General features: G+C 37.2%; 4 protein-coding genes across 9 annotated transcripts; all 4 read right to left on the minus strand.

Moving 5' to 3' along the window:
• Nucleotides 1-8,337: 8,337 nt before the first annotated feature.
• On the minus strand, nt 8,338-186,782 carry LOC150087233 (prolyl 3-hydroxylase 2-like). Its single transcript, XM_090372416.1, has 12 exons — nt 186,336-186,782; nt 151,024-151,176; nt 147,242-147,413; nt 125,603-125,728; nt 108,669-108,805; nt 106,808-106,903; nt 82,781-83,026; nt 70,184-70,279; nt 48,884-49,034; nt 34,634-34,748; nt 11,552-11,624; nt 8,338-8,721 (listed from the first exon to the last, which is right to left on the minus strand). The coding sequence occupies exons 1-12, from the start codon at nt 186,780-186,782 to the stop codon at nt 8,338-8,340; spliced, it is 2,196 nt and encodes a 731-aa protein (XP_090228542.1).
• Nucleotides 186,783-232,223: 45,441 nt separating this feature from the next.
• dbo (Kelch-like protein diablo) lies at nt 232,224-511,928 on the minus strand. 4 transcript variants are annotated; one of them, XR_016546845.1, is made up of 11 exons: nt 511,594-511,718; nt 483,185-483,457; nt 461,719-461,991; nt 413,254-413,412; nt 386,460-386,670; nt 357,432-357,615; nt 331,270-331,413; nt 317,467-317,600; nt 289,176-289,384; nt 259,288-259,428; nt 232,483-232,586 (listed from the first exon to the last, which is right to left on the minus strand). XR_016546845.1 is itself a non-coding variant. In XM_090371089.1 (10 exons), the coding sequence occupies exons 2-10, from the start codon at nt 483,431-483,433 to the stop codon at nt 232,395-232,397; spliced, it is 1,755 nt and encodes a 584-aa protein (XP_090227215.1). In that variant the 5' UTR covers nt 483,434-483,457; nt 511,863-511,928; the 3' UTR covers nt 232,224-232,394. The 4 variants fall into 4 exon arrangements, 2 of the variants coding, with proteins under 2 accessions (XP_090227215.1, XP_090227214.1); XR_016546844.1 differs by having other exon boundaries at nt 259,288-259,439; XM_090371089.1 differs by lacking the exons at nt 259,288-259,428; nt 511,594-511,718 and adding an exon at nt 511,863-511,928 and having other exon boundaries at nt 232,224-232,586.
• Nucleotides 511,929-531,422: 19,494 nt separating this feature from the next.
• LOC150087235 (ras-specific guanine nucleotide-releasing factor RalGPS1-like) lies at nt 531,423-950,591 on the minus strand. 3 transcript variants are annotated; one of them, XM_090371091.1, is made up of 17 exons: nt 950,488-950,591; nt 799,486-799,595; nt 790,971-791,099; nt 771,271-771,321; nt 749,807-749,890; nt 735,673-735,855; nt 715,884-716,007; nt 681,940-682,071; nt 678,610-678,703; nt 639,941-640,150; nt 620,631-620,663; nt 604,500-604,591; nt 591,183-591,228; nt 576,110-576,209; nt 556,703-556,795; nt 545,685-545,882; nt 531,423-531,921 (listed from the first exon to the last, which is right to left on the minus strand). In XM_090371091.1, the coding sequence occupies exons 2-17, from the start codon at nt 799,549-799,551 to the stop codon at nt 531,892-531,894; spliced, it is 1,665 nt and encodes a 554-aa protein (XP_090227217.1). In that variant the 5' UTR covers nt 799,552-799,595; nt 950,488-950,591; the 3' UTR covers nt 531,423-531,891. The 3 variants fall into 3 exon arrangements, with proteins under 3 accessions (XP_090227217.1, XP_090227216.1, XP_090227218.1); XM_090371090.1 differs by lacking the exon at nt 950,488-950,591 and adding an exon at nt 814,670-814,950; XM_090371092.1 differs by lacking the exons at nt 620,631-620,663; nt 950,488-950,591 and adding an exon at nt 814,670-814,950.
• On the minus strand, nt 894,735-915,812 carry Atg12 (Autophagy-related 12). The gene is made up of 2 exons (XM_090371093.1): nt 915,739-915,812; nt 894,735-895,297 (listed from the first exon to the last, which is right to left on the minus strand). Exon 2 carries the CDS (start codon nt 895,280-895,282, stop codon nt 894,902-894,904), a length of 381 nt encoding a protein of 126 aa, XP_090227219.1. The 5' UTR covers nt 895,283-895,297; nt 915,739-915,812; the 3' UTR covers nt 894,735-894,901.
• Nucleotides 950,592-1,107,731: the final 157,140 nt, after the last annotated feature.

The following is a 1,107,731-nucleotide window of genomic DNA, read 5'->3' on the forward strand; positions in this document are numbered from 1 at the left end:
TTTAACTGCTGCTCAGTATCTTAGAGAATACTTTTAACTGATGATACTTCCCTATATTTTGATCACACTGTGTGTGCTCACCTAGACACCATTTTTGGACATCATTAGGCTGGCCATTCTACATCTCTGTATCGGCCCTGAAGGTCACCCAAACCTTGCTATATGTGATTTTTGGGTGTGAAATATAAAGGCTGGGCCGGCCCAAGCTACGGGCAAGCTGGGCTACTGCCCGGAGTGCTGACGCTTTGAGGGTGCATGACATTGGGGCTGTCAAAGATTTGAGAGGGTTGCAATATGCTTCATGGAAGGGGTAAAAACGAAAGATTTGGGAAAAGATGTGGAGGCCCTTTCTTTCTCTATAGCAAAGTAAACAGTCAAAAATGCATCAGCTAGGTGGCATGCGCCCGATGCAAAGGCCCTCCGCCTTTCAAAGATTTTAGTGAAAATGGATAGAGAACCCGGGAATACCAGACTAATTGAAAATTCTCTCTCACACCCCTCAGACATGGGTTTGCAAAACAATGGCTGCTCCCTTGAAAGGGGCACTTTTATTGCCTTCTCCCAGGCTCTACCCTGAAAGAGGTATCAGGGTAGAGCCTGATTAATATATATGTCGTGAGTAAAAAATATATGTCCACCCTTCAATTTGTATCTCAACCTATTTGTAACCATGATGATTTTATTTTTCAAGTATCCTTACTGCTGACTAGAGTTTATTGCTCCCATTTGGTCCCTTCCTTTATTTCCGTTTACATTTTTGCTGAAATAGCAATCACTTCATATAGTGATTCACAAATTTGGATATTACTGATGTCATTAATAAATTTTCTGATATAAAATCAAGGAAAGGAATACATTAAGGGAATTTCATTTGACACTCGATAAAAATATGACATTTGGTGTTAATAACAAAAAATTCTTAAATTTTTGTTTTATATTTTTAAATAGCTTTGATGTAACTTGCTGTAGTGTAATGCAAAAATCTATATTTATTCTGTAAGCATCTACTATTAAGTATTGTCAACTGTCAGTCCGTCTCCAAATCCTTCCACTTCCAGATGGGATACTGATTTGAAATTTGGTATAAATATGTGATTGGTTACAATCCTATGTGCATCCAATTTCTTTCACATGCGTGGCTGAAATTTAATTATAGAAACTATTATTATATAAATTAAGGGCAAGCGTAACTGCAACCCACTGCTAGCATTTTGATAAATGTCCTAATAAAAAAAATGACTCTTTTGTAAAAACTTTTATTGTTAATATTTTAATATGACAATTAAAACATTATAAATATTCTGGTTGTTTTTTTTTTTTGTGTTTACATTTGTCTTTTAACTTTTCTCTAGCAAAAATAAAAATATTAACTCAATAAAAACACCTTAAATTTTTTTCTGTCTGGAAGGGGGCACAGGAATACCTCCCCATCAAGGGCACCAATATACCTCAGGCTAACTCTGTATAAAGGATAGGGCATGTGCAACAAAATCTCATGATGTCAATGATTTAAAGGGCAGAATTTCCACTGTTATCAAGAAAATTCTGTAAGAAATGTGTGCAGCTCCATTCCACTGATGTATTTTAGGTAGGCCAAATATACATATATTTTTAGTGATTTTAAAAAAGCACTAATGCTAATGGTTCACAAACTAAGTGGTGACACTTTCTTTTTTTTAAAATTTTCTGTGCAATTATGTAAAAATAAGTGTATATATAAAAAATTACAATTTATAGAATTTTGTATTTATACTTTTTTTACTATTAAAGTGGTAACGTACTTATAAATCACCTTATATAATCTGTAAAGTGTTTGTTGTCTGTTTGCATGAAGCCAATTACAACCATTATGTGCATGGCCTCCTCTTTCACCCAGAAGGTCAAGTGAAAATTCTGACTTCCGAAGAAGAGGGTCAAAGAACGCAGGAGCAAAGGTTGTAATGTTAGATGATCATCCAAAAATTCTAATTTCTCGATCACACAGATCTCATCCTGTGCTTCTACTGACGAATAATTCAATTTAAATGGAAATTTAGCTAATAATTAAGTAGGGTTATTATAAATATCTGATATACCCAATCCTTTGATATGCTATACATTAAGTTTCATTATGTAAAGCCCTTAGACACTTAAACAGTTAATTTCCTTAAATATAGCCTTCTTAAATACATAAACACTGAAACCCCTCCTCCTATTCATTTTAAAAAAGCAAGAGCATCATGTGATTATTTATGTATACTATTTACACTATATAAAACTGCAGTTCCTTTGTAATACTGCAACATTGTATGCAGACTAAACAAAGCAAAAGTAACTTTTTTTTGAGGACATACTGGCAACCCACTTGAAACTTAACATCAGTAGTATCATTAACCAAATAACTAAAATGAATCAAAACAAGTATTAAATAAATAAGACAAAAATAAAGTATACACTAAAACATTTAGGAACTTAAGTAAAAGGATCCAGAAATAAAAAAAATAAATAAAAACAAATCTCTGTTAGATCATTAATCTGAATAACAGAGAAGAAACAGTTAAATCTTCATTACCCATGTATATATTATATACATTATTTACACTGAAAATACTCATCAATCAGGCAGTCATAACAATCAATATTCTCCATAGATTTTCCTATAGCATAAAACAGCATTATATAAAAGAAAATCATTTAATCATTTTACCTCATCATATTAAAAACAATTAATTCAGTGTAGTAATAAAAGTAATGTATAAAGTGTGCAAAGGAATGTGAAGTTTGCTATTTACCTAATTAGTCTTATAAATGTTCTGTATTTCCCCTAAAGTATATCTGTAAATTTAAATCAGAATCTAAATCATATAAAATATAAGTAGTATATATATATATATATATATATATATGTAGTAGTACATATACTACTTATATTTTATATGATATTTCCTTAAAATTTACATTCATACAAATTCATTAGCATGAACAATCATTTTGTGAGTGAACACACACAAATCTCTGTAAACTTAAGCCAAATCAAAAAATGTGCTGGGATTATGTGAAATCTTCTTCATATGATATTAAGCCAATTATGAAGAGAAAAGAATAAAGCAATTTTATGAAGTTTTCTAGTTAGAGAAATCCCTTTGGTCATGGTGCATGCGCTAGTTCATAAAGCTTGTATATTGTCATTACAAGTGTGTGTTCATGGGCTGATTTGCACACTGTGCAGGCTGGAATAACTCATGGGTGGATACTCTACTCCCTCTACCTGAGATTGACTAACTAAATACTTGACTGAAGGGGCCGTTAAGAATTCCTGCAGTTACTGACAGAATTCAAACTCATTATGTCACTTTAAATGAATGGCAAATGGGAAACCTGCTATAATATAAGAAAGGATGAAGGAAATGAAGCTATAGAAAATGGAAAAAAGGTTGCATGCACTTAACACAAATATGGATATTTTAAATAGAAGAGAACACAAGAAGCATACAATCTGAACTTTCCACAACTTCTTAAGATATAAAGAAGCTTTCCCTGAATCGTTAGAAGAGTAAAATCCCATTACAAGGAATACCATTTTAACAAAAATTTCAATATAACAAAATTCTAGGTTCTGGCCACCTTACCTTACCATTAATGCTTTAGTTTTGGAAAAAAATTTAATACAATGAATTACTTGCAAACCCCACATATGTCTTTAATGCACTGATTTCCAACTGAAGGAAAAAACCTTTTCTGAAAATTATGAATGGCAGTGTATAGCCCATATTATAAATATGGTTATGGGAGTATAATACACTTGAGGGGGAGGGGGGTAAAGCAGCATGCAGCAAAAAAATTCAATATTACATCTTCCACACTTCCAAATGAATCATATGCCTCCCACCTCTGCAGCATGCAATGGTACAGCTTTACATCAGTGTCTTGTGGAGGGGGGAATCAAATTATGTATGATTTGGGTAACTTTGTAATTATGCAATTTGTGTACCTGTACTTTTTTTTGTAGACTCAATTTTTTAAAAAAATACTTAAATCAAAGAAAATAACTGAAAAGTAGATCACAGACAGTAATGACATAACTAAAAAAAAAACCAAACAAATCTCTTGTTCCCCACCTCCTCCTCCTGAAACCAAACTTCATCCTTCTATTTAATATTCTTTGCATTATCTTAGCAGCATGTGGTACCAAACTCAGCTTTAAAATATTTACATTTCACTGTATGGCTTTTTGTTTTTATTCATATCATTAATGTAGTCTTAAAATCTGGCCATTTCCCTTGTTCATATACTAATATACATAATACTGTTAATTCCTTTAAGCCCACTTCCCCCAGTAACCTTATAAAATGAACTGGAATTCCATTACTATCTATTGCCTTATTTTGCTTCATTTCCTTTAGTGCTATGCTCTTTAATGACAGACCCAAAGCATCTTGAGCCATTATTTCTGCATTATCAAAATCATCCTGTTCTTGCTGCTCATTTCACCAATATAATTTCCTTATATATTCTATTCCCCCCCCCCAACCCACACCACCACCTCTGGTTTTCTTAGTGCCATCCTTCCATAAAAAAATCTTTACATTTATTTCCTTCCCATTTTGCTTTGGTAGCTGTTGGACTATTATGATATCTGGAAAAACTGCATATATTCCCCACTTGGGATTCACCTTTTGACTCATCTGTGAACATAATTGGAATGTACAGTTTTATGATGGTTAAATGCAGCTGTAGGATGAGTTTTAGATTCCTGTTCCACTTCTGAAGCTGTGTACGTCACATTTCAATGGGACCAAGTTCAAAGGTGAAATTTGAACTTGGCCCCATTGATATAAACTTTGTTAAAGTTGCCAATTTGGACAGTCCTTTTTTCCCAAATATTGGATAACTGTACGGTGAATGATTCTGTCCATGTTTCCTCATTCACATAACTGTGTTGACTTCAGGACCAGTAATTAAAAATGGATATCATTGAAATTGCATGAAACTTGGTGGGTTACTATTTGAAGTGTTATATATTAAGTGCAGAAATTTTAACACTAAACCACTACCCTTTCATACTGGGGCAACAAAATTTTCAAAAACTCCTCATATATCTATCTCTAGCAAATACTAAGCATGGAAAATAGGCAGGCAAAGGGAAGAAATTAAAAGAAGAATTCAACTTGGCTGGTTAGAATATGGAAAAATGAGAAATATATTTAGAGATGAGAAAATTCCAACAAGTCTAAAATGAAGAGCATTTGGCCAGTGCATTTTGTTTATTATAACACTTGGAAGTGAAACATGGTGCCTAACAGAAAGACTGAAATTAACACAACAGAAATGGAAAGAAGCATGCTGGGAATTACTCTAAGGGACAGAAAGACAAATAAGTGGGTCAGAGAAATACAGGGGTGGCTGATATAATAACACATATTAAGTGATTACAGTGGAAATGGTTTGTACATATTGCGAGATATAGTGACTAAAGATGGAACAGAAATTTAATGGAATGGAGACCACTGGATGATAAACAAGGAATGAGAAGACCTAGAGTGCAATGGAGAGATGAAATCTAGAAAATTTTAGGAGTGTAATGGATGGAAGCTGCAGCAGCAAAATGAACATGGAGAAAGGTGAGGGAAGAAGACTTTTGCCTGGCAGCGGACTGACAACAATTGAAGAGGAGTTAATTATATAGGAATACAAGTAACTGTAGTGTTCTCTCACTCAATTGCTTGATCATCACATAATGAATATTGTTCAGTTGGACTATCTTTGTATTCTATAATATAAAAAAAAAAAAATTGTAAATTCTAAGCCTTTTTACTTAGGCTCCATCTAATCCTTACCATATCTTTAAATTTCTAGAAGTTATGATATTTTCCAAATTTCTGTAATGGATCACTTGGGATTCCTCATAAGTGTTATGGTATTTTAATCCTTCTTGTAATTCAATGATACGGCTATTTGCATTCAGATCTACAACTTTTATTCACCTATGAAAGCTGCAATAATGTAAGACTGAATCAAAATGCAAGTTGACATTTCAATACTAAGCTTGTTGTTCAGATTTATCTATAGAAATTTGCAATCACAATTAGGAAGAAACAACATTTCACTGTGTATAAGTAAAACATTTACTTAATCTTCCTGCACAATCAGATTAAAAAATATATAATAATAAAATTAGGCTGTACGCTATATTCCTCTATCTTGGTACTTAATCAGTAATGTGATAAGATTAGAATATTTACATTTGAATTGCTACATAACTTTGAAATTATATAATATATATATATTTACATTCCTCATGGAATCGTGGTATACATAATAGCGACTGGTAAGGAAAACTGCTAAACCCTTCTTAAACATAGTTTTCTCCTAATTATAGTCTACCCTGTGTATAACCATGCTCTTCATGGAATATAATAGAAGTTAATTTTAATTAAAGTAACTGCCTGTCAATAAATATGAAGTATATTATTACTACATTTAAACAGCCATACTACAGCTATCATCAAAAATAAGTGTATTAGCATCAAAAAATAATGCTCACTATGAAAATAACATGTTAATAATATTTATATGTCCTCATGGAATCGTGTACTGTAGAAATATAAACAGTATTAAGGTGCAAGGAACTCAATATAAATAAATAAATTCTTACAATCATACGCACCCAAAATATCCTAAATTTTGGAAATTGGGTACTCCTGATTATTACAAAAAGTGTCTAATCTTTTTTTTTAACATTTTGATTCACTGTGATTAAAATTAGTGTCAGATATTCTCATTAAATGAGAATTCAAAATTTACCTATTTAGTTTTTTTTCTCCTCTTCATTTAAAATAATTGACTGTAATAGTATATTGTTTCCTTATGGTTATTCGTTTGAAACTAGAACTTGTTGGAAAAGCTTATCATACAAATAAAAGCATAAAGGAACGTGCATCTTCCTTTATATTCATTTTTTTATGAATTAAACAACACACAAATGAATTTTTTTTTTGCTCAATTTTGCTTCAAAATTTTAAATCAATTGCTGTTGGCTATTTAGGTAAATGCTACAATACAATATAATTACTTATATGTCTACTTTATAAAAGTAATGATATTTCAATAAGTCATTTAAAAAACACAGTGATGCTAAAAAACAAGCTTAACTAAATGCGATAGCAAAAGCTAAAAATTAACCTTAAAAGTTTCCATTCAAAAAAAGAGATATATCAAAACAATCACAACTTTGCATATTCAGCTGCCATTATCTATATAGTATAAGCATTACAAGATATGTTGACGTACCAACCTTATAAAAATGACAATAATGTTATATTCACTCTCTCTCTCTCTCTCTCTCTCTCTCTCTCTCTCTCTCTCTCTCTCTCTCTCTCTCTCTCTCTCTCTCTCTCTCTCACACACACACACACACACACCTTGTTATACAAATTAAGTGTAATATATAAAAGAAAAAAATTTTATATATCACAATATATGCAAAAAATGCTGTGACCTGCTGACCATCACATGAAATCATACGCAAGATAATGCCTATTTGTAGCACATTTCACCCTATTCAATAGAGATCTCTCAAATTTTAAACATAACACTGTGGCAAAAAATTACTTCAGAAAGCAATTACCACAGTGAAGAGGGATTTTTCAGTGTTGGGGGGGGGGACGACATGGGATCATTTTTGACCTGCCAACAGGTTGACAATTATAGATAGTATTATTTAGCACCACTAGAAACAAACACATTTCTAATCCAACATCAACATTTCTGATGTTGTTTAATGCTTCCAAAATAATTTTTAAGGAACAAATCATTTATTTACAGTTTATGTAAATTACTTCCCCTTCTGTTTCTATCAAGTATTATGTTTATATCAAGTATTTTATATATATATATATATATATATATATATATATATATATATATGTGTGTGTGTGTGTGTGTGTGTGTGTAAAATATGGCACTTTTTCAGTTTTACTGAGATATTATTATGCATCACAGGACAAAAACATTAAGAAAATGGCAGTGATGATGCCTACCATCAAATAAACGGAATGGTTATTAATGTAAAAATTTCATACATAAATACAAAAAAAGAAAATCAATCTATGATTCTTGTGATAAGTGATTTGATCGATATTAAAGTAACTAACTGTATTGAAAAATTTATATATTGTTTCATTTCTGTTTCATTTTGTCTCATTAGGTCTTTTCTGGCTAGTGTTTCAGAATACTTAAAATTGCATGAAATGATAATTTTTACGCAACCTTAAACCAATTCAAAAATTCCACATATGATAAATTAAGACTAGAAAAACAGTTACTGAAAAAAATCTTCCAAAACTTTTTCACAAAAAATCATAACTCATCAGTATACTTTTGTTCATTTTCATAGCCACTCTTCTTTTGAACATCATATTCATTTAGGATATCATCGTTATTTAAACTAGTCCTACCATTTCTTGATTTTTCAGGTTCATTTTTTATATTACCTGGAGAATTATGACTAACTGAAGAAGGAACATGTTTTTGAGAATAATCCCATTTGGATTTTAGTTTCTGCACAATTTCATTAAGAGAATGTTTTGCAATATCCCTCTCTCGTTCCTTGTATTTGGAATCAAGAGTGTACCACATAGCTAAAGCACATCTGCGTCCTCTCTTTACAGCTTTAACTCCGTGAAGATTTTCTTTGCCTGCTGAGAATGCAACCATACGGCCACACTTTGGTTTTACAGAAGCCTGAATAAAAATAAGAAATCTGTTTCATATTATACACTAAATGCAAACTGATTTTAGGTAAATTGGAATAAGAGTGTATAAAATAATAATCATGTATAACTTGATAATAACTTAATTTTAATGAGTCAACAAAATATGTCAACCAAATATTTTCAGATAGCGTAACAATAGAATTTCTTTCATCCATAATCAAGATTAGTCACAATACAAGCCAATTTCTGACTATCAACTTTGACTACCCGATAATATTACTGGCAAATGATGAAAAGAAAATATTATTATTGGAAAATTATGCAAGAAAGCAAACTTATAAAGCATCAGCCAAAAAAAAAAAAAAAACCTTCCCAACAATCACCTGTCCCCTACAATCATTTGTCTAGTTTTTCCTTGAATTTATTCAAAGTACCCACTTCCACAACAACAGATGGAAGTTTGTTCCACTATCAACACCTGCTGGCTGACAACAAAATTTCACATAATTATCCTGTAATCCATCCTCCATTTGAATTTATGCTCCTAATTATATGTAGTCTGAGCAAGAGAAAAACTACCACCAGCATTGAGTTTGCTCAATCCATTCAATGCCTTGAACACCCTCAATCAGATCATCTTGCAGGTGCCCAAGTCTCCAGACACTGCAATTTGAAGAAATGAAGCCTTTTTTGGTAAGACCACCCTTTTGTTCCTGTCACCAATCTCACTGCCCTTCTCTGCACCCATTCCAGCAGACATACATCTTTTCTAAAATGAAGTCTCCAAACCTGTTTGCAGTAGTCACGATGTGGCCTAACTATTGCCTTGTACAATGAGATAATCACCTTATCCCTGCATATAAAATGACAAAATCCACGAGCTTTCCTGGCAATCTGTCTGCATTGCTCAGAGAACTTTAGAGAAACTTTGGCATTAATATACCTTCATAAATATTAATAAATATAGAAAACAACAAGGGTCCATACTTTGGATTCAGAGGAGGGTTATATGGATCACCTCTGAATACAAAGATGCTCTCATAATTATGGCTAAGGGTTTGCTGATCTCCTTGGGTATCACCTGATAATTTGTGTCCCACATGCATTTTTCTTCCCTTCCATAAGTCTGATCAGTTCATCTGACATCCTAGTAGCTTCTACAATTATTTCCCTGAATGCTTCCCATTTACAATTTGCTGTTGATAACACTACATTGGTCCCACTGCATAGAATTTAAAAAAATGTCTATGATACTGTAGTCATCAATACCTTACATGTGAAGAAATGATTCCAATAAGGGTTACTGGTTTGAGAGAAGAAAGAGATTTGTAAATAGATTAGAATTTTAAAAATATGAGTAATAAAAAATATTTTAAAGCGTGCTAATGAATATTGTACCTGCGGTGAATGGGATCTATCCAGTTATATTAAAGGAGGTAGCAAAGGAAATAAGTAAACCTATATAGCCATAATCATGAGAACATCCTTGAATTCAGGGGAGGTCCCCACAAACTGGAGATGTGCAAATGTGTCCCCAATTCACAAAGAGGGATCAAAGGGTGACAAGTAATTACAGACCTGTTAGTTTAACATCTGTTCCAGGGAAATAATAATAGTCACTGGTTAAAGAAGCATTGCAGGATTATTTAGACAAGACTGCAGTTATAGTTCAGACACAGCATGGATTTGTTAAGGGGAAACCTTGTCTGACCAATTTGACTGGATAATACTTGTGATCACAAAGAAACTGGATGCAAAAAATAATTTTGATATCATATACTTGGATTTTGGAAAAGCTTCAGATATTGTTGCATGTGGAAGACTGCTGTACAAATTGAAGCAGTATGGCATTAAGGGGAAGTTGCTGCTATGGATGATTGAGTGGGAGAAGACAAGACAAAGAGAGTGTTAATCAGTGGACACCGCTCTTCATGGACTAATGTTATTAGTCCAAGGTACTCAGTACACATCAGTATTATGTGTACCGAGCCTACAGATAGTCCAACTTCATGAGCAATCTCAAAAATAGTCATTTGCCTATCATTTTGCATGTTTCTTCACTTTTCATGATGTCAAAGGGCACCCACAGTGAGGTTCACATTTCAGTGTTTCCTGTCCATTTTTAAACTAATTAAACCACTTTTAAACTGCTGTTTTCTTTAAAGCATCATCTCTATAAACTTTTTGTAATACCTGCAACATCTTTGTAGCACTTTTCCCAAGTCTAAGGAACTTTATGTTAGCACGTTATTCGAACTGCAACCTTTCACAATGAATTAGTTGTGACATGAGTGAAGTGGTTGAGCCAGTTCCTACTTGGCATGCATGCACACCAAGGTCAATGTTCACATCCCATGGAACCTTATGGCTGTAACACAAACTATTTAAATATCAGCATACAATTCTAGGAAATTTTTGAATGTAACATGTATGTTAAGGCACACAGCATTTATGCAATTAAATATGGATTTATACAGATTAAATATGAGTAGTAGTAGTAACAACTCTGCCAATTAAAAAAAATGGTTTGGGTTTGCACTTTTTCTATTAAGGAATGACTTTTTACACAAGCACTTTTTTTTTTTTTTTTTTAGCACTGAGAAAAATTTGTTAATCATAGAAGACAATGCTTTTCATGTTTTTATATCCATTTTATATACAATACACTAAAGTAGCATAGCTTGAGTTGTTTTTGCTAATCTAAACACAATAAAACTCATTGTCATTAAGTCCTATAAAGTTGATGTACATTTATTTATTCACCTTTGCTATTGTAAATTAAAAAAAAAAAAAAAACTGGAATTTTAAATGATTTTAAAGTGCAATTCAAGTTTATGTATAATTCTATATTAAATTACCTGAACTGTCTTTTTGTCCTTAGCAAAAATAAATTCTCCCCCATCAAAGTCACTGTTAAGGTATACAATTGCACTAAAATAAAAAAAACACTTAATTGAAAGTGTCAGAGAATAATTTTAAAAAATACATATAAATACTGTAATTTGGAAATATACATTTTGAATATCATCATCTCAAATGAAATTTCTGTGCTACCTCTGAGTTGCCGGTGTGTGTGTGTGTTTGTGCGCACATCTATACATGCATGTACATAGTGGGGTGAAAAGTTTCTCCTCTTCTGTTGTTCCACTAATATTAATCCTAGACAGGTAAGATTCATGAAAATCATCATATTGACATCTTTCTTTATGTAAAATAAAGGGTTACTTGTGGCCAACTCCCTCATCCACTTCACCTACTTCTTCAGTATTGGACTGTCCCGTCCTAAAGCTATTGTAGTGGTAGTAAGCACGTGTGTTTGATGTTTTGGTAGAACCGTATTTTGTGGTGGTGCTACCAATGTAGCAAGCGTTACAGTTATATTGACATTTTATTAAGTAGATGATATTATTCATGTCACTAATGTGGTAATTTTGTGTATCTTTATATGAGTTGAATAATGAACCTAGTTTATTGTAAGATGAGAATGTAAGGGTGATATCAGTACTTTTGAATAAATTTAATGAAAAGATCATTTATTGTGGATTTGTGCCCTATTAAGAGGATATCGTCAGCATATCATATAAATAATTTAATATCAGGGAGGTATGGTTGTAATATATGATTTTCTACGGAGGCTAGGTAAATTTCAGATAGGGGGAGCTGAGATTCCTAACCCCATAGGTAGGCCGTAGGTTTGCTGGTAAATCTGATTAAGAAATCGGAAGTATCTGACATCTAATAGAAAGGTTGTAAGCCCTAGTATGCTATTAATTGAAAGGGAAGTGTGATTCGATAAGGTTTTGTCGTCTGTTAAGAAATTACGTAAGTTTTGTAATGTGGACGGCAAATGTACATTAGTGTACAATGAGACTACATCAAAAGATGCTAGGATGTCATCATTGGTTATTGTGATAGAATTTATTTTTTCAAAGGTTTGGGAGGTATTGTTTACTTTAAATTTTGAAAATCTGGTGAAGGGGGAGATAATTTTGACCAGGAAGGAAGATAAATTAGTGAAAGCTGATTTGCTGAAGGATATTATGGGTCTTAGTGGGTGATTGGGTTTAGGGAGTTTGGTAATACCAAACATATGCGGTAGAATATTGTTACGGATAATCTGTTGAAGGGTGTATAAATTAATTTCATTGTTGGATCTTAATTTCCTTAAAATGATGTCAAGCTTATTTTTATGTTTGGAAATAGTATATGTGTTATCCAGTTTGTATGTATCTGAATCAGAGAGTATAGATTCCATTTTTTCTATATATGTGCTTTTGTTTATAATTACTATGGAATTACCCTTGTCAGCTTTCTGGACGATGATATTTGGACTGTTACGTATTTTTTGTAAGTCCATTAACTGTTGTTTGTTTATATTGGGTTGGGGTTTGAATCTGGAGTTAAGAATTGAATTACTTTGGTGTATAATTCGCCATTTATCTGGATGGTTATCTAATTTGGTTTGTAGTTCTATTATACATTCTTTGTAGGGATATTTATTATCTTTAATAGCAAAGTTAAAACCGTAATCGAGGCTAGCGAGTTCAGTGGAAGAAAAAAGGGTACGAAGAAATGTTTATAGTGGAAGATTTTGTGGCAGTGTGAGGTTTCTGTGTAAGGATCCCCCATTTTCTGTTGTGTCTGAGTTCGATGTCGTTAATGTCAGCTGCTATACGTATTTCATTATATGTCGCAAGGTCCACCCAAGATTGCGGTGTCATATTTATTTTTAGGCTGAATCTTAATTGGTGTATTTGGGATAGTAGGTTATATTTTTTATTGCATCTCTTCTTCTTTTTGTACAATTTTAATACAGGTTTGATGGATAATATATGGATATTTTTTACATGTATTTCTAGGAAATATGCAGGCAAATTCCGGGATAATATTATGAAAGAGGCATTTTTTTAAAAAAGAAATATGAATTTTATTGAAAAATATTTAATTAAAATTTTTGATAGTTGTGTTTCGGGATTTGACATGTTCAGGGGCATCAAGGAACGTAGGTTAAAAGGCTTATTTTTATGTCACTAATGTGGTAATTCACACAAACCTTACTAAGGTTTGTGTGAAGATACTTACTATATACAAAACTAGGAATAAGAATTTTCAAAAAAAAATACTCACATAGGCAAATACTTATGTATTTGCCTATGTGAGTATTTTACACTTTGAATCACATCACCCCCTCAACATAAAAAAAGCAGTCCTTTATAATCAAATTTACAGTGATATAAAATACAGTTCCACACATTATGACCTTAATAATGAACTACATTATCTTACAAGTAAATTCATATCTAGGAAATATCCTATTCAATTAATCAAACAAACTATTATCACAGTCCAAAATAATATCAACAACCCACCCAAATGCATGTCCAATAATAATCCACGTATTATCCTCCCTTACCATAGTAATTTTGCCAACCAATTCCGCCGTTTATTCAAAAGTACTGATATCACCCTTACATTCTCATCTTACAATAAACTAATTTCATTATTCAACTCATATAAAGATACACAAAATTACCACATTAGTGACATGAATAATATCATCTACTTAATAAAATGTCAAGATAACTGTAATGCTTGCTACATTGGTAGCACCACCACAAAATACGGTTCTACCAAAACATCAAACACACGTGCTTACTACCACTACAATAGCTTTAGGACGGGACAGTCCAATACTGAATTAACAACACATGTTCAATCCCACAACCACACCCCCTTAGTAGATTCAGCCATTCCTATTATCAAATTAAAATCCAGTTTTAAAATTTTCCAATATGAAGTCCTAGTTATAGAATGGTTTTGCCGCCATTCCACTCTTCAAGTATTAAATTCCAAACTACCCTATAACATAGCACCGGTCTGGAACCTCATGCACCTGAGATTCCCACATGTATCCAGGAGCATCACAGGAACCTAGTCTTCTTAAATACACGCGTTTACTCTCATTCTACCATTGCCAACTGAAGATGTGTAAAGCGAAAGCCACTTGTTATGGCTATTGGCCTTCTGTTTCCAACCGTATAACTAAAATCGTTTCAAATTTCAACATTGACAACCAAGGACGAAGACGTGCACTTCTACTTCCTTGTGCACATTTTAATTCTGTTTTTAAATCCTAACTTATTCATGCCAACTTAAATTTAAAATTATCATCCAATTTATTCCAAACATCAATGCAGATATTTAAATGTATGCCCCTCACATATGTTATCTGAGCAAAAGTAAGAATGCCATCAATATTCAGCATACTTAATGCATTTAAAGCCTTTAATACCTCAATCAAATCTCTTCACAGGTTCCTACTTTTCAAAATGCTGCAATTTGCAGAACCAAAGTCTTTTTTGGTAAGAGTACTCCTTTTTTTCCCCCCTCATTAATCTCATTGCTCTTTTCTGCACCCATTCCAATAAATCAACATCCTTCCTAAAATGAGGCTTCCAGACCTGTATGCAGTACTGACTGAAGATGTGGCCTTAACATTACTTTATACAGCAGAATAATTACTTCGTTATCACTGCTGGAAAAATTCCTTCATGTTATTTACAAAACCCTATGAACAGTCCTACCAGCCTGTCCACACTGCTCAGAGAACTACATGTCTGACTACACAATTACCCCAGGTTGTTTTCATTCTCTACTACCTTCAATGCGGTAACACAGAGTCAGTACGTTATTCTGAGATTACTCTTATGTGGTAACTTGCATTTGTCAAATTAAACTTCAATTGCCACTTCTTGGCACATCTTCCTAATTTTTCTAGATCTCATTGCAAGTGGCATACCCTGATTACTGTTATCAACCACCCACCCGCCATTTACAAACATGGGCAATAGTGAAATTATAGTAATCTTATAATACCATATTAATCTGACTAAAAAATGAACAGCAAGTGCTTAAAAAACGGTACTCACTTTGTATAAATCTGCAATAAATTTATTGGTAGATGGTGGCTAAATTTAGGTTGGAAGATGCATTAAAAAGAACTAAGGCGGAGGAATGGGGTGAAAATATTTTAAACAGATTTTAAAATGGGCGCAAGGAAGTAGAAATGCAGTCCTTGGTTGTCATAAAGAGGTTAAAGAATGCAAATGAAAAAAAGAAGACCGGTGATGCCAATAGCCGTTACAAGGGACTTTCGTTGAATAAACCGTCATCAGTTGGCAAATGGGAGAGAAGTAAGCACGTGTTGTATTTAAAGTTTATCTATACTCTCGTGATGCTCTTTTTGACACGTGGGAATTTAGCCACGAGAGGTTCCAAGCCGGTGAGAGGTTGAAGGGAAGTTTAGCGTTAATAATATTGAGATCAGAATGGTGTCGGTACCATTCGATGGTGAGGGCTTCGTATTGGAGAATTCTGTAGCTCGATCTAAGTTTAATAGTGGTAATGGCAGAGTCAACAAGGGAAGTTTAGCGTTAATAATATTGAGATCAGAATGGTGTCGGTACCATTCGATGGTGAGGGCTTCGTATTGGAGAATTCTGTAGCTCGATCTAAGTTTAATAGTGGTAATGGCAGAGTCAACAAGGGGGGGGGCGTGTGGTTATGTGTTTCAGGGTGGATTGTTAACTCAGTGCAGGATTGACTTGTCCTAAAACTGTTGAAGTGGTAGTATGCGCAGGTATTGGAAGTTGTGGAGGAACCGAATTAGGTGGTAGTGCTGTAACATGTAACAGGTGTCGCAGTCTGGTTGGCATTTTATGAGATATATTATATTATTGAGATTGTTGATGGGATATTTGTGTGTATCTTTATAAGAATTAAATAGGGAACCTAGTTTATTGTAAGTAAAGATGGTGAGGGAGATATCAGTATCTTTGAATATATGTCGGAATTGTGCTGCGAGTTCACTACGATAAGGGAGAAGTATGCGAGTATTTGTCTTGTTACTGTGTCTGTTGGGGTTATTAATACTGTTTTTAACTTTTAACGGTGGATATTGTATGTTGGATGAGTTGAGGGGGATAGCTCCTCAACTCATTGATCTACACAATGAACTTCAATACCTTACTGATAAATTCATAGCCAGGAGCTACCCCCCCCCCGAACTCATCCAACATACAATATCCACTGTTAAAAACAGTATTAATAACCCCAACATACACAGTAACAAGACAAATACTCGCATAGTTCTCCCTTATCATTGTGAACTCGCAGCACAATTCCGACATATATTCAAAGATACTGATATCTCCCTCACCTTCTCTACTTACAATAAACTAGGTTCCCTATTTAATTCTTATAAAGATATACACAAATATCCCATCAACAATCTCAATAATATAATATATCTCATAAAATGCCAACCAGACTGCGACACCTGTTACATCGGCAGCACTATCACCAAATTCGGTTCCTCCACAACTTCCAATATCTGCGCATACTACCACTTCAACAGATTTAGGACAAGTCAATCCTGCACTGAGTTAACAATCCACCCTGAAACACATAACCACACGCCCCCCCCTTGTTGACTCTGCCATTACCACTATTAAACTTAGATCGAGCTACAGAATTCTCCAATACGAAGCCCTCACCATCGAATGGTACCGACACCATTCCGATCTCAATATTATTAACGCTAAACTTCCCTTCAACCTCTCACCGGCTTGGAACCTCTCGTGGCTAAAGTTCCCACATGTCAAAAAGAGCATCACGAGAGTATAGATAAACTTTAAATACAACACGTGCTTACTTCTCTCCCATTTGCCAACTGATGACGGTTTATTCAACGAAAGTCCCTTGTAACGGCTATTGGCATCACCGGTCTTCTTTTTTTCATTTGCATTCTTTAACCTCTTTATGACAACCAAGGACTGCATTTCTACTTCCTTGCACCCATTTTAAAATCTGTTTAAAATATTTTCACCCCATTCTCCGCCTTAGTTCTTTTTAATGCATCTTCCAACCTAAATTTAGCCACCATCTACCAATAAATTTATTGCAGATTTATACAAGTTGAGTACCATTTTTTAAGCACTTGATATTCATTTTTTAGTCAAACTTGGGCATTAAGCCTGATAGGACTTTATCAATATCATTAATAAATACTGAAAACAACAATGGGCTCAGCACTTGGGGACTCTAATAACATTAGTCCAAGAGGAGCAATGTCCATTAATAACAACACTGTCTTCTCCTACTTGACCATCCCTTTATCTATAGCAGTACTTTTCCTCCAGTGCTACAATGCTCTAATTTGTACAGCAGTCTTTCATATCGAACAGTATCAAAAGTCTTTCTGAAATCTAAGTACATGATGTAAAAATTATTTTTTGCATCCAGTTCCTTTGTTATTGCATTGTTGTACCCAAACAGATTGGTCAGACATGATTGCCCCTTAACAAATTCGTGTTGTGATTGCTGTATAACTACATTCCTCTCTAGCTGGTCTTTTTAATTCTTTAACCAGTGACTCCATTTTCCTTGGAACAGAAGACAAACTTATAGGTCTGTAATTACTCACTTCACTGTTTGATCCCCCATTGTGAATGGGGGAGAGACAAATTTACCTAACCATAATCCACAGGGATAGCCTCTGAATCCAAGAATGCTTTCATAATTATGGCTAAAGGTTTGCTCAGCTCTCTAACCTCTTTACTTAACTTTATTTGAAAGTGTCTGCAATAGGAGGGAGTATATGATGAGAGCCTTGTCGAACAATTTGGCCCTGGAAGGATTGTGCAAGGCTCAAGGGGTAGACTTTTTTCACCTGGTCTGTACTTTTTAACAAAAGAGACTGCTTCTACAGGGATGGGATACACTTAAACAGAAAGGGCGCAAGAATATTTGCTGATGCTATTGAGGCAGTGCTAGGTGGGTCGGAAAACTGCTAGCTTGGGGGGATACAAGGACTAATAGATTAACAGTAGCCACTGGCAGAGGTAAAAGTGATTCTTACACTGCTTCTATTGGAATGAGCAGCAGCCAAGAAAACAAGATGCACGGTATTTCAGAGATTGCTGGGAGTCATTGCGGTACAAGTAAACACATGGGTTGTGTTAGGGTAGCTAAGAATGGGAACAGTTGCATGTATACTTGCGTATATACCAATGCTAGGAGTTTGGTAAATAAATTTGATGAATTTGAGGTATTGCTCAAAACATCAAAGGCAGATATTGTTGGGATATCAGAGACGTGGTGTCACACAGATATAAGGAATGCAGAACTGGAATTTGGGGAGTACAACGTGTACAGAAAGGATAGACAGGATAGGAAGGGAGGAGGGATTAAGCTATTAGTTAAGAAACATTAAATCCAAGGAAGTGAAGCCAGTCAACATCGCTAGACCGTGCAGTGTCGAGTCAGTTTAGTGTGACATAAGCATTGGGAGATCAAAATTGAGAGTAGGAGTGTACTATAGGCCTAATGACTCTGATGAGTATAATAAGAAACTGTACAGGGAAATTGACTGGAATTTGTGGATTGGTCACTCACACACGAGCAAAGCTTTTGTGGATTTATCGGATGATTGTTTTCTACACCAGCATGTTCGGGAGGCAACTAGAGGGAGTAATACTCTTGATCTGATTATCAGTAGTCATTCTTCATGCATTAAGAATCTGCAGATAAAGGAACCACTAGGTAGTAGTGATCACAGTGTGCTGAAGTGGGATTTACTCAAAGAGGTAACTACCATCAGGGGTAAAGGGAACGGTTTTTGCTTTCGTAAAGGCTACTAAGATGGTCTGAGACAGTATTTAAATTCTATACAGTGGGACCAACTGATGATGTTACCAACAGCAAATTCAAAATGGGAAGCATTCAAAGAATTTATCTTGGAAGCTACTAGGCTTTACATACCAACTAAGAAATACTGTTCAAGGTTTAGGCCTAAATGGATGTCAGATGAACTGATGAGACATATGGCAGAGAAGAAAAATGCATAGGATACACAAATTAATGGATGACATGGAAGCCTATGATAGATATAAGCTGGTCTGTAACCAAGTCACAAAGGAGATTAGTCAGGCAAAGGAAGATTATGAGAAATCCTTGGCAAAGGATGCAAAGAAAAAGAGAAAAGAGTTCTTTACCTATGTAAATTCTAGAAGAATCAGATTGTTCCACTGCATACTGATGGTTCAACTGTTGATGATCCTGTTCAGGTGGTTAACAAACTAAACGAGTATTTTGCATCTACATTCACACATGAGGAGTTATTTATGAAGGGAAATGCCAGAGGTGAAGTACACTCTGGCAGTGAGCCAGAGTTTTTAATAACTGAGAGGAAAGTGGAGGAGAAATTGTTGAGGATAAACATAAAAAAGGCACCTGGGGGGGGATGGGATCTATCCAGTTATATTAGAGGCAGCAAAGGAAGTAAGCAAACCCTTAGCCATAATTATAAGAGCTTCTTTGGACTCAGGGGAGGTACCCATAGACTGGAGATGTGCAAATGTGACCCCAATTCACAAAGGAGGATCAAAGGCTGACACAAGTAATTATAGACCTGTGAGTTTAACTTGTGTTCACGGAAAATTAATGGAGGCACTGGTTAAAGAAGCACTGCAGGATCATCTAGACAAGACTTCAGTTATAGCTCGGACATAGCATGGTTTTGTTAAGGGAAAGTCTTGCCTGACCAATTTGATTGGATACTATGATGCAGTCACAAAAGAACTGGATGCAAGGAATAACCTTGATATTATATATTTGGATATTAGAAAGGCTTTTGATACTGTTGCACATGGAAGACTGCTGTACAAATTGGAGCAGTGTGGCATTGGAGGCAAATTGCTGCTATGGATAAAGGGATGGTTGAGGGAGAGATGACAGAGTGGTAATCAATGGACACTGCTCATCGTGGGCTAATGTTATTAGTGGAGTCCCTCAGGGTTCAGTGTGGGGTCCATTGTTGTTTTCTGTATTTATAAATGATACTGATGATGGTATATCAAGCTTAATGTGCAAGTTTGCAGATGATACAAAGGTTGGCAGGGTTGTTAAGGATACTACTGACAGTACGCTGCTGCAACAGGATCTGGAAAGGTTGAGCAGATGGGCTGAGAGGTGGCAAATGAAGTTTAACAATGACAAATGCATACTGCATATGGGAAACAGTAACCCCAGAGTAACGTATCAACTCTGTGGTACTAAACTGACAGGGATAGAGAATGAAAAATACCTGGGAGTATTTGTGCAGGCAGATATGAAGTTTTCTGAGCAGTGCAGACAGGCTGCAAGAGTAGCTCATGGTGTCTTGTCAATGATATACAGGAATTTTTCTAGCAGCGATAAGGAGGTGATTATTCCCTTGTATAAGGCAATGGTCAGGCCACACTTTGAGTACTGTATACAGGTCTGGAGGCCTCATTTCAAGAAGGATGTAGAGCTGATGGAATGAGTACAGAGAAGGACAAGATTAGTGAATGGAACAAAGGGTTGCTCTTACGAAGAAAGGCTTAAGTTTTGCAAATTACAGTGTCTGGAGACTAGGCACTGGCGAGTTGATCTGATAGAGGTGTATAAAGTCTTGAATGGTTTGAGCATGCTCAATGCTGATGGGATTCTTCCTCTTGCTCAGAATAATCACCTGACAGGGCATAAATTCAAACTGAGGAAAGACAGATGGAGGATAGATGTGCAGAAATTTGCCTTTAGACAGCGAGTAGTTGGTTGGTGGAACAGACTTCCATCCCTTGTTGTGGAAGTTAGCCTAAATAAATTTAAGGCTCAGCTGGACAGGTATTTCGAACGAACGGAGGGGTGAAATGGGAGTAGTTTTTTTTTTTTTTTTTTTTTTTTGGTGGCTGATGCTGCATAAGCTTGCTTTCTTGCATCATATGCCTCTACTAATGCTAATGTATTAAGAATTTGCAGATAAAGGAACCACTAGGTGGTAGTGATTACAGTGTACTGATGTGTTATTTACTTAAAGATATAATTACCATCAGGGGTAAAGGAAAGGGTTTTTGCATCCATAAAGGTGACTACATTGTTATGTTGTTGTTATTTGGTTTTTAGGAGCATTAGCAACTAAGGCCATATTGCTCCGGGAATATGTGGTGGTCATTCCCTGACCTTCCCGCATCCTCCGTATTTGGTGGTGACGGGATCGAACAATAGTCTAATCAAGAAGCGTGTGCTATACACTGCTGCTGCTCCTTCCCACCTGGCTACGGAGGCACCAAGGTGACTACAGTGGTCTCAGACAGTTTTTAAATCTTATACAGTAGGATCAACTGATGATGTTACCAACAGAAAATTCTAAGTGGGAAGCATTCAACGAATTAATTGTGAAAACTACTAAACGTTTCATACCTATTAAGAAATATTGTTCAAGGTTTAGGCCTAAATGGTAGTCAAATGAACTAATGAGACTTGTGACAGAGAAGAAAAATATATGGGATGCATATAAATTATTAGGCGACACAGAAGCCTATGGCAGATATAAGCTAGTTTGTAATCAAGTCACAAATGAGGTTATGCAGGCGAAGGCAGATTACGAGAAATTGGCAAGGGATGCTAAGAAAAACAGTAAGGATTTCTTTACTTATATAAACTTCAAATGGAAGGGGATGAATCAGATTGGTCCACTTGATATCGATGGTTTGACTATTGATGATCCTGCTCAGATAGCAAACAAACTGAATGAGTATTTTGCATCTACATTCATACACGAGGAGTTATTATTAAGGATTGAAAATGCCAGAAGATTATCAAATTGTAGCAGGGTGCTTAATGATTTTATAATAACTGAGAGCAAAGTGGAGGAGAAATTGTTGAAGTTAAACATAAGAAATGCACCTGGGGTGGATGGGATCTATCCAGTTATATTAAAAGAGGTGGCAAAGGAAGTAAACCCTTAGCCATAATTATGAGAGCATCCTTGGACTCAGGGAAGGTTCCTATGGACTGGAGATGTGCAAATGTATCTCCAATTCACAAAGGGGGGGGGGGGGTCGAAGGGTGACACGAGTAATTACAGACCAGTTTAACTTCTGTTCAGGGTAAAATAATGGAGTCACTGGTTAAAGATGCATTGCATGATCATCTAGACAAGACTGTAGCAATATTTCAGACACAGCATGGGTTTGTTAAGGAAAAGTCTTGTCTGACAAATCTGATTGGACATTATGATGTAGTTACAAGGAACTGGATGCAAAAAATAATTCTGATTTCATATACTTGGATTTGAGGAAAACTTTTGACACTGTTGCGCATGGAAGACTACTGTGCAAATTGGAGCATTAAGGGTAAGTTGCTAGAATGGATAAAAGGATGGTTGAGTGGAAGAGAGGGTGGTAATTAATGGGTGCTACTCTTCGTGGATTAATGTTATTAGAGGAGTCCCACAGGGTTCGGTGTTGGGTCCACTGTTGTTTTGTATATTTATCAATGATATTGATAAAGTTATATCAGGCTTAGTGTCAAAGTTTGCAGATGATACAAAAGGTAGGCAGGGTTGTTAATGGCAGTAATGGCAGTGTGTTACTGCAACAGGATCTAGAAAATTTGGGAAGATGGGCTGAGAAGTGGCAACTGAAGTTTAACATTGACAAATGCAAAGAACTGCAAATGGGTAGAAGTAGCCCCAGAGGAATGTACCAACTGTGTTGTACTACACTTAAGGTGATAGAAAATGAAAAAGACCTTGGAGTAATTGTGCAGTCAGATATGAACTTTTCTGAGCAATGCAGAAAGGCTGCCAGAGCAGGTCATGGGGTTTTGTCAATGATATACAGGAATTTTGCTAGCAGGGAAAAGGAGGTGATTGTCCCTCTGTTTAAGGCAATGGTCAGGCCACACCTTGAGTACTGCATACAGGTCTGGAGGCCTCATTTTAAAAAGGATGTAGATTTGCTTGAGCATGTACAGAGAAGGGCAACAAGATTGGTGAGGAGAATGAAGGGATCCTCTTACCAAGAGAGGCTTAAGTTCTGCAAATTGCAGCGTCTGGAGACTAGGCACCTGTGAGGTGATCTGATTGAGGTGTATAAGGCTTTGAATGGGTTAAGCACGGCGAATTCTGTTGGTATTTTTCCACTTGTTCAGATTACGAACCTAAGGGGGCATACATTCAAACTGACGAAAGACAGTTGTAGAATAGATGTGTGGAAATTTGCCTTTAGCCAGCGGGTAGTTAATTGCTGGAACAAACTTCCATCTGTCGTTGTGGAAGTTGATACGTTAAATAAATTTAAGGAGGAACTCGAGAAACATTTAGAGGGAATGGCTATGTGAATTTTTTTTTTTGGCTGATGCTACATAATGCTACATACACTTGCTTTCTTGTATCACATGCCACAATTACTATTTCTATTAGCCAGCAAGTTCAGGTAGTGAGGTACATTTAATCAAACAAAATGAGTTGATTAATTGGTTTGAGACTTAAATTTGCTGAGAGAACAAGCTGAATTGTTAGGTACTAGGTAACAGCAGTGGAATTTACTCACAGCATGAACAAAGATTTCAGTGTTTCAAAAAGACATGAAAAGTTTTCGAAGTATTTTGCTATGGAGGACAGTATCCATTTTTGCAAAGACGTTATTGAACTTCTGAAAGAATTAGGTGTTGTGCATAAGTCAGATGAATGCTGTTTATTTATAGATGTCTCAAAATTAAATTTAAAATCAGTTTTGCTTCATAATAACAACGAATTTCCAACAGTTCCTGTGTTTCATTCAGTTGGACTCAGGGCCACCATCTAATCACTCAAACACAGGGCAAACCCTGTGTTTGAGTGCACGACAAACACTGGCGGCCAAATCCAAGGGCGGTCGAAATGATGTAGAATCTAAGCATAATTTGAATAAAGAAATTGTCATAATAAACTAACATAAAAATAACAGGCAGCCAAACACTTATCAAAGCGCTACTGTTCTTGATAGTTATTCTGTAAATATAGTCTATTTGTTGACTTAGTATTTGTTGGTTTTTAACTTAAGCCGCTCAGCGAACGACTATGGATATCAATGTATGCGTACTATGCATTTCTTAAATTTCATTTATTTAGATATCCAATAAATAGCTCAATACTTAACCAAGCAAACAATTTTTAAAAATGATTAGATGGTGAATCTGTAACTTTTTTGATCCTTCATTCATATATTAGTAGTTGTTGAGAGCCCATTATACAGTATTACCTCGTTTAACGATAGGGATGCATTCATTGAGACAATTGGATCAAATTTAGGGGAATTACTCGTTCATACCTAGTTGCCACTAAAAATTGTCAGTTGCGTTATAGCGAGTATCGTTCACAAAGGTAATGAACTGAAATTTAACATTTAATAGTTTTATTTTAAAGTGCAGTGTATTACATAAGAATATTAAAAAATAAATTTAATAAATCTTATGAGCGTTAAGTTTATTATAAATTATCTATTTACTTAAATTAAATATTGACGTCAAATTACCCTGCAGCAGGTGAGTTTTCGTAACTGAAAAATGTATGTATATTATTTATTTATAATAGTAATAGAAAATATTTTTTTATATTCAGCCATGCTAACACGAGACAGCAAGACTTACCGAAAAACAAAAGATTTTCCGGTGCGCAATATCGTAAAAAAAGAAAAGTAAAAGATGAAGAAAATAAAAAAATCAGAAGATGTTATTTTAAAATACTTTCAAAGTCTCGAAGAACTGTCAACATCTTCAAAGTGTCCAGTAACCATAGCAGAAAGTAGTGAAAGTGGTTCAGGTTCTGATTAAGAAAATTATAAAGAAAAAGAAGAGAATAAAAATGAAGGTCAAGATAGAAGTGCTGAAAAAGATCCTGCTGAAACGTAGATAACGGATATTGAAGTAGATGAAATAAGTAACGATCCCGGTATGTGGCCGTTAAGGCTGTCTAATAAGTTAGTGCAACTTTTAATTAAAAATGAACCTGTACAAGTAAAAAAATATTAATAATCCTGTTGACGACAATGGGAAAAAAAATTTCCAATTCACATTACAAACTTACTTTACCTAATGGGGAAAAAAAAAAAAAAAAAAAAAAAAAACTCAAGGAATTGGTTGCTCTACTCTATATCTTTGAATAATGTTTTTTGTTTTCCCTGTAAACGTTTCGGTTTTCCCAAGAATTTGTCAGCTACAAATGGATTTTCAGATTGGCAACATTTGTCCCAATTTTTTTTTTTTTTTATCGAGACATGAAAAGAATGAAACTCGTTAAAAATTATACTAAATGGATGGATCTTAGAAAAGCGTTAGAAAACAAAACCATGATAGATCACTACGAGCAAGAAATTTTTAATCGTGAAAAATTCATTGGTATGAAGTAATAAAATGGATAATATATATAATTCGGTTTTTGGAATGAGTAATATTTTGTTTGACTCAAATAATGGCAATTTTTTTTAAAAGCTGTGAAAATGATTTCAAAATTTGATCCAACCATTTCACAACACCTTCGAAGAATACAAAATTCTTAAAATACTCAAACATGTATGCCAACATATCAGGGTGACAAATTTCAGAATGAAATAATTTCATTAATTGCTACCCAAATTAAAGACAACATATTGTTTATGGCAAAACAATGTAAATATTTTTCTATAATAACAGATTGTACGCCCGACCTAAGCCATACGGAACAACTTACTATTATAATTAGATTTGTAAATTTAAATAAAGTTAACAAAAAAGTATATATAAGAAAACACTTTTTAGGTTTTTCCCCTATAACAAATTCAATGGGAGAAGGGTTAAGTGCATTTATTTTAAACAAGTTTAATGAATTAGGCCTTGATATTAATGATATGTGTGGGCAAGGTTATGACAATGGAGCTAACATGAGGGGCAAACATAATGGATTGCAAAGAAAAATTTTAAATATCAACCCACATGCTTTTTTTGTACCCTGCACTGCACAGTCTCGACTTGGTGGTTAATGATGCTGCCAAAATTAATTTTGAAACAGTAGATTTTTTTAAACTCAGTTCAAGAATTGTTTATATTTTTTTCTTCGTCCACGCAACGTTGGGACGTTTTGAAAAAACATGTTTCGAAATTACTTTTAAAACCAGTAAGCAATACAAGATGGGAAAGTCGTATAGATACAATAAGGCCATTAAGACAAGAAATTGGTGAAATTTATGATGCCCATTTAGAAATAATGGAAGATAAGAATAAAGATGTTAAATCATGACACCAGTCAAAATGTTTAGCCTCGAAATTAAAATCATTTAAATTTATTTGTTCAATAGTAATTTGATACAAAATGTGAATGCAGTAAGTAAAACAATGCAAAATCCAAAATTGAATATAAATTCTTGATTTGATCAATTAAATAATTTTTCTAATTACAAAGTAAATGATCTGATAGTGTAATTTTAGTTTTTAAAATTAATCAAAACAGTTAGCTGAAATATTGGAAACCGAAACTAAATTTCTTCATATCTCTTATACGTCGATGTAAAAATAAAATTCAATTTGAATCACTTGATTATGAAAATCCAGATGAAGGTATAAATGATGCATAGTTAAAATTTTAAAATTAATTTTTATTTTTCAATACTAGACACAACAATAAATTCTTTTAAAGATAGGTCTGATTTATTAAGAACACATAGCGATGATTTCAATTTTTTATGTCATACATAACTTAAAGCATGTAACTGATCAAGAAATTCCAAAATGTTGTAAAGATTTGCAAAATAAATTAACAGACGATATCATGAACGAAAAGGATATCAATGCCATTGACATGACTGATGAATTAAAAGTACTTAAAAATATTTTAAAACCAGATTTGAGAGTAACAAAAGTATTAGAGTATATTTTTGAAAATAATTTATGCGCCACTTTTCCAAACGTAGTGGTTGCTCTAAGAATACTTCTTACATTGCGAATGAGTGTAGCTACCGGGGAAAGATAATTTTCCAAATTAAAAGTAATCTTCGTAGTACAATATCCCAATTATCCAAGACAGATTGGATAATTTAGCACTAGTCTCGATCGATAGAACACGATTTAGCCGAAATTTCTGGAGGCAGATATGCAAGACATGATAAAAAAATATTCAGAACTGAAAGCCTAAAAAGTTCAATTTATTTAATATCTAGTCATTTTATTTCAATTTATTTTTTATAATTTAAATAAATAACACATGAATTAAACTTTATACATGTAATTATGTTTAGTTATAAATAAAGGTTATTATTATATATTTATGTATTTTTATAACAAATTATTAATATCTATTTCATGATTTTTTTTTTCAAAACTAAGTGATATTATTTAAAATATACATATCAAATTTCGATAAAAATTTATTCCACAAAGCTGTCTTGATTTTATGTTACCTTTTCATGTTCAAATATGTGTAGCATGAATAAAGTGTGATAAGAAAATAAAATAAAAAATGTAAATATTATTTATAAATTCTAATATCGATAAAACATTATTACAAAAAAATTATTTATTTGGGGGGGGGGGGGGGGTTAAATGTTCCGGGGTGGCATATTTTTCCTTTGAACATGGGCGACCAATATATACGGTGTGGCCCTGGTTGGACTTAAAGAAAGTCACGAAAGCTTTTTACATGCTAAGTTCTACATGCTATAAAATACCAGGATTATGATTGGAGCATATGCAGTGACCTTAAGGTTTGCTTGTTAGTTTGCAGAGGGTTTCACAAAATATTGTTGTTTTTTGCGTTTGTGGAACAGCCGTGCGACAGAAGAATATTATGTTGTGCAGCACTGGAACAAGTGGGACAAGTTCATACCAGAGCAACGTAATGTAAAATATATTCCTTTAGTGCAATCAAACAAGGTTCTTCTTTCACCCCTGCACATCAAACTTGGATTGATGAAAAATTTTGTGAAGGGACTAGATAAAGAAGGTAACAAAGCTGTCTTAATTTTATGTTACCTTTGCATACTCAAGAAAGTGTTTCCTTATTTAACATATGCTAAACTTAAGGAAGGAATTTTCGTAGGACCCCAAATTAGGAAACTCTTGAAAGACAATGTGTTTGAAACCCAGTTAAAGGAGGTTGAATTGGCAGCTTGGTGATCATTTAAGGCTGTAGGTAGTAATGGTTTTTGGGATATGGAAAGAAGAAAACTATGGAATGTTGGTGTCTAATTTACTCGAGTGCTACAAAAACATGGGCTGTCGAATGTTTTGAAAATTCATCTTCTTCATTCCCATCTCGAATTTTCCCCTGAAAGTCTGGGAGAGGTGAGTGATGAGCAAGGAGAGCGGTTTCATCAAGATATTTCCAAGATGGAAAAGCAGTACCAAGGTCGCTGGAATCCTGCAATGATGGGGGATTAGTGCTGGTTCCTTGTGAGGGAAAGTAAGTAGGAATACAAGAGACAATCGCTTGGTAGCAAACATTTCTAAAGACAATTACAGGTATGCTGATTATATATTATTGAATATAACTATTTCACTATGATTTTTGATAATTTTTCCAAAGTTAAGTGAGTTATAGAGAACGTATAATATTTTTTTTACACTTGTATTACAAACTTGAATTATACGTATATATATCCCTTTATTTTAACATTAAACATTGGTACATCTTTTGATGTAGACATGAGACTTTTTATGGCAATTTTCGGAATCAGCATGTTTATTTCCTCCTGAATCACATATTTTCATTGAAGAGGTATGACAAAAAATGTTTTTTGTTGGCCAAAGTTATTTTTTAATCGGAAAAGTTTAGCCACAAAATAATTCTTTATAGCACTTTGTTCATCAAAAACACCTGTTATTAAAGATAACTTACAGCAGAAGTTTGGTTTTGGCTTCATTTTTGTCTGCTTTGCTAACTGGCTGTACAGTAGTGGGAAACATTTTTTGGACGACAAGACTGCTGTTTCTAATAATGTTTTTGATCTTATTACACAACAGTGTCAGAACAAAGAATAAATTTTTCAAGTTTCCCATTTTAAACTATTTCTAGGCTTTTTGATCTAAACCTGAGGTGAAAAAACGACAGTGTCCAATATTTTAATGGTTTTTGGCATGCCTGCTAGATGGTTATATTGTTGCTAATAAAATGAATATTAAAATTTAAATCTGGAAATGTACTTATGGCTTCCTTCAAAGCAAGTAACCACATTTCGTGTGAAAAAGAACTGTGTGTACAATTGGGGAAAAACTTGTTAAGACTGTGCCACTGATTTTGTAGCATGTATACTGACTGAGGAAGCTGCTAAGATAAAACAATTAGTGCTGCTTTCTTATACAGGGTGTCTCAAAAATATTGGTACAAACGTTTAGGGGAGGTAGGTAACATCTAAAGGAATGTGAATCACATAGGAACCCATAACCGGAAACGTCACCATAAGTCGGTACACGGCGCTGTTCAAGAGGGAAAATTTCTGGATTACTCATTCAAGCAGTAGTCGCTGCATGAAGAGAATGCATCGATATTCGAACTGTGAGCTGGCATACATGCACCTAGTGTATGGATTAGCAGAGGGCAATGGACGGGCCACTCAACGAATTTATGGAGAATGCTTCCCAGACAGACATATACCAGGCCACCATTTGTTTGCACATGTGCATCAAAATTTGTGCGATTATGGGTCATTTAGAGGTAACAGGAGTAGTGCGGGCAGACAACGTTCAACGCGAACTCCCGCCATGGAAGAAAGTGTTGAATGCCGTCCAGAATAATCCTACTACCAGCACACGTGCCATTGCCTCTGCCTTAGGAGTGTTTCGTTGCAGTGTACGGCGTACCTGGCACGACGATTCCTTACACCCCTTTCATCTCCAAAGGGTTCAGTTACTGCTCCCCAAGATCATCCTGCACGTGTGGCTTTTGCAGAGTGATTTCTCCAAGAAAGTGTTCAAGACTTGAATTTTCCAGCCTATGTTTTGTTCACAGATGAGGCTTATTTCACTTGGGAAGGCTTATTCAATCAGCACAATGCTTATGTGTAGGCCCCCATGCGGCACAACATCGCTTCGCAATAAATGTGTGGGCAGGTATGGTCGGTGACTGCTTAGTCGGCCCATACCTGTTACCATCCCGCATTAACTCCGCTAAATATCGGATCTTTCTTGAACAAGTTCTATCAGGGTTACTTGACAATGTTCCAGCAAATGTGAGATGCAACATTTGGTTTCAACATGACGGGGTGCCTGCCCATTATGGAAGGTGACCATTCACCCATTATGTGTTCGTGACCATTTGAACAGGCATTTTGGGTGTTGCTGGATGGGTCGTGGTGGACCTGTTGCCTGGCCCCCATGCTCACCTGATTTATCGAGCCTTGATTTCTTTCTGTGGGGGGGCCCCTCAAATCTATCGTGTATGAATCGCCTGTGGAGACTGAAATGGATCTCGTGGCGAGACTCGTCTGCGCTGCTGCTGCTACTGTCAAAGAAACTCCAGGCGTGTATGACCGTGTCCGCCAATCCATACTGCGTCGGTGTCACGCATGCATCGCATCTCATGGTGGAACGAGCACCTGTTGTAACATCATGAAATGCATCCATCTCGTACTCCATTGTTAATATTATGTCAAATAAATGTTTGCCACTAATTACTGTCTTGTGTCATTTCTGCTTCTTGTGCCTCTGCTACTACTTTCCCGTGACGTTTCCAGTTATGGATTTCTATGCGATTCACATTCCTTTAGATGTTACCTACTTCCCCTAAATGTTTGTACCAATATTTTTGAGACACCCTGTATAATAACATAGTCCAAAGAAGAATCCAAGATTGTGCATATAAATATACTTGAGGAATTAGTTCTTTACATTTTAATGTTGCTGACCTTGCTTTTTTTTTTTTTTTTTTTTTTTTTTAAATTGCTACCCATTTGAAAATAAGTTTTAAAAGATTCTGCCATTAAATGCTCCTGCCTTTATAAAACCGACAATATGAGTTGCATTATCCAACACAGATTTCAAAGTTTTAGCATGTTCTTAATAGCTAATGAACGTCAATGAAGAAAGCAGTAGTTACACTTACACATTTGTGATAGAGTTTAAACATGAATACGTTTTTATAGGTCAGTTTGATACTGTATAAAAAACTGATCTAAAAGCTTAAAGATTTCTTCCCCTGTTGCATGAATTTTAAGTGATTTATATAGCAACAAACTTTCCTCAAATTTATCTTCATAAATGTTTTGAACAAAAGCAAGAGAAAGGCAAAAAGTCAGGCATATCTCACTGACATAAATGAAATTGAAACAAGGTTTGAACCCAACATGTGAAAAAAAAAAATAAATTCAAATGTTTTGATATCAAATGTTTTACTATTTAACCATTCAGAAATTGTTACAAATGATATAAGTGAACTTCTCACATAGTCTACAAAATTCATTTGCATTTCCTTCTAAATAATGAAGACTTAAATTGCTAAGAAAATTCTTATAAACAAAAATGGGTTGGTCACTCGCACATTAGAAAGGTCTTTTGTGGATTTACCGGATGATTGTTTTCTATAGCATTTGTTTGTTTGTTTTTGTTTTTAGGAGCGTTAGCAACTAAGGCCATATTGCTCCGGGATATGCGGTGGTCATTCCCTGACCTTTCCGCATCCTCTGTATTTGGTGGTGACGGGCTCGAACCCGGTCTAATCAAGAAGCGTGTGCTACGTAGTGCTGCTCCTTCCCACCTGGCTACGGAGGCACCTGTTTTCTACAGCAGCATGTTCAAGAGGCAACCAGAGGGAGTAATACTCTTTATCTGATTATTAGTAGTGATTCTTCATGCATTAAGACTCTGCAGATAAAGGAACCAGTAGGTGGCAGTGATCATAGTAAGATGTAACTACCATCAGGTAAAAACCCTTCCCTTTACCCATCAGGGGTAAAGGGAAGGGTTTTTGTTTTCATAAAGGAGGCTATCTTGCTCTGAGACAGTTGGACCAACTCATGATATTACCAACAGCAATTCTAAATGGGATGCATTCAAATAATTACTAGGCTATTCAAACAATTACTTGGAAGCTACTAGGCTTTTCATCTGACATTCATTTAGACATAAATGGATGTCAGATGAACTAATGAGACTCGTGGCAGAGAAGAAAAATGCATGGATGCATATAAATTATTAGGCGACACAGAAGCCTATTGTAGATATAAGAAAGTCTGTCTTTGGATTTCTGTCTGAAAGAGAAATCTTTGGCAAAGAATGCTAAGAAAGACAGCAAGGACTTCTTTCCTTATATAAACTCTAGAAGGAAGAGGATGAATCAGATTGGTCCACTTGATATCGATGGTTCAAATGTTGACGATCCTGCTCAGATAGCTGACAAACTGAATGACATTTTGCATCTACATTCACACATGAGGAATTCTGGGGAAGTGAGGTACAGAAGCTTAAACTCTAACAGGGAACTTAATGGTTTTGTAATAACTGACAGCAAAGTGGAGGAGAAATTGTTGAAGTTAAGCATAACACAGGCATCTGGGGTGGATGGGATCTATCCAGTTATATTAAAGAAGGCAGCAAAGGAAGTAGGCAAACCCTTAGCCATAATTATGAGAGCTTCCTTGAACTCAGGGGAGGTCCTCATGGATTGGAGATGTGCAAATGTGACCCCAATTCATAAAGGAGGATCAAAGGGTGACAAGTAATTATAGAACTGTTAGTTTAACTGCCGTTCCAGGGAAATTAATGGAGACGCTGGTTAAAGAAGCACTGCAGGATCGTCTACACAAGACTTCAGTTATAGTTCAGACACAGCATGGGTTTGTTAAGGGTAAGTCTTTTCTGACCAATTTGATTGGATATTATTATGTGGTCACAAAGGAACTGGATGCAAAAAATAATTTTGACATCAATATACTTGGAGTTGAGGAATTGGATTTTCTTGGATTTTCATGCTACACCTTGAGTACTATACAGGTCTTCAAGCCTAATTTTAATAAGGATGTAGAGCTGCTGGAATATGTACAGAGAAACTTGCAGAACTTTAGCTTTTCTTACAAAGGTTTAAGTTCTGCAAATTACAGTGTCTGGAGACTAGGCACCTGCAAGGTAATCTGACTAAGGTTTATAGAGCCTTGAATGGTTTGAGCAAGCTCCATGATGATGGGATTCTTCCTCTTGCCCAGATCAGTCACCTGAGGGGACATAAATTCAAATCAAGGAAAGAGAGTTGTAGAATAGATGTGCAGAATTTACCTTTAGCCAGGAGGTGGTTTATTGCTGGAACAAACTTCCTATCTGTTGTAGAAGTTGACAGTTTAAATAAATTCAAGACATAACTAGATAAACATTTGGAGTTAATGGATGGTTGAAATGGGAAGTTTTTTTTCTCTTTTTTTTTTTGGCTGATGTTATATAACCTTGCTTTCTTGCATCATATGCCTCTACCAATGCTAATGCTAAAATTTCCTACTATGCCTATTTACAGCTTTTGGGTATGCTTGATTGAAGATTATCCCAAGTTCAAGGCTTGGTTTTAAAAAGGGAAATGGCAGCATACTTTTAAATGTGCTACCATTTCAAATGAATTAGCTATGCAAATTGGAATTTTTACAATATAGCATGGCTCAAAACAAGTACAAAAATAAACTGGATGTTGAGAAAGACCTCTGATTGCAACTGCCAGCCACCCATTGTGCCAAATCTCAAATTTTTATGCTCATTCACAGCAACTGCATCTTTCTCACTAAGAAAGCAACACACAATAAATTTTATTGTAATTTTAGTGAATAAAGTTATATAATTTTTAATTGTTTTATTTTATTAGAGCAAGTGTGTATTTATACTTGCTATAATTTATATATTATATAGGGGGGGGGGGGGCTGGGTAGCTGCCAGAATAGCCATACAATGAGATTTTTGCTGATTGTAGAGTGGCGACTCCATACTGAGAATTTTATGCTTGATCAAGTATATCAGAAATGTTGCTTTTCAAAATTAGAATGCGACTCATATTTAGTTTGATTTTTAAAAAAATCAAAGAAAAAAGTAAAAATGTTTTTCTTACAGAGGTTTAAAAACTGCATATAAATCTATGCAGAGATAATCACAAAACATACCTATAATCTCTCCAAGTGTAAGCAGGCTGTTGTTTAAGGCACTCTCCACTATTAGTAAGAACACAGTTATCTGCATGAACTGGGTGACTGAGGTCTGTTCTTTGGCCTGATGAATCTGGTAAAAATTGAAAGTGAAAATGAACTCTAATGGCCTTAACCTAATAAATATACCAGATAAAGCTTTTATAACTTGCCACCTATCCTTTCTATAAAAGATTTTTTTTTAAAATTATTTAAGGAAAAAACTACACTATTTAATGATTACTTATAAATAAATACATGGATTAACAAATAACTTTTCTTTATGAATAAATGATTACCAAAAATGAATTGACAGGGTGATTCAAAATTACTTTTCCAATTTCAAAAAATATCACGTGTTGGGGGGGCAGTCTACCTACAATTTAAAAAAATTCCAGATAAAAATCAAAATTTTCAATTTTAAACTATCAATATGCATCCCATAATGTTGTCACCAAGCACATGCTGTAAGTATATACTTGGGGTAGGCAGTAGACATTTATAAAGTACAGGAATACCTCGACATAGTGCGGTTTCAAACAGTGCAGGTTTCGCTATAGCGCAGTTTACAAATTTAAAAAAAAAAAAAAAAAATTAACTGCATTATGCACCAATACATTTGATATGTATGTATGTAGTATAATGCCAGCACGTAGGCCAATGCATTATGGATTCAAGGCCAAGTTGACTGCTGTCACAACTCCCATTACATACGGACTCTGCTAGCTTTGATAGATTAGTAAACACTAGATTCCGAGTGGTGAGGGTGTTGATTATGGGTAAGCTGTACAAATATTTTTTGCTGTGTATTTTTATTAAAGATTATTTTTTAAAAACATTAACCTTTATACGCAAACATGAGTGGAAAGAAGAAATGTAATAGCGCCGAGTGTTCTTCTAGATCCAAACATTGAATGAGGTATGAAAGTAAGGCAGGCGTTGCAAAATGACATTCGATGTTATAAAGAGATGTATGCAGATAAAAAGAAGAAAAAAAAAAAAAAAAAAAGTGTGCAAACTAAGCTGATCAGTTATTTTTCAAAATAAAAATACAGTACATACTTCACTTATGTTCTTTTGGTATGTTCATACTGCAATAAAAATCATTTGTACTGTATTTACTAGTATTTTTCATTTTAGTTTCTTATTTTGCAAGAATTTTGTGTGCATCAATTTATAGTAAACAAACACCTATATATTTTTGCAACTCGAGCCATATAATCAAATTGTCGGAACGCATCACATTAAAATACATACTAATAATACCTCGATCAGTGCGGTTTCGCATAGCGCAGTATTTTTTTGGCACGGATTAACCGCGCTATGCGAAGTATTCCTGTAAATTGTAAGCAAAAGGTCTTATCACTATAAAACAATATGTAAAAATATTTTAAACAAAAAATATTTACTCAGTTTTACTTGTAGATGAACTCCATTCTTCTCTCTTTGCTAGCACTAAAAATATTGGTCACTTTTTCATAGAAATTGTAAGTTGGACTTTGCTCCATTTTAGTTATTCTTTCCTTTTCAATGGAAATTAAAGCAAGTGACAAAAGCCTTTCATTTTTCATTCTATTTCTGGTGAAGCTTTTGATTCTTTTCAAAGCTGAAAATAACCTCTCAACAGAAACTGTTGTAGTTTAACTGGAATTGTTAAAATCAATTGCAGCAGCTTCATTGCTTCAGGGAAAGTTTGTTCAAGTCCATTTTTAAACACGAAAGTAAGCAAATTTTGAAATGATTTATCCCGGAACACTTGTGCATTAAAAATTCCAGCTAGATCAGTTTTGAGTCTCATGACATCGAAGATGTCACCATAATTCTTTTCTAAACTTTCTAATGAATCTTTATAATTTGACTAGCTAGTTTTTGAAACTTTTTACTATTGACTAATGAAAATTGTAAATTTTTAAACTCACTGTATCTTGCTTCCATATGCTTCAACATATCATTCAATATTAGAAAGAATATTCTTTCTCTTTCTTCTTTAATTGGACGTTTTGCATGACATTTTGATTCAATCAAGTTATTTTCTTTGCAACATTCTTCGAAATTCTCATATATATCATCAAAATGTCTGTGCAGATCTTTGAACAAATTTATTGTTTCATTGATTCTTTCAATGCAATATGGAATAGCTATAATTTTAGTTTGTAAGATATTGAAGAGTGTGTCAGTTTTAATGAAAATTTTATCATAAACTATAAGAAGAAAGTATGTTGAATCTTGCATTAACCAATTATAAAATCCATTGCTCCTCACTAAGGTACCTGAATCCCACAATAAAGGATTGCTGTTAATGCTGTTGGAATGTTCGCAAAGTTCACTATGGTAGTGTAATATAGTTTGTACTAGTTTTGAGTTAGAATTCCATCTCATCGGTAGAGCATTTGGAATATGTTTCTGCACTATGTCATCAAGAAATTGAGTTCGTTTTGTAGAGTGACTGAAAAATGAGGCAATACCCTCAATGGTCTTCAAAACTATTGTGCATTCAGATATGAATTTTGCTGACTGAGACAGAACAAGATTCAACTTGTGAGCATAGCAATGCGTAAATAATGCTGATGGTGCTTTTTCTCTTACATTAGCTAGAACGCCATTTAAATGCAATGCCATTACCGCGATGGTCCATCATATGTCTGTGCTATATTTATCAGTACAGATGTTGCATTTTTCTAAAATTTTAAATATGCATTCTGTTACACTAGTAGCTGTTCTGTCCTTAAGTTTGTCAAATCCTATGAAGGCTTCTTTAATTTCAGAATAGTAGTAGTAGTAGTAGTGGCACATGATGCAAGAAAGCAAGTGTAGGAGCTTATGCAGCATCAGCCAAAAAAAAAAAAAAAAAAAAAATCATCACACCATTCCCTCCAAATGCCTGTCCAGTTCCTCCTTAAATTTATTTAACCTATCAACTTCCACAACGACAGATGGAAGTTTGTTCCAGCAATTAACCACCCGCTGGCTAAAGGCAAATTTCCGCACATCTATTCTACATCTATCCTTTCTTAATTTGAACTTATGTCCCCGTAGGTTCGTAATCTGAACAAGTGGAAGGATCCCATCAGAATTCAGCGTGCTCAACCCGTTCAAGGCCTTATAGACCTCAATCAGATCACCGCGCAGGTGCCTAGTCTCCAGCCACTGCAATTTGCAGAACTTAAGCCTCTCTTGGTAAGAGAATCCCTTCATTCCCCTCACCAATCGTGTTGCTCTTCTCTGTACACGCTCAAGCAAATCTACATCCTTCCTAAAATGAGGCCTCCAGACTTGTACGCAATACTCAAGGCGTGGCCTGACCATTGCCTTATACAGAGGGACAATCACCTCCTTTTCCCTGCTAGCAAAATTCCTATATATCATTGACAAAACCCCATGACCTGCCCTAGCAGCCTGTCTGCATTGCTCAGAAAACTTCATATCTGACTGCACAATTACTCCCAGGTCTTTTTCATTTTCTACCACCTTAAGTGTAGTACCACACAGTTGGTACGTTTCTCTGGGGTTACTTCTACCCATATGCAGTACTTTGCATTTGTCAAGGTTGAACTTCAGTTGCCACTTCTTAGCCCATCTGCCCAAATTATCTAGATCCTGTTGCAGTAGCACACTGCCATTACTGTCATTAACAACCCTGCCAACCTTTGTGTCATCTGCAAACTTCGACATTAAGCCTGATATACCTTCATCAATATCATTGATAAATACACAAAACAACAGTGGACCCAACACCGAACCCTGTGGGACTCCACTAATAACATTAGTCCACGAAGAGCAGCACCCATTGATTACCACCCTCTGTCTTCTCCCACTTAACCATCCTTTTATCCATTGTAGCAACTTACCCTTAATACCATTCTGCTCCAATTTGTACAGTAGTCTTCCATGCGCAACAGTGTCAAAAGCTTTCCTGAAATCCAAGTATATGATATCAAAATTATTTTTCGCATCCAGTTCCTTTGTGACCACATCATAATAACCAATCAAATTTGTCAGACAAGACTTTCCCTTAACAAACCCATGCTGTGTTTGAATTATTGCTGCAGTCTTGTCTAGATGATCCTGCAATGCATCTTTAACCAGTGACTCCATTATTTTACCCGGAACAGAAGTTAAACTAACTGGTCTGTAATTACTCGTGTCACCCTTCGATCCACCTTTGTGAATTGGGGACACATTTGCACATCTCCAGTCCGTGGGAACCTCCCCTGAGTCCAAGGATGCTCTCATAATTATGGCTAAGGGTTTGCTTAGTTGCTTTGCCGCCTCCTTTAAAATAACTGGATAGATCCCATCCACCCCAGGTGCCTTTCTTATGTTTAACTTCTAATACATATCTTAAAACTGTGGAATACTGAGCTGTATTTGAAATATCAGTCGTTTCATTCATTTCTATAGCAATCAATGGGGATCTTGCGATCTCTTCTTTAATATTATTTTCTGCAGCTGTTCCTGCTGCTTCAATCAAGTCATTTTGGATTTTTTTAGAAACACCAGGAAAAAAAAAAAAAAGGATGATGTCTGTAAATGTTGTTCCAATTTTTCAAATTTTGTAGTGTAGTTCAGTAACTCAATATAGTTTCCACAATTTAAAGAGGATTTGCCTTCATTATTACCGCGAAAAGAAAATTCTTGTTTAATCAAAAAGCAAGTAGCAGATATTAATTTATGCAGCATGTCTCTGTTCTCCTTTACCTTTTTATTGTGAATTTCAAGACTAAGTTTTTTCAGTTTATCTACGCTCAAATCGATTCATGTAGATCCAAATGTTTTCAATGATATTTGGCTTTCACAATGGGCAGCAGATCTTTCATCTTTCCTTAAAGCATTAAGCAAATGATTTAAATCACAATATACAGTTCTTACCCACACACTTTCACTGGATACAGAAAATAACAAGCATGGGAAACAAAAGAGTCTATTTGTTGTAATACAGCCACACAACCAATCTTTCTTGCTATACCATAGCGGTTTGAAATGTTCTTATTATTTCTGTCCCTTTACGCTGTTGAAGTTGTTTCAGTTCTGATATTGGTCTTCCACTTTTAATCACATTAGACTTTTCTTCATAAGACAGATTAGAAAAATTTTTAAGAGACTCACTGTCCATATTTGAAAAGGGATAAATTTTGAAATAAAGTATTTGTAAAGTAATAAAGTATCAGCTCTATCACTAGAGGCAAACAATGCAACAACACACATGCATACACTCCTCACACTGCAAAGACCAATGGCACACTGAAGCGAAGGCAGGAATTATTCTGCCTTTATAACATGGTATTTCATGCATCTGAAGCTGCTTAACATGGCACGTGGTTTAACAACGTAACATGTTAGTATATATATTGAGGTTGAAAGGCACGGAGAAATTGTGCCTGTCTAACCTCAAAATATACCCATTTACTAAATAATACATTAAATTTCATGCATTAAATTAATATTTTTATAATGAAATCATTTACTTTTTATATTTAATAATTAATATTTATAATTTTAGTCTGGCTAGGCACTGCCTACCTTGCCTACCCAGAGGGCACATCCCTGCTTGTCACCCCACTTACATCAAAACAAGTTAGTTAATGTATGCTGGGCCTTACATTTCAGGCATGTTCAATTTTTAATTCTTAAATTAATTTAATTGTTTTTTAAAGATTAACAGAAGTGAAAAGTAAATAATTAATTATCTTGTTAGCAAGTAATTGCTAATTGATTAACTAATAATATATAAAAGTAATTGTTTTAATTTTATTGCACATACCTCACAATGTAATGCGCCTCCACCCCCCATGCTTTGTATTACTTCTGTAATCATGGTGTGCGAAATTTCCCATTGTATGTTCCAGCATGAAATTCTCTGACAATGCAAGCAAGCTACCAGAACAACCCACGGGAGTTTTGGCAATAATATACAGGAACTTTGATAGTAGGGACAAAGAGGTGATTATCATAGTGTATAAAGCAAAGGCTAGGCTACTTCTGGATTACTACACAGGGTTTGGAAATCTCATATTTAGGAAGGACACAGATCTCTTGAAAAGGGTGCTGAGAAAAGCGGCATGATTATTTGGGGGCACAGAAGAATATCCTTACCAGCAAAGACTGGAGTTATTTGGTTGTTTTTTTTTTTTTCTTTTTAGGAGCATTAGCAACTAAGGCCATATTGCTCCGGGGATATGTGGTGGTCATTCCATGACCTTTCCGCATCCTCCGTATTTGGTGGTCATGGGCTAGAACCCCGGTCTAATCAAGAAGCGTGTGCTGTGCACTGCTGCTCCTGCCCACCTGGCACCAAAGACTGGAGTTCTTTAAATAGCAATCTCTAGAAACTAGGCATCTTCTTGGTGATCTAATCGAAGTGTATAAGGATTTAATCGGCCAAAGAGTAATCAACTGTTGGAATAAACTTCCACCTAATGTTGTGGATGGGATTAATTTGAATAAATTTAAATCGGTTTGGATAAATTATTGGAAGGAATGGGGAAATATTTTTTTTTTTTTTTTTTTTTTTCAAGAGAAAAATGCACTACAAGACTTTGCAATCATCAGTCAGCACTTTTTAAATAAGTAGACTGGATAGTAAGAGCTTATTGAACAGCCACCAATATCGCCAGTTCTCATCCTTCCTGACTGCTTCAGTTGAAAGCATCTTCAGTTAGTCATCTATGTTGGATATCTCAAACAAAGGAAGAACATCTGTTCTGATATGCCAAAATCAAAGCATTAACAAAGTTCAAATATCTTGTGTACATTAAATCAAAAAGTGGTTCTAATTTTCAATTCAACAATATAATTGAAAAATTTCTGAAAGTTTTTTAATGAAATTTTAAATCTTTCTGAAAAATTTATAATGGTTACTTTAATTTTCTTTAGGGTATGATGATGATTATTTATAAAAAAAATAATGACAAAGTGATTTTTGTGCACTCTTTCTGAAAAATTTATCACATTTGATCAAGTACAAGTTGCACTTTATGGTTTAGAAATTAAAAATATATTTTTAATTTCTAAACCATTTTGAACTTATGTTGGTTTGGTTTTATTGGCGCATTAGCTACTAAGGCTATAATGCGCTGAACTTATGTCATTTTTAACATAAAGTAATATGCACACATACAACATGAACCTTGCTTTCCTTTAAGGATGTGCTACTTTGAAACCTATAAATATAGAATACCGATACAGTACTGTGTAGTACATATATGACAGAATATTTGAAAAATAAATTAGTTTGGAGGTAAGAAACTAAGACTGCCATGTTCTCATAACAACTTGCTCTACGAAATATGAATCTCTCTCAACACAATATCACTAATATTGCTGCATTAGAAAGCTACAGTGTCAGGAATTCTGTGTGCAGCAATTCACAGTAAGCAAGTTTCATGTTGTTTTGTGCAGTGATATACAGAGTGTCTCAAAAATACATGGCATGACTTCAGGAATGAGTTCCTCATATGTAGACAATAAAAATATTTTATATCAACATAGTTCCGGAAATGCTTGGTTTCCGAGTTTTGAAGGTCTGTCTATGACACTTAACTGTTCACATTACCTTATAGTAATTGTTCAAAATGTCCACCTTCTACCACTGGCAGAACATTACTCGCGCAGGGTAATCTGCTGGTGACAAGGCCTGTACCCGTTGCAGATGGTAAGGATACAGCTGGTGTTTTCCTGTCTGGACATCTTCGTTCTGGGATCCTTTCGTGGCACAAACTATGAGCCTCCAGAGCATTGCTGTCCGCTAAACCATACATAAAGTGCATATCCGCTTGATCCTGATTTGACCATGGTCGGAATGGAATACCACCAGATTCTGTCAGTACCATGTGATGAAGGAAATCACCTGCGGGAGATCAGACATTTCAGTTAATAACTCGGAAACCAAGCATTTCCAGAACTGTGTTGATATAAAATATTTTTATTGTTTACATATGAGGAACTCATTCCTGAAGTTATGCCGTGTATTTTTGAGACACCCCGTATATTACTTAAGACATGTTAATTTGAATTTTTGGATCAGTAAGAGGCTTTATTAATAGATTTCACTAGTTGCTAATATTGAGATTTAAATCAAGTTTACACCTATATATAATTTAATTGAATCCAAAAAATCATTTCCTGCTACAGGTATAATGTCTGAAATGCACCATACCCAACTGGTTCTAATAAAATTATATTTAAGTGAAAATTGTAATAATATTTAACCTAAAGCTTCTGAAAATTTATTTGGTAGCTTGCATACATTGTACGAAATAGAATATTCTATGTTTGGTGACCATCAGACTTTCGTATGTCTACACCAAAGTAAACGAATCTTATGAACTCACAAAAGAAAGTCTGCTGAAAATCAAACATAAAATGAGCTGATTTGTACAATGAGAGAATAGTGAAGAAGCAAGCCACAATTAGCATATTTATTTCTAAACTAACTACAATATTACACAAGGATGACATTTCAAAATAAATAAACACTGCATTGTCTTGGTAGCTTGACAGCCCAGTCCTAAGCATCTTTATAGCTCCTAACAATTTATAGCATAGGAATTAAATAAAGTCTTTTTTTTTTGTTTTTTTTTCCACACGTAAATGAAATTTCATCACCCTATATTTTCACAGTGTATTTCTTGCTGGTGATAACAATACATGAACTTAACAGTAAAGATTCAAGCAAAACTGGGAGAACACAGAAGCCAGCTGAATTGGCAGTTGGCTGCCTCCTTTTGCCAATTTTTCTATGTGACCACTTTAGTTTTGCAGTGTGCTAAAGGTAAAAATGGGGGAATGAGAAGCTTGCAATTAAGAAACATACTGCAAGTTATTCTGGGTTTTCAGCCTGCACACATGAAAATCAGCCCCTGAAAAAACAGTTTTGTAAACATAATACACTTAAAGTTATGAGTGCATACTTGTGGTGACAGGAGGGAGGAACTTTAATTCTAATAATAATGTCCAAAAACCAGTAATCACTAGGTCCTGAATTTGCCAGGTTCTACCAGTAATAACAAGGAAACAGATACCTGTAACAGGAGCTAGACAGCCCAATGACTTATTCTTTAAGAATCAATTACAGTATGTTTAAAACTCCACATTTTACATGATAATTTATACTTTGGAATAGTAATGTATGTCAAGAAATGAAGGTGCCACATCAACAGTAGATTTGGCAATACACACCACAGCTTCAGTTCTTACTAGTAGAAAAACTAAATCATTCTCTTATTTCAGTTGTGAAATCAGCAATCCTGTACTTCATCATGTATGAATCAAACACTTACCAAAGTTGTTTCTGAAAATGAGTATATATATATATATAGTCAAGAATAATGATATAGAGAAGCTATATGATATGGGAGGAAAATTAAGTTTGAAATTAGATAAGTCTGAATTTTTTCCGGTTCATTCCCCCCCCCTTTCTTTCACAACATATATCGCTCCCAGGGTATACTGTATATTCATTAGTTTTAATTTTATACATAAAGCTCGTTAACATGTTCTACCTACAATATTTTATTCTGAAAATATGTTATATATATAAGAAAAACTGAAGTGTGCAAAAGAAGTCAGGTATTGTGCCATTGGTAAAATGTTCAACATAAGAAAAAATTACACTGGAGATTGAAAGAATAAAAAAATGTTACAGAGGATTAACTGTGGGAGCATTCATACCAGATCAAACGTATTCTGATATACCAGTGAACAACACTCGAAAAAATTAGGTGGAAAAAAAATGTAGTCATAAGAACTGATAACAATAAGATGCAACAGTGTACAAGGTGGCATAAAATTATATAGTATTTGGCACTTTGGTGTAAGTCAAGGGTTTAAGTCAATGGGGCAAAAATTGGTTTTTGGGGGGAAAAATTATGAGCATTACAATGGTTTGTGGCCCTCCAAAGTTCAACCCTATGACAACATCTTATTCCTTAATATTTAATTTTTCTCACTGGGTTTTCTTTTCCCTTGAGACAACTGATTTTTAACATATTCTGGTCTCTTGCCAAAGCTATTGGCCGCAACTTTTGCCCATCTCTACTCCCACCTCTGTCCAAACCAGATGGTTCTGTTGTCACTTCAGCCAAGGATAAAGCTGACCTGCTAGCATCCCATTTTTCTTTGAGCTCATGTATTAATGATCTTGGTAAAACACCTCCCACCATTCCTAACACGCTCCATTCAATGCCTCCTGTGGTCTTCCGTCAAAAGGATATTAGAAGGAATTTGATGAATCTTGATGCTAAGAAAGCTCCAGGTCCTGATGGTATTTCTCCACTTGTTCTCAAAACCTGTGCTCCTGAACTTACTCCCATTCTTTGCCGCCTTTTTTCACTTTCTTATTCCAAAGGTGTTTTTCCTTCTGCTTTGAAATTTGCTCATATCCAGCCAGTTCCTAAAAAGGGTGACAAATCCCTCCTATCCAATTATTGTCCCATTGCAATTACTTCTACTCTTTCTAAAGTAATGGAGAAATCAATTAACCGCCAACTCTTAAACTACCTAGAAACCTTCCGTCTAATCAACGATCGCCAGTATGGATTCCGTCAGTGTCGATCCACTGGTGATATTCTGGCTTATGTTACCCATTTATGGACTAATTCAATGGAAAGGTTCGGTGAAACACAAGTAGTTGCTCTTGACATCTCAAAGGCTTTTGATCGTGTTTGGCATAAAGGTCTTCTAAACAAGCTTCCATCTTATGGCTTGCCAACTGTTTTTAGTAATTGGTTATCCAGTTTTCTCTCTGATCGCTCACTGAGGGTGATGGTAGATGGCTCTCTGTCTTCTAACTTCTCCACTAATGCCGGTGTTCCCCAAGGTTCAGTTCTTTCCCCCACTCTTTTCCTCCTGTATATCAATGACCTTCTTCCATTGACTGGAAATCCTATCCATAGTTTTGCCGATGATAGCACATTGCATTCAACTTTCCATTTTGAGAAACCTTGTCCTGCTCAATCAGCTTCAAGTTCTCGAAAATCTGCTGCCAATTCCTTAAATGCCGATCTTCAGGTAATTCTCCAGTGGGGCAAAGACAACTTAGTTGATTTCAACCCTTCTAAATCTCAATCTTGTCTTATATCTCGCAAAAAGGATTCTTCTGCTCCTATGCTTATCTTTAGTGACACTCTGATTTCTAGGCAAAATGATATATCTCTTTTGGGGATTACCCTGACTTCTAATCTCTCTTGGCACAAGCACATTACAAATATTGCTTCCTCTGCATCTAAAAAACTTGGTTTTCTCTTTCGCTCTCGGCGTTACTTTTCTCCCAAACAGCTGCTCACTCTGTATAAATCGCAAATCCGCCCTGCCATGGAATATTGTTCTCACATCTGGGGGTGGTGCCCCCAAAACCTCTCTCAGGCTTCTTGATTCCATTCAGAAGAGGGCAGTTAGGTTAATTAATGATTCATCTCTAACAGAGTCTCTCCACTCGCTTTCTCATAGACGCACTGTTTCCGCTGCATGCCTCTTCTACAGATACTTCCATGGGCACTGTTCTTCTGAATTGGCTTCTATAATTCCCGCTCTCTCTTTCAAAACAGTCCGAACACGTGCCGCCACCAGCCAACATCCATTTACTGTCCAACTTCAAACCCACAGAACCAACTTTTCATCTTCCTCATTTATTCATTCAACTGCCGTTTTCTGGAACAACCTTCCTTCATACGTATTTCCTGAAAGTTACAATCTACAGAAGTTCAAGTCCAATATCAACAAATATCTTCTTTCGTCTTCTCAACCTCCAACCCAAGCACGGTACTAAGTACTATAGGTTATAATACCTCTCGTGTTTGGGGTTCTCATAAAAAAAAAAAAAAAATATGGGTATATTGTGTTAAGAGTGAGTGAGAAATTTTGATAAAAGGAAGACAGTGGACATCTTTGCATTTCATAGGCATTAAATGCCTAAGTGCTCTCAGATGTAATGTCTCTGCAATCCTTGGCGTTTGCATTTTTACAACAGCTGCAACATTGGTGGTAGCGTGGCAGGCATGGTTTTTTATTTATTCTTTTGTTTCATTGGTCAATATATGAGGCATGGTGGGATGAGGAAATGTTTATGTCTATTTTTACTACTTTCTAAGTGAAAATTAGTATTGATTTATTGTTTCCTTGCGGAAGTTGTTTATTTTTGATCCACAGTGCTTTTCTGAGTGACGTGGGCTATGAGAGTTAAAATAAAAATAGTTTATATTTTATTATTTAATTCTTTGTAGTTATTCAACCCATCATCAATCATGTCAAGGGCTGAACAGAAAAAAAGTGTTGACAGTATCTGGATGAATATCTAGCTCATGGTTTTTTTGAAAGCCCATTCGACTCAAGACAGCCTATGTATCTTATGTGTAATAGTTCTTTTTCAAATGTGCTATGAAACCAGCGAGACTTTTAGATCACTTAAAAAGGAAGCATCCTGATAAAGTTGGTAAACATATTGAATATTTTTAAATTTTAAAACAGAATTTTGAGCAATGTAACATTGTCACTTCCTTATTTTAGTAGAACACACAAACGAACGATGATGGAATGATTGAGTCTTATAAAATTGCAAAAATCATTGCAAAATCTAGTACTGCTCATACAGTTGCTCAGACTGTTATATGACCCATATTAGAGACTGTAATTTTAACAGTGATGAATCAAAATCCTTCCAGTATTTAAAAGCATTGCCATCGAACAACAATCCAGTTCGAAGGCAATCGATGAGATGTCAGTTAACACTGAAGAGCAGCTAATTGACCAACTAAAAATGGGAAAATTTTCTATTCAGATTGATGAATTCACAGTTACTGTCAATAAAGCCCTTCTAATGGCAATATGTTCGTTATTTCGCTGATGATTGTAAACTGCAAAAAGATCTGTCCTCCCCACACCGAGTGGAAAAAGCCCTAGTTTGAATCCTGTCGATGACGCGAGGAACTTTAAGGGGCTTTTTTCACTCCGTGGCTGAGTTAGTCGGTCTCAGGTGTAGATAGCTGTTTTCCCCCACAGAAACTGGGGGGTTTCATCCAGCAAAATAAGCAAATTGACCAGAGAATACATGCAATTTACATACAAAATAAATATATGGGTAGATGTAATAATTTACGGGTGACCCTAATATCATAACTTGATTTTTTTGTACTGGGGCATCCATTTTTGCTGCTGTAAAAACATAGTTTGATGAAAAACAAGTACCGTTGGAAAATTTGGTATCCTGTGCCACTGATGGTGCTACCTCCATGGTTGTAAGACAAAGGCTTTATAGTCCACTGAGGAAGTATATTTCCGAAGTTCTTGCAATACACTGCATTGTGCACCACCACCATCCGGTTGCAAAAAAATATTAGTCCAGTTCTCTATCAGTCTCTCAGCATTGTTATTAAAATCATCAATAAAATAAAGTCACATAGCAAATATGATCGTCTTTTCAGAACATTGTGTTGATAATGAAGAACAGTATGTGAGGCTTCTTTTACATACAGAAGTCAGATGGATTTCTAAAGGAAACTGTCTAACAAGATTTTTTTTTATATGATAATTAGATTTTTGGAAAGCAAAGGAGAGACAGATTTAGCAAAGGAGATTAGCAAATACAAAAACAACACATACTATATGGCTTGGATTTTTAAAAAAAAACTTAATGAAGTATTGCTCCAACTTCAAGGGTGGTCTGAAATAACCAAAGTACTTTGTTTTTTAGCGTCTCATAGGTTGAAAGCGGTTTAAGTTCAGTAAATAAATATTAACAGAGGAAAGAAACAGAATTGATATTTGTTCAAGAGAAGATATTAGAATTAAACTTACTAGCATCATACCGAACATTGAACTTTTAGCTAAGAAGCATCATGCTCAGGGATCCCATTGAATAAAAAGAGTAAGTACATATAACGTATTTTTTTGTTTAAAATTTCATGGGGGTGATTACAAAAAAAAAAATTGTCTAAAAAAGCCCTTTAGGGGAGTTATAATTGAAAAAAGGTTGAGAAACACTGGTGTAAGTTTACATTAAATGTTCCATTTTTTCTAGACTCCTTTGAGAACTAAAAAAGGTATACCATTTTTTAACACTGAGAAATCAAAAACATCACCACACTTCATATTACACACAGTATACCAAAACAATACAATATTCCAAGCAATGTATTTAAAAGTTTATTTTCAAAAGAAAAGCATATCATGTGCATTGTTTGAAAATTCTTAAAAGTTGACACAAATTCAGTAATTATTAGCAAAAAATAAACTTACCCGGTAAAGCAGTTCGACATACTAGATGTGTATAAGCAAAAAAAAGTTCCGACTTCAATCCAAAATATAATTCTACATAGTGTCGAGCCTTTTCACTAACATTAAGAAAAAGCTGGGCTGATATAGGATCCAGAACACCTTGCTGAGCAAGCTATAAAAGAAAAAAAAAAGAGATACAACAGAATCAATTTTATAGTCATAAATAATCATTCTGATTACTTAAGTATAATTAGCATTAAACTGAATTTATTTTACTGATTAACAGAAACAAACCTAGCCTGGTCTAACAAATGCCCATCTAGGTGATGAAATACCTTTTTTGTAATGTTTTCCAAATTAATTGAAATGCTTATTAAAAGTAATTAATTTTTTAAAATGAAATATCAAATTTAAAAATATTTTTATACTTGTTTTGGGTGGGACTGCAGCAGCAAAACTTTAATAAATTTTTGGGAGGTGGAAATTCTATAAACATGAAAGATAAACATAGCACTATTATTTACTTTCAAGTTCATAAAACCTTTAAGCATGGAAAAATTCAAAGCAATGCAACTGCATTTTTACTGTACTTTCACCTATTAACTCTATGTGAGTAATATATCACTTCCAAAACCATTTAAGTAAAACTTTGTGCATATTTAGGAAGCTAGATAAAATATTCAAATTATTATTGTATTTTTTTGAATAAGATGCATACTTCATTTTTTAAGATATGAAAAAGGAAAAAAAATTATATGAATATTTGCTACCAATAGCAGCACAATTTCTAATTTTTTTCTGCCTCTTGTTGAATTCTTTTCAGTTTTTCCCTGACCATGAAAGGTCACAACCACATGCCTCTAGTAATGTTCAGCAAAATATATAAACAATGCTGTACACAGATTACATTCAGTAGTAATGTGTGAAAAACTTAGGAAAAAAATTGAGCTGCACAAATTGGACTATGGGACACCTGCTGGGTAAATGGGGAGAGAGAAATTAAAGTTGTTCATTACCTATTATGACACAGAGGCTAACTTTTTATGCAATACCAAGTCATGTTTTAATATACAGGGTGTTTCAAAAATGATGGTCAATAATTTAAAGATGAAAAGTACAAACTAAAATAAGCAAAAAAAGTCCCAGTGAACATTGGGCTGCAAATGAACCGTTTGAGATAATACACATTTTCTGTTAAGATCCGCCACTGACTATGGGAGCACTCTGGGAGGGTAGTCTGTATTGCCAAGACCTTGTACATGCTAGATATGGTAGGGGTACAGTAATTGGTGATGTGAAATTCGCCATACACTGCTATGACTCAGTACATGCTCTTGTAGAGCAACCCTCCTTGTTGAAAATTCCTGGATTTTGTTCTATTCTTTCTAACACTCTTTTCTCAACATCAGGTGTTATGCTTCTGAACCTACTGCTCGTACTCCATGTGTGAAGCACCCATGTTCTCTAAGACATTGATGTACCTGATGAATGTGCACCTGTTGGGCTGCCTTCAGCAGGGAAATGCTTCTTGTTACAAATGTGCAGTCTTGAGTGCACTGCCGTTGGCTTTACCATACATGAAGTGCATGTCCGCATACTCTCCGTTGCTGTAACCTCTTTCCATATTGACTATCCTTTGACAAGTACTAGTATGCCTGCTACATCTCAGAGCATTGAGAAAAGGGAAAGGGAGAGAATGAGCATAACCTAACCTAAACAAACAAGTCACTGGTGGATCCTAACTCTGTACAGTTCACCTTGTCAGTGGTAGATCACAACTAGAAATGTGCAATATCTCGAAAACAATTCATTCACTTAAGGACCCATGTTTACTAGGCTTTTTTTGCATATTGTAGTCTGTGCAGTTCACCTTTGAATTATTGACCATCACTTTTGAAAGACCCTGTGTGTGTGTGTGTGTGTGTGTGTGTGTGTGTGTGTGTGTGTGTGTGTGTGTGTGTGTGTGTGTGTGTGTATGTGTATGTGTATGTGTGTGTGTGTGTACACACACACATCAACAATAAACACTTCTTTTACGATATGGCCAGATGGGTGAATAAAATCACCAGAGTGGGTAAAAATGCAGCATTTTTATTCAATATGAAGACTTAAGACTTCACACGACAGTGGTAAATAAACCCCCCCCCACTTTTTTTTTTTTTTTTTTTTTTAAGTGCAAGGGGCATTCAAGAAAAAATGTATTTTTTTAAGCTACATTTACATGGTGCTTTATTGATGCAACATTGCATGCACACAACAATATACGTATTACAGTGCAAGAAGCATATGTTCAGGGTTGTATGCATCTTGCATTTCACACAAGGTATGCCACATTTCTTGCTACTCTTCTGGTTTAATCTAGAAAATGATCATTTATTTTCATCTTATTTTTAATTGTTTTTAATAAATTAAAAGCCTTCGACTCCTGTTCAACACAAATGGGTCATTTTAAATTTAGGGTTGTTCTGTTGTGCAGACTGTGGCTCCGCAAAATGAAAAGCATTTTCAATACCCAGTTGTTTCTCAGTGCCAGTTGTGACAGTCATATCTTCGGTTGTCTGAAATATGACAAGTAATAGCTAATATTATAAGAGTTCCTAGTGGAAGTTTTATACATAATAAACACTAATATTTTTTATTTTCTGGGGTTTTTTTTTTTTATTTTTTTTTACAGCTCTCAACATGTGAGGAAACATGGCTACAAATTGCCTACAATTTGAGTGACAAATGGTTGGTTGGTTTAGATATTTTAGTGGCACATCAGCTTCTATGGCTATAGTGGGCCAAACTTATGATTTATGGTTTATTCAATGTCTTTTGTTATGATTTTTATATTAAATTATAGTAATTTATACATTTCAGAAACTGGAAAACTTCAGATATATTAGATTTATCTGACAATATCGTTCACAATGAAAATATGTCTGTTCCTTTTAAGGATTTAAAGGTAATCTGACATTCTCGTGTAAAGTAAGGATAATCAAGTAGAATACATTGGACTGTTTGCACTGTTCAACAGTTAGAGCACTGAGTCAGAGTCAGGGCTGATTGTCCATTTTTCAATTTTACAAATTGAAAAATGGAGAATCAGCTCGGAGCAGATAGGAGTGGGTAACATTGGTGTGTCCTACTCTTAATCTGCTCAGTATAACTTTTTCTTTCTGTTGGGCTTTGTACTTGTTTTCCATTGTTGTACCAATGGTTTTATATGTAATAATTTGTTACCAGCTTGTTCCTGTTGCCACTGTCTTTCGCTACTATTTCGAATTGTAATTTTATAGTCTAGTATGGTATTTTTATGGTATTGCTGATTGGGCTTTCCACTTGTTTTGCTGCTTGGTCCGCCTGTTCATTGTCATCTATTCCTACATGTCCAAGAACCCAGCAGAAACTCACGTTTTGCTTTTGCTTTGCTAGTTTTGTTAGCATGTTTTGTATTTTACATATGGTTGGATAGGTATTTATGGTAATATCCTTTAAGGCTTGTAGGGCATTGAAAGAATCCATGAAGATTATACTGCTGGGTATTTTGGTAAACCATATATGGTTTATGGCTAGTTTTATAGCCTCCAATTCTGCGGTATACATGCTGCACTCTGTTGGGATTACTTGGGAGATGATTTCTCCCAAGTAATCCCTTAGTTTCTGTTTTCGAACCATCTGTGCATATCAGGGTGGAATTGCAATGCTGGTCTTTGTATGATGCGTATAATTGCTGGAAATTTTGCTTAGGTAAAGAATCCCTTTTCCAATTATACGTATGGAGATCGCATGTTGTTTGTATGGTATCCCAAGGTGGATAGGGAACTCTAGGGGAAGTTGCTATCTGATTGAGATTTAAATTATGTTGCTGTATTAGGTCATTTAAATAAATGCCTGCTGGTTTGTTGGTATTAGGATCTGCTCTATATGTGTTTTCCAAACTTGGTTCATGTAGGATTGAGTGACAAAAGGAATTTCCCTCATTGTCTGAGGGCACATGATGGGAAACATGCCATACTGCAGCATCCAGAAAATAGTAGAAGCTCCTTTAATAACTTTAAGGGGACATGTAGTTCTATTTTGCTGGCTGCTGTAGATGTGAATTACTTATTCTAATATACTTCATTTTGCAATGCACCTAACAGTGGGGAACTGTACTTGCCAGAGCTGACTGAGCTTCCAGGGACTGATCTGTTAACTCCGTATGTGCTTGTGGCTGATGACTCATTTCCAGTTACAACTCGCGTCATGAGACTATTTTCTGCAGATTTGCAGAAAGGATCTCCAAGAAGAGTATATAATTATGGTACTTTTAATGGAAAATGCATTTGGTTTGTTGGCATCAGTGTTCAGAATATTTTGTAAGCCATTAGCAGTTAAAACTTCTAGAGCCGAAGATAGTGCTTACTTGAGTTCATACACAACGTTTTAAGACAAAACACGGCTTTAAGACAATTGTACAGCCCACTGGGAACATTACACCAGGAAAACACCAATGAGAGCTCACTGATAGAAGGTGCTTGGAGGAAGGTTACTGAGACACTGGGATGAAAATCTACAGAGAACATTGAGAAAAGAAAACCTAGTAATGATGTTAAAATAATTCGAAATAATTTCATTAACTATTTTACGTCAAATGAAGGGTGTGTTGTGTTATTTATTTTCCAGTGCTTAGCTCATCTCCCTCCAGTATAAACTGGAAGCTATTTATAAGTGAACCTGCTGGATTTGTAAGTATCATCTACAGAAGATCCATTTTTTTTTTTCTTAATCACTTTCATAGGTGCTTGGTGAAAATCAGACCTTGTGCTTTTAATTTTATTTAGAAAATCATCTTAAATCTATAGAGTACAGGTGCCTCCGTAGCCAGGTGGGAAGGAGCAGCAGTGCGTAGCACACGCTTCTTGATTAGACCGGGGTTCGAACCCGTCACCACCAAATACGGAGGATGCGGAAAGGTCAGGGAATGACCACCGCATATCCCGGAGCAATATGGCCTTAGTTGCTAATGCTCCTAAAAACCAAAACAACAACAACAACAACTATAGAGTACTTAAACCCTAATTGCTGTAGAGCATCTCGTCTCATTTCCCTATTTTTATAATTTTTATCAGCATAACACCAAGGCTCAGGGCATTTTCTGTAGTCTTCCATAAAATTCACAGTTTGCTCTGTACTCCACTTCACGATATCAGAATTACTAATAGAACAAAAGACCTGGACCTTGACCTGAAGATTAGTGTTGCACAATACATTGCAAGGAGATTCCCAACCACACTGGGAAACACATGCACCTACTTGCACCTAGCCATGCACACAGGTTTGAGCATGCAGCATTGCAGGCATCACAGTGCTTCATGTTGCATGAAAAAAGCAACTGTCTAAATGAGCCTTGGTGGCACCAGAACATGTTGCTCATATCCACATTGTGTATTTTGTCAGTGTAAGTGTGTCTTCAAGGTAAATTTGAACGTTGTATGAATGGAAAAATAAAGAAATAACATAAGGAAAGAACCTACTCCCTCCACTTGATTACATCACTGACCGAAGAGGACTTTTGAAATTTTGCCAGACCTCGACCTCTCCAAATGAGCAAGAGGATGAAATTTACTGTGCTAAGCTGTCATAGATGACTAAGGAAGCTAGGTAGAGGAATAGTGAAAAATTTAAAACTGGTGGTTAATATAGAACAGGTATTTTTCAGATGGGCCTGTAAAGCCATGTGCCCCACTGCTAATTTAAGGGCAGCAGAATGGGCTCCATTTTTTGCATAAGATACTCTTTCATATAAATTCCTTATTCCATTCTTTTAAAAATTAGACTGGTATACATTTAAAAAAAATAATAAAAAAATCTGCCTTTTGAACGCAAATAAGTGAACTCTTGTACAATTTTTAGGTGCTGATTCCAGATCTGTAACTGATTTTGCAAATTGAAAAATGTACTTAGAGCAAAACTACAGACACCAGACAAAAAATTAGTAACCTGCATAACTTTTTAATTAATAATATGTAACCCCTTCCTTTAGTATAAATCACTTTAATGAATTCTGAATTCATTAAAGTAATTAAGGGATCTAGTAGGGATTCAAGTAGATCGCTTAAATAGTTTATATCAATATTAGCCCATACCGAAAAAAAAAAACACAAAAAAAAAAAAAAAATCCAAGCCTATAATTCGTTCACGTTTAGTGAATGTTGTTGGTGCATTTTCACTTTCCGTTCAAAATAGTTCCGTGTTCTCTATAGGATTTAAATCTAGTGACTTGGCTGGCCAATTTAAATGCCCTACCATTCTCTTGCATTCCTTGTACTACTTTAAAATAGTAGAGGACCTGTGAACCAGACAGCTGCCATCATGAAATACAGGAGTATCGAAATCATAAGTGTCCCTCAAACATTAAACAAAAGGCACAACAGAATATTTGTACAGGCAACCCCCATATAACACAGTTTTGCTCTAACACGATTGATAAATTGTGGAAATTCTCGCACAATACAGTACTTATATAACACGGTTAGAGAATTTCGGTAAACTTTGCATAAAAGGGTATTTTGAGCTTTTGTGTGGAGGAAACCCTGCTATTACGTTGGATATAATTTTTCAACATTTCCACTCTTTTTGAATCCCCGCTGTTGACACACTACTCAAAAAAAAAAAAAAAAACCCTGTATTTTATTTTGTTGGAAAATCTGTGTTACACTCTGTGCTATTGAACATGTGGAAAAATCAAAATTTCAGTTTTATTACTATTGTATAGCACACCAGGCCATCCAAAAGATTTAAGTCATCCAAACGTTGAAGTTATGTTCCTACCACCACAGTTGTACTGGGTTAATATAACTTCTTTCATTCAGCCATTAGATCAAGGCATTATATCCACCTTTAAAACTCATTACATCAGAAAATCATTACGATGGATTTTGGAAAAAATGGATTCCGAATCTATTGAAGTAATGGAGGGATGGAAACATTTCTCAATTGTGGACTGTATCAGAATCATAGCTTTATCGCTGAAATAAGTAAAATCGTCAATGTTAAATGTGTGTGGAAAAATGTATGGCCAGAGTCAGGTCATTCAGGAAATATGGTCGAACCGGCAGAAAACGGAATTGGTGCGATAGTAGAACTTGCTACGTTGGTAGGAGGGGAAGGTTTTGATGAAGGTACTGAAGCCCTCGTGGGAAGCAGTTGACAGAATTGCTCTCCTCCCCACACAGGTGGAAAAGACCTGAGTTCGAATCCCGTCAATGACGGGAGAAATTTTTTGGGTCTTTTTCACAACGTGGCTGAGTTAGTCGGGTTCAGACGAAGGTAGCATGGTTTTTTCCTCCCAGAAATCCGGTTTTTCGTCCAGCAAAACAGAAAATCTACCTCAGGACAGGCAATTTATAGGCAATATACACAGAGTAACATGGCCTTAGTCGCCGATGCTCCTAAAAAAAATAAAAAGATACGATTACTGAAGATGTTCAAAAATTACTGGTAGAAAAAGAGGCTAGTGAAGCGGATTTTGTTGGAAATGGCATCGGAGGTAAAACCAAATCAATTCAGAGGATGATAGTGCAGATGAAAAATTTTAAATTCCAAATTTTACCTAAAAAGAATATGGGAAGGCATAAAGTTGGCTGAGCAATTAGAATCTTATTTTTTGAATGTAGATTTTTGAATGAAAGGAGACCAAAGTTCAAAAGGGAGCTTCAAAAATGCTTAGTTCCATACGATGAAATTCACAAAGATTTATCAAGCAAAAGCAAACAAACCCAGATTACAGATTTTTTAAAGAGAGCAGAAGATACACGAAATCTAGAATGGTGTATTTTTGTTAAAGAAATAGTGTATATTTGTTAGCTTTTGGAATGTAACCCCCCCCTTTTTGTCCATATAACACGGTTTCACACAACACAACATTTTATAGGAACCTAAGTACCATGTTATACGAGGGTTACCTGCATATCAAATATCAACCTGATTCCTGTTTGATATTTCCAGTAGAAGACCCCAGTTCATAATAGTTAAAGCATTATGGATCCACCACAAGCTTATGCAACCCCTTGCACACAGAGTGGATGAAATGACTTGCTGCTTCTGTGAACTCAGTGACTGGCATCATTAGAGTACACTGATGAGCCAAAACATTATGACCACCTACCTAATATGATGTTGGTCCTCCATGTGTAGCCAAAACAGCTTGTACCCAGTGAGGCATGGACGCTACAAGATTTCTAAATGTGTCTTGTGATATCTGGTACCAACACAGTCAGCAGATCCTTCAACTCCTGTAAGGTCCGTGGTTGAGATGCTGCAGATCGGAGTTGCTGTTCCAACACAAACCACAGATGCTCAATGGGAGTGATGTCTGATTGAATTTGGGGGCCAGGGCAATAGCTGGAAGTCTTTCTCATGTTCCATGAACTAGTCTCAAACAATCCAGGCGGTGTGGCATGGCACATTAGCCTGCTGAAAGATGGCACAGCCAGAGAGGAAGACCGTTGCTATGAAATAGCATACATGGTCAGCAATGATGTTTAGGTAGGTGGTAGACATCTGAGTGCCCGGAACATGGATGACTGGACCCAGGGTATCCCAGCAGAATGTCGCACATGACACGTTGCCACCAGCTTGTTTTTGTCCCATGGTGCATCCAGGCGCCATCACTTCTCCAGGTAAACGATGCACACATACCCGGCCGTCCACATGGTGCAACAGAAAACATGATTCATTGGACTAGACAACCTTCTTCCAATCACTCAAAGTCCAGTTTTGATGCTAGTGTGCCCATTGTAGGCACTGTCGCCAGTGAATCATGGTTAGCATGGGCACTCTGAGTGGCCTGCGGCTACGCAGCCCCCATTTGCAGCAGGGTTTGATGTACTGTGTGTGTTATGACACATTACTCCCATCACCAGCATTCCAATTACCGGTGAGTTGCACCACAGTCGCCCTTCTGTTGTCAAGTACCATCCGGAAGAGCTTCGCTCACCGCGTTGATGAGCTGTGGTTGTCGAACACCTCTCCGGCGGTTTGTGGGTTTTCCGTCCTCTGACTACTTTTGGTAGGTACTAACCATGGCTGACCATGAACATCCCACCAGTCATGCCATTTTGGATATGCTCTGACCCAGTCGTCTGGTCATTACAATTTGGCTTTTTTCAAACTCACTTAAGTCCACTGCCTTTCCCATCTGAAGAACAAGAGTAACACTGATTAACAGAACTCAGTATCAGGTGTTTTTTATACCATGTCCCGACCTGCACACATGCCGTAGTTCACCTGTAGTTGCTTCAATTTGCATAACAAATCGCTGGTCATCGGTGTATAGGCAAAATTTTAATTCACCAGACCACATCACAACTTTCTGATCATTAACAGTCCAATTAACATTAGAACAACAAACTTTCATACCTTCAAAGGATGTATTGGGGGAAGTAAACAACATAAGGATGCATGTCTAAATTGTGTTTACAGAAATGTCAGGAGTGTTTTCAATAAAAAGCGAGTTATTTTAATATCTTGGTCAAGACAACTAATACTGATATAAACTTAGGGTCACCAGAAATAGGGAATGCAAACTTCCTCTATGGCATTTATAATGTGTTTATTAAAAATAGGCAAAACAGGAAGGGTGAAGTGGTCATACTCCTTGTCAAAGGCAACGTGAGCATAACGAAAGCATATTTGTATTTGGAACTTACAAGCACATGCCAGGAAAAACACAAAAGGAAAACAAGGGTGAAGATATACTATATACTGAAAGGATGCCAAGAGTATAATGAGAACCAACCTCTCAATGCAGGTGGAATGGCCGAATAAGTGTGAATGGCTTCTTACGGGTGATTTCAATTTTTCTCTGATTGACTGGAAAAAGTGAGAGTAAAATACACCCCGAGGAACAAAATTTTTAAATCAAGTACACGGCTTATTTACATCAGCATATTAGGGAAACTACTAGGGGAAAAAAAAAAAAAATTATTCTAGACTTTATATCATCCACAATCCAGATAGTACCATAGGACTGACACTAGAGGAACCCTAGGAGAAGGGTTCCTCTAGTGTCATGCAGTTCTAAGTTGGATAATGAAGACACAGCAGCAGCTGTTAAAGATAAAGGTATGGATTTAATTTCAGAAAAGAGGGGTATGACAATCTAAGATACCGCATATCTCTATTAACTTGGTGGGTGGCACAGGGTGGACAAATAGAGGGAAGGTATGGAATGCCTTTAAAAAAAATGGTCACAGAAGGCATGAATACTTTTAAGAAAATATAGAACGAGGAGGATGACGAGATGGAAATAAGAAAAAGAACAGAAACAGGCAGGGCAATGAAAAGTACTAAAGCCTACAAAAGATATAAGTTGATCTGTAATGGTATCATAGAAAGGGTTTCAATTAGGTTTACACTGTTGAAGGCCGATTATGAAAATTCACTGGCTAACTGAGCAAGAATGGGGATAAGGAGTTTTTCATATAAATGCACACAAACAAGAAAAGAAATAATCAGATCAGACCACTATATTACAGATACAGGAAAGCTGTATATAACATAGCTGATGTTGCTAATGAACTGAACAGGTATTTTGCATCAATCTTTACAGGTGAAAGATCCTTTGCTGAGAGGAGAAACCACATGAAAAGTGAAGCATGTGTAATTATTAACACTGAAACTACAGAAGGATGTTTACAAGAAAAAAATTTTGAACCTAAAGGCAAATAGGACTTATGGGGTTGGTGGCATAAACCCAGTAGTTCTGAAGGAGGCAGAAAGAGAATGTATTGAACATTAAGAATAATTATGAGGGTATCACTTCACTCAAGAAAGGTTCCTTTGGATTGGAAAAGTGCCAATGTATCATGTTTGTTTTGTAGAGACGGGATACACTTAAACAAAGGTGGTGCAAACGTTTTTGCCAGTATTATTGAGGATACCTTAAAGGTTCAGGGAAACTGCTAGTTAGGGGGGATGTGGGTAATACGGACACGCGTTTATCTGATAATATTGGTCAAAGTAACTCTTGCACATACCTTAAGAGTTCTTATCTGTTACCCCAACTGGACGTATTATCTAGATGTTCTGGGGGCAGAAACGTTTCACGTGAGCGGGTAGCTAATATCAGGGAAGAGAGCCTAAAAAACTTCAAGGGTTGTGCTAGGGTTGTTAAATATACAAGAACAGTAAATCTTAATTGTTTATACAGTAACGTTAGAAGTGTCGTCAATAAAATGAGCGAATTCGAACTGCTGGTTAAAACAAGTAACACAGACATAATAGGGCTTACAGAGATGTGGTGTCACCCGGAAATTGGGGATGATGAGTTCCAGTACGGCTTGTATAATGTATTTAGGAAGGATAGAGTAGATAGAAGGGGTGGTGGGGTAATGCTTCTTATCAGAAGCAGCCTGAGTGCGACGATAGCTTTCCCGGATTCAGACATTTCACATGCTAGTATAGAGTCTGTATGGTGTGAGATAGTTGGAAACAAAAGGTATAATGCGAGTAGGAGTAATCTACAGACCAGGTGATTGTGACGATTATGACAAAAGCCTCTACATGCAAATGGAATGGGCAAGTAAGCGTCAATGCCTTATTATGGGTGATTTCAATTTGCCTCTAATCGATTGGAGTAAATGGGAAGGAAACTCGACATGGGGAACAAAATTTTTAAATCAACTAGATGACTGTTATTTGTATCAACATGTCAGGGAAAGTACTAGAGAAAAGAATATCCTAGACCTCATCATCACACATGAATCAGATGACATAACAGGGCTGACAGTAGAGGAACCAGTAGCAGGAAGTGATCACGGAGTTCTACAGTGGATGATGACGAGAGAGGTAGCAGAAGTAAAAGGCAAAGGAATGGGTTTTAATTTCAGAAAAGGAAATTGATGCCTTAAGGTACTACATGGCCTCTATTAACTGGGTAGATATCGCGCAGAGAATGAATACAATTGAACTGTGGTACGCTTTTAAAACATTAATCACAGATGCCTTGAATACATATATACCATTAAAAAAAATACTCCACGAGAAGGGTTCCAAGTTGGATGAATAGTGAAGTTGCCACATTACTTGAGCAGAAAAAGGTGGCGTGGAAGAGCAATAAAAAGTACTGAAGCCTATAACAGCTACAAGGTGATGTGTAATAGAGCCACAGAAAAGGTTCGACAGGCAAAGGCAGTTTATGAGAAATCACTAGCAAACAGAGCAAAGAGGGGGGGGGGATAAAGAATTCTTCACATATATAAATGCCAAGAAGAGCAGGACAAACCAGATCGGACCTTTACGTAAGGGAAAGGGGATAGTAATAAATACACCAGCTGCCGTTGCAGATGAACTCAACAGTTATTTTGCATCGATATTTACAAATGAAAAGCCTTTTGTGGCAATGGGAAATTGTGGGAGCGAAGTTAAAAAATATGTAATTAATGATATTGAAATTTCACAGATTATTTAATGAAAAAACTTTCGAGCCTACAGACCAGTAAGGCTCCTGGAGGTGATGGAATATACGCTATAATCTTAAGGGAGGCGGCAAGCGAGTGCATTGAACCATTGAGGCTAATTATGCAAGCATCACTAGACTCTGGGGAGATTCCCTTGGATTGGAAAAGTGCAAATGAATCTCCCATACATAAGGGTGGCTCTAAAAGTGAAGTTGGACATTATCAACCTGTCAGTCTGACTTCAGTAGTAGGGAAAATCATGGAGGCAATGATCAAGGGTGGAATTCAGAATCATTTGGATCGAACTGATATTCTCAAGGATACTCAGCATGGTTTTGTAAAGGGAAAATCATGTTTAACAAATCTGGTTCGTTATTTCGAAAGGGTCACTCATGAGCTGGATTTAGGGAATAATTTCGACATTGTTTATTTAGATTTCAGCAAAGCTTTTGACTCAGTCCCACATGAGCGGTTGCTATATAAGCTGGAACAGGGTGGAATCACTGGGAAAATCCTTAGATGGATAGAAGGATGGCTTCAGGGCAGGAGGCAGAGGGTTGTGATAAATGGCTATTCCTCAGATTGGGTTGATGTAAGAAGTGGGGTTCCCCAAGGATCAGTATTAGGACCACTGTTGTTTTTAATTTTCATAAATGACATTGATGAAGGGATAGAGGGCGTGATGTCTAAATTTGCAGATGATGTTAAAATTGGTAGAGTAGTTAATGATCACTGTCAAGCTGAGCTTCTTCAGAGAGACCTAGATAGACTTCAGGAATGGTCAGAAAAATGGCAGCTATGCTTTAATCCAACAAAGTGTAAGGTATTACACCTGGGAAACAGTAATCCCAAAATAACTTATTCATTTGGTGGAGTTCAACTAAACCCAGTACTGGAGGAAAGGGACTTGGGTGTTACGATATGGTCAGACATGAAATTCTCTGAGCATTGTAAACAGGTTGCAAGGAAGGCCCATGGTGTCCTATCGATGATCTATCGAACTTTTGCAAGTAGAGATAGGGACGTGATAATCCCATTATATATAAGGCTTATGTTAGAGCACACTTGGAATACTGTGTTCAAGTATGGAAACCGCACCTAAAGAAAGACATCGAGCTTCTTGAAAGGGTGCAAAGACGGGTAACAAGGACTTCCTAATTCATTTCACAAATATACGTGGTCTCAATTCTAATCTCAACGATGTCCATTTCCACTTGCAGTCTGCCAAACCCCATTTACTTTTTCTGACAGAATCTCAGTTATCGGTTGATTCATCTACTGCTCATCTCAGATGCGCAAATTATTCGCTGTATGATTCCTTTCGCCTCAAAGGTGGTACTTGTGCATATGTCCGTTCTGATATTCCCTGTCAGAGACTTGGCAATTTGGAATCTCCTCTCTTTGATCTTCTCTGGCTTAAAATCTCTCAACCTGATTGTGTCAAATTCATCTGTTATCTCTACCGTTCTCCCAACTCCACTAATCACTTGGAGCTCTTTGACTTCCTCTCTTTGCAACTTGACTTTCTCCAGTCCAACTTTCCTAACAGTGAAGTAATTTTCCTTGGTGATTTTAATGTTCACAATTCCAGCTGGCTTCCGTTTTCTAGTCACACCGACCCAGCAGTTCGAGATGCTGAGGCTTTTGCAATTACTAATGACCTAGCACAGATTGTTCATTTACCTACAAGAATACCGGACAATCCTAATCATACAGCCAATACGCTTGATCTTTTTCTCACAAACAACCCTTCTAATTAAGCAGTCAAAGTGTGAGGCCCTTTAGGCACTTCAGATCACAACTTGGTGATTCTCTCTTCTCCAATGGAACCTTTATCTCATGGCTATTCCCAACCACGTGTTGTTTGGCATTACAAGAATGCAAAATGGGATGACCTGCGAGACTTCTTTTCTTCTTTTCCTGGGTCGGATTACTGTTTCAAAACTTCTGATGTCAATGTTTGCTCAGATCGTGTCAGTGAAATTATTCTTGCAGGAATGGAATCCATTATCCCACACTCCACTTTAAAATCTCGTCCTTTATCTAAACCTTGGTTTTCCAATAAATGTGCTAAGGCTGTCCAAGAGAAGAATGTTGCATATCGTAATTGGCTTGTTTCTAATTCTTCAGTTTCATTTTCTGCCTACACCAAAGCTCGCAACAGTTGTAAAGCAGTTATTAATCAGTCCAAACTAGAGTTTGAACAGGCTAAGAGTAGAAAACTTGCTTCTTGCCCTAATGGTAGCCGAGCATTCTGGTCTCTTGCCAAAGCTATTGCCGCAACTTTTGCCCATCTTTGCTCCCACCTCTGTCCAAACCAGATGGTTCTGTTGCCACTTCAGCCAAGGATAAAGCTGACCTGCTAGCATCCCATTTTTCTTCCAGCTCATGTATTAATGATCTTGGTAAAACACGTCCCATCGTTCCCAACACGTTCCATTCAATGCCTCCTGTGGTCTTCCGTCAAAAGGATATCAGAAGGATTTTGATGAATCGTGATGCTAAGAAAGCTCCAGGTCCTGATGGTATTTCTCCACTTGTTCTCAAAACCTGTGCTCCTGAACTTACTCCTATTCTTTGCCGCTTTTTTCACTTTCTTATTCCAAAGGTGTTTTTCCTTCTGCTTGGAAATTTGCTCATATCCAGCCAGTTCCTAAAAAGGGTGACAAATCCCTCCCATCCAATTATCGTCCCATTGCAATTACTTCTACTCTTTCTAAAGTAATGGAGAAATCAATTAATCGCCAACTATTAAACTACCTAGAAACCTTCCGTCTGATCAACGATCACCAGTATGGATTCCGTCAGTGTCGATCCACTGGAGATATTCTGGCTTATGTTACCCATTTATGGACTAATTCAATGGAAAGGTTCGGTGAAACACAAGTAGTTGCTCTTGACATCTCAAAGGCTTTTGATTATGTTTGGCATAAAGGTCTTCTAAACAAGCTTCCATCTTATGGTTTGCCAACTGTTTTTAGTAATTGGTTATCCAGTTTTCTCTCTGATCGCTCACTGAGGGTGATGGTAGATGGCTCTCTGTCTTCTAACTTCTCCACTAATGCCAGTGTCTCCCAAGGTTCAGTTCTTTCCCCCACTCTTTTCCTCTTGTATATCAATGACCTTCTTCCATTGACTGGAAATCCTATCCACAGTTTTGCCAATGATAGCACATTGCATTCAACTTTCCATTTTGAGAAACCTTGTCCTGCTCAATCAGCTTCAACTTCTCAAAAATCTGCTACCAATTCCTTAAATGCCGATCTTCAGGTAATTCTCCAGTGGGGCAAAGACAACTTAGTTGATTTCAACCCTTCTAAAACTCAGTTTTGTCTTATATCTCGCAAAAAGGATTCTTCTGCTCCTATGCTTATCTTTAGTGACACTCTGATTTCTAGGCAAAATGATATATCTCTTTTGGGGATTACCCTGACTTCTAATCTCTCTTGGCACAAGCACATTACAAATATTGCTTCCTCTGCATCTAAAAAACTTGGTTTTCTCTTTCGCTCTCTGCGTTACTTTTCTTCCAAACAGCTGCTCACTCTGTATAAATCGCAAATCCACCCTGCCATGGAATATTATTCCCACAACTGGGGTGGTGCCCCCAAAACCTCTCTCAGGCTTCTTGATTCCATTCAGAAGAGGGCAGTTAGGTTAATTAATGATTCATCTCTAACAGAGTCTCTCCACTCACTTTCTCATACACGTACTGTTTCTGCTGCATGCCTCTTCTACAGATACTTCCATGGGCACTGTTCTTCTGAATTGGCTTCTATAACTCCTGCTCTCTCTTTCAAAACAGTCCGAACACATGCCGCCACTAGCCAACATCCATTTACTGTCCAACTTCAAACCCAAAGAACCAACTTTTCATCTTCCTCATTTATTCATTCAACTGTCGTTTTCTGGAACAACCTTCCTTCATACGTATTTCCTGAAAATTACAATCTACAGAAGTTCAAGTCCAATGTCAACAAATATCTTCTTTCGTCTTCTTAACCTCAAACCCAAGCATGGTACTAAGTACTATAGGTTCTAATACCTCTCATGTTTGGGGTTTACATAAAAAAAAAAAAAAAAAAAAACTCGCCTGGTGAGATCAGCAAAAGGGTGTCCTTATGAAGAAAGACTTCGAATATGTGGGTTGCAGAGTTTGGAAACTAGACACCTTAGAGGAGATTTGATTGAGGTGTCTAAGGCTCTGAGAGGCATCAGTAAAATGAATGAGGATGAAATTTTCAAGATTATAAATGATGCTAGAACTAGGGGACATAAATTCAAGTTATGGGGGGAAATGTTTAGATTGGACTGCAGGAAGTTTTATTTTAGCCAGAGAGTTATAAATTACTGGAATAAGTTGCCTTCACGGGTGGTAGAGGCTGACAGTTTGGGAAAATTCAAAGGTCATCTGGATAGTACTTTTGGGTAAGGGAAGCACATAGGATGATAGGTTTAATTTCCTTTTTTTTTTTTTTTTTTGGCTGGTGCAGCATAAGCCATAGGCTTTCTTGCCATGCGGCCGTTACTACTAATACTAATCAATCCACAATGGAAGTTCTAGGGACAAAGTGAGCAACTACAGAAAGGTGGTGATTAAAATTCAGTATAGGGGCATCTTGATAGAAAAAGTATTGCAAAGGAAACGTGCTTATACAGCATCAAAAAAAAAACAAAAAAAAACATCTTACAACAATCTGTTTAGTTGCTCCTTAAATTTATTTAAACTCCCACAGGAAGTAAGAGTTCGAATAAATTGTTCACCAAATGGAAAGTTCCAACAATTATTCTATTCTCTGGCTGAAGCAAATTTCCACACATCTATCCTGCAACCATCCTTCCTCAATTCAAATTTCTACCCAATCATATGTGCTGGCTGAGCAAGAGGAAGGATGGCATCAGCATCCTTCCCCTGCATTATGCTATTTCACGCATTAAAAGCAACAGGGCTTATGGGAAAAATAGGGATAGGGGCAGAGCACTCAATAAAAATGTTCAGTCTGGTAAGTAAAACACTAAAAAAGGTTAGAAACCCAATAAAATTGCAAACACATATTTAAACATCTTAAATTTCTAATGAATAAATAAATATTACTGTAAATATAGCATTTTACCTTGACAAGATATGAAGCTTGTTTGACTGATATTTCTGTTCGCTGACATTTTCTTTTTTTTCTGGATTGCAAAATTTAAAACAATAAAAAAGATAAGCAATCAATAACGACAAACATGGGACGCACAAATTGCACAAGGGAGAAGGTTAGAAGGTTCACAAAGGTTTTTAAAAAATGGAATGAAGAAAATTCTGAAAATTTATGTTTTTTTATATGATTGAAGATTTCATGGAAGGGGAAACACATTCCATCATAATAATGTGAAAACACACAGAATTCCAGTAAGATCGAGTTTACTACCCATTTATAATTAGATTGCACTAAATTAAAAGCCCAATAAACCAGAAACTGCAAATTGTTTTTATTGTTTTATAGTAGTGATCTCCAGAAAGGTGTTCCTCTGCTCACGCTATCACGCCTCACAAAATTTCTGTTAGAACAGAAAAAATGTGAGACCCTGAAAACATGAATCAATCGGTCTACAATATCATATGTTATCTTGTAAATGCAGTGAAGAAGTTGTAGAAAAGCTGGCCTCTATTGCAAACATAAAGGACCCAGTAAACCAAACAGTAGCTACAAAACTACATTTGGAAGACCTCATGGCTGCTAGCAGATCACAGTTGCAGTATGCTTACAAATAGTCCAATACTGGAAGATATTAGAGAGCACAGTAAACAAACTGAATGTGGAAAACAAAGTCTTAAAAGCCAGAGTTGAGGCTTTAAACTCTGAAAAGGAAGCATATAAAAGCATAAATGCACAAAATTATGCACAGGCTGTTGGAGCTGCAACAAACAAAGAATCAGTATTTTAAATTAAATAAAATAAAACATAAGCCAGTAGTATGGCAAAAACTGTAGAGCAAAAATTAACATAAAATTAACCCAAATAAACAAACAAATGAAAAAAAAGAATAGACATAATAGTAGCCCGATAACCCTTGTATAATTTTGAGTTTTAAATCCGATTAAATTCGGAACTGGTACCCCCCCGAGAGGTACCAGTTCCGAAAGACGTGAAATATCAGTGGCTTATGTTTTATTTTATTTAATTTAAAATATTGGATGTATTTCAGCTTCATATGGAGGAATTGCATGACGCTGCCTCTAATGAACGCCTAATGATTTATTTATTTATTCACTTTATTATAATTTAATTTATGTTAATATTTAATATAATTCAATAATAGTATATATTTCGGCTTCATATGGAGGAATTGCAAGTTGCTGCCTCTAATGAATGCTTGATTATTTATTTATTTTATTATAATTTAACTTTTGTCAACATTTAATATAATTCAATAGTAATGGGTTGATATGCTAATTTAGCAACATCTATGTCGCCATCTATTTTTCTTCTATATAAGCTGATTCAGCTTACAGTATGTCAGTGGTGTGGCTCTGCTCTAGAGTGCTGTCTGTTGTATAGTTTATTTTTCACTGCATAAGGACCACCGCCGTGCAAATCCTCTGCACTGGTGGATCGATCAGAGGAGGGAGGGTGAATTGGTACTTCGATCTTTTCATCATGGCAACGATTTGTATAGCGATTGAAATGCAGCGATTCCATGACCATTATTGGCCTCATGGTCCTCTGTCGATATGGGGCATAATGGTCAGTCTATATTTATTTTAATTTATTTTGGTTTTGTTATTGTTTGGTAGTTCCTTTAACCCTCTTTTGGTGATATTTCACGTCTTTCGGAACTGGTACCTCTCGGGGGGGGGGGGGGTACCGCTAAATTATTATATAATTGGCATTATCCTAAAATTTGTATAGTTTTTATTAAACGGATTTAAAACTCGAAATTATACAAGGGTTATCGGGCTACTATTATGTCTATTCTTTTTTTTCGTTCGTTTGTTTATTTGGGTTAATTTTATGTTAATTTTCGCTCTACAGTTTTTGCCATACTACTGGCTTATGTTTTATTTTATTTAAAATATTGGATGTATTTCAGCTTCATATGGAGGAATTGCATGACGCTGCCTCTAATGAACGCCTAATGATTTATTTATTTATTCACTTTATTATAATTTAATTTATGTTAATATTTAATACAAATCAATGATAATATATATATATATATATATATACACATACATACATATATACATATATATATATATACACGAGTAGCCCTCGATATATGTCACGATATATGAACAATAAACTAAAAAACCTTTGAAATCCTGCTCTATTTCACTAATCCTGCTTTAATCCCCTTTTATCTATGCTTCTTTAATGTTGCTATGAAGAGCTGTAATAGGCACGTCTGCTCGCCACGAATGCCAACAGTAGAATGAAATTGATGATTTCATTTCATTAATTTTTTTTTCATTAATTTCTTTCATTTAATTAACTTTCATTAAATTAATGTAATTTTCCATGCTGATTTTGATGTTCACATTCCAGCTGCCTGACATTCTAAGGCTTTTGCTATTAATAACCTCACAAAACTTGCTCATTTATCTACTGGAATACCTGACAATCCTAACCAAACTGAATAGTCAAACTTTTCCTCACCAACAACTGTTCAGAATACAGTTAACGTTAGTTGTCCTCTCAGAGCATCAGATCAACAAATTGGTGATGGTCTCTTCTCCGATGAAGCATATGTTCCCATGGCCACTGTCATCCTCCAAATGATTCTGAAAAGGTTAAAAGTAGGAAACTTGCTTCTTGCTCATATAGTAGCCAACCCACAAGATTTCTTGCTATAGCTACTGGCATATAACATCTATCTGTACTATTACTTGTGTTAAATCGTGATGATTCTACTGATCTATTCATCTAAAGATATGGCATATTAGCATTTTATTTTGACATGAATAACATCATGCTGGGGGCACGCTATGGCACTTAGGCTGTCACAAAAAGTGAAATGTCTAACCACTGTTATATCTCCAAAACTAATAGACAATAGTATAAACAATTTATAGCTATTTTGTTGGGTATATAACGGCGTCAACGAATATGTAAGAAAAAATTAGAAATTTAGATATTTAATATAATTTTTTTTTGAAAAAACTAAAAAGTTCACATTTTGGTCATTTGCCGTTGAGCCTTGGTTAATTTCACTCTCAACAGCTTCTAAACTATGATAGATAGACATAAACAGTAAGCGACAAAATTGTTGGGTAGGAAACTTAGGTTTTACATCTATAAATAAATAGAAATGATTAGGCCACATCTAGAATACTGTATAGGTTTGGAAACTTCATTCTAGGAAAGACATATCTGTTGGAAAGAATGCAGAGATGTGCAAGATAGCTGGGGGGCACAAAAGTAAATTGTTGTCTCTAGAAGCTAGGCATCTGTGGAGTGACCTAACTGAAATGTAAAAAGCTTTAAAAAGGTTAAGTAAACTAAATGCCAATAGCATGTGAGATGAAAAGCAAAAGAGACATAAATTTAAATTGAAGAAGGATGGCTGCACAGATGTGTGGAAATTTGCATCTGACCAAAGAGCAATCAATTCTTGCAATAAATCTCCATCCAGTGTTGTGAAGGTTGGTAGTTTGAATAAATTTAAGGTTTGGATAGATGATTTTTTACTAGTTGGTGCTGTATAAGCCTTGATTCTCTACATCATATTGCCAATACTAATACTAAAAGTAACATCAGCAATCTGATACCAAAACTTAACTGATTCTAAAAAAATTAAATTAAACTATAACAGTTTAAGAAGATAACTTTCAGCATGTTATAAGAGAAGATATTAAATTTAAAAAAATTAAATAAATATAAATATATGAAGTAAGAGAAAAACTTACTGTTGCTGCTCTGGCAACAGTCAAACCTTCAAACATTTCAAATTCTGTATGAGGAGAATGTTTCCCATTGTATCCATCACCATGAATAGCTCCATCCTAAAAGAAGAAAAACTGTAGCACTTTTAAAATAAGACATATTTTGAATTAGTATATCTTTCTAGCCAAAGGAAGATTTAATGCTATTTATTTATTTATTTTTTAAACACAGAAGCATAACATCATTTACATTTTCAAAGATGCAACATATAATTTTATGCCATTTAATATTTTGAATTCATACTTTGAATTATGTAATAATTGCAAGAATGAAAAAAAAAAAAAAAAAGGTAAACTGTAAATAGTACAGTAAACTCTTTAAATTTTGGCACACTCTCAGGGACCAAGAAGTGCTGGATTTCAGAGAGGTATACAGAGTAGTTGAACAGTTTTGGATAAGCACATTTAAATGAATATTAAGCACTATAAACTGAACTTACAACTGTAAATTTATAATGACACTAAAAGGTAGTGAGTGATTAAATATTAAATAGCAGTTCAATTTGTTAAATATAAACAGATGGCAATAAAATCACAGTAAATGCTGTCATATACTATAATGCATGCCTAGAGCAGTATCTGAGATAATATCAGTGAAGGTATTTCGGAGATAACCCCTCTAATGTGCTTTACATAATTTGTTTTAATGCCCACATTTGGGTGTTATCTTCACTGCCAGAGAGTGAAAACTGAAAGGGAAAAAAATAATAGATGTCTCAACAGCTGGATTCCACAGACATGCTTACTGTAGATGTAAACCTCTGATGACAGTGAGCATTTTCATTTGCTTGCTTCAGATTGAAGGTTATGCAAGCACTTGGGTTTTACTGGAGGCTACAGATGCCACTAATTTTAAATTCTTGCTTTAGAATGATTGATAATTATATGCAAGAATTGGCTTCATGAAGCCCAGCAAATACTTTTCTCATTTTTTTATGGCCAGACTTCTATAACAAAAGAATTAATGGTACAGATAAAAGTCAAACCAATAATGAAGGAATACTAAAATCCACATTGATATCACTTTAATAGATACTTTTATTTTCAAATTTAAATGGCTTTGGCAGCCACTTACAGCATATGTGTCCAGTCCAGAAGAGAGTAATGGAATAATTATAATGAGGTATTAATATTAGTATTAGCCATATGGCACAATATTACGTTTCCTTCACTGCACAGGTACATAGCCAAATGACTTTTGAATGATCCTAAACTGTAAGCCTCAAATACCCACACAGCTAATAATACTAGTTTTTAGCAATTTGCTGGCTAAATGAAAAATTACTACAATCTAGTCTAAACCTCTTCCTCTCATAATTTGAATTACGGCTGTTAGTCCTGGTATTATAACTGTGAAAATTTCGTCTTCATTCATTTTACTATATCTCCTCCAAGATTGTTGTTTTTTTTTTGGTTTTTAGGAGCATTAGCAATTAAGGCCATATTGCTCCGGGATATGCGGTGGTCATTCCCCGACCTTTCCACATCATCCGTATTTGGTGGTGACGGGCTGGAACCCCGGTCTAATCAAGAAGCGTGTGCTACGCACTGCTGCTCCTTCCCACCTGGCTACGGAGGCGCCTATCTCCTCCAAGAGCCACACACAACTCAATCAGGCCCCCCCCTCTAAGATGCTTAGCTTAAGATGCAAGGAAGAAAATATTTCTGCATCAACCAAAAATAAATATAGAATAATATAATAATAAAAATTTGAATAAAACAGAATAACATTACTATTCTTACTACAAGGTAATCATCCAATTCTGCTTTAAACTTAGTTGGTCTTACAGCCTCCACAAAGTTGGGAAACAACTTATTACAATGTTCAACAAACAGTTGCCCACAGGTGAACTTTATTATGAAATCCAAACTTCTGTTATTCCCTGAGAACTGACATGTGTCTCCTGGTTAGTATATCACCATAAGGGAGAACAAGCCCTCCTCATTCATTATACTCAATCTCTCCAGCATGTTATACACCTTCCCTTAGGTGTTTGGTTGGCAAACTTTGCAATCTATTCCTCCTAAATTGTTCCTAACAAGCATCAATTTGCATTTATCAATCTGGTCACCCTTCTCTGAACCCTATCTAAAAGCTCTTTATCTTTTTCCTTTTTTTTTTTTTTTTTTTTAGTGAGGAGGTGTCCAGACAAGAAAACAATATTGCAATTTTCCTGGGAAAAATAATCTAATTCCCGGGATTTACAGGAAATCTGGTAAATGATAGTATATTAAGAGAACGGTAATTTTTTTTATTGTTCAGTTATAAGATACCCTTTTAGGATTTGGAAAATTAATTACTTACACCTAGGTGACCATTTATACATTGTAACATCTGAATTCTATTCACCATCAGTGGTGGCTATTTGCTATTTATTAAACATAATTTTTGTCATGCTATTCATCAGCAAAGGACAAATAAAAGACTAAAATATTATATTATTTAATTATAATTAAGTGCATTTCCAAATTAAAAAAGATTTTTTATTTTAAATATTTCTTTAAAAAATTATTTTTTAAAAATATTTAGTCAATCAATGTTTTTAAAATAGTTTCTTAAAAAACAAACAATTGATCCTTCTATTACTAAGACAAGTTCTCAACTTGGTTATAAATAAGCCTACTGCAGAAAAGGCTCTTTCTGATTCAACAGAAGTTGGCAGAATGGTTTTCAGTGCATTAAATCAATTCATGATGTTTGAAGTTCTGTTCCCTGTTATCTTGAACAATAACAGTTCTTGCTTCAAATGCTTGTTTACTCTGAGCCTGACACGAAAATGTTGAAGAATGCATAGTTTGTACTGATGCTTCTAATTTGTCTGCTAGTGTCATGGATTGTGCAATTTCTTGACTTTCCTCTTCTTCTGAATATGAAGAGCTAGATTGTGATTTGCCTTCACTGATAATGTCATCTTTACAGATTTAAATGATGATTTCTTATTAGTAGTATTCTTGTCTCACTATCCTCTGTATTAAAGAGGATTTCAATTTCTTGGCAAATGCTGAATTTTTGTTGACAGCTCATCAATTATAAAAGCAAATACACCCTCAGCAGTTAGTAAAGTTGCATCACAGTTAAACAATTTTTCTGTGCCAATTTTTACTGGTTGCAGAAATGACACAATATAGTGAAGAGCATCAAATGCTTCATTGGTTAGAGGTTGCTTTTCTTTAATGTCGACCAAAGCTTTGGCAGCTGCTGATCTTATTTCTAAAAATTGCTCAAGCAATAAACTGTTCCAACAAGTTTTGGAATCTAAAATTAACATCTTTTCATGACCATGCTGTGCTTTCATGTAATTTTGTAAAAAATTCATTCTTGAGTAGTGACTTTCTAAATAATCTTACAATTCTTCTAACCTTATTGAGAGTTTCATTAATATCTGAGATACCATTTTAATGCCTTCTTCTTTGTCTACATTGTAGATGTCTCTGATGGCAATTTGATTAATTTTCTCAGTTGCAGTTAACTCCTCAATTTCAATTGCTGTGCTCAACTCCTTGCCTAACTCATCTTCTTCTGACTTGTTTTCTATGCCAATATTTATATCAGAATCATCTGTTTTCTTATAAAGAACATCACACACATGCAGCAAGCTGTATGCCATGGGCATAACAAAATGATGTTCACAATTCACTAGTTTTCCAACTTTAATCATCATACTGGCTCCATCCATAATACAAGCACAACAATGTGCTTCTGAATACTAAGATCGAATTCTAGTTTAGCCTCTACTGCTCACAGCTCTTTCTCCAGAAAATGATCCAATAATTTATACCATTCCTAATCACCAAAATTTACCTTCATCTACATGAATGTTTACATTTAAGTAGCTTCTATTTTTCAAAGACAATATTTGTCAAGAGATATACTAAACCTTATTCCTGCTGTTTTTCTTTGCAGAAATTTCACTTTTTAATTTTGGTCTTAATAATATCACATTGTTTATGTGAGACATTCGCTACGTCACTAGCAGGAAGCGAATACCCTTTGTCTTGTATTGCCTATCTTATAAAATTACTTATTGTAATTGTATTTATGGAGGAGAATCCACTGACAGCAACAAGTTTGTTAACAATTTCTTCTAGGGTATCTTCTTTCTTCTTAGTAAAATATGTTAATGTTTTCTTTCACTTACCAGAAGTTCTTTCTTCGCTGTCCTCAAGTGCTGTGTACTTAGAAATTCCAATGCCTGTTGATTCAGTCAATTTCTCTATTGATTGCCTCTTTTGTAAATGACAAACTAATCCACTTGCAGACCAGCCTCAGTACAGTAAAGAGGAACCACACTTTTACATTTTGCATTTTCTTCATTTAGCTCTTAATAAAGTATTGTCAAACAAATGGCTTTGGATAAAACATTGAGGGGTTTAAAATAAAAAAAATAATAATAAGGCAGTAAATATACCTCACAGTACGGATGATAGGTGGCAACTGAGAACTGGATCTGTGGGCAGCACAGATTGTTTTCAAAAATGTCAAAGCTTAAATATTGTACCATGACAGTAAAAATTACTATTCTTTACTCAAAAAGATCTATAATTTCATGTATTATATTGATTTAGTGAGTAACATTAGCATGATTTCTAATTTTTGATATTGGAAAAATTAAAATTCCAGGATTTCCCGGGTTATTTATCTAAGCTCCAGGATTATCAAATCCAATAAAGTTTCTTTCCTGGGAAACTGGGATCTAGGTTTCCTGGGAAAGGAACTAATTAAACCCAAATTCCTAGCCATCTGCTTACATTTCATGCCATATTGAATCATAAAGCTCAACTCCCTTTCATCTTGAACCACTTTTAACTCTCAACCCCAGTTTACACATGACACTCAGAATTCTTTTCTAAATGCATAACCTTATATTTTGTGGTATTTTGTTGTACACTTTGGATTTACTCAATAAGTAAAGGGAAATGTAGGGGAAAAGCTACAGTTAAGATTGAAATTGAAAGTATCTACAATTCTATCCAGACATGATAGGAATGATGGGAGAGGGGGGGGTGTATGATGAAAGTCTTGTCAATTAATTCAGGTCCAGAAGACAATGCACAGCTCATAGGAAAGAATTATTCTCAGCATGGTCTGTTAAAAGAAGAGACTGCTTCTACAGCGATGGGATACATTTAAATACAAATAGTGCAAGAATATTTATTGATGCTATTAAGGCAGTGTTAGGTGGGTTGGAAAACAACTAGCTTGGAGGAATACACAGACTAATACATTAATGATAGCTACAGGCAGAAATTAAAGTGATTCTTACAATGCTTCTATTGAAACATGAAGCAGCAGCACCGAAAATCAAGGTACCAGGGATTTTAAGGCACACAGTGGGTCATCATGGAACAAAGCAATACATGGGCTGTGTTAGGGTAAGTAAGAGTAAAAACAGGTGCATGTATACTTGCATGCTTAGTAAATAAATTGATGAATTTGAAGTGCTGGGTCAAGTCATCAAATGCAGACATTGTGGGGATATCAGAGATTAAAAGAATCTCATCAGCATTGAGCCTGCTCAACCCATTCCAAGGCCTTAAACACCTCAAGCAGATCACCTCACAGGTGCCTAGTTTCCAGATGCTGCAATTTGCAGAATTTAAGCCCTTCGTTCTCCTCACCAATCTTGTTGCCCTTCTCTGTACTCGTTCTAGCAACTCTACATTCTTCCTAAAACGAGGCCTCCACACCTGTATGCAGTACTCAAGGCTTGGCCTGACTATTGCCTTATACAAAGGAATAATCGCCTCCCTCTCCCTACTAGCAAACTTCATGTATATCATTTGATAAGACTCCCATGAGCTGCTCTGGCAGCCTGTCTGCACTGCACAGAAAACTTCATATCTCACTGCACAATTATCCCCAGGTCTTTTTCATTCTCTACCACCCAGAGTGTAATACCACACACTTGGTACATTTCTCTGAGGTTATGCTATCCTTATGCAGTACTTTGCATTTGTCAATGTTAAACTTAAGTTTCCACTTCTCAGCCCATTTGCCCAACTTTTCTAGATCCTATTGCAATAGCATAACGCATTTACTGTCGTTAACAACCCTGCCAACCTTTGTATCATCTGCAAACTTAGACATTAAGCCCATTAAACTTAGATATTATATTAATCAATATCATTGATAAATATACAAAACAACAATGGGCCCAACACTGAACCCTAGGGAACTCCACTAATGACATTAATTCATGAAGAGCAGTGTCCATTAATTACCACTCTGTCTTTTCCCACTCAACTACACTTTTAACCATTGTAGCAACTTGTCCTTAATGCCATACTAATTTGTACATTAATCTTCCATGTGCAACAGTATCAAAATCTTTCCTGAAATCCAAGTATATGATATTAAAATTAATTTTTTGCATCCAGTTTCCTTGTAACCACATCATAGTATCCAATCAAATTGGTCAACTCAGATTTTCCCTTAACAAACCTATGCTGTGTCTGAGCTATAACTGCAATCTTGTCTAGATGATCCTGCATTGCTTCTTTAAATAGCAGAGATGGTTTACGTCTTGCCATATTTCGGAATGCTCAGGTGCACTGACAGCATGTGTGTGTCTTAAATTTTTTTAAGACATACACATACTCTCATACTCCCTTTTAGAGTTTAATAAGCTTCTGTCCTTCACTTCCATACGGAATTTCTTATTTGTGAATGTAGATGCAAATTACTCGTTCAGTTTGTCAGTTCCCTGCTACTAATGCCAGTGTTCCCTAAGGTTCAATTCTTTCTCCCACTCTTTTCCTCTTGTATATTAATATCCTTCTTCAATTGACTAGAAATGCTATCTATAGTTTTGCTGATAACAGTACATTGCATTCCACCTTCCAGTTTGAGAAATCTTGCCCTGCATAAACAGCTTCAACTTCTTGAACATGCACTACCATTTTAAGTTGTTTATCTCTAGATAATTCTCCAATGGAGTGCCAAGTTAACTTAGTTAATTTCAATCCTTCTTACATGTCCTTTCTTATATCTTACAAAAAGGATTCTCTTCTGCTCCTATGTTTATATTCCCAGGGGCTCACATCTGGTATGTGCTTGGCACACCCAGGGTCCTGAGCTGAATATCATCATTCTTCTCCTTCTTGGTGATTCCCTTCTCTCTCTCTCTCTCTCTCTCTGTAACTCAGGATTTTTTTTTTTTTTTTTTTTTTTTTGGCTGGTGCAGTGCAGCAAAAGCCTCAAGCTTCCTTGCACCATATAGCTAATGATAATATTCAATGACACTCCGATTTCTAGGCAGGATCATAAAATCTCTATATGATGATTACCCTGACTTCTAATCTCTCTTAGCATAAGCACATCACAAATATTGCTTCCTCTATATATAAAAAAACAATCATTCTTCTCTTTCTTGGTGATTCCTTTCTACTTCTCTCTCTGTCTCTCTCTAAGGGTAACTTGGGAATTTTTTTGGCTGGTGCAACATAAGCCTCAGGCTTCCTTGCACAAATGTGGCTAATAATAATAATAAACAATAATAAAAAAAAAACTAGGTTTTCTCTTTTGCTCTTGGAATCTATATATTTAATATGGAAGGCATTTTCTTTTGACAGTCAGTGTGAATGATAGGCTTAACTTCTCAAATTGAAGCTATTTCTTCCTAGGTGTGCACAAAGTTGTTAAAATTTAAAAATTCAGAATAGTTTTATTTTACGGGATGGTCCAGTTTTGTACTACAAACAAGAATAGTTCAACATTCACTTCACAGAGTTCGGCATTTACTTCATTCACTTAATGGTGCCAAAGGAAGATGTCAACTGTTAGACAAACAGTTGTCTAAGTTCATAAGGCATTTTTTTCTGATTAACAATTTACACTTTAACTAACTGATTAACAATTTGCATGTTCGCATGATCATGTCCTTTGTTCTGGGGAAAAAAAAAAAAAAAAAAAAATTAAAAAAATAATAAAACGATACTACCAATTTCTCTACTAGAGCTGTCTACCTTAAATTTGGTATTGGCAGGTTATAAAAACAATTTTTACATTAGCACTAAACTCAATGGATAAGTGGGATGTCCTAGTGCATTATTCAATATTAAAAGTGCTTTATTGTATATGTTACTGACCACACAATATCGTTTAAATACTTGACAAAAATAATCCGAAAAGACTTCTAATGACCCAAGCATTCTTATTATAACCTGCATAACACTGCTACCGGGGGGAAGGGCTAAGTGGCCAGTGTTGATGTGGAAGAGGCTGGAGCTTTTAATGGATTTAATGCCGATCGGGCTAGCCGGGTGGGTAAAGTGCCTGCCTGGCAACCCAAAGGTCGCGGGTTCAAATCCTGCCTCGGGCTTGGATCAAAGTACTGCAAAAACCTTGGGAGATGCATTATGGCCACAGAAGCCGATGCGCCAACAACTACCAAAAAAAAATAAATATAAAAAAAAATAATGGATTTAATAAATCAATTAAAAGTTTTTAATGGATTTAATAAATCCATTAAAAGCCCTGAGGTTTTCTGTATGGTAAATTATAAACATTCCCATCCAGCATTACCATTAATCTATCTTTTGATAACTTGAATCCAGGTATGGGGTTTTCTTTCCTGGAAAGAAACGTTCATTTTGCCATTCTCTTCCAAAACAGACCACATTCACCAATGTCAAACTCCTGTTGAGGGTAGCGTCCTTCTTCAGTAATGTCCAAAAGTGTTTTCTTAAATGCAGTTTGAAGGCTTGAATAGGAAATTACACTGAGGATATTTGCGGCCACTGTACTTTCTCTGACACGTTGGAATAAATAACAATCGTCCAATGGGTTCCTGGGTTCCCTTACCCATTCAAGTTGACTGAAGAGATTTTTTTGATATCCCTCAGAACCATTTGGCCTCTAACATAACCCTCAGTATCATTTTCCCATTTATTACAAGTCATCTCACACTGCAAATTTAGTATCCACCTAAACTTGATCTGACTGGGGAACAGTCTGGTCAATCTTGATTAATTTAATCGTGCTCAAATTCATTAAATTTATTTACAATATTGCTAGCATTACATCTGTTCAAAACTATTTGAACTGCTAAATTATAGTGACAATAAGTTTACTTACAGGGTAGGGAACTTAATCCCCTTTGAAACAGTGTTCTGAGGCAGTGAAATTATCCCAATGATTTTTCCATTCTTGGAAGAAATTCTGGAAAGCTAATATGTTATCCAAGTTTCTTGTGATGACCAACTTCGGTCATCACAAGAAACTCGGATGATATGCAACCAGACATGCAAAGCCTGTTTTCTAAAGCTAATTTGTTGTATTACTCTTTATTGTTTGTATGTTATCAAATCAATATACTTTCAGTCTCGAAAACAAAAAAAAAAAAAAAAAAATGTCGACCCATATCTGATGAATATGTTGTTGCCGGACTTGGGCGAGTGTGTTTGTCAAAAAACTCTGTATAAGTAGCAACAAATGCAATGAATGCACTACCTTGGTAAAGCAACCAAGCTTTGAAGCTGTGCTTTTCAGATCTTTTTTGGCAGACAACAACTTCACAAACAAAAAAAATGTTAGCGTCATGGCCTTGTTTAGCTATGCACTTCACTGATTTCGCAAACAGTTAATCTTCAATCACTTCATACCAACGTTTACAGCTGAGACATAGTTTCGACATTTGTTGAATTCGAGGGCTACCTGGACCACATATCACTTTCAACTCCTTACCTTCTTGAAAACAAGTGTGCTCAGAGTCCCCATAAGCTATTTTGAGAAGATCATATGTTTCACTTGCAGTTTTCCAATTAAAAAAAAAAAAAAAAAATTTAAAAGACACATACTGTCAGTGCACCTGCACATTCTGAAATACGGCAAGATGTAAACCATCTCTGCTATTTAAAGAAGCAATGCAGGATCATCCAGACAAGAGTGCAGTTATAGCTCAGACACAGCATGAGTTTTTTAAGGAAAATGTTAGCTGACCAATTTGATTGGATACTATGATGTGTTTACAAGGGAACTGGATGCAAAAAGTTGCTACAATGGTTAAAAAAGTGGGAGAGTGGGAGAAGAGTAGTTGAGTGGTAATTAATGGACACTGCTCTTTGTGGATTAATGTTATTAGTGGAGTTAATAGATTTCTCCATTACTTTAGGAAAAGTAGAAGTAAGAGCAATGGGATGATAAATGATAGGAGAGATCTGTCACCTTTTTTAGGAACTGGCTGGATATGAACCCCAGGGGCTCACATTTGGTGAGTACAGGCTTGGTACACCTTGGATCCTGAGCTGGATATCATCATTATTCTTCTCTTTCTTGATGATTTCCTTCTCTCTCTCTCTCTCTTTCTCTCTCTCTCTCTCTCTCTCAGAAATTTATTTTTATTTTTTGCCTGGTACAGCAAAAGCTTCCTTGCACCATATGGCTAATAATGATAATAATGAGCAAATTTCCAAGAAAAATGAAAAAAACAAGTACAGAGAAGGACAATGATATTGGTGAGAGGAACAAAGGGGTGCTCTTAAACAAAGGGTGGTGGACTGTCCGTGCCATAATTGTTACCACTGGGTGTGTAATGCATTTCTTATCACTTGCCCATAGTCTGTATAGGGGACTAGTGGACTGTGACTACTGTGGGGGGTGCCTCTGTAGCCAGGTGGGCAGGAGCAGCAGTGTGTTGCACACGCTTCTTGATTAGACTGGGGTTGAGCCCGTGACCACTAAATGCGGAAAAGTCAGTGAATGACCACCGCATATCCCCGGAGCAATATGGCCTTAGTTGCTAATGCTCCTAAAAACCAAATAACAAACAAACAAACTACTGTGGGATTGTACTGATCTGGCTGCAGTCTGCCAGACTGCAGCCAGATCAGTACTGTAACACTCAAAACTGATCTTCGTGAGACTCCCTCTTTTGGGCAAAAAGAGCGAGAGAGAGAGAACAGACCCAACACAAACTTGTAATAAGCGGTTTAAGAAAAAAGTTTTTAATAAAGAGGGCTAGATGACCCCTAAGACCAAGATTATATATCCATTAAGATTCCAAATCTCCAAGCTATGTCATACACTTTTTCCATATCAAAGAAAACTGACACCTGGTGCTCACGTTTCAGGAAAGCATCTCGAATGGATTTTTCCAATCTTATTTGATGGTTGAGTGTTGACCTGTTCCTTCGAAAGCCACATTGTACTTTGGTTTTTTTTTTTTGATTTGGTAGTTGTTGGCGCATCGGCTTCTGTGGCCATATTGCACCTCCCAAGGTTTTTGCAGTACTTTGATCCAAGCCCGAGGCGGGAATCGAACCCGCGATCTTTGGGTTGCTGGGCAGGTACTTTACCCACTCGGCTAGCCCGGTCGGCCTTGTACTTTGGAAAGGAAGTCATTTGCTGCTAAATACCACATGAGCTGTGCATTGACTATCCTTTCCATCGATTATTCTTGCACAGGCAGCTTGTCAGAGCAATAGGACAGCAGTTGTTTGGAATTTTTGGATCCTTTCCTGGCTTAGGAAAGGCAAGAACTATTGCGTTATGCCAGGAGTCCAGCAACTGATCTTTGAGTTACATTCTGTTGAACAGACAGAGCAACCAATCCATAGAATCAGATGGAAGATGTTTAACCATCTCATGTTGGATGTCAAATGGCCCAACAGCACTCACCTTAAACAGAGATAGTACCATTTTAAATTCACGTTCTGTAAATGTTTGGTTGTATGCCTCACAGTTATTTGAAGACAACTTCAAAGGCAACCTTTCAGCTTTTTGTTTCAGGGCCAGGACCTCAGGGGTGTATGATGTTTTGGTAGACACTTTGGCAAATGTCTCCCCTAGAGTGTTCGCAATTGCGGTTGGATCTGTAATTGCATATCCATTATGTTCTAGGATCAATGTATTGTACAATATGTATCTGCCCTTCATTTTCCGAACTTTATCCCAGATGAGTTTAGGTGACGTTGTCTGGGAAATAGAATTGAAGTGGATCCAAGATTCCTTCTGATGCTGACGTCTTTGGCTCGTGCACATTTGAAGGCTATTAGGTAATTTGTGGTGGGGTAATGGTGAAATATACCACATGCTTTGTTTTGAGCCATTTTTACTGGAATGGTTTTGGAAATCGTGGGAACAGTGTTGAAGTCTTCAGAATTGCAATTGCTGCTGCTTGGACAATTCTTTCTGTGATGTACATGACTGGCTGACTGTGATGGCATTAAACATTGCCAGATGTCTGAAGGCAAGAGGGCTAGATGACCCCTAAGACCAATATTATAGAGCCATTAAGATTACATCAGCACAGCATGATCAAGCTCCACCATGTTATCACCCGCCTCCCATATACAAAGAGGAAGGAGTGACAGTTGAAGGAGTGAGTTGAAAATAACAAGCAGAAAAAAATAATTTTTTGTTAAAAAAATATAAAATTGCATTTAATAAGTTTCATTATAATTATTTCGTAATATGTAACTTTATTACTCTTACTTTTTTTTTTAATGCATTTCAGTGTGATGAAATTTTTCTTTATAACAAATATTTTATTTACGCACATGAATTTGTTATACTGACATTTCACTGTATCCATCTATAAAACTATTCCACAGGATACTTACACTTGCTAAATGGACTAGTTTTTCACACTCTTCATCTGAAGCAAAACCATCTGCAGCAACACGAAGAGTTCCATTTAAATCTTTATCTCTCAAGTAAACAGTAATTCCCCGAGATTCTGACCACTTTTCTTTTTGTATTTCTTTCTCTTTTATCCTTATCTGATTAGTGCTGGCATTGGCAAAATTACCGTCAGAGTGTAGTAGTGGGGATGGAGGTGGAACTGGTTGTGTAATTTTAGGGATTTCCTTAAAAGAAATAGAATAATGATAAATTTCTATTCTATATATAATTCAATAGTAAGTACATACATACATGGTATGACAGAAAAGTTTGGAGACCGAATTAATATTTGGGAAATGATGCTTACTGGTATTCCAATGAGTCTCTCTCAGAACTGTCTCCTTGAGAATATATACAAAATCCAACACTTCTGCAACTTCTGGAGGCATTCCTATTCCTGATAGGTTTCTTTTGGAATTGCTAAATAGCTCCTGTATCATGTACTGAATAATTGCTTTATTGCTAATGTATGACATTTCAGGGGCTTTTAAGTTATTTTTGGGGTGGAGAGGGAAGAATCACAGAGAACTAAATCAGGTGAGTATAGCAGATGGGAGACTACAGCCACTCCCCGATTAACATAGGGGTTGCGTTCCGTGGAACTCTACGCAAGTTGGAATTTTCCCCATGCTTGTGCAGCACTCACAACTGTGCTCGCTAAATTGATTGAATCAAAAAAGAAATGTTTGACGAACATGTGAATAGAATTATTTATTGTATTTAGTCAATTTTTTTATCTCATGCACAGGAAAAATTACAAAATATGCAATTTAAAAAATTATAAAATTACAAAAAAAAAAAAAAAAAGAGAGAGGAGACAGGCATAAAATCAGTAAGTTTTTACCTCTCAAGCATTGTTGCCAGAATCAACGTCTTCAGCTGATAAGTTCGCTGCTGTGGAGATTTAGAAGGGGTCGGCTGCTCAACCTTACAAAAGAACAATTAATGGATGACTGGACAGTGGCTTTTTTCTTTTCATTGTAGATTTCTTTGTAGCAAGCAAGCATATCACTCACCCCTCTGTTAGCTTTCATTCGCTGTAAGGATCCATCTTCTCAAACCTTGCCATTGCCGATGCAATTTCACGAAATGCCATTGCCATTTCTCTGGTGATGAAGCATCTCAGCTCCTCATTTGGTTCATCTTGAGCTTCGTCAGCATTTCCTTCTCACTATCGCTGCCTGCAAGTCAATAAGTTCTTCGATAGATAATTCCCTCTCTTCTTCCTCTATTAACTCCTCCACATCTTTGGCAACAACCTCCAACTGAAGTAGCTCTGCAACCTTTACAATCTTATCTGTAACCTCTTCATACGATTCGTCTTTTTCAAACCCTTCGAAACCTTTGACATGCCATGGGCATATTTTCTTCCATGTGCCATTTAAACAACTTTTAGTAATTTCCGCCTAGGCCTTATTAATGTTTAAGATGGCATGGTAAATACTGTACGATTTTCAAAAGTCTCTTAACGTAAAATTTTTCTCACCATCTACTGCAGACAATGCCTGAGCAAACATTGTGCATAAATAGTATGCTTTTAAATTAGAAATAACACCATGATCCATAGTTTGGATGAGTGAAGTCATGTTTGGCGGTAGAAATAAGACTCTCATGTTCAAATTGAAATCATCTAGATGTGTAGGATGCCCAGGAGCATTATCTAATAGAAGCAAAATCTTGTAAGGAACATCGTAGTCTTTACAATATTTTTTAACCTCAGGAATGAAGCCGCATTTAAACCAATCTTCAAAGAGAGAGAGAGAGACTGTTATCCATGCTCTCTGATTTGATCGGAAATGAATGGGTAGGGTGGCTTTATTGGTGCCCTTAAATGCAAGAGGATTTCCAGAATGGTGCACATACAGTGGTATTAATCTGTAATCTCCGGCTGCATTAGCCGTGAGCAAGAGTGTGGCCCTATCTTTTGAAGCCTTGAAACCTGGCATTATCTTTTCCTCTTTGGCAATGTATGTTCGATCCGGCATTTTTTTCCAATACAGAGCAGTCTCGTCAACATTAAAAATTTGTTGCATTGAATAGCTGCCTTCATCAATAATTTTTTCCAACACATCACAAAATTTCTCTGCAGCTGTAGAATTGGTATTAGTAACTCCACTGCATACTTTAATGTTTTGGAAACCAGCGTGATGCTTGAACTATTAAACCACCCGTTGCTTGGGGTTCGCCATACTTATCCTTAATATCTTTATAAATACTTCTTGCTTTTGCTTGAATGGCAATTGGACTCAGGGGCACTTGCTTCTGAATCTGATTTTCCATCCATATTATTAATAGCTGTTCCATATTCAATATAGCACCTGAACACTGTTGGTCTTAACTGCATTGATCCTTTGACATGTTCTGTTATAACATGTGCTAAGAAATACATAAAATCCAAGGAAGTAGAGCCAGTTGACATTGCTGGCCAGTGCAGTGTCGAGTCAGTTTGGTGTGACATAAGCATTGGGAGATCAAAATTGAGAGTGGGAGTGTGCTATAGGCCTAATGACTCTGATGAGTATAATAAGAAATTGTACAGGGAAATAGAGTGGGCCAGTAAATCAGAGAGTCTTATAATGGGGGGATTTTAATTTCCCAGATATTGACTGGAATTTGGGGGCTGGTCACTCACACACACTAGCAAGGCTTTTCTGGATTTATTGGATGATTGTTTTCTACATCAGCATGTTCGGGAGGCAACTAGAGGGAGTAATACTCTTGATTTGATTATCAGTAGTGATTCTTCATGCATTAAGAATCTGCAGGTAAATGAACCACTAGGTGGCAGTGATCACAGTGTGCTGAAGTGGGATTTACTCAAAGAGGTAACTACCATTAGGGGTAAAGGGAAGGGTTATTGCTTTTGTAAAGGCGACTACGATGGACTGAGACAGTATTTAAATTCTATACAGTGGGACCAACTGATGATGTTACCAACAGCAAATTCAAAATGGGAAGCATTCAAAGAATTTATCTTGGAAGCTACTAGGCTTTACATACCAACTAAGAAATATTGTTCAAGGTTTAGGCCTAAGTGGATGTCACATGAACTAATGAGGCATATGGCAGAGAAGAAAAATGCATGCGATACATACAAATTAACAGGTGACACAGAAGCCTATGATAGATACAAGTTGATCTGTAACCAAAGTACAAAGGAGGTTAGGCAGGCGAAGGCAGATTACGAGAAATCTTTAGCAAGGGATGAAAAGAAAAACAGCAAAGAGTTCTTTACTTATGAAACTCTAGAAGGAAGGGGATGAATCAGATTGGTCCACTTGATATCGATGGGTCAACTGTTGATGATCCTGCTCAGGTAGCTAACAAACTAAATGAATATTTTGCATCGATATTCACACATGAGGAGTTATTCAGCAAGGGGAACACCAGAGGTCTATTCAACTCTGGCAGTAAGCTAGAGAATCTTGTAATAACTGAGAGTAAAGTGGAGGAGAAATTGTTGAAGATAAATACAAGAAAGGCACCCGGGGTGGATGGGATCTATCCAGTTATATTAAAGGAGACAGCAAAGGAAGTAAGCAAACCCTTAGCCATAATTATCAGAGCTTCCTTGGACTCAGGGGAAGTACCCATGGACTGGAGATGTGCAAATGTGACCCCAATTCACAAAGGAGGATCAAAGGGTGACACAAGTAATTATAGACCTGTTAGTTTAACTTCTGTTCCCGGAAAATTAATGGAGGCACTGGTTAAAGAAGCACTGCAGGATCATCTAGACTAGACTTCAGTTATAGCTCGGACACAGCATGGTTTTGTTAAGGGGAAGTCTTGCCTGACCAATTTGATTGGATACTATGTTGCAGTCACAAAAGAACTGGATGCAGAGAATAACTTTGATATTATATACTTGGATCTTAGGAAGGCTTTTGATACTGTTGCACATGGAAGACTGCTGCACAAATCGGAGCAGTGTGGCATTGGAGGCAAATTGCTGCTATGGATAAAGGGGTGGTTGAGGGGGAGAAGACAGAGAGTGGTAATCAATGGACACTGCTCATCGTGGACTAATGTTATTAGTGGAGTCCCTCAGGGTTCAGTATTGGGTCCATTATTGTTTTCTGTATTTATAAATGATATTGATGATGGTATATCAAGCTTAATGTCCAAGTTTGCAGACGATACGAAGGTTGGCAGGGTTGTCAAGGACACTACTGACACTATGCTACTGCAACAGGATCTGTTAAGGTTGAGCAGATGGGCTGAGAGGTGGCAAATGAAGTTTAACATTGACAAATGTAAAGTACTACATATGGGAAACAGCAACCCCAGAGCAATGTATCAACTCTGTGGTACTACACTGACAGTGGTAGAGAGACTCCACACTATGAGAGTCTGTCATTTACAAAATACATCATACACCATCAGGTATCTCTCATATTGTGGAGTTATACTTCATAACTGTTTTTGCCATCATTGCATCACTTGGGTACCTACCCACTCACCGAAGAAGGGCCAAATAGTCCTGAAACGGTGTCGTCTGGGTGGTGGTACCTATCTGAGAATAAGTAACATTAGTCTTCTCCTTAGGTGAAGCATTACTTATTCGAAGTAGTGCAATATCATGGCAAATTGTTGTGAAGGTATTCACAATATGAGATATAACTTAAAATGATGCCGCCTTAAAAATTTTCTGTTTATTCAGAAATGGCTGTGTATTATGATGCTAAAGCACTTTATATATACATAGTCCAATCACACTATTTTAATAGAATGTATTGCTTGGAACTGTTATTGTTCTTAATTTATCTAAATGACATAGTAACCAAAATAAAAAAATAAATAAATAAAAAAAAAAAGTAAAATAAAAACATGAAACTTATGCAGATGATATAAAAATTTATATCTGTCCATTCAATACATGATTAAATAATTATTTAATAATAAGCATCATTATTATTATAAAAATTATAAAAATAATTTTGCAGTTAAACCATAAAAACCAATTTAAATTTGATTGCATATTTGTAAATATTGTGATTCCTAGGAATAATTCATTCTGTCATTTACAGTGACCTTTAAAGTTAGTTACAGTTAGTTACAAAACTCACATTAACTGAATTCAATAGAAGCCTAGGCAACAATTTGGCTTAATTAAGATATTGTTCGAATTCTAAATAAATAAAATTTTCTGTTTATACTCCAGAATCACCCAGTTAAAGGAGTTTCCAATCTTATTAGACATGATTTGGATGAGTATTTAATTGGTTAATTGAAAGAGTTGGTTGAAGTGGGGAATCATGAAAAAAAGTACTCATACGCAACTTAAGAATTTTATTTTCACTACACACAGTAATGTTCTGTTACAATGAATACAGTTTTAATGAAAATATTTCTAGATCTCACCCACCCACCCTCCCATATTATCAGCGCTTTGTAAATCTCATTTGAATGAAATAGTTTTCACAAAAAATTCAGTACAGTGAATTATTTGCTAAGTCCACCTGTGTCTAAATGTTTTGTTTTACAACGAAAGAAAATTTTTTTCTAGAAAAATTATGAACAGCACTGTGAACATGGGAGCATTCACTATTCTGGTTATGGATAGTTGAAATTACCTTTCAATGGCATTCATAGTTTTTGACTGACAAGAGATAATAAAGTCGTCAGCAAACATGTATGATTCAACTGTTTTTGGTATGTCTCGTTTCATATTTCTAATTCTTATTGTAAATAATGTTGCACTGAGGATAGAATCCTGCAGTACACCCTCCTCTTGTTCAAATTATTTGGATAACCTGTTCATATATCTGACCTGAAACGTTCTGTGGTGTAGGAAGTGTTGTATAAATTGGAGTAATAGTCTCCTCAAACCAAAAGAACGAATGTCACCATAACAGCAAGTGGTATCGAAGGATTTCTCTATATCCAGATTAACCATAACCAGATTTTGTCTCCTTACAAAAGCATTATGGGTGTTTGCTTCTGCTTTGATCATCACATCTAAGGATAAGTGGTTACGAAATCCATACTGGTTTCTGCTTACCATTTTTTTTTAAGAATTTGCCTAAGCAGCTAGTCAGTGAAATTGGCCTGTAATTATGTGGGATAGTATAATCCTTTCCTGGCTTCGGAAAAGCTAGTACAATTGAGTGATGCCAGGAGTGTGGATAAGTACTTTCTAAAAATATTCAGCTGTAGAATTTCAACAGGGAACTCATTGCTTTGTTATTTAGTAGTACTGGATTCAGACTCTAATAAAAGAGTTCCATTAAAGTGAATGGCTTGATTGTGGTGTGATACCATAGTATCAAAGTTTATTTTATGTCGTTCTGCAGATGCCCTAATTTTTTGAAAGGTTTGGCTTTAAGTGGACACTGCTGATACATTGGCAAATGATTCAGCTAATATGTTCACTATTTCTGTTGGAGCGGACAATTCCTGCCCTTTCCAGTTTAGGATTGAGGCTGGAGACTGCACGTATGAGGGGTTTCTGAAAAGTAAGGTAACACATTTTTTCTCTTGATGATGTTAAATAATACGAAGTTGAACACACCAAGAAATAAGTGAACATGCACTACATCTCCACAAAGTCTCCAGTTTTACTGATGCACCTGTCCCAACGATGGATGTTTATCAATACCAGTACTGAAGAATTCCATGCCCACACGCAATAACCAAATCACACCTGATGAACTTCCTCATCTGTGGTGAATTGCTGTCCCGAAGGGTGTTTTTTCAGCGGGCCAAACAAATGGAAGTCTGAAGGCACTAAGTCTGGGCTGTAGTAGTAGTGGCATGTGATGCAAGAAAGCAAGTGTATGAGCTTATGCAGCATCAGCCAAAAAAAAAAAAAAAAAAAATCACACCATTCCCTCCAAATGCCTGTCCAGTTCCTCCTTAAATTTATTTAACCTATCAACTTCCACAACGACAGATGGAAGTTTGCTCCAGCAATTAACCACCCGCTGGCTAAAGGCAAATTTCCGCACATCTATTCTACATCTGTCTTTCCTTAATTTGAATTTATGACCCCCTTAGGTTAGTAATCTGAACAAGTGGAAGATCCCATCAGAATTCAGCGTGCTCAACCCATTCAAGGCCTTATACACCTCAATCAGATCACCGCGCAGGTGCCCAGTCTCCAGCCACTGCAATTTGCAGAACTTAAGCCTCTCTTGGTAAGAGGATCCCTTCATTCCCCTCATCAATCTTGTTGCCCTTCTCTGTACACGCTCTAGCAAATCTACATCCTTCCTAAAATGAGGCCTCCAGACCTGTACGCAGTACTCAAGGTGTGGCCTGACCATTGCCTTATACAGAGGGACAATCACCTTCTCCCTGCTAGTAAAATTCCTCTATATATCATTGACAAGACCCCATGACCTGCCCTGGCAGCCTGCCTGCATTGCTCAGAAAACTTCATATCTGACTGCATATGGGTAGAAGTAACCCCAAAGAAACGTACCAACTGTGGGGGGGGATGTCGCAGAGTTTCCCAACAATTGCCGTGCAACCACTCACGAGTAGTGTGGGCATTGTGTGGAGTTGCATTGCCATGCAACAAAATCATGCTGCTTGTCAGGAGTCCTGGTTGTTTGCGTTGAATACTGGTTTTCAGTTTTTCCAATGTTGCACAGTAAAGCTGTGCATTGATTGTTCCTCCCTTCAGCAAGAAATCCACCAACAGAAAGCCTTAGCATTCCCAGAACACTATGGTCATGACTTTTTGGACACTGGGAACAGCTTTGAATTTTTTGTGCACAGGAGATTGTGGATGTTTCCAGGTCATGGAGTCTTGTTTGCTCTCCGGGATAAAGTGATGAACCCACATTTCATCTGATGTGACTATGCGAGCAAGAAAATCCTCTCCTTCATCACTGTATCGCAACAGGTTCTCCAGACACATCCCCATGCATTTTGCTTTGTCCTCCTCTGACCATTGTCGGGGCACCCAGCGGCAGCACACCTTTCGAAAGCCAAGGACATCGTGAGTCGACTTACTCACATTCACACAGTTTCACTTGCCTGTTTTCAAGAACAATGCCCTTAACGTGTGAAATGTTGTTCTCTGTCTTGCTCGACGAAGGCCTGCCCACTCAATGTCAACACGACCCGCTTTAAATTCACTGCACCCAAAACACACCTGCTTCTTTGTCATCACCTTTTTGCCATACACAGCAACCAGTTCACAGTGAATGTCACTTGGTGAAGACGCTTTTGCTTGCAAAAAGCGAATAACTTCAAAACACCTGTTTTGGACAGACGCTTGCACAGTAGCTGTCATTTTGCAACTGGAATCTGCTGTGAGGTGACAGTACCATAACACTGCACTGGCGATCTTTTGAATGTTAATAATGAGTCTATCTGTCCACTGCATTTCATCTCATTCCCTTTCACCATTATCAAGAAAAAAAAATGTGTTACCTTACTTTTCAGAAACCCCTTGTATTTACCATTAAGTGCTTAGATTTTCTTCCAGAGGAGTCTGTTGTCAGTGTCCTTGTTAATGGTGGAAGCAAAACTTATCCAGGCATCTTTCTTTGCTTTTCTTCTTATTTGGTGGAACTAGGCCTTGAGTCTTTTTAATAAGATTAGCAGTTGTAGGGAATTCGTGAAACAAATTCCAAGCTCTATTTATTTTTTGTCTGTTTAACATGTGTACATTCCTGATTCCACCAATAGCTGCTGTGTTTCCATTTCCCAAGTAAAGATTCAGGTATTGCAGAATTTGCAGCTTGTAATATCTGATTGGTTATATGATCAGTGACAATATCTATGGTCTGGGACTGGACTATCTCATCATCAAACTGGATTAGGGAGGCATATTCATGTCAGCTTGCCCTACGGAATTTAGGGATAAGTTTACTTGTGTTTAAATCTTGCAAAGAATCGGTAGATGATCACTATTTAGTGGGTTATCAAAACTTTCCACTCCATATTGGCATATATGGAGGGAGACCAGATTGAAAGGGCATGGATCCTGTAGAAAAATGGATATAGGTGGGTTTGCCAGTGTAAGGTTACAAAGGTAAGGTTACAAGCATCAAGCAGGGATTCTATTATTTTACCCCCTTTGTCAATTGTAGGAGATCCCCATAGTGGATGATGAGCATTTAAGTCCCCCAAGTAAGCAGAATGGAGATGTCAGCTGATCTATTAGCTTTTCTAAGTCATCTGAGGAGAAAGAGAAATTAGGAGGGAAATATGTAGAAGCTATTGTATGAGTGATACCAATTACAATGCACACTGCCACTACTTAAAGGAGTCTGAAGAGAAACATATTTGGAATGTTGTTTCTGACAATAATTTGAATCCCTCCATGAGCTGCCATGTCAATACTCTTATCTAATCTAAAGATGGTATAATTTTTGATAGCAGGACACACTCGTGAATTTAAAAGAGTTTCCTGTAAGGTGATTCCAGCTGGTTTGTACCGATCAATAAGATTCTGCAAATCGTCTTTTGCATTCCAAAAGCCTCTGCAATTCCATTGAAAGATTCTTTCCATTATGTGGTTTTATGGGCTGTTTTCAGTTCTGACAGTTTTTTAGTTGTAGTTTGTTTGTATCGATATATTTTTGTTTTGTCTATCTTAGGAAAGAAGGGGCAGGTCACGTCCATCTTATCGGTTGCATGTAATTCTAAAATGCCATCATCTGAATCATAATGCTCATTGATGTCCATTCCAGTTTCATGGTGTCTGTCATTTTGGGTTTATTGTTGAGGAAATATCAGTTGGTATGGTAATTGGGGTATTACTGGTTTGTTCACTTGTTTGTTGTAGAGAAGTAGCTCTTTTCACCTCGGTTTCTGACAATGCCACATGGTGGTGGGAGAGGTGTCAACCAGTGACTAAGCAATTAGAAGGGTAGGAGAGCAGTAGATTGCTAGTGGGGGGTAACAGTAACACTTATTGGAGGTAGCAATAATGTGAGTAGAGAAAAAGTTATGAAAAGTTGGTACTCTCACTAGAAGGCACTAGTAAATCTTACTAGGAAAATCACTTAGCACTCAGGGTTGCCTTTTCATTGTGACCAATGCTTGAGATTAACTTATGTAATAAAAATTAAAAAAAAAAAAAAAAAAAAAAAACACGGCAACAAACAAATACTGTTGTGATGCCATTAAGTCTTCTATAACAGATATTAGCATTTCGTTGGCCCAGTATGGGCTTTAATTACCACCTTGCAACTGTCTAGCATGGAGTGTCAGATTCTCGACACAATCACTGCTTAGTTCATGGCACCAGGCACGAATAATGATTTCTTGCAATGCTATCTTGCATGTGGCTTTTTAGCAGCAATTTTCTGTACTGGGCCAACAAAAATGCTAATATCTGTTATAGAAGACTGGGATTATTTCTAGCCATGAGAGGATTGGATATTGCAGTTTTGCATAAACTACTTCACCTAAAAAGAAAAAAAAAAAAATTATAAAACAGCCAGCGTTTGAAACAAATTAAAAGTAACATACTAGAAATTATGTTAATGCATGCAGTGTGTGGAAAGGTGCATAGTCATGCTGGAAAACAATTTTATTCCTTGAAAAAGGGTCTCTGACGATGGGCAGAAGATTCTCCTTTAAAATTTTTGTGCTGTAGTTACCATTAACAAAATATATTTTTCCCATTCCTTCTGCTTGTTATGCATCCCCAAGCCATTTGACCCGATGTAAACTATATACTGCTGACTGAATACAGTCAGGGGTGTTAAGCTTTGTTAGATCTACTGAATGTAGCATTTACCATCAAATCTGTGGAAGTTAAAACTGGATTCCCCAATCAGAAGGCAGAAGTTCTGGGGCAACCCATGGAGCAGCAAAGTTAGTCATAATGGCTGTGTCCCCTGGAGAAACTTAGAACGGAAGAAACCCAGGACATACAAGAGATGATGGAAGGAAAGAATTGGGACAAAGAAGTACAACAGTTGATCAGTAAGTCCCACAATTGGCAAACCTGAGGGATAGATAGCATCCACCACTATTGGTACAAGAAGCTCAGCTGCACATGCACGCACACACACGCGCACACACACACAGATGGGGGGGGGGATTTACAAAGATGATAAGGTACCCTGACACAATCCCAGAGTCTCTGACTTAAGCAACCACTTATCTGAAGGCTAAGAACAAAGACATCACAAACCTGGCAAAGTACAGACCAATCACATGTCTCCTAACAATGTACAAGATCCTGATCAACTGCATAAGAAAATATCAGACCACTTGGAGAGCCAGAACATCATGACAGCAAAGGATGCAAGGAGCAATTTACCACTGATGCAGCAGTTATAGAGCATGCCTACAAGAAGCACTGCAATCTGTATATCTAATGCAGATCTACAAAGTCAACATGATAGCGACACACTTCTTAGAGGCAACCATAGCAAAATCAAGAACCACCATCAAAGTGAAAAACATCACTACCAGACCAATCGCCATCAGAAGAGGAATCTTCCAGGTAGATATCCTGAGCACACTGTGATTGTCTAGCACTAAACCCAATGTCCACCATGCTCAATAACAGCAAGTACAGATATACTCTAAAATAAAGGAGGAAGAACCTGTACACCCTCTCTCACCTGATGTACATAGATGGCATAAAACTCTATACCACAACTGAGAATCAACTGCAACAGTCACTCAAGATCACCGAAGCATTCAGCACTGACATCAGGATGCAAGACCTGGACTGCATCAGGGAAATCTAGTTGGCTAAAACTACCAATGAAGATACTGAAGCCATGATATAAAGAGAGAGACTTACAAATATCTGGGGATAATGCAGGTTCACCAGTTAGAAAATAAGGAGATCAAGGTCTGCCTAACACAGAAATACTATCAGAGATTGAGGAGCCTGCTAAAATCAAAGTTGACATGGTCACAGACATAAACACTTATGTGGTCCCAGTTCCAAAGTACTCCTTTGAGATAACAGGTTGGACCAATGTCAAGCTGGAGGAGATTATAAGACTTACCAAGATAAGGATGACCAAGAGCCACCAATGCCACCCAAAGTCAGTCATATAGAGATTGACCAAAGCCCAAAATGAAGGAGGGAACGGTTTGACTGACCTCATTGAACAAGAGGTGATTAATAACCTGTGGAATACTTCCGGGAAAACACAGCACCGAGTTACTAAGTAATAAGGAAGATAGACAAATGGCACATAACACGCAACCTTAACAAGGAGACCCACTCATATAGACAGAGGAAACAAAGACAGAAGTATGGGCAAAGGCATTACACGGCAGACACTATAACGACCCCCATCAAGACTACACAGTTAAGATGCCATCCAATGCGTGACAGGCTGTTTCCCAAGACTGAAGGATTCATGCTGGCCATCCAAGGCCAGGTAATCAACACAAGGAACTAACACCAAGGACCCTGAGTGAGAGATGACATGTGAACAATATTACCTGGCCCCAAATTCAGTACATCACCGCAGGATGATCACCAGACAGAGCACACCCTCACACAGATTGGTGCAAAATATGCTGAACAGTTTGCTTTCTTTGTACTTTAGAATGAAACGTAATAAATGAACTATCTAAATGGTGAATGAAAGCTTTATTCTTGGAAATTTTTTACATCATATATGGAAAATAATATCGGCCAAATGACCACCCCTTCTTGCTCGCAAACATGTGCTCTTCTCATGGCGTTTTCCATGGAATTTCTCAGAGTTTCAGGAGATATTGTGGCTATCTCATGCCAGATGTTCTCTGGCATAAGACAGGGTCTCTGTGGTTTGAGGGTTATTGGCATACACTTAATCCTTGAGATAGTCGCAAAGAAAAAAAATCTGGGGTGACAAAATCCAGTGAGCACGGTGGCGATCTCACATCACCATTTTTCGAAATAATGTGTGATTGGGAAAATGCTGCCTTAGGATGTCCATTGTGGCTTGAGCGGTGTGAGCCATGGCGCCATCTTGTTGGAACCACATATTGTGGTCTTCTGGTAGCTGTTGCATCAAAAAATTTTCAACCATTGTCCTACAGTGCTCTCCATTGACCATCTGAACAACACCATCATCATCCTCCTCGAAGAAATAAGGTCCAATGATGGGTTCGGTTGTTACGGCACACCAAACTGTTACCTTAGCTGGGTGCAGTGGTCTCTGGTGAGTTATTCTTGGGTTTGCACTGCCCCAAAATTGACAGTTTTGTTTATCAACAAAGGCACTTAACTGAAAATGTGCTTCATTGCTCATCATCAAATTTGAAATGAAATTCTTGTTTTTTGCAAGGTTTATGAAGGCATAGATGTATTCCAGATGCGCTTGCTTGTCATCGGGATGAAGGGCTTAGACTAATTGAATCTTGTATGGAAAGTGATGCAAGTCCTTATGCAAAATTTGCTGCAGTGAGCGACGAGAGATCATCAATTGAGCAGAGCATCTTCTGGTCGATGTTTGGGATTGATCTGCAACACTCTCCCATACACTTGCAATATTTTTCACTGATCGACCACTATGAGGTCTTCCGGTGTGTCTGGTACCAGCAACCGCAGTGTAAATTGTGTTCCTACTAGGTGCCTCGTGAACATTATAAAATCGTCTATATGCTCGTTGCGTTAGAACTACTGACCAATTGTTTTCCAAGAATATTGTGACTATTTGGGTCCGCTGAGCAATTGGGTACCTCTACATAATTAAATTCTCCAAGGGTTACCTGTGAGATATACACAAAAAATTACAAACCTAAAAAGAACTAAAAAATTTATGATTTTTTTAAAATGGTCAGCTTATTTTGGCCACCCAGTATATCAGAAACTAGTGCAAAAATATCAGTTGATCAAAGAAAGTGCACTGTATTACAAGTATGAACTTCAGACTGTACTAGAGACCCCTAGTCACAAACTAAACTGGGACCATGTCAGAACAATAGACAAAATGATCCCGCAAAATAGACAAGACATAACAATCATCAACAAGAAAGAAATGGCTAACTACTACTACTACTTGATCAACAGAAATGTGCCCAACACCAGCAACCTCCAGAAAACCCAAGAGAAAAAGATCAGGACATACACAGACCTAAGGCAGGAAGTCAAAGAAATGTGGCATATGGAACAAGTAATGGCCATCCCAATCACCATGGTGCCAAAGAGTCTCCAAAAGAACCTAACTACAATAAGCCTTCCTGAGAACACTTACATGGAACTCCAGAAAGTAGTAATCCAGGACACCTGAAGTATAGTAAAAGAGTTCCTCAACCAACAGTATTATTATTATTTTTTTTTGGTTAGTTGGCACATCGGCTTCTGTGGCCATAATGCACCTCCCAAAGTTTTTGCACTACTCTGATCCAAGCCCGAGGCGGGATTCGAACCAGTGACCTTTGGGTTGCCAGGAAGGCACTTTACCCACCAGGATAGCCCGGTCGGCTCAACCAACAGTAATGACAATAATAATAGTAATCGGATACAACCAATTAGCCCACGCAATTGGTACTAGTACCCATCACACGGTGGAAAAAATTCCATAAAAAAAATATAACAATAATAATGTTTGTTCTCTTTGTACAACCAGACAATCAAATAAGTCAAGGAATTTATAGGCAGGACTCAGCATGCTCTGGAGCTCATTGGCATGCCATTCTGGTTCACCACATGCATTGCTAACACCATGTGGGTACTTTATTAGTAAATATAAGATATTTTATATTAACAAGCATTCCATTTTAACCCCTGTTTACAATTATAACTGGTGCCATTATTATGAGCATACTTTATTTTTAGAGTGCTAACACACTGTTGATCTGGAAAAATACATAATTTTAATACAAGAGAAATTTTTGCTCTGGATATCAGCTTGTAAAAAACATTGTGAAAATTATTTTTTTTTAATCACTTGTGCTCTTATCATTTATGATTTTTCACATTTGTAACACTTTACTAGCTGAATGGAACTGTAGTGCACTGTGCACTGATATCTCTGTTAAGGAGAAGGGAAAAAATTACAACCCCAGGAAATGATCGCAGTCTCCACTCTATCTGGATTTATGGACATAAAAATAGAAAACAGATTGTAAAAATTTTACAGTAGAATGGAAGATAAAGCTGTCACTCATATTTAAAAAAAAAAAAAAAAACAAAAAAAACAAACATACATCATCCCAATTTTGTCAACTTTTAACAAACCATTTGCTCATTTACTCTAACAAATATTTCTTGTGTAAATAAAGAACATCTTATAACACTTCAGGATGTTTATTTTTTTTATATTCTCCACATTAATTATATTTTTTTTGAGGTACTAGTTTTAAACTTGGGGACAAATACCACATAAGACTAGCTACATGGTCAAGAGTCACACAATGTGAAGGAGTGAGCTGCACATGGCCTGTGGGAGGGATACCTCTGTTTGAAAATATCAACTCACTTTCTCAATGATATTATCCAGTCTTCTGCACCATTTTTGGTGTTTACTTAAAGATGAAACTACCATCAAAGGTAAAGGTGGAGTTTTTGCTTTCACAAAGGTGGCTACAGTTGTCTCAGACACTTTAAATTCTGTGCAGTGTTACCAACCGCAAATTCTAAATGTGAAGTAGTCAGGGAAGTAATCAAAGAAGATACTAAGCTTTTCTTACCAATTAAGAAATGCCCTTCAAAGTATAAGCCTAAATGAATGTCAGATGATTTTAATGAAACTCTTGGCAGAGAAAAAAAAATACACGGGATGCATATAAATTATCGGGTGACACAGAAATGCAAGGTAGATATAAAATAGTCTGTAATCAAATCACAAAGGAGGTCAGGCAAGTGAAGGTAGATTGAAGAAATCTTGGGCAAAGGACACAAAGAAAAACAGCAAAGACTTATTTACCTATGTAAATACTAGGAAGAAAGGGAGGAATCAAATTGGTCCCCTTAATATTGATGGTTTGATTGTTGATGATCCTGCTCAGGTTGCTCACAAACTGAATGAATATTTTCCATCTACATTCACACATGAGGAATTCTTTAGGGAAGGGGATGCCAGAAGTTTATCAACCTCTAACAGGGAACTAAATGATTTTGTAATAACTGAGAGGAAAGTGGAAGAGAAATTAGCATAGGCATATGATTCAAGAAAGCAAGTTTATACACCACCAGCCAAAAAAATAAAAAAATCTCATTTCACCCATCCACTCGCTCCAAATGTTTGTCTAGCTCCAAATAGATTCTGCCTTGAATCTATTTAAGCTATCAACTTCTACAACAGATGAAAGTTTGTTCCAGCAATCAACCACCCTCTGGATAAAGGCAAACTTCCGCACATCTATCCTACAACTGTCTTTCCTCAATTTTAACTTTCCAGATATTGAATGAAACTCGTGGGTTGGTCACTCACAAACTAGCAAGACTTTTGTGGATTTATTGGATGACTGTTTTCTATTGATCTGACTAATATCAAATCAATACTCTGGATCTGATTATCAGCAGTGATTATTCATTCATTAAGAATCTGCAGATAAAGGAACCACCGAGTGACAGTGATCACAATGTACTGACGTGGGAATTACTTAACACATTGAATGCCGACTACGAGTTAATTCGTATTTAGCGATCTGGCCCAGGACGCCGACTACAAGTTAACTCAGACTGGTATGTCTTGCCTTTCAGGCACAGCTAGGAGTATATTCGTAGCAAATATGTGCAACTGATGGAAAGTTGGCTTCTGGGATAAGAATGAAAAATCAACCACAGCGTCAGAAAACAGAATTTATTCACAAAAAAATATATTTTTTCTTCACGCAAAGAGCTAGCTTCTCTTAGTGCACTGGACAGTAATAGCATGTTCTATGGTGTTTTTTATTTTTTGTACATACTCAATATGGCTTAGTCGGACAGTTATTTTTCAGTTGGTGGTATAGCCAACTGAAATTCTAAATAATGAATTTTACATTCCGACCTAATCTTCTTGGAACGTTTAGAATTTTTTCTCCAATCAAAGATTCAATGTAACTTTTCCGTCAAGTTACGGGTTCCACCAAAAAATGCCCGAAATTCAGAGAAACCTGTAACTCGACGGAAAAGGATGTATGCGTTACGTGTATATATATATATATATATATATATATATATATATTTCTATAACACATAATGCAGTTTTTTTTCGGACATCTGGTGGTTTTTCTTAGCGTTAAATAATACGAGAGTATTTGATCCGATCGATCTATGAACCAGAACCATACAACTCGTCTAAAAGCTCTTCAAATTCCGAGTCACTCATATTAGCATAGAGCTCAAGCTCTTCTTCAGTCAGTGGTCTCTTCTTATCCATGTTTTAGGGTTTTTTTTTTTTTTTTCCCAATAAAAAAAAAAAAAAACTTCACAAAGTACTAAATACAATGAAAGTGACAAGTTTTGTCACTGCAGTGGATTTATGCACAGCACAGATTGATATACAGAGAATTCTGAAAGTTACAACACATCGAGTTAACTCTTAGTTGGCTGCCGCAAAGAATTTTCTATTACATATGCCAACTACGAGATAATTCCCAAGGCTCTTTTTTTTACAACAATAAGCTTTTTTTTATGAGTTTTGGTGATGAATATATATTATAATTTGGGTTTTGAATAATTTAACATGCCTAACTCAAATTGGCATTGGAGACCAGTTTACCCAAATAAGCCTTGGCAGTCAACCTGTTAAAGATGTAACTACAATCAAGGCTAAAGGGAAGGGCTTTCGTAAAGGTGACTACAGTGATCTCAGACAGTTTTTAAATTCTGTACAGTGGAATCAAATGATGTTACCAATATTGAATTCTAAATAGGAAACCTTCAAGGACTTAATTCTAAAGGCTACTAGGCTTTTCATTCCAACTAAGACATACTGTTCAAGGTTTAGACCTAAACTGATGTCAGATGAATTAATGAGGCTCATGGCAGAGAAGAAGAATGTATGGGATGCATATAAAGTATCAGGTGACACAGAAGCCTATGGCAGATATAAACTAGTCTGTAATCAGGTCACAAAGGAGGTTAAGCAGGTGAAGGAAGATTACGAGCAATCTTTGGCAAAGGATTCAAAGAAAAACAGCAAAGAGTTCTTTACTTATGTAAACTCTAGAAAGAAAGGGATGAATCAGATTGGACCACTTAACAGATGGGTTGACTATTGATGATTATGCTCAGGTGGTTGGTAAACTTAATGAGTATTTTGCATCTACATTCACACATGAGGAGTCATTCAATAAGGGGAGTGACAGAAGTTTATCAAATGCTAACAGGGAGCTAAGTGATTTTGTATTAACTGAGAGCAAAGTGGAGGAGAAATTGTTGAAGTTAAACATAAGGAAGGCACCTGGGACGGACAGGATCTATCCAGTTATATTAAAGGAGGTAGCAAAGGAAGTAAGCAAACCCTTAGCCATAATTATGAGAGCTTCCTTGGACTCAGGGGAGGTCCCATGGACTGGAGGTGTGCAAATGTATCACCAATTCACAAAGAGGGTTCAAAAGGTGACACAAGTAACTAGACCTGTTAGCTTAAATTGTGTTCCACGGAAAATAATGGAATCACTGGTTAAAGAAGCATTGCAGGATCACCTAGACAAGACTGCAGTAATAGTTAAGACACAGCATGGGTTTGTTAAAGGGAGGTCTTGTCTGACCAGTTTGATTGGACACTATGATGTGGTCACAAAAGAACTAAATGCCAAAAATAATTTTGATAGCATATACTTGGATTTCAGGAAAGCTTTTGATACTGTTGCACATGGAAGACTGCTGTACAAATTGGAGAGGTATGGCATTAAGGGTAAATTGCTACAATAGATAAAGTGATGGTTAAGTGGGAGATGGCAGAGAGTGGTAATCAATGGACACTGCTCTTCATGGACAAATGTTGTTAGTGGAGTTTCCCAGGGTTTGGTGTTGGGCCCATTGTTGTTTTATATATTTATCAATGATATTGATGAAGGTATAATAGGTTTAACGTCCAAGTTTGCAGATGATACAAAGGTTGGCAGGGTTGTTAACGACAGTAAAGACAGTATGCTACTCCAACTGGATCTAGATAAGTTTGGAAAATGGGCTGAGAAGTGGCAACTGAAGTTTAACATTGACAAATGCAAAGTACTGCATATGAGTAACGATTACCAAAGAGAAACATACCAACCGTGTGGAAAGTGAAAAAGACCTGGGGGTAATTGTGCAATCAAATATGAAGTTTGCTGAGCAGTGCAGATGGGCTGCCAGGGCAGGTCACTGAGTCTTATCAATGATATATAGGAATTTTGCTAGCAGTGACAGGGGGGGGGTAATTATCCTGTTATAGAAGGCAATGGTTGGGCTGCACCTAGAGTACTGTGTACAGGTCTGGAGGCCTCATTTTAGGAAGGATGTGGAGTTGCTAGAATGAGTACAAAGACGGGCAACAAGATTGGTGAGGGGAACAAAGGGGTGCTCTTACCAAGAAAGGCTTAAGTTCTGAAAATTACAGTGTCTTAAGAGTAGGTACCTGCGAGGTGATCTGACTGAGGTGTATAAGGCCTTGAATGGTTTGAGCAAGCTGAATGCTGATGGAATTCTTCCTCTTGTTCAGACTAAGAACCTGAGGGGGCACAGTTTCAAACTGAGGAAAGATAGTTGTAGAATAGATGTGCGGAAATTTGCCTTTAGTCAGCGGGTAGCTGATTGGTGGAACAGGCTTCCATCTTTTGCTGTGGAAGCTTTAGTTTGGTTTGGTTTGGATTTTATTGGCGCATTAGCAACTAAGCCTATAATGTGCCAGTTGTGGAAGCTAATAGCCTAAATAAATTTAAGGGTGAGATGGACAGGCATTTAGAACGAATGGAGGGGTGAAACGGGATTGTTTTTTTTTTTTTTTTTTTTTTGGCTGATGCTAATTTCAATTTATCCCATTTCAGGCAATTATTCGGAGCAAGTGGAAGAATGACATCAGCATTGGGCATGCTCAAACCATTCAAGGCCTTATACACCTCAATCAGATCATGTCTCCAGACACTGTAATTTGTAAAATTACAGTGTCTGGAGCCTTTCTTCATAAGAGCACCCCTTTGTTCCGTTCACTAATCTTGTTGCCCTTCTCTGTAATTGTTCCAACAGCTTCACATCCTTCTTAAAATGAGGCCTCCAGACCTGTATACAGTACTCAAGGTTTGGCCTGACCATTGCCTTATACAAAGTGATATTCATCTTCTTATCCCTGCTAGAAAAATTCCTATATATCAATGACAAGACTCCATGAGCTACTCTTGCAGACCATCTGCACTGCTCGAAAACTTCATATCTGACTGTATAATTACCCCCAGGTCCTTTTCATTCTCTACCACTGTCAGTGTAGTACCACCCAGTTGATATGTTACTTTGGGGTTACTGCTACCCATATGCAGTACTTTACATTTATCAATGTTAAACTTCAGTTGCCACCTCTCAGCCCATTTGCTCAACTTTTCTAGATCCTGTTGTAGTAGCATACCATCATTAGTTTCATTAACAACCATACCAAACTTAGTATCATCTGAACTTAGACATTAAGCCTGATATACCTTCATCAATATCATTAATACAGAAAAAAACAATGGACCCAACATCAAACCCTGGGGACTCCACTAATAACAATAGTCCACAAAGAGCAGTGTCCATTGATTACCACTCTCTGTCTTCTCCCACTCAACCAGCCCTTTATCCATACTAGTAATTTGCCTACAATGCCACACTGCTCCAATTTGTGCAGCAGTATCAAAAGCCTTTCTAAGATCCAAATATATGATATCGAAATTATTCTTTGTATTCAGTTCTTTTGTGACCACACAGTATCCAATCAAACTGATCAGCCAAGACTTCCCTTAACAAAACCATGCTGTGTCCAAGCTATAACTGAAGTCTTGTCTAGATGACCTGCAGTGCTTCTTTAACCAGTGCCTCCAATAATTTCCCTGGAAGAGAAGTTAAACTAATGGATCTGTAATTACTTGTGTTGCCCTTGATCTGTAATTACTAGGGTTACAATTGCACATCTCAGTCTGTGGGTACCTCCCTTGAGTCCAAGGAGCTCTCATAATTATAGCTAAGGGTTTGCTTACTTCCTTCGCTGCCTCCTTTAATATAACTGGATAGATCTCATCCACCTCAGATGCCTTTCTTATGTTTATCTTCAACAATTTTTCCTCCACTTTGCTCTCAGTTATTACAAAATCATCTAGCTCACTGCCAGAGTTTAATACACCTCTGGCATTCCCCTCCCTGAATAACTCATCACGTGTGAATGTAGATGCAAAACACTCATTTAACTTCGTTAGCTACCTGAGGAGGATCATCAACAGTTGAACCATCCATATCAAATGGAGCAATCTGATTCATTCCCTTCCTTCTAGAGTTTACATAAGTAAAGAACCCTTTGCTGTTTTTATTTGCATCCTTTGCCAAAAAAGTCTCGTAATCTGCCTTTGCCTGCCTAACCTCTTTTGTGAATTGGCTACATACCAGCTTATATCTATCATAGGCTTCTGTGTCACCTGTTAATTTATAATTATTCCATGCAATTTTCTTCTCTGCCACATGTCTCAATAGTTCGTCTGACATCCATTTAGGCTTAAACCTTGAACCATATTTCATAGTTGGTATGAAAAGCCTAGTAGCTTCCAAGATTAATTCTTTGAATGCTTCTCATTTTGAATTTGCTGTTGGTAACATCATCAGTTGGTCCCACTATATAAAATTTAAAAACTAGTCACCTGAACGAAAGCAAAAAGCCTTCCATTTTCCCCTAATGGTAGTTACCTCTGAGTAAATCCCACACAAACTGTGATCACTGCCACCTAGTGGTTCCTTTATCTGCAGATTCTTGATGCATGAAGAATCAATACTGATAACCAGATAAAGAGTATTACTCCCTGTAGTTGCCTCCGAAACATGCTGCTGTAGAAAACAATCATGCAATAATGTAAATGACCAATCATGTAAATGACCAACCTACATATTCCAGTCAATATCTGGGAAATTCAAATGCCCCATTATAAAACAATCTGATCCTACTCTGAATTTGCTTTCCCAGTGCTTCTGTCAAACCAAACTGGCTCGACACTGTTCTGTCCATCCATGTCGACTAGCTGTACTTCCTTGGATTTTATGTATTTCTTAACCAATAGCATAACCCCTCCTCCCTTCTTTTCCTGTCTGTCTTTCTTGTACACATTGTACAGGAAGGACAGAGAAGAAAGTACTCCCCAAATTCCATTTCTGCATTCCTTATACTTCTGTGTCACCACATCTCTGATATCCCAACAATATCTGTCTTTGATGTTTTGCATTGGTGAGCATGCAACTGTTCCTATTCTTAACTACCCTAACACAGCCCATGTATTTACTTGTTCTGCAATGACACCCAGCAGTCTCCGAAATCCCCCACACCTTGTTTTCCAGGCTGCTGCTCATTCCAATAGAATCTATTGGAATATCCAATAGATATTCCAACAATATCTGTCTTTGATGTTTTGCATTGGTGAGCATGCAAGTATACATGCAACTGTTCCTATTCTTAGCTACCCTAACACAGCCCATGTATTTACTTGTTCTGCAATGACACCCAGCAGTCTCCGAAATCCCCCGCACCTTGTTTTCCAGGCTGCTGCTCATTCCAATAGAAGCAGTGCAAGACTCACTTTCACCTCTGCCAACGGCTACTGTTAAATCTATAAGTCTGTGTAGCCCCTCAAGCTAGCAGTTTTCCAACCCACCTAACAATGCCTCAATAGCATCAGCAAATATTCTTGCACCATTTCTATTTAAGTGCATCCCATCCTTGTAGAAGTCATCTCTCCTATTAACAAGCACAGACCAAGCTGAGAAAAATTCTACCCCTTGAGTCTTGCATAATCTCTTCAGGGCCGAATTGATTGACAAGGCTCTCATCATATACTCCTTCCTATCATGTCTGGGCAGAATTGCAGACACTTTCAAATTCAACCCTAACTCATGGCTATTTTTTACCTGTACTTGTACTGACCTGTACTTGTTTAGTATTTTCGCTGGTCTCCTACTCTTAATATCATTAGTGCCAACATGTACAACAAATTGTTGAAGTTAAGCATAAGAAAGGCACCTGAGGTGGATGGAAGCTCTCCACTTATATTAAGGGAGGAAGAGAAGGAAGTGAGCAAACCCTCCATAATTATGAGAGCACCCTTGGATTGAGGGGAGATCCCCACAGACTGCAGATGTGCAAATGTGTCCTCAATTCACAAAGGGGATCACAGGGTGATCTCCCTTTGTGAATTGGGGATACATTCTGTAATATGAGTAATTACAGACCTGTTAATTTAACTTCTGTTCCAGAGAAAATAATGGAGTCACTAGTAAAATAAATAACGCAGGATCATCTAGACATGGCCACAATTATACTTCAGACAAAAACATGAGTTTGCTAAGGGGAAAATCTTATTTGACCAATTTGATTGGATACAGTGAAGTGATCACAAAATTACTGGATTTCAGATAAATACTGATAAATGCTATAATATGAAAAGTACACTGATAAATGCTATAATATGAAAACAGAGGGACAATCAATCATATTTAGTACTTCAAACAATTCAATATTCCATTAATGATGGTACAGATAATTTAAAAAATGGAAAGCATACCAACATTCAAATCATATTATCTTGCTAGTGCTTCTTTTAGTATGGTTTCCAAATCTTTTCCAATTATTGGAAAAACTTTTATTGGGTATTTAGCTAATGCTGAATTAATTAGCTTCAGGTGGGAAACAGCAAGGATTTTTTTTCTTTAGGTGATTCCTGTTTGTCCTCTTCCATAAAAAAGACAGAGCAGTCTTTTAGAGCAAATGAATTAACACACATCATACTATCCAAGGCAGTGCAGAAAAGGAGTAGATGGGGGCTATACTGTATAATTTGCCTCCAAGCTGATCCTGAAGTGTTAAATAGAATTATAGATGAGTAACCATTAAAATCCCAAGGAACAATATAATAACACCATCATAGCATGCACAAACAGGTAAGAAAAATAAGTACCTCACCTGAACTGGATTAACATCTGTAAACTGAAATGCATTTTCAATAAAAGAAAGAATCCCTGCTTCTCTTCTCCTCCTCTTGTAATATTGTATAGCCTCCTATTTTTAGAATAAGAATATTTACCTAAAATTGACTTGTGCCACATTCAGATGTTAGCATTAGCACATAATTTATAGATCCATGAAGTAGGTTCAACAGAAGCATGATTTTTTTTTATAACCACTTCTTATGACTGATTTTATTGACTTATATAAAATCATCCTTAGCATTCAAATCTACATTTCGCTGTTTCACCAAGTGCAGCACATCTTCCTTATAAAATTAGTCACACACTCCTTTAGTTACTTATTAAAAAATCAACCACAGACAGTCTGTTATACATCAGCAATTGATTTAGCTGGAATGAGAATTCCTTCAATGCCCCCCCACCCATTTTTTTTATTTATTTTATTTTTTTTAAGAGGTCCAACAATAAAAAAACTCGTGGGAAAGAAATCCAGACTGTGTAAGGAGACGGTTCCACATGCATTTTCATGAATAATGGCAATTCCCTTTGTGAGCCTGTTTAAATGTTTTAAATGGCTAGGTGCAAGCACTGGTGTGTTTCTCTGTATCACTGGGCACTGATTGAAAATCCAAATTCCCTAAGTCCAAAATCAGAATCATCAGTTATCAAAGAAAATGGTGAACAGTGTCTTGCAGACAGAAGATAATTGTGGAATCAGATATGCTATAATTTATGACTGCCGTCCACAGGTCACAACAGCTAGTTAACCTGCTCTCAAATGCTCCACATAACTAACTGACAATCACAGATAACATGGCATGATGAAATATTCTCAAATAAGTTTCTGTTGAACCTACCTTATATACTATGAACATCCAAATAATAAATTGAATTGTAAAGATGCTTTTTAATACATTTATAAACTGAAAAAAATAAATTTTATTTTTCAACAATATATTTAATTATGATTTATATTAAGGTTACTAGTTTTATAAAGAATGCAATTTAGATCATAATGGCTTCTTAATATTCACAAGTTAATTTATAATTGAGACACATTTTGTGTTGTTCTGTTGATTCTGATAAATATATGCATTCAGAATTTTCCAAAGCAGATATTTTTAACTTGACCACAAATCACATTTAATTTAAATTATTTTGTCGTTGTGTTGTTGCATATGATATGAACTGTCTGCCCGTTGTTTTTTTTTTTTGCATTAAAAATTCGAGTTTATGGAGGGGAAGGGGTGAAACTTACTCCTGAGACTGACTAATTCAGTTATTGTAAGAAAGAAGCCCAAAAAAAAATTCTCACATTTTGATAAGATTCAAAAATTGTATTAGATGAACAATTGTTTGTGCTCATTTTTCGGTTTTCTTCTTCCATGGTCTCCTTTCTCTTCACTGGGGAACGTTTCATAAAATACCAAAAACTGAGATGTCTGGATTGTTCTATACACTCACGGCAGAATATAAACAGTTTTGTTTTGCCTAACAATGTTGAATGGCTATCTTAACTACGAACAGGGATGCAAAAGGAAGAAATCAAATGTAAATTAATAGAAAGCTATAATCTCTTTCTACGATATTAATTTTTCGATGGAACAAGAAATCATTTATTATTATAAAATTTTTTATTAAGCAAAATGATTGAAGTAAAATAGCCTTTCACTGAAAAATTTAAGTTTCACGTGTGGGTACAGAAAATGTAATGATATTAAGTAAAAAAATGAGCATGTGTAATAACAATAACAGTTATGGTATGAAAAAGAGTTATCAACATTTCAGTGACAAAAGAGGGAGAATTTTTTTTAATGGTTTTATCACCAGTTTCTCTTTTTGATTTTAAACCTTACCTCTCTTGGTGTAAACCATTCTAATTTCACTGCATTCATTTTTAAATAGAAGGCTTTATTTTCCATCATCACAGTGTCCTGTGGTTGCAGGAGAAGGTATGAGGCAACAGCTTCACAAGTTTTTTTAAGGTTGTTGGCTACAGATTTAAGAAGCAAAGAATTACATTTATATATAACCAACCATACATTACTGAGTTAAGTATATCACAGCAAAAAGGTCTGCTGCAAAATAAGTAATTAACTAGAAGAGTTATTCTTTACTTGAGAAATTTAACTCTAATATATCATTCAGTTCATAGTATTCATAAAATATAATCTGGATTAAAAGGCAAGGAAAGTTGCTACAATGGATAAAAGGATGGCTGAGTGAGATAAGACAGAGTGGCAGTCAATGGATAGCTCTATATAAACTAATGTTATTAGTGGTGTCCCTCAGGGTTCGGTGTTGGGCCCTTTGTTGTTTCGTATATTTATCAATGTTATTGGATGAAGGTATATCAAGCTTGATGTCAAAGTCTGCAGATGATACAAAGGTTGGCAGGGTTGTTAATAACAGTAATGGCAGTATGCTGCTGCTGCTGCAACAGGATCTGGAAAAGTTGGATAGATGGGTTGAGAAGTGGCAACTGAAGCTTAACATTGAGAAATGCAAAGTACTGCATATGGGTAGCAGTAATCCCAGAGCAGTGGAGAATGAAAGAGACCTTGGGGTAATTGTGCAGTCAGATATAAAGTTTTCTGAGCAGTGCAGACAGGCTGCCACAGCTGTGATGGGGTCTTGTCAATAATATACAGGAATTTTGCAAGCAGGGATAAGGAGGTGATTATCCCCCTGTATAATGCAATGGTACTGAGTACAAGTCTGGAAAACTCATTTTAGGAAGGATGTAGAGCTGCTAGAATGACTACAGAGAAGGGAAACAAGACTGGTTAAGGGAACAAAGGCATGCTCTTATGAAGAAAGGCTTAAATTCTGCTAAGTGTAGCTTCTGGAGACTAGATTGCTTGCTTGCTTGGGTTTTATTGGCGCATTAGCGACTAAGGCTATAATGCGCCTGGAGACTAGGCACCTGTGAGGTGATCTGATTGAGGTGTATAAGGTTGTGAATGGATTGAGCAGGCTTAATACTGAGGAGATTCTTCCTGTTGCTCAGATTACAAACCTGAGGGGGCATAAGTTCAAATTGAGAAAAGACAGTTGTAGAATATATGTGTGGAAGTTTGTCTTTAGCCAGCGGGTGGCTGATTGCTGGAACAAGCTTTCGTCTGTTGTTGTGGAGGTTGATGGCTTGAATGGATTCAAGGCAGAACTGGACAAAGATTTGGAATGAATGGATCAGTGAGATGGGAAGGTTTTTTTTTTTTTTTTTTTTTTTGGCTGATGCAGCATAAGCTTGCTTTCTTGCATCATGTGACTCTACTAATGCTAACTCACTTTAGGAAGTGATGTAGATCTGCTGGAACAGGTGCACTTATGAAGAAAGAGCAATCAGATTGGTGAAGGGAACAAAAGGGTGCTCTTATCTAGAAAAGAGCTTCAGTTCTGCACATTGCAGCATTACAAGACTAGGCACCTGCGGGAAGGTCTGATTGAGGTGTTTAAAGCCTTGAATGGATTGAATACATTCAATATTAATAGCATTCTTCCACTTGCTGAGACTACACACTGGAGGGGACATAAATTCAAGTTGAGGAAGGATGGCTGCAGGATAGATGTGCAGAAGTTTGCTTCAGCCAGCGGGGTGGATCATCGTTGGAACAGGCTTCCGTCTGTTGTTGTGGAAGTAAATGTGTTGAATAAGTTCATAGAAGAACTAACAAATCCTTGGAGGGTAAGAATGGGTGAACTGTGTCAGGGTTTTTTTTTTTTTTTTGGCTAATGCTATATAAGCTTGCTTTCTTACATCACTTGCACCATTACTACTACTAACTCTATTAACAGCATTAATTAATTTGATGAATTTATTTTGTGGGCCAAGTCTACTAAGTTTAATGCAAGTCAGCAAGCATGCTTGCTAGAAGATAAACAGTGTAATGCAAAAAGTTCAACTGCAGTTTTTAGTTATTATTTCTGAACGATAAAAAAAAAACAAAAAAAGCCAGTAATAACTATGTAGGAAAAAAATATATTAATCCAGCAATAAAAACTAATATTTTTTTATGCTGTTATTCAATTTCCTTAAAAATACAAGACTGTTATATGATATATCAGTCTTGTACTTTTATTATAAAAAGAATCATTTCATCTCATATTGCCAACTTCCTTAACAACAAACTGTCTTACTCTTAATACCTCAAATAAGTAATACTTTCCAAATAAAAAAAGTTTACTGTTACTTATTCTGTGCCACCACCCAGATAGCACTGTTCAGAGTTATTAACTGCGTGTAGCCACACCTTGAGTACTGTATACAGGTCTGGAGGCCTCATTTTAAGAAGGATGTAGAGCTGTTGGAACAAGTACAGAGAAGGGCAACAAGATTAGTGAATGGAACAAAGGGTTGCTCTTATGAAGAAAGGCTTAAGTTTTGCAAATTACACTGTCTGGAGACTAGGCACCTGCGAGGTAATCTGATTGCGGTGTATAAAGCCTTGAATGGTTTGAGCATGCTCGATGCTGATGGGATTCTTCCTCTTGCTCAGAATAAGTACCTGAGAGGGCATAAATTCAAATTGAGGAAAGACAGTTGTGAGATAGATGTGCAGAAGTTTGCCTTTAGCCAGTGGGTGGTTGATTGCTGGAACAAACTTCCATCTGTCGTTGTAGAAGTTGATAGCTTAAACAGATTCAAGGCAGAACTAGACAAACATTTGGAGAGAGGGGATGGGTGAAATGAGAATGGTGTGCGTTTTTTTTTTTGGCTGATGCTATATAAGTTTGCTTTCTTGCATCATGTGCCTTTGCTAATGCTAAAGTGGGTATCCAAGGTGTAAGAGCTGAAAACCAAGCTGTGACTTATTTCTAAAATATGAGACACCTTTTATACAAATTTTGACATTTAACATTTTAGATACATACAGAAACGATTCTTTTGCACTAACTTGTATGTTTATTTAAAAACTTTCCATTGCTTGAGGCCTTGTAGCCCTAGAATTTTAAGAGTTTGTCAGATTAAATAATGAGAAACTAAGGGACTAGGCTGATCCTTTACTTTCTCTGTACAATTATGTAACCATCGGTGACAACTCACGTTGTTTATTCACGATCCCCTTACTACTTAATCCTCTAACCGCATATAATACTTGGACCTTATGAAAGTAGGATCAACATTTTTAAAATTTTCATTACTAAACACTGCAGAAGTATATTAACACAGGGAGAGTTGAAAAAATAATTCACACCGAGCCTGTATAGTCAACATCAGCAGCTGCTCTGCTTTGGAAAAATGCTGTCAGTTGTAGTTTGACTTTGGCTGGAGGAAGTACAGTTCCTTGTTTCTACTGTAACTTATTTTAACGCCACAGTTTTAAAATGGATGAGGGTGATGTTTTTTTGCTGTTGTTATAAGAGTTACAACACAGAGACTGCTATAACCACTGTATCTATCCAATGTTTTCAGAGAAAGAGGAAACTTTAAATAATGATCATATGATATGGTATATTTCAATTTTTGTAAAATAATAAGAGGAATTTACCTCAATATAATACATAGAACACTTCCGTATGATACCCTCCAGAAATTAAAACGGAAAAAACGAAAAAAACCGACAACTTACCGGTACATTAGAGTAAAATATAAATAATTAAAAAAACAATTTAACACAATTCAAATCAATTTAAAACAATTAAAAATCAAATTAACGCAATTAAAAGAATCTAACGAAAATATTAAAAACGATTTTCCTTCCCTTTTAGGTAGTTTTCGAGGTGGCAAATTATAATTTAGTCCTTTGGATAAAAGTGAAATCTGGTCCTACGATAGTGTACATGAGGAAAGATTTGTAACCTGTTGATATGTCGGGTTGTTGAATACTGGGTGAGGGGGTGTTCGTGAATTAGCTGACATATTCTGTGGTAGTACGTTGTGTCTGTGGGGGGGGGGGGTTGTCACCCAACTCGTATGAACTTGGTTGCAAGCTCGCGACAATGTGTTAGAATTCACATGAACGTGTCTTGACCTATCCGATAATGTTTGCAACTTATTAACGTGTCTGTTTTTTTTATTTCTGAGGCCTATTCTTCCCGTCGCAAATCTATGGAGGTCTTCAATACAGACCAATCGTTCGGATGTAGATAATTTTTTAATTTAACGCGAAGCTTCCTAACCTGGGAAAGGTATTTTTGTTTATTCGAATATCGAGATTTTAAGGCAAGCTTAACAATATTATGCAATGTCGCCAGTGTTAGTTGTTTTATGCCTGAAATTTTTTGATTTAAATTAACCCTGGCAAACTTCGGAACGATGTTGTTTTGAAGGCAATATTTAAGAAAAGAAATATGGTAACTTTGGGCCGAGTACCTTAGTGTAGATGTAATGTAATTTTGCACCAAGCCATTCAAAAAATCTCCCATAATTGTGTGTGTGTGTGTGTGTGTGTGTATCGATTGTTTACTACTGGAGAGACAGGTAGTGAATGAAATAGTAAAATAATAAGAGGAGTTTACCTCAATATAGTACGTAGAACACTTCCGTATGATACCCTCCAGAAAGTAAAACAGAAAACACGAAAAAAAACCGACAACTTACTGGTACATTAGAGTAAAATATAAATAATTAAAAAATCAATTTAACACAATTCAAATCAATTTGAAACAATTAAAAATCAAATTAATGCAATTAAAAGAATCTAACGAAAATATTCAAAACGACTTTCCTTCCTAAGGAAGGAAAGTCGTTTTGAATATTGATACTCTGTATCAATAATCTGATACAGAGCTAGGTAGAGAGTGTGGAGGATGAGTCCAAGACATCATGTCATGTAATATGTGAATAGAAATTCATAATCAGTTGAAGGGGTATGTGTGGTTATGATTCATGAATGAAATAGTGTTTAGATAGGCAAAAGATTCTATCTAGGCTCTGTGTACAAGTGGATTAATGGCTAAAGGATTAGCAGTTTCGATTCAGTTTTGATTTAGAATTAATTTTTTAGCATTAGCATTAGCAGAGGCATATGATGCAAGAAAGCAAGCTTATTCAGCATCAGCCAAAAAAAAAAAAAAAAAAAAAAAAACAACCACTACTCCCATTTCACCCCTCCGTTCGTTCGAAATACCTGTCCAGCTGAGCCTTAAATTTATTTAGGCTATCAACTTCAACAACAAGCGATGGGAGTCTATTCCACAAACCAACTGCCCGCTGGCTAAAGGCAAATTTCCGCACATCTATCCGACATCCGTCCTTCCTCAATTTGAATTTATGCCCTCTCAGGTGATTATTCTGAGCAAGAGGAAGAATCCCATCGGCATTGAGCATGCTCAAGCCATTCAAAGCCTTATACACATCTATCAGATCACCTCGCCGATGCCTAGTCTCCAGGCTCTGTAATTTGCAAAACTTAAGCCTTTCTTCGTTTTGCTTTACTTAATTTCTATAATACATTGTAAATTTAATGATGGCTATTACAAGGTCAACATTGAGAAACTTGTCAGATGCCATTGTGACTTAGGTGGAAATGGATACAAGCAATTCGCATTCAAGCCATGACTTCACTGCTTGCACTGCCTGTGGTATATAATCAAGAGTTGATCTAGTTGCTAACCATAGCTCAACCAATGATTCTTTTCTTTGTTCCCATCATAAGGAGTGTACTGGTGCATTGCTAGAAGGGGTCAGTGAAGAAATGGGTGCTTGCCCTGGAGAAAAATGCAACTGGGAGCTCAGGACTCAAGGTTCTAGTAATCTACCAAGTTATGTACCCCCTCCTCACCTCGCCCCAATTCAGACCATAGAAGAGAATAATCAAGTACAAACTGCTTCGGTTCCAAAGGATTCAGTTCTAATGGAAGATTCCATTGTCAGGGAAATGGGTAACATTTTTTTGCAATAAAGATAGGTGGATTAGAAATAGGGTGTGTGCCTGCCAGGAGCAATTAACGATGTCACTAAGAGATTATGAAAAGGGGGTAAAGAGTGCATTACAATTCATGCAGGGACAAATGATATTAAGCACACAATCTGATAATTTGTTGAAAAAAATAGGACTATGTTAAAAAAATGCCATGAGTTGAATGTGTATGTGTCAACAATTCTGCCCGGGAACTACATGCTGAAAGGCTTGTCAAACTCAAGCCTTGAACTCTGCAAGGCTTGGGGGGGGGGGGTATCAGCATGTTCCACACTTGTAGGTAGAAGAATCAATTTTGTAGAGATGAGACACACTTGAACAAAGGCGATGTCAGTTTATACCAGTATCACTGAGGATACCTTAAGGGTTCAGTGAAACTGCTAGTTAGATGGACATGGGTAATATAGATATGTGTTTATCTGATGATGTGGGTCAAAGTAATGCTTGCACACATCAAGAATTCTTGTTTGTTGCCACAACAGCCAATATTGGCAAGATGTTCAGATGGCAGACATTTCAAACAAGCAAGGTCAAGTTAGTGAAACAAGTTTAATTTACTTCACAAAGGGTGTGTCAGAGTAGTAAACTATACAAGAACGCTTAGTGTTAACTGCATATACAGTAATGTGAGGAATGTTTTCAATAAAATGAGTGAATTTGAACTCCTCGGTTGGTTGGGTTTTAATGATGCATCAGCAACTAGGGCTATAATGCGCTAAAACCATGTCCCATACAAGATAACAGTAAAAATTGTAGTGATGTAATTGCTTAGGTCACTACGTCAATATGTATAAAAATATAAATATGTGCGAGGTAAATTAATACGAAAAATATATTTAAATACAAGAGAAAAAGTTAATTTAAAAGGTTATTTTAAAAACCTAAAAACAGCTGACGCATGTCAGATAAAATCTGACTGAGTGTACAAGACGCAGTCAGATGGATAAAAACATTAAAATACATAAAATGTTCCTGTCTATGTCGTGGACATTTGGTTAAAATTTGATGAATGGATAAAAAGGTGTCACAATCCTCACACATAGGAGTCATCTGCCCTCAGCAAGGATGCATGTGTAAGATGACTAAGTGCTATGTGGAGACAAGCTAGAACGACTTCCTCTCTACACTTCCAGTGAAGAATCGACTGCCAATGTTAAATAACAGGCTTTATCTGATATAGCTTGTTTGTGATCTGTTCATGCCAAGATTGCTGCCATTGTGAGAGTAATGTAGAGTGTATTAGCTGCCTGTAGTTTGTATAAAGGACTAACAGGCTGCTGTTGTGGGGCTGTGGTGATCTGGCAGCGGCATCAGCCGCTTCATTACCCTTGATCCCAATGTGGCTTGGGATCTAGCAGAAATGGATGTTAAAGGAATTCTTAAAAAAGAGAATGTAACGTCTGCTGGATCTGGGTCAGGAATAGGTTTTTTTTTTTTTTTTGATTTGGTAGTTGTTGGCGCATCGGCTTCTGTGGCCATATTGCACCTCCCAAGGTTTTTTGCAGTACTTTGATCCAAGCCCGAGGCGGGAATCGAACCCGCGACCTTTGGGTTGCCGGGCAGGTACTTTACCCACTCGGCTAGCCCGGTCGGCGTCAGGAATAGGTGAGGATTGTACCCAATCCCTGATAAAGCCTGTAGTACACTTAATGAGTCAGTATACATCATCCACCTTTGGTAGTTGTGAGTTTTAATGTGGTCCAAGGCTAACTCTATACAACTCAGCTGTATATATGCTGAGTGGAAGGCAAGCATGCCAGGGTGGAAGTCGACTTGGTGACTCAGCAACATTGTTTACCATGATGTTAAGCTCTCTGAGCAGCTCTTGGACCCGGGTAACAAAGGGACAGTTGGCAGCGTGATGGGTGTTGTAGAGAGTTTCTCATAGTGGCTCAAAAAGCATAGGGTTGTCTGGCAAAGATTTCAGTTTAAAAGTATATTTTAAAGACAACTGCTTTCGTTGCAGGGTCATAGGCAGTTCACCTGCTTCTCCGTATCAACTCTGGACAGGAGATGTTCAAAAAACTCCAGTAGCAATGCAGATGGCTTGATGATGAACTGATCCAGCCATTGCAGTAAGCTGTTTCTTGCTAATGTGTACACTTGGGACCCATAATCTAATTTAGAATGGACAAGTGCATGATATAGCTGGAGTAAGGTGCAGCAGTCTGATCTACATTTATCGGAGGAGATCGCACATAGGAGGTTCAATCCCCTTGTACACTTTGTCTGTAGTTGATGGATATGTGATATAAATGTCAACTTCTTATCAAATATGAGCCCCAAGAACTTTGTGTCGGGTGCTACTGGAATAATATTTTGTCCAAGCTTGAGTTCAGGGTGAAGATTCCATTTGCAAAAGAAGTGCATGCAGAGGGTCTTCTGTGACGAGAACCTGAAATCATTTGCCATTGCCCACGTGTTGATGTTGTCAATTTCGATGACCCTCATATTGCGTACTGCATGACTGCGAAAAGATGCTAAAGTCGTCTACAAAGAGGGCACTGTTTATGGTTGAAGGAAATTGTTCAGTAATAGAGTTTACTTTGATGGCAAAAAGCATAACATTTAAAATTGATCCTTGTGGAACTCCCTCTTCTTTGCAAAACGGCGGAGAGAGAGAGAGAGGGTGGATCCTACACTAACTTGGAAAGACCGGTTGGAGAGAAAGTTTTTAATAAAGATGGCAATGTGCCCCATAAGACCAAAGTTATATATGTCTTTTAAGATTCTGTATCTCCAAGCCATGTCATACGGTTTTTCCATGTCAAAGAAAACTGACACCTGGTGCTCATATTTCAGGAAGGCATCAAGAATAGATGTTTCCAGGAAGATTAAATGGTTGAGTGTTGACCTGTTCCTTTGGAAGCTACACTGTGTCCTGGAAAGGAGGTCGTTAGCTTCTAAATACCAACACAAGGCGAGCGTTGACCATTCTTTAAAGATCTCTGACAAGCAGCTGGTTAGAGCAATAGGATGGTAATTTCTCGGTATTTTTGGATCCTTTCCTGGTATCAGAAAGGCAAGGGTGGTTGCTGTGTGCCATGAGTCCGGAAAGTGCTCTTCAGTATATTGATTCTATTGTAGAGTATATTGTAGAGACAGAGCAAGAGATCCATGGATTCTGATGAAAGATGTTTAGTCACCTCATAATGGACATTATCTGGCCCAACAGCACTCGCCTTGGATAGAGAGAGCACTGCTTTCAGCTCCCACTGTGTAAAAGACTGATTGTATTCCTCACTGCCATTTGAAGACAGCTTCAGTTGCTGTTTTTCTGATCTTTGTTTGAGGGCAAGGAACTCTGGGGGGGGGATGTACGATGTTTCTGAAGACACTTTAGCAAATGTCTCCTCAACAGTGTTTGTGATTATAGTTAGGCTTGCAATTGTACATCCATTATGCTCAAAGGTCAATGAAGGGTGTGATATACATTTGCCCTTCATCTTCCGAACTTCGTCCTAGATGGCTTTGGGATTGGCAGCTCGTGTGAGGAAAGATGCATATTGCATCCAAGATTACTTTTGGCTCTGACGTCTGATGTAACGTGCTTTGGCATGGGCACGTTTGAAGGCTTATTAAATTATCTCTGGTGGGGGGGGGTACAGGCGAAATACTCCTCGCGCTTTGTTTCAAGTCTTCCCAGCTACTGTGCATTCTTCATTCCACCATGGTTTTAGAAAACGTGGAAACGGGTCAATGTCCTTGGGTTCACAACTGCTGCTGCTTGGAGGATACTTTCTATGATGTGCTTTACTGCCTCATTAATTGGGTCCTGCCTCACTGTGGTGGTATTAAATGTGGCCAAATGTCTAAAAGCATTCCAGTCTGTGTGATCAACAGTGATTCCACAGTGGTATCCTAGATGGGTGGCACTGCCTTCCATTAAAAATGGTGGATAGAACAGGGAAGTGATCACTGCCTTAAAGATTTTCTTCAACCTCCCATTTACACACAGGCAGGAGGGAAGCAGAGCAGATGGAAAGATCAATGGCAGTAAATGTAAGGGTAACCACATGGAAAGAGGTATTAGATCCCATATTTAGAAGGGCCAGATCATTATTTTCAAGCAATCTCTCAATAATCCAACCCTTTCTACTGATGTCAAAACTATCCCACAGAGTATTATGTCCAACCAATCTTGAAATCCCCTAATAATAGAAAAGAGGGTGGCGATTGCTTAATGAGATCACCAAGGTCAGCCTGGGGAAGAAGTAACCAGGTGGCAAATAGATGGAGCATACAGATAAGAGGAAACCTACTGAAAGACTAACTGCTACAGCCTCTAGGTTGGTGTAAGTGGCATAGCTTGAAAGGGGATGTGGTTACCCACAAGGATGGCCACTCCTCCGTGGGCCGGTCCATCCACAGCTCTGTCTTCGGGAAATATTTAACAGTTATGCAAGTAAGGGTGCTCATTTGCCTTAAAATATGTCACCTGTAAATAAAAGCAAGTTGGCTCGTGTTTACTCAGCAGAGCATTGATGTCATCACTATTTCTATGGAATCCATGGCAATTCCATTATAGAAATTCAAATGTACCCATTATTTAGATATGTTGGGTCCGTCTGATGGCATCCGAAGGGCTGAGGACTTTGTTTTCTCGATCCTAGATTTTTCTTTCTTTGGAAAGACTGGGCGTTGGCCCATATCCATTAATTCTTCTTCCGCAAAGAGTTCCAGGACTGATTCATCCTGTACTCCTTATCTTCCACAGCCATTGTTTCTTGGATTACAGGCGGCTGTTCCAATTTCTTTGGAGTTTAACTGTGTTTTGGAAGTTGTGGAGCACTACGATGTATGGTTATAGGAGTTGCAGCTGACTGATTTTTGGGTGGGCTTTTGGGAACTTAACAGATAGTGCACAATGGGAGCAAGTGATTCCCTTGGAATAGTCATATCCGCCTGGGTTTCAATGGTACTTTTCTGAGAAGCTTTCTGGGCATATGAGGGCTTGCCGCTATTTATTGGTTCAATGCGTTTTCTAACTTCCCGATACGATATGTTCAGCTCTATTTTTATTTTTTTAATTTCTTTTTCGTCCTTCCACTGCTGACATGCTTGAAAGTATGCAGGGTGCTCTCCTTGGCAGATAGTACAATTTGGCTTAGAAGCTAAACATTTCTTGCTCTTGTGAGGCAGGGGAGCCACGACAAATTGTTTGAGTGTGGCCATACTTTGGTATTTAAAACACCTCAGTGAGTTTGTGATGTAGATCCTCATTGAGCAGTTTAAGTAGCCCACTTTATGGAAGTTGGAGGCCGTGGGGGGTTGAATGCTAGGATGAGAACTCAGGTGGGGAGAAGATTCCCATCCTTTCACATCGATATTCTCTTGACAGCTGTCACTCCTTGGTCTCTCAATTCAGAGCAGATTTTTTTCAGAGACAAGAAGGCTCCACTCTGATATGACACCGCGTGAAGAGTTCAATATTTTATGGGAGCATAACAATGATGGATATTAGCTCTATCGATGTAGCTTTCAAGATTTTTTCGGCATGTTTTTTATTTACTGCTTCGACTAAAATGTCTCCAGAACACAGCCATTTCATGGATTTAGGTGATCCTGCCATCCCTTCTAATCCTTTCTGGATGAAGAAGGGGTGACATCTCCCCGATCTAATTCAATCCAGGCGATTTTTTTTTAAATTTTTGTCTTCAACAATTTCTCTTTAACTTTCCTCTTAGCTATCACAAAATCATTCGGCTCCCTGTTAGAATTTGATATTTCCGGCATCTCCATTCCTAAAAATCTATCCAGTATGTCAGCAACCAGAGCAGGATCAACAACTGTTAAACCATTCATATCTAGCAGAACAATGTGATTCATCACCTTCCTTCTAGTGTTTATATAAGTAAAGAAGTCTAGTTTCTTTGCATTCTCTGTCAGAGACAATCTGCCTTAGCTTGCCTAATCTCATTTGAGACTTGATTGGAGACTTGTTTATATCTACTGCAGGCTTCCATATTATGACCCGATTAGCAGAGGCATACGATTCAAGAAAGCAGCTTATATAGCATCAGCCAAAAAAACAAAAACAAAAAAAAAACCCTCCCATTTCACCCCTCCATTCGTTCCAAATGCCTGTCCAGCTCAGCCTTAAATTTATTTAGGCTATCAACTTCCACAACAAAAGATAAAGACTGTTCCACCAATCAACCACCCGCTGGCTAAAAGCAAACTTCCGCACATCTATTCTACAACTGTCTTTCTTCAATTTGAATCTATGCCCACCTCAGGTCCTTAATCTGAGCAAGAGGAAGAATCCTATCAGCATTAAGCTTGCTCAACCCATTCAAGGCCTTATACATTTCAATCGGATCAACTCGCAGTTGCCTACTCTCCAGGCACTGCAATTTGCAGAACTTAGCCTTTCTTGGTAAGAGCACCCCTTTGTTCCCGTCACCAATCTTGTTGCCCTTCTTTGTACTCGTTCCAGCAAATCTACATCCTTCCTAAAATGAGGCCTCCAGACCTGTATACAGTACTCACGGTGTGGCCTGACCACTGCCTTGTATAACGGGATAATCACCTCCCTGTCCCTGCTAGCAATATTCCTATATCATTGACAAGACTCCGTGATCTGCCCTGGCAGCCGGTCTGCACTGCTCAGCAAACTTCATATTTGACAGCACAATTACCCCAGGTCTTTTTCACTTTCCACTTCCCTGAGTGTAGTACCATGCAGCTGATATGTTTCTCTTGGGTTATTGCTACCCATATGCAGTACTTTGCATTTGTCAAACTTCAGTTGCCACTTCTCAGCCCATTTGCCCAACTCATCTAGATCCAGTTGGAGTAACATACTCTCTTTACTGTCGTTAACAACCCTGCCAACCTTTGTATCATCTGCAAACTTGGACATTAAACCTGATATACCTTCATCAATATCATTGATAAATATACAAAACAACGAGCCCAACACCAAGGAAGGAAAATCATTTTGTTAAATTCTTTTAATTAATTTTCTTTTTTTAACTGCATTAAATTGATTTTTAATTATTTCTTACTCTAATGTAAGATTATCGATTTTTTTATTTTAATTTCTGGAGAGTATCATACGTAACTGTTCTACGTACTATATTGAGGTAACTTCTCTTATTATTTTACAAATTCTAGAGTTTCTTGAAGTTTCTTAAAGAACTCTTTGCTGTTTTTCTTTGCAATATTTGCCAAAAATTTCTAATAATTTGCCTTCGCCTGCCTAACTTTCTTTGTGACTTTATTAGAGACTAGTTTCTATCTGCCATAGGCTTCTAATGTCACCTGATACTTTATATGCATCTCATACATTTTTCTTCTCAGCCATGAGCCTCATTAATTCATTTGACATCCATTTAGGCCTAAACCTTGAACACTATTTCTTAGTTGGAATGAAAAGCCTAGTAGGCTCCAAAATTAAGTCCCTGTAGGCTTCCCATTTAGAATTCAACGTTGGTAACATCATCAGTTGATCCCACTGTACAGAATTTAAAAACTGTCTGAGACCCCAGTAGTCACCTTTAAGAAAGCAAAAGCCCTTCCCTTTAGCCTTGATGGTAGTTACATCTTTAAGTAATTCCCACATCAGTACATTGTGATCACTGTCACCCAATGGTACCTTCATCTGCAAATTCTTAATGCATGAATAATCACTGCTAATAACCAGACCAAGAGTATTACTCCCTCTGGTTGCCTCTCGAACATGTTGCTGTAGAAAACAGTCATCCAATAAATCCACAAAAGTCTTGCTAGTGTGCGAGTGACCAAACCACAAGTTCCAGACAATATCTGGAAAGTTAAAATCTCCCATTATAAGACATTCTGATTTACTGGCCCAATTCTATTTCTCTGTAGAATTGCTCATTATATTCATCAGGCCTATAACACACACCTACTCTCATTTTTCCTTTCCCAATGCTTATGTCACACCAAACAGACTCAACATTGCATTGTCCACCAACATCAATTGGATGCACTTCCTTAGATTTTATGTGTTTCTTAACTAACAGCATAACCCCTCCTCCCTTCCCGTCTTGTCTATCCTTTCTGTACACATTGTACTCCCCAAATTCCAATTCTGCACTGCTTATGTCTGTGTGACATCACGTCTCTGATATCCCAACAATATCTGCCTTTGATGTCTTGACTAGCACTTCAAGCTCATCAAATTTATTAATTATACTCCTAGCATTGGTGTATATGCAAGTATACATGCACCTGTTTCTATTCCTAGCTACCCTAACACAGCCCATGTATTTACTTGTTCCACTATGACTCCCAGAAATCTTGGAAATCTCCATTACCTTGCTTTCCAACCTGCTGCTCATTCTAATAGAAGCAGTGCAAGAATCACTTTTGCCTCTGCCTGTGGCCACTTAACCTTTCAGTCTGTGTATCCCCTCAAGCTAGCAGTTTTCTGACTCACCTAATACTACCTTGATAGCAATGGCAAATATTCTTTCATCCTTTCTATTTAAGTGCTCCCCATCCCCGTAGAAGCAGTCTCTCCTGTCAATAAGCACAGACCAGGCTGAAAAAAGCTCTACCCCTTGAGCCTTGCACAATCTCTCCAGAGCCGAATTCATCGACAAGGCTCTCGTCATATACTTCCTCCTATCGTGTCTGGGCAGAATTGCAGACACTTTCACATTCCACCCTAACTCGTGACTTTTTTTTCAACACTGACCTATAATTGGTGAGTAAATCTGTAGATCTCTTACTCTTAATGTCATTAGTTCCAAGGTGTACAACAATATCACCTTTTGTGCCCTTAAAAGATGATATCTGCTCTACAACATCATCAACTTTTGCCCCTGGCAGACATACCCTGGTCCTGTTCCACCAATTCTTCTTTCATAGTATATTCAATGTCTCCCTGACAATAGATTCACCAACAATAACTAGTTCCTTTGGGACTAGCGCATTCTGTCTTAGAGATTGCCTCTGTTTTGCCTGGGGCACAGGAGTGAGCTCTGGCATTGAGCTTGGCAGCCGAGAGCTTGATGAGCCCCTAATATTAATTTCTTCTAGGGCATTTACCCTACACCTCAAGCTCTCATAGACGTCCATCAGAATGCTGAGTTGGCACCTAATTTCTTTCACACTAGACACCTAGCAACACACCAAGGCATCCTCCTCGGCTATATCATGTCCTGTTTTAGAAAGGTCTCCCCCGAGTCACAGCACTCTCGCTACTCTGTGGCGTTTGCTTCACAGCTCTAGTCTGGGTCATGATTTCCGTTTGAATACAATTTAATTAACAATGAAATTTAATAAGATTAATAATATTTTTGATTAATTGATGCTATACTAAGCTAACAAATTCCTAATACAGTGCTTCGTATTACGCTATCTAGTTTTACTTTATACCTTACGCTATCAGTTCGAGATATATATACACGTTACGCTATTTCTTATTGACTACAATATGGTGGCTAGTTCAACAATATTGTCACCAACAATGGGCGTCTTAACTTCCAAAAATCGGTGGTTAAATTCAAAATAAGAAGCTAACAAACGCTATTAAACCTATTTAATATCTCTGTAAAACACAACGTAGTATCTTAATTAATGAAGAATACGATAAAAATTAAAAACACTTATCCCTTTACATCAGCCAAAAATCCACTGACTGTTCTCTTCGAGATATATATACACGTTACGCTATTTCTTATTGACTACAATATGGTGGCTAGTTCAACAATATTGTCGCCAACAATGGGCGTCTTAACTTCCAAAAATCGGTGGTTAAATTCAAAATAAGAAGCTAACAAACGCTACTAAACCTATTTAATATCTCTGTAAAACACAACGTAGTATCTTAATTAATGAAGAATACGATAAAAATTAAAAACACTTATCCCTTTACATCAGCCAAAAATCCACTGACTGTTCTCTTCTGTGACCAGAGCGCCCCTTTAATGCTAATGGTTTTGAGTGTGTAATACTGCTACATTATTTCCTGTTTATGCAGTGGCAGTGTGTACTGTGCTACCATTACTTTCTGTTTATTTGTTTGTTATTTGGTTTTTAGGAGAATTAGCAACTAAGGCCATATTGCTCCGAGATATGTGGTGGTCATTCCCTGACCTTTCCGCATCCTCCATATTTGGTGGTGGACTTGAACCCCGGTCTAATCAAGAAGCGTGTGCTACGCGCTGCTGCTCCTTCCCACTGGGGCTAAGGAGGTACCATTACTTTATGTACTACGTGATGCAATTACATTATAAAAATCACATTTGCATCATTATAAATGTAGTTTTTAGACTTAATAAAAATTCTAAAAAAAAAAAAAACACTTTCTAACATTATTTATACTTCTATGGAATTACACAGAGTAATACTAAATAGCATTTATGTGAATGTCAAACAAAATGAATGATTTCATACATTGCAAATACATAGTAATAACAATGAAGTACAGTCTAAAAAATATGTGAAACAGAGAAATTGGTGTTTATAAATTATTAATGGAGCATAATGTACAAAATTTTGTGGCTAGCTCTCAATTTCCCTCTGCCCTCGTACAGCCAACTACTCTCAGAAAAATATTCAAAAATGATGGATTTTTACAACTCCAGGTTTTTTGAATGGTAAATTTATGAGATTCCACTTAATCTTCTGCTTGCAGTAAAATTACCAATTCAAAAATAACTTTTCTGCAATTATAAATTTAATTATTTTCTATAATGGACTGCAGATTAGGATATAAACAACAGGGATACAAAATTATTATAAAACAAGTATTTGCAATTATTAATATTAACCAACAATTCCAATTCTGGCAGTAAAATAGCAGTTACAAAATGGTTAATAATTACAAAAATTATTAAAGAATGATGATATAATAATAAGATAATAATAAAATCACTAATTTTCATGGTAACTTCATTCCCAGTGTATTTAATTATATCCAAATACAATAATTTAACAAACACACTTACTCTTATAATAGCTGTACTGCAAATAATGATAATGGCTAGGGTAAAAATTTTCGTGTTTTTCACCATACATGTATGATAACTTTCTAGGGCAGTCAAGCTTGCAGTGGAGAGAGAATGAAAAGTGATCTACAAAAAATAAAAAAGTTCCATTAAAACAATTTGTTTCAAAAGAGAAACTCAGTTTATAACATCAATCAGACTGTTATAAATAAGGGCTTTTCTCCAGTAGCATGCACTACAAAATAAAGATGTCAGATGGTATAAATCATAAGATGATACAACAACATAATGGAACACATAAGATCATGAAATTTTTTTCATAATGGAATGGTTTTTCATTCTTCAATGTCATGCTACAAGTTGCTCTGGGCTACAAATAGCACTTTCTCTGTGAGAAAATTTCAACTTTACCCGGTACATTTCAAACAGGAACTGTAGTGAGCAATGACTCTATAAAAAATTTAATCCATTTATTCTATTAACAAAAATTTAAATTTTTAAAATTTTATGGTAATAGATCTCATACTATGGAATATAAATAACAATTATACAAATAGTGCCCAACTTCCATCATGTACCTAGTTACATAAATAAAGTCAAATCAAACCAAAGTTCTAAAACGAGGCATCATTATACTTTCTTCTATCAAAATGAAAATTTTAACCCTTATAGTTATTCTCATATTATGAATTACTTCATAATAAAATGATTAACTTTTAAACCTTAATAAGTAAGGGTCTCCCTTTAAAGAGAAATACAGTAAACCCTCAATATTCACTGATTCAATTTGACTAATTTGATTATTCCCAGTTTATTTATGTCTCCACACAGGAAGTTTCGATTATTCATTTAGTATTAGCAGTAGTGACAAATGATGCAAGAAGGAAAGCTTACAGTATCAGCAAAAAAAAAAAAAAAAAAAAAAAATCCAACTTTGCACACCCCCCCCTCTAATAGTTAATCTAGTTGTTCCTTGAATTTATTCAGACTACTCACTTCTACAACAGCAGATGAAAGTCAGTTCCAACAATCAACTATTCACTGGCTAAAGGCACTTTAACTAGTGCAACTTTCATACATTTATCCTTCAATCATTCTTCCTCAATTTAAATTTGTGTCCCTTTGTGTATGTGGTCTGAGCAAGATGAAAGATGCCATCAGCAGTTAGGCTTACTCACTCCATTCAGTCTTAAATACCTCAATCAGATCTGCTCACAGGTGCCTTGTCTCCAAATGCAGCAATTTGCAAAACTGAAGCTTTTCTTGGTAAAAATAAACTTTTGCTCTCCTCACACCAATCTGGGTGCATTTCTCTGCACCCATTCCAACTACTCCACATCCTTCCTAAAGTGAGGCTTCCAGACCTGAATGCGGTATTCAAGGTGTGGCCTAACCACTGCCTTACATAATAAAATAATCAACTCCTTATCTCTACTGGCAAAATTCCCGTATACCATTGACAAAAACCCAATGAGCTACCCTAGAAACTGGTTCATACTGCTTGGAGAACCCCATGTCTTGATGGAATCTATCCAATTACAATTAAATTTGATAGATTCCATCTATCCAATTAAAAGAAGCTAAAAAGAGATACTAATTCTTTAGCCATATAATGAGAGCATCTTTAGATTTTTACTAGGGTGGTTCAGAGTATGAAGTAGGTCACTACAACCCAGTAAATTTAACCTCTGTGGCAGGAAAAATAACGGAATCAATAGTCAAAGAAGTAATGCAAAGTCATCTTGATAGGGACAGAGCCATAACGCAAACACGGCACGGATTTGTTAAATAGAGATCATGTCTCACCAATCTGATCATTAGTGTATCACACGTAGAACTGTTGTATAAGTTAGAATAATGTGGCATTAGGTGCAAGTTACTACTATGGATAAAGGAATAATTAAGTTGTAGGAGACAAAGGAATAGTTAAGTGGTAGGAGACAAAGGATGGTTATAAGTAGGCACTTCACAGACTAATGTGACAAATGGGGTTCTACAGGGGTCAGTGTTGTGCTCTTACTGTTTTTAATATTTATTAATGATATTGATGTAGGTATATCAAGTCTGATGTATTAAGTTTGCTGATGATACAAAAGTGGACACAGCAATTAATGATAATAAAGATATGATACTTCAAGAGGATCCGGATAAACTTAGCATATGGGCCAGAAAATGGCAATTAAGGTTTAACAGTGATAAATACCATTTGGGAAGCAGTAATCTCAGTTTCCCACTTCAACACGAGCTTGCACTTGCACATCAGGTAACATAATTGCAACCCCCTCAAGGCAGAATGTGCTGGTCCCACAGCAGGTAGCTATTGTTGATGACTCTACTGTCAGGAAAATTAGAAATATATTGTACAAAGAGGATAGATGGAACAGAACTATGGTATGTCTGCCAGGGGCAAAAACTGATTATGCTGTAGAGCAGATATCATCTTTTAAGGACATAAACGGTGATACTGTACACATTGGCAATAGTGACATTAAGAGGAGATCTGAGGACTTAACAAGTACTCAGGGGCTTGGCAAACCCAGGTTGCTGAGCTGGATATCATCATTCTTCTCTTTCTTGGTGATTCCTTTCTACTTCTCTCTCTCTCTCTCTCTCTCTCTCAGGATAACTTGGGAATTTTTTTTTTTTTTTTGGCTGGTGCAGCATATGCCTCAGTGTTCCTTACACCATATGGCTAATAATAATAATAATAAGTACAGGGTAATGTTGAGAAAAAGTCGCAAATTGCGGTTAAATTAAAAATGCTTGCAATTCTGCCGGACTTGATAGGGGGGATTACACGAGAGCGTTGTCCATGGCTCATGGGGTAGAATTTTTCTCAGTGTAGCCTGTGCATGAACAGGAGTGCAAGAATACTTGCTGATGCTATCAGGAAGGCAGAGGTTATGCTGTTAGTTAAGATGCACATAACATCTAAGGCAGTGCATACAGTTAATATGGGTGGCAAGTGCGATGTTCGGTCAGTCTGGTTTAACATAAGCACTGGGAAAACAAAAATGAAAATAGAAGTGTGTTATAGGCTGAATGACTGTGTTGAGTACAATGAACTATACAGAGAAACAGAGTGGAGAAGTAAATCAGAATGTCTTATAATGGGGAATTTTAACTTTCTAGATATTGACTGGAAATTGTGAGTTGGTCACTCAAGTTAGAGAGATAAGAAAGTGCAATATTCTTGATCTGATTATCAGCAGTGATTCTTCATGCATTAAGAATCTGCATACATAAGAACCACTAAGCGGTAGTGATCACTGTATATTGATGTGGTATCTACTTAAGGATGTAACTACCATTAAGGGTAAAGAGAAGGGCTTTTGCATTTGTAAAGTCGACTACAGTGGTCTTGGACAGTTTTTAAATTCTATACAGGGATCAACTAATGATGTTACCAATAACAAATTCTAAATGGGAAACATTAAGGGAAATAATCATAAAAACTACTAGGCTTTTCATTCCAACGAAGAAATATTCTTTCAAGGCTTAGACTTAATTGGATGCCAGATGAACTACTGAGACATATAGCAGAGAAAAGTGCATGGGATGCATATAAATTACCAGGTGATACAAAAGCCTACAGTAGATAAAAACAAGTGTACAATCAAGTCATAAAAAGGTTAGGCAAGCCAGGGTAGATTACAAGAAATATTTGGCAAAAGATTCAAAGAAAAGTGGAAAACACTTCTTTACTTACATAAACACTAGAAGGAAAGGGAAAAAACAGATTGGTCCACTTGATATCAACAGTTCAATTATGTTGATGATCTTGCTCAAATAGCTGACAAACTAAATATTTTGCACCTACATTCACACATGAGGAATTCTGTATGGAAGTGGGGGGACAGAAGCTTATTAAATTCTAACAGAGAGTTAAATTATTTTGTAATATCTGAGAGGAAAACAGAGGAGAAATTGTTGAAGTTAAATGTAAGAGAGACAATTTGGAGTGGATGGGATATATCCAGTTATATTAAGGGAAGCAGCAAAGGCGGTAAGCAAACACCTAGCCATATTTACGAGGGCACCTTTGGAATCAGGGGAGGCTACTGTGGACTGAGATGTGCAAATATATCCCCAATTCATAAAGGGAGATCAAAGGGTGACATTAGTAATTACAGACCTGTTAGCTGAACTTCTGTTCCAGGAAAAATAATAGAGACACTGGTTAAAGAAGTAATACAGGATCATCTAGACAGCAGTTAAAGTTATACTTCAGTCACAGCATGGGTTAGTTAAGGGGAGACCTTGTCTGACCAATTTGATTGTATATGAATATGCAGTGACAAAGGAACTGGTTGCAAAAAATAATTTTGATGTCATATACTTGGATTTCAGTAAAGCTTGTGATACTGTGCACTTAAAAAACTGCTGTACAAAACTAGGGTAGGGGCAATAAGGGCAAGTTACTGCTATGGATAAAGAGATTGTTGAGTGGGATACGACAGAGAGTAGTTATCAATGGACACTGCTCTTTGTGAACTAATGTTATTAGTGCCTTCTCCCCCCCCCAGAGTTCAGTGCTTGGCCCATTCTTTTTTTTTATTTATTTATTTATTAATGAAAGTATATCAGACTTAATGTCTAAGTTCGCAGATGATACAAAAGTTGGCAGGATGATTAATGACAGTAATAAAGGTTTGCTGCTGCTGCTGCAACATGATCTTGAAAAATTAGGCAGTGGGCTGAGAAATGACAAGTGAATTTAACATTGACAGATGCTTGGTACTGCATATGGGTAGCAGTAATTCCAGAGTAACATACCAACCGTGTGGTACTACATTCAGAGTAGGGGAAAATGAAATACCTGGGGGTATTTGTACAGTCAGATATGAAGTTCTCTGAGCAATGTACACAGGTTGCTAGGCCAACTCTGAGTTTTGTCAAAGATATACAGGAATTTTGCTAGCAGGGATAAGGAGGTGGTTACATCTTGAGGCTGCATCTTGAGGCCTTGTTTTAAGAAGGGACTGCTGAAACGAGTACAGAGAAGGGCAACAAGACTGGTGAGGGAACAAAGGGGATGCTCCTACCAAGAAAGGATTGAGTTCTACAAACTGCAGCATCTGGAGACTAGGCACCTGCTTGGTGATCTGACTGAGGTGTTTAAGTCTTTGAATGGCTTGAGCAAACTCGATGGTGATGAGCTTCTTCCTCTTGCTCAGACTATACGCGTGGGGCCATAAATTCAAACTGAAGAAGGATGGTTGCAAAACAGATGTGTAGAAGTTTGTCTTAAGCCAACGGGTGACTGATTGCTGGAACAAGCTTCCATCGATTGTTTAGGGAGTGGATAGTTTGAATAAATTCGAGGAAGAACTAGACAAACTATTGGAGGGAAATGATAGGTGAAATGGGAAAAATTTTTTTTTTTTTTGGCTGATACTGTGTAAGCTTGCTTTTTTGTATCATTTGCTACCACTAGTACTAATAACATCTGGGTGATATTAAACTCAAGGTAGGCATATGTAAGAGATTTGTGGGTAACCACATAGTCCAACATGATATTCTCTGAGCAGTGCAAGCAAGTTGTTAGAACAGCAAGTGGGGTTCTGTCAGTGATATATAGAAAGTTTTCCTGCAGGAAAAGAGGCAATTATTCCATTTTATAGAGTAATGGTAAAGCCATACTTGGAATACTGCCAAATCTGGAATAGCCAAAGGAAAGGTGACATGATCTGTGCCCCTTGACATGGTGGAGATTACTCAAGAGTAAATTCATTTTCTTTTAACAAGTAGTTCATATTTATTTTATGTGCTCTAAGAAGTTAAGCTTGCTGTCAAGAGTTAAACTCATAAATCGAATGCTGTCAGTAACAGATACAGCATGCCTCCTAACCCATAATTCAGGCTAATAAATAAATTCCTGTTTCCTACAGAAATTAATGGTAACAATTTTTTGTATGGACAGTTGAGTAAACTGCAGCCATTATCAACCCACTACAGGATGGAAGCCTCCTCAACAATTCAAGTTGAGGGAAATGGACCATAATCTGCCACGCTGGTCCAGTGCAGGTTGGCAGATCGACCATATTTAGCAGTCAGGGGCTTGAACCCTGGTCTACCCAAAGAGCGTGTGCTACTGTATTCCTGCTCCTGACCACTCGACTACGAAGTTGAGTAGTCATCATTATTCAATCCACAGAAGCAGTTTTTTCATTGATTTGAAGTTATTTTTGTAGAGCTCGCATGTTCTGAGAATGACATGAAATCATACAGTCATCAGCACAGAGAAAAGCGTGTACAATACTCAGACTATTGTTTATTGTGTAGTTTATTTTAATCGAAAACAGACTGGCATTGAACATGGATGCCTATCGTACCTCTTGAAAAAAGTGCAGTGAAAGAACATTCTTAAAACACACTTGAAATGTTCTACTGTGCAGAGAAAGTTTTGAATAAATAGTGGCAAATTTCCCCATATTCCAAGAGTATATAGGTCATGATTTATGCCATATCACCAGGTAGTGTCAAAATTTCTTTGTATATCAATGAAGACCATTATCAAGTGCTCATTTCTTATGAATGCACTATGTACATACGATTCCTTTGATCACGAGGTCTAGGAAGGAGCTATTCTTGAAGAATTCATATTGATTGAGGTTCAACTATTTAAGGTACCATGTCAGAAAGGCAAGAATTGTCTTTTCAGAGTTTTACCTAGTCAGCTGGTGAGTGAGTGAGACGGGTTAATAATGGTATTGATTTGATGATCTTTCCAGCTTTTGGAATGGATAACACAATTAATTGATGGCAGGAACTAGGACAAGAGTTCAGGAATATTTAACAATTAAACAAATATAGAATAAGTTACAATATCTTGTCTTCTAATTGTTGCAACATTTTTTAGATAAAATATCCCATCAGCACTACTATGACATCTATTGAGGGAATCTTAGTTCATATAACATAAAGTCATAAGTTTATGAGGTGCTACCCAAAAGTTCCCGAAATGTATGTATAAAATAAATTAGACTTACCCTGGGTCTTATTCGCCACTGTCACCTTCAAAGAAGTTTCTTTGAGAGCATGAACACTGATATCAGCACTTCTCCCATGATTTGAATGCGTCCTGAAAGTTCTTCTTCAGCACCGCCTGCGATTCAGTTTGGATATCCTCTATGCTGTCAAATCTTCAACCCGTCAGCTTGGTTTTTATTCTTGGGAAGAAGATGCGGGGGGGGGGGGGGGCAATTATGTTGTTGAATGCCATAAACTCCACCACAGTGAGATGTGTGGGCCGGCACGTTGTCATGATGAAGGACCCAGTTCTTTGTGTGCCCCTTCTCTGGATGTTTCCTCCTGACGGCTTCCTTAACTGCCTCAGGATGTTGCAGTAGAATTTGTGTTGATGGTCTGGCCAGGAGGGATGAATTCCTTATGAATAATCCCATCAACGTCCAAAAAACAGATCAGCACGGACTTCACATTGCTCCTCACTTGTCGGGGTGAAGATGGGCTCTTCCACTGGGACAAGTGTTGCTTGGTTTCTGGGTCATACCCATATACCCAACTCTCGTCACCAGTGACAACTGTAGAAAGGAAGTTTTGATCATTCCTGGCCTGTTCTTGAAGATCTCTGCTAACTTCCATGTGATGCTACTTTTGGTCTTAACTTAGTAACTGTGGCACGAACTTGGCCACAATCCCTCTCGTATTCAACTTGTCTGACAAAATCTGCTGACACATGCCATATGATAATCCTACAATGCTACATATGTCACGGATGGACCACCTGTGGTCTTCACGGGGTCACTGCCCGAACATGTACATTTTCCGGGGTGGTGTTCGATGACGGACACCCAGAGAAATCGTCGTGATCAACCGTTATTCAACCGTTTTTAAAACAGTTAAACCAGTAATAGGTCTGCATCTGGCCTAAAGCTTGTTTCAACTTCTTATGGGTTTCTACTGCTGTATCGTTAAAAAGGAAACAAAATTTGATACAAGCACGTTGCTCTCTCACATCAGCCATCACAAACTACATGAAACACACAACCAAAGAACTGTGCATAAATATTCAATGATTCTATCCAGCCTGACACCACCTGCCACACTGATTCACAAAGGATATATGCAGTATTATCTAGCACCATAAGTCTGTACTAGACATTGTTCCCGTGCAACATTAAAATTTTGGGAACATTTGGGTAGCACCTCTTATATGAAAACTTACTGTACATTTTTAGTTATAGATTTAATTTTTTGGAAAAATGGACTGTATGCAGTTGATATTGATACTTGAAAGTGGTACCAAAAACATTTGCAATATCTAACAAGGAGGAAATTTTCTTCCTGTTACAGTTAAGAATTCGGGAATATGTTTGAGAGAGTGTTCCATTAAGCATTCTAATCTTATTCAATATTACTTCGGAGTCAGAGTCTTTAGTGATCACCAAAGCGAACTGAATCCAGGAGTCACATTTAGCTATCTTTCTGATGCAACGTGCCTTTGCTCAGAGTTTTTTTGCAATTAACTATATTGATGGTGGGAAGAAATTTCTGAAACAGAATCCATGCCTTATTCTTCTCTTTTCTGATAGTACCACATGCCTCATTCTACCAGTAGTTACCACACATGCATTGATGAGCAGTTTTTTTTGCAAAATAGCAGTATGTGTTGCAGTTAGTAATTGATTTGTAACGTCAATGGATTCTGAATGAATATTTTTTTCATCTAATGAAATAGATGATTTGTATATTGTCCAATCTGCTTTAGAAAACTTCCAATTCCACTCATACAAATGTTGCATATGAGCAGAAAGTGATCACTATTAAGTGGATCATTTATTACTGATTATTCCAAATATATAGAACAAATTCAATTATCCAAACTCATCCATCTAGTTAATATGATCCCCACAGAGGGTGACGAACAATGAAGTCTACCAACAAGCACAGTGGGAAAGATAGCTGCATGAGCATATCCTCTAGTTCTTTTGAAATGTAAAGAAGATTTGGTGGTAGACAGAAAGGTGAGAGTCAGACTAATTCTGATAACTATGCACACAGCAACTGTTTCTAGATCTGTCTGCAATTGTGTGTCTTGTGGAATTAGGTTTGTTTCATGTAAACATATACTTGCTATGTTATAAAGGTTAATCAGATCATAAGTATCCTCTTTACTGTTGTGAAAACCTCTAGCACTTCCACTGATTTATATTATACATTATTCATATTTAGCATAATATGAATGTCTGTTTCCTGCAAGGTACCCTGTTTATTTCGGTTGGCTTTAGTTTCTTTTTTTGGAGAAGATGGATTAATATTCAGTATTCAGGACCTGGCATAGTGACCAGAGGACTGAAATCTGTATTTGCTAGTTTGCTCAGTTTATTGATTGCTTAGAAGACTGCTGTGAGGATTTAAGTAATGAATGAGCCCAAGTGAAATATTCACAGGAACTGATATATGACTTCAACAACAAGAAAACAACAATCTTATTATTGTTTCTGAGTTGTAGCATGAATATGTTTCATGTATGGTAAAATCTTTTTTTTTTTTTCCCCATCTTGATATGCGAGCTGATATTTCTGTATTTGTTTTTCCATTTACCACTGCTCACATGGTCTGGAATAGGCTGCATGGTCACCTTTACAGTTCATTTTGCAGTTTGAGCATAGTCCTTAGAACCACAGTTGGGATAAACAGGAACTAATTCCTCAACGAGCAGGTTGGAAAATTCGAAAATTTAGGTATCTTGTTTTAACACTATTTGGCAAAGTTGGTGTACTGAAGGTTAGGAACAGGGGTCGCGCCAAGATTGTTTGCCGCCTGGGTACGATAAATAATTTGCCTGCCTTTAGGCCTTTTACATCAACTGTTTTCTCGTCAGTTACTGAAAAGTTAATGAAGACGAGTTCGATTCGTATGTACATGTCTCATTTTGAAGACTAAATGCACAAGGCATAATATGTTATGGGTTGAAATTAATTATATAATATTGGAGTAAATACATCATAGTTTACCCATAAGTTTAAATACATGTAGTTAGTGTAAAGGCATCATTTGGTTTTGTCTCATATTGTGGCTACCTTCACAACGAGATAACGGGTATTGCACTACTTTGAATAAACAATGTTTCTCTAATAGAGCATTAGCAAAGGCACATGATGCAAGAAAGTAAGCTTATATAGCATCAGCCAAAAAAAAAAAAAAAAAAAAAAAAACCACCTTATTTCACCTATCCACTCACTCCAAACGTTTGTCTAGTTCTGCCTTGAATCTATTTAAGCTATCAACTTCTACGACATATGGAAGTTTGTTCCAGCAATCAACCACACACTGGTTAAAGGCAAACTTCCGCAAATCCATCCTACTTCTTTCCTCAATTTGAATTTATGCCCACTCAGGCGATTATTCTGAACAAGAGGAAGAATCCCATCAGCATTGAGCATGCTCAAACCATTCAAGGCTTTATACACCTCAATCAGATCACCTTGCAGGTGCCTAGTCTCCAGACACTGTAATTTGCAAAACTTAAGCCTTTCTTCGTAAGAGCACCCCTTTGTTCCATTCACTAAGCTTGTTGCCCTTCTCTGTACTCATTCCAACAGCTCTACATCCTTCTTGAAATGAGGCCTCCAGACCTGTATACAGTACTCAAGGTGTGGCCTGACCATTGCCTTATACAAGGGAATAATCACCTCCCTATCCCTGCTAGAAAAATTCCTGTATATGATTGACAAGACACCATGAGTTACTCTTGCAGCCTGTCTGCACTGCTCAGAGAACTTCATATCTGCCTGCACAATTACCCCCAGGTCCTTTTCATTCTCGACCACTGCCAGTGTAATACCACACAGTTGATACATTACTCTGGGGTTACTGCTTCCCATATGCAGTACTTTACATTTGTTAATGTTAAACTTCAGTTGCCATCTCTCAGCACATCTGCTCAACTTTTCTAGATCCTGTTGCAGAGGAGACTACTGTTATTTATTCTCAGTGGGCACCACCACCACCCAGATGCATTTCAGAACTTGTTGGCTCACTCATTGGCGGGTTTCTCCTCTATTAGAGAAGCGTTGTTTATTCGAAGTAGTGCAATACCTGGTATCTCATCGTGAAGGTAGCACAATATGAGATAAAATCAAATGATGCCTTTACACTGCTACATGTAGTTAAACCTATGGGTAAACTATGGTGTATTTACAATATTATATAGTACATGTCTTATAGACCATATTGGCACCTCCGTAGCCAGGTGGCCAGAAGCAGCAGTGCGTAGCACACGCTTCTTGATTAGACCAAGGTTCGAGCCCGTGACCACCAAATATGGAGGATGCGAAAGGTCAGGGAATGACCCCCGCATATCCCCAGAGCAATATGGCCTTAGTTGCTAAATGCTCCTAAAAAAAACCAAACAACAACACAGACCATATTATATTAAGTGGTATTATATAGAACATATAAATTTGTACAACTTGATTCTTGTTAGTAAAGATTTGGCAGTTTCGAGTATTACTATGCCGAAATTGATCATTATACAAAGTAAATAATTATATATTAATCGCTGTAAATACATAGTTAACCCATAAACTTGAACTACATATGTAGCGTAGAGGACATCGTTTTAATTGTATCTCATTTGTGTTCAAAATACATAGTCAAATAATCTTGTCAGTTCACACAATGATACAACAAATTGTTATTTAAATAAATAACATTTAACAAAAAAAAAAAAAAAGAAAAAAAAAGTAATTATAATTTGTCAAAAATTATTTAATTTCTATCCAAAATTATTAAAAATTAAATTTTAATATTCTGCCCATTACTTAAGTGACTTAAATAATAATTAATTATTATTTTAAGTCACTTATTATTAATTTAAAAAATCTTTTATAATTTTTTGTTGAGATTTGTAATATAAGAATTATATAATTTAATGGCCTTTAGCGTTGGTGCCCCTAAATATTCAGCGCCGGGTGCGATGCACCCTTTGCACCCCCAGTCGGTGCACCCCTGGTTAGGGTGTTACATATCGGTATCAGTATATATATATATATCGGCTTTTCCAATAAGTAGTCTTTTTGTCTGTACATCCTTTTGATTCTACAGTTCTTGGATAATTTTCTTCCTCTGCAACTTCTATTAGATTCCATTTATGAATGTCATCTTTGGAGGAATTCAGTGTTACATAAGGAATTATCTTTATGGGAGACAATGCTAAAAGTTTCAAGAGGGCTTTTCTGAATGCTTGCTGTTTACAATTTTGCCTAGTAGATCCTTAGAGTGGCATCTCCTGACCATCTAATGAACCAGCCACATTTTCTAGACATTTCTGAATGAGAAAAGGTGACAGTTCACTCATTGGCTGATTCAATAAATGTAATATCAAACTGATGGATTGTGTTGTTGAGGTTAGCTAGTTTTTAATCTCTTAGAATTTGAAGTGTTATGACTGATTGAATGGTTAATCCTTCAAGGTTACACTTGAAGGATTAACCTGCCCTGATATACACAATGGTTGCTCCTATTAGATTTCCAGCTCTGCCATGTGGAAGTAGGAGTGAGTCACCAATTGGCCAAGAAGCAGTTAGAAATCAGTAGAGTTAGTGGCTATTTGAATAAAAAGAAAGGTAACTTTTGTTTCTAAGATTTTGCTGATTACTTTTAAAGAACTGATAGTAATAGAGGCATGTGATGGAAGAAAGCAAGCGTATGAGCTTATGCAGCATCAGCTAAAAAAATAATAATAATTAAAAAAAATTCACACAACCATTCCCTCTAAAGGTTTGTCCAATTCCTAAATATATTTAAAGTACTCTAGGAGATCACTCAGAAACACTTAGCGCTTTGGGCCAAAACAAAAGTAATTATAGAGTGAATAATTAAGGCAACTAATGAGTGGTGGTTGAGGTAACTGATATGCTGCCAGAAAAAGTAAGTGGGACATGGCAACATATAAGTGGAAATGGACATCACTGAGATTTAGGAGGTTTAGTATTAATACTATAATCCTACAGCAAATATAATTATATTATACTTACTGTAGGGTTCCACATCCCGTGCTAATTTATGATTATCCCACATGTTTTTTTTCTCTTCCACTAGTCTTGTCAGTTCACACAACATTAAGTCTAAACCTTGAAAAATATCTCTTCCTTGGTATATATAAAAAAAAAAAAAAAAAAAAAAAACTTAAGTAGATTCTGTGATTACTTTCCTGAATAGCATCCGTTTAGAATTTGTAGTGGGTAATGTGGCCCACTAAAATGATCCCACTAAAATGAATTTTAAAAAACTGTCCAAGATCATTGTAATCACCTGTGTGAAAGCAAAATCCCTTCCCTTTACCATTGACCATTGTTATATCTTAAGTAAACCCCAGATCAATATATTATGATCACTGCTACCTAATTGTTCATTCATCTGAAGATTCTTAATGCAAAAAAAAGTCACTGTTGATAATCAGATCAAGAGTATTGCTTTCTCCAGTTACTTCTTTAACATGCTGCTATAGGAAAGTGTCATCCAATAAAACCAAAAAATTTCTGCTACTGTGTGAGTGACCAACCCACAAGTTCCAGTCAATATCTGGAAATTTAAAGTCCCCCATTATGAGACATTCCAATCTACTGACCCAATCTACCAGCGTGTGTGTAGTTATTTATTACAGTCTTCAGTCATTTAGCCTACAGCAGATTCCTACTCTCATTTTAGTTTTCCCATTGCTTACATCACACAAAACTGACTCAACATTACACTGGCCACTGACATCATCTGGGTATGCTGCCTTAGATTCTATGTGCTTCTTAATCAGAAGCATTGCTTCTCCCCCTCCTGCCCTGTCAGTTCTTCCTCTGTATGGGATGGCAAATGGTTCAACTATTTCTACTAATACTGTGGAACCTATAACTTTCTTGGCATTGAAAAACCATACTGCTTCCTGATCTCTTCAACGTGGTAGGATGATGCCAACCTAAAGGTAGTGAGGAAAGGAAAGTAGGAATACAATGAAAGAAGGTGAAAAACAAAGTTATACAATAAAATGAGAAAATAATATCTACATGATAACAATATCAGCTTTGATACTTAAGGTTTTTTATAAAAAAGTTGAGGAAATATTTATTTAATATAAAAGATGAAGGGTGGGGGAAAAAAATGTTTAAAACATCAATGCTGAAAGAATATCAGCAAATTTCATCAGGGGATGATGATGATGATTATGATGCTATGTACTTCATGTAAATATATCAATAAATTAGATATACAAAGTATGTTTTAATCAGTTTTACAATGAGTTTGGAACTGAAAAAAAATAAATAAAACAGGTTGATGGTCCCAAGAGTATGTCAAGAACATAATGAAGAATTAACAGCTATGTTAAAAAAAGCACAGAAAAACTTTGGGACAATAATGCTAAATATAACAGGTGAGCTATACAGTGCCAAGAGAAAGAACAGTACACATGCATTTTAATAGACATTTTTAGTAGTATGAACCAGAGCTATACTGCTCAATATGTTCTATGTTGATATCAATATTTGTAAAAAAATAAGAGAAGTTAACCTCAATATATGTAGCATCCATATGATATTCTCCAGTGAAAAGTACTGAACAGGGGCGAGTATGGAACTTAAATATGAAATATTTGTCTTCACGCATGTGCATAAAGGACCACGAGTCGGAGATTAGATATGGCTGGTGAACATTAACAGAATTCTCATGTAATTTAATTTTGACGGTTTCTGCAATTAGTAGTCTCGTATAATTACGTTGGACACTAAGTACATGGTTATTAAAATTGAAGTATCCCTATGTAGAAGGCTCTGGAGCAAGTTCTAAGGCTTGTACTGAAGAGAAATTTGGACAACAGGTACAATAAAGAATGCACTCACCATTTATTGGAAAAAAAAAAAAAAAAAAAATTTGTCACTGTATGGCGTCTAACTATCTTAGTTACAATTATGCAAATAACTTATGTTATTTGCAAAATCGTAAGTTATTGCCACAGCGCCACTACTCAGCTCTACTGTACTGTATAAAAGCAAAGCAGTCTCTTCAAAATCATACAGTAAATGTTTGCTGCACTACAGCAATAATGCCAACAACGTTGCAGGAAAAAGCACTATTAGTGAAGCTGTACTAACAGAACAGCAACCAACAATGCATCTGTGGCTATCAGAGAATTCCGGCATCAGCAGCGCATAAGGCATGGACCTATAACTGTTTGTGCTGTCCGCCAAATAATTGTGAAATTTGAAGTGACAGGATATCTTGGTGTTCAACCAGGTAGAGGTTGAAAACGAGTGGACTCCTCTCGTGTTGAAGATGTGGCTATGGCTGTTGTGGATTTATCAAGTCAATCTCCATGTGGTAGTGCAAGTGTGCCAGCTGTTTCTCGTGAAGTGGGCATACCATATTACACTGTAAGGCTAGTAATGCATCAGGTGTTGTGGTACTATCCTTACAAGATGTACATGCTACAGCAGCTAAAGCATAGTGATGCAGATATTCGTTTCACATACGCACTTCAGTTTCTGGCACGAATGACAGTGCATATCACTTGGCCATGGAACATCCTTTGGAGTGATGAAGCCCACTTCTGCTTAAATGGACAAGTGAATACGCACAACTGTCACATTTGGGCAACAGAAAATCCTCGAGTTATCCAAGAGGTTCCATTGCATTCTCCAAAAGTGACAGTGTGGTGTGGATTTACGGCCACATTCATGATTGGGTCATTTTTTTTAACAGGTAACACTGACTGGACCCCGTCACCTGTTCCGTCACTGGACAGCGATATTATGAAATGTTGGCAAATTTCGCAATACCAGAGCTGCAACAACGTGGGTGCCTTCAGGATATCACATTCATGCAAGATGGTGCACCACCCCCACATCTACCGTTGTGTCCAAAGATTGCTAAGGCAACACTTTACAGACGAACGGGTCATCAGCCGTCGTTTCCAGACAGCTTGGCCACCCCGATCACCAGACCTCACCCCATCCAACTTCTAGTTGTGGGGTTTTTTGAAGACCCAGGTGTGTCGGGAAGGATGTCAAACTCCGGCAGATCTGAAGGACAGCATTAGATGTCACGTGCTGGCTATTCCAGTTGACATGTTAAGTTCTGCTGTAGAAAATGCTGTTCTTCGAATGGAAACTGTTGTTGACCAAAATGGAGGGGACACTGAACAATTGTAGCACTGTTCAAGTGATTTGTATTGCCACAGCGCCATATAGTGACAAATTCTGTAGCTAATTTTTTTTTCCAATAAATGGCGAGCGCATTCCTTATTGTACCTGTTGTCCAAATTTTTCTTCAGTATGATCCTTGGAACTCGCTCCAGAGCCCTCTACACAGGGATACTTTAATTTTAACAACCCTGTATTTTGGCCTTGTTAAATAAAAAAAAGTATGCTTTTCATTAACGGCATGAAAGGCTAATTCTGACGCTGCTGAATGAGAAGCGCGAACTGAGGCCACGTGTTGATTAACACAAATATTCAGAGGAAACCGCGTATAACTCTGATAAGACAAGTCACAATCACCGCAAGAAGTGTTATATGCTAGGTCATTTATTTATGTTGCAAATGAGGAGAGGACTGAGCAATTGTTCAGTATAGTGTGTAATTTCTCTATTGGCCTGGCTACAATTTTAAATTCGGCATCTTTAAAGAATCTGTTAAGTTGTTTGTGCCACTGTTCAAAATATGGGACAAAAATAAAGTATTTTTTGATATTACTATTGTTGATCGGTGTAGTTTTTTTGTATTCTATCCTTAGCTTGTACCCTAATTTTGTCTACTGTAGCAAGTGGGTAACACATGTTTAAGAATCGGCTGATAATATTTGTATTTCTGAGCCCAAAGCAGATTCCGTCGTTGAATATTTATAAGCATTGAGAAATTGATTAAAGATAATCAATCTTTTGTAGGTGAACGGGTGATAGCTGTTATAATGCAGAAGCATACTGGTGTTTGTAGGTTTACGATAGATGTTAAATTGGATTTTATTCGCGTCCCGAGTAAGCGTGAAATTTAGAAAATTTAATGACTTAGTATCCATATTCTCCCTCTCCAATGTAAATTTGAGTCTAGAATGAATATTATTAAACGAATGTAAAATGTCTTGGATAGTGCTACTATCAGTAATGACTAGAACATTGTCTAAATACCTCCCATAGTATGTGATACGGGGTAAAGGCATCAAATGTATATGTTCAATCGTTGAGAGATAAATCTCCAATGAACGGCCTCCGTAGCCGAGTGGTCAGGAGCGGGAGTGCAGTAGCACACGCTCTTTGAGTAGACTGGTGTTCAAGCCCCTGACTGCTGAATATGGTCGTTCTGCCAACCCGCACTGGACCAGCGTGGCAGATTATGGTCCATTTCCCTCAGCATGAATTGTTGAGGAGGCTTCCATCCTGCAGTGGGTTGATAATGGCTGCACTTTACTTTTTACTTTATTAGGCCGCTCAGGCTTAATCCCATTGGCAAACCAAAAATTTGTTTGTCTGGAGAGTATCATACAGAAGCGTTCTACATATCACATTGAGGTTAACTTCTCTTATTCTTTTACAAACATTTTTAAAAGAAATAATAATCGAAATAGAAAAAGGCACACATAGTTGATAGGAATGTAAGACGTGTTATGTGCTGTAGAATAATATAATAATTTAATTATAAATATGTCAGAAGTTTTAAATGAAACTAATACAATATTGATCCAAGACTGTGCGGTGAATGATAACAGAGAAATTGTTTGGTGCATGGAGAGGAAAAAGGACAGTTGGGATAATCACACTAAATATTATGGGCAGAGAGCAGTATGCTTCTAAAAAGAAACAATACTTGGCTGTGCTGGGGTTGTAAAGCCATCCTTCAAAAGGACCTAGCCTTGTAGAATATTACAGTAAAATCTCGTTTATATGAAGCTCATACCATTCCCCTGCGAAAGGATAGGCTTTTCGATGTAAATATATTCTGTTATTACAAAATTCGGTTAATATGTATTACAAAGTTCTTTTTCACTCCATGAGAAATAAATATTGTTATTTTGTACGTTTAATACAGATCTTGGCAGAGCGATCCAATTATTGCCCCTGGCCATCTGGTTCCCTACTTCCCGAAGGATGGCACTGACTTGTTAGAAATTAGTTTTGTGTAAACAAAAGGAGTTTATGGTAGCTACAATGTCAAATGCACTCTGAAAAACATCTTTCTGAAGAATTAACAAAAGAATAAAAAGTTTTTCTAAGTCGTTTTACATGCACTCCCTCGCTCTCCATGGGAATAAGGTCAGTTGCAATTGTTACCCGAGTTCAAAGAGTCTTTTGCTATCATATACAGCAATCTATTTTTTGTGCCATTTTATCTGAGCTGATGTCTTTTTCAGAACTTGTCTTTAAATTAATTTAAAATTTGTTTATATTAAATCTTATTTAGCAGTGTTATGGCGACAAAACGTAGACGGACAGAATTAAGCCTGGAAATTAAACTAAAAATTATACAATAGGCTGTAGGATGGAAACAAGCAAAACGGACATTGCAAAGGAATACAACATCCCTTTACCTACTTTATCTACAATACTGAAAAATCGAAAAAGACTTGAAGTGCATGACACTGGAGCAGTGATGAAAAACAGGAACCGAATTCGTGGTGCAAAACACGAAGAGCTTGAAACAAAAAAACTTTGAGTGGTACCAACAAATGCATGCATCTAATTTGCCAATAATCAGGTCTGATTTTGCAAGAAAAGGCAAGTTACCTAGCTCAGCAACATGGGATTAGCGACTTAAAATGCAGCAGTGGCTGGCTCCAAAGATTTAAAGACAGGAATAATTTGGTTTCGCGAAATGTTTGCAGCGAGTCTGGATTAGTCGAAAAAGAAAAGGCTACAGACTGGTTGTGTTCTGTATGGTCCATCCTTGAAAAATATGAGGAAGAGGATATTTTTAATCTTGATAAGATAGGTTTATTCTATAATTTTCTGACAAACAAAACATGTTGTTCGAGGAGAGTCTTATGACAAGACTTTGTTTATTTAATTTTCCACCATGACAGTGGAAAATTAAGTAAACAAAGACCCACTGTTCTATTATGCTGCAATTCAGATGGCAGTACAAATTGTGATTGGTAAGTGTTCCAAGCCAAGATGTTTTAAAGCAGTTAACCAAATTCCCTGTGATTATGAAGCCAATAGAGAAGTGCTTTGATTAAGGTCAAAATTTTTCAGTCTTGGTTATCAAAACTGAACAGAAGAATGGCTTCAGAAAAAAGGAACATTTTGATGATTCTAGACCATTGTCATGTCTAGACCATTACAGCACATTCTGCCGAGACACTTAAGTTGACAAATATACGGCTGTTGTTTTTACCCTCCAATACCACCAGTTTAATGCAACCACTGGATGAAGGCATTATTTATAACCTCAAGAGAGCATATAGAGCCTGCCTGATAAGGTACTTGATCCCTAACATAGGAGGAAACAATTTGGATGCTATCCGTAATCTTGTTATTGCTTGGGAAAGTATTACATCAAGTGTAATAATCAACTGCTTCAGAAAGAGTGGCTTTGGAGAGAACATCATTGAAAAACATGGTCCAGCAGACGAATGTGACAGCAACAGTGAGTAATGGAGGAATTTGAAGGAGCATATGGATTTTGTTGGCAAATTTGAAGAGTTTGTGAAGGTGGATGATGAAGTTGCTATCACTACATTGCCAACACCAGAAGAGCTGCTGGGTACCAAACAAAACTATGATGTTTTTGTTACCTGCGACAGTGAATGTGAAAAAGCACGCACACTGCCATCTAAAAAAGATGCCCAAAATGTATTGAACTTAATAGAAAATGTGTTGGCCTACAGTAATGTTGATAAAGAAACAACTATTGCATTTGATAATGTCTGTGCTGTAGTTAAAAATGCATATAGGACAAAAACTGTGCAAACAACATTGGATTCTTTCTTTAGATTAGATTAATTTATTAAAAAGTTAATGGTTTGTATGTCTCCTTTTATATTAAGATTGTCATTCTTTTTACTGTGATACTGTACAATATTTTCATTTCCGTTAATATTGCTTTTCTCTTAGTTTATCTTACAAATAAAATAAAATCTTTAAAAAATATGTTATTCCTATTACTGTATTGTTAGACAAGGCTTTTGTTTTTTATTTTATTAATTTATTTCTGATATTATTATTCTTAGATATACAGTATGTACAAAAAAAAAAAAAAAAGATAAAATTGACACTTTTGGGGGACTTCGTTACTACAAACCTTGTTATTACAAGACGTGAAAATTTAGGTCCCTTGAACTTTGTATTAACGAGATTCCACTGTAGTGTGAAAATTAGTTAAGAGTGTGTGTACCAGTATATGGTATAGGAAAGGGAATGAACTGGGAAATATGAAAGACAAAAATGCAGATATATAAAACAGAAGAGAAAAGAGTGGAGGACAGAAAGAATTTCAACCTGATCCCTCGAATAATTCTAAGGGAAAAGTCAGCAAAAGAAAAGTGAAGAGGAGAATTATTCTACTAATTGGGCAAGCTGGGAGCACAAATGCCCAACTTCTGAGATTAATTCTTTTTAAACAGCATACCGCTCTCTGTCTGTAATGATTGCTCCAACTATATTCTTTACCTTTTTTACTTGTTACTGGATATTATCTTCTCTCCTCCAAATGCTACAAAATTTCCCCATTATCATTCAACATACAATCTCAGCTCAATTTTATATTAGATTCATTTGAAACATCTGGCATATTTATAATTAATTTGATATATTACTCTGCAGTACATAATATATCTTTTACCTTTCCTATCAATTCTATGTAGCTTTTTATACTTCTGTTATCATTTATATTAAAATTTCTATAAAATGCCTGTGTATTATTCTTTCTTTTGACAGCATACCACTCATATTGCTCACTCTTTATATTTAGCATTATTCCCAATGCTTTTTAACATAACTATTAATTTTGTATTATGTTCTTGGCACAACATGGGACCATTCATCTGGTGTTTTTTTTTTTAAATTCAAAATAATTGTAAAACTTGAATTAAAACATGCTGAATATATCTAATTTATTGATACATTTATATGCAGTACACAGTGTCAGGACCACCATCTTGGCCACTGCAGTTCATAAATTTAAAATTAAGTATCATTATTATTACTTCCATAGCTCTTATTTGCATTGGTCTAGATGTATGAAACACTATGTCCTAAATGGATTATCACATTTTGGTCCCCCTGTCAAAGTTTGTTATGATATTCCATCCTCCTATACTTCCAGCATTAATGTTTTGAACATTTTTTCCACTTTTCTTGGTCTTTCATATTAAATATTTCCTTACTGGTTTTCAAACTTATATACTAAAAAAAAAAAAACTTATGCATTAATGCTGACACTTAAAACAAATAGTCTACAACTCTGACACAAAATTTTGAGAAGGAAAAAAGAAACAAGTCATTAATAATTTTCTGCTAATTTAATTATAATATTTAAGCATATTTATTGACGCAAGTACTCACAAATAATTACTCTGTTCCTATAATAATTTTGAAGCGTTAATAATGCAAGTGCATATAACTTGGAAGTGTTACTACATGATGCTACTAAGAGCATAAATATTTTTCTTCACAAAATTAAATTAAACACATACGTGCAATAGACAGAATTAATTCCATTGGTACAGGGTCATTCAGTAGTGCCTCACAGAGAAGACGACATTCATCTTCTGCCCTCAGATATGCTGTTAGAGCTTTCTCCATCAGATCAATAACAACTTCATAATTTTTTTCTGTGTAGATATGGGCTGCTTTCAGATATAATTCCTAACAAAACAACAATTTTTACTTTAACCTCTCTGAAAGTACAGATTACTTCCTTTACTTGAAATTTAATTTAAATTTATAATCAATTAAATTTTTACTATTAAAGAAGTATTATTGCAATTTTTAGGTAATTTTATTCCAAAGATGCTGTGCATTTTAATTTTGTCATCTATCATGTTTACTGAAAGTAACTTACTTTAGCATAAATGCAAGATAATTTTTTAATTTAAAATTCTAAGATATAATTAATGTATTCAATGTATTAATTCAATTCCTATATGATGCTACTTTCGGGAAAGTTTCTAAAACTGTCTGATTAAAGTACATCAAAGACAATTTGATGTAGAAATATACAATCTTACCTGCAATCCATTCCATTTCTCATTTGGCAGCAAAATTATAACTCGAGGATTTGACACACATTGGAGGTCGAAGAAAGGAAATGTTCCACAGAGTTGTGGACTGTTATAGCAGTAATGTAGTGTTATTAAAGTCAAAAACCAAAAGCAATGTTAGAATAAATTACAACAAAAAAAAAAGCAAACTCCTGATTTTGGCACATGCACTTCTCTTATAAAGTATTACACCAATTAAGAAAGCTATCGTAACTGATCACCAATGCAGAAAGCAAAATATCTTGTCAGTGAAATAACTATTAAATCAGAAGTGCACTGAATCAATAAGAAGGTCACGTGTGAAATAATATTCATACACTTCACTGTTTTTGATTTTCAGTCATGGAGATCATTCTGCTCCTACTGAAATAGTGAGAGCAGAAATGGCAATAAGACATTGTGCTTTTGTGTAATTGGTGTTTAAGCACATTTCTGTCAAGTGTGTCTTACAATTTTTGTAGATGAGTGCAAGATGGCAGACGTTAAGGAAACAGTAAATTTGAATAAAATTTTGTCAAATTTGGGAAACAGCTACAGCGGCTTACAAAATTCTGAAACAAGCATTTCATGATGAAGCTATGGGCAGAAACAAACTTTTCAATGGTATTTGCATTTCCAAGGTGGTCAAAATTCAGTTTAGGATTATGAGCACTCGCGCTATCCATCATCATCGGACTGATAAAAATATTGAAAAGGTAAATTCGCAAAGACAGACAGTGTACAATTAATGACATTTGTAACATTCTAGACCTATCATACAGTAGAATGCCAACACTTTTTAACTGAAAATTTAAACATGAGGTGGATTGCTGCAAAATTTGTTCCTCATCTGTTAAGTGACAAACAGAAACAGAACAGATTTCTGTGTGTAAGGACCTTTCTTACACACTTTCTGAGGTCATAATGGGGGAGATGAAAGCTGAGTTTACGGTTATGATTCAGAAACAAAACAGAAGTCCTTCAAGTGGAAAAGCTCATCATCTCCATGTCCAAAAAAGGCACGGTGGGCAAGATCAAATATCAAGAGCATGCTGATCTGAAAACAGCTGTTTTCAGATCAGCATGCTCTTGAAAACAGCTGTTTTCAGATGCAGCATTTTTGTTAGTTAGAGACAGGGAAAATCAAAAGAAGCATACATTTGGTGCCTTTATTATTTGGATTTGTATTCATTTTCTCCCAGTATAACTTTTTAATTTTACACAGAAGAAACATTGTACTGGGAGAAAATGAATAAAAATCCAAAGTTGCAACTATACTTCAGAGACAAATGTGATTATGTCTCCAAGCTATAGCAGAAAAAAAAAAAATAAAAATGAAACAGATATAGAAAATGAATGCACCAATAGGAATAATCTTGGAAAGGTGAGCTTCTACTAGTTATGTACCAAGATACCTTTACAATGAAATTAAAAGAAAATCATAAATAAAAAAGCGTACCAACTGTGTGGTACTACACTTAAGGTGGTAGAAAATGAAAAAGACCTGGGAGTAATTGTGCAGTCAGATATGAAGTTTTCTGAGCAATGCAGACAGGCTGCCAGGGCAGGCCATGGGGTTTTGTCAATGATATATAGGAATTTTGCTAGCAGGGAGAAGGAGGTGATTGTCCCTCTGTATAAGGCAATAGTCAGGCCACGCCTTGAGTACTGCATACAGGTCTGTGGGCCTCATTTTAGGAAGGATGTAGATTTACTTGAGCGTGTACAGAGAAGGGCAACAAGATTGGTGAGGAGAATGAAGGGATCCTCTTACCAAGAAAGGCTTAAGTTCTGCAAATTGCAGTGGCTGGAGACTAGGCACCTGCGCGGTGATCTGATTGAGGTGTATAAGGCCTTGAATGGGTTGAGCACGCTGAATTCTGATGGGATCCTTCCACTTGTTCAGATTACGAACCTAAGGGGGCATAAATTCAAATTAAGAAAGGACAGATGTACAATAGATGTGCGGAAATTTTCCTTTAGCCAGCGGGTGGTTAATTGCTGGAACAAACTTCCATCTGTCGTTGTGGAAGTTGATAGGTTGAATAAATTTAAGGAGGAACTGGACAGGCATTTGGAGGGAATGGTGCGATTTTTTTTTTTTTTTTGGCTGATGCTGAATAAGCTCATACACTTGCTTTCTTACATCACATGCCACTAGAACTACTACAAGAAACTGTACAGGGAAATAGAGTAGGCCAGTAAATCAGAGTCTTAATAATGAGGGATTTTAATTTCCCAGATATTGACTGGAATTTGTGGGTTGGTCACTCACACACTAGCAAGGTTTTTGTGGATTTATTGGATGATTGTTTTCTACATCAGCATGTTCCGGAGGCAACTAGGGGGAATAATATTCTTGATCTGATTATCAGTAGTGATTCTTCATGCATTAAGAATCTGCAGATAAAGGAACCACTAAGTGGCAGTGATCACAGTGTGCTGAAGTGGGATTTACTCAAACAGGTAACTACCATCAAGGGTAAAGGGGAAGGGTTTTTGCTTTCGTAAAGGCGACTATGATGGTCTGAGACAATATTTAAATTCTATACAGTGGGACCAACTGATGTTACCAACAGCAAATTCAAAACGAGAAGCATTCAAAGAACTTATCTTGGAAGCTACTAGGCTTTACATACCAACTAAGACACTGTTCAAGGTTTAGGCCTAAAATGGAAGTCAGATGAACTAATGAGACATATGGCAGAGAAGAAAAATGCATGGGATACTTATAAATTAATAAATTGTATATGTATATACATATATTATATATACATATACAATATATGTATATATATACAAAATGAAATATTCTTAAATTAAGCAATTTATAATAACCCTTGCTCATTTTAACATTTATATAAAAAATTAAAATGCAAAACATGAAATAGAAATAACAATGAATTTTTTTCAAATTTAACAGTTAAATTAGGACTCTTCGAATTAAAAAAAAAATTAAATTAAACCTGAAATCACATTTTCTTGGTTATGAGGTAATTAACAGTTTAATATCATGAAGTTATCTTAAAGTTCATAAAGTTATATTGCTTCATTGCAAAAGTATATTGTTATATACCACAAATTAGAGAAAGTTTCATCAGGGAAACTTATGCATTTCGATTAAAAATTAAAACATCATTAAAAGATATGAATGAGCTGCTTCTCTCAAAATTGTCAAAAAATGTGACAGGAAATTTTTTTAAATGGAATTCTTCATTACTGTTATATAAAAATACCTGATAGGTTTTTTGTTCCAAGTATTTAACTTTTTTCACATCTATGTTAGGAAGGTCCATATAATATCGAAGGTTATACTGCATTACTTCATGATTTGGATTGTGAAGTAGAAATGTGTAGGCACAGGAAGCTGCTTTCTCTGGATCATCAACCTATAAAAATTATATAAAAATGTTTAAATAAAAACTTGCACCAATACTTTATACTAAAGTATTGAAACATTAGTGTAATGCTTTGCACTCTTTTCACATGAAAAAATAAAAAGTTAAAATCATGCAATCTTTAAAGAAATCATTATGAAAAATTGTATGCAATTTTTCTCTAATGGTTTCAATTTAAATAATCAGAAATTTAGAATTTTTGTGACACATTAAATCACATGTTATTACAACATGTTGGAAAGCATTTTCTGAATTGATACAATGTCACATTTTGCTACTGCATTTTTGTTGAGTATATAATTAACCGATTATGTATTATTTTTTGATCCAAAACATATCTCAATGAGTATTTGTAACTGTGTATATATTTGAATTAATGTGTACATTATTTGAATATTCTGCTGTAAAGCTATTGCTTTGCAGCTGAGAAAATAGGCAATATTTTGCATGTAACCTATTTGTCTTTTTAACAATTGAGTATTCTACAACTCCTCCTTGATTCTACCCTGGCCATATTGGATTTAGCTTATGTGACTAGTGTCTACTCTGCACTTCATCACTTAGTGATTTTCTCCCAATGACTAAATTGGCACAAATATTTTAGACATATCATTAACTATAAACTAATAAAGTGCTTGAAAAAAAAAGGTAAAACTTATTATCCAAGAATCAATCAATCTCTTTATGTTTCACCCAGTTCTTGGCCTATAGATAAAAAAAAATGCTTAAAAAATGTGTTATAAACAGTTAATTTTATGTTTTGGTTTGTTTATTCTCTCCAAACAACTGGCTTTCTATATAAGACTGTCAAAGAATGGGTTTGTTTGTTTGTTTTTATGAAAACCCCAAACACGAGAAGAGGTATTATAACCTATGGTATACTTTCATCTTCTCAACCTAAAGGTTGAGAAGATGAAAGAAGATACTTGTTGAAAAAAATTAGATTTCAATTTCTGTAGATTGTAATTTTAGGAAATATGTATGAAGGAAGATTGTTCCAGAAAACAGAAATTGAATAAATAAATGACAAGGAAAAGCTGATTTTGTGAGTTCAAAGTTCCATAGCGAAAGGATGTTGACTGGTTGAGGCACGGGTTTGAACTAGTTTGGAAGAGGGAGCAAGAATTATAGAAGCCAATTCAGAAGAACAGTGCCCATGGAAGTATCTATAAAAAAGGCATGCAGCCTTTATGAGATAGAGGGTAGAGAGAGAGACTTTGTTAGAGAAAAGTCATTAACCTAACTGTCCTCTTTGGAATGGAATCTAGAAGCTTGAGAGTAGTTTGGTAGCACTACCCCCAGATGTGGGAGTAATATTCCATGGTAGGGCAGATTTGTGACTTGTATAAAATGAACAGCTGTTTGGAAGAAAAGTAATGCAGTATATTGTTATATACCACAAATTAGAGAAAGAGATGCAGATGAAGCAGTATTTGTAACATGCTTATGCCAAGAGAGATTAGAAGTCAGGGTAATCTCCAATAGAGATATATGATCTTGCCTATAAATCAGTGTCATTAAAGGTAAGCATAGGAGCAGAAGAATCCTTTTTGTGAGAAGGCATAAGACTGAGTTTTAAAATGATTGGAATCAACTAAGTTATCTTTGCTCCACTAAAGAATTAACCAGAGATCAGCACTGAGTAATTAGTAGTGGATATTCCAGAAGTTGAAGTAGTTCATGCAGGGCAAGCTGGAAGTGGGAATGCAATCTGCTATCATCTGCTGCAGGAATATGGTGTATTTGTAATTGTTGTTGGTCCCTCCCTGAGTGCTGGACTTAATGTATAGTTGCATAGTGTATATATTGTTTGGTTGGTCTAGCTTATGCCCTGACTGGATTAAGTATCAAATATGTGTAATCATTAATGTCTGCTTTCTTAAGAACTTTCATTCTGGAAGACACACGCAAGTTTTTATTTGTGAACTTTCACTTCTGGGAGTTACAAGTCGACTGTGAAGATTAAATTTTAATTTCCTGGGTATTAGTTGGAGGTTGATGTAATTCCTCTGCTGTCACTTAATCCTAAGGTCAATCATTCTTTGGTTTAGTAACTTATTCTGTGGTAATATCACTGTTGTTATTACTGTAGCCTTATGCCTTTTGTTTAAGGTTTGAGTGCGGTATATGCATATTTAAACTAATTAATTGTGCTGTATATGCTTTGATAATGTATTTGACGGTTATGTTTAATCAGCTTTGATGTTCTGATGTCTAATTACACTGAGATTGTTGTGAGAAAGTTGTTATTGAGATTTGAGTAATATACTCTATTTTTAACTTCTTGCTCTACCTTGTGTTTGACCTGAAGATGTATTTAAATATATTTTAGCCATTCTATTGGCTATTTGGCTAGTTAAGTTGTTTACTTAAGATGATCCTTCTTTTTTTTTTTTTATAAGTGCTAACTTGTTAGAAATTGTATATAGAACTTATTTTGGTTATTTGGTTTTTTTTTTTAGGAGCATTGCAACTAAGGCCATATTGCTCCGGTGCGGTGGTCATTCCCTGACCTTTCCGCATGCTCCGTATTTGGTGGTGACGGGCTCGAACCCCGGTCTAATTAAGAAGCGTGTGCTACGCATTGCTGCTCTTTCCCACCTGGCTACGGAGGCGCCTAAGTATATAGAACTACAGATATTGTTGATTGTTCTGTAGATAATTTTGTGTAGTTACATAGTTACACTGCCCTCCCCACATGATGTTAAACAGTGGCTAATGGGGGAAACCTTGGGGTTAACCAATCAATAAATGAATAAAAAAAATAAATAATAAATAAAAATGCTATCATCAGCAAAACAATGGATGTTATTTCTGGTCAATGGAAGAAGGTCATTAATATACAAGAGGAAAATAGTGTGAGAAACAACTGAACCTTGGGGAACACCAGTTAGTGGAGAAGTTTGAAAACAGAGAGCCATTTACCATCACCCGCAGTGAACAATCACCGAGGATAACAAATTACAAAAAACAGCTGGAAAATCATAAGATGGAAGCTTATTTACAAGACTTGACCTTTTGGAATAAGAAAGTGAAAAAAGGTGACACGGAACAGGAGTGAGTTCGGGAGAACAGGTTTTGAGAACAAGTGGAAAAATTCCGTTGCAATCTGGAGCTTTCTAAGCATTAAGATTGTTCAAAATCCTTATAGCATCCTTTTGACAGAAGATCACAGGATGCACTGAATGCATTGTTCTGGGAATGGTAGGAGGTAGTTTACAAAGATCATGAATACACGAGTTAAAAGAAGGGTAGGATATGCTAGCAAGTCAGCATTATATTTGGCTGAAGTAGCAATAGAACCATCTGGTTTTGACAGAGATGGGAAAAAGGTGTTGCCAATGCTTTGGAAAGAGAATGTTCGCCTACCATTTGGACAAAAAGCATGTTTTCTACTCTTAGCCTGTTCAAAATCTAGATTGGACTGATTAATAACTGCTTTACAATTGTTGCAAGATTTGGTACAGCAGAAAATGAACCTGGAGATTTGGATACAAGGTAATTGTGATATGCAACATTTTTATCTTGAACAGCCTCAGCACATTTATTGGAAAATCAAGGTTTAAATAAAGGACAAGATTTTAAGTTGCAGTGTGGAATAAAGGATTTCATTCCTACAAGAATAATTTCACTGACGTGATCTGGGAATGGCAACTTGACATCAGAAGATTTGAAACAGTAATTTGACCAAGGAAAAGAAGAGAAGAAACTTCACGGATCATCCCATTTTGCATTCTTGTAATGGCAAATAACACAAGGTTGGGAATGGCACCGAGAGAAAGGCTCCATTAGAGAAGAAACCATCATCGAGTTGTGATCTGAGGTGCCTAGAGAACCACTGACCTGGATCGTGTACTTAGAAGGGTTATTTGTGAGAAAAAAAGATCAAATGTGTTGGCTGCTTGGTTAGGTTTGTCTGGTATTCTGGAAGGTAAATGAATAATCTGTTCAAGGTCAAGGTCATTAGTAACTGTAAAAGCCTCAGCATCTCGACCAGCTGGGTCCACGTGCCTAGAAAACTGAAGCCAGCTGGAGTTGTGAACATTAAAATCAGCAAGGTAAATAACCTCACTGTTATGTTATCAAAGTTAGACTGGAGAAGTTTGAGTTTCAAAGAGAGGAAGTCAAAGATTTCCAAGTGATTAGTGCAGAACAATAGAGGCAACAGATGAATTTGACAGAATGTGGTAAAGAGATTTTAAGCCGGAGAAGGTAGAAAAGAGGAGATTCCAAAGACTTGTGCATATGTCTGTTCTGATATTCCCTGTCTATGACAGGGAATATCAGAACGGACATATGCACAAGTGTGACCTTTGAAGTAAGAGGAATCATACAATGAATAATTTGGAACTGAATCAACTGATAACTGGGTTTCTGTCAGAAAAGGTACATGGAGTTTGACAGATTGTAAGTGAAAACAGACACTACAGAGATTGAAACTAAGACCATGTTTATTTGTGAAATGAATGAGTAAGTGTTTGGGAGATTTAGATCTTTTCATAGATGAGAGTTTATTCTATTAGTTTGACTAGATACTAGTGACTGGATGTCACTAGATACTCAAAAATTAGTGAATAGTATTTGAAAATAGTCTTTGATGAAGGAGAAAGATTAGACATGGATATAAAAAATTAAATATGTAGAGCAGGAAATGTAGGAAACCAGTTACATTCTTTTCATGAAAAAGACAAATTAGCTGTAAAATGTGACATGTAAGATTTCAGTCAGAAATAACATCAAACTGGTTTTTAATTATAACTTATTTATAATATTCAATCATCATTATATTCAAACATACTGAGACAAAAATTAAGAATGGCTTACAAAAACAGCTACATTACCATTGTGTAAATACCTACTTACATATGCAATCCATTCTCCTCTCCCTCTAAAGAACAAACTTGGTAGTAACTCTATCATAGAAGTCATCAATGTTCTCTACCATGATATTCTCTCAACTTAACATGTCTAATGCAGTGCAGAGAGATGGTATTCCGACATCATGCTTATTAAAAAATGTCTTGATCCTTTTTGGAAATAAAAGGATTAAAACTACTTATAAACTGGAGAAGTGTGTAACATAAATAGTTAATATAAAGCTTTTAAAAGTGAACATATTTCCTTAAAAAGAGTCAGTCCTGGCTGCTCTTAAGCAGCACTTCATACATTTTCATATCATCCAAGCCTTGACAAAACTCAGGTTGCTCATAAAGAACAAAGTTTGGTTTGTACTCTTTCTCTGTCAAGAAATGGATATGCTATAACAAATTCATTCAGTTCTTCTAAAAGTAACCAAAAATGCTGCTTTTATGCTGAAAATGTTCAGAATTACACGATATTGGTGCAAACAGACATTTTGCACATTTAAATCTTTCTTTTGCAGATCTCATTCACAGAAACAACTTTCCTTCACTTGTTTTGTTTCTTTTTTCATTACTGCTTCAACTGATTCTTACTTGGGATCAGTTAAATTCTGATGGTTTTATTTTCAAATGTGAAAATCCGTCTTTGAAATGTCTCCAGTGCAACAAAAAATAGACAATGGGGAACATTCCAATTTTGTAACTGATCACACAGAACTTCTACATGCATCATAATGTGATGGAAATATGACAGCCCTAAAAAGTAAATTTTCATCATTTTAGCTGCTTGAACTGTTGCACTTTGGTTCATTTTCCGCAGTTCTTGGAATCATTTTTTAAAGCAACTTTATTTTCATAAACTGTATTCACAATTCTGCAGATAAGATTCCATCTTGTATTTGAATGAATACAAAGTGGAATAATATTTCTCAATGGACCCACTGAGAAACATTATTCACGACAGAAAGTAGCTATGGGAAGCTGCCTTTTTCCATTATTAAAATGAGGAGGTGGGAATAACAATGTAGAAAATGTGCATTTTTATATGTCTCTGATTACTGTCTATGCACCACATTTGCCTCACTTGCTCCATCATATGTTTGTGTGACAAGTCTTTAAAAATAATGTTCTAAATGCATCTAATGTGCTGAGAAACTCTGAATTCTGTGCTTGTAGGTTGAAAAAGTCTCAAAATCTTTCACGTATTGTTCCTTCCTTTTCACAGTGGATAACAATAATCTGCTACATTTGTTCAGAGACATTTGTCATGGCATCAGACTTAAAAGCAAGGAATTTCACTGGCATTATTTCTGCACAAATTTCATTATGGCAGACTACGTCTAAAAAATGCAACCTAACAATTAATGTTGAATCAACATTATCTTGTGGTTTCTTTAAAAACAGCTGAAGTCTTCAAACATTACAAAAAACTTTAAACAATCAATTATTTTGAAAATTTCTGTCTTTTTCTAACCTCCTCGTTATAAAATTACAAGTCTATAGTGTGTGTGTGTATGCTTCATTTAAATGTATCACAATATTTGCTTCTCCTAGAGTAGATAGATCAAAACCATTATTCAAATGTTTCAGTGAGCACCCATGCCTTACCTCTCCTCATTAAGAGTTTCAAGTCATTCCAGTTGTAGTCCACATAAAATAATTTTATTCATTGAAAACATTATTGAATTTGTCACACTGAAAACAAACAGTACTGATTGCACAATACTGTTTCACAGAAACAACTGTTTTCTTTTGTGCTTATAATAAATATTCTAACAAAATCTTTGTTATCTGCATTATGTTTAGGCCAGAAAGAGTATGTCCTTATTTTTATATAATTTTTTTTTTCTCTGATTGTTAACCAAAAAAAAAAAAAAAAAAAAGACTGTAAAATTTGTACACTTTTTACATTTATTTATGACTGAAAATTACAATAATTTTTCAACAGCCCAATTCTTAACTGCACAATAAAACTAAATATTTTTTAGTTATGATACAACAAAACACATAAGTACAAGGAACACAAAAGCAAATATTATTCACAAACTGGGCACCCAGACTGCACTAAGCATCCTTTAAAAGGAGACCACATATGCAACCTGAAAATAGTCCTAGAATGAACACACTGCACAAGCTGATATTTGACATGCTGATCACACCAAAAAGTATAGTCAAGGTTGATGCAAAAATCATTAGCACATTTGTATCATGCACGTTTGAAAAATCTTGACAAAGAAATATTAATTAGTTTTGAATTATAATTAGTAATAATGAAACTGAAATTTAGGGAGGGTGGTAACCTATATGGAAAAACTGCACTGGTTGGAATTTAAAAAAAAACTGTTCATAATAGTTTTAAGCCTATTTTAACATATGGAGTCGAGAGTTGCATGATAAATGCAGAAAATTATCAAAGATCACAATCTTCAAAAATGAGAGTCAAAAATGAACTAACAGTTGGAAGCAACGGCAAGACCATATATTACAAATGAGCAAATAAGGAAAAAAATCAAGGTCGGAGACATCCAGTCAAAGATAAATTAAGCAATCTTAGGATGGTATGGGAATGTCAAAAGGAATGTAAAAATCCAAAAGCTCATAAAGATGACCACATCATCTCAGTTTCCTCTTCTATTCTTGAACAGTTTAATTACCTTTCTTAACTTATCAACTCTTCCCAATACATATGGCACACATGCATTATGGTATCACCAAATGTTCAATAATTAATCTTCTTTACACAAACATTTGCATCCTAAAAATGCTAAATGACAAATGTCAAGTAGACATTATTTACACAAATATTAGCTCTGCTTTTTATGCAGTTCATCCACCTTCTCTGCTTACTCTTCTAAATTTCTGGGGATATCCCCAAATTCCTTGCTAATCCACTCAACCCTCAAACTATAATAGTTTACATTAATGGCTTTAAGAAGTTGATGGAATCATCCGGCATTGCACAAGATCTTCTTTGTAATTTTTGTAAATAATTGTGTACAAATAAATAATACTTATGTTATTCTTTCAATCATTATCTGGTCATTTCAGGGGCTCATGTCTGGTGAGTACACCCCAGGGTCCTGAGCTGAATTCTCTCTCTCTCTCTCTCTCTCTCTCTCTCTCTCTCTCTCTCTCTCTCTCTCTCTCTCTCTCTCTCTCACCATTAAAAAAAAAACTCAAGGATTATTTTTCCACTAAATCTTTCTAAATCTAAAAATTTTCAAATTTATTTCAAAAAGAGGCCTTTTGACATAAATTTTCATACTCTCCTTAGATTTCATACTCTAATCACTAAAGTTAAAATTCACAAAGACCTTTGAGTTCTCTTTGACTGCAGATTTAATGTTGTCTTTCATTTTAATTATCTCTTGATGAAATTCACATAAGCCATTTGGATTTTAAAACATCTTCTACACATCACTTAACAATTTCCGAAAAGCAATCTCTTTATCAATGTCAACTCTTATATACACTACTATATTAACTTTATTCTTCTATATTTGACACTGACTTTTCCCTATAATGTTTGTGACAATGGCCATCTTTTGCTTATCACTGATCCAAATGTGTTGTTACAGTCAACAGTTTTGTACTGCTGTACATAATGTTATTATCATTAACTTGTATCCTTATTAATCATTTGTTTCCAATTCTTTTATTGTTAATTTTAATGATGTAAACACTTCTGCTATTTTGATTCTTTTGGGGTGTGCCATTCGATACTGGTTGTGGTACCCATCCAGTTGTACTTGTGACCTGCTCTGGGAACACTTGACTTGGTTACATACTCTAATCCAACCTATTAACTGCACTGTTATTTGTGCAGCCATATGTATGTGCGTTACTCTACTTGTATTCAGGGTCTCCACAAACTGATAGTGATAGTGTTTGTGAGAAGAGAGACTAGCAAAACACATAGCTGAAGCAAAAATGAATGCAAATATGCACAAAGAGGAATCAAGAATTGGTCCTTGAGGTTGTCACAGACATTCTTTCAGATATGCCAGACAAGCTGTACTTGCTACCTGGGAGTCTAAAACGCTGATGGAACTGATATTCGAATGACATTCAAGTCAAGTGGAACCAATTTTGGCGAAGTCCGGATGGTCTGTGACAGCCAAATCCTCTGCTTACACCTCACGATGATGGGACTGTTAGTAATCCCGGGTATAACCTCCATGCACAAGTACATGGTGGGTGACCACCCAGGTGTGAATCAACGTACGCAGGGGTCGAGATGTGGCACCACGACCCCTGGAGGCTTGAAGTGGTTGGAAGCCATGTTTAGTATCTAGAGCTAAGTTCCAGTCAACCCTTCCCTATCTCTTCCATCATGCAGTATGACTGATGACTTTTGAGGTTACAATGAACATCGTGGTGAGATCCAATATTCCTTACATTTCGAGGGTACAGCTCTAAAACTGTGTTCGCAGGCCGGCCGCTAGTTAGTACACCGGACCGAACCTATTGGTAACACTCTAGGAGGCTTCCAGCTCAGCTAGTGTATTATCTTGCTACCTCTACCCTGCCAGATAGTGACTGGAGGGAGTCCGAGTAGTGTGTATGTGGGGAGCATTGTCGAGGCCATGTTATGTCAAGGAACTGGGTATATTCTTACCTTGTGTACGCCATATCCAAAAATTTCATTACTTCATACAGCATGTCCACCCACTTTTTTCTTACTATTGAATACACCATGAATTGTCAAACTAATAGAGCAAGCTTATCTGCGAAAAGATCTAAACTTCCCAAGCACTTCCTAATTCATTTCACAAATATACGTGGTCTCAATTCAAATCTCAACGATGTCCATTTCCACTTGCAGTCTGTCATATCCCATGTACTTTTTCTGACAGAATCTCAGTTATCGGTTGATTCAACTACTGCTCATCTCAGATGCCCAAATTATTCACTGTATAATTCCTTTCGCCTCAAAGGTGGTACTGGTGCATATGCCCGTTCTGATATTCCCAGTCAGAGACTTAGCAATTTGAAATCTCCTCTCTTTGATCTTCTCTGACTTAAAATCTCTCTACCTCATTGTGTCAAATTCATCTGTTGTCTCTACCGTTCTCCCAACTCCACTAATCACTTGGAGCTCTTTGAATTCCCCTCTTTGCAACTTGACTTTCTCCAGTCCAACTTTCCTTATAGTGAGGTAATTTTGCTGGGTGATTTTAATGTTCACAACTCCAGCTTGCTTCCGTTTTCTAGTCACACTGACCCAGCTGGTCGAGATGCTGAGGCTTTTGCATTTACTAATGATCTTGCACAGATTGTTCATTTACCTACAAGAATACCAGACAATCCTAATCATACAGCCAATACGCTTGATCTTTTTCTCAAAAACAATCCTTCTAAGTACACAGTCGAAGTGAGAGGTCCTTTAGGCACTTCAGATCACAACTTGGTGATTGTCTCTCCTCCAATGGAACCTTTATCTCATGGCTATTCCCAACCTCGTGTTGTTTGGCATTACAAGAATGCAAAATGGGATGACCAGCGAGACTTCTTTTCTTCTCTTCTTTGGTGGGATTACTGTTTCAAAACTTCTGATGCCAACGTTTGCTCAGATTGTGTCAGTGAAATTATTCTTGCAGGAATGGAATCCTTTATCCCACACTCCACTTTAAAATCTCGCCCTTTATCTAAACCTTGGTTTTCCTATAAATGTGCTAAGGCTGTTCAAGAGAAGAATGTTGCATATCGTAATTGGCTTGTTTCTAATTCTTCCGTTTCATTTTCTGCCTACACCAAAGCTCGCAACAATTGTAAAGTAGTTATTAATCAGTCCAAATTGAACAGGCTAAGAGTAGAAAACTTGCTTCTTGCCCTAATAGTAGCCGAGCATTCTGGTCTCTTGCCAAAGCTATTAGCCACAACTTTTGCCCATCTCTGCTCCACCTCTGTCCAAACCAGATGGTTCTGTTGTCACTTCAGCCAAGGATAAAGCTGACCTGCTAGCATCCCATTTTTCTTCCAACTCATGTATTAATGATCATGGTAAAACACCTCCCACCATTTCCAACACTCTCCATTCAATGCCTCCTGTGGTCTTCCGTCAAAAGGATGTCAGAAGGATTTTGACGAATCTTGATGCTAAGAAAGCTCCAGGTCTCGATGGTATTTCTCCACTTGCTCTCAAAACCTGTGCTCCTGAACTCACTCCTGTTCTTTGCCGCCTTTTTTTACTTTCTTATTCCAAAGGTGTTTTTCTATCTGCTTGGAAATTTGCTCATATCCAGCCAGTTCCTAAAAAGGGTGACAAATCCCTCCCATCCAATTATTGTCCCATTGCAATTAATTCTACTCTTTCTATAGTAATGGAGAAATCAATTAATCACCAACTCTTAAACTACCTGGAAATCTTCCGTCAGATCAACGATCGCCAGTATGGATTCCATCAGAGTCGATCCACTGGTGATATTCTGGCTTATGTTACTCATTTATGGACAAATTTAATGAAAAAGTTTGGTGAAACACAAGCAGTTGCTCTTGACATCTCAATGGCTTTCGATCATGTTTGGCATAAAGGTTTTCTAAACAAGCTTCCATCTTATGGTTTGCCAACTGTTTTTAGTAATTGGTTATCCAGTTTTCTCTCTGATCGCTCACTGAGGGTGATGGTAGATGGCTCTCTGTCTTCTAACTTCTCCTCTAATGTCGGTGTCCCCCAAGGTTCAGTTCTGTCCCCCACTCTTTTCCTCTTATATAAGACCTTCCTCTTGTATAAAGACCTTCTTCCATTGACTGGAAATCATATCCATAGTTTTGCTGATGATAGCACATTGCATTAACTTTCCATTTTGAGAAACCTTGTCCTGCTCAATAAGCTTCAACTTCTCAAAAATCTGCTACCAATTCCTTAAATGCCGATCTTCAGGTAATTCTACAGCAGGGCAAAGACAACTTAGTTTATTTCAACCCTTGTAAAACTCAGTCTTGTCTTATTTCTCGCAAAAAAGGAATCTTCTGCTCCCATGCTTATCTTTAGTGACACTCCGATTTCTAGGCAAAATGATATATCTCTTTTGGGGATTACCCTGACTTCTAATCTCTCTTGGCACAAACACATTACAAATATTGCTTCCTCTGTATCTAAAAAACTTGTTTTTCTCTTTCACTCTCGGCGTTACTTTTCTTCCAAACAGCTGCTCACTCTGTATAAATCGCAAATCCACCCTGCCATGGAATATTATTCCCACAACTGGGGTGGTGCCCCCAAAACCTCTCTCAGGCTTCTTGATTCCATTCAGAAGAGGGCAGTTAGGTTAATTAATGATTCATCTCTAACAGAGTCTCTCCACTCACTTTCTCATACACGTACTGTTTCTGCTGCATGCCTCTTCTACAGATAGTTCTATGGGCACTGTTCTTTTGAATTGGCTTCTATAATTGCTCTCTCTTTCAAAACAGTCCGAACACATGCCGCCACCAGCCAACATCCATTTACTGTCCAACTTCAAGCTCACAGAACCAACTTTTTATCTTCCTCGTTTATTCATTCAACTGCCGTTTTCTGGAACAACCTTCCTTCATACGTATTTCCTGAAAATTACAGTCTACAGAAGTTCAAGTTCAATGTCAACAAATCTTCTTTTGTCTTCTCAACCTCCAACCCAAGCACGGTACTAAGTACTATAGGTTCTAATACCTCTTGTGTTTGGGGTTTACATTAAAAAAAAAAAAAAGAGCAAGGTGAACTGATGGTGTCAAGTAAGCCCAGGAAGGAAACAGCTTATTCTGGATAGAGCTAAAATCTAACAAGAAACAGAATACAGTTATTTTCCCACTACTGTCTGGTTCACTCAGTGGTTGTTCACTATAATACTCTGTAACCCCCTGGAGTTATTTCATGGTTTAGGCCTTCTATGACAACTTCTTATCTGCTAACAGGGCATGAGTCTCTCTGGGCTAAGTTATTTGACTGCAGTCTGAAGCCTGACCCGTACTGCACATGTGGGGAATATGAAACATGGATTCATGTACTTCTGAACTGTCCATTGTATTCTCAACCTAGAGCATCTAATGTCTGTGATTCCAAACTTAATGGAGAACAATTTAAATATCCTAGTTGAACACTGATAATTTTAATGCTCTGCAAATCTTCTCGAGAAGAGTGTTTACATTGAGGACTTAACTAAGAACTTCGGATTCTCCTGGAGATTTACTTCACAAACGAAAAAGGTTTTATGTGAAAACAGAAGATTTATGTAAATTCTTATAGTGTTGATTAATGTTAATAATGTTGTGTTATTTATGACAATTGGTATTATATACATTTCTGTTAATTGTTATTGTTAAGATTTGTTTCTGTGAAACAGAAGGTTTATGTGAAAGAGTTTGAAGCTATCACATTGTGTTTGTCAGCAGGTTTAAAAGTTCTAGCAAACAGACTACACAGTGCTGTTAATTGAATGTGTAGGTGGTCTCTGTGGGGGTATAGGTTTCCTTGTTGAGTACTTTATGTAGCTAAACTTTGCCCATTGTATGTAATCTAATTATATACTGGTCTTCCTGGTTGTCAGGAATTCTGAGACTCTGAACACATTTAAAAAAATGTGATGTATATATCTGATTTTTATAATAATTAGTTTCTCGTTGGTACAGAAGATAATTTGTAGAGGTTTCTCCATTTGACATCAAGATCACTGGCACTCACCAATATTGCACTACCTCCAGTGGGTGCAGGAATTGTGCATTTTGCCATGAACAGATAATGTAAATCTGGGGCTAGACAAGGGCATCAGGCAGTAGCTGTCTTGTATTAGCATTGGTGAGATAGTAATATCTCACCAACGCTTGCTTCGTACAGGCTCTATGCCAGAACAGAATAACTAGGTGGAGAGGCACCGTCGATTCTGGGATACACGGACACAAAGCAAACAGGTCACATATAATATCTGCAAGAATATTTGCTGATGCCATCGAGGCAGTGTTCGGTGGGTCAGAAAACTGCTAGCTTGGGGGGTGACAAAGACCAATAGATTGACAGTAAGCCACTGGCAGAGGTGAAAGAGATTCTTGCACTGCTTCTATTAGAATAAGCAGAAGCCTGAAAAACAAGATGCATGATATTTCAGAGACTGCTGGGAGCCATTGCGGTACAAATAAACACATGGGTTGTGTTAGGGTAGCTAAGAATAGAAACAGGTGCAGGTATACTTGCGTGTACACCATTGCTAGGAGTTTAGTAAATAAATTTTATGAATTTGAGGTATTGCTCAAAACATCAAAGGCAGATATTGTTGGGATATCAGAGACGTGGTGTCACACAGATATAAAGGATACAGAACTGGAATTTGGGGAGTACAACGTCTACAGAAAGGATAGACAGGATAGGAAGGTGGGAGGGGTTATGCTATTAGTTAAGAATCACATAAAAACCAAGGAAGTGAAGCCAGTCGACATCGCTGGACAGTGCAGTGTTGAGTCAGTTTGGTGTGACATAAACATTGGGAGATCAAAATTGAGAGTAGGAGTGTGCTATAGGCCTAATGACTCTGATGAGTATAATAAGAAACTGTACAGGGAAATAGAGTGGGCCAGTAAATCAGAGAGTCTTATAATGGGAGATTTTAATTTCCCAGATATTGACTGGAATTTGGGGGCTGGTCACTCACACACTAGCAGGGCTTTTATGGATTTATTGGATGATCGTTTTCTACATCAGCATGTTCGGGAGGCAACTAGAGGGAGTAATACTCTTGATTTGATTATCAGCAGTGATTCTTCATGCATTAAGAATCTGCAGATAAATGAACCACTAGGTGGGTGATCACAGTGTGCTGAAGTGGGATTTACTCAAAGAGGTAACTACCATTAGGGGTAAAGGGAAGGGTTATTGCTTCCGTAAAGGCGACTAAGATGGACTGAGACTATTTAAATTCTATACAGTGGGACCAACTGATGATGTTACCAACAGCAAATTCAAAATGGGAAGCATTCAAAGAACTTATCTTGGAAGCTACTAGGCTTTACATACCAACTAAGAAATATTGTTCAGGGTTTAGGCCAAAATGGATGTCAGATGAATTAATGAGGCATATGGCAGAGAAGAAAAATGTATGGGATACTTACAAATTAACACATGACACAGAAGCCTATGATAGATACAAGTTGATATGCAACCAAGTTACAAAGGAGGTTAGGCAGGCGAAGGCAGATTACGAGAAATCATTGGCAAGGGATGCAAAGAAAAACAGTAAAGAGTTCTTTACTTATGTAAACTCTAGAAGGAAGGGGATGAATCAGATTGGTCCACTTGATATTGATGGGTCAACTGTTGATGATTCTGCTCAGGTAGCTAACGAACTAAATGAATATTTTGCATCGACATTCACACATGAGGAGTTATTCAGCAAGGGGAATGCCAGAGGTGTATTCAACTCTAGCAGTAAGCTACAGAATCTTGAAATAACTGGGAGTAAAGTGGAGGAGAAATCGTTGAAGATAAACACAAGAAAGGCAGCCGGGGTGGATGGGAGCTATCCAGTTATATTAAAGGAGGCAGCAAAGGAAGTAAGCAAACCCTTAGCCATAATTATGAGAGCATCCTTGGACTCAGGGGAGGTACCCATAGACTGGAAATGTGCAAATGTGACCCCAATTCACAAAGGAGGATCAAAGACTGACACAAGTAATTATAGACTTGTGAGCTTAACTTCTGTTCCAGGAAAATTAATGGAGGCACTGGTTAAAGCAGCACTGCAGGATCATTTAGACAAAACTTCAGTTATAGCTCGGACACAGCATGGTTTTGTTAAGGGGAAGTCTTGCCTGACCAATTTGATTGGATACTATGATGCAGTCACAAAAGAACTGGATGCAGGGAATAGCTTTGATATTATATACTTGGATCTTAGAAAGGCTTTTGATACTGTTGCACATGGAAGACTGCTACACAAATTGGAGCAGTGTGACATTGGAGGCAAATTGCTGCTATGGATAAAGGGGTGGTTGAGGGGGAGAAGACAGAAAGTGGTAATCAATGGACACTGCTCATCGTGGACTAATGTTATTAGTGGAGTCCCTCAGGGCTCAGTGTTGGGTCCATTATTGTTTTCTGTATTTATAAATGAGATTGATGATGGTATATCAAGCTTAATGTCCATGTTTGCAGACGATACAAAGGTTGGCAGGGTTGTCAAGGACACTACTGACACTATGCTGCTGCAACAGGATCTGGAAAGGTTGAGCAGATGGGCTGAGAGGTGGCAAATGAAGTTTAACATTGACAAATGTAAAGTACTACACATGGAAAACAGCAACCCCAGAGCAATGTATCAACTCTGTGGTACTACACTGACAGTGGTAGAGAATGAAAGGGACTTGGGGGTGGTTGTGCAGGCAGATATGAAGTTCTCTGAGCAGTGCAGACGGGCTGCAAGAGTAGCTCATGGAGTATTGTCAATGATATACAGGAATTTTTCCAGCAGGGATAAGGAGGTGATTATTCCCTTGGTATAAGGCAATGGTCAGGCCACACCTAGAGTACTGTATACAGGTCTGGAGGCCTCATTTCAAGAAGGATGTAGAGCTGCTGGAACGAGTACAGAGAAGGGCAACAAGATTAGTGAATGGAACAAAGGGGTGCTTTCACGAAGAAAGGCTTAAGTTTTGCAAATTACAGTGTCTGGAGACTAGGCACCAGCGAGGTGATCTGATAGAGGTGTATAAAGCCTTGAATGGTTTGAGCATGCTCAATGCTGATGGGATTCTTCCTCTAGCTCAGAATAATCACCTGAGAGGGCATAAATTCAAATTGAGGAAAGACAGATGTAGGATAGTCGTGCGGAAATTTGCCTTTAGCCAGCGGGTGGTTGGTTGGTGGAACAGACTTCCATCCCTTGTCGTGGAGGTTGATAGCCTAAATAAGTTTAAGGCTCAGCTGGACAGGTATTTTGAATGAACAGAGGGGTGAAGTGAAAGTGGTTTTTTTTTTTTTTTTTTTTGGCTGATGCTGCATAAGCTTGCTTTCTTGCATCAAATGCCTCTACTAATGCTAATGTAGTATCTTATATATGTATAATCAGAATGTTAATGTATATAAAATTGCATATATATCTTCTTTGTAAGTTTTGTATATAATTTGCAAATAATTGTGTACAAATAAATGAAAAAAAAAAAAAATTTTGCATTTTTTGATACCCACCAACAAGATGTGCCCTGTTCCCCTGGAATGGCACTATTGAAGTGCATTAAAAAAAAAAAATAAAAAATAAATTTTTAATGCTTTGTTGCCCCAAAAATTTATTTTTGGGTCCATGAGTAATTTACATCTCTGTTTGTGCTGGTACAAGTTACTTATGTACACAGCTGTAAAATGCAACAGTCACATGCACAATTTCTTACTCTCTTATATTATAAAAATACAGTATTAGTACAAATAATACAAATGATGTAAAGAAGCAAGCTCATACAGCATCAATCAAAACACACCCTCATCTGTCGTGGAAGTTGATAGCCTAAATAAGTTTAAGGCTCAGCTGGACAGGTATTTTGAACAAACAGAGGGGTGAAGTGGAAGTGGTTTTTTTTTTTTTTTTTTGGCTGATGCTGCTTAAGCTTGCTTTCTTGCATCAAATGCCTCTACTAATGCTGTCCATCCCTTCTAATTATTTGTCTAATTCTTTCTTAAATTCGTTCAATCTACCCAACTCCACAACACCAAATGGAAGTTGCTTCGAATAATTAATCACTCTCTGGTTGAGCAAATTTTCTCTTATTTATCCTACAACCATTCTTTTAAATTTATATACCCTTCACGTGTCATCTCAACAAGAATTAAGCTGTCATCTGCATTTAATTTACTCAATCCATTTAAAGCTCTAAACACTTCAATCTGGTCCCCCCCCCCCCTGCAGGTGCCTACTTTCCTGATGTAATTTATAAAACTGAAGTCTTTTATGTAACGGTACCTCTTTTTCTGTCGCTGACCTTGATGCTCCTCTCTGCATCCTTTCCAACAGATCCAAATCCTTTCTTAAACGAGGCTTCCAGACCTGTATGAAGTACTCAAGATATGGCCTAACCAACGCCTTATAAAACAGGACAATTGCCTCCTTGTCCCTGCTGGGAAAATTCCTATATATCACTGACAGAAGCCCATGAGCTGTCCTAGCAGTCTGTCTACTGTTCAGAAAACTTCCTGTCAAAGTGTACAATCACCAGCAGGTCTTTTTCTTTCTCCGCTAACTTCAGTGTGGTACCACCTAATTCGTATGTTAATCGGTGATTACTACTGCCAATATGCAATACCTCACATCTGTCAACTGCCACTTCTCAGCTCACCTGTCTAATTTTTCTAGATCTTGTTCAGTAGCATACCCCTATTTCTGTCATTAATTGCCCTGCTAACCTTAATTTCATCTGCAGACTTAGATATTAAACTTGATGTCTCCTCAATACCTTTAATAAATATTGGAAATAATAAAGGGCCTAGCACTGAACCCTAATGTACTTTACTAATAACATCAGTCTAAGAAGAGTAGTGTCAATTAATAACCACTCTCTGCCTTCTGTTGCTCAACCATTCCTTTATCCATAGCAGTAACTTGACTCCAATGCCACACTGCTCCAATTTATATAGCAGTCTCTCATGCAGAAGGGTATTAAAAGCTTTGCTGAAATCTAAGTATACAACATCAGAATTAATTTTTGAATCCAGTCCCTTTGTTACTATGTCATAGCAGCTAATTAGATTGGTCAGACAAGATCTTTGCTCAACAGACCCATGCTGTGATTGCCACATAACTGCATTATTTCTTTAATCATTAAAATAATGGAGTTAGTGATTAAACCTGCAACAGAAATCAAGTTTAACAGGTCTATAATAACTTCTGGCCTGAATCCACCTTTAAGAATAGGGGAGACATCTGCACATCTCCAATTCATAGGAAACACCCCCCCACCGAATCCAAGATTCTCTCAAAATTATGGCTAAAGATTTATTTACCTCTTTTGCTGCTTCTTTTAATATAATCGATTTAATATAGGGCTGGAATTCAGCATGATTTCAGATTCTTGTTATGGAAGTTCCTAATACCTTTACTGGAAAATCTACAAGGCTACTTTTGTAAATCTCTTTAAATAACTTCCTGTAGATTACTACTATTAGTTTCATTTGAAATCATTTGTCAACTTCACCTTTGAAGAACTGCCACTCCACCTACATAATTAAATATTTATATTTTTATGAAATTGTGGTTCTTGAGTGAGAGAATGACATTTGCTTTAATACAGTCCTATTCCATAACATTTAATTTCATATTTTGCATATGACTTGACAATTTACATCCTTTTCTAGGTAGATCTTTTTTCCAATATTGCAGTAAAATTTTAGTGGTCTCAAAAACAAAAAAGTACTTTTTCATAGAAACTTATTTTACCTTGAAAGAACCATGCTTTATTCGTACATAGAAGTGAGTGAACTTATGTTTCATCACTGATGACTGTTGTGACATGCCATTATAAAATATCAATGCTTCTTACCCTTAACTGCACACTTCTAATATGATTTGGGTGGGCAAATTATCTTCTTTTTCTTGTAGTAGTAAAGTCAATTCTGCTATAACGTGGTTCCTAAAAATCTCCGCGTTATGGTATTTCATGCATTAAAAACAACAGGGCTTATGGGAAAAATAAGGATAGGGGCAAAGCACTTAAAAAAAAAAAAAAAAAAAAAGGTTCAGTCTGGTAAGTAAAAATATTAAAAAAAAAGTTAGAAACCCGATAAAATTGTTTAAGAATGAAGCAAAAATTTATTTATCTTTTTTATATGATTGAAGATTTCATGGAAGGGGAAACACATTTCACCATAATAACATAAAAAACACACACAATTCCCGCTATCGGTATTATTGTAAATGCAGTAAGATCGAGTTTACTATCAGTTTATAATTAGATTGCACTAAATGAAAAGCCCAATAAACCAGAAAATGCAAATTGTTTTTATTGTTTTATGGTAGTGACCTCCAGAATTGTGCTCCTCTGCTCATGCTATCTGCTCACGAAATTTCTGTTCGAATAGAAAAATGTGAGTTCCTAAAAATGAGTCGGCCTACAATACCACGTGTTATCTAGTGAATACAGCAAACGACAACAGTGTGTCTCTGACCAATAAAACTACAGTAAATAGGAAATATAGCTCTCACACATTCGACATTTGACATTTTTTAAGCTTCGTAAACTTATGTATTGCTGCGCAGCTTTCTGCATTCAGCTTGGTACCAGGTTTTGCATTCACCTGGTGTTACTCACAGACGAAATCGTGCATGAGCCAACACAAAAATCGTATTATACTCACATTGTTCCCTAATATATCAGTTGCATTGGAGCAAATTCAAGTTGCAAAAATGCAGGTATTACAATTACTTCAAAAAATATAACTTTAAAAGATGCTTTCTCTCGCTGAAGCCCATGACTCTATGCTTTTTTTTTTAAAGAAAATCCAAAACATGAAGGGTATTAGAATTTATAATACTTAGTACTGTGCTTGTGTTAAAGGTTGAGAAGATGAAAGAAGATATCTGTTGACATTAAACTTGAATTCTGCAAATTATAATTTTCAGGAAGTACTGTATGTACAAAGGGAGGTTTTTCCAGAAAACAGGAGTTGAAGGAATAAATCAGAAGAAAATTTGGTTCTGTGAATTCAAAGTTGGTCAGTAAATGGATCTTGGCTAGTTGTGGCACGCAGTCAGACTGGTTTAGAATTGGGGGGGGGGGATTACAGAAGCCAATTAAGAAGAACAGTGCGAAAAGGCATGCAGCAGAAGCAGAATGTCTAAGAGATAGAGTGGAGAGACTTTGTAAGAGATGGGTCATTAATTAACCTAATTGCCCTTTTTTGAATGGAAGCCTGTGAGAGAGGTTAAGGGAACACTGCCCTAGATATGGGAACGATATTCAGCGAAGGTAAAGAAAGCCAACACAAAAACGACGAGAAACGTTGGATTCTTCTGCTCCTATGCTTATCTTGGTGACACTCCGATTTCAAGACAAGATAATATACCATATTTCCCCATGTATAAGACGCACCCTTTTTCGAAAAATTTGGGGTCTAAACACTGGGTGCGTCTTATACAGTGGTTGTAGATTTTTTTACTTGCATTTCCCGCTTGTCTTTGCGCTCATTGTTTCGCACTTGTTACCGGTATATTAGGTTACATTTTGCCACGTTCTGCCCAGAAATGGCTCAGAAAAGATTTTCGTACAGTGCTGAATTCAAGTTAAAAGTGAACCAGTTTGCAAAAGGGAATGGAAATCATGCTGCTGAACGTAAGTCTGATCCTCCTACTCCAACTGAGAAAACAATCAGAGACTGGCTACGGGAAGAAGAAACCCTGCTGAAAACACCACGGCAGAAGAGGGCCATGAGAGTCAAAGTCAGCAAAATGGCCTGATTTAGAGAGAGAATTGAAGATATGGATTGAAGAGCAAAGGGCAATTGGAATTCCTGTGTCCACAAAGATGGTTCAGCATGAGGCAAGAAGAATTGCTGATGAAAAAGAAGTTACTGATTTCAAAGGAGGACACAATTGGTGCTTCAGTTCATGAAATGGAATGGACTAAGCATGCGTACATGCATCAGATTTGCCCAAAAGATGCCTGAAAGCTATGAGCAGAAGGTCCTTGAATTTCATCGTTTTGTCATTCAATGTCGGAAGACACATCAGTTTGAGTTGGGACAGATTGCAAATATGGATGAAGTCCCCCTTCAATTTGATGTCCCAAGTAACAGAACTGTTGATAAGAAGGGGGTGAAAACTGTAACTGTGAAGACAAGTGGACATGAAAAGAGCCATTATACAGTTGTTCTAGCTTGTTGTGCCAACGGAACCAAGCTGTTTCCTATGCTGATTTTCAAACGCAAAACAATGCCAAAAGAAGACATTCCTCGAGGAGTGATTGTCCACGTTCATGACAAGGGTTGGATGGATCAAGATGGGATGAAGATCTGGTTTGAGAAAGTTTGGAGCAGGTGACCAAGTGGGCTCTTATGCAAACCTGCCCTATTGGTGGTTGATCAGTTCAGGGCACACATAACAAAAAACACAAAAGAAGATTGCTGCAGAGCAAAAAACAAAACTTGCCGTCATACCTAGAGGCTTGACATCCCAGCTCCAACCACTTGATGTCAGCATTAACAAACCCTTCAAAGTGCCATGAGAGACGAATGGAACCAATGGATGAAGTCTTCTGGGGACAATTTGACAGCAGGAAGAGTGAAGAAACCAACTATAGGAGAAGTTTGTACGTGGGTGAAAAGATCCTGGGATAATATCAAGATTGAGATCGTTGTTAAGTCATTTAAGAAGTGTGGCATTTCAAATGCCATAGATGGAAATATTTTTTCTGGAACAATCTTCATATGTCCTTCATATGAGGACAAGGCAATATATGAAGACAGTGACTCGTCATCAGACACAGATCAGAACAAGCTAATGGATGGGAGTTTTGACAGTGATGAGGAGTTGTATGAATTTTATGATGAATAAAAAACTTGAGTTCATTAACTTTATGTAATACATTTTTTTTTTAAATTTCGGGCCCCAAAATTAAATCAAGTCTTATACATGGGAGCGTCTTATACATGGGGAAATATGGTATCCCTTTTGGGGTTTTTGGTTTTTTTTTTTTTTTTTCAGGAGCATTAGCAACTAAAGCCATATTGCTCCGGGAATATGCGGAGGTCATTCCCTGACCTTTCCGCATCCTCCGTATTTGGTGGTGATGGGCTCGAACCCCGGTCTAATCAAGAAGCGTGTGCTACGCACTGCTGCTCCTTCCCACCTGGCTACAGAGGCACCTCTCTTTTGGGGATTAACCTGACTATTCACTAGTGGGGATTACTCTCTTGACACGAGCACATTACAAATATTGCTTCCTCTGCATCTAAAAAACTTGGTTTTCTCTTTTCCTCTCGGTGTTACTTTTCTTCCAAACAGCTGCTCACTCTGTACAAATTGCAAATCTGCCCTACCATGGAATATTGTTCCCACATATGGGGCAGTGCCCCAAAACCTCTCATGCTTCTAGATTCTTCAGAAGAGGACAATTAGGTTAATTAATGACTCATCTCTAACAGACCCTCTCTCTGTGTCATAGACGTTCTGTTTCTGCTCCATGCCTTTTCTACAGATACTTCCATGGGCACTGTTCTTCTGAATTGGCTTCTATAATTCCCACTCCTTTTATCAAAACAGTCCGAACGCGTGCCACCACCAGCCAACGTCCATTTACTGTCCAACTCACAGAACCAACTTTTCATCTTCCTCGTTAATTCACTCAACTGCCGTTTTTCTGGAACAATCTTCATATGTATTTCCTGAAAAATTATAGTCTATAGAAGTTGAAGTCTAATGTCAGCAAATATCTTCTTTCGTGTGCTCAACCTCTACTCCATGCACAGTATTAAGTACTATAGGTTCTAATACAGTGCTTCTCAAACTTTTTTGGTTCACCGGCCCCCCTAAAAAAAAAAAAGCCTTCGCCAGGGCTTTTTTTTAGCCCACCAATATAAAGTGAAGCTAAATAACTGAAATGAATATTTGTCTGTTTGCCTCCAAAAACGTAAATGCAGCCCTGCTGTATGTGTGTGAATTATAAAGAAAACTATTTACTGCACTTTATTCCTTCTTCATAAAAAATTACAACTACATAAATAAAGTCAGTTATAGTCACTTAAATTAAGTCATAAAAATTAAAGTTAATTACATAAATAAGTCATGATAGTAAGGGAAATAGTTAATTATATTTTAATATTTAATGCGATGGATGAGCTTGGTGGAGATTTATTAACTTTCAATATTAGGTTTAATATCTGTAAGTAGAAGTTGTAAATCGCTACGTTTAACAACATCCAGACAATTTATTTGTTTTGTCAGCAATTGAGATACAGCACTGAAACCGGTTTCGACTAGATATGATGTTGGAAAAGAAAGAAGTAATTTTTTTACAATTCCCCACAATGCAGGATAACGGTCAGAGATTTTCTTTTGTAACCAAAATTCCTGATATGAATTTTGAAATTTTGGCTTCAGTTCAACTTCATTTTGTAACTCAATCAATTCTTCTACAAAACATTCACCATCGTCATTATTTAAAAAAGGAATTAAAACCCAATCTGGAATTTTCAAATTAAGGAGATCTTCGAACCTTTCCTGCATATCTCTGTGTAATATTTCTAGATGATTACAAAAAGTTAGTAGAGTTTCATCAGCTATTTTTTCTTTTTTCTCTATTTCCAACAGATTTGGAAATTGATACAATTCACGTCGTCCTACCTTGCACATAAAAAGCTTTAATTTTGAAATAAATGCTGAAATTTGAGTTTTTGCCTTAATAAGAGTTACATCTTGTCCTTGTAAATGTAAGTTCATTGAGTTGAATCTAGTAAATAAATCTGCAAGATAAGCAATATCAGTTTTCATTTTCTTGAGGTCACTACTAAGGTCGTGTTTTTTTTTTTTTTTTTTTTTGGTAGTTGTTGGCACATAGGCTTCTGTGGCCATAATGCACCTCCCAAGGTTTTTACAGTACATTGATCCAAGCCTGAGGCGGGAATCAAACCCGCGACCTTTGGGTTGCCAGACAGGCACTTTACCCACCCGGCTAGCCCGGTCGGCACTACAGTCGTTGTTCCTATCTTCAAAAAACTCGGCAACAGTATCAAAGAGTTCATAAAATCTGTTGAGACAGTTGCCTTTTGACAGCCACCGAACCTCGGAGTGAGATAGCAATCGTTCAAAATCTTCACTGTTTTGATCACAAAGCTTTCGAAATATACGATCATTCAAAGAATGTGCTTTAATTTTGTTTATAGCAGTAATAAGAGCATGCACAACTCCCTTGGTATTTATTTTATTTTAATTATATCTCTAACGTCTATATTTTGTTAATGTCTTTTGCTGATGAAGGGGTTCGTAAACCCTGAAAGCTCTATACTTAGTTATTAAAAATTTTGTCACTGGATACGCTGTAGATACGCTGTATGGTACTCTTTATTCTTGTCTAGGTTGTTCTGTACATTCTTTACAGCTTAAAATGCTCTAAGACGTTCCCTTTCAAATTTTGGATAGTTCACCATAAAGTGCTGTACTGTTAGTGGAACTTGACTGTGCACTGAGGAGGGTCTTCACCTCAGAGTAGGTAGGAGTGATTCATGTGTTGGCCCATTCATAACAAAGCAAGAGCCACTTCTTCATGTTTGCAAAATCAGAGACTAGTATGCTATGGCTGAAATGTTTGCTTAATTAGACAAGTTTGTTGTTAGTCTGATCTTGCCATTGCTTTATACTGCTTTGGTGGATGAAGATTTATAATCTGTATATGGTACTGAGTGAAAGGGATGGTCGGAGGTAGCAGCTTCTCTCGTTGCTTTGTCTGCTTTTTCATTTCCAGTCATTCCCGTGTAGCCAGGAATCCAGCAGAATCTGATAACGGCATTTTGAAAGGCAATAAGAGAGTTAGTGAAAATTATGCTGCTTGCTTACAGCCATCAAGATGGCTTGTAATTCAGCAGTAAAACTATTGCATTCCTTTAGGAGTCTTCAGATGAAAGTATTGTGTGTGTGTGTGTGTGTGTGTGGTTTATCTTATTTGTGATATTTCGTACTTTTCTGTGGTGCCGGCTTAAATTTATTGTTTAATCGCTTGTAACTCCGGCTATATTTGCCCTTATATTTAATATTTCAAAATGTTTTAGATACATATTCATTCCACTCTCCTTCCTTTTTGCCCTCTGTTCTTATTTATTTGCTCTTTTTAAATATTGCCATATACACTGAGTGATCACTGAATTATGACCCCCCTATGAAAACTGAATGCGACCCATTGACCACATGAGGGACGAGAGTGCACAGTTAGTCGACCTACATAACATAGGTAGTAAAATTCCAAGCGTGATGGGTAAAAGGAAGGATTTATCGGACAATGATAAAGGAAAGATTGTGGGTGGGTGACGAGTTGGAGCCTCGATTTCCCAAATGGCTGAAATTGTAGGGTGTTCGAGAGCTGCCGTAGTTAAAATGTACCAGGACTGGCATCAAAATGGTCACATGACCAGACAGCAAAATTGCAAAGGTCAGCGAAAGGTTGATGTTAGAGGTGAGTGCAGGGTCCGACGACTCATACAGGCGAACAGGTGCAGCACTGTTGAAGAGCTGACTATCCAATACAATATGGGCCAACCCAGAACAATATCTGGCATGACCATGCGTCGCACACTCGCACGTATGGGCTACACCAGCAGATGATCCCTACAGCATCCTCTCCTAACCAAGATTCATCTGCACAAAAGACTTGCCTGGTGCAAAGAGCATGAAAGTTGGATGTTAGAAGACTGAAGGTGTGCTGGTCAGATGAGTCACGTTATTTACTCCACACCATGGATGGTCATGTACAGATTTGGCACCAACAACATGAGGCTCTTGATCCATCGTGCATAGTATCAAAAGTGCAGGTCGGTGGAGGCAGCTGTATGGTGTATGTTTCATTGGCAGGAACTTGGACCCCTGGTGCATAGGGAACAATGTATCAGTGGTCTCTGCTATCATCAACTGCTTGCTGACTGTGTACACTCTGCTCTGCTACACATTTTCCTGAATGGCGATGGTCTTCCAAGATGACAATGTGCCAAGTTATCAGGCACTTGTTGTTCAGGAATGGCTTGAGGAACACAGTTCTGACTTCCAGCATATTGATTGGCCTTCGAACTCCCCCAATATCAATCCCATAGAGCACTTGTGGGACACTATGGAAAGGCATATCAGGCATTTGGATTCACCAATCACCTCCATACATGCATTGCTAGCCACATTACGCACAGCTTAGTTGGCTATACCTCCCGAATGCATCCGACATCTTGTTGAATCAATGCCACGTCGGATAGCTGCTGTACTAAGGGCAAACATACCTATGAAGTATTAGGTAGGTGGTCCTAATTCAGTGATCACTCAGTGTGCATATATAAGTTATAATATATATACAGTGGATTCCGGTTATTTGGGCCACAGGTTAATCGGGGCAGCCGTTTATTTGGGGCAAATCTTAAAAAACAGAACCCAATCGAGAAAACAGCAAGGGTTTACTTTGCTTAATCGGGGACATTCCATTTAATCGGAGCAGGAGACCGCAGCACCCTACATTTGTCTCCGACCGAACCATGTGGTTCGGTCAGATTTCTGGAGGTCACAACCATAAAACAATTAGCAGTCACATGTTTATTGGGCTTTTCTGTTAGTGCAATCTAACATTTTATGTTGTTATTTGGTTTTTTAGGAGCATTAGCAACTAAGGCCATATTGCTCCAGGGATATGCGGTGGTCATTCCCTGACCTTTCTGCATCCTCCATATTTGGTGGTCATGGGCTCAAACCCCAGTCTAATCAAGAAGTATGTGCTATGCACTGCTGCTCCTGCCCACGGAGGCGCCTAATCGGATAAACGGATAGTAAGCTCGATCTTACTGAATTTGCGACAATACCGACAGCTGGCATTCTGTGGGATATTATGGTGAAATGTGTTTACACTTCCATGGAATCTTCAATCATATAAAAATATTAAATTTTCGGAATCTTCTCTTCATTCCTATTTTTAAAGCTTCGTAACTTGTTACTCTGTTCTCACTTGCGCGCATCGTGTTACTTGCAATTTGTGTGTGTCATGTTCTTTGTTATTAATTGCTTATCTTTTACTGTTTTAAATTTTAACCCCCACCCACAAATGTCAGTGAACAGAAATATCAACTAGTTAGTATGTACATTTACAGTACGTATTAATAATTCCGATTATCACGTATATTCTTCCGATTTTCACGTATCATTTAATTGGCAAGGTAATAAAGGGTAAATTTGTGCTTAATATATCTTTACCTTTTATAGCCTGTGGATAATATTCCTCCTATTTTTCGCTAATTAGAATCGCTGTTTGATAGAATTAAAATTCAATTCACAAACGTGATCACAATGACCGGCGCTTACTACACATTGTATAGTGAATGGTACTTTACTATAGTGAGTCCATCGTAACATGATTTGATTGTACAGGGAATCAATTGTACGGGAGGGGGGGGCATTATATTTTTAACTATTTACGTGAAACTTCAGATAATTGGGGCAACCGCTTAATCGGGCCAAAATGCACTAGTCCCGATGTGTCCCAAATAACTGGAATCGACTGTGTGTGTGTGTGTGTGTGTGTGTGTGTGTGTGTGTGTGTGTGTATATATATATATATGTTATAATATACATTTAGTGACTTAACTTTTGCTGTTTATGCCCGATACTTAATATTTTTCAAAATTTTTAGGTACATATTCCTTCCACTCTCCTTCCATTATTTATTTGTTTCTTCACTCATTTTCCACTTCTTTTTTTTCACATTGCTTCTATATGTATATATATAAAGTATCATATGCATACTGAGTTGTACATGTTAAATACAATTACTGGTAGTTTATTCTTGAGGGAGTTGTTTTTCCTCTGGATTGAAAATACAGATTACATATGGGTTGAACTGCACTTCACAGTGGAAAAGTCTATGCTTTCGTTGTTACTATTTCAGCTTAATAGTAAATGTTTTACACAGATGTTGGCAGGTTGGTTCATTCACATATGGGCATAGTATATATTTACCCAGTTCAAGGAAAACAGGTCTCTACTTGAATGATTGAAGACAGATTTGATCTTGACGGCATAGTACAATCACTGTCATCTAAGCTGTAGTGAAAGTTCATGGACTTCTGTGTAACAGCTTTGAATAGGTAAAGTGTGGCAGTGCCGGCCACAAGCATGTTCAACCGGTTTTGTCGAAAAGGGCCTTGCATCTGGTTCTGTCAAATAGGGCCCAGCACACAAATGGTCTAAATAATAATATCATCTGTGTCTTTTCCAAATTTCTATCAACGAACCTACCACCGCCTAAATGTCTAGTTACCCACATTATCTTCACTCCAAGAGCACTTTCGCGAGTCAACTTGAAAATTACTCTGACGTATACTTCATTCTCAATGCATATGTTTTGTTTGATATCGAACATTTAAAATAGTTTCAGTAGAACGAAAAAAAATTTCTATATAACGAATGGATTACGAGATACTTAACTGGAAACTCGTTGTTCGCATCTCTGGCCTTCAGGCAATTAGCACTGCTGTTTCTAAGCATGAATTAAGAGTCAAAGGGATTCATCATCAGCCATTTTCAATCCACTGCAGGATGAAGGCCTCTCCAGCAACTTTCCAGTTCCTTCTGTTTTGAGCACTGGCCATCCATTTACTACTCAAAAACTCATGAATTTCATCTATCCATCTCCGCTTTTGTCTTCCAGGTTTTCTTCTAGCTCCTCTTGGGTACCATTCTGTTATTTTCTTAGTCCATCTGTCATCATGTCTTCGAGCTATGTGTCCTGCCCAAGACCATTTTAGTTCTTTAGTTTTGATAAGAATGTCCTTTACTTGAGTTTGCTGCCTAATCCATGTGTTTCTCTTCCCAATTATATTGGGAATCAGACTGTTGTCTGATTCCCAATATAATTCGTTCCATTCTTCGCTGTGTAGTTCTTAGCTTCTCTTCCATTCTTTTGGCGAGTGCCCAAGTTTCACTTCCATAAGTCATGGTGGGGAGTATACATTGATTCATTATTTTACGTTTCAGACAAACTGGGATATTGCTCTTCAATATGTGACTATATTTCCTGAATGCTATCCATCCAAAATTTATTCTTCTCTTGACTTCCAGCCATTTATCATTATTACAGCTAATAACTTGTCCCAGATAAGTATATAACTCCACCTTTTCAATTACTGCTCCTTCAATCATTATTTCCCTCTGTGTGGCATACTTGTTCATCATTACTTTTGTTTTAGCCATATTCATCTTTAGTCCAAAATCCTTACTAACTGTGCATAACTGATTAAGATTTTCCTCTAATTCTTTGGGATCGTGGCTCATGACCACAATGTCATCTGCAAATCGTAAATGGTTTAGGTACTCTCCGTTCACATTGACTCCTTTCTGCGACCAGTCTAATCTTCTGAAAGCTTCCTCAAGGGCAGCAGTAAACAGCTTCGGAGATATTGTGTCCCCTTGTCGAACTCCTTTCTCGATTTTAAATTTGCTACTGTCTTTGTCTAGTCTAATAAAGGATGTAGCATTCTCATATATTTTCTTCAAAATCATAATATATGGAGTATCTATGCCTTGTCTTTCCAGTGCCCGAAACATTGCCTTATGCTGTATGGAGTCAAACGCCTTTTCATAATCCACAAATGCCAGGCATAATGGTGTTTTAAATTCATTTGCTTTCTCCATTAGCTGTGATATTACGTGAAGGTGATCCATAGTTGAGAATCCTGTCCTAAAGCCAGCTTGCTCTTTCGGTTGATTCTCATCAAGTATTCTTTCTAATCTGTTTGTAATGACCCTTGTGAACAACTTGTAGATGTGGGATAACAAGCTAATTGGTCTATAATTTCCAATTTATCTCCTTTCTTATGCAGCAAAACTATGATTGCATTATTCCACTGTTTAGGCATCACACCTTTTCTAATGCACTTTGTGAAGAGCCTTGCCAGTTTTTGTGTTATGTCTCTTCCTCCCAATTTTAACAACAACTCTACAGTAACTTTATCTTCCCCCGGGGCTTTCCGATTCTTCATTTTCTTCAATGCATGTTCTACCTCATCAGGAAGAATATTGGGTATGTCGCATGTGTTGCTACTTTGCAATCCATCTTCCCCACTGCTGGTATCACACAAAGGGATTACCAATCTGCAATTACGTGTCATTCTACGATTCTGTGTTACTCTTAAAACCTATCCAACTGCTTATCCCACAAACCCAGAAGTCATGCTGGTCATCTGATTAGTTAACATTTACCGGTATTCAAATAATTCATTTGAAATAAACACTGTACATGAAAATGCAGACTTATTTGTAATTTTCTTATGTAATTTAATGTAATTTTCTTATCATCTGGATCTGTTTTTAATATTTATATTTTGCCACTACAAAATTGTTTGTTTATACCATATATTTTAATTTTTTCTCAAGGTAAGTTTAGGATGAATTTTTTATTTTTCTTTGTTATTTCATTATATTATATGTGAGATATGTTGCAATTATTTTCTTTTTCAATAAATTAATAATTATTATTTATGCCATATTTTATTTTTTAATCCAAGTATTTTGGGGCAGCATATTTGATTTTGCATATTGGCAACACATGGGGTCGCAGCGGCCCTGCGTTTTGTAAAATATTAAAATAAGTCATTATTATTGTATCGTATCATTTACTAAAGTGATATTATAAATACTAAAATGTCTAATATTTTAAAATACTTTTTTATTCCTTACCACAATCGACTGTTCTTATACACTGATAATTTTTAAAAAATTAATATTTATAAAGACAAAAACATTTTTTATGCAAATAATTTACATGATATAAATATCTTTAATAATAATGTAATGCAAAACTTAATAATTTATATAATATGAAAATATTTTTTTTCACCTTAATAGCTTATAAATTAAATTATAAGCTATTATATATTTATATATTTTTAAATATAAGCTATTAAATTTATATTTTTAAATATAAATATTTCTTAGTTACTGCAAAATTTAAAAAAATAACTATAACAAAAACACCCTGTGCAAAATTTGTTTTGCACAGGGCCCCGCAAGTAATTCTAGAACAGAGTCCTGCAAATTTTGGGGCCGGCCCCGAGTGCAGAACACTCGAAGTACTATATGGAGTGTACCATAGTGTATGGAACCTAACCATCTCACTGCACTTTGGTTTTGCTCGTTTGTAAATTGGTGCTCCATAATCTAGCCTGGAATGAATTATTGCTTGATAAAGCTTAAGAAGTGTACATTGATTTGCTCCACGTGTTGTGCAAAGGACTTTGACTACGTTCAATTTCTTGAGGCATGAACGTCAAAATTGTTTAATGTGTTCAAGGAATGTTAGTTTCTTATCTAAGATGAGACTTAAGAATCTTATGTTTGATACCACTGAGATCATACAAGGGTGGTTCAATAAAGAATCGCCCTCACCTACTTCCACATATCGCAGAGTCATGATATTTTGTATGTAGCATCATACATATCTCTGTAAATGTATGAAAAACATCTCTGAAAAACAATTTCAGCCCTGAGTCTTAATTTGTTTTTCTCTTACAGAGCTGAATGTGTGACGAAGTAGCATCATGGACAAAGTTGAAGCCAGAGCTGTAATCCGGTATCTGTTCTTAAAGGAGAAATCTCCTAAAGAAATCCACGAGGAGATGACTACTGTATATAAAGACAAAGTCCCATCCTATGGCATTGTGAAGCACAGGTGTGGTCGGACATCGGTAGAATCTGAGCCCATTCCAGGTCATTCCCATTCAGCCATTGATGGCAGCACAATCAGAAAAGTGGAGTTGTTAATCATAGAAGATCGCCGGATATCTGTGTATGAATTGTCCCAGGGAGTGAAGATTAGCATGGGATCTCCTGAAACAGTCCTTCGTGACCAACTCCATTTACAGAAATTGAGTGCAAGATGGATTCCCCCAATTATTGACTGGTTTCCAGAAGGCTGATCGACAACAAAAATCACTAGAGTTGTTAGCCCTGTTCCAAAAAAACATGAGGAAGACTTTTTCTCTTGTCTAATCACTCAGGATGAAAGTTGGATACACTATTTCGACCTTGAAAGTAAAAAGCAGTCCATGGAATGGCAACATCATGGTTTCCCACCCCCCAGGAAGGCAAAGGTCCAAGCGTCAGCAGAAAAGTTCTTGCTGACAGTGTTTTGGTATGAGAAAGGTGTAATAATGACTGATTACCTGCCGAAAGGTAGAACAATTACAGGTGCCTACGGGAGATAATCAAAACATGTAGGCATGGCATGCTGTCCAACGGTGCAAGAATGCTTCAAAACAATGCCTAGTTCACACTTCTGAAATTGCAACAACACAAGCAGTCATTTGTGGATATGAAATACTGCCCCATTCAGCCTATTCACCTGATCTTGCACCATCAGACTTCTTGTTTCCTTCCCTCAAATCATTTCTTCAGGGGACCCACTTTCCTGATGACAAGACACTCATTTCTGCAACAGAGCCATGGTTCAACCACACCACTTCTACAAAAATGGTATCAACAGCTTCATCCACCGATGGGAAAAATGTGTAAATCTGCACGGTGGCTATGTAGAGAAGGACTAAAACCTGTGCCAAGAATCAACAGGCTAGCACCTCTTATGCCCATCAAGGTATAGGCTTCATTTCTTACAAAAAGTGTATACCTGCAGTTTTTTTGTGTGGAGATCATCTGGAAGCCATTTGCTCGTTTTGTTTATTGCTCCTAGTAGTCGCCATTCTATAGTTTCCATATTCTGAGAATGATAAGAAATGCTGAAATCATCAACATATAAAGCTGCATAAACAGTTCGTATATATATTTACCCCAGGGGCTCAACATCTGGTGGGTATGGGTTCTCTCTCGCTCTAGGGTAACACAGGATTTTTTTCCCTTTTGGCTGGTGCATCATAAGCCTCAGGGTTCCTTGCATCTTATGGCTAATAATAATCAATCAACATTTATTTTGATGGCAAAAGGATAGTGCTAAGCACTCATTCCTGTAACACACCTTTTTGTAAAAAGACTTTTTGAAAAGGAAGTCTGCAGCCAAACTTTAAGTGTCTTGTGTTGCAAGAAATTTTGGATATATTGAGAACCATGTAATCTGAGGCAATCTAGGTTTGGAAGAATTCCATAATGCCATGCTGTATTGCATGCTTTTTTACATCAAAACAGACTATGATGTGATGTTCTTTTTGGAGGAGGGCATTTCATAATTAGTTTCTAGTAAACTGAAGCCAGCTGGGCTGTGAACATTAAAATTTCCAAAGGAAATTATCTCAGTATTAGTAAAGTTGGCCTGGAGAAAGTAGTTTCCAAAGAAGGAAATCAAACAGTTACAAGGGATTAGTGAAGTTGGGGGAATGATAGAGGCAATTTGACAGACTGGGGTTGAGATCTAGAGATAAGCTAGAGAAAATCAAAAAGAAAAAATTCCTATCACCTTTGAAGTGAAAGGAATTACAGAATGAATAATTAAGACAACTGAGATCAGTTTAAGCAACCAATAATTGAGTTTCTGTCACAAAAAGTAATTTTTTTTTTTTTTTTTTAGGAGCATTAGCAACTAAGGCCATATTGCTCTGGGAATATGCGGTAGTCATTCCCTGACCTTTCCGCATCCTCCGTATTTGGTGGTGACGGGCTCGAACCCCGGTCTAATCAAGAGGCGTGTGCTACGCACTGCTGCTGCTCCTTCCCACCTGGCTACTGAGGCGCCTACAAAAAGTAATTGGGGCTTAGCATAACATAGGTGGACATGGGCATCATTGAGAATGGAACTAAGACCACACATATCTATGAAATGAATGAGGAAGTTTGGTCAAACCTACCATACCGCCAGGTTCCTCCCACTGTGGGGGAGGAACCTGGCGGTATGGTGTACAGTCGGGATGCTGCACCCTTAATTGAATGTAGACGAAGAATTATACGAAAATGAATACATAACGGACAAGGAGACAAGTATGCTGCGAAAGGAAAAAGGTTGGGCACCAATGGAATTGCTTACAGAAAATGACATACTAGTTCACTAGTAGGTAAACTCCAGGAACGTGCTTTAGAAGAAAACAAATAAAAACAGACGGAAGTGAATACTATATTGTGGAATACGTTCTGAGTACTATAAACTGATAATTTACGTACGTAAAAAAAGAGTTTTTATTTTATAGTAGCACTAATTCTTACCCCTTAATTCGCATTAGCGCGACTGCACCGTATTCGTATATAAGGCGTGTAGATAAAGTGCACTGGTTAACTACACTTCCTGTATATATGATTACAGTTCCTCGATTCCACTTAAGAATTTAACCACGTGCAAGATAAATATGCCGGATACTCGCAAAACGGCGATGCTTTCCAGATGTGCAACCGTCGGCGTTTTAACTAAACGCTAGCATGCTACATGTAGCCCGGTCGTGATTTGCGGTGAAGCATAGCTGCTATAGTGACAAACATATATGTTCTTACACCCACTGTTTACACATCTTTTTTCACTAACAAAGTGATTTGAAAAATAGACTCATTATCAAGATGTTTCGACATACAGGAAATAGTATATAATGTACATTGGATATTTCAAGATCTGTATATTAATAAACCGGTAATCACGTATTAAGTAAACTAATCATCCCAACTAACTATATCACCTTACCTTAAAGTAGCAGAGCTGCAAATAATCATATGGCACTTTATTTTCAAAATCTGTGTCAATATTTTTAGAAGCTTTCGGTAGACTACCTAACTGTGAATGTTGACACTTCATAAGACATAAGGCACTAGTAAGCACATTTTCAAAAAATGGTAAAAGCTTCATATCCTTATCTTGAGACGATATATTGCCATCATCTTGAACGCTGTCTCCAAACTGCTGACGACAGTTATACCGACACTGAGATATGACTGATTTGTAACTCTCATACTCTTCCAACGCCCTTTCCATAAATGCGATGCATTCAGACCAGCGATTTTCGAGGTAAGCATTTACCCCAGCTTTATACAAGTTTTCATATGCAGTTATTGAATTTTCCTGAACTCCAGGTACACCGCTAAACCAAAAAACAACTAATACAACGAACGCTACTAAATTCCACGCATTCATAATTAAGCTTATCACACAAGAGATGATTACCATCACCGTATACGGAATCACACAACCTTCCGATAGACCTCATCTGTTACTCATTTTGAAGTTTTATGCACGCTTGTTATGGTGCGGTGCACAAATTTATTTTGTACCCCTTTAATGACAACCGCCTAGTGAGTTGAAAATAGAAAAAAAAAAAAAAAAATTACGAAATAGCGGTCATTCAAAATTGTACTGTAATACAAAATCGAAGTCATATTTCTTATTTGGCCCAGTAAGTAGTTTCGGTGCTTTAAAAAAAAAAAAAAAGGATTATTCGATAATTTACAAATTTAGTATGTAATAATGAAAAATGTCAAATACCGATGTTAAATTTCAGTTCAAAAATAGAAATGAGCATAAGTACATACTGATTTGTTCTGATATAGATGGTTTTATAACAGCATTCTGATTATGTGCCGCTCAGTCAACTTTTCACGGACAACAACGTTTGATGGTTCAATCACATAGACACACTGCATGGGTTTCTTGTATAAAAGATCATCATCGGTGATTTGTGGTGAGCTGCCAGATATCTTCATTGTGGAGACAGTTCCATGAAAAGAGACAAGTATCAAACAGCTATACAAGGGCCACAACACCAAGAATGACCGATAACCGACTCTAACTAGTAGACGATACAGGAATATGACAAAACAGCAACGCTCTCAGAATTTGAAATCGCTTCAGAATTGAACATCTACTACTAAAGTGTATATTGGGTTAGCTGAAAACCTCATGCAAATCTTTATGTAGGTTAAGACAGCCGAACTGTAGAGCAACTGATATCCCTATATGCAAAAATATAGTCATCAAGGTAGTAGTGTCTTAATTACCATCCTTCCCACACCGAGTTCGATTCCATCAATAGCGCAAGGAACTTTTATTGGCATTTTTCACAACGGGCTCAAGCGAGGGATTTTCATCCTGAAAAACAGCAAATTGCCCATAATACACACTCAGATTTCAAACATATTATATACAGCGCAATATAGTCTAAGTTGCTGATACAGCTAAACCCTACGACAACCAACCAACTTCCCCACACCGGGTGGAAAGGATGACGGTTGATGTCCCATCAATGGCGCAATGAAATTGTGTGGTCTCTTTTCACAACGTCATTGAGTTATTCGGTCCAGGAGAGCATAGCAACGATTTTTACAGGAAAAACACGGGTTTTTCGCCTAGAAAAGAAGGCAAACGGGCTAGAGAACAAATGCCATTTACAAACGCCAACATTAACATTAATAGAAACATATATTGCAAGAAAGCAAGCTCATACAGCATCACTCAAAAAAAAAAAATTCCCATGTCACACAACCGTTCCCTCTAAAATTTTTGAAGTTCTTCCTTCAATTTATTTACGTTATCAACTTCCACAACGACAGGGGGAAGTTTATTCCAGAAATCAACTATCGCTAGCTAAAGACAAATTTCCGCACATCTATTCTACAACTGTCCTTCCTCAATTTGAATTTATGCCCGCTCAGGTTCGTAATCTGGGCAAGAGGAAGAATACCCATCATCATTGAGCCTGTTGAACCCATTCAAGGTCTTATATAGCTCAAACAGACCACTTGGCAGATGCTCTCAATTGAGCACCACTCAACAATCTTGATGCACTTCTCGGTACTCGTTCTAGGAACTCAACAACCTTCCTAAAATGAGGCCTACAGACCTGTACGCACTACTCAAGGAGTGGCCTGGCCATTGCCTTATACAAAGGAATAATCACTTCCTTCTCCCAACTAGAAATATTCCTGCATATAATTGACAAGATACCATGACCTGCTCTGGCAGTCTGTCTGCACTGCTCGGAAAACATCTTATCTGACTGCACAATTACCTGCACGTCTTTTTCATTCTCTATCACTGTGAGTGTATTACCACACAATTGGAACATTTCTATGGGGTTACTGCTACTCATATGCAGTACTTTACATTTGTCAATGTTAAACTTCAGTTGCCACCTCTCAGCCCATCTACAAATATGCAGTACTTTGCAATTTTATACATCCTATTGCATTAGCATACTGTCATTAACAACCTTGTAAACCTTTATATCATCTGCAAACATACATTAAGCCTACTATACCTTTATCAATATCATTGATAAATATACAACACAACAATGTGCACAACAACGAACCCTGGATTAACTCCACTAATAACATTAATCGACAAAGAGCAGTTTCCCTTCATTACTACTCTCTGCCATCTCCACTTCTCACACTCAACCACCCTTTTATCCATTGTAGCAACATGCCCTTAATATCATACGGCTACAATTTCTACAGCAATTTTCCTTGTGCAAGAGTATCAAAAGCTTTCTGGAAACCCAAGTATATGATATCAAAATTATTTTTTGCATCCAGTTCCCTTATAACCACATCATAGTGTCCAATCAAATTGGTCAGACAAAACTTTCCCTTAACAAACCTATGCTGTGTCTGAATTATTACTGCAGTCTTGTCTAGATAATCACGCAATGCTTCTTTAACCAGTGGCTCCATTACTTTCCTCAAAACTGAAGTTAAACTAACAGGTCTGTAATTAGTCGTGTCGCCTTTTGACCGGCCTTTGTGAATGTGGGATATATTTCCACATTTCCAGGCCGTAAAGACCTCCCCTGAGTCTAAGGCGCCCTCATAATTATGGCTAAGGGTTTCCTTACTTCCTTTGCCACCTCCTATAATATCACTGGATAGATTCCATCCACCCGAGTTTCCTTTCTTAAATTTACTTCAGCAATTTTTACTCCACTATACGTCAGTTGTTGCAAAATCATTAAGCTCCCTTTTAGAGTTTAATAAGCTTCTGTCCTCCAATTCTCTACAGCATTCCTCCTGTGTGAATGTAGATGCAAAATACTCAGTCAGTTTATCAGCTATCTCAGTAGGATCAACAACAGTCGAAACATCGATATCAAGTGCACCAAACTGATTCATCCCATTCTTTTTAGACTTTATATAAATAAAGTCTTGGCCGTTTTTCTTTGCATCCCTTGCCTAAGGTTTCTTGTAATCTGCCTTCGCTTGGCTAACCTCCTTTGTGACTTGATTACAGACTAGCTTATATCTACCATGGGCTTCTGTGTAATTTATATGCATCCTATGCATTTCTCTTCTCTGCCATGAATCTCATGAGTTCATTTAGCATCCATTTAGGCCTAAACCTTGAACAGCATTTGTTAGTTGGTATGAAAAGCCAAGCTTCCAAGATTCACTCCTTGAATGCTTCTCATTTATAATTTGCTGTTGGTAACATCATCAATTGGTCGTACTGTATAGAATTTAAAAACTGTCTGCGATCACTGTAGTCACCTTTACGAAAGCGAAAACCCTTCCCTTGACCCCTGATGTTAGTTACGTCTTTAAGTTAATTCCACATCAGTACACTGACTACTACCCTAGTGGTTCCTTTATCTGCAAATTCTTAATGCATGAATTATCATTGCTTATAAGCAGATCAAGAATATTATTCCCTCTGGTTGTCTGTCGAACATGCTGCTGCAGAAAACAATCATCCAATAAAACCACAAAAAATCTTGCCAGTCTATTGTGAGAATAACCAACCCACAAGTTCCAAGTCAATATCTGGAAAATTAAAATCTCCCATTATACGACATTCTGATTTACTGGCCCACTCTATTTCTCTATACAAGTGTTCGTTGAACTCATCAGAGTCATTAGGCGTATAACACACTCCTACTCACATTTTTATTTTCGCATTGCTTATGTCACACCAACCTAACTCAGCATTGCACTGTCCGTCTATGTCAACTGGATGCATTTCATTAGATTTTATGTGGATTTTAAGTACCAACATAATTCTTTCTCCCTTCTTATATTTAAGCCCAGGGGCTCACATCTGGTGAGCATGGGCTTGGCGCACCCAGGGTCCTGAGCTGGATACCATCGTTTTTCTCTATATTGGTGATAACCCTTCTACCTCTCTCTCTCTCTCATGGAAACTCAGAAATTTTCTTTTGGCTGGTGCAGGTAAGCCTCAGGCTTCCTTGCACCATATTGCTAATAATAATATCTATCCTTTCTGTACGCATTGTACTTCCCTATATTCCAAAATTCTGCACTGCTTATATCTGTGTGACACCATGTCTCTCTTATCCCAACAATATCCACCTTTGATCTCTTGACCAGCACTTCTTGGTCTTGGCGCATTATAGCCTTTGTTGCTAATGCGCCAATAAAATCCAAATCAAAACCAAACCAAACCAGCACTTCTGGTCAAGAGATTCCCATTCATGCAGATTCATACGAATCTGCATGAATGGGAATCTCGGAGATATTAGACGTTCCGTTACCAAATCTAGTTTCGGCAAGTGTTGTGGTATCGAATGATATTTAAAACCATTTGACTTCGATAGAGCCGGAATCACTTTGTCCTTGAGAGAGGCACGACAGCTGTTACAGGCCGATATTTGACTTACATCCTCATTTGGAAATGCTTTTTGAAGCAGAGTGTGATCTCGAACTGCTGCAATCTTCAACCTGTTCATGAACCAAAGCCGATCACACGCAAAACAGACTACACCGAAATCATTATCCAGGAATGTACGTTTAAACTGTGTGTGGATGCTTCGGTGTTTCTTAAAATCCCGTTGCTCCTCCTGCTGTGTATTACGCCCGCTACGTGTTGAACGATTTGATGGAGTACTTGTGGCAGTCACTTTTGGCTTCTCGCTTACGACTGGGCTTTGTGGACTCTTCGTCGTTTTCATTTGCAGTATCAACTTCCATGACGCCACTTTCCAAATTCACTTCTAACATTTTTGGGGTGATGTAATTCACTGAAGATGTGGATGGACCTTCTCTCCGGCTGCTTCGTTCAACTCTATCACACGCTGTGATTTCTTTCACTGTCCAAATAATTAGATCTCTCCTTTGCACTTAATGAAGGTGGTTTCGGTGGTCACATTGCACGTATACAACGCTGACTATTAGTCTTCGGTATGTTGAATGATAAATTTTTTTCGGTCGAAATTTTTTTATTAAATAAGGTGGAGAATGACGAAAGAAATAGCACAACGCAATCAGTAGTGGTACTGATTGAGTCATGCGTTGCTGGTGCCTGGTACGGAGTGGTACAATGGTGGGTGGGGGGGGACGAATCATTTCATGTCGCATTTTCTTGGTGATTTTTTTGTCAATCCCTGGACGCATTGCACTCATACGTGTTCTTTATGTCATACAACGCTAACTACAGTGGACCCCCACTTTACGATTCGCCCACTATACGATCAAATCACTTTACGATGGATATTCCACAACAAAATACCATTCACTATACGATTTACGCTCACGAACTGAATTTTAATTCTATTAACCGCGATTCATATAAGCGCAAATAGGTGGAATCTTTACTTTTATAGATTTACACTTTATTACCTTACCAATTAACAAAATTAAATGATAGGTGAAAATATTTTTCACAGGTTAACAAAAGAAAAAAAGGCAACTACACCGGGTAATTTCCAGGTGATTATTCTCACCAATTATTGACCATGCCTAACGCTGCTTAACTTCGGTGAATCCGAGAAAACCAGGGCATTTAATCTAGTACGATAGTCGGCTGTTCAGATTGCCTGTAATGCAATTTTTTTCAATCCACAAACGCAAGTTACTCCCATCTGAAAACTGACTGGAGCGCTCCTAAACAAGTTTCACTTCAAAAGTATAAAAGTACTGCACAATGTCGTTAGGGAAGGACGTTACGTAGTTGTTTTCCATGAAGATTAATTACTACATTCAATAACCACTCTTATACCGTATGAAATTAGTAATATAGATTATTAAGGAGATTAATGATACTGTATATATCCAGTAATAAATTTAATGACAAATGACAAGTATGAAGCTTTCAGGGTAAAATGGACCCCTTCATCAGCAATATACAACGGAATCCAGTACAACAGGCCCATTTGTATTTATAGATTATAAGCTTATCGCCCAAACCACTATACATTTAAGTTGCCATTTCAAGCACCTTCACGATACTCATCATTAGACCATGCTGTTAAGCAAAAAAAAAAAAAAAAAAATTGAAAGTGTTACAAATTTGAATTTTTATTACAATAATTATTAATTGCAAGTGTTAAAATATTGTGAGTTAAATTTCCATTTTGGTTACAATATAAAACAGAAATAAGTAAATACATACAGATAAAAATACACAAAGATGCATTCTTACCTGCTGACAAACTACTGCTTGCCGACGATACCAAAGCCTGATGTGCATACTGGCAAGAGGTGCTGCCAACAGTTCATTTATAGGTGAGAGATCAAGTCTAATAAAGACTGAAGTGCATACTCGGAGAACCCCTTGTCGGTACTCACATCAGGTTCTGTTAGCATCGGCAAGCAGGAGTTTGTCAGCAGGTAAGAATTTATCTTTATGTATTTTTATCCGTATGTATTTACAGTACTTATTTTTAATATCTGTTTTCTATTTTAACCGAAACGGAAATTCAACCTTAAATACGTTAAAATAAACAATTAATAATTACTGTATTATAATTCAAAGTTGTAACTCTTTCTATTTTTCTGATGATGGGTATCGGTAAGACGCCTGAAACTTCACCTTATATGTATAGTGGTTTGGGAGATAAGCTTAATAAACTATACTAGCAGTGTCCCTTGCGAAAATTTCACAATTGGTAGCAAAGTTTTTCTCTAGCTGTCCTAAAGAAATGTAGTCCGTGTTTTGTCGTGAGGAGGTAAGCCAGTACGCGTCGAATCCTTTCTCATTTCTGTAAAATAAAACTCTTCTGTCGTTTAAGGCAGGCAGCGCTAGTAGAGAAAATTGGCCCGTTCTGTAAAATAAAATTATTCGGAATTTTTACATTTTCCCATATTTCTGTACGCCTAAGAAGAAATATCTTCGATTTGAAACCAAATTAGTTAGGTCCAGGGGCGTATTCAGGGGTTGGAAGAGGGGGAATATGCTCCTCCTTAACCGAAAATTAAAGAACAAAGACGTAGGAGGCTTTCCACAAAAAAAAAAAAAAATTCAAAAAAAAAAAAAAAAAAAAAACAGATCGCCATGCTCTTACGATGATACGGTTTTGATACCTGAATATGCCACTGGTTAGACCTATCGTACACAATGGCTACAGCTAGCTGTACATATAGCGAAAATTTCGCAATTGGTAGCAGAGTTTCCCTCTAGCTGTCCTACAGAAATGTAGTACCAATATATATGTGTAAATGTATTCAGGATCGTTTTTTCAAAACGATCCTGAATGCATTTGCAGAATACGAAAAGGCGTGTTTCTCCATTGTTGCAATGTACTAGTAATAAGAGGCATGTGATGCAAGCGTATGAGCTTATGTAGCATCAGCAAAAAAAAAAAAAAAAAATTCACACATCCATTCCCTCTAAAAGTTTGTCTAATTCCTCTTTGAATTTATTTAAGCTATCAACTTCCACATCACAGAAGGAAGTTTTTTCCAGCAAATAAACACCCGCTGGCTAAAGGCAAATTTCGGCACATCTATTCTACACTGTCTTTCCTCAATTTGAATTTATTCCCCCTCAGTTCGCAATCTAAGCAAGCGGAAGAATCCCGTCAAAATTCAGCGTGCTCAACCCATTTAAGGCCTTATACACCTCAATCAGATCACCTTGCACGTGCCTAGTCTCCAGCCACTGCAATTTGTCGAACTTAAGCCTCTCTTGGTAAGAGGATCCCTTCATTCCAGAGGTGTATTGCTAAAAAAAATATTACCGGAACGCTCGTTCTCCAGAAGACTATATGATTACGCCACATCGACTGTACAGTAACTGAATCAGACTCCAGACTCACGGTTCTTAGAACAACCAGTTCTAGCGTTCAGCTCATGGCGAATCAAAATGCAGCGTTCGCACGCATCACAGTATATCTCATTCGTCGGATCTCTTCATCTAACATGTACTTTATAAGAATCGTTCAAGTTTCATTGCGAAATTTATATTTTTGTTTTTAAATAAATTTTCAAAGAAATCTATTAATATATATTTTTAGTAGCAATGGGTAAAATAGATATTTCTTCCTCCTTTTCATTATGTCATTGTTTCATAATATTAGATGTATAAATTTAATGATTTTCTATTATGACATTTAGAAAAAAGTACCGGAACATTGTTCCGGCCCGAATACACCACTGCTTCATTCCCCTCATTAATCTTATTGCCCTTCCCTGTACACACTCAAGCAACTCAACATCCTTCCTATAACCTAATTTTAAGAAAGAATGTTGAGTTGCTTGAGCAGATACGTTAAAAACACGACCAGTCAGAGTAGCATTTTGACTGTGACATACTTCTAAATCCTTAAATTACTTACCTTAAATAACAAAACAAATAAACTCGAAGTTGATAATGATAACATGATGAGTTCTGAACATCTTACACATAACGAATGGCTGTGAGGTATGAGCTCACGTGCACAACTTGGGAACATATAGTGAGCTGTGATGGAATTCTAAGGATTAGTTTTTTTTTTTTTTTTTTTTTTTTTCAGGTAAACAGCACTAGTAGAGAATTTCGCAGTTGGTAGCAGAATTTTATTATTATCTTTCTATACATTAAAAAAGTTTTCCTCCTAGTGATATATTTGTTTGAGCCAATGGAAGAAGAGGGCAAGGCATTACATCACTACAAATGCAATTAATTATTGACAAACTGCCTCCATGACGTTCACCAACCTCATGCACGTGCTTCACTGTCTAACGTTTGATGTTCCATTGTAACGTTTTTTGCATATTAATAAAAATTGTATATTTGTAGTTTAGTATTTTGTAAATATTTTAGTCCTGCTCTTTCAGATGCAACAATATTCCTCATGCATTATGGAACCTGAAGCAAAAGGCTTTTGGCTAAAATCTATTATTTGGGTACCACTTGTCTCCGAACAGTGGGCGTGGTCAGTGGTGGATTTAGCACTTGAGAGGTCCCAGGCGCAATTCAATTTTGAGGCCCCCCCTAAATATTTTCGGTACCACTACATTCTACGCGCACATTTTTACTATAGCATGCGCTCTAGATTTGGTGTTGCGGTTTTAATCATTTTGGTTGCGCAATTATTTCATACATATTTTAACTAATGTTTAAATGAAAAAAATGGCACAACTAAGCATTAATGATAATACGTATTCTACTTCAGATTCACTTAAGTCGCATAGATATTTCATATAATATGTAGGGATAGTCGCATAAGTTTACTAACTTCTCATATTAAATTATAGTTTTATTCAGTAACGGTAATAATGATGAGTGTAAAAATTAAAAATGAAACAATTTTATTTTTTTTTTTTGAGACCTGAGATTTGAGGCCCCTCTATTTAAGAGGCCCCAGGCGCGCGCCTGTGCGGAAATCCGCCACTGGGCATGGTCGTAGAACGGAGTGATTGTACGGTCGAGTTCTGTGATTGGGTGATTATTGTGAATGCGGTTTTTTTTTTCTGATTGTTTTTTCGTCGAGGAGGGAGATGTGCTTAGCTTAGATAGGGTATTTATCCCCGTTTTAAAATCGGAAACCGAGTGCCCGATTTTAAAACAGCGGCAAGTGCGTGGATAAACACCATGGGCATGTATACCTAGGAGGAAAGGGGGCCAGGCAAAACAGTGAGTGGCGCCTGCCAATCACTGCCTTCCTGACTTTTAGCCAAAGTATGGATTGGTACCAAAGACCTAAGTAACCTATGTAAATGCAGGTAAAAAATTACCGAGTGATATTTATTAGACCTTGAGAATTCCACACACTACAAATGCACAGGTAAATAATTACATGATCATTTCCTGATTAGATATCAATCAGTGCATTTCGGCAGGTGTTTCTTTTACATAGAAAAGATTTGACTTACTCCGTCATATCTCTACATCTTACATAGTAAAAGCATGCATGGGGGTCGGCGAGCATGGTGAGCAGAACCCCATAGTTATTTTTTTTTTCGGAACAAAGGACACGATTGTGCGAACATGTAAATTGTTAATCAGAAAAAAAAATTCCTTATCAACTCAGAGAACTGTTTGTTTAACAGTTAACGTCTTCCAGTGGCTCCATCTATGAAGTGAATGCAGAACTATTCTCGTTTGTGGTACTAAACTGGTCCGTTCTGTAAAATAAAACTATTCGAAATTTTTAAATTTTAACAACTTTGTGCACACCTAGGAAGAAATATTTTCAATTTGAGACCACTTCCAACCTGATCGGTTAAGCCTATTGTACACACTGACAGAGTAAATAAAACGGCTTCTGTATTAAATATATAAATTATTAATTTCACGTGGTATGAGTGGTTATTAAATACAGTAATTAATCTTTACTGCACAATGGTTCGTTTACAGTAGAAGGCTCTTAAGCATGGATCTTTGTGACAAGGAGTAATGGACAGGTCTAGCCCCGCCCATTGCGTTACAGTGATTGGCTTCTTATGTAGAATAGATGTGCAGAAATTTGCCTTTAGCCAGCGGGTGGTTAATTGCTGGAACAAACTTTGATCTGTCGTTGTGGTAGTTGATAGGTTAAATAAATTTAAGGAGGAACTGGACAAATATTTAGGGGGAATGGTTGTGTGAAATTTTTTTTTTTTGCCTGATGCTGCATACACTTGCTTTCGTGCATCACATGCCACTACCATGATTTTATGTTAGAGTTATATGCCATTTTGCAAACGAATACAGCCGTTACCATCGTAATAACGTTACTAAGTATTATTACAGTGGCGACGGTACAGCCGTCAGAAACACGAGGTACAGGCCTGGAAACCTAATGTTTGTAGTAGATACTTTTCTCCCTGTTGGCGCTGGATTATTCAAGCGAAAGAAATAGTTTTTTTAATAGATTTTCAATTTAAACTAGTTAATTGGCAAAAACTAACGTCATCTTTTTTTTAAATAGTTCAAAATGAAAGTGTACTAAAAATGATAAATTACTCACGGAACTACCAATCAGGGCGAAGCAGTTTGAGTGAGTAACAGTGATATCGTCACCATCGTCCCAACACCCGGTGGAAAAGGCTCGGATTCGAATCCCGTCGATGACGCGAGAAACTTTAATGAGCTTTTTCCACCCCTTGGCTGAGTTAGTCGGTCTCAGGCGTAGATAGCAAGGTCCCCTCTCCCCCAGAAACTGGGGTTTTTTCGTCCAGCAAAACGGGTAAATCGACCGGAGAACACACGCAATTTACAGACATAATACATATACGGGCATATAAGAAATTATGGGTTGTCCTAATATAATAGTTTGAATTTTGAGTGCGAAGCAGTGGGCGGAACTATACCTGTCCATCACTAATCGTCACAAAGCTCCATGGGTAACAGCCTTGTACTGAAGACAGGAGTCTTCAGTACAAGGCTGTATTATGTCACTACCAAAAATGCTACGCTAAAAAATGTACTACTTTTGGCAGTGATAAAACTATTAATTCTGGTCTCCCTTAAAGAACTTCGAATAGTTCCCCAGCGATCTAAAACAATCATATCTCATTAACCGTCGGGTCAATAAACCTTGAATGGTTTGAGCAAGCTCAATGCTGATGAGATTCTTCCTCTTGCTCAGAATAATCTCCTGAGAGGGCATAAATTCAAATTGAGGAAAGACGGTTGTAGGATAGATGTGCGGAAGTTTGCCTTTAGCCAGCGGGTCATTGTTTGCTGGAACAAAGTTCCATCTGTCGTTGTAGAAGTTGATAGCTTAATAGATTCAAGGCAGAATTTGATAAACATTTGGAGCGAGGGGATGGGTGAAATAAGGGGTGTTTTTTTTGGCTGATGCTATATAAGCTTGCTTTCTTGCATCATGTGCCCTTGCTAATATGAAATAAAAGGGTTCGCTAACTATTCAAACCCCTGTGGTCGCTGACCTGGGGTAGTAGGGCAGTTTCGCTATTGACTTTTGGCCACTTTTAGCATTAAAGTTCCTGTAACTTCAATGAATGAAACATACAAACATTAGATACAAGCATTTTCAAATCAAATTATAGGTTATCCAAGTGTATTTTGCCTTTTTCCTGACGAAAAACCGAAGTTTCCGAAGGAAAACTTTGCTTCATTCGCCTAGACCAAGGGTCGGCAAACTACGGAGCGCCGACCAAATCTGGCTCGCTGGTTAATATCGTTTTTTACCTGAAAAAAATTAAAAATAAATCAAATTACGCGCTGCAATAGCCGATTGTCGAGTTGAGAGTAATGACCGCACGTGGCGCTACTGGAGTCGAATATTCGCATTCTGTCGTCTACCGTAGAACAAGTGTTGCCAGCATTTCTCTCAGTTTTGCTTTAGCGGCGCACGTGGTATTGTCTGTCACGGCGCTATGCGATTTCCCCCCCCCCCCCTTTTATTTATTACCCACCGTTTCCACGTCACCCTCAAGCCCAAATATGAAGAGAAAAGTGGACTTCGAATGTCGTGCTTTTAAAGCTGAATGGAGTGTGAATTATTTTGTCAGAAATAAATGACAAAGTATCATGTTTATTATGTAATGACACAATAGCTGTGCAAAAAAAAAAAAAAAAAAGGAGTACAATATACGTCGTCATTACCAAAGTTTCTCCAACTAATCGCGGCACAATATTCAAAACTCACAGAAAATCAACGGAAGATAAAATTGGAAAGTTTAAAACGTAATGCATCATCACAATGCAATTTATTCGTTAAAATAAAAACAAATGATAATTTAGCAGTAACTAAAGGAAGCTTACGAATAGCTCATTTATTAGCCAAGAAAGGGAAACCATTTACCGATGGTGAATTAATTAAATCATGTTTGCTTGTGGCAGGCGAAGAAATGTGTCCAGAGAAAATGGATTTGTTTCGATCTGTCAGTCATTCGGCGAGAACAACTGTTAGAAGAGTTGAGGACATCGGGAGCCACATCAAAAGTCAATTAAAAGACAAGGCAAAATATTTCAAGTGGTTTTCGTTGGCTCTTGATGAGTCTACAGACATTACTGATACTGCCCAATTTTTGTTGTTTATTCGAGGAGTCAATACTGAGTTTGAGGTTACTGAAGAATTAGCTTCTATGAATAGTCTGCATGGAACAACTACAGGCGAAGATATCTTCAAGGAAGTCGAGAAAACGCTAACACAGTACAATTTGCAATGGAATCAGTTAAAATGTGTCACAACTGATGGTGGTAAAAATGTGTGGAACGGGGAAAGGATTAGTTGGAGAAATTTTTAAGGCTTGTGAAGAAGCTAAATGTTCAAAACCTGGTAATTTATCATATTATTCACCAGCAGGCTCTTTGTGGGAAACACCTGAGATAAGCAATGCGAAAGGAAAAATAAGAGTAGGAGTGTGTTATAGGCCTAATGACTTGAATGAGTACAATGAACAATTGTACAGAGAAATAGAGTGGGCCAGTAAATCAGAATGTCTTATAATGGGGGATTTTAACTTCCCAGATATTGACTGGAACTTGTGGGTTGGTCACTCACACACTAGTCAGACTTTTGTGGAGTTATTGGATGATTGTTTTCTGCAGCAGCATGTTCGAGAGGCAACCAGAGAAAGTAACACTCTTGATCTGGTTATCAGCAGTGATCATTCGTGTATTAAGAATTTGCAGATAAAGGAACCACTAGGTGGCAGTGATCACAGTGTGCTGAAGTGGGATTTACTCAAAGAGGTAACTACCGTCAGGGGTAAAGGAAAGGGTTTTTGCTTCCGTAAAGGGGAGTACAGTGGTCTCAGACAGTTTTTAAATTCTGTACAGTGGGATCAACTGACGATGTTAAAAACAGTAAATTCTAAGTGGGAAGCATTCAAAGAATTAATCGTGGAAGCTACTAGACTTTATATACCGATTAAGAAATATCGTTCAAGGTTTAGGCCTAAATGGTTATCAAATGAACTAATGAGACTCGTGACAGAGAAGAAAAATGCATGGGATGCATATAAATTATCAGGTGACGCAGAAGCCTGTGGCAGATATAAGCTAGTCTGTAATCAGGTCACAAAGGAGGTTCGGCAGGCGAAGGCGGATTACGAGAAATCTTTGGCAAAAGATGCTAAGAAAAACAGCAAGGATTTCTTTACTTATATAAACTCTAAAAGGAAGGGGATGAATATGATTGGACCACTTGACATCGATGGTTCGACTGTTGATGATCCTGCTCAGATAGCAAACAAACTGAATGAGTATTTTGCATCTACATTCACACGTGAGGAATTATTACAATTTGAAAATGGAAGAAGGTTATCAAATTGTAGCAGTGTGCTTAATGATTTTGTAATAACTGAGAGCAAAGTGGAGGAGAAATTGTTGAAGTTAAACATAAGAAAGGCACCTGGGGTGGATGGGATCTATCCAGTTATTTTAAAGGAGGCGGCAAAGCAACTAAGCAAACCCTTAGCCATAATTATGAGAGCATCCTTGGACTCAGGGGAGGTTCCCACGGACTGGAGATGTGCAAATGTGTCCCCAATTCACAAAGGTGGATCGAAGGGTGACACGAGTAATTACAGACCAGTTAGTTTAACTTCTGTTCCAGGTAAAATAATGGAGTCGCTGGTTAAAGATGCATTGCAGGATCATCTAGACAAGACTGCAGCGATAACTCAAACACAGCATGGGTTTGTTAAGGGAAAGTCTTGTCTGACAAATTTGATTGGTTATTATGATGTGGTCACAAAGGAACTGGATGCAAAAAATAATTTTGATATCATATACTTGGATTTCAGGAAAGCTTTTGACACTGTTGCGCATGGAAGACTACTGTACAAATTGGAGCAGAATGGTATTAAGGGTAAGTTGCTACAATGGATAAAAGGATGGTTAAGTGGGAGAAGACAGAGGGTGGTAATCAATGGGTGCTGCTCTTCGTGGACTAATGTTATTAGTGGAGTCCCACAGGGTTCGGTGTTGGGTCCACTGTTGTTTTGTGTATTTATCAATGATATTGATGAAGGTATATCAGGCTTAATGTCGAAGTTTGCAGATGACATAAAGGTTGGCAGGGTTGTTAATGACAGTAATGGCAGTGTGCTACTGCAACAGGATCTAGATAATTTGGGCAGATGGGCTAAGAAGTGGCAACTGAAGTTCAACCTTGACAAATGCAAAGTACTGCATATGGGTAGAAATAACCCCAGAGAAACGTACCAACTGTGTGGTACTACACTTAAGGTGGTAGAAAATGAAAAAGACCTGGGAGTAACTGTGCAGTCAGATATGAAGTTTTCTGAGCAGTGCAGACAGGCTGCTAGGGCGGGTCATGGGGTTTTGTCAATGATATATAGGAATTTTGCTAGCAGGGAAAAGGAGGTGATTGTCCTTCTGTATAAGGCAATGGTCAGGCCATGCCTTGAGTACTGCATACAGGTCTGGAGGCCTCATTTTAGGAAGGATGTAGATTTGCTTGAGCGTGTACAGAGAAGAGCAACACGATTGGTGAGGGGAATGAAGGGATTCTCTTACCAAGAGAGGCTTAAGTTCTGCAAATTGCAGTGGCTGGAGACTAGGCACCTGCGCGGTGATCTGATTGAGGTCTATAAGGCCTTGAATGGGTTGAGCACGCTGAATTCTGATGGGATCCTTCCACTCGTTCAGATTACCAACCTACGGGGACATAAGTTCAAATTAAGAAAGGACAGATGTAGAATAGATGTGCGGAAATTTGCCTTTAGCCAGCGGGTGGTTAATTGCTGGAACAAACTTCCATCTGTCGTTGTAGAAGTTGATAGGTTAAATAAATTTAAGGAGGAACTGGACAGGCATTTGGAGGGAATGGTGTGATTTTTTTTTTTTTTTTGGCTGATGCTGCATAAGCTCCTACATTTGCTTTCTTGCATCATGTGCCACTACTACTACTACTACTACTACCTCAATCTGTCATGTGTTATTGAATCAGTTGTGTCAGCGGTTAACTTTATTCGCTCTCGTGGACTTAACCATCGTTAGTTTCGTGTTTTATTAGAGATTGAAGCCGAATATCCTGATTTGCCCTACCATACAGCATTTCGATGGCCCAGCAATGGAAAAATTTTATTGAGATTTTTTGAACTCAGAGAAGCAATAGAAATTTTTCTAAATGAGAAAAACTGCCCACAACCACTATTATCTAACAATGAATGGCTATGGAAATTAGCATTTGCTACAGACATCGTGGGATATCTTAACGAATTAAACTTAAAATTACAGGAGAAAACTGCGCTCATATGTGAAACGTATTCTATCGTAAGTTCATATCGTCAAAAATTTGCATTGTTTGAAACACAAATCACATTAACCAAGTTTGACCATTTTCCATGCTGTAAAAATTTTCAAATATTAGCGAAATCCCCATTCCAAAAAAATTCGCGGCAGATATATTTTCTGAACTTAAACTACAGTTACAACAGCGTTTTTCGGATCTTGATGCAAGTGCAAAAAAACATTTCCATATTTCAAAATCCATTTGGCTGTTCAATTGAGGAACTTCCATCAGACCTTCAATTGGAAGTGACTGATCTGCAAAATGATGATATGCTAAAGGTTAGGTTTAAAGAAATGTATCTAACCCAATTCTATAAATATCTTTCGGAAGATAAATACGGTCAATTAAAATCATATGCACGGGGATTTATATCTGTATTTGGGAGTACTTACCAATGTGAAAAGAAATTTTCGAAAATGAAATATGTAAAATCGCAATGGATGACCATTTGCAAACAACTTTAATGATAGGAAGTACTAACTTCGAACTGCAGTATAATGAAATATTATCTCAGAAAAAACAATTACATTCATCGCATTAGTACAAAATTTAACCAGTTCTATAATACGTTTATTAATAAATGGAAATATTTTATTCATTTTTTTCTAAGTGTCAGCATGTGTATAAATATTATGTAAAATATCACTTCAAATAAAAAGATTTTGAACCTGTTTTTTTTTTTTTTTTTTTTTTTTTTTTTGTTTGTCTATGAGTAGAATTACCCATGTAAATATCTTCGAGCTTTCCTGTCCCGCCGAGCCTAAAAATTTTACGATCTGGCCCTTTCCAAAAAAAAGTTTGCCGACCCCTGGCCTAGAGCACAACGTGAAATCAGCCAGTAAAAGCTCATTGACGGAATTTGAACCCGTACCGTTTCCACACAGTCGAAGGTCAATAATTATAATCACTATGCTATCTGTGATGGCATATTTCAGTGACTGAATCGAACAAAGCACAGGTATTCCGTGTCCCCCACCCCCGAAACTAGCGCTTTTTGAACATATAATCACCTTACACTCATATCGACTGAAAACGGCCTGAGTTCGAATGACGCAAGTAAGTTTTATGAGTTTTCTTCGCAACGTGACTCAGTTAGTTGGTCTCCAACGAGGGCTATGTGGTTTTTTTCGTCCAATGAACAGGCATCAACCTCAAAATACAAGCAATTTATAGACAATATACCGAAGCTTCAGTCTTGATTATACTGGCACTTAACATACCCAACCATCATTTAGCATGGCGATACGTTTTCCAGAAAATCTCTGCGATAAGCGAAACATTACTTTTCAATAAGAACATATGTAATAATGATAAGATGCTCTCCAAACATTTGACGTATGTTATAAAAAGTTGTCGGTCTAACATTTTTTTATCCGTAGTTCAACCGTTAAGGTATTATTTTGTAATAACTGAATATATATGTACAGAATCATATAGAAACCAAAATTTTTTTATTAAAACTTAAAAATATAAAATTAAACAGGAAAAAATCAAAAACTCACCTATAAAGAAATTACTGTACGGATTTATGGGGAAACAGTGTTGGAAGCAGCCTCATCGCAATTGCTGGATATCAGAGGTAAAGGGAAGGGTTTTTGTTTTCGTAAAGGCGACTATGATGGTCTGAGACAGTATTTAAATTCTATACAGTGAAACCAACTGATGATGTTACCAACAGCAAACTCAAAATGGGAAGCATTCAAGGAACTAATCTTGGAGGCTACCAGGCTTTACATACCAACTAAGAAATATTGTTCAAGGTTTAGGCCTAAATGGTTGTCAGATGAACTAATGAGACATGTGGCAGAGAAGAAAAATGCATGGGATACATACAAATTAATGGGTGACATGGAAGCCTATGCTAGATATAAGTTGGTCTGTAACCAAGTCATAAAGGAGATTAGGCAGGCAAAGGCAGACTACGAAAAATCCTTGGCAAAGGATGCAAAGAAAAACAGAAAAGAGTTCTTTACCTATTTAAACTCAAGAAGGAAAGGGATGAATCAGATTGGTCCACTGGATATTGATGGTTAAACAGTTGAGGATCCTGCTCAGGTGGCTAACAATCTAAACGAGTATTTTGCATCTACATTCACGCATGAGGAGTTATTCAGGAAGGAGAATGATGTAGGTAAAGTAAACATTGGCAGTGAGCTGGATGATTTTGTAATTACTGAGAAGAAACTGGAGGAGAGATTGTTGAGGATAAACATAAAAAAGGCACCTGGGGTGGATGGGATCTATCCAGTTATATTAAAGGAGGCAGCAAAGAAAGTAAGCAAACCCCTAGCCATAATTATGAGAGCTTCTTTGGACTCAGGGGAGGTACCCATAGACTGGAGATGTGCAAATGTAACCCCAATTCACAAAGGAGGATCAAAGGCTGACACAAGTAATTATAGACCTGTTAGTTTAACTTCTGTTCCAGGTAAATTAATGGAGGCACTGGTTAAAGAAGCACTGCAGGATCATCTAGACAAGAATTCAGTTATAGCTCAGACGCAGCATGGTTTTGTTAAGGGCAGGTCTTGCCTGACCAATTTGATTGGATACTATGATGTAGTCACAAAAGAACTGGATGCAGGGAATAACTTTGATATTATATATTTGGATCTTAGAAAGGCTTTTGATACTGTTGCACATGGAAGACTGCTGCACAAATTGGAGCAGTGTGGCATTGGAGGCAAATTGCTGCTATGGATAAGGGCATGGTTGAGTGGCAGAAGACAGAGTGGTAATCAATGGACACTGCTCAACGTGGACTAATGTTATTAGTGGAGTTCCTCAGGGTTCAGTGTTGGGTCCATTGTTGTTTTCGGTGTTTATGAATGATATTGATGATGGGATATCAAGTTTAATGTCCAAGTTTGCAGATGATACAAAGGTTGGCAGGGTTGTTAAGGACACCACTGATGCTATGCTGCTGCAACAGGATCTGGAAAGGTTGAACAGATGGGCTGAGAGGTGGCAAATGAAGTTTAACATTGACAAATGTAAAGTACTACATATGGGAAACAGTAACCCCAGAGCAACGTATCAACTCTGCGGTACTACACTGACAGTGGTGGTGAATGAAAAGGACCTGGGGGTAATTGTGCAGGCAGATATGAAGTTCTCTGAGCAGTGCAGACGAGCTGCAAGAGTAGCTCATGGTGTCTTGTCAATGATATACAGGAACTTTTCTAGCAGGGATAAGGAGGTGATTATTCCCTTGTATAAGGCAATGGTTAGGCCACATCTTGAGTACTGTATACAGGTCTGGAGGCCTCATTTCAAGAATGATGTAGAGCTGCTGGAACGGGTACAGAGAAGGGCAACAAGATTAGTGAATGGAACAAAGGATTGCTCTTACGAAGAAAGGCTTAAGTTTTGCAAATTACAGAGTCTGGAGTCTGGGCACCGGCGAGGTGATCTGATAGAGGTGTATAAGGCTTTGAATGGTTTGAGCAAGCTCAATGCCAATGGGATTCTTCATCTTGCTCAGAATAATCAGCTCAGAGGGCATAAATTCAAATTGAGGAAGGACAGATGTCGGATAGATGTGTGGAAATTTGCCTTTGGCCAGCGGGTGGTTGGTTGGTGGAACCGACTTCCATCACTTGTTGTTGAAGTTGATAGCCTAAACAAATTTAAGGCTCAACTGGACAGGTATTTCGAGCGAATGGAGGGGTGAAATGGGAGTGGTGTGTTTTTTTTTTTTTTTTTTTTTTTTTTTTGCTGATGCTGAATAAGCTTGCTTTCTTGCATCATATGCCTCTACTAATGCTATATACATCAGTCTGGTCATTTGAAAACATGCTTATGCTTGTTCAGGGCTGCGCTAACGCTAAGGCCAAACGGGCCATGGCCCTCACCCAAAGAGGGGCCTCATTTTCAGTGTACGTATTTTCTATCCTTGTATCCTTGGCAAAGGATACAAAGAAAAACAACAAAGACTTCTTTACTTATGTAAACTCTAGAAGGGGAGGAATCAGATTGATCCACTTGATGTTGGTGGTTTGACTGTTGATGACCCTGCTCAGATAGCTGACAAACCGAATGACTATTTTGCATCTACATTCACACATGAGGAATTCTGTAAGGAAGGGTAGGACAGAAGTTTACCAAACTCTAACAGGAAGCTAAATAATGGAGAGCAAAGCGGAGTAAAAATTGTTGAAGTTAAACATTAAAAAGGTACCTGGGGCAGATCGAATCTATCCAGTTATATTGAAGTAGGCAGCATGGGAAGTAAGCAAACACTTAGCCCTAATTACGAGAGAGCATCCTTACAGTCATGGGAGGTCCCCATGGACTGGAGATGTGCAAATGTATCTCCAATTCACAAAGGGTGACGCAAATAATTATAGAACTGTTAGTTTAACTTGTTCCGGGGAAAATAATGGCGTCACTGGTTAAAGAAGTGATGCAGGATCACCTAGACAAGATTGCAATAATAATTCAGACACAGCATAGGTTTGTTAATGGGAAGTCTTGTCTGACCAATTTAACTGGATACTACAATGTGGTCACAAAGGAACTGGATGCAAAAAATTATTTTAATATCATATACTTGGATTTCAGGAAAGCTTTTGATACTTTGCACATGGAAGGTTGCTGTACAAACTGGATCAGTATGGCATTAAGGGCAAGTTGCTACAATGGATAAAGGGATGGTTGAGTGGGAAATGGCAAAGAGTGGTAACAAGCGGACATTATGTGGACTGTTATTAGTGGAGTATCCCAGGGTTCAATGCTGGGCCCATCATTGTTTTGTGTATTTATTAATATCGATGAAGGTATATCAGGATTAATATCCAAGTTTGTAGATGATATAAAGGTTAGCAGGATTGTTAATAATAGTAAAGACAGTAAGCTATTGCAACAGGATCTAGAAAAGTTAGGTAGATAGGCTGAGAAGTGGCAACTGAAGTTCAATATTGACAAATGCAAAGTATGGCATATGGGTAGCAGTAACCCAAGAAAAACAGACCAATATTACACTGTTTATAAACATTACATTAGCATTAGCATTAGTAGAGGCATTTGATGCAAGAAAGCAAGCTTATACAGCATCAGCCAAAAAAAAAAAAACCCACTTCCACTTCACCCCTCTGTTCATTCCAAATACCTGTCCAGCTGAGCCTTAAATTTATTTAGGCTATCAACCTCCACCACAAGGGATGGAAGTCTGTTCCACCAACCAACCACCCGCTGGCTAAAGGCAAATTTCCTCACGTCTATCCTACATCTGTCTTTCCTCAATTTGAATTTATGCCCTCTCAGGTGATTTTTCTGAGCTAGAGGAAGAATCCCATCAGCATTGAGCATGCTTAAACCATTCAAGGCTTTATACACCTCTATCAGATCACCTCGCTGGTGCCTAGTCTCCAGACACTGTAATTTGCAAAACTTAAGCCTTTCTTCGTAAGAGCGCCCCTTTGTTCCATTCACTAATCGTGTTGCCCTTCTCTGTACTCGTTCCAGCAGCTCTACATCCTTCTTGAAATGAGGCCTCCAGACCTGTATACAGCACTCTAGGTGTGGCCTGACCATTGCCTTATACAATGGAATAATCACCTCCTTATCCCTGCTGGAAAAATTCCTGTATATCATTGACAATACTCCATGAGCTACTCTTGCAGCCCATCTGCACTGCTCAGAGAACTTCATATTTGCCTGCACAACCACCCCCAAGTTCCTTTCATTCTCTACCACTGTCAGTGTAGTACCACAGAGTTGATACGTTGCTCTGGGGTTGCTGTTTCCCATGTGTAGTACTTTACATTTGTCAATGTTAAACTTCATTTGCCACCTCTCAGCCCATCTGTTCAACCTTTCCAGATCCTGTTGCAGCAGCATAGTGTCAGTAGTGTCCTTGACAACCCTGCCAACCTTTGTATCATCTGCAAACTTGGACATTAAGCTTGATATACCATCATCAATATCATATATAAATACAGAAAACAATAATGGACCCAACACTGAGCCCTGAGGGACTCCACTAATAACATTAGTCCACGATGAGCAGTGTCCATTGATTACCACTCTGTCTTCTCCCCCTCAACCACCCCTTTATCCATAGCAGCAATTTGCCTCCAATGTCACACTGCTCCAATTTGTATAGCAGTCTTCCATGTGCAACAGTATCAAAAGCCTTTCTAAGATCCAAGTATATAATATCAAAGTTATTCCCTGCATCCAGTTCTTTTGTGACTGCATCATAATATCCAATCAAGTTGGTCAGGCAAGACTTCCCCTTAACAAAACCATGCTGTGTCTGGGCTATAACTGAAGTCTTGTCTAAACGATCCTGCAGTGCTTCTTTAACCAGTGCCTCCATTAATTTTCCTGGAACAGAAGTTAAGCTCACAGGTCTATAATTACTTGTGTCAGCCTTTGATCCTCCTTTGTGAATTGGGGTCACATTTGCACATTTCCAGTCTATGGGTACCTCCCCTGAGTCCAAGGAAGCTCTCATAATTATGGCTAAGGGTTTGCTTACTTCCTTTGCTGCCTCCTTTAATATAACTGGATAGATCTGATCCACCCTGGGTGCCTTTCTTGTGTTTATCTTCAACAGTTTCTCCTCCACTTTACTCCCAGTTATTTCAAGATTCTGTAGCTTACTGCTAGAGTTGAATACACCTCTGGCATTCCCCTTGCTGAATAACTCCTCATGTGTGAATGTCGATGCAAAATATTCATTTAGTTTGTTAGCTACCTGAGCAGGATCATCAACAGTTGACCCATCAATATCAAGTGGACCAATCTGATTCATCCTCTTCCTTCTAGAGTTAACATAAGTAAAGAACTCTTTGCTGTTTTTCTTTGCATCCCTTGCCACGGATTTCTCGTAATCTGCCTTTGCCTGCCTAACCTCCTTTGTAACTTGGTTGCATATCAACTTGTATCTATCATATGCTTCTGTGTCATGTGTTAATTTGTAAGTATCCCATGCATTTTTCTTCTCTGCCATATGCCTCATTAGTTCATCTGACATGCATTTTGGCCTAAACCTTGAACAATATTTCTTAGTTGGTATGTAAAGCCTAGTAGCTTCCAAGATAAGTTCTTTGAATGCTTCCCATTTTGAATTTGCTGTTGGTAACATCATCAGTTGGTCCCACTGTATAGAATTTAAATACTGTCTCAGTCCATCGTAGTCGCCTTTACGGAAGCAATAACCCTTCTCTTTACCCCTAATGGTAGTTACCTCTTTGAGTAAATCCCACTTCAGCACACTGTGATCACTGCCACCTAGTGGTTCGTTTATCTGCAGATTCTTAATGCATGAAGAATCACTGCTGATAATCAAATCAAGAGTATTGCTCCCTCTAGTTGCCTCCTGAACATGCTGATGTAGAAAACAATCATCCAATAAATCCACAAAAGCCCTGCTAGTGTGTGAGTAACCAGCCCCCAAATTCCAGTCAATATCTGGGAAATTAAAATCTCCCATTATAAGACTCTCTGATTTACTGGCCCACTCTATTTCCCTGTACAGTTCCTTATTATACTCATCAGAGTCATTAGGCCTATAGCACACTCCTACTCTCAATTTTGAATGCTTATGTCACACCAAACTGACTCAACACTGCACTGTCCGGCGATGTCAACTGGCTTCACTTCCTTGGTTTTTATGTGTTTCTTAACTAATAGCATAACCCCTCCCCCCCTTCCTATCCTGTCTATCCTTTCTGTAGACGTTGTACTCCCCAAATTGCAGTTCTGCATCCCTTATATCTGTGTGACACCACGTCTCTGATATCCCAACAATATCTGCCTTTGATGTTTTGAGCAATACCTCAAATTCATCAAATTTATTTACTAAACTCCTAACATTGGTGTACACGCAAGTATACCTGCACCTGTTTCTATTCTTAGCTACCCTAACACAACCCATGTGTTTACTTGTACCGCAATGGCTCCCAGCAGTCTCTGAAATATCATGCATCTTGTTTTCCAGGCTTCTGCTCATTCTAATAGAAGCAGTGCAAGAATCTCTTTCACCTCTGCCAGTGGCTACTGTCAATCTATTGGTCTTTGTCTCCCCCCAAGCTAGCAGTTTTCCGACCCACCTAACACTGCCTCGATAGCATCAGCAAATATTCTTGCACCCTTTCTATTTAAGTGTATCCCATCCCTGTAGAAGCAATCTCTCCTGTTAACAAGTACAGTCCAGGCTGAAAAAAATTCTACCCCTTGAGCCTTGCACAATCTTTCCAGGGCCGAATTGATCGACAAGGCTCTCATCATATACTCTCATCATATACATTGTTTATCTTCTTAAATTCTCCACCTCCTCAAGTGTGTGGTACTACACTCAGGGAGGTAGAGAATGAAAAAGACCTGGGGGTAATTGTGCAGTCAGATATGAAGTTGTCTGAGTTGATTATCCCTTTATATAAGGCAATGGTCAGAGCACACCTTGAGTACTGTGTACAGGTCTGGAGGCCTCATTTTAGGAAGGATGTAGAGTTGCTAGTAAGAGTACAGAGAAGGGCAACAAGATTTATGAGAGGAACAAATGGGTTCTCTTACCAGGAGAGGCTTAAATTCTGAAAGTTACAGCATCTGGAGACTAGGCACCTGCAAGGTGATTTGAATGAGGTGTACAAGGCCCGGTTTGAGCAGGCTCCATGCTGATGGGATACTTCCACTTGCTGAGATTAAGAATCTGAGGAGGCATAGATTCAAATTGAGGAATGGCAGTTGTAGAATAGATGTGTTGAAGTTTGGCATTAGCCAGCGGATAGTTGATTGCTGGAACAGACTTCCACCTGTTGTTATGGAAGTTGATAGCTTAAATAAATTTAAGGCTGAACTAGACAAACATTTGGAGGTTTTTTTTTTGTTAGTTGTTGGCGCATCGGCTTCTGTGGCCATAATGCACCTCCCAAAGTTTTTGCATTTTTACTCTGATCAAAGCCCGAGGTGGGATTTGAACCTGCGACCTTTTGGGTTGCCAGGTAGGCACTTTACTCCCCTGGCTAGCCCGGTCGGCAACATTTGGAATGACCGGATGAGTGCAATGGGAAAGTTTTTCTTTTTGGTTGATGCTCTATAAGCTTGCTTTCTTGCATCATATGTCTCAACTAATGCTATTGCTAATCTCCCAATTCTGAAAGGGCTAATATCTCCCAGAAGACAAAGAAAGATATTTTTTGATAATTTAACATCTATATTGTGTTTATACAAAACAGTCAGCTCTTTTCAGCATTAATGAAACTCCATCTCTCTCTCAAACCCCCCCCCCCTTCCCTTCAACCCATGCATGTTACTACTTGTACCAATACTAATACTAACTACTGCCACTTCAAATACTAATATAGTGATTTTTTAATTTACGAGAGGGTTACATTCCAGAATGTCTCTTGCAATTTAAATTCACGCGTAACGTGAACAGTCACCAAAAAATGCGACAATAGGTCTATGAGAGTAACTCTCGCATCTAGCTAAGTTATCCCTACTGGTACAAACGAATCGTACATATCATTCATTTTCTTTGGTTAGAAGACTGGGCACTCTAAAGGAAATGATGAGCAACAAAAGAGATGCATTCATCTTCATTGATTTACTTTTTTTTTTTTTATACATTTAAGAAAAAATATGTTCACTCATCATCCTTTCTAGGATTTAGGCCAGATGACCTGTTCCGGTCTCAGTTCATCTTTTCTTCAGATGCCCTGGATCTCTTCTTCCCACTGGCCGATATTTCATAATCTTCTTTGGTAATCTTGCTGGATGCATCCTATCCAAATGATTACTCCATTTTCCTCTGTATTTGTAGATTCTATCTATTATTGGATCAATACCTAATTCTTTATGAATATCAGAACTTTTCTTCTTTTAATCTATAGCCCCTGGTTCAGCAAATAAATTTCATTTCAGCACTTTCAATCCTTTTATCTTCTGATTTAATTGTCCATATTTCATTTCCACAGAGTAAAGTGGGTCTTACTATCACCTTATAGCGCCTCCGTAGCCAGGTGGGAAGGAGCAGCAGTGCGTAGCACACACTTCTTGATTAGAGTGGGGTTTGAGCCCATTACCACCAAATACGGAGGATGCGGAAAGGTCAGGGAATGACCACCGCATATCCCTGAGCAATATGGCCTTAGTTGCTAATGCTCCTAAAAAAAAAAATAAATAAAAAATAACAAAAAAAAATCACCTTATAGGCTTTTATCCTTGTATGCTTTTGAACTTTTAGTTTTAGGATATTGTTAATTAAACCTGTAAATTAAAGTAACTTTTAGAAAATTGCAAAGTTTTAATTATATATCTTTTTCTTTGACATAAGAAAGATAACATCCAAGATACTTTAATGAATATACTTGTTCCAGGATAGTATTTTCTATTAATATTTTGCTTCTGATTGGGTAATTACCTTTAAATGCCATAACTTTAGTCTTTTCATTTGAAATTTCCATTCCAAATGTTTTTGCAATATTTTTTAGGGTAAAAATTGATCTTTGAAGTTCATCATTCTGAGCTATTATTATTTGGTCATCTGCAAATAATAAAGTATTTAATTTAGACACTCGATCAATTTTAAAACCACAATCGATAGTATTCTTCGATTCTTTAACTACTGCATTTATATAAATATTAAACAACGATGGTGACATCGGGCATCCTCGATTGATTGATTTCCATTCAGTAATACCAGAGTTAGACTTTATTGCAATTCTGTTATTATGAGACATCCATTATAACATTTAATAATTGATTAGGTATATTTAATTGTTTTAAAATTTTCCATAATCTTCCTCTAGAGACCATATCAAAAGCTTTCCTGAAATCAATAAATGCAAAATGTGTTTCTATATTATATTCTCTATTTTTCTCTATTAAAATTTTTAACGTAAAGGTTGAGTAAATACAGGATCTTCCCTTTCTAAATCCATTTTGTTCTTCATATAAAGCTGGATCAATATATTTCCATAATTTTGCTGACAATAATTGTGTGCACATAATTTATATCCAACATTTAGAAGGCTTATTCCTCTGTAATTCTCACAACAAGATTTGATCCCTATATTTCAAACCTTTTTTAAATATAGCGATGACAAGGGAATTTTTGCAGCTTGATGGACTTGTTCCTTGGTTCCAAACTAAATTATACAATTTTAACAGGCATCTATGGAAAGTATTACCAGCATATTTTATTAATTCTATGTTTATACTGTCTTCACCTGCAGACTTTCCAAATTTATTGTTATTTAAAGCATCTTTAAATTCTCTTAAAGATATATCTTCCCTATTCGTATTTTCATTTTGTGATATTAGCATTAGTAGAGGCATATGATGCAAGAAAGCAAGTTATGCAGCATCAGCCAAAAAAAAAAAAACCTCCCATTTCATCCCTCCAATTCGTTCCAAATGCCTGTCCAGCTCAGCCTTAAATTTATTTAGCTTCCACAACAAAAGATGGAAGCCTGTTCCACCAATCAACTACCTGCTGGCTAAAGGCAAATTTCCACACATCTATTCTACAACTATCTTTCCTCAATTTGAAACTGTGCCCCCTCAGGTTCTTAGTCTGAGCAAGGTGAAGAATCCCATCAGCATTCAGCTTACTCAACCCATTCAAGGCCTTATACACCTCAATCAGATCATCTCGCAGGTGCCTACTCTCAAGGCACTGCAATTTGCAGAACTTAAGCCTTTCTTGGTAACAGCACCCCTTTGTTCCCCTCACCAATCTTTTTGCCCTTCTTTGTACTCATTCTAGCAACTCTACATCCTAAATTGAGGCCTCCAGACCTGTACACAGTAGGTGTGGCCTGACCATTGCCTTGTATAACAGGATTATCACCTCCCTGTCCCTACTAGCAAAATTCCTATATATCATTGACAAGACTCCATGACCTGCCCCAGCAGCCCATCTGCACTGCTCAGCGAACTTCATATTTGGCTGCACAATTATCCCCAGGTCTTTTCCACTTCCCTGAGCGTAGTACCACACAGCTGGTATGTTTATCTTCTGTTATTGGCTACCCATATGCAGTACTTTGCATTTGTCAATATATTATACAAGTTAGTAGTACCAATTTTTGTCCATAAATTTGAAATAATCTAACTAGGTTTCTTTTTTTAATTATTTGGAGATTGGTATTTTCTTTGATATCCTTATTCATTTTTTAATGATTTTTATAGAAATTGGATCTTTTCACTGATATATCCCTTTCCATTTTTGATATAAAATGGTCTCACATTTCTCTATTTTTCTTTCTACATGTCTTTACAGCTATTGCACTTTTTCTTTTATATTCAATTTCTGCTCCTATTGTTTTGCTGTTTAACCATTTTTTATAGGCTTCTTTCTTTTCCTGTATAATGATTTTAATAACATTATCCCAGTTCCTGATTCATCTTTTTATTTTCCATTTACCTTTAGTTCCCAAACATTCATTTGCTGTATTAATGAGAATATTTTTTTAAATTCTCCCATTGTATTTCTATATCATCACTTTCACTGATGTTTTCTGACATTTGTTCTATTCTCTGTTTATAAAGCGTTTGAATACTTTCTTCATCTAATAGAGTAACTCTGTGAGAGTTCTAGTTGAATTTGATTCACTTTTCTGATTTGATTTTTTTCCATCTTGGTGGCATCCTTAGCTTTCCTATCAGCAGATGATCTGATTCAATTTCAGACCCAGGCTTCCATAATGATATTTGCTATTTTCTTATTGTCAAGAATATAATCTAGTACACTTGAGATTCCTAGCTTCCCATGTAAACTTGTGACATTCTTTGTTTAAAAAAATGTATTTATAATTTTTAATTCATACCAATAACAAAGTCTATTAATATTTTCCCATTTTTATTACAAATTGATTCTCCATTTGTCTCTATATTAGGATTTTTTCTCCATATTACTCACTTGGGCATTCATATCACCCACTATAAGAAGACAGTCATTAGGATTAACCTTATCTTTGATCCTTTGTAGCAGTACATAAAACTGATCATTATCTTCTTCTTTACTTTCCTCAGGGCCATGGTAGCCAATAATTGCGAGATATCCTCTACTTATTTTCAGCCTTCTAGGAGTCTGTCATTTCAATATTTGTAGTAAGAAATATTACTCTGAAGTGACTTATGGATAAATATCATGATTCCTGATTTTGCATGTTCTTCTTTATTCACTCCACTGTAAATATATGTATAATGTTCAGTGTCATCACAACTATTTTGATGTATACTTCTCACAATCTAAATAGTTATACAGGTGACCCCCGCTTAACGCTGATCATTCGTTCCGGAAAAACAGAGCGCTAAGTGAATCCGCGCTAAGCGAGCGCCGCTTTCCCATAAGGTAACATATGTATTTGTGAGCTGCGGTCGGTGCCATAGGATATTTCCTAATCAATAATAAACGGTAATGAAAAGATGCACAAATGTCGGTCAAAATATTTAATATTCAAATATTTGCACATATAAAATATTCTGCATTACATACGTATAATTATGTGGTAACTACTTGCGTCTCAAAAGTAAACAAAATTCCAATTAAAATAATGAATTGAATTGATTTAATTTAATGGATGAATTTAATCATGAAAAATGTGTGGATTTTGAGTTGAACTTTGGCCCTCTTCCAAATAAATTAAAAGGGGTATTAATTTTAAATGGCCCGCTGCGTTACCACCCAACAATAAAGTCAACCGATCCTTCGCCGCTTTGAAACTTGGCATGTTTTTTGTTCTTTCAATATGAAACTTCTTTTAGGCATTCGTTACCACAAAAGTCCTGCTTCATCTATGTTAAAAACTTGTTGAGAAGTATAACACATAATACCCCTCTTCAAGAATTTTAACAAGTTCTTTTTTGAAAGTTTCGGCTCCTTAATCTGCACTAGCGGCTTCTCCCGGGATTTTAAATCTATTCTACCAGTTTTAAATGGTTCCACATTTTTTTTTTAGGCGAGTTTTCTTCAGATCATCGTATTGGCTAATCTCTTTCTCTCTCTCTCTCTCTCTTTTTAATATTTAACTTAAACTGAATTCTGCATTGGAATATTATCTTCAAAAAAATTAGTCTTTCCATTTCAATCCTAATAGCCGGTCTAGTCCTAGTTGCTTGCAGTGGAACAGCTATCTTTCCCGCTGCTAAAATTAATTCTTTATTTTTTTTTTTATAATTGTTCTTACAGTTAAATTTGCGAGTCCTAAATTATGGCACACATCCGCTTGTCGTTGACCGGAATCGATTCGCTTCAAAACGTCTAATTTAATTTTCAAATTCAGTCTTTTTCTTACATTTATAGTCTTCGTACTGCGCCCAGACGTTGTTGCATTTTCATTCCTGTCGGTCATTATTAGCTCTTCGAAAATATAACTGCGTTGGTTGAATTAATTATGATACAATGTTCAAGTAAACTGTCCATTACGCACGATGTCTAATACTGTACTGAGTGATGACTAACTAGACTTCGGATAAATGCATATAACGCAAATATTACAAGCAATATATTTGATCATGTTTTAAAATGTTGATCTTGGAACTACGTAACAAGTGACTGTACTTAAATTAGCGTGAGAGAAAATTTCACTGAGCGTGGGAAAATTGCTCAAGTCGGCGTGGGAAACGTTTTAATGCTGTTTTGCTATTCATTTTCAAGCTATCGACTCCATCAAATGAAACGATTTCGTTAAATATGTCAAAAATGCAATCTGTAAAAGAGCGTTATAGTGATCTGTGACAGCGTTATAGTCAGATACGGGTTATAATATAAGAACAGCATTATAGCGAATCAGCGTAAAGCGAACCGCGTTATAACGGGGGCCTGCTGTATTCCAATAATTAACTTTTAATTTCTTTATCCATCTTGATTCCTTTTTCCAGGCCAAATCATAATCCAGGTTGACGATCCGGTTTCTTTTTTATTGAGACTTTTGAGTAGTTATTATTTCACCTGGGTTGGTTACCAACCATCCACAGCCTAGACTGATGATGGGGGCTGCCATTTTAAGGCCTCCAGTCCTGCCTTGGACACACTGTCTGACCTCTCAGCATTGACCTGTCCAGCCACGGAGGCCTTGCCAGTAGCTCAGCTACTGCCGGCATAGCTCACAGCTTCACTGAGGTACTCGATCTCTTCCACCACAAAAAGGTGGTGTCCTTGGAAGGGTATGTTCACTACAAACAATCGAGGGGGAGAGAGATTGGGGTGGAGGGTGGCCTTAGGCAGATTGATGAGAGAGAGAGAGAGAGAGAGAGAGAGAGAGAGAGAGAGAGAGAGAGAAAGAGAGAGAGAGAGAGAAAGAGAGAGAGAGGTTGTCATGGTCAGATTCCTTTTCCTTGGATTCAGACCAGATAGGTGGGGTGTTATGCTAACCCAGGAAGTGCAAGGTTCACTTGACTGCTCCTTTGAGTGCTTGAAAAAGGAATCCAGAGTTAGTTGCTTTGCATGTTGCACTTCAGAACTTTGTTCAAGATTAGGGTCTGCATCAGCCAACAGATTTAGGCCTTAATCTATAAGATTTAATGCTTTCGATATTCCTATCACTGCCAGGCTCTCTTTTTTAACCTCTAGGCTTTCGCTTGCTGCTGCCTCCTCCTCTTGAAATGCAATGCTGCTCCAGTACAAACAGATCTTCATTTGACAATTCATGATGATGCAAATTAATTAAATCATCGCCATCGGTTGCCTCCACTTCAGCGAACCCTATCTTTTTAGCGAGTTTCACACATTTGTCTTTAGTTTGTGCACAATCTTCACGGTATCAGACTCTTTGAAGGAGTTGCTAAGACCTGAATATGCCACGAACTTTGAATACAGTTATGTGGAACTTCCTGCTACGCAGCATCAGGGGGGGGATATTCATGTGTTGTTGTGGCGGACCCCAGGGTTTCCCTCATTAGCCGCTACTACTTCTTGTTTTGAGGCTCACGCCAGAACCGGCCATTTGTATGTAGTGTGTTGGGTGTGTAAATGTTATGATGTGTTCTGTTGTTATGTAGTCGGCTGGTACCTGGCTCTTAGCAAGTGGGAAGCAGCAACACCTGGTCACAGCTTCCCATTCCCCATCCCCGCCACGTGGAGGCGGCCAGGATCTTCTACCTTCATGCTAGTCTATACCGAAACAAAGTTCCAGGGTAGGCAAAGTTAGGAGAAAAAAATAAATAAATAAAATAAAATAATAAATAAATAAAATAATAATAATAATAGTAAAATAAAATAAAACAAAAATAATAAAATAAATAAATAAAAATAGCTGGAAAAGTTAGGGTGGTGCGGAAGGAAAGAAGTGCAGCGGGGGGTCAGAGAAGGGACCCGCCGTAATAAAAGGAAGTTAAGAGAAATTGAGAAAAGATAAAAGTGAGAGAGAGGGAAAAAAAAAAAAAAAAAACCAGGTGGAGGCAATTTTCAGCCTTTGTAGAAACCACATGTTGCGGTGCAATCCTATCCTAATTTAGGATTAGCAATTCCTATCCTGTGAGCAGGATTAGGAGATGTCGAGGCGCATCCTCAATAGATCCTTCAGCTTCAAGGGTAGCTCTTTCAACGTTGAAGATTTCTTTGGCACTCCCATCGTTTGATAGGAAATCCTGTTAGAACAAAGGCATATCAGAACTCTACAACAGACCAGAAGAAGGTTCGGTAGTTGCAGCAATCGCTTAATTTCATTGTTAGATAGGTATTCAATGGCATGGCACAGCTGAAGCACTAGAGTCAAACTACATACTATAAACACTATTTACGATTTCTAACACAGTAGGTTCATCATTCCAATCAATAAGGATTTAGTTTCCATCACGATGTATCACCTCAAGTTCGTGAGACAAAATGCAGGAAGTAGCAGTTGAAGCTTCTTTGAAATATTGAAATACTTTATATTTATGAATTCTTTCTGGTTAGCAGTTCTTGTGAAAGTCTGAAAGTCTTCAGAAATAATATCAGTCTTTGATCAAGTCTTCAGAAATAATGCAGTCCTTGTTCAAGTCTTCAGAGATAATTTCAGTCGTTGTTCAAGTATTTCTCTTGATCCGGGTTCAGGCTATCTCAGGGCAGCAGCTCTCGTTTCCTCTCATCGTTTAAATGCTCGTGTTGCAAATAAGTTAAAAGCTTCAAATGCATCTTGTGATTGGATCAGAGAAGGCTTATTCTCCCTGTCATAAGAACCAGTAATGAGTTGTAGTTCATTCCGTAAGTCGGTATAATAGTGACACTCCAAAAGGATGTGATCTGCGTCCTCTTCACCTCCACAGAGACAAAGAGGGGAAGGAGACAGTCCAAGTTTATACAGCTTGCTATTAAGGCTGCCATGACCGGACAAAAGGTATGTTCCATATAGTCCAGGAGCAAACCACAATAGTTCCCTTTTCCTGAATTCCCTTACATTCGGCAAATACTCTCTTGTCACCTTTCCTGTCTCCGACACAGACCAGTCAGCCTGCCACTTATTTACATAAATAGTGCGCAATCTTTCCTTTTCTGTTGTTATTGGAACATTCAGGTCAAGTTCCACTTTATCAAGAGAAGTAGGATGTGCCTTTTTCAGGTGGTATCTCAAATATCTATACTGGACCTCATATTGTATTGGCATCCTTCCTGTCAGGAGCTGTAAAGCTGCAGTAGAAATTGTCCTACAAGCTCTGGATAACATAAGAAGGGCAGCACGCTGTGCTTGCAATAGCTGTTTGACAATGGCACACTTGGTTGCCCTATAACCCCAGGCGCCAGCACCATATGTGATAATGGGCAGGAATATACAGTTATAATACAATCTCAGTGAGTGACCTTTAAGGCCCCACTCTTGTCGTGTTACTTGTCTCAATCTAGATAATAATGACTTGCATTTTTCTTTAATGTATTTTGCATGGGGTATAAAACTCAAACCATCATCCAGAATAATTCCCAAGTATTTTGTGGTTGAACTGTATTTAATAGCTTGTCCTTTATATTTTATTTGAGGGGGACGGCCTCTGTCTAACCTGCCTTTAAGCAACATCTGGGACGTTTTGCTTGTAGATATCTGGAGTTTATACTCGTCAAACCACACAGACAGCTCTTGCAGCACCCGGTTGGCAGCATCTTTGAGAGACTTCCTGGAGTTTCCTTGGACCATGATGGTTAGGTCGTCTGCATATGAGATCATGGTTGTTGCATCAAAATGTTTATTTAACCAGGAGTCGAACACTAAGTTCCAGCACAGGGGCCCAAGAATAGACCCCTGTGGACATCCTCTGGTAACTTTTCTTGACACTTGAATGGAACCACTCTTAATAACTAGCGAGCGCTGCGAAAAGTAGCTCATCAGCAACCGGTATATAGGTGAAGACACTTCGGCCTCCCGGAACCTCTCCAGGGCACTTTGCCACCAAAGAGTGTCAAAGGCCCCTTTGAAGTCCACAAAGAGACCGAGCAGATATTTAGTCGTGGTTTCCCGCTGTATTTCTAAAAGAGAAGCAATGGCATCTTCGGTTCCTCTACCCTTTGTAAAACCGAACTGTACAGGCGAAGAGAGTCCTTTCATAACATAAGTGTCAGAAGTCAACTCGCAATAACTTTTTCAAGAGCCTTGCCCATAACTGGGAGCAAGGCAATAGGTCTATATGACAGTGGATCAGATTCTGGCTTCTTTGGATTTTTGAGAAGAATTTTTAAGTTAGCAACTTTCCAAATTGCAGGGAAAATACCTTGATTAAGACACGAGTTGAATAATGTTGCAATAACTACAGGAACCGTTTTCCATACGCGCTTGAGCACTTCCACTTCAATGCCATCAAGCCCAGGACATTTGCCCGAACGCATAGACTGGATAGCAATATCAATCTCCTCCAAGGTAAAAGAGGGCTCAACAGGCGAGCCCAAGTAACTAGCATTTTTCACTCTGATGTCTATCTGTTTTGGATCCGTGCATTCTTCTTCTTCTTGATATGTAATAACATCTAGGATCCTGTTCATAGTGGGTACCCAAGATATGGTTTCTTGATCATCAGTAGTTGTAACCGCTGCAAACACTTCGCCAGTTGGAATTTTATTGTTTATTAATCTGTAGACGAGCCCCCAGGGAGAACTGTTTCCCTGGGTGCTCACTAGTTGCTCCCATGAAGCTTTTTTCCTCTTGTAGATTTCCTGGTGATAGTTTCTACGGGCTCGTTTATATCTGTTTTGCAAAAGTACAACCTCCAAAGTGAGACGAGATCTGTCTCTCTTCGCTTTCTGGAAATCTCTTCTTGCCTGTTTCGTCAATGATTTTAATTGTGTCAATTCTGAGGACCACCACGGCACATGGTAGGGCTTCCTTTTCCTATATCTCATGGACTGTCTACAAGCAGTAATAATTATGTTTTGAACTACTCGTGCCTGTTCATCTGCAGTGAGAGTGGTCAATTTTTCTATTTGGTCTTGTGTAAAGGAGTCTTTAAGTGAGGAATCAAATTTATCCCACTTTGCTTTCTTTGTGTGAAATTTTGGTATGTCGGTAGGATCAAATCTGGATCGCCTATGATCACAGTTAAGTTGAAACGTCATGATGTTATGATCGCTGGTAGACCAACTAGTGCAACTTCCAGTTGGAAAGTCTCGGACTAATAGCAGAAGATGCGAGAGTGATGTCGATGTGAGAAGAACCCATAGGTGTCACACACGTTGGTGGATGGCCAGGGGTGTTTAATATAGTTAAGCGGTGAGATAAGATTAGGTCTTCCATTAATTCACCCTTTTCATTTGTAGTTGCAGCACTCCACAGAGTAGACTCAGCATTTGCATCCATCATCACAATAACGTTCTTCCCACGCAGAATATTAAGTGTCGTATCCAGGTAGTCCACAAATGGTTGTATAGAATCTCTGTATTGGGAGCATTGACAGTATAATGAGATAGCGTAGACTTGGCCAAACTGGCCCTCCAAACACACACAGACAGCATGGGTGGAGCAGAGACTGGGAATTCTTGTAACTGTGAGACTTGGATCTAAGATGACAATTGCAGGCCAGATCTGACATCGGGTATTTCCACCAGTTCTCACCGTAGCTGGTACGATGCTACGCAGCATCAATGAATTTTAAAGCATCTTTTATATTGAAGACACCAATATTGCTGCATACTCATCTGTTTGTGATCGGTCTTTTCAACTAGATCAGCCAGAATGCACTTTAAATACAAACCCTTAAAAGATTTAATCACATGTTGATCCACAGGCTGGAGTGTTAAGGTTGTATTTGTTGGGAAAAAAAAATCTTGATATTGGAACAGACATCAACAATACTGGGTGGATGGTTGTGGTGTTATCAAGAATAAGTAAGATGTTAAATGGAATTCCTTCTGCCTTACAATACACTTCCAATTCTGGTTGTAACTGAGATCCAAGATATACCAGGGGCTCACATCTGGTGAGTATGATCTTGGCACACCCGGGTCCTGAGCTGGATATTATCATTCTTCTCTTTCACTTTCTTGGTGATTCCCTTGTACTTCTGACCCACCCCCTCTCTCTTCAGGGTAACTCAATTTTTTTTTGGCTGATGCAGCATAAGCCTCAGGCTTCCTTGCAATATAGCTAATAATAATAATAACTTCTAAAAATAATAGCAGTCATCCACCCTTTAAGGATTGAGTACCAGTACACGGACATGTATGACCTCTGGTAACCTTTAAGGGCATGAGGGTTTGCATAGTTTTCATGACCCTTCATATTAGCACCAAGTGTTAGCTGATCTTTTGCTGCCTTAGAGTCAAGCACAGTCTGTTCAGCAATGGAAATATAAGTGCAAATCAGGCATTTTTTCCAAATATAAACCTGTTTCATCGAGGTTGAATATCTGTTTGGGTATGTACTCCCCCTCTAGTGGCGCTTTCCATAAATATGGTTGCTGTGCGTCATTCGTATACTTTAAACACAAGTAAAGTAAGACGTTACTGTACTTACTAATACTATCACTAAGTGGCAGATGACTCATCAACCGGTGCAATACCATCACTTTGCTTATTGGAGGATTTAAATGGTGAAATCCATGTTTAGTCACCAGAAAAAGTTTCTGGCATCTCTCTCTCTTCTTTCTTAAGAAAGAAGAGAGAGAGAAAAAAACAAATGTATGCCACCTCATGTATATGTGTAGTGTGAGCAAAAGGAAGAATGCCATCAGCATTGAGTTTGTCTAATTCATTCAAAGCCTTACACACTTCAACACCTTCACCAATCTCGTCCTTCTCTGCATACCTGTTCCAGCAGTTCTGCATCCTTCCTAAAAAGAGGCCTCCAGACCTTAACCTGTTTGCAGTACTCAAGTAGTAGCCTAGCCACTGCCTTGTACAATGGGACAATCACTATTGTATCCCTGCTTGAACAGTTCCTGTATATCATTGACAAAGCCCCACAAGTTATCATGGCAGCCTGTCTGCACAGCACAGAGAAGGTTGTATCTGATTGCACAATTATCCCCCAGGTTTCCACTACCCTAAGTGTAGTATCACAAGCTGGTACATTCATCTGGCATTACTGCTATCCATATGCAGCACCTTGCATTTGTCTATGTTAAACCTCAATTGCCATTTCTCAGCACCTCTGCTTAATTTTTTTTAGATCTTTTTGCAGTAGCTTACCTTGATTACTGTCATTAATCACCCTGCCAACCTTTGTATCATCTGCACACTTAGACATTAATAAATATAAAAAAGAATTTTTGGCATTATATTGTCTGTAAATTGCAAGTGTTCTGAGGTCTATTTTCTCTTTGCTGGACAAAAAACCAGTTTCTGGGAGAGAGATGGGAAAAAAATATGCTACCCTTGCCTGAAACCAACTAACCAACCTTATCATCATCATTCCTTTAATCTATAGCAGTAACTTGCCCTTAAGGCAACACAGCTCTAATTTGCATAGCAGTCTTTTATGTGCAACAGTTTCTAAAAGCTTTCCTGAAATCCAAGTATATGATAACAAAATGATTTTTTGTATCCAGTTCCTTTGTTACTGCATCATGGTACATAATTAGATTGGTTAGACAAGATAGTCCCTTAGAAAAAAAAAAAAAAAAAAACTGTGGCTTCATTATAATTGCATTCCTGTTTATATAGTCCTGCATTATGCCTTTAGCCAATGACTCCATTACTTTCTCTGAAACATAAGTTAAGCTAACAGGTCTGTAATTACTCACATCACCTTTTGATCCCCCTTTGCCAACTGGGGATACATTTGTACATCTCCAGTCCATAGAGAACCCCCCCCACTCCATGAATCCAAAGATGCTATCAAAATTATGGCTAAGGGTTTGCATACCTTCCTTGCTGCCTCCCTTAATGTAATCAGTTAGATGCCATCTGCACAGGTGCCTTTTTAATGTTTAGCTTCAATTTATCTTCCACTTCCTCTCAGTCATCACGGAATCAGTTAGCTGCTTGTTAGAGTTTGATAAACGTCTGGCATCCCCTTCCCTAAAGAATTCCTGATGTGTGAATGTAGATGCAAAATAACGAATCAGTTCATTAGAAACCTGAGAAGGATCATCGACAGTTAAACCATCGACAAGTGGACCAATGTGATTTAACCTCTTTCTTCTTGTGTTTATGTAAGTAAAATCTGTGCCGCTTTTCTTTGCCAGAGTAATCTGCTTAGCTTGCCTAATGTCCTTTGTGACTTGATTACAGACTAGTTTATAACTACCACAGGCTTCTGTATCACCTGATAACTTATATGCATTCCATGCATTTTTCTTTTTTTCCACAAGTCTCATCAGTTCACGTGACATCCATCTAATCCTGGAATGGTATTTCTTATTTGGTATGAGAAGCCTAGTAGCTTCTACTTCCCTGAATGCTTCCCATTTAGAATTCTCTACTGGTAACACTACCAGATGGTCCCACTATATAGAACTTAAAAACTGTCTGAGACCACCATAGCCACCCATATAAAAGCCAAAGCCTTTTTTCCCCTTTACTCTTAACAGTAGCTATGCCTTTAAGTAAATCCCACATCAATACACCGTGATCACTGCCACCCAGTGGATCTTTGACCTGCACATTCTAAATGCACAAACAATCACTTCTGATAATCAGATGAAGAGTATTGTTTCTGCTCTAGAATGCTGCTGCAAAAAGTCATCCAATAAATCCATAAAAGCCTTGCTAGTATCCTTGCTTGTGAGTGACCAACACACAATTTCCAGTCAATATGTGGAAAGTTAAAATTCCCCCCATTATAAGACATTCTGATCTATTGGCCCACTATTTTTCTGTATGGTTGTTTGTTATACTAACACAGGCATTAGGCTTGCAACACATTCTTATTCTAATTTTTTTGCTTTCCCAGTGCTTATGTCACACCAAAGTGACTCAACAGTGCACTGGCAACCCATATCGATTGGTTGCACTGCCCTAGATTTAACATGCTTCTTAACTAAAAGTATAACCCTTCTCCCCTATCTCTCCTTCCTGTACTCCTCTATATTGAAATTCTGTATCCTTTATGTCTGAGTGCCACCTTATTTCTCCAATATCCCTATGATGCCTGCATTCAGTGACTTAATCAGTCCTTTAAATTCATAAAATTTATTTACTATGCTGCTAGCATTAGTGTACATGCAAGTATACATGCACCTGTTCTTACTCTCAGTTACCCTAACACAACTCATGTTCCATGATGAACCTCAGCAGGGCTTGAAATTCCCAACACCTTGCTTTCCAGACTGCTGCAAGTTCCAATAGAAAATAGAAATTATATCAACATTTTACTGCACATGCAAAGTGCCTTGAAAATTTTCTAAGTTATATGCTACTATATGTTATTTCCATCTAATAGCAGACAATTTTGATAAACAGTCACATTTATGATGTAAAAAGTTATCTGAAAATGCCTTTGAAAATTGGACAAGGATATCACAACTGTCAGTCAGTGTTTTCCACTTCTGGATCACAAAAGCCAAAATTCTCTGGAATTCACAATTATTCAAAAAATGGAGCAGAGTTTTTTTTTTTTATGATTTTTTCATTTTTTGGTGACAGTAATTTTACTTTAATCACAGGTAACAAATCAAAATAAAAAAGATTAATATTTAAAGGCATATGTGCACAAAGTTTTAAGTTTTACAAAACTTGAAAATAAAATAAACTCTACAGAGAGCCTATCTCTATCAAACACTTACTGCAGGGAACTAAACACATATTAGGGAAACTCACTCATGGAATGGTTAATTTTAACAACTGCTTGTACAATTTGGCATATGCTATTTTGTTATGGAAATAAGCAATCCTTATATTTGAGGGTACAGCTTTAAAATGGATTTTGCAGGCAAGTCACTCTAGTTCAGTGGAGAGAACTCTTTCAGTGGCAATATTGCTATTGCTACTCAGCTAGCTATTGAATCCAACTACTATGCAGGTGGTAGGCACCGTCTACACTGTGTTATGTCAAGGAACTGAGCATATTCTTGCTGTATGTGTGTTAGTTGTCTGATGGCACCGAGGGTTCCCCCCCCATCTCCACATATACAGGGTGTCTCAAAAATATTGGTACAAACATTTAGGGGAGGTAGGTAACATCTAAAGGAATGTGAAGCGCATAGGAACCCATAACCGGAAATGTCACGGAAAAGTAGTAGCAGAGGCACAAGAAGCAGAAATGACACAAGACAGTAATTAGTGGCAAACATTTATTTGACATAATATTAACAATGGAGTACAAGATGGATGCATTTCATGATGTTACAACAGATGCTCGAAGGTTCCACCATGAGACGCGATGCATGCGCCAGATCGACGCAGCATGGATTGGCGGACACGGTCGAACACACCAGGAGTTTCTTTGACAGTAGCAACAGCGCACACGAGATCCATTTTCGTCTCCACAGGCGATTCATACACGATAGATTTGAGGGCCCCCCACAGAAAGAAATCAAGGCTCGATAAATTAGGTGAGCATGGGGGCCAGGCAACGGGTCCACCATGGCCAATCCATCGACGCCCAAAACGCCTGTTCAAATGGTCACGAACACACCTTCCATAATGGGCAGGCGCCCCATCATGTTGAAACCAAATGTTGCGTCTCACATTTGCTGGAACATCGTCAAGTAACCCTGGTAGAACTTGTTCAAGAAGGATCTGATATTTAGCGGAGTTCATGCAGGATGGTAACAGGTATGGGCCGACTAAGCAGTCACCGACCATACCTGCCCACACATTTATTGCGAAGCGATGTTGTACCACATGGGGGTGCACACCGTGTGGGTTGTTGTGAGCCCACACATGAGCATTGTGCTAATTGAATAAGCCTTCAAGAGTGAAATAAGCCTCATCAGTGAACAAATCATAGGCTGGAAAATTCAAGTCTTGAACACTTTCTCGGAGAAACCACTGTGCAAAAGCCACACGTGCAGGATGATCTTGGGGGAGCAGTAACTGTACCCTTTGGAGATGAAAGGGGTGTAAGGAATCGTCGTGCCAGACATGCCGTACAGTGCAATGAGACACTCTTAAGGTAGAGGCACTTGTGCTGGTAGTAGGATTATTCTGGACGGCATTCAACACACTTTCTTCCATGGCGGGAGTTCGCGTCAAATGTGGTCTGCCCGCACTACTCCTGTTACCTCTAAATGACCCATAATCGCACAAATTTTGATGCACACGCGCAAACAAACGGTGGTCCGGTACATGTCTGTCTGGGAAGCATTCTCCATAAATTCATTGAGCGGCTCGTCCTCTGCTAATCCATACACTAGGTGCATGTTTGCCAGCTCACAGTTCGTATATCGATGCATGCTCTTCATGTGGCGACTACTGCACTGTCTACCGACTTACGGTGACGCTTCCGGTTATGGGTTAATATGCAATTCACATTCCTTTAGATGTTACCTACCTCCCCTAAACGTTTGTACCAATATTTTTGAGACACCCTGTATGTATGCTATATCCAAAAATTTCATTAATTTTTCCCACATGTTCCTCCTCTATACTTTTACCACATCTACTCAATGCATCATGAATAGCTAAACAGTAGAACAAACTCATCTGAGAAAAGATCTACACATGCTGACAAGTTCCTCATTCATTTCACAAATATAAATGGTCTCAATTACAATATCAGCAATATCCATTTCCACTTACAGTCTATCATGTCCCACTTACTTTTTCTGAAAGAATCTCAATTATCAGTAGATTCAATCCATACTCATCCCAATTGACCTAATTATTCATTCTACAATTCCTTTCACTTCAAGAGAGGTATTTGTGCGTGCATGTGCTCTAATATTCCTTGTCACCGACTTTCCAATATGGAATTTCCTCCGGCTTAAAATCTCACTATCCCATTTTGTCAAATTCACCTTTTTCCTCTATCATCATCCCAGGAACTTTCGGACTTACTTTCTTTGAAACTCACTTTCCTAACAGTAAGGTTATTTTCCTAGATTATTTTAATGTTCACACATCTCTGGCTAACTTTTATTTTCTAGTTACACAGAGCCTGCCTGTTGGTTGAGATACTGAGGCTTTCGTGATCACTAATGAATTTATACACCATTTACCTATCAGAAAACCTGACAATTATAACCACACACCCAACACCCTTGTTCTTTTCCTTAACAATGATCTTCAATGTACACAGTCAATGTTAGTGGTCCTCAAGGTACCTCAGATCACAACTTGATACCTTGGCCTCTTATCCAATTGTGCTTCCCCCCCCCCCCTCGCTCATCACTGTTGATAGCCTCACGTTGTTTGAAGAATATGAATTGGGATGATCTATGTGACTGCCATTCCTATTTTCCTGGTTAGATTACTTACAAACCTAATGTTTTTTTCTGAGATTACATCACTGAAATAGTTCTTGTAAGAATGGAAATCCTTTATGTGCATACCATCCCACAATCTCATCCTTTATCTAAACCTTGACTTTCCAACAAATGTGCTAAGGCTGAACGAGATAAGAATGTGGCATATCACAATCAGTCTGTATCCAAATTTATAGATTTGCTGTCTTCCTATATCAAAGCTTGCAACATCTGTAGAACAATTATTTATTAACCTGAACTCTATATTTTGAGCACGCCAAGAGTAGAAAACTTGCTTCTGGTCCAAGTGGTGGTCAAGCCTTAATATTAGCCATATAGTGCAGGGAAACCACAGCCTTTTGCTGTATCAGCCAAAATAAAAAGAATAAAATGAATAATAATAACAACATTAATAATGAAAGAATAAAATAATAATAAATAAATCAAAATAATAAAAATATAAAGGAAGATATATATAAAAGTAGATAAGAAAATAGATTAACAATGTGATTCTTTCCTCATGTAAGGAACTATCCAGCTGCCCTTTGAATTTCTTCAAATGGTCATTCTCAACTACCTGTGGAGGTAATTTGTTACAGTAATCAACAACTCACTGTCTAAAAGAAAATGTCCCACAACCTAGTCTAAACCTCTTCCCCCACAATTTGAATATACAGCCCATAGTTCTGGAATCCTTTATAACAGTGTAAACTTCGCCTTCATTTTATTATCCCCTTACAGACTTCAATCAGGTCCCTTCTAAAGTGTCGGCGCCTCCGTAGCCAGGTGGGAAGGAGCAGCAGTGAGTAGCACACGCTTCTTGATTAGACCGGGGTTCGAGCCCGTGACCACCAAATACGGATGATGCGGAAAGGTCAGGGAATTACCACCGCATATCCCGGAGCAATATGGCCTAAGCTGCTAATGCTCCTAAAAACTAAAACAACAACAACAACATCTAAAGTGTCTGGTTGCCAGGCTCTGTAGCCCACATAATCTTTCCTCATAGGATCACCCTTTTGTGGATCTCACCATGTGGGTCGCCCATCTTTGGACCCTTTCAAGAAGATCAGTGTCTTTTTTTTTTTTTTTTTTTTTTTTTTTCCCCCATGAGGTCTCCATACTTAGTTGTTGTTATTGTTGTTATTTGGTTTTTAGGAGCATTAGCGACTAAGGCCATATTGCTCCGGGGATATGCGGTCGTCATTCCCTGACCTTTCCGCATCCTCCGTATTTGGTGGTCACGGGCTCGAACCCCGGTCTAATCAAGAAGCGTGTGCTACGCACTGCTGCTCCTGCCCACCTGGCTACAGAGGTGCTCCATACTTAGACACAGTATTCCAAGTGCAGTCTTAAAATTGGCTTATACAGTGGGATTATGGCCTTCCTATCTCTACAAATTACTGCTTCATAAATCATCGACAGGAACCACAGACTTTCCTGGTTGCCTGCTTACACTGCTCAGAGAACTTCATATCCACCTGTATCATAACTCCCAGATTCCTTTCTTCCTCTACTGTTTTTAATTTAACCCCACCTATTATGTAAGTTACGATGGGGTTCCTATTCTCCAAGTGTAAGACCTTGCATTCTGCTACATTAAAACATAGATGCAACTTTTCTAAAGTTGCAACTATGTCTTGAAGTCATCAGAAGGAGCACTGCTTGGTACTGATCATTAATGACTCTCCCAATTAAACTCTCTCGATATAGGCTGCATGTACCTCATTATAATCTTCCTTAAGAAGAATAGTTAATGGTTTTTTATCCTCCAATGCAAACTATTTTTTCTCTTAAAGCAAGTTCATTGATATATTCTCTGAAACCGTACTAAGCATGCATTTAAAATTAACATTGCAGTACATGAGAATATTTGCTGTGACTTTGTTTATTGCCATTTGTTTACAATTAATAAATTGAACTGTTATTTACATTTTTAACCACTAGCACTAAACTTATTTACATCTGTAAAGTTTTATAATAACTTGAGTCATTATAAAGATCTTACAGATGTTAGTGCTTGACATTCAAAGAAATGTGTTTTTCTAAGATTGCTCAATAATCGGATGTACCTCTCTTAAATCCAGAAAATTTTTAAAATCTGGCACCTCTCAATTGCCAAAGGTGTCAGATTTTAGAGAGTTTAATGTATAAGTATTTATTCTGTAACTTGGATATAACAACAATATGCTATAAGGAATAATTATTCAGATTTTCTCTGCTTTTATTATATCACAGTTTCACTCTGTGTTTGTGTGTGTGAATCAGTCTAAATGTAAAATGTGGAATCAGTCCAAATGCAAAATGACTTAAGCAACCCAAGTTAAATCAAATTTTTGAACATTCAAGACAGATTTAAACTTTGAAAGCCTTCAATATTTACTCAAAAATAAAATAATCTTTACAAGCCACATGTGAAAACAGTATTGTATTATAATTTGTTATCTACAATTGGAAGTCAGATCAAATGTGTAATGCTCTTTTATAATTACTTACTAAACTTAAAATCCCAGTGATTTTTTTCCTTTTAAATCCCAATGATTTTAAAGGGTAAACATCCTCTTCAGAGAAACACGCACACACACACCTTTCAAAGTTTAAGTGTTGTTTTGGTTGCTACTCCTGATTTTCTTTCTACACATGAGTATTATTTGAAAAGATCACAATAGTAGTTTCTGCTATCACCAGTAATGAGCTTCATGATGAGGCAATCTAACAACACCAACACCACCACCAAGTCTTCTGTAGTTCATACTTCCACACAAGCGCCACTGATTCTGTTCAGGATCATACACTTCGATAGTTTTTAAATAAGAGGTGCCATCAAAACCACCCACAGCATAAAGAAGTCCATTTACAACAGCTAGTCCTACCTAAAAGGAGAGGGGAAAAAATCAGATTCACAATTATTCCATGGCAGTAGTACTTCAAAAACTAGTATTAGTACAACAAGGGTAAAGTTTCATCCTAAATCATCTAAAGTTCTAATGAAATGTGTTTTGGCTTGTATTGTTATTTAATTTTATATAACACATTAGTATCTAGAGCCACACTGCACTTTGTGTTTTACATCTGTAATACATGTGTGTTCACAGGCTGATCTTCATGTTGTGTGGGCTTAAAAATCTGGAATAAATTATAGAGAAAATTCTATTCCTTTCAAGAGAGATCAGTTAATTACAGCCCCAACAGAAGAAGCTTTTAAGAATTCCTCAAGTCATTCACCAAATTTGAATCCAGACCTCCCCAAATAAGTTAAAAGTGTAAAACTATTACACTATCACAAATATATACAGGGTGCCTCAAAAATATTGGTACAAACGTTTAGGGGAGATAGGTAACATCTAAAGGAATGTGAATCGCATAGGAACCCATAACCGGAAACATCACGGAAAAGTAGTAGCAGAGGCACAAGAAGCAGAAATGACACAAGACAGTAATTAGTGGCAAACATTTATTTGACATAATATTAACAATGGAGTACAAGATGGATGCATTTCATGATGTTACAACAGATGCTCGAAGGTTCCACCATGAGACGCGATACATGCGCCACATCGACGCAGCATGGATTGGCGGACATGGTCGAACACACCAGGAGTTTCTTTGACAGTAGCAACAGCGCACACAAGATCCATTTTCGTCTCCACAGGCGATTCATACACGATAGATTTGAGGGCCCCCCACAGAAAGAAATCAAGGCTCGATAAATCAGGTGAGCGTGGGGGCCAGGCAACGGGTCCACCACGGCCAATCCATCGACGTCCAAAACGCCTGTTCAAATGGTCACGAACACACCTTCCATAATGGGCAGGCACCCCGTCATTGCGTCTCACATTTGCTGGAACATCGTCAAGTAACACTGGTACAACTTGTTCAAGAAAGATGGGATATTTAGTGGAGTTCATGCGGGATGGTAACAGGTATGGGTCAATTAAGCAGACCATACATTAAGCATGACCATACCTGCCCACACATTTATTGATGATGATATTGATTGAGGATACTATGATGTAGTCACAAAAGAATTGGATGCAGGGAATAACTTTGATATTATATATTTGGATCTTAGAAAGGCTTTTGATACTGTTGCACATGGAAGACTGCTGCACAAATTGGAGCAGTGTGGCATTGGTGGCAAATTGTTGCTATGGATAAAGGGATGGTCGAGGGGCAGAAGACAGGGTGGTAATTAATGGACACTGCTCATCGTGGACTAATGTTATTAGTGGAGTCCCTCAGGGTTCAGTGTTAGGTCCATTGTTGTTTTCTGTATTTATAAATAATATCGATGATGGTATATCAAGCTGAATGTCCAAGTTTGCAGACGATACAAAGGTTGGCAGGGTTGTTAAGGACGCTACTGACGCTATGCTATTGCAACAGGATCTGGAAAGGTTGAGCAGATGAGCTGAGAGGTGGCAAATGAAGTTTAACAGTGACAAATGTAAAGTACTACACATGGGAAACAGCAACCCCAGAGCAACGTATCAACTCTGTGGTACTCCACTGACAGTGGTAGAGAATGAAAAGGATCTGGGGGTTATTGTGCAGGCAGATATGAAGTTCTCTGAGCAGTGCAGACGGGCTGCAAGAGTAGCTAATGGTGTCTTATCAATGATATGCAGAAATTTTTCTAGCAGGGATAGGGAGGTGATTATTCCCTTGTATAAGGCAATGGTCAGGCCGCACCTTGAGTACTGTATACAGGTCTGAAGGCCTCATTTCAAGAAGGATGTAGAGCTGCTGGAACGAGTACAGAGAAGGGCAACAAGGTTAGTGAACGGAACGAAGGGCTGCTCTTATGAAGAAAGGCTTAAGTTTTGCAAATTACAGTGTCTGGAGACTAGGCACCGGCAAGGTGATCTGATAGAGGTGTACAAAGCCTTGAATGGTTTGAGCATGCTGAATGCTGATGGGATACTGCCTCTTGCTCAGAATAATCATCTGAAAGGGAATAAATTCAAATTGAGGAAGGACGGATGTAGGATAGATGTGCAGAAATTTGCCTTTAGCCAGCGGGTAGTTTGTTGGTGGAACAGACTTCCATCCCTTGTTGTGGAAGTTGATAGCCTAAATAAATTTAAGGCTCAGCTGGACAGGTATTTCGAATGAATGGAGGGGTGAAGTGGAAGTGTTTTTGTCCTTTTTTTTTGGCTGATGCTGCATAAGCTTGCTTTCTTGCATCATATGCCTCTACTAATGCTAATGCTAATTGCGAAGCGATGTTGTGCCGCATGGTGGCGCACACTGTGTGGGCCCTCTGCTAATCCATACACTAGGTACATGTCTGCCAGCTTACAGTTCGTATATCGATGCATGCTCTTCGTGCGGCGACTACTGCTTGAATGAGTAAATCAGAAATTTTCCCTCTCACGAACTGATGAACAGCGCCGCGTACCGATTTACAGTGACGTTTCCAGTTATGGGTTCCTATGCGATTCACATTCCTTTAGATGTTACCTACCTCCCCTAAACATTTGTACCAATATTTTTGAGACACCCTGTATAATAGAGTAGCATTATATACTGATATCTAAAATTTACAACAATAATATCTGAAATAAGAAGAAAAATATATACTTGATGGATTTCTACCAAATTTTTTCAGAAAGTATTATTATAATACTTAACTACATTCAGTTTGAAAAGAAATATGCCTCCGTATTCATGAATCATGAGATTATGCCTAGCCAAAAGTTGGGAGGAGGGGCAGGACAGTGATGTTTATAGTCCTGGTGTTTAACAGGGAGTATGATCATACAGCCAAACAACTAGCAAAAGCTTGTGGCTTCCTTGCACTACAGGGTGGGTGGGAAGTCACTCCCTATATCGGTGAACGATACTTAGAAATGTAGCAAAATTTTTTGTGGCCTACAATTTCTGCATGGTGAAATGCTCAAGAGTTGATGTTTATGTAAGACTGTGCTCCCCCACATTTTGCCTTGACTGTTAGGGAGTGGCTCAATGAGCATTTCCAAGATGCTGGATAGGCCACCAGGGACCCACAGAATGGCCTGCACAAAGTCCAGACCTAACTTTTTATGGGGATGGGCCAAGGAAGAAGTGTAAAAGAGTAAACCTAAAAATATTGATGAAATTGAAAACAAGATCCGTCAGATCATCTCCGGTGTTCCTGTCCAATTCTTAAGGAAGGCAGCAGAAAACGTACCTGCCAGTTTAAAAAAAATGTGTGGAAAATGCTGGGGGTCCCATCGAATTGTACCTTTCAGGGAACTAATGGCAAACAATAGGCTACAAATCAGAAAAAAATATGCAGTGCTATTTTGTATATTTTAGGAAATATAACATTTTTAAAATAGGGAGTGACTTCCCGCTCACCCTGTATATGGCTAATACTAACTTTTACAACTTCACTTTATGGGGGAATGATAATGCTTCATGATAACAAAATCTACTCATCTACAAGAGAAAGTCAATGCATGAATGGTTCTGGGAGGAAGCTGACATGGTCTAATTTATCTCCCTAAAGCATCCCAAGTTATTCAACTGGATTCAGATCTGGATAGCTGGGCACTCCATCTAAAGAATAGCTTTACTTAGAAGGAATTTGTTAACCAATTGAATCCTATAAATAAGAATATTATTGTCTATGAAAATGAATTCAGGGACTATTGTGCCCTTGAAAACCCTCACAGAGGGCTCTAGGATCTCATCCTTATAACTTTAAATAACACATCTCCTCAAAGATATGGAGATCAATCAGTATGCTCATCATCGTGACTCCTTCTTAGCCCATTGTCATCATAGTTGTTACTCTCCCCAATGTTAGAAGGATAGGAGCGTGTTTTGTATTCTCTTCAAATAAAACATGCTGCGAATCAGTTGAAAGACTAAATACTGAAAGCCTGTAGATACGTGGTAGATGTCTTTGAGACCTGGAGTGGTGAACAGTCACAAGATGAATCTTAACCTCTCTATGAAGAGAACAATGTTTTAAAATATAATGCAATAAAATATATTTCAATGCATATATTTGAAATACACTTTCACAAATAAAGGTATTGTTTTCTCAGTTGGAGGACTGAAAAGTCTTTCAGTTGTCCTGTTTCCATACCTTTGGAATAATTTAACACCTTCAGTTTGAAGACAACACTATATGAAACTTCTGCCTTGTAGCCATAATTTAAGAACGACAAATTTATAACCAATTAAAAATACTGAATGAAACACAGGAGTGTTTCCTCCCAACACTGGTGGCTAACTGATTTACAGAAGGGATCAGAAAGGATTGCTGATTCTCAAAGGTCAATAAAATTATTACTGGTAATGGTAATTCAGACTAATTGGATTCTTACTGTTACGTATGTAGATCTCAGCAGGAAGAAGGGCAAGGCAGGAGAGTAGCACATGTCCCATATATTGAAGGCACGGCAAAACTATATGGTAATTCCCTGTAATCCTTTCTGGAAAAAAACAGTTTCTAGAAGAAAATAAGGTTTTATTTTTTGTGAAAATAAAGGACAAGTTCTAGCAAGATGTGCAAGACCTCACTCAGATATTAGCATTAAAATGGCTAAATGATGCAAGGAAGCAGACGTTCCTTGCTACAAAAAAAAAAAAAACCCTCTTTTCTCATCATTAAAAAGTTCCCAATCCAATTCTGCATTGAACTTAATCGACTATTGACTTCAACCACTGTACAGGCAATTCATTTTGGTGACCTTCATTATGATGCCAAAGTAAACTTTTTGAGATCCAGCCATCTATTATTTCCCTAAAATTTTTTATCTGTACCTTCTAGTTCTCTCTTCTGACAGTGAAAATATACTTCCCTCATTCATTTTACTGATTCTCTCCAGTACTTATAAAAAAAAAAAAAAAAAAATATTACATTTTGGTATTACCCCCACCCTCCTGCTTTCATTTCCCCATGATGTGGATACTCTCTACTCCAAATTTCAGCTCTATGCAGTTATTATTTTATTTTAACACAGGACACAAAAGTGACACAGTTCAGTTAAAACTGCTCAGTGTATACCTTTATATGTTATAGCACAATGAAGTTCTTGATATGTCTATTCAAACCAGGGATTTTCCCAGAGGATTCAATATCTCTTCCTAAAAGATCACTGTTTACTGTTACAGTTTGCTTATTTGAAGAGAAAGAGAAAAAAAAGTGTGTGTATTAAAGACTTATCCTGTTCATATACTGCTAAGTGCACATAATGACTAAATGATGTGGGAAACTGACATTTTCAGCATCTGTAAAAAAAAACCCTCCAACAATCTATATTCTTCATGCCTTCTCCACATTGCAAAAAAAGTGACTGTCCAATTCAGTTTGAATGTTACTAAACTCTCTACTTTGACCACTCATAGTGGGAGATTCATTCCAATGATCTTCAGCAAACTGCCCCCTAAAGTAAACTTAATGAGATCCAATCGTCTGTTACTCCCCAAAATTTTGCATTTGTGTCCCCTGGTTCTTTCTTCTACCAATGAAAACATGCCTGCTTCATTCATTTTACTGATTCCACTCAGGGTCGTGTATACCGCTATCAGGTCTCTCTCATAAGATGTGTATATTTACCAAGCTTTGCAGTCCACACCTTCTACACTATTCTTCATATGGACAGCGATTAGTGCCCCTCATCAACACGATTACCCTTCTTTGAATCTCTTCTAGAAGCTCTATGTCTTTCTTCAAGTATAGCCTCCAAGACTTCAGCTCAAAGTTTTCTTGCATCCAACCATTTTATGACTTCATCATAGTAATTAACTAGATTGGTCAGGCAAGGCTTTCTGCCTCATGAACCCAAGTTGTGAATCATTAAGGCTACCATTCATATTGAGATAATCCTTATTGCGTCCTTAATCAGAGATTCCATTATCTTACCCACCAGTGATATCAGACTTACTGGTTTGTAGTTGGCCATCACATCTTTTGCACCTCCTTTGTGGATTAGGGAGATATTAGCACTTCTCCAGTATAGGTGGATCTCCACAGAGTCTAATGATGGTTTCATTGACATCCCCGATGGGATGATTCACTTGCATACAGTCTTTTTTAGTATAACAGAATGTATACCATCCAGTCCTGAGGTCTTACCTTTGCTCAATTTCAGTAGTTCACCCATATGCTCTTCTCCAAGTTTGATATATCACTTAATTTATAGTAGTCTAACTCCTTCTCACTGATTCCTCATGGTTCAAATGGTCTTTCAGGTGTAAATTCACTGCCAAGTACCTATTCAACTCATCTGCCACTTCTAGTGGACTTTCTATGATTTTTCCAATTCAATCAAATAAGGAACCTATCTGAATCATTCTCTTCCTTTTGTATTAATTAAAAAAAGAAGTCTGTCTCCATTTTTAGCTCTGTTTGCTAGTGATTTATTGCACTCAGCTTCTGTTTGTCTTACCACAATGGTTTGTTATAAATATGCTTATAGTACTCATAAAAATTAGTATCTTGTGAGAGACTGTAACTATCCCATGCTTTTTACTTTTGATCAATTAAATCCTTTAGTCCCTACTTGAGCATCATTCTTTTTCAAAACTGCTCCACTGGAACAAATGTGTTGGGATATTCCAGGATAAATTCTCTGAATACTTCCAACAATGTACACTCCGATAACTTATAGTTGTCACTCCAGTTAATGGAGACCAAGAAATACTTTAATTCATTATAGTTCTCTCTACTGAAATCTATATCCTTCTCTTTTCTCTTGACAACAGAAATCTTTGGACAGTACCCAATTTTATGATATTGTGATCACTACCCGCTATGTCATAAGCCATAGGCTAAGCAATAACCAGAGGTGGTCAATCTTTTCCTGCAGTGTGCCACATGTCATATTGAAAGACATTATAGGGGCATATTCATAAGCTGTGAATTAATAAGCACTCCCTGCTACTAATTTATGGCAACAAATGATTTTTGATGTGAAAACATCTTTGACAGTTACTAAATTTCGGAATGAAGTAAAACCAATTTGTCCCAAAAATGTGAAGCGGAAATGATGCAAATTACATTATGGCTTGCATACTTACTAAATTTCGGAATGAAGTAAAATCAATTTGTCACAAAAATGTGAAGCGGAAATAACGCAAATTACGTTATAGCATGCATAATTACTAAATTTCAGACTGAAGTAAAACCAATTTGTCACAAAAATATGAAGTGGAAATAACGCAAATTACATTATAGCATGCATAATTACTAAATTTCGGACTGAAGTAAAACCAATTTGTCACGAAGATGTGAAATTGAAATTATGCAATTACATCACTTCCAATTTGTCCCAAAAATGTGAAGCGGAAATGATGCAAATTACATTATGGCTTGCATACTTACTAAATTTCGGAATGAAGTAAAATCAATTTGTCACAAAAATGTGAAGCGGAAATAACGCAAATTACGTTATAGCATGCATAATTACTAAATTTCAGACTGAAGTAAAACCAATTTGTCACAAAAATATGAAGTGGAAATAACGCAAATTACATTATAGCATGCATAATTACTAAATTTCGGACTGAAGTAAAACCAATTTGTCACGAAGATGTGAAATTGAAATTATGCAATTACATCACTTCCTAAATGATGCTAATGCAGTCATTAACATTGATTCGGTAGAGTAAGTAGTGGGCATGAGCTAAAATGTTACATCGTTCATAACTTCGGTTCTAGCTGTTCAATTTTAAAATGGTTCTGATTTTCGTCAAAGATGTTTTCCCATAAAACATCTTTCGTGTGTACAGGATATCACTTGGTTTTTTTTTTAAACTACGTAAAGGAATACACTAAGCACACGTGATAAAAAAATTTAAACAATTTTACATTTATAAAATAAATTTCATGTATAAGCTAAAGAAATAAATGTTCGTCCTTACAGATGAAATCATGAGGTGCTCACTAATGCCTATTCAGCATTAAATTAATGATAAAAAAAACAGTAAATATGAACCAAAGCTGCCATCACATTGAAACCAAGGTTATAATTTTTGGCAATAAAGTGGAATTTAAACTATGTTCATTACTGATTTTTTAAATCCCCCCCCTCCCCACATTGGAAGGTGCATCACTAATATGAGCTGTGTGACATGTGTACTAAACACAACACTACACTGGCCACCCCTGTGATGTGTAGGTGTGAGTTAAAAAAAAAAAAAAAAAAATCACTGCATGCATGTAATATATGCTTAAGATGCAAGGAAATTTTAGAGGGACATTTTCCAAGGAAATGAACAAAATAAAAGTGCATCTTGTGGCGCATCCAGCAAATGAGGTAATAATAAATATGGTTGCAAGTTAACTTTAGGACCACAGTATAAGAGTTGCATCTCCAAGTGAGTTACTTTGAGATTTATATTTACTAACGGATTTATTCTTACAATTATATTAAAAAAGGGAGGGGCCATAGAAGACCATAACTAATTTATTACAGTATAATGATTCTCCGACACCAATATATTTACAGTGGTTTTTAAAATTGAGAGAATAAATATTTTTCACAATTATTTTTGAAATTATCCTAGTCTCCAAAAATTATATATATATTTTTTTTATGAAAACCCTAAACACGAGAGGTATTATAACCTATAGTATTAAGTACGTGAATGGGTTGGAGGCTGAGAGGATGAAAGAAGATATTTGTTGAGATTAGACTTGAACTTCTGTAGATTGTAATCATCAGGAAATACATATGAGGAAAGGTTGTTCCAGAAAAGCGAAAGTTGAATGAATAAATGAGGAAGAACAAAAGTTGGTTCTGTGAGTTTGAAGTTGGACAGTAAATGGATGTTGAGTGGTAACAGCATGTGTTCGAACTGCTTTGAAAGAGAGAGCAGGAATTATAGAAGCCAAATTAGAAGAACAGTGGCCATGGAAGTATCTATAGGAAAGGATGCAGTAGAAAAAGAACGTCCAACCTTACCGCCCACTTCTGAATGGAATCTAGAAACCTGAGAGAGGTTTTGGGGGCACTGCCCCAGACGTGGGAATAGTATTCCATGGTAGAGCAGATTTTCAATTTGGTCAGAGGGAACAGTTGCTTGGAAGAAAAGTAATGCTGAGGGCGAAAGAGAAAACCCACTATTTAAGATGCAGAGGAAGCAATATTTGTAATGTGCTTATGCCAAGAGAGATTAGAAGTCAGGGTAATCCCAATAGAGATATGTCACCTTGCCTAGAAATCTGAGTGTCATCGAAGGTAAGCATAGGAGTAGAAGAATCCTTTTTGCAAGATATAAAACGGGACTGAGTTTTAGAAGGATTGAAATCGACTAAGTTATCTTTGTCCCACTGGAGGATTACTTCGAGATCAGCATTTAAGAAATTGGTATTGGACATTTGAGATTTTTTGTTTGTTTGTTTTAGGATTTAATGGTGCATTGGCATCTAAGGCTATAATGTGCCAAGTCAAATGATATTTGGGAAGTTGAAGCTGTTTGAGTAGAGCAAGGTTTCTTTAACTGTAAAGTGGAATGCAATGTGGTATCATCAGCAAAACTATGGATATGATTTCCAGTCAATGAAAGGTCATTAATGTACAAGAAAAGAGTGGGAGAAAGAACTGAACCTTGGGGAACCAGCATTAGTGGAGAAGTTACAAGACGGAGAGCCATCTACCTTCACCCGCAGTGAGCAGACAGACAGAAAACTGGATACACAATTACAAAAACCAGTAGGCAAACCATATGATGGAAGCTTATTTAGAAGACTTTAAACCAAACACAATTGAAAGACTTTGAAATGTCAAGAGCAACTGCTTGAATTTCACCAAACTTTTCCATTGAACCTGCCCATAGATGGGTAACATAAACAAAAATATCACCAGTGGATCAACACTAACAAAATCCAGACTGGAGATAGCTGATCCGATGGAAAGTTTCTGGATAGTTTAAGAGTTGGCAGTTAATTGATTTCTCTATTACTTTAGAAGGAGTAGAAGTAATTGCAATGGGGCGATAATTGGAAGGAAGGGATTTGTCAAATTTCCAATCAAAAGGAAAAACATCTCTGGAATAAGAAAGTGAAAAAAGGTGACACAGAACAGAAGTAAGTTCAGGAGCTCATCAGGTTTTGAGAACAAGTGGAAAAATAACATCAGGATCTGCAGTTTCCCTAGAGTCAAGATTGTTCAAAATCCTTCTGACATCCTTTTGACAGAAGACCACAGGGGACACTGAATGGAGCTTACCGGAAATGGATGGGAGGTGGTTTACCATGATCATTAATACACGAGTTGGAAGAAAAATAGGATGCTAGCAGTTCAGCTTTATCCTTGGCTGAAGTGGCAATAGACCCATCTGGTTAAGACAGAGGTGGGAACAGAGATGGGCAAAAGTTGCAGCCAATAGCTTTGGCAAGAGACCAGAATGCCTGGCTACCAGCTGGACAAGAAGCAAGTTTTCTACTCTTAGCCTGTTCAAAATCTAGTTTGGACTGATTAACAAAAGGTAAAGTGCAGCCATTATCAACCCACTGCAGGATGGAAGCCTCCTCAACAATTCATGCTGAGGGAAATGGACCATAATCTGCCACGCTGGTCCAGTGTGGGTTGGCAGATCGACTGTATTCAGCAGTCAGGGGCTTGAACCCCAGTCTACTCAAAGAGCATGTGCTACTGCACTCCTGCTCCTGACCACTCGGCTATGGAGGCCTTCACTGATTAATAACTACTTTACAATTGATGCGAGCTTTGGTGTAGGCAGAAAATGAAATTGAAGATTTGGAAACAAGCCAATTATGATATGCAACATTCTTTTCTTGAACAGCTTTAGCTCATTTATTGGAAATCCAAGGTTTAGATAAATGACAAGATTTTAAGGTAGAGTGTGGAATAAAGGATTCCATCCCTACAAGAATAATTTCACTGACACAATCTGAGCAAACATTGACATCAGAAGTTTTGAGACAGTAATCCGACCAAGGAATTGAAGAAATCTCACAGATCATCCCATTTTGCATTCTTGTAATGCCAAACAATGCGAGGCTGAGAATGACCATGAGAGAGAAAGGCTCCATTGGAGAAGAGAACATCGCCAGGCGGTGAGCTAAGGTGCCTAGAGGACCACTCATCTTGACTGTGTATTTAGAAGGGTTATTTGTGAGAAAAAGATCGAGTGCTGGCTGCGTGGTTAGGATTGTCTGGTATTCTGGTGGGTAAATGAACAATCTGTGCGAGGTCATTAGTAATTTTAAAAGCCTCAGCATCTTGACCACCTGGGTCCGTGTGACTAGAAAATGGAAGCCAGCTGGAGTTGTGAACATTCAATCACAAAGAAAAATTATCTCAATGTTAGGAAAGTTGGAGTGGAGGAAATCAAGTTTCAAAGAGAGGAAGTCTAAATGATCAGTGGAGTTGGGAGAACAATATAGGCAACAGATGAATTTGACAGAATGTGGTAGAGATTTTAAGTCAGTGAAGATCGAAGAGAGGAGATTCGAAATCACTAAGTCTCTGACAGGGAATATCAGAATGGACATAAGCACAAGTACCATCTTTGAAGTGAAAGGAATCATACAGTGAATAATTTAGATAACTGAAATCAGCGGTGCCTCCGTAGCCAGGTGGGCAGGAGCAGCAGTGCGTAGCACACGCTTCTTGATAGACCGGGGTTAGAGCCCGTCACCACCAAATATGGAGGATGTGGAAAGGTCAGGGAATGACCACCACATATCCCAGGAGCAATATGGCCTTAGTTGCTAATGCTCTTAAAAACCAAATAACAACTGAGATCAGCAGTGGTTGAATCAATCGATAACTGAGAATCTGTCAGAAAAAGTACATGGGGTTTGACAGACTGTAAGTGGAAATCATTGAGATTAGAACTGAATCCGCATATATTTGTAAAATGAACAAGGAAATGTTTGGGAGGTTTAGATTTTTTCACAAATAAGTTTGCTCTATTAGTTTAACAATTTATGGTTTGCTCTATTAGTTTAACAATTTATGGTATATTCAGTAATAAGAAAAAGTGGGGTGGGGGGCTGTATAAAGTAATGAAATTTTTGGATATGGTGTACACATGGTAAGAATATACCCAGCTCCTTGACATAACATGGCCTTGACAATGTCCCCCCGCATACACACAACTCAGACTCCCTCCAGTCACTATCTGGCCAAGTAGAGCCAGCGAGATTATACACTAGCTGATTTGGAAGCCTCCTAAAGAGTTACCAATAGGTTCGGTCCGGTGTACTAACTAGTGGCCAACCTGCGAACACTGTTTTAGAGCTGTACCCTTGAAATGTAAGGAATATTGGATCTTGCCATGATGTCCATCATAACCTCAAAAGACATTGATCATACTGCATGATGGAAGAGATGGGGAGGGTTTACCGGAGCTTTGCTCTAGTTTATATGACTGTTACCAAATTATTTCTGTAGAGAAATGTGCTAGAAACAAACCATGGCTAAGACTTATAGTTGTATTGTAAATAAAAGAGTTAATATAAAAACAAGTATATAAGCAATTACCTGATGATTTTGAAATGTACAATGACACAATTAAAGGTTGGCCAATCATAATTATCTGGTTGGATCCAGTTCAAGATAATCAGTGTCCAAATAATGAATCACTGGTGTAGCAATATTTAAGCATTGACAAGGTTCTAGATCACTAAAAGTATTCCTAGAACATTATTGCAGGAAACAATCAAGGGCTACAACCAGTTAAAACCATTACTCAATATTGTTGAACCATTGGTGTAGCAGATAAAAGTTTCATGGTTATCTGGTTGGTCCCATTAAAAATAATGTCCAAATAGCAATTGGACATTATTTTTAAAAAAATAATGTCCAAAATACAAGATTCTAGATTACTGGAAGTATTCCTAGAACATTATTACAAAAACAATCAAGCACTACAACCAGCTTAAGACCATCATCTAATATGGCTGAATCACTGGTGTAGCAGATAAAACAGTTTAATATGTTCTATTACTGTATGTATACAGGTCTGGAGGCCTCATTTCAAGAAGGATGTAGAGCTGCTGGAACGAGCAGCTCTACAATTAAGGAGTACAGAGAGGGGCAACAGGGTTAGTGAACGGAATGAAGGGTTGCTCTTACGAAGAAAGGCTTAAGTTTTGCAAATTACAGTGTCTGGAGACTAGGCACTGGCAAGGTGATCTGAAGCCTTGAATGGGTTGAATATGCTCAATGCTGATGGGATACTGTCTCTTGCTCAGAATAATCACCTGAGAGGGCATAAATTCAAATTGAGGAAAGACAGATGTAGGATAGATGTGCAGAAATTTGCCTTTAGCCAGCAGGTAGTCGGTTGGTGGAACAGACTTCCATCCCTTGTGGAAGTTGATAGCCAAAATAAATTTAAGGCTCAGATGGACAGGTATTTCGAACAAATGGAGGGGTGAAGTGGAAGGGTTTTTTTTTTTTTGGCTGATGCTACATAAGTTTGCTTTCTTGCATCATATGCCTCTACTAATGCTAATGTATGTGATCAAATCCACACAAATGTATTTTTGGAGTGGCCATGCTCTAGTGGTTCATGTGCTCTGCCACAAGTAAAGAGGTTGTGGGTTTGAACTCTTATGCTGCCACTAATAATTTCAGCTGCCATTAATAATTCCAGGGGCTCTCATCTGGTGAGTATGGGCTTGGCACACCCAGGGTCCTGAGCTGGATATCATCATTCTTCTCTTTCTTGGTGATTCTCTTCCCTTCTGCTTCTGACTTTCATTCTCTCTCTCTCTCAGGATAATTCAGAATTTTTTTTTTTTTTTTTGGCTGGTGCAGCATAAGCCTCAGGCTTCCTTGCACTATATGGCTATTATTAATAATAATAATAATTCAGTATATATATATAGTCACAATGAATACATACACTCTACTAGCTTTGGCTATCTAGGGAATAAATGGAAATTTGTTTTATTTATTAACAGTTTGATATGATATGGCAGTAATAATCTTTATGACTAAGCCATAATCTCAGTGTAATCCTCTTATTCATTTCAATATAAAGAAAATGGCATTATAATCTAAGCAATGGGACACCATGTATAAAGTAAATTTACTTTTGCAGAATAATTATGTTTGGAGCTCAGACCATGTTGCTTGAATAAACCATCAGTGGAAATCAGTTTAAAAATGCAGTTAGTGAGGGGAACAAAATGGTACTGTTACTAAGAAATGCTTTAGTTCTCCAAATTGCAACATCTGGAATTCAGGCAACTGCAAGATCTGATTAAGGTGTTTAAGGTTTGAAAGAACCCAATAAGGTAAATGTTGATGGCACCCTTACTCTTGTTCAGACAACACATATAAGGCATAAATTTAAAATGAAAAAGGATGGTTGCAGAATAGATGTGAAGAAATTGCTTTCAATTAGAGTTGATTGTTGGAACAGATTTCTATCTGGTATTGTGAAATCGGGAAGTCTGAATAAATTTAAGGAGGAATCAGCAAATTATTAGAGGGTGTGGACAGGAGATGAAGAAGGCAGTTTTTTGTTTGTTTGTTTATTTTTTTATATTTTTGGCTGACGCTGTATAAACTTGCTTCCTTGCATCATTTGCCAATACAATTAATACTAATAAGTCCAATAAGAAAAAAAAAAAAAAAAAAAGAGGAGGGAATCAGTTCTGAAACACTGTTGAAAGGGCAGCTTTTAGAATTTAGTCTTTGATCCCAATGCATTTTTATATTTGTATCAGGACTTTTTCAATATATAGTTTAAGTTACAGAGATGAGACCCCCCCCCTCCCCAACTCTATTTTAAAATCTATTTGAATATTTTTAAAGAAAAGTTTGGTTTCTGTTGAGTTATAAAATTGAAAAATATCTATAAGAATGAAGGATCACATACATGGTTGGCCAGTGTACTATCACTGGAAGTGAAATTCATCAATGAGATGTCCATTAAGTCATCTCCAATGCATTTAGAAAATTTCTTTTCTAAAGAATGCTTTCTTTTTTTTAAAATTCTTTAATTCTAAGGACTTCAGCTCTTTGCTCCCTACCATGAACTCTGCAGGAACTTAAATACAATACAGTAAGTGCACTGCAAGATATTATTGACAGCCAGGGTGACCTTATCCTCTTGATAAGGATATAGGAGAGAGAGAGAGGGGGGGGGGAAGGGCTGCAGAAAACATTTTGTTTTATATTATATAATTGTACTGTCATGTGATGATCTTAATAAAAGCTACCAGTGAGTTTCCCCCCCCTAACACAATAAAAGTTCTAGATTTGCTACTGATCACCATGAAAAAAGTCAGGTAATGTATGCACTGCTTTCAAATTTCAGGTGCATTAAATTATCAAATAACAGGAATTAAAAACTTCTGACTTCACAGCTACCCATCATGTGAACATCACCATGCATTGTTCATGTTATGGGTAGCCACAAGGTCAGATTTGTGTAGCACTTCTGTTTTTTTTCAAAGAGGGGCACAGGTTTTGGTTTTTTTTTTTTTTAAGGAGCATTAGCAACTAAGGCCCTATTGCTCCAGGGGGGATATGCAGTGGTCATTTCCTGACCTTTCCGCATTCTCCGTATTTGGTGGTCATGGACTCGAACCCCACTCTAATCAAGAAGCATGTGCTAAACACTGTTGCTCCTGCCCACCTGGCTATGGAGACACCAGGGGCACAGGTACAAGGGATACAGTTTAACCTGCCAAGGTCGTGAAAAATATTCTAAATAAGTCCTGAAGTCTTTAAAAAGGATTGGAGCAGTTGTTTTGAATTTATTGAAATGTTTCACCAGGACTATAGAATCTAAATTAGTCCTAAATGCTTCCAAGGGCCAACAAAACACATGCTGACAGTTTACTGTTGATCTGAATGTTTGCTCTTATGCAATGCTTCAACATCCAAAACTAATACAGATTTCTATAAGGATGGGGAATGGTGGCTGTTGTTGTTGGTTTAGGGATTAATTAGGCGCACTGGTAACTATGGCCATAGTGTGCCATGGAATGGTGGCAGATAAGAAACTGGAATCAATCATAAAACCTTCCAGAGGCATAAAAGATCTGACTTTTCCTTGTAGAGCACTGTGCAAACATCCGAAACATAACATCAATTTATAAACAGAGATAACCTGAAAATAAAATTGCCAAATTCTACTGTACCAATTTTATATTTGGGTCTTTCTAAAAGACACAAATTTCTTTGACTGTATTGTGACAGGAGATAAGAATTAGGGTGTTTAAGTTCGACCCAGAGATGAAGTGTCAGAGTATGCAGTGGACTTCAAAATCATCACCTAGGCCCAAAACGTTTTGTTTATAGAAGTTCAGGATCAAGAGGTTGCTCATGTGTTTCAACAAACAGGGTGTACCCTTTGTATGTACAGGTGCTACAAAGAATATTGAAGCATATTTCTGAGGTGTGACCACAATTTCAGGAGAAAGGCAGCTGGTTCTTGTGGAAAACAATGTCCCTGTGTCCATTTTGCACTTGTTTTGAAGACAGTTTTGATGAAACAAGACATTGTACAGATCAACCATCCACCACTTACTTCTTCCTCTTTCCCAAGGCAAAAACTGCCCTCAAAGGAAAGCAATTTCAGGATGTTGTTGAAGACAAACAAAAACGTAACTGCCAAACTGAACTTCATCTCTTTCAATGCCTTCGCTGACTCTTTTCAGAAACTTTTAGTGGTGTAATAAGTGCATTCAGTCAGGTGGTGATTACTTTGAATAAAAATAAAATTATTTTTGAGCTCCCTCACTTTGCATTCTTTTTATTGCACCAGTCTGCCACTCCTCGTATATACAAGGGGTGGACAAAATAATGGAAATACCTGTGATAACAGTTACAATATGCACTAATATAGTGTTAGTCCATCCTCTGCTTTCAAAACAGCTTGTATTCTACATAGAATAGATTCTAATAAATCTTAAACTTGAAAAAATAAAATAAAATAAAATTTCTGCATTTCTACTGGTCAGATTTTAATGAAATTTGGGGTGGCTCAATAAACCTTTCTGAAATATCAAAATATAAAATTTCATCATCTGAATGATATGCATCTAATCGCATATAAATAAGATCTTTATTGTACAGTTCACCGGTACACGCAGGTACCACGACCATACAGTACCCTTCACGGCACCATGCCACCATATCTAATCAAATGAATCAGTTGTAACCTCTATTAGACTTATCACTAGACCTCACTAGTCCTTTGCATGTGTAATTCCAAGTAAACAATTTTTCACTTTCAAAACTACTCAAATAAAAGTTTGTCTATATTTAGAAAGGTAGTCAAAGCTTCAGCCATTAGCACGAACCAACAAGAAATGTACCACAGTTATTTTGAAGGGGGCCCTGTCAGGTCCTGTATGAGAACTGCTAGGTTGGGGAGGATGAAAAAAAAATGGTTATACATAAAAACCGTGTTGGAATCACTGGGATTTTCCCAGTGATTCCAACCTGTTCCAGCTTATAAAGCAACCGCTCATGTGGGACTGAGTCAAAAGCTTTGCTGAAATCTAAATAAACAATGTCAAAATTATTCCCTAAATCCAGCTCATGAGCGACCCTTTTGAAATAGCGAACCAGATTTGTTAAACATGATTTTCCCTTTACAAAACCATGCTGAGTATCCTTGAGAATTTCAATTCGATCCAAATGATCCTGAATTCCACCCTTGATCATTGCCTCCATGATTTTCCCTACTACTGAAGTCAGACTGACAGGTTGATAATTTCCAACTTCACTTTTAGAGCCACCCTTATGTATGGGAGATACATTTGCACTTTTCCAATACAAGGGAATCTCCCCAGAGTCTAGTGATGCTCGCATAATTAGCCTCAATGGTTCAATGCACTCGCTTGCCGCCTCCCTTAAGATTATAGCGTATATTCCATCAACTCCAGGAGCCTTACTGATCTGTAGGCTTGAAAGTTTTTTCATTAAATAATCTTGCGAAATTTCAATATCATTAATTATATATTTTTTAACTTCGCTCCCACAATTTCCCATTGCCACAAAAGGTTTTTCATTTGTAAATATCGATGCAAAATAACTGTTGAGTTCATCTGCAATGGCAGCTGGTGTATTTAATACTGTCCCCTTTCCCTTACGTAAAGGTCCGACCTGGTTTGTCCTGCTCTTCTTGGCATTTATATATGTGAAGAATTCTTTATCCCCCCCCCCCCCCTCTTTGCTCTGTTTGCTAGTGATTTCTCATAAACTGCCTTTGCCTGTCGAACCTTTTCTGTGGCTCTATTACACATCGCCTTGTAGCTATTATAGGCTTCAGTACTTTTTATTGCTCTGTAACCTTTCCATGCCACCTTTTTCTGCTCAAGTAATGTGGCAACTTCACTATTCATCCAACTTGGAACCCTCCTCGTGGAGTAATGGTATATATGCATTCAAGGCATCTGTGATTAATGTTTTAAAAGCGTACCACAGTTCAAATGTATTCATTTTCTGCACAATATCTACCCAATTAATACAGGCCATGTAGTACCTTAAGGCATCGTAATTTCCTTTTCTGAAATTAAAACCCATTCCTTTGCCTTTTACTTCTGCTACCTCTCTCGTTATCATCCACTGTAGAACTCCGTGATCACTTCCTGCTACTGGTTCCTCTACTGTCAGCCCTGTTATGTCATCTGATTCATATGTGATGATGAGGTCTAGGATATTCTTTTCTCTAGTACTTTCCCTGACATGTTGATACAAATAACAGTCATCTAATTGATTTAAAAATTTTGTTCCCCATGTCGAGTTTCCTTCCCATTTACTCCAATCAATTAGAGGCAAATTGAAATCGCCCATAATAAGGCATTGACGCTTACTTGCCCATTCCATTTGCATGTAAAGGCTTTTGTCATCATCTTCACGATCACCTGGTCTGTAGATTACTCCTACTCGCATTATACCTTTGTTTCCAACTATCTCACACCATACAGACTTTATACTAGCATGTGCAATGTCTGAATCCGGGAAAGCTATTGTCGCACTCAGGCTTATTAAAAATTATAAATTAAAAATTATTTAAGAAGCAACTGGCACCAAAATAAAACAAGTGACCTATCGTTATTATTCATTGAATCAGATGCAATGGACTCAATTATTTATGATGATATTATAGATATATTTGTTAAGACCAAAGCAAAAAAAAAAAAAAAAACCAGTTATTTTTTTAAAATTTAATTACACATATTTATGTATGCATAATATTTTATTTTTAATACATATATACCAATGCAGTGTTATTTTTATTTTATTAAAATGAGCTTTTATAGAAATGTCAACTTTTATTTTCAATAAATTAAAAAATATATTTATGAATTTAATTAACTGAAATAAATGTTTGAAGCAATTTTTTTTTTGCTTTTTACTGATGACCTGATCTTTTGGGGCCTCATAAATGTGTTGCACCTAGGGCCTCCAAAAAGTGTAAATGCAACCCTGCATTTCATAAATCCACAACACAAACATTTTGTTCTTGCTGTTGACATCAAAAAAACTTCTATAGGTAAATACTACCAAGTACTGTACAACACATGTACACTATATTCCATATTCTAGTTTATTATCTCTCTGTACATTACACATGTACACTATATTCCATATTCTAGTTTATTATCTCTCTGTACATTAAAAAAGTTTTCCTCCTAGTGATATTTATTCGAGCCAATGAGAGAAGAGGGCGAGGCAATTACATTACTACAAATGCAATAATTATTGACAACTGCCTCCATAAAGTTCACCAACCTCACGTACGTGCTTTCCTGTCTAACATTTGATGTTCCATTGTAACGTTTTTTTGTATATTAAGTAATATTGTACAGTATTTGTAACTTTTTAAATATTTCAGTGAAATATATTAGTCCTGCTCTTTCAGATGCAACAATATTCCTCATGCATTATGGAACCTGAAGCAAAAGGCCCTTTCCAAAGTGACCAATGTAAATGCAGGAAATAATTACAAGGTGATATTTATTCGACCTTGAAAATGAATGCTATGCACTACAAATGCACAGGTAAATAATTACACAGTCATTTCCTGATTAGATGTCGATCACAGTCACATAGTGTTTTTTGTCTGGCAGCACTGGGGGTCTCCCCCAACTCTGTGTTTTTACTCTGTAGAATATAATACTCTGCATAAGGCCAGGGTGTGTGTTAGTGTGTGTTTTGTGAAGTATTAGTGTGGGTTATGTTGTTCCTCTGACCACTTAGCCTAGGGAGCTGTGGAGAGCCACTAACAACCCCAGTTTCCGTTACTGCCACAGGGAGGCAGACCAGGACACATCAGGAGAGAAGAAAGCTTTGGCAGGGTGAACCCTGGGGTAGCATAGGCATCCAAAGAGAGCCCCCTCCAAAAAAAAGGGGAAAAAAAAATTTTTATTGGAAAGGAGATAATGGGGAGATAGGAAGAGGGTGGGACAAAAGGGGTAGAGAACAGAGGGAGCAGTGTTGAGGCACTCACCTGATTTAAAAGGGGGACTGTAAGGGGGACCCTTGGTACAGGATGCCCATACTGGTCCAGAGGGTGGGAGTTAAATTGGGTGATGGGGGTGAGCCACCAGGGGTCACACAGGGTGGAGGGGAAAGGGATTGGGGGAAGGAGACTCAACCACCCCAGGTGGTAGGAATAAAAGAACACAGGGAAAGAGATTCCTATGGTGGAGCATGCTTTTTGCACCTCTCTCCCATACTGGCCTAGGGGTTAACCTAATGGCCAGTGTCAGCATCCCACATCATGCCAGCTAGGAAAAATTAAAGCATGGTGTCAGCTTGGATAACCATGAGGCCCCGAGGGCCTGCATAGCCGTCAGTCTGTCACATTCACAATTTTACTTTTTATAGTTTTTTCTTACACTTTCTATTTTCTTTTATATATAAGATTAGATATCGATCAGTGCGTTTCGACAGGTGTCTTTTACGTAGAAAAGATTTGACTTACTATGTCATACCTCTACATATTGTGTAAGAAAAGCATGCGCAGGGTTGGGGTGAGCAAAGCGAGCATGGGCGAAGCCCACCCTAGTATATATTATATTACTTATACTACATGTATTACTGCTTAGGTTTAAATGATATAAGACAGTAAAAGCATTGTAGTTTTAAACCAGTAAAGACTGTATATCACTTTTACCCAGATAGAGTATGCAAGGAATTTTTCAGGTTATGTTTCAAATTAAGCATTGAGACATCAATAGGAATTGCTGCTCCCTTTTATGCTTGTTACAGAAGAGAATTTAATTTTGTTGCATGGTGTTATCGACACAATTCAAACCTGGACATTTCAATATGATATGACAAATCCATTTAGCTACAGTGATCCAAGGTGGTTGACAAAACAATGAACAAATGAATTACAAAGTATGGGAAGGCATGGAGGAATTTACCGAATCAACACATTTAATAAGAGGCACATTAAATAACTAATCAAACAGGTGGTTTTATTGATCAACATTTACTTAATGCCTTAAAAAAAATTCTCTTCAGGTTAGGCCTGAGTAGATTTCTTGGTCACATGGAAAGAATGATTTCATATTTTGGTAAAGCTTGTTCAGCAGAATTACCCATCTGGTGTACATTTGAAATATAATGGATACCAGTTCAAAATTATATAGTAGAGGTAAATAAAATAAAAGGAGAGGAATTGGAGAGGGGTCGCAACCCATATTTTTTTTTTTTTTTTTTTTTAAACAGAGTAGGCACTATCAGTTTACTTTGAAATGCTGTTTTTTTGTATGACATTGTTATGGTCCTGATTTGTTTGCAATATCCAATTTTATTGTGTTTTCTCACCACTTAAACCGAAAAAAATTACATCTACATACATCGTAGCACAGTTACGTTTTCTTGATTTTATGATACACACTTCCATCTGTAGTTGCGGAAGTTGACAGCTTAAATAAATTCAAGGAGGAACTGGACAAATGTTTAGAGGGAATGGATGTGTGAAATGTTTTTTTTTTTTTGGCTGATGCTACATAAGCTTGCTTTCTTGCATCACATGCCTCTACTACTACCTACAACAATAACAACAAAAGAAAAATTTGTCCATATATCTTTTTAAATGCTACATCATATTTCTTTAATGTCTTTCTGAAGGATAGTGTTAAATAAAATTTAGCTTCATACCACATATACACACAATCCGATGTTACATACATTAGTTCTAGCATTTCAATATATGCAGAATTTTGCTTCACACACTCTTCCACATATATTTGCAAAAATGTGGAATCATAGACTAGCATATCTAATGGCTAGATTGCTAACTAAAGATTAATAGTGATATTTCAAGCATAAATTTGCAGAACTGTTTTAAAATTTTTGAACTTAATAACAAAACATAATAGCATAGCTTTACTGTGTTTTGGAAAAAAAATAGAAACACTATGTTAGCACAGTGAGCAGAGAGAATGGGTAAAAAAGAAAAAAAATCTCCATTATGAATTCAGAAAGTTGTCAGCTATGCATTTAACCTTTTCATGAGTATGTATGTAGATATATATTTCATATGAGGACTCCTGTAAGTATGCACACAGATGTTTTTTACAAAGCCAACTGAAGTACTTATCAAATAATGTGGTTAGTTTTGAATGTACTGACTGCAAATTTGTCTAGTATGTGCTGCCATCTTTTATCTATGTTTCAAACAAATAACAGATGATCATCATCACCAGCCATTTTCAATCCACAGTAGGATGAAAGCCTCTCCAGCAACTTTCCAGTTCCTTCCGTTTTGTGCAACCACCATCCATTTACTACCCACGAACTCTTGAATTTCACCTATCCATCTCCGCTGTTGTCTTCCACATTTTCTTTTAGCTCCTCTTGGGTACCATTCTGTTATTTTCTTAGTCCATCTGTCATCATGTCTTCGAGCTATGTGTCCTACCCAAGTCCATTTCAGTTCTTTACTTTTGATAAGAATGTCCTTTACTTGTGTTTACTGCCTAATCAATGTTTCTCTTCTTATCCAACGGTCTGATTCCTAATATAATTCATCTCATTCTTTGCTGTGTAGTTTTCAGCTTCTCTTCCATTCTTTTGGTGAGTGCCCAAGTTTCACTTCCATAAGTCATGGTGGGGAGTATATACATTGTTTCATTATTTTACTTTTCAGACAAATCGGGATATTGCTCTTCAGTATGTGAATATATTTCCTGAATGCTATCCATCTGAAATTTATTCTTCTCTTGACTTCCAGAAATTTATCATTATCACAGCTAATGACTTGTCCCAGATAACATCCACCTTTTCAATTACTGCTCCTTCAATAATTATATCCCTTCTTGTTGCATACTTTTTCATCATTATTTTTGTTTTAACCATATTCATCTTTATTCTGAAATCCTTACTAACTCTGCATAACTGATTAAGATTTTCCTCTAATTTTTTTGGATCGTGGCTTATGATCACAATGTCATCTGCAAATTGTAAATGGTTTAGGTACTCTCCATTCACATTGACTCCTTTCTGCGATTAGTCCAATCTTCTGAAAGCTTTCTCAAGGACAGCAGTTCGGAGATATCGTGTCCCCTTGTCGAACTCCTTTCTCAATTTTAAATTTGCTACTGTCTTTGTCTAGTCTAATAAAGGAGGTAGTGTTCACATATATTTATTTCAAAATTATAATGTATGGGGTGTCTATGCCTTGTCTTTCCAGTGCCCAAAACATTGCCTTATGCTGTATGGCAGGGGGTCGGCAACCTGCAGCTCTTTGAACATTTAACTACAGCTCTAACTATTAGCCAACATGTACGATAAGTGTGGCATGCAGTGGAAGCGGGCAGAAATGTGATAAAAGGATTAGTTTCAGCACAAGCTGCAAACACTTCTCAGTTTAGTTTGACTGCATGTCACAAGCATTAATAAATAATATTTCAAAATATATATATTTTTAATAAAACACCTTCCCACACTATTCCATTTCTTAAAAAAACTACCCCCCTCCCAGCTTGAGCTGAGGCTCTTTGGATTCTTTTTTTTCCTTTTTTTTTTAATTAGATCAAAAATGGCTCTTCACTCAAAAAAAGGTTGATGACCCCTGCTGTATGGAGTTAAATGCCTTTTGATAATCCACAAATGCTAGGCATAATGATGTTTTATATTCATTTGCTTTTTTCATTAGCTGTGATATTATGTGAAGAGATCCATAGTTGAGAATCCTATCCTAAAGCCAGCTTGCTCTTTCGGTTGATTCACATGAAGTATTCTTTCTAATCTGTTAGTAATGACACTTGCCAACAACTTATAGATGTGGGACAACAAGCTAATTGGTCTATAATTTCCAATTTATCTCCTTTCTTATGCAGCAAAATTATGATTGCATTATTCCACTACTTAGGCAGTGGAATAATGCAATTAGTTTCTGTGTCATGTCTCTTTGTCCCAATTTTAATAACTCTAAAGTAACTTCATCTTCACCTGGGGTTTCTGATTCTTCATTTTCTTTAATGATGTTCTACTTCATCAGGAAGGATATTGAGTATGTCGTATGTGCTGCTAATTTTTGATCCATCTTCCCCATAGCTGGCATCATTCTCTCACTCCTTATATAATTCTTTACAGTAGTCTTCTGTTATTTGAATTATGCCTTCTCTGCTATTTATAATACACCATCACTATTCTTCAGTTTCACTTGTCTTTCTGAATTACTGCTCATGACTGCTGATTTAAGTCCTTTGTTTTCCCTTAATGCTTGTTCTACTTTTCCTGTGTTAAATCTTCTTATGTCCTCTCTGAGTCTCTTTCTAATGGCTTTGCATAACTCAGTGTACTCAATTTTGTCCCTGTCAGTGTTATATCTTGCTGTTCATTTGTTGTCTTTGGTTCATCACAACAAGTCTTTCTTGACTAATTTTTTATTCTTTGGATTTCTTTTTACCTATAGGTTTATTGGGCTTTATCACTTTCAGAAAGCTGTTGTATTCCTCATTGATATATTGGTCCTGAAAGGTCTGCAGAAGCTCAAACTTGTTCTTAAGTTCTAGCACACACTGCCTTTCCTTCTCTTCTGTTATCTCAAAGACCATATTATTTACTCAAGTCAGTTTTTTCTTTCTTTTCTTACATGGAAGTCATCACAGAATGTGATGACTTCCAATATTTACCTTATTCAGAATGGTAACATCATTCATAATATATCTTCTGTTAGTGAGGATGAAGTCAATTTCATTAGTTGATACTCCATTTGGGCTCTTCCAAGTCCATTTTCTATTCACCCTTTTCTTGTAAAAGTGTTCATTACTGACATTCCTTGAGATTCTGCAAATTCCACTAGTCTTTCCCTTTCTAACCTTAAAATAACAAATATAGTTTTAATATATGGTGGGGGTCGGCAACCTTTTTTGAGCGAAGAACCATTTTTAATCTAATAAAAAAAAAAAAAGAATCCAAAGAGCCACACCTCACCTGAAGCTGGGATGAGTGGGGAATTTAAGAAATGGAAGAGTGGGAAGGTGTTTTATTAAAAAAATATATTTTTGAAATATTATGTATTAATACTGAAAAAAACGTAACAAACATCCAACTAGGTACGAATTAATGTGACTTTTGTTACTGAATTTGAGTGAGTCTCAACATCAGGCGAGTATGTCATTAAACATCTTTAAACATGCTGAGAGACTCGCATTGTTCAGACGGTTTCTTGATTTATTTTTAATGTAGTTCATGCTCAAATATTTGCTCACAGAAATACATTGCTTGTTGTGCACGTGTCTAAAAGTTAAAGAGCCACAGTTACATATTCAAAGAGCCGCAGGTTGCCAACCTCTGATAAATGGCATCATGAAAACAGCTTTGATGCTGTATAAGGTTGCTTTCTTGTATCATATGCCTCTACTAATGCTAAAATCAGAGGAAGACATCACACCTGTCAGCCACTGAATTTGACTTACAAAAGAAGAAGTTGAAAAAATTCTGTAGAAAGGTGATGAAATTGAATTATATGATATGTAAATAAGAGGATATTATTTCTTCAAAAAAAAAATAATAAAATAAATAAATAAAATAAATTTAAAAATTATATATATAACAATGGGTTCATTTTTTAACTATTTTTAAAAAATATTTCTTGATTGAAAATTTTTGTTTGATTTTTGACAATAATTTTTCTCAATTGTTGAGAAATCAAGTAAAAATATGAAGAAATTATTATTTAAAAGCATTGATGAAGCTTTCATTGTCACAGAATTTCCCAAAAATATCTTCATGAAGAAACTCGCTCTGCACAGCCTAACCCTATGGAAAACTGACTTAGGGAGTCCATACACATTTGGGAAAACTCACTCGCGAAAGGATTAATACAATACATAAAAAGAGCAGAAAAATTATTTGAACACACACAAAATAGGCAAGATATACAACATTACCGCTGTTAGTGACAACAGGGTAGTTTCCCTTAAATTTTCTCTCATTCTGTGCCACTGTCTAAGAACAGTTTCTTTTCATTACCTTCTGTACTACCACTTTTCCATTTCTATTATGTCCACTTTGTACATTAATAAATTACTCATGCAGTAAATCATTAGATATACATTACAAGTTTCTGGGTTTGCTTATTACATTCTTGTAAACCTCTATCTGTCTATGAATTACCTATCAATTAACTTACACTCATATAAATCATGAGCTAGGATGTCCTTACCCACATCCAAGGCCATTTGTGCTGCCTGGAAATAGTTGTCACCATTCTTCTACTCTCTCTTTAGTGTGTTAAGTTCTCTCTTTCCAGTCTTTCTCAATTAGAGGGTCCAGATCTTCCACACTGGACTGGTGATTTTCTACCCTAAAAGCACACTAAGGTTCATTTTATTGACTATGAAATGTGACAGAGGACTGAAAATATCACCTTATTCTTTTCAATTGTCATAAGAAGCTTAAAGATTGTGTCAGAAGGTGCTTATATACCAACTAATAATGTATATCCATAATTTTTACTTTAGACTCAAAGGATCTTAAGTTCCACTGTTAAGTTCTTGTGACAAATGAGAAGAAAAAGACATTTAGAACTACAATACTCTGGTCATATGTGTAGGTTAACTGTGTTGCAGATTAACTTTGTTCCAAAGCAGTCATCTAATAATTACAATTTAATGACATCTAGCAAATGGTGTATATTTTTTGTAACAAGTGTTTTAAATGCTGTTAGTATTCATAAACATAAGCAAACAATATCAACGATACAATCTGAAGAAGGTAAGCTACAAATCTATCAGCTGAATGAAGTGAAATTATAAAAAAAAATATGTAATTATAATATCAGTCTTAAAAATGGAATGGCTCATGAAAGAATTGGATTTGGAATTTTGACTGTTCAAGTTCTTGCAAAAGGAAAACCAACAAATTAATAAATGCAAACCAAAATTGAAAGAACGTTTTAAGTGGACCTTGATTCCCCCTCTCCATTACGCTCTGAATAGAAGTAAACTGGGGTTAAACAGTGAAATTAAGACAATGCTACATATAATTTGACTCAAGAAAAACATTCACCAAAAGAGCTGTACAACAGAGATAAAATAATTATTCTAAAAACATAGAAAAAACTAAAGCATACTTACAAAAAAGAAAATCTAAATGCCCCAAAGAAGTCCATCATAAATTTTACAAAACTAACATAAGGCATTCATATGTGCTAGTCTGTTACTGCTGAACAAAGAAGACAGATGGTCTCCGTATTATTTCCATTAAGAAACAATGTATTTGCTAGGTACCAGAATTATGTGTATGTAGGCTGACATAGACGGCCGTTTGGAAACTGGTTAAAGATATATTTGTGAGGAAAATTAGGAAAGTGATATGATTAACCAGTTTTGAATATAAAGTGATGGTAGGTGCTGGTAACAGCAGCTGTGATGGTACTAAGGGTGTACCAGGAATGATTAATTGCTGAGGTAACATACATTAAGAGAAAAATGCTTGAATGGAAAGTGGTTAATACCTAAGGGCACTGAAACTATAAAGACTTCATGGGTACACAGATGGAACAGATATCCCAAATGCATAATTAAGTGGAGGTGGTCCAGTCTATGCTAAACTAACAGACAGCCTTGTCCAACTCTGCCATTGCCGGTCCCAAGCCCAGATGACAAAGGAGGAGGGGGGGGGGGAGGAGCATACCTCGTGTAAAAAAAACCACCGGGCTCGGCTGGCTCTGGCCAACAGTACCTGGGATGGGCCCCTGCCTGGGTTACAGGTGAAGATGGAGGATCTATCTTCAGCAACAGTGGAAGTCTGTCACTCTTCCAAAATGCTAATTCCATCTAAGCTGTGGACTATACAGCAGAGAAATGGCAAGCTGGCTGCATTATTTGCCTTAAACCCCATGGATCTCAGTCTCTGTAAGATAAACAGTCATGCTATGTGTCCGGGGTAACCGACACGGCTGTTCTTATACCATGGAGGACAGCTGTGAAGAAAGCTAAATGGTCAGCCAAAACTCAAATGTATCTCTCAATGCTAAACGTAAGATCACTTTACAAGACTGGGAAAATAAAATTGGTAGAAGAATAATCGAAAAAGATCACATGGGATATCGTAGGAATGTCAAAGACACATTGGACAGAAGAAGGAACACTGGATATGACAGAAGGAAGAATATTTCATTCAGGGAGAAAAGACAACATACATAGAGAAGGAGTCACTTTCATAGTAAAGAAATATCTATTAAATTCAATAATAGAAATTCATCCACAGAGCTCAAGAATGATAAGTTTAAGAATAAAAGGTAAAGAAAAAGGAATCTTCATAAAAATAATCCAGGTATACGCCCCAGACTCCTCACATGATGATACAGAGACAGCTGCCTTTTATTCAGACCTAAAATAAACCATAGATAACACAAACAAAAAAGATATTTTAATAATAATGGGAGACTAACGCAAAAGTTGGACAGATTTCAGTTACATATTAGGAAATAGAAATGAGCGAGGAGAAGAACTCTTGAACTTCTGCAAAGAAAATAAACTATTCATCACCAACACACTGTTCTACCACAGATTTAAACATAAGTATACATGGACATCACCAGATGGAAATACAAAAAAACTGTATCGACTACATTTTAATAAATAATCCATTCAAAGTGTTAAAACTCTTAGAAGTACAGATTTTGACATTGACCATGAACTGCTAGCAGCAAAAATAAAATGGAAATTTAAAAATACGAAGCCAAAGAACAATAAAGCAACATTAAATATATCACGATTTGAAGAAGATAAAATAAGGGAAATTTATGGGAAAACACTAGTGGAAAATATATGGGAGAAAACCAAACAAGTGACTAAAGATGCAGCCTTAGAAACTTTGGGAACAAAACCAAACCATCCTTGGATTACAGTAGAAATTTTAGATGTATGGACAGAAAAAAGACAAATGAAAAACCTCCTAAAAAAAGAAAATAGTCAAGACAAAAGGGAAAAATATAAAGCCCTAAAAAACAAAATAGACAACCTATGTAAAGCTGCTAAAAGGAAATGGTTGGAAGACAAATCAAAGCAATGTGAAGAAGCAAATAAACGTCATGACTCTAAAACAACTTACCGGGTTATAAAGGAACTCTAAAACATACATCCCGAAAACACAGACGATGAAAAATATAAAAACAGGAAACACGCAAGAAATTCAAAAAAATATGGAAAGAATATTACCAAACCCTGTTCAAAGGGGAAGGAAAAAACACTCTTGCCTTAGATAATAGAAGAGATAAAGCACCCTCGATAACAAAAGAAGTTCAGAAAGCAATTAGCCAAATAAAGAATGACAAGGCACCCGGAAATGATGGTATCCAAGCAGAGGCGATGCGTTAAAACACCTCGCACAATTTTTTAATTAATCTAATTTAATCTAATTTTATCTACAAGTGATATACCAGAAGACTGGAAAAGTGGAATAATAGTACCTATACACAAAAAAGGAGATAAAGAAAACTGTCAGAATTGTAGACTCATTACCCTTTTAAACCATATATATAAAATATTTATAAGGATCTTACAAAATAGGATACTTAAAACATATGAAGAAACAATATGGGAAAAACAAGCATGATTTAGAAAAGGCATAAAAACAATAGACCAAATATTCACACTAAACATCACTGCATAAAAATATTGGAATAAGAAGAAACCTCTTTATCTGTGCTTCATCGATTTCAAGCAGGCATTTGACTCTGTAACCAGAGAAAATTTAATGAAGCAACTACAAAAAATCCCACTTGATCATGAAATAATCATGTTTGTAAATAATTTCTACAAAAATACAAGAGCAACAGTAAAATTCAACAACCTTAAAACAGAGAAATTTGAAATAGAGAAAGGAATCATGCAGGGATGCCCTTTATCTCCATATCTATTTAATATCTACCTAGAAGAACTAATGAAATCAATTGAAGAAAAAAGAGGCACAATAATAAATGGAAAAAATATAAACCACATAAAATATGCAGATGATATTGTGATTTTAACAGAAACCAAAGAACAACTAAAAGAAATATTAACAAACATCAATAAAGCAAGCAACAATTATGGAATTAATATTAATGTAAATAAAACCAAAGTAATGCAAATCAAAAAAAGCATAGAAGACAAACATAAACATCCAAAATCAACAAATAGAACAAGTACAAAAATTTGTATATCTGGGCTCTCTGTTTGTTTGTTTTGTTTTTAGTAAGTTGTTGGCGCATCGGCTTCTGTGGCCATAATGCACCTCCCAAGGTTTTTTGCAGTACTGTGATCCAAGCCCGAGGCGGGATTCAAACCCGCAACCTTTGGTTGCCAGGCAGGCACTTTACTCACCCAGCTAGCCCGGTCAGCCTGGGCTCTCTAATAACCGGAAACCTAAGTAATATTGACCAAATTAATCACAGACTGAACATCGGATGGACAAACGTGAACAAACTCAAACATATGGAAGAGCAATAAAATCTCAAATAGTCTAAAAATTAAACTATATGAAACTATCATCATACCCACAGCAACTTATGGATCAGAGAATTGGAGAATAAATAAGAAAGAAATAATGTCATTTGAAATGAGATGTCTAAGGAAAATCAATAAAACAAAATGGAGAGAACATAAAACTAATGAACAAGTAAGGAGAGATCTAAATTTTGAACGCAGAATAATAGAGATCTGCAAAAAACAACTTCAGTAGTTTGGACATGTGAACTGGATGAAACAACACAGGCTGCCTAATGTAGTACTGACAGGAAGAATTGGAGATAAGAGACCACCAAGAAGACCCAAAAGAGAATGGCTGCAATGCCTAAAGGAAAACACAGGCTTTCAGAGTTATCAACAAATGATGCAAGATTCAAGAGATCAACAACAATGGAGGATGAGATCTAAATAGGGACTCAACCCGGGCCAAACGGAAGAGTAGAATGATAAGTAACAGAGAGAAATATCAGTAGTTATCCAAACATCACTATCACTGAATGCTGCAAGACTGGAAAAGGGCTACTTCATATGATTTCTAGGTTCTGTTCCATCATCCAAGAGGAGGATATAGAGAAAGCAATATTAAGATATGAGCAATCTTGTTTGAATGGACGATACTAGACTCCTTGATACCTTATTGCCTGGATGGTAGGGCTTACTAAAAAATTGTCACAGACAGTTGTCATCCTGCAATGGTGACTATTCTAAGTAAGGTAACATACGTTAAGCCAAAGGTATGCATCATGTTGTATTGTTCATTCATGTGTTGTTTTGTTTCAGTATAAGTGCCAAGGACAGCTGAGGCCACAAGGTGCAAGTATATCATGTTTGTGAAAACTGCATGTATTCTATGGTTGGTTTTATTCTGCAAACTCTGGATTTGCAGGATGAAAAACTTCATTTGAGAGAAAAACCTAAGCAACCCTTGCTCAAGGCCAACTCTTCAAACATGCTGTGAAAATATCCATAGACTTTCCACCTATCCCAAAGGAATCAAACCCAGGCTCTTTCTATAATGCTGGTTGAAGCCGCTACAAGGGCTGGGAAGGCATCGATGCAGCAATGGTTCTAGGAACATTGAGATAACCTGTCCCTCCTTTCCTTCCTTCCTCTACTTTGCTGCTTGCACAGTAGTTGCCATATCATAATTAAATGGTACATTTCAGTGACAAGGTTGAAAAGATGGACCTGGTTAACAGTAATTGTGGGACACTGTCCATCAATTACTGTTACTTATGGAGTAATTAACCATGCTGAAATGAACTTCTGCTGTTCTGGAGAAGCTTTACACTATAATGGGCAGCCTTTTAATAACTTGTCTAATGAGCATATAAATGTGCATTCATTGTTAAATGCTACATCACCAGCATTTTAACATAAAGGCCATTAAATCTGTTTCTTCCAGGAAAGTAACCAAAATGGAGTACTTGTAATTAACAGGTTGTTCTGCAGAAGATTTTAGTTTTGACACATCGTTGTTAGCTCATTGTGAAGTATGACAAAAGTAATTTTTAAAATTTAATAATAATACTTTCAAAAATTAAGAAAAGATATTACCTATATTGTTTTTTTTTTACAGAAATTTATTTGTGCATTTTAGTTCTCTGCATATATTTACAATCATATATTACAGAAAAGTGTAATACGTGTTTTAAAAATGTACAGTTTCATAGTCGATAAAATGAATCTTAGTACACACAAAGAATAAAACAATCTGAAGTACAGCATACCAGAGATGCACCCTCTAATTATACTTTATTAAAATAAAATTCATGAAAGCTTAAATTCCTCTTTAATCTCAGCAAAGCATTTTGCCTTCGTGTAAACCCAAATACTCTGTCCTATATTTCTGAAATTGTTTTGTTTTTGCTCCATTTGATATTCCAATTCTCCAATCATATTATTATATGCCTTTCATGCTAATCAAACTGATATATTATTATGGGGGTTTAATGGTGAGATTAACAAACTATATAAACATACCGTCAAAAGTAGAAATGTCTGCCTTGTTCATCTGCTTACTGATTTACTAATTCTGTATAAATTTCTCTCGTTTCCCTCTCATTTGTCACTAGGACTCAAGATATTCAATACACATTTTTAGCTGGCACAATAGGTTTTCAGTAGTTGTGAAAAATTTAACTTGAATTAAATTGTATTTCATGCTTAATTTTTAACTGTGTAAATTCAAAAAAAATTAAATACAAAAAAGAGATCTGTGAATATCTTTAAATTAAAATGTCCCCATTACATTAATAAAAACTATACAAACAGATTAAGATTTTTCTTTAAAGCAAACATCACATAATTTCTGTCAACTTTATTTTAGGAATAAAACAGACTAGTTAATTAAATTTAATTTCAGAATGAAAGATTAACAAGGATGAAGAAAATTATCCATGTGTAATATTTTTGTTGGTTAGTAAGTACTGAACTATGTTAACTATCAAATTGGCATAACAATGTCACATGCAAGAATGTATAAATCATACCTACACTATGTAGGCATGGAGGTGGAGGGGAATGTGGGTGTATTTGCCAGGGAAAAACTAAAGTTCATACCCAAGCCTATACCACCACAGATAGTGATTTATTATACGCAACAGGACATCAAAATGTCAGGCTGGAACTTATAGATGAATAACAATAACCAAAAAAATACAAAAAATAAATTCACAAAATAAATTTTCTATTTATAATCCAGGACAACCATATAAGGTCAAAGGAGTTCACAACACAGAGAATACTAAAACATCACTGTATTTAGTAATCCCAAGAGCTTGAACCATGGTAAACTAAAACGTGTACTATTTGTACCCTTTCATTTTACCACTCAGCTGTGGTGGCCTTATGAATCAAAAGGGTGCCAGAGATTCACATATATGTAATGATTAAGACTCAAGAAAAAATATTTATAAACATTATACAAAAGTGATAGGCCAGAACCTACATAAACTAACCCGGAAGAGAAAAAAATCAAGTTTTTGGAAAATCTGAGAAACTGGCTAAAATGATAATTAAATAATTCATGTACCTCCTTTCTTGAAATCTAGAAGTATGATAAAACAAGAAGAATCTTCTTGAAAACACATTCTCTAATTATCATTTTCAACTGGAATTATTGGCAGTTGTCTACTTGTATTTGGTATTAACAGGCAAATGATGCAAGAAAAGAAGCTTATATAGCATCAGCCAGAGGGGAGGACTCATCACCAGTCAATCCCCACTAATAATTTGCCTAGTTCTTCCTTTAATTTAATCTACTCGCTTCCACAACACCAGATGGAAATTTGTTCTGACAATCAACTGCCCACTGGCTGAAGGCAAGATCTACATCCTTCTGCAATCATCCTTCCTCAATTTAAATTTATGCCCCCTCATGTGTGTTGTCTGAGCAAGAGGATGCCATAAGCATTTAGCTTACTCAATACATTCAAAGCCTTAAACACCTCAATCAGATCTCCTAGCAGCTGCCTGGTCTTCAAATGCTGAAATTGGTAGAACTTGAGTTTTTCTTGATAAGAGTAACCTTTTGTTCCCCCTCATTAACCCTGTTGCACTTCTCTGCACTCATTCAACAGATACACATCCTTCCTAAAATGAGGCTTCCAAACCTGTATGCAGTACTCAAGATGTGGCCTAACCACTGCCTTATGTCTATCACATTAGCATCTCCTCCTGCTCACCTTCAAAAAACATTTATTGGAATGAAAAAGTGAGCATATTTGCCTCTGAGAAGCATGTCGACTTCCTGTTTTTGCTCTGCAATTGTATAAAGTGAGGTAGGCATTAAGCAATTTTGTGTGTTCTTTTATTTTTAGCCTAATTCTATTGTTATTATTAATTTATTTTTGCAAAAATTACCCAGTAGCATTCTAAATAAAATTCCAAAGCCATTAAAAAGAAAGAAATTGTGTTCCATGAAACAACAGAACAAGAACCCATGTCCAGTGAATGTTTGTAAAATGATATGCAGACAGCCACTTAAGACAAATGAAGGGACAGATGCCTTCAAGTTTTATTAGTATGATTGGAATATGTATTGCCCATTGTAAACCTGCAAGAGCAGTTTAAGTGTCATGATTGCAGCATCTGTGCTGTCTGTTTTCAAATGGTTTCAGGAACCATGTTTTAATCATAGAACTCAGTCTTGAAAGCTGCTGAATATTTTGATTCAGATATTTTTATTCAAGTTGTGCTGCCTGCAGACAAGCAACCTGACCTGAGGGCTCAACACTATAAAATTATTAGCACTGTATGTTATAAGACAAGTCTGGCAGCCCACTGTGCAAATTTCTCCAGACACATCATAGATATAATGGATTATAAATGGAAATAAATAAATAAATAAATAGGTAGTAAAAAAAACAGTCAACAACACAAAACATAATAGATTCATTAAAAAATATTCTCCAACTAAAATGTTTTACTAAAGGTTTAATAATCAATAGAAATGATATACAACAATAACCAGTATCTATCCCCTATACTGTGTAATCACTACCAGATTAGATGCACTTCTACTAAAACCTCTCAACATTTTACACGGGTACGACCTCACTAAAACAATCTTCAGAAACTCCAGTCAAGATAAATACAACTGCAAAATAAAGTTTACAAAGGAAAAAAAAAAGAAAAAGAGGGTGCAAATGCACACACAAAAAAAAAACCAATATGAAAGAGTGGATAAATCTGAACCAGCCAGGCATGCCTTAGAATGGGGGAGTCTTGGGATTTCAACAAACCTTAGTGCTGCCCACAGATTCTAATTATACTCAGAAAGATGTTCAAAGAAAGCAACTTCATTAAATGTCACAGAAACATAGCCATCAACAAGCAAGAAAGTTCCAACATCAAGCAAGAATACCTCCATCTCTTCAAGGAAAAGAATGTTACACAAACAATAAGGTATTCTAACAACAAGCCACCAGAACCTGATTGCAACAAACTCAAAAACAATGATCTTTCAAAACCAATAGAAGAGAATCCGACATCAGGGTGCACCTGCAACCATCACTATTTCCTTAGAAGCTGAAGTCATTAATGTACAATCGATTTTAAATAATTTATTAAAATGTATTTTTAATGAACAATTTATTTTCTAATTGTTAAGCATAAAATTTCGAAAATTGGTTGCCACTGTTGATAATTTTTTCCCCATCCAAAAGCATTATTACCTTGGCTGTATACAACTAAATTATATCTTAGCATATAGTAATACTATATTTTTTTTAGTATTTTATGTTTAAAACCTAATCTCTTTCCACATCTTATTTGTTGAACCTTTTTTCAATCTCGTATATTTCATGATTCTTTTGTAAAACCCAACCATTTAATATTTTTTTTAGCTTCGAGTTTATCTTTTGCTAATTCATAATACCATGTGGATGCCAAATAACAGACAACCCACTCCATACTTCGGCAAGGTTTTTCCCATAGTTTTAAATAATTATTTTAATTAAATATAAATAGCATAACATTAATGCATTAAACTTTTAATATTTTGTTGTTTTCACTTCTCCATTTATAACTTAATTGTAAATAATAGATAGTAGCTGGTTATGGCAGTTCTAGTTTCCGTTTCTCTGACAATTCAAATAAATTACATGGCATTTAATTGAACTAACCCTTTAACTCACATGAGCAGTTATCTTAAACTTAATTTTTTCAGAATTATTTTATTAAAATAGCATCCAATCCACACAGTGGTTCTAAATATATATATAATGTATGGTTTTTCTTGTTCTTTCATAATTCTTTAAATATCTTTAATTCATAAATTTTAATCTAGAATTTTTAATTCTTTAATTCTTTGTGAATTATGAGGAATTTTTAATTCCTCATAATTCACAAAATTTCTTTAATTTTAAAAATAGTGCAGTTTTATATAGTCAGTTCTTACAATTACCTTACTTTTCCTTCCTCTATATTTGAAAACGATATCTACAAGGATTTCTAAATGTTGTCAAAACTAGTCTCTAAATGGTTGGGTTATTGGAATGTTTTCTATAAACATTTCTTTCCAGCTTTTTTTTTCAATAATCTTAATCATTTTCTGCCCTTTAAAATATAAATAGAGTGTAGCATTATTTAATTTCTTATTAGAATTACTCTTCACAATCTTATGGTCAGTAGCAGCATACCCCAACTCTAATTTTAGCTTGATTCCAACTACTTCACACTGCATATATTCTATGTTGTCATGTGTAAGTTCTAAATCTGGAAAAGCTGTAATTATGCTCCAGTAACTTGCTGCTTTTGATAAGAAGCACAACCCCCCAACCCTTCTGTCTTATTTATCCTTCCTGAATATATTATACATTTCCTTTAGTATATGTTAGTATTTGTTTTCCTGACCAAGAGTCTGAATTCACTCTTTTATTGAAGATACTCCTGACATTACTTTAGACACAATAATGTTACGAGTATCCAAACTTAAAGGCATACTTAAGACAAAGTGTTCTTGCACAGTTTACTATTGTAACACACCACTTGAAGTTATTTAAGCTTGTTTCCCTAGCATTAGCTTCTTGCTTGTTTGAAACATTGCTACCTTTGGCACATCTTGCCAATATCAGGAGTTGCAGCAACAAATAAGAACTCTTGAGATGTGCACGTGCAAGCAATACTTTGATCCATTTTATCAGATAAATGTGTATCTATACTACCCCTATCCTCACCATAACTAGCAGCTTCCTCAACCATTAAGGTATCCTCAATAATACTGGCAAAAAACTCCTTGACCCACCTCTGTTCAAATATATCCTATATCTACAAAACACATTCCTTCTATCTACAAGTGCAGAAAAGAGGATAAAATTTTTTCTTAAAAGCTTTGCAGAGTCCCTCCTATGAACAAGCAGTTATGCAGATTTTTGTTAAATTTTATTGTTGATTTTATGGCTAATTGGCCTGCTTTCGATAATGTAAACAATAGATTGTGCATACAACTCCTGAAGTGTTGGGAAAGGAGTGGGCCCAGGGTTGTTCAGCTGGTGCAGGAATGATTATATAGTGCATCTGGGCTAACAGTGAAGTGGTGCCAAAATAAGCATGTGCCTGTCAATTGGTGGAAGCCTGATTTAACAAGGATGTGCAAAGAAGGCTTATTAACGGAGTAAATAGATGGAACAGAACAACACCCGATGCAAGTTGAATACTGATGGCTAAAAATAAATTATACACATTCCATTGTTAAAGAGAATACAATTCAAGAACAGAATTGGTAAGGATTAGTGGCAATAACAACCCCTGGTGTCTGGTCTATAAATTGTGTAATAACAAGTTGAAAAATCCAGCAGTGGATGTGGTAACTTCCATTGCTTTGGAAATGGACAAACTACACGTACACGGGAACCCTTATCCTTATTCTAGAACATTTGATCAGAAATTAGAACAGGGCTGATGAAGGGGAGAATCTTGAGTATGTGGAAATAAAGACACTTAATGATACCTCCTTGGATTTTTGTGGAAGAGCTCAAATTTCACTATGGATGAATTATCAGCGAAAATTCAGAGAATACAAGGGAACAAATTTCCTGGTTTAGATTTAACAGAGGGTCAAGTAATCAAATGTAGCTTTACTGTAATACTATCTCATCTCCTCGGTGCATTTAATGCGTACCTTCTTGATGGAATCTTTTCATGCTAACCACTAGGTGGCAGTGATCACAAGTGTATTGATGTGGGATTTACTTAAAGATGTAACTACCATCAAGGGTAAACGAAAGGGTTTTGCTTTCATAAAGGTGACTACAGTGGTCTCGGAGATTTTTTAAATTCTATACAGTGGGACCAACTGATGATGTCACTATTAACCAAACCAATTCTAAATGGGAAGCATTCAAGGAATTAATCATGGAATGCTACTAGGCTTGTCATACCAACTAAGAAGTACTGTTCAAGATTCAGTACCTAAATGGACGTCAGGAGAACTAATGAGACTTGTGGTAAAGAAGAAAAATGCATGGGATGCACATAAATTACCACGCTACACAGAAGGATATGGTAGATATATGCTAGTCTGTAATCAAATCACAGAGGCCGACCGGGCTAGCCGAGTGGGTAAAGTACCTGCCCGGCAACCCAAAGGTCGCGGGTTCGATTCCCGCCTCGGGCTTGGATCAAAGTACTGCAAAAACCTTGGGAGGTGCAATATGGCCACAGAAGCCTATGCGCCAACAACTACCAAATCAAAAAAAAAAAAAAAAATCACAGAGGAGATTAGGGAAGCAAAGGCCGATTAAAAGAAATCTTAGGAAAAGGATGCAAAGAAAAACAGCAAAGACATCTTTACTTATGTAAAGTCTAGGAGGAAGGGGATGAATCAAATTGATATTGATGGTTTGACTGTTGATGACAAACTGAATAAGTATTCTGCACCTACATTCACACATGAGGAATTCTTTAGGGAAGTAGAGACCAGAAGTTTATCAAACTCTAAAACGGAGCTAAATGATTTTGTAATAAGCAGAAAATGAAAGAGAAATTGTTGAAGTTAAACATAAGAAAGACAGCTGTGGTGGATGTGATCTATCCAATTATATTAAGGGAGAAAGCAACCTCTTAGCCATAATTATGAGGGCATTCTTGGATTTGGGGGATATCCCCATGGACTGGAGATATGCAAATGCATCCCCAATTCACAAAGGAAGATCAAAGAGTAACACAAGTAATTACAGACCTATTAGTTTTAACTTCTGTTCCATGGAAAGTAAAGAAATCACCGATAACAGAAGTAATGCAGGATCATCTAGACAAGACTGTAGTTATACTTCAGACAAGGCAGAGGTTTGTTAAGGGGAAATTTTGCCTGACCAATCAGATTGGATTCTACAAAGTGGTCACAAAGGAACTGGACGCAAAAAATAATTTTGATGTCGTATAATTGGATTTCAGGAAAGCTTTTGATACACTTGCACATAAAAGACTGCAGTAACAATTGGAGCAATGTGGCATTAAGAGCAAGTTGCTACAATGGATAAAAGTGTAGTTGAGTGGGAAAAGACAGAGTGTGTTAATTAATGGACACTACTCTTTGAGGCCTAATATTATTTGTGGAGTTCCCCAGGGTTCCATGTTGGGCCCATTGTTGTTTTGTATATTTATTAATGACATTGATGAAGGCATATCAGGCTTAATGTTCACATTTGCAGATGATACAAAAGTTGACAGAGTAGTTAATGACAGCATGCTACTGCAACAGGACCTAGAAAAGTCAGACAGATGGGTTGAGAAATGGCAACTGAAGTTCAACATTGATAAATGCAAAGTACTATATATGGGTAGCAGTAACCAAAAAGTAATGTACCTATGTGGTACTACACTCAGGGTAGTGGAAAATGAAAAAGACCTGGTGGTAATTGTGCAGTCAGATATGAAGTTCAATGAGCAGTATAGACAGGCTGCCAAGACAGTTCCATGTGGTTTTGTCAATGATATACAAGAATTTTGCTAGCATGGAGAAAGGACATGATTATACCATTGTATAAGGCATTGGTCAAGCCACATATTGAGTACTGCTTACAGGTCTAGAGGCCTCATTTCAGGAAGAATGTAGAGCTGCTGGAATGAGTTCAGAGAAGGGCAATGCGATTGGAGAGATGAACAAAGGGGTGCTCTTAGCAAGAAAGGCTTAAGTTCTGCAAATTACAGCGTCTGGAGACTAGGTGCCTGTGAGGTGGTCTGATTGAGGTGTTTAAGGCTTTGAATGGTTTCAGAAAGCTCAATGCTGATGGAATTCTTCTTCCTGCTCAGATTATGCACATAAGGGGGCATAAATTCAAGTTGCAGAACAGACATGCGGAAGTTTGCCTTTAGTCAGCGAGTGATTGATTCCTGGAACAAACTTCCATCTGATGTTGTGGAAGTTGACAGCTTAAATAAATTCAAGGAATAACTAGATAAACTATTGGAGGGAATGGATAGGTGAAATGGGAAGTGTGCTTTTTTTTTTTTTTTGATGATGCTGTATAAGATTGCTTTCTTGCATCATATGTCACTATTAACGCTAATATTATTATATTCAAATATTATTTCAGATTGGGATTTGATTTTTTTTTTAACAATTTCACTCTAATGTTAGGCAGATGAAGTCACATAATGACATATTAATATTTAAAAGCATTTAGATACAAAGTCTTCAATTTTACAAAATTTCAAAAACAAACTTAACTCCACAGAGCAAGCCCCTAGTGTCAAAATTGTTGTATACAATCACATGTTTGACAAACTCATTGCTGAAAATGGGTTAATGAAATTTGAGATTTCCTCATCAAATCTTTCTAAAGATTCAGATATAAAATTTGATAAAAATCGATATGAGGCAGACAGATTTTTATCAAATTCACTAGTCAGATTGTTAGAGCACTTTATTCATTTGCAAAGATGCCTTTGCAACTGTATAATCCATTTACATGACAATGATAAAATTACAGAAACAATAATGCCTCTCCCTGACATAATTTCATACTGATCATCCGACAATGTACCCAATCTTGAACAACATCTGAAGTTCTTGTTGCTAGAAATTACTCACTCAGGGCAATTGGATGATATGAATCCACCCATCTTTGGACTTGCCAGAATATTTGAAGATAAGTTTCAACAGTGCATGCTTCCAGTTTAATAAATGGTAGTATACAAAAATAAGTTTGATCAGTTGCTTCTCATTTGTTAGATTTGGGCCCAAAGATGATACTGATGAAACTGAATCAAGTAATAAATATTTAAATGTAGATATTCTTGCACTGCTTCTATTGGAATGAGCAGCATCCTGGAAAGCAAGGTGCCAGGAATTTCAAGGACTGCTGGGAGTCATCATGGAACAAGAAAATACAAGTAAATAAAAAGGGTAACTAAGAGTAAGAACAGATAAATATATACTTGGGTGCACACCAATGCTAGGAAAACAGTAAATAAATTTGATGAATTTGAAGTGCTGGTCAAGACATCAAAGGTGGATATTGTTGGGATATCATAGACATGGTGTCACACAGAGATGGGGGATGCAGAATTTGAATATGGGGAGCAAAATGTGTATTGAAAGGGCAGACAGGATGGAGGAGGGTTATGCACTTAGTTATGAAACACAAAATCTAATGCAAAACTGTGTTCACTATAAGTTGAAAACACAGTTAAGAGATGGCAGCATGTATGGAAGATTGAGGTAATTCATTCATTCTTTGAGTAAAGCGAACCTAGCCAAAAAAAATTTGGCAAATCCGCCATACATATAGAAATAGTATAGTACAGTATACAATTATTTACAATACAAATTTCACATTCACATTACAAATCAACTGTTCTGTGCAATGGTCATCCTCTCAGCTACAGCATAACAACCTGGCAAGTAGGCTACAGCAGAAACCGATGAAGAGACACTCTCCACAGATGAGCACAAGCATCACATCCTAAAGACTGGTCATCGTAACGAGCTGGACAAGTAAGTTGAAACAGAAACTGATGAAGACACTTTCACAGTGAGCACAAGCATCACATCCTAGAGATTGATCATCACTGGTATTCTCCAAAAGACGAAGAGTTCAATGAACAGCCATCCACCAGCAGCCAGAGAGTTCAACAGAAGTTACTCATATTAACCAGCAAAGCCAAGCTGGAAAAAGGTGTTACTGCAATAGATCTATATGAAGTAGGTGAACTGGTTGGCTTGGTTGGAGATTTTAGGATAATCTTGAGCAGCGCATCCTTCCAAGGAGATGAAAATACACCATCTCTTAGACAGTTATTAAAAACTTCTAACAATTTGTTCAAATAAAGATTAGAGAACTTTTTGATTACCTCTCCTTCCAGTAGGTCCATACTTGGACATTTATTTTTAATGGACTTAACAATGGTAAGAAGTTCTTCATGGGTAAAGGGTAATTCTTCAATCATTACCATACGACCAATTCAATGCCTGCATATGACAATGTTCTAGATTAACACATGGGTTATCAGCCATGTTATCATTACCTATAAGGTATTCTAAGATTGCACTCATGGAATCTTCCCAACTATACGTCTCAGTGGTGCTCTTGCCAATAGAATATATAACATCAGCAGCTCCTCTGAATTTGCCAGTACTACAAATTTTATAAACCAATCCCCAAGGGTCATTATTTCCTGCTGTTTTCACCAACGTTTTCCAGCAGTGATATTTCTGTTTAGCAATAGCATGGACATACTTATTACGAAGACTTTGATAGTCTTTCTCTAATCGAATAACTTCCAAGGCACTTTCCCAACGTTTGCTCTTCTGAAATTGCTTCCTAGCCTTATTAACCTGTTTTTTTCAATAGAGTAAGCTGAGGTGTCCACCACTTAACTGGTCTATGTTTCATCTTTCTGTTTCATAGCAACTACACACGCATCATAGATAAGTTTTTGCAAAAACCCCACAGTTCTCACCTGTCATGTTAGATAACTCAGATCGCAATCATGGTCTGCTGAAGACTTCTTGCAAAGTTATCCCAGTTTGCAAGCTTAACAGAAAAGCGGCGTAACTGATTCAAGCCAACACTGTTTTCCCTATGTGTATTGATTTCATAAAATATTGCACGATGATCACTCAGTACCCAGTCAGATTTGACTTTCCATCCACAGACAAATCTAGAGCCAATTGAGTTTGTAAGAGTCTATGTTTGATTCACCATTTACTGTCCAAAAGGTGGACCCCTCCCCAGGTTGATTGTGAACCATATGCTTCCACTCCGCTATCATATCATCTAAAGCCTCTATGATCAGTAGTGCCACTGAACCAAAGTGAACTCTTGGCATTAGAATCAATTGCAAACAATACATGCAAATCTCCTAGCTTATCAAGAACACTATCCATATAAACTAAATATGGCTGAATGTCAGAGTTGTATTTAAAATATATTGAAACAAATACAAATGCACCAACAGTAGACTGAATGTTGACACAAACCACATGACTGCTACATAAGGATTCAATTTTGGTTAATACTAAATCAGAATTAAAAACAATTATTGCAGTTCTCACTTCTGGACAAGGATTATATATGACCCTACAAGAAAGGGGATAATTCTTGGATGCAAGCAACATTGATATTTTCTCTTTCACATACAATTTTTATTTCATCTGCAACAGATCAAGAATGCTGCGCATTCAGCTGCATTATTTTCAAACCTTTAACCGAACTTATATTGCATGTACTGATTTGAGTTACAGTAATTTGGACTATTGACCATAGTTACGAAAGGAATCAGCTGTATGCAGTTTAATTAGTTTAAGTACTCTTTGATTTGATATTTATAGTTTAAGTCCTCTTTTTGTCATGAACAGAATGGTCCCCTACATGATTTGAACATGCAGCCTCTTTGTTAATGTCTTTGCAATTTTTATACGTATGGCCTTTCCGAGCACAATGGCTGAATATAGGATCTTGTCGTCTACATGTTTTGGTAGTATGCCCAAAACCCTGACAATTGTAACATAGATAAAAAGATAAAAATCGTTTAACCTGTATGACATTAGTCCAACAAACAAGCACTGCTGTTGCATTAGAAACATTCTAATTCTTTGTGAAACCTCCAAAATCCAGTTATTTCCGGAATCACTCCTGTTTCTACTTATGAAGCGAACGGTGACCTTAGCAGCCATCTCCTCTTTCGTCAATCCCAAATGCAAAAGATTTTTCTGATACATATCACACAGAAGATCATCCTTCCGAACTTCCTTACTAACATCATACACAATTGACTTCATTCCAGGTTTTTTGGGAAATCCAAAAGCTAAATTCCTTGGGAAAATCAAGCTGTGTCAATTGTTTTCACTTTTTTATTTCTTCTGTCTTTTTTAGTTTGCTTCTCTAAAACAATGCAACAATCAAATACTTTTCTTACCTTCTGTATCCTGACCCCTCTCAACAAGTTTCGCATTTCCTTATCCACGGCAATTCAGACATCTTCACTACTTTTAAGTACAGAGTCGTCATTAGCTTGAATTAATAAAACATGCTCATGTTCAAATATGATCTATCAAGCCCACGTCCTTTGCAACAGAAGTTATGTCACCCTTAACTACATCACTATAAAGTTTCAGATTTTGTCGGCTATCCGTATCTTGCCTATAATTCTGAGCGGATTCATGTATACATTGTATCCGTTCCTTAAATTTCTCATTCTGTATTCCAAGTTCCAAAACCATGGCTTCAAGAAGATCCCATCTAGACAGTATATCTCTCATTGAACTCCGATTGATACCACTCTCCTTGACAAAAAGGAAATCTTCCAAATCTTTGCATAATTTAAATGTTATTTTTGTAAAGCTGCGAGTATTATCTCCTCCGAAATCACCATCTGCGCAAGGCAGTTTCTCTCCCCAGAAGTAGTAATGTTTTTTGACAACAGGATTAAAAATCATGTTTTCGTTCCTAATTTCTTTTGAACACAATGACAAGATACTCGCTTCAGTGTCATTCCCTATCTCAATTTTAGCTGAAGAATTTTCATTTTTCTCAGTCAAATTCATATCACTCTGAACATTTTTCTTAACTTTACGTAATTCTTTATCCCAATCATTTTTAAGCATATTGATCTTGACTTTCCTCTTATTATGTCATCTAAAAATGGGAGACCTACTGCACGATTAACACAGTGATCCAACTGAACCTTCTTCCCCACCATATCATAACTGCCTTTGACGACGTGTTTTGATGGAATAATTCAGGAGATCTACATGGTGTCAAAAGTGCAATATCCTTATCATCCCTATTATCCTCACTATCCATTTCTGTTAACATGCTAGCTTTACACAAGAAAACCCCCTCCCATTCCAACATCATCTCACCTACACCTCCATGGATAGAGACCTCAGAAGATTCTTTGCTTTGACTCAGTGACAATTTACCTCGAGATATACTTGGATCCTGAAATTCTAGCTTATGCAAATAATTCCAATTCTTCCTTAATCTATGTTTGAAATTTGCAGACTTAGTGGTCTCTGTAGCAACAGTGAGATCAGACTCAGCACCCCTTTCAAGATTCTTAGAACCTGCAACCTCTTTCAATTCAACACCACAAATTTTTTCACATATGGGATCAATCCTATGTGTATCTGATTCCATTTGATACACAGCTTTTTTTTTATTATTATTATTATTATTATGAGAGGACACTAATAACCATATAGGGGGCACTACCAGCCTTCTTCCTTTGCTAACAATGGCTGTATAGGCCTTTACTATTTACATCTAAAATTCTTTAAAATTATATATCTTTTCCGCTAAGAAGATATTTTGTTCCAAACTTAGATGACACTAATCAGCCAGATATATACCCTTCCACCTATTTGACGTCCCATTCATCCATCCATACCTTACAGATTTTAAAAAGTAGCACTTCATATTTTGAAGTACCAGCACTATGCTAAAGCATAGGCAGCTGGAACTGACAGTTAGAACAGAGAATGCTCTAACTGCCAAAACAGACTTATCGTAAATCTAGCTTGAGGTAATCTGAAATGTAGTGAAAATGACTTGTGAAAAATGTACACAAAACTTACTCATACAAATATATACTTTCTGCATCCACATAATAAAAGCCAAGTGCTGAAAGGGTTAAAACCAGATCAATAATAATTAAGCATTTCTCCAACACAAAATCTTGTGTTATATATATATATAAAATGGAAGCATGTTTTAGTAATATTTAATAAGGAAAAATCAGATAAAAAATACAATTTTCAGTGCATGTGTTCCATAGATCTCTAGGAAGATTTTGGGTTCAATTCCAATCCCCAGTGACAGAAATCCACCTGCCCGCACGCATGAAGTGACAATAAAGCTTCCAGACTAGTTCTGTTGCAGTCATGGTCGATGGGTTTGAAAATAAACAGATGTGGTATGTTGTAGTTCAAATTTCTTCAAACAGGTGGTACAGTAGATTGTCTAGTAGACTAACAGGTTGCAAGTAACCACCAGTTTTGATAGTAGCAGTAACATTCTCTGTCACGATTTTGCAATGGCATAGTGAACAAATATCAAATTACACACGTAGAATGGTGAAAACATTAAGTTATAGCAGCGTGTTTGAATAATATAAGTAGTTCAAAGACAGATGTGCAGATGTTCGAGAAACCTAAGAAGTGGGCATCTATCAACCTCTTGAAATGAAGGCAGAGTTGCAAAAGTTCTGTAAAATTGTGGCAAGAGATTGTTGTTTGATCCTCAGAATGATGGCCAATTAGTTGGATATCATATGATTTGCCAAATTCTGCACAAAGATTTAGGGAAAAGGGAGGTCTGGGCAAAATTTGTGCTGCACAGCCTCATAGATGAGCAGAAGCAACAAAGAAAGTCATCATGAAAAGACTTCATCCACCCTCAACAAGAAAATCCTAATTTCATCAACTGTATTGTCACTGGAGATGAGTAGTGGGTGTTTCAGTACAAACCAGATACAAAGCATCAGGGCATGCAGTGGACTTGAAAATCATCACAAAGGCCCAAAAGTTCAGGATCAAGATAATGCTGATCATGTTTTTCAACAAAGAGGCTGTGATCCACAAGGAATTTGTACTTGAAGGGGAGACAGTCAATGCTGTGTTCTATGTACACAGCTTCAAAGACTATGGAAGAGCATTTCATGGGTGAGGTCACAATTTTGAAAGAAAGGCAGCTGGTTCTTGTTGCACTACAATTCCCCTGCCCATTCCACACTTGTGAATACTTCTGACAAAACACAGCATTGTGCAGATCAGCCATTCACCGTGCTCACCCAATCTAGCACCAGCAGACTTCTTCCTCTTTCCCAGGGTTAAAACTGCCCTTAAAGGAAAGAAATTTCATGATGTTATTGAGGACATAAATAAAAATGTAACTATAAACTGAACTTCATCTCTTTGGATGCCTTCACCAACTCTTTTCAGAAACTTTTAGAATGGTGTAATTAAGTGCATTCATTTGGGTTACTTTGAATAAAAATAACACCTTTTTGAGCTCCTTCACTTTTAATTGCACCAGTCTGGGAACTTTACTTCCACATCTCATACACACAAGGAATGGACAAAATAATGGAAAGACCTGTGATAACATTTACAGGTATGCACTAATATAGTGTTGGACCACCCTTTGCTTTTAAAACAGCTTGTATTCTACATGGAATAGATTCTAATAAATCTCAAATTATCTTAAGAGGTACATTGGACTATTCTTCATGGATGAATGTTTCAAGTTCCTCAAGTGACGTAGGTGGAGGAAATCTGCTTCTCACTCTCCTCTCCAAATATGTCCACAGTGCCTCAATAACATTTACGTTTGGTTATTGTGCAGGCCATGGGAGATGCTTAGCCTCCTCGGTTTCATGCTCCTCAAACCAGGGTTGGACACATCTGGCTGTATTGTTTAGATTTTATCTCATATTGTGGCTACCTTCATTTTATCTCATAAAATCTAAACTATGCCATTACACTATGTATGTAATTAAACTTATGGGTAACCTATGGTTTGTTTGTGGATTTTTTTGGCGCATGGGCGTCTATGGCCATAGTACGCCAGGTAACCTATGGTGTATTTACACCAATATTATATAGTTAATTTCAACCCATAATGCATTATGCCTTGAACATTTAGTCTTCAAAATATTATCATTATCTTCACCATTTAGCATCTCTCATATTGTGGAATTAACTTTGCAACTAAAGTGTATTTACACCGATATTATAAACAGAAATATATATATCTTCTGAGAAATATATCTAAACAGCGTCCTTGTTGTTTGTGGTTTTACTGCCCATCACCATTTTAGGCTATATTATAGCAGTGTATTACTTCACAGATAGATATGTCCAATGTATGAGCTTAAGAACCCAGAATACTTCAGGGGGGGGGGGGTTATTACTCTCTCCACCTTAAATTGGATAACTACAGGCCCAACTGGGGAGGAGGCTTTTAAACATACTTAGTCTTTTAACGGGATTTGAACTCGGAACTCTCTAAATGAGCAACAAGTGGCCAAACCAATGTACAGTCATGGAGGGTAAGCAGTGAATCATTAAGATAATGAAGTGGAAATGAATAATGTAATAAAATACTATTAGGTCAAAGAAGCTTGTTTAAATGATGGATGATAAGCATCCCAAGCAGTGGTGCTGAACATCCAACAAATATGATATTCACATATTTTCAAACTAATTATGAGAAACAAAAGTAAAATATAAATTAAGAAGTGTACACTCAATCACACAAATATTGCCTGTATGAAATATAATTTAACTAGAATCAATGGTTTATGAGTGAATATGGTTTGAAAGTTGGCCTCTGCCAAAACAGTCATAGTAGCTACACCAAAATACACATGGAACTTGTTTATATAAAACATATTATGAATAAAATGTAACTGAACAAAGTATTCTTATTATGATATAAATGCTAAAGTCATAAAATCTAATCAATGCTAATTTCTTGCTGACTTATAAAGCCCCTTAGTATTTTTTAACTTTAAATTCATTTTTGTCCTGTTGCCACCATATGTGATAACATCTTTGACGACATTTCTGCTTCATCTATGCGTACAACTATGAGTGCCTCTCCCCCCTTGCCGCTTCCGTAGCCAGGTGGGAAGGAGCAGCAGTGCGTAACATATGCTTTTTGATTAGACCGGGGTTCGAGCCCGTCACCACCAAATACGGAGGATGCGGAAAGGTCAGGGAATAACCACCGCATATTCCTGGAGCAATATGGCCTTAGTTGCTAATGCTTCTAAAAACCAAATAACAAACAAACAAGCCTTTCCCCCTCTTCCTTTTTTTTCAAGTGTGTGTTGTAAATTGTAAAAACTAACAATGGCTTATGTGTCTTTTGGATTTGTAAGCTTATTAATTACTGGAATGTTACCTAAACAGAAGATCCAGTTAGACATGAGTTAATTTTTTTCCTAGTAGAAGAATCATGAAAAAGCATACCTAATTTGCATATGTAATATATCATTTATTTAAAAAATATAATAAAAACATGTTAGTTTTTTTTTAAATATAGGCATCTCGTGAGCTTAAAATCCACTTAACCAGAGGTGTATCGCTAAAAAAAATAGTACCAGAATATTCGTCGATTAACTACAAATAGTTACCTACGGCTTTTTTCATTTGCAAAAATAAATAAGTTAAAGATTAGAATATTTGTTCAGTATTTATTTATAACTATTAAATAAAAATTTCAAAAGTAAAAAACAAAGACAAAAAATTAAAAACTAAAATAAAAACTCCAAAATAATATAAAAAATACTGTTCAGAAGAATCATAGAAATTCCCATACAGGATCGATTATGTATTCTTGTGTGACTGCCCTTTTCGTTTGTTGGTCAACAGCAGAACGATGAGACTGCAACCAAGTTCGGGCATAAAAATTTTGATTTCATAATTCTAATGGTTGACCGTGTAGTTTAATAAACAACAAACATTTAGAAAAAAGTACCGGAACATTGTTCCAGCCCGAATACACCACTGCACTTGACTAGACTAGGCTAGACATTCACATCAGGTCATTGAATATTTGCTGCAAGTACTACAGGTACAGGTAATCTTCAGCAAGGATAACATAAATTAAAAATGAGTCCATGTTTGAAAGCTCTAACTTATAATGTATTTGAATCTATGCTAATTGTAATTTTCAAGAAAAAATAACTAAAACAACCTTATAGATACAATCTATTAAATATAGTAGAGCACTTATTTTTAAAACTGTACTGTTTTATAAACATACAAAAGAATGAGAATTTTTTTAAAAAAAATCATGAAAGCATAATAAACAAACAAATTAAAATTTGAAAGCTTGGGTGCAGTCATTTGATTATTGCAGTTCTATGATTATTTTGTGCCTAGAGTGGAAAAACACTGCCTGAGAAAAAATCTAACACTTAAGGCATTGCTGATTCTGGACTCTAGGGACCAGAATGATTTAAATCACAATGCAAAAGTGTTTCTCCCCACCCCTGCTCCCATACCACTGCAATGCTTCATCCAAACTTATGATCAAGCCACCAGAAAAACTGCAAAGGAAGCTCAATTTGGAAAGAATTTTGTTGGGTTTTCAACATTTTTCATGCAATCAATACATCAAACTTCAGTGGTGTGTGGCATCATTTATGATCTGATTTTGTGCTTAAATATCAAGTAAAGATCTCAAATTGGAAATAAAAGCACTGAATGTCTGTGAATTGCCAGCATCTTATTCAGAAGAACTTACAAATGAAGCTTCTAAATAAATGTCTTGTGTAATAAAGAGGACCTGTTTTGTTAATATTTATTACTGACAAGAAACATAAATACGTAGATTGGTTTATGTCAGGAATGGCCAAGCTTAGTAGCCCTAAGAGCCATACTAGATAATTAAAAGGCTTGAGAGCTACAAGTATTCTATATGTCTGTGAATTTTATTAAATAAAATTCACTTATGTAATAAAATTTACTTTTCAGATTAAATGGTTAAGTGATTGAGTCATTTCAAAATAATGATCAATGGTTCATTCACTTTATTATTAAGAAGCTTAAAACAAGCTCCTTAACAATAAAGCAGTATATTTTACTACTGAAAATACATTCATATAATCTGTTATAAAAGGAAGGGAAAATACTACTAATGTGAGGAGGGGGAAGTTTAATTTTTGTTGGAATTTTCATATATTATTAAGGGCCATTTAAACTTCAAGATACGTTTAAAAAATAACAAAACAGATGATTCTGGAGTAAAATTTTACCTTTCCCAATAGTGAAACACTTCATGAATAAAGACAAATTGTTCCCTGGAAATTTTTTTAAGGTCTATACATTCCTGTCCTATATGGTTGCTACTCACAAATTATATTTTCTGAGACCTGCAGTTCAAGTGTCAAAGTCTCATATGGCTTGTATGCCATCATATGGCTATGTCCGACTCACACATTTGAGATATTTGTGACTTGGACTGATAAATATAATACTGTACTTTTAAGGTAAGGTCCTTAAGGTTGTCAGAGACATTTTCTCAGATATGCCAGACAAGCTGTGCTTGCCAACTGGGAGTCTAAACGCCAACAGAACTGATATTTGTGTGACACTCAAGTCAAGTGGACCCAATTTCGGCGAAGTCCGGACAGTCTGTGACAGCCAAATCTTCTGCTTGCACCTTCACGTGGTGGGACACCCATGTGCAAGCACATGGTGGGTAACCACCCATGTGTGAACCAACGTAAGCAGGGTCGAGGTGTGGCACCCACACCACATGGAGGAATGCCGCCCCTCTGTGTTACCAGGCAGTACCTCAGATCACAACCGCCCCTCTGTGTTACCTCAGATCACAACCGGTGCATTACCACCACTTTGCTTATTGGAGACTTGAAGTGATGGAAGCCATGTTTAGTCTCCAGAGCAAAGTTTCGGTCAGCCCTTCCCCAACTCTTCCATCATGCAGTATGATTGATGTCTTTCAAGGTTATGATGAACACCATGGCGAGATCCAAACTTCCTTACATTTCAAGAGTACAGCTCTAAAATGGTGTTCGGAGGCCGGCTGCTAGTTAGTACACTGGACTAAACCTATTGCTAACTCTCTAGGAGGCTTCCGGATCAGCTAGTGTATAATCTTCTTACCTCTACTCTGCCAGATAGTGACTGGAGGGAGTGCGAGTAGTGTGTATGCAGGGGGAACACTGTCGAGGCCACATTATGTCAAGGATCTGAGAATATTCTTACCACGTGTAAGGCATATCCAAAAATTTCATTACTTCATACAGCATGTTCCCCCCCCCCATTTTTTCTTACTATTGAATACACCATGAATGGTTAAACTAATAGAGCAAACTTATCTGCGAAAAGATCTAAACCTCCCAAAAACTTCCTAGTTCATTTCACAAATATACGTGGTCTAATTCTAAACTCAACGATGTCCATTTCCACTTACAGTCTGCCAAACCCCATGTACTTTTTCTGAAAGAATCTCAGTTATTGGTTGATTCAACCACTTGCTCATCTCAGTTGCCCAAATTATTTGCTAAATGAGTCTATTCGCCTCAAAGGTGGTACTTGTGCATATGTTTGTTTGGATATCCCTTGTCAGAGACTTGGTAATTTGGAATCTCCCCTTTTCGATCTTCTCTGGCTTAAAACCTCTCTACCTCATTCTATCAAATTCATCTGTTGCCTCTACCATTCTCCCAACTCCACTAATCACTTGGAACTGTTTGACTTATTCTCTTTGCAACTTGACTTTCTCCAGTCCAACTTCCCTAACAGTGAGGTAATTTTCCTCGGCGATTTTAATGTTCGCAACTCCAGCAGACTTCTGTCTTCTGGTCCCACAGACCCAGCTGGTCGAGATGCTGAGGCTTTTGCTATTACTAATGACCTCACAGAGATTGTTCATTTGCCGACCAGAATACTGGACAATCCTAACCATACAGCCAATACGCTTGATCTTTTTCTCACAAACAACCCTTCTAAGTACACAGTCGAAGTGAGTGGTCCATTAGGCACCTCAGATCACAACTTGGTGACTGTCTCTTCTCCAATGGAGCCTTTATCTCATGTCTATTCCCAACCTCATGTTACTTGGCATTACAAGAATGCAAAATGGGATGACCTGTGAGATTTCTTTTCTTCTTTTACTTGATCAGATTACTGTTTCAAAACTTAAGATGTCAACGTTTGCTCAGATCGTGTCAGTTATTTTTAGTTTTTTTTTTTAGGAGCATTAGCAACTAAGGCCATATTGCTCCGAGATATACGGTGGTCATTCCCTGACCTTTCCGCATCCTCCATATTTGGTGGTGACGGGCTCGAACCCCGGTCTAATCAAGAAGCGTGTGCTACGCACTGCTGCTCCTTCCCACCTGGCTACGGAGGCGCCTGATTGTGTCAGTGAAATTATTCTTCTATGAATGGAATCCTTTATCCCACCACTTTAAAATCTTACCCTTTATCTAAACCTTGGTTTTCCAATAAATGTGCTAAGACTGTTCAAGAGAAGAATGTCGCATATCGTAATTGGCTTGTTTCCAATAGTTCAGTTTCATTTTCTGCCTAAATCAAAGCTCACAACGATTGTAAAGCTATTAATCAGTCCAAACTGGATTTTGAACAGGCTAAGAGTAGAAAACTTGCTTCTTGCCCTAATGGAAGCCTAGCATTCTGGTCTCTTGCCAAAGCTATTGCCTATCTCTACTCCCACCTCTGTCAAAACCAGACGTTTTTTTTTTTTTTTTTTAATTGTCACTTCAGCTAAAGATAAAGCTGACATCCCATTTTTATTCTAACTCTTGTATTAATGATTAATGCTATTGATAAATCACATCCCACCATTCCCAACACTTTCCATTCAGTGCCTCCTGTGGTCTTCTGTCAAATGGATATTGATGAATCTTGATGCTAAGGAAGCTCCAGGTCCTGATGGTTCCATTAAATATCTGGGAAATTAAAATCACCCATTATAAGACTCTCTGATTTACTGGCCCACTCTATTTCCCCTGTACAGTTTCTTATTATACTCATCAGAGTCATTAGGCCTATAGCATACTCTTACTCTCAATTTTGATCTCCCAGTGCTTATGTCACACCAAACTGACTCGACACTTCACTGTCCGGCGATGCCGACTGGCTTCACTTCCTTGGATTTTATGTGTTTCTTAACTAATAGCATAACCTGTCCTCCCATCCTATCCTGTCCTGTCTATCCTTTCTGTAGACACTACCTCCCAAATTATTTCTCCTCTTGTTCTCAAAACCTGCGCTCTTGAACTTACTCCTGTTCTTTGCAGCCTTTTTTCACTTACTTATTCCAAAGGTGTTTTTCCTTCTGTGTGGAAATGCTCGTATTCATCCAGTTCCTAAAAAGGGTGACAAATCTCTCCCATCCAATTATCATCCCATTGCAATTACTTCTACTCTTCCTAAAGTAATGGAGAAATCAATTAACTGCCAACTCAAACAATTTGAAACCTTCCCTCTCCTCAACGATCGCCAGTATGCATTCCGTCAGTGTCGATCCATTGGTGATATTCTGGATTACGTTCTATTGTAATTTATGAACAAATTCAATCGAAACGTTTGGTGAAACACAGGCAGTTTCTCTTGACATCTCAAAAAGGCTTTCGATTGTGTTTGTCATAAAGGTCTTCTAACCAAGCTTCCATCTTATGATTTTTCAACTGTTTTTTGTAATTGGTTATCCAGTTTTCTCTCTGATCGCTCACTGAGGGTGATAGTAAATGGCTCTCTGTCTTCTAACTTCTCCACTAATGCTGGTGTCCCCCAAGGTTCAGTTCTTTCCCCCACTTTTTTCCTCTTGTATATTAATGACCTCTTTCATTGACTGGAAATCCTATCCACAGTTTTGCCGATGATAGCACATTGCATTCCACTTTCCAGGTTGCGAAACCTTGTCCTGTTCAATCAGCTTCAACTTCTCGAAGATTCGCTACCAATTCCTCCAATGTCGATCTCCAGGTAATTCTCCAGTGGGGCAAAGACAACTTAGTTGATTTCAATCCTTCTACAACTCAGTCCTGTCTTATATCTCGCAAAAAGGATTCTTCTGCTCCTATGCTTATCTTTGGTGAAACTCTGATTTCTAGGCAAAATGATATATCTCTTTTGGGGATTACCCTGTCTTCTAATCTGTCTTGGCACAAGCACATTACAAATACTGCTTCCTTTGCATCTAAAAAACTTGGTTTTCTCTTCCGCTCTTGGTGTTACTTTTCTTCCAAATCGCAAATCCGTCCTACCATGAAATATTGTTCGCACATCAGTGCCCCCAAAACCCCTTTCAGGCTTCTAGATTCCATTCAGAAGAGGGCAGTTAGGTTAATTAATGACTCATCTCTAACAGAGACTCTTCACACTTTTTCTCATAGGCGTACTGTTTCTTCTGCATGCCTTTTCTACAGATCCATGGGCTTCCGTAATTCCCGCCCCTTCTTTCAAAACAGTCCGAACACGTGCCACCACCAGCCAATGTCCATTTACTGTCCAACTTCAAACTCACAAAACCAACTTTTCATCTTCCTCGTTTATTCATTCATCTGCTGTTTTCTGGAACAACCTTCCTTCATACGTATTCCCTGAAAATTAGTCTATAGAGGTTCAAGTCTAATGTCAACAAATATATTCTTTTATCTTCTCAACCTCCAACCCATGCACAGTACTACTAAGTACTACAGGTTCTAATACCTCTGTTTGGAGTTTTCATATAAAAAAAAAGGGGGGGGGGAGTAACTTAATACAATTTTCTGGATTAAAATAACCCAAATAATTAGTGCACAGGATGGTTATCTTTTGGGTAAGAACTAAATCTTATTTTATGTTGCTTCTATAATAACATAAATTAAGCACTATTATCTGACAATCTCTCATCCAAAGAATAATGGAAGAATGCATTATGTTGGATTACTGAGAAATGCCAGTATTTATTTTGTAATTAATAAAACATTGGTTATGTATATATGCATACTCACACCATATATTATACACACATATATATATATAATGTACATAAGGAGAGGCACGACTATATGCAAAAACAAAAATTTGTAGTATGTATTTCACTATTTTAGAATAGTGAAATATTTCACTATTTTAGAATTAAGTGACAAATATTCATCGTACCCCAGACCTCCTAGATGTCATAGCAACTATAGGTTGCCACTGGTTTGTTTGAGGGTTGTACCGTTCAGCACTACTCAGTTCCGTTGTGTCGTCCCTTCCTCCAACAGCATATATCATGCTATTATACACAGCACATCCTAAATGTTTCCTTCTTGTGCCCATTGATGCCACTGAACTCCACCTATTTGTACGAGGATCAAAACGTTCCACTATAAGATAAAATTAAAAAAGAAAAAATTAAAATTTGAAGTCCTATAGCATACATTAGGATGAATTTATCAGTTTTATTTATTTTGTTAAATAATTATTACTGCTAATAAATTTCATTTCTTAAACTACAAGAGATCAATACAGCAAGAGATCAATTTATATGTTAATTCAAGTAAGTTATATTATTGTGCAAGTTCATGTTTTTTTTTTTCACTAAGGAAACAGAAACACAATTCACATCAGTTATTACCCTATCATAAATACAGTGTGACACACATACCAGATGCCAAATAAAAACATAATTTTCCCTAAAAAATGTCTACAAAAATTTTTATTTTGTAGATTTTACTTTTGAAGATGTGTAGACTTCGCACATTTCAGAAATTGAGTTAGTTTTGTTTATAAAAATGGCACTGCTATTCAGGGTTGGCTGTCAAGAGCACTTCCAAACAGCATCAGAAAAGTGATTTGAATTCAGTTTTGTTCCCCCCCCTCCCCTCACCTGAATATTCTCTGACACTTGTTTGCTATGAAGAATTACCAAAATGCCAAAAAAATTATTCTGAAAATTGTGACATTATTCAAACAATAATATAAAAAATTCCTTTAGAAATAAGTCTTAGTATTCAAAAAAACATATTTCCCCTGTAACTGCCAGAAGGCAATTTAAACTTGCTTCTCAGCCAAGAGCTGATAGCTCTACAGAAAATTAACACCATTATTATTTATTAAGCTTAAATTTTTCTCCATAACAAAACCTTAAATTTTTTACAGTCACATTTCTTCAACAAAAAAAGTAATCAATGACACAAATGGAGGACTTTTACCGCATTTTAGGGAAAGGCTTTTGCTTTCATAAGGGTGACCATAGCGGTAACAAGTATTGCCAGCTGGGGTAGGATGTTATACTTTTAATCTTTGCTGCATAATTACACAAAAATTTTTCCCCTGAGATGCAGAGGAGGTTCATTTGCCTCAATATACAGGCTGTAAACCGGAGATGTTCTGAAGGCTCCTATGGTTATCCTAAAGGCACTATGCTAAATGGTGTTCACATGTAACAGGGAGCTTCTCCTAGTGGAGTCGTAGACAGGTGGACCATAATCCAAGTGTGACCCGATTAAGGTTCTGTAAAGCTGTAAGAGGGAGCTTCTATCAGCACTCAAGGACATAGAAGAGACAGCTCTTAGGATGTTCAGTTTCTTTTAAGACAAGTAGTCTGAAGTTAAGTTATATGGGAAGCAAAACTAAGTTTATTATTTAAATATAACCCCAACAGACAAAAACTGTTGGTGACAGGTATCAGGCTGTTTTTTAAAAATATCTCTAGATCTGGATGTAGTTTGCGTTTTTACAAAAATTAATTGCAGTGGATTTATTTTCAGCTAGGGAATAACCATTCTGTAATGCCCATGACTATTTTTAGCTATGGAAATTTGAAGTTGCCCTTCAACAGCGTTCACAGTTTGGGATTGACAAGAGATAATGAGGTCTTCAGCAAACATGTACGATTCTACTGTATTTGGTACATTCCGTGTCATGTTTGTAATTCTTATTGCAAATAACATTGCACTGAGTGTGGAACCCTGCATACACCCTTGCAGTACTCCTCTTGTTCAAATGATTTGGATGAATTGTTCATGTATTTAACCTGAAACTTTCCATGGTGTAAGAAGTTTTGTATAAATTTGGTAACTGACCTCTCATGCCAAAAGAATGAAGACCTTGAAATATGCCATATCGCCAGGGGGCTGGTATTGAACGCTTTCTCAATATTGAGATTAATCATGACCAGATGTTGTCTCTTTTATGAAGGCATCACGGATGTTTGCTTCTGCTTTTATCATCACATCTAGCGTGGACTAACGTTAACCACCAATGAACCATTTTTTCCAGGACTTTGTCTTAAGTCAGTAAAATCAGCCTGTAGTTATGTGGAAAGGTACGATCCTTTCTGGGCTTTGGGAAGGCTAGAACTATTGAGTGATGCCAGGAGATTCGGTAAGTATTCTCTAAGAATATTTGGGTGCAACAGTTTAACAATGTTCCTTTTGCTCTGTTGTTGTTTTAACATTATGTAGTAGATCTCATCTGGACAAGCAGCACTACTGGATGCTTTATTGAGCATCCCTAAAAGTTCTGTTACTGTGAATGGCTGGTTGTATGGGTGTGAAACTATTGTAGAAAAATTAATCTTATGCTGTTCTGCAGATTCTTTAATTCATTGAAAGGTTGAGTTGTAGGTGGATATTGCTGATATTCTGGAAAAATAATCCGCTAAGGCATTTGCAATTTCTCCCGGAGATGACAACTCCTTTTCCAGTTTAGTATTGCAGCTGGAGACCGAACATATTTGCCATTAAGCATTTGTATTTTCCTCCAGATGATTCTGCTGTCCATATCCTTGCTTATACTTGAAGAAAAGCGAATCAAGACATCTTTCTTTGCTTTTCTTCTTATTTGGCAGAACTTGGCTTTCAGTCTTTTAAAGTTAATTATGTTATTAGTTGTAGGGAATTCATGAAATTAATCCCAAGCTCTATTTTTTTCCTGTTTGGTGTGTGTACAATCTTGATTCCACCAGTATTTACTACGTTTTTGTTTCCCCCAGTAAATATTTTGGTATTGCAGAGGTAGTAGCTTGTAATATTTTATTAGTTACATGTTCTGTGACATGTCTATGGGCTGGAATTGGACTATTTCTTCATCTAACTGGACATGAGAGGCATATTCATTCCAGTGTTCTCTAACAAATTTCCAAGTGGAGTGACACAGTGAAGGGAAGTTTCCCTGAGTTTGGAGCTTGAAGAGAATCTGAGTTTGAAGCTTGAAGAGAATCTGAGTTTGAAGCTTGAAGAGAATTGGCAAGTGATCACTGTTTAGTAGATTTTCAAGAACAGATCACTCCATAATAGTATATATGGAGGGAGAACAGATTGACAGGTGTAATGCACTTATGGATCCTGTGAAAAAATGAATATAGGTAGGTTCACCAGTATTCAAAAAGGATAAGTTGATGAGCATCAACTTATCCTTTTTGAATACTGGTGAACATCATCAACATTGTTCATCATTTGCTGTGGGAATCTCCAATTGTTGGAGATTCCCACAGCAGATGATGAACAATGAAGTCTCTGAGTAAGCAGAACAGAGATGGTAGCTGTTTATAGATTTTCTAAGTCACGTGAAGAGAGTGAGAAATTAGGAGGGATATATATAAATGCTATTGTAAGCATGATGCCAATTAGAATGTGCACTACTGCTACTACAAAAGGAGTCTGAAGAGCAATATGTTTTGATGGAACATTGTTTCTAATAAGAGCTGCCACCATGCATCCACGGGCTGGTAAGGGTAAGTCAATACTCCTAACTTGTCTAAAGATAGTGTAATTTTAATGGTAGGACAAACTTGTGCATTTAAATAAGTTTCCTGTAGGGATATACCTGGTGGTTCATGAGATCATGTAAATCATCTTTTGTACTGCAAAAGCCTCTACAATTCCATTGAAGAATTCTTTCCATTAAGCAGTTTTGTTGGCTGTTTTTGATTCTGACTGCTTTCTAGTTGTGACTTGTTTGCATACATATACTTTGGCTTTATCTTTCTTTGGAAAGAAGGGACATATCACATCCATCTCACAGGTCACATGAAGTTCTAATATTCCATAACCTGAATCATTGCATTGACCAATATTCATTCCGGTCGAAACTAGTGGTTTCAGTACTATAGTTTCTGTCACTTTTGGTTTTGCTGCTGGAGGCACATCAACTGGAATGGCAATAATTGGGATATTACTGGCTTGTTCAGTTTTTTGTTGTGAAGGACAGTTTGGAAGCAGAGCATGGAACATGCCGAATTAGTGATAGATATGTTTGGAGGAACTGTAACGTCTGTTTGAATAACTACTGATTGAAATTGTTTAGCAGCCATGGCATATGTATGCTTTGGCTCTGTTTTGAGTATTTGTCTTCTTGCCTCTGAATATGTCACTTTATTCTCGACTTTATATTTCTGGATTTTTTTCCCTTGCTTCCACAGTTTGCATATTTTGGATAGAGCCAGGTGATTACTCTTACAGTTTGGTCAATAAAAAAATGGTAGCAGTGCATTCAGATTAATTGTGCTCCATCGATCCACAATTAGGACGTGTTGCTTCACTTTGACTTGCAGTTTGGGAGTGTCCGTATTTTTGGCACTTATAGCACCTGACTGGGTTCGGGATATAAAGACGGACATGGCAATGGAGATATAGCCTGATTTAATAAATGTTGGTAGGATGAGATAGAGCTAAATATGAGAATTATGTTCCTCATGGGAACAAGAATACCGCCTTTCCGAGTCATTATTCTTCTTGCTTGGATGACTGTTTGTTCATATAGCTCTTGGACAATTTCTCCTCTGATACATTTAATAAGTCCCACTCTGTGATTACTCCCTTTGAGGAGTTTAGAGTGGCATGGGGAGTAACTTTTATTGGCTGTCCACCAAAGTTAGTCAGCTTTAATAATTTTGCAGAATGCTGGAATTTCATGGTCTCTACCAGAGTATCCCCAGACTGGAGTCGCCTTACTGTTTTTGGTGAACTAGCAGAAGACTCAATACATTTCTGAACAAGGAATGGTGATAACTTACTCAGAGGCTGGTCTGAGAGAGAGTGCAGAATGAGGAATGCTGGTATCTCCTCTTGAGGTTGTTCTTAACCTCTTGGGCTGAGAAAAGTCATTATTGTTGTCATTTGTATCTCACCTTGAGCTCAATGGCTCTAAAGGTGAAAACATAGAGTTTCCATCTTTTCTTGTTTCAGCCCTGGAAGAGTGGGTTTCTTCTCCCAGGTTACTGGCATTACCATGGTGAGGAAGGAGCTGTGCTGCTAGAGTGACAAAGCAGTATAAAAGTTAGTATGTTAGTTTAAAGGAAAAAAAAAAAAAAAAAAGAAAGGTGTTTTTCCTTTTTAAACTAGCATACTATTTATAAGACTAAGTTGTCTATTAATTAACAGGAAAGTGAGAGAACTTTTACAACTGAAACAAAACTATATCTTTGCGAAAACACTCTAGAAATTGCTTGGAAAATCACTTGATCACTACGCTTGGCACCTGGGGCCTATAAGCTTGCTTTCTTATATCATTTGTCATTACTACTACTACACTTACTTGATAATTGAGACGAACCACCTCAGCAAGTGAATGCCAAGTTCACCTTCCACAAACTCAGCATGAAAGTAGTAGGCAGCAATTGAGTCCTTCAGAAGCCAACACTACTGCTAAGTAGTAGCTCTAATCTGCAGAACTAATTTGTTTAAACTACCAGTAGTAACTTTGCCTATCACAAGCTGATGGTAAACATGAGAGTGGAAAGCACTTCAATAGAAATAGATGCTGCTGTTGCAGCTTCAAGGGAGACCTCCTAAGTTTAAGGAGAGCATTGTAAAGGTTGTAACCCACTTTTATTAGCCCTTCTGGTTGAAACTGAACTCCAAGGAAGTTACAAAGAGATTCAACTTGACAAGATGGTAAGTCTACTGTGTCAATCATCAACTGAGCCTATTGCACTTGGATCTTCTTCTCTCAGCCATGGGGGGAAAGCAAAAGAGTCTAAACTTTCGAATCGATGGAAAGACCTCACTTCTTGAAGAAGATGCATGATCAAGCATCCTATGGAGACCAGATTTTGTAGAGGTAATAAGTAACTGCCAAAGGCCATTGCATAGAGACATTGTCCACACAGCTCATATCTATATATGATGGCACATTCTGCAGCATTAAGTCTATCACTACATTAAATAGAAATGGGGACAATGGATCACCTTGACGAACTCCTCTAGTAGGTTTGATGTGGTACTTCTTGTCTTGCAAGTGAAGGATAGTAGTTGTTGTATGTTTTACGGCGCAATGGCAGCTATAGGCCATTATATGCCAAACAATGGTAGGAGGTAACAGGCTTTATTAAAAGTGAGATATGTGCATTATGTGAGATTTAAGCATTATATTCTGTCATAGCATTTTATCCTTTTTAGTAAAGTGAAAACTGCATCAATGTCAGATCTGTCGTCTAATACCTGTTGCAAAGTAGTTGTGATTTGGACTGCATAGTTTAATAAGAAGGTGGTTTGCTGTACTCCATTATAGAGAGGGCAGTCAACAATGATGTGCTGGACTGTGATTTGAGCATGGCAGTTCGGACAAGAAGGTGGGTCTGAGGAAGAGAGAAGATAAAGGTGAGTAAGGTGTGTATGTCCTATTTGTAATCTTGCAAGCGTGACTTCTTCAGTTCGAGTGGAACCTAGATGGCCAAGACTGGAGTTTTGGTTTAATCCGAAGGAGTTTGCTGCCTTCTTGGTTTTGCCAGATGGTTTGCCAGTAAATCATACTTCGCTTTGTTATAAAACTTTTATAATCGGTGAAAGGAATTCTGAAAGAGTCATCAATTGGTTGCACAGTAGATTTGGCTGCATGGTCAGCACTTTCATTGCCAGGTATGCCAACATGGCTAGCGACCCAACAAAATTTTATTACTTTCGTGTTCTTAGCTAGATGAGCCAGCAAGTTTTGAATATTACCAAGTAGGTAGTTATGATGCTTTCTTGGTTGCTGTAAAGTGAGAAGGGCACTCACAGAGTCGGTAAAAATAATACTATGGGAAAACTGTTGCAACTTTATAGTTTCTAGCGCCATTTGAATGGCATGAAGTTCAGCAGTAAAGATACTGCATTCTAAAGGTAACTGATTAGAGATTATAGATGATGGAAGAACAACAGCAGCACCAACGTGGTGATCAGTTTTGGAACAGTCTGTGTATATCCTGGTATAAGATTCATATTTCTCAAGTAGAGATGTATGAAGCTGGTTTACATTCTGTGAAGAAAGAGTACTTTTCCCCCATTCTTGAAGGGACAGATCACAGGTGGCAGGGCAAAAAACCCATGGAGGAGTCGTGAAACTAGTGGCTATTTTAGAAAGATCAAGCTGCCAATTATCAAGTAGTGAGCAAAGACGTATGCCAGCAGGTCGATTTATTGATGGATAAATGGCATACAAGTTCTCCCAATCTGGTGTAAATAGATGTTTCCACGATGGATGCAGGGGTTGGCTTTTTATTTTGATAGCATAATTTAGCAGCAAAATTTGTCTTCGTAGAGAGAGTGGGGGGATCGTGAGCTTCAGCGTACAGGCTCTGCACAGGAGATGTGCAGTAGGCTCCAAGAGCAATGCGAAGGCCACTATGGTGAATAGGGTCCAAAGCTAGGTCTAGCAGAGTTGTAAACTGGTGACGCATAGTCTAACCTTGATCTTACAATAGCATGATATAAATGAAGGAGTGTTTGACGGTCAGCACCCCATGTTGTAGCTGATAATACTCTCAAAATGTTTAATTTCTTGAAAGAGGTGGTTCTAAGTTGTTTAATATGGTCAAGAAAGATCAATTTTTTATCTAAAGTTAACCCAAGGAATCGAATGGTAAGCACAACAGGTATATCACGGTTCTCCAGCTTTAGAAGTGGGTCAGGGTGGAGATTACGTCTTCTACAGAAATGAACTGCAACAGTTTTTTCAGGTGATATGCGAAACCCGTTACCTGTAGCCCACATTGTAATCTTATTAAGGGCTCCTTGCAGTTGTCTCTCAATCATTCTCATGTTCTGTGAGTGAAATGATATACTAACATCATCTGCATATAAAGTAGTAAATACAGTGGCCGGAATGACATTAGTAATTGAGTTGATTTTTATAATGAATAGAGTGGCACTTAAAACTGAGCCCTGTGGAACACCTTCTTGGATGAATTTTTGGGAAAGAGTGGATTGAATACGGACCTGGAAGGATTGCTGCTTCAAAAAATTCTGCATGAATCTTGGCATATTACCCCTGAAGACTAATGCATATAGATCACGGAGAATTCCGTATCGCCAAGCTGTGTCAAAAGCTTTCTCAACGTCTAAATAAACTGTAGTCAAATGTTCCATCCTTAAGAAGGCACTGCGAATCTGGTTTTCCATTTGTATCAAGAGGTCTAAAGTTGATCTACCTGTATGAAATCAACACTGCGATGAATTGATGAGGTTGTATTTGCTCAGCACCCAGGTGAGACGAGAGTTTACCATTTTTTCCATTATTTTTCCCATATAGCTGGTGAGGGCAATAGGTCGATAGTGACGCGGGTTGATTGGACCCTTTCAAGGTTTTAATAATGCTATGACATACGAGTGTCGCCAGTTATCAGGGAAAGTATTTTCTGTGAAAACCCAGTTATATAGCTGGAGTAAGACATGAAGCGACTTTTCGCTCAGCTCTTTCAACATGTCAGTGAATTCTGTCAGGTCCAGCAGCACTGTGTTTCGAGCTGTTAAGAGCAAGCCGTAGTTCAATTATGGTAAAGGGACAGTTGTACATTTGATGGTGGTCTGTGTTAAAATTTAGGATCTGCTTTTCAGCAAGGGACTTTAATTTCTGAAAGTTTGGCAAGTACAAGGATACAGCAGAGGTTTCAGCAAAGGATTCTCCAAGAGTGTTAGCTATGTCTTGAGGTAGTGAAACATCATATTCAGTATTGATAGATGCAAAGGAGGATATTTATTATACATTTTTCTAATATTTTTCCAGATGGTTTGTGTTTTAGTGGACCATGTAATAGTTGAAGCAAAGCGTTTCCATGATTCTCTTTTACTTGCAAGGTGAATGCACCTAGCATTGGCTCTGGCTTTCTTAAAGTGTACTAGATTAGCAGCAGTAGGGATTTTGCAAAATTTATTCCAGGGTTTATTTTTCTCTCGTTTAGCTTGATTGCATTCATTGTTCCACCAGGGTTTGGATCTTATTCTATGACGTGTGGACACTCTTGGTATTGCTGCTTCGTTGGCCAGCAATATTTGATTTGTTACATAATCAAACGCATTATTTATTGACATATTTGAAACAGCTGTTTTTTCCAGGATGGCTAGTTGCCTATATTTTACCCAATCAGCTTTGGCAAAGTTCCATTTGGCAGCTTCATTATGACAAGGTGGTGAATTTGATTCTACATGACAGACTATTGGATAATGGTCACTACCCAGTAAACTGTCATGAACAGACCAATCAAACAGTGGAAAAAGGACTGGTGAGCATATGGAGAGATCAACTGCTGAGCTTGTCCCAGAAGGTAGATGAAAATAAGTGGGTAAACCAGTATTCAGTAGTGTCAGATTAAATTTATCTAAAAGCTTTTCTAGTATTTTTCCTTGTTTATCGTGTATTCTATCACCCCATAGAGGATTATGTGTGTTAAAATCTCCCATGATGCAAAAGGGAGGAGGGAGCTGAGATACAACAGTTTCAAGATCAGTGTAAGAAATGTCTTGGTTAGGGGCCGTAGCCGAGTGGTTAGGAGCGGGAGTGCAATAGCACATGCTCCTTGAGTAGACCGGGGTTCAAGTCTCTGACTGCTAAATATGGTCGATCTGCCAACCCGCACTGGACCAGCGTGGCAGATTATGGTCCATTTCCCTCAACATGAATTGTTGAGGAGGCTTCCATCCTGCAGTGGGTTGATAATGGAGGCAGTTTTTAGGGGAAAGATATAAGGAGACAATAGTAAAAGAAAAACGAAAGGATATTCGAGCAGCTACTGCTTCTAGATTTGTTTGTAACATTAATAGTCGGGAAGAGATATTGGAGCTGACTACAAGTGCAACCCCTCCATGAGCCGAATTGCTTCCATGAGAAACTCTATCTTTTCTGTAGATAACATGATGTTTAAGTGAGGTAGCAACGGAAGCTGTTAAGTTAGTTTCTTGGAGGCAGAAGGTAACTGGATTATACTGGAGAAGGAGATCCCGAATGTCATCAAGGTTGGTGCGATACCCTCTACAATTTCATTGAAGAAAACTGGGCATTATTTGGATGAAGTGTGGTCCTCTGTTTCTGTCCAAGGTACTGTTGGCTTATGGTGACCAGATTTTCTTTTCGAGAAGTGTGGTCTTCCTGTTTCCATCTCTTCTTCTGGGAAGAGATTGAGAACGGAGTCTTCACGGTCAGTGTTTCCTTCCATTTCTATTGAATCAGTTTTAGTAGTATCACCACTTTTTGAGTACATTGGGTTATTGGTAGAATGCGGAACAGTGATTGGTGTGTTAACAGCCTTGTTTGATTTATATGGTTTACCAGAAAGGGGCACAGCTTCCAAAATTGACAGAGCCCAATTTGACATTGTTCTGTTTGGGGGGAAACGTTACCTCAGTTTGAGTACCAGTCGTTATTATTCTTTGCACAGTACTGGTTACCACAGTTGGCTTTTGTACTACCTCAGCAAAGCTGGGTTGAGGGTTAAATTGAGCCTGTACAGATTTTTTAGCTTCTTGGTACGAGATGTTTTTTTCGGCTTTGACCCGTTGAATGTTTTTTTCCTTTTTCCAAAGGGGACAATCTCTGGAGTAGTTAGTATGTGGACCGTTACAATTTGAGCATTTGTGCTGCTCTGCTTTGCAGTCGGAGTGATTGTGCTCGCATGAACCGCAATTGGCACAAGTGGCTGAACCTCTACACACGTTTTGGGAATGCTCAAATTTTTGGAATTTAAAACAGCGTGTAGGGTTAGGAATGTACAATTTTATTTGACAATTCAGATAACCTGCTTTGATGGATGCTGGAGGTTTGGAACTATCAAATGTTAGTATTACATTCCGAGTTGGAACTAGAGCACTGTCTCGTTTTGTGTATATGTGCTTTACACGCACAATTCCCTGGTCTTGCAATTCATTTTTCAATTCTTCTTCTGAGAGATTTATGAGATCCCACTCAGCTATCACACCCCTGGAGGTGTTTAGAATAGCATGAGGGGAGACAGTAATCGATAATCCTCCAAAGGATGTTAATTTTTGGAGCCGTTGTGATTGCCTTTCATCTGAGACCTCAACGAGCAAGTCGCCTGATCTCAGACGCTTAGCTGTTTTCGGAGATCCTATTAGATTTTCTAGGTATTTCTGAATTTTAAAAGGCGAGAGACTACCAAGAGACTGTTCTTGAGTCGAATGCAATGCAAGGTGCATTGGATGCCTTCTTTGTACACTGTCAGTTTTTTGACGTTTAGCACTGCATGAATAGCCATATTAGGATCCCTATGTCCTGTACGGGAAATCATTTTGCTCCTTTTAGCCCCAGAAAGATAGCTTTTCTTTCCAGGTTACCGGCCCTGCCACGGGGAGGCAGGAGCAGTGCCACAAGGGTAACCAAGCGGCTGAGTTAGTTTGGTTAGTAAGATTAACAAGAAACAGAAAGGTGAATTTCCTTCCTGGAACACTGCCTACTTTTTGTAGTGCAAAAGTTTCTCAATACAAATAAATAAAGAAAATTGTGTTTAAAACCTAAAGAAAACTATTTGCTTTGCACACACAATATATAGATCGCTTGGCTACACTAATAATCACTTGGCACCCAGGGCCGAAGGATAGTAGAACAGTTGACTTGTAGAGTAATAATATAGGTAGGTAGGTAATGTAGAAACGAGCTGGGAAAGCCCTTCTAGACTAAAGCCTCAATAAATGCTTATTTGGAAAGAAACATGGTCAGATGCTTTCAATAAGTTCAAAGTTGCGATTGAGAGGATTAAGTTCCCCTTCTGGATTTATCGTAAGAGATGACAGGAGGAATACATTCTCACAGCAGCCACCTGTTGGAGTGGAGCTCTTTGACAAAAATCGAAAGAATACAGCTTGTGAAATCCTTCTGCATAACACTTTGTGACAGAGTCTTAGGAGAAATTTGTCTCTACCACTCGGTATGGGGAGGATGGCAACTCTACCATACTGTGCTACCCACGAGGACATCTCAGGAGAACTGAAGTAACAGCGATAGTACAAAAAGCACTTGAATTATAGGAGTTTCTCTTTTTAGGAATAAAGATAGTATAAGCCTGCAAGAGAGAATCAGGAGTTATTCCAGAGGAAAATATGCATAAGATCAACAAAGACCTTAAATGGAATTTGAGATACTCCCTGCAGAGAAAACCCATCAGGTCCAGCACTAGTTGAAAAGGCTGGATAAGAAGCCTTATTGAAATTTAAATTTATTCAAATTACCCAATTCTACAACACCATATGGAAGTTTCTTTCAAAAATCAACTACCTGTTAGCTAAAGGCAAATTTCCACACATCTATCCTACAACCATCCATTCTCAATTGGAATTTATGACCCCCTCATATGTGCAATATGAACAAGAGGAAGGATTCCATCAGCAGTGAGTGTACTCAATCCATTCAGAGCCTTTAACAACTTAATCAGACCTCCTTACAGGTTATTCAGGAAGCTACAAATACCTCTGTTCCGGTGAAGAAGTTTTGCAAAAGAAAGATGCCCAAGTGGATGATCAGAGAGAGGTAAGAATTTAATTTATCAAAATAAAATAATTTTTTTTTTTTTATTATTTTTTTAAATGAAAACCACAAACATAAGTATTAGAATCTATAGTATGCAGAACCTTTTGGTGAACTTTTGAGGTGAAAGAAGATACTTGTTGACTTTAGACCAACTTCTGTAGATTGTAATTTCCAGGAAATACGTATGAAGGTTGTTCCAGAAAACGGAAGTTGGAAGAATAAATGAGGAAGAAGAAAAATTGGTTCTGTGAGTTTGAAGTTGGACAGTAAAAGAATGTTGACTGGTTGTAGCATAGGTTCACAATGCTTTGGAAGAGAGAGAGAGAGAGAGAACACGAGCAGGAATTATAGAAGCCAAAACAGGAGAACAGTGCCCATTCTGTGAGTTTGAAGTTGGACAGTAAAAGGATGTTGACTGGTTGCAGCACATGTTCATCACAATGCTTTGGAAGAGAGAGACACAGAGCGAGCAGGAATTATAGAAGCCAAAACAGGAGAACAGTGCCCATGGAAGTATCTATAGATAAGGCATGTAGCAGAAACAGAACATCTACGAGACAGAGAGTGGAGACATTCTGTTAGAGGTGAGTTATTAATTAACCTAACTGTCCTCTTTTGAATGGAATCTAGAAGCCTGAGACAGGTTTGGGGGGGCCCTGCCCCAGATATGGGAACAATTTCCATGGCTGGGTGGATTTGTGATTTGTACAGAGTTACACTGAGAGCGAAAGAGAAAACCCAGTTTTTTATAAGCAGAGGAAGCAATATTTGTAATGTGTTTATACCAAGAGAGATTAGAAGTCAGGGTAATCCCAAATAGAGATTAGAAGTCAGGGTAATCCCAAATAGAGATATGTGATCTTGCCTAGAAATTGGAGTGTCACCGATGATAAGCATAGGAGCAGAAGAATCCTTTTTTGCAAGATATAAGACAGGACTGAGTTTTAGAAGGAATGAAATCAATTAAGTTATCTTTGCCCCACTGGAGATCCCCATTTAAGGAATTGGTAGTGGATATTAGGGAAGTTGAAGCTGTTTGTGCGGGGCAAGGTTTCCCAAAATGGAAGGTGGAATGCAACGTGCTATCATCAGCAAAGTTATGGATAGGGTTTCCAGTCAATGCAAGAAGGTCATTAATATACAAGAGGAACAGTGGGAAAAAGAATTGAATCTTAGAGAACACCAGCATTAGTGGAGAAGTTAGAAGGCCAGGAGCCATATATTATTACTGGAAGGGAGCGGTCAGAGAGAAAACTGGATATCCCACTACAACAGTTGGCAAACCATAAGATGGAAGCTAATTTAGAAAACCTTGAAGCCAAACACAATCAAAAGCCTTTGAAATGTCAAGAGCAACTGCTTGAGTTTTACCAAACTTGTCCATAGATGGGTAACATAAGCCAGAATATCACTAAGGGGATCGACACTGACAGAATCCATACTGGCGATCGTAGATCATATGAAAGGTTTCTATATAGTTTAAGAGTTGGCAATTAATTGAGTTCTCCATTACTTTAGAAAGAGTAGAAGTAAGTACAATGGGATGATAATTGGACTGGAGGCATTTGGCATCCTTTTTAGGAAATGGCTAAATATAAGCAAATTTCTAAGAAGAAGGGAAAACTCTTTTGGAATAAGTAAGTGAAAAAAAAGGTGACACAGAACTGGAGTAAATTCAGGAGAACAGGTTTTGAGAACAAAGGGAGAAATATCATCAGGACCTGGAGCTTTCTTAGTACCAAGATTGTTCAAAATCCTTCTGGCATCTTATTGATGGAAGACAACAGGAGGCATTGAATGGAGTGTACTGGGAATGGTGGGAGGTGGTTTAGCAAGATCATCAATACACAAGTTAGAAGAAAAATTGGATGCTAGCAGGCACCTTTATCTTTGGCTGAAGTGGTAATAAAAACACTTGGTTCTGACAGAAGTGGGAGGAGATCAGAATGCTCGACCACCATTTGGACATGAAGCAAGTTTTCTACTCTTAGTCTATTAGTAATCTATCTTGGACTGATAAATAACTGCTTTATAATTGTTGCGAGCTTTCGTGTAGGCAGAAAATGAACCTGGGGATTTGGAAAGAAGCCAATTACAATATGCAACATTCTTTTCTTGAACAGCCTTAGCACATTTATTAGAAAACTAAAGTTCAGAAAAGGAAGAGATTTTAGGGTGGAGTGTGGAAATAAAGATTTTAACCTTACAAGAATAATTTCACTAATGCAATCTGAGCAAACATACATCAGAACATTTGAAACAGTAATCTAATCAAGGAAAAGAAATCTTGCAGATCATTCCATTTTGCATTCCTGTAATGCTAAGCAACATGAGGTCGAGAATGGCCACAAGGGAAAGACTTCATTGCAAAAAAGACCATAACCAAGTTGTGATCTGAGGTACCTAGAAAACCACTGACCTGGACCCTGTATTTAGAATGGTTGTTTGTGAGAAAATGATCAAGCTTGTTGACGCCGTGGTTAGGATTGTCTGGTGGGCACCATACCTAGATGCCTGATTATGTTGGTTAGTACCTGGGTGGTCAGTATGCTAGGTACTGTATTTCAAAACTTGCACATGGGAGTTATATCCAGAGTTACTAACAGTCTCACCATCATGAAGGTGCAAACAGAAGATTTAGCTGTCAGAGAAAGACTGGACTTTGCCTAAATTAGTCCACTTGACTTGAATGTCACCCAAATATCAGTTCCATCAGCATTTTACATTCTCAGGTAGCAAGCCTTGGCATACCTGAGAGAATGTCTGTGACAGCCTCAAGGAACAAACAAAAAAACAAACAAAAAAAAAAAAGTGAGATTGTTACTGACCATTGCAAGATATTAAGTTCTGCAAATTGCAGCAGCAGGAGACTAGGCACCTGTGAGGTGATCTGATTGAGGTGTATAAGGCCTTGAATGGATTGAGCTTGCTGAATTCTGATGGGATTCTTCCGCTTGCTCAGATTACGAACCTAAGGGGGCATAAATTCAAATTGAGAAAAGATAGCTGTGGAATAGATGTGCGGAAATTTGCCTTTAGCCAGCGGGTGGTTAATTGCTGGAACAAACTTCCATCTGTGTTGATAGCTTAAATAAATTCAAGGAGGAACTAGACAAGACAAACTTTTAGTGGGAATGGTTGTGTGAATTTTTATTTTTTTTGCTGATGCTACATAAGCTCATACACTTGCTTTCTTGCATCACATGCCTCTATTACTATTATTATACTGATATATCTGACTATTATAAGCAAATATGTAACAAAACCACTTATGGGCTAGACAGGTGAAAGCTAAGTATGAAAAACTGCCAGCAAAGAGCCAAAGCTTTTTTTTTTTTTTTTTTTTTTTTTATTTATTAATGTGAATATAAAAAAGGAAGAGTGAATCAGATAGGCCCCTGTACTTTATAAAACTGGAGAATAGTTATAGAAAGCCGAGCAGAAGTGGCAGATGAGTTGAATAGGTACTTTGCAATGACATTTACTGTTGCAAGACCATTGAAACCATGAAGTATCAGTGACAGAAACTGAGTCAGTCTGTTGTAAGTTAAGTGATATCAATCTAAGAGAACAGTCTATGGGAAAAACTACTAAAGTTAAGCAATGGTGAGGTTCGAACAGATGGCACACATCCTATTTTGCTAAAAAAAAAAAAAAAAGGCTGTAGATGAGTGCGTCATCTTTGTTAGGAATGTTTATAAGATCATCATTAGGACTCTGGAATGATCAACTAATGTCTCCCAATCTGCAAAGAGGTGAAAAAGATGTGATAGGCAAATACTGAGCAGTGAGTTTGATTTCAGTGGTGACTAAGATAATCTTTGGATGAAATAGGACCATCTTGATAGAACTGGTAGTCTTAATGGATCATAGTACTGGTTAATGGGCACCTCCGTAGCCAGGTGGGAAGGAACAGCATCGCGTAGCACACGCTTCTTGATTAGACTGGGGTTCGAACCCGTCACCGCCAAATATGGAAAGGTGTCTGCAATTCTGCCCAGACACGATAGGAGGGAGTATATGATGAGAACCTTGTCGATCAATTCGGCCCTGGAGGGATTGTGCAAGGCTCAAGGGGTAGAATTTTTTTCAGCCTGGACTGTACTTGTTAACAGGAGAGATTGCTTCTACAGGGATGGGATACACTTAAATAGAAAGGGTGCAAGAATTTTTGCTGATGCTGTCGAGGCAGTGTTAGGTGGGTCGGAAAACTGCTAGTTGGGGGGGATACAAGGACTAATAGATTAACAGTAGCCACTGGCAGAGGTGGAAGTGATTCTTGCACTGCTTCTATTGAAATGAGCAGAAGCCTGAAAAACAAGATGCAGGATATTTCAGAGACTGCTGGGAGTCATTGCGGTACAAGTAAACACATGGGTTGTGTTAGGGGTAGCTAAGAATAGAAACAGGTGCATGTATTAACCCCGGGGGCTCACATCTGGTGAGTATGGGCTTGGCACACCCAGGGTCCTGAGCTGGATATCATCATTCTTCTCTTTCTTGGTGATTCCCTTCTAACTTTGACTCTCTCTCTCTCTCTCTCTCTCTCTCTCTCTCTCTCTCTCTCTCTCTCTCTCTCTCTCTCTCTCTCTCTCTCTCTCTCAGGGTTACTCGGGAACTGTTTTTTTTTTTTCCTGGTGCAGCATAAGCCTCAGGCTTCCTTGCATCATATGGATATTAATAATAATAATAATAATAATACCTGCGTGTACACCAATGCTAGGAGTTTGGTAAATAAATTTGATGAATTTGAGGTATTGCTCAAAACATCAAAGGCAGATATTGTTGGGATATCAGAGACGTGGTGTCACACAGATATAAAGGATACAGAACTGGAATTTGGGGAATACAATGTGTATAGAAAGGATAGACAGGACAGGAGGGGAGGAGGGGTTATGCTATTAATTAAGAAACACATAAAGTCCAAGGAAGTGAAGCCAGTCGACATCGATGGACAGGGCAGTGTCGAGTCAGTTTGGTGTGACATAAGCATAGGGAAATCAAAATTGAGAGTAGGAGTGTGCTATAGGCCTAATGACTCTGATGAGTATAATAAGATATTGTACAGGGAAATAGAGTGGGCCAGTAAATCAGAGAGTCTTATAATGGGGGATTTTAATTTCCCAGATATTGACTGGAATTTGTGGATTGGTCACTCGCACACTAGCAAAGCTTTTGTGAATTTATTGGATGATTGTTTTCTACATCAGCATGTACGTGAGGCAACAAGAGGGAGCAATACTCTTGATCTGATTATCAGTAGTGATTCTTCATGCATTAAGAATCTGCAGATAAATGAACCACTAGATGGCAGTGATCACAGTGTGTTTAAGTGGGATTTACTCAAGGAGGTAACTACCATCAGAGGTAAAGGGAAGGGTTTTTGTTTTCGTAAAGGCGACTATGATGATCTGAGACAGTATTTAAATTCTATACAGTGGGACCAACTGATGATGTTACCAACAGCAAAATGGGAAGCATTCAAGGAACTAATCTTGGAGGCTACCAGGCTTTACATACCAACTAAGAAATATTGTTCAAGGTTTAGGCCTAAATGGTTGTCAGATGAACTAATGAAACATGTGGCAGAGAAGAAAAATGCATGGGATACATACAAATTAATGGGTGACATGGAAGCCTATAGTAGATATAAGATTGGTCTGTAACCAAGTCACAAAGGAGATTAGGCAGGCAAAGGCAGACTACGAAAAATCCTTGGCAAAGGATGCAAAGAAAAACAGAAAAGAGTTCTTTACATATTTAAACTCGAGAAGGAAAAGGATGAATCAGATTGGTCCACTGGATATTGATGGTTCAACAGTTGAGGATCCTGCTCAGGTGGCTAACAATCTAAACGAGTATTTTGCATCTACATTCACGCATGAGGAGTTATTCAGGAAGGAGAATGATGTAGGTAAAGTAAACATTGGCAGTGAGCTGGATGATTTTGTAATAACTGAGAAGAAAGTGGAGGAGAGATTGTTGAGGATAAACATAAAAAAGGCACCTGGGGTGGATGGGATCTATCCAGTTATATTAAAGGAGGCAGCAAAGGAAGTAAGCAAACCCCTAGCCATAATTATGAGAGCTTCTTTGGACTCAGGGGAGGTACCCATAAACTGGAGATGTGCAAATGTAACCCCAATTCACAAAGGAGGATCAAAGGCTGACACAAGTAATTATAGACCTGTTAGTTTAACTTCTGTTCCAGGTAAATTAATGGAGGCACTGGTTAAAGAAGCACTGCAGGATCATCTAGACAAGAATTCAGTTATAGCTCAGACGCAGCACGGTTTTGTTAAGGGCAGGTCTTGCCTGACCAATTTGATTGGATACTATGATGTAGTCACAAAAGAACTGGATGCAGGGAATAACTTTGATATTATATATTTGGATCTTAGAAAGGCTTTTGATACTGTTGCACATGGAAGACTGCTGCACAAATTGGAACAGTGTGGCATTGGAGGCAAATTGCTGCTATGGATAAGGGGATGGTTGAATGGCAGAAGACAGAGAGTGGTAATCAATGGACACTGCTCAACGTGGACTAATGTTATTAGTGGAGTTCCTCAGGGTTCAGTGTTGGGTCCGTTGTTGTTTTCGGTGTTTATGAATGATATTGATGATGGGATATCAAGTTTAATGTCCAAGTTTGCAGATGATACAAAGGTTGGCAGGGTTGTTAAGGACACTACTGACGCTATGCTGCTGCAACAGGATCTGGAAAGGTTGAACAGATGGGCTGAGAGGTGGCAAATGAAGTTTAACATTGACAAATGTAAAGTACTACATATGGGAAACAGTAACCCCAGAGCAACGTATCAACTCTGTGGTACTACACTGACAGTGGTGGAGAATGAAAAGGACCTGGGGGTAATCATGCAGGCAGATATGAAGTTCTCTGAGCAGTGCAGACGAGCTGCAAGAGTAGCTCATGGTGTCTTGTCAATGATATACAGGAATTTTTCTAGCAGGGATAAGGAGGTGATTATTCCCTTGTATAAGGCAATGGTTAGGCCACATCTTGAGTACTGTATACAGGTCTGGAGGCCTCATTTCAAGAAGGATGTAGAGCTTCTGGAACGGGTACAGAGAAGGGCAACAAGATTAGTGAATGGAACAAAGGGTTGCTCTTACGAAGAAAGGCTGAAGTTTTGCAAATTACAGAGTCTGGAGACTGGGCACCGGCGAGGTGATCTGACAGAGGTGTATAAGGCTTTGAATGGTTTGAGCATGCTCAATGCCAATGGGATTCTTCATCTTGCTGAGAATAATCACCTCAGAGGGCATAAATTCAAATTGAGGAAGGACGGATGTCGGATAGATGTGCGGAAATTTGCCTTTGGCCAGCGGGTGGTTGGTTGGTGGAACCGACTTCCATCACTTGTTGTTGAAGTTGATAGCCTAAACAAATTTAAAGCTCAACTGGACAGGTATTTCGAACGAACAGAGGGGTGAAATGGGAGTGGTTTTTTTTTTTTTTTTTTTTTTTGGCTGATGCTGAATAAGCTTGCTTTCTTGCATCATATGCCTCTACTAATGCTAATGCTAATGTGATAGGCAAATACTGAGCAGTGAGTTTGATTTCAGTGGTGACTAAGATAATCTTTGAATGAAATAGGGCCATCTTGATAGAACTGGTAGTCTTAATGGATCATAGTACTGGTTAATGGGCACCTCCATAGCCAGGTGGGAAGGAGCAGCATTGCGTAGCACACGCTTCTTGATTAGACCGGGGTTCATACCCGTCACCACCAAATACGGAAAGGTCAGGGAATGACCATTGCATATCCCAGAGCAATATGGCCTTAGTTGCTAATGATCCTAAAAACCAAATAACAAACAAACAAACTGGTTAATGAAGGGTAAGCCATGTGTGATCAATCTGCTATTTATTGTGACAAAGTCAAAAAGCACCTGGATGTAAGAAACAACTTTGGCATTAATATGCTTCTCTATGAAAGACTGTTACAGGAACTCCCCGACTTATGTAATACTCGACTTATGCAAATTCAACTTTACGTAAGTTTTTGCCACCCAGTGCAAACTTAAAAAATCACGGAAATGAATTTTGCATCCCATAGGAATAAATGGAGGTATTGTGAAAATATCATAATGTGAACCCAATAACACTTTTTTTTTGTAATTCATTCCAACAACGAATTACCAAAAAAAAAAAAAAAAAGGGAAGTTGGAATTTTCGCTATAGGACTAAGCTATTTATATCTCTAAAAGGTCATTTTTATAATGGAAATCGCACTACACTTTCATCGTTATCATATGTTCCATTATAAGAATCAATTTTGAATGCCTTAGTGATATTTTTCTAACACACATTTCTGGAGGCCACTACCATAAAACAATAAAAACAATTTGCACTTTCCAGTTTATTGGGCTTTTCTGTTGGTGCAATCTATTATAAACAGGTAGTAAACACGATCTTATTTTCATTTGCGATAATAACGATAACTGGAATTCTGTGGGTTCCCCTTCACTGAAATCTTCTATCATATAAAAAACATAAATAAATTTTCAGAATCTTCTCTTCATTCCTATTTGTTTATTACAATTAGCATTATCAAAGGCACATGATGCAAGAAAGCAAGCTTATATAGCATCAGCCAAAAAAAAAAAAAAAATCTTATTTCACTTATTCACTTGCTGCAAATGTTTGTCAAGTTCTGCTTGACAAACATTTAGAGCGAGTTTGTCAAGCTGGTCGCTTTCCCTTCAAATGATGAAGGGAAAGCGACCAACAGAAAGTGCAAGTGCTGACAGTGCTAGGAAATGAAACAAAATTGAAGTTTCATTTAGAAATGAAGATGATTAATTAAGAAGTACAAAGCAGACTAAAGTTTGTCATCTATTGCAAAGAATTAGGTCTCGCTGCTTCAACAGTGAATACTATTTTAAGGGACAGTGCGCGTATTAAAGAACATGTTCAAGGATCAGCGTATTTCACACCAAGGCCAGTCCGCCCCAACAGTGATCACATAAGAGTTCAGGTGCTATACTGAAGATGGAAAAGCTATTAAAAAGATGGATGGAAAATCAGATTCAGAAGCAAGTGCACCTGAATCTAACGGTCATTCAAGAAAGAAGTATTTATGAAGATAATGATAAGTACAGCAAACCCCAAGAAAACTTTGTGGCAAGCAACGGGTGGTTTAACAGATTCAGGCATCGCGCTGGTTTCAAAAACATTAAAGTATGCAGTGAAGTCGCCGGTGCTGATTCTGCAGCTGCAGAGAAATTTTGTGATGTGTTGGAAAAAACTGCTTCTAAATCTCCACAGCAGCATGCTTATCAGCTGGAGAGTTAATTCTGGCAATGATGCTCGAGAGGTAAAACTTGCTGTGTTATGCCTGTCTCCTCTCTCTTTCTGTAATTTTATAATATTGAAATTTTTGTAATTTTTTACACTTTTGTAATTTTTCCTCTGTATTAGATAAAAAAAAAATTGAATAATTCTATTTACATGTTCGTCAAATATTTCTTTTTTGCTTCTAACAAATTCAGCATGCATAGTTGCAAGTGTGGAATTTTCCTAAATGCTTATTTAGGGAAATTCTGACTTGCGTAGCTTACCACGGAACGCAACCCTTATGTAAGTCAGGGAGTTCCTGTACATAAACTGGAGGAAATTGGGATTACTGGTAAGATTCTTTACTGGATCATGGACTGACTAAATGATAGGAGACAGAGTAGTCATATGAGGATATTCCTCAGTATGGACCAGTGTAGCAAGTGGAGTGCCTCTTGGAACCAGTATTGGGCCACTTCTGTTTCTCAAATTTCTCAAGGACATGGGAAGTTGTCAAAGATTCCTGATCATTTAAATAAAAATTTAAATTTAGAGGCAGAAATGGTGGTTAATGACCAGAACAACGCCATTCCACTTCAAAATGATAGGTCATTTGCACAAATTGTCTGAAAAGTAGCAAATGATGTTTAATGTTACTAATGTAAGCCTTTGCACCTAGGAAAAAATGAAATCCAGGAGTTACAAGTCGGGAGAGTGGAGTTGAAGATGGTCCAGGATAAAAAAAAGACCTGGGAGGTCATGATTCAATCAGACATGAATTTTCCCATTCAGTGTATACAACTGTCTAGGGAGGCACATGGTGTCCAGTCTATGATATATAGGGCCACAAGTAGGGCACAATGATGAAACTGCATTTAGAGTATTGTGTTCAGATCCCACTTGAAGAAAGGTATAGTGCTTCTAGAGAGGCTTCAAAGAAGGGCAACCAGATTAGTGAGGAGTGTTAATCAACATCTACATGAAGAATGGCTTAGAAAGTGCAGATTGCAAAGTTTGGTAGCTGTATATCTTAGGAGAGACCTAACAGAGGTATATAAGGCACTGAAGGGAATCGGTAAAATGAACAAGTGAGGTATATTTTCACTGGTAAAAGAGAGAACAACCAGGGGGGCATAAATACAAAACTGGAAAGCAGCAGAAGGTTGAATCTCATGCAGTTTACTTTCCTGCAGTGTGCTGTAGTTCAGTGGAATGAATTCCTTGCCATAGTGGTCAAAGCAGAGTTTGATAAAGTTCAAAAGTGGAAGTGGACAGCCACCTTTTGGCAATGAGAATGGCATGGATGATAGCAATTTTTTTCTATATTTCCTGGTAGATGCAGAAAAAGTATGCTTACTTGCATCATTTAGCCATTATAATACCAACACTAAATCCAGTACTTTTTATACACATCTCAGATTATTTATTCATTTATTTTTAGAATATCTCGGGTTATATTCCATGGATTTCCATTAAATTTTATAATGCATTCTATTTAAAATACTCCAATAAAAACAATTTAAGAAAAAAATTATTCAAACATGCCTGAAATGTAATATAATGTAATGCAATGCTTGTTTGTTTACAAGACATTCACTCGGCATCATTTTTCAAAATTTAAGTTACCAGAGTCAGAATTCAAAAAGAGCAGTTAGATATATCAAGGGAAAAGCTCCATCAACAAATACCATTCAAGATTGCATTTATTTGAAAGTACAGAATGAATAACATAACCCTGTGCTGGTATTATATATTTGTCATCTAGAACAAAATTTTTAATAGTCATTTAATTTAATATGAATTTTATTTTATTAATATACTGCATTATTTTTTAAAATTCTTTTTTAGTTATATTATTTCATTATGTTGTGGAGTCTTGAATGAACAATCAATCATGGAAAACCTGACTTAAGAGATATCTGTTTTTGGTCAACGTGCCTCTACATTTACCATTCATTATTTATATTTCAATCTTGAAAACGTGTCCCCCACAACTCATTAGCCTGAATTTAGAAATATTTGTATGTCACATCCCAAAATTTCTTGTAATATATTTCAGTAAATCCTGTTTTCTTGATGGAAAAATCAAGCTTTCATTTACCTTTCAAAAGAGAGGCTCACTTGCAGTTAAGGAATTTTGGCCTAATTTCTTTTGGATAAAAGAATCCCAATGAGGGTTCAGAAATTGCCTGCAAGCCAATCACTTTGGTAAATTGTATGTACTGGTCTTAGATGGAAGAGGGCAAGTATAGCTCCTTCTGTTAAGAGTTTCAATAAATTGGATAATTGTTATGTGGGGAGAACTATTTATTTATTTTTCTGGTTTACAGGAAAATCATAATTTTCAAGCATGCTGCTTCATAAAAAATTATTAATAAATAAAATTTCATTTTGTTTATTAATAGCTTCAGAAATCTTGGTATCACATTGGCAAAAAGTTGCCTCCTAACCTGAAACAGATTAAAAAGTAATTTAATACTGTTTATAAAATAAATTATAATATTTAGTTGGTGATACACCAAAGTTTTCAATCCTTTTCATCATGACTCCCAGTCAGAGGTTCTTTCTACAGAACAAAGAAACAAAACTTTAGTTAGATATCACTAATATTCTCACTTTATAACTGCCAATGTAAGTACTGTATAAAAGTGATGTTAGTAGTAACTACAATGTGATCAGTTGGCATGATACTGTAACTTGTTAATAAGCTGGCATTTTAACCTGTAGCAGTTTGTCACATACTGCAGGACAGACATAATATATACAGTGATTATATGTAGCTTTACAACTTCTGTGACTTATACCTTGTTATCATAAAGCAATGTGTGTTATTAAAATATAGGTAAAATTTCAAAATTTGAATCACTATGAATAATGTCAATGCCAACAACCAATAGTACTGTTATTGTTGAATACTAGTGCAGAGACAACTAAGTGCTTCTGGATCACTGTGAGGTACCCATGTAACAAGATGTGAAATGGAACTGAGTATGAGGAAAGGAAACATTACACTGTGTTCTAGGCTCATGGAAATTTTATTTGAAAATTGGAACGGTGACAAATACTCAGCTATACATTATGGGACTAACTTCAGTCTTTCTCTTGGTAGCTTTAGCGATAATAAACAAGTAAATTAACAATAAAGGTTATAAATTACTTAGCAACAGTTAAAAGAGGATTACTACAGTTATGTTTACTGGTCTGTTGAACAAAAAGGAATGAAGGATCTATACCATAAGGACTGTCTTTTGCTCTCTTTCTGATTGGCTGGATGTAAAGGTTGTGGTCTTGGTGTCTTTATAGAGGTACTGATGTAGTGGAAGTGATCTTACTGGGTTGGGATAATCACACATTAAATGTGATATCATCTTTGGAGGAGTTTCTCTGTTTGCTAGTATCTGTTTTAGGAGAAGCTTCTGAAGTGAAATGCTCTGGGATGTTTACATTGTGACTGCTGGTTCTAAGCTGCTATCCTGGTTGATCTCTGATGTGAGGAGTCTTGGTGTGGCTGTAGTACTGGTGAATTGATGTATAGACTGGGATCTGTGGGCATGCTGCATTGGAGATCTCCTAGTGGCCAGTCATCTTTCACTATTGAAATGTTCCTATTGAAATTCCTTCCTGGAGAAACTGAATAGACCACACAGGGCCTTCACAAACTCTCTTCTTTCATTATATACTATGGAGAGGAAATTAGGCTGGCTGAGTAGTACCTACTAATTCCCTGCAATGCTGTGGTAGGCTATATTATTTACAGTCAGATTCTCCAAATTGGTGGCCATGTAGTAACCTTTCAATCTAGTTTCTAATCCCTGGTAGAATTATTTGATGTAGGGCTTTTCACAGTGGCAATTGGCTTAGCAGACTAAATCTGATTTGAAAAAGCAGCAAGAACTGCAAAATACACAAGATTAAGGTGTATTACACTGGGATCAGGATGCTTAGTCAGATTCACAACTCCCTTTAGGAATTTGGGATATAATCTACCAGATTTACTGCTAGCGTGAAAAGCATTACATCAGTCAGTACCCACACCTTCCTCTACCTAGGATGGAAGAGAAAAGTGAAAGGGGGGATTCTGTTGGGGGAGGGATTCTAAAACTTATTCAGTTTTAGGATGTTGCAGATGGTGTCCAGTTTCTGTGGGAGCTCTCCCAGGAACTGGTCACCATCTGCAACATCCTAAAAGAAGGCTGTGAGATCCCTTAAAACCATGCCCTTGACTGTTCTTGAGTATTGTTATGGCTAGCTATATCACTTTCTGGAAGCCACATTTCATTACTCTAATTAATTCAAGATAATAATCAGAGAATACCAGTATGATGTAAAATAATGTACACCATAAAACTATAGTAATAGGAAAGTTCATGACAAAATAAATAGTACGGTACAACACTGAAAAACTGGACTTTTTTTTTTTAATATATATATATCCAAGAATCCATTGGATGATGAATTGGTTCTGTGACCATAAGCATATTTATGTTGAAATTTTTATCAGGTTGTTGTAGTTTTTTTTTTTTTTTTCCCCTTTGAAAAATTATATATATATATATATTTACCATGCCTTAACTTTACTGTACACAAACACTTTCAGTAAAACTTTCCATGAATACTGTGCTACTGATGAGTTTGCCATCTGTCAACCTGTGTGACATTCATGATATGTCTGTATATCTGTTTCTCATTGGTTTTTAATACTTTTAACTGATGATTAAAAGTATGTTATTATTATGATTTATATACATCATGACTCCCAGTCAGAGGTTCTTTCTACAGAAGAAAGAAACAAAACTTTAGTTAGGTATCACTAATATTCTCACTTTATAACTGCCAATGTAAGTACTGTATAAAAGTGATGTTAGTAGTAACTACAATACAATGTGTCCATATTGTGCTGTGTGTGTGTGTGTGTGTGTGTGTGTGTGTGTGTGTGTGTGTGTGTGTGTGTGTGTGTGTGTGTGTGTGTGTGTATTAAAGAGCAAATCTCTATGTTGTACGGGCTGTAAACCCCAGAATATCACAATGAAGGAACCCTGTTCCCACCACCTGGGATCAGCAAACTACAGCACCACCTGATAAGGCCATTTAAAAGTTCTTCCAGTCTCTGACAAGATTCAAAACCAGGCTTCTCTAAACAAATGAAAAGTGGTGAAATAACTATACTATCACAATGATGGCTAAGAGGGAAAGGCAGTGTATTCAAGTTTGTATGTCTCTTGTACATTTTTTAAAAATCTTTGTTGATCTAATTAAGTTTTTATTGATCTTGATTAAGTTTTTATCAGTCTTCATGTTGTTGTTGTTATTTGGTTTTTAGGAGCATTAGCAACTAAGGCCATATTGCTCTGGAGATATGCTGTGGTCATTCCCTGACCTTTCGGCATTGCTCAGTATTTGGTGGTCACGGGCTCGAACCCCGGTCTAATCAAGAAGCGTGTACTACGCACTGCTGCTCCTGCCCACCTGGCTATGGAGGCACCATCAGTCTTCATAATGACTAAATATAAAAAAAAAAAAAAAAAAAAAAACAAAACACTGCAGAACAAAGTTTGTTTGATGGTTAACTGAACAAACACAGCATATATTTTTTAGGCACCCATATTCAATACTTTTTGTCTTTTTAATTACGTATTATATAGCTGTTTAATATTTTGGTAAGTAAAAACATGAAAGTGTATATTTTACTGAAGGTACCTCTGAGCACAGCTATGGAGACTTGATTTCTGAGCGCTGCTTTCCACCAATTCAAGAGTGTACTTGGCTGCCAGTGCAGTGCAGTACAAAGCAGGGCCATTCAGAAAACTTGATTTGTCTCATATCCCAAGTTTTCCAAATAAATTCTGTGATCTCTGTCATATATGCCAAACAATTATGATCCAGACTCTGTACCTTGAAAATATATCAGGATGCACTTTCTTCTCAAGAGTGACTGCTGAGAAGAGAGTGATTGGTACACTCTCCACAAGCAGAGGGAATGTGGAAATCTGTCTTCTTGAGATGTTGGTAAAAATATCTCATGTGGTATTTAACCCTGTTTTCTTCTCCTTATTTCTTTATTTTATTTTTCAAATTAAACATTACCAAAGTGTATGTTTCGATAATCGTTTTGGTAACTTCATTGTGCCCAAGTTTCTTGTTTTCAGATTTTAATTGATGGACCAAGTGGGTAAAAAAATAAAATAATGTAGCTAATAAAAATTAATATAAAATAAGTTTACTACATGGACAAACTGGAACAAATAGGTAACTGAGTTGCCAATGTGCTGTCCATTTATTTTAGTTTTGATTTTGACAACTCATGCTTGGTTAAGAAAACTCCAAAACTCAGAAATCTCCAGGTTGCCCGCTTTCAGACAATGCACTGTACCAAGAATGGTTAAGTGAATAATTAAGTGTAACTGACCTTCATATTAAAAAACTAACCTGAATTTAAAGGTGAGGTGCCATCAGAGCCTCCAACTGCATAAAGATATCCTCCTAAAACAGCCACAGCTACTCCTAATCTCTTTGTACTCATAGGTGCCACTTTAGTCCACCTATTAGTTTGTGGGTCATATCTAAAACAGAAGAATGTCTAGTATGTAAAATCTGTGTTTGATTTAAATATAACTTTAATGTTTGAAATATCTTTTCATATTTCATAACTGCTTGTTTTGAGTACCCAGAGCTTTTAACTGGATCTAGTATTTCTTTAATCTTGCTACTATTTGATTTGCACGTGAAAAATCTGCAGCAGTGTAAAATAATCATGAGTAGATATGTAAACAAGATGGAACCCAACTAGCAGCATGCAGATTTGTAGAGTGAGAGCATTTGATGCTTTTTTCAGGATTCGGGTGTTTTCCTCTTGTTAAAAAAAAAAATAAGGATTTAGTGTTGGTAGACACTCAGGCAGATCAACATCAGAAATTTAAAAAAGGAGAACGGCATTCCATCCAAACAGATCTGATGTGAAAGTAACAAGCGGGACAGTGCGAATGTCAGCAAAACAACTCAGAGGTAATGTTAGGCACAAAAGCAGAGGCTGTGGCTTCCTTGCACAGATAAAGTCAGTAAAATTATTCCTGTAGGGTTGAAATTCTTTATTCTGCACTCAATCCTAAAATCTTGTCCCTTATCTAAACCTTGGTTTTCCAATAAATATATTAAAGGCTGTTCAATATAAGAATGTAGCATATTGCAATTGGCTTGTTTCAAAATCACCTGCTTCACATGCTGTCTACACTAACACTTTCAACAACTGAAAAACAGTTATTAATCAGTCCAAACTCAATTTTGAATAAGCTAAGAGTAGAAAACTTTCTTCTTGTTCAAACAGTAATTGAGTATTTTAGTAAATTTCTGTCCATTAATACTTCCACTTCTCTTACAACCAGTTGGTTCTATTGCATCCACAGCTAAAGACAAAGCTGACTTACACGCATCCTGTTTTTTCTTTTAATACTTGTGCTGATGACCATGGTAAACTACCTTCTGTCATACCAAATAATGAGTTCTTGAGATACCAGATTGCTTTTTTGGGAGCTGCTAAGTGGAACTTATTGCTTAAAAATAGTTTTCTGTTATCAATTGTTTAAAACTAGTAATGTGGTTATTATCTGTGTTTATCTCATTAAATTGCTGAATACGTTCTTTACTCGGCCTCTGAAGTTGCTTAAAAACCAGTCAACTTCTGCCACCATTTTAGAATATTCGAATTCTGCCACCTTTATTACAGTATTGATATAAGAATGATATAGGTGGTTTTCTATGGAGTTTTGCAGGAGTGTAATCAATATCATAAGTGTTTTTATTATGTCCATAAAATATAAATTAAGATCAATACAAACATGATTTTATAATGTAACTGTACCACACAGCATATAATATAATTTAAAATAGCATAGTTTGTCTTGCCATAAAATAAGTGGGATTAGTGTAGCATTATTATTTTCACATCCCTTAGTTTTGTGCATTGTTTTAAATTAAATTTAGACTAAAATAATCCCTCAGACTAGAGCAGCAAAGCAAAGAGCTCAAAGCAGAGGAATGTTTTGGTTCAGGGGAGAACTGCTAAGGGCAGTTCTGCAAATCAGAATTATATTATGTGGGTAACTTGTTCCCTCTGCAAAGTACCTTTAGCAGGACATGATATAGCCATAAGGGATGCCTTTGTGTGTGTGTGTGTGTGTGTGTGTGTGTGCACGCGTGTGTGTGTGTGCACGCGTGTGTGTTCGTTGTAAAGAAAGCATGATGAGGTTAAGTGCAAATTCAGCTTTCTGTTATTACTATGATAATTTCTGGTGCAAGAGCTACTTAGACCATAATGTGCCTATCAAAGTAATTGAGGCTACATATGATAACTACCAAAGGAGTAGTCAGAAGGGTCATACAGTTAAATTTGTTTCAGAAAGGAAAAAACTTTAGAGAATTTTGTGTCATTACCTATGACATGGCTGAGTGACAAAGGTTCTTGCAGATTTGAGAGGAAACTGATTGTGGAATGTTGGGCATTGTTGAACAAGGCGCATTTAACGAGTATATACTTTACTGTTAATGGCATCAAGCAGTGCATACACTGTGGAGAATCATTTCCTATAAGCAGAAACAGATGAGTGAGACGAGTATGACCTCTTTGGGTTCTGGCTAGGATTACCTCCACTTTTCTATTTGTAGAGAAACTAGAGGTCCACAATTGTGGTTCAGGTTTGAATTAAAACACCATGTTATGCATTTTTCCATTGAAGTGTCCATTGTTCATACATATTCTCTGTATATTGCATCTGTAATCAGGATATAGAACTAGAACATTTGTTAAAGCCTAATGGTAGACATATGTTTGCAGACCTGTACATTTATTTCCTGGAATGCTAGTGCAGCCTGGAATCCAAAAGAAGATAAGAGTTTGCTGATGCTTTTGGAGACATGTCAACTATCATATGAGCTTTAATAAAGGATTGCAAGGTGAGGAGGTGTTTTTCCAAGCTAAGAGGATACTCTGTGAATCAGTACATATATTGTGCTTTTATTGACTGACAAGTGTGAAATATTTTCCAGGGAAAGCTTAAAGTCATGGATCTCAGCAGTATAACTGCTGCAATCAGCAAGAAGTGAAATAGAAACAGTTGTATTAGGGAAATCAGCAGCTGCACCCACTTTTTTGAGAGATTTTGAAGCCCCAGTGTAAATATTAGTAAAGTGGATATAATTTCGTGTGAACAAGACAGTTTCTGAATGTTGACATTTTCTAGAGCATCTGTCCTCCACTGCTGAAAGTAATTGTAACAAGAAAGTGTAAAAGTAATCAAAAAAGGATTTAGATTTGAGTCTCTAAGAATTTCATGAAAGTGAATATTCTAGCATTCTGTTGGCATCTGTAGTCTGATTTGCTCGAGTTTATTTTTATAATGGATTGCACACTGCACATGTAGTAATGGCCAAATGAAATGGTTGTGTAGGCTTTTAATTTTAGCTGCATAATTGAGCAGTAACATCCTTCTGATACTGAGTGGAGGTTCATAGACCTCAAAACGTTAGTCCACTTGATATTCCTTAATATCAAGTGGACAGCCAAGTGGAGAGCATATCAAGAGATCTATTGCAAAAGTTAATCCTGTAGGGAAATGGATGCAAGTGGACGAGCCAATATTCAATAGTGCTAAATTCTGTCTATTCAGTAGAATCTCAATGACCTGTTCCCATCCACCGAGAGGAGAGAACCCCATAATGGATGATGCCCATCGCAGACAAGGTCTTCCAGTTCCTGAATTGTGCAAAGAATGGTTGGATGGAAGGTAGTTCAAAACAAGTGTCAAGGCAATTCGAATCACTATACGTGTCACAATGACTTCTAATGAGGTTTGAAGAGGAATGCATTTACAAAGGACACTTGAATGTAGAGGTATAGATACCCCTTCAGGAGCACTGTTTGTAACAGATCTATCTTGCCTAAAAATGTATAATTTTTAACTGAGGGAGATGCTTAAAGTGTTAAATTTGTCTCTTGTAAGCAGATGCTCACAGGATGATAATGGCTGGTTATCTTACAGATGCCATCAATGTTGCGATGAAGCACTACAGTTCCATTGTATGATGTGGTGAATCATTTGGTTTTGGTGGATGAGGATGGTTCTGACTATTTTTAAGCTCAGACAGTTTACAGCGATCAGGCTTCATCTTCTTTTTTTGGAAAGGTTGGATGTACAGTGTCCATGTCATCTTCTACACAGAGATCTAGAACTGGTTTATCTAAGTTAGTACTGTCATTGATATCCATTTTCACAAGTGTAATATTTGCCTTCTTAGTTGAAGATGTTTCCACTTTTATGACACCTGTTGGTGCATGAGATGCAGTTGGCAAAACTGCAACTGGAGTATTGTTGGCTTTGTCTACAATGTTTGGTATCTTGGGAGTCTATTCCAAGGATGATGAGAGCATTGACTGGGCCTAATCTGCAATGGATAATTTTTCTGTGGGGGAAACTGAGACTTCAATTTATGTTGCCACTGACTGATATTTTTGGGTTGCTGCTGCTGCTGCTGCTGTGTGTGTGTGTGTGTGTGTGTGTGTGTGTGTGTGTGTGTGTGTGTGTGTGTGTGTGTGTGTGTGTGTGTGTTTAGGTGCACTAGCATATTTTGCTTCTTTGACTCTTGGTACATAAGTCTTCCATTCTACTCTATACTTTTGAATTTTTTTTCCCTGTTTTTCAGAGTTCAGAAGATTTGGAATAGGCTGGATGTTAACTTTTGCAATTTGGAGTGCGGCATTTCAGCATTGCAATCCATTTGTGCATGTGCTTTTGACTCACGGTTTGGGCAGACTATATCTCCTGGAGAAACCATTTGCAAGTGACCAAATTTTTGTCGCTTGTAGCATCTTATAGGATAGTACATAAGGTCATATTTACCAGTTGAAATAGCCACCTTTAACATGGATGGTATGATAAAATGTCAGGATGATGTTACATCATCCTGACATCCTGTTATGGGAGTAAGATCACCATCTTTCCTGATCAAGGTACATTTGGCTTGTACAATTTTTTGACTTTTCAAGGTACATTTGGCTTGTACAATTTTTTGATTTTTCAAGTTCCTTGACTAGCTCATCTGTAACATTCATTAAGTCCTACCAATTAGTCCTTTGGAGGTATTTAACACTGCATATGGGTATTCCACCAAAAGTTAATAGTTTTAGCAGAGTCTCAGAATGTTTACAACTTGCAGTTTTGAGCAATAAAGAAGATCGGGCAGATCTGAGTCTTCTCACTATTTTGGGTGAACCCATCATATTTTCTAAACATTTCTTTATAAGAGAGGAAGATAGAGTACTAATAGATTTGTTTGATAGAGATGGTTGAACAAGTTAGTAGACTAAAGCTATTAATACAAGGTGCATTCATGTTATATGGTCTTCAAATTTATTTCTCACAAATTACAAACGATACAGAGATGACACTTACATCACTTTTCAACAGTCTCCTATAAACTGCACACATTTTTAACACCTGTTCATCCAAGCTGTGAAAGCCACAGCAAAGCTTTCTTTGGAAGTATGTTTAGCCCACTGGTAAATGGCAGAAGCAGCTGCTTGTTGGCTAGAAAATCTTCTGCCCTGAAAAGCATTCTTCATCATTGCGAACAACCAAAAGTCACCAGGTGAAAGATCAAGCAAGTATGGAGGATGTGGGATAACCTCAATGTTCTTTTCTTTAAAAAAAATTGGCCCATTTCCAGAACGATGGGGTGATGCGTTGACCTGATGGAAATGAATGTGATTCAGTCTGTGGAGGCATTTTTTCTGAAGTGCTGGGAGGAACTTTTCCTTCAGAACTTCTTCATATGAGATTCGTCATTGTAGTGCCCTTGGGTACACATAGTGTAAGTATTATTCCAATTAATATCCCAGAAAACAGCAACCATAATTTTCTCTGCACTTGCAGCAATATGGAATGTTTTGGCCAGTGGTGAATCATTGTGCTTCCATTGGGCAGATCGACTTTCTGTTTCTAGATTGAAGAGTGGAGCTCATGTCCCATCCATAGTGACAATTGAGGAAAAGAAAAATCCATTCACTGCAACATCTCAAGTAAGCACTTGAAACTATTGGCTCTTTGCTCCTGGGAAAGCTGCCTTGGAACCCACCGAGCTAACACCTTCCTCATTCTGAGATTTTCATGGAGTACGGAATGCACATATCCAACAGAAAAGTGCTGTAGCTATAACAATTTTATCCACTGTTGATCTTCTGTCACCCAAAACCATTTCCACAACCCAGCAGATGTTAGCCCCGGAAAGACTAGTTTCAGATCTTGGTTCGTGGGCTTCATTCTTGCAGGACTTTCATACTTCACAAAACTTACATACCCAGCTGTAAACATTTTTCACATCTATCAGGCCTATAGAGCACACACTGACATTTTCTGATGTATTTCAACTAGATTTTTCTGGTGAGATGCAAAAATCAGATAACGACATGTTCTTGATGAGAGAAGGACAGCATTTAAAGTATTATAAATGTAGCAGTGTTTAGGGTGCTGCAATCAATGTGACATACTACATTGTGCAGCCATCTTCTAAAAACACCCAGAACTAATTGGCAGTTAAATTAAAAGCAGTCCCATGTATACTTTGATTATTTTGTGAGAAATAAATTTGGAGACCATATAATTTGAACACACCTAATAAATATAATAATAAAAAAAGAAAAGTACATTTCCTTTTGCTGTTCTTGTTTGCAACTTTTCAAGTGCAGAACTAGCTTGAAAATGAATTGCTGAGAGAAAAGAATACAACTTAAAAAGAAGTTTTATTGCCAAGCAAGATCACTAGATAATCTGCACTGGAATTGCTGTTGTTGAATTCACTTGGATGCAGGGCCTCAGCTTTCTGACGGGCTTAATGAATATGGCTGATGCCCTGGAGGGATTAAAAGAGAGAAACCAACTCAGTTGCCCAGTCCAATGCGAGAGTTCATGCTAGCATTAACTCTACACAAAGACATCCTCTACAGCAGAGATCCTTGATCCCACATGAAGCAGCAATAATTGGTAACTCGACTGTCAGGGAAACAGGAATACAGATTGTGTAAAAGAGTCAAGGGAAACTGGATCATGGTATGTCTGCTAAAGGCTAAAATTGATGACACTGTTGAGTAACTATCATCTTTCAAAAGCAAAAAAAGTGGTACTGTTATAAACATTGTTAATAATGATATTAAGAGTAGGAGATCTGAGGATTTAATTAACAAGTACAGAGCAATGTTGACAAAAAGTCATGAGTTAGGACTGAAACTGAGAGTGTCGGCAATTCTGTTGATACGCTATGAGATCCTTGTCAATTGATTTGGCCCTGGAGAGACTGTGGAGGTCCATGGGATAGAATTTTTCTCAGCGTGGCATGTGCTGAGAGACTTGTTTTACAGGAATGGGATATACTTAAATAGAAAGGGGTGGTGCAAACATACTTTCTGGTGGTATTGAGACAATTTTAGTGGGTCAGAAACCTGCTAGTTAGAGAGACTACACACACACTCATAGATTGTGGCCACAGGCATAGGTGCAAGTGATTCTTGCACTGTTTTATTGGAACATGCAGCAACCTGGAAAGCAAGGTGTAAAGGATTGAGGCCCTGAGGGTCCTCGTGGAGCAAACACATACACGGGCTGTGTTAGGGTTAGCAAAAGTAATTCAAGTATGCATACTCTGTTCCTATAAGCAGGGTACACTTGTATGTACACTACTGATAGGAGCAGAGTATCAATTTGAAGTGATGGTCAAGTTATGTCAAGTTATCAAATGCAGGCATTGTAGGAATACCAGAGATGCTGTCACTCACTAAGACATAAAGGATAAAGAATTTTGGTATTGAGAGTACAATGTGTACAAAAAGGACTTGTATAATCAGTGTTCTTCCAAGAAAATTTTCCAGCCAGGAGGCATTATGAAGGAGCCGAGTGGGGAAGTGTAATATCTGGCAATATAAAATTTTCTGTTATTTATAAATGTGATTTAAGCAATCCAGTGAGAAAATTAATTGCATAATTTAACATTATATGCTCCTGTCACATTGACCTCGATCACCTAGTATATTCAAATTAATATTGATCAAGTTCAAGTACAGTACCGCGAGAATCGCTTAAATTTTAGCCGGGTAGTGCACCCATTCGATAGGTCCTAGGGAGAATGCTGGTATAATGCAGCACTGGGGGGTTCCCCCCAACTCTGCTAAATAAAAAGGACAGATAAGGTAAAAGGGGAGGGAAGGGTTATGCTCTTAGTTAAGAAGTATATTAAATCTAAAGCAGTGCATTCAGTCAATATGGGTGACCAGGGCAATGTTGAGTCAGTTTAGTTTGATATAAGCACTGGGAAAACAAAAATGAGAGTAAGAGTGTGTTATAGGCCTAATTTCTTACAAACTGAATAGGTAATTACCGTGATGAGTATAATAAAAAAGACTATACCGAGAAATATAGTGGGCCAATAAATCAGAATGTCTTATAACAGAGGATTTTAATATTGACTGGAACTTGTGGGTTAATCACTTACATACTAACAATACATGTGGATCTACTGGGTGACTGTTTTCTACAGCAGCATATTAGCAAGGCATCAATAGGAAGCAATACTCTTCATCTGATTATCAGCAGCAATTTTTCATTCATTGAGAATCTGCATGTAGAAGTCCCACTAGGTGTGTGGCAGTGATCACAGTGCACTGATGTGGGATTTACTTAGAGACAGAGACATATTTACTGTAAAGGGTAAAGAAAAGGGTTTTTGCTTTCATAAGTGTGACTACATTGGAACCACCTGATGTTACCAACAGTAAATTCTAAATGAAGCATTACATAAATAATCACAGAAGCTACCAGCCTTTTTATACCAAGACATACTGTTCAAGACTTAAACATAAATGGATAGCAGATGAACTGATAAGACCCATGGCAGAGAAGAAAAAATGCATGTAATGCATATGAATTATCAAGTGATACAGAAGCATACAGTAAATATAAACTAATCTGCAATCAAGTTAAAAGAGGTTAGGCAAGCTAAGGCAGATTAGAAGAAGTCTATGGCAAAGAAAAGAAGCAAATACTTCTTTACTTGTATAAAGAGACCAGAAGGAAAGAGATGGAGCACATCGGTTTACTTGATATCAATGGTTTAACTGTTGATGAACCTGATCAGGTTTTTTACAAACTGAATAGGTAATTTTGCATCTACATTCACACAAGAGGAACTTTTTAGGGATAGCAATGCCAGAGGTAAGCAAATCTTTAGCCATAATTATGAGAGCATTCCGGAGATGGAGGAAACCCCTGGTGCCATTAGACCATAAACACACTTTACATGTTCCAGAAGTATATACTACAAGTATTACAAATGTCTTAAGTTCATGTATACATCCAAATGCTGTTCTCAGACAGAGCCTATATGCAGCCATTGTGCACAGAAGAGGCACATCTTCACGGACTGCCACCAAAAAAAAAATGTGTGTCCATGGTGTGCCAACTGAAAGAATGCACATAAACTCCACAACCACAGTGAAGGGAGGGAGGGAGGGAGGGGGGGAGAGAGAGACACGTGGCATCCCTCTCTTCTGCTGCTGGTTGGTAGCCCCTGTTCTACCTTCTCGTGGTGGTGGGCGTGTTTCGGGCTTGCTGATTCCAGGTAACCAAATGGCCAGTTCAACACAAACAACATACCACATACACACATAATCTCATAAACAACACTCAACACACATATCTAGCCATTTCTACAGAGTCCAGTCCTGTATCTTTACAGTGAAACAAGGTGGAGTTGAACTAATGTTCCAGGTGTCACCCTACACAAATACATACATAGACAGACAGTTTTTAAATTCTGTACAGTGGGATCAACTGATGATGCTACCAACAGCAAATTCTAAGTGGGAAGCATTCAAGGAATTAATCGTGGAAGATATTAAAAGTTTCATGCCTATTAAGAAATATTGTTCAAGGTTTAGGCCTAAATGGTTGTCAAATGAACTAATGAGACTTGTGGCAGAGAAGAAAAATGCATGGGATGCATATAAATTATCAGGCAACACAGAAGCATATGGCAGATATAAGCTAGTCTGTAATCAAGTCACAAGAAGGTTAGCCAGGCGAAGGCAGATTACAAGAAATCTTTGGCAAAGGATGAATCTGATTGGTCCACTTGATATCGATGGTTCGGCTGTTGATCATCCTGCTCAGATAGCAAACAAACTGAATGAGTATTTTGAATCGACATTCACACGAGGGATTATTCACCGAAGGGAATGCCAGAGGTGTATTCAACTCTGGCAGTAAGCTAGAGAATCTTGTAATAACTGAGAGTAAAGTGGAGGAGAAATTATTGAAGATAAACACAAGAAAGGCACCTGGGGTGGATGGGATCTATCCAGTTATATTAAAGGAGATGGAAAAGGAAGTAAGCAAACCTTTAGCCATAATTATTTTATTATTATTATTATTATTTTTTTTTTTTTTTTTTTGGTAGTTGTTGGCTTATCGGCTTCTGTGGCCATAATGCACCTCCCAAGGTTTTTTGCAGTACTTTGATCCAAGACAGAGGCGGGATTTGAACCCGCGACCTTTGGGTTGCTAGGCAGGCACTTTACCAACCCGGCTAGCCCGGTCGGCACCATAATTATGAGAGCATCCTTGGACTCATGGGAGATGTGCAAATGTATCCCCAATTCTCAAAGTGGGATCAAAGTCACTGGTTAAAGATGCATTGCAGGATCATCTAGACATAATGGAGTCACTGGTTAAAGATGCATTGCAGGATCATCTAGACAAGATAGCAGCAATAATTCAGACACAGCATGGGTTTGTTAAGGGAAAGTCTTGTTTGACAAATTTGATAGGATATTATGATATGGTTACAAAGGAACTGGATACAAAAAATAATTTTTAATATATCATATATTTGGATTTCAAGAAAGCTTTTGACACTGTTGTGAAAGGAAGACTATTGTACAAATTGGAGCAGAATGGTATTAAGGGTAAGTTGCTACAATGAATAAAAGGATGGTTGAGTGGGAGAAGACAGAGGGTGGTAATCAATGGGTGCTGCTCTTCGTAGACTAATGTTATTAGTGGAGTCCCACTGGGTTCCGTGTTGGGTCCAACGTTGTTTTTTATATTTATCAATGATATTGATGAAGGTATATCAGGGCTTAGTGTCGAAGTTTGCAGATGATACAAAGGTTGGCAGGGTTGTTAATGACAGTAATGGCAGTGTGCTACTGCAACAGGATCTAGAAAATTTGGGCAGATGGGCTAAGAAGTGGCAACTGAAGTTTAACGTTGACAAATGCAAAGGAGTGCATATGGGTAGAAGTAACCCCAGAGAAACGTGGTAGAAAATGAAAAAACCTGGGAGTAATTGGGCAGTCAGATATGAAGTTTTCTGAGCAATGCAGACAGGCTCCCAGGGCTGGTCATGGGGTTTTGTCAATGATATATAGGAATTTTGCTAGCAGGGAAAAGTATGTGATTGTCCCTCTGTATAAGGCAATGGTCAGGCCACGCCTTGAGTACTGTATACAGGTCTGGAGGCCTCATTTTAGGAAGGATGTAGATTTGCTTGAGCGTGTTGAGAAACAGTAACCCCAGAGTAACATATCACACAGTTGATATGTTACTCTGGGGTTACTGTTTCCCATATGCAGTACTTTACATTTGTCAATGTTAAACTTCAGTTGCCACCTCTCAGCCCACCTGCTCAACTTTTCTAGATCCTGTTGCAGCAGCGTACTGTCATTAACAACCCTGCTGACCTTCTTATCGTCTTCAAACTTGGACATTAAGCCTGATATACCGTCATCAATATCATTAATAAATACACAAAACAACAATGGACCCAACACTGAACCCTGGGGGACTCCACTAATAATATTAGTCCATGAAGAACAGTGTCCATTGATTAACACTGTCTTCTCCCACTCAACATCCCTTTATCCATAGCAGCAATTTATCTCCAATGCCACACTGCTCCAATTTGTGCAACAGTCTTCCATGTGGAATAGTATCAGAAGCCTTTCTATAATCCAAATATATGATATCAAAATTATTCTTTACGTCCAGTTCCTTTGTGACCACATCATAGTATCCAATCAAACTGATCAGACAAGCTTCCCTTTAACAAACCCATGCTGTGTCCGAGCTATAACTGAAGTCTTGTCTAGATGATCCTGCAATGCTTCATTAACCAGTGCCTCCATTAATTTCCCTGGAACAGAAGTTAAACTAACAGGTCTGTAATTACTTGTCTCTCCCTTTGATCCTCCTTTGTGGATTGGGCACACATTTGCACATCTCCAGTGCACATATATAGTCAAATTCATGAAAATGCACTACTCCACAGACAGACAGATTTAATCAAGTATACCACAAAACTAATGGTACAGACATTCATTTATCTACCAAGGAACCTACTATCTGTTAGTACACTGCTCTTGATACTCTTATTACAATCTACTACCACATCACAATCTACAGTAGCCAAATTGCACAACTTAGAAACAAAGGTAATTATTAATTATGCAATTTTGTAATTAAAAATTAATCAATTTGTTTCTGGTTAATATCAAATTACCTCATCAAGAAAATTCAAGTGATATATGATTTATCTTTGTAATGCAAAACTCAAGTGCAAGGCTATGGAAAAACATATTCAACAATGGTTCCTGATAATGTATTATACATTTTATACATATTGACTAGATTTTATTTCTAGTGATAATATTAGTTGGTGCTTTATGAGATTTCCCATATCCTTTTTAATATTTTTTTATTGACATTATATTTTATATATTATTATTAACGTAGTGGAAACAAAGGAACCCTTCCATTCCATATTTGACCTTTAGCAATTCAGTATAAAGATCAAAGGCAGTGAAGAATAAATGCAATTCCCCAATGAAGTCTACATGAAACTAATAAAGTAGTGTTCTTTTTTTTTTCCCATGACAATTACTCTGGGACAATCACCCTGAACAACATTCAAGCTGCTATTCCAGAGTTTTGCTAAGTGGGTTTTGCACTGTCTCCCAAAGGGTGTCGACAAATTATGACATCATATCAGCAGTTTTTTATCACTATGATTTCCTTTCACTGTATGTATTGGTACAACTGATTGATTAAAATACAATTACGGAATACTATATTACAAATGAAAGGGACTTGGGGGTGGTTGTGCAGGCAGATATGAAGTTCTCTGAGCAGTGCAGACGGGCTGCAAGAGTAGCTCATGGAGTATTGTCAATGATATACAGGAATTTTTCCAGCAGGGATAAGGAGGTGATTATTCCCTTGTATAAGGCAATGGTCAGACCACACCTAGAGTACTGTATACAGGTCTGGAGGCCTCATTTCAAGAAGGATGTAGAGCTGCTGGAACGAGTACAGAGAAGGGCAACAAGATTAGTGAATGGAACAAAGGGGTGCTCTTACGAAGAAAGGCTTAAGTTTTGCAAATTACAGTGTTTGGAGACTAGGCACCAGCGAGGTGATCTGATAGAGGTGTATAAAGCCTTGAATGGTTTGAGCATGCTCAATGCTGATGGGATTCTTCCTCTAGCTCAGAAAAATCACCTGAGAGGGCATAAATTCAAATTGAGGAAAGACAGATGTAGGATAGACGTGCGGAAATTTGCCTTTAGCCAGCGGGTGGTTGGTTGGTGGAACAGACTTCCATCCCTTGTAGTGGAGGTTGATAGCCTAAATAAGTTTAAGGCTCGGCTGGACAGGTATTTTGAACGAACAGAGGGGTGAAGTGGGTTTTTTTTTTTTTTTTTTTTTTGGCTGATGCTGCATAAGCTTGCTTTCTTGCATCAAATGCCTCTGCTAATGCTAAATTAACAACATTTACTTTTTCACATGCTTCCTATTCTGCAACCAGTAAACTCTGGACATGCTCTCATGCTCTCTCTCAAGCTTATAAATCATCATCATTTATAACATGTTTCTACCCTGAAATAAAAGTAGTGTACCACTGCATTTACCATAAACTTAGAAGTAAGTGGAATAAAAGGCATAGCGTCAAATTATTTTCAGCACATACATAGTGTGCCAGCATCAAACAGTTTGGAAAGTGTTGTGTTACTCAAGATACTGATATATTTTAATATTCAAGGAAATATCTACGTGGTTGGTGTTTTTCGAATGATGCTGCTGTTAAAAAGAGTTCTATACACATATATTGCACATATTAGTTGTTTAACGAATGTACCTTTCTACAAAATTGAGACACGAAACTCCATCTTGTCCTCCTACAGCATAGAGATAACCATCAAGAACTGCTACACCAACACTGGTACGACAGGAGCTGGTAGGAGCCACATCACAACTCCACTGGTTTGTTTGGGGATCATATCTGCAAAATATTAAAAGGTATACATTGTTAATAATCATAACATTATGACAATTACCACAGAATTGTTTCCATTATTAATTATACACTATATGACCAAACTATTCAGACACATGCAAATAGCTGCTGTTGTTATTTGGTTTTTAGGAGCATTAGCAACTAAGGCCATATTGCTTCGGGGATATGCGGTGGTCATTCCCTGACCTTTCCACATCCTCCAAATTTGGTGGTCACGGGCTTGAACCCCATTCTAATCAAGAAGCGTGTACTATGCACTGCCGCTCCTGCCCACCTGGCTACAGAGGCGTCGCATTTGGCTGCTAAAAGGGCTTTTAATTCAAAATATGAATATACAGCAGGGCCACTTTGGTATACGACAGCTGCCCCAACCATCCTGGGCATACTTCTTACCAACTTTTGGTAGATGTCATCTGCAATTCGCCTCTATTCCTCTTGCAAAGCAGCTGCCAGAGTCAATTTGGAAAAAGGCTGTTTTGTCTGCAGCAAAACTCTGCACTCCAATTCATCCCACAGGTGTGTGTAATGGGGTTGACATCTAGGGCCCTGAGCTAGCTGTCCAACTTTTCAAAGTCTTTATCCACAACTCAGTTCTGCAGAACCCTCACTATGATATGGAGCTTTAATAAAGCCCATTTTTGTAGCAACAGCCAGTTAAGGATTTAAGGTGCCACTACATCGAATGGACCAAGTACAAACCAGCTGAAACAGCCCACAGACTGACTCCACAAAACTTCATGGGTGAAATAATGCACTCAGGCAGAATGTTTTCTCTATGAAATTTCCACACCCAAACAAGACAAAACATTGTATAATGAGATTCGTCACCCCACAACACCTTCTGCCACTATTCTAGAGTCCACAAATGTCAAGAATGACACCACTCCAAGTGCTATTTCACTATTTTTAGTAATATAGTAAATGCTAATTTTAGTGATGCATGGCATCCACCCATCATCTCACGACAAAAGTTTAAGTTTGAATCTATGAAAAACCAGATTTACTATAATCATCACTATATTTCCTCTTTTTACTATTCATTTTCATGCCAATATTTTGAATATCTTTATGTAGTATTTGGGAAATTTGGCAAGCTGAATGGATTTTACAGGTTTTTTAAAGGTCAACTTGGGGCAAATTTGAGGGATGATTTTAATTTTCATGTTTCTCATTAACTTGCATTTCAACATCATTGTTCTTTATGCTTCCAGTCTTCAGCCAACGGTCCATAATGATTTTTAAAGTTTAAAAATACTATGAATAAACAATTTAATACTGCACAACATTCAAATCCAACACTATATGACACGACACAGTGACTAACAATGTTTACCAGAGTTTATCTAACACGACTGAATGGTGCAATACATATTGGCACGTTCGCACTGAATCCTCACTAACACCTATCGCCCATGCTCGCTATGTAAGGGAGTGTGATCCAAACCATAACTAAATATAAACTTTGAACGGAACTGCATAAATTAATAATATTAAACTATTTTGTAGTTTACAAAAATATACCTATGTAAATCTAAGCAGATGCCATTACAGAATTTTTAGTGCAAACCCCCTGGAACACAACCGGTTAGGAACCGACGACTTAGAGTATCATTGGAAAAAATATTTTGGTGCCTTTTTCTTCTGAAAGAAAATTTTCAAAGCATCAGAAAGTTTTAATATCCTATCAACAGCTGGCCATAAAGACAGCCAATGTGTTTTAGAATGAGATATTAAATTTTTGTATTCAATATCTACAAATGAAAAATGCTTTCGGACGTTCTGTACTTACAGTATAAGTAGAAAAATAGGAAAATATCTTTATAACAAGGACTTCAATTTCGTGTTATAATCTCTCTAGTCCACACCAGGGGCATATTCAGTGGGGGAGAGGGGGGCATATGACCTCCCTTAACCAAAAATTTGAAATTAAAGAAAAAGAATGCAGGAAGCGCTTCGCTTCTTCTCTATTCTCTCAAGGGGTTTCAATTTACAAAGAGCTAACTGAAAGACAAAAGCTCCAGAAAAACCAATGATTTTGTTCAGTGGCATAACTACGCCAATGCAGCTGCATTTGGGCCCAAGCTTGAAAGGGGCCCGTGAAATTTGGAAGACAGATTTGTTTCTCAAGACAATTAACAAATTTCATTAATAAATGAGAATTTTTTCTAAAATTAAATGTAACACATTCTTATCAGCACAGCAACTGGCCATCCAAATATTGTTTTGACTGTGCCACACTTATAGAAATAGTAGCAAATAAAAGATAGTTGTGAAATATTCAGCAAAACCAGTGCCAAATACAGATATATATCACATTTGATTTTATTCTAGTATTGAATTTATTTAAAATTTTTTTTGTGTTTGCACACGGATTGTTGTTGGAGGGCAATATGTCTTATTTTACAATACACAAATTTGTCACATAACAGTCTAGCTATGGCCAGTGCTGTCATTTTAGTGCCTTAGATTTGGCTCCCCCCCTTTCCTTTTTTTTGTCTATCTGAAACGAAAAACTATAAGGACTACAAATGAATTATCAGTACGCTAACCAGAGACACATCTAAACTGCCGATCCTTTGATCCTCGCATATGTCGATGATATTCTGTACGTGGTCAATGCATTGGAAGGAATCTTCGTGTAATTAGCATTTATCCTGTGATGTTCAGAGAGCAGATTAAGCAATGACAAGAAAGAGTAAAACATCTACTTCAATCACCCTAAAATTAGTGGGCCTTTATCAGCAAAGTTGTCTGTCCAACAATTGCTATTTTCACTCCAAAGCATGCAGTTTCATTAAATTTATGGTTTTGGGGTTCATTTGCTATTTTCACAACAATAACATTCTACCCTTGTCTATTGCTTTCTTTCTAAACAGGCAACAGGACTGGACTTAGTTGCTTTTAATACATTTTATATATACGTGTTCTGTTTTTGCTTGTGGTGAGAAAATCTGTTGCAAAGTTACTTGAAGGAGCAACTGGGGAAACGAGAGTGAGAAACAAAACAAAAATATTCAGCCAATCACAGATACAGTATTTTCATTTTGCTTTACTGGTAGAGAAAGAAAGTTCCGCAGCTGTTATCAAGCATCATGTACTATTCTGTGATTCTACATTTTCAACTGTAGTGATTTTACATTTTCAAGTTTATCAGAGCACAAAAAAAAATTTATCCATTACCATTCTTTTCTAACCTGTGATAGAAACGTTGAAACTGTAAGCAAATTTATTATTCAGTTTTCATTAGTTTACATGATGGACCATTCACACATTTTGAATGATCCATCCAACGATTGTCAAATGTTGTCCAGTTTTGATATTAACATTACTCATTGCTGTAGATTTATTATTATTATTTTTTCTTTGCATTTTGTTACAAATTGACAGAACTATCTGTAATTTTGTTACTCTGGTGTCAGCAATTTTTTTTAAAATATTTTTTTTTATTGAAAACATGTTGATGGATCATTTACAGATTAGAGAAAGATATAATATGAATTTCAAAAAGTTATTTTTCTTGTCCTCACCTTTTTTTTTTTTTTTTCCCCTTTTGCGCTCAGTAAACAATGAATGCGTACAATGCAATGCCAACTTTGTAGTGATTCTTTAAAGCAATTTTATGAATGAATTTTCTGTTTATACTCCAGGACAACCACATGGTCAGGAGTTCACAAGATAGGGAGAATACAAGAAATGCCACTGTATTTAGCAGTCATGGGCATAGGCGCCGGCAGAATATTTTGCAAGGTGACGTATGTGGGAATAAATTTTTTGTTCACCAAATTTTCGAATACATGCAATATTTGAATTAAGTCAAGTTTGACTGATTTATGTGTACAGGTGAGCTAACGTTTCGTGATCGGTGGGAGAAAGTACTTACATTTGGAAAGAAAGAATTTGTATTGTTTTAAGGTTTCAATAAATTAATGAAAATATTAAAAATTGTGTATTACCTTGTACCATGCTGCCGGTGCCCATGGTCACAGGCTTGAATCCCCAGTCACTCAAGGTACATGTATTCAGTAAGTGAATTTATTATTCTAGTTTTCATAAATTTACATGATGGATCATTCACAAATTATGAATGGTCCATGACATTGGCAATCACCAAACGTTGTATAGTTTGCTATACTAATATATTTTACCCATTGCTTTAGATATAGTTTTATTTATTTATTTTTTTTACTATTCTTTTCATTTTGTTACAATTTCACAGAAAGATTTGTAATTTTATCACTGTGATGTCAGTAATTTGCTTTTTATTGAAAATTTGTTGCTGGATCAGAGAAAGATATAATACAAATTTCCACTAATCACTCAGAACTCTTCAACTTCCTATCATTGAAATTCGACTTTCTGCAGTATAACTTTCCTAATACGGAAGGTCACTTTATGCTGGTTCACTTTTCAAATTACTGGAGTATCCTGCCCAAAACATAGATGCAGTAATGCAAATCGTGGTGCCTCCGTAGCCAGGTGGACAGGAGCGGCAGTGCATAGCACACGCTTCTTGATTAGACCAGGGTTCGAGCCAGTGACCACCAAATGCGGAGGAAGTGGAAAGGTCAGGGAATGACCACCGCATATCCTCGGAGCAATATGGTCTTAGTTGCTAATGCTCCTAAAAACCAAATAACAACAACAACGCAAATCGTTTCCACATGCAAATGACTGTTCTGAAAAGGTTTAATAGAGCGTTGGCAAAAACTTATCCTTTTTCGTTCCTGATGATTCAATTACTTTGAGTAGGTAACTGATTTTTTTTTTTTTTCCCTCTTATGAATTTTCATATTAAATAAACTACAGTGTATGTGTAATTTTTCCCCTTTTTGAAAATGAACAAAAAATATAGTCAACACTTTCATGATCAATAGTTCAAAGACGCTAAATATAAGAACTGGCCCTGCAAATTAGACAGTGATTATTTAAAATGTTTTTGCAAATACTGTAAATGTATGCTGATAGCCGAATTAAGTGATATTGAAAGGCATTGTAATACAAACAAAGCACAAGAAAACCAAAGAGCCCGTTAGTTTTCAGCATCTGAGAGTATTGCCATTCAAGAAAATTGGCGATACAGAACGTGCAACGAACAGCAGAAAGCAGCATAGCATTTTTCATAGCTGGACAGGGTGGGGGGGGGTGCCTCTTGCACTCCACCTAAACCTCTTCACCTATAAATTTAATTTATAGACTCATTTCAGTCCCGGATTCATTTATAACAGTGAAAATTTTGCAGTCATTCTGGCTATTATTATATTAATAACACTCTGATACCACGTGAAATTAACAATATACAGTAAACCCCGCTATTCGTGGTATCTGTATTCACGGTTTCGCGTATTCGCGATCGCCGATTTAATATAAAACGAAACCTAAAAAAATGTGAATTTTAAAACGCCGTGAATATTTTCAGCCATAAAAAACATGGGTGTGGCTAAAATTATCTTTCCCGGTCAAAACAGCGCTCAGTGGGTGGGGGGTGATGGGTGAAAAAATCGCGAGCGTGGATGTTTCTCGCTAATCCTTGTTCAGTATGTGTTAGTCATGGAAGGTTTCGTCGTTTGATTTTAATTTATATGTTTATAAATTGAATAAATTTATCAATTTATAAATTGATATGCTTACAAAAATGATAACTCTACCGTTTTGCAGTGTAAAACAGACTTTTTCGAGTGCGTTAACGGAAGAAAGTGACTTTATTGTGGTCAAGTTCTTTCTAACCCCTACAAAAATATGGCTACGAATAAAAAGAGAAATGTGAAAATATCAAAGAAGGTGATGACACTAGCGAACAAAATTGAGTTATTAGACGAAATTTCTAATGGTGAAAGTGTCTCCTCAGTGGCAAAACATTATAAAATCAATGAGTCAACAGTACGATCAATCAAGAAATCGGAAGAAAAAATCTGCCGTAGTGTCCGTGAAATCGCGCTAATTGCTTCAAAAATTTGCTCTGTAACTCGTGATGTTAAATTTAAAAAAATGGAAAAGCTTTAAATCTGTGGATAGAAGACCGAATTCAAAATAAAATTCCGTTAAGTTCACTCATCATTCGTGAAAAGGCAAAACTGCTTTATCAACACTTTAGCGAAACTGGTGATAGCACTGGCGGGATGTTTTTTTTTTGCTAGCAAAGGCGCTGGTTTGAAAGATTTGTTTGAAATTTCTAATAAATATTACATTTAATATTAAATTGTTTCTTATTTTCATTTCGATGCCATATGCTTGCATTTCACTATGTACTGTCATGTACAGTCATATTATGAAGGTACATATAATACATACATAGGCAAAATTTTAGACTAGTTTTTCTTATATATTTTATACTTTGGAACGGAACCCCTTTATTACTATGGGAGCCATAACTCAGTATTCGCGTTTTCGGTATTCGCGACATTTCTCAGGAACGTAACCCCCGCGAATAGCAAGGGTTTACTGTAGTTCTATAGTTTATTAGACTGGTCACCTATATCACTATACATTAATATGATGTTTCGGGTATCTTACTGATACCCATCATCAGAACAGGCTGTTGGAGGAACAGAAAAATAGAAAGTTACAAATTTGAATATTATAATTACCAATAATACAATTGCAGTTCCCAATTTACAATTAAAGTATTACTATTACAATTTACAAATTATGGATGTCAAGTATTAAATTTTAAGTTACCTTTACAATAGAAAACAGGAAAACTAAGAATTACAGAGAGATTAAATTCTTACCTGTTGACAGACTACTCTTGCCGATGCTTGCAGACACCAGGTGTGCATATAGGCAAGAGGCCTGCCAGCAGTTAATTTGCAGGAGAGGGATAAACTCCATTAGCCAATAGGATAGTGACAAGTTTTTATCCTGGATCCAGAGTTCTTAGAAGCCTGGGGTGACCTTTGCTCCCATAGTCATCAGGGTTGGTGTGCATGCTGGTTCAGGATCTTACCAATACCTATCATCAGACCTTGCTGCTGGTGCCAAGATTTAACCTATGCTCCCATACTCTGGATCAGAGTTTCTGCGCAGGCTGGTTTGGGATCTTCCTGATATCCATTTTAAGACCATGATTCTGGTTCAGGAGGACTGGAGGGAGATGTATCTGGTCTATTTTCTTTTCCTGGTTTTTCATTTATTCTCTTCTATTTGAATTCGCTGTTTCCTACTGCTTGCTGAGTTCCGAACCATTTTAGTGAAGAACAAGTAGTGGGAAGAAGTCGCAAATCAGACAGACTGTGGTCTTATTGGAGGCTTGAAGTGGTGGAACCCACGTTTAGTCTCTAGAGCTAAGTTCCGGTCAACCCTTCCCTATCTCTTCCATCATGCAGCATGATTGATGGCTTTTGAGGTTATGATAAACGTCGAGGCGAGATCCAATATTCCTTACATTTCGAGGGTACAGCTCTAAAATGGTGTTCGCAGGCCGGCCGCTAGTTAGTACACTGGACCGAACTTATTGGAGGCTTCTGGATCAGCTAGTGTATAATCTTGCTACCTCTACTCTGCCAGATAGTGACTGGAGGGAGTCCGAGTAGTGTGTATGTGGGGAGCATTGTCGAGGCCACGTTATGTCAAGGATCTGGGTATATTCTTACCACATGTACACCATATCCAAAAATTTCATTACTTCATACAGCATGTCCCAACCACTTTTTCTTACTATTGAATACACCATGAATTGTCAAACTAATAGAGCAAGCTTATCTGCAAAAAGATCTAAACCTCCCAAGCACTTCCTAATTCATTTCAGAAATATACTTGGTCTCAATTCTAATCTCAACGATGTCCATTCCCACTTGCAGTCTGCCAAACCCCATGTACTTTTTCTGACTGAATCTCAGTTATCAGTTGATTCAACTACTGCTCATCTCAGATGCCCAAATTATTTGTTGTATGATTCCTTTCACCTCAAAAGTGGTACATGTGGATATGTCCGTTCTGATATTCCCTGTCAGAGACTTGGCAATTTGGAATCTCCTCTCTTTGATCTTCTCTGGCTTAAAATCTCTCTACCTCATTGTGTCAAATTCATCTGTTGTCTCTACCGTTCTCCCAAATCCACTAATCACTTGGAGCTCTTTCACTTCCTCTCTTTGCAACTTGACTTTCTCCAGTCCAACTTTCCTAACAGTGAGATAATTTTCCTTGGTGATTTTAATGTTCACAACTCCAGCTGGCTTCCATTTTCTAGTCACACCGACCCAGCTGGTCAAGATGCTGAGGCTTTTGCAATTACTAATGACCTTGCACAGATTGTTCATTTACCTACAAGAATACCAGGCAATCCTGATCACACAGCCAATACGCTTGATCCTTTTCTCACAAACAACCCTTCTAAGTACACGGTTGAAGTGAAAGGTCCTTTAGGCACTACAGATCACAACTTGGTGATTGTCTCTTCTCCAATGGAACCTTTATCTCATGGCTATTCCAACAACCTCGTGTTGTTTGGCATTACAAGAATGCAAAATGGGATGACCTTCAAGACTTTTTTTTCTTCTTTTCCTTGGTCGGATTACTGTTTCAAAACTTCTGATGTCAACGTTTGCTCAGATCGTGTCAGTGAAATTATTCTTGCAGGAATGGAATCCTTTATCCCACATTCCACTTTAAAATCTGGTCCTTTATCTAAACCTTGGTTTTCCAATAAATGTGCTAAGACTGTTCAAGAGAAGAATGTTGCATATCGTAATTGGCTTGTTTCTAATTCTTCAGTTTAATTTTCTGCCTACACCAAAGCTCGCAACAATTGTAAAGCAGTTATTAATCAGTCCAAACTACAGTTTGAACAGGCTAAGAGTAGAAAACTTGCTTCTTGCCCTAATGGTAGCCGAGCATTCTGGTCTCTTGCCAAAGCTATTGGCCGCAACTTTTGCCCATCTCTGCTCCCACCTCTGTCCAAACCAGATGGTTCTGTTATCACTTCAGCCGAGGATAAAGCTGACCTGCTAGCATCCCATTTTTCTTCCAGCTCATGTATTAATGACCTTGGTAAAACACCTCCCAACATTCCCAACACGCTCCATTCAATGCCTCCTGTGGTCTTCCGTCAAAAGGATGTCAGAAGGATTTTGACGAATCTTGATGCTAAGAAAGCTCAAGGTCCTGATGGTATTTCTCCACTTGTTCTCAAAACCTGATCTTACTCCTATTCTTTGCCGCCTTTTTTCACTTCCTTATTCCAAAGGTGTTTTTCCTTCTGCTTGGAAATTTGCTCATATCCAGCCAGTTCCTAAAAAGGGTGACAAATCCCTCCCATCCAACTATTGTCCCATTGCAATTACTTCTACTCTTTCTAAAGTAATGGAAAAATCAATTAACTGACAACTCTTAAACTACTTAGAAACCTTCCGTCTGATCAGTGATCGCCAGTATGGATTCCGTCAGTGTCGATCCACTGGTGATATTCTGGCTTATGTTACCCATTTATGGACTAATTGAATGGAAAGGTTCGGTGAAATACAAGTAGTTGCTCTTGACATTTCAAAGGCTTTCGATCGTGTTTGGCATAAAGGTCTTCTAAACAAGCTTCCATCTTATAGTTTGCCGACTGTTTTTTGTAATTGGCTATCCAGTTTTCTCTCTGATTGCTCACTGAGGGTGATGGTAGATGGCTCTCTGTCTTCTAACTTCTCCACTAATGCTGGTGTCCCCCAAGGTTCAGTTCTTTCCCCCACTCTTTTCCTCTTGTATATTAATGGCCTTCTTCCATTGACTGGAAATCCTATCCATAGTTTTGCCGATGATAGCACATTGCATTCCACTTTCCATTTTGAGAAACCTTGTCCTGCTCAATCAGCTTCAACTTCTCGAAAATCTGCTACCAATTCCTTAAATGCCGATCTTCGGGTAATTCTCCAGTGGGGCAAAGACAACTTAGTTGATTTCAACCCTTCTAAAACTTAGTCTTGTCTTATATCTCGCAAAAAGGATTCTTCTGCTCCTATGATTATCTTTAGTGACACTCTGATTTCTAGGCAAAATGATATATCTCTTTTGGAGAGTACCCTGACTTCCAATCTCAATTGGCACAAGCACATTACAAATATTGCTTCCTCTGCATCTAAAAAACTTGGTTTTCTCTTTTGCTCTCTGCGTTACTTTTCTTCCAAACAGCTGCTCACTCTGTATAAATCGCAAATCCACCCTGCCATGGAATATTATTCCCACATCTGGGGTGGTGCCCCCAAAACCTCTCTCAGGCTTCTTGATTCCATTCAGAAGAGGGCAGCTAGGTTAATTAATGATTCACCTCTAACAGAGTCTCTCCACTCACTTTCTCACAGACGTACTGTTTCTTCTGCATGCCTCTTCTACAGATACTTCCATGGGCACTGTTCTTTTGAATTGGCTTCTATAATTGCTCTCTCTTTCAAAACAGTCCGAACATGTGCCGCCACCAGCCAACATCCTTTTACTGTCCAACTTCAAACCCACAGAACCAACTTTTCATCTTCCTCATTTATTCATTCAACTGCCCTTTTCTGGAACAATCTTCCTTCATACGTATTTCCTGAAATTTACAATCTACAGAAGTTTAAGTCCAATGTCAACAAATATCTTCTTTCGTCTTCTCTACCTCCAACCCAAGCACAGTACTAAGTACTATAGGTTCTAATACCTCTCGTGTTTGGGGTTCACATAAAAAAAAAAAAAAAATCCCTCTCCTGCAAATTAACTGCTGGCAGGCCTCTTGCCTATATGCACACCTGGTGTCAGCAAGCATCGGCAAGGGTAGTCTGCCAGCAGGTAAGAATTCAATCTCTTTGTAATTATCTTAGTTTTCCTGTTTTCTATTGATAAAGGTAACCTAAAAATTTAATACTTGACATCCATAATTTGTAAATTGTAATAGTAATATTGTAATTGTAAATCGGTAACCATAATTGCATTATTGGTAACTGTAATATTCTAAAACATTCAAATTTGTAACACACTATTTTTCTGTTTCCCCCCCAACAGCTTGGTGTGATGATGGGTATCGGTATACCCAAAACTTCATATTAATGTATAGTAATGTAGGCAAACAGCCTAATAAACTATATTGTTAATTTTCATGTGGTTTTAATATAATAATAACCTTTAATGGAAAACAAATACGTAACGTCCTTCCCTAACTATATTCACAGTCATTCGTTTTACTTTCTCCTCTCAAAGCCTTAAACACTTCAATTAGGTTTTCTCTAAGATGTCTAGTTACTAAGCTCTATAACCAAAATACTTAAACTCTTTTCTTGTATGGCTGTCCTTTTGTTGATCTCACTAGGCAACATGCCTAGTAAGTTCAGCTATCTTTAATCCATTTAAAAAAGATCTGTTTTTTATAAGGGCTGTTCAATAAAGAATGATCATAATTTTTCTTTTACAAAATATCTTTATTAACCATCCATATTTTGATGGTACTTTTCAATGTAGTACCAGTTTGATGAAATGCACCTACTCCAACATTTCTGCCATTCTTCAAAAACATGGGGGAAGCCATTTTTTGACATGAATTTGAGAATAGTCTCCAACTTCTTTGCAACTTCTTCTGACGACTGGAAATGTTTTTCTCACAGCACCTTCTTTAACTTTGGAAATAAAAAATAAAAAAAAATAATAAAATCACAGGGTGCAAGGCAGAGTGCTGTAGAGTGGATGAGGAATACATCTGACATTACTGCTGGCTAAGTACTCGACGACAGTATGAGAAATGCGAGTTCTCGCATTGTGATGCAGCATCCATCACCTGAGTACAGTTTTGGTCATTTGCGATGAGTGTGATCCTGCAAAATGTGCTGTACAGTTGTGTAATAAGGTCCCATAACAGTCATATGGCATAGCACAATATGCTAGGAACCATTCCTTGAATGTCAAGCAATTATTATAACCCTTCCTGCAGGAACCACACTTTTGCATTTTTTTTTGGCATTGGTGATTACGCAGACTTCCAAACAGAGCTTTTTTGCTTATTCTCTGGGTTGAAATGATGAAGTCAAGTCTAATACACCATTATCACCGTGTGCAGAACCTCACCATCTTCAATAACCATCTGTTGCAGCTCCTGACAAACCTCCATGTGAACTGTGAATAGTCTTGGAATTCAGCATGCACATGTCATATGCAAATGTCATGGAGAACACCACATGTGCTTTCTACTGATATTCTCAACATCTCTGCCAAATGCCTTACTAATTATATAATGATCTTCTCTCACAATTACAGAAGCAGTGTTTATGGTTTCTGTGGTGACAGCAGTGGTTGGAGCTCCAGGACCGCTGATTTTTGTGATTGAATCATGTCCATCTTTAAACATTCTAAGCCACCTGTGAGCACTGCTATATGGAAGCATAGATTCACCATAAGCCTCTTTTAACATTTCATATGCTTTGGCTGATATTTTCTTGAATGTGTCACGTCCATTGTTATGTAGGCAAAACTAAGTACGTATAACCTTGACTGACAGACAATATCACACCGTATGCAAGAGTCAAATGCACAGTTGCTATGTGATGCAGCTTGGTTTGGTCTTAAATTCCACAACTCAGCTAGAAATAGCAAGCAGTACGGTTGTTCATGAAAAATTATGATCAATCTTTATTGAATAGCCCTCGTATTTTAAGTGCAATCACCATACTTGAACAGAATATTCCAAGTGTGGTTTTACTTGCCATATTGATCAGGATCGTAACCTCCAACAAGAAAATGTTTGATAAAACATTTAGAGAACAACACTAGCCTTCCTTACAATCTGTAACCTATCTGCAATAATTAAAGAACTTCACATCAGATAGTATCATAATTCTCCCAAATTCTTTTCTTCTTGTACTGTTTTTAAAGGAGCAGAAATGTTTTAAAGACAAAGGGCCCCTCTTATGAAGGGTCTTTCTTCTGTATATACTGATGCAAAGTACTTATTCAATTCATCCACAACATCGGCTGGGTAATCTAAGACTTTCTTACACTAATTATAGATGGATTGTCCATCATTCATTCCTTCCTTTCTTCTTTGGATTTGCATATGTGAAAAACTCCTTGTCCCTGTTCTTTTGTATATAGCTGTTAAGGACTTTAGTTCTTTTCGTCATTATGTATCTTTTACATGCCATTTTTTTTTTTTTTTTTTTTTTTTTTGCTCTATTGAACTGGCTAGCTCATTATTTATCCATCTCAACATCCTCCTTGAGCTATATTTTCTTAATGGTATATGTGCATTCATGGCTTGTGTGACCACAGATTTAAATAAACACCATAATTCCAATGCATTTGCACTCCATATGCTATCTCCCCAGCTCACAGAAGCCATGTAAAAAAAAAAAAAAAAAAAAACACCTTATATAACATTAAGTAAACATCATATAAACATTATAACAGTGTAAGAAACATCTTACACTGTTATAATCTCCCTTCTTGAAATTAAAACACATTCCTCTGCTAACTCTGTCCTCCTCCTCACCAAACTCATAACTCCATGTTTGCTTCCTGCTAAAGGTTCCTCTACTGTCAGCTCTAAGATGTCATCTGGTTCATGGGAGATGATCTTGTCCAGAATATTCCACTGTCATGCCACTCTGAAACTGGAAGACTATTTGCTTCACACTGGATTGCCAAATGTGAGTTCACTCATCTCAGCATTGTGTTGCTATTCTCCTTGCATCCATTGATGATTTACACCTACACAATTGAATACTTAACTAATGATTGACATGATGTGTGTGTGTATATATATATATATATATATATATACAGGGTGTTTATTTTAAAAAAAAAATCCACATTATTTGTATTAAATACAATGCTACCAGGTAACAATCACTGGTGTAAATGTGTGAGAGTGCCAGCGGAGTATGTTACATAGCTGGAGGAAGTGATAGTTTTGCATTTAAAGGGTTCAGTTTATCACAATCTGTGTTGGAAGTTGTACGCATCATTAATGTCATGCTATATATCATTAAGCAACATGTTTTTTTTAATGGAATCCTACTTTGAAATGAAGTTTTACCGAGTGCTGAATGCAAAATCAGGAATGTGAAACAATGAAAAGCTGCAAAGGAACCCTTATCCATGCCCAAAAAATCTGTTTGGTGTGGTATACCTTGAAGAAGGGTAGTCAACCCCATACTTTTGGAACAAATCTCATCTTTGATGGTTAGAAAGGCATCATAATGCAGTTTACTGAATTGGAGGAAAATAAGCAACATCTGGCTTCAACACAACAGGGCAACCTTCCACACCACATGCTCAACCAGTGAATTGAGTTTTTTTTTTTTTTTTTGGAGGGGGGGTCAAATCATATTACAAAGGTGTTAGTCACCTAGGGTTTCCTGATTAACATTCTCAAGCTTATTTTTATGGAGGATGCTGAAGCAGAAAGCTTAAGAGAGCAATCCGTGATGCATTCAGCAGCTCAAATCAAAACTGAAAATGCAGTCAAGAGTTAATGAACAAAACACTTTGTCATATCGCTTGTGGCATGATCAAAAGAGCAAACTTATCTATTGCTAAGAATGGAGGACACTTCCAGTATTGTTTATTAACTATTATTTGTTAATTATTCTGATAATAAACTGTTTGAATGTTTTTGGGACTACTTTTAAAACAAACACTCCACATATTTTAAAGTTTAAGGTTTTCAAAATACTACAGTTCATGTCATTTTGTTACATGCGACTTTACAATATTCTTTCATATCTCCCTCTCTCTCTCTCTCCGTCTGTTTTTTCTTTATTCTTTACAATTATGTAATACAAAGTTTTTTTTTTTTTTTTTATGTGAACCCCAAACACGAGAGGTATTAGAACCGTGCCTGGGTTGGAGGCTGAGAAGGGTCATTACTAACAGATTAGAAAGAATACTTGATGAGAATCAACCGAAAGAGCAAGCTGGCTTTAGGACAGGATTCTCAACTATGGATCACCTTCACGTAATATCACAGCTAATGGAGAAAGCAAATGAATATAAAACACCATTATGCCTGGCATTTGTGGATTATGAAAAGGCATTTGACTCCATACAGCATAAGGCAATGTTTCGGGTACTGGAAAGACAAGGCATAGATACTCCATATATTATGATTTTGAAGAAAATATATGAGAGTGCTACATCCTTTATTAGACTAGACAAAGACAGTAGCAAATTTAAAATCGAGAAAGGAGTTCGACAAGGAGACACAATATCTCCAAAGCTGTTTACTGCTGCCCTTGAGGAAGCTTTCAGAAGATTAGACTGGTCGCAGAAAGGAGTCAATGTGAACGGAGAGTACCTAAACCATTTATGATTTGCAGATGACATTGTGGTCATAAGCCACGATCCCAAAGAATTAGAGGAAAATCTTAATCAGTTATGCACAGTTAGTAAGGATTTTGGACTAAAGATGAATACGGCTAAAACAAAAGTAATGATGAACAAGTATGCCACGGAAAGGGAAATAATGATTGAAGGAGCAGTAATTGAAAAGGTGGAGTCATATACTTATCTGGGACAAGTTATTAGCTGTAATAATGATAAATGGCTGGAAGTCAAGAGAAGAATAAATTTTGGATGGATAGCATTCAGGAAATACAGTCACATACTGAAGAGCAATATCCCAGTTTGTCTGAAATGTAAAATAATGAATCAATGTATACTCCCCACCATGACTTATGGAAGTGAAACTTGGGCACTCACCAAAAGAATGGAAGAGAAGCTAAGAACTACACAGCAAAGAATGGAACGAATTATATTGGGAATCAGACTGTTAGATAAGAAGAGAAACACGTGGATTAGGCAGCAAACTCAAGTAAAGGACATTCTTATCAAAACTAAAGAACTAAAATGGTCTTGGGCAGGACACATAGCTCGAAGACATGATGACAGATGGACTAAGAAAATAACAGAATGGTACCCAAGAGGAGAAAACCTGGAAGACAAAGGCGGAGATGGATAGATGAAATTCATGAGTTTTTGAGTATAAATGGATGGCCAGTGCTCAAAACAGAAGGAACTGGAAAGTTGCTGGAGAGGCCTTCATCCTGCAGTGGATTGAAAATGGCTGATGATGATGATGATGAATACAAAGTTTTTTTTTTTTTTTTTTATGTGAACCCCAAACACGAGAGGTATTAGAACCGTGCCTGGGTTGGAGGTTGAGAAGACGAAAGAAGATATTTGTTGACATTGGACTTGAACTTCTGTAGATTGTAATTTTCAGGAAATACATATGAAGGAAGGTTGTTCCAGAAAACGGCAGCTGAATGAATAAATGAGGAAGATGAAAAGTTGGTTCTGTGGGTTTGAAGTTGGACAGTAAATGGATGTTGGCTGGTGGCGGCTCGTGTTCGGACTGTTTTGAAAGAGAGAGCAGGAATTATAGATGCCAATTCAGAAGAACAGTGCCCATGGAAGTATCTGTAGAAGAGGCATGCAGCAGAAACAGTACGTCTATGAGAAAGCGAGTGGAGAGACTCTGTTAGAGATGAATCATTAATTAACCTAACTGGCCTCTTCTGAATGGAATCAAGGAGTTAGAGAGAGAGAGGTTTTGGGGGCACCACCCCAGATGTGGGAACAATATTCCATGGCAGGGCGGATTTGCGATTTATACAGAATGAGCAGCTGTTTGGAAGAAAAGTAACGACTAGAGCGAAAGAGAAAACCAAGTTTTTTAGATGCAGAGGAAGCAATGTTTGTAATGTGCTTGCGCCAAGAGTTATAAAAAAGTTATGTAATATAATGCCCTACCACTAATATCTGAGGCATCTCATGGTGACGTGCATCACAATATGAGACTGATGCCTCACACAGCAAGTTTGGCTACTCTGTAGCCAGGTAGGCAGGAGCAGCAGTGTGTAGCACACGCTTCTTGATTAGACCTGGGTTCGAGCCCGTGGCCACCAAATACGGAGGATGCAGAAAGGTCAGGGAACAACCACCGCATATCCCCAGAGCAATATGGCCTTAGTTGCTAATGCTTCTAAAAACCAAATAACAGCAAGAGCCTCACATAGCAAACTTTGTTTTTAGCAACATACACAAACAAGGCCTTTTTCTAACTCATCTACATTAATTTTCAGTTAATAAATTAATATTCATTAAATAAAATTTTCAAATGTATGTAGTGAAGTGGGTGTTATTTTCAATAGTGATAATCCTGTTTTACACTCTGCCCTGTTATATGTGCGAACATTGCCACAGGCCAACTAAGTCCACTTGAGAGATAGACAATGAGATAGCAATCTCATTGTCTATGCTGACAGAGACTGACAGACTTCTTCAGTGCAATACTTATGTTTTAATTACTGGTTTAATAGTAGCTGTAAATTTATCTGCCTTCCTAATAATGCATATACTTATTTTGAAAGTGATATGTTATTGTCTTCGCAGAATTCTAAACGAAAGGGTATGATACTCCGCAAAACCCTTTATAGCGAAAGTGAATAACAGCTAACATCAGGTAATGTTACAAGACTAATCACATAACATCTATGGCAAAGTTTTCCATAGCAGTAAAAAGGTCAGTTTCAATGATCTTGCCACAAGTCTACAATGGGAGAGAGATTCCATGCCATCATGATTTATGAACACCAGTGATAGCTAAGACCAGCATACACTGCACTACTAATTGTGTGAGATCTGAGAGGAAAAGTTTTCTGTAGTATAGTAAAAGGGTTTTCTTTTACTGTTTGACACCCATTTTTGGTTTTATACCAGAAGTATAATTAGATTCTTTGAAGTTATGTTACCAGATCAAATACACATCCGAAGAGGTATTACAATTATACATTTCAAAAAAAACCACAGACTGCCTCCCCCTTTGAATTTTGTACAAAATGTAGGATAGTCACAGAGTTTACCTCTGTTTCTGTAACAACTCTGATGCTGAAGTTCTTCACAAGTATCACATCTATCACCTTCAGATAAGCCAATTCTCCAATAAAATGAAGATATATATTTGCAACTACTAAAAAAATAAAAATTAAATTAAAAATAAATAAATAAATAAACATGGCAAACTAACTAGTTTGAAACTTGGACAAGGTTTGTATTGCTAAAGTTCAAAATTAGTTTCTCATATCGTGCAGTATACAAAAAAAAAAAAAAAAAAAGTTTTGATAAGCTTTTAGTAAAAACTCAACAAATCACAATTTCAAAAAAAAATAATAATAATAAATAAAAGAGGAGAGAGTTACATGAAACTATTTTGCAATAGAATACAGTAGAATTTCAGAATTACGGCACCTTCAGAGATTCAAGATGCTGTTATTTCGATTTTTCCGTTATCTAGAAAGTTTTATTTTTAATATGTTTAATGCAGAAATAATGGCGCCTCCGTAGCTAGGTGGGCAGGAGCAGCAGTGCATAGCACACGCTTCTTGGTTAGACCTGGGTTCGAGCCTGTGACCACTGCATATCCCCAGAGCAATATGGCCTTAGTTGCTAATGCTCCTAAAATCCAAATAACAACAGCAGAAATAATGAGGCTAAATAACAGAGATTAAGTGCATATAAAAAACATAATCATGTTGACAATCCAATGTTATATTCTGCCATTAATACACTCCTACTTACACCCATTCTATTTTCTATTATTATATCAAGTTTGTCACTAAGCTTTAATGTTATTCTTCCTTTCTTCTCTGTATAAGGTTTATTAAGTTTAGGAGCCATAGTGAGGGGTCTTTAATTTAAAATAAATGTAAATTGGGTAAAATCCATGATATCAGTACAGAATTCACTTTAAAATTGGAGAATTTAAACAAATAAAGTAATCATGTGACTTGCCGTTTTCTTTTTTCAGCACTGCAAGACATCTGCGCTGTATGTAATCACCTGATCTCAATGTGCCGTTAGCTTGAATGTGGCATTATTTCGACAGTCTACTGTATATCTTTCTGTTACTTTTATAGCCATAACAACAAAACACCACCTTTCTAAGTGCAATGATGACCAGTGTGTGATTCTGCAATTTTCCTGTCTGCTTGGCAACAGAGATTTCTCAAATTTTCAATACAGAAATTAAGGAAAACATTTTTCTTTGAAGGTATGTTGAATTTCAGCTGCAAGGATAATGTGGTTAAAGAACAAAAAAAGGGCTATAAAAATAAATGCAACTGAAGGACCTTGCATTCAACTCAAGGTAAAGTAAATTTGATTTGAAAAAAACATTTTAAATACATTTGAACATTTAAAATCAGTAAAGGTAACACAAAAGGTTATGTTTGTGCAATGTGTATAATCTTATATGTACTGCATTAATAATTTCCCTTTTCATTCTTACATCCTTTTATGTAATCTTTTTAATTAAAATAAATTAATTTTTTAAAAAATTTAAATATACAATTCATTCTTTATGTACAATATAATGTCAAAATCAAAAATAATATTACAAAATGCACATTTTTATATAATTTTTTGCCTTCACTCCAGGCATAACTGAATGGTGAAGAAAGCTCACCATGATGCTGTTGTACTTTTCATGCACCAACTAGAGGGCTAAAATATATCTCAGCCATATCTATATAGCCTAGCAAAGTATCACTTCCTAGTCCTTTGTAAGTAAAGATTAAAAGTACAGCCAATCCATGTTGTTTGAGAAATCAGAGGTATTAGGACTGTTCTCAAATGTTTCTTCATTTTCCTATTTATTCCTCCTTTAAGCTACAGTTAGCAAGTGCAAATTCCAGAAAAATCAAGACCAGATAAAGTACACATTAAGTCATCTATGGAATTGTACTGGAAGTACACATTAAATGCAGTTTATCTCAACATTTGAGAGCAAAAGCTCCCTTCAGAATTAAAGAGGCTCAGGAAGCAGGGAAAAAAAAAAAAAAAATTGCCTTGCCTGTAGTGCAGGGGTGAAAATGATAATCAGTATCGAAATACAAACAAAGAAGTTCCTAATAATAATCTTATGCTAATTTTAGATAACCCAGGGCTCACTGCTTGACCAGAAGCTGCATCAGATCTAGCACCGTTGAGATTACAAAAAGTTTCATTTCTGACTCATCATTCGCTGAGAAAATTTCTCAAAAAAAAAAAAAAAACTATTTCTAGTTGGTTTTATTTATTTTGAATGCACTGAGAACAAAGATGTGTGTACAAAGTTTACAAAAATGAAATAACATTTATAGGTTGTAATTAATCAGGCAGTAATTGTAATTAGTCAAAAATTAACAATATTCAAGATAAATAATAAATACAACAGGACAGCTAAATAATAAGAATTAACAAATACTAATACAAAAAAAATGAATTGAACTAGTTCAAAAATTTAAAGTGAATCAAGCCATTCTAATGTCTCATTGGTACAATTATGCAGAGCAGTAATTCCTCCAGGGAGGCCCTGCCAGGAGGGTGCAGCCAGATAATATATGTGAAGCGCCTTCTATAGTTCCACAAGCACAGAGCGGAGAATCCCTGAAGCCCCATCTATGTTCTGATTTGGAACACATGTAACACACTCACTTCTAAAGGGGTTTATTTTCTTCCATAAATTTCTGGGAAGGTCAAATCCTGCTACAGGTTTGTCCACTCTGTCAATGAGATGGTAGTTGGGGTATCCTGTTCAAATAGTGAAGGATCATTCCAGATCAGGTGCCTGCTGTTCAGTTGTTGTGGAGGTGCATTCCAGATGTCATCATGCAAAGATAGCTCTATCCTGGTTTGGATATGCAGCAGCTGTTTAACTGTCTTTTCCTGTCTTCAGAGATGGGAGGGGCAATGTTCAAAATGATGGGCAACCACTCAGTTTTGGTAGGCATCATTGTGCCAGTGATGTTTCTCATAGTTTGATTTAGTTGGGTGTCAATGAGGTTTGTGCGGGCAGAATTTTGCCAGCAAATGGACAGCAATACTCTGCAATGGAATAGCAAAGTCCAAGGCTGGAAGATCTAAAGTATGGGCATTAGCTCCCCATCTTGATCTGGAAAGCATGCTCAGTAAATTATTTCTTGTACAGAGTTTGTCTCTCACTTTTAGCAAGTGGCATTTGTATGTCAGAGTACGATCCAGAGTAATTCCAAGATAGGTCGGATACTTGTTATGTCATGGTTATCAAAATGGATGTTCAATTCTTTCTGGCTTTCCGCATGTTATAGATGAAAACAGGATGATAGTTTTCGAGATGCTTGGTATTGAATGCCACCTGTTACAGTAATCAGTAATATCTTTCAGGTCTGAGTTAAGATGTTATTCAATAGTTTGAAAGCTCTGACTTCTATGTGCCAGACATGTGTCATCTGCATATATAAATTTCCTTGATGTTGTTCTTGGCAAGTCATTTATAAAGATGTTAAAGAGGGTTGGAGCTAACATTGACCCTTGCAGCAGGCCATTTTTTTTTAGATTTCCATCTACTGCATTTGTCTCCCAGGTTAATCTGGAATTGTCAGTTTCTGAGGAGGAGCTCAATGGTTTCCACTGTCCAGCAAAGTAGTGTTTGGGCCACTTTGTATAGAAGTCCTGTAAGCAAGATGATGTCATAAGCAGCAGTAAGATCTAAAAAGACTGCTCCAGTCTTCTCTTTCATTTGGAAGCCATTCTCAATAAGATTATGAAATATCAGCCAGTTGGAAGAAGAGATCCAGGACATCCGAAGGAAACATGGACTGAGATCAAAAAGGCCACCTGGCCTAAATCCTTGAAGGGATGATGATGATGATGATGCCATTCTCAATAAGTTGTTAAGGTTAGAACTTGGTCACAAGTACTCCTGTTAGTTCTGAATCCAGTCTGTTCAACCTAAGAGCATTTTCAACGTGGGATGTAATTCATTGAAAGATGACTCTTTCTAGAAGTTTATAACAGTAAAGTAATAGAGAAATGGGGCGATAGCTGGAAGTAATGAGGTATCCTTTCCTGGTTTGAGGATGGCTATCACTTTGGCTTTAGTCATATCTTAGGTATTCTCTTCTCAGTGACAATGAGGGATAGAAAATGGGGCAACCATTTAGTTCCTTTTTGTCCAAGATTCTTGAGAATCTCTGGGGACATGTTATCTATTCTACAGGTCCATGTCAACACTATCTTTGATAGTGTTGACATGGTTTCTTCAATTGTAAATGGGGTAAATTTCTCTTCTTCATCTCTTTTAGATCCCTTATACTTTCTCCATAGGGCCTCGATTTCCTTCTCGAAATTCTTGTCATGCTTAGCACAACATTATACATAGAGTGGTGGTCAACAGATGAGAAGTCACTGGCTGATTATTTTTCAGTGGTCTCTCAGCATCACCTAGCTTTTTTTAAATTTAAAAAAAAATTATTATTTTTTTACGAAAACCCCAAACATGAGAGGTATTAGAACCTATAGTACTAAATACCATGCTTGGGTTGGGGGTTTGAGAAAATGAAAGAAATATTTGTTGACATTAGACTTGAACTTCTGTAGACTGTAATTTTCAGGAAACACATATGAAGGAAGGTTGTTCCAGAAAACGGCAGTTGAATGAATAAACAAGGAAGATGAAAAGTTGGTTCTGTGAGTTTGAAGTTGGACAGTAAATGGATGTTGGTTGGTGGCGGAATGTGTTCGGACTGTTTTGAAAGAGAGTGTGGAATTATAGAAGGCAATTCAGAAGAACAGTGCCCATGGAAATATCTGTAGAAAAGGCATGCAGCAGAAACAGTATGTCTACGAGACACCAAGTGGAGAGACTCTGTTAGAGATGAGTCATTAATCTGAATGGAATCTAGAAGCCTGAGAGAGGTTTTGGGTGCACCACCCCAGATGTGAGAACAATATTCCATGGTAGGCCAGATTTGCGATTTGTACAGAGTGAACAGCTGTTTGGAAGAAAAGTAATGCCGAGAGTGAAAGAGAAAACCAAGTTTTTTAGATGCAGAGGAAGCAATATTTGTAATGTGCTTGTGCCTAGAGATTTTAGAAGTCAGGGTAATCCCCAAAAGAGATATCATTTTACCTAGAAACTGGAGTGTCACCAAAGATAACCATAGGAGCAGAAGAATCTTTTTTGGGAGATATAAGACAAGACTGAGTTTTAGAAGGATTGAAAGACAATCAACTAAATGGTCTTTGCCCCACTGGAGGATTACCTGGAGATCAGCATTTAAGGAATTGGTAGCGGATATTCGAGAAGTTGAAGCTGATTGAGCAGGGCACGTTTTCTCAAAATGGAAAGGGGAATGCAATGTGCTATCACCGGCAAAACTATGGATAGGATTTCCAGTCAATGGAAGGTCTTTAATATACAAGAGGAAAAGAGTGGGGGAAAGAACTGAACCTTGGGGGACACGAGCATTAGTGGAGAAGTTAGAAGACAGAGAGCCATCTACCTCACCCTCAGTGAGCGATCAGAGAGAAAACTGATAACCAATTACAAAAAACAGTTGGCAAACCATAAGATGGAAGCTTGTTTAGAAGATCTTTAGGCCAAACACGATCGAAAGCCTTTGAGATGTCAAGAGCAACTGCTTGTGTTTCACCAAACTTTTCCATTCAATTTGTCCACAAATGGGTAACATAAGCCAGAATATCATCAGTGGATCAACAGTGATGGAATCCAAACTGGCAATTGTTGATCAGACGGAAGATTTCTAGGTAGTTTAAGGGTTGGCAGTTAATTGATTTCTCCATTACTTTAGAAAGTGTAGAAGTAATTGCAATGGGACGATAACTGAATGGGAGAGATTTGTCAACCTTTTTAGGAACTGGCTGGATATGAGCAAATTTTCAAGCAGATAGAAAAACACCTATGGAATAAGGAAGTGAAAAAAAGGCGGCAAAGAACAGGAGTAAGTTCAGGAGCACAGGTTTTGAGAACAAGGGGAGAAATACCATCAGGACCTGGAGCTTTCTTAGCATCAAAATTCGTCAAAATCCTTCTGACATCCTTTTGACGGAAGACCACAGGAGGCATTGAATGGAGTGTGTTGGGAATGGTGGAAGGTGTTTTACCAAGATCATTAATACATGAGTTGGAAGAAAAATGGGATGCTAGCAGGTCGGCTTTATCCTTGGCTGAAGTGATAACAAAACCATCTGGTTTTGACAGAGGTGGGAGCAGAGATGGGCAAAAGTTGTGGCCAATAGCTTTGGCAAAAGACCAGAATGCTCGGCTACCATTAGGGCAAGAAGCAAGTTTTCTACTCTTAGCCTGTTCGAAATCTAGTTTGGACTGGTTAATAACTGCTTTAAATTTTTGTTGCGAGCTTTTGTGTAGGCAGCAAATGAAACTGAAGGATTGGAAACAAGCCAATTACGATATGCAAAGTTCTTCTCTTGAACAGCCTTAACACATTTATTGGAAAATCAATGTTTAGATAAAGGACGAGATTTTAAAGTGGAGTGTGGAATAAAGGATTCCATTCCTAGAAGAATAATTTCACTGACATGATCTGAGCAAACATTGACATCAGAAGTTTTGAAACAGTAATCCGACCAAGGAAAAGAAATCTCGCAGGTCATCCCATTTCTACGAGTTCCTCCCAATGCCTTCTGCGATTAGTTTCTAATTCCTTCAGAAGCTCATCTCCGTCTTCGGGATTACCTGAAGTTTCAAACTTCTTCAACAGTTCAGTGCTACGCTTATTTAGGCATGGGATGTATTTCTTGTGATAGCCACGGAAGGATGGACTGGACCGCTGCCTTGAATATAGCATTTTTAAATCTATGGTAAGCACATTCTATGGTATTATGGGGAATGGAACTAATAGAAGCATCAGAGAGTGATTGATATCTTGGGCAGTCAGGTTTCCTATAGTTCCAATGTGGTTTGGGGTAAGTATTCACAACAGGAATATCGGTTTTGATATCAATAATAATGGGCAGTGTTGACTGGGCAGTATTTTCTGCAAGACTATAATTTGTACTGGGTTTGGCTGGCCATTTTTTATAGTGGACCAAGAAAGATCAAAAAGAGACGCATTACCAGCATGCAGAGAAAAAGGTTGAAGATTGTTTGGGATCGTGAAGGAGGTGTAAGTCCTTTGCAGAAGCCCAGTTCGATAGGAAGTTTTGATGCTTGTCTGTAGAGTTATAACCCCATGTAACATGATGACTATTCAAGTCTCCAGCATAGATGGCAGGGTGGGATACAGTTGGTAGGACTTCAGGTGGCCAGGGAATTCCTGGTGGCTTATACACATTTGCAATTGTGTAATGGCCGACTTTAATCATGTCTCAGAGTTCTGAAGTGACTTTTAGAGATTCAACTCCAACGATATCAAATCTGGCATAAATTGCCCTTCTATAATTAGGATGTAGATGGAAATTAATCAGCTTAAATCCAGTAAATGTAAGTCTAGTACATGCTGCAGTGTCTACATGGGGTCTCTTGGAGATAAATAATATCTGCTTGTTCTCTGAAGGCTAGGACTTCCAGTAAGGATCATTCTGCAGCAGATAGCCCCTCAATGTTAAGTTGAAGAATACTTAAAGCACACATCTGTTCTAGTCGAGATCACTTGGATTTGACTTGCTAATAGCAGCTCCAGTTTTACCAAAGAAGGGTAATCACAGGATGAAGGACGAGAACCTAGCTGCTGTACATCCCTTTCTAGTTGGTGATCCCCATATGGTTCACATGAAGGGATCCTTATAATGCAATCTGTAAGTGGTGATCAACAAAATGTGTTGCTAAGAGATGTTTCTACCATAGTTAATCACATACCTTTCCAAATGCAATTCATTTCTCATTCCCCTATTATTAAATTGGCTCTTAATGAGATGTTGTCCCTAGAGTGTTGATGCAAAGGTACTGTGGGATGACAAGCGGGGGAAAAATGAAAAGTGAAATCATAGCAGAGAGAGAAAATCCAAACTGCTAAGAAGAAGAACATAACACTACATAATCAGCTAAGATTACAAATGTTCATTTGAAATAAATGTGAACTTCATGATAGTACAGCCGTAGTAGCAAGAGTAAACTTTATGATGTATCAAACTAGAGTAAGTAGACCCTGAAATGACCCATATGCAAGTAAAGAATAAAATAATTCTGGATTAGCCAATTTTTAAATTATTCAAGCTTTCTTTTCCCATTGTTAGTCCATAAATTGAGTTTACTGTATTATAAAGTAATAAAGAAGGAATACCTTTCAATGCTATTTAAATATGACTGTCCATCATGTCCACCTACTGCATACAGGAGATCATTAAGAACAGCAACCCCAACTCCACATCGTCTTTTACTCATTGGAGCAGCCATTCTCCATTCATTAGTCTGAGGATCATATCTTTCAACACTGGCAATTGCATCTCCACTACACCAACCACCCACTAAAAAGGAAAAAAACACTGCATACTAACAAAATATTTTGCAAGAAATAAACATATCTTATTCAGAACAGAGCAAAACCCAACAAAACAGAAACTCACTGTTATATTTTTCTTATTTTTGACAAAATTTTGATAAGCACCTTTATTTTAACTCTATTAAATTTAACTGATTATATTTAATTTCTTTTGTTATAGTTGTAAATAATGCAAGATTTAACACCTCAGTAGTCAAGCAGAATAGCTGTGGCATTTCTACATAAGAAACTTATAATGAAAATGCATATAAATATTTCACAGTAACTTTTTTATAGTATCCATATGACTGAAATACTGTTTTTAAAAACTTCTTTGAAATTAAATAAATCATGACACAAAAGTGTAATTTTTCACCTTTATTTAAAATGTAAGAGACTGTAAGTCAATGGGATTAAGAGAAAACTTCCTGGGTGTTTCTAGGACCATAATAAAATTAGCAAAGAGCTATTAATTTCTCAAGGGAAACATTAAATGACTTTGAAAACAATATGGAAGACTCTCCTGAGAAATAAATTAAACACAAAAAGAAAAACAATTAACCTTCTTAATATAGATATACAGGTGACCCCCGCTTAATGCTGATAATTTGTTCCGGAAAAACAGAGGGCTAAGCGAATCTGCGTTAAGTGAGCTCCGCATTCCCATAAGGTAACATATGTATTTGTAAGTTGCGGTCGGTACCATTGGATATTTCCTAATCAATAATAAATGGTAGTGAAAAGATGCACAAATGTCGGTCAAAATATTTAACATTCAAATATTTGTACATATAAAATATTCTGCATTACATACGTATATGTGGTAACTACGTACGTATCAAAATTCCAATTAAAATCATGAATTCAATTGATCTAAATTGATTTTAATTGATTTAATTTAATTGATGAATTTAATCATGAAAAATATGTCGATTTTGGATTGAACTTTGGCCCTCTTCTAAATAAACTAAAAGAGGTATTAATTTTAAATCCCCCGCAGCGTTACCACCCAACAATAAAGTCACCCGATCCTTTGCCGCTTTGAAACCTGGCATGTTTTTTGCTTCTTTCAATATGAAACTTCTTTTAGGCATTCATTTCCACAAAAGTCCTGCTTCATCTATGTTATAAACTTGTTGAGAAGTATAACACACCCCTTTTCAATAATTTTAACAAGTTCTTTTTTGAAAGTTTCGGCTCCTTGATCTGCACTTGCAGCTTCTCCCTAGATTTTAAATCTATTCAACCAGCCCTTACCAGTTTTAAATGGTTCCACATTTTTTTTTTTTAGGTGAGTTTTCTTCAGATCATCATATTGGCTAATCTCTCTCTCTCTTTTTTATAATATTTAACTTAACTGAATTCTGCATTTGGACATTATCTTCAATAAAATTAGTTAAGTCTTTTCCATTTCAATCCTAATAGCCGGCCTAGCTCTAGTTGCTTGCAGTGAAACAGCTATCTTTCCCGCTGCTAAAATTAATTCTTTATTTTTTTATTATTTTTTTTTATAATTGTTCTTACAGTTAAACTTGCAAGTCCTAAATTACGGCACACATCCGCTTGTCGCTGACGGGAATCAATTCGCTTCAAAACGTCTAATTTAATTTTCAAATTCAGTCTTTTTCTTACATTTATAGTCTTCGTACTGTGCCCAGACGTTGCTTTTTCATTCTTATTGGCCATTATTAACTCTTCAAAAATGTAACTGCGTTGGTTGCATTAATTATGATACAATGCTCAAGTAAACTGTCCGATACGCACAATGTCTAATACTGTACTGAGTGATGACTAGACTTCGGATAAATGCATATAACGCAAATATTTCAAGCAATATACTTTATCATTTTTTAAAATGTTGAACTCGAAACTACATAACAAGTGACTGTACTGCAATTAAATTAGCATGCGAGAAAATTTCACTGAGTGTGGGAAAATTTCTTAAGTCTGCGTGGGAAACGTTTTAATGCTGTTTTGCTATTCATTTTCAAGCTATCGACTGAATCAAATGAAATGATTTCATTAAATATGCCAAAAAAGCGCTATAGTGATCTGTGACAGCGTTATAGTCAGATACGGGTTATAATATAAGAACAGCGTTATAGCGAATCAGCGTAAAGCGAACCGCGTTATAACAGGGGCCTGCTGTATGGCAAAATCCTGTTACAAAGAATACAGCTTTAATGAAAATATTTCTAGTTAAAGTAATAGTTTTTGCTATATAATGCAAGGAAGCCACAGGCCTTTGCTGCAATTTCAGCGCAAAAAAAAAAATAAATAAATAAAATAGATAATAAAATGCAAATTGCATGCATCCGTCCTCACAAATGTAACTATCCAGTTGACCTTTGAATTTATTCAAACTGTCAGCCTCAATTACCTGCAAGATTACTGGCTAATAAAAGAAAACTTCCTACAATCTAATCTAAATCTCAACTCCTGTAATTTGAATTTATGACCAGTAGTTCTGGAATTCTTTATAGAGTGTGAATCCACCTTCATTCATTTTACTAATCCCTCTCAGTGCCTTATAAACCTCAATCAGGTCCCCTCTGAGATGCCTGGTTGCCTAGCTGTGTAGCCCACATAATCGGAGTCTTGACTCATATAGTCATCCTTCTGCTGATCTCTCCATTCAAGTTGCCCATCGTTGGACCCTTTCAAGAAGCTCAATGTCTTTTTTAAGATGAGGTCTCCATACCCGAACACAGTATTCCAAATATGGTCTTACAATTGCCTTATACAGTGGGATTATGACCTCACTATATCTACAGGATAACATTCAAAAAATCATCAATAGTATACTGTGGGCTTTCCTGACTGCCTGTTTACACTGTTCAGAAAACTTCATATCTACCCAAATTGTAACTCCCTGATCCCTTTCCTCCTCCACTTTTTTAATTCAACCCCACCAAGTCAGTAATTTATTTGCAAGTTACTATTCCCCAAGTGTAAGATCTTGCAATTAGTAGCATTAAAACATAGCTGCCAGTTGTCTGATGATCTTTGAAGTCTGTTCAAGTCATCCTCAAGGAGCACTGCTTGGCACTGGTCACTAACAACTCTGCAAATTTTGATATCATATTATAAATGAGAAATGTTGGTCCAAGAAGCAATCCTTGAGGGACCCCACTCCTGACATAACACCAACCTGAAGAATTAATTAAAACACTCTCCCTTCCACCCGGAAGTCACCCAGCAATCCATCTTAGAATCTTACCAGTAACATTCCAACCTGTTCAAGCTTATACAGTAACCTCTCATGAGGGACTGAGTCAGATGCTTTGCTAAAATCCAAATAAACTATGTTAAAATTGTTCCCAAAATCCAGCTCATGAGAAACTATTAAAACAGCCTACTAATTTAGTTGAGCATGATTTATCCTTAACAAAGTGATCCTTCAGAATGCCATATCTATCTAAACGTCCCTAGAATTAATTCTTAATCATTGCCTCCAAGATTTTTCCTACCACTGAAGTCAGACTAACTGGTCTGTAGTTAACAAATTCACTTCTTGGAACCACTTTTATGTTTCGCCAATACATAAAAGTGGTTAACATAAATATGTATTGCCACTTCTCCAATCCAAAGGAATTTCCCCCCGAGTCCAAAGGCACCCTCATAATTAACTTCAATGATTCAATACACTCCCTTGCACTCTTCCCCCAAAACTATAGGGTATACGCTATCAACTCTGAGCCTTACTTTCCTTTATGCTCAAAAGTTTTTCTGATAAATAATCATCCGTAATTACATCACTAATTTCATATGACTCAGCCTCACTCGCACAGCCTCTTCTCATCATGAAGGGTATTTCATCAGTAAAGACCGATGCTATTTAATTCATCCACAACATCAGCTGAGTTATCTAAGACTTTCCAAAACCCAGCACACGAGGGTCTGATCTGATTAGCATTTTCTTTGTTGTATTCATATCATATATGTGAAAAATTCCTTGTCCCCATTCTTTGCTCTCTTAGCCAATGCTTTCTCGTGCACAGCCTTGGCCTTTCTGACCTTATCTGTGGTACAATTACATGTGGACATGTGTTATTGTTAAGGGTGGTTCCTAGAATGTTAGTTCAAATCCACTTCTTATCACTGTAATTTTAGAGACTGTAAAATTGGGCCAGACAAGTGTAGTGTAAGGTTTGTGTAGTTAGTGTGCATTGTGTTGTTTATGCTGGCCGCTTGGCTACTCAGAAGCAGCAACTGCCCGGAAAGATGCTTCTGAGTACTTGTCCACACCGCAGGAAGGTGGACCAGTTCCAGTAGGTAGGATACTTAGGAGTCTCAGTTTATGAGACAACAACAAAAAAAAAAAAAAAAACACACACACCTCTGGGAGCCCACTCCAAAGGTTGGGGGGGGGGTCTGAAACAAAGAGGAGAATTAAAGAAAAAATAATAAAGAGGAATAAAAATAAAATAAAATAATAATAAACAAAAAAAGAAAGTAGAGCTTAAAATTCTTAACACTTTTCTTCACTGAACTCTTATGCACTATCTGAATTCATAAACTCTAGAACAATCCAAATCCATTTGAAAGAAATTTTTGCCCTTTAAAGACGTGATTGGTGAACACATAAAGCGCATTTAGGGAGTTTAAATAAGTTTAGTCTCTTGATCTCAATCCCCATAAATGCAGTTGGCATCTTGTTTACGGATATGAAAGCATAGCCCTCGAAATACTAAGTACAAGTCCAATGATAACACTCCAGCTAATACCTGCAAAACAACAGTCGATACTGTTCGACAAACAAGTAGAATAGCCAACAGCATTGTCCATTGCAATGATATGAGTTTTAATTAAAAATCTAACAATTACCACCCTATGGTACCATGCACCAGCAGCATAGGTAACCATAGGGAGGAAGACTGCAGAATGGTATAACTTCAAAGTTTTTCTCGACAATCCCCACTGTTCTCGATGTCCTAAAAATGGCTGCAGTGAACTTCTTAACTTTACTAAATAAATAAGAAAGATGTGCAGAGAAATTTAGCTTGTAATCAATTGTCACTCCTAAATATTTCACTTCAGTTACAAGAGGAAGTTGAGTCCCATTAATTTTAATTTGAGGTCTGTTTAGATCTAATTTAGTCTTAAAAATAATCATCTTAGTTTTAGAAGAACTAATGGTAAGCTTGTTCTGGAATGTCCATGTATATAGATCCTTTAATACAGGGTTGGCAGAAGACTAAAGCCCATCAGGAATTACCTTTAATTAAAATAGTTAAATCATCGTCACATGCAATAAGTCTAGTCTTTTGAAAAATTCGTGCTAACTATTCCTATAGTACCATATTCCACATCAACGGTCCCAAAATTGAGCCTTGAGGATACCCTCAAGTAACCTTTCCCTCTACACACAGAAATTTTGATTTCATCAGAATTTTCTTTTGTGAAAAATAACTTCGTACTAACGTTATATAACTGCTGAGGGCAATTAGCTTGATGTAGCCTTGTGAAGAAGCCCTCCCACCAAAGGGAGTCGAAAGTCACCTCGAAATCCACAAAAATAGCAAGTACATATTAGTATTAGTAACGGCTGCATGGTGCAAGAAAGCCTATGGCTTATGCTGCACAAGCCAAAAAAAAAAAAAAAAATTCCGAACAAAACAATGATAAAACAAAAAAAAAAATAAAATAAAATAAATAACTAAATAATAATAATTAATAAAAAAAAAAAAAAAAAAGGATGATAGGTTTAATTTCCTATGTGCTTCCCTTACCCGAGAGTACTATCCAGATGACCTTTGAATTTCCCCAAACTGTCGGCCTCTACCACCCATGAAGGCAACTTATTCCAGTAATTTATAACTCGCTGACTAAAATAAAACTTCCTGCAGTCCAATCTAAACATTTCCCCCCGTAACTTGAATTTATGTCCCCTAGTTCTAGCATCATTTATAATCTTGAAAATTTTGATGCCTCTCAGAGCCTTAGTATTAGTAACGGCCGCATGGTGCAAGAAAGCCTATGGCTTATGCTGCACCAGCCAAAAAAAAAAAAAGCAACAATGATAAAAAAAATAAAAAAATAAATAAATAAAATAAAAAATAATAAATAAATAACTAAATAATAATAATTAATAAAAAAAAAAAAAAAAAAAAAAGGAAATTAAACCTATCATCCTATGCACTTCCCTTACCTGAAAGTACTATCCAGATGACCTTTAAATTTCCCCAAACTGTCGGCCTCTACCACCCATGAAGGCAACTTATTCCAGTAATTTATAACTCGCTGGCTAAAATAAAACTTCCTGCAGTCCAATCTAAACATTTCCCCTCGTAACTTGAATTTATGTCCCCTAGTTCCAGCATCATTTATAATCTCGAAAATTTCGTCCTCATTCATTTTACTGATGCCTCTCAGAGCCTTAAACACCTCAATCAAATCTCTAAGGTGTCTAGTTTCTAAACTCTGCAACCCACATATCGAAGTCTTTCTTCATAAGGACGCCCTTTTGCCGATCTCACCAGGCGAGTTACCCGTCTTTGCACCCTTTCAAGAAGCTCGATGTCTTTCTTTAGGTGCGGTTTCCATACTTGAACACAGTATTCCAAGTGTGGTCTAACATAACCCTTATAATGGGATTATCACGTCCCTATCTCTACTTGCAAAAGTTCGATAGATCATCGATAGGACACACCATGGGCCTTCCTTGCAACCTGTTTACAATGCTCAGAGAATTTCATGTCTGACCGTATCGTAACACCCAAGTCCCTTTCCTCCAGTGTTGGGTTTATTTGAACTCCACGAAGTGAATAAGTTTTTTTGGGATTACTTTTTGGGATTACTGTTTCCCAGGTGTAATACCTTACACTTTGTTGGATTAAAGCACAGCTGCCATTTTTCTGACCATTCTTGAAGTCTATCTAGGTCTCTCTGAAGAAGCTCAGCTTGACTGTGATCATTAACTACTCTACCAATTTTAACATCATCTGCAAATTTAGACATCACGGCCTCTATCCCTTCATCAATGTCGTTTATGAAAATTAAAAACAACAGTGGTCCTAATACTGATCCTTGGGGAACCCCACTTCTTACATCAACCCAATCTGAGGAATAGCCATTTATCACAACCCTCTGCCTCCTGCCCTGAAGCCATCCTTCTATCCATCTAAGGATTTTCCCAGTGATTCCAACCTGTTCCAGCTTATAAAGCAACCGCTCATGTGGGACTGAGTCAAAAGCTTTGCTAAAATCTAAATTAACAATGTCGAAATTATTCCCTAAATCCAGCTCGTGAGTGACCCTTTCGAAATAGCGAACCAGATTTATTAAACATGATTTTCCCTTTACAAAACCATGCTGAGTATCCTTGAGAATTTCAATTCGATCCAAATGATCCTGAATTCCAACCTTGATCATTGCCTCCATGATTTTCCCTACTACTGAAGTCAGACTGACAGGTCGATAATTTCCAACTTCACTTTTAGAGCCACCCTTATGTATGGGAGATACATTTCCACTTTTCCAATCCGCAGATGTAACTCGCAAAATCCACCAGAGCTTCCTCACTGGATCTTCTAGGACAAAATCCATATTGCTGAGGGGAAATTAAATTAGCCTCATGAAGGAGGGGAGTTATTCCAGAAGTAAAAGCATTCCAGAAAACCCCCCATATTAGCCAACAAAGCAATTGGCTTATAAGACCTAGCATCATTTCTTGGTTTTCCAGTTTAAGAAAAAGTTTTAATAATGCTGTTTTAGAAATTGTAGGAAATAAACCCACATACAAACACTTATTATATAGTGCAAGCAAAATCCTTGGTCTCATCTTGTAAAGTCTTAATATTAAGATATTTTCTAAAAGATCCATACCAGAACATTTAGATTTTATTTGGCATTAGCATTAGTAGAGGCATACGAGCAAGAAAGCAATCTTATGCAGCATCAGCCAAAAAAAAAAAAAAAAAAAACCTTCCATTTCACCACTCCATTCATGAAAAATGCCTGTCCAGCTGAGCCTTAAATTTATTTAGGCTATCAACTTCCACAACTAAAGATGGAAGTCTGTTCCACCCATCAGCTACCCACTGGCTAAAGGCAAATTTCCGCAAATCTATTCTACAACTGTCTTTCCTCAATTTGAATCTGTGCCAATTTGAATCTTGCAAATTACAGTGTCTGGAGACTAGGCACCAGCAAGGTGATCTGATAGAGGTGTACAAAGCCTTGAATGGTTTGAGCATGCTCAATGCTGATGGGATTCTTCCTCTTGCTCAGAATAATCACCTGAGAGGGCATAAATTCAAATTGAGGAAAGAATGATGTAGGATAGATGTGCGGAAATTTGCCTTTAGCCAGCGGGTGGTTGGTAGGTGGAACAGACTTCCATCCCTTGTCGTGGAAGTTGATAGCCTAAATAAGTTTAAGGCTCAGCTGGACAGGTATTTCGAACGAACAGAGGGGTGAAGTGGAAGTGGTTATTTTTTATTTATTTATTTTACTTTATTTTTTTTTTGGCTGATGCTGCATAAGCTTGCTTTCTTGCATCAAATGCCTCTACTAATGCTAATGCCTTCATCAATATCATTGATAAATATACAAAACAACAATGGGCTCCAACACGGAACCCTGGGGAACTCCACTAATAACATTAGTCCACAAAGAGCAGTGTCCATTGATTATCACTCTCTGTCATCTCCCACTCAACCATCCCTTTATCCATTGTACCAACTTACCCTTAATGCCATACCTCTCCAATTTGTACAGCAGTCTTCCATGTGCAACACTATCAAAAGCTTTCCTGAATTCCAAGTATATGATATAAAAATTATTTTTGGGATTCAGTTCCTTTGTGATCACATCATAGTATCCAATCAAATTGGTCAGGCAAGACTTCCCATAACAAACCCATGCTGTGTCTCAACTATTACTGCAGACTTGTTTAGATGATACTGCAATGCTTCTTTAACCAGTGATTCCATTATTTTTTCTGGAACACAGGTTAAACTAGCAAGTCTATAGCTACCTGTGTCAACTTTTGAACCCCCTTTGTGAATTAGTGATACTTTTGAACACCACCAGTCCATGGGGACTTCCCCTGAGCCCAAGGAAGCTCTTATAATTATGTCTAAGGGTTTGCTTACTTCCTTTGCTGCCTTGTTTAATATAACTAGATGGATCCCATCCACCCCAGGCGCCTTTTTTATATTTAACTTCAACAATTTCTCCTCCACTTTGCTCTTAGTTATTAAAAAACCACTTAGGCCCCAGTTAGAGTTTGATAAACTTCTGCCACTCTGCTCATTGAATAACTCCTCATGTGTGAATGCTGATGCAAAATACTTATTCAGTTTATCAGCTACCTAAGCATGATCATCAACAGTCAACCCATCTATGTCAAGTGGTCCAATCTGATTCATCCCTTTCCTTCTTGAATTTACATAAGTAAAAAAACTCTTTGCTGTTTTTCTTTGAATCCTTTGCCAAAAATTTCTCGTACTCTGCCTTCACCTGTCTAACCTCCTTTGTGATTTGATTACAGACTTGTTTATATCTGCCATAGGCTTCTGTGTCACCTGATAATTTATATGCATCCCATACATTTTTCTTCTCTGCTACGGGCCTCGTTAGTTCATCTGACATCCATTTAGGCCTAAACATTGAACAGTATTTCTTAGTTGGAATGAAAAGCTTAGTAGCCTCCAAAATTAAGACCCTGAAGGCTTCCCGTTTAGAATTCAAAGTTGGTAACATCATCAGTTGATCCTACTGTACAGAATTTAATAACTATCTGAGACCACTGTAGTCACCTTTACGAAAGCAAAAGCCCTTCCCTTTAGCCTTGATGGCAGTTACATCTTTAAGTAATTCCTACATCAGTACATTGTGATCACTGTCACACCCAGTGGTTCCTTTATCTGCAAATTCTTAATGCATGAATAATCACTGCTGATAAACAGATCAAGAGTATTACTCCCTCTGGTTGCCTCTCGAACATGTTGCTGTAGAAAACAGTCATCCAATAAATCCACAAAAATCTTGCTAGTGTGCGTGTGACCAATCCGCAAGTTTCAGTCAATATCTGGAAAGTTAAAATCCCCCATTATAAGACATTCTGATTTACTGGCCTATTCTATTTCTCTGCACAACTGCTCATTATACTCATCAGAATCATTAGACCTATAACACACACATATTCTAATTTTTCCTTTCCTAGTGCTTATGTCACACCAAACAGACAACATTGCATTGTCCACCAAAATCCATTGTATGCACTTCCTTAGGTTTTGTGTGTTTCTTAACTAACAGCATAACCCCTCCTCCCTTCCAGTCACATTGTACTCCCCAAATTCCAATTCTGCACTGCTTATGTCTGTGTGGCACCATGTCTCTGATATCCGAACAATATCTGCCTTTGATATCTTGACTAGCACTTCAAGCTCATCAAATTTATTAACTATACACCTAGCATTGGTGTACATGCAAGTATACATGCACCTGTTTCTACTCTTAGTTACCCTAACACAGTTCATGTATTTACTTGTTCCACTATGAATCCCAGCAGTCCTCTAAATCTCCATTACCTTGCTTTCCAAGCTGCTGCTCATTCTAATAGAAGCAGTGCAAGAATCACTTTTGCTTCTGCCTGTGGCCATTGTTAACCCTATTCTGTCTATCCTTTCGGTACACATTGTACTCACCAAATTCCAATTCTGCATTCCTTATATCTGTGTGACACCACGTCTCTGATATCCCAACAATATCTGCCTTTGATGTTTTGACCAGCACTTCAAATTCATCAAATTTATTTACTATACTTCTAGCATTGGTATACATGCACCTGTTACTTTTAGTTACTCTAACACAGCCTATGTATTTACTTGTTTCATGATTCCCAGCAGTTCGTGAAATCTCCAGCAACTTGCTTTCCGGGCTGCTGCTCATTCCAATAGAAGCAGTGGAAGAATCACTTCCACCTTTGCCTGCTGCTACTGTTAAACTGTTAGTTTGTGAATCCCCCCAAGCTAGCAGTTTTCCAATCCACCTAACATTGCCTCAAGAGATGTTCTGAGGGCAGAAATGTGTCAAATGAGCGGGTAGCTAATGCCAGGGAAGCAAGCTTAAATAACTTTAAGGGGTGTGTCAGGGAAGTTGAGTATACAAGAACACTAAGTTTTAATTGTTTATACAGTAATGTCAGAAGGAAATAAAATGAGTGAATTTGAACTGCTGGTTAGGTCAAGTAACAGTGACATAATAGGGCTTACGGAAACATGGTGTAACCCGAAGATAGATGATGAGTTTCAGTACGGTATGTATAATGTATTTAAGAAGGATAGGGAAGACAGAAAGGGTGGTAGGTCATGTTTTTTATCAAAAGTAGCTGGAGCACGACGAAAGCTTTCCTGGATTCAGACGTTTCACATGCTAGTATAGAATCTGTATGGTGTGAGATAGTTGGAAGCAAAGGTATAATGAGAGCGGGAGTAATCTACAGGCCAGGTGATTGTGAAGATTTTCATGAGAGCCTCTACATGCAAATGGAATGGGCAAGTAAGCATCAATGTCTTATTATGATTTATTTTAATTTGCCTGTAATTGGAGCAAATGGGAAGGAAACTCCACATGGGGGACAAAATTTTTAAATCAACTAGATTAGTGGTGTCCAACCTTTTCCAGTACAAGGGCCATATTGAAAGTTAGATTTGTTTTGAGGGCCACACTGAGAGATTTGAGAAAAATTAGTGTTTACATTTTCCATATCTTGTTACATGTAAAAGGAAGTTTCTATTTTCATGTTACCATTTTTATATTTTCAGTCTATATATAAAAAATGCAAATTCTCAACACTTTTATGTGCAACAAATCTATGTCAGTGATTTATTTTTTAGATTTTTATTAAAATTATAAAAATATGACTTTATTTTTAAAAAAATACTTTACTCTTTTTTTTTTTTAATACCTTATTTTTGCTTTTAAATGCTCCTTTTGAAAATTTACAACCTGAAAAGGATCACTGCTTTTCGATATTAAGGTGAAGAAAATTTTATTTAGTACAATGATAAATAACATTTAATGAACGAAACTTAACATTTAATGAGATGATTGAGGCTAAATTTTTTTAGATAACTGTTCAAAATTTTTTTTTGTAAATATGTGACGCCAATTCTCAATACAGAATGAAGATTCTCATCTGTTATTCTGTTTCTTTTTGAATATTTATTTGATTTCATGCGTAAAACAATTTGCTCGCAAACATACGTTGATTTGAAGAAAGTAGCCATTTTCATGGCATTTTCTTTTATTAGCAGAAAATCTTCAGATGGGACAGCGTCGTACAATTCAAATAGTTTAACTTATATTTGAACCAAGCTTTGGCTTGAGGATCAAGAAGTTCAAGTTGCAAGCTGGGATTGTAGTTTCAGCCATAGATGTAAATGGATTCTCAAACGAGTTTGTCTTTTTTTTTTTGTGGGATCTTATATCAACAAATAGACTTTCAATCTTGTCAAAAAGTAATTGTAATAATGAGAGGCAATGATTCTTGAAATATGTCTTTCTGTTTTAGCTCGACGCAACCTTCAAAGTGAACTAAATTCTCACTCAAATTGGGATTTAAATAATAAGAACTCATTCTGAAATGATTTGATTTCACCATACAAATCGGAGACTAATTTTTCTTTCCCTTGTAGTTTTAAATTAAGAGCATTTAAATAACTAGAAATGTCTGTAAGAATTACAGGATCAAAGAGCCACTCCATATTTGATAGTTGTTTTATTGGTTTCCCTTTTTCTGTCATAAAAATATCAATTTCATGACACAGTTTAAAAAACAAAACTAAGCCATCTCACTGCACTATGTAAAATTACAACTTCGTATTTAGCTTCAATTTCTAACTCTTGAAACATATGGTGATTAAGGCCATATGATCTTATAAAATTTACAGCTGAAATAACCACATAACATGTCGGAGATCCAATACATTCCCACACAGAGCTTCTTGATGCACAACGCTGTGAATTCCAATAGGAGGTTCAGCTCCGATATCTATAATTTTCTTGGTTCTCCTACCCTAAGCCCAATGTTTTCAATCATGTTTTTTTGCACCATCAGTTGTGACTCCTACCAGGTTTTTAATGTTAAATCCTAACTTTTCAACAGATTGGAAAAAATTTTCAAAACAATGTTCACCTGTAGTTGTTCCATGCATACTCTGTAGATCAGCTAAATCTTAAACCGGTATAATCATTAATTCCACATATGAAGATAGGGAGTTGGTCTGTGTCATTTACATCAGTACTGTCATCCAATGCCACACTAAAATATATCATTTGTTTTATGTTTTCAAAAGTTGTTCGAACAAATTCTTTCCAATATCTTCTACTCTTACATAATAGTTTGTCGAGACAAAGTAATGTCTTGTATCAGTGTTTGTTTCTCAGGAAAAATTTCTTCTGCAGCTTTTAACAAACAACATTTAACAAATTCACCATCACTGAACAGTTAGACTTTCAAAAGCGATCAAATGCGCAACTTGATAACTGGCACTTACAGCAGATAAATTTCTTGACTGATAACATTTTTCAGTGTTTTGTTGTTTTCTTAATTCATTTTGTAACATTGGACCCTCTTCTTTTTGCAACACTCCTTTATATTGATCATAAGATTTATGCTTGATATCATAGTGTCGATTTAAATTATATTCTTTAAAAACTAACAAAGTCCCCTTACACATCAAACACTGCTTTTCGTTGACTCAATGAAGAAATAGTCTTCATCCACCTTTGATTAAAAACACGACGCTCCAAATCGCCTTTCCTCTTTTGGAAAATTTTTAAGGATGATTTTTTTAATTTGGTACAAATTAATAACAATGCAATACAATGAACAAGTTATATCAAAATAGGAGAATTTCAGAATATGAAAAGATTGATACATACATAATTGTATTTAGCACACATATGACTGCACTGGACTACATGTTTGATACAGTGGAGCGCGACGCTTGCACACCTGTACACGCAGTGGCACAATGCTCTAAAATGCTGTTCTAGTTCACTTTCTGCAAGGGCCATATAAAAATTATTTGGGGACTGAATCTGGCCCATGGGCTGTAGGTTGGACACCACTGAACTAGATGATTGTTATTTGTATAAGCATGAAAGTACTAGGAAAAAAGAATATTCTAGACCTCATTATCACCCATGAACCAGATGGCATAATAGGGCTGACAGTACAGGAACCAGTAGCAGGAAGTAATCACTGAGTTCTAATGTGGATGATGAAGAGAGGTAGCAGTAGTTAAAGGCAAAGGAATGGGTTATAATTTCAGAAAACGAAATTACGATGCCTTAAGGTGCTACATGGCCTCTATTAAATGGGCAGATATCACACAGAGAGTGAATACAATTGAATTATGGTATACCTTTAAAACATTAATCACAGAAGCCTTGAATGCTTATTATACCATTAAAAAAAAATACTCCACTAGGAAGATTCCAAGTTGGACGAATAAGGAAGTAGCCAGATTACTTGAGCAGAAAAAGACGGCATGGAAAAGTTACAGGGCAATAAAAAGTACTGAATCCTATAACAGCTACATATTGATCTCTAGTACTGCCACAGAAAAAGCTAGGCTGGCAAAAGCAGATTATGAGAAATCACTGGCAAAGAGAGCAAAGAGTGAGGACAAGGATTTCTTCACATATATAAATGCAAAGAAGAGAAGGATAAACCAGATTGGATCCTTATGTAATGGACGTGGGATAGTATTAGATACCCCAGCTAAAGTTGCAGATGAACTCAATAGTTACTCTGCAATGATATTTACAGAGGAAAAACCCTTTACAACAATGAGAAATTATGGGAGTAAAGTTGAAAAAATGTAATTAATGACTTTGAAATTTCACATGTTTATTTAATGAAAAAAAAAAAAAAAAAAAAAACTTTTGAGCCTACAAGCCAGTAAAGCTCCTGGAGTTGATGGCATTTACCCTATAATCTTAAGGGAGGGAGCAAGTGAGTGCATTGAACTGTGGAGGCTAATTATGAGAGAATCACTGGACTTGGGAGTGATCATGTTGGATTGGAAAAGTGCCAATGTATCTCCAATACATAAGGGCAGAGTTCTAAAAGTGAAGTGAGAAATTACTAGCCAGTCAATGTAATTTCAGTAGTAAGGAAAATCATGGAGACAATGATCAAGGGTGGAATTCAGGATCACTTAGATAGAAATGGAATTCTGTAAGATACTCAGCATGGTTAACTAATCTGGTTAGCTATTTTGACAGGGTCACCCAAGAGCTGGATTTAGAGAATAATTTTGACATTGTTTATTTGTATTTCAGCAAAACATATGACTCAGTCCCACACAAGTGGCTACTTTATAATCTGGAACAGGTTGGAATCACAGGGAAAATCTTTAGATGGATAGCTGGATGGCTTCAGGGCAGGAGGCAGAGGGTTGTGATAAATGGTAATTCCTCAGATTAGGTGATGTAAGAAGACGAATTCCCCAAGTATCAGTATTAGGACCACTGTTGTTTTTGATTTTCGTAAATGACATCGATGAAGGGATAGAGGGTGTGTGTCTAAATTTGCAGATGATGTAAAGATCGGTATAGTATTTAATGATCTCCACCAAGCAGAGCTTCTTCAGAGTGATCTAGATAGACTTCATGAATGATAAGAAAAATGGCAGCTATGCTTTAATCCAGCAAAGCTTAAGGTATTACACCTGGGGAACAGTAACCCCAAAATAACTTATACCCTTGGTGGAGTTGAACTAAAGCCAGCAGTGGAGTAAAGGGACTTGAGTGTTACGATAAGTCAGACATGAAGTTCTCCGAGCATGGTAGACAGGTTGCAAGGAAGGCTGATGGTGTTGTATCAATGATATATTGAACAATTGCTAGTAGAGATAAGGATGTCATAATCCCAATATGTAAGGTGTTAGACCACACTTGGAATACTGTGTTCAATTGTGGAGACGGCGCATAAAGAAAGACACTGTGCTTCTTGAAAGGGTCCAAAGAGAGGTAACTCACATGGCGAGATCCGCAAAAGGCCGTCCATATGAGGAAAGACTTCGAATGTGTAGGTTGCAGAGCTTGGAAACCAGGCACCTTACAGGAGACTTGATTGAGGTGTTTAAGGCTCTGAGAAGCAGAAGTAAAATTAATGAGGATGAAATTTTCACAGTTATAAATGATTCTAGAACTAGGGGCCATAATTTCACCTTATGGAGGTGAAGATGTTTAGACTGTATTGCAGGAAGATTTATTTAGCCAGCGAATTATAAATTATTGGAATAAGTTACCTACATGGGTGGTAGAGGCTGAAAGGCCAGCTGGATAATTACCTAAGGGAGGAGGGAAATGCATAAGTTGCCTATTTCCTTTTCTCTTATTAATTATTTATTTTTTAAAATTTTCTTCTCATTATTGTTTTATTTTTATTATTTTATTTTATTTATTTACAGTATAAACCAGAGCTGTGATGCTCAATACATTCTATGTTGATTTCAATATTGTAAAAGAATAAGAAAAGTTTACCTCAATATGATACGTAGAACACTTCAGTATGATACTCTCCAGAAATTAAAACGACTTCCTTCCTCTCCAGGCATAACCTATCGATACACATAATTATGGGGGATTTTTTGAACAGCTTGGTGCAAAATTACATTAGATTAACACTAAGAATCACGGTCAAAGTTATCATATTTCTTTCCTAAAATATTGCCTTCAAAACAACGTCATTCCGAAGTTTGCCAGGGTAAATTTAAATCATAAAATTTTGGGCATAAAGCAACTAGTACTTCCCACGTCACGCAATATAGTTAAACTTGCCTTAAAATCTCGGTATTCTAATAAACAAAAATACCTTTCACAAGTTAGGAAATTTCACGACAAATTAAAAAATTATCTACACCCAAACGATTGGTCTGTATTGAAGACCTCCACAGATTTTCGAAGTGAAGCACTCGCAAAAGAAATAAATAACAGACACATTAACAAATTGAATACATTATCGGGGGTATCAGGACAGGTTCAAACAAGTTCAAACACATTGTCACAAGCTTTGGACAAAGTGCATACGAGTTCTCGTTGATGACCTCCCCCACACACACACGCATATAACATGCTAAAAGAATACTTCAGCTAGTTCTCGAACACCCCCTCACCCAATGTGCAACATTCCTACATATCAACAGGTTTTAAATCTTTCCTCATATACACTATCGCAGGACCACATTTCACTTTTATCCAAAGTGATTAAATTATAATTTACCACCTTGCAAGCTACCTAAAAAACAGTTCTTAATAGATACTGAATTTGGACTTCGTAATGTCCCACCAAAAAGATTTATTTATTCAACAAGTTAACCAAGTGGTGAATAACATAAAAGAAACACAACTTCTTAAGTTGAACAGACATGACAGTTCAGCTTTATGTGAACGTCGGGAAAATAAAGATACAGTGGTGCCTCGCAATTCGACGTACCACAATTCGACAGTCGGATTTCACAGGCCGGCGCAAACACTACATGACATTGCACGATAGAATTCTTTGCTGGACTACGTAGCTGCATTTAATGTTACTAAATAGCGCTAAATAGTGACAGTTGCTTCATACATTTTAACCAATGGTATTAAAGAGTGGGAGTAACATTTAACCAATGATAGATAAAGCGGGAATGGATCCTACAATCGTTCAGCTACGTTAGCCACCCTCAAAGATAGCTACAGGTATGCCGTTAGTTCTTCCTCAGTTATGAGACAACATTATCTTGTTAATAATCGTAGTCTGAGTTCATGTTTGCTCGAGTTGTTTGTGCTAATTTATAATTCTGCATTTCTCATAAAGTAAAAAATTTTGTGCTTTGGCAGTTATTTTTTGAGTGAAATTTGATAATGGGTCCAAAGAGAAGTGAACAGCGGAATAATACAGGAAAGAAACACACTTGGTTGAGCATAGAAAAGAAGAAAGAAATTAAAGATAAAGTGCAGAAAGGTAGAACAATTACAGATGTAGCTCAAGAGTATGGCATCCCTAGGTCAACCGTGGCAACTTTTTGGCAACAAAGAGACAAAATTATAGGTGCTATGGTGTTCACTGGAGCATTTGGCTGGTCATTGTGATCATGTTTGTGAATTGAATTTTAATTCTATTAAATTTAATTTATAACAGTAAAAAGATAAGCAATCAATAACAAAGAACACGGCACACACAAATTGCAACACGATATGGGCAAGTGAGAACAGAGTAACAAGTTACGAAGCTTTAAAAATAGGAATGAAGAGAAGATTCTGAAAATTAATTTCTTATATGATTGAAGATTCCATGGAAGTGTAACCACATTTCACCATAACCCACAGAATTCCAGCAAGATAGAGTTAACTATCCGTTTATGATAGATTGCACTAACAGAAAAGCCCAATAAACAGGTGACTGCTAATTGTTTTTTTTTATGGTTGTGACCTCCAGAAATCTGAACGAACCGTGTGGTACGATTGGAGACAATCGTAGGGTAATCTCCAGTGCTGCAGTCTCCTGCCCCAATTAAGCGAAGTAAACCCTGGCTATTTTCTTGATTGGGTTCTGTTTTTTAAGATTTGCCCCAAATAAACGGCTGCCCTAATTAACCAGTGGCCCAAATAACAGGAATCCACTGTATTATAAAACCCTTTACACAGGCGATACATTTGGGATAAAAAAACTATAATACATTATTTAACAACATTAAGGACTGTAGACTTGGTGGTAATGATAATTTATTCTCACTGGATATTACTTTGTTATATACAAATGTAAATGTTGAATACACATTAGATATTCTTTGGGATATATTAAATTCTATACTGATTAATTATACAAAGCTTCCTATTAAAGAAATTTTTGTTTAATTGTTTGTTTGTTTGTTTGTTATTTGGTTTTTAGGAGCATCAGCAACTAAGGCCATATTGCTCCGGGATCGGTGGTCATTCCCTGACCTTTCCACATCCTCCGTATTTGGTGGTGACAGGCTCGAACCCCGGTCTAATCAAGAAGCGTGTGCTACGCACTGCTGCTCCTTCCCACCTGGCTACGGAGGCGCCTTTCGCTTAATTAAACTCTTAGTTGAAGCCAACTATATCACCTTTCGAGACAAAGTATACTAACAAATTTTTGGTTTGCCAATGGGATTAAGTCTAAGTGGCTTAATATTGGTCTCTCTCTCTCTCTCTCTCTACAACTGGGCATATACATTTGACACCTTTTCTACCCCATATCATATACTATGGGAGATTTAGACGATGTTCTTGTTATTACTAATAATAGCACTATCCAAGACATTTTACATTCGTTTAATAATATTCATCCCAGACTCAATTTTACATTGGAAAGGGAAAATACGAATACTAAGTCATTAAATTTTCTAAATTTCATGCTTACTCAGGACTCCAATTTAACATCTAATGTAAACCAACAAACACCGATATGCTTCTGCATTATAACAGCTATCACCAGTTCACCTAAAAAAGGTCTATTATCTTTATCTTTAATCGATTTCTCAATGCCTATAAATATTCAATGATGGAATCTGCTTTACTCAGAAATACAGATATTAACCAATAATTAAACAGAGGTTACCCCCTTGCTACTATAAACCGAATTAGGGTACAAGCTAAGGATACAAAAAATACACCAATCAACAATAGTAGCATCAAAAAATACTTTGTTTTTGTCCCATACAGTAAACAGTGGCACAAAGAACTTAACACATTCCTTAAAGATACTGAATTTAAGATTGTTGCCAGACCAATACAGAAATTACACGCTATACTGAACAATCACTCAGTTCTTTCCTCTTTTGCAACACAAATAAATGACCTGATATATAACATTTCTTGCGGTGCTTGTGACTCGTCTTACCAAGGATCTATGCGGTTTCCTCTGAATTTTCAGGTTAAAAGCACGTGTCCTCAGGTTGTGCTTCTTGTTCAGCAGAGTCAGAACTAGCCTTTCATACCATTAATGAAAAACATATATTTTTATTCAATGAGGCCAAAATAGTGTCCAACGCAATTATACAAGACTATTAATTGCTGAAACCGTCGAAATTAAATTACATGAGAATTCTATTAACATTCGCCGGCCATATCTAATCTCCGATTAGTGGTCTTTTATGCACATGTGCAAAGACTAATAATTTCTATTTAAGATTCATGTTCACACATACTCAACAATTTTCATTCCTGTGATCACGACATATGGTCGAAAAGCATTGTCAGCTTCAGGAAGGAAAATCGATTTTTAATTGTGTTCAATTGATTTTTTTACCGTAATCATTTTGTGTTAATGTTTTATTCGTTTTCATTTCTGGAGAGTATCATACAGAAGTGTTCTACGTATCATATTGAGGTAAACTTCTCTTATTCTTTTACAAAAATTTATTTTATTTTATTTTATTTTTTTGGCTGGTTGTGCATAAGCCATAGGCTTCCTTGCACCATGTGGCCACCGCTAATACTAACAGATGTGCAGGAATTTGCCTTTAGCCAGCGGGTAGCTGATTGCTGGAACAAACTTCCAGCTGTCGTGGAAGTCGATAGCCTAAATAAATCAAGGAGGAACTGGACAAACTTTTAGAGGGTATGGATGTGTGAAATGGTTTTTTTTGGCTGATGCTTCATAAGCTTGCTTTCTTGCATCACATTCCTCTACTACTTGAGTATTATATAATAGAGCATTATTAAGTACATCTCATATTAAGAATACCTTCACAATGAGTTACCATGATATTGCACTACCTCGAATAAGTAGCACTTCACCAACGGAGAAGACTATTGTTACTTATTCTTGGCAGATGCCACCACCCAGACTGCACCATTTCAGAGCTTGTTGGCTCCTCATCAGTGGGTGGGCAGATACCCTGGTGATGTAATCATGGCAACCCAGTTGCAAAGTATAACTTCACAATATGGGAGATGCCTAGTGGTGTGCAAGTAATTAAGATCAAAGAGCACTTTAGGGCTCTAAGCCTTGGGTTGCAAAATAGTTAACTGACGTGCAAGTTAGTGCAAGTGAATCATTTCTACATGCAAGCCAGCTACCAAATAACTAAGAATTGGCATCATTAAGTACATATTGTAAATATCTTCATGAATTACCATGGTATTGAACTACATAAGTAATCCTTCACCAATGGAGAAGACTATTCTTACTTATTCTCGGCAGATACCACCACCACCCATACAGCACTGTTTCAGAGCTTGCTGGCTCCTCATCAGTGGGTGGGCAGGTACCCTGGTGATGCAAGGTACCTGCCCACCAATGGAGCTTAGAATAAATAACAACAGTCTTCTCCACTGATGAAGCATTACTCGTACTAGTGCAATATCATGGTAACTCGTGAAGGTATTACAATATGAGATGTATTTAATGATGCCAATTCCTAGTTACTTAGTAGCTGGCTGCATGCAGAAATGCTGCACTTGCACTAACTTATACGTGAATTAACTATTTTGCGACCTGAGGCTTATACCCCTAAAGTGCTCTATACCATTAACATTAATATTTGCATACCTACCAACTTTCAAATTTTCCAAAACTAGAGGATTTCCAAATTTTTGTTGCATAAAAATCAGAAGGTTCAAACTTTGAAGTTGAGAGATTACTTTATTTTATTTTATCTCACCAGTTAACTATGAAATCCTAAGTCAGTGAAAACTACATACAAACATGTAAATAGATATTTGTACATCTTTCCATACATTAAAATAATTTTCCCCCTAGTGATATTTATTCAGCCGATGGGAGAAGAGGGATGTGGATTAAGTGATAATACGTAACAAATACTAAAATACATAACAGAAGCTTGTTTTACTGTAGTAAAACAAGCTTCAGTTTTAGTGTGATCATGCTACATGAACCTCGTGCTTGCACTTTGTTTATCTAGCATGACCACGTGGTACCATTCTTGATTTCCATATGTAATGTATTTATGTATTCATAGCTGAGGAAGAGCCACACACGCATACTCACACACACAGTGCCGAAAGCTTCTGTAAATATATTATTTTATCAAAAGAAGCAATCGGGGGAGGGGGGGAGGAGCCCCTAGTTTAAATTAAGATAAAATAAAGAGAAAATAAATAATGAAAGAAAGAAAGAATAAAATAATGCAAAATAAATTAAATGAAAGTAGGCCAGTAAGAAGGAAAGGCCACTGTAAAAAATCAAATAAAAACAAAACACATAAGGAAAAAAAAAAATACATATATACATATCTATTAATACAGTCTCCTAACAGACACCTCTCTTTAAAGGACATCTCTCTAAAACGGACATTTTCAAATTCCCCAACTCTCCTCGATTGGTTTTAAGGTATTTTCAGCTTCTGTCTAGCGGACATTCTCTGTAACAGATGCGGACAGGCAATCTGCACTGTTTCGTTTAGATTAGCACTTAATTTGATCTCCCCATAACGGACAGCGGGCGAGCTCACGGCTCTTTTTCTAGGAACGTTTCTTCCACATATTGCCTCAATCGTGTGTTTATTTTCTATTTCCGATTCTCTGAATTTTATCAAGGTTTACGTCGTGGTTCTAAACCCTTTTTCAAGAATTTTAAGGCACGTGTAAAACTTCTGATGAATTTGGTGTGTGCGGGGGGGGGGGGGTCGGCCTTTCGTCTTTTGAGTTTCAGTTTTCAGTTTTGTTCAGTGTCGTGTGAAGTGCATAATGTCTTCTCGTAAACATTTAACTTTAAAAGATAAAGTCGAACTCATTAATGCGTATGATCGGCAAAAAAAAAGTGTTCACAATCTTGCTGCAAAATTCAAAATCGGGAAGATGCAGGTAAGCGACATCCTAAAGAAAAAAAATAAACTGCTCAAACAATTTTGGCAACACGGAAATGATCAGGTTCAAAAATCATTCCCGAAAACTGTTGGACTTCAAATTGACAATGTTACGTATGAGTGGTTTTGTCGCACATGTGCTAAAAAAATTCCATTAATGGGCCTATTATTAGGGAAAAGGCTTTGGAGATTGCGAAATCTATGGGCGTAAATGAGTTCAAAGCTTCTGTGGGATGGCTAGACAAGTTCAAAACTCGGCATAAAATTTCTTGGAAAACTGTAAGTGGTGAAGGTGGATCTGTTGATACTGGGGTTGTAACAGAATGGACCGTCATATTGGAAGATTTATGTCGTGATTTTGAAGCTAAGGATATTTACAACTGTGACGAAACAGGGTTGTTTTTTAAAGCTCTTCCTGAAAAAACAATGAGTCTAAAAAACGAAAAGTGCCAGGGCGGAAAATTTCTAAGGAACGCTTGACTGTACTATTGTGTACAAATATGCTGGGAGACTTTGAACAACCTCTTGTTATAGGAAAACTACAAAATCCTCATTGTTTCAAGGGCATAAAGTTGAATCTTTTGAATGTTGACTGGAAGTCTAATAAAAAAGCATGGATGACACGAGATATCATGAGCGAATGGATAAGTCACTTTAACCAAAACATGATTCGTCAAAACAGAAAAATTATTCTTTTCATGGATAATGCTGTATCTCACCCGCACATTGAATTGTCCAACATTCAAATTGTTTTTCTGCCACCAAACACATCTGCAGTGTCAGCCCTTGGATCAAGGGATAATAAAAAATTTAAACTTCACTACAGAAAACGTGTTTTAAGACATCTCATTGCAAACATGAATGATGTAACATGTGTGAGTGACCTTGCAAAGAAACTCAGCATCCTAGATGCGATTCAATGGATTTCCTCTTCAGTAAATGCAATTGTAAAGTCTGGCTTCTCAAACGCAAAAATTGAAGTTGTGAACAGCAATGTGGAGCACCAAGAAGAACAAGAACTTCAACATCTATTGATAATGTACGATACTTCCGCTACAAGTGACCTGGTTACAAAGATCCTCACTACAGAAGATGGTGTTCTAGATATCAACGACATTATCATCTATATTTTTCAAGAAGTTCCTCATGAGGATGAAGAAATGAAAGGAGATCATTCTGTCGAAGAACATATTAACGACGAACCACCGATGAAAATAGAAGAAGCGCTCATACAAATCAATCGTTTAAAAATGTTTTTCGCCGCTGAAGAAGATACTGAAGGACTTTCGATGGTTTCTTCACTCCAAACAAATGTTGAAAACAAAATTATCAGCCAGAAGAAGGTGCAGAAGAAATTAAGTGATTACTGTATGCATTTTTCTTAAGATAAAGTCATTGTATATAATTTATAATAAATTGTATATAAATTGTATATAATTTAATTTAATTTTACATTAAATGTTTAACGATTTTTCTTTATCTCTTGTGTATGTAATTGTATATTATTTACAAAAATATTGTTCAAAATCTGTATATATTTTAATTTAATTTTACATTAAATGTTTAACGATTTTTCTTTATCTCTTGTGTATGTAATTGTATATTATTTACAAAAATATTGTTCAAAATCTGTATATATTTTAATTTAATTTTACATTAAACGTTTAACGATTTTTCTTTCTTTCTTTCTTTTTTTTTTTTCTCCCTCAGACTTCTTGTTAGCGGACACTTCTCTCTAATGGACAAATTCTCGTTCCCCATGGCTGTCCATTAAAGGGAAGTTTCACTGTATATAATTTATATATAATGTATTTAATACATATTAAACACACACATACATTATTTATGTATTATGATAGTTTATGGGGACAATAAGCAATTAAATCGGTTGGAAGAAATGAAAGCATTTTTAACATTAATGATTGACCTATCTAAGTGTGTGCGCACACACACACACACACACACACACACACACACACACACACACATATATATATATATATATACATACACTGTACATACATAATATTGATAAAAATAATAGGATATAATCACATTACTGAACAACTAAGCAAGCAAGAAAAAGTATTAAATTGGGTATGGATCCAGGGCACTACTAGTTATAGTAGAGACACCCGGCAACCATAATGAAATATAGACAAATGTTTATTTTCAGTGTATTGGGTAGGGGTGCTGACCTGTCAATTGTAATTACCGTTGAAAAAACTGAGAATGCCGGAAAGGTAAAAGAGATAACTTGGAATTAAATTAGATTAATATAAAAATAATAATGATAATAACGATGGTACCTAAAGTAGTGGGTTCTTTAACTATTTCATAGATTCAGCAACCAAAACCATAGGCGCCACCACAATAAGCAGGGTCTCTCTCTGTTATATATATACATACATATATAAATATATATGTACACATGTATACTTTTCCCCTTCCCATTTCAGTGTATTAACATAAGGGTTAATATTAACAACAGTATACTCATACTGGTCATACAAGCTTTTGCTATACCACAAAAGAAATCCCATTCCTCTTCTCCCATATACAGGTGACCCCCACTTAGCGCTGATAATTTGTTCCTGAAAAACAGAGCGCTAAGTGAATCAGCGGTAAGCGAGTGCTGTATTCCCATAAGGTAACATATGTATTTGTGAGTTGTGGTCAATTCCATAGGATATTTCCTAATCAATAATAAATGGTAGTGAAAATATGCACAAATGTCGGTTTAACCTGATGGCCCTGTGCTTTTGAGTTTTCGTACCTTCGGACTGAAAAATGTGTCAATTTTGGGTTGTGCTTTGGCCCCCTTCCTCTCGTTGTACATCATGTAGGGATCCATTTCTTTCTTCAAATTTCTTATTACCTTGGCACTTCAATGTCAGGGTCATTCTCCCAGAAATAACATATTTTTTCAGTGTTCAAAGCTTCACTAAGTCCTTTTGCAGTCAGCAACTTCATTGGTTCTTTATCTGTCATATCTTGATCATCTTCTCCCTCAATAGCAAGCTCTGGTTCTTTTATCATTTCCATTAGTTCTTCATTAGAGAGGCCATCCCTGTCTTTTACGATCATCTCTTGTACATCATCGTCAATTTCTTCTAATCCTGCTTCTTTTCCAAGTTCAAAAATTTGCATTTTAACATTTTTAATGGAATCATCAGGTTCCTGGGAATGCTTTATGCATTTCTTCTGAACTTTCCTCCACACTCCATTCATGATTTTCTGAGTAACTTCATCCCAGGCACTTGAAATGTTGTAGATGGCAGTTTTAATGTTATAGAATTTCCAAAACCCATTTAGGCTCGGTACATTTTCAGTGTTGATGGCTTTAATAGCGTGGGAAAAGGTGTTCCTTATGGAGTACGCTTTAAATGCGGCAATTACACCTTGGTCCATTGGTTGGATCAGCGATGTAGTGTTTGGAGGCACGTAAAAAACTTATGTGATTGTTCAAGTCTTCTAAGCTCTCTCTTTGCTTGGGTGTCCTGGCATGCTGTCCATGATCAGAATTTCTTCGTAATCAAGGTTATTTTTTGCACAATATCTTTCCACTGCGGGACAAAAGAACTCAGCGTACCAATCAATGAAAAGCAGCCTGGTTACCCAAGCTTTTTTATTAGCCTTCCAGATTACAGATAGGTTTGATTTAGCTAAACCTTTAAGAGCCCTTGGTAGGCGCCTCTGTAGCCAGGTGGGCAGGAGCAGTAGTGCATAGCACTTGATTAGACCAGGGTTCGAGCCCGTGACCACCAAATACGGAGGATGCGGAAAGGTCAGGGAATGACCACCGCACTTCCCCGGAGCAATATGGCCTTAGTTGCTAATGCTCCTAAAAACCAAATAACAAGAGCCCTTGGATTTTCCGAATGGTAAACTAAAAGGGGTTTTAATTTAAAATTCCCTGCAGTGTTACCAACCAACAACAAAGTCAACCAATCCTTCACCGCTTTGAAGCCTGGCATGTTTTTTCTTCTTTCGATATGAAACTTCTTTTAGGCAGTCGTTTCCAAAAAAGACCCATTTCATCTATGTTAAAAACTTGTTGAGAAGTATAACACACCTCTTCAATAATTTTAACAAGTTATTTTTGAAAGTTTTGGCTCCTTGATCTGCACTTGCAACTTCTCCTGTATTGCTGCAATGTTTGAGTATAGTAAACTGTCCGTATGTCTAACACTGTATGTACTGAATGATGACCAGAATCCCTCTGGGAAGTGAGCTGAAGTCAGTGACAACAAGTGTCTTATTTATCTGAAAAGTTCGATTTTACCTTGCAGTAAAATCAAACGGTTGTACTGTAATCCTTTATTGCACGAAAAGTACTGTAATCAATTACGGTGTGAGTCGTGGAGAATGTTTTCTGCTTCAAATGGATGGAAAGTACTTGTCAGTATTCCATCTGGAAATAATGTCAAGTGGCACGAAGACAGTAACAATAAGTGTTTTATTCTGAGAAGTCCCATACAGTAAAATCAAACAGGGAAGTTACCCTTTATGTTACCGAAAGTAATTCATTACAGTGGGACAATGTAAACTGCTTCTGACATATGTATTTGCCGATATTCCCAAAGGGCATAATCTCAAGGCAGCAGCTTAGAAGACAGAATGGGGTACGTATGACCATTTGGACAGTAAAACACACAAATTTTCTGTACGTTGGGATGATCACATGGTCAGAGGAGTTCAGAAATAAGAGAATACAAGAAACAGCACCACATTTAGCACTCGTGGGACTGATTGTGTGAAGTTATAGTTTCCACAAGTTCCTTTTTGCAAGTTATAGTTCCTACAGTAAAACAAAAGAAGAGATAGGGAGTAAATCTATTTTTCAATAGGGTATATCTTTCTATTACAGGTCAGAACAGGAAATGCAGACTTCGTAACAACATATGACACTGGATGGTGATGGGGCAACTGTATGAGCAATATGAACTCACATCAGAGGGGACCTGAAGGAAGGTCTATAAAGATTCTGAGAGGGGGACAGTAAAATGAATGAAATGTTCATTGTTTTAAATGACTCAAGAACTAGGAGCCATATATTCAAATTACAGGGAAAGAGATTTAGACTGGATTGTCGAAAGTTTTTTGTTGAAAGTTAATTACATGACTTAGTTCCCTTTGTGGCCAATTGCTGCTGATAGCCTTCATGTAGGTGAAGAGGGAAATAAACATATTTCCCTCTTCACCTACATGAAGAGGGAAATATGTAGACTTTTGATTTTCTTTTTTTTTTTATATTTATTTATTTTCATTTTTTTGGCTAGTTCAGCAAAAATCTATAATTTACTTGCATTATATGGCTAATACCAATACTAATACATAATTTAAACGTCGCCAAGTTCAGCAAAAATATATAATTTACTTGCATTATATGGCTAATACCAATACTAATACATAATTTAAACGTCGCCAAGTCCAGATAAAAATGGACATTAATGATGCAAATTCCTCAGGTATCTAAGTGTACAAAAGTGGTAATTATAAAAGTGCTTTTACAACCACCTTTTTTTTTAAAGACTGTCTACAAGCAACTTAGAGAAACTCTGAAAGACATAAAATAGATGATCAACAATTATTTTAAGCTACTGCATATTTAAAGAAAATCATTATCTTGATAAAACAGATCGAATATCCATTTGAGCAATAAAAAGAAGCATCCTTGGCAGATGATTCATTTTTGTTAATAGATATAATCCACTGATATAAAAACTGAAACACTGATATTAGTCATCAACAAAAACACTTCATAATGGGGCTAATTTGAGAATGGGAGTGGCAAGAACCCCATCACTGATTATCGGGGAGGGAAAGACTTTTGCAGAAATATACACAAATAACCTAAGGAATTACATTCTAGGAATTATCCTGTGTTCCAGCATATGAAACGTATATTACTTGCTTAAATAATTAAAATTAGCATATGAACCATATTACTTGCTTAAATAATTAAAATCAGTCATAAACATTATTAACTATAGTGAGACATGAAAATTTATGAAACAAAACTCACCAGCAAATAATACTTCACCTCTCCTTACAGGTTTCCGTGGTCTAGTTCTAGGACCTTGCATTAATGGCCTTTCTTGAGGTAACAAGAGATAATTTTTGGCTTCATCTACTAGGTCACGACATGCTTCGTCACTTTTGATTAGAAGATCTGAGCCTACAGTCCCAACCAGGAATTTTGGGCTAAGAAGGGGCAATCTCACGTGTTGTAAAACCTAATCATACAAATCAAAATGTTTCTTCTCCTTTCAAGTTAACAAGTCAAGAAATTTCACTGAAGAAGCTAAAATTAATTTTTCTTCAGTGCAGTCAATATTAAGAAACGCTTAAGATCATCACAATGTAATAAAAGAAAACAATAGCAAATCCTTTTCTGCCCCCACCAAACATGATTTTGGTATATGTAGAAAGGGGTTTGCAAAAAAAAAAAAAAAGTTGTGCAGTTGACCATTGTTTTTTTTTTTTTTTTTTTTGGAAAAAAGGTTTTAAATAATTTAAATCCATGCACTCTGCAATGTCACTGATTATCCACAAAGGATAATAATGAAAATTTAATACTGCATTTCATTGATTCTAAGATGAACATTTTTTTCACCTTTTAACATTTCTGAAATTGGGGTGCATCTTACAATCAGTGTCGGCGCCTCCGTAGCCAGGTGGGAAGGAGCAGCAGTGCGTAGCACACGCTTCTTGATTAGACCGGGGTTCAAGTCTGTCACCACCAAATACGGAGGATGCGGAAAGGTCAGGGAATGACCACCGCATATTCCGGAGCAATATGGCCTTAGTTGCTAATGCTCCTAAAAACCAAATAACAACAACAACAACAACAACAACCAGTGTCAAAAGAATGTTATGGGAAGGGTAGTCGTTGCATGGGAGGGAGATTGCCAGGCACACAGGAGTGCCTGCACAAGGGCATGCATATTTGTTCCTCCTGTTGTCACTTCAGTTGAGCAATGTTTGTTGGTGGTAGTACACACATAACTAAAATTTGGGACCCTAATACCATTTAAAATGTCATCAAAAAGATTTTGATATGATGCCGCATTGAAACAAAGGCTTACAGTCTATGCAGAAAAGTACGGAAACAGAGCAGTGGGGTGTAAATTTGATATTAGTAAAGCAAATATTAGTCACTGGAGAAATTACTGCAACTCCATATTTTCTTGCAAAACAACAACTAAGTGGTTTATGGGACCTAAGAAAGGAAGACACCCACAAATAGAGGAAGCTTTATTATGTTTTTTTACTGAGATATGTACGAAAGGATTGCCTATTTATGCCAAGCAATGTAAATGAAAGCAGGAGACACTGCCAAATCCTTCAAATAGATGAAAAAAATATCAAAGCAACAGAAGGCCAGTGTGACTGATTCATGCATTGCATAGGACTATCATTAGGGCATTGAACATTGATTTGTCAAAAACTTCCTGCTGACTTACAACAGAAGCTGCTTAACCTCCAGTGACACTTAATTCAATTGAGGAGAAAACAAAACTATGATTTTAGTCAAATAGAAAATACTGATGAAACCCTGGTAAATTCTTCGATGTGCCTAAAAATTGTCAATGCTAAAGGTGCTAAAGAAATCAAGATCATAAGAATGAGTTACGAAACGCAGCGTATCACTGTGATTCTATGCATAACTGCCAGTGGCCGAAGGTTTCTGCCATATATAATTTTAAACCACAAAACGATACCAAAGAACAAGATCTTCCCCAAAGATATTGTGCATTGTTGTTGTTGTTGTTATTTGGTTTTTTTTAGGAGCATTAGCAACTAAGGCCATATTGCTCCAGGGATATGCGGTGGTCATCCCCTGACCTTTCCGCATCCTCCGTATTTGGTGGTCATGGGCTCGAACCCCGGTCTAATCAAGAAGCGTGTGCTATGCACTGTTGCTCCTGCCCACCTGGCTACGGAGGCGCCTATATATATATATTGTGCGTGGACAAGAAAAATGGATGGATGAAGGTTGAGCTGATGGACAAATGGCTAAAACTCTTCTGGAATAGATACTGGGTGCTCTATGTAACCCACCTAGTATGGTAGTTCTTGATGCATTTTACAGATATTTATCTGAAGAGTTAAAGAATAAGCTGGCTGAAAAGTGTAGTGACTTGGTTGCTATTCCTGGTAGCATGGCTAGCCCACTGCAACTCCTCAACATTTAAGTCAAAAAATCATTTAAGAACTATTTAAGGAAGGAATACAAGTCCTTGTTGTTGACTGAAAACCATCAGTTGACACCTTCTGTAAGATAAAGAAGCACCACCATAAAAACTTGTAGAATGGGCGTTTCAGTGGCTTGGAAGAAAATCCTGGAGAGAATAGTGACACACTCTTTTAAGAAGTTCTGCAAGGGAAAACATGAACTCTTTGTCAAAAAGTGATTCAGAGGAGCCAGACCTGAATATGAAGAAGTTTTAGACTCTGATACTACAGAAGCAAATAAAGTATAATATACAATAAAATGTTAGTAAATTGTATTCCGTTGAAATAAATGTTTCTTTTGTCAATTTATTTTAGCGTTTCATTTTTTCCTTGTTAGTGGTACTAAAAATAATGGTGCATCTCAGCACTCAATGCCATCTTAAGGATCAATGAACAGTACAATACAGAAACAACAATGTGCATTTACATTATAATATTATATGTACATATACAGGGTTATTCAAAATGAAGTCCAGGATTTCAGTACAGGAATTGTTTGAAACCCCAGACTTCATTTTGAATAACCCTGTATATAGTGGAGGAAAAAAGATGGGGTGGGGGGAAAGTCATTCACAAACAGAAACAGTTTCAGTTCCAAATATTATATCATAAGTCTTAAATTTAATGCGAGACAAATACATCTCATAGTTTAAATATCAAAAACCATTCATATCAAAGTATTATTCTGAGAGCAAACCCAGGGTCCTGAGCTGGATATCATCATTCTTCTCTTTCTTGCTTTCTTGGTGATTCCCTTCTTCTTCTTCTTCTCTCTCTCTCTCTCTCAGGATAATACGGAATATTTTTTTTTTGGCTGGTGCAGCATAAGTCCCAGGCTTCCTTGCACCATATGGCTAATAATAATACACTCTGCTTTGGGGAGCTATGCAAAAGTTAACCATGGTTGTATAGCTGAAACAAACTAAATGCTATTTGCCATCACAGTACCATCTGAGTTTTAGGGGAATTATCATAAACACTGTGCAAGTGTTAAAATTTTTGATCACCTTGAGAATTTTGGATTTATATGGTTTTACTGTACTTTAGATACTTGTTTTAACAGACCTCTTAAGGAACTTTGAAAATAACAAACAGAGTCCACTGAATCAGGCATTTCACCCAAATGGGACCCAGTGACATAACTGCCTCAGTGAAAATATTTTCCCAATAAACAAGAGTGCTAGGGAGGCAGTATTTTCCTCACCATCATTTCTATCAGCTTACTGGGCATGTCTCACATCAGTAAGGAGTAATCTGAACCTTGGGCAAGGATATATGAGAGCCATTTCAGATTCTGAATAATTTTTAGTAATGTTTCCACTGCAATCAAATGGCACAGAAAAATTTCAAGTTCCTCTACTCCAACACACAATAATTTCAGTAGAATAAAGTATTACAACGTTTAATGTTTCTTATTTCACAACATTCTGGCAGCTTTAGCTGGCAATCAGATTTAAGAGGACACAAGTCCATTAAACTAAAGTTTTACTGTATTATAAAATTCTTTCTTGTGAAGTAAATGAAAAATTACAAAATATTAACAAACATACAGTGGATGGTACATCCACAGATGAACAGATTTCAGTTAGATTTTTGGAATAATTGTGATGTACAGCTGTGAATTTGCAGCTTTTGCACTTACAATCTGTGGTTTTGTTATTGAATTACTTGAATAAAATTACTTGAATCTGCCACTGCTGTTATTAGTTACATTTACAACAACAGTAATGTTGCTGAACATTACTGTTAACTGATCCTTGATGACAAACATCCAAAATTAAAAAAAGTTAGGCACTGAAATATCCATTCCCATTTAATTTATCACTTTTTTTTTTCTGATAATGAATTTATTATTGTGCATTGGTTTTCTTCCACAAACTTCTATTTCATGAAATTGCTGTTTTCTAGCTCAGATTTTTTTTTCATAATTCTTTTGAATGTTATTTCTTTTTGTCATTATTTTCAAGGGGAGACATGGCACAAAACTGTCCCCAAACAGTTAACTGTTAACAACTTTCCCACTAAGAAAGAAGTGCAGTTGATTCAGAAAAGTGTAAATTTAGAAATCCTAAAATATAAATGGTCCAACTTTAACATCAAATTCAAAAATTTTAGACCAAATATAACGAAAAAGGTTCCTATGACAAACAGACAAAACCGAAAAGAAAGAGACCCCTGTGCATTTTAATTGAAGCACCCTGTGTACCACACACGTGCACTTTAATATTAAATGAATAATAAATAAAATAAATAAGAAATGGGAAAAAAAATAAAGTAAAACAAACATCAGCGGCTGCAAAGCATTACCTACCACATGTTGTTGAAACATGAGTAACATGACTAGTAACACAGAGTAAGAATATGCTAGTTGTATGGCAAGCCAAGTAATTAGAAAAAATTAAACCAGTACTTAACTAAATTAACAAAAGAGGAAAGGTGAAGGATACAAATACAAATATGTCTGAACTGAAAATTTTGCATGCTTAGCCACACAAAAAAAGTGATTAATGAAACCTAATATATATAATACTTGTTACTGTAAAATCCTGAAATTTAGACTTATCAAAGCATATGATAAAAAATATATATATATATATATTTCTAAAAATATTTTTTTTCAAAAAACTATTTCTAAAATATTAAACATTAATCAAATTATAAAACTGTAAAATGGCCAAACATTTTTATGTTCATATTTATATCATACAAATATAACTAAAATGTGTAAAATGGACTTTAAACGGTGAAAAACATATGTAGCAATGCCGATATCTAGTAGCTGTTCTACTACACAAATCGTACCAATTATTCAGAGTAGCCAGAGTACATAGCAGTGTAAGCAAATTATAGGAGACATTACAAATCCCCTTACTTCTGCTGAGCTGCTGTTGCTTCTCCTGTTGATTAATGATTTTAATTAATGCAAGGTTTGTAAGAATTCCACGGCTGCTGTTCTCAAGTAAACTAAAAAAAAATTTATAACTTGATGAATACCAAATTGCAAAATGATTGTTACTGTGGAGAGAACGAAAAACAGGTAAACTGCTATCATCATGAGTGAACACTGATAGTGTGAGATTTCAAAACACTGCAAATGCTGAAGAGTAAATATTTCTCACCACAAATATCACAAGGTTGTCAGGTCACATAATTGTTTCATATGTAAGCACATGATGGACATTACATTAACAGCAATCGTAGCTATTTCATAATATGCCTGTACAAGAAATAGTAGTAGTGGCATGTGATGCAAGAAAGCAAGTGTATGAGCTTATTCAGCATCAGCCAAAAAAAAAAAAAAAAAAAAAAACACCATTCCCTACAAATGCCTGTCCAGTTCCTTCTTAAATTTATTCAACCTATCAACTTCCACAACGACAGATGGAAGTTTGTTCCAGCAATTAACCACCTGATGCCTAAAGGCAAATTTCCACACATCTGTCCTTTCTTAATTTGAATTTATGCCCCCTTAGGTTCGTAATCTGAACAAGTGGAAGGATCCCATCAGAATTCAGCGTGCTCAACCCATTCAAGGCCTTATACACCTCAATCAGATCACAGCGTAGGTGCTTAGTCTCCAGCCACTGCAATTTGCAGAACTTAAGCCTCTCTTGGTAAGAGGATCCCTTCATTCCGCTCACCAATCTTGCTGCCCTTCTCTGTACATGCTCAAGTAAATCTACATCCTTACTAAAATGAGGCCTCCAGAATAGAAAATGTTGACATAATATGAAAAAAAAAAAACACTAAAAAACTTATGTTGGTGGCTCATTTTGCAAATGTACACATAATCCTCAATATCTTGGACATGTTCTGGTTAAGATTAATCATAATTTACAAAAGACGGAATTCCCAACTCTCAAAACACTCATACCTGGTCTGAAAAAACCCACATACGGTCATCGGTACACATTATTAACAGACCTTTTCCTTTAGTATTAGAAGAGGCATATGATGCAAGAAAGCAAGCTTATATAGCATAAGCCCAATATATATATATATATATATATATATATATATATATATATATATATATATATATATATATATATATAATGATAAAGATGCAATGAAATTACTGAAAGTCTTAGTAAACAGGAATGAGAAATTAAAATATACAAAAATATATATAAGACTGGGTTATGGATCCGAGGTATGCGTATATTAATTGCATTTTATTTCAGGTAATTTGTTTTTTAGCATACAGGTTTTCTCAATTCTTCCATGGTTATTACACCTGATAACTCAACTCCCCTACCAAATACCCAAATGGTGTTCCTTAGTATTCATCAGCAAGGCATTTAGGAATGGCATACCTACATTTTCTGGGGAAAAATTTGCAATAACTACTGAAAGACATACCCTCAAAAATCAGCAGAGGTTTTATATGTATCAGTGCATCAGCCCACTTTTCCAACTAGGTGAAAGAACATTTTGATAAGTTAACTAAAACCTTATATTAATTTGAAAAAAAATTTTTAAGGGCTGGACTTTTAAATCAATGATCATAGAATATGTCGTTGACTACTCTTTGTTAGTAGAAGAACTGATGCCTATTTATAACTCTGAAAAGGGAAAGCAAGTAAGTAATTCCTTAAGAATTCTGATTTTTATAAAACTTGATGACATTCAGATTTTTGGCATAAATTTAAATCTAAATTATTATTTAAATATATTAATTTAATTAAAATTAATTAAATTCCTTTTTAAATTTAAACTTTTTTAAAAACTTGCAAAAGCTGTTGCATGCAAGGACTATAAAGGAATGTAACAATACTACAGATCAAGTAAGAAAAGCAAAAAAAAGTAAAAAATGGGGAAAAGGAGTTCTTCAAGTGACTGGACCATGGATGATTGGAGATGGGTTTCCAATGAGTCCCGTTTCCAGTTATTTCGAGCGGATGGGAGGGTGGGTATCTGGCAGAAACCGAACAAAGCTATGCACCCGTCATGTCAATAAGGAACTGTTCGGGCAGGTGTTCACAACCATTACGAACTGTTCAGGGAATTGTTTGTAATGGTCTGGGGCGTGTTCAACTAGCACACGTTGGGACCTCTGGTACGTCTAGATGCATCTCTGAATGGTCCAGGTTACTTGTCCATCCTTGCAGACCATCTACATCCCTTCATGGTCATCGTGCATCCAAAGGGCAATGGACTCTTCCAGGAGGACAATGCACCTCCCCACAGAGCCATGGTGACAAGAACATGGTTTGAAGAGCATTCTGCAGATTTTACCACGTTGGAATGGCCTCCCCATTCACTAGACATGAACCCTGTGGAGCATCTTTGGGATGCTGTAGAAAGGTCCGTTCGAGCTTTGGATCCTCCACCCAGGAATGCGACGGAATTATGGACAGCAGTGCAGCAAGCATGGATGGATATACCTGTGGAACGCTTTTGTGAACTAGTGGAATCAATGCCTCACCATGTGACTGCCCTTATCCGGGCAAAAGGTGGGCCTATCCGTTACTAGGTAGGTATCCCATGATCTCCCACTCAGTATATATTAAATAGCAGAGAAATAGCATCTTCAAATCTGGCAGAAACACTGCACACCAGACAATTTAAAATTATGTAACTTATTTCCTATGGCTAAATCTTGCTAACAAATTGTTAACACTTTTGCTAACAGTTCAGTTTTTTTTTTTTTTTTTTTTTACTAATTTTAGTATCATTAGCATATAGAGGTATATGACACAAGAGAACAAGCTCATAATATAGGATCAGCAAAAAAAAAATCACCCTTCCCATTTCACCCATTCATTCACTCCAAATGTTTTTCTAGTTCTGCCTTGAACTTATTTAAGTTCTTGACCTCTCTTAAAACAGACAGACAGAAGTTTGTTCCAACTATCAACCACCGCTGGCTAAAGGCAAATTTCCGCACATCTATTCCATAATTCTTTCCTCAATTTGAATTTATGTCCCCTCTGGTGAGTAATCTGAGTAAGAGGAAGAATCCCATTAGCATTGAGCTGGCTCTAACCACTCAAGGCATTATACAGCTCAATTAGATCACCTCACAGGTTCCCAGTCTCCAGACGATGCAATTTGCAGAACTTAAGCATTTCTTGGTAACAGCAACCCTTTGTTCCGCTCACCAATCTCGTTGCCATTTTCTGTACTTGTTCCAGCAGCTCTACATCCTTCCTAAACTGAGGCCTCCAGACCTCAGTTGGGGGAATTTCACTAATAACATTAGTTCAAGAAGAGCAGTGTCCACTGATTACCACTCTTTGTCTTCTCCCACTCAACCATCCCTTTATCCATACCAGCAACTTGCCTTTAATGCCATACTGCATCAATTTGTACAGCAGTCTTATGGGCAACAGTATCAAAAGCTTTCCTAAAATCCAAGTATATGATATCAAAATTATTTTTTTGCCAGTTGCTTTGTGACCACATCATAATAACCAATCAAATTTGTCAGACTTCCCCTTAACAAATCCATGCTGTGTCTGAACTGTAACTGCGGTCTTGTCTAGATGATGCTGCATTGCTTCTTTAACAAGTCACTCCATTATTTTTCGTGGAACAGAAGTTAAACTGATAGGTCTGTAATTACTCATGTCATCCTTTTATCTCTCTTTGTGAATTAGGGGCACATTTGCACACATCCTATCCATGGGGACCTCACCTGAGTCCAGGGAAGCTTTCATAATTATGGCTAAGGGTTTGCTTACTTTCTTTGTTGCTTCCTTTAATACAACTGGATAGATCTCATCCACCCCAGGTGCCTTTCTTATGTTCAATTTCAACAATTTCTCCTCAGGTTTGCTCTCAGTTATTACAAAATCATTTAGCTTCCTGCCAGAGTTTGATAAGCTTCTGGCAGGAAGCTTCACTTCCCTACAGAATTCCTCGTGTGAATGTAGATGCAAAATACTCATGTAGTTTGTCAGCTACCTCTCCAGGTCCATCAGTAATCGAACCATCGATGTCAAGTGGACCAATCTGATTCATCCCCTTCCTTCTAGAGTTTACATAAGTAAAGAACTCTTTGCTGTTTTTTTGCATTGTTTGGCAAAGATTTTTCTACCTTTGTCTGCCTAACCTCCTTTATGAATCGATTACATACCAGCTTATATCTACCATAGGCTTCTGTGTCACCTGATGATTTATATGAATCCCATGCAGTTTTCTACTCTGCTACGAGTCCTATTAGTTCATCTGACATCCATTTATGCCAAATCTTGAACGGTGTTTCTTAGTTGGGACAAAAAAGTGTAGTAGCTTCTAAGATTGCTATTGGAAACATCATCAGCTGGTTCCATTTTATAGACTTTAAAAACTGTCTCAGACCATCGTAGTCACCTTTACAAAAGCAAAAACCCTTCCCTCTACACCTGACAGTAGTTACATCTTTGAGTAAATCCCACTGGGCGGCAGTGATTAGCACACTGATCACTACCACCTAGTAGTTCCTTTATCTGCAGATTCTTAATTCATGAAGAATCTCTATTGATAATCAGATCAAGAGTATTACTCCCTCCGGTTACCTCTTGAAAATGCTGCTGTAAAAAACAATCATCCAATAAATCAAAAAAAAAAAAAAAAAAATATATATATATACACACACACAGGGTGTCTCAAAAATATTGGTACAAACATTTAGGGGAGGGGGGGGATGTCAATAAAATGGAATTTTGTTGACGTACCCATGCAATTTTCCCTCTCGCAAACTGTTGAACCAACAAGTATGTTAACAAAATTCCATTTTGTTGACGTGCAGATAGGAATCTTAATGACTGATGTTGACTTAAGTTGTGTGTCGCCATTAGTCACTTTGTGTAGCAATGCAATTCTTCCTGAGTAAAGGCACGGCATATATATTAGTAAATTAATAAGAGGAGTTTATCTCAATATAGTACGTAGAACACTTCCGTATGATACCCTCCAGAAATTAAAATGGAAAAAACGAAAAAATCGACAACTTACCGGTACATTAAAGTAAAATATAAATAAACAATTTAACACAATTCAAAATCAATTCAAAACAATTAAAATTCAAATTTAACGCAATTAAAAGAATCTAACGAAAATATTCAAAACGATTTTCCTTCCTGAAGCTGACAGTGCTTTTCGACCGACTGTCGTCATCACAGGAATGAAAATTACCGAATCAGGCTAAACCTGCCACTTAAATAGTGATTATATGTCTTCGCGCATGCGCGTAAAGGTCCACGCATCGGAGATCAAATATGGCCGCCGAACATTAACAGAATTCTCGTGTAATTTAATTTCAACGGTTTCTGCAATTAATAGTCGCGTATAATTACGTTGAACGTTAAGTATTTTGGCCTCGTTAAATAAAAAAGTATGTTTTTCGTTAATGGCATGAAAGGCTAATTCTGACGCTGCTGAATGAGAAGCACGAACTGAGGCTTCATGTTGATTTACACGAATATTAAGAGAAAACCGCGTCGAACCTTGGTAAGACGAGTCGCAATCACTGCAAGAAATGTTGTATACCAGATCATTAATTTGAGTTGCAAACGCGGAAAGAACCGAGCGATTGTTCAGTATAGTGTGTAACTATACTGAACAATCGTTCGTGTGTAACTATACTGAACAAGGTTCGACGCGGTTTTCTCTTAATATTCGTGTAAATCAACACGAAGCCTCAGTTCGTGCTTCTCGTTCAGCAGTGTCAGAATTAGCCTTTCATGCCATTAACGAAAAACATACTTTTTTTATTTAACGAGGCCAAAATACTTAACGTTCAACGTAATTATACGTGACTATTAATTGCAGAAACCATTGAAATTAAATTACACAAGAATTCTGTTAATGTTTGGCGGCCATATTTGATCTCCGATGCGTGGACCTTTACGCGCATGCGCGAAGACATATAATCACTATTTAAGTTGCAGGTTTAGCCTCATTCGGTAATTTTCATTCCTGTGATCACGACAGTCGGTCGAAAAGCATTGTCAGCTTCAGGAAGGAAAATCGTTTTGAATATTTTCGTTAGATTCTTTTAATTGCGTTAAATTTGAATTTTAATTGTTTTAAATTGATTATTTAATTATTTGTATTTTACTTTAATGTACCGATAAGTTGTCGATTTTTTCGTTTTTTCCATTTTAATTTCTGGAGGGTATCATACGGAAGTGTTCTACGTACTATATTGAGGTAAACTCCTCTTATTAATTTACTAATATTATTATCAACGTAGAACATATTGAGTATTACAGCTGATTCATACTACACACACACACACACACACACACACACACACACACACACACACACACACACACACAGGGTGTATCAAAAATATTGGTACAAATGTTTAGGGGAGGTAGGTAACATCTAAAGGAATGTGAATCGCATAGGAACCCATAACTGGAAACATCACGGGAAAGTAGTAGCAGAGGCACAAGAAGCAGAAATGACACAAGACAGTAATTAGTGGCAAACATTTATTTGACATAATATTAACAATGGAGTACGAGATGGATGCATTTCATGATGTTACAACAGATGCTCAAAGGTTCCACCATGAGACACGATGCATGCATGACACCGACACAGCATGGATTGGCTGACACGGTCGAACACACCTGGAGTTTCTTTGACAGTAGTAGCAGCGCAGACAAGTCTCACCACGAGATCCATTTCCGTCTCCACAGGCGATTCATACACGATAGATTTAAGGGCCCCCCACAGAAAGAAATCAAGGCTCGATAAATCAGGTGAGCGTGGGAGTCAGGCAACGGGTCCACCACGGCCAATCCATTAACGCCCAAAATGCCTGTTCAAATGGTCACGAACACACCTTCCACAATAGGTGCCCCGTCATGTTGAAACCAAATGTTGCGTCTCACATTTGCTGGAACATCGTCAAGTAACCCTGGTAGAACTTGTTCAAGAAAGATCCGATATTTAGCAGAGTTCATGCGGGATGGTAATAGGTATGGGCCGACTAAGCAGTCACCGACCATACCTGCCCACACATTTATTGCGAAGCGATGTTGTGCAGCATGGGGGCACACACCATGTGGGTTGTCGTGAGCGAGCCCACACATGAGCACTGTGTTGATTGAATAATCCTTCCCGAGTGAAATAAGCCTCATCCGTGAACAAAACATAGGCTGGAAAATTCAAGTCTTGAACACTTTCTTGGAGAAACCACTGCGCAAAAACCACACATGCAGAATGATCTTGAGGGAGCAGTCACTGAACCCTTTGGAGATGAAAGGGGTAAGGAATTGTCATGCCAGACACACTGTACACTGCAACGAGACACTCCTAAGGCAGAGGCAACGGCATGTGTGCTGGTAGTAGGATTATTCTGGACGGCATTCAAAACACTTTCTTCCATGGCGAGAGTTCGCGTTGAACGTGGTCTGCCCGCACTACTCCTGTTACCTCTAAATGACCCATAATTGCACAAATTTTGATGCACACGTGCAAACAAATGGTGAGCCGGTACATGCCTGTCTCGGAAGCATTCTCCATAAATTTGTTGAGCAGCTCGTCCATTGCCCTCTGCTAATCCACTAGGTGCATGTCTGCCAGCTCACAGTTCGTATATCAATGCATGCTCTTCGTGCGGCGACTACTGCTTGAATGAGTAAACCAGACATTTTCCCTCTCGCAAACTGATGAACAGTGCCGTTTACCAACTTATGGTGACGTTTCCGGTTATATGTTCCTATGTGATTCACATTCCTTTAGATGTTACCTACCTACCCTAAACGTTTGTACCAATATTTTTGAGACACCCTGTATAGTTAAAAATAACAAAAGTTCCTATAAACAATTGTCTCAAAGTCTCCATTTCTGAGTATTAAACATTAACCATAAATTACTAAAATATTTTCATCCCATTCCGCCTTAGTTCTATTTAATGCTTCTTTCAACCTAAATTTAACCACCATCTACCAAAAAATTTTATACCAGATTTATAAAAGGTGAGTACAGTTTTCTAAGCATTTGCTATTCATTTTTTAGCCATAAATTACAAAACATTAAAAGAAACTGAAATAAACCTTTGCTATCTAAAGCTTGTATGTAATCAATTCATAAAGGAGGTTAGGCAGACAAAGGCAGACAAATTGATTCTGGTGTTTAATGCAGCATTTGGTGCAAAAGTTTCCAAAATGTAATTTTTCAGTTCATTTTTGTTTCAGTTCAATATTGTACCTGTCTGGTAAGACAGGTACAATAAACTGGGAATTTTGTTTATTCCCAGTTTATTGTACTCACATAAATAATCTAAGAGTGTGAAGTTAGGTGAATGTGGTATTCACATTACAAGGCCATTCCAGTTAATCCATTGGTTATTGTACTTATTTAAAAATTCAGAGACATCATGGGGGGAAAAGTGGGATGATGCACTGATACATATAAAACCGCATTCTCTGCTGATTTTTGAGGGCATGTCTTTCAGTAGTTCCTGCAAATTATTCCCCAGAAAATGTAGGTATGCCATTCCTGAATGTCTTGCTGATGAATACTTCCACTATCAGTGTTCACTCATGACGAATTCATCTCAAAACATCAAAGGCAGATATTGTTGGGATATCAGAGACGTGTGTCACAAAGATATAAGGAATGCAGAACTGGAATTTGGGGAGTACAATGTGTACAGAAAGGATAGACAGGATAGGAAGGGAGGAGGGGTTATGCTATTAGTTAAGAAACACATAAAATCCAAGGAAGTGAAGCCAGTCGACATCACTGGACAGTGCAGTGTCGAGTCAGTTTGGTGTGACATAAGCATTGGGAGATCAAAATTGAGAGTAGGAGCGTGCTATAGGCCTAATGACTCTGATGAGTATAATAAGAAACTGTACAGGGAAATAGAGTGGACCAGTAAATCAGAGAGTCTTATAATGGAGGATTTTAATTTCCCAGATACTGATTGGAATTTGTGGGTTGGTCACTCCCACACTAGCAAGGCTTTTGTGGATTTATTGGATGATTGTTTTCTACATCAGCATGTTCGAGAGTCAACTAGAGGGAGCAATACTCTTGATCTGATTATCAGTAGTGATTCTTCATGCATTAAGAATCTGCAGATAAAGGAACCACTAGGTGGCAGTGATCACAGTGTGCTGAAGTGGGATTTACTCAAAGAGGTAACTACCATCAGGGGTAAAGGGAAGGATTTTTGCTTTCGTAAAGGTGACTACGATGGTCTGAGACAGTATTTAAATTCTATACAGTGGGACCAACTGATGATGTTACCAACAGCAAATTCAAAATGGGAAGCATTCAAACAATTTATCTTGCAAGCTACTAGGCTTTACGTACCAACTAAGGAATACTGTTCAAGGTTTAGGCCTAAATGGATGTCAGATGAATTAATGAGACATATGTTGTTGCTGCTGTTGTTATTTGGTTTTTAGGAGCATTAGCAACTAAGACCATAATGCTCCAGGGATATGCGGTGGTCATTCCCTGACTTTTCCGCATCCTCCATATTTGGTGGCTCACAGGCTCAAACCCCGGTCTAATCAAGAAGTGTGTGCTACGTACTGCTGCTCCTGCCCACCTGGCTACGGAGGCGCCAATGAGACATATGGCAGAGAAGAAAAATGCATGGGATACATATAAATTAATGGGTGACATGGAAGCCTATGATAGATATAAGCTGGTCTGTAACCAAGTCACAAAGGAGATTAATCAGGCAAAGGTAGATTATGATAAATCCTTGGCTAAGGATGCAAAGAAAAACAGAAAAGAGTTCTTTAACTATGTAAACTCTAGAAGGAAAGGGATGAATCAGATTGGTCCCCTGGATATTGATGGTTAAACTGTTGATGATCCGGCTCAGGTGGCTAACAAACTAAATGAGTACTTTGCATTTACATTCACACATGAGGAGTTATTCAGGAAGGGGAATGCCAGAGGTGAGGTAAACTCTGCCAGTGAGCTAGATGATTTTGTAATAACTCAGAGAAAAGTGGAGGAGACATTGTTGGGGATAAACATAAAAAAGGCACCCTGGTTGGGTGGGATCTATCCAGTTATATTAAAGGAGGCAGCAAAGGAAGTAAGCATATCCTTAGCCATAATCAGGTGAGCTTCTTTGGACTCAGGGGGAAGGTACCCATAGACTGGAGATGTGCAAATGTGACCCCATTCACAAAGGAGGATCAAAGGCTGACACAAGTAATTATAGACCTGTGAGTTTAACTTCTGTTCCAGGAAAATTAATGGAGGCACTGGTTAAAGAAGCACAGCAGGATCATATAGACAAGACTTCAGTTATAGCTCGGACACAGCATGGTTTTGTTAAGGAGACGTCTTGTCTGACTAATTTGATTGGATACCATGATGTAGTCACAAAGGAACTGGATGCAAAGAATAACTTTGATATCATATATTTGGATCTTAGAAAGGCTCTTGATACTGTTGCACATTGCAGACTGCTGCACAAATTGGAGCAGTGTGGCACTGGAGGCAAACTGCTGCTGTGGATAAAGGGATGGTTGAGGGGGATAAGACAGAGTGGTAATCAATGGACACTGCTCATCATGGACTAATGTTATTAGAGGAGTCCCTCAGGGTTCAGTGTTTGGTCCATTGTTGTTTTCTGTATTTATTAATGATATTGATCATGGTATAACAATCTTAATATCCAAGTTTGCAGACGATACAAAGGTTGGCAGGGACACTACTGACACTATGCTGCTGCTGCAACAGGATCTGGAAAGGTTGAACAGACGGGCTGAGAGGTGGCAAATGAAGTTTAGCATTGACAAATGTAAAGTACTACATATGGGAAACAGTAACCCCAGAGCAACGTATCAACTCTGTGGTTACACTGAGAGTGGTAGAGAATGAAAAGGACCTGGGAGTAATTGTGCAGGCAGATATGAAGTTTTCTGAGCAGCGCAAACGGTCTGCAAGAGTAGCTCATAAGGCAATGGTCAGGCCACACCTTGAGTACTGTATAGAGGTCTGGAGGCCTCATTTCAAGAAGGATGTTGAACTGCTAGATCGAGTACAGAGAAGGGCAACAATATTAATGAATTGAACAAAGGGTTTCCCCTTCAAAGAAAGGCTTAAGTATTGCAAATTACAATGTCTGGAGACTAGGCACCAGCGAGGTGCTCTGATAGATGTGTATAAAGCCTTGAATGGTTTGAGACAGCTCAATGCTGATGGGATTCTTCCTCTTGCTCAGAATAATCAACTGAGAGGGCATAAATTCAAATTGAGGAAAGACAGATGCAGGATAGATGTGCGGAAATTTGCCTTTAGCCAGCGGGTAGTTGGTTGGTGGAACAGACTTCCATCCCTTGCTGTGGAAGTTGATAGCCTAAATAAATTTAAGGCTTAGCTGGACAGGTATTTCGAACGAATGGAGGGGTGAAATGGGAGTGGTTTTTTTTTGTTTTTTTTTGGTTGATGCTCCATAAGCTTGCTTTCTTGCATCATATGCCTCTACTAATGCTAATACTAAGGAACACCATACCAAAGATATATATGTATTTTGGGCTTATGCTATATAAGCTTGCTTTCTTTTCTTTCATCATATGCCTCTACTAATGCTAATGCTAAATATTAAAGGAAAAGGTGTGTTAATAATATATACTGATGATCGCATGTGGGTTTTTTCAGCCCAGGTATGATTGTTTTGAGAGTTGGGAATTCCGTCTTTTGTAAATTATGATTCATCTGTAACCAGAACATGGCCAAGATATTGAGGATTATGTGTACATTTGCAAAATGAGCCACTGACATAAGTTTTTCAGTGTTTTTTTTTATATAATATGTCAACATTTCTTGTACAGGCATGTTATGAAATAGCTACAATTGCTGTTAATGTAATGTCCATCATGTGCTTACATATGAAACAATTATGTGACCTGACAACCTTGTGATATTTGTGGTGAGAAATATTTACTCTTCAGCATTTGCAGTGTTTTGAAATCGCCCACTATCATTGTTCACTCATGATGGCAGTTTACCTGTTTTTCATTCTCTCCACAGCAACAATCATTTTACAATTTGGTATTCATCAAGTTAAATTTTTCAATTAACTTGAGAACAGCAGCTGTGGAATTCTTACAAACCTTGCATTAATTAAAATCATTAATCAACAGGAGAAGCAACAGCAGCTCAGCAGAAGTATAGGGATTTGTAGTGTCTCCTATAATATGCTGACACTGCTATGTACTCTGGATACTCTGAATAATTGGTACGACTCGTGTAGTAGAACAGCACTACTAGATATCGGCATTGCTACATATGTTTTTCACTGTTTAAAGTCCATTTTACACATTTTAGTTATATTTGTATGATATAAATATGAACATAAAAATGTTTGGCCATTTTATAGTTGTTTAATTTACGTTTAATATTTCAGAAATAGTTTTTTGAAAAAAAATATATATATATTTTTAGTAACTATTTTTTTAGGAGCATATGCTTTGATAAAAGTCGAAATTTCAGGATTTTACAGTAACATATATTATATATTAGGTTTCATTAATCACTTTTTTGTGTGGCTAAGCATGCAAAATTTTCAGTTCAGACATATTTATTTTTGTATCCTTCACCTTTCCTCTTTTGTTAATTTAGTTAAGTACTGGTTTAATTTTTCCTAATTACTTGGCTTGCGATACAACTAGCATATTCTTACTCTGTGTTACTAGTCATGTTACTCATGTTTCAACAACATGTGGTAGGTAATGCTTTGCAGCCACTGATGTTTGTTTTACTCTATTTCTTTTCCCTTTTCTTATTCATTTAATATTAAAGTGTGTGTGTGTGTGTGTGTGTGTGTGTGTGTGTGTGTGTGTGTGTGTGTGTGTGTGTGTGTGTGTGTGTGTGTGTGTGTGTGTGTGTGTGTGATGGGAATTTCCTGTTGAAAAAACTGACACAGATAAATCTTTGTTGGAGAGTGCTATCCCACAGTTTTAACTGCAAATAAAACCACATTGCAGTTAACGGTTTTTTTGTGATCAGTTTCTCTACTGATTTGCAGCTGTGGGAATTACCTTGAAGAAGTGTCCAAAGAATTTATTACACAAATCATTGAAACATATAAACAGTATTTATGTCTCTAAAAGGTAAAATCTAAAGTGTATACATATAAAAATTTAAAATCAAAAGTGTGCAAGAAATTAACTAACTCAGCCAAATCTGTATATCCAGTAGCAAACTGGTAATTTGTTGTGGATAAAATAGAAATTTACATGGGACATCATGAAAAGAATTGCAAAAAATCAGTAGGAAAATCTTTAGATGATATTTATGAGCTTTCGCTCTGGTTCCGCAACTCATTATCATTCACCAAAGACTGTGATGAACCAGAAGAAAACACTAAAAAGTATTGATGTTTCTGAAAAAGAAAGTAATGATATTTTCAATGTTTCTTCATGAGACAGGAGAAACTCAAGGAAGCACAAATAAAGAACCACCAATAAATAATGTTTATTTCATTAATAAATGTATATTATTAACTTGAACTGTATGTATAGTAAAAGGTTAAATTACTACAATTATAAAGTAAATTAAAAAGCTACTACATTCATTTATGCTTTTCTCTTAGTTACCATCGCATCTTGCCAATCTACCTTTCTGTGTCCATTAAAATATTTGCAGTAATCATCCCTGTTTTCTTTTGCTTCTTTGGATGCATTTTTTGAGCGATTTGCTTGCAAAGGGTTAAATTTTGCATAATCCCTGTGGCATTCTCTACCTGCCATTTCATGGATTACACTATTTTCTCTTTTCTCTGTCAAAAGCATACTCTGCTGCATACTATGTACTCATTCTCTTTAAGTAGTTGTGTAAAACATACTAGCACCACATACCTTATATTTTTAGGATCCAATGTAAGCCTAGCATGAAAAATCCTGAAATGCGGTGTTGATATGACAAACACATTATCAACGATGACGCTGATAGTCTGTATCTGTCTTTCTATATGAGATTCTCCTGGGAATAAGGCTTTAATACATGTTTTTGTAGGCCAACTTCTTCATCACCAATTAGTAAAAAGTTCATATTTTCATCTGTATCATCATTAGATGGAAAATGTAAATTACCAATTACCTTTCTGAAACTGTTGGTAAAATTCAGTCTAATCAAATGCTCCTACATTGGATATTCTGCCTTGTTTTCACACATCAACCCAGAAAAGCACTCATAATTATAATAGTGAGCTGCAGAGTGAGTTGGCAGTTTAATTCTTATATATTTTCCATCTAGAGAACCTCCACAGTTATAAACTGCCAGCAATCTTTGAAACCTGCAGCAATTTCCTATCAATCTTCTTTGTACTGAAGAAACTAGAATAAAAGAATTACAAAGATTAATAATTTATAAATAGTTTCGTTTTTCATAGTTGTACTGGTTAAAATTAAAGTTGAACACATCTTGAAATTTGCATTTTTGTCAACAATTTGGCTGTTCAGAATAGTACTTGTATTTGGAAAAATAATGAAGCAAGCTTACAGAGCATCACACAAATAAATAAATAAAAAAACATAAAATAAAATTTATCTACTTAATTTGTCCGTCCCTTCAAATCATTCTTCCAATTCTTTAAATTTATTCTCTTGAAGTCAAGAGAATATTATACCTAAGTTTGCAAAGTTAAATTTATTCAGATCATAAGAGTGGGTAAAAGTTTACCCCAATGCTGGCTAAAAGCATTTTACACATCTGTTCTGTAACTATCCTTTTTCGGTTTAAATTTGTGTACTCTTCTGTCTGTGTCAATTAAGAAAACATAATGATGCCATCAAATTTTATTTTCTTCAATCCTTTAGCCTTAAACACCCCAAATTGGTCCCTATCCAGATGCAATTAATGCAATTTACAAAACAAGTTTTTCTGGGTAAGAATACCATTTCATTTCCTCCACATAATGTTGCTGCCCTTCTCTGTGCCCTTTCCAACAGATCAACATCATTCCTAAAATGATGTATTCAAACCTGTATGCAGTATTCAAAGTGTGGCCTGCCTACTGCTTCACAGGTTAATAACCTCCTTTTCAATAATAAATATCAGGAAACGTAAGAAACCCAACACTGAAACTTGTGGAACACTACTCATAAATAAAGTGGCTAATTATAACCAATCTTCTGTTTTCTATTACATAAACCTCTCTACTTCCACTGTATTTATACAAAACTTGTTCAGGATGAACAGCATCAAATGCTTTGCTAAATTCTAAGTATATGATGTCAAAATTACTCCTTACAAGCAGTTCCTTAAAGACAACATCTCAGCAGCTGATTAAGTTAGTCAGGCATAATATGCAAAAAAAAATATGTTGTGATTATAAGTCCATTGTCTTCCTCTGTAAGACAGTGGAGTTTTAAGACAACTGAAAAATTACATTGTCAGTTGCTTATAACTCTATTAAAGTTCACAAGACCTTGCAGCATTACTTCTTAAATGGTCTCCGTAATTTTCCCTGGGGCAGAAGTTTGAACGGAAAAGTGAGTAATAATAGGTCTGTAGCAAATAAATAGTTATCTAGCAAATCTAGAAATGTTCTGCTAGTGAGTGAGCTACCATCCTACAAGTTCCAATCAATATGTAGAAAGTTAAAAATCACCCACGATAAGACATTCTGATTTACTAGCCCAATATATCTGTCTGTGCTGTATAATTGTTCATAATACTCATTACAGTCATTAAGCTTATAACATACTCCTACTCTTATTTTTGTTTTCCCAGCGTTTACGTCACACAGACTGACTCAAAATTAAACTAGCAACATGCGTCTATTGGTTGCACTATTTTAGCATCTGTACGCTTCTTAACCAAAGGCAACTCCTCCCCATCTCCTGTCATGTTTATTCTTTCTGAACATATTTTACTTGCCATATTTATATTCTGTCTCCCCTATATTATGGTTTCTGATATTCCAAATATGTCAGCATTTGGTGACTTAACCAATACTTTAAACCTTTCAAATTATTTACTGTGCTCTTAGCATCAGATGCCTGTTTGTGTTCTTAGTGATAATAACATTGCCCACAGAGCGGCATAACAATATTATACATTGTACAATAATAAGATAAAGGAATTTATTTTATTATTTTTTTTTATACCATGATATTTACTTTTGTTATTTTGCACTGGAATACCAATAACATTGGTTACATGTCTTATTATAGGTATACTAAATATATAAATAATGAATATTAAATTTTTTGTTGCTAGGAGTTAATAGCTGTTGGATTATATCTAAATGCTGCATTGAAATAATTTGAAAATTTTATGCATTTCTCCATTCCATTTCTGTCTTGGGACACTTTGGTCCTTCCTATTGACAAAACAACCTCTCCAGCCTTCTAGGCCTGTTCTTCCGTTCACAACACTGTTATCCACAAGTCTATTTAATTGGCAATCATTATTTAATATAAATTAGTTTTAAGCCGGAAGTCAGCTTCTATCACTGGAAGGAGCAAGGTATCCCCAAGAACGAAGATGAATTCAGAAATGTATATAATTTTCAAATGGCAACATTTATTTTGAAAGCAAATTTGCAACAAAACAAAGTGATCCACTTTGTTGTGTTGCATTCATTTATTTTGAAGGGTAATGCTATTCTGTTTATATACCCAAACAGCCTCAAAAAAAAAAAAAAAAAAAAAAGCAGCTAAAAAAAATGCTAAAAAGAACAAAAAAGACAGGGAAGAATTTCTGAAAACTTGCACTGAAATACACAAAAAATGAAAATACAGATGAGTATACTACTATAAGCATAGGCAGGAAGTCAAATGGAGAAAAAAAAAAAAAAAAAAAAAAAAAAGACTTTGTCTAAAGATTTTTAGCCAAAAATATAATAAACAAAAACGTTGATGAAAGGGTTATTTGAGTAGCTACAAGAAATACAAACCTAGCAGAAATATTCATATTATCAGAGGATGGCCACCATTAATATCAAATGCACTTCAAGTGCATCAGTAGACCAATAAAGCTCAATTTTATTTATTTATATATATTTTAACAATGCTGTATTGAGAGAATGGCATTAATTCTATGAACAGCATACAGGTAACCTTCATATAACATGGTAGTTTGGTTCCTACAAAATCTTGTGTAACGCAAAACTGTGTTATACGGAACTAAGAACCAGTACAAAAAGGGCGGTTACATTCCAAAAGCTAACAAAAATGCTCCATTTTTTTTAAAACTATCGGAAACTTAATTTTTCGAGTTGTAATAACTTAATATAACTTAAATAGTAATAACTGAACAAACAGCTTACCTTACAAACTGTGATACTTATATGTCAGATAATGTATGTTCATTTAATTTTCTTCCTCTTCATTGCTGTTAAGCACAATCTCTTCTGCAGCATCTAGATTTCGTGCATCTTCTGATCTCTTTAAAAGTCACGAACTGCACTCTTCGAAGTCACAATTATTTTTTATGGTTTCAAACAAGCACAAGTTCAATAGCACAGAACCTAACCCAGGGATCTCCCAACAAAATACAGTGGACCCTCACTTTAAATGATATGTGAAAATTCCAGTTAGCAAAATAAAAATAAATTTATGTTTATATACACTGCTTAATTAATTCGTATTGTGATATGTACATACTAACTAATTGATATTTCTGTTCACTGGCTTTTTTTTTTGGTTGCAAAATTTAAAACAGTAAAAATAAGCAATTAATAACAAAGAACATGACATGCACAAGTTGCAACAAACATGATATGGAGTAATTCGTTTGAAAATTTATTGATGTTTTTATGCGACTGAATATTTCATGGAAGGGGAAACACATTTCACCATAACAACGTGAAAACCCACAGAATTCCAGCTATTGGTACTATAGCATATGCAAGAAGATAGAGTTTACTACCAGTTTATAATTGATTACACTAACAGAAAAGTTAGTTGAAAAATAAATTGAAAACTGCAAATTGTTTTTATGGTAGTGACCTCCAGAAATGTGCTTTAAAAAACTATCACAAGGCAATAACGACTAGTGAGTCGACAGCAAGGATTCACAAAAAGGAATGGAAATATTGAAAATTACATCTAACATAATAGCAGGGTTTTCCCCAGCACAAAAGCTCAAAAATAACGTGTTATGTGAGATTTCCAGCAATTCTCAAACCATGTTAGAGCAAAACCTTGTAGAAGTACTGTGTTTTGTGAGGATTACTGCAATTTATCAATCATGTTAGAGCGAAACCGTGTTGTAGAAGTACAGTGTTATACAGGGGTTGCCTGTACTTTTCTATCATGTTTTTCTGTACTGTTTCAACCGTTGCAGGTTTCTTCCATGGCTAATACCATCAACTTTTCTGGATTTGCTTTGAAATACAAAAAAACATAGCTTATTCTAATTCATTTTAATAAACTGCTGGTACTAGAAGTGGAAGAAACTGTAATCTATGAAATAGTACTGTGCAATTAACTAAAAACATGTGGTTGAAAAACTGTAGTTCTCAATAATTAATTTGTCAGAAATTTCTGAAAATTTCTGACAAATTAATTTGTGAATTAATGTTAATGAATGAAAATTAATTTGTGAAAAATTAATTGAGCACTACAGTTTTTACAAGTAAATTAATTAAATATGTAAGTTCCTCTGAGTGAAATGAAATGCACATCAAAATATTTTAGTAAAATTTTTGTTAGGAAATAGACTACAAAAAATATATTCAAAAAATAAAAATAAATAAACAATTCTCAAATGGAATTTAACTGTTCAAAAATAATGACTAAAAAATAATGTCTTACCTTCATGTAATCTTAATTCTTCATACAAAAAAAAAACTCTTCATGTTTTGGGAATTGGGTAACCTAAAGTTTCAGCAGCAATTCCTATTTTGAATTTTAAATCTTCATAAGATCATCCACTTATTAAAATTCTTAGAGTGATCACATTAAGCATTTATTAAAGTGAATAGCTTCATGCATATTAGTGCTTGCTTTGGTTCAAACAATTCAAACAAATGATAATGTCTTTCATTCACTCTTAAATAATCCTTGAAGTCATTGGTTTTATACTCTTTCAAAAGTGCTATGTAGTCATGCTTGCTATTTAATCATGAACTAACCCACTTCAAACCATTTTTTGATCTTTCATGAGATTTAATAATATAATATGACACTGCACAGAACAGTGCAAGCTTTTAATTATCACCCATACCCAAAATATTATATAAAAATGTGGCAGCTCTGAAAATATATATGTCTGGTTTTGAACCGTGCTGGTTGCAAAAACCATAATCCAGAATATGGATCAGTTTTCATGACGGTTCAAACCGCCAGATAAATCCACAGTTTTTACCCACAAGTGCATAGTTCTTACAGTTCCCCTCAGCATTTCTTGCATGCATATGTGGCAGGATTTCCTCCCCTCCTCCAATCAGCACTATGATCCCATTCCAGAGGAAAAACAATTTGTGTGTGGTCATTTATGGTATTTATGTATGGTCATTTATGTAAAAGTTATTAGAAGCAGTAGAAAACTATTGTTTAATAGAAACATCACAGAGCTTCTAAAGAACAATACGGCATAATGGCTCTCTTGTGGAAGAAATGTATTCTTAATTTTAATGTGTTAATTTTTATGCATGATAAGATCGTACTGATTTCTTCTCCAAGATCGTTAAGAATGGTGATAAATCATTGTCTGATACTGTAACTGCATTAATATAAACTTTTCTTAGTAAAACTAAGTTATTCTTGAAAAACTCTTATTTAGTAATATTTAGTAATGTAAATAGCATTGTAATGATAAAAGAAATTAATGCTGTACTTACATTTATTAGCAAGAACTGATTATTCTTTTTTACTCAAAATTGTGCACTTTGAAAACTTGAAAAGGCTCTCTCGGCATCGAAAATTTAACTGTAAAACTAATTTTTACTGATTCCACCAATGTCTGAAGTGATTATTGATAGTGCAAAAGCATGATCATGTGGCAACATAATAAGAATGTGATATCAAAAAGGAGGAGGAGAATGTTCACTATGGAATAAATAAAAATTAAACGACTTTGATCATTGTATACGATCAAATGTTTACTGTAGTAAAGGGAAGTCTGATATTTCGTTATCAACTGCAAGATTTATTTTGAGTTAGCACTTCTGAGCCTTGTCTTCACTGTCATTTTAATAAAGATGCATAAAGAAAATTCTTTTGATGAGAAATGCAGCTATTTTAAGTAATGTAAATAGCATTGTAATGATAAAAGAAATTAATGCTGTACTTACATTTATTAGCAAGAACTGATTATTCTTTTTTACTCAAAATTGTGCATTTGGCTGACATGTTCTCATGTGTGGTGAAATTAAACAGAAATCAATAAAGTAGTCATTCACACCGTTGTATGTATACTTCATTTATATTAAAAGGATGAAAAATGAAGAGTAAATGTATGTAAATTTTATTCATCTAACACTCTGCTATCCCACAGAGCAATTCTTGTGAGACAATTTTGCAAAATAGTTGCTCATATAAAAGTTCAAAAAGGAATTAAACTTGACTGAAATCAATCTGTGGAAGAATCCTTGCTTCTTACCGGTAACTGTTGATACAAATTCCTACAAGTTTTGGTAATCTTTTACTTGGAGAAATAATGCTTACTGAGAGCTTGTATTCTTCTGAAACTGCATATGATGCATATTATTATGCTAGTTTGTTGTATCATATGAGTTTTAAAAAGTTCTTCCTATAATACTATTATCTTAACTATTCTTTCTTGAAAAGATAATAGCTAAACAAAAGGTTATAACCATCTGTAAAAGGTTTCTGATTTTAGAATTAATAAACTGTCATTTATTCTTTTGGTGAAGTGTTCTTTCACAAGTGTGTCATTTGTTTATATCAGAACCTGAATAATGGACAATAAAACTAATGGATTTTATAAGATGTGGATATTCTTTGTTCACAATTTTAAGTTAGAAGAAGCATTAAGCATAAGATATTGTTATTTGTTTTTTTTAGGAGCATTAGCAACTAAGGTCATATTGCTCCGGGGATATGCAGTGGTCATTCCCTAACCTTTCTGCATCCTCCGTATTTGGTGGGCACGGGCTCGAACCCCGGTCTAATCAAGAAGCGTGTGCTACTCCTGCCCAGCATAACATATATGGCTTAACAGTCCAAAGGATAGTGCTATGTGCATCAAAAGAGACAATATGGTATTCACAGTGACGGGCATGCCCAAGTTGTACAAAACACAGTCAGCCAGTTTCTTAAGGTGGTGGGTGTCTCTCTAACAGAAAAATGCCCACATATGTAAAAGACATATACCAAAACAACTGCATGTCAAACAAGTGTATGAATGAGTAAATCATTACTGTGAAGGAGGAAAACAGATGTGGGCTTTTCCTGGGTATATCACCTCTCTCAAGGATCATCCCTGCCTAGGACAAGTTCACAGAGTTGTTACAGAAGAAAATGTTGTCTTCGCAGACTGGGCGATTGGTACATGATGGTTGGATGGCTGAGAAATAATCTGGCAGGGCATCAATTCCACATGAACAATGAAATGAAGGAAGCCATCAAACAATGATTTCAACAGCAATCAAACTTTTATGAGCAGGTTATAAAAACTGGTGTACAGATGGGGTAAAAATAATTAATAATTCCCATTTTTATTTAACTAAAATATCAAAATACCTGAGCCAAGTGCTGTCTGCGTTCTGTCACATTATATTTCACCCATGACATTACAGCATTGAACACCTGCTCTTCACTACGAACATTTAATTCATCACTTGATATAATGTCGATCAGCTGATTCACTGGAAGTAACAAGAATTCTTCACTTTCCATTACCTAAAAACAAAAAATGCAAAATAAAAACAAGATTAAAAAATGTAAAACATCAGTAACAAATATCAAAAGCATGAAACTCAAAGAATTTAATATCAAAATAAGTATTCCAAAAGCTTTTATTGTGATATGCTATTATACACTAGCTGATAAAAAAAAAATTTATTCTTTTCTCATTGATGCAAAGCAATTTGAATATGTATTAATCAGCATAAATAAATGTAAAACATTAATTATTTTCTTTGAGTAAAAAGGACACATAATAACATTAATGATAATTTACTATGCAAACAAGCAATCTACATTGCCATGAATGAAAATTTTCATTTTGCAGGAAAATCAAAGAACAAAAATAAAAATATCCAAACCTCAAGGTTACATCAGAAGTTTAAGGATAAAGAGAACTCAACTATCACATGGAATGTGCGGCCAGAAAAAAAGAACTAACCACTCATCATGACAGACCATAAGATATGTGCATACATAGAATAACTGAGGGAAATACTTTCAAGGCTAGATTTCCTGGAATCAAGACTTTACTGCTATATCTTTTGATTAAAAAAGAAAGGTCATTAAAGTAAGATGCACATAATTACCATACTAGATTTAAAAGATGAGATTTAAAATAAGAAAGAGAGAGAGAGAGACGTTCTGTAGTTGATGCTGTTTGAGAATTTTCTTGGCACAATTGACTTTGATTGTCTTTCACTTATGCACATCTGTTTACCAATCTCACTAGCACATTCAAGAAGCTCAATGTCTTTGTTAGATGTGGTATCTCCATATTTAAATACAATATCCCAAGTGAGGTCTTACAATGCATTATACAGTAGGATTTATAACCACCCTATATTATTATTATTTTATCTCTTTCTTCTCCTTATGGTTTTTCCCCAACCTGCAATGGATACTGGTATGACGAGCATGGGGGGATTGTTATGTCTGGTTGGTTAGTATTATTGGTTGAGGAACTCTCTGTCCTATGGATGTTCAGGATTGCAGCTTTCTGGGAAGTGTTCTCTGGGAGGCCTATTGCTGCTAGATTCTTATGAAAGCCCCTTGGCAATACTGCCAGTGGTTCACATGGCGACTGGGATGGTCATCACTTATTCTATATGCCACATTGCTTTGACTTCTGTCTGTATACTTCCCTGATCTTTTCCTTGTAAGTTTTCTGGACGTTTCTGGTGTTGGACACTGGTATGTTGATCAGGTAGGTACCCATTTCCTTCTTGTCTGTTGTTATGGTGTGGGTCCCAGTATAGTCTGTAAGTAGGGAACCCTAGTATGGCCTTGGGTTCATACCTCTAATATGATACACTTTCTTTGATTAACTGGTATCTATGCGATAGCTTCTGTTGTATTATCCTGGTAATTTCGATGAGTGTTCTCCATCTAGGTGATCAACTTGCATCCCACAGTGATGTGTTGGATTGTTTCTGCAGCCAAGTAGCATTGTTGACACATGTCATCTGTCACTCTGGGATTCTCTGTGATTCATTTCCTGTAATTCCTGGTGTTCATTACATGGTCTTGGATGGTGAACACAAATTCTTTGGTTTTGGGGAAGAGCCTCCCACTTGTGAGGCATATGTTCAAAGCAATCTTATTCAAGTAGTCTTTATGAAGCCACTGTAGTGTCTGCCATGGAGTGTCTTCACCCATCTTTCTGTCTTTGTTTCTTCTGTCTATACGAGTAGGGCCTCCTTGTTGAGGTTGAGTAGTGCATGCCATTTGTCTATCTTCCTTATGGTTTGGTAGATCAGCGCTGTGTTTTCCTGGAAGTAGCCCTCAAGTTCTTAACTGCCTTCTCTTGTTCAATGACATTTGTCAAACCCTTCCTTCCTTTCTGGGCTATGGTCAGTCTCTCAATGACCAGCTTCAGGTGATGTCAGCAGCCCTTGTGATCATCGTTATCCTGGTCGATCTCATAACCTCCTCCAACTCAGTGTTAGTCCAATCTATAATCCCGAAGGAGTATGTTAGTACTGGGACTTCAAAGGTGTTTACTGCTCTGACTATTCCTGGCATTCGGTTTTAAGTTTAGCGGGCTTCTCAGTCTCTGATGGTAATTCTCAGTGAAGCAGACTCTGATCTCTTTATGTTCCAACTGTTGAGCCTGCATCATGCCCAAATATTTGTCAGGCTCTCCCTCTGTCATGGCTTCACCCTCTTCACTGGTTCTCAGTTGGTAGATTCAACCAACTGGATTTCCCTGATACAAGCAATGTGTTTTGTATTTGTCAAAGCCAAATCTGTATCCTGATGTCAGTGCTGAACTCTTCAGTAATTCCCAGTAGCTGATGGAGTTGATTCTCATTTGCTGCACAAAGAGAAGCCACAGAGAGCTCAGCACATCTCCCAGGAAGATTGCTCTTCTGTTGTAGATCAGTCTGGTCGTTATGGTCAGACCACCTTGATGGCAGTCTTCCATTTTGACATGGTTGCTTCTAGGAAGTGTCAGTGTCAAGTTTACCTTTAGATCTTCAGCATCTTTATCAGCTAGTTCTGGAGCACAGAGTCAAAGGCCTTGCAGTAGTCAATATAGGCCATGTACAGGTTGTGGTGCTTCTTGTAGGCTTGCTTCACAACTGCAGCATCATGGTAAACTGTTCCTTGTATCCTGTGCTCATCTGATTACATCCCTTGTGTTTCTTGGCCATGATGTTCTGGCTCTTCAAGTGGTCTGATATTTTCTTGGTTATACAGCTAGTCAGGACCTTGTATATTGGTGGGAGAGAGGTGATCAGTCTGTACTTCACAAGGTTCATGGTTTCTTTGTCTTTAGCCTTCAGATAGGCAATTCCTTGAATCAGAATCACTGGCATCATGTCAGAGTGTGTTATAACCTGGGTGAACTGTTCTGCCATGTGTGCGTGTAGGTTGTGGTGCTTCTTGTAGGCTTGCTTCACAACTGCAGCATCATGGTAAACTGTTCCTTGTATCCTGTGCTCATCTGCTTACATCCCTTGTGTTTCTTGGCCATGATGTTCTGGCTCTTCAAGTAGTCTGATATTTTCTTGGTTATACACCTAGTCAGGACCTTGTATATTGGTGGGAGAGAGGTGATCAGTCTGTACTTCACAAGGTTCTTGGTTTCTTTGTCTTTAGCCTTCAGATACGCAATTCCTTGAATCACAATCACTGGCATCATGTCAGAGTGTGTTATAACCTGGATGAACTGTTCTGCCGTGTGTGTGTGCGTGCGCGCGCGTGCGTGCGTGTGCAGCTGAACTTCTACCAGTAGTTGAGATGTTATCTATTTCTGAGGTTTTCCAGTTATGGGACTTCTTAGTCAACTGTTAAACTGCTTCCTCTTGATTCTCGCAATCTGTCATCTCTTGTATGTCCGTGGTTTTCTTCCATTCTAGGTCTATCCAGAGGATGTGGCCATTATGGCTAAATTTGCTGCTACATGGGTTAACCAAGAACTGCTTTAGTGCCTTGCATTCAGGGGCCCCATTGCCTGCCTTCTCCTCTTGTACAATGTTCCTATAGAAGGCTCTCTGGTTTTAATCAAACAAAGGGTTGTCTGTTTTCCTCTGGGCACTCTCAATGTATTAGCAAAAAGTCTTTTGCTAAGTGTAAGGCAGTTCTGCTTGAGAGTATTGTCTAGGTATTCTTTGATCCTGTAATTACAAGTCTCGTGTTTGCTTTGGATATTGTCTTTCTGAAGAATGGTCAACTTCACTTTTCTGATCAAATTCTTACTTCTGTTACCTCATTAGTACTGGGTCAGATGGCCTATCTCATAACCTCCTCCAGCTTCTTTCCTAGGCTGGTGGCTCCTTGTCTTTGCTTTTTGTTCTCTGTTGATCATTCTGGTTTCCCTTCCATTCATCCTACATCTTGAACTTGCTAGCATAAGGTATAATATAAAACTAGATAGTGTAATGCATATCACTGCATTTAGGAATCTATTAGCTTAGTGTAGTACTGTCAATTAATCTTATTAATTTTTATTGTTAATCAATTAAATAATATTAAAATGGAAATCATGCCCCAGACTAGAGCAATAAAGCAACAGGCACAGAGTAGAGGGAGTGTTATGGCTCGGGGTGAACCAAAGGGGACGATTCTCCAATGCATCACAGCCTAAAATATCTGCTAATTGTGAAATGTTTTGCAGAACTTTCTAGAACAGAACATGATCCAGCCAAAGAGAATGTCTTTGTGTGGGTGTGCTAGGTGCAGAGATTGTGAAGAAATTAGGCACAAACTCTGCATGATGGGCATTTATGAGTTTGAAGAGTAGGGAAGATGCCCTTGAAGGAATTAAAATGGGGCCCATCAAGCACCCAGCCGCCCAACTCAATGCCAGAGCTCACTCTTGTGCACCAGACAACACAGTGAAAATCTTCACAGCAAAATGCGCTTGTCCCACAGGAGATAATTATTGTCGGTGACTATTGTCAGGAAAATGGGAAATATGTCATGCAAGAAGAATAAGTGGAACAGGACCAGGGTATGTCTGTCTGCCGGGGGAAAAAGTAGACTATGTTGTAGAGCAGATATCACTTTTTAAGGGCACAAAACTATCAACTTTTGTGCCCTTAATGATATTAAGAGTAGGAGATCTGAGGATTTACTTAACAAGTACATTAAGCCTCCATTAAGCTCTACCATTCCCTAGGCCGAAGCCTATCCATGGTACTTAACAAGTACATTCCATTTAAGCATTCATTAAATCATCATTACCCAGGCCTCAGCCTATCCATGGTTAAGATCTTAATGAATTTATTTTTATCTGTGCCATTAAATTTAAATTTAGTTAAATAATTAAAAGTTAACTCAAAACAACAAATTAATTCAACACAAAAATTTGCCCACTTAGCCTCCTATGAGAAAAATTCCAGTCTTAACTGCTAGTTCACTGATCTTAATCATAGGAGTTACCGCCCCTGCTGCTAGGAGGCGGGCCTCCACTATCTAGCATTAATCGCCATCTTCTTTTAAAAACTTTAGTCACAAATTCATTACAATATGTAAACAGTCTTTTACCTGAAAACAGGGCCCAAAGGTTACCCCTCTACAGAGAACATACTAATGATCTTTCTAATTCAGATCTTATATCAACATAATTTGAACAGTCAAACGTAATATGTTCAGATGTCTCTAATATTCCGCATTCACATGAACCATTATCTTTTAGCCCCAACTGGTGCAATCTCATTGGCAAACCATGTCTGTTTCGGTTAACAAGAACGCGGCATGCATACCAAATCGCAACCATACTTTTTTCTTGGTATCAACTATGTCCACTTTGGACAGAAAGATATACGTTTGTCTTCCTTTATTACTACTCTCATCCCATTCCTCCTGCCATTTCGAATATATCTCCTTAAGTATTCTTTGCTTCTCACTCTTTAAATCCATACCACTATATTCTCTATTTTCTTCAGGACAGGATGTTATTCCAAGATAAGTTTTCTTTAAACTCTTTTTAGTATGGTACAATAATCCATCCATTAACACCACATAATATACTGGCATCCTACCTGAGAGCACCTGTAAGGCCTCCGAGGACACTGTTTGACATGCTCTTGTGATACCCAATAATGCGAATCTTTGCAATTGTACTAGATTTTTCTGTATTACAACATTAGAAATTCTACGTACCCAAGCCCCAGAATGTGACTATCAGGATATACAAGCACTCACATAATAATTTAAGCGATCGCCCTTTTATACTCCAGTCCACCATCACAACTCTCCGGAGCTTGGCATACAATGTTCTTATTTTGTCTTTTATATACTTTACACATTCTGTAAAGAATAATCTTTGCTCTAATTTAATTCCCAAATAAGTTGTAACTTTAACATATTGAACAGCAGACCCCAGGAGCCTCACTGTGGGGGCTCGGTTCATGCTTAACTTTCCTTTCAATAACATCTTAACTGTTTTTTCTCTCATCATCATCATCATCATCAGCCATTTTCAATCCACTGCAGGATGAAGGCCTCTCCAGCAACTTTCCAGTTGCTTCTGTTTTGAGCACTGGACATCCATTTACTACCCACAAACTCATGAATTTCATCTATCCATCTCCGCCTTTGTCTTCCAGGTTTTCTTCTAGCTCCTCTTGGATACCATTCTGTTATTTTCTTAGTCCATCTGTCATCATGTCTTCGAGCTATGTGTCCTGCCCAAGACCATTTTAGTTCTTTAGTTTTGATAAGAATGTCCTTTACTTGAGTTTGTTGCCTAATCCATGTGTTTCTCTTCTTATCTAACAGTCTTATTCCCAATATGATTCGTTCCATTCTTCGCTGTGTGGTTCTCAGCTTCTCTTCCATTCTTTTGGTGAGTGCCCAAGTTTCACTTCCATAAGTCATGGTGGGGAGTATACATTGGTCCATTATTTTACGTTTCAGACAAACTGGGATATTGCTCTTCAGTATGTGACTATATTTCCTGAATGCTATCCATCCAAAATTTATTCTTCTCTTGACTTCCAGCCATTTATCATTATTACAGCTAATAACTTGTCCCAGATAAGTATATGACTCCACCTTTTCAATTACTGCTCCTTCAATCATTATGTCTCTTTCTGTGGCATACTTGTTCATCATTACTTTTGTTTTAGCCATATTCATCTTTAGTCCAAAATCCTTACTAGCTGTGCATAACTGATTAAGATTTTCCTCTAATTCTTTGGGATCATGGCTTATGACCACAATGTCATCTGCAAATCGCAAATGGTTTAGGTACTCTCCGTTCACATTGACTCCTTTCTGCGACCAGTCTAATCTTCTGAAAGCTTCCTCAAGGGCAGCAGTAAACAGCTTAGGAGATATTGTGTCTCCTTGTCGAACTCCTTTCTCAATTTTAAATTTCCTACTGTCTTTGTCTAGTCTAATAAAGGAGGTAGCACTCTCGTATATTTTCTTCAAAATCATAATATATGGGGTATCAATGCCTTGTCTTTCCAGTGCCCGAAACATTGCCTTATGCTGTATGGAGTCAAATGCCTTTTCATAATCCACAAATGCCAGGCATAATGGTGTTTTATATTCATTTGCTTTCTCCATTAGCTGTGATATTACATGAAGGTGATCCATAGTTGCGAATCCTGTCCTAAAGCCAGCTTGCTCTTTCGGTTGATTCTCATCCAGTATTCTTTCTAATCTGTTAGTAATGACCCTTGTGAACAACTTGTAGATGTGGGATAACAAGCTAATTGGTCTATAATTTCCAATTTCTGATTTATCTCCTTTCTTATGCAGCAAAACTATGATTGCATTATTCCACTGCTTAGGCGTCACACCTTTTCTAATGCACTTTGTGAAGAGCCTTGCCAGTTTTTGTGTTATGTCTCTTCCTCCCAATTTTAACAACTCTACAGTAACTCATCTTCCCCCGGGGCTTTCTGATTCTTCATTTTCTTCAATGCATGTTCTACCTCATCAGGAAGAATATTGGGTATGTCGTATGTGTTGCTACTTTGCAATCCATCTTCCCCACTGCTGGCATCATTCCCCTGCTCCTTGTATAATTCTCTATAGTAGTCTTCTGCTATTTGAATTATGCCTTCTCTGCTGTTTATAAGTACACCATCGCTATTCTTCAGTTTCAGTATCATTTGTCTTTCTGTATTACTGCTCATGGCTGCTGATTTAAATCCTTTGTTTTCCCTTAATGCTTGTTCTACTTTTCTTGTGTTAAATCTTCTTATGTCCTCTCTGAGTCTCTTTCTAATGGCTTTGCATAACTCAGTATACTCAATTTTCTCCCTGTCAGTGTTTTTCTTGCTTTTCATTTGTCGTCTTCGGTTCATCATGACAAGTGTTTCTTGACTAATTTTTTCTTCTTTGGATTTCTTTTTCCCTATAGGTTTCTTGGGCTTTATCACTTTCAAAAAGTTGTAATATTCCTCGTCGATATCTTGGTCCTCAGCAGTCTGCAGAAGCTCATACTTGTTCTTAAGTTCCAGTACATACTGCTTTTTCTCCTCTTCTGTTATCTCAAAGACCTTTGTATTATTTACTCGAGTCAGTTTTTTCCTTTCCTTTCCTACATCTATATCAAGTGTACATCTTACCATTCTGTGATCACTTCCAACATTTACCTTATTTAGGACGGTGACATCATTCACAATATATCTTCTATTAGTGAGGATGAAGTCGATTTCATTAGTAGTTAATCCATTTGGACTCTTCCATGTCCACTTTCTGTTCACCCTTTTCTTGAAAAAAGTGTTCATTACTGACAGTCCTTGAGATTCTGCAAATTCCACAAGTCTTTCGCCTCTTTCATTTCTTTCACCAATTCCAAAATTTCCTATAGTTCCCCTTTCTGTGCTGTTTTGTCTTTTTCCAACCTTAGCATTGAAGTCTCCCATAATAATAGTGTAGTGGGTTTTCTGCTCATCTAGAAGACTCTCAATTTCAGTGTACATTTCTTCAACCTCTTCATCATCATGGCTCGATGTTGGTGCATAAATCATTATAATCTTTAGCTTGTATCTCTTAGAAATCTTTAGTATTAGTCTTGACACTCTTGGTGATGTACTTTTGAATTCCATCTTTTCAAAGAACACTTAGTAATCCTTATTCTAGCCATAATGCCCTCCCACCAAAGTCGTTTTTTCTCTAGAAATTTCTAATTTATATTTGACTGTCCATTTCTCTAACTCTTTTAGAGCTATCTCTGCCTTATTTTCGATAATGGATCTGGCATTTCCCTGTACTATCAAGACCAAATCATCGGCATATGCAATTTTTACTACATCAGGCATACTCATATTTAAGAATTCATCTAATACAATACTCCAAGCAAAAGGGCCAACTACCAAGCCCTGTAGACAGCCTCTCTGTACATCTTTTTCCACTTCTGTATATTCAGTATTAACTATTATCTTTCTGTCCATAAAATAACTTCTATATACATTATATAACATCAAAGAACACTTAGTAATCCTTATTCTAGCCATAATGCCCTCCCACCAAAGTCGGTCGAAGGCACCTTTAAAATCTATAAATATACCTAGTACATACCACTCACCACTACCCTCCACAGTTTGGACTAACTTACAAACTGCATCTTCTGTTGAACAAACTTTCTTACATCCAAATTGGCTATTTGATGACAGCTGCATATCTTATCATTATTTGGTTAACAATTAACCTTTCATAAATTTTAGCCATTACCGGCAAGAGAACAATGGGGACGATATGAACCAGTCTCATTCATTAAGCGATCAGTACCTTTTATTAAAAAGGTACTGATTTTCCATTCTTTTATTAAAAGCTTTATTCGTGGCCTCTTCCAACATGATGGGAAAGTACCAGCTTCCAAACATTTATTATACATTTTCACATATAATTCTGGTTTTAATCTAAATGTTCTCTTCATCACACTTACTTCTATTAAATCAAGGCCCAGCGATTTACCTACTTTTGCTCGGTCCACTGCTTCATTTACTTCATTTAACGTAAATTTTTCTTCAATCTCCAAAGATCTATACCCATCATTATCATCCATAATTTGCCTCTGATCTGGACTCAACTGTCCCGAATCCTGTGGAAAGAGGTCACCCAGTATCCTGTCAACAGAATCCTTCCATGTAGTTGTATGACTTGACTGATTACCAATAGTACTCATTATATCTGAAAAATTTCTCTTACCATTAATAATTTTAAAAATTGAATTCCATGGATCTCGAGATCCCTGCTCCTTCACATATTCTCGCCATTTTAAAACTTTAGTTTTGTTAACAGCACGAACAAAGTCACTTCTAGATTCTTTATACAATTCCTTATATATATATATATATCACTCAGTTCATTGTCCCTATTTCTTCTTGATCTTTGAAGTAATAGTCTCCACTTAAACATTTCTTTTTGTAATTTTGTAAAATCACTATTCCACCAAAATACCGGCATATCTACACATTTCTTCTTTTTAATGCTATTACAGCATGACTTTATTATTATTTGTGATAACTGTTCTACATATTGTTGAACTGTTAAATTTTTCCATTCTATTTGTTGTACACTTAACATAAATAGATGTCAAAACTTGGCCATGCCGCTTCATTTACTCTAAATCTTCCCATATCATTAAAAACTCTACTATTATCATTTGTTATAATAAAGGAGATACCACTGTGGTCACTTGAGGTACATTTCTCAATTACTCACCAATCTCTTATTTTCCTAAATATAGCCTGGGTTGCAATTGTTAAATCAATATATGACTGCCCATGTAGTGAAGAATAAGTTGGAGGATGCTCCAAAACATTAGCCACCACCATTCCTGAAGAAGCAAGAAAATCTTCAAGAATTATACCTCTATCATCAGATCCATCACTTCCCCAGAGTGAAGAGTTAGCATTTGAATCTATGGCCACCACCTCACAAGAGCCAATAACTCCGCACAATTTATCCAAATATTGTATACGTGGTTCAATTTTGAAAGACGGCTGACAATACAATGTTACATCTACCAAATTCACCAATAACTTCAGCACATAAATATTGTTCACTACACAAGGAATGAATTTTTGTAATTACAATATCTTTATTTCTAACAATAATTGCAGTCATAGGACATTTACCTTCACTTACAACTCTATAGCTTAATGGATAACTTCTAATTTGACTCTGTACAGAATACGGCTCCTGCAAAAGTGCCACAGCCACATCTTCCTGTTCCATATACCTATTTACTTCAGAAGCTACAGCCTTAGCTCTTTGGGCATTAATTTGGAGAATTTTTATCTGTCTACTCATAATTTATCTTTTTTTTGTATAACTCCAAAGCCCTTTGATACTCTACACATTTCTTATCAATAGCAGCATGAGCAGCATCTACATCTTTCTTACTACAATTGCTACACACAGGCTCTTTACATCGATTGGGACAATTCTTATAAGAATGATCAATACCAGCACAATGACCACATACTATCTCCCTTTTACAATACTTAGCGACATGACCATATAACAAACATTTATAACACTGTGTCACAGTATAAATTTCTTTAAATTTACACGCCGCCCGTCTAATAAATAACCTCAATTTATCACAAATAATATTCCACAAACTGGGTGCAGCCTGGATCACCCAGTTATTCATTTGAGAAGCTTTATTCCTATTCATTGTTAAAACTTCAATTCCTTCTTGTATCTTCTTTTCACTAACACTATACTCCTTAAAATTCTTCAAAGAAAATTCTTAATAAGTACATTTTTATACATTTTAACCTCCATTCGCCGAATCCGCTACCGAGGCCGTAGCCTATCCGCGGAATAAGTACAGGGAAATGTTGGTGAAAAGTCGCAATTTAGGAATGAATTTGAAAGTGTCTGCAATTCTGCCCAGAGGAGGGAGTACATGTAGAGAGCCTTGTCAATTAATTCAGCCCTAGAGAGAATGTTTGAGGCTCATGTGGTAGAATTTTTTCAGAGTGATCTGTGCTTTTTAACAGGAGAGGCTCTTTTTACAGGGATGGGATACACTTGAATAGAAGGGTGCAAGAATATTTGCTAATGCTGTTTTTCTGGGCCCAATGACTGATATTGTTAATTGTGCATTGTAGTTGGCTTTCTATTGTTCTCATATTCTGTGCTTGATACGAAATACTGAAGTCATCAACAGTCATATGACACTGTGGGTGGCAGTTGTTTTGTGATGCTATTTATTTTTGTGGCAAATAGTGTGATGATCAGGACAGACCCTTGGGGAATTCCTTCCTCTTGTTTATATGATTTTCACATGGTGTTCTGTACTCTAACTTGAAATGTTCCATTTTTCATGAAATTTTGAATGAATAGTGGTAAATGTCCTCCGAGTCCTGTATTGTGGATGTCTTGTAGTGTATAGTGTCTGTCTCCATGCAGTGTCATAGGCCTTTTCTATATCAAAAAAAGAAATACAGCAACCATATGTTTTGAGGTTATAAATGCATCTCTTATATCTGCTTCTATTCGTACAAGATCTAATGGGGATTGATTATGTCTAAACCCATGCTGCATACTGTTGAACCGGTTGGTTGTCTCTAAATACCAGAGTAATCTTTTGTTAACTATCTTCTCTAGAACTTTGCTTAAGCAACTAGTGAGGGCTATCGGTCAATAGTTGCTTGGGTTCTTCTGATTTTTATTGGTTTTTTTGCAAAGCTAATACTATTGCATGATGTCATGCTTCAGGATATTGGTTCCTTGAAAAACGTGGTTGTACAGTTGGAAATAAATTTTCTACCTCTTTTTGCTTTAGATATTTAAGCATATCATAGTGTATATTGTCTGGTCCAACTGCACTTGGTTTTGTTTGCAATACTGTTTCACATAATTCATGTAATGTAATTGGTTAGTTATAGGGTTCAATCCTTTTGATATAAAAATGAATTCTGTTTTTTTTTTTCTTTTTTTTTTTTTTCAGTTTTCTCCTTATAGGTCAAAAATTCTGTAGTGTAAGATTGTTTTGACGATACTTAAGCAAAAGTTTCTCCTAATATAATAGCTATCTCTGATGATTTGGTTTGTTTGTTTGTTGGTTTGTTATTTGGTTTTTAGGAGCATTAGCAACTAAGGCCATATTGTTCCGGGGATATGCGGTGGTCATTCCCTGACCTTTCCGCATCCTCCGTATTTGGTGGTGACGGGCTCGAACCCCGGTCTAATCAAGAAGCTGTTGCTCCTGCCCACCTGGCTACGGAGGTGCCTGATGATTTGGTAATGCTTTCTCCATTCCAGTGTAATTACAAGGGATAGTTGATTTTTATATTTCCTATTTTATTCCATATTATCTGTGTGTGTTTGTTGTTCTATTTACTGAGGAAGTAAACTGGATCGAGGAATTTTTTCTAGTTTGTTTCCAGGTATACCTAGCTAGTGCACATGCTTGTTTATATTTCCATTGTAATATGGATATCTCCATTACGGAGATATCGACTGTAGGATATCTCCGTTTCTTCTATCTTGGCTGATGGGCAAGAGACTTTTTCTTGGACAGAGTCGATGAATGCGATATTGGATGGCATTATTTGCCAAGACATTTGTGTACCAAAGAGCACAGAACAAACAAATTTAAGGATGGAGCACTTGAAGTATTCTGGATTAACTGGTGTGGACTCATTTACTAATCTTGAAATTGGCATAGCTATTGATTCTTTGAGGGATAACAAATGTCCAGGTTTAGATTTACTTGAAGTTGCAGTATTAAAAATAATCTGGTCAATCAAACGACAACTAATTGTTAATATTCTTAATTCCTGTTTGGCTGATGGGCTTTTTACAGCTCTCTGGAAGCAAGCCAATCTTAAAATTCTGGTTAAAAATCCTAACAAATCCCCTCAATGTTCCTTCCACCTATCATCCTATTGCTTTACTACCAGTGCTAGGCAAGGTTTTAGAAAAGGTTACTGTAACTAGATTCATGAAATATTATAAGGCTAAAAATTTACAAGTAAACACTCAATTTGGCTTTACAAAAGGCTTTTCAACTGTTGAAGCAATAAAGTTTGTAATGGATTCAGTCTCAAATGTGGATTCCAAGTATGTCCTCTGCTTCTGTGGACTTCTGGCACACAGACACCTTATTGTGGCAAATCATCCTGGCAAGGTTCCGGGAGGCCAAGGTGTCTGCTCCCCTTTGTCTAGTTTCTGATTATTTCCATGGTCGTAGTCTTGTGGTGTATTTTGGTGTCTGTTTGGTTACTTGGGGATCAGTCTTAGGACCGGTCTACTGGAATATGGTTCTTGATGGGTGGCTCGGAGTGCAGCGCAACAAAATTCTGAATAATGTGCAAACGAAATATTGGGAGACCTTGATGGTTGGTGTAGCGTGCACAAACTGCAGCTTTCTACTGACAAAACTAAACAAATGCTTTTGAAATGTTATTTGAATGTGAATAGACCCCGCAATGTAAAAATTAATAATCAATCCATTAAAATTGTAAGAACATATAAATATCTTGGAATGACGATGGACGATAAATTTAGTTTTGTAGCCCACGTAAAAAAATGTGCTGAATAAAATAAAAAAGTCTTAACTGGTAAAATCATTAAAATAACTAAAAATGGCTGGTGAATTAAACCTGCAACTTTAAAGTTATACTAAGAGTGTATTTTTATACTAATAATTTGTCATGCTGCAGGTGCATGGGGTTATCATGTTAATAACTGTTTAGCCTTGAAGTATTTGACTCGAGCACGTTTCTCTTTCTTCTCGCAATCACAAGAAATTGCAGAACAGTGTTGACAATGGCACTCCAAGTATTGAGTGGAAAACTTCCTATCCAATATGAAGTTATGTACCACTACTTACAATATTATCGTAGGAAATCAATTATTCAATTAATTTAGACAAGGATGATAATTGTAGAATTAGAAGAGAGTTTGTTGATAGTTGGCAATTAACTTGGTCCAATGCAGAAGTTGATAGAGTTACTTTTAGTTACTTTCCTAACATATCAGATTTTACCAAGCAACATTCGGCTTGGTTTTACACAGTTCTGAATGTATCTTTTCTTGGCAACTTGAACTCCAAATTGTTCCCTCTGGGGTTGGCTGCCTCTCCATTATGTAAGTGGTGCTCCTGAGACCATGGAGGATTTAATATTTGACTGTTATCTCTATATAGACTTAAATAATTTACAGCTTCTTACAGAAGTGTACAATGAAGATGACCTACATGTTTTGTCAATGATAAAGAAATTTCTTAGCCTTTTCTAATTTTGCAGATAAATTGTTTGCATGTAGGAAGAGACTAATTGGAGTTGATCTGTACAGAGTAATGCCAAGTAATCCAGAGTTTGTGTTCTAGGACAAGAACTATTATACTTTGTCCATTAAATATGTTTTCTGTAAATAAGTCCTTAGTTTTCTTTTCTTAAGTAAATATGTTAGTTCCACAATGGTAATGATGTTTTATTTTGTAGATTATTTGTTATAAATATAAAATTGGATTTAGTAGATTTAACAGAGGTTGTCTGTTGGTTGTGTTAGTGGTTCTTGAGCAGAGTGGTTCCAGTCAAGATGTGACTTGTAAAGACTATCAGGATATTGATAGCAATTTTGTGTACAGAGGAAAAGTTGGCTATGCATATTGTAAATATGATATTGAATTGTAAAATGCTGACAAGGTGCTATCTATGTTTGTAGATTGATAGCACCTTGCCATTTGCCTTCTGAGTTTAATGCTGAAATCTGGTAGTGTAGGATCAGATAATCATAGATGTTATTAAGAGGCAAAGTAGTTGAGTCCTGTATAATGACTGGACAAGTGTGTCTGGTTGCTGTGGCCTAAGAGTAATACTTTTGAAACGGTGTTAATTAATGTAATGGAGTGTTATTTATAGTTTTGGATTTTCTGATTAAGTTCTCCAGGAGTGGTGATCGTACTCAATTAGCTAATAGTAAACATTGTATATAGGTACTTCTTTTTTTTTAATTTTATTTATTTATTTTTTTTATTTTATTTTATTATTTTTTTTTTTTATTTATTTATTTATTTTATTTTATTTTATTTTATTTTATTATTATTTTTTTTTTTATTTATTTATTTTTTTCTCTATAGACTATTATAAACTTTCCTCTTCTATTTCAGGTCTATCTCTTCCCCTTATCTTCTATCCAACTTCCTCTTCCTTCCAATCCCCATACTTCTCAATTTTTATCCCCACTTCCTTTCCCTAAACAACTTGGGGCTCCCAGGCTTGCCTGATAGCCCTAGTAAGCGTCTCAACTAGAAAGGGGACTCCGGCACACTCCTTGTGGCCAAGGTTGGGGAGTCAGGGGACAGGGGACCAGATGTCTCCTGCATCCTGGCTGCGAAGTCGCCAGGTGCCGGCACTCAACATAACAAGACACATACTTACATACATACACTTGCCGGCCTTGGCCTTTTATGATGCTACAGTAGCATATAGGTTAAACCCCGGAGACTGCAATTAAAACAAACACACCATGACAATTTGACCTTCTGGATATCTCCGGAACTTATGCCAAGTTTTGTTTTGTTGACTTCTTGTTTTCATGCAGTCTTTGTTCCACCAGGATTTTGGGTCCAATGGAAAATGAGTTGAAGTTGAGAGTACTGTTTGTTTGGCTGCTTGTATTAAGGTATCTATGACATGCTTCAGAGATTCAACAACTGATTTTTCTTGGATGATTTGTGGATTAAATATTACCAATTTTCTAAATTTTTCCCAATTGGCTTGGTGGGAGGGGTCTGCTGGAATGGCAGGGAGAGTTTTAGGTCAGTGTAGTGATTAGCATTGGGGGGGGGGGATATACAATGCAAGAAAGCAAGCTTATGAAGCATCAGCCAAAAAAAAAAAAAAAAAAAAAAAACCCTCCCATTTCACCCCTCCATTCGTTCCAAATGCCTGTCCAGCTCAGCCTTAAATTTATTTAGGCTATCAACTTCCACAACAAAAGATGGAAATCTGTTCCACCAATCAACCACCTGCCGGCTGAAGGCAAATTTCCACACATCTATTCTACAACTGTCTTTCCTCAATTTGAATCTATGGCCCCTCAGGTTCTTAATCTGAGCAAGAGGAAGAATTCCATCAGCATTCAGCTTACTCAACCCATTCAAGGCCTTATACACCTCAATCAGATCATATTGCAGGTGCCTACTCTCCAGGCGCAGCAATTTGCAGAACTTAAAACTTTTTTGATAATGCATCTAGTTTCCCTTCTTTGTACTCGTTCTAGAAACTCAACATTTTTCCTGAAATGAGGCCTCCAGACCTGTACGCAGTACTATAGGTGTGGCCTGACCATTGCCTTGTACAATGGGACAATCACCTCACTGTCCCTGCTAGTAAAATTCCTATATATACAGTAAACCCCCGCTATTCGCGGTTACTGATTTAATATAAAATGAAACCTTAAAAAAATGTGAATTTTAAAGCGTCGTGAACATTTTCCGCCATAAAAAAACATGGGCGTGGCTAAAATTATCTTTCCCGGTCAAAACAGCGCTCAGTGGGTGGGGGAAGAGGGGTGACAAAATCGCGGGCGTGGATGTTTCTCGCTAATCCTCGTTCAGTATGTGTTATGCACTTATCATGGAAGGTTTCGTCGTTTGCTTTTAATTAATATGCTTATAAATTGAATAAATTTATCAATTTATAAATTGATATGCTTACAAAAGTGATAAATCTACCGTTTTGCAGTGTAAAACAGACTTTTTCGAGCGTGTTAATGGAAGAAAGTGACTTTATTGTGGACAAGTTCTTTCTAACCCGTACAAAAATATGGCTATGAATAACAAGGGAAATGTGAAAAGATCAAAGAAGGTGAAGAAATTAGCGAATAAAATTGAGTTATTAGACAAAATTTCTAATGGTGAAAGTATCTCCTCAGTGGCAAAACATTATAAAATCAATGAGTCAGCGGTACGATCAATCAAAAAATCGGAAGAAAAAATCCGCCGTAATCTCCATGAAAACACGCTAATTGCTTCAAAAATTTGCTCTATAACTCGTGATGTTAAATTAGAAAAAATGAAAAGGCTTTAAATCTGTGGATAGAAGACCGAACTCAAAATAAAATTCCGTTAAGTTCACTCATCATTCGTGAAAAGGCAGAACACCTTTATCAACACTTAAGCGAAACTGGTGATAGAAGGTGAAGAAATTAGCAAATAAAATTGAGTTATTAGACAAAATTTCTAATGGTGAAAGTATCTCCTCAGTGGCAAAACATTATAAAATCAATGAGTCAGCGGTACGATCAATCAAAAAATCGGAAGAAAAAATCCGCCGTAATCTCCATGAAAACACGCTAATTGCTTCAAAAATTTGCTCTATAACTCGTGATGTTAAATTAGAAAAAATGAAAAGGCTTTAAATCTGTGGATAGAAGACCGAACTCAAAATAAAATTCCGTTAAGTTCACTCATCATTCGTGAAAAGGCAGAACACCTTTATCAACACTTAAGCGAAACTGGTGATAGCACTGGCGGGATAAGTTTTTTAGTTAGCAAAGGTGCTGGTTTGAAAGATTTGTTTGAAATTTCTAATAAATATTACATTTAATATTAAATTGTTTCTTATTTTCATTTCGATGCCAAATGCTTGCATTTCACTATGTACTGTCTATGCACATAGTCATATTATGAGGGTATATATAATACATACATAGACAAAATTTTAGACTAGTTTTTCTTATATATTTCATACTTTGGAACGGAACCCCTTTATTACTATGGGAGCCATAACTCAGTATTCGCGGCATTTCTCAGAAACATAACCCCCGCTATTCGCGGGGGTTTATTGTAATTGACAAGACTCCATGACCTGCCCAGGCAGCACGTCTGCACTGCTCAGCAAACTTCATATTTGACTGCACAATTACCCCCAGGTCTTTTTCACTTTCCACTTCCATGAGTGTAGTACCACACAGTTGGTACGTTTCTCTTGGGTTATTGCTACTCATATGTATTACCTTGCATTTATCAATGTTAAACTTCAGTTGCCACTTCTCAACCCATTTGCCCAACTTATCAGATCCAGTTGGAGTAGCATACTGTCTTTACTGTCATTAACAACCCTGCCAACTTGGACATTAATCCTGATATAACCTTCATCAATATCATTGATGAATACACAAAACAACAATAGGCCGAGCACCAAACCCTGTGGAACTCCATTAATAACATTTGTCCACGAAGAGCAGTGTCCATTGATTACAACTCTGTCGTCTCCCACTCAACCATCCCTTTATCCATTGTAGTACCTTACCCTTAATGCCAAACCTCTCCAATTTGCACAGCAATCTTCCATGTTGAACAATATCAAAAGCTTTCCCGAAATCCAAGTACAGGCATACCTCGAATAACGAATAGGATGCGTTCCACGAAATTACTTCGTTAAGCGAAACTTCGTTTTCAGAGGTAAAAATACTATGGCCAGAATAGGGATACGTTCCTACCTAAAGAAAATGAAAAGCTTTTTTTTTCGAACAAAGAAAAGTTTTATTAAATAAACAGTCAACTTACATACAAAGTGAAATCACATTTTAAAATATGAGTCTAAAGTTGATTGCTTATGCTTTTTTTCTCTTTCATTTAACAATTGCCTATACGGAGTTATTGCATTTAACACTGATCGCTTAACAATAAAACTTCTTCGTAAATCAGGATCATTTTCACTAAAAAAAATTTAAAACGTTTTCAATGTCATTTAAGCACCTTTTTAAATCTTTGGTTGTTAACACTTTTTCGGCAGGAACTTCTTTAACTTCGTCTTCATTGCTAACAAGGTTTTCTAAATCTTCCACTGAAAAACCATCATCTTCTGCATTCAATAAATTTCTAACATCCTCTTCATCGACATTTTCGAAACCTATTGATTGAGCCATCTGGATAACTTCATTTCTAATTTCTTGGATGTTATTTTCTTCTTCTAGTACAAACTAGAATTTTGCGCCAAACTCCATTTAAGCATTTCTTAGTGACTTCTTTCCAAGAACTATCAATGTTTTCAATTGCGTTTTTAATGGTGTAGTTTTTCCAAAAAGTTTTAACTGTCATTTCCTCTTTATCCTCTAGTTCAGTTAAATTGCTTAATGTTCGACGCAGATAATAAGCTTTAAATGATGCTATTACTCCTGATCCAATGGTTGAATCAGGGAAGTTGTGTTTGCTGGAAGAAACACAAGTTTGACAGGAATGCATGTGTCCAACGTGTTAAGATCAGTAGGATGTCCCGGAGCATTGTCTAACAACAAAAGAGCTTTTTCTTCAAAGTTGTTTTTTTGACAAAAGTGGTTAACAAACCAATCAGTAAATAACTCCTTGGTAACCCACGCTTTTCTATTTGCTTTCCATATTACAGGTAAATTCATTTTTATGTTACCTTTTAACGCCCTCGGATTTTCTGAATGGTAAACTAATCACAATTTTAATTTATAATCGCCAGAGGCATTTTATCCAAAGAGTAACGTTAAACGGTCTTTGGCTGCTTTGAACAAAGCAGCTGATTTTTCTTCAATAGAAATGAAGCTTTTTGTTGGTAGCCGTTTCCAGAACAAACCGCTTTCGTCAACATTAAACACCAAATTTGGTGGAAAATTTTCACGTTCGATTATTTCCTTTAGTTTTTCTGGAAACTTATTTGCAGCTTCTCCTGTTAATTTTACACTATGAATCCTGGCCCTTTTTTTAAATTTCTCAAACCAACCACGAGAAGCCCCAAAGGTTTCCGTAATTTCTTCAGTTTGTTTAGATTTCAGGTGATTAAACTGGAATATTTTATGTTAAATGGGGCTTGAAATTGCGGACTTCGTTATATCGAAGCTTCGTTATCAGAGGTAACGTTAACCGAGGTATGCCTGTATATGATATCAAAATTTTTTTTGGCATTCAGTTCCTTTGTGACCACATCATAATATCCAATCAAATTGGTCAGACAAGACCACACTTTTAACAAACCCATGCTGTGTCTTAACTATTACTGCAGCCTTCTCTAGATGATCCTGCAATGCTTCTTTAACTAGCGACTATTATTTTCCCCAGAACACAAATTAAACTAACAGGTCAATAGTTACTTGGGTCACCTTCTGTATCTACTTTGTGAATTGATGACCACGGGGACTCCAGAGTACAAGGAAGCTTTCATATTTCTGGCAATATGAAAATGGAAGTAATCAATTTCATATATTGATTACTTCCTATGCTGCTTCTTTAATATAACTGGATAGATCCCATCCACCCCAGGTGCCTTCCTTACTTTTAACTTCAACAATTTCTCCTCCAGTTTGCTTTCAGTTATTACAAAATCACTTAGTTCCCTGTTAGAGTTTGATAAATTTCTGGAATTTCCCTCACTGAATAACTCCTCATGTGTGAATGCAGATGCAAAATACTCATTTCGGTTTATCAGCTACCTAAGCATGATCATCAATAGTCAACCCATCTATGTTAAGTGGTCCAATCTGATTCATCCCTTTCCTTCTAGAGTTTACACAAATAAAGAACTCTTTGCTGTTTTTTTTTTGCATCCTTTGCCAAAGATTTCTTGTAATCTGCTTTCACCTGCCTAACCTCCTTTGTGACTTGATTATAGACAAGCTTATATCTGCCATAGGCTTCTGTGTTATCTGATAATTTATATGCATCACATACATTTTTCTTCTCTGCCACGAGCCTCATTAATTCTTTTGACATCCATTTAGGCCTAAACCTCGAACAGTATTTCTTAGCTGGAATGAAAAGTCTAGTAGCCTCCAAGATTAAGTCCCTAAAGGCTTCCCATTTAGACATTGGTAACAACATCAGTTGATCCCCCTGTACAGAATTTAAAAACTGTTTGAGACCCCTGTAGTCACCTTTACAAAAGCAAAAGCCCTTCCCTTTAGCCTTGATGGTAGTTACATCTTTAATTCCCATATCAGTACATTGTGATCACTGTCATCCAATGGTTCCTTTATTTGCAAATTCTTAATGAATGAATAATCACTGCTGATAATCAGATCAAGAGGATTACTCCACCTGGTTGCCTCTCGAACGTGCTGCTGTAGAAAACAGTCACCCAATAAATCCAAAAAAGTCTTGCTAGTGTGCGAGTGACCAATCCACAAGTTCCAGTCAATATCTGGAAAGTTAAAATCTCTGATAAGACATTCTGATTTACTGGCCCACTTTATTTCTCTGCACAATTGCTCATTATACTCATCAGATTCATTAGGCCTATAACACACACCTACTCTCATTTTTCCTTTCCCAGTACTTATGTCACACCAAACAGACTCAACATTGCATTGAACACCAATATCAATTGGATGCACTTCATTAGATTGTGTTTCTTAACTAACAGCATAACCCCTCCTCCCTTCCTGTCCTGTCTATCACTTCTGTACACACTGTATTCCCCAAATTCCAATTCTACACTGCTTATATCTGTATGATACCACATCTCTGATATCCCAACAATATCTGCCTTTGATGTCTTGACTAGCACTTCAACTCATCAAATTTATTAACTATACTCCTGGCATTGGTGTACATGCAAGTATACCTGAACCTGTTTCTACTCTTAGTTACCCTAACAAATCCCATGTATTTATTTGTTCCACTATGACTCCCAACATACTGGGTAGTGGTCACCGCTGTATGGGTTTTCTATTACTTGCCACTTTAATTCTGGTAGTAGTGAAGGTGTTCATATAGTTAGATCTACTGCTGAGGTTGTATGACTAGGAAAGTGAAAGTATGTATGTTTACCATTACTGAATAGAGAAAGGTCATGATGATCTATTATTCTTTCTATTATTCATCCTCATCTGTTGTGTCAATGTTTCCCCACAGATAGCTATGCCCATTCAGGTCTCCCATTATATAGAAAGGTGACGGGAGTTGGGAGATTAGTTGGTCTAATTCTTCAAATTGTATAACTGGTCCTGGTGGAAGGTACACTGAACAGATGGTTACCTTAAATCTTAGTGTCATTTTTACAGCTATTGCTTCTAGGTTGCTGTTTAAAGGAATGTGTTTGGTTGTGATATGGTTATGGACCAAGATGCCTACTCCTCCATGTGTTGGCCTTTCTCTTATTCTGTCTTTCCTATACATTGTATAATTTTTTACTGAAAGGGCATCTCGTTGTCTAAGGCAGTGGTGTGCAAATTATTTTGCTCGCAATCTCCTTTATTAAACACAAAATTGACGCAACCCCTCAATGTAAACCCCAAGGTAGGATGACCAGATTTTTAGAGAAGAAAAATGGCATTTTATAAATTATGTAGCAGAAAATTTTATTCAAGTACTGAGAAAGGAATAAAAAAATTGTTTCCATTTTATAAACATTAAAATAATTGTTTAGCATTTTAATTGAATACTGCAAAAACAACAAATCAAATTCTTATTCTTCAATTAAGATTACAAAACAAAACAATTACAATTTTGTTATTTTGATTTTTAGGAGCATTAGCAACTAAGGCCATATTGCTCCGGGAATATGTGGTGGTCATTCCCTGACCTTTTCCGCATCCTCCGTATTTGGTGGTGACGGGCTCGAACACCGGTGAACAATTACAAAACAAAACCATTAATGAGAAGGACGAGCCTGGATAACCGGTAATATTTGGTCCATATTTGGTGTAAGGTCTGAAGTTACTAATTTCATGTCATCTTCTGGATCAAGTCCAGAACACTTTTTTTTGTTTTTACAGCTGTTAATTTTGAGAAACCAACCACACATCAATATGTAGACCCAAAAGGTAGCAAAAGTTTGTATTGCCATTTTCGATAATTCTGGATACCCGTCTCAAGGAGAAAGCCAAAATTTTTCCAAAGTAGTCTTGAAAAGAGCACATAATGTTTCATCACATGACAAGTCGATAAGATCTTCCTTTTGCTGAATGGTTATTTCAGGACATTAAGAAATATCAAAAACAAGGGGATCACGAATCCAATACATTTTTTTTGGAGATATATTAAATCATTTGGAAAAATTCTTAATTAGCATTGTTAGGTGGGTGGCAATGATATCCCTAAATTGTAAAATGTCACTATCATAACAAAATCAGAAAAGCATGGGAACATTTCAGTATTATTACACTCAAATTCAGTTTTCCAAAGATTAAACTTCCCTTTAAAAGTTTCTATGTTGTCACTGAATACTAATATATTTGTTCACTGTCCTTGAAGACTTAAATTTAAATCATTAAGTTTTTCAAATATATCAGAAAGGGAACTAAGTTTTCCAAGCCATTTTTGATTTGTAAACAATTGAGCCAAGGTTCTGATTTTTATCCAATAAAAACAATAAAACCATGTTTGAGGTCAAAAAGACAAACTACACTGAACAACCACCTCTTTTGTATACAAAAGAAGCATTTCATCCTATGTCATTACAAAGCAGTGTGAAAAGTCTGCTATTTAAGCTTCTACTTTTTAAATAAAGTTGATCACACTTATCGCATCTTTCGAAACTTCATGCAAATCAGTTTGCATTTCCTTTGCTACTAATGCAATGATTCAAAACTATATTTGGAGCAATTTCCGTTACTTTGCCTTTTAAACCTTTATTTTATCCCGTTAATGCAGCCGCACCATCAATACAAATCGCAAAGCAGTTGTTCCACATTAGATTATTTGTTTGAAAGAAAATATTTATAACACCAAAAAATCTTCCTGCTCGTCATTCTTCCTTCCAAAGCTTTGCAGAATAGAAAATTCTCTAAAATATCTCCCTCGTAGCAGTATCTGACATATACAATAAGTTGAGCAAGGTTTGAAATATCTGTGGATTCATCTAACTGTATTGCAAAAATTGGACTTTCTCTCAATCGATTTAATAAACTGAATTTTAGGTTGTTCGTGATAACTGCGAGACTGTCTCTGGATAGAGAAATGGTATTTAAATCGTTGCTGTACTTTTTCCATGCATAACTGAAATCATTTTTTCATGCATAACTGAAATCATCAGGAATGCCAGAGGCGAGTTAAACTCTGGCAGTGAGCTGGATGATTTTGTAATAACTGAGAGGAAAGTGGAGGAGAAATTGTTGAAGATAAATATAGAAAAGGCACCCGGGGTGGACTGGATCTATCCAATTATATTAAAGGAGGCAGCAAAGGAAGTAAGCAAACCCTTAGCCATAATTATGAGGGCTTCTTTAGAGTCAGGGGAGGCACCCATGGACTGGAGATGTGCAAATGTGACCCCAATTCACAAAGGAGGATCAAAGGGCAACACAAGTAATTATAGACCTGTTAGTTTAACTTCTGTTCCAGGAAAATTAATGGAGGCACTGGTTAAAGAAGCCCTGCAGGATCATCTAGACAAGACTTCAGTTATAGCTCAGACACAGCATGGTTTTGTTAAGAGAAAGTCTTGCCTGACCAATTTGATTGGATACTATGATGTGGTCACAAAGGAACTGGATGCAGGGAATAACTTTGATATCATATATTTAAATCTTAGAAAGGCTTTTGATACTGTTGCACATGGAAGACTGCTGCACAAATTGGAGCAGTGTGGCATTGGAGGCAAATTGCTGCTGCTATGGATAAAGGGATGGTTGAGTGGGAGAAGACAGAGTGGTAATCAATGGACACTGCTCATCATGGACTAATGTTATTAGTGGAGTCCCTCAGGGTTCAGTATGGTCCATTGTTGTTTTCTCTATTTATAAATGATACTGATGATGGTATATCAAGCTTGATGTCTAAGTTTGCAGACAATACGAAGATTGGCAGGGTTGTTAAGGACACTAATGACAGTACGCTGCTGCAACAGGATCTAAAAAAGTTGAGCAGATGGGCTGAGAGGTGGCAAATGAAGTTTAACATTTACAAATGCAAAGTACTATATATGGGAAGTAGCAACCCCAGAGTGACGTATCAACTCTGTGGTACTACACTGACAGTGGTAGAGAACAAAAAAGGACCTGGGGGTAATTGTGCAGGCAGATATGAAGTTCTCTGAACAGTGCAGACAGTCTGCAAGAGTAGCTCATAGTGTCTTGTCAATGATATACAGGAATTTTTCTAGCAGGGATAAGGAGGTAATTATCCCCTTATATAAGGCAATGGCCAGGCCACACCTTGAGTTCTGTATACAGGTCTGGAGGCCTCATTTTAAGAAGGATGTAGAGCTGTTGGAACGAGTACACAGAAGGGCAACTAGATTAGTGAGTGGAACAAAGGGTTGCTCTTATGAAGAAAGGCTTACAATTTGCAAATTACAGTGTCTGGAGACTAGGCACCTGCAAGGTGATCTGATTGAGGTGCATAAAGCCTCAAATGGTTTGAGAATGCTCAATGCTGATGGAATTCTTCTCTCTTACTCAGAATAATCATTTGAGGGGGCATAAATTCAAACTGAGGAAAGACAGATGTAGGTTAGATGTGCAGAAGCTTGCCTTTAGCCAGCAGGTGGTTGGTTGGTTGGTGGAACAGACTTCCATCCTTTGTTGTGGAAGTTGACATCCTAAACAAATTTAAGGCTGAGCTGAGCTTTTTTTTTGGCTGATGCTGTATAAGCTTGCTTTCTTGCATCATATGCCTCTACTAATGCTAATTTTTATAGTAGCAGGGAGAACAATAAATTCAGCAACAGTGCGATTTCAATTTTTTTCGTATTTAATATAAAACTTCCAATGATGCTCTTAAAGCTTTACAAGGAACTGCCACATTTCTTCATGAAAGATTTCAGACCTTGTATGGCGTCGGCGTGTCTTTTGAAAAGGATACAGTATTTTTCATTATCTCTGGATGTTTCGTATGTAAGTGTCTTTTTAATTTAACAGGTTTCATACTTTCATTAGCCAGTTTTTTGTAACATATTATGCATAAAGGACATTGCTGATCATCAACAGCACTAAATAAAGCTGTACTTGATGAATTCTTGACTTTTTCATTCTTTTTGATTGGAATATGATGGCTCTCTCCCAGAAATCGGTGTTTGCACTACACTTGAAATAAAATTAAGTGTCCAAATTTTCACATAATACATTTCTTACCCTTTCAGCTTCTGAAGTATCTGTAGCAACATTACTGTCGTCACTCTTCGACTGTTTTGTTCTGATTACCCAATTGTCCATGGTAAAATATATTTTTTTTTCTTCTTAAAAACAATAATATAAAAAGTAGCAGAAAAATTAAAAACACATCCAAGTTGACATGAAAGCACTGAATTGTAAAGCAGAATAAAGCTTGGGTGCAACAGACTTGCTATTTACTGCCACTGCATATTTGCAAATTTTTGCTGTAGGAAGCATGAATTAAGAGCTAAAGAGATTACAGTCCAGCAATTGAGTAGTACTGAGAAGTATTAATACCTACTGAGAAGTTTCACTAGTCAGCTGCTTTCTGTGTGTGCTAATGAGCAAATTAAGGCGCATTACCCACAAGGACAATAAGTAAGAAAGCCACCTACATCACACATGACACCACCCTAAAAAACAGTTGCAATAGGGTTCATTCGTATCTCAGACTTCGTTCGAGTAGTAAGGTCTCTATACCTACAGTATTGAAAAAGTAATTTTAAGAACAGGTTTTTTAGTGTTTTTGCACACAATAACTAACTTTATTTAAAAATTGGCACGATCCCTTTAATTTATCCCACGACCCATAGTTTGCACACCACTGGTTTAAGGTATGTCTCTTGAAGACAAAAGCATATTGGTGTATGGTGCGTTATTAGGTACTGGACATTTTCATAATTGGCTCATAGTCCTCTACAGTTCCACTGGATGAACTGATCCATTATTTGGTTTTTCTAGGGCTTTCAGGTTGCTTCCGAAATGGAGCATTCTTATACTTTGTCTTATCTTTTTTAGGGTAGTAAGGCCGGTCCCTGTCCATATCTTCTTCTGTGAAGATTTCTAGTACTGGTTCTTCAGATGTGTTTATTTTTTCTATGTCCACCTTCGGTTGCTTTGGTGTTTGTAGGTTTAAGTCGATCTTTGTTGTGGTGCTGATTTGTGGATATCTGTTCTATGTGAATAGAAATTGGAGTATTCACTGTTTTCTCCTGTTATTGTACCTTCAATCCAGTAAGTGATTCTTTTGGCAGCATAGAAATTTCAGTTTTAACCTCTACTGATTTATATTAGCTTGCTGCTTGTGCATATGTTGGCTTGTTTGTAGGCCATAACTGTATTATTCTCCTTGCTTCTTGGTACGTTGTGTTGTGTTCTGTATTTCTGAATTTGTTTCTCTTGTTTCCATTTTCCGCACGTTTTCGAGTAGGCTGGGTGTTCCCCTTTATAGTTTGTACATTTCAAGATGTTTCAATGGATTTGGTACCATTGGTAAATTTGACTTAAATTTGGTAAAATTGACTTCCTTGGCAGTTCAGATATCCTGCTTTGACTGTTGTTGGAGGTTTCAGAGTATTAAATGTTATAAGAGTTCTTGATGGAATTCTATTTCCATCCCTTTGGGCATTAATTCTCTTCACTCCTGTTACTCCTTGGCTTCTCAATTTTTCTGCGAGCTCTTAATCTGATACATTTAAGATGTCCCACTCGGAGATCACGCCTCTGGAAGAATTCAGCGTGTCGTGTGGTGTTACAGCTAATGGTATTCTTCCAAAAATTGTTGTTGCTAGCAACTTCTGGGAGTGTTTGGGACTTTGCTTCCACTAATATGTCCCTGGATCTCAGGCGTCAAACCAACTTAGAAGATCCCACTAGACCCTCTAATCTTTTCTGAATTACAAACGGAGACATACATCCTAATGTCAGATCTCCTGTCGCATGTATGACAATGCATTTCGGTATTTTTGGTGGGTCTATATCTGTCTTCTGTCTATTTGTGCTTCTGCATCATTACTTGGTAGGGCTTTCTCTTGAAGCCCTGTAGTATTAGTAGTTATTTTAGTACTCATGTTTGCTCTTTTGGCTGGGAGTGTTACTTTCCTCTCCCAGGTTTCCACCACGTGGAGGCAACAGCAGTGCCACTTAGCGACCAAGAGGCTACTGTGTTAGTTAGATCAATAAAAGTGAGAATAAGAGAAAAAATAAGAAAGGTGATTTCTTTTCTGTGTCTTCACTTACTAATTCTAAGATAAACAGCTGTTTCACAAAAATAAAAGTAAGTTAACAATGAAAATTAAAGAAACTGGTATATTTTTCAGAACATACTATAAATCACTGGGAATCGCTTAGTCACTAATAAATTGCTTGGCACTTGTGGCCAGCGACCAAGGAACTGGATGCAAAAAATAATTTTGACATCATATACGAGGGGTGATCATTTAACTGGCAGACTGGTGCAAGATTTTATGTTTACCACGTGAACTTATAACTACTACTAGAGCTCTCCCAGATCGCAGTAAAGCAGACTATGTGCACATGCTGTTGTTGTTATTTGGTTTTTAGGAGCATTAGCAACTATGGCCATATTGCTCCAGGATATGCGGTGGTCATTCCCTGACCTTTCCGCATCCTCCGTATTTGGTGGTGACGGGCTCGAACCCCGGTCTAATCAAGAAGCGTGTGCTACGCACTGCTGCTCCTTCCCACCTGGCTACGGAGGCGCCATGTGCACATGCCAATACTTGTAGAGCTGTGTTGCATGAAGAATTTTTTTTAGCCACGTGTCACTATCGTCTTGAAGTAAGTATCATGTCAGACAGCTTGAACAGTGATACGTGATTTTTTATTGTGTCACACAGGTCATAAATGCATCAGAAACAGTTAAAGAGATGAATAAAGTGTATGGTAATGAGTGTCTTGGTAGGATAGCCATATTCTGTTGTGACTGAACTTTCTGGTGTAAAGTTGTTTCTCAATCAAGACAATGCCAAGCCTCATACGGCTAATATTGTACAAGCAGTGATCACTGCCATAGGTACCATGATTCTGCCACATACCACTTATTCACTGAACCTAGCCCGTGTAATTTCTTCCTGTTTCCAGACCTCAAGAAAGCTCTGAAAGGCAAGCATTTCACTTCCGACATAATGATGTTCCCAGAGCCACAATGGAAGCACTTCGCAGTCTTTCAAAAAAATGGCTTGCAAGAAGCATTTAATGTGTCGGTACAATGGTGGCAAAAGTGTGTAAAGTTCAAGGCAGAGTATTTCAAGGAGAAATCCAGAGAAGATTCAGATGATGACAATTAAGATAAGATCTTGCACCAGTCTGCAAATTAAATGATCACCCCTCGTACTTGGATTTCAGTAAAGCTTTTGATACCATTGCACATAAAAGACTGCTGTACAAATTGGAGCGGTAAGGCATTAAAGGCAAGTTGCTACTATGGATAAAGGGGTGGATGAGTGGGAGAAGACAGAGTAGTAATCAATGGACAGTGCCCTTCTTGGACTAATGTTATTAGTGAAATCCTCCAGAGTTTGGTATTGGGACCATTGTTGTTTTCTATATTTATCAATGATATTGATGAAGGCATATCAGACAATGTGTAAGTTTGCAGATGATACAAAGGTTGGCAGGATTGTTAATGACAGTATGCTAGTACAATAGGATCTAGAAAAGTTGGGCAGATGGGCTGATAGGTGTAAACTGAAGTTTAACATTGACAAATGCAAAACACTGCACATGGGCAGCAGTAACCTCCAAGTAACTTATCTACTGTGGGGCACTACACTCAGGGTAGTGAAAAATGAAAAATTCTGTGAGCAGTGCAGAAATGCTGTCAGAACAGCTCATACGTTTTTGTCAATGATGTACATAAATTTTGCTAGCAGGAATAAGGAAGTGATTATCCCTTTGTATAAGGCCATAGTTAAGCTGCATCCTGAGTAATGTATACAGGTCTTCAGGCCTCACTTAAGGAAGTGATGTAGATCTGCTGGATTAGGTGCAGAGAAGGTCAACCAGATTGGTGAAGGCAACAAAAGAATGCTCTTACTTAGAAAGAGCTTCAGTTCTGCAAATTGCGGCATCTCAAGACTAGGCACCTGTGGGGAGATCTGATTGAGGTATTTAAATCCTTGAATAGATTGAGTAAGCTAAATGTTAATGATATTCTTCTCCACTTGCTGAGACTACAAACATGAGGTGGCATAAATTCAAGTCGAGGAAGGATGGTTGCAGGATAGATGTGTGAAAATTTTCCCTGAAATTTGTGGAAGTTTGCCTTACTGCCTCTATGGTGTCTTTGGGAAGAGAACAAGGGGTTTCTTAAAAGTTGTTTCACTCTTTTTCCACTACGTTATTAGCTATCACGTTATTTTGTTTTTCAGTGGGGATCAAAATATATACAGATATATTGTGAAGGATCTTCTGAGGAGGGGTTGTTCTGGAGGTGGTCCTTTATAAAGGTTCTGTGGATGGTTTTGTTCACAAATATCTAGGGTAGCTGCTGAAGTCCAGTAATGCTTTGATATTACTGAACTCCTCATCTTCATTGATGTATAGTCTAAGAGCTCTAAGTGTAAAGACCATGATGATACTAGATTTCCTGTTTGGGCATGGTTAGAGCAGAAATATAGAATTTTCCTTCTCAATGGATTACTTTTGAAAAGTAGTCCTGAGGGAATCTTCTCCATATATTTTTGGAAGGGAGCTATCAAAGAACTTTGGGATGGTCAAACACTGTAAAAACAGGCAAAGGCACAGCCACTGTCATCTTGAATCTACAGCAAAGTCTTGGCACTTCACAATGACCATAACACAGCATATCACCTCCCAATATACCTCTCTTGCTTTGAGAGGAAGATAGAAAAGATGGCACTCTTGTGCCATCTTCTTCCTAGTGGAAAAAGAGTGAAACAACTTTTAAGAAACCTCTTGAGTTCTCTTCCCAAAGACACCATAGAGGCAGTAAGGCAAACTTCCACAAATTTCAGGGAAAACTTTCACACATCTATCCTGCAACCATCCTTCCTCAACTTGAATTTATGCCACCTCATGTTTGTAATCTCAACAAGTGGAGAAGAATACCATTAACATTTAGCTTACTCAAGCTATTCAAGGATTTAAACACCTCAATCAGATCTCCCACAGGTGCCTAGTCTTGAGATGCTGCAATTTGCAGAACTGAAGCCTTTCTAAGGCTTCAGTTCTGCATTCTTTTGTTGAGAGCATTCAACAAAAGAGCATTCTTTTGTTGCCTTCACCAATCTGGTTGCCCTTCTCTGCACCCAATCCAGAAGATCTATCACTTCCTTAAGTGAGGCCTGAAGACCTGTATACATTACTCAAGATGTGGCCTAACTATGGCCTTATACAAAGGGATAATCACTTCCTTATCCCTGCTAGCAAAATTTCTGTACATCATTGACAAAACCCCATGAGCTGCTCTGACAGCATTTCTGCACTGCTCAGAAAATTTAATTCAGAAAATATGAGACCAATGGTACTGTATCTGGTGCAACCACTCCAATCAATTTTAAAATTTCATGAGTTATTTTGAATATCCTTAAGACTTTTTTTTGTTACCAGATTTCATGCTAATAGGTTAACCAGCTATCCCGTGTGTATGTCTCCTCTATAAGAGATACTGCTACATAAATACCACCTCACAGTTACATATCACATGGCACTTTCCTGGTAATTAATGTATAGGTTAGTGCAAAAGTATCATTTCAATGTAGCCATCTACCAAAGTAGTTAAATTAATTAATTAAATTGGCATTGTTTTGGTTATATCTCATATCGTGAATGCCTTCACAATGAGCTGTTTGTACTGTACTATCTCGAATAAGTTACACTTCACCAGTGGAGAAGACTACTGTTACTTATTCTCAGCAGATACTAGGATAGCAGATACTACTATATCCGCTGAGAATAAGTAACAGTAGTCACCGCCCAGACGGCACCGTTTCAAAGCTTGTTGGCTTCTCCTCGGTGGGTGGGCAGGTACCCTGGTGTTGCAATAGGGACAACCCAGTTATGAAATATAACTTCACAATTACTTTCCTGGTAAATAAACATTTCCTGAGTGTAGTATAAAGTTTTTAACACCTGATATACCTTTTATAACCATCAATTACTCAATCACTACAGTAGGAGATGCCAGTAAATATGTTACACATTAATATTTTATATCTGCATTTATAGCTCTCACTTTTTAACTTTATTTGCATAATTTGCAGTGTTAAATTTAGATAAGTTTCATTTCGTGAAATTTTTTTATACACTAGAATAATTTATTCAAGGTGTTCATTGATGCAACTGCCTTCGGGTGGACATTTTATGACCATTGATATTTTGTTGTTGGGGGAACTTCCAAGGCAGCTCAGAACAGAACCCCCCAATTGCCAAATACTATGAGGTCAACTATACATTAATTCTCTAAATTTCTCTGGAAAAAATTTCATCCAGGCATTTTGTGTAATTCATCTGTAATAACTTTGTCTGAAAGGAGACCTACCATCTTACTGACATTCTGGAGTCTCTTTCTACTAATTACTCTATTTACATTATGTGATGTCATCTCATTAAAATTTGATATTCTTGAAGTTAAATTGTGTTATGCTTTATTTCCCATTTGATCAGGTAATTTTAAACAAATTAATTTGTTTAAAATTACCTTTTTTTTTATTGCTATTTTATTCAATTAAAATGCATTAGATAGTATGAACCAGAGCTGTAATGCTCAATACATTCTACGTTGATATCAATAATTGTAAAATAATAAGAAAGGTTTACCTCAATATAAGTACATAGAACACTTCCGTATGATACGATGATACCTCCAGAAATTAAAACGGAAAAATTGAAAAACTTACATTAGAGTAACAAATAGTTTAAAAAATTAAAAATCAATTTAATGCAATTAAAAATAAGAAAATTAATTAAAAGAATTTAACAAAAAAAATTGCAAAACGATTTTCCTTACGGAAGCTGACAACGCTTTTCAACCGTAGTCGTGATCACAGGAATGAAAATTACCGAATAGGGGCGAGTATGAAACTTAAATAGCGATTGTCTTGGCGCATGCGTGTAAAAGCCCACGAATCGGAGATGAGATATAGCCGATGAATATTAACAGAATTTGTGTAATTTAATTTCTATTGTTTCTGCAATTAATAGTCGCATATAATTACATTGGACACTAAGTATTTTGGCCTCATTAAATAAAAAAGTATGTTTTTCATTAATGGCGTGAAAGGCTAATTCTGATGCTGCTGAACGAGAAGCACGAACTGAGGCTGCGTGTTGATTAACATGAATATTCAAAGGAAAACTCGTCGAACCCTGATAAGACGAGTCACAATCACCGCAAGAAATGTTGTATACCAGGTCATTAATTTGTGTTGTGAACGAGGAAAGGACTGAGCGATTGTTCATTATAGTGTATAATTTCCGTATTGGCCTGGCCACAATTTTAAATTCGGTATCTTTAAAGAATCTGTTAAGCTGTTTGTGCCACTGTTCAACATATGGGACAGATTTCTGCCCCATATGTTGAAAAGTCCTGCACTTTTTGGTCAGTTAAAATTACACAAGACTGAATTTCCTATTTGAGCTATTGTTTCCTACAGAAACTTCGCATTTTCATCCTTAGCCACAGATGTATATAGCATTATAAAACCCTTTAGACATGCGATACAATTTGGGATTAAGATATTTAATAACATTATTTAATAACCTTACAGATTGTAGACTTAGCGATAATGATAATTTATTCTCACTAGGATGTTACCTTATTATATACAAATGTAAACGTTGAATACACATTAGATATTATTTGGGATATGTTAAATAATAACTCGATACAGATTAATTATACGAAGCTTCCTATTAAGGAAATTTTTTAGTTAATTAAACTGTTATTTGAGGCCAACTATATCACCTTTCGAGACAAAGTACAAACAAATTTTTGGTTTGCCAGTGGGATTCAGCCTGAGCAAATTAATATTGGAGATCTATCTCTCAGTGATTGAGCATATATATTTAGACACCTTTTCAACCCCATATCACATACTATGGGAGGTATTTAGACGATGTTCAAGTTATTACTGATAGTAGTACTATCCAAGACATTTCACATTCGTTTAATATTATTCATTATAGGCTCAAATTTACATTGGAAAGGGAGGATATGGATACAAAGTCATTAAATTTTCTAAATTTCACGCTTACTCGGGACTCGAATAAAATCCAATTTAAAATCTATCGAAAACCTACAAACACCAGTATGCTTCAACATTATAACGGCCAATACGGAAATTACACACTATACTGAACAATCGCTCAGTCCTTTCCTTGTTCGCAACACAAATTAATGACCTGGTATACAACATTTCTTGCGATGTTTGCGACTCGTCTTATCAGGGTTCAACGAGTTTTCCTTTGAATATTCGTGTTAATCAACATGCAGCCTCAGGTCGTGCTTCTCATTCAGCAGCATCAGAATTAGCCTTTCACGGTGTTAACGAAAATTTTTTTTATTTAACGAGGCCAAAATACTTAGTGTCCAACGTAACTATACGCAACTATTAATTACAGAAACCATAGAAATTAAATTACACGAAAATTCTGTTAATGTTCATTGGCCATATCTCATCTCTGATTCGTGGGCATTTATGCACATGCACAAAGACAAATAATCGCTATTTAAGTTTCATATTCACCCCTTTTCGGTAATTTTCATTCCTGATCACAACATACGGTCAAAAAGCGTTGTCAGCTTCAGGAAGGAAAATTGTTTTGCAATTTTTTTTGTTAAATTCTTTTAATTAATTTTCTTATTTTTAATTGCATTAAATTGATTTTTAATTGTGTTAAAATGAGTTTTATTGCGTTAAATTGAGTTTTAATTTGTTAAACTATTTATTACTCTAATGTAAGTTTTTCGATTTTTCGGTTTTAATTTCTGGAGAGTATCATACAGAAGTGTTCTACGTACTATAATGAGGTAAACTTCTCTTATTATTCAATTAAAATGCATACAATGAAGCTCCATAGAAAAATATTTATCACATATATATGTAATGGAGGTTTTCCTTCGAAGTAGAAAAAAAAAAAAAAGTAGTTGAACTTTTGCCATCAAGTGGTTTTATTTATCAAATCCAGTACACATATTGGCAATGTTTAATATGTTACAAATGCTGGTCTATAACTATAAGACAGTAAATGATATTGTTGACCTGTAGTACACCCAAAATTTCTCTTTTTTCCTTTCTTTTTTTTTTTGGGAGGGGGAGAGGCACGAAACCTAACAGCTACTCTCTTTGTTGAACTGAAACATAAGAAATAGAATAAACCTTGTACTGAATATGAGATTTTAGAAACTGGAGAGAAAAAAGGGGTTAGATCTATAATGCACCTTTCAAAAAACTCATAACCTAAAGTACACGGGAAGGAGGGGGGTTAATCTGGTGAATGTAGAGGCCAGGAATTGAGAAAATTCCTGGCAATAATGATCTTTTCTGTGAATGTCACTGTCACTTGTAACAGATTGGACACTAATTACACAATGACTGTTTTCATCAAGACTATATGACAGAAAACATTCCTTGCATTATAGACACTAATACAACTGGTAGCTAAATAAGTCACATGATTTCTCCATCAATTACTTTGTCAGTCCACGAATATTTTTTTCTAGTTTATTCCTTAGCATAACTTCCAGTCGACGAAAGTCATGTCCTGTTATTTACAAAAACTTACTTTGTAACTAATGTACCACACTTGATGAATAGTAGCTGTATTCCTCTCCAGTGGTAGATGTTTGTAATTAGTGTTCCACTGAAATACTCTTTTATTGAATCTCCAGCTGAAGAGAGAAACTGGGTGTTTACAGTAATTATTTGCTGACAGGTCCCACTGTTTACAAAATTACTAGGCAATTGTATACTGAATATATTGAAGTGAATATACAGCCAATGTTCAGCTATTTTCCTCTCTTAGAATGTGCAACAGTAGATGTAAGTCCCAGAAACATTGTGTTGAGTTTGTGCTGGAGCAACGTAGTAGTTTTTCTGTGCAACTATTTTTAATTTTCATTTCACACCATCCAATCGTGAATAAACTTTTAGTAAGAGTAACAAAGAGAAAATCATATTCTACAGGGAGAACACAAAATCCTAAGAAAGGATGCAAAGACAAGTTGAGAACACCTCAACATGACAGACCAGGTGGTGAACGTAATCATGACCATCCATCAAGTCCATCTATGAGCAAATCAACTCTAGATAAGAGACAAAAAAAATGGCGACATTATCAAAATGAACATTTGAAATATGGCTTCTATTACTGTGGTGATCAGCAGAATCAAATCCCTCTGAACAAAAACTGAAATATGTGAACAGAAACTCAGCAATAACTGTATAAAACTCTCTCTGTTGATGACACATTTTGGGAAAAAACATCAGACTCAAACAGTAAGTCCATTGCTTATTTCGAAGGGAAAAAGAAGTATTACATAAAAAAACACTTCGTTGGTGAAATCGATATTTTCGAGTCATAAAAATAGAATTATTAGAGCCTCACTGAAAGTGAACCATCACATTACTTGTCAATCACTTGACTAATTCATTACACAGATATACGTGGTCTCAATTCTAATCTCAACGATGTCCATTTCCACTTGCAGTCTGCCAAACTCCATGTACTTTTTCTAACAGAATCTCAGTTATCGATTGATTAGCATTAGCATTAACATTAGTAGAGGCATTTGATGCAAGAAAGCAAGCTTATGCAGCATCAGCCAAAAAAAAAAAAAAAAACCCACTTCCACTTCACCCCTCTGTTCGTTCAAAATACCTGTCCAGCTGAGCCTTAAACTTATTTAGGCTATCAACCTCCACCACAAGGGATGGAAGTCTGTTCCATCAACCAACCACTCGCTGGCTAAAGGCAAATTTCCGCACGTCTATCCTACATCTGTCTTTCCTCAATTTGAATTTATGCCCTATCAGGTGATTTTTCTGAGCTAGAGGAAGAATCCCATCAGCATTGAGCATGCTTAAACCATTCAAGGCTTTATACACCTCTATCAGATCACCTCGCTGGTGCCTAGTCTCCAGATACTGTAATTTGCAAAACTTAAGCCTTTCTTCGTAAGAGCACCCCTTTGTTCCATTCACTAATCTTGTTGCCCTTCTCTGTACTCGTTCCAGCAGCTCTACATCCTTCTTGAAATGAGGCCTCCAGACCTGTATACAGTACTCTAGGTGTGGCCTGACCATCGCCTTATACAATGGAATAATCACCTCCTTATCCCTGCTGGAAAAATTCCTGTATATCATTGACAATACTCCATGAGCTACTCTTGCAGCCCGTCTGCACTGCTCAGAGAACTTCATATCTGCCTGCACAACCACCCCCAAGTCCCTTTCATTCTCTACCACTGTCAGTGTAGTACCACAGAGTTGATACGTTGCTCTGGGGTTGCTGTTTCCCATGTGTAGTACTTTACATTTGTCAATGTTAAACTTCATTTGCCACCTCTCAGCCCATCTGCTCAACCTTTCCAGATCCTGTTGCAGCAGCATAGTGTCAGTAGTGTCCTTGACAACCCTGCCTACCTTTGTATCGTCTGCAAACTTGGACATTAAGCCCGATATACCATCATCAATATCATTTATAAATACAGAAAACAATAATGGACCCAACACTGAGCCCTGAGGGACTCCACTAATAACATCAGTCCACGATGAGCAGTGTCCATTGATTACTACTCTCTGTCTTCTCCCCCTCAACCACCCCTTTATCCATAGCAGCAATTTGCCTCCAATGTCACACTGCTCCAATTTGTGTAGCAGTCTTCCATGTGCAACAGTATCAAAAGCCTTTCTAAGATCCAAGTATATAATATCAAAGTTATTCCCTGCATCCAGTTCTTTTGTGACTGCATCATAGTATCCAATCAAGTTGGTCAGGCAAGACTTCCCCTTAACAAAACCATGCTGTGTCTGAGCTATAACTGAAGTCTTGTCTAAATGATCCTGCAGTGCTTCTTTAACCAGTGCCTCCATTAATTTTCCTGGAACAGAAGTTAAGCTCACAGGTCTATAATTACTTGTGTCAGCCTTTGATCCTCCTTTGTGAATTGGGGTCACATTTGCACATTTCCAGTCTATGGGTACCTCCCCTGAGTCCAAGGAAGCTCTCATAATTATGGCTAAGGGTTTGCTTACTTCCTTTGCTGCCTCCTTTAATATAACTGGATAGATCCCATCCACCCCGGGTGCCTTTCTTGTGTTTATCTTCAACAGTTTCTCCTCCACTTTACTCCCAGTTATTTCAAGATTCTGTAGCTTACTGCTAGAGTTGAATACACCTCTGGCATTCCCCTCGCTGAATAACTCCTCACGTGTGAATGTCGATGCAAAATATTCATTTAGTTTGTTAGCTACCTGAGCAGGATCATCAACACTTGACCCATCAATATCAAGTGGACCAATCTGATTCATCCCCTTCCTTCTAGAGTTTACATAAGTAAAGAACTCTTTGCTGTTTTTCTTTGCATCCCTTGCCAAGGATTTCTCGTAATCTGCCTTCGCCTGCCTAACCTCCTTTGTAACTTGGTTGCATATCAACTTGTATCTATCATAGGCTTCTGTGTCATGTGTTAATTTGTATGTATCCCATGCATTTTTCTTCTCTGCCATATGCCTCATTAGTTCATCTGACATCCATTTTGGCCTAAACCTTGAACAATATTTCTTAGTTGGTATGTAAAGCCTAGTAGCTTCCAAGATAAGTTCTTTGAATGCTTCCCATTTTGAATTTGCTGTTGGTAACATCATCAGTTGGTCCCACTGTATAGAATTTAAATACTGTCTCAGTCCATCGTAGTCGCCTTTACGGAAGCAATACCCCTTCCCTTTACCCCTAATGGTAGTTACCTCTTTGAGTAAATCCCACTTCAGCACACTGTGATCACTGCCACCTAGTGGTTCATTTATCTGCAGATTCTTAATGCATGAAGAATCACTGCTGATAATCAAATCAAGAGTATTACTTCCTCTAGTTGCCTCCCGAACATGCTGATGTAGAAAACAATCGTCCAATAAATCCACAAAAGTCCTGCTAGTGTGTGAGTAACCAGCCCCCAAATTCCAGTCAATATCTGGGAAATTAAAATCTCCCATTATAAGACACTCTGATTTACTGGCCCACTCTATTTCCCTGTACAGTTCCTTATTATACTCATCAGAGTCATTAGGCCTATAGCACACTCCTACTCTCAATTTTGATCTCCCAATGTTTATGTCACACCAAACTGACTCCACACTGCACTGTCCAGCGATGTCGACTGGCTTCACTTCCTTGGTTTTTATGTGTTTCTTAACTAATAGCATAACCCCTCCTCCCTTCCTATCCTGTCTATCCTTTCTGTAGACGTTGTACTCCCCAAATTGCAGTTCTGCATCCCTTATATCTGTGTGACACCATGTCTCTGATATCCCAACAATATCTGCCTTCGATGTTTTGAGCAATACCTCAAATTCATCAAATTTATTTACTAAACTCCTAGCATTGGTGTACACGCAAGTATACCTGCACCTGTTTCTATTCTTAGCTACCCTAACACAACCCATGTGTTTACTTGTACCGCAATGGCTCCCAGCAGTCTCTGAAATACCATGCATCTTGTTCTTCAGGCTTCTGCTCATTCTAATAGAAGCAGTGCAAGAATCTCTTTCACCTCTGCCAGTGGCTACTGTCAATCTATTGGTCTTTGTCTCCCCCCAAGCTAGCAGTTTTCCGACCCACCTAACACTGCCTCGATAGCATCAGCAAATATTCTTGCACCCTTTCTATTTAAGTGTATCCCATCTCTGTAGAAGCAATCTCTCCTGTTAACAAGTACAGTCCAGGCTGAAAAAAATTCTACCCCTTGAGCCTTGCACAATCTTTCCAGGGCCGAATTGATCGACAAGGCTCTCATCATATACTCCCTCCTATCGTGTCTGGGCAGAATTGCAGACACTTTCAAATTCAACCCTAATTCTCGGCTTTCGTTCAACAGTGACCTGTACTTGTTAAGTAATTCTGCCGGTCTCCTACTCTTAATATCATTAGTGCCAACGAGTACAACTATATCACCTTTTGTGCCCTTAAAAGATGATATTCGCTCTACAACGTCATCAACCTTTGCCCCTGGCAGACATACCCTGGTCCTGTTCCACCTATCTTTTTTACAAAGCATGTTCCCCGTTTCCCTGACAATAGAGTCACCAACAACTACTAGTTCCTTCGGGACCAGCGCATTCTGCCTTAGGGGTTGCCTCTGTGTCACGCGATGCCCAAGTGCAAGCTCTGGCGTTGATGTGGGCAGCTGAGAGCTTGATGGGCCCCTCAATTTAGTTTCTTCGAGGGCATCCACCCTGTCCTTCAAGCTCTCATATAGGCCCACAAGAATGCCGAGTTGTTGCCTGATATCGATACACTCCTTGCATCGCGCACACACAAAGACATCCCCCTTGGCAGTATCATGTCCCGTACCCGATTGCTCTGCAAACATCAAGCAAACAGTGCATTTTATAAGGCTGTGAGTCAGAGGGCAACTGCCCCCCTCAGTTCTGCTCTGAGCCACAGCACTTCCATTAGCTTGAGCCTTTTGCTTTGCTGCTCTGGTCTGAGTCATGATTCTATTAATTTATTAATTAATTATGTTATGTTATTAATTATATTACGTTTGTAATCTAAGTCGTTATATGTATTTATTTAAACGTACAATTTAACTGCTAACGAAGTTCAACTAACGCTATCTAGTACGGTATATAACCTACGGTATATCTAGTACGGTATCACAATGGCGGGAAAGTTACTAACGGTAACGGTAGTTACGAACACGTGGAAACCCTTACCAATACTTTTACAAGGCCGAGTAAAGAATAAATACACCAAATTAATCAAAAAATCACAAAATAATGTTATACTACTAAATTTAAATCAAAAGTTTTAGAAAAACAATAATTTCAAATCAATAAATAAGAAAAATCCACTTAGCGGCTTTGAACACGACCGTCACTAGAAGCCTCGTCAGCAGACTGATTCAACTACTGCTCATCTCAGATGGCCAAATTATTCGCTGTATGATTCCTTTCGCCTCACAGGTGGTACTGGTGCATATGTCTGTTTAGATATTCCCCGGCAGAGACTTGGTAATTTGGAATCCCCTCTCTTCGATCTTCTCTGGCTTAAAATCTCTCTACCTCATTGGGTCAAATTCATCTGTTGTCTCTACCGTTCTCCCAACTCCACTAATCACTTGGAGCTCTTTGACTTCCTCTCTGCAACTTGGATCTCTCCAGTCCAACTTTCCTAACAGTGAAGTAATTTTCCTTGGTGATTTTAATTTTTCTAGTCATACCGATCCAGCTGGTCAAGATGCTGAGGGTTTTGCAATTACTAATGACCTTGCACAGATTGTTCATTTACCTACAAGAATACCGGACAATCCTAATCATACAGCCAACATGCTTGATCTTTTTCTCACAAACAACCCTTCTAAATATACGGTCAAAGTGAGAGGTCCTTTAGGCACTTCAGATCACAACTTGGTGATCGTCTCTTCTCCAGTGGAGCCTTTATCTCATGGCTATTCCCAACCTCCTGTTGTTTGGCATTACAAGAATGTAAAATGGGATGACCATTGGATTACTGTTGCAAAACTTATAATGTCAACATTTGCTCAGATTGTGTCAGTGAAATTATTCTTAAAGGAATGGAATCCTTTATCTCACACTCCTATTTAAAATCTCGTCCTTTATCTAAACCTTGGTTTTCCAATAAATGTGCTAATACTGTTCAAGAGAAGAATGTTACATATCGTAATTGGCTTGTTTCTAATTCTTCAGCTTCATTTTCTGATTACACCAAAGCTCGCAACAATTGTAAAGCAGTTATTAATCAGTCCAAACTAGAGTTTGAACAGGCTAAGAGTAGAAAACTTGCTTCTTGCCCTAATGGTAGCTGAGCATTCTGGTTTCTTGACAAAGCTACTGGCTGCAACTTTTGCTCATCTCTGCTCCCACCTCTGTCCAAACCAGATGGTTCTGTTGTCACTTCAGCCAAGGATAAAGCTGACCTGCTAGCATCCCATTTTTATTCCAACTCATGTATTAATGATCTTGGTAAAACACCTCCCTCCATTCCCAACACGCTCCATTTAATGCCTCCTGTGGTCTTCCGTCAAAAGGATGTCAGAAGGATTTTGACGAATCTTGATGCTAAGAAAGGTCCAGGTCCCGATGGTATTTCTCCACTTGTTCTCAAAATCTGTGCTCCTAAACTTACTCCTATTCTTTGCTGCCTTTTTTCACTTTCTTATTCCAATGGTGTTTTTCCTTCTGCTTGGAAATTTGCTAATATCCAGCCAGTTCCTAAAAAGGATGACAAATCCCTCCCATCGAATTATCATCCCATTACAATTACTGGGCGCCTCCCTAGGCAGGTGGGAAGAAGCAGCAGTGCGTAGAGGTTCAAGCCTGTCACCACCAAATACGGAAAGGTCAGGGAATGACCACCGCATATTCCTGGAGCAGTATGGCCTCAGTTGCTAATGCTCCTAAAAACCAAATAATAACAATAATAACATTGCAATTACTTCTACTCTTTCTAAAGTAATGGAGAAATCCATTAACGGCCAACTCTTAAACTACCTAGAAACCTTCCATCTGATCAACGTTCGCCAGTAAGGGTTTCGTCAGTGTCAATCCACTGGTGATATTCTGGCTTATGTTACCCATTTATGGACTAATTCAATGGAAAGGTTCAGTGAAACACAAGTAGTTGTTCTTGATATCTCAAAGGCTTTCGATCGTGTTTGGCATAAAGATGTTCTAAACAAACTTTCATCTTATGGTTTGCCAGGTGTTCTTTGTAATTGGTTATCCAGTTTTATCTCTGATCGCTCACTGAGGGTGATGGTAGATGGCTCTGTCTTCTGACTTCTCCACTAATGCCAGTGTTCCCCAAGGTTCAGTTCTTTCCCCCACTCTTTTCCTCTTGTATATTAATGACCTTCCATTGACTGGAAATCCTGTCCATAGTTTTGCCGATGATAGCACATTGCATTCCACTTTCCATTTTGAGAAACCTTGCCCTGCTCAATCAGCTTCAACTTCTCGAAAATCTGCTATCAATTCCTTAAATGTGGATCTTCAGGTAATTCTCCAGTGGGGCAAAGACAACTTAGATGATTTCAACCCTTCTAAAACTCAGTCTTGTCTTATATCTCGCAAAAAGGATTCTTCTGCTCCTATACTTATCTTTGGTAACACTCTGATTTCTAGGCAAAATGATATATCTCTTTTGGGGATTACCCTGACTTCTAATCTCTCTCTTGGCACAAGCATATTACAAATATTGCTTCCTCTGCATCTAAAAAACTTGGTTTTCTCTTTCGCTCTAGGCGTTACTTTTCTTCCAAACAGCTGTTATCTCTGTACAAATCGCAAATCCGCCCTACCATGGAATATTGTTCCCACATCTGGTGTGGTGCCCCCAAAACCTCTCTCAGGCTTCTTGATTCCATTCAGAAGAGGGAAATTAGGTTAATTAATGATTCATCTCTAACAGTCTCTCCACTCGCTGTCTCATAGACGTAGTGTTTCTGCTGCATGCCTCTTCTACAGATACTTCCATGGGCACTGTTCTTCCGAATTAGCTTCTATAATTCCCGCTCTCTCTTTCAAAACAGTCCGAACACGTGCCACCACCAGCCAACATCCATTTACTGTCCAACTTCAAACTCACAGAACCAACTTTTCATCTTCCTCGTTTATTCATTCAACTGCTGTTTTCTGGAACAACCTTCCTTCATACGTATTTTCTGAAAATTAGTCTACAGAAGTTCAAGTCCAATGTCAACAAATATATCTTCTTTCATCTTCTCAACCTCCAACCCAAGCACAGTACTAAGTAGTATAGGTTCTAATACCTCTCTTTTTTTTTTTTTTTTTTTATGTAAACCCCAAACAAAAGAAGAAGCCCGCACCATTGGTGAAAATTTGAAAATGCCATGCACTATTGGCATGTGCAAAACAATATTTGGACCCAAAAAATTGGCAAAATTAAAACAGGTGCTGCTCTCTAATGATGCTGTAAAAAGAAAAAATTTACTTTTCTCAGCCGATCTTCTCAATGAACTCATTCTTACACTTAAGTTGTTGCCTTATTTTACCTTGCAACTCATAGAGAGCACTGATGTCAGTGGCCTAGCTGTGCTGTTGGCATTTGTTCAATACCTGTATAATGGTGAGCTGTGTGAAGACATGGACATTATTTTTGAAAAAATTGACAAGTGCCCATAAACTCAACTTGAAGAAGTGTACTGATGTTTGTACTGACAGTGCCAAGGCTATGCAAGATCCCATTTCAAATGTTACAAGAATCAAGGCAGTAGCACACCCTTCCTCTTCAAATAGTCACTGTGCACTCCACAAGGAAAATTTAGCTGTGAAAAACACTCCTGGAAAACTGAAAGATATATTTAAGACATTAATAGAAATCATCAGTTATGTGACTTGCCACAGATTTGCAATGAAATTGGAAGTGCCTACGACTGCTTACTTTTTTTACACTGAAGCATATTGGCCGAGTCGAGGTAAAGTGCTGATGAGATTCTTTGAATTACACCCTGAAATTGCGATGTTTTTTACTGATTGTAAAGCTCAAGCTACAATAAAAACAACTTGAGACAAACTGCAGAGATTTATCGACTTTATATCTAGTGATTATAATTCACAAGAGGCTACATACCTTGCCGATACATTTGACAAACTGAATTCACTGAATCTATCACTTGAAGGTAAAACACAACACTTTTCATGGCTAATGATAAAATCTCTGCATTCAAAGATAAAACTATTCTTTCAGAAAAAAAGATTTGACACAGGAAAATATGATACCTTCGTTATGTTTACTACATTTTTTTTTGTTAGTTGTTGGTGCATCGGCTTCTGTGGCCACAATGCACCTCCTAAAGTTTTTGCATTTTACCCTGATCCAAGCCTGAGGTGGGATTCAAACAAGCGACCTTTGGGTTGCCAGGCAGGCGCTTTCCCCATCTGGCTAGCCTGGTCGGCATTTACTACATGTCTTGTTGAAAAAAATCTCTGCAGAGTCAGACTTACAGAAAGCAATAATTGACCACCTCACAAAGCTTTGATCTCTTCTGAAGAATATTTTCCTATCAATACAGACACTGAAAATTACAGGTGGATAGCTAACCCTTGATAAAGCAAAACTCCTTGGCCCTATCCACAAAAAAGGAACTGATTGATATCTCTTTTGACACATCACTCCAAGAAAAGTTTAGGGTTTCACTATCTTCATTCTGAGCTAGTTTGGTGGACTCTTTCCCTAATATAGCAGACAAGGTAGTTCATAAACTTTTATCATTTGCGATGACTTATGTGAACATGGGCTTTCCAAATATTGTGAAACAAAAAAAAAAAAAAAAAAAGAGAGAGAAACAGACTTGATGCTTTAGCAGGCATTCACTGTCAATTATCAACCTTGAAACCTAATTTCAGCAAAATCGCTGAAAATCTATCACAGCAAGTTTCTCATTAGATTCACTGAGTAAGTATATATTTTAATTTGGAATCTTAATAATATATTTTTTTTATTTTAAAATTTTAGGAGTAGCAATTCTTTTCTGATTCCACTATAATACAGTACATACATGCAAAAAAACAAAAAAACACCGCTTTCTTAGTGTTCTATGCCTATAACAATCTTAGTGGGTACCACAGCCAAAAAAGCTGAATAAGAAAGTGAGGCAAGGGTAAAGAAAGCCAACACGAGAACCACGGGAAACTTACCGAACAAAATGGTTTGCCACTACTGCAGTTTCTACCTGCATTCTCAGTAAACAGACGGTGTGCATGTTATCAGTAGCAGCAATAGAAGTCGAGAATGATATATTGATTGACACACAAGCATGACAGACAATATACTAATTGGTATGTGAACACAACAAGATAACATCAGTGTTAAGTGACTGATTGACTTTATGATGTGTGTGTGTGTGTGTGTGTGTGTGTGTGTGTGTGTGTGTGTGTGTGTGTGTGTGTGTGTGTGTGTGTGTGATCTTTCTTTCCTTTCCTGTGATTTCGTAACCTAACCTTAAAGGTTAGCTATGAAATAACAGGAAATAAGGAAACCTTTTCCTATTATTTTCTAACTTAACATTTAAGGTCAGGTTAGGAAATATAATGAAAATTATAAAGAAACCTCCTCCTTTTTATCTAACCTAACCTTAAAGGTTAGGCTAGGAACAAGATTAGGTTATGAAATCTTTAATGTTAGGTTTGTCCATTTTAAGGTTAGGTTAGGAAACATAACCTTAAAAACGGACAAAGAAATAAGTAATATAATTTTTTTAATACCAAAAACACTAACTCCAATAATCAGCTTCTAATAACGAGAAAAAAACTAATCATTATAACATCTGTCATGCCTATGTGTCAATCAATGTATCTTTCTCGTCTTCTACTACCACTACTGATAACATGCACCTTCTGTTTACCGAGAATGCAGGGAGAAACCGCAGTAGCAGCAAGCCAGTTTGTCCAGTAAGTTTACAGTAGTTTGCCATGGTTCTCGTGTTTACTTTCTTTACCGTAGCCAAAAGTGATGCATCCACCACTAACTGATAAAGAGTAGCAAATTTTCAAAGGAAATAAATTAAACAAAAACTGAACTAACACTATCTATACACTTTGGGGTTTGGGGACCCTATATTTCTCAAATATTTCCTCAATAACAAGAGTTTGCTGGACCTTTATGGCAAGAGGAAAGATGAAAATGTATTAACATCAACAACACAGAACAATCAGTCTCTAAAACCTCTTGCTGAATAATATCCATTAAAGTAAACTGTGAATTCAAACAAACCCTATCCAAATAAGTCCCTTCCTGTTTAAGAGGAAAAGGGGGGCTTGAAATAACCAACTGCATACCAATCTATTCTAAAAGAACGTAAAAGAATCTCAAAGTTCATACCAAAATTAAAATAACAAAAAACAATAAATAACATAGCCGAAAACAACAGACAAATTTCACTTCAAATACTGCACCAGATACTGGAGGAAGATAATAAACTGTGATAACCAATAACTTCACTCCTTTCACTACACAATGAGTGGCTGTACCCTCAAAAAACAAGATATCCAAAACATCCCTACATTTATTTTAATGTGAAAAATAACATTAAAAAAATAATAATAATAATAATAATACCCATCCAACTCAAATTATGCTTTGAGAGACAGTCAGGAACTTATCTGAACAATTTACTTCCCTACTCTAAAATGTCTCTCTCCGCTTGCTGTTTAGCCACTATTGCATAGCAATCTTCAGCATATTGTCTTTGTCCTGATTTACCATTCTTTCTTTCAAAGGACTAAATTGGATGCAAGTTTTACATTACATCACAGTCCACAAAATTTTGCAATGACCAAGTTCTTTGAGGAAGAAGAATTTCAAAAGGGTACTACTATTAGCAGAAAAAGTCATGGCCACAGTTTTTTGGGATGAGGAAGATGGTTGTGGACTTCTTGCCTTTAGGGACCATGCAATTTGTTGCATGTGAATTAGTAACTCACATGCAACAAATTCATCTTACAAGAGAATTAATTGAAGCATTACTCCTCTAGAGCATTGTAAAGCACACACCAACATGTGCCCCACTGAGGTCGCAATTATCTCTTTGGTCGTTTGAAGAAAGGATTAAAGAGACATTATTATAATGATGAAGACACATTGAAAACAGCAGCTCAATAGCAAGGGGGGGGGGGAAGAGATTTATAGTGAGAATAGTTGAAATTATTCAATGCTGAAAGAAAAATGTTTAGAAACAGACTATATTGGAGAAAATGCATCTTCATCAATAAAAATTAAAAATAAGACATATATATCTTGTAAATTATATGAAATAAAAATTGCGGCACATAACAAGGGTCACTGGATAAAATAACAATCAATAAATTATTTTAGCTAGCAATTACAATTCCTTACCTCTTGAAAATTGTGTTGGGTGAACTTATCTGCTATTCTCAACAGTTCTCTACATGAATGAGTATCTGCAAATGCTCTGATGCCTAAGCAATTTGATGGATCAAGTTGCCTTTTCAAGAATTCACAACAGACATCCTGAATTTCTGCCATTTGTAGCAAACATGCTGCTGGAAGTAAGACTTGAACATTATTTTCTTCCACCACAATATGAGATGTGTAGGCAAAGTCAATAAGCAGCTCCATTGCATGTTCATCTATGTCTCTGATTGTCACCTAATCAATAAAGAAAAACAGCTAATTATATATATAAAATAACACCAACATTTACAGAATGTGCAATTATTTTTAATACAAATAATATCTGGATGGACCAGTTATATATAGCTAAAAATTTTGCATTGCCATTCTGACAATAAATAAGAGAGAAACAGGAAAAACACATTAATAACACTGATGTTCCACAGATGATTGCACCTTCCTTTAGTCCTCTGTGGAGCCTAGTTGGCACAATATATCACCATCAGCCACTGGTTTGGCGAGTTCTGGGTTTGATTCTTATAGATGACTGGAGGAATTTATAAAATTCCTTTCATTCAAGGCTCAGCTCCAGTTAGCTAATCTCAATAGGAGGTGTAGGATTTTTTTCTCATGAGTTATACAAGGTGTTTCAGCCTGCACAACAGGCAAATCATCCTACGAACTCACAATTCTACAGACAAAATACACTAACAGTTATGAATGCTTGGAGACTTAATACCGATATAAAATAAACACATCTTTCTTAGAAAGACTGATGTAATATGTGAGGGTTCATAGTTTTTAACTAAAATACACATTGTGACATCACATAGCTAAATGAGGATCATGCATCTAAGATGCAGCAAAGGAAGTCAACATTTTAGAAATCAGAATCTATTAAACTTTTAATATAGATCCATTTTCCATTCATAATGCACCAGAATAGTGTTCATGACCATTTCTTCTAAATTATTAATAATAATAATTAATGCTTATTATACAACACAATGAGAAAGCTACATTGTCATTATGAATGACATAAATTTATTTTTAAAGTTAATTGTTGGTTTACCTCCTAAAAGTACTATGATTCTTTTCTAAATTTCAATTTCATTTTTTCTTTCTCTATTTTAGTATATTTGTTATTGACACTTTTTTTTTGCATTTAGAGATCATTTTAGGTCAATTAGCATATAGGCATAAAATATCTATTATCTTCGTGATGCCTATCCATCTGCATGTCCATACACATAACTCAATTCTTAGTGGATGGATTCTAATGAAATTATATATTTGGCCTTTTAGAAAGATTGAGACAGCCTCAATTTCATTAAAATACCAATAGAAATCTGGATATTATTTATTTCATTGTGCACATGTAATAACTTGACTCCCAGTGGATTGATTTTTCATGAACTCTTATATTTGGTTTTATTAGAAAGATTTATAAAATCTTTCCAAATTTCATTAAAATCAGACCAATAGAAATCCTGATTTTTTATTTATTTTTATTATTACATATCATGTAGGTTATTGATATCCTATATATTTTAGCTTCAGCTAAAATACAGCTTCAGCTAAATTCTTCAACTAAAATATAGCTTCTTAATCTGGGTATTAAGTCTGTTGCTGTGCGCAGAAAGAAAAACGTTCACTGTACAAGCATAACAGTCGTTGCAGTTTGAGAAAATCATGTTTTTGTTATTAGTTTACTAAATATATAAATAGTGAAGTTATTTGTTTATCATATTAATCACAGAAACATGCTATATTTCAGTTGTTATCCAAATCCAGGAAGAAATACTTAAAATTGCAGTATGAAAGTGTTAATAGTATACTACGTTTAATCTGTTAAATCAAATACATATTGCATTTCATGGGGTTGATTACCAAGTATTACAAGACGTGAAGTGAATATTTCTTTGGGAGGTATGTGCAATGAAATGGAAACAATTACTTTTATACATTATTAGTTAGCCCAGTGGTAGTCATGCAAGACCCGAGAGATGCTATACCAAAATAACGGGCCAAAATTATGGGCCAACAATGCTATTTTTTAATTGTGTTTATTTATAAGTCATGGTTATCTTCAGCCAGTGGATGGTTGATTACTGGAACAATCTTCCATCTGTTGTGGAAGTGGTAGCTTGGCTTGAATAAATTCAAGTAAGAACTGGACAAACTCTTGGAGGGATGGACAGATGAAGAGGGAAGATGATATTTTTTTCTTGCATGATTTGACATTACTACTAGTACTAATAATAACAATAAAAATAATAACAGTGGTAGTCCAACCTCTCTCTCTCTCTCTCTCTCTCTCTCTCTCTCTCTCTCTCTCTCTCTCTCTCTCTCTCTCAGGGTAATTCAAAATATTTTTTTTTGGCTGGTGCAGCATAAGCTTCAGGCTTTCTTGCACCATATAGCTAATAATAATAATAATGGATTGGACTAATACCTAGCTGGAGGATATTGTGAGAAATGCAAGGACAATGATAACCAAGAACCGCCAACATCACCCAAAGTCAGCCATGAAGAGACTGACAATAGCTCAGAAAAAAAGAGGAAGGAACCTAGGAGACCTCATTGAGCAACAGAAGACAGAGATGGCTAACCTGAAGGATTACTATAGAAAATACATTACTAAGGAGCCTGGAATGACAGATGACATATCATAAATCTCCTAAATATCCTATAGAACTAGTAATGACCATCCCAATCATCATGTCAACCACCGGCATTGTGCCAGACTCCATCAGAACCTAGCAACAATAGGCATCCCAGAAAACACTTACATGGAACTCCTGAAAACTGCAATCCTGAACATTTGTAGAATAATAAGAGAATTTCTCGACCAACAGTAACAATAACAGTAGTGACAGGACACAACCAACCACTCCACAATTGGTGCCAGTACCAGTGACAGGGAAGAAAAAAATCCCATAAAGGTGAAAGGTTTTTTTTTTTATAACAATAATCTACAGTCTCAAAAATACTTGTTTGCAAAAGATTTGTTATTGCTTTAGGATTAAAATAAAAGGGGAAAATGAAAGACAATATTCATGAAACACTATATTCACTCAAGAAAGATGCTACTCAGCAGGAAGCAAGATGTTTCAAATTTTGCCTACTGCAAAGCAAGCTAGATTTGGAATAAATTTTGAAAATTTTTAAAAATGGAAATTAACAGTATCAGTATATACATTTTTTAATAAAAAATTTAAGAAATATTTGTACAATAAGTAAAATCAAATGTGCATGAGTATGTTTAAAATTTCACACAGTTAACGTTTCTCTGAATGGGGAAAGTGGAAAAAACTGTTTCATACTGATATTTTATATCTAACTGTTTTTTTTTTCATTTTCAGCAGAATAAATGTTTTTTGTTTTTTAAAACATAACATGCATAAAAAAATTACACAAAATAAGTGCTGCAATCCATTAAGGAAAGAAAAAATATATTAGAACATTGCAAGGCAAATTTAAAAAAAAAAAAATTTCAGAAATAAGAAAACAAAGTTGGACACTTATCAGGTGCCATGCAACTGTGTTTGTAAAAAACATAGGCACACTGCTGATGGGTAAATCAATTAATAACACAAGCCAAAAAGATTTTTTACTTCCCTATATATCAGCTGTTTACAGTTAAATTTTATGAGTAGATTTTGAAAATAATTCTTAAAATTTCACATCACATCTACATATACAAATTTGTGTTTACCCATAATATATATATCACCACAATTTATGGAAGTAAATATGAACTGATTTGATCTAATGCCTGCAAATAATGTTTGCATGTACTATGAGATGGCAGTAATGTTGAGGAGGATTACACATTTTTGAAGTGGTCCTGGTCTCTCAACAAATAATATCATCCAATTTATACAATGCTGAAAGAGCCCAGAAATGGTGCAAAAAATGTGTGATTCTACACTGCCACACAGTCACAGACTCACCAATGTTTCAAGCAGTACAGGAGAGAGGTTTCTGCACATCCATTACAAAGTTTGCTGATGCTATCGAGGCAGTGTTAAGTGGGTCGGAAAACTGCTAGCTTGGGGGGATACAAGGACTAATAGATTAACAGTAGCCACTGGCAGAGGTGAAAGTGATTCTTGCACTGCTTCTATTGGAATGAGCACCAGCCTGGATAACAAGATGCAGGATATTTCGGAGACTGCCGGGAGTCATTGTGGTACAAGTAAACACACGGGTTGTGTTAGGGTAGGTAAGAATAGGAACAGATGCATGTATACTTGTGTGTACACCAATGCTAGGAGTTTGGTAAATAAATTTGATGAATTTCAGGTATTGCTCAAAACATCAAAGGCAGATATTGTTGGGATATCAGAGACGTGGTGTTACACAAATATAAGGAATGCAGAACTGTAATTTGAGGAATACAATGTGTACAGAAAGGATAGAAAAGATAGGAAGGAGGAGGGGTTATGCTATTAGTTAAGAAACGCATAAAATCCAAGGAAGTGAAGCCAGTCGACATCGCTGGACAGTTCAGTGTTGAGTCAGTTTGGTGTGACATAAGCACTGGGAGATCAAAATTGAGAGTAGGAGTGTGCTATAGGCCTAATGACTTTGATGAGTATAAAAATAAACTGTACAGGGAAATAGAGTGGGCCAGTAAATCAGAGTCTTTTAATGGGGGATTTTAATTTCCCAGATATTGATTGGAATTTGTGGGTTGGTCACACACACACACACACACACACACACACTAGCAAGCCTTTTGTGAATTTATTGGATGATTGTTTTCTACATCAGCATGTTTGGGAGGCAACTAGAGGGAGTAATACTCTTGATCTGATTATAAGTAGTGATTTTTCATGCATTAAGAATCTGCAGATAAAGGAACCATTAGGTGGCAGTGATCACAGTGTGCTGAAGTGGGATTTACTCAAGGAGGTAACTACCATCAGGGGTAAAGGGAAGGCTTTTTGCTTTCGTAAAGGTGACTACGGTGGTCTGAGACAGCATTTAAATTCTGTACGGGGGGACCAACTGATGATGTTACCAACAGCAAATTCAAAATGGGAAGCATTCAAAGAATTTATCTTGGAAGCTACTAGACTCTACATACCAACTAAGAAATATTGTTCAAGGTTTAGGCCTAAATGGATGTCAGATGAACTAATGAGACGTGGCAGAGAAAAAAATGCACGGGATACATATAAATTAATGGATGACATGGAAGTCTATGATAGATATAAGCTGGTCTGTAACCAAGGTACAAAGGAGATTTGGCAGGCAAAGACAGATTATAAGAAATCCTTGGCAAAGGATGCAAAGAAAAACAGAAAAGAGTTCTTTACCTATGTAAACTCTAGAAAGAAAGGGATGAATCAGATTGTTCCACTGGATATTGATGGTTCAACAGTTGAGGATCCTGCTCAGGTGGCTAACAAACTAAACGAGTATTTTGCATCTACATTCACACATGAGGAGTTATTCAGGAAGGGGAATGCCAGAGGTGAAGTAAACTCTGGCAGTGAACTAGATGATTTTGTAATTACTGAGAGGAAAGTGGAGGAGAAATTGTTGAGGATAAACATAAAAAAGGCACCCGTGGTGGATGGGATCTATCCAGTTTATTAAAGGAGGCAGCAAAGGAAGTAAGCAAACTCTAAGCCATAATTATGAGAGCTTCCTTGGACTCAGGGGAGGTACCCATAGACTGGACATCTGCAAATGTGACCCCAATTCACAAAGGAGGATCAAAAGCTGACACAAGTAATTATAGACCTGTGAGTTTAACTTCTGTTCCAGGAAAATTAATGGAGGCACTGGTTAAAGAAGCCCTGCAGGATCATCTAGACAAGACTTCAGTTATAGCTCAGACACAGCATAGTTTTGTTAAGGGAAAGTCCTGCCTGACCAATTTGATTGGATACTAAGATGCAGTCACAAACGAACTGGATGCAGGGAATAAATTTGATATTATACATTTGGATCTGAGAAAGGCCTTTTGATACTGTTGTACATGGAAGACTGCTGCACAAATTGGAGCAGTGTGGCATTGGAGGCAAATTGCTGCTGTTGATAAAGGGATGGTTGAGTGGGAGAAGACAGAGTGGTAATCAATGGACACGGCTCATCGTGGACTAATGTTATTAGTGGAGTCCCTCAGGGTTCAGTGTTGGGTCCATTATTGTTTTCTGTATTTATAAATGATATTGATGATGGTATATCAAGCTTAATGTCCAAGTTTTCATACGATACAAAGGTTGGCAGGGTTTTTAAAGACACTAGTGACGCTATACTGCTGCAACAGGATCTGGAAAAGTTGAGCAGATGGGCTGAGAGGTGGCAAATGAAGTTTAACATTGACAAATGTAAAGTACTACATATGACAAACAGCAGCCCCGAGCAACATATCAACTCTGTGGCACTACGCTGACAGTAGTAGAGAAAGAAAAGGACCTGGGGGGTAATTGTGCAGGCAGATATGAAGTTTTCTGAGCAGTGCAGATGGTCGGCAAGAGTAGCTCATGGTGTCTTGTCAATGATATAGAGGAATTTTTCTAGCAGCGATAAGGAGGTGATTATTCCCTTGCATAAGGCAATGGTCAGGCCACACCTAGAGTACTGTATACAGGTCTGGAGGCCTCATTCCAAGGATGTAGAGCTGCTGAATGAGTACAGAGAAAGGCAACAAGTTAGTGAATGGAACAAAAGGTTGCTCTTACGAAGAAAGGCTTAAGTTTTGCAAATTACAGTGTCTGGAGACTAGGCACCGGCAAGGTGATCTAACAGAGGTATATAAAGCCTTGAATGGTTTGAGCATGCTCAATGCTGATGGGATTCTTCCTCTTGCTCAGAATAATCACCTGAGTGGGCATAAATTCAAATTGAGGAAAGACAGATGTAGGATAGATGTGCGGAAATTTGCCTATAGCCAGCGGGTAGTTGGTTGATGGAACAGACTTCCATCCCTTGTTGTGGAAGTTGATAGCCTAAATAAATTTAAGGCTCAGCTGGACAGGTATTTCATACGAACAGATGGGTGAAATGGAAGTGGGTTTTTTTTTTTTTTTTTTTGGCTGATGCTGCATAAGCTTGCTTTCTTGCATCATATGCCTCTACTAATGCTAAAATTCATTACTTTGTTACCCTTGAAGATTACTTCTTTGGGCCAATTAAGGGCCCAAAAATGAGGGCCAAGTCTACTATGGAAGAACTCTGCAACCAATTAAGACAGGGGTTCTTAAAGTTTTGCTTTAAGTGAGCAAGGTTTTGCAGCTTACAAAACCCCAGGGACTCACATCTGGTGAGTATGGGCTTGGCACACCCAGGGCCCTGAGCTGAACATCATCATTCTTCTCTTCCTTGGTGATTCCCTTTTATCTCTCTCTCTCTCTCTCTCTCTCTCTCTCTCTCAGGGTAGTTCAGAAATTTTTTTTTTTTTTGGCTGGTGCAGCATGAGCCTCTGGCTTCCTTGCACCATATGGGTAATAATAATAAAAATAGTGTGAGCACCATATAAATAATAAAATATAAATTTTTTTTTGTTTAAAGATTAAAAATGCATTTTTTTAAATTAATTTTTTAGCTGTATTACGCATACAAGAATTATATTTCTCAATATTTGGGCACTAATATTTATTACCTTATCAGTATGAACCTTGACATTGAAGAGATGATGCCAAACCTTTGAAATTAATTTCTCTATCATGAAGAGTTAATTGCAAATTTTCTTCCAAATGTGATATCAACAATCTTGTCCTTTTTTTTGTTTTTGATATTGTTCATTAATGAAAAAGCACTTTCACACGTGCGTGTTGATCCAGACAGAGTACTCTGAATGCTTCTCTTTGTAATAAAGGAAATCTTTTGCAGTCAGAAGAATCCCAGAATTTCAAAATACATGGTTGTTAAAATTAAAGTATCCCTATGTAGAGGGCTTTGGAGCGAGTTATAACGCTCGTACTGAAGAGAAATTTGGACAGCAGGTACAATAAAGAGTGCACTTGCCATTTATTGGAAAAAAAAAATTTTGTTAAAATTTATCACTGTATGGTGTTGTCAGTGTATGGCACATAACTATCAGTTATGATTATGCAAATAACTTACATTTGCATAATCGTAAGTTGCGCCACTACTCAGCTCTTCTTTTATACAGTACCACTACTCAGCTGTACTGTATAAAAGCAAAGCAGTTTCTTCAAAAATCATACAGTAGATGTTTGCCAGCACTATAGCAGCAATGCCAACAACACTGCAAGAAAAGGAACTATTAACAAAGCTGTCTATCAGAACAGCAACAACACAGCTGCAGCTATCAGAGGATTCCGGTGTCGGAAGTGCATAAGGCATGGACCTATGACTGTTTGTGCTGTCCGCAAAATGACTGTGAAATTTGAAGTGACAGGACATCTTGGTGTTCAACCAGGTAGAGATCTAAAACAATGGTCCTTGAGGTTGTCACAGACATTCTCTCAGATATGCCAGACAAGCTGTACTTGCTACCTGGGAGTCTAAAACGTTATTGGAACTGATATTTGGGTGACACTCAAGTCAAGTGGACCCAATTTCGGCGAAGTCTAGATGGTCTGTGACAGCCAAATCCTCTGCTTCCACCTTCACGATGGTGACACTGTTAGTAATCCTGGGTATAACCTCCATGCACAAGTACATGGTGGGTGACCACCCAGGTGTGAACCAATGAAAGCAGGGGACGAGGTGTGGCACCCACACCACATGGAGGAACGCCACCCCCTCTATGTTACCAGGCAGTACTAGGTGGTAGATGACGCTCATCAACCGGTGCAATACCACCACTTTGCTTATTGGAGGCTTCAAGTGGTGGAACCCATGTTTAGTCTCTAGAGCTAAGTTCCGGTCAACCCTTCCCTATCTCTTCCATCATGCAGCATGATTGATGACTTTTGAGGTTATGATGAACATCGTGGCAAGATCCAATATTCCTTACATTTCAAGGGTACAGCTCTAAAATGGTATTCGCAGGCAGGCAGGCAGGCCACTAGTTACACCGAACCGAACCTATTGGTAACTCTCTAGGAGGCTTCCGGATCAGATAGTGTATAATCTTACTACCTCTACTCTGCCAGATAGTGACTGCAGGGAGTCCTGGTAGTGTTTATGCGAGGAGCATTGTCAAGGCCATGTTATGTCAAGGATTTGGATATATTCTTACCATGTATAAGTCATATCCAAAAATTTCATTACTTCATACAGCATGTCCCAACCACTTTTTCTTACTATTGAATACACCATGAATTGTCAAATTAATAGAGCAAGCTTATTTGCGAAAAGATCTAAACCTCCCAAGTACTTCCTAATTCATTTCCCAAATATAAAAAAAAAAAAGTAAAGTGCAGCCATTATCAACCCACTGCAGGATGGAAGCCTCCTCAACAATTCATGCTGAGGGAAATGGACCATAATCTGCCACGCTGGTCCAGTGCGGGTTGGCAGATCGACCATAATCAGCAGTCAGGGGCTTGAATCAAGGTCTACAAAAAAAAGCATGTGCTACTGCATGTGGTCTCAATTCTAATCTCAACAATGTCCATTTCCACTTGCAGTCTGCCAAACCCAATGTACTTTTTCTGACAGAATCTCAGTTATCGGTTGATTCAACTACTGCTCATCTCAGATGCCCAAATTATTCGCTGTACAATTCCTTTCACCTCAAAGGTCGTATTTGTGCATATGTCCGTTCTGATATTCCCTGTCAGAGACTTGGCAATTTGGAATCTCCTCTCTTTGATCTTCTCTGGCTTTAAATCCCTCTACCTCATTGTGTCAAATTCATTTGTTGTCTCTACCATTCTCCCAACTCCACTAATCACTTGGAGCTCTTTGACTTCCTCTCTTTGCAACTTTACTTTCTCAAGTCCAACTTTCCTAACAGTGAGGTAATTTTCCTTGGTAATTTTAATGTTGAGAACTCCAGCTGGCTTCCATTTTCTAGTCACACCGACCCAGCTGGTCAAGATGCTGAGGCTTTTGCAATTACTGATGACCTTGCACAGATTGTTCATTTACCTACAAGAATACCAGACAATCCTGATCATACAGCCAATACGCTTGATCTTTTTCTCACAAACAACCCTTCTAAGTATCCTGAAAGAGGCCTCTGAGGTCGGGAAAACTCATGTCTAAGAATATATAAATTCATACACCGACCATTGAATAAAATTTAAAATTTAATATGACTACAATCTTTACAAAAAAAAAAAAAAAAAATTTACAATAAACTATTACGGTTTATTGTAAATTTTTTTTTTTTTTTTTTTGTCAAAGACCGCATACCAAAAGATCTTAGTAGTGGAGTGGTTTATAGAATAGAATGCCCGGATTGTGGGGAGTGTTATGTGGGGGAAACAAAACGACGGCTCAGGGATCGTCTGGGGGAACATTTAAATGCCATAAGAACCGCTGAATACAACAAGTCTGCTGTGGCCGAACATTTTTGGGAGAAGCAGCATCAAATCTCCCCGGAGGACGCTATTATTTTGGATCGTGCACATGGATACTGGGAGCGTAAATGGCTCGAGGGTTTACGGATTAGTTCATCCAGTAGGAATACAATAAACAGAGATAGAGGTATACGTATTAATCCTATCTTTGAAACAATTATATTAAGGTCGGATGAACGATTTTCTTTGCCACGTTCCCGAGACATTTCCGCTTCCAGTTCTGACCATGTGCCGATTGAACCACGTGGAGAAATACCACGTGTGGAGGTACCGTGAGCCTGCTACTTAAGGAGATGTTGCAGGAAGTTATATCACTGTTGAAGAAGGGAGCTAACGCTCCCGAAAGCTTCAGATTTTTAGCGCTTTTAATGTTTTATATTTTAGCAAATTTTATTGTAAATGATCTTTTTTATTACAGTTTTTAGCATTCCGTAATAGTTTATTGTAAATAAATTTTTTTTTTTTTTTTTTTTTTGTAAAGATTGTAGTCATATTAAATTTTATTCAATGGTCGGTGTATGAATTCATATATTCTTAGAAACCCTTCTAAGTACACGGTCGAAGTGAGAGGTCCTTTAGGCACTTCAGATCACAACTTGGTGATTGTCTCTTCTCCAATGGAACCTTTATCTCATGGCTATTCCAACAACCTCGTGTTGTTTGGCATTACAAGAATGCAAAATGGGATGACTTGCAAGACTTTTTTTTCTTCTTTTCCTTGGTCGGATTACTGTTTCAAAACTTCTGATGTCAACGTTTGCTCAGATCGTGTCAGTGAAATTATTCTTGCAGGAATGGAATCCTTTATCCCACACTCCACTTTAAAATCTTGTCCTTTATCTAAACCTTGGTTTTCCAATAAATGTGCTAAGGCTGTTCAAGAGAAGAATGTTGCATATTGTAATTGGCTTGTTTCTAATTCTCCAGTTTCATTTTCTGCCTACACCAAAGCTCGCAACAATTGTAAAGCAGTTATTAATCAGTCCAAACTAGAGTTTGAACAGGCTAAGAGTAGAAAACTTACTTCTTGCCCTAATGTTAGCCGAGCATTCTGGTCTCTTGCCAAAGCTACTGGACGCAACTTTTGCCCATCTCTGCTCCCACCTCTGTCCAAACCAGATGGTTCTGTTGTCACTTCAGCCAAGGATAAAGCTGACCTGCTATCACTTCATTTTTCTTCTAACTCATGTATTAATGATCTTGGTAAAACACCTCCCACCATTCCCGACACGCTCCATTCAATGCCTCCTGTGGTCTTCCGTCAAAAGGATGTCAGAAGGATTTTGACGACGAATCTTGATGCTAAGAAAGCTCAAGGTCCTGATGGTATTTCTCCACTTGTTCTTAAAACCTGAACTTACTCCTATTCTTTGCCGCCTTTTTTCACTTCCTTATTCCAAAGGTCTTTTTCCTTCTGCTTGGAAATTTACTCATATCCAGCCAGTTCCTAAAAAGGGTGACAAATCCCTCCCATCCAACTATTGTCCCTTTGCAATTACTTCTACTCTTTCTAAAGTATTGGAGAAATCAATTAACTGACAACTCTTATTAAACTACTTAGAAACCGTCCGTCTGATCAATGATCGCCAGTATGGATTCCGTCAGTGTCGACCCACTGGTGATATTCTGGCTTATGTTACCCATTTATGGACTAATTCAATGGAAAGGTTCGGTGAAACACAAGTAGTTGCTCTTGACATTTCAAAGGCTTTTGATCGTGTTTGGCATAAAGGTCTTCTAAACAAGCTTCCATCTTATGGTTTGCCAACTGTTTTTTGTAATTGGTTATCCAGTTTTCTCTCTGATTCCTCACTGAGGGTGATGGTAGATGGCTCTCTGTCTTCTAACTTCTCCACTAATGCCGGTGTCCCCCAAGGTTCAGTTCTTTCCCCCACTCTTTTCCTCTTGTATATTAATGACCTTCCATTGACTGGAAATCCTATCCATAGTTTTGCTGATGATAGCACATTGCATTCCACTTTCTATTTTGAGAAACCTTGTCCTGTTCAATCAGCTTCAACTTCTCGAAAACCTGCTACAAATTCCTTAAATGCCGATCTTCAGGTAATTCTCCAGTGGGGCAAAGACACTTAGTTGATTTCAACCCTTCTAAAACTCAGTCTTGTCTTATATCTCGCAAAAAGGATTCTTCTGCTCCCATGCTTATCTTTAGTAACACTCCGATTTTTAGGCAATTTGTAATGTGCTTGTGCCAAGAGAGATTAGAAGTCAGGGTAATCCCCAAAAGAGATTTGGGGATTACCCTGACTTCTAATCTCTCTTGGCACAAGCACATTACAAATATTGCTTCCTCTGCATCTAAAAAACTTGGTTTTCTCTTTCGCTCTCGGCGTTACTTTTCTTCCAAACAGCTGTTCACTCTGTACAAATCACAAATCCACCCTACCATGGAATATTGTTCCCACATCTGGGGTGGTGCCCCTAAAACCTCTCCCAGGCTTCTTGATTCCATTCAGAAGAGGGCCGTTAGGTTAATTAATGATTCATCTCTAACAGAGTCTCTCCACTCGCTGTCTCATAGACGTACTGTTTTTGCTGCATGCCTCTTCTACAGATACTTTTTTTTTTTGGTAGTTGTTGGCGCATTGGCTTCTGTGGCCATAATGCACCTCCCAAGGTTTTTTTTTGTAGTGGCACCTTGTATTGCGAGTAACTTGGTCTGCGAGTGTTTTGCAAGAAGAGCAAAAATTTTTAATAAATTTTAACTTGATAAACGAGCGAGGTCTTGCAATACGAGTACAGTCAGTCCTCATATAACATGTGTTTACACTACACAAATTCGATCATACACGATTTATAAATAGGGGAACGATGTCGTATATAACATGAACCGAATTCGCTTATGCACAATTCGCCTTTGTGTTTACAAGAAATGGCAGTTGAATGCAACACGATAGGAATGAAGAGAAGATTCTGAAAATGTATTTATGTTTTTTGTATCAGTGAAGGGGAAACACATTTCACCATAATAACGTAAAAACCGACACAATTCCAGCTATCGGTATAATCGCAAATGCAATTAGATCGAGTTTACTACCAGTTTATAACAGATTCCACTAGCAGAAACGCAACTGGAAATTGTGTTTATTGTTTTATGGTAGTAACCCCTAGAAATGTGCTTTAGTAAAATGTGAGGTGTTAATAATGTATCTCTGCCTTTACGGTGTTTATTCAGTTGCTACACGCATGCAGCTTTGTTTATATGTATCAAGCGTGCCTCCTCATTTTGCAATTGTGCTTTATTCCCTAAAAATTGTCTGCCAAGCGTCACATGATCACATGCTGATCAGGTAATCATCCCGCATGCTCGATCTCAGTCGGCATACCTCATTCGTATACAGTCAACACTGTAGTGAACATTCGTGCTAGCGTTGTGACCATGTGTATGTGCGTAAAGCATTTTTTTATTTGGTGTTCAAATGTAGTGACTGTTCTTTATTAACTGTACACTACGAAAATGGCCCCAATGAAAAAAAGGGTTGAAAAGGAAGGCGGTAAGAAGGAGATGATTACAGTAGAAATTAAAAAGGAAATCATCGGGAGGCACAAACAAGGCATGAAATTGGCCACCATCGCAAGATTTTATAAGAAGTCTACATCAACGATTTCACAATATTAAAGAAGAATTAAGGGGACTAGATGTAGCAAAAGGAGTCATGAGAATATCAAAGCAACAGCCACGTATTCTTGAAGATGTAGAAAAGTTGCTTTTGGTGTGGATAAACGAGAAGCAACTAGCAGGTGATACTGTGACCGAGAACTTGATCTGTGAGAAGGGAAAGGCCTTGTATGTCAACCTCGTAAGTAAACTGCCAGGTACATCTACAGAAAACGAAGAAGGCTTCAAGGAGAGCAGGGGATGGTTTGATAACTTTAAGAGGAGAAGTGGCATCCATAGTGTTGTGAGGCATGGAGAGGCTGCGAGTTCGGATGCTAAGGCAGCTGAGGCGTTTGTTGCCGAGTTCCAGAAGCTCATGCTTTCCAAGTGTTACCTGCCACAGCAAGTTTTTAATTGCGATGAGACGGGGCTTTTTTGGAAAACGATGCCAAGAGGACCTACAATACAGGAGAAGAGAATGCAATGCTCGGTCACAAGCTCATGAAAGACCGTTTCACCCTCTTGCTATGTGCTAATGCAAGAGGTGATTTCAAAGTCAAGGGCCTTCTCGTGTATCATTCTGAGAATCCATGAGCCTTCAAGAAATGCAAAGTGCAGAAGAGCCAATTAAACGTTATGTGGAGGTCCAACAGCAAGGCTTGGGTCACTCATATCTTGTTCGTTGAGTGGATCAACGAGGTCTTTGGTCCTGCAGTGAAGAAATACCTTTTAAAAAAAAAACTGCCACTCAAAGTCTTGCTGGTTATGGATAATGCTCCTGCTCATCCTCCAGACCTTGAGGACGACTTACTGGAAGAATTCGAGTTCATTAAGGTCAAGTTCCTTCCTCCCAACACTACTCCATTACTCCAGCCCATGGATCAGCAGGTTATTTCGAACTTTAAAAAGCTTTACATCAAGGCACTATTTCAGTGATGCTTCGAGGTGACCGAAGGAACTAACCTTACCCTCCGAGAATTTTGGAAAAATCATTTCCACATCGTAAACTGCCTCAAGATCATCGATAAAGCCTGGGATGGGGGTCACCAAGAGAACCCCCCAATTCTGCTTGGAGAAAACTGTGGTTTGATTGCGTTGAGGGGTTTGCTCATGAATAGGAGCTACCAGTTGTCGCTGAAATTGTGTCCTTGGGGACGACCATGGGACTGGAGGTGAATAAGGACGACATTTATTCAAGAGCTGGTGGAGGAACATGGCCAGGAGTTTACAACTGAAGAACTGATGGATCTGCATCGCGAGCAAAAGGTTATGGAGGAGATCTCGTCTGAGCAGGAGGAGGAGGAGGAGAAAAGAATGGAGACATCTCTCTCTTCAAATGAGATTAGGGAGGTGTGTAAAATGTGGGAATCAGTGCAAAATTTTTAGAAAAGCACCACCCGAATACGGCTGTGGCAGTGCGAGCGATGAATCTGTTTAACGACAATGCAATGTCATATTTCCATGAAATCTTTAGGAGTGAAATCCAAGCAAGTGTCATTGGATAGGTTCCTTGTTAAAGTCGCACAAAAAGAAAGTAAACAGATAGCAGTGATTCCGTTAGTGACAGTGAAAGTCGTCCTACCCAATAATTAATAAATTCATTGCTTTATGTATATTAAATTTAAATATTAAAAATATAAAAAGGTATGTATGTATTTTGTATTAATCATTTTTACAGTATATATTTTTGAGTTTTGGAACAAATCATCTGGGTTTCCATTATTTCTTATGGGGAAATTCGCTTTGATATACGAGTAGTTTGGATTACAAGCACGTTTCCGGAATGAATTATGCTCGCAAACCAAGGTACAACTGTACTTTGATCCAAGCCCGAGGCGGGATCCGAACCCGTGACCTTTGGGTTGCCAGGCAGGCACTTTACCCACACGGCTAGCCCAGTCGGCATTCTACAGATACTTCCATGGGCACTGTTCTTCTGAATTGGCTTCTATAATTTCCGCTCTCTCTTTCAAAACAGTCCGAACACGTGCCGCCACCAGCCAACATAATTTTACTGTCCAACTTCAAACTCACAGAACCAACTTTTCATCTTCCTCATTTATTCATTCAACTGCTCTTTTCTGGAACAACCTTCCTTCATACATATTTCCTGAAAATTACAGTCTACAGACGTTCAAGTCCAATGTCAACAAATATCTTCTTTTGTCTTCTCAACCTCCAACCCAAGCACGGTACTAAGTACTATAGGTTCTAATACCGCTCGTGTTTGGGGTTTACATAAAAAAAAAAAAAAAAAAAGTAGACTCCTCTCGTGTTGAATATGTGGCCTACGGCTGTCGTGGATTTATCAAGTCAACCTCCATGTGGTAGTGCAAGTCTGCCAGCTGTTTCTCGTGAAGTGGATATTCCGTATTCCACTGCAAGGCTAGTAATGCATCAGGTGTTGCGGTACTATACTTACAAGATGCACAGCTGCTAAAGCATGGTGATGCAGATATTCGTGTCACATACACACTTCAGTTTCTGGTACGAATGGCAGTGGATATCACTTGGCCATGGAACATCCTTTGGAGTGATAAAGCCCACTACTGCTTAAATGGACAAGTGAATATGCACAACTGTTGCATTTGGGCAACAGAAAACCCTCGAGTTATCCAAGCGGGCCTGTTGCATTCTCTAAAAGTGACAGTGTGGATTTACGGCCACATTCATGACTGGCCCATAATTTTTTTGAATAGGTAACACCAACTGGATCCTGAACCTGTTCCATCACTGGACAGCTATATCATGCAGGATGATGCACCACCCCACATCCACTGTTGTGTCCAAAGATTGCTAAGGCACCACTTTACAGACGAATGGATCATTTGCCATTGTTTCCAGACATCTTGTCCATCCCAATCACCAGACCTCACTCCATACAACTTCTGGTTGTGGGGTTTTTTGAAGAACCAGGTGTATTGGGTAGGACGTCAAACTCTGACAGATCTGAAGAACAGCATTAGACGTCATATGCTGGGTATTCCAGTTGACATGTTACATTCTGCTGTAGAAAATGCTGTTCTTCGAATGGAAATTGTTGTTGACCAAAATGGAGGACACATTGAACAATTGTAGCACTGTTCAAGTGATCTGTATTGTCACGGTGCCATATGGTGACAAATTTTGTCGCTAATTTTTTTTTCCCCCAATAAATGGTGAGCGCGTTGTTTATTGTACCTATTGTCCAAATTTCTCTTCAGTATGAGCCTTAGAACTCTCTCCAGAGCCCTCTACATAGAGATACTTTAATTTTAACAACTCTGTAGTTGTGTGTTGGAAAAGACATTTCAGAGCTAAAAACGACTGCATATCAAGTTATAACTCGGCAGCTGCTACTTCATTTTGATTGAAAATTTGTTCCAAGTTACTGATTTCAAAATTACTGTAATTTATCGTTAATTAAAATTTTGGGAGGTGCTCTTTCAAGTATTCCAATCTTTTTTGGAATTGGTCACTAATGTCTTTGATTACATTCATTACAAACGATTTGATAATGGAGAGCTATTAAGTGCAAGATAATTCTTATTAATACAGGAATGAAGAGAAGAATCGCTCCAAATTTATTAAGCTTTTTAGACCTTCAAAATTTAATTTTAATGCCAATCTACATAATGGTTTCCTTGTTGGCAGTGGTATGGTATTTGAAGACAGAGGTTGGGTTGAGCGCTCAATATTAAGAACGAGGAGTTTGAACACGACTGTTCTGACAGTAAGGAAGATGTCTCACATTTTTTGTAAAATTTATACTGCCTCCACAAGGAATTGTTAGCACATTGGACCAGGAGAGTTGGTTGGAAAAGAAGCATCCTATATCAAAAATAAAGATAATCCCTGTTGTTTTCATATTACAAATGATGGGCACTCCCCAGCAGTTTCCTCCAGACCTTTTTTATGAGTAGAAAAATGAAGCAAATTTCCTTTTAAAACGATTTTGAAACACTTGAAAGTTTTTTCTCAAATGCAATAATCTCCTCATATAAAACTACCACAAATTTATCTTTTCCCTGTAGTCTCAAATTTAATTCATTTAAATGGCAGATGTCAACCATGAATGAAAATGTAATCTTCAGTAAAAATTTCATTAAAAAGGTTTTCTTCATTGCTTTCTATTAGAAAAGCTTTTACTTCTTCAAACACCTCCCAAATTCTGGAGAGTGCCTTTCCACGACTGAGCCAAAAACCACTGAATGGGTAATAAGATCAGAATGTGGTGCTTGAAGATCTTCCAAAAATATTTTTAGAAGTCACTTATTTAGGGATTTAGCAATAAAATGGTTGATGACTTTAACGACTTCAAGATATCCTATTATTCCTTTTTGATCTTTCATTTGTTAACACAAGGCCTCAATATAAATTAAACAGCGATAATGCACAAAATTAAGCAATAAGGCCTTTGTTTTTGCCTATCAAGGAAGGCGCACCATCGGTAACAATTGATACAAGTTTACTCAGATCAATTTTGTGCACTGTGAGGAATTTTATAAGTGTGTCATATACATCTTTTCCAGTTGTATGACCAGCAAGTGGCAAAATAGCCAAAAAAACCTTCTTCACAAATGCCATTATGTTGAATCAAATGAATAAAACACATGATTTGTGATATGCCCAAAACATCAGTCGACTCATCAAGTGCCAGTGGAAAAAAATACACAACTTTCGATTCTACCTAATAATTCATTGAATATTACATCTGCCATTTATGAACTTGATTTGAAACTGTATCATTACTCAAAGGAATATTTTTGGCAGAGCTAATCAAGGTAGCTTTCTGTTTTTCTAGTAAGACGCTAGCAAGCACTTCTAATGATGACACTACACAATTTTTTTATTATTTCACCACTAGTGTAAGGCAATGAATTCTTTGCAATTATATTTGATAAAATAAATGAAACTTCATTCGCTAACACTTTACTACTATTAGCTTGACCTAAATTTAAAACAGTTTTCTGTCTTTCAAATTTTTTTTTTTTTTTCCTTCTTGAAGTTTAGTTTCTCTAATATCATTAAATTTAGGAAAAGCTTCATAAAAATTCCTATGGCATGTTTGGTAATGTCTTTCCCAATTTGACCTCTGATAGCCAGCCAAACAGGCCTGACATAATAAGCAAATTACACCAGTTCCAATACTATTATCTATTACCAAATAATCATATTCTCAAGAGGAGTGAAATGCATATTTTTTTAATTTTGGTTTCTTTGCATTTGAAACAATGTAGACCTAAATCCGACAACTGCAAAAGTAGTATAGTGTTAAGGCATAATTTGTTTTCCTCATCATGTTCATTTTGGTTTTTTTTTTAAAACTTATCCATTGTGAAATGGTTTATTAATTTTAGTTAAATCTGTTAAAAGAAAATACATTTAAGCCTTTGCACACAAAATCAAAAGATCTCTTACTATAACGCTTTTATCACCTTTTAAGTCAGCATTATACATATACGACTGAGTGAAACCCAGCAGAAACCTATGGCTTGTTAAAACCAGAAGCTGAGAATTGCATGAGGCAGTATCCTAGGTCTGTAGCGACACTACAGCAACTTTGATCATACTCTCAACAAAGTATTTTGTTAAATTTTTTCTTACCAAATGTCAAATTAACAATAATTAATAATAAAAAAAAAAAAAAAAAAAATTTAAGAATACCATCAAAATGTCAAACTTGGACCGTTTTTGAGATTAAAACATCACAAAATATATAAAATTTCCTCCAATCACTAACAAAAGAAAGGATTTTCTAGCAAAGACGGGCATGCATTTTTGTAGAATATTGAGAAAGTTGAGAAATAGAAAAAAAAAAACCTTTTTTAAATACAAAGACTTATATATAATTTTTTTAGCTTAAGCCAGGGTTCGGCAACCTTTTTGAGTGAAGAGCCATTTTTGAGCTAATTTTAAAAAAAGAATTCGGAGCTGCACCTCAGCTCAAGCTGTGGGGAAGGCTGGGGGTTTTTTATTAAAAAAATATTTTTTGAAATATTTATTAATACTGAAAAAACGTAACAAACAACCAATTAGGTATGAATTAATGCGACTTTTTCTGCCGAACTTCTTGAGTAAGTCTCTCAACATCAGGCAAGTATACCGTAATTTATCTTTAAACATGCTGAGAGATTCAATTTTTCAGATGGTTTCTTGATTTATTTTTAATATAGTTAGTGTTCGAAAATATTTGCTTGCAGAAATATGTCACTTGTACATGTGGGCTAAAAGTTAAAGAGACGCAGTTACATGTTCAAAGAGCTGCAGGTTGCCAGGATTCTTAACCTGGTGCTCGTGAGCACCAGGTTAAGAGTCCCTGAATTAAGGTGTCACCAATAATGGATAATTACAGTAACCTGTAAGTAATTTCTTTGCAATAAACTTCCATCCGTCTACCAATAACAAAAGTGTCTAACTTAGTGTTTCAATAATCATCAAGTTTGTTGGTATGCAAACTTGGTAATTATTGAAAGAATGTTTCTGATATTTTTAATCTAAGTATGCATTATTATATCTCTGCATAAAATGAGCAAATTTATATACAATCTTACATAGTTCAAGGTGTGTTTCACACATCCCACAAAAAATTCAAAAAGGCGAAAACCCATACTTATTAGATACATTAAGATTCAGTTAATAATTTTAAAGCCATTTTTTTTTCTAATCGATTCTATGTACATTTAGGTTTTCAATAAAAATTAAATAAAACTTGATAAACATGTACTATTACCAATTTCACAAATTGGTTTTTCTCAAACTGTAAGTGATAGAAAAATTTTCAAAGGGCACTTCTGAAATCACCATTAAAAATCGCTGAGTATGCCAAAATGTAAATTGAATAGTATGAACCAGAGCTGTAATGCTCAATTGTTCTACGTTGATATCAATATTTATAAAATAATAAGAGAAGTTTACCTCAATATAGTAAAAAAAAAAAGGTAAAATATAGTACTACGTACTTAATTTAATACTTTAGTAATTTAATTTAATTTAAGTAGTACTACGTACTATTTAATTCATTTTTAAACTCTTATTGACTACGTGCCAAAATGTAATGAAAAAAAAAAAAAAAAAATTTCTTATTAACCTGTTTATTAGGAAATATATTTTGGCATATTTCTCTCAGTTTTTTCTAACACTTTTATATTTATTTTTGTATTTAGCAAAAATTCTTGTTCTGCCATGCAAGGATAAAATTTATGGAAAGTAATCATTATATATCTTTAAGCTGGTATAAAAAACAAAGTATACTAGGAAATTCAAATACAACTGAAATACAAGGCAACCTCAACTTTCATTTTTTAACTACAAAACGAATCTAAAAAAAAAAAAAACACAATAGCAACCAGTCACAGAAAAGTTTTTTTTTTTAAATGGAACAAACACTTACTTCAGTTTGCCTACTCTCTGCCAATTCGCCTGTAAACATTGCATGAAAGTAAGGAGAGCATGCTGAAAGGATAACTCGATGGGCAAAAATCCTACGTGTACCTACAATTAATACGACATCACATAATTCTCGATGTTTTCTTAGTAAATTAATAGCTTCAAGTGTGTGGCGAGGATGTTTTTCTGAAGTATATTCCAGCCTTGCTGGTGAAGGAGGACATTCCAAGTCTGAGTGAAGAATTTCACCCATCCTGAATGCAACAGTAGAAAGGTCCTAGAAATAAAAGAATGCACACTTTTTTCAGACTGCTGGAGAAAAAATAAATAATCATAAATCAAGATTTCAGAAATGAAATTATCTATTTATACTGTTAAAAAAAAAAAAAAAAAAAAAAAAAAAAGAAACCATTTGTTTAGTTTTTATACATTTTGTACATGCTTTCTGTGAATCAAATGAATGATAATATCAAATAATCAGCAGTATGAATAAACACTGATTTTTATTCATTTTTTTCTCAAAAGAAATTATATGTGATATATTATCTATAAAATACTTCATTATTCTCTCATTCTTTAAATAAAACTGAGAAAAGTGGGAATGCAAGTATTAAAAAAAAAAAAAAAAAAAAAAAAAGTTTAAATAGCAGAAAAGTATTTCGAAATCAGTCACAGAGCTTGTTTACCTGAAATATCAGAGCTACTTGGGCACTCTTACCCATGTTAATACATTCACTAATAAAACTATGGTGATTTACTTAATATCATTGTCACACACAGTTGTGTTATACAGATATTACTTCTCTTACATTTGTCCATGTGATAGAATCAATTATCAAGCCACAGAAATAGGGAAAGTGCAGTTGAGTTAACAGATACCATTTCCAATCACCAAAACAGAAATTTGAAACACCATTATTAGTCATACGTAACTTTTACAAAACTGCTTCTTGCTAAGGTGGTCTGAATGAAAACTCAATGTAACTTTAAAAATCCGAGAAAGCCTATTAATTTCATTGAGAAGAACCTTAAAATTATTTTAAAAAAAAAAATTAAAAAAAAATAATAATAATTAAAAAAAAAAAAAAAACTCTAGCATATATAAATCACATGAGCTGTGACACTGAGAATGCTGGTTACACTATTTATTCATGTTGATTTCTGCACTCCAGACTGAGGGTGCTTTCTTTGAAGCTTGTCTTTAAGGGTTTTTAATTTCAGACACAGCAGAAGTGTACACTGTTGGTATTACAAATTATTTTACAGTATTTTAGCTTCATCATATTAGCAATTCAATGAATTCTCTTCAAATCGTTCCGGGTACAACTCCAGAACATATCTTGCTAAAGGTTGACATGTTTAAAATTTTATTTTTCAATACATGATAAAATATCATTTGCATTCCAATTTAAGTTCACACTTAATGTGTCCATTAATTTATGGTTTTATTCTCTATCTGAATAAAGGGGTTCTTTGTAATAATAAACAAGTTAGTTAATGTACATCGTGCATTACAATTTCAGGCACATATGATTTTTTCTCCCCTTAAATGAAGAAAAATTTTATTGATTTTTTTTTTTCTATTTTTCTGTGATTAATTGAAGCAAAGAGTAAATATAATTACCTCTGTCAATTACTAAGATTATAACCTTATAGGATGCTTAATAAAACTCTTCACTTTTAACATTCTCTAAACTTAGCCATTCGATTTAATTATAACTGATATTTTTTTTAAGCCTCTCTCTCTCTCTCTCTCAAGCAACACACATTTACAAGTCTTACATAACAATACACACAAAGTGTGCATGGACTGTCTAAAGCTAACAATGCTGTATTAAAACTACACTTAACCTATGAATTTCTTTTTTACATACAAATTATATGGAAAAAAGAAATAATAATTGCCAGATTTCTATTTTTCCAATTTTAATAAAATTTTGAATGACTCAAAGAACATTTTTAAAAGGCCCAATTATAACATTTCATGAAAAGATATCCAGTGGGAGACCCTATGTTACATGCAGATGGATGGGCAAACATAGCAAAAGACAATAGGCATATACAGAACTACACACACACAATATATATACATACACACACATGCAAACATATATGCAAATGAGTCTATAAAAAGTCCTTTACTGTTAATATTTTTCTACAGCAGAGCAAATCTAGGTTTCTCCCAATTATACCAATATCAAATTTTGACCCCATATGGCAATTTAACTATTAAATAAACTAAAATATACCATCAATATACAGTCATTCCAAAAAAAAAAGATGTTCTAATAATTTCAACCAACTTTATAGCAAAAACCACATATTTATACAGGGGGTCCCCGGTATCCGAGCATTCATTATTCAAGTCCCCGCAGTTACAAGGATTTGAAAATTAAAGAATTAAAGCTTTTTCCCTTGAGAAAATTGACCAAGCACTTGAATATTTTTTGTGAGAATGATCTTCTTCATGGTCGTGCAAAAAATATTAAGCGCGAAGTTAAAGACATAACTAAATGCTACGACACAATTTTATCTGAAAAAATGCAAAAAAAAAAAAAAAAAATGAACGCTGCATTCATTCTTTATTTATACAACTGAAAAATAGTGTAACTTCAACAAACTTTACTTAACCTTACATTGTGTAACATATTATAATAAAAAATGTCTAATAAAATAATTTTCTCATTTTTCAGTTTCTTCATCCATTTTTACTATGTAAAAGTACATTGTTATTGTTATTTGGTTTTTAGGAGCATTAGCAACTAAGGCCATATTGCTCCAGGGATATGCGGTGGTCATTCCCTGACCTTTCTGCATCCTCCACATTTGGTGGCTCACAGGTTCGAACACTGGTCTAATCAAGAGGCGTGTGCTACGCACTGCTGCTCCTGCCCACCTGACTACGGAGGCACAGTAAAAGTACATAATAAACATTATATAATATCGGTGTAGATACACCATATCTACTCATCCTTCACAACAAGTTGCCCTTACTCTAGGTACCCTGAAGTGGGAAGAGAGCACTAGAAATATGCAATTTCTATTGAATGAAGCCCCATGACCTTATATTTAGGACCTCTAAATATATGCCAGAGCCCAGGGATACCTAAATTTGGCATTATTAACATGAGCAAACAAGAAATAACAAACACTAAGCCGAAAGCTTTAACTAACATATATTACAATATACCTTACTAACTGTCAATACACTTGATACGTGATGACAGTGTGTGCAGTTGCTGCGATTCCCACAGAAAGAATAACTGCATAGTGTTAATGCATATGCATTAACTGGTAGTTTGTATGTATTCTGAAAAATTACGATGAACTGGAGAATAAACACTTGGAATGAGCACTTGGAAATTACAGAAGAATGTAGCAAAACTGTCATAAAAATTTGTTTCTTTTAGATTAAACCCATACTCTATACCAAGATTAAACACTTGGTATAGAGTATGCCAGAGCCCTTTGAATTAAAAAAATAAATAAATAAAATAATATATATCTCCATCAGAGTGCTATCAACGTCAATTTATTATTCCTCAATTATTGTTTCCTTTCAATCTGCACAAATATACAGTATTGGAAATGACATAGTTTGACCAAAAAAATATTTACTAGCTTAATTTTATTTTTGGCATACGTCATGCCTGCTCAAGTAACACTGATTTTCTTGTTAAAAAAAAAAAAAAAAAAAAAAAACAAAAAAGATGCTACTGCTAAAAACAGTAGCATCTCTCTGGCATCTACTTGTTGATGCATGCTGACTGCAATATGTTTTACCCATGACTGGTTTGGTATAGGCTTTAAAGATCATCTGGGGGCTAAGAATGTATAGTCTTGCCATCACTGCTCTGAACTGACCAGACTTCAATATGTACACCATCAATATCAAAAATACTGCATAGTAATCTTTGATAGCATTCAATTAGAATTTTTGCTGATGCTGTCGAGGCAGTGTTAGGTGGGTCGGAAAACTGCTAGTTGGGGGGGTTACAAGGACTAATAGATTAACAGTAGCCACTGGCAGAGGTGGAAGTGATTCTTGCACTGCTTCTATTCAAATGAGCAGAAGTCTGAAAAACAAGATGCAGGATATTTCAGAGACTGCTGGTAGTCATTGCGTTACAAGTAAACACATGGGTTGTGTTAGGGTAGCTAAGAATAGAAACAGGTGCATGTATACCTGCGTGTACACCAATGCTAGGAGTTTGGTAAATAAATTTGATGAATTTGAGGTATTGCTCAAAACATCAAAGGCAGATATTGTTGGGATATCAGAGACGTGGTGTCACACAGATATAAGTAATGCGGAACTGGAATTTGGGGAATACAATGTATATAGAAAGGATAGACAGGACAGGAGGGAGGAGGGGTTATGCTATTAATTAAGAAACACAAAGTCAAAGGAAGTGAAGCCAGTTGACATCGCTGGACAGGGCAGTGTCAAGTCAGTTTGGTGTGACATAAGCATAGGGAAATCAAAATTGAGAGTAGGAGTGTGCTATAGGCCTAATGACTCTGATGAGTATAATAATATATTGTACAGGGAAATAGAGTGGGCCAGTAAATCAGAGAGTCTTATAATGGGGGATTTTAATTTCCCAGATATTGACTGGAATTTGTGGGTTGGTCACTCGCACACTAGCAAGGCTTTTGTGGATTTATTGGATGATTGTTTTCTACATCAGCATGTTCGTGAGGCAACAAGAGGGTGCAATACTCTTGATCTGATTATCAGTAGTGATTCTTCATGCATTAAGAACCTGCAGATAAATGAACCACTAGCTGGCAGTGATCACAGTGTGTTGAAGTGGGATTTACTCAAGGAGGTAACTACCATCAGAGGTAAAGGGAAGGGTTTTTGTTTTCGTAAAGGCGACTATGATGGTCTGAGACAGTATTTAAATTCTATACAGTGGGACCAACTGATGATGTTACCAACAGCAAACTCAAAATGGGAAGCATTCAAGGAACTAATCTTGGTGGCTACCAGGCTTTACATACCAACTAAGAAATATTGTTCAAGGTTTAAGCCTAAATGGTTGTCAGATGAACTAATGAGACATGTGGCAGAGAAGAAAAATGCATGGGATACATACAAATTAATGGGTGACATGGAAGCCTATGATAGATATAAGTTGGTCTGTAACCAAGTCACAAAGGAGATTAGGCAGGCAAAGGCAGACTACGAAAAATCCTTGGCAAAGGATGCAAAGAAAAACAGAAAGGAGTTCTTTACATACTTGAACTCGAGAAGGAAAGGGATGAATCAGATTGGTCCACTGGATATTGATGGTTCAACAGTTGAGGATCCTGCTCAGGTGGCTAACAATCTAAACGAGTATTTTGCATCTACATTCACGCATGAGGAGTTATTCAGGAAGGAGAATGATGTAGGTAAAGTAAACATTGGCAGTGAGCTGGATGATTTTGTAATAACTGAGAGGAAAGTGGAGGAGAGATTGTTGAGGATAAACATAAAAAAGGCACCTGGGGTGGATGGGATCTATCCAGTTATATTAAAGGAGGCAGCAAAGGAAGTATGCAAACCCCTGGCCATAATTATGAGAGCTTCTTTGGACTCAGGGGAGGTACCCATAGACTGGAGATGTGCAAATGTAACCCCAATTCACAAAGGAGGATCAAAGGCTGACACAAGTAATTATAGACCTGTTAGTTTAACTTCTGTTCCAGGTAAATTAATGGAGGCACTGGTTAAAGAAGCACTGCAGGATCATCTAGACAAGAATTCCGTTATAGCTCAGACGCAGCATGGTTTTGTTAAGGGCAGGTCTTGCCTGACCAATTTGATTGGATACTATGATGTAGTCACAAAAGAACTGGATGCAGGGAATAACTTTGACATTATATATTTGGATCTTAGAAAGGCTTTTGATACTGTTGCACATGGAAGACTGCTGCACAAATTGGAGCAGTGTGGCATTGGAGGCAAATTGCTGCTATGGATAAGGGGATGGTTGAGTGGCAGAAGACAGAGTGGTAATCAATGGACACTGCTCAACGTGGACTAATGTTATTAGTGGAGTTCCTCAAGGTTCAGTGTTGGGTCCATTGTTGTTTTCGGTGTTTATGAATGATATTGATGATGGGATATCAAGTTTAATGTCTAAGTTTGCAGATGATACAAAGGTTGGCAGGGTCGTTAAGGACACTACTGACGCTATGCTGCTGCAACAGGATCTGGAAAGGTTGAACAGATGGGCTGAGAGGTGGCAAATGAAGTTTAACATTGACAAATGTAAAGTACTACATATGGGTAACAGTAACCCCAGAGCAATGTATCAACTCTGCGGTACTACACTGACAGTAGTGGAGAATGAAAAGGACCTGGGGGTAATTGTGCAGGCAGATATGAAGTTCTCTGAGCAGTGCAGACGAGCTGCAAGAGTAGCTCATGGTGTCTTGTCAATGATATACAGGAATTTTTCTAGCAGGGATAAGGAGGTGATTATTCCCTTGTATAAGGCAATGGTTAGGCCACATCTTGAGTACTGTATACAGGTCTGGAGGCCTCATTTCAAGAAGGATGTAGAGCTGCTGGAACGGGTACAGAGAAGGGCAACAAGATTAGTAAATGGAACAAAGGGTTGCTCTTACGAAGAAAGGCTTAAGTTTTGCAAATTACAGAGTCTGGAGACTAGGCACCGGCGAGGTGATCTGATAGAGGTGTATAAGGCTTTGAATGGTTTGAGCATGCTCAATGCCAATGGGATTCTTCATCTTTCTCAGAATAATCACCTCAGAGGGCATAAATTCAAATTGAGGAAGGACGGATGTCGGATAGATGTGCGGAAATTTGCCTTTGGCCAGCGGGTGGTTGGTTGGTGGAACCGACTTCCATCACTTGTTGTTGAAGTTGATAGCCTAAACAAATTTAAAGCTCAACTGGACAGGTATTTCGAACGAACGGAGGGGTGAAATGGGAGAGGGTTTTTTTTTTTTTTTTTGGCTGATGCTGAATAAGCTTGCTTTCTTGCATCATATGCCTCTACTAATGCTAATGCTAATTATTCCAGCCAGACTTTCTTTGTTGATGCTATCTCAATGTTAAAAAACACCTTATTTCAGTTCTTGAATTGCATGCCAGTCTCCACACAATTAAAGAACTGAAGCCAGGAATTTCTACAAACAATATCTTTAAGAAAATTGGAAATGACAGTGTGTGCATAAGTGTGTTTCATAAGAAGTGATATACATTCAGATCTGGAGAGTATAGTGGCCAGGATATCAATACTTAAATGATGCAAGATATCAACTGAAGAAACCTTAGTTGCATACTGTCACCACTAAGAATACCAGCACAGCATTTGCCGTGTTGGACGGAGTCACATTCTTCTGGAGAGAAAAAAAAAAAAAAAATTGTTTTATCAAAAATGATACAAAACACCTTTGATAAATGAGATTAATAGAAGCAGTCACTACGACATTAAGAAAAGTCTGTTTAATGAAAGTCTGTCACAAAAAATCCCAAAATTTTATGATACTACCTAGTGTTTTCTGCAATACTTTCCTAAAATTTCTTTGTTCACATTCAAAACATTTTGAAATTAGTGCTACACCTATGTCTTAAAAACTGTCTGATGACAACCTGAAGAAAATTATCGATGCCAGGCTAACAACAGCACCTATTACTGCAATGTTTCTCAACTGGTGCTCTATTCTCAGCATGGGATTCTATGCAGAGGAAAAATTTTGAGATTTTTTGCATTCCACTTTTAAATAGTTTATATTTTAACCCCGGGGGTTCACATCTGGTGTGTGTAGGCTTGGCACACCCAGGGTCCTGAGCTAGATATCATCATTCTTCTCTTTCTTGGTGATTCCCTTCTACTTTTGACTGACACTCTCACACTCACTCTCTCTCTCTCTCTCTCAGGGTAACTCAGGAATTTTTTTTTTTTCCTGGTGCAGCATAAGCCTCAGGTTTCCTTGCACCATATGGCTATTAATAATAATAATAAAATGATAATACAATTTTAAAGCATATATGGAAGAGAGTGACAAATCCCTCAAGGAAAAACAAAATAAAAGCAACTAACTAAAGAATGTAAACAGCATTGGTTGCAGCATCATGGTCTGAGCAATTGACAATGCCAAACAGAGATTTCCGAATAAACATTAAAACTTACAGAAGCACCATACTATTTTTTCTTACATCATATGTGATATTTATATGATGAAGCGTATTTGGGGTGGGGGACAGGGTTCAAATTCCTATATTTCTCATACATTCTCCTTATTGAGAGTCTGGGGGGAAAATAACATATAATAATTCGACCCCCCCACAAAAAATAAAAAATTTTCTGCTTATACTCCAGGACAATCCCATAAGTTGAGAGCTATTTGCTAGACAGAGACATTTTTCCGATCATTATATAATAATAAAAGTAAGAAGCAATACCCAAGGCTATATCCAGGGTTTTAATATATTTTTTTATTACTGTTATTAATGTTCTAATGCTTTAAATCTACAACTGTTTATCACTTTTATAAGTAAACTGTATATTTTATTACATTAAAGTACTGTCTATAATGCTGTATTATTTATATCACCACAATATGAAAATGCAATAATATTTTGCATTTGTACATCAACTGGAATGTTAAATCTTCATGCAGTTTGTTGAAAATACAGTACATGTACAGCATGTGTTTACAGTACTGACTGCATATAATGGGCATTTATTCTTCCAACTGATATAATGTGCATTAAAAATATGGAATACATCACTGTTTTAACTGAATGACAAAATCTACATGTTATACCTATTACAAACTATAAGAAGAATTCAATAGTGAAATAAAACAATGTTGGTTGTGAAATGGAGAGATGGGAGGGAGCTTGTTTTTGTGATTCCACTACTTGAAACATAATGCTGCTTCTCATCAGGAGGGTAAAGAGCTATGGGAGTGTTGGTGGGATGAATAACTTCATGTATTTATTTAAATCAGCAGTTCCCCTGATTTTGCGAACCCCTGGGGGTTCATGATAAAATTTCTATGACATCTTCAATTTTTATAAAAATATTTTTTTATTAAAAAAAAATAATAGTTGAAAATGCATACTCCACGTGAATCCAGATTACCAATTATCCGGTGTTATTAAAGACAATAAAATAATGCATGTTCATGGTGAATTTTGAATTGAAGGTATTTCAAAATTTATATAAATTTAGATGGAACTGTGTGCAGAAACTCTACTTAATATAATTTGCAAAATTTTATAATGCTTACTTTATCAATAATATGGGTTTTTCCCACTTTTTTTAAATGACATATGTCAATAGTAAAATGTTAAGTAAGAAATATATGGGTTTTGTTAGGGTAACTAAGAGTAAGAACAAGTGCATGTATACTTGCATGTACACTAATGCTAGAAGTATAGTAAATAAAATTGATGAATTTGAAGTGCCGATCAAGACATCAAAGGCAGATACTGTTGGGAGATCAGAGACATGGTGTCACACAAATATAAGCAGTGCAGAATTGGAATTTGGGGAGTACAATGCGTACAGAAAGGGTAGGAAGGGAGGAGGGGTTATACTGTTAGTTAAGAAACACAAAATCTAAGGAAGTGCATCCAGTTGATACAGGTGGACAGTGCAATGTTGAGTCTGTTTGGTGTGACAAACACTAGGAAATGGAAAATGAGAGTAGGAGTATATTATAGGCCTAATGATGCTGATGAGTACAATGAACAGTTGTGCAGAGAAATAGAATGGGTCAGTAAATTAGAATGTCTTGTAATGGGGGATTTTAACTTTCCAGATATTGACTGGAACTTGAGGATTGGTAACTCGCACGCTAGCAAGACTTTTCTGGATTTATTGGAGGATTGCTTTCTACAGCAACACGTTCGAGGAGCAACCAGAGGGAGCAATACCCTTGTTGTGATTATCAGCAATAATGATGCATGCATTAGGAATTTGCAGATAAAGGAACCACTAGGTGATAGTGATCACCTAATGTACTGATGTGGGATTTACTTAGCATAGGCATATGAAGAAAGAAAACAAGCTTATCCAGCATCAGCCAAAAAAAAAAAAAAAAAAAAAAAAAAAAACCTCCCATTTCAGCCCTCCATTCATTCCAAATGCCTGTCCAGCTCAGCTTTAAATTTATTTCGGCTATCAACTTCCACGACAAAAGATGGAAGTCTGTTCCATCCATCAACTACCCGCTGGCTAAAGGCAAATTTCCACGCATCTATTCTACAACTGTCTTCCCTCAATTTGAATTTGTGCACCCTCAGGTTCTTAATCTGAGCAACAGGAAGAATCCCATCAGCATTCAGCTTGCTCAACCTATTCAAGCCCTTATACACCTCAATCAGATCACCTCGCAGGTGTCTACTCTACAGTAAATCTGCAGATCTCTTACTCTTAATGTCATTAGTTCCAACGTGTACAACAATATCACCTTTTGTGCCTTTAAAAGATGATATCTGCTCTACAACGTCATCAACTTTTGCTGCTGGCAGACAAAGATGTTTTTTTTTTTTTTTTTTTTGATTTGGTAGTTGTTGGCGCATCGGCTTCTATGGCCATATTGCACCTCCCAAGGTTTTTGCAGTACTTTGATCCAAGCCCGAGGCGGGAATCGAACCCGCGACCTTGGGTTGCCGGGCAGGTACTTTACCCACTCGGCTAGCCCGGTCGGCGACAAAGATGTAATTACAATCAAGGGTAAAGGGAAGGGTTTTTGTTTTCGTAAAGGTGACTACTTAAGTCTAAGACAGTTTTTAAATTCTATAGAGTGGGATCAACTAATGATGTTACCAATGAAATGGTGAATTCTAAATGGGAAGCCTTCAGGGACTTGGAAGCTACTAGACTTTCCATACCAACTAAGAAATACTGTTCGAGGTTCAGGCCTAAATGGATGTCAGATGAATTAATGAGGCTCGTGGCAAAGAAGAAAAATGCATGGGATGCATATAAATTATCAGGAAACACAAAAGCCTACGACAGATATAAGATATAATCTGTAATAAACAGATAGGCTATAATCTATAGTCTGTAATCAAGTCACAAAGGAGGTTAGGCAGGCAAAGGCCGATTACGGGAGAAATCTTTGGCAAAGGATGCAAAGAAAAGCAGCCAAGAGTTCTTTACTTATGTAAGCTCTAGAAGGAAGGGGATGAATCAGATTGGTCCACTTAACATAGATGGTTCAACTATTGATGATCCTGCTCAAGCAGATGATAAACTGAATGAGTATTTTGCATCTACATTCACACATGAGGAGTTATTCAAGGAGGGGAATGACAGAAGTTTATCAAATTCTAACAGGGAGCTAAGTGATTTATTGATAACTGAGAGCTAAGTGGAGAGAAATTATTGAAGTTTAATATAAAAAAGGCACCTGGGGTAGATGGAATCTATCCAGTTATAATGCAGGCAGCAAGAGAAGTAAGCAAACCCTTAGCCATAATTATGAGAGCATCCTTAGAGTCAGGGGAGATTCCTATGGACTGGAGATCTGCAAATGTATCCCCAATTCAAAAGGGTGACACAAATAATTATAGACCTATTAGTTTCGCTTCTGTTCCAGGGAAAATAATGAAGCCATTGGTTAAAGAGGCAATACAGGCCCACCTAGACAAGACAGCAGCAATAGTTCAGACACAGCATGGCTTTGTTAAGGGGAAGTCTTGTCTGACCAATTTGATTGGATACTACAATGTGGTCACAAAGGAACTGGATGCAAAAAATAATATTGATATCATATACTTGGATTTCAGGAAAGCTTTTGATACTGTTGCACATGGGAGACTGCTGTACAAACTGGAAGGTATGGCATTAAGGGCAAGTTACTGCAATGGATAAAGGGATGGTTGAATGAGAGATGACAGAGAGTGGCAATAAATGGACACTGCTCTACGGGGACTGTTATTAGCGGAGTCCCCTGATGTTCGGTGCTGGGCCCATCTTTGTTTTGTGTATTTATCAATGAAGGTATATCAGGCATAATGTCCAAGTTTGCAGATGATACAACGGTTGGTAGGGTTGTTAATGACAATAAAGACAGTATGCTACTGCAACAGGATCTAGAAAAGTTAGGCAGATGGGCTGAGAAGTGGCAACTGAAGTTTAACATTGACAAATGCAAAGTACTACATATGGTTAGTAGTAACCCAAGAGAAACATACCAACTCTTTGGTCTACATTCAGGAAGGTGAAGAATGAAAAAGACCTGGGGTAATTGTGCAGTCAGATATGAAGTTCTCTGAGTAGTGCAGACAGGCTGCCAGAGCAGGTCATGAGGTTTTGTCAATGATATATAGAAATTTTGCTAGAAGAGACAAGGAGGTGGTTATCCCTTTGTATAAGGCAATGGTCAGGTCACAGCTTGAGTACTATATACAGGTCTGGAGGCCTCATTTTAGGAAGGATGTAGAGTTGCTAGAATGAGTACAGGGAAGGGTAATAAGATTGATGAGAGGAACAAAGGGGTGCACTTAAGAAAGGCTTAAGTTCTGCAAGTTGCAGCATCTGGAGATTAGACACCTGCAAGGTGATCTGATTGAGGTGTATAAGGTCTTGAATGGTTTGAGCAGGCTCAATGTTGATGGGATACTTCTGCTTGCTCAGACTAAGAACCTGAGGGGGCATGGATTCAAATTGAGGAAAGACGGTTGTAGAATAGATGTGCGGAAGTTTGCCTTTATCCAAAGGTAGTTGGTTGCTGATGCTGTATAAGCTTGCTTTCTTACATCAGTGAGTTCAGTAAAACATAAAATAAATAAATATATAAAAGTTTTATAGAAGTACATTTTAAATAATATTTTTAATTTATAGCAGCTACAGTGGATTGTTGGTTGAAGACTAGAAACATAAGGAAAAACAATGAAGAAAAACATGTTAATGAGAAGGAACAAAATGTTCCCGCAAATTCAACTCAAGGTAACCAAGAAATTAATAAAATGCATTCAATTGATCAAAATTCTGAAATAGTGCATAAAAATGTTCAAGATATCGGTATATGATGAACATTAAAAAGAGTAAATATAATGAAGATTGCATTAATTTTAGTTTTTCATTTCTTGGAGATAATGAGTATCCACATGAGGAGCATAAATTAAAATTGAGGAAGGATGGTTACAGAATAGCAGAAATTTGCCATTAACTAGAGGGTGGATGATTGCTTCCATCTGTTGTTGTGGAAGTGGATAGCTATAGATTAAATAAATTAGTAAGGGTAGTAATGGCAAATGATGCAGGAAAGCAAGCTTATAAAGGTAGTAATGGCAAATGATGCAAGAAAGCAAGCTTATATAGCATCAGCAAAAAAAAACCCAGTTCGCCCATCTGTACTCTCCAAGAATTTGTCTAGTTCTCCCTTGAATTTATTAAACCCATCCACTTCCACAACAACAGATGGAAGTCTGTTCCAATGATCAACCACCTGCTGGCTGAAGGCAAACTTCCACCCATCTATCCTGCAACCATCCTTCAACTTAAATTTATGCCCCTTCACATGTGTAGTCTCAGCAAGTGGAAGAATACCATTAACATTCAGCTTACTAAAACCAGTCAAGGCTTTAAAACACCTCAACCAGATCTCCCCACTGGTGCCTGGTCTCAAGATGCTGCAATTTGCGGAACTGTAGCCTTTCTAGGTAAGAGCACCCTTCCGTTCCCTTCACCAATGTAGTTGCCCTTCTCTACACCCATTCAGCAGCAATCCATCCTTCTTGCAGTGAGACCTCCAGACCTGTATACTGTACTCAAGATGCGAATTAACCGTGGTCTTATACAAAACTCCTACATGAGCTGTCCTGGCAGCATGTCTGCACTGTTCAAAGAATTTCATGTCTGACTGCACAATTACCTCAGTCTTTTTTCATTCTCCGTTACGCTGAGTGTAGTATTACACAGTTGATAAATTACTCTGGAGTTATGCTACCCATGTGCAATATTTTGCATTTGTCAATGATAAACTTCAACTGCCTTTTCTCAGTTCATCAATTCAATTTTTCTAGATCTTGTCGCAGTAGCTTGCGCTGATGATTGTCGTTAACCACCCTGCCAATCTATGTATCATCTGCAAACTTAGACATTAAGCCTGATATACCTTCATCAATATTACTGATAAATATTGAAAACAACAGTGGACCCAGTACTTCAAGGAGGAATTCAGCACTTCAAATTTAAGGAGGAACTAGACAAACTATTGTAGGGAATAGATAAGTGAAATGGGGAAGGGTTTTTTTTTTTTTTTTTTTTTCTGATGCTATATAAGCTTGCTTTCTTGCATAAATTGCCACTAATAATATTAAATTCAATACCAAATTTTTAGAAATACTTCTGAATTTCTTTAAAAATAAACAAACAAAAAACAGATTTAACACAGGAGAATTTTAATGTTTGATGTAACATAGCAAGGCCTCAGACCGAAGAATACCAATGATCTACAAACACCAAAAGTTGGTCATGTGTGAGTGGTATAATCAGTCTCATCATGTTCATATACAGGAACTCCCCGACTTATGTAAGGGATGCATTCCGTGGAATGGTATGCAAGTCGGAATTTCCCCCGTGCTTGTGCAGCACTCGCAACTGTGCTTGCTGAATTGATTGAATCAAAAAAGAAATATTCGACAAACATGACAACCATTTTTCTAATGTCCAAGCCATCTCTCACTTGCTATAAAACTTTCTACATCATAATTATTTTGATGAAAGACCATCATGGCCTTTCTTTGATGCATTCTTTTGTGGGTCTGCTGATTGCAGTTCACATTGTCTCTCTCTTGCATTCACTCTCTCTACTACATTGTCTTTCACCCTCATGGGTAGTACAGTTCGTAGTATGTCAGTTCTCCCCATACATGAGTTCAAATCCCATCGATAACAGGAGGAATTTTTTCACAACTTGGATAAGTCAGTTGGTCTCATGAAAGGGTAGCATGCTTTTTTCTCCCGGAAACACAGTTTTGTCATCCAGCAAACAGAAAATCAAATCGGAACACATGCAATTTACAGAAAATATACACGGAGCAACATGACCTTGGTCACTGATGCTCCTAAAACAAAAAAAACAAAAAAAAAATTGTCTTTCTCATATTCATTCTCTCTACCACAAGTGCTGTTGTTTGTTTGGTTGGTTTTTAGGAGCATTAGCAACTAAGGCCATATTGCTCCAGGGATATGCGGTGGTCATTCCCTGACCTTTCCTCATCCTCCGTATTTGGTGGTCACAGGCTCGAATCCTGGTCTAACCATAAGTGCAAAATCCTAGGATTTTTTCCCAGGCTTTTACAGATGACTTACGCACACTTAATTCAACAGAATATTTTTTCACAGACACCTTTGAGTTTTTTTAGAGCATCTAACATGATTTTTGTAGAAACGACACCTCTTTCTTTTCTCACCTATACAAATAAATCTATGATTTATTTGCAGCAAGCAAGCATATCATTAACTTTTAAGAATCATTGGCTGTCAGGATCCATCTTCTCAAACCTCGCCATTGCTGATGCAATTTCACAAAATGCCATTGCCATCTCTCTCTGGTGATGAAGTGTCTGGGCTCCTCATTTGGTTCATCTTGAACTTCGTCATCATTTTCTTCTTTCACTATTGCTGCCTGCAAGTCAATAAGTTCTTCGTTAGATAATTCCTTCTCTTCTTCCTCTATTAACTCCTTCACGTCTTTGGCAACAACCTCCAACTGAAGTAGCACTGCAACCTTTACAATCTTACCTGTAACCTCTTCATATGATTCGTCTTTTTCAAAATCTTCGAAGACTTATGTGCCGTGGGCATATATTCTTCCATGTGCCATTTAAACAATTTTTAGTAATTTCCGCCTTATTAATGTTTAAGACGTTGTGGTAAATAGTGTAAGATTTCCAAAAGTCTCTTAACGTAAAATTTTTCTCACCATCTACTGCAAACAATGCCCGAGCAAATGTTGTGCATAAATAGTATGGTTTTAAATTTGAAATAACACCCCGATCCATAGGTTTGATGAGTGAAGTCATGTTTGGCGGTAGAAATATGACTCGCATTCGAATTGAAATCATCTAGACACGTAGGATGTCCAGGAGCATTATCCAATAGAAGAAAATTCTTGAATGGAAAGTTGTTGTCTTTACAATATTTTTCAACCTCGGGAATGAAGCAACATTTAAACCACTGCTCAAAGAGAGATATTGTTATCCTTGTTCTCTGGTTCAATCGTAAATGCATGGGTAGGGTTGCTTTATTGATGCCCTTAAATGCACAAGGATTTCCAGAATGGCACAAAATAAGTGGTTTTAATCTGTAATCTCCCGCTGCATTAGCCCCAAGCAAGAACCTTGCTTGGGGCCCTATGTTTTGATGCCTTGAAACCAGGCATTGTATTTTCCTCTTTGGCAATGTATGTTCGATCTGGCATTTTTTTTCAATACAGAGAAATTTCATCAACATTAAAAGTTTGCTGTGTTGAATAGCTGCCTTCATCAATAATTTTTTCAACACATCACAAAGTTTCTCTGCAGCTGCAGAATTGGCACTGGTGACTTCACTGGTACTTTAATGTTGTGGAAACCAGCGCGATGCTCAAACCTATTAAACCACCCATTGCTTGCCACAAACTTGGGTTGGGGTTTGCCGTACTTATCCTTAATATCTTTATAAATACTTGTTGCTTTTGCTTGAATGGTCATTAGACTTGGGGCACTTGCTTCTGAATCTGAATTTTCATCCTTATTATTAACAGCCGTTCCACCTTCAATATAGCACCTGAACACTGTTTTGTGATCACTTAAGTGCGTGATCACTTAAGTTGATCTTAAGTGTGTTGATCCTTTGACATATTCTTTTATACGTGCACTGTCCTTTAAAATAGTATTCACTGTTGAAGCAGCAAGACCTAATTCCCTTGCAATAGATAAACTTAGTCCTGTGTCGTACTTCTTAATAATTTTCACTTTCATTTCTAAATCAATTTTGTTTCATTTCTTGGCACTACCACCATTTTTACTTTTCATTGGTCACTTTCCCTTCATCATTGTAATACGTAAATAGGAATGAAGAGAAGTTTCTGAAAATTTGTTTTTATATGACTGAAGTTTTCAGTGAAGGGGAACACATTTCACCATAATAGCGTAAAAAACCCACACAATTGCAGTTATCAGTATTATTGCAAATGCAATAAGATCGCGTTTTCTACCAGTTTATAATTAGATGCACTAACAGAAAAGCCCAATAAACCGGAAAGTGCAAATTGTTTTTATTGTTTTCTGGTCATGAGACCTTCAAGAAATGTGCTTTAAAAAAATATCACAAAGGCATTCAAAAATTGATTCTTATAACGGGAACACGTGATAATGATGAAAGTGTAGTACAATTTCCATTATAAATATGACCTTTTAGAGAGATAAATAGCTTAGTTATATAGTGAAATTTAACTTCTAAGGACTTCAAATGAATTACAAAAAAAAAAAAAAAAAAAAAAAACCAATGTGTTATTGGGTTAACATTACGATATTTTCACAATACCTCCATTTATTTCTACGGGATGCAAAATACATATCCATGATTTTTTTAAGTTTGCACCCACCAGCAGAAACTTACCTAAAGTCGAATTTCTGTAAGTCGAGTATTACTTAAGTCAGGGAGTTCCTGTAATTGGTCTCATCACAAAAAAGTAGACATGCTAAAGAAAACCAAAACCCACACATTTTTTCCTGAAGAGTAACCACTGACCTGTGTAATTTATAATTATACCATGCATCTTTCCTCTCTGCCACCGTCTGTTTTGGTCTTAACCTTTAATATTCTTTTTTCATGGTAGCATCCAGAATAACTTTATAAACATTTCATATTTAGCATTTATATTTGTTAAAGTTATCATTTGGTCCTACTGAAGAGAACTTATGATATCTGAGACCACTGTAATTCCCTTCTCCTGTGAAAACAAAAACCACTCCTCTTTCCCTGGACAGTAGCCACTTCTTTAAACAGATCGCCTTTAGAATTTTTATTTAATTATTTTATAGTTAATTAACGCTTTTCTGAGTGTTTTGAAAATATAAGGCCCTGAGGGAAAGATTTTCACTTGCATGGGCTCTATGAAGGAATTTTTTCAAAATTTTTTAAAATATATAAACTGTACATAAATGCTTTTATATATAAATTTGTTCTTATTTAGACTTTGCTGTCTATTATATCTGGATGAAATTACTCTCAAAAATCAAATCATTTTTTTAAAAAGTCACAAAAAAAAAAAAAAAAAAACATAGAAAAATTCATAAAACTCACTTTTTTTTTTTTCATTTAATACTATCTTCCACATCTCTTCATTATTCAACTGAATTCAGAGAAATTCAACTTATGTAAGCCAAAAATTGCAAGCATAATCACCTCCTCCTCCTCTAATTTGGAAATTAATTTTGTGCTGCCATCTACCTGATGGTACTTATAAACACAGATAAAAGATGGCAGCACTTATCGAAGATTTGTAACATATAAGAAGAGTTACTGAATCACTTCAAAAAATGTATATAAACATACATACTCCTCAGGGGCCACACACAAAAAAACATACATGTGCACATACTCTGTAAAAGATTAAGCCATTACTTTTTGTTTTCAGAAAGCTCTAAATAAATGTGTATGGCTCAAATTTGCATCATATGATAAATTCACATAAGACTACTTACTTTGGATGAAAAATATCCACTTAAGTTTCACTGGTGCAAATATCACATTATGCAATGGCACATTTGAGTCTATTAAAAATGCCAAAGTGACACTTTTTTGTAATTAGTTGTGAATGTATGTGATAGAACATTAATGTGAAGCAGAATGTCAAATTTATATATTTTTTCTTATTTATGATTTATACTTTAAATACACAAAATTCTGGGACAGTGGAGGGAAAGAGCTGAAATGCCACAGCATAAGGCTTTGAATGGTTGGTTTGAGCAAGCTCAATGCTGACGAGACACTTCCACTTGCTCAGACTAAGAAACTGAGGGGGCATAGATTCAAATTATTATTATTAGTTTTATATGGTGTAAGGAAGCCCGAGGCTTATGCTGCACCAACCAAAAAAAAAAAAAATATTCCTGAGTTACCCCGAGAGAGAGAGAGAGAGAGAGAGAGAGAGAGAGAGAGAGAGAGAGAGAGAGAGAGAGAGAGAGAGAGAGAGAGAGAGAGAGAGAGAGAGACACACACACACAAAAGTAGAAGGGAATCACCAAGAAAAATGATATCCAGCTCAGGACCCTAGGTGTACCCACCAGATGTGAGCCCCTGGGGTTATTGATAGGCAGTTGTAAAATAGATGTGCAGAAGTGTACCTCTAGCCAGCAGGTAGTTAATTACTGGAACACACTTCATGTTGTTGTGGAAGTTTGGCTTAATTAAATTTAAGGCTGAACTAGACAAACTTTTGGAGTGAGCAGATGGGTGAAATGGGGCGTTTTTTTTTTTTTTTTTGTCTGATGCTGTATAAGCTTGCTTTCTTGCATCATATGCTTCAACGAATGCTAATCCCCAACTGATCTAAATAGACCAAGGATATTACATCAGTATAACTGAGATTATTAGCAATGAACTTATGGAACACATTTTTTTTTTAATTACTTTGTTTTGAGAAACTTCTTTTGGTTCAGACACAATTAAAAAAAAACAAAAACCAGATAAATTTCAATGTAAGATCAGGCACACATATACTTGGAACGACTGTCAGTTCTTTGCAGAAGCTGGCATCACTGATGCATGATCATCCTCATGGGGAAAGGGAATGATTATGCAATCAATAATTGTGATTGACAGTAAACGGAAATTAAACTTGAAGTTATTTCAAATATTTTACCAGCCTTTGTGTATTTTAGTAGATGTGATCAAAACATTCAGGGAATTACTGTATCTTGAAACTGCAGCATTGTAGTGAATTATGGCTTCTGGTGATTATCTAATATAGCAGGGTGGCCTATGAGTTGATCGCAGATTTAATTTCAGTCGATCACAATGAATTTTAAACATTAGCATTAGTAGAGGCATTTGATGCAAGAAAGCAAGCTTATGCAACATCAGCCAAAAATAAAAAAAAAAAAACCCACTTCCACTTCACCCCTCTGTTCGTTCAAAATACCTGTCCAGCTGAGCCTTAAACTTATTTAGGCTATCAACCTCCACCACAAGGGATGGCAGTCTGTTCCACCAACCAACCACCCGCTGGCTAAAGGCAAATTTCTGCACGTCTATCCTACATCTGTCTTTCCTCAATTTGAATTTATGCCCTCTCAGGTGATTTTTCTGAGCTAGAGGAAGAATCCCATCAGCATTGAGCATGCTTAAACCATTCAAGGCTTTATACACCTCTATCAGATCACCTCGCTGGTGCCTAGTCTCCAGACACTGTAATTTGCAAAACTTAAGCCTTTCTTTGTAAGAGCACCCCTTTGTTCCATTCACTAATCTTGTTGCCCTTCTCTGTACTCGTTCCAGCAGCTCTACATCCTTCTTGAAATGAGGCCTCCAGACCTGTATACAGTACTCTAGGTGTGGCCTGACCATCGCCTTATACAATGGAATAATCACCTCCTTATCCCTGCTGGAAAAATTCCTGTATATCATTGACAATACTCCATGAGCTACTCTTGCAGCCCGTCTGCACTGCTCAGAGAACTTCATATCTGCCTGCACAATCACCCCCAAGTCCCTTTCATTCTCTACCACTGTCAGTGTAGTACCACAGAGTTGATACGTTGCTCTGGGGTTGCTGTTTCCCATGTGTAGTACTTTACATTTGTCAATGTTAAACTTCATTTGCCACCTCTCAGCCCATCTGCTCAACCTTTCCAGATCCTGTTGCAGCAGTGTAGTGTCAGTAGTGTCCTTGACAACCCTGCCAACCTTTGTATCATCTGCAAACTTGGACATTAAGCTTGATATACCATCATCAATATCATTTATAAATACAGAAAACAATAATGGACCCAACACTGAGCCCTGAGGGACTCCACTAATAACATTAGTCCACGATGAGCAGTGTCCATTGATTACCACTCTCTGTCTTCTCCCACTCAACCACCCCTTTATCCATAGCAGCAATTTGCCTCCAATGTCACACTGCTCCAATTTGTGTAGCAGTCTTCCATGTGCAACAGTATCAAAAGCCTTTCTAAGATCCAAGTATATAATATCAAAGTTATTCCCTGCATCCAGTTCTTTTGTGACTGCATCATAGTATCCAATCAAGTTGGTCAGGCAAGACTTCCCCTTAACAAAACCATGCTGTGTCTGAGCTATAACTGAAGTCTTGTCTAAATGATCCTGCAGTGCTTCTTTAACCAGTGCCTCCATTAATTTTCCTGGAACAGAAGTTAAGCTCACAGGTCTATAGTTACTTGTGTCAGCCTTTGATCCTCCTTTGTGAATTGGGGTCACATTTGCACATTTCCAGTCTATGGGTACCTCCCCTGAGTCCAAGGAAGCTCTCATAATTATGGCTAAGGGTTTGCTTACTTCCTTTGCTGCCTCCTTTAATATAACTGGATAGATCCCATCCACCCCGGGTGCTTTTCTTGTGTTTATCTTCAACAGTTTCTCCTCCACTTTACTCCCAGTTATTTCAAGATTCTGTAGCTTACTGCTAGAGTTGAATACACCTCTGGCATTCCCCTTGCTGAATAACTCCTCATGTGTGAATGTCGATGCAAAATATTCATTTAGTTTGTTAGCTACCTGAGCAGGATCATCAACAGTTGACCCATCAATATCAAGTGGACCAATCTGATTCATCCCCTTCCTTCTAGAGTTTACATAAGTAAACATACAGTCATCCCTCGATTTGTGCACCTTGTGCAATGAAATTTTTGAGATGGTAGATCGCGGCACATTTTGAAGGAAAAAAGTAGATCGCATCAGAAATTAAGTTGGCCACTCCTGTAATATAGCAATACATGAATCATTGGGTTCCGTTAAGTGGAATTAGCGTGTAATGCACAGTAAGTATTTCATGCATTTCATTGTATTTTAAAATGAGTGATTTACTGAGCAACAAATTTTGCCACAAAGTAGGGAAAACGACAAGAAAAATATATGAAATATTTTCCCTTCGGAAAAGATGCTATATGTCATTCAAAGCCTTTTCAGTGATTTACAAAGTTTAAAGAGGGGCCACCAGTCCATCAAAATGACCTCTGCTCTGGGCACTCTAACTTCAAAAGCCAATGATTCAATGGCTCTCATTCATGATCTGATCAGAGTAACTATCCATGAGACTGCTAATGAAATGGATAGTTACATGGATAGCTCAATGGATAGTTACATGTGTAACTATCCATGAGACTGCTAATGAAACTATTTCTTATGGGACATGTCAATCAATTTTGAGATAGGATTTGGGAATGCAGTGCTTTTCAGCAAATTTGTACCTCACATCCTTATGTTTATCACAGAGAGTGGAGAGTTTTCTATGTCAGGATCTTCATAAATGTGCTGCTGCTGACCCACACTTTGTTTCTTTCATCATTACTGGTGATAAATCATGGTGTAAAAATCTCAATCAAATTGGGAAAATTGTATTGTTTTTTTTTTTTTTTTTGAGTCACAGAGTCAAAGTTTGAGTCACAGATTCATTATAAATCTGTCCCACACAAACAAAGAACCAGGAATACTACAAAAAAGTTCTACAGCAATTGTGCAATGCTATTAGAAAACAGCTAGAAAAAATGTGCATCAGAGAATTGGCCCTTGCATCATGACAATGCTCCTGTACACTCTTCATCTTCCATTCAATAATTCCATGAGAAACAGTCCATCAGTGTAATTTCCCATTTGCCACAGAAACTAGATTTAGCTCCCTATGATTTTTTTTTTTTTTTTTTTTTTTTGTTAACCAAGTTTAAACCCTCCTAAAAAGTGACAGATGACAGAAAAGTGAAAGGTGACAGATTTGCAATGACTCAAGAAATTATTCAGAAAGTTACACAAAAATTATTAAAAATTACAAAAGAAGCCTAATCAGGAATGCTTCCAGAAGTTGCAATCAAGGAGACTATTGCAAATAAGGTTCAACAGAATAGTTGATAAGTTTCATCATTCCCCACATATTAGTGTAGTGCTCAAGCTTTGTACATATAACCTGAATAATTACCATGAAACTTACTATCATAAAAAACACAGTATTTATTCTAATTTACTCAGGCTATGGGGGGGGGTCATTGCTCTCCTGGCGCCTCCGTAGCCAGGTGGGAAGGAGCAGCAGTGCATAGCACACGCTTCTTGATTAGACCGGGGTTCGAGCCCGTCACCACCAAATACGGAGAATGCGGAAAGGTCAGGGAATGACCACCGCATATCCCGGAGCAATATGGCCTTAGTTGCTAATGCTCCTAAAAACCAAATAACAAACAAACAAACAATTGCTCTCCTGTATTTGTCATTCCATTTCCATGCTACTGTTCTTTGCATCTTAGCTAAGGACTTCTCATAATTTGCATAAACCTTTGCTTACCTCCTTTGCTGACTAATATAACTGGATAGATCCCATCCACCACAGATGCCTTTAGAGTTTAATAATCTTCTGGCATCCCCTTCCTTAAAGAATTCCTCATGTGAGAATGTACATGCAAAATACTTATCAGTTTGTCAACAATGTGAGCAGAATAATCTACAGTTAAATGATTGATATCAAATGGGCCAATATGATTCATCCCCTTTCTCCTACTATTCATATATAAATAACCAAAGTTTTGCTGTTTTTCTTTGCATCCTTTACCAAAGACTTATCATCTGCCTTAGTCTGTCTCACCTCCTTTGTGACTTGACTGCACACTAGTTTATATCTACCGTAGGCTTTTATATCACCTGAATTTATATGCATCCTATGCATTTTTCTTTTCTGCCCTTCAACACCTATTTAGGTCTAAACATTGAACAGTGCTTCTTAGCTGGTATGAAGAGCATAGTAGCTTTATGATTATTTCCCTGAATGCTTCCCATTTAGAATTTGCTGTTTAGCATTAGCAAAGGCACATGATGCAAGAAAGCAAGCTTATATAGCATCAGCTAAAAAAAAAAAAACACGCACACCCTTCTCATTTCACCCACGTACTTGCTCCAAATGTTTGTCTAGTTCTGCCTTGAATCTATTTAAGCTTTCAACTTCTACAACGACAGATGGAAGTTTGTTCCAGCAATCAACCATCCTCTGGCTAAAGGCAAACTTCCACACATCTATCCTACAACTGTCTTTCATCAATTTGAATTTATGCCCTCTTAGGCAATCATTCTGAGAAAGAGGAAGAATCAAATCAGCATTGAGCATGCTCAAACCATTCAAGGTTTTATACACCTCAATCACATCATCTTGCAGGTGGCTAGTCTCCAGACACTAATTTGCAAAACTTAAGCCCTTCTTCGTAAGAGCAACCCTTTTGTTCCATTCACTAACTTTGCTGCCCTTCTCTGTACTCATTCCAACAGCTCTACATTCTTCTTAAAATGAGGCCTCCAGACCTGTATACAGTACTCAAGATGTGGCCTGACCATTGCCTTATACAAGGGGATAATCACCTCCTTATCCCTGCTAGAAAAATTTCTGTATATCATTGACAAGACACCATGAGCTACCCTTGTAGATCGTCTGCACTGCTCAGAAAAACTTCATATCTGCCTGTACAATTACCCCCAGGTCCTTTTCACTCTCTACCACTGTTGGTGTAGTACCACACAGTTGGTACTACACTGTGTGGAAGTTGATAGCCTAAATAAATTTAAGGCTGAGCTAGACAGGCATTTGGAATGAAGGGAGGTGTGAAATGGGTGGGGTTTTTTTGTTTTTTTTTTAGCTGATGCTACATAAGCTTGCTTTCTTGCATCATGTGCCTCTACTAATGCTAACCAGTGCCTCCATTAATTTTCCTGGAACAGAAGTTAAACTGACAGGTCTGTAATTACCTGTGTCTCCCTTTGACCCTCATTTGTGGATTGGGGTCACATTTGCACATCTCTAGTCCATGGGTACCTCCCTTCAGTCCAAGGAAGCTCTCTTATAATTATGGCTAAGGGTTTGCTTACTTCCTTGCATCCTGAATAATTACCATGAAACTTACTATCATAAAAAACACAGTATTTATTCTAATTTACTCAGGCTATGAGGGGGGGGGGGGGTCATTGCATTAATATAACTGAATAAATTCCATCCACCACAGGTGCCTTTCTTATGTTTATCTTCAACAATTCCTCCTCCACTTTACTCTCAGTTATTACAAGATTATCTAGTTTAATTTTCTAGTAAATGATTTACTAGATTATCTAGTATGAAAATATTAATTTAGTTTGTTAGCTACCTGAGCAGGATTCATCAACAGTTGAACCAACAATATCAAGTGGACCTGTCTGATTTATCCCCTTCCTTCTAGAGTTTACATAAGTAAAGAACTCTTTGCTATTTTTCTTTGCATCCTTTGCCAAAGATTTCTTGTAATCTGCCTTTGCCTGCCTAACCTCCTTTGTGAATTGGTTACATACCAGCTTATATCTATCATAGGCTTCGGTGTCACCTGTTAATTTTTATGTATCCCATGCATTTTTTTCTCTGCCACATGTCTAATTAGTTCATCTGACATCCATTTAGGCCTAAACCTTGAACAAATTTTCTTAGTTGGTATGAAAAGCCTAGTAGTAGTATAATCATCAGTTGGTTCAGTCAGTTTGTATCATCATCAGTTGGTTCCACTGTACAGAATTTGAAAACTATCTGAGATTACTGTAGCTGCCTTTACAAAAGCAAAAACCCTTCCCTTTACCATTAATTGGGGGCTGCATCTTTAAATAAACTCCACATCAGTACATTGATGTAGATGACTACCACCCAGTGGGTCTTTTGTTATCCTTAATGTATGAAGAATCGCTACTGATAATCAGATGAAGAGTACTGCTTCCTCTTGTTGTCACTCAAGCACACTGCTATAAAAAAACAGTCATGTAATAAATCTACAAAATATTGTTTATGTGTGAATGACCAACTCACAAGTTTCAACCAATCCCATACTTACTCCTTCCCCCACCCAAACATTTCACCTGGTGAACTCTACCACCACAAAACAACATTTGCTGTTCTGGACAGTCCCCTCCCCCCATTTTGGAGGATGGGCTCCTTCCACAGAAGTGCCCCTGTATCTCCTCTAACTTCCTATTTCCAGGTGGATAGTCTTCCTATCATCTGCCTTCTTTATCTTCATCAATTTACTACAACCTTCACTGTCTCCCCTGCTTTCTTTTCACTTTCCAGAGTGATGTTTTGTTTTATTTTTTTCTTTTCCATTCTGGAGCTCTCCCTGGCAAGCTCAGGCACAGGACCAGGGTTCACTCCCACCAGAGACTATATCTATCTGCTCTGTACTCGGCTATCTCCTTGGGGCATTGTACAGGCGTGGGATCCCACTAAAGATCCTGTGGCTAAATGCCAGAGGAATAACAGACTATCCCAATCAACACATCTTACACTATCTCTGGCATTTACAGAGTTTGCACTGCAACACAGAGTATACTACTGTGGTTTTAGGGGAACCCCCAGCATCACTTGACAAAAAATAAACCCTATATCCTTTCTGTACATACTGTATTCCCCATACTCAAATTCTGCATTTGTTATGTCTAAGTGATATGACAACTCTAATATCCCTACACTGTCCACATTTCATGACTTAACCCAGTGGTTTTCAACCTTTTTTTTAATAACGGAACCCCTAAGTAATTTATTTTATTTTGCGGCACCCCCTACTCAATTTTCTCAATATATATACAGGTAATTCTCGACTTTAAGAGTTAATTGGTTCCTAGTGCGCACTCGTAAAGCAGGAATTTCCCATAGCCATAAAGTTAAAAATAGGGGTTATCTTCTCAACAATGAAATTAGTTATATGTTTAAACAATAATTGATTTATCGAAAGTAATGAAAATGTAGCCTGTAAAATCAAGCAAATTATAATAACAGAGAAATTATTTACAACTTACAAATTAATCTTTATGAAGAATGTTTATTCTTCATCATCATCGACTAAATGCACACTCGTTGATCACTCATTTTTGGCTCGGCACTCTTTGGTTTGTTGCACAAGGAGTCGTCTTCTTCAGAAATGTTTCAAGAGGCGGTTGTTTCCATCCAAGATAATCTTCTTGGCATGCAATATATATTTTATGCCACAATTTCGTATAGAAAGTATCCTAACATTAATGGAACATTATCATTTAAAAAACTGAAAGAAAGAGAATAAAATTGATAACCACTTTCTCAGCTTATAAATGAAATAAAATATAACAGTTTCAACTATGAAAGATATCTTTGCATGCTAGTAATATAATACAATATGATATTTTGCACTTTAATAAAACATTAATAACATTAATTGTTAACTACATTTCCAAACCACCACAGTTCCCACATACAACTGTGGTGGTCTGCAAATGAAACTGGTTTATTTTAAATATAAAAGTATAGTACAGGCCATATAGTGCAAGAAAGCCAGAAATTTTTTTTTTTTTTTTTGCTGGAAAAAAAAAATCCACTATGCTTTTCTCTCTTTTTTTAAGTACCTACTATTCGGTGGCGAAACTACCATACCGCTAAGTCCGCCATCGGGAGGGGGGGGTTGTTGGTTTGGTATGGTTTTCAAAAAAGAAATACAATTATTCATATGTCAGCCGTTGACCAATTTGGCTAGGAGGGGGCAGAATTCATTGTTGAGCCACATCCATTATCCAACAGGTCTTTGAATTTCCATAAAACTTTGGCCTCAACATCCGTGCAGCAACTAATTAGTGATTAATAAATCGCTGCCTAAAAGACACTGCTGCAATCCAGTCCATAATTCTTCCCGCTCAGTGGTGTATCATCACAAGCTTGTGGGTTTATACAACGGAATTTATTTATTTACTTTCTCATTTTTCCATTTTACTTTTGTCCCCCACATTCGAGATAAATTAAAATATGATAAATTAAAACTTATGGTGGATATTTATACAAGGCTTTTACGTCATGAGCATCTGACTATACCAACTGGAGAATGCAAACACTGTATTTGGAAGATGTCAAATAGCTCGGCATCACTGCAATAAGATTTCAAAGTCAGATAAACTGCCACGATCAAATAAAACAAACAAATAAATAAATCAATAAAATAATAACAAGATAGATTTTTGCCAAATTTTCCCTATCACACGTACACCGATATATATATATATATATACAGCAAGCTGCTCAGCGAGAGTTCAATGGCTTGATGGGTTTACGCATATCCAACAAGATTAAAAAACAAACGGAATCTGGATAGCTAATGACTGTTCACTAATTACACTGAAATTAAATACAATTACCAAATGAAAGCACAATGTGATTCATAAGTAAAAAGAAATTCTGAAACGATTAAATACTCACAATCACTGGGATACACTGTTTACACCATACTTCGTACTCTTGAACGAACGCCACTTTCACTGCTTTTCAAATGACATGATGCTCAAATTGTTCACATCAATGCTTAGGGGATGATAAATATTATAGTAGTACCATCATAATGTATATTACAACAGTTTCCATATCATGCCTCAACAATGCGGTATAAATATATTAAATATAGATCCTTCTTTAATCATTTCATATTTGTAAGTCATAATCTGAAGAATTAAAAAAAAAAAAAAACATACCTACGTATATCGATTTCCAAACTTCGTAATATTCCACACATACAATAAATCAAATAAATGAACCTGCGCGGTCGAGACGATGAACTTGGTTGAAAATAAACCAATATATGCACATCAAAAATCCATTAACCCAACCCTCCTTTTTTTGTGTGTCTATTTATTTTTAACTGCAGTATCAGTGCTGAAACTCCGGAAGATACTTAGCTCTCACAAATAGTTGAGTGGGAAGAGTCTGCACTCTCTTACAGCATTTGGAAAAAGTCTGGGTTCAACTGCTATCGTTCCCAACGAGAAAGGCATGCTTATTTATTTATTGCACAGTGAGCAGGTTTGCAAGTAACAAGCGAGAGCTGCGCGATTTGTTGTATATAAATAAATACAGTATATCCAATCGTTTGAATCCAGAAAAACAGACTCAGGGGCACGTGCATAAATTTCTGAATCCCATACTGGTCCTAGGCAGAAAATCCTTCTATAAGGAGCTATGGAGGAGAACCTGAGGGAAAAAAGTAATGACACTTAAACCACTAATTTGAGAATAACTTTTATGAAATTATTCACAAATTGAACATGGTATGGCTGGAGTATATATTACAGTCAAAATCATTTACACATTTTTATTTCAAAATAACCTAAGTTTTGCAAAAGATGCCGGAAGAAGAGTTGTCATTGGCCTGACAAACAAATTCAATCATGAACTGGACAACTAACCTTAGCAGTCATGCAATTTACAGACATGACAGCCCACATGGGTAGCACAGTTGGTTGGATCGCCGTCCTCCCTACATCGGTTTGAAAAGACCTCAGTTCGAATCCCGTCGATAATGGGAGGAATTTTTATGGGTCTTCTTCAAAACGTGGTTGAGTTAGTCGGTCTCAGGGGAGCTAGCATGGTTTTTTCTCCGGGAAACACGAGTTTTTCGTCCAGAAAACAGAAAATCGACCTCAGAATACGCGATATATTACAGGCAATATACGCGGAGCAACATGGCCTTAGTCGTCAATGCTTCTAAAACTCAACAACAACAACAGACACGACAGACTTGTGCTTCATATTCTTGGTTTCCTTGACAAAGAATCGCAATGGCGAAACTACAAATTTAGCGCCTGCAATATTCACAAAAGGAATCTTCTGGTCTATAAAAAAAACCATACCTAAGAAAGCGCCTGGGTTCCCCTGACAATGTGAGGGGGGGGCGCGCTTATGGCGGTTGGTAATTTTGCCGTGGCAAGGAGGCGGATATTCTAAATCATATACACGAAAAGTTGCATATTGGGTTACATGTAATGATCCATTGGTTTAAATGAATATATTGAGCCATATGGGAATTCGATTCTGTTTCATAAATCCTTTTCATAATATGGTGGCGGATCACTGCTTATTATGGGTCTGAGGTAGTAGCAGTAGTAGAAATGGCATGTGATACAAGAAAGCAAGTATATGAGCTTATGCAGCATCAGCCAAAACAAAAAACTTCACCAAACCATTCCCTCTAAATGTTTGTCCAGTTCATCCTTAAATTTATTTAACCTATCAACTTCTACAACGACATATGGAAGTTCGTTCCAGCAATTAACCACCCGCTGACTAAAAGCAAATTTCCGAACACCAGTTCTACATGCGTCTTTCCTTAATTTGAATTTATGTCCCCGTAGGTTCATAATCTGAACAAGTGAAAGAATCCCTTCAGAATTCAGCGTGCTCAACCCATTCAAGGCCTTATACACCTCAATCAGATCACCGCGCAGGAGCCTAGTTTCCAGCCATCGCAATTTTCAAAAATTAAGCTTCTCTTGGTAAGAGGATCCCTCCATTCCTCTCACCAATCTTGTTGCCCTTCTCTGTACACGCTCAAACAAATCTACATCCTCCCTAAAATGAGGTCTCCAGACCGGTACGCAGTACTCAAGGCGTGGACTGGCCATTGCCTTATACAGAGAGACAATCACATCTTTTTTCCCTACTAGCAAAATTCCTATATATCATTCACAAAACCAAATGACCTCCCTCACAGCCTGTCTGCATTGCTCAGAAAACTTCATATCTAAATATACAATTACTCCCAGGTCTTTTTCATTTTCTACCACCTTAAGTGTACCACACAGTTGGTAGGTTTTCTGTGGGTTCACTTCTCCCATATGCAGCATTTTGCATTTAACAAGGTTAAACTTCAGTTACCACCTCTCAGCCGATCTGTTCAACGTTTCTAGATCCTCTTCCAGGCGAGGACTGTCATTAGTGTCATTAGCAACCCTGCCAACCTTTGTATCACCTGCACACTTTGACATTAAGCCTGATATACCTTCATCAATATCATTGATAAATACACAAAACAACAGTGGACCCAACTCCGAACCCCGTGGGACTCCACTAATAACATTAGTCCACAAAGAGCTGCACCCATTGATTACCACCCTCCGTCTTCTCCCACTCAACAATCCTTTTATCCAGTGTAGCAATTTCCCATTAATACCATTCTGATCCAATTTGTACAGTAGCCTTCCATGCGCAACAGTCAAAAGCGTTCTTGAAATCCAAATATAAGATATCAAAATTATTTTTTGCATCCAGTTCATTTGTAACCACATAATAATCTATCAAACTATTGAAGATCCTGCTCAGGTAGCTAACAAACTAAATGAATATTTTGCATCGACATTCACACATGAGGGATTATTCAGCGAGGGGAATGCCAGAAGTGTATTCAACTCTGGCAGTAAGCTAGATAATCTTGTAATAACTGAGAGTAAAGTGGAGGAGAAATTGTTGAAGATAAACACAAGAAAGGCACCTGGGATGGATGGGATCTATCCAGTTATATTAAAGGAGGCAGCAAAGGAAGTAAGCAAACCATTAGCCATAATAATGAGAGCTTCTTTGGACTCAGGGGGAGTTACCCATAGTCTGGAGATGTGCAAATGTGACCCCAATTCACAAAGGAGGAACAAAGGCTGACACAAGTAATTATAGACCTGTACGTTTAACTTCTGTTCCAGGAAAATTAATAGAGGCACTGGTTAAAGAAACACCTGCAGGATCATCTAGACAAGACTTCAGATATAGCTCGGACACAGCATGGTTTTGTTAAGGGGAAGTCTTGCCTGACCAATTTGATTGGATACTATGATGCAGTTACACTGGATGCACGAAATAAATTTGATATTATATACTTGGATCTTAGAAAGGCTTTTGATACTGTTGCACATGGAAGACTGCTGCACAAATTGGAGCAGTGTGGCATTGGAGGCAAATTGCTGCTAGGGATAAAGGTGTGGTTGAGGGGGAGAAGACAGAGAGTGTTAATCAATGGACAATGCTCATCATGGACTAATGTTATTAGTGGAGTCCCTCAGGGTTCAGTGTTGGGTACATTATTGTTTTCTGTATTTATAAATGATATTGATGATGGTATATCAAGCTTAATCTCCAAGTTTGCAGACGATACGAAGGTTGGCAGGGTTGTCGAGGACACTACTGACGCTATGCTACTGCAACAGGATCTGGAAAGGTTGAGCAGATCGGCTGAGAGGTGGCAAATGAAGTTTAACATTGACAAATGTAAAGTACTACCTATGGGAAACAGCAACCCCAGAGCAGCGTATCAACTCTGTGGTACTACACTGACAGTGGTAGAGAATGAAAAGGACCGGGGGTAATTGTGCGGGCAGATATGAAGAACTCTGGGCAGTGCAGATGGGCTGCAAGAGAAGCTCATGGTGTCTTTTCAATGATATACAGGAATTTTTCTAGCAGGGATAAGGAGCAGGGATTATTGCCTTGTATAAGGCAAGGGTCAGGCCATACCTTGAAGGGCAACAAGATTAGTGAATGGAACAAAGGGGTACACTTACGAAGAAAAGCTTAAGTTTTGCAAATTACAGTGTCTGGAGACAAGGCACCAGCGAGGTGATCTGATAAAGGTGTATAAAGCCTTGAATGGTATGAGCATGCTCATTGCTGATGGAAGTCTTCCTCTTGCTCAGAATAATCACCTGAGAGGGCATAAATTCAAATTGAGGAACGTGTGGAGATTTGCCTTCAGCCAGCGGGTAGTTGGTTGGTGAAACAGACTTCCATCCCTTGTGTTGGAAGTTGATAGCCTAAATAAATTTAAGGCTCAGCTGGACAGGTATTTCGAACAAACGGAGGGGTGAAGTGGAAGTGGGTTATTTATTTATTTTTTTTTTGTTTGGCTGATGCTGCATAAGCTTGTTTTCTTGCATCATATGCCTCTACTAATGCTAATGCTAATGCGGCCAGCTATGAAGGTTTGGAGTTGATTAGTGTATCCAGACGCCTGATATGCCTTTCCACAGTGTTCCACACGTGCTCTATGAGATTGATATCGTCGCAGTTCGGAGGCCATTTGTTATGCTGGAATTCAGAACTGTGTTTCTCAAACCATTCCTGCACATCAAGTGTCTGATGGCTCAGCGCATTGTCATCTTGGAAGACACCATCGCCATTTGGAAAATGTAACATAACGGGGTGTAGACGGTCAACATGCAGTTGACGATAGCGGAGACCTGATACGTTGTTCCACATGTACCAGGGGGGTCCAAGTTCGTGCCAGTGAAACATGCTCCACACCATACAACCGCTTCCACCGGCCTGCACTTTTGATACCATGCATAGGAATGAAGAGCCTCACGTTGTTTACGCCAAATCCGTACACGACCATGCACAGTGTGGAGTAAATAACGTGACTCATCCGACCAGCACACTTTCTTCCAGTCTTCTAACGTCCAACTTACATGCCCTTTTCACCAGGCGAGTCTTTTAAGCCGATGAACCTTGGTTAGGAGAGGATGCTGTAGGGGTCGTCTGCTGGTATAATCCATACATACGAGCGTGCAACGCACGGTCATGCCAGATATTGTTCCGGATTGGCTCATGTTGTATTGGGTAGTCAACTGTTCAACAGTGCTGCGCCTGTTCACCTGCACGAGTCGTCGGACCCGGCGCTCACCTCTGAAATCAACCTTTCGCTGACCTTTGCAATTTTGCCGTCGGGTCGTTGTTTGACCATTTTGACTCCAGTCCTGGTACACTTTAACTACGGCGGCTCTGGAACATACCACCAGTTCAGCCGTTTGGGAAATCGATGCACCAGCTCGTCGAGCACTCACAATCTGTCCTTTATCAAAGTCCGATAAATCCTTCTTTTTACCATTACTCTCGGAATTTGACTACCTACTGAACCACTGGCACCTTATTTGTTCTACGTAGGTCGACTAACTGCGCACTCTCGTACCTCACGTGGTCAACGGGTCACATTCGGTTTTCATAGCGGTGGTCATAATTCAGTGATCACTCAGTGTATGTATCCCATGCATTTTTTCCTCTGCCACATGGCTCGTTAGTTCATTTGACATGCATTTAGGCCTAAACATTGAACAATATTTCTTAGATGGTATGAAAAGCCTAGTAGCTTCCAAGTTCTTTGAATGCTTCCCATTTAGAATTTGCTGTTTGTAACATCATCAGTTGTTCCCACGGTATAGACTTAAAACTGTCTCAGACCTCCGTAGTCATTTTTACGAAAGCAAAAGCCCTTCCCTTAACCCCTGATGGTAGTTACCTTTGTGAGTAACTCCCACATCAACGCACTAATAACAGCATCAGGCAAAAAAAGAAATCCTATTTCAATTGTCCATCTCCTCCAGTACTTTGACTAGTTCCACCTTGAATTTCTTCAAACTAGCTACTTCCACAACAAAGGATGCAAGCTTATTCCAGAAAATAACCACATCAGTATTGAGTTTGCTCAATCTATTCAAAGCCTTAAACATCTCAATCAGATCACCTCGCAGATGCCTAAACTCTAGACGTTGCAGTTTGCAGAACTGATGTCTTTCTTGGTAGTAGTAGTAGTGTCATGTGATGCAAGAAAGCAACCTATGCCTTCCCTTCGCCAATCTCGTCGTCCTTCTCTGCATCCATTACAGCAAGTCCACAGCCTTCCTAAAATGAAGTCTCCAGATATATATGCAGTAATCAAAATATGGCACAACCATTGCCCTGTAAAAGGGATACTCAACTCCTTATCCCTGCTAACAAAATTCCTGTATATCATTGACAAAACTCAAGCAAAGTCCTAGTAACCTATTTGTCCTGCTAGGAGAACTTTGTCTGACTGCACAATTACCACCAAGTCCTCTTAATTTTTCACTACCCCGAATGTAGTACTACAGAGTTGATACGTTACTCTGGGACAACTGCTACCCATACGCATTACCTTGCATTAGTCAAGTTTTTCAGTAGCGATTTCGCAGCTCATCTGCCTAATTTTTATAGATCTTGTTGCAGCACTATGGCTTCATTGCTGTCATAAACCAGCCGTATCAAAAATTAGGCTGAAAATCAAAATTAGTATCAATAATCAGGCTTAATGTCTAAGTTTGTATCATCTGCAAACTTAGACATGAATTCTAATATATCATCCTCAGTATCATTAATAAACATTGAAAACAACAATGGGCACTGAACCTTGTGGGATTCTACAAATAACATTAGTCCACGAAGAGCAGTGTCCATTGATATCCACCCTTTGCTTTCTCCCATTCATCTATTCTTTTATCCATAGCAGTAACTTGTCCTTGATGCCACCTTACTCCAATATGTCAATGGCTCTGTCTTCTCCCAATCTATCATTCCTTTGTCCATAAAGTAACTTGTCCTTAATACCACACTACTCCAATTTGTACAGCAGTCTTTTATTATTATTAGCCATATGGTGCAGGGATGCCTGCAGCTTACACTGCACCAGCCAAAAAAAAAAAATTTCTGAATTACCCAGAGAGAGAGAGAGAGAAGTAGAAAAGGAATCACCAAGAAAAGGAAGAATGATGATATCCAGCTCAGGACCCTGAGTGTGCCAAGCCCATACTCACCAGATGTGAGCCCCTGGTGTATTATGTGCAACAGTATCAAAAACTTTCCTGAAATCCAAGTATATGATATCAAAATTGTTTTTTACATCCAACCTGTGTCACTATATCAGAGTATCCAATCAATTTGTCAACAAGATCTCCCCTTTAGCATACCCATGCTGTAACTAAATTTAAAATGCACTCCTGTCTAGATGGTTCTGAATTATTTCTTTTCTCAATGATTCCCATTATTTTTCCTGTAATTGAAGTTCAACTAACAGGTCTTTAATTAGTTATATCACCATTTTTTGAATTGGGGATTCTTTTTTTGTGAAGTGGGGATACATTCGCCCATCTCCAGTACACAGGGCCAACCCTGAACCCATAGATACTCTCATAATTTTGTGATGCTGTTTGGGGAAAACTCTGCAAGAAAAGTGGATTTCATGGAATTGGTGCTTGCATTGTTACAATTCCCCCTGCGCAGCCAATGCTTTCCATTTAACAATGTCTCGCAAAACACTCTGGCCCTCCTCTTTAGGACAGGGTGAGAACAGAATATGAGGTCACTGTTTCGAATAACGGTGGGAGCTTACCCTAGTAAGAGAGAAGCCACAGATGGTCCTTCATAATCATGTTATGGATAATGTAACTCTAAGAACTCGGCATTGCAATGGTCTTACTAATAGTATATTCACTGCTCATTGTCAAATGGTGAAATATGCTGGTTGATATAATGTCATTTATTGCTGCATGTTATACCAGTATTTATTTTGAAGAAATACAATGGCAGCTGATCCATACCACTTGTGGAATGACGATTGTGTTATGTCCTGCAAGGACATCCACTTTAGTATATGATCTATACAGGCAAAGAATGACAGGATTGGTTAGTTTTAAAGGGCGGTAACGATTGCTTCAATTTGAGACAAAGGAACTTTTTATAGGACCCTGGCATAGCGACTGCAATCTCCTGGGGCAGCTGTTGGCAGGGCTCGATTGGAGCAATTTGATGGCTCCAGACTTGAGTCTACAGTGGAAGATTATACCACAAGGGCAAGCCTGCCCCTGTAAGATGGTGTGGTTCAGCGGTGGTTGCATCACATGCATTATGCACCTATTGTTCGTCCACGGGGGTAGCACAGTGGTATCTCCATTCCTCCTCACACTGCGTGGAAAAGGCCTGGGTTCGAATCCGTCGATGACACGAAGAACTTTAATGGACTTTTTTCATTCAGTGGCTGAGTTAGTCAGTCTCAGGAATGGACATGGAGTTTTTTCTCCCAGAAACGAGGTTTTTTAAGTCCAGCAAACAAGCAGATCGACAAAAGAACACATTCAATTTACAGACACAATACATATATGCATATACAGAAGCAAGTTTGGGTGACTAATAAAATAATTTGCATTTTTTTTTTTTTTGCACCCATTGTTCAAAGTCTGCTGGTAAATTGTGTTCATGCTACTCAACAATATGATTTCAAAGCTAGGGCCTCATATATGGATTGAACTTGTCGAAGTTTGGTATTGAACTTATATCTGTTATTCTCATCAGCTCTTCATACGATGCTTAAGTGATAGTGGTGCTTCAACTTGTGGGTTTCACAGCACATGCACGCAGCCATCTTCTTGGCACTGCACAGACCTTGTTAACCAGTGCCTGGAACCACCCGTTCTATAGATGACAGGCGCACCGAAATTGCTAAAGTCAAGGTGTGGCTATCCCACTAGTACTCTTCACAGGTGTGACCTACAGGCACATGACTGCGTAGCAACCAACAGGAACATTCAAGGTAATGACTAAACTGCGAGCGCCTTTATCCCATATTACAAAATCTATCACAACAGGTTTCTAGGGTCCTAAAATCCCATGGGATAAAGTGCGTACAGCTCCCAGGCAGAACCTTACTACAAAGTGGTCTAATCTACCGCATCTCTTGCCGTGATTGCACTAGCTGCTACATCAGGGAAGCTGGGAGACAGCTCCGCAAACGTCTTTCGGAACATGAAAGAGCCATCCGTTTGCAGATATAGAAAACTGTCATTGCCTAACGCTTCTGGTCAACCCACCACGACATTGACCTGCACCATAATGTCATGATTGTAGATAGGTCCCGGCCACTACCAGCGACACACCTGGTTGGAGTCGTTGAACATCACATGCTCTAATACCTCAGTCAACAGCAGCAGTGGATGTTGTGCCCACCCTATTATTGAAGCAACCATTTTGATGAATTACAAACGTTAGCAACATTCACATACGTCACAGCCACAGGCTTTAATGTTAAACAATTAACTATTGGATCATGCAGTTTCATATACATGACTGGTAGTACACGCCGTCATGTTCGACACTCTTAACTGTCAGTTTGACTGATGAAGGTTACCATAATAACCAAAAGCGTTCGTATGTATATGTATTAAACTTGTCATTATTTATTGTCTTCCGTTTCACTCTGTCACACAATAATCATGAATCCAGAGCACATAGGCCTCTTTAATCAAATATAGAGGAAGTTACGTTTTACGTGAACATGCCAATTTTGCACAATCTAGCCAATAATGTATGACATACTGATTTATTTTAACATATATAAGCTAATTTTCTTAATTTTAGAAATCGATTCTGGCCTCGATTTTCTTGTGATTAACAAAATCAGTCTTCTACGTATGGTCCTTAGGTTCAAATTCCAATGCAACAATTTACAATTTGAAGAGAGTACACAGTATTTTTGGTGAGGATTTTTTGGCTGATGCTGCATAAGCTCCTACACTGCTTTCTTGCATCAAGTGCCACTACTACTACTACTACTACTACTACTACTACAATTTGAAGAGAGTACACAGTATTTTTGGTGAGGATTTTTGTAGGTTTTGCCAAAGTTTTCCTTAAATGATCGTGACATGTTCTCAAGGTTGTAAATCTATCCTCCAATCATAAACAGCCCCTCGAGAGTAGGAAGGTGCAGCCCTTCTACCACTTTACAAGATGTCAGCTATCAGCCAGTAAGTTCGGGTAGTTGGTACATTTAATCAAACAAGATGAGTTGAAAAATTTGGTTTGAGACTTAAATTTTCTGAAAGAACAAGCTGAACTGTGTTAGGTTCTATGTTACAGCCGTGGAATATACTCGCATTAGGAACACAGATTTCAGTGTTTTGAAAAAAATATAAAATTTTTGAAATATATTGTTAGGGAGGACAGCCTATGTTTTCGCAAAGACATTATTGGACTTCTGAAAGAACTAGGCATCGTGCATAAGTCAGATGAATGGCATTTATTCATAGATGCCCCAAAATTAAGTTTAAAAGCAGTGTTGCTTCATAATGGCAATGAATTTCCATCATTTTCTGTTTCATTCAGTTGGACTTAAAGAAAGTCATGAAAGTATGTCTAAGATTCTACATGCTATATATAAAATACCAGGATTATGGTTGGAACATATGCAGTGATCTTAAGATTATTGGTTTTCGCGGGGGCGGGGAGAGATTTCACAAAATGTTGATTTTTGTATTTGTGGGACAGCCTTGTGACAGAAGAACATGTTGTGCAACATTGGGACAAGCAGGACGAGTTTATACCACATCAATGTAAAATATATTCCTTTTCCACCCCTGCACATCAAAGTTGGATTGATGAAAAATTTCGTGAAAGTACTAGATAAAGAAGGTAACAGATTTGCATACTTGAGAAGTGTGTTTCCTAATTTAACATATAAATAAATAAAATAAATAAATCTTTATTGTGAAGTAGAATTACAGCACAATATCCCATCACGGCGACGAGCGCCAGGGGTTCACATATAGATAACATAAGTACAAATTCAAATGGCTACAAAATATAGCGAACACATACAAAAGGCTACAAAATACAGATTACAAATGCAAAAAGAAATACAAATACATCATAGAAACAAGGAGCTGAACACAAATAAAGAAAAACAAATACAACTTGGCAGTGATTCAGGTTTCAAGAGCCTGAGTTGTGTCTGTCCTTCTTTTTACTTATTATGGTGTCGATGTCGGCGTCCACACGGTTGAGGGCAGCGAGCATCTGCTTGGGCAGAAATCTTTCGGTGAGTACAAGCCTGTTGTGGTGAGCCACAAGTGCTGGTACCGACCTTAGGCTTGGCTGTGGAATCCTCCAAGAGCAAGCATTCCAAATATTTGGAGATGATATTTGGCCTGAGATGAGTTTGGCTGTGAAGACCAGCCTCTTTTCAACGATCAGGAACTTCAACCTCGGGATGTCGAGTGCTTGTGCCATCATGGTAGTTGTGGTAGCGGGAGGTAGCCGAAGCTTGTTATTCGCCCATTTCAGTAGCCAGTATTCAGCAGTGTACACCCGCTTAAGGTTTGTATGTGCAGCAGAGGCCCATATTTCTGCACCATAGAGAATGGCAGGGTAGACGGGGGAGGTGATGAACCTTTTTAACAGTGGCAGGATGTCGGACGTGTAGCAGATGCTGCTTTGAGATCCACCGTAGACGAGAAAATCTGGTACTGAGTTTGTCGATCTGGTTGACAAAGGACATCTTTGTCTATGTGTGAGGGTACGTTTGGTATTCGTACCCCTGCGAGTGAAACGTTGAGTACTGTCAGCATGGATTTAAGGGAGAATATAACCTGAGCAGACTTCAGAGGGTTAATTTTTAGATTGAAGTTTGCCAGGTACAATTCTAGATCCTTAAGTTGGGATTTGATCCTGTTGCTGAGCTGGGCGGGGTTGTCGCCAGGGTTAATTGGAGTCAGCAGTTCGAAGTCATCGGCATAGCATAGGAGACCATTCGTTGAGGCAATAATGGGCATGATGATGGCTGTGAACAGGACACCCTCCTGCGGTACTCCAGCAGTAATGTCGCAGGATAGGGTATGTTGCTGCCGACGGAGAATAAGTATTCTGTGACTGAGAAGTGATTCCAAAAAGCACAGCATATCACCTCGAATGTGAAAATTCTCCTTAAGTAGGAGGAGGAAGGCCGGAATCGACACGGCATCAAAGGCTGCGCTTATGTCGAGGTGTGGTTGCTAGCTCAGCTCTTTGTTCGAATGCTGAGAGAATGCGTTCTGTGATGGCTGCCAAGTTAGTGATTGATGATTTTCCTGCGATAGCATAGTGGATTTCAGGTGGTTTCGTCTGGAGGATTTGTTGAGTGATTGTGGGTAGCAAAGCCTTTTCAAGAGTTTTTAACAGACAAGAGGCAACTGATATGGGTCTGAACTGGCTGACGTTTGTGGCAAATTGGTTTTTGGGGATGGGGTACACTCTGTATTTATTCCACTGCGGTGGGAAATAATGCTCAGCGAGGCATCTGTTGTAGATCGAGAGAAGAGGGCCTATGATGAATGTGCTTAAGCATTTGATCATAAATTGTGGAATTCCATCCTACCCAACAGTGGCTGTTGTGGGAAGGGAATTGATGGCACGTATGAGCTCCTGTTCCGTGATCTGGATAGTCCCTAGGACATCTGAAGGGTTTTCATAGTCAGGCTGGACAACTGTAGATGGGACTGTGGTTGTATTTGAAAATCTGGCGATGTATTTGAGCCATTCTTGAGGATCAAGCATGTGATTGAATCCACCATGTGGAGCAGCATAGAATGGCTTTCCTTTCTTCAGAGTGCGGTTAAGGTTCACTTGGATTGCGTCAGCTTTCTTTCGATTAAAGTGGGCCCTGGCACGGGAAAAGGCGATTCTGTCTTTACTGTCATTCGTTCCATTGCTTCCATTTCTTATATAGGACTTGTTTCATTTTGAAGCTGTTGTTAAGATCAGCAGTCCACCACGATCTGGAACGGGGAGTTACTGTTACTCGTTTGGTGGCAGCATAGTCGGTGACGGATTTAATCCAGTCAGACAGGAGTATCACTGCAAGGCTGAGGTCGCAGTCAATGAGGACATCCCAAGGAATGCAAGATGCTGCTTCTACACAGAGTTGAGGATTAAGGTATTTAGGTGCTGAAACGTATTTGACTATTTTGTTGTCAGGGATGTTGAAGTTTGGCACCTGCAATGACCATGTCAAAACTATGGGCTGGTGATCAGACAGGAAGAATGCGATGGGATCATCCTCAGCTGCGCATGGTGTTGAAGCAAAAGCGAGATCCAGTAGGTTCAATCCCCTGGTGGGGTTCTCATTGACCCGTATCATGTTGATGGATTTGAAGAACTCGCAGAGCCTGATAAAGAGGTGATGTCGGTTTGGAGGCAGGTTAAAATCACCACAAACAAGGCGTTGTGCAGACGGACGAAGATGGTTTAAGAGCCAATTCCCTAAATCTTCAATAATTTCAATTGTAGGCCCTGGGGGAATATACACAGATGCGATATCAATGTGGCTGGAGTGGAAGCGTAGCGAGACTATAATCGCTTCGAAATCTTCAGTTGTAGTTGAGGTCGAATTCTCATGAGAATAGGGAGGTGTTGTACAGTATGGCTACTCCACCGCCTCTAGATTGCTCCCTGGATGCAGACAGCATATAGTAACCAGCAATAGCTGAGCAGAAGAGTGTATCTTGATTAGGTTGAAGCCACGTTTCTGCGAGGCAGACCACATCAGCGTCCTGGGAGAGGAAGATCTGTTCTGCTGAGTCTAGTTTGTTCCTAATGGACCTGATATTTTGGAAGTACACCCTGATGTCAGGTGTTTGACGAACTTCCGTCCTGATTGGAGGTGTTCTGAGTTGGCGTGTTCGAAAGCGAACGGCTCGACGTCCTGACGAAATATGGACTGGTATTTTATGGGGTCCATCACCTAGGGGACTCAGGATACTCTTATCATGGCGGAGTGGTGCCAAACTTAAGGGATTTTCATAAGATCCAAAATTACGAAACTCCTGAAAGATGTGTTTGAAACCCAATTAAAGGAGGTTGAATTGGCAGCTTGGCGATCATTTAAAGTAATAGTACAGTTTTTTGGGTAATAGGAAAGAAGAAAACTACGAAACGTTGGTGTCTAATTTACTCGAGTGCTACCAAAACACGGGCTGATGAATGTCCTTGAAAATTCATTTTCTTCATTCCATCTTGAATTTTTCCCCAAATCTGGGAGACATGAGTGATGAACAAGGGGAGAGGTTTCATCAGGATATTTCCACAATGGAAAGGCGGTACCAAGGTTGTTGGGATCCTGTAATGATGGAGGATTACTGCTGGTTCCTTGTGAGGGAGAGTAAGCAGGAATACAAGAGAAAATCCCTTAGTAGAAAACATTTTTAAGGACAATTACAGGTATGCTGATTATATATTATTGAAATATAACTATTTTGCAATGATTTATATTTTTTCCGAAGTTAAATGAGTTATAACGTATATTTTTTTACACTTGTATTACAAACTTGAATTATACATAGCTATCCCTTTATTTTAACATTAAATGTTGGTACATCTTTTGATGTAGACGCAAGAAAGCCTTTTTATGGTGATTTTCAGAATCAGCACGTTTATTTCCTCCAGAATCACATATTTTCATTGTGGTGATATGACAAAAAAATTTTGTGGCTAGTGTAATAGTGGGATAAGCTGAAATGTGTTGCTACTTATACCAGCAATACTTTTAAATGTTGGTCAATCAGGCTTATGAAAAAATCTTAAACAATCTGTAAATCTTAAAATTTTAGAGATTCTGACATGAATGAGTGGATTGTATCCAAATCATTAGCTTCTTCACGATAATGCTCCAGCTCAGCTCACTTTCTGTGAAAGTTTTTGACCAGAAATGGTATTATCCAGCTTGATCATGCAATGCATTCTTTGGACTTAGCTCAGAATAACTTGGCTATTTTCTAAAATCAAATTCACCATAAAAAGACAGATTTTAAATAAAAAAACATGGAATTTCAAAAATGTTTTGAGCAATGTCAGCATGGTTGAAATAAATGTACAGCCACCAAAGTTAGCTATTTTGAAGGAAACACTCATATGGATGTATAAGTACAGGTATGTTTATTTAAAAAAAAAAAAAAGAAGGAAAGAAATTTGTGATTTTATAATTACACTTCTCATTATTAATTACAGCATGTCTCCATGTTTTTTAAATGCACAGACATGATAATAAAATCAATGTGAAATCTCCTTTGCATATATGCTGCAAAGGAGATTTATGATGTGTTTAATTTCAGAAAGGATAAATGATGCAATTCACTTATTCAGCTATTTTAAAGCTTTATAGACTTCAATTAAGTCATCCTGCAATTGCCTGGTTTCCAGAAACTAGCAATTCATAGACTAGTGTTCTGTAAATTGCGGTCTCTGGACACTATGCAGGATGACTTAATTGAGGTGTAAAAAGCATTTTAAAAAGCTAAGCTTACTAAACACCATGGCATCGTTTACCCTTTCCAAGATGAGACAAATTTAAATTTAAAAAAGAATGACTGCACAATATATATGCAGTAATTAGTATTCACCCAAAGATTAATCAATTGTTGGAAAAGCTAACAATCTGTTGGACACATTTTTGGAAGGAATAGGGAAAATAATTTTTTTTTTTTTTTTGCTGGTGTTGTATAAGTCTCTTCCTTACATCATACTGCTAGTACTAATACAAAAAACAGCACTGGTTGATTGATTTTGATGGCGCAAAAACGACTGCGGTTATACTGCGCCAAGAAAAGGACAGCATTGGTGGCACCCAAAGTGTAGTAAAACCAGTGGTGAGTCACCTGACAGGTGTAACTTTCTTATTTATTTTGGAAAATGTCTTGCATGTTTTGAATTCTGCCTGACCAGTGCAGTGCCAATATTTCTTTTTTTTTTTTTTTAATGGATTGCAATATTTATTGCATGTACTTTTTAAGTTTCAATAAAAAATAAATAAATACATAATTCTGCAGAAATTATAAAAAAGTGCACAAAATTTCAAACATGCAGATACTTTTTGCTTATTATTTATATAAATATTATTAAAAATATGAAAAAAAAATTTATATATTCAACACTATTTAGTTATTCTGCTTTCAGGTTCATTTCAAATTTGGTGTGCTCCACAGTGCATCAAATTTGAACTTACTTATATCGCTACCTGTATGGTAGTGTCCATCTTGAGAGAATATAGTTTCTTATTTTGATCTTTACTATGTGAAAACAATAATATTTCAAAAATAACTTGGATAAGGCTGTAATTTATTGATTTATTTTAATATATTTATTGAACTAGCAGGAGAAAAAAAAAAAAGTGTCAGCACTTGTACAGTACCATGCCACTCTTCAAGCAAAAAGCCAAATAACTGCAAGATGGTGGCAGCACCTCACAGGTTCACATGCATGCAATTTCTGTAAGAAAAAAAATTCACTTCTGAAACTACTATATTTAGGAAGGTAAAAAAAAATTCAGATTTTTAATCACTGAGTAACAGTTTACACAGGAATGTTATTTTCAAGGGTCACCTGTCAGGTTGATTGCAACAACTTCCTTTTCATATAAATTGTTAATAACTTTTTCAAATTTTATAGTTTACATCAGTGTTAAAATATTTGTATATTTAACTATATAAGCAAAAAATATCGTTTTCGTGAAAAGGGTCTGTAGAAACATTGGGGAAATATTCACAGCCCCAAAAAGATGAGGAAACTGCTGCAAAAGGTACTTAGTATATTTTGTACAAAAATTATACAAAAAATTGCAAAATGATTGTAATTTTACTAAAACAATTAAATAAATTCTTTACAATAACTTTTTATTCAAAATTTAGAATTATATTACTGGATGAAAATGAAATGTTTTTCTTTAAACTAATTTAAATGCCAATTGAAATTAAAATCACTTAACACCTATGTACCTACTCCTACCTAGTTGTTACTTTAATTTATAGGAATCATTTAATAATCAAAACCTGTCTGGGTGTTGGTTTTATTTAACAGAATTATAAAAAGGTGTAACTATGGCATATAAATTATTACATAATCACATTCTTGAATATGAATAAGAAATAGTCACTCAAAACAAGAAAAAGAAATATTAATGTACAACTTGAAGACACACACGAAAAAAAAAAAAAAAAAAGTACAGAAAGGATACATCAATTTAAGAACCTAATATGATCAACAGAACAATTACAAAATGCTACTAATAAGAATCTCAATGAATGAGTAAAAAAATTCCTGCCTGTCTATTCAGAAAGCAGTGTATGTGTGTATACATTTTAAAACATTTACAATTATGAAATTTGTACAATTACAAATAGTGTATTCCATGAAAATACAGACTTTGAAAAATTAGATAAAATTAAAAAAAAAAAAAAAAAAGTAACATATAAAAGTGCTCACAGTAATGGTGATAAAATTCTTTCTTTGTAACATTCTTTGGTTACAAATATTTAAAATCTAGGAACTTCCTAACTAAAATACAAAATTTTGCATGTATGCAGCATGTCAGTATAGTAAGTTGTAGCTAATTAAAAATATCACAAGGTAATTCTTTCATAATATGAACCATGTTAATACTAAATAGGTTCCCTATCTGAAAGACTTTAGCAAAAAAAAAAAAAAAAAGCTGCACTTTGCACTATAAAATGGTTATAAATAATCATGATGTATTCTATGACTTCTGCTTTCCAAAGTCTACAGAACATTGTTTGCTCTAGCACTTTTCCACAGGCATTTAAACTGGTACATACTCCATTTCTTTGAAAATAAAATACAGATTAAATCACAGTGCATTCATAATTTCCCAAAAATGCAGTACAACAGTAAAATATTCCAAAATTCACCCTTAAAACCCAAATAACCTGTGTACATCTGCATACAGTAGCTATAAATGTACACGAATTTTTTTTATAATTTACTGTTGCACTTGTCCTCATGCTTTGCTTTAATTTTACTGGTCCCACCAATCTCCTAAAGGCACCCAAGTTCTAATTAACTTTGGCTTTGCTAAAATACACAAATTCAAACTATAAAAATAGTTGGCAGTAGACTACTTGAAAAGCAAAGCAAGAGAATTTATACATATTATGTATGATATTCACAATGAATAATGCATGAGCTCAAAAATATAAATAGTAATATTTCAAACAATCTGGTCATAAAATGAATTTATATATATAAAGGGGATATATATTAAGAAAGATTTAAAACTGAGTTTAAAAATCAGAGGCGTATATGTAAACGGAAAAAAATTTGCTGTGCAGTAAAATAAGCTAATACTGGTAATGAGAGAGAGAGAGAGAGAGAGAGAGAGAGAGAGAGAGAGAGAGAGAGAGAGAGAGAGAGAGAGAGAGAGAGAATAATTAGATTTAAGTTATTTCAAGACCAGGGGCCAAATTTGTTCTAGAATACAAAAGTTATTTTCCATTTCCAGTAATATCACATTTACAAGAACCGAAGCTTTTCTTTCTTTCAATTTTGAAACAATGTTATACTGATGACTTACAATTAAATCTTGTAAATTTTTTAACCATGTATATAAAAAGTTTATCTTATCTTATTTTTATATTTGCAAGTTCTGTAACAATTAACAGTACACAAAAAAGAATTACACTTAAAAATTATGTACAAAAATATATTTAAAAATCACAAGCATAAACATACATGAAAAGGTAGAATAAAAATGGCTCCTTATTCATGAATAAAAAAAAAAATCTTTGGTTTGGTGCATCATGATGCAAGTGCATTGAGGGCTGAAATTACCAGTGTGTGCATGGCATGCATAGTCACACTGGATTGCATATGCATAGAATAACAAGATTAACCACCCAAATGGCTAAAAGAGCAATCATCATAACATTATGAATCAGCTGGAATCCTCTTACTTATAAAAACATTCAGACTTGTTATTTTTGATTAACCCAAGCACGGTACTAAGTACTATAGGTTCTAATGCCTCTCGTGTTTGGGGTTTACATAAAAAAAAAAAAAAAAAAAACTTAATAAATAACACTTATGATACCCCCCCTTTCCATATTTTGAACCATATGTTTTCAATTACCGTGATATTTTCAAAGTATAATTTATAAATTAAATCATAAATGGATTTCCTGTTGTAAAATAATAAATAACTGAATTGTTTTTTATTTTTTCTTCTCATAATTCACTATACCAGAAAATTAATTCCTGATCATATTTTAGACAAAAACTGATCATATTTAGACATTTATTTTTAAAAAATGCAAATATAAAAATATGCATTTACATTTCTTGTAAAATAAAAAAAAAAATGCAAATACATATGAATTAGCTTAATTAGAAAGCTATTATTTTATTTAATAATTTTATTTAAATTCTGAAAAACTTTTATTTGAACAATTTTAAATATTGAGCATTTCTGGTACCAATTAACAGCCATCTGAGTGGTTAAAACTAAGTACAGGGCCAGTATGTACTTAGATTCTATGTTCTGAGCATTCATAATTCTTTGGCATTATAAAACATAGAAAAAAAAAAAAAAAAAACATGAACTGAAGATGGATAAACATTAGTTTATAAAGAAAAACATCCTTCAGATTTTCTTTCTATTCATTCTCCATAAGCAACAATGTTTTTCAGACAATCGCTATTTGATAACATGGAAACATTTCTTCCATGCACTATTTGCATGGCATAGGAAAAGAACTGTTGACAAGACATGAAATAATATTATTCAAACTAATTAAAAATTTGTATTTCAATATTAACTGCTTTAAATTAGAGGCAAAATTAAGTTTACCAGTGGTTCACATCTTAATGTTTTAGAAAATTTATATCCCTTCCCCTGAACAGATTAATATCCAATATATGAAATTTAAGCTTTGAGTACAACAAAAGAAAATGTATCAAGTATTTGCAAAATACTATGTCTGTCCTAAATAACAAGCGAGATGCATGAAAATGCACGCACATGCACACAACTTTTATCACATCTTCTTTGCTTAGATGGAATAGTATAGTTATGTGGATTTATATATTACACATCATCAATTTAGAGCACATGGCTGCATAAATAATCAGTTTCAGTTGCAGCATACTCATTAAGGCTAATAAAAAACAAGAGGAAGCTTATGTACAGAATCAGTTGGTAGTTTTTTTTTAATGAGACCAGAATTTCAGTTCATGGCACATGATGACACTCTTCAGGCACTTTTACTAGCATGGAACGGTTTCATTAAGAGAAGGCACACATCTTCACTACTCTGAGATAAGGGCTGAGTACAAGACAAGGAGGAATGGAGATTTTCTTGATTATTCAAAACTCATCAAGTTTGTAGGGGGCTAAAAATAAAAATTCATGTAATTTATATAATTACTCAAACTTCTGACAAGCAAGAAGAAATGTCAACGTTAGTTTTCTATAAAATTTTACAAAAAGATAAGATTTGCTTAACAGAATATGCATCTTCCCTTTTCCACAAACATATTTATACTAATCTTTGTAAAATAACTGCACTGAAAAACATCCACAGAACATCTACTGCCTAGAATGAAGTTATAATAACTAGTTAAAACTAACAATTCCAAACAGTTTTCATGGCTGATGTTCCTGGAGCTGTCTGGACTGGCTGTATGATATGTTTATGTTTATGCATTTTAACTATAGTTTTGCAAAAAGACAGAGAAGGAATCAAACTGAGTAAAGGAAGATGTATTCTCTGTTGTAAATTCAGAGTTGGCAGCCATGACATACTTAAATTAAGAAATGATTTTATGATTAATTTGTTAATTTATTTACCATTATAGATAATCCTATGATTTGTTAACTTGTTTCAACGCTGTTTTACTTTCACATTTTTCATTGCTTGCTTAATCATGTTTCCTGTACCCACTACCTTCAATGTTAATTCATTATGTTTCAACTAAGAAATACTGTTCAAGGTTTAGGCCTAAATGGATGTCAGATGAACTAGCAAGACTTGTGGCAGAGAAGAAAAAATGCTGCATGAGATGCACATAAATTATCAAGACACACGGATGCCTATGGTAGATATAATATAGGCTGTAATCAAGTCATAAAGGAGGTTAGGCAAGCAAAGGCAGATTACGAGAAATCCTTCGCAAAGGATGCAAATAAAAACAGTAAAGATTTCTTTACTTATATAAACTCTGGAAAGAAGGGGATGAGAATCAGATTGGTCCATTTGACATCGATGGTACGACTGTTGATGATTCTGCTCAGGTAACTGACAAACTGAATGAATATTTTGCATCTAAATTCACACATGAGGAATTCTGTAGGGAAGTGGAGGCCAGAAGCTTATCAAACTCTAAGAGGCAGTTAAATGATTTTGTAATAACTGAGAGAAAATTGGAGGAGAAATTGTTGAAGTTAAACATAAGAAAGGCACCTGGGGGGTGGATGTGATCTATTCAGTTATATTAAAGGAGGTGGCAAAGCAACTAAGCAAACCCTTAGCAATAATTATGAAAGCATCCTTGGACTCAGGGAAGGTCCCCACAGACTGGAGATGTGCAAATGTATCCCCAATTTCACAAAGTGGGATCAAAAGGTGAGTGACACAAGTGATTATAGACCTGTTAGTTTAACTTCTGTTCCAGAGAAAATAATGGAGTCACTGGTTAAAGAAACACTGCAAGATCATCTAGACAAGACTGCAGTAATAGTTCAGACACAGCATGGGTTTGTTAAGGGGAAGTTTTGTCTGACCACTTTGACCAATTGGATTTTTTTTTTTTTTGATTTGGTAGTTGTTGGCGCATCGGCTTCTGTGGCCATATTGCACCTCCCAAGGTTTTTGCAGTACTTTGATCTAAGCCCGAGGCGGGAATCGAACCCGCGACCTTTGGGTTGCCGGGCAGGTACTTTACCCACTCGGCTAGCCCGGTCGGCCTGACCAATTGGAAAATTACTGTACAAATTGGAGTCGTATGGTATTAAGGGCAAGTTGCTACAACGGATAAAAGGGTAGTTGAGTGGAGAAGAGGAGATGGTAGAGAGTGGTAATCAATGGCCACTGCTCTCGTGGATTAATGTTATTAGTGGAGTTAATCAGAATTCATTGTTGTGCACATTTGTTGTTTTGTATATTTATCAATGGTTAAAGAAGTACTGAAGGATCATCTAGACAAGACTGCAGTTATAGTTCACACACACAACATGGGTTTTTTTTAAGGGGAAGTCACATCTGACAAATATGATTGGATACTATGATGTGGTCACAAAGGAATTGGATGCAAAAAAATAATTTTGATATTGTTGCACAATATCAAATTGAGGTGTATAAGGCCTTAATTGCCATACTGATCCAACTGTACAAGTTGGATCAGTATGGCATTAAGGGCAAGTTGCTGCTATGGATAAAGGGACAGCTGAGTGGGAGAAGACAGAGAGTGGTAATCAATGGACACTGCTCTTCGTCGACTAATGTTATTAGTGGTGTCCCCAGAGTTCTGTGATGGGCCCATTGTTGTTTTTTATATTTATCAATGATATTGATGAAGGTATATCAGGCTTCATGTCGAAGTCTGCAGACAATATGAATGTTGGTAGGGTTGTTAAATGACAGCAAGGATGGTACGCTACTGCAACGGGATCTGGAAAAGTTGAGCAGAGAGACTGAGAGGTGGCAACTGAAGTTTAACACTGACAAATGCAAAATGCTGCATATGGGAGCAGTAACCCCAGAGTAACATACCAACTGTGCAGTACTACGCTCAGGGTAGTGGAGAATGAAAAAGACCTGGGGTAATTGTGCAGTCAGATATGAAGTTTTCTGAGCAGTGCAAACAGGCAGCAAGAGTAGCTCATGGGGATCTTGTCAATGATATACAGGAATTTTGCTAGCAGGGATAAGGAGGTGTTATCCCCTTGTACAAGGCAATGGTCAGGCCACAGTTTGAGTACTAGATAAGGTCTGGAGGCCTCATTTTAGGAAAGATAAAAGAGCTGCTGGAATGAGTATAGAGTGGAACAAAGGGTTGCTTTTATTAAGAAAGGCTTAAGTTCTGCAAACTGCTGAGCCTGGAGACCAGGCATCCGCAAGGTGATCTGATTGAGGTGTATAAGGCCTTGAATGGTTTGAGCAAGCTCAATGCTGTTGGGATTCTTCCTCTTGCTGAGATTTCACACCTGAGGTGGCATAAATTCAAATTGAGAAAAGACAGTTGCAGAATAGATGTGCAGAAATTTTCCTTTAGCCAGCAGGTGGTTGAGTGCTGGAAAAAACTTCCATCTGTCGTGGAAGTTGACAGCTTAAATAAATTCAAGGCCGAACTAGACAAACATTTGGAGTAAATGGATGGTTGAAACAAGAAGGGGTGTTTTTTTTGTTTGTTTTTGGCTGATGGCATATAAGCTTGCTTTCATGCATCAATGCCTCTACTACTATTAACACCAATGTTTACACACCTGATTGCTGGAGCACTGTCAGTATTAGTAATACATATACATATAGAAATGTACAAAAAAATAAATAAATACAGTTGGACCTCTATACAACGAAATTGATTGTTTGCTTGAAAAAATTTGTTAAACAGAAATTCTGTTATGAAGAAATATGATCTTTTCAACGGTGACAAATACTGTAATGCAACATTCAGAAATATAGTAATACTCGACCATATGTAGAGTATGACTCTACATTAGCATTAATTGGAGGCATACGATGCAAGAAAGCAAGCTTATATAGCATCAGCCAAAAAAAAAAAAAAAAAAAAAAAAATCCTGTTTCACCCATCCATACACTCCAAAAGTCTGTCTAGTTCAGCCTTGAATTTATTTAAAATGTCAACTTCCATAACAACAACAGATTGAAGTTTGTTCCAGCAACCAATTACCCGTGGGCTAAAGGAAAATTTCCGAACAACCTTCTACAAATGTCTTTCCTCAATTTGAATTTATGCCCCCTCAGGTGCAGAATCTGAGAATCCCATTAGCATTGAGCTTGCACAAACCATTCAAGGCCTTATACACCTCAATCAGATCATCTTGCAGGTGCCTGGTTTCCAGATGATGCAATTTGCAGAATTTATGCATTTCTTGGTAAAGGCAATTATTCTTTGTTCTTTATTATCTGTTGGTAAAACAGGTAGTTTTCAGGCTTGTCAGCTTATATGCAGAATATGCCTCTTATCTTCAACACATTAGTCCATTGGTGTGAAACTCAAACTTTGGTGGATAGATTTTTATAAAATTTTATATTTTGCTCTTTTAGAAAGATTTAGCATTAGAAGAGTCATATGATACAAGAAAGCAAGCTTAGACAGCAGCCAAAAAAAAAAAAAAAAAGTTTAAAGATTTTCCTTGAATTTATTTAAGCTATCAACTTCCACAACGACAGATGGATGTTTGTTCGAGCCATCGACTACCCGTTGACTAAAGGCAAATTTCCACACATTGATTCTACAACTGTCTTTCCTCAATTTCAGTTTATGCCCCTTCATGTTTGTAATCTGAGCAAGAGGAAGAATCCCAACAGCACTGAACCTGCTCAAACCATTTAAGGCCTTATACACCTCAATCAGATCATCTTACAGGTCACTGGTCTCCAGATGCTGCAATTAGCACAACTTAAGCATTTCTTGGTAAGAGCACCACTTTCTTCCCTCACCAGTCTTGTTGCCCTTCTCTGCACTTGTTCTAGCAACTCTACATCCTTCCTAAAATGAAGTACACAGTATTCAAGACATGGCCTCACCATTGCCTTATATAAAGGGATAATCACCTCCCTATCCCTGATAGTAAAATGCCAGTATATCATTGACAAAACCAATGGCATACTCTGGCAGCCTGTCTGAACTGCTCACAAAAATTATATCTGACTACACAATTACTCCCAGGTCTTTTCATTCTTGACTACCCTGACTGTAGTATAATATAGTTGATAAATTCTCTGGGGTTACTGCTACCCATATGCAGTACTTTGAAATTATGAATTTTCGACTTCAGTTGCCACTTCTCACAGTCCATCTGGCCAACTTTTCTTGATCCTGATGCAGTAGAATACTGTCATTAACAACCCTGCCAACCTTTGTATCATCTGCAAACTTGGACAATAAGCCTGATATACCTTCATTAATTTCATTGATAAATACAGAAAAAAACAATGGGCCCAACAACGAACCCTGGAAGACTCCACAAATAACATTAGTCCACGAAAAGCAGTGTTCATTGATTGCCACTCTCTGTCTTCACCCAATTAAGCATCCTTTTATCCATTGTAGCAACTTCCCTTAATGCCATACTGCTCCAATTTCTACAGTAGCTCTCCATGTGCAACAGTATCAAAAGCTATCCTGAAATCCAAGTATATGATAACAAAATTATTTTTGCATCCAGTTCCTTTGTGACCACATCATAGTATGCAATCAAATTGTTCAGACAAGACTTCAACCTAAAAAACCCAGGTTGTGTCTGAAATAATACTGCAGTCTTGTCTTGATGATCCTGCAATACTTCTTTAACTAGTGACTCCAATATTTAACCTGAAACAGAAGTTATACAAACTAACAGGTCTGTAATTACTCATGCCACCCTTTGATCCCCCTTCATGAATTGGAGATACATTTGCATATCTCCAGTCTGTGGGAGCTTCCCCTGAATTTAAGGATGCTTTCATATTAATGGCTAAGAGTTTGCTTACTTCCTTTGAAGCCTCCTTTAATATAACTGGACAGATCCATCTACCCCCATTTGCCTTTCTTATGTTTAACTTCAACAATTTAACATCCACTTTGCTATCAGTTATTACAAATCATTTAGCTCCCTGTTATAGTTTAATAAGCTTCTGTCCTCCACTTTCCTACAGAATTCCTCATTGTTAATGTAGATGCAAAATACTCATTAGGTTTGTCAGCTATCTGAGCAGGATCATCAAAAGTTGAGCCATCAATTTCAAGTAGACCAATTTCATTCATCTCCTTCCTTCTAGGTTTATATATAAGTAAAGAAGTCTTAGCTGTTTTTCTTTGTGAAAGATTTCTCATAATCTGCATTCGCTTGCCTAACTTCCTTTGTGTCTTGATTACGGACTAGCTCATATCTACCATATGCCTCTGTGTCATCTGATAATTTATATGCATCCCATGCACTTCTCTTCTCTGTCACAAGCACCTCAGTTCATCTAACATCCCTTTGGGCCTAAGACTTGAACAGTATTTCTTAGTTCATGTGAAAAGCCTAATAGCTTCCAAGTTTAATTCCTCAAATGCTTCCCATTTAGAATTTGCTGTGGGTAACATCATCAGTTGGTCCCACATTATAGAATTTAAAAACATGTGGGGTAAGTTATGACTACATAAAAGGATGGTTAAATGGTGGGAGACAAAGAGTGGTTATAAATAGCCACTGCACTTCACGGAGTAATTGTGATAAGTGAGATTCCAGAGGGGTTAATATTGGGTCCCCCTTACTGTTTTTAATATTTATGTACTCATTTCAAGTCTAATGTCAAAGTTAGCTGAGGATACAAAGGTGGGGGCACATCAAGTAAGGGCGCCTCCGTAGCCAGGTGGGAAGGAGCAGCAGTGCGTACCACACGCTTCTTGATTAGACCGGGGTTCGAGCCCGTCACCACCAAATATGGAGGATGCGGAAAGGTCAGGGAATGACCACCGCATATTCCGGAGCAATATGGCCTTAGTTGCTAATGCTCCTAAAAACCAAACAACAACAACAACATCAAGTAATGACAGTAATCAAGGTATGCTTCTTCAAGAAGATCTAAACTGAGCAATCTTGGATCTAAACTGATCCAAACTAGGCTGGAAAATGGCAATTAAGGTTTAAAATTGTTTATTTGGTAAGTTGCAGTAATCCTGCAATAACACACAAAAGTGGCATCAAACTTGAGATAGTAGAGTATAAAAAAAAGTCTACAGGTGAACTGTACAGTTTGATAAAAATAAATTCTCCAAGCAGTGCAAAGATGCTGCTAGGACAGCTCATAGTGTTCTGGTAATGATGTAGAGGAACTTTTCCATTAGGGACAAAGATCATCCTGTTGCATAAAGCAATGATTAAGTTACATCAGAAATACTGAATACAGGTTTGGAAACTCATTTTAGGAAGGACATAATCTGCTGGAAAGGGTGCAAAAAGGAGGAATGAGATTAGTTTGGGGGGGGGATAAAAGGGCAAGTTACTGCTATGGATAAAGGGATAGTTAGGTGGAAGGAGACAGAGAGTGGTTATCAATGTGCGCTGCTCTTTGTGGATTAATGTTATAAGTGGAGTTCCCCAGCATTCAGTGCTGGGCCCATTGTTGTTTTCAATATTTATCAATGATACTGATGAAGGTATATCAGGCATAATGTCTACATTTGCAGATGATACAAAGGTTGGCAGGGTGGTTAATGACAATAAAGACAATATGCTACTGTATCAGGATCTAGAAAGGTTAGGCAGATGGGCTGAGAAGTGGCAGTTGAAGTTTAACATTGACAAATGCAAGGTACTACACATGGGTAACAGTAACCCCAGAGTAATTTATCAACTGTGTGGTAGTACACTCAGGGTAGTAGAGAATGAAAAAGACCTGGGGGTAATTGTGCAGTCAGACATGAAATTCTCTAAGCAGTGGAAAAATGTTGCCAGGACAGCATGGGATTTTGTCATTGATATACAGAAACTTCGCTGGGATGATAAGGAGCCATGGTTACGCCGCATCTTGAATACTCTCTACAGGTCTGGGTGGCTTTACTTTAGGAAGGATGTAGATCTGCTGGAATAGATGCAGAGAAGGCAACCAGATTGGTGAAGGGAACAAAAGTGTGCACTTACCAAGAAAGGCTTCAGCTTTGCCAACTGCAGCATCTGCAGACTTGGCACCTGCAGGAAGATCTGATTGAGATGTTTAAGGCCTTTATGAACTGAGTAAGCTAGATGTTAATAGCATTCTTCCTCTTTCTGAGACTATACACATTAGGGTGCATAAATTCAAGTGAGGAAGGATGGTCACAGAAAGTTTGGAAAGTTTGTCTTCAGCAAGCAGGTGGTTGATTGTTGGATCAAGTTTCTAATGTGTTGTTGTGGAAATGGATGGTTTGAATAAAATTAAGGAAGAACTAGACAAATTCTTGTAGGTATGGAAGTGTGTGTGTGTGTGTGTGTGTGTGTGTGTGTGTGTGTGTGTGTGTGTGTGTGTGTGTGTGTGTGTGTGTGTGTGTGTGTGTGTGTGTGTGTGTGTGTGTGTAGCTTATGCTATTTATTGCCACTGCTACTATTTTGTATTCACAAATTCCATAAAAGGACTCTATACATTTATCATTTGCCAGGAGAAATTAAAACAAAAGAAATAAAAATGAACTGGTAGTGAATTTTTTTTTTTTATTCGGTATTAAATCCATATTGAAGATCACTGTTTGTTCTAGTAGTAGTGGCATGTGATGCAAGAAAGCAAGTGTATGAGCTTATGCAGTATTAGCCAAAAAAAAAAAAAAAAATCACACCAATCCCTCCAAATGCCTGTACAGTTCCTAATTAAATTTATTTAACCTATCAACTTCCACAACGACAGATGGAAGTTTGTTCCAACAATTAACCACCCGCTGGCTAAAGGCAAATTTCCACACATCTATTCTACATCTGTCTTTTCTTAATTTGAATTTATGCCTGCTTAGGTTCGTAATCTGAACAAGTGGAAGGATCCCATCAGAATTCAGCATGCTCAATCCATTCAAGGCTTTATACACCTCAATCAGATCACCGTGCAGGTGCCTAGTCTCTAGCCACTGCAATTTGCAGAACTTAAGCCTCTCTTGGTAAGAGGATCCCTTCATTCCCCCTCACCAATCTTGTTGCCCTTCTCTGTACACACTCAAGCGAATCTACATCCTTCCTAAAATGAGGCCTCCAGACCTGTACGCAGTACTCAAGGCGTGACCTGACTATTGCCTTATACAGAGAGACAATCACTTCCTTTTCCCTGCTAGCAAAATTCCTATATATCATTGACAAAATCCCATGACCTGCCCTGGCAGCCTATCTGCATTGCTCAGAAAACTACATATCTGACTGCACAATTACTCCCAGGTCTTTTTCATTTTCTACCACCTTAAGTGTAGTACCACACAGTCGGTACGTTTTTCTGGGGTTACTTCTACCCATATACAGTACTTTGCATTTGTCAAGGTTAAACTTCAGTTGCCACTTCTTAGCCCATCTGCCCAAATTATCTAGATCCTGTTGCAGTAGCACACTGCCATTACTGTCATTAACAACCCTGCCAACCTTTGTATCATCTGCAAATTTCGACACTAAGCCTGATATACCTTCATCAATATCACTGATAAATATACAAAACAACAGAGGACCCAACACCGAACCCTGTGGGACTCCACTAATAAGATTAGTCCACGAAGAGCAGCACCCATTGATTATCACCCTCTGTCTTCTCCCACTTAACCATCCTTTTATCCATTGTAGCAACTTACCCTTAATACCATTCTGCTCCAATTTGTACAATAGTCTTCCAGGCACAACAGTGTCAAAAGCTTTCCTGAAATCCAAATATATGATATCAAAATTATTTTTCGCATCCAGTTCCTTTGTAACCACATCATAATATCCTATCAAATTCGTCAGACAAGACTTTCCCTTAACAAACCCATGCTGTGTCTGAATTATTGCTGCAGTCTTGTCTAGACGACCCTTCAATGCATCTTTAACCAGTGACTCCATTATTTTACCCGGAACAGAAGTTAAACTAACTGGTCTGTAAATATTCGTGTCACCCTTCGATTCCCCCTTTGTGAATTGGGGATACATTTGCACATCTCCAGTCCATGGGGACCTTCTCTGAGTCGAAGAATGCTCTCATAATTATGGCTAAGGGTTTGCTTAGTTGCTTTGCCACCCCCTTTAATATAACTGGATAGATCCCATCCACCCCAGGTGCCTTTCTTATGTTTAACTTCAACAATTTCTCCTCCATTTTGCTCTCACAAAATCATTAAGCACTCTGCTACAATTTGATAACCTTCTGCCATTTTCAAACCTTAATAACTCCTCCTGTGTGAATGTCAATGCAAAATACTCATTCAGTTTGTTTGCTATCTTAGCAGGATCATCAACAGTCGAACCATCAATGTCAAGTGGACCAATCAGATTCATCCCCTTCCTTTTAGAGTTTATATAAGTAAAGAAATCCTTGCTGTTTTTCTTAGCATCTTTTGCCAAAGATTTCTCATAATCTGCCTTTGCCTGCCTAACCTCCTTAGTGATCTGATTACAGACTAGCTTATATCTGCCATAGGCTTCTGAGTCGCTTGATAATTTATATGCATTCCATGCATTTTTCTTCTCTGTCACGAGTCTCATTAGTTCATTTGATAACCATTTAGGCCTAAACCTTGAACAATATTTCTTAATAGGTATGAAACTTTTAGTAGCATGCACGATTAATTCCTTGAATGCTTCCCACTTAGAATTTACTGTTGGTAACATCGTCAGTTGATCTCACTGTACAGAATTTAAAAATGGTCTGAGACCACTGTACTCACCTTTACGGAATACCCCTGATGGTAATTATATCTTTAAGTAAATCCCACATCAGTACACTGTGATCACTGCCACCTAGTGGTTCCTTTATCTTCAAATTCTTAATACAGAAATGATCATTGCTCATAACCAAATCAAGAGTATTACCCTCTCTGGTTGCCTCTGAAACATGCTGCTGCAAAAAACAATCATCCAATAAATCCACAAAAGTCTTACTAGTGTGCGAGTGACCAACCCACAAGTTCCAGTCAATACCTGGGAAGTTAAAATCCCCCATAAGACATTCTGATTTACTAGCCCACTCTATTTCTCTGCAGAATTGTTCATTGTACTCATTCGAGTCATTAGGCCTATAACACACTCCTACTCTTATTTTTGCGTTCGCAGTGCTTATGTCACATCAAACTGACTCAACAGTGCACAGTTCATCTATATCAATGAGATGCACTTCTTTTGATTTTATGTTTTTCTTAATTAACAGCATAACACCTCCTCCCTTCCTATCCTGTCTGTACACATTGTACTCGCCAAATTCCAGTTCTGCATTCGTTATATCTGTGTGACATCACGTGTCTGCTATCCCAACAATATCCGCCTTTGATGTCTTGACCAACACTTCAAATTCATCAAATTTATTTACTATACTTCTAGCATTGGTATACATGTACCTATCCTTATTATTAGTTACCCTAACACATCCCATATACCCACCTGTTTCACGATGACTGTCATCCGTCCCCGAAACCCCCAGCACCCCTTGCTCCAGGTCGCTACTTATTCTAATAGAAGTTGTGCAAGAATCACCTTCACCTCTGCCTGCGGTTACTTTTAAACTTTTAGTCTGTGAATCCCCCCAAGCTAGCAGTTTTCCGACTCACCTAACACTGCCTCAGTAGCATCAGCAAATATTCTTGCACCCTTTCTATTTAAGTGTATACCAAATACAGTGACAGAGTTTGATGGTTTGAATGCCATGAAAAGTGATGCACACCAATCAAACACTGATTGACATCAGGAAATGCTGGCACTATAATTTACTGGGGCCAGTTCGGATAGTGTGTTTGGTTACTGAATAACAAAAGGATAGTTTTTTTTTTTTTTTTTAAGTATAAACAACAGTTTTTACTTTAATGTTAGTATCTATGTTTTGCAGGCGTTACCTAAATTAGGCAGAAATTTGTTGGCTCCTATGCTATTATGTTGCACAGTTATCTCAAAAAGCCATTTGTAGATTAAATGATTATGATGGCCAATTTTCATATCCCCAATTTTAGCCACTAATCAGACAATTGCAAAACAGGGATTTCTCATTGAGATTTGTTTCCTTGTCAACATCTCTGTAAGGAACCTGCAAAAATGCAATTCCATATTCATAATGGTATTTTTATAACCAATGTGGCTGTGTAGCATATTTTCCACCCAACGTTTAGGAAGCAGCTACAAATACACTGGCAGACAAAACTAAAACAGTTTTAAAAATAATTGATAGGTAATGCAAGTATGTTTTGTTATAATGAAACAGTATCATGTGTGAGCTAACAGATAAAACCAGTTATTTCTGACATATACATAGTCTTGTTCCTTTGAGGTTCTTGAGGCTGTCACAGACATTCTCTCAGGTATGACAAGCTGGGCTTACTACCTAGGAGTCTAAAACACTGATGGAACTGATATTTAGGTAACACTTGTGCCAAGTGCACCAAATTTAAGCGAAGTCCAGTAGTTCTGCAACAACCAAATCCCTCTGTTTGCACTTTCATGATGGTGGGACTATTAGTAATCTTGGATATGAGTCCTTGTTCAGGTCCTGAAATATGGTACCTAGTATACTGGAGATATATTGGTTCACACTGCCCAGGTGTGAACCAATATAAGCAGGAGTTGAGGTGTGGCAGCCACACCACACAGAGGAATGCCACCCCTCTGTGTTATCAGGCAATACTATCATCAACCGGTGCAATACCGACACTTTGTATATTGGAAGCTCTAAGTAGTGAAACCTGTGTTTAGTCTCCAGAGCAAAGCTCCGGCAAGCCCACATCTCTTCCATCATCCAGTATGATTAATGTATTTTGAGGTTATGATGGGCATTAATGTCAAGATCCAATCTTCCCTACATATCAAGGGTACAACTCTAAAATGGTGTTCACAGGTTGGCCACTAGATAGTCCACCACACCAAACTTACTGGTAACTCTCTAGGAGGCATCCAGATCAGCTAGTGTATAATTTCACTGCCTCTACTCTGCCTGGTAGTGACTAGAATAATCAGAGTAGTGTGTATGCGGGGGACTTTGTCAAGGTCTCAGTTCCAATCTTGATGATGTTCAATTCCACTGAGTGTACCAATCCCCACTTACTTTTTCTGACAGAATCTCAATTATTGGTTGATTCAACCACTGCTCATCTTGGTTGTCCTAATTATTCACTGTACGATTCCTTTCACTTCAAAGATAATACTTGTGCATATTGTTCCGCACTGGTATTCCTTGTTAGAGACTTAGTAATTTGGAATCTCCTCTTTTTGATCTTCTATGTCTTGAAATCTCTCAACCGCATTCCATCAAACTCATCTGTTGCCTTTATTATTCTCCCAACTCCACTAATCACATGAGACTCTTTGACTTCCTTTCTTTGAAACTTGACTTTCTCCAGTCCAACTTTCGTAACAATGAGGTAATTTTCCTTGGTGATTTTAATGTTCACAACTCCAGATGGCTTCTGTTTTCTAGTCACATGTACCCAGCTGGTCAAGATGCTGAGGCTTTTGCAATTACTAATGACCTTGCTTAGATTATTCATCAACCTGCCAGACAACCCTAACCACACACAACACTCTTGATCTTTTTCTCGTAAACAACCCTTCCAAGTACACAGTAAAGATGAGTGGTCAGCTAGGCACCTCATATCACAACTTAGTGATGGTCTCTTCTCCAATGGAGCCTTTCTCTGGTGGCCATTCTCAACCTCATTTTGTTTGGCGTTAAGAATGCAAAATGAGAAAATCTGCACGATTTCTATTCTCCTTTTGCTTGGTCGAATTACTGTTTAAAATAAACTAAAAAATTAACATTACACAACAAACCACTCCGCACACACTTTTTAAATCTCTGGCCTCCACAGAGATTCTGTCACTTACAAAGAATACAATGCGGAGATGGGGGAACCCCCAGTGCCATCAGACAACTAACGCACTTTACACTTTACTTTTTTAAATGTTCTGATGTCATTGTTTGATGTGGTATCCACCACCATCCTGTACTGAAAATCTAAAGTTCTAATCTATATATATGGGTCATGCATCAGGCATACCAATATAACATTTATATTTGTACATCTTATCCAGATATGCATTTTCAAGAGACTTCTGGCATAGTACACAATATTTGTAGAGGGGTGTCCAAATATTTTTGCTCATATAGTGTACATTAGTGAATGAATGTATATAATACTCACACTAACTTTTTCTTAAAGATGTATCAGCTGCACCATTTAACTCAACACTAAGATTTCAAGATAACTGTAAAACGATATAATAAAAAGGGGAAAAAAAAAAAATGTTAAATTAAAAATCCACAAGTTACCTTAGTCTCATTACACTTCGTTGCTTCAATTAAATACTTGTACCATTGTAGTGCTTTGCTCTGAGTGCCTGCTCTGAATTTATAAACATTGCCCTTTATTGGATCTGTTAACTGGAAGGAATCTGGCTGACGAGGATTTTCACTGCAAACAACTAACCAGTCAACTATTGACACAATTTTGCTTGGAGTGCTTTTGAACTGTATAAAAAATTTTTAAACATTATTTCATCAATTTTTTATTTATTTATTTTTTTTTTTCTGATAGTAACCTAACATCTACATTTTAGAGTGAGATTAGATTAATAAAAATTACCATTATTACAATATTTTAATTTAGTGAAATTAAACTAAAATATTTTAGTGAAAATAAATTATGCCTACGATAATTTATCAACAAAAAATTTCAAGGGCATATTATCAATTTTATCAGAAGGAAAAAAGGTTTCAATTGTACAAAGCTGTTAATATTTCATGTAAAAGAGTAGAAGACCAGCGGAATTACTTAGCAAGTACACGTCACTGTTGAAAAAAAGCCGTGAATTAGGGTTGAATTTGAAAGTGTCTGCAATTCTGCCCAGACACGATAGGAGGGAGTATATGATGAGAGCCTTGTCGATCAATTCGGCCCTGGAGGGATTGTGCAAGGCTCAAGGGGTAGGATTTTTTTCAGCCTGGACTGTACTTGTTAACAGGAGAGATTGCTTATACAGGGATGGGATACACTTAAATAGAAAGGGTGCAAGAATTTTTGCTGATGCTGTCGAGGCAGTGTTAGGTGGGTCGGAAAACTGCTAGTTGGGGGGGATACAAGGACTAATAGATTAACAGTAGCCACTGGCAGAGGTGGAAGTGATTCTTGCACTGCTTCTATTGAAATGAGCAGAAGCCTGAAAAACAAGATGCAGGATATTTCAGAGACTGCTGGGAGTCATTGCGGTACAAGTAAACACATGGGTTGTGTTAGGGTAGTTAAGAATAGAAACAGGTGCATGCATACCTGCGTGTACACCAATGCTAGGAGTTTGGTAAATAAATTTGATGAATTTGAGGTATTGCTCAAAACATCAAAGGCAGATATTGTTGGGATATCAGAGACGTGGTGTCACACAGATATAAGTAATGCGGAACTGGAATTTGGGGAATACAATGTGTATAGAAAGGATAGACAGGACAGGAGGGGAGGGGAGGAGGGGTTATGCTATTAGTTAAGAAACACAAAGTCCAAGGAAGTGAAGCCAGTCGACATAGATGGACAGGGCAGTGTCGAGTCAGTTTGGTGTGACATAAGCATAGGGAAATCAAAATCGAGAGTAGGAGTGTGCTATAGGCCTAATGACTCTGATGAGTATAATAAGATATTGTACAGGGAAATAGAGTGGGCCAGTAAATCAGAGAGTCTTATAATAGGGGATTTTAATTTCCCAGATATTGACTGGAATTTGTGGTTTGGTCACTCGCACACTAGCAAGGCTTTTGTGGATTTATTGGATGATTGTTTTCTACATCAGCATGTTCGTGAGGCAACAAGAGGGAGCAATACTCTTGATCTGATTATCAGTAGTGATTCTTCATGCATTAAGAATCTGCAGATAAATGAACCACTAGGTGGCAGTGATCACAGTGTGTTAAAGTGGGATTTACTCAAGGAGGTAACTACCATCAGAGGTAAAGGGAAGGGTTTTTGCTTTCGTAAAGGCGACTATGATGGTCTGAGACAGTATTTAAATTCTATACAATGGGACCAACTGATGATGTTACCAACAGCAAATTCAAAATGGGAAGCATTCAAGGAACTAATCTTGGAGGCTACCAGGCTTTACATACCAACTAAGAAATATTGTTCAAGGTTTAAGCCTAAATGGTTGTCAGATGAACTAATGAGACATGTGGCAGAGAAGAAAAATGCATGGGATACATACAAATTAATGGGTGACATGGAAGCCTATGATAGATATAAGTTGGTCTGTAACCAAGTCACAAAGGAGATTAGGCAGGCAAAGGCAGACTACGAAAAATCCTTGGCAAAGGATGCAAAGAAAAACAGAAAAGAGTTCTTTACATATTTAAACTCAAGAAGGAAAGGGATGAATCAGATTGGTCCACTGGATATTGATGGTTCAACAGTTGAGGATCCTGCTCAGGTGGCAAACAATCTAAACAAGTATTTTGCATCTACATTCACGTATGAGGAGTTATTCAGGAAGGAGAATGATGTAGGTAAAGTAAACATTGGCAGTGAGCTGGATGATTTTGTAATAACCGAGAGGAAAGTGGAGGAGAGATTGTTGAGGATAAACATAAAAAAGGCACCTGAGGGTGGATGGGATCTATCCAGTTATATTAAAGGAGGCAGCAAAGGAAGTAAGCAAACCCCTAGCCATAATTATGAGAGCTTCTTTGGACTCAGGGGAGGTACCCATAGACTGGAGATGTGCAAATGTAACCCCAATTCACAAAGGCTGACACAAGTAATTATAGACCTGTTAGTTTAACTTCTGTTCCAGGTAAATTAATGGAGGCCCTGGTTAAAGAAGCACTGCAGGATCATCTAGACAAGAATTCAGTTATAGCTCAGACGCAGCATGGTTTTGTTAAGGGCAGGTCTTGCCTCACCAATTTGATTGGATACTATGATGTAGTCACAAAAGAACTGGATGCAGGGAATAACTTTGATATTATATATTTGGATCTTAGAAAGGCTTTTGATACTGTTGCACATGGAAGACTGCTGCACAAATTGGAGCAGTGTGGCATTGGAGGCAAATTGCTGCTATGGATAAGGAGATGGTTGAGTGGCAGAAGACAGAGAGTGGTAATCAATGGACACTGCTCAACGTGGACTAATGTTATTAGTGGAGTTCCTCAGGGTTCAGTGTTGGGTCCGTTGTTTTCGGTGTTTATGAATGATATTGATGATGGGATATCAAGTTTAATGTCCAAGTTTGCAGATGATACAAAGGTTGGCAGGGTTGTTAAGGACACTACTGACGCTATGCTGCTGCAACAGGATCTGGAAAGGTTGAACAGATGGGCTGAGAGGTGGCAAATGAAGTTTAACATTGACAAATGTAAAGTACTACATATGGGAAACAGTAACCCCAGAGCAATGTATCAACTCTGCAGTACTACACTGATAGTGGTGGAGAATGAAAAGGACCTGGGGGTAATTTTGCAGGCAGATATGAAGTTCTCTGAGCAGTGCAGATGAGCTGCAAGAGTAGCTCAAGGTGTCTTGTCAATGATATACAGGAATTTTTCTAGCAGGGATAAGGAGGTGATTATTCCCTTGTATAAGGCAATGGTTAGGCCACATCTTGAGTACTGTATACAGGTCTGGAGGCCTCATTTCAAGAAGGATGTAGAGCTGCTGGAACGTGTACAGAGAAGGGCAACAAGATTAGTGAATGGAACAAAGGGTTGCTCTTACGAAGAAAGGCTTAAGTTTTGCAAATTACAGAGTCTGGAGACTAGGCACTGGCGAGGTGATCTGATAGAGGTGTATAAGGCTTTGAATGGTTTGAGCATGCTCAATGCCAATGGGATTCTTCATCCTGCTCAGAATAATCACCTCAGAGGGCATAAATTCAAATTGAGGAAGGACGGATGTCGGATAGATGTGCGGAAATTTGCCTTTGGCCAGCGGGTGGTTGGTTGGTGGAACCGACTTCCATCACTTGTTGTTGAAGTTGATAGCCTAAACAAATTTAAAGCTCAACTGGACAGGTATTTCGAACGAACGGAGGGGTGAAATGGGAGTGGTGTGTGTTTTTTTTTTTTGCTGATGCTGAATAAGCTTGCTTTCTTGCATCATATGCCTCTACTAATGCTAATGCTAAATGCCAAATTTACAGATACCTTTCAGAAAATCATCATATGTAGAAGGTCTATCAAGAAAGTTGAGAATGATTAGATAACCCCCTACTCAAATGTATTCTCCTCAAAGTACACTTGCAATTGAATAGCCTTATTCCCAAGATGTTGCTACTTACTGGAGCTTGCTTGGAAATCTTTTGGAATGGCTCTCTACTACATTCTCATAGTATTTTCAATAATGTCCTTTCTACTGTCAAATCTTCCTTAAGTTCCTCTTACCTGAAGTGAAAGTAATCACAAGGGACCTAAATTGAAATCCCACATGGGGATCGGAGAAGATGTACTACTACTATCACAGAAACGTTATATTTACAGAGATTCAAATACTAAGCATTTAAAAATGCCAGCAGCATCATCATCTTGACATTTGATTGAACCCCTATGATGTTTTTGAACTTCAAGAATTCCCAGAATATTGTTGCACAGCTTAATGCTCATGGCCACACTTAATACAATGAGTACTAACTATTGTTCAGAATCAGCCATTTTGACCTGCAATACAAGACTTATACAAGCCCCCAAACTGATGTGTATAATATGAATGAATGCAGAGAGCAATGAGATTACATGTGCAATTAGTTTACCAATATTCACAGCACCTGAAAATTTGGTCTCATACCCTTAAAGGTCAAGGAGGTAGAAAATGTCAACTGATAATGTCTTCTCCATTGTATGTTACCCACAGAAAGGACATTATTTTTGAATTTAGGGGGGTTTAGCACAGCGTTACACAAATACTACATCAAGAGGAGCATTAGCATTAGTAAAGGCACATGATGCAAGAAAGCAAGCTTATATAGCATCAGCCAAAAAAAAAAAAAAAAACACTCACACCCTTCTCATTTCACACATCCACTCCCTCCAAATGTCTGTCTAGTTCTGCCTTGAATCCATTTAAGCTATCAACTTCTACAACGACACATGGAACTTTGGTTCAACAATCAACCACCCACCCACTAGCTAAAGGCAAACTTCCGCACATCTATCCTACAACTGTCTTTCCTCAATTTGAATTTGTGCCCTCTCAGGCAATCATTCTGAGCAAGAGGAAGAATCCCATCAGCACTGAGCATGCTCAAACCATTCAAGGCTTTATACACCTCAATCAGGTCACCTCGCAGGGGCCTAGTTTCCAGACACTGTAATTTGCAAAACTTAAGCCTTTCTTCGTAAGAGCAACCCTTTGTTCCATTCACTAATCTTGTTGCCCTTCTCTGTACTCGTTCCAGCAGCTCTACATCCTTCTTAAAATGAGGCCTCCAGACCTGTACACAGTACTCAGGTCAGGCCACGACATATGGGTGTCGTTGTGGCCTGACCTGACCATTGCCTTATACAATGGGATAATCACAACACATATTAATGCTAGAAAAATTCCTGTATATCATTGACAATACACTATGAGCTACTCTTGCAGACTGTCTCGTGGTATATTGTCAATGATATACAGGAATTTTTCTAGAAAGGATAAGGAGGTGATAATCCCCTTGTATAAGGCAATGCAAGCATGACTGTTTAATGCAAGGATAATCTTAGTCTGTTCCCTACAGACTGCTGTCAGTTCCCATTAATTGTGCATGTTTCTGAAGAGCCTCTTGAATCAACCTTCTCAATGAAGAGATATAAATAATAAAGGCTAATGTAAAGCCACATGGTGAAATTCAAAGCTTGCTAAGTATTTTCTCCAGCCTGCATACAGAAATTCCTGCTTACTACAAAATCAGTCCGGTGAAAGGGAGCCTCATCTGGCTACAGAATGACTGATAACCAACTTACATTTAATCTGATATGGAAATTTATGCAAACTTACCTATAAGGTAAATTTGCATAAATGGTACTTAAAATAATTCCACTAATGTCAGAGATGTGGCAAGCACTGGATACTGACACATTAGTTTTGGCTTTCTCATTTTGTACTTCAATTCTCTGAACCATATGTATGCTATGCAGTTATAAAAAAAAAAAAAAAAAAAAAAAAAATATGTGAGCTTCACTCTAGGTTTAAGAGTGAGAAGGCCTTCTTCAAAATGGTTAATAATATTCAAAACATTCCTTGAACAGACAATCTCAGAGTGGCAACACTCATTATTTGTATAATAAAGTTTGATCTTTCAGTAACACCATCTTACTAATACAGAATGGTGGCTATGAGTAGATTAAAATAATACCCACTTGTAATTGCCTTTTGGTCATTTTCTGCAATGATTTTGTTTTTAAACAACTCTTAAACTCTCAAACATACTGATAACAATGCAAAAAACTATTCTTGGGGGGAGGTTATAGTTTTTGACTTACATTTTTTTAAAATCGAGTTAAGACTTCATAAGCACCTCGTACATTTCAAGATAATGAAATTCTAAAAAATCGTAATGTTTGCAAAACTACAAAGAGTAAATATGCCTGTAGAGAGCTGGAGTTACTAGTAACTGTTCCTCAAAAAATCAATATTGGTTGCAGAGCTAATGTACTTTAAACACTAGCTAAGGGTACATCATCATCTTCAAGGTTAATATTTAAAATATAGTACAATTTATTTATAAGCCCAGAACATACTTTTAGCAGCAAAAAAGACTAAAGTAGTAGTAGTAGTGGCATGTGATGCAAGAAAGCAAGTGTATGAGCTTATGCAGCATCAGCCAAAAAAAAAAAAAAAAAAAAAAATCACACCATTCAATCCAAATGCCTGTCCAGTTCTTCCTTAAATTTATTCAACCTATCAACTTCCACAACGACAGATGGAAGTTTGTTCCAGCAATTAACCACCCACTGGCTAAAGGCAAATTTACGCACATCTATTCTACATCTGTCTTTTCTTAATTTGAATTTATGCCCGCTTAGGTTCGTAATCTGAACGTGGAAGGATCCCATCAGATTCAGCGTGCTCAACCCATTCAGGGCCTTATACACCTCAATCAGATCACTGCGCAGGTGCCTAGTCTCTAGCCACTGCAATTTGCAGAACTTAAGCCTCTCTTGGTAAGAAGATCCCTTCATTCCCCTCACCAATCTTGTTGCCCTTCTCTGTACACACTCAAGCGAATCTACATCCTTCCTAAAATGAGGCCTCCAGACCTGTACGCAGTACTCAAGGCGTGACCTGACTATTGCCTTATACAGAGGGACAATCACCTCCTTTTCCCTGCTAGTAAAATTCCTATATATCATTGACAAAACCCCATGACCTGCTCTGCCAGCCTGTCTGCATTGCTCAGAAAACTTCATATCTGACTGCACAATTACTCCCAGGTCTTTTTCATTTTCTACCACCTTAAGTGTAGTACCGCACAGTTGGTACTTTTCTCTCGGGTTACTTCTACCCATATGCAGTACTTTGCATTTGTCAAGGTTAAACTTCAGTTGCCACTTCTTAGCCCATCTGCCCAAATTATCTAGATCCTGTTGCAGTGGCACACTGCCATTACTGTCATTAACAACCCTGCCAACCTTTGTATCATCTGCAAATTTCGACACTAAGCCTGATATACCTTCATCAATATCATTGATAAATATATAAAACAACAGTGGACCCAACACCGAACCCTGTGGGACTCCACTAATAAGATTAGTCCACGAAGAGCAGCACCCATTGATTACCACCTTTAATCCACTGTAGCAACTTACCCTTAATACCATTCTGCTCAAATTTGTACAATAGTCTTCCATGCGCAACAGTGTCAAAAGCTTTCCTGAAATCCAAATATATGATATCAAAATTATTTTTTGCATCCAGTTCCTTTGTAACCACATCATAATAACCAATCAGATTTGTCAGACAAGAATTTCCCTTAACAAACCCATGCTGTGTCTGAATTATTGCTGCAGTCTTGTCTAGATGATCCTGCAATGCATCTTTAACCAGTGACTCCATAATTTTACCCAGAAAAGAAGTTAAACTAACTGGTCTGTTATTATTCGTGTCACCCTTCGATCCCCCTTTGTGAATTGGGGATACATTTGCACATCTCCAGTCCGTGGGAACCTCCCCTGAGTCCAAGAATGCTTTCATAATTATGGCTAAGGGTTTGCTTAGTTGCTTTGCCACCTCCTTTAATATAACTGGATAGATCCCATCCACCCCAGGTGCTTTTCTTATGTTTAACTTCAACAATTTCTCCTCCACTTTGCTCTCAGTTATTACAAAATCATTAAGTACCCTGCTACAATTTGATAACGTTCTGCCATTTTCAAACCTTAATAATTCCTCATGTGTGAATGTAGATGCAAAAATACTCATTCAGTTTGTTTGCTATCTGAGCAGGATCATGAACAGTCGAACCACCAATGTCAAGTGGACCAATCAGATTCATCCCCTTCCTTTTAGAGTTTATAAAAGTAAAGAAATCCTTGCTGTTTTTCTTAGCATCTTTTGCCAAGGATTTCTCGTAAACTGCCTTCGCCTGCCTAAACTCCTTTGTGATCTGATTACAGACTAGCTTATATCTGCCATAGGCTTCTGAGTTGCTTGATAATTTATATGCATCCCATGCATTTTTCTTCTCTGTCATGAGTCTGATTAGTTCATTTGATAACCAAAACCTTGAACAATATTTCTTAATAGGTATGAAACTTTTAGTAGCATCCACAATTAATTCCTTGAATGCTTCCCACTTAGAATTTACTATTGGTAGCATCGTCAGTTGATCTCACTGTACAGAATTTAAAAACTGTCTGAGACCACTGAGACAGTTTTTAAATTCTGTACGGTGGGATCAATTGTACAGAATTTAAAAGTCTTTTTCTCACATGTCACATTATTATGTGACATGTGAGAAAACTAATCTCACATGTTTATTATTATGGATTGTGCTAGCATTGCACTAAAAATAAATAATTCTCCCTAAACAAGAAGAATAATGCTCTTTATTTTCAATGTGTTTACATTTCCAAATCTTGATGGTGGCCAAGCTTGAATCATGAACAGCATTTTATTTAGTTATTTTTTTTGAAAAATATCAGCAACCAACATCATATAAGTTCAAAGATTATGTTTATTTGGCATTAAAAGATGAAATGCACAAGGCATAATTTCTTATGGGTTTAGGTAATTAACTATATAATATCGGTGTAGATATTATATAGTTAATATGATATCGGTGTATTTTAATGATGTATGTAGTGTAAAGGCATTGTTTTAATTGTATCTCATATTCTGGGTGCCTTCACAACGAGATAGCTGGTATTGCACTACTTCAAATAACCTATCTCGTTGTGAAGGCACCCACAATATGAGATACAATTAAAACGATGCCTTTACACTATATACGTAGTTCAAATTTATGGGTAAACTATGGTGTATCTACACCGATATTATACAGTTAAATACCTAAACCCATAAGAAATTATGCCTTGTGCATTTTGTCTTCTAATACATTATTACCAACACCATTTGGCATCTCTCATATTGTGGAAATAACTTCGCAACTGTGATTGCATGTTAAATTACCAGGGTACCTGCCCACTCACTGATGATGAAGCCAACTAGCTTCAAAATGATTGTCTGTGTGGTGGTTTCCACTGAAAATAAATAACGGTAGTCTTCTCTACTAGAGAACCGTTATTTATTTGAAGTAGTGCAGCTATCTCGTTGTGAAGGCACCCACAATATGAGATACAATTAAAACGATGCCTTTACACTACATATGTTGTTCAAATTTATGGGTAAACCATGGTGCAGCTACACCGATATTATATAGTTTATTTTGCAATAAAAAAATTCGCATCAACTGCACCTAGTAAACAACCTCTAGTCCTGTTCCACTGATCCATTTCTTCAACAACCCAGAACTGCAATCTCTCATGGGAGCACTGCTTTCTACCTCTGGTGACCAATTCCTGCAACCAGGTGCATGGGAGTTGGCATTATTGTTATGGTGGATTTCTAAGTTTCTGAGGGAGAACCTGATTTAATTCTCTCCAGGGTGTCAAATTTGTTTCCTAAGGCACTCAATCTCATCCATCAAAAAACTGAATTTTTACTTCAATAATTTATTTCCTTTGCATCTAACACAAAAAGAGTTATCTGTCACATGCTTATATCCTGCACAGTCAATAGAAGCAGTAAGACCTTGACACACAAAGGATATGTCTGTAGCAACTCCCATCACTCAATCATGATAACTTTGATGAATCTTGTTCTAATCAGAGTTATGACTAAATTCAAATAAATTTACAAAATATTAAAAATATGCTACACTACAATTTTAATTATAGATATGCAACTTCTATATACCTAATGCAACAATCTCATATTGTGGAGGCACTTTGCTACAAGTTGCCTTGGTACTGCACTATTCTAAATAAAAAGCACTGTTCCAATGGAGAAGTGTATTATTTTTTATTTAGAGTAATGCAATACCAAGGCAATTTGTGGCAAGGTACCTTCACAATATGAGACAAATGCACTAATTAGAAAACTTGGTTTGCTCAATGCTATGTACAGAAAGAGGATATGCCTTGCATGTACTAGCACATACTACTGCTCTAATTAACTGTTACAAAATATAAAACAGTCCACAAAATAAACTATAACACTATTTATAGTAAAACAAATCTATCATACACCTGATGTTTGACTGTTACTTCTTTGAACATTATAAGCAATGAGAATTCAAGAAGTTTGGTCAAGGACAAACACTTATAAAAGATTGTCATATTTCTGTTTTAATGCACTTCACATCTTTGCTGCTTATGACCTTTATGAACCAAATTCAAAAATTATCAGAATGAATCAAACTGTATTGGAGAGGGCAAAGTTGTTTTTTGTCTTTCTTCTCACTATGGATGAATTAGTCAGTCACTGACAAAGGTTGATCGGCAAAAATATCTGGGTTTTTTTTTCTGTCAAATCAGAAACAATTGTGCTTAAAGTTAAGTGGTTTTTCATCCAAGTGCATTAAAAATCCCTTCACACACATATATGCAGCAACACAGAGTTTGTATTAAATGGATATTTTTAATAATTTTATAATGCAAAAGTTTTACTTTAATGAAAGTCCAATTTTATTTCAGTATGGTTAATATACAAAAGACCTATTATGGATTTTCAATACAGCTACAAAGGATTCTTTTGTGGTCTCATCAGATCTTACTGCATTTAGAATGGGGGGAGGGGGGGAAGGAAAGATTCTTTTAAGAAATATACTCACATCAGATGATTCTGTTCCTCGTAAAGATTTTGGTGCATAATATAGCAAATTAGTTCCTTTCAGAACCAGCCAATAGCGCATCCATGGACACATCTGAAAAACAAAAATATATATATATATGAACTTAAATTATCTACTTCACAAGTGTTTTTAAAACAAGTTCTAGTGGATTCAAAGCACTTTATCCCTTGTTAATTTTTATTTTATAAGGCAAAAAATAAAAAATATATATGTTCACAAAACAAACTACTTTAGTTTTGATGTACTCAATGGTATTTAACAATGATACTATAATTACCTTGTAAAAACTTCATATCACCACACATGAAACATTAATGACTTTTGTTTATTTTTCAAATAAGCAATTGTCATTACCTTAAGAACATTACAGTGTAGCTTTAACTCAATTGTACTACCAATTCTTCAGGAGACAGAAAACAGTGTCTGCATACTTATTGCTATCTTATTGTGTTGCTAATTTTTTAAATATTAAATACAGAGTTAATATTTAAAAGTATAGTAGGTTTAATCCACTTGCATTCATGTTGTAGTATACTTTTCAATGATGCATTTTAAAAATTTGTTCCTTATTCAGACACCATATTGTATAAAAAAAAACAAATGACATCTTTAGTAACTGTAGTTTGTTTGTTATTTGGTTTTTAGGAACATTAGCAACTAAGGCCATATTGCTCCGGGATATGCGGTGGTCATTCCCTGACCTTTCCGTATCCTCCATCTTTGGTGGTCACGGGCTCGAACCCCGGTCTAATCAAGAAGCGTGTGCTATGCACTGCTGCTCCTGCCCACCCAGCTACGGAGGCACCAGTAACTGTAGTCTTGTAATCAAAAATTCTCAACTAGCTTATAGCCATATCTTAAGGCTATGTAGCAGATGAAATTGGAGCTGAAACCAAACTGAAAAATTACAACAGATATGGGCATGGAGTGAATCTTTTATGTGTACATGAAGCCACAAATAATTTTTTAATGGTTATACTTCTTCATTTAAAAAATAATGATGCAGATTAAAACTGAAGCAAATACTGCAGGAATACTAAAATTCATACTTGGGCTGTTGTTTGTTAGTTGTTGCCATGGCCATAATGCACTCATACTTGGGGTAATTTCAGTAGATATCTTATAGTATATATTTTAATTTTTTAACACTTTTTGCTGCTGGCTTCTGATGACAGTTTCGACCCAGGATTGAATCAATTTGGGTTGGAGAGGGCAGAAATATTTTTGGGCTTTCTTCTTACTACAACTGAATTAATCAGCCTCTGGAAAAGGTTGCTTGACAAAAACATCCTGTTTTTCTTCCGACACACTGGAATGAAAAATTATAAAAGTAGAGTGGTTTCTCCTCCAAGTGGATTAAAATCGAAAGCTACATATTTACATTCAGGAGGCAGCGAATGTGTTAAACTTCAGCTTCTCAGATTATTTCATCATTGTCATTACCTAGAGGGCATATTATGCCCTCTAGGTAATGACAATAATGAAATATGAAGATTGTAGATGATCTTCACAGTGAATGGCCCCTTTAAGGGTTGCTGCTAGTCTATTCCAAAACAATATGACCCAAATTCAGCATGGTGTTGAAAAGTAACACCAGGAATACTGGACTTTCATGTAAAAATTGTGCCCAATGAACAGACCTTTCCAGTATGTCAGTTCATCCAACAAATACCCAGTGGGATTGAGATTCATCTTTTGGCTGGCCAGGGCAGATGCTTGAAGTCTTCCTCAAAACACACATTTCCACACATTTGATGTAGTAGTTGGTTGCTTTATCATTGTGAAAGAAACCCTTATCCACTGGAATAAACATGCAGTGTTGCCAGGTGTACCCGATCTAATGATATTCAAATATGTTTTGGCATTCTGATGATATTTTAAGGAGTCCTTATGTGCTGTGATGTAATGACTAGATCGTAGAGATAGCTTAGCTTAATTTTTCAGCACTCACCTCTGGTGAGTGCTGAAAAATTAAGCTAAGCTATATCTACTATCTAGTTTTGACATTCGTAGTGTCTTCCAGTAGAATCAGGGAAACTACACCATGCAGGTGGAGTTTCCTCAACATATGCACCTTCCAATGCAAAAAAGCATAAATCAGGACTTGCCAGATCACAAGACTTACCTCCAATCATCCTGCATTTGTATTTTCTAGTTGGCATCTAAGATCACTGGCTTGTACTTTTTCACATGATGTAAGTAACGATTCCTTGTGTATTCCTTCATTAAATGCAAAAGTTTACTGTTCCATTGTTTGGCTATAATTACATTTGATAACCTGCTCCACATATTGGGCACCTCACTCCATTACCTTACATTTTTGCCAACGACTACATCTATTCACATACATTATGAACAAATGTTTTCTAGATGTTTTCCACTAGCTGAAGAGTCTAATGACACTTGCAAAAACATTTCACAAATGCACACAACAGCAGTATTTCTTTGGAAATCTGTGGTAGCCTGTCTGTTTCCCATTGCCGGTGAACTAATTTGGGTACTAGTCAGGTTACACAATTTATAGCACTTTCCTTCACATATCACGTACTGTGTGATCTTTTCAATTTATAAATTTTTGCATACTGTTGCACACAGCCCAACCTCTAAATAACGTGACCAGGCAGCTTAGAATGACCTTTGAATACATGTCATAGGTTGTGCAAAAGATGAATTTGTGACTCAAACAGAAATACTCACAGCCAATCCCACTTCAGTCATGATAACCTGCGATGAAGCACTTAAAGTGGATCTCATATCAACTATTATTAAATAATGAAATAAAAGAATACTATAGGAATTAAGCAGATAAAAAGTAAGCTACTACTGAAATTTAAAATTTAAACTAAGGAGATACCAAAAAAGAAAATAACTTACAAGAAGTAGCTTTACAAAAAGGTAAAAATTAAATGTACATTAGATAAATTAAATTTAAAAAAATTAAATACAGTAGAGTGTCAAAAATCCAAATGTCAATAATCCAAATGAGCCAGCATTTACTTTTTTTTTTTTTTTTTTTTTAATGCTGGTGGTGGTTGTTATTTGGTTTTTAGGAGCATTAGCAACTAAGGCCATATTGCTCCGGGGATATGCGGTGGTCATTCCCTGACCTTTCCGCATCCTCCGTATTTGGTGGTCATAGGCTCGAACCACAGTCTAATCAAGAAGCGCGTGTTACACACTGCTGCTTCTGCCCACCTGGCTACGGATGTGCCCTTTTATGCTGGTGCCATAAAATAATTACAGTAAGCTCCGGTTATTGTGATTACGTTTGTGAATTGAATTTTGATTCTATTAAACAGCAATTCTAATAAGCGAAAATTGGAGAAATATTATCCGCAAGCTATAAAAATGAAGATATAAAGCACCAATTTACATTTTATTGCCTTATTATTACCTTACTAATTAACAAAATTAAATGATACGTGAAAATCGACAAACCAACTGAATGATGAATCGACAAACGATCAACAAACTGAATGCTGTCCAACTCAACTACTCTTGATGAAAACAGTGACAGATCTGGCAATAATGAAATGAAGTTCGAAAATGGTACAGCAAAAATGAAGTAATTATTTTTGTTAAAGGCCTATACATATGTGGTATTGTGGCTGAAAGTTTTTTTTTTTTTTTGTTACCTATGAATAAGGTGCCTCCATAGCCAGGTGGGCAGGAGCAGCAGTGTGCAGCACACGCTTCTTGATTAGAACGGGGTTCAAGCCCATGACCACCAAATACAGAGGATGCGGAAAGGTCAGGGAATGACCACCGCATATCCCCGGAGCAATATGGCCTTAGTTGCTAATGCTCCTAAAAACCAAATAATAACAACAACAACAACAACAACCTATGAATAAAAATACATAGGTACAACTTAGTGTTTTTATTTCTAAACTTAATAAACTTTTTTTTTTTTTTATTTTAGTCTCCAGAACAGTATTTTTTATAAGTTTGAAAATCCAAACAAATCAGAAGCCTCAACTACCCCCCAGTCCCAATTAGTTCAGATTATCAACACTCTACTGTAAATTACATTTAAAAGATATGGAAATTAAAAGTAACAAAAATTAAGCTGCTACTTTTCAGGATAATTGAGAAATAAATTTACACTGATTTTCAAAACCTCGCCTAATTTGCAAAATGCAAAAAAAAAAAAAACTCATGTGACAAAAGAAAATTTATTTATATTCATATTCAAAAAGGAACACTATAGTGTGGAAAGATATGACAAAATTTAATACATTTTTTGAAAAGGGGAAAAAAAATGAAGTTTGTGTTTTCTCTTGGTTATCCCTGCAACTAGCAAATTAACTAAAAAAAAACTATGAATCTTATCAGTGAAAGTAGTAGTAGTGATGTGGCATGTGATGCAAGAAAGCAAGTGTATGAACTTATGCAGCATCAGCCAAAAAAAAAAATTCACACCATTTCCTCCAAATGCCTGTCCAGTTCCTCCTTAAATTTATTTAACCTATCAACTTCCACAACGACAGATGGAAGTTTGTTCCAGCAATTAACCACCCGAGGCAAATTTCCGCACATCTATTCTACATCTGTCTTTTCTTAATTTGAATTTATGCCCCCTTAGGTTCGTAATCTGAACAAGTGGAAAGATCCCATCAGAATTCAGTCTTGAAAGGCTGAATTCTGTGGGATCATTTGAGGTGTATAAGGCCATTCAAGGCCTTATACACCTCAATCAGATCACCGCGCTGCTGCCTAGTCTCCAGCCACTGCAATTTGCAGAACTTAAGCCTCTCTTGGTAAGAGGATCCCTTCATTCCCCTCACCAATCTTGTTGCCCTTCTCTGTACACACTCAAGCAAATCTACATCCTTCCTAAAATGAGGCCTCCAGACCTGTACACAGTATTCAAGGCATGGCCTGACCATTGCCTTATACAGAGGGACAATCACCTCCTTTTCTCTGTTAGCAAAATTCCTATATATCATTGACAAAACCCCATGACCTGCCCTGGCAGCCTGTCTGCATTGCTCAGAAAACTTCATATCTGACTGCACAATTACTCCCAGGTCTTTTTCATTTTCTACCACCTTAAGTGTAGTACCACACAGTTGGTACATTTCTCTGGGGTTACTTCTACCCATGTGCAGTACTTTGCATTTGTCAAGGTTAAACTTCAGTTGCCATTTCTTAGCCCATCTGCCCAAATTATCTAGATCCTGTTGCAGTAGCACACTGCCATTACTGTCATTAACAACCCTGCTATACCTCATCAATATCATTGATAAATATACAAAACAACAGAGGACCCAACACTGAACCCTGTGGGCCTCCACTAATAACATTAGTCCACGAAGAGCAGCACCCATTAATTATCACCCTCTGTCTTCTCCCACTCAACCATCCTTTTATCCATTGTAGCAACTTACCCTTAATACCATTCTGCTCCAATTTGTACAATAGTCTTCCATGCGCAACAGTGTCAAAAGTTTTCCTGAAATCCAAATATATGATATCGAAATTATTTTTTGCATCCAGTTCCTTTGTAACCACACAACAAGCAAGTGGTGATTGCTTGTTGTTCTGTGTATTTTAACAGAGGCTTCAAAGACAACGCAGAATAAAATGAAGTCACAGAAACATGTATTTAAATCCTAATCTAAATTTGTTATAATCCACAGGAATACTGAAATTCATTTCAGATGAGATCATTATTCAGTACTTGGCTCTGACTAAAAGCAGTCTTGAAAGGCATTTGTGTCACATATTACTCAAATATAAGCTAGCACTATATATTTATACACATACAAGTATTAACCCCTTCATGGATTATCCCGAGACATCTCGTTTTTAGTTTTAAAAGTTATTTGGAATTACATGAAATATCCCGGGATACAATAATATCTGAAGCAAACAATAATTACCTCCAAAGTTAGGACTGAAACATATTTTCTTAGACATTTATCTGGCTAATTTTGCATTAGCCAGGTAAATCCCGAGATTTCTCAGGATTTTCTTACACCTGGCAGCAGACAACTGACTTTCATTTTATTTATATTATACAGCAACGTCAGAACAGTAGTGTGCATTCCTGTACCACCAGTAAGCAAAATATAATTTGCCATCCTAAATGCAGAATGCTGAACCCATGAAAATAATTCACAAAAACAATATCGAAAAATATTTCGACACCCTCTTGAACTGCAGCCCACAAGCAATGCTTACCTCGCCTATCCACTTGCGGCGGCCGTGTGTCAGAATGTAGTTAGTTTGCGATTATTGCTTATGACGGGAGGTTACTGCTTGTGCGTTCCACTTGATTTTTTAAATTTATTTATATAATGAGTAATGAAGAGTTTTTCTGTTCCTTTCTTTTAGCTCAAGAGCTAATTTATTAAAGAAAATCTGTATAACTTGCACACTTTTTGGCATACGCAAGATAATTCAGGATAGCTCAAATGGGTCAATTACTCCCATGTATTTTCTATGAAAAAATTAATAAAAAAGAAAAAAAAAAAAGAAAAACACTATACAATGAGTATTCGCATGATGCATACTTTTAATCTGAAAAAAAAAAAAAAGTCGATCCGTTACGGCACCGTAACGGATTGACTTTTTTGGACATTTTGAACTTCCTTGAACATTTTCCAGAAAAAAAATGTTCAAGGAAGGGGTTAAACAAGTTGGAACCCCAAAAGACAAGACAATCAGCACGTTGTGGCAGATAAAATAAACGTACACTGAAGATGGCTATTTCACTGTGCTCTTCTTTTTCATTGAATGCTTCCTTCTCAAAGTCAGTACAGGCAACCCCAGTATAACACGGTACTTCTTCAACACTGTTTCGTTCTAACACGATTGATAAAGCGAGGCAATCCTCACATAACACTGTACTATATAACACGGTTTTGCTCTAACATGGTTAGAGAATTGTGTAAACCTCCCATAGCACGTTAATTTTGAGCTTTTGTGCAGGGAATAACTTTGCTATTATGATGGATGTAATTTTTCAACATTTCCATTCTTTTTTTGTGAATCCCTGCTTTTGGCTTGCTAATCGTTATGCAAAAATATTATTGGGAAATCCCCGTGTTAGGTTCTGTGCTAGTTGAACTTGTAGAAAAATAAAAAGATTTCAAACTTTTATTACTACTGGATAATGTGCCAGACCATCCAAAAGATTTAAGTCATCCAAACATCGAAGTAATCTTTCTAACACTTAGTACAACTTCTTTAATAAGATCAAGGCATTATATCTACCTTTGAAACTCATTACATCAGAAAATCGTTACAATGGATTTTGGCAAAAATTGATTCTGAATTGAATTGATGGAAAATTGAAGTGATGGAGGCGTGGAAACATTTTTCAATTGTAGACCGTATCGGAATCATAGCTTTATCGCTCAAAGAAGTAAAACTGTCGACATTAAATGTGTGTTGGAAAAATGTATGGCCAGAGTCAGTTCATTTAGGAAATATGGTCAAACAAACAGAAAACGGAATCCGTGCAATAGTAGAACTTGCTAAGTCAGTAGGAAGGGATGATTACTGAGTCGTGGGGGATAGCACAGTTGGTAGAATCGCCATCATCCCCACCTAGTTCGAATCCATCGATGACGTGAGGAATTTTTATGGGTCTTTTTCACAACATGGCTGAGTTAATCGGTCTCAGGCGAGGACAGCATGGGTCTAAAAAAATAGAAAATCGATCTCATGCAATTTGAGCACATAGAGCAACATAGCCTTAGTCACTGATGCTCCTTAAAAAAAAAAAAAAAAAAATGACCACTGAAGACATTTCAAGAATTACTGGTAGAAAATGAGGCTACGAAGCAGATTTGGTGAAAATGGCATCGGAGGCAAATCAAATCAATTCAGATGATGATAGCGCAAATAAATAATGAACTTCCAAATTTTACACTAAAAAATATACAGAAAGGCATAAAGTTAGCCAAGCAATTAGAATCTTATTTTTTGAATTCAGATTCTTCGACTGAAAGAAGTCCAAAGTTCAAAAGGGAGCTTCAAAAATGCTTAGTTCCATATGGTTGTTATTGTTATTTGGAGCATTAGCAACTAAGGCCATATTGCTCCGGGGATATGTGGTGATCATTTCCTGACCTTTCCGCATCCTCCGTATTTGGTGGTCACGGGCTCGAACCCCGGTCTGGTCAAGAAGCGTGTGCTATGCACTGTTGCTCCTGCCCACCTGGCTACCGAGGCGCTAGTTCCATACAATGAAATTACAAAGATCTATCAAGCAAAAGCAAACAAACCCATATTAATGATTTTTTAAAGAGAAAAGAAGACCCATGATATCTAGAATGTGGTTTTATTGTCAGTTTTGTTAACAAAATGCATTAGCTCTTGGAACGTAACCCCACCTTTTAGTACTGGTTCTTAGCGACGTATAACACGGTTTCGCACTACACGAGATTTTATAGGAACATAACTACCGTGTTATACAAGGGTTACCTGTACTACATTAGTAATTATATATGTTTCTAAATTCACCAAATCTATATCATTGTGTGTATAGGATGTGTGTATGTGTATACAGGGTGTCTCAAAAATATTGGTACAAACGTTTAGAGGAGGTAGGTAACATCTAAAGGAATGTGAATCGCATAGGAACCCATAACCGGAAAAGTCACCATAAGTCGGTAATCGGCACGGTAGTCGCCACACAAAGAGCATGCATCGATATACAAACTGCCACATGCACCTAGTGTATGGATTAGCAGAGGGCAATGGACGAGCCACTCAACGAATTTATGGAGAACGCTTTCCTGACAGACATGTACCGGACCACCGTTTGTTTTGTGCTTGTGCATCAAAATTTGTGCGATTATGGGTCATTTAGAGGTAACAGGAATAGTGCGGGCAGACCACATTCAACGTGTACACCCGCCATGGAAGAAAGTGTGTTGAATGCTATCCAGAATAATCCTTCTACCGGCACACGTGCCATTGCCTCAGCCTTAGGAGTGTCTCGTTGCAGTGTACAGCGTGTCTAGCAAGACGATTCCTTACACCCCTTTCATCTCCAAGGGTTCAGTTACTGCTCCCCCAAGATCAACCTGCACATGTGGCTTTTGCGCAGTGGTTTCTCCAAGAAAGTGTTCAAGACTTGAATTTTCCAGCCTATGTTTTGGTCACAGATGAGGCTTATTTCACCCGGGAAGGCTTATTCAATTAGCACAATGCTCATGTGTGGGCTCACGACAACCCACAGGGTGTGCACTCCCATGTGGCACAACATCGCTTCGCAATAAATGTGTGGGCAGGTATGGTTGGTGACTGCTTAGTCGGCCCATACCTGTTACCATCCCGCATGAACTCCCCTAAATATCGGATCTTTCTTGAACAAGTTCTACCAGGGTTACTTGATGATGTTCCAGCCAATGTGAGATGCAACATTTGGTTTCAACATGATGGGGCACCTGCCCATTATGGAAGGTGTGTTCGCGACCATTTGAACAGGCGTTTTGGGCATCGATGGATTGGCCGTGGTGGACCCGTTGTCTGGCCCCCACGCTCACCTGATTTATCGAGCCTTGATTTCTTTCTCTATGTGTGTGGGGGGGGGGGCCTCAAATCTATCGTGTATGAATCGCCTGTGGAGACGGAAATGGATCTCGTGGCGAGATTTGTCTGCGCTGCTGCTGTCAAAGAAACTCCAGGTGTGTTCGACCGTGTCCGCCAATCCATGCTGCGTCGGTGTCATGCATGCATCGCGTCTCATGGTGGAACCTTCGAGCATCTGTTGTAACATCATGAAATGCATCCATCTTGTACTCCATTGTTAATATTATGTCAAATAAATGTTTGCCACTAATTACTGTCTTGTGTCATTTCTGCTTCTTGTGCCTCTGCTACTACTTTCCCGTGACGATTCCTATGCAATTCACATTCCTTTAGATGTGAATCGCATAGGAATCCGCAACCATATATATATACAAAGGGTACTAGGAAAGTTTTGCAATACAGCTTTGTTTATTTAATTTTTTCAAAGTAATTTCCTCTACATTCAATACACCTCTCCATCCTCCGAAACCAATCTTTAAACCAGTTCTGCCGAGTTTCACTAGCGAGTAAAGCACACTCGTTGTCCCAAGCCCGTAGAAGGTCCTCATCACTGGAAAACCGCCTCCCTTTTAGCTTCATTTTCACATGCGGGAACAGTGCAAAGTCGCAGGGAGCAAGGTCTGGGCTGTAGGGAGGGTGCTTGAGAAGTTTCAGTCCTGTCGTGGTCAAATATTCGGTGCAGGCTTTGGCGCGGTGAGCTGCAGCATTATCGTGATGGAGGTACCAGGTGTCCATTCTTGACTTTGGCCGCAGGTTCTTCATAGATCCAATGACTTTAGGCAGGCATTGTTCAGTATACCACTTAGCTGTGACTGTCTTCTGCGTGTCCAAAACGACACGTTCCACAATTCCACTCGATTTGAAAAATACAGCTATCATTTTCTTCTTTACAGATCGAGATTTTCTGACAATTACGGGTGTGTCGTCATCATCAAAGACCCAAACTTTGTTTTGAGCCTTGGTCGGCAGATCGTAATAGTACAGCCAAGTCTCGTCACCTGTCACGATGTTGTTCACATACCGAGATTGTCCCTTATCAAACTTTTTTAACATCTCCCGGCACCAAGTCACACATCGTGTCATCTGCTCTTCAGTCAGTTGATGCGGCACCCAGAGAGAACAAAGTTTCTTCACGTGCAAATGATCTTGCAGAATCGAACAAATTGCTGGTGCATTTAGGCCCAAAGTATCCTCTATCTGTTGGTAGGTCACTCGCCTGTTTTCGTCAAGCATTTTCCTCACAGCAGTAACGTTTTCCTCAGTAACTGACGTTCGTGGCCTTCCCGGCCTCTCAGAATCCTCCAGAGTGAAATTTCCCCTTTGGAATTCTCTATACCACCTGAATATCGTTGTACGATGTGGACAATCATCATCTAGTGCAAGAGTCATTTCTTCTAAGCACTGGTCTATGGTTAAACCACGCACAAAATTATACCGCAAAGCTGTCCTTATCTCATTTCGTGACCACGATGCCATCGCAGGCACTTTACACTCTCACTACTAATGAATAACTGAGCCCATCGACTTGGCGCGGCGGCTACTATGCACGTATGAACATGTCTCAACATGCAGCAACAAGCAGCTTCCTGTGATTCATTGTTGCGTCATATTGCAAAACTTTCCTAGTACCCTTTGTATATGTATATATAAAATATAGTAGGTAGAACATGCTAACGAGCTTTATGTATAAAATTAAAACTGATGAATATACAGTATACCCTGGGAGCGATATATGTTGTGAAATAAAGGGGGTAAAATGAACAGGAAAATAAAACGATAAGATTTGCACAGATTGAAACAATACCAAATAAATTTTGAAAAAATTTTGAAAGATTTTGAAAAAACGATCAAGGTGGAAATAACATTGCAGTGTCTTTCATAATTTTTGTGTCTTCATCAGATCATCCACCAAAATAATGAAAAAGCCAGCAATGCTCTTACTTCTGTTTCCGACATGCTCTGTATGCATAGGTTCACGTGTGATAAGCCACATGGTAATTTACAATTTTAATTTTAGAATATAATTATACTAAATATTTATACTATTTTATTTTTATTTTATACCTTATTTTAATATATATATATATGCCATGGCTTACTCAGGAAGAATTGCATTGCTACACAAAGTGACTAATGGCGACACACAACTTAAGCTTCCCATCTGCACGTCAACAAAATTCTTTGGAGAGAAATATTTATCAGCTTGGCCTATACTTTTAGTTCTATATAGAGATGGAATACATTTGAACAAAAGTAGTGCAAGGATACTTTCCAATATCAATGAGAAGGACTTAAAGGTTTAAGGAAACAAGCTTAAACAACTTACCTACAGTTAAGTGTTGTCAATAAAATGAGTGAATTTTAACTCCTGGTTAGGAGGACAATGCTGACACAACAGGGCAAACAGAAACATGGTGGAACCCAGAAACAGGTGATGATGAGTTTATTATGGTATGTGCAATGTATTAGGAATAACAGGGAAGATGGAATGGGAAATAGGGTCATGCTCTTTATAAAAAGCAGTTGGAGAACGTCAAATGCTTTTTCAGATAAGCACTTGACGTAAACAGTATAGACGTACTGTCTCTGATACAGATATTTCCATGGGCACTGTTCTTCTGAATTGGCTTCTATAATTCCTGCTCTCTATTTCAAAACAGTCTGAACACGTTCCGCAACCAGCCAACATCCATTTACCATCCAACTTCAAACTCACAGAACCAACTTTTCATCTTCCTCGTTTATTCAATCAACTGTCATTTTCTGGAACAACCTTCTTTCATAAGTATTTCCTGAAAACTACAATCTACAGAAGTTCAAGTCCAATGTCAACAAATATCTTCTTTCGTCTTCTCAACCTCCAACCCAAGCACGGTACAAAGTACTATAGGTTCTAATACCTCTCGTGTTCGGGGTTTACATAAAAAAAAAAAAGATGCAAAAGTTATGCATGCTAGTACAGAATCTGTAAGCTGTGAATGTCGCATTAGTGATTTCAGTTTGTCCCTTATTGATTGGAGTAAGTGAGAGGGGAACTCACCATGGGGAACAAAATTTTTAAGCCAACTAAGTATTCATTATTTGTATTATCTGGTCTAGAATATTCTTACCATTAGTACTTCTCCTAACATGCTAATACAAATAATGATCAGTTGTTAAAAGCAAGGGAATGGGTTTTAATTTCAAGAACAGAAACTATGAGAGCTTAAGTTGCTATTCGGCCTCTATCAATTGGGGAGATAGCAGACAATGCAAATACATTAGAATTATGGAATACTTTTAAAACAATAGTCACAGAAGCCATAAATGCACATACACCATTAAGAAAATACAGAGTGAAGAGGATAATGAGATATATGAATAATAAGCTTACCAGTTTAACAGAGCAGAAAAAGATGTCATGGGAAAGTTACAGAGTGACGAAAGGTACTGAAGCCTACAAAATAGCTGCAAGTTCTGTAATAGTAGCACAGAAAAGGTTAAGTTGGTAAAGGCTGATTATGAGAAATCAATGGCTAAGAAAGCAAGAAATGAGGAAAATAAGTTTCATATAAGTGAACACAACAAAGAAATTAATGAATCAAATCATACTGTTGTGTAATGGGTGTGGGGAAGTCTTAGATAGCCAGCTGATGCTGCTGACAAACTGAACAATATTTGGTATTGTTATTTAGAGACAAAAAATCCTTCATGGTGAGGAGAAACTGTGAGAGGGAAGCTGGAAAACATGAAAATATAAATACTGAAATTACAGAAGACAGCTTATTAGAAATTAGAAGTTATCCTTGGCTTGGAAGAGGTTAGCAAAATCCATGCCAACATAATGGAAAATTCAAATGTTGTGGTCAAATATTTGTATTGTTGCAATCATACTAAGGAAGTATGATTGTGCCGAGTAGTCTCAATGTCACAATCATACTATCTGCAGTAATAACTGGAGGAAGTATGATTGTAACATCATGCTATTCTAAGAACATACTTCCCTAGCATGACAGCAAGAATACAAATATTTGACCACAACATTCCATTACATTTCTATTAACACTTCAGTTACATTCCACTGTTAGGTGCTGCTATAGATATTTTCACATCAAAAACTTTTGAGCCAAAAGGTGAGTACAGCTCCTGGAGTTGATGAAAAAATACAAAGTAATTCTGAGGGAGGCAGCAAGAGAATGCATTGAACCATTAAGATTCATTTTGAACGCATCACTGAACTTGGGAGAGATTGCTTTGGATTGGAGAAGTACTCAACTATCACCGATACATAAAGGAAGTTCTAAGAGCATAGTGAGTAACCATTGACTGGTCAGGATGAAGTCATTGGTAGGGAAGATCATGGAGACATAACCAAAGGCACGATACAGTGTCATTTAGAAAGAAGTGGAATTCTGAAGGAAACAGTGTAGTTTTGTTAAGGAAAAATCATGTTTAATTAACCTGATTAGCTATTTTGACAGTGACTGAACCAGATGTACAAAATTAATTTAAACACCGTTTATTCAGATTTTAGCAAAATATTTGACTCAGTATGGCACAAGAGGGGCAGGAGAGCGAGGTTTTTGATTAATGGTTACTCTTCATATTGGGATAATGTAAGAAGTGGTGTTGCACAAGGATTGGTACTAGGCCACTGTTCCTGATTTTCTTACATGACAATGATGAAGCAATAGAGAGTGTGATGTCAAGGTCGGGAGAGGAATTAATGCTAAATTTCAGAATTAAGGTGACATTGCATTGTGTGTATTATGGTTGCAGTGGTGTGTGTGTGTGTGGGCTGAGATGTTTACATAAGGAAAGCATATCATAGATGTCAACTTTTGACTTTCAAAAAACTGATACCAAATTGTAAGCAGGAAGAAAGTAGATTTTTGGGCCAAACCAGGCAAAAAAAAAAAAAAAAAAAAGAATTTTTGAAGAAAGAACAAGTAAACTGCTTTTATTCAAGCTGTAATAGTACTATCAGTTTGCTTGGTCTGTTTAGGATTGCTTTACTAGAGGTTTGCAATTAAGAAGTTCTTTTTCTTGAATTCATTGATTTGTCTTCTTTCAAAACTTTTGGATAATGAATCAAATTTAAACATTGGTTCAAACTAAGGCGCATTTAGGGCTAGAGCCTCAAGCTGCGAACAAATTTAGACTATGTATATAAAGTGCTTAGCATCATAATACACAGCCATTTCTGAATAAACAGAAAATTTTTAAGGTGGCATCGTTTTAGGTTATATCTCATATTGTGAATGCCTTCACAACGAGTTGCCATGATATTGCACTACTTCGAATAAGTAACGCTTCACCTAAGGAGAAGACTAGTGTTACTTATTCTCAGATAGGTACCACCACCCAGACAGCACTGTTTCAAGGCTATTTGGCCCTTCGTCAGTGAGTGGGTAGGTACCCAAGTGATGCAATGATGGCAAAAACAGTTATGAAGTATAACTCCACAATATGAGAGATGCCTGATGGTGTATGATGTATTTAGACTAAGGCGCATTTAGGGCTAGAGCCTCAAGCTGCGAACAAATTTAGACTATGTATATAAAGTGCTTAGCATCATAATACACAGCCATTTCTGAAAATTTTCTGTTTATTCAGAAATGGCTGTGTATTATGATGCTAAGCACTTTATATACATAGTCTAAATTTGTTCGCAGCTTGAGGCTCTAGCCCTAAATGCGCCTTAGTCTAAATACATCATACACCATCAGGCATCTCTCATATTGTGGAGTTATACTTCATAACTGTTTTTGCCATCATTGCATCACTTGGGTACCTATCCACTCACTGACGAAGGGCCAAATAGCCCTGAAACAGTGCTGTCTGGGTGGTGGTACCTATCTGAGAATAAGTAACACTAGTCTTCTCCTTAGGTGAAGCGTTACTTATTCGAAGTAGTGCAATATCATGGCAACTCGTTGTGAAGGCATTCACAATATGAGATATAACCTAAAACGATGCCACCTTAAAAATTTTCTGTTTATTCAGAAATGGCTGTGTATTATGATGCTAAGCACTTTATATACATAGTCTACATTGGTTCAAATAATTTGACACTGCACACTCTGATTTCTTGTTGTACTTTTAAATTTGGCAACTCTGAAAAGTGATCAAATGGCTTTTCCCACTATTTTTAACATCTTTAAATAGACTTGCCAAAGGATGCTACTGTTCTACCAGTCTAGTTATACATTTAACCAAAGACAGTGCCAATATGTACATTCATGCTTCAAAATCTATTTTACTTTAGTGGCATGCAGCAGTTAAAATTGTTTAAATCTATCTTTCTTTTAAGCACTCCTTTCTAGATAGTAGTAAATTTCCACCAAATATTCATCATTTTTCACAGGAATGTGTGCAGTCCCCTTTCAGCACAAACCGTCACTACCTCTTCTTTCCCTATCCATGCAACTTCACTAACGATGCCTGTTGTTTTTGTTCTCCTACAATCGAATTTCTTTGCTATTTAACTATCAGGAAGCATATTTGAACAACACAACTGCATGATCAGCACAACTGAGAGACAGATTATGTTCTATGACAAGAGATGCAAATAAACATTCGTCACTATGAAATGTTACATCTATTTCTGCCTCCTTTTTTTGTACTGCACACTGTTCTTATGCTTTGTTACCTTTGCCAATTTTACAATATGTGGAAAATCTTTCATATGTCTTCTGAAATTTAACATTGTACTGTGTATTTCTTTAGCATCTTACTGAAAGAGGTTGTTCGTTTGCCTTGCACCACACAAGTACATGAAAACACTGCACAATACAGTGAACAATGTTATCATCCTGCATTACTATTTTGCATTGTTGGCTAGTGCACCTTTTCCTCAGCCAATCTGTAAACCAAAATAAGAATTCACAGAATTTCAATTTTATCATAATTAAATTATTAGTGGGAATTATTTTTTGCAAAAAGAGAAATACAAAGAAATCATTTGTAGCCACTATATTATTATAACAGTGAGACGGATAAGAGGTCAAAAATCAAGTAAAAAAGATGGATTGCAACAGCCATAAATCTGGAAAAATTGGCAGCTATGGCACATCAAAAGATCAGTTGGTCATTGTCATTAAGAAGCTGTCACACTCTTCTTAATGATACTGTTTACCCCTTAAAAATACAAAAGTTTCTTCTTTTTTTTTTTCCCTTGGTACAACTACATAACATTTAGTTGAAGTTTATTTAGTAAACCAATTATTATCCAGCAACACAGACTGATAATTTAAAATGGCAGCACCACTGTACTGTATGACACAGCTTCTTAATTATCATTAAGAAGCTGCATTACACTGTTCTTAATGATACTGTTTACTCTTTAAAAATTTTCAATTTTCTTTTTTTCTTGGTAAAGCTACATAACATTTAGTTATTATTTGGCCAAGGTTTACTCAGTAAACTGATTATTACTGGCAACACAAACTAATGATTTAGTTTGCAAAATGGCAGCACCAATGAATTTTTCGCAAAGTGCCAGTAGATGTCAGGAGAGTATGTACAGACAGTGCAAATTCTAACACATCTGGTGATTTGATTTCGAGGTGGCGAAAGTTACGTGCTGTTGAACTGTTTTGTGAGCTGATACATGCTACAGAGACTGCGAGAGAAATATCAGAGGTTTACAGAGACAAGCATTTAAAAAAAAAACTGAAATTTTCCAGTGGCACAGTAGCAATAAAGAAGGTCAAGAACCTGTGGCCATAATTCATCAAGAAATGGCTTTTCTAAGTCATCAGTGGAGCAAGTATATAAATTTTGAAGGAAATTATTTTGAAAAGGAGAGACCACTGACAAATCGGTGACAAAGAATGAAATTAAAGCGAGTCTGTTCTACAAATGATTTAGAAAGCAAATTTTGGGAAAAAAATAGTTTATTGTATATATTTGAAACACCATAAGTGCTTACTAAAGAAAATGACAGTGTATAATGAAGCTTTTATTCTTCACAGAATGCTAAAAATCTCTGTCACTACTGTTGCACTCATATCTGTTACTAATACTATGGCCTGAACATTTACATTCTTCAAAGAGTGTAACATAGGTGGTAGGTGGTAGATGACTTTCATCAACCGGTGAAATACCACCACTTTGCTTATTGGAGGCTTGACGTGTGAATGAAACCCATGTTTAGTCTCTAGAGCAAAAAGTTTCTGGCATCCCCCTCCCCCCCATACTTTTCCTTCAACCCATGCACAGTACTAAGTACTATAGGTTTTGATACCTTTCGTGTTTGGGGTTTTCATAAAAAAAAAAAAAAAAGAACCCATCTTCAGTGACATCAAGGGTATTGCAGATCCAAAAATCTTGAATTACAACAAATTTCTCATATTTCACTAAGAATTCCCAAGAACTTTTCACCCATTTGCACATTTGTGAAGTTGTGATATCGAGTCACGATTTTGTGTTTCCATTCAGTTGGTTCACTACTGAATGGAAGCACAAAACAACTGAATGAAGGCACCAACTGAATGCCTCAAAGGTATGTTAACTGAGATGTTCAACGGCTACTAGCTAAGACAGAATTACAGCTAACTAAAAATTTAATTCAATAAATGTCTTTTTTTTTTCATTGTCCCCATTAACATGTGATCTAAAACAGTCACCTGGACATTTTGACCTCTCTTTCTCTCTCTCACTATGGCTAGAGATAAAAACATCACTGCATGCACTTAGTATACATTTAGACCATAGGATGCAAGAGAATTTTGAGAAATATTTTCCAATGGAAAAAAGTGCATCTTGTGGTCCAGAAAATAAAGTAAATGAACAACCTGTGTATTTAAACATTTTCTTATGCTTTTTTAACTCCAACTTATAAATTTGTGTGCAAAATTTAAGGACCAGTCCGGTTTTCAGCGGTAGCTTCTCATCGGAATGGCCTAGATATGGGAAAAGCATACCAAAGGAACCTTGTGAGGTACAGAAATGATGAAGGAAACAACATCGACACAACAACGGAAACAAAATGGTACAGAGGGACTTTATTCAAAAATGTCAAAATAGCACTGGCTGCCACGATACAGATGCACTGCTGCCAAAGATGGAACAAAGGGAAGAGGTGGTCCTCAGTAGGAGATATGGCCACCCCTGATGTTGATGCATGCTTTGCACTGCCTGTCCATACTTAGAACAATGTTGTTGATAAGTTCTTTCGGTAACATCATCCATTCCTCTGTCAGTGCCATCTTCAGCTGGTGAACATTTTCTGGTGCGTGTGGACATGCCGCTAGGCGTCTCCCCAGAGCATCCCATATGTGTTCGATGGAATTTAGATCGGGGGGAATGGGCAGGCCAATTCATATGAACAATGTCCTCACTTTCCAAAAGCATATCACAGCTGCAGTGCGATGGGGTGTGGCATTATCATCCATAAACATGAACTCTGAGCCAATGGCACCTCGGAACAGATGCACATGGTGAAGGATTACCTCAGTACAGTACCACCTTCCAGTATCTGGAGTTGTGTATATCCATCCAAGGTAACGCCTCCCCCAGACAAGAACACCTCGACCGCCATATCGATCCCTTTCGGTGATGTTTGCAGGGTGATACCATGTGCCAACCTCTTGCCATATTAGCTGACGTCCAGAATCGCTGCTAAGACTGAATCTACTCTCATCAGTAAAGAGTACCTTAAGTAAAGATTTTGTGGTTGTAAACTTTAGAAATAGTGTTGGACCTTAAGTTTTGCACACCAGTGTATAATCATACTACGTAGGTTTGCTTACCATGTGACTTCAATGTTTACATTTCTATACAGTATTCCTAATCAGTAATAAAATATGATGAAATGCATAAAATATAAACAGAAACCTGATAAGAAAAACATACTGCTGGTTTCCGCCCCTCTTTTAAAATAGTTTTTCTTCGAACACATCCTTGGTAGGTAGGAAGTAGATCTACATTTCCCACAATCAATTCTTGGGATTCACTGAGAAAGAAGGGAATAACTGTTTTATACATAGGTTATAAGTAAAATGTGTTAAATGAGTTTATAAATCAGGCAGAATACGAACAAAAATTAATATTTTCACGAACATCCCAATTTAACTTAATAAAACTGTAACTAACACATTATCATTTTCAAATTAAAATTTATAAGAACAATGAGGTCAATTTGTTTCACATTATAAATAATCAAATTAATTGAAGAGGCTTACCTCAATATTTTCTTATGAAACCTTTCAATTCTCATTCTTCCTATATTACTTAAATTAAAATTATAGAAATTACTTAAATGAATTTTTCAGCACTCAAAAGAAAACAGATGATCTAAAACATCCAGTATCGACAATTGAAGGTCCCAATCACAACATACAGAACTATAACAAATCATCCCAAATCGAAACAAGTGCAAAAAAAAAAAAACACTAGCATCATAAAATAAAATATACAGAACAAACAGAAGTATGAATAAAATATTATCCTTAATGCTGATGAAGCTTTTGACTGTAGTGTCGTGTTCACAGACAGTAAAGGCACATAATGTGCATGGTATTTAAAAGGAGAAGATATTAACTACTTCTCTGGTGCATGTGTATAAATGACCAGAAGTTATTTATATACATGAGAAAGAAGTGACAAACATTAATCAAGTTTTTGTGAAGTTTCGTTTCGAGGGTTTCTGCTATCAGTAACTTTGTATAATTACTGAGTACTGAATAGTGAATACTGAGGATTTTGGCTTCATTAAGATGAAAGGTGTATCCTTCGTGATCCCAATGATATGCTAATTCAGATGTTATGTTATAAAGTACAATGTGACAAGCCCCAATTTGAAGAATCATAATCCCTACATGAACTGTTATAGACAAGATCATTTGTTTGTAGTGAATTATGGTCAGAATGTTTGTTAAAAATAGCATGTAACTTTCTCATAGGTTTAAAAGCAATCCTGTATTCTGTGTTTATAAAAAGATTCTTTAATTGGACATACCACTGTTCTATGTATGGAAGAGAAATAAAATATTTTTTTTATAATATTGTTATTTGTAAGAGTATTATTTCGTAACTTTCAGTTTATTGCTTGGTCCCTTATTTTATTTATAATAAATAAAGAGTAGCAATGGTTTAAGAATCTATTTATTAATATTTGTATTTCATTACTTAAATCTAATTGAGAATTGGAATATTTGTATTCATTGAGAAACTGATTAAAAATCACAGATTTTTACATGTAAAGGGATGATAACTATCATAGTGTAAGAACATCCTAGTGTTGGTGGGTTTAGTGTATATTTTGAAATGAATTATCTGATCAACTTGTGTTAGCATTATATTTTAAAAAAAATTCACGATTTACTGGCATCTTCCTTTTCTAGTGAACTTTAATCTGAGATGAATGTTGTTTAAAATGTGTAGAATCTCTTGTTATGGTAAAATTATTTGCAATTCCCTCAACATGAATCGTTGAGGAGGCTTCCATCCTGCGGTAGGTTGATAATGATAATGCATATGATGTCATCAAGATATCTCCCATGATATGAAACGCGTGGAAACAATGCCGTTAAGCGTAGTTGTTCAATATTTGTCAGATAAATTTCAGCTATAAGTCCAATAAGGTTTAATCTCATCAGCAAACAGAATATCTGCTTATAAACTTTATTTTGAAAGAAAATATAATTAGCTTCAATTAAACATTTAATATATTCAAATATTGTTTTTGTCAGAAACTTGGTTCGATTTTTTAAACTATGGTTAGTGTTTAACATCTCTCATACGATATCTAAAGTGTATTTAAAATGTGCATTAATATATAATGAAGAAATATCAAGTGAAAAAAGCATATAATAATTATTATTATTATTATTTAATTGTACACTTTCAAATTATTAAATAAATGATCTGTGTTTTTTATACCAAAGAGAATTGATTGTTTAAATGGTTTTATGATATTATATAGATGTGATGCTAATGAAGCTAAAGACGAATTTTTATAGATGATGGGCTGTCCTTCTATGTAATTTGATTTGACCAAAGTGTGTAGGAATGTTGTGATGGGCTGTCCTTCTATGTAATTTGATTTGACCAAAGTGTGTAGGAATGTTGTAATTTCTGCCTTCAAATCTTTCAAATGAGCCATAGTAATAAAATCGTTCTTATGATATAAAGTTAAGGACTTATTGTATAGAGTCACCAGGTTTATAAATAAATTCGGTGTGATTTCTTTATAAGCAGTGCGGTCCGAAATTATATTGTTTAACTTACTGATATAATTTTGGATATTAAGTACAATAACCATATTACTTTTGTCTGCCAGCTGTATTATAATGTCGAGATTATTTTTGAGACTACATAGCTCAGAATTTTAACATTTACTCAGTACTGGAAGATGCAGTATTTTAGAATAATTTATGACTTGATTAATTTGTTGCACGACAATATTCCTTCTGTAATTTATGTTGAAGACTGTATTCAAAATAAACAATTAACTGTTTTTAAGGCAAGATGGGTGGAGGCAAATTATACTTTACGCTCTTCAACAATAGTATAATTTGGTCTTGAGTTAGAGTGTATGATGAAAGATTAATTACATGCGAGAAGTCAGAAATAGAATGTGTGTCGTGGGGATGATCGAAAGAAATCATACACCCCTCTCTGTATATTGAAATAATGTCCAATCGTTTCTTATTATGGCATAAGGGGGCATAAATTCAAATTAAGAAAAGACAGATGTAGAATAGATGTGCGGAAATTTGCCTTTAGCCAGCGGGTGGTTAATTGCTGGAACACACTTCCATCTGTCGTTGTGGAAGTTGACAGCTTGAATAAATTTAAGGAGGAACTGGACAGGCATTTGGAGGGAATGGTGTGATTTTTTTTTTTTTTTTTTGGCTGATGCTGCATAAGCTCATACATTTGCTTTCTTGCATCACATGCCACTACTACTACTACTACTACTATTTTTTTATTTGTGTGGCTAAAGCTTCAGTCTGTAAGTTTATAGATTTTAATAATGTCCAATCGTTTTAGTGTAAATATTTTTTAAGTTTATCTGAGAGATGTCTAACTTTAGGAAGGTATTGTAGTTTTTAGAATAGCAAGATTTCAGCACAAGTTTTACAATTTTACAAGATTGCGCCTTTGCTAATTGCTGACATCCTGAAATATTATTGTTTAAATTAACAACTGTGAACTTTGGAATAACATTACAAAGTTCTATTTGTTCTGTATATTTTATTTTATGATAAAAATATATATTTTTTGGAGTCATTTGGATTTGGGATGATTTATTATAGTTCCGAATGTCGCAGTTGGGACCTTCAATTGTTAATACCAGATGTTTTAGATTGTCTGTTTCCTTTTGAGTGCTGAAAAATTCATTTAAGTAATTTATATAATTTTACTTTTTTTTTTTTTTTTTATGTAAACCCCAAGCACGAGAGGTAATAGAACCTATAGTACTTAGTACCGTGCTTGGGTTGGAGGTTGAGAAGACAGAAGAAGATATCTGTTGACATTGGGCTTGAACTTCTGTAGACTGTAATTTTCAGGAAATACATACGAAGGAAGGTTGTTCCAGAAAATGGCAGTTGAATGAATAAACGAGGAAGATGAAAAGTTGTTCTGAGTTTGAAGTTGGACAGTAAATGGATGTTGGCTGGTGGTGGCACATGTTCGGACTGTTTTGAAAGAGAAAGCGGGAATTATAGAAGCCAATTCAAAAGAACAGTGCCCATGGAAAAAATCTGTAGAAGAGGCATGCAGCAGAAACAGTACATCTGTGAGACAGCGAGTGGAGAGACTCTGTTAGAGATGAATCATTAATTAACCTAACTGCCCTCTTCTGAATGGAATCAAGAAGCCTGAGAGAGGTTTTGGGGGCACCACCCCAGATGTGGGAACAATATTCCATGGTAGGGAGGATTTGAACAGATTTTGTACAGATTTTGAACAGCTGGTTGGAAGAAAGAAAAGTAATGCCGAGAGCGATAGAGAAAACCAAGTTTTTTAGATGCAGAGGAAGCAATATTTGTAATGTGCTAGTGCCAAAAGAGATTAGAAGTCAGGATAATCCCCAAAAGAGATATCATTTTGCCTAGAAATCGCAGTGTTACTAAAGATAAGCATAGGAACGAAAGAACCCTTTTTTGCGAGATATAAGACAAGACTGAGTTTCAGAAGAGTTGAAATTAACTAAGTTGTCTTTGCCCCACTGGAGAATTACCTGAAGATCGGCATTTAAGGAATTGATAGCAGATTTTCGAGAAGTTGAAGCTGATTGAGCAGGACAAGGTTTCTCAAAATGGAAAGTGGAATGCAATGTGCTATCATCAGCAAAACTATGGATAGGATTTCCAGTCAATGGAAGAAGGTCATTAATATACAAGAGGAAAGGAGTGGGGGAAAGAACTGAACCTTGGGGGACACCACCATTAGTGGAGAAGTTAGAAGACAGAGAGCCATCTACCATCACCCTCAGTGAGCGATCAGAGAGAAAACTGGATAACCAATTACTAAAAACATTTGGCAAACCATAAGACAGAAGCTTGTTTAGAAGACCTTTATGCCAAACACGATCAAAAGCCTTTGAGATGTCAAGAGCAACTACTTGTGTTTCACCAAACCTTTCCATTGAATTAGTCCATAAATGGGTAACATAAGCCAGAATATCACCAGTGGATCGACACTTACGGAAACCATACTGGCGATCGTTGATCAGACGGAAGGTTTCTAGGTAGTTAAAGAGTTGGCGGTTAATTGATTTCTCCGTTACTTTAGAAAGAGTAGAAGTAATTGCAATGGGACGATAATTGGATGGAAGGGATTTGTCACCCTTTTTAGGACCTGGCTGGATATGAGCAAATTTCCAAGCAGAAGGAAAAACACCTTTGGAATAAGAAAGTGAAAAAAGGCATCAAAGAATAGGAGTAAGCACAGGAGCACAGGTTTTGAGAACAAGTGGAGAAATACCATCCGGACCTTGAGCTTTCTTAGCATCAAGATTCGTCAAAATCCTTCTGACATCCTTTTGACGGAAGACCACAGGAGGCATTGAATGGAGCGGGTTGGGAATGGTGGGGGGTGTTTTACCAAGATTATTAATACATGAGTTGGAATAAAAATGGGATGCTAGCAGGTCAGCTTTATCCTTGGCTGAAGTGACAACAGAACCATCTGGTTTGGACAGAAGTGGGAGCAGAGATGGGCAAAGGTTGCGGCCAATAGCTTTGGCAAGAGACCAGAATGCTTGGCTACCATTAGGGCAAGAAGCAAGTTTTCTACTCTTAGCCTGTTCAAACTCTAGTTTGAACTGATTAATAACTGCTTTACAATTGTTGCGAGCTTTGGAGTAGGCAGAAAATGAAACTGGAGAATTAGAAACAAGCCAATTACGATATGCAACATTCTTCTCTTGAACAGCCTTAGCACATTTATTGGAAAACCAAGGTTTAGTTAAAGGACGAGATTTTAAAGTGGAGTGTGGGATAAAGAATTCCATTCCTGCAAGAATAATTTCAGTGACACAATCTGAGCAAACATTGACATCAGAAGTTTTGAAACAGTAATCCGATCAAGGAAAAGAAGAAAATGAGTCTAGCAGCTCATCCCATTTTGCATTCTTGTAATGCCAAACAACACGAGGTTGGGAATAGCCATGAGATAACGATCCTATTGGAGAAGCGACAATCACCAAGTTGTGATCTGAAGTGCTTAAAGGACCTCTCACTTCGACCAGGTACTTAGAAGGGTTGTTTATGAGAAAGAGATCAAGCGTATTGGCTGTATGATTAGGATTGTCCGGTATTCTTGTAGATAAATGAACAATCTGTGTAAGGTCATTAGTAATTGTAAAAGCCTCAGAATCTCGGCCAGCTGGGTCAGTGTGACTAGAAAACGGAAGCCAGCTGGAGTTGTGAACATTAAAATCACAAAGGAAAATTACCCCACTGTTAGGAAAGTTGGACTGGAGAAAGTAAAGTCAAAGAGTTCCAAGTGATTAGTGGAGTTGGGAGAACTGTAGAGACAACAGATGAAATTGACACAATGAGGTAGAGAAATTTTAAACCAGAGAAGATCGAAAAGACGAGATTCCAAATTACCAAGTCTCTGACAGAGAATATCGAAACGGACATATGCACAAGTACCACCTTTGAGGCGAAAGGAATCATACAGAGAATAATTTGGGCATCTGAGATGAGCAGTAGTTGAATCAACTGATAACTGAGATTCAGTCAGAAAAAGTACATGGGGGTTTCGCAGACTGCAAGTGGAAATGGACATCGTTAAGATTAGAATTGAGACCACGTATATTTGTGAAATGAATTAGGAAGTGCTTGGGAGGTTTAGATCTTTTTGCAGATAAGCTTGCTCTATTAGTTTGACAATTCATGGTGTATTCAATAGTAAGAAAAAGTGGATGGGACATGCTGTATGAAGTAATGAAATTTTTGGATATGGCGTATACATGGTAAGAATATATCCAAATCCTTGACATAACATGGCCTCAACAATGCTCCCCACATACACACTACTCGGACTCCCTCCAGTCACTATCTGGCAGAGTAGAGGTAGCAAGATTATACACTAGCTGATCTGGAAGCCTCCTAGAGAGTTAACAATAGGTTCGGTCCGGTGTAACTAGCGGCCTGCCTGCGAATACCGTTTTAGAGCTGTACCCTCGTAATGTAAAGAATATTGGATCTTGCCACGATGTTCATTGGATCTTGTCACGATGATAACCTCAAAAGTCATCAATCATACTGCATGATGGAAGAGATAGGGAAGGGCTGACCGGAACTTAGCTCTAGTGACTAAACATGGGTTCCACCACTTCAAGCCTCCAATAAGCAAAGTGGTGGTATTGCACCGGTTGATGAGAGTCAACTACCACCTAGTACTGCCTGGTAACATAAAGGGGCGGCTTCCTCCATGTGCTGTGGGCACCACACCTCGACCCCTGCTTATGTTGGTTCACACCTGGGTGGTCACCCACCATATACTTTTGCATGGAGGTTATACCCAGGATTACTAACAGTCCCACCATCGTGAAGGTGCAAGCAGAGGATTTGGCTGTCATAGACTGTCCAGACTTTGTCGAAATTGGGTCCACTTGACTTGAGTGTCACCCGAATATCAGTTCCATCAGCGTTTTAGACTCGCAGGTAGCAAGTACAGCTTGTCTGGCATATCTGAGAGAATGTCAGTGACAACCTCAAGTGACAACATTTAAGTAATATAGTGAGAATCAGAATTGAAGGGTTTCATAAGAAAATGCTGAGGTAAGCTTCCTCAATTAATTTGATTATCATTTTCAAAATGGTTGCAGCAACTATCTCTGCTGTCATACAAAGGCGAGATTTTCATAATGTTATTGGCAATTTAATTCTTCCCACTAAGGTATTTATTTAGGTATGTTATTTAGTTATTAGTGTTATTCAAGTTCACACATACTTTCTTAGAATAAGCTTGCATTTCTCTAATCATAAATTTGTGACTTGCAAAATTAATTAATATTAACAAAGATGGGGACAGACTTACTTTCAGCATATATGTGGCTGCAGAAACATTTTGCAAAAGTAAATAATAAAGGTATTTTACACTTAAATAAAGGCATTTTGTACTTAAAAGCTTAGTGTTCAAAATAAAAATAGAAAAATCCAGAAAATGGCAAACTTACTAACAGAAAAGAAAGTTATGTGAGATGATTATAAACTACCACAAGAGACCCAGAATAATAAAATAAATAATTTAAACATAGTGTATTAAGAATACATCACACAAACTTAAATCCCAGAGACCTCTGAGGCTTGTCACAGATATCCACCTGGATATGAATGGACTGGCTAAGGCTTGCCACCTGGAGGCCTAAAACGAACTGATATTCAGGTCCCAGTTGGTCAAATTTCAGTGAGAGTATGACCCTTCTGCACCTTCATGATGGTAGGACTGTTGGTAACTCTATGTATACCACCCATGTATAAGGCATGAAACATTGCATCTAGTATACTAAAGGTATACTAGATGCAGGTGTGAACTAACATGAGCAGAAGACAAGGTGTGACAACCACATCACATAGTGGAATGTTACCAATCTGTATCACTGGGCCATACTAGGTGGACGATGGCCATCATCCAGTGTAACCCATTTTTAGTCTCCAGAGCAGATCTCCAGCAACCCTCCTCTCTTCTATCATGCTCAATGAGTGATGTCTTTTGAGGTTTTCATGGACAGCACAGCAAGATCTAATACTCCTTACATTTAGAGGGTGCAGCTCTAAAATGGTGTTTGCAGCCCAGCCAGTAGAAGTCCATTGGACTGAACCTACTGGTAACTCTCTAGGAGCCATCCAGATCAATTATGGATCTGGGAGCTGGGTATATTCTAACTGTGTGTACATCATATCCAAAATTTATAATTAATTAATTGACTAATTAATAGTCAAGTTAATAGAAAAAATTATCTGCAAAAAGATCTACACCTTCCAAATATTACCTCATTCATTTCATAAATATATGACCTCATTTCCAATCTCAGTGATGCCCATTTCCACTTACAATCTGCAAAGCCCCACTTACTTTTTCTGACAGTTACGATTATTGGTTGCCTCAACCATTACTCATCTCAGATGCCATAACTATTCACTCTGTGATTCCTTGTCAGAGATTTCCTTATTTGGAATATTCTCTAGCTTAAAATCTCTCTCTCTCTCAAATTGATCTGTTGCCTCTATCATTCTCTCAACCTCACTAATTACTCAGAACTCCTTAATGCCCTTTCTTTGAAACTCTTCTCTCTCCAGTCTAACTTTCCTAACAGTGATGTAATTTTCTTTATCAATTATAATGCTCACAATTCCAGTTTGCTTCAGTTTTCTAGAACCAGCTTGACAAGAAACTACCAAGGCTTTTGCAGTTACTAATGACCTCACATAATTTGTTCATTTATCTACCAGAATACTAGATAATCTTAACCACACACCCAATACTGTTGATCCTTTTCTCATCAAAAACCTTACAAAGTACAAGTCAAAGGTCCTCTAGCACTTCAGATCACAACTTGGTGACAGACCAGACCAGACAGAGACCGAGACAGAGAGTGTTTCATGTTGTTTGGCATTACAGGAATGGGAAATTTATTTAATTAATAGATAATAGCTGCAAAGGCTCAATAACAATTAGTTAAGAAAAGGAGGAATTACCTCTATGATGCCTTGTAGAACACTTCAGTGCTGACTCTCAGTTGTTGAATCAACTATACAAATAGTTTACACACTCTTGTAGACCAAATCAATGATCCAATGCACCATGGAATTGGAGGCCCGCAGACCCCAAGCCAAACCCCAAAATACATCAAACCACCAACCCTAATCTTTGAGTGAGAGAATACAATGTCTGTATTTTAAAAACAATTTAAATGCTTTGAAACCAAATAAATAATGAATCCATACTTTTAACACTTTGAAAACAAATATAAAAACAAAAAAAACATTAAGAATCTTGTTACTTCCTGAAGCGGACGGGTTTTTTGACCAGGGTCATGATCACAGGAAAGACTTATTTGTTCATTTATTTGTCTAGAGGGTGTAGAATACATGTAAACTATTTGTATAGTTGATTTAACAATGGAGAGTATCAGCACTGAATGTTCTACAAGACATCATAGAGGTATTTCATCCTTTTCTTAACTAATTGATATATAACATAAAACATATTGAGGTAGAATGTATTGACGGACTTTCCTATGATCATGACCCTGGTATAAAAAGCTCCTTGTATCAATGACCTTAGTAAATCACCTCCAGTTATAACCAATACACTCAACTCAATACCTCTCATGGTCTTCTTACAGAAGTATGTCAGAAAAATTTTGAATAGTCCATGTCAGAAAGGCTCCAGACCTTGATGGCAATTCTCCACTTATGCTCAAAACCTGTGATCCTGTTCTGTGTTGCCTTTTCACACATTCTTATTCCACTGGTGTTTTTCCTTCTGTTTGGGAATTTGTTCTTATCCAGCCAGTTCCTACAAAGGGTAATAAATCGCTCCCTTCCTATTATCACCCAACTACACTTACCTCCACTGTTTCTAAAGTAATGGAGAAATTCATTATCCATCAACCCTTAAGCTATCTCAAAACCTAATCTATTCAATTATTGTCAATATGGATTCCATCGGTTTCGATCCACTGGCGAGTTATTGGCTAATGCTACTCGTCTTTGGACAAATTTGATGTTCAAATTTGTAAAAAAAAAATAATAATAAAATAGTAAAAAAATAATAATAAAATAGTAAAAAAAAAATAATAAAAAAAAAAATAATAAAAAAAATTTTTTTTTTTACTTGCAGTGTCATTTTCCTTCTAACTAGTACTCTATACAAATCTCAAATCTGCCCTACTTTGGAATATTGTTTTTACATCTGAAGTAGTGCCCCCAAAACCACTCTCAAGATTCTAGACACCATTCAAAAGAGGGTAGTCAGATTAATTAATGACCCATATCTTGTAAAGTCTCTCCACTCTCTGTCTCATAGGTATTAAGTTTCTGAAGATACTTCCATGGACACCATTCTGAATTGCATCTGTAATTTGCCCAGTCTCTTCCAAATCAGCCAGTCCAAACACATGACAAAAGTAGTCATCATCCATTCACTATTCAACTCTAAACTCCCAGAGGCAACTTTTCCTCTAACATGTCTTTTCCTTTTCCTCAATTATCCTTTCCGAAAACTACAACCTACAGAAATTCAAGTTGGTTGGTTGGTTGGTTTAATGGCACATCAGCAACAGAGACTATAATGCACCAACAACAGTAAATTAATAACAAACAATAATAAAATCAGCAAAAAAAATTCAAGTCTAATGTCAACAAATATCATCTGTCTTTAACCCATACACGATACTAAGTATTATAGGTTCTAACAATTTTCATGTTTGGGGTTTCATTAAAAAAACAAAACAATTACTTACAGTCAGTCCCTGATTTCTGATGGTCCAATTTACAACACTCCATTCTTATGATATTAACTAATTAATGATGCATTCTGGAGTTAAGCTGCTACTTCACACTTATGACACAAACAGCTAGCCAAGCCAATATATAAAATGGTTTCTTGTCTCAAATATTAATTATTTATTTAATGAAACAAATAACGAACATGCATGCATAATTCAGATTTGTTCAGCTATAAGGTTAACAAGTCATAGGGCAGATGATAAAACTGGTTACACGATTACTTTTTTTTTAAGTGGCAATTCTTGACTTTCGAGAGATTTAGTTTATGTTACAGCAGAAGTGTGTGATCACAAAAGATGCATATTACAGTGGATTCCGGTTATATGGGCCACTGGTTAATCGGGGCAGCCGTTTATTTGGGGCAAATCTTAAAAAACAGAATCCAATCGAGAAAATAGCCAGGGTTTACTTTGCTTAATTGGGACAACATGCCATTTAATCGGGGCAGGAGACTGCAGCACTTGAGATTACCCTACGATTGTCTCTGACCGTTCAGTCGGATTTCTGGAGGTCACAATCATAAAACAATTAGCAGTCACCTGTTCATTGGGCTTTTCTGTTAGTGCAATCTATCATAAATGGATAGTAAACTCGATCTTACTGAATTTGCGATAATACCGACAGCTGGAATTCTGTGGGTTATTATGGTGAAATGTGTTTACACTTCAATGGAATCTTCAATCATATAAAAAAATTAATTTTCAGAATCTTCTCTTCATTCCTATTTTTAAAGCTTCATAACTTGTTACTCCAATCTCACTTGCGCATATGTTAACTTGCAATTTGTGTGCCGTGTTCTTTGTTACTGATTGCTTATCTTTTTACTGTTTTAAATTTTAACATCCACCCACAAATGTCAGTGAACAGAAATGCAACTAGTTAGTATGTACATATTAATTATTCTGATTATCATGTATATTCTTCCGATTTTCACATATCATTTAATTTTTTAATTGGTAAGGTAATAAAGGGTAAATTTGTGCTTAATATATTTTTACTTTTATAGCCCATGGATAACATTCCTCCTATTTTCGCTAATTAGAATCGCTGTTTAATAAAATTAAAATTCAATTCACAAACATGTTCACAATGACCAGCGCTTACTACACATCGTATAGTGAACGGTACTTTACTATGGTGAGTCCGTCGTAACACGATTTGATTGTACAGTGAACCAATTGTATTTTTACCTGTTTTTACGTGAAACTTTGGATAATTGGGCAGCCGCTTAATTGGGCCAAAATGCATTAGTCCCGATGTGTCCCAAATAACCGGAATCGACTGTATTTTCACTATTTCTTTTAATGCATTTGCCCCTAAAAAATGGCTAATAAGAGAAGTCATGTGCTAGAGATGTTTCTGGCTCTAAAAACACAAAATAATAGTAAATGGATACAAATACTGTTGTAATTAACTGCTCTGAGAAAAGCGAGACACCTGCAAACAAAAGTCAGGCCTTTGTTTGTAGGTATCTGTATGTGATGGTGAAAATAAGGATTACGTTAAAGGTAAGAATTAAGGATTACGTTAATGGCTCTGCAATGCAGGCAACTACAATGCAATTAAATCCAATGCAAGCAACTACAATAACCAAAAAGTGACTGGGGCTTATTGCTGATGTTAAATCTTTATGTGCATCTTAAACAAGGGCAGGGAGCAGATGTAGCAAACGCTTCCGAGATCCCATTGCAATATTTGATATTCAGGCCCCAATATTAAATTTATCAGTTCAATATGAGAATGTCAGGAATGTTTGAGGTGGGGAAGATAGTACATTGCATCCATTTGTTGCATGTACACTATACCTATGATGTGGGAAGTCCTAATGTCATAAATACTTTTATTTGTTTGGTAATTTCTTACAACTTTCTACTTTTCAATGTCGTCTTCCAAGTCATTATTACATCCCTATTAATAATAAAAGATTAGCCTAGTCTTTAATAAATTAAATTTATTTTTGTCTGACTTGAAAATCTGCATTACAGGTCATTTTATAAGAATAAATTATCTGGTAACTGGGACAGGAATGTAAATAAAATTTTGTATGCTACTCTTATGGGAAAGATGTGGTTTTTAGGAACTAGTTATGTGATTAGTACAAGGACTGCCTATATATTTGTCTTGTACATAAGAAATTATTAATTAAGTAAATGGCTTTATTAAATTTACTTCAATTGTTAAAACAGCGGAAATATATTGTTAATGTACAGGCTGAAAACAGCCTGTACATTAACAATATATTTCCTGTATATTAAAAATATATAAAATCAAAACCAGGTTTAAAACCTCACAAACTTAAAAAAAAAACCCCAAGCAATTTACAATTCACTGAACTGACAATCTAGTGGAATTTGCCACCATGATCAGTTACCAAAGTAAAATTTACAGATATTAAGCTATTTATTGCAACCCCGAAATTGGGAGGATATCAACTGATAGCAAACTTCCAAAAACAGGGAGAATATAAAGATTGTATAATATTTCACTTTATAATTAAGTAAATTTTCTGTTTATACTCTGAATTTATTCTATTAAAATTATGAAGCATAATGACTCTTTATTGACATTATAATTCTAAGTACTTTATGAAAATCCATTAAGCCTGTATAATTCAAATTATACAGGCTTAATACAATTTATTAGATGAAAAAGAATTGGATCTAATTTCTATAAATGCATGGATTCTTTATTGCAAATTCCAAAATTTTTTGAAGAAAATTTATTTTCAAAATGGCTGAAGAGCTTACAGAAAACTTTCGTAGTGCAAATTAAATAAACGGTTATTCCATCAACGTAGCAGAAATTGCAGCCAGGAACCACTTAAAAATTACATGAGCGTCAAGGAAAAACACAAACCCAGTGATATTTGTAACAAATGTCAAAGATTTGTATGTGGAAAATATACTGCCACTCATGCTGTTGCTTGTATAAATTGCTGCCTAAATTAATTTTACTTCTTTCTGTAATATTTCATAAAATTCAATTTTGCATTTAATTAGAAATAAAGGTTGTGATTTATGAGCACATAGGTTTCTAAAAAGTAGTTCATGAATCAGGAGTGATTTTTCCCATAGAATGTAATCTATGGGAAAGAATCAATGAATCAAATGGCATAGCAAACGGATGTGTTCCAAAAAAAAAAAAAAAAATCCATTCCATCCCAAAAATGCATTTTTTTTTTAATGATTTATGTAAGATGCAATAAGATTTATGCAATTTATATGAAAGATGTGTTCTAATAAGAATATTTAAAACATTTTAGCACTAAGATTTTAAAATAGTAATAATATTTTTTAATATTTTTATTACAGTATACAAGATGTGGACTGCATGGAATCATGAGTTAGTGAAGTATACAGGTAAACAAAAGAATGTTTTTGCTTACAAAAACATTGCACCACTACAATTTAGCACAATGCTTTTGCAGTTGTATAATGTAAATATAAATAAGCAATTGCAGAAGTAACTTTTCTAGCTCATGTTTACAACTGGTTAACACCCAGCCCTCTTATAAAAGTTAAATTGCAATGTGACTAACCTAACCTAACCTAAAGGAAACTCTTTACACCTTATGCAGGTGCAATTAAATAACCCAAAAAAAAAAAAAAGCTGCATATTTATCACTGGAAACATGAATCTAAATTTAGACTATCAAAATCTCTTCCATTTGCCCTAACCTTACGCATATAAACTTAAGGAAATGTTTCATTTAAATGACCCTAGCAAAAATGTCTTTTTTTTTTTTCCCCCTCTCTTTTTAAAAAGTTTACATGCATTTCTGGAATTAAAAAAGTAATAAATATAAGTGGAACAGTTTTGCTTTTTATATCTTATAAAATGCCTTTATAGAAATAGAAAACTTTGTTGCAAGATTTTATTACTAAAATTAGCAAATGCATTGTCATCATAAGCTAGGGGAGGGTGGAGGTTATTCATATTATCCTTACCTTATTCTCAGGGGTGACAAAATACTTTTCCAATGGTCATCTGAATCTGAAAAAAATATATATAAATATACATTCTGAAATGAATCAGACAGATATAAACTGCAAAAACTTTCATAACAAAACATCAATATTTCATCTGATAATGAATTTTATTATAAGATGAAAAATTTTCACAGAATCACCATGAACTGTGACTGCTGCATACATATTACTCTTAATTTAAATATTTCCAAGACATTACACAATAGTATTATTTGGGGCACAGCTAGTGGGATAGGAGTGATAATCCTGATAAACAAGAGTTACTGAGCATACACCTCTGTCTCACCATATATCTGCTTCTAATTTTTTTTTTTGACCTTTCTGAACTATTTAGCTGTGGCTCACCCCGTCCGAGGGAATGAAGGATTTTGCTTTCCTATAACTCTTAGCATGTGCCACACACACACAAACTCCCTGAATAATTTGAAATTGCCTGTTTGGGACAGGAATGATGAACCTGGTAAATTTCAGTTTTATTTGGTTGGTGCCTTTTTCTGCTCCTTTATTTTCAATATCTTTCCACTTCGCGCACGTGCGTGTGTGTGTGTGATGTTTCTAACTCCCAGCAATGAGAACACCTCCAGTGGTGTTCTAAAATAATTTGTCATATAGAGGGTTACTGTTTAGTGAACATTTGGAAGGATTTATTTTTTACTCTTATATGTGTCAGTTTTACTGAATAGTTTTACCTTAATGAAATAGCATTCACATTAGTAGAGGCATATGATGCATGAAAGCAAGCTTATATAGAATAGGCAAAAAAAAGAACTTTTGCATTCCACCCAACCATTCACTCCAAATGTTTGTCTAGCTCTGCCTTGACTTTATTTAAGCTGTCAACTTCTATAATGACAGACTGACATTTCTTCCAGCAATCAACCATCTGCTGGCTAAAGGCAAATTTCCACACATCTATTCAACAACTGTCTTTCTTCAATTTGAATTTATGTCCCCTCAGGCGACTATTCTGGGCAAGAGGAAGAATCCCATTATATTGAGCTTGCTAAAACCATTCAAGACCTTATACATCTCAATCATATCACCTCGCAGGTGCCTAGTCTCCAGACGCTGCAATTTGCAGAACTTTAGCCTTTCTTGGTAACAGCAACACTTTGTTCCACTAACCAATCTTGTTTCCCATCTATGAACTTGTTCCATCAACTCTACAATCGTCTTAAAATGAGGCCTCCAGACCTCTAAACAGTACTCAAAGTGTGGCTTGACCATTGCCTTATATAAGGGGATAAAGATCTCCTTATCCCTGCTAGAAAAATTCCTGTATATCATTGACAAGGTACCATGAGCTACTCTTGCTGACTGTCTGCACTGCTCAGACAACTTCATATCTGACTGCACAATTATCCCCAGGCCATTTTCATTATCTACCACCCTGAGTGTAGTACCACCCAGTTGGTTACTCTGCAGTTACTGCTACCCATATGCAGTACTTCACATTTGTCAATGTTAAACTTCAGGTGCCACATCTCAGCCCAACTACTCAACTTTTCTCGATCCTGTTCCAGTAGTGTACTATCATTACTGTCATTAACAACCCTGCAAACCTTCGTATTGTCTGACTTAGCCATTAACATTGATATACCTTGATACATTAACATTGATAACCTTGTCAATATCACTGATAAATACAGAAAACAACAATGGGCCAACACCGAACCCTGCAGGCACTAATAACATTAGTCCACGAAGAGCGCCGTCTGCTGATTACCACTCTCTGCCTTCTTCCGCTCAACCACCCTTTTATCCATTGCAGCAGCTTACCCTTAATACCTAGTGCTCCAATTTGTGCTTTAGTCTTCCATACACAATAGTGTCAAAAGCTTTCCTGAAATCCAAGTATATGATATCAGAATTATTTTTTTGCATCTAGTTCCTTTGTAACCACATCATAGTATCCAATGAAATTTGTCAGACAAGACTTTCCCTTAACAAACCCATGCTGTGTCTGAACTATAACTGCAGTCTTGTATAGATTAGCATTAGCAGAGGCAAACAATGCAACTAAGAAAGCTTATGCAGCATCAGCAAAAAAAAAAAAAAAAAAAACCCTCCCATTTCATCCATCCATTCGTTCCAAATGCCTGTCCAGCTCAGCCTTAAATTTATTTAGGCTATATATAAACTTCCATAACAAAAGACGGAAGTCTGTTCCGCCAATCAACCACCCGCTGGCTAAAAGCGAACTTCCGCACATGTATTCTACAACTGTCTTTCTTCAATTTGAATCTATGCACCCTCAGGTTCTTAATCTGAGCAAGAGGAAGAATCCCATCAGCATTCAGCTTGTTCAACCCATTCAAGGACTTATACACCTCAATCAAATCACCTCACAGGTGCCTAATCTCTATGCACTGCAATTTGCTGAATTTAAGCCTTTCTTGGTAAGAGCACACTTTGTTCCCCTCACCAATCTTGTTGCCCTCCTTTGTACTCGTTCTAGCAACTCTACATCCTTCCTGAAAATGAGGCCTCTAGACCTGTACACAGTACTCTAGGTGTGCTGCTCAATAGAAGCAGTGCAAGAATCACTTTTGCCTCTGCCTGCGGCCACTGTTAACCTGTTAGTCTGTGTATCCCTTCCCCAAGCTAGCAGTTTTCCAAATCACCTAACATTGCCTTGATAGCATCAGCAAATATTCTTGCACCCTTTCTATTTAAGTGTGCCCCATCTCTGTAAAAGCAGTCTTTCCTGTCAACAAGCACAGACCAGGATGAAAAAAATTCTACCCCTTGAGCCTTGCACAATCTCTCCAGGGCCGAATGGATCGACAAGGCTCTCATCATACTTCCTCCTATCATGTCTGGGCAGAATTGCAGACAACTTCACATTCAACCCTATTTCATGACTTTTTTCAACATTGACCTGTACTTGTTGAGTAAATCTTCACATCTCTTACTCTTAATGTCTTTAGTTCCGTGTATAACAATATCACCTTTTGTGCCCTTAAAAGATAACATCTGCTCTACGTCATCAACTTTTGCCCCTGGCAGACATACCCTGGTCCTGTTCCACCCATCCGTCTTGAATAGAATATTCCCAGTCTCCCTGACAACAGAGTCACCAACAATAACTAGTTCCTTTGGGACCAGCAGATGATCCTGCATTGCTTCTTTAACCAGTGACTCCATTTTTTCCCCCTAGAACAGACAGGTCTGTAATTACTTGTGTCACACTTAGATCTCCCTTTGGGAATTGGAGACACATTTGCTCATCTCAGACAGACCATGGGTCAGACACAGATATGAAGTTTTCTGAGCAGTGCAGACAGTCTGCAAGAGCAGCACGTGGTGTCTTGTCAATGCTATACAGGAATTTTTCTAGCAAGGATAAGGAGGTTATTATCCCCTTGTATAAGGCAATGGTCAGGCAACACCTTGAGTACTGTATACAGGTCTAGAGGCCTAATTTTAGTAAGGATGTAGAGCTGTTTGAACAAGTACAGAGAACGGCAATGAGATTGTTGAATGGAACAAAGGGCTCCTCTTACAAATAAAAACTTAAGTTCTGCAAATTGCAGTGTCAGGAGACAAGACACCTGCTAGGTGATCTGATTTAGTTGCATAACACCATGAATGATTTGAGCAACTCAATGCTGATGGGATTCTTCCTCTTGCCTAGATTAGTTGCCTGAGGAGACATAATTCAAATTGAGGAAAGACAGTAGAAAAATGTGTGGAAATTTTCCTTTAGTGAGCAGGTGGTTGATTGCTGGAACAAACTTTCATCTATCATTGTAGAAGTTGACAGCTTAAATAAATTCAAGGAAGAACTAGACAAACATTTGGAGTTAATGGATGAGTGAAATGGGAAGGGGCTTTTTTTCTTTTTTTTTTTTTTTTTCTTTTTTTGGCTGATGCTATATAAGCTTGATTTCTTGCATTGTATGCCTCTACTAATGCTAATCTCCAGTCCACTTCCCTGAGTCCAAGGAAGCTTTCATAATCACAGCTAAGGGTTTGCTTACTTCCTCTTCCACCTCCTTTAATATAGCTAGACAGATCCCATCCACCACAGGTGCCTTTTTATGTTTAAAAATTTCTTCAATAATTTCCTCTCCAACACACACAAGGTTACTTCCTTGAATGCTACCCATATAGAATTTGCTGTTGGTAACATCATCAGTTGTTTTTTTTTTTTTTTTTATGAGAACTCCAAACACGAGAGGTATTAGAACCTATAGTACTTAGTACCGTGCTTGGGTTGGAGGTTGAGAAGACGAAAGAAGATATTTGTTGACATTGGACTTGAACTTCTGCAGATTGTAATTTTCAGGAAATACGTATGAAGGAAGTTTGTTCCAGAAAACGGCAGTTGAATGAATAAATGAGGAAGACGAAAAGTTCGTTCTGTGAGTTTGAAGTTGGACAGTAAATGGATGTTGGCTGGTGGCGGCACATGTTCAGACTGTTTTGAAAGAGAGAGCGGGAATTATAGAAGCCAATTCAGAAGAACAGTGCCCATGGAAGTATCTGTAGAAGAGGCATGCAGCAGAAACAGTACGTCTATGAGAGAGAGTGGAGAGACTCTGTTAGAGATGAATCATTAATTAACCTAACTGCCCTCTTCTGAATGGAATCAAGAAGCCTGAGAGAGGTTTTGGGGGCACCACCCCAGATATGAGAACAATATTCCATGGCAGGATGGATTTGCGATTTATACAGAGCGAGCAGCTGTTTCGAAGAAAAGTAACACCGAGAGCGAAAGAGAAAACCAAGTTTTTTAGATGCAGAGGAAGCAATATTTGTAATGTGCTTGTGCCTAGAGAAATTAGAAGTAAGGGTAATCCCCAAAAGAGATATATCGTTTTGCCTAGAAATCGGAGTGTCACTAAAGATAAGCATGGGAGCAGAAGAATCCTTTTTGCGAGATATAAGACAAGACTGAGTTTTAGAAGGGTTGAAATCAACTAAGTTGTCTTTGCCCCACTGGAGAATTACCTTAAGATCGGCATTTAAGGAATTGGTAGCAGATTTTCGAGAAGTTGAAGCTGATTGAGCAGGACAAGGTTTCTCAAAATGGAAAGTTTGTTTGTTTGTTATTTGGTTTTTAGGAGCATTAGAAACTAAGGCCATATTGCTCCGGGGATATGCGGTGGTCATTCCCTGACCTTTCCACATCCTCCGTATTTGGTGGTGACGGGCTCGAACCCCGGTCTAATCAAGAAGCGTGTGCTACGCACTGCTGCTCCTTCCCACCTGGCTACGGAGACGCCTCAAAATGGAAAGTGGAATGCAATGTGTTATCATTGGCAAAACTATGGATAGGATTTCCAGTCAATGGAAGAAGGTCATTAATATAAAAGAGGAAAAAGAGTGGGTGAAAGAACTGAACCTTGGGGGACAGTGGCATTAGTTTGGTTTGGTTTTTTTTTTTTTTTTTTTTTTTAGGAGCATTAGCAACTAAGGCCATATTGCTCCGGAATATGTGGTGATCATTCCCGACATTTCCGCATCCTCCATATTTGGTGGTGACGGGCTCGAACCCCAGTCTAATCAAGAAGCGTGTGGTACGCACTGCTGCTCCTTCCCACCTGCCTACGGAGGCGCCCCGCCGGCATTAGTGGAGAAGTTAGAAGACAAGAGAGCCATCTACCATCACCCTCAGTGAGCGATCAGAAAGAAAACTGGATAACCAATTACTAAAAACATTTGGCAAACCATAAGACAGAAGCTTGTTTAGAAGACCTTTATGCCAAACACGATCAAAAGCCTTTGAGATGTCAAGAGCAACTACTTGTGTTTCACCAAACCTTTCCATTGAATTAGTCCATAAATGGGTAACATAAGCCAGAATATCACCAGTGGATCGACACTGACGGAAACCATACTGGCGATCATTGATCAGACGGAAGGTTTCTAGGTAGTTAAAGAGTTGGTGGTTAATTGATTTCTCCATTACTTTAGAAAGAGTAGAAGTAATTGCAATGGGACGATAATTGGATGGAAGGGATTTGTCACCCTTTTTAGGACCTGGCTGGATATGAGCAAATTTCCAAGCAGAAGGAAAAACACCTTTGGAATAAGAAAGTGAAAAAAGGCATCAAAGAATAGGAGTAAGTTCATTAGCACAGGTTTTGAGAACAAGTGGAGAAATACCATCAGGACCTGGAGCTTTCTTATCATCAAGATTCATCAAAATCCTTCTGATATCCTTTTGACGGAAGACCACAGGAGGCACTGAATGGAGCATGTTGGGAATGGTGGGAAGTGTTTTACCAAGATCATTAATACATGAGCTGGAAGAAAAATGAGATGCTAGCAGGTCAGCTTTATCCTTGGCTGAAGTGACAACAGAACCATCTGGTTTGGACAGAGGTGGGAGCAGAGATGGGCAAAAGTTGCGGCCAATAGCTTTGGCAAGAGTCCAGAATGCTCGGCTACAATTAGGGCAAGAAACAAGTTTTCTACCCTCAGTCTGTTCAAACTCTAGTTTGGAATGATTAATAACTGCTTTACAATTGTTGTGAGCTTTGGTGTAGGCAGAAAATGAAACTGAAGAATTAGAAACAAGCCAATTACGATATGCAACATTCTTCTCTTGAACAGCCTTAGCACATTTATTGGAAAACCAAGGTTTAGATAAAGGAAGAGATTTTAAAGTGGAATGTGGGATAAACGATTCCATTCCTGCAAGAATAATTTCACTGACACGATTTGAGCAAACGTTGACATCAGAAGTTTTGAAACAGTAATCCGACCAAGGAAAAGAAGAAAAGAAGTCTCGCAAGTCATCCCATTTTGCATTCTTGTAATGCCAAACAACACGAGGTTGGGAATAGCCATGAGATAGAGGTTCCATTGGAGAAGAGACAATCACCAAGTTGTGATCTGAAGTGCCTAAAGGACCTCTCACTTCATCCGTATACTTAGAAGGGTTGTTGGTGAGAAAAAGATAAGCGTATTGGCTGTATGATTAGAATTGTCCGGTATTCTTGTAGGTAAATTAACAATCTGTGCTAGGTCTTTAGTTTTTAATTGCAAAAGCCTCAGCATCTCGACCTGCTGGGTCGGTGTGACTTAAAAACGGAAGCCAGCTGGAGTTGTGAACATTAAAATCACCAAGGAAAATTACCTCACTGTTAGGAAAGTTGGACTTGAGAAAGTCAAGTTTCAAAGAGAGGAAGTCAAAGAGCTCCAAGTGATTAGTGGAGTTGGGAGAACGGTAGAGACAACAGATGAATTTGACACAGTGAGGTAGAGAGATTTTAAGCCAGAAAAGATCAAAGAGAGGAGATTCCAAATTGCCAAGTCTCTGACAGGGAATATCAGAATGGACATATGCACAAGTACGACCTTTGAGGCGAAAGGAATCATACAGCGAGTAATTTGGGCATCTGAGATGAGCAGTAGTTGAATCAACCGATTACTGAGATTCTGTCAGAAAAAGTACATGGGATTTGACAGACTGCAAGTGGAAATGGACATCGTTGAGATTAGAATTGAGACCACATATATTTTTGAAATGAATTAGGAAGTGCTTGGGAGGTTTAGATCTTTTCGCAGATAAGCTTGCTCTATTAGTTTGACAATTCATGGTGTATTCAATAGTAAGAAAAAGTGGATGGGACATGCTGTATGAAGTAATGAAATTTTTGGATATGGCATACATGTGGTAAGAATATACCCAGATCCTTGACATAACGTGGCCTCGACAATGCTCTCCGCATAAACACTACTCAGACTCCCTCCAGTCACTATCTGGCAGAGTAGAGGTAGCAAGATTATACACTAGCTGATCTGGAAGCCTCCCAGAGAGTTACCAATAGGTTTGGTTCCGGGTGTACTAACTAGCGGCCGGCCTGTGAACACCGTTTTAGAGCTGTACCCTCAAAATGTAAGGAATATTGGATCTCGCCACGATGTTCATCATAACCTCAAAAGTCATCAATCATACTGCATGATGGAAGTGATAGGGAAGGGTTGACCGGAACTTAGCTCTAGAGACTAAACATGGGTTCCACCACTTCAAGCCTCCAATAAGCAAAGTGGTGGTATTTCACCGGTTGATGAGTAGTTGGTTCCACAGTATAGAATTTAAAAACTGTTTGAGACTACCATAGCCACCTTTACGAAACAAAAACCCTTCCTTTTACTCCCAATAGTAGTTACATCTTTAAGTAAATCCCACATCAGCACACTGTGATTGTCACCAACCTAGTGGTTCATTTATCTGCAGATTCTTAATGCATGAAGAATCACTGCTGATAATCAGATCAAGAGTATTAGTTGCCTCTCAAACATGTTGCTCTAGAAAACAATCACCCATTAAATCCACAAACTCCTTGCTAGTGTGCGAGTGGAAGTTAAAATCCCCCATTATAAGAAAATCTGATTTACTGGCCCACTATTTCTGGGTAAAGTTGTTCATTGTACTCATCAGAGCCATTAAGCCTGTAACACACTCCTACTCTCCCCTTTAATATAACTAGACAGATCCCATCCACCACAGGTGCCTTTCTTATGTTTAACTTCTGCCTTTGATGGCCTGTAACACACTCCTACTCTCAACTTTGCTTTCCCAGTGCTTATGTCACACCAAACTGACTCAACATTGCAGTGTCCACCCATGTCAACTGGATGCACTCCCTTAGATTTTATATGTTTCTTAACTAACAGCATGGCCACTCTTCCCTTTCTATTCTGCCTATCCCTTCTGTACACATTGTACTACTTCCCAAATTCCAATTGTGCTATATGTGACACACGTCTCTGATATTCCAACAATATCTGCCTTTGATGTCTCGACCAGCACGTCAAATTCATCAAATTTATCTACTAGCATTAATTTTAGCATGTATAATATTAGCAATGGCCACATGGTGCAAGAAAGCCTATGGCATATGCTGCACCACCCAAAATAATAATAAGAAGAAAATTAAAAAAATAAAGAAATAATTAATAAGAGAAAAATAAATAGACAAACTATGCATTCCCTCCTCCCGTAGGTAGTTATCCAGCTGACCTTTGAATTTCCTCAAACCATCTGCCTCCACCACCCATTTGGCAACTTATTCCAGTAATTTGTAACTTTCTGGTTAAAATAAAACTTCCTGCAATCTGGTCTAAACATCCCTCCCCTCCGTAACTTGAAATTATGGCCCCTAGTTCTAGAATCATTTATAACTGAAAATTTCATCCTCATTAATTTTACTTAGGCCTCTCAGAGCCTTAAACACCTCAATCAAGTCTCCTCTAAGGTGCCTAGTTTCCAAGTTCTGCAACCCACATATTGGAAGTCTTTCCTCATATGAACACCCTTTTCCAATCTAACCAGGCGAGTTCTGTCTTTGGACCCTTTCAAGAAGCATAATACATTGCTGTACTGCATTGGTGTACATGCAAGTATACATGCACCTGTTCTTACTCTTAGTTATCCTAACACAGCCCATGTATTTACTTGTTACATGATAACTCCCACTCCCAGCAGTCCTGGAAATCCCCAGCATCTTGCTTTCCAGACATGCTCATTTCAATAGAAGCAGTGCAAGAATCACTTTCACCTCAGCCTACGGCTACTGTTAATCTATTAGTCTGTGAATGACCCAAGCTAGCAATTTTCCGACTCACCTAACACTGCCTCGATAACATTAGCAAATATTATTGCACCCTTTCTATTTAATTGTATCCCATCCCTGTAGAAGCAGTCTCTCCTGTTAACAAAGCACAGAGCAGGCTGAGAAAAATTCTACCCCATATACCTTGCAAAATCTCTCCACGACCGAATTGATTGACAAGGCTCTCATCATATACTTCCTCCTATCACTGTCTGGGCAAAATTTCAGACACTTTCAAATTTAACCCTAACTTGGTTTTTTTCAACACTGACCTGTACTTGTTAAGTAATTCTGCCAGTCAGTTTCCTACTCTTAATTTCGTTAGTGCCAACGTGTACAACAATATCACCCTTTGTGCCCATAAAAGATGATATCTTCTCTGCAATGTCATCAACCTTTGCCTCTGGCAGACAGCCTGGTCCTGTTCCACCTATCCTTCTTGCACAATATATTCTCCGTTTCCCTGACAATAGATTCACAAATAACAACTAGTTCCTGTGGGACTAGCGCATTCTGCCTTGGGGATTGCAGCTGTGTTGCCTGATGTTCAAGTGAAAGCTCTGGCATTGATGTGGGCGGCTGAAAGTTTGATGGGCTCTCAATTTAAATCCTTTGAGAGCATTCACCCTATTCTTCAGCTCTCATATAGGACATAAGAACACCGAATTGGCACCTGATTTCCTCACACTCCTTACATCGGGCACACACAAAAGATATTCCTCCTGGGCAATATCATGTCCCATTCCTGAATGATCCACAAACATCAAACAAGCAGTACATTTCAAATGGCTGTGATTCAGAGCACTCCCCCCCCCAAACCCCGAGTTCTCTCGAGGCAGAGCACTCCCACTAGCTTGAGTCTTTTGCTTTGCTGCTCTGAGGCATGATTTCGATTCAATTTCAATTAAAATTTCAAATTCAATACAATTAAAAATATAACACTAAACTTGTATCCCAATGCAGTTATCACACACACACACACACACACACACACACACACACACACACACACACACACACACACACACACACACACACACACACACACACACACACACACACACACACACAAATTAGAATAAGAATTAAAAATAAAAATAATGCCAGCAGCATGGCAAGGCAAGAGTGAAAATAGCCAAAATTAAACATAATGATAAACCAACAGAGAGGGAAAAGAGGGGTAACAAGAGTAAAAATATTGCAGCAGAAACTCTCTACGATAATTTAGAACATCTAAATGTAAGGATAATAAAATAATAATTCATTGAATTTCGAAAGCCAATTAAATAGAAATTTTAATGGCACCCCCCCTCTGACTTTGTTTTATTTTATTGTAGTGGTTTACATCTCTGTTGGTGATATTTCACATAAATTTGGACCTGATGCCCGTCAGAGGGGGTGCCGTTAAATTTCTATTTAATTGGCTTTCGAAATTTAATGAATTATTATTTTATTATACTTACATTTAGATGTTCTAAATTATCTTAGAGAGTTTCTGCTGCAATATTTTTACTCTTGTTACCCCTCTCTTCCCTCCCTGTTGGTTTATCGTTATGTTTAATTTTGGCTATTTTCGCTCTCTTGTCTTGCCATGCTGCTGGCATTATTTTTATTTTTAATTCTTATTCTAATTTATTTTTATGGTTATATTTAAAGCATCATGTAGAGGAATATGCTCTTTGCTGCCTCTGATGTTTGCTGTACCTTTTTATTTTATTTTTATTATGAAAGATTCAGTTTCCAACTATTTTAAACATTATTCAAAAATAAATATATATATATATATATAATTCAGTATCGAGTTCTATCTCCAACCGAGTTATGTTATATGAATTTCATATATCCTATCAAGTCTCCTATCAAAATCCAAGTCATTATAATAGATAATAAATTTAACTATCTATTGCCACCCCACATAGTTCAAACTCTGTCGCTAGCTATCTACGCCAAATCACCGATTCTAAAAGCACTATGAATATTACCGTCGTACGTTACGACTACGTAACAAATAAAATTATTAAATCACGTAAGTAGTGCTATAATTTACACTGCTACAAGTTTCGTAGAACTACCAGTATCTGCTATACTGATAACAATGGTGGCAGATTTGAATGATACTCTTGATACAATGCCAGCAGAAATAGACTGTGGTTTCTTTGAAGAAATTTTGAACAAATATTTTCTTCACATGTATACATAATATCATAAAAACAGCCATGGGCTATATACAAAAAGCTTGCGGCTGCACTTTGTGAACCCCCTGATCTAGATGGTCCCATAAAAGCCCTATTGGGTTTAAATCAGGCAACTGGGGTGGCTACACCATAATTTGCAATATCCCCCCCTCCTGTTGTGTAGTTGCTAGAAAGTACCTACACAGCTCAGAGCTGCACTTTGTGTCATTGTGTCACTGTCTTGTAATATAAAATTTCTTCCACAGGATATTGCATTATGTTCAAGAATGTTTTCATAGCCTTCTTTTCTAAAAATTCCTTCAATTCTGATGATGTCACTCACTCCAGAAAAACAGAAGCAACCCTAGATCATGTTGGAACCACCACCACTTTGCTTGACTGTAAGGCACTAAACAGTGTGGCACCATTTTTTCTTCAGTTGATTGTCTCACAAAAACTCTATGCTTGGATCCAAAAATTTCAATGGATTCATCCGTCCACAATATGTTCTTCCACTCTTCAACTGTCCAAAGTTGATGACTTGTAGCCCATTTATTTTCATTTTCTGGTTTTAATAAGGGTTTTCAGACTGCTGCACAATGACAAAACCTGTTTGTTTAAGACCAAGTTTTATAGTGGATGTGGACATGGAAGTTTCTCTGTTCCTATTGAACTCTAATCGAATTTTAGGTGTGGTAACTTGTCGATTGCATTTAGAAGTCGGTGTTAGGGTCTTATCTTGTGCTTCCATTGTTTCTCCTGGTTGTCCAGATTGTAGTTTGACCTTTAAACTCCCAGTCTCTTTGATTTGTTGAATGGTAGTTTGTACTCCTTTAAATGAAAAACCTAGTTTTTGCCAATACTTCTCATAGAATAATAAATTGTGAAGGCAGTTTCTTCTGTAGTTTAGGGTGTCACATTCCATATCTTACACCATTCATATTTACACTAATGCAGCTGTAGTTGTAATAAGCAAATATATCATCATTATGCATATGGAGAGAGCTTGAAGGCGATGTGAAGAAGGTCACATGATGGTCTGCAGTTCTTATGAGTTACTTATCCAGGGACATACTTTCTGAGGGCAGGCACTCATATTACACCAGTACACCACAGTAACCATAGTACACCAGTTCTTATGGTATCAGTATATATCATGCATCCTTGTACATATACATTCACATGACAACCGTATGTTGTTTGTGCTGGCTAATAATGCCTTGAATAAGTCACAGCAAAACCCTACTCTCCTGATATATAATTTTTATTATTTTTCCCAAATCAAATTAGTAGATTATATATTAAGTGGAATACAAGATCTTTCTTCTAACATAACTCCTGCTGGAGCCACTGGGTACCAGTTTCTTCTAGCATTATAACCTTGTGAATTCCGTGCACCTTAATTTCTTCAAAATGAAAGTAAAAAGAAATACACATAAATTTAAAACTGCAGACTCAGAGTTTCACTGAAATTCACCTCACTCTGTACTGCATTTACAAACAATATATATCAATTTTCAAATACTCACCATCACATATTGAATCCTTCCTAAAAGATGAAGGAGTGTCATCTTCAAGCAAGCTATCATCCAAAAGATGACGTCCACTTGCTTTGGAATAGCTACAGGGTAAAAATTAGTAATATTTCAGAGATATTTAATTTAAGTTATATATGAAAAAAATTTAATTTAACAAACAGATCACATTCCAGCACAGTACCAGGGCGGTTCATTATTTGACAGTATGCCAGACACATCTAATCTGTGGTCTACATTTGGCCAATTCCTTCATATTATGTAGCTACACAATGCCTGTGGCCACATAACATGAAGGAATGTGCAAAAAGTTCTAAGTATTATGTCTTCCCCACTCGACCCCAAGCTTAAAACCAGCATATCACAAAACACAGTTTTAAATTTGCTTTTATAAATATCCATTTTTCATTAATATTCAATTTTTCTGTATTACTTTGTATCTTCCTCAATATTTAGCAATATTATTACAATAATAATATGAACGTTATTAGTATCATGTAATGCAATCCGGTGCTGTATTTTCCTATTTAATTATTAAATGTAAGAAAATACAAATGTTGATTAACATAAGTCCTATTCTGAAAAATGCATAATTAATAATAAGGAACTGTTCTTGCAATCTGCGACCATTATTTTATGTTTTGGCCCCTAGCCAAAAAAAAAAAAAAAAAAGGGTTAGACACCCCTCCTACAAGCAATAAAAGCATTCAGTCTAACATTGTTGCATAAATTGTTTACATAATTTATTTGTCTAAAAAGAAGTTGTACCTTGTTGCTCAGAAGTTAATTTATCAAATTATAAACTTTATTTCTAGTGATAAGCTTTTTAATTTATGAATTCACTCATCATAAAAAAAGTAAAAACATTCCCAGTGAAATTCAATGCCAAACATTACAAATAATGTTGTTCAATTGATTAAAACTCTTTGCAATCTACTGTCACATCTTAACACTGTGCTAGCCAATTCATGAAACACTCTTTTAAACTCTGGTTGAAAGCATTCAAGTGTTCTTCAATCATACAATTTCATAATTAAAAATTAGTTTGTTTAATTCTGGTTAATATCAGTACTCTGTATACTCAAATTCCTCAACAAAATCTTTCAAATGATACATGATTTGTATATACAAAGGGTACTAGGAAAGTTTTGCAATATGACGCAACAATGAATCACAGGAAGCTGCTTGTTGCTGCATGTTGAGACATGTTCATACGTGCATAGTAGCCGCCGCGCCAAGTCGATGGGCTCAGTTATTCATTAGTAGTGAGAGTGTAAAGTGCCTGCGATGGCATCGTGGTCACGAAATGAGATAAGGACAGCTTTGCGGTATAATTTTGTGTGTGGTTTAACCATAGACCAGTGCTTAGAAGAAATGACTCTTGCACTAGATGATGATTGTCCACATCGTACAACGATATTCAGGTGGTATAGAGAATTCCAAAGGGGAAATTTCACTCTGGAGGATTCTGAGAGGCCGGGAAGGCCACGAACGTCAGTTACTGAGGAAAACGTTACTGCTGTGAGGAAAATGCTTGACGAAAACAGGCGAGTGACCGACCAACAGATAGAGGATACTTTGGGCCTAAATGCACCAGCAATTCGTTCGCAAGATCATTTGCACGTGAAGAAACTTTGTTCTCTCTGGGTGCCGCATCAACTGACTGAAGAGCAGATGACACGATGTGTGACTTGGTGCCGGGAGATGTTAAAAAAGTTTGTTAAGGGACAATCTCGGTATGTGAACAACATCGTGACAGGTGACGAGACTTGGCTGTACTATTACGATCTGCCGACCAAGGCTCAAAACAAAGTTTGGGTCTTTGATGATGACGACACACCCGTAATTGTCAGAAAATCCCGATCTGTAAAAAAGAAAATGATAGCTGTATTTTTCAAATCGAGTGGAATTGTGGAACGTGTCGTTTTGGACACGCAGAAGACAGTCACAGCTAAGTGGTATACTGAACAATGCCTGCCTAAAGTCATTGGATCTATGAAGAACCTGTGGCCAAAGTCAAGAATGGACACCTGGTACCTCCATCACGAATATGCTCCAGCTCACCGCACCAAAGCCTGCACCGAATATTTGACCACGACAGGACTGAAACTTCTCGAGCACCCTCCCTACAGTCCAGACCTTGCTCCCTGCGACTTTGCACTGTTCCCGCGTGTGAAAATGAAGCTAAAAGGGAGGCGGTTTTCCAGTGATGAGAACCTTCTACGGGCTTGGGACGAGTGTGCTTTACTCCCTAGTGAAACTTGGCAGAACTGGTTTAAAGATTGGTTTCGGAGGATGGAGAGGTGTATTGAATGTAGAGGAAATTACTTTGAAAAAAATTAAATAAACAAAGCTGTATTGCAAAACTTTCCTAGTACCCTTTGTATATCATGTCTGTAAACTGCGTGTGTTCTGTGGCCAATATTCCTGTTTGCTGGATGAAAAACCCAAAGTTCCAGGAGAAAAAGCACCCTTGCCTCAGACTGACTAACTCATTGTGGGGGGGGGGGGTGGACCTATAAAAATTCCTCATATCAATCAAGGGATTTCAGTATGGAAAGGACATTGCTTATATGCACTGTGCTGCTTGCAGGGTCCAGGTGTCACACATCAGTCCAAACACGATAGGTGGGAGTATATACGATGAGAGCCTTGAAAATCAATTCAGCACTGGAGAGATTGTACAAGGGTCGCAGAAAATTTTTTTCTGCGTGGTCTGTGCTTGCTAACAGGAGAGACTGCTTCTACAGGGATGGGAGACACTTAAATAGAAAGGGTGCAAGAATATTTGCTGATGCTATTGAGGCGGTGTTAGGTGGATCGGAAAGCTGCTAGCTTGGGGGATGGAGGATTCACAGACTAGAAGAACTGTAGCTGTATGCAGAGGTAAAAAGGGATTCTTGCACTGCTTCTGTTAGAATGAGCAGCAGCCTGGAAAGCAAGGTGCTGGGGATTTCAAGGACTAGTGGGAATCATCATGGACCAAGTGAATACATCGGCTGTGTTAGGGTAACTAACAGTAACAAAAGGTGCACATATACTTGCATTACACCAAAGCTAAGAGTATAGTAAATAAATTTGAAATGCTGATAAAGACAACAAAGGCAGATATTGTTCGCATATCACAGACATGGTGTCACATAGATATAAGCAGTGCAGAATTGGAATTTGGGGAGTACAATGAGTACAGAAAAGATAGACAGGGTAGAAAGGGAGGAGTTATGCTGTTAGTCAAGAAACACAAAATCTAAGGAAGTGCGCATCCAGTTGACATGGGTGGACAGTGCAATGTTGAGTCATTTTGGTGTGACATAAACACTGAGAAAAGGAAATTGAGAGGAGTGTGTTATAGGCCTAATGACTCACAGATGGTACAACAAACAATGGTGCAGAGAAATAGAGTGGGCTAGTAAATCAGAATGTCTTGTAATGGGGGATTTTAACTTCCCAGATATTGACTGGAAATTGTGGGTTGGTCACTTGCATACTAGCAAGACTTTTGTGTATTTAGTGAAGGATTGTTTTCTACAGCAACACGTTCAAGGGGCTACCAGAGGAAGTAATATTCTTGATCTGATTATCAGCAGTGATTATTCATGCATTAAGAATTTGCAGATAAAGGAACCACTAGGGGACAGTGATCACACTGTGATCACTGTCACCTAGTGGTTGTGGGATTTACTTAAAGATGTAACTACCATCATGGGTAAAGGGAAGGGTTTTTGTTTCCGTAAAGGTGACTACTGTGCTCTCAGACAGTTTTTCAATTCTACACAGTGGGATCAACTGATGATGTTAAAAAACAGTGAATTCTAAATGGGAAGCCTTCAAGGAATTAATCTTGGAAGCTACTAGGCTTTTTGTTCTAACTAAGAAATACTGTTCAAGATTTAGATCTAAATGGATGTCAGATGAACTATGAGGCTTATGACAGAGAAAAAAATGTGTGGGAGGTATATAAATTATCAGGTGACAAAGAAGCCTATAGTAGATATAAGCTAGTGTGTAATCAAGTCATAAAGGAGGTTAGGCAAGCGAAGGCTGATTACAAGAAATCCTTGGCGAAGGATGCAAAGAAAAACAATGAAGCCTTCTTTACTTATGTAAACTCTAGAAGGAAGGGGATTAATTATATTGGTCCACTTGATGTTGATGGTTTGACTGTGGATCATCCTGCTCAGATAGCTGACAAATTGAATGAGTATTTTGCATCTACATTCACACATGAGGAATTCTGTAAAGAAGGGGAGGGCAGAAGTTTACTGAACTCTAACAGGGAGCTAAATGATTTTGTAATAATAGAATAAAGTGGAGGAGAAATTGTTGAAGTTAAAAATAAAAAAGGCACCTGGAGTGGATGGAATCTATCCAGTTATATTGAAGGAGGCAGCGAGGGAAGTAAGCAAACCCTTAGCCATAATTATGAGAGCATCCATATATTCAGGGGAGGTCCCCATAGAATGGAGATGTGCAAATGTATCTCCAATTCACAAAGGGTGACACAAATAATTATAGACCTGTTAGTTTAACTTCTGTTCTGGGAAAAAGAATGGAGTCACTGGTTAAAGAAGTGAGGCAAGATCACCTAGACAAGTCTGCATCATAGTTCACACAGCACAGGTTTGTTAAGGAAAGTCTTGTCTGACCAATTTGATTGGATACTAAAATGTGGTCACAAAGGAACTGGATGCAAAAAGTAATTTTGATATCATATACTTGGATTTAAGGAAAGCTTTTGATACTGTTGCACATGGAAGACTGCTGTACAAATTGAAGCGGTATGGCATTAAGGGCAAGTTGCTGCAATGGATAAAGGGATGGTTGTGTGGGAGATGGCATAGAGTGGTAATAAATGGACACTGCTCAACATGGACTAATGTTATTAGTGGAGTTCCCCAGGGTTCGGTGCTGGGCCCATTGTTGTTTTGTGTATTTATGAATGATATCGATGAAAGTATATCAGGCTTAATGTGTTTGCAGATGATACAAAGAGTTGGCAGAGTTGTTTATGACAGTAAAGACAGTATGCTACTGCATTAGGATTATAAAATTTAGGCAGATGGTCTGAGAAGTGGCAACTGAAGTTTAACATTGACAAATGCAAAGGGTAGCAGTAACCCAAGAGAAATTTACCAATGGTGTGGTACTATACTTAGGTAAGTTGAGAATGAAAAAGACCAGGGAGTAATTGTTCCATCCTATATGAAGTTCTCTGAGCAATGCAGACAGTCTGCCAGAGCAGGTCATGGCGTTTTGTCAATGATATATAGAAATTTTGGTAGCAGAGACAAGGAAGTGATTATCCCTTTGTATAAGGCAATGGTCAGACCACACCTTGGGCTGTGTTAAGTTCTGCAAGTTGCAGCATCTGGAGACTAGGCACCAGCAAGGTGATCTGACTGAAGTGTATAAGGCCTTGAATAGTTTGACCAGGCTCAATGCTGATGGGATACTTCCCCTTGCTCAGATTAAGAACATGAGGGGGGCATAGATTCAAATTGAGGACAGACAGTTGTAGAATAGATGTGCTGAAGTTTGCCTTTAGTCAGCGAGTAGATGATTACTGGAAAAGACTTCCATCTGTTGGGAAGTTGACAGCTTAAATAAATTTAAGGCTTAACTAGACAAACATTAGGATGTTTGTTGTTTGTTTATTTGGTTTTTAGGAGCATTAGCAACTAAGGCCATATATTGCTCTGGGATATGCGCTGGTCGTTCCCTGACCTTTCCACATCCTCCGTATTTGGTGGTGACGGGCTCGAACCCCGGTCTAATCAAGAAGCGTGTGCTACGCACTGCTACTCCTTCCCACCTGGCTACGGAAACGCCCACAAACATTAGGAGTGACCAGATGGGTGAAATGGGAAGTTTTTTTGTTTGTTTTTTTGGCTGATGCTGTATAAGCTTGCTTTCTTGCAACATATGCCTCATCTAATGCTAATCTTAAAGTCATCATATATGGCTAACAATAATAATAATAATATATGTACACACTCAATTTAAGAGGAAATAACAGTTAATGTACTTCAGAAAAAGAATTATTTTCATATTGCAGGATTTTAAAAAAAATTTATTCTTCTTAAGGAATTCACAAAGAGGAACATAAAATCTTTCAATTCCTCACACATAACAAATATCGCTCAGTTTCTGAGTTGCGTTGCTCTATTTGAGTTGTACTATGAAATAAGTGCTGTGTTTTTTTGTTATGGCCATACCTTCTAAAGACAGAGCACCATCATTTTTAGATGTTATTTGCTTTAATATTAGTAATCCATGCAAAAAAATAGTTATATTTTCTCTCTTCTAGCACTAACCTTATTAATTACAGCTTTGTAAGCAGTCATAGAGAACTTGTGTGGACCAGTTACCAGTTACATTTACTTTAGAGCAGGAGAGAAAGAGAGCTCAATGAGTGGGTACAGCTGTTAAAAAATGTATGTATGATAATACTTGTGAAATTTTGCCTTAGTTGTGTGGAATTAAATCCATTTTCTTCTGTGTATAACTTAATTCATGATGTGAGGAATAAATTAAACATGAAACCCTTCACTTTTTCTATTATGTCCAATACTACTTTTATAGCCAAATTAAAAGATGAAAGATATAAAAATTCAGTAAAATCCAAATATAATGATGATAATCTTTAATAATCCCAAGTTCAGGGCATAAATCAACTGGGAAATCCCAGAACACAGTCCACTGGAGCCTTTCACATGAGAAAAGGTAACAAATCAAATTATCAAAGAGTATTATTAAAGATATATATCCTCATGGAAAGGCTGCTGTAAAAACTGGAAGAAGTTGGAGTTACTGGTAAGATCCTATGCCGGATGGCATGCTGGCCAAAAGATAGGAGACAGAATGTTGTCATAAATGGTCAATCTTCATCAACCACCCTGCAAATCTTTGTATTAAGCTTGATATACCAATAGGTTAGTGCAAAAGCATCATTTTAACATAGCCATCTACCAAAGTAGTTAAATTAATTAATTGGCATCGTTTTGGTTATATCTCATATTGTGAATGCCTTCACAACGAGTTGCCATGGTATTGTACTACCTTGAATAAGTAACACTTCACCAATGGAGAAGACTACTGTTACTTATTCTCAGTGGATACCACCACCCAGACGGCACCGTTTGAAAGCTTGTTGGCTTCTCCTCGGTGGGTGGGCAGATACCCAGGTGTTGCAATAGTGACAACCCAGTTATGAAGTATAACTTCACAATATGAGAGATGCCTGATGGTGAGCAGCTATAAAATATTTAAGGACAAAGGCCTCATGCTACGAGGTAGAATGACAACATATAGGTTAGTGCAAAAAGCATAATTTTAAGGTAATTTTAATCATCATTTTAACATTATTTTAATTAAATTAGTTAATTTAATTACCAAAACGATGTCAATTTAATTAATTAATTTAACTACTTTGGTAGATGGCTACGTTAAAATGATGCTTTTGCATTAACCTATATGTTGTCATTCTATCTTGTAGCATGAGGCCCTTGCCCTTAAATATTTTATAGCCTGATATACCTTCATCAGCATCATTAATAAATACTAAAAACAACAATGGGCCCAGCACCTAATCCTGGGGACTTCATTAATAACATTAGTCCATGAACAGCAGTGTCCATTGATAAAAACTGTCTTTTCACACTCAACATCTCTTTATCCATAGCAACATGATCTTAATGCCACACTGCACCAATTTATACAGCAGTCTTATGCGCAAGAGTATCAAATTCTTTCCTGAATCCAAGTATGTGATATCAAAATTATTTTTTGCATCCAGTTACAATCAAATTGGTTAGACAAGATTGTCCTTTAACAAATCCATGCTGTGGCTGAAATATAACTGCATTTCTGTCTAGATGATCCTGCATTACTTCTTTAATCAGTGACTTCATTATCTTCCTTGGAAGAAGTCAAGCTAACAGGTCTATAACTACTCATGTCCCCGCCCCCCTTTTGTGAATATATTTACATATCTCCAGTCCACAGAGATCTTCCATGAATCCAAAGATGCTCTCATAATTATGGCTAAGGGTTTGCTTACATCCTTTGATGCCTCCTTTAATATAATTGGATAGACCAGCAAAGTGGAAGAATTTATCTTCTACTTTCCTCTCAGTTATTACAAAATCATTTAGCTCCCTGTTAGAGTTTGGTAAACTTTTGGCATCCTCTTCCCTAAAGGATTCCTTCTGTGTGAATGTACATGCAAAATACCCATTCTGTTTATCAGAAATGTGAGCAGGATCATCATTAGTTAAACCATTGATATCAAGTGAGCTAATGTGATTCAACCCCTTCCTTCTATTGTTAACATAAGTAAAGAAGTCTTTGCTGCTTTTCTTTGTTGCCTAACCTTTGTTGTCACAAAGGTTGCCTAACCACCTTTGTGACTGCATTACAGAGGGTTTGTTGTTTGTTTGTTATTTGGTTTTTAGGAGCATTAGCAACTAAGGCCATATTGCTCCGGGATATGCAGTGGTCATTCCCTGACCTTTCCACATCCTCTGTATTTGGTGGTGACGGGCTTGAACCCCGGTCTAATCAAGAAGCGTGTGCTGCGCACTGCTGCTCCTTCCCACCTGGCTACAGAGGTGCTGTAAATAGGAGGATTTATGAATCCAAGGGTGTGGGATGCTTTCATTATTACCGCTAAAGGTTTGCTTACTACTTTTGCTAAATCTTTTAATATAACTGAACAGATTCCATCAGCCTCATGTGCTTTATTTCCTTTCAGCTTCAACAATTTTTCTTCCAGCTTCTTTCATTTATCATAAAATCATTAAACTCCCAGTTAGAATCAGGTTATACTTCTTGTGTTCCCTTCCCTAGAACCTGCTTCATATATGAATATATGAATATAGATACAGGAAGAGAGTTACTCACAATTCATTGTGAGTAACTCTCTTCCTGTGAACATGATGCCCCGAAAAGTTCTAGTCCAACTTAAGGAATGTAGAGAATAACCCCCAACCGTACCCCCCACGCCCGCCTCTTACCCAATTATTAGACCCCTAAATTTAACTCAAAATTCCAGCCACAGGACCAAAAAGAAAAATCGATCCTTAATTATTAGCCCGTTTAGACCTCCAAAATCTAACTTTATGACAATGTTTTGCAAAATTGACATCGCCTTCCCCATGAATTATTAGCGAGTTGGAAAAGAAGCTTCCTATATCAAAAAATAAAGGTAAGCCCTGTTGATTCATAAATTAATAATTATATAACAATAATAATTATCCAAAATAATTATCAATATTAATTAAAAAAAAAGAAAATGTAATAAATTTTCAATTTACCATATTTACTATAATTCCAAAATGAATATCGATATCCACCTCTATTCTCACTGTATGAATGATGTGTAAGCATTCCTGTATTTCTAAATTATTGGTCAGTATTGGATATATCAAAGAAGCAGTTAGAAAGTGTTACAAGTGAATGTTCTTAGAATTGACCCAAATTCAACACAAAATCTTGGATGTAGTAGAACTAAGGATTAACGGTATTGCACTTTTAATAAATACTGTACACTGTACACATACAACTAAAAAGGAACCCATTGCCAGGGGATATAATGACTCATATATTCTTGATGTAATATAAATTGCAACTTAGTGCCCGCTTAAGGGCAAAGCCTACTTTACTGAGCAAAAATACAGACCTGGTCATTTTCACGAAATGACTACAAATTTTGATGACTTTTGGCAACGTTGGTGAAATGTGCCTTATTGGTCAATCAATTAAAGTGCCAACAGCCAACTAATATACATCTTTTCTAAAAAACCTTTAAGAATTTAAATACATAACAAAATATTTTAAAAATATATATGTAGGAAATAGCCCAAAAAAGTCTGAAATGTTTGGAAATAACAATTCATTACGAATGTTTATACCCGGCCTGAGCCCAAACATCTGTCGTGTGACCTAGCCTGAGCCCGTGCAGACTTCTAGGTCTGAATAACTTCAAGAAACAGCTAGATAGAGCATTGAATGGGATGAACAGGTGATGTGATAGGATTTCCCCCCCTTTCTGATGCTGTATAACTTACATTCTTACATTCTTTGCCACAACTAATACTCACAAATGTCTCCCTCAAGAATAACTAAAATAAAATATTAATATTTTAAATGAGAATTATGAAAATTCTGCACAATGTTAACGGAGTATACGGCTAAAAATTTCTCTTGATTAATTAATACTGTTATGTTCTGAATTTAACTTCCAGAGATATTTTGAATCATTTAATTTGAAAAAGATGTATTTTTTCACTGTTTGAACTTTGAATTAAGCAGGTTTTACTGAACTCAGATTTTGACAAAAAAAAAAAAAAAAAAAAAAGGTTTTGGATACTGCTGCACATGAAGTGTTGTACAAATTGGAGCAGTGCCATTAGCATTAGCACAGACATATGATGCAAGAAAGCAAGCTTATACAGCAACTTTCCTTTTGCAGCCAGAAAAAAACCCCATTTCACCCACCCATTCGCTCTAAAGATTTGTCCAGTTCGTCCTTGAATTTATTTAAGCTATCAGCTTCCACAAAGACAAATGGAAGTTTGTTGCACCAATCAACCAGACAGCTGGCTAAAGGCAAATTTCCAATATCTGTTGTACAACTGTCTTTTCTCAATTGAAACTTATGCCCCTCAGGTTTGCAATCTGAGAAAGAATCCCATCACCATTGAGCCTGCTCAAACCATTCAAGGCTTTATATACTTCAATCAGATCACCTTGCAGGAGCCTAGTCTTCAGACACTGCAATTTGCAGATCTTAAGCCTTTCTTGGTAACAGGACCCCTTCGTTCCCCTCACCAATTTTATTGCACTTCTCTCTACTCGTTCTAGATACTCTACAACCTTTGTGACAACATCACAGTATCCAACAAAATTGGTCAGACAAGACTTCCCTCTAACAAACCAATGCTGTGTCTGAGTTATTAATGCAGTCTTGTCTAGATGATCCTGCAATGCTTCTTTAACCAGTGACACTATTATTTTCCCTGGAACAGAAGTTAAATAATTATTTGTGCCATCCGTTGAATCCCCTTTGCAAATTGGGGATACATTTGTACATCTCCAGTCCATGGGGACCTCCCCTGAATCTAAGGATGCTCTCATAATTATGGCTAAGGGTTTGCTTATTTTCCTTGCTGCCTCCTTCAATATAACTGGATAGATTCCATCCACCCTAGGTGCTTTTTTATGTTTCACTTCAACAATTTCTCCTCCACTTTACTCTCCATTATTAAAAATCGTTTAGCTCCCTGTTAGGGTTTAATAATCTTCTGTCCTCCACTTCCCTACAGAATTTCTCATATGTGAATGTAGATGCAAAATATTCATTCAGTTTGTCAGCTATCTGAGCAGGATCATCATCAGTTAAACAATCGATATCAGGTGGACCAATCTGATTCATCCCCCTTCTTCTAGAGTTTACAGTTTACATAAGTAAAGAACTCTGCTGTTTTTCTTTGCATCCTTTGCCAAAGATTTCTCATAATCTATCCCGTGCATTTTTATTCTCTGCCACGAGTCTCATTAGTTAATCTGACATCCATTTAGGCCTAATCCGTGAACAGTATTTCTTAGTTGGTATTAAAAGCCTAGTAGTTTCCAAGATTAATTCCCCGAAGGGTTCCCATTTAGATTTTTGCTGTTGGTAACATCATCCAGTTGGTCCCACTGCATAGAATTTAAAATGTGTCTAAGACCATGGTACTCACCTTTACAAAAACTCCTTCCTTTACCCTTGATAGTAGTTACATATTTAAGTAAATCCCACATCAGTACACTGTGATCACTGTCACCTAGTGATTCCTTCACCTGCAAATTCTTAATGTATGAATAATCACTGCTGATAATCTGAAGAAGGGTATTACTCCCTCTGGTAGCTGTTCGAACATGTTGCTGTAGAAAACAATCTCCCAATAAATCCACATAAGCCTTGCTAGCATGCGAGTGACTAACCCACAAGTTCCAGTCAATATATGGGAAGTTAAAATCCCCCATTACAAGACATTCTGATTTATTGGCCCACTATTTTTCTGCAGAATTGTTTGTTATACTCATCAGAGTCATTAGGCCTATAACACACTCCTACTCTCATTTTCCCTTTCCAAATGTTTATGTCACACCAAACTGACTCAACATTGCACTGTCCCCATGTCAACTGGATGCACTTCCTTAGATTTTATGCGTTTCTTGACTAACGGCATAACCCCTCCTCCCTTCCTAACCGGTCCCCCCTTTCTGTACACATTGTACTCCCCAAATTCCAATTCTGCACTGCCTATATCTGTGTGACACCACGTCTCTTATATCCCAACAATATCTCTTTGATGTCTTGACTAGTACTTCAAATTAATCAAATTTATTTACTATACTCCCAGCATTGGTGTACATGCAAGTATACATGCACCTGTTCTTCTCTTAATTACCCTAACACAGCCGACGTATTTACTTGTTCCATGATAACTCCCACCAGTCCTTGAAATCCCCAGTACTCTGCTTTCCAGGCTGCTGCTGCTCATTCTAACAGAAGAAGTGCAAGAATCCCTTTTATATCTGCCTGCGGCTACTGTTATTCTTCTAGTCTGTGAATCTCACCAAGCTAGCAGTTTTCTGACCCACCTAACACTGCCTCAATAGCATCAGCAAATATTCTTGCACTCTTTCTATTTAATTGTATCCCATCCCTGTAGAAGCAGTCTCTCCTGTTAACAAGTTACAATTAGTGACAAGTTACTGTTATGGATAAAGAGACGGTTGAGTGGCAGGAGAGAAAAGGTGGTTATTAATTACCAATGCTCTTCATGGACTAATATTATTAGTGTTGTCTCTCAGTGTTCGGTCCCCTGCTACTTTCAATAACTACACAAACAAGACAAGGAAAAACCAGAAAAATGGGCTGAAAAGTGGAAACTGAAATTTAACATTGATAAATGCAAAGTGTTTTGTTTGGTTAAAAATAAACAATTGGGTGGTATCACACTCAAGGTAGTGGAAAATTAAAAATATCTAGGGTTAGTGACTATGATTTTTACATGATGGTCTTTGAGCAGTGAGGATGGCCCTAGGACAGTTCATGGTGTCTGTCAATGATATAAATAAATTTTGGTAGCAGGGCCAAAGTGATTATCCAATTGTGCAAGGCAGCGTTTCCGTAACTGTGTTCCATGGAACACTAGTGTTTTGTGAGATGTGAACAAGTGTTCTGTGAAAAATCGCAATTAATAATTAAAAAATTAAATTAATTAATTTTGCATATTTGTAGCGTACACCACTTTGTATCATTATAATTTTTAACATTTTTTTTTTGGTTATTAATGTACTGGCACAGACTAATAACCAAATAGACCACTGAACACTTTATTTTGGCAGGCTTTTGCATAGAGACTTATGCTGAGAAGTAATGACATCTACGAAAAAATAGCAACATAGTAATCTAATATGCCATTCACATGCGATTTAGCATGGAGTACATGGGTTGAAGGAGAGGGTGAAGCGAACCGATATCATAACAAAACTCCAACTCATTTCCTTGTAAAAATTTTTTTGATAATTATCAGTATTTTGAAATTAAAATAAAAACCATGAATTTGTGGTTGAAATAAGGAACTTTAAAACGAGAAGCAAGTACTTTTAGTATTGCAACTGTGGTCGATGAAAACAAACACAATATTGTCACACTTCAAAGTGAGGATGAACAATCACAGCCTTTTGTAACCCAAAAATCCGAAATGAAAAAACAGGATCCAACTAATAAAAACCCAAAACGAAAGTATGATGACAGTTATTTGAATTTCGGCTTTACATGCGTTGGAAATAAAGATGCTCCTGATGCAAGTGCATCATATTTCATAAAATATTAACAAACAGTTCTTTGGCTCCCACTAAACTTGTGTTTCGTGAGTGTTCCGTAAATATATTGTGAGATGAAAAGTGTTCTGTAAATATACAGGGTTGTTAAAATTAAAGTATCCATAAGTTGAGGTCTGGAGCATGTTCTAAGGATCATACTGAAGAGAAATTTGGAAAAGAGGTACAATAAAGAGTGTGCTCGTGATTTATTGGGTTTGTTTGTTTGTTATCTGGTTTTTAGGAGCATTAGCAACTAAGGTCATATTGCTCCGGGGATATGCGGTGGTCATTCTCTGACCTTTCCGCATCCTCCGTATTTGGTAGTCACGGGTTCGAACCCCGGTCTAATCAAGAAGCGTGTGCTACGCACTGCTGCTCCTGCCCACCTGGCTATGGAGGCGCCGATTTATTGGGGAAAAAAATTTGTTACAAAATTTGTCACTGTATGGCACGTAACTATCTTAGTTACGATTATGCAAATAACGTAAGTTATTGCCACAGCACCACTACTCAGCTCTACTGTACTGTATAAAAGCAAAGCAGTCTCTTCAAAATCATACAGTAGACGTTTGCCTGCACTACAGCAGCAATGCCAACAACATTGCAGGAAAAGGCGCTATTAGTGAAGCTGTACTATCAGAACAGCAACAATGCAGCTGCGGCTATCGGAGAATTCCGCCATCAGAAGCACATAAGGCATGGGCCTATGACTGTTTGTGCTGTCCGCAAAATGATTGTGAAATTTGAAGCGACAGGACGTCTTGGTGTTCAACCAGGTAGAGGTCGAACGAAAACGAGTGGACTCCTCTCATGTTGAAGATGCGGCTATGGCTGTCATGGATTTATCAAGTCAATCTCCATGTGGTAGTGCAAGTGTGCCAGCTGTTTCTCGTGAAGTGGACATGCCGTATTCCACTGTAACGCTAGTAATGGTCAGGTGTTGCGGCACTATCCTTACAAGATGGACATGCTACAGTAGCTAAAGCATTGTGATGCAGATATTCATTTCACATACACACTTCAGTTTCTGGCACGAATGGCTGGATATCACTTGGCCATGGAACATCCTCTGGGGGTGATGAAGCCCACTTCTGTTTAAACAGACAAGTGAATACGCACAACTGTCACATTTGGGCAACAGAAAACCCTTGAGTTATCCAAGAGATCCTGTTGCATTCTCCAAAAGTGACAGTGTGGTGTGGATTTACAGCTACATTCATGATTGGACCATATTTTTTTGAACAGGTAACACTGACTGGATCCCGCACCTGTTCAATCACTGGACAGTGATATTATGAAATGTTGGCAAATTTCACAATACTAGAGCTGCAACAATCTTCCATGAATATGGTATCCTGAAGGCACCTGTGGGTGCCTTCAGGATACCATATTCATGGAAGATGGTGCGTCACCCCATATCCACCATCGTGTCCAAAGTTTGCTAAGGCAATACTTTACGGACGAACGGGTCATTAGCCGTTGTTTCCAGACATCTTGGCCACCCTGATCACCAGACCTCACCCCATGCAACTTCTAGTTGTCGGGTTTTTTGAAGAACCAGGTGTATCGGGAAGGTTGTCAAACCCTGGCAGATCTGAAGGACAGCATTAGACATCACGTACTGGCTATTCCAGTTGACATGTTACATCCTACTGTAGAAAATGTGGTTCTTTGTATGGAAACTGCTGTTGACCAAAATGGAGGACACACTGAACAATTGTAGCGCTGTTCAAGTGATTTGTATTACCACAGCACCATATAGTGACAAATTTTGTAACTATTTTTTTTTTCCCAATAAATGGCGAGCGCATTCTTTATTGTACCTATTGTCCAAATTTCTCTTCAGTACGAGCCTTAGAACTCACTCCAGAGCCCTCTACATTTAACAACCCCTGTATTTTGAGATGAAAAGTGTTCTGTAACTAAAAAAAGTTTGGTAAACACTGGTATAAGGCAAAAAGTAAGCTGTATCTTGAGTACTGAATAAAGATTTTGAGCCGTCAATTTAATAAAGATGTGAATCAGTTGGAATGGGTACAGAGAAGAGCAACAAGGTTAGTAAATTGCACGAAAGGGTAACTCTTAAAACAAGAAAAACTGTAAAACCTTGAAAACATATGTATACATATCATACAACAGATTAATTAATTAAATATTTTAAATACCAGACTTTTAGTTATATGACAATGACTACTAGAATAGTTAAATAAAAAATATAAAAGTACTAAGACTGAAAATAACTCCTACCTCAAATGCTCCACAGAACAAGATGTAAACACACTGTAAAAGAGTAAAAAAAAAAAAAGCATATGAAATATTCTATATATTAAACCAAAATCAATCTGCAAAAACAGTCATTACTGTTGAATCCAAGAAACCTGAAACTATCCCTGCACCCCCCCCCCACAAGAAATCTATCTCACACATTAAGTTGTAGGACTGGCCACAAGCAGAATGACCATGCCATGATCAAATATATCATGGCTAGCTTCATATGCAACTCAAAGCAATTTTATTTTCACTTCACAGGATGACAAAGTTGGTCTCATCCATTTTTAAGATAGGGCTAATAAGGGAAGAGTACAATCATGCCATTTTCTATTTATAATAAAAAATATGTAGTATATTTTAAAAGAAGAAAAGTGACCAAGCAGTATGATCCTATGTTCAGAAATCCCCCAAGATATTCAAGAGTGAAAGTTTGTTTTCCCTTTATCAATACTTGTTCACCTTTTACCTTGTAGTCCAGGTCTTAAAAGTAAAAGTTTGCCAGTCAATTATTATCTTTGCTAAATATATATTTCTTGTTTCTAATTGTCTACATTTTTATTTTAACATTTATTTTCTTATTTTTTATCACTTCAATAATAATTTGCCATAAAAGCAGAAGAGTGAACTAAGTGTTTTAATTACCCAATTACCAAAACTACAAATTCTCACTTGCCCACAATATTCTAGAATGTCCTCTCCCACATGCTCTTAACAACCATTAGAAACCAATTGTCTGGCCCTTTGGCTCATTGATTCCACCACAGACACTAAATAAATTTGATGAATTTGAAGTACTGATTAAGTCACCAAATGCAGACCTTGTGGGGATAGCAGAGACATAGTGTCAATCAGATATAAGCAATGTTGAATTTGAATATGGAAAGCACAACATATACAAGAAAGACACACCAGACAGGAGAGATTGTGGGGTCATGCTTAGTTAAGAAGCATACTAAATTTAAGTCAGTGCATTCAGTTGGCATGGGTGGCCAGTGCAATGTTGAGTCATTTTGGTGTGATAGGAAAACAGGAAAACAAAATCACTAGGAAAACAAAATTGAGAGTAAGAGTGCATTATAGGCCTAATTCTCCCCCCCTTCTCTATCTTTACACAAGCGAATTCCCCCAAACACATAAATTCAATGAATCCAAATTAACTGACGCCCATATTTCGGTCTATCCTTATTCAAGCGACATCACCCTACGTAATCGAGAGATATCACACATATATCTATACATATATGTGTAAAAAAAAAAAAATTTTTTTTTTTTTTTTTTTTTTTTTTTAAGGTCCTAGCCACTGAAATCTCAGGAAATTAGGTGGCAGGACCTGCCAGAGTGAACTAAAGACTATCAGGTACCTGGTCTGCCTCCACGGGGCGTAAGTGGGGCAACGTTGGGCCTCAGAAGAGGTCCAGCGGCTAAATGGCCAGAGGAACAACGGTACAAAACACCACACTTCCATAATCCATACACTTTTAAATCTCTGGCCTTCCCAGTGAACTGGTACACCCACAATAAAAGCAACGCGGAGATGGGGGAAACCCCTGGTGCCGTTTGACACTGAAAACACTTACACTTACTTACACTTATAGGCCTAATGACTAATGAGTATACCAAACAGTTACAGAGTGGACCAGTAAATCAGAATGTCTTATGAGGGATTAACTTTCCAGATGCTGACTGGAATTTGTGGATTAGTCACTCACACACTAGCAAGACTTTTGTAGATTTCTTGGGTGACTGTTTTCAACAACAGCATGTTATTGCAATGCAACAAGAGGAATCAATACTCTTGATTTAGTTATCAGTGTTATTCATGCATTAAGAATCAGCAGGTAAAAGACCCACTGGATGGCAGCGATCACAGTGTACTAATGTGAAACTTAATTAAAGAAATAACTACTATCAAGGGTAAAGAGAAAGGCTTTTGGAAAAGTAATCATAATTACGGTGGTCTCAGACAGTTTTTAAATTTGTTCAGAGGGATTAACTAATGACGTTAACAATATAAAATTCTATTAACGGGAAGCATTCAGGAAAATAATCATAGAAGCTACTAGGCTTTTCTTTATTATTGCTGATAAGTACAGAACATGTACTGGAGACAATAATACTCATCACGGCGACATGGCCAGGAGTGCATGGCCTTTTCATACGAACAAAGAAATAGCGTTCAATGCTCAGACCTAAATGGATGTCAGATGAGCTATTGAGACACGTGGCAGAGAAGAAAAGTGCATAGGATGGGTGAATCACATTGGGCCACTTCATGTCAATGGGTTAACTGTTGATGACCCTGCTCAATTTTTGCTGACAAACTGAATACGTATTTTGTATCTACATTCACACATGAAGAATTCTTTAGGGGAGGGAATGCCAGAAGTTTATCAAACTAACTAACAAAGCTAAAGGACTTTGTGATAACTGAAAGGAAAGTGGAGGAGAAATTGTTGAAGCTAAACATAAAAAAGGTGCTGTTGTGGATGGAAATTATCCAATTTTATTAAAAGAGGCAAGCCAGGAGGGAAAAAAATTCTTAGTCATAATTCTGCTAGCATTCTTCCTTGGATTCAGGGGAGGTCCCTATGAACTGGAGATGTGCAAATGTATCCCCAATTCATAAAGGGGATCAAAAGGTGACATTGGTAATTACAGACCTGTTAGCTTAACATCTATTCCAGGGAAAATAATGGAGTTACTGTGTAAAGAAGTAATGGGACCATCTGGACATGAATGAAATTATATTTCAGTTACAGCATGGATTTTTTAAGGGGTAGTCTTGTCTAACCAATCTGATAGGGTACTATGATGTAGTGATCATGGAACAGTATACAAAACATAATTTTTTATGTCATATACTTTGATTTCAGGAAGGCTTTTGATAATGTTGTATATAAAAGACTACTGTATAAACTGGAGCAATGTGGCATTAAGGGCAAGTTACTATTATAGATAAAGGATTGGTTAAGTGGAAGAAGATGGAGAGTAGTTATTAATGGGCACCGCTCTTCTTGAACTAATGTTATTAGTGGAGTTCTCCAGAGTTCAGTGCTGGGTCCATTGTTGTTTTCAATATTTATCAATGATATTGATGAAGGTATATCAGGCTTAATATCTAAGTTCAGATGATATAAAGGTTGGCAGGGTGGTTAGTGACAGTCATCATGGTGAGCTACTGCAACAAGGTCTGGAAAAATTATGTTCATGGGCTGAGAAATGGCAGTTAAAGTTTAACATTGACAAATGCAAGGACTGCATATGTGTAGCAGTAATCCCAGAATAACTTATCAACAATAAATTAAAAAAACCTAGAGGTAATTGGCAGTTAGATATGAAATTCTCTGAGCAGTGCAGACATGAAACCAGGACAACTCATGGGGTTTTGTCATTGCTATACAGAAACTTTGCTAACAGGGATGAGGAGGTGATTATTACCGTGTAGAAGGCCATGGTTAGGCCACATCTTGAGTACTGTATACAGGTCTAGAAGGCCTCACCTTAGAAAGGACATAGATCTGCTGGACCAGGTGCAGAAAAGGGCAACCTGACTGGTGATGGGAACAAAAGGGCATCTTACCTCGAAAGGCTTCAGTTGCTAAAGAAAAGAAAGGTTTAAGACTAAGCACCTGCAGGGGGATCTGACTGAGGTGTTTAAGGCCTTGAATGAATTGAATACATTAAAATGTTAATGGCATTCTTCCTCTGGCTGATACTACACACATCACAAAGCATAAATTCAAGTTAAGGAAGGATGGTTGCAGGATAGATGTGCGGAAGTTTGCCATTAGCCAGTGGGTGGTTGATTGTTCGAACAGGCTTCCATCTGTTGATGTGGAAGTGGATGTTTAGAATAAATTCAAGGAAGAACTAGACAAGTTTTTGGAGAGTATGGATGGGTGAAATGTGGGGAGTTTTTTGCTTATGCTATATATATGTTTGCTGTCTTGCATCATTTCCCAGAGTTCAGTGCTGGAAAAACCAATAATGCTACTAATACTGTGGGGGGGGGGTATAGTAGTATTGCTACCATACTCAACTTTTATTATCAACTCACTCCTACATAAGCTGATAACACGTGTACATGGCTGTTGAACTAAGCAGCTAATAATGAAAATAGCTCACCACATTCTTACAAAAACATTAGTTTAGAAATATTTTAAATACAAAATAAGGAAAATGAGAAGAAAAAAAATCCATAAGGCAAACCTCCATAATTGCATTAGTAGAGGCATATGATGCAAAAAAGGCAAGCTTATACAGCATCAACAAAAAAAAAAAAAAAAAAAAAAAATTCCCATTCCACTCATCCATTCATACCAAATGTTTGTCTAGTTCTAACTTGAATTTATTTAAGCTATCAACTTCCCACAATGACAGATGGAAGTTTGTTCCAGCAATCAACTACCCGCTGGCTAAAGCCAAATTTCCGCACATCTATTCGACAACGTTATATATGGTAATAATAAATTACAGCAGACTCTCGATTTATTTACCATGATTGGATTAACCAGGACACTTCAAGACCAAATGTTTAGTTTGATTTAGTGCGTAGCATCGAAATAAAGGGAAGCATCACATTGGACATGCGAGTAGTACATGTTAACTTTTTTCGTTTTTTTTTCCCCCGTGGTTAACCGCGGGTAACTGAATCAGCGGATACAGGGGCACAACTGTATATTAATAGAAATGCAAAAATGAAAGAAATTATAAAGGAATAATGAAACTAAAAAAAAAAAATAAATAAATAAAAAATATTAAAATTAACTTATTAGGGTAAAATGCATGTCCAATAACTCTTTGCTTTCAGTTCAGACAGTGGTAGTTGATTACTGAAACAAACTTCTATCTGGTACTGTGCAAGTGGGTAGTTGGAATAAATTCAAAGAAGAAGCTCATACTAGCATGTGTTTAAAGGCATTTCTGTTTAAAGAAAGGAGTAAAAAGGTTTTTACCCACTTTCTTTCATTTTGTTCAATATATTAAAATGCAAACTAACAGAGTAAGCTTATCTGCGAAAAGATCTAAAACTCCCAAACACTTTCTAGTTCATTTCACAAATATACGCAGTCTCAATTCTAATCACAATGATGTCCATTTCCACTTGCAGTCTGCCAAACCCCATGTACTTTTTCTGTTATCGGTTGATTCAACTACTTCTCAACTCAGTTGCCCAAATTATTCGCTGTATGATTCCTTTCGCCTCAAAGGTGGTACTTGGGCATATGTCCGTTTCGATATTCTCTGTCAGAGACTTGGTAATTTGGAATCTCCTCTTTTCGATCTTCTCTGGTTTAAAATTTCTCTACCTCATTCTGTCAAATTCATTTGTTGTCTCTACCGTTTCCCCAACTCCACTAATCACTTGGAGCTCTTCGACTTCCTCTCTTTGCAACTTGACTTTCTCCAGTCCAACTTTCCTAACAATGAGGTAATTTTCCTTGGTGATTTTAATGTTCACAACTCCAACTGGCTTCCGTTTTCTAGTCACACTGACCCAGCAGGTCGAAATGCGAGGCTTTTGCAATTACTAATGACCTAGCACAGATTGTTCATTTACCTACAAGAATACCGGACAATCCTAATCATATAGCCAATAAACTTATCTTTTTCTCACCAACAACCCTCCTAAGTACACGGTCGAAGTGAGAGGTCTTTTAAGCACTTCAGATCACAACTTGGTGATTGTCTCTCCTCCAATGGAACCTTTATCTCATGGCTATTCCCAACCTCGTGTTGTTTGGCATTACAAGAATGCAAAATGGGATGACCTGCGAGACTTCTTTTCCTTGGTCGGATTACTGTTTCAAAACTTCTGATGTCAACGTTTGCTCAGATCATGTCAGTGAAATTATTCTTGCAGGAATGGAATCCTTTATCCCACACTCCACTTTAAAATTTCGTCCTTTATCTAAACCTTGGTTTTCCAATAAATGTGCTAAGGCTGTTCAAGAGAAGAATGTTGCATATCGTAATTGGCTTGTTTCCAATTCTTCAGTTTCATTTTTTGCCTACGCCAAAGCTCGCAACAATTGTAAAGCAGTTATTAATCAGTCCAAACTAGATTTTGAACGGGCTAAGAGTAGAAAACTTGCTTCTTAACCTAATGGTAGCCGAGCATTCTGGTCTCTTGCCAAAGCTTGGCCACAACTTTTGCCCATCTCTGCTAACACCTCTGTCAAAATCAGATGGTTCTGTTGTCACTTCGGCCAAGGATAAAGCTGACCTGCTAGCATCCCATATTTCTTCCAACTCACGTATTAATGATCTTGGTAAAACACCTCCCACTATTCCCAACACACTCCAATCAATGCCTCCTGTGGTTTTCCGTCAAAAGGATTTTGATGAATCTTGATGCTAAGAAAGCTCAAGGTCCGGATGGTATTTCTCCACTTGTTCTCAAAACCTGCACTTCTGAACTTACTTCTGTTCTTTGCTGCCTTTTTTCAATTTTTTATTCCAAAGGTGTTTTTCCTTCTGCTTGGAAATTGGCTCATATCCAGCCAGTTCCTAAAAAGGGAGACAAATCCCTCCCATTCAATTATTGTCCCATTGCAATTACTTCTACTCTTTCTAAAGTAATGGAGAAATCAATTAACCACCAATTCTTAAACTACTTGGAAACCTTCTGTCTGATCAACGATCGCCATTATGGATTCCATCAGTGTCGATCCACTTGTGATTTTCTGGCTTATGTTACCCATTTGTGGATAAATTCAATGGAAAGTTCGGTGAAACACAAGCGGTTGTTCTAGACATCTCAAAGGATTTCGATCGTGTTTGGCATAAAAAAAGTCTTCTAAACACGCTTCCATCTTATGGTTTGCCAACTGTTTTTTGTAATTGGTTATCCAGTTTTCTCTCTGATCGCTCACTGAGGGTGATGGTAGATGACTCTCTGTCTTCTAACTTCTCTGCTAATACCGGTGTCCCCCAAGGTTCAGTTCTTTCCCCCACTCTTTTCCTCTTGTTTATTAATGCCCTTCTTCCATTGACTGGAAATTCTATCATAGTTTTGCAGATGATAGCCCATTGCATTCCACTTTCCATTTTAAGAAACCTTGCCCTGTTCAATCAGCTTCAACTTCTTGAATATCTGCTACCAATTCCTTAAATGCCGATCTCCAGGTAATTCTCCAGTGGGGCAAAGACATATCTCGCAAAAAGGATTCTTCTGCTCCATTCTCTATCAAAAGCTATTCATTCACACAAAGTACTGAATAAATCATTCACAACTTTTGTAATTTGCAGTCTAAAAACTTAAAATTGCTAATTGTAGAAAACATCTTATTTAGAAAGCAAGAATCAGTCACTCTAGGTAAGTCTGTTCTTTCCAGCTGTGATCCAGAAGAGAATTTTTACCAAGAGCTGGAATTTTGGTGAGTGCTGCAGGCACTTTCTATTGATTGTTTAAGGATGGACAAGATGCCAAAAACACTTTGCAAGCCAATTGTTCCCTTTCCTTCTTCCTGAGATCAGTTAACCACAGCCTTATTTGAAGAAGACTCTAGAAGTTGATCTAGTCTATGAGGACTCAAACCCAGACCTCTCCAAACAAGTTATAAAACCACTATACTGTCAGAGAAAACAATGTGTTGAACTGCTTTGTTTAACATTTTAAATTCAATGATTCCTTGACCATCGTTGCCTTATTGCTGTCTGATGAGATGGGGTTCAATAGTCAGTCCATTTTAATTTATTTTTGTTTAATAGAATTGGTCATAATTGTTGTGATAGGTGTTTAGTTCCCTTTTGTAGTGATATTTACATCATTTGGTCTCCATGCCATCAAGGAGCCAACAGTCTAAATTTATTCGAATTATCTTATAGAATTGTGTATTGGCTATTAATTAATTTATACTAATTATTTTAAGAACATTCTTTCTACACCACTTATTCTTAATTTAGCCCCCCAGCCACCCTTGATTATATATATATATATATAAACAATCAAGGCAATTATATATATATATATGTATGTATGCATGTAGGATATTGAATAATTAGTGTATAAAGTACTACTATAAGTACAGTACTATAAAAGTATTCAAATTATTCAAAGTGAGCCATGAGGCCAAAAGAATCTATAAAGGCTAAGATAGCCTGAGTTGGTTTAATACATTATACCCTATAAATAAATAAATATAATTAATAATAAAAGAAAAGAAAAAAGAAAAATAAAATAAAATAGAAGTAAAAGTAAAATAAAATAGAAATAAAATAAAAATAGAAATAAAATAAAAATAAAAATAGAAATAAAATAAAAATAAAATAGAAATAAAAAAAATAAAAAATAAATAAAAAATAATGATGAAAAGGCCAATTATTGATAATAGGATACACTGAATACTACGTTGACATGACTAGCACAGTTCAATACATCCAATCAATAATTAGCAAAAGCTCTCTGTTTTTGTTTGTCATATGTAAGTTTAACTAGGTCCAAATAATAATCGAAAATTATATTAAAATTATCAGCAAAGTATATTCAAATTCAGCAGCATACTGGCAGAATAACAGCTGGCCTTACGGATAGCAGTGAAGCAAATAATACAGAAACTGAGCACCAACTAAAAATTACATGTGGAATGAGAAGTATTTGAGCTATTTACTAGTGAAATTTTAAGTTATTTACCAGTGAAAAAGATTTAAGCTATTTATAACAGTGAAAAAAAAAAGGGGAGGGGGGGCTTATACTGAAATAAAACGAAAAGGAAGTAAGAATAAGGACAGCAATAGCACCTCGATTTCCCTCGGATTACTCTAATTAATCTTGAGGTATAAAATTTAGAGTTAGCAAGCTGAAAGCAAAAGTTAGAGAAAAAGAGCATCTAATAAAGGTATCATTAGTACTATTAGTTCGCAAGACGAAAGCCAAAGGCAGAGAAAAATAGCATCTAATAAAATACTACTAGTACCTTATTAGAAGCTAGTTTTCTTTGTCTTTGCCCTTCAGCTTGCTAACTCTAAATTTTATACCTCAAGATCTATTAGAGTAATTCAAGAGGAATTGAGCTATTGCTACCCTTACTCTTATTTTCTTTTCACCTTATTTCAGCATAAGGCTTTTCTTTTTCATTGGTAAATATAGACAAATGCAAAGTACTGCATACGGGTAGCAGTAACCCCAGAGAAATGTATCAACTGTGTGTTTCTCCACTCAGGGTAGTGGAGAATGAAAAACATCTGGGAGTAATTGTGCAATCAGATATTAAGTTTTCTGACAGTGCAGACAGGCTGCCAGAGCAAGTCATGGAGTCTTGTCAATGATATACAGGAATTTTTATAGCAGGGATAAGGAGATCTTTATCCCCTTATATAAGGTAATTGTCAAGCCACACTTTGAGTACTGTTTAGAGGTCTGATGGAACAAGTTCATAGATGGGAAACGAGATTGGTTAGTGGAACAAAGTGTTGCTGTTACCAAGAAAGGCTAAAGTTCTGCAAATTGCAGTGTCTGGAGACTAGGCACCTGCGAGGTGATATGATTGAGATGTATAAGACCTTGAATGGTTTGAGCAGGCTCAATGCTGATGGGATTCTTTCTCTTGCTCAGATTACAAACGTGAGGAGGCATAAACTCAAATTGAGGAAAGACATTGTAGAACAGATGTGTGGAAATTTGCCTTTAGCCAGTGGGTAATTGATTACTGGAACAAACTGCCATCTGTTGTCTTAAATAAATTCAAGGAAGAAATGGACAAATTTTTGGAGCAAATGGATGGGTGAAATGTTTTTTTTTTTTTTTTTGTTCTGGTAAATAGCCTAAATATTAGATGACAAACAGATAGCTTTTGCTAATTATTGATTAGATGTATTGAATGGTGCTAGCCCTCATCAATGTACCACTCAGTGTATCCTATTATCAATAACTGGCCTCGCTATCATTACTTTTATTTTATTTCTATTTTATTTTTCCTTTTGTTTATTATTTTATCTCTATACGTTAAAAGTTTTGCTCCTAGTGATATTTATTTGAGCCAATGGGAGAAGAGGGCAAGGCAATTACATCACTACAAATGTGCAGGTAAATAATTACATTGTTGTCTTCCATTTAAAGATAACTGCCTCCATAACGTTCAACCTCATGCACATGCTTCACTCTCTAATAGATGACCATGCCCAGCATCATTTGATGTTCCATTGTAATGTCAGCTGATGAAAGGACCTGATATAGTTTGTATATTTGTAAATACAGTAGATTCTCAATTTTTCAGGATAGATGGTAAAAATAAAATCCCGGATAACTTATTTCCCTGTTAATCCAAAAATATAGAAAAATGTTCAGCAACGTACCTAAAAAATATGGCGATGGATAAAAAAAAACTGAAAAAACGAAAAAAAAAAAAAAAAATACCTCGCATTACTTGCATGTCCAACATGATGCATGCATGGGTATAAGAACATACCTATAGGTAATGATGTATGCATGCATCGGGTGCCAAAGTCTGCCGATGGTGGTGCACAATAATTTTCACAATATATTTTTATACAAGTTTTGTTTTAACTTAAAAAGTCTACTGATATCTTCAAAACATTTTTTTTTTAACATAATACTTTATATTTTAATTTTACGAAAAAAAAAGAGAGATCAGTGAAAACCAATTCACTTAAAGAAATATGAAAATATAGAAGTTTTTTTTTTTTTTTTTTTTTTCATTTTACAACTCTTTTGAAGAATGGAACTTCAAATATTTCTTACAACCATTTTTTTGGGGAGAACGCTATCTTCTTGCTGCTCCAGGTAGTCAAGAAATGCTTCTGCATGGCTTAAACCAACACCATGGCTAATTTTTTGTGACAATATCAACTCTTCTTTCTCTTCTTCAGGTACACCATTATTATTTAGTGGTGGTGTAGTAGTTGTTACACGATGTAAAATTTCTTCATCATTTAGTACTTCATGGCCAGCTAAATGTTTGTTAGAATTAAGACAATCGTGAATTGACTGCTCATCAACATCCCCACACCCCTCATTTTGTTGCAAATTTTGTAGCATTTCTGGTACCAGATCTTCAAAGTTTTCTTCAAATCCTCCATAGTTTCCCAGTAAAATTTTAAGCCAAGACCTTTTTAAGGTTATGCTTTTTATTTATTTCCATGCTGTTTAAAACTTCATAAATTGCATCCGATAGTCAGGTTTTTCCAAAATGTCAATTGAGAGATAAATTTCTGCAATAAATTGCTTTCATTTGTTGGATGACACCCTCATCCATAGGTTGCATTAAAGCCGTCACATTGGGAAGTAAATATCTGACGAAAATATTTCAGTCTGATTTTAGAATTTCTTCATTAGAATGACTTGGTGACTTGTCTAATAGCAGGACAGTTTTCTGTGGCAAGCCCAGTGATGCCAGATGTTACCTCACTGAAGGCACAAATTTAGTTCTAAACGAACTGGAAAATATCTCCCTGTCCACCCAGGCTGACCTATAGTTGTAGTAATCGACAGGTAAATTTGATATTGAAATACTCGAGAAAGCCTGTGCTTTTTGGCCATTCCAATTACGAAAAGTTTCAAAGAATGAGACTCGGCAGCACTTGTACAGCAAAGAACTGTCAATATTTGCTTTTGCATTTTATGTCCTGGAGTTTTACCTCGGTTTTGTAAGCCAAAGTTTTTGACAGCAGACATTTCCAGTACAATCCCATTTTGTTGGTATTTTAAATTTGCTCTGGCACAAGTGCATTGGTTTCAATAAATTTTTGAAACACATGGCGAATTCTTGGGTGGCCAGTGCATCACTACTTCATTTTTCACCTTGAATGGAAATCTGACGAATGTCGTGCCTCTATTTAAACTGCATCAACCACCTAGAAGATGGTTTAAAATCGCCCTGTAGTTTTAATTTGTCGAAAAAATATTTTGCCTTTGCTGCACAAACTACCCCAGATACTGGAATGCCTTCTGCTCTTTGTTGGCTAAACCACAATGTCATTGCCTTCTTGAGGTCCTCGTATGTAGGCAGTTTCATTGTTTTTCTGTTAGTCATGCCTTGAATGCTATCAGATGTCCCAGCAAAATCTAATAGATTCCCTTTATTTTTTACGATGTTGTGTATGGTTCGGTTACCAACATTATAATGGTTCATTAAAGATTTAACGGATGCACCATCTTCAAACTTTTCAATAATTTCAAGTTTTTGTTCATTTGAAAGCACAATTCTTTTGCTTTAACCCATCATTTTCACGATCTCTAAACAAAAAATATTATACTTATTTTAAAAATATATATATTTTACTGAATCACTCCTGACTTAAATAACGAAAAATTTTTTTTTCTTTTTGCAGTACTGCAGAACACAGCAATCCACGCGACACACTAAAAGAAACTAAACATTTGGTTTTTTCTTTCTGTTTATTTAAGCGGAGAATATGAAGACAGCGGGGGTTGTGGGGTAATAGGTTCATCCCCCAATCACAACTTATAATGCTGCTTCTTGTAGGGTGTCTCCGTAGCTAGGTGGGCAAGAGCAGCAGTGCACAGCACACACTTCTTGATTAGACCAGGGTTAGAGCCCGTGACCACCAAATACGGAGGATGCGGAAAGGTCAGGGAATGACCAATGCATATCCCTCGAGCAATATGGCCTTAGTTGCTAATGCTCCTAAAAACCAAAAATAACAATAACATAGCTGCTTCTTGTCGCTTATTTATGACTTGCAAAATATCTTTTTATACCTATTCTATTTATTATTTGAATTTTATGATTTCCGGTGGATTTTTTTTTTTTTTCCCTTTCTCTCTGGAGTCTTGAAGTCTCCCTGCCAGTTAATCCGCTTCCCAGTTAATGCGATCCCAGTAAATCGAGAGTCTGCTGTATTTTAAATATTTGTATAGTTTTCAAATGGTTCAGTTAAATATTTTAGTCTTGCTCTTTTTGGATGCAACAATATTCCTCATGCATTATGGAACCTGAAGCAAAAGGCCTTTTCCTAAGTGATCTATGTAAATGCAAGTAAATAATTATATAGTGATATTTATGTAAATGAAAATGCCACGTGGTGGGGTAGCCAATGGAAGAAGAGAGATGCAGGTCACGTGGCAAACGTGGGTGGGGCAATTATGTCATCACAAATGCACAGGTAAAAACCTACACAGTTCATTTCCTGATTAGATATTGATCTGTGTGTTTCGCCAGGTGTCTTTTACGTAGAAAAGCATGTGTGGGGGTTGCTGAGCAAAACGAGCAGGGGTGAAGCCCCCTACTTATTAATTATACAGCAATACCCCACTTAGCATGGCTTCAAACAGCATAGGTTTCACTATAACACGGTTTTCAATTAAATTTAAGTTGAAAATTTACTGTACATATTAAAGCTCATTCAATAGCCTAGACTCATACTCTACATATATGCTGCGATGCCAACTGTATTGTTTCATATAAGCTGCACATATGACAGTAGTACCCTCAGGCAGTCAGTGGCAACAGTGTCCACTTTTCTTAATTCCATCCTGAGACGACATGACAGCTTTTCAAACTTTTCATTTCACAATTTATTTTTTACCCCCCTCTAAATACGATCGAAAATATATCTGCATCTTGGTTAGAAATCATTGCCAACAACATGCGTTATGTTTGGCAGCATGTTTTGCCCATTTGGCAAATGATTTCATTGGTTTTGAATCGCAAGTTCAGACAATTGCCGCAGACATTGTGAAGATCGGAAAAGACTTGGGATTCGAAACTTTGAACACTACCAATGTACATGACTGCATTGACTCACATGCAAATAACTTAGATGATGCAACTCTCCTTGAAATTGATAAGAAAAATTGCATATGAAGAAGAGGAAAACAATTCTGACATGGATAACACCGAAGTGGCACGAAAAGAATTGAAGAAAGTTTTTCAGGGCTTGGCATTGCCTGCGAGGCAATTATGAATGGAGATCCAAATGTTGGATGTAGCATCCAGATATGGCAAATTTTATAAGATGGGATTCAATGCTACAAAGACTTGTACACAGAGAAAAAGAAGAGACGACATCACCAAACTTCATTTTTGAAATACCCAAATAAACAATAAAAACTTTTTTCTCATCTCTCATGATGTTACCTTTTCATTAATAAAATTTTTGCAGTATTTTTTATTTCAAATCCTTTTAATTGGCTATCAAGGGCAAACTGTTTATAGATTTATTATAATTTGTTTATAGACTGTTTCCCTGGTACGCATTCATTTTAAACCCATTATAATTATACCTCAATCAGCACAGTTTCACATAACACGAAACAGTTTCGGTACCAATTATCGGTACTATGCGGGGTATTGCTGTATTTATTTATTTATATAGTATAATGCATTAAACCAACTCAGACTATCTTAGCCTTCATAGATTCTTTTGGCCTCATGGCTCACTTTGAATACTTTTATAGTACTGTATAGTACTTTATACACTATTATTCAATATCCTTATCTTACATACTGATGTAATTATATACATAATAATAATAATAATAATAAAAGTTGTAATGATAAAATGGAACGTCTAATAATAATATATAATAAATAATAGTGGATTATGGATCCAGGACACTGCTAGTAATAACAGAAGTGCCCAGCAACCATAATGAAATATAGAAAAATAGATTAAATAAGTGTATGAGTAGGTGCTGACCTGACAGCTGTAGCTACAACGGAAAAAATTAATTAAAAGTGCCTGAAAAATAAAAGCAGATTACCTATAAAATTGCTTGAAAAATAAAAGCAATTACCTATAAAATTATATAAATAAAATTAAATTAAAATATATAAATGGTACTTAATGCTGCAGTACCGAAAATTTTAACTATGTTTTTAAGGGTCGGCAGCCAAAACCAAAGGAAGCACAGCAATAAACAAAGTCTCTGTTTCTGTTATGATGTATACGTAGCAGCTAGAAAAAGTATACATCACAGCCAGCTCAACAGAGATCAAAAAGAAATAAAAAAACAAAATATATGTGGCTATAAAATGTTTCCTTATTCGGGAGACCCTAGTGACAAAATGGTTAGAGAGAGCACTGTGAAAATCGGTGGGTATGTCATTTAGGGTATGGGAAGCGATTTGTAGAAAGGGTGGGGGTTCAGATTTCCGCCACCAAGGGATTAGATTTTAATAACTGAACTTAGAAATCTACAGATATTACTCTATGTGCTTTCCTTCACTTGAGATGACATTCTGAAAACAGTTGGCTACATGCTGTTTAATGCTTGCTTTCAAATTGACAAGCATCTATATACTGCCACAGTAAATTCTGTCTTTCAGGTATCCCCATAGCCAGAAATCACAGACAGATCTTCTGATCGGGCAGGTCAGAACTGCGAAAAGTCTCTAGAAATGATGAAGTCATTTCCGAATGCTGAATGGAGCAGTTCCTTCACTTGTCGACTAATGTGGTGAGGGACACCATCTTGCATGAACACTACGGTCTCCAAGCATTGCCTTTCTTGCAGAGTGGGAATAATGTGATCTCTTAGAAGAGCACAGTACTGTGCACTAGTTATTGTATACCTTGGGGGGGGGGCAACGAGGTGTAGACTCTTCAAAGAAAAATGGTCCGATTATAAACTCTGCTGTGAATCTACACCATACTTTAATGTACGGACTTTGTAGTGGTCTTTCATGACAGCAGATGGACAAGAAGTTCCACCTATGTGGCAGTTTTCTGCATTTACAGTCCCATGAAGAGTGAAATGTGCCTCATCAGACCACAGGATCATTCGAGCCCATGTATCATCAAGTTTCATAAGAGCCAGAAATCGTAGAGCAGTCTATTTGTTGTTGCTGATCGTAAGACTTTAGTTCTTGCACTACGTGAATCTTGTACGGGAACCAGCATAAAATTATTTGAAGCACTTTATGCACAGTAGACCAAGGAAGGTTCAAATCTCTTGATACACTTCTATCACTAGTGACTAGTAGTGTTTCGCATTCTGACCTGGAGGCCATTGCAACTGCCACTTAATCCACTACCTCCATTCCGATACGTGGTCGTCCCCTGCCTGGAATTACACCTAAATCCCGGTCACTTGAAATTTCTTTATTAGTTTTCCAAGCCCCACTGACATCAAAAGTCCTTTAAGCAAGATATTCACGTGGTGCTGCATTTGCATTACTATTATTCTGGTAGAACAATTTTACTAAAAGAGAATGTTCCTTTTTTTGTAAGAGCCATAATGGTTATTGACAGTCGCATTGGTCTTTCTGCCTTTATCTAACAAGATGTCATTTTGCGTAAACAGCGTGTCTTGAAGTAAACGACAACTTTTACATATGTGCAGCACCGTTTTTCCCCTTGTGGCAGAAATTTGAACTAATTTTTTTTCTTCTATAATTTCTTCCCAATACTCTAAATGACATACCCACCAATTTTCAGAGTGCTAACTCTAACCGTTTTGACACTAGGGACTTCTGAATAGGGAAACTTATTTTATAACCACCTGTGTATGTGTGTGTCATATACAAAGATAACTTTGTATATGGCGTATGGACACATATCCCAATGAGCTCAAACTAGGAGAAAGAAAGAAAAAAAAAAAAACTGATACTACAGCCAATTTTCTGGATCTCAATATTACCATAAAAAACTGCAAAGCTACCATAAATCTGTACACGAAATGTGATGCATTTAATTTTAAAGTAGTCAATCTCACACAGTGGTATTCCAATATATCCAAACGACTGCATGCCAATATTATACTAGCACAATACATCAGGATAGCAACCATCTGCAGCAATAAGGAAATAACCATCAATAATACATCAGGATGCTATATAAAAAACTGATAAATAACCTTTTTCCTTCAGCATATCTCTGCTACCACTTCGGTAAAGCCCTCAGCATTGTCAAACAGAGAAAACTAATTGCCAACCATATTAATATAGATAATAAAATCAGCCATAACTGAAGTCATTACCTCTTAACTACCAGGTTTGTAAAATAATGTACGGTCCATTCCGGTTATTTGGGACACATCGGGACTAGTGCATTTTGGCCCGATTAAGCGGCTGCCCCAATTATTTGAAGTTTCGCGTAAATAGTTAAAAACACAGTGGACCCTCGCTTTACAACTGGTTCACTGTACAATCAAATCACGTTACGACGAACTCAACATAATAAAGTACCGTTCACTATACGATGTGCAGTAAGCGCCGGTCATTGTGATCACATTCTAATTAGCGAAAATTGGAGGAATATTATCCACAGGCTATAAAAGCAAAGATATATTAAGCACAAATTTACCCTTTATTACCTTACCAATTAAAAAATTAAATGATATGTGAAAATCGGAAGAATATACGTGATAATCAGAATAATTAATACGTACCATAATATGTACATACAAACTAGTTGACATTTCTGTTCACTGACATTTGTGGGTGGGGGTTAAAATTTAAAACAGTAAAAAGATAAGCAATCAATAACAAAGAACACGGCACACATAAATTGCAAGTAACACGATACGTGCAAGTGAGAACGGAGTAACAAGTTACGAAGCTTCAAAAATAGGAATGAAGAGAAGGTTCTGAAAATTATATTTTTTTATATGATTGAAGATTTCATGGAAGTGTAAACACATTTCACCATAATAACCCACAGAATTCCAGCTGTCAGTATTATCGCAAATTCAGTAAGATTGAGTTTACTGTCCATTTATGATAGATTTCACTAACAGAAAAGCCCAACAAACAGATGACTGCTAATTTATTTTTATTGTTTTATGGTTGGGACATCAAGAATTTCGACTGAACAATGTGGTACCGTCGGAGACAATCGTAGAGTAATCTCCAGTGCTGCAGTCTCCTGCCCCGATTAAACAGCATGCTGTCCCAATTAAGCGAAGTAAACCCTGGTTATTTTCTCGATTGGTTTCTGTTTTTTAAGATTTGCCCCAAATAAACAGCTGACCCAATTAACCGGTGGACCAAATAACCGGAATCCACTGTATATATAATACACTTGGCTTCTGTGGTGTCTTACAACTTAGAAAATTGTACCCACCAATTGGCCAATTACAGTGTATTAACTCTGTACATATTTATACATACTTTTAACCATTTTAGCATGTTATCATTCTTACACACACAACTGACCTTAAATACACGAGGAATGCACTCCCAGACATGAGTTCAGGGTCCTAACTACAGGAATGGGTTTGCAACCCCAAACTACCTGAGCCCATCTATTTATCTCAATCTCATTAATCTTTCAGCTTTCCTCCATTTATACATTTTCCTTCTTGTCAGCCATTAGTTTTGCGAAAGCAATATTCAGAGATGCTACTTATCTCCTTTACCCAACCTATTTTTGCCTTAAAGTTTTAGGCTCTGTTCACTGCTGCTTTGTAAGCTATTGTAAATCTTAACTATCCTGGGCAGTTTGTTCAGCATGTATTTAATTGCACTCATCATCATATACCCTTTAATCATTTCCATCATCATTCCTCAATAATTTCAACTTTACCACTTTTTTTTTTTTTTTTTATATCTAACACCAGGCACCGCTGGTGTTAGAGATAAACAAATATACATGTGGAGGGCATCTTAACTATTTTTAGTACTACAAGGTAAATGGGTAAGTCTCTCCAGTTTATTCCTATTTTTTCATTATTAATTTTTATCATTACTGCAATTTTTCTGGCTCTTTCTTGCTTCTGGAAGATCATCCACATTCTATATGCTCTACTTATAATTATAGGCATAACTTATTAGGCCCTATTCTTACCACAAAATTCAAAATCATCCATAATGTGTTCAATAGCATACAGAACATGTCAGGAACAGAAGCAAAAGCATTGCCGTCTTTCTCATAATTTCAGGGGATGATCTCTGATGAAGACATTGAAATTGTGAGTAACAGCGCAATGTGATTTTATTTTACCTCCATATTATTTTATTCACCTTATCCTGTCTTATTTTGTCATTTCAGTTTATCATATATCACTACATTTCTTATTCATTTCTTCTAGATCACTTCTCATGTATATGTTAGGTTCAATAGTAACAAACTTCTACTTCACACTTTCTATATACCACTATATATATTAAGAAATATAAGTTAAAGGAGTAAAGAGATATAAAAAGTAAAAAATATATGTAAAAGGAACAAAAGAAACCATGGTATAAAAAAAAATTACATATAAAAATATGAATAAAAATAGATATGTATACTGTTATATAATTATACAACAGTATAACCTTGGTGTCATTATCAATCACCAAAACTGCACAAAAAAATGACAATTTATAAAACATTCCAAATATATGTTGTATGGATATAATAAATTGGTATATACTTACTTCGTTCCTAAACTGTAAGCTTTCCTGTGACCAGGAACAAATTTGGCACAACCATAACCTGGCATAGATTTTGAACAGCGGGCACCAGGATATCCAAACATAGGCAGTGAATCCCTTGAGTATCCTGACAACCTTTTACCTGGGGAAAGACTTTCTCTGGATTGTGTGAGGTTGGAATGTGTATTAGGAGGCTCCAATTTTAAGGATAACCTATGAAAAATGTTGAAGGGCATAATGAAATTGTACAATAAAAATAAATATTTGCTGTTCTACACTGCAAATGACCAGATAAAAATAATTATATGGCACTTAATTGATATATATTTGTTGGAAACATTTTATTCAGATTAACTGTCAATTACAGACCATCTCTAAAACATCCAATTCAGGATTACCTGCCTACTTCAAAAATTCTATGCATTTCAGTATTCGATTTTCAAATTATTTTAATGCTCACATTCAAATATAACTTCAGAAAATTTAATAATTTGTTGGGTACTACACTCCTGTTCCACACTTATAATGAACTGAAAAAGAGCATCACAGGTATATGTGAAATATACACCTCTTGTTCTCAGATCATGTCCTTTTAGGATATAATTTGAGAACAGGAGATACCAGGTGGTATCAAAAAGTTCTTACCTAGAAATAATAGCCCTAGAAAGGTGAAACTTCACATGAACCTTAATCCTTTTCTATGTACTCTCCATGTATAGTAACACATGTCTCCCATCTATGGATAAGTTGTTTAATGCCTTGATCACAGAAGTTTGCACTTTTTACCTGTAACCACCATTCCACTTCACTGATGACTTCCCCTGACGAATCAAAGCGGCGTCCATGAAATGGTTTCTTCTTTTCTCGAAACAAGAAGAAGTCTGATGGTGCTAGGTCAGGAAAATGGGGTGGGTGCTGCAGTAGCACAAATCCAACAGTTGGCGAGAACATTGCATTCGACATTGCTTCTGAAAAGGTGTCAGAAATCTTGGAACCCATTGTGTGGAGACCTTAGACATGTACAGATATGCGTGTAAAATGCTGTGGGCAGACCCATAACTAATTCTCACTGCATTTGTCATTAAATAAATTGTCACACGTCTGTAACTCAGCATCAGCTGCTCAACCTTTGCAACCATCTCACTGTCTGTGGATCTTGATGGTCTTCCTTCTCTTGGCTCGTCAAAGACACTTGTATGACAGCACTGGAACTCCTGATTCCAATATATTACAGTGTTGTAGGATGGACAATTCTTCCCATGCACAGCTTTCATTTCTTTATCAATTTCCTGAGCTTTCTTGCCCTACAAATGCAGGAACTTGACACTCCACTTTGTCAACCATAGCGTCCTTCCTCAGATTCCGGGCTCCACCTCTGGTGTACGATCGCCTATGGGAACGAAACATCAGTAGGAATATGCCGGAAGTTATTGAATATGTAGACAACTTATCCTACATATTCAATAACTAATATTCTGGCACATTCCTAATGATGTTTTATGTAGGTCAGGGTACTAACTTTTTGATACCCCTTTGTATATATGCCAAATAAGCCTATGGTGCTATTTGTCACTTCTGCAGTTTCTTTAACGTAACTTCCAATCTGAATTCAGTCCAACTATTGGTGGAAAGACGGTTTCATTCTATTGTTTGCAATGCTAGCTTAAACTATCATTCTTATATAAGATTTGTCCTATAATTAAAGTAAGAGAGGTAATTATAAAAATAACAGATATGCATGTTGCAACTGATGAAGTGAAATGTGCAGCTCTAGTCTGCTATCCATTTCCACTATATAAGTGAAAATTGCAATCGTCATAAGCTGGAAGAAAAATAATTTTCCTGGTATCTTTATCATTGGCAGAAAGTGAAAAATTTTTTTGGAAGGGAAAACATTGAAATTGTGGGCTGGACTGGTAAAGAAGTAATAGGAGAAGGCCCAACCACTGAGAAGACTTCTGGCAATTACTGAATTTTCCTCTCATTCTACAATATTGGGTGAGAGGGGAAACTGCTGTAAAAAGATATCCTGTTGAGGCTCAAAGACAAAAAATGTTCCCTGTTCACATTGGGGATAACTGCAGACACAATGATAGGATTTGTGTGATTGGTAAAACATGGAGGAAATAAAAAAAATATTCAGCAGAAGAGGTGGTTATGGAAATCAGAGAAAGCATAAGAATCAGACAATCAGAGAAAGAATAAGATTCAAAAGATACTTGAAAGCTGGAACATGCTGTTCTCAATAGAAACTATCAAGATGATGCACTGAGTTATGTGAAATGGATGTGTTGGTAAAACACTATGTTTAAAAATTTTTATCCGTCAATTCTGAACTTTATAATGAGGTTGCAATTATAACCGTTTGAAAATAATTGGATAAAATGTCTTTTTGAAACTGTGGTATATTCCAAAAGGATCATTGTAAGCATCTCCATGTATCTGAAATAAACTAAATGACTAGTATTGATGTTGGGCCATCACCCTAATATCATTTAATACTCAGTTTCAGAAAACATATATTTCGTGAAATCAAAAGGCATTAAAAAACATATCTGTTCTCAAATATATATCTCTTCCAGCTGATAATGAATTTTGCCATGCAACCTGCCAAAATTCTTCATATGCTGGGAACACTGCACACTTTAAAGCAATATTCAATAAGTGGACGTGTTTCTGGCATAAGAAATTTACATGAGGGCAAGACAACTTCGCTTCAAAGCTGTAGTTTGGTTAACCTTCCACACATATGCAAACAACAATATTGAGAACAAAGACCAAATTTTAGGCTTTTAATTGTATTTAGCATAACAATCTTCTAAACAAGCTTCAATCTTATGGACTGCCAACTGTTTTTTGCAATTGGGTATCCGGTTTTCTCTCTGACCGCTCACAGCAGGTGATGGTAGATGGCTCTCTTCTAACTTAACTAATACTGGTGTTTTGCATGGTTCAGTTCTTTCTTCCACTGAGTGGAAATCCTATCCAATAATTTTGCTGATGATAGTACATTGCATTCCACATTCCGATTTGAAAAACCTTGCCCTGCACAAACAGCTTCAACTTCTCGAATATCCACTACCAATTCCTTAAATGCTGATCTCCAAGTAATTCTCCAATCAGGCAAAGATTTCAATCCCTCTAAAATTCAATCCTGTTTTATATCTCACAAAAGGAGTCTAATGCTCCTATGCTTATCTTTGATGACACTAAGATTTATAGACAAAATCACATAACTCTGTTAGGGATTACCCTGACTTCTAATCTCTCTTGGTACGAGCACATCATAAATATTGCTTCCTCTGCATTAAAAAAAACTGAGTTTTCTCTTTTGCTTTCAGCATTACTTTTCTTCCAGAGATAATGAAATCTTTAGAAGAAAAGTAATAGTAAAGAAAAAAAGAAAAAAAAGTAAAGAAAATAAAATTTTACACTTGTGTGAAAGATCAAATTTTTACAAGTACAAATGTTTTAAAAAAAAAAAAAAAATTTGTACTTGCTCTGCACAAATCTCAAATCCACCCTACCATGAAATATTGTTCCCACATCTGGGGTGGTTCCCACAAAACCTCTCTCAGGCAAAACATGGCAGCCAGGTTAACTTATAACCCACCTCTTACATAATCTCTCCACTCTGTCTCGAAGACAATCTATTTCTCATATTTATATTCTGTTCTATTTCATCTGAACACAGGCCACTAACAGTCAGCATCCATTTATTGTCCAACTTCAAACTCACAGAACCAATCTCTCTCTCTCTCTCTCTCTCTCTCTCTCTCTCTCTCTGTCTCCACTTTATTCACCCTCAACTTTGGTTTCTGGAACAACCATGCTTCACATGTATTTCCTGAAAATTACAATCTACAGAAATTCAAGTCTAATGTCAACAATTATCTTCTCTTCTCAACTTTCAACCCACACATGAAACTATGTATTATAAGTTCTAATATTTTTCATGTTTGAAGATTTCATAAATAAATAAAAAAAAATCCGTAAAACAGGTAAGTAAAAATGATGAAAACCTCAAGATGGTTCACAGATTGTGCTGAAGGCGCTAAGGCATTGCAAAATATTTAAAAGTGGGTCCTAAAAATGTTAAGACATTCACAAGGAAATATACTTCAAATGTAGCCATAATGAGACATAATGGATTCTCTCTTTAACTATGTAAAACGATTTTCCATAATTAACGACAGACTCTAATACATAGGAGCATTCTGTCTCTTTCAGTGAAGAAATTCAAGGTAACCCTCCACTGGCAAGGAAGGATTTAGAAATCATGTTTGTGGATCAATGATGTGCTATTTTGCAGATGAAAAAAAATTGATAGAGCATTATTGCACAACCACTTGAAATTTAATGAATGGCCATCTACAGGAAGATACACAGATTGTCGGATTATGTTAGGATAATTTTTTGTTGCATAAGAACTCAGCATCCAATAGACCACCAAATTACAACTCGCTGGAAAGTGCTGGGCTATCCATTGAACAGTCCAGACTTTTAAACATCTTGCCATCCAGCTGTCTAAGTCTGAGAAGAATTGTCAGAATGCTGCCACAGCCTGGCTTCTTATGCAATAACTATGAGTTAACACTAAGTTTAAAGCAACTAAGAACAGCAGACTTATGCAAGACTGTGATTTATCACTAATATTTAAAGCTACTAGGATTTACCCCCACTAAATGTAAGGTTGATGAACAGAACACTTGATGAACAGAAACCCAAAACTAATTTACACTAGGGGAGGGAAGTTGAAGCTGATTTAGCATTAGCATTAATAGAGGCACAGGATGCAAGAAAGCAAGCTTATGCAGCATTAGCCAAAAAAAAAAAAAAAAAAACCCTCTTCCATTTCACCCGTCCGTTCGTTCCAAATGCCTGTCCAGTCCAGCCTTCAATTTATTTAAGCTATCAACTTCCTGATGATATTTTAAGGAGTCCTTATGTACCTTGATGTAATGACTAGATTGTGGATATAGCTTAGCTTAATTTTTCAGCACTCACCTCATAGTAATCTGCTTAGTTGGTTGAAAGTTTTGCCACGTGCATAGTGGTTAAGATATTCTAATAACTTAAGGGGATTATAAATTTAAAAACTAAGTTATGGACTTTAAAAATTTTTCTAAGAAAGAAAAGTGCACCTTCCATTCTATGGTTGTTTAATTAAGATAAATTAAATGAAGTGAGATAAACGCTAATAGCGGCATACGAGCAACTTTCGAAATCATCTTCAGTTAGCTATAGTGGGGAGGGGAGAGCACGCGAGTGTGTTATATATAGGTTGGGTTCCCAAAATGCATTTCAGTGCATGTGGAATCTTAATACAGTCAGTCCTCGTATAGCACGATAGTTGTGTTCCCAGAAACCCCCGTGCAATGCAAAATCGTGCAATATAAACGACAGGCCCTATGGGAAAAATAGGGTTAGGTGCCGGCCACCCAAGATTGAACACACATTTGTAAGCAAAACATTACCAAACACAATAAATAATCATAATAAAATACTTACGTATTTTATTACGGCTATTATGTAATAAAATATTGCTAATGCTTTTGCTTCTATCGTAAGCAAACTTGTACTTGGTTTGATTTTCTATCGAAACAGATGACAGCCGTTCCATCTCTTCCAATTCTTTGTGGCTTAATCTAATGGATTTTAATAACACTTTGAGTTGTTCCTGCTATGAAAGTTGTTTTTATTTTCTCTGCATTCTTTCTAATTCTCGGCGTTGCCTCATTTAGGTCTGTAGCACGTGCAATATCACATGGTCTTTCATTTCGCTCAAAGCGTTTCACAATTTCATATTTTTTCTCTATCGACAGAGGCGGACTGGCCATAAGCCTTACCAAGGAAACGCCGGTGGGCCGGAGGCTGGTATGATTTTGGCCATAAACGCTAGTATGAGGCCACTACAGATTTTCCCGGTTAAGAATTTTTGACCCAGTCCACCTCTGTTTATCGATATTGCTTTTCTTTTTCTCTCTGAATCTGCAGTGTCTTTACCAGGACACTTCCTTTTCACACCTTAAGTATTTTTACTCATTTTTAGGGAAAAAACGCAATTACAAAATGAGGAGGCATGCTTGATCACATAAACAAAGCTGTGCGTGTGTAGCAACTGAATAAACAACACCGTAAAGGCAGAGATACACTATTAACACCTCACATTTTACTAAAGCACATTTCTAGGGATTATTACCATAAAACAATTTCCAGTTGCGTTTCTGCTTATAAACTGGTAGTAAAACTGCTTATAAACTGGAATCTTATAAACTGGTAGTAAACTTGATCTAATTGCATTTGCGATTATACCGATAGCTAGAATTGTGTTGGTTTTTACGTTATTATGGTGAAATGTGTTTCCCCTTCACTGATATAAAACACATAAATACATTTTCAGAATCTTCTCTTCATTCCTATCGTGTTGCATTCAGATGGGGTGATTCCACGTTCGACTGTCATTTCTTGTAAACACAAAGGCAAATAGTGCATAAGCGAATTCGGTTTGTGTTAAAAAAGATATCGTTCCCCTATTTATAAATCGTGTATGATCGAATTCGTGTAGTGTAAACACGTGTTATACGAGGACTGACTGTACGTGCTAAATTCCAAATAGAGAAGAAGTTGTCAGAAATTTAGCACATATTAAGATTCCACGTGCACTGAAATGCATTTTGGGAACACAACCTGTATATAACACACTCGCGTGCTCTCCCCTCCCCACTATAGCTAACTGAAGACGATTTCGAAAGTCGCTCGTGCACGGCTATTAGCTTTTATCTCACTTCATTTAATTCATTTTAATTAAACAACCATAGAATGGAAGGTGCACTTTTCTTTCTTAGAAAAATTTTTAAAGCCCATAACTTAGTTTTTAAATTTATAATCCCCTTAAGTTATTAGAATCTCTTAACCACTATGCACGTGGCAAAACTTTCAACCAACTAAGCAGATTACTATGAGGCGAGTGCGGAAAAATTAAGCTAAGCTATATCCATGATCTAGCTATCAACTTCCACAACAAAGGATGGAAGTCTGTTCCACCAACCAACTACCTGCTGGCTAAAGGCAAACTTCCGCACATCTATCCTACATCTGTCTTTTCTCAATTTGAATTTATGCCCTCTCAGGTGATTATTCTGAGCAAGAGGAAGAATCCCACCAGCACTGAGCATACTCAGACCATTCAAGGCTTTATACACCTTTCAGGTGCCTAGTCTCCAGACACTGTAATTTGCAAAACTTAAGCCTTTCTTCATAAGAGCAACCCTTTGTTCCATTCACTAATCTTCTTGCCCTTCTCTATACTCGTTCCAACAGCTCTACATCCTTCTTAAAATGAGGCCTCCAGACCTGTATACAGTACTCAAGGTGTGGCCTGACCATTGCCTTATACAAGGGGATAATCACCTCCTTATCCCTGCTAGAAAAATTCCTGTATATCATTGACAAGACACCATGAGCTACTCTTGCAGACTGTCTGCACTGCTCAGAAAACTTCATATCTGCCTGCACAATTACCCCCAGGTCCTTTTTGTTCTCTACCACTGTCTGTGTGGTACCACAGAGTTGACATGTTACTCTGGGATTACTGCTTCCCATATGTAGTACTTTACATTTGTCAATGTTAAACTTCATTTGTCACCTCTCAGCCCAGCTGCTCAACTTTTCTAGATCCTGTTGCAGCTGCAGCGTACTGTCATTGGTGTCCTTAACAACCCTGTCAACCTTTGTATCATCTGCAAACTTGGACATTAAGCTTGATATACCATCATCAATATCATTTATAAATACAGAAAACAACAACAGACCCAACACTGAACCCTGAGGTTCACTAATAACATTAGTCCACAATGAGCAGTGACCATTGATTACCACTCTGTCTTCTCCCACTCAACCATCCCTTTATCCATAGCGGCAATTTGCCTCCAATGCTACACTGCTCCAATTTGTTCATCAGTCTTCATGTGCAACAGTATCAAAAGCCTTTCTAAGATCCAAATATATGATATCAAAGTTATTCCTTGCATCCAGTTCCTTTGTTATTTGTTATTTTGTTGTTGTTATCTGTTTTTTTTTAGGAGCATTAGCAACTAAGGCCATATTGCTCCGGGAATATGCGGTGGTCATTCCCTGACCTTTCCACATCCTCCGTATTTGGTGGTGACGGGCTCAAACCCCAGTCTAATCAAGAAGCGTGTGCTACACACTGCTGCTCCTTCCCACCTGGCTACGGAGGTGCCGCTCCAGTTCCTTTGTGACCACATCATAGTATCCAAATTATATTTATATTTGGGAAGAAAAAGACTCGGGGATATGATAAAATCAGATATGAAGTTAACAATGCCATGCAAGTAGGTGGCCAAGAAGGAACACATTGTCCTCTCAGTGATTTATCAGATCTTTTCAAGTAGGAAGAATATTATTATTCCTCTATGTAAGACAATGAGACTATACTTTGAATACTGTAATGAAGTCTAGAGACTCCACCTAAATAAAAAAGATACTGAACTTCTAGAGAAGGCTTACAGAAGGGAAATCAGATTAGTGAGGCGCATTCCCTATGATGGATCAGCTTAGAAGATTGGGGAACATCAAAGATAGGCAACTAGATACCCTAGGTTGTGGTAAACCTGCATGCAATTTCAGTTGAATATATAAATGTGCAAACAACCACACCTCTTATTACATGTTTAATGGGTCACAGCAAAAGTGAATTGCACCACACACTGCTAGTCTTTCAAGTTAGTTTGTTTTTGATTGCACGAACAGACACAAAATGCAGAACTGCAGATCAAGGTCATTCACTAGGTGGGGGAATGTTCTTGATCCACCAAACAGTGAATGATCATTTATAGTGTTACCACTTCAGGTCTGAAAGATGTCACCAGACTTCACACAATGAGAACTTCACCTGAAATTGAATGCAGTTTGAAGTGAGTAGTTTGAATAGTTTTAAAGAAGGATAATGCAACTTATAAGAAAGGATGTGCAAACGAAGTGGATAGCATTTTTTATTGGCCTAATGCTGTATAAGCTTGCTTCCTTGAATTCTTTTACCACTACTAAGACTAATACTTTGTAAATAGGAGGTGGTTGTTTGGTTTTTAGGAGCATTAGCAACTAAGGCCATATTGCTCCGGGATATGCAGTGGTCATTCCCTGACCTTTCCGCATCCTCCGTATTTGGTGGTGATGGGCTCGAACCCCGGTCTAATCAAGAAGCGTGTGCTGCGCACTGCTGCTCCTTCCCACCTGGCTACGGAGGCGCTGTAAATAGGAGGATTTATGAATCCAAGGATGTGGGATGCTTTCATTATTACCGCTAAAGGTTTGCTTACTACTTTTGCTAAATCTTTTAATATAACTGAACAGATTCCATCAGCCTCAAGTGCTTTATTTCCTTTCAGCTTCAACAATTTCTCTTCCAGCTTCTTTCATTTATCATAAAATCATTAAACTCCCAGTTAGAATCAGGTTATACTTCTTGTGTTCCCTTCCCTAGAACCTGCTTCATATATGAATATAGATGAAATATGTCAGCAATCTGAACAGGATCATCAATACTCAGTGTATCAAAGTGGTCCATTCCTTTCCTTCTAGTATCAACATAATAAAATAATCATAATAAAAAATCCTAGCTACTTCTTGGCTTGGGAGGTTACTGCCCAAGCCAAAACACTCTGTCTGCTTTGAGCCTTTTGCTTTGCTGCTCTAGTCTAAATCATGATTTAAACTAATTCATATTAAAAACTATTGTACTATACCTCTATACTATCACCATATTACTAAGAGAAACAGGTGACGTATAGAACAGAATAGAATGAATGAATGGGGAATGCTTCTTGAAGCCGGAAGTACCTGCTTGTAAGAAGGTACAAGCGTAGCCATGATAAATGCTGATTTTGAGATTCGTGAGGTGTATTTATATTGAGGCATCCATTAATAAACAACAGATAATTGAACAGAACCAAATATTTGGTTTGAGGACTAACGTTATGACTTAGTTACTGCTGTTATGAGCTCACAAAATTTGAGTTTTTACAATAATTTCGAAGTCTTTTTGCTAATTGTAAATTGTAGTAAAGGTCTAATCATTTAGCTAAACTTATCTTCATATTTATATAAATATTTTTCAAGTAGTTATAGGTTAATATTTTTGATTGCTGCTTCCATAATTTTGATAGAAACTTTCTAACCTGTAAGTTTTTTCTGCTCAACTAATGCTGTAAAGGATGCTGTTTCAGTAAAGGAATAGTTTTAAAATCCCAAATCACTTAAATTAGCTTATTTTGTATTCACCTAATATTTAAATAGTCATAGCTATATACAACTGCTTCTTCCAAATTTTGGCAAGAAATTAAGAAGTCATAAGAATTGAGGAATTTTTTTTGCTTAATTAACGTTATAAATTATATTAAAGGAGTAGTTTTGTTGTTTGTTTGGGCTTAATGCAAAGGATAATTTTAAGAGCCTGAATCTCACTGGTTCAGCTTAGTTTTCCATTTAGATAAGTATTCAAATAGTTATAACTGAATATACATGCAACCATTATTACTGATAATTCTGGCAGAAAAATTGTTGTAGAGCTTTGTTTAAAGCTGAAAGTATCTACATAAATCATAACTCCTAGTAAGAAACATTGTTATGATTAGAAATAAGAATACTAATAAGGGAACAGATGGGAAGCAGAAAACAACAGATGGCTTACTAGCTTGTCATGACTGTGGTCTATTGGCCAATCTGAGCTCTCATTTTTACAGTCCTTTGACAGTAAATAATGGCAAATACATATTTATGTGCTAGATACAGGGAAAATATTAATATTTAATATGCAGCAAAACCTGACATATGTTTCATGTGTCTGCAATTCTGCCCAGACACAACAGAATGGACTATATGTTGAAAACCTTGTGATTAACTCTCAAGTCTGCAAGGCTCTGGGGGGGTTATCAGAGGGGGCCCACATTTGTAGGTAGTAGCAATCTATTTTGAAGAGATGGTATTCATTTGAACAAAGGTGGTGCAAGGATTTTTGAGTATCACTGAGACTATCCCAAGGGTTCAGGAAAACTGCTAGTTAGGGGGGGGGGGGAGAAGGGTAATTTAGATCCATATTTATTTAATGATATGGGTCAAAGTAATGCTTGCACTCCACTCATGAATTCTTGTTTGTTGTCACAACAGCCAATGTTGATGAGATGTTCTGAGGGTAGCAATGTTTCAAATGAGAGGGAAGATATAGCTTGGGATACAAACTTAAATAACTTCAAGGGGCACGTCGAGGTAGTAAACTATAGAAGATTACTTAGTCTCAACTGTGTCTACAGTAATGTCAGGAGTGTTGTCAATAAAACAGCTGAATTTGAACTCCTGGATGGGACAACTAATTTTTTTTTTTTTTTATGTGAACCCCAAACACGAGAGGTATTAGGACCTACAGTACAGCAAACCCCCGCTATTCGCGGTATCTGTATTCGCGGTTTCGCGTATTCGCGATCGCCGATTTAATATAAAATGAAATCTAAAAAATGTGAATTTTAAAGCGCCGTGAATATTTTCCGCCATAAAAAAACATGGGCGTGGCTAAAATTATCTTTCCCGGTCAAAACAGCGCTCAGTGGGTGGGGGGAGAGGGGTGACAAAATCGCGAGCGTGAATGTTTCTCGCTAATCCTTGTTCAATATGTGTTATGCGCTTGTTATGGAAGGTTTCGTCGTTTGCTTTTAATTTATATGCTTAGAAATTGAATAAATTTATCAATTTATAAATTGATATGCTTAAAAAAGTGATAAATCTACCGTTTTACAGTGTAAAACAGACTTTTTCGAGTGTGTTAACGGAAGAAAGTGACTTTATTGTGGACAAGTTCTTTCTAACCCCTACAAAAATATGACTACGAATAACAAGAGAAATGTGAAAATATCAAAGAAGGTGATGACATTAGCGAATAAAATTGAGTTATTAGATAAAATTTCTAATGGTGAAAGTGTCTCCTCAGTGGCAAAACATTATAAAATCAATGAGTCAACGGTACGATCAATCAAAAAATCGGAAGAAAAAATCCGCCGTAGTGTCCGTGAAAACCCGCTAATTGCTTCAAAAATTTGCTCTGTAACTTGTGATGTTAAATTAGAAAAAATGGAAAAAGCTTTAAATCTGTGGATAGAAGACCGAACTCAAAATAAAATTCCGTTAAATTCACTCATCATTCGTGAAAACGCAAATCTCCTTATCAACGCTTTAGCGAAACTGGTGATAGCACTGGCGGGATAGGTTTTTTAGCTAGCAAAGACGCTGGTTTGAAAGATTTGTTTGAAATTTCTAATAAATATTACATTTAATATTAAATTGTTTCTTATTTTCATTTCGATGCCATATGCTTGCATTTCACTATGTACTGTCTATGTACATAGTCATATTATGAAGGTACATATAATACATACATAGACCAAATTTTAGACTAGTTTTTCTTATATATTTCATACTTTGGAACGGAACCCCTTTATTACTATGGAAGCCATAACTCAGTATTCGCGTTTTCGGTATTCGCGGCATTTCTCAGGAACGTAACCCCCGCTATTGGGTTTGAGGTTAAGAAGACGAAAGAAGATATTTGTTGACATTGGACTTGAACTTCTGTAGATTGTAATTTTCAGGAAATACGTATGAAGGAAGGTTGTTCCAGAAAACGGCAGTTGAATGAATAAATGAGGAAGATGAAAAGTTGGTTCTGTGGGTTTGAAGTTGGACAGTAAATGGATGTTGGCTGGTGGAGGCACGTGTTCGGACTGTTTTGAAAGAGAGAGCAGGAATTATAGAAGCCAATTCAGAAGAACAGTGCCCATGGAAGTATCTGTAGAAGAGGCATGCAGCAGAAACATTATGTCTATGAGACAGCGAGTGGAGACTCTGTTAGAGATGAATCATTAATTAACCTAACTGCCCTCTTCTGAATGGAATCAAGAAGCCGGAGAGAGGTTTTTGGGGCACCACCCCAGATATGGGAACAAAATTCCATGGCAGGACGAATTTGCGATTTATACAGAGTGAGCAGCTGTTTGGAAGAAAAGTAACGCCGAGAGCGAAAGAGAAAACCAAGTTTTTTAGATGCAGAGGAAGCAATATTTGTAATGTGCTTGTGCCAAGAGAGATTAGAAGTCAGGGTAATCCCCAAAAGAGATATATCATTTTGCCTAGAAATCGGAGTGTCACTAAAGATAAGCATAGGAGTAGAAGAATCCTTTTTGCGAGATATAAGACAAGACTGAGTTTTAGAAGGGTTGAAATCAACTAAGTTGTCTTTGCCCCACTGGAGAATTACCTGAAGATCGGCATTTAAGGAATTGGTAGCAGATTTTCGAGAAGTTGAAGCTGATTGAGCAGGACAAGGTTTCTCAAAATGGAAAGTTGAATGCAATGTGCTATCATCGGCAAAACTATGGATAGGATTTCCAGTCAATGGAAGAAGGTCATTGATATACAAGAGGAAAAGAGTGGGGGAAAGAACTGAACCTTGGGGGACACCGGCATTAGTGGAGAAGTTAGAAGACAGAGGGCCATCTACCATCATCCTCAGTGAGCGATCAGAGAGAAAACTGGATAACCAATTACTAAAAACAGTTGGCAAACCATAAGATGGAAGCTTGTTTAGAAGACCTTTATGCCAAACACGATCAAAAGCCTTTGAGATGTCAAGAGCAACTACTTGTGTTTTACCGAACCTTTCCATTGAATTAGTCCATAAATGGGTAACATAAGCCAGAATATCTCCAGTGGATCGACACTGACGGAATCCATACTGGTGATCGTTGATCAGACGGAAGGTTTCTAGGTAGTTTAAGAGTTGGCAGTTAATTGATTTCTCCATTACTTTAGAAAGAGTAGAAATAATTGCAATGGGACGATAATTGGATGGGAGGGATTTGTCACCCTTTTTAGGAACTGGCTGGATATGAGCAAATTTCCAAGCAGAAGGAAAAACACCTTTGGAATAAGAAAGTGAAAAAAAGGCGGCAAAGAATAGGAGTAAGTTCAGGAGCACAGGTTTTGAGAACAAGTGGAGAAATACCATCAGGACCTGGAGCTTTCTTAGCATCAAGATTCATCAAAATCCTTCTGATATCCTTTTGACGGAAGACCACAGCAGGCATTGAATGGAGTGTGTTGGGAATGGTGGGAGGTGTTTTACCAAGATCATTAATACATGAGTTGGAAGAAAAATGGGATGCTAGCAGGTCAGCTTTATCCTTGGCTGAAGTGGCAACAGAACCATCTGGTTTGGACAGAGGTGGGAGCAGAGATGGGCAAAAGTTGCGGCCAATAGCTTTTGCAAGAGACCAGAATGCTCGGCTACCATTAGGGCAAGCAGCAAGTTTTCTACTCTTAGCCTGTTCAAACTCTAGTTTGGACTGGTTAATAACTGCTTTACAACTGTTGCGAGCTTTGGTGTAGGCAGAAAATGAAACTGAAGAATTAGAAACAAGCCAATTACGATATGCAACATTCTTCTCTTGGACAGCCTTAGCACATTTATTGGAAAACCAAGGTTTAGATAAAGGACGAGATTTTAAAGTGGAGTGTGGGATAAAGGATTCCATTCCTGTAAGATTAATTTCACTGACACGATCTGAGCAAACGTTGACATCAGAAGTTTTGAAACAGTAATCCGACCAAGGAAATGAAGAAAAGAAGTCTCGCAGGTCATCCCATTTTGCATTCTTGTAATGCCAAACAACACGTGGTTGGGAACAGACATGAGATAAAGGTTCCATTGGAGAAGAGACAATCACCAAGTTGTGATCTGAAGTGCCTAAAGGACCTCTCACTTCGACCGTGTACTTAGAAGGGTTGTTTGTGAGAAAAAGATCAAGCGTATTGGCTGTATGATTACAATTGTCCGGTATTCTTGTAGGTAAATGAACAATCTGTGCTAGGTCATTAGTAATTGCGAAAGCCTCAGCATCTCGACCTGCTGGGTCGGTGTGACTAGAAAACGGAAGCCAGCTGGAGTTGTGAACATTAAAATCACCAAGGAAAATTACTTCACTGTTAGCAAAGTTGGACTGGAGAAAGTCAAGTTGCAAAGACAGGAAGTCAAAGAGCTCCAAGTGATTAGTGGAGTTGGGAGAACGGTAGAGACAACAGATGAATTTGAAACAATGAGGTAGAGAGATTTTAAGCCAGAGAAGATCAAAGAGAGGAGATTCCAAATTGCCAAGTCTCTGACAGGGAATATCAGAACGGACATATACACAAGTACCACCTTTGAGGTGAAAGGAATCATACAGCGAATAATTTGGGCATCTGAGATGAGCAGTAGATGAATCAACCGATAACTGAGATTCTGTCAGAAAAAGTACATGGGGTTTGGCAGACTGCAAGTGGAAATGGACATCGTTGAGATTAGAATTGAGACCACGTATATTTGTGAAATGAATTAGGAAGTCCTTGGGAGGTTTAGATCTTTTCGCAGATAAGCTTGCTCTATTAGTTTGACAATTCATGGTGTATTCCATAGTAAGGAAAAGTAGGTGGGACATGCTGTATGAAGTAATGAAATTTTTGGATATGGCGTACATGTGGTAAGAATATACCCAGATCCTTGACATAACGTGGCCTCGACAATGCTCCCCGCATACACACTACTCGGACTCCCTCCAGTCACTATCTGGCAGAGTAGAGGCAGCAAGATTATACACTAGCTGATCCGGAAGCTTCCTAGAGAGTTACCAATAGGTTCAGTCCGGTGTACTGAACCTATTGGAAAACAGCAAGGATTTCTTTACTTATATAAACTCTAAAAGGAAGGGGATGAATATGATTGGTCCACTTGACATCGATGGTTCGACTGTTGATGATCCTGCTCAGATAGCAAACAAACTGAATGAGCATTTTGCATCTACATTCACACGTGAGGAATTATTACAATTTGAAAATGGAAGAAGGTTATCAAATTGTAGCAGTGTGTTTAATGATTTTGTAATAACTGAGAGCAAAGTGGAGGAGAAATTGTTGAAGTTAAACATAAGAAAGGCACCTGGAGTGGATGGGATCTATCCAGTTATTTTAAAGGAGGCGGCAAAGCAACTAAGCAAACCCTTAGCCATAATTATGAGAGCATCCTTGGACTCAGGGGAGGTTCCCACGGACTGGAGATGTGCAAATGTGTCCCCAATTCACAAAGGTGGATCGAAGGGTGACACGAGTAATTACAGACCAGTTAGTTTAACTTCTGTTCCGGGTAAAATAATGGAGTCGCTGGTTAAAGATGCATTGCAGGATCATCTCGACAAGACTGCAGCAATAATTCAAACACAGCATGGGTTTGTTAAGGGAAAGTCTTGTCTGACAAATTTGATTGGTTATGATGTGGTCACAAAGGAACTGGATGCAAAAAATAATTTTGATATCATATACTTGGATTTCAGGAAAGCTTTTGACACTGTTGCGCATGGAAGACTACTGTACAAATTGGAGCAGAATGGTATTAAGGGTAAGTTGCTACAATGGATAAAAGGATGGTTAAGTGGGAGAAGACAGAGGGTGGTAATCAATGGGTGCTGCTCTTCGTGGACTAATGTTATTAGTGGAGTCACACAGGGTTCGGTGTTGGGTCCACTGTTGTTTTGTGTATTTATCAATGATATTGATGAAGGTATATCAGGCTTAATGTCGAAGTTTGCAGATGACACATAGGTTGGCAGGGTTGTTAATGACAGTAATGGCAGTTGTTGTTGTTGTTATTTCGTTTTTAGGAGCATTAGCAACGAAGGCCATATTGCTCCGGGATATGCGGTGATTATTCCTTGACCTTTCCGCATACTCCGTATTTGGTGGTGACGGGCTCGAATCCCGGTCTAATCAAGAAGCGTGTGCTACGCACTGTTGCTCCTTCCCACCTGGCTACGGAGGCGCCTAGTAATGGCAGTGTGCTACTGCAACAGGATCTAGATAATTTGGGCAGATGGGCTAAGAAGTAGCAACTGAAGTTCAACCTTGACAAATGCAAAGTACTGCATATGGGTAGAAGTAACCCCAGAGAAACGTACCAACTGTGTGGTACTACACTTAAGGTGGTAGAAAATGAAAAAGACCTGGGAGTAATTGTGCAGTCAGATATGAAGTTTTCTGAGCAGTGCAGACAGGCTGCTAGGGCGGTTAATGGGGTTCTGTCAATGATATATAGGAATTTTGCTAGCAGGGAAAAGGAGGTGATTGTCCCTCTGTATAAGGCAATGGTCAGGCCACGCCTTGAGTACAGGTCTGGAGGCCTCATTTTAGGAAGGATGTAGATTTGCTTGAGCGTGTACAGAGAAGAGCAACACGATTGGTGAGGGGAATGAAGGGATTCTCTTACCAAGAGAGGCTTAAGTTCTGCAAATTGCAGTGGCTGGAGACTAGGCACCTGCGCGGTGATCTGATTTGAGGTCTATAAGGCCTTGAATGCGTTGAGCACACTGAATTCTGATGGGATCATTCCACTTGTTCAGATCACCAACCTACGGGGACATAAGTTCAAATTAAGAAAGGACAGATGTAGAATAGATGTGCGGAAATTTGCCTTTAGCCAGCGGGTGGTTAATTGCTGGAACAAACTTCCATCTGTCGTTGTGGAAGTTGATAGGTTAAATAAATTTAAGGAGGAACTGGACAGGCATTTGGAGGGAATGGTGTGATTTTTTTTTTTTTTTTTTTTGGCTGATGCTGCATAAGCTCCTACACTTGCTTTCTTGCATCATGTGCCACTACTACTACTAACTAGCGGCTGGCCTGCGAACACCGTTTTAGAGCTGTACCCTCGAAATGTAAGGAATATTGGATCTCGCCACGACGTTCATCATAACCTCAAAAGTCATCAATCATACTGCATGATGGAAGAGATAGGGAAAGGTTGACCGGAACTTAGCTCTAGAGAGTAAACATGGGTTCCACCATTTCAAGCCTCCAATAAGCAAAGTTGTGGTATTTCACCGGTTGATGAGAGTCATCTACCACCTAGTACTGCCTGGTAACATAGAGGGGCGGCGTTCCTCCATGTGGTGTGGGCGCCACACCTCGACCCCTGCTTACGTTGGTTCACACCTGGGTGGTCACCCACCATGTACTTGTGCATGGAGGTTATACCCAGGATTACAAACAGTCCCACCATCGTGAAGGTGCAAGCAGAGGATTTGGCTGTCACAGACCGTCCGGACTTCGCCGAAATTGGGTCCACTTGACTTGAGTGTCACCCGAATATCAGTTCCATCAGCGTTTTAGACTCCCAGATAGCAAGTATAGCTTGTCTGGCATATCTGTGAGAATGTCTGTGACAACCTCAAGGACCAATGCTGATATAACAGGGCTAACAGAAAGATGGTGCCACCCGGAAATTGGTGATGACAAGTTCCACTACAGTAGGTGGAATGTATTTAGGAAAGATAGAAAGGGTCATGCTTCTTATCAAAAGCAGCCTGGGCACAAAAAGAGCGTTTGCTGAGTCTGAAGTTATGTCTGCCAGCACAGAATCTGTGTGGTGTGTTTGTCAGAAGAAAAGGAATAATGAGAGCGGGCGTAATCTACAGACCAGAAGATTGTGAAGTATATGACAAGTCTTTACATGCAGATAGAACGGGCAAGCAAGAGTAAATGTCTTATTATGGATGACTTTAATCTGCCCAGGATTGATTGGAATAAGTAAGAGGAAACTCAATTTGGGGAAAAATGTTTTTAAATAAACTACATGATTATTACTTGTACCACAATGTTAGATAAAGTACTAGAGGTGAGAATATTCTTGACCTCATCATTACTAATGATTCAGATGACATAACAGGGCTTAAACTGGTAAACTGTAGTCATTATCAATCCACTGCAGGATGCCAGCCTACTAAACAATTCATGGTTGAGGGAATTGGACCATAATCTGTCACGCTGGTCTGGTGCGGGCTGGCAGATTGTTTTTGTTTGTTTATTTGGTTTTTAGGAGCATTAGCAACTAAGGCCATATTGCTCCGGGAATATGCGGTGGTCATTCCCGGACCTTTCCGCATCCTCCGTATTTGGTGGTGACGGGCTCGAACCCCGGACTAATCAAGAAGCGTGTGTTACGCACTGCTGCTCCTTCCCACCTGGCTACTGAGGCACCGCGGGCTGGCAGATCGACCGTATTTAACAGTCAGGGAGCTTGAACCCCGGTCTACTCAAAGAGCATGTACTACTGCACTCCTGCTCATGACCACCGGGCTACAGGAACCATTGTCAGGAAGTGATAATACAATTGTCAGTTGGAAGATGAAGAAAGATGTTGTAGTAAAAGCACAGGTTTTAAATTCAGAAGAGTGGACTTTGACAGTTTAAGGAGCTATATGGCATCTGTGAACTGGACTGATTGTTGAGGGATTGTGAATACATTTGAATTATGAAATACTTTTAAAGCAAAAATCACAAAAGCCAGGAATGCATACATACCATTAAGAAAATATTGCAGGAGAAGGATGCTGAAATGGATGACTGCAGAGCTGGCTGGTCAAATAGAGCAGAAAAGGGGCAGTTACAGAGTGATAAAAAGTATTGAAGCCTATTAAAGGTACAAATTGATATGTAATTGTACAAATAAGGTCAGGGAGGCCAAGATTGTGTATAAGAAAGTATTGGTTAAGAGAAGAAGAATGGGAAAAAGGAATTTTTAATGCATGTGAATACAAGAAATAAAAAAAAAAAAAAAAGCTAATCAGATTGGATCCTTGTGCACCGAGAGTGGGAAAGTCTTAGACAACCCAGCTGATGTTGCGGATGAATTGAAAAGGTACTTTACATCTGTCTTTACTTACGAAAGACCCTTCATGCTGGGAAAATGCTGTGCGAGTGAGGCTGAGTCATATGAAATTAGTGATGTCGTAATTACAGATGACTGTTTATTAGCAAAACTTTTAAGCATAAAGGCAAATATGGCTTCCAGAGTTGATGGCATATCATATACCTAGGCTTTGTTAAGGGTAAATCATACTTAACTAACTTAGTAGGCTACTTTGACACAGTTATTTATGAGCTGGATTTAGGGAATAATTTCGACATAGTTTATTTGGCTCGGTCCCTCATGAGTGCTATTGTATAAGCTTGAAGAGTTTGGGATCACTGATAAGATTCTAAGATGGATTGCTGAGTGGCTGCAGGACAGAAGGCAGAGGGTTGTGATTAATGGATATTCTCCAGATTGGTGTAACATCTGGAGTGGGGTACCTCAAGGTTCTGTTCTTGGACCACTGTTGTTTCTCATTTTCATAAATGAGATCAACAAAGAGAGAATGCGTGATGTCAAAATTTGCAGAGTTGTTAATGACCAGTGTCAAGCAGCACTCCTTCAGGATGACTTGAACAGATTTCAAAGATGGTCAGAGAAGTGGCAGCTATGTTTTAATGCTGCTAAATACTTGGGAATATCAACCCACAAATAAATTATATACTTGATGGGGTTGAATTAAAATAGTGGAGGAGGAAAGGGATCTGAGAGTTACAATTCGGATAAATATGAAGTTTTTTTGAACAGTGTTATCAACAGGAAAGCATGTGGTGTCCTATTTTGATTTATCTAATGCAATCCTGTAGAGATAGGGAGATTATAATCCTATTGTATAAGGCACATTTGGAATACTGTGTTCATGTATGGAGGCCTCATCTGAAAAAAGACATCAAGTTTCTTGAAAGGGTCCAAAGATGGGCAACTCAAATGATGAGGTCGGCAGAAGGACGACAGTATGAGGAAAGACTGATTATGTCATTATGAGGAAAGACAGAGCTTGGCAACCAAGCACCTCAGAGGTGACCTGATTGAGGTTTATAAGTTTCTGAGAGCGATTAGTAAATTGAATGAAGGTGGAATTCTCACTGTTCTAAAGAATTCCAGAACTAGGAATCATAATTTCAAATTACAGGGCTTAAGGTTTAGGTTGAATTGCGGGAAGTTTTCTTTTAGCCAGCAAGTCATTGATAGCTGGTACAAGCTGCCCTCGCAGGTAATTGAGGCTGACAGTTTGAATAAATTTAGAGGTCGACTGGATATTTACCTGTGTGAGGAGAGAAGCATATAATTTGGTGTTTTCTTATCTACTTGGTTTTTTTTTTTTTTTTTTTTGCCAGTGCAGCAAAAGTCTGTGGCTTTCTTGCATTAAAATTGAGGACTAAGCAGATACTCAAGTGTTCAGTAATGTGCCAAGTCAAACACTCCTGACTGACCTTACCCTAAGAATCAGGTACCAAATGCTCTCTGGTTCACAATGAGATAATGTTATTGAGAAAGGCTATTTGCAAGTGAAACTGAAAATATTCTCATAAAAAAGAGAAATGGAAGAGAATCAAAGTATGTCTGCCTGGGGTTAAGATTGAAGATGTTATAAATCAGCTGCCAGCACTTGATTGATTGACTGATTTAGAAATTCTTGGCACAAGAGCTACTGCAGCTAAAATGCACCTGGAAGGTTTTTAACAACAATTTTGTTTGTATTCGCATTTTGCTGCAAATAGTTTCCAAGAGTCATGGAGTGACTATAGCTTACTGCAGAAGTTATATTTGGTTGTTTCATATTAGATTATAGAAATGTATTTCCTTGAGGAACTGAAAAACATCTGCTATATTTTTCCTATCTTCCAGTATGGTTTTAAGAGCAAGAAAGTGATGTTTGCTCTTTAACTCTTTGAAGCAAGTTTGGCACTCAACTGTAAAAGCTGGACATGTAATTAGTACATGTTCTACTGACTGTGTGTGACAGGTAGGACATAGAGGGTTCCTCTCCTTGTAAGAGATGACAGTGGCTGAAATGAGTTGTTGTTGTTATTTTGGTTTTTAGGAGCATTAACAACTAAGGCCATATTGCTCCGGCGATATGCGGTGGTCATTCCCTGACCTTTCCGCATCCTCCGTATTTGATGGTCACGGGCTCGAACCCCGGTTTAATCAAGAAGCACGTGCTACGCACTGCTGCTCCTGCCCACCTGACTATGGAGGCGCCGCTGAAATGAGTGTGTCATATTCTTAACCTTGAGAGTATCACTTCGTCATGTCTGTTTTGTTGAATACTGGATTTCCATGGGTGGAGTAAACTTTGAATTTGGACAATTTGTTGATGGTTAGTACTTGCCACTGTTGTTGCCAATGGTGTATCCCACTGTTGTGAATAACTTTTTTGTAATCTGTGGAAGGAATGGATTCGGGTGTGGATATGTTGCTGTTAGCTTCCTTAGCAGCTTTGTCTGCTTGTTTGTTACCATATATTGCAAATATATGGTAACTATGACTTGGGATCCAGCAAAATCTTATGTTATGACCTTGTTCAAGGAGCTTTGATACTCAGCACTGAATTTGTTGTTGCAGTGGGTGTTTATTAGAATTGACATTTTGTATTAGCCATCATGGAGCTAAGGGAGTCAGTAAAAATGATGCTGTTTTGTGAGCTTGAGTGTTTGATTTGGTTTAGCGCTAACAATGGCTTGCAGTTCTGCAGTATAAATGCTGCAGTCTTTTGGGAGTTTTTGGGCTGTGGTGATATCAGATGTGTAAACTGCCACTCCCACAGGATATTCAGTTTTTGAGCCTTCTGTATATAGGAAGCGATGATCTAAAAATTGCAACTTATAAGCATCATGTAGATGTTGATATGTGGAAGTGCTTGTTTGTCCCAAAAGTAGTTTGTCCCAAAAGTATAGGCTGTTTCATGATCCATGGTGGTGTAGACTGCTTCATCAGTGGAGTTATATTATCCAGGTTAAGATTTCTACTGAGGAGAAGGTTTTTTAATCTCATGCTCACAGGTTTATTGATTCTTTGTTGTTGTTGGTAATGTTGTTCCCATTCTGATGTAAAAAGAATTTCCCATAGGGGATGACCCAGTAGGGATTTTATTTTAGTTGCATAAGAAAGTAATTGATTATGTCTTTTGATTTGTAGTGGAGGTTCTTGGGCCGCCGCATACAGGCTCTGCACAGGCGAAGTATGGAAAGCTCCAAGGGCTATTCTGAGTGCGGTGTGATGTACTGGATCGAAACATCTCGGGGCACTAGGTCTAGCTGGGTCACAGCCTCAGGCACCATAGTCTAACTTGGAACGAATGAGTAGGCAATATAATCATAATAGTATTGTTGCTGCCAGTGCACAGGAGACAAGGGAATATGATTATACATACCGGTACTAGTTATTTAAAGGAAAAACAAACCAAGGATTTAGTCCAGAAGTATAAGGTCATACTGAAAAAATGTTGCGTCAGTTCAAAATGTTCTTGAGTGCCTGCATTTCTGCCCAGACATAAGAGGGACATTGCAATGAGAGCCTTGTTAATTAACTTCTAGCTTGGGGGGATACAAGGACTAATAGATTAACAGTAGCCACTGGCAGAGGTGAAAGTAATTCTTGCACTGCTTCTATTGGAATGAGCAGAAGCCTGAAAAACAAGATGCAGGATATTTCAGAGACTGCTGGGAGTCATTGGGTACAAGTAAACATATGGGTTGCGTTAGGGTAGCTAAGAATAGAAACAGGTGCATATATACTTGCGTGTACACCAGTGCTAGGAGTTTGGTAAATAAATTTGACTAATTTGGGGTATTGCTCAAAGCATCAAAAATGGATATTGTTGGGATATCAGAGACGTGGTGTCATACAGATATAAGGAATGCAGTACTGGAATTTGGGGAGTACAACGTATACAGAAAGGAAAGACAGGATAGGAAGGGAGGAGGGGTTATGCTATTAGTTAAGAAACACATAAAATCCAAGGAAGTGAAGCCAGTCGACATCGCTGGACAGTGCAGTGTCGAGTCAGTTTGGTGTGACATAAGCATTGGGAGATCAAAATTGTGAGTAGGAGTGTGCTATAGGCCTATGACTCTGATGAGTATAATAAGAAACTGTACAGGGAAATTGAGTGGGCCAGTAAATCAGAGAGTCTTATAATGGGCGATTTTAATTTCCCAGATATTGACTGGAATTTGTGGGTTGGTCACTCACACACTAGGAAGGCTTTTGTGGACTTATTGGATGATTGTTTTCTACATCAGCATGTTCAGGAGGCAACTAGAGGAAGTAATACACTTGATTTGATTATCAGTAGTGATTCTTCATGCATTAAGAATCTGCAGATAAAGGAACCACTAGGTGGCAGTGATCACAGTGTGCTGAAGTGGGATTTACTCAAAGAGGTAACTACCATCAGAGGTAAAGGGAAGGGTTATTGCTTTCGTAAAGGCGACTACGATGGTCTGAGATAGTATTTAAATTCTATACAGTGAGACCAATTGATGATGTTACCAACAGCAAATTCACAATGGGAAGCATTCAAAGAACTTATCTTGGAAGCTACTAGGCTTTACATACCAACTAAGAAATATTGTTCAAGGTTTAGGCCTATATGGATGTCAGATGAACTAATGAGACATATGGCAGAGAAGAAAAATGCATGGGATACATATAAATTAACATATGACACAGAAGCCTATGATAGATATAAGCTGGTCTGTGTCCAAGTTACAAAGGAGGTCAGGCAGGCAAAGACAGATTATGAGAAATCTTTGGCAAAGGATGCAAAGAAAAACAGTGACGAGTTCTTTACATGTGTAAACTCTAGAAGGAAGGGGATGAATCAGATTGGTCCACTTGATATCGATGGTTCAACTGTTGATGATCCTGCTCAGGTAGCTAACAAACTAAATGAATATTTTGCATCGACATTCACACATGAGGAGTTATTCAGCGTGGGGAATGCCAGAGGTGTATTCAACTCTGGAAGTAGGCTAAATAATCTTGTAATAACTGAGAGTAAAGTGGAGGAGAAATTGTTGAAGATAAACACAAGAAAGGCACCTGGGGTGGATGGGATCTATCCAGTTATATTAAAGGAGGCAGCAAAGGAAGTAAACAAACCCTTAGCCATAATTATGAGAGCTTCCTTGGACTCAGGGGAGGAACACATACACTGGAGATCTGCAAATGTGACCCCAATTCACAAAGGAGGCTCAAAGGCTGACACAAATAATTATAGACCTGTGAGTTTAACTTGTGTTCCAGGAATAATAGAGGCACTGGTTAAAGAAGCACTGCAGGATCATCTAGACAAGACTTCAGTTATAGCACGGACACAGCATGGTTTTGTTAAGGGGAAGTCTTGCCTGACCAATTTGATTGGATATTATGATGCAGTCACAAAAGAAATGGATGCAGGGAATAACTTTGATATTATATACTTGGATCTTATAAAGGCTTTTGATACTGTTGCACATGGAAGACTGCTGCACAAATTGGATTAATTGGAGGCAAATTGCTGCTATGGATAAAGGGGTGGTTTAGGGGGAGAAGACAGAGAGTGGTAATCAATGGACACTGCTCATCGTGGACTAATGTTATTAGTGGAGTCCCTCAGTGTTCAGTGTTGGGTCCATTATTGTTTTCTGTATTTATAAATAATATTGATGATGGTATATCAAGCTTAATCTCCAAGTTTGCAGACTATACAAAGGTTGGCAGGGTTGTTAAAGACACTACTGATGCTATGCTGCTGCAACAGGATCTGGAAAGGTTGAGTTGATGGGTTGAGAGGTGGCAAATGAAGTTTAACATTGACAAATGTAAAGTACTACATATGGGAAACAGCAACCCCAGAGCAAAGTACCAACTCTGTGGTACTACACTGACAGTGGTAGAGAATGAAAAGGACCTGGGGGTAATTGTGAAGGCAGATATGAAGTTCTCTGAGCAGTGCAGATGGGCTGCAAGAGTAGCTCATGGTGTCTTGTCAATGATATACAGGAATTTTCTAGCAGGGATAAGGAGGTGATTATTCCCTTGGCAATGGTCAGGCCACACCTTGAGTACTGTATACAGGTCTGGAGGCCTCATTTCAAGAAGGATGTAGAGCTGCTGAAACGAGTGCAGAGAAGGGCAACAAGATTAGTGAATGGAACAAAGGGTTGCTCTGACGAAGAAAGGCTTAAGTTTTGCAAATTATAGTGTCTGGAGACTAGTCACCGGCGAGGTGATCTGATAGAGGTGTATAAAGCCTTGAATGGTTTGAGCATGCTCAATGCTGATGGGATTCTTCATCTTGCTCAGAAAAATCACCTGAGTGGGCATAAATTCAAATTGAGGAAAGACAGATGTAGGATAGATGTGCGGAAATTTGCCTTTAGCCAGCAGGTAGTTGGTTGGTGGAACAGACTTCCATCCCTTGTTGTGGAAGTTGATAGCCTAAATAAATTTAAGGCTCAGCTGGACAGGTATTTCGAACGAACGGAGGGGTGAAGTGGAAGGGTTTTTTTTGGCTGATGCCGCATAAGCTTTCTTTCTTGCATCATATGCCTCTACTAATGCTAACTCGACACCTGAGAGGTCTACTAGGCTTGTGAAGGGAAGTTTATCTCAGCTTGGCCAGCCTAATTTGTAAAGTGAATTTCTTTAACAGAGATAGTTTTCATTTGAACAGAAATGTTGCAAGAGTCTTTGATAAAGTCAAAGAGGCATTAAGGGTTCAGGGAAGTGCTAACTGTAGAGGGAGGAATAGGCATTTCAGTGTAAACATAATCAGAGACATGGATCAAGGTTCCACTTGCATCCTCTTCAAGATGCATCATATGTGCATGGTTAGAGATGCTTCAACCAACAAAACCTACTCAATACTTACAATGGATGTATAACAGTAATAAAAAGTAAAAATATTTAGCCTGTTTATATAGTAATTCTAGCAGTGTTATTAACAAACTGAATGAATTTGAGCTGTTGTTCAAGTCTTCTAAAGTTTATATTGTAGGATTAACTGAGATCTGATGTCATCCTGAAATTGTGATGAGGAATTTCACTATGGTGATTATAACATGTTCAAGGGAGAAAGGGAGTGGAGTGTGTGGGGGAGGAAGTGTGCTTATCAAAAACGAATTGAGAGAAGTCAGACTGTTACAAGAGCTTGATCAAACATAGGTATCAATCAGCATGACATGAGTTGGTATTAATTATTAGTATTAATCCTGTAGACAAGGATGCGATAGGCTTTTGCAGCAATAGCAAAAATAAAATAAAATAAAATATAAAAAAAAAAAAAAAACTACTCATGCATTTCCCTCCTTAAAGAGTTAACTATCCAACAGACCTTTGAATTGTCTCACAATATCAGCCTCAACTACTGACAGAAGTAATTTATTCCAGTAATCACCAACTTACTGGTGAAACAAAAATTTTCTATAACTCAGTCTAAACCTTCAGCCCATAATTTGAATTTAATGACCTCTAGCTCTGAAATCATTTATAGCAATGAAATTTTGCCATCATCCGTTTTATTATCACCTCTTAAAGCCTTATGGACATCAGTCACATCACCTACAAGGTACCTGGTTGCAAGCTCTGTAGCCCACATATTCAGTGTCTTACATCATGCAGGTGCCCTTTTACAGCTCTCTTCAAGTGGGTTGCCAATATTTGAATTTGTTCAAGAAGCAAAGTCTTTTTTTCTGGTGTGGTTTTATAGCTGCTTCACAGAAATTCAATCTGCCCTCACTGTAATTCTGAAATCTCTTTCTTTCTCTACTGTTTTTAATTCAACCATACTAAGCGTATAAGTTATTTTCGGGTTGTTATTCCCCAGCTATAAGACCTTGCATTTTGCTACATTAAAAAATGCTGCTCTCTGACCATCCCTGAAGCCTATCCAAGGTGTCCCCAAGGAGTGCCATTTGGCACTTATCAACCACTCTCTCTCAATCTTTATATCATCTGCAAACATCACCCCATCCTTTCAATGTCATTTAAGAAAAAATTGGCCCCAGAACCAATTTTTGGGGCTCTTCTAATGTCAGCCCATTAAAATCAGTAAAATGAACAATGGGGTTTATCACTGACAAGAAAACAAGAACTAGGGGTCATAAACATAAAATTCTGGGCATAACAAAAGGCCTGGATGTCATAAAATTTACCTTTGGGCAGCAGGTTATAGATCACCAGAATAAACTGCCTACCATAATAGTCAAGGCAGTGAGTTCGGTAGAGTTCCAAGTGAAATATGATAGCAATTTTTGGCAAAGTATGAATAAATGAGAATTTTGTCCTTTTTCTTGGCAGATAGAGAAAAGTCTTGTTTCCTTGAATCTTTAGTCTTTATAATACTAACTACCCAATGGCCTATCCTGAAATTAAAACAGATTCCTATGATGTCATCTAGTTCATGGGTGATGATTAGGTCTATAGAATATTGTTACCCACAGTATTTTCTATATGCTGATACAAATAATAATCGTCTAGTTTACAAGGCGTTAATGAGACTTTTGCAATAAAATAAATATAATGAAATATTTCATACCTTACAAATTATCCCCTTCAAAATAAATGCCTTGGGCAATTGCTTTAATAATTGCTTAATTCTTGATGTTACAGAACAGCAAATGCCATCTCTTTCTCTCTCTCTCTCTCTCTCACCAAAAATATATTCTTGCTGTCTTCTATTGCAGTAAACAGCAAGCTTGTTTGTTTGTTTGTTTGTTATTTGGTTTTATAGGAGCATTAGCAACTAAGGCCATATTGCTCCAGGATATGCGGTGGTCATTCCGTGACCTTTCCACATCCTCTGTATTTGGTGGTCACGGGCTCGAACCCCGGTCTAATCAAGAAGTGTGCGCTATGCACTGCTGCTCCTGCCCACCCGGCTACGGAGGCGCCAAACAGCAAGCTCAGTGGTCATTTGATATGGTGACAGTAGTGACTATGAGAACGGTACTAAATGCAGACACATTTGAAATCTTGCATATGGTACAAAGTGAAAATTAAGCTGGGCCTTTCCCAATGAATTTAGATTTGTGTAAAAAACAGAGAACTAAAATAATGAGATATCAACAAAAAGTTATAAGGCATGCAACTTTCACAGTTGCTCCTAATGAAAAACCCACTTCAACTTGTAATCTTTGAAAGTGATTATGTCTTGATATAATTCTCACAATCAAGGAGAAATTGAACATTATTTTTGAGCCAGGGAAACATTTACAAAAATTTGAAGCTTTAATCGTCTGCTGTTTCAACTATTTGGAGAAATTTGGAAAATAAACAGGTATAAACATAGCTGATAGAACAATGTAGAGGCTACTCTTAGCTGGTTTAAACTCTAAAGAAATTTAATATTCCAATTAGTAGCACTGGTCTAAAATTTCAGGCTGAAAAATTTGGTCATCACCTAGGACAATCAAATTTTGTGTGCAGCAATGGGTAGCTCAACAGATTTAATAGGAGCAGATAAGCTGTGAACCTGCCTGGTGATGTAAACAAGACGTAACTGATGACTGGATTAAAAATGTGAAGAGCTGTTTTAGAAAGAAAAGAAATTAATAAAAGGTTATAGTGAAAGTGACAGTTTTAATAGTAGTGAAGCTGGTATGTTTTATAGATTGCTTCTAGATAGTATGAATCAGAGCTGTAATACTCAATATGTTCTACGTTGATAATAATATTAGTAAAATAATAAGAGGAGTTATAACTCCTCTTATTATTTTACTAATAGATTGCTTCTAAATATGACCACAAGTTTCAAAGTGAGAAGTGTAGAGGTAGAAGATGTCAACAAAGATTGATCAACTATCCTACTTTGTTCAAATGTGTTCAAGTCTTCAGTTTGAATGAAGGGCTCAAAGTGTTCAATTCAGCCCCTCATTGAAATTCGCAAATTTGAATGAGGGGGCTCTCGTTCAAATGTGCTTTCAATTGTAAAAATTGCTGAACAATACCTGTTCATCTTTCCTACAATTCCAGCTGGATTGTGTATGATTTCATGACTTTGGACTTGGAGTGGTCCTATATAATTTAATGTCTTCTGATTTGCATTTACTGTTCACTGTTCTTAGCTCCTTTCACCAGTCATTTCTCATACTCGGCATTTGCTTTCTTATCTGATCAGAGTATTGTTATATATCATAGTATTGTTACATATCTGCTTATAGTTTCTTATATGGCTGTATCATGTGATAATCTTAACTATCCTATACTTCCTTCTTTATCCATATAAGATATCAGCACTTTTTTGTCATCTATTTTGGCATCCTCCTTTTGAGATACTTTACCACTGCAACAAATATATTTGTTGCTTCCAGAATAATTCATTTAAACATTTCCCATTGGGAATTCACATCCAGTGAATCCAAGTTGATAGAATCTAATAAGACCTTCAACCCACTATATTCACCCTCCCCTTAAAATTGAAACACTCTCCTTTGCCTTTGACTATTGGAATTTCCTTAGACACTACCCACATTATAGCATTGTGGCCACTAGTGGTACCTGTCACATCTTTGATACTACTTGGTTCTTCAATGAGGACCAAGTCTAGGATATTTGGACTTCTATTTTCTTTGACATCCAATAAGTAACAGTCATCCATATGGTTCATAAAACTAATCCAACTAAGTGTAACGCTTGACCATGAATTCCAACTGATAAGGGATAGGTTAAAGTCATCCATAATGAGGCATCCATCCTTGCTTTCCCATTCAAGTTTTCTAAACAGATTTTTATTCCCACAATCATTTGGCCTATAGCTTACCCCAGCTATTAGCTTTTCATTATCATCATATAACTTGGGTTCATACTCACAGAAAGTAGACATATCAGACAGATCTGTTGGATTATATATAAGAGAATTAATAGCGGTTTGGGTTAAGAGTTTAACAGATGATTTTTTGTCTTTCGCTAATTTGTTTAAATATCCTGTAAATTTAATTTCAGCAAATTTAATTCTTACTTTTTTTGTAAAGCTAATTCTGCTATGTTACATTCTTTTCAGTAGTTAAGTTTAAATACTCAAGTTCAGTACAAGTAAAGTGTTGGAAACTGTTCATTTTGTTAATTTAAATTCTCTGATATTTTGTTAATTTAGATTCTGTAATATTTTGTCAGTTTAATTCATACCTTAATGGTTGCGACACGACCGACTGAATATTTCGAGGATATCATGATGACTCAGACAATAATAGCCATAGGTGATTCCAGTACAAGTTCATCGCTTATATATTCCGCAACATACATTCCAAGGTTAATCTAATATATAATCCTAGCTCAATTGATGAGTCTTTGTTCCTAATGCAAGAAGTGTACCAATCTCAAATTAAAACTTGGTGCATTACTAGTTGAATTTGAATTCTTGAAGGCACATCATGCTAGTACTGTGCTACAAGAGCCAAAGCTCATCTGCACTTTATTGTTCTTGTAGGAAAATGTTACTTTTCGATCCTTAGCTGCACCCTCCCGTCTGAAAAGTCGGGCATGTTGCTGCCCCTGTCCCATGGAGGTGGATCTCTACTATCTAAACTTTAACTCTCTTTTTCTTTTTTTTTTTTAAACATTTCAGTTAAAGCATTTAAATCTCAAAATCATCATAAACTCAATGCATTTACAACTCATTGAGGGAATTTGTTTCTTAAAAAAAAAAAAAAAAAAAAAACCTTTCAACTCTATAAGCTCCCAATATTTTTGTATATTTTAAAAACTTTATAATATTTTTGTATATTTAAAATTTTACACTTTTAATATATATTTCTGTATATCACTTTATAATATTTTTGTATATTTACTATTTTATACTTTTTATATATATTTTTGTATATCATAAAACTCATCATAAAACTATAAAGTTTAAAATCTCAAACTTCTAAAATATAAACTCACTATTTACATATATACGCATTTACAATTATCCTCCCTTCCTTTGCAAGTGACCGACACTAAATCCAGGAAGACAATATATTTCTCTTTGCTTTGAAAAAGCTCATAGAAGTTATATGAATCCGTGCCAAGCCTCCCTACAAATTCTCTTCTTATATAACACTGTTCAACAAAAAAATTCTTTGAATTTGTTTCCTTTCTTAAAATAGGCAAACTTTATAATTTTGCATTAAGAAAAACAAATATGACTTCAGAAATTTTTTATTAGCTCTAGTTTTTGAGATACAGTACTTTCGCTATTGTCTAAGAATATAGTAATTTCAGTAGTAGTCCGAGTCAAAAGTATCATTAAAACAATCTCATACAGTCAGTCCTCGTATAACACATATTTACACTACATGAATTCAATCATACACGATTTATAAATAGGGGATCGATATCGTACATAACACGAACAGAATTCGCTTATGCACGATTCGCCTTTGTGTTTCCTTTAAAATCCTTGGGAATCCTTTAAAAGTGTTGTGCATGACTTCCTGGGAAACCGAAGAGCTGAAAACTATGTTGAGATTGTGAACAACTTTCTAGAAAAGTATCATCAATTAGACTGCAACATTTCACTGAAAATCGTCTTCTGGCCTCTGGCCCACCGGGGTTTCCCCAGTAAGGCTTATGGCTAGTCCGCCTCTGTCGATAGAGAAAAAATATGATATTGTGAAACACTGAGTGAAATGAAAAATATGATATTGTGAAACATTGAGTGAAAAAGTGCTACGGGCCTAAATGAGGCAACGCCGAGAATTAGAAATAATGCACAGAAAATAAAATCAACTTTCATAACAGGAACAACTCAAAGTGTAACAAAATCCATTAGATCAAGACACAAAGAATTAGAAGGGATGGAACGGCTGTCATCTGTTTGGATAGAAGATCAAACAAAGAACAAGTTTGCTTACGATAGAAGCAAAAGCATTAGCAATATTTTATTACGTAATAAAATATTGCTTTTTATTATTATTTAATGTGTTTGGTAATGTTTTGGTTAAAAATGTGTGTTCAATCTTGGATGATCAGCACCTAACCCTATTTTTCCTATAGGGCCTGTTATTTATATTGCACAATTTTGCATTGCACGAGGGTTTCTAGGAACACAACTATCATGCTATAGGAGGACTGACTGTATTTACATTTTCTTGATACAACATAAATCGCAGTTGTTTTTAATTAAAACAAAAAAACAAGAACACAAGAAAACTGCACAGGAACCGAAAGTACTTTCTCAAAATGTGGCCTATTCACGACAGCGCCTTCTTTTTGCTTGTCACTTGTATTCCACTTCCAGGGCATCTCTTGTTACTGTCCAACAGTAGTCAGCAAAAATAGAAGTGTTCCATCTACCCTGATATCTTCTTTCCATTGCTAAAATGTCTTGATGGAATCGCTCACTATGCTTGTCATTCACAGCACCACAGTTGTCAGGAAAGAAGTCCAGCTGAGAGTCGAGAAAGTGGATTTTCAGTGAAATGTTGCAGTCTAATTGACGATACTTCTCTAGAAGGTTGTTCACAATCTCAACATAGTTTCCGGCTCTTCAGTTTCCCAGGAAGTCATGCACAATACTTTTAAAGGATTCCCAAGCTGCGTTCTCATTACCCTGGAGGACTTGGTCAAAGTTTTCATCCTTTAAAAGTTCACAAATTTGCGGACCAAGAAAGATTCCTTAATCTTAATCTTAGCATCACTCAACAGTGGAAATTGTCCTCTCAGGTACTTTGAAAGCTTCTCCATCCTGGTTCATCCCCTTAACAAAGTTCTTCATGAGTCTCAGTTTGATGTGTAAAAGGGGCAGAAGAATTTTGCTTCGATCAACCAGAAGTTTGTGCTGGACATTTTTTTCCCTGGAGTGCAGATTTTCCCTTAGAGGCCAGACTTTTCTCTTGTAGTGAGGACCTAGCCCGACTGTCCCACTCACACAGGAAACAGCAGTACTTCGTGTATCCCAACTGCATGCCCAGCAGTATTGCAATCACCTTCAGGTCTCCACAGATCTGCCATTGGTGGTCTTTGTACTTCATTGCTTCCAGAATTAATTTCATATTCTGTTATGTCTCCTTTATGTGAACATCATAGTGTAGAGGAATTGAAGGAAGAGCATTGCCATTGTGGAGCAAAACAGCATTTAAACTTAGCTTTGATGAGTCTACAAATAGCCTCCAGTCCTGTGGGTTGTGCTCCTCATTCAAAGCTGTCATCAAACCATTGACATCACAACAGGCAACAAGGTTGTTTTCACTTTTAAAATATGGAGTCAAGCATTCTGCCTGCTCCTGTATATAGACACCTTGACATTTGGTTGCAGAAGATTCCACTTTTGGAGCCCTGATCCCAGAAGCTCTGCTTTATCTTTCAATAGATCTAGGTCTCGAATTAGATCACTTCGTTCACCTTGAGTGATTCTGTGTGACTCACTCGGCGACTCGGGTTCCAGGTCGGATAGCTGACAGAATGTCGGGGTATTCCACAGTCCACTTCCTTTTTTTTTTTGACATGCCATGCTGAAGAGGAGGCACCATGCAGAAATAACAGTCATATACATGATTTGAAGGATCCCTCCAAATCATTAGGATGGGAAAAGGCATTGAACGTCCTTTGTTATTCAACCATCCACGGAGATTTATAGCATGTGTTGCAGCAAATATCAGGTGCCCAGGGCTTGTCTTCATCCCCTACAGCCAAAATAATGATAGTAGCCTCTCTTCACAAGTGGAGTCAATTGGCATTTCTGAGTGGAAATTGTCACATCGCCACACACACATAACAAAAATTGTCAACACTGTTAATACATTTACCTGGCATCCTGGCTTTTTACAATTTTTGTCCATAATCTGAAAAAAAAAAAAAAAAAAAAACATGGTGTATTGGTTCCTGTTTCAGCGTTACCAACCTATCTATTCTCTAGACTCCAAAATTCCCTAGTATACATCAATATTCCCCTAAATCATAAGAAGAGGCTATATCGTGGAACTGAGAGCTAACTAAGGGTTTTTAATGTTATATTTGTTTTTCTCATGCTGAAATTAAGAATTGACTATTTTCAAGCCAGAAACATTTTTGGTGTTGACCAGTAATCATACCCTGGACAATATTTCATAATGTGCTCCATATCCTCGGTGCACCCACATCTACATAATTCATTAGACTCTACTCCAAGCTCTACCAATCTTTTTCTAAGCCCATGCCCTGTCACCAGCATGGTCACAAACATGACAAGACTAGGCCAATGTTTTAACTTCATCTTATTAACTGTGTCAACTCCAGGAATAAAGTCGTGAGTGACACGGCCCAACCCAAAACCGTCCTACCTTTCTTGCCATATGCCACATAGTTCAACTTGTAACCTCTTTTTATCCTCCTTTCAATCTAACCTACTTGTCATATTTATACAAGACTTCATACCCATAATTTCAATACATAGGTTTTTCTTAGTGGCACACTCTAAAGATTTCTTGGCAATTACTAAATCAATAGATTCTTTGCCTGCAACAACTTGCAAGGCATCATTTGAGGCGGTTCTACAGGCCTGCATCACTCCAAGCAGGGCAAATCTCTGTGCAGAAAGGAGACTCCTTCGAACATGGCTATTGTTCACTCTGTAACCCCATGCCCCACAAGCATATATACCATGATCGGTATACAAACATATTTATATAGAAGACCAAGGGCTTTCCCCTTGATCCTCTAATCGACTCTCGCTACTTTCTCCAACTCCATATAAACTGATCTCAGTTTATGCTTTATATTCCGGGCGTGAGGCAAGAATGTCAATCTGTCATCTACAATAACCCTCAGGTATCTGACCAGTAGACAGTCGTTTCTTGAAGACAGAGATGGATGCCCAGAACCAAAACTAAGGACTCTTTAGAGAATGGAATACCTAGTGACCTACCAGGTTATGCAGCTCCAATTCAGGGCCTCAGAACAGAGTAGTCAAGTGGTCCTCTGGTTGAGAGGATTTAGTTTTAGAACTGAGTATGTTTACTGAAAGCAACAACTGATGATGTTAACAACAGACTGTCAACAGTCTGTTGTTAATCAACAACTGTTGATTAACTTAAGACGAAGGATCTGCAAGTTTTTTTTGGGGGGGGGGAACAGGATTGTATCAGGTGCCCCTCCCCCACAAAGGTAGAAGGAATATATTTTGCAGAGAGGGAAACATTTGAAAAGTGGTGCAAGGGTCTTTGCAAATATTACTGAGGAGGCCTTTAGGGGTCAGAGAATCTGCTAGTTAGAGAGGAGCACAGGTAATATTGATGAGCTTTTATCTGATGATATGGGTCAAAATAACACCTGCACACATCTCAAAAGATTATGGGGCTGCAAAAACTGATATTAGCAAGATCTGTTAAGCACAGTGATGTTTCAAACGAATGGGGTGTTAAATAGGGAAACAAACAAATAATTTCAAGAAGGGATCCCTGTCAGGGTAGTAAATCATACGAGGGCACTCAATCTTAACTGTGTCTATAATAATGTTGGGAGAATTGGCAATAAAATGAATGAATTTTAATTAACTCCTGGTTAGCCCAACTAAAACTGACATTGTAGGGCTAACATAAACATGATATCACCCAGAAGGGGATGATAAGTTTCACTGTGGTGTATGTAAAGTATTTACAAAGGATAGGCAAGATAGAGGGTGGGATAAAGCTTCCTGAGTGCAACAAAGGCTTTCCCAGATTCAGAACTTGTGCATGCCAGCATAGAATCTGTATGGTGTGACGTAATTGGAAGCAAAGGTAAAATGAGAGTGAAAGTATGCTAAAGACCAGAAGATTGTGAAGAGCATGACAAGAGCCTCTACAAGCAGATGGAATGGGTAAGCAAGTGAATGTCTTATCATGGGTAATTTCAATTTACTCCTTATTGAATGGAGCAAGTGGAGGAAGCTTGCCAAGGAAAGATTTTTTTAAATATGAGGTGGGGCAATTAAATAATGAGACTGTGTGCTGTCACTAAAACTGCTGTAATTTTGTGAAACAAAGGCACAGCCGTTGACCTTGAACCTTTCCCTAGTTGTCTGCCAAATCATATTCCAACATGCTCATTTGCTTTGCAGTGAGACAGGTTTCATTAAATTGTGTTTTTGCAGTTTGCTGCAAAAATGACAGACAAACGAATCGAACAACAAATCAACCTCAAATTTTTAGCAAAACTAGAGAAAATGCTATCTGAAAGTTATGAGTAGCTATTTCAAGCTCATGGGGAAGATTATATGTGAAGAGCTTGTGTTTGAATGGCATAAGAGATTTTTAGAAGGAAGAGAGAATCTAAAAGATGATGAATGACTAGACTGTCTAGTATCCATGAAAACTGATGAATATGTGGAAGAGGTAAGGACATTGATTAGAAGTGATCATCGTTTAACCATTAAAATGGTTGCATCCAAACTCCATATATGGACAAAGAAACAATCAGAAATTTTAACTGAAAATGAAGGCATGAGAAAAGTGTGCCATGATGGTGCCAAAAATTTTGAATTAGAAGACTCCAAGTTTGTGAAGATGTTTTGAAAAAAACTAAAGATCTAGACTTTGAATACTGTAATTACTTGCAATGAAAGTTGGCCGTACCATTACGACCAAGAAACTAAGACAGTTAATGCAATGGAAGACAAAAACCCTCAGACCAAAAAAAAAATCAAGAATGTCAAAATCAAAAATAGAAACCGTGCTTCATTTTCTTCGATACTAAAGGAATTATTACAGCTGAATATGTCCCACCAAATCAGACAGTCAGTGAAACATACTACATTGAAGTTCTGCCATGAAAAAATTTGAAGGAGGAGACCTGAATTGTGGAAGGATGGTTGGATGCTCCAGCACACAATGTGCTCTCCGTTTACCAGTTTCAGGCTGAAAAACAAATCCCTGTGTGTGATGCACCCTACTTGCCAGACTTAACCCTTGTGACTTTTTTCTCTTCCCTAAGCTGAAAAGTATACTTAAGGGAACCCATATTCATTGAAGTCAATTGAAATCATTTAGAAAAAAACGACTGAAGTGTTAAAAGGGCTTACAGAAGATGACTTCCTTGGAAGAAATGTTGGGAACAGTATGTGCAAGCCCAAGGCAATTATTTTAAATAACTTGTAAGGTATGAAATACTTCATTATATCTATTTTATTGCAAAAGTCTCATTATTTAATAACTACACCTTGTAATCTAGATGATTATTATTTGTAATAGCATATTATAGAAAATACTATGGGTAAGAATATTCTATAGACCTAATCATCACCCATGAAACATATGACATCATAGGAATCTGTTTTAATTTCAGGAGAGGCTCCTTTCGTAAAGTCACATTATTCTGTATCACATGACAACACTCTGCTATGGTCACAGGTATAAAATAATATTGACATAAACACTATCTCCCATTATTCTTTGTTGATATTTAAACATGTTTTTGAAAATGGCATTATTAAGCTACCCACTGCCACTGCATTATTAAGCTACAATTTAGGCACAGCACTCTAAATAGAAGAATAACTTCAAACAAATCTTTCTACTAGCAACAGTATAAACTGTTGAATGTGGTGGGTAAACAATGACACAGTAGCTTCTCATTATGCCTCATTAAAAATTTGTCGTTATTCCCATAAAGCTCATAATTTCCATGCTCATTATAAATGAGAAATTTTGCTCTTAAAATGTACATGATATTCAATCATTAATTTTTTTCTCACAATAGCCATGATCTTGTTAAACCCGTGCTCATTATAAATAAGTGCTGCTCGATTAGTACATAACTTTATCTTATTATAAAGTTATTTGTATGGTAATTATTCATCAGCTAATTTTAACTGTGGTATAAATTAATAAGTTTACTATAAATTAGTAACTTATTTTTCTGCTTTTCGCAGCTTAAAAAAAAGCTACATTTTTGCAAAGATGAAAGCTTAAGCCCTAGATCAAGTGGATAGTAGTATAATATCACAGGGAGGAATACTCACTTATAATTGTCTTCTTCTACAAATTTTTGTAATTCTTCAATGTATCTCACAGATTTCAAGTAATTCTGAACATGAGGAAAAAAAGGAAGGTGACCTAAAACAAAAGAGGAACATTATATTCAGTATTCAAAAAAGTGCTCCAATAGATATTTATAAAATATATTAGATATGTTAATGCATAGCAGTTCTACCCACCAAGGCAACCTGCTGACTACACAATCTGTTTCTTTCCCCCACCCTATAATATACACTTTTAAATTTAAATATACACTTAAATATATATATAAAAATATACACTTTTAATTGACTGCTACTTGCATCAAGAAAATTCCAGAAGAAATGCAGAGAATAACAATGTGGTTATCATATGCAGTGCAGCAGCGTGCCAGTGCAGTGATATCAGAGTACTGTATTAACGTATAAAGAAAATGAACATTGAAATATGTACAAAAAGGGAGAATATTGTAGGAATTTCAAATGTATGTATGTATTTCATACTAGCCTGCTTTGAAATAAGAAAGAATATTCAAACAGCCTCCTATTTCTTGTGTACCTTCAAAGTATTCTTTTTTAATTTCGATGCAGCACACTGTGAGATATGCATATACTGTCTTCCAATGATGATGGACTCCCCTCCCAACTTTTTACAGCAAGGATGGCCAGTCCAAATATATCATGCCTGATAAAATTCACACTATGGCAAGTTCGGCTCCCGCTTCAATACTCACTGAACTTGGTGATTTCATGTTATTCCCACTTTTCCATCAGTTTTGTAGCCCAGAGTTTTGTTTTCGCATCAGGAACCGGCTTTGTGTATTTCACTTAATGCTTAAGAAAGTTTTCTTAAAATGAAATTCAAACCCAATGATGTCTGTAGTCTGAAGTTGGAAATGCATTGTAAGCCACCTAGGGACAGATCAAGAAACTACAAGATCATTCCCCCCCTTCATTGATTCACACCTGGCCCCGCCAAATGTTTTTGCTAACTATATAAAGGAATTTTATGCTAAGCATCATTAATAAAAAAATAACCAATTTTTATCTTTATAAAATAAATTTAATAGGCTGATGTTGATTCTGTCAGGATGAACGAATAAATGTTCGTCCTGACAGAATCAACATCATGAGAAGCTCATTAACATCCCAAGTTACTTATTAATGCTAAAATGCAGTACAGATAACCTTCGCATAGTTTCCTTTTGTTCCTACAAAATCTCGTGTAATGCGAAACCGTGTTATACAGCACTAAGAACCAGTACAAAAAGGGGGTTATGTTCCAAAAGCTAACAAAAAAAAAGCCTTTTTTTTTTTTGAAACTATTGGAAACTTAATTTTTATAGTAGTAATAATATTTTAACTTTATTTTTATAGTAGTAATAATATTTTAACTTTATTTTTATAATAGTAGTAACTTAATTGGTAATAACTGAACAAAAGTCTTACCTTACAAACTGTGATACTTATATGTGAGATAATGTATGTTCATCTAATTTTCTTCCTCTTCATTGCTTCTAAGCACAATCTCTTCTGCAGCATCTAGATTTTGTGTACCTTCTGCTCTCTGTCACAATCAAAGTCACAATCTGCACATTTCGAAGTCGTCACAATTTTTTATGGTCTCAAACAAGCACAAGTTCAATAGCACAGAACCTAATCCAGGGATCTCCCAACAAAATACAGTGGACCCTCACTTTAAATGATATGTGAAAATCAGAAGAATATTTTCCAATTAGCAAAATAAAAATAAATTTACGCTTACATACATAGCATAATTAATACGTACTGTAATATGTACATACTAATTGATATTTCTGTTTTCGCCATGATCTTTACAACTTTTGTTGTAAAATTTAAAACATAAAAAATGATAAGCAATTAATAACAAAGAACATGGCACGCACAAGTGGCAACAAACACGATACAGAGTAATGAGTTTCTGAAAATTTATTTATGTGATTGAGTATTTGATGGAAGGGGGAAACACATTTCACCAAAGAATGTATTTTTCATGAATTTGTACCTTCTGTAAAAAAAACACCTGACGAAAATAAGCATATCTCAAAAGGCCATTCTCTTTCTGGACAATGCTCCTTCAGGAACTTGAAGAAGGAAATCTAAAAGCCACATTTTTACCACCAAATATAACATCCTTGATCCAGCCTATGGATCAAGGGGGTGGGGTCTTGAATGTCTAAAGAGACAGGAAAAAGTTTTTGAGTTCAATTTTGGAAAAAACAGAAGATACGAAAAGAAGTCTTAAAAAAATCTTAAAGTCATCAACATCAAAGATGTGTTTACAATATACCATTAGCATAGAATGAAATTCCAATTCAATATTTACTAAATATTGAAGAAAACTTTGGCCTGAATGAAAATGCTAACGGAAGTCCTGAGCTTCAAGAAAATAATGAAGAAAAAAATTTATTAACTGATTTCAGGCAAACTGAAGGTTCCAAAGATTTACAAGATATACACCAAAGGATTCAAGAATGTTTTTCAACAAATTGTCACTGATTTTCTGGAACAAGGAAATTATAGGTGATACAAAAGTCACATGCACCACGACAGAAACCTGTGAATCTAAGTATGAAGAAAAGACCAAATCATAATCAAAAATATCTCATGCAGCCTTCAAAAATTCTCTAGGTACCACTTTACATTATATTGAATAACACCCTGATTCAACAATTAGCAATATGATGTTTATAAAAAAAAAAAAAAAAAAAGTAAAAGTGAGAGATAATGCTGCAAAATATCATTTCATCATATTTTTTTAAACAAATGAAAATTACTGACTTCAAGCAAATAAGTGTTCATGTATATTTTTTAAGTGAAAATAAAATTCTTAAGATATGTAGGTATATATATATATATTTTTTTTTTTTTTACAACTCCCTGTTTTAACTGACTTTTTTGATCAACCAACCAACTACTGGTCATATCTGATAAGATGGCTTCTACTGTAATTTAGAAAATATATTATGAGGGATACTTGTAACAGAGTTTATGTAGGGGAAAACACTAAGTCCACATGGGTTTTATGAAAACTTAATTTATGGCATGACTAATCTAGTGATATAATACATTATCAAGAGTAAGTGGATCTTAGTGTTCCAGTATGGCCTCAAGAAAGGTACTGGAGGACATGATTCAACAAAAATCCAGAAATGCAGATATAGCAAAATTTAACATTATATGTATTTAAAAGCATATTATAGTGTTCACCAGATCAATCCAGCAAGAAACTAAATTTTCACAAAACTGAAATGTGAACTTAGAATTTTCCCTACATAAATATAGGGAAATGTAGAAGTAACAATAAATGCTCACCATAAGATGATTGCTGGTAATCTGCAATAACTCTGAGAATATTGTTCATCTTCATTTGTCTCTGATGGTTGTCTAAACCCCGAGTCGGAGGATGAGCAATGTCAATAAATACAAGATCAGTGAGAAATATGCCTATTATATAAAAACAGAAGGGGCACATTTAGTTAATTTTTTTTTTAATTAACATAAAATACATTTCATCAGATATATAGTCTTTATACACAACTATTTGTCAACAATTAACACCAATATTGCGCACTGAGAACAAATGCTTTAATTAAACTGAATAAGCAAACACTGCTTATATAATTTATTACAAGCTGTCTTCTCGAGAATATTACATTTAAATTATAACAGCACAGGGAAATAAACATGGCACCAATTCTGAACTGTACAACCAAAATAACACAGATTTGTACCTCATTACTTGTACAACATTGGATATCATGTTTATTTCCCTGTACTTTTATAATGTAATTTTAGTATTTCCAGAAGAGAGCTAGTAATAATATCCACTTGAACTGTTGAAGTACTTTTAACCAGTACATAAGCAGTTATTGCTTATTCAGTTTAATTAAAGTATTTATTTTCAATGCAGAGATAGTGGAAATCATTAACAAATACACAGCATCAGAAAAAAAATCTTTCTGCCTATTCTACAGAGGAATGATTATTTCTTTCATTAAGAAAATAATAAAAGCAAGAGCAAGTAAAATGAAGTGAAAATAAAATACAAAGCAGCAGAAAAATTTTAACTACAGAAACATTTAGTCCACATTCTAAAATTTTGAAAAATGTTACACATGATTTAAAAATTGAGTCTTCCATATCAGCACAAAGGAACAATGAATCTTACATCTATATATTTAATGTGGAAACCGTTTTCTTTCGGCAGTCAGTGTGAACGATAGGCTTAACTGATTAGGCTGGAAGTGGTCTCAAATTGAAGATATTTCTTTCTAGGTGTACAGAAAGTTGTTAAAATTTAAAAATTCCGAATACAGTAAAATCTTGTTAATACAAACTTGGTTTATACAAAGTACTCGTTTATATGAAGCATATACCATCCCCTGCAAAAGGACAGGCTTTTCTATGTAAATATATTTGTTTATTACAAAATTCAGTTAATATGTATTACAAAGTTCTTTTTCACCCCGTGAGAAATAAATATTGTCATTTTGTATGTTTAATACAAATCTTGGCAGAGCAATCCAATTATTGCCCCCCAACCAAGTGGTACCAACAAATGCATGCATCTAATTTGCCAATATCAGGTCCAATTTTGCAAGAAAAGGCAAATTATATAGCTCGGCAACATGGGATTAGTGACTTAAAATACAGCAGTGGCTGGCTCCAAAGATTTAAAAACAGGAATAACTTGGTTTCATGAAATGTTTGCGGTGAGTCTGGATTAGTTGACAAAGAAAAGGCTACAGACTGGTTGTGTTCTGTACGGTCCATCCTTGAAAAATATGAGGCAAAGGATATTTTTAATCTCAACGAGACAGGTTTATTTTATAATTTGCTGCCAAACAGAATATTTGCTGTTCAAGGAGAGTCTTGTCGTGGTGGAAAATTAAGTAAACAAAGACTCACTGTTCTGTTATACTGCAATTCAGATGGTAGTACAAAACTACACCCACTTGTAATTGCTAAGTTTTCCAAGCCAAGATGTTTTAAAGCAGTTAACCAACTTCCCTGTGATTATGAGGCCAAAAGAAGTGCTTGGCTTATGGTAAAAATTTTTCAGTCTTGGTTATCAAAATTGGACAGAAGAATGGCTTCAGAAAAAAGGAACATTTTGATGATTCTAGACAGTTGTACAGCACATTCTGCCAAGACACTTAAGTTGACAAATATACGGCTGTTGTTTTTACCCCTCAATACCACCAGTTTAATGCAACCACTGGATCAAGGCATTATTTATAACCTCAAGAGAGCATATAGAGCCCGCCTGATAAGGTACTTTATCTGCAACATAGGAGGGAACAACTTGCAGCCAAATTAGAATGTCTTGGATGCTATCCGTAATCTTGTTATTGCTTGGGAAAGTATTACATCGTGTAATAATCAACTGCTTCAAAAAGAGTGGCTTTGGAGATAACATCATCGAAAAACATGGTCCAGCAGATGAATGTAACAGCAACAGTGAGGAATGGAGGAATTTGAAGGAGCATATGAATTTTGTTGGTGAATTTGAAGAGTTTGTGAAGGTGGATGATGAAGTTGCTACCACTGCAACACCAACACCAGAAAGGCTGCTGTTTTTGTTACTAGCGACAGCGAAAGTGAAGATGCATGCACCCTGCCATCTAAAAAAGATGCCCAAAATGCATTGAACATAATAGAGAAAGTCTTGGAGGGCAGTAACATTGATAAAGAAACAACTCTTGCATTTGATAACGTCTGTGCTGTAGTTAAAAATGCATATAGGACAAAAACGGTGCAAACACTGGATTCTTTCTTTAAATTAGATTCATTTATTAAAAAGTTAATGGTTTGTATGTCTCCTTTTTTAATCATTGTAATTATTTTTACTGTGATACTAAAATATTGTATATATCAAAATATATACAGTGAAACTTCCCTTTAACGGACAGCCATGGGGAACGAGAATTTGTCCATTAGAGAGAAGTGTCCGCTAACAAGAAGTCTGAGGGAGAAAAAAAAAAAACGAAAGAAAGAAAGAAAAATCGTTAAACGTTTAATGTAAAATTAAATTTAAATATATACAGATTTTTAACAATATTTTTGTAAATAATATACAATTACATACACAAGAGATAAAGAAAAATCGTTAAACATTTAATGTAAAATTAAATTAAATTATATAAGATTTTGCACACTATTTTTGTAAATAATATACATACAATTGTGCTATGCATATTATGACTTTATCTTAAGAAAAATACATACAGTAATCACTTATTTTCTTCTGCACCTTCTTCCGGCTGATAATTTTGTTTTCAACATTTGTCTGGAGTGAAGAAACCATCGAAAGTCCTTCAGTATCTTCCTCAGCGGCGAAAAACATTTTTAAACAATTGATATGTATGAGTGCTTCTTCTATTTTCATCGGTGGTTCGTCTTTAATATGTTCTTCGACAGAATGACCTCCTTCCATTTCTTCATCCTCGTGAGGAACTTCTTGAAAAATATAGATGATAATGTCGTTGATATCTAGAGCACCATCTTCTGTAGTGAGGTTCGAGTCTATATCTTTGTAGCCAGGGTCACTTGTAGCGGAAGTATCGTACATTATCAATAGATGTTGAAGTTCTTGTTCTTCTTGGTGCTCCACATTGCTGTTCACGACTTCAATTTTTGCATTTGAGAAGCCAGACTTTACAAAACAGTTCACGACAGGTTGTTTTCTAATTGCGTTTACTGAAGAGGAAATCCACTGAATTGAATCTAGGATGCTGAGTTTCTTTGCAAGGTCACTCGCACATGTTACGTCGTTCATGTTTGCAATGAGATGTCTTAAAACACTTTTTCTGTAGTGAAGTTTAAAATTTTTTATTATCCCTTGATCCAAGGGCTGACACTCTGCAGGTGGCAGAAAAACGATTTGAATGTTGAACAATTCAATGTGCAGGTGAGATGCAGCATTATCCATGAAAAGAATAATTTTTCTGTTTTGACAAATTATGTTTTGGTTAAAGTGACTTATCCATTCGCTCATGATATCTCGTGTCATCCACGCTTTTTTATTAGACTTCCAGTCAACATTCAAAAGATTCAACTTTATGCCCTTGAAACAACTAGGATTTTGTGGTTTTCCTATAACAAGAGGTTGTTCAAAGTCTCCCAGCATATTTGTACACAATAGTACAGTCAAGCGTTCCTTAGAAATTTTTCCGCCCTGGCACTTTTCGTTTTTTAGACTCATTGTTTTTTCAGGAAGAGCTTTAAAAAACAACCCTGTTCGTCACAGTTGTAAATATCCTTACCTTCAAAATCACGACATAAATCTTCCAATTTGATGGTCCACTCTGTTACAACCTCAGTATCAACAGATCCACCTTCACCACTTACGGTTTTCCAAGAAATTTTATGCCGAGTTTTGAACTTGTCTATCCATCCCACAGAAGCTTTGAACTCATTTACTCCCATATATTTCGCAACCTCCAAAGCCTTTTCCCTAATAATAGGCCCATTAATGGGAATTTTATTAGCACATACTCAACAAAACCACTCATACGTAACATTGTCAATTTGAAGTTCAACAGTTTTCAGGAATGATTTTTGAACCTGATCATTTACGTGTTGCCAAAATTGTTTGAGCAGTTCATTTTTTTTCTTTAGGATGTCGCTTACCTGCGTCTTCCCGATTTTGAATTTTGCAGCGAGATTGCGAACACTATTTTTTTGCCAATCATATGCATTAATGAGTTCGACTTTATCTTTTAAAGTTAAAAATGTTTACGAGAAGACATTGTGCACTTCACACGACACTGAACAAAACTGAAAACTGAATCTCAAAAGACGAAAGGCCGACCAAATCTCCCCCCTACACACTGAATTCATCAGAAGTTTTACACGTGCCTTAAAATTCTTGAAAAAGGGTTTAGAACCGCGACGTAAAACCTTGATAAAATTCAGAGAATCGGAAATAGAAAATAAACACACGATTGAGGCAATATGTGGAAGAAACGTTCCTAGAAAAAGGGCCGTGAGCTCGCCCGCTGTCCATTATGGGGAGATCAAATTAAGTGCTAATCTAAACGAAACAGTGCAGATTGCCTGTCCACGTCCGTTACAGAGAATGTCCACTAGAGAGAAGCTGAAAACACGTTAAAACCAATAGAGGAGAGTTGGGGAATTTGAAAATGTCCGTTGTAGAGAGATGTCCGTTAAAGAGAGGTGTCCGTTAGGAGAAGTTTCACTGTAGCGTACATATTTTCATCTCCGTTAATATTGCTTTTCTCTTAGTTTATTATACAAATAAAATAAAATCTTTAAAAAATATGTTATTCCTATTAATGTATTGTTAGACAAGGCTTTTGTTTTTATTTTATTTATTTTTATTATTTTATTTTATTAATTTATTTTTGATATTATTATTTATTATTATTCTTAGATATACAGTATGTACCAAAAAAAAAATTATAATAATAAATAACGGTAAAATTTTGACACTTTTGGGGGACCTCATTACTACAAAACATGAAAATTTAGCCCTTGAACTTTGTATTAACGAGATTCCACTGTAGTTTTATTTTACGGAACGGGCCAGTTTTGTAGTACAAACGAGAATAGTTCAGCATTCACTTCATAGATGGAACCACAGGAAGATGTTGTTAAACAAACAGTTGTCTAAGTTGATAATGCATTTTTTTCTGATTAACAATTTGCACTTTAACTATTTAACAACACTTTGCACATGTGCACAAATGTGTCCTTTGTTCCAAAAAAAAAAAAATAATAATAAATAATAATAATAATAATAATAAAACTATGCTATGAAATGCAAAACTGTCTACCTTAAAAGAAAGAACTAATCATTAAGATTCCATTGCACTGCTCACTATGTCCCCACGTTGCACACGCGAGCTCATGCACTCAATGCCATTTGTTACGTTTAATATGTTCAGAACTCATCATTTTATCGTTATCAACTTCAAGTTTTTTTTTTGTTTTGAGGTTATTTAAGCTAAGTAATTTAAGGATTTAGAAGTGTGTCACAGTCAGAACACGGAAGACATGTCTGACACCATGCTGCTCTGACCGGCTGTGTTGAACGTACCTTGCGGTAAAGAAGAAACACACATTTTTGTGTTTCTGAAAATGTATTCAGAATTATTCTGAAAGACTGATCATGAATACATTTACATATATATATATATATATATTGATACTACATGGGTACTACATTTCTTTGGACAGCTAGAGAAAAACTCCCCTACCAATTGTGAAATTTTTGCAATGGGTACAGCTAGCTGTAGACAGTGCGTACGATAGGCCTAACCGATTTGGTTTCAAGTTGAAGATATTTCTTCCTAGGTGTTCAGAAACATGGGAAAATATAAAAATTCCAAATAGTAAAAAATCCGAATAGTTTTATTTTACAGAACAGGACAATTCTCTCTACTAGCGTTGCCTACCTTAAAGAAATAGCTTTATTTTAGAGAAATAAGAACGGATTCAATGAGTACTGGCTTACCTGTTCACGATCAAACATGGACTACATTTCTTTAGGACAGCTAGAGAAGAACTTTGCTACCAACTGCAAAATTTTTGCAATGGGTACAGCTAGTATATTTTTAAATTGCATGCACTAGTTTTCGCTGCAAAACAAATATCAGTTTGTCTGTTTTGCAATGAAAAACTGAAGCTTTCTGGTGAAGAACAACAATAATAATATGATGGTAACAAAAATGCAGACCACCATTACATCTGCAGGGGAACAAAGTTACCACATGAAAAAAATCTAAAAAAAAAAAAAAAGTTCCTGCATGATTAGTGGTGTTCAAACTCACAAAAAAAACTGTATGCTAAATTTTCTATTCAGTCAAAAGAAGTTTTCACCTAATTTATTGAAGCTTTTGGAGTGAAATGTATTGGGAGGGTATAGTAGACCTAAAATTTATACTAAAAGAGTAAACTACATATAAGTTAGTGCTTAACCTTCATGCTTACAGCAGTTTAGCAAACTGAAATTGTAATATAAGAAGCATAGTAATATTAGAAATATTAGCATTAGCAAGGGCACATGATACAAGAAAGCAAGCTTATATAGCATCAGCCAAAAAAAAAAAAAAAACCCTTATTTCACCCATCCCCTTGCTACAAATGTTTGTCAAGTTCTGCCTTGAATCTATTTAAGCTATCAACTTCTACAATGACAGATGGAAGTTTGTTCCAGCAATCAACCGACCACTGGCTAAAGGCAAACTTCCACACATCTATTCTACAACCATCTTTCCTCAATTTGAATTTATGCCCTCTCAGGTGATTATTCTGAGCAAGAGGAAGAATCCCATCAGCATTGAGCATGCCCAAAACCATTCAAGGCTTTATACACCTCAATCACATCACCTTGCAAGTGCCTAGCTCCAGACACTGTAATTTGCAAAAATTAAGCCTTTCTTTGTAAGAGCAACCCTTTGTTCTGTTCAATAATCTTGTTGCCCTTCTTTGTACTCGTTCCAACAGCTCTACATCCTTCTTAAAATGAGGCCTCTAGACCTGAATACAGTACTCAAGGTGTGGCCAGACTATTGCCTTATACAAGGGAATAATCACCTCCTTATCCCTGCTAGAAAAATTCCTGTATATCATTGACAAGACACCATGAGCTACTCTTGCAGACCGTCTGCACTGCTCAGAAAATTTCATATCTGCCCCCAGGTCCTTTTCATTCTCTACCACTATCATTACATTAGATCTCATATTGTGAAATCCTTCACAATGATTTCCCTATCCTGCATACTCTGAATAAGTAAAGCTACCCCCAAAAGAGAAGTCTACTGTTACTTAGCGAGGAAGGGCCAACTAGCTGAGAAATGGCCACTGGATGGTGGTATCCATTGAGATAAAGCAACAGTAGCTTTCACTACTTAAATCTTCTTAATAGTATTCTCTACTTATGATGCTTAAGCACTAACTTATATGTAGTTTAATTTTTCTGCAGTTGGAAGCCTTATGTTCAAAAGATTTATGTTTTACTTAAGAGTCATAAAAAAATAAATTATTTCTGCATAGAAAATAGGTCTGCTGCACCAGTCACAATACAATATTAACACACCACACACGGTAACTGTAATCATACTAGCCCTACAACGAGTGTTTTCAGTATTTTTAGGCATAAGTATTTTACTTATGTAAAAAATCCATTATTAGATAAAAATGGGTTAGAGAGAGGGAGCAATGTTATTCAATTAACTGCGGACTTGCTATGTAATGAGCTCATTAACTGATCTCAATTGCTCATCACACATAACTAACTGGCTTAACATCTAGCACAGCACAGCACAGTGCAGCGCAGCAGTTGACAGGAATATCATGAACAAACTTGAACATTGTGAAATATCCATAATACATGTAATATGAAATATCTGTAAAACAAGTATATACTTGTACATGGATAACAGAACATTTTTAAATGGACGCAATGTATAATAGTCACCTCATCAAAAAAGAAAAACAGAAGATCACTTCATTAACCATAGATTCCGTGATACGATACTGTACTGACAGAAGTAAAATTCACAATCTAGTTAACCATCACCTCATTAGGTCCTTCCTTATGACATAGTAAGGTATTAATACTTCTCCAGTCTATGGGAGCATAGTAAAGTCTAATGACAAACTCATTAATGTTACTAACAGTTTGATACAAGCCACCCTTTTTTTAAAAAAAAATTCAGATGCATACCATCAACCCACAGACCCTTACTCTTTCAGCCTCAGTAACTTTTCCAACAGACAGATGTCATGAATTTTATAGCAGATTTACTCCACTTTATTGTTTCCTCTTCGATGCAAGTTCAGTTATAAAGACTGCTGCAAAGTATCCGTTCAACTCACCTGGGTTGTATATGTCATAACATCAAATATTAAAATGTAAAGTTTGGGGTTTCTGCTCTGATATAGGTTCTGGTCTCAAATGTATCAGCTTTATCAAATGAAGGAAAAGAGCAGCAGAATCATGAACTTTGGTGAAAATAACTTGCACATTTTAAGCTTATGGTGAATAGAAAAATTGATATAAATTAATAAGTTTTCTGAATTGCTAGGCTTGATTCCATGGACGAATTCTTAGTACAGTCTGTCCTCGTATAGCACGATAGTTGCGTTCCTAGAAACCCTCGTGCAATGCAAAATCGTACAATATAAACAACAGGCCCTATGGGAAAAGTAGGGTTAGGTGCCGACCACCCAAGATTGAACACACATTTGGTACCAAAACATTACCAAACACAATAAATAATCGGGTAATTTTAATCGTTATAAAATACTTACGTATTTTAATCGTTATAAAATACTTACGTATTTTATAACGATTAAAATACGTAATAAAAATAATATTATATTATAATAAAGTATTTTTAGTATTTTTTAATACTAAAAAAGTATTTTTTACGAATAAAATACGTATTTTATTCGTAAAAAATTTATTATATTAAATAAAATAGTCGTAATAAAATACTTACGTATTTTATAATACGTAAGTATAAATTATAATACGTAAGTCGTAATAAAATATTGCTAATGCTTTTGCTTCTATCGTAAGCAAACTTGCTTTTTGTTTGATTTTCTATCCAAAGAGATGACAGCCGTTCCATCTCTTCCAATTCTTAGTCTAATGGATTTTAATTACACTTTGAGTTGTTCCCGCTATGAAAGTTGTTTTTATTTTCTCTGCATTCTTTGTAATTCTCGGCGTTGCCTCATTTAGGTCTGTAGCACGTGCAATATCACATGGTCTTTCATTTCGCTCAAAGCGTTTCACAATTTCATATTTTTTCTCTATCGACAGAAGCGGACTGGCCATAAGCCTTACGGGGGAAGCCACGGTGGGCCGGAGGCCGGTGTGATTTTGGCCATAAACCGTAGTATGAGGCCACTATAAATTTTCCCGGGTAAAAATTTTTGACCCAGTCCGCCTCTGTTTATCGGTATTGCTTATTTTTTTTTCTCTCTGAATCTGCAGTGTCTTAGCCAGGACGCTTCCTTTTCACACCTTTTAAGTATTTTACTAATTTTTAGGGAATAAAGCACAATTACAAAACAAGGTGGCACGCTTGATACACATAAACAAAGCTGCGCGCGTGTAGCAACGGAATAAATAACACCGTAAAGGCCGAGATACACTATTAACACCTCACATTTTACTAAAGCACATTTCTGGGGGTTACTACCATAAAACAATAAAAACAATTTCCAGTTGCGTTTCTGCTAGTGGAATCTGTTATAAACTGGTAGTAAACTCCATCTAATTGCATTTCCGATTATATCGATAGCTGGAATTGTGTTGGTTTTTACGTTATTATGGTGAAATGTGTTTCCCCTTCACTGATATAAAACACATAAATACATTTTCAGAATCTTCTTCATTCCTATCGTGTTTCGTTCAGTTGGGGTGATTCCGCGTTCGACTGCCATTTCTTGTAAACACAATGGTGAATCGTGTATAAGCGAATTCGGTTTGTGTTATATAAGATAACGTTCCCCTATTTATAAATCGTGTATGATCGAATTCGTGTAATGCAAACACGTGTTATACGAGGACCGACTGTACAACACCAATCTCTTCCTATACATTACAGCCAAAAACAGTATTTTAACAGTAGTAATGATACTATCTTAATTCTCAATTTCATGCATAAAGTGTTAGCACAAAAAGTGAAAAACTTTAACTGTTGGTATATGAAGTACAGGTAACCCTCGTACAACACGGTAGTTAGGTTCCTATAAAATGTTGTTGTGTGAAACAGTGTTTTACGGGACTAAGAAAAAGTATAAAGGGGGGGTTATGTTCCAAAAGCTAATAAAAATACACTATTCTGTTAACAAAATGTTAGCAAAAATACACCATTCTATATTTTATGTACCTTCTACTCTCTATAAAAAAATCAATAATCTGGGTTTGTTTGCTTTTGCTTGATAAATCTGTGAATTTTATCATATGGAACTAAGCATTTTTGAAGCTCCCTTTTAAACTTTGGGTTCCTTTTATTCAAGAATCTGCCTTCCCATAGCAGAAGTTTACACTTTTTAGTGTAAAATTTCAAAGTTTAGAATTTACATCTGAGCCATCATCCTTCGAATTGCTTTGGTTTATCCCCAATGCCACTTCCATCAAATCTGCTTCACCAGCCTCTTTTTTCTACCAGTAATTCTTGAACATCTTCAGTAATCATGTCTTTTTTTTATTTTTTTACAAGCATCGACAACTAAGGCCATGTTACTCTGTGTGTATTGTCTATAAATTGCGTGTCTCCTGAGATCGATTTTCTGTTTTGCCGGACAAAGAACCAGAGTTTCCGGAAGAAAAAACCATGCTACCCTTGCCTAAGCCCGACTAACTCACCATGTTGTGAAAAAAACCCATAAAAATTCCTCCCGTCATTGATGCGATTCTGTAAACTGTGTTACCCACAAGGGATTCAGTAGTCATATCATCAAAACCTCCTACTGACGTAGCAAGTTCTACTATCACACCGATTCCTTTTCTGCCGGTTCGAATTCTTAGAACACATATTTCCTGAATGAACGGACTCCACATGCATAAATATTTCCACATGCATTTAACGTTGACGGTTTTATTTCTTTCAGCGATAAAGCTACGATTCTGATACAGTCCACAACTGAGAAATGTTTCTATGTTTCCATTACTTCAATTGATTCCTAGATTAGGAATCAATTTTTCCAAAATCCATTGTAACGATTTTATGATGTAATGAGTTTTAAAGGTTGATATAATGCTTTGATCTCATGGCTGAATGAAAGAAGTTGTATTAATCCAGTATAACTGTGGCGGTAGGAACATAACTTCAACATTTGGATGAAGTAAATCTTTTGGATGGCCTGGTGTGCTATCCAATAATAATAAAACTTAGAAATCTAGATTTTTCCCAGTTCAATAGCATAGAATGTAACGCCGGGATTTCCCAACAAAATAAAATATAGGGATTTCTCAATAATTTTTTTTTTTTTTTTTTTTTTTGACTAGGAAGTCAACAGCAGGGATTCAAAAAGAGTGGAAATGTTGAAAATTTACATCCAACATAATAGCAGGGTTTTCCACCACACAAAAGCTCAAAAATACCCCGTAACGCAAGGTTTGCCAAAATTCTCTAACCATGTTAAAGCCAAACCGTGTTATATAAGTTAAAGCGAAACTGTGTTATATAAGAAACCGTGTTGTGCAAGGATTGCCGCAATTTATATATCATGTTAGAGCGAAACCGTGTTGTGCAAGGATTGGCACAATTTATAAATCATGTTAGAGCGAAACCGTGTTGTAGAAGTACTGTGTTATACAAGGGTTGCCTGTACTGTATTGCTGTATCTCTGGTTTCGAATTCTATGTAACTTTTTTTAACCTTCAAACTCTGAACACATAGAATTGTCAGAAAGTATTGAATTGAACTGTATTAATTGTTTTTATTTAATTATCATGTCGCAGATTGATAATTTGCAATTTATTCATTTTATGATTTATAGAATATAGAATAGCAGGCAGAATTCTGTAATTATTGTCACACAATAATTTATTAATATTAATATGAATCCAGAGCACAAAGGCCTTTTTGCTTATAAACAGATTTTTTTTTTACTGAATTAAAAATCAAGATAGGCAACAAAGAATATATATATATATATATATTTGTTTTTTTTATGAAAACCCCAAACACAAAAGGTATCAAAACCTATAGTACTTAGTACCGTGCATGGGTTGAAGGAGAAGTATGGGGGGAGGGGGATGCTGGAAACTTTGCTCCAGAGACTAAACATGGGTTTTACCACTTCAAGCCTCCAATAAGCAAAGTGGTGGTATTTCACCGGTTGATGAAAAGTCATCTACCACCTTTGATATATATATATATATATATATATATATATTTTTTTTTTTTTTTTTTTAAGATCAGCTCATTAGGTTAATTTATGAATTATTGAATGTCCTGTGTCACACAATTTACATATTTTCTGTCTTCTCAGAGATACATTTTATAAAGAACAACCAGATGAATTCCCATCTAAACACACCATGCTAGGTTCCTCTCAATGTGAGTGTTCAGTAAATAAACCTCTTGGTGAAGTTATGTTTGTTGGAGTAATAGAATTTTGATATAGTCACTAATTTAGCACTTCAATATTTTACCTACCAAATTCATTTCCAAGTGGTAACTAATTAGCAAGTCTCATACACCAACATACTCAAAGATGCATATATCCAGACAAGCAGTTTTTTAAATGCTTTGTATAAATTACATTAATATAATTAATGCTTATCCTTTCATTAGGTAGGTGGTGCTTGAACCAATCCAAGCAATGGTTAATGCTTTGTGCAGGCGAAGTTTTTACGGCTGAGGAACATAGAAGTTTTTTCTGTTTTATTAACTTAAATTGGCTTGAATTGGCATATTAACTTATTTTCTAGAGTAGCTCTATATTCCTAGTTATGATACTTAGATTAAATTTTAACATAGAGATTTTGTAGGTTATTACTTAGTATCGGTAAGGGTTGGAAGTGATCACAGAATGGTAAGATGTACACTTGATATAAATGTAGGAAAGGAAAGGAAAAAAACTGACTCGAGTAAATAATACAAAGGTCTTTGAGATAACAGAGGAGGAGAAAAAGCAGTATGTACTGGAACTTAAGAATAAGTTTGAGCTTCTGCAGACTGCTCAGGACCAAGATATCGACGAGGAATATTACAACTTTCTGAAAGTGATAAAGCCCAAAAAACCTATAGGGAAACAGAAATCCAAAGAAGAAAAAAATCAGTCAAGAAACACTTGTCATGATGAACCGAAGACGACGAATGAAGAGCAAGAAAAACACTGACAGGGAGAAAATTGAGTATACTGAGTTATGCAAAGCCATTAGAAAGAGACTCAGAGAGGACATAAGAAGATTTAACACAAGAAAAGTAGAACAAGCATTAAGGGAAAACAAAGGATTTAAATCAGCAGCCATGAGCAGTAATACAGAAAGACAAATGATACTGAAACTGAAGAATAGCAATGGTGTACTTATAAACAGCAGAGAAGGCATAATTCAAATAGCAGAAGACTACTATAGAGAATTATACAAGGAGCAAGGGAATGATACCAGCAGTGGGGAAGATGGATTGCAAAGTAGCAACACATATGACATATCCGATATTCTTCCTGATGAGGTAGAACATGCATTGAAGAAAATGAAGAATCGGAAAGAACCGGGGGAAGATGAAGTTACTGTAGAGTTGTTAAAATTGGGAGGAAGAGACATAACACAAAAACTAGCAAGGCTCTTCACAAAGTGCATTAGAAAAGGTGAGATGCCTAAGCAGTGGAATAATGCAATCATAGTTTTGCTGCATAAGAAAGGAGATAAATCAGAAATTGGAAATTATAGACCAATTAGCCTGTTATCCCATATCTACAAGTTGTTCACAAGGGTCATTACTAACAGATTAGAAAGAATACTTGATGAAAATCAACCGAAAGAGCAAGCTGGATTTAGGACAGGATTCTCAACTATGGATCACCTTCACGTAATATCACAGCTAATGGAGAAAGCAAATGAATATAAAACACCATTATGCCTGGCATTTGTGGATTATGAAAAGGCATTTGACTCCATACAGCATAAGGCAATGTTTCGGGCACTGGAAAGACAAGGCATAGATACTCCATATATTATGATTTTGAAGAAAATATATGAGAGTGCTACCTCCTTTATTAGACTAGACAAAGACAGTAGGAAATTTAAAATCGAGAAAGGAGTTCGACAAGGACACACAATATCTCCGAAGCTGTTTACTGCTGCCCTTGAGGAAGTTTCAGAAGATTAGACTGGTCGCAGAAAGGAGCCAATGTGAACGGAGAGTACCTAAACCATTTACGATTTGCAGATGACATTGTGGTCATAAGCCACAACCCCAAAGAATTAGAGGAAAATCTTAATCAGTTATGCACAGTTAGTAAGGATTTTGGACTAAAGATGAATATGGCTAAAACAAAAGTAATGATGAACAAGTATGCCATGGAAAGGGAAATAATGATTGAAGGAGCATTAATTGAAATGGTGGAGTCATATACTTATCTGGGTTATTAGCCGTAATAATGATAAATGGCTGAAAGTCAAGAGAAGAATAAATTTTGGATGGATAGCATTCAGGAAATATAGTCACATACTGAAGAGCAATATCCCAGTTTGTCTGAAACATAAAATAATGAATCAATGTATACTCCCCACCATGACTTATGGAAGTGAAACTTGGGGACTCACCAAAAGAATGGAAGAGAAGCTGAGAACTACACAGCGAAGAATGGAACGAATTATATTGGGAATCAGACTGTTAGATAAGAAGAGAAACACATGGATTAGGCAGCAAACTCAAGTAAAGGACATTCTTATCAAAACTAAAGAACTAAAATGGTCTTGGGCAGGACATATAGCTCGAAGACATGATGACAGATGGACTAAGAAAATAACAGAATGGTACCCAAGAGGAGCTAGAAGAAAACCTGGAAGACAAAGGCGGAGATGGATAGATGAAATTCATGAGTTTTTGGGTAGTAAATGGATGGCCAGTGCTCAAAACAGAAGGAACTGGAAAGTTGCTGGAGAGGCCTTCATCCTGCAGTGGATTGAAAATGGCTGATGATGATGATGAAGGGTATCCAATCCACGTGTTTTACAAATTTTGCAGAGCCGGCGAACATGAAGTTTTTGAGCTATAGTTAGACACTTTATTGACCAATTGTTATATTAAATTATTTTGTGTAAGTAGCTTATAGACCTAGGCAAGATCCTTGATTTATTCTGAATTGAGACAGCGAGATTTTGGAAGTTAATTAATATTTAAGTGTCCATAGATTTACCGTTCGTAACTCGCCACCACTGTTATACGACACAATGTTATATCGTGAACTAGATAGCGTTAGCTTAGTATAGTATAGTATATAATATTATCAATTAATCAGTAAATTATTAATCTTGTTGAACTTCATTGTCAATTAAATTGTATTTTAATTAAATACATATGACTTAGATTTTACGAACGTAACATAATTAATTAATACATAACTTGACACAGAACTTATATAAACTCGAAGAAAATACTTGACATTTAAAAATATATATAGATATATAGTGTTACAACTGTGTTGGGATACAAGTTTAGGGTTATAATTTTGTACTGAAATTGAAATTTTATTGAAATTGAATTGAAATCATGACTCACACCAGAGCAGCAAAGTAAAAGGCTCAAGCTAAATGGAGTGCTGTGGCTCAGGAGAGAAATGAGGGGGGCAGTTGCCCCTCTGAATCACATCCTTTTAAAATGCACTGCATGCTTGATGTTTGGGGAGCAATCAGGTATGGAAGATGTCTTTGTGTGCACACGATGTAAGGAGTGTGAGGAAATGAGGAGACAACTCAGCGTTGTTATAGGCCTATATGAGAGCTTGAAGGACAGGGTGGATGCCATCGAGGGATCTAAATTGAGGGGCCCATCAAGCTCTCAGCTGACCACATCAACGCCAGAGCTTGCACTTGATCATCATGCAACACAGTGGCAACCCCCTAGGCAGAATGCGCTGGTACCCAAGGAACTAGTAGTTGTTGGTGACTATTGTCAGGGAAACGGGGAACATGCTACGTAAAAAGGATAGGTGGAACAGGACCAGGGTATGTCTGCCAAGGGTTGATGATGTTGTAGAGCAGATATCATCTTTTAAGGGCACAAAGGGTGATATTGTTGTACACGTTGGCACTAATGATATTAAGAGTAGGAGACCAGCAGAATTACTTAACAAGTACAGGTCACTGTTGAAAAAAAGCCGTGAATTAGGGTTGAATTTGAAAGTGTCTGCAATTCTGCCCAGACACAATAGGACAGAGCAGTGGCGAGCTGTGAATATTTTAACAATGGGCTCGCAGTTTTGCCGACATTTTGATGTCAAACATCCTTGGGGATTCCTGCCGTGGATGATGTCACCTCCATGACATCATCCGCCAGAGGCACTTCCCACGTTCACACAACTAGTCTGCGCTAAGCATTCACTAGTAGTGTGATTAGAACACGTGACGCATTTTTCGTGACAGGTATGATATCTCGAGTCAGCCTGGTCATCATGCCACCCCCCCCCTCTTTACAATGATACCTGGATACGATAGTATCTCAAGTTCTAACTGATTAGATTTTTTTAATAGTATAACGTCACAATTATACTTCCTGAAGTAAGTATGACTGCAACAATACAAATATTTGTCAACAATTTATTTTTTTCCCCGTAACATTCCATTGTTAGGTGCCCCGAACAGCTGCGAATGTCATTTCAACTACAAGGTCGGTACTGCAATCGGCGCTTTTTTCTAGATATTAGATACATTGCAATTGTACACATCAGTTGCTTTAGTTATCATAAATCCATTGTATCTTCTTGTCTTCCAGAAATTATAAAAATTTGTGAATGTTCAATAAAATATTTACAACTATTATTACATAATCAATGAACATATCAAAATACCTAAAAGAAACGCGAAGGATTCACATAAAACCATCTACCGCGCGTGCTCGGTACACGCGCCACTTTTTTATTCGTCTCTTTTTTACTAGGGAAATATAATGGATACATCTTTTTTTCGTGATAAAATTTTAATATTGCGAATAAAAAATAACATGAAATATTTCCCATATCACAAAACATTCTAAAATATAAAAACAAATATTAAATAAAAAACAAACTCTTCTAGAAAAGGTACACAATAATAATAATAATAATCATTATTAGCTATATGGTGCGAGGAAGCCTAAAGCTTATGCTGCACCAGTCAAAAAAAAAAAAAAAAAAAAAACACCATTCCCGAGTTACCCTGAGTGAGAGAGAGAGAGAGAGAGAGAGAGAGAGAGAGAGAAAAGTAGAAGGAAATCACCAAGAAAGAGAAGAATGATGATTTCCAGCTCAGGCCCCTTGGTGTGCCAAGCCCATACTCACCAGATGTGAGCCCCCCCGGGGTTAAATCACAGAATACATAAAAAAAAATTATCACACAAATATTCAAGAAAAATTTATTCTAAAAATTGCCATATACAATTTACTTCTTTATTAATATTTGTTGTCGGTCTTCTGCTTTGCTCAAACTCAGTGATGATTACAGAGGAATGATTTGACGTAACAATCCGGATCAAATTGAAGCAATGGTTTTCCATTTAGATGTACGGTCAACATTATTCATTCTTTTTTTTTTTTTTTTTTTTTTTTTTTATGTAAACCCCAACCACAAGAGGTGTTAAAACCTATAGTATTTAGTACCGTGCTTGGGTTGGAGGTTGAGAAGACGAAAGAAGATATTTGTTAACATTGGACTTGAACTTCTGTAGACTGTAATTTTCAGGAAATACGTATGAAGGAAGGTTGTTCCAGAAAACAGCAGTTGAATGAATAAACAAGGAAGACGAAAAGTTGGTTCTGTGAGTTTGAAGTTGGACAGTAAATGGATGTTGGCTGGTGGCGGCCAATTGAAGTTTCCAGTCAATGGAAGAAGGTCATTGATATACAAGAGGAAAAGAGTGGGGGAAAGAACTGAACCTTGGGGGACACCGGCATTAGTGGAGAAGTTAGAAGACAGAGGGCCATCTACCATCATCCTCAGTGAGCGATCAGAGAGAAAACTGGATAACCAATTACTAAAAACAGTTGGCAAACCATAAGATGGAAGCTTGTTTAGAAGACCTTTATGCCAAACACGATCGAAAGCCTATGAGATGTCAAGAGCAACTACTTGTGTTTCACCGAACCTTTCCATTGAATTAGTCCATAAATGGGTAACATAACCCAGAATATCACCTGTGGATCGACACTGATGGAATCCATACTGGCGATTGTTGATCAGACGGGAGGTTTCTGGGTAGTTTAAACTTTAGCGGTTAATTGATTTCTCCATTACTTTAGAAGGAGTAGAAGTAATTGCAATGGGACGATAATTGGATGGGAGGGATCTGTCACCCTTTTTAGGAACTGAATGGATATGAGCAAATTTCCAAGCAGAAGGAAAAACACCTTTGGAATAAGAACATGAAAAAAGGCGGCAAAGAATAGGAGTAAGTTCAGGAGCACAGGTTTTGAGAACAAGTGGAGAAATACCATCGGGACTTGGAGCTTTCTTAGCATCAAGATTCGTCAAAATCCTTCTGACATCCTTTTGACAGAATACCACAGGAGGCATTGGGAATAGTGGGAGGTGTTTTACCAAGATCGTTAATGCAAGAGTTGAAAGAAAAATGGGATGCTAGTAGGTCAGCTTTATCCTTGGCTGAAGTGACAACAGAACCATCTAGTTTGGACAGAAGTGGGAGCAGATATGGGCAAAAGTTGCGGCCAATAGCTTTGGCAAGAGACCAGAATGATCGGCTACCATTAGGGCAAGAAGCAAGCTTCTACTCTTAGCCTGTTCAAACTCTAGTTTGGAATGATTAATAACTGCTTTACAATTGTTGCAAGCTTTGGTGTAGGCAGAAAATGAAACTGAAGAATTAAAAACAAGCCAATTACGATATGCAACCTTTTTCTCTTGAACAGCCTTAGCACATTTATTGGAAAACCAAGGTTTAGATAAAGGACGGGATTTTAAAGTGGAGTGAGGGATAAAGGATTCCATTCCTGCAAGAATAATTTCACTGACACAATCTGAGCAAACATTGACATCAGAACTTTTGAAACAGTAATCCGACCAAGGAAAAGAAGAAAAGAAGTCTCGCAGGTCATCCCATTTTGCATTCTTATAATGCCAAAAAATACGAGGTTGGGAATAGCCATGAGATAAAGGTTCCATTGGAGAAGAGACAATCACCAAGTTCTGATCTGAAGTGCCTAAAGGACTTCTCACTTCGACCGTGTACTTAGAAGGGTTGTTTGTGAGAAAAAGATCAAGCGTATTGGCTGTATGATTAGGATTGTCCGGTATTCTTGTAGGTAAATGAACAATCTGTGCAAGGTCATTAGTAATTGCAAAAGCCTCGGCATCTCGACCAGCTGGGTCGGTGTGACTAGAAAATGGAAGCCAGCTGGAGTTGTGAACATTAAAATCACCAAGGAAAATTACCTCACTGTTAGGAAAGTTGGACTGGAGAAAGTCAAAGAGCTCCAAGTGATTAGTGGAGTTGGGAGAACGGTAGAGACAACAGATGAATTTGACACAATGAGGTAGAGAGATTTTAAGCCAGAGAAGATCAAAGAGAGGAGATTCCAAATTGCCAAGTCTCTGAATGGACATATGCACATGTACCACCTTTGAGGTGAAAAGAATCATATAGCGAATAATTTGGGCATCTGAGATGAGCAGTAGTTGAATTAACCGATAACTGAGATTCTGTCAGGAAAAGTACATGGGGTTTGGCAGACTGCAAGTGGAAATGGACATCGTTGAGATTAGAACTGAGACCACGTATATTTGTGAAATGAATTAGGAAGTGGAATGAATTTATACAATATTATTCATTATGCTGAAAGCACTGCTAATCGCGGTGGTTTCAAAGATATTTCTGGCTTTTATAATTGAAGGGGGAATTTCACTCGATTTTAAAGATAAACGGTCTTCGACAAAATCTCTAAAATCATTAATTTTTATTTCATATTTTATCAGAAAACTTAAATTTCTTATTCGTTTTTCACCGTCTTGGCACGGAGACGAAAGTTCTTTCGTATTCCACGATTCCAGGTAGCATATGTTTAAAATTTCTTTCAATTTCTCATCGTCAATAGTATCATTATTTTCTTCATTTAATTTAAAATTACTCTGTTGCATTAATAACTTATTCTTAATAACGTGTCACGAGGTAATTTTTTAAATGTGTTCTTACTTTCGATTCCTTCAAATTCTTTCAACTTCAACATCTCTCAATTTTAGCTTCATAATTTCCTTCAGAATTTTTGAAATTAGCAATAGCGATTGATAGTTAGAATAATTAATTTATCTGCTTTTACTATAGTGATGCTGCAACTTTGTAAAGCTTCTGAAAGGTAAGAGAGCTCCTGCAGGATGTCGATCATAAGTGCTAAATCGTTAAGAAATTCCAGATTGAAAAGTCGGTTTAATAATCCAGAATATTTACTTAACTTTCTGATTCAAAATGTTTGCACAAAGCGGGATAATTCCTCCAACCCTCAATTGCTGTCAGTAAGCTACAAGCTGCTCGTTGTCTCTGAACACACGACCGATCTTTATAGTTTACACATCAAGTTCTTTAGCAATCATCTTTAATTCGCGCTGGTTTTTTGGAGATTAGTGATACAGTTTGTTTTTTTTTTAATTATTGCCTGTATGCCATTATATTTTACAACATTTTCTACACAGTGAAAGGCTCGACAAAGTTCCAAATCTGCCAACATTTCATCTTCGTGAAGTTTATATAATATCTTAGTTGCCTCAATTCCCCCCCCACCTCCTCTATGTTACTCTCCCACTAGTTCTTTGAATACTGTGCAAAATATCTAAATCACACGGATATTCTGCTACTGTGACCACGTAAACATAGACAGGAGACATTCATTGGAAGGCAAGGTTCACTCACTTCTCCGAAAAAAATATGACTTCTTGTAAGAGTAAAGGGGAACCACAACACAGGTTATAATCCGTGTCGAGAATCTTCTTAATCCTCTGACTGGCTATGGAAAACATTTTGACTAGCGCAACTTCTCGGTGTGTGACTGCAGAGGTTTTATGGACACCACTAACATTGTGAAATGGTAATCCTTTCACCCTTAACTCGCACTTTCTAATTATCTAAATTGCTTAAAGGCCAGAGGTAAGAACAATGCATACAAAGTCGTCTCTCCTAACCCGTTCGTTAAATGGAAATTTTCTTCGTTCACCGGAAACTATTTTAAATGTAATTACCAAGGGGGAATCAAAAAAATTCGCTATAAAGAAGTTCGTTAAACAGAGGTCCGACTGTAATTAAATCAAAAATGAAGCAATTTTAAAATACATAACCGATCGATTGCGCCATTAAAATGCTGGGAATGGCATCCGCTCACCCCACCGTAGTTTCGGCTCTGGATACTCAATAATTGCATTTAGGATTCCATTTGTAAAATAAATGATCATCTCAACAATGGGCTCACAAATTTTCAAAAATAAAATAAAAATGGGCTCTCGCGAGCCCACTATAGCTCACCACTGGGAGGGAGTACATGATGAGAGCCTTGTCAATCAATTCGGCGCGGGAAAGTTTGTGCGAGGCTCAAGGGGTAGAATTTTTTTCAGCCTGGTCTGTACTTGTTAACAGGAGAGACTGCTTCTACAGGGATGGGATACACTTAAATAGAAAGGGTGGAAAAATATTTGCTGATGCTTTCAAGGCAGTGTTAGGTGGGTCGGAAAACTGCTAGCTTGGGGGGGGTAGAAAGGCTAGTAGATTAACAGTAGCCACTGGCAGAGGTGAAAGTGATTCTTGCACTGCTTCTATTGGAATGAGTAGCAGCCTGGAAAACAAGTTGCAGGGTATTTCAGAGACTGCTGAGAGTCGTTGCGGTACAAGTAAACACATGGGTTGTGTTAGGGTAGCTAAGAATAGGAACAGGTGCAGGTATACTTGCATGTACACCAATGTTAGGAGTTTGTTAAATAAATTTGATGAATTTCAGGTACTGCTCAGAACATCAAAGGCAGATATTGTTGAGATATCAGAAAAGCGGTGTCACACAGATATAAGGAAGCAGAACTGGAATTTGGGGAGTACAGTGTGTACAGGAAGGATAGACAAGATAGGAAGGGAGAAGGGGTTATACTATTAGATAAAAAACACAAAATCCAAGGAAGTGAAGCCAGTCGACATCGCTGGACAGTGCAGTGTCGAGTCAGTTCGGTGTGACATAAGCATTGGGAGATCAAAATTGAGGGTAGGAGTGTTATAGGCCTAATGACTCTGATGAGTATAATAAGGAACTGTACAGGGAAATAGAGTGGGCCAGTAAATCAAAGAGTCTTATAATGTGGGATTTTAATTTCTCAGATATTGACTGGAATTTGTGGGTTGGTCACTCACACATTAGCAAGGCTCTTGTGGATATATTGGATGATTGTTTTCTACATCAGCATGTTCGGGAGGCAACTAGAGGGAGTAATACTCTTGATCTGATTATCAGTAGTGATTCTTCATGCATTAAGAATCCGCAGATAAAGGAACCACTAGGTGGCAGTGATCACAGTGTGCTGAAGTGGGATTTACTCAAAGCGCTAACTACCATCAGGGGTAAAGGGAAGGCTTTTTGCTTTCATAAAGGTGACTACGGTGGTCTAAGACGGCATTTAAATTCTGTACGGTGGGACCAACTGATGATGTTACCAACAGCAAATTCAAAATGGGAAGCATTCAAAGAATTTATCTTGGAAGCTACTAGGCTCTACATACCAACTAAGAAATATTGTTCAAGGTTTAGGCCTCAATGGATGTCAGATGAACTAATGAGACATGTGGAAGAGAAGAAAAATGCACGGGATACATATAAATTAATGGATGACATGGAAGTCTATGATAGATATAAGCTGGTCTGTAACCAAGGTACAAAGGAGATTAGGCAGGCAAAGGCAGATTACGAGAAATCCTTGGCAAAGGATGCAAAGAAAAACAACAAAGAGTTCTTTACCTATGTAAACTCTAGAAGGAAAGGGATGAATCAGATTGGTCCATTGGATATTGATGGTTCAACTGCTGATGATCCTGCTCAGGTGGCTAAAAAACTAAATGAGTATTTTGCATCTACATTGACCCACAAGGAGTTGTTCGGGGTGGGGCGGGGAGTTCCGGAGGTGAGTTAAACTCTGGCAGTAAGCTGGATGATTTTGTAATAACTGAGAGGAAAGTGGAAGAGAAATTGTTGAAGATGAACATAAAAAAGGCACCCGGGGTGGACGGGATCCATCCAGTTATATTAAAGGAGGCAAGAAAGGAAATAAGCAAACCCTTAGCCATAATTATGAGAGCTTCTTTGGACTCAGGGGAATATGTGCAAATGTGACCCCAATTCACAGAGGAGGATCAAAGGGCAACACAAGTAATTATAGACCTGTTAGTTTAACTTCTGTTCCAGGAAAATTAATGGAGGCACTGGTTAAAGAAGCACTGCAGGATCATCTAGACAAGACTTCAGTTATAGCTCAGACACAGCATGGTTTTGTTATGGGAAAGTCTTGCCTGATCAATTTGATTGGATACTATGATGTGGTCGCAAAGAAACTGGATGCAGGGAATAACTTTGATATCATATATTTGGATCTTAGAAAGGCTTTTGATACTGTTGCACATGGAAGACTGGTGCACAAATTGGAGCAGTGTGGCACTGGAGGTAAAATTGCTGCTATGGATAAAGGGATGGTTGAGTGGGAGAAGACAGAATGGTAATCAATGGACACTGCTCATCGTGGACTAATGTTATTAGTGGAATCCGTCAGGGTTCAGTATTGGTTCCATTGTTGTTTTCTGAATTTATAAATGATATTGATGATGGTATATCAAGCTTAATGTCCAAGTTTGCAGATGATACGAAGGTTGGCAGGCTTGTTAAGGACACTAATGACAGTACGCTGCTGCAACAGGATCTAGAAAAGTTGAGCAGATTGGCTGAGAAGTGACAAATGTAAAGTACTACATATGGGAAGCAGCAACCCCCCAGAGTGACGTATCAACGCTGTGGCACTACACTGACAGTGGTAGAGAACGAAAAAGACCTGGGGGTAATTGCGCAGGCAGATATGAAGTTTTCTGAGCAGTGCAGACGGTCTGCAAGAGTAGTGTCTTGTCAATGATATACAAAACTTTTTCTAGCAGGGATAAGAAGGTGATTATCCCCTTATATAAGGCAATGGTCATGCCCTCCAGACCTGTATACAGTACCTTGAGTACTGTATACAGGTCTGGAGGCCTCATTTTAAGAAGGATGTAGAGCTGTTGGAACGAGTACAGAGAAGGGCAACAAGATTAGTGAATGGAACAAAAGGTTGCTCTTATGAAGAAAGGCTTGCAAATTACAGTGTCTGGAGACTAGGCACCTGCGAAGTGATCTGATTGAGGTGTATAAAGCCTTGAATGGTTTGTGCATGCTCAATGCTGATGGAATTCTTCCTCTTGCTGAGAATAGTCATTTGAGAAGGCATAAATTCAAATTGAGGAAAGACAGATGTGTGGAAGTTTGCCTTTAGCCAGCGGGTGGTTGGTTGGTGGAACAGACCTCCATCCTTTGTTGTGGAAGTTGATAGCCTAAATAAATTTAAGGCTAAGCTGGACAGGTACTGGAACAAGCAGAGGGATGAAATAGGAGAGTTTGTTTTTTTTTGGGCTGATGCTGCATAAGCTTGCTTTCTTGCATCATATGCCTCTACTAATGCTAATCCACAGATTGCATGCAAATCACCCTTACAATAAGTTTGAAAAACAGAATAAACACATGGCTCAGGTTTCACATGCTTCATTAAGAGCTTTATGTAACTTACATTAATATAATCAATGCTTAATCCTCCATTAGGCATCTGAGACGAGCCAATCACCAAAGTATTTGTTATAGTTTTTGAAAACAAAGAAAAAAATATTCCTAACTTTCTGAGGAAACTCAGTACCCTTAAGTAAAATTGTAATAAATAATTTGGTAATAATATCATCTCTTTATCTGCTGTTACTAAGCAGCAAAAATAATCAACACACTGTTTTGGTCAGTTCTAGTTACTTCGATTTGTAGACTCCTCAAAATTTTAGCCAAAAATAACAATTTGTGACAAACCATGCTCAAAAAGCTGTCTGGCTATTTGATTAACATCAGTTCACCGGAGGAAGCTGCCCATGTCAATTTTCTCTTCATGTGACAAAATCTTATCATTGTTTATTTCTCCTGAAACTTCTGATTTCATTCGTCCATGAAGAACAAGAGAGCTTATCTAAACAACTTAGAATAGTTGTTTTTATTCGTTTGTTTATTTAACAGCTCATCCTTCATAAAACATTCAATTGAAAAAGTACCAGATTAATTTTATTAAAAAATAAAGTAGGATTATTTTATAAAAAATTCTTAAAAAATAACTATTACAGCTATGAACTTGAAAATTTAGCTTTTCAATGAGAACAGTATACTTGACATTTTTTTTTGTAAAAATTAAAAATAATCCTTCATGTGCTGCCATTTCATAATAATTTTGAGAGTTGTGTATTTAAAATTTTCATTAAAAATAACTATTGTAGGTATGAATGCGATATTAGACATTCTCTACTAGCAGGAAAAAATTCAGTGAGAAATATTTATTTCCACATTATTTGTTTTAAAGTTGGGGGTGAATTCAATTACTGAAATTATTAATGAAAAATATTAAATGAAATTATTTTTTCAAAAAACTGTTAGGAAAATTATATTTTGTATTTAGAGTCCATATAGTTTTTTGGTGATCAATAAGAGAGGAAAAAAAAAACAAAAAAAAAAAAAAAACAACAGAAATACTGAAAAATGGCTATGCTATGAGTTTAAAATTGAGATATGAGACCAAACCCTCCCCAAACCCCTTAGGGGTTTGGGGAGGGTTTGGTCCCAATTGAGACCCAACCCTCCCCAAACCCCTTAGGGGTTTGGGGAGGGTTGGGTCTCAATATCTCAATTTTAAAAAACTAAATGCCTTCTGGTGAGTTAAACAATTAATTGTGGAAAAACAAAGCACAGAAATGTGTATATACACCCTTTCCAGTTTGACTTCTAGTATATACCACAGGAACCAGTGCTGAGCTATAGTGGGCTCACGAGAGTCCATTGTTATTTTTTTTTGAAAGTTTGCGAGCCCATTGTTGAGACAATCATTTATTTTACAAATGAAATCCTAAATGCGCAATTATTGAGTATCCAGAGCCGAAACTATGGTGGGGTGAACGGAGCCCCGTTCCCAGCATTTTAATTGTGCAATCGATTGGTTATGTATTTTAAAATTGCTTCATTTTTGATTTAATTACAGTCGGACCTCTGTTTAACCAACTTCTTTACACCAAATTTTTTTAAGTTCCCCTTGGTAATTACATTTAAAATACAGTAGTTTCCATACAACGAAAATTATTTCCATGTAACGAACAGATTAGGAGAGACAACTTTGTATCCACTGTGCTCGCCTCTTTAGGTAATTAGAAAGCGCGAATTAAGGGTGAAAGGGATTACTGTTCCACGTTAGTGGTGTCCGTAAAACTTAAGCAGCCACATTCCGAGAAGTTGCGCTAGTCAATATGCTTTCCATAGACAGTCAGAGGATTAAGATACCCGACATGAATAATAGCCTCTAGTCAACCTGTGCTGTGGTTCCCCTTTACTCCGACAAACAGGCGTATGTTTTTCGGAGAAGTGAGTGATCCATGCCTTCCAGTAAATTTCTCCTATCTATGTTTACACGTTCACAGTAGCTGAATATCTGAGTGATTCTCATATTTTCCACAGTATTCAAAGAACTAGTGACAATAGCAACATAGGGGGAGGGATTGAGGAAACTAAGATATTATATAAACTTTAAGAAGATGAAATGTTGACAGATTTTGAAACTTTGTTGAGCCTTTCACTGCGTAGAAAATGTTCTAAAATATAATGGCATACAGGCAATAATTAAAAAAAAATAAACTGTATTACCAATCTCCAAAAAACTAGCGCAAATTAAGGATGATTGCTAAAGAACTTTATGTGGAAACTACAAAGATCAGTCATGTGTTCAGGCTACGAACAGCAGCTTGTAGCTTGCGAATGGTAATTGCGGGTTAAGGGAATTATCCTGCATTGTGCAAACACTTTGGATCAGATGCCGCCGTAACCCAGTGGTCAGGCGCACGAGTGCATAAGTACATGTGCCTTGAGTGACTCGGGTTAAAGCACCCTGACTGCTGAATACGGTGCTGTTTTTTGTATTCTCTCTACCTTGGAGTATAAATAGGGAATTTATTTTTATTTGGGATTGTTAAAGCAACTTTTAAATCTGGAATTTCTTAATCATTTAGCACTAATGATCGACATCCTGCAGGAGCTCTCTTACATTTCAGAAGCTTTACAGATTCACTATGGCAAAAGCAGATAAATTAATTATTCGAACTATCAATGCTACTGCTAATTTGAAAAATTCTGAAAGAAAATATGAAGCTAAAATTGAGAGCATGTTGAAGTGGAAAGAATTTGAAGGACTCAAAATCGAAATAAGAACAGAAAAATTACCTCGTGACAAGTTATTAAATGCATTGTTTTATCCTTAAAGGATAAGTTATTAATGCAACAGGGTGATTTTAAATTAAATAAAGAAAATAATCATACCATTGAAAGAAATTTTAAACATATTCTACTGGAAATCGTGGAATTTAAAAGAACTTTCGTCTCTGTGGCAAGACTGTGAAAACTCAATAAGAAATTTGTTTTTTGATAAAATATGAAATAAAAATTAATGATTTTAGTGATTTTATCGAAGACAGTTTATCTTTAAAATCGAGTGAAATTCCCTTTACAATTAAGAAAGCCAGAAATATCTTTGAAACCATTGCGATTAGCAGTGCTGAAACTGAGCGAGCTTTCAGTTCGCTGAAATGATATAATGAATAATATCGAAAATTAAACACGTTGCAGATTATGATGACCATACATCTAAATGGAAAACCATTGCTTCAATTTGATCTGGATCGTTATGTCAATATTAATAAAGAAGTAAATTTCATATGGCAATTTTTAAAAGAAAATTTTCTTGAATATTTGTGCAATATTTTTTCATGTAATCTGTGATTTTTGTGTACCTTTTCTAGAACAGTTTGTTTTTTATGTAATATTTGTTTTTATATTCTAGCATGTTTTGTGATAATTTGTTATTTGTAATATGGGAAATATTTTTGTTATTTTTTATTCACAATATTAAAATTTTATCATGAAAAAAAAATATATCCATTATATTTCCCTAGTTGTAAAAAAAACAATAAAAAAGTCGCGCATCTGCCGAGCACGAGCGGTAGATGGTTTTATATGAAACATCCTTCGCGTCACTATATGATGTCACATGGTTGTGACGTCATACTATTCAAAAATTCCAAACAGTTAGAACTCGAGATATCAGCATTAGCATTAGCATTAGCATTAGCAGAGGCATATGATGCAAGAAAGCAAGCTTATTCAGCATCAGCCAAAAAAAAAAAAAAAAAAAAAAAAAAAAACACCCACTCCCATTTCACCCCTCCGTTCGTTCGAAATACCTGTCCAGTTGAGCTTTAAATTTGTTTAGGCTATCAACTTCAACAACAAGTGATGGAAGTCGGTTCCACCAACCAACCACCCGCTGGCCAAAGGCAAATTTCCGCACATCTATCCGACATCCGTCCTTCCTCAATTTGAATTTATGCCCTCTGAGGTGATTATTCTGAGAAAGATGAAGAATCCCATTGGCATTGAGCATGCTCAAACCATTCAAAGCCTTATACACCTCTATCAGATCACCTCGCCGGTGCCTAGTCTCCAGACTCTGTAATTTGCAAAACTTAAGCCTTTCTTCGTAAGAGCAACCCTTTGTTCCATTTACTAATCTTGTTGCCCTTCTCTGTACCCGTTCCAGCAGCTCTACATCCTTCTTGAAATGAGGCCTCCAGACCTGTATACAGTACTCAAGATGTGGCCTTACCATTGCCTTATACAAGGGAATAATCACCTCCTTATCCCTGCTAGAAAAATTCCTGTATATCATTGACAAGACACCATGCGCTACTCTTGCAGCTCGTCTGCACTGCTCAGAGAACTTCATATCTGCCTGCACAATTACCCCCAGGTCCTTTTCATTCTCCACCACTGTCAGTGTAGTACCGCAGAGTTGATACGTTGCTCTGGGGTTACTGTTTCCCATATGCAGCACTTTACATTTGTCGATGTTAAACCTCATTTGCCACCTCTCAGCCCATCTGTTCAACCTTTCCAGATCCTGTTGCAGCAGCATAGCGTCAGTATTGTCCTTAACGACCCTGCCAACCTTTGTATCATCTGCAAACTTGGACATTAAACTTGATATCCCATCATCAATATCATTCATAAACACCGAAAACAACAACGGACCCAACACTGAACCTTGAGGAACTCCACTAATAACATTAGTCCACGTTGAGCAGTGTCCATTGATTACCACTCTCTGTCTTCTGCCACTCAACCATCCCCTTATCCATAGCAGCAATTTGCCTCCAATGCCACACTGCTCCAATTTGTGCAGCAGTCTTCCATGTGCAACAGTATCAAAAGCCTTTCTAAGATCCAAATATATAATATCAAAGTTATTCCCTGCATCCAGTTCTTTTGTGACTACATCATAGTATCCAATCAAATTGGTCAGGCAAGACCTGCCCTTAACAAAACCATGCTGCGTCTGAGCTATAACTGAATTCTTGTCTAGATGATCCTGCAGTGCTTCTTTAACCAGTGCCTCCATTAATTTACCTGGAACAGAAGTTAAACTAACAGGTCTATAATTACTTGTGTCAGCCTTTGATCCTCCTTTGTGAATTGGGGTTACATTTGCACATCTCCAGTCTATGGGCACCTCCCCTGAGTCCAAAGAAGCTCTCATAATTATGGCTAGGGGTTTGCATACTTCCTTTGCTGCCTCCTTTAATATAACTGGATAGATCCCATCCACCCCAGGTGCCTTTTTTATGTTTATCCTCAACAATCTCTCCTCCACTTTCCTCTCAGTTATTACAAAATCATCCAGCTCACTGCCAATGTTTACTTTACCTACATCATTCTCCTTCCTGAATAACTCCTCATGCGTGAATGTAGATGCAAAATACTCGTTTAGATTGTTAGCCACCTGAGCAGGATCCTCAACTGTTGAACCATCAATATCCAGTGGACCAATCTGATTCATCCCTTTCCTTTTCGAGTTCAAGTATGTAAAAAACTCTTTTCTGTTTTTCTTTGCATCCTTTGCCAAGGATTTTTCATAGTCTGCCTTTGCCTGCCTAATCTCCTTTGTGACTTGGTTACAGACCAACTTATATCTATCATAGGCTTCCATGTCACCCATTAATTTGTATGTATCCCATGCATTTTTCTTCTCTGCCACATGTCTCATTAGCTCATCTGACAACCATTTAGGCCTAAACCTTGAACAATATTTCTTAGTTGGTATGTAAAGCCTGGTAGCCTCCAAGATTAGTTCCTTGAATGCTTCCCATTTTGAGTTTGCTGTTGGTAACATCATCAGTTGGTCCCACTGTATAGAATTTAAATACTGTCTCAGACCATCATAGTCGCCTTTACGAAAACAAAAACCCTTCCCTTTACCTCTGATGGTAGTTACCTCCTTGAGTAAATCCCACTTCAACACACTGTGATCACTGCCACCTAGTGGTTCATTTATCTGCAGGTTCTTAATGCATGAAGAATCACTACTGATAATCAGATCAAGAGTATTGCTCCCTCTTGTTGCCTCACGAACATGCTGATGTAGAAAACAATCATCCAATAAATCCACAAAAGCCTTGCTAGTGTGCGAGTGACCAACCCACAAATTCCAGTCAATATCTGGGAAATTAAAGTCCCCCATTATAAGACTCTCAGATTTACTGGCCCACTCTATTTCCCTGTACAATATCTTATTATACTCATCAGAGTCATTAGGCCTATAGCACACTCCTACTCTCAATTTTGATTTCCCTATGCTTATGTCGCACCAAACTGACTCGACACTGCCCTGTCCATCGATGTCGACTGGCTTCACTTCCTTGGACTTTATGTGTTTCTTAATTAATAGCATAACCCCTCCTCCCCTCCTGTCCTGTCTATCCTTTCTATACACATTGTATTCCCCAAATTCCAGTTCCGCATTACTTATATCTGTGTGACACCACGTCTCTGATATCCCAACAATATCTGCCTTTGATGTTTTGAGCAATACCTCAAATTCATCAAATTTATTTACCAAACTCCTAGCATTGGTGTACACGCAGGTATACATGCACCTGTTTCTATTCTTAGCTACCCTAACACAACCCATGTGTTTACTTGTACCGCAATGACTACCAGCAGTCTCTGAAATATCCTGCATCTTGTTTTTCAGACTTCTGCTCATTTGAATAGAAGCAGTGCAAGAATCACTTCCACCTCTGCCAGTGGCTACTGTTAATCTATTAGTCCTTGTATCCCCCCCAACTAGCAGTTTTCCGACCCACCTAACACTGCCTCGACAGCATCAGCAAAAATTCTTGCACCCTTTCTATTTAAGTGTATCCCATCCCTGTAGAAGCAATCTCTCCTGTTAACAAGTACAGTCCAGGCTGAAAAAAATTCTACCCCTTGAGCCTTGCACAATCCCTCCAGGGCCGAATTGATCGACAAGGCTCTCATCATATACTCCCTCCTATCGTGTCTGGGCAGAATTGCAGACACTTTCAAGTTCAACCCTAATTCACGGCTTTTTTTCAACAGTGACCTGTACTTGCTAAGTAATTCCGCCGGTCTCCTACTCTTAATATCATTAGTGCCAACGTGTACAACTATATCACCTTTTGTGCCCTTAAAAGATGATATCCGCTCTACAACGTCATCAACCTTTGCCCCTGGCAGACATACCCTGGTCCTATTCCACCTATCGTTTTTACAAAGTATGTTCCCCGTTTCCCTGACAATAGAGTCACCAACAACTACTAGTTCCTGTGGGACCAGCGCATTCTGCCTAGGGGGCTGCTTCTGTGTTGCCTGATGACCAAGTGCAAGCTCTGGCGTTGATGTGGGCAGCTGAGAGCTTGATGGGCCCCTCAATTTATTTCCTTCGAGGGCATCCACCCTGTCCTTCAAGCTCTCATAAAGGCCCATAACAACGCTGAGTTGTCGCCTGATTTCCTTGCACTCCTTACATCGTGCACACACAAAGACATCCCCCTTGGCAGTATCATGTCCCGTACCCGACTGCTCCGCAAACATCAAGCAAACAGTGCATTTTAATAGACTGTGATTCAGAGGGCAACTGCCCCCCTCAGTTCTCCCCTGAACCACAGCACTCCCATTAGCTTGAGCCTTTTGCTTTGCTGCTCTGGTCAGAGTCATGATTCCGATTTAATTCAATAAAATTCAAAACAAAAATTAAATCCTTAAGTTATATCCCAAAACAGTTATGTTATATATATATTTTTTTCGGTATCTAGTGTTTTCTACGAGTTCCCTTTATACAACTTCCGTATCACGTGTACCACTATAGTTATGTATTAATTATTTGTTACGATTAAGTCGTTATATATATATATATATATATATATATATATATATATATATATATATATAGAGTTAAAAGTACAATTTAATTGACAATAAAGTTTATCAAGATTAATAGATTTACTGATTAATTGACAATATTATATTATGCACTATACGACACTAAGCTTATGCTATCGTGTAAAAATGGCGGGAATCACGAACGGTATTTCTACGGACTCGTAAGTATTGATTAGCTTCCAAATCTCGCTATCTCAATTTAGAATAAACTAAGGATCCTGACTAGGTCTATAATCTACTTATAGATGATAATTTGATATAACAGTTGGTTAATAAATCGACTAAATTTGGTTAAAAAAAAATTTGGTTTGTGACACGTGGATTTGATACCGTTACCGATACTAAGTAATATCTACGAAATCTCTGTCTAAGTTAAACTTTAAACTAAGTATCGTAACTAGGAATATAAAGCTACTCTAGAAAATAAGTTAATATGACAATTTAAACTAATAAAGCAGAAAATAAATCAGGAAAAACTTCTCTGTTTGAAGAGCTTTAAGGAGCAATGTCCGCACAGGCTAACCTCGCACCCAGACTCACTGAAAACCCGTACTCACTGAATATCGTACTGGTCACGAAAAATGCGTCACGTGCTCTAATCTAATCATACTACTAGTGAGTGTCCCACACAGACTAGCTGTCTGAGCGTGGGAAGCATCTCTGGCAGACGCCGCGGGTGACGTCACTTCCGTGATCGATCAGATTTACTCGGTAGGTACCCCCCCCCTCCAAAAGGAAGTTTCACATCAAAAAGTCGGCAAAAGTGCGAGCCAATTGTTAAAATATTCACAGCTCACCACTGACAGTAACTAATGAAAATTTCCGATATTAAAGTGAGTTTCCCTATAATAGTGAATAAATTAATTTTGGGTAATTGTATATTATTCCTTTAAATTTCATTACAATAGTTACATTAAAATATTTTAAAGTCAGCAAAATAAACAATTAGGCAAAAGTTTCCAAGCTGCAGCAAGAAAAGAATGGCTTACCCAGATATGGTATACAGGGTAATCGTAAACTTCCCATATGTTCTCTTAATTTTTCAAAGTTGTTGGCATCTGAGAATATTTCAGCTAGTTTGTCATACATATTCTTATCCTTCCTGGACAGTTGCTATTAAAACAGAATGAATTATAATGAATATAATAATAAATATACAAGTAATCATCATTTTCAAATAATATTAGGTGGTTAATTTAATGCGAAGACAGTTTCAGCCATGTTGTTGTACCCTGTGTATTAGTTCTCATGTTCTTTGAAAAAAAAAGTTTTCCCCAGAGAAAATCTTATCTATCTGAGAATAACTCTGCAGGTTTCTTCAGTCATCAATAGGATTTGAAGATGCTTACACTTTTATTGATTAAGTCAGACTCATTAAAGTAAAATAGCCTGCAATTTTTAACACAATATTTAATAAAATTATTTTTTCACAGCATTTTAGTGATTTAAAAAAAAAAAAAAAAAAAAAAAAAGATAACGGCATACTTCATTACCGTCAAACTCTATTTCATGCCCAGTTGTTGTTGTGGGGGTTTGATGGCGCATAAGCTGCTTTGGCTATAATGCGCATATTCATTTATTGTAATAACATATGAGAAATTCTTGTAACGTCAGGAAAGGCTGAAATCAGAAATGACTAAAAACTCCAATTTTCTTCAGAAAGTTAAAAAATTCAGAGATATTTGCATTATCACCAATGACATTCTCTAAAGCTATTGGTTTCCGAAGGTTAACCAATGATAGCAGGGTTGTATTTCTGCCTTGTTTATAGTTGTTTGTTATTTCGGTTTTAGGAGCATTAGCAACTAAGGCCACATTGCTCCGGGGATATGCAGTGGTCATTCCCTAACCTTTCTGCATCCTCCGTATTTGGTGGGCACGGGCTCGAACTTTGGTCTAATGAAGAAGTGTGTGCTACTCACTGCTGCTCCTGCCCACCTGGCTACGGAGGCACCTTTGTTTATAGTATGGGCATTCAATGAGAATGTGTTTAACAGTCAGATTTACAGAACAATGTAAACATTGGGGTGGATCATCTCCTGTGAGTAAATGAAGGTGAGTTAAATGAGTATGACCTATTCTTGATCTTGAAAGGACTATTTCTTCCCTTCTTGATGTACGGATACTGGAACGCCAAATTTTAGGATCCTGTTTAAATTGAAAAAGTTTATTATTTGTTTGAGAATGCCAGAGTGCTGTCCAGTCTGTTAGACATGTACCATGAATGATTTGTGGATAGTCTGATGTTGGAACAGGAACATTTGTTGAATCTAAGGTGGTTTGATTTTTTGCAGCTTTATTGGCCAGTTCATTACCGGAATTTCCGGAATGTGCTGGAATCCAGCAGAAGGTGACCAGTTGGTGGTGCTCTTCAATCTGCACTAATAATCATCTAATTTTGTTTAGAACAGGGTGAACTTTATCTGAGGAGTTACATAATGCCATAATTGAGCTGAGGGAATCAGTGTAAGTAGCATATTTTAATGAAGAGTCGGAACAGATCTTTTCTAAGGCTAGTTTAATTGAATATAATTCTGCCGAGAAGATGCTGAATTCAAATGGAAGGGATGCTGAAAAAGTGGTGTTTGAAAACACTGTGGCTGCTCCAACGTTTGAGTTGGATTTAGAGCCATCTGTATAAACTGGGGAAAAATCAATATATCTACGAATGTGAATTGCATGAAGTTGTCTGGAATTTGATGCTTGTAGAATATTCTTTTCCCCATTGGCAGAGGCAAGGGTCACAAGTCTGTAGAATAGCAGGACTCCATGGTGTTTGAGCAAAATTTACTACCTGTTGCACAGAGAGAATGGAAACATTCCAAAACTTGTATCAGTTCAAGAAGGCAAAGGCCAGCTGGTTTTACTACGATAGGTTTATTTCTGTAAAGGTTTTCTAGTGGCGTATTGAATAGATATGGCTGAATGGGATGCTAGGCACAACTTTGTATTTTGACAGCATACTTCAATAACAATGTTTTCCTACGTAATGTTAGTAGTTGGTGAGGTTCTGAATGCACCAAGTGCAATCCTTAAGGCGCTGTGTTGAACTGGATCAAGCTAGCACAGTGCGCTTGCTCTGGCAGAACCATAGACAGGAGTACCATAATCGAGATGGGATCTGATAAATGCCCTGAATAACCGAAGCAGGGAGGTGCGATCTGCACCCCATGTTAGGGAGGATAACGTTCTAAGTATATTTAACTTTTTTATACAGGAAGTACATACATTTTTAATATGGTCTAAGAAATTTAATTTGTTGTCAAGGGTTAATTCTAGAAATCTGATGTTAATAGCAACTGGGATGGAGACATTGGAAATTTGAAGTTCAGGATCCAGATGAAGTTTTCGTTGTCTACAAAAATGGATTGCAACTGTTTTCTGCTGAGAGAGTCAGTAGCCATTGAGGCTGACCCATTGTTGTATTTTATTTAGTGATATCTGAAGCTGTCTTTCAATAGCGCTCATGTTTTGGGAATGGCAGGAGATGGAAAGGTCATCTGCATAAAGGTAAGTCTCAATTGTGTTTGGAAGCTGTTTAGTGATGGAATTTATTCTAAGAGCAAAAAGAGTGGTACTCAATACTGATCCCTGTGGAACACCTTCCTAAATGAAAGTTGCAGAGAGGGCATGTTGGTATATCACTTGGAATGATCTAAAATGTAGAAAATTCTGAACAAATCTGGGAAGTTTGCCCCACAGACCAAGAGCATAAAGATCACTAAGTATGCCATGCCACCATGTGGTGTCAAATGCCTTCTCTATATCTATTGAAATCAGTACTAGATGTTCATGCTTAACGAAAGCATTCCGAATGAAAAATTCAGCTTTGACCATGAGATCCAAGCATGACCTGTTTTTTCGAAAGCAGTGTTGACTATGGCTCATTAGATGTTCTGACTCAATGATGCAGACAAGTCTACTGTGGACAACTTTTTCAAGGATTTTGCTGAGGCAGCTTGAGAGAGATATTGGTCTATAGCTATGGGGGTCGGATGGATCTTTTCCAGGCTTTAGGAACGCCAAAACAATAGAATGATGCCAAGAAGCTGGTTAAACATTTTCTAAAAAAGTGCGGTTGTAAAAGAGCAGAAGGAGGCGCAAAGCTTTGTCATCAAGATGTTGCAGCATGACATAATAGATCCCATCTGGTCCGGCAGAACCATTGTGGGCTGTTTTTAATGGCATGTAAAAGTTCAGAATATTGCAGCAGTTTGTTATATGGTAGACTGCAAGTAGTTTGGAAGTTAATAGTATGCTGTTCTTCACTGTTTTTAATTCGCTGGAAAGATGTAGTATATGCAGATGCTGCTGATATTTCAGCAAAGGTATTTCCCAAAGCATTTGCTATATCCAAGGGACTTGACAGATCTCGCCCATTCCAGGAGAGGATTGGAGATGGTATGGTTGGAAACTTACCGGATATATAATTTTTTTCCAAATTATTTTGCTGTCAGTATTTCTGTTGATGTTGGACGCAAAGCGGGTCCAGGATTCTTTCTTGGCTTGCCTTTGTATGAAACGTGCTTCTGCCCTTAATTTTTTATAATTTATCAGATTGGTTGGATATTGCCGAAACAGATTCCAGGCTTTATTTTTTGCTTTTTTTGCTATTGTGCATTCCTCATTTCACCAATAATTATAATGTTTTTGGCTAGGGGGATTGGATAGTAGTATTGTGTCTTTGGCCACATTTAGGAGATGAGACGTGATGTAATCTTTCACATCATCAATAGGCTGGAGGCGGATTTTTTTTCTCTTCAAAGGATATTGATGACTGGAATTGTGCCCAGTTTGCTCAAACAAATTTCCATTTCCTGCAGGGTTGAGTTAGAGGAGTCTGTGCTATTAATATGTTGCATACAATTGGGAAGTGAACACTGCCCATAGGATCATTAACAACATACCACTCTATAGTCAGGGCCAGTACTGGAGAACAGATGGAGAGATCTATTGCTGAGGTTTGTCCAGTTGGGAGCTGAATGTGTGTATGCGCGTGCCGGTATTGAGTAAGATGAGATTCAGTGCCTCTAAAAAGCTTTCAATGAGTCGGCCCTGTCTATCTAATTTAGAAGAGTCCCATAAGGAGTTTGTGCCCATTAAAGTCCCCTAATATACAGAGAGGTGGAGGTATCTGTATAAAGAGGTCTTCGAGATCTTTTAAACAGTAAGTATGGTTTGGTTGTAAGTAGATTGAAACTACTGTAATTGCAATATGGAGAGTTATACGAGCAGCAACAGCTTCTATTTCAGTTTGAAGTGGAATATGTTTAGTCTGGATTTTTGAATTTATTAGGATTTCCACAACACCATGGGCAGCATTGGCTGTATTACGATCTTCAATAAAGGCAATAGTTCTTTATTGAAGGAGAATTTTGCAAGGTTAGGTAAGTTTCCTGAAGACAAAGTGCAAATGGAGAATATTGGTTAATTAGATCATGGATGTCATCTGTGTTGCAACGAAAACCTCTGCAGCTCCATTGTAAAATACAAGGCATTAATTGTGTTTAACTGATGGAGCTGTATCTGACTGCTTTTTGAAAGTGACTGGATTATTACGTTCCAGTTTTTGTTTTTCTTTTTTGGAGAAAACTGGCCGGCCAATGTCCACTTCTTCTTCAGCATAGATTTCTAAAACAGGATCTTCCTCTATTGATGTGCCATCTGTGTCCACTGGTTGTGTCCTGGATATTTTTCATTGCATTTAAGTTTGTAATATAGGATGTGGTAGCACTCTTTGAAGGAGGAGATGCCGCTGGTATTGTCAGAGGAGTATTATTTGCCTGATCTAAGAGTTTGGGTTGTTGCTTATGTATACTTGGTTTTTGTTCAGAGAGGATATTTCTGGCCCAATCAGAAATTGATTTATTAGTGGGAACTGTGACATCGGTTTGAGTGGAGACTGTTTGATACTTTTTGATGGCATTTGCATAGGTTTACATTTTTGTTTATAGGAGGTACAACTAGTTTTCTCGCTTCTTGGTAACTTAATTTTTTCTCAACCTTGTATTTTACTATTGTTTTCTCAGTTTTCCATTTTTCAAGGAATATGCAGGATGATCTCCATTGCAATTGGGCAGGTCATTTTTGTAGTCATACAGTCATTTTGTATGTGATCTGAGGAACCACAGTTAGGGCAGACAGGAACTCCTCTGCATACAGTTTATGAGTGGCCATACTTTTGGCATTTGTAGCAGCGTAAAGGATTGGGAATGTAGGGGTGGATGTGGCAAAGTAAATAACCTGCTTTTGCAGAGGAGGACAAGTTGGGTGTATTAAAGGTAAGAATAATATTTCTGGTTGGTATAAGTTGGCTATCTTTTTTAGTCATTATACATTTTGCTTGAATTACATTTTGTCCCTGCAGTTCTTGGGTTATTTCCTCCTCGGTGACATTTAAAAGGTCCCAACTGGATATGACTGACATCCTTGGATGAATTTAGGGTTGCATGAGGAGATATTTTTACTAGAATGCCAGCAAAGTTTGTAAGCTGTAAAAGCTCCTCTGAATGCCTGTGGTTTGTAATTTCCACTAATAAGTTTCCTGATTGGAGTCTTAACAGTTTTTGGAGATCCAGCAATACCTTCCACATGTTTTTGTATAACGAAGGAAGACAGTTTGCTCACAGGCTGACCAGTGAGCGAGTGGAAAATTAAAAATGATGGGCAGGGTTGCTCCATCTGATTGGTCTTCTGTATTTTTGGATTGTGATTACCTAAGTCATGATTGGTGTCATAGTCAGTGTAAGTTTCAGGTCTTGAGCTCATAGGCTCTAATGGTGGATAAAAATTTTTATCCATGATGGCTTCTTTTGGCCCTGGGGGTTTGTCTTTACCACCCAGGTAACCGTCCCTGCCACGAGGAGACGAGAACAATGGCACGAGGTGACCAAGCGGCTGTCAGTTGTGTTAGTGAGAGATATGAAAAAAAAAACAGAAAAGTGTCTTTCATTTCTGGGCCTTTGCCTACTTCCTATAGTGTCAAAGAGCTACTCGAGTAGAAAATAAGGAAAATGGTAATCAGAACAAAAAAGAATCTCTATAGGGCAAAAGCTCTTTGAAAAGATCGCTTTGTGAGATGCACTACAATCGCTTGGCCACCGAATGCATGGCACCCAGGGCCCTCATGCCCAGTGGATGGGTTCATCGGCCCATCCGCTGGGCATGAAAGTAAAAGTGTGCATCAAGAAAAATTCAGCTGATCACAGGGATTTCCAATCTTTGATTCTTTTATCTTTGCTGCCTTTCACAAATGACATCACTCAAAGTCGTGCAGATAGTGCAGTTGGGATAGAATACTCTTTCAGTGAAGGACTGTTTTAATGACAAAATAATGTTGATCCCCAACGTTACTGCAAAGATTGAATCATCAAAATCTTTCTACCAACTACAGAAGATGACAAAGATAATCTCTTCTTGTCTAAACTTGAACTTTGATCCTTTGTGGAATGACATTCACTCATTTAAATATGTGACAAAAACAGAAAACCAACTCAACAACAACAATCTTATACATTCAATTTTGGAATCAACGGATATGTTGAGCTAAAGACATTATGTATCTAGCTATGCTGTATTCCAGTTTCAACTGCTAGTGCTGAACACTCTTTTAGCACAATAAATCGATTGATGACAAAATTAAGAAACCGAATGAGTTATCGGAAAAATTAATAAATGAAGTGTTGATACATGTGCAAAGAAAAGGCAAAGAAGAATAAGATTATTATAATATTTGCACGTTTGATTATAAATTTGTGTGGTTTTTTTCCAAATGTTAATCTGTGATTTTCATATTATTAAACTATTAAATTTCGTATTATTATCATTAATGCGGTTTATGTGAACTGACTATTAGTCCAGTCCGGTTATTTGGGACACATCGGGACTAGTGCATTTTGGCCTGATTAAGCGGCTGCCCCAATTATCCGAAGTTTCATGTAAATAGTTAAAATAGTTAAAAATACAATGTAACCCCCCCCCTTTTTTTACAATTGGCTCACTGTACAATCAAATCACGACACCACAAACACAACATAGTAAAGTACCGTTCACTATATGATGTGCAGTAAGTACCGGTCATTGTGATCACGTTTGTGAATTGAATTTTAATTCTATTAAACAGCAATTCTAATTAGCGAAAATAGGAGGAATATTATCCACAGGCTATAAAAGCAAAGATATGTTAAGCACAAATTTACCCTTTATTACCTTACCAATTAAAAAATTAAATGATACGTGAAAATCGGAATAATTAATACGTACTGTACGTACATACGAACTAGTTGACATTTCTGTTCACTGACATTTGTGGGCAGGGAGAGGTTAAAATTTAAAACAGTAAAAATATAAGCAATCAATAACAAAGAACACAGCACACACAAATTGCAAGTAACACAATACGCGCAAGTGAGAACCGAGTAACGAAGCTTTAAAAATAGGAATGAAGAGAAGATCTGAAAATTAATTTTTTTATATGATTTAAGATTTCATGAGGTGTAAACACATTTCACCATAATAACCCACAGAATTCCAGCTGTCGGTATTATCGCAAATTCAATAAGATCGAGTTTACTGTCCGTTTATGATAGATTTCACTAACAGAAAAGCCCAATAAACAGGTGACTGCTAATTGTTTTTATTGTTTTATGGTTGTGACCTCCAGAATTTTGACCGAACCATGTGGTACTGTCGGAGACAATCGTAGGGTAATCTCCAGTGCTGCGGTCTCCTGCCCCGATTAAACGGCATGCTGTCCCAATTAAGCGAAGTAAACCCTGGCTATTTTCTCGATCGGTTTCTGTTTTTTAAGATTTGCCCCAAATAAACGGCTGCCCCGATTAACCGGTGGCCCAAATAACTGGAATCCACTGTATTTAGAGGTTAAATAATAATATTTCCTTTTGTTTCCTATTTTATTTTCTCATATTCTCTACATTCACAAATATACAGATTTGTTCGTAACACATGTTGTAAATTTTAAATAATAATAAAAGATATACACATATATGTCCCCCCTGAAGTATGCATTCTCCCCCCACCAGGTGCAAACGCTCTGGATTTAACACTGGTGCATCAACGTATGAAATAGGATATAACGAAGGTGCAACAATGAAATTTTTATCAATCCTTTACATAAAGAAAATATATATATTAAATTTCTTAGTTGCCAGTGCTCGTCATATAGCACTAGTTTCAAAAATGGCTACTTTTTATATCTTTACAAACGAGGAGTTTCTCAGTAATTAAGTTTTTTCTGATAGCTCGAATTTTAAATCCTGCAAGAAAACAAGCTTATGCTAGTGTTTTTGTTGACAAAATACCAGTGTGTGTAAATACCACTTCGAACTAAGCTCACAAAGAGTCAGTATACTGTTTCTGTATTTGCATGCATTCTTTGATCAGTTTGCCTATTTCTGGATGAGAAATCAAAGTTTCAAGGAGCTAAAGTAGTCTTATGGCTGTTTTAATATAAATGTGTATTTTTCAGTGAAATTTAGTTTCTCGCGCAGTGTGGACTTCACAAAAACCTCCTGCCTCTTCTGAAAAATTTCCCTTTTTTTTTGATAAATTCCTGCTTTTATCAAAAATTCCTCCTGTTTTTTTTTTTTTTTTTTGCCTATTTTGGTCCAAACTCTCCTATTTTCTTTCTGCTTACAAATGATTGATCTCCAGCTTTTTGAAAGTAAAAAGTTGGCAGCTCTGTATCACTGTCCTTCCATACTGTGTGAAAAAGCTTAGGCTCTAATCATGTGAAGACTGGAGGACCTTTTATGGAATTTTTTCGTAACATGGCTGAATTAGTTGGCTATAAAGTTTCAGAAAGAGTCCTTGCCCACCTCCTGTTTATGATGTAAATAAGACTAATTTTTATTATTTGGGCATCACTCGGATCTGATGCAAACTGTTCTGGCCTCAGCCATACCAGGTATGTTTGTCTCCGGTCAACTTAGCAATTTCCCTACCAATACCTGTCTTTAATTTTGTTGTTTTTTGTTCTTCCACAACTCTATTTCTTTGCTATTTTACTATCACAAAACACATTTCTAAATGACACACCCACATGATCAGCACAAGTCAAACCAGATTATGATCTTTGACAAAAGGTGCAAATAAATATTTAAAACACATGATATCATTGCTACCTATGAAATGTTAAATGCATTTTTTCTGCATTTCTTTCTATGCACTGCACATTGTTCTTATTATTACATTATGCTTCCCACTGCTTGAAACTGAAAAACACCATCTATATATGCTATAAAAGGCAAATGTGTTACCATTTTTAGGTTTTACAATATACAGAAAATCTCGCATTTATGTCTTCTGAAATTTTAGGTCATTGATTTCTTTGGCATAGTACTGAAAGCTTTGTTAATTAGCTTCACATCACACATGTATTGCATTGTATTGTATTGTGCAATATGATAAAATATTACACAGTAGAGAACAACACCATTTTCCCATATTTCTATTTTACAATGTAGAGTGGCACACATGATGATAAATACATTAAATTAAATACAAGCAAAAGTTCACAATTTTTTTTTAATTCCAACTTTAACATAGTTTTAGTATTTTTTCACGAAAAGACATTGAAAAAGTGAGTGTTTGCAAAAATAAAGATAAATTGTTTGTCACCAGTTATATGCGATGATACAACAGAAGGGATCAAATGAAGTAAAAAGGACTGATTCTTCATCAGTCTTCTTTATAAATCTATTCCAAAAATCTGGAGAGTTATCAGGTATGGTGTTCATTAGTGGAAAAATGGAGGGAAACAAATTTATACAGCATTAAAAAAAAAAAAATATATATATATATATATATATATATATATATATATATATATATATAACAACTACTTCACACTTGCCCATCCTGTCTAATAATTTCTGCAATCTTTTAAATCTATCCACTTCCAAAAACACCAAGTGGAAATTTATTCCCAAAATAAAGTACTCCCTAATTGAAAACAAATTTATGCACATCTATCCTGCAACCATCCTTTTTTGATTTGCTGATTCATTGCTATTTCCTTGTATAGCTGTTTGGTATACTCATTACACTCCTACTCATTATACTCATTACACTCCTACTGTCAATTTTGTAACACATGCACCATTTTTGCACCATTATAAAAATTTTTTTTTGGTTATTAATATACTGGCATAGACTGCAGAATACTTTATTTTGGCAGGTTTTGCATAGAGGTAATGATATCTACAAAAAGGTAGCAATGTGGTGATCTAGTATGCCATTCGTATGCGATTTAGCCTGGAGTACACAGGTTGAAGGATAGGAGGAAGCGAATCGATATCATAACTATATTTTATATAAATTTAGTTACGATATCGTATAAATTGTATAAATTTTTTTGATAATTATTAGTATTTCGAAATATTATTATTAAAATAAATGACCATGGATTTGTGGTTGAAAAAAGGAACTTTAAAACGAGAAGCAAAGTACTTCTAGTAGTGCAACTGTGGTTGATGAAAACGAACACAATATTGTCACACTTCAAAGTGAGGATGAAAAATTGCAGCGTTTTGTTCCCCAGAAATCCGAAATGAAAAAACAAGAACCAACTAATAAAAGACCAAAACGAAAGTATAATGACAGTTATTTGAATTTCAGCTTTATAATTGTTGTTTATAAAACTGTTGCTAATAAAATATTAGCAACAGTTCTTCGGCTCTTGCTAAACTTGTGTTTCAAAAGTGTTCTGTGAATATGTTGTGAGATGAAAGTGTTCTGTGACTAAAAAAAGTTTGGGAAACGCTGCTTTAAACAGTGCTTCAGGAGCAGTGATCCTGACCTTCAGCTCAACCACATTCCTTGGTAATGGATGTCATCTTTTGCAAAACCCAAAAGTTGTAAATTGGTTAGTGCCAAGGCTGGAGATCGTGCTGGCTAATGAAGCAAACAAGATACAACCAATCCATCTTTCTTGGAAGTACAAATCCATGTATGCTGTCACTTCTCAATGACAATGAGGTGGAATTCCATCTTGTTGGAAAAACAATCATCCACTGGGATCATCATTGCTGATTTGTGATATCAGAAAATTCAAGCATATCGAGAAAAATGACTCCAGCGATCAATTTTTCATGAAAAAAGAAAGGCCTGCAAAATTTCTCTGAACTAAAAGCACAGAACACAGACTTCTGGGCTGTTACAAATATGTTCAAGTAAGTACTCACGTTGTTTTTCTGTACCCCAAACCCAAACATTGTGCATACTGACATAGCTACTAACATGAAGTTTGAATTCTTCACTGAACAGGATATGCTCGAGCAAGTTGTTTTTCCGTCACTCCTTGCCTGCATTCCCACTCAGAAATTGATACACTTCACTTGCATATGCTTTCACCACTCAATAGCAGTAAAATGTTTACTGCTACTATTGGTGAAAATGTTTCCATTGCACTTTCCAAACAGTGGCAGACCCAGTTTGTAACTTGCAAATGTTGATTTTCTTGTGCTTCTGAAGAAAGTAATCTCACTTCCTTCACTGTTTCATCACTCACACTTGGTCTGCCTAATTTATTTGCATGGGTCACACAACATCCCATATTCACCAAATTCTGTGTGCCACTGATAACACTGCATTCTTTTTTAACAAGGATGAAATCCACCATTTTGTTGATGCTACTGCAGTGCCTCTGGTGGGGAGCAGACATAGCTACTAACTGTTTCAAAAAAAATATATATATACAGTGGAACTTCTCTATTATGAACTTCTATTTAACGAATTTCTCTATATTATGAATTTTTTCGCAAAACAAATGAAACTATATTACATGTAAAATTAACCCCATATAACGAAGTGTTAGTCTCTCTATAACGAATTTTTATAAAAAATTAGTAAAAGCATTTTTGAAGATTTTCAAGCATTTACTGCTAAACAGCAGCTCAAATATATTTAATTTCAATTATATATAATTTCGGAGGGAAGCCTTCTTCCCTCCGAAATTTCGCATTAGCATCTGGAATTGTTTGTTTGTTTGTTATTTGGTTTTCAGGAGCATTAGCAACTAAGGCCATATTGCTCCGGGGATATGCGGTGGTCATTCCCTGACCTTTCCGCATCCTCTGTATTTGGTGGTGACAGGCTTGAACCCCGGTCTAATCAAGAAGTGTGTGCTACGCACTGCTGCTCCTTCCCACCTGGCTACGGAGGCGCCGCATCTGGAATTAAATAATCATCCTTTTTAGTGAACACTTGTGGCCACTGACGCCCGTAGGAGGGTCTTTGTTTCATTTTTGTTACAGTTATTAAACCAAATGTGTTTCTTAAAAGTGGTCGTAAACTTTACAATAAATAGATTTGTAAATTGATATTGGTTCAGGGGAAAACGAAATTCGCCGAGGTAAACCTTTAGCATACTGCGGCGGCAATACATAGAATGCTACCATAGTCGGTTTTTTAGTAACGCCTACTGAGTGACATTAGCTTCTCACCCCAATTGTACCACGTGACCTTCATGTCAATCATTATGATATGTCCGTTCTCGTCTAACTGGACTCCCAGTAGATGGTTTTCATGATTTTTTTTTTTTTAATTTCGTTCTTCATCAATCACATAGGCTATATGCTCTTGTATTTTTTTTTTTTCTGAAAAGTAACATACAGCATACATTAATCATACATTTTCTTTCGTGTATATATGAATGAAAGCAGAATAAAAGAAATTCATAAAGTCGTATATTTCTTCAAAGGGAGTGATACTGTTGAATTGGCAAGTGAACGTCATTGAGTAGGCGGTACTAACAATTCACTATATGGCCAGCACAGCGAAGTTTGCAGTGTATGTATCGGCAAGAGCTGCAGTCCAGTAATTTTTACAACTGCGAAAACAATGTAGAAGAGAAAGTGTTTAAGTATTAATTATAAAGCAAAGATTGTTATGATATTGACCAGGGTTTTAAGAAAAAAGATGTTGCGGAGAAACATGGCATGTCTGTAAGCAGTTTATCTACGATTTTAAAAAAATCGAGAATCAATTTTAAATGCAATTGAAGGAGGAGCAGACAAGAAGCGAATTAAATTGCGTATATACGAAGATGTTGATAAAGCTGTTTTAAAATGGGTGCAAATGATACGTGAAAAGAATATCCCAATATCAGGCCTAATAATTAATCCCAATATCGGGCCTAATAATAATCACAGTCCCTTGGACATACAGAATTTAATGCGAGAACTGGGTGGCTAGATAAATTAAGAAGCGCCACAGAATTGTGGAAAAGGTTATTTGTGGAGAAAGTGTTAATGTAAGCGAAGAAGATTGCAACAGTTGGAGGAACAATACCTTAAAGGAGATTTTGGAAGAATATGAGCGTAACGATGTTTTTAATGCTGACGAAATGGGTTTATTCTTTAAATGTTTACCAAATAGAACACTTGCTTTTAAGAATGATAAATGTTTTGGCGAAAAACAAAGCAAAGAAAGAATCACTATGCTAGTTGGAGCAAATATGACAGGAAGTGAAAAATTAAGACTTTTAGTCGTCAGAATATCAAAAAACCCAAGATGTTTTAGAGGCACAAAATCTTTGGAAGTTGACTACACCTTTAATAAAAAAGCATGGATGACAAGTGATATTTTTATGAACGGATATTAAAACTAGACAAGCGTATAACAAAAGAAAAAAGGAAAATCTTGTTGGTAACTGACAACTGTCCGGCACTTCCTGCCAATATTTCTGCCAAACTTAAAAGTGCGAAGTTGTTTTTACCACCAAGCGTAACGTCAAAACTCCAGCCAATGGACCTAGGCATTATTAAAAATTTTAAATTTCATTATCGAAAGAGAATAATAATGAAGATTGTCAATGCGTTATCAAAAAATAGAAACTTGGAGGTTACAATTAACCTTAGAGATTGCATCTCTGAACTGGCAAAAGTTTGGACAAACGATGTCGCTGAATACACTATTCAAAATTGTTTTTCGAAAGCGGGATTTGCATTGAATACAGAAGTCAAACAACGACTGGATGAACAAGGTGAACTGCCCCTTTCACAACTGAAAAACTATTGGACATTATTAGAATTGTCCAGAAACATCGAAAATGAAATAACACTGGATAGTTATGTTTATGTAGATCACAGCAGAACATCCAAATGAAGATGAAATACTGCTGAACAGTGTTAGATGCAACCATGATCACGAAGAAATTAATGATGACACTGAAGAGACGCATCAGAACTACCTGTAGAAAAGCCAACTCATGAAGTAACGATTAATGCTTTTAAAATGGTTCGTATGGGTCTACAGTTTTGTGAAAATGTTCCTGATAATGTTTTTAATGCTATGAACAAATGTGAGGTTTTCTTTGAGAATCAGACAATTTTTTAATTGTACTGTGCAAACGAAAATTACAGATTTTTTTTTTTTTAATTTGTGATATTTACCGGCGAAAATTGTGTTTGTTTGTTATTTGGAGCATTAGCAACTAAGGCCATATCGCTGCAGGGATAGGCGGTGGTCATTCCCTGACCTTTCCACATCCTCTGTATTTGGTGGTGAAGGACTCGAACCCTGGTCTAATCAAGAAGTGTGTGCTACGCACTGCTGCTCCTGCCCACCTGGCTACGGAGGCGCCTGAAAATTGTGTAAACATAATTTAAATAAGTATGTTTTTGAAATAAAATACATTAAAAATAAATGTAGATTCGTTTTCATTTTCTCATTAGATAACAATTTCTAATAAAAGATATTCTCTGTATAACGAGATTTCTCTATAACAAATTTTTTCGCCGGATTTATCAAATTCGTTATAGGGAAGTTCGACTGTATATATATATTTTCACTATTGTGGCTATCTTTCCATACTACAATATACCCATTCATTTTATTTACAACACTGCTATCAGCATACGAAGTTGTTAAGCTATTTTGTAATAATCCTATATATACATACATATATTTATAAATGTAATTAATTATAGCCTGCTTTATACTGTAGTTCTTCTACAAGAAGATTATAATTATACAAAAAATTAAACTGTAAGGCTCTCATCAACTGGTGTAATACCACCACTGCTTATTGGAGGCTTCAAGTGGTGAAATCCATGTTTAGTCTCCAGAGCAAATCCCTTGTGTTTTTGGTGGTTTCATCACACACACACACACACACACACACACACACACACACACACACACACACACACACACACACACACACACACACACACACACACACAACAAAAATAAAATTGTATTTTGAAATATCCATAATTAGTAGCAAGGACCTGTTCTTGCTGTCTTTAAGAACACACATCCAGCGACCTGCAGCATAATATTTGTTTTGGCTCCTAGTGAAAAAATGGGCTTAACAATCCTTATTTAGGAAGTCAGGTGATAAAGTTTTAATATAATAATCATGTTTAATGTGTATAATAAATTTTCCCTTATATTTTTACATAACTTAAATAGACAGTATTAGTTTCTACAAACTGAATATTTTGTCTCTACTGGAAGCAATAAAGGCAATCCATATCATGCACAAAACACAGCACAATTACGGAACGTCATATGTATGTTTTAATACTTTTCATTAACAATAACCTTTTTGGTATACAAGAACAGGCAAACTGACATGATTAGCATTAGTACAGGCATATGATGCAAGAAAGTAAGCTTATGCAGCATCAGCCAAAAAAAAAAAAAAAAAAAAAAAACACGCTCCCATTTCACACGTCCGTTTGTTCCAAGTACCTACCTCAGCCTTGAATTTATTTAGGCTATCAACTTCCACAACAAAGGATGGAAGTCTGTTCCACCAACCAACCACCCGCTGGCTAAAGGCAAACTTCCACACATCTATCCTACATCCGTCTTTCCTCAATTTGAATTTATGCCCTCTCAAATGATTATTCTGAGCAAGACGAAGAATTCCGTCAGCATTGAGCATGCTCAAGCCATCCAAGGCTTTATACACCTCAATAAGATCACCTCGCAGGTGCCTAGTCTCAAGACACTGTAATTTGGAAATATAAGCCTTTTTTCGTAAGAGCAACCCTTTGTTCCATTCACCAATCTTGTTGCCCTTCTCTGTACTCGTTCCATCAGCTCTACATCCTTCTTAAAATGAGGCCTCCAGCCCTGTATACAGTACTCAAGGTGTGGCCTGACCATTTCCTTATACAAAAGGAGAATCACCTCCTTATCCCTGCTAGCAAATTTCCTGTATATCATTGACAAGACACCACAAGCTGTCCTTTGCAGAATGTTTGCACTGTCAGAAAACTTCATATCTGCCTACACAATTACCTCCAGGTCCCTTTCGTTCTCTACCACTGTCACTGTAGTACCACAGAGTTGATACTTCACTCTGGGGTTGCTGCTTCCCATATGTAGTACTTTACATTTGTCAATGTTAAACTTCATTTGCCACCTCTTAGCCCATCTGCTCAACTTTTCTAGATCCTCTTGCAGCAGCATACTGTCATTAGTGTCCTTAATAACCCTGCCAACCTTTGTATCGTCTGCAAACTTGGACATTAAGCTTGATATTCCATCATCAATATCATTTATAAATACAGAAAACAACAATGGACCCAATACTGAACCCTGAGGGACTCCACTAATAACATTAGTCCATGATGAGCAGTGTCCATTAATTACCACTCTGTCTTCTCCCACTCAACCATCCCTTTATCCAATTTTGTTAAGGCAAGACTTTCCCTTAACAAAACCATGCTGTGTCCGAGCTATAACTGAAGTCTTGTTTAGATGATCTTGCAGTGCTTGTTTAACCAGTGCCTCCATTAATTTTCCTGGAACAGAAGTTAACAGGTCTATAATTACTTGTGTTGCCCTTTGATCCTCCTTTGTGAATTGGGGTCATATTTGCACATCTCCAGTCTATGGGTACCTCCCCCGAGTCCAAAGAAGCTCTCATAATTATGGCTAAGAGTTTGCTTACTTCCTTTGCTGCCTCCTTTAATATAACTGGGTAGATCCCATCCACCCTGGGTGCCTTCCTTATATTTAACTTCAACAATTTCTCCTCCTATTTACTCTCAGTTATAGCAAAATCACTTAGCTCCCAGTTAGAGTTTGATAAGTTTCCAGCATCCCCTCTCCTTGAATAACTCCTCTTGTGTGAATGTAGATTTAAAATGCTCATTCAGTTTATCAGCTACCTGAGCACGATCATCAATAGTCAAACCACTGATATCAACAGAACCAATCTGACTAATCCTCTTCCTTCTAGAGTATAAGTAAAGAACTCTATTGTTTTCATTTGCATCCTTTGCCAACGAATTCTCTTAATCTGCTTTTGCCTTCCTAACCTCCTTTGTGACTTTATTATAGACTAGCTTATATCTGTCTTAGGATTCTGTCTCGCCTAATAATTTATATGCATCCCATGAATTTTACTTCTCTGCCACGAGCCTCATTAATTCATCTGACATCCATTTAGGCCTAAACTTTGAACAGTATTTCTTAGGTGGTATGAAAAGTCTAGTAGCCACCAAGATTAAGTCCCTAAAGGTTTCCCATTTAGAATTCACATCAGTTAATCCCACTGTAATCGCCTTTCTGAAAGCAAAAGCCCTTCCCTTTACCCTTGATGGTAGTTACCTCTATAAGTAAATTCCACATCAGTACACTGTGATCACTGCCACCCAATGGTTCCTTTATCTGCAAATTCTTAATGAATGAATAATGAATGCTGATAATCATATCAAGAGTATTACTCCCTCTGTTGTTGAACATGTTGCTACAGAAAACAGTCATCCAATAAATCCACAAAAGTCTTGCTAGTGTGCGAGTGACCAATCCACAAGTTTCAGTCAATATCTGGAGAGATAAAAAATCCCCATTTAAGACATTGATTTACTGGCCCACTATATTTCTCTGCACAATTGCTCATTGTACTCATCAGATTCATTAGGCCTATAACACACACCTATTCTCATTTTCCCTTTCCCAGTGCTTATGTCACACCACACTGACTCAACATTGCATTGTCCACCAATGTCAACTGGAGGCACTTCCTTAGATTTTATGTGTTTCTTAACTAACAACATAACCCCTCCCTGTCCTGTCTATCCTTTCTGTACACATTATACTCCCTAAATTCCAATTCTGCACTGCTTATATCTGTGTGACACCATGTCTCTGATATCCCAACAATATCCACCTTTGATGTCTTGACTAGCACTTCAAACTCATCAAATTTATTAACTATACTTCTAGCATTGGTGTACACAAGTATTCATGCACCTATTCCTACTCTTAGTTACCCTAACACAGCCCATGTATTTACTTATTTCACTATGACTCCCAGCAGTCCTGGAAATCCCAAGCAATTTGCTTTCCAGGCTGCTGCTCATTCCAATAGAAGCAGTGCAAGAATCACTTTTGCCTCAGCCTGCGGCCACTCTTAATCTTTTAGTCCGTGTATTTTCAGCCAAGCTAGCAGTTTTCCGACCCATCTAACACTGTCTTGATAGTATCAGCAAATATTCTTGCACCATTTATTTATGTGTACCCCATCCCTGTAGAAGCAGTCTCTTCGGTTAAAAAGTACTCTGGCTCTCATCATATACTCACTCCTATCGTGTCTGAGCAGAATTGCATACATTCAAATTCAAACCTAGCTTGCGATTTTTTTTTTTTTTTTTTTTACATTGACCAGTACTTGCTAATTAAATCTGCAGATCTCTTACTCTTAAGGTCATTAGTGCCAACGTGTACAACAATATCACCTTTTGTATCCTTAAAAGATGATATCTGCTCTACGTCATCAACTTTTGCCCATGGCAGACATACCCTGGTCCTGTTCCACCTATCCTTTTTGCATATATTCCCCATCTCCCTGACAATAGAGTCACCAACAATAACTATTTCCTGTGGGACCAGCCCATTCTTCTTTGAAGATTGCCTCTGTGTTGACTGCTGCACAGGAGGGAGCTCTGGCATTGAGTTCGGTAGCTGAGAGATTGATGGGCCCTTCATATTAATTTCTTCGAGGTCATTATCCTACAACTCAAACTCTCATACACACCCATCAGAATGCTAAGTTGGTGCCTAATTCCTTGGCACTCTAGACACCTAACATACACAAAGACATCCTCCTTTGCTAGATCATGTCCTGTTCCCTTTACCAATGACACGGGGATTGTATAGTCCCCGTGTCAATGATATTCAGCTGAATCTGTGTGCTACAGGCCTGACTGAGGTTATACATATAAGGCCTTAAATGGTTTGAGCAAGCTCAATGCTGATGGAAATCTTCCTCTTGTTCAGATTACCCACCTGCGTGGGAATAAATTCAAATTGAGGAAAGACAGTTGTACAATAGTTGTACAGAAATTTGCCTTTAGCAGCGGTTGGTTGATTGCTGTAACAAGCTTCCATTTTTTGTTGTGGAAGTTGAGAGCTTAAATAAATTCAAGGCAGAACTAGACAAACATTTGGAGTAAATGGGTGGGTGAAATGGGAAGGGGTGGGTTTTTTTTTTTTTTTTTGGCTGATGCCTTATAAGCTTGCTTTCTTGCATCATATTCCTCTACTAATGAATCTTGAAAAATAGTTAAACTGCATTAAGAGCATGCATTCTAGATTCAATTAATATGCTAATCTGTCACAACTGCTCTAATAGCATTTTTATTCCTTTAATTCTGTTAAAATGACTTGCAATATATTGTCTCCCCCTTTCAACTTACTGTAACTTTAGATTTATTCACTGCTTTAGCCACCAAAGTTCCTTATATTATACAACATTTTACATAAATATATATATAAATACATAACTCTACTTACAGCCCATGTTTTTGACAATCGAAATATTGGAGCACTCTGCAAGGCAGAAATGATGGCAAATTCTGAGTGAAGATTGTTAAGTTCATGCAACCTCTTTGCTATTTTGATGAAATGCGCTATAGTATCAGCTCTATTCTTGGGAGTTTGAGCAGACAACACTTCCTTTACAGTCCAAAAGCTAACCTAGTATTTTTTTTTTTTAACAAACAAATCAAGTTTTAAATAAGAAAACACGTAATTATTTAATATTTCATGAACACAGAAAAAATTCTGATCACACACACACACACACACACACACACACACACACACACACACACACACACACACACACACACACACACACACACACACACACACACACACACACACACACACACACGTTCAAAAAAAATTGCATCACCTAGAAATTTCACATTTATAACGCTTTTCCACGATAGTATGTTACATTAATGACAAGCATCACAAACAGAAATATAAACAAAAGATATTTATTAATAGTTAAGGCAAAGCTAAGTAATATTTGACAGGTGCTCTCAAAATATTCCAAAATTAGCATTTGCAAACTTTATACAACAGTTTTGGTAAACACTACAATTATGGCTGAAATGTTATCAGAAGCCCTCAATTTGCTTCAGTTTACCATTTTAAATGGAAAACAAAATGAACAGTTCACCAGGTGAAAACTAATATTTAGTTAAACTGCCTCTGGCCCTGATGACAGCAGCACACTGTCGAGGCATTGACAAGATCAATTTCTGATGATAATCAACTGATAGTTTGTGGTTCCAAACATGAATTACGGCTTCCTGAAGTTAACAAAGGGTGTTTGGTTTCTTTCTGGCAATTGCAGGTTCTACACAATGCCAACAGTTCTCTATAGGATTCAGGTCTGGCTGGGCTGTTTCCTAGCCAGCTAAGAGTTGTAATGGACCATTCTTCCAACCATTTTTTCACCTGTAACAAATGTAAACACATTACTGTCAAACCTCTAATGCAGAAATGAAGCTAAAGTAACTACAGAAGTGTCTACTTACACTTTTTGCCCGATGACAAGGAGCAGAGTTGTCCTGAAAGATGCAATTTCTTGGCAGGTTGAAATGGTCTCTAATGGTTAGTAGAAATTTGCCTTCCAATATAGCCAGGTACCCACTGGCATTTATGGAACATTTTATAAACTGCAGGTGATCTACTTCGCGATACGAAATGCACCCCCATATCATTTGGCTTGTAGGAAATTTCACTGTAGACACCATACAGTCTGAATGGTATTCTTCACCACATCTACGGCAAATCGTTTGTCCACCATCAGAGCCATGCAGGTTGAATTTCTTCTCATCCGAGAAAATAACTGACTTCCACTGCTCGGGGATTACACCAAATTAATCGGGCCTTTTTAATTTTTTGTGTGAGGAGCTCTTGCTACCACTCCTGTATGTTCTTCCCATTCTCTTTTAAGGCTCAGACGAAGAAGCTTTACGGTTTTTAAGGCACAAGTGCTTCACAACACGGTCCTGTTTTGGCATAGAGACTCGTTTGCATCCAGTTCCTTTTTTCCTATCAGCTGAACCAGGATTCTTGAGTTTGGAAAGAAACTCACTGTCGACTGATTAGAAGACACTATAAGCAATATGACAGGAAGAACATCCTTCCTCATGTAAAGCAACAATAGCACTCTTTCTTCATGGTGTCAACTGCACGTAACTTGCCATCCTGACGCAAGCAAGGAACGACTGACTTTTGCAGAGCATGCTTATATAGCTGAAAGTAACAGCTGAAGCAATATTACGTCATCACTTACACGTGTCAATCTTATCTGATGCAATCTGTAAGAAATATTGCCATATACTTACATTATTCAGATGACAATTACAATTTTAAGGGATGATGCACTTTCTTTGAACACCAGTGTATATACACACAAACATATACAGTGGGGCTTCGACTTATGATGACATCGACATCTAATATTCTCAGGCACCGATATACTTTCCATACGATTGTTTATTTTAAGTGCCGATGATATTTGCAGGTACCGATGGCTTTCTGACATAGCCCGAATGATACATGGGTGAAAATTTTCAGACACATGGCACACAGAACATCACTCGTATGATTGTTCTCAACCAATTAGCATCTTTTCCATTGTTGAACGTTATTGTACAAAATGTGGAGTGCAGAACATCACTTTTACGATTGTTCCAGATCTGTGACGATCTATCATAGATCTGAAACTTAAAGCTCCATCAACCAGTGGCAGTGATGTACACTTTGAAGACTTTAAAGCCAGCATAGGCCAGTTCGAGCAATTCAAAAAAAAGGGCAAATATCAAAAGTGTTGAAAGGCATGGGAAGCATCCAGTGCTGATAAAAAAGCAGCTGAGACCTTTAAAATTGAATTCCAAGAGTTTGTTGAACAGGAGGGTTATCTTCCCCAGCAGGTTTTTAACATTGACAAAACCGGCCTCTTCTGGAAGCGAATGCCCAGGAGAACGTACATCACTAAAGATGAGGCTAGGTTACTTGGGCATAAGCCTATGAAAGATGGGTTCACTCTCCTCTTGGGTGCCAATGCCTCTTGAGATTTTAAGCTGAAGCCTTTGCTTGTGTATCACTCTAACACCCCCAGAGTATTTAAACAACAAAAGGTCGACAAAAGCATGCTGAGAGTGCTTCAGCTCAGTAACAAGAAGGCCTGGGTTACAGGATATGTCTTCAATGAATGGGAGCTTGAAGTTTCTATCCTTCAGTGAAGGGTTATCTTGAGAAAAATAAGCTTCCTATGAAGACACTGCTCCTGCTGGATAATGCACTAGGCCATGATCCCAACTTTGTTCAATCTCTTGAGGCACAATTTGACTTTGTTCAAGTCAAATTTTTGCCACCCAACACCACTCCTCTTCATCAACCAATGACCAGCAAGTGATTGCAAACTTCAAGAAAATCTTCACAAGTTGCTTTGCAACAACCTCTGGTGAAAATGCTATCACCTTCAAAGATTTCTGGAGGTCGAAGTTCAACATGCTGCATTGTGTGAGGCTCATTGCAAGTTGTTGGAATGATGTCTCCACCAGGTGCTTAAATTCAACCTTGAAAAATATCTGGCCTTTAATTATCTATAACGTTGATGGATTTGAAGATGATCGTGCTTTGACAAATGATATTGTTACTCTTGATAAATCAATGGGTCTAGAAGTTGGTGAAGAGGACCTTATTGGCACTCACAGGCATGAGCTAACAGCAGAGGAGCTACGAGAGTTGGACAAAAATTACAAAGAGTGACACTGGAGAGGAAGAGGAAGAAGACACCCAAAAAGTGTCATCTGAAGACTGTAATTTCTTGTTGGGAGCGTTTAAGAGAAGTGATAAAAAAAAACACCCCGACACTGAAAACACTGAACTCGTGATGTACAAAATGGAAGACAAAGTCATTTCTTACTTCAGGAAGCTACAAAAAAAAGTCATAAAAAAACAGTCCACTTTAAACAGTTTCTTTGTCAGTAGCAACAACAGACTGAAAAGACACTTGATATAGTCCCACCACCACTACGCCACTATTGATTTCATCAGCTCTGCACTTCAAGTCTAAGGTAAATGCTAATTTATTGTTTGTTTTTTTTATTTTAAGATGTTTTATGACTATTTATTAAATAATCTTTATAAAGCACTAATTTTTAATGTAAAAATGATGTATAATATGTAAGAAATACCTATTTTGTGTTGTTGGGGAACGAATTACAGGAAATCAGTGTATAATTGGTTTCAACTTACAATATTTTCAACATACAATGTATTTTGTGGAACAAATTACATTGGATGTTGGGGCCCCCATTGTACATGAAAGTAGCATTTTAATTTTTTCAAATTTAATATGCGTCTGTAAAGAGTACATAATCAATAATAATGAATATATATAAAGTATAATGTATAATCAGTTATTCAACTGTAGAGTAAAACATCAGTTAGTACTAACAACAAACAAGGAAAGTAAATAAATCAGTACATGTCTCCACAATGCAGCCCATAACAATACTGCCAAGGCTATACATTTATACTTGCAATATAGCATGAGCTTAATCTTTCAATCCTCACTACTTCTGAATTATTGCTATATAAAGATGAAAATGACACAGTTTCTACAAGAAAAAGAATGTGACTTGTTTTTTTTTTTCTTTTTTGTAAATGCAAGCATGTCAGCTCAGGAGGTACTGATTTCTTACTAACAAATTTTAAAAAAAATTTCTATTTCACAGACTAATTTGGTCAAATCTAATAGTTTAAAAGGAGCACTTGTCATATTTCTCTATATCAGTTTAATCTGAAACTCTAAGTGCATGATGATGTTGAACATGTGGGATGAAAGATATTTTTGACAAATCTGTAATAGCTCTCAGAAACCTTGATGTTGCTGGATATTACAGATCATCGGTAGTGGAGCCTTCTTGTCCAAGTAAAGATGTTTTCTAGAGCACTGAACTGGCTTTTTTCAAGTTCTAAATCAGCCCCCAAAAAACCAACAGAAAGCTGTACAGTAACACATCTCACAATGTTGAATCAGAATTTGTGAATCTGATAATAAATTTAAGTACTTTTTTTTTTATTTAACAGCTGAATTGTTTTTTTGGCTTCTATTTAAAGGAAAAAGCTCATTTAAGATGAACAAAATGTTTTTCTCTAGCATGCATGCATAAATGACATATCTTTTTTTCAACACCCCTACACACAATGGTGCACAAGTCAGTGTGTATTTCCTTTCCACAGATCCTCTAATGTTTTGGTTTTTGAGCATACACCTTATCTTTCATATCCCTATACAAAAATATCAAAGGGAGTCCAGTGGCCTAGGAGGATATTCAAAACCACTCCCTCTGCAATCCATCCATTGTTTGTAAAATTCCCTGTCCAGACATAGACAGGCAGTATGAAAATGTGGAAGTGTGGCATCCTGTTGAAAATATACCATCGCACCTGAAAACAGGTTTCTGATATTAGGTACTGCATAATTTCTTAACATTTCAAGATAACTATTCCCAGAAACAGTGCCATCGGATCTGTAAGGCCCATAATCTGGCAAAAGGAGATTCCCATGCACACAGTCACCTCTGGCAGATTAACCTTTTTTCTGCAAGGTGAGGAAAGGATTTTTCACTGGCCCAGACACAATAGGAGGGACTATATGCTGAAAGCCTTGTGGATTAATTCAAGACTTGAGGGAATCTGCAAGGCTCTGGGGGGGGGGGATTTTTATCAGCATTGCCCATATTTATAGGTAATAGGAATTGTTTGCATTGTCTTTCTGCAACTTATGGCCTCCTATCCTTGTGGTACACTTTTTAACCAGATGTTTGTCTGGTTAGGACACAGTCAGCCCTCGGCAGTCTAGGATTGTGGGTCCTCTACTGCTGCAGCTTCAACGGGTATTGTGTTTAAATCAAACAACTGCTGGGACTGTTTAATCCCAACAAGCATTTAAGATACATGTTGCTGGAGTGTGAGTATTGGCAGAGGGAGTAAAATCAGAGAACTTGGTAACATCTAACAACATTTATTACAAACAGAATTAATCATATGCACAGTATTCTTTCTTGCCATCTTGTCATCATTTTTAATTATGTTGGTAATGAGTTTGAACCTGGGATAATCGTAAGGACTTTTGCCATTTTGAATATCTTTATAATGCTTTCCTTTGTTACGTGTTTAACAAATAAATTCAACAGAACTAATCAATTGTATTCGTTTTAAAGAGAATTGTCAGGAGGATTTCATACTATTAGGATGGAAGCATTTGGTTTTAACATATTTATTCTGTCTTAACGTTCACCAATCACACAGAAAGAAACTGTATGCTTACCAGGACCAGTTGTTATCTTTGAGAGCCGATAGTTTGGCTTTCCTCCTTCCAGTAGGATGCTAGGGTGCGGTTCTCCTCTGGACTCAGAGATTCTCTGTCTCCTTGGTCCTCCCACTTCTGTTACTTCGGCTAGTTCGGGCATGATGTGGACAACATCCGAAAAGGCTTCAATGCTACAACGACAATCACAACAACAGCAGCAACAACATCAACAACCACAGTAACTCTCTTTTTTTTTTTCTCTCCTCCTCTCCTGTTAGGTCCTCTTTTTTTGGCTTTTTTATATCCTTTAGTTTCCTTTCTCTTCCAAGACCAACACTTTCATTGGCCACTACGAGTCATGGATTTTCTGTCCATGACGGTCCAGGAATGACTCACAACCAAAGAGGAGTCCCTTTGTCTCTGCTTGTTTTATCTGGTGCCACGATGTCAGAGATATTAATAAAACCGCTCACCTACTTTCTCACACTGGCTTCCCTCTTGGCCGGACTCCCATGACATCCTTTCTGTTTCCATCTCCTTTCTGGCCATAAAATCTCTTTAAATAGTGTGCTTTGCGTGAGAAACTAGGCTTCTGTGTTCTTTCCTTGCACATTAATTAATTCATTTCTAGATAACATTTCCCTCTAGTTAACGGTTTCCTACATACAGTGTTTTGCTGTGATTGTTTTGTTCTTTGGCCCGCATGTGCTGGTAGGAACTAGGGAGGCTTTGTCTTACTTCTTATCAGATATGGAGAGAAAAATCGTGCAACCCAGTTAGAGCAAGAGGTTTTTACATTCCCTGACATACAGACTTTTCCTAGCTACTTTGGGAAAATTTTTTTCTCTATTCTTCCATCTGTTACTGGGTTCCCAATAGTTTTGTGATTCAGCTCAATGTTCCTCTGGTACAATATCAACAAGTTAATAATTGACTGAATTGGATGGAGTCACAGGGAAAGTAAAACTCTCAGGCTAACAGAATCTATTTTGAAGAGATGGTATTCGTTTGAACAAAGGTGGTGCAAGGATTTTTATCAGTATCATCAAGGATACCATAAAGGTACAGGGAAACTGCTAGCTGGGGGAGGGGGGATGAGAAGGGTAATTTAGATCCGCATTGATCTGATGATATTGGTCAAAAGAAATGCTTGCACTCACCTCATGAATTTATGTTCGTTGCCACTACAGCCAATGATGATAGGATGTGTTCTAAGGGTGAAATGTTTCTAATGAGAGGGAGGATATAGCTTGGGATACAAACCTAAATAACTTCAAGAGGTGTGTCAGAATAGAAAACTATAGAAGATTACTTGGTCTCAACTGTGTCTACAGTAATGTCAGGAGTGTTGTCAATAAAATGGCTGAATTTGAACTCCTGGCTATGACAACTAATGCTGATATAATATGGCTAACAGAAACATGGTGCCACCCAGAAATTGGTGATGATGAGTTCCACTACGGTATGTATAATGTATTTAGGAAAGACAGGGAAGATAAAACAGGTGGAGAAGCCATGCTTCTTATCAAAAACAGCAGAGTGCAAAAAGAGCTTTTGCTGAGTCTGAAGTTACATCTGCCACTACAGAATATGTGTGGTGTGATTTAACTAGAAGCAAAGGGAAAACGAAAGTGAGAGTAATCTACAGATTAGAAGATTGTGAAGAATGTGACAAGAGTCTTTACATGCAGATGGAATGGGCAAGCAAGTATGATGTCTTATTATGGGTGACTTTAATCTGCCCCGGATTGATTGGAATAAGTGGGAGAGAAACTTGATTTGGGTAAAAACTTTAAATAAACTACACGATTATTATTTGTACCAGCATGTTAGAGAAAGTGCTAGAGTTGAAAATATTCTTGACCTCATCATTACCAACGATTCAGATGATATCACAGGGCTTAAAGTACAGGAACCATTGTCAGGAAGTGATCAGGTAATTGTCGGCTGGAATATGAAGAAAGGTGTTGCAGTAGTTAAATGTAAAGGCACAGATTTTAACTTCAGAAGAGGAGACTTTGACAGTTTCAGGCGCTATATGGCATCTGTGAACTGGGTGGACTGCTGAGGGATGGTGAATACATTTGAATTATGGAATACTTTTAAAACAAAAATCACAGAAACCATGAATACTTACATACCTTTAAGAAAGTATTGCAGGAGGAGGATGATGAAATGGATGAATGCGGAGCTGATTGGTCAAACAGAGCCAAAAAAGATAGCACAGGACAGTTACTGATTGATGAAAAGTACTGAAGCCTACAACAGGTATAAGCTAATCTGTAATAGTACTAAAATTAAGGTCGGGGAGGCCAAGGCTGCATATGAGAAAGCAGCATTGGCTAAGAAAGCAAAGAAGGGGAAGCAATTTTTCATGTATGTGAATACATTGTTGTTTGGTTTTTAGGAGCATTAGCAACTAAGGCCATGTTCATGTATGTGAATACAAGGAAGTAAGGAAACAAATCGGATTGGATCATTGTGCACTGGCGTGGGAAAGTCTTATACAACCCAGCTGATATTGTGGGTGAATTTAACAGGTACTTTGCATCTGTCTTTACTGATGAAAGACCCTTTATGCTGAGCAGAGGCTGAGCCATATGGTATTAGTGACGTTGTAATTACAGATGATTGTTTATTAGAAAAACTTTTGCGCATAAAGGCAAGTAAGGCTCCCGGAGTTGATGACATATACCCTGTAGTTTTGAAAGCACAAGGGAGTACGTTGAACCATTGAAGTTAATAATTGGATCAGGGGAGATTCCTCTGGACTGAAGAAGTGCCAATGTATCGCCAAAACATAAGTGGTTCTAAGAATGAAGTTGGTAACTAAGACCAGTAAGTCTAACTTCAGTAGTAGGAAAAATCTTAGAAGCAGTGATTATGAGTGCAATCCAGGAACATTTAGACAGATATGGCATTTTGAAGGACACACAACATGGCTTTATTAAGGGTAAATCATGTGTAAATCTGTGTCAAAATAGCCTAACTTAGTAGGCTATTTTATTTGGATTTTGGTTTATTTGGATTTTATCAAGGCACTTAAATTGGTCCCTCATGAGAGGTTGCTGTATAAGCTTGAACAGGTTGGGATTACTGGTAAAATTCTAAGATGAATTGCTGGGTGGCTGTAAGGCAGAGAGTTGTGATTAAAGGGTATTCCTCAGATTGATGTAACACCAGGAGTGGGGTCCCTCAAGGATTGGTTCTTGGACCACTGTTGTTTCTCATTTCCATAAATGACATTGACAAAGGGGTAGAAGGTGTGAGGTCAAAATTTGCAGAGTCAATAATGATCAGTGCCAGCATGCAGCACTCCTTTAAGATGACTCGAACAGACTTCAAAGGTGGTCAGAGAAGTGGTAGCTATGTGGTAAGTGGTAGAAATGCTGCTAAATGCAAAGTCATACACTTGGGGAATAACAACCCACAAATAAACTATACACTTGCTGGGGTTGCATTAAACACAACGGAGGAGGGAAGGGATCTGGGAGTTCAATATGGGGAGATATTAAGTTTTCTGAACAGTTTAAAACAGGCAGCCCCTAAAGTCCATGGTGTCCTACCAATGATTTATCGAATGCTATCCTGTAGAGATAGGGAGGTCATAATCCCACTGTAAGGCAATTGTAAGACCATATTTGGAATACTGTGTTCAGGTATGGAGACCTCATCTTAACAAAGACATTGAGATTCTTGAAAAGGTCCAAAGATGGGCAACTAGAATGGAGAGATCAGCAGAAGGATGACTGTATGAGGGAAGACTCCAATTAGGTGGGCTACAGAACTAGGCAACCAGGCACCTCAGAGGGGACCTGATTGAGGTTTATAAGGCACTGAGAGCGATTAGTAAAATGAATTAAGGTGGAATTCACACTGTTATAAAGAATTCCAGAACTTCGGGTCATAAATTCAAATTACAGGGCTTGAAGTTTAGATTAGATTGTAGGAGGTTTTCTTTTAGCCAGTGAGTTGTTGATAGCTGGAACAAGTTGCCTTCGCAGGTAGTTGAGGCTGACAGTTTGAATAAATTCCAAGGTCTCCTGGATACTTACCTCTGTTAGGAGGGAACATATAATTTGTGTTTTCTTATCTACTTGGTTGGTTTTTTGCCAGTGCAGCAAAAGCCTGTGGTTCCTTGCACTATGACAAATATTATTAATATAAACACAGTTGCGATTATTCAAATGTCCACTTAGTTTGAACATGGCTTGTCTGACCACACAACCCTGCTCTCAAAAGCACTGATTCTACCATTTTTATGACAATACCACTCAAATTGCAATTGTCAATCTGGATCATATTCCTGTGTTACACGTGGTAATCAAGATCTAAAAGGCTTCGGATTTATGTCCTCTAAGATTCTTATAACACTCTTTGGACCCATTTGCAGTTCTCGTGAACACTGTCTTGTTGACGTCTGTGGGAAATATTCAAATGCATTCACAAAAGCTTCAATGTTTTCAATACTTGTTGATATTGTTTTGCTCCCACTGTTTGTCTTACTGATATTGTGTACAGTTCACATTCCTCAAATTTATCACAGACAGGTTAGTGTTACACAAGTAGATGCCCTTGTTCTATATTGTTTTTCTCATGCATGCTGAACCTCTAAGACATTTTCAAATTTCCATTTAAGATTTGCCTTTCTCTCATCAAAATGTAATTGCACATTCTCTGTTATTTCTATAGGTTTCAGCCAATCTGAATAAAAGAAATAATACAAATCAGTCACCTAATTTGCAAATTATGGATCGTTAAAGTGTGTATACATAATTTTGGCTCACCCTGCATATATGAAATAAGAATCTATTGTCTTCACCATGTCTGCCCATCCACACATAACAGCTCAACTCCATTGAATGGATTTTCATCAAATTTTATATTTAATTCTTTTAGAAAGATTTGTTGAGCCATCCCAAATTTCATAAAAATCGGACAAACAGAAATCTGGCAATTACAACAAGAGGATATCAAAAAGTTTGTACCCTTATCTAGAAATAATAGCCTTAGAAAGGTGAAACTTCACAGGAACTTTAATCCTTTTCTAGGTACTCTCCATGTATAGTAACACATTTCTCCCATCTATGGATCAGTTATTTAATACCTTGATCATAGAAGTCTGCACTTTTTGCCTGAAACCACGATTCCACTTCACTGATGACTTCCTGAGACAGATCAAAGCGGCATCCACGCAATGGTTTCTTCATTTCTCGAAACAAGAAGTCTGACGGTGCTAGGTTAGGAGAATAGGGTGGATGCTACAGTAGTTTGAAGCCACACCAGGCAACAAAGTTGGTGGTGGCAATGACCATGTGGACCAGTGCATTGTCTGACAGAAGATGGACACCTTTAGTTAACATTCAACACCTTTTCATCTTCAAAGCATCGTGTAACCGTTTCAAAAGATTTCTGTAGTATTCTTCAGTAAGTGTGGAACCACGAGGTAGGTAATCTGGCAGGATAACCCCTTTTCTGTCGCAAAACATGGACAACATCACCTTCTTCACAGATGGAGTGGTCTTTCCTTTTTTTGGGAGGTGGGGAGGAGGTGTGCTTCCACTGCTTTGACATGAATTTAGTCTCTAGATCATACTGGTACACACAGCATTTGTCATTTGTCACCAAATCAACAAAGAATTCTCAACATCTGAATTACACAAATCCAACAGTTGGCGAGGACATTGCATTTGATATTGCTTCTGCAAAGGCATCAGCAATCTTGGAACCCACCGTGCAGAGACCTTAGCCATGTACAGACCCATAACTAATTCCCATTGCATTTGCGATGACATAAATTGCCACAAGTCTTTCACTCGGCACCACCTGCTCAACCTTTGCAACCATCTCACTGTCTATGGATCTTGAAGGCCTTCCTTCTCTTGGCTTGTCAAAGACACTTGTATGATAGCACTGGAACTTCCGATTCCACTATTTTAGTGTCATAGGATGGACAATTCTACCCATACACAGCTTTCATTTCTTCATCAATTTCCTGAGCTTTCTTGCCCTACAAATGCAGGAACTTGATCACTGCTCGATACTTCACTTTGTCAACCATAGTGTCTTCCTAAGATTCCGGGCTCTACCTCTGGTGTAAGGGAATGAAATTTCACATGCTAGTTATTGAATAGGTAGACAACTTACATTAAAAACAGTATCTTCCTACTGACGTTTTATCTAGGTCAGGGTACGAACTTTTTGATAACCCCTCGTATTATTTCTTTTTTTCCATACAAATTGTATGGAAAAAAGAAATAATAAGAGAAAGAGTATTACATATTACACAGTTTAACTGAATTGAACAGCTAAACTTAGAGAACTTAAAACTATATTTTATTAAGTGTTCCATAAAGTTATAATCTTTGTAATTAAGTGATAAGAAGATAACAATGTTTACTTTTCACTTCTATGAATCACTCACAAAAATAGAAAAAAACCCAATTAATTTAAGAAAAAAATGAACAGTTGAAATGTAAAACACTGCATACATTATCTATTTTCTTTCCAATTTTACTAGCTGCATTACAACCTTGGTAGTAAACACTACATACTTCATAACCTGATAAAAGTGCAACTAAATGACATCCTGTTATTCTTTTCTTTCATTCAAAGTTCTAAACAGTTAGCAGCTTCCAACTTAGGCCAATAGTAAATGAATAGGATAAGAATTCACAATATACATATAATTTCAGAATTGGGAGTCATATCATAGAAAACACGACTAAGAATCCTGGTGATAACTTAAATTTGACTTAATCAAAAGTTAAACTTCTTAAATGGGAATAGCTTTGGTAAGTAAATGCAACCACTGAAATGGGACTGGCTTTGTAAATAAGTAAATGCAACCATTTACTTGTTTCATTAAATTCACCAGAAATTATTAGTTCTTGGGTCTCTTTTATATTTGTATATTCATTTATATGCCAATCAAATTTAATTAGCTCTTTTTTGCAGTAAGGAGTTTTTATAGTATCTTGGGACCTTTTTTTCCTGGGCTCCAAATTGCAAAAGAGTGACTATAATTAAGTCACAAAGTAGGAATGGAAGGGGGAAAAAAACAGGAAATCGACCTCAACGTAATATTATTTTTCAACATAATCACAAAAGAGATTTATACAGTTTTTTCACTGCTTTATGAAAATTCTGGAAACCTACTACATAAGCAACATAAGAACTTGTTGCTTTTGTAACCAGTGATTTACATTAATTCAAACTCCACATCATAAAAATGGAATCAACTTGACAAAAGTGACATTCTGAATGGGTCTCAGGCACAGTTTTATGAAAGAGAGCTCTTGCTAACTAATCTGGTAAATTACTATGGCAAGGTTATATTCAACAGTATACAAGAAACTTTGACATTTTGGATTTTAATAAGGCTTTTGATACAGTTCCTTATGAGAGGTTATTGTAGAAATTAGAGAAGGTTGAGATAACAGGCAAGATCCATTGATGGATTAGAGGTTCATTGAAGGATAAGAGGATTGCAAGTGGATATCGATCAGCGCTGACTGGAATAGCGAGAGGCCCTTCAGGGATCAGTGCTCAAACCATACTCATTTTATTTTAATTAAAATTAAACCATTTTAATTAAAAATCATTGTAATTAAAAGCAATATATTTACAATTAACTACATACCTATTTTTACACAAATACACGTCGTTCACATTTTTAAAACCCAAGAATTTGTTCATCTTCATCATACAAAAACAGTTCATGGAATATGTCAAGGGTTATGTTTTCTGGTTTAATTTTGAGTTGTAGAAAAGTAAACTTTCAAGTTCATCAATATTTATAGCAAACACATTTCCATATTGAGTCACTGTTTACAGAGAAATCAATATTCGGCACAGCACAGTACAGTATAGTATAGTAAAACAGGCAACGTCAAATGGCTCGGTTAAATAATCAAAGCCTCCCATTACACACACATAACATCAATAAGAGCAATGTCACATCATCTATGCCTATAGGTTTTGGTTTCGTGATTTTTTAAGTAAGAAAGTACTGTATATGCTTAATGATTTCTTTATAATTTATTGTGCAGTGTAATTAAATTTTATCATGTAAAATGTTAAAAGAAAGAGCAAAAATAATTGAATTAAAAAGTAGACTGGTTCTTTTTGAGATGTGAAAAATTACTAAAAAAGGGTCAACTTATACAGCAAATATACCATTAAGTATAAACTTTCAAGGCAAAAAATAAGTCAACTTGCATACCAGAATGCAGTAACTAAAATTCTCAGGATGGTTATAAACACATACAATACACATATACACACAGTTTTTTGACTTACATGGTTAAATCTTTGTGTGAAGGCCACAATATTTGGTGCTAATGTCAACTTTGATTTCTTATTCCAAGCACAACTTGTAAGCTCCTACAACAAAACATTTTTTTTTTTTTATATTAAGAAAATAAACACAAATATTTCCAATAACTTTTGTGTATTTCTTATATTAACTCTAACGTACACAATAAATTTTGGTGCCATATCTAAAATAATGTACAGTAAACTGTCAAAATAACGGAACCTCAAATAACAGAACACTGAGATTGAATGTTTACATAAAGTACAGATGGCTCACAGTGCTGAAAAAAGAAAACTGCAAGTCACGCAATTACTGTATTTATTTACGTTTGCCATTTTGAAAGTAAATTCTGTACTGATATCACAGATTATACCATTGTTTTACATTTATTTTAAATTAAAAACCCCCTCACAATGGCTCCTAAAGTTAATAAACCTCATACAGAGAAGAAAAGAAGAACAACATTAAAGCTTAGTAGCAAACTTAATATAACCAAAACTATTACATTAGGGTCACCCAGAAAGTTAATTCATATACCCATGTGTAAATTGTTGTTGTTACACAGTCTTGAAGATGTAGGGTGGCTCCTAAACATAAGTTATACTCCGCATTGGCTTGTGTCTGTAAATTGCGTGTTCTCTGGTTAATTTGCCTGTTTTGCTGGACGAAAAACCACAGTTTCTGGAGGGGGAAAACCTTGCTGTCTACACCTGAGATTGACTAATTCAGCCACAGAGTGAAAAAAGCCCATAAAAGTTCTTCGCGTCATCGATGGAAATTGAACCCTGGCCTTTTCCACCCAACATGGGGAGGACGGTGACGATACCACCGTGCTACCAGCGCAGACTAAACTTGATATAACAAAGAAAATTGAATGGGATGCAAGTAGGAGTGTATTAATGGCAGAATATAACACTGGATCTTTAACATGTTTATGTTTTTTATGCACAGTTAATAAAATAGCATTCTTAATCACACTATTTCTTATTTAGCCTGATTATTTCTGCATTAAATACATTAAAAATAAAACTTTCTAGATAACGGAAAAATCGAAATAATGGCACCTTGAATCCCCAAAGGTGTGATTATTCTGAAAGTCTACTGTATTAAGTACAAGGAGTGATAAAAAAAAAAAAAAAAAAAAATCATGATTAACTTTACTACACAAAATGTAGAATGAACTAAAACTGTATACATTTAAACCTATCAGATATTTATCTCTAACATAATGTATATCTTCTCTTTTTTTTTTTTTTTTTTTGTCTCTGAAGGCCTGCAAGGTTTGAAAAATTTACATCAAACTCAAACAAATAAAACACACACACTCTCACTCTCTCTCTCTAAAAAATGCCAGGACCAGTGGAGGTTTTCAAGAGTAAATATTAGCATTACTCTTAGAGCATAAGGAAACCATAAGCTTCTGCTGCAATAATTAAAAAAAAAACTAATTACTTAATTAAAAATAATAAATATAAAATAAAATACTTATTTCACTCTCTCCTGACATGGTACCTATCCAGCTGACCTTTGAATTTTCCCAAGCTGTAAGCTTCAACCACCCATAGAGATAACTTATTCCAGTAACTAACAAATTGCTAGCTAAAATAAAACTTCATTCAATTCAGTTTAAACCATCGCTCATAATCTGAATTTTATGGCTCCTCATTCTGGAATCATTTATGGTAGTGAAATTTCTGCCCCCTACTCATTTTACTTTCACTTCTCAGAGCCCTACATGCATTAATCAAGTCTCTTCTAAAGTATCTAGTTTCCAAGCTCTGCAGTTTACATATTCAAAGTCTTTCCGCATATGCAACCATTCTGCAATCCATCTAGGGATTTTCCCTCTATTTGGTTTTTTTTTTTTTTTAGGAGCGTTAGCAACTAAGGCCATATTGCTCCGGGGATATGCGGTGGTCATTCCCTGACCTTTCCGCATCCTCCGTATTTGGTGGCTCACGGGCTCGAACCCCGGTCTAATCAAGAAGCACGTGCTACGCACTGATGCTCCTGCCCACCTGGCTACGGAGGCGCCTGGATTTTCCCTCTAATTCCAAAGTATTCCAGCTTATGCAGTAAGCTCTCATGCAGGACTGAGTCAAATGCTTTGTTGAAATACAAATAAACAATGTTGAAATTATTTCTTACATCCAGCTCATAAATGACTCTTAAAATAGTTAACCAGGTTTTTAATCCCTTTACAAAACTATACTGTTCATTCAAAATTCCATTTCTATCTACACGATCCTATATTACACTCTTGATCATTCCCACATGATTTTCTCAACCAATGAAGTTAGACTACTTTGTCAGTAGCTACCCACATCACTCTTAGAATCACCTTTAGATACTGGTGATACACTAGCACATCTCCAATTCAAGGGAATCTCTCCAGACTCCAGTGACACCCTCATAATTAACCTTAATAGTTCCCTAGCTGCCTCTCTCAAAATTACTGGGTATATGCCATAAACTCCAGGAGCCTTAATTACCTCGAAGCTCAAAAATTTTTGTAATAAATAATCTGAAATTTGAATATTGCTAATTTCGTGCTTTCCAGCACCATTTGCAGTTTCTTTTCATCGTGAAGGATTTTTTCTGCAAATACTGATGCATAGTACCTGCTCAATTCATCTAAGACTTTTTTGCTTCTATTACAAGAGTCCAATCTGATTTATTCTTCTCTTCTTCATATTCACATATGTGAAAAATTCCTTGTCACTGCTCTTTTCTGTCTTAGTCAGCAATTTTTCACAATCTGACTTTAATAGCCCTAACCTTTCCTGTTGTACCATTAGAGATCAATTTGTAGCTGCAAGCAGCTTTGACACAAATAAAAAGTACCTTAGAAATCTATGAACTTCAGAAATCTATGAAATACACAGGTTGTAAAAATCATACAACTTACACATTGCACAAATTATTAACGGTTTCCTAATAGATTCATCAGTAAATATGCTACTAGACTTCTGAACACGTAATCAATAATGAATAGATGTAACAAAAAATGCATCATTAATATATTAAGTTTTAAGCAGGAACACCTGTACATATGACATGCACAAGTGTGTGTGTGTGTGTGTGTGTGTGTGTGTGTGTGTGTGTGTGTGTGTGTGTGTGTACGCATGTATCATATGATATATATGTTCACATTTGTGCATACAGATATCTCCCAAACCTAACCTAGTGGCTATTTCTAAAAGCAAGCATCAGCATAAACTGCTATCATAATATATAATTTAATCCAAATAATCTCTCTCTCTCTCTCTCTCTCTCTCTCTCTCTCTCTCTCTCTCACACATACAAAACATGAGGTCAATTTCATTTTCCCACTAGATTTAGCATGTTAATGCTTTTCATGTGGCGTCTTCGTAGCCAACTGGACAGGAGCAGCAGCAGTGCATAGCACACGCTCCTTGATTAGACTGGGGTACGAGCCTGTGACCACCAAACACGGAGGATGTGGAAAAGTCAGGGAATGACTACCACATATCCCTGGAGCAACATGGCCTTTAGCATTACCATTAGTAGAGGCATATGATGCAAGAAAGCAAGCTTATGCAGCAACAGCCAAAAAAAAAAAAAAAACTTCCATTTCACCCTTCCATTCATTCGAAATACCTGTACAGCTGAGCCTTAAATTTATTTAGGCTATCAACTTCCACAACAAGGGATGGAAGTCTGTTACATCAACCAACTACGCGCTGGCTAAAGGCAAATTTCCGCACATCTATCCTACATCTGTCTTTACGAAATCTCAGGTGATTATTCTGAGCAAGAGGAAGAATCCCATCGGCATTGAGCATGCTCAAACCATTCAACGCTTTATACACCTCTATCAGATCACCTCACCAGTGCCTAGTATCCAGACACCGTAATTTGTAAAACCTAAGCCTTTCTTCGTAAGAGTAACTCTTTGTTCCATTCACTAATCTTCTTGCCCTTATCTGTACTCGTTCCAACAGCTCTACATCCTTCTTAAAATGAGGCCACCAGACCTGTATACAGTACTCAAGGTGGGGCCTGACCATTGCCTTATATAAGGGGATAATCACCTCCTTATTCCTGCTAGAAAAATTCCTGTCTATCATTGACAATACACCATGAGCTACTCTTGCAGACTGTCTGCACTGCTCAGAGAACTTTATATCTGCCTGTACAATTACCCCCAGGTCCTTTTCATTCTCTACCACTGTCAGTGTAGTACCACAGAGTTGATACTTTGCTCTGGGGTTGCTGTTTCCCATATGTAGTACTTTACATTTGTCAATGTTAAACTTAATTTGCCACCTCTCATCCCATCTGCTCAATTTTTTTGAATCCTGTTGCAGCAGCGTACTGTCATTAGTGTCCTTAACAACCCCGACAACCTTCGTATCATCTGCAAACTTGGACATTAAGCTTGATACACCATCATCAATATTATTTATAAATACAGAAAACAACAATGGACCCAATACTGAACCCTGACGGACTCCACTAATAACATTAGCCCACGATGAACAGTGTCCATTGATTACCACTCTGTCTTCTGCTACTCAACCATCCCTTTACCCATAGCAGCAATTTGCCTCCAATGCCACACTGCTCCGATTTGTGCACCAGTCTTCCATGTACAACAGTATCAAAAGCCTTTCTAAGATCCAAATATATAATATCAAAGTTATTCCCTGCATCCAGTTCTTTTGTGACTGCATCATAGTATCCAATCAAATTGGTCAGGCAAGACTTTCCCTTAACAAAACCATGATGTGTCCGAGCTATAACTGAAGTCTTGTCTAGATGATCCTACAGTGCTTCTTTAATCAGTGCCTCCATTAATTTTCCTGGAACAGAAGTTAAACTCACAGGTCTATAATTATTTGTGTCAGCCATTGATCCTCCTTTGTGAATTGGGGTCACATTTGCAGATCTCCAGACTATGGGTACCTCCCCTGAGTCCAAGGAAGCTCTCATAATTATGGCTAAGGGTTTGCTTACTTCCTTTGCTGCTCCCTCTAATATAACTGGATAGATCCCATCCACCCTAGGTGCCTTTCTTGTGTTTATCTTCAACAATTTCTCCTCCACTTCACTCTCAGTTATTACAAGATTATCTAGCTTACTGCCAGAGTTTACTTCACCTCTGGCATTCCCCTCGCTGAATAACTCCTCATGTGTATGCTCATGTCGATGCAAAATATTAATTTAGTTTGTTAGCTACCTGAGTAGGATCATCAACAGTTGAACCATCGATATAAAGTGGACCAATCTGATTCATCCCTTTCCTTCTAGAGTTTACATAAGTAAAGAACTCTTTGCTGTTTTTCTTTGCATCCTTTGCCAAAGATTTCTCATAATCTGCCTTCGCCTGCCTAACCTCCTTTGTAACTTGATTACAGACCAGCTTATATCTATCATAGGCTTCTGTGTCACATGTTATATGTATCCCATGTATTATTCTTCTCTGCCATGTCTCATTAGTTCATCTGACATCCATTTAGGCCTAAACCTTGAACAATATTTCTTAGTTGGTATGTAAAGCCTACTAGCTTCCAAGATAAATTCTTTGAATGCTTCCCATTTTGAATTTGCTGTTGGTAACATCATCAGTTGGTCCCACCGTACAGAATTTAAATGCCGTCTTAGACCACCGTAGTCACCTTTATGAAAGCAAAAAGCCTTCCCTTTACCCCTGATGGTAGTTAGCGCTTTGAGTAAATCCCACTTCAGCACACTGTGATCACTGCCACCTAGTGGTTCCTTTATCTGCGGATTCTTAATGCATGAAGAATCACTACTGATAATCAGATCAAGAGTATTACTCCCTCTAGTTGCCTCCCGAACATGCTGATGTAGAAAACAATCATCCAATAAATCCATAAATGCCTTGCTAGTGTGTGAGTGACCAAACCGACAAATTCCAATCAATATCTGGGAAATTAAAATCGCCCATTATAAGACTGATTTCCTGGCCCACTCTATTTCCCTGTACAGTTTCTTATTATACTCATCAGAGTCATTTGGCCTATAGCACATTCATATTCTCAATTTTGATCTCCCAATGCTTATGTCACACAAAACTGACTCGACACTGAACTGTCCAGCGATGTCGACTGGCTTCACTTCCTTGGATTTTGTGTTTCTTAACTAATAAAACTTTCTTTTATTAGACAGGATAGGAAGGGAGGAGGGGTTTTCTTTCAAAACCCCTCCTCCCTTCCTATCCTGTCTATCTTTTCTGTAGACATTGTACTCCCCAAATTCCAGTTCTGCATTCCTTATATCTGTGTGTCACCACATCTCTGATATCCCAACAATATCTGCCTTTGATGTTTTGAGCAATTCCTCAAATTTATTTACCAAACTCCTAGCATTGGTGTACACGCAAGTATACATGCACCTGTTCCTATTCTTAGCTATGCTAACACAACCCATGTGTTTACTTGTACCGCAATGACTCCAGTAGTCTCTGAAATATCCTGCATCTTGTTTTCCAGGCTGCTGCTCATTCCAATAGAAGCAGTGCAAGAATCACTTTCACCTCTGCCAGTGTCTACTGTTAATCTATTAGTCCTTGTATCCCCCCCCAAGCTAGCAGTTTTCTGACCTACCTAACACTGCCTCGATAGCATCAGCAAATATTCTTGCACCCTTTCTATTTAAGTGCATCCCATCCCTGTAAAAGCAGTCTCTCCTGTTAACAAGTACAGACCAGGCTGAAAAAAATTCTACTTCTTGAACCTTGCACAATCTTTCCAGGGCCAAATTGATTAACAAGGCTCTCATCATATACTCCCTCCTATCGTGTCTGGGAAGAACTGCAGACACTTTCAAATTCAACCCTAATTCACGGCTTTTTTTCAACAGTGAGCTGTACTTGTTAAGTAATTCTGCCGGTCTCCTACTCTTAATATCATTAGTGCCAACGTGTACAACTATATCACCTTTTGTGCCCTTAAAAGATGATATCCGCTCTACAACGTCATCAACCTTTGCCCCTGGCAGACATACCCTGGTCCTGTCCCACCTATCCTTTTTATAAAGCATATTCGTCGTTTTCCTGACAATAGAATCACCAACAACTACTAGTTCCTGTGGGACCAGCACATTCTGCCTTGGGAGTTGCCGCTGTGTTGCATGATGACCAAGTGCAAGCTCTATCGTTGATGTGGGCAGCTGTAAGCTTGATGGGGCCCTCAATTGAGATTCTTCGAGGGCATCCACCCTGTCCTTCAAGCTCTCATATAGGGCCATAACAACGCTGAGTTGTCGCCTGATTTCCTTACATCATGCGCACACAAAGACATCCCCTCATGGCAATATCATGTCCCGTACCCGATTGCTCCACAAACATCATGCAAGCTGTGCATTTTAAAAGGCTGTGATTCAGAAGGCAACTGCCCCACTCAGTTCTCCCCTGAGCCACAGCATTCCCATTAGCTTGAGCCTTTTTCTTTGCTGCTCTAGTCTGAGTCATGATTTCAATTTAATTTCAATTTCAGTACAAAATTATAACCCTAAACTTGTATATCAACACAGTTATAATGCTATATATATATTTTTCAGTATCGAGTATTATCTACGAGTTCCGTTTATATAACTTCCGTATCAAGTTATGTATTAATTAATTATGTTACTTTTGTAACCTAAGTCGTTATATGTACTTAGTTAAAAAGTACAATTTAATTGACAATGAAGTTCAACAAGATTAATAAATTTTACTGATTAATTGATAATTGCTGATAATTGATAATTAATTGATCTTGCTGTGTCAATTCAGAATAAACTAAGGATCCTGACTAGGTCTATAAGCTACTTATAGAAAATAATTTGATATAACAATTGGTCAATAAAGCAGCTAAATATGGCTAAAAAACTTCTTGTTCAACGGAGATGCAACTTTTAACACGTGGATTTGATACCCTCGCCGATACTAAGTAATACCTACAAATTCTCTATCTAAGTTAAACTTTAAACTAAGTATCATAACTAGGAATATAAAGCTCTCTAGAAAATAAGTTAATATGCCAATTTAAGCTAATAAAACAGAAAAAAAACTTCTCTATTCCAGGATCAGCAAAAAACTTTGCCACCCAAGGCTACTCTCGTTCTCTAACTTAAGGAGGTGATTAACCCCTTGTATAAGGCAATGGTCAGGCCACACCTTGGGTACTGTGCACAGGTCTGGAGACCTCAATTAAGAAAGGATGTAGAGCTATTGGAGCAAGCTCAGAGAAGGGCAACAAGATTGGCGAGGGGAATGAAGGGGTTCTCTCTCTTACCAATAAAGGCTCAAGTTCTGCTAATTGCAGCTTCTGGAGAATAGGCACTTGCGAGGGGATGATCTGATTGAGACGTATAAGGCCTTGAATGGGTTGCGCAGGCTTAATTCTGATGGGATTAAGATCCTATTGTTCAGATTACGAGCCTGAGAGAGAGCATAAATTCAAATTGAGAAAGACAGTTATAGAATAAATGTGCGTAAATTTGCCTTAGCCAGCGGGTAGTTGATTGTTGGAACAGACTTTCATCTGCTGTTATAGAAATTGATGGCTTAGATAAATTCAAGGAGGAATTCAACAAACTTTTAGAGGACATGGATGTGTGAATTGGGTTTTCTTTTTTTTTTTTTTGGCTGATGCTACATAAGCTTGCTTTCTTGTATCACCTAACTCTACTGCTACTACTACTACATACCAAGAAGTCAAGCTGGTGAACTACTTTCTGTGTATCCATAGCCAGTGGTCAGATCAAGGGCATTCCACACTTGGACAATAGGCTCTTGTCAACTTTCTACTGTAAGCACCCTGTTAGAGTTTTATGAGAGAGTGGTTTTCCTATACCCCAACAAAGGGTGATCTGTTGTTTTGCAGAAGTGAATATCTGAATCGTATGCAAACTTAGACATTAAGCGTGATATACCTTCATCAATATCATTAATAAATACAGAAAACAAAATGGAACCAACACTGAACCCTGGGGGACTCCACTAGTAACATTAGTCCATTGAGAGCATTGTCCCTTGATTACCACTCTATCTTCTCCTACTCAACCATCCCTTTATCCATCCTAGGCACTTGCCCTTAACGCCACACTGCTCCAATTTATACAACAGTCTTCCATGTGAAACTACTGTTGCACATGGAAGACTGCTGTATATATATATATTTAATTTTTTTTAAATAAAATAAAATAATAAATAAAATTTATTATATAAAATAAAATAAATAAATGAAATAATTTTTTTGCATCCAATCAAATTGGTCAGACAATACTTCCCCTTAACAAATCCATGCTGTGTCTGAATTATAACTGAAGTCTAGTCTAGATGATCCTGCAGAGCTTTTTTAACCAGTGCCTTCATTAATTTCCCCGGAACAGAAGTTAAACTAACAGGTCTGTAATTACTTGTGTCACAAGGGTGACACAATTGGGGTCACATTTGCACATCCCCAGCCCACAGGTATCTCCCCTGAGTCCAAGGAACCTGTCATAATTATGGCTAAGGGTTTGCTTACTTCCTTTGCTGCCTCCTTCAATATAACTGGATAGATCCGATCCACCCCAAGTGCCTTTCTTATGTTTATCTTCAACAATTTCTGCTCCATTTGGCTCTAATTTATTAAGAAATCATTTAGCTCGTTTCCAGGGTTTAATACACCTCTGGCATTCTCCTCCCAGAATAACTCGTCATTTATAAATGTAGATGCAAAATACTGATTCAGTTTGTTAGCTACCTAAGCAGGATCATCAACAGTTGAACTCTCGACATGAAGTGGACCAATCTGATTCATCCCCTTCCTTCTAGAGTTTACATAAGTTACTATTTGCATCTTTTGCCAAAGATTTCTCGTAATCTGCCTTTGCCTGCCTAACCTCCCTTTTGACTTGATTACAGACCAGCATATATCTACCATAGGCTTCTGTATCACCTAAATTAAAAATCACAGTATTCACGATCATCTGTTTATATAGCATAAAAACAATATATACACATTATGGCAGGAGCAGCAGTACGTACCATATGCTTCTTGATTAGACGGGGGTTCGAGCCCGTGACCACCAAATACGGAGAATGCGGAAAGGTCAGGGAATGACCACTGCATATCTCCCGGAGCAATATGGCCTTAGTTGCTCTCCTAAAAACCAAATAACAACATAACAACAAACACATTATTTATAACTTCAAACTTATTCAGTATCTCAGAATGTACACAGTTCTTGAATGGCGAAGTGCTGTGAATCCGAGCATGTACCGATCGCATGATTGGTCCCTTAAAAGTTGCATTCTGAACGGCAAATAGATGTATGCTGCTATGCAGTATATACTCAAGATATAAGGATGCATGCAGGTGTGAATCGTCCTCTGAAAACACGCCATTTGGCAAAAATTAATTTTCACCCCACCCTCTGTTCTCATCCTGATGCGAAATCTAGGGGCACCATTTCGTCAGCTAGCCTCGGGTGTCTAAATAGCTTGACACAGAACTGATATGGTCTGTCAGTGCCGCCCCCTCTGATACCAGCACCCTTGGCACCTGCCCTAGTGCCAAGGCATTCCTACGCCACTGCAGAGAAGGGCAACCAGATTGGTGAAGGGAACAAAAGGTTGCTCTACCTGGAAAGGCTTCAGTTCTGCAAATTGCAGCTTCTCCAGACTAGGCATCTGCAGGGAGATCAGATTGAGGTGTTTAAAGCCTTGAGTGGATTGAGTACACAGAATGTTAATGGTATTCTTGCACTTGCTGAGACTACGCACATGGAAGGCATAAATTCAAATTGAGGAAGGATTAGTTGCAGGATAGATGAGCAGAAGTTTGCCTTCAGCCGGCACCTCTGTAGCCAGGTGGGCAGGAGTAGCAGTGCGTAGCACATGCTTCTTGATTAGACCGGGGTTCGAGCCCGTGACCACCAAATACGGAGGATGCGGAAAGGTCAGGGAATGACTACCGCATATCTCCAGGAGCAATATGGCCTTAGTTGCTAATGCTCCTAAAAACCAAAACAACAACAACCTTCAGCCAGTGGGTGGTTTGATTGTTGGAACAGGCTTCCATCTGTTATTGTGGAAGTGGATGGGTTGAATAAATTCAAGAAAGAACTAGACAAATTCTTGAGGGGTATAAGATCGGTGAATTGTGTTGGTTTTTTTTTTTTTTTTTTTTTGGCCGATGCTATATAAGCTTGCTACCTTGCCATTACTACTACATGCATCCCCCACTACTCGGGTGCTTCTGACAAACTAGCTAGGGTTCTAAGTTATAATATTAATTGTGTGCAACTCCCTGGTAAGAAACTCCACTCCACAATTTTATTAATTTGAAAATTAACAATTTTATCAATTTTAAAATGGAAGTGCCTAACAGTTCTGTGCTGATACTTTATATTTATACAGTTTTTGTTTTTTATTTATTTTGAGTAGAATTCATAAAAGTATAACTCGATCTAATTGCAAATGCAATTAGATTGAGTTTACAACCAGTTTATTATAACAGATTCCACTAGCAGAAACGGAACTGGAAATTGTTTTTATTGTTTTATGGTAGTAACCCCTAGAAATGTGCTTTAGTAAAATGTGAGGTGTTAATAGTGTATCTCAGCCTTTACGGTGTTGTTTATTCAGTTGCTACACATGCGCAGCTTTGTTTATGTGTATCAAGCGTGCCTCCTCGTTTTGTAATTGTGCTTTGTTCCCTAAAAATGAGTAAAATACTTAAAAGGTGAAAAGGAAGCGTCCTGGTGAAGATATTGCAGATTCAGAGAGAAAAAGAAAAGCAATAGCGATAAACAGAGGCGGACTGAGTCAAAAATTCTTTCCCAGGAAAATTTATAGTGGCCTCATACTATGGTTTATAGCCAAAATCACACTGGCCTCCAGCCCACCGGGGTTTCCCCAGTGAGGCTTATGGCCAGTCCGCCTCTGTTGATAGAGAAAAAATATGAAATTGTGAAACGCTTTGAGTGAAATAAAAGACCATGTGATATTGCATGTGCTACAGACCTGTGTGTGTTTGTGTTGTTTGGTTTTTAGGAGCATCAGCAACTAAGGCCATATTGCTCCGGGATATGCGGTGGTCATTCCCTGACCTTTCCGCATCCTCCGTATTTGGTGGTGACGGGCTCGAACCCCGGTCTAATCAAGAAGCGTGTGCTATGCACTGCTGCTCCTTCCCACCTGGCTACGGAGTCGCCTGCTACAGACCTAAATGAGGCAATGCCGAGAATTAGAAAGAATGCAGAGAAAATAAAAACAACTTTCATAGCAGGAACAACTCAGTGTAATTAAAATCCATTAGATTAAGACACAAAGAATGGAAGAGATGGAACGCTTGTCATCTGTTTGGATAGAAAATCAAACAAAAAACAAGTTTGCTTACGATAGAAGTAAAAGCATTAGCAATATTTTATTATGTAATAATCGCAGTAAAATGCGTAAGTATTTTATTACGATTATTTATTGTGTTTGGTAATGTTTTGGTTACAAATGTGTGTTCAATCTTGGGTGGTCAGCACCTAACCCCATTTTTCCCATAGGGCCTGTTGTTTATATTGCATGATTTTGCATTGCACGAGGGTTTCTAGGAACGCAACTATCGTGCTATACGAGGACTGACTGTATATAAGAAGAAATGTGTGTAGGTGTAAAATCTTGAAATTTTGTGCACCTGATGATTTTATTAACTCTGAAATGGAAGGGCCCAATAGTTTTATGTTTATATAGTTCTTTCTTTATTTCGAGCAGAATTAATAAAAGTTTCTGCACATTTCTGCTTCTACACATACAGTCAGTCCTCGTATAGCACGATAGTTGTGTTCCTAGAAACCCTCGTGCAATATAAACAACAGGCCCTATGGGAAAAATAGGGTTAGGTGCCCACCACCCAAGATTGAACACACATTTGTAATCAAAACATTACCAAACACAATAAATAATCGTAATAAAACACGTATTTTATTACGACTATTACGTAATAAAATATTGCTAATGCTTTTGCTTCTATCGTAAGCGAATTTGTTTTTTGTTTGATTTTCTATCCAAACAGATGACAGCCGTTCCATCTCTTCCAATTCTTTGTCTTAATCTAATGGATTTTAATTACACTTTGAGTTGTTCCTGCTATGAAAGTTGTTTTTATTTTCTCTGCATTCTTTCTAATTCTCGGCGTTGCCTCATTTAGGTCTGTAGCACGTGCAATATCACATGGTCTTTCATTTTGCTCAAAGCATTTCACAATTTCATATTTTTTTCTCTATCGACAGAGGCGGACTGGCCATAAGCCTTACCGGAAAAACCCCAGTGGGCCGGAGGCCAGTGTGATTTTGGCCATAAACCATAGTATGAGGCCACTATTAATTTTCCCGAGTAAGAATTTTTGACCCAGTCCACCTCTGTTTATCGATACAGTATTGTTTTTCTCTTCTCTCCGAATTTGCAGTGTCTTCACCAGGATGCTTACTTTTCACACCTTTTAAGTATTTTACTCATTTTTAGGGAATAAAGCACAATTACAAAACGAGGAGGCACACTTGATACACATAAACAAAGCTGCGCACGTGTAGCAACTGAATAAACAACACCGTAAAGGCAGAGATACACTATTAACACCTCACATTTTACTAAAGCACATTTCTAGGGGTTACTACCATAAAACAATAAAAACAATTTCCAGTTGCATTTCTGCTAGTTGGAATCTGTTACTAACTGGTAGTAAACTCGATATAATTGCATTTGCGATTATACCGATAGCTGAAATTGTGTTGGTTTTTAAGTTATTATGGTGAAATGTGTTTCCCCTTCACTGATATAAAAAACATAAATACATTTTCAGAATCTTCTCTTCATTCCTATCGTGTTGCATTCAGTTGGGGTAATTCTGCGTTCGACTGCCATTTCTTGTAAACACAAAGGCGAATCGTGCATTAGCGAATTCGATTCGTGTTATATAAGACATCGTTTCCCTATTTATAAATCATGTATGATCGAATTCATGTAATGTAAACGTGTTATACGAGGACTGACTGTACTATATAAGCAAAATAAGAGTAAGAGCACAAAATTTAATTTTTTAAATTTCACACCCTTATAAATTTTATAAACTGGCAAGTGGAAGCAACTAATACTTTCACAAAGTTTATTTTTCCTTATGTGGGAGAGAACTAATAAAAGTTTTTTTGCATGTCATTGAAAATACAATATGTAAAATATTTTTAAATTTAATTAAAATAATAAAAACTTCCAAATAATAATTAATGCAATCCATTCACAAAAGATCCAGCATTGATATGCTGCAAGCAGAATTTAAAAAAAAAAAAAAAGTTTTTCCAGAAATAAAAAAAAAATCTGAGAACCTGTTAACTTTTTTGACTGGTTCCCAGATTTTTTAAAAATATTAATCATATATCAATTATTTTTTGTGCATTTTTTTTGTCACTGTTAGGTGCAAAGCATATCTGTTGCCACGTTAAAAGAAGCGGTTAAACCTTTAATCATAAATGAAGCAGTAACTACAGACCTGGTGGTTTCCCCTTTGTGCCAGGAAAAATAATAGATTACATATTTAAAGAATTACAATAATATTTTGATAGAAGCAGAGCCATAAGGCAACCACAGCATGGATCTGTTATGGGAAAATCAATCCTGACCAATCTGATTAGCTACTACGAGGCTATCACACAAAGAAACTAGATGTAAAGAATAATTCTGACAGCATATACCAATTTTTTCAATAAAACTTTTGATACTGAACCACATGTATGGCTGTTGTATAGCTCGGAGCAATGGGGAATTAGAGGTAAGTTACTACTCTGGATAAAGGGATGCTTATAGGAGGAGACAATGAATAGTTATCAAAGGCCACTGCTCTTCATAGGCATGCAATGAGTGATCGATGTTGGCCACTGTGGAGCCCCACTCATTACATAAGTATTTTAGTATTTAATATTAATTACATATTAAAAATTAATAATATTAATATTATTGTTTTTGATATTTAATTTAAAAATCGACACTGTTTTTTAATATTTATAATGATATTGATATTTCAAGTTTAATATTCTACTCAATTACCTGACTTAATTTTATCCCTATAAATTTGAGGTAACACTAGCCATCTCACAAATCATGACATTACAATTTGATCTTAAATTTCAAATTTAAGATCTTAATTTTAATCTTAAATTTCCAATATATTATCTATATCACACACACACACACACACACACACGTGCATGCTAAAGCAAACGATGCCACAATGAACAAATGCTACAACAAACAGTTTTTATCAATAAAATCAGGATGCTACAACGAATGCGGAGGAATGCTATCGGCCGACGTAGCATGCACGTGCGCATGACATGTCGGGGCCTTCCCGCTTTGATTAGAGTGTCAGTTATCATCTTTGTTATCGTTTATAAGGTTCAGTTATCAGTTTAGTTCAGTTATCTGCTTATTTGCCCTTTAGTAGTGAAAATATTTTTTCAAATTATTCTGCTATATAAAATTTTAGCCATGAGCCGACAAAATAGAGCGAGAAAGCTAATTAACTTAGACATTACGAAAGAAATAATTTCCAAGCGAGAAAGTGGGAAAAGTGTAGGAGATCTAAGTGATGAATATGGTATGGCTAAATCAACAATCAGTACAATTTTAAAAAACAAAGAAGAAATAAAAAGTGCACAGGTCATGAAGGGAATCTCTAGGTTAAGCAGTTCACATTGTAATACCACGGAAAAGATGGAAACTCTTCTATTAGTGTGAATTAATGAAAAACAAATGGCAGGTGATAGTGTCAGTGAGGCGATTATTTGTGAAAAGGCCAAACAATTGTTTGAGGAACTTGATGCTAAGACTCCTAGTACAAGTACTGGTTCTGTGAAGGAGTTTTTTGGCACCAAGGAGAGGTTTACTGGATTTAGAAAAAGGACACTGGATTACACAGTGTTGTGAGGTATGGTGAGGCTGCCAGTGCAGATAGAGACGCTGCTGAGCAACGTCGTGAGAAATTTAAGAAAATAATTGAGGATGGAGGCTTTCTTTCACAGCAGGTGTTTAACTGCGATGAAACTGGCCTTTTCTGGAAGATTATGCCACGCAGAACATATATCACAAAGAAGGAGACCACCTTACCTGGCCACAAGCCAATGAAAGACAGGCTTACATTGCTCTTTTGTGCCAATGCTTCGGGTGACTGCAAGGTCAAACCACTGCTTGAGTACCATTCAGAGAACCCTAGAACTTTTAAAAACATCAGGAAAAACCCGACTTGAAGTTTTGTGGCATTCCAACCACAAAGCTTGGGTGACCAGGAGTCTTTTCTCTGACTGGGTGACTGAGGTGTTTGGCCCACTGTCCGTGACTACCTTGGGGAGAAGGATCTTCCATTGAAGGTTCTTTTGGTCGTGGACAATGCTTCATGACCAAATTGGTGGAAGAATTACCAGATGAGTTCAGTTTTATCAAGGTTCACTTCTTGCCACCTAATATGACACCTCTCCTCCAGCCTATGGACCAGCAGGTGTTCACAAATTTAGAAAAAAAAAAAAAACTCTACACTAAGGCACTGTTCAGGAAATGTTTTTGAGGCCACTTCTTCCAGTGATGTGACTCTGAAGGACTTTTGGAAGGGTCACTTCAATGTAGTGGATACTGTTTTCCTAATTGTGGTTGCTTGGAAGGAGGTTTTTGTTAGGTGCTTGAATTCGGCTTGAAGGCCATTGTGGCCTGACGCTATGGTGCCAAGGGACTTTGAAGGCTTTCAACAGTTGGAGGAAGAGCTTGTTGTGCAGAAAATTGTGTGTCTGGACAGTTCCATTAGTCTGGAGATCAATGAGGGGGATGTGGAGGATCACAGGAAGAAGCTATCATTTGAGGAGCTAGCAGAGCTTCACAATGAAGAGGCAGAGGCACTGAAGAAGAAGAAAGCTTTCGGGGACGAGAAGGACAAGCAACAAAGGCACGGCATTCCAGCTGAGGACCTTAAAGTGTTCTCTTGCTGGAATAAACTGTCCAAACTTATAAAAGATTATCACCCAGAAATTGCCACTGTGGAAATGGGCCTTAATCACTTTAATGACACCTTGATGGACCACTTTTGGAGGGTCCAAAAGTCCAGAATAAAGCAGTCAACCTTGGTTTCATTCTTCAAAAAGGTGGACAAACACCCTCCAACTGATGCATCTCCCACAGGACAGTCACCCAAGATGAGTAGGAATGATGACTCCTCTCCTTCCACCTCTATGTGATTTTTTACAATTTTTATTAGGGAAAGTTTGTTTATATTTCACTTTTTTATGCTTTTATTATGGAAAGTTCAATTATAGTTTTCACTAGGGAAAGATTGCTTATCCTTTTATTGTGCTTTAGATTGTTTATGCTTTTTATTAGGGAAAGTTTGTTCATATTTTTCACTAAGGAAACATTGTTTATGCTTTTCATAGGAGCAGATGTACAGTGTATAAAAGTTAAATAAATTAATTTTATATTATTTTTACACATTTTTCATTTTGTATTATATTTTTCCTGTTTAAATTGTTGTATTGGATGGTAACTTTACTCTAGTTATAGTTTATAGTGGCCCAAGGGTGGGGGTATCCCTCATAGAGGAACAGAAGTTAAAAGTTAGGTTTCCTCTTATGTGATTGGAAAAAAACTGACACTTAATTTTATTCACTTTGCCATAGCTGACAAGCACAGTGGGTTTTAAAAATTTCCCATGAAAAGCAGCAGTAACATGTTTAGAAAACGAACCAGCCTAAACTTTCTCACATAAAATAGCTCTTATTGAAATAATAATAAAAAAAAAAAAAAAAAATCACTTATTGCTTCAGAATTTTTAACAATGGCCGAAGGGGACACTCAGCATTGAGGAAAAGTTAAAAGCTAGTTATCTTCTCATGTTGTTGATAAAAATTTAACACATCATCTTACTGTTATCATCAAGTCCAGTGACCTGCAAAAATTGGCCACAAAATACAGTCATAACATGTTTGGAAGGAAAGTCGACTCCAATAGCAAGAACGAAACAGGTCTGACTTTCACATGTAAAAGAGCTCCAATTGAGAATATAAAGTCCAAGTACTACTTGCAAATTTTTTTAATAATGACCTCACATACGGAGAGAAATGTTAAAAGCTAGGTATCTTCTTATGCCACTGGTAAAAAATTGACACATTTGTCATTGTCAATGCAGCTATGAAAATTTTGTCAATGTACCAATGAAGCTATTCTGTGGCAGTTGTTCATAATCAGAAATGTGTGTGCATGTGCAATTTTGAAATTTGTGTTCAACAATCATATTAATTTGAAAATGGAAGTGCCTAATAGCCTACAAAAAAATGTCATGAAATGCAGCCATAACACGTGCAAGGAAAAAAAATCCACTTTAGTAAATAAAAAGAAATGTCATTTATGGAATAAGCATACTACTTATAAAATTACATGAAAAAAATGATTCTGTCAGTCAACTATGATGTGATGACAGGTAGGCATAGAAACACTAGTGACTCTCCCCAATAAGCAAGTAACAGAAAACTAACTTACTGATGCATTTAGCAGTATCGTTTACATTCATCCCCCGATTTGCACGGGGGGGTTACATACCAGGGGAAACACCGCACAGTCCAAATCTGTGCAATATGAAGCATAGTTTTTATGACATAATGAGGGTTCCATACCTGTACAAAAAAAAAATTGTCTTCATTCGGTAAGAAAAAAAAGGAAAAAATTAGAAACCTGTCCATAAAAGTAATCTTTCTAATACTTACCTCTAGGTTTTTAATCTAAATTCATTGCTTCTTTGTCGCTGTTTCCTGTGATAAATTTGCAACAGTATCTGGCACTTTTTGAAAAAAATTAGTTAAATTTTTTGCTTAGAAGCACAGTTTTTCTCAATAAATTTCTTCATAAGGAACTAAATTAATGATAAAGTTCTGCAAAAATTTAAACTCCTCTCCAAATTAGGATCCATATCCAGAGCTTCTTGGCTAAGCTGATTTGCAAGTCTTAAAAACTCAGCTGATCTCTTTGCGGTCAAATTTTTGTGTGCATCTTCTTCATTTTTATCATTTTCTTCTTCACACTGCAAAAAAAAATATTGCCCACTGATAATTGTTCTCTATGAGATTCAAGGACTTCTGTGATATCTGCTGGTTCCAGTTCTTCAAATTCCTCTCCACTAATCATTTTGTCAAGTCTCACAAGCTCAACTTCCTCCAGCATTTCAACCGTGGCTTCTTTAGTACAGTTTTCTGGCCATGGCTTTTTCCTCACTGCATTCATTGTTGAGTTCTTAACTTCACCCCATGCAAATTCGATATTTTTTACAGCATCAAGAATGTTATAATTCCTCCAATAATCTCGAATTGAAAGAGTGCCTATTCCATCAGTAGCTTCTACCAATTGTAAAAAAGATCTTCTTAGGTAATAAAGTTTAAAGTAAGCTATAACACCTTGATCCATCAGCTGAATTAACGAACTTGTATTCGCTGGAAGAAAGATAACTTTCACATTTGGGTGCAGACCAGACAAATGTGCAGGATGACTGGGGTGCAATGTCAAGAATGAGCAGGATTTTGAATGCTATGTTCTTCTTCAGCCAATATCTTTTTGTTTTGACGCAAAAGCAATTCAAAAACCATTCCTCAAAGATTTTAGCTCAATTTCCACTGAACTAGTATAGAGCTTTTTGATATTCCTTTAAAAGCATGAGGGTTTTCTGACATATCAATTAGTAGCAGTTTACACTTAAAGTCACTCTCTGCATTTCCACATAACAAAAGTGTTAACCTGTCTTTTGCAGCTTTGAAACCTGGCACGTTTTCTCTTCTTTTGAAATGAATGTTCGGCTTGGCATACGCTTCCAAAATAAGCCGGTCGTCATATTAAACACTTGACTTGCTAGATAGCCCTCAGTCACAATAACATCCTTGAAAGTTTTTGGATACAAAGAAACAGCTTCTGTATCTGTGCTAATTTGATGTTTTTTAAAATTTTCAAACCAACCCTTACTGACCTGAAAGACATCTGCATTGGATAGACTGGCTTCTTCTTGTAAACGATTAAAAATTTGCAGAGCTTTGGTGTGAATAATATCTGAACCAAGAGGCATTCTCTTTTGATTAAGATCTTCTATCCAGAAAGAAAGTAATTTTTCAGTTTTCTCTATTAATGGATTTCTCACTTTTGTAATGTTTTTTTGCAGCCAATGATGTGGAACAGATAACTGAACTTTTAATTTTCTCAGCATTTTCCCTAATTCATCGAATGCTAGATTCGTGTATGCTGTATTTCTTGGCAAATATCACAACCTTTTTGCCATTTTCTTAAGTCCTTAACAATTTTTAATTTTCCTCTAAATTTTTTTTGTTGTAGCTTTCTTCATTTTAGGCACTAATTAAACACACACTTTATATAGACAAGAAATATTAAATCAGCAAAAGCAATGCTTACCAATAAAACACTTTACATTGCATGAACCAGAAAAATGTTCTGTCTGAACAGCTAACATAGGATAACTGATAAAGGGGGTTCCAGAATTAGGAAGCTGTTTCAAAAATAACCAGACAAGTACACCACTGTTTACTGCTATGTTTGGTTATAAGAATCAGTTTTGAACGCCTTTGTGATATTTTCTAAAGCACATTTCTGGAGGTTACAACCATAAAACAATAAAAACAATTTGCGCTTTCTGGTTTATTGGGCTTTTCTGTTAGTGCAATCTAATTATAAACGGGTGGCAAACTCAATTTTATTGCATTTGCAATACTACTGACAGCTGGAATTTTGTGGAATGGTGAAATGTATTTCTTCTTCAATTAAATCTTCATTCATGTAAAAAAACAAAATTTTCAAAATCTGCTCTTCATTCCTATTTTTGAAGCTTCGTAAGCAAAAATCACATGGGTAGCAAAACTCGCTGTGCAATCTAAAATTTTGATAGTAAATACCTGACCGCGCAATAGTGAAACCACGCAAATCGAGGGATGACTGTATTTGTATTTTACCAAACTGTCTTTATTATTATTGATTTCTCCCATTTATCTTTGTTCAATATATTTTAATTGAGTTCAGCAAGTCATAATTAATAGATCACTATTTTAACTTCAGTAAAAAAGCTAAAAAGTTAGTTTTTTATTATTAAAACAAAGAGGAGTGTCTGAGAGATACCACACAAGCATCTTTGTTGAATTGAGGGCTAAGTGATGGAAGGTTAACCTACATAAGATCAAAACAACTATTTAATGGTTATGTTCCTGCAACTTTGTCAGCAGCTGAAAAGCCAGCAAATAAAAAAGGGGTAAAATAGAATTGTTTTCAGTTACTATAATATATTATTATAAGGTACTAGATGAAAATTCCTTTTTATTCTCATGTTATAAAAAGAAAACAGCCTTAAAGAATATGATAGGGTTGGGTGCATCAATTTTAATTAAGATCTGCAATATTAAAATTTCTAATCAATATACTTACATCTGGTTCGATACCCTTAAAGACTGGAAGATTCATCAGTGTTAGCTGGCTCTAAAAGATTAATTTAAAAATTAAATAATATATACACACACATACATATAAGGGAATTGAACCACTGCAATGCCAAACACTTAAACTAAAAATTTTGAGTGTCTGGCATTGAGGTGGTTAAATTCCTTTAAACTTGATGGGATTAATAATAGTGTAGTGTCCAACTGGTTAAAGTAGAAATTCTCTCTAGTAAAATTTTCTGAATCTTAGAATTCAAGGAAAACAAATAATTTTCTTCTACATTTACATAAACTGCATTTAGTTTTTTTTTTATTAAAACTAATTAATAATAACATAAAGCTTCATAATATTATGAAACTCACCTCCTTTTATTACCATTCTTTACACTGAAATCAAAAGATTAAATATAGAACGTGGAATTTAACTTCATATTATTACATTTTAAGCTTTTAATTTTGACAAACAAGAAAAAGTTGGCAACTTTTTGTAATGGGGAAGTTTAGTTTTTACATCAGTCTTCTGATTCAATGTAAAGAATTACAATAAAAGGAAGTAAATTTTGCATACATTAGTATGAAGCTTTATGCTATTTATTTATTAATTTGTAAATTTTTTTCTTCAGAGCTTTAAAAATGAAACCTAAAAATTATAACTCTATAACAAAACTTTGACTGGGAGTCTTGTTTAATATTATCTTCATTGCAGCAAGCAGATATACAAAGTACAGTTGAATCTGACAGGGGCAAAAGTTGATGACGCAGAGCAGATATCATATTTTAAGGGCACAAAGAGTGATACTTTTGTACACGCTGGCACTAATGACATTAAGAGTAGGAGATCTGCGGACTTACTTAACAAGTACAGATCAATGTTGAAAAAAAGTTGCAAGTTAGGGTTAAATTTGAAAGTGTCTGCAATTCTGTCCAGACAAGATAGGAGAGAGTATATTAAAAGAGCATTGTCAATCAATTCAGCCCTGGAGAGACTGTGCACAAGACTCACGGGGTAGAATTTTTCTCAGCGTGGTCTGTGCTTGTTAACAGGAGAGACTGTTTCTACGGGGATGGAATACACTTAAATAGGAAAGGTGCAAGAATATTTGCTGATGCTATCGAGGCAGTATTATGTGGGTCGGAAAAATGCTAGCTTGGGGGAATTCACAGTTTAATAGATTAACAGTAGCCACAGGCAGAGGTGAAAGTGATTCTTGCACTGCTTCTACTGGAATGAGCAGAAGCCTGGAAAGCGAGGTGCTGGGGAATTTCAAGGACTGCTGGGAATCATCGTGGAACAAGTAAATACATGGGTTGTGTTAGGGTAGCTAAGAGTAAGAATAAGTGCATGTATACTTGCATGTACAACAATGCTAGGAGTATAGTAAATAAATTTGATGAATTTCAGGTGCTGGTGAAGACATCAAAGGAGAATATTGTTGGGATATCAGAGATGCCGTGTCAGACACAGATAAGGAATGCAGAATTGAAATTCGGAGTACTATGTGTACAGAAAGGATAGACAGGACTAACAGCATGACCCCTCCTCCCTTTCTATAAAGGGAGGAGGGGTCATGCTGTTAGTTAAGAAACACAAAATCTAAAGAAGTGCATCCAGTTGACAAGGGTGGACAGTGCAATGTTGCATCAATTTGGTGTGACATAAGCACTAGGAAAGGAAAGTTGAGAGTAGGGGTATGTTACAGGCCTAATAACTCTGATGAATACAACAAACAACTAATGACTCTGATGAGTACAACAAGAGGAATAGAGTGGGCCAGTAAATCGGATTGTCTTATAATGGAGGATTTAACTTCCCAGATATTGACTGGAACTTGTGAGTTGGTCACTCACACACTAGCAATACCTTTGTGGATTTATTGGATGATTGTTTTCTAAAGCAGCATGTTTGGAAGGCAACCAGAGGGATTAATATGCTTGATCTGATTATTAGCAGTGATTATTTATGCATTAAGAATCTACAGATAAAGGAATCACTAGGTGGCAGTAATCACAGTGAACTGATGTGGGATTTACTTAAATATGTAAGTACTATCAGAGGTAAAGGGAAGCGTTTTTGCTTTCGTAAAGGTGACTACAGTGGTCTCAGACAGTTTCTAAATTCTATACAGTGAGAGCAACTGATGATGTTACCAACAGCAAATTCTAAATGGGAAGCACTCAAGGAATTAATCTTGGAAGCTACTAGGCTTTTCATACCAAATAAGAAATACTGTTCAAATGTTTAAGCCTAAATGGATGTCAGATGAACTAATGAGACTCGTGGCAAAGAAGAAAAATGCATGGGATGAATATAAATTATCAGGAGACACAGATGCTTACGGTAGATATAAGGTAGTCTGTAATCGAGTGACAAAGGAGGTTACGCAAGAATAGGGAGATTATGGGAAATCGTTGGCAATGGATGCTAAGAAAAAAGTAAATACTTCTTTACTTATGTAAAAATCTAGAAGAAAGAGGATGAATCAGATTGGTCCACTTGATACGATATCGATGGTTCGATTGTTGATGATTCTGCAAAGGTAGCTGACAAACTGAATGAATATTTTGCATCTACAGTCACACATGAAGAATTCAGTGGGGAAAGGGAGGACAGAAGTTTATCAAACTCTGACAGGAGCTAAATCATTTTGTAATAACTGAGGGCAAAGTGGAAGAGACAATATTGTTGAAGTTAAACATAAGAAAAGCACCTGGGATGGATGGGATCTATCCAGTTCTATTAAAGGTGGCAGCAAAGGAAGTAAGCAGGCCCTTAACCATGATTATGAAGGCATCCTTGGGCTCAGGGGGAGGCCCCAGAGACTGGAGATGTGCAAATGTTTCCCCAATCCACAAAGGGGGATCGAAAAGTGACATGAGTAATTACAGAGCTGTTTAACTTCTGTTCCAGGGAAAATAATGGAGTCACTGGTTAAAAGAGCACTCCATGATCATCTAGACAAGACTTCAGTTATAGTTCAGACAGCATGGGTTTATTAAGGGAAAATCTTGTCTGACCAATTTGGTTGGATACTATGATGGGGTCACAAAGCAACTGGATGAATAAAATAATTTTGATATCATATACTTGGATTTTAGGAAAGCTTTTGATACTGTTGCACATGGAAGACAAAAAATCAGTAAAAGTTGGAGCAGTATGGCATTAATGGCAAGTTGTTACAATGAATAAAAGGATGGCTGAGTGGGAGAAGACAGAATGGTAATCAATGGATGCTGCTCTTCATGGAAATAAGTTATTAGTAGAGTTCCCATGGGGGTAAATGTTTGGCTCATTGTTGTTTTCTGTATTTATCAATGATATTGACAAAGGTATATCAGGCTTAATGTCCAAGTTTGCAGACGACACGAAGGTTAGTAGGGTTGTTAATGATAGTAAGTACGAAACGCTACTGCAAGGGGATCTAGAAAAGTTGAGCAGATGGGCTGAGAGGTGGCAACTGAAGTTTAACATTGACAAATATAAAGTACTACATATGGGTAGTAGTAACCCCAAAATAACATACCAACTGTGCAGTACTACACTCAGGGTAGTGGAGAATGAAAAAGACCTGGGGATAATTGTGCAGTCAGATATGAAATTTTCTAAATAGTGCAGACAGAATGCTAGAGCAGGTCATTGGGTCTTGTCAATGATATACAGGAATTCTTCTGGCAGGGATAAGGAGGTGATTATCCCCTTGTATAAGGGAAATGGTCAGTGCTTTCAGTCCTGCATACAGGTATGGAGGCCTCATTTTAGGAAAGATGTTGAGTTACTAGAACGAGTACAGAGAAGCACAACAAGATTAGTGAGTGGAACAAAGTGTTGCTGTTATGAAGATAGGCTTAAGTTCTGCAAATTGCAGCATCTGGAGACTAGGCACTTGCAAGGTGATCTGATTGAGGTGTAGGGAAAATATGAATGGTTTGAGCAAGCTCAATGCTGATGGGATTCTACCTCTTACTCAGATTCCGCACCTAATTGGGTATAAATTCCAATTTAGGAAAGATGGCTGTAGAATAGACGTGTGGAAATTTACCTTTAGCCAGCGGGTGGTTGATTACTGGAACAAACTTCCATATGTCGTCGTGGAAGTTGACAGTTTAAATAAATTCAAGTCTAAACTGAACAAACTTTTGGAGTGAATGGATGGTTGAAACGGGAAGGAATTTTTTTTGGCCGATGCTAAATAAGCTTGCTTTCTTACATCATATGCCTCTACTAATGCTAATCAAGGCAGCCTCTGCCCTCTTCTTCTGTTTGATAAAAAGTCTGCACAAAATATAAATTAGCATTCAGTTTAGGAAAATTAAGAAAGAAACCACAAACTATTAGCAACCAGCTTTCCTGTTATGTAATCACTGGTCCAAATCATCCCATCAATCAATCAGCTTAATGTGTAATTTTATAGTCTGCCGTGTCTGCCTGTCAATCCATTTATCCTCTGTAGAAACATGGCTGTAGAAACAATCTCATTCAGCAGCAAGGTCATATCGCTCACCAGCAAGCATTCCATTTTACAGCATAAAATTCAGTAATCAGTTCTGATAATCAGCCAAAGGGAAAACCCAGTGAGCCAACTTAACTTTTATTCATCTATGCAACATCCTCCCTCCAAACACACACACACACACACACACCATCAGAACCACAGCATTGGAACTTCTTTTCTTGTGATGTAAAACTGCAAACCAATGTACAAACATTCCTGCCTGACAGCCTAGTCATATCACACACAATGGAAATAATACTCTGCAAATTATAGATTACTTTCCTCAGTAGTATGAACCACATTTACTTTGTAGCATAAAATATGTCTAATTTAAGACAGTATTTATAAAAAAAAAATAAAAATAAAAAACTACACATATACCATCAATTTTCTTAACATAGTGCTTCTTTTCCTACAACGTTCAGAAAATCAATAGTGTCTCTAAGCAAAATTTTACTATAATTAAACTCCAAGACTTTTCATTTGTTGCGAGTGGTTCCATCAGTGCTCCCAGCAAAATTGTTACAGAGTAGTACTGTATAATTTCTGGGGTACTGTATAATTTCTGGGTAGTATAGTCTCATAGTAGAATAGTAGTATAGTTCCATTTTGAAAGCTCAGAAAAAAGAAACTTATTTATCATTTAATAGCAAATCTTTTATATAATTAAAAAACTTAATTTTGAAACGAAAATTTCCCATTTTACAAAAGAAAAAAAAAAATTCAATCTCATAGATTAGCAAATAAAAATGAAGAACAATAATTCCAATTGTTAATTCAATGGCTAGCATGTCTGGCACCAATGGTGGGCTCATAAAACATGAATGCCACATTGTTATTTTGTTGATAAAACTACAAAATATTTAAATAATAAATGTATACCAGTGCCATTATATGAACTTTGTTATACAAGTCAGTATAATAAAAACAGCCTTCCACTCACTATTTTCCTCCATTCTCTTACTTCTAGTTAGGGAAGTAAGCCAAAGCTCTTTCCTTCAGTGATTTTAACACCAACAGTAATCCAACTCTTCCTGGTATGCCTCAAAGTCTGTTACCATTCATATTTATTTACTTTGAACATCTGTTTAGCTACTCTCCTTTCTTCTATCCTTTCCTGTGCCAATACCAAGTTTGCTTTGTTTACGTTGGACTCATATTATTTAAAAAGTTGTGATAAAGTGCAGACCTATCTCAACTACAAGGTTAAGCTTGAACCATTTTCCAATGCTTTCTTCCTTCAATTTTCACCTTCATATTAAAACACTGGCATTTATACAAACATTATATTCCTCCTTAAAAAGATTACCCATATGCCACATTTTTCAAACTTCTTAAATGCAGATTCCCTGATACTTTGTCATATGCTCTTTCAAGATCAAAAAATCCTACAGATTTTTATTATGTTCCCATGACTTTTCTATAATTTGTCTTAGTGCACATCTTCTCTTTTGCCTAAAACTTGATTGTTCTTTCCAAAAGGTACATTCAACAATATTTCTAGCTTCTATACAATATTTGCATAGATTTACCTGGGACACTAAGGATGGAAATTCCTCTTATTACTATATTCATCATTATTCCCATTACAGAACACGGAACAGTGCAACTTACTTGCAGAAATCTTCTAAAAATTGTTCTTTGGAAAATCACCTCTGGATAATGCAAGGGGTGGTTGCTGCCACTAGTGTGTTATTTTTAGCATTTAAGCCTAATTTAATTTACACCTGCTACCTACTTTTCAATACTTAATATTTTCCATGACCATTTCTACCTCAGTAACAGAAAGAGTATCCAAAATACACTGTTATCAATCTTTACTTCTTCTGTGATGATTTCAGTTCCTTCCTTGATTCCTTCTTACAATTAGCAAATCAAAAGTATATATATATATATATATATATATATATATATATATCACTCACTTCTGTTTTAACTTCATCTTTAACATTTTTGATTATCTTTGTTGTGGTTTTTTCCTCCCATTCTGAAATTTTTAGCTAAATGCTGAAACATTTTCTCACCTTCCTTCATTCCATCTTTCGCTTTCAGTCGCATAGCTGGCTCCTTACAAACAGAGGGAGCATAAACTGAATCAGTTGGTTCCCTACAATCCTCGCTCACAAGTTGGAGGGGGGTGGATCTACTGATTAGAAGCCTAAGACCCATAACTCTCCAGAGGTTTGTTTTCAAAATATTCAGTCTCTCTGGTCAGTGTTCAACTTTGATACTGCTAACTGCCTTTCACTTTTTTTTGAGCACATTTCAGCTGGAACGTTGGGCTGATAATGATGCAAAAGTTCCGCAAAAGTCACACACACACCATTATGAAAGAGAGTAAGGACAAATGATGCAAGAAAGCAACCTTATATAGCATCAGATAAAAAAAATTAAAAAAAGAAAACAAACTTAAACAGTTCACCCATCCATACCATCCAAGAATTTGCCTAGTTCTTCCTTTATTTTATTCAACCCATCCACTTCCACAACCAAAGACAGAAGCCTGTTTCAACAATCAACCACCTGATGGTTGAACGGAAACTTCTGCACATCTATCCTGCAACCATCATTCTGCAAATTGAATTTATACCCCCTCATCATGTGTGTAGTTTCAGCAAGTGGAAGAATGCCATTAACATTCAGCTTACTCAATCCATTCAAGAAGAGGCATAGCTAGGTTTTTGGCGCCCTTGGCAAATTAGTGGCTACACGCCTTGTTTTCGATAATTGGCAAAATCATAATAAATAAGTACAGTCGGGCCTCTGTTTAGCGAACTTCTTTATAGCGAATTTTTTGAATTCCCCTTGGCAATTACATTTAAAATAGCTTCCATAGAATGAAGGAAATTTTCCATAATAATGAATGGATTACGAGACTTAACTGGGTACTCACTGTTTGCACCTCTGGCCTACAAGCAATTTAGGCCAGGGTTTCCCAAAGTGTGGTCCACAGCCCAGTACCAGTCCGTGAAAAGAAAACACCAATCCATGAACAACTTATTTGAAATATACCTACATAAAACTATAAGAAAATTTCTTGAAAAAATGAAAATGTAATGAACTACCAAATACCCAGTGATGACTTACACTTAAGAATTATTATTTTGCAAAATATTTGGCTATCTTTTGTTGTACACTGGATTTTAATGTACATCAATCATTAAAAATTGTTCGTATTTGTTTTAACACTGAAATACGTATATGTTCAAGAACAATTTCTTCATACTGAAGGCCTCAACAAAGTTTCAGACACTGCCAACATTTCATGTTTAGAAGGTCTAATATCTTCATTGCCCTCATTTTCTTCCTCTTGTCATCGATATTGTCTCTAGTTCTTTAAACTAATCCTTAAATTTGATTTTTTTTTTTTTTTTTTTTTTTTGAAAGTGTCCAAAATGCCAGATAATTTGGATATTCAACTACAGATAACCAGTTGTTGGGTTAAAGTAAACCACTCACTCCTAAATCTCTGACAGGGTGTTGACCAAAGCCTAATATTGAATACGCCTTATTCTGCTCACTGGCTAAGGATACACAAAAAGTAGTTGACCAGCTCGACTTCTTGGTATGTGGAATAGGTAGTTGGTTGGATAGGTTTTAAGGGCACCATGAGTTTAAGATGGTCTTTAGCTCTTAATTCGTGCTAAGTAACAGCACTATAGGGTTACCCAAACTTTTTCAAGCGCGGACTGGTGTTCACAGGTTTTTTTTTTTTTTTTCCATGGCTCACTTATAGCTATAAATTAATGTATTTTCAATAATTATACTCCTAGGTTGAGAAAATGACACTACTATTAGGACATTTAACATACTAGTAATAATGCAATTAGATATTCATTAACATCAGTAAATTTAAATAAAAGATATTCATTTCTTTATCAAAAGTTTACATAAAATTGACATATTTTTGAGTCTGTTTTTGGGCAAATAAATATTTATTTAATAAGCAGAGTGATACTGTTTTCCATCACGTAGTAATTTTAAATCAGGGGGGAAAAGATGTCAACTTGATTCTCAAATCTGGCTCGGCATCCAATCTGTTCCGGCATTTGTTTTTTTAAAAAAATTAATGTTGAGAATCCAGTTTCACATTTGTAAGTTGTTACAAATGGTATAAGAAATTTCAGTGTTTTTTCTGATAAATGCTTATATTTTTCACGGCAACTTAGCCAAAAATTTATCAATGAGACCTGATTGAAGCGGCCTTTTAATGATGTGTCACATGACAGTTCAATAACAGAATCAATAATCAAAATTCTTCCACATGTTCCACATTAAAAGTAAATGTGGTTTCGAATTTCACTGTGCAATAGATGTTCATAATTGCTTCCTAATTCTTTGCATAAAGTAGTAAAGATTCTGGAATTCAAGGAACAGGCTTTTATATAGTTAACAAATTTGACACATTCTTGAATAGCTGTATTCAAAACCAAAGGCTTTTTTTTTTTTTTCTTTTTTTTTTACAGCTCTGTGAGTACTAACAATGCACCCATTCACAATTTGGAGCAACCTCTTGGACCCTCAAAAAAAGTCCCATACAGGAACCTGCCATTGACCGAGCACCATCACAACTCAATCCAATGCATTTGTTCCAATCGATTCCACTTTGAGTTATATAATTATTGATTAATTTAATTTAAATTGTTCTCAGCCGTTGTTCTCATTGGTAGGGGTTTACAAAACAAAAAATCTTCACTGACTGTGTCATTAAAATCATACCTTACAAAGCACATTTAATTGGTATTATCTGCTATGTCTGTACTTTCATACACTATATAAAGAAAAAAATCGACAGCTTTGAATGTGCTTAATGAGAGTTTCTTCAATATTATTCACCATTTCCACAGTTCTATGCTTCACCGTATTATCTGATAAGGAGAGTAAATGCAGCGGATTTTCTTTCTTTTTATAAAGGTGAGATATAAACTTTTAGTGCAGTAAGTATTAACTTTTTGCCAATGGTATGAGAGTATCCCGTCCCGGCTATTAGTTTTGCAACTTCATATGAAGCCATAGCCAAAGGTGGTTTCTCAAGGAAACTGTCTTTACAAAACTTTTTCTAGATGAAATATATTCATTTTTCTTATTAATGAAAATTCCTTTGGCTTATTTGGGTATTCTAGATGCACACAATCTAAGTGCCATTTCAGTTTCGACAGTTTCATGCATTTATTTGAAAACGTTTTGAAACAAATAATGCACAGTGACATGCAGTTATCGCAGATAAAACCAAATTTTAAATAATCATAATGCTGCCTTGTCTAAGAGGTTTTGGATTTCTTTTCCATGCTGTCAGTCTGCCCATGGCCATGAGGTTTATTGATATTATTTCCATTATCACTACTTGTACTAGGCTGCATCACTTGACTTGTTAGGTGGACATTTCTTCAGCCACTTATCCATATTGAAAATGACAGGATGTTTATATAAATACAGTAAACCCCCGCTATTCGCAGTGGTTACGTTCCTGAGAAATGTCGCGAATAAAGAAAACGCGAATACTGAGTTATGGTTCCCATAGTAATAAAGAGGTTCCGTTCCAAAGTAAGAAAAACTATATATAAGAAAAACTAGTCTAAAATTTTGTCTATGTATGTATTATATGTACCTTCATATTATGACTATGTACATAGTGAAATGCAGGCATATGGCATCGAAATGAAAATAAGAAACAATTTAATATTAAATGTAATATTTATTAGAAATTTCAAACAAATCTTTCAAACCAGCGCCTTTGCTAGCAAAAAAAACTTATCCTGCCAGTGCTATCACCAGTTTCGCTAAAGTGTTGATAAAGGAGTTTTGCCTTTTCACGAATGATGAGTGAATTTAACGGAATTTTATTTTGAGTTCGGTCTTCTATCCACAGATTTAAAGCTTTTCCATTTTTTCTAATTTAACATCACGAGTTACAGAGCAAATTTTCGAAGCAATTAGAGCATTTTCATGGACACTACGGCGGATTTTTTCTTCCAATTTTTTGATTGATCGTACCGTTGACTCATTGATTTGCCACTGAGGAGACACTTTCACCATTAGAAATTTTGTCTAATAACTCAATTTTATTCGCTAATGTCATCACCACCTTCTTTGATCTTTTCACATTTCCCTTGTTATTCATAGCCATATTTTTGTAGGGGTTAGAAAGAACTTGTCCACAATAAAGTCACTTTCTTCCGTTAACACACTCGAAAAAGTCTGTTTTACACTGCAAAACGGTAGATTTATCATTTTTGTAAGCATATCAATTTATAAATTGATAAATTTATTCAATTTAAAAGCATATAAATTAAAAGCAAACGACGAAACCTTCCATGACAAGCGCATAACACATACTGAACAAAGATTTGCGATTTTGTCACCCCTCTCCCCCCACCCACTCAGCGCTGTTTTGACCGGGAAAGATAATTCTAGCCATGCCCATGTTTTTTTATGGCAGAAAATATTCACGGCACTTTAAAATTCACATTTTTTTAGGTTTCATTTTGTATTAAATCGGCGATCGCGAATACACGAATACAGATACCGCGAATAGCGGGGGTTTACTGTATTTATTTTTAAAAAATGTGTAATACTGTGTATTAAATTTGTCACTTCACAGGCGACAGCGACAAAAAGGAATAAGACAACAACAGGCACTTGTCGAGTTCTCACTGACTGTTGATGACTGCGGCGTGGTTCGTAGGTTAGAGGTGGCACAGGCCACACAGTAGTAACCATTTTACTACCATCTATCCATCCAGTAACCATCTACCTCTGTGGCACAGGCAGTACGTCACCTCAGACGCAAGATGTGCATATATGTACTAATTACATGGCATAATAAAATTGATGAGCGCATCAACCACTGTTTTTTTTTTTTTTTTTTTTTTGTTAACAGCAGAGTTGTCTGGAGACAACATAGATATAAATTTAATAAATTATAAAAGCATCATGTACTATTAAAAAAGTTGTTTCTGTATGTAAAAAAAACCGCTTATCAATATATTAATAAATCGTTTTAAAATGTTAGAAAATTTATTTATTTTCTTTTCAACAATTAAAAATAATTGTTGAAAAGGTCATATTACTTTATATCAAAATTTCTGTTTAATTAATAAATTTTTGCAAGCAAACAATCGATTTCGTTATATAGCAATTTGATATTTTTATCATTGTTTTATTGAGTTGAAACAAATAATATGATTGGTTATGTGCGTATACATATAATAATGTAAAACAAATAGAATCTCAGTTATCGGTTGATTCAACTACTGCTCATCTCAGATGCCCAAATTATTCGCTGTATGATTCCTATCGCCTCGAAGTTGGTACTTGTGCATATGTCCATTCTGATATTCCCTGTCAGAGACTTGGTAATTTGGAATCTCCTCTCTTTGATCTTCCATGGCTTAAAATCTCTCTACCTCACTGTGTCAAATTCATCTGTTGTCTCTACTGTTCTCCCAAATCCACTAATCACTTGGAGCTCTATGACTTCCTCTCTTTGCAACTTGACTCACTCCAGTCCAACTTTCCTAACAGTGAGGTAATTTTCCTTCGTGATTTTAATGTTCACAACTCCAGCTGGTTTCTGTTTTCTAGTCACACCGACCCAGCTGGTCAAGATGCTGAGACTTTTGCAATTACTAACGACCTTGCACAGATCGTTCATTTTTTATCTACAAGAATACCGGACAATCAGGTGCCTCCGAAGCCAGGTGGGAAGGAGCAGCAGTATGTAGCACATGCTTCTTGATTAGACCAGGGTTCAAGCCCATCACCACCAAATACGGAGGATGCGGAAAGCTCAGAGAATGACCACCGCATATTCCGGAGCAATATGGCCTTAGTTGCTAATGCTCCTAAAAACCAAATAACAACAACAACATAACAACCGGACAATCCTAATTATACAGCCAACACACGCTTGATCTTTTTCTCACAAACAACCCTTCTAAGTACACAGTCGAAGTGAGAGGTCCTTTAGGCACTTCAGATCACAACTTGGTGATTGTCTCTTCTCCAATGGAGCCTTTATCTCATGGTTATTCCCAACCTCTTGTTGTTTGGCATTACAAGAATGCAAAATGGGATAACCTGCGATATTACTTTTCTTCTTTTCCTTGGTTGGATTACTGTTTCAAAACTGCTGATGCCAACATTTTCTCAGATCACGTCAGTGAAATTATTCTTGCAGGAATAGAATCCTTTATCCCACACACCTCTTTAAAATCTCGTCCTTTATCTAAACCTTTGTTTTGCAATAAATGTGCTAAGGCTGTTCAAGAGAAGAATGTTGCATATCGTAATTGGCTTGTTTCTAATTCTTCAGCTTCATTTTCTGCCTACACCAAAGCTCGCAACAATTGTAAAGCAGTTATTAATCAGTCCAAACTAGAGTTTGAACAAGCTAAGAATAGAAAACTTGCTTCTTGACCTAATGGTAGCCAAGCATTCTGGTCTCTTGCCAAAGCTATTGGCAGCAACTTTTGCCCATCTCTGCTCCCACCTCTGTCCAAACCAGATGGTTCTGTTGGCGCTTCAGCCAAGGATAAAGCTGACCTGCTAGCATCCCATTTTTCTTCCAACTCATGTATTAATGATCTTGGTAAAACACCTCCCACCATTCCCAACACGCTCCATTCAATGCCTCCTGTGGTCTTCCGTCAAAAGGATGTCAGAAGGATTTTGACGAATTTTGATGCTAAGAAAGCTCAAGGTCCCAATGGTATTTCTCCACTTGTTCTCAAAACCTGTGTCTGCTCCTAACTTACTCCTGTTTTCTGTTGTCTTGTTTCACTTTCTTATTCCACAGATGTTTTTCCTTCTGCTTGGAAATTTGCTCATATCCAGCCAGTTCCTAAAAAGGGTGACAAATCCCTCCCATCCAATTATCGTCCCATTACAATTACTTCTACTCTTTCAAAAGTAGTGGAGCACTCGATTAACCGCTAACTCCTAAACTACCTAGAAACCTTCCATCTGATCAACGATTGCCAGTATGGATTCCGTCAGTGTCGATCCACTGGCTTATGTTACCCATTTATGGACTCATTCAATGGAAAGGTTCGGTAAAACACAAATAGTTGCTCTTCATATATCTAAAAGGCTTTCGATCGTGTTTGGCATAAAGGTCTTCTAAACAAATTTTCATCTTATGGTTTGCCATCTGCTTTTGTAATTGGTTATCCAGTTTTCTCTCTGATCGCTCACTGAGGGTGATGGTAGATGGATCTCTGTCTTCTAACTTCTCCACTAATGCTGGTGTCCCCCAAGGTTCAGTTCTTTCCCCCACTCTTTTCCTCTTGTATATTAATGACCTTCTTCCATTGACTGGAAATCCTATCCATAGTTTTGCCGATGATAGCACATTGCATTCCACTTTCCATTTTGAAAAACCTTGCCCTGCTCAATCAGCTTCAACTTCTCGAAAATCTGCTACCAATTCCTTAAATGCGGATCTTCGGGTAATTTTCCAGTAGGGCAAAGACAACTTAGTTGATTTCAATCCTTCTAAAACTCAGTCTTGTCTTATATCTCGCAAAAAGGATTCTTCTGCTCCTATGCTTATCTTGGGTGACACTCCGATTTCTAGGCAAAATGATATATCTCTTTTGGGGATTACCCTTACTTCTAATCTCTCTTGGCAAAAGCACATTACAAATATTGCTTCCTCTGTATCTAAAAAACTTGGTTTTCTCTTTTGCTCTCGGCGTTACTTTTCTTCCAAACAGCTGCTCACTCTGTATAAATCGCAAATCCGCCTGCAATGGAATATTGTTCCCACATCTAGGGTGGTGCCCCCAAAACCTCTCTCAGGCTTCTTGATTCCATTCAGAAGAGGGCAATTAGGTTAATTAATGATTCATCTCTAACAGAGTCTCTCCACTCGCTGTCTCATAGACGTACTGTTTCTGCTGCATGCCTCTTCTACAGATATTTCCATGGGCACTGTTCTTCTGAATTGGCTTCTATAATTCCTGTTCTCTCTTTAAAAACAGTCCGAACACATGCAGCCACCAGCCAACATCCATTTACTGTCCAACTTCAAACTCACAGAACCAACTTTTCATCTTCCTCGTTTATTCATTCATTCAACTGCCATTTTCTGGACAACCTTCCATCGTACATATTTCCTGAAAATTACATCTACAGAAGTTCAAGTCCAATATCAACAAATATCTTCTTTCATCTTCTCAACCTCCAACCCAAGCATGGTACTAAGTACTATAAGTTCTAATATCTCTCGTGTTTGGGGTTTACATAAAAAAAAATAAAAAATAAAAAAAACTTCTCTTATTTAATAACAAAATAAAAAAATACAGAAGAAACACTGCTAGAGGAACAATATTAATATGGATAGACACAAAGTTATTATATAGGAACATAAAATTATTAAATTATATCAAAGCTTATTACTTTTTTCTTGCTTTAGTGTTAGCAAAATTTGTGATAATTTCATCCAAGTCTATTTTGGTAGCAAGTACAAGTTCAATTGAAAGGAGACATAGGTATGATGTACGTTCTTGTCCTGATATCGATCTCAAATAATTCTTAACAGGTTTTAACTTGCTAAAACTCCTTCCCACAGTGGCTACTGTCATTGGCATTGTAAGAGCTTTTTCAATATTTGGATAGGTTTCTTGTAACTCCCATTTAGCCAATGCTTTTAAAATATCTGCGTGATATATTGTGTGGGAATTTTTGTTTTCTAATATTTCAATTATTTGGCATTTAAAGAATTTCATTTCAATTTTAAATTGATCTTGATTAATTTTAGGGTATTTTTCTAACAATAAAATAACTTTAGTTTCTAAATCGTCACTTGTCATTGAATAAAACGCTTCACCAGTCAAAAAATTAGTCTACTACTATCTTTTTTAGAGTTTCAAATTTTTCATTTAACTGCAAGAAATTTTTATTTCATTGAAGTTCGACAATTCATCTTCGGCATGCACACCCACCTGGCTTTTTTTTTTTCTTTTTTTTTTCATTTCGCCTTCTGCTTTTCAACTGGTACTATTTTAATGTTTTTTTGCAAGTTTCCTCAATTTCAGTAAAAACATAAATTTCATCATTCCTTAGATGAGCTAAGAAATAACGAGACTGGTACCTTCAAATGTATGTTCTGGACTGCAAATAGAGCTACGCTGCTATGCAGTATGCATTCAGATTTAAGGATGCAAGCAAGCTTGAATTGCTCCCCGAAAACACGTCATTTGGCGAAAATTAATTTTCGCTCCGCTCTCTGCTCTTATCCTCATTCGACATCATCTTGGGGTGTCATTTCGTCAGCTAGCCTTCAGTGTTGAAATAGCTTGGCACGGAACTCATGTGGCCTATCAGTGGCACCCTTGGCAAGGGTGCCACTGACCCAATGCCAAGGTGTTCCTACGCTACTGCATTCAAGGCTACAAACATGTCAATCACGACTTCCCGCAGGTGCCTAGTCTCGATATGCAGCAATTTGCAGAAATGAAGCCTTTTCAGGTAAGAGTAACCTTTTGTTCCTTCACCAATCTGGTTGCCCTTCTCTGCACCCATTCAAAAGATCTACATCCTTCCTAAAGTGAGGCTTCCAGACCTGTATACAGTACTCAAGATGCAGCTTTACCATTGCTTTATAAAAAGGGATAATCACCTCCTTCTCCCTGCCAGCAAAGTTTTTGCATATCATTGACAAAATTCAGTAAGCTGTCCTGGCAGCATATCTGCACTGCTCAGAGAATTTCATGTCTGACCTGCACAGTTACAACCAGGTCTTCTTCATTCTCTACTAGCCGAGTGTACACAGTTGATAAATTACTCTGGGGTTACTGTTACCCATATACAGTACCTTGTATTTGTCAATGTTAAACTTAAACTAACATTTCTCAGCCCATCGACCCAATTTTCCTAGATCTTGTTGCAGTAAGCTCAACCCGATGACTGCCATTAACCACCCTGCCACCCTTTGTATCATCTGCAAACTTAGGCATTAAGCCCGATATACCCTCATCAATACCACTGATAAATATTGAAAACAACAATGGACCAAGCACTGAAACCTGGGGAACTCTACAAAGAGCAATGCCCATTGATAACCACTCTGTCTTCTTCCAGTTAACCATCCCTTTTTGCAAAGCAGTAACTTGCCCTTAATGCTACATTGCTCCAGTTTGTACAGCAGTCTTTTATATGAAACAGTATCAAAAGCCTTTATGAAATTGAAAGTATATGACGTAAAAATTATTTTTTTGCATCCAGTTGCTTGGTCACTGAATCATAGTAACCTAACAGATTAGTTAGACAAGTCCACCCCTTAACAAATCCATACTGTGATTGCAGTATAACGGCATGCCTGTCCAGATGATTCTGCATTACTCCTTTAACCAGTGATTCTATTATTTTCCCTGGAACAGACATTAAACTTACAGGTCTGTAATTACGCATTTTGCCTTTGTGAATTGAGGATACATTTCCTCATCTGCAGCCCATAGGAACCTCCTCTGAATCCAAGGATGCTCTCATAATTATGGCTAAAGGTTTGCTTACCTCCCTTGCTGCCTCCTGTAATATAACTGGAGGGATTCCCATCCATCCCAGGTGCCTTTTTTATGTACATCTTCAACAATTTCTCCTACACTTTCCTTTCAGTTATCACAGTCATTTAGCACCTCATTAGAGTTTGATAAACTTCTGGCATCCCTTTCCCCAAAGAATTCCTCATGTGTGAATGTAGATGTAAAATATCCATTCAATTTGTCTACAACCTCAGCAAGGTCATCAACAGTTAACCTATAGACATCAAGTGGCCCAATGTGATTCATCCCCTTCCTTCTACTGTTAATATAAGCAGAGAAGTCTTTGCTGTTTTTCCTTTGTATTCTTTGCCAGAGGCTTCTCATAATCTGCCTTGCTTATCTAACCTACTTTGTGACTTGATTACACACTAATTTATGTCTACCATAGGCTTCTATATCATCTGATAATATATGCATCCCATGCACTTTTTTTTCCTCTGCCATTTGGCTCAATAATTCACCTGACATCCATTTAGGTGCCTTAAATAGTATTTCTTCATTGGTATGAAATCCCAGTAGCTTCTTTTCCCTGAATACTTCCCATTTAGAATTTCCAGTTGGTAACATCATCAGCTGGTCCCACTGCACATAATTTAAAAAAAAACTGTCTGAGACCACTATAGTCACCCTTACGAAAGCAAAAGCCTTTCCCTTTACCCTTGACAGTAGTTGTCTTTATTAAATTCCACATTAGTACACTGTGATTGCTATCACCCAGTAGGTCTTTTACCTGCATATTCTTAATGCATGAAAAAAATCACTGCTGATAACCATATCAAAGGTACTACTTCCTCTTGTTGCCTCTCTAACATGCTGCTGTAGAAAACAGTCATCCAAGAAATCCACTAAAGCCTTGCAAGAGTATAAGTGACCAACCACAAATTCCAGTCAACATCCGAAAAATTAAAATCCTTGATTATAAGACATCCTGATTTGCTGACCTACTCTATTTCTCTATACAGCTGATTGGTATACTCACTGCAGTCATTAGGCCTACACACTCCTATCCTCAATTTGTTTTCTCAGTGCTTATATCACACCAAACTGACTTAACATTGCACTCGTCACCCATGTCAATTGGATGCACTGCCTTAGATTTAATATGCTTCTTAACTAAGAGCCCAACCCCTCCCTATATACATTGCACTCCCCATATTCAAATTCAGCATCACTTATGTGAGTGACACCATGTTTCCACAATTCCTACAATGTCTGCATTTGATGACTTAACACTGAATTTGAATTTATTTGTAAATAAATTCAATGAATTTGAATTTATTTACAATGTTATAGCATTAGCATAATGAGCAGTGACAAGTGCAAAGGTACCATTCTTGAAGAAACTGGCCTCTAGATAAAGCAAGAGGATTCTTAGGGATAATGAATCTCAATTCACTATAGTATGTTCATCAAACAGATAACTTGGGTGTAGCATCAGCTCAGGGAATGTTCCCAAAAGGATTGCAAAATCTCAACTGGAAAACACTGTGGTACCAGTCCAATGATTTCAGCTTGCTAACTTGCATGGTATGGTATGGTATGGTATTTACGGTTTGTGGTTGCTATCTTGTGAAAGGAGTGGTACTGTGACATTCTCATAATGGCATTCTTACAACACTGAGATATAATTTTATTTTGCAAGAAGTCTTGTGAAATGAAAGCATAATATTAAACTGGTATACTGGCCTTCTGTTTAGAGCCCAGATAGAACCACTGTGCAATGAAAGCAAAGGCATGTGAAAGCCCATCCATGAAGGCCAGTATCACTTACCCAATTGTTCTTCTGAAGGAAAAGAGGAATATTTCTATTGACACATAAATTTATGGAAAGTGGTGTATTGAAGACCAGGAGGCACTACACCATATTTTATATGTAAGACACTACCTTTCACTCAGAATCCCAATCCTTTTGGCAACAGTGTATAAATGCAGCCAATATATATATATATGACAGCGTGACCACAGAATTCAAATTTGTCTGCATAAACTTATTTGCATGATGCAATTAATAACACATACACAAAGGCACAATATAAAACATAACATTAAGATGTAAAAATTAAAGCATAAAAGACATACGGGAAGAAAAACAAAATGATTAAAATTGTACAAAATAACAATAGGAAAACAGTATACCATATTATATATGGCATTAAATGCACAGAAAATCGGAAACCAATAAACAGCAGAAACTGTCCACAACCAAGAGATATCAGTACAAAGTTAACAACTCTGGAAAAACCACATACTGAGCACATATAGAGAAGAGACACAATACAAGATGCCTACAGCACATAATTTTATGAATTTGTGTTGTCTTACTTTAACTAACCAAGCTGGTCACTCTTGGATTACCCTTACAATTGTAGTTTCAAGAATTTCTGAACAGAAAGAGTGTAGCAATAACCAAATAAGCTTCTTTATCATATTTTGTATGTCAGCATCATTAAAATTCAAAAAATAAAAGTAAAGTGACTACCCTGGATCGTTTCAAATATCAAAATGCAAGTTACAATTTCTTTTTTAATATAAAATGACAGTGACAGCCTGTAGCATAAAAAAAAAGGGTTGTAACTTGCTTTCGACAAGAATCTATTCTTTATCCTAGTATTAAATTGTTTAACATAATGGGTGAAGACTAGCTCTTAACTTACAGCAAAATCCTCAGGTGCCACTTGTAGTATTGAAAATACCACAGCATCATAAGTTTTGGTGCAGTGACTTGTATCAGATCTCCACTGTACATTTGATGCTAAATTTGATTCTTTACTATCAGATAAAGCCTGCAAAAATATCAACAGCCATTATCTATTACATAATATTAATACCTATTAACGAATAAAAATTTCCTGCAACCCTTTGAAACATTGTTCTGAAAATTATTTTATTAAACTGAAATAAAATTTACATTTAAGAACTATAGTTAAAAATTTAGAAGGAAAAAAATCTTCACAGAAAAAAAATAAAGCAATTTTTCCATTACAGGCAGGCATTTCTACCAATTAATTCTAAGTAGCATTGGAAATGGATCACATTAAATTATCAGTATTGCTTCCATCATATACAATGAGTTACCTCAAAGCATTATATGAACAGACATGGGTAAGTACATTAATATAACACTTTACAGCACTTGCTGATCTATTTTACAATGAAACTTCCAAAAAAGAGAAACTAACATAATTTTTACCCCTTGTTTGGTTGTTTTGGAATTTTGGCACATTGCCCTATTTTGGTTATAGTGTATGCAGTTTTCATCATGCAGTATTTATGTACAAGTTTGTTTGGGGCAATATGCATGCAGGCTGAAAAATTGAATAATTCATGGTAGTATCTACTTCCCCTGCCTGAGAGAAATCCCCTACAGTCTGCCAAATAAGTCTTCCTTCAGTTGAAAAGAATTTCTTCAGTTGCTGATGGGATTCAAAACCAGACTTCTCCAAACTAGTGCAGGTAGCAAATCCACTATGCACAAATAGAACCTAGATACTCTTAACTTAAGGATAATCACAGATGTATTATTTACAAACAGACTTGCTTATAATTTCTTATTTTGAATTTAACTAGCAATTTTTGGAAGTTACAACTCCCAGTGTTGGCACCAATATTGTTGAACTAGCCGCCATATTGTAGTCGACAAGAAATAGCGTAACGTATATACTGTATATTGCAAACTAATAGCGTAAGGTATAAAGTAAAACTAGATAGCATAATAAGAAGCACTCAATTAGGATCTATTAGCTTATTATAGTACTGTCAATTAATCAAAAACATTATTAATCTTATTAAATTTCATTGTTAATTAAATTGTATTTAAATGGAGATCATGACCCAGACTACAGCTGCGAAGCAAAGATCACAGACTAGCGAGAGGGCTGTGACTCTGGGGAGAAACGAAGGGGACGATTCTCCAATGCATCACAGTCTCAAAAAATGTGCAAAATTTGAAATGATTGCTGACCTTTCTAAAACAGGACATGATCTAGCCAAGGAGGAAGCCTTTGTGTGTACTAGGTGTCTAGGGCGTCAAGAAATTAGGCACCAACTCAGCGTTCTGATGGGCATCTATGAGAGCTTGAGGTGTAGGGTAAATGCCCTTGAAGAAATAAATATGAAGGGCCATCAAGCTCTCAGCTGCCCAGCTCAACGGCAGAGCTCACTCCTGTGCATCAGGCAACACAGAGGCAATCTCCAAGGCAGAATGCACTGGTCCCAAAGGAACTAGTTATTCTTGGTAATTCTATTGTCAGGGAGACGGGAATATACTATGTAAGAAGGATAGGTGGAACAGGATCAGGGTATGTCTGCCAGGGGCAAAAGTTGATGACGTTGTAGAGCAGATATCATCTTTTAAATGGCACAAAAGGTGATATTGTTGTACACGATGGAACTAATGACATTAAGAGTAAGAGATCTGCAGATTTACTCAACAAGTACAGGTCAAGGTTGAAACAAAGTCACGAGTTAGGGTTGAACGTGAAAGTGTCTGCAATTCTGCCCAGAAGCTATAGGAGGGGGTATATGATGAGAGCCTTGTCAATCAATTCGGCCCTGGAGAGACTGTGCAAGGCTCAAGGGGTAGATTTTTTTTTTTTTTTTTTTTTTTTTAGCCTGGTGTGTGCTTGTTGACAGGAGAGACTACTTCTACAGGGATGGGATATACTTAAACAGAAAGGGCGCAAGAATATTTGCTGATGCTATCGAGACAGTGTTAGGTGGGTCAGAAAACTGCTAGATTGGGGAGACACAGACTAAAAAGGTTAACAGTGGCTGCAGGCAGAGGCAAAAGTGATTCTTGCACTGCTTCTATTAGAATGAGCGGCAGCCTGGAAAGCAAGACAATGGAGATTTCCAGGACTGCTGAGAGTCATAGTGGAACAAATAAATACATGGGCTGTGTTAGCATTAGCAAAGGCACATGATGCAAGAAAGCAAGCTTATATAGCATCAGCCAAACCCCTTCCCCCTTATTTCACCCATCCACTCTGTCCAAATGTTTGTCAAGTTCTGCCTTGAATCTATTTAAGCTATCAACTTCTACAACGACAGATGGAAGTTTGTTCCACCAATCAACCACCCGCTGGCTAAAGGCAAACTTCCACACATTTATCCTACAACCATCTTTCCTCAATTTGAATTTATGCCCTTTCAGGTGATTATTCTATGCAAGAGGAAGAATCCCATCAACATTGAGCATGCTCAAACCATTCAAGGCTTTATACACCTCAATCAGATCACCTCACAGGTGCCTAGTCTCCAGACACTGTAATTTGCAAAACTTAAGCCTTTCTTCATAAGAGCAACCCTTTGTTCCATTCCCTAATCTTGTTACCCTTCTCTGTACACGCTCAAGCAAATCTACATCCTTCCTAAAATCAGGCCTCCAGACCTGTACGCAGTACTCAATGCGTGGCCTGACCATTACCTTATAAAGAGGGACAATCACCTCCTTTTCCCTGCTAGCAAAATTCCTATATATCATTGACAAAACACCATGACCTGCCCTGGCAGCCTGTCTGCATTGCTCAGAAAACTTCATATCTGCCTGCACAATTACCCCCAGGTCCTTTTCATTCTCTACCACTGTCAGTGTGGTGCCACAGAGTTGATACGTTACTCTGGGATTACTGCTTCCCATATGTAGTACTTTACATTTGTCAATGCTAAACTTCATTTGCCACCTCTCAGCCCATCTGCTCAACTTTTCTAGATCCTGTTGCAGCAGTGTACTGTCATTGGTGTCACTAAGAACCCTGCCAACTTTTGTATCATCTGCAAACTTGGACATTAAGCCTGATATATCATCATCAATATCATTTATAAATACAGAAAACAACAATGGACCCAACACTGAACCCCGAGGGACTCCACTAATAACATTAGTCCACAAAGAGCAGTGTCCATTGATTACCACTGTCTTCTCCCACTCAACCATCCCTTTTTCCATAGCAGCAATTTGCCTCCAATGCCACACTGCTGCACAATCTTCCAAAGATCCAAATATATGATATTCAAAACCACTACTGTTTTTTTTTTTTTTTTTTAATTCATTAATTTTGATAAACAGGATCAATATTGTCAATCTACAGCATAGGTAAACAAACTAACTGCACTGAAATGCATTGTGAGAACATAATTTAGGACAATTTAATCAACTATTTAGATCATCAGTGATGGCAGCGTAAAATTAGGCAATTTGTGTGCAACCCATGGGCTGCACAAAATTACCTAATTTTACACTGCCACCTGCAATCTAATTTCAGAAACAAGAAAAAAAATATACTAAAGTCAATGAATAATTATTATATTTCTATAAAATATTATTAAACAAGTTTTTACACTGTTTTACTGATAATACAACTAACAGTTTTAATATGAAACTATAAATTAAACAAAAGTGTCATCTCTCATAAAAATAACTATTGCAGTATTTTGTTTCTTTACTTCAGTTTTAGCTCTAAATAACAACAAAATGGCAAAATAAATGTAAGTGATTTCAACATTTTCATAAATCTTATTATATATATAATATAAGTAATCACCTCAATACACTTGCCTAGTTTGACAGCATCGGTTAACTTGTAATTATAAATAAATTTTAAAAAATGGATTTTTTTTTTTTTTTTTTAATGAAAACCCCAAACACGAAAGGTATCAAAACCTATAGTACTTAGTACCGTGCATGGGTTGAAGGAGAAGTATGGGGAGAGGGGGGAATGCCAGAAACTTTGCTCTAGAGACTAAACATGGGTTTCACCACCTCAAGCCTCCAATAAGCAAAGTGGTGGTATTTCACCGGTTGATGAAAGTCATCTACCATATAATGTGCCCTGCAAACATTTTTTCCTCATGAACTGGCATTCATACCAAAAAGGTTGCTCATCACTTATTTAGATAATAACAATTATTGTTCACAGGGGCAGCTTAGTTGGCATGATACATCACTGTATACTGGAGAGGCCCGAGTTTGTTGCTAGTTAGGCTTCGAGTTAGGCTTCTTCAACAGAGCTTCTAGTTCACAACATGCAAATCAGCCTGTGGACACACAGGGCACAAGCTACAAGCAAAAGACTCGTGGTCCACAGTAGCATTAGCAACCCAATATGGGGAGGGTAGGGTGAAATGGGAGATAACTACAAAAGGAAGTGGAAGCAGTCCCATTTCCTTTTGTAGTCATCCCAATCCACAGCTGCAGTTGCAAAATAATCATATCAAGTTATGTCATTTAGATAATTACAAATCAAATGTTTTGAACACTTTACTCCTTCATCAATAGCCTTATTTAAGAATTTAAAAAGTGATTTACAAGTACTTATATGTTTTTCTAGCTTTGTGACATCCTCTTCAGTGCAAGATGTGTTGGGTGTTTACACAGGGGGGAAGAATTTGAGAGGTAATGCCAACTCTGGTTGTACTGTAGTTTTATGAAAGGGAGAGTCTAGTTACACTGCTTGTCTGGTATTTTATATCTGGAGTGCTGTTTGATTGACACTGGGTGTAGGATGAAAATTCTGTCTATCGACTGTATTGCTAAAATTCTCTTGAATTGTGGTAGGCAACCATAAAGTCTCTCCTATTCTGATGGTGTATAATGTTTGTACTTTTGGGCTAAATAAATTACATCCATGGGCTTAATGAATGTCTTGGAGGAAGAAACCTTGAGAGGTGATGTCAGCTCTGGTTGTATTGCAATATTGTGAAAGGGAAAGTCTAGTTATACTGCTTGCCTAGTATTTTGCATCTAGAGTTCATTGTGCCTGATTCTATGATGTGCCACATTGCTTGTTGAATGTTTCCGCTTTTAGTATGATTTACATGCTCCTCTATCCAAGTTTTTAACTTGTACAATGTCTGCCCAAAGAATACTTCTCACGGATTACAATCAGTGATGAGCTGTGAATATTTTGACAATGGGCTTGCACTTCTGCCATCCTTTGGGGGGGGGGTACCTACCGAGTAAATCTGATGGGTCACGGAAGTGACGTCACCAGCGGCATCTGCAGAGGTGCTTCCCACGCTGAGACCACTAGTCTGTGTGGGACACTCACTAGTAGTATGATTAGATTAGAGCGTGTGTGACGCATTTTTCGTGACCGGAATTTTTTGGAATTTTTTTAATAGTATGACGTCTACTGCACGTGCTCAGCAGACACGAAACGATACATTTTTTTCATGATAAAATTTTAATACTGTGAATAAAAAATAACAAAAATATTTCCCATATTACAAATAACGAATTATCACAAACATTCTAGAATATAAAAATAAATATTACATAAAAAACAAACTGTTCTAGAAAAGGTACACAAAAATCACAGATTACATGAAAAAAAATATTGCACAAATATTCAAGAAAATTTTCTTCTAAAAGTTGCCATATGAAATTTACTTCTTTATTAATATTGACATAATGATCTGGATCAACTCGAAGCAATGGTTTTCCATTTAGATGTATGATCATCATAATCTCCAATGTGTTTAATTTTCAACATTATTCGTTCATTTATTCATACGATATTATTCATTACGCTGAAAGCTCGCTCAGTTTCAGCACTGCTAATCGCAATGGTTTCAAAGATATATTTCTGGCTTTCTTAATTGTAAAGGGAATTTCACTCGATTTTAAAAATAAACTGTCTTCGACAAAATCTCTAAAATCATTAATTTTTTCAGGAAACAAATTTCGTATTTTATCAGAAAACAAATTTCTTATTCGATTTTCAGTCTTGCTACCGAGACGAAAGTTCTTTAAAATTCCACGATTTCCGGTAGAATATGTTTAAAAATTTTTTCAATGGCATGATTATTTTCTTTATTTAATTGAAAATCACCCTGTTGCATTAATAACTTATCCTTTAAGGATAAAACAATGCATTTAATAACTTGTCACGAGGTAATTTTACTGTTCTTACTTTCGATTTTGATTCCTTCAAATTCTTTCCACTTCAACATGCTCTCAATTTTCTCAAAATTCATATTTTCCTTCAGAATTTTTTCAAATTAGCAATAGCATTGATAGTTCGAATAATTAATTTATCTGCTTTTGCCATAGTGAATCTGTAAAGCTTCTGAAATGTAAGAGAGCTCCTGCAGGATGTCGATCATTGGTGCTAAATGGTTAAGAAATTCCAGATTTAAAAGTCGCTTTAACAATCCCAAATATTTTACTTCTGATTCAAAATGTTTGCACAATGCAGGATAATTCCATTAACCCACAATTACCATTCGCAAGCTACAAGCTGCTCTTCGTAGCCCAAACACACGACCGATCTTTGTAGTTTCCACATCCAAGTTCTTTAGCAATCATACTTAATTTGCACTAGTTTTTTGGAGATTGGTAATAGTTTTTGTTTTTTGTTTTTTTTTATTGTCTGTATGCCATTATATTTTAGAACATTTTCTACACAGTGAAAGGCTCGACAAAGTTTCAAAATCTGACAACATTTCATTTTCGTAAAGTTTATATAATAACTTAGTTGCCTCAATTCCCCCTACGTTGTTACTGTCACTAGTTCTTTGAATACTGTGCAAAATATCGGAATCACTCAGATATTCAGCTACTGTGACCATGTAAACATAGACAGGAGAAATTTACTGGAAGGCGTGAATCACTCACTTCTCCGAAAAACATAACACCCGTTTGTCGGAGTAAAGGGGAACCACTACACAGGTTGACCAGAAGCTATTATCCATGTCGGGAATTTTCTTAATCCTCTGACTGGCTATGGAAAGCATATTGACTAGCGCGACTTTGGCTGCATAAGTTTTACGGGCACCACTACATTGTGGAACGGTAATCCCTTTCATCCTTAATTCGTGCTTTCTGATTACCTAAAGGCCAGAGGTGAGAACAATGCATACAAAGTTGTCTCTCCTAATCTGTTCGTTACATGAAAATTATTTTTGTTCTACAGAAACTACTGTATTTTAAATGTAATTACCAAGGGGAACTTAAAAAAATTCGGTATAAAAAAGTTGGTTAAACAGAGGTCCGACTGTAATTAAATCAAAAATTAAGCAATTTTAAAATACATAACTGATCGATTGTACCATTAAAATGCTGGGAAGGGGGCCTCGCTCGCCGCACTGTAGTTTCGGCTCTGGATACTCAATAATTGCATTCAGGATTTCATTTGTAAAATAAATGATCGTCTCAACAATGGGCTCGCAAATTTTCAAAAAAAATAACAATGAGCTCTCGCGAGCTCACTATAGCTCACCACTGATTACAATCCAACTTGTAAGCAACATCTCAATTTGTTGGGGCTGGGGGGAACTTTGAAGACCTGAGAAGTTGTTTCAGATTTTTATTGCCTGAGATGTGTACAGAGAGACTGGGTCTTCTAGCTGATTTGTTAGTGCCGTCATCTATTCCCAAGTAATAGGGGATGATGAACATGGGTAAGTCTGAGGAAATTGTGTCTGTAGGGAAGGGTTATTAAAGTTATCTATAGTGTGCATTATAATTCTATCAATAAATCTCATGGGGATATTGATTACAGATGCTGATAGCTTTTATCAGTTTTAGTACCTATTTTCAATTGCTGGGGGTTTCCTAAGCTGACCTTTGGTAATGTTAATTGATGTCCAGTAAAAGTAGAATTCTGTTCACTTCTTTTTCTATGGAGAATCTGATATCATATCCATCATCATAAAGCTGCATGCTAATTGTGTTTATTGAAAGTATCATGTTACACACTGCTATGATTCCATATAATAAAAAAATTTTTTTTTTTTTTTGTGGGGAGCACAGAAGAAAGTAACTATGTGTGCTAGGAAGAACACATTTCCAATGATTGGGGAGTAGGTTAGATCAAACAGGAAGATGGACGAACAAACGTTCAACATCGAAGCTCACCAACATGGAGTATCATACAAGACTGTAGAAAATCAGGCGACCCATCTCTGATCTTGTTTTTCTCTTTATATACAACTGTAGAGCAACAGTAAGTGCTTGCAAATCTCTCGTAAAGTTATAATTTTTACATAATGACACTGATAAAGGTACTAGTGTTCTGAAACATTGTTTGTAATTATGCAAATAGTTAATTAAAATTATTCTAAGTTGTGTTTCTCACAATGTGTTTACTACAATGTCCTTCAGTTCTTTCACACTGGAGAAATCTTCAGCATGATCTTCACATATTTCTGTAAAAACTAACTACTTACTTCTGTGGTGCGTAATGATCCGCTTCCACCTGTAGCAACTTCTGCTGGTATTTCACTATATTTCATTATTTCTGGTCAGAAGTTGAGCATCTGCATATACTCCAAGATTGCTAAAAATAAATGTTTTGGTTATTTTATCAAACTTGCTAAAAACTATACAATAACATTACAGTGAAAAATAAATTGGAAACAATAATAATTATAAGGCTACAAATAAAAGTACAGTAGACACGTTTTATCCAACGTGATCAGTTAATAAAAAAAAAGTCTGCTAAAACAAAGAATCATAAAAAAATAAATACAGTGAAACTTCTCCTAACGGACATCTCTCTCTACAACGGACATTTTCAAATTCCCCAACTCACCTCCATTGGTTTTAACGTGTTTGCAGCTTCTGTCTAGCGGACATTCTCTGTAACGGACGCAGACAGGCAATCTGCACTGTTTCATTTAGATTAGCACTTAATTTGATCTCCTCATAACGGACAGCAGGCAAGCTCACGGCCCTTTTTCTAGGAACGTTTCTTCCACGTAGTGCCTCAATTGTGTGTTTATTTTCTATTTCCAATTCTCTGAATTTTATCAAGGTTTACGTCGCGGTTCCAAACCCTTTTTCAAGAATTTTAAGGCACGTGTAAAACTTTTGATGAATTCGGTGTGTGCAGGGGGTGGGAATATGGTAGGCCTTTCTTCTTTTCAGTTTCAGTTTTCAGTTTTTTTCAGTGTCGTGTGAAGTGCACAATGTCTTCTCGTAAACATTTAACTTTAAAAGATAAAGTCGAACTCATTAATGCGTATGATCGGCAAAAAAATAGTGTTCGCAATCTCGCTGCAAAATTCAAAATCGGGAAGACGCAGGTAAGCGACATCCTAAAGAAAAAAAATGAACTGCTCAAACAATTTTGGCAACACGGAAATGATCAGGTTCAAAAATCATTCCCGAAAACTGTTGGACTTCAAATTTGTCGAGCGCGTGCTAAAAAAATTCCCATTAATGGGCCTATTATTAGGGAAAAGCCCAGCTTTGGAAGTTGCGAAATCTATGGGAGTAAATGAGTTCAAAGCTTCTGTGGGATGGCTAGACAAGTTCAAAACGCGACATAAAATTTCTTGGAAAACCATAAGTGGTGAAGGTGGATCTGTTGATACTGGGGTTGTAACAGAGTGGACCATCAAATTGGAAGATTTATGTCGTGATTTTGAAGCTAAGGATATTTACAACTGTGACGAAACAGGGTTGTTTTTTTAAAGCTCTTCCTGAAAAAATAATGAGTCTAAAAGACGAAAAGTGCCAGGGCGGAAAAATTTCTAAGAAACGCTTAACTGTACTATTGTGTACAAATATGCTGGGAGACTTTGAACAACCTCTTGTTATAGGAAACCCACAAAATCCTCGTTGTTTCAAGGGCATAAAGTTGAATCTTTTGAATGTTGACTGGAAGTCTAATAAAAAAGCGTGGATGACACGAGATATCATGAGCGAATGGATAAGTCACTTTAACCAAAACATGATTCGTCAAAACAGAAAAATTATTCTTTTCATGGATAATGCTGCATCTCACCCGCACATTGAATTGTCCAACATTCAAATCGTTTTTCTGCCACCAAACACATCTGCAGAGTGTCAGGTCAGCCCTTGGATCAAGTGATAATAAAAAATTTTAAACTTCACTACAGAAAACGTGTTTTAAGACATCTCATTGCAAACATGAACGATGTAACATGTGCGAGTGACCTTGCAAAGAAAATCAGCATCCTAGATACGATTCAATGGATTTCCTCTTCAGTAAACGCAATTAGAAAACAAACTGTCGTGAACTTTTTTGTAAAGTCTGGCTACTCAAACGCAAAAATTGAAGTTGTGAACAGCAATGTGGAGCACCAAGAAGAACAAGAACTTCAACATCTATTGATAATGTACGATACTTCCGCTGCAAGTGACCCTGGCTACAAAGATATAGACTGAAACCTCGCTACAGAAGATGGTGCTCTAGATATCAACGACATTATCATCGATATTTTTCAAGAAGTTCCTCATGAGGATGAAGAAATGGAAGGAGGTCATTCTGTCGAAGAACATATTAAAGACGAACCACCGACGAAAATAGAAGAAGCGCTCATACAAATCAATCATTTAAAAATGTTTTTCTCCGCTGAAGAAGATACTGAAGGACTTTCGATGGTTTCTTCACTCTAAACAAATGTTGAAAACAAAATTATCAGCCGGAAGAAGGTGCAGAAGAAAATAAGTGATTACTGTATGTATTTTTCTTAAGATAAAGTCATAATATGCATAGCACAATTGTATGTATATTATTTACAAAAATAGTGTGCAAAATCTTATATAATTTAATTTAATTTTACATTAAATGTTTAACGATTTTTCTTTATCTCTTGTGTATGTAATTGTATATTATTTACAAAAATATTGTTCAAAATCTGCATATACTGTATTTTAATTTAATTTTACATTAAACGTTTAACGATTTTTCTTTTTCTTTTTTTTTTTCTCCCTCAGACTTCTTGTTAGCGGACACTTCTCTCTAACGGACACATTTTCGTTCCCCATGGCTGTCCGTTAAAGGGAAGTTTCACTGTACATAATTTAAAAATATTATTTTCCACTTAAAACATACATGTACATTCAGTTACCTAAAATCAATAATTTTTATCTGTTTATATGATAAAATGCACCATTTTGCAGCACAGGCCCTTCTCATTTTTATAAACATCATATCATTGAATCAGGATGTCGTTCAATATAATGCAAAGCTCTATCCAAAACATTTTTGGCTCCTGCATGAGAAATTTTTTACTCTAGATTCAATCTTTTCTTTTTCATATTTAAATCTATCTGTTTCTGGCACTGCATGTATGATTTCAGCATCTTCTATAAATTTCACTTTCCAATAAACTGATATCAATTTGTTGGAAAGATTATGAATTCTACTTTTAATGATACACACTTATCACAAACACATTGTCGCAATTTTGCTATTTATTTCAGAAGCTAACATCCTTGCTACTTCCAAATAGCAAGATTGTTAAGTCCATATGATGGATAGAGCCAAGTTCCTCAGATAATCTATACTCTCCTCCAAAAATAATACTTGGGATACTGTTAAAATTTTACCTACGAAAATATAGAGTTGTAGGGTTACACTTCAATAATAGTTGAAATAAAATTAAAGTTATGTTATACTGCCCCACGATTAACAGTGAATGCAGCATAGTGCATAATTTTTACTTTACCTATGAATGTTTTAATCCATTACAAAAACAGATGTTCAGAATTCAAAAATATAGATACCAGAGGGTTTATTTTTGAAAATTAAAATTACGCACATATGAGAAAAAAGTATCCCAAACATGACACCCACAAACAAACTACATGAAGAACAAATTCAAATACAAGCATATACAATTATGCTTAAATTTCACTCCATTTAACTGGTAAATTTTTATGGCACTGTTCTCCATTATCAACTATAATTCTGTTATTCTTTCAAAACAGTCTGAATAAGTGCCTTGATTCATGGGGCTTTAGATTACAATACCTTTCATGTTTTGGGTAACAATAAAAAAAAAAAAAAAAAAACCTACTATTTTAATCTTTTCACAGGCATGCACATAAATTTACATTAAAGTTCTTTCAACATGGTATCAACAAATTATGTCTACACATGCACAGATTCTCCTGCACAACTGTGTCAACCTATCAACTGTGTTTAGAAGTGACAGTAGTCATTTTTATATTAACAATAGCTTCCAAATCAGCTTTGAGAAAATGTGGAATTGCACAAATCAGAACTGAAGAAATTCTCTGGAATTTGAATATAGAAGTTGATGAATTGAACTAATAATATATATATAAAAAAAATCAAATAAAAAAATAAAATGATGAATTTATTTTTTTTACAAAATTTTATTTAATTTTTTTACAAAAAATTTATTTTCATTTTTGACAATAATCTGGCTATGACGTAGCTGAGTGGCCTTGAGCAAGAGTGCAGTGGCACGTGCTGTTTGAGTGGACCAGGGTTCATGCCCATGACTATTAAATACAATAAATGTTTGCATTGACGTTGGGTGAAGGAAACACCAAAATAAAAACAAGGTTGTGAGGCCTGGCCAGCCAGATTGAAAAAAATTTGGCTGGGCATAATCAACATGGAGAAATGACAAGCGTTCCATCCATGTCGCTGACCCCTAACCGGGACAAACAGTGCGGATAATTTTTTTTGACAATAATCTCACTCTAACGCTCAGCTATAAAGTCAAAATAGGCAAAAAATTTAATATTTAAAAGCTATTATGTACATAGCTTTTCAATTTTAAAACTAACAAATTCCTCAAAAAAAAAAATATATATATATATATATATATCACTTCTGAAAGTTATTCATGTCTCATGTTAATATAATGAGACATGAATGGAGAGAGATTTCAGTGTAGTTTATTTGTTTATGTATTTTCAAAATACCGGTTTATAATTCATATAAAAGCTGATGAATGTTGCATAACTTTTATTAGTATCAGTACAGTAACCAGCAGTACTTTGATTACAATGGAGTAGCATTCTGGTAACATAATTTTTTATTTTTAAAATTAAGTTTCCTTCTGCTGCTTCATTGTACCACAGCCACATATTTCACACTTAAGCTTCAGTTACTATTCATATTTATTCTGATATTAAAAAAATCTAGTCTTTAACCATGTTTCTTCATATATATATATATATATATATATAGTATTAAACTTGCAATCACAAATACTGTCAAAATATTTTTCTAGGGAAAACCACATATATTATAAAATCCAGTGCCCATTAAAAATTTGACAAAAAAATATATATAAAGTAATGTTAAAAAGTAAACTGTCTAAAATTGGGAAGTGGAATAAGCACCCCATCCTGATAATGGTGCCCACAATTGTCATGTTTTGGTGACAAACTGCCTTTTATTTTTTCTCTTCTTTCTGGTTACTTCAAACAAAATTCCTTATCTCTTAACCAATTGTTTGGTGAGAGGGCTACACCTAGAGACAGAAATGTGGTGGCACCCCAAAAACTAAGGCAGACACACGATGGGGGCTAAAACCAGGAGAGAGACATGTGGCAAGGTTCGTCTCAAGACAGAAATACATGGTGGAGGATGAATTCCAAGATGCAAAAGTATGGAGAGAGCTACACTTCAAGATAGATATGTTAATATATTTGGTCACAAACTTAACTGCCAAATTAAAAAAATTTAATATGAGAAATACTTTGTTATACTTTTATGTATAAATCTAAATCAAAGCCATATCACACCTGGATATTCAAAAAAAAAATGCAACACTTCCTCCCCAAAAAACAGGTCTGTGTTCAATTTACTGCCCTTCAGAGATGGAACCTGGATACAGTCACTTCCAAACTTAACACAGCTATGATCTAAATCATGCAATTCTTATAGAAATCAACAAGATTTTGAAATTTACATGTAGTTTAATAGTAAGAAAATAAATCACAATCAAAAGGTTCCCCTTCTATTGAAAGTAAGGGTAACACAGTTTAATTTTTTTTTTTTTACAATGAAGTAAACTGCTTTTACCTTGGAGCAAATGAAATAAAAATAAAATAAATAATAATCATCTGTTAATCTTCTAGTGAACACAAATAAAGCCCACTCATTTTTTGCTTATTTCAAACAGAAACCTATGTTACAGAGAGTTTGATTGTATAAAGTATTTGTATATCAACATGGCTCAGCTTTGGAGCTACCAGATGTGCCTACACATAAAGTAAGTGTCTCCAGTGTGGATTCCTATGTTTCATGGGAATCTAGACATAATCTAGCAATACTCTGCAATGAGACAATTGGGCTGCCACGAATCTCACATCAAGCATTACTGAAGCCTACTATCAAAATGAGTCATACAATGGGTCAGGATGTGTTCATTAGCATTAGCAGAGGCATATGATGCAAGAAAGCAAGCTTATGCAGCATCACCCAAAAAAAAAAAAACGCTCCCATTTCACCCCTTCATTCGTTCCAAATACCTGTCCAGGTCAGCCTTAAATTTATTTAGGCTATCAACTTCCACAACAAGGGATGGAAGTCTGTTCCACCAACCAACTACCCGCTGGCTAAAGGCAAACTTCTGCACATCTATCCTACAACTGTCTTTCATCAATTTGAATTTATGCCCTCTCAGGTGATTATTCTGAGCAAGAGGAAGAATCCCATCAGCATTGAGCATGCCCAAAACCATTCAAGGCTTTATACACCTCAATCAGATCACCTCGCAGGTGCCTAGTCGCCAGACACTGTAATCTGCAAAATTTAAGCCTTTCTTTGTAATAGCAACCCTTCGTTCCATTCACTAATCTTGTTGCCCTTCTCTTGTACTCGTTCCAACAGCTCTACATCCTTCTTAAAGTGAGGTCTCCAGACCTGTATACAGTACTCAAGGTGTGGCCTGACCATTGCCTTATAAAAGGAGATAATCACCTCCTTATCCCTGCTAGAAAAATTCCTGTATATCATTGACAAGACACCATGAGCTACTCTTACAGACCATCTGCACTGCTCAGAAAACTTCCTATCTGCCTGCACGATTACCACCAGGTCCTTTTCATTCTCTACCACCATCAGTGTAGTACCACAGAGTTGATATGTTACTCTTGGGTTACTGCTTCCCATATGTAGTACTTTACATTTGTCAATGTTAAACTTCATTTGCCACCTCTCAGCCCATCTGCTCAACTTTTCTATATCCTCTTGCTTGCAGCCGCATACTGTCATTTAACAACCCTGCTAACCTTCGTATCATCTGCAAACTTGGATATTAAGCTTGATATACCATCATCAATATCATTTATAAATACAGAAAACAACAATGGACCCAACACTGACCTCTGAGGGACTCCACTAATAACATTAGTCCACGATGAGCAGTGTCCATTGATTACCACTCTGTCTTCTCCCACTCAACCATTCCTTTATCCATAGCAGCAATTTGCCTCCAATGCCACACTGCTCCAATTTGTGCAGCAGTCTTCCATGTGCAACAGTATCAAAAGCCTTTCCAAAATCCAAATATATGATATCAAAGTTATTCCCTGCATCCAGTTCCTTTGTGACCACATCATAGTATCCAATCAAATTAGTCAGGCAAGACTTTCCCTTAACAAAACCATGCTGTGTCTGAGCTATAACTGAAGTCTTGTCTAGCTGATCCTGCAGTGCTTCTTTAACCAGTGCCTCCATTAATTTTCCTGGAACAGAAGTTAAACTAACAGGTCTATAATTACTTGTGTCACCCTTTGATCCTCCTTTGTAATTTGGGGTCACATTTGCACATCTACAGTTTATGGGTACCTCCCCTGAGTCCAAGGAAGCTCTCATAATTATGGCCAAGGGTTTGTTTACTTCCTTTGCTGCCTCCTTTAATATAACTGGATAGATCCCATTCACTCCGGGTGCCTTTTTTATGTTTATCTTCAAAAATTTCTCCTCCACTTTCCTCTCAGTTATTACAAAATCATATAGCTCACTGCCAGAGTTTAATTCACCTCTGGCATTCCCCTCGCTGAATAACTCCTCGTGTGTGAATGTAGATGCAAAATACTCATTTAATTTGTTAGCCACCTGAGCAGGATCATCAACAGTTGAACCATCAATATCCAGTGGACCAATCTAATTCATCCCTTTCCTTCTACAGTTTACATAGTTAAAGAACTCTTTGCTGTTTTTATTTGCATCCTTTTCCAAAGATTTCTCATAATCTGCCTTTTCCTGCCTAATCTCCTTTGTGACTTAGTTACAGACCAGCTTATATCTATCATAGGATTCTATGTCACCCATTAATTTATATGTATCCCATGCATTTTTCTTCTCTGCCATATGTCTCGTTAGTTCATCTGACATCCATTGAGGCCTAAACCTTGAACAATATTTCTTGGTAGTATGTAAAGCCTAGTAGCTTTCAAGATAAATTCTTTGAATGCCTCCCATTTTGAACCTGCAAATCCAAAAGTTAGTTTGCTCAAAGGTATCCTATATTGGCTACTCTAGAGTTCATAATGTTAAAAAGTTAACAAATTACACTGAGGAGGGGACTGATAGGGAGGAATGGGGAAGAGCGGACCAGTTGTCTTCTCTTTCCCATTCTCCAAGTGTGTTTAATGTTGCATATGAAGGCAGATTTCAACCAGCGATGGATCTTGAAATCTTATGCACTATCAATACTTTTGACATCACTTGGCTGGAGGGCAAGCCCATCCTTCCAACAGTGCACAGCTATCACTGATTGGGTAAAAACAGCATTCTTAATGACTGTAATGTGACCTTTAAAGCATTCCTCCAGACAACAGATGGACTCACAGACATAGCTCACATTGCACTCTCTATACATGATACTATAAACTATCCCACTTTTTTGCATAACTGGTACAGGGGTTTTTAAAGAGGGATACACAGTTTGTAATTTTTTACCAGGAACCTGCACAGTGTTAATATTATAACTACACAAAATCCTGGCAATACCCTAGCAGAAAGGAATGCGGGCTATACCCAATGCTTGCTTTGAGTCCAATGCAGGGTATTGGACTGAAAGTTGAGTCCAATGAGTAGTAACATTGCTTTGAGTCCAATGCAAGGTATGTGATGGCCAAAAATCAACATTTGTGTGTTTCTGGATTAAAAATAACCATTAATTTAACTTCTGTTCAAGCAAGTGACATTTCTGAGGACTATTTCTTCATGTCTTTCTGTTTCCTATTGGCAATGTGCCCATGCCTTCCCAATGAGTGTTCAAATAGTACTGCTGTGGTATAAGAGAACATGACATGGCTTGTAATTAGTATATTGGCCCATGCACATCAGTTTACAATACAGTGAAGTTGTTAAACTCGAACCTGCCTTCTTTACCATTACATCAAGGAAGGATAGAACATGATCATTCTCAATCTCTATTGTAAATTTTAGCAAATTAGAACAGCCATTGAGGTATGCTATAAATGGTTTCATACCCTAAGAGAGAATGGATTATCTATACATCTATTCCAGAGTATAATAAAGAATGGGGATTGCGAAGAACTTAAAGTTCAGAAGTTTGCATAATTAAATTGGTTCCGAGATAAATTGGAATATATGATTTAATACTGTTCAGTTACTATTAATGAGCTCATTAAATTTCTTTACAATATACTTAGAGAAATACATTCCTTTCTAATTATTATAGTCCACATTATTATACCTTTCAATATTACACAAAATGAGTCTAAGTGCTTAAAATGTCAACTTTCATTGGGATGCATACACTAAGTATCTTACCCAGTCAAAACTTCAATCTTGTAATGTGTTATCTTGTATCACATGACCCCACAAGTAAAATTCAAATAAATTTAAACTGGAAGAGCAAGGAGTCACAAAACTGGTTTCCCATGACTAATGACATTGCTAAAGGAAATTTCTTTTTAGCCAAGCCTTGGACAACCTTCCATAATGTAAAAGGGCTTCACTATACTGGTATCACTAGTCAAACAATGTAGCATGTTTTCTAATAGAAGTAAAAACCTGTTTTCAAAAGAACTCTGTGGTATTTATAAACTAATCAAATTTCAGAAGTTTTCAGACACATTGATATAAATAAAGTTTTTCTTTATTTACTGATCTCTAGTACACTTCTGGAGTTCAGCAGAAGAGCTCTATATTTTCACAGGACTCTATTCTAAGAAACATCAGTTGATCCCACTGTATAGAATTTAAATACTGTCTCAGTCCACCGTAGTCACCTTTACGAAAGCAATACCCCTTCCCTTTACCCCTAATGGTAGTTACCTCTTTGAGTAAATCCCACTTCAGAACACTGTGATCACTGCCACCTAGTGGTTCATTTATCTGCAGATTCTTAATGCATGAAGAATCACTACTGATAATCAAATCAAGAGTATTACTCCCTCTAGTTGCCTTCCAAACATGCTGATGTAGAAAACAATCATCCAATAAATCCACAAAAGCCTTGCTAGTGTGTGACTGACCAGGCCCCAAATTCCAGTCAATATCTGGGAAATTAAAATCCCCCATAATAAGACTCTCTGATTTACTGGCCCACTATTTCTCTGTACAGTTTCTTATTATACTCATCAGAGTCATTAGGCCTATAGCACACTCCTACTCTCAATTTTAATCTCCCAATGCTTATGTCACACCAAACTGACTCGACACTGCACTGTCCAGAGATGTCGACTGGCTTCACTTCCTTGGATTTTGTGTTTCTTAACTAATAGCATAACCCCCTCCTCCCTTCCTATCCATCCTTTCTGTAGACATTGTACTCCCCATATTCCAGTTCTGCATTCCTTATATCTGTGTGACACCACGTCTCTGAAATCCCAACAATATCTGCCTTTGATGTTTTAAGCAACACCTCAAATTCATCAAATTTATTTACTAGACTCCTAGCATTGGTGTACACGCAAGTATACATGCACCTGCTCTTCCTCTTAGCCACCCTAACACAACCCATGTGTTTACTTGTACCCCAATGATTCCCAGCAGTCTCTGAAATATCCTGCATCTTATTTTCCAGGCTGCTGCTCATTCCAATAGAAGCAGTGCAAGAATCACTTTCTCCTCTGCCAGTGGCTACTGTTAATCTATTAGTCCTTGTATCCCCCCAATCTAGCAGTTTTCCGACCCTCCTAACACTGCCTCGATAGCATCAGCAAACATTCTTGCACCCTTTCTATTTAAGTGTATCCCATCCCTGTAGAAGCAGTCTCTCCTGTTAACAAGTACAGACCAGGCTGAAAAAAATTCTACCCCTTGAGCCCTGCACAATCTTTCCAGGGCCGAACTGATCGACAGGGCTCTCATCATATACTCCCTCCTATCGTGTCTGGGCAGAATTGCAGACACTTTCAAATTCAACCCTAATTCACGGCTTTTTTTCATCAGTGACCTGTACTTGTTAAGTAATTCCGCCGGTCTCCTACTCTTAATATCATTAGTGCCAACGTGTACAACTATATCACCTTTTGTGCCCTTAAAAGATGATATCCGCTCTACAACGTCATCAACCTTTGCCTCTGGCAGGCATACCCTGGTCCTGTCCCAGAAAGAAAATTATTCAGAACATGGCACAGGAGCTGTTAGCAATTCAAAAAGCTTATTAGGAATGCTTCCAAAAGTTTCAGCATCATTGGAATCTGGGTATACAGTGTTGAGGGACATCCACTTTTTTTAAGGACATCCATCTGAATAATTTTCTGAATAATGTGCTGAGATGTGACCAAACAGTTCAGAGACTAAACGGGTATTTGAGAAATGAAGCTATCACCTAATCAGATGGATGTCCTTCAAAAAAGTGGATGTCCCTCAACACTGTATACCCAGATTCCAATGATGCTGAAACTTTTGGAAGCATTCCTAATAAGCTTTTTGAATTGCTAACAGCTCCTGTGCCATATTCTGAATAATTTTCTTATTCCCTGCAAATCTGTGATTTTCCAAGGGGGTTCTATGCTTAGGGGGGGGAGAAATCATTTAGAGAACTAAATCTAGTGAGTATGTCAGATGGGGATCTAGAGTGATGGAATGCTTCACAGAAATTCTTGAATGGTCTGCACCCGCATTGTCATGATGCAAAGGTTCTGAAGCACACTTTTCTGACCATTTTCTCCAAACTCAATCACTATACAACTTTTTTGTAGTATTCTTGGTTCACTGTCTAATGATGCAGCACAAATCCATACAGAACAATGGCCTGTGAATCAAAAAAATATAAGCACGATCTTCACATTTGATAAAGATTATCTTGCTTTTTTTTTTTTTTTTTTTTTTTTAAGATCTTGGAGAAAATGGAGTCTTCCACTTGAAAAGGTTGGGCCTTTGTTTCTGGGTCATAGCCATACACAATTCTTTACCAGTTTCTTACAAAGAAACAAAGCATGGGTCAGCAACAGCAGCACACTGACAAAGATCCTATCAAAATCAGTGAGGACAAAAGTACAAACTTGACTGAAACAAGTCACATTTCCAAATCTTATATTAAAATTGAAATACTCCATAAGAAACACTAATTTCACTAGCAACTTTGCGGATAGTTAAATGTTTAACTATCCGCAAAGCGATTTCACGACATTCCATGATCGTGTCATGAAACCAAGTGATTGAATCACTGGTTTGCAAGGGCAGCTGGAGCAAGGATCGGCTTCAAACACAACTGGCCCTCTTAAAACTGTACAAACAACTAAGTTACCTTCAAACAACACACAGCATCTTCCCTAAAATCTTTTTTTTATTGTTTTTGTGGTTCCTGTTGCACTTTTCCTTAGTTTGAAACAATTTTATTCAAATTCATTGCTCGGTAAAGTCACTCATTTTAAAATGGGACAAAACACTTACTGCAGACAAACAGGTGATCCATATGTTACTGTCTAGATGAATGGCTGAACACATTGGGACAAGTTGCAGCTTGCTACAACACTCAATTTCAAGATACAAAGTCAATCCCCAAACTTTTTGATCACACCTCATTGTTCTATTATTTGTTCCAAATTTATGTTTGTTTTGTAAATATGGCTTCTTTAATGAATACTGTTGCATTCTTTAAAAAAGGCAAAACGTAGGGCCCTCCAGCATGGGGACCTAAACAATGAGTACAGCAACCACGTAAAATCTGGTCTCGGTTTTCAGCCAGTTGTAGAAGAGAGAAAAAAGATTGCTTTAATATTTCCACATTCTCAAAGGCAAGAAGGAGGAGAGAAAAAAAAACGAAAAAAAAAGCAGTATTATAATGTTGCAATACTATTATTTATATAAGTCAACATTAATTAGAGGGTATATCATGCTGTGTGTATTATGTCTGTAAAAATGTGTATTCGTGGGCCAGCTTCGAATTAGGTGGGATAAAAAACATGGAACAATTCCTCAAAAGAAAACCCTACCACTCTGCCCAAGATGAGCTAACTACAACACCGACTAAATAAGTCACTAAGTCAGAGGTTCCCAAAGTTTCTTGGTTCACGGCGCCTTTAGTGTCCCAGTAATTTTTTCACAGCACCCCAGGCCAGGCGGGCAGGAGCAGCAGTGCATAGCACACACTTCTTGATTAGACCAGGGTTCAAGCCCGTGACCACCAAATACGGAGAATGTGGAACAGTCAGGGAATGACCACCGCATATTCCAGGAGCAATATGGCCTTAGTTGCTAAGGCTCCTAAAAACCAAATAACAAACAGCTCCAGGCCAATAGAAATACTTAACACAGTGGTTTTCGACCATTTAATAATGTGTGTGTGTGTGTGTGTGTGTGTGGGTGTGTGTGTGTAATATTTAAAAAATATGTTATATGACAGTTATTATAATTATAAACAATTAAAATTCATAATGCAAATTATATACTTATATAATTATTTTATTCTTTAACAAGAGGAACAAAATAAACATCAATTATAGATCACCACAAAATTAAAAAGATACAGTACAATGGATACCGTACACCTTTTTATAATGAAATAAATATATAAATTTCAAAAAAAATAATAAGTAACTTAATCCAAAATTACATGTTACCCATGGAATGTTGTTGCGGCACACTAGTGTGCCGCGGCACCCAGTTGAAAACCACCGCACTAAGTATTCCTCGAACGGAATTCGAAAACAGACTTCTCTAAATGAGTGACAAAGTGGAAAAACCACTATGCGTGAATACTTAAGTAATAGAAAAACGAAAACTGCAGATCTTTAAAAAGAACGATTATTTCATTTTCATCAATGTTAAATTCAAATCATCCTGAATGGAGGTTTCTAAACTTCTTGAGGGGACCAGGGGCATGTAGTGTTTATATGTGTGTGCATGTGCGCACACATACACATATACAGAATTCTACAACTCGATCAATGTTAAAAAGTGTTATACAGTCTTTCACTATGATCAAGTCTGACAAGCAGGCATGAGTGTAATATGTAGCAATTTTCAGCAAACCGGTAAAACGTGCAGCAACACCATACCCTTTTGTATATAGTACAACTTACTGCTCTTCAGCTGCAATGCTCGTTCTAAGTCTTTTCTAACTATCAAATATTGCTAGCAGTACCGTATAATCATCGGCCTGTTCTTAAACTGTTAGCAAACTTACGGCTTGCTTAGTTTGTTTTGCACAGTGCTGGATCCAGTAAAGTACAGTTTCTTCCTTCCCCCATTCAAATAGCCTGAGAAAATTGGAACAAAATTATTATTATTATTATTAGCGCTATGGTGTAAGGAAGCCTGAGGCTTATGTTGCACTGGCCAAAAAAAAAAAAAAAATTTCCGAGTTACCCTGAGAGAGAGAGAGAGAGAGAGAGAGAAAAAATCACCAAGAAAGAGAAGAATGATGATATCCAAGCTCAGAACCCTGGGTGTGCCAAGCGCATACTCACCAGATGTGAGCCCTTAGGGTTGTGTTTTACAATATTATTCGTGTAGTATGTATATTATATAAAGGCTGGTTAAAAATTCGAAATAAACTAAATTCTAGCTTAATTTTCAATTACTCTGTCATAATCGTCCTTATATCAACATCGTTATATTCGCCCCTCCAGAAAAACTTACGGATCCCCCACCGCTTTTGGTACTTGATTTGTATGGAAAGGGTAGCCGATAAAACTATACAAAATAACATATGTGGATAGAGAGCCTAAAATAGACATATTGCGATAATGAACGAAAAATGTATAACTGTATACTATCCACAGTAAATACTATTAAGGATGGTATACTGTATACAGTAGTTTTATTTATGAAAATTGTAAATGGTAAACCGGTCGATACGTTCTACTAATTTAAAACTAGTTTGGCCCATTTCCAGAGATACTGATTTGTAACATTTAACTTTCAACTTGGTTTCTGTGGAGATTAATGGCCTCGGGAATTTAACTTCACTGCTTGTAATTCCCATTTGGGTAGTCAAATAGATTTTAAACATATACTATTCACTATTTCACTACTGTTACAGAGCTAGTCTGTAATCAAGTCACAAAACGAGGTTAGGTTAAAAAAATGTAATAGTGTATATCTTTTATATAAATATGTATCCAAACCACCCATTGTCAAAAAAATAGCAGTTCGAAACGCATATGAACTGCAATGTGATTAGAATAATAAATAAATAACACACAACTGATTGTCAATAATTATATAAATCGGAGATATACCTTACAGAATCCACTGATTACATGCAATTTCCACATTCACTAATATATCAACTCATCCAATTTTGTCTCTAAAAAAGCCATTTCCAAAACGTATTCATTTCTAGGAATACTTCACTGATATATAACCATGTAGTATATATAACACGTATGGTTTTGTTCTGTAACACACAGTGATTACTTTCCTACACTCGTGTAGAGACAAATGACCGGAGAGCACCCCTTCGAGACAGCATTACGCGCACTAGCGGTTCTTATCCTCTGTGGGGCAGAGCAAAATTGCGCGCGCTCTGCGTCTCGCCGCAACAACAGAAGGCAACTGAGTATACGAGGAAAACGGTTTGTAGCCGGCTGACGCATGTACACGTATGGATGCCGGGTGAGGTGAAGGTCATGAGCTCATATCAAGATGAACGACCACGTGGTGAGAAAGACGCACACACGTCATCAACGCGGATATCGCGTTTCTACAGACGATACCGGGAAAGAGTCATCAACGGAAAATCGTGTGTCGACTACTGAAGTATCAGGCGTTAAATATGCGATAAAACAGTTTAACTATGAAGAAGGATTTCTTTCCAATGTGGTTTTAGTTCTAAATGGTTGTCTGCTCTTCAGGAGCGCGCGCGCGCGCACACCTTACCAACATACATAGCTGTGGAAAGCCATATTCGATTAATTCGCAAAGATAACATTCGGTGGTAAACTTACACTACAATTAAACTTTACTCGTATTAATTCAGAAATGTAATACTGTACTTAGATTGCCAAAGACTCAGAATTTTTCAGTAAAGGGTACCTCATAATATTGTTACTTTTCGCATCTGTTTCTAACATCTTTGTGACTTGAGTACACAGCTAGTCTGTAATCAAGTCACAAAGGAGGTTAGGCAGGCAAATGCAGGTTACGAGAAATCTTTGGCAAACGATGCAAAGAAAAACAGCAAAGCGTTCTTTACTTATGTAAAGTCTAGAAGGAAGGAGATGAATCAGATTGGTCCATTGGATATTAATGGTTTAACTGTTCATGATCCTGCTCAGGTGACTAACAAACTAAATGAGTATTTTGCATCTACATTCACACATGAGGAGTTATTCAGGGAGGTGAATGCCAGAGGTGAATTAAACTCTGGCAGTGAGCTAGATGATTTTGTAATAACTGAGAGGGAAACCGGAGGAGAAATCATTGAAGTTAAACATAAAAAAGCATCTGGGATGGATGGAATCTATCCAGTTATATTGATGAAGGCAGCGAGCGAAGTTACCAAACCATTAGACATAATTATGAGAGCATCCTTAGATTCAGGGGAGGTCCTCATGTGTGAATGTAGATGCAAAATAGCCAATTCACAAAGGGGGTTCAAAGGGCGACATAAATAATTATAGACCTGTTAGTTTAACTTCTGTTCCCGAGAAAAATAATGGAATCACTGGTTAAGGTGGCGATACAGGATCACCTAGACAAGAAGTAATAGTTCAGACACAGCATGGGTTTGTTAAAGGGAAGTCTTGATTGGTTGGAAGTCAATTTGATTGGATACTAAGATGTGGTCACAAAAGGAACTGGAAGCAAAAAATAATTTTGATATCATATACTTCGATTTCAGACAGCTTTTGATACTGCTGCACATGGAAGACTTCTGTACAAATTGGAGCGGCATGACATTAAGGGCAAGTTGCTGCAATGGATAAAGGGATGGTTAAGTGGGAGACGGCAGAAAGTGGTAATAAATGGACACTGCTCTACGTGAACGAATGTTATTAGTGAAATCCCCCAGGGTTCTGTGCTGGGCCCATTGTTGTTTTGTGTATTTATCAATGATATGTATGAAGGTATATCAGGCTTAATGTCCAAGTTTGCAGATGATACCAAGGGTGGCAGGGTTGTTAATGACAGTAAGCTACTGCATCAGGATCTAGAAAAGTTAGGCAGATGGGCTGAGACGTGGCAACTGAAGTTTAACATTGACAAATGCAAAGTACTGCATATGGGTAGCAGTAACCCAAGTGAAACGTACTAACTGTGTAGTACTGCACTCAGAGAGGTGGTGAATGAAAAAGACCTGGGGGTAATTGTGCAGCCAGATATGAAGTTCTCTGAGCAGTGCAGACGCCAGAGCAGGTTATGGAGTTTTGTCAATGACATATAGGAATTTTGGTAGCAGAGACAAGGACGTGATTATCCCTTTGTATATGGCAATGGTCAGGCCACATCTTGAGTACTGCGTACAGGTCCGGAGGCCTCATTTTAGGAAGGATGTAGAATTGCTAGAAGGAGTAAAGAGAGAGTTGCTAGAACGAGTAAAGAGAAGAGAAACAAGATTGGTGAGAGGTACAATGGGGTGCGCTTTCAAAGATAGGCTTAAATTCTGCAAGTTGCAGCATCTGGAGACTAGGCACCTGCGAGGCGATCTGATTGAGGTGTTTAAGGCCTTGAATGGTTTGAGCAGGTTCAATGCTGACGGGATACTTCCGCTTGCTCACACTAATAATCTGAGGGAGCTTAGGTTCAAAATGAGGAAAGACAGTTGTAGAATAGATGTGCGGAAGTTTGCCCTTTATACAGCGGGTAGTTGATTGCTGGAACAGGCTTTCATCTGTTGTTGTTATGGAAATTGATAGCTTAAATAAATTTAAGGCTGAACTAGACAAACATTTGGAGTGACCGGAATGGCAAATTGGGAAGTTTTTTTTCCTTTTTGGCTGATGTTGTATAAACTTGCTTTCTTGCATCATATGCCTCAACTAATCCCATGCAGCTAACCTAATCTAATCTAATCTCAACAGCTAATCCCATGCAGATTGCTGGCTGATAAATTAATGCTAACGCTAACATACTGAGAATTTTCTTCTCCAAGAAATCTGTGAAAAATGTCTACAAATAAAAAAAAAAAAAAAAAAAGCTACTTCATTCATGAAGATAGCATTAAGGATGAAGCAACTCCTAGGACTGGCAGGTAAACTCCACAAAAAAAGCGGACAGCCATCAGTTACACATATCCACAGTTTCTCGTTTCACGCATCTGCTTCAATCGCCGTATTTTCCGGACGATAAGAAGTTTTAGAAAGCAAGTTTTGGAAAAAATATTTTATTACATATATTTTAAGCACAAATTTACAAGTGCTTACTAAACAAAATGTCAGCGTAAAACAAAAGGTTTCATTCATTGCATAACGCGTCATCGTCACTGTCACTGTCACTCATTAATACTGATATTATGGTCTGAACATTCACTTTCTTCAAAGAGTGCATCGTCTTAATTCCATCAAGCACATAGCTGGTTCTACATTTGTTAACAGATATGCCAAATGACTCTTATTTCACTAACTCCCACACCTGGGAGGAGTGGACCAAATGGATGGAAGCACCAAATTGTGATTTGGTGCTTCCATCCATTTGGTCCACTCCTCACGCATGAATAGTTATAACAGGGGTTATAAAACGTTGCTATACCGTAACCCTCTAAAAATGATAACTGAATTTGTGCGACCCACAGCTCCCAATAAATAGAATTAACTATTTCACTTGGATAGAGTTTGACAGTTCACCATATCCACATCTCAAAACTATCCAAACTTTTAATATCTTCCATTTTCAGCTACCATGTCTCTACCCATAAAGTATCACACTCCACACCAGACATATTAATTTCTAATCGCCCACAATATTCTTCTTCGCTTTCCAAAAGCTTTTTACCCGTTGCTATTCTTATTTCTCTGCTGCTCTTTGCTTCAAATACTAATACTTGCTCACCTGTTCTTTTCTCTCCTCCTTATTTCAAGATCTAACTCTGACTTCTCTCTTCGGATTCTTATAACCTTTGTTTTCTTAATATGTATTCTCATTGCATGCCTATCACAATTTCTTTTGCCTATTAATCAATGTCTGCAATCCTTCCTCAGAATATGCGACCAATGTCATATCATCTGCAAATCTAACACTTCTCGTACCTTTTCCCCATCTTATTGATTGATTTATTGTAAACTCCACTGACCTGGTGGTCGTGCCGGAGTATAAACAAGAACATTTATAATAGGCCTGAAGTAGCCGAGCGGTCAAGAGCGCGAGTGCAGCAGCACGCGCTCTTTGAGTGGACCGGGGGTTCAAGACCGTGACTGCTAAATACGATTAGCATTTGTATAGATGATTTATTGTAAACTCCACTGACCTGGTGGTCGTACCGAAGTATAAACATGAACATTTTTTTTTTCATCCCGTACCATTTTCCCTCATCGATGTCTCTTTAACCATTTCGTCCTCGTGGATAGCACAGTTGGTAAAATCACCGTCGTCCCACACTTTCTGACACTTTTCCACACCGTCGTGGAAACGACCGGAGTTTGAATCCTGTCAATGACGCCAGGTATTGTATATACATATTACATTTGTACTATATATATAACTGTGTCTGTGTGATTATATTTTTGACTACGTACGACTCTCTATGCTGTACAGTGTTAGCCGACAATACCAATGAAATATGCAAAGATGCTTGGACCCAGCAAATATTAAAGCGCCAGGAGCTGAAGAGAGACTGATTAATTAAACAGTGGGGAAATTATAAGATTTCCGAAAGCTAAGACCAAAAAAATCCCCAAAAAAATTATATACATAAAGTTAATAAAACTGTTAATTATTAATAAAAGGATAAACTGAATGATATTCAAGAGCTAGCACCATCCCAAAAATAATTAGCATAGCTGTCTGTTTCTGATTACTATGTAGGATCTAAAGAAAGGCCAAAGGGTCATATTGTGAAAAGGCAATACATTATCAATAATTTAGTAACTTAGTGGCAAAATAAGATAGGAAAATTGGGGGAGTTAGAAAAAGGTACTGTAATAAGCCGAGGCTAAATTAGGTGAAGGGAAGACATAATAGTAATAGTACCCCAATCATCCTCAAATACTATAATAATTCATGGAGTAAAAATTAGAATGGAGCAGACCAGAGCATATGCCAATAGTACTCGGGCGTATATTATTATTATTATTATTATCTGTTTATTTCTCTTTCGAGACACCCATAGACAGCACATGGCTAGAGGGGGTGGTTACATTATATCAGTATTTACATGAACTTATTTACAAAATTTGGAGATGAAAAAACACAGAGTATGCGGTTAATGAATTAATTGTTAAGTTGGTTTAATTAATTGCGAATGGTTGTTAAATGCTAAATATTATTATATAAATTAGTCTTCTTATTATATTTGTACCTGCCGGTACACATTACCAAAGATTTCTGTCCTATACATTTTGTCTGTACATAGTTTCTCTGGATCTATATTTAAATTATTAAAATAATTCACCGTATTTGCTGGGAACAATCTCCCCAGAGAGTCCAGTTGAGTCAATTGGCACTTCAGACTTGGTTCTTCCCTGTTTATTCTCGGTCGTATCATCCGAGGGCGAGTGATCACGTTTCCCACTTTCGGCGCATCTATTCTCTCCGTTAGTAGCTTTGCCAGAGTTAAGATGTTTCTGGTTATGATGATATACTTCCAGGGTGTGATGTCCAGATTGGCAGACAAGACCGCTCTTGAGATGGTAAACGGTTTCCCGGCGATCTTGTTTCGCCATCTCAGGAGCCAGTATTCTACTCCTAAGAAGGCCTTGATGTTGTTCTCGGGGGCCGATTATATCTTGACATCCCAACCTATCCCACTTTCAGTCACCTTGATCAACCTAACTATTACCTTTTCTCGCCAGTATAAACTACCAATCGTATTTCTGTCCCTTCCAATCCACTCCCATCCTTGTCCACAATAATTTAACTATATAACATCGGTGTAATCACTATACTTAACCCATAAATTTGAACTAGGTATGTAGTGTAAAGACATCGTTTTAATTGTATCTCATATTGTGGGTGCCTTCGCAACGAGATAGCTGGTATTGAACTACTTAAAATAAATAACGCTTCTCTAGTAGAGAAAACTACTGTTATTTATTTTCAGTGGATACCACCACCCAGACGATCGTTCCGAAGCTAGTGGGCTTCATCATCAGTGGGTGGGCAGGTAACCTGGTAATGCAACATGCCATCACAGTTGCGAAGTTATTTCCACAATATGAGAGATGCCAAATGGTGTTGGTAATAATGTATTAGAAGACGACATGCACAAGGCGTTTCGTCTTCTTATGGGTTTAGGTAATTAACTATATAATATCGGTGTACACCATAGTTTACCCATAAATTTGAACTACGTATGTAGTGTAACTTCGCAACTGTGATGGCATGTTGCATTACAAGGGTACTTACCCACCCACCGATGAAGCCCACTAGCTTCGAAACGATCGTCTAGGTCAGGAGTGACCAATTTAATTTGTGATGCGATCTACTTTTTTCCTTCAAAATGTGCCGCGATAAAAAAATTTAATTGCACAAGGTGCACAAATCGAGGGATGACTGTATATTTAAAATTCGTCGTGATCGACTGGTAGATCGCGATCGACTCGTTGGCCGCCCCTGATATAGGTGGTGGTATCCACTGAAAATAAATAACGGTAGTCTTCTCTAATAAAGAAGCGTTATTTATTCGAATTAGTGCAATACCAGCTATCTCGTTGTTAAGGTACCCACAATATGAGATACAATTAAAACGATGACTTCAAACTACATACGTAGTTCAAATTTATAGGTAAACTATGGTGAATCTACACCGATATTATATAGTTAATTACCTAAACCCATAAGAAATTAGGCCGCCGTAGCCTAGTGGTCAGGCGCGCGGGTGCATAAGTACACATGCCTTGAGTGACCGAGGTTCAAGCCCGTGACTACTGAATACGGTGCTGTTTCTTGTATTCTGTCTATCTTGTGAACTCCTCTGACCGTTTGGTCGTCCCGGAATATAAACAGAAAATTTATTTATTTATTAATTATACCTTGTGCATTTCGTCTTCTAATACAATAATTTAACATAATCTACACGATCAAAAGCTTTCTCCGAATCTATAAGACATATACATACATCTTTATTCACTTCTAGATGCCTTTCTGCCAATAATCTCGTCACACCTATTATATTCCTTGTTCCCATCCTAAAACTAAACTGTCCTTCTCCCACGTTATCCTCCATCAGTATATTTAATATTCTTAGCATTATCTTTTCTGTATGTGGTACCAAACTTGTAATTCTAAAGTCTTTCCATTTCATTGCAGGACTTTTTTCTTTTCCATTGGTATCATTGTAGTCTTAAAATCTTCTGTCCATTCACCCTACTCATACAACGTGCATACTTCCATTAATTCCCTTAAGCTCACTTTCCGTAGTAACCTTATAAACCCCACTGGAATTCCATCAGTACCAATTGCCTTATTTCCCTTCATTTCCTTTAGCGCTGCGATTGCCTCTTGCTCAATTATGACCGGGCCCCAAGTGGTCTTGATCATTATTTCTACATTATCAATATCACCCTCTCCCTTCCGTGCGTTTGATCCATATAACACTTATATATTCCACCCATTTCGCTCTATTGCCTCTAGTTTTCCTAATACCTTACCATCCTCTTCCTCTATAACACCCTGAATTCTTCCCTTTTCCTCCATGCTCACATTCCTACTCTCTCTCTCTCTCTCTCTCTCTCTCTCTCTCTCTCTCTCTCTCTCTCTCTCTCTCTCTCATACATTAAATCTTATTTTCCTAACCTTTCTAATATCCTACAAAATTCTCTCCCACCATTCCTCCCTTGTTTTATCTGTTACTCATTAAAGCTCGTTGTTAATCGCTCAATACCTTTCCCTGCCATCTTCGATATTAGTGTTTTTCCATTTCCTTCATATACTCATATCATATCCTCTGTCACCCATAATTTCCTAGGTCATAATCTTTGCCTGTATCCTATTTCCTCTTCAGCAATTTTCTTTATATTGTTAGTTGAATTTACCCATTTACACTTTGTTTATTCATCTGATCATCCCTTTCCGATTATATCCTTTTCCTTAATTTTGCCTCCATAATATCCTTCCTTGCTGTTTTTATTCTCTCCATTTGCTGTCCTTTTATCTTTCTTTGCCCCTCCAATCCATTTCAACTTTAATTCCACATCCATTATCACAGTATTATGATCGGAATATATGACTGTTATGCGGGGAAGTGTCCTTCACACGTGTGCAGCTGCAATGCTGTAAAATTCTATCAGCTTAATCTCAAATCCAGTAATTTAATGAAAAACAGTTTATATCGCATTAATATAAAAATCAGACAAAAAATTATTTACTTTTTAATATTTTAAACTATTTTATTATACTGTAAGATATAGAAAATGAAGCAGCGAAACCTTCACTGTGCATGAATGCTTGATTGATTGATTGATTTGGTAGTTGTTGGCGCATCGGCTTCTGTGGCCATATTGCACCTCCCAAGGTTTTTGCAGTACTTTGATCCAAGCCCGAGGCGAGAATCAAACCCGCGACCTTTGGGTTGCCGGGCAGGTACTTTACCCACTCGGCTAGCCCGGTCGGCGTGCATGAATGCTTGCATCAAAAGTTAGAATGTTACTACTCCGTGACTGCATTAAAAGCCTCGAAAATATTCGAAATTATAATACAATACACTGTATATTTCTTCAAGAAACTATTATTTTTGTATTCTCAGAAATGTGTGGCCATATTGCACCTCCCAAGGTTTTTGCAGTACTTTGATCCAAGCCCGAGGCGGGAATCGAACCCGCGACCTTTGGGTTGCCGGGCAGGTACTTTACCCACTCGGCTAGCCCGGTCGGCGTGCATGAATGCTTGCATCAAAAGTTAGAATGTTTTTACTACTCCGTGACTGCATTAAAAGCCTCGAAAATATTCGAAATTATAATACAATACACTGTATATTTCTTCAAGAAACTATTATTTTTGTATTCTCAGAAATGTGGAACGATAGATCGCGAAAGAAATATGTATTCTCTTAAAATACATATGGTAAAAAAAAAAAAAAAAAAAGTAAGTCTCAAAAAGTAAAATAATTTCTGCAAGAAATTTATCTAGGCAGTCATTCCAAATCTTGACAAGTTTGGTAGTTATGAGCCTGGGCAAATTACAAACTCGCAATGCTACTTGTGCTTATCAAATTAACTATATCAGGGGCGTTTAACCTTTTTTTTTTTCTTTTTGACTAGGGGCCAAAACAGAAAACGATGAAGGCTGCGCACCTCAAGAGTTATTCCTTATCACTAAGTATTAACAATAACTGTAACGTTGGAAACAACATAAAACGGAAGTATAGAAACCGCCTGACAATAAAAATTTTAAATATAAAAGAGCAACTATGAAAATTATGTTAAAACCTAAAACGATTTAGAAGTCACTTAAGAGACCGAATATAACAGGGGATTGAGGGAGGAAAAAAAACAGTTACCTGTTTTAAAAGAAGTGCTATTTTGTAGTGGTTTCAGTGGGAGCGCTGCGGTTTGTGTCCTGGAGTAGCGTACACTGAAGCATTCAGCAAAAATGGAGAGGTGGTCGAATAAACATCATGCATTTACTATCGAAACACTTTAAATCGAGTGACTGTATTGCGAGTACTCAACGTGAATTTAGATGCTACTCGTACTTTAACAGGCTGGTAGTGTTCCAAGGCGAAAGACCATAACACATTGGATTTACAAATTTAGAATAATAGGGTCTTTAACAAATGAAAAACCTCCAGATCAGATGTGGACGGTGCGTACTCCAGAAAACGTTAGCAAGGTTACAACGCAGTCATCGAACATCTGTTAGTTATCAATCGAAAGAACTGAACAATTTTTAAATAATGAAACTTTTAGAATGAAACTTTAAATCAATAGTCGATATACGACATTCAACTCTTTCCTGGGCTAGAAGTGTACACGTTATATTGCGTATAAATTTAAATATTAAAGTTTCCTCCGTATATGCAAGTTCAATAATTACTTGTTCGTGATTTGAATACAGGTGTGAATTTCTGAAATCTATTCCCCGCAGAAGGTGAACGATGATCCAGATTCAATTAATCTTTTAACCATGAGTGCCGAGGGTCAACTTTCATTTGAATGAGTATGTAAATAAACAAAATTTGATATTGGACGAAACGGAGCAATATGGCCTTAGTTGCTAATGCTCCTAAAAAAAAAAAATAATAATACTGGACGAAAATCCACGTCACCATCATGTACAACTACTTCACACCCAAAAAAAATAAGGTTTGTGAGGCGTCTGCTTTCGGCATTATCAATTCATACTTTTAAGAAAATGCTAATGGTTCAGCAGTCACAGTAACTTCAGCCCTATACGTAAACATCCTGCAAAAATTTGTAAGAGAAGTTCTTCACCAAAAAACAGTCAACTTACGAAATGTCTGGTTTCAACAGGACGTTGCTACAGTATATACCACAAGATTTTCCATTTTAAAACGAGATATAATGTGGTTTGGAAATGTTTTCAAATCACACTGTCTCGTTTGGGTAACATAAACTGGCCACCACGATCATCAGGCTTATGTGTTTGCGATTACTTTTTACAGGGTTTCTTAAAATCTAGTCTATGTAAACCTTTCACGGACACTTAACCAATTGAAACAATACCACCAGAACATTACCCAAAGTAATGGATAAAGTAAAAATATGAGTAGGGGATAGTGTTTGCAATGGTGGTGGCCATTTAAGGGACATCATTTTCAAACGCTGAGAAGTTTAACATGCTTTGATACACGTGGGAGTGCTGATAAATTCTAGGCCCGGCCCATTTCGGGTTTTTTTTTTTTTTTTTTGAAAAATAGGTGTCAAATTATGAAATTGTATTTCTTTTAATGTTAAACAGCCCATTTGCCTCAAAAAACCCTAATATCCATTTTTATTTTTTACAGGTTGAAGAACGAATGTCGGCCCAAAATATCACTTTAAGCAAAACTGAAGGTAGAGGGTTTACGAAATACCTGAGAGGGTTAAACACCTAAGGATATTTATGCTAATATGTTAGCGAACTTAGGAGAACAGTATCCATGCTTTTCAATCATTAAAAGTGAGGTTACGGAATTTTTATTATTATTATTTATTTTATTTATTTATTTATTATTTTTTTTTTTTTTTTGACATTGCGGATGCAGAGATGACAGGAAGACCAGGTTCTGCGACAGTGCCTGAAAATGTTAATGCCATTATACTGTCTGATAGAAGAATTTCTGCTAAACTGAGAGCTGAGATTTTAAGCATGTCCAGGGAACGTGTTGGATATGTTATTCGTGATATTTTGAACATGCGTAAACTTTCTGCCAAAATGGGTCCTAAATGTCTGAATGCTGATCAAAATGTGACAGCGTGTCCTGTGTTCAACTGCCATTCTTCACCATTTTGAGCAAAGTGTCAATGATTTATTGGCGCGAATTGTGACCATAGATGAAACATGGTCGTTTCATTATGATCAAGAGACCAAAGATAACTGCTGATCATTATTCATTATTTTTGACAATGCTACGGCGCGCGCGCACACACCAAATTGGCTGAACTAGGCTTCTGACTTCATTTCTCATATTCACCATATTATTATTAGCGCCTCCCTAGCCAGGTGGCCAGGAGCAGCAGTGCGTAGCGCACGCTTCCTGATTAGACTGGGGTCAAGCCCGTGACCACCAAATACGGAGGATGCGGATGGTCAGGGAATGACCACTGCATATCCCTAGCCCGGATAAAGGGGTGAGGGTTGGTGTCAGGAAGAGCATCCGACCGTTAAAATTTCATGCCAAAACAGTAAAAACGCTGACCTCATATACAGGGTTATTCAAAATGAAGTCCGGAATTGTGTACAGGAATACAATTCAAACCTCGGACTTCATTTTGAATAACCCTGTACATATAACGGGAAAAAGGCGAGGACAAAAAATAATAATAATAAAAATATTATTATTAGCCATAGGGTGCAAGGAAGCCCTGAGGCTTTTGTTGCACCAGCCAAAAAAAAATAAAAATAAAATAAAAATTCAGAGATAAATCCTGTGTGTGAGAGAGAGAGAGAGAGAGAGAGAGAGAGAGAGAGAGAGAGAGAGAGAACGAGCAAGTGTCAGAATTAGAAGGGAATCAACAAGAACGAGAAAAACGATGATATCCAGCTAAGGACCCTGGGTATGCCAAGCCTATACTAACGAGATGTGAGCCCCTGGGAGTAATATCTTGATTACTGTATCTTCCAAAATCTCCAAACACGTTTAAAGGGTATCAAATTTGCATACACGCAACAGAAGCCTGGTTTACGGGGAAGTCTTTCCATTTCTATTTGAGAAGTTTACGAATTTTATTATTATTATTAGCCACATGGTGCAAGGAAGCCACAGGGTGCACCAGCCAAAAAAAAAAAAAATTTCCGAGTTACCCTGAGAGAGAAAGAGAGAGAGAGAGAAGTAGAAAGAAAAGAATGATGATAACCAGCTCAGGACCCTGGGTGTGCCAAGCCCATACTCGCCAGATGTGAGCCCCTGGGGTATGCAAGAACATCACTGTAGAAAGCGTGTGGAGACCCGAATATGTTGAATAAACTACATATATAAATGGATTATTTTGTTTCTTTCTGTTATAAAACGAAAACTTATCAGTACCCCTCGTATGAATAACAATAACATATATCTTTTCCAATTTGTACATAGTAATTTCATTTTTAAAATGGATGGCTGTTTTTGCCCGACTTCGTATACATTTAAAATTTTTATTTTCTCACGGTTTGTATACTTCCGTTTTATTATTTCTGCTGTTACGGTTATTTATAATACTTTTCTTTTCTTATTATATTTATATTCTAGCGATACTAGTCTCTGCTGCTTTACATTCCATATTTTTCGTTACATTTTTTCCTTCACATATTTCTTCCTTCCTATCTATCTTGTGAGCAACACACACGTTTTTGTGTGTGTGAACCCTAAAAAAAGTACGTACGTCTAAGTTTTTAAGGTTGTTTAAAAGTACATTTAACTGCTCTAGTAAATGCTGCTATCTCATCTGCGTTTCTAAGTGATTGACAGTTAGTTCATAACAGATTTCGGTTCAAAAATAGGCTTTAAAATCAGGAGAGGGACCGCACCAGTCAATTACAGCAGTGGTTTCCAACCGATGGTCCGAACTTTTAGTGCACTAAAAATTTTGTAATGGCGTCTGCTTAGATTTATATAGGTATATTTTTGTAAACTACAAAATAGTTTAATATTAATTTATGCAGTTCGGTTCAAAATTTATACAGTATTTAGTTGTGGTTTGGTTCACGCGCCCTTACATAGCGAGCATGCGCGGCAGGATGTTACTGAGGGAGGGGGGAGATTGGGTGCGAACGTGTCGATACGTATCTAATTAGTAATATGTATATAACTAATAATAAACAAAGATAAAATAAAGTAAAATAAGTTAAATATGTTTTCCATACAATTTTTTTTTCATTCTCAAAGACCATTGTTATGTACACTGAGTGGACAGAAATCATGGGATACCTACCTAGTAACGGGTATGCCCACCTATCGCCCTGATAAGAGCAGTCATACGGCGAGGCGTTCAGTCTACTAGTTTACGAAAGCGTTCCACAGGTATTTCTATTCACGCTTGCTGCATGATTCCGTTGTCCATAATTACGTTGCGTTCCTTGGTGGAGGATCCCAAGCTCCAACGGACCTTTCCACAGCATCCTAAAGATGCTACAAGGGGTCGATGTCCGGTGAACGGGGAGGCGATTCAGTAGTGGTAAAATTTGCGGAATGCTCTTTGAACCATGTTCTAGTCACCACGGCTCTGTGGGGAAGCGCATTGTCCTGTGGGTGCACGATGACCATGAAGGGATGCAGATGGTTTGCAGGGATGGACATGTAACCTGAACCATTCAGAAATGCGTCAGTGTACCACAGGTCCCAACGTGTGCCAATTGAACACACCCCAGACCATTACCGACTGTCCACCTGCCTGAACAGTTCCTTGTTGACATGCCGGGTGTATAGCTTCGTGTGGTTTCCGCTAGATGCGCACCTTCACGTCCGCTCGAAATAAGTGGAAACGGGACTCATCAGACCAGGAGACCCGTCTCCAATCATCCAAGGTCCAGTGCCGATGTTCTTTCGGCCAGTTGAGGCGTAGAGTCAATGGGACTCTGGTGGGTCGGCAGCTCCCATAACCTACTGTGGCTAATGATCGCCTGATGATCTTGGTGGAGACGTTTCTGGCACCTCCCCCGTTGAAGTCGGCGGTAATTTGTGCCACTGACGCTCTCCGGTTGGCTGAAACAATGCGAGACATACTTCCACGGCCACGTTCATCCACCACCTTTCTCTACGATGTGATGTTATTCCGGAAATGGCGTATTCCCGATACACTCGTGACACTGTCGAACGGGGATAGTGCAATTTCTGCACTATCCCCGTACCACCTCCGCGATAGAGTGACCCATGCGTCGGGTACCCACTATTATCCCTCTTTCAAAGTCGGCTAACTCACGACGTTTATCCATACCTTCTACGTGAATGCAGCGATGCAGTATACCTATGTACCTGGCAAGTGGTGGGTTCCTCCACTAGCGAGAGGGGCGACAGCGTCGTGTAGACCAGGAACCCCATGAATTCTGTCCTTTCAGTGTACAGGTACTTCATAATAATTTTATATTATTAAGCAATATTACTTATAAAAACGTAGTACTGGAAATATTTTATAATGAAAATTCAGAACTATTATAGGATTTCAGAGAATAGAGGCGTAGTTGTTCGGGATAAAAATATTATGTTGAAAGGGGTTCGCGAGTCAAAAAAGGTTTGGAACTGCTGAGCCACATTATTGCTGTCTGATTCTTACAAAAACCAAAATTCTTTGGAATTCAGATCCAAAAGTTAATGAAATTGAATGAAGTGATACATAAATAGATATAAAAGATAGTAATTACATAAAAAATAAAATAATAATAATAATGACGAATTTTTTACATTATTTTTACGATTTTCCCACCTTTGTTGAAATTCTGAATTTGATTTCGGAAATAATTTCATTTTAATACTGTATTGGGCAACCAAGTCAAAATAAGAACAAATTAATATTTAAAAGCATTTTTACACTACATAGTTTTAATTTTTATGAATTTTCAAAATTTCATGATTTCTTTCATGAAATTTTGAAACAAGGTCCACACATCGCTTATATAAGCACTCCTGGAAGGATAAAAATTCTTATTACATGGTTGTAAAAATATTTTTAAAATGGTATAAAATATACATAAAAGACGGTATAATACTAAAAACAGATATTTTCAAAAATCAATGTAGAACTATATTTTGATATGCTAGTTTCAAAGTGGGGAGCCGCACAATGATAGAAATGGACTTACAGTACAGGGCTGTACGTTGGACATCCTTGCATTAATATAATGAAAGCAGCATAGATATAACAGTTTCGCTTTCACGCTATCATAACAAGAGCTGCATCATGTTGGTTGTCAAGCTGTCATTTCTTCGTCACATATGGCAATTCCACCAACAAGATTGCCGATAGGGATAAAAAGGTAAATCCATTGCAGAATCGAAGCCTCCTCAACAATTCATCTTGCAGAAATGGACCATAATCTGCCTCGCTGGTCCAGTGCGGGTTGGCAGATCGACTATATTTAGCAATCAGGGGCTTGAACACCGGTTTATCTACTCAAAGAGCATGTGATAATGCCCTCCCACTCCTGACCATTCGGCTACGGAGGCCTTCGATAGGCATACTACATTTCTATTTATAGTTTGTTTATCTGGTTGCTTGTTTTGGTTACTTGAAACAGCTCTTACCTTTTATGTGCCCCAAAGCGCACGTACCAACCGAGGTCCAGTAATTAGCATGAACAGCCACAAGTATGGACGTTCGAGTCCGTACACTGCCACCAAAAAAAAAAAAAAAAAAAAAAAAAAGCACGACTCATTTTAAAGCGTGAACTGTGACGCTGAAAAATTAGCCTGTCCTTAATTATGTGAGTCACAATGATTTGATCATTGTAAACTCTTCCGGCCTCGACCGTCGAGAGAATAAACGGAAATTTATTCTTTACATTTTACATTGTTTTTAATACCAGTTATTATATACAGAGTATTAAGTATGTTGTGGAATATAAAAGTATATCAATAACATACATTTATTATCAAAATTAAATACAACAGATGAATAGAATTAGCCCCTTCATACAACATCAACAGGCTGCTTTAATCCTAAATAGCAGACGAGCTGAAACAAGCCTAGCAGAATTTTAGATACTGATGTTAATATACAGTATCATAGTATAATTTTAAGAAATAAATATTCAGATTAAATTTAGCCCCTTCAATGAAACAAAGGCTATCAACTAAGTTTAGAATACTGAATGACCTATATCGTCGCCCATATCCACAGAACATGACTCAAATATTTCATTTGAAGCAAACTCCAATAGTTTCATTGTTGTTAAGCGTGAACCAAGAATCCTAGTTTATTTATTGTTATTCGTCCTCATAATCTAGTTTATGTTATGGGGTCAGTGATTATTTCCTCTTTACGTTTCCAAACTTAAGTGAAATGTTTCCTTTTTTTTTTTTTTTCCCCTGAAAAGTAAAACGTTTGCGGCAATAGAAAAGTACAATAAACTGCAAAACAAACGAAAGTACAATTCCCTCGCCTTAGTGAATTCAAGCGTTCCCGTATAAAGCAGTCATTGAAGACCGTGGACAAAATAATTTTGTATAACAGTTCAAATATAAGTGAAGCGATGCATAACAAAGGATGACCTTACCGTTTCTGTTAATACATGAAACGGCGGGCCGCCATCGAAAACAATGACATCCAGGAAACAGTTGTTCCCTACTGATAAAACACTCCATGTATCACAACAAGGCGAACTTTTAAAATGCAGAATCTCTTTATACCTCTTGACACTCTAGCGAAGTAAGAAAGATATGAAGAGATTATAAAAATAATATATATAGTTTTTAATATAATATTTTAATTATTATATTTAAGCTATATTATAATATAAATATAATATATATTTATATTATGTAATATAATTTAATTTATATTTAAGTAGAAATATTATAGAATTTATTGTTATAATACCCTCCCCTCCGACGAGGTGGTGGTCAATAACCACATGGAAATTGACTCTCCGGCTTAGTTCACTGGCTAAGAAGTTCAAAATAAATCAAAAACTGACACGAATAAAATTAATTTCGATACTCAAGCATTTTCCGCTTTATAAGGATATTTTTTTAATTGTGTAAACATAGTCGCGATTATTTTCCAGAACATATTGAGCTGTCATGCTTAAAGCCAAAGGACTAAGTCGTCAGTAAGATCGTACAGGCTCACTGAGGACTCGTCAGATTGCAGGCTGCGTTGACTTTCCCCCCCCCCCCCCAAGTTTTCATAGCGTAATAGTGGTGTCCGTATTTGTGTTCTATTGAAATAAAGAATGGAATTTATATTCTGCGAAAGAAATATAAAACTTTTTTACTCATGGTGTGTTACGTACCTTATACAAAAAATATTTTTCTTCATCGAATGTTACTATTCTCACACCTAAGGATTAACTATACACCCTAAATTTACTATTAATTACGTATACATATTAATTTACTATTAATTAATTTACCCTTAGTTAATCAGTTAATTAAAATGCAACCAATAAAATTAAGGCTTCTTCATGCCCCTTGAATTTTATTAGTTGGGGGATTATGCTTTAAAACCCACGTGTGAACACTGTCTCAGTGTTTAGCCTACTTCATTCAAAAAAAAAAAAAAAAAATTGCGAAAATTAAGTGAAACATCTTTAGAATCTTTTATTATTTCAATATTACAGTGGTTTAATATTTTACAATTGTTTTTCAAGGTTATTACAAAGTTTTTACAGATCTCTCCTTTGTACTCAATGGAGGTAGTTTCGGCAGTCGCATTGTACGTATAAGTGCTCTACACGCCTTACAACGCTCACTATTAGTCTTCGGCATGTTGAATTAATTTTTTTTTCCGTCGAAATTTTTTATGAAATATGGTACAGAGTGACGAAAGAAATCTTTTGGATTTTAAATATTTAAAATCGAACTGCTAGAAGCTGAGATACAGCGATTTAAACCGTCAAGGCTACATGCGTGCCAGTTACACCGATGCCGCGCTGTAACGGTACTGAATGCGTCATGCGTTGCTGCTGCGTACGGCGCGGCGTTTCTCGTACTTGGTACGATGGTGGAGGCGAAGAATCATTTCGTGTCGCATTTTCGTGGCGATTTTTGTCAATCCACAGATGCAAGGTTACTCCCATATGAAAACTGCCTGGGACGCGCCCAAAGAAGTTTCACTTCAAAATACCCACTAAACTATTTCTGACTTCTTATTTATATTTTTATACCATTAATATTTTATTTATATTTTTATACCATTAATTACCTTAAACAAAGGGGAAACTGTAATAGCAGCGAAATCCACTAGCAATCAAAGACCACATGAAAAAACATTTTTAAGCAACTATAAGGAGCGTATTAGGATTGTAAAAGGCAATAAAGAAAAAAAAACTTAATTTGCCTATACAGCATTGCCAGCAGTACTGTAGACAAATCAAACGAATCAGCTTTTTGTCAGGTGAACTAATGCTGAGGCTTATTAGTACTAATGGAAGCTCCTCCCATATATGTACAATAGCTGGAGTTTAAAGACAAATAGTGCCAACTCAGATATAATAAAGAATTTCATTTCTGTGAATACTGTAGTGCAAGGGTGGCCAACTTAATTTGTGACGCGATCTACTTTTTTTCTTCAGAATGTGCCGCGATCTACTATGTCAAGGATTTCATCGCACATGGTTAAAAAAGTTAATGAACACATATTGAAAAATGTTGTTTATAAATTTTAAAATTAAATACAATTCACAATTCTTATTTTAAATTCATACGTATTTAAATTTTTAATTTATGTGAAGTTTGTGTCTTCATGTCATCTGCCAAGTTTTCAAAATCGGCGATATACTGTGATAAGGCCAACCGTAAGAATATGCTATATGCAAGTCCGTAAGAGTAGAGCGATTCTTCGTCTTTGTTTGTTTCAAATACGAAAAGGCAGATACATATTAGATATGTGGAACCAAAACAGGAATTTAAAAGTTCACTGCATTTGTTTACAATTGGGTACTTTTTTCGGCAAACATATTTCCAAAAGTCTTTTTCGATGATCTGGGTTTAGTATCAGTAATGGCCGGATGGTGCAAGAAAGCCTACGGCTTATTCTGCACCAGCCAAAAAAAAAAAAAAAAAAAACGAATAAATCAATGATAAAAAAAAACTAATAATTAATGAAAGAAAAGAAAATTAAACCTATCATCCTATGCGTTTCCCTCATCCGAAGGTACTATCCAGATGACCTTTGAATTTCCCCAAAACGTCAGTCTCCACCACCCACGTAGGCAACTTATTCCAGTAATTTATAACTCGCTGGCTAAAATAAAACTTCTTGCAGTCCAATCTAAACATATCCCCCTGTAACTTGAATTTATGTCCCCTTAGTTCTAGAATCATTTATAATCTTGAAAATTCCGTCCTCATTCATTTTACTGATGCCTATCAGAGCCTTAAACACCTCAATCAAAATCTCCTCTAAGGTGTCTAGTTTCCAAACTCTGCAACCCACATATTCGAAGTCTTTCTTCATAAGGACGCCCTTTTGCCGATCTCACCAGGCGAGTTACCCGTCTTTGCACCTTTTCAATAAGCTCGATGTCTTTCTTTAGATGCGGTCTCCATACTTGAACACAGTATTCCAAGTGTGGTCTAAGAAAAGCCTTATATAATGGGATTATCACGTCCCTATCTCTACTTGCAAAAGTTCGATAGATCATTGATAGGACACCATGAGCCTTCCTTGCAACCTGTTTACAATGCTCAGAGAATTTCTGACCGTATTGTAACACCCAAATCCCTTTCCTCCAGTACTGGGTTTAGTTAAACTCCACCAAGTGAATAAGTTATTTTGGGATTACTTGAGATTACCCAGGTGTAATACCTTACACTTTGTTGGATTAAAGCATAGCTGCCATTTTTCTGAACATTCCTGAAGTCTATCTAGGTCTCTCTGAAGGAGCTCAGGTTGACAGTGATCATTAACTACTCTACCAATTTTAACATCTGCAAATTTAGACATCACGCCCTCTATCACTTCATCAATGTCGTTTATGAAAATTAAAAACAACAGTGGTCCTAATACTGATCCTTGGGGAACCCCACTTCTTACATCAACCCAATCTGGGGAACAGCCTATTTATCACAACTCTCTGCTTCCTGCCCTGAAGCCATCCTGCTATCCATCTAAGGATTTTCTCAGTGATTCCAACCTGTTCCAGCTTATAAAGCAACCGCTCATGTGGGACTGAGTCAAAAGCTTTGCTGAAATCTAAATAAACAATGTCGAAATTATTCCCTAAATCCAGCTCATAAGTGACCTTTCAAAATAGCGAACCAGATTTGTTAAATATGATTTTCCCTTTACAAAACCATGCTGAGTACCTTGAGAACTTCAATTCTATCCAAATGATCCTGAATTCCACCCTTGATCATTGCTGAGATTTTCCCTACCACTGAAGTCAGACTGACAGGTCGATAATTTCCCACTTCACTCTAAGAAACATCCTTATGTATGGAAGATACATTGGCACTTTTCCAATCCAACGGAATCTCCCCAGAGTCTAGTGATGCTTGCATAATTAGCCTCAATGGTTCAATGCACTCACTTGCTGCTTCCCTTAAGCTTATAGGGTATATTCCATTAACTCCAGGAGCCTTACTGGCCTGTAAGCTTGAAAGTTTTTTCATTAAATAATCTTGCGAAATTTCAATATCATTAATTACATATTTTCCAACTTCGCTCCCACAATTTCCCATTGCCATTTTAGAAAGATATCATTTCGCCATGTAATAATTTCATTTTCAAGTAATATTTTCTCTATGTGAAAAATCTCAGCGATTTTTTCTGCAATTTGTTTCGTATATAATTGACATGAAATGGATAAGAAATATATTGAACAATGTCTTCAACTGTTTCAAAATCATCCACAACTTTCTCAATTTCAGAAACATATTTCTCACCATTAAATTCAAAAACAGGATATTTTTGCAAATGATCTTGAACATTTGCAAAATGATGAAATTTTTTTTTCTTTGAGATCCTTAGCCATTGCCAAAAATTCATATTTATATGCAGAAATGCACTAATCATGTCACCCACATTTTTATTTTTCCCTTGTAATTCCAAAGTCATATCACTTAATTTACTGGTAAAATCTGCCAAAAGAGCCAGATCACACAACCACTCCGTATCTTACAGCCGCTGATAATCATCTCCCCTTTGATCAACAAATTTTTTAATTTCATTCAGCAAATTCTGAAATCTCTGTAGAAACTTATTCCGACTCTGCCACCTCACATCTGTGTGCAATATCAGATCTGGTTCATTTTCATCGAGTTGCATTTCGAAAAGTCTCCTTTGAACAGATTGTCCTCTGACGGAATTCATGATTTTGAAAGCTATGTCCGTGACCCTTTTAGTATTTAATGTTTTGCTGGCTAACACAGTGGTAACTCCAAAAATCTGGAAATTCATCATCCTTTTAGCACAATGCGATGAACCCGTTAAGATGCCCCATCATTGCTTTAGCTCCATCTGTTATTATTCATACGAGCTTAAATAGTGGTAATTTAATTTTTTTCAATAAAATTTTTGAATGTGTTAAATATATCAAGACCTCTAATTCTTTCTTTTAACGAAACCATACCCAGCAGTTCTTCTCTAGTTGCAGAATCATCGAAAACTATACGAATAAAAACGAGCAATTGAGCTCTATCACTGTCGTCTATAGATTAATCCAGTTGTAAAGAGAAGGACACACAATTAGCAATACGAGCACGCAATTGTTCGCTCATATTTTCACTCATTTTTTTATGCGTTGCATCACAGTATTTCGAGATAACTGCAGATCTTGAGGAGCACTTTTAATTTCATTTTTGTTCTTAAAATTTTCAAAAAGAGAATCTGTTATTTCTAAAAATGCGTCTTTGATGAATTGACCATCAGAAAATGGTTTGCATTTTTTTGCAAGATGACGACTCACTTTAAATTCTACAGTTACTGCTTTAGATTGTAAATTAGGTGTCATGATGAAATTTTGTTATTCGAATAATCTGGATTTCAGTTCTTTTAATTTATTTTTTCTAAGAACTGGACATACTATTAGGCGGAAAATCCGATTGGTATTTACCATAGAGTGCGTTGAAGTGCCTTTCTAAATTTCATTTTTTGGGTATAGCCATGGAAGCATTGCAAATCAAACAACATTTTTTTTTTTATCATTACAAAAAAGTATTCTGGTACCCACTCTTGATGAAAATGATACGTTTTACTCTTTTTTCGTAGTATTCATTTTAAATCAAAGGGTATTAAATTAACGTATAAGTATGTCCAGTTATTAATATTAAGTAAGCCAAATAAGAATTCGACACACACTATGCTCTCAACAACGTAACTGCGTGAATTTTCACTAGACAAACCTAGCGGCTGCGTGGCGACAAGAGTAGTCACGTGAACCAACGGATTTTAATAAGCGTATAATAATAATAACAACAACATTTAGATTTTAATCTATTTTATATATATATTTAAAATTCGTCGTGATTGACCGAAATTAAAGCCGCAATCGACTTGTTGGCCACTTCTGCTGTAGTGGGTGTTCAGGAGAGATAGAGGAATGGGGAGTGAGTGATATTTCTAATCAAAAATTTCCTGAAGGCGGCAAAAAATGTTCCCCAGATATAGTAATGAGAATGTTGGTCATTGTGGTGTAAAATGGCTTTCAGCAAGTAGAAGACGATGGTGGGGATACGTTATAGGTCAAATGACCGAGGAGTGTGACAAAAATCTCTTTAGATAGACAATAAATAAATTTAAATTTTCTGTTTATACTCCGGCACGACAACCAAGTCAGTAGAGTTTACAATAAATCGTCAATACAAATATTTATCGTATTTAGTAGTCACGGGCTTGAACCCCGGTCCACTCAAGGAACGCGTGCTATGCACTCTCGCTCCTGACCACTGGGCTACGTCAGGCCTGTGTGCTAGTAAGTACGAGTATTTCATTAAGGGCGACTCCAACCTACCTCTGACAGACTGAAATAAGTGAACCAGAAATATAATGTATGGTAACAGTTTTTTTGAACAAATTGGATGATTGCTACTCATCCCAGCATGTCCCAGAGAGAGAGCGCACAAGGGAATCTAATGATCTGGTTCTCACTACGAAGCCTAACTGTATCAAAAACTTGAAAGTGGGGAAAGCAACAGCAGCCAGTGACCACAATAACATAAAATGGGTTGTATCTAAAATAAGTCTATCTGGTCAAAGGTACAGGCGAAAACCTGAATTTTAAGAGGGGAGGGGGTCTATAATGGAATATTTCTAGAAATCGATTAATTGCAAAGACCTGTATGCTTTCATAAATTTTTAACGATTTATCATCACAGCCACAAACGTATTTCGGTGGTCAAGTTCCGTAAACGTATTATGCCAAAATGGATAACAGGTGAAGTTTTTTATTTTGGTAGTTGTTGGGGCATCGGCTTCTGTGGTCATAATGCACCTCCCAAGGTTTTTGCAGTACTTTGATCCAAGCCCGAGGCGGGATTCGAACCCGCGACCTTTGGGTTGCCAGGCAGGCACTTTTACCCACCCGGCTAAACAGGTGAAGTGAATTGAGGCTTTAATTGAGTGAAATAAACAAATGGGACAGTTACAGACAATCACGTGACTCCGATTTGTATGAGCATTATAAGAGAAAAAGTAACAAACCACTGATGGGGTAAGATGGGCGAAAGGTGATTACGAGAAAGCACTAGTAAAGGCGGCCAAAAACGGAATCGGGTGTTCGAAATGTACAGAACCATGAATGCTATGTCCTACACTGAAATTCTGGACAATTCTATACTGTCTACATTGTGTCAATTTCGCGAAAGCTGGACGTCCTTACACCTCCCAGCACAACAGTGCTCCAAGTCACAAAGCAAGGGTAGTGTACGATAGTTCGAAGAAAATAACGGAACACTGAAGTGACTAGTAGAAAGCTTCAAACCTTAATTCAACTGAATATCTTTTTGGATAAACCAGAATAAGAATTAGGGCAAGTCGGCTCCCTTCGCGAAGGGTTGAATGAAGTACCATTAGTTTTATACCAAAAAGCAGAAAGTATTCCACGACGCTTTTAAGCAATCATTAGGGTGAAACGTTGCCACGTTATTCATTTCTTTGAATACGTTTTATTCATAATTACAAGTGTACCATAACTTTTGGCAATTTTTTTTTTTTTTTTTGGCAGGAACTTTATATGCGTTGTTAGGTCAGCAATCAAATTACATTACAATGCTAGGTTTTATCGTGACTTTTGGTAGGATGGTATATTCTGTGCGGGTTTTTTTTTTTTTTTTTTTTTTTTTTGACGTGAATAAGTCTTTAAATTCGGTCCAGTACAGGGGTGGGGGGGTCTCTACGAAAACTCTAGCGACCAAAAAAAATGACAAGATTTGTCGCGCTTATATCTCGTAAACTATAAATGATAATCTAATGATTTAAATTTTGTTGGATAGAGGGGTTTATGTCCGTATCTAAAATGGTGGCTAGTGGGAGTGTGCAGCGATGAGAGGGGAGGGGTAGCGCTTGCGAGTGAACACTGAAAATGGCGACGCCGCGCGGCGTTTGGCCAGTGTAACTTTGGATTGTGAAGAGATAGGACGTTGAAATTGGATCCTTTTATTTGTAGAGAATAAAAGGATCTACAATATTATTTAGCAATAATAACCGATAAAATAAAATTTGTAAAGTTATAAGCCGATAAGTGTGCCGAGTTGAAAACTTTCATAATGTCGAAAAAATTGCAAAGGAAATATGAACAGAAATGTAAGAAACGTATATCATTGGAAAGAAAAATTCAACTTTAAATACATTTCTACATCGCCCACTACTCTGGGCAACACTTGTATAGCTTTAACCTTTGTAAGAAACATCGATGTAAATACTATGCTATATGTATCTTACTTCTCCTATCATCGGCCTTTGATAAATAAAATTATACTGTACTTCACTTATAACCACCAAGACTTCATTTATTTACATCTTACCCTTCCTCTAATAACACAAAGACGGATTCACGCCTCGTACACAGCCCACCCCAATTTTTTCCCCCAGTCTTTTTAGCATGCTGGTCTCTTAGGAATTTTACCTGATATTAAACTAAAAAATACTCATATATAAACAAATTGGTTATAGCTAAGTCTACGCAAAACCTCCTTCTGTAGCAAACTGGGTTCGCTACTTAGTGCCTCGATCTCATACTTTAATTAAAATTTTAATTAAATTTCTGAATTTAATTTAAATTATGTTTTACTAAGGCATGGCATACATTTTAAATAAAAATGTAATATACTTCTCCATTGGAGCAGGGCTGTTTATTTATAAGAGTACAATACCAAGGCAACACGTCGCGAAGTACCTTCACAATATGAGAGCGATGCACTAAGTAGCAAACTCAGTTTGTACAGAAAGAGGCTATGCACACAAACTGCTTATGAAAAAATTTGACGCTGACTCTCCAAATAATTCCAATGCCGATAATTTATTATTGGCAAACTGCAGCAGCACAGTACGGCTTGTATACTGAACAAAGGAATATCACTGACAAGTACCACAAAAAAAGAATCGGCAGCTCAGAATGCTCAACAGTGTAGAACAGTCACGTGATTCGGTTGCATAACATCCTACTAGCCCGTCACACTCCGTTGGCTTAAAAGGTTAAATGAGATAGTTACGAATTCACCCCTCCCCTTCTATTTACGCGAATGCAAAAACGCTTAGAACCTTATTAAAATTTAAATTTTAATTAAAATCTTATTAAAAGTTTTAAGATGGTCGCAAGATATGCACATACCATACAGGACGAAGCTACCATACCACCAGTTCCGCAATCTCGGGACCCTAGGAGCCAGAAGGCCCAACAGCTGGATTTGTATGGTTAGTAAAGTGAAGGGGAACCCAGAATTTATAGTTCGCCACTAATACCATACAAACTGCAGTGGACGACTCAGATATCCATAAATGGTGAACCAACCAGTAATGGGCTTAATTCTGGACAGTTAAAAAAATAAATAAAATACACACACACACAGTATATGGATAACCTATGAAGAAAAAATATTAAAAAAATAATTGCCGGATTTGTGTTTGTCGAATTTTAATGAAATTTGGGATAGCTCGAAAAATCTTTCTAAATGTCCCAAACATGTAATAAGTGGACTCCAATCGTAGTCTACTTATTATATGCGAACGGACGTGTGTGAGTGAGCGTCCTTGTATTGAGGGTGGTTCCTAGGCATAAAGCCCATCTCCACGTAGTACACCTGTAATGATGCAGAACCTCTGCAGAACGGGCCTGAAGAAATGTTAGTGTATGTGTTAGGCCACTTCGCCACCAGCCAACACCTGGGCAGCTGCTGCCTAGTGCCCGTCCCTAGGAACGATGAGCTGGGCTTGGATCTACTATCTCCTGTAGTGCCTAGCGCACAAAATCCCGCACCCACCGAAGATAGTGCAATACCAGTGGGTGCTCATGCGAGCGGACGGACGGACAGACAGACAGACAAAATGAAGAAAGACGTGACGGACGAACATAATGAAACAATAAGCGTTAATGTATGCATGCGAACCCGCCAAAAATCGATAAAAATACGTATAGCAAATTCGTAGGCTGATAAAGCGATCATGTTTCCTTAGAATCTGAAACAATATAGTGCAATTATTACACAAGCGTGGATCAGTGGAGGAGAGGGGGAAAGGGATAAGAGAAAATTATGCACTATTGTTGTTTGCAATAAGAAAAACTAGGAGCATTTTTTGTATAAAAAAAAAAAAAAAAAAAAAAAGTCAGATGTAATAGAAAATGGATATCTTTGCCTAGTGTTAAGACTGATGATGTTACAAACGAGTTTAACAGTTCTTAAATGAACCAAAGAGAGTTCGAGTATACATGTCAGTACGAATGAGATTTAAAGCAAAAAAGAACTGAGGAACTTGTTCAGATGTATAAGGTCATGGCGCATTACAAGTCAAGTCAAAATGTTCTTGGGTTTGCAATTTTGCTCAAAGGAGGTATCTTACGATCATGAAAGCCTTCTCGATTAACTCCAGACTTGAAAGACACTGCAAAGCTTATGGGGAAAGTTTCACAGCTTGGCCTGCCCTAACTAGTAAATCGAATTTATTTAATATGTTCATTTGATCAGAAGAGGTACGAGAGTCTGTGCTGAAGTCATAGGGAAGACATTCACAGTTCTGGGAAACTGATAAAAAGTGGGGGGGGGGGATAGGGCAACCAGTGATATGCATCAAAGTTCCGCTTCCATCCTCCTCAACACCTGCGCGGTAAGACAAATAAAACCTACTAAATAAAATAAATCAACCAATAAAACCTACTTAAGTAGTTATAATAAATGTGTAAATGTAGTAAAAATTAACATGTTTATATAGTAATACCAGTGCTATTAACAAACTGAATGAGCCGCTGGTCATCTTCTAAAGCTGATATTGTAGTGATAGCTGAGATTTGGTATCTCCCTGAAATCAGTAATGAAGAATTTACCCGCGGGGGTGTACAGGAGGGGTGGGAGTTATGCTTCTTATCACCATACTGATTTTACATCCACCAAGACAATTTTGATTTGATTTGATTTGGTGTTTATTGGCGCAAAAACAACTAAGGCTATACTGCGCCAGGAAATGATTAAAATAACACTAAAAATTAATTCTGATAACCTTTAAAAAGGTTACCTCGTCAAATTATTTATATATATATATATATGTATAAAAGCAGTATAAGTTTAAAAATAAATGATCCAATTTATATATGTGTGTATATATTAATAGCTTGTAAAAACTTAAAAACTGCTGACACGTGGTCGTTGTCTGATAAAATCTGACTGAGTGTATAAGGCTCAGTCGGATGAGTAAAAGCGGTAAAATATATATTGCGAACATGGGTACCACCAAGACAAGGCGGATGTAGAATCAGTAAGGTGTAAGCTGCCTGGTGATAACGCAAAGGTTATAGTTGGATAGGCTACAGGCTTAATGATTGTGGAGAATATGCTAAAAATCTGTTTAGGAAACTTGAATTGGCAAGCAAAGGTGAATACCTCTTATGAACAATTTTAACTTATCCCTTATCAATTGGAATTCGTGGTCAAGCATCAAACACCTGGTGGGAGCAGTGTTTTGAGCCACCTAGACGACCATTACTCATTTCCACATCTAAGGAACCAGTATTATCAAAGATTTTACAATACAGGAACTACTAGCAGGTAGCGATCACAATGCTATAATATTGGTAGCGCGGCAAAAGAGAGGGTTCAATTTTAAGAAGATGAGGGACTATAGTGGGGTGAGGGTCTTCTTAAGATCTATCAACGGGTGTGGTAACTTCAGGATGCTGAATACGAATGCCCTGGGGAAAATGTTTAAACAAATTATACTGCAAGCTACAACATATCATCGCAAAAGGAGAATGCCAAAATGGTTGACAGATCTCATAGCTAAAGAACGAAGCATGGGGACAGTTACAGATTATCGCGTGACACCGCCCAATACGCGAGAACCACAAGCAGATGTGTAACAATATTGCGGATCAGGTAATAGTAATAGAGGCATGCGATGCAAGAAAGCAAGCGCATGAGGCTTATGTAGCATCAGCCAAAAAAAAAAAAAAAAAAAACACAATTTCATACATCCATCCGCTCTAAAAGTTTGTCCAGTTCCTCCTTGAATTTATTTAAGCTATCAACTTCCACAACAACAGATGGAAGTTTGTTCCACCAATTAACCACCAGCTGACTAAAGGCAAATTTGCGCACAATCTATTCTACAACTGTTTTTGCCCAATTTGAATTTATGACCCCTCAGGTTCATAATCTGAGCAAGCGGAAGAATCCCAGCAGAATTCAGCATGCTGAACCCATTCAAGGCCTTATACACCTCAACCAGATCACCTCGCAGATGCCTAGTCTCCAGACACTGCAATTTGCAGAACTTAAGCCTTTCTTGGTAAGAGGGCCCCTTCGTTCCCCTTACCAATCTTGTTCCCCCTTCTCTGTACACGCTCAAGCAACGCTACATCCTTCCTAAAATGAGGCCTCCGGACCTGTACGCAGGACTCAAGACGTGGCCTGACCATTGCCTTATACAAAGGGATAATCACCTTCTCCGTACTAGCAAAATTCCTGTATATTATTGACAATACTCTATGACCTACTCTGGCAACCTGTCTGCATTGCTCAGAAAACTTCATATCTGACTGCACAATTGCCGTCAGATTTTTTTTTTTTTTTTTTTTCATTTTCTACTACCCTAAGTGTAGTACTACACAGTTGGTACGTTTCTCTGGGGTTACTTCTACCCATATGCAGTACTTTGCATTTGTCAATGTTAAACTTCAGTGGCCACCGCTCAGCCCATCTGCCCAAATTTTCTAGATCCTGTTACAGTAGCACACTGCCATTCACAACCCTGCCAACCTTTGTATCATCCGCAAATTTCGACATTAAGCCTGATATATCTTCAATAGCATTGATTAATATACAAAACAACAGTGGGCCCAACACCGAACAATGTGGGACTCCACTAATAACATTAGTCCACGAAGAACAGCGTCCATTGATTACCACTCTGTCTTCTCCCACTCAACCACCCTTTTATCCATTGTAGCAACTTATCCTTAATACCACATATAAGAAAAGCAAAGGCTAAGTATGAGACATCGCTGACAAAAAGAGCCGAGATTTTTTTCCGTATATTAATGCAAAAAAAAAAAAAAAAACCCATAATATAGGTCCCTTAGCAGGTCAGAAATAGGAATTGCAGCAGTTCAATGGCTATTTTACAAACATTTTTACAATTGCAAGCACATTTAAACGAAAGGGAAGTAGAGAAAGTGTCGGACTGAGGTAAGATTAGTGATTTAATGATTTCTGAGAAGTACCTATCAAGAAAACTCTTGATGCTGAATGAGAGTAAGGCTACTGGCTGGAGGAGGCATCCAGTTATATTAAAGAATGCAGAATGGAATACAACAAACTGTTAAGATTGCTAGTATGATCATCATCATTAGATTCTGGGATGATTTCTCATGACTGGAGAACTGAAAGTGTCCTTCCCATTAATTAGAGAGGAGCTATGTCAGAAATGAACAACTATAGACTAGCAAGGTTGTCTTCTGTAGTGAGTACGATAACGTAATCGGCGATTACCGATGTAATGCTGAAATACTTTGATAGGAATGAAATTCCCTTTAGGACTTTCATTCCTATAACATCATGGCCTTGTGAAAGCAAAGTCTTGCCTGACAAACCTGTTTAAATTTTATAATTAAATTATTAAGTATCTTAAAATATTAAGATACTGGAAACAATTTACATATTTTGTCTAGATTTTAGTAAAGCTTTTGATCAGGTTCCCCAAGAGCGAGCGACTATTGTACAAACTAGAGCGTGCTGGGTTTACTGGAGAGGGCACTCTTCCGAGTGGACCAATGTAGGGAGTGGGTTCTATCATCAAAGTTCAGTGTTGAAGGCGCTGTTGATTCTAATTTTCCTCAATGATATTAATGAGGATTTACAGGAAAAGCTGTCAAAGTGTGCTAATAAGTTAACGGTAGGAGGGATGGTTAATAATCAGGACCAGGCTTGCTACATTGAATTATTTAGATCGGGCACACACATATGGCTTGAAAGATGACAACTGATGTTTAATCCTGTCAATGCAAGATTTTGCATATTGAGAAAATAAATCCATGGATGGCATACATACAGACTGGGAGAGAACGGCTACTGTGCAAATTAAAAGTTCAGGATGAGACAGATTTCAGGGTTATGATACAAATATATATAAAGCTTTCCTTGTAGTGAATGCAGGCGGCTAGGAAGGTTGAAGGTGTACTATGAATGATCTGTAGTATCTTTGTCAGCAAGGAGAAGAAGAAGAAGAAAATCTTTATTGTACAGTAAAGATACAATAATGTGCCCGCCACAGCCAGGAGGCCAGGGGCTTGACAATGATATAGAAATATAAAAATATGTACAGTATAAAAATTTGTGCAGTATAAAATATTACATAACAATTAAAAACGTAGCATTAGCCATTCAATAGATATGAGTATGTACATAGTTGTGAGGCAGACAGTACACCAAGGTATGTACACGTTCATATGTACAAAGCACATATTTAAGCATATTCACACAAGTCAGAAAATTTCACAGTGCCACATTATTGTTCGGTATTGCATTTTCTTGTGAAGACAGTTCGTCGATTTTCCTGCGACGTGCCGTTATGCACCTCATAGGAGATAGAAGATGGAGATATCAGTATGAGTCGACATCAGGGGCCAAACAAAAGGGGAACAAGTTCGGCCAACGAGCGCCTGTAATTGCGATCAGAAGCGAATTTCTGCAGGTCAACTCCGATCATTAGCAGGGCTTGTACTGTAGGAAGTACTTGTCCAGGTAGGAATCTGTCACTGATCTTCAGCCTGTTCCGTTGTAGCTGAAGAAGAGGGGTGGCTCGTAAGGACGGAAGTGGAACATGCCACTGGCATATATCCCAGAAGTCAGGGGAGTTGATTTTGCCAACCAGCATTTTGACTGTGGTCACAGTTCTCCTCATGCTGATTATTTGAGGCAGCCGTGGGATTTGGAGTTGGTCGGCCATGCTGGTGGTCCTCTGCTGAGGGGGGAGTCGATGTTTGTGGGTTGCCCACTTCAATATCCAGTATTCACTGGCGAAGATGGGCTTCATGAGAGAAGGTACTGCGGATGCCCATATTTCAGAGGCATACAGAAAGGTAGGATACACAATGGTTTCCAGATATCTGATTGTGGTTCTTGCGTCTGTGTTATGAAGAAGATGTTGACGGGCAATCCAGCGCATTCGGTTGATCTTGCGTAGAACACATTCGATGTGACAGTTGAACCTAAGGTTTGGGTCGAAGGTTACACCGAGATCTTTGTGTTTAGTAACACTTGGAATAATTGCGCCCTCCAGTGAGGGTTGTATGAATGTGGGACACTTCTTCAGAGAAAAAACCATAATAACGGATTTTTGGGGGTTCAGTTTGAGACCGAAATGGTTGAGATGGCTAGAGAAAGCTGTGATCTTATTACAGATTTCCGATGTGATCACTCCCCTGTCGGCTGATGGTGGTATTTCCGTTAGGAACTTTATATCGTCGGCGTAGGTAATGACATCATCTCTGTTACACACAAACGGAATAAGGAGGGCTGTAAAAAGTAACCCCGATAAAACGCCACCTTGCGGCACACCAGCATTGATGGATCGGGTATAGCAGAGGTTACGATGAGTGAAGTACACTGTTCTGTTCCGGAGGAGCGAGTGCAGAAAAGCGAAAACGTCACCTTTGATCCGAAAGAAATTGGTTAGGAGATTCAGAAGGGCTGAGATGTTGAGGCTATCAAAAGCAGCTTCAATATCGGCATAAACAACCGCCATTTCTGATTTGGCCTCAAATGCATTTAAAATTTCCGTTTGGACTGCCAGAAGGTTGGAGACAGTTGATCTATTAGGGAGAACATAATGGAGTTGTTTTGATGATTGTGGAAGAAGATGGCGTGTTATATGCGGAAGAAGAACTTTTTCCAGTAGCTTTAGGAGCGTGGATGCAGTGGAGATCGGTCTATAGTGCTTCGGCTGGCTTGGTAGTTGAACTTTAGGTAGTGGGGCAAGACTGTATTTGCTCCAGGATGCCGGAAACACTCTATGGGAGAGGATGGAGTTGAACAAGTAGAGCAGAGGATCAAGGATATATGGACTGAGGCACTTTACGATGAAATGTGGGACATTATCGATGCCAGCGGTGCATGACGGACGCAGCGAGTTGATGGCTTGACGAAGCTGCTGTCGATCGATTTGAATAGAAAACAGCTCATCATCTGGACTTGAAATGGGGTCTGGTTGGTAATCATATGGTTGTGTGATGTTGTCTTGGAATCTGGCTACATAGTTGATCCATTCAACTGGATTGAAATTGGAATCTGGTTCAGAGTTATGGGTATATGGCACTTTGCCTTTGGATAAGGTCTTGTCAGTGTATTCTTTAATGGCTTGCGATTTCAGTCTATTAAACAGTGCTCTAGCTTTGGAGTACTGAGTTCGGTCATATGCTGTACCAGACTGTTTCCATTGTTTATGGAGGGACTGTTTGCACTTGAAACTGTGATTTAGCTCCGAAGACCACCAAGCATTAGTTCTAGCGGAGATACTGACCTGTTTAGCTGCTGAGAACATAGTAACAGTGTGCAACCATCTAGTTAATATGTCTAGAGCCAGTTCCGGATCTCCTGATTCGAGAACTTCCCAGGGAATTAATCTTGTTGCATAAAGGCATCTGTTCGGTTGTAGGAAGGTTACTGTGCAAATTAAAAGTTCAGGATGAGACAGATTTCAGGGTTATGATACAAATATATATAAAGCTTTCCTTGTAGTGAATGCAGGCGGCTAGGAAGGTTGAAGGTGTACTATGAATGATCTGTAGTATCTTTGTCAGCAAGGAGAATGTTATTATTCCTCTTTATAAAACGATAGTGAGACCTCTTTAGGAATACTGTATTCATGTCATGCTGGAGGTTTCACTTTAAAAAGTAATAACTTCGCGAGAGAGTCCAAAGAATGGCAACTAGATTGGCTGGGAGTGTTAAGGGTTGTCTTTCAAATAAATAACGCTTCTCCAAAAAGAACTTGTCACTTATTTGAGGTTTAAGTAAGGTAAGCTGTTGTGAAGCGAGTGATTCACAATATGACATGTGATATAACGATGCCCCTTTGAAAAGTTCGGTTTATTTGGATACTATATTAAATTGTTTTACATTTTGCTTAAAAGTCGGAGTCCTGCGGTGGCTGGCCGACGACATAATAGTTAATCCACAGAACTCTGAAGCGATATAAGTATCAGCTTATTAAAATCATTAATTCTAAAGTCAAATAATTTTTCTTAATTCTCTAATGTACTATTAAAATTATAGGGCAGCGGAAACAAGGTTCCTGTAATTACGCTATTCCCCCCCTTCCTCTTTTTTTTTTTTTTTTTTTTTCCGGAAACGACTAGATTCCACCATATGTGCAAGTGTACTCAAATACTGTATAGGTCAATCACAGTAGTAACTGAAATTTTAATCCACCAGGCAGATTGTTCAACTCATGAGTTGAACAATGTGTCCAGTAATGTTCGCACACTGTCAGGTGCACGGTCGTAGCATCGAAATGTTCTTTTCCAATTGGGTTCAGAGGCTGGGTTGGAAGGCCATGCGGAACAAAGAATTCATTGTCATGTTCCTGAAATCAATTAGCAACCTAGGCCTTGTGGCATGACACGTCTTGATGATAGGCGCCGGAGTTCACCGCTCATGATTCTAGTGTCTGGATACACTAGCATCATGAAGAGGTGACGTGGTTGGCAACGATAGAAAAGTAGGCGTTCCCTGAGTCATTGATCAGCGGACCCATGGCATGCAACGAAAACAGTCCCCAAACAATAACACCATCGCCTCCAGCCTGCCGAACACCAACATTGCATCCAGGTACCATGGCCTCATTTTCTTTTCTGAATGCAGATACCATCAGCATGGAGTTGGAAAAGGAATTAATCGGACCAAGAGATTTCCATATGTCAGTGGACCAGTGTTGGCGCTGATGTGTTCATGAAGGCGCAGTTTCTTGTATCTCGTAATGAGCATAAGGGCTAATGTCCAGCGCACAGTCTATATGATTTTGTCATTTCTACGAGGTACTGGGTGGTTAGCTGGGCCGCTGTTCTGCATCGCTGCTGGGTTACGAGACGAGACGCACTACGATCACCATGAACGTCGATCACAAGTGGCTATCCCAAGTGTGACTCGCAACACCACAGAACGACAGCATTTTTCTTGTATCTTGTAAACTCCTCTGATCGTTTGGTCGTCCCGGAGTATAAACAGAAAATTTATTTATTTATTATTTAACCACGTTGGCTGTTGCGGAATATTGACACCTGTATGTCTTGTCCCCATAATCATTTCGCGTTCGAAGTCGGAAAGACCTTGACGCAGCCCGACTCTTCCTCGCACTACTCAAAAACTGATCGTTTCGTGTGCGAACTATAATCTTATATCAGTCATTCCCGACTTTGGGCCTTCACAAGCATCACAGACCAGTTCATTCCTACACAAGAGTGTTGCTAATGCAAAGCCAACTCAGTGTATTGTATGTGCTATTTTACTTAGAATGTTTGCAAATGCCTTAAGAGTGAAAATCGGCTAGGTTTCCGAAGGAGTTTAGTAAAACTAGAATTGAATTGGGACTTTTCAACACAGGATACATTTGTGGGATCAGTAAATGGCAAGATCATAAGAATTGATGGGTAATGAGGTTATTGTACGGGTAGTATAGACTGAAGAATTATAGCCACCAGTTTTTGTTTGAATTAAATATAGAATGCTGTTTTGTTTTGCAGTGTCTATTATTTATTGTTTCTAACAACCCACTGCTTACACAAGTCGGAACAAAGCCCGAACTGAGAATTTTCTGATACGTAGAGGCCCTAGAATCATAACTGAGTGTAATATTTTTAGGTAGGATAAAAATGGATTACGTAGTTGGGTTTGCGCCTTCACATTGTTTTGTGATTGCCTAATATTGGGATAAATATCTTTCTACCCAGCCTATATTTTAAGGCGGATCAAGATAAAACATCATCCTAAGCATGCACGAGAAATTGACAAGTTTATATCAAATAATCTCCTGTACATTATGTAGTTATAATTAAATATCTTTTATTTATAAAATGAGTTGGGGCAAAATTTAAAGAAAAAAACGATTTTTTTCTTAACAATTGAAAAATTATAGTGAAGATTTCGGGAAAAAAATGTTCCGTTTCTTCATTAGAACGTGCTACAGTGACTATAGTCACCAATTGGGGCTTTGAAAAAGCCGCACCGAAACGAATGAAATTTGAAACCATTAATACTATATTAACGCTGTTGAATTCTGGATGGAAACCGAAGATGTATCCTTCTATAAACAATGGATAACAATTGCTTAAAGATCACTGTAGGACTTTGTTGACATTAGAGATACGTCGAAAAATAAGTATTAATATTTATTACCGCTGTTTTCTTTTATGGTTAGGTCAGGAACTTATCAATCATCCCTCGTAGTGGCGCCCACACACATACTCAGAAAGAGAAAGAACAATTCCTGGGTAACTCTAGCACTATAGAATCTAAAGATCAAATTCAAAGTCTGCAGTCTTATCATTCCTAAAAACGAACTGAAGTGTTTTACGTATTATCCCATCCAATAGGTATCAATACTAAATAACAACAATTATCAGGATGTCTCACCCTTTGTAGATATATCCAGATAATATTATCAATGTTCTGCAAGTACAGAAAAACTTCTAAAAACTTTCTGCAAGAGATTAATCGTGTTGCTATTCGCATATCGTATTTAAAAAAAAAAAAAAAAGATGCTCCTCCGTTACTACAAACAGCTACTTTTTGCTGACATTAAGAAATAAAGTATGCAAGTAATTTAGAGCAAAGGCCTCATGATACTAAAGATAAAACATTATTATACAAATAGAGCATAGCTTCATTTGTAGATGTACCCAGACCTGGATCGCCGTAGCCTAGTGGTCAGGCGCGCGGGTGCATAAGTACACGTGCCTTGAGTGACCGGGGTTCAAGCCCGTGACTGCTGAATACGGTGCTGTTTCTTGTATTCTGTCTATTTGTGAACTCCTCTGACCGTTTGGTCGTCCCGGAGTATAAACAGAAAAATTATTATTATATGACAAACACTTTAAATAAAAAGCAGTATAGTTCTCCATTGCAGAATTCCTTTAATTTAAAGTAGTGCAAGACAAGGGCCTCCGTAGCCAAGCGGTCAGGAGCGGGAGTGCCGTAGCACACGCTGAGTAGATCGGGGTTCAAGCCCCTGACTGCTAAATACAGTCAATCTGCCAACCCGCACTGGACCGGACCAACATTCCCCTCAACATGAAACGTTGAGGAGGCTTCCATGCTGCAGTGGATTGATAATGGCTGCAGTTTACCTTTTTCAATACCAAGGCAACCCGAGGCGAAGCGTCTTCACAATATGTGAAGTGATCAATGCACTGGGAATGAAATGCGTTTAAGTTATGTGGTTTATAAGTGAATAGATTCCATTTAATTTTCGCTTCAAATACAGTCGAACCTACCAAACCTGGCAACCTCCGAATAATGAAATTTTCGGATTTCGCGTGCTGTAATATTAAGTGACCAAAAAAAAAAAAAAAAGAAGTTCAGTTTTTCATAATAAAATTAAAACATACGTAAAAAAATAAACAAAACCATTCTGTCTCCAGCGATCGTTTGGTAAGGGCAGAAATTCGTTAATAGCCGATAGCAGCCGTATTCCACATTTAAGCATGCAGCAAAAATCTTCCGTTGGTGAAGTGGAGGCTTTGAGTGTGCGGAACAGGTTCACAGTATGATAATCAATGATGTGATCGTTTGATGTTGCTCGCATAAGTCATTTTTTGTCGCACGACAACAATCGGTTCTAAAATAGCTCTTTATTGTGACGCGAAAGCACCAGCAAGCAAATTTAGTCTCTGGAGTTTGTTGTCGGCTGTGAGTTTATCTGGAACCAATTTATACACCTTTCACAGTCGATGTAAAATGAAAACGAATGGTTTCATACATCTCCATGAATCTTTCTGCAAGCACCTGGCATAGAAGGGCATGAATCCTACTCAATGGCGGCTTTTAGTTCGTCGTCATCTATAGCGGTCGGTCGGTCGGTCGTCCGTCACAGAGTGCAGACCGATGAATCGTGAAGTCATCTAAGTGACTTGACTGATTCATCAGTAATCGATTATTATTAATGAGCTGCTTATTATTATTATTATTATTATTATTATTAAAATCAGTTTATTTCCCAAGAAACCTTGGGTCACCCCGGGATGGCTCTGTGCCAGAAGGGTGTGAATACAGACTAAGGTGCGAGGAACACAATGTACAATAAACAAGGGTACATTCGTGCTCGACCCGAGACTTTTACAGGGTTAAATAAACAATAATGTACAAAATATACAGTAATATACATGATTACATGAAAACAGAAAGTCTTTGCCATATACAAATAGGCAAGTTAAAAAAAAAAAAAAAAAAAAAAAAAGTCTGTCCAGGAGAAGGGGAGTATTATAAGTTCATAATCTGGTAGCAGTTCTTGAGGATTTCCTTCCTGTAGGGCTTGTCTTCACAGAACCTATCAGGGTGGATCCTAAATTTATTGAAGATCCGAAGACAATTGGCTGGAAACATGTTCCTCAGGGAATCAATGTTTGACAGAGTAAGACGTAGAGGGAGACAGGAGTCGGGGTGCTTCCCTCTTGCCCTCCTCGGGCCAGAGATTAATGCGGATACTGATGGAGCATCAATTCGCCTCGTTATAAGCCGTGCAAGCGTGAGAACATTTTTTGTCATGATGATATGTCTCCAAGGAGTGGTGCCTAGATTTGCTTGTAGGATAGATCTGGAGATAGTTAGGGGGTGGCCTACCACCCTGTTCATCCATCTAAGCAACCAGTACTCTAAACTAAGATACTTCTGAAGGTATGAGGCAGGGGCAGATGACCAAATTTCCGAAGCATAGAGAGGAATCGGCGTAATACACCTCAGGATGTGCCGAACAAGCAGCGCTGGCTGATGCACACCAACGAGCTCTTGACGCACTGCCCAAAGAGCAGCGTACGTCTTCTGCCTCATCCTGGCAAAGTGAGGCTGAAATGTGAGCCCAACGTCCCAGGTGAGGCCAAGATCAGTATGAGAGGTCACCTTTTGCACCGGTTCCCCACTCACAAAGATTTGGATATCATTTTTGGCTCTCTTCTTGGTTATTGTCAGTTGTGCTGATTTGGAAGGGCTCAGATGCAGCCCTATTGTGGCAAGATAACTTTCCAAGCTCAATATCTGCCTAGAAGCTTGCTGGTTGATATCATGAATCTGATGATTATGATCTGAGCTCACGTAGAACTTCAGATCGTCGGCATAGGAAACAAAGTTCGGATTCTGAGCAAGGAAAGGCTCCAAAACTGCTGCAAACAGTATAGCTGACAGTACACTTCCTTGTGGGATGCCTCTTGAGACGTCAATAGTTTCTTGAAAGTCATTGTGGGTCACAGACAGATGTCTAGGAAGTAAAATAGACTTCAAAATTTGAAGTAAGGTTTCCGCCAGGCCGAAGTAGTGTTTCAGAATGGTAAAAAGAGCTGGGAGGTGTATTCTGTCATAAGCCGATTTTATGTCGAGGAATATGATATCAATCTGTGATTTGTTGTTAAGGGTGTGCTGAATTCTGAAGAGGGTATCAAGAAGATTGGTAGTTGTCGATCTCCTTTGTAGAACGGTATGGAGGTACTCGGGCCTGTGTGCAAAGCAATGCTGGGCAATTGTTGGCTGAATTACTTTTTCGAAAATTTTGAGTAAAGAACAGCTGATGGATATTGGTCTCAGGTCTTTAGGAGATTTGGGTTTCTTGATCTTTGGAATGGGCTTAACATGGTAAGTTTTCCAAATTGAAGGAACTATTCCAGATTGCAGGATTTGTCTGAAAAGGTGAAGGAGAAGGTCGACTATATATGGGCTGCAAATTTTGATAATAAAGAGTGGGAAACCATCCGGACCTACAGTGGCTTTGTTGGGTAGTTTATTGATGACATCAATTAGGGTCTCTCTAGTTATTTCTATTTCAGACAAGTGTGCCCTAGGTAACCAGTTCTCCTGCGAGAGAAAGGAATCAAAGTCAGGAAAATCTGCCTGCTGTAAGCTGAACTGTGCCCATTCCTGGACAAGCTTTTTGTCAATGGCTAGGTGATGATGATGATTCGAAAGGATCCTTCTACCACTCTTCAACCTATTGAGAACAGCTTGGTTAAGGACCAGCCTTTTTTTTTTCAAGAAGCAAGCTCTTTCTTTCTTAAAGATGGAATGGTCTGAGGGAAGTTGAGTTTTCTGCCATTTCCGGTAGGCCTTCTGCTTCTTGATGAAAGCCATCTTAGTTTCCTTATTGAAACCCCGATTCGACCTGTTACCACTCCTGGTGATTCTGGCTGCACCATGTAGTGCAATTAACTTCAGTTGTTCCGACAAGAGCATAATGGCATCCTCCAACGGCTCAGAATAGAGACGCCCCCAGTCAAACCCAATCAAGCATTGGAGAATGATCTCTGGCTTCAGATATTTGGTAGAGAAGGCTATCCTAGGTAATTCAGCAGAGTACTCGTCAGGTAACCCAAGGGAATTGTTCTGTAAGGATAGTTTACATGTAATTGGCGAGTGATCAGATTTTAGTTGTGGAAGATTAGGTCCAGTGCTTGACACGCTCTAGTTGGTTGCGTCACTAACCGTGTAAGGTTAAAGGCCCGGAGAGTGGCCTGAAGGCCCTCAAGAGCATTATCATGCCTGGGCAGTGGCAAGTTAAAGTCACCTGCTACAACAGTTGGAATTTTAGGCATTAAGTTGGTTGCTAACCACGTGAGCAGCTCCGCTCTAGAGTCATCATTGTGGTCCGGAGGAAGGTAAACCAGGCAGCATTGGATTTGAAGAAGAGGACTCCTCAGCGTCAGGGAGACTGCCTCAAAGTTGTTAGACTGGCTCACTCGTGTCCTTATTGGCCGGAAGCGATCGTTGAACAGGATTTCAACACCTCCGCCTCGTCCGTTAATTCTGTGATTTCCAATGTGTTTGTAAGGGGTGTTAAAATGGGTAAGATCAAGCTGTCTATCTGCCGCTAACCATGTTTCTGTAAGGCATATGATATCAAACTCATTAAGCAATAGGAGAGTCTGGAGACAATGAAGCTTGTTTTTTAGGCTGCGAACATTCTGCATAAACCAAAGAATCTCTCCTTCGTGTGAACCTGGTAGCAAGTCATCCTTTTGTAGCTATGGTTGTTTATCTCGCTGTTCACGCTTATCTTGTTCACGAATAGCAATTAGACAATTCCATGTTCTAAGCAATTCCATGACAATTCCATGTTCTTAGGTAAAAATAAAATTTTGGTTCTGCACAATAACCGTTCACTATCAACTCTGTCTCACTGCTTTGCGAAATGACCAATCGAAGAATTAAACTTGCTGATTCTCCAGGCGGTTTGATGGATTCGCCCAATTTTCTAAACATAGACGGAAAATGGATTGTCCGAAATAGATACTGGATATTCAAAGAAAGTGACAATCAATTCTACGGTGCAATTGACCCCTAAACTCATGAAGCCGAAATGTAATAAGACTTTTTCGGCTAATAAAGAGCAGTTACACCAAGGAATAAACTCGCGATGATACACCAGTAATCAGAGGGACGAACAGGTTAATTATCCATCATTGCTCCATTATTCAGGGAGAAGCACAATGAAGAAAACAGAAGGAAAGAAAACACACTCTCGAGTAAGCTTTAACACAGAAACAATTTAAGCTCTCCAATCTAACAAACATTCCTAATAAAAAGTAAAATAATGTACGCATTGGGTGCGTTACATTTCAGGCGTTTCAGTTATAATATAACGTACCTCAGGGATTAAAACTTCTTTGGCATGACAGAGCCGTGTGGTCGATACAAGTACAGTAGTACACAAGCTTAAATTTACCGCGGTTCGAACCCACATGATAACCGCGAATATATGGTAGCACTTACAAGATAAAAAAACTATCTTACAACCTCCTCTGACCCTATATAGCCGTCCCGGATAGTATAAACAAAAATTTATACAGTACTCAAGAAACGTTTACTAAAACTTTACCACGTGATGGGTAGTGAGGTGGGATTCTTTTAGTAGTTTGGGGGGGAAAGAAAATTAAGGTATGATTTAGTAATCTACCTCCCTAAACTGGTAGGGTATGCTGAATCAAAATTTACGGCATCGTAGAAGCCCAACTTACAGAAGTTTTAACATATTTCTAATCATTCAACAAATTTACCCGTGTTTGTTCGATATGTTGTGTTTTCTCATTCGGAACTTGGGGAAAAATTAGTCAGTCTTGTTTTGTTGCTAATGGTAAAGTTTTGCTGTCTTTTAAGTTGGAAAACCTGGTTGAATGTTTTCGTAAAGTGACATGAGGTGTGGAACAGTGGTGGGGAAAACTCTTCAAATCTCCCCCTCTTTTCCTACTATACCTATTTGTTTCCAGTTTTATAATTTGAAATCTCCTGAATTTCAAGAAAAAGCAAACTGCTCTGGTAGAGAAATTGCTCTAGATTTCGGATATTTAAGCATCACTAGCTAAAAGAGAAAATATTAAGACCTAAAGCTTATTACATATTTTACATACTAATACACCAAGTGATCTATTACACCAATGTTCAATTCACCAAGTTACAAAGTGATTATGTTATTTTATTAATACAGTTTTGCATGCAAGTGGATTGCTGATGAATACGGAGAGGATAAACGTCTCAACTCATTCCTATCTCCATAAGTAAAGGGCGTAAACACATGTATAGTCGGCTAGACAGCCGGGTGGGTGGAGCCGGAAGTGCTGGTCATGATGAATGGAGTTCAGGGCTAGTAACACCCAGATCTCATGAGAATAAAGCCTCCTGTTCGACAGATTCCCTATTGTTGAAACTGCAATGCTCGCATCGCATTGTTTCCGTGACAAACTGCCAGACGTCAAGAAACCAGATCGACTTCACTCGAGAATTAATCTGGTTTTATGCGAAACTAGCAGAAGGGAGTTGGCACATATTTTTTTTTTAAGCACCGTTTTCATTAACAGCATTTTAATACAAGGTTTGTATTAACTATCTCCACACTAAAATTTATGCACTCCATACCTCGAACATCTTCCAGTCAGATCTTTCTGCAGGATTATACACTAGCAGCAGTGGTTTTCAACCTTTTTTTTTTTAATAACGGCACCCCTAAGTAATTAATTTTATTTTGTGGCACCCTTACTCAATTCTCTCCCTGTGTGTGTGTGTGTGTATATATATATATATATCGTATATAATATTAAAAATGTTATATGATAGTTATTACAATAATATAATTATAAAAATTACATTTCATAATACAAATTTTATATATATATATATATATATATATATATACACACAGTATATAATAATTTTATTCTTTATATAGAGGTAATAAGTAAACATCAATTATAGATCACCAGAAAATTAAAAAGATACTGTACTCCTTTTTATAAGGAAATAAATATATAAATTTTAAAAAAGGTAAGTTTAAGTAACTTAAACCCAAATTACGTGGCACCTCTGGAATGTTGTTGCGGCACCCTAAGATGCCGCGGCACCCAGGTTAAAACCACTGCGTGACTAGCTGATCCGGTTGTCTCCTAGAACGTTATCAACGAGATTCGGTCCAAGAGATTATTTAGCGACCTGCTTATGAAAACAGGTTTAAAGCTGTACTACCCTAGAAATATAAGGAATATTAAATCTCAGCACGATGCTCATAACTTTTAAAGACGTGGCTGATACTGCATCATAAAAGAAATAAGGAGATACCAGAACTTTGGTCTGGAGATCAGAAATGGTTTTTGCCACTTTAAGCCTCCGTCCGTTAAGAAAGTGGTGACACTGCACCAAGTAATGAAAATAATCTCCCACCTAGTAAATTCCACTATGAATGTTTTTATTATTATTATTTTCGAATGTCTAAATGAGCTTCGGGGGTGGCTAAAGTTCAATTTCAGACCACGAAATAACTGCAGTGCATAAATTGGCATACACGAACCAGCGTATACACATACATGTACTTCATTTTCAACACCGTCACCAACTCCGGAAATTTAGCAGCTTGACAGCTCGAAGCAGTACGAGATTTTGGATATATGCAGTACATGAATACTGATGCGATCACCGAAGTCTGTACAGACAAAGCAGTCGAGGAGTGACTGTCATACACCTGGTGCCTGGAATGACAAACACCTGGCTAGCCAGCGGTTACAATGTGAGGGAAACCCGCACATTTTCGCCGCTGAGCTAAACGGTTACGAGTTTCAACGCACTGCGTTATCAAACTCTCGAATAATGGGAGGGGGGGATCTTAATAATATTAAATTAACTCAATTATACAACTGTTTTACTGACAATCTGCAATGCAAAGTCAGTGCCATCATCCTATTAAAAAAAAAAAGGATATATCTTTATTGCAAGCATTAATAGTTACATGGATGCCTGATGCAATAATACCCATAACAGCGACAATGCTAGGGGTTTAACATAAAATTAACCAATACAGGAATAATTACATAAAACATAAAATTTATAATTACATATAAAAATTATATATTAACATGGGAAATGAAAGAACATTCTTTTCTTCCTGCTAAGTGCTGCGCGAGAAAAAACGATGGCAGTTACTCAGCTGAAGACGCTTTCGTCTTCAGCTGAGTGACATCCATCTCATGGACGTTGTGGAGCATCTCCATGAGCAGGAATCTGTCACCTATCCTGAGCCTCCACGCCACAGACTGCAGAGATCCTCCAATTGCACATCTGCCAAAAACTTGGCGTATTGATTTCACCTGCTATCGTTTTAATCGTGACGAGTAAGTGGAGGGTGAAGATCCGTTCCAACTTGAATGACTTTTCTATAATGAAGTACTTTGGTAATATCTGGAGTATGTGTGAGGGGTGGCAGTTTATGCTTGAAGAGGACCCACCGAAGAAGTCAGTACTCATCAGATGCAATGGTTTTTAGCGTGGTTTTCGTTGCCGCCAGATTTCTGATCCGTAGGTGATGACTGGCTGCAGAAACCGGTATATGTATTGGATCACGTACTCGGGCTCTGTGACACGAAGGAGATGTTGTTTGGCAAGCCATCTGGATCTGCAGACCTTGTTGTGAAGGTTTGCAACATGGTGTTTGAAACTGAGTTTGAGGTCGAAGATAACGCTTGTTTACTGGGGTGATGGGGGTGTTCCATGGATTTCTATGTTTAGTTGCGTTGGGCTTGATTTGATTGAAAACGCCATTTGTGAGGATTTATCTTAAGACAAAACTGTGCTAAGTGGGTAATCAGATTCTTAAGGCTGTTAACGATGGTTTCGGAAGCAGAATCAGGTCCGGAAGTCCCGTCGATCCGATAGAGGAGCTTCAAGTCGTCTGCATAACTGATAAATTCTGTTTGCTGGCACAGGAATGGGTGGATGGCAGCCGTAAAGAGGAGCCCTGAAAGAACTCCGCCCTGGAGGACATCTACACAAACTTTCCTTGTGAATTATTTTTATTCAGTCAGGTGAAGGACCCTGGTGGTAAGTAGCGACTTCAAGAATTCCAGTATATTACCTTTGATCTCGTATCCCTCCTAGCAAGGCGCCTCCGTAGCCAGGTGGGAAGGAGCAGCAGTGCGTAGCACACGCTTCTTGATTGGACCGGGGTTCGAGCCCGTCACCACCAAATACGGAGGATGCGGAAAGGTCATGGAATGACCACCGCATATCCCCGGAGCAATATGGCCTTAGTTGCTAATGCTCCTAAAAACCAAATAACAAACAAAACAACCTCCTAGCAAAGTTGCAGGAGGGGCTGGACATCTATGCTGTCGAACGCAGACTGGATATCCAGACAAACAATTGCCATCTCAGCCCTATTTTGTAGAGCCCCCAGAATGGTGTTGGTGGTTGCCAGCAGAGGTTGGTAATGGTGGAACTGCGTTTTAAGGCATAGTGAATGAATGATGATTCACATGGTAGAACCTGGTTAGATAGAAGGCACTTCTCCATGACTTTTAAGAGAGATGAGGCTATCGTTATTGGCCTAAATTGTGAAAGTGAGGTCGCTCCTTGTGTTTTGGGGATTGGTTGGACAATATATTGGTTCCAGGCTGTTGGGAAATTCACTAACGCTCAAGAAAATAACTAAAAAAAAAAAAAAAAAAGAAAAGAAAGGCATTGAAAGGAGATAAGCCCAGATGAGCTGAATTTGAAGCATGTTGGAAGTTAAGAAAATATGGCCATACAACTTGAATATTTGGTTATAATCCAATTCAGTAGTTTACACCTAGAATATACCGAACATACAGTAACAGTAGAAGCTAATTTCTCCAAGTGGTGCTGTAGAGCAGCCAAAAATTATTTGTATGTGCGGCGGCGGTGGTGTGTATGTGGGGGGGGGGAAGAAACTAAAGCCATTCTCCACCTTCTCAGCGGGTGCGCTGAGAAAATCTGTGAAATTCTTGGTAGAAGTGACTGTTGAGTCCTGCAGATAAGGAAATCCGAAATTGGTGATACTCCCGTACAATAAGAGTGGATATGTAAGTACTTTCTGCAGAAAGAACGTACATTTCCCCTTGATTATTATTATCAGCCATATGGTGCAAGGAAGCCTAAGGCTTATGCTGCACCAGCCAAAACAAAAAAAGATTGAGTAGCCTGAGAGTGAGAGAGAGAGAGAGAGAGAGAGAGAGAGAGAGAGAGAGAGAGAGAATCACCAGAAAAAGAGAAGAATGATGATATCATTCTTCTTTCTCACATCTGGTGAGTATGAGCTTGACATACACATACCCAGGGTCCTGAGCTGGATATCATCATTCTTCTCTTTTTTTGGTGATTCCTCCCCTCTCTCTATCTATCTTATTTTGTTTTGGCTTGTGCAGCATAAGCCTCAGGATTCCTTGCACCATATGTCTAATAATAATAATAATAATAATAATAATAATAATAACGAGGGGAAATGTACGTTCTGTCTACAGAATGTACTCATATATCCACTCTTATTGTACGGGAGTACCACTAATATTTCGGATTTCCTTAGCTGCAGGACTCATCAGTCACTTCTACTATCAATTTCAGGTTTTCTCAGCTCACCCGCTGAGAAGGTTGAGAATGGCTTTAGTCCCCCCCCCCCACCCACACACCACCGCCGCCGCCGCACATACAAACAAAATTTTTGGCTGCTCTTGAGCACCACTTGGAGAAATTAGCGTCTACTGTTACTGTATGTTTCGGTATATTCTCGGTGTACACTACTGAATTGGATATAACCAACTATTCAAGTTGTATGGCCATACTTTCTTAACTTCCACCTCCATAGCCACCAAGATCGCCTCCTCCATAATTTCCTCGTCTTCCATAATCTCCTTTACAGACAGACGGGCATGGTGAAGACAACAGGCGCATTATGCATACATGCTAAAAAATACTTTTCGCCATCTTACATACTCTGTATCATCCAACAGAAATTAGGTTTTCATTCGTTTATGAAAGTAAGTGTCCCACTGATGACTGCACATTTATACATTGCTGGAACAACCGGAACGCTAACTAATATATGGAACAAAAACAAGATTAAATGTAACCAGCAAACCAATTCTCACTGGTTCTGATGTGTTAAGAGCCGAGTGGTCATTCTTAGAGTGACTGTAATTCAAGTCTGTGTGACTACTAAATACGGTGCTGTTTCTTGTATTCTCTTTCTATCTTGTGAATTCCTGACCGTGTGGTCGTTCCAGCGTATAAATAGAAAATTCATTTTTTAGGCGGCCGTAGCCGAGTGGTAGGGCGCGTGGCTGCATAAGTACACGTGCTTTGGGTGACCATGGTTCAAGAACGCGTAACTAATAAATACGGTGCTGTTTCTCGTATTCGCTCTAGTGAACTTTTGAGAACTTCTCTGACCGTGTGATCGTCCAGAAGTATGAATGGAAAATTAATTTAATTATATGGACACTGCTACTAGCAATGTGCTCGTACTTGTAATGCGCACCTTAAACACTGAAAAATATTTTGAATTCAGCAAATCAGAATGCTTTAAGGCTACTATTTCAAGTTAAGGTCACTAAAGAAGGCCCTTTCAGCCTCCATCCCTGTAAATTCACTTCTTAGCTTAAATGGAGGCTGACTACTGATTAGAGAAAATCGTCAAAAGCAGTGTCATGCAGTCTAAGGCTGTTTCAAGGTCGATAAACACAAAGAATTAGATGAGTCAACTCACACGCACATAATTGGTTAAACATCTACCTAACATCACTGTCTTAAGAAAAAGGAAAGTAAAATAAAGTCCTTTTATCTTTCCTCGGTTTTGTTAGTTTGATGAAATCTGTCTGTCGGAATGAAGTGTAACATTCTTTCTGGAGTGTAAATTTAATTTAGATTATTAATGTTCAGGTAACAGCAGAAAAAGGCTAAATTTAGAATAGGGTCCCTCTCCAGACTGCCTCAATCTTAGGGTATTTATCTCCCCCCTAATCGGTTATTGTAGAGTTTATTATAAAATAAAATCTACAATAACCAATTAAAGGGGGGGATAAACCGCATAAATACTTCCGCGTAAAAAAAATTACCCGGAAGCGGTAATTTTCTTTAGTTCTGTAGCATTAGATGGAATCATTTCACTGTCAGGTTTTTTGTTTTTTTTTTTTCTTAAGTTTCTTCTTGTCGATTTAGTAGTCACCTAATTTGCACATAATCGATTATGAAAATCGCCATAACCGATTATGCCCATCACTACTCCGATAGGCATCAGTTTAGGTGCTAGTTTTAACTGATTTTAACAGAAATATCAAAATTAATAATAAATTAACAGAAAATTTCAATTTCTACTACAAAAGAGAATTGCAGTGAATTACCAGTAACAATACACACATGAACAGCATAATGCATACAGTGCAACATGGCCTTGGACACTACTGAACTATATAAATCATGGGAACAAACAATTAATTATCGCTTTTATCGCGGGTTCTCTGAGATAAGTTAAATGGATTTCTAGACATTTAAGCTGAGCTTAAAAATTTTCATCAGCGAGGATCTCTGTCCCTATAGCTGGGCTGTCATCTATTCGCCGCTAGCGGTGCTTTGCTCTCAAATATTACAAAATCACGCCTCGGTTTCTTGATTCGAAGATGAATTCAATATTTCCGGTGGCGCATGATTCATCCTATAGCACTGGTAGTAAAGCTGTACGACGGTCCTGAACTCAGTGAGATACAACAGAAAAAGAGAAAAATGACCTTGAGGATTAATAAAGAAACAGTGCACCAGGGTCCAAGCACATTATGATTTCCTAGTACACTTACTAACCGTTCCAGCCACTTTCACAAAATAGGAGCAAAGATTTAGACGATAAAAATTTATTGGTATTAAAACTGTTTTTATTCTATTCCATGCGTATAAGCAAATTTTCAAATCGCTTTAGTCAATTTGATTAACACTGCTTCCGACGGTGTTGTTTAATAATACGAGCTCAGCCCTGCAAGTTTATTCGAGAGCAAATATATAATAACAAGACTTGTTGAGAGTAGAAGTTTCGTTCCTACCACTACTGACTTTTGACATAGCAGTAGTTAAGTTGCTAGAAATGGACAGACCGTAAATTGTAAGAATGATGGCAATGTATTCTTGAAACAATTAAATCATCGCTAACAACAAAACTCGGCTGGATTTGAATTTAAATACTAAACACTGAATAATGCAGTCACAACTAGACACCGCATAAATTATGACATCATTCAGATGTTACAAAGCATATGATTTTCACAATACTTATGTAAATGAATTATTTTTATTGGATTTACATATTTTCTAAGTTTGGTAGGTACTACAATATTTTTATCATTGTCCATTCCGATGTGACAAGTTCGGATGGGAGAAGGAAGGAACTAAAACATATGTAAATTATGAGGAGGAACAAAATATCCCTGATGGTGAATTACAGTCAAGTTGAATGGAAACTCGTTCGGATGTTAATTTTAGTAAACTGTGCAGGCGGAAGTTGAACTCTGACATCTGCGTAATAAATTAACCAGCAGTTACTTTGACTTTTGTAAGGTTTCTGAACTCCTCGTGCATTTCGGGGAGGGGAGTTATTTTAAGTTTAGAGTGAGATCTTAAAAACAGCACAGCGAACTACTGTAAATCTATACAAGACTAAAAATTTGACTAAGTTGAAATTTTAAAGAAATCTTTGCTGAAGTTAACCGAAATTGTATATTCTGCCATTTCTCTACGTTCTGTCAGATATCTCATATCTGGTCCTCACTTCTAGCTATTCGAAAATGAGGGTAACCAGATCAGTCACAAATGTCGATCGCTGCAATTAAATCCTCCTAGGCAATATACGGGTTCCCTATTCGTCCTGAGAGTTGTTTTGTTATTGGAGATTCTATGGCGTAGGAAATTTTTTAGGAAAATTGTAAACTGCATTGATATCAGGTATGTCGCCTAAAATTCGTTTCAAGGTAAGAGCGACTGCCATTCTCATTTATTGAAAGGACAGTCAACTATGACATGCTGGATTGTGAATTGTGCATGGCAGTTCGGGCAGAAAGGTGAATCTGAGGCTGGAAGGAGAAAAAAAAGTGAGTAAGTTGTGTATACTTAGCCTTGCAAACGTGACTACTTCTTTACGGTTCGAACAAAAACTGGATGGCCAAGACTGGAGATTCGGTTCAAAGGAATTTTAAGAGGCGACAACTGGCTCCACAGTGAATATGGCTGCATGGTCGTCCAACACGGCTCAGGACCCGACAAATTTTTTTTTATTACTTTAATTTCCTTAGCTAGATCAGTCAGCAAGTTCTGAATATGATCAAGTAAGTAGTTGTGTTGTTTTCTTGGTTTCTGTAGAGTGAGAATGGCACACAGCGAATCAATGAATGCGACACTAAGAGTACACGAGTGCAATTTTACAGATTCCAAGACCATTTGTACAGCAGTAAAGATGCTACAATCTAAATGTAAATGACGGGAGATTGTGGAGCACGGAATAACAATCGTAGCACCGACATGATGGTCAAATTTGGAGCCAGCTGTGTATAAGATTCGTAATTTGCAATTAGTATTTTAGGAAGCTGTTTTATATTCTGCTGAGGAAGAGTAATTTTTCGCCCATTCTTTCCCCAGATCACATTCTGGGGGCCAGAAAACCATGGAGGAACTACCTCATGGAGTTTTCTGAAGCAGCAGTCTTTCCAGGTACTCGTTCAATCCATCTTTTCTCGTAACTTCATCCAAGATGTACCATAGGACTCAGTGATAAATGCTGCCCTATTCATTATAAAATCAACTCAGCAACTAAGACCGTTTCAACCACTATGTTTACTACTTTATACGCAGATAACTAACATTTTGTTACTATCAAACATGAGAATGATTGAGATACAAGACTAAAGGTCACTGTAAGAGATGTCTTGATTAGGAGGAAGATTAAGGAGACAATGGTAAGAGCAATATGGAAGGATATTCGGGCGACAAAAGCTTTTAGATTTGTTTGTAGCATTAACGGTCGGGGAAGAACACTGGAGTTGATTACAATTACAACGCCTCCGTAGCCGAATGGTCATTAGCGGGAGTGCAGTAGCACACGCTCTTTGAGTAGACCGGGGTTCAAGCCCCTGACTGCTGAATACGGTCGATCTGCCAACCCGCACTGGACCAGCGTGGCAGATTATGGTCCATTTCCCTCAGCATGAATTGTTGAGGAGGCTTCCATCCTGCAGTGGGTTGATAATGGCTGCACTTTTTTTTACAACGCCAACAAAAGCCTAATTGGTTAAGTGAGAGTATCTTTTTCTGTAGATGACATGATGTTTAAGTGAGGTAGTAACAGATGCTGTTAGGTTCGTTTCTTAAAGACAAAATGCAAGTGAGTTATACTGTAGAAGAAGATCCCGAATACCATCAACGTTGCTGCGATATCCTCCACAATTCCACTGAAGGAAACTGGGCATTTTAGGTTAGTGCAGCCCTCAGTTTCTGTCCGAGGTGACTTATGGCGATCATTTATTTTTTCGGGAATTATAGTCTTCCTGTATCCATCTCTTCCTCTACGAAGAGGTCGAGAATTGGATCGTCTTTGTAAGCGTTTTCTTCGATTTTCTGCCTGCTGAGTCCACAAGCAGTGCTTTCTGAATACGTTGAATAAGTATTAATACGTGGAACGGTGATTGGTATGTTAACAGCCTTGTTTATCTTAGTTATTTTACAAATCCAGGGTACAATTTCCAAAAAGTGACCGAGCCCAGTCTGACATTGATCTCTTTGGGGAGAAAATATTACTTCTGTTTGAGTACAAGTCGTTGTCGTTCCTTGCGCAGCAGTGATTATTGATGCTGACTTCTGGATTAATTGAGTGAGGTAGGTCGGATGTTGTTCTGAGCCTCTACAGACTTTCTGGTTTCTTCATACGTGATGTTTTGTTCGGCTCTGACCCGTCAAATATATACAGGGTGTTTCAGTTAAACGTTTCAGAACTTCTAAGAGGGGTAGGGTACATCCTGACAACTCGAAATCATATAGCAATGTGGGGTCGGAAATGCTTTCCTGAAGCGGTGTTGTACACAGAAGCACCATAAAGAAAAGAGACCGTAAGTGAGAAATCGTTTTAATAATACATGAAAAGAAGCAAAAGGTACATGGATTAAAGTAAGTGTTCGAAGTTTCTTCCACGGGCTACGATGCACGCCTCACATCTCCGACGCATGGACATCCGAACATTCTGGAATACTCCAGGCGAATTTCGAATTTCTTCGGCAGCTACTGCGATTCTTGCAACCAGCTCCTCAGCATTGTCAACAGGGGTGTCATAAACTAGCGATTTCATATGACCCCAGAAATAAAAATCAAGACATGATAGGTCGGGTGACCGAGCAGGCCAACGCACGGGACCACCACGTCCGATCCACTGTTGACCAAATGTGACATCCAGGTAGTTACGAACATCTCCGCTATAATGGGCAGGGGCTCCATCGTGTTGGAACCACATTGTCTGTTGCGTCGATGCAGAAATCTGTTCATCTCTCAAAAGTTGTGGCAATACTTGCTGCAGAAAGATCAAGTAGATAGGTCCGGTTAGACCTATCTACTTGATAATCCATGTACCTACGGTAATCCATGTACCTTTTGCTTCTTTTCATGTATTATATTAAAACGATTTCTCACCTACGGTCTCTTTTCTTTATGGTGCTTCTGTGTACAACACCGCTTCAGGAAAGCATTTCCTGACCCCCACATTTCTATATGATTTCGAGTTGTCAGGATGTACCCTACCTCTCTTAGAAGTTCTGAAACGTTTAACTGAAACATCCTGTATATTTTTCATTTTATCAGCGGGAACAATCTGTGGCGTAGGCAGTATGTGGTCCACTACAATTTGAGCATTTATGCTGCTCTGCTTTACAGTTCCTGTGAATGTGCTCACATAAACCGCAAACAGAACAAGTGGCTAAACATCTGCAGACGTTTTGGGAATGGCCAATTTTTTGACATTTGAAACAATGTGTCGGTTAGGAATGTATAGTTTTATATGACAGTTGAGATAAATTGCTTTGATGGATGTTGTAGGTGTGAGGCTATCAAATGTCAGGATTATGTTCAGGTCGGAACTACAGCATTGCATCGTTTGGTATAAATGCGCTTTACATGCACAATTCTTTGGTTTTGTAATTCATTTATCAATTCTTCTTCTGAGAGGTTTATGAGATCTCAGTCAGCAATCACACCCCTAGGTGTTTAGAGTAGTATGAGGGGAAACTGTAATGGATAATACTCGAAAGGAGGATTATCCATTTTGGAACCATTTTGATTGACGTTCGTCTGAGACATCAAAAAGCAAGTCGACAGATCTCAGACGCTTGGTTGTTTTGGGGGATCCTATGAAGTTTTCTAGGTACAGCATTTCTGAATTTTAACAGGTGAAAGACTACCTAGACACTGTTCTTGAGTAAAGTGCAATACAAGATGCAATGGAGATCTTTTAACAATATCAATTTTTTTTTGGCGTTTAGCACAGCATGAGTTAGTCTATCTCATGAGTTGTGTTAGAATCGTTAGATCCTGTAGTTTTGGAGCGATCATTTTGTTCCTTTTGGCCATGAAAAGATGACTTTTCTTCCCAAGTTTCCGACCCCGCCATGGGGAGGTAGGAACAGTGCCACAAGGGTAACCAAGCTGCTGAGTTAGTTGAATTAGTACTAAAAATGCGAGTTCCCTTCTGGAATTCTGCCTACTTCTTATAGTGCAAAACAGCTATTCTATATAATTAAGTAGGAAAACTATTTAAAACCAAAAAAGAATCTAGTTGCTCTGCAAGTACTATAGAAATCGCTTTGAATCGCGAGCCAGTTTTAAGAGGCCCTGTTCGAATCCCGTCGAAGGAATTTTAAACTATCTTTCATCGAGGATATAAGTTAACTGATATCAGATGGTGGAAGTTGGGTTTTATCTCATGAATTATTTAGGGTTTATCAGCCCATACAACATGTAAATCATCCAATGAATATATTTGTAGAGATATAACAAGGATAGAGATATAGAAGGACAGTATAAGCTGTTTCATAAATATCAGTTTTTCTGTAAAAGAAAGGAAAATTATTTCAATTTTCTGCTACGCCACTGCATAATACGCGATAGACCATATAAATCAGGGGCGGGCAAAGAGGGTATTTTCTCCCCCTTACCAAAAATTTAAAAATAAAGAAAAAGAACGCAGGAGGCGTTCTAAAAAAAAAAAAAAAGGGCCTGGTCGCCATGTACCCCGCCTCAAGATGATATCTGGATACGCCACTGATATCAATTAGTGTATTATATGAACCAAAGCGCGCAAATACATATATATATTAGTTGATGTGCCAAGGAATTCCTGAAACCACAACCACTCTAAAATCGAAAATATTCATGAGGGAAGGGGGAAAAAAAACCATGCATTTCAAACTAATTTAACAAAAAAAAAAAAATCACCATCGCAATTTGACTTTCCAATATTCAATTTTAAAGTACAGTAAAATACTTTAGCCATTAAATAAATTAGCCATTCTAATACTAGATATAATAAGTTGGTTGTTGCTGGGTTTCTAGGAGCATCGGCTATTAAGAACATGTTGCTCCGTGTATATTGTATGTAAATTTCTGAGGTAGATTTTCTGTTTGCTGGACGAAAAAGTCAAGTTTTCGGGAGAGAAAAAAGCATGCTACCCTCGCCTGAAACCGACTAACTCAGCTACGTTGTGAAAAAGACCCATAAAAATTTCTCCCATCATCGATGAGATTCGAACTCAGGTCTTTTCCGCCCCGTGTGGGGAAGAACGGTGATCCTACCAACTGTGTTACCCACGAGGGCGAGCCAATAAGTTCCCCAAAATGCAATTAAATACATAGACTTTCACGGATAAAGTCAAGTAAAAAGTTACACCACTACAGTGAAAATATGTGACTGCTCAGTTTCGATCATGAAATACTTAGCGCACAGTTAAAAGCACGAGCAGCACTGATATCAGGCACTAATGTACTGTATACGCAAAATGTGGCTTTTCGGAATACATCCCAAATGCGTATTTTCTCATTCCTTTCCTTCCGTTATTTAACAGCATGTTGTAAACGATGCACGTCATCCACAATTACTGGCAACCAAACGCCATATGGCCAACATCCTCTGACTCACGTGTCCTGTCCTGCGGGTAAACAGCAACAATTCCTGCTAAGATACTGTACCTTAAATTTGTTTTTATGTACCTCCTGATTCCTTAAAAGCAATATGATTCTAATAACCCTCATAGCACAGCTACTACGAAAAAAAAAAAAAAAAACGCTTTAACTTAATAAATGTTCGGTTTAATATACTGTATATAGCAAACTGCTTGCGAAATTAAGAATTACCCATTGAACATATGCTCGTGTTCAATTCACAGATAGCTATTCAGAGCTCAGTGAGGTTACACAATTCAGATCAATGATTAAAAGCTTTTGAGTAGATGGTTTTTGGCGAAGTCATCATCCAGATGGCTTTACTCGTTCACCAGATATATTTTTGAAACCTGCACGGAACATCTATTCTCGAGCTTATCACCTTATTAGAGACTGGACTTCATCAAATTTAACATGTTGGTTTAAACTGAAAGGCTGTATGTACACATTGATGATGTTCCACGCATAGCTCCTGTAACCTTGAATACGAATTCTGAACTTTTTTTTATTTTTTTAATGGTGAATGCTGGAAATAGGCATTAAATATAGTGCAGGGATAATAATTAATACTAACACCACAATATAAAACTATCAAGAAAACATTTATCTCATCTTTTACCTGCGAAGCTTCTGTCCCTTTGGTGGCTTAAAATCCTTTACTGAAATTCCAAGATAAGAGTTTCTATATTTGCAGGGTATTTTTTGGTGTTCGTAGGCATCAGATGTTCTTCATTGCGAGGCCTCGCTACATACAGTGTTATGACCGTTGCTTTGTGACTTTTCCGCTTTATGTATTTATTCTTATGTATTTCCTGATTTTTTTTTTTTTTTGCTATGTAATTTGTCGTTGAATGTTTGCACTAGCCACCCTCCTAGATATTGTCTGTACAGTATCAGATAAATAAATTGATAATAATAATATCAACATATTAAAATTGCCCTAAATTATTTATATATATTTTTTTTTTAAAGAAATTCGAAAGCATTTCTATAAGTTTGGTGAAGTTGTTTAAAATAACATCTCCAGCAGTACCTTTACTCGTAGTACGAACTTGGATGACGTGTTACTGATTTTACTAAGCTGAAGAAAGAATTTATATTAGAAATCTGTATATTTAAAAATTAGTTTGTAGAATTTTAAAGACGGAATGACATTGTCGAATTCTATTTCTTGGCATACTATTTTTCGTAGGGTATGCGCATAGTAGGGCTTGCAAACCGGTTTTATAAAATCGGTTTTCATATCGAGTTGTTAAAACCGAAACAGAGCTTCTAAAATCGGATTCGAATATTTTCTTAGTTAGCCCTCGAATATAGTTTTTTGTTACGCACATTTTGTTTGTTCGTTTGTCTGGATCGTTCAATGCTTTATGTTTTAAACATGTTTTTTATTTTATTTTAAGGTACGAATCTCATGGGCAAGTGGCCCAAATCTAGGAGGGGTACCTTTTATCTTCCCACCTGTATCATGGCGCGATGCAGGTGTACTCATTTACGACAAAGTGAATCGGAGCGATAGCGTAAAATAAAATGCTCAACATTTCTCCGTTCCATCTATCTTGTTCGCCAGGCAAGTTATGGAACGCGCCTTATTGATGGTTACCCACTAGAAACAGATTCGCTGAATATTGCATCAAATTTCAATCGCAGAAAGTTTTTTGCTTCTTTATTCCTATTAAATTTGCGATCAAATGTTCTCCAAAAAGCAGCTTCACCAAATTTAGCTTTTATGTAATTTTGAAAATACAATAGATTTAATTGGGGGAAAAAAATTGCAAGTAAATAAATAAAAAATTTCTTTCGTGAAAATTTTGAAACTTGCCTCGTTTAGACTCTTCATTCAGTGCTTGCGGGAGTGACACATAGTATTGTGCCTTTGTTATCTTCAATATTTTTATTTAAAATTATTGTCGGTGATATAAATTCCTACTAATTAATATTTATTACTCTTAATATGTCTAAGATGTAATCAAATGTGTGGAATTATTTTGCTCGAAAAAGCAAAGATGAAGCACAATGTTCGAAATGTCAGAAGATAATGAAGTCTGGAGGATCTACATCATATTTGATGTTGCATTTAAAGAAAATGCATCAGATTGACATTAAACAAGATAACAGTGAACCTCTCGTAAAAATGGTAAGAACATTATAAAACTTTATCGTTAAAAAAAATCTATGGAAGAAGAGATTTCAAAGCTGCTTTAGATGGATTTTCTTTTAATTCAATTGCCAAGAGTGGGTTTATACAATCAAGCCTTCACCTTCAGAGAAATAAATACGATAAATTACCACCAGCCTCAGTGAATGGAATTAAAAATATGGTTCTAAATTATTATAAAACATTATAAAAAGAAAGAAGAGCTCATTCAGCATTTCAAAAATTCATTGGTTTTGGGTGCACGGTATTCATTGACTCTAGACGAATATACGTCTATACAAAATAAAAAAGGTATGTGAATATAAATATGCATTCAAAAGACAATCATTGGTCGTTAGGTCTTATTGAGATTAATGGTTCACTTGATAGCAGAAGAAATGAGCAAATTGTGAATGGACACTTGAAGGAATTTGGTTTGAACTTGGATGAGGATATTGTTGCCTGCACCACCGATGGAGCAGCAATGATGATTAGGTTTGGCAAGCAAATTACGCCTAATCATCAACAATGTATAGCCCATTGTATACATCTGTCAGTTATAGATGTACTTTATGAAAAAGCAATCAATTATGGTGCCACAGTCTCTGAGTATCCCAAAGACAATGAAGAAAATGAAAATAATGAAGCAAGTAGTGATGAAGTTGAAGAAAGACAGCAAGGCATGCTTTATCAAACCGACTTTGCCGATGAGCTCATTTATTTCTTCAATCCAATGGCCAATATTGCATAAACTATTAAGAAAGTCAGAAGAATTTGCAAGCTTTTTCGAAAATCGCCTACCAAAAATGACATATTACAAAATTTTGTTAAAGCAAAATTTAATGGGAAAACTTATATTAGATTGCAAGACTAGATGGAATAGCACATTCTATGTGATTGAGAGATTTTTGAAATTGAAAAATTGCATTCCAAATGCTCTATGTGCAGTACTGTCAACTGAAGCTGTGTCTGACGATGACCGGAACACATGAATTGCTACGTGAAACTTTGCGACCAGTTGAAATGATTCTGAAGGCTATAACCTCAGAAGATAGACTTACTTAAAGCAGAGTCATCAATAGAATTTCTGCTTGCTAAGCTTGATACAGCAGAAAACCCATTTGCTTTAAAGTTTCACCAAGTTTCACCAAAGCCTTTTGCAGTTACAATGCAAGACGAAATTGCCAAACTGTGGCTTTGCTGAGCTATCTACACAACCCCAAAAAGTTTAGGAAAGAAGATTCAAGTTCAAGAACTTTTGATTTTCCAAGTAAGCAAGTTTTGAAAAAGCATGCTGAAGAGATTTATCAGAGATTATTTCAAAACATTCCGAAGGGGTCTTAGCGTTGATGAAGAAACTGAAAATAAACGAATTGTTCTTTTAGAAGAAAACAAACACTCGTCTAGTTCCGATGTTGGAGATACACTCATGCGAGAGTACGATAGTGTAATAAAGAGATTAACTGAAGAGCCTTCAAAATATCCAAGTGAATTGAAAATCAGCAAAAAATTTAAAATTTTTGGGGCATCTAGCAGTAGAAGTGAAAAGCTGGAGAAAGTTTATAGAGCCCTGCTGACCATTAAACCAACAAGTGTCCAATCTGAGAGAGTGTTTTCGATCACTGGTCTCTTTAACACAAAAATAAGGTCAAGTCTATCAGGAAAAATGCTTAATATACTGTGTTTTTTAAAGGATCATTTTCAGAAAAAAGCTGAGCAATAAATAGTAAAGTAATTTCCCCAAGCTGTTTTTTTTTCACATTATTTTTATTTATTTATTATAGGGCTTATTATTTTTTGTTTACTATACGAGAAGATTGTATTCAAAGGATTTGAATACAATTTGTAATTTTGTATAATCTCAAGCTGGTTACTTTTTTTGGAGCATTTTAATTTTTTTATTTATTTATTTTTTTTACTATAAGAGGTGACAGATTTTGTTTAAAAGATTTGATTACAATTTGTACAATCTACCCAAGGTAAAATAAATACCTGTGTTATAAACTTTGAATTATTTTCCTTAAGTCTGAGAAAATCGGTTTTAAAAGTAAACTTCGGTTAAACTCGGTTTTGAAATTTCTCGGCTTTATGCAAGCCCTAGCGCATAGTGCTTAATGGAAAAGACAGACCTACACAGTGACGGTTTCACAACACGGCACCCCCATAATCCACTATGAAATTGTGAATTCGTAATGAGTTATGGTATAATATTGGAGTTCAAGCCGTGCCGCGAAGACAGCGTCACCGCTTCTGACGAAATTGCAACCGGGTGAATAGTGCTTCACGATCATATTTAAAATTTCAATTAGTTTTAGCAGTAATCCAACAAGTGTCCAATCTTAATTCAGAGGAGTACATATTCCAACATCAGACTGAACTTTAATATTGATGTAGTTTTATAACAGTGAGATGTAGACTGATTTTATTTAATTGGAACGTGAAAGTTTTGAGTGTACAGGAATACCTCGCATAGCGCGGTATTATTTTAATAATTTAAATACAGATCCAAAGAAACTATGTACAGACAAAATGTATAGGACAGAAATCTTTGGTAATGTGTACCGGCAGGAACAAATATGAAAGAGAAGAATGATGATATCCAGCTCAGGGTCCTGAGCTGGATATCATCATTCTTCTCTTTAGCGCTCTCTCTCTCTCTCAGGGTAACTCGGGAAATTTTTTTTTTTTGGCTGGGGCAGCATAAGCCCCAGGCTTCCTTGCACCATATAGCTAATAACAATAATCATAGAGGTTGCGACCACATTACTTCATTCGTGATTTTACGGCTTGCTCAGTGGACTATCCACATCTCCAGTACTCAGGATTGGCAAGTCATCGTAGTTTAGATGATTCTTTGAGATAGCAAACGGTTGGACGACTTTAAGCCAGGCAGTCGAAAGTGACATGTTGGCTTAATGTGTCACGCAGCGTTCGTCTCGGCACTGCGGTAGCATTTTCGGTAGACGGGAACCATTACAAGAAGGGCTGGCCAAGGCCGCCCGAAGGCTATGTCAACCAGAATGACTGCAATCTGGCTAAAACAGCAATACGGAAACTTACAATGTCCTGTCATCAACTGTCTATTGAGGTTGCTGCGGCCGCATTTCCTATCGGACTGCACTAAGAAGGCTCAATGCAAGTGTACTCTACGCAAGGAAGCCAGCGGTTTGTTTCCCGTTAACCCCAAACCACCGCAGCTCGTCGAAACTGGTGCCACAAACATGTGAACTGGAGCCCAGTAAATGGGCTACAGTTCTGTTCTCTGATGAGTACCGTTTTAGCCTACAAACAGATTCTAGACGTTATTTCATCTGAAGATAATGAGGAATGCGGCACCATCGCTCGAACATCGAGAAAGGGACACTTATGGTGGAAGTGTTCTCATGTGGGGCAGAATAATGATCAACTTCTACACCCCTTCATGTTTTTGGGGGTGCTGTAACTACGCAGAAGTATCAAGAACAGATCCGCGACCCAACGTGCGACTTTTTAGGGGTGCAGTTGGCCCAGATTTACTTTTCATGCACTGCGCTTTTTTTTTTTTTTTTTTTTTTTTTTTTGATTTGGTAGTTATTGGCGCATCGGCTTCTGTGGCCATATTGCACCTCCCAAGGTTTTTGCAGTACTTTGATCCAAGCCCGAGGCGGGAATCGAACCCGCGACCTTTGGGTTGCCGGGCAGGTACTTTACCCACTCGGCTAGCCCGGTCGGCTTGCACTGCGCTTAAAGCTCAAGTGGTGGAGGAATATCTTGAAACTGAAGATATCCAACGACTGCCGTGGCCAACACAATCACACTCTTAAATCCAATTGAAGATGTGTGGGACTCCCTTGGGCATAGCGTTGCATGCCAACAGACCAAATCCTTGGTCACTTGGTGAGCTAAGGTCTGCGCTGGTGAAAGAATGGGATTTGTTGCCACAGAATCTTATAGACACCCTTATATTGAGTAGGTTAATTGGTGCAAGTGTCAAAAATAATAATCTAGCCAAGACAGCACATGCAGTCTTTTTGTATCCTCCATATTTTCATCCTAAAACATCTTTATATTTTTCAAATATAAAGATGTTGTAGGTATAGCCCTGTACCATGCTTCACTGGACACCAATTATATTTCCATACTGTTAATTTGTTAAAAAAACAAAAAACTTTAAGTAAATTGGGACGGCATGTGATAAGTGTTGTTACAGACAATGCAATTAATAGCCCAATGTTCAAAAGCATCCTCTCAGCACTGCAGTTGCAATTATACACAATAATGAAATTGAACTATATTTAATGTTTAATCCAGTACACATATCAAAATATGTACGAAATAACAGGTTAACCTTAAATAAGGTAAATGTTTTAATTTTCCTGATTTCTGTGATGCTTAAATAATACAAAATGCTAATTTTAATTATTGACAGCATGTTTACATCTCAGAAAAAGGCAGAACAAAAAATTAAATACAGTAGAACCTTAAGAGCAAAGAGCTTAAATCGTAGTAATACTGAGAGGCAAAAAAGCATTATCTAGTCTCAGAATTTTAATGACAATAATGTTCTTGCACTTAAGGAATTTGGGCCAAAGCGTGCCAATTTGAATGAGTGGAAAGATACCACTAAATTCATAGCAATTATTCAGCATTGGTTTAAAATTGTAAATGTAAAGAATCCTTTTAAAGGCACGAAAACTAAAGATCCAGATTCCAGTCCAATTCGTAACAGAAATAAAGAACAACTGTTGTTCCTTGTGGATATGCATAAGTAGTTAAAAAGATGGGAGATTTTGTCTCATGGCAAAATATATAATGGTCTTAGTTCACATAGATGCTTTGCATTATATGAAATGATAACTGAAATATTTAACTGCTTTAAACCACAATACATTCTGCTGGGTAAGTTTCGAATTGATCCTTTAGAAAAATGGTTTGGATACCATTGTCAATTATCTTGAGCAAATTATATATAATTGCAACAGTTACTAGAAGCTGGAAAAAAATGAAATAAAATAAGAGCAAAAATTTTGGTTTTTCTCATCCAATACAAATTTTAAAATTGAAGCATTATCTCTGCCACCTGGAACAAATAACACATGCATCAAAGAGACAGAAATGTATGAAATTAATAGAAGACTATTATATGTTGCAGCTGAAGATTTATCTCTACCTGCAGATGTAGTGGGTCTTATTGTATACACCTTGTTATGCCTCTCATAGTATTTCAAACAAGAAAAAATGCTTTGCTTGTAGATCTAAACTGATTTGTGATGTTGATATGTTGCATTATTAGTTTTAAAATAGATGTGCAATTATTAATGTATGTAACAGGGAGAGAACTATTAAGCCCTCAGCAGTAAATGTTCAAACAGCAATAGTGTTATACAGTCTTCCAGAATATCAGTACTGTATAATTTCCTTCACTGTAATAATCAGCTTACAACATTGATGCATATTTGTAAATTGCAACTAGAAAACAGTCGTATCATCAGTAAAGAGCAACCTCTTGATGTGGTCGTTCGTTAAATGAGTTCACAAAATGTTTAATTTGTACTATGTCAAATTTTATTGAATAATTATATTAGAAGTAAGAATGATAAATATAAAAGTAACTCAAAAGATGTGGAAAATTAAAAAATATATTTATTTCAAAATTGCTTTGGAAATAATGTAACGAGCGGTTTGCCTAATTTTTTCATTGTATTTTAAATTATGAGCTATAATAATGTACCTTAAAGAAGAGTAACGCTTGAGATGTGTTAATTCATTAAACAAGTAATTCGTACTATGTAAAATTTTTCTAAATATTAGAAATAAGAATGACAAAGATACAAGTAACTTGAATTCAAAGGTAAGGGGGGAAACTTACAAAAGCAAAATCATTAGTTTAGTATTTATCTTAAAATTGCTTTTTAGAAATTATATAATAAGCAGTTTGGTTACCATGTTTACATTATATCTTAAATTACAAGCTATACTTTATGAATAAATCTCTTATCTCACACACACACACACACACACACACAGTCTCAAAAATATTGGTAGAAACGTTTAGGGGAGGTAGGTGACACCGAAAGGCATGTGAATCGCATAGGAACCCATAATCGGAAAAGTCACCGTAAGTCGGTAGACGCCGCGGTAGTTGCTGCACGAAGAGCATGCATCGATATACGAACTGTGAGCTGGCAGGCATGCACCTAGTGTGTGGATTAGCAGAGGGAAATGGATGAGCCACTCAACGAATTTATGGAGAATGCTTCTCAAACAGACATGTACCGGACCACCGCTTGTTTGTGCGTGGGCATCAAAATTTGTGCGATTATGGGTCATTTAGAGGTAACAGGAGTAGTGCGGGCAGACCACGTTCGACGCGAACTCCCGCCATGGAAAAAAAGTGTGTTGAATGCCGTCCAGAATAATCCTAATACCAGCACACGTGCCGTTGCCTCTGCCTTAGGAGTGTCTCACTGCAGTGTACAGCGTGTCTGGCACGACGATTCCTTACACTCCCCTCTCATCTCCAAAGGGTTCAGTTACTGCTCCCCCAAGATCATCCTGCACGTGTGGCTTTTGCACAGTGGTTTCTCCAAGAAAGTGTTCAAGACTTGAATTTTCCAGCCTATGTTTTGTTCATGGATGAGGGTTATTTCACTCGGGAAGGCTTATTCAATCACCACAATGCTTGTGTGTGGGCTCACGACAACCCACACGGTGTGCACCCCCATGTGGCACAACATCGCTTCGCAATAAATGTGTGGGCAGATATGGTCGGTGACTGCTTAGTCGGCCCATACCTGTTACCATCCCGCATGAACTCCGCCAAATATCGGATCTTTCTTGAACAAGTTCTACCCAGGGTTACTTGACAATTTTCCAGCAAATGTGAGACGCAACATTTGGTTTCAACATGACAGGGTGCCTGCCCATTATGGAAGGTGTGCTCGTGACCATTTGAACAGGCATTTTGGGCGTCGATGGATTGGCCGTTGTGAACCCGTTGCCTGGCCTCCACGCTCACCTGATTTATCGAGCCTTGATTTCTTTCTGTGGGGGCCCTCAAATCTATCACCTGTGGAGACGGAAATGGATCTCGTGGCAAGACTCTCTGTGCTGCTGCTACTGTCAAAGAAACTCCAGATGTGTTCGACTGTGTCTGCCAATCTATGTTGTGTCACGCATGCATCGCATCTCATGGTGGAACCTTCGAGCATCTGTTATAACATCATGAAATGCATTCATCTCGTACTCCATTGTTAATATTATGTCAAATAAATGTTTGCCACTAATTACTGTCTTGTGTCATTTCTGCTTCTTGTGCCTCTGCTACTACTTTCCCGTGATGTTTCCGGTTATGGGTTCCTATGCGATTCACATTCCTTTAGATTTTACCTACCTCCCCTAAACGTTTGTACCAATATTTTTGACAGAGAGAGAGAGAGAGAGAGAGAGAGAGAGAGAATCGTATCTAACAGGCAAAAAACTGAGTAGGGGTGCCGCAAATAAAATAAATTAACTTAGGGGTGCCGTTATTAAAAAAAAAATGGTTGAAAACCACTGCATTAGATTATCAAATAACAAAAGTTGGTAAAAACGCCTATATTGTAGTCAAGCACCGTGACATGCAAAAAAGTCTGAAGGCCTAAAAGAGTATATTCAAATAACTTAGTGTAACTGCCTGCACATTTGAAATAATGAATTTCATGTTGGATTTGAAAATTTGGTATGATTCAACAGAAATATTGAATTTCATCAAAACCTGTCTCAGGGTGCAGAGTTGTACATGAGGATGAATGGGAAGACACTTTATGCATATACACCTATTAAATATATAAGTTCAGTAATGTATGCATTGCATTATATTTCAAGAGTGTCATTATCAAAATTTCAGCATGCAAGTTTTTTAAGAGGAGAGGTGAAATGGGTGCACTAGGGACATGGGTTAACCTATCAACACATTTGGCACAAATGATCTAAAGAAACAGAGTCTACACAAGTACTGAAATTTTGAGAAGGCTCAGAGCTGCTGTTCAAGATCTATTATAACACTTTTGAAGTGGGTGGGTATAAAGAAAGGGAACCAGGCTTGAAACTTCAGGATGGAACAAAACAACGTGAGGAAAACTGTCCACCCGACTTTTCCTTCTAGGTAATTCCCTAAACATATTTTCATTTATATGCACAGAGGGGGTATGGGGGCTTTTAGGATGAACAATCATAATTGATCATCTTAAAAGCTCCCTAGGGAAGCAATGGAACATCATAAGCTGGAAATCTGGTGTTGACTCATACTCATCATACATTGAGAGGTCCATATTCAACCTGTTCACAGGATATGGACCTGTAAATTCACTGCACTAATTCTAGTTCACAAATTTAATTTATTTATACTGTATGGAAAAAATTATTCTTCAAGCAATATCTGCAAAAAATTTGGGCACTGACTGTACTAGCCTTTTCAATCTTTATAGATCCTTAATCAGATCATATCTAGACTACATCTCTCCATCTGACTATGGCAGGAAGGCTGCACCAGCACAGCTTGAAACTATCCAGAGCAATGGTGCAAGGATTGCTTTGGGAACCTTTAGAACTTTCTCAGCTCAAAGCCTATACATAGAAACTCACGAACCACCGTTTCATCTCATAAAGAAAGTGTCTCTAGTAAATTATGCATCCAAAGTTTTCATGGCTACCAACTCATCTACAAGACAATAACATCATCAAACCTCAATAGACTGTGCTATGCAGAAAAAACCTCATACCAACCTGTAGGCACTTGACTTCATGAGATCACTTCAAACTGGAATCTACAGATTGACAAAGCCTATCAAGAAGTGGAGCCATCCAACCCTCTATGGACTAAAATTTCGGTCAGATTAGAGTTATTTCAGACAACAGGGAATATATTCCCTGACAAGCTTAAACATGAAGTTGAAGAATAAGCTTTCTGCAATTTCATTCTGCACACACACACACACACACACTATAATCACTTACATACTGATGGTGTAAAGTGGAGCTACTGGAATCTCATTCATGGTTTCTGCCTCAATACCAAGAGTTAGCAATTTATATGCAGAACTTTTTTTTTAATCTCCCAAGCTGTTAAGCATTTAGATTCTCAAACCAGCACATTATCTATTCTGACTCTTTAGGCTCCACATCAGCTATAAAGAATGAAACACATAATTACCATCCCCTGCTGAAATAAATCAGATTCAAATGGATCTAGCTAAATGACCGGCAACATACTGTTGTATTCACGCCCATGCTGGAATGCTAGGAAATAAATGCAGATCAGAAAGCAAAACAACAAAAATAAATCAATAAATAAAATGTTACCCGTTTAAGACTACAAAACCATCATAAGAAAAGCCTATTATTCCCAGTAGCAAAACATATGACAAGTGCATACAAACAACAAACTTATGTAAATTAACACAACCATCCTTCTGGACCTTCCAGCATCAAGAGAGTAAGGTAAGAAATAATGGCTCTCAAGAATGTATCGAACTCATAAAACTCATCTAAGAAGTTAAGACCCTCCACACTGTACTCACTATCATACTATTCTTACAGTAAAACACACTTTACATGACTGCTTCTATTAACAGCAAGAAAGACGAGAAACAGTTTTATCTCACAAAAGTTTACAAGAATTAATAATACCACAGCATATTTTGGGAAATGAAGCAAATCTAGAATTCATTTTTCTAAAACAGATAATGGATTGGCAAGCCCATTTAAAAACTAATCAAAACAATACCTTGAAAGGTACAATATGGCCATTGTAGTCCTTATGCCAAAGCCTACATCAACAATAAACATTACTTTACAGTTTCCCCTATGTATTTATTTTTAAATAATTATAAAAGTATTCTAAATTTATAAATCTGTAATGTTTTTCTTACATAACCCTTTTAGAACAGCATATTTTATGTGTACTTTACAGTGGATGAATTTTCATGAATATTTATATTTTGTTCTTTTGGAAGATTTGTAGAGCCATCTCACATTTCATTAAAATAGGACGGCAGAAATCTGGAAGTAATTTTTTATTATTTTTCCCCATATATATCACATAAGCTATCCATATACCGCATACTGAAGCAATAGATATTGTTTATTGCCAGGTGCCAATTGGAGGAGTGAATGGGAAATGGTGGATGTGCAGAAACGTAATGTTCTCAGTTCATGTATGTCTTTTTTTGTAGGGTCATCGGTAGGGCCGTAAGGATAGGTTTTGGTAGGGCCGTACTTATCCTTAATATCTTCATAAATACTTCTTGCTTGAATAGCCATTGGACTCAGGGGCACTTGCTTCTGAATCTGATTTTCCATCCATATTATTAATGTGCTGTTCCATCTTTGATACAGCACCTGAACGCTGTTTTGTGATCACTGTTAATCTTAAGTGCATTGATCCTTTAACATATTCTTTTGTATGCACACTGTTCCTTAAAATAGTATTCACTGTTGAAGCAGCGAAACCCGATTCCCTTGAAAGAGATGGCAAACTTTGTCCTGCTTCGTACTTCTTAATTAATCATCATCATTTCTAAATCAATTTTATTTCGTTTCCTGGCACTACCACCACCTGCACTTTTCATTGGTCGCTTTCCCTTCATCATTGTAATATGTAAATAGAAATGATGAGAAGTTTCTGAAAATTGTTTTTTTATATCATTGAAGATTTCAGATTGAAGGGGAATACATTTCATCATAATAGTGTAAAAACCCACACAATTGCAGTTATCAGTATTATTGCATATGCAATAAGATCAAGCTTACTACCCGCTTATAATTATATGCACTCACAGACAAGCTCAATAAACCAGAAAGTGCAAATTGTTTTTGTTTTATGGTTGTGACCTCCAGAAATGTGCTTTAGAAAAATATCACAAAGAAGTTCAAAATTGATTCTTATAACTGAACATATGATAACAATGAAAATGTAGTGCAATTTCCATTATAAATATGACCTTTTAGACAGATTAGCTTAGTTATATAGCGAAAATTTCAACTTCCAAGGACTTGGAACAAATTACAAAAAATAAAAAAAAGTGTTATTAGGTTTGCATTATGATATTTTCATGATGCATCCATTTATTCCTACGAGATGCAAAATACATTTCCACGATTTTTTTAAGTTTACACCAGCCGGCAAAAACTTACGTAAAGTTGAATTTCTCTAAGTCTAGTATTACTTAAGTCGGGGAGTTCCTGTATATATCCTCACTTGCTATTAGGAAATTTAAAAACTTAAATTTAAAAACTTGTCATATTTTAATGGATTTATAACCATTTTTTTTTTCAATGTAAAGTTGTTACTTCTAAATAGCAGCCATCTCCTTCCTCCTCTTGATTCTAAACAGGTGCCTTACTGAAGTTTAGTGATATTTATATTGAACTGTTTAGGTTTCAAGTTGTAAGCAACAGATAAAATTTCATTATTCTAATTCAATACTTTATAAAAAGCACTTGTTTGGAATAAGGGTCAGATGAAATTACAAAATTTAACATCATAAAATAGTTCAACTGAAAAAGTAAAGCTCTTAAATTAAACAATTTAATAATAAACAAATCATAACTAAATATTTTTCTTTTAATTTATATTTTTTCCAGATCACAAAACTAGCTTTACACTTAATTTAAACAAAATTCATAATTTCTTTAAAAATGATTGTTTACGTTAAAGCTTAAAATTTTGCTATATTATTGTTAAAAACTAAATTCTTTTTTAAGATTTAATTTTTGGTTTATATAAAAAAAAATAAAATAAAAAAATAACCTTTCCCCCAAAATTCCTGGCTGAAAGAGCTTTTTTTCCCCCTCCTCTCTTTCCCTCCACCCACCAATCACATTGATTTTAAATCCTTCTCCCATTCCAAATCTTAGTTATACTACTGCACCACAGACAAAATATCAACTACAAATTTCTCCTACACCTAAATCACAAGCAATTGGTCAATTTTATAAAGTCTATCACTTATTTTTTTATTACTTTTTTTTGTAACCAGAGAACACTTTCTTTTGTGATTCACTGTCAAGAAAAAGTCCTCTAATACTGTACCATGTTGAATACTAGCTGTAAAATCCCACATTATTAAATATTTAATATTAACCCTCTTGATAGACATGTCAAAAAAAAAAAAGTCAAACTGTTACTCTGCATTCACTTAGTTTTCTTGTATATTAAAAAAAAAATAATAATAAAATACAACCTCATTTCCAAAACTGAGGATAACAAGCCAAAATCAAAATTCTACAAGAAAATATTAAACAGTGCATCAACTTGGTATGCCAAAATGGAAATCAGGTTTTTAAGGCTATACTTTTCCATTTTAAATAATCAGTGGACAAACTACTTTTAAATATTTAATTAAAATTACAACTTGTACTGAACAGGACATCTACAGCAGTTTTGAATATATGCAGAAGTTGTTAAGGTCACAAAGAGATCGACATATAATGTAAACGTTGCAAGCTGAATGGCTAGTATGGTTTGTGAGATGAAAAACTCCAGTCTTCTGTATAAACGCATGCAACCCTTACCTGACATCAAGCCAGTTACAAAATGGAAGAGGCCTATTGAAGCTGAAATAAAACTTGACTTTTTCTTATGGTATGGAAGGGCAGCTGTCACAGCCATTGTTTAGCTGTGAGCTCAATCCTAGTGGGATCAAAGGTGTATAAAACCGTACTTAAATATGGAAATCAGAAACAAGCACTAATTACTTTGAAAGACATTTCCTTGAATTATACAGTTTGGACACTCGTATATGCATTATCTCTTCTTTTCATGCATTAGATGAAAATCCATTGCAAGCAAGATTCTGTTTTTTTATTGTCTCTGTACTGTAATTTCTTTACTGTTTTTGTTTTCATTTGTACATTGTTTTTACTAGTGTCTTCTCTTTGATCTACATGTTCCAGCCAGTTTTTACTAGTGTCTTCTCTTTGATCTACATGTTCCAGCCAGTTTTTATTAGTGTCTTCTCTTTGATCTACATGTTCCAGCCAGTTTTTATTAGTGTCTTCTCTTTGATCTACATGTTCCAGCCAGTTTTTATTAGTGTCTTCTCTTTGATCTACATGTTCCAGCCAGTTTTTATTAGTGTCTTCTCTTTGATCTACATGTTCCAGCTGGTGTTGCCAATTTAGCAGTTTTCCCGATAGATTTAGCGGAATTGCTCCAGGTTTGGCGGACTAAAATATGTAATAGCGGATTGCGGATTTTTTAGCGGAAAGAGTATAAATGTAAAAGTTTTAAATATGTTTAGCATTTTATATATTTTGGCAATGTAACATTTAAATTAAGAAATATTTATTTAACAATTTCAATGCGTAGTTACGCTCGGTCAAACGACCTGACCGTTGGGTCATAGCTTTAAATTGTTGAATCAAATCGAAAAATGTGGGAAAAATCCTAATAACGCCTTTTTTTGAAACCGCGAAGGAATGCCATTGGATAATTTTTGTTCATCGTATTTGATTGGCTTACAAGAAATGTGATCCGAATTACCGACATAACTTCTCATTTAATGTTTCTAATAACCACAGAGCAATAAGTAATAATTATTTCTAATAAAAAAAAAAAGGTAAACTGCAGCCATTATCAACCCACTGCAGGATGGAAGCCTCCTCAACAATTCATGATGAGGGAAGCATGCTCTGTGGTTATTTCTAATAACCACAGAGTAATAATATCTTACTATTCTGTGCTAATAACCAAGTTCAACGCTTCTAATAACTATTCACAGGTGCGTTTTAATACTACTTAAAAATATATTCATTAAATTTAAATAATATGTTGTTCAAAAACTAAAGTAAGATATTTAAGAATATTATAAAGAATACATAATTCTTTACTGTTTTTATCATATTTTTCAAAGAATTTTGTATATCTAATATGACTTTAAAATAGTAATAATAAATTTTTATCCGGGTTACTATTAAAATATAGATAAAAAAATTTTTCTAGGGATGGCGGACAAAAACAAAACAAAATATACCCAAAATTTTGGGAAGGAATGGTTAGCTTTTCCACACTTCAAAGACTGGTTAATAGAAATTCCAGGGCATCCAACTTGAGCAGGAGGTAAATACTGCAAGTCAGATTTTATTGCTAAAATTTCGGACATTAAAAATCATTTAAAAACTTTCAAACACATTAAGTCAGCAGAACCATTTTCACCTAATAGATCAGGCAACTAATCTAAATTAAAATTTTCCCACCAAGAATTTACGAAGAGTGGAAGCTGAAGCAAAGTTAAGTTTGTTTGTGCTCACTCGTCAATAGACCACCTTGGTGAATTATGTAAGAATGCATTCCAAGATCAAACAGCCGAAACTTTAAAAGTTCGTTGAACAAAATGCAGCGGCATTATAAAATATATCCTACACCCCTACTTTCAGAAAGATTTATTGAAGTCAGTGCTCAATGTTTTTTTAAATTATAGTTTGTTACTAGATGAATCAAACGATAGTGTAACAAAACTATTAGGTATTGCAATTGTGTATTATGATGAGCAATTCGATAAAAGAGTTTCTACATTCTTAGTTCTTGTAGAATTAGATCAATGTAATGCTGAAAATATTTCAAATTCAATTAAAATAACACTGGAAAATTTTAAACTTCCTTTAAATAATATTGTGGGCATTGGGACAGATAATGCTAGCATTATGATTGGAGTTAATAACAGCGTTTATACACATTTGAAGTCCGATGTACCGAACTTGATATTAATTAAATGCGTATGTCATTCTTTGCAATTAGCAATATCTCATGTAACTCGCAAAACATTCCCTAGAAGTCTAGAATTCATGATCGGTGAAACCTATAATTGGTTTAGTAAATCCACTAGCCGACAAAATCAATTCAAATATTTATACAGTGCCATAAACGATGGAGCAGATCCGAAAAAGATAGTTCATTCGTGCACTGAAGTTGCTGTAACAAGAATCTTAGAACAGTATATTGAATTAAAAGCCCATTTTGAAATAACTCGTTTGACTGACAAATGTTATACTGCCGAACTTCTTTATTCAATGTTCAAAGATGAAGGTAATTTAGCATATCTTTTATTTTTAAAACCTATCTTATCTGAAATACAAAGAGTAAACAAATCTTTTGAATCAAATACTGCTGTTCCTACATTATTACTACATGATTTAAACATGCTATTGTCAATGATCGCCAATAAATTTTTTTTTTACCAAATACACATATTGAAAGGATAGAAGAGGACATTAATAATTATTTAGACCCTAAAGCCATATTTAGGTTACCAATTTGAAAGAAAAATAAATGAATTAATAATGAATAAACTTATCACAACAATAGATGAAATGGCAATAAGAGAAAGATGTCGTAATTTCTTGATTTGATTTGTATCAACAATTAAAACGCCTTCCGGACAACATAAAAGAATTAGAAAAAATATCATTAATATCAGTTAACAATATATTAAACCAACAAAAAAGAACCACTGATAAATTTATTAAAAAAATTTTAAATTGTCCGAAGTATAAATTGAAAAAATTGAGCAACAGTATATAAACATTACTGTTGTTAAATGGGAAAACATCAACAATACAATAAAGTTTTGGTCAGAAGTTTCGCAATATAGAGATGCAAGAGGTGAAAATCCATTTAAAGAAATTAGCCAATTTGCATTGGGTATTTTAATTTTGCCATTATCCAATCCAGATGTGGAAAAAATATTCAGCAACTTAAATCGAGTAAAAAACAAAACATGCACAAGAATGAGTGTTGGCATGGTTAATGCAATCTTATCAGTACGATATGGGCTCAAAAGAGTTGAAAAGTGTTGTAAAAATTATGTTTTACCTGAAGAAGTGCTTCGCAAAATAGGTACGCAAGAAGCATATGATGAGGAGGTATTGAATTTCGAAATTAATTTAGATTTTTAGATATTGATTTTATATTAAAATCAGAAAATAACTATTTATATATACTATTTATTTTTTTAATTCCTACAAACTAATGAAAATTTAAAAAAATTTGGTGGGTTAAGTGTTAAAAATAGTGGATTTTGAGCATACGGCTAGCTGGAAATATTATTAAGAGTTGGCAACACTGGTTCCAGCCAGTTTAGACTTTGTGTTACCATCCATTTTCCTATGTCCTGCATACAGCTGTGTATACAGGAGTATACACAAATATAAAAATGTTTCTTACTTAAAATATAACCATTAATAAATGGATACTTAGTCCAGGTCAGAATTTTCAATTATAACCAATGCCATATTTCAACACAGCACCAGACAATACTAGCAATAAAAACAATTTCATATGCATTATCAAAAATGTTCTGCAACAGGTCTGTCCACAGGCTTTTCTTCAGGTTTATCATATTAACCTGAATTAAACTAATTTTTAATATAAACAAGTTGGTGGCACAAACAGTAACCGAATAATCACTTTATTGCATAGTTGCACAGTTGTGCAGTTCACTATCGTGGCATGGAAGTAGATCTCAATAAGGGCATTATAAATTTATGAAATAGTAGCACAGTGTGATGGGCTGTGGATGTTTTTTTTTTTTTACTTCACATTTTTTCAAAAGGCTCAAATAAATGGTGGTGGTGAATATACATAAGGAACTTGCTACAGCAATTAACAATTCAATACAACTTTTATTTTTTTATAAAAATAATGAATAAACAGAAACAAACAAGTTGATCAGAAAAGCCTGGTATCCCTCCAGATAAGAGGGAAATTACTGGCTAGTAAATGCATTATATTAAAAGAAAGTTAAATTATAACATTTACCAACATTTACAAAACACCTTTAAACAGAGTCAACATTTCAAAAAATATTTTATTACTAAATTAGAGATGAGTAATTATTATTACTAAATAAAAGAAAATGAACAGATATTTGAAAAATATATTCACTGAATTTTATTTATTAATTCAATTTACTGAATTAATGTAAATTTTACAAATTACAGATTTCAATCCTGGTAAAAGCATGCAAGCACAAGGCAGGAAAAAAAAAAAAAAAAAAAAAAGTGCAAATCTGCTGGAGTCAGGATTATGCAACTGAACAAATCTCATAAAAAGTGCCAGTTCCGCATAGCCATAACACAATAATTTGTAGTTTACTGATCTTAAAATAACTTCACCTCTGCAACACTGTAGACTTCTTAACTAATCAAAACTAGAATAAAAATTATATCAAGGCATATAGAGATCTTTAATCTCTGCATTCTTATTGTCCAGATGCATGATGACTACAGCTATGTCTTACAAATCCAACCTGGATAAAAGTAAATATGTCAAAGTTGCTCTAATTATGGTCAACTTCCAGAGTATAACTGACAACCCCTCTGAATATGATGCTTAAGTTTTAGTTTGGTTTGATTATTAGTAACAGCCTTTTTCTAGATACATTTGGATGCATGAAGTTCAGGAGAGAACTAGACAGGCTGGATCACAGTTAGCACCCAATTATATATCACCTGTCTGCATGGTCCATACATTCTATGGTCAGTTGCTTGTTGCTGGACAAAAATCCAGAATACTGAGGGGAAAGGGAGCAACATTAGCTCATCATCTGAGATAGAATAACTGCCATAAATTGAAAAGTAGCAACAGAGCCAGTAAAGGTTCCTCCTATTCTCAGCAATCATCCATTTGCAATGAGAATTGAACCAGATCAATTTGGCTCACGAAGTGGCTTCTTACATCTGCCACATGAGTGGAATGCCCTACCTCCTCATGGTAGGAGCTGTACAGGTGGTTTATTAAGATCACCACACTGGCTGTACCCTTCCTGGGAATTGGGTGCTGTCTAGCATGACATCAGAATCTCTCAGTGCAGAGATTGTTGGGTTGACATTCATGTCAGCCTCCCAACATCTGTAGTGCATGGTTCCAGCTGCAGATGACTGATGAACACAGTCTATGCAGCAGATGACTAATGTTTGCCTTGTGTGTGTGGGTAGACTGTCCTGATGAAATGGGTACACACTTTATGGCTAACCAGGGCTATCAACCCCACTTGGCCTTCCTGGGTCATGGCACTGAAGATAATTGTGATAAAGAAGAAGATTCTGAGTCTCATTCTCAGCATCTTCCTGGACCACCATGGTCATTCAGTTAGCTGGTCAGGTTGGTGAACCTCAAAATGAGGCTCCCTCTCATTCCTGGGTTTGCAATATGGCCTTTTCCACCAAAACCGATTTTGGTGTTCATTTTAAGAGAATGAACCCTGTGGATACTAATCGAAAAATCGACACCTCTACGTTCAAGGCCTGATGGAACAAGGAGGAAGTGCTCTTATTGGCCCAAGCCGAGTTAGATTTGAGAAGGGAGGGGATTCCTTGGAATATTAATCAGCTACTTCAAAAGATCTTTTCCCCATCTAACAGTGGAAGTGATTAAGAGATGTAAGAAATTTATTTACTTATTTAACCCTATTACAAGGATTATCTTATATAAACTCTCAGAAAGCTAAACTTCCTCTTTTGGAGGTTTCCTCCTCTGCACTCAGGTAAGGAGGTATGGGAGAAAGGAGGTAGTTCCGCACTCAGGTAAGGAGGCATGGGAGAAAGCTATACAACATCAGACAAAGCAGGCCTTATACAATGCTATTGTGGGCTCTCTTTGCAGAGTTACTCGAATCTGTCTATAATCACCGAATTCTGAAAAGTTTGTTAGCTGAGGCTTTGGATAATAAGTTAGATGTTGAGGAATTCGATCGTTATGTCAGTACTGTTCTTTTTGGTTCTGACATAACTATCCAGCATCCCCAGCATGTAGTTAGGAATTTAAATAGGGAGGAGTTATTACCCTTGGTTATTGACAAAAGAGGAAGGAGTATGTGCAAATCCAAAAACTCTACAATGGAAACAGGAAGAGATGTGTGCATTCAATTCTTCATAATATTAAAGTAATTCAAGATACTGATAGATTCAACAAGTTTGAGGAGTACTGGTCCAATATATTCAGTGCCCCTAGAGGGAGTTATAGTTCTCAAACACCTGGTTCTTATACACAGAACTCTGACCTGTTCTGCACACTATTGTTCTCTATCGATATCTGAACTAAAGAAGTCTTTTCCACCTTTTTCTACAAATGCTGGACCTGATGGGCTGACTCTTCAACTTTCGCAAAATATCCTCCCAAAGGTCCTCAATGATTTGCTGCACATATTTCTCTGGAGTGATGTGATACCTAGTTTTCTCTTTCAGACTTATGCCATCCTTATTCCAAAAGAGAGCTCTTCAAGTCAGCCTTGTGATTTTAGACCCATTACTATGCCATCAGTTTTGCTTCCAGTATCACAAGATTCTGTTTAGAAGCATTACAAGTGTGGTGCCATTTGATCTTCGTCAAATAGCCTTTATTTCCACCGACAGATGTTGTGAAAATGTATACCTCCTATCTTCTGTGCTGGCAGAATCCAGAAGGACTTTGACCTTCATTTTTGGCTACTTTAGATCTACAGAAGGCTTTTGACCAAGTTTCCTTTACTGCTCTATTCCTTTAATAAACTACAGCTATCCAGTTGGGAGCATGTGATAAAACAAACAAGGAGACCCTCTATCTCCCTTCTTAATATGCTACTTCAAGAGTTATTATCCCACATAAGTTTATAAGTATGTGGACAATGTTTGAATGCTGTGGCCTTTGCTGACGACTTGTTACTTATGGCTTCAACAAAAATAGGCCTACGGAGTATGCTAGATCATGTAGAATCCTTCTTTAGGAGGAGAGGCCTGGTTATTAACCAGTCAAAATCTTGGTCCCGATCTTTAGTGCCTTTAGAATGTTATAAGAAGCTGAAAGTCCAGGGGATTCAATTTATGATAGTGGGGTGCTCCATCATGCCAGACAGATTCCTTGTGGAACTACCTAGGATTTTTTTCTCTCCTGAGGGTCATCCAAAATTAGGATGCCAACTACAAGATGATCTTCTAAAGCTTCAAAGGGCCACTAAAACCTCAACAACGGCTACTTATTCTGAAGGTTTTTCTGCTTCCCCGTCTCTACCATTCACTTGTGCTGGGGAGAATCATGGCAGCCTTATTGAATAGGCTGGGTTTACAAATGAGGGTGGCAGTTTTAATGTGGCTTAGTCTTTCAAAAGATGTAACATTTTACTTCCATGCTGATGTCTCTGAGAGCGAACTTGATATTCACTCTCTCCATTGGTTCATTCCCTATCATAAAAATGAGTCTATTACAGATGATGACCTGCTCTTCTTATCCATTGATAGGATGATCATGGATACTCTGGTCATGCAGAAAGAGATATCATCCACACTGAAGCTGTTACAAGAGGGTGGAAGAACCTTAGACTCAATGATAAAAGTACAGAATAGAGGGAGGGATCAACTCCAAGGATCCTATGATGGCTGCACTTTCAGAAACTCTTATCATATTAAGGCACAATATAATTGGTGAAGGCTCCTGACTGTTATCAGGAAACAAATTTATTAACACTAGTTAAAACTAGGATTAATACCAACTCTCTCAAGGACATGACGTGTAGATCAAACATCATGCTCATGGCACTAGGGTCAATATGTCATCATGCTCATGCCAATAAAATTGTCATGATGTGATAGTGAGCATCATTGCAAACTACTTGACCGAAAAGCAATGAAGTATAACCAAAGAACCCCACTACCAAACTACTGATGGACTTAGGAAACTAAGTCTGTCAGTAGTTTTGTGTGTGTGAGCCGACCGGGCTAGCCGAGTGGGTAAAGTACCTGCCTGGCAACCCAAAGGTCACGGGTTCGATTCCCGCCTCGGGCTTGGATCAAAGTACTGCAAAACCTTGGAAGGTGCAATATGGCCACAGAAGCTGATGCGCCAACAACTACCAAATCAAAAAAAAGTAGTTTTGTAGTGGGGTTCTTATCTGCATAAGAAATAAACAGGTTGTTATCAGATGCCAGGTGGTGGTAAGAAATAACTAGACCTTATCTGCATAAGAAATAACCAGGTTGTGGTATCGGATGCCAAGGTGGTGGGTCATGGCTAGGACAGAGGTGTCGCAGAGGTTGAAAACTAGATACGACTCAAATATGATGTGAAAGATCTTATAAGGACCAAATACTGACACCAATCAATAGTGTCTTCAATAACTATCTCCTTTAGGGAAGTTTTTAGAGTTATACTTCCACTGACTATCTTATTTCTTTAGGATTATCTGCTTCAGACTTGGATTCTCTCTCACTGCCCAGGCACTTCATGGTACCTTCACTTGTTGGATGGTACACCAACAAATGACTTTCATGAGGAATTATGTCTATGTTGCTTGTTAATTGATCACTCTTTTGGGTTACCAGAGACCTATAATTATGGGAATTTTGTTTAAAAAAAAGGGGGGGGGGGAAATAGAACTTGGCCAAAAATTGAAAAAGTAGCAATAGAAACAATAAAGGTTCCTCCTATTCTTAGCAATGCATCTATCAACCCCCCAGTTGAAAGCTGGAATTTCCTAGTGTTTTCATGGTCAGCTTTGCTGCATTTCCCCAAGCAACATGAAGCAACAGTATTAAAGATCTCAATGAATATAACGACAAGATGAATTCAGTTCAACAAGAGAAAGATGGTAAAATTGTCTACCAAGACGTTTTATTAAGTAATGCAAGGGATCCGTGATAATGCACCCTAGTGAAAGGTATCACTTATGAATTATATTAAAATTTGCAAATTATATCCAAAAGTTCCGATAAATTTTTTTTTTTTTTTTAATATTAAATGTTCACTTTCCTTTCAATCAATAATTATTCATCTTTAACTTAGAAATGAAAGATTTTTAAAAAGTTTATAGTATTCAAAGACATTTTAGAACACATGCTAGTAAACATGAGTTATGTCTATTTATGCAAAGGAGATAAGATAGCGGCTGTAAAGAAACAACAGTACATGATTATCATGTGTCCACTTGTTGGAATCCAATTAGACTGTAGGATTAATGGCACAGAGTTAAGTATGATTTTGGCTCAATCTGAAAGGTTTACTAGTACATCAGTGTTGCAAGGGGTTATTTAGGCAGACTGGACTCAATTTTGAATCTCAACACATGATTTTTCTTGAGTATTCATATGCTTTTGTTTACATGTACTATCTCCTTTCCATGATTATAGTTTTTTTTTCATAGAATACATACAAGTAATTTTACTCTAGCCTGGCTATATGTAGAGTTCAACGATCGACTTACTTTATAACATACTTAAAATAAGAGTCATGTAAACTCAATACATGAGTTGTATGAATTGATTTTAAGTAAATAATTGTTTTATGACAATATAATAAATTTCAAGGAGTAAAACTACAAGGAGTAAGCTCCCAAGAAGAGGATAAGCCAGAAAAAGTATAGGCCAATTGGTTAAGCAAGCACTAAGAGACCACTGTATTTCTAAATTGTATAGAGAAAAAAAAACTAGTTAACCCAATCTTGAATAATAGTGTTGGTTATTTCAAAATTAATGACAGCCAAGAATTACATGGATAGCAGTTGTATTATGGAAGGAAAAAAAAATACATAGAATTATACATTGCATTTGCTCAGTTTTCAGCATGTTGCACAAACTTGCTTAGCAAATTTCTCAGTAACACTATCATTAATAAGATCACCCCCATGCCTGTACTATAGCATAGTGAAGAACAAGCTTTTTGTCTGATCCAAAGCATTCATAAAGATTTCTAATTTCTTGATCTGGCGATGGAGCAAATGCTTGATTCACATACAGAAACAAGGATGAGGAGTCTTCCAGTCTTAAATACTTCCTCAAGAATGCAATAATCCAACCTACAGTATTTGTTGAATCCACAGCCCACTTCTTTTGCTTTATTATTGGAGCATTTCCTGTTGGTTTTAAAAGAATATCAACTTTATGAAGCTTCTCCTTTTCAAGGGTATTAGTTTCTTTCTTAGTAGGAGGTTCCCCATCTGCCACTGTTGTTTTCAGATGCTCATCGCATTCAGTACTTTTGGAAATATCCTCTTCCATTAGTGGACAATTTAACTTGAATAAAAAAAAAATAATAATAAAAAAAAAAAAAGATGGTAATTATATATACTGTACAAGAATAAAAAAAATGCATAGAGCATAATTATATGATACAGATAATTCAAAATCTGGATAATCTGAAGTTGCTATTCATTCAAGAGATTAACATAAAAAAAAAATAAAATCTATTTAAAAAATTTAGCGTTATTACCAACTATAAGTAAAGATTAGCAGTTAGCATACTGAAGAATATCATTAGAAAATTTAAAATCAAGGTAATCTGAAGTTGAAATTCAGTTCAGCATATCAGAACTTTTACTATCTGTTGACATAATTCAAAGTGCTTTTTTTTCCTTCCTCCCCCATTTTTATGATGGTTTTTTACATGATTCACACAATTTTTTCACAGCCAACAAGTTGTTTGCATGACAATGTATGAGATGCTGAAATAAGCTGGAAGTACAACTGTCTTCTTATCCTTTCTCACAACTAAAGCACATGCAATACAATGTAACTTTCATTTAGAAGTGTTAGCGGTATTCTTAAGTTACGTGGCAAAAGCACTCTAAAAAAATGAAAGCATGATAAACTGTTTAAACACAAGGAAGCGAGAGATGACTTTAGAAAACAGAAAAGAAAAGATGGATAATGAAAAAAAATGATCGCTATTTCATCGTTTTATGTCAAACTGAGCGTATATATATATTTTCACATATACACATTTTAGCTAAACTTTTTTTTTTTTTTTTTTTGTGAGGAGATGCACAAGTAGCAATATTTATTACAATATTGCACGTAGTGAGATATCTGCACTCAACTTAATATAATTACCACAACATATACATCATTACACTGTGTCAATTTCTCTTCTTCTGTATATCAAATTTTATGGGTAACAAATCCTTAACTTCCAGTCCCATAAATTCAACATGTTTGTCTAATATATACCACACAAAAAAAACAGGTCTACAAGGGCTAACAATTATTGCAATTAAATACCTGATTGAATAAATTAGTATGAAAATTTTAAGCCAGAAATAATATAAGCTAAGTGTGTATTCTGTGATAAGTGGGATTCCACAGCATTTGATGTGAGGCCCCTACTCTTTTTAATATTTATTAAAAATGATATTGATGGAGGTATTTCAAGTCTGCTCTCAAGTTATCAGATTATACAAAGGTGGGCACAATGGTTAAGAGTAATCAGCATATACTACTTAAAGAGGGTCTACGTGAACTAAGAAGATGAACTGAAATGTCAGTTAAGGTTTAACAGTGATATATGCAAGGTACTGCATTTGGAAAGCAATAATCGCAGAATAACATACCATTTGGTATGTCATTCTGAAGTACCAAACTGAAGTAAGTGGAGTATGAAAAAGATCTAGGGGAAATTGTACAGACCAACATGAAATTCTGTGAGAAGTGCAAACAAGCTGCTGGAACAGCCCACAGGAGAACTACGGGAAACTTTTAGCAGTCAAACGCATTTCCCAGTACCGCAGCTTCTCCCTGCACTCTCGGTAAACAGATGGTGAGTGTTATCAGTAATGGCAGTAGAAGTCGATAAGGATGTATTGATTAGTTTTTTTCTCATTATTAAAAGCAGATTATTGGAGTTCATGAATGTAATGCCTTCGCGGATGAAATTTACTTATGGGTGCATCCTCCAGACTGCCTAAGTCTTAGGGTGTTTATCTCCCCTTCCTGCTGTTTTAACCCGATAGGAAAACGACTTCTACTGCAACTACCGATAACATGCACAGACTGTAGTTGTTTTCGTATCAGGTTAAAAAGCAGGAAGGGGGGGATAAACACACTAAGACTGAGGCAGTCTGGAGGGTGTACCCAAAAGTAAATTTCAGCCCACTCATGAACTCAAATAATCTGCTTTTAATAAGAAGAAAAAACTAATCATTATCAACTTCTACTGCCACTGGCTATTACACGCACAATCTGTTTACCAAGAATGCAGGGAGAAATTGCAGTACCAGGGAACGCTTTTGACTGGTAAAAGTTTCCAGAAGTCTCCCATGGTTCTTGTGTTGGCTTTCTTTACCTTAACCACAGTAACTTTGCCAGCAGGGACAAAAAGGCAATTATCCTATTGTATAAGAAACCACATCTGGAATACTGGAACCAGGTTTAGAAACTCTTACTGTAGGGAGAACACAGATCTGTAGGGTGTAGAGAAAAGCAAAAAAGATTAGTTGGGAACACAAGGACATTCTTACCAAGATCGACAGGTTCTTTAGATTGAATTATCTGGAAACTAGGCATCTGCATAATGACCTAATTAAAGTGTACAAGGTTTTAAAATGGTTAAGTAAACTAAATGCTGATGGCATCTTTACACCCAAATGACAAATGAATTTGGAAAGGGACAGACACAGAACAGATGTGCAAAAAATTCACCTTCAGCCAAAGAGTAATCAACTGTTGGAACAAACCCCATCTATTGTTGTGGAGGTGGGGTAGCTTGAACAATTTTAAGAAAAGTTTGAACAAATTATTGGAGGAATGGACAAATGTTTTTTTTTTTTTTTTTTTGGCTAGTGCCTTATAAGCTTTGTTTCCTTGCATCACGTTAATACCTTGAATTCCTGATTTTGAAATTTTGGCTGTTTGAACTTCAAAACATGGGCATGAAGTCTGAATGGTAAAAATAATAAAAGTAAATAAGAATAAGCACAGAGGTAGTAGTAGTAATGGGATTCTGTGAGACAAGATGGAAAGAGAACTTGAGAAGTGATGGGATAAAGGTTTTATGTTCTGAAGATAGAGAGAGAAATAATAAAATAAGTGTAGCTTTGAGTAAGATGGTATTTGAAAGCGTAGATGTGAAATATTAGTGGTAGGTTGATGGTTGTATATATACCAACAACAGAACATAAGATGATAACTATGGAGATTTATGAACTAGAAAATGAAATCAGACACACATTTTTGGTGATCACAGATCATTGGAATGCAGTTGTTGGAGAAGGAAATGTGGGGGGGGATGTGTTAAGATACGGGTTGGATACACAGAATCGGAGAGGGGAATGGTTGGAGTTTTGTTGAAGAGAATGATCTAATGCCAACAGATACTTGGTTCAGAAGGAATAAAAGAAGGAGATATACATGGAATATGCCTGGGGTCAGAAGTAGATTACAAATTGAGGGTTTAGTGTCAAATAATGTTAACTACAAAATTTCATATTTGTTTTGAGACAACTTTAGTTTCACTTTATACAAATCACAATGCATATCATATCATAGAACTATATCCCTCCAGTACTATACAAGTTAGCTTGGGCTATAAGCACATTTCCAGTAAACAAAGAAAATGTCAAATGACTTTTCCTTGGTTAATTACAAAAATGTTTACCAGAAAATGATTTTTCGTTAACATTGCTTGACACTAAACCAGTGGTTTCCAACCAGGTTGCAGCGGCACCTTAGGGTTCGGCAACTACATTCCAGGGGTGCCACATCATTTGGGTTTAAGTTACTTAAACTTTTATTTTTTTAATTTATATATTTATTTCATTATAAAAAGATGTATGGTATCTTTTTAATTTTGTGGTGATCTATAACTGATGTTTACTTAGTACCTCTATATAAAAATTAAATTATACACAGATATATATATATATATATATACACACATATATATAATTTAATATATATAAAATTTGTATTATGAATTGCAATTTTGTTTATAGTTATATTATTGTAATAACTAGCATCTAACTTTTTTTTTTTTTTTTAATATTAGACATATACAGAGAGAATCGGATCTAACTAGGAGAAAATTGAGTAGGGGTGCTGTTATTAAAAAAAAAAGGTCGAAAACCACTGCACTAAACCCTCGAAATGGACTATATTTTGGTTCAGAACAGATATAGAGTGAAGACCTCTCAGGTCCAACACCAGACATTGTTTATAATATTGTGATGGATGTGGAATTAAAGTTGTAAAGGATAAGAGACAAAAAAAAAAAAGTGCTGGAACATGGGGAGAATAAGAACAAGGAAGGATATTATGGAGGCAATATTAAGAGAAAAGCTATAACTGATAAGAGATGATCAAGTGGTGTAAGTATCTAGATCAAGTACCTAGGCATAAGTAGTAAATGGGTAAGTTTAGGAGAAAATATAAAGAAAACTGCTAAGAGGAAATAGAAAACATGCAAGTATTAAGAATTAGGAAACCATGAGTGAGAGAGGATGTAATATGAAAAATGGAGGAAAGAAGGAAATGGAAAAATACTAATACCGAAAATAGCTAGTGGAGGTACAGGAACATTAACAATAATCCATATTCGTCATGTTTACATAAAATTTTTAATGTAATTGGATACTCCCCACCCCCAAAGGATCAAAACCCTCTCTTTTTAAACATCTGCATAAAAGCCTGCTGAAAACTATTACAAATTTCATTTCTTAAAACATTAACACTCAATCAATCAATGCCTAGGAAAATTTTGACCAGTATTGCAAGGGAGAATCTGACACATGAACAAACTTCATATGTAGCTACTTAAATTACCATTATTTCTCGCTGCTGAGTGAAAGTGAGAAGTGACAACACGAGAAAATTGTTACTAATCCCTTACTCAAAAAGATGGGGAGGACACCGCTGTTACTTAATTCACACTTATGAAAGTAACCACAAGCATCACACTGCATTTTATCATATGTACAGAGCATCCACAAAACTATTACAATGTTATTGCATGAACAAGGTAGATGGTACAAATATGAAACTACTTCCAAGTGATAGAGGATATCCTCCAAGATTTTATTCACTAATCAGAAAAATGTTTGCAGTAGATAGCAGCATAAGAAAATGCGATTATGGAGAAATCTGGTTTTGTTGTCGATCAATTAGCTCACCATACGGGCTGTAACTTGTATGGTTTCATTCTCGGATGGTGATGTAACACATCTGCATGCTAATGAACTTAAAACGTTCAGCTCACAACTATCATGTCATATCGATTTCCAAGTTTTGCATAAAAATCCTCAAACCAAATTTACTGACCTTTATTCAACCACCACATCTGCCAAGATGATTGCACAGATATCCTTTATGAATTTTCCATACCACTGTATAACTGTGGGTCTAGTCAGTGACCTCTTTTTAAACCATGTTCACAATTTAAACATAATAGCTGTAGCTTAAGTATGCACTGTGCCTTCTGGGTTGGTGAATTCTGTTATGACTACAGTTTTGCTATTATGCTGCCATCTACTAGAGGATACAAGTTTCCAGTTGGTGAATAAAATCTTGAAGATATCCTTTATCACCTGGAAGTGGTTTCAGATTTATATGATGCACTCTATTCACACAATAATGCTTTAGTTTTGTAAAGTTGTGGATGCAGAAAATAAAATCCTCATAGTCAAAATTATGCAGTTCACTAGTAGACTTTTTTTTTTTATTTTATTTATGTACATACCACAATGTATACAGACCTGTGCTACAGACACTCCCTCAAATTCTGGAAACAGCATTTCTCTCAGTTTGGCAATTTTATTGCCCTGCTAAGTAATGTGCAATATTAGAACTGCATCAGACAACCCAAATAAGTTTGTACACATTGCTTACTAGCAATGGTGAATGTATTGACAACATACTGATTATAGCTTAAGGTCATCAAGTCAAACTGGTATTACTGTAATGACCTTTGCTTCAAATGGCCATTGACCAACAAAAATGCATGCGTGTAAATTACCCTTTTGTAAAATAATAAGAGTTTACCTCAATATAGTACGTAGAACACTTCTGTATGATACTCTCCAGAAATTAAAACGAAAAAATCGAAAACTTCATTAGAGTAAAAAATAAAGAATTAAAAACCAATGTAACACAATTTAAATCAAATTAACACAATTAAAAATTAATCTAAAGAAAATATTCAAAACGATTTTTCTTCCTGAAGCTGACAACGCTTTGACTGTGTGTCGTAATCACAGGAATGAAAATTACCGAATAAGGCTGAACCTGAAACTTAAATAGCGTGCATGCATCGGAGATCAAATAAGGCCGCCAAACATTAACAGAATTCTCGTGTAATTTAATTTCTACGGTTTCTGAAATTAATAGTCGCGTATAATTACGCTGAATATTAAGTATTTTGGCCTTGTGAAATAAAGTATGTTTTTCGTTAATGGCATGAAAGGCTAATTCTGATGCTGCTGAACAAGAAGCACAAACTAAGGCTTCATGTTGATTTATACGAATATTCAGAGAAAATTGAGCCGAACCTTGGTAAGACAAGTCGCAATCACCGCAAGAAATGTTGTATACCAGATCATTAATTTGTGTTGCGAATGCGGAAAGAACCGAGCGATTGTTCAGTATAGCGTGTAATTTCTGTATTGGCCTGGCCACAATTTTATATTCGGCATCTTTAAAAAATCTATTAAGCTGTTTGTGCCAATGTTCAACATATGGGACAGAAATAAAGTATTTTTTGATATTACTATTGTTGGTTGGTGTAGTATTTTGTATCCTATCCTTAGCCTGTACCCTAATTCAGTTCACTGTGGCAAGGGGATAACCCCTATTTAAGAACCTGCTAGTTAATATTTGTATTTCTATATTGAGGTAAACTCCTCTTATTATTTTACAAATATTAATATCAGCGTAGAATGTACTGAGTATTAGCTCTGTTTCATACTATCTAAGTAAATTACCCTTGAAAATGTAGTGTTTAGGGAGATTAAAAAAGACACCAGTTAAAGTGCCAAAGTTTGTATTACATAGTGTCCATTTGAGAGGTTGTCTAGCATGCAGTTTCTAATATTTCTGGCAAGGACGCAAGCCCAAGTGTCCACAACAAGAGGCATCCATTAAGGGTGGGAGGGGAGTTTGCTTAGCATCTTATTTTACATCCTGTTCAAGCTGCTTTACACTTACACATATAAATGTTAAAATTATTGATAATTATTAATAAAAGGATAGTGTATCCTTAATAATTAGCAATAATTTTATTTAGTTTTTTAGGAGGTTCTCTATGGTTATAACTCATGGTGCATATACCTTTTCCTTGAAGTATTATTAACTGCCTATTTCTAAAATACATTTACTTCATATCTTGAACTGTTCTGATATAAAAATTTTTTTTCTTTTTTTTATACATTAAAATTTAAAAAGGGGGGGGACATAAATATGGTTTGTAGAATATTCCATTTCATCAAGGGAGTGGGAAGGTTCAGAGCAACCAGTACACAATGAACACTTCTGTTCATCCAACTTCAACAAAAGTTAAGTGTGCCACTTTGATACGAGAGGATTACGTGGAGAGGATATATATAAATTTACATTACAAGAACTATATTATAACCACTTATCTTAATTTATACAGACCTAACCTGTTAGAACAGCAAAACCAACTGTATATTTAGATTACAGAATAGTTTAGGGCTAAAGCCCCAGTTCACTAGGGAGTTGACTAGTCAACTTCCTTAAATTACCCCACACTATCAAGGATCTCTCATATTGTGGAGTTATACTTCGCAATTGGGTTGTTAGCATTACAGCACCAGGGTACCTGCCCACCCACAGATGAAGGGCCAATAATTGCCGAAACAGTGCAGTATGGGTGATAGTATCCACTGAGAATAAGTAACAATAGTCTTCTCCTATGGTGAAGACTTACTTATTCAAGGTAGTGCAATTTCGTGGTAACTCGTTGGTATTCACAATATGAGATATACTTAATGATGCCAATTTATAACTAATTAAGTAGTTGGCTACATACAGAAATGATACAATTGCACTAACTTGTGTGCCAACTGCATATCATAATAGATTATTTTTTAACAATTTTAATGCCATATACATAATATTTCTAAAAATTTCCAAACCACTATAATTGCACATACTCTAAACTACCAAGAGTAACAGGACACCTGTTTATTTTACAGACCTTTTATTGATACAATATTTAATAATTGTGTCAGCTTTGGGCTTAATTCTCACTGGTGGACTCTGAACCACATTCTGATAACAAAAAGGAAGTATTTTGGTATAACCCTCTATCAGAGCAGTCAATTTGGCTACTGATTGCAGGCATGTTGGCCTGGCCTGAAACAGATATTTTTGGTTTGTACCCAAAGGTATTCAGTGGGTTTAAGGGGAAGAGCTCTGAACAGGCTATTAAAGCTTTTGCATGCCCAAGTTTTCAAACCAAGTCACTTCAGCCTCTGCAGTATGATATGGTGCACTGTCATGCTGAAAGAGAAAAGGGCTCTTTTTGTAGTGCTGCCACATTAGGAAAAACATGTCTGTCCAGAATGTAAACTTACCAAGTGGCATGCACTATTTCAAGAATAAAGGACAGCCAAGATCAAACTACAATAGAGGATTCTCAATAGAGAAAGAATCTCTGTCCCACTACACAGCTAGGACAACGTACTCTGATAAATAATATTCTCTGGGTCTCCACTATATCAAAACAAAGCCAATCAAATCAGAAAACCATGTACCATGATTTGTCACTCCACAACACAGCTTTCCAAAGTTCCCAGAACGAATTACAACAGTTGTGCCCCAAGCAAGTCAATCCTGCATTGGGTGCTGTGATGTTTGGTTGTGTGCAGTAGCTCTACATATCTACACTCATTAGGTTCTGTGGCTTCCCTGAACTTCTGGCTGACAATATTCAATGAAGACCCCATCTTCTGAGTGCCCAACAGCCTTCTATCAATTGCTGCAGTTTACCCTTGCCCATCTGCTGGTTGTAAAAATACGTCACTTAGTGATTACACTGATTACTGCTGTTCCCAGAAGTTGCAATTTCACTGCACTGACAGGTATGGTTCAATAGTCAATTTTTTCCAAATTCCAGGGATATCCAAATATTTTTAGTACTAATTGCCAAAAGTATCCGATTATCTTTAGTTACACCTAAAGAAGCAACAATTTCACTGACATATAGATCAGTTGTATAAGATCACAGTGTTATAAGATGCTATGGGAGTACATATCAAAGAAATGCCTGATGTGGCTTCTCAAAAATTTACAGCAACCAAGGATATGTTAAAAGCTTTTACCTAAAATGAGCATCTTTGCTGAGAAAAATGGGGAGAAAGAGGTTCTGTTTATACTTTGGTGTAACTGCAAATTTAGGTGAGCTTAACATATACACTGAGTTAGCAACGTTCCCCTTGAGTAGGGATTGTAGTTTGCACATGTGGTGATCAGTTTGTGTCTGTGAGGAAGAATGGGCTGGCATCAAGATCTTTCCGACTTTGAAATTGGAATGAATGGGGAGGAGCACTAGACATACAAGTGTCAGTATCTCAACCACAACATTTTTAAATGCTCCCATTCTGTGGTCACAAATCTACCACGACTACCTCAACAGTGGTTTAACAACCAGTCAAAGGTGACACAAAAGACTGCCATGTTTGGATGTCTGTAGTAAGCGTTGCATGTATCTCATCTGGTAACACAGCAGCTATGCAGCAGAGTAGCCTAATAACCAACGAGTACAACATAAGAATAGCAAGACTATATATGCACAGGGACTACATGCTGGACATTAGTTCAGATAGGCTATGGTAATCAATGGCCATCACGGGTATCTATGCTCAGTGGGAGACACAAGAAATTGCCTTACATGAGCACATCAGCACCAACACTGGACTACTGGAATAGGGAAATCTGTCGCCTCGTCCAATGAATCCTGTTTCTAACTCAATCATGCTGATGGGCATGCATTTGGAGAAATGCAAAATGAGGCCATGGCACTTGGATGAACTATTGTTGTTCAGCAGGCTGAAGTATGGTTTGGGTACTGGTTTCATTGCATGTCCTTGGTCCTCTAATCACTGTTAATCAACAGCTAGATGAGAATGCCTAACTTTCTATTGTCACTGACCACATACATCCCTTCATGACGACAGTGTATCCAGACAGCTCCAACATCTATCAACAAGAGATGCACCCTATGCCACGAGGCCCAACAGGTTGTTAACTGGTTTCAGGAACGTGACAACGAATTCTCTATCCTCTCACTGCCACCCAACTCACCCGATCTGAAACCCATTTGAACATGTTTGGGACCTACCAGAAAAGGACATTTCATGCTGAGAGGTATTAGGTAGTTGTTGCTAATACAAAGCCAACTTTGTGCAAATATTATAGATAATAAAACAAAACTGACAATTTTGTTCATTATCTAGTCACCACTGCCTAGAGCTAGTTGACAGCTGGGGAGTGGAGGGGACCCTGAAAAAGGTAAACGCCCATTACCTTGAGTCACATGGGTTGAAAATAGCTGATTTACCTTGCTTGTTAGTATTAAATTCATATGCTAACTTTTCAAAGTCAGCCAATATCAATAAGTATTCATGCTACTATATCATATGGTGCATTTATAAAATCTGCAAAAATTAAGTTTTTAAATTTTTTTACATGATTAACTCTTATCTGTATAGGGAAAATTAACTATAAACGTTACTCTAAGTATTACCACCAAACTGAAACCAAATATAGCAACAAACTGAAAAAGCCCAAGATGTTAAATTGTTGCACCATTCTGAGTTATACACATCCAAATTACAACCAATTGTGCACTATTCCATAACAGAAACAGCATCATGTTTTCATAAATGAATAATCTACAAATATTTTTTTCCCTCTGATCAATTAAAAAAGGGCAGAGTTAGCTAGATCAATACTGAATGAGAAACTAATTGTGAAATGCTTTCCAGGTAACTTTACACAGACTAACAGAATTACAATAGCCACAGGCAGAGGTAAAATGATTGTAGCACGGCTTCTAATAGAAGATGCATTTTGGAAAGCAAGCTACTAAATATTGCAAGTCATCACAGAACAAGGAACTACATGGGCTGTGTTAGAGTAACTAAGAGTAAGAATAGGTGTATGTATACTTGCATGTATAAACAATTCCAGGAGCATAGTAAATAAATTTGAAGTGCTGGTCTCAATTATCAAATGCAGGCATTGTAGGGGATATCAGAGACATGTTAATGAGGTATAAATGATGCAGAATTTGAATATGTGGAGTACAGCATATACAGAAAGGAACAATAGGACAGGAAGAAGGAATATGCTCAGTTAAGAAGCACATAAAACCTAAGTGCATCCAGTTGACATGGATGGCTAATGCAGTGTTGAATCAGTTTGGTGTGACATAAGCATTGGGAAAACAAAAATGAGTAGCAGTACAGTAAACCCGCGCTATTCGCGGGGGTTATGTACCTGAGAAATGTCGCGAATAACGAAAACGCGAATACTGAGTTATGGCTCCCATAGTAACAAAGGGGTTCCGTTCCAAAGTATGAAATATATAAGAAAAACTAGTCTAAAATTTTGTCTATGTATGTATTATATGTACCTTCATATTATGACTATGTACATAGTGAAATGCAAGCATATGGCATCAAAATGAAAATAAGAAACAATTTAATATTAAATGTAATATTTATTAGAAATTTCAAACAAATCTTTCAAACCAGCGCCTTTGCTAGCAAAAAAAACTTATCCCGCCAGTGCTATCACTAGTTTCGCTAAAATGTAGATAAAGGAGTTTTGCCTTTTCACGAATGATGAGCGAACTTAACGGAATTTTATTTTGAGTTCGGTCTTCTGTCCACAGATTTAAAGCTTTTTCCATTTTTTCTAATTTAACATCATGAGTTACAGAGCAAATTTTTGAAGCAATTAGCACGTTTTCACGGACACTATGGCAGATTTTTTCTTTCAATTTTTTGATTGATCATACTGTTGACTCATTGATTTTATAATGTTTTGCCACTGAGGAGACACTTTCACCATTAGAAATTTTGTCTAATAACTCAATTTTATTCGCTAATGTCATCACCACCTTCTTTGATCTTTTCACATTTCTCTTGTTATTCGTAGCCATATTTTTGTAGGGTTAGAAAGAACTTGTCTACAATAAAGTCACTTTCTTCCGTTAACACACTCGAAAAAGTGTTTTACACTGCAAAACGGTAGATTTATCATTTTTGTAAGCATATCAATTTATAAATTGATAAATTTATTCAATTCATAAGCATATAAATTAAAAGCAAACGACGAAACCTTCCATGACAAGCGCATAACACATACTGAACAAGGATTAGCGAGAAACATCCACGCTCGCGATTTTGTCACCCCTCTCCCCCCACCCACTGAGCGCTGTTTTGACCGGGAAAGATAATTCTAGCCACGGCCATGTTTTTTTATGGCAGAAAATATTCACGGCACTGTAAAATTCAAATTTTTTTAGGTTTCATTTTATATTAAATCGGCGATCGTGAATACAGATACCGCGAATAGCGGGGGTTTACTGTATATTATCCCTGGGGAGTGGTCTACAAGATCACAACAAATAAACTCCCCAGGGGGGAAATAACCACAGCAACTATAACGCTGCAACGCACCCTCACCACAACATGGGACGACTCTGTGGCCAACATTTTGAACACCATTATAAAAGACCCACCGAATATACTCATGGAAGACCAACAAGCTATCATACAGGCAAACGAGACCTATAACACCCAACAAATGGAGCCGCCAATTACTATGGATGAGCTACAGGAAGCTGCAACACAAATGCGCAACAAGAAATGCCCTGGCCCTGACCTCTTGGACCCAGAACTCGTTAAGAGGGCGGTGGAGCACATACCGGAACCCCTGCTGCACCTCTTCAACTGCTGCCTCAGAGTGGGCCATTTCCCAACTAGCTGGAAAACAGCACATCTCAAGCTCATCCTGAAAAACCCAACTAAACCACCTGAACAACCAAACTCTTACCGTCCTATAGTGCTGCTATCAACACTAAGTAAACTCCTGGAGAGAATACTACATCGAAGAATACTCAGCCACTACAAAGAAGCTAACCTAGAGTCACCCAGACAATATGGGTTCAAACCCGGACTCTCCACGATTGAAGCAATTCGGAACCTCCTAGAAAGTGCAGCACAATGTAATGAAAAGTACTTCCTGGTAAGTGCAGTCGACTTCGCCGGGGCGTTCGACACCCTCTGGTGGCCGAGCATCCTGGGCAGACTCCACAAGGCAAAAATCCCCATGAATTTATATAATTGCATTAGATCCTACCTCTCAGATAGAAAAATCAGGGTAATGGCACCGTTCCGGAGCCTGACAAGATCGGTCCGCAGGGGCTGCCCGCAGGGATCTGTCCTGGGGCCGCTCCTGTGGAACATTGTTTTTGATGAATTCCTGGCACTCGACTTGGGTGATGTCAACGCACAAGCTTTTGCGGATGATCTCGTCCTAACGGTGGCAGCGAGCTCTAGATCACAGTTAGAAGCCCGTGCAAACCATGCACTGCAAGTGCTCCAGGACTGGGCAAACCTGCATACACTGGAGATTTCCCCGACCAAAACGAATTCAATTCTATTGAGAGGAACACTCAACATCAGACGGCCACCCCAGATAAAAGTAAGGGGAAGCACAATCAAACTGGCAAAACAGATGAAATACCTAGGCATTATCCTAGATTCCAACCTGTCCTTGAAACAGCACCTCTTATATCTGAAGGAGAAGCTGAGAAAATATGCAGCACTAGTAGTCAGAGTAACACGCAGAGACTGGGGACTAAACAAAAGAACATTATACCTCTACTATAAAGCAATTTTCGTCCCAGCAATTACTTATGGAGCCCCAATATGGTACGTCAAAGCAAGAACTGCAGTAAATAAAAGAATCCTCGATACAATACAGCAAAAAATACTCCTCACCATCACCAGGGCGTGTAACACGGTGAGTACCTGTGCGCTGCAGGTCCTGGCGGGAACTCTCCCTCTGGACCTGGAGGTGGCGAGATGTGGGTTGATGTACTACCTGGCAAAGGGAACACCGACCACGTTTGACACTTTTACACTGGACCCTACGAACAACCACCGAATGGAAAAACAGAAAATCATGGAACACCTGAAAGAAACTTGGCAGAGGAGATGGCAAGAGACGACCAAGGGTGAAGTCACACGGAAATTTATACCCTACATAGACAAGACCTATCCAAAAGCCCCCAAATGGTTCTATCCAGGACTGAACACCACCTTCCTCCTTACAGGCCATGGGCCCTTTAACGCAAAACTGAATGCATTCGGACTGACCGAGGACCCAACTTGCACCTGTGGCAATATGGAGATGTGGCAACATATCATGCACAAATGTGAATGCTATGAGGAACAAAGATCAGTACTCATCACCAGTATAAAGTTTGTACCAAAAGACAATGAGCATCACCTCCTGGATTCGGAAGACGAGTACACCGCGTTCAGCCGCTACGCCCAGGACATCTTTAACAGAAGGAGAACAGAAATCGCTATCCGCAACAATATGGAAACATCTGAATAGACGAACTCCATTGAAACTAACCAAGGAGGAGACATTCATGAACATACCGCATAACTACAACCGATCAGAAGAAATTACCAACAAAGATAACTCCCCATTCATGACCTGGTGCAAATGGCCAGGACTGATGCTCTCAAAGAATATGACTACCTGAATTGACATCAAAGCAGTACTACAAACTGACCAGAGTCATCACTCCTCTTCCTGATCCCATAAGATGAACACGAGACAAGTGAGACTGAACCAAGACTGTGACCTACCTGAAGTGACACTGAACTGAACATCCAAAAACCATGACTGTGACCGCAGCTACACTGTTGCCTTGCCTTTTGGCGATCTGGGTTGGACACCTAGTCTGGCCCACTTTCTCTCCATATCCTGGCGGAGGGAGGGGCCGGGACCGTCCCCTCCCCCATCTCCCCCGTTTACTTCTCCTGGTGTGGCATGGGCATGCCACACTGATATCTGGGGTCATCTACCCTATTGGCCTCATACTTCTGTCTTTCCCCTCCAGTCTTCAGTCTTTTCCCCAACTCTCTCTCTCTCTCTCTCTCTCTCTCTCTCTCTCTCTCTCTCTCTATACATCACAGTGTACGCCCCACATGACAAAAACTTAAATTCCAAATTATAACAACCAAATCGTGCATCAATTCCGAAACTTAACCTCATTAGCGAACCACCCCTTAAAATCGCATTATTATTATTTTTTTTATTTTATTTATTATTATTTTTTTATTTATTTATTTATTTATTTATTAGGACCTAGCCACTGAAATCTCAGGAAATTAGCTGGCAGGGCCTGCCAGAGTAAATAATTATGATGGGTGTACCTGGTCTGCCTCCACGGGGCTGAGTGTGGGCAACGTTGGGCCCCAGCAGGGGTCTAGCGGCTAAATGGCCAGAGGAACAACGATACACAACACAATACTTCCAAATACCATACACTTTTAAATCTCTGGCCTTAACAGTGATCTGTTACACCCACAAAGAAAACCACGCGGGGATGGGGGAAACCCCTGGTGCCGTTTGACACGAACACACTTTACACTTGTATATTATAGCTTTAATGGCTGTGCTGAGTACAACACACACACACACACACACACACTTGACTGGAACTTGTTGGTTCTGGTCAATAGGAGTGTGTTTTTTTTTTTTTATGTAAACCCCAAACACGAGGAGGTATTAGAACCTATAGTACTTAGTACCGTGCTTGGATTGGAGGTTGAGAAGACGAAATAAGATATTTGTTGACATTAGATGTGAACTTCTGTAGACCAATTTTCAGGAAATACGTATGAAGGAAGGTTGTTCCAGAAAACGGCAGTTGAATAAATAAATGAGGAAGATGAAAAGTTGGTTCTGTAAGTTTGAAGTTGGACAGCAAATGGATGTTCGCTGGTGGCGGCACGTGTTCGGACTGTTTTGAAAGAGAGAGCGGGAATTACAGAAGCCAATTCAGAAGAACAGTGCCCATGGAAGTATCTGTAAAAGAGGCATGCAGCAGAAACAGTACATCTATGAGACAGCAAGTGGAGAGACTCTGTTAGAGATGAATCATTAATTAACCTAACTGCCCTCTTCTGAATGGAATCAAGAAGCCTGAGAGAGGTTTTGGGGGCACCACCCCAGATATGGGAACAATATTCCATGGCAGGGTGGATTTGCAATTTATACAGAGTGAGCAGCTGTTTGGAAGAAAAGTAACGCTGAGAGTGAAAGAGAAACCCAAGTTTTTTAGATGCAGAGGAAGCAATATTTGTAATGTGCTTGTGCCAAGAGAGATTAAAAGTCAGGGTAATCCCCAAAAGAGATATATCAACTTGCCTAGAAATTGGAGTGTCAATAAAGATAAGCATAGGAGCAGAAGAATCCTTTTTTGCGAGATATAAGACAAGACTAAGTTTTAGAAGGGTTGAAATCAACTAAGTTGTCTTTGCCCCACTGGAGAATTACCCGAAGATCGGCATTTAAGGAATTGGTAGCCGATTTTCGAGAAATTGAAGCTGATTGAGCAGGGCAAGGTTTCTCAAAATGAAAAGTGGAATGCAATGTGCTATCATCGGCAAAACTATGGATAGGATTTCCAGTCAATGGAAGAAGGTCATTAATATACAAGAGGAAAAGAGTGGGGGAAAGAGCTGAACCTTGGGGGACACCAGCATTAGTGGAGAAGTCAGAAGACAGATAGCCATCTACCATCACCCTCAGTGAGCGATGAGAGAGAAAACTGGATAACCAATTACAAAAAACAGTTGGCAAACCATAAGATGGAAGCTTGTTTAGAAGATCTTTATGCCAAACACGATCAAAAGCCTTTGAGATGTCAAGAGCAACTACTTGTGTTTCACTGAACCTTTCCATTGAATTAGTCCATAAATGGGTAACATAAGCCAGAATTTCACCAGTGGATCAACACTGACGGAATCCCAAAATTCTTGTAGTCGTCCCTAGCAAACATACTTAGTCCTCATAAAAGCTGTGATCCAAGCTGAAGCTACTGCATGACATGAAAAGTACCTCTGTTTCTTTCCTTATATCTAATTGAGACAAGCCTTAACAACCCACAACTTGTACAGGTTTCATCCAGGACTGAAAGACTACTCAACTGACAGTACTATTTTAATCAAATAAACCTCATGCTTTTTTTGCTTGATACAATCAGAGGTCTTTTACATAGATACTTTTACAAACTAAACTTTTCAGTAATAAAATGCGCAATGACATTACCAATGCATGTGACAAAATGGAACAGCATTCCAGTCCTTTCTGAGCCTTAGGTGTAATTCAATACTTTGATAAGAGTTGTATTTAGGGTTAGCTGTTTTAGACTGCAATATAAAGCACATGAATGTTTTTATATACAATAAAATTTAATAAAACATTTTTATAATTTTTGATTTTATATTTCTTAAACAGTTTAAAAGACTACCTTGTCTTTTCATGTGTTTCTGTAGCTAGTAGAATTTAAACTGCTTAAACAAAGCAGTGATCTTAATGCTCACAGCAGAACAAACTTCACCTTTAAACAGCTGCCCCAACATTGCACTACTTTAAAAACTAATGGCCTAGCTGAAAGCTTAACTTGCCATTTGTTTAAAGCAAGGTTCCAAACTTTGTAAAAAAAAAAAAAAAAAAGAAAAGAAAAGAAAAAAAAGTTTGTTATGCTGGGAGCATCAACGCCATTGAGACTTGTCAAAGCAAGTTAAATCTTGATAGCTGCAAAAACAGAAAGATCGTTCTGCAAAGTTCTTCCAATTTTTCTGAGGCCAGACAGAATTGGCTCTATTATAACTTTGATAATTAATTTTTGTTTTCCCCTAACATTTCTTTTTACAATCACTTTTCCCTAACATACATGGTATTGATAGTGGAGGAAGGCAACAGAACTCAAGGTAGCCAGTACTCAGAAACCTATGTTTAGATTAAATTGTAATTTGTTTGGCTGACTTGCTCTTAATATGTCAATACTATTATATGTACAGTATATGTAAAATAACATCAGTTCTTAGCTGCAATGGGATTTGTATGTATTTTTATATATAATAATGATTAAATTTATTTATAATTTATAGTTTGGGCAATGGATCAGCTTCCCAAGGCTTGAATAAGCAGATAAAATCAGTCTGGCTCCCCTATAGGGAAAGGCCTGGTGAGGCTGTTTTCCCCCTGGGGAAGTCCAACCTTCCACTACATAAATTAGCCTCTGCCATCACTGAATTAACAAGCTAAGTATAATGAGAGGAGAACAGACATTCAGTGCCCTGAAGAGAGAGAGAGAGAGATCACTGAATTATGACCACCCCTATGAAAACTGAATGCAACCCATTGAACACGTGAGGTATAAGAGTGTGGAGTTAGTCAACCTATATAGCACAGATAAGGTATCAGTGGTTCAGTAGGTAGCAAAATTCAGAGCATGATGGGTAAAAAGAAGGATTTACTGGACTTTGATAAAGAACAGATTGTGGGTGCTCGATGAGCTGATGCCTCGATTTCCCAATTGGCTGAACTAGTGCAGGGCACCCCACTAGTTGAAACTAGTGGGGTGTTCAAAAGCCACCGTAGTTAAAGTGCACCAGGACTGGCATCAAAATGGTCAAACAACAACCCGACGGCAAAACTGGTTTCAAAACTGTAAAATTCAGTGAAAGGTTGATGTTTGAGGTGAGCACCAGGTCTGACGATTCATACAGGCGAACAGGCGCAGCATAATTATAGAGTTGACTACCCAATATAACATGGGCCAACCCGGAACAATATCTTGCATGACCATGTGTCACACGCTTGCACGTATGGGCTATACCAGCAGGCAACCCCTACAGCATCCTTTCCTAACAGAGGTTCATTGGCATAAAAGACTCGCCTGGTGCAAAGAGCATGCAAGTTGGACGTTAGAAGACTAGAAGAAAGTGTGCTGGTCGGATGAGTCGTTATTTACTCCACACCGTGGATGTTTGTGTATGGATTTGGTGTCAACAACATGTGGCTCTTGATCCATCATGCATGGTATCAAAAGTGCAGGTGGTTGTACGGTGTGGGGCATGTTTCACTGACAGGAACTTGGACCCCTGGTGCATGTGGAACATATCAGTGGTCTCCTCTATTGTCAACTGCTTGCCGACTGTGTACACTCCACTACGTTACACTTTTTCCCGAATGCTGATGGTTTCTTCCAAATTGACAATGCGCCGAGCCATCAGGCACTTGTGCAGGAATGGTTTGAGGAGCACAGTTCTGACTTCCAGCATATTGATTGGCCTCTGAACTTCCCACGTTATCAATCTCATAGAGCACTTGTGGGACACTATGGAAAGGCATATCAGGCATCTAGATACACCAATCACCTCCATACCTGCATTGCTGACAGCATTACACACAGCTTGGTTGGCCATACCTCCTGAACACTTCCAACAGCCTGTTGAATCAATGCCATGGCAGATAGCTGCTGTGCTGAGGGCAAAAGGAGGACTTAAAAAGTATTAGGTAGGTGGTGATAATTCAGTGATCACTGTATATATATATATATATGTGTGTGTGTGTGTGTGTGTGTGTGTGTATAAACTTCCAGAAATAACAGCAGACTATTTCATACAATTAATGTCTAAAATTGTTTCATCACACAACCTGAATTGAAGGAAGATGTACCAGTTATGGAATACCAATATGACGAAAGCTCTTCCCCGCATGCATATTTCATTCTCACAAACACTTATACTTGTTGCTCTCTCTATCATAAGCAAATGCCGAGGAAAGTTATTTCAAGCACAAAAATTCGCCTGCATTTGAGGACTCTTTCATACCTCATGGAAGGAAATTAATTCACATTATTTCATTCAATCTAATTTTCGAAACAGTTATTGAGCGGCTTTGGTAAAAATGCATTTTACCCCAGTTCTTTAAGTTGGTTTAAAAATAAATATAGCTAGTAAAAATCAAAAGCAGGAAACAGTAAAGTTGCACGAGTTGAAACTTCGAGAAAGAGTAATGATATATACGGTTTAGACTCATTAGAACTAAAATAAATACACCAAAAAAACTGTCACGAATTCATGACGACCATAAGGAGCAAGGCGATAAAATAACGAAATGATTAAAACAAATGCTGTTTGAAAGAACTGTCTGATATGAATTTATTTAATACGAATTACACAACGGTTAATTAAAAATTAAGCTGAAACTTCGTGCAACATGGTCATTACGCTTCAGTATAAGGGTTCTCAACCTTTTTACTCGATCATAATTCAGTCACTGAGCAACACAATCTCGGCAAAGTGGAAAGGAGCTTTGCATGTAGCAATGAACTCAATGCTCACGGGCACCACATCTAGACTTTTTGGAGAGCAGGGTTGAGAACCTTAAGTGTGACTGATATCTCATTGGTGGAATCACTAAACTGATATAAAAAATATCACTCCAATCCAAACTTGGAAAAAGAAAAAAAAACAGGTGAAACAAGAATTTTCTTACATACAACGGCGTTACTTTTAATGTGCGCAACACAACACAATTCAGTATGTAGTTTCTCTATATCAAAATAATCAAAGATTACACAAGTCAATACAGTACTGTTGTCGCTGTATAAGTCTACCTACTTTTCTTTCGCTAACCAATATTTTTTTAACTTTCTTCAAACAAAATCACGGTCTATGTTAATCTAAGGTCAAACAAGCAACTCAGTATTTCAATGTAGTGGCATTGAGTCAGTGAAGTTTCGATTGCGCCCCCTTTCTTCATGGAGAATAATTTTCAAACTGCATATTCGCCATTTTATCCATATTTTTAATCACATTTTTTCAACAAATATCATTAAGATATTTGTAGCATTCTTCCTTGTACATCTGACCACGAATAAAAATAACGCATAAATATCAATGGACGGCGGGGAACAACCTGCGTAAATATTGCTCTGGTACAGCGTTCACCTAGCTTTGCACTTTCATGTGACCTGCATAATGCAATTTATAATTCTGTATTTATTTTTATTAAATACTTTAAACCCATTAACAAAGCTGCACCTGGCTTCGTGCTGCTACGTAACAAGCCTCTAAATAATTTTGGAAAATCTAACCATGCAAACACAGGGTAAAGTGTTCCCCTCTCCTTTTAATTATTATTAGTAGTAATAGCAGCAGCAGCAACGACATATTATTATTCGCCAGTGCAAGTAAGCCTGAGGCTTTTGCTACACCAGCCAAAAAAAAAAATAAATAAAATAATAATAATAAAAAAATTCAGAATTATCCTGAGAGGGAGAACAAAAGTCAGAAGTAGAAGAGAATCACCATGAAATAGAATGATGATATCCAGCTCAGGACCCTGTATGTGTCAAACCCATACTCACCAGATGTGAGCATAAAAACAAACTTATAAGAATCTGCAAAAAAAATGAGCAGCTAGTAATGGAAGTAATATAGGGGAGCACTTATTTAATTCCAAAGGAAGAACAGCACCAGACAGTTAAACAAAGCTATGTGGGGTAGCATCACGAAAAATGCAAAGATGAACAGGTCAGCATTTTAAACTGAATGTGTGAGGCTGTACCATGTCCACTCTCACACAGTAAAAAGCTCTGTCTGCAAATTAAGTCTACTGCATTATCTATGCAGCTTAAATCCTGATGGCCGCAAAATCAGATTAAAGGAAAAGACAGTTCTGTAAGCAACTTATAATAAAAGAAAAGAAAAAAAAAAAAAAAAAAGTCTCCTTTTTGCATAGATTCTTAAAAACAAATGTAATCCTTGATATGAGTGAAAGATCCTTTCTTAAATGTCTGCATTGCAAAAATTGTTATGATTTTTATTTATTTAATTTTTTTGTAAAATGAATGAGAATTTACAGAATCTGCATTGTCAATTTCTGCAAATTACAATTATACACACACACCAGAACAAATACAGATAACATGTTGGATTTGTTCAAACATGGTTGCTATATTAGCCACAGGGGTTCACATCTGGTGAATATGGGCTTGGCATACCCAGGGTCCTGAGCTGGATATCATCATTCTTCTTTCTTGGCAATTTCCTTCTACTGCTCTCTCTCTCTCTCTCTCTCTCTCAGGGTTACTCAAATTTTTTTTTTTCCCTTCCTGGTGCAGCATAAAGCGTCAAGCTTCCTTGCACCATATGGCTAATAATAATATTTATTTTTTAGTTCTACTTAAATTTGTTAAGGAACATTTGGTGTGTGGTCAAAAATATGGCTAGCAATGAATGTGAACTTAATTTAGGTAAAGATTTTAGGTTAGAAACAGACATTTTTATCAGATAATTTTAATAGCACAAAGTGTTAAAATCGATTGAAAATTATAGTATGTGAAAGAAGTTTAAAGCTTATAGTTCAGTTTTCAGGGAGTTAGCATTAGCATATGATGTAAGAAACAAAGCTTATACAACATCAGCAAAAAAACCCCCACACCTCCCATTTTACCCATCCATTCACTCCAAAAGTTTGTCCAGTTCTTCCTTGAATTTATTTAAGCTATCAACAATCAACCACCCACTGGCTAAAGGCAAATTTCTGTACAATTATTCTACAACTGACTTTCCTCAGTTTGAATTTACACCTCTCAAGTGCATTATCTGAGCAAGAGGAAGAATTCCGTCAGCACTGAGCTTGCTCAAACCATTCAAGACCTTATACACCTTAATCGATCACCTCGCAGGTACCAAGTCTCCAGACACTGCAATTTGCAGAACCTAAGCCTTTCTTGGTAAGAGCACCCCTTTGTTCCCCTCATTAATCTCTCTGCCCAACTCTGTAGCTCTAATTCCTTCCTAAAATGAAGCCTCCAAGCCTGTATGCAGTACTCAAGGTGTGGCCTGACCATTGCCTTATAAAAAGGTATAATCACCTCCTTAGCACTGCTAGCAAAGTTCCTGTATATAATTGACAAGACCCCATGAGCTGTTTTGGCATCTTGTCTGCACAGCTCTGAAAACTTTATATCTAACTGCACAATTACCCCCCCCCCCAAGTATTTTTCATTCTACACACCCTGAGTGTAATACTGCATACTTGGTACTCTGGGGTTACTGCTACCAATATGCAGTACTTTGCATTTGTCCAGGTTAAACTTCAGCTACACCTCTCAGCCAAACTTTTATAGATCCTGTTGCAGTAGCATACTGTCATTAACAATTCTACCAACCCTGGAGTTCTCCACTAATAACATTAGTGCATGAAGAGCATTATCCACTGATTAAAACTCTGTCATCTCCCACTCAACCATCCCTTTATTCATAGTAGCAACTGGCCCTTAATGTCATACAGCTACAATTTGTACAGTAGTCTTCCATGTGCAACAGTATCAAAAGCTTTCCTGACATCCAAGTATATGATTTCAAAATTATTTTTTGCATCCAATTACTTTGTGACCATATCGTAGTATCCAATCAAATTGGTAGACAAAACTTCCCTTAACAAATCCATGCTTTGCCTGAACTATAATTGCAGTCTTGTATAGATAATCCTGCAATGCTTCTTTAACCAGCGCCTACATTATTTTTCCAGAACAGAAGTTAAACTAACAAGTCTTATTACTCTTGTCACCCTTTGATCCCCCTTTTTGAATTGGGGATACATTTCCACATCTCCCGCCTGTGGGGATCTCCCCTGAGTAAAACAATACACTCATAATTATGGCTAAGGGTTTCCTTACTTCCTTTGCTGCCTCCTTTAATATAACTGGATAGATCCCATCTATCTCAAGTGGCTTTCTTATGTTTATCTTCAACAATTTCTCCTCCTCTTTGTTCTCAGTTATTACAAAATCATTTAGTTCCCAGTTAGAGTTTGATAAACTTCTGGCCTCTCCTTCCCCACAGAATTCCTCATGTATGACAGTAGATGAAAAATACTAATGTAGTTTTTCAGCTACCTGAGCAGGATCAACAACATCAATATCAAGTGGACCAGCTGATTCATCCTCTTCCTTCTAGAGTTTACATTTAAGTAAAAAAATGTCTTTGCTGTTTTTCTTTGCATCCTTTGCTAAAAATTTCTCATAATCTGCCTTTGCTTGCTTAACCTCATTTGTGACTTCATTACAGACTAGCTTATATCTACCATAGGCTTCTGTTTCACCTGATAATTTATAAGCATCCCATGAATTCTCTGCCAGAACTATCATTAGTTCATCTGACATCCATTTAAGCCTAAACCTCGAACAGTATTTCTTATTTGGTATGAAAAAGCCTAGTAGTTTTCAGCATTAATTCCTTGAATGCCTCCCATTTAGAACTTGCTGTTGGTAACATTATCAGTTAGTCCCACTGTGACTAACTGATATTGTCTGAGACCACTGTAGTCACCTTTATGAAAACAAAAAGCCTTTCATTTACTCCTGATGGTAGTTGCATCTTTAAGTAAATCTCACATAAGTACACTGTGATCACTGCCATCAAGTGGTTCCTATCCCTTCAGATAATAAGATCACAAGTATTATTATTCCCTCTGGTTGCCTCTCGAACATGCTGTTGTAGGAAACAATCATCCAATAAATCCACAAAATTCTTACTAGTGAACGAGTGACCAACCACAAGTTCCATTCAATATCTGTAGAGTTAAAATCCCCAATTATAAGATATTCTGATTTACTTGACCACTATTTCTCTGTACAGTTGTTCATTATATTCATCAGTCATTAGTCCTATAACACATTCCTATTGTCTATCCTTTTTGTAGACATCGTACTCCCCAAATTCCGATTTTGCATTCCTTATATCTGTATGACACCTTGTCTCTGATACCCCAACAATATCAGCCTTTGATGTCTTGACCAGCACTTCAAATCATACTATACTATAACACTGGTGTTCGTGCACCTGTTCTTACTCTTAGTTTTCCCTAACATAGCCTATGTATTTACTTGTTCCACGATGACTCCCAACGGTTCTTGAAATCCCCAGCAACTTGCTTTCCAGGCTGCTCATTCCAATAGAAGCAGTGAAAGAATCACTTTCACCTCTGCCTGTGGCTACTGTCAGTCTATTAGTCTGTGAATTCCCCACCCCCCATCTAGCAGTTTTTCAACCCACCTAACTGCCTCGATAGCATCAGCAAATATTCTTGCAGCTTTTATACCATCCCTGTAGAAGTAGTCTCTGTTAACAAGCACAGACCATGCTGGGGAAAAAAAATCTACCCCCATGAGCACTGCACAATCTCCCCAGAGCAGAATTGATTGACAAGGTTCTCATCATACATTTCCTCCTATGGTATCTGGGCAGAATTGCAGACACTTTCAAATTTAACCCTAACTCACAACTTTTTTTCAACATTGACCTGTACTTGTTAAATAAGCCCGCAGATCTCCGACTCAACATCATGAGTGCCAACATGTACGACAATAACACCCTTTGTGCCATTAAAAGATGATATCTTCTCTACAACAACTTTTAACTCTGACAGACATACCCTGGCACAATTTCACTTATCCTTTTTGCACAATATATTTCCCATTTCTCTATCAATTGAGTCACTGACAATAACTAGCTCCTGTGGGATGAGCACATTCTGCCTTGAAGATTGCCACTGAGTTACAGTAACTCATGCCAATCACACTAAACCCTAGTTTCCAGGTATTATATGGTGTTGGAACCAGGCAGTTACTGGGCCATTCTACAATGAATGGCACTTGTTAAATTGGGCTGAGACTGGGCAAGTTTAGTGGCCATGTGAGGATAGACAAAGAGCTGGCAGAAATGCTCATCAAACCATTCCAACACAACTGCAGCCTTGTAACACAGCACACATGGTCAGAGGTGGGTTTCCGTGAGTCTCCAGTGAGGAGCTGAACAATAGTTTCAGGGTTTCCCATCCCGGAACATTATGCTGCTCCACACAGGCCCATACAATTCCCCTTTACACAGTTGGGTTTTGAGGGCCTTGTGTTGAATATGTCCCTGACATCTGTACAGAACGCTGAATCACACAATCCATTTCCAGCCATCTGCTGTCCAACCTCTGTTCCCATCCCCTTTGTAGCCACATCTACTTGTGAAAGCCTGTTGGCAGGGTTGCTCAACTAGACCACTGGCTGCAATAGCCCACATTTGCTAGTGTCAGGTACATGGTCCACATTGAAATGGATTGTGCCATCCAATTTATCAGGCGAGCAAGTTATAAATTACTGGAATAAGTTACCTACATGGGTGGTAGAGGCTGACAGTTTGGAGAAATTTAAAGGTCAGCTGGTCACCTACAGGAGGGAAATGCATAGGTTATTTCCTTTTCTTTTTATTTTTTTTAAATTTTCTTATTATTATTTTATTTATAACTGGTCTGCATGGGACCTCAGACTGGTGGTTCTTCCACTACTTTACTCTTAATACCCATGAGGAGCTGTACAGGAACCCCCGGGTAAAGCCAGCTATGCCCAAGATACTCCTCTCCTTGGCAATTTGGCCTCAATGATCATTCCTCCCACCCCACTGGAACTGTTAGGTCACATCTCTGGCCCATTCTTTGAGTAGAACATCATTTTACTGAACGTGATGGCGCCAAGCTCGGTCTTTATATAGAAAGAATGCATCATGCAGCAGCATATGCTGTGCACAAAGTCACAATTGCAAGTGTTTATAATGCAAAGCTTTCTCAGTGCATGTGTACATACACGAACACTAGGATTGAATTTATAACGTTAATATGAAGGGCAAAAACTGAACTAAGGTTCCAAAAATGCACAAAAAAAAAAAAAAGTGTTCAGTGTTTATACAAACAAAGCTGACAGTTACAATTGTGGCATTAGATACATAACTTAACACTATGAGAATATGTAATATCTGGTTATACAGTCATTTTGCATCTTTCCCATAGTCCCTTTGTAAAATTTGGCCTTGGAGAGATTGTGCAAGGCTCAAGAAGTAGAATTTTTCTCAGCCTGGTCTGTGCATATTAACAGGAGTGACTGCTTCTGCAGGGATAGGATACACTTAAATAGAAAGGTGTAAGAATATTTGTTGATGCTATCAGGGAAGAGCTAGATGGGTCAGAAAACTGCCAGCTTGGGGGGGGGGATACATGGACTAATAGATTAACAGTAGCCGCTAGCAGAGGTGAAAGTGATTCTTGCACTGCTTCTATTGAAATGCAATTGAGCCACAGCCTGGAAAGCAAGGCAATGGGGATTTCCAGGACTGCTGGGAGTCACAGTGGAACAAGTAAATACATGGGCTGTGTTAGGGTAACTAAGTGTAGAAACAGGTGCATGTACACCAATGCTAGGAATATAGTTAATAAACTCAATGAGCTTGAAGTGCTAGTCAAGACATCAAGGCAGATATTGTTGGGATATCAGAGATGTGGTGTCACACAGACATAAACAGTGCAGAATTGAAATTTGGGGAGAACAATGTGTACAGAAAGGACAGACAGCACAGGAAGGGAGGAGGGGTTATGCTGTTAGTTAAGAAACACATAAAATCTAAAGAAGTGCATCCAATTGATGTTGGTGGACAATGCAATGTTGAGTCTGTTTGGTATGACTTAAGCACTGGGAAAGGAAAAATGAGAGTAAGTGTGTGTTATAGGCCTAATGAATCTGATGAGTATAATGAGAAATTGTACAGAGAAATAGAGTGGGCCAGTAAATCAGAGTGTCTTATAATGGGGGATTTTAATTTCCCAGAGATTGACTGAAATTTGCGAGTTGGTCACTCACACACTAACAAGGTTTTTGTGGATTTATTGGATGACATGTTTTCTACATCAGCATGTTTGGGAGGCAACTAGAGGGAGTAATACTCTTGATCTGATTATCAGTAGTGAATCTTCATGCATTAAGAATCTGCAGATAAAGGAACCACTAGGTGGCAGTGACCCCAGTGTGCTGAAGTGGGATTTACACAAAGAGGTAACTACCATCAAGGGTAAAGGAAGGGATTTTGCTTTCATAAAGGTGACTACGGTGGTCTGAGACAGTATTTAAATTCTATGCAGTAGGATCAACTGCTGATGTTACCAACAGCAAATTCAAAATGGGAAGCATTCAAAGAATTAATCTTGGAAGATACTAGGCTTTTCATACCAACTAAGAAATATTGTTCAAGATCTAGGCCTTCTCTTCCACACGTCTAACTAATTATGCATATAAGATAACAGGTGACACGGGAGTCTATGATAGACATAAGCTGGTCTGTAACCAAGTCACACAGGAGGTTAGGCAGGCGAAGGCAGATTATGAGAAATCTTTGGCAAAGGATGCAAAGAAAAACAGCAAACAGTGCTTTAGTTATATAAATTCTAGAAGGGGATGAATCAGATTGGTCCACTTGATAATGATGGTTAAACTGTTGAAGATCCTGCTCAGGTAGCTAACAAACTAAATGAATATTTTGCATCTACATTCACACAGGAGTTATTCAGGGAGGGAAATGCCAGAGGTGTATTAAACTCTGGCAGTAAGCTAGATAATCTTGTAATAACTGAGCGTAAAGTGGAGGAGAAATTGTTGAAGATAAACATAAGAGAGGCACCTGGGGTGGATGGAATCTATATAGTTATATTAAAGGAGGCAGCAAAGGAAGTAAGCAAACCCTTAGCCATAATTATTTATTTATTTTTATTTTTTTTTTTTTTTTGATTTGGTAGTTGTTGGCGCATCGGCTTCTGTGGCCATATTGCACCTCCCAAGGTTTTTGCAGTACTGTGATCCAAGCCCGAGGCGGGAATCGAACCCGCGACCTTTGGGTTGCCAGGCTTAGCCATAATTATGAGAGCTTCCCTGGACTCAGAGGAGATACCCATGGACTGGAGATGTGCAAATGTGACCCCAATCAACAAAGCAGGATCAAAGGGAGACAGGTAATTATAGACCTGTTAGTTTAACTTCTGTTCCACTGAAATTAATGGAGGCACTGGTTAAAGAAGCATTGCAGGATTATCTAGACAAGACTTCAGTTATAGCTCAGACACAGCATGAGTTTGTTAAGGGGAAGTCTGACCAATTTGATTGGATACTATGATGTAGTCACAAAGGAACTGGCTTTGATATCATATATTTGGATCTTAGAAAGGTCTTTGATACTGTTGCACATGGAAGACTGCTGCACAAATTGGAGCAGTGTGGCATTGGAGGCAAATTGCTGCTAGGGATAAATTGATGGTTGAGTGGGAGAAGATAGAGTGGTAATCAATGGACATTGCTCTTCGTGGGCTAATGTTATTAGTCAAGTCCCTTACGGTTCAGTGTTAGGTCCATTGTTGTTTTCTGTATTTATAAATGATATTGATGATGGTATATCAGACTTAATGTCCAAGTTTGCAGACGATACAAAGGTTGGCAGGGTTGTAATGACACTAATGATAGTACGCTGCTCCAACAGGATCTAGAAAAGTTGAGCAGATGGGCTGAGAGGTGGCAAATGAAGTTTAACATTGACAAATGTAAAGTACTACATATGGGAAGCAGTAACCCCAGAGTAACATATCAACTCTGTGGTACCACACTGACAGTGGGTAGAGAATGAAAAGAACCTGAGGGAGTGCAGGCAGATATGAAGTTTTCTGAGCAGTGCAGACAGTCTGCAAGAGTAGCTCATGGTGTCTTGTCAATGATATACAGGAATTTTTCTAGCAGAGATAAGGAGGTGATTATCCCCTTATATAAGGCAATGGTCAGGCCACACCTTGAGTACTGTATACAGGTCTGGAGGCCACATTTTAAGGATGTAGAGCTGTTGGAACGAATACAGAGAAGGGCAACAAGATTAGCGAATGGAACAAAGGGTTGCTTTTACGAAGAAAGGCTTAAGCTTTGAAAATTACAGTGTCTGGAGACTAGGCACCTGCAAGGTGATCTGACCGAGGTGTATAAAGCCTTGAATGGTTTGTGCATGCTCAATGCTGATGGGATTCTTCCTCTTGCTCAGAATAATCGCCTGAGAGGGCATAAATTCAAATTGAGGAAAGACAGTTGTAGGATAGATGTGTGGAAGTTTGCCTTTAGCCAGCGGGTGGTTGATTGCTGGAACAAACTTCCATCTGTCATTGTAGAAGTTGATAGCTTAAACAGATTCAGGGTAGAACTTGACAAACATTTGGAACAAGTGGATGGGTGAAATAAGGGTTTTTTTTTTTTTTTTTTTGGCTGATGCTATACAAGCTATATTCCATTAGTGCTTGGTCTCTCATCACTAGATTGCAATACTTACTATTTTTTATATTTTAATAATAATTAAATTTTTTTGAATAGTGTGTTTTTTGGTCACTAGAAATACTCATTAATTTTAATGAAACAAAAAGTGTATTAATTAAAATTTTTAAAATAGGTTGGTACCACCAAGTAGAAACGTCATACTATTAATAATTACCAAATTTATATTTGTACAGACATTAATTGCATGAAATTTTGACATTATTCCAGCACTACAAATTAATTCTGAAATATATTGTTATCAGTTTAGCTGATCCCCAAAGTGATCACATTGAAAGTGTATTTAGCATTAGCATGAGTAGTGGTTCATGATGGAAAAAAGCAAGCTTATGCAGCATCAGCCAAAAAAAAGCCACCCATTTCACTATCCTTTCGCTACAAAGGTTTGTCCAGTTCTTCCTTCAATATACAGTCAGACCTCTCTCTCTCTTTAACAAACTTCCATATAGTGAATTCTTCTATGTAGCGAACTTTTTTGATTTCTCTTTAGTCATTACATTCAAAATAGTTTCACGAAGAAAATTTTGATATAATGAACTGATTTCGACAGACCTGGGTACGCATTGTTTGCATCTCTGGACTTTAGGCAATAAAGCTGATGCTGTAGAAAACATGAATGGTCCTTGAGGTTGTCACAGACATTCTCTCAGATATGCCAGACAAGCTGTACTTGCTACCTGGGAGACTAAAACGCTGATGGAACTGATATTCGGGTGACACTCAAGTCAAGTGGACCCAATTTCGGCGATGTCCGGACAGTCTCTGACAGCCAAATCCTCTGCTTGCCCCTTCACGATGGTGGGACTGTTGGTAATCCTGGGTATAACCTCCATGCACAAGTACATGGTGGGTGACCACCTAGGTGTGAACCAACGTAAGCAGGGGTCGAGGTGTGGCGCCCACACCACATGGAGGAACGGCGCCCCTCTGTGTTACTAGGCAGTACTAGGTGGTAAATGACTCTCATCAACTGGTGAAATACCACCACTTTGCTTATTGGTGGCTTGAAGTGGTGGAACCCCATGTTTAGTCTCTAGAGCTAAGTTCCGGTTAACCCTTCCCTATCTCTTCCATCATGCAGTATGATTGATGACTTTTGAGGTTATGATGAATGTCGTGGCAAGATCCAATATTCCTTACATTTCGAGGGTACAGCTCTAAAACGGTGTTCGCAGGCCGGCCGCTAGTTAGTACACCAGACCAAACCTATTGGTAACTCTCTAGGAGGCTTCCGGATCAGCTAGTGTATAATCTTGCTATCTCTACTCTGCCAGATAGTGACTGGAGGGAGTCCGAGTAGTGTGTATGCAGGGAGCATTGTCGAGGCCATGTTATGTCAAGGATCTGGGTATATTCTTACCATGTGTATGCCCTATCCAAAAATTTCATTACTTCATACAGCATGTCCCACCCACATTTTCTTACTATTGAATATACCATGAATTGTCAAACTAATAGAGCAAGCTTATCTGCGAAAAGATCTAAACCTCCCAAGCACTTCCTAATTCATTTCACAAATATACGTGGTTTCAATTCTAATCCCAACGATGTCCATTTCCACTTGCAGTCTTCCAAACCCCATGTACTTTTTCTGACAGAATCTCAGTTATCGGTTGATTCAACTACTGCTCATCTCAGATGCCCAAATTATTCGTTGTATGATTCCTTTCGCCTCAAAGGTAGTATATGTGCATATGTCCATTCTGATATTCCCTGTCAGAGACTTGGCAATTTGGAATCTCCTCTCTTTGATCTTCTCTGGCTTAAAATCTCTCTACCTCATTGTGTCAGATTCATCTGTTGTCTCTACCGTTCTCCCAACTCCACTAATCACTTGAAGCTCTTTGACTTCCTCTCTTTGCAACTTGACTTTCTCCAGTCCAACTTTCCTAACAATGAGGTAATTTTCCTTGGTGATTTTAATGTTCTCAACTCCAGCTGGCTTCCGTTTTCTAGTCACACCGATCCAGCTGGTCGAGATGCTGAGGATTTTGCAATTACTAATGACCTAGCACAGATTGTTCATTTACCTACAAGAATACCGGACAATCCTAATCATACAGCCAACATGCTTGATCTTTTTCTCACAAACAACCCTTCTAAGTATACGATCGAAGTGAGAGGTCGTTTAGGCACTTCAGATCACAACTTGGTGATTGTCTCTTCTCCAATGGAACCTTTATCTCATGGCTATTCCCAACCTCGTGTTGTTTGGCATTACAAGAATGCAAAATCGGATGACCTGCCAGACTTCTTTTCTTCTTTTCCCTGGTCGGATTACTGTTTCAAAACTTCTGATGTCATCATTTGCTCAGATCGTGTCAGTGAAATTATTCTTGCAGGAATGGAATCCTTAATCCCACACTCCACTTTAAAATCTCGTCCCTTATCTAAACCTTGGTTTTCCAATAAATGTGCTAAGGCTGTTCAAGAGAAGAATGTTGCATATCGTAATTGGCTTGTTTCTGATTCTTCAGTTTCATTTTCTGCCTACACCAAAGCTCGCAACAATTGTAAAGCAGTTATTAATCAGTCCAAACTAGAGTTTGAACAGGCCAAGAGTAGAAAACTCACTTCTTGCCCTAATGGTAGTCGAGCATTTTGGTCTCTTGCCAAAGCTATTGGCCGCAACTTTTGCCCATCTCTGCTCCCACCTCTGTCCAAACCAGATGGTTCTGTTGTCACTTCAGCCAAGGATAAAGCTGACCTGCTAGCATCCCATTTTTCTTCCAGCTCATGTATTAATGATCTTGGTAAAACACCTCCCACCATTCCCAACACTCTCCATTCAATGCCTCCTGTGGTCTTCCGTCTTAAGGATATCAGAAGGATTTTTATAAATCTTGATGCTAAGAAAGCTCCAGGTCCCGATGGTATTTCTCCACTTGTTCTCAAAACCTGTGCTCCTGAACTTACTCCTATTCTTTGCCGCCTTTTTTCACTTTCTAATTCCAAAAATGTTTTTCCTTCTGCTTGGAAATTTGCTCATATCCAGCCAGTTCCTAAAAAGGGTGACAAATCCCTGCCATCCAATTATCATCCCATTGCAATTACTTCTACTCTTTCTAAAGTAATGGAGAAATCATTTAACCACCAACTCTTAAACTACCTAGAAACCTTCTGTCTGATCATCGATCGTCAGTATGGATTCCGTCAGTGTCGATCCACTGGTGATATTCTGGCTTATGTTACCCATTTATGGACTAATTCAATGGAAAGGTTCGGTGAAACACAAGTAGTTGCTCTTGACATCTCAAAGGCTTTTGATCGTGTTTGGCATAAAGGTCTTCTGAACAAGCTTCCATCTTATGGTTTGCCAACTGTTTTTAGTAATTGGTTATCCAGTTTTCTCTCTGATCACTCACTGAGTGTGATGGTAGATGGCTCTCTGTCTTCTAACTTCTCCAGTAATGCCGGTGTCCCCCAAGGTTCAGTTCTTTCCTCCACTCATTTCCTCTTGTATATTAATGACCTTCTTCCATTGACTGGAAATCCTATCCATAGTTTTGCCGATGATAGCACATTGCATTCCACTTTCCATTTTCAGAAACCTTGTCCTGCTCAATCAGCTTCAACTTCTCGAAAATCTGCTACCAATTCCTTAAATGCCGATCTTCAGGTAATTCTCCAGTGGGGCAAAGACAACTTAGTTGATTTCAACCTTTCTAAAACTCAGTCTTGTCTTATATCTCGCAAAAAGGATTCTTTTGCTCCTATGCTTATCTTTAGTGACACTCCGATTTGTAGGCAAAATGATATATCTCTTTTGGGGATTACCCTGACTTTTAATTTCTCTTGGCACAAGCATATTACAAATATTGCTTCCTTTTGCATCTAAAAAACTTGGTTTTCTCTTTCTCTCTCGGCGGGCGTTACTTTTCTTCCAAACAGCTGCTCACTCTGTATAAATCGTAAATCCGCCCTGCCATGGAATATTGTTCCCACATCTGGGGTGGTGCCCTCAAAACCACTCTCAGGCTTCTCGATTCCATTCAGAAGAGGGCAGTTAGGTTAATTAATGATGATATTTAATTAATATATTTAATTAATGATAACAGAGTCTCTCCACTTGCTTTCTCATAGACGTACTGTTTCTGCTGCATTCCTCTTCTACAGATACTTCCATGGGCACTGTTCTTCTGAATTGGCTTCTATAATTCCCTCTCTCTCTTTCAAAACAGTCTGAACACGTGCCACCACCAGCCAACAACAGAAGTTGAAGTCCAATGTCAATAAATACCTTCTTTCGTCTTCTCAACCTCCAACCCAAGCATGGTACTAAGTACTATAGGTTCTAATACCTCTCGTGTTTAGCGTTCACATAAAAAAAAAAAAAAAAAAAGCTAAAAGGATTAAGCATTAATTCTTTTAGCTTTTAATAGCTAAAGGCTTTAATTCCACAAATTAAGAGCTAAGTCATTTTACAATTTAATGGTGCCTGTAAAACCCTGAAGGAGGAAATGGCCAACCATGGCGCAGGATAGAAAAAGATGGCAGTTTGGGAGAGGCCTTTGCCCAGCAATGGATCAGCAATGGCTAAAAAAAGTAAAACCTATACAACTTATACATTACTATGCCGAGAAGTCCTGCTGGTCAGCTGTCCATAGCCATTGGCAAAGATTAAGCCAATATTCCCGACGCAGGCATTGGCTGTGGTCAACCTATTTTCTACCGTAAGCATCCTATTTGAGAATTAGGAGAGAGTGATTTTTCCTTTTATGGAAATATTTGGCGAGTCTGAGTAAATCATCATTATTCTCTTTCTTGGTGATTCCTTTCTACTCACTCTGTATCTCTCTCTCTCTCTCTCACTCAGGATAACTCGGGAATTTTTTTTGGCTGGTGCAGCATAAGCCTCAGGCTTCCTTGCACCATATGGCTAATAATAATAATAAATTCCTAATTACTGAAAACTACATTGTCTGCATAACTAATGTTATGTTGAGAAACAAATTTTATATTTACTATATCTACAGATTCAAAAATAAATCGATGGATATGTAATATAAAATACAATTTGTTTATGTCATATTTTAATTATTACTTATTTATTGTATTAAACACAAAAAATATTGTCAGTAATACAACAAAATTAATTATTACTTATTTGTTGTACTAATCACAAAAATACACTTAGTAATACAACTAAATTATAATTAATGCGATGAGTGTGGTTGTAGAGTGTGACTAATTTCGTTTAAAAGTACTAGTTCCAATTCTTAAAAAATCATCTAAATGCAGGTCAGTTAGATGTGATTGCATTTTTGATTTTAAATATTTGATTTTTGTAAAAGTCTGCTCATATATATACGAAAGGTTACATCAATTTTACATGTATTCATGTGAAATTGATGTAACCTTTCTCGCAACATGTTTAATTTTTTGATAATCTGACTCAAATAACGTCAAATAAAATTGAATTAGAATTTCATTTTTAAATATTGTCTTCAGTGCATGATTAGATTGAAGATCTACCAACTCTAATTGTAAATTCTCATCAATATCATTGAGTGGTACATCAAATGGATTTTAAAATAGTTCAAACACCTGTGAATTATTTTTAAAATCAGAAAATTTTCCTGCAACAAACTAATGTTTTGAACAAAATTTTCATTGAAAAAATTAGAACTAGGCATATTTTCAGATAAATTATTGCAACAGTGTAAGTCACTGCAACTTCAACATTATCTTCATTGTGTATCCACTCTTCTATGTCATCAGCATTAAGTTTGTTTGTGTAGAGGGTTGTCTTCCGTACATAATTTAACAGTTTCCATCAGTTCTTTCACTTCAGATACCTTCAGCTTTATGTGAAATCCTTCAAAATCTTCTTTTCGATCAGATTGTAGATCTGCAAACATGACGTTTGGTCATAATTTTTGCCACACTCTTAAAAGAGTTACATGATTGACTGCATTCCTTGCAGTTGTGAGTGAAAATGACACATAAGATTGTTGACCCTTCAAAATTTTAAACTGCATTGAAATTTTGAAGGGTCGACATTCTTATGCATCATTTTCATCATAAAATAATTTTTATAGTGACATTTAAAGTTCCTAATGACCCCTTGATCCATGGGTTGAATTAATGGTGTTACGTTTGGTGGCAAGTAACATGCAAAAATATTTCTGCAATTGGACACTAATTTTGATTTGTGTGGGTGGGACTTACAGTTGTCGAGAAGTAACAGGCACTTTGTGTTTGCAGGCTTCCCCAATTTTCTCAAGTTCTGACAAACTGATGGAACAAAATCATGAACAAACCAATCGCAAAATATATCTTTGTCCATCCAAGCATTCTTTTGGGCTTTATAGGTCACAGGTAAGTGCACAATTCTTTTAAAGGCCTGTGGGCGCTGAAATTTTCCAATCATCAAAAGCTTAATTTTATGCTGACCTGAAGCATTTAGCACACATAAGAACGGTTTCTCTTTCCTTATTAAGCTTAAACCCTGTTGCATTTCATTCTTGGTTTCCAGCCAAAGTTTTTGTGGACAGATACTTCCAATAAACTGCTGTTTAATCAGCATTATAAATTTGATCGGCTGTAAGGTCGTAGTCAGGTACAGTTTTCTCAAATGTTGCACTATATTCTGTTTCTGCATGTGTATCACCTGACTGTCTTTCTCCAGCAATATCTAAGTGTCTAATACCATGATGAGTCTTGAAATTCCTAAGTCATCCATCAATAAATGTGCACTCTGATTCAACGTTCATTTTCTCCTTAAAATACATTGCTTTGGCAATAAGCATCAGCCCAGAAATTGCCATACCTCCCGATCGTTTTAGCAAAAACCATTTGTACACTTTATCAAGATTTTCTAATTTTGGCCGATGTAAACTTTTTCTCAGCAATTTTATTGTAAGGCTCAGACGAGGCTGTGAATTCTAGAATTTTATTCTTTGCCTCTTTTATATTGTAAATTGTAAACTTTCTGATGTTGTATGTTTCCATTAAAACAGTATTGCTTACGTCACTTTCTAGTTTCTTAATTATTTCAAGTTTGTCACTCAATTTAAATGTGTTCTTCTTTTTCTTCACACTATGAAGTTTATCTATTTTGGGAGCCATTATTATGTGCTTGTAAATACATATGCTATATATGGTAAATGGAAAGATTAGGACAAAAATTATAGCGTTGCCATGGTTTGATTGCTCTTTTCAAAATGGCAACCACAAGCTTGCTTGTTGTTGCCGGGCATCTGTGGCACTCACATATGCTCGCGCGCACAGAAAAGTACGCTAAATTTAAAAATTTTGTGACTTTCTGAAAAGTCCAGATTCTCGGGTGGTCCAGGTTTCTCAACTTTTACTGTACCACACAGTTGGTACATTCTTCTTGGGTTACTTCTATCCATATGCAGTACTTTGATTTGTCAATGTTAAACTTCAGTTGTCACTTCTTAGCCCATCTGCCCAAATTTTCTAGATCCATTGTAGCAACTTCCATTCTGCTCCAATTTGTACAGTAGTCTTCCATGCGCAAGAGTGTCAAAAGCTTTCCTGAAATCCAAGTATATGATATCAAAATTATTAATTTCTTAGTTCCTAGTTCATTTCACAAATATACGTGGTCTCAATTCTAATCTCAACAATGTCCATTTCCACTTGCAGTCTGCCAAATCCCATGTACTTTTTCTGACAGAATCTCAGTTATTGGTTGATTCAAATACTGCTCATCTCGGTTGCCCAAATTATTCGCTGTATGATTCCTTTCGCTTCGAAGGTAGTACTTGCGCATATGTCCATTCCGAAATTCCCTGTCAGAGAATTGGTAATTTGGCATCTTCGATCTTCTCTGGCTTAAAATCTCTTTACTTCATTCTGTCAAATTCATCTGTTGTCTCTACCGTTCTCCCAACTCCACTAATCACTTGAAGCTCTTTGACTTCCTCTCTTTGCAACTTAACATTCTCCAGTCCACCTTTCCTAACAGTGAGATAATTTTCCTTGGTGATTTTAATGTTCACAACTCCCACTGGCTTTCATTTTCTAGTCACACCGATCCAGCTGGTTGAGATGCTGAGGGATTTGCAATTTCTAATGACCTTGCACAGATTGTACATTTACCTACAAGAATACCGGACAATCCTAACCATACAGCCAACATGCTCAATCTTTCTCTCACAAACAGCCCTCCTAAGTACACGGTCGAAGTGAGTGGTTCTTTAGGTACCTCAGATCACAACTTGGTGATTGCCTCTTCTCCAGTGGAACCTTTATCTCATGGTTTTTCTCAACCTCATATAGTCTGGCATTACAAGAATGCAAAATGGGATGACCTGCGAGATTTCTTTTTTTCTTTTCCTCGGTCGGACTACTGTTTCAAAACTTCTGATGTAAACGTTTGCTCTGATCGTGGGCGCCTCTGTAACCAGGTGGGAAGGAGCAGCAGTGTGTAGCACACGCTTCTTGATTAGACCGGGGTTTGAGCCCGTCACCACCAAATACGGTGGATGCGGAAAGGTCAGGGAATGACCACCGCATATCCCGGAGCAATATGGCCTTAGTTGCTAATGCTCCTAAAAACCAAATAACAACAACAACAGCTCTGATCGTGTCAGTGAAATTATTCTTGTAGGAATGGAATCTTTTATTCCACACTCCACTTTTTAAAATTTCATCCTTTATCTAAACCTTGGATTTCCAATAAATGTGCTAAGGCTGTTCAAGAGAAGAATGCTGTATATCATAATTGGCTTGTTTCAATTCTTGTTTCATTTTTTGCCTACACCAAAGCTCACATCAATTGTAAAGCAGTCATTAGTCAGTCCAAACTAGATTTTGAACAGGCTAAGAGTATAAAACTTGCTTCATGCCCTAATGGTAGCTGAGCATTCTGGTCTCTTGCGAAAGCTATTGGTAGCAAATTTTGCCCATCTCTGCTCCCACCTCTGTCAAAACTAAATGCTTGTCAATTCAGCCAAGGATAAAGCTGACCTGTTAGCATCCCATTTTTCTTCCAACTCATGTATTAATGATCTTGGTAAAACACCTCCCACCATTCCCAACACACTCCATTCAATGCCTCCTGTGGTCTTCTGTCAAAAGGATGTCAGAAGGATTTTCACAATCTCAATGCTAAGAAAGCTCCAGATCCTGATGGTATTTCTCCAATTGTGCTCAAAACCTGTGCTCCTGAACTTACTTCTGTTCTTTTGCTGCCTTTTTCACTTTCTTATTCCAAAGATGTTTTTCCTTCTGCTTGACAATTTTCTCATATCCAGCCAGTTCCTAAAAAGGGTGACAAGTCCCTCCTATCCAATTATCGTCCCATTGCAATTACTTCTACTCTTTCTAAAGTAATGGAGTAATCGATTAACCGGCAACTCTTAAACTACCTAGAAACCTTTCGTTTGATCAACGATCGCCAGTATGGATTCTGTCAGTGTCGATCCACTGGTGATATTCTCGCTTATGTTACCCATTTATGGACGAATTCAATGGAAAAGTTTGGTGAAACACAAGCAGTTGCTCTTGACATCTCAAAGGCTTTCGATCATGTTTGGCATAAAGGTCTTCTAAACAAGCTTCCATCTTATGGTTTGCCAACTGTTTTTTGTAATTGGTTATCCAGTTTTCTCTCTAATTGCTCACTGAGGGTAATGGTAGAAGGCCCTCTGTCTTCTAACTTCTCCACTAACGCTGGTGTCTCCCAAGGTTCAGTTTTTTGCCCCCACTCTTTTCATTCTTGTATATTAATGACCTTCGTCCATTGACTGGAAATCCTATCCATAGTTTTGCTGATGATTGCACATTGCATTCCATCTTCCATTTTGAGAAACCTTGTCCTGCTCAATCAGCTTCAACTTCTCGAAACTCTGCTACAAATTCCTTAAATGCCGATCTCCAGGTAATTCTCCAGTGGGGCAAAGACAACTTAGTTGATTTCAACCCTTCTAAAACTCAGTCTTGTCTTATATCTCGGAAAAAAGGATTCTTCTGCATCTATGCTTATCTTTGATGACACTCCAATTTCTAGGCAAAATGATATATATCTTTTGGGGGATTACCCTGACTTCTAGTCTTTCTCTTGGCACAAGCACATTACAAATATTGCTTCCTCTGCATCTAAAAAACTTGGTTTTCTCTTTCGCTCTCGGCGTTACTTTTCTTCTAAACAGCTGCTCACTCTGTATAAATCGCAAATCCGCCCTGCCATGGAATATTGTTCCGACATCTGGGGTGGTGCCCCCAAAACCTCTCTTAGGCTTCTTGATACCATTCAGAAGAGGGCAGTTAGGTTAATTAATGATTCATCTCTAACAGTCTCTCCACTCGGTCTCTCATAGACGTACTGTTTCTGCTGCATGCCTCTTCTACAGATACTTCCATGGGCACTGTTCTTCTGAATTGGCTTCTATAATTCCCACTCTCTTTCAAAACAGTCCGAACACGTGCCGCCACCAAGCAACATCCATTTACTGTCCAACTTCAAACTTACACAACTAACTTTTCACCTTCCTCATTTATTCATTCAACTGCCGTTTTCTGGAACAACCTTCCTTCATACGAATAGACCGAAAATTACAGTCTACGGAAGTTCAAGTCTAATGTCAACAAATATCTTCTTTTGTCTTCTCAAAATCTAACCCAATCGTGGTAGTAAGCACTATAGGTTCTAATACCTCTCGTGTTCGGGGTTTTCATAAAAAGAAAAAAAAATTCCAAAATAGTTGACTTTTAAATAACTGCAGTTTTGTTTCAAATGCTTTGACATTATAATACAATTCATTGACAAGTTTCATATTAAGAAAAATCAGGTGTTCACATATATCTGTTAAAAAGGCAAGGTTCCACAACCATTTGGGATTGACAGTTCCGGAACAGGTTTCTATTTTTTGTTCATAAATAGATCTGTCTCGATCCTAAGTTCAAAAAATCGCTTCAACACATTACCGCTACTCAACTATTGTACTTCAGTGTGGTACAACAAATCACCGTATTCAGACTCAATTGTTTCAAGAAAATTTTTCAATTGCTGGCGATTGAGGTCAGCCTTGCAAATTAAATTTACTGTCGAAATTAACCGTCGACATGACTGAATCTATGCCCTAAAATTTTCCACACAAACACTACTATTGAATTATACAATAAAATTACATTGGTTTTTTAATAATTTTACTTTCAAGATATTCATGAAGCTGACCCATGAATCCAGTTTTAGTACCGATCATATTTTTAGCGCGATACGTGTAACCGCTGGTAGCAAATCCCAATTCAGTTTGAGAGCATCAGTTGTTTCTGTCACACTCAAAAATGTATTTTCACCTGTTGTATCTTTCAAGTTTTTTAATGCAATTAGCTCTACAGTTACTGCAAAATTTTGATTTACACCTCTGATATGGCCTGTGCGGACGTAGCTTTTTGCCGCTCCTGGAATAGAGAAGTTTTTCTGATTTATTTTCTGTTTTATTAGCTTAAATTGGCATATTAACTTATTTTCTAGAGTAGCTTTATATTTCTATTTACGATACTTAGTTTAAAGTAACTTAGATAGAGGTTTTGTAGGTATTACTTAGTATTGGTAAGGATATCAAATCCATGTGTTTACCATTCGTAAATTGCCGCCATTGTTACGCGATACAAAATATCTCGAACTAGATAGCGTAAGCTTAATATAGTATATTATAGTATAGTACATAATATTGTCAATTAATCAGATAATTAATCTTGTTGAACTTCATTGTCAATTAAATTGTACTTTTAACTATACATATAACGACTTAGGTTACGTAGCATAAATAATTAATACTTAACTTGATACGGAAGTTATATAAAGGGATTTCATAGATAACACTCGATACTGAAACATAAATATAGCGTTATAACTATGTTGGGATACAAGTTTAGGGTTTTAATTTTGTACTGAAATTGAAATTTTATTGAAATTAAATCGAAATCATGACTCAGACCAGAGGAGCAAAGCAAAAGGCTCAAGCTAATGGGAGTGCTGTGGCTCAGGGGAGAACTGGGGGGGGGGGCAGTTGAATGCTGTATCACAGCCTATTAAAATGCACTACTTGCTTGATGTTTTGTGGAGCAGTCGGGTATGCGACATGATACTGCCATGGGGGATGTCTGTGTGTGTGTGTGTGTGTGTGTGCGCGCGCGCGATGCAAGGAGTGTAAGGAAATCAGGCAACAACTCAGCATTGTTATGGGCCTATATGAGAGCTTGAAGGACAGGGTGGATGCCCTCGAAGGATTAAAAGTGAGGGGCCCATCAAGCTCTCAGCTGCCCACACCAATGCCAGAGCTTGCACTTGGTCATCACACAACACAGCGGCAGCCCCCAAGGCAGAATGTGCTGGTCCCAAAGGAACTAGTAGTTGTTGGTGACTCTATTGACAGGGAAACGGGAAACATGCTTTGTAAAAAGGATAGGTGGAACAGGACCAGGGTATGTCTGTCAGGGGCAAAGGTTGATGAAGTTGTAGAGCGGATATCATCTTTTAAGGGCACAAAAGGTGATATAGTTGTACACGTTGGCACTAATGATATTAAGAGTAGGAGACCGGCGGAATTACTTAACAAGTACAGGTCACTGTTGAAAAAAAGCCGTGAATTAGGGTTGAATTTGAAAGTGTCTGCAATTCTGCCCGGACACGATAGGAGGGAGTATATGATGAGAGCCCTGTCGATCAATTCGGCCCTGGAAAGATTGTGCAAGGCTCAAGGGGCAGAATTTTTTTCAGCCTGGTCTGTACTTGTTAACGGGAGAGACTGCTTCTACAGGGATGGGATACACTTAAATAAAAAGGGTGCAAGAATGTTTGCTGATGCTATCGAGGCAGTGTTAGGTGGGTCGGCAAACTGCTAGATTGGGGGATACAAGGACTAATAGATTAAAAGTAGCCACTGGCAGAGGTGAAAGCGATTCTTGCACTGCTTCTATTGGAATGAGCAGCAGCCTGGAAAATAAGATGCAGGATATTTCAGAGACTGCTGGGAATCATTGCGGTACAAGTAAACACATGGGTTGTGTTAGGGTAGCTAAGAACAGGAAGAGGTGCATGTATACTTGCATATACACCAGTGCTAGGAGTTTGGTAAATAAATTTGATGAATTTGAGGTGCTGGTCAAAACATCAAAGGCAGATATTGTTGGGTATCAGAGACGTGGTGTCACACAGATATAAGGAATGCAGAACTGGAATTTGGGGAGTACAATTTCTACAGAAAGGATAGACAGGATAGGAAGGGAGGAGGGGCTATGCTATTAGTTAAGAAATACATAAAATCCAAGGAAGTGAAGCCAGTCGACATTGCTGGATAGTGCAGTGTCGAGTCAGTTTGGTGTGACATAAGAATTGGGAGATCAAAATTGAGAGTAGGAGTGTGCTATAGGCCTAATGACTCTGATGAGTATAATAAGAAACTGTACAGGGAAATAGAGTGGGCCAGTAAATCAGAGAGTCTTATAATGGGAGATTTTAATTTCTCAGATATTGACTGGAATTTGGGGGCCGGTCACTCACACACTAGCAGGGCTTTTGTGGATTTATTGGATGATTGTTTTCTACATCAGCATGTTCAGGAGGCAACTAGAGGGAGTAATACTCTTGATTTGATTATCAGTAGTGATTCTTCATGCATTAAGAATCTGCAGATAAATGAACCACTAGGTGGCAGTGATCACAGTGTGCTGAAGTGGGATTTACTCAAAAAGGTAACTACCATTAGGGGTAAAGGGAAGGGTTATTGCTTTCGTAAAGGCGACTACGATGGACTGAGACAGTATTTAAATTCTATACAGTGGGACCAACTGGTGATGTTACCAACAGCAAATTCAAAATGGGAAGCATTCAAAGAACTTATCTTGGAAGCTACTAGGAATAACTTTGCAGGGAATAACTTTGATATTATATACTTGGATCTTAGAAAGGCTTTTGATACTGTTGCACATGGAAGACTGCTGCACAAATTGGAGCAGTGTGGAAGACTGCTGCACAAATTGGAGCAGTGTGGACAAATTGCTGCTATGGATAAAGGAGTGGTTGAGGGGGAGAAGACAGAGAGTGGTAATCAATGGACACTGCTCATCGTGGACTAATGTTATTAGTGGAGTCCATCAGGGTTCAGTATTGGGTCCATTATTGTTTTCTGTATTTATAAATGATATTGATGATCGTATATCAAGCTTAATGTCCAAGTTTGCAGATGATACGAAGGTTGCCAGGGTTGTCGAGGACACTACTGACACTATGCTGCTGCAACAGGATCTGGAAAGGTTGAGCAGATGGGCTGAGAGGTGGCAAATGAAGTTTAACATTTACAAATGTAAAGTACTACAAAAGGGAAACAGCAACCCCAGAGCAACATATCAACTCTGTGGTACTACACTGACAGTGGTAGAGAATGAAAGGGACCTGGGGGTGGTTGTGTAGGCAGATATGAAGTTCTCTGAGCAGTGCAGATGGGCTGCAAGAGTAGCTCATGGTGTATTGTCAATGATATATAGGAATTTTTCTAGCAGGGATAAGGAGGTGATTATTCCCTTGTATAAGGCAATGGTCAGGCCACAGCTGAGTACTTAGTTAAGAAACACATAAAAACCAAGGAAGTGAAGCCAGTCGACATCGCTGGACAGTGCAGTGTGGAGTCAGTTTGGTGTGACATAAGCATTGGGAGATCAAAATTGAGAGTAGGAGTGTGCTATAGGCCTAATGACTCTGATGAGTATAATAAGGAACTGTACAGGGAAATAGAGTGGGCCAGTAAATCAGAGTGTCTTATAATATGAGATTTTAATTTCCCAGATATTGACTGGAATTTGGGGGCTGGATACTCACACACTAGCAGGGCTTTTGTGGATTTATTGGATGATTGTTTTCTACATCAGCATGTTCGGGAGGCAACTAGAGGGAGTAATACTCTTGATTTGATTATCAGCAGTGATTCTTCATGCATTAAGAATCTGCAGATAAACGAACCACTAGGTGGCAGTGATCACAGTGTGCTGAAGTGGGATTTACTCAAAGAGGTAACTACCATTAGGGGTAAAGGGAAGGGTTATTGCTTCCGTAAAGGCGACTACGATGGACTGAGACAGTATTTAAATTCTATACAGTGGGACCAACTGATGATGTTACCAACAGCAAATTCAAAATGGGAAGCATTCAAAGAACTTATCTTGGAAGCTACTAGGCTTTACATACCAACTAAGAAATATTGTTCAAGGTTTAGGCCAAAATGGATGTCAGATGAACTAATGAGGCATATGGCAGAGAAGAAAAATGCATGGGATACTTACAAATTAACACATGACACAGAAGCCTATGATAGATACAAGTTGATATGCAACCAAGTTACAAAGGAGGTTAGGCAGGCAAAGGCAGATTACGAGAAATCCTTGGCAAGGGATGCAAAGAAAAACAGCAAAGAGTTCTTTACTTATGTAAACTCTAGAAGGAAAGGGATGAATCAGATTGGTCCACTTGATATTGATGGGTCAAGTGTTGATGATCCTGCTCAGGTGGCTAACAAACTAAATGAATATTTTGCATCGACATTCACACATGAGGAGTTATTCAGCGAGGGGAATGCCAGAGGTGTATTCAACTCTAGCAGTAAGTTACAGAATCTTGAAATAACTGGGAGTAAAGTGGAGGAGAAACTGTTGAAGATAAACACAAGAAAGGCACCCGGGGTGGATGGGATCTATCCAGTTATATTAAAGGAGGCAGCAAAGGAAGTAAGCAAACCCTTAGCCATAATTATGAGAGCTTCCTTGGACTCAGGGGAGGTACCCATAGACTGGAAATGTGCAAATGTGACCCCAATTCACAAAGGAGGATCAAAGGCTGACACAAGTAATTATAGACCTGTGAGCTTGACTTCTGTTCCAGGAAAATTAATGGAGGCACTGGTTAAAGACGCACTGCAGGATCATTTAGACAAGACTTCAGTTATAGCTCAGACACAGCATGGTTTTGTTAAGGGGAAGTCTTGCCTGACCAACTTGATTGGATACTATGATGCAGTCACAAAAGAACTGGATGCAGGGAATAACTTTGATATTATATACTTGGATCTTAGAAAGGCTTTTGATACTGTTGCACATGGAAGACTGCTACACAAATTGGAGCAGTGTGACATTGGAGGCAAATTGCTGCTATGGATAAAGGGGTGGTTGAGGGGGAGAAGACAGAGAGTGGTAATCAATGGACACTGCTCATCGTGGACTGATGTTATTAGTGGAGTCCCTCAGGGCTCAGTGTTGGGTCCATTATTGTTTTCTGTATTTATAAATGATATTGATGATGGTATATCGGGATTAATGTCCAAGTTTGCAGACGATACAAAGGTTGGCAGGGTTGTCAAGGACACTACTGACACTATGCTTCTGCAACAGGATCTGGAAAGGTTGAGCAGATGGGCTGAGAGGTGGCAAATGAAGTTTAACATTGACAAATGTAAAGTACTACACATGGGAAACAGCAACCCCAGAGCAACGTATCAACTCTATGGTACAACACTGACAGTGGTAGAGAATGAAAGGGACTTGGGGGTGGTTGTGCAGGCAGATATGAAGTTCCCTGAGCAGTGCAGACGGGCTGCAAGAGTAGCTCATGGAGTATTGTCAATGATATACAGGAATTTTTCCAGCAGGGATAAGGAGGTGATTATTCCATTGTATAAGGCGATGGTCAGGCCACACCTAGAGTACTGTATACAGGTCTGGAGGCCTCATTTCAAGAAGGATGTAGAGCTGCTGGAACGAGTACAGAGAAGGGCAACAAGATTAGTGAATGGAACAAAGGGGTGCTCTTACGAAGAAAGGCTTAAGTTTTGCAAATTACAGTGTCTGGAGACTAGGCACCAGCGAGGTGATCTGATAGAGGTGTATAAAGCCTTGAATGGTTTAAGCATGCTCAATGCTGATGGGATTCTTCCTCTAGCTCAGAATAATCACCTGAGAGGGCATAAATTCAAATTGAGGAAAGACAGATGTAGGATAGACGTGCGGAAATTTGCCTTTAGCCAGCGAGTGGTTGGTTGGTGGAACAGACGTCCATCCCTTGTGGTGGAGGTTGATAGCCTAAATAAGTTTAAGGCTCAGCTGGACAGGTATTTTGAACGAACAGAGGGGTGAAGTGGAAGTGGGTTTTTTTTTTTTTTTTTTGGCTGATGCTGCATAAGCTTGCTTTCTTGCATCAAATGCCTCTACTAATGCTAATGCTAATGCTAAAGCTTGCTTTCTTGCATCATGTGCCTTTGCTAATGCCTACTAAATATTAATCTTTAATTTAAAAAAAAAAAAAAAACATATCATACATTTCAGCATACAAATTAACCTTTCATGCACTAAAAGTTGTCTAAATTAAGATTGACAGGTATTCCTGGTATAAAATCCCAAACTCGAATTAAAGACATGCAACTATAATTTAAGGGATGAGGCACATAGGATGAGCAAAGCATCCATTTGCACATAATGAGAGCAATGCCACATCATCCTTTGCCTGCAGATGTTGGTTTCATGACCTTCAAACATAATGGATTTTATGCTTACCACTTTCTTTACATTTTTACTTTACAGTGTAATAGAACAGTCATTATGTGATCTTTTTCAAAAAAGCAGATTGTTGTTTGTTATTTGGTTTTTAGGAGCATTAGCAACTAAGGCCATATTGCTCCGGGATATGCGGTGGTCATTCCCTGACCTTTCTGCATCCTCCGTACTTGATGGTCATGGGCTCAAACCCCAGTCTAATCAAGAAGTATGTGCTATGCACTGCTGCTCCTGCCCACCCGGCTACGGAGCACCACGAAAAAGCAGAAATAATGAATTAAAAAGTAAACAGCGGTTGTCAGGGCAGATTTTATTGTAATACACCATTTTATTGTAATACACCAACTGTAAAGATAACTGTAATACAGAGGTCCAACTTATACACAAAAGATATTATTAGTATGAATTTAAGGCAAAAAACTGAAGTTGAGTAATATATGAGATTATACAGTGGGGCCCCAACATCCGATGGCAATTCGTTCAAAAAAACCCATTGTATGTTGAAAATATTGTAAGTTGAAACCAATAACACATTGATTTCCTGTAATTTGTTCCCCAACAACACATAAAATAGGCATTATACTCCATTTTAAAAATGAGTGTTTTATAAAGATTTAATAAATAGTCATAAAATGTCTTAAAATAGAAAACAAACCATCAATTAGCATTTACCTTAGACTAAGTGTAGAGGAGCTGATGAAATCAATGGTCGCGTAATGGTGGTGGGACTATATCAAGCGTCAGGTGTCTTTTCAGTCATTTTTTTTTTGCTACTGGCAAAGAAGCTGTCCAAAGTGGACTGTTTTTTACAACTTTTTTGTAGCTTCCTGAAGTAAGAAATGACTTTGTCTTCCATTTTGCACTTCATGAGTTCAGTGTTTTCAATGTCAGGGTCTTAAACTTCTTAACAAGAAATGAGTCTTCAACTCTTCAGCTGACACTTTTTGGGTGTCTTTTTCTTCCTCTTCGTCTCCAGTGTCGCTCTCTCTGTAATTTTCTCCAACTCTTGTAGCTCCTCTGTTGTTAGCTCACATCCATGAGCAAGGTCCTCCACATCCTCTTCACCAACCTCCAGACCCATTGGTTTACCAAGAGTAACAATATCATTTGTCAAAGTACCATTATCTTCAAATCCATCAATGTTATGGATAATTAAAGGCCAGATGTTTTTCAAGGCTGAATTTAAGCACCTGGTGGAAATGTCATTCCAAGAACTTACAATCAGCCTCACATAATCCAGCATGTTGAACTGCGACCTCCAAAAATCTTTAAGGGCGACAGCATTTTCATCAGAGGTCGCTGCAAAGCAACTTGCAAACATTTTCTTGAAGTTTGCAATCACTTGCTGGTCCATTGGTTGAAGACAAGGAGTGGTCCTGGGTGGCAAACAATTGACTTGAACAAAGTCAAATTGGGCTTCAAGAGATTGAACAAAGTTGGGATCATGACCTGGCACATTATCCAGCAAGAGCAGTGCCTTCACATGAAGCACTCAAGGACAGAAAACTTCAAACTGCCATTCATTGAAGATATATCCTGTAACCCAGGTCTTCTTGTTACTGTGCCAAACACTACCAGCATGCCTTTGTTGACCTCTTGTTGTTTAAATACTCTAGAGGTGTTAGAATGATACACAAGCAAAGGCTTCAGCTTAAAATCTCAAGAGGCATTGGAACCCAACAGGAGAGTGAGCCTATCTTTCATAGCCTTATCCTTAGTGATTTATGTTTAACAAACTCTTGAAATTCAATTTTAAAGATCTCAGCTGCTTTTTTTTTTTTTTTTTTAATTAAATCAGCACTGGATGCCTCCTCCCACATGCCTTTCAACACTTTTGATATTCACCCTTTTTTGAAGCGCTCGAACCAGCCTCTGCTGGCTTTAAAGTCTTCAAAGCGCACAGAACAGTCACTGGTTGATGGAGTTTTAAGTTTCTGATCGTCATAGGTCTGAAACAATCGTACGAGTGACGTTCCATGTGCCACGCGTTGAACAATAACGTTCTTGAACAATAAAAAAGACACTAGTTGGTTGAGAACACTTGTACGAGTGATGTTTAGTGTGCCATGCATCCAAAAATTTTCACCCATGTATTGTTCCAGCTATATTGGAAAGCCATCGGTACCTGCAAATATCATCGGTCCTTAAAATTAACACTTGTATGGAAGGTATATCGGTTCCACAGAATATCGGATTCAATGTCATCGTAAGTCAAGGCCCCACTGTATATTTAACTGTTTATATATGTCAATTGACAATGAACTGTTATATATTTTGCCTAGGCATGAATAAGAGGAAGTACCTGAGAGCCTATCAATCACTTTGCCACTGGAGGAAGAACTGTGCAAGGCTCATGGGGTAGAACTTTTTCTTAGCATGGCCTGCACTTGATTACAAGAATGACTTCACAGAGATGGGTTACACTGAAATAGAAGTGATGCAAGAATATCTGCTTATACTATCAAGGCAGTTTCAAGGGTGGGTACACAAATGAGTAGTTTAGTGGCAGCCATAAGCAAAGTGAAATTGATTCTTTCAGTGCTTCTACTCAGGCATGCCAAAAAATAAGGAGGGGGGATTATAAGGCCTGCTGGGGTCTTCATGGGACAAGCATCTATATGGGCTTGTAGTAGGGTTAGTGAGAGCTAAACAGGCGCACATACTTACTTGTACACTAATGCACATTAAAATAAGTTTGATGGACTGTATCATTTAAGCCATCAAATGTAGCCATCAAACAGGAATATCAAGAAACAGTACCATTCTAACATAGGAGGATGCACAATTTGAATATGGTAACCACTTGTACAGAAAAACTTTTATCATGGAAGCAGTAATAATAGCAGATGATTGCAAACTAGTCATGTAATGTGCAAAATACACCATATTCGGTAAAAGCCACTCAGCATGAGTGGTGCCCATATATTATATCTTTAATGTTTTCTTCTTTGTGGTGAGTGATTGGCTACCTAGCCCAGATATCTGAGCTGCAGGGGACTGCTATTATCTGGTTTCCACCCTTGCCCCACACAGTGGCCAAGTCATGCTAACAACATTCCTTCAATATTACTAACTCATTTTATTGGGTTAAAACCTGCAGGGTGCCCATAGATACAGGATCATCGATAGAAAAGAAAAGGAAAGAGGATAGCAAAAGAAAGGTGAAAAGATAGAAAAGACAGAGGAGCAACAAAATTATTAGAGGGTTACTCACAAAAAAAAGTCCCACACTCAATAGACAAATAAAGTGGTGTGTACTATGAACAGAAGGCTGGGGGAGGGCAGTTATGCACTTGGTTAAGAAGCACACTGATCCTAAAAGACTACACACAATTGACATGTTTCCAGTGCAATGTGAGTAAGTCTGGGGTGACACACACACACCAGGAAAATAAGAATTAAAACAGGAATTAGAATATGTTGCAGGTCAAGTAACTATGATGAAAAACCAAACAGAGTAGATCAGTAAATCAGGATGTCTAATCATGAGGGATTTTAATTTTTCAGATACTGATTGGAACTTGTGGATTGGTTGCTCATGCAGTAGTAGAACATTTAAGGATTTAGCAACTAACTTTTCTATACCAACGTGTTAGAGAGACAACAAAATAAACAGTACTCTTTATCTGATTATCAGTAATGACTGTGTATTAAAAATGTTCAAATAAAGGAACCACTATGTAGAGGTGAGACCATGATGTATTAATATGGGATTTGTTTAATGATAAAACTACTGTAAATGGTAGATGGAAAGGATTTTGCTTTCACAGTGGTGGTTACAAACTATATACCACATTTACTACACTAACGGTTTTGCTACACTACAGTGATTAACATTGTTGGTTTCAGCAAGACAGGGCAATTTGTAACACATCCAATGAAACAATGATAATAACCAAGAGGCTTTTCTCAACATTTGAAGTGATAGTATTTCTAAAATTGTGGTCATCAATAATCTCCAGATTTAATGTTGGCTAATTATTATTCAATGGTTTGTTGAAGAGGAAAGTATAAAAATAATCCTCGTACATTACAGGAAATGAAAGCTCATATATAGAATAAAACTGCAATGCAGACATTCAAACAAAAGGCATTGCTGAATATGGAGAAAAGAAGATGGATGGATTCAAGAAGGTAGACATGTTCAACATTTATAATTTTTTCATAATTACTATAATGATAATTATAGTTATTAACTATAATTAAATAATTACGCGATACATAACTGATAAGTTAATGACACAAAAATTTCTTTTGGGGAGGCTCATGCGCTACACATTAGTAGCTTTTACAAATAATATGGAATTTGTCTATATCTCTGATCATGTATCATCAACATATGACAGTACATCTCCATAACAAACAAAATGTCCTTGGACACGTCAGTGCACCTATGTGCTAAGCAAAATTAAAAGAGAATATACAGATTTTAATTACAAATATATTGGTTACACAAATCTTGAATCACTTTCTAGTCATCCAGTAATCAGACTGCATTCAAATTGTAGGGGTGAAGAGTCACTACCAAAATGTAACCAAATTAATAAATATTCTCCCTGTATTCACTAGAACTGAATATTATGTGGTCTCATTTTGCCAATGGCAAGTGTTAATGGCATGGCGTAACATTTTTGTAACCAATTTACTAGCACCATTCGTATTATTTGGATGAATGCTTGTAAATTTATAAATATTTTATAAATTTGCATTTTTATTAAATTATTTATAACATATAAATTATACGCTTTCTTTCCCCAAGTGCTATTAAATTTAAAAAAAAAAAAAAAAAAAACACACACCTCTATGGTCATTAACAAGGGTATGAATTCTACTTCGCCCATCCATCCCAGTGTTAAATCATAAAAAAACATGCGTGTGCGCACGCACGCACACGCACAGTGGGGCCGTTTGACACTTCAGGGGTCCAGGACCCAAGTGTAGCAACTATATAATCATGAGCACTGAGCCACAAAAAAAGAAGGAAAATGAAGAATTACAGGGGAAAAGTAGACCTAGTGAGGCAATTTACTCCGGAACTCATGCTGGCTCTAGTTGCCACGAGTGCTATTATACATTAATAATCTTTATTTAACATACAAATTAAATTTAAAAAAAAAAAAAAAAAGAGGCTAGGTGCAGAAACACTTAGGCATTATTATGCAAGGGATTGTGATATTACCACAATCAATGATTACAGTTATTGATACCACTTACAGATTACGAACCTGAGGCGGACTAAATTCAAATCGAATAAAGCCAGTTGAAGAATAAATGTGTGGAAATTGGCCTTTAACCAGCAGGTGGTTAATTGCTGGAACCAACTTCCATCTGTTGTTGTAGAAGTTGATAGTTTAAATAAATTCAGGGAGGAAATAGACAAACTTTTGGAGGAAATGGATGTGTGAATTTTTTTTTTTTTTTTGGGCTGATGCTGCATAAGCTCATACACTTGCTTTCTTGCATCACATGCCTCCATTACTACTACTTTCTAAAATATTTTCCTTAAAATTTTCGATATTAATAGTTGGCTGTGTGCAACACATCATATCACTCACTGGCTGGCTGCAATGGTAACACAACTAAAAATTATTAATTTTTGAGTTAATACAACTAATGAAGTTGTTATAGTGGACTCTACACTTATGCAATAACAGTACAAAATGAGGTAAATATTTCCTCGCTAATTGGCACAAGTGTTATTAGGCCATTTTAGTTTTTACTGCATCGAGAAGTGTCAACAGTGGCACTTCAGTGTGCCCCCACCTTGCAACTGAATGGAGCACACTGTGCAACAGTGACTTTTTTTTTGAGTTGTGACAGTATTGCAGTGTAATAGAACCTTCTTGCTTATAATATCAGTTGGCATTATTTTAGTTGGCCACTACTGTATTTAAAATAGTTTACGTTGTTTTGTGCCACTTGGTGTTTTTTTTTTCTTGTAATAGTTTATCATTGAATGTTCTGGAAGGCAAACTTAAAGATGTGCTGAATTAATACGTTAAAAAAAGACTAGATATAAATTGTTACATATGGCATAAAGGTGAAGGTGGAAAAGGTTCCACTGAAATAGGATCTTGCCTACTAAAATAAGAAAAAAGCAGCTTCATGCCAATCCGACGATCTTGAAATTACCTTTTATTCAGACAACTTTGGGGGACAACAGAATAAGAAATTTATTATAACAGCCTATTTGTATGCTGTGACGAAATTTTGAATCAAAACCATAACACTCAAATTTCTTGTTGTAGGTCATACACAAAACGAGGGTGACTATGCACACTCATAATATAGGAAGTTATTAAAAGATCGCCAAAGTCTGGTCTGGTCTGGTCTGGTCTGGTATTCGTCCCATTACAATATGTTACATTAGAAAGACAGGAAATCCTTTCAAGGTGACAGAAAATTTTTCCCGATGCACTTCTATGAAATATAATGAAAATACTGATGCAGTGAAGTTCAACTTCAATGACATTGCTATCTTTAAAGCAGAAAAGCGGCATTTAGACTTTCTTTTATAAAACATCATACAAACAGGACAATTATAAATCAGTTAAGATTTAAAGATAGTAAAACAAGGAAACCTTTGCAGTCATTTGTAGATATCGAATTGAAAGAAGTTTACAAGAGTTCCGATTTTGAAAAAGAAGCACAAGTGCCCTCCATTGTTTGTTGAACAATAACACAATTCCCAAATATCATGCCGGTTTTCATAACATAACATGCCAATTTTTCTAACAGTCTGAAAGTTAATTTACAGAAGGATTAAATTTTTCTAATGGCTAAATACTTCCAAATTTTTTGCTTGTTTGTACACCAATAATTTTGTACTATCTTCTTGTTCTTAAGATTATTATTATTAATATTTATGCTTTACCACAATTATGTTCTCAAAGATTAAAATGTACTTTGTACATGTTCCTGAGTTTATGAATATACATAAAAAGGTTCTTGCTAACGTGTGTGTGTGTGTTTTTTTTTTTGTTCTACATCCAAATTACCTTCCATCTTTAGGAGACTCAAGTCACAAATTTTGAGTGTTTTTGGTGCAATTAGTGGCACAACTCAAAAGGGGGGGGATTAAATTTTCCAAATATTCTGGTTTCCCATAAGAGAATGTTGCTCAAGCCACCCTAATTTTGAGTACCACTGGGTATTATGTGATGAATCATAATTTATTTCAACAATCACAATCTCTTCAATTCTAAACAAACTAAATTTAAAAGCTAAATTTTTTATCTCGTCGATTATTTCAGAATTACGATTTTTGAGTTATGTCACTATTGCAGCCAGTGAGCGATATATGTGAAAGGTTTGCACATTTTAATTTTAGAATATGAAAACCATCTGCACAAAGATAACTTATAGGGTCCTGAGCTGGATATCATCATTCTTCTCTTTCTTGGTGATTCCCTTCTACTTTTGGCACTCGCTGGCGCTCTCTCTCTCTCTCTCTCTCTCAGGGTAACTCGGGAATTTTTTTTTTTTTTTTTTTTGGCTGGTGCAGCATAAGCTTCAGACTTCCTTGCACCATATAGCTAATGCTAATAATAATAAACAAAACGGACAACAAAAGTTTTATTCTGTTGAAAACTAATTAAGACAGCAACAAATCGCATATCATGTCACAAACGAAAAGATAAATCTGATACTCTGAATAATGAAATATTCTTACCTTCTCCAATGGGAAGCTTCCAAAATAAAAAAATCAAAACAACTTCCGAATACACCAGATGAACAGTTCACAAACCAAACTGAACACTGCATAAAAATTGTTTGCTCCCGTTAATGATTAGTGTCGTAACGATTATTGTTTATTTATTAATTTTTTCTTATTATTATTGCAAATTATAACAGACTAAGCTCCCAACTTATCTACCGTTTACTTTTTTTTTTCTTTATCTTTTTTTTTTTTTTTTTTTTAATTTTAAGTTAAAACACGTGCAGGAGCAAGCCCTGACGACCTACGAAGGCGTATTTGTAGCTGACAGGTAAGGTGACTCACCACTAGAGGCACATTAACCTGGAACATTCCATCTAGCAGAGGTAGTGTGCGTGGGACAGACGTATACATTTTGGGTATCCGTGTATATATGTGTGTGTGTGTGTGTGTGTGTGTATATATATATATATATATAATATCAGTTTTGCACACGATTTTATCAATAAGAAAATGAACCGCTAAGTATTCACTTTGGCTGAGCAAAAAGTTGGAACTGGAAATTACAAGGAACCCTAACAATTGCCAATATTAGGAAGGATGTAGATCAGCTAGGACGGTTGCAGAAAAGAGCAAAGAGATTGGTGAGTAAGAACAAAGGACGCCCTTACCTTACTCTTGGTTCCTTTCTGCAAATTGCAGCATCCTGAGACTAGGCCCTGCGAGGTGATCTGATTGAGATGTTTAAGGCTTTGAATGGACTAGACAAGGTCAAAGCTGATGGCATTCTACCTCTTGCTCAGACTACGCACATGAGGGGACATATACATGTATTCAAACTAATGAAGGATGGTTGCAGAATAGATGTGGGATATTCGACTTCAGCCAGTGGGTGGGAACAAACCTCCATTTGTTGTTGTGAAAGTGGATACTTTTAATAAATTCAAAGAAGAACTAGACAAACACCGCAACACCTGTCCGTATCCTCCAAGGTTTTTTTTTTTTTTTTTGCTGATGCTGTATAAACTTGCTTTTTTGTATCATTTGGTTACTACTAATAGTAATACTAATATAAATAAGGTTTTTTTTTTTTTTTTCTTTTTTAATTCAAAGGTTTCTCCAACATATACAAGTATAGTAAACTCTATAAAAAATCCGTGCACTCCAATTTGGAACACTTTAGAATCCGGCACGTTTTACGGGGGGAAAAAAATCAAAATAGTTATTAAGAAAGTAATTCGGCACTCGTATCAACAACTGCATTTGTCTGTGAAACCATTCAAAAGAGGGTGACGTTTCTTTTTTTATAAGATGCTTGCAGAACTATCTTGTACTTTAATCTGATTTTGCGGCCAGCAGGATTTAAACGGCGTAGACAATGCAATAGTCTTAATTTTCACAGTAGAACAAACTGGCCTTTGTAAGGAGTTACCTGTTTCCCTAATTTCAAAACAGATATTTCGCCAATAGGTTAACTGATCATTCGTTTAAAAGCTGACACTTTTATGGTAGCTTCATTGAGGACTAACTGGTCTCTCATCAGACAGCAAGTGGTCTTCATGCATGCAAACAAAACAGTTACAAAGAAATTGTTCAATGTGAATTGCCGTGCGATATACGAAATTATTAGAGTTTTCGAAGTTGTAATAAAGCTACAGCTCCGGTGCAGTACTATTAAAGGAAACTCATTACAAAGGCAAATCTATTTTGCTGTGAGAAATAAGACCATTTCATTATCCATACAGTTTAAATTCAGCTTGCAAAAACATATAAAAAGACAAGACAATCATTATAAATGTTTCTAGATGTGAATAAATTCAGTTGTTTGTGCTTGATATTCACTGAAACGTGCTCCTGCAAAAATGCTCAACCTCTAAGTATACCTCTCTAAAATCCGACACCTCTCAATCCCGGAGGGTGCCAGATTTCAAAGTTTACTGTATTGCATACCGGGTCTTATAGGTGTTATGCCTTGATTACGAATGTGTTCTAACTGTAATCCGCAACGGCCAAAACCAAAACAGATATTGAAAATTAATAGCCTGCAGATATGTAAACTTATAATATATGGAAATTTGACAGAGCCATATCGGTCATGTGCGGGTGTGCAGGTTGAGTACCTAAACCAAAACAGAAATTGAAAATTAATAGCCTGCAAATATGTAAACTTCTTTAATACGGAAATCTGACAAAGCCAGATCGGTCATGTGCGTGTGTGCAGGTTGAGTACCTAAAGTTTGTGGTTGACCACCACAAAGGTGCCTAATCAAGAGGAAGTAGCGCCATCCGGAGTTTAATAGTTTCCAAAATTTTAAAAATAATAAAAATTTTAAATGAGACTGATTATTCTTGTTTTTTCTTATGACCTGCGCGGTAGCAGAGTGGTTATAATCACCGCCCTCCCCAAACCAAGTATAAAAGGCCCATGTTCGAATTCCGTCAATGAGGCGTGGAACATTTTATGGGCTTTTTTTTTTTTTCTTTCTGTCCCCTCCATTTCATGATTCAATTAGTCGGTCTCACGCATTTATAGCAAGGAAAACTCAGAAACTCGAGTTTTCCGTCTGGTAAAACGTGGAAATCGACAAGACAACACAGGCAATTTATGGACATGTACATGGGCAGATAAGATAGCTCTTGAGTAGCCCTAATATAGCAGTTTCCTCTTTGTATTTACTATAATTATTACAGCGGTGTTGGCGGAGAAGTTGTGGATGAATGTGGCCATCGTCGTCTGACTCGCATTGTTTCAGCCAACCAGAAAGCGACAGTGGCACAAATCACCGCCGACTTCAACGAGGGAGATGCCAGAAACGTCTCCACCAAAACGATCGGGCGATCATAAGCCGCAGTAGATTATGGGAGCCACCGACCCACCCGACTCCCATTGCTAACACCACAACACAGGAATCTACGCCTCAACTGGGCGAAAGAACATTGGCACTGGACCTTAGATGATTAGAGACAGGTCTGCTGGTCCGATGAGTCCCGTTTCCAGTTATTTCGGGCAGACTGGAGGGTGTGTATCTGATGGAAACCGCACGAAGATATGCACCCGTCGTGTTAACAAAGAACTGTTCAGGCAGGTGGATGGTCGCTAATGGTCTGAGGTGTGTGTTCAACTGGCAAACGTTGGGACCTCTGGTACATCTAGACGCATCTCTGAAGGGTCCGGGTCACGTGTCCGTCCTTGGAGACTGTTTGTATCCCTTCATGCTCACCGTGCACCTACAGGGGAATGGGCTCTTTCAGCAGAACAATGGGCCTCCCCACAGAGCCGTGATGACTAGAACATGGTTCGAAGAGCATTCTGCAGATTTTACCACCATGGAATAGCCTCCCCATTCATCGGACATGAGCCCTGTGGAGCATCTTTGGAATGCTGTGGAAAGGTCCATTCGAGCTCTGGATCCTCCACCAGGAATGCGATGGAATTATGGACAGCGGTGCAGCAAGCATGGAGGGAAATACCTGTGGAACGCTTTCGTGAACTAGTGGACTGAACGCCTCGCCGCATGACTGCCCTTATACGGGCGAAAGGTGGGCCTATCCGTTACTAGGTAGCTATCCCATGATATTTGTTCACTCAGTGTACATTACCGTCTAAAATTTGTTTTCAATAATAAATTACTGTATATAAGAACCAGAATGATAAACATGGTCACGTTTATCATCTGTTTCTTTGGTGATGAGTGTAAAAAGATGCACAGTGAGGAATGGTATGGAGTGCAAAGTGTCACAATCAAACAACTAAAGATCTGATTGCGATGTATAAGGCACTGAAGGGATTGAATAAAATGAATTAAGCAGATTTTTTCTCACTGGTGAGTAAGCCACGAACCGGGCACACAAATATAAAATCTTAGGAAATACCAAAAGACTGAATCTCGTGAAGTTCACCGATGGGCAGCACGTTGTCGAACACTGGAGTAACTTGCCTCCCAATGTGGTCGAAATGTGTCATCTGCCACTCTGGGTTTTCCTTGGACATGTATTTTCTGTAGTTATTGGTCGTGATTACCTCGCCTTGGATGGCTAGCATAAACCATTCAGTCTTGGCGAAGCGTTCCGCTCGTCCGTCATGCAATGGATACCATTTTATCCAATGCATCTATGTGGTTCTGTTGGAGATCATTATAGTGTCTACCATGAAGTGTCTTCTTTGCCCATTTTTCTAGCTTCGTTTGTTCCGTTTGGGCGTGAGGGATCTCCTCGCTTTGGTTGAGTCGGGTGTGCCGCTTGTCTATTTTGCTTATGTCTCAGTAGAGTGGCACTGCGTTTTTCTGGAAGTAATCCTTCAAGTTCTTTATTGCTTTCTTCTATTGCTCGATGATGTTTTTCTAGCCCCTTCCTCCTTTCCGAGCTATGGTTAGTCTCTAGACGGCTGACTTCGAGCAGTGTTGGCGGCTCTTGGCCATCGTTGTCCTTGTCTTTCTTATGATCTCCTTCAGTCGGTATCAGTCCATTCTATGATCCCGAAGGAGTATGTTAGCACTGGGACTGCACAGGAGTTTATGGCTTTAACTGTGTCCCCTCCGTTCAGTGCTTTGAGCAATCTTCTTAGTCTCTGATGTTATTTTTCGGTCAGGCAGCTTTGATCTCCTTGTGCTCTAACTGCTGAGCCTGCATCATCTGGCAGATATTTGTAGGTCTCTCCACTCATGGTTTCGATCTCGTTAACAGTCTGCAGCTGGTAGTTTTGGTTGATTAATTTGTCCTGATGCAATCCGTGAGTCTCGCATTTGTATGGTCCAAATTCCACCCTGATGTTATTGCTGAATTCTTCGGTGGTCCGGAATAGCTGCTGGAGTTTCCTCTCGGTTGTCACGTACAGTTTATTGTCATCCACATACATCAGGTGGGAGAAGTGTACAGGTTTTTCCTCCTTTCTTTGAGGTTATATCCATACTTGCTGTTGTTGAGCATGGTGGATAGTGGGTTGAGTAACAGATAGAACAACAGTCAGTTCGGGGAATCTCCCTGAAAGATTCCTCTCCTGATGGAGGTCGGCCTGGTTGTAATGGTCTCAACCTTGATGGTGGTACTCCAATTTGCCATGTTTGCTTTTAGGAAGTTTGTTACTGTTGGATTGACTTTGTAGATCTTCAGCGTCTCTGTTAGGCAGCTATGAGGCATGTAATCGAAGGCTTGTAGTCGATTTAAGTCGTGTACAGGTTGCGGTGTTTCTTGCAGGTTTGCTCCATAACTACCGCATCAATAGTTAATTGCTCCTTGCATCTTTTGCTCAGCCGCTTGCATCCCTTCTGCTGCTCGGCCAAGATGTTCTGGCTCTCCAAGTGGTCTGATATCTTCTTGTTTATGCAGCTGGTCAAGATCTTATACACTGTTGAGAGACAGGTGATCAGCCTGTATTTCACTGGGTTTCTTGCATAGGCGTGCACACAGGGGAAGCGGGGGCCATGGCCCCCACTGAAATCTTGAAGGGGGGAGCCATCGGAAATGGAAATACTCAACATTACTTTGAAATTTTAGAAGAGGATTTACGAATAAATTTACCCTAATGAATGCTGTAGAGAGCAGATTTAATCAAGAAATAATCCTAGTAATCAAAGCTATGGGGAATCTCCTTGAATTAAATCTTACAACTGATTTTTTTTTTTTTTTTTTTGGTTAGTTATTGGTGCATCGGCTTCTGTGGCCATATTGCACCTCCCAAGGTTTTTGCATTTTTTACTCTGATCCAAGCCCGAGGCGGGATTCGAAACCGCGACCTTTGGGTTGCCAGGCAGGCACTTTACCCACCCGGCTAGCCCGGTCGGTTCTTACATCTGAATATATGGAAATACTCTGCGACTGTTTTCAATTATCTTTGACAGATTTACAAACAGAAATATCATTATTAAAAGTCACTAATCATCTAAACTGCAAAAATCTTTTAACCTGGCTTAATTATGCCAATCGATATAAATTATATCCAAATTTCACAAAAGTGACATACGACTTTCAGGTTTTGGGTGTTACAAGTTTCACTTCTGAACGAACTTTTTCCAAAATGAGTCATATAAAAACAAAATTAAGAAGCGTCATGATGCAAGAACGGTTGAACTACTTATTGCTTTTATACGTGGAACAGGATTTAACTGCCGTAGTCACGGTAGAAGTAATTGAAGAATTCGTCGCCTTTGTTCCTTCTGAACGTAGAATATTATTATAAAAAATAAATAAATAGACCTAAAAACATTGTAAACCTAAAAAGGTTGAATATTTATTAGTTACGAACTATTATAATGTATTTTGATGTATACGTTTTTTAAATAAATAAAAGTTTTAATTTATATACAAAATTGTATTTATAAAAATATATTTATTTAAAAATAAAATATTTTATTTTTATTGGGGGGAGGGGCAAAATATGGTTGGCCTCCTTCTTGTTTTAGGCTGCGCACGCCTATGGTTCCTTAGCCTTCACGTATATGATTCCTTGAGTAAGAAACGCCAGTGGTTGTAGATGTTATCTATTCCTGTGGTTCTCCAGTTGTAGGACTTTTGCCTGTTATATTTCTTCCTCATGAATATCCCATTCTGTCATCTCTTGTATGCCCTTGGTTTTCTTCCATTCTAGTTCTAACTAGGAACTCGGCTGTTATGTTTTACTTCATTGCTGCATATGTTGCCCCAGAACTCCTTGAATCGCCTCAGCTCGAGTGGTCGGTTGCCTTCTTTCCCCTCTCCTGTTGAAGAATCTTTGGTTTTCATCGAAAATCGGTTGTTTGTATTCCTCTGGAAGCGCTCTTTGTATCGGCATAGTCTCTTGTTGAGTGCGAGGAGGTTCTGCTTCAGTGTGTCTAAGTATTCTCCTGTTCTCTGAATTTTGGTCTCGTGTTTGCTGTGGATGTTGACTCTCTTGAGGATGCTCTTCAATTTTACAATCCACTTTTAACTCCAATTACCTCGTTGATACTGAGTCAATTGGCCTATCCTGACTCTTAGTTCTTCTATCTTCTGCTGAAGCCTTCTTTCCCAAGCTGGTAGGTCCTTCCCCCCCCCCGTTTCTTCTGCTACTAATCTCTCGTTTTACTTCCACTGATCCTAGTGGCTGTTACGACAGTACAGTATACAGCTGTCTGCGCGTGTAACACAGTGGCATCGTCACCGTCGTCCCCCCACACCGAGTGTAAAAGGCCCGGGTTCGAATCCCGTCGATGATGCGAGGAACTTTAATGGGCTTTTTTTCACTCCGTGGCTGAGTTAGTCGGTCTTAGGCGTAGATAGCACGGTTTTCCCCAGTAACTGGGTTTTTTCGTCCAGCAAAATAGGCAAATTGACGAGACAACACGCAATTTACAGAACCAAATACAGGTTAATGTAATCAATTACGGGTAACCCTAATATAATAATAATAATTACTATTATTATTATAGTACAGTATACGGCTGTGTGGAAGGCCTCCTGCGTTGCTCCGTTGTTATTGAGGAAATGTGGTATTAATCGCCGATTAAGGTGGTCTGTGATTTGCCACGGGATTCTACTAGGTCTCTGCATCTGTATAGCGTAGGTTTTTGTGGGATCCATTCCTTCGAATTCTGTTAGGGCTCTCTTCCACTCTGGATATCATGACCTCGTCTGTTTCCACTTCACCCTGAGTTAGTCGGTCTTAGGCGTAGATAGCAAGGTTCCCCCCCCCCCCCACGGCAACTCGGATTTTTCGTCCAGCAAAACAGGCAAATTGACCATAGAACACATGCAATATACAGACATAATACACAATGCACAGAAGATGAATTTAATTATTCGGGTAGCCTAAAAATAACCATCCTTCCCATACTGGGTGGAAAAGGTCAGGGTTCGAATCCCATCGATGATGCGAGGAACTTTAATGGGCTTTATTCACTCCACGGCTGAGTTACTCGGTCTCAGGCGTAGATAACAAGGATTTTCTCCCCCAGAAACAGATTTTTTCGTCCAGCAAAACAGGCAACTCGACCAGAGAACACACTCAATTTACAGACACAATACATATATGGGCATATATAAGAAAATATGAGTGGACCTAATATAATAGTTTGAGTTTTTTTGTTTGTTTCCTCTTCAGCTGCTGTGGTTTGTATTTCTTCTAGCTGTTCCTCCTCTGGTTCGATGTTGTCCATATTCTTTGTTCTTTGTAGTTGGCCGCTCATATCCTAATTGATTTTACGTCAAGGCTGCAGGAGCTCTCAGGCTTTTCATGACGATGGTCCTCCTCTGGTCTGCTATTCACTGTTCAGTGACCTGAACAGTCGGGAATCGTTCCAATCACTTAGTATGTAGTCTCGTCCTGTAAGTTGTCATATCAGTCTGTAGCTTGGTTACTTTGTAACACAGAGTAGTAACATATCTTATTTCTTTGTGCAGGCGCCTCCGTAGCCAGGTGGGAAGAAGCAGCAGTGCATAGCACATACTTCTTGATTAGACCGGCGTTCGAGCCCGTCACCACCAAATACGGAGGATGTGGAAAGGTCAGGGAATGACCACCGCATATCCCGGAGAAATATGGCCTTAGTTGCTAATGCTCCTAAATAGCAAAAAAAAAAAAAAACTTCTTTGTGCTTTGTAGTATGTTCGCATGATGAACGTATTCATTTCGATGCACCACTTAATGCGTTGGCGTTTTCTTCCTTCCTAGGTGGTCAGTCACTAGCGCAGTTGTGCAGAAGCACTTCCAGTTTATTTGGGCTGAGTGGTCTTGCCCTTTCCTTTATTATTCTTTTTTTTATTTATTTATTTGTTTATTTTTGGCTGATGAAGAAAAAAGTTCGCATCTTTGCATCGTTCGACCTTACCAATACTAATCACTCCGATAAAAGATATTTTTCTTGTTATTGTAAAGTTTAGTTGTAGATAGCTGTAGTTTGTTTTTTGATTTTTTTTTTAAATTCCAAACTGCATTTTGTTATGTGTTCATTGATTGATCCTTAGGAAGTATATTAAAATAACTGTTTACAATTATTTATATTTTTTAAGGGAGGGGGGAGAGAATTCGGTAAGACTTTGTACAAAGGTGTGTTACAGGCACGCGGAGCTCCTGGACGGGGCCTAACTTGAACTCGAACAATTCTGACAAATTGTTCCTCTTTCGAAATCTGGTTATGGGCATGTTTAAAGGCATCTTCTATAATTATGGCATAATCGAATGATTAATAATTGATTATATGCAAATTAGTCGATTATGAATTTTTACGATTTTTATTTGGAGGGGAATGAGGATCTGAGCCCTTGCTATGACCAACAAAAAAACTAGGGGTGCGCTACTGTGTAGAGGATTACTGATTATGAAATCGACAAGAAAACCAGAGAGAGAGAGAGATTAGTTGTTTCATAATCGACTAATTTGCGTATAATCGATTATTAATCATTAGATTATGCCATAACTATAGAGGATGACTCTATAGCTATATCCAAAGGTCACTCAATGAAATCGAGTCACCTTTGGAGAGGGCTGAAGTCCGATAGCCACCCACCACGATGGCTGCCAAACTTCAGTCAGCCCTTTGCTAAATATACTGGTACTTAGCATCATATCATCTTATGGTGGAGGGATGTACAGTCCTCGAGCGCGGAGGGAGGAAACGAAAAGAGAAAGTTGTGTAAAAATATAAATAAATTATGTTGCACCCGATGATACGCTATTACAGATGCATAAAAGGTAAGGAAAAGACACAAAAACATGAATGTATTTTTAAATACAAATAAATATTGGATGAAATATTCGTCATTTACAAAAGAATTTGATCACAAAACCTATTACAACATGCGACTCGGATAACCAAATTAAAAGAGCCTTTTTTTCGGAAACTCTTTATTTCGATTTCAAGGGAGTCATAATGGTAAAAATAACGCAAAAACACCGTTTAGATCAGTGATGATCAAAACGCGGCTCGCGAATATAAAATTTAATGAGGACTAAGTCATCAGTAAAACGTTTGATGTTTTTAATCATATACACTGAGTAGTTACTTTATTAAGTACACCACACAAAACACTACACGCACATGATCGGATTTGGCGCAAGCCTCACCACAAGAAGTATAAAAGCGGCTAATGGGGGAAACCCTGGGATCCGCAACAACTACACTTAAATACTTAAAAATACTCTATTAAGTACACATAGCCCTCTACCTTGGGTAGGAACGGAGCGCACCTTTAGTAACAGCATCATGTATTTATTCGTACCATGCAATATGAAGCACGGGGGCAAGTACATAGAGTTGCTCTATGTGTGTAATCAGTGCGAGAATAGGCAACACTAAGATGTAAATCAGAGATAGGAATTACTGTATGGTAAGAATATGCATGATAAGAACTATTGAACTATTGTATGTAATAATATGGGCCGACTAAATAAAGGCACTTGTCTAGTTTGACGGCACTGGTTAATTTGTTACGTCATCAATGATAAAATAAATAAATAAATAATATAGATATAATTTATACTGCCGCCCGCAATTTTTTTTTTTTTTTTTTCTCTCCTCGAGCCAAAAGGGTTGCTCACCGCTGATTTAGGTGATTCTTTGAGATGGAGAGAAATACAGTATGTAGAACGGAGGCAGAACAATATCAAACTGAAGTGGCCAGGTTTGGCTGAATGTGACGCACTCTCTTTTATAAGGAGACTATGGAAGGAGTTCAAAAATGTGAAAATCGTTTCTCGAAGACATAAAGGCCGCCGTAGCCAGGCGCGCGGGTGTATAAGTACACGTGCCTTGAGTGATCGGGGTTCAAGCCCGTGACTGCTGAATACGGTACTGTTTCTTGTATTCTGTCTATCTTGTGAACTCCTCTGACCGTTTTGACGTCCCAGAGTATAAACAGAAGATTTATTTATGTCCAATGCCACAGTATTAAGCCCTAACTGCGAAGCGTCACAGAAACTTCACTGCATGTCAACTTGCTAGGGGCTCGCTGGATATACAGGAGTGTTTGTATCAAAGCATACCGTCTACAGAGGGCTTCACGAGAAGAGTCTTTAGGCACGACGACTAGCTGTCCGTGTTCCCTTAAACTCCGTACACAAAAGAGTCTACTGAATTCATATCGACTGGATCCAGGAGCAATGGGTTATAGAATTCTTCTCTCTGATTCGAGATACAGCTTTCAATTGGATTCTCGATTCATTTTCATCTGGATGGAACGAGGAACCTTTCCATTCAGCTAACATGAATGGTATCGGCTGGAATGACTCTCAATGGCCATACATAATGCTATGAAGTAGGAAGGTGAAAACCTTGAAAATCTTGATACTTCACGAAAACATACGCCCTTCTGCAGGAGTGACGGGGCTCAGAATTTATTTTATAGATGATAACGCACGTCCTCAGGGTTCTCTAGGTGAACTAATACCCTCAGAGAAATAGTATATTTCATATGCAATGATCAGTCAAATCCCCAGACCAAAATACAAGGGAGCATGCTAAGGAATTCTAGGTAAGAAGGATGCCAGCCACAGGTTCTCTCTCAGAAACCTCAATCACATAAAATGAGTAGCCACTTTATTAGGTACACCAACCTTCTACCCCTTGCATGAAATGGAGCGATCCTTCAGTAATAGCATCAAAAACCTAAGGAAACCCAAGAAAACAATGCAGAAGTCGATGTTTCGTCTGTATTGCTACCCAAAGAACTCCTCTGCCTTATCGGGGAGGACAGAGATTCCATGAGTTATCGACGAGTCATTTCTGGATGCAATGAATTGATTTGTATAACTGTGTAGTTTTATATCGAACTTTGCATGGTCTTTATGCATTATCTTACTAAAGTTTTGACATAATATAATAATTTTTTTTTTTTTTTCGATTTATCTACTTTTTGTGTTTGTTCTTTTTGAGTATCAATGTAAGTATAATTACTAGAGTCCCGGTTTATACGGTTCCGTTACTCTACCGATTTGCACAAAGTCTGTCAGGATAAGTTCATTAAACAGTTATTAAACAGAATTTTTGAAAAATTGTACAGTTTTTAGAAAAATTAAATTCAAAGTGAGCTTAGTAGTTAAAACACACATGTGCATATTATCTTCGCAAAGCTGGCGTGAAAAATCAAAAGGCCAATGTGAAGTATGCGGCTGCAGAACCCTTTACATTTTATCAGAATTAACTTGCAATATCTGTTAGGGAGCGCGAACACTGACACCTTAAGAACAATCATCAAGCTGGTACTGATCCTCAATTTTTCTGAGTTTGACAGTACTGAATACACTTACTATCGCTAGCCCTAGGTCCACGAGGGTAGCAGAGTAGTTATAATCACCGTCCTCCCCACACCGGCTGGAAAATGCCCTGGTTCGATACCAGTCAATGATGTGAAGAACTTTCATAAGTTTTTTTTCACTCCATGGTTAAGTTAGTCGGTCTTAGGCGAGGAGAGCAAGATTCCCCACCCCCGAAAACTCGTGTTTTTCGTCTAGCAAAACCGACCAGAGAAGGCACGCAATTCACGGACAAAATACGCACGGTTGGATGAGACAATTCTCGAAAATGGTGTTTTGTACACCGTGGCTGAGTTAGTCGGTCTCAAGAGAGGAGAGCAAATTTTTCCCTCGGAATCCCGGGTTTTTTCGTTCAACAAAAAAGGCAAACCAACCAGAGAACACATGCAATTTACGGACATAATATACATGGGTGGACGAGTTTGTTCCATCATTTAACCCTAATATGAAATATTTATTTTAATATTATCGCTCGGATTCAGTTCCAGGAAACAACAGTAATTTGATTCATTTTTACCATTCTCATCACCATAGTTGTTATTAGATTAATGTATTTTGACTCAAAAGTATATTTCATTCTCCTAAAAAATTTAACTCTTCATCAAGAGATTGGTTTTGAAGGAATAAGTAAGTCCTTTTTTATTAAAGATTAATTAGAATTATTTATTTATTTATTTACTTTTATTTTATTTCTTTAATATTTTTCTTTTTGTTCTCCTCTTTTTCTACACGCGTCCCGATTTTTCTGCTCTCCCACTCGTCTAGAAAATGACTCTGTTTTGATTCCTGTCATTAGAAAAAGAAATGCTTTCCATCCGAGAAACAGGAACTGTTGTACACTTTTCCCCAGAAAATCCGGAATTTTAATCCCAAAAACAGGCAAATCAACCATGGAATGCGCGCAATTTGAAGACACAATACAGAAGACTCGTATACTGAGGCCTAATGGCTTCACGTCCTCAAAAATAGTCTAAACTCCAAAGTTTCTTAACCAGGTGTTATCTAATGGATGTCCTATTGGGGAAAGGGTGCTGTTGGGAATGTTTGCGTGGTGGCCATTGGATTCCTTGAAAATCTAGAAATTGTTTCCGAGCAGATGCATTCCATCATGGCTGCAGTCTTATCCATTTGCGAATGAGCTCTTCCGACACGAGAGTGAATTCAGCCTAGTGCAGTGGATGTAGGTTGAATTACTTGAATTACCTAGCTGATGAGGTAAAGTGAGCTTTACACAGCAGAGAACTGCATTCATGCAATTTACATAATCGTGGAAAGCAATTGAGTCAACACGGACAAGTTTCCCTGTGGCACGCTTAGACACCTCCATGCCACGACGAACCCAGGCTGTTCTAAGGGTCTAAAAGAGGAGCTACTCGCTATTAGGTAGGTTGGCTAAAGCTAACAATACTGCATTAAAACTACATTTAATATATGAATTTATTTTTTCCATATAAATGGCATTAAAGAAGAAATAATAATTGCAGAATTTCTATTTGTCCGATTTTAATGAAATCTGAAATGGTTCAACAAATCTTTCTAGAACTAAATATAAAATTTCATGAAAATCCATCCACTGGGAGTCAAGTTGTTACATGCGGACGAACAGACGGACCTGGTGAAGGCAATAGGAGCTTAAGCATATATCTTACATATAAGTTTTTATGCGAACGCGCTAAAAATGCCTAACCTGGGTTAAAGATTATGTTAATTCGGTAACTGAGCAGTGTGACTCTATAGCCTTTTCTGATGAGGGTATATTTAACCTCCATGAATCGGTAGGTAGGAAAACCGTTAAGTTCAGTAGATCTAGTAAATACAGTATTATAACCCTGACTTCCCTGAATGAACAATAAAGTTTCCGTTGAGCCAGATGGTTTAAGAGTGATCATAAGCAAAGGAGTAAGCAAAGTGCATTTTGTAAATGGTACTGTTAATAGTGACTACTACAAAAAAAAAAAAAAAAATCAAAAAATACTCATCTGCCCGTTATCAGAGACTACTATTAGGCAACAGAAAACTATATTTTTCCATCATGAGTCTGCACCTTACCATATCACAGGCAATGTACTCGTAAATACCACATTACATAATCATTTCATGCAGGTTTCAAGTACGTTAATGATTAATTTGCGCCACATGCTGTGATCATTACCTTCGGATAAAAATTTCATGCAAGATTCCCATATCTGATGCGCATCGTGGCTAGAAAATTCCAAATTTAAACATCACAGAAAGCTGCTGGCACGTTATATACAGAAAATTAACAAAGCAGTCATAAAACAAGGTAACAAGAAACGATTACTCGAGGTGGCCCAACGAAATACTAATCTTTTATCTAGGGCTGGTTGGTTGGTTTAAAATGTTAATGGCATATTAGCAACAGTGGCTATTATGCGCCAAGAAAACTTTATCTACGGCATACGGGCTTATGTTTATTAGCATATTTTGCGGAGGCGTGGACTGCTTCCGCCAGGGACGCCCCTAGGGTATGTGGCAACCGAGTTCCAATTGCAATTTGGCGCCAGCGTGCCAATTGAAATTTGGAGCCTCCCTTTAAAATTTTCTTCATATGTGTACGTAAGTTTCAGGTTTTCAGGCGCCCCCTTGAACATTGGCGCCCGGGTGCAGTGTACCCCTTTCGCTCTCGAGACGGTTCGCCCCTGGCTTCCGCAACTTTTTAAATAGTCTCGACACAGTCGCTTTTACAATTTATATTATCAATATAATATTTAATTATTTTTTGGCCAGTTTATAGGAAAATTTGGTTTATAGGACAATAGTTCCAGTACTGATGCTTGTTAATCGTGATGCAATTTGAGGGGTCTAGATGCAAAACTCGCCAAGTCCATTTCTTTTGTAATGGAGGACTTGAATTTTGAATCTCAACTATTGTTGGACTTGGACTGAAATTTTACATTTTGAAAAAAACTGAAATTTTACATTAGATTTTTTAATGGACTTCATGAATTTTTCAGTTTTTTCAAGTAACATTTGATAGATTTAAATCAAAGATTCATGTGGCACTCATAACTCAATGACAAAAGAAATGGACTTGGTGAGTTTTGAATCTAGACCCTTATTTTACTGTACATGGTTTTCAGCAATTGATATTGTTAACACTGAGGCACCGAACCATATTATAATTAAATTCATTCTTTTAAATAAGTATAGAACATTGCTTTTATGATGCTTTTATTGTGCATATGTATTAATAAATCTTCTAAGTGTGCATGTAATTGGGACTAGTTGTCGTCCTGGGAAAACGTACGGATGCGAAAAAAGAGCCAAAAGAAAAATGTACCGTCCATTGTTAACTTTGCCTACCATTACGTTCTTTTGTTAAATTTAATTTCTTAATTTGTTAAAGTTAATATAAATTTAAATTTTACAAAAACACGCAATATGTGTATGTGCAAGCAACTTCTTATTTTCGCCAATGTCGGCGGTTGTAACGAAAACTTCTATTACAAGCTCCTAAGTCTACTTATACTGACTGCTGAATTTCTTTTTAACAAGGCAGCTGTGGATTCGTTTGAGGTCGTTTCGATAACAGCTGTCCTTCATTCATCAAATGTTAGATTGATTTCAGGAAGTGCAAGCAACAAAAGCATGGAAGTGGTCATATTCATTTGTTTCTTGTGAATCCCCCTTTCGAACGATGATTCTATTAAAATAAATCTAGGGAGAGGGAAGGGGGGGAAAAAAGAAGCCCCAAACGACAGTGAGGAACACAGTGCCAAATGATGTCGCATTCAAAACGCGCTACACTTCGTATGAATACGAGCGCTACTGTGGTCCCTGTTCCTCGTCTAGACTGAGCGGCGTCGGTGTATTCAGTATCACAGTAATATAAATGAGCCTACGTTCCGTCCGCACCTATACAAGTGATCGAGCGTTCTAGGTGGTCCGAGCATGTACACTGAAAGTACAAAATCTCCCCTGTCGTTCTATTCCACTTCTTTTTTCTCTCGTACAGAAGGAGAGGCCCACTGCACCTCTCCTGCTTGTTTCCGATATGGCAAAGAGAAAGGGGGAGGGGGTTGAGGGAAGAGAGAAAAGAAAAAAATAAAAATAAAAACGCCTACTGCTATGACTTGGTTGCTATGACAATGAGACATATCCGGTGGAGCTACGCTTCGCAGGTCTACTAAAGAATTTTCAAAGTGAAGGCATAGAGCATATTTGTAATAATGTTTTGTCCTTTTGCCTTTCAAAACGTTTTAGAATAAGATAAGCATCAATTAAAAACTAGTTTTTGGCCTTTATTCACTCTGTTTATAACAGTGAATCTCGACCAGGTGACTGTCACCTCCCCTTTTCCACCATTCCTGGGATTCACGGAATATATTATAATAAAATAAAAACATAAAAGAACTAAGCAGTGGTATATAATCATGAACTTGAGCCCTGGTGTAAAGTAATTTATTTTTTATATACTTTCTCTTTTTTCCTTCTCCCCCTTCTTGAGTTCAGGGTACCACAGCATGATACGCCAACTGGATCTAAGCATTAGCACAGGATGCGAGAAAGCAAGCTTATATAGCATCAGCCAAAAAAAAAAAAAAAAACCCTTCTCATTTCACCCATCCACTCACTCCAAATGTATGTCTAGTTCTGCCTTGAATCCATTTAAGCTATTAACTTCTACAACGACAGATGGCAGTTTGTTCCAGCAATCAACCACCCGCTGGCTAAAGGCAAACTTCTGCACATCTATCCTACAACGTCTTTCCTCAATCTGAATCTATGCCCCCTCAGGTTCTTCATCTGAGCAAGAGGAAGAATCCCATCAGCATTGAGCATAATCAAACCATTCAAGGCTTTATACACCTCAATAAGATCACCTCGCAGGTGTCTAGTCTCCAGACACTGTAATTTGCAAAATTTAAGCCTTTCTTCGTAAGAGCAACCCTTTGTTCCATTTACTAATCTTGTTGCCCTTCACTGTACTCCTTCCAGCAGTTCTACATCCTTCTTAAAATGAGGCCTATAGACCTGTATACAGTACTCAAGGTGTGGCTTGACCATTGCCTTATACAAGGGGATAATCACCTCCTTATCTCTGCTAGAAAAATTCCTGTATATCATTGACAAGACACCATGAGCTACTCTTGCAGACCGTCTACACTGCTCAAAAAATTTCATATCTGCCTGCATAATTACCCCCAGGTCCTTTTTCAATCTCTATCACTGTCAGTGTAGTCCCGTTCAGTTGATAAGTTACTCTAGGGTTACTACTTCCCATATGCAGTAAATAAATAAATAAATTTTCTGTTTATACTCCGGGACGACCAAACGGTCAGAGGAGTTCACAAGATAGATAGAATACAAGAAACAGCACCGTATTCAGTAGTCACGGGCTTGAACCCCGGTCACTCAAGGCACGTGTACTTACGCACCCGCGCGCCTGACCACTAGGCTACGGCAGCCTTCAATACTTTACATTTGTCAATTTTAAACTGCAGTTGCCACTTCTCAGCCCATCTGCTCAACGTTTCTAGATCCTAGTGCAACAGGATCTAGAAAAGTGTTATTAACAACCATGCCGACCTTCGTATCGGCTGCAAACGTGGACACTAAGCCTGATATACCATCATCAATATCATTAATAAATACAGAAAACAATGGACGCAACATTGAACCCTGTGGGACTCCGCTAAAAACATTAGTCCACGAAGAGCAGTGTCCATTGATTATCACTCTCTGTCTTCTCCCACTCAACCATTCCTTTATCCATAGCAGCAATTTGCCTCCAATGCCACACTGCTCCAATTTGTGCAGCAGTCTTCCATATGCAACAGTATCAAAAGCCTTTCGAAGATACAAATATATGATATCAAAATTATTCTTTGCATCCAGTTCCTTTGTGACCACATCATAGTATCCAATCAAATTGGTAAGACAAGACTACCCCTTAACAAACCCATGCTTTAACTGAAGTCTTATCTAGATGATCCTCCAGTGCTTCTTTAACCAGTGCCTCCATTAATTTCACTGGAACAGAAGTTAAACTAACAGGTCTGTAATTACTTGTGTAGCCCTTTGATCCTCCTTTGTGAATTGGGGTCACATTTGCACATCTCCAGTCTATAGATACCTCCCCTGAGTCCAAGGAAGCTCTCATAATTATGACTAAGGGTTTGCTTACTTCCTTTGCTGCCTCCTTTAATATAACTGGATAGATCCCGTCTACCCCAGGGGTGCCTTTCTTATGTTTATCTTCAACAATTTCTCCTACACTTTGCTCTCAGTTATTATAAAATCATCCAGCTCACTGCCAGAGTTTAATTCACCTCTGGCATTCCCTTTCCTGGATAATTTCTCATGTGTGAATGTAGATACAAAATATTCATTTAGTTTGTTAGCTACCTGAGAGCAGGTTCATCAACAAACAATCGATATCAAGTGGACTAATCTGATTCATCCCCTTCCTTCTAGAGTTTACATAAGTAAAGAACTTTTTGCTGTTTTTCTTTGCATCCTCTGCTAAAGATTTCTCGTAATCTGCATTTGCTCGCTTATTCTCATTTGTGACTTCAATACAGACCAGCTTATATCTATCATTTTAAATTTGCTATAACTGATTTAGGTTTTTCTTAAAACTTAGTAGTCCAAAATTGGAGGTTGAAAACACACACTGGTTTATAAGATAAGATGAAGACCTTAAACGTCTTTTCATTATTTTTAAAATTTATTATTAATTTTTTAATTTTTAATTTTGAAAAAAAGAAACATGATCGTGTTGTGTGACTAGGAAACAAACCGAAGTAAAGTTATTATTAACAGTCCAACTATGACCAGCTCAAAAACCTACAACAAATGTTCTCATCCAATGCGGTTAATCTTGTGAACCGGCTGGGCATAGATGCAGAGCAGCAGTGCGCCAAAAAGTCCCAGAGAACTAATTTTTCAACAAACTTACAAGCTGAATAGTTCCAGCAATCGTCATTTTTTTATATTTATTGTATATATTGTACTATATTTTACTTTTGTATATGTATATTGTGCTGTACTTAATTTATTGTATTCATCTCTCTCTGCTGTGTACTTGTTATTCAGATTTTACACTTATTTTTATTTACCCCACTAGCATATACTGCCGTACAGGGATGAAGTTGTATAATTCAAATAGAGTAAATACATAAATAAATAAACAGACACATTTCGAAGAAGTTCAATATGATATGAGCTCACATGTGTGAGTATGGGCTTGGCACAGCCAGGGTCCTGAGCTGGATATCATCATTCTTGTCTTTCTTGATGATTCCTTTCGACTTCTCTCTCTCAGGGTAACTCGGGAATTTTTTTTTTTTTTTTTTTTTTGGCTGGTGCAGCATTAGCCTCAGGCTTCCTTGCACCATATGACTAATAATAATAATAATAATAATAATAATAATATCTCATATGTCGCCGTTCACAAATTACGAAATGTAAAGACGTAAGGGTAGAGAACCAGTAATGCATTAAGTGATCAGAGTTCGAAATTTTAACATTCCGCACATCAATATTTAATAGCAAAATACAATATTTGTGTGCACTTTTTTTTTTTTTTTTTTGTCAAAGTGCAGATTATCACAAAATTGAAATATAACTGAATTCAGACCACTTCAAGCGAGGGGCAGATAGCGATACAGTGTGCCGACTAAGCTGCCATGTTTATTTAATATTTAATAATTCCGATATTTAATAATTATATTATTATAAGTCCAGTCCTATTCAGACTACACTGTCACAGACATATCCCACTAGGAGTAAGGGGCGTATCCAGGTATCATCATAAGGGGGCCATGGCGACGTCCAGGTATCATCGTAAGGAGGAGCATGGCGACCAGGCTTTTGAGTTTTTTTTTTTTAGAACGCCTCCTGCGTTCTTTTTCTTTAATTTCAAATTTTAGGTCAAGGGGGATATGTCCCCCCTCTGCCCTTCCCCTGAATATGCCCCTGACTAGGAGTAGCTACCTTCGCCAAGCACCTACTCCAGGCATGATTCTACAAAAATTCTCTAGAACCAATTTTAGTCAAAGGGGCAGAACCCGTTAATTTCTTTAGTTAGAGATCATAGTCTGAAAGCTGGAATATAATGCTATTACAGCAGGAGAAGTTGTACACTTCAAACGAAATAAAAAAATATATAAATAAATAAAAACGTTTCATTGCTGGAGGTATGTCAAGAGATGTAATGGTGGACAAAATCACTGTTGGTCGTGTCTCCTTTTCGTGTGGCCGTAGTGCGCTGTTTTATGCACTTTATCAGTTTCCATTAAGACTGTCCAAAACAGTGCATGCCACAATAGCAGCCTACAAAGTACACTGGGTCATATTCTCTACCGGATTGGATGGGCAGAGCGGAAGTGCGCTCAGAATCTTATTCTAGCCACAACACACTGTCTGTCTCTATTCCCGGATGGTTGGGAACGTGAATGTACTGGGAGGATGTGTTTTGGAGGCCCACCTCTTCCTGGCTCCTGTTTGGGGAGATGTTCTCCTAAATTTCATGACAGCATTTCCTATTGTTGTGTTGTATAAACTGTGAAGATAGCCATGGTTCTGCAAGTGGTGAACGTGGTTTCTAGTTCACAGCTTAACTCTCCGGGGCTGCAGTTCTTGAGCACTCTGAGAATCAAGTATTTGAAGATCCCAACTTTGTTGCTTTTGAAGTTGTTATACTTTTAACACAAGAACGTCATAGTATTTGTCTTCTTTCTGCATTCGCTAATTATGAAGCTGAAGTTTTTTATGCTCGCAAACACATATTAGAAGAGAATGTTATGTTGTTCCACGAATTGCAGAATGAAGGTCCTGTTTGGATCAATGTTGTTGGTTTGGGAGTCGAATTCAACTAAAGTTTCCCTACTGTGGTTCACACGCTAACCCACGGTGGCTGAAGGGTGTGCGGCGCCTAAAACCTTACAACAACAACAACAAGAGTTATTTGCTATTACTGCAAATGTGACCCAACCTGTTATTAATTTCTTTGAATAAATATGGTTTGTTCTTAATTACAAGTGCCTTTGGACACTATCCGACTGAACAGGCCACCGTAGCCTAGTGGTCAGGCGCGTGGTTGCATAAATTCACGTGCCTTGAATGATCGCCGTTCAAACCCGTGACTGCTGAATACGGTGCTGTTTCTTGTATTCTGTCTATTTTGTGAACTCTTCTGACCGTTTGCTTGTCCCGGAGTATAAACAGAAAATTTATTCATTTAAATGACTACGCAGTGTCATTTGGTGGGATAAAGTACATAAAAACAATTTAATTTTTATATTTTAAATTAATAAATTTTAACTCTCCCAGTAATGTTGCTACAATGTAGAAAAACATTAAAGTCAATACAGTTTAATTACAAGCCAGCTGGTAAAAAAAAAAAGGAAGGCATTCCCTAAAAGGATTTGCTACAATCTGGTAACAATTTGCTGCTAGCCTCAAACCAAGGATTTTCAATAAATGAATAGAAAATCGAGTTTTAGTTGGGTAAATAATGTGACTGAACTTTTGCATTACGAGCTGACTAAATACTGTTTACTATTTCAATGTATATGAAGTATAAACATCTGATTTCGGTTATGAAAAGTCTAAATGAAACTTACATCACAAAAATTAAACATGTGCTTATTAAGATTAAGTTTGTTTCTGTGTGAATTGTGATTGGTCAAAATGTGGAGCACTTGGTGATTTGGGATAATTGTTGATGAGGGATTGTATGTATTTGTATTTATTTGTCTTGGGCGGCACCTGGAATGTTAGTTCATCTCAGCCTCGTTAACTTATACAAATATACAAAGATTAAATACTGTACAAAAGAAAACCTCAACAGATTGAGGTAAGCACAGATAATTTCAAAGTAAACAATGAAAGTAATCTTATGCATATTAACATAAAAAAAAAAAAACATGTTCAAAGAAAATAATTAAGGATAACAGTACCATTCAACCGACAAAACTTTGCACAAGCCCAGAAGCCTTAAACAAACCTTAAAAACAGTTGAGGCACAAACCTTAAAAACAGTTGAGGTTAAATCCAGTAAGTCCTGCAGTCATTAGTAGCAAAGTCACAGTCAATCACCGATAACAAAGTCACAGTCAGTTAACAGCCATCCGAACCAATGAGCACAGGAATTTTCATCGCCTAATTGAGTTATAGTTGTAGGACACTTGTAGAGTTTCAAAAAAAAAAAAAAAAAAAAAAAAAACACAACACACACACAGAGCACAAGTCCAGAGTTGTAGATCTTGTTGAGAAAATGGACGTCATTGCAGTGAAGGTGAAGAGTCTTGAGCTGAATTTGAAACATTCGCATGTGTAGTCATTGCAGTGAAGGTGAAGAGTCTTGAGCTGAATTTGAAACATTCGCATGTGTAGTCATTGCAGAAAGAATTGCGAGCCTTTTATTGAAGGTTGCCTTAGCAAAATCCTGAAGAGCGCGGTAACTTGTGGCATTTGATACAAAATTAGGTTCCAATCCTAATGAAAAGTTGGGAATTGCATTCTGCAGAATTACTCTAAATTCATTGTATGAGGGACAAGAGTACAACACGTGCTGCCAAACTTCCACACCGCCACAATGGCAGAGTTCCGTAGGAGACAAGCGAAATTTAAACAATTTCTTATTTAATGATCCGTGTCCTGATATCAAATAGGAGGTAAACAAGTCAAGGCTAAACCAGACTGTAGATTTTTTATCCGTAAGAGAGTCAACTTCAGGAAAAAACTTACGCGTTACACTGTCCAGTGTTGTGTCATCCCACCTACCCTGCCACAAGTTGATCAACTCTTGCCAAATTCTTTGTCGTTCGGCTTTAACATCGACTTGAGTGTTAATAGAAATACCAAGGATCTCAGTGGGAATCTGACGTTTCAGGCGATAACATAAGCCTCTGAAAATTACGTAGAGATCGAGTGGTAACGTCCCGGCTAAAACCTGTAAAGCAGGTGTTGAAACTGTTCGACAAATCTTCAAAATACAAAGTAACATTGTACGCTGGATTGTCATCAATTTTGATTGAAATTGTACAGTCCGCACCCTATGGAACCAAGCGCCAGCAGCATAAGTAACCATAGGGAGAAACACAGAGTTATAGTAGATTCTTAAACATCTTCTAGAAAGACCCCACTCAGTTCTAGAAACTCTAACAAGAGCGCCGGTGAAATTTCTGATCTTAATTCGCAGATTGGATAAATGAGGGAGAAAGTTTAACTTGCTGTCAATAGTTATTCCCAAAAGTTTAATTTCCGTTATTAGAGGTATTTGTCTGTTGTTTATTTTAACTCTTGGTAGTCGACGAACATACAATTTAGAGCCAAGGATCATAATTTTTGTCTTGGTAGAACTAATTTTTAACTTATTTTCAACTGTCCATTGCTGAAGATCAGATAGAACTTTCTCAGCGGATATTTCAATAGAAGACCTTGAATTTCCACCAACAAGGACTGTCAAATCATCCGCATATGCCATGATCTTCACGTTGTCAAAAGTTCGGGTAATCCAACCTTGCAAGACAAAGTTCCAGAAAAGTGGTCCCAAAATGGAGCCTTGAGGACACCCTCGATAGACCTGACGCAAAATTTGTCTGTACTTAGATCTGGCGGTGATAAATCTGTTAGAGAAATAGCTCTTAATTAGAAGATAAAGTTGCTGGGAACATTCGGCATGACGTAAACGTTCGAGGGCACTTTCCCACCAAAGGGAATCAAAAGCACCCTCGAAGTCAATAAAGATAGCAAGAGTATACTTGAAACTGGAGTGTTCAACAGAAGAAATGAAGTCTACAAGGGCGTCCTCGCAGGACCTTCCAGGAGTGAATCCGTATTGATTAGGCGCAATTAATCCCCGTTCCAATAACAAGTTGTTTAATCGCAGGGCAATTAAACGTTCTAATAGCTTACGAAGGTTGGCCAATAAAGCTATAGGCCGATAAGACCTCGGTTCCTGGGGGGGGGGGGCTTGTCAGGTTTCCTAATCAGCTTGATAAGGGCTGTCTTCCACAGATCTGGGAAAGTCCCAGCATCTAAACATTTATTGAAAAGTTGTAGAAGTATACTGGGCTTAATCTTGGCGAGCCGTACTATAAAGGTACTCTCCAGCATATCCATCCCTGGGCATTTCTTAACTTTCACTTGTTTGACAGCTGTGTCCAACTCGATGGCACTGAAAGCCTCAGTCTTAATTGAAGAAACGTACAGAGAGTTGGCAGAACGAATATTAGTGTGCAAATCAGAGTCGGAGCTCACATTGTCCTGTAGAAAAAGATTATCTAGAATAATATTTACAGAATCCGTCCAGTTACTGGTCTCCAGACCATTGTATATGATCGATCCATACACTTCTTGTGTAAATAATTTATTTCTTATAATTTTATAAAGTAGCTCCCACGGGTCTGCATTACCAGAGTTGTGCACAAATTCTGTCCAAGTTTGCTTCTTCCTGGTAGCAATTGCCTTCACATAACGTTTCTTGAGATCAACGTAATTATTATAAAAGATGCGAACATCAGCCTGAGACAAATGACGATTGCGCTGATAGGTGCGTCGAGCGTGGTGGACCTGTTTCCGAAGCAAAGATAATTCTGACGACCACTAGGAACAAGTTCTGGAATTGACACGTTTTTTCCTTGATGATTTATATGATGCATTAATCAAAATTTTTTGAATCTGTGTCGCAGCTTCAGACACAGACATGGCGTCAAAATGAGAGTTAGTCAGTTTGGAGAAATCAGCATTTACAGAATGTTCAAATATGTCCCAATTAATGTTATTAATTGAGAAGCGAACGTACTCAGGCACACAGATACTCGAATCTGAGGGAGGAGAAGGTATGGAGACCGAGAAAGAAATTGCCCGATGGTCACTTGTTGTCTAGTTAGGCTGTACAGTCCAATCGTTGATAGCTAGATTACAGAAGGAATTTGAAAAAGTGATATAAATATTTGATTCTCCGGAGAAGCTGGAGAACGTAGTGAACTGTTGAGGTCTGTTAAAAATCTTCATATTATTATTAATAATAAATTCTTCCAGTAATTGCCCTCGAGCATCAAAGCGTGCACTAAACCAAAACTTAGACTTGGCGTTTACATCCGCTGAAATAACGACATTATGAGGACCCAGAAAATTCAATGTGGATTCTAAATAATTTAATGAGTTATTTAAGTCTTCAGATGGAGGACAGTATATTGAGATGATATAAAAAGTCATGGTAGAATATGTGACAAGGATACAAGTTGCAGTTTGGTGACAGAGACCGTTAATGACAGTTACATCAATTTTGTCGTTTAATACAACAATACAAGTCTTCGGTTGCTGGTGAGCAGGTTGGATCACTCGGGTGGAAAGAGACGAGGGATTGATTTAAAACACAATATGATCCTCTCGCATTGAGTAATGTGAAAAGACATATTAGTCCTCTCGCATTACAACATAAAATGCCAACGCCTTCTGGAGGAAGTGGTAACACTAACAGGAAAATTACCCAATTCCCACTGATGACAGTCAGATGAGGTCAGTCTCCATTTGTTCTTCATCATACTAGTTAATGTTACCTTCTCATAAATTTCAACTTTCCATATTCCTTCTTATTTACAGCCACAAGAAAAGTTGTATACCGAAGAAAACTCTGTCAAACATAAAACTATTTCCTGTCGACGATACGTGGAGCTTGTATCCTTATGCGGCAGGTCGGTAACTATGCACAATGAACCGTTGGCCTCCGTGTTTATAACTACCAGTGCCTATGATTCATGAATAAAAGAAAAAAAAAAAAAAAAAAAAATCGCTGATCTCGTGTTTGAAAGACCAAATCTTCTAACATTTCTGTCTTAAGAATTGTCTTTACAATCTTTTACTTATTTTTAATCGCGGTTTCTTAGTACAGGCTCTTTCTATAGGTTCTATAGGTTTTTTTTATACCTTTCATGTTTGAGGTTTTCATAAACAAAGTCTAAAATTTCTTCTTCTTTGGAGAGTTAATTTTTCTTTTCATAATACAATGGCCTCATTACCTTGTGAGATTTTGTTAAGCGTGTCTTTTATTTTAATTTGGAGTAACAACAAAAGATCGATGCTCAAAGATGCGGTCTAATGGCTGTAAAGTTGTTAACACAAACAAAAAAAACTTCATTAATCACTCAGAACCATTAAGTAATTCTTATCGCATTGTTCCAATTGCAAACCTATCTTCTATTGGACTGCAAATTAGTATTTATAGAACGAAGTTGTAAGAAGAAAGAAATAGAAGAAAAAATTCTATAAAAAACGGGGTTTTTTTCTTTTTTTTCACATAAACATGCTAGAAAAACCAAAAAAGAAGAAAAAGGACTCTAAACTTATTATTATTTTATTTTATTTATTTATTTTTTTATTAAAAGCTCAGAGTCAGTAGCTCGATACTGGCACGAAATTTTCTGATTTTAATTCTCTGATAAGCTGATTAATAAATTAAAATAAAAAAAAGAGTGGACCCTATTACCATCCACAATGAATGAAATTTGAAAAATACGCGGCCCTGTAAGGTGGTAGATCAATTTCTATTGGATACTCGGAATTTAATATTCGCAATGTGTCAAAATCAGACTGTTACAGACTGAATCAAACACGCTGGATAAAATTATTCAGGACGCTGAAGAGAGAGAGAGAGAGAGAGAGAGAGAGAGAGAGAGAGAGAGAGAGAGAGAGAGAGAGAGTGTGTGTGTGTGTGTGTGTGTGTGTGTGTGTGTGTGTGTGTGTGTGTGTGTGTGTGTGTGTGTGTGTGTGTGTGTGTGTAGAGGAAACTAATGTAATGTGGCGTCAGTGTACTGTCTGTAATCGCATGGATATTTCGGTCGGGTGGCCTGTTTGCTGGACAAAAAAAATCCGAGTTTGTGGGAGAAAAACAAAACGTGCAACCATGCTTCGCTCGTGGTAAAGAAGACCTAAAAGAGAAAACTGAGAAAATTATATAAAAAATAAATAAATTATTCCGTATCAGGGTAACTCTTGATGGCATGCCGCTGTTCTATAATGTCAACTAGCACTGTTGCAACATGTTGAGAGGTGCTACCATATTTTCGCTATATTCCCGACTTGTTGCATGGGGATGTATAGTGACTATCGTGTAGCCCTGTATGCTCATAACTTACTTGCATCTAGATGTTACGGATCAAATTGGAACAATCATGATTAGTAAAGGAGTAGTTTTTTTTTTTAAATTAAAACACAGGAATCTAAATAATTCAATAATTAACACCAACTCTGCGTCTCAGGAGGAAACGAACTGTCCCTCAGACAGCAAGAGAAAATCATGACGCAGAGGTAGCGTTGATTATCGAATTACACGTACTCTATTATATCAACGAAATAGAGTATCTGCTTGCTCCTTGATTACTGTATATAACTGATTGTACAAATCCCAGCTCCAGCCTATCATGAAACCTCACATCTGAAAGAGATTCCTCTAAAACTCCCATTAGACATCCTTGACTGTTCAGAAGATAGCAATCGGTAGCAAACAATCCTCCCCTCATAAACGTCAAATCCTCCCTTCAAAAACATCTTTCTGTATTCTACGTATACAGAAAGACGTTTCTATGAGAACTCTTCTTCCAAACTCTTACATTTATATTCGAAATGGCCCCATCCAAACTCATCGACTTTTTAAAGACTCATGGAAGTTTTCTTTTTCTTCATTATCCTTAGAAAGAATATGGAAAAATCTTCTTCCATATGTTTCATTAAACTAAATGAATTTTTATTATCTAACTTCCCTGTTATGCTTGACTGTTTTGAATGAGAAAAGCCATTACTTCAAACCAAAGCTATAATTAACAAATCAGAGTTAAATAACATATATCGATGAGGTTATCAGCCTGCTGCAGGTAGATGTTTATCTACCTGCAGTTGGCTGATAAGTTATATACAATGAAAGATATGTGTAATTTCGAACACCGATAACATCAAAATTGAACAGTATTGTGTTGATAACTTTCCCCGTAAATATTCATGAAACTCTAAATCCTGATGAAACAAGATATATTTCTTGAAAAGATGTGATGCAAATGGTGATGATTTGTTCACTAGGCCTTACCTACTCCATACTCTTGACGAGGAGGGAGTAAGGAGAAGAAAGTATAGTGAGTGATATTGAGTCGTTATTTTTTTATTTCTTACTCTTGTATCTTTACTATTGATTTTATTTATCGAGAAGTACTCTAAATCGCAAAGGTAATAAAAGGCAATGCCTATTTACTACAAGAAAAAAAAGTTTTTTTCAAATATTAAGCGTGTTTTTTCTCTTTCATTTATACTATTTTCCCCGTCATTTTATGAGAATTATACGCTAGTAATTAGTTAATATACCTATAAAATTTATCTTTATATACAGTACTTATGAAACAATTTTTTAATAAAATGTATGCAATTATCTACAACATGAATTAACCAATTCTAACTGAATGGCGAAACTATTCTTTTTACAAAATTAGTTGCCTTTCGCGTCGGTTCTTACTCAACATGCTTATTTTTGTCACAACATGACATCAAGTGGCTTCCGATTTTGGCTTCAGTTCCTAATTGCGCATTTCCGTATCATATCTTGCAAAAGATAAATGCATAACAGAATTAGATGAGCTGTTTCCAACTATTCTAAATTACAGTATATTTAAATAATAAGAAAAATGTCAACACAGATTACCAAGAATATCAAAGTTGAAGAACTAAATGCCAATAACTCAACAGAAACTTGGGTAAACTTATACAGATCTAAGTTACAGTACATGGTACTTTATAAGAATAATTTGATGAGAATATTTATGAGAATATTTTAAAGAGGATGCAAAGAGTTACCGAAGGAAAGAACTAGATCTTAAATTAACTATGGTGAATTTTAGTGGCTTCCCTAGGGAGGCAATTACAGTCTGCAAGGATGTCGACTTAATTTTGGCAAGTAATATGATTCTATGAATGACACTTAGCTGACCATGAGACGTCCGGGCTGTCTCCAACCTCACCAGTTCACATCATTAGACAGAAAGACATGATGAGAACTCGTAATTTTTAAGAGACATGTTAAGCCTGTCTGTCAAGGCGATACAAAAGTCTATTGTCTGATGCAGAGCGACTAATAGTGCACGATGCACTAATCAAATACTGTTCCTGAAAAAAAAGGAATTTTACAGTATAGCAGTACAGTATTTAGTAGTGTCGTATGATGTATTTTAACAGTTAAAATCGAAATCACTTCAGTTTTGTACGATAATCCGCACGCTAATCCGCTTAGTACGATAATCCGCACGCTAATCAGCTTTGTACGATAATCCGCACGCTAATCAGCTTTGTACGATAATCCGCACGCTAATCAGCTTTGTACGACAATCCGTACGCTAATCTGCTTTGTATGATAATCTGTTTTGTACGATAATCCGTACGCTAATTCGTTTTGTATGCACACTTTGGCCGTATATATTAAGTGCTATACAAAAAATCTATAATAAAGAGAAAATGAAACGAAGCTGGTTTTGTTATGAACTACCACGTCGACATTCTAATTTCAGAGTTCTGATGAATTGTCACGTACGATACACAAATACAAATGTTATCACAAGTCCGTCATATGAATCTACTTGAGGGGAAAAAATTATCATTTTCTGGTTTTTCAAGATGTTATTATTATTTGCACTGGAGTTTATCCCTCATATTCATAACGTTTATTTGTATGTAGAAGAGTGTGTTGACGGGTCGATTTGCATGTTATGGGGACTGAAAAACTCGAAATAACTCAAGGAGAAAACTTTACTTCATCTGCTTGTGGTTGAAATGTTTCCATCATCGACAGGAATCGAACTCAGATATATCAACACGAGTGGCAGAACACGATGTATCTTGCCGATTAAGTTGCCAGCCCATGGGCAACTAGTTGGGGCTAAGCTAAACGACTAAGTCATAATTCCCATAAGTTTCATCAACTTTTGCCACCTGTAACTTGTATCTCGACTGTCTTCTTTGACATCGCTGTTGTTTTGTGCCATCAGTGTTGACTAAGTGTAGAGGACATCACACTGGGGCTAAGCTAAACGACTAAGTCATAATTCCCATAAGTTTCATCAACTTTTGCCACCTGTAGCTTGTATCTCGACTGTCTTCTTTGACATCGCTGTTGTTTTGTGCCATCAGTGCTGACTAAGTGTAGAGGACATCACTGATATCAATTACAATACGTTAGAACTGCAGAGGAGAAACCACGTGTTTTATGTCAACAAGATGTAGTGCTCCTTCCAAGCGGTTAATGAGCAAATGAGTAACATTCCGAAATGAGCGACTCACAGATCGCTGCTCCTTAGCCAGAGCGTTCACCCCATTCACCGTTTCTCCCTTGTATTATCCCAGTGGTCATTCGAGAATTTATAAACAGATATTTAAAAGATATACTGTAAATGTCTTTATTTATTTCAGTTTACATGGATGTAGTCGCCCTGAGCAGTAATATACAAGAAAAGTGGAAATAATGGATAGCTTTCATAATGAATCAGAATACAAAATCCAAATCACACGAGTACAGTACTATAGTATAGCAGGTCAAGAAGTACACTGGTGTCCAAAAATAATATAACAGCTATCAATTCTCAGATATCAAGAAAAAAAAAATATATATATACTGTACATATTAATGTAATTCTATTAAATCTTTTATGGAAAAGAATTATTTTAAGACTCGATTATAGTGAATTTGACCTTTAATTTTTGATTTTTTTTGATTTTTATTTGATTTTTAAAACTATCATTTTAAAAATCAAAATCATGAGATCACTTCTCTTTTGGTATATGGATATGTAGATATAATATGGATATGAATATATGAATAATTTAATGAAAAAGATTTGTGAAGTTACTGCAAGAGTTCAGCGCGATATGTTACGAAATGTACTGCAAGAAATTAAATACTGTCTTGATATCTCAGTGCCATAAATCGGAGCTACATAAAAAACAATTTCAGTTCCTGATTTTCCCAATGTTTCAAAAAAAGTTAATGTACACATTGGTCGTAAAGTGATTGCCCATCTTTTAGAAACAAAGCTCCCTGAAAGTTGAAACTAAGACTTGTCGGCCATTCGTAATTTCTTGGTCACAGACATGCGAGTCAAATAGTGAATCAAAACTTTCTGCCCTCCCACTCTCTTCTTTCATTTCCCATCTCCCCCACCCGCTAATTTAGCATGCACTTAGTGACAAAATAAGTGGGTCTGCTATCAGCAAAAAAAAAAAAGAGTTACTAGAAAGCAACTGTCAACTAGAAAGCGACTAAGGGGGAAGGAAAAGAGAGTGTGGAACCAGCTGTTTGTTTGTTTGTTGTATGGTTTTAGGCACATCAGCAACTAAAGCCATATTGCACTGTCTATACTGTCCGTAAATTGCATGTGTTCTGTAGTCGATTTTCTATTTTCCTGGACGAAAAACTCGAATTTTTCAGGGATAAAAAAAAAATATGCTACCCTCGCCTGAGAGCGACTAACTCAGCCACGTTGTGAAAAAGGTCCATTAGAATTCCTCGGATTATCGACGGGATTTGAACTCAGCTCATTTCCACCTGGTGTTGGGAGGGCAGCCTTAACAAGCACCAGGAAAATTGATGATGCAGTGGTAAACACATCATAAGCAACTGAATGTAGTCTTCCATGAGGAGTTGTTATATCTTTATCACCTGCATCGGATTCAAGCTATGATTCCAACAGATTATCCTGCCCAATAACAACGTTGTCAGTGGTTGCCTGAACAGAAATTTCAATTGAAATCACATGTCATATGTCAAGTAATGTGGTTCATGCATGAAGGCGCTCCAGTGCACTTCAAAAAGTGCACTGAAACACCATCATGCAAGAACATACTTTCTACGACAGATATCTTAAGAACACCTTCCAAATCAAATGGCTCGGAGCAGCTGGACAGAGCGAGACTTGAAGACTTTGGGCTATGCCTGACGTAGCCGAGTGGTCAGGAGCGAAAGTGCATAGCATGCGTTCCTTGAGTGGACCGGGGTTCAAGCCCGTGACTACTAAATACGAGAAATATTTGTATTTACGATTTATTGTAAACTCTACTGACTTGGTTGTCGTGCCGGAGTATAAACAGAAAATTTATTTTATTTTATTTATTACAGCCCAGTAACTGATTTGCATACTTCTTCGCCTGTGAATGGAGCAGTTCGTGCCTCCATTCACGAGTCTCCATCAATGTTCAAACACGTCCAACGATCCATGCTGAAATGTTGTTGTAGTAGGGTTTTAGGAGCATCAAACCATATCAGGCAACTAAGGCCATATTGCTCTGTGTGTATTATCTGTAAACTGCGTGTCGGGTGTTCTGCGATCGATTTTCTGTTTAATGGATGAAAAACCCGAGTTTCCGGGAGAATAAACAATGCTACCCTAGCCTGAGACCGACTAACTCAGCCGCGTTATGAAAAGGCCCATAAAAATTCCTCGCGTCATCGACGGGTCTCGAACTCAGGTCTTTACCACCCGGTGTAGGGAGGATAACGATTCTACCAACTGTGCCACCCACGAGGGTAACGCTGAAATGGGCTTAGCTTTATGCCGAAGTTAGTGGTGGACATTTTGAGAATTTGTTGTGAACCGGTAATTAATACCATTAATTACTGGTTCACATTATCTCGGCAAGAGGGCACTTTATGACCAACGTGTTTGTGTAAAGTAAACAGACATTTTATGCTAAATGGAAAATATAGTGCTACGAAATAACATTTGAAGGTGAACTATAAAAACTGCTTCCGGGTTCATTGCAGTGCTTAAGGCAAGAACGGTTCTGCTCATAACGACACTAAAGAAAGGCATGCTTCAGCTCCATCCGGTAGTCCTAATCGTCTTACCCTTTGGGGGTTTCTGATTTAAAAAGGCAAATCGTGCATATTATGAATTCTGGGAGAAAGAGCAACGTAAAATAATAATAAAAAAACACCCAATGCAAACACTATAGGATCAACAAGTACAGTTCCAAAATATTTAATAAAGGACAGTATATTATTATTACAAAAACAAATGAGGAATTCAGCGTGAAAGTAAAGCAAGTATAAGGGGGTATAGCCTGCAGCAGTTAAATATGGCTTCAATGTTCAGTGTTGCACAGCGCTGCACATACGAGAACGTAAAACTTGCACTTGCCTCCCGCAGAGTAGAGCTAACGAAGAAGTACGAGTATCTCGGTAAACAGGCTATAAGGCAAACGTTACTGTTTATATCTATTTCGAATTTGTATAATTTTATGAGAGGCACAGACCGTTCTTTATATCAAGGAGGGGTTACCTACGGCTCAGCCCGGCCTGCGGATCGTTTTCATGTGGCCCGCGACAATTTTCCGAAAAAATTGTCGTCTTTATTTCTAATTCAGAAATAAATATTTTCTCTGAATTTGAGAGTAGGACCATACCTTTCCATGTAACCTTCTCTGCCACTGATCTCTAAAATGTCCTTAATCGAAGTTACATATAATGAGAAGCTATTTTCTAATATGAAAGTGTAAGATCAAAAGAAAAAAAAAAAAAAAAAAAAGCACGAGACTGACAGATAGCAATATTCAAAATAACTTAAGCACAATCATACACTGGGGTGCAAAATTTAAGGACCAGTCAGGTTTTCACCTGTAACTTCTCATAGGAGTGGCCTGGATATGGAAAAGCATACCAAAGTAACCTCGCAAGGTACAGAAATTATGAAGGAAACAACACTGACACAACAAAGGAAACAAAACGGTACAGAGAGACTTTATTCAAAAATGGCAACATATCACTGGTTGCCATGATACAGATACATCACTGCCAAAGATGGAACAAAGGGAAGAGGTGGTCCTCAGTATGAGATATGGCCACCCCTAATGTCGATGCAGGCTTTGCACCGCCTGTCCATACTTAGAACAATGTTGTGGATAAGTTCTTGCGGTAACATCGTTCATTCCTCTGTCAGCGTCATCTTCAGCTGGTGAACATTTTCTGGTGGGTGTGGACGTGCCGCTAGGCGTCTTCCCAGAGGGCCCCATATGTGTTCGATGGGATTTAGATCGATGGAACGGGCAGGCCAATCCATACGAACAATGTTCTCACTTACCAAAAGCATATCAACAGCTGCAGTGTGATGGAGTGTGGCGTTATCATTCATAAACACGAACTCGGGGCCAATGGCACCTCGGAACAGATGCACATGAGGAAGGATTACCTCAGTACCGTAGCGTGCACCAGTTACAGTACCGCCTTCCAGTAAGTGGAGTTGTGTACGTCCATCCAAGATAACGCCTTCCCAGACGAGAACACCTCGACCGCCATATCGATCCCTTTCAGTGATGTTTGCGGGGTGATACCGTGTGCTAACCTCTCGCCAGATTAGCTGACGTCCAGAATCACTGCTGAGACTGAATCTACTCTCATCAGTAAAGAGTACCTTCAGTAAAGATTTTGTGGTTGCAACCTTTAGAAATAGTGTTGGTCCTTAAATTTTGCACACCAGTGTAGTAAGCATTTCGCCAAATATTACACTCGGAAAAATGTCATCATCATAAGAGATCAATGGTAGCCAGAACTCTATTCCACTCCCTCAGCCCACAATATTCCCCAGCCGCTATCAAATCACCCAACATTCCAATTCTCTTTCTTCCTCTTGCCCAACACTTTCCCTTTAGTTACATTTCTTAGGTTCCCTCTCCCCTCCTTAGTAGATGCTAATATAATATCACTCTTTTTCCTTTATAACCTTGACCATACTTTGACTTTCCTGTACTCTCCTCAATACTTAATTTCTAATCTTATCTGCTCATTTCATCTTTTTTCTTCTAATATCCTTCTTCCTTAGTGCCCATGTCTCAGCCACAAAACGCATCCCACTCCATGAAAAACATTTAACTATTCTTTCTTTAACTGATATCAATTCTGTCTGTAAATTTCTTCCCATTATCAAGTGCTGCAATTCTAGTTCTAATGTCCTGACTACTTTTCTCATCACTTTTTACCAGACTGCAAAGATACCTGTATGGATCCACTTTTGATATCCTATTACCACTCATTTTAATAGTTATTTCCTTTTCATCCCTGCCCATCATATATAGCTCTAGCCTTAACAAAATTTCTAATCGCATATTCTTCAAAACTTTTGTCTTCCCAATGAAATCTGTGACTCCTCTTCTGTCATATAACAACCTCAGGTTTGAGAACTGTTTCATCGGACACGTTTTCTCCAGGCCTTACTTAAAACATCAGCGAAAAACACTTATAAAGAAATTAATTTTAAAACGTTGCGTTCCTTAAAGCCGGTTGATTGTGGACTGTAAAGCTAAACGTCTTACTTCGAATACTTAGAAACAGAAAATAAAAAAAATTATATTACTCGAAAAAAGTATTATTCCTGAATAAAATTCAGGAATAAACATTTCTGATTAAACTATATATTTTAAGCTATACATATATTTTTAATTTCGCCTAAAACTCAACAACTTGGCTGAAGCGGACACTTACCTCGCTTACTGCATTAACGTAAACTACATTAATCAAGAAATTAAAACTTTTTGCTCAAAAAAAAAAAAAAAAACGGAAAGAATTTTTGTGGCATCTTTTGCTACTCACAAGTAGAGCGTCTTTACCCACTGACGGTGCTAATATGCTAAGGTGGCTATGTAATCAAGCCACCGAAGTCGAGCACAAGGGTGCTTAAGTACATGCTTTGAGTGACCGCGGTTCAAGCCCGCGTAACTGCCAAATACGGTGCTGTTTCTTAGATTCTCTCTCTCTCTCTCTCTCTCTCTCTCTCTCTCTCTCACTCTACATATATATATTCACTGAGTTATCACTGAATTATGACCACCCCTATGAAAACTGAATGCGACCCTTTGACCACGTGAGGTGCTAGAGTGTGGAGTTAGTCGACCTACGTAGCACAGATAAGGTGTCAGTGGTTCAGTAGGTAGTAAAATTCCGAGCGTGACGGGTAAAAGGGAGGATTTATCGGACTTTGATAAAGGACAGGTTGTAGGTGCTCAACAAGCTGGTGCCTCGAATTCCTAAACGGCTGAACTGGTGGGGTGTTCGAGAGCTGCCGTAGTTAAAGTGAACCAGGACTGGCATCAAAATGGTCAAACAACGACCCGACGGCAGAACTGCAAAGGTCAGTGAGAGGTTGATGTTAGAGGTGAGCGCCGGGTCCGAAGACCAACTTCATGGATGCATATAGTGCGATAGGTTGTAGGCACCGCTGGACGTATCCTCCGACTACATCGACGTTCAGTAACCGAGTCAGCTCCTGTCGAATTGCCCACATCGCCGAGAAAGTCTTCGATTTCATGATCGAAAAATGGTTCTGAAAAGTGAGGCCCTCGTCCTAAGTCATGCCGAGGTCGGTGTGAGACTTCACTTTCCTTATCTGTAATCCGTTGTGATAGACTGTGATGTCATTTTTGATTCTCTTTTTTATACGTTTAGTTCCAGACTTATTTTCAGTAGACAGGCTACAAGGCTGTCGATCAGGACGGAGATTCGCTGATTTGTCAGGTGAGTTTGTTCAGCGTCTTGAGATGTTATGTATAATTTGAGGTCGTCTGCATATGATGAGAAATCTGTGTACCTTGCGAGGAAAGGTTCAAGGACAGTGGCGAACGGTAAACCGGACAGGACACCTCACTGCGGTACTCGTCTCGTTATAATGCACTCCTGTTGGAAGGATTTATAGCTGATGATGAGTTGTCTTAGTGTAAGAATGAGGTTGATGGTTTTTAGCAGGCTTCCTGTATTGGCAAAGTACTTTTATAGAATGTAGATGAGAGCGGGAATTGAGGGCTTATCATAAGCAGATGAAATATCAAGGAAGATTACGTCCAGCTGAGATTTACTGTTGAGAGCAGTTTGAATTTTAAATAGAGTGTCCAGTAAGTTTGTATATGTAGATCTTTCGGGGATCACAGTATGCAGATGTTTGGATCTATGAGAGAAGCAGTGGTCGATCAGTGCTGTAAGATAGTTTTCTCAAACACTTTTAATATAGAGCAGCCCACTGAGATCGGTCTCAAGTCCTTAGGTTTTTTAGGGTTTCTTCTTTTGGGTATGGGTTGTACCCTGTAGTGATTCCACATTGTCAAGATTGATCCGGAATTCAATATGCGATTAAAGATTACAAGAATTGGCTCCACAATGAAGGCATTGCACGCTTTAACCATGAATAGAGAGAAGTCGTCAGGATCAATTGTAGATTTATTGGGAAGTCTATTGATGGTATTTATAAGGTGTTGTTTTGTTAGAGTTATAGTTGAAAGGGGCTGTCTGGAGTGCATGACGAAATCACTTTATTTTGGGGGGGGGTTGGGTCTGATGGCACTCGTTGAAAGTCAAAGATACCCATTCCTGAAATACCTTCTCATCGATATGGAAATCTGTGTTGCATTTGGATGTAATAGGTTTGGAGTGGTTCATTCTGTTGAGTACCAGCTGCTGGATTGCTTTTCGTTTATACAGGGTGTTCGGAAAGTCACTGTGCACTTTTCTAATCATATTTTGTTTATATTTCAGATTTTGATCCCAATATGGTTTTAACAATTGAAGAACGTGTATGGCTCGTCGAACACGTATTCCGAGAAGGTGGTAGATACACAGATGTGGTGCGACAGCGATTTGCTGACAAATTCCCAGATACACCTGTTCCACATCGCAATACAGTTCGTAACCTTGTCGCTAAGTTTCGGGAAACAGGAGCAGTGGATGATGTCAAACGCTGTGGAAGGCCAGAAAAGCTATCGTAGGAGAAACTCTTGGATATTTCTGACAGTATGCTGCAGAGTCCATCAAAATCATTACGAAAGTTAGCTCAGCAGCATGATATTGGTCTTGGAACTGCTTATAAAGCCGTAAGAAAGAAATTAAAGCTCTTCCCATACAAAATAATGGCGGTACATGAACTGAAAGCAACTGATCATGAAAAACGAATACGCTACTGCAGATTGTTTAACCGATTTATCGAGGAGAATACAGCTAATGTGTTGGATGTGACCTTTTTCACCGACGAAGCATGGTTCCATATCTCGGGTTATGTTAATTCGCAAAATTCAAGATTGTGGTCATCCGATAATCCTCACACTTTGCGCGAAACACCCCTACATGATTTCAAGGTTGGCGTGTGGGTTGCGATTTCCAGATGTCGAATTGTTGGCCCTATTTTCTTTATGAACACAATAAACAGCGAGCGCTACTGTTTGGAGATTCTTCACACCTTCATCGGTCAGATGACAAGTGATGAAATCAATTACTCATGGTTTCAACAGGATGGTGCTACTGCCCACACATCTCACAGATCTATGCAGTTATTAAAAGAATGTTTTGGAGACCGCATTATTTCGACAGACGTGTGGCCCCCACGCTCAGCAGATCCACTAGATCCACTAGACTTTTATCTATGGGGAGCAGCAAAATCTGCAGTGTATTGAGCTTGTCCGCGCACGCTGGATGACTTGAAAGCAGCGATAACAGCATTCATTCAGTCTATTTCAAGCGAGCAACTGACAGCGGTGTTTAGAAACAAAATAAGAAGGATCCAAGCCTGCATTGATGCTAAGGGGGGTCACTTTCAACATTGTTTATATTTGTCATTCATATTTACCTCCTGTATTCTATATTGAAACACGTCTGTTAATAAATATATAAGTGCACAGTGACTTTCCGAATACCCTGTATTTGAGGAAGGTTACCCGCTCTTTCTTGTACATCTGGTAGTCAGCTGAGTTATGGTACTTTTTCCATATTTTGAAAGCTTTTTGTTTCCTCTTGAATGCTTCTCGGACTTCAGCATTGAACCATATATTGGATCTATCAGAGAATTTTAATTGCTTGGCAGCTCCTTGAGAGGAAATTTCAAGTAGCTAGTTAGCCAGGTTAGATATAGCAATGTCAATTGATTCTTGCTGTAGATCCTTCCAGTTTATTTCTGTGAGACGTGCAAGGATGGTCTCTGGGTTTAAGTATTTGATGGAGAATACTGTTTTGGTAATCACCTCATTCCCGAAAGCTTAACCAGCGTCTGAGTTTAGAGTAACGTTGAATTCAAACGTGATGGGAGAGTGATCAGAAGTGAAGCTGTGGGGTTCAGTGCTTACAAAACTATCTTGGTGAGAAGTTGGACCAAAGTGTGGGAGATTGTGGAATAATAGATCCAGCATCTGGTTTCCCTTGTAGAAGGTGTAGTTTGGTGAACTAAGTCAAATGTGCCAATGACTGATAAGAGATCTTCAGTGACCTCATCATGTCTAGGCATAGGCATGTTGAAATCGCCTACTGAAATCGCATGTTGAAATTTATTTAGTTGTTCAATTTGAGGTTATCATCTCACTCCTGGTCAGAAAGGTACTAGCGGTGTCTACATCAATTACAAGTCAATTATGGATAATTAAGGTGCATAACATAAAAAATAAACGCAAATGAGATAACACAATTAGCACGAAAAAGTCTGTCATTAATGGTTCGCACAGAATTTCATTATGGGAAGTAACTATGGCAAAAGGTCACTTCTTGAAATAATGAAATTCGGAGAGGACCACTAGAATTTCTCTTGAAATTGTAACTGCTGATAGAACAAGTCTACAGAGCTAAAAGTACGGTAGGGAGCGTTTAAAAAATAAATTTTCTGTTTATACTCCGAAGGAATACTCAAATCCAAAAGACAACACAATACAAAAACATCACTATATTTAGCAGTCACACGAGCTTGAACCACAGTCAACTTCAATGCGTTCTACTATTGTTTCCTCGTACTTAACCATTCGGCTACAGCGGCCTCACATGCACCACCACCACCACAACCTCTCTTAAGTTCTGCTTTTATCCTTACCATCATCAATGTTACAATGAATGACATTCAACTCTTGAAAATATTTCCTTACTTCTTTATATTGCTCAGAAAGGCAGAAACGCCATATCTGTTCAGTTGGTCATTATATCACGCGATGCATAATCTGAACTTACAACAGTACCAGTACTGCCAAGCAACAACTCACCATAAAGCCTACCTGCAAGACGGTACAAAGGTGCAATGGGTGCGAAGCACCCGGGCCCCGGTGCAGAAGGCATTCTAAGCGTTTGATACATTTTAATGACACAACTGTAACAAAGTGGGAGGGAACTAAAAACGATCATGCATCCAGGTCCTACTGTACGGTTTTCCCGGCTGGATCTTATTTCTGCTTCAGCTGAATTAATTAGCAAGAACGAAGGAAAGGTCTCTGTTTAATACAAATCCGTTAGCTTAAAAACAACAATTTATTACTGTATTTACTAAAGAAACAGTTGAATAAATTCTATATTAATTAGCTTTAAAATTCATTTACATTTTTAAACTCAGCAAAATGTAATAAAATTAACAGTAACCGGTATATTAAAAGAACATTTTACGTTTGATACTTGACTTACCATTTAGTGGAAGTGCACATGCTCCATAGGCAGAGAGAGAGAGTAATTGGCAACTAGTATTTGCCTCGAACAAAACCACGTTCTGCAAGTGGATTCTCACACCTAATGGTAATATGAAACTAAAAGATCCTTGAAGTGGATTATTCTAAACGTATATTCTGCGTATTTCTTCTCAATGAAAATCATTTTCAAACACGTTCCGATACTGTGAAATGTCTATAGGTTCTTACAAAAACATCAAATTAAGCATTTTAACTGGAAAGGCAAGAATCGCAGCTGTCTGAGAGACACCTGCACACTCCATACAAAAGGAAGTATAAAGGGAGGTAAAGGAATAAAAAATGTGAAGTATGACGATTTCACCTTGATAGCCCTTTTATTTTTTCATTTTTTTCCCGTCGGAATGAAATCATTTGAGCTTGAAATTTAAAATTATGATTGCTATTCATATTCCTCTTCCCCTCTACCTTGAAGGAGCAGCAGTGCGTAGCACACGCTTCTTCATTAGACCGGGGTTCGAGCCCATCACCACCAAATACGGAGGATGCGGAAAGGTCAGGGAATGACCACCGCATATCCCGGAGCAATATGGCCTTAGTTGCTAATGCTCCTAAAAACCGAATAACAAACAAACAAACAAACCTCCCCTCTACCACCATTAAATCTAAGAACAACTTTGTGGAGCCCGATTCATGATTTTTAAATTTTATATCAATCGCATACCAGTTTGTTGGAATATTTACCAACCGTGGTCTTGCGACCACGGTTGGAAAATACGGAGGGTTGATTCAGCCTTTTGATAACGATTTTGACTTTAATTCTGCTTGTGACGTACGGCAGCAATGTAAATTTATTTTTCGCGCAGATGCAGTCCCAAACCTTATCAACGGGTGCATCAGTTGTAGAAGTTGTTTTAATGTCGACATGCCTCGGAAATTGGACCCATGGTTGGAAGGTTACATAACCGCGCTTTCCGAAGAAGGGTATAGTTATGCGAAAATTATTGATAGGTGCAAGTAGAAAAATTTTAGTGTGTCGAAGTTTGGTATCCATAAGGTTTTGAATGGCAAAGGAAAATTACGCGAAGCTGCTGCAAGTGGTCAGAAAACACCGAAGAAACTGCAGCCTACTCCAAGTAGAACGAGGGAGGTAGTACGAAAAGTGCAGTCGCTCGTTGTCGGTGAAAATCCAAAAACCCAAAGAGCTATAGTGTCACGTGTGGGAACCTCCCAGTCAACCGTTTGTCACATAATCAACGAAAATTTGCAACTGGAGAAGAAGCAGAAGGCCCGCGTACACCACCTAGGAACAAGGCACATTGCAGAGCGGCGGGTTAATGCTCGATAACTCTACGAAAAAATATCTGGTAGCTGAAAAGTGGAAATTCGTAACAACATTGGACGAAGCGTCCAATTTTGCAACAAAATTCGGGTAATTTATTGCCGTCCACAGGGTGACAAGGCCTTTCCAACATGGGCGCGTCAGTGCAAGGAAAGTTTTGGCCGAGGTTTTATGGTTGTAGCCGGTTTTTGTTATAACGGTAAATTTGAGTTGTGTACAGTCGCTAAAAACGTGAAAGTCAACTCACCAGACTGAAGTTCTACAGTCGTTGTTTGAACGTGAAATACCCACATTGTACTGTTCTAACGCTGAAAAGGTCTGGGTGCACCAGGATAAAGCGTCCAGCCACACCTCACGTTCCACCCGCGCTTTTTTGCGGAGAATTGAAGCGGCGACTGGTATTCATTCGATCCCGTTTGAAGATATATTTGTTAAATCACCTGATGCCACACCGATGGATTTTTGCGCATTCGGACTTTTGAAAAGAGCTCTCGGAAACCGCCACCCCAGAACTGTTGAAGGTTTGTGGAAAGTCTGCCAGCAGGAATGGGACAAGATCGACTTGGCAGTTTTGCAGCGCGCTTTACTTCAATGAAAATTGCGATGCCGTGCGATATTCCATGAGCAGGGAAACCAAACAGAACACAACTGGTGGTGGTGGCACGGAATTTCGTAGTTTTAAAGGACTGTCAAAATCGTTATCAAAAGGCTGAATCAACCCTCCGTATTCCAAAAAACTGGAAAATAAACTGCTTACAAACATAACCCAAATAATGTTACTTTAACACAGCGCTTCTCAAACAGTGGGGCATGATCCTCCAGGGGCGGGGGGTCCGAGCTGGATACAGTTGAATTTGCAATGTATAAAATTCATCTTCGTTCATAGTAAAAATGAGGGTTAAATCTCAGATATATTATTAACACTCACTTCATTAACCAAATCACAAAGACGTAAGCCCCTTTTCCCGCTCACATGCTATTTATGCTATTATGTTTTGTTTCTATTTTTATCATAGTGTTGAAAGGTGTAGTCGTGGAAAAAAAAAATCTAAGGTTAATGACGTTTTATTTGATGCCTGCTCATTAGTCAACCGTATTTATATTTCTTACTGCACAAGGGAAAGGGACCAACGGAAAGTGCAAGAGGTGGTAGTGTCAGGAAACGAAACAAAATTGGTTTAGAAATAAAGATGAAATGATTAAGAAGTACAAAGCAGGACAACGTTTGTCATCAATTGCAAGGGAATTAGGCCTCGCTGCTTCAACAGTGAATACTATTTTAAAGGACAGTGCGCGTATAAAAGAACATGTCAAAGGATCAACAGTAATCACAAAACAGCGTTCGGGTGCTGTATCGAAGATGGAACAGCTATTAATAATATGGGTGGAAAATCAGATTCAGAAGCGAGTACCCCTGAGTCTAATGACCATTCAAGCAAAAGCAACAAGTATTTATAAAGATATTAAGGATAAGTACCGCGAAGCCCAACCCAAGTTCTTGGCAAGCAACGGGTAGTTCAATAGATTCAAGCATTGCGCTGGTTTCCACAACGTTAACGTTTGCAGTGAAGTATTCTTGTAATCTGTCTATCTTGTGAACTCCTCTGACCGTTTGGTTGTCCCGGAGCATAAAAAACAGAAAATTTATTTATTTATTTACATTCATCATTCAACTCTTATTCTCACTACACTGTTACAATATACTTGTAGACAAATCTTCAGTATCCTAATTTCCCTCCTTGTTACTAATCCTTCAGATACACTACTTGTACTCAAATTTTCATCAATTTAAACACTATATTCAGCTTTGCTCATATACCATGTTTATCTATCATTTAAAACATATTCAGAATCTTCTTTAAACCCTTTATTTCCCTTCTAACACATTATACACTCAAAACTCTCTCAATGTTCTCCTATATACAATATTTCTATCACTTTCCCACTAATACCTTTCTTAACCTAGTAACTATCCTATTCTCCGTCTCTTTAATCTTTTTTATCTGGACTCTTTCTCTCTATTACTCATTCCTCCGTTTCTCTTCATTATACACTAATCCCTTTCTAACATAATAAACTCCGTTAAGATATCTCCCTCAGAGATAATTTATCTTTCAAACTTTACTTTCTAGTGCTACTCCTTTCATTAATTACCCTACTATTTTACTAACAGTCCTTCTTGTTAACTTAGAATACACTTAATATATCACTCACCTACTTCTATCTTCTTCTCCAGGGAGGTTTCATGCTTTAATCTTAGGCTCTTAAGGCTGTCTAGGGCTTTCCTTTCTGGTTTCCTTCATTTGTTTTCTACTCACTCTGCTTCAGATATTTTTCCGGAACTCTTGGCTGCTTGGGTCCGGCATCCTGGATTTCCCGCTTTGATACATCTCCTCCTTTACTACGGATCCTTTATATGAATTTTTGTCAAAGAGGTCGTTACCTTTCCTGGTTCACTTAGCCGTCTTTCATAACTCTTTGCTTATCGTACTTAGCCTTCCTTTTCTTTGCTACTCTTAACTATTTTCCCCCTTACTGTCTCGGGCCCTTTTGCACTCCCCACATTTCTGCACTTTCCGACTTACTTTTTCCAATTTCTCTCCACGATCACTTTTTCAGCCACTTCTCCCTCTCATTCCACACTGACGACCCACAACATTTTCTCCGTCATTTGAATCTCCTCCCACAGGACTCTCTACCAATCCAAGGAATTCACCTAACCATTCCCTCTTCCCTATTTGTTAAAAAATTACTATAACCCATTTCCCCCCGTGTGCAAACCAAGCCTTTTACTTGTAATTTTCTTGTTTATTTCCCAGGGCAGCATAGACCTTTTATGTTTGCCAATCGCTTCCAAAGATAGCTGTTTGGAAGCGATTGGCAAACATAAAAGTTTTCACATTTGCGAAGTGTTGTCAACTTACCAAAAAGTCCACCACAGTGACTCGGTCTTTTCCGACACAAACGCCAACCTGTCGGGACTTATTGTCCAGATGCCACATACATCAAACGTTTTTTAATCACCCGCATTTCACTGTCCCATTGTTCTGCTTCTAGTAAACCTTTCTCACCTGTTCGCAAATGGCCACTCCTTTCATAGTACGGGCCACTGTCCTTGTTTACTCTCACTTCACCCCTTTTCCACACTTCATGCATTTACTTCTCTTCCATTTGACTGCTATTCAATTTACACATCTATAACCTCTTATTTCTAAATCCAGTATTCTTGCCATATATGCATCTCTTAAATGTCAAAAATTCCCTTTGCATATCAAAGACTTACCATACCAAAGAATAATTTATTCCCTAATCTCAAAAATTTCCCATAAACTCTAACTCTCCTATTTTTGTAAGATTTATATCTTACAGTTTCCAGTACAAATCATGGAGCTCCATTATAGATATCACCTTCAAACAGACACCGGATAACAGCACGAAAATACTATTTTGGCATTTTTTCAACAAACATAGCTCAAAAAATCCCTGCTGTAAAAAAAAAAAAAAAAAAAAAAAACTACTGTTAGTATAAGACACCATTAAACAACAACGCTTCCTACACGTAAAATTTTCGGATTGTTCGATCTTTATCATTTTAGGGGTGGTTTATAAATTTGCGAATCTAAGACGTAACATTCGTACATGGAATCCCTACACAAACTCTAGGAACATTAAAGACAGAGAGAGAGAGAGAGAGAGAGAGAGAGAGAGAATCTTTTATTGCACCACCTTCAATTATAACAGTTACAGGATTGGATAATGTAATGTCCTTTCACGACCTAAAGGCCAGGGGTTGACGCTTGCAGAGATGATGATGACAACCAGATATATTACAGAAATAAATAAATTTACATTAAACAATTAAATAAAATAACATAAAATGACATTAAATGAAATAAGATGATACAATGATACATAATGGCATTAAGTTACATAAAACATTAAAATGACCTAAAATTACATTAAATAAAAAATTGTGTAACCTAACATTAAAATTAATGTTAGGTTAGGTCATTTTTTGTCTTCGCAGTTCGTGTTAGAGAACAGCATGAACAGAGGCAGTTGATGCAAATACCCCCGGCTCCTTTTCCGATATACTCAATAAATAGCAGGGGCATTAAAGTGGTGATTGAAAGGCGCGCTGTATTGGATGCGATGAAGAGAAGGCTTTTCATTTTAAAGAGTGTCTGGACCTTCGTTGGAACCTGGGGAACTGGTTGCAACCTGGGGTTGTTGTTATTGTTGGGTTTGTTGGTGCATCGGCAACAAAAGCTATAATGCGTATATTTCAGTATATTTCTGGCTAGTATATTTTTCTTGTTTGTTTTGATTCTGATAGAAGAGTTCAGACTAGGTGAACCTGGGGTGAATTTGCATGTGACTAGACGGTTTCGACGACGCCCTCTGTCTACGCTGAGTGATTGGGGGCCATGGGATGTGTGGGGCCCAGAATCCCGTGTCTATAGCGTCGGAACAGAAAATTTATTTAGGTCGGTATCCATGTCCTGGATTCATCCGAGCAAAAATTTAGTGTAATTAGTTGCACAGATTTATTGCCTACCGGACAATTACTGAACGAACCCTGCAAAACTACGGGCCCACAGACAACTAACTTATTTTTCTGGGCGTTAAGTTCAGACGCTTCTTAGAGTTGTTTGACAAGTATCTACACTAGAGCTTATGTTAATATGCATGAGAGACGTCCTATATATCTCTCTGTCATATAACTCTTTGTGATGTTTACATTGTGCGATGTTTATCGCTAACATCATGCTGTCATTTCCACAAGTTTTCTTATATGTGGAACACAACTGTGTTTTGACGGGCATGACTGCTAGACTCTGGCCAAAGCAGGTCACGTCTCAAGCTCATCGCGTCTTCTTTTTTGCCATCTGATATTTGTGTACTGCCTGCAGCGAACCGACTCCACGTCCTAGTCCTATTTCTAGCTTTTAAACTCCATGCACGCTAATTTGCTGGACACTTTGGCGCCACAACACCGAAACCCAAACGTCAAGTTTCGTTAGCTTCGAAATGTCACAGACATTGACAGAGTGTTTTCGTGTGTGAGTAAGACATGCTGAACACGTACGGATTAGGTTTCTAGCTGCGTGTATGTGGTTAGATGCCCATGTCTCTCGAGTCAGGAAGTGGCAAAGTAGCGGAACTTTAAGAAATTAGCATTTCATGAAACCGGACCAGGAGGAAGAAAGAAGGAAGAATTTTTATTTGGAAAAATATTTAATTTAATCCTACCAAGTCTGATTACAGAGATCACGTTTATCGTCTAATGTAATTTTCTTAAATTTGTCTAAAGTATTTTGATTTTCTAAAATAAACTTTTCTCCATATTTTAAACTTTCTGTTAATTACACAAGCAGTCCTATTTCTGTCAATATTTAGAATGAATAATAACCGAAAAGTCGTAAAAGCTACATATGCTCTTTATATATATAAGGTTACTATATATATGGAATTTCATCAGGATAGGAAAGATTAAAATAAAAGTCCAAGAACGGGTAACTTAAACACGATCCCTACGTTTGTTCTCTCTGTGCACGAGTCTGCGACAAACAGGTTTACCCCTTCTTTACCGTATATACTCGTACAAGCCTTCATCAGCACATTCTTACCACATGACAACTGGTGTACGTTGTATTCAATGTTACCAACTGAAGACTGCTAGTGACACACCTTAAATGTGTAGCTGTGTACTTATCTATGTACACAGAATATCTCCCTCACCATCCCCATTCTAGTGAATGTTGGCGAAAATTGATTTAAAAGATATTTAATTGAAATTTTTCTTTTTGCAACTGAAAATGCAGAGATATTACCACCTCATTCGTAATGATGAACTGGCTGGAACAAATCTTATTTACTATACCAATTAATGCATTAAATAGTAAGGCACTGAATGTAATCCGAATATTAATTAAGTTCTTCAATCCAGGCGTAAAAGTAGTCAAACGGTTTTCCCAATAATATGTACGATTATAAAGATATTTAGACTGATTGTGATGTTGAACCCATATTAAACTAGGATGGTCAGTTACTGTCGGCCGCAACCGGGAAAAAATTATTTTGTAAACTAAAATCCGGGACAATTTAAAAAAAGTTAATTAATATATGCAGTGCATTATGTTTCAGGCACGTTCTAATTTTTTCTTAAACTAATTGAATTTCTCTTTTTCTGTGATTACCAAAAGTGAAAAGTAATTATAGTTATCTTCTCATCAATTAATTATTAAAATTATAACTTTAAAGAACACTTAATAGAACTCTATAGTTTTACGTTCTCTGAAGTTAGCCGTTCGCCCTCGTGGGTAACGCGATTGGTAGAATCGCCTTCCTACGTCAGGTGGAAAAGACCTGAATTCGAGTCCCGTTGATGACTTGAGGAATTTTTATGGGCCTGTTCGAAAACGTTGTTGAGTTAGTCAGTCTCAGATGAGGGTAGTATGGCTTTTTTCTCTCCCGGAAACGCGGGTTTTTTCGTCCAGCAAACAGAACACACCCAATTTACAGACAGTATATACGGAGCGTATGGCCTGTTGTCTTCACCATCTGTCCCATCCGTCTGTCCGTCCATCCATCCAGATGTAACAACTAGACTCCCAGTGGACGTATTTTCATTAAATTTTATATTTCGTTCTATTAGAAAGGTCTGTCGAGCCATCCGAAATTTCAATAAAATCGGAAAAATAGAAATCCGATAATTATTATTTCACAGATTAGATTTAAACTCTTGACATTCCGCGCGCACTTCGCGTGTACGCCTCAAAAATTATAATAATAAAATAACAAATATTACTAAAATTATTATAACTAATTATCATATAAGGACACATTGAATGGTGCGTTATCAAGGACTAGCACCATTCAATACATCTAAATAATAATCATCAAAAGCTACTGTTTCTGATTGCTTTCTCCCAGTAATAGTAGGATCTGATAATATGCCAACAGGCCTGAGTTAGAAAGATGAATAAAAAAGTAATAAATTATCAAAATTTAGGAGCATATTGGCAGATAACAGCTAGCCCAACAGACAGCAAACTGAACAAATATATACACAAATTATATAAATAAGATAAGATGGGGTGGCGGAACTAACAGAGGGTAAGAAATAAGCAGAAGCTAAAAAAGGCAAAGTGAGTTAAGAAATAGGATAGAAACAGCACTCCAAACCTCCTAGAATACTCTAATAGGTAATGACTATAAAAATGAACAATATGATAACATACAGACATAAACATTAAAGCACATAGCAATGGTACTCGGGGAGAAAAAACAGATATCTATAAATTTTTTATATATTATTTATTAAACCAATTAAGCCCCATAACGAAATTATATATATGAAATTATATGAGAATAATAAACATACCCAAAAAATTACAGAATTATATTGAGAGAGAAAGAGAGCCTAGTACTTTTTATGAAAACAAAAGTAACCTAACAATACAATTATAATTCAGATATGTAAATACTAAGAAAAGCTTTGCCTAAAATATAAAAAATACTGCTAGAAATAATGGAATGACAAAATATAAGAATAGAAAGCTATAATACTCATACTTTTTTATAATATGCAATAAAAATAAAAACCAAACAAAAAAATAAAATAAGCTGATCACTAAATTGTGACCACCCCATCCGTAATGGACTATTCCGCATACCTCACAGTATAAAAAGCCGAACAGCTTCATACACTAGAGCAGTGGTAATCTGCATCTGGTAGTGCAAGTCAAAGTGAAAAAGTAGCAGTTATGGGACGTGGTATCACGCAGTTTCAAAGGGGAATGATTGTGAGAGCTCGTGCATCGGGTTCTTCCACATTTGAAACGGCACATTTTGTCCGTTGCTCACGGCCCACTGTGGTTAAGGCATACAAAGAATGATGTCGAACGGGTCAAACCACGCCTCGCCGACAGAACTGTAAAGGATTACGCAAGGTGGATTTCGTGATGAGCGAAGGGGCGTTGTACGAACTCAACGGCAGGTCACTGTGTGACAGCTGACATCGCAATACAATATGGGGAATGCAAGAACAATATTCCAAATGAAGATGCGCCAGGCACTCAGTCGTATGGGTTCCACAGCAGATGATCCTCAAGACACCCTCTCCTCACCGCTGATCATGTTCGACGGTGAATGCTGTGGTGTCAACAACGCGCTGGTTGGAAGCTCTAGAACTGAAACCAGTGAGGGTGGGATGAGTCCAAATACCTGGTGAAACACGCACATGACCCTAACACTATGCAACACGCCGACAGACGTCTTCGTGTGCAATGCAAGCAACATGGGTCCATGGACCCTTGGTGCATGGTATCCACTATCCAGGCAGGTTATTATTTTGTACAAAGTGAGTAGTCGTTTAGAAGAAAAGTAACACCCAGAGTGGAAAAGAAAACCCAGTTTTCGGATGCAATATTTATGATGTGTTTATGCAAAGAGAAATTAGTACTCAAATTAGGAGCCTAAAGAGATATGGGATCATGTGTTAATCGAGAAGCACTCTAATTGCATATTTTTTTTAAAAGACCCAAGTTGCATAAAGATGTCAATGCCATTTTTGTTGATTTATCATGCAGCATGCAAATATGTAGCAATACACCTGAGCGACATGATTAAGTGAGTTCTTCTGGAATAGATAAACGAAAAACAGAGAGAAAAATTGGGTGTAAGACACAGAATAAGATATTCTTTATACATATAAACACTGCTCCACTATATTCTTTGCAGACAGCTATGGGAAGCAAGCCAAAGCGCTTAAGAAAGAAAAATTGTCAGAATGATGCTAGACACTAACTCGGTGAGAAAACATATGTATTTAACATATTTACACTGAATAGTTAAAAGGAACAGACCAAACTATGTCGAAATTATATCACAAATAGAAACGAAAATACTTTTTTAATACAATTAAAAATATTCGTCATTTTTTGAAACAAAGAAGTCTCTGTCTGAAAGTCGCGCTCAAGCTTTTATAACATGCAAATCGGCTATCAAGAAAAAAGCACCCCGCTTTCGGAGCGTCTGTATTTCGCATTGTATCAGTCATACTATCGATTTCAAGTGAGTCCACATTGTGAAAATGCCACAAAGGCACTAAAGAATCATCTCACGGATGATTCTTTGAGACGGAGAACATCAGAGAGGAAAAAATGAAGTCGAAATTAGGTGGACGAATGTATATTGCACTATTGTAAGCAGACTGTGGATCCAGTTAAAAACATGTAAACTATCCCTCGATCAGCTATCCGAGGCAGCCCTAGTGTTTGATTGATATCTGGCCCAAACTGCGAAAATGATTGACATCTAGCCCAAACTGCGAAGTGTTATAGGAACTTAACAGAATGGCAACTTGGTTCAAAGCTAGCTAGACCTACACGAGGGCTTGTATCTGGGCACACTGTCTATAGGAGGTTTCATGAGAGGAATATTTATATGCAAGGGCCAACTAACACTGTTCCATTAATCCTTAAACAAACACAAAAAGCCCGTCGCCAGCACACCGACCGCACCTGGGAGCAATGGGCCACGACGTTTACTGATGAGTACAGATACAGTCTTTAATCGGATTCTCGACGCACTTTCATCTGGAGGGGGATATAGAACTAGGTTCAATTTCACTAACATTGCAGAAAGAGACAAGTTTAGCGATGGTAGTCTAATAATATGGACTAGAATCAGAGTTGTTGTTCTTGTAGGGTTTTAAGCGCATCAGCAACTTAGGTCATATTGCGCCGTATATAACATGTCTGTAAATTGCGTGTGTTCTCTGGTCGATTAGCTGTTTGGACAAAAAAAAAATAAAAATAAAATAACGGACTTTCCAGGAGAAAAACAATGCTACCTCGCATGAGACTGACTAACTCAGCCACGTTGTGAAAAGGGCCCATAAAAATTCCTCGAGTTATCGACGGGATTCAACTCAGGTCCTTTTCCACTCGATGTGGAGAGGATGGTGAGTCTCCGAACTGTGCTATTCACGAGAGCGAATCACAGTCGATGGCCGTACAAATCTCCACGAGCTTCTGCGAGGAGTTCGCTGGGCCTTAAGGTATCCGGTTTCCTTTTGCAATCCTAACAATAAAAACCTAAAAGCTTCAGGACTATTTTATGTGAGTTCAATAAAAGAGTGAATTACAACGATAGTTTTCAGCGTGACGCTGCCCATTTATACAAAGTTTGAAGTTATTTGATCTAAGAGTTCTCCGATTTCTAAATATGATAACGGAGGTGTCAGAAGAGACTGCATTAAATAATGCATTTCTACCAGTGTAGTTTAAAACTGGAGATCTCAGATATCCAATATAAAGTCAACATGTAAATTACGAATGATTTCAATACATATGTAATCTACGGTTTATTTAATGATTGTGTAAGTCATAAGTGGGTACATTTTAATAATAATTTCTGACATTAAATAAAAATCGTAGACTCATATGATTTTTAATTTAATTTCTTTAATTTTTCTTAATTTAATTCATTAAATTCTAGAATTAAATTACACAAATTCCCTATAATATGATGGTAGAATTTTTACTAACCACAAGGAGGAAGGGAAGTCAATATGAAAGTCACAAAATAATTTAAAAACGGGAAGCAGAAAAAGCATTTATTTTTGAATACAATCACCAAAGAGTATTTACATAGTTGTCCCATCGTTTTATCAAATTCTGGAACCTGTTGAGGAAAAAGACTCGTTTGCTAATTACAGACATGTCGTAACCTGTGAGACGCATCATTTTCAACCTCCGCATCGTCAGAAAAGCTTTTGCCATTTAAGCTATTATTTAATTAGACCAAAAAAAAAAAAAAAAAAAAATTGCTAAGGGCAAGATCAGAACTGTGATTGACTGTTGTAGGGTTTTCGGCGCATCAGTGACTTAGTGATATCATTGTGCCGTGTATATTTATGTCTTGTGTTCTGTAATGGATTTGCCTGTTTGATGAAAGAAAAACCTGAGTTTCTGGGAAAGAAAAAAAAAAAAACCATGCTATCCTCGTATCAGACTAACTAACTCAGCCACGTTGAGAACAAAAAAAAAAAAAAAAAAAAGCAGAAGATCCATAACAATTTCTCACGTACCAGTAAGAGTAAGGAAAATGACCAAGGCGTTCATAGTCCAAAACATTGTCATGTGGTGACAGCAAGCAATTTTCTACGAATTCAGTGCGTAAGCTCATTTAAAAGTGTGTAATACGATATCGCATTCACGGTATCTTCAGGGTTTGAAAATGTACAAAAACAACGCCACTACATTCCCAGAAAACAATCGCCATATTACCTTTCTTGCTGATGACAACCTTAAACTTAGAATGAACTGCAATGTTTCCAGTGCGTTGATATGTATTGTGCTATACCACTGTGGAACGTTCTGCCACCTATTGCTAAAAATCACAATTGTTCATTTAGCGTTTATGGAGCTGCATTTGTTTGTTAGGTTAGGTTAGATGGATGTTAAGCGGGAAAGAAAACTAAGGCTATAACGGGTCAGTTACAGACTGTCTGTAACAGTGGGTTTGTCGTTTTGCTGGACGAAAAACCAGAATTTTCGGAAGGAAAACACACACAACTCAGTCATATTGCGAAAATTACTCATAAAAATTCCTCGTGTCACTGATGAGATTTGAAATCAAGCCTTTTCTACCTTTCGTGGCAGGAAGGTGATTGCATTCACTTCCAACCATTCATTTGTGACTGAACATATTGATTTTCTCCGCGTATATAACATCTCTATACAATTATACCGTCTTGAGAATATCAAACAGTAAATGTTATGAAATAATAGTGAATAATGATGAGTTCACGTAGAGGAGCGAAAGTTTCGGCCCTACAAAGATGCCCACTGCTGCCCCCAATTTCAGGTGGATATAGAGAAATCATCTTCAGGACTGGACTCGAAGACTATAAGCCTTATCGTGCAGGATTTCTTGGACGTCCCAAGAAAAACCGTTCATAAATGACAGAAATGATGACACAAACCTGAGATAAGTTTGGGGGATTCTCCAAGTATAATTACTTCAGATGATTCGTTCGACGACTTCGCCAGTGAACATTTTTATCGTAAATGTTAATCTGCGTTCATGAATCTAGAACGGAAGCCTTTGGTGTTTAAGGTATCTATAACGTCAGTCGTCATGGTAGTTGGAGCGTGAATATTGTATAACCATCCACCTCATTCTAGTTGAACCAATTTCAATGACAGTGTACATAAATAAATAATTACTTATCCAATAATAATAGACGAATGATTTCCAATTAATACTAAATTCATGAAACTAAGAAAACTGTCTACAGATGGAACAGGGTCCTAATTTCAATTAATGCTAAGCATATACTGCAAAGTACACCGATGTGCTTTGATTAATATCACTGAAAAAGTGTCATAGTTGTACACTTTGCACAACTAAAGTATTCATAGCAGTTGGAGCTTGCAGTTCGTAAACAGTCTTCAGAAAGGTGTTGTGGTATTCAGGATTTCGTTTTCGTTTGTACTGATGACGTCAGAGCAAAGCGCTGTCTAGCCGCGTAGGATGTTCAGCCAAGACACGCGCTGGATATCTTTGAATGCTGCTCTCAAGTTACGTTTACATCTGGATATATATTTGACGTACTTTTATGTAATATATGTTATATTGATAAGTCGCGATAGATCAGCTCATACAGATATTCATAAAAAAGTTCACAAATTCATTTAAATATTTCACACAAAATATATATATATAGAAAAGCCAACGCGGAAGCATTTCACACAAATTTTATGAAATGTTTCCTGCGTTCACTTTTCTTTATACATTTTGTATATGGTGATTATAGCATACATACGAAAGTTGTAGGATTGATGTATACGCAGGTTGTGCATTTAATCAGCTTTTACGAAGACAGAACGGAATTCTCTCATATTCTCTTGGTGTAGATCAGGCGTTTCCCAAACTTTTTTAGTAATGGAACACTTTTCATCTCACAATATATTTACGGAACACTTACAAAACACAAGTTTAGCGGGAGCCAAAGAACTATTTGCTAATATTTTATTACATACGACGTACTGTGCATCAGGAGCACTTTATTTCCAACACATGTAAAGCCGAAATTCAAATAACTGTCATCATACTTTCTTTTTCGTCTTTTATTAGTTGGTTCCTATTTTTTCACTTCGGATTTTTGAGGAATAAAAGGCTGCGATTGTTCATCCTCACTTTGAAGTGTGACAATATTGCGTTCGTTTTCATCCACCACAGTTGCACTACTAGAAGTATTTTGCTTCTCGTTTTAAAGTTCCTTTTTTCAACCACATATCCATGGTCATTTATTTTAATAATAATATTTCAAAATACTGATAATTATCAAAAAAAATTATACAAGGAAGTGAGTTTAGTTATGATATCGGTTCGCTTAAGAACCTTGAGAGATGCCAAAAGACACCTTTTGGCATCTCTCATATTGTAGGATTAACTTCACAACTGGGTTGTTGCGATTGCAATTCCAGTGTATCTGCCCACCCACCGATGAAAGGCCAACAAGTCTTGAAACGGTGCCGTCTGGGTGGAGGTGCCCACCGAGAATAAGTAACAATAGTTGTCTCTATTAGTGAAGCATTACTTATTCGAGGTAGTGCAATACATGGTAACTCGTGAAGGATGATCACAATATGAGATACAGTTAAAACGATGCCTTTACACTACTATCGTAGTTTTCGTTTAAGAGCTAACTATAGTGTATCTACACCAATATTTAATAGATAATATCAAGCTCTTATAATATTATGCCTTGTTGCATGTGGATTAATTATAGCATATTCTCTTATACAGGAAGCGAAACATGAGAGAATTCTGCCATCATGGTATAAAAATGAATATGCGTTTACAATAAAACTTTATTAATTTGGACCCTATATAATTCACATTACCTTCTCTTTTGTAATATACACATTTTATTTATGCAGATAGAACATCGTTCCTAAACGAGAATTTAATAATACAGTTCCGAACTACTTTCAGAATGGTTTTACAAACGCTTTGTTAAAAAAAAATAATAATAAAAAATAAATTAATTAATGAAAAAAATATATTCAAAAGGAAAAATTAAATGCAAATGAAAATTATGGCATACAAAGAGTTCAAATCAAATATAAACTCTTTGAACTCTTTGTACTCCATTTTATTTTGAATATAAACATGTTCATAAAATTGTATACATCCTGATACTAAATGAACGTATGTTTGCTGGATTGTGAATGAAAAATATAATTAAATTCTACATTTTCTTTTATGCGATTTCACCAGAAGACATGCACACGCACTTATGAACATGAAACTTTAATCGTCCGATGATGTCCACCAACTTAGCATGAGATTTTTTTTGTCCAGATTTGTACAGCAGCAGCGTATATAAATGTAAACAGATTTATACTTCATACAAGTTGTGTGAATTGCCGATGCATTTAGCTTATACATTGTATCTAGATGTAAACGTATCTTTAGTATCGGACACAAACCACTGAACTGAAGTTTGCCATCCTACGTACTTTATGATGCAACCGCCTCTATCGTATCGTGCTAACCTGGAGCTCACGAAGAAATTCAAAAACTGAAAAGACGGATGGGTAGGGAGAAAGAATGTTTTGTTGCGTTGTTGTTGTTGACCAAGGAAAAAATTCCCGCTCCAGCATGCATCTTTCTGGATTTAACACCAGTCTATCAATAACGTGATGTGATGCAAAATGTGATTTTCATTTCATTTCTAGCGTTTTTTTTTTTTTTTTTAAATAACTACACGTACCTCACAAATTGAACAGAGTTTATTATTAATTCAACGCAGCCCTCTTCTCTCTCTCTGATAAGTTTTTCATTAAAGTTTCGTATTACTGTATTGCGAAACCTTGATAACATATACTCGCAGAAGAATGGTCCCACGTATAATCGACTCCGACAAAAAAAAGCATATAAATGTGCGTTATTCTTCGCTATAACGTGTTCTCACAGAAAATAGCATTCCACATACACGTGACCATATTTTCTGGGCATTTTGTAATTAGTTTCCTCGCTATCGTCATTTTCAGTGGAAGATCGCAAGTTTTCCAGACACGCAAACCATACTTTTAATCTTAATTCTGAAAATGACGCTGAAGAAGAGATGTGTAGATCAACTTTCAGAATGACTCTTTCTGCATTTGACCGTGACATCATTTAGTATAATTAAACATTTAATGATGGCACTGAGTTAAGAGAAAAAGAACTTGTTCTTTATTGGAGAACGTGTAGAACTAAGCAGTGTTCCAGCTGGCTTCCTCCAAAAGAGAATTCGACTTTCTACAATATTATATTTGTCTTATTTTATAATTTAATGTTATAAGGCGTTTTATAACTGCCACTTTTTATACTATTTTGAAAATAATTTAACAATTAATAAAATAATCTACTCCATGTTTATTTGCAGCTGCAATCGGGTATTCAAGGTGACAGCGAATGTTTTCAATTTCTCCAAAGTGCTTTTCTTCATTAAATATAATGGTTTTTGCTCTTCATGAAAGAGTTATATCGAGGTTTGATTATATATGGCAAAGTCTGAAACAAGCGGTTGCCATATCATAATTGTTATTTCATCTCTGTAATGCATCCACTGTCAACTCCTGTTACAATTCAAATTTGTCAGCATTACTGCGATGAAAGCAGAAATTATTTATCTGATGCCTTCATAAACAGTTATTTTCATAAATGTCGCGGTGAAATACGAAATTGCGCTGTTCTATAAATAACTGATATTCTGTAATTCATTCATATGCACGGAAGTATCTTTGACGCTTTACGCTGTAATGACGTCAACGCAGGAATGAAATATTTGACGATTCTGATAGGCTAGCACGTAGCTGTATTAGTTCATTCTGAAAAAGTTAAGCGACAGAACAGATGAGAGGCATCATCCATAAACAATGTCGGAAAAACAGAGATCCTACTCTTATAAATAAAGCACGCAGATATTAAGGATGACATTAAGTATGAAAGGGGATCTCCCATAAACAGCTGATGCTCTTAATCTGAAATTTAGTTTGATTAGTCTGTGGTTTAGTCAGAATATAATTTTTTCTATTTTTTAGTATTCAAAACAACTGTTGTAACTTTATATAACGCTTGCTTTCATGAATTCGTTCTGATTTCGTAATTGCTGAGTATTGGCTTGTACGGTAAACAGGGTGCGTTTTAAGTTGATTTGTCTATTTGTAGAATGAAAAATCTCTGGCTCTTATCTTAAAAGTATCTATCTAACTCAACCCTGAAAGAAAGACTCTGAAACTTCCTTTAGTCCAGATGGAAATCGAACTCGGACCCTTTCCAAACAGATGGAGAATAAACATCGTAGCCACTGCACTACTACGGAAGCAGTATCAAAGATAAATACGTTTAATGAAGTCTATTAACTCGAAATACGAAGGCTAACAGTAAATTAATCAGACTAGTTTTTTTTACATTTGGCAATGGTGAGATAGCACTCATTGCTGGATTACGTCATTGTATGACTCAGTAATGTGTAATACGAGTCATTTGGATTCAGATTTTTTTATGGTAATGGTAAGTGTACTGAAGAATTCTTTTTCTTTCTTATCAAAAATGGTTGGTGAATATTTGTAGAATTATGTTAAAGATGACAGGCCATCTGGCCTTCAAATATTTTCAAAAACTAAAAGTGGCGAGAAAGGATCGTCGAATGACGACTGTTCGGAAGTTAGCAAAAAAGCTGAGCATGAACAGAATAAAACTGCTAGATTTATTTTGACCAATGACCTGATCATAAAGAGAGTCTGTCAGTACAGTTCCCTTAGCGAAGATTTTAAAACTGAAAAGAAAAGAAATTTGTTGGACGAACTAGACCTTTTGAAGAAAAAATATGTACGGGGTAGCGACAGTCTTCCAGAATGACTCTAAAACAAAACACTGAAGTCTTCAATAGGATCTTCTAGATCGAAAAAAAAAAACATATCAAAATCTAAGGTTAAAAACAACTAATTTCCTTTTTTAAATATCAAAAGAGCTGATCATTACGAATTTGTTTTTTTATAGTAAACAGTCAGCCAAACTTTCTGCTTTCAAATTTTAGAATGTTAGTGCATTTGTCAAAAGAGATCGAAGTGAATTTTTCATCACGACGACAATGCGCTTACTACAAAAGTTTTTATAAAGAAATTTTTGTATTAGTATTAACACATCTGCCATACCCCTAGAATGGTACTGGTATATGCTTTTATGTACTGTATATATATGGTAAAGGGTTCTTCTCAATTAATGGAAAGGGGAGAAAAACTTGACATTTTGAATAAACTGAAGACATTCGAAACAATATGAAGGCACAACTAGAAGGACTTCCAGAAAAAGATTTTCAGCAAAGTTTCCAGACATGGTAGAGAGTTGATGTGTATGTACAGAAATGGTTTATCTTTATATAAATAAATTTCTGTTTATACTCCGGGACGACCAAATGGTCAGAGGAGTTCACAAGATATACAGAATACTAGAAACAGCACCGTATTCAGTAGTCACGGGCTTGAACCCCGGTCACTCAAGGCACGTGTACTTATGCACCCGCGCGCCTGACCACTAGGCTACAGCGGCCTATATTGAGGGGGTTTGATGTTTGGTATGATATACGGGGTCAGTTAATGGGTTCATCTTTTGCACGCAGAGTCACTGAGTACTGGATATGCCACTGGTGTACAATACAGCTTGCGCATTCTAATATTTTCTGGACGGATTGATTACAAATTCTCGTTAACTCGAAATATGTCCAGTAGTTCGAAAAATATGTCCGAGAGAAAAATTCGCGTATATCACCAAAAATAGTGCACACTACGAATTTTGCTTTGTTCCGATAAATAATAGAATTTCTGTTCTTAATAAATGCTAATTGTACCCTTGTGTTTACCCATTTTCGATTTAACCAAAAAACAGATAAATCAATTATCCATTTGGATTTTTATCGCATTTTTAAAGTAATCTCAAATGTAGAGATTTACTAATATTAATTAAAAATTTAACACGAGTAAATATACCTACTGTCATATCTTTACATAATGCGATTGTATTTCTTTGCATTAATTATTATTACTTAGATGAAGTTATTGTCCCTTAATCATTTTAGTTTTGTTTAACAATATGTACCTAGTTACTATTTAGCTACATAATATTTCGATTTTTATTTTACTACAAATATAAGTCTCTCTATTCCTATAGAGTTTATGGCAAATTTTTTGAAGCTGTTAATGCCTTTGTTATAACTAAGGCTAATAAATGGTTATTTTTATGCGAAAATGTGGAACTCGCGTAACACACCTGCAGACCACACCCACAACAAATTCAGCGATGAAATATTTCTTTTACGATTAGTCTGGTTGTTTTATTTTTGTCACTTAATATTTATTATAAATGTACAAGCAAGTGATAAAATATATATTCAAAGTGGGATATTCAAAGTCATATATTTACCTTATGATAACCGCATACGATTCACTAGGTTTACCTTTGTAAAACCATTCTTAGTAGTATTAGTGCAAACATATTAGTGCAAATATGCACTAATGTATTAAGAATGGTCTTAATACATATTTGCTATCCAGTAATAAATATCCACGTGCAAACGTATTTTATAGAAAACCGTCGTAAGTCTGTTAATTTTTATTAATTACTTAAATAAATAATGAAGCTTTTAAAGTTAATTATTTTGTTAAATCAGAGATCGCTATTTATAGGGAAAATGTGACACAAAGATGTTGAGCTTCTTATTAGACGGCATGTGGACAGACATTCTTGTTTAGCAACCTCTACTGTTAAAACCTACTGTGGCAATCACACCAACTGTAATGTGTCATACAGTTGGTGTGATTGCCACAGTATTTATCTTGTTGTTAACACAAATATCTGTATTGCGTAAGAGATATCCTTTGATCGCAATGTAATGTCTTCTGTCTCTATGCTGCTCAGGAAATACATCTCTTGTGCTATAATCGATTATATTAAATTGATATTACTGGCGCTCGCCTCTTATTATGATGAGAGGCATACACTAAACAGGTATTGTGGGCCACTTCTGAACAGGAAGATAATGTCTCCTAACACGATAAAAAATACGTTCAGTTAATGCACGAAGACGTTAATAAATTTCAGAAGCGTTCGATTAATATACTGTATATTAAAGCCCCGACTGCTAAATACGGTCGATCTACTAACCAGCACTGGACCAGTGTGTCAAATTATGGTCCTTGGGAGGCCTCCATTCTAAAGTGAATTGACAATGAAGCGTGCACGGACTGTCTAAAGCTAAAAATGTCGAATATAAAATGCATTTAATCTACGAAGTTTTTTCTTCCCTACAGTCGGACCTGTCTTTAACGAACTTCCGTATTGCGAAATTTTCTATGTAGCGAACCTTTTAGATTTCCTCCTGGTTATTACATTCAAAATAATTTCCGTATAACGACTGATTTCGAGAGACCTGGGTACGCATTGTTCGCACTTCTGACTTTTGGGTAATAGAGCTGAGGCTGCAGAAAGCAGAAATTAAGAGCTAAAGAATTAAGAATTAATCCTTTTAGCTCTTAATAGCTAAAGGCGTTAATTCCACGAATTAAGAGCTAAAACATTTTACAATTTAATGGTGCCTGTAAAACCCTGCAGGAGGAAACTGGCCAACCACGGCGCAGGATAGAAAAAGATGGAAGGTTCTGGGAGAGGTCTTTGCCCGGCAGAGGATCAGCAATGGCTAAAAAGAAGTAAAACCTATACGACTTATATACTACTATACCGAGAAGTCCTGCTGGTCAGCTGTCCACAAGAATATGTCTTAATCTTTGCCATTGGCAAATATGTCGCGTCGGGAATATGTCTTAATCTTTGCCATTGGCAAAGATTAAGACATATTCCCGACGCGGACATTCGCTCTGGTCAATCTATTTTCTATCGTAAGCATCCTATTAGACAATTAGGAGAGAGTGATTTTCCTCGGAAATTCATCTGTTGAGTAAAGGAGTAAAGTCGTTAGATTTGGACTACAACTACAACAAAAAACCTTGAAGAAAAGCGAAATTTTTGAGCAGTAGATTTTAAATTTCGATTGAAAGATGACTAAAGAAAACAGAAAAATCGGGTTGATTGTCGACAACTGCTCTGCCCACCTTCACTCGGTAATTTTGAAATTTACAAGTGTGAAGCTTGTTTTCTTCCTTCTGCATAATTCGTCTTAACTGCAGCCTTCTGCAGCCAATGGACCAAGGCATTATCAAGAATTTGAAAATGCACTACCGAAGGCTCATACTGAAAAAAAATTATACTGAAAATAGAAACCAATCAACCTATAGATTCTGTTATAGATTTGTGGATGTGCATATCAGAGTTGGCGAAAGTGGGGAGTGAAGATGTGACCGAAACAACGATTAAGAATTGTTTCGCAAAGTAACTTTTGCTAAAATGCTAATTAACAGAGATGAGAGGGATGAACTACTAGAAGACATTGAGCAATATTGGGAAGAGTTCCAAGCGAGGTTTGATCAGTGGAGAAATTGTTCTTGACGAATTTTTAGTAGTTGATAATGGTGTCATAGTAGCTGAATATCCGAGTGACGATATCGACGATGAGTTGGATGAAAATGAGGGCAATATTAAACATTCCAAACAAGAAACTTTGGCAGCATTTGAAACTTTGCATTGAGGCCTTCAGTGGGAAGAAAATGTAACAGAAACTATATCTCAGTGGTTAAAGTTTAAACAAATTCGAACATTTTTATGAACAGTGTACAGTAGAATCCAGTGTACAACAAAAAATAACCAAATATTTTACGACATAATTCTTAAAAGTGTACTAATATATTTCGCGTATCATGTATGTAGTCATTTCTTAACATATATGTATTAATAAATTGTTTTAAAACGTTCGAAAATGTAACCATTCCCACTTGTTTCTGAGTTATTTCCCATCTTTTACTATATTTCTGCATTTACAGTATTTTTAATTGTTGAAAAGGTCATATTTCTTTATAATGAAATTTCTGTATAACGAATTTTTTCAAGCGAACGATCGATTTCGTTATGTAGAGGTCCGACTATATGGAAATAATGACTGTTGGATTTGTATCTATCCGATTTTAATGATATTTAGTTTGGCTCGACAAATGTTTTTAACAAATCCAAATACAAAATTTCATAAAAACTCAGTCCAATGGCAGACACTTTCTTAGGTGCAGAAGGACATGGGGAAAACAATAGGCGCTTAGCGTATATACAGGGTGATTCGCTAGCAGTGCGACAAACTTGCAGGAGGTGTAGGGGGCACAAAGACGAATCGGAATCACATAGCATTGCAGGGTCCGAAATGCCTTCGTCATGCGGTAGATGACGTTGAACGGGAGGTCGCATGAACAGGGATCTCGCTGGAAGTCAGCATTTGCGAACCGTTTCTGTTGAAGAAACCAAGTAGCAAAAGTCCTCCGGAGTGGATAATCCGCAGGCTCCAATGATTGGACGCAGATGGTATGAACTCATTTGGTTTGTTGACAGTATCCTCCATACAGTGGATTGGGAAATACCCAATCGTTGGCCTATCGCTCGAGTACTCGTACCCAGATTGCCTTCTGCAAGACGTAGGACATTCTCCTCATTGTCTGGCGTCCTCGTCGTTTGCTCTCGATTCATGGTACCTCTCGTGAAACAACCAGTCTCACGTAACCTTCTGTGCACACATGCGAAAATCGTATGATGAGGAGCACGCCTGTGCGGGAAACGTTCCTGGTACAAGCGCAGAGCGGCGCGCCCGTTACAGTCCGCAACTCCATACGCGAGGTGCATGTCGGCCAGTTCAATGTTTGAATACTCGTCCATCGTACTGCCTCGGGAACCGGTTCGCAAATGCTGACTTCCAGCGGGATCGCTGTTCACGAGACCTCCCGTTCAACGTCCTCTACAGCATGACGAAGGCATTTCAGACCCTGCAATGCTATGTGATTCCGATTCGTCTTTGTGCCCCCTACACCTCCTGCAAGTTTGTCGTACTGGTAGTGAATCACCCTGTATATACATATGCGAACGTCCCAAAAAAAAAAAAATAAAATAAAATAATAATAATAAAATAAAATAAAAAGTAAAGTTAGTTAACCTACGCAGTGCGTTCCATTTCAGGCGCCTTAGCAAATAGTAATAATTCATGATTTATAATAAGAAGAAGAAGGGAAAAAAAAAACAAAACAAAACGAACAAAGGGCAACAAGTTTCTATGCGAACCGAGAACATTTCATTTCTGCGCAACCGCCACATTGCCCATTCATTCCTCCAGCGCTGCGGTTCCCAACGTTTTTTGACTCGCGAACCTCTTTCAACGAAATATTTTTTATCGCGAACCCCTTTCAACACAATATTTTTTATCGCGAACCCCTTTCAACAATATTTTTAATGCGAACCACTAAGCCTGTATTCTCTGAAATCGTATAATATTTCTGAATTTTTATTATAAAATATTTCCAGTACTACATTTCTATAAGCGACCTTGCGTAATAATTAAAATTATTATTAAGTATTATTTATACTCTGTAAAGCAGTTATTAATAAGTACAAACTAGATTTCGAACAGGCTAAGAGTAGAAAACTTGCTTCTTGTCCAAATAGTAGCCGAGCATTCTGGTCTCTTGCCAAAGCTAATGGCTGCAATTTTTATCCACCTCTGTTCCCGCCACTATCAAAACCAGATGGTTCTGTTGCTACATCAGCCAAAAATAAAGCTGACCTACTAGCATCCTATTTTTCTTCCAACTCATGTATTGATGATCTTGGTAAATCACCTCAAACCTTTCCCAGTACACTCTATTCAAGGCCTCCTGTGGTTTTCCGTCAACAGGATGTCAGAAGGATTTTGATGAATCTGATGCTAAGAAAGCGCCAGGTCCCGATGGTATTTCTCCACTTGTTCTCAAAACCTGTGTCTGCTCCTGAACTTACTCCTGTTTTCTGTTGTCTTGTTTCACTTTCTTCCAAAGGAATTTTTCCTTCTGCTTGGAAGTTTGCTCAAATCCAGCCAGTTCCTAAAAAGAGTGACAAATCTCTTCCATCCAATTATCGTCCCATTGCAATTACTTCTACTCTTTCCAAAGTAATGGAGAAATCAATTAACTGCCAACTCTTAAACTATCTGAAATCTTTCATCTGATCAACGATTGCCATACTGGCAATCGTTGACCAGATGTCGATCCACTGGTGATATTCTGGCTTGTTACCCATCTATGTACAAATTCAATGGAAACGTTTGGTGAAAGCCATTGCTCTTGACATTTGAAAGGCTTTCGATCGTGTTTGGCATAAAGGTCTTCTAAATAAGCTTCCATCCTATGGTTTGCCAGCTGTTCTTTGTAATTGGGTATCCAGTTTTCTCTCTGACCGCTCACTGCGGGTGATGGTAGACGGCTCTTCATCTTCTAACTTCTCCACTAATGCTGATGTTCCCCAAGGTTCAGTTCTTTCTCCCACTGTTTTCCTCTTGTATATTAATGCCCTTCTTCCATTGACCGGAAATCCTACCTTTTGCTGATGATAGCACATTGCTTTCCACCATCCAGTTTGAGAAACCTTGCCCTGCTCAAACAGCTTCAACTTTTCGAGTATCCACTGCCAATTCTTAAATGCCGATTTCAAGGTAAACAGTCGGGCAACGAAAACGTAATTCCGATCCTTCCAAAACTTAGTCCTATCTGCTGCATGCCTTTTCTACAGATACTTCCACGGGCACTGTTCCTCTGAATTGGCTTATATAATTATCACTCTCTCGTTCAAAACAGTCAGAACACGTGCCGCAACCAGTGAACATCCTTTTACTGTCCAAGTTTAATCCTGAAGAACCAACATTTCTTCTTCCTCATTTATTCATTCAATTTCTGTTTTTTGGAACAACCTTGACTTGATACGTATTTCCTGAAAATTACAATCTACAGAACTTCAAGTCTAATGTCAACAAGTATTTTCTTTCATCTTTTCAACCTATGCACGGTACTAAGTACTATAGGTTCCAAAAAAAAAAAAAAAGTACCCATACATAACAATGATCCTTGAGAATGAAAAAAAAAAAATAAAATAGTATGGAAAACATATTTATTTAAAAAAAGGTTGTTTATGCATGGGTAATGCACTTCCATCATTTCTACTACCCAGGTAGTATGCATACATTTTTCGATTATATCTCATATTGTGAATATCTTCACAACGAGTTGCCGAGGTATTGCACTTCCTCGAATAAGTAACACTTCAGCTATGGAGAAGACTAATGTTACTTATTCTCGGCGGATACCACCACCCAGATGGCTCCATTTGAAGAATGATATTCGATAAGGTACTCTGTTATCCACATACTGTCCCTATTAGACTTTGGAAAGCAAAAAAGGTTGTTGTTGTTATTTGGTTTTTAGGAGCATTAGCAACTAAGGCCATATTGCTCCGGGTATATGCGGTGGTCATTCTCTGACCTTTCCGCATCCTCCGTATTTGGTGATCACGGGCTCGAACCCCGGTCTAAGAAGAAGCGTGTGCTACGCACTGCTACTCCTGCCCACCTGGCTACGGAGGCGCCGCAAAAAAGGTGTAGGAAAGTGAAAGCAGGGGAGGAAGAGGAAAGGAGCAGTTACTCCTCGCACTCACTGAACTCAAACATTCATGAATTCCCCAAATAGGCAACGCTTCCCCATTTAGAGAAGATTGTTGTTACCTATTCGTGGTAATGAGGGCCTCATCAAGACCCCCATACGGCACCGTTTCGGATCTGATTGGCTCCTCTTCGGTGGGTGGGTAGGCACCCTGGTGTTGCAATAGTGAAAATTCAGTTACGAAGTATAACTCTACAATATGAGAGATGCTTGATGATGTGTATGTTTTAATCTAAAACTATTTCTTGACTAAATGTGTAAGAGTATGAAAAAGGTTGTTTATGCATGGGTAATGCACTTCCATCATTTCTACTACCTAGGTATTATGCATGGATCGGTTGATTATATCTCGCATTACCCATGCATAAACAACCTTTTACATACTCTTACACATTTAGTCAAGAAATAGTTTTAGATTAAAACATACACATCATCAAGCATCTCTCATATTGTGGAGTTATACTTCATAATTGGGTTGTCACTATTGCAACAACAGGGTACCTGCCCACCCACCGATGAGTAAGCCAACAAGCTTCGAAACGGTGCCGTCTGGGTGGTGGTGGTATCCGCCGAGAATAAGTGACATTTCTCCACTGGTGAAGTGTTACTTATTCAAAGCAGTACAATACCTCGGCAACTCGTTGTGAAGATATTCACAATATGAGATGTAATCAAACGATACATGCATACTACCTGGGTAGTAGAAATGACAGAAATGCAGTACCCAGGCATAAACAACCTTTTCATACTCTTAGACATTTAGTCAAGAAATAATTTAGATATTTATTTAACATGATATATTGTAAGATAATAAAGTAATTATAAGGAATTGTGGGAGATGTGGTTTCTTTCCTTGGCAATTCTTTAATTTTTATTTAATTTTATTTTACTTTATTGTTTATTATTAGCTATATTTTGTAGTTTACAATAGTATACCTATGTAAATCTAAGCAGACGCCATTACAGAATTTTTAGTGAGAACTCCCTGGAACACTTTCGTGAACCCCCAGGGGTTCGCGAACCACTGGTTGGGAACCTCTGCTCCAGCGAATCGCAACAAAAATTTTCAGTGCTACGGATAACCTATGCGATATGTATGAAAAAAAAATAATAATAATAATTACTGTATTTCTATTCGTTCGATTTTAATGAAAACTACGACGGCTTTAAAAATCTTTCTAAAAGGCTCAAATATAAAATTTCATGAATATCCGTCCACTTGGAGTCGAGTTATTATATGAGGACAGACGAAGAAATAATAATTGCAAGGTCTGTATCGGTCCGATTTTAATGAAATTTGGGATGCACATGTCCTAATAAAAGGCCCAAATATAAAATTTCACGAAATGAAATTTTATATTCATGAAATCTATGCGCTAGAAGCCGAGCAGTTATTACATGAGGACAGACATTGCAGGTAAAGACAATAGGTGCATTGCGCCTATTGTCTACACCTTTTAAGAAAGTCGTCTTAACCTACCATCCATTCAATCCAATGGTAACTGGATTAAATGGGTAGTAAGTTAAAACGATTTGTTTTTTAGCATTTCCTTAGATATTTGATTATACTTGATAATTATAATTAAATTATGGTCATTAAATTCTAGGTTAAATTGTGTACATAAGAATAATATCCTGAACGGTAATATTCATATAAATATGGTAGCTATTCAACTTGAAATTATCAAAATATCTCAACTAAACATCTACATAATAAATGTTAATTTATTAAATATATATTTTTATATATGGATCACTAGGAGGTATCAGCTTTGCAAGTTATCATGCACAATATAAAACAAGGAAAAATAAGCTATCATTGGAAAACTTTAAGATATAGGTGAACAAGTATAGCCAAAAGAATGACAGCCGACAAATACATCCTGAAAGAGTGACATTCAGATGCTTGTGTGATTGCAAGGTAAAACAACAAAATTAACTTACAAGAAATCAGGTTAAAGTGTATTTTCGAATCATTGCATAGAGAAGCCTTTGGATTTATTTGAGAATTCATCTTCAGTAATAACGCTGCATTAATAAGACATTAATTAGTTTTGATGGAGAGAAAGATGTTAGACTGTCCCTAAGGTGGTTGCACCCGTGAAAGCATACTGGTTTTGAATTTAGAGCCGAGTGCTTGACGCACAATGGCCTCCCTGTATGTCGTACTAATACACAGCTTCATGTGGCACCTGCAATTAAGTACAAAGATCTCCGTATACTTTTGCCACTTTCCAAATCACATCTCTAGTCATTTATTTGTTATTTGGTTTTTAGAAGCATTAGCAACTAAGGCCATATTGCTCCGGGATATGCAGTGGTCATTCCCTGACCTTTCCGCATCCTCCGTATTTGGTGGTCACGGGCTCGAACCCCGGTCTAATAAAGAAGCGAGTGCTACGCACTCCTGCTCCTGCTCCTGCCCACCTGGCTACGGAGGCGCCGCACATTTCTAGTAAAAAAGTACTTTTCTGCTGCGGCTGTTCTTTTATGCGCGTTGGCACATATGCGTATAGTGCATATCGCCCGTCCGTTCACATGTGCTATATCGGCTCCGGGCAGATTTCCATGAAATTTTATATTTGGCTCTTTTAGAAAGGTTTGTCGAGCCATCCCAAATTTCATTAAAATAGGACAAATAAAATTTCGAAAATTATTATTTTATTTTTTCATAATTTTAATATATCGTAATCTCTATTTTTTGCTTACATCGTACATTCATAGGCTATCCATACATCGCATGTCACACCTAGCAACTGGATATTGTTCGTTGCCGAGCTGATTGGAGGAATGAATGGGCAATATGGCGGATGCAAGAAAAAGAAATGTTCTCCGTCCGCGCTATGAAGTGTGAAGTGTTGCTTTATGATGAGGTCGGGGTTTTTTTTTGCTATTAGTTTACTAAATATAAATCATGAATTAACTAGTTGCTTATTATATTGATCACAGCGGAAACGTGAAACGTGTTAGCTTTCAACTGTTATTAAAATCCAGGGAGGAATAAGTAAAGCATTAGAAAACATTGAGTAAATATTACTTTTTGAGGAATGTTTAGTGACGTGAAAACAATTACGTTTATATTTATTAGTCAATTGGTAACAAGATAATTAGCTATTTGCTTTTCACTTCTATTGATCACAGAAAAAGGAAAAAAATCAATTACTTTAAGAAATAAAAATCGAACGTAGTTACATAATTAAAGCCTTCCAAGAGGCTTTGATTATGTAACCGAGCCATTCCTTGTTACCTATTTGGTACTACAAATTAATTTCCCTGAAAACAATGCCCCGATATGGAAGCTTGTTTGCTCTAAGAAATTAGCAAAGCTTACGTTTCGAAAATAAACCCGAAAGCATAACTCCCGAATTGCACAAACTATTTTCGTCTGATGAAGATGAACAAATTCTTCGGTTTTAAAAGATGAGAAGCAATGTATATTTGTGTAAAAATATATATATGTGTAATAAATTGCAAACATATTGGTTTTAATTCATGTCCATACCCTTAATTCAAGCTTAATATTTTAGACTTGGCCTTAAATTTTTAAACGGTATTATAGTGTCTCAATGGTCGACTTATAAGTCGGAATACTTTGAAGAAATGGGTAAATTAAGTGATACTACATAAACTTACTACATATATTATTTTGCTTATACGATACTAAAATGACACTAATCCTTACTCGAGTTCGAATTTGCTGAGCTGAGCTCCACTTGGCGTTCCGTTTGCAACTGAACGAAATGCAATCTGCAGTTCAAAACTGAACTGCATGCGTTAACCCATTCACTTTTATAATACACTGCACCATTAGCAAATTCAATATTTTACTTATAATGTAATTATTTTCTGGTATCCAAACACTTTTTTGAAAACGCAGTGTGTATATGTGCGTACTTGTATTCTATTTTCTCCTTCTTTTTTTTTTGTAGGCAATCTACAAAAAAAATAAAACAGAAACAATAGAAGTCTGCATTCTGAACAGACAGCAAAACGATAACAGCAACCAAAACAAGAAAATGTTATGAAAAGAGACAATGAACAGGGCATCCGGACACCTGTGATACAGTGAAAGATAACAACTTCTTACTTCAGCGATAAGTTAAATATTATCTTATTTGCTAGAGGAGGAAGCAGAATATAGATGGTCTGGAAAAGTGCCCAGTATTGTAGTATATAACTGTGTATAAAAACCTATCATAAAAACACTCTCACAAAAAAAAAAAAGGTATAAGTGGATGATAACGGCACAAATAAAAGGATAAAAGTAGCCTACCAACAGCATTTTACTAGTTTTTATAATAGTAACAATATTAGAGAGACTTCAGAAAAATATAAACGGAAAATATTTTTAAATCGTAAATTTTATGATTTAAAAAAAATAGAAAATTTTAAATTATACACTTTGCGAGTATAATGGTTCATAATATTTTTTTAAATTACATAATACATTTAGGGAAATAGCCTGGTGTGCTACGCCAGGGTACTTAAATGATGCCATTTTAAACTAACTAACTTAAACTAACTAACACGCTAATATTTTTTAAGTAAGCACCTTAAATAAAAATAAATATCTGAAATAAAATCATATTTCAAGTGCTTGAAATATACTCTTCTGATACTCTCCAGAAACTCGCTAAATGTATCGCCAATGCTAATAAATTTAAAATTTTTCTTGACTGTATATGGTGTAAGATATTATTATTAATTTTATTTCATCTCTTGTAAATACTTACGGAAAATTAAAGATGTTTATTAACGCTACACAAATTTTGTTACAATTCAATTATTACATTTACACTTTTATAACACAAAACTTACAAAAAAAAAAGGCCAGCATTTAAGTATTTTGAAAACGGTTTTTGCCTACCAATATAAAAAATAAAAAATTATACGTGGGATACTTTGCTAAACTCGCATAAATTTTTATAGTAATTACTTCGTCCTTTGTTCACAACGTTGTGCGAGCTTTCCCGCTGACAACATAGAATCACATGTTTGGCTTCTATCTCAGTGTGACAGAAAAATTTATGATAAACTTTGAAAGCATTATGGCTAAATACAGAATTATAAAAATAGTTTTTAATGCTGTTTTCACAACTCTATATTTAGTATAATCACTACAGAAAAATAGCTGCCACCAGCGTTTCTTGAGACAACACTTCTGAACTTAAATTCAGTTTAACATACCTGTTTATAATATGGCACGACTACACAGATCACAACAGCTCGTCATTTGACAAGAATGTTATCATTAACTGTATTTTGTGGTCACGTGAATTCGAATGTCGACTCGACTGAATTTCTCAATTGATCACTCGACCACGTACTTCCTGAGTTAAGCACTGCTTTAAATAGCAGTAGCGATATTGATTTTTCATGTCTTTTGTGGGAACAGAAATTAAAAAGAAAAAAAATCCGGGATGATTATGAATTAGGTAAAAAGAGTAAGGCAAAAATACTGTATAGAAGAAGTCACAAAAAACAGGCATTTAACATAGCGAGCGTAGACATGTAGATAAAAAATGAGAGTAGACCACAAAAGAAATTAAACTAAAAAAAATATATATATATAAAGAAAAAACGATCACGACCTTAAATAAAAAGCCTTAAATATTTGATATCCAGTTAATCAAAAATAGTTGAGTCTATGCAAACACTGCATATTTTTAATTCAACATCTGGGCTGTCGAAGGGTAGGGCAATGCTTCTCTCCTCTTCAGCATAGGGAGGATCTATCTCCAGATCTGTCTACTCCATCGTAGCCAAATAATCGGTGAAAATATAGTTACATATGCTGAGCGTTTAAATTCATGTGAGGCCACCAAATATGGCGGAATTCTTATTCAGCTCCCACATGTAAATCAATTAGTTATCAATTGTTCTCCATAGTAGCCTAGTCGGCACAATACATCGCTCTGTGCCACTCATTTGAAGAAACGTGGGTTTGATTTCTGTCAATGACTGGAGGAACTGCTAAAGCTTTCTTCAATCGAGACTATAGTCAGGTGGTAGATGACTTTCATCAACCGGTGAAATACCACCACTTTGCTTATTGGAGGCTTGAAGTGGTGAAACCCATGTTTAGTCTCTAGAGCAAAGTTTCCGGCATCCTCCTCTCCTCATACTTCTCCTTCAACCCATGCACGGTACTAAGTACTATAGGTTTTGATACCTTTCGTGTTTGGGGTTTTCATAAAAAAAAAAAAAAAAAATCTCAGACAGATGGAGTAGTTTTCCCGTGAGAAGTTATTTAACACGAAACAAATTAGACAACTACTAAGTGATTCATAAGGTAAGTTTATTATAACCATCACTAATAAAGCTTCTAATAATTATACTATTATTTGTAAAACAAAATACACATCTAACTTATTAAACGAATTAGCTGGTAGCTCAACATATTAACGGGTATCTGCTACTCCTGCCGCTATTACTAAAAAAATACTAGCACTACAAAAAAGTTAAAATACAAAAAAAAAAAAAAAAAAAACTATAATACAAAATTCCCTTATGTGTACTGGATTCCCAAGTTTCATATATTGCCTGTAGTTTTTAGGTTCATATGGAAACTTCTTGTAGAAACAGCTATGCAAAAATACCTCACAATAAACTGGTGTCTTTGCTTAACATTAAATTGATTATTTAGACTTTATTAGAATAATTTTTAATAAAGCTCCCATATTAAACGTGCTTAATGATGTCAAACTTTTAAAATTAAAAGTGTTGAACAAATCAACACTTTTAATTTTAAAAACATTTTTGCTAAGTATTCCCCGCGTTAGCCTTAGAAAAGTTTTAAATGATTATTATAAAGAATACCAACATTCACATTGCAACCAAATTTACTGGAAGAATTTGATAAATCTACGTTTAACTGCTTTGTATTTAATAGTTCTAATTTGTATAAGCAATATTGTGGCATTGCCAGGATTTCGGTAGCTCCGATATAGATGCCATTTATTTACACTATTTTAAAAGAAAATTACGTAGAAAACTAATTCTTTATCATTTCATCAATTATTTTAGTGCATATAATGAGCCTAACTTTTTGAAGGACATGGCTACATGTTATCCGTCTGATTTGGTAGTACCTGAAAGCACCAATGGTAAAGGTTCTCTTGCAGCTACATACATACATATATACACTCAGTGATCACTGAATTATGACCACCTCATCCGTAACGGACTATGCCACACAGCTCGCCATGTAAAACTCGAACGGCTTCGTACGGTAGAGCAGTGGTAATTTTCATCTGATCGTCAAGTCAAAGTGATAAAGTAGCAGTAATGGGGTGTAGTAAAGATATCAGGCTGTTTCAAAAGGGCATGATTGTAGGAGATCGCGCGTCAGGTGCTTGCTCCCGTGTCTACATCCATTGTAAAATTTCGTCTTAAACAAACAGGACTTCATGGTCGTGCAGCGGTCCGAAAATCCTTATTAAAACCGGAAAATCGAAAGAAACAGTTGGCTTGAACTAAGAGCCAACTGAAGAATGAAAAACGTACTGTAAACGTACGAATCGAAATTTAATTATTTTGGATCCAATAGAAGAGTTTATGTGAAACGATCAAGTGAAGAAAAAATGATGCCACATTGTTTAGTGACTACAGTCAAGTACGGTGGTGGTTCCATCATGATCTAGGGTTGCTTCTATGTTTCTGGAGTGCGTGACATCGCCAAAGAATTTTAGCAAAAGAAGGCTATAAAAAAATATTTTTGAACATAATGCAATATCCTTTGGTCTTCGACTTTGGGGAAAAAAATTTATATTACAAGACAGTGACACAAAGCAGAGTTCTAAGCTGTGCAGGGACTTTCTAGCAAATAAACAACAGCAGGGAGTACTGCAAACTATGGTGCGGCCATCCCAGTCGCCTGACTTAAACCCAACAGAGCTTTTATGGGATCTTCCACACCGTGAAGTCTGCCCACATTCACAAAATTTATTGGAAACCTTGCAGGTCGTATGGAATAATGTTAGTTAAGACACTATTATATTGATAAATTTTGGTAAATTTATCAATATAATAGGCATTGATAAAATCTTGTGGAAGATATTTTGATGAAAAATCAGTACAGTTGTTAATATTAATCATTTCAATATTTCTGCTGTAAATTTTTCAATTCTTAATAAAAAAAAAAAAATCTTAAAATACTTTGTAGTGTGTTGTATTTTTACATCAAACCTTACATTGTCATAGCTAATTTCAAAAAAAAAAAACAATGGAAACTGTTGTCATACAATGTGATTCCAAACTTTTAGGCGGGAGTGTATATACATACACACACACACACACATATTTTTTATATAATCTGTATACTGTTATTGCTAGCATATACAAGTGAGGCCTTATGCATGTCTCACTAGAACTCATCCTTTATTCACAGGGAAAAAAGATCAGTAAAATTCTACTTCTCTCTATTCTCTGTCTCTCGAAATGTGAGGTCTTTCAAGAAATGTGTAATCAGAACGAAGTAACCTCGGTTATTTTTTGTTCAAGAGTGCCAATTTCTTCAATATTTCATCATTCTATTTCTGGATATCTGTTCGATTTTCGACGTTAGTTTGTTCTTTATTACTGAAAAAGAATAAATGCACTGCTTGAAATGTTTGCATTCTATTGGTGGTTGTAACAGAATGACAGCGCAAAATTTAACCAGCAATTAGTACAGTGGGGCTTCGACTTACGATGACATCGACATCCGATATTCTCAGGAACCGATATACCTTCCATATGGTCTCTTATTTTAAGGACCGATGACATTTGTAGGTACCAATGACTTTCCAATATAGCTGGAACAATACATGGGCGAAAATTTTTGGATGCATGGCACACTAAACATCACTCGTACGAGTGTTCTCAACCAACTAGTGTTTTTTTTTTATTGTTCAATAACGTTATTGTTCAACGCGTGGCGCAAGGAACGTCACTCGTACGATTGTTTCAGATCTATGACGATCTGAAACTTAAGGCTCCATCAACCAGTGGCAGTGCTGCGCGCTTTGAAGACTTTAAAGCCAGCAGAGGCTGGTTCGAGCGCTTCAATAAAAGGGCGAATATCAAAATTGTTGAAAGGCATGGGGACGCATCCAGTGCTGATAAAAAAGCAGCTGAAATTGAATTCCAAGAGTTTGTTGATCAGGAGGGTTATTTTCCCCAGCAAGTTTTTAACACTGGCAAAACCGGCCTCTTATGGAAGCGAATGCCCAGAACGTACATCACTAAGGATGAGGCTAGTTTATCTGGGCATAAGCCTATGAAACATAGGCTCACTCTCCTGTTGGGTGCCAATGCCTCTTGAGATTTTAAGCTGAAGCCTTTGCTTGTGCGTGTCACTCTAACACTTCCCCAGAGTATTAAACAACAAAAGGTCGACAAAGGCATGCTGGGAGTGTTTTGGGGCAGTAACAAGAAGGCCTGGGTTATAGGATATTGTATGGCTTCAGTGAATGGGAGCTTGGAGTTTTCTGTCCTTCAGTGAAGAGAAAAATAAGCTTCCTATGAAGGAACTGCTCCTGCTGGATAATGCGAGGGGCCATGATCCCAAGTTTGTTCAATCTCTTGAGTCACAATTTGATTTTGTTCAATTCAAATTTTTGCCACCCAACACCACTTTTATTGACTTTTGGACAGTTTCTTGGCAAAGAAACTGTCCAAAGTCAAGCAAAAGACTTAAAAGACACCTGACGCTTCATATAGTCCCACCACTACTACGCAACCATTAATTTCATCAGCTTTGCACTTCAAGACTAAGGTAAAGACTTGAATGAAGTATAACATGTAAGAAATACCTATTTTATGTGTTGTTGAGGAACGAATTACAGGAAATCAATGTATTATTGGTTTCAACTTACAATATTTTCAACATACAATGGGTTTTGTGGAACGAATTACCATCGGATGTTGAGGCCCTACTGTATATTTATCTGATGGTGCATTACGCGACGTCGTCCTTCTTTAAAGATCATCTGAGAAACAGTACAGTATAAATATAATGTTTTTCAGTATCCAAGTTCATTTATTCATTTTATTTTATTTTGTTTTATTTGTTAAGAGGGGATTAAGGAAGGCTTACTTTTAAATTGGCAGTTTATGAAGTGCCATAAAACCCAACTTATATTTAAAAAAAAAAAAAAAAAAACACAAGTAAATTGTATGTCCTGACAAAATCACTCACTGACAGGGTGACATTAACCTGGATTTAGCAAGCCACATAGGAGACCACCCAGCAAACCTTTAGGGTAGGGCCTCTCACATGTCAACAGTCACACTCGGCTAGGTCCCAAGAAGTGCTCTTCAAGCATAAAACAGATGCTCTGCTTGGCCTTGGAAAGAATTATAAAAAAAGTGCGACTAGGCAACAACATTCTGGTTTGGTTGTTACGTCATTCATAGTGACCCTGACCTTCGATAGGTATACGGTATTAATCTCAATCAAAAACAACAACAAAAAAATTCTTTAGGTGTTAAGGCTAATGCTTGCTGGCAGCAACCAAACTGACCTCGTTTTATGCACGTGTGGCAAGGGTATCTGTACATCCTCTTTCTTATTTTATTTTAACAACAAAGCTCTTGATGTTTTAGTAACCCACATAATCTAATAGTAGCACCATTCTGGACATATTTACCATTAAGGAGGAAGTTCCTTACATTCAATTTGTATATAGTTTGGTACCTTGCCAGAAGCAGCTCTAATATTGCAACAAAGGCCGAAATAAAGGTTTGCCTTTCATGAATATGCACATCCTGTTTTCAACTGTTTCAATTTAATAAATTAATATATTAGAAACATTGGACGTCACCTCATTATTCCGGCTAGCTGATATGTTCGAATGTTGTAATTCAACTGAATATATTAAATCAGTATTTCGTGCTATCTTCCTCTTAGAAAAGACTTCCGCCATAGAAACTTACTTCCCCATTACTCTATTTCTGAGTATTCTGGCCGTTAAGAAGGTGCTTCCAAGAATCTTAATATAAATCTTATGATTGCATGAAGTCATCACAAGCGTGAGATGGAAAATGACCTTCACATAATATTAAGCCAACTTTTGTGTCAGAATTTGTCATAGTAGGCGTTCTGTTCTAATATATTTTCTACATCAAGTAGGTAAATACCAACTAATGAAAAGAGCATTACATTTAAAAAAATTATTGCACATTTTCCTCAAAGCGATATAATATGCTAGAGTTATGTACGAGATTTACACAGTTAACTAAAAACTGTTTTAGGAGCCATTCGCAACTTAGCACGGGAGAGGAGGTCACAGAAATGTTATACACGTTTGTTTATTTATTTATTATTATTATTTTTTTTTCATTACAAAACAATTACAAAAAAATAATGAGACAAATTCGAATACGTATTATATTTAATTACTTGATAACAGGGAAGGATGATCAAAGCTGTTGTTATGAAATACAACGGGAAGGCCGAGGGAGTGGGTGTTAAAAACTTATGAAACCTCTTTTTAAAGAAATGTAGGTTCTCTTGTTCCTGTTCTAACCATTTTGTAAATTTCTTCCAGGAAAGAAATTTTAAGTAAACTTCTTCCATTTTGTAAACTTATTCCAAGAAAAGAAGTTCTCTCAATGCCGGATTTAAGTAGTGTGGGGCCGTGGCACATACATTTTTAGAAGCCATAAAAATGTATACACCTCAGTAAATACAGCTTTAGGGGTACGTACCCAAGGGAGTGGCTGTTAGTCTTCTAACCAGGAAACTTGATCAAAACGAAAAAAATAACTAAATAAATAAAAACTGGGTAATTTTCTTTAGGTCAAAGCAGTGACTGTGATCCTCTCTGAGGATCACAGAGAATTTCTTCCCAAAGAAAAATCTTATTTTTTTTTCTATGAAAACTCCAAACACGAACAGTATTAGAACCTATAGTACTTAGCACTATGCGTGGATTGAAGGTTTAGAAGATGAAAGAAGATACTTATTAATATTAGACTTGAATTTTTGTAGACTGTAATTTTCGAGAAATAAGTGTGAAGGGAGGTTGTTCCAAAAAACGAAAGTTGAATGAATAAATGAGGAAGAAGAAAAGGTGGTTCTATGAGTTTGAAGTCAGACAGTAAATGGATGTTGCTTGGTTCGGACTGGTTTGGAAAAGGGAAGGGGGAAATTATAGAAGCCAAGTCAGAAGGACAGTGCTCGTGGACGTATCTATAGTAAAGGCTTACAGCAGAAACAGATCGTCTATGAGACAAAGAGTGGGGAGACTTTGTAAGAGATGGGTCATTAATTAACCTAACTACCCTCTTTTAATGGAATATAGAAGCCTGAGAAAGGTTATGAGGATACCGCCCTAGACATGGGAAAAATATTCCATGGTAAGGCAGCTTTGAGATTTGTACAGAGTGAGTTGCTGTTTAGAAGAAAAGTAACGCTAAGAGGAGAAGGAGAAAATCCAGTATTTTAGATGCAGAGGAAGCAATATTTTTGATGTGTTTATGTCAACAGAGATTAGAAGTCAGGGTAATTCCTAATGGAGACATGTGATCTTGCCTAGAAACCTGAGTGTCATCAAAAATAAGCATAGGAGCAGAAGAATCCTTTTTGCGAGATAGAATATAATCAAGATTATTCATTCTACTGTTGGTATTTGTGGCGAGCAGACGTGCCTATTAGAGCTCTTCATAGATACATTACAGAAGTATAGAGATAAGAGGGGATTACCGCAGGATTACAGAAGTAGAGCAGCATTTTAGAGGTTATTTAGTATAATGTAAAGTTTATTTTAATAAGTTTTTTTTTTGTTTTCCTGTAATAGTTTGATTTTTTAAAAATATTATAAATATAATTATTTGAAAGTTTCTTTTATTAATAATTACAAGAACCCGCACGTCTGCAGATATAATGCGCTTACGGTTATGAGCGTATCTATCTAAGCAAGACATTTGCACCAGAACAGATGTCCTTTAATTATTACACTATACTGCTGGAGGTAGGAAGCGTACCGCTCTTTTCACATTTCTTGGCAACTTCATTAGGACCATGGTTTGGGCAATGTACAGCGTTATGAATAAAATATATAAATCGAAATGGTCACATGGTGTGTGACTTGTGCAGGGAAGCGCTATAAATCCGTGTAACCCGACTAATATCCAAATCGCTTCAGGGGAAATCAGGAACAGGAAGGAAACCATGAACTTTCACAGAGGTATGAGCGTCGGTGCACGCTTAACAGGTGCTACAGCAGAAAGAACGGCTACACTTGTGGCGTATTCAAAGACTAGTCACTAGTTTTTCGATTCTTTAATGCTAGAATGGAAAAGCTCTCAGCAAATACACGTTAAGAGAAGCAATTACGGCAGAAATATGGAAGATGACGGAGCGAGGTACTCGACGTCTAGAACGAATTATCAAGTGTAAGACTAGTCAAATGACGGGATCACCACCTTCTGCACTTAATGTGGGAACATCACAAAGCATTAGCACCTGCACTATGTGAAAAATCCTATGAAGAAAGCACTACGGAAGTAGTATTCCTTCGTAGATCCGCCGATCTTGAATACCAACTGATAAATACGACTACGTTGCTGACAGAAACGCAAAGGATGGATGAGGAAGCCTGGAGATAAGTCATGTGGCACGACAAGGACTGACTTATACCCTTCAGCTCGGACAGAAGAATGCACATATGGAGGAAACCATATGAGGCACTGGAATCAACCTGTTTTCAGATGGTTCCATATTTACGATGGTGCCGCCGGTAAATAGGATGGTTCCAGTATAGGCTGTTGGAGGAAGTGTAATGGTATGGGATATGTTTTCGTGACATACTCTTTGTTCACTGATCCCACTGCAGAGCATTGCGAAAGTTAGAGCATCTGAACATCTGCACATGTGGACCAGGTACACCCGGAAATACTGCATGTTTACCTCCTTGGACGGAGGTATTTTCAAGCTGACAACACAACCACCCACCACGCCAAGAGTGTGAAAGAGTAGTTTGAGGAACATATGGAAGAATTTAAGTATTTTGCGTGGCTAGCCCAATCTTCGGATCTCAATCCCATTGAGAATCTGTGAGACGAAGTGGGAAGGCATGTTTGTCATCACAATCCTATGCTCACGTCATTACAAGAACCGAAGACAGTTTTATTACACGAATAGTGCAAATATTCCTCGTGTCACTTTTCAATACCATGTGTTGATTCCATGCCATGTTATGTTGGGGGAGTAATTCCGACCAGTAGTGGTCGGAATTATGGTCCTAATAAAGTAGCCAAACAGTGTACAAATATAACAGTTAGTGAAGAACAGGTTCTATGAAATAGATGGATTTAAAATCCATAATTCTAGAAAGCAGAAGAAAAGCTTTAGTATTAATTATTCAGTCAACTGTATCCTTTATTTCCTTTCTCCCATTATTACAACCTCAAAACAGTTACTTATACTGGCAAGAAATGAGTTTCAATTTTTATACGTTCTCTTATGAGTGTACGCTTTATCACGTGACCTCCTGACCCTTTTTTTCTTTCCTTACTCTGTTTCTCAAGTATGAACTCTCATTCCAGATGTTTAAATACAGGAATGTCAAGTGCAGAAATTATACACACGGCAACTTAATAGATCATAAGGCAGCACCAGCAACGCGATTATTGCTAATTTTCAAGCATCCGCTGACACAATTGAGTGGGTGGATGGAAACAATAAGGTCAAGTGTCTTCAGAGGAGGTGTGACCTAATGACCTCGTTTGGTATATTTAGGGATAACAGCAACAGAAGCCTTAAGATGTAAAAATTGAAAGTCCAACTGCATAGGCATTTTACTCTTCCCTCATGAGGGTTGCGGTGAAGTGTAAAAAGAACAGCCAAAGAAGGAAAAAAAACTAAATCGTTTTCGTTTATCATTCGTATTTTCTTGCATTTTTATAGCTTTATTTGGCGTTTCCAAGCAATTTCCGCGAAACTAATGCAAAGAGTTGAAATTCACTGTTTTTTGTTTGTTTTTGCTGTTGTTGGGTTTTAGCCGCATCAGCGATTTATATCATATTGCCCCAGAGTGTATTACGTCTGTAACAGAATGTGCGTTCACGGGCCAATGTGTATGTTGTGAGGGCTGAAAAACCTGGAACAACTCACTAGGAAAAACCGTGCTCCTACCACCCGAGATCGGCTAACCACATCCTGACTGAAGAGACTTTTAGAAATTCCTCCCGCTATCGACGGGAGTCGAACCTAAACCTCTCCAAACAACTGAAGAGTGCGAAACCACTACACTATCACGAAGGACGTTTGTTTTGGCCCCAAAGAAACTAAAGAAAAAAAAACATCAGTGTATTATTTCGAAAAACTGCGATGAGGATGAGATTCGCTAGGTGTTTCCATAAATGAAAATGGATTAGCAAAAGTAAATTTTTGTTTGGACTTAGCCTGAAATATAAACTTCCATATTTTATTCACAATAAAATTTTATTTATTTTTTTTAAAAATTAAATCCCGTCAAGGTGCAACTTCAAGTGTCTGGTTATAAGGTAACCACATTATAGTGAAACTTATACCGCAAAAGATTACTGAACTTAGCAACTCCTTTTATGTTACACAATTATGAAAATACAAAAATACAATTTGTATTCCCATTGATTTTAAAATCGGGGAAAATGAATTTCTCTCCACTGCTTAAAACTTTATCGTAAAATCGTAGAAATATGAAGACAATAAACTTCAGTGCTGAACACATTTAACTTTAAGAAAAAGCGATATCCTCGGTTGCCAAAAAAAAAAAAAAAAAAAAAAATCTAAAGTTTGAAAATAATTTTGTGAATAAAGATTTATTCTGGAGAAATTTCAGACTCTTTCCTTCATAAAATTATATAAACAATTTTATAAAGGAAACAACAGAAAGTCAAATAGCAAAATCGCGACATAAAACAGATCGACATTTTTAAGGGGTAGTCTTGAAAAATTATAGTAGTTTGGTACAACTAATAAATTGCATATTTTCCATTCCACTTTCAGTATATGATGATGACAGAAGGGATATTTAGCAATCTGTACACCGTTGCATAGTTGTACAAGAAAATACTTGTATAAATAGCATTTAAGCTAGTAAAAAAGGATGCAAGAAGATTGTATATTTTTCTGTAATGGTACTGAAGATAAGAAAAGTTAATAGGTACAACAACAGCAACCTGGTACCAAGAGAACTTTTTATCAGATTATAATTTGATGGTTAAAGTAAATTACATGATGGCTTTTTTGAAAAATATAGAAAATTCGACACAGAAACAGGATGGAAAATAATTATAAATTATTTATACATTTTTACATATTTATAATTATATATTTACATATAATATTTACATATTTATAATTATATATCTTAAAAACAGTGTGAAGTGTGAAGTGCGGCGCTCGGCCCTTTGTATGGATATAATTTAAATAGCTAGATCAAAAAGTGGGTTGCTGTCTAAAATTCCGAAACCCAAAAAGCTATATTTAAAATTTGGTTAAAAGTAAATTTAATTTACGTAATATGTAGACAATGTAATATCGAGAGTTCCTTTGAGGGTTGAGGGAATTTATTTACATTAAGACAGACAGTACTGTATATTAAACGCTGTGGACAATGCTTGCCCAAAAGACTGAGCAATAGTCACAATGCTAATACAGTATATCTCTTTAACAATAATGCTCATTATAGCAAAGAACATTCAGTTACTTTTAGAAATACGTATATATATATATATATAAATAAATATAAGTATCACATTAAATACCGTGAGTAACTTACATATCTTAATACACCTTTTCTCAAATATATATTCTTAAATAAACATTTTTTTTTGGCCTTTTCTTTTTTTTAGTAGCTTTACATTTAATATGCATCAAAAGGAGTGGTTTAATATTATTATTTAAAATTATTATTCCTTCTAGCCTTATCTGGGTGTCTTTACAATGAAGGTTAGATGGGTATAAGGGGAGGAAACCTGTAAGTAGTCCACTCGATAATTGGGTCAATTACACTGCCTATGTATTTTGTGCCAGTAAACTGCGGGGTTCCTCATCGGTTTTCCCTGTTTTCAGAAGCAACATAATATACAACCCTCTTCCGAAATCAAATTACTTGGACGTGGCGTGAAACAGCCCATAAAAGTTCCTCCTGTCGCGGAGGAAGGAACAAGAAGTATTCATCAAGTATTGTTCGACTGATGACAAAAATCGAATATGGGCCTTTTTACACCATATGGAAGCATAGCGGTCATAGCCATTGCATTAGATGCGAAAGATACCAACCGCTTTCTTAAATTTAAAACGCCTTCTATAACATAATATTTATTTGCATTTCATTTCATTTTTTATTCAATTTTTTAAATGTAGTATTGAGCTAAAGTAAATTGATAATAATAACAATAAATACTGTACAGAGCTTTTTCTAGGCAGAAGATAATCGCAACTGTCGAATGGCACACTCCTGTACTGGAAAGCAACGCTATTTTTTCATGGAAGACTGATTTTTTTCGCGTGAACTGCGCCCACTTACTGCCAGCAACAGACAATAGACTCTTCAAAACAGATAAAGCTATATGTAATCAAGTGAGAAAAGAAAATAGGACAAGGTACGGTACTTTTCCAGTCAACAACTTTCATGTATTCGACTTTTTTTCCGCGCTTGTACCTTATAAGGGGCAAAAAAAAAAAAAAAAAAAAAGTATATTTATATTGATTTAGTTGAAGACAAGTTGCTGTGCTATTATGACAATTTTTTACCCGTTCATTAGATACATATCATTCATCGGATTCATTATAGCCCTGAAAATCATCTAAGCATAAACTCTGCGAAGAAGGGTTAGATGATTAGATAACTAGTTTAATATATCTTATTTTATTTCTTGAAAGAGGGATGACACGTGATTATTCATGGTTAATCAATTATGAAAAAAACACAATTACTCCAAGTCTTACTGTCAAGAAAATTTATTGAAACGGTTAATGCAGGTATACAGTATATACTGTATATTGCATATCTGCATTAACCGTTCGAGGTACACCCCCCCCCCCCACCTACAAAGGAAATGGCCTACATTGCCGGGGGATTTCTTTTGAAACAGAAGAGACACAAAAAAGTTACATATCTTAATTACCTTAGTTCCAACTTGGCAGACTTAGATCAAAATACTTAATGAACAAATATAAATATTAAGCATACATGAAGATATAATCACAGTAATCATAATTAACAAGGAAATTTACATGTTTACTTAATATTTAGCACCTTTCTTGTGCCCAGTGTCAATATGGTAGATGCCCGCCAGTAGTGCACACTGTCTCAGACTGGCAACCACTTCTTTTCAAAATCGGTCACAGTCTATGTCGACAATGAGGAACGTTCCAACAGTGTTGGAAGGGCACATCCGATCAAGGTTCTTAATCCTGTTCTTGGGTGGCTGCAACGTGGTTTGACTATTGAGAAGAGTTGTCTGGTCTTGGAGGACAATCTCAGCCAGACTTGGGATTTATATTCTTTCTATGGTAAACGGCTTTCTCAGGCAGTGGTTCAGCTACCTCAGAACGGCGATCGGGAATACATATCTCACTGCATAGAGAGTTACGAGGTTGGAACATCGTATCTCAGTTAGCTCTTGTCTATTACGCAGCAGTGGTCTAAGGGCTTCCTTTTTTGCATCTGCAAGGCGAGAGGCACTCCTGTACGAGTTTTATTTTTTGCATCTGCATGGTGAGGGAGCACAGGTAAATTTGTCATCATATGCACAAATCCTTGCGTTGTCACACTCTCTGAGAGGGATGCCCATTTAGGGTGGCACTAATGTCTACCCTTCAGTCTTTTCATACTGAATGACTAGGCAATTTTATTAGAGTTCAGGGCGAGCCCAATATTGTTAAGATGCGAAGCTAAAGTCTCCGTGTTGTCTAGGGCATTCTCAGAAATCAATGGGGCATTTAAACTGTCACCGAAGTGAATGAACATCTTAAGGTTGTTTGCATGCGAAAGGAAATCTGAATGCAAAAACAGAAAGAAGTCGATGGCAGAGACGAAAAGAAAAGCAAGAGGACTACATCCTGAGGGACTCCTCTGTTCCGGGTATAGATTATAACTGATGTACTTGTGTTTGCCTATTGGTTAGATCTTGAATTTGGAGTGACCAGTACAATACAAGTATTTAACCGGAATGGCGATTAAATGTCCTGTGCCACTTTGCAATACCATCTTGACTCTATACCATGTCTTCTCGGAACAGCTGTACAGACTAAAGGCGGGCCAACATGGTTCCTAACTGAAATATTGTGAAGGCGAGATTCAACTGAATCCTAACATTAGGCTCGGAGAACTATATGGATGCGACATATTCAAAGAAATAATTTGCATTCGTTTGTTTCTTCGCGCCACCACTCAAAGAAACAAAACACCCAATTTATTTATCCCCGGAAAAAACGCAGTCCGTCGTATATGTAAACTAGAATATACTGGAATTAAAGAAACACGTTCATTTAGTTACTGGGACTGTTTGGATCGAACAGTATCAATTTATCCTTTCATGACAATAAACTAATTAAATATTTTCCATGGTAAAGTGTCTTTTATTAAATATGATAACAGCTTGCCATTTTGAAAACAGGTCAACACTTTTCACCATAGCATTATCATGCACATCACAGGAAATCAACGGCTATCTCGGTTACTCCAAAGTACAATTTACGCATGCCAACATTATTACAGTTCGAGAATGACCATGATCTCTACACTTCTTATCTAGGTGTTTATTTTCATGCAATACATATATTACAGGACAACCAACCTTATTAACAATATCTATTCTATCTCGTGAGAATATATACACAGTGTACTTATCAGTGTACAGTGCACGCTATGCATATAACACATACCCCTCTAGCCAACGGCTGTCCCAGGAGTGTCTCCTCAAGAGAAAAATAAGTTGATATTAATAATAATAAAAAGCCACAGAAATTAAATCAGTTAAATGTTAGTATGAAAGACCATTATACCACTAAGCCAAGGGCGAGAGAAAAATAACAGCAAAAAATTTAATTAATTCAAATCAGATTAAAATTCTAGACAAAAACAATGCAAACTCTCTACCAGAGAAGAGTAAATTAGGAGCTATCAAAATAGCTTTAATTACTATGATTATGACCCAAATAGCAAACATCACAACAACCCGAATAGATAGATATCGACTCGTTTATATTCATTACCACTTCATTTTATTTCATTATATTCATTATTCGTTTATATTTCAGTTTCAACAAGAAAAAGAAATTATTCAAGAAGTTGAGCAATAAATCGCAACATTATTCATTTCGACCTGATCACCTGTTTAATTAGTCTGTTTATTACGTTTTTACCTAGGCTTGAAACCGCACTGTTCTTATTCATGTTCGAATCCAGTGATTCCAGCAAGTTAGTGAACACTAAACGTTCATATTTCTCATTAAATCTTACATTATTCGAGGGTTATGCAAAGAAAGTAATGTCCACTTTTGTTTTCTCGATAAAAATTTATTGAAGTAAAATGAACTTTACCTAAAGAATTAGCAGATGTTATTACTTACACGCGAATCAATATTCCATAAACTCTCTGAGCCTCAACAGCATATCAAACACCCCCTTACCTCACGAAACAGCCTCAACGACCTCGCCATCCTCCCTGAATATTCGATCGTGGATTAAGTGTATTCTCTAACTTGTGCATTCGTGTATTCTCTATCACTCCTCTGGCCTTGTATCCCTCCCGGAGCATGAACAGAAAATTTATTTATTTATTTTACATCTTTCAGAGCCGCCAAAAGGTAATGGAATCTGAAAACGCAAGATCCGATGTATGGCGGACAGGGCAGCACAATTCACTGCAATTTTGTGATTGCTTCTCTGTCTCGAAACTCGCATGAGAAAGTGCGCTGTCACGTTGAAGCAAGATCGATCTCATATCCCTTTCAGTTGAATTTATCTGTTTTTCTTTAAGGAGGCGTTATAGGCCTCCGAGTGTACTTTTTGTTTCAGCCCCATAGCCTTTAATTGCGTGGCAGATTGCTATCCTACTATTGCTCATTTCGTTTCTCATCTTTAAGCTGATGGTAAATGAAATGACACGCAACTTCCTTTGTTTTCAGGCCAAATATGTGTATACAGGGGTAGAAGGTGAAGATGTACGGTATATACTAAGTTTAACCACGACTATCTGTAACCGACTACACTGAGTGGACAGAAATCATGCGATATCTACCTAGTAACGGGTAGGCCTACCTTTCGTCCAGATAAGGGCAGTCACACGGCGAGGCATCGAGTCCACTAGTTCACGAAAGCGCTCCACAGGTATTTTCATCCATGCTTGCTGCACCGCTGTCCATAATTCCGTCGCATTCCTGGGTGGAGAATCCAGAGCTCGAACGGACCTTACCACAGCATCCCAAAGATGCTCCACAGAGCTCATGTGCGGTGAATGGGGAGGCCATTCCATGGTGGTAAAATCTGCGGAATGCTCTTCGAACCATATTCTAGTCACCACGGCTCTGTGGGGAGGCACACTGTCCTGCTGGAAGAGTCTATTACCCTGTGGGTCCACGATGACCATGAAGGGATGCAGATGGTCTGCAAGGATAGACATGTAACCTGGACCGTTCAGAGATGACGTCTAGACGTACCAGACGTCCCAACGTGTGCCAGTTGAACACGCCCCAGACCATTACCGACCGTCCACCTGCCTGAACAGTTCCTTGTTGACATGAAGGGTGCATAGCTTCGTGCGGTTTCCGCCAGATACGCACCCTCCCGTCAGCTCGAAATAAGTGGAAATGGGACTCATCGGACCAGGAGACCCCAATCATCCAATTTCCAGTACCGATGTTCTTTCGCCCATTTGAGGCGTAGAGTCCTGTGTCGTGTTGTTAGCAATGGGACTCTGGTGGGTCGGCGGCTCCCATAACCTACTGTGGCTAATGATCGCCTGACGGTCTTGGTGGAGACGTTTCTGGCACCTCCCCCGTTGAAGTCGGCGGTAATTTGTGCCACTGTCGCTCTCCAGTTGGCTGAATCAATGCGAGACAGACGTCGACGGCTACGTTCATCCACCACCTTTCTCCGCCCACAGTTGTCCACGATGAGATGTTATTCCGGGAAATGGCCTATTCCCGATACACTCTTGATACTGTCGAACGTGGATAGTGCAATTTCTGTACCACCTCCGCGATAGAGTAACCCATGCGTCGAGCACCCACTATCATCCCTCTTTCAAAGTCGGTTAACTCACGACGTTTATCCATACTGATATCGAATTACCGTCTACATGAATGCAGTGTGCCTATATACCTGTCAAGCGGTGGGTTCGTCCACTAGCGAGAGGGATGACAGCGTGGCGTTGCCCAGGAACCAGGTATCCCATTAATTACGTCCTTTCAGTGTACGCCAGTTATCAACTTTCAAAGAAAAAGAATGTATCCAGAATTTACCAGCCGCAGAATATGAAACACTTGAAAAAATAAATGTCGTAACTTTTTAATATATTAATCAATAAATTATATCGATATATGCAGTGAAAGGAAATCAGAGTGAAGACAATGCGGATATTATTCCAAAATTCGGTGACATCGTTAGGGACAAGATGCGACACCCACTTTGGAAAGCACTGGACTAGGGTAACTGGGTACATTACTTTAGACATTGTATTTAATACCATAGTCTAATCTTTGTTCACTACTAGTATTCTATTAGGATTCTGCAGGCTGGATATAATCAAGAGCGACACAATATTTCATGTAGTACTGGAAGAGGGGCGGTGCACATAAGGGAATTGCCCCAGGCGTAACAATACATGCAGAAATATAACTAGAAACATTCTCTAATTGGGGAGGGAGTTCCATATTCAATATTTTGCTTCGGACGCAAAATTATCTAGTTACATTCCTTCGATACGATAAACAGTTTTGCTCGCTCTTTCCAAAGTGAACAAAACTCTTTGTCATATCGAAGTGTATATTTTTCATGGCCTTTTTCAAGAAGAGGGGGGGGGGATAAGGGGAATGGAGAGAGAGAGAGAGTCATTGTGTTTTTTCCGGTATACAACATCGAGATAATTACATGTGAATGTAAAGAAGGGACGCCCAATTCACCACATACAACTGTATGAGTCATGTTATAGCAGAGTTCCGTTTTTGTTGACCTTCCTCTACATCTCCAAGTGCAAAATATGATGGGGGAAAAAAGTGTAGAACATATATGATTACATGCTTTGTTAGGATGTGCAATTCCTTAATATTCATATAATATGAAATTAGCAGAAGCGATAGCTGTACATTTTGGTAGGGCTTAACAGAAAGCTGTCACATTTATTATGCAATACTTATTTTAGCTCTACAAACAGCCTCAAGATGCCTAATGGATACCTTCATTTTTTATAGCTACAGACTTAATATAAAATATATAATATAAATGAATAAAAAAGTAATAATATATAATACAACTGAATATTAATAGACACTAAGCCTGAATAATAAAACTCAAAAAATTATGTTTATATTTAAGTGTTTCTTACATGTATTTTGTATTGAATCCAACACACAAAATTTGTTTTTTTCTAGTGTCAATATTTTGGTGAAAACTGATAGTTTTTTTGTATTTATATATATTTATATATATATATATAAATACAAAAAAACCGACATTTATATATATATATATATAAGTGTGCGCAAATATTTTGATATATAATAGTCTGTATTCGTATGTTTTTTTTTTTTTTTTTGTAGTTTGCTATATGTACCAAACGAAGGTATATCCAGACTCGTTCTATCATGCTTAACTAATTTCTGCTGTGGTAGTGCAGGTTAACATTAGGGATGATTTCGTGGTAGTAGAAAGTGTACATCTTTTGCTCTAGCTCGAATATGGAGAGAGCCTACAAACCATCATGACGACTGCCACTTGTGAACGGTGATATAACAAAGTTTAAAAACGCTGTGCATTGAAAAGATGTAGTGCATCCTAACATACCATTCTTTACTACTCCTGCACCCCATAATGAAGACCTGCCAATTCCCAATCCACCTTCCCAAGAAGACTCCCCAGAATTGGATGATGAATGGGGTGAACCGGATAACTGGGATTACAATTCAGAAGTCTATTCAAGTAAAGTACTACATTTCCCTAATTGGGGAGTTGTTAAGACGTCCACAGCGTTCGTTGCCTTCGAAATCCTCACAGACAACCCAAAATCCCTTGTAAACATGTAAAAAAGAGAAATACTAAGAAATCTGAGGCGGCTGAACACACGCTTACAAATGCGCCCACACTTTTAATGTAAAAAATTTCAAACTAATCGGGGGAAAGGGATTTTATCATTATAAATGTTAGATACTGTATATATATATATAAGAAAATTTAAAGATTAGACAACAAACTGAAATATGGATAGCATTATCGAGGCAACTATTCGGCAAAAGAATATAATTTTTTTTTTTCCTTTTTTGTATATAATCACATGGATGATGTATATAATTACATGGACATCTCCAGACGACAGGGTGGAAGAATTGGGTTTTCTGAATGACCAACTGCGTCAATCAGAAAACCCAATTCTCTGATTGATGCAGTCGCTCTCCTTTGACGTCATCTCTCTTCTTTTTCTTTTCTGGGCATTCTGTTCATTGCGATGAGTAGTGCACGTGACCAAAGAACTGGCAGGAGTTCCAGAAAGCGATACTATTAACAAAGCTAATACATAATTGCAGTGTAACAGTGCATTAATTTATAGCTATCTCTTAATATGAGTTTGTCTTTCATGTCATGGACCAGGCTTTGATTCCCACCATCAATGCTTTTTATTAATCATTTTGATAAAAATACAACTGAACTCACCTCTGAACTTTAAAAATATGCTCTTTTTCTACTTTTAATATTTTATATCGTCATATTTTAATCTCTACATTGTTACAAATGTACACAAAAAAGTAGTAAATCATAATAAATAAATAACAAAAAAATTAAAGTACGAGGAGCATCAGTGTGTTGTCTGCGGTTTTCTGAATTAAAACCCTGAAATTTTGGAGGAAACTTAAAATTTTGTAAAATTCGTTAATTAAACAAGCCATAAAGTAAAATTAGAAATGCAATAAGACCATTCCATTGCCATCCCTGGAGACATAAAACGTGCGAGAGATGGTCTAAAAGTTCTGAGAAAAAGACCATAAAAAGACATAGGGACAAAACTATATACAGTATATATATATTTTTATTTTTAAATGTATTCACCCCGAAGTTCAATACACTTATTGTATTTAACCCAAAAATAATTTAATTTAAAAAAAAAATCCTTCAGATTGAGCATCAAGCTAGGCTTCCACAACTACGCTGGTGTGTAAAATTTAAGGACGAACACTATTTCAAAATCTTTACTTAAGGTACCCTTTACTGATGAGAGTGGATTCAGTCTCAGCAGCGATTCTGGACGTCAGCTAATCTGGCGCGAGGTTGGCACACGGTATCACCCTGCAAACATCACTGAAAGGGATCGATATCGCGGTCCAGGTGTTCTCGTCTGGAGAAGCGTATCAATCCATTGTTCGTATGCATTGGCCTGCCAGTTCAGCCGATCAAATTCCCATCGAACACATATGGGACACTCTGGGGAGACGCCTAGCGGGACGTCCACACCCACCAGAAAATGTTCACCAGCTGAAGATGGCGCTGACAGAGGAATGGACGATGTTACCGCAAGAACTTATTAACATTGTTCTAAGTATGGACAGGCGGTGCAAAGCCTGCATCGACATTAGGGGTGGCCATATCTCCTGCTGAGGACCACCTCTTCCCTTTGTTCCATCTTAGGCAGTGATGCATCTGTATCATGGCAACCAGTGCTATGTTGTCATTTTTGAATAAAGTCCCTCTGTACCGTTTTGTTTCCGTCGTTGTGTCGGTGTTGTTTCCTTCATAATTTCTGTACCTCACGAGGTTCCTTTGGTATGCTTTTTCCATATCCAGGCCACTCTTATGAGAAGCTACAGGTGAAAACCTGACTGGTCCTTAAATTTTGCACACCAGTGTATTTTTAACTCTTCATCATATGACAGTGCATTCCACGAAGATGAGACTTGATAAAAATGTGATTACTGAACGATGCTCGATTTGCTAGTTGTTCGTTCTTCTTCCCCCTACCATCATAAAAATTAAATTTTAGAAATGCAAAAGACACTGACATGTAATTTATTCATGTTACTTTATAAGACATTAAGCTATCAAAATAACCTATTTTATAATTTATTAATAAGTTTTATACACCTTGTTCTCGGAACTTCTTTGACCACTTGTCACCCGGTTCCTAAAAAAGCCAGAAGTGCTTTAGCAACCCTAAAGTCGTATTGAAATTGCTTACATTATTTTTTTCAGAGGCAAATTTTATTACTTATTATTTCACATCTTTCTAGAAGTATGGAATAATCTTTAAAGCTCTTTCTTCATGATTAAAAAAAAAAAAAGCAGTTCACTTTAAAATCAAGCACAAATTTTACTCATACGAAATCATGGCGTATCATTTCTTAAGACAATTGTTTGGTTTTGTTTTTGCAAACAAACTTATTTTTAGCGACAACACTTCATTGGTTTCATCACCATGAATGAATATGCATATTTTAATACACGGATGACCGATCTTGTGAAAATCAAGCTGTGTTTCTTTCCACACTACTCCATCAGCTGAACTACCAGTGAACAGTGTCTCTGCACGCAGTTCAATTTCTGGATTTCCTGCAGAAAATATAGAGAAAAACATTTCTTTTCTATTTTATTGTCATTTAGCAGTTGAATATTCTAAATGCTTATTACGGAATTATCCGAGCAGAATGGATTTTTTTTATGAAGCCCAAATCCAACGTTTAATTAAGCTAATGAAGTCACTGCTTTTTTTAATAGTGCACTTTAAAAAAAAAAAAATGTCCAAAGTTTCTATTCGGAGTACAGAGAAGAAACTGCATCATTTGAGATCAACTAGTGGAAGCTGAGACTGTCAGCACTGTAGTTAAATTATGGAACTTCTAACGTTTCGATGCACTTTGCTCAAATCATGATATTTTCCATGTTTACATGATAACAGCTGCTTATCATTCCATTATGAGGGTTCTTAAGCTAATTATTTAAGTGAGCGTTGCTACAGTAACGTATGCAGCTATATGACCAAAAAAGGCAGTTGAGGGAATTTTGACATCTGTTTCATAATGCTATCATAATAATGGTATCATGTAAAATCGAACCGGGAGAAAATTGCGTATGATTTCGTTATAGACTAAAATAATCTCCGTTTCATTCTTTCCAATTTCTTGGACAGAACTGGAATGGTTGAAATAGTAATAAAAAAAAGTTGATTTTATTGTGTAGAAAGTACGAACTTGGAATCGACCACTTTCTGCTGAATTTAACGAAACCGATCCACACAGGTACTAGTTCATCATACAAATAGAAGATAACAGGTCATTGTTCTCTCTTTCTCTGGCCACAATTTTTCTGGTGGAATAACACCCGCATATGTTACAGGAAGTCCTACTACCTACATCTGAATCCACAGCACTGCTGGCTATGTTGTAGCCAATGATATAAGCCTGAACATTTAACTTTTACAGTTGGTGAGCGGTTTTAAATAAATTGTAACGTTTTACGCCGTTCGTGTTCGTATATATCAGTGTTTGCACTGAAAGAGAAAGGAAGTAGATTCGCTACTTTCGTTTCCGTCTTGCGGACACAGCAATGACGCCGGAAGTATGACATCAATGTTGTTGTTCTATTAAATAAAAATAGCATATCTAGTGTGCTACACATTTTAATTGGAAAACAAAGAAAAAATAAGTCATCCGGTATAGGAAACATCATTCTAATTTAGTACTACTTTTTACTATACAAGAAAAACACTAATTCTGTACGCGTGCTTATATAAATCCTGCTTAAAGAACTTAACTGGCGTAAAAGTCAAGAAGTGTCAACAGCTGCGCATCAGGCAATTCATCGGCAAGACAACCGGTATTCCGTTCTGCTAAAGTACTTCAAGCAAGTGGACTGTAGTTTTAAACTTCCCGATTGTACTTTTCAAGGCTGAGAGAAAGATAATGATTTGCTGTAGTTTATGAAGTACAGGGAACTTCATTCTGGTAACAAAGACACTTTATAAACGTTTTTGCACAGTCTCGAAATGGTTAATCAGGTAGGAATGAGGAGGATTCCATTCGTATAATTGCTGCAATTAATTAACGTTCAGCATCTTTGGCAGAATCTGATTAGCTATCAGCTGACTAGAGGAGAACGCAAAGCGCTTTGCTCAGTGATCTCACTAACTCACATCAACGACTGATTACATATAACTAATATCATATGAACAGGCAAGATAATAGGCTCAAACGAGCCAGTGCACCTCTGGAAGCATAACCCCTGAATGAAGGGGTAGCAGTAGAAATTATTATTCATGTCACACGGATCTAATATTATTGAATTAGATCCGTGTGACAGGATGCCCGTTGTACTTTACAAATGCTAATTCACAATTCGTGTTTCACAGCATTAAAAAATCACAATGAAAAAATCCTCAACAGAAGCTCCTGCGGGACCTGGTATTTACGCACTACTGGATTTAAAGTTTGGATTGTTTAAAGTTTGTGTCGTGGTAGTTAAAGCCGGCGAGGCGTCAGTGAGTAGCGTTCGAAAAATTAATGCATTTTATACAAGGTTCATATTCTTTTCGGGATGAAAAAAAGAGAGTTTCAAAAGAAAAAATGCAGCAACCCACGCCCGAGACCGTATAACTCAGCCAAAAAAACAAAAACAAACCACATAAACGTTCATCACGTCTTAAGTATTTCCCAACTTCGGCTGGTGAATAAAACCTACGTCTGTTCCACACGGCGTGAAAGAACATCAATGCTATCCACTCCGCTGCCCGTAAGGGTTACTAATGGGTAACCCTTACGGATAATGTGTTCCAGTTTAACAAGTCCCAAAAATTATGATTTAAAATTATTATTATTATTATTACAATCAGTTTATCAATCCAGCAGAATTAATAAACTGATAGTAATAATAATAACACAACCACAAGCCATGAGGATGTTAACTACATACTGAAGTGAAAGTTACCACATGCATTAATTATTTCAGGTTATTCACATAAGGCGAGAAAAGATCAGTAACACTAAATATTAAATAAACAGTTCAATGTTGTTTACTCTGATGTCCAGTTTATGACGAATGAATCAAAACTGGAACGCTATTAAATCCCGTGTGTTATTTTTTTTTAATGAAACGGTTAGTTACAGTGCAAATAAAAATAACCCCACAATAGTACTACAAAGGCGATGTATCTTTGTCCCATCTGATGATGAGATGTAGCAGAATCACATCATCAGACTGGGCGGCGGAGGAACACAAATGAGGGAGGAAACATTATATATTTTAAATACAGTAAAATCCCGTTACAACAAATCTGCATTATCAATCCCGTTATAACGTAATGCAAGCGGGCGCGTTGTCATTGTGAGCAAGCACACCCAGGGTCCTGAGCTGGATATCATCATTCTTCTCTTTCTTGGTGATTCCCTTCTACTTTTGACTCTCTCTCTCTCTCTCTCTCTCTCTCTCTCTCTCTCTCTCTCTCTCTCTCTCTCTCAGGGTAACTCGGAATTTTTTTTTTTTTTTTTTTGTTGGCTGGTGTAGTAGAATCACATCATCAGACATAACCCTCAGGCTTCCTTGCACCATGTAGCTAATAATAATAATAATTATTAATTAATAATTAATAATAAAAATGTGAAGGAAAGGAATTTTTTAGATGGAATATCCTCTTTATTTCTCCAACTTGGCTCCATCTGACATCTTTCTATTTCCACGGTGGAGCTGAACGAACGTTCAGGAGCTGCCCTAAATAAGATATATCTTTCTATTCCCAAATATCAAAATTTTCGCTGAAATGGACACATGATGATATCCAGCAATGCACACTGGGGACACCAAAATCAATATCAGTAAATAAGTTCTAGAAATGATCCCAATCGCAGCTGAGAATGGCTTCGTGGAATTGATGCCCAGGGGCAGCAATACACAAAGGAGACAAAAGCAACTAACTGGAATGTTCAGTTTTAAGTTGCTTATAAAATCATTCCTGGAATTCTAGTATGCGCGAGTATTATGTTCCACCTGATGAAGCTCAGAGGAGACAGAGGTCTGTCAGAATTCTTATACGACAGTCTTGCATTTCATGTGTACAGTTCATATCATGTGACCTGCTCAATAAGAACAATTCTTGCCCACTTCCTCTCATCATGGCATGATACTTATATTACACTGCTGCAGTTAATTATAGAATGGCGAGTCAACCTCTGGGTCCAGTATTCTTTCATACATACATATCGCAAAGATTCAAGTCCTAGGCATATCCACACACAATGGATCCTGCGAAAATCTGATTATACTTGTATTTATCTATACGACAGGCATATCATCATCTGCAAGTTTCGAGGTTCGATTTTGGTTGCAGGCCTAAAGTATATATATTTTTTAACTTCAGACAGTAGCTAACCGATCTCAAGTAAAGATGTGGAGTTTTCAACCAAGAAGCTTTATGTTTCCCCTCTAATGTAAACGTAAAGGGGAAAGGAATACATACAACTTGCATACTGATGCTTCGTGGTCTAATTTGCCTCAATGCTTAAACAAACGAACCCAAATGGATACTGTATCCTGTACACAAGAAGACATTCGTATTAGATACTGCGTGGAAATGAGTTTCTGAATACATTTATTATCACAACAGTGTCTGTGTACCAAAGTATTTTTCCTGTTAATGACAGGTGGCTAATGTAGTGCGTCTAAATGCTGAACGGGACGAGGAGAGGCCTCCCAGTAAAGACATACCAGTAACCTGCGAGTCCTCCGCCCCCAACTCATTTACTGTGAGCTGACCTCATTTGGGTAGTTTGCTGTTTTTCTGAAAACTTTGAATCTTGCCTACCACCAATATAAGTAACTATTTTAGTAATGTCAACGTAGGATTGTGTCGAATATTTTTGATATATATATAACTACCTAGTTAATAAAACAATAATATAAATAAAATCGTGCGGCTTCCATGTAGTCTAATTGTCTCGGATGACTACAGTAATCCTGGTACATAAGGAAGTACAGTTATTTTCTGTAGATATCAACGTCCTTTAAATTGAATGTGAAAATTGGCCACTTACAGAGTGCACGTTCTTCAGTTAAGCAAAGCGAGCAAAAAAAAAAGAAGCGTTTTCAAACCAGTCTAAACTCCAAGACATCCTTTAATCTATTTTCTTTTTCTTGCTTCTACGAACACTCCGGTATTATTGTTTCGGGTGAAGTCACGTTTTGCCGTCGCTTTGTCTACGGACACAAGGACTGTCGTACAGTTGAATGACCCCACAAAGGAAGAGTTTTTGTCACAGTTCATGATGAGGATCTCAGGTGAGCAAGCGAATTAAGAAGAAAGAGAGCATGTCCTTTAACCTTGCTAACAAAGCAGAGATTTGTATAGGAGGCAGAGAATACCATTACTATGACTTTTCGGGATCGTTTTGTTTCTTAAATACTTTTTGCTGTGTATTGGAAGACTGGGAAAGATCAGGGACCAACTTCAATTCTCGAAGTCACTAAACTGTCTACACACTGAGATTCGCATTGAAATTTTAATTAATGAAATTTACGCCATATCCACAGTTAGTACTGTACACCGCTGCAGTCATCCCTAAACTGCATATGCTCTCCAGATGGTTTGTAAATGAAGGGAAAAAGTAAAGGTTTGGTGGAATTCAGAACTCAAAATGAGTTTCCAGCTGAAGCAACAGCTCCATCGCACATGGAAACAGTCGCAAAATGTCAATGATCGCATCGTTTATTCTAGGGCACGGGCTCAATTTAATCGCATGAAATCTGAGGCAATCAAATTATACGTTAACCGAGATCTGGCTAAAGGAAAAATTCCATACAAGAAAGTGAACCATCATTTTCCTCTGCAACTTGATCCTGAATTGTGGCTCGATTTCGTCACAAGATTTAATCGTAATCCCATGCCAAACTCAGATCTGGCTCTACTAACAGAGCCCACCCAGCAAGAAGTGTTGAACACCATTCAGATCACAAAACAACAGCTGATCGTCGCCATCAATTCTCTACCTGCCTCGTCAACCACTGGTGATGATGGAGTTCCCCAATTCATGCTCAAATGCCTAAGTCCGTACATTATTCAGCCACTTTTAATTATCTTCAACCAGTTACTCTCGAACCAGATTTTCCCACAGCAATGGGAAAACTATCTTATCAAACCTTTAGCCAAAGTTCAGTCGCCATCGAAACCTAAACATTTTCGACCCATCTCCAACTCCTCCAGCCTGCTGAAGCTCCTGGAGAAGACCTTACTCCCGATCCTCACCAAGCAGATCATGCCCAGTAATCCAGCCCAAATTCACTATTCCCTTCCAAACAGATCAACGATCACAAATCTGCTAGCCACAACGAATACTATCTTGTCAGCATTCGAGAAAAGGCACGAACTAGCTGTTACTTACTTAGACATTGAGGCTGCATTTGATGCCGTCCAAGTAAACCAACTACTCACTCTCCTGGAATGCCACTTCCAGATCACAGGGAACATATTATGCTTTCTCTCCTCTCTTCTGAATAACAGAGTTATAAAGCTTCAGACAGGAGATCGCACCCTTACTAGATCCGTCACCGCAGGAGTCCCACAAGGAGGGGTCCTTTCCGGCCTTCTGTTCTCATCTATTATCTTCCCACTGGTTGCACATTCTCGATGTCTACTGAGCTATGCAGATGATATCAAGATACTTACTCCCATCATTCCTGGTCAAGACCTTGATCTGGTAAAAACGGAAATTAACAACACTCTCACTGCAGTCACATCTTACCTCTGCCAGTTCGGGCTCAAGATCAATCCTGCTAAGTCCGAATTCATGGTGTATTCATTGAAGCAACCTCCTTCTTCTCTCCAGCCTTCGGTCGGCAACACCCTCATCCCAATTGCATCCAGCCATCGTGATCTGGGCGTTGTATTCGACTCCAAACTTCGATTCAACGCACACATAGACATGCTCCTCACACGTGCTTCAAGACTCCGGTGGATAGCAAAACAGCATCTCCTTCATATCAGAGATAAAAAGACAACCGTGAGGTACATAAGAGCAATCATCTTTCCACCTTTACTCTATGCTGCTGAAATTTGGGCGTCAGCGGCACCATCAATAAAGAAACCACTCTTTGCCACAGAATTCTGGCTCCTAAAGTGGGCCAACAGGAAGCACAACCTTCCAGTTCTGATTCATACCACGCAGCTCGCCAACTCTCTCGGGATTCCACGGCTTCCCACCTTAGTCGAAGACCAACGCCTCCTAGCAACAGTCAAGATGATAACAGGCATAATCGCAACACCTTCATTCTGGGATACCTGTGGCTGGAGGATCCCCCCTGCTGCCCTTAGGGCCAATCCCGAGCTCTACTCGCATTCAGCGCGACTCCATCTCTCGGACAGGTTCCTCCCTCAGCAGATATTCAAGCAAACCCAGGCACTTGACGCCGACCTGAACAAATTCGCTGTTGACCGGACTTACAGGAAAAAAATTATGTCTAGTAGGACTAATAAGCATTGACATGTGTACCTTACATCTGTTCCTGTCTGATTGAGCTGGTGCTCTTATCTCGATGTTAAGTCAGCTCAATCAGACCTAACTCTCGTAAGGAGTTCTCTCCTTTGTATAAAATATGTTTTCTTTTGTAAAATTACCTGTTTTTGTAAATTAATTGTTCTATTTTCCCGGAAGTTTCGGGAGGTTGTAAAAATGTAAACCCCTGGCTTTTTGGCCGTGAAGGGCATTAAAGATTATCTCTCTCTCTCTCTCTCTCTCTCTCTAAAGTAAAAGTGAAAAGTCACATGGTAACTCCCTGACATTAACGCAGCCTCCACACTGCATAATATAAAAAGGTTTTAACTAAATTTAAATTGTGGTCATTCTTCTGAGTAAGAGAGGAAATTCTGCATTTTGATTCAGATTATAAACAGCAATCAAGAAATGAAATAGTTCCTAAACAGTTCGTATAAGCAACTTAAAATTTTAGTGAAAATTTTCAACGTTGAGAATCATGTTACGTTGAGCATTTAAATTCATATTAGTGCAATTGTTGAGGACCCAAATGCGCTTTTGGTAAATAAGATTGTCAATAAAAAGGGTTGCTGAAATCAAAAACTATAGTACTCTAGTACCCTGATAAGTTAACAGTTGCAAAGCCAGGAGAATCTTATTAATATTGCGCGTTTGCACTATCAACAAGGTTCAAAGTGAAAATTTCTGGAAATGCATACTCGGGATTTATATCTATTTTCCAAAGTTTCAACTTATGTGTTTCCTTGTACAATTTAGTAATGTTTTTGAATGTTACTAACTATATGATCTATAACAAGCATGTGAAACAATGTACACTTTTTAAACACAATTAAGTAGACTGATATTAATTTTAAAACATTTTTTTTTCTGATATCTGTAGGAAAATATCTAGCAGAAAACAATGTCTGTATAATAGGGAACGGAGTGAGTTTGCAAGAAGGAGTGGGGGGATAACAAACAGATTGCGAGAACTTTTTGAAAAGTTTTGGGAGAACTTTCCAGACGTGGGAATAATATTCCCACGTCTGACACATGACCATGCCCGGGATCATTTGAAGTTCCATTGTAATATTTTTTGTATATTAATGTTAGACACGAAGGGACCATCGTCCCGATATAGTAGAGGTATGATTGTAAATAGTTCAGTATTTTGTAAATATTTTAGTTTTTTTTTGTAAATATTTGTATAGTTTTGTTATTTGTATAATAATAACATTATATTACTATACTACAAATTGGAGCAGAATGGTATTAAGGGTAAGTTGCTACAATGGATAAAAGGATGGTTGAGTGGGAGAAGACAGAGGGTGGTAATTAATGGGTGCTGCTCTTCGTGAACTAATGTTATTAGTGGAGTCCCACAGGGTTCGGTGTTGGGTCCTCTGTTGTTTTGTATATTTATCAATGATATTGATGAAGCTATATCAGGCTTAGTTTCGAAGTTTGCAGATGATACAAAGGTTGGCAGGGTTGTTAATGACAGTGCGCTACTGCAACAGGATCTAGATAATTTGGGCAGATGGGCTAAGAAGTGGCAACTGAAGTTTAACCTTGACAAATGCAAAGCACTGCATATGGGTAGAAGTAACCCCAGAGAAACGTACCAACTGTGTGGTACTACACTTAAGGCGGTAGAAAATGAAAATGACCTGGGAGTAACTGTGCAGTGAGATATGAAGTTTTCTGAGCAATGCAGACAGGCTGCCAGGGCAGGTCATGGGGTTTTGTCAATGATATATAGGAATTTTGCTAGCAGGGAAAAGGAGGTGATTGTTCCTCTGTATAAGGCAATGGTCAGGCCACGCCTTGAGTACTGCGTACAGGTCTGGAGGCCTCATTTTAGGAAGGATGTAGATTTGCTTGAGCGTGTACAGAGAAGGGCAACAAGATTGGTGAGGGGAATGAAGGGATCCTCTTACCAAGAGAGGCTTAAGTTCTGCACGGTGACCTGATTGAGGTGTATAAGGCCTTGAATGGATTGAGCACGCTGAATTCTGATGGGATCCTTCCACTTGTTCAGATTACGAACCTAAGGGGACATAAATTCAAATTAAGAAAAGACAGATGTAGAATAGATGTGCGGAAATTTGCCTTTCGGTGGTTAATTGCTGGAACAAACTTCCATCTGTCGTTGTGGAAGTTGATAGGTTAAATAAATTTAAGGAGGAACTGGACAGGCATTTGGAGGGAATGGTGTGATTTTTTTTATTTTTTTGGCTGACGCTTTTTTTTTGGCAAAAAAATGTGTGAAACAAAAAAAGAGAAATGAGAAGAATATCATCAGCAAACTATGGATCTGATCTCAAGTCAATGGCTGTTGTAATGTTTTAGGCGTATCAAAAACTTGGGCCGTATTGTGCCTTATATAATATATCTGCAAATCGCGTGTGTTCTGTTGCTGTTTGCTGGAAGAAAAACTCGTGTTTCCGAGGGTAAAAAGAAAAAAAACTATGCTACCCTCGCCTGAGACCGACTAACTCAGCCACGTTGTGAAAAAGACCAATAGAAATTCCTCTTAATATGGGATTCTAATTTAGGTCTTTTCCACCAGGTGTGGAGAGGACGACAATTATGCCAACTGTGCGACCCACGAGAGCATTTCCAGTCAATGGGAAATCATCGATAAAGTGACGACGCATCCATGATTATGAGGAACAGTCTACAATTTTGAAGGGAAAAAACACGATAAAAAATAAAGAAAGTCCAATGTCTATTTTTCTACCGGGTCTCGCAGATCTCCAGGTTTAACTTCTTTAAATTAAATTTTTGTTTATACTACGGGAGGACCAAATGGTCAGAGGAATTCCCAAGACAAACAGAATACAAGAAATAGCATCGTATTCAGCAGTCACAAGCATGAACCCCGGTTACTCAAGGAACGTGTACTTATGCACCCACGCGCCTGACCACTAGGCTAAATGGCATTTGACATTTACTGTAGTCTTTCGTGACTGTCTTTTGAACACGCATTTGCAATGGAGCCATTGCAAATGCGTAATGGCTCCATTGCGTAATATCATCAAATATTCTCGTAAACTCGTAATATCATCAAATAGAATGGTTTTTCGACTGGAGCATATTTGTATGTCAACTTCGAGGATCTCCAACCTTAACTTCTTTTATTTATTTAATTTTTGTGGTGGAGGGGGGGGATTATAATTAATACCTGTATACAGTGAGCGCCCTGTTTTTTTCGTACTTAATTCATATTTATTTCATTTTTTCCCGTTATTATTAAATGGAAGTGTATAAATGTAACTGTCTTTTTATATTTCTTTGTTAAATGATTGTCATACAAGCCTTGCAGTATCAGCAGTAACAACACAAATTAAATAAATTACACTCTTCTTCAACACATTTTTGTAAATATAATTTCGCAAAACGCTGCTTTTATTTCTTTCTGACATAGGTAATGTATTTGAAATTATGCTTATCGACTTGAGGATACTGTACATATTGCTTTATGCGATATTAACTACATTCTCAGCATCGGTGTTTGCGAGTGAGGGATGCCTATTTTCGAGAAATGAATGTAATGGACACCAATCACATTAATTGTATTGGAACTCTGAGTTGCCTCGAATGTAATGTAATTCGAACCTCTACCCAGACAGATCTACCGAGGTAAAAGGGGTATTCCAAATAATGAATTCATACTTGAAGCATGCGGAGCTTCCTTTTTTTCCTTGACCCTTCTTATTTCTTTTTCGGTATATGGACGAACCTGGACCTGTTCACTTAACGAAACATTTTCCGCTTACTAATTTCGAGGTGTATCACAGCCACACACCATGAAAAGAAAGAAAAGGAAATACCGACCCGAAGCTTATCAAGGAAACAAATAACCGTTATTTAGGAGGGAATTACTCTTACCTGCCGAACAGCAAGTCATTAAGGGCACATAACCCCGACAGGAAATGAAGTCATGGGTATCTGACCACGATGATTAACTTAGCGAGCGGTACGGTCATCCTAATTATAATGACATCATCGTAAGAAGTCAGTAAGTAACGTCACTCATATCTTTCACAATACGCATACTGACATTCGTTTCCAAGCAAAGAAAGCAGACAAGGTGCTACTTACAACCCTGAACTACTTGGAAAAATAAGGAAAATCAGCTAGAGTAAAATATGTGATAAATTCATAACCATAGATAGCTGTCTACACATTATCGCGACCGCTAAATCAAGACATTATTCGCGTATTTACAGCTACTGTTTACACAATGATGATGTCCAATGAGTTTAATTCGTTATTAACTAAATGCAAATAACGAATTAAGCCTTCGTATCATGTGGAAAAGGCCAGGCTTCAATTTACTTAAATGCATGACTGTATAATGTAAATGTACATGAATTAATGTGCACTGATGGCGCCTAGTTACAGTTACGCACTAATGAGATAATAATTTCAAAAACCGCTATTTGGTTAATGGCATGCATACAAATAAAGAGCATTACACTTCTTCTTAAGGAACAGTGCTATTATTTTGGGTGCAAGGCCGAGGCAACTCTCGGTGATTTGCTTCACAAGATGATGCATTTTGAGAAAACTGAGACTGATGCATTTTGCAGCAACTCAGTTTGCTCTCAGCTGAGACTTTTGCCACTTCATGTACAGTAACAATACCAGATAAAAAATAAAACGTAATAATCTCAAACACACATATAAGTGCAGTATTGCAATAATGTATAAAATGTATACTTGTCAAAATCAAAGGTCAGTGAAGGTTCAGAGAGAGAGAATCTTATAGTGCCCTGCATCATTTTACTCTTTCCGAAGTAAACAATTTTTTTTTTCTGAAAACATATCGCATTCCAACAAAAACAGGTGGCGTCCCAAATCGAGGTATAATAACAAACTTAAAAATTAAACGAAAACAAGGGCTTTGGCTTTCTTACAAGCCTCTGATTAACATCTGATAATAAACTTTGTAATAATAAATCTTGGATAATGATATCTTCTAAACTTTCGATAATAACAGGTTCTTTGTGAACTTCGGGAAAGCAAAATGTTTCCAATTATGCGAGGTGCAGAAGCCACGTGGCAATGCCCATTGTGTTGTTCATCATCTGCCACTCTTTCCCCCCATTTTTTCACGCATGCGTACCAGTTCTTATTGTTCATTGGACATTGGAGACCACATTGCTGCCGAGGGTGAAAAGTAGTACTCTAATCCATCTGGAAATAATAGTGGGATGCTCGCAATCGTCGACTCGGTGCTGGCCTCTTTGTGGTTGCCAAGGCAGGTGATAGAGGTGACCTTGCTGGAGGTTATTGCTAGGGCATTAACAGTCCGCACATGTGCCGTGCGAGTAGTTGTGTTAGTAATTAAACCACTTTGGAGATTATTGAAAAAAAAAATACAGTACTAACGTCAGTTATATAAATAAAGAAGGAAAGAAAACCAAGTATTCCTACGTCATTATTTATAAATTTTCTGAAATGTATGAAAAGCTGTGTGTGTGTGTGTGTGTGTGTGTGTGTGTGTGTGTGTGTGTGTGTGTGTGTGTGTGTGTGTGTTAAAGAGAGAGGAGAGATCAACTGTATGGTATAAGGCAGCGTTTCCCAAACTGGGATCCGTAGATCAGTTCCAGGAGGTCCGCTAAACGTCCAGAAGGTATCAAGCAATATTCGTTTATAACATTACATTCATGTGTTTAAGAATTACAAAAAAAAAAGAAAAAAAAGAACCGTATTTAACTAATCTGGATTCCATACGGAATTTTGTCATCAGGGTTGAAAGAAGAAAGAAAGAACGATGACGCAATGAAATTGCTTACGAAGAGTTTCTGTTGGAGTTAAAGAGATACGTGAATGAAATCTGCTATAACTTCTGAAACTAAATATTCAGCACAATAAATTAAATTCTAATTAAAAGCTGGCTTCGTTTACTATCATTACTTTAACAAGTAGTAATAGCTTTCCCATGATAAAATAGGAAATGCTTTCTCAAACATAAAAACCGCCTAACAACACTAATCGAAAAGCACATTGGTGATGGCAACTTTTAATGTATCGCCTTAGATAATTTGCTTTAATTTTTTTTTTTTTTTTTTTTCTTATCTTTGGTAACGGGCAGTTCTAGAGCCAGCCGTACATTTCGTAATCAGGTACTCTTCAAACCAGCTTGCCATTTTTGCAAGTTACGACCGGATTTAAATATATTTAGCTATCGATAACATGCACATCCCAATTATCATGCAAATGTATCTCAAACAATTACAAAACATATAGTGCTCAAGGAGGATTTTTTATAAGTGACTGAGTAGGTTCACCACTTATCACTCATTTGGAGAGGTCTGGGTTCGGATCCCGTGGAAGACTAGAGGAACTCTTACAGACCTCTTGAATCGAAAGCATAGTTATCCGATTTGAGGCAGAGGGGAGTAGGGCCCCTCTCCCAGTGAGTTATTCCGGGTTTTTAGGCAACACAAACACCACGCAAAAGGCTCAAGGACACACATCACATCACATCTATTACCATACAACACGATGAACTGTAACCAAAGTAGTTGACGTATTTGTAAACTATTTGCCGAAAGTAACTATTCATTGCATTCATAACATTAATGGATTCCACTCAGGGTACCAGGTTCATAAAATTTAGTTCTGAGTATATGATTCATTAATCAAAGAGTAAACCGTTCATTTATACGCATTTACCGATTGGCATCGAAATAACAGCTTACACAGTTTATAAATACATTTGGTGCACTTTTGTACTTGCAAAATATAACTCACCTCTACTAGCTCCTGGAAGGCTAGGATTCAAAGGCCCACTAATAAATTTAATGTATGAAATTTTTTATGTAACCTCTCATTAACAAACTAATCGTCCAGTGTTTTTGCAACATAAATAACACTAAATGTAATACTATCATTACCAGGAGAGAAAGAACTCGACACAGATGACAACCTCAGTGCATGCTGCCCAACGAAATCGGCGCATTTTTATATTTAAATCGTAAGTGTAATACGTTCTAATCAGGTTTTCCCTTTCTCATCGACCCAAATTATTATTATTAAAAAAAAAAAAAAAAAAGGATTTCTCACCGTTTGTTACTTTGTGCATGTCATAAAAACCCTTTCGTCAATAACTGAAAAAAGAAAATAATGTAAGTGATGCCAATTTCTAAAAAACAATGCAGAGAAATATCTGGAAATGAAACTGGACATCACCAAGAGTTTTAAAAATATACCGGAATGGTATTTTTCATTATCTTCACTGATGATTATAACAATTTGTGGAAATTCAAATTCATATTTTATTAAATGTTTATTATTTAATGCATTTCTGTATTATTCAATAAATTCATTTTTTATATATATATTGTTATTTTTTTTGTTTGTTTTATTATTTACATTATATCTGCTTGGAACGCATACGAAGAAATATGTTCGAGTTGCTCTGAATTTCGAAAAACACATCACGAGTGTAAGGTGGGGCTGCCTGTACTTTGAAATAAAGAAAATAAATTAGGAGTCGATTTTGCGGTTTCGTTTATCTATGTTCTTTCAATGGCAAATAAACAACCAAAACGCTGACATTCCCATTTCAACAAGCTGTTCGTCTTACATGAACCAGATACACGGTGAAAGGAAACATGCCCACTGAAATGGAATACGTACCACATTTTCACCCTTGACACAAAAGGTTTATATAATTTTAGCGCATAAACCAAGAAACGCACTCAATTTTCTGGCAATAGCTACTCATTTATATAGTTATGCACTACTTGTCTTAAACAATGATGTCAACGCTCCCTTGGTCTACATCAAAGTCACAGCCACAGCTGGGCCGAGTTAAATAGGATGGAAACGTTTTGGCACAATCATTCATTTTCCATGATATTAGCTTTTTCAAGCATTGCATTCACTTCCTTTTTAATACACATTAAGAATTTCTTTCTAGGTCTGTGAAGGAAACAGGGAACGTTGGCTAAACAGCAAAGCTTGTGAACTGAAAAGAAACGCATATAGATGGAGTTGGGGAAATTACAGAGAGAAGGAAAATTTTGTGCAAAAAATATATTTTTTGTTTCTAACTGTACTATTTGTGCTCCAAATGTCTTCCAAATAAAACTAGCCTTCTAATTTTAAAAAATAGAATTAGTTTTCTAACATTTGACCAATGAACTGACCACCTGACAAGTGCTCATGGATCACAGATTAAGAAACATGGTCTGAAGCAAAGGCAAAAACAACCAGTGTGACTGTTTTTATTAATCCCATCATTCCATCTTTTTTCATCATTTCATTTTTTTATTCATCGCATCATAAAAACGATCAAGGAATTCCAATAACTATTCATTAAAATTACAAGTAGACAAAGTAAATACGGTCCTGGCGATAAATGACTTTTAGTGTCACTTCGAAGCCTGAAATTCTATAGAACATCTATAAAATTCTATAGAATTCTATAGAAAAGTTTCTGAGAAAACCAGATGCACCTCTGGCTCTACAATGGCTATCAAATGATGAAATGTATGTTGATTAGTAGTAAACAACTGTCTCTCTAATGATTTCTTTCAAACAAGAAACCAAAGTGATTTAAATTGGTGACTGGTTTGTCGCCAGCACAAGTACAGACTTCGGAGAATCTTTCTGAGAGCATTATTTCCGAACATTTTTCTCAAAGAGTTAGACACAATACCTACAAGTACATCAGGTGCACCACATCCTACAGTTAGAATGTGGTGCACCTGATTAGAATTAGTGGCAGAACCATTCTGTCCTTGACAGAATGGTTCAGCCACTTTTTACTTGTTTGGAAAAGTCTCAGTTCGAATTCCATTGGAAAATGAAAGAATTCTTAAAGACCCCCTCAATTAGCCAATCTCAGGGGAATAGGTTCCATCCCCAATTATTTTGGTTCTTTCCAGTCCACACAACATGCAATATACCAGAGAATACACTCTTGTACAAATATAACACATGAGAAAATCGTATGAACTAAAGTACCACAAGAGCTGGTGCGCTATGGCTTGAGTCTGAGTGGTCGATGCGCCAAAAATTCCGAAATAAATTGCCAGCTACTCTGCAGGAAGTCATTATTCCAAAAAAACACTGCAGTTGCTGTAAAGACAGCCAATTTTTGTTGGCTGTCTTTACAGCAACGCCCCCTGTAATGTTTGCTGAGCTTTCTTTATTTCGTCAGGCAGGTGTACAGATGAGCACATGCTTGACTTTTCCGTCGAGGTGATTATCCGTTTCTTCAAAATGCTTAGCCAAAGAGTATCTTTTGTTAGTATGGTTAGTATATCAAACAAATTACCAAAATTTAGTTGTACTGCTGCACACTATAGGCCACCATGACGCAATTTAGTGTAACTAACCTAATTTCTCAGTACTATCTTAGCTTCTTCTGAACTTCAGTTTCATAACTACATAGATACCAAAAAATATGAACAGCCGATATGATTTGATGAATGAAAAATCCTTTCGTATTTAAAGTTTATTTCTATTTGCAAATTCAGTGCAATTTTTTGTGTCGTTTATAAACTTTACAAAAGCACAAATGGTTCAGTCTCTCTCTCTCTCTCTCTCTCTCTCTCTCTCTCTCTCTCTCTCTCTCTCTCTCTCTCTGTTGTTAAAAATTTCAAAATCCTGTGGGCATTACGCTCCAAAATCACATTTAAATCTTTTTAGATTGTTCCTATTATTTATAACAAACCTTTGCTGATTTTGTGTATCAATTTCTATCCTGAATTAAGATCGAAGGTTGATTATTTTTAATTTCTGTATATACAGAATGACTCAAATGTACAAGGTTGCTAAAATTAAAGTATCCCTATGTAGCGGGCTCTGGAGCGAGTTCTAAGACTAGTACTGAAGAGAAATTTGGACAACAGGTACAGTAAAGAATGCGCTCGCCATTTATTGAAAAAAAAAAAAAAAAAAATAGTTACAAAATTTATCACTGTATGGCACGTAACTATCTTAGTTACGATTATGCAAATAACTTACGTTATTTGCATAATCGTAAGTTATTGCCAAAGCGCCACTACTCAGCTCTACTGTACTGTATAAAAGCAAAGCAGTCTCTTCAAAATCATACGGTAGATGTGTGCCTGCACTACAGCAGCAATGCCAACAACTTTGCAGGAAAAGGCGCTATTAGTGAAGCTGTACTATCAGAACAGCAACAATTCAGCTGCAGCTATCAGAGAATTCCGGCGTCCGAAGCGCGTAAGGCCCATGTGGACCTATCACTGTTTGTGCTGTCCGCAAAATGATTGCGAAATTTGAAGCGACAGGACATCTTGGTGTTCAACCAGGTAGAAGTCGAAAACGAGTGGACTCCTCGTGTTGAAGATGTGGCTATAGCTGTCGTGGATTTATCAAGTCAATCTCCATGTGGTAGCGCAAGTATGCCAGCTGTTTCTCGCGAAGTGGACATGCCGTATTCCACTGTAAGGCTAGTAATGCGTCAGGTGTTGCGGTACTATCCTTACAAGATGCACCTGCTATAGCAGCTAAAGCAATGGTGATGCAGATATTCGTTTCACATACGCACTTCAGTTTCTGGAACGAATGACAGTGGATATCACTTGGCCATGGAACATCTTTTGGAGTGATGAATCCCACTTCTGCTTAAATGGACAAGTGAATACGCACAACTGTCGCATTTGAGCAACAGAAAGCCATCGAGTTATCCAATAGGTCCCGTTGCATTCTCCAAAAGTGACAGTGTGGTGTGCATTTTTTCTTTTTTTTATTAATCACAAAAAACAGCAAAAAGGCTTACATTTGTGAAAAACAGTTTGAAATATAATAATAATATATAAAAATAAAAGTAATACAAATAAACTTCAGTAAAGTTAAAATATAAAGAATTTATACAAAACATGAATGGGCTAAAACAACAGTTTGTGATATTCATTTTTAACACTAGTTTTATTAATAAAAGTATCAATTTTATTTTCATTTAGAAATGCTGCTGTTCTGTTGAAAAATTGAAATTTAAGATGATTTCTCCTAAATTTGGAGATGTGAAATAATTTATGCTCCCTCAAAGGCCTAGGTGGACAATTGAAGTTAATACACGAGAGTAGCAATGGAGCGTCTATTTTGCCTTCAACAATCGAATGCAGAAGGAAGCAGTCAAACATATTACTTCTAATACTTAACATAGGAAGGTTAAAAATTTTACACCAATCTTTATATTTAAACATAAAATAGTCTAAATCTGATTTATAGTCTAATAAATCAGAAAATAGTTAAGTCTAAATCTGTTTTAGTATTTTATGTAGATATTATTTGTTTATTTTAATAAATTTATGTTAATTCAGTTTGTTAGTCGTCGCTAGAAAGTTTTGTGATAAGCAAACCAATGCTCAAGGCCTGTTTTCCAATTGATTTGCGTTGTTCGAATGATAACGTCCAGCCACCTTATTATTTACGCATTGCATTATGGGCATCATTTCGCTTTTGTTTTAACAACTAACGACATCTTTTATCAGCAAATCATACTGATTAAAAACAAAAATTTAAATTCAACTATAAAATATTTGATTAAATATTCATGATGAAAATGTGTGAACATATTTTTGATATAAATTGTATTAAAACCTAATTTATATTATTGTACAATATTTTTATAAGCCAGACAAACTGTTATTAAATAAAAATGATGGAGGGTTTAGAAAACAAATTTTTTCAGTATGATAAAATTGGAAAAAAAAATATACTGTTTAGCAGGAGAGAAGTGGAGAAAGGGTTTGTAAAAAAATTTACGAACCTCTGCTCTGCCCTGCTCTAATATTTTCAAAGACATTTGATAGAATACAGCGTAAAGGCCTTCTAAGCACGTTGTATTCTCTGGCCCATCTCCAGTTCTGCAATTGGCTGGCCAGTTTCCTTAACGGCCACTTAGTAATTACTGTATTACGGTAAATGGTACTGTCCTCAATCCGCTTTATCCATGCTCATCTTCAACATCTAGATTTCTACACAGGGACGCAGTCCTTTACTTTCTTGAACTTCCCAGCGCTCATGACAATTACAAGACAAATATTATTCCCTCTGTATACAAAAAAAAAATTAAGTTTTCTTCGCTCCCTGAGGCATTTCTTTTGAGCAGCTGCTAACCCTTACAAATATCAGATCTGAACTACCATGAAATACTGTTTTCCACATCTGGTGAGACGCTCCTCTCCTCATCAAACCTCTAAAATACTAAACCCCATCTCAAAGAGCCAACCAGCAGCCGGATCTAGACAAAAGTAAAATAAGCAATGGCTTGGGGTTTTGTGGAAGGGACCTCATGTTTTTCCTTTGTGAAAATAAAAATGCATAATTACATATTCTAGAGCCGCTTTACATGACTTGGCTTAGGGCCTCATCATGTATAAATCCTGCCCTAAAAGCAAGAATAATCATCGACGCCCTTTCTCATAGAATTACTCCTATGTTTCATGCAAACTTTCACTTTCTACAAATTTCTACTGCAGAAAACTGTCATTTTTGAAATGATATCTGCAGTTTTATTTTATTTTTTCTTCTGATCAGAACATAAATCAATCGGCCACCATTCATTCATGGCATAGCTTCAAACGTGTCAAAATAATTTTTCTTCCTCTTCATTTATTTCTTCAACTTCTTTTCCGTGGAAAAATCTTCGTCCACACATATCACGTGAAAGTCGCAAAACTTACAGAAATGTCAACAAGTTTTTTCCTGCTTCCCGTTTAAACCTTGACCTGTCCACGGATAATAAAATTAAAAAAAATAATAATTTTCTGTTATTACTGCGGGACGACCACACGGTCAGAGGAGTTCACAAGATACAGGGAATACGAGAAACAGCACCGTATTTAGCAGTCACGGGTTTGAACCCCGGTCACTCAAAGCACGTGTACTAATGCACCCTCGCGCTGACCACTCGGCTACGGATGGAAATACTATAACATTTTAACCTTTCATGTTTGGCTCACCAAAAAATGAAAGAAAGAAAGAACAATCGTATATATATATATATATATATATTTATTTACTACTTACTTGGGTGCTTTCATGCGAGCAATTGTTTACACATATCTCCTGACCAATTTTACTCAAATAAACAAGGTCAAAAGATGTCATTTTCATGTGAAAAACCTTTTAGCATTACGCAATTTAATCTAGTCTATAGATCTTACTTTTAAAAGATATTTTTGTTCACTTGGTAACCGTTATATTATCGCTGCGAACTCATTCAAGTGATGAAAGTTAGCTCTTTAGAAATGGTGAGTCAGAGGTTGAACTGTTGGTTTGGAACAGCAACACGGGAGGGGAGTTGCACTTGTGCACAGGAACAAAGGCCGTATGCGAAAATACTATAAATAGAATTTATTATTTAGAGAAAGAAAATTCAGTATTAACATCTGTTCTCGAACTTTAAACTCCTCGCAGATAAATAAAGATATGTACAGTACTAATGTTGCAGCCTTGATCAAAGATCCATTTAACAGTGACATCTATGGGCGAAATAATTATTAGTCATTAACAAAACGGAATTTCGTGTCAGTTATTTAGCACTGTGCAATGCACAAATGAATTATAGCTGTTCGCCTCAAGCAAAGTTGAAAGGTCAAGATTTTTTGTGATTAAGATCAGATCAATACAGTTATACCTTTACTAATAAAAAATTTAACCGATATAAACTTATGTTAGAATACAAATCGTAAGGAAAGGATAAAACTTCTACACAGAAGACATCCTGAATCCATTACTGTTACCAGGCCGCGACATTTAGATACCTTGATGCAGGCATGAAAATGCCGTCCCTCCCACTAGACACGAAAAGGTCTCAACATGGTCCAGTACATAACAATGCATAAGTGGCAAAGTCCGCTGAAATGCGAACATGCAGCCCACACTGCCACCACATCTTACACGAAAATATACTTATGCTAAAATCTACTCAGTGTAGCCTCCGTGACAGTACAGAGATTTCCCTATTTATCACTTGTTTGGTGAAATCTGGGCCCAAATCTCATCGGAAACTAGAGAACTTCAAGATTCTCAATAGGGACTGTAGTTGGCCCATCTCAGGGGGAGGGGGGGTTCCCGGTGACTTATTCGAGGTTTTTTAGTCCTCAACATGCAAAACTGCCACTGAATACACCTTGAACAAAGACAATACACACGATGTATTGTCTTTGAATGAAGTATGAATTCGGCGCATTATTATCAGAGTAGTCAATGCAACACATCCCAAAGCAAGCAACCAACCAACCAGCATTTCATTTGCCCTGTGGGTCTGTTCCTGGAACCGTCTGTACTTCTTCACAAAGTATCATGGCGCAGATGTGGGAAACCACCGGTGGTGCCTCCCACAAAACACTATGCCACTATGTTCCTGGAACCAGAGCTAGCGGGTGTCAATTGGAATTGGCATAAGAAAAATTAAATATTCGTTCATTCGTATTTCAATTAGTTTAATGATCAACAGTAAGTAACAAAGAGTTTGGTGAACAGAAATTCAGACAGCTAAAGGACAGCCCATTTGTCTAATATTAATGATACCGGTCGATGCTAATATCATTTACACAAATGATACCGGTCGATGCTAATATCATTTACACAAATGATACCGGTACCAACATAACCACTGAGGTGCAGGTGAAAACAGTCGTGACTCAGGTCGCTGACCACTTCACAAGGAGAACTTACTGTGCTTTAAAAATAGTAAAAGCATGAACTCGTATTCATGAAGCATGGCATTTACAAATCACAGTTAACTTTAATGTAAATTTGCACACAAAAAACTAATTGTATTTTTAAATAAATCATGAATATTGAATAGCTAAGTGATTCCCAGCCTCTGGTTTAAACCATCTGCTCATTGGAAAAAAATGTTCTAGAGAAAAAGACTTCGAAAGCGGAGAGGGAGGAGGAAATACTCAGAATTGTCGAAACCTAGAGCAACCAAAACTTTCACACGCGCGCGTATGCATCTGGGGAAGAGTATGTATGCTAGGGTTTAAAACTACGAATAATATCTATTATAAGTTTTGCATATATTTGCAGTGACCCATAAAATTCATGAAACCCTCAAAGAGGAACGGTGGCGCTCTTGTTGGAAACCACGTGACTCTGTGAACACTAGGAAAATTATTATTATTATTATTTTCTGTTATTAACCTGGCCAAACAGCCGGCTGGAGGAGTGGACATAATTCAATTAGGTATAGTCAGAGCTTTAAACAACGTTTCCACCAGCTTAAAGAGCAATTTTATAATCTCACAAGTTTGTTGTCGCTTTGAGCGATTACTTTGAGAAACATTAAATACTTTTTTTTCATTTTAACACATGGTTTTCCTTAAATTGACTCAGTCCTGGAACTTAATTGTAAAACTTTTTTCATTATTTATTATACATTAGAACCTCATAAATCAGACAACACCGGAACTTCGTCATTGTCGGATTTTTGAAATTCCACTGTCTGAAATCTAATATTGTCGGAGAAATGCTGATATGAAAGCTCACAATTTCAAGGGTATGAAGTAAATGCAAATGACCGTGTGAAAAGTGTTCCCTCTAGTTTACAGATTACTGCCGCAAAGCTCCACTATCAGTGTATTCACTATATAAATAAAATAAAGGATGGAGGCCTATTCACTAAATCATGCTGAGGAAAGTAGACCAAAATCTGCCACGCTGGTTCAGTGCGGGTTGGCAGATCGAGAGTATGAGAAGCTTGAATCCTGGTCAACTCAAACAGCGTGTGCTATTGCAATCCCGCTCCTGACCACTGGGCTAGCATTCGTCATTTTTCCAAAAAAATGGATGTAGAGTATTTGCGAATTATTTTACAAAAAATTATATTATAACAAAAAATAAAAATAAAATAAAATAAATTAAAAACTCTGCAATAGCACGTTTCCAGGCTGAATCTAAGCACAAGAGGATAAGTGCAGTCGGAGCAATTTGTTGACTGCTTTGATCAGCAGTGGGCGTACTCACTGTAATAATTTACGTGACGCATGCCTACCAGTCAATGTGACTCAATTACGTGACTTGTGTTTCCTTTTCCTCTCTCTCTTTCTCTTTTTTTTTTTTTTTTTTTATGAAAGCCTTAAACACGAAAAGTGCCAGTGTCAGAACCTGTACATTACTTAATACTGTGCATCAGCTGAAGACTGAGAAAATAGAAGATAACTACTATTATAGGGCAAAATGATACAAGGAAAACAGACTTCTTCGACATAAGGCAAAAAAAAAAAAAAAAAAAAGTGTTGAAAAAGAAGAAAATAAAACGAAATATTTATACTTAAATTTCAGCCAGTTCACTTTGGACATTGCCATTTATTTTTTTCACCCTCGGGACATTTTTTGAACATGACCTTATACAGTATTTCATAACCAGTTCATCAGTTTGCATAAGCTTTTAATTATTAGTCCCTACAAGTATTACCATGCATCCTCACGAGCTGATATATTATTTATTACATCGTTAATTTTTGCATCCAGTAGACACACCCTGGTTCTGTGCCACCTGTCTTTCTTACAGAATATATTCCCTATCTCCCTTACAATTGAGTCCCAATTAAGATTGCCTCTTGCTGAACCAAATGATTCTGTGCCGGTTGATCCACATCTTGGGTCGGATCCGGAAATACGTTTTCCAACACTGCATTAGAAACTCGAGTCTCTGATGACTGTCCCCATACTGAATTTGCTCCAGGATATCAGGACATCACTGGCGTTCTCAGAGATTCAATCTCGTCTGACAGTACATAAAATTTTGAATTCAGTTCGCCACATTGTGCGCAAAGAAACCACTTTTCATCAGCTGGCAAAAGCTTGGCATACATACGACAAGGAGACAAGCAAAAATGCCGCAACTCACAGAAGAATCATCCTTGGCAACTTCGCCATTAATCACAACACGTTTGGCATATATGATTAACTACTTGTTGCCATTAAACTTAACAGTAATTTTGAAGAGTAAACAATCAAGATTCTGTCTCATTTTATATTTTATTAATTTATTTTATTATTATTTATTTCATTTATTTATTTTATTATTATTTATTTCATTTATTTTTTATTATTATTATTATTTATTTCATTTATTTATTATTATTATTATTATTTATTTCATTTAATTATTTAATTACTTATTTGTTTTATATTATTTTCTTGTTACTTTGATTTCATTTACATAACGAATGTAAGCGCAACTTCTTTTTTGTCGCAAAGTATCTTACCAATTATAGAGCTCGTTAAACTGACAAACACTAGAGGGCGTGTCATGAAGTTTATATGCACATCAACAAACTAAATATAACAGCATCAAAACAGCATGTCAATTTTCGTATGGGGAAGCTCTCCAAAAGACTGTTTATATGAAGTGTGCCAGAAGACAAACTAAAATAGCTACCGTTCTCTTCTTCCTCTGGGATGTATATCGTTAGCAACTGAAAAAATTACTTCTACAGACGTTAGTTACCTTTTTGTTTTTTTACTTTTCTTGTCCTGTATATCTATTTCTATGCAAAAGAAAAAAGCTATCACTTCGTGAATGGGTTTACTGCTCTTTCTATTTTCAGTTTACAAACGATTTTACAGCAATGTTTCGTAACTAACACGTCAAGACAGGTTGATACGTAATGGTGACGGAGCTGTACGTAACATGTTTTCTCTGATATTATCGCCAGGATGACGAATATATCTCGGGGGTAGGGAAAAGAGCGATACTTTTCCAGTGCATAAAATCATTAATCGCGGAGTTCAAATTAATAAGAAGAAAAACCGAAAGAAAGGACCTAATAAATACATCAAAATTTGAATCACTGAATTAACATTAAATGTTGATATCTTTTCCACGCGCTTTTGCAAATGTCCCACAGAGTACAAGACCAGTCAGTGGATATATTTTAAGCAATTCCGTCCTTTTACAAAAGGAAAATTTCCCCTTCGTGGATTTAAAATGACAGGTAGACGGCAAAACAAATCTTAATTTCATTACAACAAATTTAATGGTTCGTATATAGTTTTATAAAAATTGTTCAGTTCAATATATATAAATTGAACTGATCGAATTTATGACTCAATCCAGAATAACAAACGTTGGATAGCAATACCAAACAAACTGTGCAGCCGAAGAGTAAAAAGTTAAATAATTTGAATCAATTCCAATATACGAGATGTGTTTTAAAGTGCACTATTTTATCTGTGTTTCTTTTGATCAAAATATGCTATGTTTAATCTAGTCCGGGAAATGGGCCCTCTCCATGCCATGAAGTTAGGAAATTTTAACCCCAGAAAAATAATATAAATAATACACATTAAGTTTATGTAATAACGAAAAAAAAATCATTTGTTGGTTTTCCACTGAGGAAACGTTTATCATTGTTCTGTACTTGTTCTTTATTTAAACAGTGTTTCTCAAAGGGTGTGCCGCGTCACATTAGTGTGCCGCAAAATTTTCCAAATGTGCCGCGAAATCTTAAAAAAAAACTAGCGTCGTTTTTATTTTAACATCATTGTCCGAATATTTTATTTTGGTTGTAAGAATTGTTTGCATAACACAAATATAATATAAGTATAAATAAAAAAAATGTTAATATTATTTTTCGTTCTATTTATTTAATTTAGAAATTTCTTCTTCTATGACTACGTAGGTGTGCCGCGAAATTTTTCTTGTTGGGAAAATGTGCCACGAGAGTAAAAAGATTGAGAAACACTGCTTTATTATATACTCTTCGTTCAGAATAGTGTATCATTTATGTGTGTACAGTACAATGTATGTTTTCATTGTATTTTACGCTCAGTATTCCAGTAGTTCTCGACAGAACCCTTATCGTTACTCTTAAAAAAAAAAAAAAAAAAAAACAGAGAGAGAGAGAGAAAGAAAGGAGAGGATAGAAAAGAAAAAGTTATTATAACGGTTCTGGATCTTGTCATTGATATTATTATTGTACATTTTCTGTATAATTGTTTCTCCAGGCCGATTTTTGCATGTTGCACGGGAAGATAAAACATGGCATAATTCGCGGAAAGAGCCCTACGCCTTCTGCCCAGGGACGCGCCGACCGAGGGTGCAAAGGGTGCATCGCACCTGGGCGCTGAATATTTAGGGGCGCCGACGCTAAAGGCCATTAAATTATATAATTCTTATATTACAAATCTCAACAAAATATTATAAAATATATTTTTTTAATTAATAATAAATTACTTAAAATAATAATTGTTAATTATTATTTTTAGTCACTTAAGTAATGGGGCGGAAAACTAAAATAAAATTTTTAATAATTTTGGTAATTATAATTACTTTTTTTTTTTGTTAAGTATTATTTATTTAAATAACAATTTATTGAATCATTCTCTTTAGATGGCTGACAGAAAAAATAAACTTTCCAGCGCAGCCTACTGAAAAAGAAAATTAGAAAAAGAGGAGAGTATAAAAAAAGTTACTACTTCAATTTCTCGATTTTTTGAACCAACATCTGCAAAAAGTCAAAAAACTGGAGAATTATTGTAATCATAGTTAGATACTTTATATGATGACAAGATCAGCGAGGAACAAAACACCACTCAAAATTCCGTAGAAGATTGCTTTTTGAAAAATCAACCTATTGAAGAAATTTCATCAAAAGTTGAATGTATACGACAGGAACCTCTACCGGTGATACTCCAGGGTTGACAAGTAAATGTTTCGAAAATGATACGCACGATCCAGGGTTATGGCCAAAATTGTTAACGAACAGTATTAGAATGTTTTCAGTAGAACTCGATCTAGAACAAGTTCAACATTATAACCTTCCTTTAGATGATAAGAATAGGTAATTTTCTACAGAATATTATTATAAAGAATTAAGTAATGGGGAAAAAATTCTTAGAAGCTGGTTATTATATTCAAAGCAAGCAAAAAAATTCTGTATTCTGCCTTTGTTGCAAACTATTTCATAATAAACTACAGGTCTTAACGATGATATTGGTTTCTGGCGTCTGGGTGGTGGTGCCCACTGAGAATAAATAACAGTAGTCTATTAGAGAAGCGTTGTTTATTCGAAGTAGTGCAATACCTGGTATCTCGTTGTGAAGGTAGCCACAATATCAGATAAAATCAAACGAATGCCTTAACACTACTACATAAAGTTAAACTTATGGGTAAACTATGGTGTATTTACACCAATATTATACAGGGTGTCTCAAATATACACGGCATAACCTCAGGATTGAGTTCCTCATATGTAGACAATAAAAATATTTAATATCAACATAGTTCCGGAAATGCTTGGTTCCCGAGTTATTAACCGGAATGTCTTATCTCCTACAGGCGATTTCCTTCATCACAAGGTACTGCCAGAATCTGGTGGTTTTCCATTCCGACCATGTATTCAAATCAGGAGCAAGCGGATATGCACTTTATGTACGGTTTAGCGGACGGCAATGCTCTGGAGACTCGTTGTTTGTACCACGAAAGGTTCCCAGAACGAAGATGTCCAGACAGGAAAACGTTTGAAGGTATCCATCGCCGCATTTGTGAACATGGGACCTTTACACCTCGTGCTGCCGACAGAGGACGACCAAGATCTACGACTCCTGAAATAGAGGAGGAGATTTTGGATGTTTTGCATGCCACTCCAGGAATCACCACACGCAGAATAGCAATGCAACTGGCGTTCAACGTTCGACTATTTGGAGAGTGTTGCGAGAACACCAACTGTATCCTTACCATCTGCAACGGGTACAGGCCTTGTCACCAGCAGATTACCCTGCGCGAGTAATGTCTTGCCAGTGATTCTTGAAGCAATGTGGTACAACTCCTCATTTTTCTGTCTTAGTGATATTCACAGATGAAACACGAGACGGAATCCAAAACTTTCACAATCAGCATGTATGGGCTGAGGAAAACCCACATGCAATTGTGGCAGGTTGTGAGACAATACGAAACATGCCAGGAATTTGGCATCGTCTTCGCGAGTCCGTGAGACGTCGATGTGAGGCCTATATTCAGGCAGAAGGTGGACATTTTGAACAATTACTATATGGTGATGAGAACAGTTAAGTGTCATAGACAGACCTTCAAAACTCGGAACCAAGCATTTCCGGAACTATGTTGATATAAAATATTTTTATTGCTTACATATGAGGAACTCATATGAGTATGGGCTTGGCAAACCCAGGGTCCTGAGCTGGATATCATCATTCTTCTCTTTCTTGATGATCTCTCTCTCTCTCTCTCTCTCGAATTTTTTTTTTTTTTTTTTTTTTTTTGGCTGGTGCAGCATAAGCCTCAGGCTTCCTTGTACCATATTGCTAATAATAATAATAATAATAATAATAATAATAATAATAACTCATTCCTGAAGTTATGCCGTGTATTTTTGAGACACCCTGTATAGTTAATTTCAACCCATAACCCATAACTTATGCCTTATGCATTTAGTCTTCAAAATAAGACATGTACATACAAATCGAACTCGTCTTCATTAACTTTTCAGCGACTGACGAGAAAACAGTTGATGTAAAAGGCCTAAAGGGCGACAAATTATTTCTCTCACCCAGGCGGCAAACACCCTTGGCACACCCCTGTCTCTTCCTGAGATATGCAGATTTTATTGATGAGGACTAATAAATTCCTGCAGCTGTCACTGGGAATAGAAACCAGACCTCTCCAAAGGAGAAGTAAATGATTTATGCCAATTAAGCTGCTCAGTGGAAGCCAACATCATTCTACTGGCATTTAATGAATCATGGGAGTCGTTGCCAGATGTACATAGATATATACCAACTTACAAAAAGTATCGGGGCACACGTAAGTTTCACACTGACGTTACTACTACCACTGACTTCAACAGCATTTCGGTCCCCTTTCGCCGCTATGACATATTCTACCCTCTTGGGTAGGCTTCCGCCAACAAGCGATTGATGAACAATGGTTAGTGGGTATAGTCTTTCATTCCTCCGGCAGAATAGTGACCATTTGAGTTAATAAAGTGAAGACCTTGCCTTCACCCGACGTTCCATTCATCCGAGAGGTGTTCCATAGAGTTCAAATCGGACTCTGCGCCAGCCATTCCAACTTTTGTACATTCTTGTCCATGAACCATTCTCGAACAGAATCAGTAATATAGCATGCAGCATTATGATGCTGAAACAAATCTGGTCAGTACTAAAGAACTTCCACGTCGTAGGAAACATGGAACGGCCCAAAATGTTAGCGTCAGTGTTCATGTTGCCCGCATAACTATCAAAGGTCCTAGACCAACCCACGAGACACAGCTCCACACCACAATCCCATTTCCTTCGAACCTCACTATTGGCACAACGCAGTCCAGCAGCAGACGTTCTCTCAACATTCTTCACACCAGCTCATTTGATCGGAATAGAGTGTAGCGAGATTTTACTACCCCACGTAAGGCAAGATCGCTGATTGCAGTGATGTTTGGCTTATACCCCGTCGTTCTTACAAAAAAAAAAAAAAAAAAACCGAGCCTGTGGAGCCTGCACGTAGTGTTCGTACAGAACTCAAACTGATGCCTTAAACTCCTGGTTGATGTTTTGCAGAATGTCTGACTGCCATACTACCCTTCCGAGTATGGTCATGTGGAATGAGTTCCCCTATGGTCATGTGGAATGAGTTCCCCTATGGTCATGTGGAATGAGTTCCGTGCTCTACCTTTGCGTTTCTTGATGGTAGCAGTACTGTCATGCTTCCATTTCCTGATAACATCACCTACGGTCGATTTTGGATGGTGGAAGCTATCAGCAATTGCAAGAATCAACAAGCCAATAGCAATGTGACATCTGACAACAACACTCCTCTTGATATTAGTCAGCTTGGTTCCATGTGTCATAACGAAAACAACTAACTTGTGTGGCTTTTACGCCTACCCTATGTACTGGTCTGAGTCACTTGGCTATCCGAGAAGGTCCGATGGACTATGAAAGCAGGGTGTCTAGATACTTTTCGGAGTGTAGTGTGTATGTGAAACAGTGGTGAAACTACTATACAGTCAGTTCCACCACTGAGTGGAGGACCCCCCGCGGGTAGCAAAGGAGTGCCAAAAGTTCGTATGCAAGACTGCTAAAGAGCGTGAGGAGAAGACATCCAGAAATTCATGGAGTGGCCCAGAATTTGTAGTTAAGGCTAATATGAAAGATTTATATAATGGAAACTAGTTGTAATTAAAAACCCTAACACATGCGCACACAGATACGATATAGAGTTTCCGACAGTTTCGAGTACGTACTCCCGTCTCTCAGAAGCACTTCCGACATCCTTTATCGATAAAAGGCTGAGAAATACTTATTATTATTAGCTATATGGTGCAAGGACGCCTGAGGCTTTGCTGCGCAAGCAAAAAAAAAATTCACAATTTACCCAGAAGGAGAGAGAGAGAGAGAGAGAGAGAGAGAGAGAGAGAGAGAGAGAGAGAAAAGTAGAACGGAATCACCAAGAAAGAGAAGAATGATGATATCCAACTTAGGAGCCTGGGTGTGCCAAGCCCATACTCATCAGATGTGAGCCCCTGGGGTTGCTATCTAGTAGATATTAATTTGTTAAAAATATAATCAAAGCTTTTTTTTTATTTTTGTGAAAGTTTACACTAAATAAAAGTGATTTAAAACAAAACAAAAAAAAATGCTATTTTATGAAGCACGCTAGGTCTTATTTTTCAGCAAAGTGATTAGACAACTGAGTCACGTTCTACAATTACTTCAGACGGCATCAAGTTACTCCGTCATCAAATCCAATATTCAGGCTTACGTCACAAACGTCACAAGTAAGTCGCTTTGTGACGTGCGAGAAAGATAGTTTCTTACGTCTAACACGGCGTAAGAAACTAAGAAAGACGTAACAGTAACAATCGCTAAATATGGCAAAAAAAAAAAAAACTAGATATGATCGATTCTTGCACAGCCCACACCTAAAAGTAGTAAAAGAAGGATGCATCGGAAGAAAGAATTCACTAATTCAAAGGAGCAAAGAAAGAAGAAATGAGAAGACGAAAATCAAATCAAGAATTACTCGAAATTTTCGGAAAAGAATTATTTTTTAGAACGCCGAAAACTCGTATTGCAAGAAAACGACAATACGTTTTCGTAATCTCAACAGAAATGAATAAAACATGATGGTGAAACACTGTCTAAGAATGAGAAAGCTGATTCATAAAGGTGATCCTAACGGTAAAACGAGTGATTACATGAATACTTATTGTGTGACATTCAAGACAGGAGTCGGATAGTTAGCAGAAAATTGGACGGCCCTACCCACACAAAACTGATCAGCGCGTCATCCTAAAGGCATAGATAATAAATATCATTTTCTTTAAAAATACAATTTTTGGAATGCACGGTCCCCCCTCCCCATACCAACTACTTTTCTAGATACAATACCACCGCTGTAATCAGAAAGGGAAGGAAGTAACACAGAAATGTATAAATGGTGAGTATTTATTAAAGTAATGCTCAAAATGCCTACGCCATACATTTATCAGTTAATTACATCAGATTATGGCATATTAAACCTAACCGAAGTACAATACAGTATTCAGGCAAGACCGGTCCTAGGTAGCAACTAATGGAGCTATGGCCCTCCCCTATGATCAAAATAATGTGATTTTTTTTTTTTTAATGATTCTCTTGAGATATTGCTTTAGCACCCTCACTCATTTAGAAAATCCCTGGGCCGCCTCTGAATATAGGATAAAAGTGAATAACGGAAACAAAAAAGAAATTTTTTGGGAAAAGATGAAGAAAAAGAAAAAATGGCAAAGAAAATGGAATTTTTTTCTGTGGAATTTGAAAAACGAAACTTTTTTTAAAGATTTAAAAAAAAAAAAAAATACAAGCATTATAATATTAGAGCTCTGCCTACCACCACACGTATAGTACTGTATATAGTAAGAAATCATTAAATATCGCTTCAGGAAAAGTGATAATAAGTTTACTTAATGTCTCATAGATGGCAGCACTACAAATAGATTAAGAACCGTTTTCAAGCAGTGCAAGATAAAATTTATTCAAAATAAGGAAATAAGAAAACAGTGTACTCATTTTATTGGCTAATAAAAAAATTATTAACAAAATGAAACTTATTATGTTGAGAAGTATAAATTATTCACTTATTCTTATTCGGAAAAGTTTCTTATTCGTAAGTAAAAAATAAATTTTTTATATGCAGTGATATTCAAAATAATTGTTTACTGGATATGATAATTGCAAATTAAAAGGAAAAAACCATTTGCCAAATCGCTTTAGCTGAGTGGCGAAGCTTGCAGGTACAGAAGTACAAGAGTTTGAGTGCGTACTTCAAGACATCGCACGATTGCTAAATACGATAATATTCTTGTATTCTGTCTATCTTGTGAACTTCACTAACTTCATGTGATCCCCGAGTATGAATATCTTTTTTTTTATTTGAGGAAATGCTATTTTTGTGTGTTGCAAGCAAGCTCCAACTACTATTCGTTTACACCATGTACAACTAGCCTGCTTGACTAATGATTTCCCCCATTTTTTTTTTTTTTTTTTTTTTTTAGTACTTCGGTAACACGGCATGTTGCTGCGTCCAGTCTATATTTTGCAAATCCAGCTTCAGTACAACAAACCCTTTCTCAAAAATTTCATCAGTAAGTTTACACATTTAGGCAGCTTGGTCATGGTGGCAAACGAGAAAAGTCTTTCAATGGCAGCAGAACATGGTAATGGCGTATTAACAGAAACATTTCATTTACTGGTATTTTTTAAGTTTAACCTAACCTTCGCTATAATGAAATGTAAAAAAAAAAGTCAATAAAGAGAGGAAACAATTCCAGGTTCCCTGTATTAGTATCAGCTGTATAGTGCAAGGAAGTCACAGCCTTTTGCTGCACTGACAAAAAAATAAAGTATAATAAATAAATAATTAAAAAAATAAAAAGATATAAAATAAATGATAAAATTTAATAATAAAATAAATATATACAAATAAAAAATCTACGTGCTTCCCTGTTGACGTAGGTCAAGAGGAAATTTACCCTTGAATTTACCTTTGAATTTACCCAAGCTGTCAGCCTCAAACTACCCACGAAGGTAAATTAACAACTCGATAGCTAAAAAAAAACTTCCTACAATCCAGTCTACATCTCTTTCCCCGTAATTTGAATTTATGACCCCTAATTCTGGAGTCATAACAGTCAAAATTTCGCCTTCATCATTTTACTGGTCCTCCCAGCCCTACAGACTCAATCAGGTCCCCTATAATGTACCCGGTTACAAAGCTCTATAGCCTACATATTCGAAATTTATTCTCATACAGGTGCCCTTTTGCAGTCTCACAAAACGAGTGGCTCGTCTTTGTATTCTTTCAAGGAGCCCAATGTCATTCTTAGGAGTGGTCTCCGTACTTGGACACAGCGTTCCAAGTGCGATCATACAACTGCCTTGTACAGTCGGATTGTGATCTCCTTATCTATACAGGAATATGTTCGATAAATCATTGACACAATGGGACTTCCTTGCCGCCCGTCTACACTGCACAGAGAACTTCATACCCTCCCGTATCATAACTCTCAGATCGATCTACTGTTTTTAATTCAACCTCATCAAGTGCATACGTTATTTATCAGTACTGCGGTTATTTATCAGAACTTGCTTATCAGAACATTCGTTATTTATCAGAACTTGCTGTTCTCCAAGTTCATGTTCATGTTACGCACTTCACTAAAATGCGCCTCCACGACCGAAGTCCACATGCCCTAATTACATTCCAAGTGTAAGACTTTTATTATAATAATTATTATTATTATTAGCCATATGGTGCAAGGAAGCCTGCGGCTTATGCTGAAGCAGCCAAAAAAAAAAAAAAAAAAAATCTGAATTACAGGCGTCACGTATTAGATGACGAGGCATTTGGCCCATCCATATACAGGTGTTACACCTATTAGATGACGATAATATTGACTGTTACTTCATATGTGTATTTTGTAGTAGAACTTTCATTATGTAAGGGGCTGTCTCCCAAAGAAACTTGGGGAGGAGACGTCGACGGGCAGTTGCAGCTGCTACAGCAACAGGCAACTATTGCTGATGACCAAGGAAATTTGTTCACCAAGGAAACAAATTGTAACAAAAAATTTTAAACGTTTGCTTTTTACAAAGATTTAATTACTTGATTTAAGAAGTTAAATCCTTAATCCGCTTCTGTTAGTTAATGACTAACAGAAGCGGATTAAGGTCGGCTGAGTCCCCGGACACAGAAGAAAATATTGGGCCCGTTAAAAAAAAGAGAGAGAGACAGGCAAAATAAAAATACATGTTAACCATTTTTTTAAATAAATAAAAAATATTATGTACTATTAATGTTTTATTTCCAATAAAAATTTAATATAATATGTATTATATTATATTCGCGTCTTTTTTTAATTTGTCTTTTTTCATAGATGTTTCATTTTTCTAGTTACCATCGGTAGCCTATCAATGAAAAGAAAAATATAAAATTTAATAGTCTGATGATTGACTGTTATTTCATATGTGTATTTTCGTTATAGTGCAATAAATTAATGATTAATTAAAATTCAGAGATTATTCATAAACTACGAAAATCCAGGCACTGATGTAACAACAGGAATTAATTTTATCTTAATATAATTTCAACAATATACGATATACGCGTATTTGCGTATATCGTAAGTCTGCACTGCAGGAGAACCTTTGTAAGTACAAAGGAGCTGTTGTTGTTATTTGGTGTTTTAGGAGCATTAGCAACTAAGGCCATATTGCTCCGGGATATGCGGTGGTCATTCCCTGACCTTTCCGTATTTGGTGGTGACGTGCTCGAACCCCGGTCTAATCAAGAAGCGTGTGCTACGCACTGCTGCTCCTTCCCACCTGGCTACGGAGGCGCCCCCTACAAAGGAGCAAATACGATTCTATTCCTCTGATGAGCGGTAGCGCAGCCGCGCGTGGCCTATGCAGCGTAGTAATGAAATAATGAAAATAAGAGAATATAAACATACTATCAGGTTTTACCGCCGATTGTAAACTTGTACGTAATTAAAATTGCACAAACTTTGTGTCATTAGAAAAAAAGTGTAAAGTTGGGGTTTTGAGGGGCCCTTCAGAAGTCGGGGCCCAGGGCGCGCGCCCGGTGCGCCTGTCGTTAAATCCGCCTCTGACTACAGATATGATATCAAGACTCATTATAAATAAAAGAATTAATGTATTTTAACAGTTTTGTCTGTAAGGTTAAAATATGACGCTTACCAGAGTAACATTAAAAGTTCAGACAGATTATTTTGACGAACTTCGCTGCTAGTAGCGATTAGCAACCGTCTCCTAAGAAAATAACGTGACTGAACTCTGCTTTCAGCAATTTGCTGTTCACTACGACAGCCAGCAGTCTACTGAAACGAGAGAAATTTTCCTGGTATGCTCAAGTAGCAAGATATAATGAATATATCATAATTCCAAAATTTTAAGCTTCCTATCTTCACTAATAAGCCAAAACATTACGGCTAGCCCTGTTTCCACGTATCCCACAGCAACTAGGAGTGACGTCTTTTTTTTTTTTTTTTTTCTTGTTAGTGCATCAGCTTCTATGGCCATAATGCACCTCCCAAAGTTTTCACATTTTACTGTGATCGAAGCCCGAAGCGGGAATCCGCGACCTTTGGGTTGCCAGGCAGGCACTTTACCTACCTGGCTAGCCCGGTCGGCGGAGTGACGTCACTGATCGGTGAAATATTAGTGACCACACGGTAATGCAATAGTTGTAGGAGTAAGGTTTAAGGAGCATCAGCAACTAAGGCTGGTGTCTGAGCGCAGTTGTGGGAAACAACAGGTGGTGCACACCACAAAAAAAAATATATATATATATACAGGGTGTTTCAGTTAAACGTTTCAGAACTTCTAAGAGGGGTAGGGTACATCCTGACAACTCGAAATCATATAGCAATGTGGGGGCGGAAATGCTTTCCTGAAGCGGTGTTGTACACAGAAGCACCATAAAGAAAAGAGACCGTAAGTGAGAAATCGTTTTAATAATACATGAAAAGAAGCAAAAGGTACATGGATTAAAGTAAGTGTTCGAAGTTTCTTCCACGGCCTACAATGCACGCCTCACATCTCCGACGCATGGACATCCGAACATTCTGGAATACTCCAGGCAGCGTGTCCAGACACAGCAACCGGAGGATTATGCACCTCGTATTGCTTTCGCACAGTGGTACCTTGGAAAATGTGCTACAAATCCCCTTTTTCCTGCTGAAGTGTTGTTTTCCGATGAGGCATCCTTCACAAGGGAAGGAATTTTCAACACGCATAACGACCATATCTGGGCGGTCGAGAACCCGCATGCAATACGACGTCGTGCAGCACAGATTCGATTTTCGGTCAATGTATGGGCCGGTATTATGGGAGATCACCTCATCGGACCTTACCTGTTACCGTGTCGTCTAACCGGACCTATCTACTTGATCTTTCTGCAGCAAGTATTGCCACAACTTTTGAGAGATGAACAGATTTCTGCATCGACGCAACAGACAATGTGGTTCCAACACGATGGAGCCCCTGCCCATTATAGCGGAGATGTTCGTAACTACCTGGATGTCACATTTGGTCAACAGTGGATCGGACGTGGTGGTCCCGTGCGTTGGCCTGCTCGGTCACCCGACCTATCATGTCTTGATTTTTATTTCTGGGGTCATATGAAATCGCTAGTTTATGACACCCCTGTTGACAATGCTGAGGAGCTGGTTGCAAGAATCGCAGTAGCTGCCGAAGAAATTCGAAATTCGCCTGGAGTATTCCAGAATGTTCGGATGTCCATGCGTCGGAGATGTGAGGCGTGCATTGTAGCCCGTGGAAGAAACTTCGAACACTTACTTTAATCCATGTACCTTTTGCTTCTTTTCATGTATTATTAAAACGATTTCTCACTTACGGTCTCTTTTCTTTATGGTGCTTCTGTGTACAACACCGCTTCAGGAAAGCATTTCCGACCCCACATTGCTATATGATTTCGAGTTGTCAGGATGTACCCTACCCCTCTTAGAAGTTCTGAAACGTTTAACTGAAACACCCTGTATATATACAGGGTGATTCACTACCAGTGCGACAAACTTACAGGAGGTGTAGGGGGCACAAAGACGAATCGGAATCACATAGCATTGCAGGGTCCGATATGCCTTCCTCATGCGGTAGAGGACGTTGAACGGGAAGCCGCGTGAACAGCGATCCCGCTGGAAGTCAGCATTTGCGAACCGGTTCCCGAAGCAGTAGGATGGACGAGTATTCAAACGTTGAACTGGCCGACATGCACCTCGGGTATGGAGCTGTGGACTGTAACGGGCGCGCCGCTCTGCGCTTGTACCAGGAACGTTTCCCACACAGGCGTGCTCCTCATCATACGATTTTTGCACGTGTGCACAGAAGGTTACTTGAGACTGGTTGTTTCACGAGAGGTACCATGAATCGAGAGCGAACGACGAGGACGCCAGACAATGAGGAGAATGTCCTACGTCTTGCAGAAGGCAATCCGAGTATGAGTACTCGAGCGATAGGCGAACGATTGGGCATTTCCCAATACACTGTATGGAGGATACTGTTAACAAACCAAATGAGTTCATACCATCTGCAATGCGTCCAATCATTGGAGCCTGCGGATTATCCACTCCGGAGGACTTTTGCTACTTGGTTTCTTCAACAGAGTGCGGCAGACAGCGCATTTGCTGCGTCCGTATTGTTCACGGATGAGGCAAGTTTCACAAGAGAGTGAACCGTCAATCAACATAACGCCATTTTTTGTGTGCTTTGGAGAACCCCCCATGGTATGCGAACACGTGCAACTCAACGCCGTTTCTCTGTCAATGTTTGGGCCGGCATTGTTGGAGACCAACTCATTGGACCGTATCTTCTGCCCCCTCGTCTGGACGGTAGGGCATACTTGATCATTCTACAGCAAGTCCTGCCCGAACTTATTGAAGAAGCACATGTTCCTCAGTCGTTGCGCCGCTCAATGTGGTTCCAGCATGATGGGGCTCCCCCACATTACACCAATGACGTCCGCCAACACCTAAACGTTACATTTGGACAGCATTGGATAGGTCGTGGTGGTCTGGTTCATTGGCCTGCTAGATCGCCGGACCTATCATGCCTGGACTTCTTCTGCTGCTGGGGTCAAATGAAGACATTGGTGTACGAGACCCCCGTTGATTCAGTTGAAGACCTCGTCGCTCGCATCTCTGTAGCTGCCGGGGAGATTCGAGACACGCCAGGAATCTTCCAGAACGTTGGGATTCCATGCGGCGGCACTGTGAAGCCTGTGTGACTGCTTCTGGTCGAACTTTCGAACACCTTCTGTAGCAGCATGGCTTTTTGCCAATGTAAAACTTGTCATTAAAATGATTTCTGTTACACTAACGAGCTGCTGTTTCTGTTCTTTTTTTTGCTTATTTGTTCACGCGACCTCCCGCATGACGAAGGCATTTCGGACCCTGCAATGCTATGTGATTCCGATTCGTCTTTGTGCCCCCTACACCTTCTGCAAGTTTGTCACACTGGTAGTGAATCACCCTGTATATATATATTGTGTGTACACTGAAAGGACAGAAATCGTGGAATACCTGGTTCTTGGTAACGCAACGCTGTTATCCCTCTCGCTAGTCAACGAACTCACCGCATGGCAGGTATATAGGTACACTGCATTCACGTAGACGGTAATTCGATATCAGTATGAATAAATATCCTGAGTTAGCCGACTTTGGAAGAGGGATGATAGTGGGTTCCCGACACATAGGTCACTCTATTGCGGAGTTGGTACAGAAATTGCATTATCCCCGTGCTACAGTATCAAGAGTGTATCGGAAATACGCCATTTACGGAATAACATCTCATAGTGGACAGCGCTGTGGAGAAAGGTGGTGGATGAAGGTGGCCGCCGGCGTATGCCTCGCATTGTTTCAGCCAACTGGAGAGCGAGAGTGACACAAATCATCACCGACTTCAACGAGGGAGGTGCCCGAAAGGTCTCCACCAAGACCATCAGGCGATCATTAGCCGCAATGGGTTATGAGAGCCGCCCATCCCATTGCTAACATCAGAACTTTATGCCTGAACTGGGCAAAAGAACATCGGCACTGGACCTTGGATAATTGGAGACGGGTCTCCTGGTCCATGAGTCCCATTTCCAGTTATTTCGAGCAGACCGAAGGGTCAGTATCTGGCGGAAACCGCACGAAGCTATGCACCCGGCATGTCAACAAGCTACTGTAATGTTCGGTAATGTTCTGGGGCGTGTTCAACTGGCACACGTTAGGACCTCTGGTACGTCTAGACGCATCTCTGAACGGTCCAGGTTGTGTGTCCATCCTTACAGACCATCTACATCCCTTCAAGGTCATTGTGCACCCATAAGGCAATGGACTCTTCCAGCAAGACAACGCGCCTTCCCACTGAACCGTGGTGACTAGAACATGGTTCGAAGAGCATTCCGCAGATTTTACCACCATGGAATGGCTTCCCCATTCACCGGACATGAACCCTGTGGAGCATCTTTGGGATGCTATGGAAAGGTCCGTTCAAGCTTTGGATCATCCACCCAGGAATGTAACTGAATTATGGACAGCGATGCAGCAAGCATGGATGGAAATATACCTGTGGAACGCTTTCGTGCACTAGTGGACTCAATGCCTTGCCGTGTGACTGCCCTTATCTGGGCGAAAGGCATGCCTACTTGTTACTAGGCAGGTATCCCATGATTTCTGTTCACTCCGTGTAAATTGCATGTGTTCTGTGGTCGATTTTCTGTTTGTTGGACGAAAAAAGCCGAGTAAAAACCATAGTAAAATCTGGGAGTAAAAATCATAGAATCCTCGTTTGAGACCGACAAACAGCCATGTTGAGAAAAATGTCCATTGAAATTCCTCACATCATCGACGGGACCTGAACTCAGGTCTCTTCCACCCAGTGTGGGAAGGACGGCGATTCTACCAACTGTGCTACCCACAAGGGCACATGGATTTAATGCCTGTTCATTTGTCAGTACAAAGCCTGTGCAATGGGTAAAGGGAAGGACCTGACGGATTTTCAACGAGGAATGATTATTTATTTTATTATTAATTCACACATACAGGATGACCCCAATTACAATGTGTGTAGATAAACAGATAAATTAAATAAATAATGAATAAAATGCACTGATTGTATAAAATATATAGTACATAAAATGAAATAGATAGGTATAAACTAATGAAAGTGTTATAAAATATTCACTATTTGAAATACATATTAATTTCGACATTTCTGGAAATGCATAAGAGAACAGCAATCTGTAAAAGGGTAAAGGGCCTAATTCTAAAATGTTCAATAGATTTAATAATTTAAAAACGGAGCTAAACTACCTGTCGGTACTGAGAGAAAAAAAAAAGTGGTTCCATCTAGTTGATCTGGAGGGGATGCGGAAATTTATGAAGGAAGGAGATCGGAACAGACACCCTTATAAGACTTTTGTGGAGAAGTCGAAGTCCAGCAATGGTTCTTTTCTGGGAGACATCTATTTCGATATTCATCGTAGCAGTCTTTATTTTTGCGAATCTCACCATCTACTTTTGTGTTAATAGCATTTGTTTAATAGCCTCTCGCAGAATGTAAGGTTCCTGGAGGAGGATACCAAATTATGGCAGCAAAGTCAAGGATGGGTTGAACTAGCGCCGTAAACAAGGTTCTCTAAAGAGAAAAGTCTAGAGATACAGATGTCTCTTCAACAGGCTAAGCATTTGGCAGCCTCTGTGAGTAATGTTTTTAATGTGGGCAGCGAAAGTGACGTTAGGTGTAAAGAGAACACCATGATATTAATAGGAATTAACTTTCATTAAGCTTATACAATTGATAGAGCAGCCATATGTCATAAGATGAGTCAACATTCTGTCAACATTTAGAAATGTTGACAGAAAACTTATTTTTTTAATGCCCAAGAACAGAAAATGTTTCAAGCTCCTTGCAGAGATTGAAAGTGGGAGAAATTACTGAAAACACTAAAAAATAAAGTTGTAGGCATATGCTAAAAAAAGACAAGTGAAAATCCTTTAGGAAATAGGCCAAATCATTTACACAGAAATTAAAAAGTAACGAGCCAAGGGGAGCACCCTGCACGACGCCAGTGTTAAGGGTGAACAGAGGAGACCTGGTTCCATTCATTAAAATTCGATAGTTGCGTTGGTCTAAATAACCGTGGATCCAAAGTAAAATAGAATCTCTGAATCCACAGCAAAACAGTTTCTTACATAAACTGTGAGACACTAAGTCGAACGCTCGTGATAGGTCGGTGAATATAATGTAAAATGCATTCATTTTACATTCTACTTTTCGTACCCACCCTCCCCCTTTTTACCGTATCCCTTATGCTAAAAGAGGTGTTTTTGTTTCCTTGTGTATTCCAATGAAAACATTACTAAGAAACACACAGGACAAACTTGACTACCAGCTCGTGTTAGCGATAAGAGTCCAAAATTCAGGAATGCCGAGGCTTCACACGTCTGAATATTGTATCAACCCCCCTTTTTACTGTTGTCGCTACGCGAGATAAGCAGTCGTTAGGGTGAAGGCAGTTTACCAGTCCAGAAAAATATGAGCTTTCGCTCTCTCTGGCAAATACTGGTAAGCTTATCGATCGTGTTGGCGTGAGAATAAGGTGCACCCACCCTCGACTGGACACCGGGGATTGACGAAAGTTCACGCGATAAGGTGCATAATACCAAGAGGGTGGGAGACCTAGAGGTAGTAGGAGGAGAGAAGATCAGCGCGACAGCAAGAGTTGTGAGCAGTTAGTCGTGAGTCGAGCAGTGAAGCCTGTTGAAGAAAGCGGAAGAATTAGAGAACGAAGAAAAGAAGGAGGCAGGAAGATGACGAGAACACCAACCTCGAGCCCCGTACTCGGCCGATGGAGTTGGCTTAACTTCGGTAAGTTCTAATTACTCCCTACAGTTATGCATAAACTTTACTCCTCAATGAATATGATTTATTAGGCTAGTATTGTTAAGTATAGGATACCCTAATAGTGCTATCTTAAATAGCGCATCACTCAGATTGTCGGTTTCACAAATTAACGGTAGGTAAAGTGATGTATCTTATAGCGCGGTATTTTAGTATTGACACCCACCATGTTTGTATAACCTTTATGTCATATGTCAGTTCTGGCCTGAGATGAAGTACCCACACGAAGAACACCTATGTGAGGAGCCCATTAATTTCCAAAGATCAATAATGCTAAGAACTCTTAAATCCATGAAACCAGTTATATTAGTGTAACTAGATGATTTAGGATTTGCTTGTTATTGCCACTAGGGCAGTAGTTCTTATACATGTATCGATTCTATAGTAGATTGTATTAAACTATGTTTTGTTTTAAAAATATGCTTCAAGCCTATTCTCCATTCACACGAATGAGTAATTAAAGAATTATATGTAGAACTTTTTATCGCGGGTACACGAATTTCTACCTATAATTGGAAAGAGTTTGAATATTTATCACAACGCCCTGGTCGAAGCTGCAGTCCCTATACCCTTCCGTTGAATAGGGTTACCGAGGGCCGAGACCATTGTCCTAATATAAAAAACCCACTAGACAGTCACATGAGTATACTGGGGTTATGATAGAACAAGTGACTAAGGAAGGAAAACGTCCCGCTATACAGACGTGTTGTCCAGAGGAGCCCGAACATAATAATAATAATAGTAAGAAGTATAACACACCCCAGTATAACAATAACGTCAACTCTGAGACTTCTTATGCTACAGCAACACGGATTTAAACTTCCGGGTCTAAATCCGTGTTGATAGGGCATACGAAATGACTTCAAGAGACTTCTTTTACTTAGATTAGTTACGTCTTTAGAATTGGTATCCCCCAATGTTGGCGCCCTAGATAGGATTATAGGATATTTTTTAGGCACATCAGCAACTCAGGACATATTAGGCGATATGTAATATGTCTGTAAATTGCATGTGTTCTGTGGTCGATTTGCTGTTTGCTTGACGAAAAACCCGTTTCCGGGACAAAAAAACATCCCTAAAAATTACTCGGGTTATTGACGCGTTTCCTAGGTGCGCAGGGATAGAGGGTAGCGCCGACCATGGCCAGTGTGTGTGAATCATGGGAGGGGGTACGATTCACATCCACTATGGTTCCCAACTTTTAATAATCCTTTTTTTTTTTTTTTAAAGTGTGTAAGATACTAAAATTCGCTCATATTTTTTAATATTACAAAACACAAACGGATACAAAATAGAACAAGTAGATGTGTGAGTTAATATAAAAAAAAGTCATATCCTTTAAGTAAATTAAGAAAAAAACACTGTTTGCAAGTACGTACAAAAATTAATAAAGACGATCATATTACAAAACTTATTATAAATTTTAATAAAAAAAACAAGCAAATGAAACAAACAAAAAAAAAACAAATTATTTGCATTATATCACTACTTTCAAAATTCAATATTCAGCAACAACTTTATATTTTTTCCCCTTCGTTTTGGTATCTTCCAGGATTTGTTTATTATTTTTTTAATTTGATTTTATTTGATTCATAAAAATTACTATTCAAATTCATGATAATTACTATTTAAATTCATAATAAAATATATTTCGCATCGCTTTTCTCTCATCAATTCATTTTAAATTTTACCGAAAATAATTAATAGAAATAAATAAAAATATATTATAAATTAACGATAAGTACCGCATTTCTTCTGCTGGAACCTCAGGTGGGGCAGTTAAAAAAAAAAGAAAAAAAAAAGTAGTTAAAGGTAGGATGGTTGGCAATCCTGCATGCAAGTCTATTTTTTAAAGTTTCGATTCTTCAGACGAATTAATCCTAGTGAAAAATGCGGTTTTTTTTAATGGATAAAAAAAAAAATAATAACTGCTCTATGCCTGTAAACGATAACTGACAAAAATTGGTGTACATCAGCATTCATTTCATGAATTAAAAAGGTAATTAAAAAGGTAAAGTCATTTGTGGACAATTTGTTTATTCTTCAGCAACTACTGGAGAAAAGAAGAACAAGGAAAAAAGATACATACTTCTGCTTTCATCGATCTAGAAAAGGCATACGACTCTGTATTTCCATAATTCCTTTCTTGGAAAGGAATTATGGAAAGTCCTACAACAGATGTCAATTGACCCAGAACTTGTTGAAATGATTAGGGAATGATGCGATAACTGTCTCCGTAGCCGAGTGGTCAGGAGCGGGAGTATAGTAGCGAGAGTACACGTTCCTTGAGTAGACCGGGGTTGAAGCCCCTGACTGCTAAATACAGTCGATCTGCCAACCCGCACTAGACCAGCGTGGCAGATTATGGTCACATTTCCCTCGATGTGGATTGTTGAGGAGGCTTCCATCCTGGATAATGGCTGCAGTTTACCTTTTTTTTTTTTTTTTTTTACGATAACAACGCATTTATTAAAGTTGAAAAGTCTCTATTAACCAAATCTATCCAACAAAGGGGCCGAGGCAAGGACGTGGCTTATCACGTTTACTGTTTAATGTTTTCTTGGAATGCGCTTTGCAAGAATGGAAAAAAAGCTGTTGTGGAGTGGGAGTACCAATTAATGACAGATATTTATGGAACCTAATTTTGCCGATGATTATATCATCATTGCACAAGACGCTTATGATTTGGAATACATATTAAGAAAACTGCATCTTACATATAACGAACAGGGCCTCAATATCAATTTCACAAAAAACAGAATTGCTAAGAACAGCGGAGCATCTACATCTTGGAAGTTACACAAGCTATACATCTAAAACTTGTTGACTTCTTCAAGTATCTTGACTGTATTATAACCAAGGAAGGACTGGGAAAAGAGGATGCTAGCATACGAATTCATCAAAGTAGGAAGATTCTTTGTGATCTCAATACTATCTGGTGAGACAACAATATCTCCCTTAGAACAAAAAACATATCGGACAGTGGTTAGTGGAATCGGTATTTTGATTTGTGGTGTGAACATTGAAAGAGGGTGACAGACAGAAGCTTAGGGCCCTAGAGATGGACTACCTTCGTCGAAGTGCTAGTGTTTCCAAGCTTGGGAGGGTTACGAACGAGGAAATTAGAAGGCGTTTGCACGCAGATGAAGATATCATAGAGCGAATTGAAAATAGGAGGCTGAGATGGTTTGGACATCATCTACGCATGAATGACGAGAGATGTCCTAAAATTTTATATGAGTGGATACCACAAGGGAAGAGAAGAAGAGGATGCCGAAGAAAACTATGGATAGAGGGTGCAATATCAGCTATAAGAAAGAGAGAAATTTGAAAGTTGAAGATGCCCAAGTCCGGCGACTTCGAAAAATAGAAACGAGACGGCGACGATCTGTCGCATAAAGTCGAACATAATTAAAAGACAAGCTTTTATGTGTGTGCTCCCATAAACACTGACTCCATTAACACTGACTCATATAAACCAAGGCAGTCTGTAGGGGCCTGCTTTGGGCGATTCGGCAGCAATCGTTGTCGGGACAATAGCGTTTGTAGTGGGTTACCGTTGCAAAAAAAAAAAAAAAAAAAAAAGAAAGAAAGAAAAAGGGAGGGGGAGGGGGAGGGGGTAGCTCAAATTTGTGAGCCGCCGCATGTACTCCAGCCTGTTCGCTCCTGAAACTGCGTATAGCGTTGGTTACCGGTAAGTGGACAACTTTTCTATGTACAGTATTCGTATCCTTATTCTGTATAAGTTGACCGTGAGAACGTATAGAGAATAAAGGTACAGTAATAGTGGTTTCGCCACTCGTTCGGAGAGATCTGGGTTTCAGTCCCGTCGGAGACTGGAAGAATTCTTATTAGACCTCAAGGCTATATTTTGGCAATCTCAAGCGGAGGACTGGGTTTTTGCCACGTGAATTATTATTGCGGATTTTTCACCCCAGGCCACTTGCAAATCGGCCTATGAACTTCACCAATAAATAAATCTCACAAATACTAAAATAATGCTATTTATCTTAGTAAGTCATAGTAATTTATTTCACGTATTACATACTGCATTGCGCTGAAATTAGTAAAAATATTTTAGAAAGCATTTACGAAACTGCAAAAAGCTTGACAAGACCATCTTGTTTCTCTGTAATTCAGGCTTCAGGGGGTAGCGTATAATACGTACAGTTATAATTCCTTCGTATATAATCTCTCGCATATACATTTCATATAACATAACATTTTAATTATACATTTGGGAAGTTGTATAAAATGCTGCGATTTTGTTGCACAACACAATAAATACTGATGTTTAAGTTATTTAAGTTTTCTTCTGGGAAAGGAAGGAGTAACCGATAAGCATACACTTTTAGTTAACATAATTATAAATTTGAAATAAATTAGGGATAAATCATTATAATACAATAATAACTAATTATTATACATGGTGAAAACATGTTGTTACTACATGATATACTTAAATAAGGGATATGTAAATGAAGAATGAAAAAATTATCCTACCGTTCTTGTATATTTTGTAACTCTTCCCAATACCGTACATTCTTGCGGTTTACACAATATTCAGAATTCTAACGAGCACACGAGTAATCAAAATACTACACTGTTTAAATAAATAAAAGCACATTACTATTATCCGTTAATTACACTATACATCTGCTAATACATCTCGACTTTTAGTGTTAATTAATACAGTCTATACAACTCTACTTCTATTACTCTGACGCCATCTAACCGAACGAATATTTAAATTAATGCTATATTTAGGTATATAACGCTATACAGAAAAGGATAAAATACACATTTTACTACTGCTTTTCCAGGTGTTACAATTTCCAAATGTAAACGTACGGGGGAAAAAATAAAATTGTGAGAGGATATTTTGTGAAATAATCTGGGTAAATATGATTTCAGTCTAAAAGTTTTTTCATATTAGCATTAGCATTAGCATTAGCATTAGCAGAGGCATATGATGCAAGAAAGAAAGCTTATTCAGCATCAGCCAAAAAAAACAAAAAAAAAAAAAAAAAAAAAAAACCCACTCCCATTTCACCCCTCCGTTCGTTCGAAATACCTGTCCAGTTGAGCTTTAAATTTGTTTAGGCTATCAACTTCAACAACCAGTGATGGAAGTCGGTTCCACCAACCAACCACCCGCTGGCCAAAGGCAAATTTCCGCACATCTATCCGACATCCGTCCTTCCTCAATTTGAATTTATGCCCTCTGAGGTGATTATTCTGAGAAAGATGAAGAATCCCATTGGCATTGAGCATGCTCAAACCATTCAAAGCCTTATACACCTCTATCAGATCACCTCGCCGGTGCCTAGTCTCCAGACTCTGTAATTTGCAAAACTTAAGCCTTTCTTCGTAAGAGCAACCCTTTGTTCCATTTACTAATCTTGTTGCCCTTCTCTGTACCCGTTCCAGCAGCTCTACATCCTTCTTGAAATGAGGCCTCCAGACCTGTATACAGTACTCAAGATGTGGCCTTACCATTGCCTTATACAAGGGAATAATCACCTCCTTATCCCTGCTAGAAAAATTCCTGTATATCATTGACAAGACACCATGAGCTACTCTTGCAGCTCGTCTGCACTGCTCAGAGAACTTCATATCTGCCTGCACAATTACCCCCAGGTCCTTTCCATTCTCCACCACTGTCAGTGTAGTACCGCAGAGTTGATACGTTGCTCTGGGGTTACTGTTTCCCATATGCAGCACTTTACATTTGTCGATGTTAAACCTCATTTGCCACCTCTCAGCCCATCTGTTCAACCTTTCCAGATCCTGTTGCAGCAGCATAGCGTCAGTATTGTCCTTAACGACCCTGCCAACCTTTGTATCATCTGCAAACTTGGACATTAAACTTGATATCCCATCATCAATATCATTCATAAACACCGAAAACAACAACGGACCCAACACTGAACCTTGAGGAACTCCACTAATAACATTAGTCCACGTTGAGCAGTGTCCATTGATTACCACTCTCTGTCTTCTGCCACTCAACCATCCCCTTATCCATAGCAGCAATTTGCCTCCAATGCCACACTGCTCCAATTTGTGCAGCAGTCTTCCATGTGCAACAGTATCAAAAGCCTTTCTAAGATCCAAATATATAATATCAAAGTTATTCCCTGCATCCAGTTCTTTTGTGACTACATCATAGTATCCAATCAAATTGGTCAGGCAAGACCTGCCCTTAACAAAACCATGCTGCGTCTGAGCTATAACTGAATTCTTGTCTAGATGATCCTGCAGTGCTTCTTTAACCAGTGCCTCCATTAATTTACCTGGAACAGAAGTTAAACTAACAGGTCTATAATTACTTGTGTCAGCCTTTGAACCTCCTTTGTGAATTGGGGTCACATTTGCACATCTCCAGTCCATAGGTACCTCCCCTGAGTCCAAGGAAGCTCTCATAATTATGGCTAAGGGTTTGCTTACTTCCTTTGCTGCCTCCTTTAATATAACTGGATAGATCCCATCCACCCCAGGTGCCTTTTTTATGTTTATCCTCAACAATCTCTCCTCCACTTTCCTCTCAGTTATTACAAAATCATCCAGCTCACTGCCAATGTTTACTTTACCTACATCATTCTCCTTCCTGAATAACTCCTCATGCGTGAATGTAGATGCAAAATACTCGTTTAGATTGTTAGCCACCTGAGCAGGATCCTCAACTGTTGAACCATCAATATCCAGTGGACCAATCTGATTCATCCCTTTCCTTTTCGAGTTCAAGTATGTAAAGAACTCTTTTCTGTTTTTCTTTGCATCCTTTGCCAAGGATTTTTCATAGTCTGCCTTTGCCTGCCTAATCTCCTTTGTGACTTGGTTACAGACCAACTTATATCTATCATAGGCTTCCATGTCACCCATTAATTAGTATGTATACCATGCATTTTTCTTCTCTGCCACATGTCTCATTAGTTCATCTGACAACCATTTAGGCCTAAACCTTGAACAATATTTCTTAGTTGGTATGTAAAGCCTGGTAGCCTCCAAGATTAGTTCCTTGAATGCTTCCCATTTTGAGTTTGCTGTTGGTAACATCATCAGTTGGTCCCACTGTATAGAATTTAAATACTGTCTCAGACCATCATAGTCGCCTTTACGAAAACAAAAACCCTTCCCTTTACCTCTGATGGTAGTTACCTCCTTGAGTAAATCCCACTTCAACACACTGTGATCACTGCCACCTAGTGGTTCATTTATCTGCAGGTTCTTAATGCATGAAGAATCACTACTGATAATCAGATCAAGAGTATTGCTCCCTCTAGTTGCCTCACGAACATGCTGATGTAGAAAACAATCATCCAATAAATCCACAAAAGCCTTGCTAGTGTGCGAGTGACCAACCCACAAATTCCAGTCAATATCTGGGAAATTAAAGTCCCCCATTATAAGACTCTCTGATTTACTGGCCCACTCTATTTCCCTGTACAATATCTTATTATACTCATCAGAGTCATTAGGCCTATAGCACACTCCTACTCTCAATTTTGATTTCCCTATGCTTATGTCACACCAAACTGACTCGACGCTGCCCTGTCCATCGATGTCGACTGGCTTCACTTCCTTGGACTTTATGTGTTTCTTAATTAATAGCATGACCCCTCCTCCCCTCCTGTCCCGTCTATCCTTTCTATACACATTGTATTCCCCAAATTCCAGTTCCGCATTACTTATATCTGTGTGACACCACGTCTCTGATATCCCAACAATATCTGCCTTTGATGTTTTGAGCAATACCTCAAATTCATCAAATTTATTTACCAAACTCCTAGCATTGGTGTACACGCAGGTATACATGCACCTGTTTCTATTCTTAGCTACCCTAACACAACCCATGTGTTTACTTGTACCGCAATGACTACCAGCAGTCTCTGAAATATCCTGCAATACTGTAGATCAGATTAAATCCTGTGCCGTTTGTGCACAAATATAAAAGAAAAAGAGAAAAACAAAACATTTATCTGATAAAAAAAAAATCGGAGAATGTTTGTAGGTACACACAATTTGGTTTTCTTTCTTTTTTGTAAATATTTAATTCATCTATGGAAAAAAGCACTTACCGTAGTAGAACTCCACATCCACTACCACTTCTTGAAAAAACGTAATTTATTATCAAGATTAGGGTTTCATTAGATGCACTACACTCTCCTCGTGGGTAGCACAGTTGGTAGAACTGCCGTCGTCAAGTCGGTGGAAAAGACCTGAGTTCGAGTCCCTTCGATGATGTGAGGAATTTTATTGGACCACTTTTCACAAAGTGGTTGAGTTATTATTATTAGCCATATGGTGCAAGGAAGCCTGAGGCTTATGCTGCACCAGCCAAAAAAAAAAAAAAATTCTGAATTACCCCGGAGAGAGAGAGAGTCAGAAGTAGAAGGGAATCACCAAGAAAGAGAAGAATGATGATATCCAGCTCAGGACCCTGGGTGTGCCAAGCCCATACTCACCAAATGTTAGCTCCCGGGGTATATATACGATATATGTAGCCCTGGGGGTGTGGTAGATGACTTTCATCAACCGGTGAAATACCACCACTTTGCTTATTGGAGGCTTGAAGTGGTGAAACCCATGTTTAGTCTCTAGAGCAAAGTTTCCGGCATCCCAATACTTCTCCTTCAACCCATGCACGGTACTAAGTACTATAGGTTTTGATATCTTTCATGTTTGGGGTTTTCATAAAAAAAAAAAATATATATATATATATATATATATACAGGGTGTTTCAGTTAAACGTTTCAGAACTTCTAAGAGGGGTAGGATACATCCTGACAACTCGAAATCATATAGCAATGTGGGGTCGGAAATGCTTTCCTGAAGCGGTGTTGTACACAGAAGCACCATAAAGAAAAAGAGACCGTAAGTGAGAAATCGTTTTAATAATACATGAAAAGAAGCAAAAGGTACATGGATTAAAGTAAGTGTTCGAAGTTTCTTCCACGGGCTACAATGCACGCCTCACATCTCCGACGCATGGACATCCGAACATTCTGGAATACTCCAGGCGAATTTCGAATTTCTTCGGCAGCTGCTGCGATTCTTGCAACCAGCTCCTCAGCATTGTCAACAGGGGTGTCATAAACTAGCGATTTCATATGACCCCAGAAATAAAAATCAAGACATGATAGGTCGGGTGACCGAGCAGGCCAACGCACGGGACCACCACGTCCGATCCACTGTTGACCAAATGTGACATCCAGGTAGTTACGAACATCTCCGCTATAATGGGCAGGGGCTCCATCGTGTTGGAACCACATTGTCTGTTGCGTCGATGCAGAAATCTGTTCATCTCTCAAAAGTTGTGGCAATACTTGCTGCAGAAAGATCAAGTAGATAGGTCCGGTTAGACGACACGGTAACAGGTAAGGTCCGATGAGGTGATCTCCCATAATACCGGCCCATACATTGACCGAAAATCGAATCTGTGCTGCACGACGTCGTATTGCATGCGGGTTCTCGACCGCCCAGATATGGTCGTTATCCTTGTTGAAAATTCCTTCCCTTGTGAAGGAATTTTCACGGTCATATGAAATCGCTAGTTTATGACACCCCTGTTGACAATGCTGAGGAGCTGGTTGCAAGAATCGCAGTAGCTGCCGAAGAAATTCGAAATTCGCCTGGAGTATTCCAGAATTTTCGGATGTCCATGCGTCGGAGATGTGAGGCGTGCATTGTAGCCCGTGGAAGAAACTTCGAACACTTACTTTAATCCATGTACCTTTTTGCTTCTTTTCATGTATTATTAAAACGATTTCTCACTTACGGTCTCTTTCTTTATGGTGCTTCTGTGTACAACACCGCTTCAGGAAAGCATTTCCGACCCCACATTGCTATATGATTTCGAGTTGTCAGGATGTACCCTACCCCTCTTAGAAGTTCTGAAACGTTTAACTGAAACACCCTGTATATAATATACACACCCCAGGACTACATATTTCGAGGCTACCCGTATATATATATACGACATATATATATATGTCGGTTGAAGAAAATTTTATATATATATACGGGTAGCCCTCGAAATATGTAGTCCTGGAGTGGATTGACAAAGGAAAAAATTGACAAAGGAAAATTGAAGGACAAATAGACCCTTATGCAAAACAAACAAACAAACAAAAAAAAAATCTGTATTTCGAAGACAATCTGTATGTTTGAATTATGGATCCAAAAGAATGTGGCCTCAGTATCAGTTGGAGTTTTCAACGTATTAATGAGCCTAAAAACTCAATTTAAACTCCAACAATTAATCTGCAATAAATATCTAGTTATAGATTTAAAATTCAATAACACTAACCCCATATAACAACTTAAAATGCAAATTGTAGGTACAAAATTCAGGGCAAAGTTTGGCCAATTTGGCCAATGGGACTCTAAAAATAATTTTTTTTTAAAAAGTTAATTTTTTAGAAAAAAAATCACAGAAAATAATACCCTTAATACCTGATGTCGGTTGAAGAAAATTTACACAATCACTAGATCACCATTCCAACAAAAACATCAGAAACCGATGAAAGGAAAGATCGCTGATAATATTTGCCCATCACAGAGGCCCAGATTAAACTGATTTTTAACGTTATCTGGGCTGCAGTCCACATACAAGGAATTGACAAATAGAACAATAAGAGAGGAGCCTTATATGATGAAAATTGATTCTAAAACTTCATAGCCACCTTCTGAATATGAAGGAATAGACTTTTCAAGGCAGTACCTACCACTAAAGGACTAGTACCACAGACACCATGTTAAAGTGCACTTTTAAGGGTTAAGGGTACTGTACATAAGTACCATTTCATATGTATATATGCTAATATATCTTGCAACTGTGACATATGACTCAAGCTACATATCCTTTACAAAAATGAACATCCTCTGCCAGTCGTCATGGAGAAGCCAATGTAGAAGAAACGATAAACGAACAGTTGATGTACTGTAAAACAAGAATTTTGGATCACCCCTCTGTTATAAAATTCGGGGTGAATTCCTGTTTAACCAGGTTTCAATCAACATCATTTAACTTAATCGCCACTGAAGTGGTTCTCTGTCAGTTGCTTCTTTTAAAAGCAGAATAGTGGAAAGTTAGAAAGACAAGATCAGGGCTGTATGGTGGATTAGGTAGTACCTTTTATCCATAATGCTTCTGTAGAATGCAGCGTTTAAACTGACTGCTCTAAAAACAGATGGCTTTTGAACGATTGTTGGGTAACATACCATTTACAACTTAATCTTGTTCATACAAAAAACTGTCACATTAGGGTACTTACGGATTACTTTATCAAACTGTTTGTTTTTCTGGATGAAAAATCCAAGTTTCCAAGTGAAATAAAAACTTTCTGTCCTCATCTGGACTTTCTTCCCTCCACAACTGACCAGTCATGGAGGGAAAAAAGTCCATAAAAGTTCCTTGCATTATTGACGGGAGTTGAACCCCAGGCCTTTACCATCTGGTGTAGTAGGAAGAACAGTGATTATAACCACTGTACTATCCATGAAGACATCTCTTTTGCACATAGTGTGAACATAATAAGTGTGTTTGTTAGGTGGTGCAGTGGTTTCCCACAAAACTGCACTTAGTGGCACTGTGAAGATGCAAGGCTCTGCAAAGCCAGATAAGTGGTGAATTGTGTTCAGTTCCATGAGTTATGTGTTGGTTTGTTGTTTGTATTGTTCATCTGACAGTTTAGTTACTGCACAGAATAATCACCAACGAAGACACCTCTCAGTATCCACCTACAGCAAGAGGAGCTGGGCCAGGAGCAGATTAGGACAGCCATTTTAGTTTAGTTGCCTGTCAAACAAGATATAGAATGATTTATAATAAGATAGATTAGGTGTGTTTAAGCACCAAAGCATCTAACAATATGAAGCATTATATTGTTTCAGGAGGAAAAAACCATGCAACCCTTGCCTGAGACCAACTAACTCAACCATATTGTGAAAAAAATAGTTCATAAACATTCCTCATTTCATTGAGGCCTTTTCCACCTGGTGTGGGAGGACAGTGATTATACCACTTGCTATCTGTGAGGGACTTCTAACAAGAAGAAAAGTTATGTGTGCCTCTATTAATTTATATGCTTCATTATTGTAAAAGACACAGGTTCTCCCCACATAATATCCATTAATTAAATTTTTAAACAGCTGCTGCAAGCAGGAGTGTTGAGCACAGGCCACAATTGTTGAGCCTTACCAAGCTGGCTCACATTTCCCCATAGCAGTCCATACACCAATTCTGGACCCCCTACATGATATATGAGTCCAGAGCAACTTGTTCTCCATCATGTCCCTACTTATGGGCACCTAGATCACAGATGGCAGTGGCAGTTGTTCCAGACACTCCAAAGTGTGAAAGGTCACAGAACAATGCCACTAGAACTGATCCAAAGCTTCAGGCTTATCATCAATAGAAAATATTAGTAGGAATGTTATGCTTAATTTATTTTTGTTAAGTAGTTTTAATTCAAATGATAAATTAATAACAATTGTTTGTAGTAATGTTATAGATGACACTATGTAACAAAAAATTTGTTTATATTTATGTTTCTTATAGGTATTTTGTGTGCTGAATCCAATGATGTCATAGGTTTTTCTTTAGAATCAATATTTTGGCAAAAACTGAATGCCAATACCATGATATATGAGCTTATAATATTCATTTTTAAGGGTTTATTTTTTTACAATTTGACATCGCTACCAAAGGAAAGAGTAAGTTCTCTGCAGATTCATTTTATGCTTGTGGATGTTATATAGTGACAAACAAAAAAACTGCACACCTTAAAAAAAGTGACATTTGTAGTAAAACGTAAAAGATATCATTTGATTACAGTCATTTTGTTTGTTGCAAAGCAAGGGTATTGCATCAGATAATGCTTCTATTGCATGACAGTAATTGCAAGATATTGCATCAGCTGTTTCTATAAATATGGCATTGGAAGGGTATATGCTTGTTAGTAGCCTGTTTTATGGAAGTGTAAGCATGGCTCCGTATGTTCAGTTGACACCAAGAAAAAAAAGTGTAGCTGTTGCTCTGTCCTAGGAAATGTTTTCTACACGTGCTATTACTGATAAAATAGGCTGACACCAGTATCCTGGGGTCTGAAATTAAAGTGCGAAACCAGTGATGTGAAGAGCAGACCTGGATCAGGCAGTAAGAGAGTGACTACGCCTTCCCAAGATCGACATTTGAAATGGCTATGCCATCGTAATTGCCATGCTAGTGCTCCTGATCTAAAACTGGACTTTGAGATGGCCTCTAGTGTTGAAACAAGTGCACAAACTACCCAAAATATGACGTTAGGAATGTGGTCTGAATGCCTATCAGCCAAAGAAGAAGCCTTTGTTGACCTAACAAATGAGGAAGAAGCGACTTACTTGGGCTAAAATGCATGTTTCATGGACAAAAGAGCAATGGGACACTGTCATCTTTTCTGACGAATCGAAATTCAACCTGCATGGCTCAGATATATGTCAGAAGACAAAAATCGGAGGGATACCATCCTGACTGCATAACACCAACTGTAAAGTTTCCTGCTGGTCAGATGGTCTTGGTTTGCATAACAAGCAAAGAGGTGGGGCGAGTTAAGTTTATTAACAGAACAGTGAATGCAGAAACCTACACTGCTGTCTTGGAGGAGTGCCTGAAACCTGTTATTAGGGATCACCACACAAACATCCAAAACTGAATTTTTCAACAGGACTGAGCACCTTGCCACACAACAAAATTAAGTTTTATGCTATTTAGATTTAATGATGAGTTTGTCTTCTTGTCTCAAAAGGCTTAAAACATACTTATACCGATGTTTTCCCCTCGTTTTGTTCCCTTAAGGTGCAGTCATACCTCAGAAATGCTGGCATTAGTGTAGTGCAGATTTGAACAGAATTGCTGGTACATAATGTCGTCTAAAATTGCTCAGAAGCCAACAAGTAAGATTCAGCTGCAGAGTATTGTAAGGGTGTGGTACCATGAAATTGGGCAACTGTATATTCAAAAGTTGATTAACCCTATGCTAGATCATTGCAAGGCTGTAATTGCAGCTCTAGGAGGAACAACAAAATATTGAGGACTTATTTTGCTGATTTACAGTACATAACATTATTATGTACTATTATGTTAACTTGCCATTTCAGTTTATACACATAAATGCAATAAAATGTATGTTTGGTTGTCATGATTGCCATTTGCATTTCTTAATTATGCATTTTACCCTTTGGGAAGATATTTATGGCAATTAGGCATATCAGGTGGAGTCTTTTTATTGGATTTCATTCATAGAGATATATATATCCCATCCAACAAATGCATTTCAAATATTTCAGCAACCCACAAAGCAGTGCAAAACACATTATTTGCAAAATTCACAAGTGATGCAGTTTTTTTTGTCCACCTGAATCAAGTAAGGCATACCATCACTGGCAGCACCAAGTTTTGCAGTACACTTTGGTATGCCTATAAGTGATCAAGTCAATTTGGGGGTACCTCATTTCTTCTGCTGTTGTTCTTTTAGGTTAACTTTTTTTTTTTTTTTATTTATTTAATATCTTTGTTTAAAATTTAATAACAAATGTTTGAAAAACTGTTTTATTTGTTGAATTTAACTTGTCAAGAAATTTAATTTTCTTAACAAATTTATTTATTGTAAACAAAATTTTTGGTGAATAAATTGTATTGTATTGTATTATTATTAGTAGTAGTAATTTATTATTTTTATGAAACCCCCAAACACAAAAGGTATTAGAACCTATGGTACTTAGTATCATGCATGAGTTGAAGGTTGAGAAAATGAAAGAAGATGCTTATTGACATTAGACTTGAACTTCTGTAGATTGTAATTTTTAGGAAATATGTATGAAGGAAGGTTGTTCCAGAAACCAGAAGTTGAAGGAATAAATGAGGAAGAAGCAAAGTTGGTTCTGTGAGTTTGAAGTTGGAAATAAAGAAGGATGCTGACTGGTTGTGGCACATGTTCAGACTGATTTGGGGGAGAGAGAGAATTATAGAAGCAAATTGAGAACAGTGTCCATGGAAGAATCTTATAAAAGGCATGCAGCAGAAACAGAATATCTATGACACACATAGTAGAGAGACTTTGTAAGAGATGGGTCATTAATTAACCTAATTTTTTGGAATGGAGTCTATAAGGCCCAAGAGAGGTTATGGGTGTACTGCCTCAGATGTGGCTACAATATCCTGTGGTAGGGCAGATTTGAGATTTCTAGAGTGAGCAGCTGTTTAGAAGAAAAGTAATGCAGAGAGCAAGAGAAACCCCATTTTTTTTTAGATGCAGAGGAAGTAATATTTCTGATGTGCTTATGCCAAATTATGCAAGCTTATATATCAGTCAAATAAAAAAAAAAGCCAGCACTTCTCATTTCACCTGTCCCCTCTCTAAACAGTTTGTGTAGTTCTTCCTTGAATTTATTCAAACTACCCACCTCCACAACACCAGATGGGCGATGGATGCGTGTTCCAACAATCAACCACCCTCTGGCTGAAGAATGTGAAGGCAAATTCTGCACATCCAATCTGCAACCATCCTTCTTCAAATGTCCCCTCATGTGCATAATCTATACAAGAGGAAGGGCTCCATTCAAGGTCTTAAATACCTCAATAAGACCTCTCATGGGACTAGTCTCCAGTTGCTGCAATTTGCAAAACTGAAGCCTTTCCTGGTAAGAGCACCCTTTTGCTCCCCTCACTAATCTTGTTACCCTTCTCTGCATCCATCCTAACAGATTCATTTCCTTCCTAAAATGAGGCCTTCAGACCTGCATGCAGTACTCAAGATGTGGCCTTCCACTGCCTTATACAATGGAATCATCACCTCCACATTCCTGACATCAAAATTTCTGTATATTATTATAAAATAATGAACTGCTCAGAGAATCTCATTAGAGGGATAGTCTCATAGTAGGCATAAGTGTATATCTCAAACTTTTCCTATATCTCAAACATGGAGTAAGCTGGCAAACTATCATGACAGTTGCTACCTTTATATAGTAGATACATAAAAGTTTATAAAGTGTGCATACTGAAAAGCAGCTGTGATGCATGTCAACTTACTATCATCTATTGACCTGGTGCCACATAATGAAGGCCTGCCAATTCTCAATCTACCTTCCACAGAATAGTTCAGAATTGGATGATAAATCTGATTTAATAAAACACTTACTGCTTGTTTGAGTAAAGTGCCACATTTCTTTAATCACCAAAAATTTGGATTGCTTGGAAAGGGACTTGAATCTAACCGCATCTAGTGCAGATCACATGGTATTTCTTTTCAAAGAGTGGAATTTAGTGGATCCCAGCTGCATGTCTTCCACATACAGAAAAAGAAATGTCACTTATGGATTTATGCAAGTAAAAATACACTGTTGCAGAATCCATGTGCTATTTTTTTGATTTGATTGATCTTTATGTAGAAATTGGTTTCATTTCATATAAAAGTCTTAAAAAGCTACATTGCTTCACAATAGGAATATACACTCATTGCTTCTAGTTGTACACACTGTTCATATTAAAGGCTATGGAAATGTGAAGAATGTGTTAGAGAAGATCATGCATGACCAGTACATATATGGGATGTATGTGGGGCCTTCTCAGCAGGGTTTCCTTCTGGGTTATTAAGGTGGTTTCTCAGTTTTCTTACTTTCTCTGCCTCCAGGCAGTAGATCAGCACTACAGGAGAAGAGTTGTAGAATTCAGTTGTAGTTACAAGAATTCAGTTATAGCCTGACACATGCACAATTGGTAAACAATCCCTTGGTTCAAAGAAAAGTCTTGCCTCCACCACTCCATATCAAGTTGAGACTGGTCAAACAACTTGTTAAAGCATTGGATCCCTCAAAGTGACATATTTAGCACATATAGTCTATGTTTCCAAGATTCAATGGTTCTGATTCAAAAATGAAAAGTGGCATATTTATTGGTACATAAATTAAACAGATGTTGGCTTTAAAAGAACTGGAAGACAAAATGACTGATGCTGAGCAAAATTCCTGGCAGTCACTTTGTCTTTTAGTGAAAAGCTTTCTTGGTAAGATTAAAAATTTAAATGAACTAGTTGACATGTTTATTAAAAATTTAAAAAAAAAATATATGTAGAATGTCAAACTTCATTAATTGCACTTTCACCTAGATTTTTTCAGACTAAATCTGGGCAACATCAGTGAAGAGCATACGGCACAATCAATGAAGAGGTACCAAGGAAGGTAGGGTGAACCTATGAGGGACAACTGTTAGTGTTATGTCAATTGCACCTATCACAAAAAACATTCAAATGTTCACTTTCAGGCAATTTTATCTTTGATTAATGCAAGGTTAGTTTGTACTTTTTAATTTGTGATTTTTTTAGCTTGTTATTTATTTGTAACAGAAATTAATACTCTAAAAGTTAATAAATCTGATATAGTATTAATGTATATTTACTTTTCTTTAATTTTTAATGAACAACCATTGCTGCTATACAAAAACTAAGGTCATCTTCAGAATCAAAATACCCAAGTTCATAAAGAAACATCAAGAAATGCAGATAAATAAATCTATTACATAGTTTAATTTGTCTTAGGTTAAACTTTTCTTTAATGCATATTTATTTAGGCACTTTTCATTTTTATAAGCTATAACTAGGTTTTTATTCACCGATTCTTTTTTGTATGAGCATACAGATTATCGGCTTTCTTTCTAATCTATAAATGTAATCAGTAACGGTAATGGAATTTTGAAACTTGGATATGGTATCAATTAAGTCACTTATCATTTAATTTTCTTTTGTCAGAACTTGGGATAAGCATACTTTACATTTATATCACCGTACAGAAATGGTGTATCATTTCTTGTATTTTTATGTACAGATCTGATGATGCTATATTTACCATGCATAGCCCTTAATGACTTTTTGTCTTAGTTAAATATTTGAAATAGGCCAAATTGGTATAATGGTATTATTCAAGTATTCAATTATCTAAAGTTTGTGATACAGTATAACACGATTCTACTTCAAGCATGGGCTACCTTACTCTGACAAGGACCCAACAGTCAGTTGATAAAATGATTAGACCTATAAGTTTCTGTAATACATTGGTCCAAATTCTACTACAAAATAAAAATAAGGCATTTGAAGAGTTTTATATGCAAAACTTTAATGTTTAAGATTTTGCATTTACCAGATTATATAATATGTTAACCATATAATTTTCACAGAAAAAAAAAAAAAAATGAAAATTATAAATAAATTGAATATTCTCTACTGAAGGATTAATGTGGCACTCTGAATCAGAGCCATGGAGTTATGAACTCTAGAATGATTGTGTTGGCCCTGCTACGCACTCCATCAAAGGTTGCTTATTAGGTTTTTTCTTCTGAAGGGAAATTTTCCTCTTAACCAGCCCTCAGTTAATTAGTTTAAGTTTTTTTTTCACCCATTCAACATATTGTAAACCACACCTGAAAGTGATGGTAGTATGTTCAGTGTTCATAATTTGTGTAAATAACACTTGATTTAATCACAGATATGAGTTGGGAAAATTAGTATGTGTTAGTATTTGAATGGCTAAATGATACAAGGGAATTTCGATAAATATGCATTTCAAAAGGGTGGGGGGGAACCCTCATATTTCTTCCAAAAGCGATTACCAAATTCTGCCTTGAACCTGACCAAACTCTCTGTTTTAGGAACCTTTGGTACTAAGTCTAGGTAAGACTTTCTGCTCCCTTTAGGATTTCATTCTTATCAAAGTGATACTGTATTATGGCCTTAACTGTAGACTCCATGATCTTGATGACCACAGAAGTCAAACTCATTGTTCTATAGCTCCCCATCGTTTCTTATCCAGTCCAAGGGATCTCATTTACTAGACTACTCATTAACATTACTGATGGTTTTACACACTGATATATACCACCTCTAGTATAACTGAATGTACTGTCATCCATCTCTGGGGAACCTTATCTTCCTTTAACCCTGGCAGCTTTTCCTATAGAAATTAAAATTATTCAACACACAAATTAGTGTTTTTCAGAGAAATTAATTTTTATTCAGTTTTAGAAACTGAGCCTACTTTATTATGATCCATTGCACATATATCATCTGTTGACATCCCATGAAGCATCGTTTTAGCCTTAGTTTTGAAAAAATCTAAGGTTAAAATTAGCTATCATTTCTTTAAATTATTAAAAAATAGCACCTCCAGCTGTGCTGTACAACATTAAACTGAGTTCTGGCTAATGAATACAGGATCATCAATATGTTGTGTACTTAGTGGGGAAATGATGATGAATAATAAAATAATCCTCCAATTCTTAATGGGGGATTATTTCATTATTTTAATCTGGATAATAATAAAAAAAAAACAAAAAACAAGTGCTAATGAAGCACTCTTTTTCATATTCAGTATCAAACTATACAAGTACTGTATTTTGTTATGTTAGCAGTCTTTTATTGTAATATAGCATTTCTTAGTCGACACCTTTAAGATGTCATGTAATAAACACCTTCCATTTTATCCCCTCTCTCTCTCAATTCATCTTGAACCTAATTACCGTTGATATGTTTAGCAGCCAAGTCAAGGGTAACTGTTATTCTTGAACTTCTATGTTGTGAGGAGAAGGGGGTGAATAAGAATAAATAACATGGAAGAAGACCCAAAAAAATAAATTACACATCTTGAAAAAAAAAAAAAAAAAAAGAAATCTTGAAAAAAAACAAAAGAAAAAAAAGAAGAAGGAAATCTTGAAAAAAGAAATCAGACAAAAAATTTATAAAATTTTATGGTGGGGGGGTACCCTAAAGTTGAAAATGCTCAAGACCATATTTACTGGAGTGCAGTGACACAGTTGCTCCAGGGTTCCAAGATCAGGAGGGGGGGCAGCTGACTACTCTAATTTTTAAATTTCTTTTCTTAAATTTTGTGTACAGTACAGTGTAATAATATTGTAAGGTGAATATTGAGAAAAGTATTTCCTATTCTAGTTTAACAAGAAAATATTGCAGTATCAATAATATTTTCACAAAACAGTATTGTAGTATACTTAATTTTATGTAAATATTGAAAGTATTGCATTCATTTTGCTTTATTGTAAAGTCTTGGAGATTGCAAAATCTGGGAAATATTTCATAAGATTGAACTTCTGAATTCGTAAATCAAATTTATGGTATCAAAAAAGTTGTCTGCAAGATCCAAAGTTCACAGTCAGATATTCATAAATTGGATCAGTACAGTACAGATTGAAATGAGCACTGTGATCCCCGATTTATTTCTGGGAAAAAAGAAAGCCCAATTTTTATTTGTTCAGAAAGCTCTTTAGTTTTTTTTTTTTTTTTTGGTAGTTGTTGGCGCATTGGCTTCTGTGGCCATAATGCACCTCCCAAGGTTTTTGCAGTACTTTTATCCAAGCCCGAGGCGGGATTCGAACCCGCGACCTTTGAGTTGCCAGGCAGGCACTTTACCCGAGCTCCTTAGTTAAGGACTGTTCTGATTCAGCAGAATAGGAATGAACATCAAGGACTTCAACTTTGCTCACTTACATGAACTCCTCTGCACTGTGGTATTTTGAAAAATGATAAGTTATGTTAGTAGAAGTGGTAAACAAATCAAGAACTTTACAGCCATAAACAGCAGCTTTACAGGTTAAACCTCTTTCACTATAAAATATTAAATCATAACTTGCTTTGGAACCAGCACGTAAAATGTAACTTACCTATTATTAAGGATTTTTGCATAGTCAACAACAAACCAATTTCTTAGGAATTTTTCAGTTTTGCTTACTGCGAACATACACTGCCCTACCATTAATATCCAGATACCCCTCCATTGATAGCTGGTCATGTCTTACCCAAGTACATAGCAGACACAACTATAAATATTCTCATAGGACTTCAAGGAAACAACAGTATGACTGTGAATACAAGATGCCATTACTGACAGACTTAACAGACTCCCATGCAGAATGATAACAGGGTGCCACATAAGCAATTGGTAAGTGATGTTTTAACAGCACTGAAGATCTCTTGGTCAATGATTGGTGATGTGAACTGCAAATGGTAGTGACTGGTGCTGAAACCATCACTAAATGACTTGGAAAATCTCCGAAGCTGATAGAATGTGGGGAGAGCCCTGCAAAGAATCAACAACTCAGAATGGAAGTCAACGCTGTCACAGTGCACACAGGCCCTCAGTGATATGGTTGGGACACATGTCAGTACTAGTACAGGGTGCAAGACACTGCACAAGATGGATTACCACAGCTGTACAGCTATCCACAAGTCACGAATGATTCCAACTAATGGCAGAAGCCATCCAGATTTTTGTAAGGTTCAGCATTCTTGAACTGTAGACCAATGGAAAGCTGCTTTGGAGTGATGAATCATGGTACTTGTCACACTAGTAAGCATGGTCTACCAGTCTGGTGGCCATGCCTGGGTATGACAGATGCCCAGTAAGGTGCCCTGACTAGTTCTATCTGATTTTCTGCTATACTACTGCTTACTGGTAAATTTATCTAAGGAAAGCAACAGCACAGAAGTAGTGCAAACAATACAAAGATGGTTCTCAGTCTGCTATAGAGCTGGTATGCTTGTCTGGGTCATAGACAAGAATATCACATTAGTGATTCAACAATTGTAAAGGTAAACGGCTCGGTGCAGGAAACCTACCATGTAATGCTTTCTGAAACAGTGCCTGTCATTGTATGGTGAATACTACAATACACAACCACCTGCATTATTGGAGGGTGTGGGAAACATTCAGAGATACTTAATGTCTTTTAAACAACTAGAGGAGTGTTTGTCATTCTTATAGCTGACTAAAAATGTTTTGGTTAGTGAAAAGCATTGGTGTGTCCATTTATAAGCAAGGCTTATGGCATGTCCAGCAACAAGGACTGTTACTCATAGTTTTTCAGAAATATGAAGAGTACACATAGAACTACAATAAATACAAAATGCTACTGTGAACAAAACAATACTTGCATTTTAATAAAACAAGAGCATGATATGATAATATGCATGTTATCATTATCATATTACAATGTAATAATGTGTCCCTGCACATGGC

Source organism: Mastigoproctus giganteus, chromosome 4 (assembly GCF_048544385.1).
Source record: "Mastigoproctus giganteus isolate SK-2022 chromosome 4, ASM4854438v1, whole genome shotgun sequence".
NCBI classification, from domain to species: domain Eukaryota; kingdom Metazoa; phylum Arthropoda; class Arachnida; order Uropygi; family Thelyphonidae; genus Mastigoproctus; species Mastigoproctus giganteus.

Excerpts from the sequence above, each read along its gene's own strand:
- LOC150087233 (XM_090372416.1), bottom strand. The coding sequence starts at position 186,782 with ATGAATGCGTGGAATTTAGTAGCGTTCGTTGTATTAGTTGTTTTTTGG. Across the intron at positions 83,027-106,807 it reads CAGATGTTAATCCAGTTCAG|GAAATCCCTAAAATTACACA; the intron begins GTGAGGTACTTA and ends ATTTCTTTTAAG. Across the intron at positions 70,280-82,780 it reads AACTAGTCCATTTAGCAAGT|GATGGAGCTATTCATGGTGA; the intron begins GTAAGTATCCTG and ends TTCTTCTTTTAG.
- dbo (XM_090371089.1), bottom strand. The coding sequence starts at position 483,433 with ATGGGTGAAATTCTTCACTCAGACTTGGAATGTCCTCCTTCACCAGCA. Across the intron at positions 357,616-386,459 it reads AGGTGAAGTATTATTTGCTG|TGGGTGGTTGGTGTAGTGGA; the intron begins GTGAGTTTTGTT and ends TTTCCTTTTTAG. Across the intron at positions 331,414-357,431 it reads TATTTAAATAGCATTGAAAG|ATATGATCCCCAAACAAACC; the intron begins GTATTCCTTCTT and ends AATATTTTGCAG.
- LOC150087235 (XM_090371091.1), bottom strand. The coding sequence starts at position 799,551 with ATGAAATATAGTGAAATACCAGCAGAAGTTGCTACAGGTGGAAGCGGA. Across the intron at positions 791,100-799,485 it reads GATCATTACGCACCACAGAA|GCTTTATCTGATAGTAAAGA; the intron begins GTAAGTAGTTAG and ends ATATTTTTGCAG. Across the intron at positions 640,151-678,609 it reads GTAGAAGAAGACAATTATAA|GTTATCCTTAAAATTGGAGC; the intron begins GTGAGTATTCCT and ends CATTTTTCATAG.
- Atg12 (XM_090371093.1), bottom strand. The coding sequence starts at position 895,282 with ATGGAAGAGGATATTTCCAAAAGTACTGAATGCGATGAGCATCTGAAA.